This window comes from Rhineura floridana, chromosome 2 (assembly GCF_030035675.1).
Source record: "Rhineura floridana isolate rRhiFlo1 chromosome 2, rRhiFlo1.hap2, whole genome shotgun sequence".
In the NCBI taxonomy this organism is placed as follows: domain Eukaryota; kingdom Metazoa; phylum Chordata; class Lepidosauria; order Squamata; family Rhineuridae; genus Rhineura; species Rhineura floridana.
In genome coordinates, this window is record NC_084481.1 from 2,035,836 (window position 1) to 2,894,175 (window position 858,340).

Here is an 858,340-nt window from a genome sequence, read left to right on the forward strand (position 1 = left end):
TATGTTTTTTAACCCTTTTAAAAATATGGTTTTAAAGCTTTTTTTAAAAAAAATGTTCTTGAAGTTGTTTTGTTTTAATGTATTTTAAGGTATGTTTTTTGATGTCTTTTTAGCACTTTTGTTTGCTCCCCTGGGCTCCTGCTGGGAGGAAGGGCGGGATATAAATCAAATAATAAATAAACAATAAATCAATAAATTGTATAGATCTCCACACAAGGGTGAGAGCATTCCTTTTCCTGAAGCAAAAATTATGTATGTATTGTATTTAGGCAGGTATTAAATAACTTTTTCAGACCCTTTAGCGGAGGTTAAAGAGAGAATATTATGTTGTTTTCAGACCCTTTGGGTGAGGCCAAAGAGAGTAGTGTTTGTACAAATAAGTGTCTGTCTGTTGTTATTTTATATATTATTAGATTTATATCCTGCCCTTCCTCCCAGTACGAGCCCAGATGAATGCTTACATGTATAACTATAAGCACTTGTTAAAGAAACTTGTTAAAGCTAGCTATATGCCACATTAACCATGTGATATAAGTTAAAGCCAGCTATGTGCCTATCTAACCCATGTGATGTAAGACACAGCCAGCTCTATGATTGTTGGCATTGTACATCCTGCCTACAGCCAGCCATATAGACCTGTTTAACCGTTAAGCTACTGGCTAAGGGCAGATGCTTCCTATAATTATGTGTGCACAGTTTCTGCTATGGCTGAGGCCAGCTGCTTGTATTTCTAGTCTGAACCAGACCTTAGTATAGAAATGAAGAAATATATTTTGATTTTCTGCTGTGGAGTCCTATTTTATATTTCCCGATACATCCTCAGTCCCAAGGGGAACTTGGGTAGGATTTCTTTTTCTAGGTTTACTTAGCTAGTCATACACTGTTGATAACAGGACTCACTTAGGTGAGGACATTTGACATATAAGACTCTGGGTATACATAGGTCTAGGGAGAACATGTAAAACCCTCGTTTCCATGCATCCGCTAGATAAGGGTCCAGGCGTAACAGGTAGAAACTATGAAGGGACCACAAAAATGGAAGCTCTGAAGAGGAAATCTGATAAACTGCAGATATAACATGCTGGCCTACATATCCATCTAAAAGAGCCGAGAAACCATTGGTATGAATATAGAAAATGTGTGTCTTCAATCTGACAGTATTGAGAAGCAGGGTGAGCACAGAGACCCCTGTACCTCAAGACTAGAGAAGGCATAATCTTAATCGTGGCACAGTCATTCGTTGACAAAGAAGCTGGTATAGAGTCAGTGGCAGAGAGCTAATAGGAAAGGCAGTCTGTCATTTTGTAACTTTTGTAGCCTGGGTTGAAGAGACTAATGAAGACATGAGAAACAAATTACAAAGAATGAGAAAAAGATCCACACATTGCCAGTGCTATAAGCTAGAAATCTCACTGAGGCACTAACAGGGAGCCTCACAAAAGGGGACTCCACAGAAGAAAGGAAGACTATTTCCAAGAGATTTCCAGTGAAGTGCCACACGGTTCTGGTGATGAAAAACCTCAAAGAGGATGAGATGCTGCTTGAGAAACAAGCCACTCTGCTGTGAATTACTCCCAGGAAGGAGACAGCAAAAGAGTAATAATCAGTGAAGAACCCGGTGTGAAGCACCTACATGCCTGAGATGGTGCATGAGCATAACTGCATACAAAATAAGAAATGTTTGGAGACATACCCACATGTGACCCTGTTATATGGAAAATATGTTTTATTATTTAAAATATCATGACTCTCCCCATTTGGTTGAAACTTCCAGCACCATCTTGCCAAAGGCTGCTTCCATGGGAGCTTGCAGGTACCTCTTGTCGTGTTGTGTAAAAGTGGATGGAGATGACTATGCTGCTGCTCTGCAAATGTCCATGATGCTGGTGTTTTTTGCCAGTGCAGCTGTGGAAGCCGCCACTCTAGACAAATGGGTAACATGTCTAGGAGGTCTGAAATGCTGTGCTTCATAAGCCATGGATATGCAGGCCCTGATCCATTTGACCACTGGAGGGGCCTTCTGTCCCAGGGACGTAGGATGGAAAGACACAAACTGAAAATCTGCCTGAAATGTTTGAATCTGTCAATGTAAATTTTGGGTGCTCTCCAAAAATCTAATTTGTGCCAGGCGTTATCTAAGGAATGGGAAGGGTGGTGACAAAAGAAGGGAAGGATTAGCTCCTGGACCTTATGGAATACAGAATTCAGTTTGAGAATAAATGCCAGGTCTAGGCATAGCACTACACTATTGTTACGAAAGATGTACAAGTCCTTGCTGGCTGACAGGGCACTGAGCTCCTAGATTCTTCTTGCTGAAGTAGTTGCAACCAAAAAGGCCACTTTAAATGGCAGAATGCAGAGAGGCACAGAACGTAGTAGCTCAAATCGTGGTTTGATTAGGGGACCAACTCCACTGCACAAATCTGGAGTAAGTGGTCCATGGCTTGTGGCAGCATGGCTACTTTTTTTTTAGATCCAGAGACTGGAATGAAGTAAAACCTGCCATGAGGTGTTCATGTGAGTTCTAATTTGAGTCCTTCTGTCAGTGTGTTCAGTACCCACTAGTCTTGATGTCTGCCTCCAAGCATTAACAAACAGCTGGAGTCAGTCCCCTATCTGGTGATGCTTAGTGTCAGAATTGTCCTCTGTTCTGTCTAGGTTGAGCTGGACATTAAAACCTGGTTTGGTGAACCTTGTCCTGTTCCACACTGGCCTGGAGGACCTGAAGTCTCTGAAATAAAAGCTGCCACGTTGGGGACAAAAGGAATAAGGTGATTTTTTAATGTATTCTCTTGTCTGTTTTTTTGGAACCTGAAGGCATAGCCTTTTATCCTTAGCCTCAACCAGAATCTCTTTCAATGTTTCTTCTCCAAACAAAATGGCTACCCTGAAGGGTGTTGAGGCTACATTAGCTCTAGAAGCTAGGTCTACTATCCAGTGAGACAACCAGAGAATCCTGCAGGCTACTACATTGGCTACCATGTTTCTCGAAATGAATATATGTGTATTCTTTGATGCATTAGCAATCAGTTCTAAACCTTTGGTAACTTTGGCTAGCCAAGTCTGAACAACTTATTAGCATCTAGCTCTGGATCTCTTTCATCCACATAAGGTTAGCTCTAGCTACCATATATAAAGCAGCGTTGGCTTTATATGCCATGCTGGCTACTTCAAAATTCCTCTTAAATTCCTTTTCCCTTGTGTCTTAAGTGTGGCATTATCTTCTTTTGCCACAATAGTTCCAGAAGCCATATTAATAACTGGATGATCCACAAGAAGAATATTCACAATATCTGAATAAGTATAATCCAATTTGTAATGTGTGGCTGCACAGCCAGAGGATTTCTTACTAGTGAGAGGCTGCCCACTCTGCTATAGTAAGTCCCTTAAAAACTGCTACTAAAGACTCCATCTTTTGGGCCAACTTATTAGTAGGAATAAACTCTGCCCCCACAAGAGGTGTCTCAGTTGGATTAGCTGAGGAGGGTTTAAATCACAAAACTGAGACAGCTTTAATAATTAACAGATTGTAATCTGCCTTCTTCAGCAATCAGTTAACATTTATTACCTCAGGTTCAGAAACAGAGCTCCACTGCCCCTCTTCTTTCTCAGATTCCATCCTTGCATTCTGGTCCTTGGGAATGGGTGCCTTGGGTAAGGGTGGCACAAAGGGCTGTGCAGGGGGATCTACCAGTTGCATTGGTAAAGTCTTTGTCTGTTCAGCCCCTTTAGTTAAATCCCTTGGATCTGGTGAATCCTAACTGGATAATTCAGAAGAATGAGCCTTTTTCTTACTTTGCCTCTTCCTGTTTGCTCTTTTACTCTTCCTTTTCTGCTTAGAAGGAACAATATCAGACAGGGAAGAATCAGATGAGGAGGGAGGAGAGCATTTATGCTTCTTCCTGAATTTAATCTTTTGTACTATGGCTACTTTTTCTCCTTCAGAGCTGAACTGCCTGCTTGAATCAGTGCCTGGGTATTTATAAGAGAAGCTGGGGCAACCTGCAGGTCTTTTCTGGCCGTTAAAGGCTTAACAACTGGCTCCTTAAGAATTGCTAAGCTTGGGTGGGAAACAGAGCTTTCCACTGACTGCAATGGATCCTGCGAAAGTGCTGTATCATGCTGACCAGGGATGTGCTGGGGCAACATCTGGTGGTCACTTGGTGCACGCCACTCCAAATCCAGAAGTGTTAAGTGGCATGGTTGCAGCTGTGGTATAGTTGGGAATGTGACCCATGATGGGTCAGATTCTGATTATATTCTCAGTCTCCTGCAGTGTTTGCCTCAAAAACACTGTTTTCAGCAGTTAAATGCAGCACCAGGAAGCCTCCTCCCTGACCACAGCCACTTTAACTACTGCCTCTTGAGCACATTTTTGCTTCCTTGTGGACTTGTGCTGCACTAACTCTGGCGCTGGCTCCTTCTACATTTGCAGGCAAGCTGCTGCAGAGGTAGAAGAAATGGCCTTCTATTTAGTCTTGCCCATTGGAGCTATCAAGGGGAGAGGGCAGAGAGACCGGTAAGTTTGAAACAAGGGAAGGGGAGAGGGAAGGGAATCCACAAGGAAGAGAATAGATGAAAAGTCTCAAACAAGTACAAATAGGGCTGAGCTCAGTAAAATCCAAGGATCAAGAGGAACATCTGCACAGGGTGAGGAAATTAACTGGAGAGAGAGGAGGAGCTGAGGATGTGGCAACGATTGGTCATATGGTTTCCTGCCTGGGTGAGGGTGAACACATAATAACCCACTGTAGGCTGGCTAGAAGCATTCTGCTAGGAAAAAGTAATTTTTGTGGTACAACTATTGCAAAGACATCATATGTGGAACACTTTGTACACTCTAAAGCACTATAGAAATGCTAAGATTGTATTATAGTAACAGTTTCACAATCCCATCGATCTTGGTAACACAGTGGTCTCTAACTACATTTTCATTTAAATGTCAAGATGTGAAAGAACAATGCTGAGATCTTTGAAGACATTTTATTTGTTACTTTAAAGAATACTATGTCTGTCCTGTGCTAAAAGAAATAAGCTTTTATTTGTTCATATACAGAACTACATGATACTTTTAAATTAAGTACCAGAAAATCATGAAGACAGTATGTTTTATAGTGATTAAACTACAATGTTCAAAGAGTGGTTGCTTTAGAAAGCACTGGATGTAAAAATCCACTGTTCATAAATAGTGAGCAGGATGCTCAAGTTTACTCACTGTACTGCAGGATATAAATGTCTTCAATATATATTGAATGCCTCAGTACATTCTTTTGTTTTGCCATCGTATTCCTTTGTGCTGCATGAATCATTCTCTCAGTAGCCTATGAAAGTTGCACAGTGGATACTTGCTATTATATATGCTAGCTAGACTAATTGTTAGGAACACCCCCCCTTTTAACTTTAAGGTTGTTTTTCCCAAAGCAAGTATATCAAGAACATCTGTTTCAGCAGCTGTAAACTGAAGGAGAGGGCAACTAAGTAGATATTAGCATTAACAATAGTTTGACAATGAACATTTTAAATATTAACAGAATGATGATACATGTGTACCCATCAAGCAAGTAAAACCCCCACGCACACACAAACAAAGGAAGAAATAATTGAACAGTACTTTAGCCAACAGAGCACGCGGGCTTTGAGGACATGAGCCATTATGTGTCTGATCAAATTGGCAACTGAAACTTAACATCCACTTGAGCTTGTTTTGCTAAGGTTACTATTTCAGAGAGTTTCACAACCTACAAGACAAAAAAAAATGATCTTGAGATATTCTGCTTCAGTAACATATCAACATCAATTCAGCTTGTGCAGATGAAGCTGTAACAATACATCATTTGGGTAGTTAACAGCATGAATAATCATAAAATGCTATGGACAAACCACAAGGGAAAAAATGTATGGCTTGTAAAAAAAAAACTCCAGAGAGAAGCCATGTCAGTCTGTTGCATTGAAAAATGAAGTCCTGTGACTGCTTAAAACCATGGTAGGGACCCTCAGGCCTGGGAGCCTGATGTGGCCCTCCAAGCCTCTCTATCCAACTCTTTGGATTAAACTTCCTTCTCAGACAGTGTCCCTATTCTTAGGCCCCGCCCCCTCACCAGCCCTACTTTGCACTCTCACATATTTTGCCTGGCTGGAATGTGCCCTTGAGCTCTGAGATTGCCTTTTTCTTACCTGGATGGAGGACAGAGAGATACGTGCAAGTGTGTTCATTCCCCTTTTGCCTCCGGCCCCACCCACCACTGGCATGTGGCCCCCAAAAGATAGGCCAGAAGGGAATGTAGCCCTTGGTCTGAAAAAAGACTTCCCACCCATAACCAAAACATATGGTTCCCAGGCGGTCTTCCATCGAGGCACTGACCAGACCTGACTCTGCTTAGCTTCAGCAGGGAGCTGGCCTTATGTGCCTTCAGACCACAGCCTGGGACCTAAATTTACAATAAGACACTAAAACTAACTGTACCCAACCAATAACCCCCCCTAAAAAGACATTACTATAGATGAGATGGGTCTTACAAAGCCTACCAATACCTGAAGCCCTGCAAATTAAGGACCAAAAGCCTGGGTAAAAAGAAAGGTTATTGCCTGGTGCCTAAAAATATATAACAATGGTGCCAGGCGTGCCTCCTTGGTGACAACATTGCAAAAGCGGAGAGCCACCACTGAAAAGGCCTGTTCTCATGTACCTGATTTCCAAATTCTTGGTAAATATGACTTCCCTAATCTGAAAACTACTGCTCCTTAGTTGCTTCTGAGGCACATTTGCATCAGACATAAAAAGATCTTCACGAGTTTTATTCAATGTGTGTTCAACCTATGGCCATGTGACTACAGATGGCTAATCTGCATACATGTAGTTTATTCTTGAAAAACGGAGAGTAACATGTTATTACAGGGTCTTCTGCATGTCATCCCAGCAAACCTTTGCTGCTTGAAAGGCATTCCATTACCTAGACAACCTGTGATAGAATACTGTAACCTTTACATTGCTGCTCTGCTATTCACACAGTAGAAACAAGGCATTTTTGGCTCTGAAGTAAATATATATATATTTTTTAAAAATCAGTTGCTCAAAAATATACTGCTGCTGCTCCAGTTTATACAGAAACGAGTCCTACAGGTTTTCATGGGGCTTGCATCATGCTCTGTGGGAAAAAAATACTAGTTCTAGCTGGATTATTAAAAATATATAAGTAGTCCACCTGTGCATAGTTGCATTTTTAAAAATTAAACAGAGCAGACTTCAAAAATTGAATAAAGATGTTAACAAAGTCAAACATGTTCACGAACACCATTCTATTTAACAAGAGAGGGAAAAGAAGGGTGAAGCAATAGGAACAGAACAATAGCAGATACCATACAAATTGTAAGTCTCCAAAGAGAAACAAACTAAATTAGTTATTCCGTAGCAAGCAATTAGGGTCTCTTACGACTATTTGCTGAGCCTGTCGCTTTCTGGCTACAGAGATACTGCCGAATGAAGTAGTGAGAACAAAAGGCTGCAATTCTCTCTCTAAGCTTTTAATTCACACTACCTGTTGTCTTCCATTCTCCCTCAGAATCACCTCACAAACTCCTCCTCCTCAGAAGCTCTTTACAGACATAAAGGGTTGTTGCTGCAAGCATACTTAAGTTTTTTATTTAATTCATATCCCGCCCTTCCTTCCAGAAGGAGCCTAAGGCGGCAACCAAAATACTAAACATACTCTAACTGCATTCACCAGTTCACACAATTATATGTGCATTCTTCCAAAGCATGGGCAGCAGTATGCATTATCTGTACCCTGAATCAAGTGGGATTCTAGTTATATGTTTACTAATCAAGTACAAATATATGTAGACAGCAACTGCCTTCCACAAGTTGGAGGGCAACCTTCAGCAGCAGGGAGCCTTCTGTATTTTTGGAGGGTTAGGGTTAGCCTAACCCCTGGTCCAAATTGCACAGAAGCATCCACAACTAGAGAAGGCTCCCTGCTGCTGAAGTATGCTCTCCAACATGTGGAGGGCAGCATGCATGCAACAAGGATGCGGTGGAACTAGACAGCCTGCCCCCTCTCTCATATGATATAGAATTCTGTGATTAAACTGAACACCCCAATAGTGCTTGATCCTTACAGCACCCAAATGTGCATACATACAGCATGTTGTATACTACATTATGCGAAGAGTCCTATAACATTAAACATGTAAGAATGCTATTTCATCCTAATGTAGAGTTTAGATAAATTAGCAATGCCTGCTAAGAATGTTACAGCAAGAATGATTACAAATAAATTTTATCTCACCATTTTAGCAGCTTCATCCAAGTCATCACAGGCAAGTATTTTCAGACCACTGTCTGTTATTAAAGCTTTAGCGTCATCAACTCGTGTACCTGCAGTTAGATTTTATATTTCAACAGGTTATTTCTGTTAATGTTATCCAACACACTCGACTTGGAACACAGGACATAATAACGTACAGCAGACAATATGGCCTTGTTGAAGCAGCTACCATTTGCCTTACAAGTGATCTTTTCAGAGTGACATAACAATATATTTTAAGGCCAGAGTGAGTGTTAAGTTGCTCATGAGGCCAAAGCTTTGTCAGTATTGGGCTTTGGTAGTTGTGAATCTGATTCCACTCATCTAAAGTCAGGAAACTTGTCTCTGTCATCCCACCTCAGCTTCCTTGAACACATCAGCAACTTGACTAATCAGAAACCTTCCCCCCGCTACACATGTAGACAGACTTAGGTAAAACAAGGGCAAGAAACCTCAATTCACTATGTCCGTCCTTGATCCTGGAAGACAATGTGGATTGAGATAATAAGATTCTATCTTAATTACCCAATGATATTTACAACAGAATATAAAAGTATTATTTCAAGTTTGGGAACCCACAGAATATACCAAAGAATATAGACCTACTTTGAAGTTATCAGTTCACACTTTTAAGCAACATGCAAGGGTCAAGTGGGGCCACGCTAGCTCGCTAGACCTCCAGCACCTGCTAAACAGGAGCAGAAACTCATACGCAAGAGGCCCTTTTCAGACATCCACACTCAACACATGAATGTGGGGTGGGTGGGCACATATGCAGTATTGGGGTGGGTTTAGGCAGTATGGCCCTGCTCTAGGCTTACATGTTCCTTGAATATGAGCTTTCTAGGTTCTGAAGAGGGCTTTTGATTCTTTTCCCCGGTACTATACTGCTTACTCAATAGTAGCCCTTTAAGTGGTTTACAAAGAAAAATGTAAAATATTTTTAAAACATTTTTTAAAAGTTAACATAACATTTTAAAATGTAACAAAATCTGCAATTTTAAAATAATTAAACATAACAACATTAAAATTTCATGTCAAATTGCTTGTAAAAATTACATGGCAGGGTAGGCTTGCTGAAATCATTGTTTTAGCAGATACTGAAAATACAGCAAAGGTGTCACCAATATTAATGGTCAGGGAGCTCAAAAGGGTAGGTGCTGCTACACTGAAAGGCTGGTTCTTTTCAAGGGCAGATTGAACATTATGCGGCACTTGTAAAAGTGCCAGATCTGCAGATCGAAGCAGTTGAGTGGGCACATATGGAGTAAGACAATCCTTCAAGTAAACTGGTCCAAAGATGCTGAAGGCTTTATATACTGATAGCAGCACCTTAAATTTAGCCTGGTAACACATTGGCAGCTAGTGCAGATCTCTGAGCAGGAACGTAATATGCTGACAGAGTCTTACTCCTGTCAGCAATCGTGTTGCAGCATTCTGCACGAAATATAGTTTCTGGAACAAACGCAAGGGCAGCCTTGCATAGAATGTGTTGCAGTAATCCAGTCCTGAAGTTACCAATGCCTGAACTCAAGCTATCCCAGTCTAGGAATGGCTGCAGCTATTGCACCATCTAAAAGGCACTCCTAGCTAGCAAGGTTACCTGGGCCTCCAGTGGCAAATCTAGATCCAGAAGCACTCCCTGGACTTCAAACCTACTCCTTCAAGGGGAGTGCGCACTCACCTAGCAGAGTGCAATCTCATCTAGAGCAGGCAATTGGCCAGTTTCTTGGACACAGGAACCACTTGCATACAACGCTTCTGTCTTGCTGGGATTCAAGCTCAGTCTAGTTTCTCCCATCCAGCTGACCATTGCATCCAGACACCAGTCCAGGGCCTGCACAACCTCCCCCAGTTCAGATGTTATGGAAAAATAGAGCAGTGGATCATCAGCATACTGAGGGCATCTTTCTCCAGAAGTCCTAATGACTGCACCCAATATGGATATTAAATCGCATTGGAAATAAAATAGTATCCTGAGGAAGCCTATCGTTTAACTGCTGGGAGGGCAAATGCTGCACTCTGGACTCTGCCACGTAGGAATGTCCACAGCCACCCCGACACAGAGCTCCCAATTCCTGTCCCATGGATCTGATGCAGGATATCTTGGCTGACGGCATCAAAAGCCTCCAAGAGATCTAGAAGCAGCAGCACTGTCACACTCCCCGTCCTACTGCCGGTAAAGGTATCACGGCAACTAAGCCCAGCTTGGTCCCATGGCCAGGCCTGAGCCCAGCTTGGAATGGATCAAGATCATCTGCACCATCCAAGGATGCCTGCAGCTGCCCTGCCACAACCCACTCCACCACCTTTCCTAAGAAGGGGGTATTTTCCACGTGGTTGGCAGTTAGTTCAAACCAATGCATCCAGGCCTGGCTTCTTTAGAAGTGGTCGTACCACTTCCTCTTTCAAGGCAAGAGGGACCATCCCCTCATGCAATGGAATGTTAACCATGCTCTGGACCTGACCAGTCAAAATCCCTCTGTTAAATTTAATAAGCCAAGAGGGACAGAAGTCAAAAGGGTACTTGACGGAGCATATGGTTGCAAGCACCTTGTCCACTTCATCAGGCTGCATAAACTGAAACTGATCCCACAATACATCATCGGGTGTGGCATCAAGTACTTTGATTGGAACCGCAACTGCAAAGTCACTCCAAAATCAAGCAACTTTTTCCTCAATGTGTGCAGCCAGTTGATCACAGTGTGTCCTCAAAGACTCTAGCTGTCCCCCCCCCCCGCAAGGGGAGTTAGCAACCTTCAGATATCTGGAAGAGCTCCACTGGTCAGCTACTAAAGGATGCAATGCAAGCTGTGAAATGCATCCTCTTCACTGTCCAAACTGTCACACAGTAGGCACTTGCACCACTTGTGTTCTAGCCTTCATCAAGCTTGCTTTTTAGTCTGAAGTGCTCCAGAATACAAATGAGCCACTAGGGCTCTGCACTGCCAGCAAGGATGCTTGGGAGTCATCATGCCAACTACCCTTCTCATCTCTCCATTCCATAGCAAGACTAGGGCTTTGACATGATAATCAGCTTCTTCTGCTGGAAAATCCCCCATCCACTTCCATTGATCTTTGGAGATGGGCCATCCAAATAGGCCCTCCACCCTTGCAGGGGGGAACTGCTGCCACCACTTCAAACTTCACTAGATAATGGACCAACTATGACATTTGGAAACCAGTAATTGAGATATATTTGAAGTCAGCAACATGTAAATTGCTCACCTTGTAACCGTACGACAATAGGTATTTTGAGATCCAAATCTTTTACTGCCATAATTATACCCTGCGCAATCACATCACATCGCATAATGCCTCCAAAAATATTTACCAGAATCGCCTGCACCTGTGTAAAGAAGCAATAAACAAGACTGTAAGCTTAACAGGGAACAGATTCCTTAGTCCTTCTACTTATAAGAAAATAATTTGTTTTAAACAATCTTTATTCTGCAAAATAGTTGCCATTTTATCACATGTTGCTGCAAAAGAATATCATCAGTAAGTTTTTGGATTTTGCAAATGCACCTTCAGAGAAGGAGATATACACCTCACATATACACACATGCGTGCAGCAGTTTTTAGAAGAAGGGAGCAGTCATGAGAGATCCAGCCCAACTGCATAGATAGTCAGGGTTTTACTTACCTGGAACCCCCCTTAAAACAAGGCAACTATCTAGGTTCAGGGACAGAGCTCATCCCACAAGGATGGGAAACTTGATGTGGCCAGCAGGCTGGATTCTTTTGTGGGCCAACTTTGACAGATTGGTGGAATCACCCACCTGTCAATCATTTGATGTCACAATAACGCAAGGTGACTGACATCTGTCAAAGTTCAAAAGGGATCATTAGCAGTGACAGAGATCTCCTTTGAAGGTGCGCCCCCAGGACCATCTGCACAGGGAAACAGCACTCCATTTTAGAAAGAAATTTGAATGCAAACCGCTTCAACACAAGGCAAACAAGCCCCGTGACTGCACTAGGGAGTTACCAATACACCAGTCCCAGTGGGACCTCCTGTCAGTGTTGACAGCTGATCAGCACTAACAGAGAAGCCCACTTACGCAGGACTATTGGAAGTTCACTTTAAGCTGCCAATTGTTCCTTTGTGGCCACCTCTGTGTCTGCCTTGCACCTGACATCACGTATGACAGCAGGTGAGTCGTGGTTTGAGGAGCATGGCCCCTCAGGCCAAATTGAGTTCTGTGCTGGGCCTAATCGGGCTCATAGATTGGAATTTCCCCTCTGCTGATGTAGAGAATTAAACTTTCAGAGTGAAAAAACAAAGAGGTCAAAATTTACTAGATTACAAGATTAAGACTGCAGTCCTAAACACGCTTACTAGTGAGTAAATTTCACTGAACATGTAACCAGTCATAAGAACATAAGAAGAGACTGCTTGATTAGGCCAAAGACCCATCGTGTCAAGCACTCTTTATCACAAGAGCCAACCAGATGCTCATGGGAAGCATGCATCCAGGACCCAAGTACAACACTCCTCTCCATTCTCAGCAACTGGTCTTCAGAGGCATACTGCCTTTGACAGTGGAAGTAGAACATAGCCTTATCATCCATGAATTGATCTAATCCACTTTTCTTCAACCTTGGATTCCCAGATATTGTTGGACTACAACTCCCAGCCAGCTTAGCCAACAATGATGAAAGCTGTAGCCCAAGAACAGTTTGGGACCCAGAGTTGAAGAACAGTGGTCTAATCCTCTTTTAAAGCCAGCCACATTTTAAAACCATCCTCTTGTGGGAGTGAATTTCATGGTTTAAGCTACTGTATACAATGTGTGAAGTAGTGTTTTTTTTCAGTCCTGAATCTTCCAGTATTTAACTTCACTGAATGTCAACAAGTTGTAGTATTATGACACAGGGAGATAAAGTTTTCTCTATCCACTTTCTCCACACTATGCATAATTTTATATACTTCTCTTATGCCTCCTCTCTCACACTTTTCCCTCTATCACACTTCCTTAGGACCAGGAGCTCATTGCACCCATCCGTGACTTCTGTCCAATGGGCAGATTGTTAGAGTTATAACTAAACATGCAATACACTGGAAAGTTCCCGCACCACTGCTGGCTTTCCAACCGTGTTAATTCCTATAGCTTATTGAGTTGGCTTACTTGGGTTCTTCAGATATGTTAGGGCAAAGAACAGAAGGGCAAAGTAATCTTCCCCGGCCTCCTTGCCCTGCTGCTGATTTATTTACTGTGTTAGTCATTTTTCTACACAAATTTGTGCACTCAAAGTGACTTACAGTTGATTAAAATTAAAAGTAAAAGGTATATATAATTTAAAAAAAAGATATAAGGCAGTGGAGCAACCCTTCTTAGGAAGGCTACACAACAGAAGCCCTCCAAAAGCTTTCCAAAGTTAAGAACCAAATGCCTGGGAGAAGAGAAATGTTTATGCCTGACGCCTAAAATGGATAATGATGGCACCAGGCGCACCTCTCTGGGGAGAGTGTTCCACAAACGGGGGGCTGCCACTGAGAAGGTGCATTCTCGTGTTGCCACTGTCTGCATATCCTTCGGAGGGGCACACTAAGGAGGGCCTCCGATGCTGAGCGCAGGGTCTTGGTTGGTACATATAGGGAGAGGCAGTCCTTGAGATTTGGGGGTCCTGAGCTGTATAAAGTTTTATAGGTCAAAACCAGCACTTGGAATTGAGCCCGGAAACTAATTGGTAGACAGTGTAATTGTGCCAGAATTGGTGTATTGTGCTCAAACAGTCTTGTCCTGGTGAGCAGTCTTGGCTGCTGAATTCTGCACCAGCTGCAGTTGTCTTCAAAGGCAGCCCCATGCATTGTAGTAATCTAACTAGAGATTACCAGAGTACAGACAACAGAAGTCAGGCTATCCCTGTCCAGATATGGTCGTAAGTGGGCCACCAGCTGAAGCTGATAGAAGGCACTCCTCGCCACTGAAGCCACTTGAGTCTCAAATGACAGTAGTGGATCCAGAAGTACTCCCAAGCAATGTATCTGCTCCTTTAGAGGGAGTGTAACCCCATCAAGAGCAGGCCACAACCCCTCCATCCTGTCTAGGGAAAAGCCCATTGTCCAGATTCAGCTTCAGTTTATTGGCTCTCATCCAGTCCATTACTGAGACAAGACATAGGACTAGCACATCTACTGCCACACCTGGAGATATAAAGGACAGATAGAGTTGTGTGTCATCAGTATATTGCTGACAACATACGCCAAATCTCTGGATGACCCAACTCAGCAGTTTCATTTAGATGGTAAATAGCATGGGAGATAAAATCAAACCCTATAGAACCCCACATTGTAGGCTCCACAGAGCCAAACGATACCTCTCAAGCATCACCCTCTGAGAGCAACTGTCCAAGTAGGACCAGAACCACTGCAAAACAGTGCCATACACCCCCAACTTGAACAGCCCCTCCAGGAGAATACCATGGTCAATGGTATCAAAACCTGCTGAGAGATCAAGGAGGATTAAAAATGACACACTCCCTCTCTATATCTCCCTACATACATCATCATACAGTGCCACCAAGACAGTTTCTGTGCTAAAACCGGATCTGAACCCTGACTGAACCACCTGTTTGCTTGATGCTTTGTCAGTTGGGGCTCCCTCTAGCTCATGGAGTGGATCATTCGCTAGGCTATTCTAAATCTGTATGCCTGATTAGATCCCCGCAACTTCTAAGGCAGCCAGTGAGATCAGGTGTGGCTCAAATTCCTGAAAGTAGGAATTTGAAGAGCCTATGGATTTAGGCAGTTTAGCCCTCTGGGAATGGGGAATTGACAATAGGAATTGATTAAGTGGTGAAGTGAAGAATGGGCAGTGAGTTAGCTGGCAAATAACTCCCTGTGGAAGATTTCTTCTTTCCTGTGGAAGATTCTTTTTTAATATTTTTTTTAAAAACTAATATTTATACTGAACTTTCAGCCAAGTCTTTTTTCACTTAAAACATTGGTTCTTAACCTTTTTTGGGGTCACAAATGCTTTTGAGAATCTGTTGAGATCTATGGACCCCCCAAAATAGATATATTTTTAATTGCATTGGAAATTGACTTTTTCTGGCACCCAATTCACATATCCCTGATGCCCATCCATGGACCCCAATTAGGAACCCCTGACCTAAAGAAACCTACCTTTTAAAAAAAGAAAAGAAACCTCAACCAAGTACTGAGGCTTTTAAAAGTGCAAGTTACCTCGGGGTTTTAAGTTGTCACTTACACTCTAGATTTGACCAATTGAACTATCATAGGATTGTGCTATAAGTGGTCAATAAGTTCCCTGAGAAAAGAAAGATGCTTGTTTATAGAACAGTAATCTGAATTTCAGACCACTAGAAGTCCTCAATAAATAAATATCAAGTTACATGGAGAACTCTAAACAGCAACTGTGTCCTTACCTTTTTATCTGAAGTAATCAGTTTAAAAGCCTCAGTTACTTGCTGCACGGTAGCACCACCTCCAACATCAAGAAAATTTGCTGGGGTGCCTCCATGGAGTTTAATTATATCCATTGTGGCCATTGCAAGACCAGCTCCATTCACTGAAAGAGGGGTGGAAAATTAGAGTAAGAACTATTGCAAGCATCAATGCATCAAGACTTGAGATGCTATATTTAACATGCCCAGCATACCAAGACATCCAATGTTTCCATCCAATCCTATATAATTGAGATCTGCGTTTGCGGCATCCCTGTCTCTCTTGTCTTCTTGGGTCCAGTCCTGCAGGTCAAAGATTTTCTGCTGACGATAAGCCGAATTGCTATCAAAATTTATCTTTGCGTCCATACACATCACTTGGAAAAACAAACAATTTACATTTAGACCCCTTAATGCTAAAAATATTAACTTCCCAAGTTATCTATTTGACCCAGCCTAAACACACTACAGGAGCCAGTGTGGTGTAGTAGTTAAGGTGTTGGACTACAAGCTGGGAAGCCAGGGTTCGAATCCCCACTTAGCTGTGAAGCTCACGGGGTGACCTTGGGCCAGTCACTGCCTCTCAGCCTCATGAAAACCCTATTCAGAGGGTCACCGTAAGTCAGAATTGACTTGAAGGCAGTACATTTACATTTAAACACACTAAAGATTAAGGTAGCAGAGTCCTGAGGAGGTTCAAGAGAGTGGGGGTAGAAGGTGAGGAGGAGGAGATCGTATTTTTAAATTATCCTCGACATGTAAGACTCCCTGCAAGCAGAAAACAAGCCTAGCTCATTCTGTTGTGCTACAAATTTTTCCTGCCTGCTGTGCCGGTTTTGTACTTGTAGGAAACTATTTAAAGGAGGCAAATTCAAGAGTGGCATCCCTCCCCCATTTGCAGCCTGAAGTGGTATACTACACTTAACCTTCGCATCCTGCTGCATGTAAAGGCCATAAAAGTTGTGGTATTCCTCTAGTGGAGTTTATGGTCTCATAGTAAGAATGACCTAGAATTTGCCTCCTGTAAAGGTAATCATTACCTTTAAACCTCAAGATTCCCATAGCCAAGGACATAAGCATGATGAAAAAGCCAGGAAAAGTGGTGTGTGTGGTGGTGGTGGTGGGGAGAGGTTGCTATACAAAGTTACAAATAAGGGAAACTGAACTGATTGTGTTTCCAAATGAACAAACAAAAAAGAATTATGTCAAACATTACACTGACCAAATTACTCTGAATCTTGACACAGTACTTGAGATTCCAACCATCACCGACAGACTTAAAAATGTGTTGTCACTGCAGCTTGTACAGCAATTTGAGGCATAAGATTTCTTTTGGACAAGACCATGACATTTTGAATACATTTTAAACAAGTACACCAAGTTAGTTTTTTAAACTTTCTTAGTGAAACTTGAGCAAAAACTCTGATATGCTATTTTATAATTCAGTTTATAAACTTCCACAGTTCCCAATTTAAAGTCAAACAATTCCAAAAGAAAGTACTTTACCAATCCCTGTAGAATCTTCAACCATGGGGTTAATTTCTACCATAGTAGCATCAAATTTAATGAAGAGGTCGTATATCTTCATCATATTGTCAGCTGCTTCATTTACCAAATTAGCAGGAAACCCCATCTTCTTGGCCAGCTAGAACCAGAAAACAAAAGGGTAGCAGGAACCTTTACAGCATGTCAAAAACTAGATTCACTCAGAAAGAACGACCACACACACATTACAATCACACTTCAAGCTGCCTAACATATAAACCAGATATGGGAAACCTCCCTCCCTCCCTCCCTGAGGGCCACATGCTCTCATAAGGGGGGGATAATGTGTTGGGGGTCACATGCCAATGTGGGTCTCAAAAGCTAGCCACTCTGCACTCTCTCTCTCATCCACACATAACCATAATCCATTCATCCACTCACTCTGATTGGGTTGGTGGGTGGGTAAAATCCAGATCAGGACTAGGGGGGACTTTAACTCTTTCCCCTGCTGCAAAGAGCCCTTTACTCCTGAGGCCTCCCAAACTTGCAATTTGTGTTGGAATAAAAGTTCCTACTGAAGCAAATGGGTGACACTCCTACCCCAAGACAGACTGAGGGAATGGGGGGCTGATTAGGACCCCAGCAGGGAACAAAATGTTTTTAAGACACCCTCCCCCCATTATCCCATACTAGGATTGGGCACCCATGCCTACAATTAGCTGTTTTTCCTTGCTAGCCAGCAAGGAGAAAAGAAGCCTTTCTCTCTGCAGTCAGCATAGAGGAAGAGGCAAGGCAAAGGTGGAATGGTCCTGTAGGCAAGATGGGAATCATCTAACAGTGGGATCTAGCCTATGGATTAGAAGCTAATCTGTTAATGGTGACATCAGGCATGGGAAAGGTGGATGTGGTTTGGCAAAATGGGCCCACTTTGCCAAACTCTTGAGCCCTGGCAGGCCTAATCATGTTCATGGGCCAGAGGTTTCTCCCTCCGGGATTATACACTTAATAATCACCTTCCAATTCAATATGGTTTAAATACAAGCCATATAGGCTATTTAACCCAAAATTGTATGAGTTGGATCCAGATCTGCTCTTCCACAATCTTCCAACAAGCCTTTTAAGTTGAGACCCATTCCAGTCTGTGTCTGTGTTAGAATTGCTTTTAATATGTCTTTTAATATCTTTAACCCTTTTTTAAAAAAGATGTTTTTAAAGTTTTTTTTAATGTTTTTAATGCCATAAGTTGTAGTCAACTTGGAGGCACATAACAACAACAACAACATTGTTTTGTTTTAATTGTATTTTAAGTTCTTTTTATGATGTTTTAAAGTGTTTTTAATGTTTCTGTTTGCCACTCTGGGCTCCTGCTGGAAGGAAGGGTGGGGTATAAATAAAATGGTAAAATAAATAAATAAATGATAAAATAAATAAATAAATAAATGGAAAGAGAAGCGATTTGGATCTAGCAGAGGCTCTTGTTGGTTGGATGCTGCTGTGAGCTGAAGGGGGTGAGGCAGTTTTCAGTCATTCCCCCTCTGGGCCCCCTGTGCCAGCCCCCACACTGTTCTGGAGGCCCTTCAACCCTAAGGAACAGATGCTTAGGGGCATAGGAAACTGTCAAGGGGGAGCGGAGAAATGCCCACCTATTTCCACCCAGCATTCACTTCATGAAGTTCTGCTCCATGCAATTCTAGATCCAAACCATGTCGCATTAAGATAATAGAAGATCCAACACATTATCTTTTAATTAAACAGGTTATATGCATACTGGTTATAAACAGTAAACAGTACATATTTCAGTACCCTGATAGCTTGCTCCTTTTTTATGCCTTCCATAATGTCAACAGGTTCCTTAGCTATCGCATCAGGATTCTCCACAGCAACATCTTCAATATTGACACCACCCTGGGAACTGCCAATGAGTACAGGGCCCTAAGAAGATAAACACTTTTCAACAAGATATTTATACAGTCCCAAAAATATTAAAGTAATTTTGTAACACATTTATGAACTGTAGATTGAAAATTAAAAATTTAGATATCACATAGAAAATTATTCATTTACGCACCTAGGAGAACAGAGTAACTCATTAATATAGCTTTTTTTGTCAATAAATAAAAACTATAGGTGTGATAGCTGGATATTTACAAGTCCCTAACTTCAGTCTTGGAGACTCAAATGCTATCAGATCAAGCCACCTACTAAAGACCAGCTGCTTGAAAATATTCCAGTTAATTTGGTTGAGACAGTTGGAGATATCACTTGCATTAGAATACCTTAGTTATGTGCCTGTGAACTTTCGAGTTTAATGAAAACGTTTATCCTTTGGGGAAGGGAACAGGAAAACACTCAATTTTTTTTAAAAAAAAACCCTTGTCCTGAGAAACACGTTATTGAAAAAAAAAATAGCACCACTGCCCCCAATCAGAATCAGTAAATTTTTAGGAGAAATTATTAGTGATTTGTGTTTTGGAGCAGCACTTGAGGAAATATCTAAATCATTTAATTTTTAATAATGATGGTAAACTAAGGAGGACATTTTTTTATATAGGCAACCAAACACATTAGTAGTTTAGTATCAGCAAGTGGTGCATAAGGTAAGAACTTGAAGCCACTTCCACAGTTTTCATTTTATGAGAAAATCATTTTAATCCAAGCCAAAGAAGATTTCCCCTCCTTCTCTTCACCCACCCACCCCCACGGAGCCCCAAAATTTGCTGCCACTAATAATCGAACCTGGATCCAATTTTGGCTATAAAATGGCTATAAAATGAAAATGATAACCACCTTCTAAAGACCAACTAAACAGCATTGACAGTGTTTGATAGAAGAATGCTTCCTCAACATACTACAATACTGGCAAATCAAAACAAAAAAAGATTTTGCCAAGATTGAGAACAAGCGTACTATAATCCATGTTTTTCATTACAAACTCATTCTGAAGACAGCTTAAGAGCATTTCTCCTCAAGATAATAATACCTGAAATGATCGTTCCATAGTTATTGCAAAATAGTACTCTCTCCTTGGATATCTGCGCTCACAGATAAACACTTGATTGCATATCCTGCCCTTTTCTCCTGTCTGCTTGGTATACAGTTTTTTCCCAATCATTTTGGAGGAAATCTCTCTTGCTTCTTCTGGACTAAAATAAAAATAGTGTTCAAGACAACAGAAGTACTAGATCATCATAATATCCATGTTATTCAATCTACTACATCAAAAAAGCAATCAAGGGCCTAAATTAAGTTAGAAATTCAGCTAAAGTAATATTTCAAGCATTCTTGCTGAAATAATTCCAGCAAATGGCTGTGTATAATATACCCCCATGGGCTAATTTTTTGTTGCCTTGTTCATGAATTAGAAACTCAACTTACGAAAAGACTATTTTCACTCCTCCTTTAAGGCCACCTTCAAAGGTTCCTTTTCCTCTACCACCAGCTAATACTTGTGCCTTTACAACAAGGTCCTTTGTACCTGGAAAAGAAGGAGGGTAGACAAGAATTGTTTCAAACTAAATAATATGCAAATACTGTATAACGTCTTTTAACATTCTTTTAAGGCAGATCAAATTTTTAGAAAAGAAAAAAGTTTCTTTGCAGTAGTCAAGAGAAACATTCCTAACATTATGGTATTCTGTTTCTTGCTCTTCACAGCCCATATTCACATGCAATGCTAAGCCATGGTTATAACTCACAGGTTTAAAACTAAACAACAAACCATGGCTTATGAGCATGGTTTGTTGGTGGTTAATAAATAATTATTAACCAGGGTGGGGAACATTTTGTTCTGGCTCCATGGATCAGATCCTTATCAGGACCAGCAGCCCAATCTGCCAGGTGAGCAGGCCACCCACCTATCATATGCCATCACAATGTCATGTGCAAGGTGCTCTGAAGTCCCGGAGTTGGGACTTCAAAGCACCTTGCACGGCACTGCTATACAAGTCCCCCCCATTGTTACAGCAGGGGATCTCATGCAAGTTTGCATGGAATCCCCTGCTAAAACAATGGAAAAACATCCCTTCTAGTGGAAGATTTTGATCCACAATCCTCCTTGTTTCAGGGAGGGGTATGCATCAGAGGCTCAAAGAGGAATGCTGGGCTGCTTGAAGGCACTTTTGCAAAGGGCTTTCACACAGCCCTCTTTTTGTGTGTGTCTTTGGAAGAGGACTGTCAGCCCTGCAGAGACACTCCTTTGCCCTTCTCCAATCAAGACCAGGGGCTTCGATCTTGCGTGTGCTGCTCGTCAAGGGGAAAGTCCCCCACAGGGAAAGTCTTGAAAAGCAGCAGAGACTCATCTGTGGGTTGCAGAGTGGTCTGTGTATAGCTCTGTTGAAAGCACTTTTGCAAAGGGCTTTCAGACAGCCTGCCCCCTGCTCCTGCTTGAGTCTCTCGTTTTCAGAGGTTCAATCAGGAATGCTGGGCTGCTTGAAGTAAGCAGGATTTAACCTCCATGATTAGCTGATGAGCAGGGATTTAATCCTTCTGCCTTGGCTGCCCAAGCCTGTTGCCTACTAGGAGCAGGTGCATTCAGCCAATGCAGGATTTAATCCTATTCTCCCACCCATCAGCTGGTGGGCATGGTTTGAGGGAAATAGCCTTGCTGGCTAAACTGGACCCCCTAGTGGGCCAAGATTGGCCTGCGGGCCAGAGATTACCCATCTTTGAAATAAACCATTGCTTAATGTTATGGAAGAACCAGACCACAATATTCTAAACTGCAATCATTAATTAAAATAACCGCCTGAAACATACAAACAACAAGATCTGGGAAAAAACCCATCTTTAAATTTCACAAGGAGGAGTAAACAGATGCACAATTTTATTATGTACATGATTTTTGATTTTATTTTTGTAAGCCGCCCTGAGTGCCCTATTATAGGGTAGAAGGGCGGGATAGAAATATTTTAAATAAATAAATAAATAAATTTGTGGCCTGCATAGTAACAGATTTTTTTTACAGTCCCCAATGCTTTGCTTATCAGCACAACTCCATAATCAAGCACCAAATGTAGAGTTTATAGTTTAACTACCATCAGTTAAAACTTGCAAAAGTCAAACATAAAAAATTAATCTCTTTTTGACCGTATTTCCATCCCAATGCACACCAAAATCACCTATATCCATGGTTCTCCAATTAGAAACTGAAGTAGACAATGATTTAGGGAACAAACTCATTTCCCAGATCCCAGGCGATGGTCTGAAGGCACATGAGGCCAGCTCCCTGCTGAAGCTAAGCAGGGTCAGGTCTGGTCAGTGCCTGGATGGGAAACCGCCTGGGAACCATATGTAAGCTGCCTTGAGAAAGGCGGGGTAGAAATGTAATAAATAAATACATAATCGGGCTTCAGGACTGGACACGGAACTGAAACAGCCTTGGTTGCCCTGGTGGATGATATGAGGAGGGCATTGGATAGGGGAGAATATACCCTCCTCGTCCTCCTGGATCTCTCAGCGGCTTTTGATACTGTTGACCACGGTATCCTTTTAGATCGCCTGGAGGGATTAGGAATAGGGGGCACTGTTTTACGGTGGCTCCGTTCCTATCTTTCAGACAGGCATCAACGGGTGGCATTGGGGGACGAGGTTTCAGACCCTTGGCCTCTCAATTGTGGAGTTCCACAGGGTTCTATCCTCTCCCCCATGCTATTCAATATCTATGTAAAGCCGCTGGGGGCCATCATCAGGAGCTTTGGGCTGCGGTGTCACCAATATGCGGATGATACTCAGCTCTATCTCTCATTCAAGTCCTCACCAGAGTTGGCTGTGGATACCGTGTCCAAGTGCCTGGAATCCGTAAGTGGATGGATGGGAAGGAATAGGCTGAAGCTGAATCCCGACAAGACCGAGGTGTTGCTCGTGGGAGATAGGAAAAGGTTGGGAGATATAGACCTGGTGTTTAATGGGGTAAGATTACCCCTGAAGGACCAGGTCCGCAGCCTCGGGGTCGTTCTTGACTCCCAGCTGTCCATGGAGGCTCAGGTCTCGGCAGTGAGCCGGGCAGCTTGGTATCAACTCCATCTGATACGGAGGCTGCAACCCTACCTTCCTGCCCATCTTCTCCCATGGGTGACACATGCCCTGGTCTCCTCTCGCCTAGACTACTGTAATGCACTCTACGTGGGGTTGCCCTTGAAAACGGTCCGGAAATTACAGCTGATACAGAATGCGGCAGCACGTTCAATTAAGAACGGCCGTCGCCGGGATCATATCACTCCGGTGTTAGTAGATCTACACTGGTTACCAGTTGTTTACCGGGCCCAATTCAAGGTGCTGGTGTTGACCTTTAAAGCCCTATACGATCTCGGCCCAGTTTATCTGAAGGAGCACCTCCAGCATCACCAATTATGCCGCCTGACAAGATCAGCCTCACAAGACCTTCTCTCGGTCCCACCAGTTAAAACAGCTAGGCTGGTGCGGACTAGAGAGAGGGCATTTTCGATTGTGGCCCCCACCCTCTGGAATTCCCTTCCTTTCGATCTTCGCCATGCCCCCTCCTTGATAGGTTTCCACTGAGCCTTGAAGACCTGGCTGTTCAGGCAGGCCTATAAGATTGCTGGGGTGGGTTAGTTTTTAATGCTGTTGATTAATGTAAGAGGGGTGATTAGTTGATTATTGAGTGTGGTTTGTACTGGTTTTATATTGTATTTTATTTTATTATGTCAATGTACGTCGCCTAGAGTGGCTGTTAATTCAGCCAGATAGGCGACTCAGAAATAAAATTTTATTATTTATTATAAATAAATTTCCAGCCCAATGTACATTGATTGCTTAAGGTGGCAGAATACTAGCCAGATTGTACCTGTTAGCTGTCCAGAACTTATGTCAGGTACTCTCTACTTTCTGCTTGGAATATCCAGAGAACATCCAGCCCCCAAAACAGATTTTTTGCTTCTTTGAGGGTCGTTCCCACAGGGCATTTGAAAATATGGTCTGACACATTTGCTTCTTTCTTGTGTATCTTCTTTCTGAGGCCCAGGAGAAGAAAAAATTCTAGCATATCCAATGGCCTTTAGACTGGACAGCTGGACAGCCACCTATGGGGTATTAATTGGGATTCCGGCATTGAGCAGGGGGTTGGACTCGATGGCCCTTCCAACCCTACGATTCTATGACTTTTTCCATGAGGATTTTTTTTAATTCAAAAAGGGGGCAGCAGCATTGAGAATCCCTTCTCTAAAGGAAGAGCCTGGAACCAAAGAGGCTTTGTGTGGCACAGCAGCATCTAAGCTGGATGATATTCCACGTAGACAGACATCTATGAGTGAAATTACACATCAGTCTGTGACATGTTTATGCGTTGCATGTGTGTATCATGTAGTGAAAGCCAGCTGTAGCTTTCAAGCTGTGTTTGAAACTGGAAAAAGAACCTGGCTTGTTCTAAACTTGGAAGTCACAGTTTTCTGGTTTGGCTGAAATGGTAAACTATGATTAACTGAAGATTTCCAGAGTTAATCATAGCACACCAAGAAGGGAGGAGGGAATGAGCAGTGCAAGGACAGAGAATATGTATGTAATGCTCTTACATATCTCAGGTCTTAAGCTATCTGATAGAGGGTCCATAACTTAGGGGCAGAGCATTGGCTTTGCATGCAGAAAGTCCCAGGTTCAATCCCTGGCATCTCTAAGTAGGGCTGCCAGTCAGTGCAGACACTACTGAGCTAAATGAACCAATGACTCAACTCAGTATAAGGGAGCTTCCTATTTTCCTACGATATGTCCAAAGTGGGTGCAAGAAGGCAATTAAGTGTATGCTCTGTCCTCCTCTGCCAATATATAGGGTGAAAATCTGGTTGGAAGAGGCACAGTAAGGTTCAACGCACAACTGAGAGCAGCTGATTTTGAAAGCAAAAGACAGGAGGAGCACCTTGAAAACAATGCAGTGATTACTAGAAGCCAACATGGATTTATCAGGAACAAATGCTGATTTGCAAGCTATCTAAACATGGGGGGTGGATCCACAGCTGGTTACAGAATTGTACTCAAAGAGTGGTTATCAATGCTTCCTTGTCAAACTGGGGGGAGGTAACAAGTGGGGAACCACAAGGCTCGGTCCTGGGCCCAGTGCTCTTCAACATTTTTAGTAATGACTTGCATAAGGAAGAACAGGGAATACTTATCAAATTTGCAGATGATACAAAATTGGGAGGAATAACTAATACCCTGGAGGACAGAAACAAAATTCAAAGGGATCTTGATAGGCTGAGCATTGGGCTGATAACAGAATGAAATTTAACAGGGATAAATGCAAAGTTCTACATCTAGGGAAAAGAAACCAAATGCACAGTAGAAGATGAGGGATACTTGGCTCAGCAATACTACATGTGAGATCATGGGATTGTTGTTGATCACAAGCTGAATATGAGCGAACAGTGCAATATGGCTGCAAAAAAGGCAAAGGCTATTTTAGGCTGCATTAACAGAAGTAAAGTTTCCAGATCATATGAAGTACCAGTTCTCCTCTATTCGGCACTGGTTAGGCCTTATCTTGGGTATTGCATCCAGTTCTGGACACAACACTTTAAGAAGGATGCAGACAATCCGGAATAGGTTCAAAGGAGAGCAAGTACTCTTCAAGTACTTGAAAGGTTGCCACACAGAGGAGAGCCAGGATCTCTTCTCAATCATCCCAGAGTGTAGGACATGGAATAATGGGCTCAAGTTGCAGGAAACCAGATTATGACTGAACATCAGAAAAAACTTCTTAACAGAGCAGTACACCAATAAAACCAATGACCTTGGGAGGTGGTGGGCTCTCCAATACTGGAGGCATTCAAGAGGCAGCTGGACAGCCACCTGTTGCACCTGCTTTAAGCTGGATTCCTGCATTAGCTGAGGATTGGACTCGATGTCCTTACAGGCTCCTTCCAGCTCTTCTATTCTACGATTCTATGATGTAGCACACCAGATCCATGAACCAACCTTAAAGAGAGAACCAATTACAAAATAAGTGGAAAAAAGGTCAGGGGGCTGCAACAACGCATAGACACCCTGCGACTTATCAGAGAAGATGAGGACTTCCTCGATAAAACACAAGAGGAATTAAGGGAGCGACACAAAGTGCAGGAAGAAAGCGACAAGGAAGAAGAGGACTGCAACAGCAACAAATCCCCGTGGAGGACTGTCACTGTAAGGGCAAGGAAAAACAGGAGGGAGTCAGAACTGATGCAACTAACAAATCGCTTTCAGCGTCTCTCGGCAGACAGCACCCCTGAAGAGCCTCAACAAACTCACCTGCATCAAGAGACACTGACTGCAAAGGAAGACTCCACACCCCAGAAGAAGGAGGCTGATGCAACCACTGCTCGCGGCAAAAAGAGGAGGGTGCTGGTGGTTGGAGACTCATTGCTCAGGGGGTAGAGGCACCGGTATGCCAGCCGGACAAAATGAATCGGGAAGTCTGTTGTCTCCCTGGGGCACGCATCCGGGACGTTGCTGACAACCTGCCGAGGCTCATTGGGAAACAAGATAGGTACCCCTTTCTCCTCATCCATGTGGGCACAAACGACACGGCCAGAAACACCTTGGAACAGATCACCTCAGACTATGAGGCTCTGGGTAGGAAGGTCAAGGATTTGGGGGCACAGGTGGTCTTCTCGTCGATTCTTCCCGTGAAGCATAGAGGACTACAAAGGGAAAGGAAGATACTGCAGGTCAACAACTGGTTACGCAGATGGTGTCGACGGGAGAGGTTTGGATTCTGGGACCATGATCTAAGCTTCTTGGAGGGGGGACTGTTGGCAAGAGATGGACTGCACCTCACGAGGACTGGGAAGAATCTCTTTGGCAGAAGTATGGCAAAACTCATCAAGAGGGCTTTAAACTAAAGCTTCTGGGGGATGGAGATGATAGCTTAAATACCGATCCAAAGACAGCGGGTTGTAAACGCAAGGATTTGAAGGGGACAGGAGATACTGGGAGAGAGAAAGGGATGCACGGCAAAGCTCATGGTATATTAACGGAGGAATCCAATCAGGACAAAAGAGACTTCTGGTGTCTATATACCAACGCGCGGAGCTTGGGAAACAAGCAAGGGGAGCTTGAAGTCTTAGTGCATCAAGGCAAATATGACTTCATAGGGATAACAGAGACTTGGTGGGATGACTCCCATGATTGGAATATAGCCATTCAAGGATATAAACTCTACAGAAAGAATAGAAGCAACAGAAAAGGAGGGGGAGTAGCGTTATACGTCAAAGACAAATACACCTCTATGGAAATCCAAGAGAGCGAACAAAGGGGTCCGGTAGAGACCATTTGGGTAAAAATAAATGGAGAAACAAATAAAACCGACATGGTAGTAGGTGTCTACTACAGACCCCCTGGCAAAGAAGAGGTGGTAGACGAGGCCTTTCTCAAACAAATCTCTGAAATCTCAAGGAGGCAAGAAGTAGTAGTGATGGGGGACTTCAACTACCCAGATACCTGCTGGGAGACAAACTCTGCGAAGCACAAAGCCTCCAACAAATTCCTGATGGGCCTTGCTGATCATTTCCTCTTTCAAAAAGTAGAAGAAGGAACAAGGGGATCGGCAATCCTGGACCTGATCTTAACTAACACGGACGAATTGGTCATGGGAATTAAAGCAGTTGGTACCTTGGGGGAAAGTGACCACGTAATGCTAGAATTTATGATTCTGGGGAAAGCCAAAGAAGAATATAGTCAAACATGGACCTTGGATTTCAGGAAAGCCGATTTTAGCAAGCTCAGGGAAATGATGGGTAGGATCCCGTGGCTAGATAGACTAAAGAAAAAAGGAGCCCAAGAAGCGTGGGAGTTCATGAAGAACGTATTACAAAAAGTGCAATCGCAAACAATTCCAAAGAGAAAGAAAAACGGAAGACATCGGAAAAAGCCAATGTGGCTACACAGAAGACTGGTGGAGGAGGTAAAAGTAAAAAAGAGCATGTATAAAGGATGGAAGGAAGGACGCATCACCAAGGAAGAGTACCGACGAGCGGCTCGGGCTTGCAGGAATAGCGTAAGGAAAGCTAAAACTCAGAATGAGCTGAGGCTGGCGAGGGAAGCGAGGAACAACAAAAAGGGGTTTTTCAGATATGTTCGAAGCAAGAGAAAGACCAAGGAAACAGTGGGACTGCTGCTCAATGAGGATGGCAAAATGTTGACAGATAACAAGGAAAAGGCAGAACTGCTCAACGCCTATTTTGCCTCCGTTTTCTCCCAAAAAGGGAACAGTGTGCAACCTTGCATCGGTAGCAATCTCAGTAAGGGGTCGGGATTGCAGTTCGAGATTGATAAGGAGATAGTCAGGAAATACCTAGTTAACCTAAATGAGTTCAAATGTCCAGGGCCTGATGAACTGCATCCCAGAGTATTGAAGGAAATTGCTGATGTACTCTCGGAACCTCTTGCCATCATCTTTGAGAAATCCTGGAGAACGGGAGAGGCGCCGGAGGATTGGAGACGGGCAAACATCATCCCGCTCTTTAAAAAGGGTAAAAAAGATCTGGGGAATTACAGGCCGGTCAGTCTGACTTCGATACCGGGAAAGATATTAGAACAGATAATAAAAGAGTCCATTGGCAACTATCTAGATGACAATGCTGTGATTAGTAGGAGCAAGCATGGGTTTGTCAAGAAAAAATCCTGTCAAACTAATCTCATCTCTTTTTTTGATCGGGTCACTAGCTTAGTAGATGGTGGAAATGCTGTAGATGTCATCTATCTAGATTTCAGCAAGGCGTTTGACAAAGTCCCCCACAACCTTTTGATTAGCAAACTCATCAAATGTGGACTACATGGAAATACTGTCAGGTGGATTCACAACTGGTTGGAAAACCGTACTCAAAGAGTGGTCGTTGGTGGCTCTGCTTCGGACTGGAAGGAGGTTTTGAGTAGAGTGCCACAGGGTTCTGTCCTGGGGCCGATACTCTTCAACATTTTTATCAGTGACTTAGATGATGGGGTGGAGGGAAGCCTTATGAAGTTTGCGGATGATACGAAACTGGGAGGGATAGCTAACACAATAGAAGACAGGAATAAAATCCAAAGGGACCTTGATAGACTAGAAAATTGGGCTGAAATTAATAAAATGACATTCAATAAAGACAAATGCAGGATTCTGCATTTAGGCCACAAAAACAAAATGCACGGATACAGGATGGGAAATACCCGGCTTAGCAGTAGTGCGTGTGAGAAGGACCTTGGAATTGTAGTGGATCGCAAGTTGAACATGACCCAGCAGTGTGATGCTGCGGCAAAAAAGGCAAACGCGGTTTTGGGCTGCATAAACAGAGCTATAGTTTCCAGGTCGACGGAAGTAATAGTCCCACTATATTCTGCATTAGTCAGGCCTCATCTGGAATACTGCGTTCAGTTCTGGGCGCCTCATTTTAAGAAAGATATAGACAAGTTAGAGCGGGTTCAGAAGAGGGCAACGAGGATGATAGCCGGTATGGAGAACAAGTCTTATGAGGAAAGGTTGAAGGAACTTGGCATGTTCAGTCTGGTGAAGAGAAGGCTGAGGGGTGACATGATTACACTCTTTAAGTACCTGAAGGGCTGTCACATAGAGGAGGGTACAGATTTGTTCACTGCTGCCCCAGAGGCTAGGACTAGGTCTAATGGTTTTAAGTTGTAGGAGCGTAGATTCAGATTGGACATTAGAAGGAACTTCTTGACAGTAAGGGCAGTTCGGCAATGGAACCGACTGCCTAGGGAGGTGGTGGGATCCCCTTCGCTGGATGTCTTCAAGCAGAGGCTGGACAGCTATCTGCGGGAGATGCTCTAGCTGTGGATTTCCTGCTGTGAGCAGGGGGTTGGACTCGATGGCCTACAAGGCCCCTTCCAACTCTATGATTCTATGATTTACCGGTAAGAGTAGTGAAGTTAACTTCATAAATAGAAGATAGAATTGTAAGGGGCTCCATATCTAAAAAGGGGAAAAGTCTACTTGTTAAAAGTGTGGGTGCTCTATGATGAGAAGAGTCCTTGATTTCCTCCTGCAGGAATAATGGAGTCATCATAAACCCTCAGTGAGTGACCAAAGGGTTGGGGACTTTGAGGGCATGTTGAACCTAAACAAAACTCTTATACTAAAGGGAAGGCACTGAGTAATCTCACACTGGGTCACTATATCAGCACTAGGGGATTGGGCTATTTCAATGGTTCTAAGGATGAAGTGTTCCCAAGAAGGCCTCTCTGAGTCCTGAACTGATAGATCTGGGATACCCCCAAAGCAAGGAGAACAAGAACTTCTTTCTTCAGCTCAGGGAGCCTTGCAGTGGAGTGGAGGACCAGGTTGTAAATAAGAACATAATTAGTAGTACAAACAATTGGGTTTTGGAAGAATTATCAATTACAATATTAATACCAAAAGATTCTAAGTACTTGTTTAAACCCGTCACACTTGGCAAATCTCTCAGTGGCATTCTCTCTTTCATAAAGTTGTGATTTTGCAAGATCTCAAGAACTGAGAAACAAGTCAGAATTTTAAAAATCTATTTTACCATACAGAATAGATTCTAAAAGGTTGTGCATGAAGCATTACATGAAACAACAACCACAAAAATGAAACATTTTACTGCATATATAGTTGTCAGTTCTGTACCTATTTCTTTTGCAATTTTGTAAGCTTCCTCTGGTGTCTTTGCAACCAATCCATATGGAACAGCAATGCCTGCTTCTTTCAATAGTCCCATGCTCAGGTATTCATGCAGTGACAAGTTCCTTCGCTGCTGCACTTGAAACACGTAGCTATTAAACAAACCTTGTCTTCCACTGAATACCTAGAAAAATCAGAAAACAACTTTCAGTTTAACAAGTCTTCACTTGTTAACACCCTGATTTATTACCGAACTTCACAACCAAAATATGTGTTCATGACGCAGTGACACCATTGTGGGATAAACAGCAGCTTCACCTTCTGGTCCATATAAATCCCACCCCACTCAAGTGGCAGGCTACACCTCACGAAACAATAGCACTGTCCCCAAAGAGAATAAAGCTTTCTTCACAAAAGCATCCAGAAGAGCTCAAGTTACGTGGCATATGATATATAAACAAATAAATGTTTATTGCCTTTTGAGTATGTGGTCATGGCTCAAACATAAGTAGACTATCAACTGTCATAATCACTATTTCCGCCATACATTTTTTTAATCCTAGGAAGAAAGACTGGGGGAGGAGAAAAGATTAATAAAACTGTAATTTCTGCAACTTCAGAAGCTTCAGAAGGTGTTGCAGTCCACATCTTCTCCATAACTGCATTCATGATACAGACGTTTGTGGCTTTTTAATATTAAAAAAGGCAAGCAAGGGAAAACATGATAGAGACATGTAAAAGTTATGCATGGTGTGAAGAAAGTTGATGAGAGAAGTTTTTCTCCTTTTCTCATAATACTATAACCTGAGGTTGAATGATAAAAGATTGTGGATAGACAAATCTGTCAAGTAGAACATTCAGGACTTCACGCAGCACATAGTTAAACTATGGAATTCCCTCCCACAAGATGTAGTGATGGCCTCCAACTTGGATGGCTTGAAAAAGGCATTTAGACCAGTTCACACTAACAATGGCTAGTAGTCATCATGATTGTGCACCACCTCCAGGATCAGAAGCCGCTTGCCTCCAAATATCAATCGCTGGAGAAGAGCAGTAGGAGAGGGCTGTTGTGCTTATGTCCTGCCCGTGGGCATCTGGTTGGTGCCTGTGGTGAACAGGCTGCTAGACTAAATAAGCCTTTAGCTAAATGTTCAATGTACAAATTCTGTATATCCTCAATCGGTACTGTTTTATCACTGTCTGGTAATCCATTCCCTACCCCCATTATTCATACCCTGTCCTGCTGCTGTAACCTTACTACAGCTAACAGATTTGCAATTTAAAATTTCAGAACCTTTCCTCCCAGTAAAGGCCAGCATTAAGAGAGTTGATGACTAGTTTGTTCTTCTAGCTTCTGATCCTGAGCACTCCTAAATGAACATGGAAGAGGGAACATTGGCTAATTGTGTGTGCATATGCATTTTTGTATGAAATGCAAAAGCAGTTATGACTCCAAGCTAATATCGAATCTCTGTTTTTTCCGTATCTGTAATCTTACATGTCTGTAACTTCAATCTGTTTAGGCCCCACAGCCTCAGGTTGATCCAGTTTGCAAGACAAACTTGCAGGAGAGTTTGCATGTTTATTTTAAAACAAGTTTCTTCTCACTTAGAAATCCTACTAAGCATTGCAGCCTTATAGAGTTAAACGAAGCCTTTTAAAGTACTGTTTATATTTGAAAGAATGGATAATTGGATTTTAACCAGACATTAGAAGTTTACAAAAAATATTGCTACAAAGATGCAAAACAGGGATATTATGTAGAATTAGAATATTTGTAAAAAATAAAATGAAGAATACTAAAGATAATCACCCAAAAATGTTAACTACGACTTTTGAAACTGACAAGCTCCAAACTGACAAAATACTAACATAGTATTTGCAATTAGCACCAATTCATTGCTACTAATGAACCTATGAACGGAAAAATTTCCATGAAATAATAAACTGGAAAAGCTCACTTTCCATCATTACCAGGGGCAGCCAACATGGTGCCATCCAGTTGCTGGACTCCAGTTCCCATTAGCCCTGACTATTGGCCTTGCTGGCTAGGGCTGATAGGAGTTGGAATCCAACAACAAAAGCAACCCCTCTGCTAGGTGGTTTGTTGTTGTTATGTGTCTCCAAGTGGACTACGACTTATGGCGACCCTATGAATCAGCAACCTCCAAGAGCATCTGTTGTGAACCACCCTGTTCAGTTCTTGTAAGTTCAGGTCTGTGGCTTCCTTTATGGAATCAATCCATCTCTTGTTTGGTCTTCCCCTTTTTCTACTCCCTTCTGATTTTCCCAGCATTATTGTCTTTTCTAATGAATCATGTCTTCTCATGATGTGTCCAAAGTATGATAATCTCAGTGTCATCATTTTAGCTTCTAGTGACAGTTCTGGGTTAGTTTGTTCTAACACCCAATTATTTGTCTTTTTTGCAGTCCATGGTATGCACAAAGCTCTCCTCCAGCACCACATTTCAAATGCGTTGATTTTTCTCTTATCCGCTTTTTTCACTGTCCAACTTTCACATCCATACATAGAGATCGGAAATACCATGGTCTGAATGATCCTGACTTTAGTGTTCAGTGATACATGACAGTCTAATAAGAATGCATCGTATGTACAAATAAATTATTTCCAACTTCTGGCTACAGCTTCCAACTCTATGCCACGTTTAATACCCGCATTTAGGTCTCGCTGCGGGTGCATGGGTTTATTGCAAACAGCATTCATTCCCACAGTCACACAAAACGTGAATGCGTGACCAACACCCCGTCCACAGTAAACTGCCGTGGGAAAGCATCTATGCTTTCGTTGGAACCGCATGAACCCTTCCCTCTCGCCGCACACTGGGGCGGGGAGCGTAGAAGAAAGCCTCCCGGTTTCCCTCCGCCTCCCCCGCGCGCACCCGGCAATATGTGCGCAAGTGACGTCTACGCTCGACGGCTCGATTCCAAAAGCTGGGGGGGGTGGAGGGCAGGGGGCGGATAAAGGACACGCTCTTCTCCTCGCCCACGCCACGCGAGCGCCGGTCCCGCCGCGGAGGAGGCAGAGCCCCCGGCCCGCCTCACCTTGGCACCTGCGCTCACGTCTGCATGACAGCCACCGCGACATGCCCTCAGCTGTTTCGCGGCCGCCACCGCCCGAGTGCAAATCATGGAGGCGGCCATAATCAACCTCCTTTCTCTCTGGCCCCCTCCGTCCGGGAGAACAGCCCCGTTTGCAGTGCGCTTGCGCGAAACACGTACAGGGCCGAGAAAGGCGGTCAGACAGAAACGTTGAACATAGACTTATACGCTAGAGCACTTGGCTGGTTTTCGTTTTCGTTTTCAGTAAGTAAACCCACCTCACCTCGGGAGTGAAAGTGAGAGCTGCCCTTGAAATAAATTGAGATAGCTCGGATTTTAAGATAGTTGTGATTAGACACCAGCTTCTCTGTCTGCCCACCCCACCCCCCCACGCCGGTGCCACCAAGAAGAAAGTCCTGAAGCCTTTCCCAACCAGTGTGCCTCCAGATGTTGTTGGACCACAACTCCCATCAGCCTCAGCCAGCATTGCCAATGGTCAGGAAAGATGGGAGTTGTGGTCCAACAACATCTGGAGGCACACTGGTTGGGAAAGGCTGCAAAATTATTGTCTCTACAACTGAGTTCTCCGTACATTTAAAGCACCTGACTTCGTTCAAAGAATCCTGGGAACTGTAGACTTACAGAGCTACTGTACAATCCCAGCACCCTTACAAACTACCGTTCCCAGGATTATTTGGGTGAAATCACGTATTTTAAATGTATGGAGTGTAGAAGCCTAAATGAGGTCTTATTTTCTCTGCCCTTAATTTTTTTTTAGCTTGCTGTAAACATCTAACCACCCTATTGAGGGTGCTTCCAGCCGGATGTTAATTGTGTAATCGGTGTTGCTCATACACACAGCCTTTGCAGCGTCCGCATCATAATGTCAGCCTACTTCTTACATTTAATCCAGATTTCTCTTTGAATTCCCGATAATGGTTTATGTGCTAGCTGTTAATTGCCAGCCATTATGCCTGCAAATATTCTGATACTGATTATGTAAAGCAAGAACTGAGCAAGCTTCTCATCACTGGACTCTTTTGGGGGTCCTCGCCCTTTTGGGTTTTATTTGTTAACAGTTTTGCATGCCTGCAAACCTTCTGGTTACCGGGAGTCTGTTTATAACTTCATTTGGCTACATGAGCAATGGCACTTGAGGAACTGAAACAGAATTGGCCATTTTATTTTATTTATTTTCAACTGAAAAGCTTCCAGAGCTTTTTTCAAAAATAAGACAATCCATGCCCTCAGCCTTACCATATAAAATATATGATACAAAGGGGAAACAGACTGGGAGGGAAGGAAAAAGCAAACTTTGCTACTAGTTCTTAAGTAAAAGGTTTTTGCTATGATCCACACTGGAATGGAAAGAATTAAGGGCAGACACAAGTTGCCAGTCTTTCAGCTGAGCCTATGAAGACCCTGCAATCCTATCTCTCCTTCTGCTATAGCCTGACAGAACGGCTGCTACTACATGGGTTGCGAGAGCCTGATGGAGAGGCCCTGCAGTCCTATCTGTCCCTTTAGAATGTAGGTGATTAACTTACAAAACCATAGTACAATATTAATGATATCTAACTTAGATCAGAGATACATCATCTGCTCTCTATCATTTCCCAGTTGCCCAGTGCAAATCTTCCATAGTTCCTGTTAATTTGACCTTACCTTGCTATGATCCAGGTCCAGGCAGACCCAACCCTATGTCCTTAGGCCATGCAAATCAAGGATGTAGGTACCATCCACTGTAGGCAAAGGTAATTTATTGTGCAAGAAGCAAGTGGGATGGACCTGGTGATGGAAACAGAACTAGCTCTTTGTAGATGGGCTTTGATGCACATAGCCCTCAAAACTCTCAAGGATATGCTAGTACCACCACCCCCCTCTAACTTGTAGTGGCCTATAAATTCAAATATTTCCCACCCTTCATCTATGTTAAGAGCACAATATATCTTAGGGAGAAGTTAAAAGGCAATAGTATAATAGTCATTCCCCTTCACCTTTTCCTTTGACTTGAAACAATGATGAGTAAACAGTGTCCTCTTCCAGAAAAATATGAAAGTGGCTATTAAGAAAAAAAGTCTTCAACCTATATATTGCCAGTGTTACAAATACATAAGAAATATTTTCTGCAAGTTCCCCTCCCAATTTGTGTGTGTGTGTGTGTGTGTGTGTGTGTGTGAGAGAGAGAGAGAGAGAGAGAGAGAGAGAGAGAGAGAGAGAGAGAGAGTTTAAAATGAAACATGTGCATGGGTGGAATCCAAAGATCTTGTGAGTGGAGTTCCGCTCAAGGAACCTATTAACATAAGCAAGAAGGTGACTTTCACTGATTCTCCTTTCCCCTCTGCATGGCCCAAAATCTGCTTCATGGGACTGAGGGACACTCCAGAACAACACAGGAGATGGTGTAGGAGACTGCAGGTGGAACTGCTGAAAATTGCCTCCATTTCTTTCCATCAACAAGAGCTTCTACTAGATCACCAGCCCTTCCATGAATAGAAGTTACTCTGGATCCAAGTCATTTTAGTTGTATAACTCATACATAATATTTGCTAAATTACAAATAACTTTGCAAATAAACTCTTAGACATTGACCTTCTCTCTTGTGCAGTTGTGAAGCTATTATGTAGTCCAGTCCAGCATCTGTTCACACAGTGGCCAACCACATGCCTATGCAAAACCGGCAGGCAGAACCTGGGTGCAATAGTACTCCACACCTGTGATTTCCAGGAACTGGCATTCAGAAGCACACTGCTTCCAATAGTGGAGGCAGGACATAAACATTGTGGCTAGTAGTAGCTGTATCTTCCATTAATCTGTCTAACCCTTTTCAAGCCATCCAAGCTGGTGGTCATCACTACTTCTTGTGGGAGTGAATTCCATAGTTTTACTATTGCTCTGTGAAGAAATTATTTGTCTGTCCTGAATCTTCTGACATTCAGCTTGATTCAATGTCCCTGAGTTCTAGCATTATCAGAGAGGAAGAAAAGCTTCTCTCTGTTCATTTTCTCCATACCATGCACATTTTATACACCTTTATCATGTGTTCTATTACATACCTTTTCTCTACACTAAGAGGGACCAAACATTGTAACCCTTTCCTCATAGGGGAGTTACTCCAACCCCTTGATAATGTTGATTACCCTTTTCAGAATGTCTTGGCATTTAAAGCCTGAAATAGTTTAAGACCCAGTTACCTTATCGGTATAGGTCTTCCCAAGCCTTAACCAAGGGTCGCCAACCTTTCCGGAGTAGAGGGCACATTTCAAATTTTGAGAGAGTATTGGGGGCATCTATCACAAAATGGCTGCCATGGGGATGTGGCATAACACAAAAGTAGTCATGGTGAAGCTTTTCCCATAATTGTATTTCCATACTATAAAAGCTTGACCTGTTGAATTTCTGCCTGCCCTACAGCTGTTAAAGGCACAAGAGCTTTTCCCGTGATGCCAATCCTAAACCAAAGCCTAGGCTGCCATCCTGTACCTGCTTACCTGGAAGTAAGCCGCATTAAACACAAAGAGACTTACTTCTGAGTAGAGGAAGAAGTCACCCACACTAGAGTGTAATTGTATTTGCAGAAAATAATTTCTAGGCACTACCTGATCTCAGGCGAACCCAGCACAGGAATGATGCATCCTGGTTGCTAGGGAAAAAGGAAAGGCAAACTATGGAGATTCCAAGGAGTATAAAAAAGGCAAGCAGGAAACATGCACGAAAAGGGAAGGCAAAACAGCAGCTCTGTAGGACTTCAGCTGCGTGGGGCATGTGGTCACCGATATCACTGCAGCTTAGCAATGTAGGTTTTACTGACATTTTCTGGATCTTCTGGATTAGACCTATTTTTCCTAACTCTCTTCCATTTCACTGGGTCAGAGGATTGTATCGAGTGCTGCAATGGACTTCTACAACAGATTGTGTCCAATGCTGCAATGGACTTCTACTCACGCAATGAAACTTCCCCTCCTCTCCCCTGCAACCCCCATAAACCCTCAAAATGTACTTCTGAGGGTTTGGGGGACCCTCAGGAGCAGAAGCTGGGGGTGGGGTGGAGTGGGAAGAGGAGAGGAAATCCCGCTGCGCAAGTGGAACTCTAAATATACAGCATTGGATACAACCCAGAGATTCCAACTACCAAACTGATTGAAAGTTACCCTTTTTTGTATATATTTTCTTTACTGAAATTTGAAATATTACAGTGACAACAATAAGCATACAACCAACCTTGTTTATTTATCAATTACAAGTTAATCAGCATACTTCATTTTAGTTCCAGTCAACCCAATGCCTTCCTAATTCAGCAAATCTCTCCAGGAGTCCTATGATCTTGGGAGGTAAGATTTTGCAGTCCCTTACTGACACACTGGAACATTGGATACCAGACCTTCATAACATTATCACATTTATTTATTAATTAAATTTATATCCCGACCTTCCTCCCAGAAGGAGCCCAGGGCAGCACATTTGGCTTTTCCCAACAAGGGTTAGTTGCTCTGAGAGCACAGCCTTCCAAATTGTGTGGAACCATACTTGAACTGAAAACCCTGCCTCCATTTTTCAGTGTTGGATAATCTCTTTATGAAACAAATTTCTCTGTATCACCTCTGTTACAGCAAACAATGCTAGAGCAGGATTTGGGGCAATGATAGTAGCTGTTATAGGTAAGATTACTAAAACAAAACCCTACCAAAAGTCCTGAGCTCGAGGACAGTTCCACCACATCTGGAGCTGCCCCCCCTCCAGCAGAGGGGCAACAGAGAGCGATTAGTCCTGTGTAACTTCATAGTAAAATTGTATCTATATACTACTATAAACACTGTTTCTATTTTCTGAGGGAGGCTGGAATGGTAGCTACCCAAGATTCGTTGCTAAATGTCACCCTTAGGCCAGCCTCCCCAATAGCCTGAAGCCTGCTGTTATTACCATACAATATATCCAGAAGCACATGAAGTGTGGCTACGTCTGTATTAACTCCATGCAGCCAGCTATGAGGGTACCCACTGTACAGCAAGGGTGGGGAACATGTGGCCTTTCAGATGTTGCTGGACTTACAACGCCCATCATCCCTGACCATGGGCCATGCTGAGGTTAATGGGAGCCAACTACATCTGGTGCCCCATCTCTGCTGTACAGCAGAGTTGTGTGGGGCTGCTGTGGAAGGATCAAAAGACTGTGAGGAGGAGGAAAAGAGGAATGGAGGGTGAGGCACAAAGAGATATGAAGAGTGAAAGGATAGACAGATCTGTAGGAGCAGAAATTAAGAACAGCAGAAGAAGAGTCAGGACAGAAGACAAAGTCTAAGTGGAGGCTGGTCCATTCAGGTGAATAGGACACTGCCCTACTAAGCTCAGTCTGTCCTCAGCCAGCTACACCTCCGTACTTTCTTACTTACAACCAGTCCAGGGGGTGGCATTCCTTGTTAGCTTCCTGTTTCCCTCACAGGACCCAGCAGAAAGAAGGATGAGAACAAAACCACAGTTAGTTACGTGTAGGAGGAATGGGGGTGAGGAAAGAGCTAAGTCAGGAGGACGCCTGTGATACATCTATGTCACTCCCAAAGGAAGGGTGTGCAATTATTTCTCAGTCAATATGAGCAATCTTGCACATAACTCCCATAGAGAGCAATTCAAAGTAAGACAAAACCAACCCTAAAGATGCATGTGATAGTGCCATTAGTTTAAATAAGGCTCATCTTAATGCAGTTGCTTTTTAATGATTTCTGTCACAGGGTTCACATGTGTAGCTTCTGGACTGAGGGCACTTCCAGGCTCAATATATTCAGGTAGGATTCAGTCGCATCCCATCGAAATTCATGCTGCACAATTAAAGCTGATTTGAAGCTCTTGAAAAACAAACCTGCTTCCTCAAAAGATCAAAATGTATTAGAAAGCGTGGAATAACACTTGCTAGATGCAATGTCATCTCATCTCCCCACAAACAAATCAGGATGAATTGTTCATTAAATAGCTGATGTCTTCTAATATCTCTGCAAACAAATTAGGCTGAATGCTCATTAAATAAGTTATCTGGAAGCACCTTGAGATCTGGAATTGTTAATGTGCGCGTTCTTCCTTTGGGATGAATTATGGTAATGTGCAAAGTGCTTTGCCTTGCCAGTAGATTATTGTTACTCTATAGAAAAGGGACATCGTGGAGAGTTTATTTGAAGTTAATACCATGAGCCATCAGGTGTGCTCTTGCCCTGTGGGGGATTCAGGGGGAGAGTGATATGTAGAATAAGTAGTAGTGTATTAGCAAATCTAAAAGTGCAGGGTCCCTTCATGATAGTCATAGCCACAGCAAGCCCTTTTTTGCTGCTGGATTGAGAATGTGATCCATGTTAATACCTTCTCCCACAACAGCAGACATCCCTAGGAGACATTAAGCATGAAAGAGGAGAGTGTTAGCTACTGAAAAGAGTCTTCTCAGTGACTGACTCTTCTCCTTTCACTCTTGATTGGCTCCAATGAGCAGGAAAGGACAAGAAAGCATGTTAGAAGACTCTCCTCAGTGACTAACACATTCCCTTTTCATGCTGATTGGCTCATTGAATACTGGAGACATAGGGACCCTCTTGGGACCCTGCTTCCAAAAAAGTAAGGGGTCTAAGACACACACCCCCAAGACCCTGGACGACTACACCCCTGAGAATAAGGAAAACATTCCACCTAATACTCTGGATTAGAACTTCTGGGTTAACATTAGAACACACATTTTGTCTCCCAAGGGTAAAAATGAAAACTCTCCATAGAAAACAATACAGAAATCCAAGATTTTAGTATAGCTGTAATTGTATAGTCAACAATAACAAAAAAGAAAACAGCAAAGGCATTTGCTGCTTAGTTGATGTGGTGCTAAAATTTTGGCTCTCTCCCTTGATTCCTGTGGCTAGCTCTCACTTCCCAGAGAGAGGAAAAGGCTTAGAACTAGAATCTAATGTATGCTGAACACAATGGGTTGTGTTCAACATAGTCCTACTTAGAGTAGACCCATTGAAATTAATTAAGCTATTTTAGTTATGTCGATTAACTTTAATCAAGATCTGAACAGGGTGGTTCATGACAGATGCTGTTGGAGGTCGCTGATTCATAGGGTTGCCATAAGTCATAATCGACTTGAAGGCACGTAACAACAACAAAAATAACTTTATTTATTTATATATTTATGAGATTTGTTAGACGCCCATCTGGCAGAGGTTAATCTGCCACTCTGGGCGACTTACAACCAAACACAAGTACATTCCATATAGACATAATCAAAATCCTAAAAAATAGAGATTAAAAATTAAAAGCTTAAACATTTAAGCCCCCCAAGATCTGCAATCCGCCAGCCCAATCTGCCAGCCCAACTTTAATGGGTCTCGTCTGAGTAAGACAAGCGTTGAATACCACCCAATATGATTTACTTCGAGTTCCGAGTAAAGACATATATAGGATAGTATTGCAAATGTATGCGTTATATGCCAATCTCTAGCTTTAACGCCGTGATTCACTAGGTGGCCAGCAGATGGCGCTGTCTCTTCCCCTTGCGTTCTCCAAGTCCGAAGCAGCCGGCCGCTCTTTGCTGCGGCTTCCTCCTCCTCATTGGCAGGAAGAGGCTGCTCTCAGCCTGCGCCGGTGATGGCGACGGTGGCGAGTGGAAGCGGGGAGCGGGGCAGTACTCGAGAACGGCTTTTGACTGCGTTGGACGACCTGGAGCTCCTTGCCAGGTAGGCTGCCTCTGACGTCGACGCCACCGCGACCTGCAACGGAAAGGCAGTCACAGGTCGCATGTCTCGAGTCGCGTCCCAAAACCTGCTGGCGGCTGACGCGCATGCGTAGCGTTGCCCTTCTTTGCAAGGCTGTCATTCCGCGCCTGCCTTTTCTTTCCTCGGAGCGAAGGACGCTTCCGTCTTTTTTTTTTGCTAACAATTTTATTGCAGATTTAAAGGAACCATTTAAAACAGTTATTGTTTCAGTCGTACATAGTGGTTAATTTCAAGATCATTGACGCCAACAGTCTCCCGCCCCGAGGTAAACTTTATAAATAGACAAACATAGACATGTTACATGGATTGTTTTTTTCAAAGGCATATAATGCAATGTCCAGAAATTATAGTAATAATACATACCTTGGTTTTTATTTCATAATTATTAACACATACACGAAATGAATTGAGGTTTTTTTTATTCTATTCTAACCAAGAACTCGGAAATGGACTCCAGATTCTGAACTATACCAATAATTTACCTCTCTTTTTTATTTTAGCATGAACAACGCTTTTTAGGGGTCTGTTTGCGCATTTGGAAAGGCCAACAAGCTGCTGAAAGATTTAGGGGGAGGGGGGAAATGCCCCCCCTTAAAATGGCTTATTTTTTGAAGCCAGTTAAAAGTCTAGGAAAGGTAACGTCTTGTAGAGCACACATTAGACAGGGATGAGAAATGTTATGAATATAGTTGGGCCCCACTTTTCAGCGTTCCGCAAATACAGCGGCTTTCAATGCAGTGGTTCTCAATCTTTTTTGGTTTGCGGCGCACTGTAAAACATATAAAAATTTTCTGGCGCACTTCGTGTACAAAATTAAAAATATATTAATATATTTTAAACTATGAATAAATATAGCTTAATAATAATATACTTTCATAATATTCCTGGGACACCTAGCCACCTCTTGCGGCGTACCAGTGTACCCCTGCGCACTGTTTGAGAATCACTGAATTAGAGTAAGGCCCCACGCATATGGTGCTTGTTCCGCTTTTATGGTGTTTTGTGGACGTCAGGCGCCATTTTATTGAAAGAGTTCCACTTTTTGGCGGGTTTCACTTTTCGGTGGGGGTCTGGAACATAACCCGCTGTATGAGTGGGGCCCTACTGTATAAAAAAAAAAGTACTCCATGTATTTTGCAATTTGAATGGATTCAATTTTCAGAATGCAATTGTAAGGCAAGGCTTGTAGTTCAGCTGTGCATTGACCTTATTTGCATTCCTAAGGTGAAACTTGCATGGAGTTACCAAGAATTAAATATATGATTCTGCCTTCATGGGAAATAGATGTGTATGCATGTATGTTAAGTGTATGTGATTGTGGGTAGGTCTGACCAAACTCACTTGTGGAGTGTTGCCTCCAACAGCAAGGTAATACGGCCCTTGGCCTTAAAAAGGTTCCCCACCTCTGCTTTAACACCAACTACTGGATTGTTCGTTCCCCTCAGCTAGTGTCTCAGGAAAGCCAAAAGAAAGCTTTAATCCAGTTTGTATGTAATGCTAAGCAAAGCCATGGCTTTGCACAAACTCTTGGAGAGGAGATTGAACCTGCTTTGCTCCTCGTCTGGTCCTGCTGCTGTTGTGCTGCTGTGAGGTAAGCCATGGTTTAGCTTAGGCTGTAACCATGGTTCTTCCATTAGAGTTCACAGTTTGTCTAGAGGAGAGAACCCATGTGCCTCAGTTTGGATGACACGCTAACATGTAGCAGCACAGCAGGAAAGAGAATCAAAGTGGCCTCAAGCTCCTCTCCGGGAATATACACGCTTGTGTTGTTTGCACTGATAAGCTATTGTTTGTCTTACCATGATGTACAAATTGAGCCACTGACAAGGTGATGGGATTCAGAAATTGTGTATTTTCTTCTTCTTATTGACTACACACATAGGCTCATAATTAATAGAATTATTTATGATACCTGATGTCTGGGTTCTTTCAAACCTAAGGGCTATCCATAGAAAATAATGGAGAATTCGAATATTTTAGCATAGGTCTGTTTGGACAACAAAGTGTCTAATTCCAAACAAAAGGTAGCAGCAAAGACAGGGTTCATCTTCTTTCTAACTCAAGTTTTATTTCATGTTAAAAAACGTTTTAATTTTGTTTCTGTTTTTAAACCTGGGGTGGCTAACCTTTTTAAAATGAGGGCCTTTGCAACCCCTCAGAAGGATGTATGCCAAAAAAGTGTGTGAGACCAAAAAGTGAGCATGGGCACCACACACCAGAGTGCGTACACAGACGTCACACACGGTTTTCAAATGGTGCTGATGGGACTGGAAAAATGTTATAAAATTAGTGTGCTTTACCAGCTGTCATGCTGGTATTTGAAAGCAGAGAGATGAATTAAGCATCTTTCCCCAAAGGCTCCCCCCCCATGTTTTCCAAAGGTCAGCTACACCAGTCATCTGCCATTTTGTATTTACTGCTTGCTTCTTTTGCCTCAATTAGCAACACCGTTTGAGTTGATTTCATATATTTCTCCCCCCATCTGAAATACTACGCATCCTTTTGCAAAGGTGAGAATCTATTGAGCCCTCTCGTGGACCAGGCAGGTGGGATGCAGAAGGGTGGTCTAATACGGTATATCCATATTCTTAAGCATACAACACACACAACCCTTTCAAATTTTCTGATATTTTCTTACAACAAAAGTTTGAGGGAGGCCGCTTTCTTGCTTCACATTTTCAGAGAGTGCATGTGTAAGAAGCCGGAAACTACACAGTGAGTTGGTGATAGAAAAGATTTTGGGAATCAACTCTTTGGGCTTCAGGAATGGGTGAGGGCGGCTCCTAAGCTTTCTTTCCACCCAGCCACCCCATAAATTGGATGTTGGTGGTGTGTGTGTGTGCAAACTGGAGTTTTAGGTTGTCTTGGGAAGGAGAAAAAATGGGCCAGACATTCATACAAAGAGCACAGAGTGCTCAGGAAGCACTCAAGAAGGCGGAAGTGACAGTAGAACCAACACAATGCTGTTGCAGTCACTTTGGCAAAGATTGCCCACAGTCACCATAGCAAAGACTGAAATGCTGCACTGCAGTTGTTGAATTACAGCACAGTAAATAAAGAATAAATGCTGGTCCTTGCAATGGCAAGCCTCTCTGTGACTGCAGATTTGCCAATGTGGTTTATTACTGTTTCTTCGTGTGCCACTGCCATAGTCTTGGGGAGGGGGCATAGAATTGCATGGATGCCATATCGTGGTCATGGGCTGCTGGGTAATCATCATTGTTCTATGAGAGCAGAGGCTTTCCTTTCCTTTTTTAAAATGAAAGCTGGGTATATAGTGGCCTGAAGAAAACAAAATCCAGAAAACCTGGGTCTTATGGCAACCCATACGACCTTTTCTGGTTAAGAAGTGGCATATACATTTTATTCTAAACAAATAAACCTCAAGTTCATTTTATGTAACGATAATAACCCCAGATTTAAAATTTGAATCTTGTTATTTTATTCAGAATGACTAGCCTGTGTAGTGTAATGGTTAGGGTGTTGCTCTGATCTAGGAGACCAGGGTTCAAATCCCCACTCAGCCATGAAGCTCGCTGGGGACCTTGGGACAGTCACTGTCTCTTAGCCTAACCTACCTCACAGAGTTGTTGTGAGGATAAAATGGTGAAGAGAGAACTGTGTACACCTCCTTGAGCTCCTTGGAGGAATCCACAAGCAGGACTTCCCCGGAGACGCGCTGGCGCGGTCAGCCACTCAATGCCACTTGATGCCGCTGTTTGAGATCGGGCTGCTGGGAAGAGCTAGGGTGGCGGCTGATGGAGACTGACGGAGACTAAAGGGACTTTCTGTTGTTAGAAAGAATGAGACTGCGTATAACGTCATGGTTGGGGTGCTCTAGTAGCTAAGTTGAAACGGCTTTAGTTTTCTTTTACTCTTGCAATATTGATTAGACGTGTAATGCGCCCTCCTATAATATGTTATGTTATACTTACAGTGTAGAAATAGTTTTTGTGTTGTTGTAATATTTGCTATTTGTGACTTTTTCTATTATGGTTGTATTATTTTGCCTGAAATTGTTTTGTAATTGTTTGCTTTTGTTGCAAGCTGTTTCAATTATTGTGTTCTTGCTTCCTTTTTGTAAGTCATTTTGAGTTCTGTTGTTGAAAAAAGTGACTAATCAATACTAGTAATAAATAAATAAATAAATGTAATAAAATACTGACACACTTCTAATGTACTTGAGATTTTCACTAGCATAACTTTATGAAGATTGTGAGAGGTAGATTGCAGTGTTTCATTTTATGACTTTGGTATGACTTTGCCAAAGCAATTGAACGTGATGAAATGCTGAAAGCAATAAACATGGAGTCAGTATTGTAATAATAAATGAATAAAAGTGTTTCCATAGATCTTAAGGGTTATGGCAACTTTGCGAAACCTCTTGGGTGGTATTCCATGCTAGTTCTACTCAGAGTAAACACATTGAAGTTAATGGGCATGACTCACTTAGGTTCATTGATTTCAGTGGGTCTTCTCTGAGTAGGGCTTAGTTGAACACCACCCTTTATTGACTGTGGAGGAGGGAAAGATGTAACTCAGTTTTCAGTAACTACAACTGACTTCTTTCCTGTATGGAAACTTTGCTTCAGAGAACTGATTGAGATGTTGGCAATTTCAAGAAACCAGAAACACGCACAACCTGGGGAGGAGAGCCAGGTAAGCAAACATTTTAAAATCTCATAAAGAGTACAAAATCTATCTTTTGTTCTTTACCTAGCACGTTGATCAGCCTGGCAAATAATGAAAACATTTTTTTCCATCTCTGCCATCTGCTACAGGAAAGAGCATCATGCTTGCTGTTTGTTTAGGTGCTGGGCCTTCCATCGGGGACCCCGTCTGCCCATCTTAGAGCGGAATTAGGCTTACCCTCAAGTGCAGCATGCATAGACTTAGCCCACATCCGTTATTGGCTTAGAATCCTTCACATGAATGACTCAGCCTTGGTCAAACAATGCTGGTATGAACAAATGCGGTCTGGTGGATGGGCAACAGACTGTCAGATAATACTTTCTAAATATGAACTTTCCCAAGCTGAATTGTTGGAATTAAATAGAGTTGCCCTCCGAAACTGTTTTTTTCACTACGATGCTTCCCAAGATCGAATGTCCATAGTAACAGCTCCCTTTTCATCCTGGTATCCCCATTTTAAACTCAGTCATTCTATGTCCAACTATTTGGGCACGCTTGACAGAGCCAATATTAGAAGAGCATTTACTGCCCTCCGTTTTCAGGCCATGCCTACAGCTTACTTAGAAGGCCAATACAGTGGCATACCAGTGACCCAACGCCACTGTATATTCGGCTGTAAGGCCATAGAGGAGTTAGCTCATTATTTACTTCACTGCCCACTCTATGAGGATCCTAGACGAAAGTTTTTATCTTTTTTTTAGATGTTTTAGCTCCCTGCTCCGATAGGGAGTTGGTTAATATGCTTTTATGTGATAATTCTAATTTAGTGACCATCGCAGTAGCCAACTTTGCTTTGGCTGCCCAGAAACTGAGAGAATCCTTTGTTACAAAATCTCCTAGTTCAAAATAGTCATCTGATAATTTCCACAACGCTGTGAATTTTTAATAAAAATTGTATGTATTTGTATCTGTGCATAAGGCTTATGGCTAAAGTCACAATAAAGGAATACTGTACTGTATCTCCTGACCTATTGTTTGGGTTGCCAAGTGGCTGGATAATTTTTTATTGCCATGCCTGTGTTTCCTATACCTGGGCCAGTTGCCAGTTCAGAAAATGAAAAAGTCAATGGGCAGCAGGACTCCTTTTTCCTCTCTTCCTCCCATGCACCCACAGAATATGCTCCAGAGGGTCCCCCCAACTTTCTGGAGCTGATTTTGAGGGCGTGTGGGGTCTAGAGGGAACAGGAGAGGAAGAGAAAGTCGCATTGCAATCATGGAAGTCTGTTGCACCAGCAAAGCTGTAGTGTTGGATACAGACTGATAAAGCCAGGCCTGTGGAGGCTACCCATTCTGTCCTGGTTTGCTTGAGCACTGCTGTGAGGAAAGCACCAGAGTTCTGATCTGTTAGTTCAGCCTTTCCCAACCAGTGTGCCTCCAGATGTTGTTGGACCACAATTCCCCATTGGCAATGCTGGCTGAGGCTGATGGGAGTTGTGGTCCAACAACATCTGGAGGCACACTGGTTGGGAAAGGCTGTGTTAGTTAGAGGATGAGAGGGGGTGCCTGGGTTCAGGTGTCGCAATCCTCCCCCACCAGCCTTTGTACTCAAGGGTAGTGCTGTCATAGCAACATCTCAGCATTCATCTGTTAGTGGCAGAAAAAGATGCTTGGGTTGAGCCTCAGTGCTTTCCCTTCAGATTTTTATTGCTCCTGGGAGAAGCAGCGTTCATCCGCACTGGATTGTATTCCGTTCCTGTGCCAATAGATTATCAGGGCTATATTAATGAATGAATGAATTTTGTTAGTCACCTAGTAGGGTAGCTTTTAGGCAACTTACAATCAAGTTTAAAAACATACAAAATTGTTAAAACAAAATTTAAGCAATCAATACATAGAATGCCAGCTTGGGGGAGGGGCGTGAGGAAGTGGTGGCTTAACAACAACAATCCAAAGCAGCACTAACATCATGTCTTGACTCAGTTGGATCAAATGACTGGGTGAAGAAAGCCTTCATCTGATGCCGAAAAGTCATCACTGTTGGCGCCAGGCAAATCTCACTCGGGAGATCATTCCTCAGGTCACAAATGAAAAGGCCCTCTGCCTTGTTGCCATCTTTTGAACCCCTCTCAGAGAGGGCGCATAGAGAAGGGTCTCACATGATGCTCGTAAGGTCTGGGTACGTTTTTGTTGGAAGAGGCAGTTAGTCAGGTCCTGAATTGTATAAAACGTATAGGGTAAAACCAGCAATTTGAACTGGGGACAGAAATTACAGGCAGCTAGTGCAGTTGTGTTAATACGCATGTGAGATGGTCAGACAGACTAATCCGTATCAGCAGTCTGCATTCTGCAGCAGCTGCAGTTCTAAACCATCTTCAGAAACAGTCCTAAATAAAGTGCATTGCAGTAAACCATTCTAAAGGTTGCCAGGACATTGATCACCACAGCTAGGCTGTCCCTGTCTCTGTCCAGATAGGGGTGTAGTGGGTACAGAATTGTGACTGAGAGTGGTATCGAATGAACTCTCCTTCAATGATATGCAGCCACCACAGATACCAAGTATCTGACTCAGCCGCTAGTGTAGCCAATGAAGAAGCGCTTGTGTGAAAACAAAGCAATATTTTAGAACAGATATATTTGAAAAGAAGCAAGTTCACTTATTGTTCATAAGCATGCTGTTTCATAAATTTTCTCAAGGTCTTAAACTAGTTACTGAATTTTCTTTAAACACTGTTTTAGTCCTACCTGGCCTACCCTTCTAATATTCCTACACTAGCACCACCATCTCACCAGCTAATCCAAAAATAATTAACAATGCTGACCCTACATTCTCTTACACTAAACAGTCCCTCCAAACTATGCCAACAGACCCTCACTGCCCAGACACACCCTCAAATATATAGGACGTTGGGCCCAATGTCCTGTAGGACCCTGCAGAGTTGCGTAGCGGAACAGAGAGTTTTGAGCGAGCTTATGTGTGTGTGTTTGAATCTTTGCTAAGATTCTACCTTCCCTGCAAATTAGTCAGACAGAGACTTTAAGCTTTAAAATAAGAAAGAACTACTTTATTCTGGAAGTACATGCTTGATAGGAAAGAGTTCTATATCTAGCTAACTAGCTATGCTGGAGCAGCCGGCACTGGTCCCAGTGCTAGCCCTCATGCTGGTTGAGAGGAGAGACAAAGGAAAGATGTCTGCTCCCCTCTCGAGAAAGAAGAAAGACTGGGAAGGCGGGAAGGAACTGGGATCAACATTCCTTGCATATCAGTCTAGCAGGAAGGAAGAGACAGCAGGAGATCAAAGGACAGTTATAGCCTAGCAACCAAGAGGTCTCCTTTCTAGCTATGCCTTTAGCCCCATGCAGCCTCAACTCACAAGTTGGAGTTGAACCCCATATATTCCAACAAAATATAAACTTCTCACTTGCAGTCACTCAGCCAATCGCTATCCAGCACACTCCAACATTCTACTCACTCATTCCTCCCTCCCAACACTAACCACTTACCTTAAATACTCTAATATAAATCAACTACCATAAACTTAAAACACAAGCATGAAACATATGCATAAAAATATGAAACTTCACAGCGACCTCTAGCTAGCAGTACCTTTTATCAGTTTTGGCTGGTAAGACAACTGTGGCTGTTTCTGGACCAGAATAGCCTGAGCACCGTCATCCATATGGTGTAATCTCAAGGCCTGGATTACTGCAGTGTGCTCTATATGGGGCTGCCCTCGAGGTTTGTCTGGAAGCCACAATGGGTGCAAATGTGGCAGCTCGACTGTTCACTGTTGCAGAATATTGCCAACATGTTACCCCCTGGCTGAAAGAATTGCACTGGCTGCCAGTTAGCCATCAGGCTAAATTCAAGTTACTGGTTTTGGTGTATAAAGGCCTATATAGTTGGGACCAGGATACCTAAAAGATCATCTCACCCCTTATATATGTAGTTGATCACTGTGCTCTGCAGGTGAGCACCCCGTGGAGATACCATCTCATCAGGAAGTTTGTTCCACATAATATAGGAAGCAAGCCTTTAGTGTTGTAGCACCTGCCTTTGGAATTCCCTCCCCTTAAAAATTAGACAGGTGCCGTCTCTGTGGCATCTACTGAAGTCTGTCCGTTTTCAACAAGCCTTTTAAATAGATACCATTATTCCAGTCTGCATCTGTATTGGATTTGTTTTTAAGACGTTTTTGTTGTTCATTTACTTATAGTTTGCCACCCTGGGCTCCTTTTGGGAGGAAGGGTGGGATATAAATTTAATAAATTAATAATAAGACTCTCTGGAAGCTTCTGCTAGTGAAGAACGGGGCAGCCCAATGGGAACATGTGTCACAAGCCCTGAAAAAGCTGTACTGGTTGCCAGTGAGCGACCAAATCTAATACAAGCTGCTAGTACAGTAGGGCCCCGCTTTTCAGCGTTCCGCTAATATGGCGCCAGCAGGGCAATCAGCTGTAGTGCGGGGAGCTCCAGCTGCCAGCGATCAGCTGGAGCACATGATCAGCTCTACTGTACAGCTGATCGGACTGGAGCAGCAGCAGGCTTCCGGCTATGTCCCACTTTCCGGCAATTTTTGCTTGTCAGCGGGGGTCTGGAATGTAACCTGCTGTATGAGTGGGGCCCTACTGTACTAGCATACAAAGCCCTATGCAACTTGGGACCCATGTACTTAAAAGATTACCTCTCCCAATATCAACCATATTGGACTGTACGATTGGCAGGAGAGGTCCTCTTGGTGATACTGCCACTGAGTGCTCCTCAGTTGGCACTGACCCATGACAGGGCCTTCTTAGTAGTGGTTCTCAGCTTATGGAATGTTCTCCCTAGTGAGGTATGTCCGTCATCCTCATTATTGACATTTAGGAGGAAATTAAAAACATTCTTGTTCACCAATGCAAATGACAACTGAAAGATACTGTTCTTAGCAACTGAAATTATTAGCTGTGAGAACATGTGACTTTTTAAAGACATTCTTAATGTTTTTAAATGTTTTATTTTATTTTAATATATCTTGTTATTTAATATATCTTGTTGCTGCTGCTCTTTGTTTGCCACTGTTGGCTCTTTTGGAAGGAAGGGCAGGATAGAAATGGAATAAGTATTTGGGAAGTGCTTCTTTGATATGTTCAGAATTGTTGTTTTTGAGCAGTCAAATCCTCCCCCTTGCAAATAGAGTAGCTATGAACAAAGTATGGAAAGTTAGCATAATGGTAGGTCCCCCGTAAGCCATATGTGGGCCATATTTGTGTGCGTATTTTCCCTGGAGGCGATTTAGAGCAAAATTGCTTTCAAGGAACTGCTCTAAAATTGACAGCAAATCACTTTCCCATTCAGCTTTGTATTCCTACTTGGCAACCAAAAATGGCATGTAATAATTTGTGTTGGACAGATCCTCGAGTTGTTGATTCAAAGGGATAAAGAGTTCCAAGAATTAATGAAACTGGCCCTTGATCAAGGGAAAATCTATCATGAGATGCAGCTATTGGAAAAAGTGGTAGAGAAGAGAGACAGTGATATTCAGCAGCTTCAGAAACAACTGAAAGAAGCAGAGCATATATTGGTGAGTCTGAGTAAAATGCCGACATTTCAGAAGATTGGCAAGAAATGACTGTCTGTTAAATCTGCCAAGCAAAGAAGGTCTCTAGTTAACTAGTCTCTTAAGCACATTTAGTGGCTTTCATGTATCGATCATAATAATATATGTTGCATGTTACCCAAGTAAATGCCCGCCCTCTGGGATACTTACCCTGGTTGCTATACCATCCTAAAAGCCAAGTCTGCACCTCCTTTGGTTCTCTTAAGCAGTCTTTAGATTCTTTTCCTGTTCCTCAGGTTCTTCTGCTTCAGTCTCCCCATTCAACTGAATCTTTCTTGTCTGTGTTCCCTTTTTGTCCAAGGACCTTCAGGTCTACCATGCTATTGCTTTTCTCACTTCTGCATTTCTCCTCTGTACTGAGGTTGACTTCCCTATACAGTAGGGCCCCACTCATAAGGCAGGTTATGTTCCAGGCCCTCGCCGAAAAGCGAAAACCGCTGGAAAGTGGGGCCCTACTGTATTCCAGCCACCGGGCTCCAGCTGATCAGCTGTAGTGCGCAATCAGCTGTAGCGCTGGGAGCTCCATCCACCGGGCTACAGCTGATAGCGATCAGCTGGAGTGTGTGAGCTTCCTGCGCTACAGCTAATCAGCTGGAGCGCACAGTCAGCTGGAGTGCAGCGGCTAGAGCTCCCCACACTACAGCTGATAGCCGTGCTGGTGCCGCCCTATTAGTGGAACACTGAAAAGCGGGGTGCTGAAAAGCACCCTACTCTACTTGTCTGCTCCCTCTTGTTCCAGGTGGTAATGTTTCCTTTTTCCTGCAGTCTAACTCCTGGATATAATTCCGGCTGCCACAGAAGTGCCATCTGGTGATCACCACCATAGTGGTTAATGGGGACAAGACTTGCTGCCCTGGGCTCCTTCTGGGAGGAAGGGCGGGATGTACAGTTAATAATCCATGGGTCATACTGTTTCAAGATTTTCTCTGTAACAGCAAAGGCTATTAAATGTTGTTAAATGAAAGATACATTCTTAAGATTCTATCAAATGTTTGGTCATCTTGCAAAAACTTTAGTTCAGCTAGGATGACTGGAAATGTTTTTGTAGTAAACTCTTTCTAGTTGCAAAGAGTTTATTGAGCCTCTGGTTACATATTTGTTCACCAATGAGTATTATTTTATATAAAGGCTACAGCTGTTTATCAAGCAAAAGAAAAACTGAAATCAATAGAAAAGGCAAGGAAGGGTGAGTATTTTATTTTTATTGTATTTTATTAAGTTTTAAGGTCAGTTTCCACAACCACATTTATTGCGGTGATTATATCTCTTGTGTAATAGTTTTCCAGTGAAAACACAGCTAAGTAATAAGAAAACCAGTATTTAAATGCCCACCAGTGAGAGGAAGTCTTATTATATGATAAATTTATGTCTTGTTGATTACCACTTAAGATGATCACATGACTTGACTATGAGAATATGTGTGATGTAGCTTTGCAGATTTTAAATCCTGTGGATTATTTCCCCCCGAGGGAAAAGAAATCCTAATCAATTCATTGTCAGATTTTAGTCAGAGATTGTTTAGTCAATTTTCTAGCAATTAAGTATGTACATTCCTAATGCACACACACACACCTCACATTTCTCTCGAATTTACCCTGGAATCTGTACTATAAAACACCTTCCAGCTCAGACATGTCTAATGTCTTTCAGCTTTATAAAGCTACATCTCCCAAGTCATATATGACAGATATACAGTTAGGAAAAAATGAAACACACCAACAGCCCCGTAGACCTACATTTCAAGACACAACTTTCTTGGAATGTTCAACTTGAAAGCTAAAACAAAAGAGCTCTTTTTGTTTCTTCCAGACATAATTTGCTAGAAGGTAAATAAAACTGTATTTTTTAGTTTAACATCCTGATGTTTAGCCTGGACATGATAGCACTCTTCTGCATGACAGCCTTTCAAATAAGACTTGTGCACAGCTGCCATAAGATCTGATGGGCTTAAGTTCCAGAAGGGTAAATGTTGTTTGAACATTAAGAGAAACTTCTTGATGGTAAGAACAGTTTGACAACGGAATCAGTTATCTAGAATGGTAATTGGCTCTCCCTTGCTGAATGTGTTTAAGCTGGGCAGCCAGCTGTTGGGGATGCTCTAGCTCTGGATTTCTTGCAGTGAGCAGGGAGTTGGTCTGGATGGCCTACAAGGCCCCCTTCCATACTCTGTGATTGTATCCCAATAGTGGCCAGTTAGATTTTCTTTTCAGTATTATCAGCCTTGCTTGATAAGGACAGTTTCTCAGGAAAAATGCAGAGGTGACTGTTCAAGCAGCGGCCATCTAGATGCAACACAAACATACAACTCTTCTGCTTAGTTGCTGACTACAGGCCATGCAACAAGTGAGACTTTGCTTGGCTGTTCAAAGCTGCCACCAGCATGCATGAATGTCGTTGCACCCATGTGTTCACAATATCTGTGTGGGAGCGCAAAATAAAATAGTTTAATAAACAGGAAGGAAATGTTTTAATTTGGAAATTCCCAACTAGCCTTCCACATGATAACCATAGCAGAAGAACATGTAGTGATCTGCAAAAAATAAACATACCAGAATAGTGGTTCACAATGTAATTAAATTCAGTGTGCAGAAATGCGAAAATGAGCCAGAATTGGTAGCTCAGGAAACTAGAGCAGAGACATCATTATCACTGCTGGGCTCCTACTGGAAGGGCAAGATATAAATCTAATAAATCATCATCATTATGATGCTACAGCTTTTACATTTTTTTTTTCCTGGAAGGCTGGCTTCTTCTCTTGAAACTTGTAATGAAAACATTATGCTTTTATCTATTGCATCTTTCTTTCTTCCACTTCTCATAGGGGCAATTTCATCTGAAGAAATAATTAAATATGCTCACAGAATTAGTGCCAGCAATGCTGTTTGTGCTCCTCTGACATGGGTGCCAGGTAAATAACAAGTTTAACAAAGAGATACATTTGGCATATTTTCACTGATAATTAGATGTATAGATGTTTCTGCTCTGTTAATTGCAAATATATATTTTGTGTACTTTTTTTTGCTAAATTTCATAGGCATTGCAATATTGTGAAACACACAATTTCCTACATAACAAACATCCTTTGTGCTATTATGTGGACGACGATAAAAAGAAAAGTTCATTGATGGAGATTGGGTAATTATCTTGCAAAAGTATATTAATTCAGCATTGCAAACCGATTGTTTATTTTTAAGGCGATCCTAGGAGGCCATACCCAACTGATTTGGAGATGAGGAGTGGTTTGCTGGGTCAGATGAACAACCCATCAGCAAATGGTGTCAATGGACACTTACCAGGGGATGCACTTGCAGCCGGCAGATTGCCAGGTAATGGGGAATAAAGATAAATTAAACTTCTCCATTGACTAGTGGTGGTTGAATGAACCAAATGATTGCTAGCAAAGCATTTGAAGAGTAGTTTCAAATAGCATACGTTATTTTAGAGAGGGGGAAATGTGCTTTATTTAGCCAGCTGCTAAATTGGACTGAAAGAACAAAAAATTCTTTATGATTTCAGTTTTATTAAATGTTAATTACACTATGCAGTATGGCCAAAGAAATGTTTTTGTTATTGTGGATAACATTACTCTAATATTGCTGAGTTTTATTGTAGTATTAGCATGCAGTCACTGAGCTAATGGTGGCTTAATATGTATGTAACACTACCTAAGCCAAGGATATCGCCAGCATGTCGCTCCTTCTGGAGCGAGCATGGGCTCCTTCTGGAAGGATAGAATATAACTTTAATAAATAAATAAATTTTCCCTCCCTTGAACAGCTTCCTTTTTTGGAAATGACTGTCATTAAAGCTACCTCTGCACTGACATTTTTGCCAGTGTTGAAACCATGGTTAGAAGCAGGCGTAAACTGTGGTTTAGGCTAGCTATGATTAGCAAAAAAGAAAGAGAAGAAAAAAGATGTAACTTAGCCGTAGTTATCTTCCAAATTGGAAGGTAGAGGGTGAATGTATGAGAGACAGAAGGGTTCTCTCAGTTCCAAAACTGGGCAGGTGGATGGAAAGGGGACCAAACCAAAGTTCAGCAATCCATATCGAGTTTGATATTAGGCATAAGCTATTGGATGAAAGAGAACGATTTGTCATGTGCACTAAAATACATGGGGCATAATAAAACACTATTGTTTTCCATTGATTTTAATGGGAATTTCAAGCATACTATCTCCCTCTGAAATCAGTGGGGCATAAACATTTAACTTCGGCTGGCTTGTGCTTTAGTTGTATGTCATAGGTTGCAATGCTTAGCAGTTATATAATTCTGTGAATGTTTAGTTAAAAGTTAAGCCCTGCTTTGTTCCATGAAACTTCTAAAGTGTCATAGTATTGGACTGCAAGTTATTAAAATAGATTGTTATGAAAATAACTAGATGGCAAGTGTGATTGTGTATTATTTTGTTTTTCCTTTAGATGTACTCGCACCTCAGTATCCCTGGCAATCAAGTGATATGTCAATGAACATGCTGCCGCCTAATCACAGCAATGACTTTATGCTAGAACCTCCTGGACATAATAAGGAAAATGAAGACGATGTAGAGGTCATGTCAACAGATTCATCAACTAGCAGTAGTGACTCAGATTAGGAACCACATCTCAGTATTTTGTGCAGACTGTACACTTGGTCTACAATCCAGATAGGGGCTACAGTACAAGACAAGAAAACTAAAATGTGGGCATTTATTTCCTTATATTTAATTCATTCATTCAAAAGATCCTGTTTATGGCTGGACACAGTACTGGAGAAAACTGAGCTTCTTTCCAATGGCTATGACACAATTTGTTTCAATGTGTTCATTGTACAGTGGATAAATTTTTTCCCCAAGAATTTATTTTAGTGAACAACTATGGGAAGTGATAACTAATTATCATGGCTTGGATCCAGAGTAGTCCTTCCGTGAAGGGTTCATTTAATTTGTGGAAAGGGCTGCAATCCAGTGAAGGTGCCTGCAAATAGTATAAGGAAAATTTTCACCAATTCCCCTTGTAGCTTCCCCTGCTGGTCTGGAGGGTTTTCCAACTTGCCAGAATAGATAGTTGGAGGGGAAGGGGGCAATTGGGGAAAATCCATTTCCATGAACAGAAGTATTCTGTGAGCAGAACTTTGCTCCCAGGATCTCTGGGAGACAATATGCAATGTGAATTGGGTTAAATGTTTATAGATATTATAAGTTTGTTGCCAGGGCCACATTCTACTAACTCATTACGCTAGCAGAAGCTGCTGTAAGCATTACTGCTAGTGCAACAGGATTTCCCCTGGCGCCCTCCCCAGATCTGCTCTGGAGGGCTAGGAGAACCCCCAAAACAGTGCATTGTGGGAGGAGAGGGGAGATTGTTCCATCTGGCAAGAAGAAATGCTTCTGCTGGTGGAACAATCTCCTTAGTGCTACACTGAATATAACCCTAGGGTTCAGCTCATGATCAGCTTTGTGTGTGGTTTTTTTATAGGATATAATAAGCTTGGGACTAATTTTGTGATATATTTTGAATGAGGTTCTTTCAAATAAAAGCATACTACTATTCATCTTTTTGATGAATGATGAATGCTACTATTCATCATGCCCAGTCTGAGGGCATTAAGTTTTATCCAGTGATTGTGGGGGGGAAAGCTCCCACAACCATATTCCTCTTCTTCCCTGCAGCCCTACTGAAAAGCGCCTCCATAGGATTGGGGTGCCTTCACAGGGTGGCCTGTGAAGGTGGCAGCTGTTGGAGGAGGTAGGGGACATAGCCTCAGCTCAGGCAGAGGCAGAAGGAAAGTGCTTTTGCCTGGTTTTGGATGATTCTGTCCTTCCACCAGAGTTCTCCTCCCACCACGGCAAGGGAAAAATACAGCCCACACTATTCAAGAGGGCCCTGCAAGCCCTTGGAGGCTTTGGAGGCGAAAGAGAGGTTGCACAAGCTCCTTTCCGTTATTGTACCCTTGGATACAACATTAAGAGTATATTGAGCTGAGAGTTAGTTTACTAGATTTACAGCAAGCTAAATCCCTTTACAGCAAGTCTGCAGTACTGGAACGGGTTTGGATAAGGCAGAGGAGCCCAGCTGGTGAGGAGTGCACCTGCCCCAAGCAATGGATGGGCGGAAGCTACCATTGGAGATATCCCTGCCCGGGGCAGCCAATACAAATTCAATAACATGTTGCTGGCAAAAAGTACAAAAAAATCTGTGTGGCTGTTCATTGTCAGGGAGGGTGCAACCCACCGCTTAATGTACAGGATATGCAAATCAAGACTGCAGGTTCCAGGAACTGTACTATGGCAACCCTTTATAAACGGGTGGTGAATTTTTCAACCTGAGGCTTAGATTCCCTTGCAGCCAAACTTCCAGGAACTGCAGGCCAGCAGGGAACAGGGCCCTCAGTGCTTCCTCACACCCCACACTCATACAGGGCCAGCACTAGACTTCAGAGGTCCCCAGTGCCACAGCTGCCCTGACCCCCCCTCCCTCTGTGCCCTGTCCCCATCTTTGTCGTAGTGGCAGCAGTGCCATTCTCCTACTTTCTTTTTTGGGGGGGGGCAGGCTCTGAGAAAAGATCAAAGGAGGGTCTTCGTTTAGAACTGAGTGAGGTGTCTAAGAGAATGTAAACTTAATTTTAAAAAAGCTGCAGTGATGGTGCAGGCATTTTGCAGGTCACCTCACCCCAAAGGCCCCCCTTTGGCCCTTCATGTAGACTCAGAACAATTGAAAAGGCCGAGGGGAAAGCAGCAGGCAGGAAGATGGAGGCAGCCACTAGAAATGGGAGCCAAGTGGTGTCTGAATCCCTCCACAGTTCATGCCGCATGTAGTCCTGAAATAAGCTATTGGCTTCAATTCAGTAATTATGGTGCTGGGCAGGAGGGGCAAAGAAGCTGTAGGCTAGAGCGGGAGGCCCCACAGGCTGCAAATAGCCTGTGAGCTGGCACTTTCCTACCACATCTTGAAACGTAGGTGGCTGAGGGCCAACCTTTTTTCATGTAGTCCCTGATACCTCCTGAAGCCACCCCATTCTCCCACCAGAATTCTCGTTTGCTTCCTTATTATGCCTGGACTTTAAGCATCCTCCACCTTTATACAGCTTCAGAACAGCTGAAATGGGGACAAAAATGGGGCTTTTAAAAAAAATAAAATGTTATTTTAGAATGTTTTCCTAGCTGGCTTGGTGAAAAATAGGTTACCCACCCCCAGCTGTCTAAAAACAAATTGGTAGGATTCTGCCATGTGCATGCACCGCCCTAAAATCAGAGATGAATTGCTTTCACTTGCTTTGCAGAACAATAGTTGTATTGGTCTTATCAACTCTTTCCTGTTCTTTTTGATAGTACCTCTCCCACTTGGGGCCAGAAAAGCAGTTCAGGTGAGAAAGCCACAATATGAAACATACAGCATAATGCACCCAAATAAACCCAGAACATTTTAAAAACAAACCGTGCAGTAACACACATGGTATGGAAGAACAATGCCTTTACTATGAGAAGACAAAGCAATTACCCTGCCCCACTGCATCCCCTAGCACACTTGTTTAAATGCAACTGAACATGCACTAATTGCTATACATGTATTATATGTACACGTATTGTATCAATCTTCCTTGCTATAGGACTAACGTTTGTCAAAATGCTGCATTTTGGGTGACATGTTTAGTGCCAGGCCTGTGTACTTCTATGTAGGGTAGGGGTAGAATATGCTTACTCCCCCCATCCCTGCTTGCCCACAGGGGTAGAATAGAGTTCTTTATTTTACAAAAATAAGTCCCTGTGAAAACAAACATTTCCTACACAGTAAATTTAGCACTCTCTTTTTAAGTGATTTCCAGTGTATCCCATGAGGTGATTTAATTCTTCTGTGAAAGGATTGTAGCCTTGCTCTTTTAAGCAGCGTAAACCCCAGAACAGTTGATCTGCCGAAGGAAACTCTTCCCATTTGACCCATTCCCAGCCTGTAAAAAGAAAGGAGGAAAGGTATTGCATTGTAGGAAGTCAGAACTTTGAGCCAGCTCATGTAGACATCCCCCCCCCCAAGATGTATCCGGATTTGGGTGCTTCCACACGGCAGTTTACAGTGGGCTCGGTGCTACCTACCCATGCAAGCTTTTTGCAGCATTCACACGATCTTATCAAACTGCCATCCCATATTCCCATTTCATCCAGATTTACCATTTCTACAGAAAAGCCAATAAGTAAAAAATGTGGAAGCAGTAAATCCACATTACATGTGGGTGGGAGAAAATATGGGATGGCCTTTGGGTAAGGGTGATGTTGTGTGGACTCTGCAAAAAACTTGCGTTCTTCAGCAGCACCAAGTCCATAATAAGCTGCTGTATGATAGCAACCTTAAAGGCACTAGTAGGATGTAAGCTGCTTCAATACATAATATTGCTCTTCCTTTTACTCCCCACGTAAAAGCCTACTCATTTTTGAACTGTATCCACCCTTCAGCATTAAGCATGCTGCTATACTGCTGAAGTGCGAGACCACCAATTTTCTGCTTAACAGCTGCAACAGAAAAGGCAACTGGCAGTGTGGCAGGGGTTTCAAACATTCCGGGCCCTCTCGGCTGATTCACTCTGCAAAGGTCCGTGTGAGATCAGGGCATGATGGATCCGTCTGCAACAGAAAAGCCACATGGGGAGGCACCAATCGCAGGGGAAGGAAGAATATCTCGGATGGATGGTGGTTCCACATCTCTTCCAATTGGAGCATTTTCTCAACTGAGCATTATTGTAGTAACTGGTTGGGCTTCAATATAACAAAGAAGAAACAGTATAAAAATGCCACATGAAACTTCTGTCTGTCCCCCCTCAATTTCTCTTTAAAGCGTAGCCAGTGTGGTGGAGTGGCTAGAGTGTTGCATTACAACTCTGGGTCCAGGTCAGATCTCCACTCAGCCATGAAGCTCATGGGAGTTGATGGCCAGTTTTCATCTCTCAACCTATGATATCTCATAGGGTTGCTGTGATGATAAAGTGTGTGTGTGTGGGGGGGAAGAACCATGTACACTGTTTTGAGTTCCTTGGAGGAAAGGTGGAATATACATGTAAATAAATAAAATGTTAGTGGTTTTACAGGCCTTTGACATTGCTAAATATTTTTATTCCTTCAAGATCCTATTGGAACAGATTTGGAAGAACTGCAAAACAATGCAAACAAACAAAATAGATGGGGGTATGAGGTCATATAACTGTTCTATTTGTATCATTACAGATCTAACCCCATCAGAATATGGATAAGAGGCGCCTGCGTAAATTAAGATAGATTTACACTCTCATCCAATGCTTACATGGAAGCAATCAATGGAGCCTACTCCAAGATAACTGCATAGAATTACACCCTAAACCTCACCAGAGGCAATGTAAAAATATATATGGCATTTTCATACGCAAGAGGATAGAAGAAATAGAAAACTATAATCTTACTGTAAAACTATGCACAGAATGTTGTTATGGAAACTTCCTAACTAAGCAATGTTCACTGAAGAGTAAAATCATGTCCTACTTTCATTTTTATCAGGTTCCAGATTCCTTGGTTCAGATTCATAATTCATATCCACTTCTCCTTTCATTAAGATAGTGACATAGTGGTAATGATCCTTCAGACTAATAGCATTTACAGTTGATGCAAAATGGACATATGCTAGGTGTAGGGCTGTTTCTTCCAAGGTCTCTCTTTCTGCACATTCTGCCAAGCTTTCACTAAACAGACAAGAGGAAAAAGGTTAAGCAAACGCAAAATACTAGTTGTACTCAGAAGGCAAGAATCAGGCCTAACTGCTTGAAGCATCAGTAGAACTCAGCTTATTCATCATCCAGCAACCATAAAGATGATAATGGCTTCACCACTAGGTCTATCCTTCTGGACCTATTTGAGGGCCAGTATGGGGTGAGGAAGGGACAGGAAATAGTTCTTAGGTTAAAGGCAGCATAAGATTGCCTGTGACCAGCAGTTGTATGGAAATAAAGATTTGAGTGATTGCACCTACTCCCATTTTCTGCACAGATCTTTGGGGGGATTGCTCTTTTTATTCATTACTCATTACTCTTTTTAATTATACTTTTATTCAGCTTTTTTCCTAATTCCACATTACTATAAATAAAATACAATAACAGTACAGTAATACCTCAGTTAACTAAGTAGAAGTGTTCCTTGACATTACTTCTTTAACAGAAACTTTGGTACCAGAGGTAGGAATAACATGGAAAGTATAAGGATAGGTTCCTACTCCCTCTCATAGATAGCAGGGGCAGCTTCAACAGGAGCTTTAAAAGTGCCTATCTGGCACCCACCCCTCCCCTTCTGAATTGTATTGGATACTTCCCTATCCAGCCCTGGGAGAAAGCAAGAGATCTCTTTAATGCAAAGCAAACAGATAGGCTTGTCAGTTTCACCATGGCAAAACAAAGGCACAGGCTTGAAAGTTTAGCCATAGCAACCCAAAGCTAGTCAGTTTCACCTTTAAAAAAGCCTTCCTTAAAAGGAGCTTTGTTCCTGGAGGATTCCTTAACTGAGATATTACTATAATAAAAGGGAAAGAAGTGGAGAATGGGCCAGAAAGAGAGGAGATATTGGGCTTGCAGGGCAGGAAAAAAAAAGTCATCCAGCTGATTCAATATAAACATACCATATTTTCCCCAAGACTGCCAAAGAAATTACTACTAGCAGTGTTAGAGTCTGGATTGCACCAGAAGGTAAATTTTGCATGAGCATAGGGGACTGGCTTAGATTCTTTTTTTTTAAGTGCCCCAGGTTTCCCTGGCTTCTTGAAGTGGGGGAGGAGGTCCCCAGACACTTTCACATATATCAGTCTTAGTGCCCTCCAGCCATTCAGCAGATCTGTGAAGTGACACAATAGGGCAGAGGAAGGGCACAGAAGACAGAGACCTTGAGGTACATTGGCAGGTCCTAGAAATTAAAACCTCATTTTACAGGTAATTGCAGTCTGTGCCAAGAAAGGCTGGGAAGAGCAGTGTTCCACAGAATTTTTTTAACATATTGATAGGAATCCAAAAAGCAAAAATAACTAGGAGATGGCAACTCACAACATCAATTAACTGTGGAAGCAAGTTTATTTTATATGGCACTGACAGTCATAAATTTAACATTCAGCAACTGTTTTTATCTGCTGAATATGGGAGTCTAAATTCAGTTTCAGAACTGCGGAGAAATCTCAGAACTGCGGAGATGATCATTTCTAAGGATGTGACAGCCTAAAGGGACTATTTAAATTGCCACCTCAAATAAGAGACCTGCAAAGGATTAAACCCAATGCTTGATTCTATCTTTTTAGCTTCACTGACTGATAAGAGACCAAATTTACCCTCATATATATATATATGAGGCAAAAGATATTATTGTGGTCAGTCAGTGAGTCTCTACATCTAACTTCAGCAGTACATGGACTTTGTACAATAAAAAAAACTATAGAGGTGTAGAGAAGGTGTGGAAGATGATGCGTTGTATCCTTTCATATTTTCTCCTATATTGACTACTGCAAAACAAATATAAGGTTGGGCATGGTGAACTACAGCATGGGGGAAGAAAGGAGTCATCCATCTTAGCTGGGACATGTCTGGCCTTCCCACCTTGTAGCCTGAAAATACAGTTGCATTCCTTGCCTGGACACATTGCAATGCCCAGCGGCTTGGTGGGGGGGGGGTCTCTCTGTTATGTCCACCCCAAAGCAAAGCCGGGGGCAGAATTCTATTTCATTTTAGCTATTAACAATCTTAGTTATTGGTGTTTTAAAGAAATAACAAATATTTATCATAATCAAAAATTCTTATTGATACCAAGATTATTAACATACACGACCTTTCAAGTACTGACTCGCATGACCCCAACGGTGAATATTGTTTCTCTTAATAGCTACTTGATACCGTGGACCGGGTCTTAAGGGAAAGGGCTGTAGTTAGGGGAAGGGTGGCAGCTCTGCAGGGAGTTCCAGGTTCAATCCCCACTGGCATCTCCACTCCAAGTAGAGCTGCGAGAATGAATGAATCTTTATTTTTACCCCGCCCTTTTTCCAAAACTGGAATTCAGGTCGGCTTACAAATAAAAACTACTCATAGGTAAAAAAAACATACAAAAATATACAATTAAAATAGAATTAAACTATTCATAACATTAAAATCATGAAACATACACTTAAGATACTAAAACAATTTAAAACATTAAGAATAGGACCATAGAACAATACAACAGACCTTATGAGGCCTTATCTTAAACATCTTCTAGTCCAAAAGCCTGTCAGAATAAAAAAGTCTTTGCCTGCTGACGGAAGGATAGCAAGGAAGGGGCCATTTGTGCTTCCCCTAGGAAGAGAGTTCCAGAACCTGGGGGCAGCCACCGAGAAGGCCCTATCTCGTGTCCCCACCAATCGGGCTTGCGAAGGTGGTGGGACTGAGAGAAGGGCCTTTCCTGAAGATCTCAGGGCCTGGGCAGGCTCATATGGGGAGATACGGTCTGACAAATAGCCTGGACCCAGGCCATATAGGGCTTTACAGGTCAAAACCAGCACTTTGAATTGTGACCGGAAACAAACTGGCAGCCAGAGAGACTCCCTGCCAGGCAGAGTAGACAGTACTGAACTAGATGGACCACTGGGTCTGACAGCATAAGGCAGCTCCCAATGTTCCTACATTTTATTGAGACGACATCCATCCTAATCCTATTCTACTTAATTAGATTAGAACCCGCGGAAAGCTCATGCGCACTGCGTTCTGATTCGTTTAACGTCAGATAACGACGTTGTTACATCACGATGACGACACGCGTAGACCTACCCAAACTCCAAGTGTCCTCCGGGGAGCTGAAAGGTGCCGGCACCGACGTTGCTTTTCCGCTTGCCAAGAAGGACGCAGCCGGGATGGGCGGAACTAGTAATTACCACTCCGACGCCAACACCCGGGCGTCTCCCGCACGCCATGCTGCTGCGTCCGCTTCTTAGACGGCCCTTCCCTCCGTCCAATACGTCGAAACCGTACCTCGGCTGCTCCAATCGGCAACTGAGCCTCAGAGCCACGCCTCTCGTTCTTAATTGCCAATTGTGGCTTTTAATTTAGTAGCACAGATATAGAAAAAGGGAAGAGATAAACATTTCTTTTTTTAAATCGGCGTTTTATTGGGGAAGCGATTTTTACATTTCTCCCGGAGCTGAAGTGACAGCTGCCCACGTAAAATATATCTGTTGCGCAGCAGAGCAGTGTAAGGAGATTTCTTGCCTCAGATCTTATTTCATTGTTCATGTTGTGGGTTGGGGATCAGGCGGAGAGAATGGCTTATTGAAGGTTGGGAGTCGAATGGGCACACCCACCTGCCCTACACCTGACATCGTATATTGTGTCAGACGGGAGGGAACGTAAAGACACGGATGTGCCAAAAGAGGGTTTGCAGAGCCCAAAGAACACCTGCGACTTTGTAAAAGCCACTGTGATTTCAAACCGTGCAGGCAAAGGACAATGAAAAGCGATGTGCGGTGGTCACACACGTGGGAAGGTCCAGTTAACCACCCCTGTGGTAGTCCATACCCTTCTCAATGCAATCCAGATTTCCCCTTACAATGGAAAATCCAATAATTAAAAATAACATAGTATACCACTGCTGGTGTGGAAGCTTGTTGGTGCATTTTTTGGTAGGCAGCTTATCATGTGTTTTGGTGGGTGACTTCTCACCTAAGCACATACAAGCATGCCTATTCCCACCAATTGGCACATGTTGAAGGCATGTTTGAATTTCAACAAGCAGGTTAGGAGGAACTGTTCTTTCAAGATCTCCACAGAGTATATGTGGGGGATTATCTCAAAGACCTTAACTGCAGTGTATATATTGGGCTTTAAAAAAATACAGAGGTCTTGCTCAAGGTAATTTCATAACTATTGTGCAAGCCTTCCATCAGGAAAACACCACTCTTGCAGGCCTATTGTTATTACCAAATTGATATTCACATATACCAAGCAGGGGAAATGTGAAACATGATAACTGAGACTGATAATATTTGCTCTTGCATACTTCTTGCATTTTTAAAAAAGTGTGTTAGCATAGCTACGGAAGTATCTGTGTGCAAGCTCAGAACAGGAAAAAAGGCAGTGCAGGGTGAAGAGTGACAGTAAAACCACAGCCCATACAACATTCTGTCAAACTCCGTCTACTGGTGTAGATGAGAAGCAGTGGAATAGCAGTGAATATCCAGGACTGACATAATGGGAGTGTGTGGAAGCTACACAGAAAAATAGAATCTGAGTTTCCACCCTGAATGACCAGTTTTTGACATCAGGCCTGCATCTGGAAGCAACCCTGTACCGTTCACCCACTCTGTACGCAGGACTAGGAAGAAAGACTACATCATTTCATTCTTTTCCACTGTCAGATCTAGAATTTGGGGAGGGGGCACTTTAGCAAGAAAGATGTCCTTCATGTAGCTGCTTCCTGAGTGGGTCCATCTCTTCCATGCTGCTGTTTTCACAGCCCTTCACTTGCACCCTTCCTTTTGGCTCAGTCCTGGTTGCTGTTCCTTCTCCTTGTTCCTGACACTGTTTGCTCAGAGAGGTCAGGTGAACGGACAAAGAGAGCAAGCAGCAGTGATGCCTGGGTTAGCCGTGGGCCTTCTGCCTGAGGCGTGGGCTTTGGCTTGTTGGCTGCCTGAGGATCCCTGACATCAGCTCTCATTTTTCACCACAGGAAGGTTTATATTTGTTAAGTCACTGAAAGTTTGTTGAAGTCATTGCCGCCCTGGGCTGCTTCTGGGAGGAACAGAAGGATATACATTTAATAAACGAATGAATAAATAAAATTACATTCCAGAGCACTCATCTGCATAGTGGATGTCTACAGCAGTGCTGCCCTGCGCCCCCTTGGAAGGAAGGGTGGGACAGAAGCAATTAAGAAATATTCTGAAGTAAATCCCATTGAAAAATGGAGGAAAGTGGCTGCTTGCAACATCAGTTTTCCTCGTGGGGCGCTGCAATGGGATGTTATGTGTGCGGTTGCAGTATGGGGCGAGTGGTTTGCACGTCTGTGTGGTTGCAGTGCGGGTTTGGCGGGTTGGGTGTTCGCTCCCTCTTATGCTACTGTAGGTGCACCGCGGAGGGAAAGATCACCCGCCGTTGGAACAACGACACGTGTACATGTTAAAACTAAAATAAACAGGGCAGAGAGACCCCACCTCGCTTCTGTATATCTAGCTTTGAAAACGCTGGCGCTCTCGCGTCTTGCCCGGACGCCCTAGTCAATTCTGGCCCCCGAACTAGCCTGAACTGTCGGAGCCAGGAGGAGAATCACAAGCGGGGAGCGTTCTGTGGCGCGCAGGTCCTGCTTGCGGGCTTCCCACGGGTACGTGGCTGGCCCCTGCGAGAACAAACCGCTGGGCTAGGTAGGAGTTGGCCTGACCCAGCAGGGCCTTTCCTCAGTGGGCCGCTTGGAGCGGGCTGTTGCTGCGCTACGTTTGCTCCCGCCCTCCTTGCTTAGTCCGCCTCCTTTTCAGGCCCTCCGTGATTGGTGGGCCTGGCGTGGCACCTGAGCAAAGGAGAGGAGGTAGAAGAGGGACGGCGCGGAGACTTCGGGGCCTGCTGCGAGGAGAGCGCTGGGGCCTGATCTGAGCCGGAAGCTGCCGGGCTCGCCTTTCAGCCGCCGCCGCCTGCTTTGTTCCCACCCTTAAGTCTCAGCGAAGCCCCCTCTGCAGCCATGGTGAAGGTGTCGTTTAACTCGGCCCTGGCGCAGAAAGACGCAGGGAAGAAAACGGAGGAGGAGAAGGAAAGCAACAGTTGCAGCACTCAAGTCCTCATTTTGCCCCCGGACGCCAAGGTGAGGCGGCGAGAGCAGCAAAGGCTCGTCTCGAGAGAAGGGCGCCGGGCGCGTAAGCTAGGGAAGGAGAGAGGGAGGCAGGGGGCGTGCAAGAAAACGGAGCTGCCGCCGGTCTTGCAAGCTGCGATCGAATGGTGCCCATAGAAAGGGCTGCACAGTCCCCTGAGAAAGGGCATGCAGAATTTTTGGAAGAAAGCGTGTTGACGATGCCTGCCCCCTTTCCGGCTGCAGGTTGGGGTTGGAAAGAAGGAGGCTGCCCCTTGTTTGTCAGCCCCGGGGAAGGAGGGCTATGCTTTGGTGGGGGCGGGATCCGTTTGCAGAAGTAAGGCCGCCAGAGCTTTGGGTGGCTCGCGAAGGAGGTCGAAGGCCGCTGGGCCTTTTGAAAAGCCAGCTTGCTTGCCGAGTACTTTAAAAGAGACCCGAAAAGGTGAAGAAGCGCCCTGTATTTAGCTCTAGCAATACGCGCTTCATCTCAAGAACCTAAAATGGCTGACACGCGAACCGTCCCTAAAGCGCCGTTGTTTTCCTACTTTTAGTGGTTTTCTTTTAGCTAGCTAGTAATTGGAGTCGGTCCGGGTTAGCTTTTAAGACGGCTTCTCCTCCTTTTGCAGTGTTGCGTCCGCATCTGTAGCTAAAGCTAACTGCAGGGAAACCATCGGTCGTGAAGGACAGCAGTTTTGTTTGGGGTGTTTAGTTGGAGTCTGATCCTTTCCAAACGCAAGAGAATGTTTAACTGGGAAAGAATGCGTTGGCAATGAAAGAATGCTTTATGTCAATAGGTGTCTTTTGCAACAGAGTTATAAAGGTTGAAGAGCCTCTACCAGATTTCCAGAGAGTCGGCCCTGTTAGCCTTTTGCAACAAAAACAACAGTCTTAGGGCACCTTAAAGACTAACAAATATAGTATGGCAGAAGCTTTTGTGGGCTAGAATCCACTTCAAAAGACTTAAATAATAAATCGAGGCAGGAGCTTTCCCAGGCTAGAGGCTACTTCATCAGATGTGTGAAGGTTTATCAGTTGGCAGGTGTAATTTATACATGGTGTCATTTATTTTTCCTTTACACCCATACAGTATATGTATCTATATCTGTCAGTTGAGGAATGTGCCAAATATATCTGATGAAGTAGACGCTAGTCTAGGAAAGCTTAGGCCAAAATATTTTTTTAAGTCTTTGTGCCACAAAACTCTTTTGAACCAAAGTGTGTTTTCTTGCATAAGACTAATGATTTACTTTCATTTACTATTCAGTAAGACAGTGGCTGAGACATTTAATTTTCTCAATCCCAATCAAATTTAATCTGTTTTGCAGCAACTTGATAAGCCTAGTAAATGCTTTAGATTATCATATTTAATAGATAAAATATTCTGGCAGTTTCCTTAATTATTCTGACTTTTTTAAAGACTTAAAAGTTTGTATTTACACTTTATAGATTTCTAAACTGAAACAGTTTAGAGATTGCAACTATATATTGCTACAGCAAAGATGATGCATGAACATCAAGCTATTGAAACTTTTACTGCAGTTCCAAATTTGGCATTCCAAGAATTCTGTTTAGATGGTTTAATTGATACACAATTTCCATTCAAAATGGAGGTGAAGAGGAGTCTATGAGATGGGTTATTCTATGAGATAGTTTTACTTTTAATATTTTATATGTTTTTGTAATCTATGTATTAAATTGCGCAATTGGATCTGCTTACTGTACTATATTTGAGTTTAGATTCCAACTATGAGAACTGGTGCAGTATAGTGGTTCACTGTGAGCAGGATGGCAGTTAATCTTTAACTCCACATTTTAGCTGCAGTGGACCAAAGATCTTTTCCAAAGTTGGTACTATCACATGATGTGGGAAAAGGTTTTGGTTGGTTTCTACTTAATAGCTACTTGAGAAGCTACTGTGTCCCCCCACAGTTCCTTATCTGGATCCAGGTACTGTTCTCTTACCCTGAATGGGCAGACTTAGAAGTAGGCATATTCCCACATGCTCCAGACTGAATTTGGTTTGCTGTCCTTGCCTGCCAAGCAGTTAGATGTAGCATAAGCTCAGCATCGGTGCTAAGTTTGCTGAAAACTCACTCGCCCAGTTTCCATGTAACACAAGCCAAACATGACTAAGTGAGAATGAGTAAGCGTGGAGGTATTTGCAACAAAAATTACAATCCCCTTGCCCCACCCCCAGTCCTGCTTAGAGAATGGGGGGGGGGAGATGGAAAAATTGGGGAAAAACATAAAAATGGGAGGACCCCCCATTCCAGGCCTTCACATCTCTAGTTCTGCTGCTTTTACTCTGATTTAGTTTGGTATCGCCCTATGCCTGTAGAAGGATCCATATCTCCGTATCTGCATAGCCTTCTAAAACTTTGGGGACACAATTGTTTACTGTATCACTTTGTATATTTCTAGGATCCAGAGGGTGTGGTGCCTATTGCACAAAGGAGAGCCTGGTGTTGGTGTATGTGTTTTGGATTAGCTTTTATGCTTGCTGTTGTTATACTTGGAGGTGCCTATCTATACAAGTATTTTGCATTCCAGGTAGGTTGAATGTATTACTTACATGAATAAATACTTTCATTGTACTGTTGGTGCTATTTTCATAACTTGCTGTGAGTTGCCCAACTTACAGCCTTCTTCACAGAAAAACGATCTCATCACATTGGATGAATTTGGTTTTTTTAATATACATTTGGCAACAAAACAAAGTACACTCTAACATTTGGGTTTGAGTTGATAATAAAACAGATCAACTATCCCTCCTGCTATGGGAATTTAAATCCTAGAGAATCTCAGAAAATCTCTAGCTGCCCTCCTTAGCCCTTTATCTGGTGGAAATAGCTGTTAAGCTGTTTTCTAAGAACAGCAGTTCTTTATTTAAAGGTTCAGAGATGTTACCCTGTGTCAACTATCAAGCAATAGTTTAAATCTTCTTAACAAGTTTTCCATCTGAGTATATAGAAAGGCTTGTTTATGCAATCAAGAATAGAGAATATTTGGAATTGTTGACCCAAATCAAGTTTTGTTCCTTTTTTTAACATGTGAAAGGAAAATCGCAAGATGCTTTAACCATCAGATGTTTTTCTGCATCAAATGAAAAAAGTGATGCCTGTTTGAATGTACACACCTGCATTCAGGGGAAAACATGAAAAACTGAGGAAGCTTCTTTCATTTTTTTCATCTGTTAAGCTCAAAGTTAAAGTTCAATATCCAAAGCTATGGATCTGTCAGATGCTGATTAAATTAGAGGAAATAAACTTGAGTTCGACTATTATTTTCAGTTACATGTTATTGAATGGACCAGGATATAAATAATTAAGGGTTCAGCATAACTAATTAATTGTATGCATATAGGATTTTAGCATTCCTGTTTATAAGGATGCAATGGTAATATCCAAATTTATTGCCACTGCTTACATTCATTGAGTTGAGTCCATACTTAATCAGACTTGACTCCTATTGATTTCAGTGGGTCTACTTTTACCGTGACTTAGGTTGCAATCCAATGCATGTCTGCTCAAAGTATGCTCCACTGAGTTCAGTGGGACTTACTCCCAGATAAGTGTATACTGGATTGCAGCCAAAGTCCAGATCTCATCATTATAGGAATATTTCTATGGACATTAGAAGGAACTTCTTGACAGTAAGGGCAGTTCGGCAATGGAACCGACTGCCAAGGGAGGTGGTGGGATCCCCTTCGCTGGATGTCTTCAAGCAGAGGCTGGACAGCTATCTGCGGGAGATGCTCTAGCTGTGGATTTCCTGCTGTGAGCAGGGGGTTGGACTCGATGGCCTACAAGTCCCCTTCTAACTCTATGATTCTATGATTTATATTCTGAGCTTTTTCTCTAGAATACAGATTTCTTCATCTTAATGTTTAGGTCCGCATACTGTTTTTAAGCCCAGAGACTAAAAATGTTCTACCTTGGGCTCCTTCTAGGAGGAAGGGCAGGATATAAATTTAATAAGAATATAATATTTACTGCTATGTTGCTTGTTTCCATTTTAAGCTGTTTAATTTTATTTTTTATTCTAGTTTTTCTCATCAGGAAAATAAGACATTCTTGTTTTCTTTTTGCTCTAATCTTATACCCATTAACCTAGGAGTATGCCCTACTGAATTTACATCTGAGTAGACATGTATAGAAGAATAGCTCCCTCATTAACGCTGGATATTAAAAGGGCAATTGTAACTCTGTCTACTCAGAAATAAATCCTATTGAACTTGGGGTTTATTCTCGGGTAATTGAAGTTAGGATTGCAACCTAAGACATTTTTAATTAACTAAGATATTTATACTTTTAAACATTATAATTTTATTTATTTACTTTAATGATTTATACACCACCCTTCAGTAAGGCTTCTAGGGCAGTTTGCAAAAACAACTATGTGCTCAATAAGTTATACATGATACACCTCATGTTCTTAAAGTAATAAAGTAAGGGTTTGATAAGAGCCAATATTGCAAGCTTTCTCAAATTTCATCCCCCCTCCGCAAAAACTTCTTTTCATTGCTGTCAAAATTACCATAAATTTTATTCTTTAATTGAAGATTTTCAGAAATGTTGTATCTCTAACTGAATGCGTGTACACATCTGGGTCACATCTGCTCCTCAACCCTCCCTTCCTTTCCACTATGCTTCTTGAAATAGCTTGGAGATTCAGGAGACAAGAGCACTTCAGTGCAAAAGTGGAGGGTTGATCTTCTTTGACTCTTATCATAATTTCCCTGGCTTCCTCTTAATCTGGGAAGAAAGGAGGAAAACAGAGACAACTTAGAACCTTTCTTTTGCTTGCATGTTCTCCTCAGTCTAGCGACTGTTTCTTGTAGCATGAAGAGGACAAGGGAGTGGTGGCTAAATTCACTGCCAAATCATCTTGAGGTGGGGTGGAGAGGTCCAAGGTTCCCATTCAGTCTTCCATTCAGAATCACTTGCAAATGATTTCCCAAAAATATAGTGTAATAAGCTTTCTACACTTAGAAGAATGGAAAGAAGGCTGATATATGTTGTAGTTTAAAGTTGATTAGGACTGTCTGAAAACTTGCATGGCATTCGCTTATATCTTTTAACTTTGACTGCTAGGAAAATGGTGTTTACTTCTGTGGAATAAAGTATATTGAAGATGGTTTAAGATTAACTGACCAGGATGCAGATGCTCCAGCTCCTAGTTATCAGATAATTGAAGAGAACATTCAGATCCTCAAGGAGGAGGAGGTTGAGTTCATCAGTGTGCCTGTTCCAGAATTTGCTGACAGTGATCCAGCTGATATTGTTCATGATTTTCATCGGGTAAGGATCATCTGAAAAGCACTATATGTGGTTGGAGCAAGAGTTGCTTGTCGTATGTTTATTTAAAGCCACTAATAGTTTCTGTTGCCTTGATCTATTCAAACATGTGAAAGGACCACAGCCCAGTAGTAAAGCGTCTGCTTTCCATGTAGAAGGCCCCAGTTCAATGCTTGAAATATCCAGATAGGGCTGGGAAAGACTCCTGCGACCTCAGAGAGCCGCTGCCAGCCAGGGTAGGCCAGGGGCAGTGAACCTTTTTCAGCCTGAGGGTCATATCTGCTCCTGTCCAATCCTCTGGGTGCTGCACGCCAGCAGAGAGCATTGCCGGGGCCACCCCTCTCATTCACAGAGACACCGACTTCTCTTGTCCTATGCCTTAGTAAGCCTTTGGGAATTGTCACATCAAGGTGCTCCAGGTGCCTTGAGATGGCAGCTTCCAACTGAACAGACTTTTCCCATCCCCTGCTTTATTGTGAGTTGTCCATCTGGCTTCTCTCTGCTTTCCCAATGGAGCTGCTGCTGCTGGAGACTTTAGTGATAAGCACCAGTGCTCAGGCCTTCTTGGAAATGATGCTCTGCTTCCAAGAATGCCCAAGCACTGACAATGACTGCTGAATGTTCTGGAGTGGAAGTTCCATCATGAAGGTGGAGAGAAGCCAGCATGGGGCTAGGGAAGCTGGAGGAGGAGCGCTAACCACTGAAAGCTGCCATCGTAGGAGGCTATTTGATTTAATTGCCAATGTCACGCTGTAGGCAAAGTGCAGATAAAAATGCTTGGGCAGTTCACTGTCCTTGGTGTAGTAGACAATATTGAGTTAGATGGACCAATGGTATGATTCAATATAACATAGCTTCTATGATGTTTATCAAACTGCAGTAACTATTGCCATTGTACATGTTCTACAGCCTGTGAACCATGCAAGCAGAAGGGCTTTCTAGAGACCTGGGGAATGGAATATGGCAGACATGGAACTGGCACAGATGCCAGCCCTTAATTTTATGTGCTCAACCAGCATCCTGCCGTGCTGAATACGGAAATCGCATTAAGCATCTTTTGAGTGTCATCCATAATTTTGGATGGTTTAGATATGACTTGGGGTGCATGGAACTTGGGAATTGTACTGTATACAGTAGGGCCCTGCTTATATGGCGGGTTAGGGACCAGGCCCCCATCATAAAGTGGAAATCACCGTAAAGCGGAACCCATTGACTTCAATGGGTTGCATCGCGCGAAAATGCTGCAAAACGGCAAAATCGGCTTTAAAATGGGGAATTTCCCCTAATTGAAAGCCGCCGCATCAGTGGAATGCCGGAAAGCGGAACACCGGAAAGCAGGGCCCTACTGTATAACAATTCTCCTTTAAATAGTTTAAATCTAATGCCCAAAGAACCATCAAATTTACAATTTGACAAATCAGTATATCCAAAGTATTTTGAGTTTGATGAACTAGAACAATTTATATATATCAAATATGCTGGGTTTATTTGTTCTGCACTTGATGAGGCCGGAGATACACATGCAGCAGAAAGGTGGTGGGGGCCTCAGGTGACTGGATCACATGTCTGAGTGCTTTCCGATGTAAAAGACCCCCCCAAAACATACAGAGAACTAAGACAGCAGAGAAGACTTTTCTAGTTTGATGCTAGTTTGATGCTTTGCTTTTATGTTTTATGCTTTGTGCTAGTTTTCTTACCTGAAGTAGTAGTATAGGTATTCAGCCTCTGAGAGAGTAGTATGGCAGGGAAATGAAACGGCTAATTATAATGGTTACTCATGCATAATTCCTAACATGCTATTTGCTACGTCTCTCATCAGAGACTTACTGCTTACCTTGACCTCAGCCTGGATAAGTGTTACGTCATTCCCCTAAACACATCAGTTGTTATGCCGCCTAAGAACTTTTTGGAATTGTTGATCAACATCAAGGTATGATTTAATTATGGGAGTGTTTTTGAATATTTTCACTCTGTATCATTAAACATTCATACTGCAGATATAACATATTAAAGATGTCTGTATAAGCATTAAAAATGCATTAAAGTGTTGTTGACAATTTCCAGTATATTGCATAGCAACTATGATATATACTCTTGAGGTGCTAGAGGTACTTTTTTGTTGTTGTAAAGCTCAATTAAAACCATCAAAGGATCTAGAGGCTGCTCAATGTTTGCTGGGTTGAATTTGACTGATGCTGCAATCACAATCCTATTTATTTAGGAGTAAGCACCACTGAATTCAGTGGGACTTACTTCTGAGTAATGTGGTTAGGATTCAGAGTAGACCCATTGAAATCAGTGGACATAAGGAAGTATACTCTTCAGCTGAGATTGCTGCTTTCCTATTCATCTGTTACAGATGTTTACTGGGTGGAATAGAGTGCTGTCCCATTAAATTTTCCTCTCCTCCTATGAAGTGAGGCTCTCTATCTTGGGAGGGAGGGCTTGCCATGGAGGAAGGAGATGGCAAAAGAAGCCGGTTGCCAGGCACAGTTGGAAGTTAAGTGGTCTTTAGGAAAAACACCAGCAAGGGCCGCTGAGTCTTGCAAGCAGTTTTACTTTATAACTGCTCTTGTCTCGCAACTCTGTACCACAGTGAGCATCTTGGGAGTGGCAGACAAACAAAGCATGGTTAATCTGCCGGGCAAGGTTAAGTTGATCAGACAAACCACGACTAGTGTTGTATGTGAACCAGGCCATAGCGATGGATTGTGCTGAGCAGAGTTTTGCTTATGCATTGCTCTGCTGCAGGAAGGGAAAGGAAGGCAAATTTTCACTGATTTCTTCTTCCCCCTGCTCTCCCCTGTGTCTCCTAAAAGCTGTTCTGGAGGGTTAGGGCAGGGGTGGGGAAGCTTTTTTGCTCCACAGACCAGATTTTTATCAGGATTGGCCTTGTGGACCAAATTTGATCGGCAAGCAAGGTTGCCCATACAGCAATGATGTGGCTTCACAATAACACATGCCAGGTGCTTTTAAGTTCCAAAGTTGAGACTTCAGTGGACTGTACAAGTTGCTGTTAAACAAGAGTTTTTGCCATCATTTAGCAGGGGATCCTATGCATGGAATCCCCTGCTAAAACAATGGGGAAAATGTCCCTTTTAGCAGGAGATTCTCTCATGCACACCCCTTCCTGATTCAGGGAGATGTTTGTATGGAATCCCCTTCCAAAATGGAGGAATTATTTTAGCAGGAATTTCCATGCATGTTTGCATAGAATCCTCTGTGAAAACAATGAGAAGATAGCTTTATTTTAGCAGGGGATTGCGGTCAAACCACTTCGTGAATCAGGGAGCGGTTTGCATGGAATCCTGTGAACTGAGCAGGATTTAACCCCCACTCACCAGCTGATGAGCAGGGGATAAATCCTGCTCAGTCTGACTGCACTCCCCTATTCCCTGCTGGGAATAGGAGCATGCAGCCAATGTAGGGTTTATCCCCACCCCTGCGCCCATCAGATGACATCACAAATAGGGAAAATAGCCTCATGGGCCAACTTGGACCCTCTGGTGGGCCAAGATTAGCCTGCAAGCCAGACATTCCCCACCCCTGGGTTAGAGGAACCCTCTGGAATAGCATTGGAGGTGGTGCTTGGGGCTGAAAGAGAACCAGCAAAAATTCCCTTTCATCCGCTTCCTCCAATGGGAGCCCCCGGTGGATCAGAGCTTCATCTGCACATGGAAGGAGCCCTTCTGTTTACGGAGTGACAACTCTGGATCCAACCCTTTAGCCCTTGTAAATATTCATACCCTGGTAAGTTCTGACATTTTGTTAAACATTGTAGTGGTGTATGAGAGTAAAATTGACTGTTTACAAATAATGAAGCATAACTATGAATACTGCTTTCCTTCCAGTTTTTAAAAGGTCTAAGTATACTGCTAGAGTTAAGTCTTCATCACATATAACAGGTGCACATGGGGATTTACTTTGGCTATTTATTTATTTATTAAATCACCTTCATATGTGTCAAGGTAGTTTATAAACATATAAAACCAGCTAAAAATAGATTTAACTACAATACAAAATGGACATTTAAGGCAAGGTGGAAAACTCTGTCGAAACAAAAATGTCTTCCATTATTTCCAGGGTGTACAAATCACGGGTTCCTATTGTATCTCAACAGGAAAGTTGTTCCACAGAACGGGGAGACATACTGAAAGCCCTGCTTCTAGCTACAGTGGAATGGACTTCTGATATTTTTTGGAGTTTTAACGAGACAGTCTCTTGCAAAGGACAGTGGCTTACCAGGTCTATAAGGGATAAAGTGGTCTCTCAAGTAACATACAGGGCCTTGTATGTTAGTACCAACCCTTGAACTTGATCCGGTAGCAGATTGGCAGCCAGTGCAAATCTCGCAAACCAGCGGTTGTATGCTGGTGGTAGTTTGCCGCCACAAGCAACATAGCCACTGTGTTCTGCACAGGCTGCAGCCTCAGGACCAACTTCAAGGTTAGCTCCACATAGAGTGCACTGCAATAATCCGTTCTTTAAGTTAACCAATGCACGAACAACTGTATTCAAGCTACCCTGATCGAGGAAAGGCCATAGCCATCTTACCAGCTGAAACTGGTAAAAGTCATTCCTAGCCACTGAGGACACCTGAACCTCCAGTGACAGAGCAGGATCTAGGAGCACCCCTAGACTACACACCTGCTATTTCAGGGAGAGTGCAACCCCATCCAGGACAGGTAACTTACAAACTTCCTGGACCCAAGAACCACTTACCCAGAGTGCCTCTATCTTGCCAGGATTCAGACTCAGTTTTTTAGCCCTCATCCAGCCCACCACTGTATCAAGACACCAGTCTGGGGCCTACTTAGCCATTCCCAGTTCAGATGTTATAGACAAATAGTATTGGGTATCATCAGCATACTGATGACACTTCAAATCTCCTAATGGCGCTCCCAACCGCTTCATATCTAAGACTGCTCTCAACAGCCTCCCTGCATCACCCCATAGCTCAAGAACTAAAGTTGTCTTAAACTTTTAATAAATTGTTATACTATTTTTATGAACTTCATTCATTCTTTAGCCATAATCCAGCCTGTAGATTTATTGAACTATTCTTGTTCTAGAATTTCTCCTTGGCTCTTGTGAATTAAACTTGTGATCCTAACTTTGTTCCACTATAGTGTGCAGTGTATTAAAGAATTTAAATGAATGCACATGGTTATCTCAGACGGAATTTTCTGTTTTGTTGGTTTCTTTATAGAGTTTTTTTTATACTTGCCATGAACTTTTTGAGGGCAGATTTTTTTAAAAACACACACACCAGAACGTTCTCTCAATGTGCTATGAAGAGTAGCCTTCATTTCACCTTCATTTTGAATTGCATAATTTGTTACTGTAATGCAGATTAGCTTTTGATCCCCTTGCCTTTAAATGCTCATTGAGATATAAAAACCTTATCCTTAATCCATGTGAGTACAAAAACACGTTTAGGTTATTGTCTAATAAAAGTTTGGTTTTTTCAGTTGCTGCATTCAGTTCTCTGCCAGCCATGTTTTCTTGATGATGATAATAGTGTCATCACACAATGGACTGGTTCACATGTAACCCTACCTGAGCCATAGCACTGCCCTTTTTCACACATCGGAGGAGGACATCAGTCACTTCTGCTTTCAAATTAAACTATCCCTAATTACCCATTGTGTCTAAATTTAGGGAACTCCAGTTAATTTCAACTGTGGTTTTAGTGTCATATCTTTTCAAGAGTTTTTCCTCCCTTAACACACATTCTGCAGAACTAAACTTTCTTTGTATGGAGGTGAAGCAAGTGTTTTTATGTGTAAAAACTATTAATCTGGCATCACTAACATTATTGAGACTATACTGTTGTATTTTTATTTTGGTTTATGTAGGCTGGAACATACTTGCCTCAGTCCTATTTGATTCATGAGCAGATGGTCGTTACTGACCGCATAGAAAATGTGGATCAGCTGGGCTTTTTTATTTATCGCCTCTGTCGTGGCAAAGAGACCTACAAATTGCAGCGCAAAGAAATTCAAAAAGGTATGGCTTGTATGTGGATTGAAAAAAAATAAAGGTGATCAGTTCTATTGAGGGTAATACTCTTCTTGTTAAGTGTATATAAAATGGTGGAATTGTAATGCCTTCGTTCTTCATAAAACAGATGATGAACTCATGAACAAAATATAAAACTATATATATACATTGTATGCATTAATTCTTTAGTTTAACCAGTTTGCCAGTTCTAACCATACCACTTTTATACATCAAGCAATTTGCATGAGATTTAACCAACCAGTGTGCCTCCAGATGTTGTTGGACCACAATTCCCATCTTTCCTGACCATTGGCAATGCTGGCTGAGGGTGATGGGAGTTGTGGTCCAATAACATCTGGAGGCACACTGGTTGGGAAAGGCTGCAATGGGTGATAGAGGCATGTGGTTAAACATTTACCATTAAAATCAGCAGGACTTGAAAATGCTTGATTTTGGCTGGATTGTGCCCAGTGTGGTTAAATGGGTTGCAGTATCTCATAGTATGTTGAAACAGAATTGACTAATTTTGCTGAATAATTGTTTGGGACAGTGAGAGAAAGGAAGAACCTTTCTGTGCGAACTGCAAACTTGATTACTCGCATTAAAAAAAAGAGCTATGGTTGATCTGGTGGAGAGGATCTTAATGTTGAGGTTGTACAGTGCAGTTCTGTGCATCTTTAATCTGAAGTAGATGTCACCATGCTCCACATAGTTAACCAGAGACATATACTTAAATAAAGAGATCTACACGGGTAACAATATCAATGAGCACCAAGTTATTTCAACACAGACAGTGCATGTGAAAAACACCATTCTGATAATACTGCTCAGAGCCTATTTAGTGCATCTGCAATCCCTGAGAAAACTAAATGTTTCCCAGCCTCACCCTTGGTTTAGGGAAGGCTGACTTATCACAGAGGCCTTATACTATGCCCACTCTCTAGCTCAATAAATCTGCCTTCAGGTCCTTCCGCTCCCCACCATCCCCGGGAAACAAAGCTTGCCTTGGTAACTGTAACACAGATTTGTAGCCTCCACTCTTCACAACCTTCCTCCTACAACTCTCCCATCTTGTTTACAATAGGGCCCTGCTTCTTGGCGCCCCACTTCTTGGCGTTCTGCTAATACGGCGCCAGCGGGGACGATCAGACTTCTGCACTCCAGCTGATCGCGCCGTAGGGGGGGAAGATCTGATCTCCTCCTCCTCTGGTGCGATCAGCGGGTTAGGTTCCAGACCCCCGCGCTACAGCTGATCCGCTTTCCGGCGGGGATCTGGAACCTAACCTGCCGTATGAGTGGTGCCCTACTGTATATAGCAGCCACTGTGGTTTGGGTGTGTTGCTCAGCCCTGACATCTCCTTTCAGGAACTCCGTAGTACAGCTGAAGGGGCTGGATTAAGTGACTTAGTTTCAAAGAGCTTCCTACAGCACTTTAAATTCAAGCCACTTGCTTGGGGGGGGGGATGTTCCATTTAAAGCTGATCTATTTTTTTCTATCCAGGGAAGCATTTGTATTCAAAGCATTTCTTCCAGCACTTTGAATACAAACCAATTTCTCTGCAGACAGGAAAATGCTCCATTTTTAGGAGCATTTCCCCCTCTGCAAAGGCTTCAAGGGGGATCCTTATAACCAGTGATCAGCTGATTGAGAATTATATGGAACCTCTTTAAAGGCACACTTCAAGTGTCAACCAGCTGATAGGGGCTGAAAGCACAGTTTCAAAGGAGGCTGATATAACTAGGGCTGTGGACGTTGCCCTCAATCCAATTTGAGCCCCTGATTTGGGGTTTCAAATTGGGCCCAATTCAGTCCATACTGATTTGGACCCATCTGGACCCAGATTGCAATCCCAAAAATAAAAATATTCTGAAGTCCCATTATCTTGCACTGGGAAACCAAAATAGCCATAACTTTTTTTCCCCTCACATAGCAGCATAAAATATGGAGACATGGTAGCCTTTACAGAGGGAATAAGCCCTGGCAAAATGCACACAGTTAGCTCCAAGGGTTTTTGTGCTAGATGCTTTTAGAATGTGCTGTTTTCAAAAAGAATTCTTTTAAAAAGACTGTTGTCTCACTCCTGCAATTCACATGCTCTGCCTGTTCCTACCATGGAGATTTTGAAAATGAAATCATTTGAGGATGCAGTTCTGTCTCCCAGGCAGCTAAGTCAAAGAAAGTCACAACACCCTTGCCAGGCAGGCACTAAGAGCAAGGCATCTCTTAAGTGCAGAGTTGAATTAGGCAGGCACAAAGGCAGAGAGTAGTGGCAGGCAGCATAGGCAGGCAAGCAGACTCTTGTGGGCACAGCAGCAGGCAAAGATGCATGGAAAAAATTAAATACTGGGTCTTTTACTTGAAGTCCTGTCACATGGGGCAGATTGTTAGCAGTGAGAAGCAATAAACATATTCATGGAGTCACTTAGACATAGGAGGACAGATTGCCATCAGCAATGAGTGAGGGGGAAAATAAAATTATAATGTTACAGGGTTTGGTTTGGATTATAACTTTGGGTTCGTCCAAGCCCGTGGGAGTCTGGTAGAAGGAACAGCTGAAGTGGTGAAAGAAGTCTTTGTTAACTTAATAGCCCCAGTAGCCAAACCTGTTAAACATCCTTGGTTGGCCAAGTACAGGAGTGTTGCCACAGAAACATCTAGCTAGTGATGATGCTTCCAGAAGCACCACATCCATAGAAGACTTTTAATTTAGTCATTGTATTTGATGTGTCAGTGGCTAAGATAGCTCTGATGAGCAGGATCTGTTCAGCTGGTAGTTTAACTCACTGATATTCTTTAACATAGACATAACAGAACATATTGAGGAACCTTAACTTCATGGCAGTGTAACTTATATCATAGTCAGTCAGTGGCTCAGCTCTGCCACCGGCAGGCAGTAAGAGGACTGGAAGAAGAAAGGATGGCTGACTTTACAGTCGCACACAAGAAAAGAGAAGCTCCGGGGGGGCTGACGTTAGCAGATAGTTGTTGTTATGGAAAGAAGCATAGGGATACTTAGGAAAAATATAAGGTACTGGAAGAAGACAGTAACCACTAGGCTAGTGCCTGCTACTAAGAGAACGAAGCAGCTACGTCCCTTGGGATGGGAGGTGTACTACTTAACTAAACTACAGTTGGGCCCCACTCATATGGTGGGTTATGTTCCAGACCTCCGTCGAAAAGTGAAACCTGCTGAAAAGCAGAACTCCGTCAATAAAATGGCACCCAACGCCCGAAAAATGCTGTAAAAGTGGAACAAGCGCCCTATGAGTGGGGCCTTACTCTAACTGAAAGCTGCTGTATTAGCGGAACGCCGAAAAGCGGGGCCCTGCTGTACTAAAATACCGGGTTGTCTTAAATATAGTGCTAAGTAGAACGTTCTGTCAGTGCAAAGATTTTTCCCCTCTCCTCCCCCTGTACCCCCCCCCAGTTTGTTCCGGAGTTTTCTCCAACCCTCTAGAGCAGATATGGGCATGCACGGTGGGGGAGGGGAGGAATCCTGTTGCACTAGTGCTAACTCTAGCTCAAAAAGTTAGTTGAATACCACCCATTATTATTATTAGAAAGAATTCCTTAGGAAAAATGAGGGTGTGGCAGCTGACTTTACAGTCACACACACAAGAAAGGATAAAAGCTGGGGTGCTGAAGGTAAATTATTATTTATTGGAAGAAACAAGCGTAGGATTGCTTTGGAAAATAAATGACTGACTGTTGGATTGTGAAGGATAGGGGGGGAAATGAAAGAATTAAAGGCTGGACTTTTACATGCCTGCATGCGTGTGCAGTGCCAAAAATGGGGGAGGGGAACATGACACTGCCTATGTAATAAAATGATAAAAATATATAACAAGCAATAATTTAAAATAAGAGTGAAAAATAATGATTAGGAAAAGGGAGGATGGAAGAAAAAGTTAAGGCTAGAAAAAGTTGAGAGGCTGAGCAATAATTTTTTTAATCCACACGACCACCACACCAAGTCTTTCAGAAGCATTTTCAGAGAGAACTAAGAAAAGACTGACCCAACAGAGGAATTTTTTCGTTATTATTTCAACATCCCTCCCCACAAGCACCATGACTGGAAAGATGTTGCATGAGATTTTAGCCTTGAGTTGGAAGCAAGAGAACAAATCCCCCCTCTCTCCATTGTTGTGGTCTTTTGCCCTCTTTGCAGCATGCAAACCCAACCTCCTTCTACTGGCCACACCCTTTCATTTCAGCCCTGGATTGGAAGCACATCTGTCAGTAATTAAACTCCAGCTTGCTTCCTTACTCCAGCTTGGATTTTTCCATATATGGTGGCTGTTGGACTTTTTGAAATTTTGGAACATATTGGTGAGATGAAGTCTGGCTTTTCTGACTTCCTGTTGCTCCAGGAAGGGCTGCAGCCTTCCTAGAAAGCTCCATGGCTACCCTGACCTGTCCTGTGGCCACTACAAATCATCCTGAATTTCCTGATCCAACTTGTAATTTGGGGTTCTTGCACATCTGGTACACAGCCCGTCAGCTGATTTGATCAAACAACATCCTTTGAACTAGGACAAGTGTCAGTCACCTGATGTAATTATGACATCAGGTGACTAAAGGGTGGATGGGGGGTAAGAATCTGTCCCTCTGGCCAGATCCAGTTCCCCACATATGCCCTACAAAGTCTCCAGCCTTGCAGAATTCTTCCCAATAATTTTCACAGAAAACAAAAGGCAGTTATCTTTTAAAAAACAAAATAACTTTATATTATGTTCACAACAGGAGTACAGAAGCGTGAAGCAAGTAACTGCCGAAAAATTCGACACTTTGAAAACAGATTTGCCGTGGAAACACTAATCTGTGAAGAATAGAAATATGATTGTGACTGAAGACTGAAAGACACACGCACACTGCTTCTACCCCTTATGTTATGTGCAGTGATCTTTATTTTAAGTCATTTATGTCAGTAGTGGACAAGGCTTTATAGCTGAATGCCATCACTTTTTATCTCATGACAAACCTTTATAACATTTTTTTCCATATTTTGAAGCATGGTGCCTTTTTATATGTTTGAATAGCTGCTATATAAAGTCTTAGTTGTTAGTGTATTTCATGTAATGAACCCTTAAGAAATGCCATCTCACAGTAAAATTGGAGAATAATCCCTTTGAATGTATAACAAATACATGTACAGATGGACTGCAACTCTTGAGATTTTTAACATACTACTAGCAATGTAGTTGATACATATTGGGGAAACAATTTATAATAAAAGTGCAATTTCTTGTTCTTTTTAATGCAGTCTCGCTTAAGTTTGATTTCCAATGGCTGTTTTAGTGTAAGTGTCTGCTGTAACAAAGTTAAGCAGTAATATCATGTTACTGACATGTATATATGCTGTGTATGTGCAATGAAAATAAATACTACAAATCTGTTTGTCTAAATGTTTTTGTAAATTTTCTTTGTATAGTTAAATTTATTACCCGCCCTTCACCAGGAGCCCCAAGGCAGATTACAACAGTTTAAAATTCAATGTTAAAAACAATTAAAACAGATGAGTCACAGGATTAGGGTGGGTTCTGAAGACATATACCTCAAGTGTCAAAGGCCAGGGAAAAGAGATGCGTCTACAGCATTCTGAAGTGATCAAACCAAATGACAATGTTCCGGTGGGGGGGCTCTCTAACCCCTGTCCAGCAACTCTATGAGCCCTGTCAGTGTCCGTTTCTGACAGTTAGATCTCTATTTTTAAAACAGCAAACAGATCTAAAACACATGCAATCATGGAACTCCCTTCTTCGTGCTCCGGAACACCCCATAAGTAAAAGTTCCTGTGACAGGACCTGTCCTGTTGCTCTTCAAGTTTAATTTGAAGATCCAGAATGATCCATCTTGCTTACAAGTCACACACCCCTTCGCCTCTAGTATTTTCACCACATTCCTCTTGTGAGGGTTCCTCCTATTTTCAAAAGAGAAGTGTGCATCCCCCTTGTTAACTGCAAAATTCATTCTACTCCAGTTAGTTTCCTTGGAGGCCATGTTTAAGAGCCTGTGCGGTGTTGCAGTTAAAGTGTTGGACTAGAACAAGGGAAACCACTGCCATAAACTCCCTGTGACCTTGCACCCATTCGCTATCTCTCAACTTAAATCTACTTTACAGGGCTGTTATGAAAATAAAAATAGAGGCAGCATTAGGAAGTCATGAATACTGACTTGAGCTCTTTGTATTAAGTTAACAATAGTCATGATTCTAAATGTGTTAATAAATAAATTGCTGCCAAATGATGTATGTTTTGGTTCTCTTCTGGAATGTCTTTTTCTTTTTGGATCCTTGTGCCTGTGGGTTGAGGGGACAGCCTCCTCTCTAAACAAGATTAGGAGGCTGCTTTCTAGCCAGCTTCCACTTTCATACTGGACAGTGAGGTATTTCATGTGCTGTCTAGGATGATGTTTGCTTTTTACTGTTTCTTTACATCTAAAGGCAGGCTGCCAACTCACCTGCTTTGTCTACTGCTGTGTTGCTGCACAAATTGAAGGCTCAGATTCCCCAAGGAAACAATGGTACATGATTATATAACTGCTGTTTCCATTTTCCAGGAACACTGTATGGAAAAAATGGCAGCCCTATGGGCTCACATAGGCAACCTTTACTGGAACAACATCCTTGAAGTGGCAATGGAAACCATGGTGTATGTCGTCTCATTACATACTGTCGTTTCCAAGGGGCTTTTGAGTTTTAAAATATTGGTGCACATGGCAGTAGGCCAATAGCAATCGCTGAGCTACCAGGACCCATTGGGAGCAAGACAGTGACATGTATGGCCCTTACTATGGCCATGCAGACCACAGGTGAGGTCTATGGTATGGCCAGCAGTGGTAACCAAAGTGATTCTGTCTGTTCGCCAGTGGGGTTACCAATCTTCATATAATCATAGAATAGTAGAATTGGAAGGGGCCCATAAGGCCATCAAGTTCAATCTCCTGCCCAGTGCAGGAAACCCAACTTCAAGTGTACCCAACAAGTGGCTGTCCAGCTGTCTTTTGAATGCCTCCACTGGTGGAAAGCCTTCCACCTCCATAGGTAATTGGTGCCATTGTCGTACCACTCTAACAGGAAGTTTTTCCTGATGTTCAACTGAAATCTTCTGGTAACTTAAGTCCATTATTCCGTGTCCTGCACTTTGGGATGATCAAGAAGAGATCCTGGCCCTCCTCTGCATGGCAAGCTTTCAAGTATTTGAAGAGTGTGAGCATATCTCCCCTCAGTCTTCTCTTTTCAGGTTCTTTCAGTCTCTCCTCATAGAGCTTTGTTTCCAGTCCCCTGATCATCCTTGTTGCCCTCCTCTGAACCTGTTCCAGTTTTTCTGCATCCTTCTTAAAGTGCAATGTCCAGAATGCAATACTCAAAATGAGGCCTAACCAGTGACAAATAGAGGGGAACTAGTATTTCATGCAATTTGGAAACTATACTTCTGTTAATGCAGCTTAAAATAGGATTTGCCTTTTTTGCAGCCACATTGCATTGTTGGCTCATATTCAGCTTGTGATCAACAATTTCAAGATCTTTCTCGCATGTAGTATTTCTGAGACAAGTATCCAAGTATCTTTTAGTGGACTACTGTATCTTTGCAAGCTGCTTGATGGACAGTTATGTATTGTGAAACCAGCCATAATGGGGATAGAATATCTACTGTCTGACATGCAACTTTCAAAGGCACAGGAGCCCTGCTGAAAGAAGGTGGATAAACCCATCTCTGTGCATTTCTTTCAGCACTCTCCACTTTTCTCTCTCTGTAGCTGGACTCAGAATGGGAGGGACTTCTTGCTGCAAGGGTCTGCAATTCTTCCACACTCTGGCCCAGCCTTTCCCAACCGGTGTGCCTCCAGATGTTGTTGGACCACAACTCCCATCAGCCTCAGCCAGCATTGCCAACGGTCAGGAAAGATGGGAATTGTGGTCTAACAACATCTGGAGGCACACCGGTTGGGAAACGCTGCAAGTCTGGCCACTTGAGCTTCAGCCTCTAAAGAGGATAAGGGGTTAGCTTCCTCCGAATCTACAAGCAACTCCCTCTGATGGTGCAGTGTCTTAACCAATCTCAGGGGTGCTTGGATGGATATTCCTTCCAAACTCTTCCAGTGGGAAATTATATCCAGGGCTTTCTGGTTGTGAGGCCTGTGCAGTTCTGCTTTGCTGGAGTTCCTCCTGATCCTTCTCCAGTCTATTGTTGTGCCTGAGTTATTAGACACACTTTGTGGAGTATGTGGTGTGAGTTTTAGACCTGCTGTCTCTCTTCTTATCTCTGAGATGACTGGGGTTCGCAAGGCATATTAAAAGTGAGTTTGCCCTTCTATAGTCTTCCCCCAGTGAGCTCAGACCTTCCTTACCTATTCCATATCCCATGCTCTGAGCAAACACTTGTGAAAGCATAGTTGTGGCTTCCTTGTTTGTCCTGGTGACTCCCTTTCCAGTCCTGGCAAAAGGCTTCTCTTCATTCCCCAGCTGGGCCTTGAACCCTTGTCCTAAGACAAACGTGTTTCTTATGCAGGTCTTCTCCCAAGACAGGTATGGGGGTGGTTTTGCTTTTCTTTTCCTTTTACACTGTGTAGTCAAAAGGATGATTATTAGAAGCGTATATAAGTGATATCAGGAGATTTGAACCCATGCTCACATTTAGATATTCCTAGAATTGGAATAGATGCCATTCACACAATCACCAATTACACCAATGGCTTTAAAAAAGTAAATCTGGATCAGGACCGGGGGGGAGGAGTTAAGTACTTTGCATTGCTGTTATTCTTAGCTTTTGTGCTCGAAGTGCATAGGATCGTTCTGCTACGGGTATTACACAGCAGTATAAATGGTTCTGACTTGGATGCTATAGTTGATACAGTCTCAGTGGATGTAGCTTTGGCTCCTGCCTGTCCAATAATAATGGATTCTTTTCAATTTGTACAGCCTGAGGATGTGGACAGGATCCTTGGAGAGGTGAGAGCCACCACATGTCTTCTAGACCCCTGCCCTTCCTGGCTCATTAAATCCTCCATAATGGATAATTATCGGCCAGTGTCCAATATCCCATTTTTGGGCAAGGTAATAGAGTGTGTGGTGGCCTCCCAGCTTCAGGGATTCCTGGATGAAACGGAGTATCTAGATCCATTTCAGTCTGGTTTCAGGCCTGGTTATGGGACGGAGACGGCTTTGGTCGCCTTGGTGGACGACCTACACAGAGAACTGGACAGGGGGAGTGTGTCCCTGTTGGTTCTGCTGGACCTCTCAGCGGCTTTCGATACCGTTGACCATGGTATCCTTCTGGGCCGCCTTGCTGGGATGGGACTTGGGGGCACTGTTTTACAGTGGCTCCGTTCCTTCCTGGAGGGACGAACCCAGAAAGTGGTGCTGGGGGATTCCTGTTCGACTCCTTGGCCGTTGGCCTGTGGGGTCCCTCAGGGCTCAGTTTTGTCCCCCATGCTATTTAACATCTACATGAAACCACTAGGAGAGGTTGTCCGGGGGTTTGGGGTTCGGTGCCATCAGTATGCTGATGACACCCAACTCTACTTCTAGGGATTCAGCCTGTGCTGGATGGGGTTACACTCCCCCTGAAGACGCAGGTTCGCAGTTTGGGTGTGCTCCTGGACTCAGCTTTAAATTTGGAGGCCCAGGTTTCTGCAGTGGCCAGGAGTGCTTTTGCACATTTAAGATTAGTGTGCCAACTGCGCCCGTTCCTTGAGCCGTCTGATCTGGCCACGGTGACACATGCCTTAGTTACATCCCGTTTAGATTACTGTAACGCGCTCTACGTGGGGCTGCCTCTGAAGACTGTTCGGAAACTTCAGCTGGTGCAACGTACTGCAGCCAGAATGTTAACTGGGGCTGGTTACAGGGACCATACGACTCTCCTGTTACAAAAGCTCCACTGGTTGCCACTCTGTTTCCGGACACAATTCAAAGTGCTGGTGATGACCTATAAAGCCCTATATGGCTTAGGTCCAGGCTATCTGTCAGACCGTATCTCCCTATATGAGCCTGCCCGGGCCCTGAGATCCTCAGGATAGGCACTTCTCTCAATACCTACGTCCTCAGAAGCATGACTAGTGGGGACGTGAGATAGGGCCTTTTCGGTGGTTGCCCTGAGGCTTTGGAACTCCCTTCCTAGGGAAGCAACAATGGCCCCCTCCTTGCAGTCCTTCCGTCGGCGAGCAAAGACTTTTTTATTTCAACAAGCCTTTGGAACTGAAAGCTATTAAAGACAGGTCTTGAAGGGTGCTGCATTGCTGTTGCCTAATTGTATTATTTTAAACTGAGTTTGAATTATTTTAACTGTATGTATGAATGGTTTTAATACTGTAAATTGTTTAATTTGATTTTAATCTAGACTTTTGTATGTTTTTAATTATATGTGTGCTTTTATCTGGAAGCCGCCGTGAGTTCCAGTTTTGGAAAAAGGGCGGGGTAAAATAATGATAATAAATAAATAAATACATTATTAGGGCAGCCGGCTCCTAGGACTGTTCACCCAAGGTAAAATCCGGTCTTGCTCGAAGAGGCTTGCAGTTATTGCATGGATTACGGTCATGGGAGAGAGTCAGCGCAGTGGGGTCGAAGGTAAAATAAGGGGAATAAAACAAAGCTATTATCTCTTGAGTTGGAGGAAATCTCTTGTCAGTTAAAGTGGGGAGAGTCTATTGGGCTGGAAATGGGAGCGAGCCAACAAAATTAAAGGCGATTTCTTCCCGAGGATGCTTCTCGAGTTCCCCAAAATCCAGGAGCTCCTTGACTGGCTTTTGTTCGAGGGCGCTTGGGCGCGTTTTACACATATATTTCTCTCTTTTCTGGCTTCTGGTTGCCTCGTTTGCCACCCGGCCGCTCTCTGCCGCCCTCCGTCCCTGGGCAACGCTCAGTCGTCTCCCCAAGCCGACGGAGAATGCACAGGGGTAGTAAATCAGAAAGATGCACACGCAAACTCTCAGAGGAAATGGCAGCTGCCCTTGGCCCACTTCACTTTCTGAGCTCTCGGGGTTTCTCCATCTACCAGACTGCTCTACGGCCAGGGCGGGGAAGCGGCGACTCTCCCGATGTTGTCGGACATCGGTCCCAGACAGCGTGGCCAACGCGGATGGGAGCTGGACTCCAGCAACTTTTCGATGACTAACACTCTCCCTGTAAAACTCCGTAAATTTCCACGTAGAAACCAGCACACTTTTACGTCAGAAGTCCCATTAAGGACTTCGGCGGTGTGTAACTCTCTACAGTACATGCATTTATCCAGAGCTTGGGAAGTTACTTTTTTGAACTACAACTCTCATCAGCCCCAGCCATCATGGCCAGTGGATTGGGCTGATGGGAGTTGTAGTTCAGAAAAAGTAACTTTCCCAAGCTCTGCATTTATCTCGGGGGAGAAGAGAGAGGGGAGGTTCTGTCTGGCCTCTGAGCAGGAAGTGACGCGTATTGTGGGCGTGAAGCATTTTCCCGCGGTTTCAGAGAGGCGAAGTGGGGAGGCGATGGCTGGGAGAGGAGCGGGAAAACCTGTCGCTGGTCGGCTTCTTCAGGCCAGGGCTTGAGTTCGAGATCAGACTCCTCTGTGTGGGTGGAGGCGTCCAATATGGCGCCGACCAGGTCCCCCAGGAAAATGGAAGCTCCGCCAGCGAGCCAGAGGGACGGCCTGGACCCCGCAGGCGACTCCTCTACGACGCCCGTGCCCGACAGGTTAGCCTCTGGGTGTGGTGCCTGCTGGGTGGGACGAGGCGGGCCGCGACTGCGACTCTTGCGTTGGGCGAACAGGGCGTGGGAGAAAGCGGCTGGCGAGACGAGGTTTCTGCCTTCATAGGCAGAATGAAGAAAGTTTAGCATGCCCAATGAGTAGAAGCTAAAATGATGAAACTGAGGTTATCATACTTTGGACACATCGTGAGAAGACATGATTCACTAGAAAAGACAATAATGCTGGGAAAAACAGAAGGGAGTAGGAAAAGAGGAAGGCCAAACAAGAGATGGATTGAGTCCATCAAGGAAGCCACAGACCTGAACTTACAAGGTCTGAACAGGGTGGTTCAGGACAGATGCTCTTGGAGGTTGCTGATTCATAGGGTCGCCATGAGTCATAATAGACTTGAAGGCACATAACAACAACAAACTTCCTAGAAGGTAGGAAGGGATATCCCCACACCCTTCTACAGTTGACAGTGAGGACATTGAACTTGTCAAGGATTATCAATACCTTGGCACAATCATTAACCAAAATGGAGACAATAGTCAAATCAGAAGAAGGCTAGGACTGGGGAGGGCAGCTATGAGAGAACTAGAAAAGGTCCTCAAATGCAAAGATGTATCACTGAGCACTAAAGTCAGGATCATTCAGACCATGGTATTCCTGATCTCTGTGTATGGATGTGAAAGTTGGACAGTGAAAAAAGCAGATAAGAGAAAATTCAACTCATTTGAAATGTGGTGTTGGAGGAGAGCTTTGCGGATACCATGGACTGCGAAAAAGACAAATAATTGGGTGTTAGAACAAACTAATCCAGAACTATCACTAGAAGCTAAAATGATGAAACTGAGGTTATCATACTTTGGACACATCATGAGAAGACATGATTCTCTAGAAAAGACAATAATGCTGGGAAAAACAGCAGGGAGTAGAAAAAGAGGAAGGCCAAACAAGAGATGGATTGATTCCATAAAGGAAGCCGCAGACAAGATCTGAACAGGGTGGTTCACAATAGAAGCTATTGGAGGTCGCTGATTCATAGGGTCCCCATAAGTCGTAGTCGACTTGGAGGCACATAACAACAACAGCCCAATGACACCTTATAAAATGGACTGTTGAGCTTTTTCTCCCTTGCAAAGACGGAGAAGTTTCATTATATCGAAATAACTTGGGGGGGGTAATAGCCCTGCTGTGTGATCTGTTCTAGCAAAAATCACAAGACCATGTGGCACCTTAAAGACATAGCTTATGTTATGCAAATAACCATCACACTAACATTTTCTGTCTGAAAGCAAAACCACAAGGAGAGTTGCTTTATGGTGTTGGCATAAAAGCGTGCCGCAGAGCTAGATGATGCTAAGGGCACTATGGCAGCGTCTTTGCAGTCCGATGCATATAGCCCAATATGAGCCCTTATAGCACAGTATGATCCAGTGTTGCAGAGCCCATGGTGTTGGCAACAGATGTCTATATTTGTGTAGCGACTTCCAGTTCGAGAGCAGGCGTTAACAGGTTTTGGTATCAAGACAATGTAGCAGTACAGTTTCTATCCAGAAAGTTCACCCATGGCTCTGAAGAGTTTCAAATTTCCCTTCCTCCCCCAAGAGCCTTCTTTTTTCTAATCAGCACAGCATTCATTGTTTTTTCTTATTTATTTCAACAATTCATATACTGTTTAACAGGCTGCAATCGGACTTACTGTCAGGGAAGTGTGTATTGGATTGCAGCCTTAGTCTCAGTGTACAGTAAGGTTCAAAAGATGCAATAAAGATAAAATCACTTAAATCTAATAATAAAATCATTTGCCTTAAATAATAACTTATATTTATTCTGAGAAGCATAACAACCTTGTTAAAAAAGAACATTTTGGGAACCACTCATAATCTCTTTTCTTCCCTGAAGTAAAACATTGGGGGGTAGTAGGGTGATCTCCAATCTGAGTAGTAAAGGGTGGGGTAGATGGTTTATCCTGAATTAGGATGCTATCCCTTAACCCAGTGGTTTTCAACCAGTCCAGACCCAAAACCTGCCTCTGACTCAGTCTGCAACATTGGATCCACTTTCATGTTTTCACTTTTAATTTATAAGTAGTGCTAATGCACATTATTAATCCTAAAATGTTAATTCACAGATGGCAGTTCATACAGAGTGTTATCTTAGCATTACTACTAAATGAAAACCAGCGATGTTCTTGTATAAAAAACTTACAATTTTAGTGGGACACCTGGTCATGTTTCTTCTTCCAGATGTCATTCCTGGGAGTAGTGATATTAGGCTCACTCGCTGCATTTCTCATGACAAATCTGTTTTTTGGTTTTTGAGGATTATTATTGTTGAGAAGCATCGCTTACAAAGATAGGTGGTACCAAACGGTAGCAAAGAGATGATAGCTCCGCTTGTCAATTCTGGGTATTCTTTAGTAATCAAAATCCAAAACTTTGGTAAAGTTAGTTTAAGCTTGTGTCACAAGAAGCTCAAAGAATTGTTTCTGCAACTCGTATCTTAATTCCAATAACTCTGTGTCCACAGTGAATGGAATTGTACCATTGTAATCATGCAAATCTTTGGGGAAATGGCACTGAATCATTATTCAATTAACAGTTTTACGTGTTGCCTAACATCTCCTTTGATAGAAGCAAAATTTAGTGTTTGATCTTCCTGAAGACACAATGCAACAGTTGGAAATGTGTTAAAGGAATTTTCTGATGAAATGTTTCAACCAGAGCTTCAGGATTGTTATGAATTTTTTATTACATTTTGAATTTTTTATTACATATTAACAGTCAAATTATAAGGTTTCTTCCTTGCATTGAGTTATTTAATTCATTCAAGCAGCTGAATACATCTGCAAGGTATGCCAGCCTTCAGAAAGCTACAAAAAGTTGTCAAAGAAGCATATGTTGATTATTTATTTCTCCAGAACTTTGCGTCAAAGTTCAAACAACCTTGAGCATACTTTTTCTCATGAGAACCAACTCACTTCTGTGTGCAACAATAGAGTTTTGTGTTCAGAACCCATTTCTCTGCAGAGAACTTGAAAACATTTTGCATTAAGAGCACTAGCTTTGATAAAATTTGCACACATTTTTCTAGAACACGCAAAATTTCACTCACGTGGGGAAGCTAGTGCTCTTCTGTGGAGAGAACAATGAATCCAAGTTGCATTGAGAGCTATGCTGTGAACAATTAAGATCAGTCTATTTTTCCTTCCTGTCATAGATGGAGCAGAGTTTTCTTGCTTTTCAAAAACTAGTTGTGCATTCTTTGAAAAAAATCAAGCAGTTAAAAAAAACCTTGCCTGTTTCGTTTCTAAATCCCTCAGTAGCTTTGATGGTTTCAAACGTTTGTCTGCTAGCATCCCGTCCCAGAGCATAGGTTGTTTCATGATTGGCAAATGAAGATCTATTTAACATCTATATGAAGCTGCTGGGGGCAATCATCAGGAGATTTGGGCTGCAGTGTCATCAATATGCGGATGACACTCAGCTCTATCTCTCGTTTAAATCTTCACCAGAGTTGGCTGTGGAGACCTTGTCCAAGTGCCTGGAATCCGTGAGTGGATGGATGGGAAGGAACAAACTGAAGTTGAACCCTGATAAGACCGAGGTACTACTTGTGGGGGACAAGAGAAGGTTGGGCGACATTGACCTGAAGTTCAACGGGGTGAGTCTACCCCTAAAGGACCAGGTCCGCAGCCTTGGGGTTGTGCTTGATTCCAGGCTGTCCATGGAGGCTCAGATTTCGGCAGTGAGCCGGGCAGCCTGGTACCAACTACACCTCATACGAAGGCTGCAACCCTACCTTCCTGTTCACCAGCTCCCACTAGTGGTACACGCCCTGGTCACCTCTCGTTTGGACTACTGTAATGTGCTCTACGTGGGGATACCCTTGAAAACTGTCCGGAAATTACAACTGATACAAAATGCGGCGGCTCGACTACTTACGAATAGTCGCCGCCGAGATCACATCACACCAGTGTTGTTCGACCTACACTGGCTACCAGTTGTTTTCCGAGCCCAATTCAAGGTGTTGGTATTAACCTTTAAATCCCTACACGGTTCCGGCCCAGTTTATCTCACGGAGCGCCTTCAACGCCACCAATTATGCCGCCCGACAAGATTGGCCTTCTCTCAATCCCGCCAGCAAAAACAGCCAGATTGGCGGGTACAAGAGAGAGGGCATTCTCAGTGGCGGCCCCCACTCTTTGGAACTCCCTCCCACAAGATCTCCGGCACGCCTCTTCTTTAAATGTGTTTCGGAAAGCCTTAAAGACCTGGCTCTTTCAGCAGGCCTTTGGGATCTCCAGGGAGGGTTAATTGTTATAACTGAAATGCCTCCTGCCCAGTTTTAATATTGTTGCTGCAGATGTGTTGTTTTTTTATATTGTATTACTGTATTTTATCAATTGTATTTTAACAATTTTGTAAGTCGCCTAGAGTGGCCATTGGCCAGATAGGCGATGAAGAAATTAAATTTATTATTATTATTATTATTATTATTATTATTATTATTATTATTATTATTATTATCTTGTTTTTCAGGAATTAAAGCATTCAGAGCATAAAACATTTTGGAGTCAATGTAAATTGAATGGAGAATTGGAGGAGTGCAAATCAGACCATTGCCCACATTCAAAAGACATAATGTACACACATTAGGAGGATGTAGGAATTGCATTCATTCTCCTGTCAATGTGTATCACTTCCAGGTTGTGTTGGATGATATGAATATTGCACACAATGACCCCTGAACGTTCATAGTCTTACACTGAAGTAAATGCATAGCATCTGGGAAATGTGTGATATACCATGTTAGTATCCAGTATTCTTCATATATCCCAACATATTTTCACTGAGCAATATATACAAAATACCCTACTAGTGCTATTTATTCATTCTTCACACCATCCAACGAATGTGCTTGATGACTGGTTTTCACACACACTCAACCTAAAAAGGTGATACCCAATGGTTAACCAAAATGTCTTAAAAGAAAAAAGAAATAATTTTAAACACTCTTAAGGTACTGCTGCTTTTTTGTTTCATGCTCTGCATGTCATAATAGATATCACAGCATGAAATAATGAAGATCTGAGATATGCATTTCTCATTATTATTGTGGGTCATCCTTCCTGCCATAACAAGTTTCTAGAGAGTAGCACTGAATGATTGTGACTTAGCCCCCTAGCAGTTATGTTGTGGGTACCGCAGGACGCTCTTCTGTCCCCGGCTATTTAATATCTATATGAAGTTGTTGGGAGTGGTCATTAGGAGTTTGGGAGGGGTGTGTGAAGTGTCAGCTGTATACTGATGACATTCAGCTTTTTTTTCTCCTTTATATCTGAGTCAGAATTGGCCATTCACAACCTGGGCCAGTGCCAGGTGCAATGATGGGCTGGATGAGGGCTAGTAAACTGAAGCTGAATCCTAATAACAGTGAGGCACTGCGTGTGGACAGCTCCCAGGTCCAGTACTGGAGAATCTGCCTGTTCTAGATGACGTTGCACTCCCTCTGAAAGGACAGGTGTACAGTTTGGGGGTAAACTTGGACCCATCTCTGTCAGTGGAGAACCAAGTTTTCTCAGTGGCATGCCGCACCTACTATTCTCTGACTACGACCATTCCTGGATAGGGACAGAGTACCACTATGATCTGTGTGTCAGTAACCTCCTTATTGGATGACTGTAATTTGTTCTGTTGGATTGCCCTTAGGTAGTTCTGGAAGCTGCAGCTGGTGTAGAATACCGCAGCTAGATTACTCAGTGGAGCTTCCTATGGCACACATATAACACTGGTGCTGAGGGTTCTGCAATGGCTGCCAGTTTGGCTGCTGAGCCAAGTTTAAGGTGTCAGGTCTTACCAGTAAGGCCCCAAACAGCTTGGGATCAGCCCAGGTTGTCTCTAAGACTGCCTTTTCCCATATAGGCTACCCATCTACAGGTGGGGCTCTCTTAACTGAACCTATTGAGGTTTTGGCAGGGGTTTGAAGGAGAGACTCTTTCTTTGTGGCACCCATGCTGTGGAATCAGCTCCTTATGGAGATCACACAAGCTCCAATGATGGGGTCCTTTCATAGACAGCAAAAGGTCTTTCTGCTTATCCACGTGTTTATTGATTGTTGATACTGAGTTTTTTTTTTTTTTTTGCTCTGGCTGCTGTCGTTGTTGATACAGCTCGAGGATGTGGACAAGGTGCTTGGACAGGTGCGGGCGACCACTTCTGCTCTGGATCCTTGCCCCTCGTGGCTAATAAAAGCTAGCAGGAATGGAACAGCCGAATGGGCCAATGAGGTGATCAATGCCTCTTTACGAGAGGGAGTGGTACTACCCTGCCTGAAACAGGCGGTGGTGAGACCGCTCCTAAAAAAACCCTCCTTGGACCCTGAAAACCTTGACAACTATAGACCGGTAGCAAATGTTCCATTCCTGGGCAAGGTTCTAGAGCGTGTGGTCGCTCGCCAGCTCCAGGCTCTCTTGGATGAAACTGATTATCTGGATCCATTTCAATCGGGCTTTCAGCCGGGGTTTGGTACAGAAACAGCCTTGGTCGCCCTGTATGATGACCTCATGTCGGCAGAAAGACAGAGGGAGTGTAACTCTGTTGGTTCTCCTTGATCTCTCAGTGGCTTTTGATACCATCGACCATGGTATCCTTCTGGGGCGACTTGCGGACTTAGGAGTTGGAGGCACTGCTTAGCAGTGGCTGTGCTCCTACCTCGAGAATCGTCTCCAGAAGGTGGTGCTTGGGGAGCATTGCTCGAGTCCCTGGGTACTCCAATATGGGGTCCCGCAGGGTTCAGTTCTGTCCCCCATGCTCTTTAATATCTATATGAAGCCGCTGGGTGAGGTCATCAGGAAATTTGGAGTGCGTTTCCAGCAATATGGTGATGATACGCAGCTCTACTTCTCCTTTTCATCTTCTTCAGGTGAGGCTGTCAATGTACTAAACCGCTGCCTGGCCGCGATAATGGACTGGATGAGAGCTAATAAACTGAGACTCAATCCTGACAAGACTGAGATGCTGTTGGTGCGGGGGGCTCTCTGCCCAGATGGTTGATGTCCGACCTACCCTAGATGGGGTTACACTCCCCCTAAAGGAGCAGGTCCGTAGTTTGGGGGTCTTATTAGATCCGCTCCTGTCACTGGAGGCTCAGGGAGCCTCGGTGGCACGGAATGCGTTCTACCAGCTTCGGCTGGTAGCCCAACTACGACCCTATCTGGACAGGGAGAACCTCGCCACAGTTATCCATGCTCTGGTAACCTCTAGATTGGACTACTGTAATGCACTCTACGTAGGGTTACCTTTGAAGATGGTTCGGAAACTTCAGCTGGTGCAGAATGCTGCGGCCAGAGTTCTTACTTGGACTAAAAAATCTGACCATATAACACCTGTCCTGGCCCAACTGCACTGGCTACCAATATGTTTCCGGGCCAGATTCAAAGTGTTGGTTCTTACCTATAAAGCCCTTAACGGCATCGGACCGCAATACCTGGTGGAACGCCTCTCCCGCTATGTACTTACCCGCTCGCTACGCTCGACATCGAAGGCCCTTCTCCGGGTCCCAACTCATAGGGAGGCCCGGAGAGTAATAACTAGATCTAGGGCCTTCTCAGTGGTGGCCCCCAAATTATGGAACGCCCTCCCTGACGAGATATGCCTGGCGCCTTCTTTGTTATCTTTTCGGCGCCAGGTAAAGACCTACCTCTTTGCCCAGGCATTTTAATTTTAATTGTAATTTTATTTTAATCTTTGTCTTAACCTTGCTTTTAAAATGTTTTTATAGTTGTATTGTACCCACATTCACCTGTATTTAATGTGGTTTTATCCTGTTGTACACCGCCCTGAGAGCTTGTTGCTAAAGGGCGGTCTAAAAGTACAATAAATAAATAAATAAATAAATCCAGTGGCTATGCTGGCTGGGGCTGATGGGAATTGTAGTTCAAAAAAGTAACTTTTCCAAGCTCGGTATCATACATGGAGGGAAAGACATGCTATTTTATAAGTGAACCCACATTTCATGTACTGTTGGTCAAACTTTCAGAGCCTTTGCTTTCCGTTCTTGTTTTCTTCAACACAGTCTGTCATTGATGTTGACCAAGAATGCAAGTCATCAACATTCCGTTTGCATTTTCTTCCCAAAGAAAAGCATCCATGGCATCCAAAAGAATTTGATTCTCACTTGTTTTCTGCATCTTTTCTTGCTTTCTATTACTTTTTGCCTCCTTTCTTTCTCTGTCACCAGTTGGTGCCTTTTTCTCTTTCTGCCTTCTTGTACTTTTTGTCCTCCATCACCTGTCTTGTCTTTGTTTTTCTTTTTTCTCAATTTCTGCCTTCTCTTTGCCTCCCTCTTGCACTTTCTTAATCCTTTATCTGTTGTCACTTTCTTGTCTCATCTTCTTTCACCAGCTATCTGCCTGTTGCCTTTTCCTCTCTGCTGACACCTTCTACTTCCTCTTTACCTTCTCACCGTTCCAGTCTTTTGTTTCTGTCTCCTCCTTCTACTTACTTTCACATGATGTTACTGCCTTTCCTATAGGCATGTATAGCCATTCCATCACACCTCCGTGATCCAAACAGAAATGGCTAAAATTTCCCCTCTCCACATATCGAGCTCAGTGCAGCATTGTAGCTCACCAGAGCATGAGCTGAAAAGCAAAGTGCTGTTGTGTGGCTGGCTGGTGTGTGGCCTAAACAGATATCCTGAAAAGGGAGGATGGTGTATGTGAAGTGGGAAGAAGGGAAACAGAAGCAGGAACATTTGAGGCACTGTGGCAACTGTACAGAGAGACCCTGAAATGGATCCCCTCTCTCTGCCCAGCAGGCAACTTTTCCCCTGACACTGCTCTATTGCAACTTCCAGGGACTGAGTCTAGAATGCTCCCTCCAGCTCCTACCTGAAGTCACCAGACACCTGCTGTGACTTCCTGGGCCATCAACTGCTGCCGTGATGGCAACTGCAGAGCAGCTAGATTGTCCCATTGTAGCTGACACTTAGGCATTCCAGCATACTTTCTTTCCTGGTGAATCCTAGAAAGCCATAGAAATAGCTTAGAAAGTGAACAGAATGTTCCTGCTTCATAAAGAGGTCCCTCACAAAAGGTTTAACTATAGGAAAGCGGGGCATATGGTTGACCAGAAATATGTATCTTATTGAAAAAGTCTCATGCATTTCTCTTGCCATATTGCAGCCCTCATGGTAATGGAAAAAATGGGTGTCTCCTCAGAACAACGTTTCCAAGCCCAGACACGACGTGTAGTGCTCCTTTTGTCTGGGCAGCCTTTGCTAGAGTCCAACAGATTTGGGGCGAGGTGCCAGCAGTATGCTGACAATACCCAGCTCTGTTTCTCGGTAACATCTGAATCGAGAGAGGCCATGCAAGCCCTGGGCCGCTGCCTGGACTCAGTGGTGGGCTGCATGAGGGCCAATAAACTGAATCTGAATCCTAGCAAGATGGGAGGCGCTGTGGGTTGGTGGTTCCCGAGTTCGGATAATTGGTCAGTTGCCTGCTTTGGATGGGGTCGCACTCCCTCTGAAAGAGCAAGTCCGTAGTCTGGGGGTGCTCCTGGATCCATCTTTGTCACTAGAGGCCCAGATGACCTCAGTGGCTAGGAGTGCCTTTTACCAGCTTTGGCTCATAAGACAGCTGCAGCTGTTTCTGCACTGGGATAGCCTGACCACTGTTGTCCATGCACTGGTAATCCAGGCTGGATTGCTGTAATGCTCTCTATGTGGGGCTACCCTTGAGGTTGGTCTGGAAGCTGCAGCTGGTGCAAAATGCGGCGGTGAGACTGCTGACTGGGGCAGAGTATGGCCAACATGTCACCCTGCTTCTGAAGGAATTGCACTGGCTACATATTAGCTACCAAGGTAAGTTCAAGCTTCTAGTATTGGTGCTCAAAGCCCTATACAGCTTGGGACCAGGATACCTCAAAGACTGTCTTATTCCTTATATACCCAGTTGTTCACTGCAGTCTATAGGTGAGGGCCTCCTGCAGATACCATCTTATCAGGAGATCCATTCCGCACCACATAAGAAACAGACCTTTAGTGTAGTGTCACCTACCCTTTGGAATTCCCTCCCCTTAAATATTAGACAGGTGCCATCTCTGTTATCTTTTTGGCGCCTACTGAAGACTCTCCTCTTTCAACAAGCCTTTTAGATTGCAACCTTATCCAGTCTCCATCTGTGTTACAATTGCTTTTTAATGTGTTTTTAAACCTTTTCTTTTGTAAAGATGTCTTTAAAGCTTTTTAAAATATATTTTAAAATATGTTTTATCTTAATGTATTTTAAACCTTATTTTTATGATGTTTTGATGTGCTTTTAGTGCTTTTGTTTGCCACCCTGGGCTTCTACTGGGAGGAAGGGCGGAATATATAGATATATTTATATATAAATAAATAACAGAGGTGACTCTTAACCTTTGTACAGTAGGCTACATTCCAGACATACAATCAGAGGTTTCTACATATACACCACACCTCTCCATCCTCTGTTCTAGGCAAAAGGCACTATCAAAGTTCAGGAATACAGTCCAGCCAGGCAAAAGTACTCAGGGAGGGTGTGGAGCAGGGCCAGACAGAGAGGCCTGGAGGGTTGCATTTGACCCCTGGGTCTGAGGTTCCCCACCTCTGCTTTAGATAAAGAGAGAGGAATAGAATATTGGGAAAGAGAAAGAGGGGAACTGTTGGTAATACTTGCAGTGGGTAGAAAAGCTGCAAGATAGTGGAGGAGTGCAGCTGAGGAGTATAGATAACAAGCTGTAACTAGAAAGAAGCTGAGAGATTGAAGAGGGCATGGAAGCAGATAGACAAGACTGCAGAAAGTAGAGGAAGAGAGAACACCAAGGAGTGTCTAAAAGAACTGTGGCAGACTGCTATTTGTCTAGTCACAGTTAATTGACATGGTGCCCAGTGATTTGGGGCAGAAAAAATCCCAGTGCTTTATTTTTCCATGGATTTTTCCCCGTTTGATAAATTCATTAGTAACAGCGAATAGATATCAACTGCAAATACAATATTAGGGAAACCTGACAGCGTCAAAGTTTTTGGCTTGTTTTTCCAAAATACAAGTAAAATAGACATGTTAAATAAGATTACTTTCTAATGTAGGGCAAAAAAAGTCTGATGCAAATGGAATTTTCCAGTGCAAATTATAAAATCAGAAAACCCAGATCAGTGATGGTACTGTAAAACCAATTGTGGTTTGGAGATTTGATCATTTTTATGTTGTTGTTTGTACATTGTTAGTTATCTGTTGTTTTATTTCTTACAATAGATTATACAGCCATAAGAGTGGTTGTATATGGTAGTCAGCATGTATTTTTTGCATTGCACTGTGGCAAATTGAAAATACCCCCCTGTCATTCTGCTGCTTCCCATGAGCTCATTTCAAAACAAAATCTTACGAAACATTTAGTTCTAACTCAGAAACACTTGCTTAACAACCCTCTAAGTTTTCATGGTGATACACAAAACAGAGAACCCACAGTTTGAAGTCTAAACAGGAATAAAAAAAATCCAGAACTCTGGTGGAATTTTTGCTGTCAGTAGTCTTATAATTTGTAGAAATTAATTAAAAATCAGATGTGTTCACAGAGTACCTGGAATCCTACTACCTTGCTCCATATTCTGTCCTTCATCTTCTGCAGTTTAAAAGTTTTTTTAAAAAGCATGGCAGATTTTGTATTAATTTAAGAAAATAAACATTGCAGTCTATGATAGCGCAGGGCATGCTCAGTAAGAACCAACTGTCAGTGTTTTAAAATCCAGATTAATAGCTGTTTGGCTTGGTTAATCAGGGTCAGCTTTGGTTTAAATTTGGGTGGGAGATTACATGTGTCTGCTGTAGAATGAAAAGGTGGGGGAAACTTCAAAATAATGATACTGTTAACAATGTTTTTCTTTTGCACAGGAAAGTGTCTTTCCTTCTGCCCAGTGCCCACCCATCCAGTAACCTCCCACCTCCCTCCCTGCCCCTCCCCCTGGGCAGTTTCACCTATCTTAAGCATGATTGCATGGGAGTAAATCCCATTGAACTCAGTAAGCATGTAAATGATCAAACCTGCTCTACTCCTCAGAGGCACGTTACCAAATTCTTCCAAGCTACACAGGAAGTGGATTGGACTGTGAAAGACCAACCCAAAGTCACTTAGAGGAGGGCCGGGATCTCTTCTTGGTCATCCCAGAGTGCAGGAAACAGGATAATGGGCTCAAGTTACAGGAAGCCAGATTTCCACTGAATATCAGGAAAAACATCCTGTTAGGGCAGTACAACAAAGGAACCAACCTGAGGAGGCGGTGGGCTCTCCAACACTGGAGGTATTCTAGAGGCAGCTGGATGGCAACCTGTTGGGTATGGTTTAAGTTAGATTCCTGCACTGAGCAGGAGGGTGGCCCTTTCCAGTTCTGCTATTCTATGATTCGATAACCCAAATTGTGTTTGCAGTTTTACAAACCAGTAGGGCAGTACAGTATCTCAGAGAGGAAGTCATGTCTCCCTCTCCCTTGGTGTATCCACTATAGGTGCCCCATTTCTCTACTTTTTAAAGTTCGATAGAAATATCTGTTGGCTATAGGTACATTCTTAAACCTCAATGTTTTCTGCCTTAGTTAATATTGTTCATACTGGACTTCTACTAGTGTGACTTGTATCTGTGTCTTCATCTATACTGAAGAACTGGGTGTTGCACTGGCATGGTGTTTATGCACGCATGTGCTCTGATCCCTGGAAAGAGAGGACGCTACCATGCTATGTGCCTGCTTCTTCTGTACCACATGAGTTCTTGGGCAGTGCAGCTACAATGTATAACGTTTATATCATTTTCTGGTGCGCAATAGAGATACAGTAGAGAAAAGTCAAATTTATTGCATGCTAAGGTGGCTGCTATACTACATATTCTACAGAATGACCTTTTTGATCTGCCAAGGATCCCTAATATGCTTCTAAAATGGATATGTTTATTTCATCCTGATAAATGATGCATTTTTCTTTGTTAGGCTTCCATTTGCTGAAACAGAATTTGTTGCCTTATGCGATGCTTTGCAAGTAACAGACAGTGTGAGAATAACTGCTTGGAGAACTTACGAAAAAGCATCTCTGGATGGAGTTGTAGTGAGTATATGGCTTGCTTCTTAACAATATCAAGGTCATTTATGTTACAATGTGGTCAACATATTAAATATTTAGGAAAATTGAGACAGTGACACAAAGCCAAAAAACATGGCTATCCTCTCATTGTACCCAAATCAAACCAAGTTTTTCTTCCTTTGTGTTTGCCCCACCTATCTTGTGCTGTGGATCTTGCTTGCAAACAAATAGTATTGGCACAAATTATTTTTTATGAAATAATAAATTCAATATGAACAAGTGCATATTCCAGCAGAGAGAAGTCATTTAACTCCTTGATCTCTAGTTTTTGCTATGAACTAAATGATTGCACAGTGGTAGTGCTTCAGAAATTGCATTACTCAAATGCAGGCATTTATAACCAGTAACTTTAAAATAGGGCACAATCCTTTCTTGTGTAAGCACAATACTCATCTGTAGAAAGATCGCTTTCCCTTCCCACTTGCCGTGTGCACGTGGGCACAAAGTATGTAGGGAATGGGAGTAAAATGCATCCCTCTGCTATTCACACATAGCTGCTCCAAGCTCACATTGCTTAATTGGGTGGAAAGCAGAAGCTGTATGGGGATATGGAAAAGGCCTTCTGTTCCTCATAATTGCTTGGCGTGTGGCTTGCACATGTATTTATGCACACTGAGGAGAGAAAACAGCTCTGATATGCTCTGTGGCTACACACATTAGGCGCAATCATGTTCTTAAGTGTTAACCTGTCAAAAAAAGTTTTGATTTCCTATAGATTTCAGTGGGAGAGTTTGGTATGTGCTTAGCCCTTTTACATGGGCATAAATTGGACTTCAGTATTTTGAAATATCTTAAGATTCTTCTAAATATATTCCACTAATTCCGAGATGGAGAGGAGAGAATCTATAATGTTTTTATATCCATTATATAAGTTTTTATTGGATTCTTGGCATCATTTGTCCAATAATACTAGGATATGCACATTCCTAGGAAAGTGTTCTGCTCTTCTTGACTTTTAAACTGTTTAGAAATTTGGGAGATGATGATTTAGTTGAACTATAGGCATATAGGTTGCCATTGGATCAGATCTGTGGGATATGTCTTTAGTTTGCAAAATTTCTGTGTAGTATTGACACATTACTTAAATAGTTTTAGTGTTTTTAGGAAGGTTGTTGCACTGGTATGTAGAGAGGAAAAATATATGCAAATCTTGATTTAAAACTGACCACTTGTTCCAATTCTAAATAATAGGATCTTAGTTCTTGCATTAAGAGACAAAAAATGTTGACTTCTCTATTCTGCTTCTGATTTACAATGTTCATGAAAGCTACCATTTCTTTTTTCTAGGAGGACAATCTTAAAAAAGAATGGTGGGGAATCTCTATTTTTGCAGCAGCAGTTGATCTGGATGAGATGACATTCACTTTTACAGAGCTTCAGAAATGTCTAAGTATTAGGTACGTTTGTTGTATCAATACAATTGAATAGGTATGCAATAATTGCATATCAACAGTAATTATATATAAATATTGTTGAATGTTTGCTTTCAGACTACTGTGAATTGCTGTGGTTTGCCTAAAGCGATGCCGGATTGGGGGCTGGGATTTAACAAAAAATGTTCTTAATTACTGTGCATGTTTTGACATTTCACATGTATAAAGAGGGGTCTGAGACCAGTGCTTATCAGACTGTACTTCAGAGTAGCCAGGGACAGGGAGGACTGCTAACCTCCCTCCGTTTCCCTGATCTAATCCCATCTTGCTGCAAAGCTAATGGCATCTTGAAAAGCGATTGGAAAAGCTTGTGGACCAAAGAGGGAGAGGTGCAGAACTAGAGCCAGTAGATTCAGCCTGATTCTATGCACGCATGGGTAGAAGTAAGAGCCAGTAAATTCAATTGAGCTGTTGAGGATACCTAGGCTTATAGACTTAGAGTGTAGTCAGGAGTCAAAGTCTATAGTTGGGAAGTATTATAATGGGAATATTGATTTCCCACCTACTTCCCTTAAACACCAATTTTTACCCAGTATCTTTAAAATGAAACTTGGGGTCATTCAAAGAGCCCTAGATCTTATATACCAAAACTTTGGTTTCATTATGAATCCAAACTAATAATAAAAATCAGACCATATATTTTCAAAAGATAGGCTTGGATCCAGAGATGTCTGGGTAAGTGAAAAAGTACTTCTTGTGCAAAGCGCCCCACCAAATTCCAACTTTTTTCCTTTTGGTTCAGCTCCCCATGCCCCATTCCGTAGTCAGGGAGGAGCCAGCAAAGTCCTGTTGTATGAGAAGAATTCTGTTAATTCTTTTCTGGGTCCCAAATAGAGATGTAAAATTTCTGGAAATTTTGAAGCCATGGAAATCCCCCCCCCCAATTTCTTTGTGTTTTTTTTTTTTAAATGGAAAGTTTTGGAAAAATTGAAAAATGCATTAGCACTTTTTACAGATTGAAAATCGCTTTGTTACTTCGGGAACATCAAATGTAATTATGTACAAGTTAGTTTGGCATAAAATTATCACATTTGGTATATTAAAAGTACATTTTATTCGAACAATTGTTACAAATTGAATTTGCTTTTTAAAATGTTTACTTTTTTTGTAACAAATGGATCTACAGGATCCTGAACTGTAAGGAACCTCTTTCATTTTACCAGTTTATGAAGAGCAGACAAAAAACAATTATTATTTATGTCTCGGCTAGTCCTCCACAGTGTCAAGCAGACATAAAGCACCCATTCCCATAAAAAGAACTGAGAAAAAAGGGGGGGGGACCAAGATTCAGTGAAACATTTTATTCGTCATGCTAAAATAAAACATTCCATAATCCATTTTTCTTCTTCTTTTTTCCCAATCTTTCCATTTTTTGGAAAAAAAAACAAAAAAGGCTTTGGGGAAAAAACGGGAAAACCCAACCCGTAGACTTAGATCCTTACTAAACTTCCACTGGTGGGACTATCCTGTAAGCAGAGTTCTCCCTTTTGCCCCTTGAAAATCTGCTCTGCAGGGTTGGTAATCCTCTGGAGCACCCTGAGAGGCACTCACTCCATTGGGAGCTTTCACTAGATCCCAGTTCTGAGAATGGAAAGAACCCATATGTTTGCCAAGGGCTAGTTAGGATTCAAGTCATAGGTGCCATAAGACTCCTGCATCTTAGAGGGGAAAAAACATTGTTTCCTTACTTTTCTAATAAAATTTCTTGGAGAGTCAGTTTTAATTAGACATCTTTGTGGCCAAATCCCATATTTTCCCCACTTTTTTGTGTGTGTTAGAAAATGCAAAATAATGTATAATACTGTTTTTATGATTTGTAGTTTTGTATCTTGTACAGCTTGGGCTGTCAAGTGGTTTATAAATTTATGAAGCAATGAAATAAATTTGAGTTTTCAATAAAAGTATATAACATATTTGCAAGAGGAAAATGATTAGCTTTAAAAATTAGGGTAAAATGAATTGAATTGCAGATTTCTTTATTTTTTAAAAAAATAATTCCTGAGGAGTTATTTACACATTATTCAGTCCAATGAAGCTAATAATCTGTTTTGAAAATATATGTAAATAATGTTGCAGTACCATCATGCGGTTCTCCTTCACAGCTGGCTAGTAGAAAATACTAGAGTTTATGGGCCTTGGCCAATTTGTTAGAGGGCTACAGTTCAATTATATTTGGAGAAACATTGTGCGATGCTTGATTTAATGTTAACTTTAAAAAGATTTGGTTATTGACTTCAATGTTTTTCTTGCAGTGTCTGCAAATTTGTGTACATGGCTAAAAAAATGGATGTCAACATGGACACCATTAGTACTAAAGTGGATAGTACTATATCACACCTGAAGAAAAAATATGATGTCCTGTTTGCACTATACCAGAAGTTTGAAAGGTAAAATGCTTATTACTTGTATCTTAAAATCTATTTGTTGTTGTCTTTTTAAATCTTGGTGTTTGCTTAATCAATAATTTCTAAGACCTTGATTTCAAAAACTTACTTTCTCTTTTGAAGAAATTAAGCTGTTGAAATGAATGTAGTGTCTGGGGATTAAGGATGACATCCAATGATGTTCAACCCTCTGGAGCAGATTTGGGGTGCGTGGGGGACTGTAGTGGGGGAGGTGAGGAACGAGAAACTCTGTTGCACAAGTTTACACCCATTAGTGCCACAGTAGATCTCTCCCTAAGTCTGCAGTCTTCAACACAGTTACGAGGGAGTAAATTGAATTCAGTGTGACTTCTAAGTAAAACTCCTTAGAGGATTGCACTCCATGGTATTCTTAGTTTCTTCATTAACTACGTTTACTTCAAAGCCACATTACTGCAAAAATGTTCAGAAAAAAAAAGTTGTAAATAATGACATGGGCCAATCACTACCACTCAACCTAACATTCCACATAGGGTTGTTGAGAAGAAGCTTAAAAGGAAATAACTACATATAAAGAACTCTATGATCCTTGGAAGGGTGAGATACAAATGTATGTATTTACAACTTTACTTTTGTAAACTACTTAGCGGTTTTCTACAATCAAGCAGTATATAAATCTTGTTAAATAAATAAATAATTTCTGTCCTACCTTTCTTCAACTAGTTCATGGTAGCTCACAAAAAAGTTGTGATAATAATTCTGTTTCAAACTTGGGCACATTCCAACCAAATTAACCCAAAGTTGCACACACACACACACACACATACAGTATCTCTTGAAAATTGATAGTACAACGGTATTTAAGCAGTCATTCTTTCTACTGAATAGTTGGGTGCTAATTCTCGATTTATAAGTAAAGTAACCAATGGACTAAAACACTGTTTCAATTCAAGCTTGTAAGTAGTTTTTTAATAGCCAGTTCTCTGAAGTTAGAATCACCTCCGGGTGACCAAGCAGGGGAACACTGCAAAAGTTGGTTCTTTTGTGCAGCCATGTGGTGGTGGTGGTAAGATGTCACTGACATGAGTACATGTGGATAGGTGGGCAAAAGTAAAAAAACCCTCCAGGGTAGTAATCTTGTGGACATACTTGCTGGCTAATTTGCTGGAACTCTGCCCATGGGATACTCCAGTGGGGGAAGGTGAGGGTTGGCACTTTCCCCTTCCCACTGCAACCCACTGAAACAATGTGGGAGGGGGCACTGGGGGCTGCAGTGAGAAGGGGAATCAGCAAAAATCCCTCTGCCTCCCCTTCCCTTTGACACTAGCTTCTGCTGGATCTTGATTCCTTCCCTGAATGGATCCACGGTCAAAGCTGGATCCAACCCATAGTATTTGGATAATAGTATTCATATGGTCGTACAAGGTTATATTGCAGAATATCATTTTGCATCCCTGTAATTCTGCTTAAGAAGAAAAGAGTCTTTTGTCAGCTATGGGCCAATCTCCTCGTGGGAAAAACATGGCCTTCAAAGCAATCATGACTTTAGAGTTGAAGTCTTAAGTTTCAGAGTTGCAGTGATATGCTTTTTTTTTTTTAAAGGGCTTGTGGACTTATCTATGTTGACCATCCTGATGATCAGTAAGTTTGTCTGTTTTCATGAAATAAAACATTGGCTGATAGGTGGGCTGGTAACTAGTGCATAGCAGGGCTGTGGAGTCGGTATATCAAACCTTTGACTCCGACTCCTCTATTTTTCTACTCCAATTCCTTCATAAATGGCAAATGTATATTAATGTATTAATATTAATACATTAATATTAATATTAAAATATTAATTTTATTTTGAAGTCGGAGTCAGTACATTTCTACCGACTCCGACACCACCCAAAATTGCTTCCGACTCCGCAGCCCTGGTGCATAGGTGGGCTGGTAGCATAGTGCGTAGGTGCAATGGGTAAAGGGGAAGTCAGATAACATTTCTTGTTTACAATGAAGATCTATTTTTTTTTAAATAACAATAAAGCACCTTGGTTTGTGATCCTAAACACAACGAAGTACAGTATGTCCCACTGAAATAAGGTCCAAGTAGTTGTTATAGGAGGTCCAAATTCTTGTTCCTAGCCCGGATTTGTGCTAGTCTGGATTGAACTAAGAGACAGAAAGGCCATTGTGCTGCTTTAAATGTTGCACATTTCCTGTACATAAAGCTCATCGTTGCAGAGCAAAAACCTTGGCTGTCAGTTCAGTTGCATGCCTTTTAAAAATTGTTTTAAAGCAGCAAATGTGAAATCTTCACTTTAGTATTTTTATATTCTATTTGTAGAATTTGTGCTGAACTAAGTTCTTCATTCGTTCTAAAACTGTGCTGGATCATGTTTCTTTTGGCAAAAGGTAAGTATTCGTATGCTTCAGTGTCTTTTAAAGAAAACAAACCCAAAAGATTGGTTTGATTACTTTGGCCCTAACCTTTTCATTAGTAGTGTAAGCTTCCCACAGAATGCTGTGATTGAGTAGCATATAAATGCAGCAGGTATGTAGGTGAATCAATTAATAACATATTTTAGAATTTGAGAAAAACAATCATAGTGTTGGTTTTCTTTTAGGAATTAATTATACCATATAGTTGATAAGCTAAGCAGTTTTATTGCCAAGTTACATTTAATGGTGCATTCATGCCCAAAGGGAGCACCTTAAACCAGATGATTTTGTATGGTAGAATCCTTTGCGTTATATGCCCTAAAATAGCAGTGGGGAACCTCTGGCCTGACAGGCCTTTTTGGGCAAACCATGTGGACCTGCCAGTGACCTAATGTCATGAGGTCAGGTGCAGAAGAGTTAAAGGGATCTCTTATCTCCAGTTTAAGTACCCCAGGGCCGAGATCAGAGAGAAGCTCTGTCTTCAGTTTTGACAGCAAAAGGCAGCATTTCTTCCTTTCCCCACTCCAACGTTGGGTTGAAAGTTTGTGGAAATGCTGCCTTTTACCATGAAAGGAGCCGGCAGAGGTTTTTACCTGTGATCTTGGTGCTAAGATTGGGATATCCTTGTAGGCAGAGGGATCTCACCCCAGTGGGAAGAGACAGAGTGTGCTTGGTGCGTGCATGTGTGAGTGACAATGGAGTGGGAGTGTAGAGGTACAAGCAATTTTTTCTTTCTTGGGGTGGTGATAGTGGGGTTTTTTTGTCTGTTCATCATCGGAAATTTGGGCAAGCTCTGATCTGGCTCTTGGACTGAAATCGGTTCCCAGCTCTACCAGGAAAGGGCCTTAAATGCTAGGCAATGAAAAATATTGGTGATTATAAAGTAGGAAAGTACCAAGTGCAAGAGGATCTACATCCTGATGTCAATTACTCCAGAGCTTAATTGATCTGAATGTGACTTACTCATCGTAAGCATCTGTAGCACTACAATCTTTATTCTTGAAGGGATTATATCCATGAAGAATAATTGTGACTTTTTCTTATCATTGATGTTAGTCTGTTTATTAAAAACAAACTTTGAGATAAATAATAGCATGCTATCTAAAGTATATGGCAACTTCAGGAATTTGCTGAACAGGTATAAGATATAAGTTGTTGGATCCAGAGTGTCATTTCTGCAAATGGAAAAGCTGCTTTCATTCACTGAAGAGACTGGGATTCACCAGAGGTTCCTGCTGGAGGATAGGGAGTTGATTTCTGCTGATTCCCCCCTTCCTCCTTTCGTCCTCAGCGTTCTGCACTGTTCCAAAAGATCCCCAAACTCTGCAGATTAGCTTTTCATGTAGCACAAAGGGTTGTAAGGGGAAAAGCCAAAATCGTTGCCGCCTCCCTCCAGCAGACATGTCCCATGAAACCTTGATGGAAGCCTGCATTTCTAGCCTAGTTTTCCTAAATGTGCAGTATGATAAATTTCTTGTTTAGTGTGGAAAGATATGTTCATCCAAAAACATACCCACTTTTTTAATGATTTCAGGAAAAATACTACAGATGGAAGAAGATTTGGTTATTTCCTTCCAGTTGCTGCTTTGTGTTCTTGATTATTTTATCAAACTATTGCCCCCTGGAGTACTCAACGAACCATACAGTAAGGATTTAACCTTTTTAATGAACGTAACAGTAAAAAAAAAAAGTTGAGTGCATTCATTATGTATGCAACATTGTAGTCAGCATAAGAGATCATGTGTGCTGTCTTGAAAGTGTCGTTTCCATTGAAGTTGTAGGTCTCTAAAGAGAATTTGACAGGTTGTTTAAACTGATCCACCTTTCGTTACTATGCTGCTTATACTGCGGCCCCGTTGACCCATTCTGTAACAAAATAGCTGTACAGTGCTGCTACCGTCTGCTGAAAGGAAAGAGCAGGCAACAGTGGATATCTTAACATTTTATTAATATTTGCGAATCATATTTGAGAATTGATGATGATGTTAATAGCATTTTATAGTACTTGCATAACTTTGGTATTGCTGCCTGTGTGCTTTAGAATTCTTTCCCCAACTTTTCTACATCTCTTTGACTAGCTGTGGTCACAAACTGGACTTTGAAATAGAAAGGTATAAAGCACATTCCAAATACACATTTCGAACCCAAAGAAGAGTGTATGTTCATAATGGCAAAAGGAAAACAAACTTTTTGTGTGACAGAATAAATTGGATATGTCTGCATGATACTGTTTTATTGTTTTTTATGTTGTATTTTTATATACTGCTTAGAGATAGCTAAATATTTATTTATTTATTTCATTTATATACTGCCCCATAGCTGACGCTTTCTGGGCGGTTTACAGCAATTAAAAACATTAAAAACAAATATACAAATTTTAAAACACAAAAAAACAATTTAAAAACACAATTTATAAAATTTAAAAACAAATATTAAGAAATGCTTTTAAATAAATAAAGTTTACCTATGAAAGGTGTATTTGTGCTTGGCTAACTGGCTTGTGGATGTTCAAATGCATGTTAGGATTTGTGTTTAAAACAGATGAAGAGCCTTTTTTGGCTCCAGGGCCAGATCTTTATCTGGTTCCACCCCATGGGCCACCTTTGACAGGTGAGTGGAGCAATCTGCCTGTCAGTCACATGATATCACTATGATGTCATCTGATTGACAGCTGGATTGACCCACACACCTTTCAAAATCGCTTGTGCCGCACTGATTCTTGCAACCTCTAGTTCAGACATGGTTTTTTCTTCATTGCTGTATGATGGAACAATCCCTGCCAGAGGCTTTGTGTCCTCTGTGTGTCAGCAGTGACATTAGCTGATGGGCAGGTGAGCATGTTTTGGGGGAAGTGGCCTCAAGGGCCAAATGGGGCCCCGTGAAGGCCATGATTGGCCTAGATAGCAGAAGTTCTCCATCTCTGGTTTAAAACACTCCTGAAAGCTTTCAAAGAGGTATTTTGAAATGTGATGGTAATTCGCTAAGCCTACATATATTTATCATGTTTAAAAAGTTGTTTTTCTATTCAGAGAAAAAAACTAATGATTTTCACAACCATTATGCAAATTTGTCTTAAAGCTCTTTCACAGGTATTCTGGCATTAAAAATATATGATGGTAAATATGAATGCACATGTAAAGTATTCTCTAAATATGGTACTGGTATGAATTCAGTACAGTTGGCCAGGGGGCACCAACCATTTTGGATCAGTGGGCACATTTTGTATTTTGAGAGTGCTGTAGTTGCTAGTCACAAAATAGCTGTCATGGGGGCATAGCATAACATGGCTGCCAAGGGGAGCATGGCATACTATAAAAGTTAGAATACAGTCATTTTTGCTTCCCGCCCCCCCCCCCCCCCCAAACAACCTCACACTTACTGTGGGAAGTCAGCTATGTCTTGCTCGTCTTGATTGCAGTGATGACACAGTATAGAATTCCCTACCCCCACCGAACACACAATGATGTTAATACTGTGGCTATGTATATGTGAAGTGGGTGTGTATGCAAGAGAGAGGTGCATGGGTGTCTGTGGTTTGTATATGTGATGAGTGCATGTGCAAAAGAGAGAGAGAGAGATGTGCGTGGCTATCTTTATATTTCTCCTGGTACTGGGGAATGCTTCCTGTTGTTATTATTTTATTTATTATTTGATTTATATCCCACCCTTCCTCCCAGCAGGAGCCCAGGGCAGCAATTATTAGTTATTGTTAATAATTTAAGTATTAAATTATTAAACCCTTCCCCTCTCTCTGCCCAAGTGCATCTCTCCCTGTCACAGACCATACATTCATACATACATCTCTCCCAGACACATACATCTCTCTCTCTGCCCAAGTGCATCTCTCTCTCTCACACACATACATTCATAAAAACCTCCACCCCTCCACACACATGCTCCTCATCTCTCTCTCACACATTGCCCAAGCGCATCTCTCTCAGTCTCACACACAGCCCCTCCACTGGGTTAAGCAAGTGCCCACCACCAGGTCCACATGGCCAGTGGACAACAAACAAGCAAACAGGATGGACCACTAGGTGAGTGGGGAAGCTATCTCTGCCACTTCTCCCCTCCCCCCAATTTTTTTTCCTGTCAAACCAACCAAAATGCAAGGCAGGCCCTTCCAGCTGTAGCAACCACTCTGCACTGTTTTGCCATTTCCAGTTTTTTACATTAAAAAAATAAATCATGGGTTGCCAACCTGGTACCCATGGGATACCATAGTGCCTGGGGGCACCAGGGGAGCCTTTTGCCAGCGCCATGGCACCTGCGGGCACTGGGTTGGTGATCCCTGTAGTAGGCAAAGGCCGCTGGTAAAGTATTTTCCAGTGGGCTATAAGACTGTTGCTTCCTGCTGTCCTTTATGATTATTGAAGAAAAATTCAGAAATTGCAGATGGTATTCAGTTTTAGATTTCAAAATGAGACAAAATTAGACCCTTCAGAAGCCCACTGTGAATTGTTTGCAAGGCACTTTAAGGGTAAAGTTGCTAGTCTCAGTAGTAATCTTGATGCCCCATCTACGTCCACTGTAGTTCCCAGTGAGGTGTCCAGTGCAAAATCTGCCGCAATGTCTTGGGATGATGTGGACAAGGTGCTTGCAACAATGCAGCCCACGACGTGTCCTCTTGACCCTTGCCCTTCTTGGCTTATTAAAGCTTGCCAAGGGGGTCTGGCCGAGTAGATCAAGGATGTGGTCAATGCGTCTTCGCAAAAGGGAGTGGTCCCAGCCACCCTGAAAGAGACACTGATCTGACCACTCCTGAAAAAGCCCACCCTGGACCCATTGGTTTGTGACAACTACCGCCTGGTCACCAATACCCCCTTCTTAGGGAAGGTGATTGAGAGGATTGTGGTGCAGCAATTGCAAGTACTCTTGGATGAAAGAGATTGTCTTGACCCGTCCCAGTCTGGGTTCAGGCCTTTGCTAGAGTCCAGCAGTTTTGGGGCGAGGTGTCAGCAGTACGCTGATGATGCTCATCTCTATTTCTCCGTAACATCTGAATCAGGAGAGGCCGTGCAAGTCCTGGACCGCTGCCTGGACTCGGTGGTGGGCTGGATAAGGGCGAGTAAACTGACTCTCAATCCTAACAAGATAGAGGCGCTGTGGGTTGGTGGTTCCTGAGTTTGGATAATTGGTCAGTTGCCTGCTTTGGATGGGGTCGTACTCCCTCTGGAAGAGCAGGTCTGTAGCCTGGGGTGCTCCTGGATCCATTTTTGTTGCTAGAGGCCCAGGTGACCTCAGTGGCTAGGAGTGCCTTTTACCACCTTCAGCTGGTAAGACAGCTGTGGCTATTTCTGAACTGGGATAGCCTGACTACTGTTGTCCATGTACTGGTAACCTCTAGGCTGGATTGCTGTAATGAGCTCTATGTGGGGCTACCCTTGAGGTTGGTCCGGAAGTTGCAGCTGGTGCAAAATGCGGCATGCGACTGCTCACTGGGGCAGGGTATTGCCAACATGTTACCCCACTGCTGATTGTACTGGATGCCCATTAGCTTCCAGGCCAAGTTCTAGTTTTGCTCTATAAAGCCCCATACAGCATGGGACCAGGATATCAGAAAGACTGTCTTACCCCTCGTATACCCAGTTGATCACTGTGCTCTGCAGGTGAAGGCCTCCTGTAGATACCCTCTTATCAGGATGTCTGCGGACTTTAATGTTGTGGCATCAACACTTTGGAATTACCTCCTCTTAATATTAAACAGGCACCATCTGTGTTATCATTTCAGTGCCTATTGAAGATCTTCCTCTTTCAACAAGCCTTTTAAGTAGAGACCTTATCCCAGTCTGCATCTGTGCTGGAATAGCTTTTTAAGATGTTTTTAAAGTTGCTCTTTAACGATGTTTTTAAGATGTTTTAATGTGCTTTTAGTGTTTTTGTTTGCCACCTTGGGCTCCCTCTGGGAGGAAGGGGGGCATATAAATGTAATAAATAAGTAAATAAAATTGTATTGGTTTGTGGCCTAAAAACTTTGATTTAGAAATATTAGGGTCTATTAATTCTTAAAGTGTGAGACTAAAATATTCTTGTTTGTAAAATGACATAGAACTGATAATTGTTTCCTTCCATTTAAAATGCAGAATAGATCTATGTAATGGTGGCTATTTTTTGTTTTGTTGTTTCCTGTAAAACCCCAATGAGAAAATAAAATGCAATATCAAGATCTTTAAAATTAGAGACTCCTTAATTTCTGCTTACCCTGTAAAATGCATTTCTTTTTAAAGATAGTGCTTTTTATTTTGCATTTTGTTTTGACCTAATGACGTATGATGAATAAATACTTGTCTTCTTCCCATAGAATCTCTGAATGCAATGTCCAGTAATAGCTCAACTCGAACTTGCAGGCGAGGTCACAACAGGAACACTCGCACATTAAAAACAGATACAGAGATAAAGGTTATTGAAGAACTTTGTAAAGAATATGATTGTAATTTGGATGAGGTAAGACCAGTTTAGGTTCCTTTAAATACCTTTGTTAGTTCTCTGCTATGCCCCTCCGGCTGACTCAACCCCTTTTCTTTGATCTCTTCCTCCCTCCCTTCCTCAATTCTTTGCATCCCCCACTTGCCCTTCCTTCAGATACCTGCTTCTCAGCATGTGATTGCTTGTGTCCCTCTCCCTCAGCCCTAATGCCTTCTAAGTGCTCTTCCCATATAGCTCCCCATTTTGGAAAAATGGAAATGGAGTGCCTTCAAGTCGATCCCGACTTATGGCGACCCTATGAATACGGTTTTCATGGTAAGCGGTATTCAGAGGTGGTTTTACCATTGCCTTCCTCTGAGGCTGAGAGGCAGTGACTGGCCCAAGGTCACCCAGTGAGCTTCGTGACTGTGTGGGGATTGGAACCCTGGTCTCCCAGATCGTAGTCCAACACCGTAACCACTACGCCACACTGGCTCCCTGGCATTTCCCATTGTCCTGCCAACAGTGTTTAGATCCTCTTTATCCACAAGGATTGTGTTTGTCCCAGTAAAACTGATTTCTCACATTGCTTATAAAAGCTTCACTGTTTGTCAACATTCAATGGGCTTTTCTCCTCCCTCACATCTTGATCCCAGCAGTTAAATATATGCAAGCGGTTCATAATAACATAACTTCAGAACAGCTTGAAGGCAAGAGGCAACTGTCTGTTATTTATACATTACCATTTCATCTGATATATATGCTCCTGATGACATAATAACATGCAGCACAGAAGGATTCACTATCTTTGCTATTTGAAGATTGAAACCCTTGCCTTGTTTTCTGTGTAATGGGATCAATGTCTTAAATTTAGCTCTCAAAAGGTAAAGCAACTGAAGATACTTCATAAAATAGATCAGCAATCTAAAGTCTGCATGTGTACTTATCTTGGGGAACTTCCCAATATTGCAGTGTAATTACTCAAAATTAATTGTGTGAACAGTAGAGTATCCCAAAATATGGCTGCATTTTGTTGGTATTTATGCTAGACCAAATGTTTAGGATTGGAGGACCAGTCTGACCAGCTGGGATATTTTCATACTGGTACATTACACTTTCTCAGTGCGCTGATTTTCCTATATTATGCGTGGAAACGAGACCTCAGCAGTAACCGGGCTTTGTTCTTTTACCTTTTTTAGGTGAAAAATGTTTACTTCACTAGTTTTATTCCATTTCTGGACTCTTTGGGTATTATACCTTTCAGTGGACTTCCAGAGGTAATATTCGCTTAATTTTAAAATCTTTAATTAAAGTTTGTCACAGTGTAGGTTTGTTTCTTTTAATTATATACTGTCTTATTCTTGATGCATATATTTCTGAGTAGCTACTTAGCAGCTTTTTAATATGGTGTGTCATTGGAGCTGTCAGATAAGAGACTAAGAAGAATCTGTAAATTTACTCAATGCTTTCCCTAAACATTGGAAAAAAATTCCCAATGTTATATGGAACAGATGAAAGTGGGGGGACTCTCCTTTGAAGGATTTGAAGTACAGGCATGCTACCAGTTGGATGCTGTAGTAGCAGATTTTGTGCATCAGTAGGGAGTTGGACTAGATAACTTTGAAGGTCCCTTCCACCTCTATGATTCTATAATTAATCACTTTCAGGAATGAACTGAATTGCAAATAAATAGCTTGCATATGAATAGTAACAAATAAATGACTTGTATAGATCTCAATCTTTGTGTTCCTTTTTTCTTTTTCTTTTTGTTGAAACTTCAGGTTGAGAATCTGTCAAGCAAGTATGAAGAAATGTATTTGAAAAACAAGGATATTGATGCCAGATTATTTTTAGATAAAGATGAAACTTTACAATATGATCACACTGAATGGTATTTTTTTTTGCATGATCCACATGTGCAATCCTACTAATTCATCAAGCAAACTGGAAACCATGGGGAAATTACTGTTACTTAGCTAATCCACAGGATTGTTCTAATGATAAATGGGATATCTATACAGTTCTGTGAGAAGCGTTATGTAAGGGTAAATAATAGTTTTTAAAACAGATTTAGTTAACTTTACTTCATAATATAGGATGATATCCAATGCTGTATGAGCAGATTTCCCCTTGTGCAATAGGTATTCCTCTCCTCCCTGTCTCCAAATTTTCTGCAGAGGCTTTACCCAACCCCCCAGAACAGATTTTGGGGGATGGGGGGGCTATAGGGGAAATCTCATTATGTGAGCATCTATTCTGCTGGGGGGCTGACACCATTGGATGACAGCTATAGTGGGTATTTTAAGAGTGTAAATTGTTCTGCACAAACTTACTGAAGTTAGTTACGAAGGCCATGTGAAGAGATGGGAACTGTGGACTCAAAAGTTATGAAAATGCTAGTGGGGTGGAATATAATTTGAATCCAGAGAATCACAGCACTTTTAATGCCTCAAAAGAGGTTGTATACTAAACCAACACTATTTAGTTCCTCCTTTTAGGACTGGGCTGGTTAACTTGTGGCTCTTCAGATATTAGATTTCAACTCCCATCAGCTCTAGCTGATGTGGCCATGGTCAAGAATGATAGGAGTTGTCATCCAACAGCATCTGAAGGACCACAAATTTATATACCCCTGCTTTAGAATATTACTTCATGGATAATTAGATCTATAGGAGTTCTTTCTGCCCCCCCCCAAAAAAAGTCCTGTAAACTATCTACTTGCTTTAATTATACTGGGGATTCTCAAATACTGATAGTGAACTTCTCTTGACCGAATTATAATCATGATAAAATAAGTACATGTGATTTCAAATTGCAGAGTGAGTCATGTTTGAGGCCTGAAGAACAAGGAAAAAGAAACCCTGTTGAAAAAAATGGAGGCTCAAATTACTTCTGATGGGAGGGAATAAAGAGGAGACCCTGCACTTTCTATACGTACAAGAAACTTAGCCAGGCTTAGGACGTGAAGGAGCTTTCACATAGTGGGCTGCTATCGTATGCAGAGATATGCATGAGCCTTGTGAGCATGCATGTATATCCTCTTCACTCTTCCTTTTGTAGTGGAAGCAAGCAAACCACAAATTCCTCAATAGTTTCCTGTTTTGTCCAAACCAGAAACTATGGTTAACGGCTTCAGAACAAACCAGGTTATAAATCCAACTTCAAACCACGGCTTCATACCCTGGCTTGTTTGGAAACAGTTGACAGTAGTGTCCTGATTTGAACAAAATGGGAAACTATAGTTAATAGGAAGACTTCCTGGTTTATTTGCTCTCTGGCATAAAGGGAGAAGCAAAGAAGCTGTGTGCAAGATCAAAATGCTCATTCATTTCTTCCTCTTGAGCCAAGAGTTTATTGTCTTCCTGCCAGGATACCAGCATTTCAAGTCTCTGTGTAGACAAGTTATATTTTTCTCATGTTAAGTTTACAGTTGGAGAGAACACCAACAAAAAATAATCCAGGTGATGATCCTCCTGTTGTACTTCCACAGACTCCTATTCGGTAAGAATAATTTAAATTACCATAATTTTTAATTTAATAAAAAAGTTTAGAAAATTATTTCTATGAGTATAGAAATTGTATCTGAAATCCTATTTGTCCTGCAAGTGCTTCAGTTCTCAAGACTGTGATACTTCTGCATAAAAAAGCATTTACAGAGTCCCTTCAGGTGGGTGGAGTGGTGTGACTGGTTTTCCCGGCAAAACCAGACTTCAAGTTCATTTCACAAAAGTAGACAGCAGTAAACGTTTCTGGTTGACAACTTCTTTCAGCAACTAAAATGCTTGTGGGCATCGTATGCCATCAAATCAGTTCAGCTCCTGTTCACTTCCTCAGAACTTCCATTTCTGGCTCAAAATTAAGTTCGTAGATTGAAATACCATTGAGGATGCTAATGATATTAATGTAGGGAAGTAACATCTATTTTAATTATGTTCGAAAAATTTATGTCTAGTAGTTTTGTTTGGATGATTAAATCTTGACTTAGTAAGCTGAAGGATTAATAAGGTTGATATACCAACATGCAGCTGTCCTTTTCACAGAATCATGGAATAGTACAGTTGGAGGGGGGCCTTACAAGGCCATCAAGTATAAGGAAGGAAGGAAGCCAGGAAGTTAACTTTAAGAAAGAGCATAAGCCCTGTTGGATGCCCCATCTAGATCAGCATCCTGTTCTCACAGTGGCCAACTGGATGCCCACAGGAAGCCCAAAAGCAGGACCAGTTGTGATTCCCAGTAACTGGTATTCAGAGCCATGCTGCCTCTGACACTGGGGATAATACATAGCCATCATGCCTTGTAGCCATTTATAGACTTATCCTCCACGAATTTGTCTAAAATCCTTTTAAAGCCATCCAGTGTGATGGCCATCACCATCACTACATCTTGCAGGAACAAATTCCACAGTTTTAACTATGCACTTTGTGAAGAAGTACTTCTGTCTGTCCTGAACCTTCAAACATTCAGTTTCGTTGGATGGCCCCAATAGTATTATGAGAAAGGGAGAAAAACTTATTTCTATCCACTTTCTCCAGACCGTGCATAATTTTATACACTTCAGTCATGCCCTCCACTTGCATTTTTTCTAAACTAAAAAGCCCCAAATGTTTCTGAAGCCGTGGGCCAGGATCCACCACTGGGCCTTGGGTCACTTTCAGATGGGCCTCAGTGCCTTCTTACTTGTCTGACCATGCCGCCCCCCCCATGCTGTAACCTTTTGGGTGGGTCAAGTAAAGGTGGCTAGGACATAATTTCAGGGGAAGGGAAGAAAAGAGAAGGAAGGCCCCCCTCCTCTGGGGGGAAGGGCCAAAGGAGGAGCTTGAAGGATAATATCTTACATATAATATTTTTCTAAGGCTGTTGCCATGCTATGGTGCTGTGAACTACAGTGTACTGACAGCCTTCTAAATGCCACGGGGCCATGGCGGTGGCTGAACAACCCAAGTAAACTGCGGTGGAATAGTCATGACAGGCCAGGGCAGCTCTTCAGCAGCTGTCCTGCTCTGCCATCACCACCCATCACACCAGTGATGCTGTTCCAGCCTCAGCAGCAGAGAGTGATGAGGAGGGAAGTGGTGGCAGAGCAGGCCAGTTGTTGATGAGCTTCCCCAGCTTGTCCTGAGTGGTCCTCCGTGGCTTGTCTGGGCCGCCCACCTCGCCTCCCTCATTGCAGGAGAAGGTCTAAAAGGCAAGGAGGAGGCCACTCAGTGACCTGTAAAAGGGGGGGAAAGGAGGTGGCTTGGTGACCTGTAGAGGGGAGAGAACGGGAGCTTGATGGCCAGGTCTAAGGGGAGGAGAAGTTTGCCAGGATGTTGAGGTTGGGGGTACGTGTGGTTGGCTTTTCTTTGTGCCTCGGGCATTGGGGGGAGGAGAAGCAGGGAGGTTCATAAACGGCTTTTGGTGAACTCTAAGTGGGGGAGGATTGGCTTGCGTGAGGGGGTTACGTGACAGGGTGCATGAGCAGGAGCGGCAGCCCCTAGTTTATACAGTGCCTTGCAAAAGTAATCAGACCCCTGTCCAATGCTATCATATTACTGAATTACAAATGGTACATTGCAATTTTGTTCTGCATGATTTTTTATTTTGGAACACTGAAACTCAAAATCAATTATTGTAAAGTGACATTGGTTTTATGTTGGGAAATGTTTTTTTTTTTCCAATTAATTTTTATTCAAATTTTCAAAACCAAAACAGTAGAAAAAGAAAAAACACAAATCAATAACTAATACAATAAAAAAAGAAAAAAAAACATAAAAATATTGACTTCCGATTTGTCGTAGTTCAGCTATAAATCTATAATATATAACAAGCCTGTCTCTTAATAGATTATAAAATCACCTTCCTCCAGCGGTTATCTTAATTGGTTTCAAATCTCATTAACATCATATCATTTTATTCTTCCACAAAAAGTCAAAGAGAAGTTTCCAATCCTTGAGATATATGTCCATCAATTTTTTTTCTAGATAAACATGTCAATTAATCCAACTCATCAAATCTACTAAGTCCAGTAATTTCAAATTGCTCTTCTTCCATTATCCGTATTGGTTCCATCTTCCATCTTTACGCACCCAATAATCTTGCTGTCATAGTCATATAATAAGAGTCTGATAGGAATTTCCCTATGTTGGGAAATGTTTGTAAGAAACATAAAAAGCTGAAACATGTTGCTTGCATAAGTATTCAACCCCACACATTAACATTTGGTAGAGGCACCTTTTGCTACAATAACAGCTTTAAGTCTGTTGCGTAGGTAGAGATGTAAAATTTCCGGAAATTTTGAAGCCATTGGGAAAAAACACTTTTTCCCTTTTTTCAGAAAAAAACACAGAAATGTTTGGAAAAATTGAACAATACAATATTAGCACTTTTTACAGATTGAAAGTCACTTTGTTACTTCAGGATCATCAAATGTAATTATGTACAAGTTGGTTTGGCATAAAATTATCACATTTGGTATATTAAAAGTATATTTTATTCAAACAGTTATTACGAATTGAATTTACTTTTTAAAAGTTTTACTTTTTTTTTGTAACAAATGGATCTACAAGATCCTGAACTGTAAGGAACCTCTTTCGTTTTGGCAGTATATGAGGAGCGGGCAAAAAACAATTTAAAAATAAACAGAAGAAACCATCAACATTAATAACAAAGAAAATTATTTATGTCTCTGCTAGTCCTCCAAAGTGTCAAGCAGATATAAAGCATCCATTCCCATAAAAAGAACTGAGAAAAAAGGGGGGGGACCAAGATTCAATGAAACATTTTATTCATCATGCTAAAATAAAACATTCCATAATCCATTTTTTCTTCATTTTTTTTCAATTTTTTTGAAAAAAGCAAAAAAGGCTTTGGGGAAAAAACAGTTTTTTCCTGAATGTTTCCGTTTTTTCCCCGAGCCTTCACATCTCTAGGGGTAGGTATGTACCAGCTTTGCGTACAGTGTCAGAGGGATTTTGGTCCATTCTTCTTGGCAGATTCACTCCAGGTCGTTCAGGTTGGTTGGACGTCACTTGCGGACTGCAATTTTCAAAGAGTGCCACAGATTCTCAATGGGATTGACTGGGCCACTGTAGGACATTCACTTTTTTTTTCTTGAGCCACTCCAGTGTTGCTTTGGCCTTGTGCTTGGGATCACTGTCCTGCTGAAAAGTGGATTTCCTCTCAAGCTTCAGTTTTTTTGTGGACTGAAGCAGGTTCTCTTGCAGTATTTCCCTGTATTTTGCTCCATCCGTTCTTCCTTCAATTTTAATAAGATGCCCAGTCCCTGCTGATGAGAAGCATTCCCACAGCATGATGCTGCCACTACCACACTTCACTGTAGGGATGGTACGTCTTGATGCACGGACAGTGTTAGATTTGCACCACACATAGCGCTTTGAGTTTTGGCCAGAAAGCTGTATCTTGGTCTCATCTGACAAAACCTTTTCTCACATTGCACCTGGGGCACTCTCATGCTTTCTGGCAAACTCCAGACATGCTTTCAGATGGTACTTTTTGAGTAACGGCTTCTTTCTTGCCACCCTCCCATACAGGCCAGTGTTATGCAGAGTTCTTGATATGGTTGACTGGTGCACCATTACTCCACTCCCAGCCACTGAACTCTGTAGCTCCTTCAAAGTGATTGTTGGCCTCTCTTTGGCTTCTCTCCCAAGTCTCCTTCTTGTTCGAGTGCTGAGTTTTGAGGGACGGCCTTTCCTTGGCAGTTCCTGGGTGGTGTGATGCAGCTTCCACTTCCTGATTATTGATCCAGCTGTGCTCACTGGGATACCCAAACACTTGGATTTTAGTTTGTACCCTTTTCCTAATCTATGCATTTGGATTACTTTATTATTATGTTTTATTTCTAGGCCGCCTTTTGGCCAAAAAGTCTCCCAAGGTGGCTTACACACAAATACAAAACACAAATAAAAACAATACAATTTACAAAAAAACTAACAAAATTATAGCATTTGTAAAAAGCATCAACAGCTGTCCAAAAGCATTCATCTTCCTGGTACAGGACAGTCCCCAGAAAAATGTCAGGGAGAGCAGGGGTGAGGGGGCAGCACACTTGTGTAGAATGCTCTTTGGTCTTCATTTTCCTTCAGACCCACAGCCTGATCCTTCAACAGTGGGGTTTTTATCCTGACAGTGACAGCAACTTTAATGGTTCACAAGTGGAGGCCCTTGGTAAGGTAATTGTGTCCTCCATAGGGCAATTTCTTTCATCTGTGTGCACTGGGAGCTTCCACAGCACAGGGGTTGAATACTTAAGCAAGCAACATGTTTCAGTTTTTTATGTTTCTTACAGATATTTCCCAACATAAATCCGATGTCACCTTACAATAATTGATTTTGAGTTTCAGTGTTTCAAAATAAAATATCACAAAATTACAATGTACCATTTGTAATTCAGTAAGATGAGAGCATTGGTCAGAGGTCTGATTACTTTTGCAAGGCACTGTATATACATATATATGCATACACTAGGAATAACAGGGAAGAGGATAAGATAGGAAAACTGTTAATGGGAGGAAAAGATGAATGTAAAGGGAATAGGTAGAGGGGATGAAAGAAATGGGCAGTGAGATGGGGGAAATAAGCTTCACTTTGCGTGTGTAAGGAGAATGGGAGAAGAATTTTAGGAGATGAGTAAATACTTTGAGACATGTGGAGTTGGGACAGGAAAAATAGAAAAGCCTCTACTTTGAACCTCTGGATGAGCAATTTCTGACTAAAATGGGGTAGCAATACCTCTAGAACAAATGCTTGAGAAAAGCTGATCTATGGATCACCTTACCACAACGCAACCACTGTAGCAAAGTCTGTAGCAATTTCCAAAAATGGATTAGATATCAATAGAATGGGATATCAGTAATTGCCGTCTGATCTTACCCAACTCTGCATCCATCTGCTGCCATTTTGTGATTGACGCTGCCCCTGCACCATCATTTTGTGATTGGTAGGCTTCAGTCATTTTCAGCCTTCTGGTCTCTGAAGGGAGACATTTTGAGAACCCCTGTTGTAACTTTTCCTCATCGAGGGACTGGAGCAACCACCTGATCGTTTTGGTTGCCCTTTTCTGATTCTAATCCAGCTCTACAGTATCTTTGTTGAGGTGAGGCACCCAGTACTGTACACAGTATACCAAATGTGATTGCACCGCAGATTTGTATAATGGCATTATGATATTAGCAGTTTTATTTTCAATCTCTTTCCTAATGATCCCCAGGATGGAATTCAGTTTGGACAAAACAGGATACTGTAGTAAATGGTGCCCCTTGCGTTATCAGTCGCATTTTATTTATGTTACTGTGATTTAATTTTGAGATTTTTTTTCATTTTAACTTGTACACCTTCTTGACATTCATTATAATAGACAGTATATAAATACTTCTACAAATAAATAAATAAAAATTTGGAATTTCTTTTGCATAGCTGCCACACACAGGTACAGTCGAACTAGGAAACTGTGGTTAATAGCTTCTAAACAAGCCAGAATATAAAGCAATAGTTTGAAGATGAGTGCCACATCTTGGCTTGTTTTGAAGCCATTTACCATAGTTTCTGGTTTGGATATAACAGGAAGTTATGATTAACTCCTGCTTTCTGGCTAGTTTCCCTGCTTGTATGAAGTCAGTAGCTGAGCAGATGCATTCACATGTATGAAACCCATTCGCATCTCTGTTTATTAAGCAGAGATTTGATTTCCAAATGTGACTGATGTATCATTTCATTAGGTTCTGTTCAAAGGAAGTTTCTGCATTTCAGAAAACAGTTTTAAAAATACTTTCACCCTCTGTAGGGCTGCGATGAATACTATCCAGCAGTTAATGATGATTTTAAACTCTGCAAGTGATAAACCGTCAGATAACCTTATCTCATATTTTAATGTAAGTACCATTTTAACTACTAGTGTGGGTGCAGTATAAACATGCAGAAATCAATGTTGTAAAATAATATTTCAAAAATGCTCCTTAGTCTAACATGCTTTTTCCTTGCTGATTTCCTCCCTGTCCCCAAATTTCAGGTAGTATAACTCTCTGAATCTCCCAGTCATGATGCCCTTTTGTAACCCAGAATATTTTAAAGTAGAAGGGATGGATTATTATGTATTTATTTATTTATTTATTGCACTTGTATACCGCTCCATAGCCAAAGCTCTCTGGGCGGTTTACAGCAATCAAAAACATTAAAACAAATATACAATTTAAAACACATATTTTAAAAACGATTTAAAGCACAATTTTAAAATTTAAAACAATATAAAAACAATTTAAAACACATGCTAAAATGCCTGGGAGAAGAGGAAAGTCTTGACCTGGCACCGAGAAGATAACAGTGTTGGCGCCAGGCGTGCTTCGTCAGGGAGATCATTCCGTAATTTGGAATGATAGCTTTTAAACATCATATTCAAGCCTTGTTATGTATCCCAATACCCTTGTTTTGCCAGCAACTGTGTTTTCATGCCCTGGCATTAACTAAGTAAGTACGCTAAGCTTGAGCTCTAGTGGAGTAAAAAGTTCTTGTTTATCCAATATATTATATCTGTTCATCTAAGGGGAAGCTTTCCCCATCTCATTACAGAACTGCACTGTGAATCCTATGCAAAGGATATTGGAAAGAATAGAAAACCTCAGTTGTATCTTCAAAGAGAAGTTTGCCGAAGCAGTTGGCCAGGGATGTGCTGAAATTGGATCACAGGTAGGGTTCCCTAACCACAGTTCAAAAATAAATGTAGGGTGAGCTGGTGAACGTGACGTATTCTCTCTGCTTCAGGCTATAGTGTTGAGGGATTCTGAAACAGGAAATGTATTGAATGTCTGTGATGTGTGATCCTGGGCAGGGGCCAGTAGGAATCTAGTAGCCTTTGTCAGGAAGGTTTGCTTTGATGTTCATGTACTGTGTACCCAGAAAGCATGCAGGCAAACATTAGGTGGGGATGGACCTAGATTTCTGCAAATATCCTAGTCTTGGGTATGCCTAATTCTTCCTTTTGGGGTGTGTATGTGTCTGATCTAGTAGAGCTGTTCACTATAAGTGGCCACATAAAACCCATTAATCACAAATATATGTATTACATATATAATGTCATTCTCGTAAAGCACAGTATCATTGCAACTTATTACATTGGAATTTGTTGTCAATTGACCTCCGTCAGGCCCCCTCCCTGTTATGCTTTCGGCGGACCTTGAAGACCTGGCTCTTTACCCAGACATGGGAAGGGGATTAGGCTGGCAGATTGCAGTTCTTGGGGGGTTAAATTCAAATTTAGGCTGGCAGATTGCAGATCTTGGGGTGTGTGTTAAATGTTTAAGCTTTTAATTTTTAATTTCTAATTTTTAGGATTCTGATTATGTTTAATGGAATGTGCTTGTGTTTGGTTGTAAGTCGCCCAGAGTGGCAGATTAACCTCTGCCAGATGGGCATCTAACAAATCTCATAAATAAATAAATAAATAAATAAATAAAAATTACATCACCTTTCAAATTGTTATTTTCAGAGGTATAGGCTTGGTGTACGGTTATACTACAGAGTGATGGAATCCATCTTAATGTCGGTAGGTTTTCATGATACACAGTTCTTACAATTGGTATTTCCTTTTTTATGGACTAAGATATGTGTTCATTCATTTATTTTAGGAAGAAAAACGGCTATCAATTCATAATTTTAGGTATGTTTTCAAACGTCCTTCAAATACTATTTTTCTAGCCTTCAGAAGTTTTAATGTTGAAACTTGAAAGGTTTTTTTCCCTTTTACAGCAAACTTTTGAATACAAACATCTTTCATACGTCTCTGTTGGCCTGTGCTCTTGAGGTTGTCATAGCTACTTACGGCAGTAAGTTGAACTTAAGTATGTTATATTAAGCAGTGGGGATAATGCTAAACCATGATTTACCACTATGTACTTGAGCTGGAATGAGCCCAAGCAAAGCCTTGGGAAAATACTTGGAGTGGGATGGCTACCAGTATTCCAGCTGCAGCCCTCTCAGGTCACTCTCTGGCCTTCAGTGTCACTTTGAGAGCCAGTAGGCTTGACTCACCCACCCTAAATGCCAAAGGGGGACCAGGAGGAGAAAAGAGCATCGAGCAAGAGCCCCCTTGAGAAAGCTCCTGTTCATCTCTCTGAGGAGACTACCCAAAAGCTTTGCGTTTTAAACAAACTTGCATCAGTTTTGAAACAAGCTGACTTAAACCCATGAAGCTAGTTTGTTTTACTAACCAGAGTTTTTAAACAACAATATTTGGTTTGTACATAACAAGCAAGCTAGGATTAGGGGAAACAAGTAAATGACTAGCAAAGTCCTTCTATGTGAGAGGAGAAGAGGGGAGAGGAGCAGAGTGTGCAACCTTCCTGCTTGTGAATGTAGCACTAAACCATAGTTTAGTGTGGTCGGTGGACTAGCACTTTGTCTGATCTCAGGTCTTAAATGCTGGAACAAACTTGTTTTCAATAGGACTTTCTTGGATTTTGAAAATAAGGACATGCTAACTGACACATCTGTATGTATAAAGAAAATAATTTGTTGCGGACTTTGGGTTATTCAACATTAAATTAATTAGTTGTGTTCTCTTCAGCCTCAAGGAGTGCTTCACAAAGCGACAGTATGAATATGGAAACAGACTTGTCTTTCCCATGGATCATCAACATACTTGACTTAAAAGCCTTTGACTTATACAAGGTTATTGAAAGCTTCATTAAAGCAGAACCCAACTTGACGAGAGAGATGATAAAACACCTGGAATGCTGTGAACACCATATTATGGAATCCCTTGCATGGCAATCAGTAAGTCATCTTCTTCAATTCAAGTACTAACCAGGTCTGACCCTGCTTAACTGTCAAGATCAGACAAGATTGGGTGTGTTCAAGGTCTTGTGGCTGTAGGCATTGGTAAGTTGCCTTTGAAACACATAAGAATATAGCATGTTGCAGGAGTATAGCTACATAAAATACATGTTACTTAAGAAGTATCACATAGGCAATGATATTTCCAGTAGTATAGGGATGGGAAACTTGTCCTTCAAATGTTGTTGGACTTTCCTCCCATCAGCTCCAGACAGCATGGCCAATAGTTAGGGATGAAGGAAGTTATAGTGTTTGTTTTTATACCACTTAATGCCAAAATAGGCTTCTAAGCTGTTTATGAAGTATAAAAGCCAGTTACACAAACATTAAAATATAAACATCCATAATTAAAATACACAATAAAACAATGCCACACAGGAATGCCTGTGTGTCAGGCCCAGGATGCGACTCAGGAACCAGACCAGAGGTTGTAGTTAATTCGTGTTTTATTAGAGTAATGTCCAACAAAGGCTGCGCTTTCTCATGAAGCAATACAGGGATACAGGTCCTGCGGCATTGGGAGAAAGTTGACAGAGCAAGGGGCTGCTTCCCGCCTGTTCTTTAAGAAGGGGCTAAACGGGCGCGCAACCTTTCGCTCCTCCTTAACTCCCCCTCAGGTACTGCCCGCCTTCCCCCCCTTCTCTCCTGTCTTTTCAACCGTCTGCGTGTGCGTGGTGAGGGGGGAGGCATCACCTCCTCCTCTTCTGAAGTGTCCGATTCCCCTATGGGTGATAAAGGAGGGGCTGAGGGTAAACCATCTCTCCGCCTTTCTGCTGTGATCAGCCCTCCCTCTTGCTCTGAGCTGCGGAGAAGGGAGGGCCTGGGAATGTCTGGGGGGGATTCTAAAACTTCAAGGCTCTCAGGCTCCCCGTTGCTAGGCGACCCTATCTCTGGCATGTCCTCTGTTTCGGCTTCGCTCCACAGAGGGTAAGTTCCTCCCTCTGCCAGCCATTTGAATCCTCTTCTGACAACCCCCCAGGAGCCCAGCTCATCCTCCCAACACTGTGTAACCAGATGTGTCTCCAAAAGCCAGTGGAATGACAATGCAGATGTAGCCTCTCATATCTCAGCAGGGAGTGCATTCCATAACACCAAAGTCCACTTTCGTTTTACCACAAGCCCAAGCTTTTTGAGGAGGCGGTCTGAACAGATTCAGCTGCATCTTGTATTGGCAAATCCTCTTCACCAGTGAGAGCTTGGCTTACCACTGGACTTTCACTGACGGCATCGCTGTGGCCCTTTGTTGAAGGTTCCTTCCCTAACAGGCTCTCCTGCTGGTGGGCATTAGGTTCATCACTATACTGTGGAGACCTATTTTTGGGAACGACGGGGTCCAATGGAGGAGATGTCTTCTTGCAGTGTGGTGCATGAATCCACATCTTAACATACTTCATTAATGCCTTAGAATAATTCATGACTATTTCATTATTTAAATGTAGGTCACAAAAGGCTGGATTTACAGGCGGCGAAGCTGGATTTCACATTGGGCGACCCATGATGACCTTTTGGGGTGATAGTCCAGTTCTTCTGTTTGCTGTTGCTCTGATGCTCATAAGTCCAAGAGGAGAGCATCTGGCCATTTAAGTCCAGTCTCAGCATAAATTTTGGCCATTTTGTTTTTCAAAATTCCATTTTGACGTTCTCCTGCCCCTGTGGACTGAGGATGGTGTGGGTAGTGAAAATTCTGTTGGATACCTAGAGCCTTACAAATGTCCTTAACAATTTGGCCAGTGAAATGAGTAATGTGGCCAGAATGGATAGACAAGGGGATACCAAATCAGGGAATAAATTCTTTCAACAGTCTTTTGGAAACTCTGATGGTGTCAGTCTTTGCACAGAGATAGGCCTCAATCCATCCAGAATACATACATACAATAACAAGAACATATTCATAAGAACAATGTTTATGCATCTGAATAAAATCAACCTGGATATTTACAAAGGGTCTCCACGGTGGAAACCCTTACATCTTTGCCTACATTGTGGGCTTGGCAAACAGGGCAGGTGTGGCAATATTGTTGGGCTACAGATGGAAAATTTGGAGCATACCAATCTTGTGTTCTATGTATTGGTATGCTCCAAATTTTCCATCTGTAGCCCAACAATATTGCCACGCCTCCCCTGTAGGAGGCATGTGTCTTCTGGTGTGAAATGCCAGGGCAGAATTGGACACATTTAATGAAGCTTCCTCTATTTCATTTAATGGCTGTCTTATTCCAGACAGTTGCTGCTGGACTTTATTCAGAGATTGAGACTTTTGAGATTGCTCTCCAGAGTCTGAATAAGGTGGAAATTGTTGGCCAATCTATATAATAGGTGAAGAAGAGGTGATAGTACTAGCAGTACTATCCTCCTGGGGAGACTGAGGTATAATAGTCTCCACCGATGGTGGAGGTGGCTCCACTTCAGGATGATATCGTGGAGGCACACTAGTAAAAAAAAAATCTATAATATCTTCTGGGGATTCTTCCTTTCTTTCTTGGGCTTTATTTGAGGATACAAAGGTACCTTAGGAGCACTTGGTGGGCGTGCCCAGGGTGGTGCACATTTTCCTTTTAAATCTTTTAACTGAGATTTCAATTTCTCATTGGAGTCCTTAAGACTCCCGAGTTTGAGATTCTTGGCACCTTTTTGACATTTCTGGATACCAATCAAAAAATACTTCCCATTGTATCTGTGGCGTTTTACTGCCGTACTGATGAACTATTTTATCTAAATCAAAAGTTTCCTCCAGGGGAAACTAAGTCCGAACTGTCTCTAGTGTAAAAATTCCAAAAATCTACAGCTTGTGCCCATAGTTATTATATATATATAGAAGGCAGGTGTTCCTTTTGGAGGGATTGGTACATCGCCCTTGGATCCTCTACCCCCCATTGTCTCAATTCACACAGGGAAAAGGTCCACTGGGTCACAAGGTACAGCCGTTAAGCCTAGTCCCAGACTTACGGCACAACAATGCCCACCTAAGGCAAGATTTGTGACAGTGGCATGAAATGCATTTCCCCACAGTTAAATCTGGCTCATGGACCTGTGAGTCACTGGGGAAGGGAAAAAGTCTCTTTAGGTTTGGTCCTACCAAGCGCCCTTGAGTTCAGTCAGCTCCGGTCACAGGCCGGTGGGACTCACAGAGAGATTGGTGCAGCTGCACTTGGATCAGACTTTCCTCAGGAGATTACTCAGTTCACTCAAGAGCACAAAGCTCATCCACTCAATTCACACAAGGGTCCATTTGCTAACACTACTTTCAATCCTTCCCTCAATCTCACTTCCCAAGAAAATGCTTCAGGCTACTTACATGGTGAGTCTAACAGATCTGGCAGCAAAAGGTCGGATAGTGCTGTCCCAGACAAGAGATGGCCAGGCAGCACGGGCAGTCCCCCACTGACAATGCCCAAGAGAGATTTCAAATGGCCTCTTACCTCTTATTGGTGGCACCGGGGAGTCAGTGGTGGACGGTCCAGTCCACTGGTTCTCTAGGGAACGTGATTATCCGAGTCAACACGTAACCCAAATTACAGTGTGTCATCATGTTAGTATGTCAGTTTGACATCTGTTACTGTCCTTCACATAGAACAGAGAAAATTAAACATACGTGCAGCTTGCAAATGCATTCTTAACATGTTTGCTCTACTCGAGTTACAGCATCAGCCTTATTCTCGGAACATCTTTTTGGCATTCCCTCTTAGCATGTTACACAGAAACATTCTAACCATCATTCTTTGCACTCACAAATCTGAACTAAAGTTAAGGCCTAGCTTTTGTTACTTCCACACTGGTTAGCAGAATAGATGTCTAATGTACCCTAGCAACTCCTCCCTCCTCTGGTCTTCTAGCATTGGTTGGTGCTCCACTGAGTACCCGGGGTGGGGGTAAGGTTGAGTCAGATCCACTTCACCCAGGTCTCTGTTACATAAGCCAGGTCATCTGTCTCGTCCATAACCAAATAATGGATGAGGGTGAACTTGTGTACTGACCTGGCATAGAATAGTCTTTATTCATTAGCCAAGGGTCTTGCTTGAATAATAGGAGCACCGGGCTAGGACCCTCAGTAGCCAAGTCACCAGTTACCTGCAAAGTAGGATCGGTAGAGGAGATAACCTGAATCCATTTCCCCCCCTTTATCAGAAATAAGTTACAATGGGATGCCTGTACCCATCACCACACTTACTCCCAACACCACTCCCATCCTGCGCTCAACCAGAAGTATATGCTTCTCGGTTATCCAAGTGTGTAACCACGAGCAGTTCATCTGTGCTGTCATCAAAGTGGCTGTTACCTTTACCACTTCCCCTCTCATGTAAAGGCAGAGTTGGAAACACCCCCATGTACCCTGTCACTCTTGTCTGTCAATTGGGAGAGACCCATTCTCTCCAGAATATCAGAATATCAATGCCACTGTTGCTTCCCAAAGCTCTGATTCAACAATAGCTGGAGGGCTACAGGTACCCCATTCCTGCTGTAGTATAAGTTACAGGATAGAAGCTGCAAGATAGAAGTTATAATAAATTGCAAGATAAGAGAATATATTCTTGTGATCTGTATAGTACAGTTACCTTATTCACTGGCAGATACTGCTACATGAGTATAATGTGGATGCAGTCACATTGGTGATGGATGCTGGTTTCCCCCTCCACAAAAACTTCCACTGAATTTTCTCCCTTGAAACACTGGAATCTTTGGATCAAGCAAATATTTTAGTATCTGCAATAATGGATAACACAATAACAAATATTTGAGGTATCTGACTCCTTGAGGTTTGTCAGTTTGAATCTCTATTGCAGTCTCCATCACTGACTCCCTTGTTTGTTTTTAAAATGACTTGTTTTGGTTGCAAGGTAGAAGAGCACATTTTTAAATCTTTAGGAATGTTGGGTTGTATTTTATTCTGCTTGTAATTATTATTTGTGATTCTGCTCTCTATGTCCTTATTGTTACTAATCTCCCAATCTGGGAACTGTGGATTGTAGACCCATTGCAATTATTGGACCTAGTAGTAATGTCCTTTAACTTCAATGTGTCTGTTCTTCGGTAGGGCCAACACTGAATACAATTCTGTCAAACTATTTCTTGGCTATATAATCCCATCATTTCCCTTGCACATTCTATGCCAGGATTATGGAATCATTGGCCTTTCAGATGTTGTTGGACTACAGTTCCCATCACCCCTGACCATTGTCCATGCTGGCTGGGGCTGATGGAACTTGGACTAAAACTCCCTTGTGAAGGTTTTCCATCTCATTTCTATACCATTATTTTCTCCCATAGCTTTTTCCTTGTTTCCCATCATACCTAGCGTGTAGGGCATTGTTTCTATGCTGCAGACTGTTCATTTTGTCCCATAGTACTGTTATGGGAACTGCTGACCCTGTACTGGCTCTCTAATTACATAGTCCCATCCTGGGTGCTGGCTCTTACATGCTATTGAAAAAGGCCCAATTTAGGTGTGATATTAAGTGAACCGATAACCACCAAAAATGTTTCCTTGTGGATGAAGGTTCACAAGACTAACATTCTTTTTTTGTAAATTGCACAGGCAATGTCAGAATTTCCCTGACTGCATTATGGCCAATTTATATGTCCCTTTTTATGCTTCTGGCTTCCATAGTGCACCGTGGAACCATATGGGCCAAGTGGGTAACAAGGCTTTTCACCATGCTAATGGTGCCACTCCCTGTGCGTGCAAGAAACCTTATCATTCTGCTTTCTTTTTGTCACATTGACCAATTTTGTGTATGTCCCCAGTTCACGTTGCTGTGGGACATGGGACCTGCACATTCAGTAACAGTACTGTAGTGGCAAATTTAGAAGTGCAAGCTGTCCTCATGCCACACCCCCTCAGGCAGCCAAGCCCCCTCACAGCCTGCCTCTCTCTCACACACGCACACACACTGCCACCATCAATCCACCATCCCCCTCCACCCCCAGTAACACGGACAAGAAGGAGGCAGGAGAGAAGTCCCCCACTGCCGACTGAACAATAGAGCAAAGTCTTCAGCAATAGCCTCTCCAACAGTGTCAGACCGCAGAGGACGAAAAAGGCAGGAAGAGGAGGAGCTATACCACAGGGCTGGGGTGCGCAAATATCTGCAGATAAAACAAAATTGGGATGGATAGCTTAATACTCTGGAGAACAGAAACAAAATTCAAAGTGATCTTGATAGGCTGGAGCATTGGGCTGAAAACAACAGAACGAAATTTAACAGGGATAAGTGCAATGTTTTACACCTAAGGCAAACCAAATGCAGAGCTATAAGATGGGGGATACTTGGTTCAGCAATACTACATGCGAGATGGATCTTGGGATTGTTGTAGATCACAAACTGAATATGAGTGAACAGTGTGATTTGGCTGCAAAAAAGGCAAATGCTATTTTTGTTGGATGTTATATCTGGCGCAAGCAGATGCCCAGGATGCAGAACAGTATAGTGACAGGCTAGATGCCAGTTGAAGCAATGAGCCAGACAAGTAATAAGTTTTAAGAGTTACTTTACTGACAATATATCACAAGCTCTCTCTATACAAACTCCTCGACCCCCACACTCTGCAAGTGTCTGCTGGCCCTCTATATAGATAAGGCCAGCTGCCCGAGCCTAGGTTGCATAGCAACGTGTCCTTGAAGATGGCTCGAGCTCTGCCAACTTTCGCTTCTAATCCACGTAGCTCACTTGTGGAAATTTAACCTCTGCTTCCTCGGTTTAATAGCCAACAATCCCCCACCTTAAATTTTGACATTCTGCCAGTTACATTTCTTTTCCATTTACATGTGTTACATTTCATATTTACATTTGCATCATCTGGTTTTACAGCCATTACATTTCATTAGAATCTTAGCATCATTTTTATTACATACATTTATTACAGCAATTATTTATTACTCTTCATGATTTCCATCATCCCACTTTTTCCAGTTACTGAAGTCTATATGTTTAATGGAATTTATTTTAAATCTAACAGGTGGAATACCTTTGGTTGTTCTCTCTGATCTGCGTGGTTGTATTTCTGCCTTAGTGTCTGTGTCTGTGTCAGGCGATTCCTCTGTTTCTCTCTCAGAGCTAGAACTTGATTCACTACTGCTGCCTGTTTCTTCTTGTTTTATTGGTACTGTATCTGCCTGTTCTTGTTCATTACTAACTTCAGTGTTTCCCAACTCCACATATGTTTTCTCTTCCCAATCCTGCTCTATTGCTTGCACGCTTCTGCTTAACACCACAGACCTTTGTTTTGGCATCCAAATTCTGTAATACGTGTTTTCAAATCCCAGCATGTACCCTTTGTCTGCTCTCCTTTGCAGCTTCCCTGTCCTTTTATTTTTGGGAACATGTACCCAGCATTCTGCTCCAAACCTAATCAAATGTTTTAATCTGGGTTTTCTGTCATACAATTTCTGATAAGGAGACATTCCAGTGGCCTTATGGAATATTCTGTTTTGAATGTAAGCTGAATACAGAACACACTCTCCCCAGAAACCTTGTGTTAAAGAGGAGTCACACAGCATTGATCTTATTGAGTCCTGAAGCAACCTGTTCCAGCGTTCAGCTAACCCGTTCTGATGAGGACTATAAGGGGCTGTTAACTCCTGTTTTATTCCTCTTTTATCCAAGTATTCAGTAAAAGAGTGTCCTAAGAACTCTCCTCCTTGATCTGATCTTATTCTCTGTATTTTGACACCAAACTGCACTTCAATTTTTGTAACAAATCTTTTCAGTTTCTCTGCAGCTTCACTTTTAGCTTTTAGTAAATAAACAGTGCAGAATTTTGAAAAATCATCAACTATTGTCAGGAAATATCTTGCACCCCCCTGAGTAGGTTGAAATGGCCCCACTAAGTCCACGTGTATTAATTGATAAGGTGCATTTGTACTGGGCATGGCTTCTTTGTTCTTTGCAGCCACAACTGCCCTAGTTTGTTTACACACGTGGCAGTCTACATATTTTTCACAGTTTCTCAATGTCACATCATTACTGTTCTCTGTTGTTTTCACCACATTTTCATATCCTATATGGCCTAGTTTTCTGTGCCATAAATGAACACAATTATTATGGGGTTTCTCATTAGCACACATGAGTACATGATTTGTTTGTTTCAAGTATAAGAAGAACAATGAGTTCCTCACTATTCCTTTCATGAATATTTTTCCTCATTACATGCACTGAACCCCTTTTGAACATTACTGTGAACCCCATTTCATTGAGTTTCGACACAGCCATAATGTTGCATTCAATATCAGGAACAAACAGCGCATCAGTCATAATGGTATTGAAACCTGCTAATTTCACTGTTCCCCTACTTTTGATCTGTTTCTTAGATCCATCAGCCATTATTACATGATCCTCTACGTCACAAAATGTATGAAACATGGATTTATCTTTGATTATACTATTTGTTGCCCCACTGTCAATTGCCCATAATTCTTTACAGTTATTTCCCTGCTCATTGTTAATACATTGCTTATTCTTACTAGCATAGATCACCTGTACACATGGTTTTCTTCCTCTTTCTCTTCTTCTTGCTTCACAATTCCTTTGTAGATGTTGCCTGGAACCACAAAAATAACATGCCTTTTGTCCATACAGTCTCTCTTGTGCAGCTTTGTTGTTCTGTTTTTCCACGTGTTTAGACTCAGTCCTTTCTTGCTTTGCCATTTCTTGCCTTCTTTGAAATTCTTGTAAAAGTTTTCCTTCTATGTAATCCATATTGAGATTTGCATTGTCCATTGCTTCCAAAGAGCTCACCAGACTATCATAACATGAATCTAGTGAAGATAATGTGATATACACTTTTTGCGTTTGAGAATGTTCAATTTCACGTTCTGACAACTCAGTAAACAGTCTGTTTATTTCCAACAAATGCTCTAACATGGTTGTATCTCCAGATAAGCGCATCTGATACAATCTTCTGGCAAGATATATTTTAGAACTGGCAGTCTTTTTCACATGAATATTTCTTAAAGTTTCCCAGGTTTCCTTAGCTGTTGTTGCATCACGCACGTGCAGTAATTGAGAATCATCAATAGCAAGAACAATTAACGCCTTTGCCCTCTCATCCAGCCTTCTCCAATCTGCTGGAATAGGCACCCCGGCGGGTGGGTCTTCTGCGATAGCTTTCCACAGGTCTTCTTTCACTAGAAAAGCCTGCATTCTCTGTTTCCAAGTGCCATAATTTTTCCCTGTCAGCCTTTCCAAGGGAATCCCGGCCGATAACGTAATAGACATACTTTCACTTTTCACAGTTCACCGCCTTTGTAATTAGAGCTTCTCACCTCTGTCCTTCAGTCAGTTATTCCCATGGCTCTCTCACAGCTTTCAGCTCAGCTTTCGGTTTCTCCGTCTTTCTGCTGTTTTACTCGCTGGTCTGCAGTTCTGGCTTTTCTCTGCCGCTTTTCTGCAATCCTCAGCACCAGGTAACCATCAGCACCAGGTAACCATCCTCTGCTACCACTTGTTGGATGTTGTATCTGGCGCAAGCAGATGCCCAGGATGCAGAACAGTATAGTGACAGGCTAGATGCCAGTTGAAGCAATGAGCCAGACAAGTAATAAGTTTTAAGAGTTACTTTACTGACAATATATCACAAGCTCTCTCTATACAAACTCCTCGACCCCCACACTCTGCAAGTGTCTGCTGGCCCTCTATATAGATAAGGCCAGCTGCCCGAGCCTAGGTTGCATAGCAACGTGTCCTTGAAGATGGCTCGAGCTCTGCCAACTTTCGCTTCTAATCCACGTAGCTCACTTGTGGAAATTTAACCTCTGCTTCCTCGGTTTAATAGCCAACAATTTTAGGCTTCATTAACAGAAGTATAGTTTCCAAATCACGTGAAGTACCTCTGTTTGGCACTGGTTAGGCCTCATCTTGAGTACTGCATCCAGTTCTGGACACCACACTTTAAGAAGGATGCAGACAAACTGGAACAGGTTCAGAGGGCAACAAGGATGATCAGGGGACTGGAAACAAAGCCCTATGAGGAGAGACTGAAAGAACTGGGCAAGTTTAGCCTTGAGAAGAGAAGACTGAGGGGAGATATGATAGCACTCTTCAAGTACATGAAAGGTTGTCACACAGAGGAGGGTCAGGATCTCCATTGTTTATTTATTTATTCATTTATTATACTTGTATACTGCCCCATAGCCGAAGCTCTCTGGGCGGTTTACAGTAACTAAAAACAAATACAATTTAAAATACATCTTTTTAAAAAAAGATTATCCCACAGTGCAGGACACAGAATAATGAGCTCAACTTACAGGAAGCCAGATTTCAACTGAACATCAGGAAAAACTTCCTAACTGGTAGAGTGGTACAACACTGGCACCAATTACCTAGGGAGGTGGTGTGCTCTTCAGCACTGGAGGCATTTTAAGAGGCAGCTGCACAGCCACCTGTCGGCTGTCGTTTAAATTGGATTCCTGTATTGAGCAGGGGGCTGGACTAAATGTCCTTATAGACCCCTTCCAACTCTACTTTTCTATGATTCTAATTCTGACCCTCCCCAGTCAGAATTAAGTGGATTTTTTCCCCGCCCCAGCCTGCAGCCTATCTCTTGCCCCACAGTGTGGTGCCTCTTCTTCCTGTTCCTCCTCTGTGGTCTGGCCCTGCTCGGAGAGGCTGTTGCAGAGGCCTCTGTTATATTGTTCAGCCCAGGGCTCCCCTCCTTTTCTGTCTTCTCCTCCATGGGGGTGGAAGATCTGAGGGGGCCACAGGGTGGCACCTTCAGAAAAACCAACATGTTGGCGTCCCTACAGCAGTATTCACTTGTTTAATAGTAACACTAACATTGCAGTGCTAATGTATTAACTGGCCCAAAAGAATGGAACCTGGGAATTAGCCTTACTTGTTTCTTTGTTTATGTGTTTATTTAAAATATTTCTATCTCGCCCTTCTGCCCTACAATAGGGCACTCTGGGCAGCTACAATAAAATTGCACACATATATAATAAAATACACAATAAAAACACAAAACAATACAGTAAATTAAAATGCATAAAATACTATTAAAATACATAAAGTGCATTATGCGTAGACATACAAACATACATACATGTATAATATATGTGCATACACATATAAGAAAGTGAGAATAAAAGAACTTAAAAGAAAAAAATAAAAGATAAAAAACTTTAAACATTATATTGCATTATTATTGGCTTTAGAGCTGTTATAACTTGTCATGAAACTACTGTTTTGAAATGTAAACAAGGGGGGAAAAGATGAATGGAGCTGTGTTTTGCAGAGAACGTTTAAACCCCTGTGCTTGTTTGCATAACTTTAGATGGTCATATCTTTTGGAACATGACTTTCAAGGCTTACCAGCAAAAACAATTCTGTATTTATTTTAAACTAGTTATAAATAAATAAATAAAATATGCTACTTTTTTTTTTTTTGTTATAACCAGTTTCTCCAAGCAGTTTATGGAAGTACAAGGCATGGTCTGGGTTTTTGAACTGAATAGCAAGGCAGAGGATGATGTGCTTCTGTTAAATTATGTATATTGATGCAGAGAAGGGAATGGGATGCAAGTCTGTTGTCTCCAAGACATGATTGAAGTGTCAGATCATGTTTATCCAACATAGTTGAATATAGAGCGATCAAAAGTTGCTTACGGGATCATCCTCATCTCGAAAAATAAAAAAACGCATTCTGCAGTGCATCTTCCTTAAATCAGTCTCTCTCAGCTGCAGAATTATTTAGCCCCGTAGATGGCAGACTTTCTCATCTTATACTGTGAAGTATCAGCTATGAAAACATGCTCTTTGCAGGTCATAATCTCTGTTGCATCTTTCTTCCTCCACAGGGTTTATGGCAGATGGGGCATAGTATATAACGTATTCCCATCTGTGATACCTTACATCTCGCAGCAGCGGAAGGAGGTGAGCGGGAGGGAAGTAGCTAGCTGTGGCAGGTAAAGTGGGTAGAGGCATATAGTTTAGCATCAGGCTGTGGTTTCGTGGAGACGTTTTAACACCAGGATTAAGGCCTGCTGAGGCTGTATTCTATCTGTCTGTGTGGCTGTGGCTGCCCAGGGCACTCCCCAAACCAGCAGACCTTGCAGTCATGCTGGGGAACAGAAGGATATAAGCCAAACCTGCTAGGGACAGCGATTGGTGACACCAAAGGGGGATCGCCTCTTTGGGTTGCTTCTTCAGGATGCGACGAGGGCAAGGGCTCACCCCTTTGTAATTAGTTTTATAGGACAGGCTTTTATGTGTGGTATTGCTGGTTTGTTTTTTCCTCTGGGGGGATTGTTGTATTTTCTCTGGGCCATTTCCAGGGTGAGAGGCTAGAAGTGTTCTGGAATGGTGTATGTTAGTGAAAAGTAGTTTCATCCAGCATGAAACTGTATCCTTCCAGGGTGGGAGACGGGGAGCCATCAATAGATATCTGAGGTGATAGCTGGAGTGTGAGTTGGATCTGATAGTTTGCTTTGACTGTCTCCTTGTTCAGTGTTCCCCACCACTAACCTCTGCTGTGTTCCTTTGTTTTACTAGAGGTGGGTCAGGGAGTATGTGTCTTGGCCAGGGACAGGAGGAGGGTGGGAGTGGGGCTGCTAGCCCTGTGATAGTGGGTCAGGGGAGATATGGTAGTGGGCAAAAGTATACAGGGGGAGGAGGGCTAGTTACATCAAAGCCCTTACTCCCATTGCGTCACCTGCTGTGTTTCAGAATTTGGGAATGCCAGTCAGCTGACCTCCTGGCCTTGTGGTGGTGGTGTTAAATCCCAGGTCTGCCAAATAAAACATCTATCATCCATGATTTGATCAGGGATGAGGGGACAGGCTTGTCATATATAACTGAGATCTGGGCGGATGAGCTTGTGGCCCAGTGGTAACCCAGCTATGTCTGCCTGGGTACTCGGTATAGTACTATTACAGGTACGAGGAAGGAGGAGTTGCAGTCCATAAAAATTCCATCTCCCTCGACCAATCCGCACTGTGTCTGGGTTTGAGGCATTGTTTGTGGGTTGGGCCAGAGAGCCGGAACAGGGATGTTAATGTATTGTCCACCCCACTGCTCTAAAGCCTCCCTAACTATGAAGGTAATCTCAGACGTGGTGTTGGAGAACTCTTTCATGGTGGTGTTGGAGGATGTCAGTATCCATGCCGAGTCTGCCTCAAATGGGCCATCTCAGGACTTCATGGTTTCCATGACAACCATGGGGTTGTCTCAACACATGTGGCTGGGCATACCCTCAACCTGGTCTTTGCCATAGAGCAGCTTGGTAATACTCCATTGATTCGGAGATTCACTGTGAGGCCATTATCATGGACAGGCCATTCCCTGGTAAGCTTTGGGCTGAATACAGTAGGGCCAAACCTCTGTAAAGCGGAATTCATTGAATAGAATGGCGCGCGATGCCCGAAAACCGCTGTAAAAGCGGAACAAGCGCCGTATGAGTGGGGCTTTCGTCTGATTGCATCTAATTGAGACCGCTGCATTAGCGAGGCGCTGTAAAGTGGGGCCCTTGTATAGCTACTCTGCAAGGGTGTGGAGGGTCCTTGTTTTGTTTTACTATAATAATAATAATAATAGCAGCAGCAGCAGCAGCTTTCACATATTTTACCCCTTTCTTGTACTGTTTCTTCTCCTTTTGTTTTGCTGCAAAACAAACCTGTGAGGCGGTGGAGGCTGGCCCATTAGGGAAAAGGGCCCATTAGGGAAAAACCCCAACCAGCCCCTACCTGCCTGCCTTCTTACTTACAACCAGTCCAGAGGATGGCCCTGCCTGTCCGCTTCCTCCTTAGTTTCAATGTTGTCTCTTGTGGAACTTGGCAGGGAGGAGGGTGGGGACAAAACTAGAAATAGTTGGCTGTGGCTCCACCTACCGTTTGGGCTGCCAGCGTTCCGCCCTACCAGATCCAGTGTGCACCAGCCACCACTGCTTGGGAGGGAGGTAGACTTAAGGAAGCTTTTTATGCAGGACTGCCCAGGGAGCTTCATGGCTGAGCTTTTGAACTTTGAAATTTTGAAATTTGAACTCCCCCCCCCCACTGCCTTAGTTCAACTACTAGGGGTAGTTCAGCTAGCCCTTGATAAAAAAAACTACTTGAGAACCTTGTGTATGAAAGGTCTTGTACGTTTTTGAAAAGAATCCTGTTTCAGAAATAATTAAAAGTACATAATTATTAGTTACAGTTGTGAAATGTTTGCAACTTTATTCTCTTCCGTTCTAGCAAGAACTGGTTTTCCTGATGAGGCACTCTATCTCATCTTTAAACAAAGGGTTGTGCCACCGACAGTTAAGCTTCTAGCAAATTGAGATGTTCTGGAAAGTTCAGATGAAACTGTTAAATCAGCCTTGGTTAAAAGATCACATGGTGCGGTAGATGAACATGTGCTAACATGCTGCTCACAAAATTCTCAGATCTTCATTCTTGAGATCTTTAGACACAAAGGAGTATGTGTCATAATAGGGCTTGTAATTTGAAAATAAAACTGAGGCCCTGAAATATAAATAAATATTACTGTGTCTGTATGTTGGTGGAACGTGACCAAAAGTAGAGGCCAGTACTCAGAGAGAAGATTACTTTTAAAAAGTAATAAATTACAGTTACAATTACATGGCCCAAAAAAGTAGTAATCACCGTTGCAACAGCTCTGAAAGTAACTAATTACTTTACTTTTTCTCAAAAGTAATCACTTACATTTCAGTTGCTTTTTTAAAAAAATGCCTACAAGGTGCTGGCCTTAGCTGCTGCACATCTAAGTAGTCTAAAACATTAAAAATAAACACACACATATAGAGGTAGTAGAATATTTTTTTTTATCCATAAGATAGCAATGGTGGTCTCTCCATTTGTAAGGGAGGTGGGGAGGGAGGCAGAGGCCACTACTCAGATATTTGCACGTCAAACCAAGTGCAACCCCCTCCCCTATTCAGCCAGCAAGCATAATCTCTCTCACTTAACCACCTCCCAGACCCTGCCCTGCCGCCAACTAAGGGACACTCACCCAAGCAAACATTTTCCCCTGAGATGCAAAAAAGTTAAAATACTGCAAATGCAGCACAGTAGCCAGAGAGGGTGGTGGAGGCTACTTTGTGTTCTCACACACACACACACACACACACGTTGTCATCTTTCACCTCCACAGTTCTTTATCTCCATTCTGCTGCTGCCTCCTTCTCCTCCTTTATCCATGTTCTTGCCGTCCGGCTCCTTTCTCCCTCCACTCGATTCTTCTTCACCACCGTCCATTTTTTTAAACAATTGTTTTGTCCACTCCACCCCATCTCGCTCTCCACATCCTCCCTCGTCGCCTCCTACCCACCCACAGAGCATGAGGGAAGAGCGATGCTGCACAGAAGCCCAGTTTGAGGCACATGATTTTCATCCACAAATCAGAGGAGCAGAAGACTTCCCCTGCTCCCTCCCAAGTAATGCCCAAAAGTAATGCTGGAAACATTACAGTTACTCCACAAAAGTAATAAAATTACTCCTAGTTCTATACCATCAAAATGTAAAGGAATTACCCACTCGTTCCTCAAAAAAGGAATGAATTACAAGTAATTCGTTATTTGTAACGAATTACTTCCAAGCTCTGCCACTACTAGGCTGTGTGGGAGTGCACGTACTGTTGGGCACTGCTTCCCAAGGTGTATGGAGTGCCTCTGGGAAGCATTATTTAGTCTTTCCCCTACTCATTCTTTCCTGAGGGAGAATCTGGGGAGAAATGTGTGCTATTAGAAGCCACTGGTCTAATGTGCTCTGTGCATTACAAAGTAAAACAAAAACTACACATAAGAGATGCATACCATTACTTGGTAATATATTCTACCTCAGTGGTCCCTCCCCTCTTTTTCCTATTTATTAGAATTTTGTAGCCAGTGACAGTAAATTGTGGAACCATTTATATTTAACTGATTAATGTTTGAAATAGGTTATTATGTTTGGTATGATTGAAAACTGTTTTCAGTGTTGTATATTTGTTTTTTCTGATAGATTGCCCTTGACAAACGGTGACGTGTACCCGAAATGCATCAGTCATTTATGAAAAACATTCCTGTTTCTGCTACTGGCTTTTTCACTGGCTTGGTGCTTTGAGGGTCCCCCCGCCTCAGTTTGTTACTGTTGTTTTTGGGTGTCTCCCTCCTCGCTTCCTTGGTGGATGCTACCACACAACTAGTGGGACAAATTTGCCCACCTCTGCAGCTGCGTTTGGTAGGAAGGCCAAATGCTCATCAATCTCGCCAGAGAATAGCAGCACACTCACCATGGCGAGCATGTTTTTGAAGTTTGTACTATAAAATGTATGCAGTGCTGTTGGGCACATCTGTTGAACTGGCTAGCTTAATTATTTAAAAATCTCTTCTGGAAAGCTAAAGAGTGATTTCATTAAATCAGTATAACTGCTTTTAAATATCAAGTATTTAATCTGCCCGTTGAATGCTGGAAGCTGTAAAAATAATTAGAAATAACTAAATTAGTATGAGCTGTATCCAAAGCTGTCTGAGTGTGAATGGAATGGAATTTTGCTTGTGCAACTTCCTCCCCTCCCCTCCGCAGCTCCCCCATTCAAAATGCATCCTGGAGTCCTCTACAGCAGATTTTGAAAGCGTAGAGGGGGTGGAGGGGAAGGTGAAGAGTTCCGTTTCGCAAGTGGAAGTCCGGTTATGCAGTGTTGGATTCCACCCTGTTTCTCCCAATGCATTTCAGCTGCCAGAATCTTGTAACATGTTCCGTTTGATTTTTTAAATCTACTAATAACCAGAGCAACAATGTCCTTAACTAGAGACAACTGTACACAGGGTTTGGCCCTGTCTGTAAAGTATGTGATGGTGGTCTGCAAAAACAAACTTACTTTCACTGAGCTAATTGTTACAGTTATAATGGCAGATTACGTGTTAGTATTAGGCTTTCTGAAATAAAAGTATTTTTATTTCTTTACTTCACTTCAATAATTTTTACAAACAGTTAACTGTGCTCAATGCATTTGAGACCAGATAGCATAGATTTCTCAGTGGAATTGGACAAAGTAAACAACAAACTATCTGTATAAGTAGACTGATTCCCACAAGCTCCTGGGTAGCTGTCTCTCGAAGCAGCTGAGGTCCTAGTAAGTACTGTTAGGACTGGGACCCCCTGCCTAACTCAGAGTTCAGAGAGAGGTTGCACTCAATCTTCAAGCCTTTTGCATCAGCACCAGGCTGGGTCACGGATCATAAAAGGCCAGCAGCCCTTGGGGAGCCCCTTGGGATTTCCAAGGGTGCTACTCTTTCTATTTTTTTCTTTTTGCCACTCTAGAGGAGGTTGGATAGCGGGGGGGGGGGAGGAAGCGAAGGCCTGTGTTTCCTTTGCAAGGTGAGAGCCTGTGCTGTGAATTGTATGATAGGATTGGATGATAACATGATAAGAGAAAGTTGCCAGATGCCTTCAGAGTGAGAGCCTGTAACGGGTAGAAGGCTGGCCCTCCCTGCGGGTGAGATGTGTATGTGTGGGGAATAGATGTGCCCTAGTGTGACAGGAATTGGGCGGGTCTTGTGTATTTTCAGTAACACTGTTCCCACTTCTGTCAGATGCCCACTGGGATAACTGGTTTTTTCGGTGGGCTGTTGTTGTTTGTATTATGTGTTTAGCAGGAGCCTTGGAAAGGAGGGGCATGTTTCAGTGATCATAGGTGGAAGGAAGTATAGCCATGGGGAGGTGGTAAATTACCATGGAAGAGAGGGCATGGCTATCTATACCTTGTTCCTCGCTCCCAGTCCTCCCATGGAAGGGTTCCTGGTTGCTAGTCTGCTGTGCCCACTGGCCTGTGCTTGTTGCCGTTTAATTCCAGACTGGTATACAATAAGACCACACTTATCCATGATTTGATTGTGGATGAGGGTGCTGATCTGCCATGTATTACTGAGCGCTGGGTGGGTGAGCTGGGAGGTGTTGATCTGACCCAGCTATGCCCACCAAGATACTCAGTGCAACAGCAGCACAGGCTGCAGTAGTGGTAGTAGGAGTTTCATAAGACTTCCATCTCTATCACTAGGAAACCGCTCTGTCTTGGAACTGGCTGTGTAGATCTTTACCTGGTATCTGGCCAAGGAGACAGTTAACTAGCGTTGCTGCTGGTGTATGGTTCACACTGTTGCCCAGCAGCTTCTCTGACTGAGCTGGTGGAGGCAGTCTTGGTCGTGGTGTTGGAGGAGCCCAGGATGATAGTCCTGGGTGATTTCAATATCCATGCTGAGGCTACCTCTAGTGTTCCAGCTTGCGACTTCATGGCCTCCATGACGACCAAGGGGATGTCTCAAGTTGTCCCTAGTCCTACACATTGGACAGAGCTTGACTTTGATTTGTTTTTTGCTTCAGATGGAGGAATGGGTGATCTGGAGATAGTCGGGATAGATGGCACCCTGTTGTCATGGTCAGATCACGTCCTGGTGAAGTTTAGACTTACAGCTCCAATCTTCCACTGCAGGGGTGGTGGATAGATTAAGATGGTCTCCCCCTGGAGATTTTCAAGGTGTTGGTTTTGGTTTAGAAAGCCCTATACAGCTTGGGACCAGAATACCTGAAATATTGCCCCTTATATACCCAGTCGATTACTGTTCTCTGTAGGTTAGGGTCTCCAGCAGATACCATCTCATTAGGCAATCTGTTCCACACAACATTGGAAGTGGACTTTTTGTGTTGTGCCACCAGCACTTTGGAGTTCCCTCCCCTTAAATATTAGACAGAGACTGTCTCTGTTGTCCTTTTAGTGTCCACTGAAGACCTCTTTCAGCAAGTCTTTTAAGTAGATACCTTTATCCCAGTCTGCATCTGTATTGGAATGGTTTTTTTAAGATTTTTGTTTCAAATATGTTTTTATTGCTTTATTACTTCTTGTTTGCTGCCCTGGGCTCCTTTTGGGAGGAAGGGAGGGATATAAATTTGACAATAGTAACAGCAAGAACAATAACAACAATGCAAGAGTATTTAAAGTCAGTCTAAACAAGCCAACTTCAAGTCATGAAGCTTGTTTATTTAATCCTTGTTTGTTTTAAACCAGGATCGCTGATTTGTATGAGCCTAACAGTTTGCTCAGGCTTGCTGAGGGTCATGCCCCAGATATCCTCTGCCCAGCATGTCAAAATAATGCATTCTGAAGCAAAACATTTTTAAGTTCCTTGAATAGCTAAACTATACATGTTCGGCAACATTAACCTCCGTGATTAAAGTATGTGTGTCTTTGTGTGTGTGTGTGTGTGTGTGTGTCTCACAGTAGGTAGGATTTATTAATCTTCACAAGATTCTTTGAGCCTCTTATGGTGATTGATACATAAAAAATTGTTCATAGAACATTGAACATAAATTGGTTGTATGATTTACTAATTCAGGTTTTGTGCCTGCATGAAAGACAAACCTAAGGAGCCAAATTAAGTCCCAGATATGAAAACACTGGCCCAGTTCAGATATCACACTAAACTATGGTTTAATGCTACATGCACAAGTAGAACAGAGCCCAAGCTTACGCTTTGGGGCTTCTTCCACACAACCCAGAGATCACATTTTAAGACAAATTCTAGTTGAACAAACTATGACATACAGTTGCAGCCAGTGTGTTCATCCTGTGTGAAGACTTGACATTTGTATGGCACAGTTCCCACATACTATCGCTATTTTGATGTGAATAGCTGTTCCTGGTGCAGGACAGCCTGGCCTCATTGTTCATGATCTGGTGACCTCTGCCTGGACTACTATCATATGCTGTACAGGGGGATGCCCTTGAAGACAGTCCGAAGGCTTTAGCTAATGCAGAATGTGGCTGCTAGGTTGGTAAGTGGGGCGGCCTGATGGGACAATGTGCCTCAAGTCCTGAAAGCACTGCACCGTCTGCCAGTGAGCTACCAGGCCCAATTCAGAGTGTTAGTACTAGCATGCAAAGCCCTAAATGTCTTGGAACACAAGTACCTACAAGAGCACCTTCCCTAATATTAACCACCTTGGGCCCTATGTTCAGCAGGGGAGGACCTGGCAGTGATGCTGCCACTGGGGACTGCCCAGTTGGTATTGACATATAACAGGACCTTTTTGGTAGTGGTTTCCTGTTTGTGGAATGCCCTCCCTGGTGAGAAGGCTGGGATAGAAATTGACTAAATAAATAAAACTGCCTCCGTTAGTGATGTCCTTTTCAACCTGGGAAGTTTTACAACTGCTCTGATAGTCATAAACCCTGACTAGCCAAAGAGTCTTTCCTGATACCATGATGTGATGATCCCAAGGTAAATGCATTTAGATCTCATTTGGGAGAGTTAATGCTTTGCAATTTAAATAAGTAAGACTTACTCATGCTTGCTTTTGGTGGATCCTGTCCACAAAGTAACCCCCCCATCCTCCCCCAAAGACTTCACACATTGGTTCTTTTAGTCAGTTCTAAGACCTATTGAAATATTAGTAACTTTTGACTGAAATGTCAAATGAATGATTGAAATTTTACAGCACCAAAGCTTGTTAATAATATGATTTTCATAGCCAGGAAGCCTGCTATATTTCTAGTGCTTTTAATTACCATATTCTATTTTGAACAGTTTTTTAAAAATGTTGTTTTATTTACTAAGAGCCTGCAAGACACCAAATCCAGAGCTTGGATAAGTTATTTTTTTAAACTACAACTCCCATCAGCCCAATCCAGTGGCCATACTGGCTGGGGCTGATGGGAGTTGTAGTTCAAAAAAGTAACTTTTCCAAGCTCTGACCAAATCATATTGGGTTGTATCCTAATGGCTTCTGTGAGCACAATGAGACTTCTCCTCCCTTTCCGCCTCCTATCACCCCAAATCTACTCCCAGGGTTTCCCCAGCCCTCGGGAGCAGATTTGGGGTCAGTGGGGGGGGAGACAGAGAGGGAAGGGAAGCTCCATTGAAGAAGTCTTTCTGTCATATACAGTGATTTCATTTCATACAACCCATTGAACCTGTTTGGTAGAGCTGAACTGTGAAAATATGAATTACTCAAAGGTGAGATGCTGTATATGAAACAATGAAATTCAAGGCAGAAATGCTGAAAATAAAGACTTGCTAGGCTGAGAGTTTAAGGAAAGCAGACTGACAGGATAGTTACATATGCTGTGATTTGACTAACTGAAAGGAATTCATAACTTCATTTGTAACTGAAATTGTCCTAACAGTTCGTGTAGATAGTGGTTTCGTTGGCACAGCATGCTGGTGGGAGGAAGACTTGGACAGTGTTGCATCTTGCTTACTCTGTTTGGGATTGTGGTTTATAAGAAACTGGTCAATTTCGAAACAAGCTAATTTCAGTCTGGGTTATGAAACTGGCTAGTGAACAGAGACTGTTATAAACCACAGATCCCAGGTTTGGACAATACAGCAAGCTGAGATCAGGGAAAGTGAAACTACCCTGTGTCAAAGGTCTAAGCAAGAGATGTAAATGTGGCCAGTCTTAGAATACTGTTCACTTTTTCTGATGTGCTAAATTGGAAGAAAGAGTGGGGAATTCCTTTTTATGTTCATTATCCCCACAGGGATGAAACATGGAAACTTCTCATTAGAATATAACTTATAACTTGAGAGAGACTAGTTTAAAATAATCACTTTAATCAATATAATCTGTGTTGTGGTATGCATCTCTTTATACAAAGAAACAGAAACCCCACAGATCAAGAAATGTTCATTTTTCTTTTTCCAGTTCTCTCAACTCCATTTATATTGTAGATTCAATGTCAAATATTCTTGTTTTTAAGGTCTGGAGACCATGTTGAATGAGTTTGTCAGGAACTTGAGTTTCAGAGACTCTGTAATAGTTTCTTCTAGTTGACCGGCTCTTCATTTTTATTGAATTTTGAATGGTGTCTGAAGTGAAATAATAAACGATAGGGTCAAAGCAACAGTTTGAAACTGCAATACACAGTGTGACTGGATACATAGCCCTGACAGCAGCAACTACCGAACAGTTAATCCATGTTTGTGTTCTCATGAGTGAATAGAGTATTAAGGTAATATTATATGGCACAAAACAGAAACAGAATATCAGCAAATGAACAAAAATCATTCTGAGGACTTTCTTTTTGCTTAATTTATTCCTACTAAGTGTAACTGGCTTATTTAAAGTTCTTAAAACCATTGTGGAACAAGTAACATTCAGTATCAGTGGAATAAAAAATCCTACAGTTTCAATGAAGATGACAATCCTTGAAAGATAGACTTTCCAAACTGCTTCAGAAAAATTTTCAAAACATGTATTTTGGGTGACTCCTCCTGTGCTTACACGAGCATTGGTGGATTGAAAAAAGCTTGCTGGTGTACTTCCTGCTATCACAATTATCCAGACTGTGATGCAGACAATCTTTGCATTTCTTTTTGTTCGAATAGTCTTAGATCGCATTGGATGTACAATAGCTAAAAAGCGGTCAATGCTTATGCTAGTCAGAAAGAAAATGCTTCCATACATGTTTATATAAAATAGCGTGACAGAAATCTTGCAGAGTATGTCTCCAAATGGCCAGTCTTTTGTTGTAAAATAATAAATCCTGAAGGGCAATGTAAAAACAAAAAGCAGGTCCGATATTGCTAAATTAAGCATATAAGTAGTTGTTTCATTTCGTACTTTTAATCTGCAGGTGAAAATGTATATAGCAACACAATTTGATATTAAACCAAGGACAAATACCATACTAAACACACATCCATACAAAGTATACTTAAAGGAATCTTCAGTAGAACAGTTGGAGCTTAGCATCATCATGGCAGTTAATAGTTACAACTAGGTGTTTCTTTAGTACAGCCGTACCTTTTATTTCGCTGTAGCCACAGTAAAATCCTCAGGTAAGGTGTGTAAATGTGGTCCTTGGATGATTTCGTATGTGTTCAGCTTGGCTTTAAAACTTCACAGCTGAATTATTAAGTATTGAAGAGAGCATTCCACTGGTCATCAGCAAATAATTATTTTCTTCCAAATGCCATAATAGTTCATATAGCCAAAGCTGGACAGCAGTAAGCATCTCCTTGTCCACAAATAATGTATAATTAAGGTTGACTTCTTCACATGTTGCTGTAGAGGTTGATCCTTCCTGTAGTACTGTAGAAAATACTGCAAATAAATCCGCTTCAAAGTTCCTTGCAAGGAATAAGAATTGAAGCTCCCCAACGGGCTTCCTTGTGTTAGTACTCTGCTGGCATTTTTCTTGCTTTTGTGCTGTTAAATAAGCTTTTCAGCTTGTTTGCTGACCCCACAGAGTAGAAAGCAAGCAGAAGAATAAAATTCCAAAGCAAGTATTTTCTTGCAGAATTTAAGCTCTCTCCAAAGCTGCCAATTATATTGTGGGTTTGCTTAATGAGAGAAGGCAAAAACACGCACGCGCACACACAAACCACACCTATGATTGCTCAGCTTGTAAATTGACATTACAGGAAGAGGAGGCTGGACTACAGAAAGGAAGGTGTCAACTTTCAGTTCTTTTGTGAAGTTGTTTTAATTCTTTGCTTGTCAGAAATATATTTATACTAGGAAGCATTCAGGTGATGACTGGCAGAACAAAAACTTATTCTTTTGGAAGCTAGAAGTGCCTTCTAAAGTATATTTAAGCCGATTTTAGAGACATTTCAGTTTCATTTCTTTGGCTGTCAATCATTTTAGGGTTTTTTTTTGTTAAGTTTATTACCAGCTTTAAACATAAACATATTTCTATATTAAATTAGATTACTGCAATGCACTCTACGTGGGGCTGCCGAAGCTGTCTGGGTGGTTTACAGCAATCAAAAACATTAAAACAGATATACAATTTAAAACACATATTTTAAAAACAATTTAAAACACAGTTTTAAAATTTAAAACAATTTAAAACACATGCTAAAATGCCTCGGAGAAGAGGAAGTAAACTATTTGGGGAGCATTTTTTTCAACTAAAGAAAATGAGTAAAATTGCTATAAATGTGTTGCTGGTCCTTTTAATTCTATTTTCATACTTGGTGTAAACAGTAAGCTTTTTACAGGATGTGTTCAAAACCCAAGATTCATAACAACTGGGATTTTTTACTTTAGGAGATCTTATTTTGTGAGGGGATTGGTTTGTATCCTAAGATAAATTCCTAAAATAGATATCCTAAGATACATTTACAGAAAGCAAGGAAAAATCTTCCATAAACTTCCTTAATGGTGCATCATATATGCGCCTATTCAAAAGTTAGTGCCATAGAATTGTGGGTTTTTTCCCAGGTAAATGTGGATGTGATTGTAATCTAAGGCTGCAATGCTATACTGTATCCACTGACCTGCCGTAAGCTCCTTTATACCCCCATGGGACTTATTCTGGGCAGGCATTCATAGAATTGCACGGTTAGCTTGGGATCCAAACCAGTGTGTTTTAACTTGTGGTGTGTGTGTGAGAGAGAGAGTGGAGGTGTGCATTCCAATATCAGAAAAATGTAAGGCATACAAAATATAATGATCATGCACTCTTCTGTGCTATTTTCTTCAAGAACCTAAATGGGAAGGTTGTTCTTAATGCCCTCAGTTAAGTTCTTAAGGTTTTTATTTCAGTAGGAATTGATTCACAGGACAGAAAAATCTGAAATCTTGTTTTTCTGCCCAAGCGATCATGGGCCTCAGGGAATGAACAACTTTTTTTTTAAAAAAGTCAACAGTTTGACAGTACTAAATTTTCACAAGTGTAAGTGTTGGTGACTTAAAAAGCATTGTCAGACATACAAAACTGGGCGTTTGTTCTTTTAAAACTGCTGCACAGGTCAGAAGAGCCAGGAAGAGAGCTTTCAGTTTTTTTCCTGCTGGTGTGCCCTTGGTCAAGCCCCTTTATTAATGTATTATTTTGTTATCAATAAACTGGGGCTATATTTACCTGAGCTAGTACTTAATGATTGACTCGACTATTTTGCAGTCAATGACAGAAGATTAAGCAACAAATTCCATGACTTCAACAATTTCTTAAAAAATAAGAAATCATGTTAAAAATAATGTATAAATCTAGCAACGTAAAGTGTATCTTAAAAGTGTTGAAAAGTAATTTAAGATAATGTTTACTCACAAACCCAGTCAAGTAAATGTTTTCCATAGATAAAAGTGAACGGAATGGGAGTTCAAAGTACTATTCAAAGGGTGTGGCAGTCTGCAACGATCATTTGTTCAAAAGGCCTTTGTGCAAAAGGCATGCAAAAGGTCTCGGGTTCAGTCCCTGATGTCTTGAGGTAGCCAGGAAAGACTCCTGCCTTAAACTCTTGGCCAAATAAATTTGTTTGGCTAAATACTTCTGCTTTATTACTCTGAAGTCAATCCTATTTCAATGGAAGTTTTTTCCAGGTAACCTTAGAGACTACTGTGGAAGGTAGAAACTTTACTGTTGCACCTCTCCGACTGCTGCAGAAAGAAGCTATGATGCCCATTTGAAGTCACAAGTCCAGGTCCTCACCATCATGAAGTGAGCCTGGCTTGTAACTTTCTTTCAGAAGTTCCCACTTCAAATATGAAGAACTTGTTCCTTTCAAAAGTTTCTCCTTTAACAGAGTTAATGGTACATTTTAAAATAGATAAGACACTTGAGTCCTGCTCTTTTCAGATACGGTATTCTTCTGCCTTTGTCACATGCTGATTACATTGAGTTGTCAGTCCATCATTACAAAGAAATAAAGAATTGTATTTTTAGTATTTTCTTGTCTCAGCTAATGATTGAAAGGCTAGAAGGAACAGCTTGAGACAACTGGAATGCCCCCATAATTTTGTATTTTTAATGGGTAGCCAGGCCAGTTAGGTGTGAAATCACTAACCCTCTACTGAAAGTCATGAGTTGGTCCACACACCCAGTGTTGCTTCTGCCTCATTATATCTCTAAAAGCTTTACTAGACATTGCTTGCTGTTTTCTTCAATACCTACTTAATGGTGTGATTGAACTACTACTCGTGTGTTGTTAAAAAGCTCAAGCAGATTTGTACACTGCATGCGTTCACCAAAGTGTAAAGAATGGGAATTGGACGGGAATGAAAAGAGAGGTGGGCAAGTAACATGTAAGTGTATAAAACATGGGATGTTTTTAATAGCCATTACCTTATTCAGGCATTTTATGTTTCATGCTATGTCCTGGTTTAGTAATTTGAATATTTAAATATGCAGCTTTTAAAAAAATACAGTAGGGCCCCACTTTACGGTGCGTCGCTTTACAGCACTTTGCTAATGCAGCGGTCTCAGTTAGACGCAATTAGACTAAAGCCCCACTCATACGACGCTTGTTCCACTTTTACGGCAGTTTTCGGGCATCGCGTACCCTTCTATTCAATGAGTTCCGCTTTTCAGCGATTTTTGCTTTTCAGCGGGGGTCTGGAACATAACCCACCGTAAGAGTGGGGCCCTACTGTACTGAAAATTTGGCAGCTACCACATATCCAAGAGTTAACTGTCAGTCTAATACATGCAGACCGGCTACTTCTATTGTAGAAGGCTCTTCCTGTTTCAGATGCTATTTTATTTTCAGTTGTTTAAAACTTAAAAATAATTCCAATAAGTAAAGTAATTCTTATTTTATGTCTGGGTTTGTTTGTTTAGGATTCACCATTGTTTGAGCTTATAAAACAGTCAAAGGAGCGAGATGGGCTGCCTGACCAGCCTGAACCTACCAGCTGTTTTACTCAGCCTCTTCAGCATAATCACACTGCTGCAGATCTGTAAGTAAAATTATGGGCAGATTCATATGATCATGTAAAAATACTAAAACAGCCCATCAGCCCATCCACCTTGTCTGATTGGAAACTATTTTCTAAAATCTCAGGCAAGGGTTCTCAATGCAAAGCATGCAGTCTGCTACTGAGCAGGGATGGGGTTCGCTGCATGGTTCCGATCTGCTTGCTTTCTCATAGTCCGTCGTTTAATCCTGATCCACCACTTTTTGTTCCCACTTGTTCTCGCACTTGCCAATTTGATCTGCTGCGCATGTTTTTGGGTGGTTTGATTTGTGGGGTTTTCTTTAGTTGGCCAAAATTTTGTTGTTAACAACGTCAGGAGCCATGGAGGTTTCAAGGTATTATAATGTACGTTAAATGTCTGTATATGTGTTGTTTGTTTATTTGTTCTTTACCAAGGAAGGGTGGATCCCGAAGGACCCTCTGGGAAGAGAGGAACAGTTTGCCATTCCTCTCATGCACAGGTCAAGTAAGGAGTACCTTTACCAGCTTAGCTGGTACACCAGCTACGGCTGTTCCTGGACTGAGATAGCTTAACCACAGTGGTCCACATGCTGGTAACCTTGAGAATGTATTATGGCAATGTGCTCTGTGTGGGACTACCCTTTGGGTTGCTCAGAAGCTGCAACTAGTGCAGATGGCAGCAAGTAGGCTGCTGACTGGAGTGGACTACCGAGAGCATGTTACACCACTGCTGAAAGCACTGCCTGGCTATATGCTACCAGGCAAAGCTTAAGATTCTTGAGTTAGTATACAAAGCCCTAAACAACTTGGAGCCAGGGTACCTCAGAGATTGCCTCTACCCCTTATTTATTTATTTATTTATTTATTTATTTAAATATTTATAAACAGCACTTTTCATAAAAGTGTATCAAGGTGGCATTACAATGTACAAAAATATAATTAAAAACCAAAAAAACCAAAACATTAAAAACACTGAAAATATCCATAAGTACTGCATTGGTTAGAAAAGAAAATTCATATTAAAAGATCTGTTTTAAAAGTTCAGTTTTCAGGAGAAAGAAAGGATAGTTCCTGCCAAACCTCCATTGGAACCTCTTTGGAATTCCCTCCCCTTAAATACTAGACAGGCACCACCTGCGTTATCTTTTCAGTGCTTACTGAAGACCTTCCTCTTTCAACCAGCCTTTTAAGTAAAGACCTTATCCCAGTCTGCATTTGTGCTGCAATTGCTTTTTAAGATATTTTAAAGTTGTTTTTAAAAGATATTTTTATAGATCTTTTGTTTTTTAAAAATGTTTTAATATATTTTAAAGTCTGTTTTTAAGATGTTTTAGAGTCTTTTTAGTGTTTTGTTTGCCTCCCTGGACTCACGGGAGGAAAGGGATGATGGTGGTGGTGGTGAGTTCCACAGGGCAAGGCCTGCCACACTAAAGGCTCAGTCCCTGGTGGAGGCCAGCCAAACTTCAGGGGTATGGAAAACGACCAAGAGTGCCCCATCAGAAGATCTCAGAGATCAAGACTGAACATAGGGAGTCAGACTGTCCTTAAAGTTCTTTGGCCCCAAGTTGTTTAAGGCTTTGTGAATTAACACGAGTACCTTGAACCTGGTCCAGTAGCAGATTGGCAACCAGTGCAGCTCTTTCAGCAGCCAGGGTAACATGTTGCAGGTAATCTGCTCCTGTAAGCAGTCTGGCTGCTGCTTTCTGCACAGGTTGCAGCTTCTGGACCAGATACAATCGTAGCTCCACATAAAGCGCATTACAATAATCGGGTCTTTAGTTTACTAATGCATGGACCACTGTGGTCAGGCTATCACAGTCCAGGAACGGTTGCAGTTGGCATCCCAGCCAAAGCTGGCAGAAAGCGCTCCTGGCCAGAGAGTTCACTTTAGCCTCCAGTGACAGAGATGGATCGTGGAGTACCCCAAACTGTGTACCTGCACCTTCAGAGGAGTGCCTTCGGAACATCTTGAAGGTCCATGCATACTCCAGGCATATAAGTTGAACTTTGTAGCTTACTCAAATATTAAGTTAGATAGATGTGAAATCTGTGGATTTTTTGGGCTTTACTCTGCTTATCTCTCCTGCTTATGTCTCTCCCCCAATTCCCACAAAGGGAATTTTGTTTGCCTGTAATGGTCCATTGTTTGAGGTAGCAGAGAAGATTGTCTCTTTCTTACCTTTGAGATCAGTTCTGAGATCCATGCTGTTAGAAAGTTTCAGTTCCAGATATGTCCTCCTTTAATATTTTCTCCAGAGTGGTTTGTTCTAGACGTGTATTGTATTGGAGAGGCTTAATAGGGCTAAAGAGACTTAGTGTGCTGGGTTTGGTCTGGAAAGCTGAGTAGCCCCTCCCCTTGGTATCTTAGCAACCTGCCAAGAGGAGATGCTGTCCTAGATAAGACTTCTTTGTCCCGTCATGGGAATTTTGTAGGTAAGTGAAATTGCACCTCTGTTTTACTTACGGAATGACCTGTTCTCCCGATCTGAACACTGTTTTTATATTTATAGACTTCATTTCAGCCATAATGCTCCCAAGGCAGTTTACAATGAAAACAAATTAATAAAAACGAATACATTTATGTATTTACAAAACATAAATTTAGTAAGACACCCTTAGAGAAGATGAAAAGTCACTTCTTCACCTCATTGTTGCTTGAAATGCTAACAACGAAAGGACCTTCCTCAAGCTGCCTCACTTGCACATGCTGCAGCAGCCTCATTTACATGTGGAGCCCACTGTGGAGGTGCCAGTTCTGGCATATTGATGGCTCTGCACCAGTGATGGTCAATTTCTGTTCACCCCTAAAGGGCTCACATACTTGTCAACCAGCCCTTTGTGTCAAACTTATCTGAACATCACAGAGTTCATTTGGCATGGTTCATAATTTCTTTGGTATGATTTTGCGACTCTACCAGTGACAGTTTTGGTGATCGTCATTGGGAGTAGGTTTCGAATTGAACTAATGAATCCAGTCATCCAGGGTATGACTTCGGAATTGTTACAACAAATGTTTGTGGAGTGGGATGTGAGATAATCTGAAGATGTTCATTGTTAGTCATTTTTGTTGATTTTATTTGTGTCATTTCCATAGGTATCTCTCCCCAACAAAATCTCCCAAGAAAAAAGCTTCTTCCACTTTGATATATACACCTCCAGATTCTCAGCCTGCATTGGTAAATCATCCTCAAAAACTATATAAATCTACCTCTCTCTCACTGTTCTACAAAAAAGGTTCGTAATTTTTTTTTTTTTTTTTGGTAATGTATTTTTATTTTGAGTCACCCCAATGCAACAGGACTTCACCTTTCTCTCTTTCCTGGTACATCCCCACCGTGGGCCCCTAAAATCTGCTTCAGAAGCCCCCCCCCCCTCTGGAGCAGATCTTCAGGGCATGAAGAGGACTGCAAGGGGGAGAAAAGGAAGGTGAAGTCCCCTTATGTGAGTGGAAGTCTGGCTACAGCCTGTTTATTACAGACATAATCATTATGTAGTTAGTGAAAGGTGCTAAGAGTTGCTAGGAGATGCCTTGTTCCCCTCACAGACCTTCAATCTGAGTGGCTGACTGTTAAACCATCTGGCCACTGGAGCTCTGTCAGGCGAATAGCAGTCTCCTCTAAGCACCCTTCACAAACTACACTTCCCAGGATTCTCTGGAGGAAGCCATGACTGTCTCACATGAAATCAAAGTCTGGTGTGGGTGTGGCCCGCTGATTAGGCAAGCCAAGCAGCTGTGAGGCTGGCTTTTAGAACACTGACAGTTGGTTCTTACTGAGCATGCCGGACATTATCATTCAGTTCAATGCAAAATTTCTTAAATTAATTAAAAATCAGGCAGGCATTTTTTTTAACTTTTAAACTGCAGAAGATGAAGGTCAGAGTATGGGGCAAGGTCAGTAACAGGATTACAGGTCCTCTGTGAACATGGCTGGTTTTTAATGAATTTCAACAGATTGTGAGAACTCTCAGAGAAGAAAGTCCAAAAGGGGTCTGGGTTTTTTTCCCTCTCTCTTTGGGCTTTGAACTCTCTGTTCTCTCTGAGTGCTTTGTGTATTGCCATGAAAATTGAGAGGATTGTTAAGCAAGCGTTTCTGAGTTTAGGACTGTAAGTTTTGTAAGGTTTTGTTTTGAAATGAGCTTATGGGAAGGGGGGATATTTTCAATTTAACATTGCAGAATGTGAAAAATCCATGCCGGCTATAGTATACAGCCACTCTTGTGGCTGTATAATAAGTACGGTTCCATGGCAAGTGACCCTAATGAGAAAAGAAGTCCAAGATGGGTGGGGGTTTCTAAAAAAAATAAATCTATTGGAATTGGAATTCCATCAAGGAAAAGAGGGGGGAAACAGTGGAAGAAGCTTTTTGTGGCTTCACAAAAAGCTTAGTGATGACTTCAAAACGAAAAAGGACACATACAGGAAAGCAAAAGGAGGCCACAAAGGAAGAGTACAGGCAGGTATCACAGAATTGCAGGGATGGCATCAGGAAGGCTAAAGCTGAGAACGAGCTGAGGTTAGCGAGGGATGCTAAAAGCAACAAAAAAGCTTTCTTCAGGTACATCCATAGTAAAAGACATAAAGAAAAGAAATGGTGGCACAGCTACTCATTGAGAATAGCAAAATGATAACAGATGCCAAAGAAAAGGCAGAAATGCTCATTTCCTACATTGGCTCAGTCTTCTCCCAAAAGAGGGTCTATGACCCTCCTGGGAAACATTAAGATGAAGGGGCAGGATTGCAGCTTGAGATTGAAAATGGTCAAGGAATACCTAAACACTTTGAATGAGTTCAAATCTCCAGGGCCTGATGAACTGCATCCTAGAGTATTGAAGGAGCTGGCTGAAGAACTCTTGGAACCGCTGGCTATTAGCTTTGTGAAATTGTGGAGGACTGGTGAAGTGCTGGAGGACTGGAGGAGAGCTAATGTTGTCCCTATCTTCAAAAAGGGCAAAAAGGAGGAACCTGGGAACTACAGTCATTGATCCCTGGGAAAATTCTGGAGCAGATTATAAAGCGGTCGATCTGTAAGCACTTTGAAAACAATGCAATGATTACTAGAAGCCAACATGAAGTTATCAAGAACAAATCCTGCCAAACTAATCTTATCTCATTTTTGATTGGGTAACCTCCCTGGTAGACTGTGGGAATGCTGTGGATATTATATACCTCAGTTTCAGCAAAGTGCCCCATGATATTCTGATTAGCAAGCTAGCTAAATGTGGGCTGGATGGAAGAACTATCAGGTGGATCCACAGTTGGCTACAGAATCGTACTCAGTGATTATCAATGGATGTGAGGAGGTCAGGCCCACCCTTAGCATGTGCGGGGCCAGGGGCAAAAGCATAGTTGCCCCCCTCCACATTGTTTCTCTCTCTCTATATATATATTTATAGAGAGAGAGAGAGGTTTTATTTACGAATATATGTAATTATAATATTTACATATGAGGCTAACAACCTATTAAATACAAATATGATTACCTTCACTTCAGGGAATAGGCCTCTAGTCAACCTGTTCCATACATATCCATTTCTTCACTGGTCTCGACATCTGTCTTCCCTTTGTTGATATCTGCTAGATATGGCAGTCTATTTCTAGGCATATTTTCCCATCTTTATCTTCCTAACTAAACCTCAAACCTCCCGCCTAAAATCAGCTGGCTAAGCGCCGCACACCTGCTTCATAGCTGATGAGAGGTGGCGGCACAGGGAAGCCACTGACTCAGACACGCAGCGGAAGAGCAGGCAGGGGATTCAAACCTCCCACCTAAAATCAGCTTGGGAAGCAGCTGGTGAGACGGCCGCTGCGTGGCTGAAGAGAGAGGAAAAACCCCACCGCATCCCAGCTTCTCGGATCGCCAAGCACGGGTCCCCCCAAAGCGTGGGGGCCGGGGCAACTGCCCCACTTCCCGGTGCCTAGGGGCGGCTCTGGGGGAGGTAACAAGTAGTGTACTGCAGGGCTTGGTGCTGGGTCCAGGGCTCTTCAACAGTTTTATTAATGACTTGGATGAGGAGGTGCAGGGAATGCTCATCAAATTTGCAGATGACACAAAATGGCAATAGCTAATAACCTGGTGGTCAGAAACAACATTCAAAGTGATCTTGATAGGCTGGAGCATTGGGCTGAAAACAGCAGAATGAAATTTAACGGGGATAAGAATAAAATTCTACACCTAGGAGAAAGGTTATAAGATGCAGAATGTAAGCCCCCTTGGGTTTCTATCATGAAAATAAAGGCGGGGTATAAATGTAATTAATAATAACAATAACAACAACAACAACAATAATAATAATAGGCTCAGCAATCCTAAATGCAAGAAGGATCTTGGAATTGTTGTTGATCACAAGCTGAATATGAGCCAACAGTATGATGTGCTGCAAAAAAGACAAAGGCTATTTTAGGTTGCATTAACAGACGTATTGTTTCCAAATCACATGAAGTACTAGTGCCCCTCTGTAAGGCACTGGTTAGGCCTCATCTTGAGTACTGCCTCCAGTTCTGGACACTGTACTTTAAGCAGGATGTAGGCAAACTGGAACAGGTTCAGAGGAGGGTGCAAGGATAATCGGGACTAAAACAAAGCCCTATGAGAAGAGAACGAAAGAACCGGGCATTTTTAGCCTTGAGAAGAGAAGACTGACGGAGATATGGTAGCACTCCTCAAGAACCTGAAGGTTGCCATACAGAGGAGGGCCAGGATCTCTTCTCGATCATCCCAGAGTTCAGGACTACAGAATAATTTGGCTCAAGTTACAGGAAGCCAGGTTTCGTCTGAACATCAGGGAAAACCTCCTAACTGTTCAGAGTGGTACAACAATGAACCAATTTCCTAGGGAGATGGTGGGCTCTCTAACATTGAAGGCATTCAAGAGGCAGCTGGACAGCCACCTGTCAGGTATGTTTTGAATTGGATTCCTGCATTGCGCAGGGGCTTGGACTCAGTGGCCTTATAGGCCCCTTCCAACTCTACTCTTCTATGATTCTATATGATTCTATGGAAAGTACTGGGAAGAAGTACATGATGGAGGGGAGAAGGAAGGGAGCCAGCTTCAGTCCTGAACGGTAGAACAAGGTTGGTAACTGGTATATTAATGAGAAATAAATCCTGTTGCCTGGATCCAAAGAACTGCATGCAATGTTGTGTGGAGCCTTTTCCTGCTGTATCACCTTGTGCTCCCCCAAGGCCAATTGGGAGAGCCTCTGAAATGACATGTGGGGGACTGGTTATCCCCATGGGTGAGCAGAAATTCCTTCTGTTTATGCAATGGACACTTACGATCCAAGCTGATATATTTGGAGAATATAGAACACGGTTTCTTCTTTTTAAAAAATTGCAATGTAAAAATAGTCCTGAAGGATATTGTAAAATTGTAATATTATGAAACTAATTGTAATACTATGCAAACTCTATACAGATATAATTTTCTTGTAAAATGTTCAGTGCAGCTATTTACATATATCTGGCGATACCCTTCCCCCACCACATGTGATTAACAGCTAGCAGAATTCTCTTTTAACATTTGCCAGGCTAGAGCATCAAAGTGAAACTTCTCTATTGGTCCTGATTTTTTTATACTTAATCAGGTTCATATACTACCTTTCTAAAGCTGTATTTCTTGTGTGGAGGGCAGCAGGGAGTGACCCAGGGGCTGGGAGGTTACCTGTGTTTGGGTGGTGTATGTGCCTCAGAACATCACCAGTGTGCCTTCTGTGAACATTTTGTTGTGCTTTGTGGAGTCACATATATGGTTTGGCATTTCAGGCTCAACTCCAATCTCTGCCTTGTACTCAGTTTATTGGGCAAGCTCCTTATCCTTTGTGACTAGCCAAGCCCCCATGTCAGCCATCTTGTGACTAACTGGACTCCCCATGGGAACCATCTTGTAGTGCAAAGACAGTTTCTCAAAGTTCTGTGCGCCCTCAGGGTCAAAAAGATTGAGAACACCTACCCTAGAGCCTCTTCTAAAGTACTTTTCCGCCGGGACCTAGACTCTCAAGTTATAGCAGTAGATCCTAGTGAGATGTCCGGAGCACAGTCTTGTCCTGTTTTGTTGGATGAGCTTCAGTTGGTTCAACTCGAGGACGTGGACAAGGTGCTTGGACAGGTACGTGCAACCACTTCGGTACTGGATCCTTGCCCCTCCTGGCTGATAAAAACTAGTAGGAATGGAACAGGTAGCTGGGCCAAGGAAGTGATAAATGCCTCTTTACGAGAGGGAGTGGTCCCGGGCTGTCTGAAAGAGGCAGTGGTGAGACCACTCCTGAAAAAGCCTTCCTTGGACCCAGACAATTTTAACAGCTACAGGCCAGTGGCGAATGTTCCATTCCTGGGCAAGGTCTTGGAACGGGTGGTTGCTGGCCAGCTCCAGGCGCTATTGGATGAAACTGATTATCTAGATCCATTTCAATCGGGTTTTAGGCCCGGTTTTGGCACTGAGATAGCCTTGGTTGCCCTGTACGATGACCTATGTCGGGAAAGAGACAGAGGGAGTGTAACTCTGTTGATTCTCCTTGATCTCTCAGCGGCTTTTGATACCATCGACCATGGTATCCTTCTGGAGAGGCTCGCGGAGTTGGGAGTTGGAGGTACTGCTTGGCAGTGGTTCCGCTCCTACTTGGCGGGTCGTCTCCAGAAGGTAGTGCTTGGGGAACATTGCTCGACACCGCGGGCTCTCCAATATGGGGTCCCGCAGGGGTCAGTTTTGTCCCCCCTGCTTTTTAATATCTACATGAAACCGTTGGGAGAGGTCATCAGGAGTTTTGGAGTGCGTTGTCATCAGTATGCTGATGACACGCAGCTCTACTTCTCCTTTTCATCTTCTTCAGGTGAGGCTGTCGATTTGCTGAACCGTTGCCTGGCCTCGACAATGGACTGGATGAGAGTTAACAAACTGAAGCTCAATCCAGACAAGACTGAGATGCTGTTGGTGGACGGGTTCTCTGATCGGATGGTGGATATATACCCTGTCCTGGACGGGGTTACACTCCCCCTAAAGGACTGGGTTCGTAGTCTGGGAGTCTTTTTAGACTCTTCCCTCTCACTTGAGGCTCAAGTAGCCTCGGTGGTTAGGAATGCGTTTTACCAACTTCGGTTGGTAGCCCAGCTATGTCCCTATTTGAGTAAAGAGGACCTTACATCAGTGGTACATGCTCTGGTAACCTCACGTTTGGATTACTGTAATGCGCTTTACGTAGGGCTACCTTTGAAGACAGTTCGGAAGCTACAACTAGTGCAAAATGCGGCGGCCAGATTGCTGACAAGGACCAAGCGGTCCGAGCATATAACACCTGTTCTGGTCAGCTTGCACTGGTTGCCAATATGTTTCCGGGCTAGATTCAAAGTGTTGGTATTAACCTATAAAGTCTTATACGGTGCGGGACCACGATACCTTGCGGAACGCCTCTTCCGATATGAACCGGCCCGTGCACTACGTTCTGCTACGGAGGCCCTCCTCCGGGTTCCAACTCACAGGGAGGCCTGGAGGGTGATGACAAGATCTAGGGCCTTCTCAGTGGTGGCCCCCGAACTATGGAACAGTCTCCCTGGGGAAGTACGCCTGGCGCCGACTCTGCTCTCCTAACGGCGCCAGGTCAAAACCTTCCTATTCTCTGAAGCATTTTAAGTTACACTGATTTACTTTTAAAAATGTTTATTGTGTTGGATTGTTGCTTGTATTTTAGTATTGTTTTGTTATTTATTGTATTTTTATGCTGTTTTATGTTCACCGCCCAGAGAGCTATTGCTAGTCGGGCGGTATATAAATTTAATAAATAAATAAAAAAATAAATAAATCAGAAGAACACTAGACGCATCCAAAAATTATTGTAATGCATTTAAATTGGCTTCACCGTGTGACTGGTACAAACAGGACAAAATTGTTATAGTAGGGCAATAATATATTGGAATAGATTTAAAAGTTATGTTATGGTCATCTAAAAACAAAGATCCAAAGTTGTTTTCAGTGAAAATACTTTTATTTCACTCAAATTCAAACAACTGAGTTAACAGCAAAGATTCAGGATTCAGATTCACGTCAGTAACAACAAAGATTCAGGAAATTATTGTGCAGATTGGAAACAAAAATGGCTGAATAATAACCAAGACCCTTTGGAAATTATCCAGGACCTGATAGTGGATAATGATGTAGTGGTTAGAATGGCAGATGTGAGACCATATCTGCTCCATTTCTTTCAAATTAGACACAGCATAAGCTCTCTTCTGCAAAACTATTGATAGTATAGTCCAGGGGTTCCCAAACAGTGGTCCGTGGACTACCAGTGGTCTTGAGCTTCATTCAGGCAGTCCATGGCAGGTCTTTGAGGAGCAAGGGCACACCAGCTGCTCTGTTGCTTTTAGATCCCCGCGCTCCACTTGGAAGGATGAGCAAGACAGCCCAGAAGCGACAGGGGAAGGAGGCAGTCGAAAGGAGTAGGGAGGATTAGCAACAAAGTTAATGGGAGACTAGAATTGAGTTTAATCTTGATTCAACAAAAACCATACAGCATCTAGCACAGTGCATTACAATTGCTACAACAGGCCGAAAAGCCATTCAGTGGTCTGCTAAGACCTGGAGCAATTTTCAAGTGGTCCATGGGGGAGAAAGTTTGGGAACCGCTGGCATAGGTTAATCAAAATTTGATGAAGCTTGGGTAATACAAGCTCTTCATTGAATCTTGCTAGCAAAATTACAATACATTAAAAATTGAGCAGCTTTCTTTTTCATTAGAAAGAAATGGAATAAAGACTTAGTTCAAGATAGAAGACTGGCTCTGGATATTTTAAAATATTCCAACAAATTTTATCAATGCCTATTTAAAGAAAAACATTAATAGAGTATAGTAGTAGTATCTAAATCTGCATAAACTCAGTATGATTTATTCTAATATTTCTGATACTTGCTGGAGATGCTAATAATCATGTGTAAATTATATGCATATTTTGGTCCTGTTCAAAATTAAAACAACTGGACTGATAGGCTATGAGTAATCTGGCAATTTACAGGATATCGCCTTTCCCTGATCAGAAAGTGATACTATGTTATTTAAAAGGAGAAATTGAATTAAATGATTTATAACTAGTTCTTATATTATCATCAGGGCCAAAATATATTGTTTAATATTGGAAAGTAAATAAAAACCTGAAAATATCTGATTGCCTCATTAAAATCTGAGAAATGACTGTATAGCACATACACATTTAACTTACAATAAATGTTATAAACTCCCAAACAGCATGTCTGTCTGTCTGTCTGTCTATCTATCTGTCTGTCTGTCTCTCTGTCTCTCTATCTATGGGCTCAGCTTCCATGCAAAAGGGCCATGTGAAACTATCCACTTGAGAAATGTCATTCTTTTGCAAGATATGCTGATATTCTGCACACTGTTAGCAGTGTTGTGTTTAAAATCACAGTACTCTTGTGTTACGTTCTTGTAACATATTAAAAATTATGTACAAAACAGCAATTTGAAGATTATTCTAATTTCTCTTCTCTAGTGCATTGGTTGGCTTACATGCGATTGAAAAACTTATGTTCACGTCTTCTGTCTGAACACCCTGAACTTGAACATTTGATCTGGACGCTCTTTCATCACACACTGCAAAATGAATATGAACTTATGAAAGACAGACATTTAGACCAGGTAATATATCTGGCAGGAGTGGCCTGACGTCAGTCTTCTGTAGTTTTCATTTCTTTCTTTTCTATAAGTAGAGTCTTCATGGTGTTTTTAATAGAAAAATGGCATTGGACTATTTTAAATAAGTTAAAATCCTAGGTAATTCAAAGCAGGAGTTTAATTTGCTGTAGCAACTAGAAATACTTAAGGTGGGTAGTTTCATTTGTTGAGTGATTGCTTAGTCTCTGAGAAGGAGCAAGATGGAGATGAGGCGCTTTCTTGAGGACCAGTTCTGATGGCCGCTCTCTGCTTTCCAATAGATGATGATGTGTTCCATGTATGGCATATGTAAAGTGAAGAACATTGATCTCCGGTTTAAAACTATTGTGACAGCATATAAGGAACTCACTAATGCAAATCAAGAGGTATGGAAAGCCTTTCAGCATCTTTTTTCTATAGAACTATTTTAATTAAAGCTGCCTGTTCTATTTATAATTACTTTGAAACATTATGTCTTTGTGCGGACAGGTCAAAATAAATTGCTGTCCCATTGTACCCCAGCAGTGAGAGCCATTTAAAAACAAAACAGATAAACACTCATGTTTTCCCCATACACTGCTATATCTCTAAAACAGTTGAATATGATGATCAAAAAAATGATAGCATACACTGAACGGTGTGGGTGCATTAGTTACTTAAATTAAGGAGGGTCTTGACCAGGGCCGGCATCAGACATGCCAGGGCCCTTGGGCACAAGCCTGCCCCGCCCCGGTGCTCCCCTTCCACGATTCACAGCAGGATCGCTGCCACGGATCGCACCCCAAGACCTCCAGAGCCCCCACCATTCCCTTGCTGCACCCTACCTTTCTCGGCTGCTGTGCGGTTGCGCGTGCAGCACTGCCCTTAACCAAGATCACGGCCGAGGTTTCCATAAGGGGCTGCAGCCTCTGCTGCCATCTTGGCTCATGGCACACACGCGTGCTATGCGTGTGCATCCCTGTCACATTACCATTAGGAGTGTGCTGTGGAGTAGATTGGAGGGAAATACGAATATTAAAAGATCACTTTTAATTTTCTAATCCTGTCTAGACTTTCAAGTGTGTGTTGGTTGGAGAAGGAAAATATGATTCCATTATAGTCTTCTACAATTCAATATTCATGCAGAGGCTGAAAACTAATATTTTGCAATATGCTTCCAATAAGGTAAGTAGTTGTGCTCCTGTTCTTTGTCTAGTGTAAGTTAACAGAAATTAGCAAAACTCCATAGTACTCATTATGGACTTTGAGGGAGCCTTTCCAGTTGTGCCTCCCTATCTGTGGAATGCATTCCCCAGTGAAGTCCGCCTGGCCCCTTGCCTGACATCTTTTTGGTACCAGAGAAAAATGTAGCTTTTTCCCCAGGCAGGCTTTTTATGACTGTGATGATGGTGGTGATGTTTTGCCATTGGCATTCTGCCAAAACTTTCTGTTGCTGTTATGGGAGGTTGTTTTGTGTATTTGCTATGAATTGCAAGTGTTTTTGTGTGAATATATCTATATTATAATGTATTTTGACTTATGCTTATGTTTTTAAATATTCTGCAAGTCACTTGGAGACCTTTTTGTGCAACAAGTGACTAACAAGGTTAATTATGTTAATAATGGTATGTTCTCATGTTAACAGCCTCCAACATTATCGTCCATACCACATATTCCTCAGAGCCCTTACAAGTTTTCTCATTCTCCCTTACGCGTTCCTGCGGGAAACAACATCTATATCTCACCTTTGAAGAGTCCCTACAAATTCTCCGAAGGGCTGTTGTCACCCACCAAAATGACACCGAGGTCAAAGTTGGTAACCTATTTCTTTTAGCAAATGACTGAATCAAGCACTAAAGCAAACTAAGAGAGAATATTTTTTAGCAGAAATGATCAAGCTCTTACCGTTCCTTCATTATATAAACACTTAAGAGTGGCATCCAACTGTGTCACTCTTTGCACAATGGTTGTGGGATCTTCTTGAACAGATTTTGGCAGTATGGGGGGGGCAGAAGGGGATGTTTCAGTGCAAAATTGAATGTTACCCTATATTATTTAGTTTTGCTCATAACTAGTCAGCTGTAAGAAATACTTGCTTTTGCGATGTCATTCTATTCCTTATGCTGATTTCTATGAAAACATTTTAAAGATACTGTGAAAAATATTCTTGATAACCTTAAAAAAAATTAAGAGATGGCTAGACTGAAAAGAATAAAAGTTTGGGTTTTATCCTGGACTTTCAACTTCTACTTTAGCCCCATTTAGTAGAGCGTCATGACTGTTTCATTTAATACTTGTTTGGCCAAATGAAGTCTCTCACCTGAGTTTCAGTGGGCAATTGGCAAGAGGGCTTCAGGATCCAAAGAAAATCAGAGGGGGTAGGGAGGAAGCAACACAATTGGTTTAGTTGGGGTCAAAGAAACAGCATGTTTGAAGCATCCCCATACGAAACTCTTTCCTCTGACTGGTTGAACATAAGAATTGATAGTGAATAGTATCCATTTCTGGAGCATTCTCCCCCTACCCCATTCCCAAACTTAGCTCATGTTATAGGTCAGGGAGTTAAGAAAATGGATATTGATTTCCTTCCATTCAGCTGCCTTTCAACAAGGTATGTGGCTAATGAAGTTGACACTTCCTAAATCTGGGTAAAAGGTACAAGTTGAGTTTTATGGAAAATATTGTGCAAGTTGCTTATGCTGATGTGCCGGTTTTTACATGTCATGTCTTTTTGACATCAGTTTCATTGAAAAATCAAAATTCAGTGCTTTCTTTCATTCTTGTTTCTGCAGAATATTGGTATCAATAGGCGAATCTTTTGGGGTGAGTTTCCTGTTATATAACATGTCCCTAATAACTTTTTTTAAAATAAAGAACAGTTGCTTGAGACATTGGAAGGAGTGCAAGTGAGTAGCACTTTTGCTATTGGCTGTTTTTCCTCACAATTTACAACCAACAAGCTACATTTCTTCTCTCAGAGGAAAAGATACTAGAACCTGTTTTTCTTCCCCTATACTGAGGTGGGACAGGGGAAGCAGCTTGAGGAGAATTTTGAGAAGAAATTTACCCAGCAAGGAAACCTCTTCCCCCCTCCTGCCCACCAGCTCTTTCTCTGTTTCTTACTGCGGCTTCAAGAGACTCATCATTCCCTCTAATAGTGATGTAATGTGGTTAAATTCCAGTTAGTTTGGAAACTAACAGGGCCATCCAAAAATGAGACAGTGGTTTCTACGTATTTGGGGTTATATTCAGCTAAGTCCTACTCAGAGCAGACTTGTTGAAATTAATGAACCATAGCCATGCCTATTAACTTCAGTGGGTCTTCTCTGAGTAGGACTAGCATTGAGTATCACCCTTGGTGGGCAACCTGGGTCAGGGTGGCGAATCGTTTTTATTCTGAGGGCTACATTCTCTCATGAGCAACCTTCCAGTGGTGAGTGGGGGCAGAACAACAGATATGACTCTTACCATTGTATGGTAGGCTACATTGCAGACATGCAAAAGTCACAAGGTTTATATACTCTCTCTCCCTCTGTGTGTGTGTGTGTGAGAGAGAGAGAAAGAGAGATTCATCCCTCACAGGCAAGCAAGAGGCATGATCACAGTACAGGGACATATTCCTGTCAGGCAAAGTGCTTCAGGAGGGCTGACGAGGGTTGTGGCCTCAGGAGAGTCCTAGGGCTGGATAGAGAGGCCTAGCGAACCTGCATTCACTCCTAGGCCGCCTTAGTTTCCCCATCCCTGTATTCAGAAAGAAAAAATATTTTAAAACCAAAAATGGCCTTACACAGACGTATGAGCTTCTAGAATGCTTGAGTAACTGGAGGAAGTGCAAGTGGATAGGAGCTGTTAAGGCTTTCTCTACTGAGATGTTGGTTGAAGGGGAAATCGAAAAGTGAGGGAGGCGGAAGAGAGGGGTCCCTAACAGCTTATAGTAAGTGCCCTAGAGGAGGGACATTTCAGGTTATGGGGTATGAATTAAAAAATCCTGCACTCTGCAGGGATGATTGAGGAGAAACGAAAAAGTCACCTTTCGCACTCCAAATCAGCCCCAAACCTGCCCTCTGGCCCTGAGTGGATGACGGGAAGCTGCCTTGCAGCGGGTCAGACTACTTGTCCCCCTACCCCAGTGAGTGGCAGTAGCTTTCCAGGATCTCAGGAAGAGTTTTCGCGTCACCTGCTACCTGAAACCTTTAGCACAGTGGGTGAAGGCCTCAGGAGAGTAGGAAAGAAAAATGTCCTTCTCCTCGCTCCCTGTCCCAAGAAGGCTCTTAATCTATGCTGACTGAAATTCTGAGCAAGAAGAACAGTATTCTTATGTGATACATTGCAACATTTTGTTGCAGGTCTGTCTCATTATTTTTAATAAGAAACAGGAGTGGTTATCTCCCCTGCCTCTCGCAGACCAAATTTGACAGGCAGGCACGGCCACCCACATCACAGTGGCATCAGGAGATGGGGCGCTTTGATGTGCCGCTCATTAGCTGAATAGCAGCACTTATTTGCAGCTGGCCCATGCAGAAAAGCAGGGCTTGAACTGAGCACCAACCGATTTGTGCCTCAGTTCAAGCTCTCCTTTTCTGCAGGTGTTGGCTGCAAATAGCATAGCAGACCCTAGGGAGCGTGAACTGAATGCCTACCAGGTGGAAGGCACTCGTTTCAAGCTCCGCTTTTCAGCTGCACTGCTGAGTAGTGCAGCTCATCGTAGGGAGCTTGACCTGGTCGGTGCTCTGTTTTGGCAGGGGTTGGCTGCACCTAGAACAGCTCATCCCAGGGAGCTTGACTTACAGGTGGTAGGTGCTCAGCCTGTGAGGGTCGATGGTGCTGTGTTCCCCGTGGGGAGCTCAGTAGTGCAGCTGATCCCAGCTGGCTTGCTCTCTTGCCAAAGCACAGCTGGAAGCGCCCTGGAAGTCTCCTGACTGTGCAGGGACAGTTGTGTCTCCACCTGCCCACCACTTGACACCACACGAGGAAAATTAGGACCAATTGCCATGTCCAGTTTGACCCATGGGGCAGAGCTTCCCCACACCTGTTCTACATACTCAGGTAATTCCCTCAATACACAGAAGTTGAACAAATAAAACTGGCCTACAAAATAGCCTGACAAGGATCTATGAGCTTCCAGGATTGAAGTCATAGAGAGGGGGGGAAATCTAGTGTAAATCATATTATTATCTGGCGAGAGAGACCTCACCTTTGCTGTCTTTGGGGGGGGGAGGGGGGCAGAGGGGAGTATGAGTTATGCTGCCCAGTCACAGCCAGGCTAAAATTCTGGAAATGGGCATTTGGTAGATCCTGTAAGTCTATGAATAGAGTCTTTGGTTGAGAGCAGTTAGATTTTGCCTGTTAGTGTGTTTAATGGCAAGAAGAGCAACGTGAAGGGCAGGTTGAGAATAGCTGAGACCCAGAAGCTTCCCAGGCAAATTTCTTCTCCCTGTGCTCTATTTTTGTCCCCCCCTCAACTTGACGCTCTGTAGTAAAATATCCTAGGGGTCTGGATGGGGATTCGGGTTTGGAGTAAAAGTGCCATGAGATTTAAAAAAAACAACTCTCTGTTCTGGGCTATATGGGGATGTTTCAAGAATAAGGAAAGGAAAAAGGACATCTTTCCCCCCACTCATAACTTTAATGACTGAATCCAGTCTTGTGCCTGGTAGAGTTCCATTCATGTGGTGCTCTGCTGGAGGAACGGAAGGGGGAGAGGTGATTTACCCCCATTTTGCCTTCCCTCTTTAAAGGGATAGAGGATCCTCTGGACGAGTATGGGAGATGGCACTCAATCCACATCCCCTCCACAAATGGAAGGGCATCTCTGGATCAAACCCCTAGCACTGTATTTCTAAGATAAATAAGGCAAAAGGTAAAATTTCAGCTTTTGTGTGGTTCTCTGGTATTCCTAGACTTCTGAAAAGTTTCAGAAGATAAACCAAATGGTGTGCAGCAGAGATCGTCATCTCAAACGTGATGCTGAAGTAAGCACAGCTCCCAAACCTCTGAAGAGACTGCGCTTTGATATAGGACAGGATGAAGCAGACGGAAGGTAGGTTTGTTTTTAGATTGGTTGTTTCGCTTGGTAGGTTACATTGCCTTCGTTGATTTTATTTCATCTATGTTTCAATTATTTTCTGAAGAATGGGGCAATGGAATGGTTTGATAAGTGTGTGTGTGTTGAATTGTCAATTACATATTTTATATTTACAAAAAGAGATAAGGCAGTTCCTGAATTTTCCAAAACAGCTGCTTGTGCCTCTGGAAAATGAGGCTGTATTTCAAATTGTAATGTGGCTTGTTACTTCCACAATACAAATGACTGCTCTGGAAACTTTAATGATGCCTCTGTGATTATACAGAGCCTTTAAATGAAATTATGCAAATGCCTAATATGCAGTGTAGAGGCTGTGCATTTGCGCATATATCCATGTGTTTAAATAGTAACAATTCTAATGATTTGTAATGACAGGGTAATATCAATTGTGGCATCCCACTTGTGCAACAGATACTCACTTGCAGGAACAGGTCTTCCCCTTCTTCTTCTCCCCCCTGTAGCCCCAGGGCATCCCCAAAATCTGCTCCAGAGTGTTGAGGGACAATCTGGAGGAGATTCGGGGGATGCAGGGGGGAAGAAAGGAAGAGGAAGTCCCATTGCGTCCTCTGGCGTAACATTGGATCTCACCCACAGTTAATGTAAGGAAAAAGTTATAAAATAGAAGCTGAAGATTGATTAAGACAGAATAGTCTGGAGCTGGTAATTTTATTTCGTTACCTATCTACCTCATTGACCAACCCAAGCCAGGGCTGTCCTGACTCACAGCTAGATGTTGATGGCACTGGTTTCTTGCCCACAGGAAAAGAGAGCTTTCACTGTAGGATACAGCTGTGTGGACATATGATCCGAGAAAGCAGTATCTGTTGAACTGATTTTCCATGATTACGCTCATCATGTAGCTTGTTGCTATATATTGATTTGCACATCCTGAGATACACAGAGCCTCTCTTTTAAATGCTGTTATATTGCTGCTGGGCAAGAAATGTGCTGAATCCATTTTTGTCAAATCAACAAAAGTGGACATAGAAGATAATGTTTGAATAAGCAGAAATTAGAAACTCTGTCTAGCTGTATCTTTAAATTGTTAAATATCAGCTTGAGCTGCTGCCCTGGACTCCTGCTGGGAGGAAGGGCGGGATATAAATCGAATGATAAATAAATAAATAATGCTCATATGGAAAATGTTCCAATCTGCCAAAGGAGATTTCCTACATCTAGATTCCTATACTCACTTGAAAATTCCACACACAAATCAGGTGTAAGGTCCATTGAAAGGAGAGTCATTCAGGGCAATTCTCATCTGCACGGCACCATGGAGATGCAGATGCCCTCATCTGGCTTGCAATGGGAATGAACAGCCCCATATGGTGTCTTGACGCACTCTCTGGATAGGGTCATCTGAAACTCTGTAATTAGATTTTTTCCTCTCTGTCTATAGGGAACATCTCTCTGGAGAGTCCAAGTTCCAACAAAAGCTTGCAGAAATGAGTAAGTTCTTGTCCACAGGAAAATACAGTTTTCTGTGTCATGGAGATGAGTGTCTCAGGGAAGGGGGATATCACTCTGAGGAAGAGGGGAAACAATCTCTTGAAAGAGACCAATTCCTTGGAGGATGAGCAGTTTATTGTCTCACGCTGCAGATACTCCTCTAGGGTAGTGAAGGGACCCTGGTAGTTTCAATGGATCCTGGTAGTTTCTATCACCTCCTGGTGATTTCATCATGAGGAATATAGATAGTTGTGTATGTGATGGGTGTGCAAACTGTAGGGTGAATTGCCTGCCTGACAGAAAAGTTGGTGGGCTTCCCATAGGCATCTGGTTGGCCACTGTGAGAACAGATTGCTGGACAAGGTGGGTCACTGGCCTGATCCAGCAAGTTCATCTTGTGTTCTTAGTTGGAGATGTCGCCTGTCATCTACAGAGCCTGGTAGATAGTGCTGGGGAGGAGTCAATGGTCATGGTGCATGTTGGCACTAATGACATAGAGAAACTAGCTGTGACGTCCTGGAAGCAAAATGTAGGTTGCTAGGTAGGATGTTGAAAGCCAGGACTCTCAAGGTTACTTTCTCTGAAATGTTGCTGGTTCCAAACACAGGGCCAGCTAAACAGCACAGCTGTTGAGTTGTGATGTGTGGATGGGACGATGTTGGGAGAAGGAGTTTGGATTTGTTTGGCACCGGGAAACCTTTGGGAAAAGCCAAGCCTGTACAAAAGCGACAAGTTCCACTTGAACCAGGATAGAACCAGACTGTTGACACTTAAACTCAAAACGTGGCAGAGCAGGTTTTGAACTGATTACAGAGGGAAAACTGACAGGGATTGAGAAGGGTTTGGAATAAATCATTCTGCCCAGGATGAAGGTGAAAAATTTGATCATTTAAATGAGGGAGGGGTAGAACTAGGCATTGAGAGTCCAGGGACACATGATAGCAATTCATAGAGGCCAAAGCACCATAGACGAAAACACAACTGCCAAAGACAATTAGAGAGAGAAACAGTATATAAATGTTTATACGCCAGTGCTAGAAGCTTCTGGGCCAAGATGAATGAGAGAGTGCTTGGTCTTAGAGTAAGCATAATGGAAACCTGGTGGAGTGAAGAGAACCAGTGGGACACGGTTCTCTCTCAATATAAACTCTATAGGAGGACAGGGAATTATGTTCTGAAGGTGGCATCACTCTGTACATCAAAGAGAACATAAAAGTCCAACAAGAAATCCCCAAAGGGGCAGCCTCCTCCACAGAATCATTGCAGGTGGTGATACCAGGCCCTACGAGTAATTTAGTATTGGGGGCATGCTATTGTCTCCCTGACCAAAATGCTCAGGGTGATCTTGAGCTGGAGAATTACATCAAGGAAGCCTCAAAAAGTGGAAACGCTATAGTAATAGGTGACTTCAGTTACCCTCACGTAGACTAAGTACGTCTGTGTTCCAGTCACGACAAAGAGGTAAAATTTCTAGATATCCAAAATGACTGTGCTATAGAATAGTTCGTAATCCTTAGTGGCACCCAGGATCCAGTGTGAGATACGTGTTGTTAAACCGATTGGGAATAGTGATGATAGTGCTGTCAAACTCAATGTATATGTAAACAGACAATTGCCAAGAAAATCCAATAGTCATATTTGACTTCAAAAGAGAAAATGTTCCCCAAGTGAAGGGACTTGTAAAAAGGAATTGAAAAGAAAAGTCAAGAGGGTCAAATCACTCGAAAATGCTTAGGAGTTGTTGAAAATCACAATATTAGAAGCTCAGCTAGAATACAGATCAAGAAAAGTACCACTAGGGCCAAGAGGATGTTTGTGTCAGAGAAACAGTTAAAGAAGCTATTAGAAGCAAGGCAGCTTCCTTTAGAAAATGTTTCCTTTGTCCAAACAAGGAGAACAAAAGGAACAAAACCAAAATAGAAAATTTTTGTTAAAAATATGTGACTTGTCCCTAAGATCAGCCTCCATACCTGAGGAGTGTAAAGTGGCAAATGTAAGGCCAATTTTAAAAAGCAATCTGAGAGACATGACAGGTTGGTTAGCCTAGTGTAGGTGTGGGAAACCTTTGGCCTTGCAGATGTGGCTGAAGCATTGGCCATTGACCATGCTTGCTGGGTCTGATGGGAATTGTAGTTCAGCAACATCTGGAGAGCCAAAGGTTCCCCGACACCTGGCTTTGCAGCATTTCCAGGAAATCCGATAGAAAAAATTAAGAAGAACAAGCCTTGGTGAAGCAGAACCACCATGGCTTCTGCAAGAGTAAGTCCTGTCTCACTAACCCAGGGGTGGGGAAACAATTTTGGTCAAATGTGCCAGATCTTTATCTCACCTGACACACATCCCGTATGCAAACTTTGGCCAGTGGGTAAGACCACTGACCTGTCAATCATCTGACACGATAATGTCAGGTGATTTGACTATTCACCTGTCACAGTTGGCCTGCAGGGGTGGGGCAGGTACTCACCAATCAGGATTGAACTCCCCACGTATCAGCTGATGCACAGGGAGTTCAATCTTGCCACGTTTCTACCTGCTCTACATGTGATATCACATATGATATCAGGTGTTGGGCAGGCGGGCATGGTTTTAGGAAAACGGCTTGGTGGGCCAAATTTGGCCTGCAGGCCAAGGTTTCTCACTCCTGCACTCCTAACCTTTTAGAGTTCTTTAGGAGTGACAAGCATATCGATAGAAGTGATCCAGTTAACACTGTCAAATGCTTTTTCATAGAATAGTAGAATTGGAAGGGGCCTACAAGGCCACTGAGTCCAACCCCCTGCTTAATGCAGAAATCCAAGTTAAAGCATACCCGACAGATGGCTGTGCAGCTGCCTCTTGAAGGCCTCCAATGTGGGAGAGCCCACCACCTCCCAAGCTAATTGGTTCCATTATCATACTGCACTAACAGTTAGGAAGTTTTCCTGGTTCAGTTGAAATCTGCATGCTGTAACGTGAAAATCTAAATACACAAAGTACCTTACCAAAGACTCCTGAGTAAGCTTAGCAGTCATGGAATAAGAGGTCCTCTTGTGGATCAGTAACTAGTTAAGAAACAGGAAGCAGAGAACAGGAATAAATGGACAGTTCTGCCAGTGGAGGGATATAGAAAGTGGAGTTCCCCAAGGATTGGAACTAGGACTTGTGCTTTTTAACTTGTTCATAAATGATCTCTAGACTTAGGAATGAGCAGTGAGGTAGCCAAGTTTGCTGATGATACCAAATTGTTCAAGGTGGTTAAAACAAAAAGGGATTGCTAAGAGTTCCAAATGGATCTCTCCAACTGGGTAAATAAGCATTAATATGGCAAACACAGTTCAATGTAAGCAAGTATAAAATGATACACATTTGGGCAAAACATTGTAATTTCACACATATGTCCATAGGGTATGGACTGGGGATGACAGACCAGGAATGAGACTTTTGGGTCATAGTGGACAGCTCAGTTAAGATGTGTGACTGTATGTGGCACCTGTGGAAAAGGTGAATTCCATGTTAGGGATCAATAGGAAAGGGACGGAAAATAAAACTGCTAGTATCATAAGGCATGCTACACAAATCTATGGGGCAATTGCACTTGGAGTACTGTGTACAGTTCTGATTGCCTTACTTCAGAATGGATATTGTAGAGCTGGGAAAGGTCCAGAAAAGGGCAATCAGAGCGATGGAGCACCTTGTCTGTGAAGAAAGGTTACAACAGTCAGGGCTTTTAGGGAAAAGGTAAGAGGAGGCACGATCAAGGTGTATGAAATTATGCATGGTGTGCAGAAAGTCAACAGACAAAAGTTTTTTCTTCCTGTCTAGTAACACTAGAACTCTGAGCTACCCAATGAAATAGAATTTTGGGAAGATTCAGGACAGGCAAAGGAAGTACTTCGTCATGCAGTGTATAAACTATGGAAATTGCCAGTGATGGCCACTGACTTGGATGGCTTTAAAAGAAAATTAAACAGTGGTAGTGTAACGGCTAGGATGTTGGGCTATAGCTGGGAGACCAAGGTTCAAATCCCCACTCAGCTGTCACTGCCTCTCAGCCTAACCTACCTTAGAGGGTTGTTGTGAGGATAAAAAGGAGAGGGGAGAACCATGTGTACCACCTTGAGCTCCTTGGAGGAAAGGTGGGATCTGAAGGTAATAAATAAAATACATGGAGAACAAGGCTGTCAGCAGCTACTAGCCACAATGGCTATGTTCCGCCTCCACTGTGAGAGGCAGTGTCCTTCTGAATAGCCGCTGCTTTAGTGGTGGTGAGAGCGCAGTTGTTCTGGGCTTGCCATGGGCATGGCTGGTCACTATGGCAACCTGTTGCTGGACCAGATGGGCCTTTGGCCTCTGATCCTCAGGGCTTTCCTCATGTTCCACATGGGAATGATAGAAATTATTGCCTTCAGGAGAGTAAGGAACTGTTCAGCCATTTTCTCAGAACAAAGATCCAGGAGCCAAAGAATCACAGAACTAGTTCCACATAGCCATTGGGCTTGCTTTTTGACAGCAGTCCCATATAGCAAACCATTATGAAAACAAAGTTTTAAAAGCAGCTGTTTATTGGAGAAGTGTTTATTTTAAAAGAAAGGCATTCATTATTCTCGATGCTACTTTTGTTCATTCTGTGATCTTCTTCACACGCCCATAGTATTGAACACTGGTCATTACTAGATCAGCTGCTTATTTCTCCTTTGCTTATTTTTCCCATTTACCAAAATTTAAACTGTTTAAAAGTAAATAATGTGTTTTTTTTAGCATCCACTCGAACCAGAATACAAAAGCAGAAACTGAATGATGGAGCTGACACTTCAACCACTGAACAAAAGTGAACTTCCATTCATACCACGTTAGGTGCACTGTGTGGTTTGCTAACCCCTCCTACTATTGTCTCTTGCATCCACAGTTTAGCTTGACCAAATGCTAATTTGAAATAGTTGGGCTTTTGGACTTTATTCTCAATGTTTTATACCATATGATGCAGCATGTATGTAATATTAGCTAAATTGTTTTATACATATAGGTTTTTTTAAAGTAAAAATGTTTTTCGCTTCTAAATGCCAGCACTGTAGGTTTAATACTATTGCAGTCTACTTTAACAAATTTGAATAAGACATTTGAAATTAAAGTAGTCAAAATGCACTAGTTTATTTTAAAAAGTCATTTTAATATTATTAGACTTTGATGCACTATTTACATACTTTATGTACTGGAATCCAAAAACATAGTTCCTACATAATAGTCCAAACATTCAGCTACACATGCAGAGGACTAAGCTCTACAATAATGTATACCATGAGGTGTAAACTGAACAGAGTTGGAGCCAAACTAAATTGATTGTAGTTCAGCACAACCAACTGGACCCAATCCATTGTGTAGCCATACTACTGAAACAAATCTGCTATACCTCATTAATATTTCCATCTTTATTCCCTTTATGTTCATGCTCTTAAAATTGCTTTTTGTAATCTGCTAGATTGCTTAGATTTTTACTGAAATAAGCAGTTAGCTAGATCCACTGTTTTCTCTTCTGCGGTACAAAATACTAAGGGGCAGTATTCAACTAAATAATTGCACAAGTTCAAGGATGATCTGTAGTCCATTGGGATCCTTCCCCTCCCTTGTGTGCCCTTCATTGTCCCCACATCTATTTAGGGGGTGCATAGGGCGAGGAGAGTAGGAGAACATTCTGTTGCACAAGGAGAAATCCTTGCACTGACAGAATGTTCACCTTAGCACTACTTTGAATACAACCCTATATGTGCACTTCCGGTCCATATCATGAACAAAGAGAAAGAGGCAAAATGCTGTAGAGCTGTTGGCTCCAAGTGCACTGGTTTCATGCAAATCACTAGTGGGATTGCAAAACTTGACCATGGCATGAAAATGAATTCCTGGAATTTTATTAGCAATGAATTTAAGATTTTGTTGCAGTGTCAAAACTAAAACTGCACATATAATTATGTATTGAGGCAAACTGGACTACTGTCCATTTGAAGTATTATTCTGAATACAGATGTTAGTCCTTCAAGGACTAACACCACTTTTTCAAATAAGCAGGGATTGTCTTGTATCAGTATATAGTGTTCTGTTGTAGATGTAACCTTGAATACTCATAATACTGCATGTCTGAACTTGGTCCCAGTAGGGTTTAGAGGTGGAACGATAAAAATGGAGCTCTTTCTTTTCCTACCTTTGTCTCCCAAGTATGGTTATATTTTCATGTTACATATGATTTATTGAGAAGGTATTAGAACATTCTTGAACATTTTAATTCAGTGAAATAAACATTGGTAACATAATATTAGTGACTTCAGTGCTGTCAGATTTCCATATCAAGTATGAGGTCGTAACAATTTTATATGTGACATACAGTACTACATAATGAGGTGCAAAATTGGTCATTCGTGTTGCAGACACACAAAGTATTTAGAAAAGTGAGGGTGCAAGGGAGAGGGGTCCTTCCACCTTATCCAGTCCTGCCAGGCTCTCACCAGCAGAGTAGAAATGGGGGCAGTGGAGCTCTCTTGCACTCCCACTTTTTTGCTGGCTTAAATTTTTCTCCTCAGTCTGTGGACATGGCAAGGGACCAGTAAAGTGTTGGATCCTTTGGATCACCTTGCTGTGGGCCTTGGCCAGCCATTATGCCCCCTTTTTGGCCCTCATCATTGCTCCAACATTGAAAGGGCCAGGGTTGTAGCAGTTGTGGCAGCAGGAGGAGGAATGAGGGGTCTAGCATCACATCTCTTTTCAGCTACTGAGAGGGAGAGTGAATGTATTTTGTGGCCTCTAGGATGTCCTTGTAGAGGTCATAAGATTACTACCCAAGTATCCTATGTTTCAAAAACTCCATAGTTTAGTCTGGGTGGTATAAAAGGATACTGATTTTCACTACTGATGATTCCATCAGTAACACTTATAGCATAATCCTACAGTGTTTACCTGGCAGCAAGTCCCAGGCACTCTGAAGTAAGTAGAGGATTGCATCAGTAAGCATCTTAATGTTCCCCATTTCATTCTATATGTTATGCTTAATCTACAAGAACATTTGGAGTCAATCAGATTTGAAAAAACTCTTACAATTTACATTGTAGAACAGCATCACTAATTATCTTCCCAATTGCACTCCATTTCTCTTAAAGACCTAAATTTAACAGTACTGTTGCTACTTTTCTGATCTAGTATATGCACATATATGTATCCAATTTTGAAGCCTTTTAAAATAATGCAAAGTTTACATATAACTGGGCTGAAAATTAGGCCTCTGTTTTTAAATCCCAGATACATAGACATTCTATGGAAGTTAGGTGTATTTTTAGAACCAAAGTCAATACACAGGGTATTTTCTACCAGTTTTAACAGTAAGAAAACTAGTTACTATTGATATTTGTCAGTAAGAACATATGATTAAAGAAAGTTGTATTTGTATATGTGTAGTTTCAACAGTGGACTGTGGAAAGGAGAGGGCATTAAACAGAATTGTTAGGGTATAAGAGTTTAGTGACCCCTCCATAACGCTTTGCCCCCATGATGAGCAGAATAAATTATATCAGAATTATACAGGGCGGCAGAATTTAGCTTTTATTAGTGCAGTGTCCTCCATCACCACCACCACACCCACTTTACACTAAGAACAAGCAGTCCTACTCTGCACCCAGTGTGCTTCTATAGACATCTTATAAATTGGGTTGACACTGACAATACTGGGTCAGTATCTACATGAGCCATTTAATGCAATTCTTGTACTGCTCTTTCACTTACCGTGTTCAGATACATAATATTTGAGAAATACTGACATAACTAGCTGTCTGAATTTAGCTGATCAGCATTAGGAACAACCAGGAAAAAAGGGGGAAAACGCAACTAGACAGGCCAATGTAAGCCTATACAAAAGGTGAAGACCACAAATTGTATTGAGGTCTGATAGCTAACAATTATTTCTATTACGCAGTGAGAATAAAGTAAAAGTGCCTCTGAGCACATGCAGAATGCCTTTTCCTTTTTACTGAGCAAATGCAGGCTGCTCTGTCCATCATCCCACAAAATTAGAGCATAGATGTCTAGGATATCAATGCCATCTGAGTCCCTGCGCATCTTTTTTTAGCAATTAAACCCTATCTCCACATCCCTAAGCAAGTATGCAATAACTAGTAACTCTCTCCTCCACCACCACCCTCCTTTTGGTAGTAGGAATGGGAGCAGCAATTTCTCCTGCAGAAGGCACTTGATAAAAGAAGAGGAGGTAGCAGGGAAGGAAATAAAGGACTCTGCATATTGGAGTAAAAAAATGTTTGCAATGCTGAACCTCCGCTCCGCTCTTACAGGGTTACAGGGTGTGGTAGGGCAAAAGTGGCTGCAGCAACAGAGGCTGGAGTAGCAACCTAATTTAGCTGCTAATTAAGAAAATGCCAGCAGCTTAAAAAATGTGCAAAACGCTGCACGTTCTGGTTGCAGTGTGTAGCCCAATCCTGGTCACAAGAATTAAATTATCTACCTTGGCAACCATATTTATAGATTGCTGATTGCACAGTAACTGTTAAGACACTTGCTATTAAGTAGGTTCTTTTATATTTCTGACAACTAGCCTAGATTTAAAATGGAATATTTTGAATTTCTCTGTCAAAGCTTCAGCATTTCATTTGGATAGTTCCTTGCATTTTTCTGAAAGGTTCAGCAAACAGAACAGATAAAAACTTCATGGTTCTAAGCACAAACAAGGGTTGCTTAGTCATTCAAACGGAAGATGATATCATCCTTTACATGTTTAAACTAAAAGCAATAGGCAGTATCGTTTGGAGGTGGGGCAGCAATAGGGGAATTCCATCAACAGCAGCACATAAGGAAGCAAATAGACTGCTGCGTACTGCATCCTTCCCTAGTTCTCCTCATCACAAGTACTCTTCTTAGGTTCTTCTCGGCAGCCCTTTATTCCTGCACGTAAGCTGATTTCATGGTTTGAAAACTGCCATTCTTCTAAAGGTTTTTCAAAGCTGAACAAGCAACATCAAGGAGGAAGACACTCATATCCTGCCATAATAGAAATTAACTGATGATAGTTTTCCATATAAAAAAGTACAGTAAGTGGTTTTAGGAGACCAGCTGCCAGCCCTCTTGCTCCACAAAAATTAGTGGTTACCTTTGCAAGCCAAACCACATTAGTGAGATCTGTTCCCTACATCCAGGCAGTATCTCAGCAGTTCAAATTCAGAGGCACAAGCATCCACTCTGAAAACAATTTTCTTCGTTTTATGCAAGAGTCGTTGCTTCAGTTTTTAAATGCTCCCACACGGCTGGCTTTGCTAATGAAGTTTTTCAGGAGATCATGGTCCATTTCTGCAAATCCTGGTGTCTGGGTAACTACAGTCAGGTGGTTTATGCAAAACCGGAAGCAAAACTCCTCTAATTCCTAGGAATGAAATGAGTGTTACATATGTTATTGAAAATGTGAATGCCCTAAGCAAAGCAACAAGATGAAAACATTTCTCAGGCACTGCCTAAATTCAAAGCAAACAGCAGTTGTCAGGAAGAAATGCTATAATCATTCCTAATATCCTTGCATGAAGTACGCTGATTAGAGCAGCCGGACACATGATGGCATAAGTACCTGCAATTGCCTGGATAATGAGCAAATCTTTATCAAAGCATTTATTGAACAGTACTCTTAAGCAAACCCTACAAGAGATGGTAAGGGGTCATGATTAATGATGTCCATCCTGATGTCTAGGCTTTGTCTCGTATGCACAGCCCCTAATGAACTCCCCATAATTTTAAAAAGGAACCCATTAAAAGTGCACAGCTCCCCATTGCCTGCTCTAGCAGATGTTAACTGCTGAGGGTTGCCTTACCTCCCCTTCAAGCACACACTTATACATCCTCTACTTCTGTACCATCATCAGCCCAAGGATGTGGGAGGATGGGGGAAATTGCAAGGAGAAAATTGATACTGGGAGGAGGTTGCTGACTGTTGAGTCTCCTGCCTTTGTGACAGCATGTCTATTGAGGATGTCTGGAGCTGCTAAAGGGATTCTTGCTATACTTCACCTGCATTGCCTAAATGCTAACCTTGCTTCACAAACTTCGGTAAGATTGGCCTAGAAAGAAGACAAAAAGCTTGGTCAAAACAATCAATCTACAAACTGAGATAGATTAATTGACCCATAAGCTTGAAATTGCTTGTTCCGGAACAATGGCAGGGCTAAGGAATCAGATCAACCATTTTTATCAAGAGTTAATAGGCAGCTAAGCTAATCAAGACCAATAACATCCGCAGACGTCATGCTTCTTGCCAGAACGCTCGGGATGTTCATTTCTACCATCCACATTGTGCCATGGGCTCGAGCACACACTCGACACCTTCAATGGACTCTGTTGCCGTTTCAACAGGACATTGCCAGCACCAACCATTGCAAAGTTCGTTTGAGCCCCGCACTGCGCCTCTCCTTCCGCTGGTGGACCAAGGTTCAACACCTCCAAGGGCACGTCGTTCAGAGAACCCCGCAGAACCGTTGTAACCACAGGTGCCAGCCTCATCGGTTGGGGAGCCCACTGCAACTCCCAGTACGTTCAGGAGGTTTGGTCCACCGCGGAGCAAACTCAAAGCATCAACTGGCTGGAGCTAAAGGCTGTCCACTTAGCTCTACGTCATTTTCAGTCTCCGTTCCCTTTGGACCATGTGCTCATTCGAACAGACAACACGTGTGTAAAATCACATTTGAACAGACAAGGGGGCACCAGGTCTCGTCCCCTGCAGGACTTAGCCTCCCTCATTTTTGTCTGGGCAGAACAACATCTACAATCCCTGAAAGCAGAACATCTCAGAGGGATTTGGAATGTGACAGCAGACTGGCTCAGCAGACAACAGGTATTTCCGGGAGAATGGAAACTTCATCCAGCCATTTTCCATCGTCTCCAATGTCGGTTCGGCGCCCTCTCAGTCGACCTGTTTGCTTCCAGTCGCAATTGCCAGCTTCCCAGGTACTTTGCCCGATACCTGGACTCAACAGCAGAAGCAGTGGATGCTCTGACAACACCGTAGCCAGACGGTCTATTGTACGCCTTTCCTCCCATACCATTGTTAGCCAAAACCTTGAGGAAGGCGCGAACTGATAGGGCACAGCTGGTTCTGATAGCACCATTTTGGCCACGCCGACCGTGGTTTTCAGATCTTCTGGCAATGTCAATGATGGATCCTTGGACACTTCCAGTCAGGCCAGACCTTCTATCCCAGGGTCCAGTACTGCATCAGGACCCTACTTGGCTCAATCTAACAGCGTGGTGTTTGAACGGGGACATTTGAGGTCAGCTGGACTGTCTGACGCAGTGATTGATATTATTTTGGCCTCGAGAAGACCATCTACCACTCATATTTATCAACATACCTGGGTGGCCTTCTCCAAGTCCCACCACCATGATCCATCCCAAGCCACTGTGCATCAGGTGCTGCAATTTCTTCATAGCGGCTTTATGATGGGACTTCGACCCAACACTCTACGTCGACATGCGTCCACTCTGTCGTCCATTCTCTCAGTGTCCTTTCCTGGAGCTCCTATTTCCTCACATCCGTTCAAACGCTTTTTGAGGGGAGTCGCCCTACGCTCTCCGCCTGTTGTCCATCGGTTTCCTTCATGGAGTTTGCCGAAGGTTCTGCAGGCTTTGCAACGCCCTCCGTTTGAACCCATCAGGTCTGTGCCCCTACGTATACTGTCCTTCAAGGTCCTGTTTCTGATCGCAATCACATCTGCCAGACGCGTTTCGGAGTTGGGCGCATTGTCTTCTGCTCGACACCTCTGCGTCTTCCATAAGGACTCTGTTGTGCTGAAGACTGATCCTTCCTTCCGTCCCAAGGTCGATTCAGTTTTTCATTGCAACCAGGACATTGTTTTACCTTCCTTTTGCCCGAATCCTACCCATCCGCTCGAGAAGGCTTGGCATTCGTTGGATGTTCGGAGGGCTCTCAAGACATACCTGTCTAGGACCCAAGAGATTCGAAGAACGGAGTCTCTGTATCCTTTCATCCAAGGTCTATGGGGCATAAAGTATCTAATTCTACCTTATCTCGTTGGTTAAGGGCATGCATTACTTTAGCATATGAGTCCCTGAAGCTGTCAGTTCCAGCTAGTATAACGGCTCATTCTACCAGGTCAGCTGCTACTTTGGCTGCTTTTGCCACTAATGCTCCTGTTGCCGATATTTGTAGGGCTGCAGTCTGGTCTACCCCACACTCGTTTATAAGGCATTATAAAATTGATCGTTATGCCTCTGCTGACGCTTCTTTCGGCAGACGAGTGTTACAACAGGTTCTTAATAAGGATTAACACGTGGGTGGTCCCTCCCTGTATGGGCTGCTGTGGTACATCCCGCTGTGATGGCCGGACTCATAGGGAAAATGGACCATTGGTCTCACCTGAAGGGTGATTTTCCTATGAGTACGGACATCACGACCCTCCCAGTTGGAGGATGACTATATATTTTCTAATGTGTTATATATTACTGTTACGCTATTATATTTAAATTTAAGAGTGAAGTCAAGACTTCTAGTTCTGTTATACCGCTATGTTGCAGTCATGTTACTATGCATGGTACTATTGTGTTATTTTCCTGCTGCCAGGCCGGTTGGCCTTGTTCTTGTATCTTTAGATATTTCTCCTTAGACTCGCTGCGAATGAACTGGAGAGTGGGAGGGGCCTGACGCCCCTAGTCTTGACTTCAAAGACATTCTTGCCTTCGCACGATAGGTGGAGCTAACACCCGCTGTGATGTCCGTACTCATAGGAAAATCACCCTTCAGGTGAGACCAATGGTCCAATAACAGTACAAGCCAGTGGAAGGGACAAACCAGGGAGCTCAAGTTGGGTCAGAGAATGAATAGCCAGGATGTAAAACAGGAAAGGTGATCATAATCATGAACTTAGAAAGCTAATTTACTGCAAGGTGAGAGGAAACAACCAGAGTTTGTAACCACAACTTTGGTTTGTACTCTGCAACAAACCAGGATTTGTGGAAAGTGAAACTAAATGCTGTAGGAGTATTTCTCCCAGCTGTGTGGGCTGGAGGAGGGAGGGGGAACGTGTGATCCCATGTTCCAGCTTGTGCATGTAGTGCTGATCCAGTTTGCGCACATAGCATTAAACCACAGTTTAGCATGTGCAAATGCAGCCAGTAACTAACAATATACTTAGCTCAGATAAAGTTAACAATATCCAACAGCTTGAATAAGAAAAGAAGTAACATTTGAAAAAAATGTTACAAAACAACTAGGGTTGGATCCAGACTATCCAAGGGCAGAATTCTACCCACAGGACTTTCACACTAGAGGATGGGAGAGAATTGAGTTTCATTGATTCCCCCTTCCCTCTGCAGTCTCCCCTCCCCCCCCCTCCAGGAGGTGGGGGGGGCTTGAGAACAGCATGGGAGATAGAGTTGGGGGCTACAGGGGAAATGGGGAACTGATGAAAATTGCCTCCTCACACCTTCTTTCACCAGCCGCCATGAGTTCCAGTTTTGGAAAAAGGGCGGGGTAAAAATAATGTTAATAAATAAATAAATAAAGGTAGGATCTTGCTGCCTTCTGAAAATGGAAGGAGCCCTTCTATTAGTTGCAGAAGCACAAGTCTAGAGCCAACCCTTAGTATTTTAGAATGATCATTTAAAGTTGTTCAGTCATGATGTACTAGCAGCCAGCACAATGGATATGCAAAAACAGCTCCCACATAGGAAGTAATCGAGAGAAATTTAAGTACCCAAATTCCACTGAAAATTCAGTGTGCAGCTGAGTTACTAACTCCTCTCTGAGTCATACTCCTTTATTCTATTATGTATTTCATGCAACCAAATGTATTGTACTAGCTGTGAACAGAAAGGTGAAGCCACTAGTGCCTGGCCCCATGGAGCTACCTCGAAGAACTAGACTGGGAACAAAAGGAGAATGGAAAAGCCTGCGGCTCCCTGAGTAGGCCACACACTTCTTTAGGGCAGGAGGCTTACTCGGTATCTTGAGAACCAGGAACACTGACCTTCAGATTAATAATATTTGTATTGCCACTTCAAATGTCCAGAGCGCTCTGCATACTTTATCTTTTTGTAATCATGAATTGTCTTTTTGTAAATATGAATTGTAACCTTCCTTGGGACCTTTGGGTGAAAGAAGGGCAATAAATGATGATGATAATGATAAATGGTAATTATAATCCTTCCAACAGCTCTGTAAGCTATGCCAATAGTATTTACCCTATATTGTAAATGGAAGATTGAGGCGTAGAAAAATGGTAGTTTGCCCTAGACCATGGCTTTATCACCAACACAAGATTCTAACTGGGTACCTCCTGATTCAGAGCAGTCTCTTGGTTACCAGATTATTTCCAATATGAATGGCTCCCAAACATCTCAAAGAACAAGTTTCAGCAATAGGATTGGTAAACATTCTCCATACCTTAGCTTCATACTTGACTGCAGCTGAAAGAAGGGCAATTGCATTTTCTTCAGAAATACCCTGCTTGATTGTTTGCTGGCAAAGCTTTTTCAGATGATTTTCTCTATAGAACGTTGCCAGGTCTAGCAGACCTGCCAGAAAAAAAGGAATAACAAGCGTCTACACAGGCTGGAAGGAAAGGAAACCTTTGATCATTTATTTTTTCAGTAGCATACAAACATCAAAATATTTGGGAAAAATATTTTAGGTGGTCAAATTATAACTGATGTTTTACACACAGATTATGCTTGATATTTCAGCAACTCTGGATCTTAATATATCTGCCTGGAAGGCAAATAAGGCAGAGAAGATGTATTTCTTAGAAAGATCAAAATGGATAGACTAGCTTTAAAGAGCAATCCAAACTATAGGTAACCAGTGCAATTTGCACTGGGGTTATTTATGCCGGTGTAATTTACCCCTATTCCAAACTCCATTCAGAAGGCTGAACCTGGCAGAGGGAAAACAAATATTTAAAATAGAATTTGACTTCCATCACCCTTTTTGCCAGTGTAACCTCTGCTGGGTTGCTAGATCATGTTGACTGAGCTGAACAGAGTTTGGAATTAGGGTAAGTCTCCCCATGACTGCACTCCCACCACTCCACCAGAACTCCCCTTTTTTGAGACTTGCCCTAGCCTCAGCTCAGCCAGCATCAGCTAAACTGGCCGAGGCCTGGCTGAGACAGATGGGAGGTTTATGCCAGCCTATCTCCAGCTAATCCAGGATGAGGAACTTCAGCTGGCTGAGGCCCGACTAAGAGATTCCACCTGTTTTAAACTCCACTCATCCTGGTAGATCTTGGGTTTGGATTGCTCCCTTAGATATAGCAAGATGTGCATGTTGCGCCAAATAGCATTTTTTTATATTGAATTAGCATTTTATATTTGAATTCTTCATTTGACTGGGACCCCTGATTGTACAGGTGTATTCAGCTGAGGGTGCAAATGAACCTTTATGTTCAATATTTCAAGATCTGAGACCGCAGCCGATAGGAACTGAGATGTCGGGGCGACACTAGTGTGCCTCACACCCACCCCTCTCTCCATGTGTTCTCAGCAAATGCCTAAAAATGCATGTTTGGATCATGACAATAAAATGCAAAGTTTTTAAATACCCTAAAGTCTGTGCCTTGGGCTAGTTGGTCATGGAATCAACCAGATGGATGTTTAGGACCAGGTGCAAGATGTAATAATTGTTTAACCAATTAGCAATAGTGACACAATGCTATCCAATTCAAGAGGAAATTTGCCAAGAAAACCCCACACAGTCACACTGATTTCAAAACTGAAAATTTCTCAAAAATTAGATTTGTTAAAAAGTTCAAAAGTCACAGTCAAGAGGGTTAAAACTCTCTAAGACATTTATTTAATTTATTTACAACTACACTAATCGAAATTCAGCTAGAACGCATCAATAAATTTTAAGAAGCATCCACAATTCTTAATGAGCAGAGTCAAGAAACCTATAGAAGGCTTCCTTCAGAAAGTGGCAGTCTCACCCATAGGCAAAATAAAAAATAAAAAATACATTTAATGTTTTTAGCATATTTCTAAAAACAAAGCAAAAAATAAAAATGCCTTTAAATATATTATTAGAAATAAACAAGGAAATGAGTTGGACACTTGCACAACAAATGAGGACAGCGACACTGCAGAGAAGCTACATCAATTTGCCGCATCTGAAACTGCTGACCTAACAAAAAGATGCAGTCTGACCCTAAAAATCAGTATCAGCACAAGAGGATTGTAAAGTAACCAATGAAACAATTATTCTTTTTTAAATGATGCAGGGGAATTGAGCAAATTAGAGCCCAGCTAGCTTAATGTCCATTCCACATGCAATGCCGATCTAAAGATGAATCTCTTAATCCTTGATAAGGATGAATCAAAATGACTTCTGCAAAGTGAGATCCTATCTTGCCAACCTTTTAAAGTTCTCTTGAGAGTGTCAAGAAGGATTTAGATAGGGGTGATCCAGCAAATATATTTTGGAATTCAAAAAGTTTTTAAACAGAACCCTCTGCTAAAGGTTCCTGAGTAAACAGCAGTAATAAGATTAGTAATTGGTTAACTAAGCAGCAGAGTATGAGAGACTGGTGTAAGGGAGTAGTTAGGGGAAATCTGTCGATGGCACCAAGGCATTCAGGATAGCGAAAAGCTCAAACAGAGAAGAGCCCCAAATGGATCTTTTCAAACTGGGAGAAAATGGCAAATGCAGTTTAATGTTAAGTGCAAAGTGATGCACATTGGGGTAAAAATAAAAACCCTTACTGCACATTTACACTGATGCAGTCTGAACTGGTGGTGACTAAGCAGGAAAGAGATCTTGGAACACTGGTATGAAAACAGCGGAGGGTGCAATAGCTGTGAAAAAGGCAAAATATGTTGAAGACTATTAGAAAAGGGATCAAAAATAAAATAGCGGTACTATAATGCCTTTCTCACAATTATTTTTATAACTTTTGTCATACCCGCAGGAGTACATGTTTCCCTGAGTGCTGCGGAAGCGGCCAAAGACTGTAGCACATGTCAATAGTTGAAATCTGGTTGATCAAATCCTGTTGGGTCTAACCTTTTTAATTACAGCTTGCAGTGCACAGCATCTATTATATCTTATCATAATAGCATTCATGTATCAGTCCAGTTAGTGTCGGCATATCTGTCTCTTCAACTGCTGGGGATGGGGAGAGATATCATCGGGTGTGTCAAGAAGTACTAGTCAAGTGAGTTACCATTAAGAACTTGGATGAAGTGTAGGTACCAACTTGGTTTTGTTTGCCTGTGACTTACCAACACTGAGAAATCTGCTCCACCCAAATTCTTGAGGAACAGGAGTCTCAGAGGCAGAAAAGCAAGGCTGGCTACATATGAAAACTTCAATGCTTTTGTGACAGCAGCAGTCATTTCTCCATTCCCTTCTCTTCACACCAACTTGCATAACAACCCACCTCGCCCCCACATTGCATGATCCTGTACATTCTGTGGTGTGCAGTTCTTAGATGTTATGTCTATGCAGTGTTCCCTTTCAAAAGGGAAATGATCAAAATTTTGCTTCTTCTTTTTCACTATGACAAAGCAGAATTTGCTAAAGACTATTCAGCATTCAGTGACAATTGTCACATTATCAGTTGAGCAATTTTGTTGAAAGCCACCACAACCATGAGGAATTTTAAGCCTCTAAAGAAAGCAGTGAGGTACTGTGACTTAATCTTGCTCAAGTGTGCACAGTACAGTAATGGAATTAGGGATGTTGCAAATAAACTGAGCTGCTTGTAAAAGCATAATCTGTTAAGATTACCTGCAAATAGATTAGAGCTGAGCAGTGTCCTAGTTGTAGCCTACCACACTGTCCACTGTTACTTGCACCTTCCCAATGGCCCAAACACCCTGGGGGAGCATCCCTACTCTGGAAGTCAACACGATGCTTGTGCATCTCTAAGTGGAATTCAGTAATACTAAAGCTAGATACTAAATACTAGAGCCAGTGTGGTGTAGCGGTTAAGATGTTGGACTATGACCTGGGAGACCAGGGTTCGAATCCCCACACAGCCATGAAGCTCACTGGGTGACCTTGGGCCAGGCACTGCCTCTCAGCTTCAGAGGAAGGTAATGGTAAAACCACCTCTGAATACCGCTTACCATGAAAACCCTATTCATAGGGTTGCCATAAGTCAGAAATGACTTAAAGGCAGTCCATTTCCATTTCAAAGCTAATATAAAATAAGGCCACAACTCAGCACAATTTGGCTTCATAACTTCCATTGCTCAGTTCCTTCCAATGAGCAATGGCCATTAGCTCAGAGATCTTTAAAATGGGATTAGATATTTAAGGAAAATTGTTAAAAGAAAAAAAAACTATTATGGAGACAGAATACAACTGAATGTCAGCTAGTTGCGCTCTCTTGTCATGCCATTTACTTCCTGTAGAAGCTAACCACGTACTTCTTGGAAAACCATCTGAGAGCTGAACTAAAGGGGCCCCCAGAGTGATCCTGCGAGGCAATGCTTATTTATATTTTATTGTTCAAGATGCCCTGTGATCCAACAAAGCAATACTTATTTTATAATTTATTGTTCAAGCTGCCCTGTGACACTTATCAGCCTAGCCATCTACATGTACATAAGATTTTCATGTGATGTTTTAAAATTATTATTTGCCTACTTTTCCATTAATTACAGCCCCTCTCCAAGGTTATGAGCTGGACAAATAAGCCAAATGCATTGACTAGCACATAGTTTCTCATAAATCAACAGTAAGTATGTTGAGTGCTGCAAGTGGCAAGTTAGCATAGCAAATTCCATTCTGAAATTAAACAAAACCAATTATCAGAATAAAAAGGGCTGTTGTCAATATATAGTAGAGCTTATCAGTACATTCAGATACAGTAAAATATTAGCCAGCTGAAATGAATTTCAGCTCTTCTAAATGAGCACATTGTTTTCAATTACCTACTGCATCCTCAGGAGGAAGGCTGATGCTGTCCGTGTACAAATATTCCAAAAAGGCTCGGAAAACAGGGTATGAGAATTCACTTATTTCTATAATGTCATCATTATTGTTGTTCAGTACGGAACGGAAATGCTCGCACCTGAAGAATCATATACAAAAGGAATTTAAGTCATGACACTGGCAAGTAGATTAATTCTGGTTGTGTAACAGAAAAACAATGGCACAAGCTTTTGTGGACTACTGCCCACTTCCTCAGATGCACAAAATGTTGTCCTGATATATTGTGTATATATATTAGCTCCACCAATTTTGCAAGTGGTATTCTTACTGTTGGAACGCCATAAACCTATGACAAGATGCCAACTCTTGGTAGCCTGGCTCACCTGAGTCAGAGTCAGCATCAATGTGGTACAATTCAAGAAAAAAGAGTGTTTACTCTTCTGCTTTTAACGGAGGAGAAAACTACAGAACAAGTGATAAGAAAACGGGCTAAGAAATTTGACAGCACAGTAAATGTCTTAATGCCAAGGGAGAAGCAAAGCAAAATAGGCTATCAAAAAGGCAGAAAAAAGGGTTGGAGTGCAGAGGGAGCATTAATTCCATACCTAATTTTAAGAAGGGCTTTGTGAACATGAATGTATTTTCCATCCACTTGAAACCTCACATCTGCATGATCTGGACTGTCAAATGCCTTCTTTATTGACTGAGCTACTGTTAAGTAGTCATCAGGCTCTAAAACAAGACACCAATAAATAAATTTTAACTTTTTACGTGAACACAAGGAACCAACAGCATCAAGCCAGCAACAGCATTTCACTCAGTACAGGTGAAAGAAGCGCTCTGACCAGAACGCAGGAACTGAGAGAGATTGGGGGGAGCAGCACTTCTGTTAGCATCTCCCTTCTATTCTGAGTGTTCACATTTGAGTTTGCCATAACAGTATTTTTTTTTCAGAGCAGGAATTGTCTAGTCTGGCTTGTGACTGATGGGTGAACCACATCCTCATTTGTCAAGTAAGCATCTGGAAGTTCTCACGCTCTGGGTCCCAATCTAAAAAGATGAAGAGTGGAATGGAGTATTTGGGAAGGACTCAAGTACAACCACAGATTTAGGCCCCAACTCCCAGAGAAAGAGAGGTCATAGGAAGCAGCTCCTGCAGCTCCGCCACCAGTTCCAAGTTCTTGCCAAGCTGAATGCCAGCTATGACTGAAGCGATTAGAAATAGAAAACTTAAATGCTAATACAGAACTGCATAAAGGAAAGGAGGAAAACAGTTTCATCCCTTGCAGGGCATGGTACAAACCGGAAGTACAAGGACAACTGGTGTAGTTGCCACCATGTGAGACACCCAGGCAGGCCTGCTGTCCTCCCACACTCATTCAAGAAGGAGCTTTCATGATAAATACCAGTGCTCCATTCTCTGGTTGATGTGTGGGAAACCTCTGGTCCAATCGTAGGATGTACCAAACCTCAAGTCCAACAAAGGAGGAGGAAAACTATGTAGCAACCCAGCAAAGGTTTAAGAATCAGGTACAACTTTGAAGCACCTTTTGCCCAAATGCCACCTTGGCTGAGTGTCTGGTGAAAGTAAAAGGAGCAGCCCTGGGAGCTGACCTACAAATTTCCAGCATTAGTGGAAAAGGCGGTCAAGGCACCGACCACCACTGAGGGACAAAGGGAGCTGCTGAGCCTCATATGTGATAGCCATGCGGGCTCTGAGCCACCCAGATAATGTAGAAGGGGCTTCCAGAGCTATGGGGTGAAAGGATATACACAAATAAAAAAAACAGCAAATTTATGAATTGTCCCATGGCAGTGGGGAAAAAAGGTGTTCCCTTCTCCTTTACCTAGGTGGCCTAGAGCCTGCAAAGCCCCCAGTTTCAATACTCTTTATGCTGGTGTAATGGTCACAAGGAAAAGGACTTTGAAGGGCAGTAATCTCATGACTTGAGAGGCACTCTGAAATGGCACTTTGGTTAAGGCATGTAGGACTACCTGCAATTTCCAGGTTGAAAAATGGAAAGCAGTTTGTGGATTTAGAAGGGTCACTCACCTGAGAAAATGTTTTACATGAAGGTGTGCCCCTAAGGGCCTGTGACCTTTAATGGAGAGGATGGAGTAAAGAGTAGAGGTCTCCATCTTGCAAAAAGTGAAGAACTTCAACCTTAGCCTTTTTGAAACATACCTTTTTCCTCTGGCACCAAGGCAGAAAGACCTTCCATGTAGCTTCAGAGTCTGGGTGAACCAGAGCCCCCTGAAGTAGCAGGTCTGGGAGGCAAAGAAGGTAACCAGGCTCCCCAGTTGACAGGCTGAGGAGCTCTGAAAACCAAGGCCTCCTGGGCCAAAATAGAATATGGGTCTGTCAGATGCTGTGGTGAACAGATCCAAAGCCAGTATCCCAAATCTTTCCTGGATCTTTCAGCCTCAGATCTTTATTCTGTGTCCCCTCTCTGAGGAACTTCAATGACTTTGGACTAGGAGGCCTTGGCAATGAGCTCTACAACTCTCCTGGCCAGCATGCATAACCATTTGGTCAGTTCTAAAGAGATGCTCCCTTTGTGAGACTCAATGGAACCAACCACCAAAGGAAGGATTTCAATACCTGTGGAGGAATAGGGGTCCTGAGGTATCACCTGAAAGCTATTTGTTTCTGAATCGATAGAAGCAGCATTGGAGGGAATGGGAGTGAAACCTGGCCCACAACACTACTGCAATGCAGGATATCATGAGACTGAATTTGTACACTAGCTCCATGAGATCTGCATATCAAAACGTGCTCAGGAGGCCTATGTCTTGAGACAGCTTCATAAACTTTTTCCACAGACCTGGTCCTGGTCCATGTTCATTAGTGATCTCTAGTGCTGGAGACACCATATGGCATGCAAATGTCTTTCTGGTGATTCACCAGAAACCCATGGGACTCTAATGCCAACAATTTGCTCTCCAGGTCCTCCCACTCTTACAGCAACAACGGTGACTGGACCAGCAGGCCCTCAAAATAGGCATGGGTATGAATGCCCTACACCCAGAGGTGTACCACAAAAGCCACCATGGTCTGTGTGAAGACCCTAAGTGCTGAGGCAAGCCCAACTGAAAATGTCACCTTCTGTACACAAATCTGAGGAACTTCCAAGAGGCAACAGCAGACAGAATGTGTAGATATGCCTTGGTTAAATTGGGAAAGGACAGAAAGACCCTGAGACATATTGCCTGTCAAAATGAGGCCAGGGTTTCCATCTGATCTGGAAATATGCCACACATCCGTTTCAGGTCCTAGGACACCCCCTCTTTGTTGGGGATGACAAAGAAAGTACACCCCATTAAACATTTCCTGAATAGGGGCATAGTCTACTGTTCCTATTTTTTATTTTTATAATGCAGAAAACTCTTAACAACAAAATACTAAAATCAGCCTCGTCAGAAACCTGCAGCATGTCTAGGGATAAACAAAAACACAAACACCCAAGAAATACACAGAGGGAATCACAGAAACAGACATGTATTGGTAATAAACCTAGCACAGAGAAGGGAATTTTCAGTATATGAATGAAACACCACTATAAAAAATAAGGTGTCCAGATTGCAGGTGCTGACAAATGTCCAAATAATGTGATGATGGTCTCTGTGTAAATGTTGCATTCATTATATAAGAAATAAAAGGATATCAAATGAAATAAAGAGAGTCTGGAGGCTCTTGTTCTTGGGAGACATTCAGTTGATGTGTTATCTTTTACAAGATGGGAATATTCCACAAGCTTTGATACCACACGTCCAGTGAGAGATTTTGTGCAGTTTTCCATTGGGTGGCTATGGAAATAGGGGCTGCCAGTAACATATATACACCCAGGTCTGTTGCTCCTATCATCTACAAGTAGGCAATCACCTTGTCCACTATGGACTGTTTGTGGAGAGATCTGAAGACCGGGGATGGAATGAACCTGCTTGGTCACAAAACAAACTGTATGGCATATCTCTCAACTACCTCCTACAGCACCCATCAGTCCAACTTGGTCTCTTGCCAGACCTGAAGAAACACAGTCGGCTATCGCCTCACAAGCAGATGGGGAGAGTCAAGAGGGTTACTTGCCCTCTTTTGCAGCCTGAACTTTTTTGAGGACTGAGAAGGTTCCTGCAAGCATGCTCTATACCAAGATGGCATCCTTCCTTTAGCATCTCTTCAATGGAATGATTTCCAGTAAGGACAAGAGCAAGAAGAGAACCCCTCCAAAAAAATGGGAAGAAAGGCTTCCTATCCTTTGTCTTGTGAGCCAAAGCATGGCTTTCTTCTTATCCTTCATCTCCGCAACACTGTCCTTAAGAGCTTAATTGCCAAACAGCCTGGACTCCCTTGAAGGTAACCAAGCCCAGGTTTGAATTAGAAGGGGAGTTATGGGTGGCGCCAGAGTGGGGGAAAAGCCCCCACAACAAGGAGCTTGCCCTCCCAGCTCCTGAACTCCTGTCATTAGTTGAAGGAAAGGCACTTTTCACATATGCACGTGCATTAATCTAATATCTCTATAGCTCTTTTACAGAATAGCTGCACCTCTTGAGCTTGATTTATAAATTGTAAGATCTTAGGGATCTGGAGGAAAATTTCAGTAAAATTATGGCAGATGTAAAGTTGTTTGCAGAAGATAATTCAATCAAAATGTAAAATAAAGAGACTATGCTATATCCCAAAACAATTTCAAAGTTATGTTTCTGAATTAAACACAGCAGAAAGCATCTATCCAAAAACTGACCATGATTTTACAATTAAGGTTCCTTCCTATTATTGATCACATTATTAGTGAACTTAAGATTTACAGACAATTGCAATGTTCTGAATGGGGTTAGTGCTTTCAGTCCCAAGTGCTATTACTTTCTTAATTCAGAAAAACTCAGGATGGATTTGAAGAAGAACTCAAAAGACTTTTTCCAAAAGTTCTAGAGTGGTATGAACACGAGAGGCAAATAAGAATTGATACAATGAACCAAAAGCTTACTCTTCTTGAAGAACTGAAACTATTTCACTGAACTCCACAGACTCTGTGCCACAGCCATCACAATGCCTCCACCAAGTGCCAGATGCGAACATTTTTTGCTGCAAATTAACACCTGAGTAATATTGCTATATTGGCAACTGAAAAGAAACTATCAAAAGCCTTTGCCCTTGAAACTGTTGTCAATCATTTTGCAAAAGTGCGTAAGAATCAATTTATTCAACTTCTTTAGATCTACATATCCTCCATTCCCTCCCAATGAGAGACAATCTAATCAGCCAGAAGTGGCAATTTAGATACACAGCGCAACATACATTTGGTTTCTTAGGTGTACAGGGCCCTAGGTGTCTCAGTTTGCTCTTACTTTCTTTATAGTGAGAGTCTACATTCCTGGTTCTGCCTGTACTGCTTTCTGAAAAAAGTGTTCTAATTTGTATGTCAAGATAATGTTTGTATACCCCACCTTGCCTGAAAGCCTTTCATCTTACTGTAATTTGAATTTGGTTAGTATATATAAAAATAGTACCTAAATTAATCAATATCCAACTTATTTCAGGAAAAATACGTTTAGGATAGCAGTTTTAGCATGAAATATACTGTTGTTTTTCTTTCCGAGATCTTAACATGTGGGACACAGTTCACCCTCCTAGAAATATACTTTGCCCATTCTGTGCCCCCCTCCCCAATTTCTTTTCTAGTGCCATACTGGAGGATACTATCCCCTGAGAATGAGGTAAGGATAGGTGGCCTCATAAGCCTCTTCCTCTGATAAATGTTATTCAGAAATTAGAGGGCATTTGAATCTGGGTTGGGATTTTTTCTTTCTCTTTCTAATGTGGAGAACTCTCAGAAGAGGAGGGCAAACGTTTCTGATCCTTTGCAGCGCATGTCTGAATTTTCTTTTTCTCAAACTCTCCTGAAATGTCAGCAATTATGGCATTTTTTATTTTTTAAATGAAGTTCTCTCTAAATAGTAAGCTGGGACCTAACAAGCAGAGCTTGGGGAAGGGAGAATCTGGGAGAGCATCTACCTGATCCCAAGAGATCTGCTGTGCTGAAGCGGTCTCAGCATTTAGAGAGCCTTCTCCTACAGATTCACAGGGATACAGAGTGAGGCTGGTTCCAAGTGCCATCTGGTGGCCTAACTGCGACTGTTTTGCTCAAGATTAATGGCATCAGGGTGGGTGGGTTTATCTACTCTGTTTCTAGGAAGTCTGGTTGGTTGTACTGCCTTCAAGTCGCTTCCAACTTATGACAACCCTACGAAGAGGGTAATGGTAAGAGGTATTCAGAGGGGGTTCACCATTGCCTTCCTCTGAGAGGCAGTGACTGGCCCAAGGTCAGAACGTGTGTATTATCTTGCTTAAGTAGTAACAAAAAAGCACTAAGGAATTAAGAAAAATGTCTTACAATCGACTGGATAATTAGATAATTACTTGAATATCTATTGACTGTTCAATTCTCTAAATGTACCAGTTTACACAGTTTACAAAATAAGGTTTTATTGATCTTAAACTTATGTTCTAAAACAACTTCTACCCATTTTTACTTCCTGAGCTCTGTAATAAAGTGGAACCAAGCTGTCAAAAAAAAAGAACAGCTTAATGGCATCAGCTTTGCCATATGCTAGGGGACTGGGTGGGGACTGCGGAAGCACTTTTGCTGTGGGTGGCAAAGGTGGGGTGGGGTGGTGCACAGGCCAATTCATGCAGAGGGGCTGCTGATCACTCTCCAATTGCAGCTACAACAGAGACATGTGAGGTCTGTTTGGGTGCAATCCAACCACCCCAACTGTTGGCTCACCAGTATAGGAAGATAAGGCACAGGGGGTTTTGTTAAGAAACTGTGGGCAACCTCCACAGTAGCAGTCGAGCACCTGGATGTGTTTCGTGCCGCCACAAGCGTTATGGGCCAGTCCTTTCCCAGATGGAGCCATTGGGATAGGAAGAAAAGGAGGCTGATCAAACAGGGAAAGGTGCACAGAGGAAGAAAACAAACACAAGCTGCAGAGTTGGTTTTTTGAGCAGAGGAAAAGTGAAGAGTAAGAGTAAAACCCAGCAGGGAAATAAAGAGTTGTAGAGATATAATGGGCCTGAGCTTGTAGAAGAATCAGTGGAGGAGACTTGGTTCTGCTCTGAGGGAAGGCAGGGAACAAACTGAGCAGCCAACAGAAAATATAGCATTAAAATACAAGTAAATACATCATTGAGAAATATTTTGTAAATACATAAAACTACAAGAGGAAAACTGAATACATTCAGATGTATACACTGCAAAGCCTATAACTTCAGGTGTTTCTAATTTGCCATCATATTTTTCAATGATATATTTTGCAATGATGAGTTAGGGATGTATTTACTTCTATTTTAATACTGTATTTTCTGTTCTGATTTGTAATTGTCCATTTTATGTATTAATGTAGTGTACTGCCTTCTTTATAGCCCCTGATGCAGGCCCAATATGTTAGAGGCCAAAATGCACTGAGCTTCCTTAAGAAAGAAATGTTCTCAGAATTTTGGGACTTTTTCTCTTTCTCTGGCTCTTTGGATTCTGACCATTGTTTGTTTCCTGAAAGGAATAAGAATCATTTTTTAAAATCATTTTTTTTAAAATGTTACAATAAAATGGAAAAGATAACTATTTGTTTAGAAGAAGCTGTAACTGCTTCTTCTCTGCTCTGCTCAGGTTAAGATGGTTCTGCAGAAGCCTCTGTGGTGGTCACTGAAGGACGGAGGGCCCACCATTGGGAGCTAGAGGGTGGCAGGTCACCCAGGGTTTTCCTCTTTCTTCTCTGCTCCCCTTAGGCAAAATGGTTATCACCCAGTGGGAAGTTAACAATATCCCAGGACGTCCTATTTCTCACTTTGATTGTCCAGGTCACCGCAAACAGGAATTTCCCCACATATAGAGTCATACAAACTGAGAAACAGTTCTGGAGCGCTAGGAGGACTAAGAAACCTTTTTTGGCCCACAGGCCACCTTCCCTTCCGGGCACCTTCTAGGGGCCACATGCAAGGGGCATTATGGGAGTTCAAGGACACATTCCAGCCAGGCAAGAATACTCCAGGAAGGAAGGTGTGAAGCAGGACCAGTGAGGGCCATGGCCTCAGGAGAGTCCCAAGGGGTGGACAGAGAAGCTTGGTGGACTGCCTTTCACCCCCTGGGATATGAGCATGCCTGTTGCAAGCTCTTCATTATGATACTGCAGCTGCCCAGAGCAACATTCAGATCTTCTATAGCTACGCCGGTATGTATAATATGGCTGCCTATTTAACAGCCAGGGTACATGGCTGTTAGGGGGTGGCCAGCACTGTCTCATTCAGTTGCTTCCTAAATGTTGTAGGATCAGCAGCACTTTCTCCTTCGGGGAGCTTTAGGAGCATCTTCTGCGGAACACAAGACTGAAAGGAGCTCCAACAGCCCAGAGTCTGCAGGTGCTGCACAGTACCAATCTGGCAGGCATACAACCTAGCAGACGATACGCTTTATACCTTAGAGAGAAAACAGACAAGAGGGGATCAAAGCCAACACTGTCAAGGAAACGTGGCTTATTTCTTCCACCAAGCTGTGACCCAAACTACGCCACTGAAAATAATACCATGTACATATCTTCAAGAAATAAGATGCAGCAATTCAAACACGACACAATCATCTGAAGCTCACCCACTGAGAGGAGACGCCATGTCACCGCAGGAGTAGCAAAACAAGCAAAGACATCATCAGTGCAGACGAAGTGGGTGGGGTGTGGAAGAGTAACAGACTGTCCCCGGCACTGACCCCACATGTACACTTGGCCACCCTGGGTTTTAGCAGCAGAAGTGTGAGCAGAGTGACATGCAGCAATCTCTATGACTCTAAATTTAAAAACAAACATAAACAGTGGTATAATGACAAGCAGTGACAAAACTCAGAAGCCTTAGATGCAAATGGTCATTGCCCCAGCATTGTTTCTGTGGATACAAAAGCCTTTACCTGGTTAGGGGGGAAAATGGAAGACTGTTTAACCTCTTTGTACTTCTGACCGCCTGATTTGTACTTCCAAAAGCAGCAGGATGGCGTGCATATCTATCAATTTATATGTGAGTGCTCTTTATGCACTGTTCCCTGTCCTTGAGGTCTAATGTCAGTTCTATGCACTGGAGACCAGAAGCCCCAGCTCACTGACTCACTTATGTTCTATTGCCAATAACATCTTTTAGCAATGCTGGCTTCTACGTAACTTCCTGGGACCTCAAAGTCCACAATTATTATGGTTTTGGTCCTTCCTCCAACTGTCAATAGGATGAAATACCCTGTTGGCGCCTCATCTCTGCTTACAGGAATTGCCTGAAGGAATAAGAAACTCTGTGATTTGTCATTCTCAAGAAAGCACACGTCTGTCTCTCTCAAACTGCGAGTCCTAGGATCTGTTCAAACATAACATAAAACCAGTTTGTGTTAAACCAAGTTAAGAGTCTACATTATAGCTTGAGCTTCCAAACTATGTTTTTGAGCTCTTTGTATGCTTTTATGTTCCAGCTGTTGATGATTCAGCTTCATAACTTCATACATTCAGTCTTGTCTCCATGGCACAGAAGGCTCGTGGCAGAGCAATGGCCCTGGCTTTTCAAAGGTCTGCAAATTCAGAGATAATTGACTAACAGGCAAAAAAAACTTTCAGTTTAAGAATGTACCTATAGCCCACAGATATTTCTACCAAACTTTAAAAAGCAGGGAATTGGGCAGCTCTAGTGAATGCACCAGGGGAGCAGGAGACCTGACCTCCTCTCTGAGATATTGTACTGCCCTACAAATTGGTCAAAATGCAAACACCATTTGGGTTGGTCTTTCACATTCCAATCCACTTCCTGTGTAGCTTGGAAGAATTTGGTAACGTGCCTCTGAGCATATGGTGAGTGGTGGCAACACCTGCCATCTCCAAAGATGGAGAATTACACCTTTATATGTTTCTTGGTGTTCTTTTTACTTTGCTTCTTTTCTGTGTTACTACTGTTTCTACAGAGAATCTAACCTAGAAAATTGTATTTCTCACAAATCTGTGTCAAATTTAGTTTTATTAATTTCAAAGCCTTTTTATTGGTCAGTGTCATATGATGGTGAAGACAGGCTTTTGTGTTTCAAACTGGAGGTTATGCTCTATTTCTATTTTGGGTGCATTAACAATTGAATCTGAAACTGCAGTTTGATGTACAATCAGACTGATTGCGATATGTTGCTACTTAAGCAATGATTCCAGCTGTTGGGGAAAAAACAAACTTGGTCTGCTCAAGATGCATGTGCTCAGCCTGCTATGCTTAAACCACTCCACTTAAGGAAAGGTGGGCATGGTCAATTAAAAACACAAAGCACACCTAGAATTTTGCTAGAATATATTTCACCTCTTGCTGTTTTATCTTGTGCAAACTGAGACAACTCCTCATGTCCATTGGAGACTATTCTGCACAATAGTCAGTGCCATGATTCCACAATTGTTTTTGGAGGAACTATGCAAAGTGTTGCTGTACTGCACATATTCACAGAAACAGAAGCAAAAGAAAATGATTTACTATAGGAAACTTCACTAAAATTGCAAAGTAAATCATATATATTTAAAGTGACTATCCGAATTATATCAACTGTATTAATATTGTTGCTTCCTCCCTGCTAAAACAAGATCAGCACGGCACATGTCTTGTTTCTGTTATTTGGGCTGATTGCAGGTGTTGCCACCACCCATCAGTGGGACTCCCAACTTCCTGTGACAAGGTTTTACTAAAAAGGTTCTCAAATTTTATTTCAATACCTGATATAGACTAAAAGGATTAGCTGCATTATTTGTAAAAGCCATATGAGAATACTTCATCTGCCACATTTTGTTGTTGTTATGTCCCTTCAAGTCGATTACAACTTATGGCAACCCTATGAATCAGTGACCTCCAAGAGCATCTGTCATGAACCACCCTGTTCAGATCTTGTAAATTCAGGTCTGTGGCTTCCTTTATGGAATCAATCCATCTCTTGTTTGGCCTTCCTCTTTTTCTACTTCCTTCTGTTTTTCCAAGCATTATTGTCTTTTCTAGTGAATCATGTCTCCTTGTTATGCATCCGAAGTATGATAACCTCCATTTCATCATTTTAGCTTCTAGTGACAGTTCTGGTTTAATTTGTTCTAACACCCAATTATTTGTCTTTTTCACGGTCCATGGTTTGCGCAAAGCTCTCCTCCAACGCTACATTTCAAATGAGTGAATTTTTTTCTTCTCCACTTTTTTCACTGTCCAACTTTCACATCCATACATAGAAATAGAGAATACCATGGTCTGAATGGTCCTGACTTTGATGTTCAGTGATACATCTTTGCATTCAAGGACCTTTTCTAGTTCTCTCATAGCTGCGTACAGATTAAACAAATAGGGTGATAAAATACACCTCTGTCTCACACCCTTTTCTATTGGGAACCAATCGGTTTCTCCATATTCTGTCCTTACAGTAGCCTCTTGTCCAGAGTATAGCATGCGCATCGGGACAATCAAGATGCTGTGGCACCCCCATTTCTTTTAAAGCATTCTATAATTTTTCCATGATCTACATAGTCAAAGGCTTTGCTGTAATCTATAAAGCACAGGGTGATTTTCTTCTGAAATTCTTTGCTCCGTTCCATTATCCAACGTATGTTTGCACTATGATCTCTGGTGCCTCTTCCCTTTCTAAATCCAGCTTGGATGTCTGGCATTTCTCACTCCATATATGGTAAGAAACTTTGTTGTAGAATCTTGAGCATTACTTTACTTGCATGGGATATTAAGGCAATAGTTTGATAATTACTGCATTCTCTGGGATCCCCTTTCTTTGGAATTGGGATATATATTGAACGCTTCCAGTCTGTGGGCCATTGTTTAGTTTTCCATATTTCTTGCCAATTTTTTGTCAAAATTTGGACAGTCTCAGTAGTTTGTAGCAACTCTATTGGTATGCTATCTGTTCTTGGTGATTTGTTTCTTCCAAGTATTTTAAGAGCAGCTTTTACTGCACATTCTAAAACTTCTGGTTCATCATATGGTTCCTCCATGAATGAATCTGTCATCCTTGCATCTCTATTTTATAGAGTTATTCAGTGTATTGCTTCCATCTTCCTTTTATTTCATCTTGGTCAGTCAGTTTGTTCCCCTGTTGATTATTCAACATCCCTTACTCTTGGTTTAAATTTCCCTTTCATTTCTCTAATCTTTTGGAATAGGGCTCTAGTTCTTCCCTTTTTGTTGTCCTCTTCTATTTCTATACAATAACTATTGTAATAGTTTTCTTTTTCCAGACGTACTAGTCGCTGTATTGTTGCATTTAGGGTTCTGACCGTGTTTCTGTCTCCTTTTGCTTTTGTTTCCTTCTCTCTTTAATCATTTTAAGAGTTTCTTCAGTTATCCATTGAGGTCTTTCTCTCTTTTTAACGAGAGGTATTGTCTTTTTGCATTCTTCCTTGATCATGTCTCTGACTTCACTCCATAGTTCTGGTTCTCTGTCAACTAAGTTTGAAGCCTCAAATCTGTTCCTTATTTGATCTTCATATTCTTTTGGGATATTATTTAAATTGTATTTAGGCATTATGATTGCTTTATTGTTATATAATCAATTTGATTCCTATATTGACCATTTGGTGATGTCCATGTGTACAGTCGTCTTTTTGGTTGCTCAGAAAATGTGTTTGCAAGAAACAAATTATTGGCTTCACAGAATTCAATGTCTTTCTTCTGTTTCATTTCTATCTTCTAAGCCCCATTTCCCCACAATTTCTAGTTCTTCTCTGCTCCCTATTTTTTCATTCCAGTCCCCCATGATTATCAGCACATCTTGCTTTCGTGTGCGATCAATTTTTTCCTGTATTTCTGCGTAAAATCTCTCCTCTTCTGCATTTGCCGTTGGAGCATAGACTTGGATGATGGTTATGTTAATAGGTTTCCCATTATATCTCATTGATAGCACTCGCTCAGACCTTGTGTTGTAGCTCCTAATTGCTTTTGCTACATCACTTCTCACTATTAAAGCAACCCCATTTTTTCTTGATTTCTCATTTCCTGGATAAAATATTTTGTAGTTGCCTGATTGAAAATGTCCCATTCCCATCCATTTTAATTCACTCACACCAAGTATTGTAATGTTGATACGTTCCATTTCTTGCTTGACAATTTCTAACTTTCCCTGGTTCATGCTTCTCACATTCCATATTCCTATTGTGTGCGTCGTACAACTCCGGACTCACCTTTCGCATCTGTGCGCATCAGCCTCTGGGCTTCCTTTCGGCTTTGACCCAGCTGCGTCATTAGTCACAGCGCTACTCGTGCTTGTCCTCTGTTCTTCCCCAGTAGCTCGATGCGTGCCTTTTGACCTGGGGGTCTCATCTTCCAGCGGTATCTCATGTTGCATTTTGGATACTCTATTCATAGGGTTTTCGTGGTAAGAGGTATTCAGAGGTGGTTAACCATTGCCTTCCTCTGAGTTTGGATGCATCTTTGTCTGGGGTCTCAGCTTTGACCATTCCGCCTTGGCTGCCCCTGCTAGGAGCAATTAAGACACTGATATTTGGCATTTGTGGTGTTGTATTAGCTACTGTGAGGCCTACCACTTCACCTTTAGGTGGGGCTTGGGATCCACATTCAAACTGTACCCATCAGTTTTCCATTTTTTTTAACTGACAGCTTTAGGACCCACAATACTATACTCTTTTATTATGAGCTAGTTGACAGACGTTTGTACCAGGTAGTCCTTTTCTTCATATTTTTTCCCAACTGATGAAGCCTGGAAGGTTAGATGGTTACACACCTGAACATATGGATCTGGTATGGCTGCAGGGAGGCCTAGAACTTCCATAAGAACAAAAAGCTTATCTTGTAAGACAGATAAAGCTATCTACCATACAATCTTGTTCCTCTTTGGGCAATGCTGAAAATGAATTGATCACCAGCAGTGAGAGGAAGAACAGGAATACGGCCTCCGGAATCTTGGTTATGAAGCAAATTCCTCTTCCCCACCCACCCACGCATACATCGTGAGTTCTCTCCTGCTCTAGCTAGGTCCTCCCAGTCCCAGTCAATAAGATTAGAGCTAAACTACAGATCTAATCTAGTCTGGGCTGTTTGAGAAGTTTATCTATTCATCACCAGGAGGTTTCTTTTTATCACCATAATTTTCTGAATTAAATCCTTAGAGACAGTTGCAACCCTTAATCCATTATAAAATAATCTACAATTGCTATCAAACAACATGTTAGGAACTGTTATTGCTGTTAAAAAATGTTAAACTCTCTCTTTACTTAAGCTTTTAAAAAAAATAAAGCTTCCACCTATCAATTGTAGCACTATGGAGACTCAAAAGATAAATGAGATAGCGCAACTATCTTTGAACTCCATTGTCATATTTTACCATGACGTGAACTGCCCACAAGTACTATTTTATTAGCAGGGCTAATAAAAAGCTTTGCTGAAATAGTAATTCTGTTATCAAACATAATGGAGTAAGAGATCTAGCTCTGGTCTACAAGGCAGTTGTTCCACCTTGCTTTTCTTCTCTTGCAGCCTTAGTTGCAAGCTAATCGGCACGTTCTTTCTTCATCTCTCTTAGAACAGCACAATCAATGGTGCAGTTTTAGCTGCTAAAGGATACTGTTCAGCCACAATGCTCCCATCCTCTTCATTAGAAACTGGCGAGACAGAGCTGATTTAGAGATCTCATCTCAGGTGGAAGTGTAACATGATTTGATTTCAGATGTAGGTTTTGATGCCTCAGGTGAGTGTGTAGCAACCTGCTTACTGTCAGCCCTGTGACATCTGAATCAAGTCCTGCAAAAGATTACTAATAGGAATTGCACCTTAATACATTTTTTTTTCAATTAATTTTTATTCTAATTTTCAAAACCAAAATAATATAAAAAGAAAACAACACAAATCAATAACTAATACAATACAAAAAAAAATACATATATATAAAAATATTGACTTCCGATTTGTCATAGTTCAGCTATAAATCTATAATATATAACAAACCTATCTCTTAATAGATTATAAAATCACCTTCCTCCAGCGGTTATCTTAGTTGGTTTCAAATCTCATTAACATCATATCATTTTAATATTCCACAAAAAGTCAAAGAGAAGTTTCCAATCCTTGAGATATATATCAATCAATTTTTTTTTCTAAATAAACATGCCAATTAATCCAGCTCATCAAATCTACTAAATCCAGTAATTTCAAAACACTATAATTCAACTATAAATCTATAATATATAACAGACCTATCTCTTAATAGATTATAAAATCACCTTCCTCCAGCAGTTATCTTAGTTGGTTTCAAATCTCATTAACATCATATCATTTTAATCTTCCACAAAAAGTCAAAGAGAAGTTTCCAATCCTTGAGATATATGTCAATCAATTTTTTTTCTAAATAAACATGTCAATTAATCCAACTCATCAAATCTACTGAGTCCAGTAGTTTCAAATCGCTCTTCTGTCATTATCCATATTGGGTCCATCTTCACGCACCCAAAAATCTTGCTGTCATAGTCATATAATAAAAGTCTGATAGGAATTTCCTCCATCACAGATATTTTCTTACCATCAAATCCAAACGTAACACTGAAGTATTGTTTCAAAGCCGCATCTCTGCTCCTCTTTTCCACATGATACACTAGTACATTTCTTGAAGGTTTTTCCATTGACACAAAACAGGGATTAATTCTATTAACTTTCTCCATTTCAAGTTCCATCAAATCCTTCCAGTCCAGGAATTTTTTTGAACCGATAATATCTTTATCTCCAATCTCTTCAATTCCTTCAGAGACAGCGCTGTATTCCAAACTGTAATATTTATCTCCAGGATCCGTCACAACCAGGAAATCCAAATCTTTTTTCATGTCCATATTTAAGCCAATCTCCATAGATTGAACCTTGCCTTTAATTTCTCTTTCATCCTTTTTTTGTTTTCCAGATCTATCTTTATTCTCCTTTCTCATAGAATCCTGAGTTTCTTTCAGCTCCTGTCTCATTTCATGAAATTCAGTTCTCCACGCTTGTCTATTATTTCTCAGTTCTTGTTTTATTGAGTTAATCCCATCCATTATTTTCTGAAGCATGTCTAGAAATAAAGTCCCTTCTTGTACATCCATGATCTTCTTAATTGCCATTCTTAAAACCAAAAGAACAAAACTCCTTCAATTTTCAATGTCCCAAGCAAAGAGCAGTTTATTTCTTTATCCAGTTACAAAGGAGTTAATCTTTCCAACCAACTAACGTCACACGCTAGACAGTCCTTATCTCTTAAATGTCCAGAAGTGCAAAAACAGCTTTTAGTTCACAGCGTTCAAATAACTAGTAGCAGAGAGAATGAGCAGATTCGTCAACAACAACAACAAAAAAAGTAGATGAGAAAAAATAGTCCCTTATATATATTACACAAAAGTCTTGTAAATCAAAAGGATTTCTTATCTCTCCCAATCAGAAAGCTCTCATCCGTTGTAATCTTTAAAACGCAATTTTCCATGTCAGCTTTTTGCAATAATAAAAAAAAAAAAGATAAGCTATTTATATTTTCTTCCCCCTTAGTTCCGTAAATAAAGAAGGAAAGTCTTACCTCATCTAGGTTATCTTAATTGCTGTTACTTTGACAAATCTCTTTAGCTATATAGATAAGAAAATGATAAATGTAGACAGGAGGTTTGCCTGCTAGTCCGTTAAAAAAAAACGGGTCACTTATCCAGCTGAGCTAGCATAAAATCCTCGCTCTGTCTGAACTGCTGGAAGACAGACAATTCTGACGAATTCCAGGCTCCAACAATCAAAACAAAACTATGTGGCAGATCTCACACTTCTTCCTTATCCGGAAGAAATCATCCCCAGTCAGAAAAAACCCTTCTGACTGAATTTAAAACTGGATAAGTTTCATCCAAGACGGGAGCCCGTCTCAGAGGCAGCACAGGCGGAGGGATCCTCCTGGGAAGTCTCGCACCTTAATACAAATTAAAAGCAATATCACAAATCCACTACAGTAGGGCCCCGCTTTTCGGCGTTCTGCTAATACGACGGTGCCAGCAGGGTGATCAGCTGGAGCACGGGGAGCTCCAGCTGCAGCGCTACAGCTGACAGCGATCAGCTGATTGCTGTCAGGTAGAGCGTGGTGGCTGGAGCTCCCCACGCTATAGCGGATTGCACACTACAGCTGATCAGCTGGACCTCTTGCGCTACAGCTGATCGCTGGAAGCTGGAACGTGGCAGCTGGAATACAGTAGGGCCCCACTTTCCAGCATTTTTCTCTTTCCGGCGGGGGCCTGGAACATAACCTGCCGTATGAGTGGGGCCCTACTGTATTAAAATGATATAAAACAAAAATGAAGCACTAAACTTGTAAGAGCATAATATTACATCCAGAGTGACTGCACCTCAGCCAAGGCACAAACCTTTATATTATACACACTCAGGCTTCATACTGACAAAGAGATCCATCATGTTATTGTTCTCCTCTTGTTTAGCCTGTAGATCTTGGTGGCTGCAGCATTTGCCCCACAGGCAAAGAGCCACAGATCAAGAGCCCTTTGGCTCTTGCAATTGAGCTCACGTCAAAGACTCACACCTTAGGCAAGGCACTGAGTTGCATTACCTGAGGACAGCAATAAATACACAACCTTCAGATACAGCCCCAGGTGACTCACCTCAGCCCTTCCCTGCTCAGCTGCACTGCTGCCATCATAGTTAAGATTAATCACAGTTTAAGGTATAGACATAGCCTTATGTTCACCGCCCAGAGAGCTATCGCTAGTCGGGCGGTATATAAATTTAATAAATAAATAAAAATAAATAAAATAAATAAATAAATCAAAAATGGAAGCAAAAGCTTCCAGTCTGAGCTTTATGAATACACCTTAAGAGAATGCTAACATCCAAATGCAACCATAAAACAAACTATCATTTAGTTAAACAAACCATAACTCCATGTTACCCTCTGAAACCTGCCCCAGAGTTTTCTGCACAAGCACTCTCTCCCCTTATTCCTGTTGTAGAGGAGGACCAGGGCTTAGCAGCTCAAAATGCTGCTTTTTCTGTCTTAACATTTTTTCAAATCTGAAAAGATCAGGACACCCTATATGAATACAGGGAAATAAGCTTGCAGAAACATCCTGAAGCACAATTTCCAACTTAACCTCATTTTCTTTACGGTGATGGGTTTGCAGCACAGGCCAGGATGCTCTGGACATCAGGACATGAGGAAACTGTTCCCTTTCTCTATTTTAATAAAACCCATTATAATACTCTACACAGCCACATACACATGCATCATTGAGTCTGGCTAACTTCTCAGACTACTTTCTATAATTTTTCCAAATGAAGACGTGTCAAGTCAATATAGTTCAATCACGAAACAATTTTTTTGGCAAATAAGATTCACCAATTCTTTACACACTTTTTCCCACACATTTTTCACAAAGATTCACACATCTTTACAAATGTGTGCATTTATGTGTGCACACATAAAAATGAATGACATATGCTTACACACTTATCCCAATACTGTGTGTGTGTGCATATGTGTTAAGGAGAATGCAAGATGGGCTGTTAATGTGCATAACAACCGGCCATTGTGCACATTCACCAGGCCTTATAGAGAATGTGCACATAACCCTTCCATTAAGAAGGAATTGTGCACATTTCCCAGTCAGTATACATAATCTCTAACAGGTCTTGGGAAATGTGCATATATCAATAGAAATTTATTTATTTATTATTTGATTTATATTCCGCCCTTCCTCCCAGCAGGTCATTATGCATTCTCATTCTCCCGTCATTATGCATAATCTCCAGCGGGCCTTGGGAATGTGCAAAGCTTGGATAAATTCTGTGTATTCTCTGCACACGTACATGCAGGTACACACATTCACACACACAGCTGTGTGCAAAATGGATATAAGTTAGCATTTATGCTTCTGTGGGCGCTGGTTATTTACACTTGATAAAGGGAATGTGCAGAGGCATAAATGCCACGCCTGCACACAAAAGCAGAACACATCTTTCATGGATATGATTATAAAAGCATTCAGTAAGTACTCAAAGACATCTGAGAACTGTGATCATTATGCAAGGCAAAGATAAAGTTGACACCTCATTTGTTAAATATCAATATTAGAAGTAAATTAAAATTAAAAGCAACAATTTTTAGCCAATACCTCCTGGAGATTTTTAAACTCCTGAGTGTAAAAGTCTGTGAATATCTTGACTTATCACAATCAGTTATTTTTTAAAAAGCTAACCTTTGATGATCAGCAAATATTCCCAACAGTAATGTAACATGATTATTTGAAGTCGCAGTTTATTAAATTCTGTAATACCCTGCTCTATATCATGCACACAATACAAATTATTATTACAGTAGGCCCCCACTTATACGGCAGGTTAGGGACCAGACCACCGCCGAAAAGCAAAAACTGCCAAAAAGTGGAACATTGATCAGCTGTAGCGTGGGGAGCTCCAGCTGACAGCGCTTGGCCCCTGAAGCTCCCCGTGCTACAGCTGATCGAAGTTCCACTTTTCTGTGCATCGCCCTCTCCCCCCCCCACTTGCTCGCTCACTCATCCTCATTATGGTGGGGGAGTACTGCTCCCCTTCTACAGCAGGCTCCCTGCCGTGGATCACAGGGAGGGAGCTGCCTGCCACCTGCGTCTGCTCGCTCGCCCTCTGCTGCCTCCTTTGCTCATCCCCCCTTGCCTGCTCACGCCCCTGTCTGTTCACTCTCTTGCTCTCCGCCTCCTCCCTCGCTCGTCCCACCCTTGCCCACTTGCCCTCCCCCGCCTGTTCACTCACTTGCTCGCCCTCCACCTCCTCCCTCACTTGTCCCCCCTTGCCCGCTCACCCTCCCCCCTGCCTGCTTGCTCACTCACCCTCCACAGCCTCCCTCGCTCATCTCCCCTTGCCTGCTCGCCCTTCCCTGCCTGTTTGCTCGCTCACCCTCCCCTGCCTGTTCACTCGCTCACCCTCCACTGCCTCCCTCGCTCATCCCCCCTTGCCTGCTCCCCCTCCCCCCACCTGTTTGCTTGCTCACCCTCCGCCGCCTCCCTCGCTTGTCCCCCCCTCACCTGTTCGCCCTCCCCTTGCCTGCTTGCTCGGTCACTCACCCTCCGCCACCTCCCTTGACAATAAAATGGCGCCGGATGCCCTTCTCGGACTCAGCTGCTGAGTGCGTCATCAGAGCTTGGAAACGTTCCTTTTTAGAACTACAACTCCCATCAGCCCAACTGTAGTTTAAAAAAGGAATGTTTCCAAGCTCTGATGACGTGCTCAGCAGCTGAGTTCAAGTAGGGCATCTGGCGCCATCAATTTGTGCACTCAGCGTCTCTCTGTATTCTGGCAATTTTCCACTGTGAAAATGGAACAAGCGCCGAACATATGGAATATGGATATAATTCAAAACCGCCGCATTGGCGAAGCGCCGAGAAGTGAAGTGTCGGAAAGCAGAGCCCTACTGTATTGCTGTTGTTATTTGATTTATATCCCGCCCTTCCTCCCAGCAGGAGCCCAGGGTGGCGAACAAAAGCACTAAAAACATTAAAACATCATAAAAACAAACTTTAAAACACATTAAACCAAAACATCTTCAAAAACGTTATTTAAAAAAAGCTATCAAAACATTTTCTAAGATTAAAAACATTTTAAAAAAGAAGGTTTAAGAACATATTAAGCAATTCCAACACAGATGCAGACTGGGATAGGTCTCAACTTAAAAGGCTTGTTGGAAGAGGAAGGTCTTCAGTAGGTGCTGAAAAGATAACACAGATGGTGCCTGTCTAATATTTAAGGGGAAGGAGTTCTACAGGAATTCCACAAATAGAAATCAGGTGGTTAGGTATACGGGGAGGGCATCTGAGCGCTGGGAACACCTTGCCCAAGAAATCCAGTGAGTACCCCTTGTTCCTCTGCCTTGCACAAAAAGTAAAAATGCTGCTCTTTCAACAGGTCTAAGTTGCTGCTGGATTTTCTATCGGGCTATATGGCGTTTCCAAACAGCTCACATTTCCAATAGGCTAGTTGCTTCTTCTCTAGTACTGCAAAACAGTGTTGGGAAGGGTGACTGGTAGGCAAGTAGAAAGTGGTATTTTGGGGGACAGTGGAACTGTTGTATATTGCTCCTGCCTGCTGCAGATCTCCCCTCCTCACTCTGGAAGTTCAGTGGAGAAAGAGCAAATATGTGGAAATCTGAAGTTGACTAGCAATGTGTAGTTCCAGCCTAAGAAGGGATAAGTGCAATACTGATATCCACACTATTAAAGCCTTGGATTTTTCAAACCGGCAGCCAAAATCTATAAGAACACAACAAAAAGAAAAAGGAAGCTATATTTTCAGAGAAAAACCAAGCAGCGAGTCACCAGTTGACCTCTGTCAGCTACACTTTTCTTTAAAAAGCACTTTTACGTAGATCACATATCTGAATCTGAAGCATGCAGAACAATCTAATAACTGAACTATTTCCCTTACTTATGGATAATATCTAAGAAAAAAACCCTGTCATTACTGCTGTACTTGCTATAACTTCTGTATCTGCTTATTGAACAATGATGAACAGAGTATTACCTGTCTTTGTCCACAGTAACAGGTGCAGGATAGGACTGGTTACTTCTATTGCCAGTGCCTAACTGACCATAAGAATTTGCTCCCCAGGCATACAGCATACCTTTCTCTGTTAGCACTAATGTATGTGCATAGCCACAAGCAACCTATAAAAGAAAAAGTGTCTAAAATAATTTGTATTCTTACATTTTTGTATTTTATACCTGAAAATTGTTTTTTTAGAAGATCCACAAAAATGTTAACACAAACCAAATGCAAAATACAGTTGAATTATTTCCTACAAAGTGAGGTTCACATACCCAACATTCTAGATGCTGATCTCTAACTGAATTGGTTAGAAATATATCCAATTTCCAATATATCACCCTGTGTCCAATCTGTAGGTGGGAGGATATGGTGTGAATACATTTTGATACTTAAGCAATCTGTAAATTCAAAACTGATAGAAGGCTGTCATGACAGCATGCAGGGTTACAAACAACTAAGGGAACAGAAAAAGTTAGCAGGTAGGCTACCTCACACCTGTTGTCCCTACAATCACAACACACCACCTCTTTGATAGAAAAATCCTTAATCCAATAACCTGGGAGTAAGTACCATTGAACCCAATGGAGCTTACTTCAGAGTAGACAGGTACTGGATTGCAGCCTAAGTGTCTCAGGTCAACATTGCTCAGGTTAACTTTGTTCATGAAGCCACTGCAAGAAGAAAATTGAAATAAGGGTATAAAACTCATCCCAAGTTCTTTGGAAAGAAGTCTTCTCTAACTTCTCAGTGAAATGTAGGTTTAATTGGGCAGGGTTTGGATTCCCCTTTCCATTTCATAGGAGCTGGTTAAGTAAACTCTAGCATTATGCTCACTGAGCTGGGTTTTTTGTTCTTGCCCCTGAGGGTTTTTTTCCTAAAGATATTTTGTACTTTTATAAACCTTGGGGTTCCTCCAGATGTTGTTACCTCCCTCTTGTATGTAGATAGAGCTGTTTTGGTTACCTAAGTATCCACACTTGGAGAATGAGTTTGCTATCAGTACAGGATGAATCAGAAAGTCTGCTTGGTAGGTCTGGATCTGAAGACAAAAGGAAACATACCCGCCGTACATGAATGCCTTGTAAAGCTGCAATTCTACAAGGTGTTGGTTGATTGGCACTATTTCCCAATCCAAGCTGGCCATTACCATTGTAACCCCAAACATACACCTTAGAAAGGAAGATAATTCCTATTAGTATGCAGGAATAAGAATCAAGAAGAAAAAAACAGATGTATACAATTCACTATAATATTTGTGTAATTCACTATGGTATGTTTTAAAAAACTTTTCTTCATAAGAAAGTAAGAAGAGCCTGCTAGATCAGGCCAATGGCCCATCTAACCCAGCATCCTGTTCTCACAGTGGCTGACCAATTGTCCATGGGAAACCCACAAGCAGGATCTTGAATGCAACTAGACATATCTCTGTGTGTTGGGAGTTTAGTTCTGTTTCCTGACTCCTAACTGAGCACAGCGAGCTGTGTCAGCTGGTCAAGTGGATATACAAGTGAGCCAGCTCTCAGAGAGCAAGCGAACAGGGAGAGCTAACGGGAGTTTGGCAGTGAGGTTTAGTGGGATAGGTCCCATGAAAAAAATTCTTGAGGAGTGCAGCACATACTAGTGGGACTCTCCTTTAACCTTCAAGGAGGACAGAAGAAAGCACAGATCGTTGCAAAACAAGTGGGGAGAGGAAACAAAAGGTAATAGAGACTGTAGGCAGAAAGGACACTCCAGTTGTGGTGACCTGCAAGGTGTGTGCAATGTTTGCTTTCTTGCCTGAGAATTACATGGCGTACATGTGCAACAAGTGCAATCTGGTGACGCCGTTGGAAGAAAAAGTAAGGGGCCTGGAGCAGTGGGTGGCCATGCTCAAGAGTGTAAGAGAAAATGAAGAGTTCTTAGACAGGACGCTGGAACAACAGCATGTTGAAGCAGAAGGTATTGAGGAGAGGAACAACACAGTGGAGGAAAAACTGTGGAAAAGGGTGACAGGAGCAGAAGTTCTAGAAGACACACTGCACAATGGAATTATGGAACCATTTTCAGGTACTTTAGGATGAGACTCGAGGACAGCCAACAGAGGAAGAATTACAGGAGACCCCACGCCACAGCAAATGAGAGGCTTAAGCTCAGTCAAACAGAAGCAATTAAAGCACACCCCACGACAAGAAGAAGAAGAATAGTAGTGGGAGATTCCCCACTGCATGGGATTGAAACCTATGCTGAGAAGACCCATGGACTCGTCAGGTATGCTGTCTCACTGGAGGAAGGATTAGAGATGTAATGGAAGGGTTGCAATCACTCATAAAGCCCACTGACATGTATCCCTTTGTTCTAAACCATGTGGGAACAAATGATACTGCTGAGCAGCGCTATGAAGACATCAGGCCAGACTTTAAAGCTCTGGGAAGAAAACTCAAGGACTTCGGGGCCCATATAGGTTTCTCATCCATCCTTCTAGTACTTAGAAGAGGAGTAGAAAGGGAAAGAAAAACACTCTGGGTGTATGGCTGGCTATGAAGGTCATGCTGACGTGAGAGATTTAGATTCTGGGACCACAGGCTACGCTTCCTGGAAGATGGATTGCTGGCAAGTGATGGGTTGCACCTCGCAAGGACTGGGAAGAACGTGTTTGGCCACAGCATGGACAACTTTATCAGGATGGTTTTGAACTGAATCCTAAGGGGAAGGGAGACATAAATTTGGAGATAACAACTGACGAAGGCTTATGCACAGTAACAGGAATTGAGAGAACAGCTCTAATGGGGCCCAGTAATAATCTTCATAAAAATGTAGGGAGGAAGCCAGACCATAAATCACATTGTATTCCATGTCTGTATACAAATGCCCAGAGTATGGGAAACAAACAGGACGAACCTGATCTCTTAATGTTTGTTGTTATGTGCCTCCAAGTCAACTACGACTTATGGCGACCCTATGAATCAGCGACCTCCAAGAGAATCTGTCATGAACCACTCTGTTCAGATCTTGTAAGTTCAGGTCTGTGGCTTCCTTTATGGAATCAATCCATCTCTTGTTTGGCCTTCCTCTTTTTCTACTTCCTTCTGTTTTTCCAAGCATTATCTTTTCTAATGAATCATGTCTTCTCATTATGTGTCCAAAGTATGATAACCTCAGTGTCATCATTTTAGCTTCTAGTGACAGTTGTTTTAATTTGTTCTAACACCCAATTATTTGTCTTTTTTGCAGTCCATGGTATCTGCAAAGCTCTTCTCCAACACCACATTTCAAATGTGTTGATTTTTCTCTTATCAGCTTTTTTCACTGTCCAACTGATCTCTTAATACAGGAAGGTAAATATGAAAGGTATAACTGAAATTTGATGGGATGACTCCCACGACTGTAATACAGCAATTGAAGGATATTCAAAAAGAACATAAGGAATAGAAAGAGAGGCGGAGTCGCACTATATGTTAAAAATGTATATCCCTGCGCAGAAATACAGGAGGATGAGCTTGGTAACCCCATCAAGAGTATCTGGATTAAAATTAATGGGGCAAGGAATAAAAAGAAAATGATGGTTGGAGTCTACTACCAACCACCCAATAAAGGAGAAGGATGAAACTTTTGAAAAGCAAATTGCCAATGTTTCAAGAGTTATGGAAATATATATATGCAGAGAGACTCAGCGGTCTGAGCTGCGTGTGTGCCAGTGTGTATTTATTTCAATAGCAGGCTTTTACCCTGCATTTAGATCTCTGAGACTTAACACTTAGTAAAATAAGGAAAACCAACTTTATTTATAGAAATACATAGTAGATAGGAAAGGCATACCTAGTTCTAACTAAGTTGGAGGCACAATGCCCAGACTTGGGTATTGCCCTCATGGCTCAGGAGAGACAGCTAACGCAAAGATGTCTCCTCTCTTCTCAGACAGTCGAAAAAGAAGGCAAAGGAAGGAGAGTCTGGTCAGCTTCCCTGAGCATATCAGTTTACCAAGGAAGGAAGTCAGGCAGAGAAGAGCACAGGTAAAGGTAGGCAAACCTAGCCAGCTGGAGGACCTTTACTCTATCTTCCTTCTGGAACACACACAAAAAGAAGCCAAACAGGAGTTGCTCTTGCCCTACTTCCAACACCCCTTCTCAACGGGTGTTTGGTTCAGCCCATGAGGTTCATTTTGTCTCGCAGCTTGCAGTATCTGACGTTGCCCAATGCCTTTGTCAGAGTGTCTGCAGTCATGTGTTCCGTTGGACCATACTCCATCTTGAATAGTCCTCTGCAGTAGCTATCTCTAATGAAATGGTGCTTCATGTCTATGTGCTTGGTTCGTGAACTCACCCCTTCTGACTCCATGAGTCTGATTCATCCTTGGTTGTCTTCATGCATCACAACAGGCCCAGGAATAGAGATACCTAAATCTTTGAACAGTTCAAGTAGCCATGTCAGCTGTCCGCTTGCTTTAGAAGCGGACACATACTCTGCTTCTATGGAAAAGAGTGCTATAGTCGCTTGTTTCTTACTTGCCCAGCTGATCACTGAATCTCCATAGTAGAAGGTGTTTAACTGGTGGATTTTCAATCTGTAGTGTTCAGTCCAATCAGCATCTGCATATCCCATTAGTTTGGGATCTCCGGTAGCCGCTAACTTCAGTTTCATGGTTGCAGTCCCCTTCAGATATCTTGCCACTCTCTTGATTGCTTCCCAGTCCTTCCTGACTGGCAATCTGGTTTTTTTGCACAGGTATTCCACCACTGCCGCCACATCTGGCCTGGTAACAGCGCTGATATATAGAGGTTTCCCAATGGCTTGTTTTGATCTCTCAACGTTTCCTTCAGCATCTGGCTTTTCTTGAATATCTACTTGCAGCCTACAGCTTTTCCTCCTTGAGGAAGCTTGGTCAGTGTCCAAGTTTTATTCTTGTGTTTTATTCTTCCAGCTCTTCCTTGGCTGCCTGCCTCCACCTCTCAGCTTCAGTTTTGGGTAAGGCTTCAATCTCTTTCCAGTTCTCTGGCTCTGGAAGTTTATATATCACGAGATAAGCAAGTATTTCTGGTGGTACACCTTTGTTGGTGCATCCAGAGCATGTGGGTGCTGCCGCTTTGGCTGCCCCTTCTGGCTCTGATGTCTCTTCTGGCTCTGACTTCTCGCCTTCCTCTGCTGGTGTATTATGGTTATACCTAACGTTATACCTTCTGTTGTGGAAGAATAGCTCATTTTCTTCTTCCATTTCACTGTCATCTGGTTGGTGTGCACACTTTCCTTCATCAAAGTGGACAGCTCTGTATACTCCAACTTCGCCAGTTTTGGGATCTATGACTCAGTATCCCTTCTGTGCTGAAGAATACCCAAGAATTCCTTGGCACATTTTGACCTCTTTTGTTTTGGGTGTGTACAAAGGCCTTGCAGTCAAATACACGAAGGTGAGACACACTTGGTGTGCGAACATGCCATAGCTGCAAAGGTGTTTTGTTGGTTGCAGCTGCCAGAAGTCAGTTCTGCAGATAAGTGGCAGTAACTATTGCTTCCCCCCGGTACTTCTGTGGCTTCCAGCAAGGAACAAATCATCCGTCCAAGAGTCCAGTTCATGCATTCCGCGACCGCATTTTGTTCTGGAGGTCAAACAACAGAAGTCTGGTGCTCTATACCTTCCTCATGTAGAAAGTCTTGCATAGCCCCGGACACAAATTCTCCTCCATTGTCAGATTTTATAATTTGTGGCTTTCTGCCAAATTTGTTGGACACAATTCTGATATAGTGCTTCAATTTTTGAACTTGACTTTTCTCTCTCATCAGGTACATTGTAGTATACCTTGAATAATCATCTATGAAGGTAAGCATGTATAAATTTCCACCCTGTGATGGCATTTTCATGGGTCCACAAAGGTCTGTATGAATTAATTCTAGAGGTCTTGTAGTTTTCCTTTCACTTTTCTTAGGAAATTTTGGTTTCACACTTTTTGTCTTTGTAGAACATTCACATTTTTCTGTGGATTTACATGGTCCAATTTTAATGCCTCTAGCCAAATTTGCCTTCTCTAGAGTACTGATTCTGGCTAAGCTAGCATGTCCCATTCTTCGATGCCAAACACGTAAACATCCAGAATCACAGGTTTCTTTGGCTGTATTTGTATACATAGATTCAAAATATTCCAAATGCAAAAGTCCATTTTTCAATTTTGCAGTACAACACACTTCTCCTTGGTCTAAAACCTGGCAAATTTTGTCACAAAAAAAGTTCACCTCCAAGCTCCATTATTTTAGTGGCACGTATTGAATTATTTTTAAATGCTGGAATAAATAGGCAATTTTTCAGTTCACGCTCTCTGGCGCCCTCTGGCATTTTGCAAAGCAGCTCCGTGCCTATTCCTTGCGAACAGAAAATATCTCCTGATGCTGTAATTACATTCTGTGCATGGGGGCTAAAGTTCTTAAACAATTTTTTATTATTTATTAAATGTGCGGTACAACCAGGGTCGATTAAAAGTCTGGTTTTATAATCATCATTCTTTCCATCAGATACACAGAAACAGGAATGCTTAATTTTAGTTTGGCTATTTCATTTTCTTTCAGCTTGCTTCTGTTTAAAATCAACTCTTTCTCCTGTCTCCCTTCTAGGACAATCTCTTTGAAGGAGATTAGGAGATTTGCATTTGAAGCAATTCTTCCTTTATTTGTCTGTAACAAAGCCCTGCTGTGGCTTCAGGACATGACTCATCTTTCTATCCTGGCTTTGGTTGCTATTTCTGCCCACAATAAAATTTGCTTTTTCAGACAGGTTGTTCCTGTCTCTCTTTATAGTCCTGATCTTTCAGATATGACATAATCTGATCCAAATTCAGATCTGTCTGTTCTAGTATGCAAGCCATGACACAATGATGTTCACTTTTTGGAGGCCAGTAAAATAACTTTTTGTAAATCTTTGTCCAAAGATCTCCCACAGGCTTCTAATTCTCAGAGCAGACTTGTAAATCTCTCCAGATGTTGATTCAGATCCTCTGTCAGATTTTTTCAGTGTGTACCGCGACTTATAGAGAAACATCACGATTTTTAGATTTTCTGTGATATACATTTTCAAGCTTCTCCCATACTTTTTTAGCATTTCTACAGCCTATGCAACAACAACAAACTATAAAGCAGAAATAAGAAGAGACTTCACTTTGGTATGCTTACGCTTCCAGGATGCAGTGACTGCTTCATACACTGCTGAAGGTTCAGGATCAGTCAGAACTCCATGCAGATTCTCCCCTTCCAAAAGCATAATTGTCCTTGTCCAGCCTTGGGATGCTTGTCTTAAGTGTTGATTCTTTAGCCATGGTTTCCTATCATTTGTTCTGCTTTTCTTCCTCTAACCTAGTCTCCTTTTGATCTCTTTGTAAATCACACACAGTACTCAGCTTTTAGCTTACTGGCACAACTCGCAATTCAATTTAGCTTACTGGCACACATAACCCTTTGTTATGGAAATATGTATATGCAGAGAGACTCAGCAGTCTGAGCTGTGCGTGTGCCAGTGTGTATTTACTTAAGTAGCAGGCTTTTACCCTGCATTTAGATCTCTGAGACTTAACACTTAGTAAAATAAGGAAAACCAACTTTATTCATAGAAATACATAGTAGATAGGAAAGGGATACCTAGTTCTAACCTAACTAAGTTGGAGGCACAATGCCCAGACTTGGGTATTGCCCTCATGGCTCAGGAGAGGGAGCAAAGACAAACACGTCTCCTCTCTTCTCGGACAGTCGAAAAAGAAGGCAAAGGAAGGAGAGGCAGGTCAGCTTCCCTCAGCATATCGGTTTACAATGGAAGTAAGTTAGGTAGAGAAGAGCACAAGTAAAGGCAGCAAGCCTAGCCAGCTGGAGGAGCCTAATTCTATCCTCCTTCTGGAATAAACAGGAGTTGCTCTTGCCCCACTTCCAACATCATGGAGGCATGATGTAGTAGTAATGGAACTTCAATTACCCCAATATCTGTTGGAAGACAAATTCTACCAAACACGGCCCCTCCAAGAAATTCCTGACTTGTGTCGGAGATAGCTTCTTGCTACAGAAAGTGGAGGAAGGAACTAGAGGATCAGCTACCCTTGACTTTATTCTAACCAATAGATATGACTTGGTGGATGAAGTGGCAGTTACAAGAACTCTGGGGAAAGTGACCGTGTTAGACTGCTGTCTTTTCGGCGCCAGCTTAAGACTTGCCTCTTTTCTATGGCGTTTTAATTTAAATTTAAATTTTAAAATTTGTGTAATTGATTTTAGATTCTTTTTCTTTTTACATGTTTTTGTTGTATTTAATATGGGATTTTATGAGATGTATTTGTATTTTTTTGTTGTACACCGCCCAGAGAGCTATGCTAGTCAGGCGGTATAAAAATCTAATAAATAAATAAATAAATAAATAAATAAATAAAATACTTGAGTTTTTGCTTTTAAAGGAAGCAAAAGCTGAGAGTAACCATACACGTAACCTGGACTTCAGGAAAGACCATTTTAATGAACTCAAAACAATTATAAGTAATGTTCCATGGCAAGCGACCCTAATGAGAAAAGGAGTCCAAGAAGGGTGGGAGTTTCTAAAAAAGGAGATTCTAAAGGCACAATGGCAAGCAATTCCAACAAGGAAAAAAGAGGGAAGATAGCAGAAGAGCCCAGTGTAGCTTTACAAAAAGCTTAGAGATGACCTGAAAACAAAAAGGTCAATACCCACATCTTCACAAGTACGACTAGTGGGGAGGCGTGAGAGGGCCTTCTCGGTGGCTGCCCCCAGGCTTTGGAATTCCCTTCCTAGGGAGGTAAGAATGACCCCCTCTTTGCAGTCCTTCCGCCGACAAGCAAAGACCTTCCTATTCCAACAAGCCTTTGGAATTGAAGGCTAAGGATAGGGCGTGAAGGGTGCTGCATTGCTCATGTCTATTGTATCATTTTTAAACTAGTCTGAACTCTTTTAGCTATATGTGTGTATGGTTTTAATATTGGAAATAGTTTAATTTTATTTTAATGTAGACTTTGTATGTTTTTAATTATATGTATTTTTTATCTGGAAGCCGCCATGAGTTCCAGTTTTGGAAAAATGGCGGGGGATAAATAAAGACAATAATAATAATAATAATAATAATAATAATAATAATAATATAGGAAGTGAAAGGAAGGCCAAGCCACAAAGGAAGAGTACAGACAGGTAGCATGGAATTGCAGGGAAAACATCAGGAAGGCTAAAGCAGAGAACGAGCTGAGGGTGTTTAGTGAGGAATGCTAAAAGCAACAAATAGACACATCCGTAGTGAAAAACAGAGAAAAGAAACAATAGTTTCGCTATTCAACGAGGATGGCAAAATGGTAACAGATGACAAAGAAAAGACAGAAGTGCTCATTTCCTACGTTGGCTCAGTCTTCTCCCCCAAAAGGGCCTATGATCCTCCTGGCAAACATGAAATTAAAGGGGCAGGATTGTAGCTTGAGACTGATAGACGAATGGTCAAGGAATGCCTAATCACTTTGAAAGAGTTCAAATCTCCAGGGCCCGATCCTACATCCTAGAGTATTGAAGGAACTGGCTAAAAACTCTCAGAACCACTGCCTATTATCTTTGCAAAATTAATGAGGATCAGTAAAGTGCCAGATGACTGGAGGAGGGCTAATGTTGTCCCTATCTTCAAAAAGGGCAAAAAGGAGGAACCTGGGAACTGCATGCCAATCAGCTGGACATCAATCTCTGGAAAAATTCTGGAGCAGATTATAAAGCAGTCAGTCTGTAAGCACCTTGAAAACAATGCAGTGATTACTAGGAGCCAACATGGATTATCAAGGACCAATCCTGCCAGATGAATATCATTTTTTATCAGGTAACCTCCCTGGTAAACTGTGGGAATGCTATAGACATAGTATATCTCTGGAACTGGAAACAAAGCCCTATAAGGAGAGACTGAAAGAATCAGGCATGCCTAGCCTTGAAAAGAAGACTGAGGGGAGATATGATAGCACTCTTCAAGTACTTGAAAAGTTGTCACACAGAGGAGGGCCAGAATCTCTTCTTGATCATCCCAGAGTGCAGGACATAGAATAAAGGGCTCAAGTTACAGGAAGCCAGATTTTGGCTGAACATCAGGAAATTTTTTCTAACTGTTAGAGCAGCACGACAATGGAACCAATGACCTAGGGAGGTGGTGGGCTCTCCAACATTGGAGGCATTCAAGAGGCAGCTGGACAGCCACTTGTTTTAAGTTGGATTTCAGTACTGAGCAGGGGGGCTGGTCTCAATAGCCTTGCAGGCTCCTTCCCATTCTACTGTTCTGTGATTCTAGGACCTGACTACAACAGCACTCTCCCCTCCTGCAGTTTCCAGCAACTGGTATTCGGAAGCACCATCTCCCACTATGGAGGCAGAGTATAGCCATCATGGCTAGTAGCCATTGATATTCTCCATGAATTTGTCTAATCCTCATTTAAAGCTATCCATGTTGATGAGCAGCACTGCCTCTTGTGGGAGTGAATTCCACAGGTAAACTATGCACTGTGTGAAGAAATGTTTTCTTTTGACTGTGCTGAATCTGTCAGCATCGCGCTTCTTTGGATGTCCATGAGCTCTACTGTTATAAGGGAGGAAAAAAATGTCTCTATGCACATGCATAATTCTATCATGTCTCCTCTGACCCGCCTTTTCTCTAAACTAAAAAGCCCCAAATGCTGCAACCTTTCCTCGTAAGGGAGTCGCTCCATCCCCTTGATCATTCTGGTTGCCCTCTTCTGAACCTTTTCCAACTCTATAATATCCTTTTTGAGATGAGGCGACCAGAACTGTACACAGTATTCCAAATGCGGCCGCACCATAGATTTATACAACGGCATTATGATATCGGCTGTTTTATTTTCAATACCTTTCCTAATTATCGCTAGCATGGAATTTGCCTTTTTCACAGCCACCATATACGGGTGTTATCCGTATGAGTTATCCACTATGACCCATAGGTCTTATTCCTGGTCAGTCACCGCCAGTTCAGACCCCATGTGCGTATCTACATGAAATTAAGGTTTTTTGCTCCAGTATGCATCACTTTAGTTTGAAGAGGTCCTTTTGGAGCTCTTCATGATCTCTTTTTGTTTTAACAACCCTGAACAATTTAGTATCATCAGCAAACTTGGCAACCTCATTGATTGCCCCTAATTCTAGATTCTTTTTGAACAAGTGAAAAAGCACAAGTTCCAATACTGATTCTTGGGGGGCTCTACTTTTTATATTCCTCCACTGGGAGAACTGCCCATTTGTTCCTACTGTTTGCTTTCTGTTTCCTAGCTAGTTCTAGCACTGTCTTATTTGAAGGGCCAATGTAATACCAATCTTTAAAAAGGGATCGGGGGGGGGATCCTGGAAATTACAGGCTGGTTAGCATAACATCTGTCCTGGGAAAATTGGTAGTAAGTATTGTTAAAGATAAAATAATCAAACATATGGCAGAACAAGCCTTACTGAAGCAGAAACAGCATGGCTTCTGCAAAGGTTAATCCTGCCTCACTAACCTATTAAGAGTTCTCTGAGAGTGTCAACAAGCAGACAGAGGCAATCCAGTTGACATGTAATGTACTTGGACTTTCAAAAAGCTTTCAACAAGGTACCTCACCAAAGACTCCTAATATTAGCAGTCATGGAATAAGAGGAGAGCTCCTCTTGTGGATCAGGAACTAGTTAAGTAACAGGAAGCAGTGAGGAGGAATAAATAGACAGTTCTACCAATGGAGGGATGCAGAAAGTAGAGTCCCCCCAAGGATTGGTATTGGGACCTGTGCTTTTGAACTTGTTCATAAATGATCTAGAGTTAGGAGTGAGCAGTGAAGTGGCCAAATTTGCTGATACTAAATCATTCAGGCTTGTTAAAACAAAAAGGGATTGTGAAGAGCTCCAAAACTGAGTGAATGGGCGGTAAAATGGCAAATGCAATTCAGTCTAAACAAATGTGAAGTGATGAATGTTAGGAAAGCAAATCTTAATTTCACATGTATGTTCATGGGATCTGAACTGGCAGTGACTCACTAGGAATGACACCTTGGGGTTGCAGTAGACCGCTTGATGAAGATGCCGACCCAGTGTGTAGCAGTTCTAAAAAGGCAAATTCCATGCTAGGGATCATTAGGAAAGGTATTGAAACTAAAACTGCAGATATCATAATGCCATTATACAATTCTATGGTGTAACCCCATTTGAAATACTGTGTACAGTTCTTGTTGCCTCACCTCAAGGATACTGTAGTGTTGGAAAAGGTTCAGAAAAAGGCAACCAGAATGATCACGCAGCTGGAGCCACTCCCCCCTAACGAAAGGTTGCAGCATTTGGGGATTTTAGTTTAGAGAAAAGGAAAGCAAGAGGTAGGGATGGAAGGATCTGTCAATTTTGGTTGTCTCAGGTTCTCATTTCCCTAATCTCAAATTTGGTTCTCCACATTTCTACACCAATTTGCGATTTTTTAAAAATCCTCATGAAAATTCTTAAGCATTTTAGCATGGATTTCTCCTAATACATTTTTGCATGCAGTTTTGACTAATATACACATTTTTGCAAGCAATTTATCCTAATACAATGCATTTTTGTATGTTATTTTCACCAATATATTCATTTTGTGCACACTTCCCCCTAATGTATGCATTCTTCTAGGAATTGCTTGGTTAGGGAACTGTATCGGAAAATTCAGAAAAGTGCGAATTTTGAAGGATGTGTGTGTTTTGGTTCTCATACTATTTTGGAAAGTGCACATTTGATAAATTCGGCTTTAAATGCAAACTGAATCAAATTTATCCCCCATCCCTTGTAAAAGGTGACATGACATATTTGTATAAAATTATGCATCACATGCATCCCTCTCACATAACACTAGAACTTATGGGTATTCAATGAAGCAGAACGTGAGAAGATTCAGGACACAAAAGAAAATACTTCTTCACACAGCTCATAGTGAGACTATGGAATTAGCTCCCACAAGGGGCAGCGATGGCTACCAACCTGGGTGGCTTTAAAAGAGGATTAGAAACATTCATGGAGGATAAGGCTATCAGTGGCCACTAGCTATGATGGCTAAGCTCTACCTCCACAGTTGAAGGTATGCTTCCAAATACCAGTTGCTGGAAACTGCAGGTGGGAAGAGTGCTCTTGTGCTCAGGTCCTTATTGCGGGCTTCCCATAGGCATCTGGTTGGCCATTGTGAGAACAAGATGCTGGACTAGATGGGCAATTGGCCTGATCCAGCAGGCTCTTCTTATGTTCTACGTAGTACAGACAAGCATCCCATCTCCCAGTTTAACCATCACCAACTTGGTGTTGTCTGGATTCAATGTCAGGCCCATCTTTGATCTGAGGAACATGAAAAATAGAGCTGCATATTGTCCACATACAGACATCACATTCCAAACTTCCACACAATCTCTCCCAACTAATAACTTCACCAAGAGATGACGCAATATAGAATACCTCTATTGCACTGCCTCTTTCTTGGGCACCTCCAATTTGGCGTCTCCAGTTCTGAGACTGGAACCCAGGCAGCTCTGCCACAGCCTTGCTACGATATGTTCGCCCTGCCCAGCATGGGGGTGGGGTGGGTGGGGAGAATGAATAGCTAATGTGATCTTCACCAAGGGCCACCCTGGCCTCTTTTCGCCCCTTCTGAAACACTCTACCTTGCAGCATAACAGAGTTTAGTTCAAATGGTGGGTAAAAGAGGAACACAGAAAAAGATTTTTAAAAGATAAAAAAGCTAGAGCCAAAAGCTCCTCTATCCCAAAAAATAGCGCCCATCAGAGCTTGGGGAGGGCCTACCCTGGTGAAATCAGAAGTTATGCCACCTTTATTATAGGAAGAAGCAATATCCTGAATGTTAAGAAGACAGTTGTTCACCAGACACCATGGAAAAATAATCTGTAAATAATCAGACTTCTGCTAATTAAATGTCTGCCTTAATCAGAGGTGTTGCCTACTCTAGTATTTAAGTGGGAGACATTGCCAGCAGTGTTCAACAACTTAGACCACGCATCATATAAAACTGACCTTGTAATTCTGAAGAATAATCTTACCTCTCCATTTTCTATCACAGCCACTGAGCACATCTGGCCACAAGCAATGTTAATTGCTATCTTATTTTGTAAACAGCTAGTAACTCTCCGAGGAATTGGCTGATTGGCTGTTGAGCCAGATCCAACTTGCCCTGAATTATTGTAACCCCATGTATACACCTGTAAAGAAAACCCAGTGACAGACTGAAATTATATTATGCAATTATAATCCCATATTTGAGAGAAATGTCAGGTATGTTGAATTCAGTGGGGCTTACTTCCAAGTAAATATGCTTAGAACTACACTTGTGTCAAATACAAATGCTAAAACAAACCTCAGTTGATTTAGGACAGCTGAAAACTATCTGATCCAAAACTTTCTGGAAAACCCACATCACTGTGGAAATAATTCCAAAAGCAATCTCTAATGGAAGCTAAATTTCAAAAAGAGTTTATTCCTTCCCCCCCTTTTTTGTTTTTGTTTCTTGATACTAGATAACTTTGGCCACAGTTTGTAAAGTCAACTAGGGCACCAGTATTGGTATTTATCTCAGGTAATATTTCCATGTATATCTTGGAAAACCAGGACAGATATTAACAATAGCTCATTTAAAAACAACATATAATCTCCCTTGTCTAACCTCAGAAACTAAGAAAAAAGGCAAAATTTGATATTTATATATTTTTTGCAGTAGTTATATACCCCAAAAAGGAGTTACCAACGAGCTTTTGGATGGTTATCAGCACACAACTTACACCCCAGCTTTATCTAATGCAGAGTTCTTGCCCCTTCTTGTACTAGATATAAAATTCCAAAACTACTTGCACAAGATTATGATAGCTTTTCTCACCTCTCCATCAGATGTTAAGACCATAGAATGATGTGAACCACAGGCAACTTCAATCACTTTTTTGTTTAACAAGTTGGTGGAGATTTGGCAAGGAACTAAACTCTGATTTGTTGTTCCATTTCCAAGCTGACTATAAGCATTATGACCCCAGGTATATACTTCTCCTTCTACAATATAAGGAGGAAAGAACATAGCAATTAAAAGCCAAGTACATTACAGCCTAACTATCTTTTTCCTAACCAAAGGGGAAAAAATGGTTGAAGTTTCTTTTATTTTCTCCTCTACTGTCATTTAACCACTATATGTACTTAGATCACAATTAAGGGTCAAACTTCCATTCTATTCTTTGAAAATAGTAATGGGTCAAACACAGAAAAGGGAAGGGGAGGGATTGTGCTCTATTAGCATTCCAAATATTACCAGCCTATATTACATTCAAATGAAACAATTTAAATCTCTTGAAGATAACGTGCAAAGTTATACCACCCTCTCAATTTTCAGAAAAAAACCAAATACTACATGCTTACTATGCAATTTAAGGTGTAGTTTTCCACCCTACTGCAACTTTCTGCTGCAGTGAGATGCATGCAGACTAAAGATAGAAAAGGCACATCTCTTCAGTTTAGCATTGCCTCTTCCCATTTCTAAAAAATATCCAAATATGGAAAGGGTTTCAGCTAATTAGCCATCACACTTATCTCTACAAGTGCACTGATCCAGATTCACATCCTCTCTACCATCCACACTTGTAGAACTGAATCAACAGGTACAGGCCTGCTGAAATTCCTTCTGCTTCTGTTCCTTCCAAGTTCCATGTGGAATAGGAGGTAACAGCCATATAAAGCTTGTCAACTTTGCCTTGCTTTGCACAACCCAGTTGCACACATTCCCATTCTCTTCTCCCAAAATTGCTTCATGTGGGGAGCACAGCAGCTGTCAGCAGAAAACTTTGCTCAAAGCTTCAACAGCCATTGCAGAAAGATGTTCAACTTTTCATAATGCTAACAAGATCTAAAATATTTCTGCTTAAAAACATGCAATGACAGATTCTCATGTGCATGCAAAATATGTTATCTAATTTTGAGAATTGTTATTTAATTTTGAGAATTGTATTATTTTATTGAAGTATTATGTTCTATTGATGTATTGTTATGTTCATTTTCTTTTGTAAGCCGCCTTGAGGGCCTTTTGGCCATAAGGCGGGGTATAAATTTAATAAATAAATAAACAATAAAATATGAAACACCTGGGATTTTACTGATGTCAAAAGAATCACATTGAAAAGGAAGGGAAAAGAGAGCTCATGAATACACTTTGAACTGTGGGGGCAGAAAATGTTTCAATACATTCGTTTCCAGCCTTCCCCACAGCTCAAACTCCCTATAGCGTACTTTAGTTTCCAGTAGTTCTATGTTATCCCCACAGTTAACAGGGACCTTGGTGGAACGGACTGTGTAATCTTCATGAATTATGTGGTGGGGGTGGAACTGGCTGAAAGGTGTGTTTGGAAGGAATGTGTTCACCTGAAGCTTCCAATTAAAGCTGTTCATTTCTCCCCCCCCCCTTGGCAAGGATGTAAGCCTTTGGTACGAGCTGAAGGACAAGAGAGAGTACAAGGGCTCTCCATCCTGTGGCTCTCTGCAAGGGAGAGAAAGGAACAGAAGCTGGAGAATGAGATGCACCAGCAGAGAGAAGGCAACCTGATCATGGACAGCAAGAAGGGTTGACACCTCATCAACATTTTTAAGCTGGGCGTCAGGAGCATGAGACCGGGGGTGGAGGATTTGCAATCCTACCCTCCCCACCTCCTAGTCACCTTTATCACCCCAGGCGGCGGTCTGAAGGCACATGAGGCCAGCTCCCTGCTGAAGCTAAGCAGGGTCAGGTCTGGTCAGTGCCTGGATGGGGGACCACCTGGGAACCACACGTCAGCTGCCTTGGGTTTCATGAAAAAGTTTTTTGTTGTTTTTAATTGCTGTAAACCACCCAGAGAGCTTTGCGTATGGGGCGGTATATAAATGTAATAAATAAATAAATGGCGGGGTATAAATGTAATAAATAAATGAATAAATCATTCCCAAAACTCAGCATCACATGGCAGCAATCACTACGGGAAGACTGTGCTGAGCTTTCCACTTTTACCCACAGAACTATAAAGGCCAATCAGAGAGCACTATGAGGGTGAGGGCTCCACCTCCTGATGGCTGTGTTTAGGCTGAGAGTGGGTGGGTGCGATACTGTCCCAGGGTGAAAGTATGGGACAGGTGGAGGAGACAATGGAGTCTGACCACTTCTCAGGTGGAAGCTGGGAATTCCTGAGCAATAGATAATGTCCACATGTGGATGGTGTGAGGTTTCTATTGGGTTCCATAGCTTCCTATATTACATGTGGTTTTATTATTTCATTTCATTCATATGAAACATCTCAAAGTTATTGCACAGTACAACAGAACACATATAAAACAACTGCATATATAACAGTTAAAAGTTTCACATATAAAAATAATGAAAAACAATTACACACATTAAAACAATTTCAAACCAATACAAATACTGACTGAGCTAAGAATCTCCATTGAGAAGGCTTGTTGAAATGTGCTAGATTCGTCATGTTAGGCTGCCAGTATTATATATAGGGGTACCTAAGGGACTGTTGGGAATGGTCATTGTTGAGTGTGTCTGTGGGTAGGCTGACTGAGGTGTGGGTGTATTAGCAGATGTAGAATTTATCTGGATATTGAGTGAGTGGAAGCTTATTGGAAGTTTATTTTATGGATGCTGATTTCTATATACTGTATTACTTTATTTTATATATTTAACTTTTTAACTCTACTTTAAGCACAGGGCATCTTATGGAGGTGGGGAAGACACACCTCTTTGAGGAATATGTCCCATAGTCCTAATATGCTTGATAGTACTTAATCAGAAGCCTAGAAAGCTTAACATGGATATATTCTAAGAGTCAGGAAAGCTTTGCTCTTTCTTTCGTATTTCTACATATAGTCTCCCAATCATACTAGATAATTTAGTGTTTCTAAATCCTAGTTATGCCTCACCGGCAAAACCTGACTATTTATTCCCTGTCTGCTTTTGAATCTCTCACGGTCAAAACAGAGTCCCGAAATCTGGATCATCCAGTTGAAAAAAAAGAGTGCCATGGAAAAAAGAAAGATCACCCCAGAATCAAAATAATATTCCTTATCAATGTAAAGAGTAGATACCGCTTTTCTTTTTACAGTTAAAAATCAAATGTCCCTGTCAAAGTAGACTAATATTCACATTTAAAAGCACACAACTTACCAGTAGTAACTGCAACAACATGAGGGCCACTTCCATAGCTGAGGCAGGCTATTTTTTTGCCGCATAAAATACCTAACCTTTGAGGTTCAGTGCTGCTCTGTGTGTCACCGATTCCCAAGCAACCACTACAGTTAGTGCCAAGTCCAAAAACCTGTTACACAGTGATAGTACAGAAAAATCTTTACTAGCATAACATTTCAAACTGGAAGTTTCATCAAGTGTATTTACAGTTTCTGAGATTTTGCCAGGTATTTTAATCACAATTCTGTCTTCATATTCTGTGTTAAAGACAATCAGAATTCTGCAGCAAGAAAAACTGAATATGGCACCCTAAAAACTTGTGCAAATTAAGCACACATCCAGATATAATGCATCATTTATACTGCTTGCAATGGGGAAATGCTACAAACTATGCAGGACACCGAAGTCCCATGCTCTGGAAATCTTAACACAAATGTGTGCATAGACAAAGATAATCTAGACACAAATAGCTATTCATTGTTATGTTTTCAAGTTACCTCATCATTTTCAGTTGCATAAAGTGCTTCATTGCCAGCACTGCCAAATACACAAGCCTGGCGAATTAACTTCAACTCCTCTTGAGAGTGGAGAGCAAATATTGGCCATTTTCCGACATCCAGCATCTTCTGTTTCAGTTTAAAAAACTGTACCTGCCTAAAGATATACAAACAAAAGTTTTGCATGTTAAAATATGTGAATGCTTCATATTTTTATAGATTTAATTCATAGTAAGTATTAAATAGTTTTGAAACAGCTATCCTGCCCATTTTATGGAATATGAATATAAACTGTAAGAAAAGACAACTAAACGACAGATTAAAAACAAATGGGACAGAAAATTTGGAACCAAATCCTAACGCATGTCACATTAAAGCGACTCCCTCCCACGTTATAAATTTCAAAAGATATGGAACTGCTGCTATAATCCTTACCAATATGTATTTTGCCCACATCATCTACACCTTGGGAGTCAGTTCCTGTTTATGGCAATGTCAACCAATACACAGAAAGGCATTCATTTTATACCCAACAAAATGTGACAACACTTTACTGTACAGTAAAATAACCTACCTTACCTTTTCAACACTCAACATGTCCCTGTTTAGTTTGTTTAGAGATCCAACAAGTCTGTGCCATTTCAGTTGCTTAGAACAATAATCCAGGAAGAGGTGATTAGGGCAATCCCTGAAGCTCTGTCTTGGTACATCTCAAGATTAAAAAGTGATAATCTAGGCCCTTTTGTCCATTATAAAGTTGTGAATAAACCACTGTGAGTGTAGTTGCCAGTGCAGTTTTCAAGTCCATAGTGGACTATGGCTTTATGCACCAAACATATTTCCAGGGCATCTCACAATGAACACGACACGCCCACTCTGCACCTTCAGATAAGTAATTGGCTGCAATTCTTTAGTGCGTGACCACTGCCTACCTACAGATTCATGTCCCCCTATAATAGTTCTTGTTCATAAACATAATGAGCTGACCTGTCAAAATTCCTCTCTCTACCTTGTCCATCTCCAAGAGCTCAGACTGGCTTACCATGGACACAATTAACAATTAACAAAAGCTCATACACAAAGAAGGGGTTTAGGATTGGGCTCTACAAGGTTTGTTTTATTGTTTTATGCTATTATTTGTATTATTTTAAATTGTTTTTTAGTATTTTAAGTGCCTGTTTCATAGTTTTAAGGTTGCGTATAGTTTAATTGTATTTTAATTGTATGTTTTTGTATGCTTTTAACTACATGTAGCTTTATTTGTAAGCCACCCTGAGTTCCAGTTTGGAAAAAGGGCGGGGTAAAAATGAAGTTTCATTCATTCACATTCATGTCCAAAACCAACTTATAAAATTTATGTACATAACATATGTACATGGATGTATGAAGAACAAATCCTGCCAAACTAATCTTATCTCATTTTTTGATCAGGTAACCTCCCTTGTAGACTGTGGGAATGCTGTGGACATAATATATCTCGACTTCAGCAAAGCTTTTAACAAAGTGCCCCATGATTAGCAAGCTAGCTAAATGTGAGCAAGATGGCACAACTATCAGGTGGATCCACAGTTGGCTCCAGAATCGTACCCTAAGAGTGCTTATCAATGGTTCCTTCTCAAACTGGGCAGAAGTAATGAGTGGGGTACCATAGGGCTCGGTCCTGGGCCCAGTGCTCTTCAACATTTTTATTAACAATTTGGATGAGGAGGTACAGGACATGCTTATCAAATTTGCAGATGATACAAAATTGGGGGGCATAGCTAACACCGTGGAAGACAGAAACAAAATTCAAAGGGACCTTGATAGGCTGGAGCATTGGGCTGAAAACAACAGAATGAAATTCATCAGGGATAAATGCAAAGTTCTACACCTAGTAAAAAGAAACCAAATGCACAGTTATAAGACGGGGGGGTACTTGGCTCAGCAATAAGACATGTGGGAAGGATCTTGGAATTATTGTTGATCACAAGCTGAATATGAGCCAACAGTGCGATGTGGCTGCAAAAAAGGCAAATGCTATATTAGGCTGCATTAACAGAAGTATAGTTTCCAAATTGTGTGAAGTATTAGTTCCCCTCTATTCAGCACTGGTTAGGCCTCATCTTGAGTATTGCATCCAGTTCTGGTCTCTGCACTTCAAGAAGGATGCAGACAAACTGGAACAAGTTCAGAGGGCAACAAGGATTATCAGAAACAAAGCCCTATGAGGAGAGACTGAAAGAACTGGGCAAGCTTAGCCTGGAGAAGAGAAGACTATGGGGAGATATGATAGTACTCTTCAAGTACATGAAAGCTTGCCACACAGAGGAGGGCTGGGATCTCTTCTCGATCATCTCAGAGTGCAGGACACGGAATAATGGGCTCAAGTTGCAGGAAGCCAGATTTCGACTGGACATCAGGAAAAACTTCCTAACTGTTAGAGCCATATGACAATGGAACCAAATACCTAGAGAGGTAGCAGGCTCTCTGACACTGGAGGCATTCAAGAGGCAGCTGGACAGCCATCTGTCGGGAATGCTTTGATTTGGATTCCTGCATTGAGCAGGGGGTTGGACTTGATGGCCTTATGGGCCCCTTCCAACTCTACGATTCTATGATTTAATCTGATGCAGAGCTGGTATTTATTATTTATTTACATAATTTGTATCCTACACCTTCAAAGTAGGCTTATATTCCCAGAGTGGCTAACAGAATGAAAAATGAAATGGACTGCCTTCAAGTCAATTCCAATTTATGGGCGACCCTATGAATAGGGTTTTCATGGTAAGTGGTATTCAGAGGTGGTTTCCCATTGCCTTCCTCTGAGGCTGAGAGGCAGTGACTGGCCCAAGGTCACCCAGTGAGCTTCGTGGCTGTGTGGGGATTCGAACCCTGGTCTGCCAGGTCGTAGTCCAACACCTTAACCACTACCCCACATAGTAAGAAAAAAAAAATAGTAGTAGTAATTCTAATTTATGGTATCCCTAGTCAATCTTGAGGAGCTAACTTAAGCAATAGTGTAGTGGCAAACTGAAAAGTGCAGGGTCCCTTCATAACAATCAGAGCCACACACCCTTACAGCCATGCCCCCTTCTAAAGTTATAGAATAATCTGGCCAGGCTCGAGTGCTGCTTTCTGCTTTTGTATCATTGTCACCATCTGACTGTCCTTTCTCACTGTCAGAGATATTGCTTTAATTACTGAATTCAGTGTCTACGTGTTTATCTCCTGCTGCTACCAAACTGTTTTATGATGTAGAAGGGATGCTGTCATCAGGATTCACTGTCACTTCTACAATTACAAAATTCTCAGTCCACAACTTGGCGTTTGAAGTAGGAACTAATGAAGGCTTGCTTGCTCACTGGGATCTGCATAAGTGACTCACAAAGCCCTATAGCAATAAAGAAAAACACAAACATTTTAAAAACTGTGGTGTGCGTAAACTTCCTCTGCCTTTCTTTCTCTCAGGGCTTTTTCACTGCTGAGTGAAGACAAAGCCTGTTTTTCCTAAATGAAAGAATTCACACTCTCTAAGCAAGCCAGGCACTCATTTGCATAAGAATTTGTAATCTTTTGAAGTTTGCTACCTCCTACCCCCTCTAGGATGCACACCTTAACTTGGCAAGGGGGGTTGAGAGTTTCGAAGAAGCTGAGAGCAATACAAAAGACAAAGACAAAGAGCAAGGCAAAGAGGCTAGACTCCTAGCAGGGTCACCCACGGTGGAATGGTCAAAGCTGAGACACCAGACTGTCCAGAGCGAATCCAAACTCAAAGGAAGGCAATGGTAAACCATCTCTGAATATCTCTTACAATTAAAACCCTATGAACAGAGTACAGTAGGGCCCCGCTTCCTGGCGCTTCGCTTCCCGGCATTCCGCTAATGCGGCGGCTTTCATTCCTGGTTTTAAAGCCGCTTTTGCGGTATTTTGCAGCATTTTCGCGCAATGCGCCCCATTATACTCAATGGGGTTCGGCTTTACGGCAATGTCCGCTTTATGGCAGGGGTCCGGAACGGAACCTGCCGTATAAGCAGGGCCCGCCTGTATCCAAAATGCAACACGAGATAGTGCTGGAAGATGAGACCCCCAGGTCAGAAAGCACTCACGGAGCTACTGGGGAAGAACAAAGGACAAGTACGAGTAGCGCTGTGACTAATGACGCAGCTGGGTCAAAGCCAAAAGGAAGCCCAGAGGCTGATGCGCACAGATGCGAAAGGAGAGTCCGGAGTTGTACGACGCACACAGTAGGAACATGGAATGCGATAAGCATGAACCAGGGAAAGCTAGAAATTGGCAAAGAAGTAATGGAATGTATCAATATTACAATACTTGGCATGAGTGAATTAAAATGGATGGGAATGGGACATTTTCAATCAGGACTACAAAATATTTTATGCAGGAAATGAGAAATTAAGAAGAAATGGGATTTCTTAATAGTGAGGAGTGATGTAGCAAAAGCAATTAGGAGATATAAAGCAAGGTCTGAGCGAGTGCTTTCAATGAGATTTAATGGGAAACCTATTCACATAACCATCATCCAAGTCTACGTTCCAACGACAAATGCAGAAGAGGAATTGGAGAGATTTTCTGCAGAAATACAGGAAAAAATTGATCGCACACGAAAGCAAGATGTGCTGATAATCATGGGGGACTGGAATGCAAAAGTAGGGAACAGAGAAGAACTAGGAATTGTGGGGAAATGGGGCTTAGGAGACAGAAATGAAACAGAAGAAAGACATTGAATTCTGTGAAGTCAATAATTTGTTTCTTGCAAACACATTTTTTGAGCAACCAAAGAGACGACTGTACATGTGGACATCACCAAATGGTAAATATAGGAATCAAATTGATTATATAACTGGAAGCAGAAGATGGAGAAGTTCCATACTTTCTGCGAAAACAAGACCAGGAGCAGACTGTGGTACAGATCATGGATGGGTCATATCAAAAATCAGAGTAAAGCTAAATTTAAATAACATCCCAAAAGAATATAAAGATCAAATAAGGAACAGATTTGAGGCTTTAAACTTAGTTGACAGAGAACCAGAAGGATTGAAGTCAGAGACATTATCAAGGAAGAATGCAAAAAACCAAGACCTTTAGTTAAAAAGAGAGAAAGAAGGGGGCGTGGCCAGCAGAGCTGCGAAATGGCTGCATAACTTCACTGCTCTGTTCCCTCAGCCTCCCTAATATTAAATCTGGACATCGTCCTATTCATAAATAAAAGCTATTTCAAGAGGGGAATGCTCCCCAGTATATGTAAAGGAAAAGAAGGCAATTTCGAGGATTATTTTAAGTTGCAAGACACAGAAGGCCCAAGCGCAGCAAAGAGACAACTACTAGACAAGGTATGTGCTAGTGATGTAATGCTGATAATGCGTCTTTGAGGCACAGGGACTGAAATGCCACAAACACTCATGTCTTTGCCCCTCCTCTCTTTACGTTGCATGTTCTATTATCAGCATATCTTAATACCTGCAACGGGAGGAGGGAGAAGCTAATTAAATGCCAGTTGACTCAAAACTGGAGAAAAATAATACGTTATGAAGTGACAGCCACATGGCCTTACCATTTTGAACTCTTTCTCCCACCCTTATCCCAACAAATATGAGACTATATTGGATGATGGGAGAAAATGGCATCACTCCACAAAGCCTCCATGATAAGGCAACTACTACTGACACCAATATCAAGAGACAGTGATTTAGGCTACACGGACCACCAGTCTATCATAGCAGCCAGCCCTTACGCAGTAAAAATATACACAGCTATTCAGCAAAATGCCTTGTGATGGCCTTTTCAAACTCTGGCATACAAATTGAAATGATAAAAATAAAAATAAATGAAACTCCTCTGAACAAACCAACACAAGGAAAAATTCATTATTAAAGATGAGCTGAGAGAGTTGAACTCACTCTAAATGGATGCCCCACTATAAAGTCAATGCAACCATTAACCATCTCTTTTATATTACATGAATTGTGACAAATGGTGGGCTACACTCTTTTTCTTTTAACACTAAAACCTAGGTTAGTATTGACTGAAGCCTATACTGATACTCGCAAACAAAATTAAAAAGGGGATACGATTTTACCCTCCAAGACCAGTAATCATTATTCTTCTAAAGAATGGGGAATGCAACAGTCCAACTGTGTGCCTCCTTTTTTTTTGGTATGTTTAATTTTAATTCAGTTGTATTTTTTCTATTTCCTTATTTCTTACATGTTACTGAATTATATGTTTTTGGTGAAAACAAACAAGGAGAAATATGTTTTTTACTGTCACCATTATATAGTTTTGCCTTCTATGATGAAGTTAGAAATTACCCACAGCTGAAGAATATGGCCAAAATTACTAAAGCCAAGAACTTAAATGGATTTCAAAAACAGATTTATTTTATAAAAGAAAATATTCATTGTTGTGATGCCCCTCAGCTATAACAGCCAATCATCCAGAAAAATGTAAAGTTTAAATAATATTTTTATAAACAAGACAGACAGGGTATATAGGAGGGTATATAGAGAAGCATATGGAAGTCTTGTGACTACTTCACAGATGTTATGGTTTGATATTTATAGTTCAGATTTAGCCACATTTCTAATCATGTTAGAGGCTAGTAGAGGATTTATGCCCAAACCCAGTTAAGTCAATCTGGATTTAAACCCATTTCATCCCGTTGTCTTTAAATAAAACACTTCAAAGTCCACTTCCCACTACACATTTTTATATGGGCCAGCACTCTGTGCTAAGACAGTTTCATTAAGATAGTGTTTCTCATACAATATGCAGCAAGAAGAGCTGAAATGAGTCTTAGCAAATGAAGCCAGCATGTTACATCCACCTCTATCAGCCTCAGAGAAGGGAGGCCCTGTGCAGTTTGATTTACTCATATCAGCTGTGTAAGTAAGCTCACAAAAGTTACTATCTGACAAAAAGTCTGGTAAAAAAAATGCCATCCACTAACTGGTCTGGTGGAAGACAGCCGGAGCAATCAGTTCTTCTGCTAGCGCCTAGCATGTCTGACAGGGCTTTCCTTCCTCTACAGCAGGGAAACCAAGGAGCAGGCACAGAGCAGGCCATCTCTCCTCTACCAGCCTGCTCACTTGCCTAAATTTATTACTACATTAATTAATTATATTTGTATCCCACCTTTTAAACTATGGAATGCTTTAAAAGAAATGGGGGTGCCACAGCATCTGATTGTCCTGATGCGCAACCTATACTCTGGACAAGAGGCTACTGTAAGGACAGAATATGGAGAAACCGATTGGTTCCCAGCCAGAAAGGGTGTGAGACGGGTGCATTTTATCATCCTATTTGTTTAATCTATATGCAGAACATATCATACTGAAAGTAGAATTGGACCAAGATGAAGGTGTGAAAACTGGAGGGAGAAATATCTATAATTTAAGATATGCAGATGATACCATACTATTAGCAGAAACCAGTAATGATCTGAAATGAATGCTGATGAAAGTTAAAGAGGAAAACACAAAAGCAGGACTACAGCTGAACATCCTGAAGCCTAAAGTAATGGCAACAGAAGATTTCTGTAACTTCAAAGCAGAGCTTGGAAAAGTTACTTTTTTGAACAACAACTCCCATCAGACCAATCCAGTGGCCATGCTGGCTGGGGCTGATGGGAGTTGTAGTTCAGAAAAGTAACTTTTCCAAGCTCTGCTTCAAGGTTGACAATGAAGACACTGAACCTGTCAAGGATTAGTAATACCTCGGCACAGTCATTAACCAAAATGGAGACAATAGCTAGGACTGAGGAGGGCAGCTGTGAGAGAACTAGAAAAGGTCCTCAAATGTAAAGATGTATCACTGAACACTAAAGTCAGGATCATTCAGACCATGGTATTCCTGATATCTGTGTATGGATGTGAAAGTTGGACATGAAAAAAGTGGATAAGAGAAAAATAAACTCTTTTGAAATGTGGTGTTGGAGGAGAGCTTTGCGCATATCATGGACCGCGAAAAACACAAATAATTGGGTGTTAGAACAAATTAAACCAGAAATGTCACTAGAAGCTAAAATGATGAAACTGAGGTTATCATACTTTGGACTCATCATGAGAAGACATGATTCACTAGAAAAGACCGTAATGCTGGGAAAAACAGAAGGGAGTAGAAAAAGGGGAAGACCAAACAAGAGATGGATTGATTCCATATAGGAAGCCACAGACCTAAACTTACAAGATCTGAACAGGGTAGTTCATGACAGATGCTACTGGAGGTCACTGATTCATAGGGTCGCCATAAGTCATAATCGACTCGAAGGCACATAACAACAAACTTCCTAGAAGGTAGGAAATTATTTCCCCACACCCTTCTGTCTCCCTGCATCACCCGCTCCTCCTTACACAAATACCTAGAAAGTCAGAAAAAGAAAAGGGCTTTAGCTCATTCAGGCAGGGTTTTTTTTATCATCATCATCATCATGTTGTAAGATAAGGAACTTCCTTTGCTGAGTTTCCTTGCTTGGCTGCCATACTAAGACTCAAGAGTAACTGCACTTGGGTAAAATGCTTATGAGTTACGAGGGTGGTTCATGACAGATGCTATTGGAGGTCACCAATTCATAGGGTCGCCATAAGTCGTAATTGACTTGAAGGCTCATAACAACAACCCCACCTTTCCTCTAATGAGTTCAAGGCTCCCATCCCCATTATCTTCACAATCACTCTATAAGGTATGACAGGCTGAAACAGAATGGCGACTGTCCAAAGGGGAGCTTTAGGCTGAGGGTGTGGATTTGAACCTGGAATTCCCTGGTCTTAGCCCAGCACTGAAATCATTGCACCACACGGGCACGACTACCAAGCAAGTTGTTAAATTCAGAGCTGTGCCAAACATGGGCAGACACAATGTGCCCAGAGAACAAAGACCTGCCAGCATTTCTTGAGGCAAACAATATGATAGCCAGCATCCTGACTGCCCAGAAAGCATAATCCCACCCTTGAATCCTGGAGGAGTGTTCAGGGAGGGCAGGAGACTGGGCTTCTATATGGGGGAGGGGGTATATGCATAATTTGTTTACAGTGAAATCCCCTAAAATTCAGTTTAGAACACTGTGATATGTACCTCTTTTCAGTAAAATAAAAACAAAAGTTAAGGAGACACTGCATTACAGCTAGATGAAACAGAAAGGTATAGAGGCACCTAGCGCACATATTCAAATATTTAACCAATTTGAAAAATGATAAAGTTCCCAAGCATGCAGTTCCAGAAGATGGAACACACCTGCACACATGGAAAACACACGAAAAGTATTTCAAGGCAAATGAGGGCCAAAAGCAAAAGTTTCGTAAGAATAGTGGACACACATGTCCACACAACAGTAACATTTCTGAGATTTGAACTAACTAGTTTGAGATTCAAGACGATTATAATGAAACGGGTTGCGTCTGCGGAAGAAAACTGACAGGACAACAGCAGGCACACGCGTAAGCCGCTCCGAGCGGATCACATCACATTGAATAGCTTTTACTAGGTGTGGATCCCTTCGCATACAGCATTACTATCCCGTCAGCGATCAGGAGGTTCATCGTTCATACGGCGAAGATTAACGGACCGATTCGCCGAGCAAACTGCGCGACTTCACCTTAAAATATGAGCGGGGAACGATGCCTGGGCGGAAAAGCGCACGCCCATTTTGCCCTCACGCTGCCCAAAACAAAAGCGCGTGAAGCGCAAGGGTGTCCTTCAGCGTCCGCTGGGGCGCAGCTTCCCTCCGCAGGCGCTCCCAACAGCAGCGGGCCCTTGCAAGGGTGCGTGGCCGCTGCCTCCAGCAGACGCTGCCCTCGCGCTTCCCGGCCAGCGTTGCCTAGCTCTCCTTCCTCTGAAGGCGGCTGGTCTCTGCTCACCGAAGCGGTGCCTGCCTCTCCCGCAACTCAACCTCCCCAATATCCGGCGAGGAAGCGTCTTGGAAGCGTCAAGAGAAATGCTTTCGAGAGGAACAGGCCCCCTTCCCAAACCATCCCCTCTCCCTGCGGCCGGCGCAGCTCCTCGCCTCGCTTTGCTCTGGCCACCGAAGCTTACCTTCCGCCGCAGAGAACGAAAGGCGCTTGCACAGCGGCGGCGCTTCCTGGGCGGAGGCGAGAGAAAGGAAGCCGTTTCCCGCGGGCCCGCCTCAGCCGTCCAGGAAGCGAGGAAAGGAAGAAGGGTCGGGAATGGTTTGGGCGCTTCTCACGAAAGCAGCCGCGTGCTCTTCCCACGCTCGTGCCAGACGGGGCAAATGCTCTTCTGGCAGACGCCGCCTCTGGCGCAGCTGCGGCCTTCTGTAGGGAGTCCTCAAGCCGTATCTCCGGTGGGTGGAAATGTCGGCAAGTTTCCGGGGACTAAGCCCCAGCATGCCAGGGAGTTGCCTTGAGAGGCAGCTCGAGTGAATGCGGGACCCCGCCGAGGGATGGCTGGGCGTAAAATCCCCGCCGCCGCCGCCCGGCAGTTGTGAAGCTCGCTGGGTTACTTGGAACTCAGGGCACCATCCCAGACTAGCTACAACAAACGTTTGTTTTGAGGATAAGTGGGGTAGAAGGGAACCATCTGTGAAGAAATGGCCGGATAACAGTGTCATAAATAAAATATGCATATGAGCGGGTTGCAAATGAATAATAGTAGGACGGAAAAAAACCTACACGGGATCGCCAACCTAGCCTTTGGGAAGGCCTTCAGCAAATCGCCCAGAATGTGTGAGCTTTCCTTTTTTAAAAAAAAGGGTAAGGCTGCAATCCAATACATGTGTACTCAGAAGTAAGCTCAGTTGGATTCACTGGGACTTATTCTCAAGGAAGCGTGTGTTGGATTGCAGCCTAAATGATACCCTCCTAATAAGAAAGTTATGGAGCAAAAGTGCAGGTACCCTGAGCCAGCCCAGCTGCTCCTACCTGTCATTGTTACTAGCCAATGAGTGAAGTCAGAGCTGTGATTAACAAGTGAATTGTTTGGACACCAAGCAAAAGGAATCCCTGGGGTACTGAAGAGGTGCTGTTTTGCCCTGCTTTGGCTTTCCTGCTTCTGTCTTATTTTCTAGTGGTCCTTGGAATCTCTATGGTTTGCACCTCCTTTTTTTCTAAAACCAGGATGCAACTATCCTGTGCTGGTTTTGCATGAGATCAGGTACTCCTGCAAATACTGCTACACAATAAGTGTGGATGAATGTTAGAGAACCCCCCCTTCCTCCAAAAGGCAAGTGTGAAAACGTTGCAAAGAAGCTTAGGCATGTCTTCCTCTGTGCAGGAGCTAAAGACCAGGGCCTCACTAAGAATGGACTGTATAGTTAATTTACAGATCAGTGGAATACATGTCTACTCAGAAGTATGTCTCTTTGTGTTTAATGTGGCCTACTCCCATTAGGATTGGCAGGTCTCCAGTTTTTGCCAGGAGACTCTGGATTTTTGGGGTCCTCTTCGGGTGAGTCACCTCAATCTTCAGACTCTCAACTTTAATTTTTTTAAAAATTAAATTTCTAGGTGGTGTGGTTCAAGAGATACACACCAAAACATCAGCCCAGCCACCACAACTTCTGTTAAATGAGCTCATAGCTGGCTGCTCTAACCTCACCCTTTCAGGTTTGTAGCCAATAAGTGAAGTCAGGGTTATGATTGACAAGGGATTTATTGACCGCCAAACAATAGCTAGAACCCATTGCAAGGCCAGCAAACTTTTTTTTCCTTCTCATCTGAAAATCTCATAGAGTAAACTAAAGTCTCTTTCTCTCTTGTGTGCAGGAGATCTAAATGCCATTACAATGTGTTATGCTTTTCTAATTATGAGGAGTCAAACAAGTTTAAGTTTTCCTGGACTGTTAAAGAGGGCCTTGTTTGAAAACCTTCCCACTATGAAGCTTTAATCTTATACTTGCTTTTCCGGGAGTAAAGTTGCAATTCTAATCCCACATACCAGGAGTAAACCCCATTGAATTCAGTAGGACTTACTTTTAAGTAGACATGGTTAGGATTGTGTTGTAAATTAATGGGACTTTTGAGTGAACGTAGCAAAGGATTGTGTTTGTGTTGTAAATCTTTCTCTCCCCTCCAAACCTATTTTTAAAACAATTAGGCAGGGCTTAGGTGTCACTGCTTTTATTATGTAGGAAAATAATGCTGGTTTTATTTTTTTGAAATATTCTGCAATGATTAACTGGTTTTGACAGTAAACTATTATATGGGGTGTATGTATTTTACATCTCCAGTGTGTGTGTACATGGAGTCTTTCCAACATCCCTGTAAGGTAGGGTTGCCCACTGGAAACCAAGACAGCTCACAACAAGAAATAAATCCCTTTAAAATCCAATAACCATTAAAAACAAGTATAAAACAGTTGCAAAACAATATGATCCTGAATGTTGGGTTGGATACATGAAATTCCCTATCACTTGAGGTTGCAGTTCTTTGCACAAGTTGAGTAAGCATGCATAGGATTGCACTATAAATATCTTTACAGGTTGTGTAAATAATAAACATCTTTGACATTCATGCTTGTATAAATATTTATTCATACTATGTACCGATAAGTATCTGATTTCCCACTATGACTGTACATGATTTCCTCTATGTTTTAAGTGTGTTCTTCCTTAAAAAAATAAAACAATTTACATGCAGGCAAAGTTTATGAAGTAGATCCATACAATACATTTAAACCATATCCTGCATGACTTCCCCCAAAGGATCCTGGGAAGTGTAGTTCCCTTTACCCTTAACAAACTGCAGTCCCCATGATTCTGTGATGGGATTCATGTGCTTCAAATGCATGTTGAATGTGCTTTAAATGCATGGTGTAGATCTGCCCTAAGTATGCTGTGCATTCATTAGAGAACTGAAAGCAACAATTTTAAAATAGGCTTTTTTAAACAGTAGAAGGGCTGTAAGCTCAGCAGTAGGGCATTACCCTTGGCAATGAAAGGTGTTAATCATCATTATGATGTCAAGTAATTTGACAGGTGGGTGGCCTCGCAGGTGGTGGGGAAATTAGATCTGGCCAACCAAATCCAGTTTCCCACACCTGCTATAAAGAAAACTAGAGTCATACACACAGCAGGGAAGATCTAAAAGACATCATAATTAACCAGGAAGGTCCTTCTCCAGACGGTGGAAAATTGATTTCTTTTGAAGCTGTTTTTTGGTCTTCCTTGTGTGTGTGCTACTTTTTCTCTAGATACAGACAACGGAGAAGGGAATATCTTTTGAAGCCATTTTTTCTTTCTTTGCAGGGGATAAATTAATCTTGCCCAGAGAAAGGAATTGAGAAATGCAAGATTTTAGTGTAGCTGCTTGGACTGAATAGTAGCGTGTCCGTCCAAAACCAAAAGGTCACGGCAAAGAGTTCTTGATCTTTCTAACACTGCTTTAATCTCATGCAAAAAAAGATTGTTGAATATGTAACATTTCTTTAAAAATACTCTGATAATGCAAATGTCCACCATTACTATATCCATATTATGAGAAGGGGCACCGTGGTTGAGAGAATGTGTGGTTATGTCAGCCCAGCAAAATAGTCCAGTGTTGTTAAATTGGAAGACCTTCCTCACTATCTTTTAGAGTGCCCCTTTATGACCACCCAAGAGCTAAGTTCCTTAACATTTTAATTAATCGACGAGAATCCCTCAGCGTCGAACAGATTGTTTACTTGCTCTTAGCCGATACTAACTACTGGGTTTCCTATCGGGTAGCCCTTTTTGCTGTGGCAGCTCATAGGTTGAGAGCAAAATATTTGGTTGATATGGAAACTAAGGTAAATTAAACATGTTCTGTATGGTTTTATAGATGTAATTCTTTTAGTTATAAGCTTGTTTTATACTGTTTTTATTTCATGTTGTGATGTTGTGTAACTGTGATGTTGTGATGACCTATGGTCTGACAATAAAATAGATTGAAATATATTGTGGAGGCTGAAAGAAAGTAGTGTATGACAATCCTACAGTGTAGTGTTACCCAGTGTAGGGCTTTTTTTTAATGGAAATGCAATTGGGGGCTGCTAAGTTGATTTTAGCAGCAACATGGCGGTGGTGGAAGACTAATTTATTTTCCACTACAAGAAAACTCAGGGGACTCTTGTGGGTAGATGGTTGCTGTTGGATTAAACATTTTTCATATTAAAGGCTGAAATCCTTTTTGTTCAGAAATGTAAAGAAAAATGTGAGTGTTTTACCTGTGCCTCCTGTTGCACTGAATATAGTATTGGTAGCCTAACTACGTATGGCGCAGTGGTTAAGGTGTTGGACTACGATCTGGGAGACCAGGGTTCGAATCCACACACAGTCATGAAGCTCACTGGGTGACCTTGGGCCAGGCACTGCCTCTCAGCCTCAGAGGGAGGCAATGGTAAACCACCTCTGAATACCGCTTACCATGAAAACCCTATTCGTAGGGTCGCCATAAGTCGGAATCGACTTGAAGGCAGTACACACACACAGCCTAAAATCAACTGATGAGACTTATAGCAACATAACTAATTTATAATTCTTAAATCTTGAGTTCTTCGCATAGGTTAGAGTAAATGGGGAAGATCAGGGTTCTTGTCCCTTTTTAACAACAATGTGGCAGGCAGAAATTCAACAGGTTAACCCTTTAGAGCAGCCTTTCCCAACCAGTGTGCTTCCAGATGTTGTTGGACCACAACTCCCATCAGCCTCAGCCAGCATTGCCAATGGTCAGGAAAGATGGGAATTGTGGTCCAACAACATCTGGAGGCACACTGGTTGGGAAAGGCTGCTTTAGCATATGGAAACACTATTATTCACCCATTGACATTCTGTCACACATCTTAGTACTCATGTATGTTATTTTTTCTTTTCATGAAAAATGGAAATGGATTGCCTTCAAGTCGATTCCGACTTATGATGACCCTATGAATAGGGTTTTTTCATGGTAAGCGATAATCAGAGGGGGTTTTACCATTGCCTCCCTCTGAGGCTGAGAGGCAGTGACTGGCCCAAGGTCACCCAGTGAGCTTCATGGCTGGGTGGGGATTCAAACCGTGGTCTCCCAGGTCATAGTCCAACACCTTAACCACTACGCCACACTGGCTCTTTTCTTTTTGTTTTCATATTTACTTTTTAATAGATATAAGAGTTTCCATTTTACAATCAAATAATATAAAGATAATACAATAACATAGTATACCACAATAATATTAAATATGTAGAAAATATACAATACATAGTTAGTAACATTAAAGTATTCCAAATAAATCATGAGGATATATATTATCTTGGAACTTCATTCCAAAACATAACAAAAATTGACCATTGTTTGATAAATCTGTTTGCCCATGTTGCTCTGCCCTAAGATACATACGTTTAAATGATGATAATGATTATTAACTATTACCTGCCCTCCACCATCAGGTCCCAGGATGGGTTAGAAAAGTTTGAAATACAATATTTAAAACACTTAAAACAAATTACATTCACAAGAATAAAGTGGGTCCTGAACAAAAAATCTGAGGCGTCAAAGGCCAGGGTAAGGTCAGGTGTCGAGATATCAGAGGTGTGTCTTCAGTATTTTCTGAAATATGCACAGTGAAGATGTCAGATGCATTCCTATGGGGCAGGGGAAATTCCACCACTTAGGGTCTACCACAGAGTGCTCCAAGGAAGTGCAATCCTGTCCAGAACAGGCTGTCTTCCTACCTCCTGGACTTGAGAACTTGGAATACATAACTGTCTTGTCAGGATTCAGTTTCAGCTTGTTGCCCCACATCCAGCTCATCACTGCCTCCAAACACCTATCTAGCATCTCAGCCATTTCCCCTGATTCAGATGGAACAGAGATAGAGCTCGGTGTCATCCACATATTGGTGATACTTCACTCCAAAACTCCAGATGACAGCTCCCAGTGGTTTCATATAGATGTTAAATAGAATGGGGGACAAGATAGAACCCTGTAGGACACCTCAATAGGACAACTCCCATTGTGGTGAACAATGCCCCCCCCCAATTGATTTCTGGAAATGACCCTGGAGGTAGAACCAGAACCACCAAAATGCAGTGCCCCCAACCCCCATCTCCCCAAGCTGCTCCAGAAGAATACCTTGGTCAACCATATCAAAAGCCACTGAGCCAAGTATCCCCCATCTTATAGCGGTGCATTTGGTTTCTTTCTCCTAGATGTAAAACTTTGCACTTATCCCTGCTAAATTTCATTCTGTTGTTTTCAGCCCAATGCTCCAGCCTATCAAGATCACTTTGAATGTTGTTTCTGTCCTCCAGGACAATTTTGTATCATCTGCAAATTTAAAAAGCATTCCCTGCACCTCCTCATTCAAATCCTTAATAAAAATGTTGACAAGCACTAGGCCCAGGACCAAGCCCTGTGGTGCCCTGCTCATTACCTCCCCCCAGTGTGAGAAGGAACCATTGATAAGCACTCTTTCAGTACGATTCTGTAGCCAACTGATAGTTGTTCCATCCAGCTCACATTTAGCTAGCTTGCTAATCAGAACAATAGTTGGCAAGATATGTGGGGCGATGGAGAGGAGGGGATTGCTTGTGCATTCCAGGCTCCAAATTGTGCTTCTTGATTCTCTACCTCTTTGTAGCAGCACTCCCTGCTGCATTTACCCTCCGAGATAGTTCACAGCTTTGTTTCTGCAGTTTTGGCACTTCATAGTGAGTGAGAGCAGGAGACAGATCCCCCCCTCCTTGTTTGCAGAGAGTCGAATGGCAGAGATGAGCATGGATCTCCCTCCCCCTTCCTGTTTCAAGGCTGCAGTCTTTCACATTTACTTGGAAGAAAGGCCAGTTGAAATGAGCAAGACTCAGATTGCAATCATAATCAACATACCAGGGAGTAAACCCCACTGAATTCAATTGGACTTGCTTCTGAGTAGACATGGTTAAGATTGCAGCCTTAGTTCTGAATCAACAGGAAGGCAGCAGGCAGTGGCTGAGTGGCAAGTCAGATGCTCCTCCATCATATACACCCTCCTGACATCAGACATGTCGGGTCACCCTCAGCAGGACAGGGAAACATATCAATTGTACACATCTGGGATTCACTGCTCATTGAGTAAATCTGCAGTTCTCAAGTCGGAGTAAAGCTGGCTTAGGGAAAACTGCATCAAAACAGTATTTCAGAAGATACAACATACATGTGGGGCATGGGTAGTGTCTGTGTACCCAGATTCAAAAAGCAGGGCTAGGAATGCACAGGAGAGCCAGAGTAAATGGGAATGTGTACACTGCCTAAATTTCACCAACAATGGTTCTGTTTCATCACCTATGGGAAAAATCAGGACTCAGTTTGACCCTGCCAGGTACAGATGGGACTTTAGAGAGAGGATTTGTGCAATAATCGCTTATCGTTAAATGCAAGTTTTAAATAAATATTGGAGATTAATAACCACAGGCTCTGGGGGCAATGATATTATATTTTGTGGTTAGTATATTGTGGAAAAATATAAAAACTTTTAAAAATAATGTGTATTTTCTAAATGTTTTACCCTAAAATATACACTTTTTAATGCATTTTGGTAGGGTTTTTTTAATATCAAGAACTGTATTGCAAAATTCAGAAGTGTAAATATGGACTGTATTCCTATCTGAATATTAGGTACAAGAGGTGTGAATTAGGTCAGTTTGCTTAAAAATGCAGTCCAAACAAAATTCTCCTCCATCCCTAAATGCAAGAGGTAATATATATTAAATCTCATACCTTAAAGGCACTTTCAGATTTTGATGGGTATGTACAAGTCTTCCAGTGCTTGGCATATGTTAGTCTTGTAGATACCAACAGATTTAATATCTAGTTAAACTGAGTTTTTCTAGGAGCACCTTCTGTTATTGAGAGGAACATGGAGAATGAAAGTACAAAATGTAATTAATGAACTTTCATTTTTGTATAGCTCCCTGCAGTGACTAAAACTGATTTAATACAGCCTTGAACTGTTACAATTCTCTGTCTTATGTTTGCTATTTTTTAAGTTTTCTGTTCCATCCTGTAATGGTGAATTATGTTTTGGAAATTAAAAAAAACTATTTTTAAAAGAAAGAGAATGCAAAATCTGAATGGAATTACTAAGCATAATCACCAAGTAGATAAAACAGGGCTTTCAAGCTGTATCAGTTCAGTTATGAACATCATAGGAAACTTCACTGTCCTCACTCCAATGCTTGCCTGTCCTTTTCTTTCTGTTCCTTTCAGCCATGACAATGGCAGCTACCACAGTAACAGAGACTGTAAAAGTGATGACAAGAACTGTCACCGTCTCAGCAATGCACAGCTGGGTGTCCACAGATGACAGAGGAAGGCTTCTGAGGATATGAGGTTCCATGCATGTCACGTTATGGTAGTCATCCAAGATCAGCCTCCTGACACTGCACAATTTTGCAAAGACCCTCTGAAGGTCACAATCACAGAACCATGGATTGTCTGAGAGCAAGATTTGAGTTCCAGGTGTATGGAGAGATAACAACGTTTTGAATCTAATATGTTCAATTTCATTGTGCACCAAGTTAAGTATGGTGAGGCTGCTTAAAGAAGTAAAGACTAGAGGAGCAATAGTTTTGATCTTGTTGCCCTCCAAGTTCAAAACCTCTAAGTGCTGCAGCATAGAAAAATCTCCATTGTTGAGGTTATGAAGATTATTGTTCTGAAGATAAAGTTGCCTCAAACAGGTGAGACTGCGAAAAGCACCCATTTCTATTGAGGAGATATTATTTTGCAAATTGAGCTTCTGAAGACTTTCAAAGTGCTGGAAGTTCTTGTACCGTAGCTCCTGCAGCCTGTTGTAGGCCAAAACGAGTTCATGGAGAGAAATGAGACCAAATGAAAAACTGTTTCCAAGAAATGAGATCTCATTTCTACCAATATCAAGCTTATGGAGTCTCTCCTGAGAGATGAATGTTCTCTCTTCAACTCTACTGATGTAGTTGCTCCTTAGAAGGAGAACCTGTAACTTCCACAGGGATCTTAGACCTTTGCTTGGAACAGAATGCAAGTTATTGTTTGAGAGATCCAAGTGTTCTGTCTCAGGGGGGAAAATGAGATTGGAGCTTACACTGACTCCTGAACAGTTCACAAACATAGCCCCTTCTTTGCAAAAGCAGATTTTCTGGCATGGATTAGTTTCAGAGTCACAAACGGAAAGGGGAATCCAAAGCCAGATGAAGTAATGAAAATACATCTTCAGCCTTGTTATGTACTTCAGTTCCTGTTGTACAACAAATAATAAAAAATACATTTTAGAAAAAAATGTATAATTCTTGGTATGTAACAGGAATATAAATCACTCTTACCTACCACCAAAAGACAATGGACAACTTTTAAAAGCTTGAAAAATTAGTTTATGTAACAACACAAGTGAGAAAAGGTTGGCTTATCCAGTTTATGCTCTTTTTTATTACCAAGGTCAGATGCAGAGATTTAGCTATCATCCTGCCAGGCTCTTTAAAGTCCCAAACACTTTCCAGCGTTCTGTTCTCAGAGATATGTATGTGATCAAGTTATGAGTCTAACAAGTAGATGTGCAGCTGCTGAATAGTATTTTTCCACAGTATATACAGATTCTTTTTATTAATGGTAAGGAATTAGGCTCGCTCATTTGTATAATACTTCCCTCCTAACCTTATTCATTATCGTTGCAGATCTGATTTTTGTGTAGTAATTTTCCACTGCTATTTTCCAAAACAGCTTTTTTAAAAAGTCCACATCTAAAATATTAATATTAATATCAATATCAATATTTTATTGATATTTCCTTTAATTTATTAACATTTCCTTTCAAAATATTGATATTAATATCAATATTTTTTTCTAAGGGAAAAAACGGATCAGTAAAAGACACAGCTTGTGGACAAAGAAGAGACTCAAATCTATACCAAACTGTTAGGTTGACGTGGAATGCTTTCAAACCAGCCCCGGCCAATGGATCCCATCCCTATCTTCTGCCAGGTTAAGCAGTGGCACATGGCACAGCACTTCCTGCCAACAAAATGTATACTACACTGAGTTAAATTTAAAAAATAATTTGGGAAACAAGAAACCAGAAGATGCTTATATGGCAAGAGAGATGGCAAACACTACCTGTTGAATTTGTGCCTGACATAGAATACTGAAGAGAGAGAGAAAGAAATGGGAACAAAAGGCAATGTAACCCTTACTCTGAAATAAGCCCTAGACCAAACCTGCATGGGTCAATTCAAAGAGGATTCATCTTACAATACAGTAAGGCTCAGATGCTTCATAAGGCAATACAAGAGCAGGATTACAAAGGGTATCTTTGCAGGTCCCAGACACACCATCTTCCCCATCTGTGAGATTCCACATCATCATTGCTGTTCATGGGGCATATATGTTAAAGCATCTTAAACCAGCCAGTTGTTCAATAATCAAATGTACTGATGTAGGGCAAGAAATCAAGCTGCCACTTAATTTTCTATAAAATCATAGGTAGCAATCTATGAGCAATATAGTTATCCATGTCTTTGCTGGAGAACTAATTATTTTGGAGTAATTTGTGTCTATTCAGTCTCAAAAGCTCTTTAAGATGCATGCCTCACTAAGAATGACATAATAAATGCAGTTTAACACCATTGTTTTGTAAACATGTTATAATCCCGCTAAAGTAGATGAGAACCTATATCTAAAAGAGCCTGGTCCCAGGCTATGATCTGAAGGCACATGAGGCCAGCACCCTGCTGAAGCTAAGCAGGCTCAGATCTGGTCAGTGCCTCGATGGGAGACCACCTGGGTGGGAACCATATGTAAGCTGCCTTGGGTTTCTATCATGAAAAGAAAGGTGGGGTATAAACGTAATAAATAAATAATATAAATAAAAGCGCAATTTGATTCTCGATGTTCCATACAATTCTATTCCATACACCTTTGAGTATCTTGCTGTTCACAGCTGTGACAGACATTTTCCAGACTTTAAGGAAGGATTATTGTTAGTCTACTGTGAAATGTGTTCAGTTAGGAATGTACTGGTTAAATGCAAGTGAATCCTGGAATACCTCAAAGCAAACCTGCAGAGCACATTTCAAAAAGATTTTATTGTAAAGAAATTTAATAACACTATAACTATAGAAATGACAAGTGTTTCCCATTCTCTCATTTCCACTATTTTATTATCTACAGCAGACAGATCAAGGCTGCAATCCCCTGCACACTTATTTGGAAGTTAAGTCTCATTGAACCTAGTGGGATGTACCTCTGAGTAAAAAAGCTTAGGATTGAGCTGCGTGCCTACTGATGTTATTTCACAGACTCATTGCAGTGCTCCATCTCTTTAGAAAGAACATGTTTGTTTTATAGAGTCTGTGAAAGCAATACCTTCATGGACCCTTTCACCTGCAGAATACCCTTTTGGCACCACTCTCTTATATACAGCAATAAAAGTAAAAATAAAGCTACTGTAGATAGCAATGCCATAATTTTACATGGCTAGGCATGATACATTGGTACTTAGCTGCTTTGGAATAGCTGTTCATCTGCTTTCAAATTTAGAAAATACTGTCATTCCCAAGTCCTCGGTTCACACTCATGTCATGAGTCTCTACAGGTACACAGAGTGGGACGTGGCCGTGGGGAAGGAATGTAATAAAACTGCAAATTCTTTAGGGCACATAAGAGTATGCAGTAATTGCAGTAATGTTTGCAATTTACAGAAAAGTCTATATATTCCCCAGGATCTTCCGGCTGGCCAAACCAACAACAGAACCCTTTCACTGGTGACATCATAAAAGCAGAAACAAAGATGTATACGGAATCTTTAAAATGTTTCAGTAACTAACTGCATCAGCACAGGCGGAAAGAGCTGTGACCTGAAGGAACAATAATGTGCTTTTTAATTAATTGTTACCAATGTTCCTTTCAGCAACATTCACCATTTCTGTAATACTGAACACCCAAAGCATCCTTACCTTTGCTGTGGCATGATCCCCTCACCAGCATGCTTTTCTCAAATATCTTTTAAACATGGATAGTACCTGATGGAAAAGTAAAGAGATGAAAGGCTGGCTGTCACTGTGTGGAGAAAGACTGGTTGGAGGCCTCATGTAAGGCAGAAGGACTGGGAGTTAGAAAGCATCAATCATTTAGACCACTGCAAAATTATGCCTGCCACCTGCTGAACAGCTGCAATCACTTTGTAAGAGCGCTGAGATCTTAACAAATGTAAAGAGACATATTTGGATCAAACCATAGTGTGACACCCAACTCTTAATGAACTGGATAACACAAGAATTGCATAGATGCGTACGTACATGTATATTGGTAAGATTCTTGCACATTGTGTGTCTTATGGGTACAAGCAATAAAACAAACCTTGGTTTCGACTGGGGCAGACGTGGCACCAGAAGAAAAATTCTGGGAGGGCACAGAAGGGGTGAACTGTATCCCATGTGTTAAGATCTCTGAAAGAAAAATACTTGTATTTTTCATGATAAAACTGCCTTTCTAAACATATTTTTTCTGAAATAAGATTTTAAAAGCTCCTGCTGGGAGGAAGGGCGGGATATAAATCAAATAATAAATAAATAAAATATTGTTCTAAGGCCCAAGGGCCTTTTTCAACCTGAGGGCTATATTGATCAGCCAACCCTCTGAAGGCAAGATCCAGCAGTAGATGTGGCCAGTGTATGTGTGCATGGGGACCCGCACATACTTCACATACACTCACTACATGTGCACATTCAACGGACATGCAGCACACATGGGACATGCAGCCTCAGAGCTCTCTCTCTCTCTCTCTCTCTCTCTCTCACACACACACACACACACACACACACACACATTCTCTCTCCCCCCTTTCCCACATACGCAGATGCATCTACACACATACATTCAACATTTCCAGTCCTCCCCACTCCTTTGACTTTGTAGATTATGTAAGAAGTGCATGCTCCCAGGCATTTTAAGCGTTTATGTTATAATTTAAATTTTTTATTTTTTATTTTTTTTCTTTTGTTGCTGCTTGTGTTTATTGTTTGTTGTCTGATTTTATTGTTGATATTTTGTATTTTAACCTTTTTGTACACCGCCCAGAGAGCCACTCGCTATGGGCGGTCTATAAATGAAACAAAAAAATAAATAAATAAAAGTGTGATCACAAAGAAGCAGTACTTTTCTAGTCTCACTTTATGAGGGCTGATGATGCAATATGGCTTTACTACATCTGCATCGCTCCACAAACTACATTGGATCATCAAGTAAAATACTTGGCGATGTCAAGTTCCTTGTCAGCTCTTATCCTGTTCTTTCTAGAGAACTGCCAGATGATGTCTCTGCTGCACTTTACAGCTTATTCACTCTGTTTGAATTGGGCTGTTTGTTTTGGGCTGTGTTGATAACAATTATTTGTTTATGTTTTTACAACATCAAAAAGAAAGAAACAAAATGAGAGGAGAGAGAAAAGATAAAGCTTGTTAGTCAGGATGACTGAAGCCCCAGCCTGCAGTATGAAACAGTCTTAAAATGGAATGGTTAGGTTAGATTATTGTCTGCTTCAAAAAGATCTCAGTTTGCCACAAGGCATACTGGGGGGACCAAGCAGCAATGACTACTCCCCCCCACCCTGAGAATTTTATTTATTTATTAAATTTATATCCTGCCCCTCCTCGGGCAAACTTCTTCAAGAGTGGGAGAGAAGAAAGGAAGCCGGACGGGAGAAAGCAGAGAAAAGAGAAAGCAGGAAGACAAACTTCAAAGACACTGAAGCAAAGTCATTTGGACTTAAAGCTTGTTATGTTTGTGGCTCAAAATCACATCTGCAAAGGGACTGTGAAATGAAGCGGAAAGACAGAGGCTGGAAGCCGTCAAGTGTGCAGATGGTGAGTGCTGGAACTTGTAAACAGAATAACTGTGAGAACAAAGACAATGTTTTATGGGTTGTCGATTCTGGAGCTACACACAGCCTAGTGAAGGACTTAAACTTGTTCAAAACTTCACTTCCCGTGGCAGAAGTTGTTGTGCTGGCGGATGACATGAAAAGGGAGGTGTTGGGCAAAGGTACAGTGGAACTTGATGTCTTAAACACAATCATGACAAATGTATTGTATGTACCTGGTTTGGAATGTAATGTAATGTAATGTCTGTAAAGAAACTCAATGACATGGGATATACTGTAACATTTAAACAAGGGATGTGTGAGATACAGAAAGGAAACAAAGTCTGTATGAAGGGGTTTTTGAGAAATTCACTATTCCACATTCAGTTTAAACACACAGGTTGTGCCACAGTGAGTGCTAACAGAAAGCCTCATGAGAGCTGTGTTCATTTATGGCACAGAAAACTGGGACATGCTGGTTATGGGACAATAATGAAAATGCCAAATCATAGTCTGGATGTGACACTGAAGGAGTGTGGTCAATATATGGATTGTAATGTGTGTAAACAAACATGCTCAGTAAGAACCAACTGTCAGTGTTCTAAAAGCCAGACTCACAGCTGCTGGGCTTGCCTAATCAGGGGCCACACCCACACCAGACTTTGATTTCACTTGAGACAGTCATGACTTCCCCCAGAGAATCCTGTGAAGGGTGCTGAGAGGAGACTCCTATTCCACTGACAGAGCTCCGGTGGCCAGAGTGGTTCAACAGTCAACCACTCTGACTAAAGCTCTGTGAGGGGAACAGGGCCTCTCTCAGCAACCCTCAGAACCCTTCACTAACTACACTTCCCAGGATTCTTTGGGAGGAGCGATACTGCTTAAAGTAAAATAAAGGTCTGGTGAGGATGTGGCCAGGGACAGCTTTGGTTTCAATTTGGGTGGGAGGCTACATGTGCCTGCTGTAGAATAAAAAGGTGGGGGAAATGCTGAAAAGCAATGATACTGTTCACATTGTTTTCCTTTTGGAAATGAAAGGGACTTCCCTTCTGCCCAGTGCCCACCCATCCAATCTCCTCTCCCCTCCTCCTCTCTCCCTTCCTGCCCTCCCCCTCCTCCTCCCCATCGTCAGTTTTACGTATCTTAAGCATGATTGCACAGGAGTAAATACCACTGAACTCAATAAGCGTGCATATGATCAAATCTGCCCTTCCCTCTCCCTTCCTTTGCCCCTCTGCCTCCAATCCTCTCCTTCCCCCTCCCCCTGCTCCCCTCTCCACTCCCTTTCTCCTTCCCGCCCCTCTCCCCTCCCCATCCTCCACCCCCATGGTCAGTTTTACCTGTCCTAACCATGTTTGCATAGGAGTAAATCCCATTGAATTCAATAAGCACGCAAATGATCAGACCTGCCTTTCCACTCCTTCCCCTTTCCTCCTCCCCATCTCTCTTCCTTCTTCTTCCTTCCTCCTCCCCTGCCCACTCCAGCCCTCCCTCCCCCCGGTCAGTTTTACCTATCCTAAGCATAACTGCACAGGAGTAAATCCCACTGAACTCAATAAACATGTCCTTCAGAGACACGTTACCAAATTGTTCCAAGCTACACAGGATGTGGATTGGACTGTGAAAGACCAAGCCAAATTGTGTTTGCATTTTGACCAATTTGTAGGGCAGTACAATATCTCATAGAGGTCAGGTCTCATGTTCCCCTGGTGCATTCACTATAGCTGCCCAGGTTCCCTGCTTTTTAAAGTTTGATAGAAATATATGTGGCCTATAGGTACGTTCTTAAACTGCAAGGTTTTTTTGCCTATTAGTGAATTTATCTGCTTTTTAATCTGGGGCGTAAGAAATGGGATCCTGTGCAAGTTTGCTGAGAATGGACTGATCATTTGCATGCTTATTGAGTTCAGTGGGATTTACTCCCCTGCAATCATGCTTAGGATAGGTGAAACTGACTACAGCGGATGGGGAGGGAAGGAGGGGAGCAGGCAGGAGGGGGAGGGCAGGTTTGATCATCTGTATGTTTATTGAGTTCAGTGGGATTTACTCCTGTGCTATCATGCTTAGGATAGGTAAAACTGACTATGGGGAGGGAGGCCTGGGCAGGGGAGGAGGAAGAAGAAAGAGGGGAGGAGAGGAAGAAGGGAGGAGGAAGCGAGAGGAGAGGGGAAGGAGGGGAAAGGCAGGTCTGATCATTTGCATGCTTATTGAGTTCAGTGGGATTTGCTCCTGTGCAATCATGGCTCGGATAGGTAAAACTGACCATGGGGGAGGGAAGGGGGTAGAGGGGAGGAAGGGGGTAGAGGGGAGCAGAACGAGGGGGAGATGGAAGGGGGAAGAGGGGAGAAGAAGGGGGAGATGAAAGGAGTAGATTGGAAGGGGAGGGGAAAAGAAGGGGCAAAAGGGAGGTGATGGGAGGAGGAGGAGGAGGGGAGAGCAAGTTTGATAATTTGCATGCTTATTGAGTTCAATGGGATTTACTCCCATGCAGTCATGCTTGAATATGAAATGGACTACCTTCAAGTGAATTCCGACTTATGGTGACCCTATGAATAGGGTTTTCATGGTAAGCAGTATTCAGAGGTGGTTTACCATTGCCTTCCTCTGAGGCTGAGAGGCAGTGACTGGCCCAAGGTCACCCAGTGAGCTTCATGGCTGTGTGGGGATTCGAACCCTGGTCTCCCAGGTTGTAGTCCTAGGATAGGTAAAACTGACCGAGGGAGGGGGAGGAGGAGGGGGGAAGGGTGGAAGGAGGGGATGGGGAAGGGGGAAGGGTGGAAGGAGGGGATGGGGAGGGGAAGGGGTGAAGGAAGGGGGAGGGGAGGGAGGAGGAGGGGAGAGGTTTAATCATTTGCATGATTTTTGAGTTCAGTGGGATTTACTTCTGTGCAATCATGCTTAGGATAGGTGAAACTGACCTGGGAGAGGAGCAAGGAGGGTAGGGAGGGGGAGGGGAGGAGATTGGGTGGGTGGGCACTGGGCAGAGGGGAAGCCCCTTTCCTTTCCAAAAGGAAAAATTGTATACAGTCTCATACTTTTTCAGGGTTTCCCTCACCTTTTTATTCTGCAACAGGCACATGTAGCCTCCCACCCAAATTTAAACCAAAGTTGTCCCTGGCCACATCCACACCAGACACTTCCCAGGATTCTCTGGGGGAGGCCATGACTGTCTCAAGTGAAATCAAAGTCTGGCATGGGTGTGCCCCCCTAATTAGGCAAGCCCAGCAGCTGTGAGTCTGGCTTTTAGAACACTGACAGTTGGTTCTTACTGAGCATGCCCCAAATTATCACTGAGTTCAAGCCAAAATTTCTTAAATTAATTACATATCAGCCTGGGATTTTTTTAACTTTTAAACTGCAGAAGATGAAGGTCAGAATATGGGGCAAGGTCAGTAATAGGATTATAGGTACTCTGTGAAAATGGTTGACTTTTAATGAATTTCAACAGATTATGAGAACTCTGACAGAAAAAAGTCCAAAAGGGGTCTGGGTTTTTTCTCTTTTTACACTTTGAACTCTCAATTCTCTGACTTTTTTGTCCATCGCCATGAAAACTTAGAGGGTTGTTAAGCAAGTGTTTCTGAGTTCAGGACTATAAATCTTGTAAGGTTTTGTTTTGAAATGAGCTTATGGGAAGCATCAGAATGGCAGGGGGGTATTTTCAATTTAACACTGTGGAATGCAAAAAATCCATGCTTATTATAGTATATAGCCACTTTTGTGGCTGTATAATAAGGGACAGAGACTAGAACTATGGCTGGTCTCAAACAGGGAGGATGAGAATGTAATACATAGAGTCCACCAGAATGCACTACAAGGGCTGAAGGAACTTTTTGACTAACAAGTACACATACATCTGTTTTTGGGGTGGGGGGAGGTGATTGTGTTATAAATATGACCTTTACAGTACAAAAGGCTCTCAAAATAATTAAGAATCTTCTTTCAATAATTGCGGATTTACCCACATTTCAGTTTTAAGAACAAAAGAAACACAAATATAGTAGTTCTAAATACTTTTAATAATTGGTTAAATGAAATCCCATTGAATTGTTTTAGTAAAAAGAAGCACTGTCAGAGACATATTGGCACTTTTTTGGCAATACAGGAATGCACACTTGTCTTAGCTTTTAAGTGTCCTTGTAATTGCAACAAAAACTGTGAAGAATTATTTTCTCATGAAATATTCAAAGTACACAAAAAAATTTTTGGGGGGGATTGTATAAAAATGTGATGAAAAACTCACAGAAACAGACCCTTTTATTCAACTGAACAACAGTGTTTACAGATCCTGGGCATCCAGGCATGTGGCTTGTGCAAGGAATTCATTGAAGAAGAAAGCAGAGACTGAAAGTTTTTGTAATTCATATCAAGGACGCATCCTCAGTACATTCAAGGTTTCTCTTGTTGTTGAGTCTGTCCTAAAGTCATACAAATTCAAGTTAATTCTGACACCCTACTAACATTTAAATGTTACTAATAACACAAGACTTGTACAATGTAAGATAAAAATATCACAGCAGATTTTTAGGGATTTTTTAAACAAAATTAGATATATTTAGTCTCTGTGTTACAGAGACTTAGACAACTTCATTGTAACCTGGTTTACAATGAAATCTGAATTTAATACATACATGTAAAAAAAAGTATAATGTAAGAATCTTACTTATCTTATACATAATAAACAGGCAACACTGTAATCATGCAGCAGTTTGCTTGGCTGCCAACAGATGGTGCTACGAACTACAGTATGACAACAGAGCTGGGTATCATCAGTGTACTGTTGACACCTCACCCTGGATCTCCTGATGACCACTTCCAGGGGCTTCATATAGATGTTAAACAGCACTGGGGACAATATGGTACTCTGCGGCATCCCACAACACAACTGCCAGGGGGCTGAAAGACAATCACTCAATGCTATTCTCTGAAAATGACTCTGGAGATAGGATTGGAACCACTGTAAAACAGTGCCTCCAATATCTATCTAAGTTGGCTCATAAGAATACCATGGGCAATGGTATCAAAAGCTGCTACGAGTTCAAATAAGAATAACAGGGTTGAACTCCCCCTGTCCTTCAAATAAAAAGTCAGAGTGACAAAGGCCAATTCAGTCCCATAACCAGGCCTGAACCCTGATTAGGATGGGTCAAGATAATCTGTTTCATCCAAGAGTACTTGCAATTGCTGTGCCACAACCCTCTCAATCACCTTCCCTAAAAAAGGGGTATTTGTGACCGGGCAGTAGTTGTCACAAACCAATGGGTCCAGGGTGGGCTTTTTCAGGAACGGTCAGATCATCACCTCTTTCAAGGCAAATGGGGCCACTCCCACATGCAAAGATGCATTGACCATACACTGGATCCACTCGGTCATACCCCCTCGGCAAGCTTTAATAAGTCAAGAAGGGCAAAGGTCGAGAGGACATGTTCCTGGCCGCATTCTTGCAAGCACCTTGTCCACATCATCAGGTCACATCAACTGAAACTGATCCCAAGAAGCTGCAGTAGATGTTGCATATGATGAGTATGGTAATACAATTTTTTGGCTTCTGATTCTGAGGCAGCTGCTTCAGGACAGTGAAGCGATGTGTCTTGGGCCAGCCCTGTGAACATGTGCAACGCAACCTTATTAAGACAGAAAGCCAAATACTTGCCTCAGAATTTATCAAAATAATTTTACCTGGCATAACAATTCCTAGTCTCCGCTGAATGGCCTCCAAGTGAGCAATATATTCTGTTAATGAATGTTCAGGGTCTTTAGATGATGCTTGAGAAGCAGCACTAGTAAACCTACGGGACATAAATAAAATTAAATCTTTCCAATACACCAAATTTTTAATATGCAAAGTAGCCAAGTATGCTGACATAAAGTAAGCATAAAGGGGAAAAACAGTATCTTAAGATAGTGCTGAAATCTAAACCATCACCTGAAAAAGAGAGGATAGTGCACTATATATACTACAGGCAAAGGAAGAAAAGTTATTGCTCCAAAATACTAGTTTATAAAAATACATTAGCTTGTGATTGACATCTCAGGTATTGAAATCAGCAGAGGGGGCCCTTTTGGTAGTTCCACAAACAACCCTCAGAAGCTTGAGGGAGAGGGCATTCTCTGTGGCGGCCCCCAAAGCTATGGAACTCCCTCCCCACCGAGGTGCGTCAGGAAACTTCATTCTACAACTTTCAGCGATTGCTGAAGACGCACCTCTTTAGCCTGGCCTTCAACGCCCGAGATGTATATTTTTAGGACCCATCCTATTTTCTGTGATGTTGTTTAGGTTGTTTTAATTATGCATTTTTACATTGTTGTAACCCGCCCTGGGACCTTTGGGTGAATGGCAGGTAATAACTAACAACAACTATACTCAAACATAAACCATAAGAAGGGCCTGAGTGTACAGCTGAACATAAAACACAAATAATGGTTACTCCCAGGGCAAGAGGCTAAAACGACTTCTTTGCCTAAAGGTAAGAAAGGAACTGGAACATTCATGTAAACAGCACAAATGAGTACATAAAATAAGGCTCTCAGCTGAGAGTAATACCTATAGGTATTTCTGAAGTGACACATAGTTAATACCTGTTCATTTAGTACAGCGGTGGGAAACCTTCAGCCCATGGACCAAACTAGGCCCAGTAGGGTTTTAGTTTGGCCCACAAGGCCATTTCCCCCCAAAATCACACTCACCTGCCCCACACCTGATGTCAGATGTGGGGTAGATAAACATGTGGCTGCAAAGGAACTGTAAAGTGTGTTCCTGACTGTTCCTTGTGTGCTGAGTTCCTTTGTACCTGGAGGGGTCAATGGTCTGTATTGTTTGTATTGGAGCTAGGATCAGTTAGCTTATTTGTTTCCGTTTTTTCCTATAATTCTTAAATGTATTCTTAATGGTGTTTTCTTACCTATATTTCTTATTGGTGCTTTGATACTCTTTTATGATGTCATTCTTAATTATTTTTAATAAAGCTGCTCATATTTACTGGTGTGTGTTCTTTTAGGTTTAAGCCTTGGTTTACTAAATCCATTTCAGTTAATTGCTACTGAGTAACCTGCTTGCTTAAGACTCCAGGAAGCAGAGAGTCTGGTCCTTAGTTCTTGCTTCACTTGGAATCCCAGGAACATTTGGTTTAAGGTTTGGGAGTCTCCTGGCCCAAACTGGAGGACATAAGGATTGGTGGCAGCATACTACCTTGCAGAGTTGGTTTTATACTCTGGTAAGTTGGCAAGTGCTGTTTGCCTACAAGATACTGCTGTTTACCTACAAGAGCTGGTTCTCAGAGTTTAGTGAGCCACTGATTTTGACACCGCCTACCTGTCACAGTGGCCTTCAGGGGTCTCCTTATCATTCTTTAGTACATCTTTGACTCCCTTATCATCCAAGGGTCCAATCGCCTCCCTAGATGGTCTCCTGCTTTGAATGTATTTATAGAATGTTTTGTTGTTGGTTTTTATGTTCTTAGCAATGTGCTCCTCAAATTCGTTTTTAGCATCCCTTATTGTCTTCTTGCATTTCTTTTGCCAGAGTTTGTGTTCCTTTTTATTTTCTTCATTCGGACAAGACTTCCATTTTCTGAAGGAAGACTTTTTGCCTCTAAGAGCTTCCTTGACTTTGCTCATTAACCATGCTGGCATCTTCTTGGCCCTGGCGGTACCTTTTCTGATCTGCGGTATGCGCTCCAGTTGAGCTTCTAAACCTTCCTCAGCTCCTGTCAGGTTTCCCCCCTCAGTCAGTTTAAAAGCTGCTCTGCCACCTTTTTAATTTTAAGTGCCAGCAGTCTGGTTCCATTCTGGTTCAAGTGGAGCCCGTCCCTTTTGTACAGGCCCGGCTTGTCGCAAAATGTTCCCCAGTGCCTAACACTTTTTCTTCTGGGTTCTGTCCTGCAGTAGATTATTCCTAGGTCTGACCTTGTTGATCTGTTTTTTCACTTCACTGTGTGGATACTGTAGTCTGATAATTGGCTGGTGTAAATTCTTTAGTTGTGGGTCAGTCTTACAGGACAGAATCAGTGTGGTTGTATCTGGTACTGTAATGGAACTGTTGCCAAAGTATTTGACTCACAGCACATGATTTGTATTATTTGATTTTAATAGTATTTGCTTAAATTGTTTCATTATTGTTGTATTTTGTTTTACTGTGGAAACTGCTCTGTGATTTTTATGAAGTATATAAATGAAATAACAGCAACAGGAATAATCCTCCTCCTCCATGTAGTACTCTGCAGATACCTATATGTGGGCTAGGCATAAAGACTAGAAAATGTCCGCAATGTTAAAGTTTCCATAATGTGCTGGTACGATAATTTAGGTCAGACACCGAGATTGTCTGAATGGACAGTCTTTTTTCAAGTATTGTACAGACTCCATATCTAACTGTTTTCCTTGATAGTGATGGCTTTAGTGCTCAGCCCATATCTTAATACCTGCTGCTCTTTGTACTAGAATGTTGGTACTCAGCATTTTCTTTGTGTAGTCAATCTCAGTGCCTGGCTAAAGCATCAGTGCCTAGAATAGTGCTCTTTGTATTCTTGTATGCACTAGAATTGAAACTAAAACTAGGTACCAAGACTATAAGTCATCTGAAGGAAGACTAAGTCCACGAAACATGTGACTGACACCAGGAGTCAGGCTAAGTACCAAGATTATCCATAAAGAAAGACAATGTGTACCAGGATAATAAAAAGTACCTGTATCCCGACTGCATCCCGACTGCATATGGGGTCTGCAGCAAGGGCTGGGGTGGGTACTAAACCTGCCCTAAGTACCATGATGGTTGTTGTAAACCACCCTAAAATTTTCAGTGAAGCACATAAAGATTGTCAATACAAAGAGCACTATTCTAGGCACTGATGCTTTAGCCAGGCACTGAGATTGACTACACAAAGAAAATGCTGAGTACCAACATTCTAGTACAAAGAGCAGCAGGTATTAAGATATGGGCTGAGCACTAAAGCCATCACTATCAAGGAAAACAGTTAGATATGGAGTCTGTACAATACTTGAAAAAAGACTGTCACTATGGGGAAAATGCTACGGACACAGACTGCAACCAAGTACCTAGGAACTTAGGAAGCAGATACCTAGGCTTAAGCTAGGTGTCAAGAGTGTCAGTTCAAGAGAATGCTAGGCACCAAGGCTTCAGCTAGGTTCCAGGGCTGTCAAAGTAAAGAAAACACAAGATAGTGAGGCTTCAGCTGGGTTGTGAAACTGTCCATACCAAGAAATGCAAGTCCTGAGGCTGGAGCCAGGTACCACAATTATCAATACCACAACACTAGGGCATCAAGACTGTCGGTACCAAGAAACTTTTCAGGGACTGAGGCTAGAGCCTGTCTGTACCAAGGGGTCTAGGTATTGAGGCTGCAGCTGGGTACAAAGACAGTGAGTTTAAAGGACAACGAATGTAGGGATTATTGTGTGTGGAATGTTCAAAAAACTCTGGAAATGATCCCACATCAGCTCTAAGCCCAGATGCTATGGAGTCATGCACGGAAGTGTCTGAACATCAAACAGACAAATGGTTGGTACCAAACCTTCTGCAGTAACAAGTGGATGGAATCCCTACACCAGGGATGGGGAACCTTTCTGGCCCAGTGTTGCAGATTTTTATCTCCCCCTGCCTGCCAACTTTGATAGGTGGGTGGGGGTCATCTACCTGTCAATCATCCTCAGGGGAGAGAGTTCTGCTTTGCCAGCTTGTTCCCCACAAGGAACATGCTGGCGAAGCAGACCCCAGCTGATGAGCAAAGGGCTCAATCCTGCTGAATGCAAGTGTCAGCTTCGCCAGCACATTCCCCAAAGGGAACGTACTGACACAGCAGACGCCAGCTGAATTGCTCCCCCCCCCAATCTGCTGAAGTCACCCAGGAGCCAACAGGATTTTCTTCTATTGTCCTTGGAAGCTCCCCCCTTGCCTCTCAGGGTTTTAGAGACAAAGTAACATTCTGATACTGCTGTTCTAGTGGCTTCACAGCTGGACAGCAATGGGTGGGGGAGACAGAGGAAACTAGAAAAGACAAGGTGGACAAAACAGAGGGCAAATGAAAACCACAAACTTGCCTCAACTCCCCAGCCTCAAAATACTGACAAAGAACTGGACCCCAGAGAGGTTGCAGAAGAAGGACATGGTGTTTGCCAGAGTCCTGGCCAGAGGGAGGTGTCATCCCATGTTGGGAAATCCTTTCTAGATGTTGGTAAATCACCTCTTCTTCCAGTAGTGGAAGCATTCAAGAGACCAAAGACTCTTCTGAGAAACAGGAGTCCTAATTTATGGAAGAACACCACTGGATAAAAACCATCATTTTTTCCCTAATCGTTATACCAACCCTCTCAGGTAGGCAAGTATTATCATCACCAGAGTACACATGGTGCACTGAGACTGAAAGTGGTTTCCCTAAGGCCCAGCACCAAGTTCTCGCTAGACGCAAGTTTCAAAATTATAGCTCAGACTTTTAGCCACTGATCCTACACTAGTTTTTATATGAAGCTTGGTACCTGCTTAATGAGATACTGATTTCCATACTAAAAAGTATTTGAAACTACACTTACTTAAAACTTCTTTGGTTAACCAATAGACTAAATTTTAAAGAGTCATGAATGGTAGCAATAATTGGAAGATGATGCAGGATGAAGGGCAGATGTTACAAGCCGTTGGGAGTGCACATTCAGATATGTATTGCACAAGAACAGATGGTGCAGACAAACACAGAGAAGCATTTCAATTTTTGTAGGTATAACACTCATTAAAAGGGAGTTGAGCAGGGTTATGTTCACAGCTTTGGGTGGGGAACCTGTGGTCCTCTAGATATTTTTGGACTACAACCACCATCATTCCTAACCATCAGCCATACTGGAAGTTAGAGTCCAACAACAGCTGGAGGGTCTTAAGTTCTCAACTCCTGTCATAAATCACTCAAACAGTAAATTCAGGTTTTATTTATAAAAGCATTCAGAATGGCATATTAGTTAGAAAAAAAGTGTATGGAAGGCACATATTTACTTTTAAGTAAATTCTAGACTAACTTATTATGCAACTGATGTGATGGTAGAGGTGAGCAATTCCAACATCCCATGAGGTTGCTTTTGTTGCAATATCCAGCTTCTTGAGTAGTATCACCTGGGAAGGGCTCCTGCTGCTTTAATACCTCTCTTCCAGCTCCGGTATCTGGATTGAACAATATATAGTGATTCATTTAGCTCTGAAACCTACCTGAGAATCCCAGGGCATACTACATGTACAAAAAAGATACCCCCATCAAAAAAGCCAAGATAAGACAGTTCTATAATGCAGGGAGGAAAAAATACAGTGCCTTGCAAAAGTAATCAGACCCCTGACCAATGCTCTCATATTACTGAATTACAAATGGTACATTGTAATTTCATTCTGTGTGATATTTTATTTTGAAACATTGAAACTCAAAATCAGTTATTGTAAGGTGACATTGGGTTTATGTTGGGAAATGCTTGTAAGAAACATAAAAAACAAACATGTTGCTTGCATAAGTATTCAACCCCTGTGCTGTGGAAGCTCCCAGTTTATACAAATGAAAGAAATTGCCCTATCGAGGACACAATTAACTTACCATTGGCCTCCACTTGTGAACCATTAAAGTTGCTGTCACACTGTCAGGATAAAACCCCCACCATTGAAGGATCATTGGCCAGGCTGTGGATCTGAAGGAAAATGAAGACCAAAGAGCATTCTACAGAAATGAGACATAATGTAATAAGCCGTTACTCAAAAAGTACCATCTGAAAGCACGTCTGGAGTTTGCTAGAAAGCATGAGAGTGTCCCAGCTGCGATGTGGGAAAAGGTTTTGTGGTCAGATGAGATCAAGATAGAGCTAACACTGCCCATGCCTCAAGACACACCATCCCTAATGTGGAGTGTGGTAGTGGCAGCATCATGCTGCGGGGATGCTTCTCATCAGCAGGGACTGGGCATCTTGTTAAAATTGAAGGAAGAATGGATGGAGCAAAATACAGGGAAATACTGCAAGAGAACTTGCTTCAGTCCATTAAAAAACTGAAGTGTGGGAGGAAATTCACTTGTCAGCAGAACAACGATCCCAAGCACAAGGCCAAAGCAACACTGGAGTGGCTCAAGAACAAAAAAGTGAATGTCCTGTAGTGGCCCAGTCAAAGTCCTGATCTCAATCCCACTGAGAATCTGTGGTGCTCTTTAAGAATTGCAGTCCCCGAGCGACGTCCAACCAACCTGAATGACCTGGAGTGAATCTGCCAAGAAGAATGAGCCAAAATCCCTCTGACACTGTATGCAAAGCTGGTACATACCTACCGCAAAAGAGTTATTGAAGCAAAAGGTGGCTCTACCAGATATTAATGTGTGGGGGTTGAATACTTACACAAGCAACATGTTTCAGCTTTTTATGTTTCTTACAAACATTTCCCAACACAAACCCAATGTCACCTTACAATAATTGATTTTGAGTTTAAGTGTTTCAAAATAAAATATCAGACAGAACGAAATTACAATGTACCATTTGTAATTCAGTAATATGAGAGCACTGGTCAGGGGTCTGATTACTTTTGTAAGGCACTGTATATTATAAATATAAGATATAGATCACAGCAAAAAAAATTAATATATAAGTCATGCATCAATTCTGCAACAGGACACAGTTAACTGTTTAAAGCCTATTACCTATCAGCTGTTACAAGAGCATTGAACTGATTATTCTTTGAAATCCACAGAGCTGGCATTTACATCTCACTTTCTTAATAATGAATCAAATAGTGTTTATTATTTTGTGAAGGAGCAGTTCTAAACATAAGAAGTGAAGTTGTTAAAAATAATTTGGGTTGTAAATTTATTTTACTTATATGGTAATTTGTGCACATGTTTTAAATGTGGGAAAGCAAACGAAATAATGTTTTAAGATTTTAATAAGCATTTATGTCCACTTAATAATGAAAACTGAATGCAAACTGTACACAAATGTACACATAAGGATTTTGTCTGTAGCAGTCAACTACAGACCTTGTTTTCAAGTTACTAGAATTGAAACAAAACTACAATAGTAGCTAAATTGTTCCATTCATCTCAAATTATTTCATCCACAGGCAAGAAGGAAGAAATGGAATATGAAATGGAAAGAACTCACTAATTACAGGTAACGTACACCTAAAGTCCCTTCCCCACCTAAAATGTTCAACATTTGACATCATCACTGGCCAAGCAAAGAACACCATATGTCAGATGTAACAACTCCACAAGAAAATGTCCATAATTGAAAAGTGGCTAACCCAAGTCCTGAGCACCCGCTATTGCTTTCTATATCCTGCTTTCTGCACTATCAGGGGCTATGTGTTACAGAAGACGGAAGCAACTATACACTTTGAATTCTTTGTGGCATAATAAGAATATTTGGAAGTTAACAGACACACTAGGAATACAACTATAATACCATTACACTGCTAGTTCAGTTTGTTTACTTGCACACAGAGAAAAAGCTACTAATAAATTGTAATCAATTCACAGAATTCTTCAGAAGTTGTCACATGGTTGATTCCTCTAGTTTCGACTCAGGCATAAGGGGAGGAGGGTGGGCACAGGAGGGGGTTCTTGGTTTCCTAATTTATCTGGTTGTTTCTCTGTAAAATCAAAAAGTTAAATAAAAACAGTAACAAAAAAGTTCTCACATGAGTTGTGTCCAGCACTACGAGGAACGGTTTCCAATGGCATCTCTTTCCTACCAACTTTATGCCATTTTTTCACCAGAAACTTCAGCCTTGGAGCACAAAGACATAAATTGGTGAGCAAAATAGTTTCAATAGTATAGATTAATTACATTGCTACAGTGAATACAGGATCTCATAGGTCTCTACAAATGCTGCCCACCGCTCTTATCTTGAAAATTCCAGGAAAAACTATACAAGGTGGCCACAACACACTCGTTCTCTCTCGCACCCACAGCACACCCATGCCTGAATTCACTGCACACATACAAATGAAAGACACACATGCATCTTTCTCTTTTTCTCTGGCCAAGTGCTGGTCGCTTCAGGGACGCCAATAAAGGCCTTCACTCCTACAGGCACTGGGTTAGCGACCCCTGACATATCCTCACTTTCTTTGGGAAAGAGTGGGATAATAAATATATATAGTTTGCCCATTGATTGAGCATTTAAATTCTACTACTTCAATGGGATTTAGAGGAGTTTTTATTCCCCCTTAAAAAAAGATAAGTAATATGTTGTGAAAAGCAGAAGCAGGAAATAAGCACTTGAAAAAAAGCAGTAAGAGTTGCTTACCTTAATATTGCAATGACCATTCTGACTGCAGATCTAAACTTTGTAAAAGAACGACTCCGTGATTCAGAAACATTCAAATCAGGTGGGGAAGGATAGATGCCCATTCGTGCTATGAGGGACAGTGTTGCTTGTTCACATTCTTGGAATCCACCCAGAAGCAGCAGAAGGTATTTTTTCTGATAAACCAGAGCTTTCCTAAAGCTTTCAGCTCTCAAATACTTCCTATATAACTTTTGCATCTGAACAAACAAAAAAACTGTATTTTGCTTACAGAGAATTAAGAAACTAATTACAAAAACAACTTATTTCAAATATATTTTCCTACTATACATTTGTCTATAGCCTGTTAGTGGTTAAAAAACAACATTATTGCACTAGAAAAAAAATGGAAGACCCATTTGGTGGCCAGGCTATTTCTGCCTAGTAAGAGCTGCAGTTGGCATATTATCCTAAACTAGTAAAAGCACATTGTGCCACAGATGTCACATAGGCATCAAAAGTAAGGACTAGATAGTATTTGAAAATTGCAAAGATGATTCTAAATGAGGAGTATCCTCTCACCCATGTCACAGTAACAAGCAGACCTGCTTCATCTGGAGTGACTGAAGGAGGTGGGAAGTGACTGATGCTGTTATCTGAAAGGTGTTTCTAGATGGGCACCAAATGGGTTATGTTCGTCTGCTTGAAGCAGGAAAAATGTCTTAAAGCTCATCATTGCTCCTTTCCTGGGTAATCAGTTTGCCTTCTGGCCAAGCATAGAAAGGTAAAGTTATTTATTTATGATTTGATTTATATCCCGCCCTTCCTCGCAGCAGGAGCCCAGATGGAAAGACTCATGCAAGGTATGCCACACAACAACCCTTTGAAGAACTGAAGAACTGTCAAACTCTGGGCAGAACAGCAATAGCCGTTGGAGGACTCTTCACTAGCTGAACTAGCTTGGAGATCCAGGGTCTCTTCAGCAAATAGGAAGCCACCAAAACTACTGTGGTTTCCTCCAGGCATTTTTTTTCACTCAAGGGAGAAAATGCATACAGGAGGCCACTGAGTGTTCAAGGCATCCATTCCCTCTGCTACAAGGGGTAGAAATCTGGTGAAGAACCTGCGAAGTTGGTGGTTCTGGTCTGAAGTGAAAAGGGCCACCTCCATCTTTCCAAACCAGTGCTGTAGCCCCTTGAATACTTCCATTTTCAGTTGCTGTTCTTCAGGTATCAGACTTTGACAGCTGAGCCAGCCAGCTTGTATGTTGTTCATGCCTCTGATGTATTCTGCTACAAGTAACCCAAGTGTCTCTCTGTTAATTTTAACAGTAAGGTCATCTCTGCCTGTAAGTCCAGCAATTTTCTGCCCCCTTGCTTGTTGATGTGAGCCTTCATTGTGAAGTTATCTGTTCTCAACATGACATCCTGGAGTCCAAGTGTAGGCACAAAGTGTAGTAGGGCTAGTCATGCAGCTCTTAATTCCAGCCAATTTGTGCTGTGCCTTGCTTTGGCCTGAGTCCATACTACTTATTCCTTGCAATGTGTGCCCCAGGCCACTGTCTCTCGTGGGGCTCTTTCAGAGGAATTCCCTTGTGAAGACTGGTGTTATTTGTCCACCATCTGAAGAAGGCTTGAAGTTGTCTAGAGAGGCAGATCAGTTTGTGTTATTTGTGATGTGAGGCTGGTAAGGAAGCAGTGCCCACTGAAAAGATTTTGAGAGCAGTCTGGCCCACAGGTTTACCTATATGGTTGACAGTAGCATTCAGAGGACCTTGACCACTAAGAGGTCATACTCTGCTGTCCTCGGGAAGAGTGGACTGACCGCTTTCTTGACCTTTCTTTTGAGAGAGCTATTGTCCCTCTGTTGGTATCTATCATTACTCCTAGACGTTGAAGTAGCTGAGATGGCTACAGATGGCTCTTTGCCATAGTTGAGCATCTCCATCTTTTGACAGGAAGGTTTTGGAGATTAGTGATGCTATGGGCACATCAATGGCTGGGGGCTTCAGTTGCGCCATTAATTCTGGATCTAAGTGGTAATACGTATTAGCAAAAGGTAGGGACCTCTTTGATTGCATTGGCTGGTTCCACTCTGACTTCATGATTTTCTTTAACATGTCTGGTACTCTGACTATTTTGTAATTTGGCTTTGGGTCCAGAAAGACTTTTGTGCCCCTTGAGGTTGAAGACACCAGCTCAGGTGAGGGTTCTTTTAGATCAAGAGCTGCCATTGCCTTACACAGCAGAGGCATGTGGTATGAATCCTGGAAGAGCCTTGATGAAGCTTGCTCTTCTACAGCTGGGCCATTGAACCACTCTGCCTATTCTGGTTTGAGGAGTTGCTACCATCCAACTGATGAATGTCTGAGGAGCATCTAATTGAATGTGATGCTACAGGGGTTTTTCTTGCTTGTCTCCTGGGGGGGCGGCATGTGGATATGAGAACATATGAGGAGCCTCTACTGTGTCAATTGATATCTGCCTGCCTGTTACTTGTTGAGGGTTATTTAATTCAGTGGGTACCATTTGTCTCTAGAGGTTAACCATTCAGTGGCTATTTCTGTCATTAAAACCTCTTTAATATATCAGCATTTGAGTAAATTCCTTGTTTTGGTTAATCAGTTTGGCCATAACAGGCAGCAGAGGAACTTGAATGTATATTGCAAGGCACTGAAACTGAAATTAATCGATCAGCCTATAGTTGTTCCATCAGTTGGCCAGAGGAGACAGCATGTTCCATCAACAACACTTCATTCCCTATAGAGACTGAGGTTGCAGTTAAATGGGACATAGTTGCCATGAAGTATCTGAAATCTGCTGAATAATTTTCTGCTACCTCCACCCTTTGGGTATTCAGATACAACCCAGGTCCTACTTCATCCCCCAATAGTTCCTCCTGCTTGTTCATCCCCTATGACTGTGTGCTTTCCCTTTTATACCTGGCTGGTCTGTGGGTCACTACAATACAATCTATAAAAGATTACTTTTGTGATGCCACTCTGCCCATCGACAGCTCCACTGTCATGGTACCATTTAGCACAATGTACTGTCTGTGCCTGCAGTCACCACCGTGTATACCTTGTGTCAGCAAAATATATAAAGTATAGCTTTAAGCCAATATAGCCAGTAAATTTGTTGTTAGCCTAAAGGTTTGTATCCCCTTAAAGGCCCCAGCATTCTTAAGCATGTTAGAGAATTAGCTCAGAGCCACCTGGAGTCTAATCTAGAGTTCCTAATGAGCATTCGGTGTGATGCCCTGCCAAGAGTGATGCTGGGAAGGTACCGTGTTAGGTTTGGGAGCAGTTAATGCCCCGTTAGGCAATTAGAGGTTGTGCCTATCAGTTGTTGTTATGCTGTATGATGTAACTTTGCTTAGGAATATGTCATATTCCTAAGCAGGTGGATGGGTCAAGGGACGGTCAATTGTGAGATAGTATAGGTGTGTTATCAGTTGCTTGTTAGCAAAGATAGAGATAAAGATAAGGCAGGCGCATAGTTTGCCAAGCAAGGATGACAGAATATTTTAGCTATCTATCTTAAGATAATATAGCTTTCTAGCAATTAGTCTGCTTTTGAAGGTGTCCTGTTAATGGTCAGAATAGCCAATTATATGTAGCAGGTGCCATGATGTAATGTTTTGATGCCTTAAAGTCATCACTCATTTATGTAATCATATCAGTTTGTATGCCAATTTTTATGCTATAAAAGTGTCTCTTGTGCCCAGTATGAGTGTTCAGTCTGACACCAGCTACTGCAGAGCTGTGTGGCTGATCCACTTTTATTGGGGATACTTGGCTGTATGCTATGTAAGTGAACTTAATAAATTTTAACTCTTTGTAAGCAAACCTCACGTCTGCATCTCATCTCTGGTAATCCAAACAAGAACCTGAAGGGTAGACACACCGTTACTGTGGGGCCATTCAGGTGCTGGAGTTTAAAACCTGTGTCTGTGTCTCTCAGCATTGCATTTGCAGCCACCACTTTTTGCGCCCTTACTGCTTGTCTTTGACAGCTTGTTGTTTGGGCAAGAGAAGTTTACAAGTGCTCCTATGTCTGGTGCTACTGCCCGTGCCTCCGTAGAGAAGTTGGGTGAGGTTTTCTTTAGTGCCTCTGGGATTTTCTTTATTAAATGTGCAGTTTTGTAGAGGGACAATAGTGTGGGAGGAATGTATCACTACAGTTTAAAAGGCAGCGTTGTGATCAAGATCAACTTCAATTCTTTTATTTAATTAATTAGAGAAATTAATTTCTCAGCTAAGCAGCTAGGTGATTAATCAACTGAGCAGTACAACTCTAATTCATTTAGTTAACTTGTTAATTAATGCAATTTTAAAAATCCAATTCATTCAGTGAAAATTCATTCAAAATTCAATTTAAGGAGACTGCAACTAACAATTGAAGCACATACACGCACTCATGCACAGATCAAGACAAAAATAGTAAAGAAAACCTGTGAAAAGCCAGAAGAGGGTTAGCAAAGATAGGTCTACTCCAACAAGGCAGGAAAAACAAACTGACTACCCAGGGGAAAAGCAGTGAGGAGCTTCCTGGGAGTTACGACATTTTCCCCGCCTCCAGCAGCATCTATTTTATCTGGTTTGCCATTACTGTTTTAGGTGGTTTTTTTGCATTATTACTTGATTTTCGTTGTTGTATCTTTATTATACTTGTCAGTCTGGGAAATTGTTTAAATTGAAAAGTGGAATACAAATTCCAGAAATAAAAAGCAGAATACAAATATGCTGTAGAGTCACATTGTATATGGAGAGGCCTGTAATACTGTGTGCTTACTCAAAAAAAGATGTTATTTTTAATCAGAATGTTTTATTTTATACATATGCAAATTTAATTAATTTATTGATTGATGAAAACTCTAATGATTAATCAACTAAATTTCCTTAACTGAGTGACTGCCTGTGACAAAAAAAAGAGAGAGGGGTTGGTAGATGGTACAGGTTATCAGAATAATGAAAACTGGACATTTTAAGAAAATGCAGAGGTATTATTAGTAGTAGCAAAATAATTTTTAAAACACAAGTTGATAAAGTTCATAAACAGGGTACTCAAAACGTGCAGTTCCTATTAGCTGAGGAAATATAAAACTTTGGTGTGATTGGTGGTTCTTTGTCCTTTCTAAAGGTTGGTTCACTTTATAAGTTCAAAGCCTGATTGGAAGATTACCAAGTATAACTTGAGCAAGAGAATGAATGTTGGGTCAATACGCTGAGTCATTCCTCATGTTGGGAATAGGTTAAAATGTTACTCTGTAAATGTGAAGGACACACAGCTGCAACAGATCAAAGGGCTTGGCTATATATTACAAGCTCAGAGAGCCAGGCTGTGTGGGGGGATGAAAGTAGGAGAGAAGTTTATGTTGGTGACTGGTTTCTTGCTGCACTCTGATAAAGTTTGTTTTGCTTGCACAAAGCTGAAGAGTGTCGGAGTGCTTTCTTACTGGTTTACTATCCAGAAGTTCTGTTCATATGCACATTTCTGTGTTGTCCGAGCAACTGGCAGCGAGTAACCTGTTGGTACGGGACACGGAAGCTCAACAGAGGGTTATGGGCCCAGCCATAACAGAACGTTTGGCGCAGTGAACCAGCAGCAGAACCTACAACAGCCGAGGAAAAGCCAAGGGTGAAAAGGATGGCAGTGTTTGGAAGCGCGTCCATTCCCTTGGAGCGGCTGGGAAGCACCAACTACGCCTACTGGAAGGTAAAGACTGAGATGCTTCTGGTGAAGGAGGGCGTGTGGCACACAGTTGCAGAAGATGACCCCCCTGCACCCCCACCACCAGAGTGGAAAAGAGCGGAGGAGAAAGCGAAAGCTCTAATAATCCTAGCTCTGGAAAATGAACAATTAATTCATGTGAGGGGAATACAAACCGCAAAGGGTGTGTGGGCAGCTTTACAGCATGCACACGTGAGGAAAACTGCAGGTTGCAAAGTCCTGCTTGCTAAACGGCTGTATAACACACGGTACCAGGAAGGAGAGTCCATGCAGAGGCATTTACAGAACTTACAAAGTTTGTTTGCTGAAATGCAAGAAATGGACGTACAGCATACACAAGAATGGCTTACATAATGCTATCCACTTTAAATGATTCCTGGGACAGTGTAATAAGCACAGTGGAAACTTTGCCAGACGCAGAGCTCAGCATTAATTATATTACAAGCAAGTTACTTCAAGAAGCTGAACGCCGACAGGAGAAAAGCAGACAGAGCCACAAGGAAAACCCGGAGCGGAGTGAGCAAGAATCCAAGGCATATGGAGTGAGACGTTGCTACAAATGCGGTTCCCGGAATCATCTACGCAGACAATGCCCAGCTGAGATGACGGGAAAAACACAACAAAGCAAGAAAGACTCTTTCACAGTGCATGTCGTAGGAACAAAGGAAAAAGACAAAGAAATGGACAGAAATTCCTGGGTGATTGACTAGGGAGCTAGTCATTTTTTGGCCAATGATGAAAAACAGTTTAAATCCATGACCCCAACAACGCAACAAAAGGTCTACTTAGCAGATGGAAGCTGTCAAGCAGTAAAGGGGTAGGAGTGGTGTATTCAACCTGTCTACAAACTCTAGTAACTAATGTTCTTTATGTTCCTAGCATGGATAGGAACATAATGTCTGTTGCCAAGTTAAATGACATGAATTATGTTGTACACTTTGAAAAAGGGGAATGCACAATACGTAAAGGCAATAATATATGTGTGAAAGGAGAGTTTAAAGAGGCATTGTTTATTGTAAATGGAAAAGCCCCAACACACGTAAATGCAGTAGGAAATAAGCCACCTCATGACAAATGTATTCACATGTACCACAAAAGGTTGGGTCATGTAAGTTATGCAATGCTTCTAAAAACGCAGAAACACAGTGCAGATCTGATGTTTAAAAACTGTACGAAGTATGAGAGCTGTGATATTTGTAATGAATGGAAGTCAACAGCAGCTCCTATTCATAAAGAAAAGCTGAAAAGCACACAGAGACCGTTTCAGCTTGTACACATGGATCTGGCTGGTCCCTTTAAGCAATCAAAAGGCCATGCCAGGTCTATTATGTATTAGTTGACGACTACACGAGGTTCTCGTTTGTTTACTTGCTGAAAAACAAAGCAGAAGCGGCTGGGAAGTTGAAACACTTTGTGAAATGGGTAGAGGCTAGATCCAAAACCCGGATCTCAGGATTCCGGTCTGATAGAGGAGAATTCCTATCCTCAAATCTGCAGAATTACCTCTTCAATAAAGGAATAAAACATGAACTAACAGCCCCCTTTTCACCCCATCAAAACGGGGTGGCAGAGAGGTACAACAAATTTTTACAGGACTCAGTGAGAGCAATGTTAGCTGACTCCCCACTAGCTAGAGAATTTTGGGGTAAATGTACAGTATATGCTAACTATCTGTTGAACAGAGTATATACAAGTGCTGTAGACTGTAAGCCTTATGAAATGCTGTTTGGAACTAAACCTTATCTAAACCATGTAAATAAATTTGGTGCAGTATGTTGGGCTCATATTCCGAAACCTCAAAGGAAAGGGAAACAGGGTCCAAGAGCACTAAAAGGCTACTATCTCGGTTTTGAGGGGGCATATCATAGAGTGTGGGTGATTAAGGAGAAACGTCTACACGTGTGTAGGAGTGTACAAACCCAGGAGCAAAACTTGGACAACAATACACAACACACAGAACTAATAATAGATAGCAATCACGAAGAGTTACAGGAAAGGAACATAAAACCTAATCCCCGGGAAGAGAGGGGAGGGGAAAAGGAGGAAACCTCAGTAACAGATGTAAAACAGGAGGCAGAGGAAAGAGAAGAAAGTGAGTGTGTGAGTGAGGGAGAACAAAACATAGCACAGACAGAAAGCTCCGAACCCATAGTAGAACCTGCACCCATCCTGAGAAGGTCAGAAAGACTAAACCTTGGAAAGCCGCCAGAGAGATTTAAGATAAACAATGTCATATCCAGCAATGTAGAACCCACCTCTTATGAGGATGTAAAAGGGTTACCCGCCAAAGAAGCGCAGCTGTGGCATATTGCCATGAAAGAGGAACTGCTCGCAATGTCCAAAAATGGTACATGGATGCTGGAACCTCTACCTTGTGACAGACAGGCTATAGGGTGTAAGTGGGTCTTTAAAATCAAAAGAGACAGTGCAGGAAAGCCACAACGCTACAGAGCACGTTTAGTGGCAAAGGGTTTCCATCAACATTATGGCTCTGACTATGATGCCGTGTTCGCTCCTGTGGTGAAGCACGAAACAATAAGACTTATGCTGAAAGTGGCCGCCACTAGGAATATGCAAGTTCATCATTACGATGTTGACACAGCGTTCCTGTATGGGGACCTCCAGGAAACCATATACATGGAACAACCCCCTGGTCATGTAGAGAACCCAGCACTAGTCTGCCGATTGAAAAAGGCTATCTATGGACTCAAACAGAGTGCCCGTTGCTGGAACAAAAGGTTACATGATATTTTGACAGACATGACATTCAAGCGTAGTGTAGCTGATCCCTGCCTATATATTCGTGACACAAATGAAGGAAAGATGTTCTGCCTAGTTTTTGTAGATGATATTTTATACGTGTGTGGTACTGCATGTGAGGAGAACGCATTCAGCACACAGTTGCAAAAACAGATAAATATAAAGTGCCTAGGGCCCATACAGCAATACCTTGGAACTGAGATACTTAGGCAGGCAGATGGCAGCTTTATGCTGCATCAGACCGCAAAAATACAGCAAGTACTCAGGGAGGTAGACATGGTCAAATGCAAACCGGTGAATACCCCCATGGTGGTGGATTTTCAAAGAAAACAACATAGCCAGGAGATGTCGAATCCTAGTGTGTTCACAAGTATGGTGGGCAAACTGTTGTATATTGCTAACATATCCCGGCTGGATATCAGCAATGCAATAGGAATCCTTGGCAGGAGAGTGTCAAACCCCACGGATTATGATTGGATGGGCCTCAAAAGGGTGATAAGATATCTCAAGGGCACCTGTGATATAAAACTGTTAATATCAGCCAGTCAGGAGAACGGTGTAGAATGTTATGCGGATGCAGACCACGCATCTGACCCCACTACTAGAAAGTCTAAAACAGGGATAGCCATAATGATACAGGGATCCCTGATTGAGTGGACTAGTAGGAAACAGTCTGTTGTGGCCGTCTCCAGTACTGAGGCCGAATATATAAGCCTCTCTATTGCATGTAATGAGCTGCTATGGTATCAACAAATATTGCAGGACATTGACCTAGCCATAAGCACACCCTACATTATGCAGGAAGACAACCAAGCTTGTATACACATGGCCAAATCGGAAAACAACACTAAAAGGACCAAACACGTCAGTGTCCGATTCCATCACGTGAGAGAATGTGTGCAACATGGTCTAATTGAGCTACACCACTGTGAGACCACCAGAATGGTTGCAGATGTTCTCACAAAGCCACTGTGTGCGGATGAGCACATACACCTTACAAAATTGCTGGGACTGATATGACTGACAAAATGTATGTACAATGTTTGTATAGTTGTATAAAAACCTGTTGTAAAGGAAAATGTAAATGAAATGTAACATAAATGTAACATGTAACAGCGGAGCAACAGTAGCACCCAACATCGTGGAATGAGGTGGGGGCTGTTGGGTCAATACGCTGAGTCATTCCTCATGTTGGGAATGGGTTAAAATGTTACTCTGTAAATGTGAAGGACACACAGCTGCAACAGATCAAAGGGCTTGGCTATATATTACAAGCTCAGAGAGCCAGGCTGTGTGGGGGGATGAAAGTAGGAGAGAAGTTTATGTTGGTGACTGGTTTCTTGCTGCACTCTGATAAAGTTTGTTTTGCTTGCACAAAGCTGAAGAGTGTCGGAGTACTTTCTTACTGGTTTACTATCCAGAAGTTCTGTTCATACGCACATTTCTGTGTTGTCCGAGCAACTGGCTGCGAGTAACCTGTTGGTACGGGACACGGAAGCTCAACAATGAATGACCACAATAATATTCATCCAGCAGTCAAAGGTTTTGAATGTCTGTACTGTGTGTTGGGAATCCAGGATACCCTACTGCCTAACAGACGCCCTCCCTGAACTGACAAAGTGGTGCTTGGGATCCCAAAGCGTTTGATCTTGGGAGACTTCAACATCCATACTGAGGCTCTCTTGCCTAAAAGCAGGAATTTATGACCTCCCATGGCAGCTATGGATGGAGATGGAGATGGAGGGGTGTGTGTGCGTGTGCACAGAAACCTCTGACTCACAAAGATGAGTCAAATCTGTCATTATTTTGTGACCACTTATAAGGGCTGCAAGGGTAAAGGATAATTTTTTATGATCCACTATCAAAAGCCAATTGATTCTGAAGTTTTCCCGAGATCCCTGAGGGATTTTCCTGCAGTCTGAACTGTTGGGCCCTAGTCAGAGACTGGAACAGGGGACAATGGCTATCAGACACCCTCGACCTGTCAGCATCATGGTAGCTCAGGGAGCTACAGGCAATGAAATAACGGGATAAATGTCTGGAAAGCAAGTGATGGAAAACTCATGATGAGTACAACCAAACATAGGTAAGAAACCATTATAGGGTTTACTCTGTGGCGCTGGTGTTGGTGAAGAAAGCATACTACTCTGATACCACTACACCTAGAGAATGCCAACAAGTGAAACTGAAACATCAGTCCCTTGTCATGGTCAGATGACCCCCTGTTGAGATTTAGACTTTCAGAGGCAAGGGCTACTAGGATCGCCCACCCTCAGAGTCTGATAGATCTAATCAGTTTCCAGATGGCTCTGTGGGATTTTCCGGCTAGTATGATTGGTGCTCTTGTTGTTGAAGCCCTGGCTGATCTGTGGAATACTTGGATAGCAGATGAATCTCAAGAGGTGTCCAGAGCACTGTCTAGTCCTGTTGTGTTGGATGAGTTTCAGTTAGTAAGGTTTGAGGACATGGAGAAGGTGCTTGGTTCAGTTTGGACAACCACTTGTGCTCTTAACCACTTAGACTGATAAAAACTAGCAAGGAAGGGATGGCCAGCTGGGCCAGAGAAGTGATTAATGCCTTCTTGCAAAAGGGGGTGGTCACCTGCCTAAAAGAGATGGTGGTAAGACCACTCCTTAAGAAACCCTCCCCAGAGCTGGAAAATCTAAATAATTTTTGGCCAGTAACTAAAGTTCTCTTCTTGGGCAAGGTTCTCACGCGCAATGTAGGCCAGATCCAGGCTCTTTTGGATGAAACCTATTTTCTAGATCCATTTCAATCAAGATTTAGACCTGGTTTTGGTACAGAAACTGCCTTAGTCACACTGTATTATGACCTTTGTCAGAAGATAGAGAGTGTCCCTATTAATTGTCCTTGATCTCTCAGCAGCTTTCAATGCCATCAACCATAGAATTCTTCTGGAATGGCTGTCCATGTTGGGTGTGGGTGGCACTCCTTACCATGGTGCTGATCCTACTTCGCTGGCCATCTTCACAGAGTGGTGCTCGGCTCTGTGGAGCCTTCAACTGTGGATTCCCACAGGGTTCAATTCTATATTCCATGCTGTTTAACATCTACATGAAACTGCTGAGTGGGGTCATCTGGAGTTTTGGAGTGTACTGTCAGCAGTATGCTGATGATAGACAGCTACATTTCTCCTTTATATCTGTAGGTGTGGCACTGGATATTCAAGATTGATGTCTGGCTTCAGTAATGGACTAGATGAGAGCCAACAAACTAAAGCTTAATTCAGATAAGACTGAGGTGCTGTTAGTGGGTGGTTCCCTGGACTGGATGGGTGGGGTTTGGCCTTCTCTGGATGGGGTTACACTCCCTCTGAAGAAGCAGGTTTGTAGCTTGGGGGTACTTCTGGATCCACAACTTTCACTTGATGCCGAGGTGGCTACGGTGGCGTGAAGTGCTTTTCATCAGTTTTCGCTGGTAATCCAGCTATGTCCCTACCTAGACGGGGGTAACCTAACTTCTGTTGCCTATGCTCTGGTAGCCTCTAGGTTAGAGTATCGCAATGCATTGTATGTGGGGGTGCCTTTGAAGATGATTTGGAAACCACAGCTGGTGTAGAATTCTGCGGTCAGACTACTGACTGGGGCAAGAAAGTCGGAAAACATAACATCAATTCTGGCATGGCTGCACTGATTACTAATTAGTTTCCAGGCCAAATTCAAAGTCCTGGTTTTGACCTACAAAGCCGTATGCGGCTCAGGACGCCAATGCCTCAAGGACATGCCCTGCAATGTGTGCCCCCACTGAGCGAGGTGCAGAGGGTGCTGACACAAGAACATGCTTTCTCAGTGGTGACTCCCCATTTGCTCTCTCCAGGGAGGTATGCCTGATGTCATCACACTCTGTTTTTAGGTGACAGGTAAAAACATTTTTATTCACTCAGACCTTTGGAGCTTAATTCTCTGCATATTTTTAGTCAGGTGGGAATAACCTGGATTTTAGTTTTTATGCATTTTGTGAATATTTTAGGTTGTTTTTTATCTTTAATTTTTCGCTTTGAATTCATTTTTGAAGAAAAGCGCCTAATAAATATATTAATCAGTGGTGAAAAACTTTTTATATAACGGTCTTGCCAGCCAACTGTTAAGGTCCCTGGAGGACCACTGTGACCAGCTTGCATTCCATTTTGCAGATAAAATCACTTTTTCAATTCTTACTTGGGCACCACTGTTTTGGCAGAATCAGAGATGAATGTAACCAGGACACTGTCAGGTCCTATTGCTTTGGATATTTTTCAGTTAGTGCAACCTGAATGAAGCAGCCCAACAGGCAGTAATTTTTTGTCTTGTACTGGTATGGCTAGCTATGATATATTGGGTGGAATCCAATGTAGTGCTAAGGAAATCATTCCATCAGCACTAGAATTTCTGGGAGGAGAGGGGAGGAAAGACCTGTTGTGCAAGTGGAGATTCTTGCGCTGATGGTATGTGTCAGTAGAACACTGCCCACTGAATTGAAATACTTTTATTACTGTTATTGTGACTGTGATCACAACAATGCTGTAAGTCGCTTTGGGTAATAAGTAACTAATACATCTAACTATTAATAATAACAATAATAATCTTGCTCATATTTTATATGGTTTTAAATGTTGGAAGACACCATAGCACTTTGAGTGGAGGCTAATACTTTCAGTAAATATAGAAATGTTTTAAGAATTAAAGATTTTGGGCACAAACAAAATTTCCTTTCCCCCTGCTCTCAGGACTCTGCTCACTCTTCCTCTTTTCAGTCAAATTATGCTCCAGGTTATTGTTAACATGGGTGACAACAACTGAAATGTAGAAATGATATTCTGAGAAATTTTACCTTTAGACTGGAAGGTGACATAGTTGACTTGTTTTCTGCCACAAAATTGTTTTTTGTTGCTTCATACTCTGTTGCTTTCAAACCACTATGCAAAATAGGTTTCTCCTCCTGATGAGCCATCTCTTCTGATTCTTGCATGGAGTTAATAAGGCATGTAGGTATGATCTAAATGTGAAATTTAAAGAATGATTTATTAAAAACTCTCAAAATGCAATACAATACAGGCACTGAAATTCAGCAACATTGAAATATGATGATATCCCACAGGGGCAATGTAACCTGCTAGAAGGTTTCTGGCTTTTAGCTTCCCCTTAGCCTTGGGGAAATCAGTTTTCAAATGACAAGCCACACCAAAAACATGGAACAAACATGAAACTGTGACAGTGCATACAAACCAACCAACAGCACTCTCTATATGCCACAAGACAGAAACAGGCAAAGAACATACCACATATTTGAGGAGAGACCGAAAGAACTGGGCATGTTTAGCCTGGAGAAGAGAAGACTGAGGGGAGATATGATAGCACTCTTCAAGTACATGAAAGGTTGCCACACAGAGGAGGGCCAGGATCTCTTCTTGATTGTCCCAGAGTGCAGGATGCCAGCTTTCGACTGGACATCAGGAAAAACGTCCTGTTAGAGCCATACGACAATGGAATCAATTACCTAGAGAGGTAGTGGGCTCTCCAAAACTGGAGGCATTCAAGAGGCAGCTGGACAGCCATCTGTCGGGAATGCTTTGATTTGGATTCCTGCATTGCACAGGGGGTTGGACTTGATGGCCTTATAGGCCCCTTCCAACTCTACTATTCTATGATTCTATATAGTAAAGGAAATTTCACACATCAGCCCAGTGAATAGAACAACAGAAGGCAGCTCCACTCATGTTGGGAGAGAACCTAGCATCTTTACATGCACGTAGAAGACAGTTTTATGATAAGATCAAGGGTCTCTTCTCCTGTGCATGTAAGCTGATCTTAGGTGAGATATACCCAAGCTGACCCATATAGGGTGGGAATTAATTTGTATTTGTATTTTTATTTGTGTGTAAGCCGCCTTGGGGGCCTATTTGGCCGAAAGGCGGCCTAGAAATAAAACGTAACGTAACGCAACGCAACGCAACGTAACGTAACATAACATAATGAAGGGCTGCCCATAACTTTGGGAGAACAAACTGCAGAACCCATCTCCCAAAGACTGCCTCAGCCGAGGCATACTTATCAACCTTGTAGTGCTTGATAAATGTGTTTGGAGTAGCCCAAGTGGTCACTCTACATACTTTATGAAGAGGTGCATTAAGCAAAAAGGCTGCTGAGGTGGCTGCTGACATGGTAGAATATGCCATGATCTTAGCTAGCGGCCGTAAATTCTGACTGGTGTAAACTAAGGAAATGCAAGCCTTAATCCATCTGGATAAAGTGGAGGTTGAAACTTTTTTACCCAATGAAGGGTGAAAAGAAACAAACAAGGAGTCTGTCTTATGAAAAGGCTTAGTTCTGGAAATGTACACTTTTAGAGCCCTGTGCCCTTTTCAGCTGGGTGGAAAGAAGAGGGACAGAAGGAAGGCAGCACAAGTTCTTGCTGACAGTGGAAGGTAGAAAGACATTTACGATGGGAAAGAGGATTAGTGCGTAAAATGACCCTGTCCTTTTGGAAAATGCAGTGTTGCTTAGGGCATTAATCTCCGAGACCTGTCTGGCTGAAGGAACTGCCACCAGAAACAGGGTCTAGAAGGATAGTAGACATAGAGAAATGGACTTGAGCAGTTCAAATGGTGGTTTCTGAAGCGCCGTCAGTACTTTGTGACAATCCCAGGACAGAAAATGGTGCTGGGTACGTGGTGAAGATATGGTTGCTCCACGCAGAAAACCCTTCAAAAAAGGATGTGAACCCAATGGCTTATCCTGAGATTTTGACAAGACGGACAAGAGAGCTGAAGCCTGGAGACGAAGAGCGTTAGGAAGTAGATCCATTGCCAATCCATCTTGAAGAAAACATAAAATTTCCTTTCTTCAGCATGCAGTGTTGTTCTAGGCACCATGTTGAAAAAAACTTCCAAATACTCTGGTATAACCTTAAAGTAGAAGGCCTTCTGGAAGGCAGCATGGTGTTTATCACAGAAACCAGAAAGCTTGCTTTCACGAGTCATTTCCAATCAATTTCCATGCATGAAGATTCAGCCATGCTAGGCCTGGATGGAACAGGTGACCCTGAGACAACAGGTCTGCTCTGCATGGCAAAGGCCATGGAGGGGACACTGCCAGACTGATTATCTCTGAAAACCAAGACCTGCCGGGCCAATATGGAGCTATGAGGATTACTGTTGCTCTCTCCTCCCAAACTTAATGCAGCACCCTGAACAGAAGAGGGGTCGGTAGAAATGCATGAGGCCACCAAGATGCCAGAGCGTCCATCACCTCTGCCTCTGGATCCACATAATGGAAGAAAAACCTGCAAACCTGATGATTCAGGGATGACGCAAAGAGATCCACATGAACTTTCCCAAAGACTCTGGAAATACTTCACGATGAACCTGCCACTCCCTGTGTTGAACATATTCTTGACTCAACTACTCTGCCTGACAGTTGTCTTCTCCATTCAAGTGTTCTGCCATCAGGGAATCCAGATGACACTCTGCCCAACTCATCAGAAGGGCCACCTCATCTTGCAGGGGTTGAGATCTCATTTCCCCACATCAATTCAAGTGGGCTTTGGCTGTGAAATTGTCGGTTCTCACCAGCACCGAGCCCAAATGCCCTAATATGGCAAAATGTTGAACAGCCAGAACTGCACATAGTACCAGCAGGTTGATAGGCAGGAGTGACTCTGACCAGTTGCCTTGAGTCATTCTGCTGTTGCACAAGGCCTCCTAGCCTGACAGACTGGCATCTGTTGTGACTACAGTTCTCAAAGATCTCTGAATGGAATCCTTGTTTGCAGATTTGCAGCCTGCACCCACCAGTGGAGATTCACAAACCTGAGATTACATTGATACTTGAAGATGTAGCTTGGCAGCTATCTGTCTCTGGAATAGCAACAAGATTCACTGTAGGGGTCAGAAATGATGTCCTGTCCACAGAGTTACCTGAATTGCCAAGATAATGAGTCCCAGGATCTGTGCCAGTTTCATGAAGTCCACCAAAAGAGATGTTATGATAGACTGTACCATCTAGGTGATCTTTGAGACTCATTTGGGAGATAGAGCCACTATTCCCATGTCTGTATCTATTATGGCTCCCAGGTGACGAATACAGCATGAAGGATGAAGATGACCCCCTGGTTGATAAGAAAACCGTGGTCCTTGATGCTTGCCAGAGTAGAATAAAGATCCTCCCATGCCTTCTCCAGAGATGGTGAGTGAATTATAGAAGACTGTGTAGATAAGTCTACATGTGTATCCTTTGTAGTCTGAGGTATGGTACCAGTGTGACCACAATCTTGGTGAACACTCTGGGGCCAACGCCAGATCAAAGGGCATTGGCCTGTAATAGTAGTGCTGACCATTCACGGCAAATCTGAACAATGGTGGGCTTAGAATACCAGAACATGAAGGTAAATCTCCTTGAGGTCTATCGATGAGAGATCTCCCTATTTGACAACCTCCTTGATGGACATTAGCGTCTCCATCCTGAACCTGCAGTAGTTTATGAACCAGTTGAAATATTTTAAATCCAATACAACTCAGAAGCAGCCATCCTTCTTGGCTACTGTAAAGAAGGTTTGATACCCAAGCAGTGCTTCCCTGGTGGCACTAGCTCAGCCACCATAATGTCCAGGAGATGGAGAATACCCTCCTGAACTCTGGCTCTCTTGACTGGATTTGTTGGGAAAGGAGAATGGGATGAACCTGTGAGGTTGCAATGCCATGAGTGCTAGGCAGAAACTCTGTCTTAGCATCTGTAGCGCCCATTGCTCTAAAGTGATGTTGCTCCATTTCTCCAAAATAATTCTGCAAACAACCACCCACGGGAGGAAGGGCGTAGTAAGAATTGATGTTTGTTTCCTTGTGTCTGCAGACCGGAGCAAGGCTTCCCCAAAAATTGCTGCTGTTGGCCACAGAAAGTGAAACACTGCCTGCCCCAAGGGCGAAAGGTCCACACATCTCTGCCCCGCCTGACTGTCGAAAGGAACAAAAGGACTAGTAGGATTGATTGGCTAAGTATGAGTGATAAGCTTTTTGAAAATTGCCCTTGTCCCCCCTCTTTTTTGAGGAAGGCATGGCCTTCTTTTTATCCCTGGACTCCACTGAAACCTTCTCCAAGGCTGCATCCCTAAATAACTTGCCTCCTGTGTACAGCTCTGAAGCTAGGTTAGCACATGCTGTGGGGTCCTTGTCCCAGTGATGAAGCCACATAGTTCTTCGGGCAAATACACCAACAGCCAAAGCTCTAGCTGAAAACTGGACAATATCCATTGAAGCGTCTGCCATAAAGGCAACTGCCTGCAAAATTTTCAGTAGACATTTTTGAACCCAGGCAGGATCCTACTGAGGATCACTGACCAGCTCTTCCAACCACAGCATACAAGCTCATGCAAACACTGAAGCTGAGGCTGCAGCCCTCATCGACAGAGCACTGGTACTGTGGACCCGCCAGAGGCCTAAGTCCAGCTTTCATTCCATCATATATTTGAGCTGTGAATCCAAATCTTTAGGATTTAGGGAGAGGTTTACTAAACCTTGCACTGGGGCATCAATGTGTGGGAGCTTCAACTGGTCCATAAATGATTGATGCAGAAGGTAATTTTTATTTGCAATGGGTACAGATGTTTTATACTGCAAGGGTGTTTCAAACTCCACTTTAATGACATTTGCAAGCAAAGATGGTAGATTGAGCACTTGAGACTTAGGCTTGGGGTATGAACACATGGCCGCCATCCTACAGGAAGAGGAATCCTGTTAAGGAGCCTCCTCTGTAGTGTTCAAGTTCAGAACCTCCATGGTCTTACAGTGCAATGGTAAGTAATGCTGATCCTGAAACACTTGATTGGGAGACCTCTTCCAACTCAAGAGTCCCGACTCTACTCTTCTTCATCTAACACAATTAAAACCGTATTGGGTGCCTCTGAAATCTCATTAGGAGGTAGCTGATGAGCCCTGCTCTTGGGTACCCCATGAGGGTCTGGTGAGGCATGCCTATGAATCCTCCAAATTTACTGAGGGTGAATCATAGAATAGTAGAGTTGGAAAGGGCCCATAAGGCCATCAAGTCCAACCCCGTGCAATGCAGGAATCCAAATCAAAGCATTCCTGACAGATGGCTGTCCAGCTGCCTCTTGAATGCCTCCAGTTTTGGAGAGCCCACTACCTCTCTAGGTAATTGATTCCATTGTCGTATGGCTCTAACAGTTAGGACGTTTTTCCTGATGTCCAGTCGAAATCTGGCTTCCTGCAACTTGAGCACATTATTCCATGTCCTGCACTCTGGGACGATCGAGAAGAGATCCTGGCCCTCCTCTGTGTGGCAACCTTTCATGTACTTGAAGAGTGCTATCATATCTCCCCTCAGTCTTCTCTTCTCCAGGCTAAACATGCCCAGTTCTTTCACTCTCTCCTCATAGGGCTTGGTTTCCAGTCCCCTGATCGTCCTTGTTGCCCTCCTCTGAACCTGTTCCAGTTTGTCTGCATCCTTCTTGAAGTGTGGAGACCAGAACTGGACACAGTATTCAACATGAGGCCTAACCAGTGCTGAATAGAGGGGAATTAATACTTCAAGCAATTTGGAAGTGGTGCAGTCCAAATTTCTTAGACAAATTTTCTCTGCTCCTCGTTCTGCTCTTAACACTTTACTGAGAATGGAAGCAGACCTTCCTTCTGTTACTTTGCAGGCTTGGCTGAGGATATTTAATTACTGGCTGCAGTTAAATCTATTTCCTGTCGGCCTAATCTCTTGAGTTCTGTCTGACTTATGAGAGCAGGTGGATGAAGGCCAACAGGTCAAAACTCTCCTCCTATGGCTTATCCCCACACCAATTACTTACTTTAGGGGTTAGTAATGCAAGAGCTCTTATTAAACAGCGCCTTTACAATATTGAACAACAAAGCAATTTGGCCGCAGTTAAAAAATTCTGCCTGTGGTACAACAGCTTCCCACTCAGCTATCTTAACACCCCGCCCCTTATTTACCTTATTTACAAAATTTAACAATCTCTAATTCCAAGATTGTTCTCACATGTCGTATGGCTGAGCCAAGTATCCCCCATCTTATAACAATACATTTGGATTCTTTTTCCTAGCTGTAGAACTTTGCACTTATCCCTGTTGAGTTTCATTCTGTTGTTTTCAGCCCAATGCTCCAGCCTATTAAGATCCCTTTCAATTTTGTTTCTGTCCTCCAGGATATTAGCTATCCCTCCCAATTTATTTATTTATTTATTTATTTATTGCATTTGTATACCGCCCCATAGCCGAAGCTCTCTGGGCGGTTTACAACAATTTACAACTATATCTGCCAGGATTCCTTTTGAAATCTCTTGATTTTAAGAACACACTGCAACTTCTTCCATAATAATAATTTTAAAACAAACCAACAAACCAGAGATTAACACATTTGCAAAAAAAGGGGAGGGAGCTTTTCATTTATTTTGTTCTGAATCTCCACTTCTGGAAATAATATGAAAAAAGCTCTCTGGAAAAGCAATAAGACATACAGTGATCCCCTCAAAGAAATGGACAGACGAAACAGAGGCCAAGACGTCAATTGAATATTAACTTTTATTCATACAAAAATATTTTCTAGACTGCAGTGTGTTTTGGTGGCAAAATTTATACAAATTTGATAAGCATTCCCTGCACCTCCTCATCCAAATCAATAAAAATGTTGAAGAGCACTGGGCCAAGGACCGAGTCCCGTGGCACCCCTTTCATTAACTCCCCCACACTCTGAGAAGGAACCATTGATAAACACTCTTTGAGTACGATTCTGTAGCCAACTGCGGATCCACTTGATAGTTGTTCCATCCAGCCCATATTTAGCTAGCTTGCTAATCAGAATATCATGAGGCAGTTTGTCAAAAGCTTTGCTGAAGTCGAGATATGTCCAGAACATTCCCACAGTCTACCAGGGAGGTTACACGTTCAAAAAATGAGATGATTAGTTGGGCAGGATTTGTTCTTGATAAATCCATGTTGACTTCTAGCAATCACTGCATTGTTTTCAAGGTGCTTACAGATTGACTGCTTTAGAATCTGCTCCAGAATTTTCCCAGGGATTGATGCTAAAGGAAGATACGGATCTTCAATACCCATTTAAAAGTACTGAAGGATTGGGTTTGGGATTGAATTCCACATCTGCTGGGTCACTGCCCGCCAGCCTAATAGTCTTTGCAGGCAGGCACCTAAGCAGTGCTTCTGGGATGATAAACAATGCATAGGATGTCATATACAATGCTTTTAAAAGCCCTATTTCCACTCCTTTGCCTGGTGTGTGCCATCCAAGAGAAAGTAAACAGCACAAGTGAACCCACCAGTGACTGGGTGCAGGTTTAAATCCTAATACCAGTAGAAATCTTCAGAAGGACCTAGATAATGGGTGCTAGTAGCTGCTCTTTTATTGGAGTTCCCGTAGAAACAAGCCATTAGCAACCTTCATAGGTAACAAATATCCAATCAAGTATGAAAAATGTTATGCTTTTTCCTGCAGTCTTTGAAGTCTATGAAGATTTAGAGTAAGATTTTTAGAAAATAACTGTTTGGACACATATCTTTCTATATGTACACTACAGACATTTGTGTGTACTGTTGGACCAAAGCCCAATAAAAGAAAGTTCAGAAAGAGAACACTGATTGCAAGCCACTACTCAACTGGTTATTTTTCTGACTGGCTGAAGATTCAGGGAACTAACTATGCTGAAGCCCTTTTGTTTTTCATTGTGTCTGCAAGGTTTTGCCCGTACTATTTCTAGGTTGTTCAACACACAGGGCGACAACCTCAAGAATGAAAGTGGGCACAGGGCTGCACATCTCCTTATGGAAAGCACAGGGTTAGTTATAAGAATTCAAACAAATTGTAGGCCATTTAACTACCACAAGGACAGGGCCCACAGGACTGTATTAGGACTGTGCCCCAGAGGCTCTAAGTACCGACAGAGCTAGCAAAATTAGACTGCCATTGTTGACGTTACTAAAGATCTTGCCATCATTAACATTTACCCAGATCCTATGCAGAAGTTCTATCTTGTCCATGAAATGCAATCTGACTTCAATTCAGGCAACATATTCACAACAATAATTCTAAGTAGATTTGGGAGCTTAAAAATATCTCTCAGATATTTAGGATGAACTCTTACTTTAACCCCCTCCAAAAGGTGAAAGAGGTTAGCTGCCTTTTCTCCTCCGAACAGTATTGGTTTAGAAGCATCAACTGAAGTACGAACAATGGTTTATGAAAACAAAATTTACCGGAGATTTGGAAGAAGCCAGTAACTCTGCTTTAAGTTCCTCAAGTATATGCACCAAGGCTGCAACTGCTTCATCATCTGAAGGAGGCCAGTTAAATGTTCTGTTAAATACAGGGCAAAAAAAGAAGAAATTATTTACGTTTGTATGCTAGGCTTGCTATCCCTTGGAACAGACTTGGCTCTGCATCTGGAGACTTGTGATATTTGGCATAAAGACAGCAACTAAAATAGAGGCATTTCACTAACTTTATAAGGAATAATGGTTAATCTGTAATGGCCTTAGGGTCAAGACTCTTATTTACACTTAACAGATTTATCTGAGAAAACCTCTGTTTCTCGTTGGTGCAGAGGCAATGTCCAGCTACTAAAATGCTGGTCAAGACATCAGTTACAAATTATGGAAACCATGACTCAGCCCTGTGGTGGTCCCCCAGTTTCTAGACGACATGTCAGAAAGTAGAAATTCAAAATTGGTTTTTTAATTAAGATCCTTATAAAGTACTCACCGATCTATAGTTTTATATACGAACTCAGAAAGATAACCCACAGCAATGAGCAACTGTTCTCTGATGTTTTCTAATTTCTGCCGCTCCACATGCAGCATTATAGTATCAGTTGTAAAGGTTAAGTTGTTGTAATTATTTTTTGAAGGCCATGAAGGGAGTTTATCTTGATTTTTATGATAATTAAGGTATTTTTCCTGTTCCTTCAAGTGTTCTAGCATCTGTTGCAATTCCTTTATTCTTCCACTGTTCTGCCAATGTTGTAATTCCAGCTCATGCTATTGGAATAAAAAGTATAACTATTTGCATTATAACAAAATAAAGTAGTGATTTAAAATATACATGCATATAGAAAAAATCACAAGCTGTAGGGAAAAATTAGTATCCAGGCTCTCCCCTGACACAAAATCTGTTACTGATAAGATATAGTGGAGAAACAAGTTATTTGTAGAAACGGCTGGTGTGGGGAGGGGTAGCATTGCAGACCTGGTCTCCCAACAATGCTGTTTCTGTCATATACTGAGATGGTGAGGGAATGGGGCAGGATGGCAGTGAGATCGAGGTGGTTTGGGAGCACTAGCCAGGATGCTAGACGGGCTCTGCCGGTGCACCTGCACCATTTCAACTTCACAACCACCCTGCCACTGTCTCAGTATGCTGCAGTAATGCCACTGGCAAGAGGCCAAATCTGCAGTAGCACCTCTCCCTGCTGGCCAATTGTTCCAAATATTATTTGAGACATACTTCCATAGGTTTCATTACTATAAAATAATTCCTTAACTCGCCCCAATCCTCTCGTCTGTTCTCATTTACACATTCACAGTATAAAATAAAAGATTGAAATAATTTGAAAGAAAGCACCCTGATAAAGGCAGAGGGCTCCTGACTTGCCCCTCATTTATCCTGTAATGAGTAATCATGTAAATAGACTTATTTTTGATATACCAAGATGAGTAAAATGCAACATTTTCTCTCTCTCTACATACACAGAGAGAAATGTGAATAACCCAAATTAGGTAAGCAAATTGTGGTTAAAAGAAAGTATTTGTGCCTATATTTTTGTTGTATCACAGTGTGGATTTTGAGGATAACAAATCCTTGTCTGTATAAGTAACAAGCTCTCTAGTGCCATGGTTGAAAAAAGTAACAAGTAACCAAAATGTTCTTACCGGACTTTCTCGAGCTCTCTGTAGTTCCTTTAGTTTGTCACATTCTGTTTGCTGTTCCTGCCTTATCCCTTCTATCCCTTGTTCTGTCCTGTTTTCTTGCTCTCTCATTTGTATATCTCTCTTTATCTCTAATGCAAGGATAATGTCCTGTTTTTGGCTTTGTGCAACCTGTGAACTGGTGCAGAGATCTTGTTCTTTCTGAGGTTGTTCAGTGTATATTTGCATTTGACCCCCTTGTTTCTTAGAATCAAGTACTTGCTGTTGTGTCTTCTCAATTATGGCTGAAAGCTCCCTAACATGTGATCTCTCTTTATACAACTGAGTTTTCAGTTCCTGCAACAAATCTTTATGCTTACAAGACCCACATTCATTTATTTTCATGCTAAGCTGTTCTGTCAAAACACGTTCATGGTTCAAAGCACTTAAGAGTTCTAAACTGCGGTTCTTCTCAATATCTAAATCTTTTTGCAATTCCAACAGTTTATTTTGATCTTGCGACAATAAAGCTTCACAGCGAGAATGCTCAATCTGAAGTTCTTTACGGAGATTACTGTTTGCTGATTGTTCATGCTCTAAAGCTACAGACAACTGATTGTTCTGAATGCATTGTAGTTCCAAGGCAGCCTGCAACTCCTGTACAAAAGGATGAAAAATCACTATCATTACACAAAACTTTAAATGTCTGTGAGAATATTAAGAACACTACAACACCTCCAGGAATTCCAGTTTATAAATTAAATTTAAAAAGCAGATTCCGATCAAGACAACTACAACTAATTCTAACTAAATTAATGGAAATTGGGGGTTTCCTTAAATCCATGGTCTTGAACATCTGTTCAGTGTTAGGAGGGCAGCCTCCAAGCAAGACAAAACCATAATTTTACCACAAAAGGAACAGCCCTTCTGCCTCCAGGTCTGGAGGTATTTTCAACTACAATTTAAATTCTCCAGAGAACAAATTTTATCAATAGCAGTATAAAGTTAAGGACTAGCTCACTCAGACTTTCAAAATATTCACACACACTTCATGCTAACTGTTCCCAGGCAAGTACTCGCATGGGAAAACATATTGTGTGAATAGTCCTCGATATGTCCAGCTGCAATGCGGATGACTGACCAGGATGGAGCTTGATACTTTCCTATCAAGAGAGGGCTGGCTGAAGAAGACAGATGCAAAGGCATTTCAACAGCTAGAACTCTCTGGACCTTTACAAATGCATGTTAAGGGTCTGTTTTATCATCTAGATTGCCACTTTGAATCTTATCAGTATATGTACAAAAACAGAAAGTTCAACTACTGAGTTGGTAAGAAACTGATCAGGGGAGGTAAACATTTTAGCCTCCATCTCTATCCAGTGCTTTGTTGGGATCTTTTACAGCATCAGAATGATCTGTTTGAGCTGGAACGCTTCATAATAAAGTTGTAAATTAGGGATTCCCCATCCTCCCAATGTGCATTTTATAAACAGAAAATTAAATCCTAATCTGGGTCTTTTTCTTTTCCACCTAAAAATAAATTTATGAGAACTGTTTGCCAGAGATTAAAGATGGCAATGTTAATTGGGATTGGCAGCACCTGGAATAAAAACAATAATTCAGGCAATAGCATCATTTTGATGAAGACTATTCTTCCAAGTATGGAAACTGACTCTTTCTTGATACCATGTTTTAAATTTCCCTCGTAACTTCCTAACTACAGGATTGTAATTTATGTCCCAAATTTTCGGGGATAAGAACCTTAACTGCCCCATCCACATCTACTGTAGTCCCCAGTGAGGTGTCTAGGTGTTCTGCAACTTCTTGGGAATGGTTCCAGTTGATGCAGCCTGATGACATAGACAAGATGATTGCAATGATGCAGCCAGTAACATGTCCTCTTGACCCTTGCCCTTCTTGGCTTGTTAAAGCTTGCCGAGGGGGGTTGACCGAGTGGATCCAGGGTGTGGTCAACACATTGTTGTGGGAGGAAGTGGTTCCAGCTGCCCTGAAAGAGGCAGTGATCCGACTGCTCCTGAAAAAGCTCACCCTGGACCCACTGGTTTGCTACAATTACTGACCAGTCGCAAATACCCCTTTTTTAGGGAAGGTGATTGAGAGGGTTGTGGCACAGCCATTGCAAATACTCTTGGATGAAACAGATTATCTTGACCCATCCCAGTCTGAGTTCAGGCCTGGTTATGGGACTGAATCGGCCTTGGTCGCCCTGATGGATGACCTTTATTGGGGGAAGGACAGGGGGAATGTGACCCTGTTATTCTTACTTGATCTCTCAGCGGCTTTTGATACCATTGACCATGGTATCCTTCTGGATCGACTTGGTGAGAAAGTTATTGGAGGCACTGTTTTAGAGTGGTTCCAATCCTATCTTCAATGTCGTTTTCAGAGAACAGCATTGGGCGATTGCCTTTCGGCCCCCTGGCAGCTGTGCTGTGGGGTTCTGCAGGGTATAATATTTTCCCCCATACTGTTTAACATCTATATGAAGCCCTTCAGAGCGGTCATCAGCAGATTTGGGGCAAGGTGTCAGCAGTACACTAACAATATCCAGCTCTATCTCCCTGCGACATCTGAATTGGGAATGGCCATGCAAGCTCTGGACCGCTGCCTGGACTTGGTGGTGGACTGGATGAGCTCCAATAAACTGAGTCTGAATCCTAGCAAGACAGAGGTGCTGTGGGTTGGTGGTTCCTGAGTTCAGATAATTGGTCAGTTGCCTGCTTTGTATGGGGTCATACTCCCTCGAAAAAGCAGGCTCATAGTCTGGGGGTGCTCCTGGATCCATCTTTGTGACTACAGGCCCAGGTGACTTATGTGGCTAGGAATGCCTTTTACCAGTTTCAGCTGGTAAGGCAGCAGCGGCCATTTCTGGATCGGGTTAGTCTGACCACTATTGTCCATGCACTGGTAACCTCCAGACTGGATTACTATAATGCACTCTGTGTGGGGCTGCCCTTGAGGTTGGTCCGGAAGCTGCAGCTAGTGCAAAATGCAGCAGCAAGACTGTTCACTGGGGCAGGGTATTGCCGGCATATCCCCCCACAGCTGAACGAATTGCACTGGATGCCCATTCGCTACTGGGCCAAGTTCAAGGTTCTAGTCTTGGTGTACAAAGCCCCATACAGTTTGGGACCAGGATACCTGAAAGACCGTTGTATCCCTTATATACCCACTTGATCACTGCGCTCTGTAGGTGAGGACCTCCTGCAGATACCATCTTATCAGGAGATCCGTTATGTACAACATAGGAAACGGACCTTTAGTGTGGCAGCACATACCCTTTGGAATTCCCTCCCCATAAATATTAGACAGATGCCATCTCTGTTATCTTTTCAGCACCTACTGAAGACCTTCCTCTTTCAACAAGTCTTTTAAGTTGAGACCGTATCCCAGTCTGTGTTGGAATTGCTTTTTAAACCTTCTTTTTTGAAAATGTTTTTAAACCTTTTTTTAAAAAAGATGTTTTTAAAGCTTTTCTAAAAAATGTTTTTTTAAAAAGGTTTTTGCTTTAATATATCTTAGTCTATTTTTATGATGTTTTAAAGTGTTTTTAGTGCTTTTGTTTGCTGCCCTGGGCTTCTGCTGGAAGGAAGGGCGGGAAATCAATCCATTAATCAAATAAATAAATGAAGTGAAGCCCGGCAGTTTACCACAGGAGTAGATTATAGCTATGACTTTGGTGAGTTCTTCCTCCAGTTGTGACAGCACAAGAGCAATATCACCTGTGAATATGCTTAGCAAATGTTTGCCTTCATAGTTGTATCCTGATATTCTGCTATTTAAAACACAGACATTCAACATGCACACAGACAGACATTAAAATACGTACTGTCTCCACCCACCCACTCTGGACACATATGCAACATACACCCTTAATCCAAATAAAACCATGATCCTTGGGATAGTTATCTTTTGAACATGAAGAACATTGGGAAGTAAAGGCTTTAATCTGCTCCCCTACCAGCAATCATGACGTAGCCTAAATCAATGTCCCCACACTGCTGAGCAATACAGGAATAGCAAATGTTTCCCTTGGGACTTGCAGGCAGCCCAGAAAGTGGTCAAGAGCCATATGTGGCCTGCGAATCATCCATGTATGTCTTAAAATATGTAAAAGTACTCCAATAAAAGCAATCTATGAGTGAAGCTTTGTGTTTACTTGAGTATTAAATGCACTGTTACTGACCCACCTCCAATGATCAAATATTACATTTTAGGTACTTTTGGTTGTTGGAAAACCTTGTGAGATACATGTAAGATTAGCATAGAATACTTTTATTAGGTTTATTTACTGCAAGTCTAACTTAATATTCCCAATGACTTTAAGGCATTGGAAATTTTTCCAGAAAAATGTTTAATTCAATTTTCTGGTAGAACCTATGTCAATGTAGACAAGTGCACTGTACTTAGCCACGGGCCAGGATTTTCTGGGGAACTTGTTATGAAATAAACCTGTGCAGAGCCATTTCTGGGAAGTATTTTAAGAACCACTATAAGTCCATGGTATTTGCCCTGCCCCATGGCACAAAAATCTATACACACATTTAAACTGTTAAGCGCATTAAAATATCAACTTAGCACTCTTTATTGCCTGATCTTTGCTTACCAGTTCAAACAAAAAAAGATCAAAACTATGTCCAAAACTATGCTTGGATATAGCAGGAATTAGACTGGTGTAACTGAGTTCTTACCCAGGCTTAGAGAAGCTATTGCTCACTCCCCGAACCTAATAAATTAGTATTTTAATTAATTATTCCATGAATTTGGGTTTCTTCAGAGACAGATTTGGAGGCATGGTAGAATACATAAGGAGGACTAGCTATCATTTTCACACAATATTTTACCTGAATTGCTTTTGACTTCTCTTCCTCTTTTATCTTATCCTGATGCTGTTGTTCATCTAACACTTTCTGCAGTTCTTTTTCTTTAAGTTGTTCATTCTGCAAGTCTTGAAGCAGAGCTCTCATACCTTTCTCCTTATTTTCCAGTGCAGAACTACAAAAATCACAGAAATACAAAAATTATAAATATTATTTTTTAAAAAATCATCTGCTAACCTAGATCATTTTACTTTTTCAACAGACATGGGGTTGTATTCTACTTGGAGTAGACTCATTTAAAATTAATAGACTGCAGAGAGCCATGCCTGTTGATTTCAACAGGTCTACACTGAGTAGAATGAACACTGGATACAACCCAATGCCTTAGCAATTGAGCAAGAAGACACAAAAATATTGAAGTATCACTTCATATAGTAGTCCTTTTTTTACACTCTAACATTAGGAAAAACATGTATTAACTTTTCAGCATAGGTTCACCAACTGATATAAATAGTTTATTTAAGCTGATTCTCAAGCTGAAAAAATACTTGAGTCCTAAAAATAGAAGAGGCTATGCAGATGAATGATGAGTGATATGTAGAAAGGAGAAATGGGCTAAGAAATCTGTTACAAAATGATGTTGCTTTTAGATTACACAGTGAAGACTATCAACAAAATCACAACTGGATACTTTTAGGCAAATACTGAAAAACAAGAAGTTGTCAGAAGAAAAATGGAGTTTTTCATAATATAGGAGAATTTGAGCCCAAAGGCATCCCAGAACTTAACTGAATGTCTCCAGTATGATACAAACTGACAGCAGGAAGAACTTCTGCTTGTTTCCCATGCTCTGTGCATTAGCATACAGACATCAAAGGCCCTCATGTGATTTATGGTTTGGGTTCCTTACTACAATTTTCTGAGGACTGTTACTGGGCCCTATGAGAGCCATCTCTCTGTTCCCATTACTGTGCAAAGCCTTCATCAGTCGTTCCCACCAAGTTTATGTCTCCCTCCCCCTTAGGATTCAGTTTAAAGCCCTCCTGATGAACTTCTCCATGCTGTGGCCAAACACATTCTTCCCAGTCCTTGTGAGGTACAACCCATCACTTGCCAGCAGTCCATCTACCAGGAAGCATAGCCCATGGTCCCAGAATCCAAATCTCTCACGTCGGCACCACCTTTGTAGCCATTCATTCACACAGAGTATTTTTCTTTCCCTTTCTACTCCTCTTCTGAGTACTGGAAGGATGGATGAAAAAGTCCTTGAGTTTCCTTCCCAGACTTCAAAGTCTAGTGTGATTTCTTCATAGCTCCATTTGGCAGTATCATTTGTTTCCTCATGGATGAGGAGAAAGGGATACCTGTTGGTGGGCTTGATGAGTGATGGCAACCCTTCCATCCCATCTCTAATCCATCCTCCTGGTAGACAGCAAACCTGGTGAGTCCACGGATCTTCTTGGCATACTTGGGTTTCAATCCCGCACAGTAGGGAGTCTCCCACTGCTAGTATTCTTCTCTTTTTGTTGTGGGGTGTCGTTGTATTGCCCCTGCTTGATTGAGCTTCAGCCTCTTGCTTGTTGTCGCACGGGGTCTCCTGTAATTCTTCCACCACAGGCTGTCCGCCAGTCTCATCCGTGAGTGATTGAAAGAGGTTCCATAGTTCCACTGGCGAAGGGTGTCTTCGAGCTCTTCTGCTCCTAACTGTCACCCTTTCCCACGGAGTTTCCTCCACTTCGTTGTTCCTCTCCAAAGCAGTCTCCTCTTCTGCTACCACATGCTGTTGCTCTTCCACCTCCACTTCACTTTGCTGCTGTTGTTCCAGTGTCCTGTCTAAGAACTCATCGTCTTCTCTTATAGTCCTCAGTGTGGCCACCCGCTGTTCCAGGCCCCTCACTTTTTATTCCAACAGTGCCACGAGTTTGCACTAACTGTTGCACATGTACACCATGTTGTTCTCAGGCAAGAAAACAAACATGGCACACACCTTGCAGGTCACAAAAGCTGGAGTATCCTTCCCGTTCATACTCTCCTATCTTTTTTTTCTTTCTAACTACTACCTGTGCTTTGTCCTGTCCTACTACAGGGTAAACTTGAGAGTCCCACTGGTATGCGGTGTGCTATACAAGGAGAATTAGTAATTAAAAAAAAAAAGTTTAGGGACTTCCCCTTGACCTCTCCCTGTTCGCTCGCTGTCTGAAAGCTGGCTTGCTTGTATCTCCTCTCCTGTGGACCAGCTGAGACAGCTTCCTCTGCTCTGCTTAGTTAGGAGTCAGTAAACAGTAGATTATACTAAACGCAAACCATTTGTACAACCTCCACTTGGAAGTCCTTACCTGTACTTAATTACATCTTTTTGGAGTTCCTGTAAGGATTTTTGGAGTCTCTCATTTGTTTGTTTGCTTTCACAGAGATCTGATTTCAAGTTCAGTATTGCAGTGTGTTCCTGTTTCAGTAATTCATGCTTCTCAAAGGCTTTCTCTTGTTCTCTTTTTAAAGAAGTCTGCAAGTCACTTGCAATGGATTTCTCCTGCTGAAGGTTATATTCTAGTAATTCAACTGAGAACAAATAAAAAATTACAACAAAAAATAAAAATCCAATCTATTCCAATAACTTAAAGTGTAGAAAAGCAGAATGTGGTTAGCTTTTAAAAAATCATAAATGAAAGTTATTCATCAATGGTAAGTGTTAAGTAGTGTGTGGAAAAGGGATGACTGATTTTCAGACAAAATGCTTAATTTTTTTCTGTAAGTTTCACAGTATGCAAAATAAAACTCTTGCTGCTTCAGGACAGTGGAGCTTGCTTAGGTTCTTGAAGCAATGAGGTGTGTTTACAGGTTAGTAAAAAAATTAGGGCGGTATTCAATGCTAGTCCTACTCAGAGTAGACCCATGGAAGTTAACAGACATGACTAACTTAGGTTCTCTATTTTCAATAGGTCTACTCTGAGGATGACTTAGTTGAATACAACCCTGACATTCAACAAATGAGAAATATTTTCTTTAAAAGGGGGATGGGGGAGTCCCTTTGAATATAAGAGCAACTGGATTAGATCAAGCCAAAGATCCATCTAGTCCAGAATTTTGCTTCCCACAATGGCAGACAGATACATCAGGAAGCCCATAAGCATGGTTTGAGGTCAATAATCCCTTTCTGTTGTTTGCCTCTCCTCCCTCAGCATATTAAAGTAGACTGTCTCTGAATCTGGAGGAGGAAAGGTGTCCATTAATAGATATTTAGCCAAGACTGCTATATTGAATCTCCCAATTCAGATCCAGTCTACCTCTGAATAAGCTGAAGATGAGGAGGCTAACAACAGGAAAGTGCTTTTGATCTCAAAGTCTATTTTGTCTAATCACTTTTAAAATGATGTCTAAAAGCCAGTGGCTCACACCATATGACATACTGTGTGAATAATTCCTTTCTCTTCTGAATCTACTGTCCCTTTTCAGTTTTACTGGGGGATCCTGAGTTCTAGTGCTACAGAAATTATGAAAACGTATGAGTACCATACAAACATTTGCACAAAGCAGAGCTTGGAAACATACCTAAAATAAAACTTGTAATCTCTTATACACTCAGATCTGTGCCATGCAATCCTTTGTATATTTGCTCATATTTAAGTCCCACTGTGTTTAAAGTGGGGGACTTGCTCCATAGAAATTGTGTTTTCAATGTTCAGTGACTGAATTTTGATAATTTAAAGGATACAAACACTATCACTACAAATACAGCATAATCAGTGGAGCAATACCAATTAACACTTTGATCTACACTTTGATTCAGGATCTAGACTAGCAAGAGGTGGTACCAAAGGGGACCTACTAATAGTTTATTGCCCAAGTGCTCACAAAAACCTGAACCCACCCCTGAGTTTACCCTTCCTTTCATCCTAGCAACTAGAATGCATCTTTCATGTAAGTGGGATCACCAGAGATCAGGTACTTATGACAAGTTATTTTTTTCAACAAGTGCAAATGCAAAATGTGAAAACTTTGCAAAGAAGCATAGGCATGTCTCCTACTGTGCAGGAGCTGAAATCCAGGCGCTCATTAAGAATGCACTGTATAGTTAACTCAAATATAGGCATTAAGTTATTTTATAAAAGAGGGAAATACAAGCAAACACAATTATATTACTATTAATACAAGAAAAACTATTCTATAATATTTCTTGTTCTCTTGTTAATTACCTCACTGATTTTGCTGTTGGGGCAGAACATAAGAAAGTGGGAGTAGGTTTTATTTTTTTATTAATCATTTAGTGAAAACACTAGCTGTGCTTTTCCTTACTATTTTAACTGTAAAAGTAAAATAGCAATAAATAGTTTGTAGAAAGGAGAGCGATCGGCTTTCATTTTTAAAGTCTCCTACCACAAGCAGCTGTAGGCCTGAAATCTCCTTAGGACTCAGTACCCTGTGCACACTAACCTTGGAGTAAGTTCAAACTGATCACAAGTGGGACTTATGCATCTAAAACATGTAAAGTTCAGGCCAGATTAAGATTGGTTGAAGCCTTGGAGCTATACTAATCTGGGCATGTCACCTGCAGGAGCCAATGTCCAAGCACTCATTAAGAATTCACTGTATAGTTAACTCACAGTACAATGGTACACTTGTCTTCTAAAAAAGTTTCTTTGTATTTTATTAGGCTTACTCCCAGGTAAGTGGATACAGGATGGTGGCCTAGGCTTTGGTTTAGGGTTGACACTGAGGAAAAACAGGGCACTTGCGCTTTTAACAACTGTATGGCAGGCAGAAATTCAACAAATTAAGCCTTTTCTAGTATAGAAATACAATTATGAGAAAAGCTTCACCATGACAGTACTTTCTCTAATTTTGTGGTATGCTATACCCCCACGCCAGACCTTTTGTGACTGGTGCCCCCAGTACTCTCTCAAAAGTCAAAAGGTGCCCACCAGTCCAAAACAGTTCTAGAACTTCCTAACAGCCACATGAGGTAGGTTAAACTGAGAGCTGGTGACTGGACCAAGGAAAGAAGTGAGCAAAAATAATAAGTTAACAGTGTTTAAAATTTGAAACTGCACATGCTCAGAGTATTTTCTTTTGTGTTTATCATTGTTGGCAAAATGTTTTTTCTTTGTGTTTTGCTGAGAATAGTGAAACTCCACAGGCTCATAGGGCGGTGTTCAACTAAATGGCGCTAGTGCAACTATTAGCACAATGGCACTTTTCTCTCCTCTCATCTCCCTGCATGTGCCTGGTGGTGTCCCCAAATGTGTTCCAAAGGGTTGGAGAAACCCCCAGAACTGATTTAGGGAATACACGGGGGGATGAAAGGGGGAGACTATTCCACTGTGCAAAGAAAAATCCTTGTGCTGACAGAACCAGCAACTTGGCCCTACATTGCATACATCTCATATAGTATATTTTGTAGTCCAAACATTTATACCATAATATTTTAGTCTTTAAGCTATCACAAGACTTATTTTTCTGGTATCTTACTTCATGTATTTCTTTAGTGGGAAGGGGACCTTATTTTGGGAATTGCACCAGGGTCCCCAGCAAGGGGGCAGAACTACCCCTTAAGGCCAAGAGACTGTGGGAAAGGAGCTCATTTTGAGGGTGTCCAACTCACCCAACAATAACCAACAGGCCGAGTAGAAGTAATGTAGGCAGAAATCATTAATTAAGAATTCATTAAGTGGCAAATTCATTTTATATGGAATCAATATATAAACATGAAAACATTTTTGGTCACCCTCAGGACTGTTTTCCTCAGCTCGTTTCCATAAAAGTGTTTGCAAAATAAAGATTAAAGACATAATTCCTTCCTGCATCCTGTTTTTCAGTCAAATGAAAAAACAGTGAAAAGTAAAGAACATTTTGCAAACTTCCACAAGATATTACCCTGCCTTCGAAGCTGATGTTCTTGTTTACTCCGATGATTCTCTGTGTTAATAAGTGTTTCTTGGAGTTCTTGCAGCTTCTCCTGGCTTTGAAGATGCATCAGTCGCAACCGAGCTTCAAGATCCTGTATTTCAGTAAGCAAGCTGTTTCTATCTGAAGACAAAAGATGCTCCAGAAATATATTTTGCTGTCGTTCCTGAAATGAAGTTAAGCCTGTTTCAGATATTAAAGAACATATTGTAGATTCTTAGATAATTTAAATTCATACATTCAAACCATTCCATTAGGCTACCTCAGCAGTTTCCATCCTAACTTGTCATTTTAAGAACTGTAAGCTTAAGAAATTTAGCTTGCTATTTTTTCTTCTCCCTCTCCTCTTTTCCTTAGATGTCATGTCTTTTATACTGTAAGCGTGAGAGCAGGGACTGTCTCACTAATGCAGGATGGGCCATTTTCCCCAAAACTCTGCCCACCTACCCATCAGCTGACATCACTGGCAACATCTGTGACATCTGACAGGTGAGACCTCCTTGGAAGGCTTGTCCCGTGCTAATCCCTTCAATCCTTTCCAGAAAACTGGGTCTACTTTCTTTTGCTATGTGTGCAGTGAGAGCAAGCTGATCCCATTTTTTTCTTCATCACTGCACAATGGAGCAGTCCCTGGCAAAAATGTCTGCTTGTATCAGACATTGTCTCTGGTAGGGAGTGCTCCATCACGCAGCAATGAAGAAACAGGCACTTGTTTTTCAGCAGTCTTTGAAGCAGACCCTCCCATCTTTACAGATCGCTGAAGCATTGAGACTGTCTAAGAACAAGTGCTCTTTGAAACAGTCTCCTCTGCTTTAAAGATCACTGCAGCACAGCAAAACAAGTGTCTGTTCTTTCATCGCTGAGCAACAAAGAGGTCCATGTCTTTCCTCTTCTCCCAGGCATTTTAGTAGGCATTTTAGTATGTGTTAAAATTGTTTTTTAACTTTTTTAAGAATTTAGAAATTTTAAAGTTGTTTTAAATTGTCTAAATATGTGGTTTATTGTATTTGATGTATGATTGTTGTGAACCGCCCAGAGAGCTTCGGCTATGGGGCGGTATATAAATTTAATAAAATAAAATAAATAAAATAAAATGTCAGAGCCAATGTCGCTATTGGCTCTCATAGGGACTGCTCTGTCAAGCAGTGATGAAGGGAGAAAAAACAGATCTGCTTGCTTTTGCTGCACGTATAGCAAAAGCAAGCAGACCTGGGTTTTGGAAAGTCCACCCCATGATGATCCTTTTTGGAGGCTGAAAGAATCAGTGTGGGACAGGCTTTGCAAGCACGAAGGATTTTGATAGGTGTGAGGGGCAACCCAGCTATCAATCATATGCTATCATAGTGACTTTATGTGATTGGCAGGTGTACTGCCTCACCCACCTGTCAAAGTTGGACCACAGTTTTTGTAAGTTTTTCTGAGAGCCTTTTCAGCTAAAGACCTAGGTAAAATGCTTTAAATTGGGCTGGGGGGGGGAGGGGATGAGCCTCCAGCCTGCAGACTTAATTAGGATTGCCAAGTCTCCCCATTTGGCTTGGCTGGACATTTTGGGCAAGCCTTAACTACCTGCCCTACACTTTGACATCATATATGATGTCAGGTGTGGGGCAGATAAATTTGCAGCTGGGCAAAAATGGGGTTTGCAGGCACAACTGATCAGTGGCATCTACAAAGCCCTTTGCAAGATGCTTGGAAGCCTGAAATATCAGTTGATTGTTGGGATGTTAAAGTGCAGTGCAAAGGTCTCTGCCAGCACTGACAATCAGCTTGATTGTCGGTGCCTAAAGAGAGCACCACACAGCTGAAGCCCCGGCAATCAGCTGGGATCCACTGCACTAAGGAGTTTATCTTCGGGAACTCTTTAGTGCAGCTGAGGGGGCTACAAGCAGCAGCTTGGATTCAAAGGGACTCACTGTAACCGAAGATTAGCTGATCGGTACTTACAGGGAGTTCTTCTGAAGGTGCACTCCCAGTGCCTTCAAAGTGTGTCTTCAAAGGAGATTGCTGTTTAGCAGTTCCAGCAACCTCCATTGAACTATAATAGGTGCCAACCACCTAACACCATTCTGATGTCAGATGACTGACAGGTGGATGGTTCCCCCCACACCTTTCAAAGTTGGCCTGTGAGTGTGAATGTGTGGAGAAGATCTGCATCTGGCGCGCCGGCCACATCCACTTCCACATCCTGTTTTAAAGAACAGTAATAATTTAAAAATCAAACAAGCCACGGTTTACATCTCATCATTAAAGGGGAAGAATCTCTTCTGGGAAACGATGACAGCAGTCTGCTTCTGCTTCCCTCCTCACCAAATGAGGGAAGCTCACTGCAGCTGATATATGATCCATGAGACCAGGCTGTTGTGCAAAATTAAGAAATTTAACAAAGATTCATTCTAAATGTAGTCTTTCGTTTCTTGATACAGATTTTGGATTTTAGATACAGAATATATCCATTCCATACATGAGGGCGGCAGTGAACCTCACAGATTAAGGATAATAGCAGGCAGAGGGGAAGTATTGTAAAATTGTTTTGCTCCTAATAGGATACATTTGTTGTCTGGATTAAGAAAATATTTTCAAAGAAGAATATGACAGAGTAAACTTTTGAAAATTCTTATACTTGTTGTTCTGCTATCTGCTCCAGCTTTTCCATAAACGATCCTTCATCTCCAGATCCAGGATTGTAAAAATGTGCCTGTAAGTAGCTTTGTAACATATTCCGCTCTTTTTCCAACACACACTGGACTGCTTGAAGAAGTTCTCTCCTCCAGTCAAAAAAAGGAGATGTCTTTTCCTATAAGATAGGATGGATTCAAATCATTCATTTAACAAAGAAACATGCTTAAAATTAAAATCAGTTTTTAATTTTTTTTACAGAATTGTAAACACCACAATGATACGATATAAATAGAATAAAAACATGTTAGTCATACAGTTGACCTCTAAACTCAATCAATGCTTTTGTCAGGTACAATGAGTTAAAAGAGGTTTTTATATATAAACTGACAAACCAATCTATTTATACTTTACTTACCAAAGATAATCATTTCACTTTCACCTAAAACAAATTGCTCTCGTTTTCCCAGTAGCTATCAGACGTTTCATTTTGTTTCATATTTTATTTTTCTAAGAGTGGGGTTGGGCTGAAGTAAAGGCACAATGCAGGAAAGAAGCAAGGACAAAATTATTCAGTGTTCCTAAATTGTTATACTTAACCTTCTTAAACAGGGACAATTAAACTGACACGGATAGGGGTTTGGAGATATTTTACCACCTGAAGCCGCATTCCAGTGCATCCAAGTGTCCCAAACAAAGCCAAGGGTTAGAAATGTCAGCTTTTGTTTGAAAAACCTCACTGGATATTTTTTGCCCCCAAGCATTTAACACTAGGACACAAAAGCACCCAGATGGCAAGTAATCAATATACTTCTTGAGGTTTTATATTTTTAGTGCCTTTTTAAGTACAGAAAGAAAAGTGTAAATGGCATGTGACTGAAATTGGAGACATTGCAGGTGACAATATCATAGAAAAAATAAACTGCAGGGCTACTTCTATGTAAATGTTAGAGTGAAAAGTGCACCCGTTAATCTCAGAAAACGTTGTGGCTACAGGTTATAAGATAGATCCTGTATGCATTTCTTTTGAAGACATTCCTTCTACAGTTAAAAAAGGGAAAGCATGCAAAATGTGTACAATGTAACAAAGAAATTCAAGCCTCTTTTGGGGAGGGTTAAATAATATTACGTATAGTTGTACACTAAAAGCTTAATGCTGAAATATGCACCATTGTTTAGGAAATATATAAAGTACTGTATCAATGGGGAAATTGATTTAAAGCATTTAAAACTGGCCATTTTTCTTGGTAAATTAAATAAATGATTTAAATCAAATTCACTGCTACAAAGGAACATCTCCCCCCGCTGCCGCCATCCATACTTAAGTTGCTGCTGCTGCTGTTTTCATGGTCTCTCCTCAGAGGTCAAAGATCTTACCCTAATCCACAGATGCCTTTTCCATCCCCTGCACCATTATGCAGATGACCAGAGCATAATGGGTTGTATTCAACTAAGTCCTACTCAGAGGAGGCCTATTGTAATTAATGAATCTTAACTTAGTCATGTCTATTCACTTCAGTGAGTCTATTCTGAGTAGAACTAGCATGGAATACCAAGTATATTCCTTGGAAGCACCTCGGACACAAAACATAAAAGGAAATGCCCTCCAACAAGGGCACATCTGCCTAACTGCGGCAATGGTAATTTATGATCCAACTCATCTTAGCAGGAATGGCATTATTGCTGGGCGCCTTAGAAGAACTAAGCAGCTTTAATTGCCCATATGTCTCTATAACATCTTCTTTTGCCAGGCTCCTTCTGCATTGACTGGGAAGCAAGCGCTCAACTTTTTGGAAATCAAAAAGGAGTAGTAGGATCAGTAGTAGGAGCAGTAGCTGCTGTTAATAGTCTACAGCTGAAGTAAAATACTACTACTACTGGCATACCTTGTCTTCTTTATCAGGTTCTTTGTTGAGGTAATCCTTCAGTGACTGAATGGTATCGAGCAACGCTAGTCTCTCTTTTTGGCACCCCTCCTTGGATGGAGATTTCTGAATTTTCTTGTTATCATTAACAGATTTTTCTGATAAAACAAGTATTTTGTAGCTCTCTTCATATACCATCTTCAGTGCATTCTGAGAAGGGAGCAAAATATGTTAGCTGATAACAACAGGTAGCCCAGAGTCATTAAGATATTTACCACCTGAAACTGTTCTGCTTGTGTTGCAGTTTGCAAATAATATAGGCACTGGGGGTGAAATTTGTAATTTCCCCCACAACATAGTCAACACCACAGCATGGCCCTTCAGGGAAAAAACCCATGCTGCGACTGGCCAACTTCATGAAAGAAACATGAAATCCAGTGCATGATCCACCACATTTGGTAGGCGATTATCCTGGACAGAATTATGCATGCCACAGCTAAAATGTCCAAAGTCATTCCTGAAGAGTTCGACTTCATATGTATTCAACATACATTCAAAATTACTGGCGTGGATGACTAATTCAGATCCATACTCATGAAGCATGGCCATGGGGTCCACTTAGATTGCACATCAACAGGATCTCCATTGATCTAAAGTTTCCACAACAGAAGCACATGTTAGGCATTGGGTAGCATTAACCTCTAGTTAAAAAGAGAGAAAGACCTCAACGGATGACTGAAAAAACTCTTAAAATGGTTAAAGAGAGAAGGAAAGCAAAAGGAAACAGCAACACGGTTAGAACCCTAAATGCAACTATACAGCGACTAGTATGTAGGGACAAAGAGAACTATTACAATAGTTATTGTAAAGAAATAGGACAACAAAAAGGGCAGAACAAGAGCCCTATTCCAAAAGATCAGAGAAATTAAAGGGAAATTTAAACTAAGAGTGGGGCTTTTTAGTTTAGAGAAAAGGCGGGTCAGAGGAGACATGATAGAAGTGTATAAAATTATGCATGGCATTGAGAAAGTGAATAGAGAAAAGTTCTTCTCCCTCTCTCATAATACTAGAACTCATGGACATTCAAAGAAGCTGAATGTTGGAAGATTCAGGACAGACAAAAGGAAGTACTTCTTTACTCAGCGCATAGCTAAACTATGAAATTTGCTCCCACAAGATGCAGTAATGGCCACCAGCTTGGATGGCTTTAAAAGAAGATTAGACAAATTCATGGAGGACAGGGCTATCAATGGCTACTAGCCATTATGGCTGTGCTCTGCCACCCTAGTCAGAGGCAGCATGCTTCTGAAAACCAGTTGCCGGAAGCCTCAGGAGGGGAGAGTGTTCTTGCACTCGGGTCCTGCTTGCGGGCTTCCCCCAGGCACCTGGTTGGCCACTGTGAGAACAGGATGCTGGACTAGATGGGCCACTGGCCTGATCCAGCAGGCTCTTCTTATGTTCTTATGTTAAATAATGAACAGGGGAAAACACTGACTGACCAAGATGAAATAAAAGGAAGATGGAAGCAATACACTGAAGACTCTATAAAAGAGATGCAAGGATGACAGATTCATCCACGGAGGAACTGTATGATGAAGAACCAGAACTTTTAGTATGTGAGGTGAAAGCTGCTGTTCAAATACTTGGAAGAAACAAATCACCAGTCATGAAATGGACATGTGCCAGAATGAGTGGGGCTTGGCAGTGTGTCCCTGGTTTTCCTGCATCATATGAGTAAACAGAATGCCTGAAGAGGGTTTCAGCTGAGTCTCAAACATGTCATATGCACCTAAGCTGCTGTCAAGTCTGGCAAAGAAAGATGGATTCTCCCCCTGTGCTCTCTTTTCACAAGATTTGTGAGGAAAAAAGAAGAGACTAGATGACACCTCTCTGTAAATAGGTCTTCTCTGTCTTTCCTGTATTTTATTCAAATCAATAAATTAACATTTTATGTTTTAGATATTATTTCAATTTAAAAGCATGGCAATACATACAATAGGTTGTTCAACAGTTTTCTTAACCACATTACCTTCAAGTGTTGTGAAAATTCTTCTCTTTCTTTCATTGCTGGTTCAGTGACATCTGGAACAACCCCAAAGCACTGCAGATAAGCCATGGCACTGGAGTCTTGGTGTACCATAGTTTCTAGGCTTTCCTCATTAAGCTGAAGTACTAAATCTGAACTCTTATCTGAAAAACAAAACAGCAAGAATGTTTATATGAATAGGGAACCAGCAGGGCCACCAGATACCATCTCCTACTTAGGCCAACTTTCTGTCAGCTAAAGACAGGATAGCATACGATAAAGCTATCAATGGCTACTAGCTCTGCCGCCATTGTCAGAGATGAGAACACTACTGCTCTCAGGACCTGCTTCCGGACTTCCCATGGACATCTGGTTGGCCACTGTAAGAAGAGGATGCTGGGTAGATGGGCCACTGGCCTGGATCCAGCAGGCTCTTTTGTTCCTAGTTCTTGTTCCAGTGTGTTGCTGCTAAAAAAATTCAAACTCTGTTGAAGAACCCAATTAGTTTTAGTTTTGGGGCATTAGCAAGGACTTGGAATAGTATGCACTAGCCTTGATTGGATCCTCAAATTAAGAATCATCATTCCCAGAAGAATGACCAGATGCAGTAGGCACACCTTGTAAGATGCCAGGTTGCATACTGCAGACTGGCAAAGCAGAGTTACAATGAACTTGTCTATCTCAGTGTTGAGAACTATATTAAACATTAAGTATTTTTTTTTTCTGGTTTTATATCCCGCCCTTCCTCCCAGTAGGAGCCCATGGCGGCAAACAGAAGCACTAAAACATTCTAAAACATCATAAAAACAGATTTTAAAATATATTAAAACAAAACATCCTTAAAAACATATTAAAACAAAACACCTTTAAAATATTTTAAAAAATGCTTTAAAAACATCTTTAAAAGCAATTCCAACACAGACGCAGTCTGGGATAAGGTGTCTACTTAAAAAACTTGGTGAAAAAGGAAGGTCTTCAATAGGTGCTGAAAAGATAACAGAGATGCTGCCTGTCTAATGAAAAAAATGAAAATGGACTGCCTTGAAGTCGATTCCGACTTATGGGCGACCCTATGAATAGGGTTTTTTCATGGTAAGCTGTATTCAGAGGTGGTTTACCATTGCCTTCCTGTGAGGCTGAGAGGCAGTGACTGGCCCAAGGTCACCCAGGGAGCTTCATGGCTGTGTGGGGATTCAAACCCTGGTCTCCCAGGTTGTAGTCCAACACCTTAACCACTACACCACACTGTCTCTCCTGTCTAATATTTAAGGGAATTCCAAAGGGGAGGTGCCTCTACACTAAAAGGTCCGCTTCTATGTTGTGTGGAATGGACTTCCTGATAAGATGGTATCTGCCCTCACCTGCAGAGCGTAGTATCAACTGGGTATATAAGGGGTAAGACTATCTTTCAGGTATCCTGGTCCCAAGCTGTATAGGGTTTTGTACACCAAAACCAGAACCTTGAACTTAGCCCAGTAGCTATCAGGCAGTATTTAGAAATGCTTTTAAATAAAATAAAATTTAAAAATAAAATAAAGTTGTTGCTTTACCCAGGTTTACCTTTGTTCTGCTCACCACTGGCAAGTGGCCCCCCAAAAGATTGCCCAGAAGGATATGTGGCCCTTGGAACGAAAAAAGTTCCATACCCGTGTTGTAACTGAACTAGAGGAATCTGTGGTGTCACTCAGAAAAGAATGGGAAGGGTTGGATAGTTTCCTTTTTTGAGCATGCCAGTATGGAACACAGGATCTTCACGAGGTATTCCCCAAGGTAGCAGTTGACTCTCTTTGGATCCAGAATGGAACTTTGTCCATGTTCTTCTTTGGATGATAAAAAAAACCTTTGACATCTGTTTGAGGAGGGACAGCTTTGTTTGCCTGTAACTGGAGGACCTGGATGGATCCTCAAGACGCTTGATTATTGGAGATAGGAATGTGGAAAAAAACTTTTCTGGATATCTTGGAGAACCCCAATAAGTAACCCCTTCTCCACTGTCTCCCAAACCCAGTGGTTGATTGTGATATCATTCCAAGCTATTCTATATATCGGCAGCTTTCCCAAATGGTGATTCAAGGTAGGCAACGTCACATTGAAGAGGGCTTTTAGCAGATCACTGGGCAGCAAAGTTCAGTGTGGGTTTGGACTTGTGGGGTTGTTGCTTTCAAGGTTTGGAGTCTCTGGGAACTTGTTTTTAGGGGTATAAGGCATGTAGAGGCAAAAGGACCAAGTTTATTTGGGTATCCTCTCTTTTGTAGCTTGTACCTGCCTTTTTTCTTGTTCTTGTTCTTCACTCTGACTGGCTGTGGGGCCTTCCTGTTTGCCCCATGGGGATGGTACCTGCATGGTCCTCATGAATTGGCTGGGTTACCATTGTCTCCTTCAGAAAGCCAGTGTGGCTTGCCATGTTGTGGACCATGAGAGTGAAATGAACTTATGATCATAGAATGGAAAATATATGCAGTTGAAATTTTCATAACTTAACGATTACTTTTTATTTTACTATTAATGTTTGAGGGGGGGTTGTGTAAAAACTATTTTTTAAAAAACGAAACAATGCTACTGTTCAGCTTTTTTGCTCTGTGCTTCATAATGTGCTCTAGAAGCAGCACCTTTGGGGTGTTGGACTGGGCACTCTTCTCCCACTGACTATGGGTGCAAAGGAATGTTGGTTCTCTTTTGGCCTCAGTGAATAGCCAGTCTGTATGCAAGAGCAGTTCAGACTGCTGCCAATCTTTGTACTCCCTCTTATAACTGATTTTTATTTTGGTGTCTCTCTCCTTATTCTTGTTTGGGCTTGCATACCAAGTGGAGCTGACCTACTGGACAAGAGACACAGCATTGTCTGGGGATTGATGAAGAGGCACTGCCCCCTCTGGAAACAAAAACATGAGACTACCACCACAAAGGAGGGGTTATCCCCAAAGTAGCTGGCTTTGTCATTTCAAGGGGAGAAATACATTATTTTTATTGACTTTTATGCTTCCTTACAAATAAATCAATGAGTCGATTGATAAAATGTTAAATATCTCAATTTCTGAAATATCTGGCATTTTAGTTTTACAAAAGGCCCGGTTCTATCCCCTCTTGCAAATATCGAAGGAAAATGTTACAAAGCACTATATAGTTGGTATACAACTTCTGCTTAGATTTAAAAAATAATAATGCTAGAGACTGCTGTTGATGAGTTCTTCAGCCTAATTACCTTTCCCACATTTGGTAGACAAGTCCAAATATTTTACATTACACATGTTATTGGTCAGCTGGTTTTCATGTATCATTCTACGTACTGTTTCAGTTTCTAAGACTAAGCTTGTTCAAAGTCACTTGCCCTCCAAGTGACAAGACTTGGGAGTGGCTATCACATAGGATAGCGAAATCCCATGCTGAAATAAAATAAAGGATATCCCAATTTAGTAGTTACTTTCTACCTGCTGGGGGAGTATGCAAGCCTGAGGCATGCTCCCAAAGTGACCTTAGGTAAATTTCAGGAGTCAAGTCACATTTTAGTATGCCCATTGAAATCATTTATAGTATGGATCTATTAACTCACTGTTCCCATATTCAGTCCTTGCACCCTCAAGTCTAGACATCGTTGATCTTAGATCATCTTGCAACTTGGATAGCAGCAGAGTGAAGCCTTCAGCATCTTTAACCTATTTAGAAATGAAGATACAAAACAGAATGAATTCCTAGCTTCATTAATAGAGGACTTGTATATATGCAACTTACTTTTTCCATAGGAGTGCATAGCAGCCATTCATTTAGGGTCACAGCTCACAATACATTTTGTACGCCTAGTGCATCAGTTATGAAGGCTGCATCAATAAATTACAGCTATTTTCAAAATACAATCAGCAACCAGAAATGAACCACGTCCACACTATTATTTTGAAGGGAAATTGTGTAATTTAAATAACCCCCATAGCCCCTTCAAATACTGCACCCAAGGACACTACTGAGATAGGGGACCCCAGCATCAGTGGGGAAGGAGCAGGATTGTCCCCATCACCTCATTCTGGTGTCCACCAGAATACAGCTTTTGTTTCTCCACTGTGCAACTGTTTGCAAACCAGATCCTACAAATCCTAGCTCTGTATGAGTGTTCCGCTAAAAGGCGCTCCCCAAAACAGTACATAGGAAGGTATACACACACATGAATGTGTAAAAACATACAAAAAGCTATTAATTTGATATTAATTGCAAAATTCAGCAACTTGAGAACCTCAGTTTGCTCATCATGGATTTGCAAGTGCAGGATACCTTCCTGTCAGTGGGAAGTCAAGCCACACAGAAGTACAGGGAAGAGTAATAGTTCAAAGAAGCATTGTCTTCAGGGTGAGGTAGAGGACTGGAAATAGCTAGTCTGTTCCTTTTTCAGCCTCCTTCCCTCATAAGAAAAAAGGCAGCTAGAAAGAACAGTACCTGGCTCAGCGCCCTCACCCACAAAAAAGGGGCCCAAAAACAGAAGTATGCAAGAGAACCAAGAAAACATTTCCTCCCTAACTTGCCCAGTGTCTGGTGACCCAGATTGTGCAATGCTGGCCCAGGTAAGAGGTTTAGGAAGCAGCTACACTTTTTAGCCCTATGACACATCATAGCAATGAAGTGTGGTCTTCCCATGCCTTCCTGCCCCTTTACTCCTCAAAGAGCAGATCTGCATCCTGTCCTTTATCTGAGAGCCAGTTCACTAATTTTTCGGCCCAAGAGTGGGAGAGGGCATTGGACTTCAGTCCTACTTTTGAACTTCCCAGAAGCATCTGGTTTGGCTACTGTGGAAACAACAAACCTTGACCAGACAAACTTTTGGTTTGCTCTAGAAGGGTTGCTCTTAAAGAGCTCACATGCGCTCTCTACCACATGCTTTAATACAAGAGGGGTTCACCTTTTTTGGCTCAAGGGCTGCATTCACCCTTGGCCAACATTGCAGGGGTCACGAGTCAGCAGTGGATGTGGCCAAAAGTGGTTGTGGATACCCCACATTTTTCACATGCACCTGTGTGCACACACAGAGACAGACGAGATGCACAGCTCTTGTAGGATCACCCACTCTCTGGTCAAATGACTGATCAGGGCACTGCACTCCATCCATTTCCATCAGGGCACTGCCCTCCACTAACTGCAGCGCTGTATCTACTGTTTGGTTTTCTCTTTTGCTGATGCCGCTAAGATTGGTGAGGTCTATTGGGGCTGGATCAGACCCCTGAACTGGGGGTTAGCCATCCCTGCTTTAATGACTAAAAAGAATAATCCTATGTTAAAGTACAATACTATAGGATGGTATTCAAAACTAGTCCTACTCCGAGTAGGCCCAATGAAATTAGTAGACATGACTAGCTCAGGTTCATTCATTTTAATGGGTTTACTCTGAGTACAATGTAGTTGAATATAACCCACAATGTTTCTCATATTGAATAGATCTAAGAATAAGTTCAATCCTTTGCTTATTTTAAAGCATGTACTTCCAAGAAAGCTAGTCACTTACATAAAACTTATTAAAAAGGCAGTGCAACGTTGCCCAGAATTACCTTTACATTACTGACTGGAGTTCATGATGAAATGATAAAAGCTGGCTGTATGACATAGTACCTATTACTCTTCACTCATTGAGTTTCCACGGGAACTATTGAGGGTACATGACTCAGCAATAAAGTAATGTGTATTCACAAAGTAAGCACTTACTGAAATATTTTCTTGCACACCATTGTACTCAGTGACTGAGAAGACAGGTCCTGGGAATACAGGGACTGGAATGTTGGGACTGGAATGCTGGGACTTGAGGAGATTGGCTGCTGTTTCTTCACAGCCATTAGAATAGGAAACAGGGCATTCCAACAATCTAGAGATATCGCTCTGTATGACTGAGGAATCTGAACAAAAGCTTTCAAAGCCTATGCTGTGTATAACATCAACTTCTGAGAAGGGCGTTAAAAGAAGACTTGTTTGGAGCTCCATGCTATTACTCTGCTTTCTCATAATCTCAGGCGATTCCCAAGAACTCTCATCTACGACCATACTTTCAAAGTTTTCTGATATCTTTTGAATGAATTGTGTACTTTGGACAACATTATTAAGTTGCAACATTTGTTGAAAAAGTGGTTGAAGATCTTGTTCTTTAACAGTATTTGTTATTTCAGCTCTCTGAACCAAAAGCATGCTTCGTAGATTTTTATCTTGAACCTCAAGATTTTCACTGGAGGTCTTCAAATTAGTCATAGCAATACATTTCTCCTGCAAAGCAACACAAATAGTTAGTAACCTGCCTTAATGTGTAACCTCTGAACGTTAGGACTGAGACAAAACAGATGGAGTGGTGCTTCTCTCAAACATTTTTACCACTCATAAAATTCCATCCATTTCACCAATTGGGTGATAAAAGCTCATCCTAGTCACCTTTTTTGAACCCCCCCCCCGAACCAGACAACATACCAATGAACTGATAAACTTTTTAACAGACTAGCCTTTTTAAGTTTGGTTTGGACATTACTCGATGATTAATCTCTTTTTGATGACCAGGACAATTTTCTCCAATTTCTACAACTTCTTAATTAACAACTATTCTTCTTCTGATAATAACCAACTAATCTCTTGGGGAACGAGCTGAGGGAAGGTACTGTTGATACCCACCTGAAAGGTGTTTCTGAAGGACACCAATAGCTTGAACAGCCAGAAAAACGTCAGAGCTCCAAGTTGCTTCTGGGAAACTCCTCCCCCCAGAGCATCAGTTCAGCTTCTGGCCAAGCTTAAAAGTTTTGAACCACATTCATACCTTTCCCATTCATGCATCCATATTAGTATACATAAGAACATAAGAACATAAGAAGAGCCTGCTGGATCAGGCCAGTGGCCCATCTAGTCCAGCATCCTGTTCTCACAGTGGCCAACCAGGTGCCTGGGGGAAGCCCGCAAGCAGGACCCGAGTGCAGAACACTCTCCCCTCCTGAGGCTTCCAGCAACTGGTTTTCAGAAGCATGCTGCCTCTGACTAGGGTGGCAGAGCACAGCCATCACAGCTAGTAGCCATTGATAGCCCTGTCCTCCATGAATTTGTCTAATCTTCTTTTAAAGCCATCCAAGCTGGTGGCCATTACTGCATCTTGTGGGAGCAAATTCCATAGTTTAACTATGCACTGAGTAAAAAAGTACTTCCTTTTGTCTGTCCTGAATCTTCCAACATTCAGCTTCTTTGAATGTCCACGAGTTCTAGTATTATGAGAGAGGGAGAAGAACTTTTCTCTATCCACTTTCTCAATGCCATGCATAATTTTATACACTTCTATCATGTCTCCTCTGACCCGCCTTTTCTCTAAACTAAAAAGCCCCAAATGCTGCAACCTTTCCTCGTAAGGGAGTCGCTCCATCCCCTTGATCATTCTGGTTGCCCTCTTCTGAACCTCTTCCAACTCTATAATATCCTTTTTGAGATGAGGCGACCAGAACTGTACACAGTATTCCAAATGCGGCCGCACCATAGATTTATACAACGGCATTATGATATCGGCTGTTTTATTTTCAATACCTTTCCTAATTATCGCTAGCATGGAATTTGCCTTTTTCACAGCTGCCGCACACTGGGTCGACATTTTCATCGTGCTGTCCACTACAACCCCGAGGTCTCTCTCCTGGTCGGTCACCGCCAGTTCAGACCCCATGAGCGTATATGTGAAATTAAGATTTTTTGCTCCAATATGCGTAATTTTACACTTGTTTATCTTGAATTGCATTTGCCATTTTTCCGCCCATTCACTCAGTTTGGAGAGATCTTTTTGGAGCTCTTCACAATCCCTTTTTGTTTTAACAACCCTGAACAATTTAGTGTCGTCAGCAAACTTGGCCACTTCACTGCTCACTCCTAATTCTAGGTCATTAATGAACAAGTTGAAAAGTACAGATCCCAATACCGATCCTTGAGGGACTCCACTTTCTACAGCCCTCCATTGACAGAACTGTCCGTTTATTCCTACTCTCTGCTTTCTGCTTCTTAACCAATTCCTTATCCACAAGAGGACCTCTCCTCTTATTCCATGACTGCTAAGCTTCCTCAGAACTCTTTGGTGAGGTACCTTGTCAAACGCTTTTTGAAAGTCTAAGTACACTATGTCCACTGGATCACCTCTATCTATATGCTTGTTGACACTCTCAAAGAATTCTAATAGGTTACTGAGACAGGACTTTCCCTTGCAGAAGCCATGCTGGCTCTGCTTCAGCAAGGCTTGTTCTTCGATGTGCTTAGTTAATCTAGCTTTAATAATACTTTCTACCAGTTTTCCAGGGACAGAAGTTAAGCTAACTGGCCTGTAATTTCCGGGATCCCCTCTGGATCCCTTTTTGAAGATTGGCGTTACATTTGCCACTTTCCAGTCCTCAGGCACGGAGGAGGACCCAAGGGACAAGTTACATATTTTAGTTAGCAGATCAGCAATTTCACATTTGAGTTCTTTGAGAACTCTCGGGTGGAGAGTTCAGGTCAGTATCTATTTACAGTACCAGCATATGACTCTCTCCAGCATTCATAAATATATCTCCTTTGTGAGATTGATCAGCCAGCCAAGGGCAGGTCTTGGTGGTGTCCTAGAGCCTCTCAGAAACATCTTTCAGGCGAGTACTAATGGTAGCCTCTTGAGTGGCATTAGGACACCGCCAAGTGGGATTTTCTAAAGTCAGCCCTTCAGTTCCAGGGTAAGACTGGCTGATTATCTGTCAGGTAGAATATGTTGGAGGACCCATCTGCCAAAGGCAGTCTCCACCGAAGCAAACATGTCTCTTTTGTAGTGTTTTGTGAAGGACAACGGTTTGGTTCAAGTTGCCACCCAGCATACCTCTTGCAGAGGGGCATCTGTAGCAAGTGCTGTGCTAATTGCTGCTGATCTGCTTGAATGGGCCACTATCCCTATAGGAGGTCTTAACCTTTGAGACATGTATGCCAGAACAATGCATGCCCTTATCCACCTGGACAAAGTGGATAAGGACACTCTCTGTCCCACAGATAGGAAATGGAAAGAGACAAACAGGGACCCTGAATTCCAAACTGGTCCTATTCTTGTAATATATACTTCTAGTGCTCTACAGATGTCTACAGAGTGCCATGCACGCTTAGAAGGATGTATAGAATGGGGTTAAAGGTGGGCAGCACTAACTCCCGTTGCCTATGAAAGGCCAAATTCACTTTTGGTACAAAAGCTGGACCTGTGCAGAGGACTACTCTATCCCTATGTAATATGCAAAGGCTTTCAGCTATAGATAGAGACTGAAATTGAAAGACTCTTTTTGTTGATATAATCACCACTAAGAACAAGACCTTGTACAATAACTGTTTTAATGGGACCTCCTTTACAGGTTTTTAGTACTGTGTCAGTACTGTGTGTAGATTCCAAGTTGGGAATTTTAGCTGCACTAGAGGACTAGTAAGCGCTGCTTCTCTTCAAAATTGCTTCAGATAAGGATGCAATCCCATGGATTTTGTAAAGGATGCTGATTGCACTAACGTTGGTGCTGATACCTGCCATATCAGTGTGTTCAGTTTTAGCCTCATTTTGAGTCCATCTTGTAACAGCTCTGGAAGACCTGCTTTTGAGGCTTGCTTCTTTTTCTTCTCACACCATGAAACAAACTTTTACCACGTGTACTAGTAAATAAGTATTGTCAATGGTTTTCTTAAGGTTAACATTGTTACTACTACTTCTGGTGCCAATCCTGCCTTTTGCAGACGTTGCCGTTCAACTTCCAGGCGGTTAGTCTTAGCCATTCTGGGTCTGGATGAATTATTGGGCCTTGTGTCTGTTGGTCAGTGACGCAGGTTGTGAGACTCACAGACAAGGTTTTAGCAGAAAGAGAGAAACCTGAAGCAGAAGGGTTAAACTGTGAGAACAGAGTTCCAGACAATCAAGGTCAGTCTGGCTAGCTGAAAGTGTGATAAGCTGGGAACTGGCAGGATCTCGGGTGTGGGGGAAGAATTCTCAATGGAGGAAGATGTCTCTAATGTCTTTGCCTAGTAAAGACTCTTACATGAAACTTGCCTGGCCTGTCTTATTCCTGTTCTAAACGGTTCTTGGATTCATACCACGTCTCACCTACACACGCAGAGCGCAACAGTGTCAAGAGATTCTTGATTACCGGTAGAGTCCAAGTGGGTCAATGGCGAGTTGCACACTCTGAGAACCAAGGTCTCCTGAGCCAAAATGAAGCTCATAAAGCAGTCAATCTGTAAGCACCTTGAAAACAATGCAGTGATTACTAGGAGCCAACACGGATTTATAAAGAACAAATCCTACCAAACTAATCTTATCTCATTTTTTGATCAGGTAACCTCCCTTGTAGACTGTGGGAATGCTGTGGACATAATATATCTCGACCTCAGCAAAGCTTTTGACAAAGTGCCGCATGATATTCTGATTAGCAAGCTAGCTAAATGTGGGCTGGATGGAACAACTATCAAGTGGATCCACAGCTGGCTCCAGAATCGTACTCAAAGAGTGCTTATCAATAGTTCCTTCTCAAACTGGGTGGAAGTAACAAGTGGGATACCACAGGGCTCGGTCCTGGGCCCAGTGCTTCAACATTTTTATTAATGATTTGGATGAGGAGGCACAGAGCATGCTTATCAAATCTGCAGATGATACAAAATTGGGGGGCATAGCTAACACAGTGAAAGACAGAAATACAATTCAAAGGGACCTTGATAGGCTGAAGCATTGGGCTGAAAACAACAGAATGAAATTCAACAGGGATAAATGCAAAGTTCTACACTTAGGAAAAAGAAACCAAATGTAGGGTTCTAACATGGGGGATACTTGGCTCAGCCATACAACATGTGAGAAGGATCTTAGAATTGTTGTTGATCACAACCTGAATACGAGTCAACAGTGTGATGTGGCTGCAAAAAAGGCAAACGCTATATTATATACAGAAGTATCGTTTCCAAGTATCGCGTGAAATATTAGTTCCCCTCTATTCAGCACTGGTTAGGCCTCATCTTGAATACTGCGTCCAGTTCTGGTCTCCACACTTCAAGAAGGATGCAGACAAACTGGAACAGGTTCAGAGGAGGGCAACAAAGATGATCAGGGAACTGGAAACCAAGCCCTATGAGGAGAGACTGAAAGAACTGGGCATGTTTAGCCTAGAGAAGAGAAGACTGAGGGGAGATATGATAGCACTCTTCAAGTACGTGAAAGGTTGTCACACAGAGGAGGGCTGGGATCTCTTCTTGATCTTCCCAGAGTGCAGGACACGGAATAATGGGTTCAAGTTGCAGGAAGCCAGATTTCGACTGGACATCAGGAAAAACTTCCTAACTATTAGAGCCATACGACAATGGAACCAATTACCTAGAGAGGTAGTGGGCTCTCCAACACTTGAGGCATTCAAGAGACAGCTGGACAGCCATCTGTCGGGAATGCTTTGATTTGGATTCCTGCTTTGAGCAGGGGGTTGGACTTGATGGCCTTATAGGCCCCTTCCAACTCTACTAGTCTATGATTTTATGAAACTATTAGGACTACTGATATGTTCTCTTGTTGCACTTTCTTTAGTACCTGTACAATCAGTGGTGCTGGAGGGGAAGTGTACAATAGGTGCTTGGGCCATGGGCAGTTTGATACATCTATGCCTTCTTCCTGCAGGGATTGGAACCTGGTGTAGAGCCTTTTCAGTTGGTGGTTCTTCCCGAAGTGATGTTGTATGTTCATGATGTTCTGTTGAGGTGCCACTTCCTTGGCATTAATTTTCTGCGGCTTAGCCAATCTGCTTGCACATTGTCTATTCCCTGTACATGTTCTGAAACTAACAACTCCAAATTTCTCTCCGCCCTTGACATTAGGAGAGTGGCTTCCTCCTGGAGGGCTCTTGATTTCACGCCTTAATGACTCAGCACATTCTTTAGGTTCAGGGCTGGAGGAAAGCGAAGCAATGCTAGCCTTGCTGCTCTCAATTCCAGCCAGTTTATGCCTCTACTATCCTCCATTTGAGTCCAGATGCCCTGCACTGCCTGACCTCTGCAGGGAGTTCCTTAGCCTGTGAGGCTGGCACCTGTTATTGTTTCTTGCATGGCTTCCCTCAATGGAATACTCTTGGCTTTGTTGCTACTCCTCAGCCATCACTTGAGGGCTGAATTGAGCTGTGCTAACATTCGTTTTTACCTGCTTTGGTTGCAGGCAATGAATGGCTGAAAGGGTAATAGTGTCCATTGCAATGCTCTGGTATGAAATCTCGCTCATGGTGTTACTTGTAAAGTTGATTCTAGCATTCCCAACAATTTGACTAAATTCATTAAATCCTTCAAGAACTTCTTTACCACACTGGTCACAGCTACTACTATGTTTTCTATTAATTCCTGAAACAATTAGATGTTTTCTTTCTTGGTGTCTTTTTGAGTTCCTAGGTGTTGTAGGCTCTGTGAGGAGTACAGATGACTCTTCCTTGTGTTTACCAGGTGTTTATCAGGAATCCATGGTCTTTCATGGCTGCCAGGTGATGTTCAGATCTTGGTATGCCTCCTGAAGGGATGACAATCGAATTAGAATATCGCTGAGATACAGGTACAGCTATTCCTTCCTCCCAAAGATGGGCCACCACTATCACTATTTTTGTGAACATTCTTGGGGCCAAGGCCAATCAGAAGGGCATTGCCTTGTACTAGAAGTGTTGATCTGCATAAGTGAACAGCAGGAACCAGTAGTGCTCTGGGTGTATGGGCACATGTAGACATGCTTCTATTAAGTCTATGGAAGCTAGGTGGTTTTGAGGTTGGAGTCCTTCCCAACGGAGTTCAACATTTCCATTCTGAATTTGTGGTATCTTATAAACTTGTTTAGGCATTTCAAGTCCAGTATCAACTCTCATGCACCCCCTATCTTCAGAATGATGAAGAGCAGTAAATAGACTCCGGAAAAATCTCTGTTCTGGTGGCACATATTCTTTTGCTGCTTTCTCCAACAGGTGTTCTATCGCTGCTGACATCAGGTCCCACTTTTCTTGATTCTTGTGATGAGATGAGATGAATCTGCTTGGAAACAAGAACTGAAACTCTATCCTGTAACCATATCATTTCCGATTCCCATCTGTGGTACAAGTTCATCAGCCTTACCCCTACCTGATGGTTTAACCACCTTTCTACCTCTTGTGGTGGAAACAACACCTCTTGTTCTTTCCACCTCTTGTGGTGGAATTATTGGAGAATCTGTTATTTGCATTTTGTGGTCCTCTGCCTTGGGCATCTCTAGGCTGGTCTAGAGGGTCTATAATCAAGAGTTCTAGCCCAAAACCTCGGGGAAAGGACTAGCATAGATGAAAACGCTCTTGTGTATGTTTGTTCTCCTCCTTTTGACTTGCAATCAACATTGCTTTTTTCTTATCTTTGGTCTCAACCAATACCTTAGGAGTTTGGACTCCTAAGAGTTTCTTACCATCAAAAGGCTTTCGAGTGAGGATCAAGCAGAAGCTTGGATCCGCCTCCCAATGGCAAGGCTACACTGTTCTTCTCGTCACTATTTCCTATGGTTCTGGAGGCAAACTGTGTTGTAACCATTGATGCATCTGCTATAAAGGCTCACACACATAAAATCTCATACAATCTTGAGGCAGGTGTTTTTGAGTCAGTCCAGATCTTGATTGAGATCTGCTAAGATGTAATCTGGCCATAGTTTGGCTGCTCTTGCACAAAAATAATGCTGTACAAGATGCTCATAAGGCCAATACTGACGCCATGTACTTTCTGTTGCATGAAGTCTAGTATGCATTCTGTCATATCTTTCAATTGACTGTCCCCTTCTTTGGACATGTAATTTTTTGATACCAGAGCTTAAATGGGTTTATTCACATCTGGCACCTTCAACTGCTCCATTATTTCTTGTTCTAGCATGTATTTGATAAAGTAAGGAAATTATTTCTTCAACTGCAGTGGTGCTTGACATTCTGCCCTTATTAATTTCTTTAACAAGTTTGGCACCTTCACTACGTTTTCAAGATCCTTTCGTTCTGATAAGACTGTTGCCAACCTCAATGATGTAGTTGGTGTGGGTTGAGGCTCAGTTACTTTAAGCTCCAGTGTGGCCTTAACCTTCATGAGCAAAGGCAAGAAATGTTCATCCTAAAATAGTCATGTGGATACCTGTTCTTCCACATCAGGGTCATCATTCCATTCAGCATCTTCCATACCTAGAATGCTGCTGCGCATTTCATCTTCCCCTTCTCTGTCATCCAATAGCGGATATACAGCTCCTTGATCTGTTGAATTCACTCTCACTTGACCCCTGGAGGCAACTGGGGGGAAACTGACTGATTTGGAATTTTTAGTGGCATTGTCAATGGTTGCACATTGTTGGACAGAGCCTGTTGATAATAATTAATATTGGGCCCTGGGATGCTACTTGATAATAATCCTGATGATATCTGGATTACACTATGTAATCTATGATACACTTTTAAGCTGTCTTATCAGTGTTGGAGGCAATTATCAATTTTCCTGCTGTTGCAATATCCCATCTTGACCCCCTGTGGCAGCAGTTGCATATGGCACAGGTGTACTTTCATCCATCACAGAATTACATTATTGATCTAGGTGTGGTATACTTGTTTAGCCAGAAGACGGTGCCTGAGACCCTATATTGCTATTGCTGTTTACAGGCTGATTCTACCTCTCTTGACCACATGGGGGAGAAACTACAATAACAATGGGCACAATGTGTTGTAATCTGATTTGGCCACAGGTGGCATTAGACTCAATTGTTTTAAATGCAACAGGATTCCTTTGATTAAAATCACTCAGCTGGTTGCTTAATGGGGAGTGGTTAGAGGTATTTGCAGATCCAGAGCCCTATGCAGCACCTCTTCTGACTCAGATAGATCTTTCTCATTTAAAGCTTGCAATCTTGCCTGCCTGATTTGCCTAGCGGTTCTACAATCCTCACCAGTTTCTGCTACTGCAGGGGTGCCTTGGATCAGACTGTCCCTTTTTGCTACCGGCTTGAGTGAAAGGCAGGAATGTAATGAGTTGCTTCAAGGGAACAGAGCTGGAAAAGTTTACTGTGAAGCGACTGAGTTTCTACCTTTGACCACGAGGGTGAGCTAAAGCCACCTGATCCCAGTATGATATCACAAGAAAATATGTAAGAAAACTATGAGAAAATATTTATCAAATAATTTATATCAGAAGAATTCAGGCAGAAAGATGAACAAAAGATTCCAGGCAAAATCTGGGAATGGAGATGGCAAGATGTCCCACAGCAAACTACATGTACAAGCCTAAAATAATGCTTTGATAAATTGTATTTTGGTGGCACTTAAATCTTGCATGACTTAACCACATATATAACAGTGCAGTTAATCTTTGCTGGAAATAAAAAACAACCAAATGCTGACATGTTACACATCTTTTCTTGTGTCCTAAAATACAGATATTACTGAACATTCTAAATGACATTAAATAATAAGGTACAAACTTTCAACTGATCCACTAGTACTTTTGTTTCGATATGTCAACGATGCAGATTTTTCAGTAGTCATAGAATTAGTAACATATCTGTTAACAGCTACATGCTTAACCATTTTTGGAAGAAATTTACTCCCAAACCGGATGAATGATTTATAAAAATATGGGAATTGGCCCACAATAGTAAAATAAACACTGTAAGAGAAGGTAGGTAAATAGCTAGATAATCATTGAAAAGTAGAGCATATGACTTTTGTTATCTGTTGGTGTAATAAGCCACCATATATATATACATACACGTAATTGTGATTAACAAAACAGAGTACATGTTTTTGTGATTAACAAAACAGAGGATTTTATTGTAATACCAAAACATTTCGGCTTCCGCATTCATCAGCTGCTAACATCTAAATGCTGTTACTAAGGTAGCAGTTATAGAGCTTTGAGGATGGAATGCTCATACCATTTCATCCTCAAAGCTCTATAACTGCCACCTTGGTAACAGCATTTGGATGTTAGCAGCTGATGAAGGCGGAAGCCGAAACGTTTTGGAACTACAGTAAAAACCACTGTTATGTTAATCACAATTACGTGCATATATTTTTAGGTAATTAACGGAATCCTTATAGGGATCCAGAGAAAGCGTGGGTGATGTTCTGTTTGTTGCTTTCAAAACTCTCTCTCTCTCTCTCTCTCTCTCTCTCTCTCTCTCTCTCTCTCTCAAAACCCCTTTTTTTGCCTTTTAATTTTTTTTACTGTTTCTATTCGTTCCACATACTTTTTATTTACATGTTACTATATCAGTAAAAAAAGGGTTTGTGACATGGAAGGCTCAGCATGGATCATTACCACTTACCAAAGACCTGGTTTTGCAGATGTGAATAGCATGCTGTAGTGTGGACTCAAATTTATTCTGGCTTGTGATGCCAACCAAGAGAATGGAAGGCACTGTTAAGATAAATGTGTCAACCCTGATTTTCAGAAGTTCAAACAGGACAGCTTTAAATTTCATATCTGGAGAAAAACATTTATTGACAGTGACTCCTTACACAGCTGGACTTCTCTTAATCTCATTTTAATATCCTGATTATCCTGTTTATTTTTAAACAGTATTTAAAATATTATAGTTAATACATACCAGTTCATCACTATAAGAAAATTCAGCCGATCCTAATAGCTTCTTACTTGATTCTCTCTCTTCTCCCTCTTCCTCTATTTCTTTAGAAGTGATGTATGCATCAGGTTCTGGCACCAGCTTATGAAGTTTCATTTCTTTACTTTCATTATTTTGATCCTTTTCCAAATTAGATTTTAACTGTGAGTGGAAAAGATCTCTTTCAGTTCGCACTGCTTCCAGATCTTCCATATTTTTCTCAATCTGAGATTTGAGTTCTGCAACCGCTGCCTTGAGTTCACTAATTTCTCTTTGATAAGTGACCTCTTTATCATGCAATGTTTGTGCAAAGACATGTAGTTCATTTTCAAGGGGCACAACATTTTCTTTTACATGCTTTACTTCAACTGCCTGCTCTACTTTCTGCTCTGACACTATTTGGAACTGTATTTCTCTCTCTATAGGCTTTACTTCTTTGTCTCGCAGCTTATCTTCAAGTTCCTGAATACAAGAAGTAGTCACAGTCATTTCACTTTCTTTTTGTGCTAAACACATCTTCAGCAGGTTATATTCTTCCTGTAATTCCTTATGCTGTAGCTGTAGTGCTGCTAGCTCAGTGAAGTGCTGTCCAGAGGACTTCTGAACATTCTGAAGGTTTTGTTCTAGGGTTTTTATTTCTGCTTTAAACTGAGATTCTTTTTCTTCAAGCAGCTGTTTCCAAGTTTCCCTGTCCGTCAAAAGAATTTCTAGCTGTCCCTGATGCTGTTTCTGGCTGGAATTAAGTAGAAGACAGTTGTCACCCTCATCTCGGCTCTCCAGATGAGTTGGTGATCCTTTCTTCAATTTATTATGAAGGATCTCCTCCACCTCTACTACAGCAATGTTATGAAGATTGTCTTGGTTATCACTAACTTCATGAAACATGGGTTCAAGAAGAGCCAACTCATTTTGAAGCTTCTCAATTACTCTGTGGAGTTGTTCTATTTCTTCTGTTTTATCCTTTAGCAATTGTTCCTTATCACCATGAAGATATTCTATAACTGACTTCAAGTCTTCAATTTCAAGCACTTGCTTTTTCAGAACCTGAAACACCAGTATGAATAAGGCTTAGTTTGCAAGAAGGTATTTTATTGTTTTATTACTATATTATATATATTTTTAAATGGTTGTAAGCTGCATTGGGGTCCTTTCGGGCTAAAACTCATGGCATAAATGATCTTATATATGCATGCATCTTATGACATTGATGGGCTCCTTATGTTTTTCATCGCGGATAGAACAGATAATTGGCAATCTCCCTCCTCAGCAACAGAAACATTATCTATTGACTCCATGTTGCTGTCCAGAGAATCCTGAGTCACAGGAGATATCTCTTAACCACAAAAAGTAGAAAAGCTAAGCAAAGAATCCAAGCACAAATCACAAAAAATTAACCATGCAGATGTTGACATGTTTTATTATTTTTTTAGTTTACTGTTAGTTACCTTTTAAATCATGCGGGACTGGAATGAAAAAGTAGGGAACAGAGAAGAAATAGCAATTGTGGGAAAATGGGGCTTAGGACACAGAAATGAAGCAGGAGAAAGACTTATTGAATTCTGTGAAGCCAATAATTTCCTTCTTGCAAACACATTTTTTGAGCAACTAAAAAGACGGCTGTACATGGGGACATCACCAAATGGTCAATATAAGAATCAATTTGATTATATAATTGGTAACAGAAGATGGAGAAGTTCCATAGTTTCTGCGAAAACAACACCAGGAGCAGACTGCAGTACAGATCATGAACTGGTCGTATCGAAAATCAGAGTAAAGCTAAAGAAGACCAACAAAGTAATCATAACGCCAAAATACAATTTAAATAATATCCCAGAAGAATATAAAGAACAAATAAGGAACAGATTTGAGGCTTTAAACTTAGTTGACAGAGAACTAGAAGAGCTAGGGAATGAAGTCAGAGGCATGGTCAGGGAAGAATGCAAAAAGACAATACCTCTCATTAAAAAGTGAGAAAGACCTCAAAGGATGACTAAAGAAACTCTTAAAAGGGTTAAAGAACGAAGGGAAGCAAAAGCAAACAGAGATATACACACAGTTAGAACCCTAAATGCAACAATACAGCGACTCGTATGTAGGGACAAAGAGAACTATTACAATAGTTATTGTATAGAAATAGAAGAGGACAACAAAAAGGGTAGAACAAGAACCCTATTCCAAAAGATTAGAGAAATGAAAGGGAAATTTAAACCGACAGTAGGGATGTTGAATAATCAACAGGGGAACACACTGACTGACCGAGATGAAATAAAAGGAAGATGGAAACAATACACTGAAGAACTCTATAAAAGAGATGCCAGGACATATCATACGGAAAGCAGGATTAGACCAAGATGAAGGAGGTGTGAAAATTGGAGGGAGAAATATCAATAGATATGCATATGATACCATACTACTAGCAGAAACTAGTAATGATTTGAAACAAATGCTGATGAAAGTTAAAGAGTAAAGCACAAAAGCTGGACTACAGCTGAACGTCAAGAAGACTAAAGTAATGACAACAGAAGATTTATGTAACTTTACAGTTGACAATGAGGACATTGAACTTGTCAAGGATTATCAATACCTCGGCACAGTTCCAAAATGGAGACAACAGTCAAGAAATCAGAAGAAGGCTTGGACTGGGGAGGGCAGCTGTGAGAGAACTAGAAAAGGTCCTCAAATGCAAAGATGTATCACTGAACACCAAAGTCAGGATCATTCAGACCATGGTATTCCATGTATGGATGTGAAAGTTGGACAGTGAAAAAAGCAGGTAAGAGAAAATTCAACTCATTTGAAATGTGGTGTTGGAGGAGAGCTTTGTGCATACCATGGACTGCAAAAAAGAGAAATAATTGCCTGTTAGAGCAAATTAAATCAGAACTATCACTAGAAGCTAAAAAGATGAAACTGAGGTTATTATACTTTGGACACATAATGAGAAGACATGATTCACTAGAAAAGACCATAATGCTGGGAAAAACAGAAGGGAGTAGAAAAAGAGGAAGACCAAACAAGAGATGGATTGATTCCATAAAGAAAGCCTCAGACATGAACTTACAAGATCTGAAGAGGGTGGATACTACAGATGGTATTGGAGGTCGCTGATTCCTTGGGGCGCCATAAGTCGTAATCGACTTGAAGGCACATAGCAACAACAACAAAAATGTTGCTGGTTATTACTGGAATTTTCCCCTCCATTAAAGCTAAGGACAAAGAGGCAATTTTGCTAGTTCTGTACTGGAATGCAGAGAGCATGAGATAAATGTCATGTCACTTTCCGACTATTAGGTGCAAAATGGTACCCTTCTCAGACTTTTCTAGTAATCGGTGAGTCATTGGCTAAATGTGTATCTACTCAGGCTGTGCCAGAGCAGCCCTCCCAACATGAGCCACCTCTTTATACATGCACATGCACACGCACATGCACGCGCACACACGTGTACATACACAGGGTGCATTCAGATGATCCCCCACACCATAGGGTGGAGTATCAGGAACAAGCAACAGTTTGGGCTCATGCACTTTGCCCCTTCCTCACACGTGCAGGGAGAAGACATAAGAAGCTCCCACTTTGTTAATGACAAACAATGGTTTGCACAAATCAGGATCCTGAGGCTCTAATTAATCCTAGTTTGGGACAGAAGGAAAATTATGGTTTGACAAGCCATAGTTTGCCACATTTGGACAACTAAATGGAAGCTTTTAATATTGAACAGCTGTTAGAATGAGAAGCTTCTACTATCTTCCCACATGTGTGTATGGGAAAGAGGAGAAAATGCATGACGACAGCAGTATATACATACCGTATATTCCGGCGTATAAGACGACTTTTTAACCCGGGAAAATCTTCTCAAAAGTCGGGGGTCGTCTTATACGCCGGGTGCTGAAAAAGAGCGGGAAAATTAAGTCAAAAAATGGCGGACAATAGCAAAGCGGCAATGGCGGGCGGGGGTAGAGCCACTTGTGCTGCAGCCGCGGGGCCGATAAGCAAGGTCGCAGCGCAGAAAATCAATAAAGGAACGGCTAGGTAAAAAAGGCAAAAAAGCCGCTGCCGCTAAGGAAGCAGGAGGAGGCAGCCGCAGCCGCCATATGCAGGGACCGTTGCGGCGCGAAACTGTCAGGCAGCAAGGCTCAAGGCAGTCCAAGATAAAAGCCGCAAAGGGAGAGAGAGAGCCGCAGCCGCAGACTCTCAATGAAATATTCCCAGGACGGGGGAGACTCAAATGGCCAGGAACGGGAGGGAAATAACGACGGGAGCTGCAGCCGCAAGCTCCCGCTGGGAATAGAGAGAACCGCAGCCACGGTCCCTCTGATGGCCGTTGGATGAAAGGCTGGGAAAATCAACGGCCCAGGCAACAGGGAACCCCCTCAAGGGAACTCCCCAGGAATGGAAAACACGACGTTAGATACAAGACAGAGGGAAGGGAACACTTGGTAAACACACAGTCACAAAACCTCCACACTCTGTCAAACAAATACAGCAACAAAAAACACAGAAAACTTAGCTAAGCTACGCTATAAGATCTCAATCTTGTTCGTAGGAAGGCAAGAATGAACTGGAGAGTGGGAGGGGCCTGACGCCCCTCGTCTTGACTTCAAAGACATTCTTGCCTTCGCACGATAGGCTTTGTAGACAACAACCAGCCAATCGCCGGTAAGGTACATCGCTTGCATGTCATAAGCAGGGGTAGTCTTATACGGCGAGTATATCCCAAACTCTATATTTTAACTGGAAAAGTTGGGGGTCGTCTTATACGCCTGAATACACGGTACTTTTAGAAAATCAATAAAAATAAGACTGAGCTGTCATTTGTTACCTCATTTTCCTTGCTGTTTTCTATCTTCTGTTCCAGCCTCTTAATCTGCTCGTTCAAATTATTATTTTCTTCATTTTTTTCTTCAATCAAGGATTTCAGAAATGGCAGAATAACCAATTCGCTACTACCTGGATTCTGACTTTGCGTGGTAAGTTTTTCAATGTTTTCCTAAAAGAAAGAATTCTGTATTAGACAGGACAGTGTATTACTAATACTACCACCATCACCACTTCTTTAGTGCCACTGGTATGCTAAGTCTGGCAGGAGCATATTGGCATTATGATATTCCATACATGTCCCATATGGGCTCCTACTGGGAGGAACAGCGGGATATAAATAAATAAATAAATAATAAGTAAATTGTGGAATTTTCTGTATGTTATAAATTATTTATTTATTTATTTATTTATTATTCAATTTATATACCGCCCTTAGCGAAATAGCTCTCAGGGCGGTGAACAAACAAGATAAAATACAATATATCATAGTAAAAATACAAAAACATATACAATCAAACAACGAAAAGCACAGCAAAAACAAAATAAATACTACAAAAATTAAAAATACAGATTAAAAGATTAAAAAAGTTAAGAAGATTAAAATGCCTGGGAGCATAAAAAGGTCTTTACCTGGCGCCGAAAAGATGGAAGTGTAGGCGCCAGGCATACCTCTTCGGGGAGGCTGTTCCACAACTCAGGGGCCACCACAGAAAAGGCCCTAGATCTCGTAACCACCCTCCGGGCTTCCCGATGGGTTGGTACCCGGAGGAGGGCCTTAGATTCTGAACGAAGTGAACGGGTAGGTTCATAGCGAGAGAGGCGTTCCACAAAGTATTGAGGTCCCACGCCGTGTAAGGCTTTATAGGTCAAAACCAGCACCTTGAATCTCGCCCAGAAGCAAATAGGAAGCCAGTGCAGACGCGCCAGGACAGGTGTTATATGCGAAGACCGACTGGTCCTCGTCAATAATCTGGCAGCTGCGTTCTGCACCAGCTGAAGCTTCCGAACTGTCTTCAAGGGCAGCCCTACGTAGAGCGCATTACAGTAATCCAATCTTGAAGTTACCAGAGCGTGGACAACGGAGGCGAGGTCGTCCCTGTCCAGATAGGGGCGTAGTTGGGCTACCAGACGAAGATGGTAAAACGCATTCCGTGCCACCGAGGCCACTTGGGCCTCGAGAGACAAGGAAGAGTCGAGAAGAACCCCCAAACTACGTACCTGTTCTTTCAGGGGGAGTGTAACCCCATCCAGAACAGGGTAAGCATCCACCATCTGAGCAGGGAAGGCGTTCACCAACAATGTCTCGGTCTTGTCTGGATTGAGTCTCAGTTTATTAGCTCTCATCCAGTCCATTATCGCGGTCAGGCAACGGTTCAGCACATCAACAGACTCACCTGAGGAAGATGAAAAGGAGAAATAGAGCTGCGTGTCATCAGCGTACTGATGGCAACGCACTCCAAAACTCCTGATGACCGCACCCAGCGGCTGCATGTAGATGTTGAAAAGCATGGGGGACAAGACCGATCCCTGGGGGACTCCACAATGGAGAGTCCATGGTGTCGAGTGATGTTCCCCAAGCACTACCTTCTGGTGACGATCCGCGAAGTAGGAGCGGAACCACTGCCAAGCAGTGCCCCCGACACCCAACTCCGCGAGTCTCCCCAGAAGGATACCATGGTCGATGGTATCAAACGCCGCTGAGAGATCAAGGAGAATCAACAGAGTCACACTCCCCCTGTCCCTCTCCCGACAAAGGTCATCATACAGGGCGACCAAGGCTGTTTCGGTGCCAAAACCGGGCCTGAAACCGGATTGAAACGAATCTAGATAATCGGTTTCATCCAAGAGCGCCTGGAGTTGGCTGGCAACCACCCGCTCCAAAACCTTGCCCAAAAAAGGGACATTCGCCACCGGTCTATATTTATTCAGATTATCTGGGTCCAAGGAGGGTTTCTTTAAAAGAGGTCTCACTACTGCCTCCTTGAGGCTACCAGGGACTACTCCCTCCCTCAAGGAGGCGTTAACCACTTCCTTGGCCCAACCGGTGGTCCCAGCCCTGCTAGCTTTCACTAGCTAAGATGGGCAAGGATCCAGAACAGACGTGGTTGCCCGAACCATTCCAAGCACCTTGTCCACTTCCTCGAGCTGCACCATAATAAGCTATATCAGCCATGTACAGGAGCAGCTGCACAGCACACCAACGCGGCATTGCAGCATTGAGGCCAACAAGGAGATCTTGTACCGGCAACAGGCGGCCAACCTGGACATGGGCCAGCGTCTCACCATCTTTCCTAATGGCCGCTGCCATTATTACCACCATGGGCATGGAGGCATGTGGGTCCAGCTCTTGGGCGCTGTCTTTGCGGGACGCAAAGGAGGCTGAGTTGCTGGGCGCCGACACCCAGGGCTCTGAGTCCGAGGTTGAGTTTACCAACTTCACCCTGCTCAGCTAGACTCGGATGCCGCCGGAAGTGGGGGGTGATGTGGGTGGTGGCAGCAGAGGAGGAAGTTCTGCACAAGGCACCCCTGGAGTCCCCGGAGGGGCAGTGGGGTTGCCCTCTGTCGCCTCGCCGGGGCAGCTGGATGCCCAAGAAAATCAGGACATTCCCCTCCCAACAACATATGAAACTATAGACCTGGTTGCAAATGCAATTCAGCTGGCTTTGAGGAGACTGGAATTTAACACAGAAAATGCAGTTACTTGTACCACGGATAAAGCCACCATTAGGAGCTATTATGTGTATTATTTAATTTTTCCAGATTGTATTTTGTATTGTTTTATTGATGCATTTTTATATTGTATTTTATATTTGTGTTTTTTGTAAGCCGCCTTGAGGGCTTTTGGCCAAAAGGCAGGGTATAAATAAACTAATAATAATAACAACAACAACTGACAATGTAGTATCTAAAACCAATACAATCTCTCTTATGTTAGATTTTCAGGGCTCAAAACCACCATTACGACTGAATGTTAATGCTCCAGTGGTGTTTCACCACATTACCCATTTTCAACTGACTCAGTATTTTTGGCATTCTATTACAATGTCATTGAGTAAAGTAAAATGTCCCATGTCTAAGGAAACTTCATTTCTTACTGGTAATTTATAATTTTAATTTTAAGCAGAACTGAAGAGGAATCAGGGAGGGCAAGCCAGAAGGTAGGATCAGTACAGCAAGCTAGGAATCAGGACCCAAGAGCAAGCCCCAAAACACAGGACACGCTACAACTCAGGTAGACCTTGGTACTCAAGCAAAACATCACTGACATTGTAAGGACCTCTTATGCTTCTTTCTGCCCTGGAGGAGCCAACAGCCAAAACAGGTGGAGTCAGTCTGGAAGAAGCTTCCATGAGAAGCTGCAATGATTCCTGATTAGGGATGACCCCTCCTACTGGTTCCCACAGGCAGAGTCTTCAAGTTCTTGGTCTCCTCTCCAGGGACAGGAGTCGTTCTGCCCTCCAGACTGAGCTAACAGAGCAAAGACAGCTCCTCAAACCCCCTTTATATGTGCCCTTCAGACATCCATTAATTGGAACCCTGTATAGAGCGGAAACTGAAAAGAGAGAACACACCGGGCAAAACATGCCACATGGAAAAGAACACACACAAAACTAAACATTGAGTAAGAATGTAAGATGCTGGCAGAAGCCCTAACCCCCACCCCCTCGCTCCAGAAGGCCACAGCAGAGGAAGGAGAGGTGGGTGGAATGTCCTCCAGCCCTATCAACTAATAGAAATTCATGGTAAGGAAAATTTCCATTTTTGCTAGATAGGGCTGGAGGACATTCCTGATTATTATTATAACAGAGCAGTATACCCATCCACAGGGTAGGCTTCCTCTGTCCTGATCTAATGCTGTAACACCTTCTGGAGCACCTTCCTGCCAAACACAGCATCAGCTGAGGAAAATGGATCCATCTTGTAGTGTCTGATGAGGGTGTGCAGGGAGGCCCAAGTGGCTACCCTACAGATGTCTACGATTGGGGAAAACCCCTTACATGCTGCAAAGGCAGCTGCCCCTCTGACAGAATGAGCTGTGATCCCTGATGGAGGATCCTTACCCAGTGCTTGAAAGCCTGAGCTATAGCAGCCCTTCACCAACAAGAAATGGACAAAGGAGACACCTTTCCAGAAAAAGACACAAATAAGGCTTCAGACTGTCTAAACTCTAAAGTATGACCCAAATGAAACTGATCTGCCCACCTAACATCCAAGGAGTGCCACCTATGCTCCTCAGCATGGGAAGGATTGGGACAGAAAGATGGAAATACTACCTCCTGGGACCTATGAAAAACCAAGCTGATCTTAGGTAAAAAGGCCGGGTCTGGTCGCAGGACCACCTTGTCCCAATGGAACACGCACAGTTGAGGGTCTGAGGAGAGTGCCCCTAAATCAGAAATCCTGCATGCTGAAGTTATGGATACCAGGAAGACTGTTTTAAAAGTTGGAATGTTCAGAGGACATGTGGCCATGGGTTTAAAGGGCGGACCTACTAACGCTGACAGAACCCAATTCAGGTTCCATGTTGGGAATCTATGAATCATCTGAGGGGATGCAAGGGCAACCCCCTTTAGGAACCACTTGAGCAAAGGATGAGCCGATAGAGGAGGACCCCTCCAGAGTGAATAGTATGCTGTTACGGATAGGCACTTGACGCCTGAGGGAAGCTGCACTTAGCCCCTTGTCCAGGCCTGATTGAAGGAGACCCAGGAGAGCCTGAATGCTCCTGGACAAAGGGTCAACTGCATTTTGGGAGAACCATGACATAAAAACCCTCCACATGGACAAATAAACTCTATTCATGGATTGTTTGCGAGAAGCCAACAGGGTGTCCAATACTTTCCCTGTAAATCCCATATCCTTCAACCAAAGCCACTCAGCCTCCAGGCTGTTAATCGGAAGAGCTCCGGTTGGGGATGGCGGACTGGACCCTGGACCAAAAGGTCTGGCTGAACTGGTAACTGCCACGGTTTCCTGACTGACAGGTTCAACAGATCTGGAAACCAAGGCCATCTTGGCCGATATGGAGCAACTAGAATTAGTTCCTCCTTCAATGCCCGGGCCTGCTGAATTGTGTGCTGTATCACCCCAAATGGGGGGAAAGCATACAGGAGACCTTGTGGCCAATCTATCTCAAGGGTGTTTGTGCCCAGGGCCAGGTGATATGGGACTTGGGTAAAGAACATGTCCAATTGTGCGTTTTCCCGCATCACAAATAGATCCAGTACTGGATTGCCCCACTGTTGCGATAACTGGTGAAACGCTACTGGGTTCCGCTGCCACTCCGCCTCCTTGATTGCTGTCCAGCTGAGCCTGTCAGCCATAAAATTGTTCATGCTCGACAGGTGTTTGGCCTTCAGGGAGCCCAGGTGTTGTTCTATCCACTTGAACAGGCGGTCCGCTTCAGAGATTATTCCCCTCGAGCGCTTGCCCCCTTGTTTGTTCACATATGCCTTTGCATATGTGTTGTCGGTGCATATTAGGAGATGTGCTCCTTTGATCTCCGATGTGAATGCCCTCAGGCCGAGCCTGATTGTCTGTAGCTCCAGAATATTTATGCTGAGCTCCAATTTCCATTCTGACCAGGCCCGGCCCGTTGTGCTACGTGTAGACCCAGGTGGACCCCCACCAAAAAAGACTCACATCCGACGTCATGATTATCTGATGCGGGTCCTCTAGACTGACCCCTTGGGTCAACCGATGGGGATGCAGCCACCATCTGAGTTCTGCTTTCACTTGAGGAGGGACTGTCACCAAATGTCTGCGCCAGAGCAGGATCTCATCCTGGAAGGGTAGAAGTTGTTGGAGCGCCCTCGAGTGGAATTGGGCCCAAAGGACCATGTCGTATGACACCATGAGATCTTGGAGGTGGGCCAGAACCATCAGATCTATATGGGGGACTGAAACCATTTACTAGGAAATGCCCACTCCACGTCCCACACATCATCAAAAGCTTGAGGAAAAGAGACAGCCACAGGCTTTGTGGAGGGAAAAGCCTTTCTAGCCCCCACAGACCCGGATTGAGTGGCAGCATTGCTCCCCCACCTTCAGCCTCAGACAACTGTAGTACTCTGCAAGCTTTTATGAGCAACGGCTGAAAAACTTGTGAAGAGAACAGCCTGGGTTGAGGCTGGCTCACCTCTAGTTCCTCCCCCAACAACTCACCCTCTTCCCTATCAGGTGCACACAGTGAAACATCAGTGTCAGACAACGTCCCCTGTCCCACCATACTCGGTTTGCATGGACGCTCTCCAGCCAAAGCCCTAGTGCTCAGGGAAAAAGAAAGCTCCCACTGGCCAGGCATATAGACTGTGAGAGATTCAGCTTGTGGGAGCAGTGCCTGTAACTGGGTAGGATGGGTGTCTGCCTGATCCCAAGTAGGAGCATGGTCCACTGGAGCACTGTCAGTAGCAGGCTGAATACCCTGGGTCACTGTGACATCGATATGTCAGAGTGCAATGTCAGGGGAATCGCTCCTACATGTAAGTGGGGGAGAGGGGGGGATCTGGCAGAAGCATGGGGGGCTGTGAGCTGTCAAAACTCCCCTCTCTATGGTGGCGTGGGTGAGATCTCTGCCTCCGTTTCCCTTTCTGCAAATGCTTGGCTGAGTGCCTGCCTCTTTTGTGCTTAAGAGCCCGTTGCACAGAGCCATTAATCTCTGAAGAAATGAACCCTTTAACCCAGGACATAAATTGGGGAACTGGGAGTGAGGGGGAAAAACACGCATACATTCGCCAGACAACTGAATATTCACTCAGCTGCTGTTGTTTGGCGTCGGAGACAGCGCTGGCTGACGACTCCGAGCCTTGGGCTGTTGACTCACTAGAGTCCAACATGTCTCCCACATGGCTAGGGCCTTGGCAGAAGATCACTGATGAAATAGGAGAGGCCATAAAAAGGCAGCTGCAGTCGGCCTGCGCTATGCGAAGAAGCGCTGGAAGTTGCAAAATGATGCCTCACCTTCTAGGCGAGCGCCACTCGGCCCTCTCACTGCTGCAAACGGCCCGAATAGGGTCCAGGTGCCTCAAGGCGGCCCTTCAGTTGTTGGGCGGGTGGGTGGGAGCTGGAGACTGCGATCCTGCTTGGTACTGGTGTTGTGAGAACGCAGCTTGAAACTCAGAAAATGGCAGCCGCAGTCTTCAGAGTGCACCATGGTTTGCCAAGGTCCTCCGATGAAGAACCGCTGAAAAAAGCACGGAAAGCCTAGCCCGGCAAGAAATTCCTCCAATGCTTTTCCCAGACGCACGGATATAAAGGTAGGGGAACGGACAAATAGCAGAATTGAAGATCAAGACTGCACAGGGAAATAGCACAAACAGGGAGAGATGCAGAAAGCCAAGAGTAAAATATTACAAAAAGAGGAGAAAAGGCAAAATACAAGGAATAAAAGGAATTTGAACAGGAGTGAGAAAAAACCCAACCTTCACAGACTGCAGGCAGGGCCGGTCTGGAGGGCAGGACAACTCCTCTCCCTGGAGAGGAGACCAACAACTTGAAGACCCCGCCTGTCAGAACCAGTAGAAGTCATCCCTAGTCAGGAATATCCTCCAGCCCTGTCCAGCAAATTATAATTTCCACCCCTCCGTTCCTCCATCAGAGGAAATCAACTCCCTCATAAACTCTGATCCTTACAAACCATGCATTTATGCCTGCAGGTTCCTCATCTCTACTTCTTGGAGTCTTTCCTTCTAAGTTTGTTTCCATGAAAGTTGAGCCCTAAAGATGTTTACACTGAGAGTGTCTATTCCTAAGGGACCAAGCCACCAATACAAACACTCCCTCAGGATTTCTACTAGGCATTAGATTCAGTCCTTCTATTGAAGTCGTTCTGCACCAGTGAAAGTATGACTCTTTTACATAGTTTTACAAGTTCAAACAAGAAGAGGGAAATAGGAACATATTTTATTTGACAAATGTACTTTGTACTTTCCCTGCTTAATATATGTTCTACCCAAACAAGTGCTTGCAAGTAAGATGGAAAGTCTTGTCAGAAAAACCAATCATAACATTTCAGCAGCAAAATATATACTTCCTCAAACTTCTTTTCTTAAATCTAGATACTAAACATGTTTACTCAGAAGTCCCATTACTTCCAAACAAGTCCAGTTCATGTATATATACTGTAAAAAGGACTTAGGTTATAGGAATGAGCCATGGGATTATGCATGCCATCCTCTTCTTGTTTGCAAAGCTGTCCCATCTCTTTTTACCCAGGTGTAATAGTTCCTAACTCTGATTAAAATAAGGCAAAATACGTTCCCTAAGTTCACTTCTAAACCTGGTTTTAATCAATTTATCTAGCACTGACATATGAAGCAGTTTAAAAGCATTTTCCAGTGCACTGGGCAGGAGAAATTGAGAGGAGACAAACATACTGCGGAGCGAAGATGGTGTTGCTGGAGATTAACGGTACCTCTAAAACAGGGCTGTGAACCTTTTCTCCACCCAGCAGCCACATTTCCTCTTGGCCAGTTTTTCCAAGAACCACATGCCAATGGGGTAGGGCCAGATGCAAAACGTGGGTGTTGCCAAAGGCAAAAGTGAGGGGATCAACAGATGTTACAGAAGCCAGTCATGTTGGAGCCAGAGATTTTTAAACTCTCACATCTCTCCATTCAGGCAGGCAAGAGGCATAATCACAGTTCACATTCCAGCCAAGAAAAAGTGCTCAAGGAGGGCACAGAGCAGATCCCATGAGGGATACGACTTGTGCAGGTGGCATGACCTGGAGAGAGTCCTGAGGGCCAGATACAGGGACCTGGAGAGGCATATTTGGCCCCCAAGTCTGAGGTTCCTCATCCTTGCTCTAAATAAATTATTTTTCCTTAAAATCAAGTTTTAGACATACTTTGAGGTGTGCATTTTCGTCTTGGAGCTGAATTATTTTGGTGACATTAACATTTTCTTCTTCTTCTAGTTGTGAACTTAGCTGCAAGATCTCTTCATTTTTATTCACTACAGTTTCTTTCCATTGTTTGAGTAGTTCTGACAGGTTTGCAACCTGAAGCAAAACAAAACAAAACCACTTTCTTTTACAAGGCCTTAAATCTTTCTAAGAACACAAAATGAGCTACTTCGCACAACGCAGTAAAGCCAAATTATGGCTTACTGAGACTGCCCCAATGTGGGGGCTCCCGGAGAGACGTTTGTATCTGCTTTGCTCTTTCCTGGTGCTTTTTCTTTAAAGGGTAAGGCAACTTTACAGCAGAGACAACTATTCATTCTTAAAATAGGCTTTTCAATTTCTATAACTATTATAGTCTCAATCAGGGAACAGTCAACATAGGAGTCAGATTTTTTTTTACTGTTCCTTTTATTATTTTCATTGCAACTTACTTCTCTCCTTTTTGTTGTAAGTTCCTCTTGTGCTTTCAATTGTTCCATTAGTATATGATCCAAGCTGTCTTCGGTAAGCACTCTGTGTTTGACTTCATCCAATTTGGATTGCAAACTAGAAATCTGGATCAAATTATTATACTGTTGCTGTTGTAGTGCTTCTTTATCCTGCAAACATAAACACAAATATTATATATGTGAGACTACTTTGATTACTGATGGATGCCAATGCCTATTATGGATCAATGACAAGATGAGTTCTTTTCTGTCATTTGAATCCACTATAGGCTGTCTTTGCTGTTCTGCAATCTCCATCTATTTCAATGGATCTGAAACCAAAACGTTACCAATGTTCCAATTCAACCATGGTTTCTTTGATGGTCACCCAAAGGAAATGAAGTATCATGACCGCCTGTTATTTTTGGTACAGGGTGGTATAGAAATCTCTCAATAAATATATAAATAAGAGGTGGAAGAGGCAGTGACAAAGGGCCTCATTGGTAGCCTCTTGCTCAAGGGTCCACAAAAAACTGGAGTTGGCCCTTCTCTAAGCAATGTGAGCATAACCAAACTGGGCCTGCCAATCATTGTGTGGAGAAGAGACTTGCTGGTTCATTCTAAAGTCATGCTTTGATCTTCCCTGATGCATGTGAGAGTCCAATTCTTCTTTACAGCAATTATCAATCATAGATGTGTCTTCACTCATTGGCCAAAAACACTGAAAATGCACGTAAGCTCACTTCTCAGAAAGGAATTGGTTAGACTGTTGTCTGAACATTTTGCTTTGTATCTCTTGTGCTCAAATGTTAGAGATTTAACATTACTACTTTTTTAGATAAAAGCTCATTGTCTAGGCTGAGCACAGCAGTACCCTCTCTATCTTTGGTTGCAGACCAGGCTGCAGCACAACATCATCTTTGAGATGAGGACTTTGAGAGACAATCATCTTTAAACAAACAAGATGTTTTCCTGCTGCAACAAGTGACTGACAGAAAAGGCTTAAAATTGCTACTAACAAAAAGATCTACATCACTTACTGTTTCACATTCCTAAGAAACAACATTAACCCTTTAGAGTTTCAACCACAACACCCACCCAGAAGGCCTACCAATGTCCTGGTATGGCAAGGTCTTGCCCCTAAGTGCCACAACATCATTCTTCAGCAAGACGATTGGGGGATTTGCACAACATGATCTAGTTACCCTCCTGGTCTGCCTGAAGCCTCAGTATGAAGTGGAAAAAATCTTGCAGTGTGTGATATATATTAAAAAATGAATTTAACAAACACCTTCACATTCATATAACAAGTTTTATAACTGCAAAAAAGCAAAAGAAAGCAGCCTGATGTGTCTCTCTAGGCTTACTAAACATGAATATCGTTTTGTGCACGCTTTCTGTGACCCATAAGACTGGACCCTGTTATTTGTGAAGTTTTGTTTTTCTTTGTTTTTATAAAACCATTTTACTGGGTTTTATGTTGTTTTTATAATACTTCTTTATTGCTTTTATGTTGTACTTTTCTATACTTTAGATTTTAAACTATTAGGAGACTTAGAAATGCTTTTAAATAAATAATAAAATAAATAAATCCTTCATAAATGACAATCACCAAACACATTTTGACCATGAATAGGTCTTCTGTGGTCTAGTTAGAACAATCACGATTTCTCATATAAACATAAGGAAAATAGCACCTTCCCTTTCAGCCTCATCTACCTCCCCCCAAAAAGTGAAACATAAGTACATCATAAAAACCACTATCAGACCTGTATCAAGGTCAAACCGTAATGAACAATAGATGCATCTGCATATCCACTGTCTAAGGATACCAAGGGACAGAGCTAAGAATTCTGATGCTAAGAAAGGCTGGAATCCAGTGTCATCCTAACAGTTGAACAACACAGGTCTGCTGTGACAACTCCTGCTACCTCAGCATTAACAGCACCCCTCTTCTTAGCAGATAGATTCCAGGAATGGACACTGGGCTGAAGGGAAGGAGGCCATAGTCAAGAGGGAACATCACAATGGGGGAAAATCAGGGAATGGCTCAATCACACAATGTGAATGAGGGCACAGGAGAAAGGCTGGCTAAAGGGTTACAACTCACATTCCAGACTGAACTCCTCCTCATACCTGGGCTATAACTGTGACGCTAAGCCCCAAGCACTACTCACCATCCTACATCTTCTACGCATTCTATCAGCTTTCTGCACTGAAAGATACAAAGACAGCCAAAAGGCCAGTACGAGCTCCTTACAGACCCCTAAGGACCAAGGGCAGAGAAGAAGTGGAAAGTGCTTCCCAGTCTATCCAAATATTTAAGAAACCTGCCTCCTCATGGATAATACCCCAGTGTCTCAATGACTGACAAATCCCAAATCATTAGAAATTCCCAACACAGAGATGTCAGTTAATAGCCTTATATCATGTCTAAATTCCTCTATAGTACTTTAAATAAAGTTACTTGTTTTAATTCAGCTTCCTTTCTTTTCATTTTCTGCAGCTCTTGTGTGAGTTTATTGACATTCTTTCCCTCTTCCCTATTCATATACTCCAGTTCTCTGACCCGGGCTTCCAGTTTTTCTATTTCTTCTTGTTGAACAGCAAGGTCTTTCTGTATCTGTTCTTTATCTAACAAAAGTACATTGTAATCCTCCATTCTCTCTCTTATTTCACTGTGGAGAGTCTCAGCCTATAAGGATGGATAAACAAAAAGAATTCATGTAGTTTGAAAAATAAGAAAGTTAACTTAATAGTTAATAAATCCATAGCACATTTATCAGATCATTCTAATTTGCTTCAAAGCCCTTAACAGATATAATTTAAACTTAACTCAATGTTACTAAAGCAAATTCTTGGCAATACTGAAAAACAGAAAGCATCCTGGCTTCCCGCAGCAGAATGAGACTCAGGACTCTTGGCTTGGTTATTGCCAATGACTTTAACTCACAGGTTAGTACTGGATTGGAACACAAATCAGGCTACACCTCACACAGCATCAAGATCAATACAAGCCACTTCTCAGCATGGCTACTCAAGTGAAGACATTGTCGCAACACTTGACACGCCTCCTGCCTCCCCTTAATAAAGGATGGGGCAGATATAACTACTTTTCTCTCACCTTGGGACTGGGCAAGCCAATGGGCACTCCGTCTGTTACACTTATGCAGTCAATGGCACAACCTTAGTAATGGAAGTGGGGATGACCCAGCCAGGTCTTCCCCCACCTCCGCCACTCCCTCCTTGACTGAGGGTGGGTCAGAACCAGGAGGGTAGCTCGGCAGAGGGTCAGCTACTGGTGGCAGCGTGATACAGAGGGCTGATGGTTGAAACACCTTGCAGGGGTGGCTGGCAGCAGGCAGATCAGTAGGCCCCACCCCCACATCCTCATCCACAGCTTCCAGACCACTGGGCTCCTCCGTTGGATCCCAGTTCTCCTCCTCCTTGGACCAGTCCTGCCAAGACTTCTTCACAAAGCTCATAACAGAAAGTATAGTGAAAGTGTATCCCAGTGAAGACTCTCATTTGTCCTTATCACGCTTATATGACGCAACATAAAGTTGCCAAGGAATTACTGCTGAAAACATTTTTCACAAATAGAGAAAGACTGAAGGAAAGAAGATTTAGGGAAAGAACTAAGAATTAAAGAAATTTTCAAATATCCACAATGGGTAAATAAAGAAAAGGAAGTACAACTGTCTATCATTATTTATTTGTTTATTTATTGTTTATTACATTTATACCCCTCCTTTCTTTTTTCATGAAACCCAAGGCGTCTTACATATGGTTCCCAGGTGGTCTCCCATCCAGGCACTGACCAGACCTGACCCTGCTAGCAGGGTTCTAAAGAAGCAAGTTGGTGAACATATAAATAACATCAGAAATAGTAGACCAGGGGCTCCCCTGGTTGAGCACTTTGCCAGGTGTGGACACTCTCTGACAGACTTCAGTTTCTGGGCATTAGAACAGGTACATATGCGTGACACTCAAACTATGTTGAGGAGAGAACTGGCCTGGATCCTAGAACTGAACACACTAGTCCCCCATGGATTAAACAAGGAGTTGGAGTTTCTTCCCCTTTTATGAGTTTTGCACTTTAGTGACGTTCCCTTGGACACAGCTGTGGTCTATTTTCCTGCCTCAGAGGCTAAAGGCAGTTGAGAGTACGTATATAACTCTATGCTTGCGGTCAAAATTGCTACATGTGCAATTTCTCATTACAAAGAATTGCTATTAAAATTAACTGAAGCATTTTAACTACAAAATAACTTCGAAGCTACACCTTGTAATCGGTATGTGAGTAATATGGGTGTTATGATTTTCCTATACCATGGCCATTGAACTGTATGATGAATATTTATAAGAATGTATCACTGAATATATATTTGTATGTTTTAACTTTTAGCCCCTGACGAAGGCCAACTCAACGTGGCCAAAACGCGTTGGGCTCGTTTCCTTTCAATAATCGGATTTGGAATACTTTGTACAAGCTATAATTCTTGGCATCTTGGGGTTTCCCCCCCTTTTTTTTCCTTTCTCCTCCCAAGGGAGCTATTATACTGTGCTATACTACCATCACTCCTTCTCTTTAAACTCTGAACCCAAAAGGGTGATTATTAGCAATCTGTGCGCAATTAGTACCTTAAAGACATTCAAACCCTCTATGTTGGGATTCCAGGAAACTCTGGGCCTCCTTGCCCTTGTGCCATAGCGGATCTGTTGTGGAGGAAATTGTGGAGTCCTTATGTTTGATGGGATGTTTGTGCAATGCAGTGGGGTGAGGACATGGAGGTTCTTCCTGTCAAGTGTAAATTGACTGGCTTAGTCCATGCATGGCTCTGGAGACGTTGCTGGCATGCCACTACATGATTAGGGCTATCAGCATGACCCTCCATGTACTAGCAGTGTGCCATGGATGTTGTGGATGCATCTGGCAGACTCACTGTCTAGTTTGTTGTGTAGTTTTTTCCCCTCAACTTTGCTGGCTGCAAGTACACAGGATCCTAAGTACATAGCACTATGATACACTGCCACTTTACACTGCCATAAGCCAGCTACTAGCTTGCTAGGGTCTTCAGACTGCCCAGCCCAGCAAAATTATTACACGTGATACTGAAAAATAAGCAGCTTTTTCAAGGTCGCCCTAGTTCAGATCACCCATCGTTGCAGAACATATGTAATCATTATATAATGTTTTACTTACCACATATTCTCTGGACTGTTCAGAAGCCTGGAATTTTGTTGTTGCTTTTAACTGCTTTTCTAGTTTCTGAATTTCTTCCTGAAATTCATCACGTTCATGTTCCCTTTCAATAGCTTGTTTCTGTCAAGAAAATGACAGTAACTTTTTGAAATCTTAGAATTTATGAGAACTATTTTTAAGCCACCGAGAATTTTAACTGCAAGAGCTAATGATATATTATCCCCAGACTACAAGCACGCATAATTTTCTTACATCCATGAAATCTCGTTGATTTTTAAGCTGTCTTTCAAGGGCTTGTATTTGTTGTCTAAGGTCAGCAACCTCTAATGACAAACTTGTCATCTTCTGATTTTTGTTCAGTTGTTCTTCAAGTTCCATCTCCAAGATTTTCATTTGAGAATTCAAGGTGGAACAGTCCTTTTCTGCTTGACACTGCAGTTCTAATTTTGCTTTTGCTAGATGTTCAACTTCCTTGAGTAAAGCTAGTACACAAGGAAAAATAGCATTACCAAAAATATGATTGTCATACATTATTTCAAAATTAAAAAGGAACATTGGTCATTTACCATGATTGGGCCTTCTTTTTTGGTATCAGAACACATCCAGGAGATGGGTTAGGTCCTGTGATTCACCTAAGGAAGGAAATATGACTTGATCTGATTTGTTAGAATTGTCCCTCTTCAGTTCTTCCTGTGGCAAGCAAGAGCAAAAGTGAGCCATCTGGATAGAAGGATTAGTACAGAAACAAAATATTTTTTTACAGGATACTAAAGAGGCCATTGGCACAAACTAGAGGTGGACTTGAGGAGCTTGTGAGGGAAAACAGCCACCAAGTTAGCCGAAAGGTCAGGGAGAGTTCATGGATGTATCCTGATGCCTACCAAGAAGGCCCCCATTCACAGTAAATTACCAATGTTTCTTTCTCTGTTTGGTTTAAGATACATTCATGTGATGAAATGTACCCAAGCTAAAGCAATCTAGGGTGAGTCTGAAATGAAATGGAGTGGCTTGCTGGCCCTGATGGAGGGACAATAAAGAGGGAGATCTGATATCATCTAAGGTTAGAAGTGGATTCCTCTTAAACAAAGGTGTGTCATTGTCATCACTCACCAGCCTGGTACACACCTGTAAAGCATACCTAGTGGGCGAGCCCAGTATTGAAAGTGTTGTGCTCTATGGGCAAAGCACAGAAACCTGTGATGCTATGGGTGTATTGGCACATATAGATATGCCTTTGTGAGGCCCGCCAAAGAGAGAAAATCCTTTGTCTGGATGACTTCTTTGGTGGTCTGCAATGTCTACAGAATTGGCTCTTGAGATTCAAGATTGTTCCCGAGTCCCCTTTGGAAACATAAAAATGACATAAATATGCTTCCAGGGGATTTTTCTTTTGGAGGTTCAGGCTCTATTGTTCCTATGAAGAGGAGGTAGGCAAGGCAGAGGGGATATGACATTTTTCTTTGCAGAGTTGGAGAGAGGTATGTGACGGAACTGATTTCAAGACTGATGGAAATTTTTTATCTTGTAGCCATATTCAACTGAAATAGCTGTCTCTACTGTAAAGTTGTCTGATCTCTTGTTTTGCCACAAACAGGATCCCTATGGTCTGGGATACCCAGAAAGCTCAGAAGAATGGGGCCGAGTTGGTTGCTCTGTTGGAGCTTTATTAGTTTTCTTGACTTTATATATGCAAGGAGAGGGAAGGGATGTTAAGAGGAGGAGGGTTAATGCCTGATATGCTTTTTTCATTTGGTTCTCTTCCCAATATTTATTTTTTTTAGATTTCTGCCAAAGGGATCTCTTTTAAAAGTGTGAATTAATTCCAGAGGGATCAAGCCAGGGGGATGGGGGATAGGATAGGCGGGTCCAAAATCAGGGCAGGAATTGTTAGGAGTTCTATTTCAAGGTCTGAAGAAGTAAGATGCAGCTGGGCCTCATCAGAAAGATCTTCTTCCTGGGGCTAGTTTCATGTAAAAATGAAAGTGGGCTTGTCTCAGGCCTAACAGTTGCAATTTCAGGATCCAAAGATGGTGGTGCATCTGTAGAGGACTTGCAGAAAGTCATTCTTTGCACTAGTGAAGATCCCAAAAGCCCCAGGTCATTTTGGCTGGAGGAAACAGAAGGTTCCTGCCTATCCACATCTGGCATGTCCCCTTCCAGCAATTGCCAGTAAGAATTTGAAGTGGCACTGCCGCTTAATGTTGTGATTGAAAAGATAAGGGATGGGACACCTCCACAAGTTGTCTTTCTGATTGGAGATGTAGGACTGAGTCCAACACTGGTGCTTCCTGAGGCTCCGAACAACATGATAAGGGCTGGGACATCAGAAAGAGTTGGGTACACAAGTTGCACACAAAAACACACACACATTTTAATCAATTTTTCTCCGTGCATCTTCTTTGCTGAACATTTTGTGGTTCACTTGTAAGGTAGAGCCATCCAGCAGAAAGAAGTGGAAGAGTCCAGAGAAAGGTGAAAGGAGCTTTTTAAAAACAAAAAAGGAAGTGAAAAAACCTGAGGGAAAAGCTCAGAGACTAAATGAAAATAAACTATTAACAGTAATAGGGGAAAGTAAAAGAGAAATCTGAGCACTAAGGCAGATTGAGGGAGAGAGAGAGAACAACTTGTCTGCATTGGGTGAAGGCAGAGACTTAACTGAAGAGGGAGCTAATAGGGAGAGACATCCAACAAATCAGATCAGTCATAAGTTCCTGCCTTGGATGGATCACAGGGTACAGCCCATTATGCAGATGTATCCCACGCCAGAGAATGTACCTTCTTCTAAATAATCTAGTATATCATACTTTAGCATATCAACTATATATTCATTTTTTTCACTACTATAAACCAGAATGTTACAAAAACATTTGCACAATCGCCTCCACATTGTGTGAATCACTACATAGAGGGGCTCTTCTTGCACTCTGCTTGCACTGTGTTTAACTCCAAACAAATATGTTACTACTGTAAATTTCAGGTTTTATTTTTTCTGTAAGCCACTTTGAGACATATTGTGAAATTTCTTAAACAAATAATACATACTTTTGTTTTACATAGTTAAAAATTCTATTCACATGCAAAATATTTTAAGTTAGTGGAAATTTTCTGCCTGGCTTCTTTCTCAAGCCATTTCACAACACAAGATTGGGGAGTGTTTAATATTTTATGTAATGTAGCAGCCATTCCTTACCAACTTCTCTTTCCCCTACATTGGCAGCCAAAGCTTTATTTTGACTGATTAGCAACTTCTGTTCCTCAATAGATACTACATGTTTCTGCATTAATTCTTGGACCTGTGCTTTCAAATTCTCCAACTCTGCAACAAGAGAGCGTTCTGATTCCTCTTTCAGATTTAGGGCTTCTTCCAAGGCATGTCTCTCTGTTAAATAACCTTCCATGAGGCCTGAAATCCAAACATTGTATGAAAGCATAATGATCAGGCACTGAAAGCATTTATGCAAAGTAGTAGTTACTAACTACAATTATACTGAAAACTATAATTGCCAATATACCAAAATATATTAATAGTTAAAAAAACTAAAAAAGGTAAAGGTGTCCCCGCACTTGCGAGTCGTTTCTGACTCTTAGGGTGACGTCTTGCGACGTTTGCTAGGCAGACCGTATATATAGGGTGGGATTGCCAGTTCCTTCCCCAGCCTTTCTTTACCCCCCAGCGTATGCCGGGTACTCATTTTACCGACCACGGATGGATGGAAGGCTGAGTGGACCTCGACCCCTTTTACTGGAGATTCGACTTCCTCCTTCCGTTGGAATCGAACTCCAGCCATGAGCAGAGCTTTCGGCTGCATTACTGCCGCTTACCACTCTGAGGCACTGAGCATCAAAAAATTAAAATTAAAGCTTATTATGCAAAGAATTAGATTTTAAAGTACAGAGAAATTAAGTTCTTAATTTCCCCCAAATGCACCTGATTAACTGCACTGATATATTTTATTTATGTATAAGCCAACCTGTATAAGAACAAACTTTGGTTAGTGTTCAGGGTTTGTTTGGGAGAAACAAGTTGGGTTTGAACACTGCAAGCCATACTTTGGCTTGTTTTGTCCATGGTGTGGAAGCAGCAGGAGTGGAGGAGGAGTGCTACAGGAAATTTAGAACAGCATAGAATCATAGAATAGTAGAGTTGGAAGGGGCCTATAAGGCCATCACGTCCAACCCCCTGCTCAATGCAGGAATCCAAATCAAAGCGTTCCCGACAGACGGCTGTCCAGCTGTCTCTTGAATGCCTCAAGTGTTGGAGAGCCCACTACCTCTCTAGGTAATTGGTTCCATTGTTGTATGGCTCTAACAGTTAGGAAGTTTTTCCTGATGTCCAGTCGAAATCTGGCTTCCTGTAACTTGAGCCCATTATTCCGTGTCCTGCACTCTGGGAAGTTCGAGAAGAGATCCTGGCCCTCCTCTATGTGACAACCTTTCATGTACTTGAAGAGAGCTATCATATCTCCCCTCAGTCTTCTCTTCTCCAGGCTAAACATGCCCAGTTCTTTCAGTCTCTCCTCATAGGGCTTGGTTTCCAGTTCCCTGATCATCTTTGTTGCCCTCCTCTGAACCTGTTCCAGTTTGTCTGCATCCTTCTTGAAGTGCGGAGACCAGAACTGGACACAGTACTCAAGAAGTAGAACTTTGCATTTAACCCTGTTGAATTTCATTCTGTTCTCAGCCCAATGCTCCAGCCTATCAAGGTCCCTTTGAATTTTGTTTCTGTCTTCCACGGTGTTAGCTATCCCCCCCAATTTTGTATCATCTGCAAATTTGATAAGCATGTTCTGTACCTCCTCATCCAAGTCGTTAATAAAAATGTTGAAGAGCACTGGGCCCAGGACCAAGCCCTGTGGTACCCCACTCGTTACTTCCACCCAGTTTGAGAAGGAACCATTGATAAGCACTCTTTCAGTACGATTCTAGAGCCAACTGTGGATCCATCTGATAGTTGTTCCATCCAGCCCACATTTAGCCAGCTTGCTAATCAGAATATCATGCTAGCATGCTGCCAGTTCACATTAAACCACAGTTTGCTTTAAACTATGGTTCAACGTGACAAGCAAACTGGGCCAAATTAATACAAACAGCTCTTCCAGCATACTAAATGTGATGCCATAATTGGTTCAGGTCTGTTAGTGGTCCTTGAAGCACCATCAAATTGCACCTTGTGGAATCAGTTTCAATTGTTTGAAACCCAAGGATATGGACAGGATGCTTGTGCTGATGAGGCTGATAACGTACCTACTTTGATTCCTGCCCATCATGGTTGGTAAAATCTAGTAGGAGAGGACTGACCAGATTGATCCGGGGAGTGATTAATGCCTAATTACAGGAGGGAGTCATGCCCACCAACCTGAAAGAGGCGAGGGCTCCCTTGAAGAAGTCCTCCCTGGATCCAGAGCTTTTAGAAAAATACTGCCCAGTCTCTAATTATTCCTTTCCTGGGCAAGGTGATCGAGAGTGTGTGGCCAGCCAGCTGCAGGTATGCCTGGAGGAAGCAGACCATTGAGATCCATTCCAGTATGTTTTCAGGCCTGGTTTTGGCATCAAAACAACCTTAGTTGCCCTGACTGATGACTTTTATCAGGAGAAAGACAGGGGCAATGCAACCCTGTTGGTTTTCCTTGACCTCTCAGTGATTTTTGAGTGTTGACCATGGTGTCCTTCTGGAATGCTTCAAGGAGGTGGGAAGTACTGTAGTACACATTCTTACCTGCAGGGTCACTATCAGAAAGTAGTACTTGGAGGCTGTTGCTTAGCTCTATGGCTTTTGAATTATGGGGTCCTGCAAGGCTTCATTCAATTTCCTAAACTATTCAACATCTATATGAAATCATTGGGGGGTGTCATCCAGGGTTTAGGAGCATAGTACTATCAGTTTGCTGATGACACACAGCTCGCTCACTCTCCATTCCATGGCAATCAGAAGATACTGTGAAGGTATTGGACCTGTGTCTGGAAGCAGTGATGCTTGATGAGGGACACTAAACTGAGATTGGATCCTGATAAGACAGAAGTACTATGGGTCAGTGATTCCTAGGTCTGGGAAATAGGCATATAAGCTGTTCCCAGAGGAGTCCACTCCCTCTGCAGAAATAGATTCATAGTCTGGGACTACTCCTGGATTCCAACTTGAATGGAGTCTCAAGTGGCTTCAGTAGCTAGGAGTGCTGACACCCAAGCTTAGGCTGGTTTGCTAGCTATGGCCATTCCTGGATCGGCATAGTCTGGCCTCAATTGTCCATGCTCTGGTGACCTTCTGCTTGGACTACTGGAATGTGGTCTATGTGGGGTTGCACTTGAAGACAGTAAAGAGACTGCAGCAAGTGCAGAATGCAGCTGCTAAGATGGGGCAGCCTGTTGGGACCATGTGTCACTGGTCCTGAAGGACCTGCATTGGGTGCCAGTGAGCTACCAGGCCCAATTCAAGATATTAGCAGTAGCATACAAGGCCCTAAATGGCTTGGGACCCAGGTACCTAAAAGAGAGCCTTCCCCAATATCAACCATCTTGGGCCCTACAATCAGCACAGGAGACCCTGATGGTCATGTCATCACTGGGAACTGCATGGTTGGCAGTGACCCATGACAGGGCCTTCTTGGTGGTGGTCCCCCGTTTGTGGAATGCCCTCCCTGGTGAGGTGTGTCAGTCTACCTTACTACTAACTTTTAGAAGAAACTTAACTTTCCTGTTTACCTGGGTATTTGAGAGCTTAAAGTCCTGTCCCTGGCAACTCTGAAATTATTAAAGAGTAGGTGATTGTTTTTAGGAGTTTTAGCTGTTGTTAGAAGGCTGCTTTCAACTTTTTTAAAAAGGTTGTTTTTACCTGTTTTAAAAAGTGTTAACCGTATTGTTTTAGTACTGACAGGTTTTGCCTTTGGTGCACAATATAATTCTATTATTATTATTATTATTAAATAAAGTTAGTATGTTAATAGTTTTTCAGTATCTTTACTTCTCTCCCCATTAACTCTTAAGTAATGTTAGTAAACCATGCTATTGAGTTGTCATGACTTAAATTTACAAATACTCCAATAAAAATAATTTCCAAGTAAAGCCTTAAATTTATTTGAATTTAACATTTAAAAGCAGAGTAAGTGAAATCCTATACATGTTAGCTTTAGAAAAAACAAGTCCCATTGTGTTCAATCCGTCAAGTGTGCATAGGATTGCTGCATATGTGCATTATTGATTTTTTTCCTAATACAATATTTCAGTGAAAATACTTTTGGTCACTGGAAAAACTTGATATAATTATAAAGCAATTTTTTTTTAGTTTTGCTTACTAAATAAATATGGTAAATCAGACCTGATTTAGGGCAGCAGAAAATGGACCATTGGTCTCACCTGAAGGGTGATTTTCATATGAGGACGGCCATCACTGCGGGGTGTTAGCTCCACCTATCGTGCGAAGGCAAGAATGTTTTTTGAAGTCAAGACTAGGGGCATCAGGCCCCTCCCACTCTCCAGTTCATTCGCAGCGAGTCTATAGAAAAATATCTAAAAATAGAAAAACAGGCCTGACAGGCCTGCCAACAGGAAAACAACATACATAGTAACATGACTCTAACATAGCGATATAACAGAACTAGCAGTCTTGACTTCACTAGTAACTTTAAATGCAATAGCGTAACAGTAATATATAACGGTTCAATAAAATATTTATACATCCTCCAACTGGGAGGGCCATGATGGCCGTCCTCATATGAAAATCACCCTTCAGGTGAGACCAATGGTCCATTTTCCATATGAGGCCGGCCATCACTGCGGGATGTACCAAAGCAGCCCATAATAGGGAGGGATCACCCACATGCTAATTATCATTAAGAACCTGTTGCAACACTCGTCCGCCAAAAGAAGCATCGGCAGAGGCATAACGATCTATTTTATAATGCCTTATAAATGAGTGTGGAGTAGACCAAACAGCTGCTCTGCAAATATCAGCAACAGGGGCGTTGGTAGCAAAGGCAGCAGAAGTAGCCGCTGACCTGGTGGAATGAGCCGTGATACTATCAGGAACTGGGAGCTGAAGAGCTTCATAAGCTAAAGCAATACAGGCTCGCAACCAGCGGAATAATGTAGAATTAGTTACTTTATGCCCCATAGACCTTGGATTAAAGGATACAAATAGAGACTCCGTTCATCAAATCTCCTGGGTCCTAGACAGGTAGGTCTTGAGAGCCCTCCGAACATCCAACGAATGCCAAGCCTTCTCTAGAGGATGAGTAGGGTTCGGGCAAAATGAAGGGAGTACAATGTCCTGATTGCAATGGAAAACTGAATTGACCTTGGGACGGAAGGAAGGGTCAGTTTTCAGCACAACAGAGTCCTTGTGAAAGACACAGAGATGGCGAGCAGAAGACAATGCGCCCAGTTCCGAAACTCGTCTGGCAGAAGTGATGGCGACCAGGAACAAGACCTTGAAAGACAGTAGACGTAAAGGCACAGTCCTAAGGGGTTCAAACGGAGGGCGTTGTAAAGCTTGTAGGACCTTGGACAGACTCCATGAAGGAAAACGATGTACTACAGCCAGTGAACGTAAAGCAGTGCCTCTGAGGAAGCGTTTAATGAACGGATGTGAGGAAATAGGGGCACCAGTGGAGGAGACTGAAAGGATGGACGACAGAGTGGACGCATGTCGACGTAGAGTGTTGGGTCTGAGTCCCATCATAAAACCGCTATGGAGATATTGCAGCACCTGATGCACAGTGGCCTGGGATGGGTCGCAGTGGTGAGACTGGCACCACTTGGAGAAAGCCACCCAAGTATGTTGATAAATATGGGTGGCGGATGGTCGTCTCGAGGCTAAGATAATATCAATAACAGCGTCAGACAGTCCAGCTGACCTCAAATGTCCCCGTTCAAAAGCCACGCTGTTAGATTGAGCCAAGTGGGGTCCTGATGCCATACTGGACCCTGGGATAGAAGATCTGGCCTGACTGGAAGTGTCCAAGGATCCATCAGCGACATTGCAAGAAGATCCGAGAACCACGGTCGGCGTGGCCAATATGGTGCTAACAGAACCAACTGTACCCTCTCACTCCGCGCCTTCCAAAATGTTTTGGCTAACAGCGGTATAGGAGGGAAGGCGTACAAAAAACCGTCTGGCCACGGTATGGACAGAGCATCCACTGCTTCCGCTGCTGTGTCCAGGTATCTGGCAAAGTATCTGGGAAGCTGGTAATTGCGACTGGAAGCAAACAGGTCAATCGAGAAGACGCCGAACCGACGCTGGAGATGCTGGAATATGGTCGGATGAAGTTTCCATTCTCCCGGAATGACCTGTTGTCTGCTGAGCCAGTCTGCTGTCACATTCCAAATCCCTCTGAGATGCTCTGCTTTTACGGATTGTAGATGTTGTTCTGCCCAGACGAAGATGAGGAAAGATAGGTCCTGCAGAGGACGGGACCTGGTGCCCCCTTGTCTGTTCAAATGTGATTTTACACACGTGTTGTCCATTCGAATGAGGACATGGTCCAAAGGGAACAGAGACTGAAAATGAAGCAGAGCTAAGTGGACCGCCTTGAGCTCCAGCCAATTGATGTTCTGAGCCTGCTCTGCTGTGGACCAAACCCCCTGAACATACTGGGAGTTGCAGTGTGCTCCCTAGCCGATGAGACTGGCATCCGTGGTGACAACAGTCCTGCAAGGTTCTCTGAATGGAGTGCCTCTGGAAAGATGTTGGACCCTCGTCCACCAGCGGAATGAAAGGCGCAGTGCGGAGCTCAGAGGAACTGTGCGATCATTGGAGTTGGCAATGTCCTGTTGAAAGGGCAACAAAGCCCACTGAAGGTGGCGAGAGTGGGCTCGAGCCCATGGCACAATGTGGATGGTAGAGATGAACATTCCGAGCTCCCTGGCTAGAAGCATGACGTCTGCGGTAGTTTGTCGCATCAAGGACCTCGCGATGTTTGTGATGGCAGTTATGCGATCTGGAGACAGAAACACCATCACCTGCAGGGTGTCCAACATTGCCCCTAGATGTAGTAGGCATTGGGTCAGTTGAAGATGGCTTTTGTCGAAGTTGACAAGCCAGCCGTAGGCCTGCAAAACATTGAGGGTGAGCGTTAAATGACGATGAGCCAGCTTCTCAGAGCTTGCCCGTATTAAAATATCATCCAGATATGGGTAGAGATGGACCCCTTGAATCCGGAGGTAAGCCACTAAGGTGAGAAGCACTTTTGTAAATACTCGCGGAGCAGAGGAGAGGCCGAACGGCATCGCTCTATATTGAAAATGCTGGGGACCAAAAGCAAACCGAAGAAACTTTCTGTGGGCTATGCAAATGGGCACATGGATATACGCTTCCTTTAGGTCGATAGAAATCAGGAAGTCTCCTTCTTGCAGGCTTTCAGTGATGGAGTGGAGGGATTCCATTTTGAATCTGCAGTATGTTACAAAATGGTTGATGAACTTGAGGTCCAATACCGCCCTCCATGACAAATCTCGTTTGGGCACAGCAAATAGGAGGGAGTACACCCCTTCCGACCTCTCTGTTGTAGGGACTGGCTCTATCGCCACTATGTCCAAGAGGTGTTGTATAGCTGTCTGCATGATAATGTGCCTGGTCAATGCCCTGGGGCAAGGGGATGGCTGGAATTTGTCTGGTGGAGTCGCCCAAAACTCTATTGCATAGCCTGAACAAAAAAGGTCCCTGATCCAGGCAACCTTAGTTAGACGCAGCCACTGGTCTCCAAACATAAGTAGTCTGCCACCAACAGGAAGTGCATTAATACTGTTTGCGCTGGCAAGACCCTCCCCTATATGAGGACGATGAGGTACCTCTGCGCCCTTGGTACTGACCTCTGCCCTGGAAACGTCGGTTCCAGGTTCCCCTGAAGGAATTGGAGTCATAGGATCGGGAGCCGTGGCCTCGTCCTCCTGGCCACGTTCCTCGAAAGGGCTGGTTAGTGCAGAAGGAGGGAAATCGCCTGAAAGGCCTATGATCGATGTTCTTGACAGTGGCCAACACTGGTTTGTGAGTGTCTTTGGGGTCAACCAGCACTGCCTTTAGAGCTTCCTCGCCGAAGAGCAAAGAGCCAGAGTAAGGAGCCCTAGAAAGATTCACTCTGGCCGTAGAGTCAGCTTGCCAGTGGCGCAGCCAGAGGGTCCGTCGAGCAACTATCTGAGCCGTCATGGCTCGTGCCCCCAGTTGAGTGGCATCCAAAGTGGCATCAGCTACAAACGCCGCCATCTTGCGCAACCTTATCAATGACCTTCTGAGAGAAACAGGATCAGGGGTAGGGTCCTCTAGAAGATCATCTAACCACATCATTGCTGCCCTGGAGAAGATGGAAGCTGATGCGGAGGCTCGCATGGAGAAAGCGGTGGCCTCATGATTTTTGCGGAGAGCGAAGTCTAATCTTCGCTCGGTAGCATCCTTTAGTTGGGATTCTCCTTCCCTAGGCAAAAGAGATCGCGAAACTAGGCTAGCGATCGGCTCGTCTATGCCAGGGACGGCCAGCTTGTTGGCAAAGTCAGGAGCTAGGGAGTAAAGTTTGTCAGCCAGGTTCTTGAAGCGGCGAGTTTGGAATGGATGAGACCATTCTTCAGTGGCCAGTTTAGCGATGGGATCCGGCACCGGGATGTAATGCTCAGTTGGTGCAGGGGATTTGAGAACCCTGGCCCCTTTAATAGCTGGAGCAGTAGCTGTTGAGGGCGCAGCTTGGAGACCAAGGGTGTTAACGACCCTGCGAGCTAGGGGCTGATAATCTGCGGTATTAAAGAAGCGATACGATGTATCCTCCTCGTGTTCTGAATAGTCGCTCCATTCATCTCCTTCAGCCTGATCAGCAAAGGTTGAGCCCTCCCCATACGAAGCGTCCTCAATACATCTGCCTCTAGCTACATCAAAGGGATTTGGGGAGCAGGAAGGATTTGCCTCATGACATACATGTGGGTCCATAGTGCGTTGAGGTATGGCGGGGACTTGTGGTGGTGACTGCATTTGAGTGAAAAATGACAGCATGCCCTGAAGTTGTGAAAGAAAATCATGAGACAGCTGCAGCCCCGTTGAAACAGATGGTTGTGCCTGAGTAGATGGCTCAGTGGGCTGAGTCGGAGGGTAAGCCCTGGGCGGCAACACGGGAGGAGGCTGGCTAAGTGTTGGCTGAGTAGGAAAACCAGCAAAGTCCTCCTCGTCAGAAGACGCAGCGGGGGAATGAAAGATATTCGTTAGCTGTTCCTAGGCTGCTGCTGTGGGATTCGGAACAGAGGCATAGCGTGGACGCTTGGGCTTGCTGTGGCTGGAAAGATGTTTAGTCTTAGCCAGTGCTTTGGCATGCTTAGGCTTAGTTGCCTTAGCTTTTTGTGGCTTGGCTGTCTGAGACATGTCTGGTTGTTCCGCCATCTTATATTCACTATGGGTGCAGTACACGGCCACAGCGGGGGCAGAATGTAGAGACCCGAACAGGTGCAGTACACGACCACAGAGGGGGTAGAATGCACTGGCAGATGGCTAAGTACACGGCCACAGAGGGGGCAGAATGTACGAAGGTAACAGCGTCAATATAATGCAGACTAGACTTCAGGCTTGGTACATGGCCACAGAGGGGGCAGGATGTACAGTATAGACCGCCCTGGTACACGGCCACGGAGGGGGCAGAATGTACAGTTCAAATAAGTTGTTTTTAGTGCAGTAGGAACCGGCTGGGCGACGGCCACGAGTTGAGGTACGATCAGAGGCTGCAGAGGGCCAGTGTTGCAATAGGCAGCAGTATGAGTTACTGAGAGGGGAACTCTTGTAGGGCTAACTAGTCCTATCTGAAAACTCACATACAAGCAAGCCTGCTCAAGGTAAGAAGCCCCCTTTATTTAGTTCAGGACAGATGAAACAAAAAGGGCGGGAAAAAACGGGACAAACAAAATGGCGCCCGTAAAGGGGACAGAAAAAAGAACACTAAAAATGGCGGAGGGAGAGGCAGTAATGGTGGGCGCTGAGGCAACAGCTAACTGACCGAAAAAAATAATAATAATAAAATACTAATAATAAAATAATAAACTGCCTAACACTGTCAAGAAACGTGCGATGGCCGTTCTGAAGGGCGCAATCGCGGCTCGTAATAGCGAGCACCGTAGCAGCTAAGGGAGCTGTAGTGTCAGCAGCCGCCGCCACCGACTACGGAGGCTTTCGCGGCGAGAACTTAAGGCCACTAGTCTGGCACCGTAGCAGCTAAGGGGGCTGTAGCAGCTAAAGGAGCTGCGGCTCCGTGCCTGTTCCCTGCCCGGCTATAGCGATCTAGCTCGCTGTCTAGCCTCGATCGCTCTTCTCAGAGCTCTTTGGAGGCAGGGCAGTCCAAACAAAGGAGCACTGAATTAGAAAGAGCCGCAGCCGCAGGCTCTGGAGCTGCCGTGAAAAAGGCGAGAGGTGGCTCGAGGAAGAGAGCTGCAGCCGCAAACTCTCGGGTTAAATCTGCAGCCGCCTGCAAAGGAAGGAGAGCCGCAGCCGCGGTCTCCCGGCAGCGGGAAGGGAGCAACCCCAAATGGCCAGGGACAAAACAAGCAAGTCGTGAACTCGGAAAGGCACGAAAGAAGCGGCGAGTAAAGCAGGGAGCTGCAGCCGCAAGCTCCCGCCAGAGAAGAGAGAGAACCGCAGCCGCGGTCTCTACAAGAGCCGTTGGGCTCAGAAGCTGGGAAAAAGAACGGGCAGGGCCAGGAAGGATCCCCTCAAAATTCCCCAGGAAGCACGAGACAAACGATTAAATACCAGACAGAGGGAAGGGAGAACGTGGAATACACATAAAACAACCTCCACCCGTCAGACAAACACAGAAAAGACACACAAAACTTAGCTAAAAGCTACGCTATCTGTAATATCAAACTTGTTCGCTACGAAGGCAAGAATGAACTGGAGAGTGGGAGGGGCCTGACGCCCCTAGTCTTGACTTCAAAAAACATTCTTGCCTTCGCACGATAGGTGGAGCTAACACCCCACAGTGATGGCTGGCCTCATATGGAAAAAATTTTTTTAGTTTTGCTTACTAAATAAATATGGTAAATCAGACCTGATTTAGGGCAGCAGAAAATTTTCCAGAAAACCCACATCACTGATTTCTTCCTGGATCTTTGCATTCCCCTATTTTTGATCTCCACATTCTGGTTTGGCTGTATGCTGGATACAGTTCACATCTCTGTGGAATACTGCTGCTGCACTGTCAGGTGACCAGTTTGACTTTGTACGTCAGAAAGACAGATAGCAAGAGCCTCCTCTGGATTCTTCCTCAACTTCAGCAACAGACGTAGGTTTTGAAGCAGTCTCTGAGGTTTGGGGCTTTGATCTCTAAATTCTGTGCATCAACATCTTACACAGATGGGCAAGAGTTTACATTACTTATGTCAGTGTACATTCTGCCTTAGGGCATCCTCATCCCGCCCAGGGTGACTCATGATTCTTGTCTAGGTCCTTTAGGGATCACAGCAACTCACACAATACAAGAGGGCTAGATTTTAAAGTGCAGAAAATGTTTGACCCTTTTGTGAGCAAAGAACTGCAACATCTCCATGGCAATCTTCAAACAGCAAATGAGGGGAAGAATCAAACATACCACAGACTTTCACGTTAGGAAATTCTGCAATATACAGTTTGGTCTATTAGTACTTAAGTCAAAGAAAATACTTCTCAGTTACTTCTTATGGGTACCAATACAATCTACTTTATCTATGTGACAGCCTTTCAAATAGGGTAATGTAAATGTACTGCCTTCAAGTCGATTCCGACTTATGGCGACCCTATGAATAGGGTTTTCATGGAGCTGAGAGGCAGTGACTAGCCCAAGGTCACCCAGTGAGCTGCATGGCTATGTGGGGATTCGAACCCTGGTCTCCCAGGTTGTAGTCCAACACCTTAACCACTACACCACACTGGCAATAGATAGAAAGTAGTATGAACCAAATTGTGTACAGCCACAGCCATGGTGGAAACCAAAATAATGGAAACTGGAAAAAGTGGCTCCATGGAGTGCCCATGCAACTGTGGTCATGCCCATAGCCTGAACAGGTGGGGTCATGTACAGGAAAAAGTTACCTACATAAATCAGAACTCAGAACTGCTTAGAAGTTTCTCGCAAACAAGTGATATATACTTTTTGTTACATAAATAAATAAATTTCTAACCACAACATTTTAACACCATGCAGGCTATTTCTGTATAATTTCCATACCTCTAGCTTTATGAAACTCCAACATCAGATTATTCTTGGCCTCATTCTCTTCATTAAGACAGTCCATTGGCTCATGATGCTCATTAGCCACCTGACATGCTTCCCAGTTCCTACACTTTAATTCCTCTTCGAAGTGAATATGGATTTTATGAGTTTCCTCCAGCTTCAAAAATTAAGTGTTTACAGCAGTAAATAAAAGGATGCACTGTATAATATTTTATACTTTTTCTGTGAAAATTTATCACAGGCTTTGCTAACTAAGTAACTATACAACAAAACACTGTTACTGTGAAGAAGCTATCTTTATCTATAGGATATCAATTTTTTCTGAAATAACTTTTCAATCACTATTCCTAATAATGCAGTATAGCACTTTGGGAAAAAATCCTGTGCTTAATTTTACTGATTTGTACTTTACTTGCTCATATAACTGGGACCAGAAGCTGGTATTTTGAAGAAAGCCATATACTATTTGAAGGCTCTTGCTAAAATTACTGCACAATATTGCCACCCCCCCACCCCCTGACCAATAATCAGAAGTTAAGTTTAGAGACTTTAGAGAATTCCTTCAGAGCTCTGCTTCTTTAGGATTATTTTCCCTATTGGACTTAGATTTGTGTAACTGTATTTGCTCACATCCACCCCTCCATGCCACTGTATGTCCCACTCCTTTCCCCATTACCTTTCTTAGACTGTCGGCACCCTTAGCAGGAGAACCCATCCTTTTTTTGATTATGAAACTCAGTAAAGTGCCATCTGGTAATCAGGTAATAACTGACTGGGCAACTGATGCCCATTCCCTTCTTTCCACTGAAGTTATTCGAACAAATAGGTCCTTTGCAATGTCCAACTTCACACTATTACTATACATAGGACCAATGTACCTGAGGGACCACTTACGCCCACATGTACCTGTCCTTGATTTCAGATCACAGCCTTTGGCCTCCTCTGCATGCCGGTAATGAAACATAATAGCCTGGCAGGCATGCAGGAGAGAGCCTTTTCCGACATGGCCCCCAAGCCCTGGAAGCCCTCTCTGCTCCCTCCCTGATAGTGTTCTGGAGACTTTTGTAAACCATCCTGTTCCAAGGAGCCTTTAGGAGGGACTACAGGTATAGACTGAAACTGATTTTGTTTCATCGTTTTTTAGTTTTACCTCTTTAGTCCTCTTTTAATATCAGTCCCCTATATTTCTTAACTGTATTTTATGTCTTTTTATCTATTTTAATTTTTTTTGAGTTTTTATTGTGAGCTGCCCTGGTGTCCCAGTTTAGGGTAGAAGAACGGGACGGAAGTATTTTATATAAATAAATAAATAGTGACACTTTAAAATTAACTACTAAACATTAATGTAATTGTACCTGTTTAGTTGATTCAACAACCAGCTCTAGGAGCATTTCCACAGCAACATGCAAACAATGACAAATTTTATTAATTCCCTCTTCATTTTCAAACACCAGGTCTGGGTTTTCAAAAATACTTTCACATAAATGTTCACTCAGCTCAGATACTTCATCAGGCACCAAAGGATCAAAGCTGCGTTCTGGTAGAGTTTGATCAAGAACTTTCCCTATTAAAGAAATATATTGTTTTTAAAGCACCACAAGTTTAAAAACAAAAACAGAGACAACATAATAATTGCATTACTAGGAGCAATGTTATATTAGAAATGTATACAATTCTGCAACTACATTTAACCATTTAAGATTCAAGCTGGGTCTCTGTGGCCTGTCTGTCTATACTCTATTTTTATTTTATTTATTTATTTTATTTGTTTCATTTTTAAACCGCCCATAGCGAGTGGCTCTCTGGGCTGTGTACAAAAAAGATTAAAATACAGAATATCTACTGCTACACATAAATGCTAGTAATAAGCAGGATCTGGTATTCATTTATTCTATACATTTACAAAAACACATTCAAATAAATATGGAAACTCCCAAATTATTAACTCCTATATGAGATAAGGAAGAAACAAATGAGAAAGAGTTCAAGCAAGCCCAAGGCCTGATCCCAGACTCAACCTGAACAGAACCTAGTAAAGTAATATTTGAACAGGCTCTGGGAAATATTCAAATATACTTATGGAAAAGAGAAGAGATACTGGTAAGGACCTATAGCATGATCCATCCACAGCTAAGTACTTTCAATGGTAGAGATTAAACACATGTTTAGCTTCCCACTGAAACCATTGGGACTTGTTTTAACATTGGCTAGAGTGCCCCATTCTTCTGAGAAGCTTTGCAGAGAAGCCTTGGAGCAAAACAAGAACACAGTATTTGAATCCCATAGAAAGACATCAGTATTTTTCATTTTCCTCTGCACATAATTACCTCTATTACTTTTCCTTATGCCCCATTTTTCTATAGTTTTACGATTTTGTACAAATATTCTTTCTCCAATTGTATTCTGACTCTCTCCTGAATCTCCAGATGCCAGGCTGTCATCAAGACAAAGGCCAACTTTCTTACAGATGAGGTCTTCAGAATCTTTAGTAGCCTTCACTACTTTCAGAAGCAATTTCAAAGCTTGGTGATAAGACTCTTGGAGATTTTTCCTAGAATAAAACAAACATGTTGAGGTGTTCTGACTCTGACGTCTCTGCCACAGAATTTCCCTTTGTTTGATAAGCTGGATTCCTGCACTGAGCAGGAGGTTGGACTCAGTGGTTTTATAGGCCCCTTCCAGTTCTACTATTCTATGACTCTATGATCACTAACCTATCTCCTTCAACACTCCATGAAGTCCACCCTTCCCATGGCCTGTCTCTTGCACTTTCCATGACCTGCAGTCATTAATCCAGTGCCTTTTTCAGAAGCTTTCCCCTCTCCTTGCCTGCTCTGTAGACTCTGCAATTACCATTTTCTTGATCCACTCTCCCAATAAACGATTCACCTCTTATCTTCAATCCTGCTCACTCTCTCCATTCAATATTTTCTTTCATGCTCTAACGCCCCTCAACACCTCTGGAGAAGAACAAAGAGTTGACAGGGTTCATTCACTAAGCTAGGCATTCATCCTCTCCTACTTCTCATCGGCCAAACAACATTACTGCATCTCTCTGTTCCACTCCAGTTCTGGAACTCTCTAGCACTTCTTCTATATCTTTAATTCCTGTTGTGACCCAGGTTGGGAGGGGAGGCTTCAAGACGCCAGACTCTGACTTGGAGGATTGGGAAGGTGAGCTGGGGGAAAGGACTAGCAGCAGGGTTACACCACAGAGCGCGCAGATCCCCATCACTGACAGCTTGACTCCCCCCTAATCTGTCCCGCCCCACTGAAGCACAACCAGAGTTGGCAGAGCCTGCCCATTGGAGATTGCTCCATTAGATATACCCCCCCAGTGCCTGCACCCGCGTTGGAGGCGCCGCTTGCTTCACCTGACATTTCCCAGCTTGGCACCCCACAGCTTCCCACAGTCGAGCAAGCTGACCACCCACAACTCTCGAATGGGGAAGCTGAGAGCCAGCCTCCTTTTCCCCATGCACGGCAGCGGCTAAAGCGCAAGATTCAACAGTTGTTGAGGAGGAGCCAACATTTACATGTGAAAGCCAAGCCTACTTAAGTTGACGCAGGAGAGGGATTCATTTCTGAGTCAACATCGGAGTGCTACGAAGTCATGCTTAGTCAGAGTCAGCCAAGGCAAAAGTTCCTAGAAAGCTTAGTCAGGTTATTAAGACACACTGCTTTTGACGTGACTGTAACTTTAATAAGAGAAAAAGAGCCCTACATATAGCCCATTACAGTAGTCCAGGCACAAAGTCACCAGAGCTCGGACAACTGAGGTTAGGCTATCCCAGTTTAGGAACAGCCCTAGCTGGTGAATCAGCCTAAGCTGGGTACAAGCACTCCTAGCCACAGAAGCCACTTGGGACTCAAGTGACTAATTGGAATTCAGGAGGACTCCCGGACTATGAACCTGCTCCTTCAGAGCAAGTATAACCCCTCCCAGAACAGGCCATACACCTAATTCCCATATATGTGAACAGCTCATCCACAGCACTTGGGTCTTATCAGGATTCACCCTCAGTTGACTGGCCCCCACCCAGGCCATAACTGCCTCCAGGCACCCGTCTAACACCTTCACAGCTTCTCCTGATTCAAATAGAATGGAGAATCAAAGCTGCATACTGATGGCATTGTGCTCCAAATCCCCTTGTGGCAGCTACCAATTGTTTTATATAGATGTTAAACAGGAGACAGAATGGACCCTTGTGAGATTCCACAGCCCCAGAACTTTGGAGCCAAACAACTATCTCTTGGTACTACTTTCTGGTTGCAGCCCTGCAGACAGGAGCAGAACCATGGTAATACAGTATCTCCAACTCCCACCTTCTTTAGTTGCGCCAGAAGAACACCACAGTCAATGGTGTCACAAGAGGTCAAGGAGAACCAACAGGGTCACATTGCCTCTGTCTCTCTTCTGATAAAGATCATCAATCAGGGCCACCAACAAGGTGGGAGAACAGACTGGAATAGATCTAGGCAATCAGAAAGTTGTCCTTACCGTGAAGTCTCCTTCTGGTCAGCAGGGAGTGGAGCATACAGGATGGTTAACTCCTCCTAGATGTAGGGTCAGACTTTTGAAAAATGTGCTAGACAGTGGCTAGCAGGAAGGGGAGGGAAGCACCCTCTAACTGCCAGTCATAACAAAGCTGACCCAGCGAGGCCAGCCACTGAAATATCATAAAAAACAAACCAAATACATGAACCGTAGACAGTAAAATTTATTTTTTTATTTATTATATTTCTATACCGCCCCACAGCCGAAGCTCTCTGGGCGGTTCACAACATATAACATCCAATATACAATTTAAAAACATATATTAAACTTAAAAATTATACCAAAAATACCTAAACATAATTAAACATATAAACAACTACAAAACTCAGTACTAAAATATTAAATGTAAAATGCATTAAATCGATTGAATATTAAGATGTTAAGATGCAAATATTAAATTGCTAAAATATTTAAAATTATATATATTAAAATGCCTGGGAGAACAGGAAGGTTTTTACCTGGCGCCGAAAAGATAACAATGTTGGCGCCAGGCGTACCTCATCAGGGAGAGAATTCCATAATTCGGGGGCCACCACAGAGAAAGCCCGTTTTCTGGTTGTCACCTTCCGGACTTCTCTCTGGGTAGGCCCCCGAAGGAGGGCCTTTGATGTTGAACGCAGTGTACGGGTAGGTTCATATCGGGAGAGGCGTTCCATCAGGTATTGTGGTCCCAAGCCGTGTAAGGCTTTGTAAGTCAAAAACAGCACCTTGAATTGAGCTCGGAAGTATATAGGCAGCCAGTGCAAGCGGACCAGAATCGGTGTTATATGCTCGAATCTCCTAGTCCCTGTTAACAGTCTGGCCGCTGCATTTTGCACAAGCTGCAGCTTCCGAACCGTCTTCAAAGGCAGCCCAATGTAGAGTGCATTGCAGTAGTCCAAGAACACAGAACAAACAGACAGTAGAAAAGGTTGTCATGGGAGGCCCTCCCTATCCTTCCTGGGTTATCGCGCAAATGTGAATTGCCTAGGGACCTCAGAGAGGAGGTCCTTCCCACCCTGGCCTAGGCACCCCTGCAGGGTGGGACTGTATGCTCCACTCCCTGTTGACCAAAAGGTAAGGTCAACTTTCCGTTCTAAGTCAGTGGAGTAGTAGAGTATACAGGAATGGGATGCACCAAAGCAGTGAACCTAACATCCCTTGGGGGGGGGGAGATGCAGGCCTAGGCCACTACTCTTTGAAGAACCCTCCTGCCAAAGGCTGCGGAGGGAAACTTATCCACCTTATAGTCCCTGATGAAGGTGGATGGATGTGCCCATATAGCTGCCTTGCAGATTTCTTCCAGCGGCACGTCCCTGTGGAGTGCAGCTGTGGCAGCGGCCCCTCTCACTGAATGAACAGTAATGTCCCACAGCGGGGTTCTGGCTTTAGTCCGATATGCCAGGGTCACACACTCCCTGACCCACCTGCTAATGGTAAATCTGTCCCTGAGCCCCCTTCTTGAATGAAACAAACAAAGACTTTGTCTTACAGAAGGGTTCAGTCCAATCAAGGTATATTTTGAGAATGTGCCTGATGTTTAGCCATTTCTTTTCCTTGGGATGGATAGGATTGGGACAGAGGTTGGGCAATGGAATGTCCTGCCCTCTGTGAAAGACTGAATTAACCTTGGGAAGGATGGCAGGCTCAGGCTGGAGTAGTATCTTATCAGGGTGGAACATGCAAAGTTCCTCCCTAGAGGAAAGCACTCCGATTTCTCCCACCCTCTTAGCCGAAGTTACCGCCACCAGGAACACCATCTTAAGGGTGACTATTTTTAGGGAAGAGGAGCGAGCTGGTTCAAAAGGGGGAGAGCAGAGGGCTCTAAGTACCAATGGCAGATCCCACAAGGGAAATCTGTGTAGAGTGGGTGGAGCAAGAATGGATGCTCCCCTTAGGAAATGTTTGATCCTAGGATGGTTTGCTAAGGAGTAGCCCCCTGCCAGGGGAAACACACTGCCCAACATCGCTGCTTGTCGCTTCAGTGTGTTGGGAGCCAACCCCTGTTCCAGGCCATCCTGGAGGAAATCTAAGACGACTTTTACATGACACTCTCTGTCGATCAGATGTTTGCACCTGAGCCACCAGTTGACAGCCTTCCACGTGGTCTCATAAATCCTCTGTGTGGAGGTCCTGCGTGAAGCCAATATGGTACTGATGACTCTGTCAGATAGACCTTCCCCTTTCACCGAGCGCTGCTCAACCTCCATATGTGTAGCTGTAGCCAGTCTGAGTCTTGGTGGAGCAAGGGCCCCTGGGAGAGAAGATCTTGTCTCTGGGGAAGCCTCCGGGAGGGGGCAGAGCTAAGGTCCACCAAGTCGGAGAACCATGATTGTCTGGGCCACTGAGGAGCTATGACCACTGCCTGGTCTTGTAAAGCTCTGACCCTGTGCAGGAACCTGGTCAGGAGTGGCAGAGGCAGGAAAGCGTACAGGAGATCCCAGGGCCAAGTTGCTGAGACAGCGTCCACCCCCTGAGCCTTGGGCTCCCAGTACTGACACATGTACCTGTCTAGTTGTGCATTTCTCTCAGAAGCAAAAGATCGATGCATGGGGTGCCCCACTTCTGTGCTAGTTGATGGAATACATCTCCATGGAGCGCCCACTCGCCATGATGAACTTGTTTTCTGCTCAGCCAATCTGCCTGGGTGTTCAGAGTCCCCTTCACATGAATCGCCGACAGGGACACCAGGTGCTGCTCTGGCCACTGGAAAAGAAGATTGGTCTCCTTTTGTAGTGGAACCAACCTCGTGCCCCCGACAGTTCAACTGAGCCTTGGCTGTGACATCATTGGTCCAGATCAACATGTGGACCTGTGGTAGAATGGATAGGAACTGCTAGAATGCCAGCCTGATCGCCCTGAGTTCTAGCCAGTTGATTGTTTTATCTCCGGTCCATGCTACTTCCCCTGTGTAAAGTGGGTCAGGCATGTAACTCCCCATCCCGCAAGGCTTGCATCTGTGGTTATGACTGTGGCTGAGGGATTCCTAAGTGCAAGCCCCTTCCACAGATTGGGTTGATGATGCTACCACAACAGAGAGTTCCTCACCTCTGTGGTTACTAACACAGAGCCTGTCCACATCAGTGCGATCATGTCCTGATAGGGCAGCAAAAGCCACTGTAATGTCCGGGAGTGGAAACATGTCCAGGGGACTGAGTCGATGGCCGCTATCATGGAACCTTGTAGGTTGGCTTAGTCCCTCAGGTGGTACAGGTTGCTACAGAGACAAGCAAGGCGCTGACCCTGAATCTTGGATATCCTGTCAGCCAACAGGAATAACTTGACCTGCACTGTGTTTATCACCACCCCAGATGAGATGAGTTATGGCATCTAGGGTTCTCTGTCTTTTTTCTGGATTGCGTGTTGGTGGCGCTGATCTCCACTTGTCTCTGGGAATGGTCAAAAATTCCAGGGAATACCCTTTCATAACTATTTCTAATACCCATTTGTCGGATGTGGAGGCTGCCCATGCGCTGGCAAAGAACTGCAGCCTGCCCCCCCACTTGGGGCTCCACGGTGTCATGTCTAAGCCTGCTTGGAGCTGGGCTTAGCCTGATGTTGTCTGCTGAAATTTCCACCTGTCGTGGAGACTTGATGCTGCTGATGTGCAGTGTTCCATGATGAGTTCCAGGAACCCCGAAACTGTCCGTTGTTTCTCTATGTGGACTTTAGGACCAAAGGATTGACCTGATTTCTTTCTAGTCTTGCTCTCTTCCTTCTTCCTAGCCATGGGCAAGGCTTTCTTATCCTTGGTCTCCACCAGCCTGCGATCCAGGGACTTGCCAAAAAGCTACCCCCCGTGTAGGGGAGAATGGACAGACTGGCTTTGGAATGGTGATCCACCCTCCATTGCTTAAGCCAGATGTTCCGCCTCACCACCACGGAGTATTCTAGAGCACACACAGAATACTGTAGGCTGTCCAGGGATAAATCAGCCACATATTCAGCAGGTAAGGCCTTCCCTGACATGCCTGGCATCAGGAGGGACTTCCTCCATTAGTGCTCTGGCCCATTTCACAGCTGCTCAGGCTAGAAAGGAATTAGCCGCCCAGACCCTCATGGAAACAGCCGAAGGCTTATGCATGAGCCTAAGGGCTGAGTCGCTACAAATGTCACTCGGGTTGCACAAAGTGTCCCCTTCCTTAGGGATAGCCATTTTGGCCCCTAAGGCCAATACTGGCTCGACCACGGCTGGAACCTTCAAGCTATCCATAAGCGAAGTAAGAAAACGGTATAGCTTCCTAGACAATACATGAGGTTTTGGGGGCTTGGCCGGTTGCTCCCATTCCTCCTTGACTATGTCCCTAAAGAACTTAGGGAAAGGATGATGGTGAAATTTTTCCCTGACCTGGGGAAGACATCTGAGGAGCTTTGTTGCCCCTCCTCCACAACCGTTGCTTGGGTGGGGACTTCCCATGGGTAACTCCAGTTGCAGGCATGCCATGGCTTTGGTAATGAGAACAGGACAGGTATCAGGCAAATATAGCCTCTTGTGGGTTGAAGGAGTAGATAGGGTATCCTCCCCAGATAATTCCCCTTCTTCCCTCTCTGACTCCTCTGTACCTGAAAAATACCACCTATCTGCCCCTAAGGAATCAGGGCTAAGGGAGGTGGACTCTGGAGGGATTCCAGGTCCTGGAAGTGTGTACTTGGCTCTGCACCTCAGACTTGTGAAGGGTTCTGCGTTTGCTTCTTCCCTTCTCTCTAACTGGGCTAGTGCCTGGTGATGAGGAAATGGAACATGAGACTGAATTGGAGGAAGACGACAGTGTGTGTGCCCTGCCATGCTTGGGTTGCTTCTTCTTGCGGGAGCCGGCTAAAAGTTTGGCTAAGGAAGCCCCTGCCTCCCTCATCATAACCTTACTAATCCATGCCATCATAGATGAAGATGCTCTGTCTTCAGGTGAATGATGATGTCTGACTTTCTTGGACTGTTCACCCACCCCCTGCTTAGGTGGAACCTGTGGCAGGGTCCACCCCGCCGAAGGAGAAGGTAACATGGCACCTGCCACTGAGGCTAACGTGCTGAGAGGGCTATCCTCTTGGCAGTGTTCCCCCCATTGAGCGACATGACCTCCTCCATTGAGGATTGCTGGCACTGCTCTGCTGAGTCAGCCATGAGGTTTTTTTGGGGGGGCTACATTGGGCAACCCCGCAGAGTCCCCTCAGGAAAAAATACCCTGTCCCTCAGGTCCCTGGGGAAACAAGTGGGAGCTGCCAATTGTTGCTATTTAGCCGCACAGCTCTGTTCCCGCCGAAAGCACTGGTTCCCTTCCCCCCGTCGAGGAAAGATAGTGACGATGAGAAAATCCCAGGAGAGGCCTAGGACAGCTCCTGGCTGCCTCCTCTGCCAAGGAGAGCGGGTGATGGCGGGACAAACCCCTTGGAGGTGCCGAGGATGGCTCCTAGCTACCTTCTTGTCAGGTCTGTGGTGCCTCCGCCAACCCAGAACAAGGTGTGGGGTGGTTTATCCCCTCCTCACATAGTCCCAGCTAACTGCAATCCGAGTGCCGCAATGGCATTTTGCCATTCACTGCTGTTCTGAGGCAGTGGGGCCTGGGATGGTTCCTGGCTACCTCTCACCATAAAAGCCACTGGTCTTCCCCCCTCCGCTCTCCTGTGCATAGGGGAAATGGAGCGCCGTGGAGCAAGGGAGGGGCCTGGGACAACTCCTGGCTACCACCCCGCTAAAGCACTTGCAGCTGCTGATGCAAACGATAGCTCCTTCTCCTCCCTCCTATCTTCTGTCTAATCATTGACGGGTGGGATTAGGCACAGAAGGCAGCAGGTAAACTGAAGAAAAACAAAAACTCTCCCCCCCGTATCCCTTATGGAGATACAGGAGCATGCAGTTGACTCTGTTAACTCGCTGGAGGCAGAGTCAAGACTGGCAGTCAGAGGGTGGTTCCCTCCCCTTCCAGCTGGCCACCATCTAACACTTTTTTCAAAAGTCTGCCTCTGCCTCTAGGAGGAGTTAACCCTAACCCTATATGCTCCACTACCCCGCTGATTGAGAACTGCTTCCTGTAGTCATACTTGCAGCTGGTTGGCCACCACCCTCTCCATTGCCATGCCCAGGAAGGAGATATTAGAGACTGGACAGTAGATTTCTAAAACCTCTAAATCCAAGGAGGATCTCTTCAAGAGGGGCCACACCGCTTCTTTCAATGCAGTGGACATAACTCCCTTCCATAGTAAGGCATTGACCATTCCCTGGACCCATCCAGAATCCTCTTAGATTTTACCAACCATGATGGGCAGGAATCAAGAGGGGATGTACTAGGCTTCACCGCCATAAGTATTCCATCTACATCCTCAATCTGCAACAGCTGAAACCAATCTTACAAGCTGTAATTTGGAAGGTGCTAGGGCCCTCCAACAAGCCTGAACCAATCGTGGCATCAAGTTCAGCATGGATCCAAATACTTTTCCTCTCAAAATTATTCACAGTGGTCCGCTGTTAATGATGCAGCACTTGTCTAGATCAGCCTCTTTACTACTCTAAAACCTTTGCTGGGCAATTTGCTAAGGATGCAATAGAGGCCAAGAGATATGCTCTCCTCACTGCCACCACAGCCATGTAGAAGGAACAACTACAGTATGTACTCATACCTCTATTCAGTCAGATTCACACCAGGACTTGCACCACCTGCCCTGTTGTTGACATCCAGCCTGCTTCATCACCTGGACCTGCTCAGTAAATAAAGGAGCCTCCCGGGCTCCCTGTGGCCGGAGAGGAGCGATTGTGTCAGTGGCCCTTGCCATCTCACCGTTCCACAGTGAAAAGAAGGCATCGAGAGGAGCACACGTCATACTACTTGGAAAGTCCTACACAGCATTTCGGAATTCCTCAGATTTCATTAGTCTCTGGGAACGAGCTTATCCAATTGGTTCTCCAATCGGTCACAGTCAATCCAAGCCTAGCCAGGGCATGATCTGTCCATGTCAATCAGGTAATATTCACCCCCTGATCACCAAATTATTCCCAGTGCCCTCTCTAGCAAGGACCAGATCTAGGGTATGACCTGCAGTATGCATTGGGTGCACTGTGTATTGTGACAGTCCAATGGCTGTCATGAAAGCCATTAAGTCCTAAGCCATTGAGTCCAACTCCCTGTTCAAACCAGGAATCCAAATTAAAGCATACCCAACAGATTGCTGTCTAGCTGCCTCTTGAAGGCCTCCAGTGTTGGAGAGCCCATTACCTCCCTAGGTTCCATTGTCATACCGCTCTAACAGTTCAGATGTTTTTCCTGATGTTCAGTCGAAATCTGGCTAGCTGTAACTTGAGCCCGTTATTCTGTGTCCTACATTTCATCTCTCTCACAGCTCCTTTCCCCAATCCTTTGCTATCCCTCACAGCCACACTATATTTTCCAACTGACTCTCTTCACCTGACACTCACTCTACCAAACAGTCTTATTCAGCTCCCCACCACCACCACTTAACCTTCTTTTACAAAAAGTCCATATTGAGGATGAGCAGGGGACAATCCCATTGGCTAACACTGACCACAAAAATACATGTTTAATATTACTACACAAAAGCACATACAAGAGGCTTCCCTTAAGCTAACACAATAAACCATTTCCCAAAATGCACAGTAAAATGGAGATTTTTTTCCAGAAAAAACACCCAAGCAAAGTAACACACTGTCAACATGTCAGAGGTACCCATAAAATGTTTAACTTGTCCAAAATTAGCCATTTCTTATTCTTTCTACCCCAAATTCAGCATGGACCATCTTCATGCTCTACAACTTACCTTTCCAGTACTACCAAGGTTTCAAATCAGTCCACTGAACCATTTTCTAATCTTGATTCAACTGACTCATCCTTAACATAGGGACACAATTATGGCCCTGTCAATCAATCAATAAAATCTCTTTAATGGCATCGTCTGAAGGACTCATAGCACATGGGCCAGTTATGGGCTCCTGTAATAATTAGTAACATTATATGTTTGAATGGTATTCTCATTTCTGAACTGTAATCTTGGCTTGCTTAATTTACATAAAAACCAAAAAGTATTCTAGATATCTTCATGTACTAACCTTTCATTTCTACAAACATCCATATCAGATCTCAACAAGGCTATCAGAGTCTCTCCTTCCTGATTCTCTCTGTTCCGTTGCTGTAAAAGGTTTTTCAGGTCAGCCTTAGCATCTTCTATCTCTTTGTTTAAAGATTTGATTTTCTCCTCCAACTGTGGGGGATTGAACAGCGAGTTAAAAGGTTTGGCAAAAGCAGCTTATAGAGGTTTTGCTCATCAAATTCTTTTCTAACATGCTAAAACATTACAATGGTACTCTTATTGCACTTTGATGGCCACATTCCACCTAAAACTACATAAGCAACACTGCTGAAGATGAAAGATAACAGAAAAGAATGAAATATGATATCTGAATGAATAGTCCCAGGCAATACAGACATTAGCAAACTTTTTAATTTGGCTTTTTGTTGCTCTAGTGGGGTGAAAGGAAAGGTTACTTTATTCATTATATTCTTACAATTTTGGATTGTCCCTCCTACCACCAGTATCTTTTAAGAGCCACGAAGATCAAGAATTAATTATACATAGCAGAGCCAGGCTCTCTTCTCGATCATCCCAGAGTGCAGGACACAGAAATGGGCTCAAGTTGCAGGAAGTCAGATTTCAACTGAACATCAGGAAAAACTTCCTAACTGTTAGAGCCATACAACAATGGAACCAATTACCTAGAGAGGTGGTAGGTTCTCCAACACTGGAGGCATTAAAGAGGCAGCTGGACAGGCACCAGTTGGGTATGCTTTAATTTGGATTCCTCCATTCAGCAGGGGGTTGGACTCGATGGCCTTATAGGCCTCTTCCAACTCTACTATTCTATGATTCTATGATATTGTAGGTCTCCTCCAAGAATCCTGGCCAAATCCTCATTGAAAAAGAATGCAAATGAAAAAGTATCCATAACAACTGGATAAGCAAGTGCTGAAGATATAACAACATATAATATGGCATCCAAGTCAAAATAGATAAGATGTATTTTATCTCTAAAGGTAAAATTTATCTTACAAATTGGTCACAGTGGACTGGCCTTCATTGCCATCTTGTAGGCTGTGAAGCAATAGGCCTTAACAACCTGAAAAAGCTCTGCTCTTTGCTGCCCCTGCTGCCACAAAGTAGGTCTTAAATGCACTCTAGTCCATATTCGGTCAGATTTGTCACCCTACTCATTTAATTACCCCAAGCTCTCCAGAAAACCACAAAACCTGTTTGACTAAGTGAGAGAAGCCCCTTGCGTCAACTGGCCCAATCATTACTTGTTCTTGAAGCTGACTAGCCTTCAACTAAGTCTTTTGGATTCATCTCTCTCATGGGATAGATCATTCTAATTAGTCATCCATGCCTGCAGAGGCTCAGAGATCCATCAAACCTAAACTACACCAAGAAGTACTGAAAGCTCTGCAATACCCAGATCATCATTATTCCATCCATCCATCCCCTACTATACACAAACACACCCCAAGATGAAAGCTTGGCAGGATCTGTGCACAACTATCATTTGGAGAAATAGAAAATCTTGGCCAAGTACAATGTGTAATCCTGGCAAAAGTTCAGGTAGGAGCACCTAACCTCATGATATAATGATGTATGTTGACAGGCTAAGATAACAAACTGGCTGAATTCGGAAGGTATGGAAAAACAAACTCACCCATATCCATGTTTGAAAGACATGATATGGTATTCCACAAAGGATGTTTGGTAAAGGAATGTCAAAATTCGTATGTATGAGCAATATCTTAAGGATGGGCAATATATAAAGCAAAAATCTATCCAGGATTATAACCATTTACATCAGGGGTCACCAATTTGTTGCTCATGGGCATCATGGCACCCGTGAAGTGTCAGCAAGTAGCCCAGAATCTGAAGTTTCATTCTGAATGAAGTCAGGGCTGTGACTGGTAAGTGAGTTGTTTGGGTAACAGGCAATAGGGATCCCTGAAGTTCCTAAAGAACTGTTGTTTTCCCCTTCCTTTTAGTACATATTTCCTGTTTCTGTCTTTTTTCCTAGTCCTTGGAGATTCCATAGTTCGCTCTTCTTTTTTCTTTAGCAAGCAGGATGCATCTTTCCAGTGCTGCATTCATATGAGAGCTTAGAAATTATTTTCTGCAAATAGTACTGCACAATAAGTAGGGGTGAATGTTACAGAACCCCCCTCCCCCAAAAAGCCAAATGTGAAAACTTTGCAAAGAGGCTTCAGCATGTCTCCTGCTTTGCAGGAGCTAAAGACCAGGGACTCATACGCAGAAGTTTGTTTTTAAAGGGGCTCACTTCCAGGTAAGTGGGTACAGGATGGCAGCCCAGGCTTTGGTTTAGGGTTTGCACTGGGGAAAAACAGAATTCTTGTGCCTTTAACAGCTGTATGACAGGCAGAAATTTAGCAGGTCAAGCCCTTCCTAGTATGGAGATACAATTATTGGAAAAGCTTCATCATAACTATTCTCTAGTTTTGTGTTACGCCATGCCCCCATTGCAGCCATTTTGTGATTGTAGCCCCCAGCACTTTATCAAAATTCGAAATGTTCCCTCTGATCCAAAAAGTTTGGCAACCCCGGCTACAGTCAGCTTCACTATGCTGGAGAGCCAAGCGAAGGGATCACAGCCAGCTAAGATACACAAGCCTCACTGCGATTTTTACTGTAGCAAGTGTTCTTATGAATTTCCTCTACGTTATCAATACTTCAAAGACCAAGAGATTGTAATTAATGCTGGTATAGTCCTCAGAGTGATCCAGTTCTGATGGCTGGTGACACAGACACATATGAGGTGCTGATAATTTTAAAAAGGAATTTTCCTTGTCCTATTTTGTCCCAGTGAGGGCCAAATTAGTGATATGTCAAATGCATGAATTGCAGAGTGTTTTTTAAAATATCAGCTGGGAGTGGGGATCACACATTTGGTGCATGGGAAGTGGTAAGGTTAATCCTTTCACTCTGTACCATGATCCAGAGAAAAAAAATCCCCCCTTCACTGTTATTTGCCCTGGGAGGAAACTGCCTGTTGTACCTTTGCTGCATATGCTGACAAAGTTGTCTCAGAAACAATTAGGCAGTACGTTAAATGCATTTACCTATTTTATTATTGTATTATTTAATTTAAACCTTCGTAGTCAGGTGAAGCAGAACAGGAAAAAGATGTCCCCATACTGTTGCTCAAATAGGTGGCTTCAAATGAAGGCAAAATATAGAAACAGTTTAAAACAGGTTTGCTTTTCTTAGAAATCAAAACAAATGCAAGCATTTCTCACTTCTTTGTCTGACTCTACCTCTTTCTGAAGATGCTGGCATTTCTCTTTTTCTTTCTTAACTTCCACAACATGAAGATCTTGAAGTTCCTGCATTGCTTTCTTATGCTGTTCCTCTATATGGAGCATTTCTCCCCGCCACGCATCGAGGGCTTTATGATAGTAATCTTCCAATAAACATCTTTGTTTTTCTAGTGCTATTGTCAAATCTTCCTACAAAGATTCAGAAGTTTTTTTAAAAAGCAATCCCAAATTATAGGCAATGCTCCTTTCCAAAACAAAGAAGCAAAACCAGAGAAAATCTAATTGCCACAGTTCATTTTGTTACTTTGCTCATAATTATATGGTTCAATCAGCAGTTTTTAAGTAACAGTTCCTTGTTCCTTTAACTGCTTTAGAATGACAAATTCCAGAACTTTAAAAGTTAGAATCTTTCTGATGTCCAACTTTCAGTTACTCCATCTTGTCATGCCCATCTTCTCACTCCCATTAAAAAGCTTATATTTAAATTATGCAAAAGAACCACCCCACAAACCCTCTAATGTGTTTTCAGTTTCTTTCACAAAGGAAACTATGGTCTAATTTAGGTCACCATCAATACCACTATTATTACTTATAGAATTGCCTAACATACAGTAGATGTAGTACAAAAAGTAAAATGAACATGTCTCTGCCTACAGACACACCATCTAAACATCAGAGAAAGGGCAAAAAGAAAGTCTAAATTAGAGAGACAAAGATAGCAAAACTAAACCTAAAAGCAAAACCTATCCAATAATTATCTGACCATGATTTGGCTATCTGGAAAATGCTGCAGGGTAGCAGGCTCCCTTACCACTCAGTGATTCCCTTCTCCACTTCCACAGTAAATAGTATTTTGCTGCCGTGTCCAAACTGGATAAACTATATTTACTGCCAATAATAGTTTACATCCAAGAATCAGAAACTCACTTCAAATTATGTTTCAGTACTACTGTAGAGGCAAACTGTGGATAGTATTAAACATACTTTAAGTAGATGAGGGAACCCCTATGTGTAATGAAGGTAGAGGGGAGCCTGCCACACCTTCCCAACCGCCAAACTATGGCCGGACAGTGACAGCTCAATCTACCTGCATGACTTAAGCCAGAACTCAAGCTCACTGGCAATCATTGGTACCCCCACTCACCTTATGAGTTTCTTGTAGTTCTTCTGTTATTAATTTAAGTTTTCCTATGTGAACAGTAGTCAGCTCTATTTCCAGATTGTCTTGGCAAATCTGCAGCTTCTCAGCATGTTTAAGTTCCATCCCATCTAATTCTTGAGTCAAAAGCACTTGATTTTCCTTGTCCTTCTGAAGCAATTGTTCTCTGAAATCTAACCGTAAATCTCCAAGAGCTTGCCTGTGCTCATCTTGTAGAAGCTGAATTTCAGATAAATATGCAGACTCCAGAGTATCCAAATTCGATAAATGCATGGTCTCCAGTTCTGTTATTTGTGCTTGATGATTATTCTGCGTATCAGATATTGACGCTTCTAGAGTCTGCTGTTTCCTTTCTAATGCAGATCTGAGAGTTTCAATTTCAGCTTGGTGCTTTGTCTGTAGATTGAATGTCAGAGACAAAATTTGTTCCTTATGTTTATGCTGCAGCTCTTTACTTTGACATTTGAGCTCCTCAATGTGTTTTTCTCTTTGGTCCTGAAGGAGAATGTGATGTTCTCTTGTGATTTTTTCAGTAATAGCTTCACCCTCTTCCACAAACCTGGATTTACAAGGAAGTAACAAAAAAAACAGCCACTATCAATACCCTCCCTACAACTCAAACAACAAATATCACACAAGTCAATTTCATTTTACCCCAAGCCCACATTCTTTACTATCGGGGCATTTTTGCACCTGATTAGTTGCATGCTAGTTGCATTTTCTGTGCTGTACTGAGAATGTAAGGCCTAAAAAGTCCTCTATATTTTAAATATAACTCTCTTCTGCTTTCTCTCTCATATTAACAATAGAGGGGCCCATTACCCCAAGGGACAAAAAATAGTTCTTTTCCAAAAGCAGCTGAAAAGTGGTTTAAAACATACATTTCCATATGAGAAGGCATCCATCAGTTACTAGATCAAGTATTTATAAGACAAGACTGCTAACACATGCACCTCTAAGAATAAAATGATAACAGTTTTCTCCTGTTAAAACTCCAGAGAAAAGACAGACTGAGAGATGAATCATGAACAATTTTCTTTCTCAAATCAACATCCACAGGACCATTTTGCTTTTTGTTTTTGCCTTTTGATATAGGAAATCTATTGTGTGGATCTCTGTCTCCACACAAATCCACTGAATTTGGGTATGCACAATAGATATTCTAATTCCACTCTAACTGAAAAGCCAATTGTACCATTCCATACCACTATACACAACTTTCTAACATTTAATTTAAAAACATGCATATCGCCATCTCAACTAAACAACTGCCCATGGCAAGAAGAATGAAACAGCTGTTGTACTGCAAATCCAGTCAGCAGTCTCACCACTGCATTTTGCACCAGCTGCAGCTTCTGGACCAACCTCAAGGGTAGCTCCACATAGAGCGCATTACAGCAATCCAACCTGGAGGTTAATAGTGCATGGGCAACAGTGGTCAGGCTATTCCTGCCCAGACCAGCTGTGGTTGTCTTACCATCTGAAGCTGGTGAAAGTAACTCCTAGCCATGGAGGTCACCTGGGCCTCTAGCAAAAAAGATGGATCCAGGAGCACCCCCAGACTATGAACCTGCTCTTTCAGAGGGAGTATGGCCCCATCCAAAGCAGGCAACTGACCAATCTGAACTCAGGAACCACCAACCAACAGTGTCTCCGTCTTCCTAGGATTCAGACTCAATTTACTGGTCCTCATCCAGCCCACCACCAACTACAGGCACCGGTCCAGGACTTGCACGGCCTCTCCTGAGTCAGATGTTACAGAGAAATAGAGCTGGGCATCGTCAGCGTACTGCTGACACCTCACCCCAAATCTCCTCATGACTGCTCCCAAGGGTTTCATATCAATGTTAAACAGAATAGGGAACAAGATGGTACCTTGCAGCACCCCACAGCACAACTGTCAGGGGGCTGAAATACAATTGCCCAATGCTATTATCTGAAAACGACCCTGGAGATAGGATCGGAACAACTGTAAAACCATCTCACCAAGTTGGCCCAGAAGGATACCATGGTCAATGGTACCAAAAGCTGCCAAGAGATCAAGTAAGAACAACAGGGTCACACTCCCCCTGTCCTTCTCCTGATAAAGGTCATCCATCAGGGTGACCAAGGCCGATCCAGTGCCATAACCAGGCCTGAAACCAGACTGGAATGGGTCAAGATAATGAGGGTTGTACTCCCCAACCAAGAGTACTTGCAATTACTGCGCCACAACTGTCTCAATCACCTTCCTAAGAAGGGGGTATTTGCGACCGGGTGGTAGTTGTCACAAACCAGTGGGTCCAGGGTGGGCTTTTTCAGGAGCGGTCCAATCACCACCTCTTTCAGGGCGGCTGGAACCATTCCCTCCCGCAATGATGCGTTGACCACACCCTGGATCCACTTGATCAAACCCCCTTGGCAAGCTTTAATGAGCCAAGAAGGGCAAGGGTCGAGAGGACACGTTGCTGGCTGCATTGTTGCAAGCACCTTGTCCACATCATCAGGCCGCATCAACTGAAACCGTTCCCAAGATGTTGGAGCAGATGTTGCACTGGACACCTCACTGGGGACTACAGTAGATGTGGATGGGGCATCAAGATTGCTATGGAGGTGAGGAACTTACCCTCAAAGTGCCTTGCAAACAATCCACAGTGGGCCTCCTAAGAGTCTAAAACTGCACTTTCTGGAGTTGATGTCAACAGACCCGACTATATGGAAAAGCTCCACTGGACGGCTACTTGAGGATGCAATGGTGGCAGAGAAGTGGGCCTTCACCACCTTCACCTCCATACAGTAGGCAGGGTAATGATGTTTTACTCATTCCCGATCAGCCTCACAGCATGTCTTTCGCCACTTGCACTCTAGCCATCGTTCAGCCCGTTTCATTGCCCTTAGCACACTGGTGTACCAGGGCGCAAACTGGGCTCCACAATGCTGGAGAGGGCTCTTGAGGGCAACTGTGTCAAGAGCCCGACACATCTCGCCCGACACATCACAGTGTGACAAGGGCTTCAACAGGGTCACCTGCTCTATCTACTGGGAACTCCCCCAGAGTATTCAAGAATCCAGTGGATTCCATTAGTCTCTGGGGGTGGACCATCTTAATCTGTCCATCACTCCTGCAGGGAAGGATTGGAGCCATAAGTCTAAACTTCACCAGGAAGTGGTCTGACCACGACAATGGAGTGACATCCACCACCCCCATCTCCAGACCATCCCTTCCTCCATCTGGAGCAAAAAACATGCATCGGGCTGATTACAACTTGAGACAGCCCCATGGTCGTCATTGAGGCCATGAAGTCCTGAGCCGCAACACTAGAGGCAGCCTCAGCATGGACATTGAAATCACCTAGGACTATCGTTCCAGGCTCCTCCAATACCACAGCTGAGACATTCCTGTACAAGGACAGCCTTTCCACAGTGATCCATCCACTACGAACCTTTAGACTGGACTACTGTAATGCACTTTATGTGAAGCTGCCCTTGAAGCTGGTTCAGAATGCAGAATGCAGTAGCTAGGCTTCTTTCCATGGTGGCTTACTACAAACATGGAACACCAATTCTGAAACAGCTGCACTGATTGCCTGTATATAATTGAGCCTGCATCAAGATACTTGTACTGACTTACATAGCCCTGTAGAACCCTGGTCCAGGATACCTCAAATAATGCTTTCTCCTGTATAGATTTACCCTTTTGTTAAACTCTGTCAGAGAAGCACTCTTGGCTGTACCATTCTTAGCTGAGCTATACGGCAACATGGGAGAGAACCTTCTCGGTCATGCAGTCTGTTTTGGAACTCCCTTCCCCCACGATATGGATAACGCATTCTCTTAAGTTTAGATGCCAGCTGAAGACCTAACTATTCATCCAGGCTTTGAGTGGAATCTGATGCCAGTATGGATGTTTTTAGTTAGCTGGTTGTGACTTACCATTTTTCCTAACTATATTTGAAACTTACTAACTCGGTCTGAAACTGCTGTGCAATGAAGAGCAGGTAAGAAATGTTTTATATACAATGCCTTGTAAAAGTAATCAGACTACTGACCAATGCTCTTGTTGCAATGAGTTAAAATTAAAATGTTGTACTGAAATGAAATCAAATAATGCTAAATGAAACATATGCTTGCCTCCCTTGTGAAAAGTACGGGAGTTTTCCGCTTATCTGCTTCTTTAACAATTAAAAATGTTATTCCCAGCTTATTGGACCAAAGGTCAAGGATAGAGGAAGTTTGGGATGAGAACAGAGAAGTGGACCAGAATAGACAGATGCTGAGAAATTAAACAATGATGTATCCTTGATTAGCTATGCATTTCTGATATTATGTATGTGACGCATCTATAGCCTATAATTATGATGACTGTCAGCAATTCGGGAGAGTCACTTGATTGTGGCCCTCCCTTTGCAAAGGTTCAAATAAAGGCAAGCATTTACGGTGGTCTGGTCTGGTCTCGATTCCTTATTGGCATTTCAAGGAATTCAGAGCTCTTATCGGTCTGGCCTGCATCCTGGCCTGGCTCCTTTTGTAACACTCTCATATTACTGAATTACAAACAGTATATTGTAATTTCGTTCTGTATGATATTTTATTTTGATACACTGAAACTCAGAATCAATTACCGTAAGGTGACATTGGTTTTATGTTGGGAAACATCTGTAAGAAACATAAAAAAATGAAACATGTTGCTTGCTTAAGTATTCAACCCCTGTGCTGTGGAAGCTCCCAGTGCACACAGATGAAAGAAATTGCCCTATCGAGGACACAATTACCTTACCATTGGCCTCCACCTGTAAACCACCGAAGTTGCTGTCACACTGTCAGGATCCCCACTGTTGAAGGATCGTTGGTCAGGCTGTGGATCTGAAGGAAAATGAAGACCAAAGAGCATTCTACAGAAGTGAGAGATAATGTAATCCAAATGCATAGATTAGGAAAAGGGTACAAACTAAAATCCAAGTGTTTGGATATCCCAGTGAGCACAGTTGGATCAATAATCAGGAAGTGGAAGCTGTATCACACCACCCAGGCACTTCCTAGAAAAGACCGTCCTGCAAAACTCAGCGCTCGATCAAGAAGGAGACAAGGGAGAGAAGCCACAGAGAGGCCAACAATCACTTTGAAGGAGCTACAGAGTTCAGTGTCTGGGAGTGGACCAAAAGACTTAAAGCTGTTACTGCAGCACAAGGTGGCTCTAGCAAATATTAATGTGCGGGGGTTGAATACTTATGCAAGCAACATGTTTCAGTTTTTTATGTTTCTTACAAACATCCCCAACATAAAACCAATATCACCTTACAATAATTGATTTTGAGTTTCACTATTTCAAAATAAAATATACAGAACAAAATTAGAATGTACTATTTGTAATTCAGTAATATGAGAGTACTGGTCAGGGGTCTGATTAAATTTGCAAAGCATTGAAAATAATAGTAAAATACAATAAATTACAAACCTGCTCTGGGCTTCTTTGAGTTTAGCTTTCCATTCTTCTTGTAACGCTTCTTTCGCTTTTTCTGACTCTTCAGTCATGAGGGCCTTTGTGGAAGTGAGCTCATTCTCACACTGAGCCAAAGCCGCCTGCGTGTTTACTAAAGTCTCCTCCAGCTGCTGAACAATGTCCTGCTGCTCCTTTAGGGATTTCTCTAATTCTACAATTTTAGTAGCCTGCTGCTCTTGAAGCCAAACCATTTCAGCTTCACGAAATTCAAACTGCTTTTGCAAGGCTTGCCTTTCATATTCTGCCTTGCTTTCAAGCTCTTTACACAACAGTGATAATTTCTCTTCATTCATTCTTCTCAAATCCTCCTGTTCTTGTTTCCATTCTTCAGCTTTTGTTTTATGAGTCTGTTCCATTTCCTGCAACTCCTCTCTAGTTTTCTTTAACATGTTTGCATGATCTTCAATGAGTTTACATTTAATCTGTGAATAAAACAAAATCAATTGAGCTTTCATTAATATAAACTCTCAAAATAAAATGGATTGAATTTGGATTAGGAACAATCATTATGCTATATTTTTATTTATCTTTATTCAAGATAACTTATTTTAATGTAATGTTAAGAAACTAACATAAACTACCCTATAAATGTTTGCTCAGAAGTAATATCCCATCATGTTCTATGAGGCTTACTCTGACATATACGGAAATAAGACTGCAGCTGGAAATACATTTTTATTTATTTATTTATTTAAACAATTTATACCCCGCCCTAGTTCATAGAATTCAGGGCGGCGAACAAATAAGACAAGTCTAATACAATCCGATATAAAATTAAGAAAAATAAAACAATTCAAGTATTAACTTTAAAAGCTTGACGAAACAAAAATGTTTTTAACTGGCGGCGAAAATCCGTGAGTGAGGGAGAACGTCGGATCTCTGGTGGTAGATTATTCCATAAGATAGGGGCTATGGTCGAGAAGGCTTTGTTCCTAGTATTGGAACAGCGAATTAAAAAGGTAGAAGGGATAATAAGAGAGCGAAAAATACTCTTGTCGGTCGCTGAGATTTATACTCCAGAATGTGGTTTGATAGATATGTTGGGGCTAATCCATGTAGGGCCTTGAAAGTTAATACCAAAATTTTAAACTGGTGATGAAATGAAATCGGTAGCCAATGAAGTTGATAAAGAAGAGGTGTGGTATGCATTTGTGGGCCAGCTTCAGTCAGCATTCTGGCCGCCGCTCTCTGTACTAGCTTAAGCGGACGGAGTGATCTTGCCGATAGTCCAATATAAAGAGAATTACAATAGTCCAATCTGGAGGTCACAAGGGCCTGTGTCACTTGCCTCAAGTCCGACGATCCTAGAAATGGACGAAGTTGGCGGACTAGTTTTAATTGAGTGAAAGCGCTTTTGGATACTGTTGTAATATGGGGTTCAATTTTAACCTTAATACTACTCTGGTAAACAGGCAATTGCTGAAAATTTATAAAGGGAATGTACATGTAAATTAATAAACAATAAGTATAACTAGGAGTAAGCCCCTTTCAGGTCAATGGGACTTACTTCTGAGTAGACATGTACAAGAAAAGGAACATGTTCCATAAAATCTCTTTTTAAATTAAACCAACACAAACAAAATATTGGGGGAAGGAAATCAGATTTAATTATAGAAATAAACACTTTTGTTAAATAGGAAAACTTAACTTAAAACAGTACTTGTTTAAAACATTTTTTTTTATTTTCAATAAGCAAGTATATATATCAAACTTAAAACAAACAGAAATAAACAGAAATAAGTAACACAGGTTTCATACATTATTTGTTCACAGTCACAAGATACATTGGGCAAAACATGCAGTTACCACAATCAACCTCGCATATTGTGTGGAGTCTTTCCAGAAACAGTTTTGAGGACTCAGTGACCTAATCCCTCCCACTGATATATTAATGAAGCAGATAAATGGGGATCAAATTACTTCAAATGCACCTTGCTTGGATGGTCCCTTAACCAGCCTGGTAGAAAGTATTGCTAAAGATATAATAACCAAGCATGGCTTCTGCAATGGTAAGTCCTGTCTCACTAGCTATTAGTTGTTTGAGAGTGTCAAGAAGCATACAGACAGACATACAGTGTACTTGGACTTTCAGAAAGCTTCCAACAAGGTACCTCACCAAAGGCTCCTGAGTAAGATTAGCAGTCATGGAAGAAAAGGAGAGGTCCTCTTGTCGATCAGGAGCTGGTTAAGTAGCAGGAAGCAGAATGTCAGAATAAATGGACAGTTCTCCTAATAGAGGGATGTAGAAAGTGGAGTCCCCCAAGGACTGGTATTGGGACCTGGACTTTTTAACTTCTTCATAAACTATTCAGAGTTAGGGGTAAGCAGCAAGGTGGCCAAGTTTGCTGATGATACTAAATTGTTCAGAATTATTAAAACAAAAAGGGACTGTGAAGAGCTCCAAAAGCATCTCTCCAAACCGAGTGGATGGGCAGCATAATGATAAATGAAACTCAGTGTAAACATGTATAAAGTTATGCATATTGAAGCAAAAAATCTTAATTTAATGTATACGCTTATGGGGTCTGAACTGACAGTGACTGACCAGGAACGAGACATTGGGGTTGTATTGGATAGCTCAATGAAGATGTCAACCCAGTGTGCGGCAGCTGTGAAAAAGGTAAATTCCATGCTAGGGATCATTAGGAAAGGTATTGAAAACAAAACAGCCGATATCATAATGCTGTTATATAAATCTATGGTTCAGCTGCATTTGGAATACTGTGCACAGTGCTTGTCACCTCACCTCAACCAGTCTGCTTGCCATCTGGACGATGGAGTCCAGATGGGTCTCTGCCCAGTGGAACAAAAGTGAGGCTTCCTTCTGGAGTTGGACTTGAGTGCATGCCCCCTTGACAATTTAAATGAGCTTTGGGTGACACGTCATCTGTCCTTGCAAGCACCGCCCCCAACTGGCATGATTCCGCAAAGTGTCTTAGTGCCAGTCAAACTGCACTAAGTGCCAAGACATTGATGGGGAGAGCGGATTCCTAAGGCGACCAAGTTCCTTGTACCATCTGTCCCTGACATATGGCTCCCCAGTGTGAGACTGGCATCCGATGTGACAAGAGTTCAAGGGAGATCCCGGAATGGCACACTCTTCAGTAGACTGGGTTCATGCATCCACCACAGTAAGGACTGACGGACTGTCGGTGACAGCTCCAGTCTCAGGTGCTGTCTGGCCGCTATCTTGCTCTGGAAGGGGAGCAGTGCCCACTGCAGAAGGTGAGAGTGGTGACATGCCCATGGAATAATTTGGAAGGTTGAGACCATCAAGCCCAGAGCTGCTGCAAGTTAAATGAAGTCTACTGAAGGGGAAGTCAGGAGGTGTGATATTGCTGTGCGAAGCTTGTGGATCCTGTATTGTGCCAAAGTTATCATTCCTTGTTGTTGGTGTGTAGATCCTCCCAAGCATTGTGCAATGATGGGGACCGAATTAGGAAGTCATCCAGGTAAGGAAACACATATACCCAACAACAACTTTTGTGAAGACTCTGGGAGTGGACGATAGGCCAAATGGCATAGCCCTGTACTGGAAGTGGCTGTCACCGACTGCAAACCTCAGGTAGCGCCTGTGCAGAGGGAATATGGCAACATGTAGGTAAGCTTCCTTCAAGTCAACTGATGAGAGGACGTCTCCTTGTCTCAGAGCCTCAATTGTCATCAAAGGGTCCATGCAAAACTTGCAGTATTTCACATACTTGTTCAAGCTCTTGAGGTCAAGTACCGCTCTGTATGAGCAGTCTTTTTTTGCAACTGTAAAGAAGACTGAGTAGTTTCCCCCAAATCTCTCTCCTGTCAGGACAGGTTCTATTGCTGTCATTTGCAGCAGGTGAGAAAACTGCTTGCTGAATCCTCTCCCTTTTGTCTGGAGCCGCAGAGACGGAAGAAGGGATAAGCCTTGAAGGAGGGAGTGATGAAAATTCCAGCCATAAACCAGCCTGGAGGGTCTGCAGCACCCACTGATCCGATGAAGTCTCCCTCCAGTGATGTGCGACTCTTTGGAGGCGGCCCCACACCGGAGCAGCGCTGGCATCAAAATTGGTGTTTATTTGCTCACAACTGGGTTCCGAATCCGGACCTTTTGGAGAAGTGCTGCTGTTGGCCCTTGACCTGGTTGGCTGTCTATACTAGAAGGGGCGGTTGGACCGCCTCTCCTTTGGTCTTCCTGCTGTTCTGGAGCCTCGAAAGGACTAGGATGTTTGGTAGGGGTGGAAAGGATCTCCTGTCATCCCTCCTTCTGACTGAAGGCATAGATTTTTTCTTTCCCTTAGATTCCAGGACACCCTTGAGGGTGGTGATGCAGAACAGCTTGCCTCCTACGTAGGATTCGGAGGCCAGGTCGGAGCAGGCCGTGGGGTCGGCCTCCCAATGACGCAACCATTGAGTAAAGACGCCAGCTGCTAGCAACCGTGCTGAAAATTGCATGGTGTCCATAGAAGCATCTGCCATGGAAGTTACTGCCCAGGCAACTTTCAATAGAGACTTGCGAACTCGTGCTGGGTCCTGCTGTGGACCGTCTAAACAGTCTTCCAGCCCGAGCAGGAAGGCCCTAGCAAATAATGAGGAGGCAGACACTGCCCAGACGGACAGTGCACTAGCCTCGTGAACTCTCCTGAGGCCCTGGTCCATTTTGCGTTCAGTTGGATCCTTAAGGTGAGTATCTGAGTCCTTGGGGTTAAAGACGGATTTAGGAGATTCAGTATAGGGGCATCTACATGGGGGACTTTCAGCTGATCCATGATGTGTTGCTCCGAGGTATAATACTTGTTTGCAACTGGAACTGACTTCTTAAATTGCAATGGTACATCAAACTCTGACTTCCTTAGGCAGCCATGATGGGAGTTTAAGGACTCTTGGCTTGGGCTTCTGGTCTGGACACACCGCAGAAAGTATGCCAGGAAATTGTCGGGAGACCCTAGCTACCTCCCCACATGTATGGCAATGGCAGAGGCCACTAAACCAGAAGTCTGGAATGAAGAGGCATGGCACCGCCCTCCAGGAACCCTTAGGAATAGAAATTCATACTAAGGATTTCCATTTTCCCCCAGAGGTTCCTGGAGGGCAGCCATGCCACTTGGAAGTTACAGAGCATCAAGTTCTAGGGCAGGATTCTGGACAGACTGTCAAGCATTAACTACTCTTTGCAGAACCTTCCACTCAAGCACTGCATCAGCAGATGCCCAGGAATCAACTTTGTAGTGTTTAGAAAAAGTGTGCAATGAGGTCCAGGTAACCGCTTTGCAAATGACGAGAATCGGAAAAGTGCTATTGAAGGCAGCTGACATGGAAGCTCCCTGAAGAGAATGAGCAGTAAGAACCCCAGATGAATTTTTTCCCACTGCATGAAAGGCCAGAACCATTGTTTCCTTGAGCCAACGTGAGATGGAAGTGGAAACCTTCCACCCAGGCGACACTCCCTCCCCCGCAAATGAAACAAATAAGGCCTCCAACTTCTGGAACATGGAAGTTCTATACATATAAAAACAGAGTGCCCTGCTGACATCTCTTTTCCCCTTTCCCCTTTCCTTTCCCCTTCCTTGTGCCTTTATGAGATGTGGGGGATGTGGAGTGCTTGGATGGTTAAGTGGGAGTCTTAGATTTAACCTCTGCACCTCCCTCACAACAATCCCCTTGATCCACTGAAGGAACTTGGGGAATCTTCCTCTGATGGAAGGCTAGATACAGAGGGAACACGTACCCCCTCCATGAGCTCCTCACATGCAGCTACCAAGTCTGACCTGGAAAAGTTCTGAGGGAGGTGCTCCCTTTTCTGGTTGCTGGCTCCAGACGCCTGTTCAGTTGGAGAGCTGCCTGCCTGGAGCATGGCATCTCTGGTGGACACCATGATGCCTATCGTTGCAGTCCCTGCTCATCCGAGGGTGGGAGGAGGTGGGGACCAATGCAGGCCAAGGCCATGCACTATGCGACTGGGCCGGGCCAACATGGGCCACACATCTGTGGCTGCCTGATGCCAAAAGCAGTTGCGCCTCTCCTATTGCCAAGTAGGTGCACCCCGCAAATGCTCACCGCACCACGCCTTCTGGTCTGATCTGCCTCAAGGCTCCCTCACCGTGCCGCTAATGCAGGTCCCTAGTTATCCCCCACCCTGAGCTAAGGCTAAGGGGAAGGATGGGAACAGGGAGGGGGATGAGTAAAATACAGAAAAGGAAGAGGAAGAGGAAGAGGAGGAAGGTGAAGTTAGAAAGAAGGGCTAGAAAGCAGAAGGGGCTGGGCTCTTAAGGAACTCACCCAGACCCAAAAGTCCTCAGCAGAAGGCAGGGCCAGTCTGTAGAGGAGGAAGTCCCTGCCTGTCAGAGAGAGGCCATCACAGTATCATGATTCCAGGTTCCAAATATAGGTTCCAAATGGAAACACTGCACTGAATCATGAAAACCCACACCACACAGGCTTACCACCGTGTTTCAATTCACCCCCATCATCAAAAGTTCCTCAGGTTTTATTATGGTCCATGCCTTTCCATACAGAGCTATTCCATTTAACCTTTCCTCAGCCTACTGTATTTTTCCAAAGCTTGTGATGTCACCTAATATATATATATATCTCAGTATAAATGAGCCGCCCTGGGCTCCTGCTGGGAGGAAGGGCAGGATATAAACCATATAATAAATCAAATAATAAATAAATAAATGTTTACCTATACGTAGACAATTGTTTGACGTATAAGAGCAAGAGGGTGAAAGCAAGAGCTGCTGTATATCCAAAGTAATAATACCCGGCAATCCATGGGCTTCTGGTTAACAATATGAAGTTACCACATTCAAACCCAGAGGCCGCAGCATACAGGGATAGCCACAGACATCAGAACAGCCAAAGTTTCCCTCCCATACGAGAGCTCTCATAGGTTGAACTCTGTCATCACTGACCCTCAGCTCTTCATCTGCTGATCTCATGACCTTAACTCACATTCAAGATCTAATGATTCACTACAAAGATTCTGTCCCCAGGCCAGTATTCACCAGACAGAGCGGTTGCGGCTTCTCCCTGACCAAAATGAGATTGCTGGGTAACTCCACCTAAAGATTTCTCTTTCTCATGAGGCAACTTCAAGAGGGAGTGGCTTTGCCAACCCAAATTATCCAATGGGTTGCCCCCTCAAAGAGAAAATTTGCATCTGTCAGCTCAGATGCAAGCCCCACTGGTTGGGGAGTTTGCCATCTGTTGTGAACAATGTCATACAGACAGATGGATAGCAAAACTGTACGTAGTAAAAACAAACTGGACCCAAGAGCCATCACACTGGACCTGCAAGCCTTCCAGCCTCTTCTTCAAGGGCACCATGTCCTAGTGCTGATGGAAAATACTATGGGAAGATGCATATCAGTCACCAGGAGATGCAGGCAGAGATCCCATTAACTTTTCCAAGAACCAATCCTTCTACTGCAGTGGTCCTAAAACCATGCCAGGAGACTCTTCAGCATCAGCAGAGACTAGCTGAATCACCAGGACCTAGGAGAGTAGAGCCTCAATCCAGCAGTCTTTAGTGCCATCTATAGGAGCTTTGGCAAACCGGTGATTGACTTGTGCACATCTCCAGTAAGCAGCTCCTATCCAGATGCCAGGAAGAATGGGCTGTGGGCATACAGGTTCTCTCTACGTATTAGTTTCCCAGTGCTCTGTACACCTTCTCTCCTAGCCAAGATTCTACAGAGGCAAGAGACCTCATTTTGATGAACCTTAACTGGCTAAAGAGCTCCGGCCTAGGTCTCCTTTAATACCCCTGAAACTGCAGGGTCCCTTTCTACACCCAGACATGACATGGCTCTCTCTTTCCCCTGGAAATTAAGGAGAACATTCTGTCATTCCAAGGGAGTGACTGACATTCCCCTGGCATTCATTATATTTATGAAATACTGACAGTTTCCCTACACTTGTGTAGGTAGGAAAAAAGTGTCAGTTTCCTCAGCAGTTAGCAGATCTCTATTCTTTGTTTTAATGCTGAATGGATTGTGGTTTATATTCTAACTCCTCAAAAACAAGTCTCTTTCTTCAGTTCCAACCTAACAGGAAAAACAACTTCTTAGCTCCAATTCACATATTTGTTAAGAGAAGCAGCGTGACACAGTCCCCTGAATATCCATTCTTGGTAATGCTTTGTATGTCATTTTGAACATCTTGATTCTATCTGCTACACCATCTGCAAGACAGATCTATAAACTGGGGGCCTTCTCCATCAAAGAACAGCTTTGTAACTTTACGGCATTTCAACCTGATTTCTCCTACAGTCCTAAGATAAACTCTATTTTTCATACATTGGAGCAGGCACTACTTCATTCTTTTTGCCCCAAGCCTAAACATCCTAAAGCAAGCGGCACAAGGTAGAAGTGCATGCATATTTAGAAATCATTATCCTATACTCTAACTCCAATTCTTCAAATGGCATTGTTTATTTAGGCAAAACAACAACAGCACTGCATGAGGGAAATATCAGCAGACTTGGAAAACCATGAAGTTTGCAGAAATACAAACATCTGGGGGGTATGAGGGTCCAATCTCTAAATACAGCTCAGTGAAGATTTGGTACCTATGGAATGTCAATTGTTTGTTGAAAGGAAAACAACTGCATGTTAGGACATGGAATTTAATGGAGTGCCTGGAAAAAGGACAGAAGAGAAATCGATATAAAAAAAGAACCATTCCATAGTTTGACAAAGATTTTAGTGCTGCTGGGACTGAGCAGAAGTGTGTTCACCTCATCCCTACAACCCCCCCCCAATAGCCCAATGAATACTGAGCATGCTCAGTGAGCACAGAATCCTGGCTGATTATGGGAGGGGGGACTGGTAAAATGAAGTGACTGAAATTCTGAAAAGAAGCAGTCCACACTGCAACATTTTGTTACAGGGCCCAACTTGGACATATCGGCGGGGGGGGGAAGAATAATAATTTCCTTCTACCTGTCCTCTATGGATGAGAAGGTTTCTAAGTACCATAGGGAAATGCAGAATTAAGATCTGCATCTGCCTAGCCTGAGTTTTAGCTGTTACTTTTCTTTTCCAGAATCATGGCTTATTTGGCAAGTGAGTGCTATCTCAGCAGCTCAGTACCAAGGTTCCCTTGGAAGAGATTTAGACTTCAGTCTCTTCTTTTGTTAGGGATCACAAATTGGAGACCTTTTGCTTCTACCAGTTAAGCCATTGGAAAAAGAATATGATGAGAGCTAACAAACTGAGACTCAATCCTGACAAGACTGAGATGCTGTTGGTGGGGGGGCTCTCTGCCCAGATGGTTGATGTCCGACCTGCCCTAGATGGGGTTACACTCCCCCTAAAGGAGCAGGTCCGTAGTTTGGGGGTCTTATTAGATCCGCTCCTGTCACTGGAGGCTCAGGTAGCCTCGGTGGCACGGAATGCGTTCTACCAGCTTCCGCTGGTAGCCCAACTACGACCCTATCTGGACAGGGAGAACCTCGCCACAGTTATCCATGCTCTGGTAACCTCTAGATTGGACTACTGTAATGCACTCTACGTAGGGTTACCTTTGAAGATGGTTCGGAAACTTCAGCTGGTGCAGAATGCTGCGGCCAGAGTTCTTACTGGGACAAAAAAAATTGATCATATAACACCTGTCCTGGCCCAGCTGCACTGGCTACCAATATGTTTCCGGGCCAGATTCAAAGTGTTGGTTCTTACCTATAAAGCCCTTAACGGCATCGGACCGCAATACCTGGCGGAACGCCTCTCCCGCTATGTACCTACCCGGTCGCTGCACTCGACGTCGAAGGCCCTTCTCCGTGTCCCAACGCATAGGGAGGCACGGAGAACGATAACTAGAGCTAGGGCCTTCTCAGTGGTGGCCCCCGAATTATGGAACGCCCTCCCTGATGAGATACGCCTGGCGCCTTCTTTGCTATCTTTTCGGCGCCAGGTAAAGACCTACCTCTTCGCCCAGGCATTTTAAAAAATTTAAAATTTGAATTTAAAATTGAAAATTTTTAATTATGTCTTATTGTGTTTTTGTATTTTAACCTGTTTTATTATGCTGTACACCGCCCTGGGAGCTTATTGCTATAGGGCGGTCTAAAATGTAATAACATAAATAATAAATAATAAATAATATCTAACAGGTTCTTCTCCTTTAATGCTGGACAGCAAGGGACATCAGTACTACTGTTGAACATCCTGCGGTGGATACCCTCCATTGCTGATGGAGATAAGAATTTGTACTTATCACTAAGGTTTCTTCTCATCTATACATGGAGAATATCCAGCTCTACACAGAGCTCTTGTTGCTCATTGGGATTCCCAGAGCATTCAGTTAGGCTCAGTTTGAATCCTGAGGAAAGCCTTGTCTTCCTTCTCCACTGGTTCAAGAAACATTGCAAATAAAAATTAGACACAAAGTATAACATTCATTTTTTGCCTGCCTTATTTATACTATAATCCAAAACTGAGGAGCCTTCCTTGCATCAGAATGGATAGTATTAAAAGAATACTGATAAGCCCTGCCTCTGGAATGAGGGAGGATACCCCCTAGACACCATCTTCTAGCAACAAGAGCATACATTTATGGTTAGTCCATTGTTCTTTTCCAAGAATACCAAAGCATCCTAAAAACTGCTCTTTTAAGGAAGCTCACATAAACAAAGCTTCCTTTTCCCTCCTCCCTACCCCCACAGCCACCTACTACACCAGAAAAACCTTTGCAGAGGGTCAAGGAAGACCCTCCTGAACAATATGGGGTGGGGTGGGGCAGCAGGAGAGAGAAGAGGATGGAAAACTTTCATTTTGTAAACTGCCTTTTGTTTCCTTACGTTAGAATCCAGCCCAATTTTAGACAAATCCCCCTTCTCTAAGCAGCCCCCCACACACCCTATCCCACATTGTTCAGGAAGCTCCCTGACCTTTTACAGAGGTTTTTTGGAGGGTGCAGGCAGCTGCAGGGAAAGGGATAGGACACTTTGCTTCTGTGATCATCCTTTATGGAACTTCTGCCTAAACTTACATAGGATTGCACAGTAAAAATAAGAATCATACATTTAAGAAACTGAGTAATTATTGTTTGAAATAAATATGTACACAAACCACACTGTTCATAATTCAACAGAATTAGTCAGTGATTTTTTGCTGCAATCCTACACATCCTTGCTTGGAACTTACCATGAACTGAGTGGGATTTTCCATGCATGTTCCCTAAGCCAACAGCAACCCTCACTGACAATCAGTGTATTTGAGCCCACTATCTTGATTCAAAATGGTATCCAATGGTATACAAACAAACAAAATCCTGCTCCTTGATCTTAGTGTAAACATTTTGGCATGATGGTTCCTATCTTAAAAGTTGTCCAAATCATTAATTTTTGAAAGGTTGACTCAGCCATTTTATTTCAAAATGGCTTCTAGTCATATCCAAATACAGACAAAAACCTGTTCCTTGACCTCAGGAACCACCATGCCAAATTTGGTTATGATATTTTAAAAAATATTCAAATCAGTGCAGTTTTTAAGGTGCAGTCCACCATTTTATTCAAAATGGCGGTATCCAAAAGTAGTAAAAAACCTGCTCAGAAACCATCATGCCAAATTTGGTTACGATATCTTAAGAGGTCTCCGAATTTATAAGTGTGCAGACAATCCATTTTTCAAAAAATATAGGAGATAAAATGTACTACTGTTTCTTTGGACTTAAAAAATGGACAATAAATGTTATTGATATTTTGAAATATGCTTTGTCTGTACGCTTATTCTCTCTTATTATAACCCTTAATTACAGTATTTCTTAGAAACACAGTATTTCAGCATCTCTGCATATTTTACCTGTTCTAATTCCTTCAAATGCTTTTCTTGACACACACTCATTTCCTTGAATTTAGTATTTTCTCTCTTCAGTTTTTCTATTTCTTCTTTTTGCATAGAAATGGACTGCATGTCAAACTGAAGAATATTAAGTTGAGCTTTGTAGTCATTTTCCAGTACCAAGAGTCGCTCAGCTACTTCCACTTCTACCTGGCGTGCAGCATCTTGAGCACTTTGTAGACGAAGTTTAGCAATTTCTGAAAATAATTTTAAATATTAAAGAGATTTTGACATCAGTTTTGGTAACTGAAACAGAAGAAAACTAAGATTACTTATAACAATGAGACACCAAAGATATAAATGAGTAAACGTTCACTGTGCTTCATCACTTCTAACAAGTACATACAGATTAGACTTATTAATAATAAACTTAAATGCTGCAGTAAGAAAAACTGCTTCTCTAACAGCTACAGAGCGCCAGTCTCAGTGTTTGCTCATGAATGAAAGTCAATCTGAGAGTACTATCCTTTTGCATAACACACAGACAGTTGAGCAGAAACAGAACATTAGGAAACTGCTAAGATCCCTATGAGGAAGGAAATTAGGGCTAACAGCACCTAACCAAAATTTCAAGCACATCACACTGAGGAGGCCTTGTGAATGTTTTATGAATCTCTCATGCTTTCAGTGGAATTTAATTATTAAAACAAGGGAACAGGTAATCTTAGTAAGTTACACCTGTTTTCAATTTTTATTGTTATTACTACATTATGGACACTAGGATCCCCAATCTTTGGGATTAAAAGCTTGAGACACATGCCAAACTAAATTATAGTAGCATTTATGATGCTGGGGGGGGGCAGTCCAGCTGGAGCAGGTGCTGAAGTAGTCTTCACCTGCCTGCCTCTCTCCTGAAATCCTTTCCACAAGCCCACTGATAGCAGATCACCCTGTGGGGGTGACGTGGGTAAAGTCCATCTGCAACAGGTCCTGATGTCTTCTTTGTCTGCCTTTCTCTATGGGAATCCTTCCCACAGGACTGTTGATGGTAGTCCTGTGGGAAAGACAGAGAGGAAAGTCCAGGTAGAGCAAGCTGTGAGAGGGTCTTCACTTGCCTCCTCGGCATGCTCTTTCATGCCTAGGAAAAACCCACGGCTAGTCTGGGCACAGTCAAGCATGAACTTAACCCTTGTACCAATTTCAAAAGGGAAGAAAATTTAAGAACACAGTGCTACACAATATGTTAAGCAAATGTATTTCACTAGTTTATACCAGTAAGCAAGCTTTTCCATGTAAATGTAATGTGGGAAACTATTTATTCATTAGATGTAACATCTTACCTTTGAGGTGCTCTTCTGACATTGTGGCACGGAGCTGTTCAAGACCCAAACAATGCTTTCTTTTCAGTTGCTCAATTTCAGAAGTGTATCTATCCGAGAGATCCATCTTCATCTTCATTAGGCTCTCTTGGTACTGAAGCGAGAGCGAAGACCTTAACAACTCTACGTCACTTCTGTGCTTATTATCCATATGCAACTGTAAACAAGAGAATTCTTCCTAAAGGCAATATGCAGAAGAACACTATTAAGATTTATGAAATGTGTCAATATTCAATTTTCCATGTAAAACACTTTGTAATACTAGAATTAACACAAGCAGTCTACATGGACTAAGTTGTTCACAACCCTCAGCAATAAAACGCAATAATTAAATCTTTAGTACAGTCATGACCAGGATGGAAAACCAAATGTTAAGCAGTCCTGTTTTGTTGCTGTTATGTGCCTTCAAGTCGATTACGACTTATGGCGACCCCCAATAGTATCTGTTATAAACCACCCTGTTCAGATCTTGTAAGTTCAGGTCCATGGCTTCCTTTATGGAATCAATCAATTTCTTGTTTGGTCTTCCTCTTTTCCTACTCAAGCAGTCCTGTACGGACAGAAAAAGGCACCCAATTCAAAAATCAACTTTTGGCTACAACCAGAGGCATGCTTTGAGTGAGCTTCCAATTCTCCTTTTGCACTTCCAGGTATAAGTCAAGCCAGGGATGTGAAGGATCTTTCTTTACAGCTGTGGCTTGAACTCAAGCAACCCCTGCAAAGGAAAAACTGGGAGCACGCTTACTACATTTCCAATTCTTTCCTTTGAAGTTAGATTACCTGATTTCATAGAGGTGTCAGATGATTGAGAAATGGGCAGTTCCATCTTCCTACAGGAAATGTGGGGGTCTGGATCCAGCCCACCAGCCACTTTCCATTCACCATCCCCACCTGTTTAAAACTATGTTTCAATGTGATGTGTGAACCAGGCCACTATTTGTTTGCCAAATTTGTGAACAAGTTTTAGAAACTTTTCAATATGGGAAGTATTCATGAGTATGTTCCATATCCTAGCAATGTATGTGAATATATACCATGTATGTGCTGCTTGGTATTCACGCTCACAGTCCTTCACAAATGTTATCTGGAGAGCTTTTGGATGCTGTACCGAAACAAGTGAGAAAACCTTATTTGAATACTCTCACATAAAGTTTCTTTCATCCTGGGATGTTTGTTTTGGTCATCATTTACACTTCCAAACAAATCTCATATTTCAAATTTGGAAGCATTCTCAACTTACAAATAAATCCTATTTTCACCAGACTGAAGTCCAACCAAGTCCAGCTTTTCAATTCATTGATCTTTTCATCCTCTCTCATAATTCCACTGATGTTAAGGACTGAGAGGTTTGTTGTTATGTGCCTTCAAGTCAGTTAGGCCTTATGGCGACCCCATTAATCAGTGACCTCCAAGAGCACCTGTCATGAACCACCCTGTTCAGATAATGTAAGTTCAGGTCTGTGGTCCCCTTTATAGAATCAATCCACTTCTCTCTGGCCTTCCTCTTTGTCTACTCCCTTCTGTTTTTCCCAGCATTATTGTGTTTTCTAGTGAATCATGTCTCCTCGTTATGCATCCGAAGTATGATAACCTCAGTTTCATAATTTTAGCTTCTAGTGACAGTTCTGGTTTAATTTGTTCTAACACCCAATTATTTGTCTTTTTTGCAGTCCATGGTATTCTCCTCCAACACATTTCAAATGAGTTTATTTTTCTCTTATCTGCTTTTTTCACTGTCCAACTTTCACATCCATAGAGATCGGGAATACCATGGTCTGAATGATCCTGTTCAGTGATACATCTTTGTATTTGAGGACCTTTTCTAGTTCTCCCATAGCTGCCCTCCCCAGTCCTAGCCTTCTTCTGATTTCTTGACTATTGTCTCCATTTTGGTTAATGACTCTGCCAAGGTATTGATAATCCTTGACAAGTTCAATGTCCTCATTGTCAACTTTCAAGTTACATAAATCTTCTGTTGTTACTCCTCAGTAAATGGTTTTTCATCACTTTACAGAGACCAAATCTGTTCCTGCAGCTTTAAGTTGCCATCATGGTTGCCATAGTCTTTTTTTCCACAACCACAGACTTTAGTTAACTGGCTTTAGTTACTCTTTACTCTTGGCTTGCTTAAACCGTTCCTCTTGCTGTTGTGGACTGGACTAGAGTTTTGCTATGGTCATATACTGCTTCAAGATATAGAACTAGTAGAGCTAAGGCAAAAGCAATCGAGGAATAGATTTAGCCTGATGTGACTAAATGGATCTCTGTCAAACTGTTTTATCCATACCCAAATGGATTGCAGAAATCTCATTATGTGATGTGCAGATGATTGCTTGATGTATCCAATAGAATGTAGAACAGCACTAACTGTTTACAGAAAGTCAACATCATTTCTTCATTCTTCAAAATATGCACCAAAACAGGCTCTTCATCTTTGACCTTGTGTGTGGTCATTTCTATTCAAAGATCAAAAGTTAAACAAGAATATGTTGTTTAGATGATCAATTGTGCTAAATGTCCTTCATGTACGTCCTGGTCTTGTGCCACTCAGGGAGAGAGGTAATCTGTAGCCAGAACTTTTAGCAGCCATGTTCCATACTTGTCAGTGCCATAAGGTTAAAACTATGGTTCTGAGGGGTAGAAGAGAACTAAGGCCTTTTGAGTCTGTGCCTTGCGTCCACTCTCCTAGACTCTTCCTCTTTTTGTCCTGGCTCCCAACAGGAGAAGCAGACTCAGGACTCAAAGGATGGCTTTTACACAAAGCTTTATTCCAGAAGTCAGTACAGGAATGCAGTGTCAGGCATTCTAGGCATGATTCAGGATACAGACTAGGCATATCTCTAAAACCGGCTAGGAATCTCTCCTGATACAAACTTGGCAAATGGAAGCAACAGCAGACTACATATCTCAGGATACAAACTATGTATGCGGAGGCAATGGCAGACTGTTGTTGTTATGCCTTAACCTCATCCAGCCATCCTAACTATAAGAGAGGTAGGCAGGCACATACTTGTCCGAGCATTCTCACTCTACATTCTGTGACTACTGTACAGGCTCAGTCTTCACTGGGATGGTATGTTTTTTTTTGGGGGGGGGGGAGTGGTGCATCCTTAGATCTTTTAGAAAAGGATATCTATAACACTTGGGGTTCCCTCAAGTGTGCTGATGCTTTCATCTTATTAATCAGTGGTGCCATTTTGGATACAACCCTGGCAGTACTCATCACCTGGAGTTCGCTATTAGAAAGAGTGACAATAAACCTACCACATCATTTATTCTTTTCTGAATCAGTAGACCAATAAGAATTTTGTGCATTAATTTTAAGCACTGGATGCTCCTCTTATGATTCTTCCACTAAGTGCCAAGTGAAATGAACAAACAGTGGGCATGGAAAGTACAGAATAAGCTGCAAATTTTCATTTTTCAGCTGTACTATCAGTCTATAGGCTGCCTAATCACCAACAAGAGAAAAGAATGCCATTATTTTAATTTCAGCTGCAGTAACCATACAGCATGCTACATAGGGCGGTTTAGAGAGCTTCAGGAAAAAAATAAGCCTTACTCTTCACTACATACTTGTGAACATTACAATGAATCCCATTAAAAGCATTAAACCTTGTGGATTCTAGAACAGCCTTTCCCAACCTTCGGGTCCCCAAATGTTGCTGAACTATAACTCCCATCAGCCCCAGCCAGCACAGCCAATGGTCAGGAATTATGGGAACTGTAGTCTAGCAGCATCTGCAGATCCAAAGGTTGGGAAAGGCTGTTCTAAAAGATACATACTTTGCTTTATCATCCATACATACCAATGAATGGATCTCTACCTACTTCTGCTGAGTGTTAAGTGTTCTGGAGTAATGTGTTCAATTATGCTCAGGTAGTTGTAACATCCATTTTACTGTCTTGTATGGTTTAACGTTTTCATGTTCTCACACTTGGACATGAGCAGTTTGGGATGCTTTTCAGGTGGTAATAATTTCCAACATTCTCTGTCTGAACAAACATGACATTTGTTTGGTGGGATGTGTTTGCACCTCTGAGTATTTTTATTATTTATTTATTTAATTTATATCCCTCTCTTCCTCCCAGAAGCCCAGAGCAGCAAGAGTATCATCTAGAAGTGAGGAGAAGCCATTGTGGCATAGCAGAGTGTTAGACTAGGGCCTGGAAGACAAGGGTTCAAATCCCTTCTCAGCTGTGAAACTCACTGAGCCATTCACTGCCTTGCAGTCTAACCTATCTCACAGGGCTGTTGTGGGGGAAACCTGGGATGGGAAGAACCATATAAGACATCTTGGGCTCATTGGAGGAAAGGTGGGGTATAAATGTTGTTATTTGCAGTCCGTGCACTATATAGGTTGAGGATGTCCTCACAGCTTATCCAAAGGCCAAACTTTCTTCATCAACCCCATAATCTTGCAACTTCTAGTCATTCCATGGAGAGTCACAGTCTGAAAAGATGCTCACTTCCCAGTGATAAAGGAAACACCAGAGACGTCAATGTTATAATCTGTGGCGCATCAACATCACCTCCAAAGTCATTAATAGCAGGATCCTTGAGCCATGCTATATATTTACATAGGTCAGTAGTGTCTCTCGAGTCCTCCAGTACTTCATCAGCAAGTCTTTTATTCAGACGTTGTCTTCCATTATTGTTCATCAATTGTGTCCAAGGAATAAATTACTGCTGCAATGCACCATCTGCTGATTTGTCATACAGTATGGTGCTCTTCTTATGGAAATAGTCATGAATTATGTGAGCTGGTAAATTTGTTCTGAAGCATCTTCTTTATTGTAGCCTATTTTGTCCCACTACATTCATAGTCAACGTTTGTAAGAAAATTGGAATAACTATTGAGAAGATCCTATAATGTTCTTGGTTTTTTCAAGTTAAACATAATGAGCATGGTTCAAGAACATTTACTGAAACTCTGCAAGTTGAATCAGATGGAGGTACATTAACCAGTCACTCTGATCACCACACTGATGAAACATTTTTTGATATCCTTGCTGGATGAAAAAAAGTTTATCAAATCTTGGCTGCAAAAAGGATCAACTATCAAATAGATGACAATATGTTAGGATTTCTTTTTTTAGCAGTCATACTGTATTTGTCACCTACCAGAATTTCCCCAAGTTTTGGGTCACCCCAGCCCAATTTATTTTCTACCTTTCTAAGATTTCCAAACAGCTGTTAGACTAGTACTTGTAAAAATGGTCAACTAATCCTATTATTTTGTCTTAAATACCACCCATCTTCATGGCCACATTTCCCCATAATTTGATGATCTTCTTGTTTCATTACACATAAAATATTTCAAGTGATTACAGAAGCAAGAACATCAAATATGTATTTAAATCATCACTGACACCTTCACATTTATATTCACAAATATCTGAGAGAATACCTTTGCCCATATTAAGCTGCCTATGCATTAAGGTCAGCTGAAGAGGTTCTCCTGGTGGCCGCTGCATTAAATTAATATTCTGAGATGCCAGGTAAAAAACCCACTTTTTGTTGGGCTTTTAGAGGCTGATAAGTTTAAGTCATTTTTCTGATGATGTGTATTATGTAAGCTATGAAAATTATTTTAATGTATTTAACATTACCTTATTTTTGTGAACTGCCCTATGACCATTTTTGGTGAAGGGCAATTTAGATTCCTCTAAATAAGTAAATTATGTCCTGTCATTTTGAGTAATAATTCTATGTGCAACCTGGCTTTCTCTGTTGCTGCACTTCACCTTTAACACTCTTCTGTATACATGTTCTTCTTTCTACTGTTTCCATATTGTTCTTCTGTACTCAGCCCTTTTTCTTTATCATTACTTACTACACATGGCTGTTTGTCCTAGTGGCGTACTGCCTTCCCCATCCCTGCCTTGTTTAAAAGTCTACTGGATAGGCATAGGGGCCTTTGCCCATCACTATTGTTCTTTGATGGTTTCCACAAACCTAAAGACAGGCATCTTAAGTGGATAAGCAGCTTGACAGTGTTATTAAGATCTTAACATAAATAATGAAATCTTCCTATGGCCAGACCTTTGCACAACCTCAGCTCTTCCAAAAAAAGGGGGGGGGAGACTATTTTCTACATAGACTTTCAAATATGCCTTTTTATTGCTAGTGAATTATTTACCTTATGACGCTCCAGCTGCTGAGTTAGCTGCTCAAATAGATCATGTCTCTCTTTTTCAGTCATCTCTTCTAAAAGTGTGGTAGATGGACTGTACGGAGGGAAATTTCAGAAGAATAAACAACCTTGCCTAATAATTTTTAATAATGCATAAACTTCAGCATCCATACTAAATAGATATATTTAGCCTGAAGAAGAGAAGATTAAAAGGCAATATGATAGCCATCTTCAAATATTCTAACAACTGTCATATAAGATGGAGTAAATGTGTTTTCAGTGCTCCAGATAGTAGGACCCAAACCAAGAGGTTTAAATTACAAGGAAAACAATTTCAATGAAACATTTAGAAGACCTTCCTGATGGCATTAGCTGTTGTGGAACAGAATGCCTTGGAAAAGGATGAACTTTCCCTCACTAGAGGTTTTAAAGCAGAGTCTGGATGGCTGCCTATCAGAAATGCTAGAACAGCAGATTTCCTGCAATGGTAGGCAGTTGGACTAGATGACATTTCCAACTCTGATTCTATGTGCTGAACTGGAAATTTGGGGCTGTTTTGAAGTCACATACCCCTACACGCAAGCAGCCATGATAGAATCAGGTGAGAAAATGTCAGCATGAAGTGGTAGTAATTTCCACAATTGCAGCTTCATTTTCCCCCCAAATACCACAATCATAGGATTATATTCCTGTATCCATATATAGGCCAGTCCACACCTAACATTTCTGTACAAAGCTGTGAGCTTCTGTGTGGCTAAGGAGTCACCTAAGCTAAGTCTATCCCACTAGAGTTATAAACCCCAGCTCCTTTTCATATCCCTGGTGGCTGTGGTGTACAAAAAGGATCTCTTAAAGATCTTTCCTAAATTGTTGTAAATTAGGATCATCTCTGTATTCCACCCCAAACAAGATTTGGAGCTCACTCAGGTGGGACCCAGTAGAAACTCACTGATTTCACCATAGTTCTGAAGAGATCTCAATTGTTTAGGTGCCAGGCATACCATAATGCTACAGCCTAGATGGTGCTGCTCAGGCCTTCCCAAATGTTCCCACAAAGATAGACAGGGAAGGGACCAGACACAGACTGGTCCACAGTGAAGGCTCCGGCATTTATAGAGATACTGAATGGTCTTGCACATACATGGCTGCTGCACACTAACTCACAGCATCATACAGCTTTTCATTGCTAAAAAGAACAATGAAATAATTATTTTAGCTATTTTCCATATTCTCTCTAGCTATGGCTATTTTGCCTGCATTTGTGGTGGGAAGAACAGGTTGTGTAGGACTCTGGATTCAAGGAGGCTTTACCTCGGACATTCCAATTAAATGTACAAAACCTACAAAAGCTTTTATCATCAGCTGCCACCACCTAAAATGAGGTATCTCCTTAGTCCTTAAGCATTTGGGGCACCTCACATTTTCAAATAATACAAAAATACCTGTTGAAGAGGAAAGTATAGTACAACACAGTGTAGGTAGCCACTGAGTGCATAAAACCAGAGGCAGATTAATAAATGTTTTTATCTTTTTCACTACTTAGGACAGACTAATAAGGTATTCAAATATAAAAAATATTTTTAGATTTACCTAAAACAGCAAACTCTTTGCCTCAGGATGGTATAAAACAAGGGTGGGAAACTTTTTATTTCAGGCCAAGGGGCCACGTTCCCCCATGGGCAGACTAAGTCAGTGGTGGTTGTGGCAAAAGTGGCCAGGGCAACAGATGTGACTCTTACTTTTGTTCAACAGGCTACATTACAGCTACGCAAAACCCACAGGTTCCTCTCTCTCTCTCTCCCTCCAGTCGAACAAGAGGCATTATCACAGTTCAAGGAAATATTCCAGCCAGGCAGAAACACTGAAGGAGGGCATAAAACAGAGCCAGATAGGGGTACTGACTTGAGAAAAGTTATGGCCTGGGAAGAGGTTGCGGCTTGCACCAAGTTCCAAGGGTGAGATAGAGTGCCCTGAAGGTTTCCCACCCCTGGAACAGAGGGGCAATGTACATACAATCTTCGTTTTCTTTTCAGGCCATCTCAAAATGCCCATGAATGGCATCAGCCAGAGTTTGCTAGAGCACCCTCAACTTGAAGCAGCTGCACACAGACCATAAGCATTCAGTAGAATCAACACAAGACAAACACTGAATGAAAGACACTCTTGACTTGCCTCTTTTAAAAAAAATCTAAATCAGGATTAACAAAAGATTCTCCAAGTGATGTGGACTAACCAATATCTTAAAAGTCACTTAAAGATTGCAAGACCAAGCTTGTGAAAACCTACTGAAGTAACACATGTCTGTCTGGTAACAAAAATAGCATTTTCTCAAGCACTGCCTGGAAGGTCTGGTCAGGGGAAGGGTTGTGAAAGGTGTCTAAGTCCCATAAAACAGTCTAATTTTCTTGACTCTCTTAACTAACATTAAGAGTTGTTTAAAAATGGAAGCCTGAATATCAAGCTAGTCAAACTCTAGTCATCATAACCAACAGAAATCTAGTTCCTCACACAGATGCTTGCTATGAGCATGCCTGTGTGGGGGTAATAAGGCTCTCCCTGAGCCAGAAGCACAGATCAAGGCGAGGGCTGGAAGAGAGTTCTCCAACCATGACCACCTGTACTAACTGCCAGAGGACACTATAAATCCACATTCATTACACATTTCCCCTTAAGAACATAAGGACATAAGAAGAGCCTGCTGGATCTGGCCAGTGGCCCATCTAGTCCAGCATCCTGTCCTCACAGTGGCCAACCAGGGGCCTGGGGGAAGCCTTTATTAAGCAGACAGTGCTGCTTCATCAGCCCTAATAAAATCTAATGCGACATATCAATTTAATAAATTATTAACATCACCCAAATTCTACATGTAGATCTTGGCTGTTCTCCATCTCTAACAGGGAGTAATCTTTCATTTCCTGCAGTCTCTGATGCAGCATTGTTAATTCTTCCCTGTAGTTTTCTTCCACAAACTTTAATTTCTGTTCAAAATAAAGTCTTAACTGTTCCAGTTCATTTTCATGTTCACTTCTTTTTTTATCCCATTTAAGCTGAAAGTCCTTCTTCAAGTATTCCATTTCTTCCATATGTGATGTTCGAGCAAGCAGCTGTTCTTTCAATTCTAAGGGGGAGAAGATGAAGGTAATACTCTTTTAATATATGAAAACAAAATCAAATAAGTTTTTTAAAAGTACAACACAACCCACATGAGAGAACCCTGAACGCTATTAAGAGGACTGAGCTTATAATATGATCTTGAATTTCTTGGATGCTAGGAAACACTTTATCAACTTGAACAGACCTTATTACAAGTTTTCAATTTGCTTGTACAATGGAACTTGCTCTCCTCCCCCTGCAGCCCCCCAATCTGATCTTGTAGGACACTTCAGAGCAGATTGCAGGGTGCAGAGAGGAGGGCAGAAAAACCTATTGCTCAAGCAGTCACTGCATATCACCCTATGTATCTAACAACTGCAGCTGGATTTACATTTTGCAAGATTTGCAAAAGAAAGGTTAAAAAGACTTTGGATCTATTAATATTGGCAAAGTTAAATGCATATCAAGAGGAAGAAAGTAAATATAAACATTGTCAAGTCTGAACACTGGTAATACAAATCTGATCTTGCCTATTTATTAATGCTAACTATTTAACATATCATTCTGTTATATTCATTAAATAGTTAGCATTAATAAATAGGTACTACATAAAGCACTGAGTTAATGTTTGGAAGTAATTGTTAATGTTTATAATAGCATGGGGATTATTTATTCTATATAAATTTAGACGGTTTTCGGTATACTTTGCATACTTGAAATAATAACATATTTTTAGAAAATCAACAGTACTTTTGAACAAGATAAAAATAGAAATTATATCAACCTTCAAGTTGAAGAATGTAACCTGAAATCCTGAAATTCAGGAAAACAAACTGACACTCCGTGGGAGGGGATAAGGTCAGAGTCCTTTGGAGTGTTAACTCTTTCCTGTTTCAAGCAACAGGAGAGGAAGACAATACTTATTTGGGGGTGTCCTCGTGCCCACTGGAAAATGAAAGTTTCCTCAAATATATGTTAACAATTGCTCAGCAAATTATTCATTATGAAGTTTTAAAATGTTGTCCCCTTAATATGTCATTACTAAAAAGTGGAAAATAAAAATGCTTCACCAAATGATAAGAGAATGTGACCCTACAATTCAAAAGTGAACAGAAAGTTAGCTATGTTACAATGCATCCTATGTCAGACATGTAAACCTACCACTTAATTCTTGTCGACTTGACCGAGCACTATCCAATTGAGACCAAAGGTGCTTGATTTCTTCTTCTGACTCTGCCTTTAATTTTTCCTGTATAGCCTTTAGGTTCTCTATCTAAAAGAGGCACAGTAAGTTAGTGCACCTACCAATTTAATAAAAATGCTAGTTTTCAAAATGCTCTAGATCGGGGTGGGGACCCCTTTTGGCCAATTTTCTGGCTCCTGATTGCTTACCAGCAGCAACAATAAAACCACTTTTAAAATTAGACTGCAGAAAAGAAGAAAGCTAACTAGGAATATTTGTGTGAAAGGACTGCGAGCTCAGTTCAGTTGTGGTACTGAAAATGCAATGCTAAGCTCAGAATGTGCTTGGAGGCAGCCTGTTCTTTTATTTGAATTATATGTCTTTTACACCTAATCTCTCACTTGTAAATCTAAGACACAGGTGGGGAATCTTTTCAGCCCAGAGTGCCATGTCTTTATCTCCCCACGTCCACATAATGATGTCAGGTGACTGCCATGTGGGTGGTCCCGCCCAGCTGTCAAAATTGGCCCACAGAGGTGGGGGAGATAGCAAACAAGCAGGAATGAATTCCCTGCACATCAGGTGATGTGTGGAAAGGTCAATCCTGCTTTCTGCAGGGTTTGGAAGTGCCAGTTAGTTTCCCATAAGGAACCTATAAGGTCCTCACACCTGAACCAAGCAGAAGTGAATTTCCTATGCATCAGTTGATGCACAGAGAATCCAGTCTTGCTTTCTGCAGGGTTTGGGTGCACTAGCTAGTTCCCCACCGGGATGTGTATCAGTTTAACACTGAGTGCAAACCAGACCATACACTTCCAAATACATGACCTAACAGTGGCCAATGTATTTTGTTTTTCAAATATAGTCGACATTACCAGTTTAAAAACCTGTATTGTTTGATAGCTTCCTAGCAGATCTGGTCTAGAGTTTATCAAACTCTGGTCAAGTCTTAGAACAATAACTAGCTCGCCTGGGAAAGGCAACCTGAAGACTTTCCTGTCACGGCTGACACCAAGAAGAGGGGACTGCTTCATCTTTGTGTAAAGAAAAGGGGCAAATGGAAAAGCAAAAAAAGAAAATCAGAGCAACAATGTGCTTCTTGTCACAGTTTCATCCATACCACACGTACAGTTATGAAATATGGTAACTGAGCATAAGCTGATTGAGTAGCATGTTGACAATTTAGTAAAATGTATTGCTGTTATTACAAGTAATGCTTATGTTACATGAATACTATGGCACCACTTTTAAATACTGTGGGTTCAATTAGACCTCACATACCATTCTTGCAATGTTATGCACTTTACACCTGTGGAGTATTATTGACCCTGGTTATCTTTTTCCAGCTATGTTGTTTTCAATGGAGAAAGGAATTTTCAATGAAGATTTAATTCAGGGGTTCCTAACTGGGGACCATGGACTCTACGGACCCAAGTGAGCCCGTGGATGGGCTTAAGGTGATCTGGGAACTGGACCCAAAAAATATCAATTTCCAATACAGTAAAATAAATTGTATTTATTTTGTTGTTGTTATGTGCCTCCAAGTCAACCACGACTTATGGCGACCCTCCATATCTTTCAGATTCTCAAAGGGGTCCATTACCCAAAAACGGTTAAGAACCACTGGTTGAATTTGTTACTTGCAAATGGTGTCTTGCTTAGGAACACAAGAAGCTGCCTTACACAGAGTCAGACAATTGGTCTACCTGTTCAATATTTCCTACACTGACTGGCAGTGGCTTTCCAGGGTTTCAAACAGTGTTCTCTCCCAACCCTAACCCTGGAGATGTCGAGAATTGAACCTGAGACCTGCATGCAAGGCAGATTCTCTACCACTGAGCTACAGCCCATTCCCATCAATACCACCACCACCACCACCACAAAAAAAAAGGGATTGATACAGTAAAAATCTTACTATTGACCAAACGTTAAAGTAGAAAATTTCTTTAACACCAAGTCCTGAAAGTTTATCAACTTATCAATATTTATTTATCAAATTACCTTTGCATTTCCAAAATAAAGAGCTGATTTACCTCCTGCTGTAACTCTCCTTCTTGTTTCTTGCTTTGCTCTTTCATATCTTCCAACTTTTGTCCATGTTCAATCTGCAGTTTTGTCATGGCCAAATCAAACTGGTTTTTGAAGTTTTCATGCTCCACTATAAAATAATGTTGAATCAAAATGCACACAAAGAACGCACTCTACCCCCAAGATATAGCCCCCCTTGTGAGAAGACCACTTCTTCTCTGGCACCAGAACAGTACAAAGGTCTGAAGAAGTGTAAGGACAGCAGTGAATCTGTGAGTTCTGCTTTATATGCACAATTCTATTAGTTTTCTAATAAATATCACAATTTTTGTAGCAATATAACTGACCAAAAATGTATTATAGCATGAAATGTGAAATCATCAGTTACTCCACTTTCGACTAAAAGAGAGCCAGTATGGTGTAGCAGTTAGAGTTCAACTCCCCATTTGGACATAACGCTCACTGGGGGATCATGGATTAGTCATCATCTCTTAGCCTAACCTGCCTCAAAGGGAAAGAGGAGAACCATGCATGCTACCTTGAGTTCTTTGGAAGAAAGGTGTGATACACATCTAATAATAAATAAATAAGGTTATATTACAATACAATCCTTGCTAGTTTATATTTTCACACATTTATATCCCACGTTTCTTGTCATAAAACCCAGAACAGTGTATACGTGGTTCCCAGATGGTCACTCATCCGGGCACTGACCAGACCTAGACCAGGTTTGCTTAAGCAAGCTGGCAGCCTCATGCACCTTCAGACCATACCTGGGGACCTGTTTACTCAGAATCAAGCGTCATTGTGTTTAATAAGACTTATCCCACATAAGGGTATATAGGACTACAAAACTGGAAGACAAAAGAGAAGTATTGTATTATGGAAATTCTACAACTATGGACTTTTGTTTTGCATCAAGGAGACCCACCCTAAGTTGACATACCAGGGAAACAAGAGCATTACCAGGAGTTAAAGAGAATTATAGGAGGAAAAAGGTTTAGAGTTGACAAGATTAACATGAAATCATGTTAGAAGTGAGTCATTCTGGAAGTCAGCAAGAAGTACAGCAAACAGGGAATGAAAAACGGGAATGAATAAGGACACCTAGAGAGGGTGACACATCAAAGTCATCTTGCCCTGAACTGAAGATCAACATGACTGAGAAGTATATGGCATAAAAAATCAAGACCTGCAAGACTACCCCAGGGAGACAAGGGCTGAAAATCCAAAGAGGAAAGAGAGTAAGTCATCCGAGAAGATATATTTGTTCTTACTGTGAAATGTACCATTGGTCTCACCTGAAAGGTGATTTTCATAGGAAGGGGCCATCACTGTGGGTAACAGTTCCACCTATCGTGCGAAGGCAAGAATGTTTTTGAAGTCAAGACTAGGGACGTCATGCCCCTCCCACTCTCCAGTTCATTCGTAGCGAGTCTAAAAGAGATATCTAAAAATACAAGAACAAGGCCAACAGGCCCGCCAGGAAAATAACATAATAGTCACATGCATAACAACATGACTCTAACCTAACTACATAACATAACAGAACTAAAAGTCTTGACTTCACTCTTACATTTAAATATAATATGGAAACAATAACATATAACCCATTGATAAAATCACTAGTCATCCTCCAACTGGGAGGGTCGTGATGGCCCCTTCCTATGAAAATCACCTTTCAGGTGAGACCAATGGTACATTTTCCATAGGAAGTGGGCCATCACTGTGGGATGTACCAAAGCAACCCATATAGGGAGGGACCACCCACATGTTAATCCTCATTAAGAACCTGTTGCAACACTCGTCTGCCAAAAGAAGCATCAGCAGAGGCATAACGATCAATTTTATAATGTCTTATAAACGAGTGTGGGGAAGACCAGACTGCGGTCCTACAAATATCGGCAACAGGAGCATTAGTAGCAAAAGCAGCCGAAGTGGCAGCTGACCTAGTAGAATGAGCTGTTATACTAGCAGGAACTGGCAGCTTCAGGGACTCATATGCTAAGGTAATGCATGCCCTTAACCAACGGGATAAGGTAGGATTGGATACTTTATGCCCCATAGACCCTGGATGAAAGGATACAAACAGAGACTCCGTTCGTCGAATCTCTTGGGTCCTAGACAGGTAGGTCTTGAGAGCCCTCCGGACATCCAACGAATGCCAAGCCTTCTCGAGAGGATGGGTAGGATTCGGGCAAAAGGAAGGCAAAACAATGTCCTGGTTGCAATGAAAAACTGGATCGACCTTGGGACGAAAGGAAGGGTCAGTCTTCAGCACAACAGAGTCCTTATGGAAGACGCAGAGGTGTCTAGCGGAAGACAATGCGCCCAACTCCGAAACGCGTCTGGCAGATGTGATTGCAATCAGAAACAGGACCTTGAAGGACAGAATACGTAGGGGCACAGTTCTGATGGGTTCAAACGGAGGGCGTTGCAAAGCCTGCAGAACTTTCGGCAAACTCCATGAGGGGAACCGATGGACAACAGCCGGAGAGCGTAGGGCGACTCCCCTCAAAAAACGTTTGATGAACGGATGTGAGGAAATATGATCTCCAGGAGAGGACACGGAGAGAATGGATGACAGAGTAGACGCATGTCGACGTAGAGTGTTGGGTCGAAGTCCCATCATAAAGCCACTATGGAGAAATTGGAGCACCTGGTGCACATTGGCCTGGGATGGATCGTGGTGGTGGGACTGACACCACTTGGAGAAAGCCACCCAGGTATGTTGATAAATGCGAGTGGTAGATGGTCTTCTCGAGGCCAAAATAATATCAATCACAGCGTCAGACAGTCCAGCTGACCTCAAGTGTCCCCGTTCAAACGCCACGCTGTTAGATTGAGCCAAGTAGGGTCCTGGTGCAGTACTGGACCCTGGGATAAGAGGTCTGGCGTTACTGGAAGTGTCCAAGGGTCCATCATTGATATTGCCAGAAGATCTGAGAACCACGGACGGCGTGGCCAAAATGGTGCTATCAGAACCAGCTGTGCCCTTTCGGTTCGCGCCTTCCTCAAGGTTTTGGCTAACAATGGTATGGGAGGAAAGGCGTACAATAGACCGTCTGGCCACGGTGTTGTCAGAGCATCCACTGCTTCTGCTGTTGAGTCCAGGTATCGGGCAAAGTACCTGGGAAGCTGGCAATTGTGACTGGAAGCAAACAGGTCGACTGAGAGGGCGCCGAACCGACACTGGAGACGATGGAAAATGGCTGGATGAAGTTTCCATTCTCCCGGGAAGACCTGTTGTCTGCTGAGCCAGTCTGCTGTCACATTCAAAATCCCTTTGAGGTGCTCTGCTTTCAGGGATTGTAGATGTTGTTCTGCCCAGACAAAGATGAGGGAGGCTAAGTCCTGCAGAGGACGAGACCTGGTGCCCCCTTGTCTGTTCAAATGTGATTTTACACACGTGTTGTCTGTTCGAATGAGCACATGATGCAAAGGGAACAGAGACTGAAAATGACATAGAGCCAAGTGGACAGCCTTTAGTTCCAGCCAGTTGATGCTTCGAGCTCGCTCTGCGTTGGGCCAAACCCCCTGAACATACTGGGAGTTGCAGTGGGCTCCCCAACCTATGAGGCTGGCGTCTGTGGTCACGACGGTTCTGCGGGGTTCTCTGAACGACGTGCCCTTGGAGAGGTGTTGAACCTTGGTCCACCAGCGGAAGGAGAGGCGCAGAGCGGGGCTCAAACGAACTTTGCGATGGTTGGAGCTGGCAATGTCTTTTTGAAAAGGCAACAGAGTCCACTGAAGGGGCCGAGTGTGAGCTCGAGCCCAGGGTACAATGTGGATTGTGGAGATAAACATCCCGAGCGCTCTGGCGAGAAGCATGACGTCTGCGGATGTTTGTTGCATCAGGGACCTTGCGATGCTTGTGATGGCAGTGATGCGATCTGGAGCCAAGAAGACCATTGCCTGCAGGGTGTCCAACATTGCCCCAAGATGTAGTAGGCGTTGGGTTGGTTGGAGATGGCTTTTGTCGAAGTTGACCAGCCAGCCGTAGGTCTGCAAAACATTGAGGGTGATCATTAAATGATGATGAGCCAGCTCTTCAGATTTGGCCCGTATAAGCAGATCGTCCAAATATGGGTAGATATGAACCCCTTGGGTCTGAAGGTAAGCCACTAGGATGAGTAGCACCTTGGAAAATACTCTTGGAGCAGAGGAGAGGCCAAATGGCATCGCTCTGTATTGAAAATGTTGGTGGCCAAAGGCAAACCGAAGAAACTTTCTGTGGGCTATGCAAATGGGTACATGGAGATACGCTTCCTTAAGGTCGATAGAAGCCAGGAAGTCTCCTTCATGCAGACTCTCGGTAATGGAATGGAGAGATTCCATTTTGAACCTGCGGTATGTTACAAATCGGTTGACAAACTTGAGGTCCAATACCGCCCTCCAAGATAAATCTCGTTTTGGCACAGCAAATAGGAGGGAGTACACCCCTTCCGATCTCTCAGTTGTGGGAACTGGCTCTATTGCCGCTATGTGCAAGAGGTGATGTATAGCTGTCTGCATGATGTTGTGCCTGGCTGGTGCCCTTGGGCAAGGAGACGGGTGGAATCTGTCTGACGGGGTTGCCCAGAACTCTATGGTATAGCCATAAGTGAAGAGGTCCCTGATCCAGGGGACCGTAGTAAGGCGCAGCCATCGATCTCCAAAATTAAGTAATCTGCCACCAATGGGGATGGCGTTAATACTACTTGTGTAGGCGAGGACCTCCCCTATATGAGGACGATGAGTTGCCCCTGCGCCCTTGGTACTGACCTCTGCCCTGGGGGCGTCGGTTCCAGGAGCCCCTGAATGCGTTGGAATCATAGGGTCTGAAATCGCGGCCTCGTCCTCCTGGTCGCGTTCCTCGAAAGGGCTGGTTAGAACGAAAGGAGGGAAATCGCCTGAGGGGCCTGTGGTCGATGTTCTTGATTGTGGCTAGAACCGGTTTGTGGGCGTCTTTTGGATCAACCAGAACTGCCTTTAGAGCTTCCTCACCGAAGAGTAGAGATCCGGAGTAAGGAGCCTTGGACAGGTTCAATCTAGCCGCTGAATCAGCTTGCCAGTGGCGAAGCCAGAGGGTGCGACGAGCGACTATTTGAGTCGTCATGGCTCGTGCCCCTAATTGGGTGGCATCCAAAGTGGCATCGGCCACAAAGGCTGCTGTCTTACGTAACTTCAATAGTGCTCTTTTGAAGGCGACAGGATCAGGGTTATCGTCCTCTAGAAGGTCATCCAGCCACATCATAGATGCTCTGGAGAAGATGGAGGCTGAGGCAGAGGCACGCATGGCTAGGGCAGTGGCCTCGTGGTTCTTGCGGAGGGCGAAGTCTATTCGACGTTCAGTAGTATCTTTTAGGTGGGATTCCCCTTCCCTGGGCAAGATAGATCGTGAAACGAGGCGAGCGATCGGTTCATCTATGCCAGGGACATCTAAGTTGGTGGCGAAGTCTGGGGCTAGGGCGTAAAGTCTGTCAGCCATGTTCTTGAAGCGTCGAGCTTTGAGCGGGTGGGCCCATTCTTTGGAAGCTAATTTGGCAATTGGGTCCGGCACCGGGATGTAGTGTTCAGTAGGTGCAGGGGATTTGAGGACCTTGGCCCCTTTGAGAGTTGGAGCGGACGAAGTTGAGGGCGCAGTCTGGAGACCAAGGGTATGAAGTACCCTACGTGCGAGCGGTTGGTAATCTGAGGTATTGAACAAGCGATACGATGTATCCTCCTCATGATCTGAATAGTCGCTCCAGTCGTCTCCTTCAACATGGTCAGTGAAAGTTAACTCCTCCGCATACGAGGCTTTGTCCGTACATCTGCCTCTGGCTAAATCGAAGGGATCTGGCGAGCAGGAAGGATGAGCAGCATGGAACGCGCGTTGGTCCATGTTGAGTGGGGGTCTGGCAGGAACCTGTGGTAGTGACTGCATTTGTGTGAAATAAGCCAGCATGGCTTGGAGTTGGGAGAGGAAATCAGGAGACAGCTGCAGACCAGATGTGTGAGATGTATGTGCCTGGTGGGCTATTGGAACAGATGTCTGAGGCGGTAAGCCAGAGGTAGGTTCGTTAGGCGAACCGTGAGGGGGAAAGCCAACAAACTCTTCCTCGTCAGAGGCAGGAGCAGGAGAACGGAAAATATCACTTATGTGTGTCTGTGCTGTGGTGGTTGTTGGCACAGAGACATAACGAGGGCGCTTTGGTTTACTATGGCTGGGAAGATGTTTTGTCTTAGCCAGTGCTTTGGCATGTCTGGTCTTAGACGTGTTAGTATGTTGTGGCTTGGCTGATTGTGGCATGTCTGGCTGATCTGGCACCATGTGTGTTGATGGTGACATGCCTGGCTGTTCTGCCATCTTATATGAACCTGGGTGCAGTACACTGCCACGGAGGGGGCAGGATGTAAAGACCTGAACTGGCACAGCGTACTACCACGGAGGGGGTAGGATACACTGGCAGATGGCGAATGCACTGCCACAGAGGGGGCAGAATGCACAGAGGTATCAACGTTAATATAATATAGGCCGTTTTAGAGTTGGCACACTCAGATTAGTGCTGTAGGCTGGGTTTTTGGCTTGTTCACGGCCCCATAGGGGGCAGGATATGTAATGTAAATCAGATTTAGTACAAGTCAGCCACTGATATTAAAGGTCCAGCCTTGATAATGTAATCCAGCCACTAGGATTAAAGCTCCAGCCTTGATAATGTAATCCAGCCACTAGGATTAAAACTCCAGCCTTGATAATGTAATCCAGCCACTAGGATTAAAGCTCCAGCCTTGATAATACAATCCAGCCCACTAGGATTGGAGCTCCAGCCTTAATAATACAATTCAGCCACTATGATTACAGCCACAGTAAAAATGTGTGTAAATCAGCCTTGTGTAAATTTGTCAGCAGCACATATACACAAACATACAGATAGATAGCCTGCAGGGGAGGTATCCGATGCTTAAAAAATGGTAACGAAAAAGGCGGGAATTTTGAATTTCAAAAAATGGCGCCCAGAAAAACGGGCGGGAAAAAAACGATCAAAAGGGGGCTGAGGAAGAAGGAGCAATGGCGGCCGTCGGAAGCGAACTGGGAGAAGGGCTGCCCAGCACGGACTCGCCGAAAGCCGCAGTAGCGGCTCTGGAAAAACTCTAGAAGGGCAGGTAGAGGCAAAAAACGGCAGCCGCCGCAGAGAGAGCCGCAATAGCGGTCTGTAAAGCCCTTCGCAGTGGGATTTAAGCCACGTAGCGAGGGCGATCTGCGGTAAGGAGTAAGAGCGGGAGCCGCAGCTGCAAGCTCCCGCTGAGATCGGATCAGCCGCAGCCGCGGCAACGATCGGGGGGGGGAAGGAGGGTGGATTCCCCTTCCCTCACAAGCGATCAAGAGATCGGATCAGCCGCAGCCGTGGTAACGATCGGGGGGGGGAGGGAGGGGGATTCTCCTTCCCTCACAAGCGATCAAAAGCGATCAAAAAGAGAACCGCAGCCGCGGTCACTGAGGGAGCCCCCTGGCTACGGATACGGCAGAGCCGGGGGGGGGAGGGGGCTTGAAACTGCCAAAACAAAGAGAGCCGCAGCCGCGGTCTCAGAGGGAGCCCCCAGTCAAGGAAATAAAAGAAATTAAATAGCCTTGAGGAAAGGGGGAAGAGAGCCGCAGCCGCGGTCTCTGAGGGGATCCTCAGTAGGCTAGACACAAAAAACGGAAAAAAGGTTTTAAAGAGAGATAGACTTAGCTAAATGCTACGTGAAATTCCAATCTTGTTCGTACGAAGGCAAGAATGAACTGGAGAGTGGGAGGGGCATGACGTCCCTAGTCTTGACTTCAAAAACATTCTTGCCTTCGCACGATAGGTGGAACTGTTACCCACAGTGATGGCCCACTTCCTATGGAAAATGGTCTTCTACATGCCTGTAAAGATGATCTCAGGTGGGACTTGAGCTAGCAAAACTAGCAAAATCAAGAAGACTTAAGGACAAAGAAGCACAAACTTTTATAAATGTGGATTCAGAGTTTGTAGAGTCAAATCTAGCTTCAGGCCCAGTTATGAGATGGAAACAGCCTCGGGCATCCTGGTAGTGTGGGAAAATAGACAGGGGAAGTGCAACCCTCACAGCACCAGTTGATGCCATCAACCAGAGTATCCTTCTGGACCAACTATCTGGATTGGGCTTAGGAAGCATAGTAATATGGTGGCTCTGGTCCTTCCTGGAGGGTTGGTCTCAGAAAGCAGATTAGGGGATTTCTGTATCACCCTATGACCATTATGGTGTGCCTTTATTTGGTCCCTTATGCTACCTCATATGAAGTTGCTGGGAGAATACATTTGGAGTTTTGGAGTGAAGTCCCATAAGATGATACTCAGCAATATCTCTCTTTTTCACAGACTCACCCCAGGGAGGCTATGGAACTTCTAAACCAGAGCTTAGAGATCATTCTGGGATGGATAAGGGGAAACAAGCTGAAGCTTAATTTATTGCTTGTTACATTTATATCTCAACTTTCCTCCAAGGAGCCCAAAGCAATGCAAATCGTTTTCCTCTCTCCATTTTATCCCCACAACAATCCTGTGAGATTGGTTAGGTTCAGAAACAGTGACTGGCCCGAGGTCACCCAGAGAGCTTCATGGCCAAGTGGTAATTTGAACACTGGTCTCCTGGCTCAAGGTCCAACACTCTTAACTATATTCCTTGTAAACTGCTTACAGATTTTCTTACAATCAAGCGATATATGAATTTTGTTAAATAAAATAAACTACTACACCACACTGGCTCGCCAGACAAGTCAGAGTTGCCGTGCATGGGAGAACCAGTAACCCTGGACAGAGATGTTCAACCTCTCCCTGATGGGATTGCACACCCCCTGAAGGATCAAGTTCACAGTTTGGGGGTGCTTCAAGATTAATCACTGACTGGAGCAGCTCAGGTGGTGGTGATATCCAGGAGCGCCTTTCATCAGCTTAGACTGGTACACCAACTGTGAATCTATCTAGAGAAGACAGTTATCCATTCACTTGTCACAGACAGGACTTCTATAATGCACTTTACATATACCTTTGAAAATGTCGTGAAATCTTGCAATGGTACAAAACATGGCCACCAGGTTACTGGTGGAGGCCAGGCAGTCCGAACATGCTACCCTGATTTTGCATCAGGTACACTGTTTACCAATGCGCTTCCTGATCCATGTTAAAGTGCTAGTTAAAGGCTGTTGACGAGGACCCATCGGTCTGCGCATATAACACCTGTCCTGGCCCGTTTGCACTGGCTACCTATTTGTTTCCGAGCCAGATTCAAGGTGCTGGTTTTGACCTATAAAGCCTTATACAGTGTGGGACCGCAATACCTTGTGGAACGCCTCTCCCGCTATGAACCTACCCGTCCACTTCATTCAGTATCTAAGGCCCTCCTCCGGGTACCAACTCATCAGGAAGCCCGGAGAATTGTTGTTAGATCTAGGGCCTTTTCTGTGGTGGCCCCCGAACTCTGGAACAGCTTACCTGAGGAGATACGCCTGGCGCCTACGGTACTTTCTTTTAGGCGCCAGGTTAAGACCTGACTATACTCCCAGGCATTTTAATGTTTAATGTTTTCATGTTTAACGTTGTTAGTTAACTTGCTGTTATGTGTTATTGATTTTATTATATTATTGTATTTTAATCCTGTTTGCACACCGCCCAGAGAGCTATTAGCTATGGGCGGTCTAAAAATGAAATGAAATGAAATGAAATGAAATGAATGAATGAATGAATGAATGAATAAATAAATAAATAAATAAATACATTTGTTGGCGTGTGCGTGTATAGATCATACAAGGATGGAATCCAAGAGTCGCATAGAACAGGAATAAGCCAGGCCAGGCAAGTTTCTTGTAAGAGTCTTTACTAGGCAAAGACATTAGACACAGTTCTCTTCACAGACAGCTTTTCCCCCACACTGAGCTTTTCCAAGCATCCCACCTTATCAGGCTTCCCAGCCAGCTACTGACCTTGGCAAACTGGCGCTCTGTTCTCACAGCTTAACCCTTCTGCTTCAGGTTTCACTCTCTTTGCTAAAAACCCTGTCTGTGAGTCTCACAGCCTGCTTCACTGACCAACAGCCCCCACCTGAGACTCACAGATTACAAAACTTCATTGTTCATTATTACATTTCTACAAAGCTTGGGACCAGATTATTTAAAGAATCACCTGCACCCATATAGTATTGCCTATACCTTAATTAAGATCTAGTTCAGATGGCATAGCCCAGTGCCCACCAGTAAAGATAATTACACTGGTGAGCACACATAAAAGGGCCTTCTTGATGAAAGTCCTGCATTATGGAATGCAATTAGAAATTAGGCAGGCCCATCTCTCATATTTGTAGGGAAACTTTAAAAAACTATCTTTCCTCAAAAGGTTCTGATAGGGGGTTATGATGAAAGTAGTTCATTGGGGTTCAACTACGTTATTCTACGGTGGTGATTTTAATGTTATTATTGTTTATTGTTGCTTGACTATACGTTTTAAAAGGTTTTATGAAATGGATTTGTATTTTAAAATAATGTAAGCTCCCCTGTGAACATTTTAAAGAAGTCTGGAGGTGGAAAAAGTGCTAAATAAAATACAAAGGTTATTAGAGGGGAACCACAGAATTTATGGAAGATGGTTCAAACAGTTGGCCTCTTATTTCTGACAATTTTCATTCTACTGGCAGCAATGGCAAAGCACCTACTTCTTTCAGTGGGAGTAGATTAAATCCTTCTTCTTGCACAAAAAGTATATTGCAACGGTGATAACTCTTTCCAAAATACAATACCTACTTTCAGTCTGATCCTTTTCGAAAGACAGACTCTTCAACTTTCCTTTCACTTTGTCAACTTCTGTTTTTAGGGTTGTTTTCATCTCGTTTAATTCAATCTGATGTTTCAGCGATAGCTCTTCAGACATGGTTTTTAAACTGAGGTCTGTATTTGATGCCCATTCTTTTTTAAGACTCTAAAAGGAAACAAATTCTAACATTGAGAACTGCAACACAGTACCCTGAAATATCCACAACTTATTAAAAAAAGAAAACAGTCATTTTTCCAATCTGACCTCTTCTAATTTTAGTGACACTCCTATGCTTCTTGTCATTCCAGCTCCTATTTTATAAGCCTTTGCAAAAATGGAGCAGGCTTTCTGGACAGGACCTACCAACTTCTCAAGCAATTTGTTTTTCAAGCAGGAAGCTAACATCACTGCTTTTATATCATGATTTCGTTAGCAGCTGCATGATAGCCAGCAAGGACTCTTTAAAATATCACAGAACTAAATGTAAAGATGCATAGTCATTAATTCATTACTGCATTTGTATTAACATGTCTGAATGTTCAGTCATGCAAGATAGCATGTACATAGTTTCCTCTGTTTTAACAAAGGAGATTTCAGCATATGCCCTGTTCATATAAAATATTCATATAGCATTTTGAGGAACTGCAATGTAAATCAAAGAATGTTCATTGTATAAAAAAAGAAAGGGACCTTCTGGAAGGGTGGGATAGAAATTTCAATAATAATAATAATAATAATAATTTAAATGATATATTTAAAGGAACAAATTATATACAACACCTCCAATAACTGGGTATGTTTCTTCTCCATTTCCAGAGCTATTTCCTTCTTCTGTTTATCTGAAATATTAAATATATTGCAACAGAATATATTCAGCATATCGATTCATATAAACTTTCAACACACCAGTCAAAGCAAAAATTCTCTACTCCTTTAACTTCCACGCATCGTAAAACCTTGTCCATAACTTCCTTCTTTTCTTTTAACTACTACCTCAGCTTTTGCAAAATATTCTGATTTTTACAAAGTTTTAAACGCTTATTAAAACTTGCTGCTGAGCAGAGGATTTTGTTTCACCAACAGTTTGATTTTTATGAAGAGTACTAAGCCTTACTTACCTCCACATTTCTTGTGAAAGACATTGTGTTCTTCTAAACTATGTGCAAGCCCTGGACCGCTACCTGCACTCGGTTGTGTGCTGGATGAGGGCCAATAAATTGAGCCTGAATCTTAGCAAGACGGAAGCACTGTGGATTGGTGGTTCCCGAGTTCAGATAATTGCTCAGTTGCCTGCTTTGGATGGGGTCATACTCCCTCTGGAACTGCAGGCCCATAGTCTGGGGGTGCTCCTGGATCCATCTTTGTCACAAGAGGCCCAGGCGACCTCACTGGCTAGGAGTGCCTTTTACCAGCTTTGGCTAGTAAAACAGGTGTGGACATTTCTGGACTGGGATAGCCTGACCACTGTTGTCCACACGCTGGTAATGTCCAAGCTGGATTACTGTAATACGCTCTATGTGGGGCTGTCCTTGAGGTTGGTCCGGAAGCTGCAGCTAGTGCAAAATGGGGCATGCGACTGCTCACTGGGGCAGGATATAGCCAACATGTCACCCCACTGCTGAAAGAACTGCACTGGCTGCCCATTTGCAACCGGGCCAAGTTCAAGGTTCTAGTCTTGGGGTACAAAGCCCTATACAGCTTGTGACAAGGATACTTGAAAGACCATCTTATCCCTTATATACCCAGTCGATCTCTGCACTCTGCAAGTGAGGGCCTCCTGCAGATAACATCTTATCAGGAGGTCCATTCTGTACAACATATTAAATAGGTGCCATCTCTGTTATCTTTCGGCACCTAGTGAAGACCTTCCTCTTTCAACAAGTCTTTTAAGTTGAGACCTTATCCCAGTCTGTGTCGCAATTGCTTTTTAATATGTTTCTCAACATTTTTTAAAAACAATGTTTTTAAACTTTTTAAAAAAAATGTCTTGAAAGCTTTTTAAAAAAAACGTTTTTAAACATGTTTTGTTTTAATGTATTTTAAAGTCTGCTTTTATGATGCTTTGCATCCGTGTTGGAATTGCTTTTTATTTTTATTTTTTTTAAAAACCTTTTTTTCTAAACAATATGGTTTTTTAACTCTTTTTATTTAAGATGTTTTTAAAGCTTTTTTAAAAAATGTTTTTAAAGTTTATTGATTGATTGATTGATTGTATTTATATACAGCCCCATAGCCAAAGCTCTCTGGGAGAGTTACAGTACCTAAAATTGTTTTGTTTTAATGTATTTTAAGGTCTGTTTTTATGATATTTTAAAGTGTTTTTAGTGTTTTTGTTTGCCGCACTGGGCTCCTGCTGGGAGGAAGGGCGGGATATAAATCAAATAATAAATAAATAAATAATAGGATTATATTTTATATTTATATAATTTTGATACACTGTTAAGAATTTTCAAAACATGATCTATATCACTGAAATTGACATTCCATTTGCTCCAAAGCAGTACTGGAATAAGCCATCAAAATGCCTGGTCTAGTATTCTATGAATTAACAGTATTTTGTTGAAATCTGTAAGCTATATTACCCATGTCGAATTGATGTTGCAGAGCCATTTCTTCTTTTTCCTTATCATGCTGTTCCGTAATACGTTCCAAGTCAAAATGGAATCGGCCTTGTAAAACTGCTACTTCTTGAGCATGTTTATCATTGAGCATCTCACGTAACTCCATTAGGGCAGTTTCTTTTTCCTTTCTCAGATTAGTCTGCATCAGTTCCAACTGGGATGTGTGCATATTACTTGAACTTAGTTTTAGAGCTTCCAGTTTAAGATTATGAAGGGCCTGCAGCAAAGAAAGACAAGAATTAAAAACCCTAACCCTTTTTGTAATTACTTTCAGTTTCTTACAGTGCAATCCTACAGATCACTTATGACAGCAGGAAGGCCTCAGAATACCAGTTGTCAAGTCCTCTGCATCAGGGATGTCATGCAGCACTGGACGTATGCTGCTGCAGGGACCAAAAACAAAGGACATCAAAGGAGGGAAACAGCTTAATTGTCACTCTATATTTCCCTTAGACCTTGATTCGAACTCTAACAATGGTGTAACGTTTTATAGGGACAAAAGAGGTGGTTTGAGTAAAATACTCAAATTTGAATAAATGGAGCACCAAACACACACACACCTCCTACTCCACCAAAGAATGACACTAAAGCATAAGATTCCAGTTAATTCTACAACTAAGAATACAAACTGCAGTGAGGAACCTGTAACTCAGATGACAAGGTTCATGGCATGGGTCAATAGTACTCTGCCCTTGTGCTGTGCAAACAGAGAACACAAAAGCAGGAACTTTGGTGAAAAAGCTCACCAGAGAGTACCTTGCAAAAGCAGACTAGCCTTATAGTGATACAGTAGGGCCCCACTTCACGACGCTTTGCTTTACAGCAATTCGCTAATAGAGCAGTCTCAATTAGACGCAATTAGACTAAAGCCCCACTCATACGGCGCTTGTTCCACTTTTGCAGCAGTTTTTGGGCATCACACGCCATTCTATTCAATGAGTTCCGCTTTACAGCAGTTTTTGCTTTACAGCGGGGGTCTGGAACATAACGCACTGTATGAGTGGGGCCCTACTGTATACTCTTCTTATATTTGTTAAGAGTTTTTTCTTCAGAATCCTCACAAAAACTCAAGAACAAATAAATGCCCAGCAGAAACTTCAACTCCTCTCTTCCAACTGGTGATGCAACATCAAGGTAAGGTAGGGGATACAATACTTCACAGTACAACTGCTACAAATTTCTACCATGTTCTGCTTCCCTATTCCATCACAGTGAATATTGCATACTGACTGAAGTGAATTAAATCAGGAGTGGGGAACCTTTTCTGGCCAAACGGCCAGATCATAATCTCCCCACGCATGATGGGCCAAATCTGACAGGTGGGCAGGGTCACACATCTGGGCAATCACCTGACATCACTATGTCATGAAGCTTCAAGCCCAACTGTCAAAACTCCAAAACCACTGTGCAGGGCTATCTCAAAACCTTTTCGAAGCAGCCTTGTCCTGCTTTTTGAATATCCAAAAACTAGAGGTTCAAAAGGGAGCACTGGGAGGGAGAACATAAGAAGAGCCTGCTGGATCAGGCCAGTGGCCCATCTAGTCCAGCATCCTGTTCTCACAGTGGCCAACCAGGTGCCTGGGGGAAGCCCGCAAGCAGGACCCGAGTGCAAGAACACTCTCCCCTCCTGAGGCTTCCGGCAACTGGTTTTCAGAAGCATGCTGCCTCTGACTAGGGTGGCAGAGCACAGCCATCATGGCTAGTAGCCATTGATAGCCCTGTCCTCCATGAATTTGTCTAATCTTCTTTTAAAGCCAACCAAGCTGGTGGCCATTACTGCATCTTGTGGGAGCAAATTCCATAGTTTAAGTATGCGCTGAGTAAAGAAGTACTTCCTTTTGTCTGTCCTGAATCTTCCAACATTCAGCTTCTTTGAATGTCCACGAGTTCTAGTATTATGAGAGAGGGAGAAGAACTTTTCTCTATCCACTTTCTCAATGCCATGCATAATTTTATACACTTCTATCATGTCTCCTCTGACCCACCGTTTCTCTAAACTAAAAAGCCCCAAATGCTGCAACTTTTCCTCATAAGGGAGTCGTTCCATCCCCTTGATCATTCTGGTTGCCCTCTTCTGAACCTTTTCCAACTCTATAATATCCTTTTTGAGATGAGGCGACCAGAACTGTACACAGTATTCCAAATGCGGTCGCACCATAGATTTATACAATGGCATTATGATATCGGCTGTTTTATTTTGAATACCTTTTCTAATTATCGCTAGCATGGAATTTGCCTTTTTCACAGCTGCCGCACACTGGGTCGACATTTTCATCGTGCTGTCCACTACAACCCCGAGGTCTCTCTCCTGTTCGATCACCGCCAGTTCAGACCCCATGAGCGTATACGTGAAATTAAGATTTTTTGCTCCAATATGCATAATTTTACACTTGTTTATATTGAATTGCATTTGCCATTTTTCCGCCCATTCACTCAGTTTGGAGAGGTCTTTTTGGAGCTCTTCGCAATCCCTTTTTGTTTTAACAACCCTGAACAATTTAGTATTATCAGCAAGCTTGGCTACTTCACTGCTCACTCCTAATTCTAGGCCATTAATTATCAAGTTGAAAAGTACAGGTCCCAATACTGATCCTTGAGGGACTCCACTTTCTACAGCCCTCCATTGGGAGAACTGTCCATTTATTCCTACTCTCTGCTTTCTGCTTCTTAACCAATTTCTTATGCACAAGAGGAAGTCTCCTCTTATTCCATGACTGCTAAGCTTCCTCAGAAGTCTTTGGTGAGGTACCTTGTCAAACACTTTTTGAAAGTCTAAGTACACTATGTCCACTGGATCACCTCTTTCTATATGCTTGTTGACACTCTCAAAGAATTCTAATAGGTTACTGAGACAGGACTTTCCCTTGCAGAAGCCATGCTGGCTCTGCTTCAGCAAGGCTTGTTCTTCTATGTGCTTAACTAATCTAGCTTTAATAATACTTTCTACCAGTTTTCCAGGGACAGAAGTTAAGCTAACTGGCCTGTAATTTCCAGGATCCCCCCTGGATCCCTTTTTGAATATTGGCGTTACATTTGCCACTTTCCAGTCCTCGGGCACGGAGGAGGACCCGAGGGACAAGTTACATATTTTAGCTAGCGGATCAGCAATTTCACATTAGAGTTCTTTGAGAACTCTCGGGTGGATGCCATCTGGGCCCGGTGATTTGTCAGTTTTTATATTGTCCATTAAGCCTAGAACTTCCTCTCTCGTTACCACTATTTGTCTCAGTTCCTCAGAATCCCTTCCTGCAAATGTTAGTTCAGGTTCAGGGATATGCCCTATATCTTCCACTGTGAAGACAGATGCAAAAATTCATTTAGCTTCTCTGCAAACTCCTTATCGTTCTTTAGTACACCTTTGACTCCCTTATCATCCAAGGGTCCAATCGCCTCCCTAGATGGTCTCCTGCTTTGAATGTATTTATAGAATTTTTTGTTGTTGGTTTTTATGTTCTTAGCAATGTGCTCCTCAAATTCTTTTTTAGCATCCCTTATTGTCTTCTTGCATTTCTTTTGCCAGAGTTTGTGTTCTTTTTTATTTTCTTCATTCGGACAAGACTTCCATTTTGCCTCTAAGAGCTTCCTTGACTTTGCTCGTTAACCATGCTGGCACCTTCTTGGCCCTGGTGGTACCTTTTCTGATCTGTGGTATACGCTCCAGTTGAGCTTCTAATATAGTGTTTTTAAACAACTTACAAGCATTTTCAAGTGATGTGACCCTCTGGACTTTGTTTTTCAGCTTTCTTTTTACCAATCCCTTCATTTTTGTGAAGTTTCCTCTTTTGAAGTCAAATGTGACCGTGTTGGATTTTCTTGGCCATTTAATAGCACTATGGTCACTGCTCCCAATCAGTTCGACAACACTTTTAAAATCTTACAAAGGGTGGCAGGCTCTAACGACCCATGGGCTCTGGTAACCTGTAGGGGGAAGGGAAAGGAGACGGACTCTGGCGACCATTGGTGGGAAGGGGGGTGGGCTCTGGTGATGGTAGGCAGGGTTGGCAAGCAAAGCGAGCAGGGGCGGAAATCCCTAGTTTCCAATAATTATGTAAATATTTTAAAGCATGACAATTTCCTTACACTGTTTAAATGTTACTGGAATAAATGAATGCACAGAAAATTCTTGACGTATTTGCAGCATGCCCGAAGACTGCACATTAGACATAACATCACATTTTGTCCATGCATAGGTAGGAGAGGGTCTGAAGGCTCTGCCCCCAATTTATATAGTTTCAGTGAAAGGAGAGAGTGGACTCTTGGGGAGGTCAGAGAGGGGTGCAAAGCCAGCAGACATACAAGGTTGGTGGTGTGGCCAGTGACTTCTACTCTGCTCCCTCCTCCATATATTGAATATGTGGACACAATGAGGGAAGAGAGACATAGCCATTTGGAAAATGGTAAATTAAACTACTCAATTTGATTGCTGTTGTATTTATTCATTTTGAAACTAATTCATGTTCTTGTCATCTTCAAATTAAATTACTATATTCTGTGTTACATGGGACTGCCTTTGAAGGTCGTCCAGAAACTCCATGTGGTCCAAAATGCAACTTAAAGGGCTCTGATTGGAGCTGCCCATTCAAACTACATTACACCAATCCTCCACCAGTTTCACTGTTTGCCAATTTGCTTCTGAGCTCAGTTAAAACTGCTGGCTTTGACCATTAAAGCCCTAAACAGTTTGGAACCAAAATATCTCAGGAATCACATATCTTCACTTCCATACACACCTCCCTCAGACGTGCACTGCACTTCTGAGGCTCTCTAGAGCCCACTGATATCTGAGATAAGATGGGAGGTACCTGGGAGTCAAATTTTTGAATTTAGCGGACCTTTCTATGTTGCAACCTTATGCACATACCTGGGAGTAAAAAGCATGATATTCAACGGGGCTTACTTCTGAATAGACATGCAATGGATTGCATTGTTAGAAATTTAATTTTATTATATATTATATATTCTGCTGCTTTTTAAAACTGTTGCTTATACAGTGCCTTGCAAAAGTAATCAGACCCCTGACCAATGTTCTCATATTACTGAATTATAAATGGTATATTGTATTTTCTTTCTGTATGATATTTTATTTTGAAACACTGAAACTCAAAATCAATTATTGTAAGGTGACATTGGTTTTATGTTGGGAAACGTCTGTAAGAAACATAAAAAACTGAAACATGTTGCTTGCATAGGTATTCAACCCCTGTGTTATGGAAGCTCCCAGTTTACACAAATGAAAGAAATTGCCCTATTGAGGACACAATTACCTTACCATTGGCCTCCACCTGTGAACCATTAAAGTTGCTGTCACACTGTCAGGATAAAAACCTCACCGTTGAAGGATCATTGGTCAGGCTGTGGGTCTGAAGGAAAATGAAGACCAAAGAGCCTTCAGAAGTGAGAGATAACGTAATACAAATGCATAGATTAGGAAAAGGGTACAAACTAATATCCAAGTGTTTGGATATCCCAGTGAGCACAGTTGGATCAATAATCAGGAAGTGGAAGCTGCATCACACCACCCAGGAACTGCCAAGAAAAGGCCCTCAAAACTTGGTGCTCAAACAAGAAGGAGCCTTGTGAGAGATGCCACAGAAAGGCCAACAATCACTTTGAAGGAGCTACAGAGTTCAGTGGCTGGGAGTGGAGTAATGGCGCACCAGTCAACCATACCAAGAGTTCTGCATAACATTGGCCTGTATGGGAGGGTGGCAAGAAAGAAGCTGTTACTCAAAAAGTACCATCTGAAAGCACGTCTGGAGTTTGCCAGAAAGCATGAGAGTGCCCCAGCTGCAATGTGGGAAAAGGTTGTGTGGTCAGGTGAGACCAAGATACAGCTTTTGGCCAAAACTCAAAGCGCTATATGTAGCGCAAACCTAACACTGCCCACGCCTCAAGACACACCATCCCTACTGTGAAGTGTGGTAGTGGCAGCATCATGCTGCGGGGATGCTTCTCATCAGCAGGGACTGGGCATCTTGTTAAAACTGAAGGAAGAATGGATGGAGCAAAATACAGGGAAATACTGCAAGAGAACCTGCTTCAGTCCATGAAAAAACTGAAGCTTGGGAGGAAATCCACTTTTCAGCAGGACAGTGATCCCAAGCACAAGGCCAAAGCAACACTGGAGTGGCTCAAGAAAAAAAAAGTCAATGTCCTACAGTGGCCTAGTCAATGTCCTGATCTCAATCCCATTGAGAATCTGTGGTACTCTAAAAACTGCAGTCCACAAGGACGTCCAACCAACCTGGATGTCCTGGAGCATATCTGCCAAGAAGAATGGGCCAAAATCCCTCTGGCACTGTGTGCAAAGCTGGTACATACCTACCGCAAAAGACTTAAAGCTGTTATTGCAACAAAAGGTGGCTCTACCAATTATTAATGTGTGGGGGTTGAATACTTATACAAGCAACATATTTCAGTATTTTATGTTTCTTACAAATATTTCCCAACATAAAACCCATGGCACCTTTCAATAATTCATTTTGAGTTTCAGTGTTTCAAAATAAAATATCATACAGAAAAAAATTACAATGTACCATTTGTCATTCAGTAATATGAGAGCACTGGTCAGGGGTCTGATTACTTTTACAAGGCACTGTATATAATTTGCTTTTGACTGTGCTTGTTAGCTTTTATTAGGTTATATTTTTATCTTACTTTGTACTAAATTAATTTTATATAAACTGCCTCATATGCTTCTGTTTAAAAATAAAATATAAATTAAACATAATAATTTTATGAAATAGTACAATTTTTAAAATATTTTTCCATAAGAAAAATGTAACAGAGAATTTTCCACACCACATCCGTCATAAAACCAAATGGGACAAAATATTGCAGCTGCTAATCACTAGCACTTACTGTTTCTGTCTCTCTTTTGGCCCTTTCTATGCAGCCCTCCTACTTGTGCAGAGGCAAGGATGCCCACAATGAATAAAATCACAGAATCATAGAATAACAGAACTGGAAGGACCCTCTAAGGCCATAAAGTCCAACCCCCTCCTCAATGCAGGAATCCAAATTAAAGCATAACTAACAGGTGGCTCTCCAGCTGCCAGTGTTGGAGAGCCCACCACCTCCCTGGGTCATTGGCTCCATTGTCGTACTGCTCTAACACTTAGGAAGCTTTTCCTGATGTTCAGTTGAAATCTGACTTCCTGTAACTTGAGTCCATTATTCTGTGTCCTGCACTCTGGGATGATCAGAAGAGATCCTCTGTCTGTGTGACACCTTTTCAAATACGTGAAGAGTGCTATCATATCGCCCCTCAGTCTTCTCAAGGCTAAACATCCCCAGTTTTTTCGTTCTCTCCTCATAGGGTTTTGTTTCCAGTCCCCTGATCATCCTCATTGCCCTCCTCTGAACTTGTTCCAGTTTGTTTGCTTCTTTCTTAAAGTGTGGTGTCCAGAACTAGACGCAGTACTCAAGATGTGGCCTAACCAGTGCCAAAAAGAGAGGAACTAGTACTTCAAGTGGTTTGGAAATTATACTATATGTTAATGCATCCTAAAACAGCATTTGCCTTTTTTTGCAGCCACATTGCACTGTTGGCTCATATTCAGCTTGTGTTCAACAACAATTCCAAGATTCTTCTTGCACGTAGTATTGCTGAGCCAAGTATCCCCCATCTTATAGTTATGCATCTGGTTTATTTTTTCTAGGTGTAGAACTTTGCACTTATCCCTGTAATTAAAAAGTTTTTTGAACAACACTGGGCCCAGGACTAAGCCCTCCCACATCACACTCGTTACCTCCCCCACTTTGAGAACGAACCATTGATAAGCACTCTTTGAATACGATTCTACAGCCAACTATGTATCCATCTGATCGTTGTTCCATCCAGCCCACGTTTAGCTAGCTTGCTAATCAGAATATCATGGGGCACTTTGTCTAAAGCTTTGCTGAAGCTGAGATATATTATGTCCATAACATTCTCACAGTTTATCAGGGTAGATACCCGATCAAAAAACGAGATAAGGTTAGTCTGGCAGGATTTGTTCTTGATAAATCCATGTTGGCTTCTGGTAATCACTGTGTTGTTTTCAAGGTGCTTATGGAGTGACCACTTTATAATCTGCTCCAGAATTTTCCCAGGGATTCATGTCAGACTGACTGATCTGTAGTTCCCAGGTTCCTCCTTTTTTACCTTTTTGAAGATACAGACAACATTAACCCTCCTCCAGTCATTCTGCACTTTACCCATCCTCCATGATTTCATGAAGATAATAGACAGCCAGTTCTTCAGCCAGTCACGTCAATACTCTAGGATGCAGTTTGGCCCTGGAGATTTGAACTCATTCAAAGTGATTAGGTATTCCTTGATCATTCGTGTATCAATCTCAAGCTGCAATCCTGCCCCTTCAACTTTTACTTCATGTTTGCAAGGAGGATCATACAACTTCTTTTGGGAGAAGACTAAGCCAAAGTAGGAATTAAGCACTTCTATCTAGCCTTTGTCATCTGTTATCATTTTGCCATCTCATTCAATAGCTGTACCACCATTTATTTCCTGTCTTTTACTATGCGTGTACCTAAAGAAAGCATTTTTCTGCTTTTAGCCTCCCTCACTAACCTCAGCTCATTCTCAGCTTTGATACCATCCCTGCAATTCTATGCTACTTGTCTGTACTCTTTCTTTGTGGTCTGGCCTTCTTTCCACTTCCTATGTGTTTCCTTTTTTTGTTTTCAGATAATCTCTAAGCTTTTTGTGAAGCCACATTGGCTTCTTCTATCGGCTTCCACCTTTTTTCCTGGTTGGAATTGTTTGCTATTGTCCCTTTAGAATTTCCTTTTTTAAGAAACTCCCACCCATCTTGGACTCCTTTTCTCATTAGGGTCACTTGCCATGGAACCTTACTTATAATTGTTCTGAGTTTATTAAAATCATATTTCCTGAAGTCCAGGGTACACGTATGGCTACTCTCAGCTTTTGCTTCCTTTAAAATCAAGAACATGGTCACTTTCCTCCAGAGTTCCCGTAACTGCCACTTGATCCATTAAGTCATTTGTATTGGTTAGAATCAAATCAAGGACAGCTGATCTTCTAGTTCCATCCTTCACTTTCTACAGGAGACTCCAACACAAGTCAAGAATTTCTCGGAGGGGCCGTCTCTCCCAACAGATATCAAGGTAATTGTCCTCCATGACAGCTACATCATGCCTCCTTGAAACTTTGTCTATTTGCTTTTCATAAGTTCCATTCTTCTTCTTCTTCTTGGTTGGGTGGCTGGTATTAGACTCCAACCACCATGTTCCTTTTATTCCTTGCCCTGTTTAAGTTAATCCAGATACTCTCGGAGGGGCTACCAAGCTTATTCTCCTGTATTTCTATGCAGGGATATTTTTAACATATAGTATGACTCCACCTCCCGTTCTATCCCTTCTATTCTGTTTGAACAAATTATATCCTTCAATTGCTGTATTCCAGTCTTAGGAGTCATCCCACAAAGTTTCAGTTACACCTGTCAAGTTGTATTTACACACACACACACACACACACACACACCGTATTAGGTATTATACACCGTATTATCTAGGGCACTAGAATACAGACACTGAAGACCACGTGATTTATGATCTGGCTTCCTTCTTACATTTTTATGAAGACAATTATTGGACCCCATTAGAGCCATTCTCTCAGTTCCTGTTACTGTGCAGAAACCATTGTCAATCATCTCCATTATGTCTTCCTCCCCTTTAGGATTCAGTTTAAAGCTCTCCTGATGAAGTTCTTGTTGCGGTAGCCAAATACGTTATCCCCAGTCCTTGTGACATGCAACCCATCATTTGCTAGCAGTTCATCTTCAGGAAGTGTAGCCCATGGTCCCAGAATCCAAATCTCTTGCATTGGCACCACCTGAGTAGTCAGTCATTCACTCGGAGTATTTTTATTTCCCTTTATACTCCTCTTCTAAGTACTGGAAGAATGGATGAGAAAACTATCAGGGGGGGGCAAAGTCCTTGAGTTTCCTTCCCAGAGCTTCAAAGTCTGATGTGATTTCTTCGTCGCTCAGTTTGGCAGTATCATTTGTTCCCACATGGATGAGAAGAAAGGGATATGTGTCAGTGAGCTGTAGAAGTGTTGGCAACTCCTTCAGTCTCATCTCTAATCATTACTTCAGGGAGATAGCATATCTGGCGAATCCATGGGTCTTCTCGGCATACTTGGGTTTCCAATCCCATGCAGAAGGGTGTCTCTCACTACTACTCTTTTACTTATTGTAGGCCATGATTTCATTACCTCTGCTTGACTGAGCTTCAGTCTGGCATGCTGCCCCATCTCCTGTAATTCTTCCTCTATTGGCTGTTCTCCAGTGTCTTTCTCAAGTACCTAGAGGTGGTTCCATAGTTCCACAGGTACAGAGTCTCTTCTAGCTCTTCTGCTCCTAACTGTGACCCTTTTCCATGCAGTTTCCCCACTTTGTTGTTCTCTTCTGCTTCAACTTGCTGTTGCTTTTCCACCTCCTGCGCTTCTCTTTGCTGCTGTTGTTCCAGCATTCTGTATAAGAGCTTTTAGTCTTCTTTTATACCCTTGAGTGTGGCCAGTCACCACTCCAAGCCTCTCACTTTTTCTTCCCACAGTGCAAATAGCCTGCACTGGTTGCATGTGTACGCTGTTTTTTTCTCAGGCAAGAAAACAAACATTGCAGATCACCACCACTGGAGTGTCCTGGAGTGAACTACAGGTTCTGCAGCAGCAACCAGCATACATCCAGCTCTTGCAAGCCTTCCTGTTCTAGCAGGCAAGCTGCTTGACAGGCAGTTGCTTATCTCTGAAGCTATATCCAGCACCAGGACAGAGAAATGAGGAAAATTCCAACTGCTACTCTGCTGTCTGTCCTGGGTACCAGCTTGGATGGCTTTAAAAGAAGATTAGACAAATTCATGGAGGACAGGGCTATCAATGGCTACTAGCTGTGATGGCTGTGCTCTGCCACCCTAGTCAGAGGCAGCATGCTTCTGAAAACCAGTTGCCGGAAGCCTCAGGAGGGGAGAGTGTTCTTGCACTCGGGTCCTGCTTGCGGGCTTCCCCCAGGCACCTGGTTGGCCACTGTGAGAACAGGATGCTGGACTAGATGGGCCACTGGCCTGATCCAGCAGGCTCTTCTTCTGTTCTTATGTTCAGCTCTCAAAAGCAAAATTACGTATTTGAGGCAAGGTGGCTAGCAACCCATTCCATCACTTATGCAATTCAGTTAGGGCCTTTGCATTTGCAGCAAAATCTCTGTGCAATAGCCAAGGCTAGCAGAGTTTCCCACTGTATCTGCTGGGCCTGATTTCCAGGAGCTGGGAGCCAATGCAGGAGGCTTATTAGATTGGATAAGGAAGATGGAACATCAGCAGAACAGGTGAGCTGTTTACCCAGTCCCATCGCAAGCAGGAGAGACTCTGCTGCACTGACTGACAGCCCTATGGGGCATGGCAGCAACATCAACAGCAGTTACCCCAAAGGGGGTGACACCAAAAGAGAGTCATCCCTTTAGGAGGAGCTACTTTGTGAGGTGTGCAAAGGTAAGGGCCACCTCCTTAAAATCTGGATATTAAGGGTATTTGGTCCTTATTTTATTTATTTTATTTATTATTTCAATTTATATACCGCCCTTAGCGAAATAGCTTTCAGGGCGGTGAACAAACAAAATGGGAATGTTTCTTGCCTAATTTATAGCCTGTTTCTGCAGTGTTGAGTCCAGGGAGGGGGGAGCGATATATGCAAGGGATGAGATCAGCTGCGGAGAGAAGGGGGCGCAATGGCAGTGGTTCTGGTAAGGGGAGGTAAGGTGTGGGAGGATGGGCAAGGCACATGAGGGGCACACAGCACAGACAGTTGGTGGCTATGGTATATGCCAGCCCCCTCTCCAGACAGAGGAACTTTATTTATTTATTAAGTTTCTATACCGCCCCATAGCCGAAGCTCTCTGGGCGGTTCACAACAAGCAAGACAGCAAAAATACAATTAAAACCATTTATAGAACAATTTAAACATACTAAAATACAAATATACTAGCATACTAAGCTGCTAAAAATAAATTGAGATGTTAAAATGTTAAAATGAAAATTATTAAATTATTAAATTTATTAAAATGCCTGGGAGAAAAGGAATGTTTTAACCTGGCGTCGAAAAGATAATAATGTTGGCGCCAGGCGTACCTCCACAGGGAGATTGTTCCATAATTCAGGGGCTACCACTGAGAAAGCCCTTTTTCTGGTTACCATCCTCTGGGCTTCCCTCTGAGTAGGCACCCAGAGGAGGACCTTTGATGTTGAACGAAGTGTACGGGTAGGTTCGTATCGGGAGAGACGTTCCATCAGGTACTGTGGTCCCAGGCCATGTAAGGCTTTATAGGTTAAAACCAGCACCTTGAATTGAGCCCGGAAACATATAGGCAGCCAGTGCAAGCGGGCCAGAATCGGTTTTATATGTTCGGACCGTCTGGTCCCTGTTACCAATCTGGCCGCTGCATTTTGCACGAGCTGCAGTTTCCGAACCGTCTTCAAAGGCAGCCCCACATAGAGCGCATTACAGTAATCTAATTTAGAGGTTACCAGAGCATGGTAACCTCAAAATTGGACTACTGCAATGCACTATATGTGGGGCTGCCCTTGAAGACGGTTCGGAAACTGCAGCTTGTGCAGAATGCAGCGGCCAGATTAATAACTGGATTAATAACGCTATTAATAATAATAGCAGTCGGAACATGTGACACCGATTCTGGCCCGCTTGCACTGGCTGCCTATATACACATTATGGACCAGCTACAGATGAATCTACTTCATGCTTTGCTTAAGAAGTTACCCATGGAGTATCTGAGATGTCTTAAGCAAACCAGGCCACACCAGAGATATCCCAGCTGAAGATGGGATTCTGCTTGCACATACTGTCGAGAGTTCAGGAAGGTGCTCCCTAGGATAGGAATCTCCACTACTTTGCTGTAGTGTAAGAGATAATGGCCTATTATGATCCCTTGGCAGGCATAAGCAATATACAGCATATTATAAGCAATATAAGCTAATTTACAAAGACTAACTTTCTAACATGCACATGAATTAAGAACAATGGAATGGAATGGAATTAGTTTATGACAGACAGTCTCTTTTACATATTTTATCACATATTATGCACAGGATTGTGAACATTTGGCACTTTTTTCAAAACAAATCTGGCATCAGTCTAGAATACAACATAATATATTCCCTATGTTCTCTTTTTATGGATTGCATGTTTTTATCGACTTGCCGCAGTTAGGAACCTTTGAATTATTGCTGTAGTTAATATTGTACCTCTGCTTGCTGCATCTCTTCCTGATGCTGAGCTTCTATTTGTTGTTGCAATTCATCTAACATTTGCTGTTGCTCCTTCATTAATTTAGTGTGCAGCTCTTTAATTTCATCTTCATGCTGAATAATTAGTTCACATATTTCACGATCATGTTCTCGTTCATGAACCTAAGAAAAAAGTATCATTAAAGATCTTTACTCACATATGCATCACAGTCATCTGTCCATATGAAGCCATTGTACATAGCAAAAATCAAAGGTTGCTCATTTTAAAAGGTATATAGTTATTTTTTGCCTCCCAAGAAGCAGCGTCTTACTCTGTATTCTATAGCAAACTACAGTAATTGCGACTGGCCAACAGATGTCAGAATTATAAACATATCAGGAAGACCAGGTGAGTATGTCATCCAGGGCTATCACAATAGGTCTGTCTTCTAACAATACTGATTTCATACATCTTGCTATGTATTCAAAGGACATGAAGTCTTACCAGTATTCACTTCTTGAACTACGTACTTAGCATAGTTTACAGTTCAAATTTGGTAGATGGGTCTTTACTATTACCGCTTCTATTGTTCCATTTTATTCTTAAAAGGAAGATTATCAGATAAAAGTAAAACAAGAAGCAAGACCATTCAACAAGAAAATACCTTCTGTTTCTCCCCTACATGTATTCCAGTGCTCTTCCACAATAGATCCCATTGACAAAAACTTAGCTGTATACACCAATGTAAAAGAACTCACAAAAATACCTTTTTAATTATTCCAGTCTCTTCTTTTCGGTCTGCTTCTATCTGTTGTTGCTGTTCCATTCTCTCTCTTATTTCTGCATTGAGTTCTTCAGTCTGAAAAAAAGATAAAGGCTTTAGGAAAGAGTTCAAATTATTCTAAATACCTACATACTTATCAGATGTTTAAATGGCATTACCCAAAATCTAATGGTTCGTTCACACTCTTGCCCAACAATGAATTCTGTTCATAAGAACATAAAATATCTGCTGGATCAGACAAGGGATCAATCTACCAGAGCAAACTGTTTTCAGCAGTGGCCAGCCACCAGAAAGTCCACAAGTATAGCATCAAGAAGTTATCACTACTGTACATGCTACCTCCCCTCCATAAGGACATACTGGCATTTGATATCCACATACTTGATATCCACATAATCTCTCCAGCCTCTTTTTGAGTAAGAAGGATCATATAAATCACATATGGGCATCTACTTTTCAAATCACAGAGGTAATATCTGGGAGGGGAGAATGGTCTTTAAAACCCACATTGAAGAGAGAATTACTTTACCGCCCACATGGCTAATCCTACGCAGAGTTTGAAAATTCTCCTGGCAGACCTAGCTAGTTCTTGCAAGCAAAAGTTTCCTAGAACTGCTTAGATCATGCAACTCAGTGCTAGCTAACTTTTTTTGCCAACATTATTCGCTGGTTTCAGTTATGTGTAGGAAGCTTAGAAAAGTGGTTTTGTTTCATGTCCGTTAAAGCAAATTTGGCACAGATATTCATTCAAGTATCTTTAACTGATATCTTAATGTTAGAAATTGACAGAACGACAAGGGCCCCACAATTCAAGATGGCGGCTCACAGACATTTTAGCAACACGAGACCTGGTGTTTGTCCCCAAATGAATGAAACTATACTGCAACAGAATATACACTAGTGTTCATTTAGATCTACACATCAAAGTCAGAAAAATCACCAGTGCCTACCAGTGCTTTAATAAAAGGATATCAATAACACTATTATCTTGCATTTCTTCACACTCTGTTTCTACTCTATATTTGACACTTTGGTTGACTATAACTAGCCACTTCCTTGGATATAGCTAGCCAAAATCAGTTGGAGCAGAACTGACAGGTAAGGATGAACACCAAAGGAAATCTCACTCTGTTGTATGTTGTACTTGTGGATAAAGAGCACTCCTTGTTGGGGATAGGCTCTTGACTATTTCATCTCATTTCTTTTGAAATTCAAAACCAGGCTACTTCTGCCTGAATATGATTTTTGTGTCTCTCCTTATAGCCAGAAGCCTCTACAATGAACATTTCAACCCATGATGAAACATCCAGTGGTCTCTCATAACTTCCTAATGTTGAGAAACTGGTTAATATTTCAGTTGACTTACACACTTGTTTCCATAATGTAACCTTTGACTTACAGCATGAGAGTGAATTTGTAGCATCACAGATTGTAAGCATGTGAAATGCCACCAGTCCTTTGGACTTTATAACATGAAGCCTATACTGAATTTCATGTAAGGAAACTAAGCAATTGACAACACAGCAGAGTATAAATGATCTGGATATTTTTTTCCTGATACAACGGTTGTGACAGCAATGTCTGTTTCACTGGCTAGGATCAGCCCATGTGTTCACTGTTCTGAACACTTCAGATGTAGCGCAACCCATGCATCTGCCTCTTCCAATGTACAGTTCAAGTATGCAACATCTGTGGCTTGTTTTTACAACGTAAAAACCTTCGTATGCTACCTTTAATTACACTTAGTCATGATAAAAGTCTGGAAGTGTTTTTCATCCACTGCTGAGACAGAAACAACATTATACTCTTATCCAACATAAAAGCTTCCATACATAATAGACAATGTTGGTCTGGTCCAGTTATTGTTCTTGGTAAGGCAGACATTGCATAATATTCTTTTGCTCTTTACACACTGCATAAAGTTCATGTTCTTAAACCTTGATTTTTTCTTTCATACACATGCATCACAATATCAATCCCTCCAGGTTCGAGATTAATCTTTGTGTGATTTGAGTATACTTCAGTAAGTTGCCCAGATATCTGTATGGTGCCCTTAGCTCTCATATATGATCAGAGATCATATATGAGCAGAGAGCTGGGAGACCAGGATTTAAATCTCCATTCAGTGACCTTAGGCCAGTTGCTGCCTCTCAGCCCAACACTCCTCATAGGATTGTTGTAAAGATAAAATGGGAGGAAGAGAACTATGTATGACATCTCGAGCTCCTGGGAAGAAATGTAGGATATAAACGCAAATAAATAAATATTACAACTTCTGAAGACTTGAGATAAGGTAGTATTTCTCTACATTGTTTGAAATGCTTTCCTCCAGAGCCTTCATCCTTTCTGAAAAATCATACCTTAGTAGAGAACAGTGGAGATTACCAGACTACAACTCACTGGGTAAACCATCTTCAAATGATATGCAATTTTGCAGTAGTAATATAATAATAATAAACTTTATTTCTACCCCGCCCTTTTTCCAATAGGACTCAGAGCGGCTTACAACTAAAAACAATACCATTAAAACATACAGAAGTATACAATTAAAAAAGAATTAAACTATGAGAAAAATTAAAAACCATAAAACATACGTTAAAAATAGCGGACAATTTAAAATAATAAAATATTAAAATATTTAAAATAATAAAATATTAAAATATTTAAAATAATAAAATCATATAATATAGTCACCAATCCTATGACAACTTAATCCTGCTCGTTCTCTATCCCAAATGCCTGTTGAAATAAAACAGTCTTCACTTGTCGCCGGAAGGACGGCAAGGAGGGAGCTGATCGCACCTCGCTCTAGTAAGAAGCTAGAAAATGTCCCCTTCGCAGTACACTTGTGCAGCATTTCTTCCATCCAACTTACAATAAAGTCTGGAAATCCAGTTCTGCTTACTGGGACCAGAGACCTACTTTGTGCTTGTCTGCAGGCGCTTCCAAGGCCAGAGCAGTTGAATTCGGCCTTATGCCAGCAGGGGAGACCAGACTCTGAGTAAGTCTCTAACCCTTCTAGAAAGTTATCACACATAATGTTCAGGAAACCTTCTGAGCCATTTCTGTGAAATGAGTCAAACTAATAAAAATTGTCTTGTAACATTTAAAAATCCTGTCCTTGGTGGTTTGCCATTGAGGCAGAACATTGAAAAGTGGGTGCAGGTTTTTTGTTTTGTTTTGACTGAGCAATCAAGGAAAATACTGACTGTATTATTTCATTTCTATTTTACCTAAGCTTTCCAGTCCCCCTCCTTGCAATGACTACAGGCCTAAGGTATCTCCCTTTAGAAATCAATCGCCTGTGGACACTATCTGGGAATAAGATCAGTTGAATACTGTACAAGATTTAACCATGCAAAACACAATGATCCAGCTAGATTAAGATTGGCTGAAGCCTTGCACCTGTACTAATTAATCTCTGGTTAAACTGGGAAACTACACATTCTCAGAGTAATCAAGGTTAGCAAAATGTTTGTGTGTTTTCTGACAGTTATAAAACTGCAAATGCTCAGAGTATTTTTTTTTTGTAGTACACAAAAGTTTATGCCATAATAAATTTATTGATCTTTAAAATACTACAAGACTTACAGGAATACCCCACATTAACGTATGCAATGGGTCCAGAGCGAGTACGTAAACCGAAAATGTACTTAAAGTGAAGCACTACCTTTTCTCACTTGCTCCGCCACTGTGCCACCTCTCCTTCACGCGGAGCCTCAAAGCCCCGCGCCGCGGCGCCTCTGCTGCCGCGCCGCGGCGCCTCTCAGCTGATAGCGACCGCACCTCCCAGCTGATTTGCGGTCACGTGGTCGCGTCTCTTTCCACCCCCCCACGCACTGAAAGAACAGGCCACAACCAAAGGTTAAGTGTCTGTTCTTGCGAAGCAAGCGTACGTAAGCAGGGGAATGGTGCTACTGTAAATATGTCCATACTCGCGAGTGTCCTTAAAGTGAAGGTCCGTATAGCGGGGTATTCCTGTATTTTGTGGTACCTCATTTCATGCTTTTTTGCTTTATTGCTTTTTGGGGGAAGGGGGCCTATTTTGCAAACTGAACAAAGTCTCCAGCCACCTTAATCCAGACTTGGGCACTTCTCTTGAAAATCATTTCAGTTTCTACTATCTGATATTAATATATGTTCTGGAGCAAGTCTTTGTTTCCCTGTTCAAATGGTTTTAGCCGTTTTCTGGTGAAGACTAGTGTCAACTGTCATGCTTTTAAATTTTTCAACACTTTAACACATAATTATGATGTTTATATTTGGCTTGAATATTTGCAGTTAGGAACCATTTTTCACATATAGCTTCATCAACTGCAGTGCCAATTTAAGCCCCTTTCAAAATCTGTTTAGTGTCTATCCCAAATGCAAGTTGGGAGACATTTGACTGAATGATTCCTATGTTCCTTTCACTGTTTAGGATCCATTCAGCAGTTCCTCATAAACAAGTAGTTTCAAGCAGAATTTTCATGTAAGCATTTACAGCAAACACTATACCACTGATGACATGCGTAGTCACATTATTCTATTGCAGTATAGTTTCAGTCACTCAGGGACAAACATCAGCTCTCATACGGCTAAAAATGTCTGCCAACCAACATCTTGAATTGCGAGGCCTTTGACAATTTCTCGCATTTAGATTCAAGGACAACAATATGAATATTTATGCCAAATTTCAGCTTTAACAAATGAATTGGAAATGAAACTATTTTTCTAAGCATCCTACACATCTGCTGAGTGATTATATTAAAAAGCAAGAAAAAGTATCTAGCACTTTTAGTTAAGCTACCCATTACAAGTGTAAACTATAAGGATAATTGTTTTTCAAAAGCAACTACAAGGAGCTCAAATCTTCATATCAAGATCAGAAAAAAGTGAGTAAGGAGGATAAAATAGTGATGTATAAAATAATTCATGATATAGGCAAGGAGTTCTTCTCCCTCTCACATAATACTAGAACCTGGGATTATTCAACGAAGTTGAATGCTGAAAGATTCAAGACAAACAAAAGGAAGTACTTCTTCACACAGCTCATGGTTAAACTATAGAATTTGCTGCCACAACATGTAGTAATGGCCACCAGTCCGGATAGTTTTATAAGAGAATTTAATGGAGGATCACGCTATCAATGCCTACTAGTCATGGTGAGAGCATACTACCTCCAATATTAGAGATGGTATGCCTCTGAATACCCATTGCTGAGTGGGAGAAGACTATTGTACTCATACCCTGCTTGAAGGCATACTGTTAATCCCTGTGAGAACAGAATGCTGAACTACATGGGCTTTTGGCCTTCTCCAGCAGGGCTCTGTTGATTTTCTTATTTTAGAAGCAGAGTTGGCTGCTTTGCCAGTAGATATACCTACTGTTTTTTGGTGCTGCAATTTCAGATCTGCAAGTTCAGACTGATAACGAGACTCCATTGTACTGATTTCACCCTTGTGTAATCTTCTCATCTCACACTGTATCACTTCTATGTTCTGTACAGACTTCTGCAAAGTCTCTTCTAGGCGAGTTTCAACTTTCAGCTGAACATTCTTTAAAAAAGCTACATCTTCACTAAATTCCTTTTCTTTTAGAATCATTTCAGTGCTAAGCTTCTGCACTTCTGAATTACTGCTTTTCAGTTTCTTTTCAAATTCTAGTCTTTCAAATTCATGTGATTCTTCAATTGTTTTAATTTTCACATTAAGCTCATCTACGGTTTGCTCAAGAATCATTATTTTGTTAATACTTTCTTCCAAAGCTTCTTCTGCTTTTGTTAAACTCTCCCCTACTATAACTAGATTTTCTTCTAGTGTTGATTTTTCCTTAAGCAAACATGATAAACTTTGTTCTTTTTTATTGATTTCCAATTTGAAATCTTCCTGTTCTTTTAGTAATAAATTTTCTAATACAGCTTTTTGACCAAGTAGTTCAGAAAGAGTTTTGTTCCTGGCCTTCTGGCTATCTACCTGAGCTTGCATATGATCTCTCTGCTTCTGCAAAATAGCCAGCTGCTGTCCAAATAGAGACTGAACTTCACTAGTCACAGAATCAGAAGCTGTTTTTTGTTCCTGAACATCTTTCATCAATTGCTCCTGCACTCTTAACTGCACCCTTAGCATTTCTTTTTCCTGTTGGAGATCTTTTACCATTTCTTCCCAGGTAAGATATAAATCCTGCACTTTATCTTTGAATTCTTGATCACTAATTGCTAGAACACTATTTTCTCTTTGCTTTCTTTTGTTTTCTGGTTCCAAATCCTCCTCCATTTTTTGGTTGAGACACTCTTCATAGGCAACACATCCTTTTTGCTTTTCTAAATGAGCAATTGAAACTTCTCCTGCCACATCTTCTTGAGCTTGTTGATAAGCCTTGTCCAAAATTAAGTCTTTTTCCTTTATCTGCTTAATTAGACTTATCACCAACTCAGTATCACCATCACCTTTATCTTTGTGTTCTGTTTCAATCTCTGATGAACAACGCCTTGATAAATGTGACACTGCACAGCTTCTCTTCAGCTCAGTTGCATCTGAAGTCTCTTCTGGCATGTTAGAACACATTTGCCCATCCGAACTAGACATTGACTTGCCACTATTAGGGTCTAAAACATCCCCGTGGCAAGATATATTCCATGAAGTATTTCCAAGATCTGTATGTCCAGGACTGTTAAATATGCCTAACTGATCCTGCCTCACAATATGTTTAGCAAATTTATCTCTGTCTTCAGTAATAGCCCTAAATTCTACCATATGATATTTTAAGTAGCTATCAGATTCCAGGCTTTCAGTGTCCTTTGCTGCTTTGTCTTTATTTAGGTTTTGCTTTGTATCTTCTAATAAGTTTATCAAAGCATCTACTTCACAACCATGTGGAAATTCTTTTTCCCTTCCAACCAATTGCAGTTCTTCTTCACACTGACACAGCTTACTCTGCGTCTCTTCAAGTTTTGTCTTCTGTCTCTCACACACCTCCAGTAACAATGTTTTTTCTTCTTCTAAATCTTTCAACTTCATAGAGTAGACAGATATTTCTTTAGCATATTTACAACTTAAATCTTTGTTCCTTTCTTTCTCAAAAAGTAATTTATCATTTAATTCCTGAATGAAGGAGTTAAGTTTTTCAATCTCTTCATTTAAACATCTCTTTCCACACTTAGATTCTTCTACCTCTCTTGCCCTTTCTTCAGCTTTAGTAACCTGCAATATGCGTTCCTCTGCAAGAATACTATACTTTAAATCAATTTCAGAACATTTCTTCAAGAAGTCTTCCATGCAGCTTTCAAGTTCTTTGCATGAGAATGTCTGTAGGTAATTATTTAAATTAATAATTATTATATTCAAATTATGAACATCTACCTCAGAATTAGCAGCAGATAGATCTTTTTTAATCTGCTCAAGATCATTTTTATATTTTGTATTAATTTCTTTTATGCAAGTCTCCTTTAATTTTAAAATTTCCTGTCTATGGTACTCTTCTAGTTCAGCTCTCAGTTGCTGCAATTGTCTATGTATATTGTTTTCTTCATTTTTTCCCAGTTCTTCAGTGTAGCCTTGTCTCTCCATCTGCACAGAAGTTATATTTCTTAGCTCCATGGACTCTTCTTCCTGGAAAGAAAATTTTGTTTCAGGCAAAAATTAGCTTCAATATTGTCAAATGTATATAATAATTTTATATCAATTCATTTTATTATGTTTAAAACCAGGGGTGGGAACCTTATTGGCCCACAGGACCAGATCTTCATCTGTGGGCCAACTGTGACATATGGGCAGGATCACCCACCTATTAATTATATGCCATCATTATGACATCAGGTCATTGACAGATGGGTTTTCCAGACTAGATGTAAAAGTTGGTCCGTGAAGACGGTGACAGATAGTGACCAAACAGGATTGAAGTTCACTGTTTCAGTCCTGCTTTCTGCAGAATTCAGGTTCATCAGCGTGTTCCCTGCAGAGAACTGCTCATCCACCTGAATCAAGTACGATTGAACTCTGTGCTCATCACACGTTGTGCAGGAAGTTTTGCCCATAGGCCAGAGGTTCTCCACCGATTATAAACTTTCCCAAATTTTTAAAAGCTTTTCCTTACATTTGTACAAGTGTTAAAGAGATATTTAAAGCAAATTACAAAATATTAGAGAAATGTGTTAAAATGCTCACTTTGCAAACATTACTTTCAGGTATACACAGGACTTCCCAAACTGCTGTGTTTTATCTACAAGGCCCACACTGGTATTCATTTTCTGTAAATATTTTTATAAAGCTCAAACATTTACATCACAGGGGCAATCCAAGGTCCCCCAAGGCCCCCTGAAGTTGCCCCATTTCCCCATCCCATCAGAGTAACTTCCTTCCTGTTCATTTCATCCTTGTTTTTCCTGACTTTTAATAGCATCCCCCTCGCCTTTCTATGTTGCTTCAGAACTATTGGAAGAGACAATATTTTATTTGATAAAATAAATGATGAACTTTTTTCTTGGTTGTATGACATGGAGGAAGTATGCTTTTCCTCATTCATCTGAAAATAAATTGGTAGGTTTCCACCATATCTGTGTGTATGTATAGCACATTAAAGTCAGAAAGGAATTATTTTTACTTCCATTCCAGAACAGTAGCTATAATTGGGGTGTTGTATTTCAAAAATATTCTACATAGTTATTTGAGAGTAACTCCAACAAATCCATTGGGACTTACATCAGAGTAGATGTAACAGGATTGGGAATTCTAATCTGAGGTAGCCACTGTGAAAATTGAAGCAAAATGGTATTTATTCCAGAAAAAATAATCCGGAAGACTTTTTGCCCATCTTCAGCTCTGGCTCCACCCACCCCTGGCATGCAGCCCCCTACAAATTATCCCTGAGGGAATGCCGCCTTCGATAGGAAAAAGGTTGCACATCCGATTTCTGTTATGATTGCAAGTATAGTAAAAGGAAGCACTAACGCGCAGCATTCTAAGAAAGGGCTTTCAAAGAATCCTTGTCAATGTTTGCTGTTCCGCTCAATGCCAAGGACAGAGGGCAGGTTTTCACTTAACAAGGGTCTCCAACTGCAGTGCTTTACTTTCTTCACTGGAATAGGGGCTTTTCCCTGTTCCATCAGTAGCTCTGGTAGGTTGGATGGTATATTTCCATAGTTTCCCTTCTGAATAGCTCACACCCAATCCACAAACATTATATGAGTTCAATTAGAGCAGTCTGGAGGGTTTTTTATTACTTCCCCCACACTGTCTTGAGTCTCCCCCCTTTCACACCAAATCTTAAGGGAGTGCAAGAGGGAGGGGGGATTGGCAAACACCCCCACTTTGTTACATGAAATTTCCTCTGGATTTTTTTTAAAAGCCTTTCTGCATCCTATCTATTAAAGTATGACTGCTGAAATGTCTCCCATGGTCTCCTTTCAAACTTGCCTCCCCCCCCCCCGTGATAAAACTGCAGTCAGTGAACACTCCATCCTCCCCAGTAGGTAGTAGCAGCGTCTCCCACACAGATTAAGTACACTCTGACTAGAAAAGGAGGGGCTATGGGCATGAAAACGTTTATGCAGATGAGCTCTCCACTAGAGAATGGTATTCCACTCCAACCAAAGCTCCTGCTGACCAGACACTTACTGGTCCTTTTGCCTTCCAAGATCACAACCTAGCCATATGCAGTCAGTTCTGTTGCAACTCCCTACATGGGACTGGTATATATCATCACACTCATGACACTTTCTTCCCAAACAGGAAAATAGCTAAATTTGGACCGGGGGGGGGGGGGCGGGGGGAGTGCCTGAGTATGGAAACTAGAGGAGCACCACTGTATCGCAGTCACTTGCACATGGCATCTAAACCTCCCCTGCAAGATATTAAGAGTGCCAACATTGTACAACTTTGGGTACAAGGTAAAAGACCAGATTATTCTTCCTGGCTTTTGTTGAATATCAGACTGGATTGTTGTACATTATTAGTTGGTTTATTGTCTCTTGCTTTCTGCTGTTTTTATATATAAGAATTTTATTTTTAATTGTTACCTCACACACTCCGGAATTGCTTTTTGCAATAAAGATAGAAGTGTTTCAAAAAATAAAAATTAACTGGTGCAGCTGCTGACATTTTCCCCTTTGTACTTCTTGGCTTTTTCTGGGTAGCTCTCCAACAAGCTCAGAGGCAAGGATGTTACTATTGCTCAGCTCAGCGCATGGAGGGAGGCAGCAAGAGAAGCCTACAAGTAAAATCAACAGAATCCATGACCAGTGTGAATGTTATAAATTAATCTTATGTTTTGTTTTAGCATGGCTGCTGAACCCTTCCAAGCCACTTGGCAGACTGTGATGTAACAGGTAGTGCTATACACGATACAGGCATGCAGCAACTGGAGAAGGTTGCAAATGACTTGGCTGTTTCCCTTTCAAAAGCAGAGGAGCCTGCTAGTATAACTGCTGGCAACCTTATTAATCTATCTTGCTTGCAGATTTCATTTACTAATGCTGTTCAATAAAATCTCTGCAGGCTGTACACATTGTTTCTATGGGTAATGGGGTGGGATGAGGTGAGGGTGTAACAATACTTTTTTTATTTAGAAATTTCTATCCAGCAAAGCCTTTGATTGTGTAAATCATGTTATGCTATGTTATGTTAATGTTTAGGCAATACATCAACGAAGCAATACATTAAACAAAAATTAAATAGCAAATAACATTAATTAATTCTTAATTAAATTAATTAAATAACAATTCTTGTATCGTTATTACACACATTAAATGTGGAAGCTGGAAGTTGTAAAATATTTTTGAGTTAAAATTTGCAATGCTTTTTCTAGTCAATCTGTATCAAAAAATAAATGTAGTTCTTCAAGTGTGTTTAAGGTAATCCATTCTCTCTGTTAAACCAGACACTTCTCCTTTGGCTAATGGCCCAGTGACAGACGGAGTGAACACTCTGGCATCTGACACTGGGCACCCTCTCATAAAGTGCTTCCCTCCTTCAAAAATGTCAACTTCCACCATTTTGCCCATGAATTCAGGGTTCTTTGGCACAATAAATCAAGAAAAACTATGGAATGCTTTAAAAGAAATGGGGGTGCCACAGCATCCGATTGTCCTGATGCGCAGCCTATACTCTGCACAAGAGGCTACTGTAAGGACAGAATATGGAGAAACCAATTGGTTCCCCATTGGAAAGGGTGTGAGACAGGGGTGCATTTTATCACCCTATTCATTTAATCTATATGCAGAACATATCATACGGAAAGCAGGATTGGACCAAGATGAAGGAGGTGTGAAAATTGGAGGAAGAAATATCAATAACTTAAGATATGCAGACGATACCATACTCTTAGCAGAAAATGGAAATGGACTGCCTTCAAGTCGATCCCGACTTATAGCAGCACTATGAATAGGGTTTTCATGGTAAGCAGTATTCAGAGGGGGTTTACCATTGCCTCCCTCTGAGGCTGAGAGGCAGTGACTGGCCCAAGGTCACCCAGTGAGCTTCATGGCTGTGTGGGGATTCGAACCGTGGTCTCCCAGGTCATAGTCCAACATCTTAACCACTACACCACACTTAGCAGAAACCAGTAATGATTTGAAACGAATGCTGATGAAAGCTAAAGAGGAAAGCACAAAAGCAGGACTACAGCTAAACATCAAAATGACTAAAGTAATAACAGAAGATTTACGTAACTTTAAAGTTGACAATGAGAGCATTGAACTTGTCAAGGATTATCAATACCTTGGCACAGTCATTAACCAAAATGGAGACAATAGTGAAGAAATCAGAAGAAGGCTAGGACTGGGGAGGGCAGCTATGAGAGAACTAGAAAAGGTCCTCAAATACAAAGATGTATCACTGAACACCAAACTCGGGGTCATTCATACCATGGTATTCCCGATCTCTATGTATGGATGTGAACGCTGGACAGTGAAAAAGGCGGATAAGAGACAAATCAACTCATTTGAAATGTGGGGCTGGAGGAGAGCTTTGCGCATACCATGGACTGCAAAAAAGACAAATAATTGGGTGTTAGGACAAATTAGACCCTCCGTGGCCCAAAGTGGTAAGCGGCGGTAATGCAGCCGAAGCTCTGCTCACGGCCGGAGTTCAATTCCAACAGAAGGAGGAAGTTGAATCTCCAGTAAAAGGGGTCGAGGTCCACTCAGCCTTCCATCCATCCGTGGTCAGCAAAATGAGTACCCGGCATATGCTGGGGGGTAAAGAAAGGCCGGAGAAGGAACTGGCAATCCCACCCCATATATACGGTCTGCCTAGTAAACATTGCAAGACGTCACCCTAAGAGTCAGAAATGACTCGCACTATAAGTGCGGGGACACCTTTACCTTTACCTTAGAACAAATTAAACCAGAACTGTCACTATCCGCCAGGACCTAGACTCTCAAGTTATAGCAGTAGATCCTAGTGAGATGTCCGGAGCACAGTCTTGTCCTGTTTTGTTGGATGAGCTTCAGTTGGTTCAACTCAAGGACGTGGACAAGGTGCTTGGACAGGTACGTGCAACCACTTCGGTACTGGATCCTTGCCCCTTCTGGCTGATAAAAACTAGTAGGAATGGAACAGGTAGCTGGGCCAAGGAAGTGATAAATGCCTCTTTACGAGAGGGAGTGGTCCCGGGCTGTCTGAAAGAGGCAGTGGTGAGACTACTCCTGAAAAAGCCTTCCTTGGACCCAGACAATTTTAACAGCTACAGGCCAGTGGCGAATGTTCCATTCCTGGGCAAGGTCTTGGAACGGGTGGTTGCTGGCCAGCTCCAGGCGCTATTGGATGAAACTGATTATCTAGATCCATTTCAATCGGGTTTTAGGCCCGGTTTTGGCACTGAGACAGCCTTGGTCGCCCTGTACAATGACCTATGTCGGGAAAGAGACAGAGGGAGTGTAACTCTGTTGATTCTCCTTGATCTCTCAGCGGCTTTTGATACCATCGACCATGGTATCCTTCTGGAGAGGCTCGCAGAGTTGGAGGTACTGCTTGGCAGTGGTTCCGCTCCTACTAGGTAGTGCTTGGGGAACATTGCTCGACACCGCGGGCTCTCCAATATGGGGTCCCGCAGGGGTCAGTTTTGTCCCCCCTGCTTTTCAATATCTACATGAAGCCGTTGGGAGAGGTCATCAGGAGTTTTGGAGTGCGTTGTCATCAGTATGCTGATGACACGCAGCTCTACTTCTCCTTTTCATCTTCTTCAGGTGAGGCTGTCGATTTGCTGAACCGTTGCCTGGCCGCGACAATGGACTGGATGAGAGTTAACAAACTGAAGCTCAATCCAGACAAGACTGAGATGCTGTTGGTGGACGGGTTCTCTGATCGGATGGTGGATATATACCCTGTCCTGGACGGGGTTACACTCCCCCTAAAGGACCGGGTTCGTAGTCTGGGAGTCTTTTTAGACTCTTCCCTCTCACTTGAGGCTCAAGTAGCCTCGGTGGTTAGGAATGCGTTTTACCAACTTCGGTTGGTAGCCCAGCTACGTCCCTATTTGAGTAAAGAGGACCTTACATCAGTGGTACATGCTCTGGTAACCTCACGTTTGGATTACTGTAATGCGCTTTACGTAGGGCTACCTCTGAAGACAGTTCGGAAGCTACAGCTAGTGCAAAATGCGGCGGCCGGATTGCTGACAAGGACCAAGCGGTCCGAGCATATAACACCTGTTCTGGCCAGCTTGCACTGGTTGCCAATATGTTTCCGGGCTAGATTCAAAGTGTTGGTATTAACCTATAAAGCCTTATACGGTGCGGGACCACGATACCTTGCGGAACGCCTCTTCCGATATGAACCGGCCCGTGCACTACGTTCTGCTACGAAGGCCCTCCTCCGGGTTCCAACTCACAGGGAGGCCCGGAGGGTGATGACAAGATCTAGGGCCTTCTCAGTGGTAGCCCCCGAACTATGGAACAGTCTCCCCGAGGAAGTACACCTGGCGCCGACTCTGCTCTCCTTCCGGCGCCAGGTCAAAACCTTCCTATTCTCTGAAGCATTTTAAGTTACACTGATTTACTTTTAAAAATGTTTATTGTATTGGATTGTTGATTGTATTTTAGTATTATTTTGTTGTTCATTGTATTTTTATGCTATTTTATGTTCACCGCCCAGAGAGCTATTGCTAGTCGGGCGGTATATAAATTTAATAAATAAATAAATAAATAAATAGAAGCTAAAATGGTGAAGGCATAATGAAAAGACATGATTCACGAGAAAAGACAATAATGCTGGGAAAACCAGAAGGGAGTAGAAAAAGAAGAAGGCCAAAGAGAAATGGATTGATTCCATCAAGGCAGCCACAGACCTGAACTTACAAGATCTGAACAGGGTGGTTCACGACAGATGCTCTTGGAGGTCGCTGATTCATAGGGTCGCCATAAGTCATAATCATGTCGTATGATGAACTTTTGCCAGGCCTTGAAGACCTGGCTTTTTAGGCAGGTCTTTGGGGAGGGTTTGGTCTTTATTATTCTTGGATGAGAGTTTACTCTTTTAATGTATCTGTATGCTTTTTCTGTACGTCGCTCAGAGTGACTGGACAACCAGCCAGATGGGGAACTAACAAATGTAATAAATAAAGGCACATAACAACAACAACAAATCCCACTCTAATGTCTATGCACCAGTCAGAGTGGCTTACAACAATTTCAAGATGCAATAATAATATCAATACATTAACATACATTAAAGGCAGAAACCACAGATAAAATACAACCTTTAAATAAAACAGTATATAGTTAACCTGCTAGGGGGGAAAGTCATTACCAGCCAGTGAGAGGGCCAAACATGCTCCATGGGGCAAAGTGCTCAATAATATTGAAGCAGCCACTGAGAAGACCCTGTCTCCTGTTGCTATCAACCTTCAAGCAAGACACAAAAAAGGGCCTCTCCTTATCACTGACAGGATGGTATTGGAGGTGGCAGTCCCTTGGGTATCCTAGGCCCAAGTTATTTTAGCATAAAGGCAATCACTAGCACTTTAAACTGTGCCAAGAAACAGATTGGTAACAACTGCAAGGTAGCTGTAATATGGCTCCATGGGTGTGCACTCACTGACATCCTTGCTGCTGCATTCTGGACTAAATTTAGCTTCCAAAGATTTCAAATATAGCCGCATATAGAACTTCAAAGACGCTCCAAATATAGCCGCATGTAAGTACACTGCAGTAATCTAACCTTGATATCACTAGGGCATGTGTCAGCATTGTTAGGTCTGATTTCCTCAGGAACGGGCACAACTGGTACACCAGCCGAAAGATGAATCCAGGAGTGCTTCCAGAATCCCAGAACAGGAGAAAGTGGATACAGAAGTTTTTCTCGCTCTCTCATAACACTAGAACCATCCAATGAAGCTGAATGTTGAAAGATTCAGGACAGACCAAAAAAAATTTACTTCTTCACACAGTGCAGTTAAACTATAGAATTTGCTCCCACAATATACAGTAATGGCCACCAAACTGGAGGTTGGTTGAGACAAATTAATGGAAGATAAGGCTATCAATTACTATTAGCTACAATGACTGTGCACTACCTCCAGTATTGGAATCAGTGTTTCAGTTGCTGGAGAGAGCACAAGCGGGGAAAGTGTTGTTGCGTTCCTGTCCTGCTTGTGAACTTCCCATAAGCATCTAATTGGCCACTATGAGAACAGGATGCTAAACTAGACAGGCCTCCACCACTACCCTACTTGACACTCATCCCAGCTGAATGCAGAATGATAGTCTCAGTTGTAAGGGGATTCCACATCTGTGCCTTCGACTGCTCTAAATTCTTACATTAGCAAGGATAAGGGGCAAGATCCTAATAATTCACATTCCCCCTTGATTACTGCTTCTGAAAACGAAGTTAGAAAATCTTATCCTCCATCTGCCTATCACAATAAACAGATGCTAGTGGCAATTAACCAACTGAAGATGGGGAAAGGGGTCGCTGGATTGATTTAAGAAGTCTGGCCAAAATTAATCGGGGCAGGATATGATAGTTCAGACTGGTATTTACGAGAGTCAGGTCGTTTTACCTTCCCTTCCCTTGCTACAGCTATGTACTAAAGACCTTTCTCCCAGGAGTCTGAGCTCAGGGACTGGACCTGGGGCCTTGTGTGTGCAGTGTCTGTGTAATTCCACTGAGCAATAATTTCACATAGGCATTCTTCATTACTGGGCTATATCACTAGGGATGTTTCACACACAGCACTGGCAGTGGGAGGGAAGGGGAGATATAAACTACAAAGAGTCCATCTTAAGTTTCTTATACGTCTGATACTGTGGCTGCATGACTAGAGTGGAGAGTGGGAAATGTGGATTCTATTTCCACTGCTCTTCCCATAGTAATGTGGGGTTTTTTTGGGGGGGGGATTAATTGGGAAATTTTCTGGAACTTTTTCCTAGATAAATTAGCTTTTAATAATTGGAAAATGTTCTGATGCCCTAAAGAATGATTTAATTTAGTATGTTTATTTTACTTTTATTTAGTTAACCAGGCATATGCTGGGGGGTAAAGAAAGGCCAGGGACAGAACTGGCAATCCCACCCCATATATACTGTCTGCCTAGTAAACGTTGCAAGACGTGAGTCGTTTCCAACTCTTAGGGTGACACTACAAGTGCGGGGACACCTTTACCTTTTAGTTAACAAATACTATTTACCCATACAATACTCTGCCCAACTGCCTAAATTTAATAAATAAACAAACAAACTGCACTAGTGGCTAACTCCAAGAATTACTTCCTATGAACTTGCTCTTGTAGCTTCCTTTGTTGCTTGCCCAGATAGCTGAGTCTCCACTCCCTTTCAAAAAAATCTTTTTCCCTTCATACAGGCATTGTTTATTATTTATAAAAAATATCTGTATACCACAATTTAATAAAAAATACCAAAGTAGTTTACAACAACTAGAATACAATAAAAACCAAAGAAAAATTAAAACCGATCACCAGCTGATAATTACAGAAAATGTTTTTCTTAGTGGTCTGTATAAGCCTAGCAGTGAAAAGGTTTTCAGCAAACATATGAAAGTTAACGCAGAAGGCGCCTGCTGAATTCTTATTAGAAGATCATTCCACGGAAGTGGGCCAATGACACTGTAGGCTTGGTTTCATGTTGATGTTAAATGAACCTCAAGAATTCATGGGACAACTAGTGATGCTCCTACAGATGATCTCAATGACTGAGCTGGGATATAAGGGTTCAGATGGTGCTTAAGGTACCTTGGACCTAAGTTGTAAATTAATACAAGCACCTTGAATCAGTAGATGGGCAGCCAACGCAGATATTTTATTAGTAGTGCAGTTGTCCTGCCTCAAGGTTACCAACACATGGACTACAGTGGTCAGGCTGTCCCAGTCCAAGATTGGCTGTAGATGGTGAACCAGACAAAGCTGGTAAAAGGCATTCCCAGCCACAAAGGACACTTGGGCCTCTAGTGACAAAGATGTATCCAGGAGTACCCCTAAACTATATACCTGCTCCTTCAGAGGAAGGACAACCCCATCTAAAATGGGTAACTTGCCTATCTCCTAGACATGGAAGCTACTCACCAAAAAAAGGCTTCTGTCTTCCTAGGAATCAAGCAGTTTGCTGGTCTTCATCTAGAGATGTAAAATGTCCAGAAAGTTTGAAGCCATGGGAGGGTCTGGGGTGAGAGTTCAGGGAAAAAATGGAATTTGGGGGGAAATGGAAAACTATACAATACTTTTTTTAGCACCTTTTACAGATTGAAAGTCACTTTGTAACTTCAGAAATATAAAATGCACTACTCATAACTTGGTTTGCCACTAAACTATAATGTTTGGTATATTAGGGGCATAGTTTATTCAGAGAATAATTACAAATTGAACTTTTAAATTTTTGTTACAAATGGAGCTACAAGCTGCTAAACTGTAAGGAACCTCTTTCTTTCTTTCTTTCCAAGTTACGAGGAGCATGCAAAATTAATAAAACAGGAGACCCTATCAACATTATAGTAAAAACAGAAAATTATTATGTATTCTGAAATTATGTCTTCCAGTTCTCCACAGTGTCAAGCAGACATAAAGCATTCATTTCCCTAAAAAGAGTTGGGAAAAGGAGAGGGGACAGGAAACCAAGATTCAAAGAACATTACCTTAACTTGAATCAGTTTCTGACCTATAACTATCACTTTCTGCTTCTTCCAATTTTTTCATATTTGTAATAATGTTTATCATGTACTTTTTAAAATTGAAGGTTTGCCCAGATTGAAACAAGCTTCTATACCCTTTCACATGTCATAGTCAAAATTTTCCCCAATTTTCTGAAATCACAAAATAAAATAGGCTTTAGAAGACAATAGGGAAAACCAGTTTCCCACCATTTTTTTTTAATGGGCCTTCACATATGTTCCCTCATCCAATCCCCCACTGCATTCAGACACTGGTACAGAGCTTTCACCATCTCTCCTAACCCAGATGTGATGGAGAAACAGAGCTGATGTCATCAGCATACTGATGACACCTTGCTCCAAAACTCCTGACTGCTTCCAATGGCTCATATAGATGTTATATGGCACTGGAAAGAGGACAGTCCCCGGTGGTACCCCAGAGCGCAAGTGCCATGAGGCAAAGGAGCACTCACTCACTGCTTTCTCTGAACATAGTCCTGAAGGAAAGAACAGAACCACCATAATATGGTACTTCCAACATTCATCCCACTGAGCTGGTCCAGGAGGATCCAGCTGAGAGCGGGCAGAAATAACATGGTCACATTCCCCCATCTCTCTCACAATAAAGGTCATCTAACAACTAAGACTAATTCGGTTCCAAAGCCAGGTCTGAACCAGATTGCAGTGGATCTATTCTTATCAGTCTCATTCAGGGATACCTGCAGCTACTCCACAAACACCTTTTCCACCCCCTTTGCCAAAAAAGGGGTGTTGGCGATTCGTCTATAGTTATTAGACGAGTCCAGAGTGGACTTTTAAAGAAGTAGGTGCACCACTAGCTCTTTAAGGGCTGCAGGCAACAGAGAGATGTGTTTACCACACCCTTGACCCACTCAGTCACCCCACTGTGGCTAGCTTTAATAAGACAGAAAGGACAAGTATCTAATCACTGCCAGTATCCTGTACACATCAGACTGCTTTAACTGGAATTGATCCCATAACACTGGATTCAACATTACTTTGGACACCTCAGCAGGCACTGCCACAACAGCCGTATTTAAATCACTGTGGAGGCAAGCAACCTTATCCTCAAAGAGTTTAGCCAACCACTTACAACTTGACACTGTGTGCTGTAGAGATCTGCCCTCCCCCCCAGTCAGGAGTAACCGACCTCTGGACAACACAGGATCAACTCTACTGGGCGGCTCCTCAACAATGCAATGGACACAGCAAAGTAGGACCTCTTCACTGTCCCCACAGCCACGCGATAGGCCTGATTATGAGCCTCAATACGTATTCAGTCATTTCTGGAGCAAGATTTATGCCACTTATGGTCCAGTCTTCGCCTGGTCTGTTTCATCAACCACAACTCCTCCAAATACCAAGTAGCGAAGCGGGCTCCATGGCACTGTAGGGGGCCCTCACAAGCAATCGTGTCAATGGCTCTAACAAGTCTCACCTTTCCACAGGAGAACTAGGGCCTCAACCCAGGGCATACCGTCCTAATGGAGAATGAATGCTGTGTGTCCAAACCTCCCCAGGAAGTGGTCTGACTATGACAATGGGATGATATCCACTCTACCTATTTCTAGACCGTCCCCATCCCCACATGGAACAAAGGGCAAATCCAGATCCTGCCCTGCTCTGTGAATTGGACCTTTGGTCATTTGAGACAGGTTCATGGTTGCCACAGAGGCTACGAACTCTCAAGCCAGATCCAAGCATTGAAATCACACAAAACTACTGTTCTGGGTCCCCCCAATACCACACATAAGAAAACCTTGGCCAGTTCAGTCAGTACTCCAACAGCATTTCTAGCGTGTCTCTTTGGTCCAACACCACATCGAAGCCCTCTTGTTCCAAGAAGAAGAGAGGTTTCCTGGTGATGGGAAATGACACTTTGCCACCAACCACTGTCCCATAAGTCTGGCCTGATGTCACACCCAGTGCTCAGGCAGATACAGCTGAGTCAGTTCTGTACCTTGCAGGCAAATTCCATCCAACCAACCAATAGAACTACAAGTTAGCAAAGGTTAACTGATCTTGAATGTGCAACTCTTGTTTTGATCTGCACTTTAGTTAAGAGAAGCATCTATTTGGTCTTGTCAAATATCATGCTCCCTTTCTATACACCAGAGATGGGGAACCTGTGGCACTCAAGATGTTGTTGGGCTCTAACTTCCATTAGCCCCAGGCAGCATAGCCAATAATCAGAGATGATGAGAGCTACTGGTGCAGTGTCATGTGTTGCTAAGAAAGGATTATTTTTATAACATTACTTAAGAGACAACTGTCCCTATTTCAATGGAAGGGTAAATGTTAGGCGGTTGCAGCAGCAAAAATTCCAGACACACCTACAGCATCTTAAAGACTTGCTTTTAAGGCACACTCAACTGCATGAATATTAAGCACTGATGTTGTATATTTTCACATGCTGCATCTGGTGAGGTTCATTTTGACTAACAGCCAATTATAGGCCAATTTCATGTTTTTCTAGTATATCTTTAACAAGAAAAGCTAAAACGCCCTCTTTGCTTTTTAAATAAGTGCATGACAAAACTACTGCATGGTAAGCAAATTTATTATAGGCATCGAAGAGCCTTTAGTGGTCTGTAATGGCAGGACAGTAATGGATAGTGAAAAAACAGATAAGAGAAAGATCAACTCATTTGAAATGTGGTATTGGAGGAGAGCTTTGCGCATACCATGGACTGCAAAAAAGACAAATAACTGGGTGTTAGAACAAACTAAACCAGAACTCTCACTAGAAGCTAAAATGATGAAACTGAGGTTATCATACTTCGGACATGTAATGAGAAGACCTGATTCATTAGAAAAGATAATAACGCTGAGAAAAACAGAAGGAGTAGAAAAAGAGGAAGGCCAAACAAGAGATGGATTGATTCCATAAAGGAAGCCTCAGACTTGAACTTACAAGATCTGAACAGGGTGGTTCACGACAGATGCTCGTGGAGGTCACTGATTCATAGGGTCGCCAGAAGTCATAATCGACTTGAAGGCACATTAACAGCAATGGAGGAATGAGGGAAGAAAGTCGCAGGAGTCCTTCTTGGTGGTAAAAGTATAAACGAAACCAGAACGTGCCCTTCTCGATTTGTACTTGGTCTGGGAGAGAAGCTACTACAGGAGATAATGCCAGAACAGGCGGATGGGTCTTATGGACACGGCTAGATACATAGATAGCTTTATTACGGTCGTAGACCAGCGTAAAAATATACATCTTCAAAATAGGCAATTTTCGTTAGGTAGTTCTAACAAATTCTGTCTAAAACCAATTCTAAATCTTATGTAGGTTGTGGAATTACCAGCAGCACAAAAGCTGGCTACCTTCGCTGATACTTGTGGGGAGTTTGATCACTTGGGGCTGTTTCACACTTGGGGGTGTCTGCCGCAACGCAGCGCAGCAGCAAGAGTGAGGCGGAAGGGAGACGCTTCACTGAAACGAAACGGACACTGGACACCCCTCACCCTCCACAGGAGGGAACCAGCCGCCTCACAACAACGCAGCCTGAAAGTGCCCAGTCGCAGCAGTCCCCAACCCACAAGCGGAGGAAAGAAGCGCACCTCTGGGCCTCCGCCGCCTCTCTTCTCCTGCTCGCCCGCCGCTGTTGCCCGCCGTGCTTCATCCATCTCTAGAGACGACCGTGGACTTGCTCGAGAAGCCGCTTCTCGCCTTCAACCGTCGCAGAGCCACCTCAGGCGGAAAAACTTGCAGCCAATGGCTTCTCTCCCCACCCAAAACTTGCTGTCCAATTAAGAGATTGTTGCAGTTGATCCGCTGTTGCTCCCGCCTTATGTGCTTGCTATTGGAGATCAGACGAGCCAGTAACCAATAGGGGCTCAGAAGCAGGGGGCGGCGCTGAATTGCTTTATTTCTTTCATTACATTTATATTCCGCCATTCCTCCCAAAGGACCCCAGAGCGGTAACGCTACAGACTACATTGCAGGGCTGTAGTTAACCACTCTCAACTTACTCAGTCTCTCGCCTAGGATAATAGAGCGAGTCATAGACTTGGAATAGGCTCACGCTGTCTCCTGCTTTCCAGCTTTGCTTTGAAAGCTTTTTTAAAGTGTCTAAACACAAGCACAACGCGAGTGTATGCAAATCTTCTACAGGAAACTGAGCGCTACACCTGGTCTGGGACAGGGTCTGAGGGAGCAACTTAAGTATATTTAGCCACTGAATTGCTTGTAGGAGGGATTTTCAGCTGGAAATTCAAACCATAGACGCCACATTGTAGTCACCCGCTCTCAGCCGTACTATTGGCACTGACAGGACATTTTTAAAAAAAACTTTGAAAACTTTTTAATCATACAGCAGGAATTGCCGTCTACCTTCTGTTTCTCAGTGAAAACGCTGCCACCCAATCACAGCTACAATGCTGGATTTCTCCCTTATTTTGACTGGTCAGCTGTCACTTCAATCCCGGAGGAATGAGTATCAACCGGATTTAAAACCTAACCTTTCATATCTCTATGGAGCGAGTGAAGCTGGTCTCTTAAACCCGTCCATCACTGAGACTTGATCCGCAGCCCAGACAGAAAATGGACTGCGCCTGCGCAGTCCCCCCTTCCCGCCGTAGTTCCCCCCCCTTCCCGCCGTAGTTCCCTCTGTAAGAGAAACGCCAATAAGCTTCCTGAGTGTCACGTAAGCGTTCCGATACGCTAAATTTGAAACAGGTTCCCGCCTCACTTAAAGGGACAGCCAGTTGGAATAGCAACCCGCTGTTGCCAGTTTCAAGGCAGCTGTGATACCTGCATCTCAGAATTTAGATGCGCTGAGCTTTATGGAAGGCCATTATACATACTACAGAAAAAAATGTTGCTAGAAGCAATTAACCCATCTTGTTATCATATCAGTACTATGTATGATATACTGCAAGTTACACTTTTACCATACAGCTGTACTATGTAATTAACAAATACAAGCTAACAACATCAAAGCTAATGTTTCTGGCACCAGAAAGTTTAACTCTTCTTTCTTTTTTTCTTTTTTTTAATATATTTTTTATTTGGGAACATACATAGGAAAAGTGTATTTTAAATACTGACGTAGTTCATAGACGATATATACAAAGACTAATACTTTACATATGTGTTTGTTAGACCCAAACCCAACAAAAGCCATCACAGCTTACTCAGCTCACATCCACCCGGGAAGGTGCAGAGTTGAGAGCCCACTCCCACTGCCAGAGGCCCAGGAAATAAAGGCACAATACTTTTGCAAAGGGGTCCCAGCCTTTCAGCAAGATCGCTCTCCAGAGAAGGGAACCTCGTTTGTTTTCAGTCTATCGCTATCCACTTACAATACAAATACAATACATATTACTTAACATTGGTTATTTGATGATAATTAATTAATTAATTAACAAGTTGACAAATCTCGAATCAGCGTATTATTTTTTCTCCAAAAAAAAAAGCTATTGTAACCATAAGCTGTTAAAGGCAGTTGGAACCTGTATTGATGCTGTTGTTTTGTTTATATGTGTAATAAAACACGACCATTCCGTAGCAAAACTGTCTTTTTTCTTTTGTCCTCTTACTACTCTCAGACGTTGAGTGAGTTTCTCTGTAAGCGCTATTTCCCATACTATACTGTACCATTTCCTAATGTTTAATCCTTTTGCCTCCTTCCAGCATTTAGCTATCAGCATACGTGCTGCTATTAGGAGATACTCAACTTGCTTTTTGTGTAATATGGCTTTATTTTGACCATCAAATTTATTAAGTAATGCTAATTCTGGTGTTTTTATTACTTTCATTCCCGTTATATTGGATATTTCTTCAAAGACCTCCATCCAGAATCTTTGAATCCGTTCACATTCCCACCACATATGAACATAAGATCCTTGTACTCCACATCCTCTCCAGCAGAATGGTGAGCAGGACTTGTTTATCCTTGCTATTCTGGATGGCGTTAAGTACCATTTTTGTAATTTTTGTAATTTTAACTGTTATTTCTATGTATTTAGCTGATGTGGCTTCAAAAGGAAATTTCCCCCACATTTTTGTCCAGTATTCTTGATCAATTTTAATAGCCCAGTCAGTTTCCCAGCAAGTTCGTAGCCCTTGTTGTGATCCCAAATCCTGTTTGAGTAGTGATCTATATAAGGTAGTTATTTGCCCTTTATCTTTTTCTGTTGTGTTAACTGCCATTCTTTCAAAATCTGTCAAATTTCTAGCGCCTTGCTGTATGACATGTTGCTTTCTGACAAATGTAGATAGTTGATACCATGCTAACCATGTAATATTTGAATTCTTCAATGATGTCCTCCAAACAGCCCTAGATATGGGTAATGAGTCAGTGTAATAATGCATTAATCTATAAAGTTGATTATCTTTTAATGCCTTTTTATTTATCCTTCTCTCTTTTAGGTAAAAGTCCAGATGTCCACAAATTGGTATCAGTGGGGATATCCCTGGCATCAAAGATTCCTTTCTATATTTCCAGACCTTTAATATAGAGATAATGCTTGTATATTGCTGTTGTATTCCCTTTTTAATTTCTTTTTTAATAAAAGGTAATACTGTAAGATCTGTGTCATGGAATAAAGACTTTTCTATACAAACCCATATTTCTCGAGAGTCATTGATTATAGACATCATATGTCTAAGCTGATAAACATCATAATATAGTTTCAATAATGGTATTCCCCATCCTCCTTCCTCTACCCTCCTATATCTCAAATTTTTTGGTGTCCTAGGTCTTTTGCTTTTGAAGATAAATGTATAAATTGTTGATTGCCATATTTTTTAAAAAAATTGTGCAATATCAGTGGGTAATACATAAAACAAGTACGTAAATTTTGGCACCACCATCATCTTTATAACTGATATTCGACTCATTAGCAACAAGTTCATTTTATTCCATCTTTTAATGTCTGCCATTATTTGATTCCAAATCCTTCCATAATTTAATTGGATTTGTTCCATATTTTTTGAAATTTGAACTCCTAAATAACGAAATGACTTGTGAACCAACTTAAAATCCCATTAGTTCACAAGTCATTTCGTTAACTCTTCTTATGACATTGACTAAGCCTAGCAGTCTCCACGGTTCCAGTTAGCCTGCTCCAGTGCTTACTGGATTGCAGCCTAAGGCCTAACAGTAAATGATTTAACTCATATAGGAAGGTGACAACCTCCTGACCATATATGGCAATTATGATCAGGAGTACGGATGGGGGAGAAATTCGATTCAATTTGCATTTAAAACCAAATCTATTGAATCTGCACTTTCTGAAACAACATGAAAACCAAAACACAGCCATCCTTTGAAATTCGCATTTATACGAATTTTGCAATGCAGTTCTGCAACCATCCAATATTTACAAAACTACATATATTAGGGGAAAGCATACATAAAATGTATATATTAGTGAAAATAACATACAAAAATTAACTACGTTAGGAAAAATTACTTGCAGAAATGTATATACCAGGACCCTGTACCTGGACCCTGTGTGCTTTATAAGTGGCCAAGTGACTGGTCTTACAACACTGGAAGGATCAAATGGCTCCCTCAGTTGCTTGTTGGTCTGAGGACCTTCCTTCCCTTGCAGCATATGAAAGAGCTGCTTTCACTTGGAGGCACAAAGAACATAAATACTCTGAGATCTGGGACTCCTGCTTGGAGCTGTTTGCATGATAAGAATACCCTGTGGGCTCTGCCAGAGCCCATTCCCTCCCATCCCTTCCCTATCAGACAACCTCTCCCCTTGATTTATTTTTTATCTCTTTTTAAAAACATATGTCTAATTTTCTTAATGGCCTTATGGCTTGGCATGTTTTGCTGCTCTGTCCCCCCCCCTTTATTCTTCATGCATTGTTACTTGTATTGTTACAAAAAAATGTGAAAAACCAATAAACTATGCATAAAAATCGCATCCAAAAATGTATATATTAGGGAAAATTTGGACTAAAATGCTGAGGAATGTTCACAAGGATTTTTTTTTTAAAGCGAATTGCTGCAGAAACGTGGAGAACTGAATTTAAGACTGGAAACATGAGAAATGGAGAGAATCAAAATTAACATCCCTAGTCAGGAGTAAAGACCCTCCGTGGCGCAGAGCGGTAAGCGGCGGTAACGCAGCCGAAGCTCTGCTCACGGCCGGAGTTCGATTCCAACGGAAGGAGGAAGTTGAATCTCCGGCAAAAGGGGCCGAGGTCCACTCAGCCTTCCATCCATCCGTGGTCGGCAAAATGAGTACCTGGCATCCGCTGGGGGGTAAAGAAAGGCCGGGGACAGAACTGGCAATCCCACCCCATATATACGGTCTGCCTAGTAAACGTCGCAAGACGTCACCCTAAGAGTCGGAAACAACTCACACTACAAGTGCGGGGACACCTTTACCTTTAGTCAGGAGTAAAATTGCTTTCTCTGAAAGACATCCTCAGAGAGAGGGAGAGAGGGTGTGTGTGAAAAAGACCCCACAAAGAAAGCCAGGCCCTCTCATAGCCGCCATTTTTATAGCAGCCAGGCCCTGCTGCCTGAGAAACGGTGTGAGACTACTTCTCTCGCAAAGACTGTAGAAATGCCTCGCACAGCCCAGAGCTGACCAAAAGGTGCCTCTACTGTCAAGGAGCTGTAGATGGATGGATGATGGCAAACTATGAGAAATCTTGTGAAGTGCTCCAGAAAATCTGATGGGTCTAACTGAACAATAATTATCCAATTTCTGTTTGGACCTTCAGTGAGCCTTGCCTGGAGTAAGGTATTTTTAAATGTTGGTTAGAATCGAAACAGCCTCACCCAGTCTGATGTTACTTTTTTGTTTCTCACAGATGACCAAACTCTGTAAGAACCAGGTTAAGGCCTGTACTTAGAGATGAGTTTGTTTAGATTGTAGACAATACAAACATAGCTACTATGTTACCAGAGGTTAACATAATTATTCAGAGGAGCTTGTTAGCAACACAATATCTTAGTAACCATACTGAGTGTACAGTGCAAGACACACGGTACACGTGAGAGGATTCTGTTTTCCCTTGTAATTTCAGTCTGAAAATATTTCTGAGGAAAGCTTTATGGAAAACTTTGACAAAAACCCTGGAGGAAAAAAGAAGCAACACATATTAAAAATAATTTACTTTCTCATTTGATCAGCTTGTTGCCGTGAAATTTTGTCAGAATGACAGACTCTGATGTGGCTGATCACATGACTCGACTGAAACTCAAACTCCTTGAGAAGGTAAGATTATTTTTCTTAAATCATATCTACATGCTAACTTCCCACATTGCTGGTTTTGCATACTAGCACTAAATTGGTGATAGTGATCAATGCAAAAAGATGTCCCAAACAGAATGGTGCTTTTAAACCACAGTTACTCTCCTACGCTAGATACATCTATGCTGATCTCAAGGTTCAGCAATGGGATTGGCAAAATCAGTCCCCTTGACACTCGATAATATGCTGAAATGTATATGTAGTTTATATTTGATCATAAGACCTCTTCTGCCAGGGTTTCTAGTATAAAGTTAATATCTGCCTTAATGAATGTCTTAACCTTATTTGCTTATATTTAGACTTACTTGTGTTAGTTATTGTCCTCCATCTCCATTATCAGAGACTTTTTCCTGTTTAAAAGCATTTTAAAACCTTATTAACTCCATGTTTACCCACTCATCCTCACAGACCTTCCTGATTTCTGGCCTAACACAATCCTATATAAGTTGCCAGGCCTGGCACCAGCAGGCAGCCAGGTTGGGCACTGGCGGAGGTCCCCTGTGGCCGAGAGGGGCCCTGCTGCTGGAGCTGCTGATGCTGGCACGGATCACAGAGTGGGAACCACTCTCCTAGGCAACACTACCCTGCCACAGGCTGGCTGCACCATTTCCTGCATCGGTGCACGCATGCTTGCCATCACCCAAGATGTATCAACACATCTCCGCTGCCATCTTGGGTGATGGCAGGTGTGCATGCACAGTGTGACCTATTTAAGCACCTGGCAGTGGTGGCAGAATGTTGCCATGTCACCACCACCAACTTTGAGGAACCACTGCAGTCTGGTGCCCAAGGACTGCTGCAGTCCAGTGTTGGCCCTGTAAGTTGCTCAAGAATCCCCCATATATATGCCACAGAAGAGAGCCAATGCAGTCTAGTAGATTGAGTGTTGGACTAAAGTAGGACCTGGAAGACAAGGGTTCAGAATTCTGCCCAGCAATGAAGCTCAGTGGATGTCACTGTCTCTCAGCCTAACCTACCTCCCAGAGTGGTTGTGAGGATGAAATGGACAGGAGGAGAACGGCCTTGAGCTCCTTGGAGGAAAAGTGAGATACAAATGTAATAGTAAATAAAATAAAAGCTGTGCACAACTCTGTCCTTATCTTTATCTTTTTTTAAAAAATAAACATAAATCCAAAGAAGGAGTTGTATATAAGCAATGCAAAGAATAGTAATAGGACAAAAAGGAACCACAGGAGAGAGGCTTTCGTTAAAACATTTTTTATGCATTGTTCATTTGGATGAACCTTTCTGCAACTCTCAAATCTAGGACAGTGTAGTGATTGCACATATCTGCCTAGGCTTTATGACCTTTAATTACTTGTTGAAAGGCAAAGCTAGGGTTCTAAGTTTCTTGTTAATCCTCATGCTGTTTTGATCCACAGAAACTAGACAATGAACGCGAACACTTGGATGACTTGGACTCTTCCTTTCCTGCAGCAAGTAAGCAATTGAAGCTCTCCCATATCTCCATATGAGTCGCTGAGTGATGAGTGACTTTCAAAGGCCTGGTTGTAAGAAGAAACAAATGTTCAAGTTAATTCCATCTACATCCTCTAGTTAAAGGATAGAACTAGACTTGGGATCTAACTAAATATTACAGAGCTGCTTCCACTCCATATCTCTTTCCTTCTGTTCTTTATGACATCTAGTAACGGGGGTAGCTAACCTGTGGCTAAGGATGGGGAAGAAATTAGATTCAGTTCACATTTAAAGCCGAATGTATAAAATTTGCACGTTTCAAAACAATATGACAACCAAAACACAGCAATCCTTCCAAACTGGCATCCACATTTTTCAATGTAGTTCTCCAACCAATGTTTACAAAAATACATATATTTGGGGAAAGTGTGCATAAAAATGAATACACTGGTAAAAACAACATACAAAGATGCATTATATTAGCAGAAGATGCTTGCTAAAATGTGTACATTACTGAAAACTGCACACAAAAATGTGTTTATTAGGAGAAATCACAAATGGTGATTGTACCTGGTTCAGCATCAGGGTAGACCTGAGGCTCGGGGGGTTGCTGTGGTCTATAGGAGCTCCATCTCCCTCTGCAAGCACCCTGTCCATGTGACTACTGGTCTGGAGTGTTTGCACCTTGGGTTGGGTCAGCGGGGCAGACTGGGGATGATGGTGGTGTACTGCCCACCCTGCTGCCCAACAGGCTCCCTAGCTGAGCTGACAGAGGTGGTCTGGGGTGTACTGTTGAGATCCCCCAAACTGTTGGTTATGGGGGATGTCAACTTCCATGCCAAGGCCACCTTATCCGGGGCGGCTCAGGATTTCATGGTTTCCATGACAACCATGGGACTGTCTCAATATGCCATTGGCCCAACACATGTAGCAGGGCATACTCTAGACTTGGATTTTGCAACTGGACATGGAGATGGTGATCTGAATGTGGGGGGCCTTACATCAGTCCCTCTGTCATGGACAGATCACTGCTTGCTGAAGTTTAGATTTATAGCAGCCTTTCCCCTCTGCAAGGGTGGGGGACCTATTAAGTTGGTCCGCCCCCAGAGATGGATCCGGATGGTTTCCAAAGGGCTCTGGGGAGTTTTCCGGCTGATAGGGCTGGCACTCCAGTTGAAACCCTGGTTGAACTGTGGAATACAGAAATGACCCAGGCAGTTGACATGATTGCTCCTGAGCACCCTCTCCTGTGTAGAGCTCGTACGGCTCCATGGTATACCCCAGAGCTGAGAGCGATGAAACAATATAGGAGACAGCTTGAGTGCAGATAGAGACAAACTCCTGGTGGATGCAATTACACACTGGTAAGTGCCTATGGTAAGCTGTATTTAGGGGCAGTGAGGGCAGCAAAAAAACAATATTTTGCTGCCACTATCAAATCATCAATCTGCTGCCCAGCTGAGCTCTTCAGAATTGTCCAGGGGCTATTACATACTGGCCCCAAGGACATGGTAGAACCATCTGAGGCCCGCTGTAGTGAAGTGTAGGCACTTCCAGGATAAAATCTTTAGCATCCGCCAGGACTTAGACTCCAGTGTTATAGCAGGTGAATCAAGCGGGGTATCCAGAGCACAGCCTTATCCCAATTTCTTGGATGAGTTTCAGTTGGTGCAGCTTGAGGACGTTGACAAAGGTGGTTGGACAAGTTCGTGCAAACACTTCTGTGCTGGATCCTTGCCCTTCTTGGCTAATAAAAGCTAGCAGGGATGGAACAGCCAGCTGGGCCAGGGAAGTTATTAATGCTTCTCTGCGAGAGGGGGTGGTCCCTGGCTGCCTGAAAGAGGCAGTAGTGAGACCACTCCTGAACAGACCCTCCCTGGACCCAGAAAATCTTAATAACTATAGGCCGGTAGCAAATGTTTCATTCCTGGGCAAGGTCCCTGGACGAGTGGTAACAGGCCAGCTCCAGACACTCTTGGATGAGACCAATTATCTGGATCCATTTCAGTCGGGTTTCAGGCCTGGTTTTGGCATGGAAACAGCCTTGGCCACCCTGTATGATGACCTCTGTTGGGAGAGAGACAGGGAGAGTGTGATTCTGTTGATTCTCCTTCATCTCTCAGTGGCTTTCGATACCATTGACCATGGTATCCTTCTGGGAAGACTGGCTGAGTTGGGAGTGACTGCATGGCAGTGGTTCCGCTCCTACTTGGTGGGTCGGCTCCAGAAGGTGGTGCTTGGGGAACATTGCTCGGCACCCTGGACCCTCCAGTATGGGGTTCCGCAGGGGTCAGTTCTGTCCCCCATGCTGTTCAACATCTATTATTTATTTATTTATTTATTTATTTATTATTTCAATTTATATACCGCCCTTAGCAGAATAGCTCTCAGGGCGGTGAACAAACAAGATAAAATACAATATATCATAGTAAAAAATCACAAAAACATGTACAAACAAACAACAGAAAGCACAACAAAAATGAAATACAACACAAATTACTACATGAAACCGTTGGGTGCAGTCATCCGGACCTTTGGAATACGTTGCCATCAGTATGCTGATGACACACAGCTCTATTTCTCCTTTTCATCTTCTTCAGGTGAGGCTGTCAATATGCTGAACCAGTGCCTGGCTGCAACAATGGACTGGATGAGGCTAATAAACTGAGGCTCAATCCAGACAAGACTGAGATGCTGCTAGTGGGTGGTTCTTCTGACCAGATGGTGGATGTTCAACCTGTCCTGGTTGGGGTTGCACTCCCCCTGAAGGAGCAGGTTCATAGCTTGGGGGTTCTCCTAGAACCATCTCTGTCACTTGAGGCTCAGGTAGCCTCGGTGGCACGGAGTGCCTTCTACCAACTTTGGTTGGTGGCCCAGCTACGCCCCTATCTGGACAGGGATGACCTGGCTTCAGTTGTCCATGCTCTGGTAACCTCCAAGTTAGATTACTGCAATGCACTCTACGTGGGGCTGCCTTTGAAAACGGTTCGGAAACTGCAGCTTGTGCAAAATGCAGTGGCCAGATTGGGAGCAGGGACCAGACAGTTCGAACATATAAAACCGGTTCTGGCCCGCTTGCATTGGCTGCCTGTATGTTTCCAAGCTTGATTCAAGGTGCTGGTTTTAACCTATAAATCCTTACACGGCTTAGGACCACAATACCTAATGGAATGCCTCTCCCTACACAAACCCACCCCTACACTATGCTCAACATCCAAGGCCCTCCTCCAGATGCCTACTCATTGGGAAGCTGGGAGTCTGGCAACAAGGGAGAGGGCCTTCTCAGTGGTGGCCCCCAAATCATGGAATGATGTTTTTGATGAGGTGTGCCTGGCGCCAACACTGTCTTTTCGGTGCCACGTCAAGACTTTCCTCTTCTCCCAGGCATTTTAGCATGTGTTTTTAAATTGCTTTTTTAAAAAATGTGTTTTTAAATGTGTATATTTGTTGTTAATGTTTTTAATTGTTGTAAACTGCCCAGAGAGCTTCAGCTATGGGGCGGTATACAAATGCAATAAATAGATAAACAAAATGCTGCAGAAATGTGGTGAAATGTGGAGAACTGAATTTAAGATTGGAAAAATGGGAAACTCTGAACCAAAATGTTCAGATCTTTCCATCCCTACCTGTGGCTCTCCCAATGTTGGATTCCAGTACCCATCAGCCCCAGCAACATAGCCAATAGGCAGGGATGTTGGGAAATGTACTCCAACAATGTCTGTAGGACCACAGTTTACCCACTGCTAAATGAAAAATTGAAAAACATTTTAAAACAGTAAATAATATAGTGGATAACAGAGTATTTCCAACTGTTTTTACAGGGAATTATGGCGGCCATGGCTATGCATTACAAAGTGCATTGAGACGAAGAAAGGATCTTCTGCAGCAGCTCAGGGTATGACTCGGGCAATACTTTCAACTATTTTCTTCAACAATTCTCAAAGAAATGCACTAAGGCTACAATCCTATCTATCCTTACCTGAGGATAAGCACTATTGAACTCAATGAGACTTAGTTCTTAGTCACACATATATAGGATTGCACTATCAAACTCTCACAGGTCTCTCTTTAAGGATACCTTGGTTACCCCTCAATCTGGGCAATGTCGATAGCCATTCATAAAACTAGGTTAAGCTATATATTTATGGCTCAAGTTAACAGAAACACATTGCAAAAAAACCCTGACAAAATTGTCATATAAGTTATGTGAACTTTCACATGATAGTTTCAGTTAGAAAATACTTGATTTGTGCTAGACAAACCGGAAATCACAGGCTGACATCCCAGCAGTGGAACAGACTTCAGCTAGAACAATGGGACTTTCCCTTCCTCTCCTCCATGCTGCAGCCCCTCCATGCCCCCAAAATATCTGGGGGGTCTGGAGGACCATCAGGAGCAGATTTGGGGAGGATGCAGGGGCAGAGAAGAAAGGGAAGACAACTGCACGAGCAAAAATCCAGTCACACATTAGATATTTATTAACAATTATTTCTAAACTGTTTCTGTTTCCCCAGTTTAACAATTGTTTTTAAAAATACAGTAAAATTACTTTGTCAAATGATTAACATCAAATTATCCAATCAATCTATACTCCCAAAACTGTATACCGCTTTTGTGCTAGGGATCTTCAGAAGTAATATCTGATGTGGCAAAATGTAGACAAATTGACAAAAAGCTGCAATTAATGGTAAAGATCCAACCATTGGCCATAAGTATTGCACTTCAGTGCAATCTGTGATTGGTTGCATTGTCTAATTTTATTATATTGTGTTTGAGATATTTTGTGTTACACTGTGCATTGTGTACTTTTTGCTCTAACAGCCTTTGGGTGATGTGAAGTTATTAAATAAATTAAATCAATCACAATATTCACATTTGGCTTATCTCAAATTCCTTTGAGCTTCTCATTCTTGATGACATTCCATATCCTGGTCAAATGCCACTGAGCTGTGTTTGCCAGTAGAATAGACAGTGATGGCAGAGCGGATTCTCCCTTCCCCCTGCAGCAGCTTGCCCCGATTGTCCCTAAAATCTACCCTCGAGAGTTGGGGGACCCTCTGGAGCAGGGTGCAGGAGAGAGGAAGCCCCCTCACACAATATTGGATATTGTCCATGGTCTCAAAGTCAGCAAGGGTTCATTTGTTTGAGTACACTTTCACAGTAAAAAGCCCAATACTGCACCTTCTAGTGGAAGATTTATGGAGTAGGTTATGTGCTTACCATTTCCCAAGGTCACTTTATAAAAGGCTAATTTTTTTCTGGCTATAGGGACACATTAATCATTGGCCAACCCTCTGGCTAGCAGTGGGTGTGGCCCAAAGGGGATGTGGCCACCTCATCCTCTCTCACACATTCTCTCATTTGTAGACATGCAAACAAGCACACTGTCTCCCTCCTCAGCTGATCCATGCAGGATGCAGATAAGCTAAAGAGGGAGTGATTGCCCCCTCTCCACTTCTCAAATGATCAATATGATGATTGGGGAGGGGGCAATGTGTATCTCCATCAAGGTTCTGGGCTCTGCCTACCTCAGCATTTTGTCTACATTATTATTTTTTCTTTTTACTCCCACTGGCAAAATTGGTGGGGTTTGGAGGAGGATGGGTAGAAAAATTTGCTTGGAGGGACAGATGAGGGGTTAGCCAAACTAGGGATGATCCATCCCTACATTATAACATAGCCAGCAAACATTTTGCATTTTGTATTAAAATATCTATCTATATTTTCTTCATTTTACTGTCATAATGTCCTGTAGAAGGGATAGGATATACAAGATGGGGGGGGAGAGAGAAAATAAATGCACCTCTTTTGAGTTTAATTTTCAATGAAGTGAAACAAATGTATACATAAAATACTACTGTGGGGTAATGACACATTCGAAGTGGGATGATTTAGACATTAAAAAAGACATTAAGCAACCCCTTCCCCACAAACCCAAAATGCCCCACACCAGCTTTAAAGTTTAAGTTTAATAGAACTGGGAGATAACATCATGGATCTCTTGGGCTACTAAAATTTTCAGTATTTTTAATGAAAAGTTAAATGTTCAGTTTCTTATTAATGAGTTTGGCTGGAAAAGACTTGTGAACTGGAAAAAATAAAATGTAGCTAATTTTTCCCCTTGGGGAAAACATATATATTTGGTAACTGTAGGAGCAAAATCTTTTGGAAGAATCTTCACTACCACGTGGATTGCCAAAAATCCAAAAGAAGTACTTCAGACCAGAACCAGAACTTATCTTCCAAACTCCTCTTCCTCCTCCTTTACCTGAACAACCAAGAATTATCCAGCAGACAGTAAGTATGTAATCCTGGATGGGAAAATCTGTATTTTTATACTCTTATGAGCAAGAGAAACCATAGAAAACACAAATCATTACTCAAGAGTGTAGCATTTGGTAAGTTCTTCAACAATAGGATCTGATTCACTGACTGTAAGTCAGCAACACCAGATCTTTGAAGGCAGTGCAGGACTTAGTTTTGGTTTTACTACTCCCTCTTAATGTGTCTTTTGCAGTTTGATCTGCGGACATGAACAAGTAATATTCTTGCCTCCATGCCATGAAAAGAGTCACCTGTTGATTTCTGGTGCTGTTAAAGGCCCAAGAGCAGGCTAGGCTGTTTTTCTCCCCTGTCAGATGACAATTCTAGGTACAGTGGAATTACAAAAAAGAATATATAAACATATGCCCAAATTGAACAGTTAACTATAACATTCAGAACTACAAATTAAAAATGCACATTTGAAAAACACATTTTTTAAAATTAATAGAAACCTAGAGGTGTATAATCCTGTCTAAGTTCCTGGTCAAAATTTCCTGCAGCTGAAATTCCTTTCAAATGGTGAAAGCCCCAGCAGTGTTCATGTGAAAGTATATTTGCATAGGTGCATTAATGGAGATTTTCATGTGAAAGGTTTAGATCAACTTTGTTTTAAAATATGAGTGTGAATCTTACATTGGCTTGTAAAATCTATATCAGAATATAAAAACTAGGTATGATTTTTTAAATTTCATATCCTCTATCATGTTAATAGCTTCTATAGTAAGATAAAAAGCATAAGAGAAGCACTTTCTGATGTTGTGTACGTAAGCAGCCCCCCTGGACCCCCGTAGAACCCATAGCCCGGAGGCAACTATTAGGGTTCTAGACAATCATGTGAGTGCCTACCAATTTTTTTACTCCTTTTTGGTAGCTGCTTAATTCTTTTTTAGGGCCAGCCAGTTGACTACCAGAAAATTGTGGCTTCACACAGACTCCCATACAGTGCAATTGTCAGCTGAAAATGACCCTTGCCAGGTGTTGAAATAAGATGAACCACACAGAGGAAATGAGCTAAAGTTCCACTCACGAACAAAAGCAGAGGCATGATGGGTTTCCTTGTACTTCCATGACCCATCACCAAGGAGGACTATACCCCCAGCCTGATGGAACCAATTGCCTTTGAGTTCTCTTTAAGACAGTGTGGGGAATCTGTGTCCCTATAAATGTTGTTGGACTCCAACTCCCATCCATCAGCCCCAGCCAGCACGGCCAATGGACAGGAATGACGGGAGCTGAAGTCCAATAACATCTATTGGGACACAGATTCCCCATCTCTGCTCTAGGAGTTACTCATGGCTGCATAATTAATCTAGAACAATAATTTATGGAATGGGAGGCTCAGGTTTGACCTGTTACTTAGATTTCTGTGACTTATATACACACCAAAGAGGGGATCATTGGGAAAAGAGAAGCAATCACATTTGCTGGCTAGCTATTGTTGTTAATGCCTCTTTCTAGGGGGCAGGGGGGGAGTAGGTAATAAGATGGCCTTAGTCATAAAACTCAGTCTTGGCCACTTATTGCCCTTCCTTCAAATAACTTTTCCCAGGGACAAAAGATTGTTGACTGGGGTTCTGTGTGAAGCTTTCAGTCCTCCTGCATGCTATCACAATGTCTTGGACTTCTGCCAGTCTGACTTTTCATCAAGGGATTGCTTAGAGAGACTAAGCATTTCTAATCTTTGACTAGAGGTGTACACAGTTCTCTGCCTTTCCGAAGAACCTCAGTTCTAGTCTCTCATGTGAGCAAGTGCCTGATAAAGACTTGCAAAGTTGAATATTTAACAATGGCTTATTTGCAGTTAGTTTGTGTGCTCAACCCAAATTGCCCATCACCAAGGAATAGAGACACTAAGGCTGCAGTCCAATACATGTCTACTCAGAAGTAAGGTCCATTGGGTTCAATGGGACTTACCCCCAGGTAAGTATGTACTGGATTGCAACCTAAGCAAGAATGGTTGGAAAATTAAACCACTCTCAGCACTTAGCTGTGCTTGCTGGTGCTTTCCTTAAAGCTGATGTTACTACTAACTCTGCCTGGCAAGTGGCTGGCAACCGAATCCTTTCCTGCCCCACCCCACTTCGACCCCTGTTCACTGCACAGTTGGGGTATGGAGTGAAACTGAAAACTGAAGAGGAAAGTTAAAGGGACAGTTCTTCACTCTGACTGGCTTTCACCACTTTACTCAGTTTTTTACTGTTTAAAAAAATAAAAGTTAAAAAGCGTGTTGCTAGCCTTTTGCAAATCATCCCTGCACAAGTGAGACAGGGGCTTTAAAAATGATTTAAAAACAAGTAAACCTCCTGAGCGGAGACCTCATAAAGTTACCCACCTCATAAAGTTAGATGAAGTATGCTAAAACAAATCCAATATATCTGAATATTCCCCTACAAGCAACCATTTGAGGGATTTTCTCTCTCCCTGCCCGCCATTTTCAAACACCATTTCTCTTTGCTTTCCTCCTCTCTCCTGTCTGTATCACAACACAATCCTATACATGTCTACTTGGATTTCAGTGGGGCTTACAAATAGGCTGCCTTTTAAGCACTTACAGCTTCCTCATTATTCCTCTTAGAATATCTTCCCTATATCCCCCTAATAAATCCCCCCTTGAGACATTCCCAGAACTTAAACACACAACTTAGTTCCATCTTTCATGCCCTTCCCTCAAGGGACATGTGTCATGTTGTAGGGCAAACAAATTTTGTCTGTGAAAGTCTGCACATCTCTCCCTACAGACAGTTCCTACTCCCCTTTGGACACATCATCATCTGCATGTTTGCAATTTTATGGGATGAATCCTAGCCTGGGTGGGTGGGTGGGTGTTTAGGGAGCCTGTGTCTAAAGCTGTCCTCTACAGTATAGGTTTTGTGTCTGAGTACTTTTTGGGAATGGGACTATACAATACCCTTCTCTCCAAACCTTTTCACACATACCCCCAGAGTGTATGCAACAATGTTAAACTGTGTCTTCCTACTGCTGCGACATATTCACACCTCTTTCTCACCCTCCGTCCCTCTTTTCTTACTTTCCATCCATTCACAGACACTGGAGACAGAATTCCTTAGGGGAATTTTTGCTCTCTGACCCCATGAAAGTCCACCTTCATGGGAGAGAGGGTGATGTGGGTACCATCTAAAGTGGTGGTGGTGGTGAATAATAGAGATGGGTGATTGGCAGGTGGTGGTGGGGATAAATCTGATGAAGACCGCAGCATCAGAGCAGAGGAGTAGAAGGAAAGTGTTAAGGCATGGTACACTATAAAGTAAGGTGTTCCTTTCATGCGAAAAAGGGGAGAGAATTGGCTGTTGACTAGTAGTGGTACTAAACTCTGAGAATATTTGCACATAGTTGTGCTCACAGTCAGCTGAAGGGAAGCAATGATCATGTGGTGAGACAACACTAAAGGTAGAGATACGCTTCCACCTTCATTTTTGGAATGCAGGGACACACAGCACTAGTAAAACTCTTTCCCTTTTTACTCCAAAACCCTGGAAGTTGCAGCTCAAGTGCATTTTACCTTGAAGTCAGTTTCACACAGATTTCAGAACTGATTGGCCATCAAGCCCATTGCTACTGCAGGTGTGTCCAATGAAAATGCTTTGCTGTAGACTCAGGCAGACACAGTGATTGGCCCAACACCTTGCTGTGGGCGGTCCTGATCAGCAGTGGGAGAGGGAGATGTGTCCAGCTGTGGGCATAGTAATTTCAAAATGCAGCCAGAGGAAACGGCTTGGCTGCTTTTGAAACAACTAGTGTGTCTGCAGCCTAGGAGCTGGGCACTGTAAAGGTTTTCAGGCTATTGGGCAGAGAGAGATGAGAGGCCAGAAAGTAGTGGGGGAGTAGGGAAAACAAGCAGAAGTATGATGAAACAAAGCTAGATTTGTTTGATTATCTGTGAGGTAGCTTATAGCTTAAGTGTGGTTTAGTTCACAAACTATGGTTTAATAAACTATGGTTTGATTGTGATTAATGTGATGTGTTTCCTTGTACTGCCCCAGGTGTAGATGAAACTCTAAAAAATATATCTTTGATTAGTCCAGTAATGAACCAAACACAAAATATGTGTTAGTTTAAAATATTGTGATAATATTCATACAGCCTTTAGTCTATGAAAGATTATTTCATAATAAATTAAGGTTGAATCCAATGTTAGTCCTACTCAGAGTAGACCCATTTAAATTAATAAACATGGCTAAATGAATCCATTAATTCCAGTGGGTCTACTCTGAGTAGAACTTAATAGACTACAACCCTCTGCCTTTAAAGTGCCATGAGACTTTTGCAATAAAATAAGCAGCTGAAATAACTGCTTAGTGTATTCAACACGGATAGAATTTAATTCAGTAGCCTCAAGTCTAGGATTTTGGCTTACAGTTTGATCCCTGATTATTCTGATTTTGCCTATTTTCTTTTTAAGTTGCCTCAGCAGCCAGCAACCATTATTCAGCAAATACCTCAGCATCCACCACTCATTACCCAGATTCCATCTCCCCAGTCTTTCCCAGGCCCCCGCTCTGGGAGTATTAAGGAAGGTGAGCATTAATCTTATAAGACTGAATCCTATATACACTTGTCTCCAAGTGGGTCTTTTCCAGATAAAGGTGCACAGCACAGCTACAATCCTATGCACATAGGGATGGGGTGGGATTTGATTCAGTGTGCATCTAAAGGTGAACCTACCAAATTCCCACTTTTCACAACAACATGCAGCTGAAACACAACCATCCTTTGAAATTCAGACTTCTCCAAATATTGCAGTGCATTTCTCCAGGTATGTAATGTGTACAAATATGCATATACTATGTTAAAGTATGCATAAAAATGCATACTGAAAATGACACACAAAAATGCATTATATTACCGACGATTCCTTGCAAAATGTGTATTTCTGTCAAAACTACATAAAAATAGGAGAAATTCACATGAAAATGCTGATTGTTTTATAAAGACTTTTTTTTTAAAGTGCAAACTGATGTAAATGTGGAGAATTGAACTTAAGACTGGAAAAATGAGAAACCACATTAACATATCCACCCATCCCTAATTGTACATCTACATACAGTGAAGATCTGTTGAATTCAGTGGGACTTACATTTGAGTAAAGAGGCACAGATTCAGGCTTACAAGGGCCTTTTCAGATATGTCTAGCCTTTTTCTCTCTCTCCACATCATCCCTGCTTCATGTCCAGCACAGCACAGAGAGATGCCTATGTGAACTAAGATGTGCACTGCATTGCTACAGACCAATTAGAGTTATGTATTTATTAATTTATAAACCACTCTCCATTTTCAGAGCATTATCTACAATGGACATGTAAACTATGTAGAATGCTTCCGCACAAATAAAGAACTGATCAGAACCCGGAAGCTTGTGGGACAGCTAAAGCTGGGATTCCCACCATATTAACCAGTATATTATGGCAGGATGCAGTCTGGGAAAGTCCAGGATTTCCTCCTGTCTTTCTTCTGGTACCCCTAATGAATAGAATGCCTATGGTGACTAGCGCCTTTCTTCCTCTGCTTATGGCTCAGGCTTCATTTTAGGAACATACATCTAGGGCTAAACCCAGAGCTTGGAAAAGTTACTTTTTTGAACTACAGCTCTCATAGCCGGTCATGCTACTGAGCTTGTGTTTGTCTCGGGAGGGGAGGGAAGTGTTCTGAAAATGGGGGCTGTTTCTTCTAACCCTGTGTCATGGTCAGATCACTATCTGGTGAATATAGATCTCTTGATGCCGCACACCCTCCGCAGGGGACAAGGACCTATTAGGATGGTCCGCCCCAGATGCCTGATGGAACCTCAGGGATTCCTGAATGCGCTGGGTGATTTGGAGCTGACTGAAGGACGCCCGGTCAAAGCCCTGGTGATCGAGTGGAACAGGGAGATCACTGGGGTTTTGGATAGGGTGGCTCCGAAACGTCCTCTCCCCCTGAATAGAACTCAGAGAGCACCCTGGTACACACCACGGTTGCATGGTCTGAGACAGGAGGTGAGACGACTTGAGCGCCGGTGGTGGAAGTCTCGCACTGAAGACGATCGGACACTGGTTAGAGCGGCAATAACTGCCTACCAGGTGGCAACAAAGGCAACAAAGAGGGAATTCTTTGCTGCCTCTATTGTGTCAGCAGAGTGCTGTCCCAGGAGATTGTTCCAGGTGGTCCGAAGCCTGGTCGGTCCAGTTGCCCAGGAACCTATGGAGCAATCTAAAATCTCCTGTGACATTTTTGCTAAACACTTTGCTGGTAAAATCGAGCGCCTGAAGAGCATGATTCCATTCGCCGTGGATACAGGTAGTGGGCCAGGGTCGGCCAGTTGCATTCCGGTCCAGTGGGATCGGTTTCAGCCTCTTCCCTCTGAGGAAGTGAACAAGGTGCTCAGTACTGTGAAGCCAACCACCTGTCTGTTTGATCCTTGCCCTTCGTGGCTCATTATGAGTTGCACAGAGAGACTGAGCGAAGGGATCAAGGCAGTGGTAAATGCATCCTTGACAGAGGGTGCAATGCCATCAGCCCTCAAGGAGGCGGTGATAAAGCCCATCTTAAAAAAACCCTCCTTGGATCCCCAAGAGCTGAATAACTTCCGCCCAGTTTCAAATCTACCATTCTTGGGCAAGGTGATTGAGCGAGTGGTGGCCAAACAGTTACAGACACACTTGGAGGAAATGGATTATTTAGATCCATTCCAATCGGGTTTCAGGACTGGGCATGGAACTGAAACAGCCTTGGTCGCTCTGGTGGATGATATGAGGAGGGCGTTGGATAGGGGAGAATATACCTTCCTCGTCCTCCTAGATCTCTCAGCGGCTTTCAATACTGTTGACCACGGTATCCTTTTGGATCGCCTAGAGGGATTGGGAATAGGGGGCACTGTTTTACAGTGGTTCCATTCCTATCTCTCAGATAGGCACCAACGGGTGGCTTTGGGAGATGAGGTTTCAGACCCTTGGCCTCTTAATTGTGGGGTGCCACAGGGCTCTATCCTCTCTCCCATGCTGTTTAACATCTATGTGAAACCGCTGGGGGCCATCATCAGGAGTTTTGGGCTGAAGTGTCACCAATATGCAGATGACACTCAGCTCTATCTCTCGTTTAAGTCCTCACCAGAGTTGGCTGTGGATACCATGTCCAAGTGCCTGGAATCCGTAAGTGGATGGATGGGAGAGAACAGGCTGAAGCTGAATCCCGACAAGACCAAGGTGTTGCTTGTGGGAGATAGAGGAAGGTTGGGTATTACGGACCTGATGCTTAATGGGGTGAGATTACCCCTGAAGGACCAGGTCCGCAGCCTCGGGGTCATTCTTGACTCCAGGCTGTCCATGGACGCTCAGGTCTCGGCGGTGAGTCAGGCAGCTTGGTATCAATTACATCTGATACGGAGGCTGCGACCCTACCTTCCTGTTCATCTGCTCCCACAGGTGATACATGCCCTGGTCTCCTCTCGCTTGGACTGCTGTAATGCGCTCTATGTGGGGTTACCCTTGAAAACGGTCTGGAAGTTACAGCTGGTACAGAATGCGGCGGTGCGCTTGATTAAGCACAGCCGTCGCCGTGACCATGTCACACCAGTGTTAACAGATCTCCACTGGTTACCAGTTGTCTACCGGGCCCAATTCAAGGTGTTGGTGTTGACCTTTAAAACCCTATACGGTTTCAGCCCAGTTTATCTGAAGGAGCGTCTCCAGCATCACCAATTATGCTGCCTGACAAGATCAGCTTCTCAAGACCTTCTCTCGGTCCCACCGGTTAGAACAGCTAGGCTGGTGCGGACCAGAGAGAGGGCATTTTTTCGATTGTGGCCCCCACCCTCTGGAACTCCCTTCCTCTGGATCTCCAACATGCTCCCTCCCTGATGGGTTTTCGCCAAGCCTTAAAAACCTGGCTATTCAGGCGGGCCTATGGGATTGGGGAGGATTAATTTTTATGAGGTTTTAACTGGAAATTGGTTTTAAATTGATTTGATTGTGTTTTGTTTGTATATTATATTGTATATCATGTACTGCTTTTTATTATTGTAAGTCGCCTAGAGTGTCCACTAATCTGGACAGGCGACCAACAAATAAAATTTATTTATTATTATTATTATTATTCATCAGCCCAATCCAGTGGCCATGCTGGCCGGGGCTGATGGGAGTTGTAGTTCAAAAAAGTAACTTTTCCAAGCTCTGGCTAAACCAGATGTGACATAGCAGATATGTGAAGGACCTTCCAACTTTTAAAAAACTTTAGTGTAGCTAAAGTGGGGCAGTCAAAATTTGATTGGAGCAGAAGGGGTGGGCTGTCTTCAGAATCATGCATTCCAGCTTCTTTCTACCCCATGGGAGGTGAGAAAATATGTCCTTGAGTTGTTGCCCATGAGGAGAGAAAAGATCAGAAGATACTTAACCTGTTTTCAGTCACACCTAGGCTGCAGATTGTTTTCTCTGGCTGCTCTTTGAAACAACTCTGCCTACGGCTGGACACATCTCCCTCCTCACTGCTGATTAGGACCACCCACAGCAAAGCATTGGGCCAATCACTGTGCTTGCCTCAGCCTACAGCAAAGCATTTTGAAACTGGCAAGTCTATTTCTTGTGAGTGCACAGGATTGAGGATTCCTGCTTTCTCCCGTTTGCCCGTTGGCTATTTTATGCCAGATACCATGTTCAACTAAGCTCACACAGTTTCACAACAGCAGTCATCTGAACAGGCAGGCTAATGGTTGGAGTGCCCATCCACACACCTCTGGGTTTGGGGAGATAACAGGAAAATAAAAGCTGACAGCAGAATAGGTTTATAATGTTCTATTTATTCATGTCTTATACAACACCACTATTAAATGCACTCTAGTCAGCCTTGGCCAACATATCAGAAGCAAGTATATTGCAGTATACAATTGTTGACCATTGAACCGCACTGTCACTGAGTTTGTTTTCCATCAAGTCTGAAAAACTGTAACTAGGGGGAGTTATGTCTTTGCCCAGTCTGGGAACGGACAGCCAAGGCCGTTGCTATGGTAACCATCGCGATAGACTGGGAAAAGTTCTAGCAGCTATCTGTGTTAAGCTGAGTCTTCTGTGTATTGCCTCTGAACTGAGAGGTTGTCTTCTGTGTTTACCTTTGGAGAGAGATGTACCAGAAGGGGGGTGACTGAAGAAACTCTACATGTATTTACTCTTAAGCCTTTGGCCGTAATGTCTTAATAAAGACTCTTAACATGATCTAATGCTCTGAAGAAGTTTCTTGCTCAACTTAACTCCAACGTAATGTATGCTGTTTCACGCAACAACGCACACACTTCAACAACAATCACAATATATAGAGTATAGAAACCTTAAACTGTAAAGTATAAAACCTTCAAGTTACAGAATCTATTAAGTTACAATGTTGGAAAAGACTGAGTCCAAGCTCAAAGCCTTATCAAGACAGAGTTGCAAAGTAATTGGAAATACAGAAACATACAATAATACTTCTCACCATCAGATGACATGGACGGATGGGATACAGGCTTCTTGCTTTGACCAGTTGCTACAAAGAACTGGTAGCTTACTGTCTAACATCACCCCGTTTTATAGGAGTAAAAGGTAAAGGTGTCCCCGCACTTGTAGTGCGAGTCGTTTAGTCCAGCATTATCTCATGCTGTCACAGGTGTCTGAGCAACATCTCTGACTGAGCAACATCTCTGATAACGAACTCAACTAGCTAAACTAGCTGGGAGGCAGGTGCAGTTTCCGGACACTCCAAATAAGGTATCTCTCACTGTTCACCACCTGGACTGTGAGTGTAGCTGCCTACCCAGAAATGGGGAGGAGCAGAGGAAAGATAAACATTTTCCAGTTTGCACTTTATAAGGCTTGACTGAGGAGATCTGCCTACCTGGATGTATACGTTAATACATACATTTAAAGGACTCTTAGAGGGGGAAATTTACATTAAATTTATGAATATAGGAAGACAGCCCATAACAATTTTGATTGGACACACCTGGCAATGGGGTTGATGGCCAAACATTTTTGAAGTCTGTGTGATGCTAACTTCAAGGTAAAATACACTCAAGCTGCAACTTCCAAAGGTTGGGAGTAAAAGGGGGTGGAGTTTTCCTAGCATTGTGTGCCCCCACATTCAGTAAATGGTGGAAATGCACTGAAGCTAGCACAACCCAAGTGTGTCTCCACCCCTAGTTTGACACATTAGTTATTATTTGAGTTTGGTATATACAGCAGCAGAGTACAGACATGAGCAGTCTGGTAAGACTGGTAGTTGAAAGAATAAAGAAACATAAGGTTTATTACTACTGGGAAACAAAGCCATTCTGAGTACAGACATACATGTGGCCATTATGGAGTCATGAGGTTAGCACTCACATACTAGTTAAAGGAAGGAAGGAAGGAAATAAAGCCTGAGATAAATGAACAAGTATTTCCTTAAAGAAGGAATCAGCGAGGGAAGAATAAGGGTAGATACATAGTTACAGTTCTGCCCATTCCAGTGCTTCTCCACCTCTCTTTCGTGAAAATGGGGGCATACAACGCTAGACAAACCCTGATCCTTTTTACTATAAAACCTTGCGTGCACTCAGCTTGAGTGCATTTTTATTTTAAAAAACTGCTTCAAAAAGATTTCACAACTGATCGGCAGATCAACCCGTTGCCCCTCCAGGTGTGGCCAATGGAAACGCTTTGCTGTAGACAACTAGTGAGCTCATAGCCTAGGCTGCCTTTCCGTCTGTTGTCCCCCACTGGTTCAGGTTACTTGTTGCAAGCATTGGTGCTTTACTCCCAACAGTTATAACATAATGCAGTTCAAATTCTTCACAACTGTTTTCCTGCACAGTGAAGGGTTTATAATCAGGGTGCATCATCCCCACCTCTGGCAGACCTATTATGAATTATGAACCTCTTGCAGACCTATTATGAATTATGAACCAGTCCAGAAACACAAGGAAGTCTAGGCACATATTTTATTTTTCCTTTATTGCAGCTGAGCAGTTGGAAACAAACCAACTTACATGTATTGTTTGTCTTTCATAGTCACAGCCAGACCCACTGCTGGGTTGTTTTATTCACAAAGGTTTCTGCACTAAAAATATTAATTCTTTATAGAATGCTTCTCCCTCACATTCTCTTCTGATCTCTGTAGTCAGCAGGGAGTGGCCTCTTGATATTGTCCTCTATGCTTTCCTAGATATGGTGGAAATGATGCTTATGCAAAATGCACAGATGCACCAGATCATTATGCAGAACATGATGTTGAAATCTCTGCCACCACCTGCGTATTCACCAGCTAGTGGGCATGGGGTTCCCATGCTTCACCATGGACAACAGGTAAACCTCTTTTTAAAGGACACTGAATATTAACTGATGGTGGATGAGAGCCCAGAAATCTGAGTCTAGATATATCTCTGGCAAGGAAGTCAGATCTGTCACTATCTATGTCAACTATAGCAATTATTTTATCTTAACAGTGGGACTTCATGGCCTCCATAACAGCCATGGGGCTGTCTCAACATGTCATTGGCCCAGCGCACATGGCTTGTCACACACTAGGCCTGGTTTTCTCTGTGGAGCAGGAAGAGGGTGATCTGAAGATGGGGGGGATCTTGCCCTTATCATGGTCAGATCACCTCCTGTTGAGATGTAGATTGTCACTAAGTTTTCCTCTCTGCAGGCCTATTAGAATGTGCCACCATCAGAGCCTAATGGACACAGTTGGTTTCCAGGCAGCTCTGGGGTCTTTTTTGGCTGACAGGTCTGGCAACCTTCTTGAAGCTCTGGTCAATCTGTGGAACATGGAAATGACCCACACAGATGACATTATTACCCCTGAGTGCCACCTTCCACTTTGCCAAACCTCAGTGGCACTATGATATACTCCACAGCTGAGGGCAATGAAGCAGTTTGGAAGAATCCCAGATGAATACAGCTTAACACAAAGTGTGTCCTCATTGTGGCAGTTAAGGCAGTGAAGAAGAGTGACTTCTCTGCTTCCGATCAGTGCCTCATCCAGTGTAGCTTTATAGGATGATATGGGGCCTTTTACATACTGGCTGAAAGAGGTGTGGAACATGCAGTAGCCCACTGTGACTTATTTGCAATGCATTTTGAGGATAAAATTGCTTGTATCTGTAGGGAACTAGTCTCCACTATTGTAGCGGGTCAATTTGAGTGGTGTCCAGAGCGCTGTCTAGTCAGATGTTAATAGATGGGTTTCACTTATATGATTTGAGAAAATGGACAAGGTACTTGGACACGTGTGGGTGACCACTTGCGTTTTTTATCTTTGTGGCTGATAATATCTGGCAGGGAGAGGAGCTCAAGGCATTTTAAAGTAATCACTTTGTGTCCAAATGGACACCCATTCCTAACCCAGCGGACACAAATGGACACATAACATTTGATCAGTGAGCCAAAAACACAAATTAAGATTGGAAGCCACTGAAACACTGATTAGAGATATGTAATTTTAGTGAAATTGAATAAAAACAGTAGAAAATAGGAGCACATTACATAATTATTCTTAGGGTTCTTACAAACTGTCAGTTTTTCTGAGGAACTTCACAAAATCTCTCTCCTATACACTGTGATGTCTGGTGCTCTCTATCTTCATTTTTTCATAAGAATTTTGCCACAGCAGGGTGTGGTGTAGATTGTAAGCAGCAGATTTTAATTTTCATTTGCTTTTTAATTCATGTATTTACAGGGGTGTGGGCAGGCTAGTAAGAATTTTGCTAGGCTAGTAACTTGTAGAAATGCATTTGCAAGGCTGTCTTCAGTCCTTGTTCTTTTGTAGTTTGAGCTACTTTAGACTCAATCCAAATGTCAGGACTTCTACATAATACAAAGGCTTCTACATGCAAACCATTTGAATGAAAAAATGGACACCCAGTTACAATTCCTTAAAAATGCCCTGGGGGAGCACCAGCTGTGCCAAGGAAGAGAGGGAGCGGTCCAGGGATGTAGTTGTCAAGGGTCTTGGGGGGGGGTCTTAGACCCCTTACTTTTTTGGGAGCCAGGTCCCAGCAGGGGCCCCATGTCTCCAGTGTACTATGACCAATCAGCATGAAAGGGGAGTGTGTTAGCCGCTGAGAAGAGTTTTCTAACATGCTTCTTTATTGTTTCGTGCTGATAGGAGACAATCAGAGTGAAAATAATTCCTGTTAGTTCCTGCTTCAAAGAGCCAAGTTGTGGAGAGTAATTTCAGAAGAAGAGACAGTGGATCCTGATGACAGCATCCCATCTACATCATCAAGTAGTTTGGTAGTAGCAGGAGATAAACATGTAGACATTGAATTCAGTAATTCAAGCAATATCTCTGTCAGTGAGAAAGGACAGTCATATGGGGACAGTGACAGAGCAGCAAAAACAAGTATTCAAGCCTGGCCAGATTATTTTGTAATCTTAGAAGTTTGTACAATCCTAGAAGGGAGCATGGCTGTGAGGGTGTGTGGCTGTGACTATTATGAAGGGACCCTGCACTTCTGAATTTGCCACTACACTACTGGAGTGGTCTCAGGCCATGTGGAAGAGGCAACAGTGAGACTGCTCCTTAAGAAACCTTCCTTGGACCTGGAAGATTTAAGCAACGATAGGCTGCTTGCAAATGCCCCTTTCCTAGGCAAAGTTCTTCAGAGTAGGTGGTTGCTGCCCAACTCCAGGCACTCTTGGATATGACTGATTTTTCTAGATTCATTTCAATCAGGGTGCAGGCCCAGGTTTTGCACAGAGACCACCTTGGTCACCCTGTATGATGACCTGTGTTGGGAGGAAAACAGATTGAATGTGTCCTTGTTGATTCTCCTTGATCTCTTAGCAGCTTCTAATACTGTCGATATCCTTCTGGGGAGACTCTGTGAGTTGAGAATAGGGGATGCTGCTCTGGGGTGGCTGTGCTCCTATTTGGACGGTCAACTCCAGAAGGTGGTGCTTGGAGGATATTGTTCAACCTCATGGAATCTCAAAATGTGGGGTATCCCTCCTGCTGTCTAACATCTATGTGAAACTGCTGAGCAGGGTTATATGACGTTTTGGTGACCTGCAAATATACTTCTTCTTTACAGCTCAAACAGGTGTGGTGGTGGATGTACTGGATTGGTGCCTGGTCTCAGTAATGGACTGGACAAGCACCAATAAACTGAAGCTCAATGCAGATAAGACTAAGATGTAAGATTGGGCACTTTGATGTCCTTGCTCATCTCTACCTGCCCCACACATGATGTCACATATGTCAGGTGGCCAGCAAGTGGGCATGGTTTGGGGGAAGCAGCATCACAGGCTAAATTTGAACCCCTAGCAGGTCAGCTTACCCTCCAGGCTAGGGATGGGTGAGAATTTTGATTCAGTTTGCATTTCAAACTGAATTTATCAAATTTGCACTTTCTGAAACAAGATGAGAACCAAAACACTTCAAAATTCACACTGATTCTGATTGTGTGATACAGTCACCAACTGACCAATGTTTACAAATATGCATATATTAGGGGAAAGTGTGCATAAAAATGAATATATGAGTGAAAATAACATACCAAAATGCATTATATTAGGAGAAATTGTTTGCAAAAGTGTGTACATTATTAAAACTGCCTACAAAAATGTTTATTAGGAGAAATTTGCACTAAAATGCTGTAGAATTTTTATGAGGATTTTTTAAAAGTTGCAAATGGCTGCAGAAATTTGGAGAACTGAATTTAAGATTGCCGCAATGTGAAACTGAGAGAACTGAAATTGGCAGCTCTTTCCATCCCTACTGCAAGCTGGAGGTTCTCCACCCCTCCTCTAAAGTATTCATTCTGCTCTGTTCCCTTGCCATACACAGCATGCTTTGCAGTCATTTAACTGCAAAAGAAGCCAACCAAGGAATGGTACATTGAAACAGGCACAAATTAGCTAACAACTGTTCAAAAACCATATTTAACATTATGTGAAAGTGTTATATTTGCTAGGATCTTTGATCTAAAAACTAAAGCCATGAAAGAAAGATATACTGCATTCTTTGCAACAAGAACGATTAATTTTATCTAGCATTGTTGCAGAGGAAACTGAGGCCAGTGATTTATTGAAGTTGTTTGTGAGCTTGAAACATAGGGGAAAAGAAGGATCTTAAGCCGTAAAGCTGCAAACTGGACCTACGTCAGAATCAGAACCTTTTTCTTCCCTGCTCTGATAGCCAGGAATTTTACACAGCATCATTCTCTTAACTACCTGCAGTTCACTGCTCCTGTTCTGGTAAGAGCAGAGAAGACACAACCATCAACAGTACATCATCATCACTATACATCTTCAGGGGTACCAGCTATTCCATCTCAGCTTGGCTTTTCCATGGGGCCTTCAGTGATGCAACCTGGCCTTGGCCCACCACTGGGAGGATTCCCTTCTGATGTACATCATCTGCCCATCCAAACCATGGCACCATATATGTAAGTCAACTAGTTGCCACACTGGATGCATTCATTGGCAATTCTGTCTGCCAGTTTCTGACAGCATTCTGTGCTCAGTTTTGTTTCCATATTGTTCATAGGCCACAACAGAGGAACAAAGACTTAATACATAACTTTGTTTCAAGCATTAAGAAATTAATATCTCATTCAGGCTAACTTGGTTCAACTGTCTAGGCAGACTCCAGGTCTCAGCTGAGCTCCCACTCACCCCCCAAAATTCATATATAGGATAGTGCAGTTTTTAGAGTCAAAATAATGCTTACTACAGAGAAATCAAGGATACATTTCAGACATAAACACTAATTCCTTGCAAGAAATGCATATTTCTAATTATACGTTCTATTTGACAAGTGTACCATCCAATGGACTGCTTGGATTACCCTGGGTTTATAGACTTCTACAGCACCTGAAGGTAACCAGAGCAGTCTTCCTGTGTTCATATTTGGTCTATGTCTCCATGTCAAATTGGTCTTTGTAGTCCAGGAGTCCATGTCAAAATATTTAAATCATAAGATAATCAAACCTTTTGCATCTAGACATCTTACAAATGTTGTGGTATTTCCAAAGCTTACGAGTAATGGCTAGGGCATTTAAGGGGTGGCACCTCACCTCTTTCTTGCGTAAATACGTGGTTAAAACAAGCTGTGTCTGTTTGGGGATAATGTATACCATTCAAGACTGTCCAGTCTGACTGACTGCTTCCAAGAAAGTGCACTGAAAGGGAGAGCAAAACAGCAGTTTAGGACCTCAGGGATTCCTTTCGCCGGATGGTAAAAAAACACTACTCATAAAACAGAGCTCTAACTTCACTCATTAGCTAAAAATACTAAAAGACGGGAGTAGTCAAGCTGGCTCACCTCACAAAAATCACTTAGAAGGGTACCTGCACATTTTGCTTCATAACTTTCTTTCTAAGAAGACTTAATTTCTTTTTAATGAAAGCTCAGAGTCCAGAGCCCCTCTTGGCTGTGGGCCCAGTACATAAGTATTCTCTGTACCTGCCTCTCAGCAGCCCTCCCAAGGTGACAGCTCCTGCACTGTCACAGAGAATGAAGGCCTCAGGAAAGGAGGACATCACTCTTCGAAAGAGAGAAATTCCTTGCAGGAACAATAGATATCCTCTTGTGCTGATTATACTCCTGGGTGGGGGGCTCCTGGTAGTGGGTGATTTGACAATTGAAGACATGGATAGCTGGGTTTGTGGGAGGTATGCAAACTGTATAGTGACTTGCCTGCCTGGTTCAAAGGTTGTGAACGCCATTTATGTCTAGATAGCCTGGTAGATAGGGCTGGATTTAGAGAGAAAGCTTTATAGGTCTAAGGTCACTACAAATAATCTTATGGCTTTAGTATAAAAAATAACATTTTTTTTTAATGTTAAATATTTAAGGTTGCAATTCTGTACTTACATACCAGGGAGAAAGTGTCACTGAATTCAGTGGCACTTAAATTCTGAGCAGACATTTTAGGCTTGCATTATAATTACAATTTTTAAAAAATGCAAGACATTTGCTCAGTCCTCAGTTCTTATCCCTGCCCAAGCATCAGACAGATGGATGAATGTTACACCTTAGCCCTGGTGCTGCGAGATCTGGTTCAAGCTGGCAGCCATGGGTTCAGTGGTACCATAATTGCCAAGCTCAAGTTCAGAGTCAGGGACCCTGTCCAGTTCCTTAGTCAGTGACACTGTAGCCTCTGATTCAATGTCCTGGCCACTGCTGGACTCTGAGGTTATGACACAACCATGTCACATGGTCTGATCTGGGATTGTCCCCATGTAAAACAGTCAGATTAGATAAATGCAGGAAATTGATATCTGAATTAGTCCCATATGCTTTATGATGTAATTAATGGTCCCATTAACAGTTTTTGGAGGGGTCAGAAAGCAGGTAAGCCCCAACACAATATATTGATTAGTTTGGAATTATATACACTATTCCCAAACAAGTTCTGTTGGGAGTAAAGCAATGATGCTTGTAACAAGTAACCCAAACCAGTGGGAGGTAATAGACAGAAAGGCAACCTAGGCTTCCCTCACTGATTCCTCCTTTAAGTAACTACATGTTTGTTTTTCTCAAGCTTTCCTTCCTTCTTTTTTCTTCTAGTTAGTTTTAGTGTGTGTGAGTGCTAACCTCATGACTCCATAATGGCCACATGTATATCTGTACTCAGAATGTTGTTATTTCCCAGAAGTAATAAGCCTTAAGTTTCTTTATTCTTTCAACCACTGGTCTTGCCAGACTATTTATTTCTGAACCGCCTGGGCTGCAATATATTCCAAACTCCAGTAAGTACTTTATTACACAATTATTGACTCTAAAAGAGGGATTGCAAACATCCCAGCTGTTGCTCATGAGAAACTTGCAGTTTTTGAAATGCCACGTTTGTAAGATGTCTAGATAGCCTAACCTTTGGTACTTTATGGTGTAAGTATTTTTTTGCAAAAGCTCTTAGTCTGTTGTTTTCCCGCTAATTATTTAGCAGGTTGTAGGGTTTTCTTGAGGCATGACTACCCATGAGTTGCTACACAACAGCAGCAGCACTGCTCAGATTAGCACATTAAAGGAACGAGGCTTCCGTACATGAGCTTTTCAGCTCTCAAGCATGCACGAAAGACTTCCACTAGCATTTAGTTTCACTTTTCCTGAATCTCAGCTTGTCATTTTTGAACGAGAGCTTAACATACTCTCAGCAACAAGCCAACTTCATAACCCATGGTTTGAAGCTGGCTTATTCTGAATATACATACATACATACATACATACATACATATATATATATATATGTGTGTGTGTGTGTGTGTGTATGTATATATATATATATATATATATATGTGTGTGTGTGTGTGTGTGTGTGTGTGTGTGTGTGTGTATATATATATTGGGCTCCACCCCTGATCACTTTGCTTGCCAACCCTACCTACTATCGCCAGCATTCCCCCTCCCTCCCCCGGCCCATGGTTCACCAGCACTCCCATGCCTTCTCTCCCCATGGTTCACCAGTGCTCCCCTCCCTCCCCTCATGGGTCACCAGTCCTCCCTCCTCTCCATGGTCACCAGCACTCCCTTGCTCCCCCACATGGGTCACCAGCTCTCCCTCCCCCTCCTCCCCATGGGTCACCAGTGCACCTTCTCTCCCTCTCCCCATGGATCACCAGCACTACCCCTCCCTCCCCCCTACAGATCACCAGCACTCCCTTCCTCCACCCATGGGTCACTAGTGCACCCCTCCCCTTCCCCCCATGGGTCACCGGCCCCACCACCAACCCACCAAGGGTCAGGCCCAGCCAGCACAACCACTTCTGCCCTGCTCACTCGCTCACAGGAAAATATTCCTACTGATCTCCTTTGATTTTTCTGTGAGGATTTAATCATATGAGTTAAACCTGAAGGTTGTGACTCAAAAGACTAATCCAGAAGTGAAGAAATTTTGAGTCCTCGGCAAGGAGCAAGTATACAGTAATAGCATATTGGTATACTCACTCCTTGCCCAGGATTCAAAATGGCTGTGGCTTTGACTCCTTCCTGCTTATGCACATTGCACTAAACCATAGCTTAGAATGATGTGTGAACATCGCCATTGTGAGATTACAAAGGCGAAAGGTTCCCATTCCTTGCGAAAAATGCTTCTTGCATGAGAAGGTGGTTGCTCTTTGTTTAGGGTAGTTTCCACTGCAGCCTGAGTTCCTGCTAGCTCTCCTCTGAATTAACATTTCTTTCCCTAGCAGCAGGACAGAGTATGAGTGACACATAGTTAATCATACCTCCTATGTGTGTTTCTGTGAATTCAGAGTTTTTATTTTAGTAGCATTGCTAAGAACAGTTACATTTGTAGCCTTAATTTTATGATGAGCACATGCTAATAGGAAAAAGGTGTGTTTTTCAAGGCCCAGATGTTGCGAATAGCTATTGCTATCAGTAGACAATTTATTTAATTGATTAATGGATTACAAGACTAAATATATATATATTATATTTAGGTAGCAATTATGTGCTACATGGAAGTGGGGGGGAGAGCTGCTGTGATACTCAAAAGCTCTCTTTTCAAATTAGCACCTCGTTCTTTGTTTGCTATTTGCCCCCATTCCCTCTGGATCATTTTAGAACTACAGAGTTGCTTCATTTAAATATGTTAGACACTCTAATTTCTCTTTCAGGTGGCCAGCAAAGGGGCAATGATCACAATCCTGAACTTTCACTGGAGCTCTTCATCTAATACTCCTTTCACTGTAGGGATGATTGATATTCTGGTCCTATGAGTATTTACTCAGAAGCAAGCCCTACTTAATTCAGTGGGACTGACTCTCAAGAAAGTCTGCATAGGCTTACAGTCAAGCGGAGCAATCCTTTACTCTAACTATGACAGAAGGGGAGATATGATGCCACTATATCACTGCAATGTGCAGCTTATTGTATAAACTCCCAGTACAAGAGGCTGAGAATGCTGTGGGGAGGCAGGAGGAGGGCAGAAAACAGCAATCTGAAAATTTGCCATGCACCTTGTTTCCATGGCAACACCTCCACTGCTCCCCTCATCATGGGCTGCAGCAGTGGTGGCAGCAGCCTTCCCCAACACTACGCAGTTGGGAATAAGCCAGTCCACTCACACCCCCAGCATACCTCCCAGCCTCCCCACAGACAACATGCTACTCGCCAGGCAAGATGCTAACACATTACTATGTATTGTAAGAACATCTGTAACAGGAATGATCCAGCCACTCAGATTCCCTGAAAAATGCTACACACAGCAGTTCACCCCTGTTTACTACTCACATAGGTGCTGCTCAGAAGCGCCCATCACACCACACAAAGGAAAGGAAAGCAGCATAAAGCTCAGCCCCCAAATAGGTTCCTGTGCTGGAGGCCCACAGCAGAATACACAAACAAGCTTTGGACAAAGGTTTGAGGCCCACAGAAGAAGAAAATAAGTCTTTTGCCGGGCAGTGACAGGGAGAGACCAGATCCAGGACACACAAGAAGAGAAGCCGCAACCATACTCTTACAACAGCAAACTTTAGTAGCTCACTAACTAGGGTTGGGAAACAGGACAGGAGTATAAGCCCCACCAGACAGAATGGGAGAAGCATAGCTTGCTTGCTTGCTCACATGTTTGCATGCCTGACTAGCAACAGTCATGTCTGAGGCAAAAAAGGAGCTCCTGGGACTCAAGCTTACCCTGCCTGCAAGCTCCACAGAGAAGCTCTGCATCCTTTCAGCCACAGAGAGAAAACTGGAATTTCATAAACCATTTGATACCCTGCCTGCAACCACCAACCTGAAGACCGTATCATACGTGCCAGGATCACACGGGTTGAGGAAGGAGTCCTGGCAAATTGAGCAGCTCAGATTGCACATGCATGAGGCGCAGGATATGAGCGTCCACTGTGATTGTTTGAACTCAGTATATGACCTCCTGCTGGATGGGCCCCCTCACACAGACACACCTAGGAGGCTGTGGGTCCTCCTGACCCACTGAAGAAATGTGATGCATGAGGCAATCCGCCCTTTGCTGTTTTGCCTGACAGCCCAGCCCTGCAGGCAGCATCTCAGCAGGTGTCATTGCCCACCCCATCCAGATGCCTTGTACACTGTGGTGGAGCATCTATCCCACCTGGCCTCCCTGGCAGGGTGTCCATGGAGCCTAACTGAGCTACAATTAAGGAGCCACAGGTCTGGCTGCTTGCCACCTCAGAATCCCATCTTGAGGCTTGCTGGAGGCTGAGTGAATCAGGGAGGAACCCCCCTCAACCCAATCGAGCACCAAAGGAAAGCAACACATGTGGCAGTCCCAGCCTCTACTGCATAGCACTGGGGATAAAATAAATTCTGGAACTTAAAAGACATATGCATGGGGTTGCAAACCCATCAACCCAGCCGGGCGTCTGCCTTTGGCAGCTGCATGACAGACAGGCATACTGTCAGGCATACTGTCCTTCATGGCGCCATCTTCATGCTAGGACATTGTCACCTGTTGCAGAGCTGTCTGTAGGAGCTGGGGGGGAATTCATTTGGTTTTCATTTTAATGTAATCTTGCCAGATTCGCATTTTCCAAACCAATATGTGAACTGAAACACATCTCGCCTTGAAAATTTGTACTTTGCGGAATTTTGCAATGCATACAATAATGCATATATTAGTGAACACCACACATGAAAATGTGCATATTAGTTAAAATGATGTACAAAAATGCATTATAGTCAGGGTAAATTGCTTGCAAAAATGCATATACTAGGTGAAAATATGTACAAAAATACTAAAAATGCACACAAAAATGGATATGAATTTTCATATAGATGTTTATTTAAAAAATCCATAGATGTTTGTGGAAATGGAATGAACTGGACATAAGATTGAAAAACTGAGAGAAACCTATAATGATAGATATGTCCATCTCTGTCTGTCTTGGAGCTTGCAAGGGTGCAGATGCCTGACTGGAATAAGGAGGGTGGCAACCCCACAGGAAACACTTGGCACGGTTGCTAATCATGTGGTGGGCCTCCCTTGTGGTCTGCAATAGGACTGAGCATGAAGTAGGAATGCATGATGGTTCATAGTTAGAGAGAGCAAAAGACGACACAGAGAGGGTAGCACAGAGTGGCCAGTATTGAAAGACACATCCCTGTACCTTGTGTACTCTACACACACCCTATAATATGGTTATGGCTTCCCTGTTGGGGTTTATATGCAGAGGTTGGTGTGCTGTGACTGAGTGAAGAGTTATGCCAAATCCTGTACTCTTACCATTGCAAGAAGGGAGGCAATTATTTTCTTGCATTGTTTTCCACTCTGCAGAATCTTGTGGGTAATTTTCCCCTATTCACCAGTTCTATAGTCAGCATAAAGTTGCACTGTTGCTAAAGATGGATGAAGGCTATAGGATATGTAGTCTGCATCTTCCCTGTTCTGTCCATGCCCCACTCTTTCTATTTTCAGCCTCACATTGCAGGCGCAGATGTCAGCATAAGCATGTGCCAGTGTATCCTTGCAATTGCACCAGCATGACTCAAGTTTCACTAGTATAATTCTGTTCCACCAGCTTAGTGGGGCTTCTGCCATATCCTATAGCTACTCAACCAATGTATGATTTGAGAACAGGCTAGCACCTTAAGTGATTATTTCCCATTTTATTGATGTCTCTACACTTTTTTTGGGGGGGGGAGACTATAATTCCAACCCTTAATGGCTACTACCAGTACTATTAACAGCTGCTGCTGAGTAGACCTTGTTGTCACAAATGTTACTTCTGTAGCCCACCTGAACTCTTTCTTACTTAAGATTCCTCTGACCTGTAGTGCAGGAATGATCTTGTGTCTCCTGGTAAAATAATTAAAGGTCAAAATAAATGCAATATTAAGGCTGAAAAATGTGGGAGGCTGAAGTTCTGTCCTTACTGTGTGCCTATGCATATATTTCCATTAATTGTAAAAAATAAATATGTATGTTGAATGAAATACCTATTTTGTTGTTATTTTATCTTTTAATATGCTTTGGGACCCTAGGATAGTAAACCACACACTTTGGTCCTTAAAGCCCAATCCTATGAATATTGACTAGGAAGTATGACTTTATCTGTGCTAGATATACAGTTCTGGGTTCTTTAGATCTTTTTCTTTCTTCTCTAGGGTGGAAGTGAGAGCTGCCCACAGAAAACAATGGGGAAATCCAGGATGTTACCATAACTATTATTGGGTAGAAGTATGTCGCCGCTACCCAGAACAAAAAAAGTTTCTGGCTTTGGTATTTAGTGTGAATCTGGAAATTAACTCTCCAAGCAGTGAGATTTCTTATTCCAGTTTTCCTATCTCTGTTCCGTAGGTCACAGATTAAAAACAAAATATGCCCTGTGAGCTTCTAATTTTTGGATGGGACTGTTTCACATTTAAAGTGACAGGCACGCCCAGCCCTGTAGCCAGTCTTCCTTGTTAGTGAGGCAGCCGCATTTTTAGGTGGGGCATTAGGGGGAGAGGTGCATAGCACCAGCCATTCCCTCCCCGATGGAGAGAGCGTGAGGTCCAGGCCAGGGGAAGGGAAAGGTATTGACCTTCTCCCTCACTCCTCCTCCATCCAGAGAGTATGTTAACTTACATGAATGAATTTTATCTGTTGAATTGTCTCACCCTTTTTTGAGAGATCCCCAGGAATACCAGACTCAAAAGCTTGAATTTGCCTATAGCTACAGTCTCCGTTCACCTGTGGTCTGTCCCTGTGTTCTGATTCATCATGAACTAAGCTATTTTGATAAAGACAGTGAGCTTCTGGGCTTGGCTTTGATGCTGTGTTAGGTATCTCAGTTTTAGCTTCCACCTGAAAAACAAACATGTCCATATTACAAGTTTAGGGAAAAACAGAGAGAAAATAAATAAATACTATAGAGTGTGTTTGTTAACTCTTCCTTAAGAGTCCCTCCATCTAGTCTTGCTCCTGGCCTTTAGATTTTCCTACCTGTTGGATAATCAAGGGAAAACATTTTAACTGGCTGCTATATAAAGGACAAACTAAGCAACTGGAAAAAAAATTGGTGGTTGCTGGGTTGGTTTCTCTGTCCAAAAACCCTGAAAAGACCTTATGCTGTGCTGCACATATTGGGAAAATCAGAAATTAGTCCTGAGTTATAGCCTAGGTGGCCAGCCAGCCAGCTAGCTAGCTGTAGTGTACATAGCAATATTTCTATTCCTCAGTGGCTGTTTTCATCCTTTGCCATTGAGTAATCAAGAAAAAGAAGAAAAGGTGTGCTAAATTACTTTACTGAAAAAATAGCCAGTATTATTGTCAGCATAGTGAATTTTTTAAAAGTGTAAAGAGTAGCCATTTTTAGATGCCTTTATCACTTTATTTCACCCTTCAGCAAAAAGCAACCAATCCTGCTCTACTCATTATAATGACTGCACAATAAACAAACTCTTCTTACTGCAGGCAAACAAACATGCTTCTTTATTTCTGATTGAAACTGAAAAGCAGAGCAAAGGAAAATCCAAGGGTTGGAGTCTAACTCCAGCTCCAGACACTCTTGGATGAGACCGATTATCTGGATCCATTTCAGTCGGGTTTCAGGCCTGGTTTTGGCACGGAAACAGCCTTGGCTGCCCTGTATGATGACCTTTGTCGGGAGAGAGACAAAGTGTGACTCTGTTGATTCTCCTTGATCTCTCAGCGGCTTTCGATACCATCGACCATGGCATCCTTGTGGGGAGACTGGCTGAATTGGGAGGTACTGCATTGCAGTGGTTCCGCTCCTACTTGGCAGGTCGGCTCCAGAAGGTGGTGCTTGGGGAACATTGCTCAGCACCTTTGGCTCTCCAGTATGGGGTTCCGCAGGAGTCAGTTCTGTCCCCCATGCTGTTCAACATCTACATGAAATCATAGGGTGCGGTCATCCGGAGCTTTGGAGTGCACTGCCATCAGTATGGTGATGACACACAGCTCTATTTCTCCTTTTCATCTTCTTCAGGTGAGACTGTCAATGTGCTGAACCAGTGCCTGGCTGCGACAATGGACTGGATGAGGCTAATAAACTGAGGCTCAATCCAGACAAGACTGAGATGCTGCTAGTGGGTGGTTCTTCTGACCAGATGGTGGATGTCCAACCTGTTCTGGATGGGGTTGCACTCCCCCTGAGGGAGCAGGTTTCTAGCTTGGGGGTTCTCCTAGAACCATCTCTGTCACTTGAGGCTCAGGTAGTGTCATGAACCTGTAATGGTCATGAGTTATTAAAGATCTGATAACAATACTTTGGCTCCAGTAAGGGACTCTGGGAGATGGCTACAGTTAGAAAAGACAAGCCTTTGCTAATTTGTAAAGTTAAGTTTCATTTTCCAGCTGAAGACGGTTAGAAGAAGCCTTAACAAGCTGCACCTGGTTATCTTTGCTGATTAGCAAGTGCCTGGCACCCAAGGTCATCCTTGGCCTATGCAGTTGGAAAACACCGTTGGGAGGGGGGCCTGAAGGCGCGAAAATGTGAGAAACATCGAGAAGAAAGTTACATCAGTCAATTCCTGATTGGTCAATTAATCTTGGACCGTTAGGATCCTTTTCCCTTAAGTACAGGGCTAGGGACCTATAGCCTTTGTTCTCTGTTCTCTGCCTATGCTGACTGGCACCAGAGTTCCAAACCTTTTCTGCCTTATGGTTCCTGGGGTTGCTTATGGGAAGGCAACCTATGTCTGGTTCCATTGCTTTATGTTGAACATCCATCTCTCTTAGGAGAGGTGCCACGCAACCAACTACCTCGTATGTAAGTAGTTAGGTGAGATAGTTTGTTATTTTCTTGTTGTGTGTATGAATTCTCTTGTAAGAACCTAAACCCCTGTTGGGTGAATGGTCTTAAAGGATTACTTGCTGCTATATGATATGTGCACTTATATATTTTAATAAAGCTACTTCTATTTAACCTGGTGTGTTCATTTGAGAGAAGGGGTGGTTCTGAATTCAGTGTTTTGACCCAATCTCAGTCACTCACTACCAAAGAGGGTTAAGAAGTTAAAAGCTTGGATTTTAAGTGTTAAACCAGAGGTGCCTGGCAAGGAGTGTAACTGTGACTCTTGCCTTTTAGGACCTTGGTTTTATATACCTTCTGGGCTCAGAGATCCCCTGGCTCTGAGTGGACCAGTATACAGGGGTGGTGGCAGCCTACCTTCTACCTTGCAGGGTTGTTGTGAGCGTACACAGCCTTGGCAAGGGTGAAGTAATAGCTTTTTGGTTCCAGTCTCATTTCCCTAAGGGTGGGGGTCTGAGCCTGATGCATGATCCCGGGACCCTGAGGGTCGGGCGGGCATGACAGGTAGCCTCGGTGGCACGGAGTGCCTTCTACCAACTTTGGTTGGTGGCCCAGCTACGCCCCTATCTGGACAGGGATAACCTGGCTTCAGTTGTCCATGCTCTGGTAATCTCCAAGCTAGATTACTGTAATGCACTGTATGTGGGGCTGCCTTTGAAAACGGTTCAGAAACTGTAGCTTGTGCAAAATGCAGTGGCCAGATTGGTAACAGGGACCAGACGGTTCGAACATATAAAACCGGTTCTGGCCCGCTTGCATTGGCTGCCTGTATGTTTCCGAGCTCAATTCAAAGTGCTGGTTTTAACCTATAAAGCCTTACACGACTTGGGACCACAATACCTGATGGAATGCCTCTCCCGACACGAACCCACCCTTACACTACTCTCAACATCCAAGGCCCTCTGGGTGCCTACTCGGAGGGAAGCTGGGAGTCTGGCAACAAGGGAGAGGGCCTTCTCAGTGGTGGCCCCCAAATTATGGAATGATCTCCCTGACGAGGTGTGCCTGGCGCCAACACTGTTATCTTTTCAGTTGCCAGGCCCGGCCTCCAAGAGGTCTTCTGTATCTTTAGAAGTTGTGCAGGGGGAAGGGAGAATTCTACCTTGTGGTTTTTCTCATTACAGAGTTGCAAGAACACCTGCATTTGGCTGACTTTCGCTTCTCCTAAAGATACAGGATAAGTCTCAGGCCATGAACCTGGCAACCCTATTACTGAGGTAGATGGTACCAAATTGGCCTGTCGGTATAAGGCAGATTCCTTCATTCCTTAAAAAAGGAAAGAAATTAAATTTATTTGTGTATTTTATTTACAACATTTATATACCACTTTATTGTCAAAAACCTCAAAGTTGTTTACAGAAGGAATTAAAACAATAAAAAGAGTTTTTTTAAAAATATTCAAAATAATAAATGCAACAATGAGTTAAAAACAGATAAAAAACATAATAGCTGGGTAGGCTTGCTTAAACAAAAACATTTTTAGCAGGTGCCGAAAAGAGTACAATGAAGGTGCCTGCCCAATGTCAATAGGCAGGGAGTTCCAAAGTGTAGGTGCTGCCACGCTAAAGGATCCATTTCTTATAAGAGGAGAACAATGACTATGTGGCACTTGTAACATGGAAAGCACACCTTGAACTTGGCCTGGAAGCAAATCAGCAACCAGTGCAGATTTCAGAGCAGAGTTGTTATGTTCTGAAAGGGTCTCACTCATGTCAGCAATTGTGCCACAGCATTCTGCACTAACTGCAGCCCCCGGGTCACGTTGTGTTGCATGGGGATTTCTGTGACCTTGGCTGACTGGCTGCCAGGATTCTTTTAGTTCTGGCTTTTGATTAGGAACCCTGACTAGTTGTGGGATGGTGAGCTTTCTGCCTTACTCATAGGGATTTTTTTTGTCTTTCTCTATTTGCATTCATCTACCTCTGACCTCAGTTCCTTAAATCCTTAGAAGCAGTAACAGTGGTTTCATGTGCTCAGTTCAAGCTCCTTAAACCCACTGATGATGCACTTTGTTATGATGGTTTGTTTCTTGCCCAATTCACATACTGGGAAGTGTGGCTGCAATTGCTGTTGTTCCCAAGCTAGTGCCCGTGAAGATAGACCAAACCATGTGTACCATTTTCTCCAGAGCTTGGAAAAGTTAGTTTTTAAAACTACAACTCTCATCAGCCCCAGCCAGCATGGCCACAGGATTGGGCTGATGGGAGTTGTAGTTCAAAAAAGTAATTTGTCCAGGCTCCAATTTTCTCTCTCTGAATTATTACTCACTGGAATTGGGTTGGCTGTTAACGTGAGTTTATAGCAGCCCACAGGTAGGCAGGAAAGGGTAGAAAATCTTCTCATTTCGCAAACCTCTCTCTGCAGTGAAGGATCACCTGTGTACAGCATTCCAGGCAGGGGTTTGCCAACCCTGCTTTGATATGGATATATTTGCAGAGGATCCCTAGTCAAGTCTTCCCAACAAAACAATCCTAACTATATCTACACAGAGGTAAACCTTGTTGAGTTCTATGGGGTTTAGTCCCTTAGTAAGTGTGTTTAGAACTGCAGTCTTCAGAGGTATCTATGTTTACACCTGAGTGCTCCCAACTAACATCTCCACAATACTAGGCTCCCTTCTTCCTACAATGGCCTTCAGGTGACTGACCTGGCCTGAGGGCACTTAAAACACTTTTTGCCTGAAGCAACTAGTCTATGTCCCTGTAGGCATGCAGACATCGAATCATTGTCTCACATCTTCTTTGTCTGCACCTTTTATATCACCGAATGCTCTAGATACTGAGACCCTATCATAAAAAACTTCCCTGGCAGGCTCGCAGACTGCTTAGTGAAATATTTTCTGGCCGGTACAGATGAGGCAATTACCCTATCTGTAGCTAAATTCATTTTCGCTGCTCGAACTACACGCAAGAAGAATCTTCTCTTTTTAGATACCAATGTTTAATTTTAATGCTGTATTACCGTGTGTTTTGTCACCTCCTATTTTATAGTATATATTTTAAACTTTCTAGTTAAATCAATTGTATATTGGGTCTATGACCATACAATAAAATTTGATTTGATTTGAACTAGTCTAGATTAAATGTTCCCTATCCAGGCTTCCTAAGCAGGTGAGAAGGAATGATCCTGGGGATCTGGGAACACCCTCTTTTAGCTGAGAGGGTGTGTGTGTTTGAATTGTATGCTATAAGCAACTGTGGTTGATGCTTAACGTATCATGCTTAATGGCATCACTAAGGCCCACTCCTGAAATCTCAGGGTTTGGGGTGCTTCTGACCTGGCAACCCTATTTGCTTCATCTCTCCCCACCCCTGTGGCAACACTCGTCTGCAACATTTCTGTAACAATAATGATTCCAGGAATGTGATTTGTGTGAGGGTAATAATGAGGAAGATCCATAACAGCCAGGCAAGCAAATGGGGGTTCAAGGATCTCTGCATAGAAGAAAGCTTTGGCTTAAGGAAATCTGTTGCTCTTTTGGACTCCACTGTCAGAGCTTTAAAAATCTGGACTGAAGGAAGTTTGAAACTTTGATCCCGCTAGGCTTGCCACTTTTTGTTATCAAGGCTTGGACTGGAGGCCAGTCAGGGGAGAGGAAGCCCAGCTACAATTCAGGAGCGAAGGATCCCATGACAATTTTGAAAGCAATCTGTGAGCTTACTCCTCCAATCTTTCCTCTGTGTGTGCATGTTTTTCTTTCTCTCTCTCTCTCTGTTCCTCCTCCAACTTTCCCCCTGTGATGCAATAGGCTTGCGTTGCTGACCTTGCCTATTGGACCCAGCAGGCAGCTAGTGGCTCATTGTGTTAAATTATTGCCAGCACACCTAGCCAATTTCCCATTGCAACAGTAGCAGCCTGAAGAGCTAAGGTATTCCACCCCAGTGCTGCTCTCATCACATAAGTAAAGTGAGTTTAAAATCAGATATTTCATTTCAATTGATTGTTTTCCTTTTCTGCTAGTCTGTTCCCTACCCCCCTAGCTGCTGTTAGTGGACTGGATGGGATAAAGTCATCAAACAGGAAAGACGCTGGGAAAAAGATCTCACAGGTAGGAGGGCATTTTCCTTTTGTCCAGCTGTGGGAGACTTTCAGATCTTTAAGCAGCAGGGACAGATGAAACTAACTGGTCTGTTTAAGGTTTAACAGAGCGCTGTGCTATTCAAGGTAATTTATTCAATGCTTGATAAATTAACACTGTGAAGTTTGTGGGGTGGAAGAAATGCTTGATCATATACTACAAGGATCGTTTGAGACACAGGGATAAGAATGAGCCTCTGCTCTGCAAACTGAATAACTTGGGCATTATACATTTATCTTTGAGGATTGTCTTTAAGGACAAAAATCCATGGGGGTCAAATGCCAGTGATTTTGTGGAAGCTCTTATGAGATACTCATAAGAGGGAGTATCTCTGGGAGGAAGGGTGGGATATAAATAAAATAAATACTAGACTTAATGAACAGTTGTAATTAAGAAGTATTATATTATAGTCAGTAGATGACAACAAGAGAGCCTTGTAATGCCATTTAAGGCCCAAGAAGAAGGTTGATGTAGGATTATACATTAGCAGCATAAAATTTAAAAAATTCAACAGGTGGTGTTTCTCATTCTAGATAATCCACCAGCGGCTTGGATGGGAGCTTAACTGGCTTACGATTAAAATTGTGAAATTAAAATTTTAGTAATTATATGAAATAATGTGTATGAGAGAGAGAAAGAGACAGAGTGTGTAGCATAATTGTTTGTATGTAAAATTGTATCCTCCTATTTATTTATTTATTTATATCCTGCTCCTCCTCCCAGAAGGAGTCCAAGGTGACAAACAAAAGCACTGAAAGCACTTTAAAACATCTTAAAAACAAAGACTTTAAAATATATTTTAAAAAAAACATATGAAAAAATATTTAAAAGCAATTCCAGCACAGACACAGCCTAGGATAAGGTCTCTACTTAAAATGCTTGTTGAAAGAGGAAGGTCTTCAGTAGGCGCCAAAATTTTATTTATTTATTTATTGAATTTCTATACCGCCCCATAGCCGAAGCTCTCTGGGCGGTTCACAACAGAATAAAACAACCAATATACAATTTAAAACCTCATATAAAATTAAAAGCACTCAAAAAAATACAACGGTGAACTGTTAAAATACTAAAATACTATAAGTATGACGTGTAAATACAAGATGTTATGATGTAAAAAAGATTAACTGATTAAAAAGATTAACGTAATTAAAATGTGCTTAAAATGCCTGGGAGAAGAGGTACGTTTTAACCTGGTGCCGAAAAGATATTAACGTTGGCACCAGGCGTATTTCAAGGGGGATAGATAACAGATAAAAGATAACAGATGACGTCTGTCTAGTATTTAAGGGAGGGAATTCCAAAGGATAGGTGCCACAACACCCAACCTCCTGATAAGATGTTATCTGCAGGAATCCTGCAGAGCTCAGGTAGGTATATAAGGGGTAAGATGATCTTTCTGGTATGTTTTTGGCAATATATAAGTGGCCACTCCATCTTCCTACCTCAAAGGCAGAAGCGCTGGGAAACGGTAAGAATCCTAGCAATACAGGTTGATGGGAAATGGAGCTCCTCATAATTCTATTACCCTTCTAACCTCCAGATAACAGTTATTGTTAAAATACTCATGAATTATTTTTTCTTTCCAAGTTTACTTGAGCAGAGATGGTATGAACTTGAAAATAATTTCTCACATGAAAAGAAAATCCATAAATAGAGAAGGAAACAAACTTGCTCTACCCATATTTCTCTAACACAGACAAGAGGGACATTTAAACCTAAATCTATCATCACATTTGCACTTTTTGAAAAATATGAAAACCAAAACACAGCCATCCAATTCACACTTATCCAAATTTTGCAATTCTGTAACCAAAAAGTGTTTACAAAAATTCATTTATTAGGGGAAAGTGTGCATAAAAATATATCAGTGAAAATAACATACAAGAATGCATTATATTAGGAGAAATTGCTTGCAAAAATGTGTACATTAATCAAAATTGTATACAAAAATGTGTGTATCAGGTGAAAGTCACACTAAAGCTCTAACAGATTTTCATGAGGATTTTTTGAAAGTTCTCAGTTTGTTGCAAAATGTGGAGAACTGAATTTAAGATTGGAAAAATGACCAACTGAGAGAACTTCTATCTCTACTGAGACCCCAAGATAATAATAACTGGGTAGGCAGGACCCACCCTTTAAAATAACTAGGCAGACTAAGTCCGCCGCCCTAACCCCACATTCTACCCCTGGCCCCACCCAACGCAATATAAGGAAGGCTTTGCTAGTTAATATATTTTGTACAGATACTGGTTTGTGTCGTAAGAGTGTTTGTGAAGAGAGTGCCTCAATTCCACCTTACCTTGGTGGTCTGAGTTTCCAAACATTCAACAGGCAAACTATGATTGGAGCTTTAGTTTGTTTTCGTTTTCCAATCTTGCAATACTAAGCTTCAGATGTCCCCATTTCCATTTGTTATTAACCCTCCCTTTCCTTCTATTAGACTAGAAGAAACCCGTGTGCAGAGTTCTGTGTATTTTTCCTTTCTTTACTAAAGCACCCCACACTCTTCTGGTGAAGAACACCTGTCTGTGCACTGTATACAAACCTGTTATATTATTACTTGTGTGGAGTTTGAATCGATAGCCAAGTTTTTCAACAGACACCTTAGGCAGCTATTTTTGTTGTTGTAGTCAGCTGCAGCTATTTTGCACCACTGCAAATTTTTCACAATAAACAATATTCTGCAATCCTATCCAGTTAACTGAGAGTAAGTCCAGTTCATCTCATTGTAAAATAATATGCAAAATAATGCATTGTCTCTGATCCTTTCCCCCCTAATTTAGACTCTTTTTTTTAAAGCACATTTTATCTAAAGCTATGTAATCGAATTCCCAGTGTGGGGAAAAACAAAACAAAACTAGACAACTCTGTCAGTTTTCCTCACACAAGGGCTTTGGTGGCGGTTGGGCTATCAAAAACGTCAATATTTCAGAACTGGGAAAGCTGTTTTTATTTGGTACAGCAAAAGGGTGGTACAGGAGGATCTCAGCTCTAAAGCCTTGTCATTCTGGCTTTAGGGATCTTATGCTATATGTCTGAAGGGTTTTTTTTAATTCCTTGTAGTTTATTACAGTTTAAGTTCTGTTGTTTTAAATTATACCAGAGAATGAGTAATGAAAAAGTTATGATCTGAGTGTTACCTGTCATATTTTCAGAAGTGTTCTATTTGTGCTGATCATTGGGCTGTAGAGCCTGCCTTCTTCCTCTCCCCTGCAAACATTTTCTGTTGAGCAGGAAAAATTTACACACTCCCTCTGCCTGGAGAAAGAAGAGACATTTAAGTCATGGATCTTTTGGACACACAGAGAAAAAAAGTGGCTATTATTGGAGGAGGCTTGGTAAGACACTTATTTTGTTCTCTTACGATTTACTGATAGGCAACCCATTGGTGAAATGCTGTCTATTTCCTATGCAAACCAGAGCTGATAATGGGCAGTAAAATAGAAAGAACTGTAACATGGTTTATATATAATGCTAAGCCATGGTTTGTTAAACCATTTCTTAGTGTTACGTGCCAACCCTACCCAGCAGCTTAACTATGGTTTGTTTACAGCCAATAAATTAGTATATGAAGACATGGTTTGTTGTAGGTCAAGGGTGGGAAACCTCTGGCCCAATCATACCTCCCAAGGGGTCCAATGTGGCCCTGAGGCCATTTTCCACAAACCACACCCTCCCGGCCACCAGTTTATGTCACTAGTGAGGGTGGGTGTTTGAAGGCATGCTCCCATCTGCCCTTCAATTGATGGGTTGATTGGAACATGCCTTCAATCCCCTCCACTCATCTCCTTCAGACCTCAGAGATCTGAATTAGAAGCTCGGTGGGGGGTGAAGGTGCGCTCCCATCCTAGGCAGATTGGAATGCTCATTCAGATTCGCTTTGAAGTCCTGAAAATCAGGGCTTCAAAGAGAAGCACCACCTGATGTCAGGTGATTAACAGGTGAGGAACCCCACCCACCTGTCAACTTTGGCCCACCAGGGGTTAGGGAGATGAAGGTCTGGCCCTCTGGCCACAAGAGGTTCCCCACCCTGTTGTAGGCTTACAACCTTGGTGTTATGTGCAATACCAGCACACTTCTTTAACCATGGCTTGTTTGGCCATCCCATCCCAGACGCTCACCAAGCTATAAAGGCACAAGGCATGAGCAGCTGAGAAACAAACCATAGTTTGATCATCTGTGGAACAACTCATGGTTAACTCATAGTTTGTTAAATAAATTATGGTTTGGATATCCCAGTGTATTAAATTTGTGCATAACGGTTAAACATTCAGTTGTACCTTAACATGAAATGTAAAATGTGTGTTACTGGCAATGACTTAACCCTCTGAAGGGAAAAGCTGTGCTTGCTGGATTTTTGCCAGTAATTAAATTCACAGAGGTTCTGCCAAATGAAAAAAGTTCTTGAGAGAACCTGTACAAAACAGAGTCCTCATTTGGAATCTCCACATACAAAAGTTTGTGTCAAACATAGGATTGAGAATTAATGTGTGGAGAAGAAGCTTATCACAAGCATATCACAAGTGAATGTCACCATCTCAGCTCTGAATAATGGGAAAGAAACATGTCCTTCTCTTATCTCATTTATGATTGTTTTTACTGAGTGAAGTTTTTTTTTGTGAGTAGAAATATGACATAGCAAATATGGGTGCCAATTCAGAATCCTGGAAATATTCATGGCAGTGGAAAATTCCTCAACATTTAAATTTGCTCACAGATTTGTGCCATTGTGGAAAAACTTGGGGTTGTTTTTTTGCAGTAATCCTCATTAGGAATTCATTTGTCTTTGAAGTACTAGGAGTTCTTTAAACTTTGAAGTAAGTGATGGGATATATAAGTTCAAAAATAAATATGTATTTATTTGTATTTTTAAAAAAGTTAAATAGTATCTGATGTTCTCACCCACCCTCCTTTCACAGATGCTGACATTTGGGAGAGGTGGAGAGGGACAATAGACAAGAGCTTGATGCTATAATCTCCCAAGCATTACACCAGTGTAAAATATTGTATGCAGCAACAACAGCACCTGCTCACTTTACAGTGATGCTGGCATCACCTTGTACCAGCATAACCAGTGGGTCACTCTGAAAAAGGCCTTTGGAAATGGGCATAATTGCTGCTTTGTAGCATAGTACTGCCTCTGGAACTCTTTACAGTTCAAAGAAGTGGGTAATGTGTAACAATTGCTGCATTTTGGCAAGTCGACACTGCTCATAATGGGTTATTTAGGAGTGTTGATAGGTTCTTCTTTTTCAGTGAACCTTGTTCAGTGTTTACGATAAGTGGCTTGGTGTCAGGTCTTCATTCATACAAGGAACTTCTCATGATATAAGAATTCTTGCATTCAACATATCACACATACTTTCCATCTGCTATTTTTGTTAATTCTCCCCTGTTGAAAAGACTTCAAATGTGTTGTACATTTTAGAACTATATATGATTCCCAAATTGTTTTTCACCTCTAAAATTCTTCTAATGCTTTTTTTTGCAGGTGGGTTCTTTAAATGCTTGTTTCTTTGCAAGAAGGGGGTTCTTAGTGGAAATTTATGAAACCAGACCAGGTAAGCTCATTTTGATATTTGTGGGGTTACAACAGAAATTTAAATCCTATCCTAAATGTGTGCATGCAAATCTCATTGACAGAGACTATAATTAAGCATGAGTCTCCAGCAAGATAACTGATAACAACCCCTAACAATAATAATCCAAGAACAGTTTAAGAAATGCCCATCTACTGTATAGCTATTATGTTGCTACAAGAGTGCTGTGGTTCTACTGTACACAGGCTGTTCCCATGTCTGCATAAAGCAAGGTGGAGAGGTCTCATTTTAATGTCAGAAGGAGTGGATAGGTGAAGAAAGCTTGAACCCCCTCCTGTCCCCTGCTTTATCTTTCTGTGGCTGTCACCCAAATAATATTTTTCCTCAGCCCTTTCCAATACCAAAGTTCAGCTCTGCTGGCAGAAATGTGTCTGAAGTGCTGGCTTGTGGGGAGGGAAGGAGGCAGCAGGGCTCTCTTCACTTGTGTGCAGTAGTGACATTAGGACACCACTGGAGGAACTGGGACAGATTTCAGGGGAAGAAGTCCAGAGCCTCACTCAGCAGAATGAGCAGGAGGGCCTGCAAATTGTGCTTTATACTTGAAGAGGTCAGGCACATAAACAAACAGGACTGTCCCAATTACTTCTAGTTTGGCCCTCACTGACAGAGGTTTCTGAGCCTATAAGGCTGAAACTTGAATGATTACAGAATTCCATCAAGCCCCACATACACAAGACCAGTAATAATAGCACTGAGAATTTCACTGCTCTGGTCACAGACGAATAAATGGTTTGAGGCCTCTGACAAAAGAATGTTAATGTTGCTTAATGACTGTAACTCTTTTCTGAAAGGACAATTCATCTGTAGGGGTGCAACAGAGACTGATACCCTGTGTGTGAAATGTGTGAGAAAATAGCGAAGGAATAGGAAAGGAGAGAAGCCCCAAGTTCTGAAGTTCTCTCATCCAAAGGAAACCAAACCTTGTAGCACTGCCTGTGGAACTCTTTACTGATTAAAGAAGTGGGTAACGCGTAACAATATTTATTTCTTTATAATAAGCAACCAGCCCACATGAAGATCCCAGGGCAGGAAATATAAACTGTCAAAGACTTGTCCCCCTGGGGTCCCTTGTCCTTAGTTCTCCAAGGGGGGGTCTTTGCTTCTGGGAACAGTCCCACCCCTCCGGGCCGCTGCTTCCCAGGCAAACTCTCCCTCTTTGAGGCGTAATTACTTCCGTAGTAACTGCCACCACCCTTCTGGCTAGGTTCCTTTCTCTGAGGGAAGGGATCTCAGAGCCCAATGTGAATTCTAAGGGATTAACCCTCATTAACTAACAGTAACAGTAGCGTTCAGCAGCCAAGGACTAGATTTAGAATCCTCGGTTCCAAGCCAACACACAACACTTATAAAAGAGAATTTATTTAAACGTAAATGAGTTGGTATTTACAAAAGAGAGTAGCGGTTTGTTTCCTTAAAGATAATCACCCACAGATGAGTTACACGAGGCACATTGGCATGACAAAAGGGGAGAGGTTCAATGCAGACAACAGAATAAAACAAAGGACTTTCTAGCTAGATCCTATACTTACATAGATCAGCCCAGTTCCCGCAAAAGGCTTGTTGCATTTTAGACAGGTCGAGTAGATGGAAAAATATGGAAGTTTATCCTTCCTTTTTTATGGAGTTTAACAGTCACCAAAGAGGGGGGAAAGCAAACAGCCATCTCCCGCCTCTGCAGGGGTCTACTCCTTTGAAGCCTTTGAAGATAAGGGAACTAGCCAGCCTCCCCCAGGGGTTCTGATCTACCCCCCCCTTCCTGACTTCTAATCCCAGGAAGCTGATAAGGAATAATAGCTGGGGATCAGTTACATCCCCCTGCCCAGGTTGCAAATTGCCTGCCTGACACTGAGCTGCGGATCTCCTCCCAGTAGGGAGTCCTAGGTGATCATGGGCCCCCAGAATCCTCTCTGGTGGCCCATTTCAGCTTGACCAAAGTTAGCTATTCTTGACATAAACATCTAAAATAAAAATTAACATTTTTTTAAAAAAACAGCAAATCATCATCAATATCAACATAAATATCCATAAAATACAATGCAACAGCAGTAGGTCAGGATAAAAGTCACTGTCGCCTACCCTGTACATCCTCCTTTCCCAAAAGCCTGGGAAAAAAGTTCTTTTCAGCTAATGGCAAAATGAAAATAAAGTTGGTGCATGCCTCACCTCAGAGGGGTGCCACAGCAGAGAACCCCCCTGACTCCTGCTCCCCAAACATCACTTGGTGATGGGATCATGAACATGCTTAGCATTTACATCCACTTTAGAGTATTCAAACCATATCATGCACAATATACCTACCCATAGACTCCACATTAATTAATCTAGTAACTGTAAATCTCAGAAGGTGGGCAGTTGCAAAAGACATCAGGGTTCCCGCAACTTTAGTGGTTGTGTAGAAGAGGGAATTCCAGCACTTGTAGCTACAGATCTTTCACCACAAAAGACAATGGAGGAGGCTAAAGGGAAAAGCTGAATGCCAGTGGCTTAGAAAGGACCCTCTCTCTTACCTCTCATATCAAAAGTTATTTTCTCTTGCTACAAAGCTACTGTCTGTTTCTAGCCTCACACAAATCAAGGACTGTAATGGGCTCAAGAGCACATGACAAAAGCGTGGCTTCATTTCATTTCAGATATTCGTGGTTCCAATGCAGCTCGCGGCAGAAGCATTAATTTGGCTCTGTCTCACAGGGGACGGCAAGCTCTCAAGGCTGTTGGGATGGAAGATCAGGTGACGGGGACTTTTCCCAAAAAAATGCTTTTTGTATTGGGTTTTTAATTATTGGATCGCTAGATAGCTCAAAGGAACCAAATGCACTAAGAAGAGGGTGTTTTTCCCCTATGAGGAGGATTTTAGAACAGTTCTAGCATTAGTCTAGGTCCCTAGAAAAGTTGGGTTTTTAGAAAATTATTTAATCCCCCAAGTTAGATATTTCAAGACTGTAGGTCGGAGCAGGTGTTTAATGCATGTTTTAAATATTAGGCAGGAAGCAACTATATATGACTCGTGGGATTCTTCCAGCTTCAGACATACACAGCCTAGTTTAGAAGGGCCATTTCTCAGTGGTAAAGTGCATGCTCTGCCTACAGAAAGACCCAAGATAATTTGCTGGTATCTCCAGTTAAAAAGGGGGGAGAGATGGGAAATATCTTTTTCTCGAGACCTTGAAGAACTGCTGGACAAATAGTCTGGCTTGGTATAAGTCATGTTATAACATGCTTCAGAGCTTGGAAAAGTTACTTTTTTGAACTACAACTCCCATCAGCCCAATCCAGTGGCCATGCTGGCTGGGGCTGTTGGGAGTTGTGGTTCAAATAAGTAACTTTTCCAAGCTCTGCCATGCTTCCTAAACCCAATCTGGTCCAAAAGCATCCCATGGTCCAGTGAAGGCTGGTCCACTAGAGCGACTAGGGCACAGTAGGGATGGAAAGGTCTGTCAGTTTTGGTCTCTCAGTTTCTTACTTTTCCAATGTTAAATTCAATTCTCTACATTTCAGCAGCAATCTGCATTTTTTAAAAAAAACACCATGAAAATTCTCCACCATTTTAGTGCGAATTTCTCCAAATAAACATATTTTTGTAGGCAGTTTGGACAAAGGCACACACTTTTGCAAGTCATTTCTCACCACGTCATGCCTTTTTGCATGTTATTTTCACTCATATGTTCATTTTTATGCACACTTTCCACTCATACATTTATTTTTATAAATGTTATTTAATTGGCAAATTGCATCCCAAAATTCTGATCGATGTGAATTTCAAAGGATGGCTGGGTTTCGGTTCTCATATTGTTTCAGAAAGTGTGAATTGGATAAATTCTGCTTGAAATGTGAACTGAATTGAAATTCTTACCCATCCCTAGGCACATACCCCCCCCCCCAAGAATGGCAAGCAGTTTTGAAAAACTCCTTTAGTATCTCAAAGCCACACTCTTTCCTGTCCTGCACACATTTTATACTTTTATACTGGATAAAATCATGGTAGGTGATATGGTGGTATCAGCTTCACTTGTGTGGCTAGGCTTGGTCACATGGTTATTACAGCTCTATATTTTGGGGCAATGGTAATTTTCAAAGTTAACAAAGTAGCAAGGGAAGAAGACTGAAGAAAGAAGCCTGGAAGACTGTAATACAGGCATACCCCACTTTAACATTTGCAATGGGACCGGAGAGTATACTTTAAGTGATAATCTACTTTAAGTGAAGCAATTGTCTTCACTTGTACTGCACGCAATCACCACTAGAAGGCAGCGGCATCATGCCGATAAAGTGTACGTTATTGCGAAGTGCACGAACGTTAAGCGGGGTATGGGGACGTATGGAGCATGTACGTTATAGCGAGGCAACGTTAAGTGGGGTATGCCTGTATATGGAGATACTGTCCCTTTAAGACTAGTTATACCACTTCAACAGAGGGCCTACTGCTTGAATTCGGAGGGAATGTTGGAGCTCAGGGAGGAGAATTTGCAGCAGGAGCCATTTTGTGTGTCCTAAATATAATAAATAATATAGACCTACAACTCCATGAGACTCATCCTTTGAGCCACCTGCACCACATGACAGAGACTTCATTGATCCTAGAACTGGAGCGGAAGTGTACTGTAAGCAGAGCAGCAAAGACAAGTTAGCTTGCTCTGAGCCCTTTTCAGACATTGCTGTGGAAAAATCCGGGAGTAGCAGGACCTGTCACACTGCTGTTTTGCAATTCTGCATAAGCCATACAACCTGATAACACTGCAAACCTGCAGAGCTGCCTGGGGGGGGGGCAACTGGGGCAAATTGTCCCAGCCCCCCCCCACAAATCAAGCCCCCCCACCTCAGGTTCCTGTGCGTACCATTGGCCCCTGCCCCAATCCTGCCACATTACTCACCAAAAGTTTTGGTATTTAGTTTGAAGTTTACATTAAAAAAGGAAATGTATGGGAAACCATAGGCCCTCCAGATGCTGCTGAACTACAACTCCCACAATCCCTAACATTGGCCATGCTCGCTGGGGCTGATAGGAGTTGTAGTTCAGCAAAATCTGGAGGGCCAAAGGACCCCCACACTTGGTTTAGAATGTTTTGCAGCTTCAGCCTGTTGCTTGCTGCTTTTAAATGTCTTATGATCCTTTTTTTCTTTTTTTCCCCCATTTCAGATTGTGTCTAAAGGTATACCCATGAGGGCAAGGAGGATTCATACACTCTCAGGCAAACAATATTCAATTCCCTATGGGACAAAAAGCCAGGTATCATTGTAAATATCCCTTAGCTTTAGTTAATTTAATTGTTAGTGGTGTTTCTTATGTATAATATCCAACTTTTACTATTGTATGGAGAGACTTTTTATATTGCACATACCTATGAAGGGGAGCCAGTGTGGTGTAGTGGTTAAGGTGTTGGACTACGACCTGGGAGACCAGGGTTCGAATCCCCACACAGCCATGAAGCTCACTGGGTGACCTTGGGCCAGTCACTGCCTCTTAGCCTCAGAGGGAGGCAATGGTAAACCCCCTCTGAATACAGCTTACCATGAAAACTCTATTCAAAGGGTTGCCATAAGTCGGAATCGACTTGAGGGCAGTCCATTTCATTTTTCCATGAAGGGGAAGCACTGTGTATCTTCCTATGTTACTTTAGGATCCCTCTCACTGAAGCCTAAATCACTCAGAATCTGAAGTGGAGGGCAGATTTTGTCTACACTACAGCAATGCCCCCGAAGAACACCCCTTACTTTTTCTTCCTTAGAAGTGAAACACCTGTCCTCTGATATGGGAGTGAGTAAAGGGGGTGCACTCAGGGACACCATTTGGGCAGGAGCTAAATCTGCTGTCTGCCCCTACTGATCCCAGCCTGTGATAATCAGGCCTGTTCCTGAAGTTGTTAGGAGACCTCTATTCCCCTCACAGAGCTACAATTTTCAGAGTGGTTTAACAATTGATCCCTCTTCGCAGAGAAGTCTGACAATTGTAGCTTTGTGTGAGGAAAAGGGGCCTCCTCACATCTCTCAGCACTCTTAAATACATTTTAACCACTGAATTTTAAATTATTGCAACCTGTCCTGAGGCCATATGGTGAAGGCTGGGTAAGAAATCAAGTAACAACAACAATAATAATAATCATCTGGCCCAAAGAGAAGGCCAACCCACTTCCGCATGGACATAAGCAGCAGCAGTGCCAATAGGTAAAGTCAGTATTTTCTTTAGAAATGAATTTTGAACCTTTTTCAACTCCTGGACTAATTGTCAGCTAAAACCTCAGCGCTGTATGGTATGGAGAGAACAATCATAGCCAAAAGGATTTTAAGGGTGGGGCAACTCTTCGTATGAAAGAACTTCAAAATAGCTATAATAAGACATCTTTCAATGTGAGTCCCTAATTAACAAAATTATTTAATGTATTGGACAGGATTATTAGAAATTGCCCAATTAAAGGTAAGAGATCAGTTACCAAATACAACCTTTTTAGCTTTGGTAAAGTTAATACAGTAGGGCCCCACTCATATGGCAGGTTAAGTTCCCGACCCCACTGTAAAGCAAAAAATGCTGTAAAGCGGAACTCATTGAATATAATGGTGCGCAATGCCTGAAAACCGCCGTAAAAAACAGAACAAGCACCATATGAGTGGAGCTTTAGTCTAATTGCATCTAATTGAGACCGCTGTATTAGCGAATCGCTGTAAAGCGGAGCCCTACTGTACTGAGAGGTTCCTTCTGACAAAAATTAGCTGTCAGGCCCATCAGCTTGTTTAGACCTCCCCTCCTCCATCACACATAATATAACCATATCATCTGCTACTGTCCTTTCTATTTCCTATGGCAGGTGGGTGCACCTAAGGGTGGACCCCCCAAATACGCAGACCATGGAATGCCACGATCTGTCTGGGAGGGGAATAAAATGAATACCTGGAGACCCTTGCATCAGTGATTTCCACTTGCACCTTTAACAGAGTTTCAAAACCACATTTGTATTATTCTTTCACTTTGTCATTGTTTGGCTGTCTGATATCTCTGTATCACTTCTTATCAGAAGCTCTTCTCTGGCAGCAGGAAGTGCAGTGTTCACACAACTACAAGTAGCCTTTAATCAGAAATGACACACACAGCACAAAATTGTCATCCATCTTGGTCCATCATAGCTTCACTCTGTCTGCTCTGTTCTGTGCATCTACTTCTAACCTGAGTGCCAGATGCAAATGTATAGGGCCCAGCAATTACCTGATTAACAAGCATCCAATTTCCAAGTAACCTGACCAATTAATTAACATAAATATTAAAAGGAAGGAGTGCCTAATAATAATATTTTTTCCAGTGTGTGAGAATTTGCAACTTTTTTTGCTGGTAGCCCTGGCCACTGTTCCTATGCTTCAGCTTCTCCTTTCTACCTTTTTTTCTCTGTAGATGACAAGCTTTTTGTTCCTCTCACCCCTGCCATATATGAGGGGGGACATTCTTATGAGGGGGACCTCCAAACCCAGGCTTGTGGTTTGTTTCTCTCTAAATCATGAGCGGCAATGAAGGTTTGTTCTTGGCTTACTGCTTGTGATTTGTTTGGGTTTGGATGTGACAACAAGTCAGACTCTTGGCTTGTTTCCCAGGAGCACAGCAGAAGCAGGGGAGGAGCAGAGTGAGAAGAATGGGCATGTGGCTTCTGGCAGCTGGGAGACAGGAGGTGAGAGAGACCACAGGATATCGACTTTAGCCAAAGCAAGGCAAATCTCAGTGCCATAGCAATGAAAAGGACATCTGAATCCTAGGTTTGGGATGGATGAAAAGTTAGAGAAAGGGTTTTTTTGATTTCATTGTGATGATTCATATATCGTATATGAATGCACATATAAAAATATTTTGTGCCTTATGTTTTTCAATGCAGTATATTCTGTCTGTGGATAGAGCAAATTTAAACAAGGAACTGCTAACTGGTAAGTATGATTCCTGCCCCCCACCCTGCCCCACCCCATCCCATCTTTCATCTGAAAGAAGCAGGAGCTGAAGACTGTAATTACTCAAATAGAAGTGAGATACAGTAGGGCCCCGCTTACCGGCGCTCTGCTTACCGGCATTCTGCTAATGCGCCGGCTTTCCTCCCCTCTTTAAAAGCCGGTTTTGCCACTTTTGCAGCATTTCGCGGCATTTTTGCATCATTTTTGTGCGACGCACCCCATTAAAGTCAATGGGGTTCCACACGGCAATTTCCGCTTTACAGCGGGGGTCCGGAACGGAACCCACCATATAAGCAGGGCCCTACTGTATAAGAAAGACTGATAGCAGTGCTGTTCACTGGCCAAGTTCGTACATAACACTAAAACAAGCCATGGCTAGCATGAACCCGCTAGTGTGCAGGCACTCACCCTAACAGTCATGGCTGTGTTGCTCCTCCCCTGGTCCTGCTGCTGCTGCTGTGCTAGGCAGAGCTAAGCCATGGTTCTAATTAAGGTAGAAGTAGTTTGGACATGGTTATATCCTGAACATATGGACTAAGAGACTGTAGGCTTAGTGAATTGCTCCTTCCTTGCTCTTGCTCTGTGCTAGCAACTGATTATAAAGCTTCCTAAGAGGACAATGTGAGCAGGATCTTGATTTAGAACAAAAACATAGGATGTGTTTCTGGTGCAGAGTGGTAAGCGGCGGTAACACAGTTGAAGCTCTGCTCACGGCCGGAGTTCGATTCCAACGGAAGGAGGAAGTCGAATCTCCGGTAAAAGGGGTCGAGGTCCACTCAGCCTTCCATCCATCCGTGGTCGGTAAAATGAGTACCCGGCATACGCTGGGGGGTAAAGAAAGGCTGGGGAAGGAACTGGCAATCCCACTCCATATATACGGTCTGCCTAGTAAACATCGCAAGTCGTTACCCTAAGAGTCGGAAATGACTCGCACTACGAGTGTGGGGACACCTTTACCTTTTTTAGTTTGGACATACATTCTATGCCCCCAGAACAAATACCTCAGAGTACAGTAAATGTGTGTTCAAACTATCTTTATAACTTAGGATAGAGACATACTCACTTTCTGCCGGTTCCAGTGCGTCTCCACCTCTTCTGAAAATGGAGCACATGATGCTAGTCAAACCCCGTGCCTTTTTGTTGTAAAACCCAGTGGGATCAGCTTGAATGCATTTTTTAAAAAATTTGAGCTTCAAAGAGATTTCGCAACTGATCAGCAGATCAACCCATTCCCCCTCCAGATGTGGCCAATGGAAACTATTTTCTCTGACAACTAGTGTGTTCACAGCCTTAAAATGTTACTGCTCTCTTCACTCTTAGTGCATGTCCACATTTGATCATTAATTTGCTGTTAATCTACTCCCCCGCCATTCAAATTGGACTGTAATAGTCCACACCTGCATTTATTTGAATCTGTATACGAGGATCTTTCCCGTTCATACCACTAGGCCAGCCTTTCCCAACTAGTGGGCCACCAGATGTTGTTGGACCACAACTCCCATCAGCCTCAGCCAGTATTGCCAATGGTCAGGAAAGATGGGAATTGTGGTCCAACAACATCTGGTGGCCCACTAGTTGGGAAAGGCTGCACTAGGCATTCCCTTTCATGTTTGTCCCTGCCTTCTAATTTGTCAATTTTATAATGCTGATTAAATACTGACAGGGCATTCACACAGATAGTAGTAGGGAAGTAGTGGGTGTGGTAAGGGGAGTTAGCAAAAAGTAACAATTGATCCACCCACCCCAAAACACTTAAACAAATAGTCTACGACCCTGAGTGGAGTGGTTTGGAGGCCAATTTTCCCCAATATATTGGATTATCCCTCTATCTGTTAAACCTGAATTTACAGAAGGAAAGCATCAAGATTGGTGTTGTTTGAGGGTAAAGTCATGTGGACCTCACAAATTAAATGGGAATGCAAACAGGTCCAAACACACAGTAAACTCCAGTGTGGACAAGCCCTTAGTGTGATTAAAATATCACAAGAAGATTCCATATTTGGTATAGTGAAAGTGAAAGAGAGAATGAGAGCTCAGTGCCACCATGGCCTCATTGTGCTGGAATATAGTTAAACTCTTTTTAAATTTGGAGTATTACATGAAATAAACATGAAAGCCCTCTTCAGGCAATTAGAAGAATGTGTGAGGTCTAAAACTTGGTTTGGGATATAGGACACCCTTAGCACAAGGCTCTGAAAGGAGACTGTAAACCTCATTCAGCTAAATGTGGCTAAAATCCTCCCTTCAGTCAGGATCCTTGATTGTGCATGGCTCCAGATCAGTGAGTGGATTCTAATCACATTTAGCTGAATGCTGCCAGGATTCTCTTTCAGACCTCTGTGCAGACTCGGAGGAGCCAATATCCATCGGAGCATTGTGGGTGTGGCTTGTGTGCATGCCCCTGCTCACTTAAAGGCTATACCAGTCGCTAGATCAAAGCATTTCCATTAGCCACACCTGGAGGGGGAATGGGCTGATCTACTGATCAGTTGCAAAATCTCTGTGAAGCTGAATTATATATTTATATAAATAAAAAACCCACTTAAGCTGCTCCCACCAGGTTTTATGGTAAAAGGGGGTGGAGTTTGACTAACACTGTGTGCCCCCATTTTCATAAGAGAAATTGAGATGCACTGGAACTGACAGAACAGTGTGTGTGTTTCTACCCTGAGCGCATGCTCATTCTTTTGAACACCTGAAGGATATAGAGTTATTGAGAACAAAGTAGCACTGAGTCAGGGGAAATGGATGCATATAATCCACGCAGTCTGTCAGCCAAAACCTACATTGGTACATTTATGTCAGTACAGTTTTATGAGGTTCAAAACATGCCAGATTATTGGCATGAATTATTTCATAAATAACGGGGAATGTAGTAACTGAACTGGGCAAAAAACAGTTACATGGTTGGTAGAATGTGTTGTATTTTAGAAATGTATATTTTACGCTAACTTTACCTTACAAATAGCTTTTCAGATGTCTCCCATTAGGTAAAATATAATTTAAGTAGCTCCTAGCTTTGCTCAGATATTTGTGTTCAGTTTAAAATATTCATTTTTTTCTCTTTGTACAGCTGCTGAGAAATATCCCAATAGTAAATTATACTTTGGACACAAACTACTTCACTGCAATGCTGAACTGGGAACACTGACCTTTTCAGGGTAATCATTACCTTAATCCCTCCTGAACACTCTAACAATTAATCAGAACCCAAACAACTGGTTGAGTTGACTTTTCCCATTCTGCTTGGTGGGGTAAGGTGGGTGGGTAGAGAGATGGCAGTTGCAATTATTCTGGTGGCCATTAGCTTTTTCAATAGAACATGGCAGCTACAAGATGAACAGTGCAATTCTATGCATGTTTACTGTGTTCAGTGAGGCTTGAAATGGAAATGGACTGCCTTCAAGTCAATCCGGACTTATGGCTACCCTATGAATAGGGTGTTCATGGTAAGCGGTATTCAGAGGGGGTTTACCATTGCCTCCCTCTGAGGCTAGTCCTCCCCAGCTGGGTAGGGCCTGCTCAGCTTGCCACAGCTGCACAAGCCAGCCCCTTCCTGTCCGCAACTGTCAGTTGGGGGGCAACTGGGCTCCTTGGGACTATGCAGCTTGCCCACGGCTGCACAGGTGGCAGGGCACGTAACCCCTGAGCCACTCACTGTGGGGATGATTCACATGTAACATTAACAAGAATTACAGTCTGTGTACCTGTGTCGAGCTTTACAAATCAACAAGTATACACTATTTCACACAAAAGATTAAACATGTCTGGAGGATTGATAATCGGCCCATAGATCAGGTTAGTACCATTAGATATTTGGGAATTATTTTTCATGCATCAGGTTCCCAACAACAGCATATAAATTCTAATCTGCTAAATGCCAGACGTACAATAAAATCACTATTATCCTTCTACTATACCAAAGGAGGCAAATCAGTCCCCCCGGCAATTAAGGTCTTTCTGGCCAAAATAATCCCCCAACTTACCTATGGAACCCAGATTAATACATTTATGAATTTCACAAAACTGGAATCTACCCAAAACTCCTTTTTAAGAGCTATTCTAGGAGTGCCTACCTGTGTACCTAACCACATTCTAAGATTGGAATGTGGCCTCCAATCTATAGAATCGTACATATGGAAGTTGAGAATAGCATACTGGTTGAAGCTATGCTTTAACCCCTTAGGGCTGGCCCCCCTTGTTCTTTTTGACAGTTACCATTCTTCGTGGGTGACACTGATCCATGAAAAATTATTAAGTCTAGGGCTCTCTCCTTCTTATATATTACAATTGAGCTTCGAATCTGCTACCCAGCTAGTTAAGCAAAGGCTGAAAGACATCGATTTCCAGACTCACTTACTTCTCATCAAGAAGCAGAGATATAACCCTAAGTTCTGTACACTAATGACATACATGTCGACCCTAGAGCTCCCTAATTATCGCAGAGCATTTACTTTAATGCGCCTTAACATCTTACCGTCTGCCATCCTCACTGGCAGATACAATAAAACTCCCTACTCGGAGAGAATTTGCTCATGTGATATTCAAGAACCTGAAACTAATGAGCATGTTCTCCTTTGATGTACACATTATAAGGACTTGAGAAGCCAATTAATTGCACCTATCTTACGACCTCTTCCAGGAAGGGCTCAAACTTTTGATGTAGACTATTTATTAAGTGACCACTTACCAGAGGTGACCTTTGCAGTCGCCAAATTTTCTGCGGGTGCTATCCAAACCAGAAAAATAATAATGAATCATCTATCTGATAATCAAACTGTTTAATGATTTTAATTGAAGCTAATTATTTTAATGATTTGAGTCAATCACCGATTCTGATAATATTTTTATTTTTGTATTGTTGTATATGAATGGCCTTTGGCTGTATTAATAAAATTCATTCACTATTTCACACAGACCCCTGTACATGTGTACCTGTGTTCAGTGTAATGTGTGAACAAGACTAATGTGAGAGATTTTGTGTGTGCTAAAGTTTTTCCATGTGCGTTTTGAAATGCACAGGCCTTTTTCAAAGGATCTTTTGAAAAGATCTGAGCTAACAGCTTATATGAGTGATGCTGAATTAGAGCAGTGCTTCCCAACTTTTATGAGTACGGGACCCCCTTGGTAATCTCGAAAAATTTTGTGACCCCCCCCAACACTAATTGTAATTTTAGTCTCTGTTAATTGAAAAAATGGTGCGTGGCAAAATCACATCTCCAAATATCCCTTTCCATAAAAAGCTCCCTGCAGACAGGGAGGTGTTGCTTTCTTTTCTTAATGCAAAAGTCCAATCAAATTGGGATCCCCTGACAGTCTGAAGATGTACAGTCTTGTCTCCCAGCACCAGTGGGTTACAGTGTTGTACTAAGATCCAGATTCAAATCCCCACCCTTGGCTCTGTGTAGGCTGAAGGCGAGATCTGGGCAGCCTCACAAATAAGAATAATTTTTTAAAGGAGGTGGCAGCGAAGCAGGAGTCAAGAAAGGCAGGCAGGCTGGCTGTCAGGAAAGAAGGGGGAAAGCAGCCTTCCCTTGCAGCCTTGCTTCTTTTTGCTTCACGAAAAGCCCTCTCCTCTCGTTCTGAGCAAGGGCGTCATCAGCAGTGGCAGTGCAAGCATAGTAATCTCCTCTTCTTCCTGGTACCACCTCCCTCAGCCTCCTTTGGCATCTGCCATGCATGGTATAGACAGATGCCTGCCCTTGGTGTGCCTGAAAGACACGCTGGTGCTTCAGCTAAACCCCTCCCCTCTTATTTGGAGCAAGGGGAAGGTGCCATCTGCAGCGGCAGTGGAGAGCAGACAGTGTCCAGGTAGTGAAGACTTTTTTAAAAAATTAATAAATAATTTCTTTACTGTTCACAGTCCCCTCTGGATTACTTCGCAGCCCCCCTGGGGGTCACGGAACCACTGAATTAGAGGATGGATGGACCAATCCTATTGTCCATGGAAGCTGACAACATAGACAGCATAATCTATTTTACTTATAGTCACATTTTAAACAGTATTTCAGTGGTCAACAGCTAATTTTGGAATCTTTTAGGGTTATTTCTGACCCACAACTCATATTTCAGACTTGGAAAGAAAATGAATTTCCCTTCCCCCTGTTTTCTCAAACCCATTTGAGCAAACTCTGTTATGGGTTGGATGTGTTACTTGTTTTATAAAGAGCAGACGTAACAAAATGGGAAAGAGCAAGTCTTTAAGTCCTTAAAATGTATTACTATAAAGAGAGGTTCAAGCAAACAAGTGTCAAGTTTGGTCCCCGCTGAAAACACTGTAACATCAATTAAAGCATGTAAGATGGGTTTACTTATTAGTTTTATTTATTTATTATTACATTTATAGACCCCCCTTTCCTCCAAGGAACATGGCATACAAGCATGGTTTTCTCCCTCCCAATGTTATCCTCTCAAGACCCCTGCGAGGTTAGGCAGAGAGACAGTAACTAGCCCAAGGTCACCCAGTGAACTTCATGGCCAAGCAGGGATTTAAACCCTGATCTCCCAGGTCCCAGTCCAACCCTCTAACCCAGCCTTTCCCAACCAGTGTGCCTCCAGATGTTGTTGGACCACAACTCCCATCAGCCTCAGCTAGCATTGCCAATGGTCAGGAAGATCGGAGTTGTAGTCCAACAACATCTGGAGGCACACTGGTTGGGAAAGGCTGCTCTAACCACTATACCACATTGGCTCTCTCCCTGCAATATCATTCCTCTTGTAGCTGCTGCTGTTCTTGTTTTTAGATCAGACCAGATGTCAAAAGAGGTTACTTGCGACCTGATTGTTGGCTGTGATGGAGCCTTTTCTACAGTTAGGAAGCAGCTCATGAGACAAACACGTTTTAACTACAGCCAAGTATATATTCCTCATGGATACATGGAACTAAAAATACCCCCAAAGAATGGAAATGTAAGTAATGGTAACAAGAGTCTCACAGTAGACCTTGCTTTCCTAGTTGATGAGTACATAAGCCTGCTTTGGACGGGTCCGTAGTCTGGGGGTGCTCCTGGATCCATCTTTGTCGCTAGAGGCCCAGGTGACCTCAGTGGCTAGGAGTGCCTTTTACCACCTTCAGCTGGTAAGACAGCTGTGGCTATTTCTGAACTGGGATAGCCTGACTACTGTTGTCCATGTACTGGTAACCTCTAGGCTGGATTGCTGTAATGAGCTCTATGTGGGGCTACCCTTGAGGTTGGTCCGGAAGTTGCAGCTGGTGCAAAATGCGGCATGCGACTGCTCACTGGGGCAGGGTATTGCCAACATATCACCCCGCTGCTGAAAGAATTGCACTGGCTGCCCATTTGCTACCGGGCCAAGTCAAGGTTCTAGTTTTGGTGTACAAAGCCCTATAGAGCTTGGGACCAGGACAGATGAAAGACCGTCTTACAGGAGGTCCATTCTGCACAACATAGGAAACGGACCTTTAGTGTGGTGGCACCTACCCTGTGGAATTCCTTGCCCTTAAATATTAGGCAGGCGCCATCTCTATTATCTTTTCGATACCTATTGAAGACTTTCCTCTTTCAACAAGCCTTTTAAGTTATTATTATTATTATTTAAAATACTTATACCCCGCCCTTCTTCCAAGGAACTCAGGGCGGCTCACAATTAAAAGAATAAACAATCAGAACAACCAATATGCATGTTAAAAACAATTAAAAATAAATTAAATCAAATAGATTAAAACTGTAACATTTTCAGTTAAAAGCCCGCCTAAATAAAACAGTCTTCACCTGGGCGTGAAAGGACGATAGCGAGGAAGCCAACCGAACCTCGCTAGGGAGGGAATTCCACAATCTAGGGGCAGCCATCGAAAAGGCCCTATTCTGTGTCTCGGCAAGAAAAACTTGCGAGAAAGATGGAATAGTAAGGAGGGCCTCACTGGATGATCTTAAAATCTGGGCAGGTTCATAGAGGGAGACACGGTCTAACAGATAGCCTGGACCTAAGCCGTATAAGGCTTTATAGGTCAAAACCAGCACTTTGAATTGTGCCTGGAAACAGATTGGCAGCCAGTGGAGCTGGTAAGCCAAAGGAGTAGTATGTTCTTTGAACCCAGCTCCAGTTAACATTCTGGCTGCCGCCTTTGTACCAATTTAAGTTTCCGAGCAGTCTTCAAAGGCAGCCCTACGTAGAGCGCGTTACAGTAGTCTAATTGGGATGTAACTAAGGCATGTGTTACCGTAGTCAAGTCTGACAGGTCAAGGAACGGGCGCAGCTGGCGCACTAATCTTAATTGAGCGAAGGCACTCCCGGCCACAGCAGAGACCTGCGCCTCCAGGCTCAAAGTCGAGTCCAGGAGTACTCCCAAGCTGCGAACTTGAGATTTCAGGGGGAGTGTAACCCCGTCCAGCACAAGTTGAATCCCTATTCCGCCCTCCGACTGACAAGGAGCACCTCTGTCTTGTCAGGATTTAGTTTCAGCTTGTTCATCCCCATCCAGTTCATCACTGATACCAGGCAACGGTTTAGGACCTGGACGGCTTCCTTGGTTTCATTAGGTGGAAAGGAGGAATAGAGTTGGGTGTCATCTGCATATTGGTGACACCGAACCCCAAAACTCGGGATAACCTTGTTGACGTGTGTGCGTTGTTGCGTGAAACAGCATACATTACGTTGGAGTTAAGTTGAGCAAGAAATTTCTTCAGAGCATTAGAGCATGTTAAGAGTCTTTATTAAGACATTATGGCCAAAGGCTTAAGAGTAAATACATGTAGAGTTTCTTCAGTCACCCCCCTTCTGGTACATCTCTCTTCAAAGGTAAACACAGAAGACAACCTCTCAGTTCAGAGGCAATACACAGAAGACACAGCTTAACACAGACAGCTGCTAGAACTTTTCCCAGTCTATCGCGATGGTTACCATAGCAACGGCCTTGGCAGTCCGTTCCCAGACTGGGCAAAGACATAACTCCCCCTAGTTACAGTTTTTCAGACTTGATGGAAAACAGACTCAGTGACAGTGCGGTTCAATGGTCAACAAACCTCTCCCAGCGGTTTCATGTAGATATTAAATAGTATGGGGGACAGGACTGAACCCTGGGGGACCTCATAGGTCAATGGCCAAGGGGTCGAGCAGGTATCCCCCATAACCACCTTCTGGGTTCGCCCCTCTAGAAAGGATCGGAGCCACCGTTGCACCATGCCTCCAAGTCCCATCCCAGCGAGGCGACCCAGGAGGATACCATGGTCGATGGTATCGAAAGCGGCTGAGAGATCCAGTAGAACCAACAGGGACACACTTCCCCTGTCCAGTTCCCTGTGTAGGTCATCCACCAAGGCGACCAAAGCTGTCTCAGTCCCATAGCCGGGCCTGAAACCAGATTGAAATGGATCTAGATAATCCGTCTCATCCAAAAATCTCTGGAGCTGGGCGGTTACCACTCGTTCTATTATCTTGCCCAAGAAAGGAATATTGGAGACTGGACGATAGTCACCTAATAATGAGGCGTCAAGGGAGGATTTTTTCAGCAAAGGTCTTATTACAGCCTCCTTTAGACAGGGTGGTAATCTGCCCTGTTGTAGAGAGGCGTTGATCACTTCCTTGACCCACTCGACCAGTCCCTTTCTGGCATTTTTTATAAGCCAGGATGGGCAAGGATCTAACATACAGATGGTAGGACACGCCTCTCCAAGGATTTTGTCCACATCCTCGGGTTGAACAAGTTGAAAGGAATCCATTCTAATTATACAAGTAGAGGCCAAAGTTACATCCACAGAGACTGTATTAATTTTGGCGTCTAAGTCAGAGCGAATCTGAGCGACTTTATCTGCAAAATATCGAGCAAACTCGTGACAGCGGGCTGTTGAGTGGTCAGCATCATATTCATGTGGGTCAGAACTTAAAAGACTCTTGACCACTCGGAACAGTTCCGCAGGACGAGAGCTAGCAGATGCAATGGTGGCGGAGAAGAAAGATTTCTTCTGAGCCCGCATTGCTGCGGAATAGGTCTTTAAATAGCTTCTAGCCCGTTTTCGGTCAGATTCGCTCAGAGTTTTCCGCCAACGTCGCTCTAGTCTGGGGAAGTTAAGACCTATCCCAGTCTGCGTCTATGTTGGAATTGCTTTTAATATGTTTTTTTAAGAACCTTTTCCCCCCTAAACAATATGTTTTTAACCCTTTTTATTTAAGATGTTTTTAACGTTTTTTTAAAAATGTATTTTAAGGTCTGTTTTTATAGTTTAGTTTATAGTTTATTTATATACCACTTTTTGGCCAAAAGGCCCCCAAAGTGGTAAACAACATATTGAAACGTATTACAAAAAAAAGAAAGAAATTAGATAAGAAATAACCAGTAAAAAATATACATTAAAACTACAATGCCACAAGAACAAAGTAAGAAAAATCTGCAACAACAACAAAATGTTTTCTTTGTTTTCAAATGATGCACACAATTACCACAGCAGACATGGTTTTAGGAGAGACATTCCTTCTTTTCTCGGAAACTTATAATGTCATTGGCCAAGCTGTCCCTATCCACCTCCACACGGTCTTTGTTGTTAGTGAGCTGGTCCCTCGCTGAGCCCCCGCAGCAAAAGAGCCAGAGAAGTAGCATCCCCGAGCCCATCGGCATCTCCGCTGATCCATAGAAGGAGTTTACTTTTTCACATGCTCATGATTAAACAAGGCTTTTTATGATGTTTTAAAGTGTTTTTACTGCTTTTGTTTGCCGCCCTGGGCTCCTGCTGTGAGGAAGGATGGGATATAAATTAAATAATAAATAAAATAAATAAATAAGCACTGATAGACATCTTACTGTCCTTTTATTGGCCTTCTTTCAGTTTGCAATGGAACCAAATTATCTTCACATTTGGCCCAGGAACACGTTCATGATGATTGCACTGCCAAACCTGGTACGAGAAACAATACTTGTTTATTAATGTAACATATAATTAATTAATGCCTTTTTAATGTAACATATAATTTGAAATTTAGACATCATTTCAAGATGGTTTAGATCAAAATACAGGATTTATGGAAAAACCAAATAATAACAAAATACAAAAATTTAGAGATAATGATATGAAGAAAGAATGTAGCTAGTTGAAACCAATCGTATTTGCTGTCTATTGTCAGAGAGGCCAATAGGCTGCACCTAGCGGATGCAAAAGCAACATCCATTTAAAAGTAATTGCAGGAAGTAGAATCTTCAACATAATGGTGCAATGTTTCTCTTTCCTTAAGAGGAGTGCTCCTGTTCATAGTTCTAGACCAGGGGTTAATTTCAGAGTAGGCTGAACTTGCCCACCACTTTTTCAGAGTAGGCCTGAAATAGATGTAACAAGTACCAATATATTTTAAAAAAGAATTTCTCTTCATTTCCTCCTTTTGTGCTTTCTTCTTTCTGTTCTTCCTCATGGATTCAAGCACCTTCACCTCCCATCCCTTGTTCCATCTGAGTTCAAATGTTTGTTTTATGCAATATTTCTTACAAGTAGCTTTGAAGAATTTAGAAACAACACTGCATGTGTTTTCTTGTGAACTTTACAGTTTTTCTCAAACACTTTTTCTGTCTATTTAAATTTCATTTTATTGAATTATTATTATTAAGCAATAAGGTCCAATATGGCAAAAATGCAGTGATTATTTCTTAAAAGCAAGCATCCAGTAGGTAAACCCCTGCAAAGCATGCATTTAATAAGTGTAGGGGGAGAGTTTTAAATTTAAATTTCATTTTGTAAACAATTCCTTTTCCTATGCTGTGAGCCACAGAATTGGATCCCACTATACCATGTTTCCCACAGCCAGGAGATGCCAGTGCGTTCCCCTCCCCTGGTAGTGCTGGCTGGTGCCCAATTGAACTTGTGGAGCAGGAAGCATGGAGCACGACTCTAGGTGGAGCAAGAGCCAATGACAGGGGGAGCCAGCTAATTCTAGTTTTGTCCCCACCTTCTTCTCTGCTGAGTTGTACAAGGGACAACACTGAGAAGGAGGAAGCTGAAAGGCAGTACCACCATCTGGCATGGTTGTAAGAAAGGGCAGGTGGGTAGGGGGTGGCCATGAGAACACTGAGGTTGATGGGGCAGTGCCCCATTATCCTGCGTCCAAGAAACCTACCACCATTGTGCACAATCTACAAGTCAAGGGCCTTACTCAAGAAATCAAAGGGAATTTAACCCATGATCCAGACAGCCTCAGACAGGAGCCTTGTTGTGCTGTTCAGGTCAGGAGAGGGGTGCTGGAAGGATTTCTTCCCATTCTCTCTCCTTGGGGCCGTCTTCTGCAGTGCTATATAGTGGTAGAGGCCTGCCAGCCTCAAACCTGAGTATTTTATAGCACACAGTTCTGGAGATGGGAATGGCATCCCTCCCAACCATAGTCCTTCAGCCCCCACTTCCATGATACTTCTTGGAAGCTGAGCAGGTCAATTTCCTCTTCCTCTGCCCCCTCCATCCATTGTGGGGACAGGGAGCAGGTGTGTCATCTGATACTAACATTCCATGATTCAAACTGCTCTTAGTTGCTTTGGTAGACTCACACAGTCCACCTCATGTCTAGTTTCTTTAGATCAGGGATGGGAAACCTGCTGCCCTGTGCATGTTGTTTGACTACAACTTCCACTGTCCTTGGCCATTGGGCATACTGTCTGAGGTTGATGGCCGTTGTCGTTCAACTGCTGCCCTGGGCTCTTTCTGGAAGGAAGGGTGGGATATCAATTTAATACATAAATAAATTAATAACCCCCCCTCTAGGATGCATACCTTAAAATGGTGAGGAAGTTTGAGAGTGTCGAAGAAGCTGAGAGCGATGCCATCAGGAGTCTAGACCAAGAGGCTAGATTTCTAGCAGGGGCACCCAAGGCAGAATGGGCAAAGCTGAAACACCAGACTAAGTTGCATCCAAACTCATAGGAAGACCATAGTAAACCACCTCTGAATACCTCTTACCACGAAAACCCTATGAACAGAGTATCCAAAATGCAACACGAGATAGTGCTGGAAGATGAGAACCCCAGGTCAGAAGGCGTTCACCGAGCTACTGGGGAAGAACAAAGGACAAGTACGAGTAGCACTGTGACTAATGACGCAGCTGGGTCAAAGCTGAAAGGAAGGTTATGACCTATAAAGCCCTATACGGCTTAGGTCCAGGCTATTTGTCAAACCGTATCTCCCTATATGAACCTGCCCGGGCCTTGAGATCTTCAGGAGAGACCCTTCTCATGATCCCAACACCTTCACAAGTGCGACTGGTGGGGACACGAGATAGGGCCTTTTCGGTGGCTGCCCCTAGGCTCTGGAACTCCCTCCCTAGGGAGGCAAGAATGGCCTCCTCTGTGCTGTCTTTCCGCCGACAGCTAAAGACTTTTTTCTTCCGGCAGGCCTTTGGAACTGAAGGTTTTAAGGGTAGTGACTGAAGAGGATGCTGTATGTTATTGTTTTACTTATATGCTCCTAAACTGGGTTGCAGTATTTTAAGTGTATATCTAATTGGTTTTAACATCTTAATAGTTTAATCCTGTTTTAATGCTGATTTTATATGTTTATCTGTTGTAGATTTTTATAGGTTCTTAATGATGTGTACTTGTTTTTATCTGGAAGCTGCCTTGAGTTCCAGTTTGGAAAAAGGGCGGGGTATTAATAATAATAATAATAATAAGCCCAGAGGCTGATGTGCACAGATGCGAAAGGAGAGTCCAGAGTTGTACGATGCACACAGTAGGAACATGGAATGTGAGAAGAATAAACCAGGGAAAGTTACAAGTTGTCAAGCAAGAAATGGAGCGTATCAACAATACAAATCTTGGCATGAGTGAATTAAAATGGACGGGAATGGGACGTTTCAATCAAGCAACTACAAAATATTTTATGCAGGAAATGAGAAATTAAGAAGAAACAGGGTTGCTTTAATAGTGAGAAGTGATGTAGCAAAAGCAATTAGGAGCTACAACGCAAGGTCTGAGCAAGTGATATCAATGAGATTAAACGGGAAACCTATTAACATAACCATTATTCAAGTCTAGGTTCCAATGGCAAATGCAGAAGAAGAAGAATTGGAGAGATTTTATGCAGGAGGAAATTGATCACACAACAAAACAAGATGTGCTGATAATCATGGGGGACTGGAATGCAAAAGTAGGGAACAAAGAAGAACTAGGGATTGTGGGGAAATGGGGCTTAGGCGATAGAAATGAAGCAGGAGAAAGACTTATCGAATTCTGTGAAGCCAATAATTTGATTGCAAATACATTTTTTGAGCAACCAAAAAGACGACTGTGAACATCACCAAATGGTCAATATAGGAATCAAATTGATTATATAATTGGTAGCAGAAGATGGAGAAGTTCCATAGTTTCTGCAAAAACAAGACAGGAGCAGACTGCGGTACAGATCATGAACTGGTCATATCTAAAATCAGAGTAAAGCTAAAGAAGAACAACAAAGCAATCATAATGCCAAAATACAATTTAAATAACATCCCAGAAGACTATAAAGATCAAATAAGGAACAGATTTGAGGCTTTAAACTTAGTTGACAGAGAACCAGAAGAACTATGTTGTGAAGTCAGAGACATTATCAGGGAAGAATGCATACAGACAATACCTGTAGTTAAAAAGAGAGACATCCCAATCCCAAAGAAATGGGATCCTAGGGAATGTAGTAATTATCGAACTATTGTCTTAATATCCCATTCAAATAAAGTAAGATTCTCAAGATTCTACAACAAAGGCTCTTACCTTATATGGAGCGAGAAATGTCAAAGCTGGATTTAGAAAGGGAAGAGTCACCAGAGATCATATTGCAAACATACGTTGAACAATGGAATGGACCAAGGAATTTCAGAAGGATATCACCCTGTGCTTTATAGATTACAGCAAAGCCTTTGATTGTGTAGATCATAAAAAACTATGGAATGCTTTAAAAGAAATGGGGGTGCCACAGCATCTGATTGTCCTGATGGGCAACCTGTACTCTGGACAAGAGGCTACTGTAAAGACAGAATATAGAGAAACCGACTGGTTCCCAATCGAAAAGGGTGTGAGACAAGGGTGTATTTTATCACCCTATTTATTTAATCTATATGCAGAACATATCATACGGAAAGCAGGATTGGACCAAGATGAAGGAGGTGTGAAAATTGGAGGGAGAAATATTAATAATTTAAGATATGCAGATGGTACCATACTACTAGCAGAAACCAATAATGATTTGAAACAAACGCTGATGAAAGTCAAAGAGGAAAGCACAAAAGCAGGACTCAGCTGAACGTCAAGAAGACTAAAGTAATAACAGAAGATTTATGTAACTTTAAAGTTGACAACGAGGACATTGAACTTGTCAAGGATTATCAATATCTTGGCACAGTCATTAACCAAAATGAGGACAATAGTCAAGAAATCAGAAGAAGGCTAGGACTGGGAATGGCAGCAATGAGAGAACTAGGAAAGGTCCTCAAATGCAAATATGTATCACTGAACACTAAAGTCAGGATCATTCAGACCATGGTATTCCTGATCTCTATATATGGATGTGAAAGTTGGACAGTGAAAAAAGCAGATAAGAGAAAAATCAACTCATTTGAAATGTGGTGTTGGAGGAGAGCTTTGTGCATACCATGGACTGTGAAAAAGACAAATAATTGGGTGTTAGAACAAATTAAACCAGAACTATCACTAGAAGCTAAAATGATGAAACTGAGGTTATCATACTTTGGACACATCATGAGAAGACATGATTCACTAGAAAAGACAATAATGCTGGGAAAAACAGAAGGGAGTAGAAAGAGGAAGGCCAAGCAAGAGATGGATTGATTCCATAAAAGAAGCCACAGACCTGAACTCACAAGATCTGAACAGGGTGGTTCATGACAGATGCTATTAGAGGTCGCTGATTCATAGGGTCGCCATTATTATTATTATTATTATTATTATTAATTAAATAAGTTGTAATCAACCTGAAGGCACATTAACAACAACATTAATAAACAAACAGCAGCTGGAGGGCCGAAGGTTTCCCATCCCTACTTTAGATTAGGGGTTGTCAAAATTTCTACCCCCAGGGTCCACTTGGTATGGCTGAAAATTACTGAAGCCTACAAATCATAGAATGTTGATGCAGGGGCGCAGCCAGTTACAAAACGGTGGTACACGTTAGCAGAGCTTGGCATAATTAGCTGGCAGTTACTGACATTATTTTCTACTGATATCTAATACATCTTTGGACATTTCCAGAATTTTGCCACAGTATTTTCTTTGTGGCAAGGAGTTTCATAGCTCTGCTTTCCTCAAGTTATGTACAGACATTTGCTCTGGAGGTGACTGACTCAGCCTTCCCATTTTAGGCAGAATTTGCTGATTCAAAGGCTCTTAAGTGAGGAAGGCTTTTCTTTTATATCCCTCCCTTCAATGCCTCTCAAAGGATTTATCCATCTCCTGTAGTTTCTGTCATTCTCCTTTCATGCTTAACTTGTGCTGTATTCCCACTCACCCCCAAGCTGCCAGTTTCTGTCATTCCTCCTCCATGGTCCTTTTACATTTACTTCATCCTGCAATAGGTTTCCTCTCTTATCCCCATCTTTTCTATTTCCTGCTGATTTCTTCTTTTTCTTCTATTATTAAATAATTACAATAATAAATATTAATGTTTTATCTTGCTTTCTAATTTCCTTTAATACCTCATCTGGCCCTTTCCCCCAAGCACAGGGAGACCCTCCTCCCTTTCCTGAACTTCTCTGTCTCCAAGCAAATTGAGCTACTGACCAAAATGAACCAGGATTGAGGATCCAGTGAGGGTTGATGTATGCAGGCCAGCACCAGGCATGACTGGGCCCTTGCCTGCAGCACTGTACCCCAACACACACACCCCATGCAAGCAGTGCGGGGCTAATAAGCCTGCCCACGCATCCTACCTACCTCTCCCATCCCTGTGAATGATGTGTGTGCTGTGTTCTTATGCCTGCAATCAACCAAGATGGTGACAAGGGCGTCAGCCCCTTAGGAAAGCCCCTACTGCCAACTTGGTTGATGGCAGGCATGCCCACATGTCATTCACAGGGATGGGAGAGGTAGGTGGGGCATGTGAGCGGGCTTATTGAAACTTGCACTAGCTGTATCGGGGTGATGGTGCCCTGGAGCTCCCTCTCTGCAGCAGAGTTGGGAGCCAACACGGCTGCAGAGCAGGAGTACTACCCTCCCACCCTAAGGGGCCCTTTAGGGGCCCCTCTGGGCTGCAGGGATTCTCAGCTAGGGCCCAACCTGGTGTCGGCCCTGGATGCATAGGCCACGATTTGGTATGCATGAGCCCTGATAATATCCACTGATTAACAATTCGTAGCTAATTTATATAAGCCACCTTTACTCAGCATGCAAGATGTTACTGGTGCTGGCAGTGGTCCAACCAAAAGGCTATGGCATGCATGACCAGGGGATGATGTGGCACTGAAGCCCACCTGAAAGTGGCCCAAGGCCCAATAGTGGATCCCAGTGGATCCCCGACCACTGTTGGAGAATCACTGCTTTAGACCCTCTCCTCCTCTCTCTCTCTCTGCTCAACTGCCTGTAATCAACATTGTGCAGACTCACAGGTTCCTGTCAGGTGGTTTTGTTTTGTTTTTATAAGTATAATTTTATTTTAATTCATAAAGTTATGTAATTATACATAACTTTGGCATCCCCAAGGTAAGCAGAATCCACTACCTTTTTTTAAGCGATCCTTTTCTGTTTTCATAGTGATGGGTGCTCAGCCACCTGAATATGCTGTTAGATAGGATGATCTTTCAATTGAATTGAATGGACCAATTATCCCAAAATTGCAATTTCATAGTTTCTCTGTGTAGAACACAAAATACATTGACAAAAATGTAGTATAATGAGTGATTAGAGTAGACCTTGGGTCCCCAGATGTGGTTGGACTACATCTCCCATCATCCCCAGCCAGATTAGCCAATGGTCAAGGATGAAAGGAGATGTAGTCCAATAACGTCTCAGGACTCAAGGTTGACAAAGGCTGATGTATTGTGTATTGAAAATTGTATAGAATCTAGAATAAGTTGTGTAATGTACTTCTGTGTTCATTTGTAAGATATAAAAATATGATAGCATATCATCATAACCCTTGAAACTTTATTTGCTTTAAAAATCTACATTTAACATAATTAAATCAGAGGAATTTGTTTTTTCAAGCAACTATCTTTCAAGAAACTATTTTCAGGATGAAAATTAGCCAATTATATGTCTTTTTTTCAAGTACTCACGTTAATTTTGTTTTTAATTCATAGGATAAGTCATTCACTTGCACTCTATTCATGCCTTTTGATGATTTTGAAAAGCTCACAACAGGACAGCAAGTGCTGGATTTCTTCAAAACGTACTTTCCAGACTCAATTTCTCTGATAGGAAAGTAAGTTTAAGTTTGCCACCTATGTTTGCTGAATTAACACATGACATCCAAGAATGAGTCCTCCAGGTTGCTGCCTTTTCTTGCTAGTCATAATGAACTCTGGAAGAGATTAAATTGGAGTAAAACTGTGCTGTGGGTCTGAAGGTTAATCAGGGCCAGGGAGAGGTAACCCAGGGCAAAAATAGTCTTGGAGCCCTCCACTTGCAGACCCAACCAAATGCTGTTGGTAGATAACATGGCATATCAACATAATAAAAATATTATATATTTTAGAATTGAATATTAACGACAAATTCTCTAATAGCCATGAATGCTGATTCACTAGACAGGCAAACGGTTTTCATAGTTAGTGAATTAGCATTAATGGTTACTACTTTAACTTTCCTTAAAGGGATGTAAAAGGAATATGTGATGATCTCAGGAAATTACTTATCATTACAGTATCAATAAATGGTATTTATTTATTTATTCAAAATATTTTTATTCAACATTTTAACAGACAAACAATACAAACTGTAAACAGGTACAGAATTGCGTATAGTGCAAGTCACAGGGGAAAACATAGTTCATTGTCCTTAAATGATAATTCAGTATAGTGTTACCAAACAGTGTAAATCAGTCCATACTCAAGAGAGCCTCTCCAGACTGTAGCATGAGTTAGTGGGGATGGGAGAACCATTCAGACAGAGCTATATCCCAAACATTATTCCACCAGCCTGCTTTGGAGGGCCGATCGATTGACTTGCAGCACTTAGCAATTTCAAGCTGGGCAGCCTCAACCAATAGCAAGACCAGCTGTTTATGCACAAAGACTGATTGGCATCAGTTTCCAATAAGAAAGGAGTGAAATTAGTAAATTAGTAAAAAAACAACATTGGTTCTTACAAGTCTGGTTCTCCTTTCAGCTTATGTAGAGTGGTTGTAGTCGGACCTCCAGCAGACCAAACATCATTCTGGAAGGATTTATTTATTTAAAATATTTCTATCCTGCCCTTCTACCCTACAATGGGGCACTCAAGGCAACTCACAATGCCATCATAAACACAATAAATAAAAACACACCAAAATTAAAATAGATAAAAATACATAAGATACAGTTAACAATTCAAGGGAAGTGATATTAAAAGGAGACTAAAGAGGTAAAACTAGAAAGGGGGAAAATAAAATCAGTTTCAGGCTATACCTTTTGTCCCTTCCAAAGGGTCTCCAGAAAAAGATGGTTTGTAGAAGTCTCCAAAACACCATCAGGGAGGGAGCAGAGCGGGCTTCTTGGGGTAGGGTTTTCCAAAGCTTTGGGGCCATGGCTGAAAAGACTCTCTCCCATGTGCCTGCCAGTCTAACATCTTTCATTCCAGGCATGTGGAGGAGTCCAGAGCCAGATTATCGTAAATTATGGGCAGGTACATGTGGGTTTGTTGTCTTGATATCACAAGATGAAGGAAGCATAATCAGAGGTGATGTCTGTTTCCACAACGGAAAGGGTTTTCTTGGTAGTGGTGCCCAACTATGGAATGCCCCCCATGGAATTTGTCTTGTGTCAGCTTTGCTGTCTTTTTGGTGTCAGGCAAAAAACCCACCACTATATACCTAGTCATTTAAAACATTTTAAATATCTTACGTGTGTGTTCGTGTATGTGTGTGATTTAATTTTTTGTAACTGCCTTGAAATAATTGAAAAATGGTATGTAAATATGTTAAATAAAGAAATAAAACTTTCCTTGAATGCTCACCAAGGAAGCTTGTAAAGACTAGGCAAACTATAAAACAAGCCTGGAGAAGTTCACCCATTGCTACTCTCCCAACCCCAAGTTATAAATGCTGCTGGCTATTATTAATCCTTGTTACCATGTCTGGATTAAACTTTTATCAGAGTTTCTCTCATGGCAACAAAAAATCAACAAAAGGAATGATTTAAGATGGCAAACCGCCTACAGAAAACCTTACATATAGGGTATTTATTTGTGGTCTTTGCTTTTATTAGTGTTTTCAAATTCGTTAATATTGCTATAAGATTGGAGGGTTAGGAAGGATGATGTCTGTGGGTCCCCTCCAAGCCTGTAATTCTGTATCTGGAATTTGGAATCTGCAGTGAAAGAAACTTGCTCTACTGGTCAAACAAGTTCCTTTCATAAATTCATAGTTCTGGCCAAGTCAGTCTGTGAGCTGAGTAGCTGATCTGTGTGGTCCACAGCAATCCTGTGGCTATAGGAACTCTAGCAGGAGAGTGATTCTCCCCCTCCCCAATCCTGGGACCAGGAGGTTGTCTGTGTGTGTTAGCCTGAGGAGAAAACTAGAAGCTGGAAAGGCACAGAGAGGCTTGCTTCTCTCTCTGTGATGAACCCCAAACCATGGCTTTGGGGAGTCCCCTGGAAACCTAATGAGGAAGCAAGATCTTTTGGAGTGTTAATGCTGGGGACCCCTCTATCTTATGCTCAGTTTGTATATATGTGTAAATAAACCATGTATCCTAAAGACACCACCATTTTCACTGACCTTCATTCCAAGGAAACAGAACCCTGGGTAAGTGCTAGAACCCATGGAAGCCTTGCACCACTCAGAGATTGGGGTGCCTACAACAATATTGTAGCTTATTAGGTCAACCAGACAGTTGTATGGAAGTTTTTGGTGTATGCGTACAGATGCCTAGCTGAGTTTTCCCCCCTCTCATCTTGCCACTAGTATGATAACGAAGGTCTCTCTCTCTCTCTCTCTCTCTGCTTGTGATCTACAGGCTACCATATTTGCAAACGTTGTAAAATATCTTATACTCTTTATCATAAGTTTATATAATATGGGAATATTTAGCATTTGATATGTGGTGTGCTATTTTAATTTCAGGCAAGAACTGATGCGAGATTACTTTTTGTTACCAGCCCAGGCCATGGTATCTGTGAAATGCTCATCATATCACATTGTCTCTCACTGTGTGCTGATGGGGGATGCTGCACATGCAGTTGTACCCTTCTATGGACAAGGCATGAATGCTGTGAGTCAGAGAATCAACTTTGCCATTTCTGATGCTTTATATCTCTCAACAATATATACCCAGTCAGTCACTGCTTTCTGCTAGAGGGGGCCTACTGCAGATACCATTTTATCAGGAGGTCCATTTGTGCAATAAAGGAATAGGGCCTTTAGCATTGTGGCCCATACCCTTTGGAATTCCCTCACACCCACAGCGCCTCCTTCTTGCTAGAATTCAGACTCAGTTTATTGGCCCTCATGCAGCCCACCGCTGAGTCCAGGGAGCGGTCCAGGGCTTGCACAGCCTCTCCAGATTCAGATGTTACAGAGAAATAGAGCTGGGTATCTTCAGCATACTGCTGACACCTCACCCCAAATTTCCTGATAATTGCTCCCAAGGGCTTCATATAGATGTTAAACAGCATGGGGGACAAGATGGTACCCTGTGGCACCCCACAGCACAGCTGCCGGGGGGGCAAAAGACAATCACCCAATGCTATTATCTGAAAATGACCTTGGAGATAGGATTGGAACCACTGTAAAACAGTGCCTCCAATACCTATCTCACCAAGTTGGCCCAGAAGGATACTATGGTGAATGGTATCAAAAGCTGCTGAGAGATCAAGTAAGAGTAACAGGGTTGCACTTCCCCTGTCTTTCTCCCGATAAAGGTCATCCATCAGGGCAACCAAGGCCGATTCAGTCCCATAACCAGGCCTGAACCCAAACTGGAACGGGTCAAGACAATCTGTTTCATCCAAGAGTACTTGCAATTGCTACACCACAATCCTCTCAATCACCTTCCCTAAGAAGGGGGTATTTGTGACCAGGCAGTAGTTGTCACACACCAATGGGTCCAAGGTGGGCTTTTTCAGGAGCAATAAGATCACTGCCTCTTTGCGGGCAGCTGGAACCACTTCCTCCCACAACAATGTGTTGACCACACCCTGGATCCACTCGGTCAAACCCCCTCGGCAAGCTTGAATAAGCCAAGAAGGGCAAGGGTCGAAGAGGATACATTGCTGGCTGCATAATTGTCTACGTCATCAGGCCCCATCAACTGAAACTGTTCCCAAGAAGTTGCAGCAGATGTCATGCTGACATGCTAGACATAATTTCTTTATGTCTTTATTTTTCATTATTCCCTCCTGTCTTGGATGAATAAATCTCCTGTTGCAGCATGGTTGATGTATCCTGAATAGCAGTTACTAAATAATTTTAGGCATTTGAGCAAATTTTATTTTTATTTTTTGGAAGGGGGCAAATCCCAGTAGCCTCCTTGTTAAAATTCCCAAGATTCTGGAGATAGATTGAAGGACTTCCTGATGTTCTAGGAAGCTGCCTTACACAATTTCAGACCTTTGGTCTATGTAGCTCAATATTATCTGTGCTGACTACCAGCTGCTCTCCAGGCTTTTAGGCGGGGGCTTTTCCCAGCCTTACCTGGGGATGCTGGGGACTGAACTATGTCCCTATCCTAAGATAGCTGTTTTTTCCTTGGATTTCTTCTTCAGGGATTTGAAGACTGTCTGGTTTTTGATGAGTTAATGAGCCAGTTTCAAAATGATCTGTGTGAGTATATATTTCTGTTAGAAAAGACAGTATAACTCATGGGTATGCATGAAAACTGCTGTAATATATATTTATTTGAACTCGCCAGCCCTCTTTTCACACACTCTTTGCCACATAAGAAAGAGGGTCACTGTGACTGCCTCCTGTACCCCATAAAATATGTTCTTCAATGGCAAGGGTTTAAAGCTATCATCAATATTTTGGTGCAATACTGCCACTTTCTCTTGAGGCTTTCCAGACTAGCGGCTATCAGAACAGGGACAACCTGCTTACAGCGTGTACTCAGGTGAGTGGTATTGTGAAATCACCTAAAAAACTGCCTGTTCAAATGCTCTTGAATTGAATAGTCTAAACCAAACTGGGCAAGCATGGGCACTCCTCCCACTTTTGTATACTGTAAACACTCCTGTTGTCTTGAGGAAAGTGTTAGAGAACTTGAGGATAGTTTTTGGAATTATTTTTATTTATCCGATTTCTTTTAAAAGTACAAACTTAAAACCTTTTAAATACCTCTGTCTCTCTGGAACATACAGGAACACTCATTTAAACTACAGGTTGGTTTAATTAAAGATATTCTATCTCAGATTATGTGTCTGACTTTCAGTGAGACTTACGCTAAAAAAATAAAAAATGGAACTCCCAGGTTCAGTTGGCACCCTCCGAGTTTTAGGAGGGTAGCAAATGCTTGTTTCGTCCATGTCTTTTGTCTGTATTGTGGTGGTTTTGCATTTGAACCTACTTGACCCAGCGGTTTTATGCTCCTCTTGTGCTGCTTTTTAATTTTTTAAAATACTGTGTTAATTTTTTTTATCTTGTGTTCTTGGGTTCTTAATCTGGAAATCACCTCTGGGGCTCTTTTGGGGCCAAAAGGCTGGATAGAAATTTTCTAAAATGAATGTGTCCTGCAGATGTGAGCAGAGCAGGGATGGTATTTGCAGGTGGAGAGGATAATGCAGAATACAAAATGTGGGTAAACATAGGCAACAATTATTAAATGCAGGTTAACAGAGGAAAGCATGATTGTTTGTTTATTAATAGCCTTCCACACACATCTCAAAGTGATGTACAAAATGCAACAATGCAATAAAAACAGCTGAAACAGTTTCAGACAATACAGAAAATAGCTGGAGGGTTTTTTTTACATGATGGCATTATGGTAAGGATCATATTTATGTGCTGTCAGAACTGTTTGGCCCAGCATGACCTTCTGAGAATATCCAACTAGGTAGAACTGGAGCCACCATAAAATGTTGCCTCCAAGCCTCATGCCAGTTAGACTCCTCAAAAGATATAATGTTTGATGGTTCTCAGGCTCTTGGGCAAGTTATTTGTTGTTTGGGCAAGTTCCACACACACTCTCATTCTGTCTCTGGATCAGAGCTTGGAAAAGTTACTTTTTTGAACTACAGCTCCCATCAGCCCCAGCCAGCATGGCCACTGGATTGGGCTGATGGGAGTTGTAGTTCAAAAAAGTAACTTTTCCAAGCTCTGCTCTGGATCACTCCCCATCCATTTTTACAAATGCACGCTTATCCTCCATTGCTCCCCACTGTCTTCCCCACCCACCACCAAGCTTACCAGGCAGTGGTAGGGTCCTCCCCTGCCCCCAACTGCCCCATCTTCTTTTTCTGAGACTGCCTCTGGGCCTACATAAGACCCAGAAGCATTCTGTGGAAATAAAGATAGAAAGGGCACTTGGTTTTGTAGCATGCCTGGTTGTTCTGGGAAATTTTTTAAAAATTGAATATAAAATAAAAATGTAAAAGTGAGACGGGGGGAGGTATCCACAGATGCTGTGTTGGGGTAAATAACCATTCACTCTAGAAGAGTCCAGTTTGAGTTGCCACTGCTTGCTCCAACACCTTCCTAAAAACTGGTAAATTAGAGACTGGCCAGTAGTTATCAAGGATAGTGGAGCCCAAAGAGGCCTTTTTCAGAAAAGTTCTTACAACTACTTCCTTGGAAAATCAGTCCTCATCCAGGGAAGCCTTTACAGTCTCTACCACCCACAGGGCCAGCCTTCCCCTGGTGTTCTTTAACAGCCATGATGGCCATGGATCTAAAATACAGTTGGCTGGCCTCAGCCCTTCAAGCAACTTGTCCACACCTTCTGGCTGAACAAGCTTTAAGGTTCAGTTCAATTCAATTCAGTTTATATATGGGTTCATGCTCGCAAAAGGAGTCCTGAAGTAATTTACGTGGACAACATAAAAAGAAGCAAATATACTAAAAATGTTCATTCACAACAATCACTCAACAACATAAAGTAGCCGCTGCACCCACATAAGGATGAATGCCAGAAATAAGCAACCACTAGCCTTGCAAAGTAGCCCAATGTCTATAACACCTATTTTGCCAAAGTGAGGGGGGAGGTAGTTTGTGTTAACTTTGAATTGTATTACAAATTGTATTGTTTTTATTGTTTATTGATGTATTATTGATGTTTTATTGATATTTTATTGATGTTTTATTAGTGTATTTTTATATTTTTTGTAAGCTGCCTTGAGGGCCTTTTGGCCGGAAGGCGGGGTAGAAATATTAAAATCAAATCAATCAAGTGCCTGGGAAAATAAAATGAACGTTGTTCATCAAAATAGGACAAGCAGAAACCTCGGTCACAGCCATAGATTCTGCTCTCAATCCAAAATCTAAGTTGGAGCCATGATTTGCTACATCTTCTTTTTTGAGCATATATTCTTTGACAAACCAAAGTCTGCATAATGAGTGAAGAGGCCTTGTTTCTTCCCAGGTATTTGTCTTCCAGAGTTCTCAAGGCTGAGAGTACCAGATGACCATGCAATCTCAGATTTAGCCATGTATAATTATATAGAGGTAAGGATATAGTTTGGGTGGCAACTAAGTAATGAGAATTTTTTCCAAATGTTGAATGTCTCTCTTGGTTGTTTCAGATGCGGGAGCATGTTAATTCAAAGTGGTTCATCTTCCGAAAGCACATAGACAACCTTCTTCATGCGCTCTTTCCCTCCACCTTCATCCCTCTGTACTCTATGGTAAGACCTGTAATGACTAACATTACGGTATTTCTCTTGGTTTTATTCATTCCCAGTGTTCCCTTCTTTTCCCCTTCTATGATTATCTGTGTGATTTTGTGATCTGATTCAGGTAACATTCTCCAGAATTCGATATCATGAAGCTGTGCAAAGATGGAAATGGCAGGATAAGGTCAGTGGCATTTTAGAATAATTTGTCTAGCATAAGGTGCATTATGGGTGATATCTGTTCGGCATTTTAAAATATACCAAGCTGAAATAGGAACTAAGTTTGGTGGTCCTATTTCTTAGCAGAGATAAAAACAAGCAGCAGAGTGAGTTAAACCAGTCCACAACTTTCTCTATACAAATAACAACAGACACAATCTTCTTAGGTAAAAGATAAAGAACATTTACTCATGACCTCTTCATATGTTCAGAAACATAGGCTCTAGCTTAGATGAAAGAAAAATAGCCTCAGTCCATCTTAGTCTTTAGTATTGATGCTGTCAGCAGAGAGCCATGTGCCCTCTCCCAGTGGTAGATAGATCAGCAATTTTCAAAGAATCCCCAGGACAAAGGAAGGAGGAAACCAGGTAACTAACCCCACCCATAAGGAAGTTACATCATGGTGAACAGGTACATGGGATATTTCCCCATGTATCCCCCAAGGTGAACATGCAATATTTGCCTATTCCAACAATATCTAACACAGTCACATTCATGACAACAGAAATGGGGGATAAATAACATTTTGCTCCACTGTTCTTCTTGGTCCCCAGATGTTGTTGGACTACAACTCCCATCGTCCTTGGCCATTGACTAAGCTGGTTGGGGTTGATGGGAGCTGTAGTCTGACAACATCTGGAGACCCAAGGTTGAAGAAGGGAGTGTCTTACTCCCTACCTTCCACACCTGCCAGTCTAGGTAGGCCAGTCATGCCAAAGGCTAAGTAGGCTGCACATAGCTGCACACCTCTTATACTCCCTCTAACTCTGGATAGGCATCCAAGGCAAACACAAGGCAAAACAGAGGTAGCATCCATCTTATCAAACCTTTTTTGGGCTATGGACCACGTTATCCATAGTCAACCCTTCAGGGGGATGCATGTCAAAGCGAGTGAGGTCAATTTTTATTTTTTTCCAAAAAAGACAAATGTGGGGAGGGAGGAGGTCACAAAAACCTTCTGCCATCACGGTGGAGTAACAATGGGAACAATAATTTTTTTTAAAATGGGGAAATTGTGGGGAGGATTGGAGGGCCACAGAACCCCCTTTTGGCAACAGTTGCATCGTGGAAATAAAGATGTATGGCAGATGCAGCATTTTTAACACATAAAGCAATTAGAGAAAATTTGTATAAAATTCTGATGCAATGGTAGTATGCATTTTTTTAGTTCATTCCAGTGTTTAACATTATTTCAGGTACATGTTGGAGGTGTCATATTATGAATTCAGGATTCTTTCAAATTGGTGTGTATAGGAATATTAGAAAGAGGATTTAGGAAATATTCCAGAAATTACTGGAGATGTTTTAGAATCTGTCTCACATATTGTACTGTTAAATAGTTTAAGAAACTGTATGAAGAGGAAATGTAGTTGGTAGTCAGTTAACAGGAGCAAGGGCACAGTTGTAAAACACTGGAAATGTGATAAAAGTCAGCAGTACAAGAACAGTATAAATTAATTGCTATTATCAGGATAGAGTGATCACATGATTTAGGGCTATATGGATGAGCCTGAACAGAATATTCAGTTTGGGTACTTCTCCTCCCCATCCTTACACCCCTGCCCAGCTGCATGGCCATAAGGAGAACCTTGGCAGGTTACATTCTCTTTTAAAGAATCCTTTGCACCAGGGATCCTGATCCAAACAAGCCAACTTCATAATTTATAGCCCCTAGTTTGAAGCTGGCTTTTTATGAAACCCAACAGAGTTTGTTTTGAATCAGGATCCCTGGTGTGAACATAATGCTAAACTGAGAACTACCCCCCCCATCAGATGTATGGGAAAAGGAGGTGGGAGTATATGAACCTGAGATTTGTGGTGGCTCCTTCCGGTTTATGTACATTGGCTTGGCAAGCCAGCCCAGTGAGTAGGTCAGGGATAGGAAATCCATGGTCCTCCAACACGGCCAAATGGTCAGGGGTTATGGGAGCTGTAGTTCAATATCATCTGGAGGGCCACAGGTTCCTCATACCTGCTTGTTTCAGGTTTCCCTGGCCTTCTGATATCAACTGAATTTTTTACTTCTGCTGTTTTAATTGGTTTTATCAATCTCTATTTTTGAGGGCTTTATGCTCTCTTATCTTAGTATATCATTTTTACAATCCTGGTACTTAAACTATTTAACAATAAGCGGTCCATGTTTAAAATGGATAAACAAAATGGGTTGGATTAAGATTTAGTCATACTAATAGTGTGATTAATAAGTGCCATTGATTTCAGTGGGTTTACTCCAGATTAAGTTGGGATCCAGCCCACTGTCATTTTAGAATGGTATTTAATATAAGACCTATTAAATTAAATATGGAGTGATATGTTCTTTCATCACACTTTAAAGCATCTTGTGCATTGTCTTTGTTATAAAAATATAAATTGTTATTGTTGTGACCCTTTGAGGTTCTAAAATATATTTAGAATAGCATGTGGTTAGTTGAAAAGTCCAAAAGATTTAAGTCCTAACTATAGACTAGTAGAAATATTGCAAACTATATTTTCTGCTGCAACATTTTCTGACTCAAATTGGATTTTTTCTTTAAAGGTAATTAATAGAGGTCTCTTCCTCACTGTGGCAGCAGCAGCACTGAGTGGCATCTATCTGCTCAGAAATGACATTAAGCCAAAATTTGACTTCTGTTTAGAGAACCTGTGGAGATTGAAACTTGGCCTCAGAAAATTTGGAAATATACCACTTGTTACACAAGACTGTTAAAAATAAGAGAGATAGAAAGATATCTTCAAGGTCTCAAGTTCACCCGTGCTTGGAAAGTCAGATCTCCAAAGTATTCCAGAAGTAGTCATTGAGCTTAGTAACGCTGGATCCAAGTGTTACAATCCCTTCCATGTTGAACCCAATAGGGCATTTATCATACATTTCAGTAGCATTTTGTCATCTTCCTAAGGAATTGGTTATGTGCCGTATGAGTTTGATGGCCTATAAGATCTCTGCCAAAGGTTTCTGACTGTTAAAGGAACATTAGGGTCAACTTTTACACACAGGAAGACATGTGTAAACCAACTGCATTCTGATCTTTTGTTCAACTTGCAATAGATCTGTATCCAATTTTTTTGAAGTGCTTTCCAAATTATTAAGTGAACACTTGAATTATAATGTCACAGAGAATCAGTGCTGTAACAGAATCAGCAATATACCTGGTATATAAAATTCATTTGTGTATGATTCTTTTCCTTTTTTTCTTTTTCTTTCTTTAGATAGGAAGGGATATATAATATGTTACAGGGAACATAAGTTGAGTGGTTAACGTGCATATCAACTGGCCATTGTGCACATTCACCAGGCTTCATGGAAAATGTGCCTATAATCTGTCCATGAAGACGGAATTATGCACATTTCTCAATCAGTATTCATCATCTCCAAGAGGCTTTGGAGAATGTGCATATCTCAATTGCATTTTGTACATTCTACAGCCATTATGCATAATCTCCAGCAGGCCTTGGGAAATGTACATATGTCAATTGCAATTTGCACATTCTCTGGGCAATATGTACATCCTCCAGTCAGTATGCATAATCTCCAGGAAACCAGCTTTTATTTTCTATCTCTAATTCAGAAGTGTGGGAGCCAGTGTGGTATAGTGGTTAAGAACATAAGAACATAAGAAGAGCCTGCTGGATCAGGCCAGTGGCCCATCTAGTCCAGCATCCTGTTCTCACAGTGGCCAACCAGGTGCCTGGGGGAAGCCCGCAAGCAGGACCCGAGTGCAAGAACACTCTCCCCTCCTGAGGCTTCCGGCAACTGGTTTTCAGAAGCATGCTGCCTCTGACTAGGGTGGCAGAGCACAGCCATAATGGCTAGTAGCCATTGATAGCCCTGTCCTCCATGAATTTGTCTAATCTTCTTTTAAAGCCATCCAAGCTGGTGGCCATTACTGCATCTTGTGGGAGCAAATTCCATAGTTTAACTATGCGCTGAGTAAAGAAGTACTTCCTTTTGTCTTTTGGCAGCCTTTCCCAACCAGTGTGCCTCCAGATGTTGTTGGACCACAATTCCCATGTTTCCTGACCATTGGCAATGCTGGCTGAGGCTGATGGGAGTTGTGGTCCAACAACATCTGGAGGCACACTGGTTGGGAAAGGCTGGGTTAAGGTGTTGGACTACGACCTGGGAGAACAGGGTTCGAATCCCAACATAGCCATGAAATAGCCATGAAGCGCACTGGGTGACCTTGGGCCAGTCACTGCCTCTCAGCCTCATGAAAACCCTATTCATAGGGTCGCCATAAGTCGGAATCGACTCGAAGGCAGTCCATTTACATTTTTAATTCAGAAGCATGCAATCTGCATCCCCCCAAGCTGCTTCTGGCCCACTCTGGCCCACAGCATACCTTCCCACTGATCAGCTGAGCACTGGGAAGAAAGAGTGGGGCTCCTGAAAATGATTAACCTTTTTCTGCAGTCTAGCCTCCTTTGCACCATTCTCAGCTGTTCCTCAGTCAGCTGAACAGCACAAGGGGGGGTTGCCGGGAGAGGAAAGTCTTCTTTCATTGCCACCTGTGCTACTATTAAGCGTAGAAAAGAGCTCAGTAGCAGCGTGGGGTCAGTCTTCATGGGAATCCCAGGGAAGGGAAGAGTTAATCAGATGAGAAAAAAAGAAAGACAATGTGAAGAATCTCTGGTCCCAACTGCTGACAGATTACCTCAAAGAGAATTCAGCTTTTGATGGGGAAAAGGTTGTCTGCTCTCATTGCCGTCGTCTATTCAAGGTTCTAGAACTGGATGTTGGCAGGTCAGGAACGTCGGCACAGTCCAAACCCCAGCTGGGGAAACACTATAGCTTAACAGAGCAGCAGTGCCACGGCCAGATCCATAGCCCTGCTGCTCACACCTGCAAGGGAAGAAGGTGGAGGAGCAGGTATACCTCCGGGTCAGTCTGGAGTCCCAATCGGGCCTCCTGCAATCATGACGGCAGTAGGGCCAGCTCACCCCTGCCCCTAAAGCAATTTGCCTGCTCCTTCCCTTTCGCCCTGGCCACTATGGGCAGCAGGGTTGCAGGTGCAGTGGTGGCCGTGCCACTCCATGACACCTCACCATGCTCCAGCCAGCTTTTGGATTGCAGTACCAAAACAATGACATAAACCATATACATAGTCCCTGGCATGATATCAGATAATGTGAATTAATCTTCCAATTAATGTCAAAACATTTAAAATGTCCTACAAACTTCCATTTCGAGTCAGGGAATTAAAAATGGGCAAAATGTTGTAGATTTATTGTTTATATCCTTTTATGAAAACCTGTAACAGACACAGCTACATACAGGTTTCCCCCCCAGTTGTTAGTGAATTGAAAATGTTTCTTGCTGGCCAGGATGAAAGAAGGGCCTGGCAAACCACTCTGGGTGGGGAGGAGCCCCCAAAACAGGTGTGGGTGGGACCAGAAGTACTTCACCCACTCCCTCTCCCCCTCAGCTAGTTGACTCTTCCCTCCCCTGGGATCCTAATCTTGATCGATTCCATGTTTTCCTAAGTTTAATAGCAAATTTCCATCACCTATTCCCAGTGTTCTGCTGATCTATATCCCGCCCCTCCTCCCAGTAGGAGCCCAGGGCAGCAAACAGAAGCATTAAAAACACTGTAAAACATCTTTAAAACAGACTTTAAAATATATTACAACAAAACATCCTTAAGAACATATTAAAACGCCGTATACAAATGGAAGCAGCACATCCCGAAGTTCTAACAACACGGCAAACTTGCTCTACTGCTGAGAGGAAGAAATAAGTGTAAAAGCTTTAATATTAGAATGCAGTTAATATTGATATCTTGTGATTACAGTTAAAAAAATTATGAGGTTTAATGGCTTAAACTGACATTGCAAAAGTTTTGTATGGGTAATTTTTAACCTGGGAGGGGTGGAAGCTGGATGCTGTTTGTTTGAAGTTAATTCTCAGTGATGGTTATACTCTGGCAAATATACAAAGTTAATTTTTGGCATGCTTACTAGCCCTCTTATGGCTTGGCCCTTTTTGGTGTGGATCGACTGTTGGATTCATCTGCAAGGTTGGGATATATTCCCATTTCCTTCATTTTGGGTTCGTTGGGTTAGGGTATAGAAAGGATACCGGCGATCACAGAGGATTAGCTACTTTATTTGAGTTGGTTGGCAAATTAGTCTCATTGGTCGAGGTGGAATACTCTTTTTTCTGTAATATTAATGATATAAATATATGTATACACACAAGTATATATTTCTAGTGTGTTAAGGTTTAATGTTGGATATCCTTATTATGACTCCTAATGTGAGAGGCTTAGGAGATGTGATCAAGCGTCAGAGGGTTTCCGATTATATTCGTACTCAGAAGCTCTCCATCGTCTTTTCACAAGAGACATAGAAAGCAGGGGCTCCTGGCTGTCTCCTACTTTGGAACACTATACGTTGTCCCCGGAACTTCTCATTCAAGAGGAGTCGGGGTTGCATTGGCAAAATCTATGGATTTCAAACTACGTAAAATATTAAAAGATAAAGATGGTAGGTTCATATTTATTTCTGGCCTACTAGCCATCCATCAAGTAACTCTAGTATCAATGTACTCGCCAAATTCTGGCCAATGGAACTTTCTAACCAAAACTCTGAAGAGACATATTAGGTTTGCAACAGGGGACATTATTTTGGGGGGAGACTGTATGTAATACAGTATGCTGTATGTAATATTGATTTGGATAAGAGTACTGTCAGACCTTTGGGCTCATTTCAAGGGAAAAGTTGCATAGCTGACATATTAACCTGATTCAAATTAGTAGATGATTGGCGTAAAGTTAATGCAGGGATCAAAGATTTTTCATATTTTTCTCCTCGTTTTTACTATTTTTCCAGATTAGATTATGTACTCACGTCACCTACTTTAGTATCATCAATTATTCAAGCCAATATTCTTCCCAGGACTGTATCAGACGATGCAGCGGTTGAGGTTTTCATTAGTATGTCTCCAGATAATTAATTCAGCCCCTCTTGGAGACTTGATACTTTCTTATTGAAGGATCAGTTGGCATCTCAAGCTCTGGCTGGGGCACTTGAGGACTATTTTTCATTCAATATCACCCCGGAGGTGCATTTTAATACAGTATGGGATGCAATGAAAGCTACTGTCAGGGGGCATTGTATTGCAGAGGTGGTGAAATGTAAAAAAAGACTTGACCCGATTGTAATGTGAGTAGGAACTCAAGTGAATTAGAAGTAATTGTATGGGGGAATCAGTTGGGGGTGGGACCAATATAGGAAAACGAAAGTAGAGTTTTTGGTTATGCAGCAACACACTGTGAAGTAAAGTTTGTTCCTTCTAACCAGCATTTGTGGTTCATTTCAAATCTTGCAAATATTACACCGATTAAATTACAATTGATGATGGAAGAGATTAAATCTTTGGAACACCAACATAAAATTACGAGTTGCAAACAAATTTATGCTAAATTATGTAGAAAACGCAAGGAATTAGAAGCATTGGACTGTTCATAAAACAAAAATACTATGAATCTGGTAATAAATGCTCTAAGTTATTGGCATATGCTTTACGTTCTCAATGCCAATCCTCGCGTATACCTGTAATTTATATGAAAGAAGAGAATCTCACTTATGACCCCAAAGAAATTAATTCCACCTTTGCTAACTATTATCAGGAGTTATACAAATCTGCACCCACGGGGGAGAATTATTTTCGACTTCCAGCCACAACACTTATCAGAACACCAAATACTAATTCTTAATTCACAATAACAACGGAAGAAGTGGCCACTGCTATTAAAACATTAAAACAAAATAAAGCTCCTGGCCCAGATGGGTTTGGCAGCTCTTTATAATTTTTTTTAAAAGATATTATTATTCCACATTTAGTTCAATTATTTAATCTTATATGGCACAGTGGACCTTTATCTGATACATGGGGTATGTCCCGCATAATTTTGTTACCAAAGCCAGGTAAGGACAGGAAAAGAGTAGAATCATATTGACCTATAAATCTATTAAACGAAAATAAAAAACTATTTACCTCCATTTTAGTGGCTTGCCTTACTACTATGATCTCAAATATAATTCACCCAGACCAGACAGGGTTCATTCCAGGACGCTACATTTCAGATCTGATTAGACATCTTTTGAATGTAATTCACCACGTGACAACATATAAATATTCCCTGGGAGTCCTTTTGTTAGATCTTTTCAAAGCATATGATAGTTTAGGTTGGGATTATCTGTTAAAAGTTTTAGCAAAATTTAAATTGGGAGATACTTTTATATCAACAATATCACGTTTGTGTGTCCCTACTAAAGCTCTGATTAGGACTGGAAAACTGGATTCAGCTCCAATTATTGAAAGAGAAACCAAACAAGTGTGCCCCCTTTCCCCCTTGCCTGCACATTTATGCAGTAATGTCAACATGATGGGATACCAGGAAATGCTACACGCACGCATCCCTGCCATCAGCCAAGGTGGTGGCAGAGGCTTCAGCCCCTTAGGGAAACCTCTGCCGCCATCTTGCTTAAGGGTAGCCCTGCGTGTGCAGCATGCACAGCCGCAAATCACAGCCAAGAAAGGTAGGTTGAGCGAGGAAATGATGGGAGTTCTGAAGATCCTGCCATGCGATCTGCAGCAGCAATCCTGCCACAAATTGCAGAAGGAGAGTGCCGGGGCCCAGGGCAGGGTGGTGCCCAAGGGCCCCAGCATGCCTGGGGCCGGCCCTGTGTGCAATAAAAAGAATGTCTAGAGGGAACCATAAACTCTGGTAATCTCTGGTGAACTGAACTTCTCTTCATGGAATTGGTGGTCTAAAATGGTGTTTGATCCCTGGAACATTCCTAACCCCATATTAATAATTGAAAGGAGCAATTCTTACAGCTCCTCATTTTCTCTTGCCTTAACCTCAAGAAATGTATGAAACTGCTCTGAGCTCCTGACACTTGAGAACCAATCTGTGGCATAATAGAGAATGTTTGTGAAAAATCACATATATTGAAGATGTCACAATTCAGGCAGCCAGAATGTTTTTTTCTGGCTGCATTTTGAAGCTACTCTGCCCTAAACTGGACACATCTCACTTTCCCACGGCTGACTTCAGACCTTTCAGGACCACCTACAGCAAAGTGTTGGGCCAATCACTGTCTCTGCCTGAGCCTGCAGTAAAGTGTTTCCATTGGCCACACCTGGAAGACAAACAGGTTGAACTACCAGTCAGTTGCAAAATCTGCCTGAAGCCAAATTTAAAAACAAACAAACACTGGAGCTGATCCCACCAGGTTTTACCGTAAAAAAGGGGAGGGTTTGACTAGTGTCATGTGCCCCCATTTTCAGAAAAGAGAGGTGAAGATGTACTGGAACCAGCAGAACAGTAATTATGTCTCTGTCCTCAGTCTTCTTATCATCACCCTCAAATAGGAGGTTCTTCCCACTCTCTACTTAAAGGAAACAAAATTGTGACCAATCTTTTCCACATCTTAAGCTTAGACCAATAGATAATTCAGAAAGTGATCTCTGAACAGTGCACAAATGATGCTCCAAAATACTTCAAGTCATTTCAGGAATGGTGCTTGAGATTTATTACTTGCAACGCAGAACTTTGACAAATCAGACACCCACTAGAGCAGTGGTTCCCAACCTTTATGAGCACGGGACCCCCTTTATAAGCTGAAAACCTTTTGTGACCCCGTCCCCTCAGGAAGGCAGGCTGGCTGCCAGGAAGGAAGGGGGAAAGCAGCCTTTCCTTGCAGGCTTGCTTCTTTTTGCTTCACAAAAAGCCCTCTCCTCTCATTCTAACCAAGGGCGTTGCCAGTAGCGGCAGTGCAAGGAGACGGGAATCAGTGATAGTAATCCCCTCTTCTTCCTGTTAGCTCCACCCTCAGCCTCCTTTGGCATCTGCCATGTATTTTATAGGCAGATGCCTGCCCTTGGTGTGCCTGAAAGACACTCTGGCACTTCAGCAAAAATCCTCCCCTCTTGTTTGGGGCAAGGGAGAGGTGTCATGTGCAGCCGCAGTGGGAAGCAGAAAGTGTCCAGGGAGTGAAGACTAAAAAAAAAAAACTCATTTCTTTACTATTTGTGGCCCCCTCTGATTACTTCATGCCCCCCCACGGGTCACGGCCCCCAGGCTGGGAACCACTGCACTAGAGGTTTATACACTGGCAGTCATGTTAAATCAGTTATCTAAGCAACATTATTTTAATATCATAGTAAGCACCTGACAACTTGGGAGTTTATTCATTTCAATACACAAGGCTAGATTGAAGGCTATAGATCCTGAGGGCCTTGTTACTTCATATTAGTATATGTTTCTCAGAGATATTAGTGCTCCCTCACCTCCTCCAACACATTTCAGTTTGACTGAGCTCTCTTGCACTGATGTTTTGTACAAGATTAGGGAAATGCTGATTCATAGTTCTACCTTAATAGTGTACAAAGAAACAGAGAGTCCTGAGATTTATCTGACTTAAAAGGAATGAATGCTATTTGGCAAGGCAGAAAAGGGTTTGAGGGTCAGGGTTTTAAATCTTTGGAAGCTTTGGATGTGAACAAAATGGGACCCCATCAACCTAATATTCAATAATGAGATGTGTGCATACTGTTTTGTGCCCTCCCTAATATGTAGAACTGCATTTTTAATTAATAGGTTAGATTAAAAGTTTAATTGATCACTTAAATGGTGGTGCCCAATTAATTAGGTAGCAGATTTCTTTTATTTATTTTAAAAATAGAAGTACATATAAAAACTGTGCCTGGCAAGCCCTTTCTTAAGAGGCATTTACCCCTTTCTCTCACACAGGAGGGAATGCTTATTTTAGATTATATCTGCTACCACATCCATCATATAAAACAATCTGATGTCGGTTTTAAACCTTCTTTTATGAAGGTTGCAACAAATATATTCTGTCAATGTATGCTTTACTCCCAGTTCCAAGTGCTGATTTGGTGATTTTAACAGCTGATAACTGGAGAAGTTGCACTGGATGCCTTTGATGGGATAAGCAGTAATGCAAGTTGAAATCATTCCATGGGGTGTGTGTGTCCAGCACCCAGGCCTATTTTTTTTAATTAATCATTAGCATCAAAGAATGTTTGCAAAAGCCACACAAAGACTTTCTGAAAATGCATAATGCGACATGGATAAAAATGCTTATCATTAGCATCAAAACATGTTTGCAAAAGCCACACAAAGGATTATTGAAAATGCATAATGAGACATGATGATGATGAGTAAACATCTACATCTTCTGTTTCTCTCCTGAAGAATTTCTTTGTGCTTTCAATTGTTGCTACAGTTTCATTTCACTGGCCATTGAATCTGGGGTTCACAACAGTAGTAGTGGCACTCTTGAAAAGAGGGTTATCAGCCTGCCGATAAAAACATCACAAGCATCTGTAGTTAATGCTGCTGCTTAATCCTCTCAAGAGTAAGTAGATCAGGAATCAGGTGGACAAATGTCACTAAAGTTTGTGCTTCCTTAACAGTTTGTAAAAAATAAATAATATAGGTCTACTAAAAATAGTATTAGTCGCTGAGGGAAATGTGGACACTTTTTTCAATAAGACCTTTAGTTGCAGATCAAACGTCCCTATTCTGCTAGTCTGACCACTGGCATAGGGATGTGCTAGAATTCCACCCAGTTCAGATTTGGTACTGAATTTTCCATTAATTTGCTTATTCTCCATCCTGAGGATCAGATTTTAATGTATCAAATTTCTGCAGCTATTTTTGAAAATGGACTTTAAAAAAATCCACCTCTAAAACATAGATTGTAAGAATGATAATTTATCAATATTTCCTTCAAAGTATCAATATTGCCTTTAAAATATCAATATTTTAAAAGGAAATATTAGTATTTCCTTCCAAGTATCAATATTTCCTTTAAAATATGAGTATCAATGTCAATATTTTTTCTGTACAAAAAAACCCCATGGATTGGTGAAAGCAGTGACTAGCAGATACAGAACAAACTCAGATCGATGCCAGCCTCTTAGGCCAATGGAATGCTTTCAAACCAGCACTGGCCAACGGATCTCATCCATGCACTGGCGTGAGAAAGAAATTGTGGGCAATAAAGTGCTATCAGATCTTATGCTTCCCAGCCATTGATCTTGTCTGAAATAATAGGATAGGAGCAGTAATGTAGCGACAAATTCAGAAGTTCAGGGTCCCTTCATGATAGTCACACCACACCCCCTTACAACCACCCCCAAGATTCACTGTTTCTTCTGCAATAAGTGTTATAGAACCAGAGTGAAACTGCTGTGTACATAGGTTCCCCACCCTCAAATCTCTGTCCCTGGGGACTAAATGTTGCCAGTAACCTTTCGATTTTTAGAATTCTGAGATGAAGCCAAATGTGGGACTAGGATTTGGGAGGCCAAACTACTTTGCCATGAAGTTCACTTCTCACTCACCTTGGGAGCCAATCAGCTTGAAAGGGGAGGTGTGTGTTAGCTACTAAAAGTCCTGTATATAGGGACCCTGCTGGGGCCTGCTCCCCCAAAATAAGGGGTCTATGACCCCCACCCCATCACCCTGGACAACTACACCTCTGGATAAAAGCTTTAAAGGTACAGATTAGGGCAACTGGTTGCTGTCCCAAACTGTGCCTTCACGTGCTCTCTGGAGGATCTCCAGTGCTGGGTATCCTCTCATCTGACAAAGGACAGCTTTGTTTTGAGAGTGTTAGTAGGGCAGGGAGGAGAGGAGAGGAGATGAACTAGGATGGGCTCGGGAACTTGCCAGGGAGAGGGAGGGAGCAAGGACTTGTGTGCATGTTCCTTCCGCCTCAATTGTTCTGCACGAGAGCACACAAATGCAGTTTGTTCTTCCACCTTCTTTAAAAACATTTTTATGTACTTCTACAAGTCTTGGGGTTATCCCAAGTCTGGTGCTATTTTTGCTATATAAGCATTAACACACACATACCTGAACATCAGAAATTGAGGGGATGACAAATCAGTGGAAAGCTGATTCTGATTCAATGGAATGGAAAGGATAAATTTCTAAAGAGTTCTACTGAGGAAGGAGGAGGCCAGGCATACACAGCACTTCACCCTGCAAGGGGCTGACTTCCTGTCTCAGTTATGTTGCATGATTGGTTCTCTCATAGCTTCCTACATTCTGTACTTAATTAACATACCAAATTTTCCTCCATGTGGCTCAAGCACAGTGTTATATATCACAGTAGCAAGCAACAAGTCCCTAACTGTGTGGGTGAAAATTACATGTGTTACTTGTTTATCAAAATTTATATACTGCTTGAATGTAAAGACCTCTAAGCAGTTTACAAAAAACATTAAAATTATCAATAAAACAGTTAAAAACAAGTAATTAAAACAGCTACTAACTAAAAAAATTAAAAGAGATCAACATCAATGTGTCTAGATAGACTTGCCCAAACAAAAAAGTTTTAAGCAGGCACCGAAAGGAATGCAGATAAGGCGCGGGCCTGATGTCAATAGGCATGGAGTTGCAAAGAGTAGGGGCAGCCACACTAAAAGAACAATTTCTTACAAATGTGGAACAAGTATTGTGTAGCACCTGTACCAGTGCCTGTTGCTTAGATTGAAATGCTTGAGTAGGTACATATGAGGTAAGGCGGTCTTGCAAATAAACTGGTCTCAAGCTATTAAGGGCTTTATGTATCAGCAGTAACACCTTGAACCTGGCCTGGCAGCAATCTGGCAACTAGTGCAGATCTCTGAGCAGAGGTGTTATATGCTGACAGGATATCATCCTCATCAGCAATCTGGCTGCAGCATTCTGCACTAATTGCAGTTTCCGGGTCGAGCACAAGGGAAGCCCTACATAGAGTGCATTGGAATAATCCAGTTTTGAAGTCACCATTGCCTGAACTACTGTTGTCAAGCTCCCCCAGTCCAGGAATGGTCATAATTATTTCACTAGGTGTTGCTGATAAAAGGCATTTATATGTTACCACAAGTAGCAGAGATGTAACCCAAGCAAACCACTCCAGGTAACATAATCTGGAGCTCATTAGTTGTTAATTCACCTCTGAATCTTTCTTAAGGTACCTCTCCCTCCCCAGAAATTCATATGTAGTTATATCATAGTGTACATGCAACATTTGTGTGCTAATGTGAGAATCTTAGCTGCTCATGTCTGAGCAACTGCACTAGAAGAAAATGTATGGCTTCCTGAATCCTACGATGCACATCATTTTTACATATCAAAAAGTCATGTGCTTTCTGAAGTACCCTCCTCCTCATTTCAGCACTTCCAGCTGGTAGTAGAAATAAACCATTTTCTCTGAATCTCTGGATGCATGGAGCCTTTAGCATTTTCAACATGTTTAATTTATTATTTCTCCCAGTTATCCCACATGTTTGTGTTATGCTATTTGAAAGGCCAGCCTGAGGTATTTGAATTAATGCAAAAGTTATGTCAACGACATAAGAATTTCAAGGAGGGGAAAGAGAGCAAAGGTATGAGGAAGTAGAGTATCTTACATCATTCCACTTAGCCTTGGACTTTTCTTTCTCAAATCTGTGATATTCCTTGCGATCAATCAGCTCTGTCAGTAGCTTCCAAATCAGGAGGAGGAGAAGCCCAATAAGAGCCACGCCAGCAATAGTGCCCCCCACAATTGCTGCAATGTTAGGGGGTGCTGGACACTCTACAAAAAGAAAACAACAGAAAACTTGAATTATCTGACAGAGCAACGAAAGGTGTGTATGTGTGTGTGTTGTATATCAGGAATGAACATACTAAAAGCTAATGCTGCCCTGGGCTCCTACTGGGAGGAAGGGCAGGATATAAATCAAATAAGAAGAAAGAAAGAAAGAAAGAAAGAAAGAAAGAAAGAAAGAAAGAAAGAAAGAAAGAAAGAAAGAAAGAAAGAAAGAAAGAAAGAAAGAAAGAACAGGTTGGAAGTTAGATAAATGGGGCACCTCCACACCATGTGTTTCCATCCCTCTGCTACACAAAATACAATTCAAGTGTTCCCAGACAAATTGCATGGCATGTAAGACTACAGGTTCTTCTAGTATCAGGGAAACCTTGCTCACCTGACCATGGAGTCTCTGCTCCCTCTCCTTTGCCTCTTCTCTGAAGCTCTCTGCCTCCCACCACTGAGCTAGCTGAGAAGGAAGGTGCTCCGTCTGCCTCTCCTCACAATTAGGAGGGGCATCTCCCTTTGAAGGCTTGGGCGACGCAGATCTCCAGCACATACACGCTTTCCTCCTCCTATCCCCCCACCCCGCCATTGGACTTTATGGGCAAACTTATGATTCTCCAGTGTTTTGAACTCAGAACCACCCGCAAACTTACTCAGCTTTTCAAGCCTCACTTTCCCCCTCTACACCAGAAAATGCAAGAACATCTCATCAGTAATTAGCACTGAAGAAGTTTATATTTTTCATTTTTAATGTCAATATATACCTATATAGGCAGTATATATTTAAAGAGAATATAAGGATGGTGTAAAGGGAGCAAGTTTAGCTCTTAAAGGGGTCTCAGAACAAGAATGATTTGCTGTTGGCCCAGTGAAAGGAAGAAAAACGCTCCAGGAAGTGGAAAGAGCCCCTCAACTTGGGACCCACCCAGGAAAATGCCCCAGCCCAGAGCTTAGGCAGGACTGTGGTGGGCCCTTTCTTTCCACTCGTCAGTCCTGCTCCGTTCTCCTGTGCATCAAGTCACCAAGCCCTGCTTCTGGTGCTGCCTGGGCCAAGCCCCCCAGTCTATTCATCAAAGCGTATGTGGAGCAGGCTCTGCAGCTGGTGACCCAGCACCACACATACCTCTCTCAGGACTGACTGTAATAGAATACGTCTCTTCTCCATCCTCTTGAAACATAGAATAGGAGATCCAGCAATTCTGAGAATCTTTCTCCTTGCATGTCTTACTTCCGGGTAACTCATCGTTTTTCAGAGTAATAGTTGAACAAGCTTGAGAACAATTCTTCTGAAATGGGCCACCCCCAAAGGCAAGGCACTCAACACAAGAACTAGAAAATTAACAAAAAGCATGTCACCAAGAAGAATTGCCTACCAGGATAGAGATACAATGGATCTAAACTATATAAAATATATAGAGCATTCAAAGTACTTACTGCATATTATTATCCCAGTCAACCTTGCACCAACTATATAAAGGAAGCCAGTATTATTATCCTCACATTGCAGATGGGGAGGGGTGACACTGAGAAAACAGAGGCTTGTCTGTCCAGTTTGTGAGTTTATGACCACCTTAACTGAAATCTCTGAAGACTTCCCACCGCAATTTCATGTAGATGTTGAAAAGGCGACATTGCTTGACCCCGTAGAACAAATATGACCGTAGTGCTAGCCCATTCAATATATATGTAAGTGAGCAATTGCTAAGAAAATCCCACACAGTTAACTTATCTCCCAACCCGTTGTTCAAAACCACAGTTATTAAAACTCAGCCAAAATGTAGATCAAAAAGAGTACCACCAAGTCCAAGAGGATACCAGCATGGTTAACAAGCAGGCAAACTATTAGTGCTGATTCACACGGGAGCTGAAAGACATAGTAAAGACGTGGCTTTTGCCATCATGATAGATTTGCAAGGTTCACACTTCCTATCTTCAAATCTGCTGATTTCCGTTTACACTAACTGGCATTTCTCTGGGAAGGATTAGTGATGCTGTTTTGCGCCCCGCCCCTAAATGTACATGTTTACTCCCTCTGGTGTATGGCTATTGCTAATGGAGAAGAGGAAGGGTTTTTTGGTCAATGTTTCTTGTCAATTGCATGCCTCTCCCAGCTGATGCCCAGAGCATCAGGGTACAATTTACACGAAACTGATTAGAGTGGAGGGGGGGAAGGAAGGCTATAGCAAACTCCACGGTAGGAGGACAAAGACGGAGGCAGAAGTGGCTGGTTAAGCTGCTGGAAACAAAATGGAATTCATGGAGAGTTTAGTGGGCAGAGAAAGGGGAGTATCTGAAAGTGAGGATCCACCCGCCCAGCAAAAGACGTTGAAGCAAAGCACCTACATGGAGTAACGCTGCGAAGCAGAGACTTTTTTCTTCACTTTTTCCATTATCCCCAGATTAGGTTAATGTGGATTTTAATTGCTTTTACTTTGATCAGTGTGTCTTCACTCACTTTGCAAATGTATAAAAGTGAACAACATTTGTATTTTAGGTATGTAAATATAGTAAGTTTAATTTATTTAGCTTTATTTTATCTCAGCTGAGCTAACAATGTACTTATTCACTTTGTACTTAATGTATTTCAATCTAGATTATTTCTTTTGCAATATTGAATTTATTTTATGTTTTTACATTGTTGGTTTTTGTCCTGCTTGAATTTATTATGTTTTGTAAACTGACTTCCCTTTGTCGTAAGCCACTTTGGGCACAGCTGGCTGTGGAAAGGTGGCATATCAATAAACTCAACCAATAATCAAAGGGAAAACTGCGTCCTAGCTTCTCTTTGCCTGCAATGTCATACGAACCATGTAAATTAAATGGGGATGCAAGCAGCATCAATCTCACAATAGGTCTCTGTGTGAACAGGCCCAGAGAGCCAAGAAAGCTTTCTTCAAAAAATGGAAGTCTAGCCCAAATGAGAACAAAAAGGAACACAAACTTGCATCCAAAAAATGCAAGCGGACAATAAAGTATGCAAAAAAGAAGCAGCTGCGGAGCATATTGCTAAAAACATTATTACCAACAATTAAAATTATTTAAATATACTGGAAGGAGGAAAATGACTAGGGAGGCCATGGCACACTTATATGACAAGGGAATTTACGGTGAGCTACAGAAAGATAAAGAAGATTGCAGAAAAGCTGAATAAACTGTTTGCATCTGTCATCACTGTGAAATATATAGGGCAGATAACTGTGGCTGGTCTGACTTTTTCATGAAGGGAATCTTGAGGAACTGAGGCAAATAGTGGAGACAAGAAATGAAGTGCAAAGCCTTACTGACAAATTAAAAATTAAAAAAACCCTGGGACCAGGTGGTATCCAGGTCAGCTTTCTTAAATAATTTAAATGCAAAATTGCTGCTCCTAAAGAAAATATGCAACTTGTCCCTAAAATCAACCTTCGTACTCAAGGCCTGGAATACCATTTTTAAAAAAGGGATCCAATAAATTTCTGAGAGCAGATACTAAGGTAACTAGCCTGTAAATTAGTAGAAAGCATTCTTAATGATAAATGATTAAGCAAATAGCATAATAAATCTTGCTGAAGAAAAATCAGCATGGCTCCTGCAAAGCCTGTTTCACTTTGAGAATGTCAGTAAGGATATGGATAGGGGTGATTGACACATTGGCTTGTACATTGGCTGAGTTCAAGGAAAATCTAAGCCATGGTTTAGCATTACAAAAAAAGTCACAATGAGCCTTGAACTCACATCCTCCCCCTTCCCCTCTGATGTACCCAGGAGGAGATCAGATTTTTCTGCTTCCAGTTTTAGATTATCCAAACTTTAAAATGTTATCCAAATCCTAAACTGTTAATCCTAACAATGGTTTGTTGAAGCGAGCCACCTTCATAAACTATGGTTTGATGTTGGTTTGTTTTAACAAACCGTAACTTCAGATTAATCACAATTTGCCTAGTTCTGAACATCACACTGTGTGATTGATCTAAAACAGGAGCAAAAGCTTCTGAGCTCCTCCTTGTGTCTGTGCTGGAAGAAGAGTGTACAAGCCTGAGGTTTGTTGTGGCTTGTACTTGCCTTTCCCAGCCTGGTGCCTTCCAGATGTTTTGAATTATAACTCACATCAGCCCCAACCAGCATGGCTAATGTTTGGGGAGATTGGAGTTATAGTCCAAAATATCTGAAGGGCACCAGGTTGGGGAAGAATGCATTAAACCATGATTATATCTGAATGATGCTATTGTTTACTTGGGCTTTCAAAAGACTTTTGACAAGACAGGCATCATGGGATAAGAGGACAGCTCTTCTTGTAGACTGGCAACTAGTTAAAGAACAGTAAGAAGAGAGAGTAGGTCCCCAAAATATCTGTATTAAACGTGTTCATACATTATCTGGAATTAAGGGTGAGCAGTGAGGTGACCAGGTTTGTAGATGACACTAAATCATTCAGGGTGGTAACAACAGAAAGAGATTGCAAGGAGCTCCACAAGGATCTCTCCAAACTTAGTCAATTTGCATTAAATGGCAAGAGTGGTTCAATTTAAATAAGATTCAGTCACCACAATACATTTAAAGCATATCATGCCACTTTGCTTTCCCCAGAGAATTATGGGAGCTGCAGTTTGTTATTGTTTATTAGATTTATTAGTTGCTTGTTAACTGACAACTTACAACATTGCTAAAAATCAAAATAAATATATAATAAAACAAAACAATAAAACAGCCACAGAAAGCTTGGGCTGATACAGACAACATCATCTTTATCTATCAAATGTCTGGGGAAATGAAGTCTTTACCTGGCTCTGAAAAGATGTTAATTGAAGGTGCCAGGTGGACCTCCAGGAGAAAGTATTCCACAGATAGGGAGCCACAAGTGAAAAGGCCCTTTGTTAAGGGTGCTGTGAGTTGTTAAGAGACCCCTATTCCCTTTATAGAGTTACAAATCTCAGAGGTGTTTAACAGTCAATCCCTCTTCCCAGGGAACTCTGGAAATTGTAGCTATGTGAGGGGAACAGGGGTCTCCTAACAACCCTCAGCACCCTTAACAAACTACAACCCCCAGGATTCTTTGGGGGAGGGAAGCCATGATTACAGTGTCATAATACTGCTTTAAACGTATTGTGTAGCTGGGGCTTAAGTGTAAAGTGATGCACATTGGAATAAGAAAGTCTACATATAAACATGTGGGGTCTGAGCTGGTAGGGACTGACCAGGAACGGGGTCTTTGGGTCATGGTGAATAGCTCAAAGAAAATATCAACCCATCAGCTGTGAAATCCACAAATTCTGTTAGGAAGTTATCCCTAGAATGAGATTCCCTTTTGTAATGATCACTAATAATAGAACCCGAGATCATCCAATGAAACTGAATGGTGTGAGATTCAGGACAGACAAAATGAAGCACTACTTCTTACACACCATAGCTGAAACTATGGAATTTGCTACCACAGGATGTGATGATGGTCATCAACTTAGATGGTTTCAAATGGGGATTAGACAACTTCATGGAGGTTAAAGCTGACAATGGCTGTATACTACCTCCAGCGTCGGAGGCAGCATGCCTCTGAATACCAGTTAGCAGGGGGAGGGGGGAGGGGGGAGGGCAAGAGAGTACTATTGTGCTGATGTCCTAATGTGGGCTTCCTGTGGGCACCTGGTTGGCCACTGTGGTAAACAGGCTGCTAGACTAGGCTCGACTTTGATCTGCTCAAGCAGGGCTCTTCTGGAGTTCATAACATGCCAAGGGCCAAGCGTAATTTCCTAATACCACCTTCAACAAACAGCCAGACGTCAGCAAAACCACTGAAACATCATGCCTCTTAATGACATCCTTTTCCACTTATTTATTTTATGGATTTTTTCCCTCCTCTTGATGATAAAAAAACCTTAATCTAGATTTATAATGGTAAATTTATGTCTACTTTTTGTTATATTCATGTTTCACTTCAATCTAAATATATCTCACCTCACTGGTGCATTTGATGTAATTATTTTGGAGAGAGAGAATAACTGAGCTACTACCGGGGGGGGGGGGAATAGACTGCCTTCAAGTTGATCCCGACTTATGGCAACCCTATGAATAGGGTGTTCATGGTAAGCGGTATTCAGAGGGGGTTTCCCATTGCCTCCCTCTGAGGCTAGTCCTCCCCAGCTGGCTAGGCTGCTGAACTTGCCTTCCTTGTCTGCAGCTGCCAGCTGGGGGGCAACTGGGCTCCTTGGGACTATGCAGCTTGCCCACAGGTGGCAGGGCACGTCACCCCTGAGCCACTCACTGAATAGACATGAGCAGGGATTTGAACTCAAAGACGATAAAATCCCAGAATTTAAGGGAGGCTTTCTGTAACAGAAAAACAAGAAGGGAGTGCAGAATCAGCTTACGTATCCAGTCCTGTTCCCTGCAAAAACAGTACTTAGTCTAAAAGCAAGACTTTTTAATACTGACATCCAAAATACAGCCACATATCAGTAACTTCCACAACAAAGTGAACTTTAGAAATGGCAAGCAAACAGATGGAAGTGCAGGCCTTACATGTATCTGGCACAGGGTGATGGACAGCCTGGGCAGTGTTCACAAACTGGGGGCTGATAGCCTGATTTACACTGACATGTATTGCACAGACATTCCCCACGGCCACTGCATACTCTGCTCTTGCGATTCACACAACCTTCTGTTGAAGTCTTGCATTGGCAGGCACTGCCCTCAAAGCCACTATTGCATTTGCATTTCCCACAATCACAAAGTCCTCGTTCTAGAAAGAGAAAATGAGGGTTTAGGATAAAAAGCATTTCTCATATCATTCAAATGCAAACTATGCTGCATTGACACATTCCAGATGAAAAGACCTTCTTAGCATCACCTGTAAAACACTTAAATTACCCTTGAATGCAATAATAGGCTGTCATTAATAAAAGAACTTTTGTAAAATGATGCAAAATTAAACAGTTTCTTAGAGAAAAGTCTTGGTAATTCCTCTTCACACCTGGATGATAAGCCATTACATGAAAAGAAGTCACACTCATAGCAGCTTGACTGGCTTCCAAATTATCTGGTCAGAACAGCTCTCCTTGAGATACAGAAAGGTAAACTTTTGAAAGTATAGAATTGCAATGATACTCTTTCAAAGCTTGTAGTAGAAAATGCAGCCTGCTGGGACTATGGCAATAGGAGGCCAGGAGAAATAAACAAGAGGGGTAAAGGATATTCCTGTAGCCTGCACTCATCAGTAACTCACCTTCCCCTCCACATAGTCGACCATTATGAATCTCACAGTTCATGTTGTCACACTCACAGAAGGTACCATAGATCTGCTTTTTGGACTCTTCGTCAGTGTGGCAAATACATTGCCCACACACACAATCCCCTAGACCAGAGCAGATGACTGATGCATTGTCCTTCTGGCATCTCTTTTCCAGTTCTTTGCTGGATTTGCCTCCAGTTTCACAGTCACAATTCTTTCCAGTAAAGCCATCAGAGCACCTGGCATGAGAAAAGAAATAATAGGAATAATAGGAAAGGGTTCATAAGCAATATTAGTTTGAGGCAAAAAATTAAGGTGTCCTTAGTTTGTGTTTGGGGATTGGTTTGCCTGAACTTGCACATATTTTGTATTATTATTTTACTACATATTTATCCAGAATTTTTTTCTGTTTTGGAACCCATATACGTGATTTCCAGAAGGTCACCCATCCAGGCACAGATCAGACTCCGACTTGCTTAGCATCAGCCAGATGGTAGCCTCGCCTGCCTTTTGATCATATCCTAGTCACAATCTTCTCCCGAATTTTTTGGTAATACTTTCAGCTCAATATGCTACTCGTTTTGACTTCAGTGATCCCAGGGGCTTGAGGGAACTATTAGCAAATGTTATGACATTCATATTCCTGAAATTTATGGCTGTCTACAAGCAGCATCTTCTTTGCAGATGTCATTTAATTCAAGTATGACAAATGAAAACAGCCCTAGTCAAGGGGTGGGGAACTGGATCTGGCCAGCAGTCAAGATCCTCATCGCCTCATCCTCCCCATAGGCCAAATTCAAAAGGTAGACAGAGCCGTCCACCTGTCAATCACCTATCATTACAATAATGTCAGTTAACAGGGAACAGCTGATTGACATGACTTCAAAACACCACACAGGGCTCTCTACAAGGGGCTTACAAAGAGCCCCGGGCTGTGCTTTGGAGTCCCACCAATCAGCTGATTGTCAGCCTTTCAGAAGCCAGGTGTGCAGTGCTTCTGAAGCACTGCTACAGTCAGTGATCAGCAGGACTTATAAGCATTGCAAACCTGGCTTCTGAAGCACCAACAATCAGCTAACCAGAATCACAATCAGAAGTTCCTTTTCGCCTGGTTCAGCTGCCTTTTTCTTGCCCACACCCAATGTAATGTATAAGTCCAAGTGATTGTCAGGTGGGGGTGGTTTGGCTAAAATGGCCTGACGGGCCAAGTGGAGGAGGCCTGGTAGGCCTAATTAGGCCCCCAAGGCAGAGGTTCCTCACCCCTGCCTAGTCAAATACACAGAGTGGCTTCAAAATATGGCAGGAGAACATTTATAGGGGCTGTGCTCTCAGAATTTTAGGCATTTTTCTTAAGGATTTTTCCTTAAGTTGCTTTCATGCCAAATTCTCAAACTCTCTCTAATAGTATAGGAAAGTTTATAAATAAGTAGCTTGTACGTTCTTTAGAAACAACCTTTGACTCACAGACTCTGTATAAAACTACAGGTACTGGTAACTAGGATGGGATCTGTTGCCTGGTGCCAGTTCAAAAGCATTCTGATGACTTAACAGTCTGGCATTGATTTGTTGTTCTATACAGGGCTGTGGAGTCGGAGACGTGGAGTCGAAGTCGGGAGCAATTTTGGGTGGAGTCGGAGTCGGTAGAAATGTACCGACTCCGACTCCGACTCCGACTCCAACTCCTTCATAAATGGCAAATGTATATTAACTAGTAATAACACATTTACTGTAGTAAAATGGTAGCACAAGCCATTTCATCACCACCACGTGAATCCAGAGCTTGGAAAAGTTACTTTTTTGAACTACAACTCCCATCAGCCCCAGGGATTGGGCTCGCAGGAGTTGTAGTTCAAAAAAGTAACATTTCCAAGCTCTGGATTCACGTGGTGGTGATGAAATGCCTTGTGCTGCCATTTTACTACAGTAAATGTGTTATTACTAGTTAATATACATTTGCCATTTATGAAGGAGTCGGAGTCGGACAGTAGAAAAATAGAGGAGCCGGAGTCGGAGTCGAAGGTCAGGCGTACCGACTCCACAGCCCAAGTTCTATATCCACTAGCCACTGCTTTTACCGATCCATGGGGTTTTTTTGCTGGGAAAAATATCAATATCAATATTGATATTTTTACAGGAAATATCAGTATTTCCTTTTTATTGTTCTTACAATAATTACAGAGGCATTTTTTTAAAGTCTGCTTTCAAAAACAGCTGTGGAAATTTGCTACAGTAAAATCTAATCCTCAGCAATTGAGAATAAGTGAGTTTATGGCAAATTTGGTACCAAATCCAAATTGGGTGGAATTCTAGCACATCCCTACCGGGTGACCAAGTGGAACACACATAAGCAATTGTCTAGACTATGAGCTGTCGGAAGGCAGAGCTGGGGTCCCAATCCCGGGGAGCTGGATCCCGGAGAGTTGGGAGAAGAGTATTCGGATGGATGGCAGAGGGAAGGGGGAGGAACTTCCCCCCTTTGGAGCGAAGACGAAACAGAGGAACTGCCAGTGATAAGGTCGCTTAGCAACGGGGAGCCTGAGCCCTCCCTGGACATTCTCACGCCTCCCCCTCTTTCAGGCTCAGAGCAAGAGGGGGAAGAGGGAGGGCTGCTCACAGCCGAAAAGCGGGGAGGCAGTTTACCATCAGCCCCTCCCCTATCCCCCATCCTGGAATCGGAAACTTCAGAAGAGGAGGGGGTGATGCTTCCCCCCTCACCGCGCACACGCAGACAGCTGAAAAGACAGGAGAGAAGGGGGGGAAGGCGGGCAGTACCTGAGGGGCAGTTAAGGAGGAGCGAAAGATTGCGCGCCCGTTTGGCCCCTTCTTAAAGAACAGGCGGGAAGAAGTCCCTTGCTCTGTCAACTTTCTCCCAGTGCCGCAGGACCTGTATCCCTGTATTGATTCATGAGAAAACGCAGTCTTTGTTTGGACATTACCCTAATAAAACACGAATTAACTACAATCGTTGGTCTGGTTCCTGAGTCACATCCTGGGCCTGACATGAGCAGAGTCCCAATGTTCCAATAGGACTGGCATAGCTTAAAGATATTTGGAGAGATGTTATTGGTGCTGAAGTAATTTATTTACCTGCAGATTCCACAATCTACTTTCCCGTGCCCACTGCAGTCAGAGCTCTCTCTTATTTCCTCATCACACTCACAGTTGCACCGGCCGCGCATATTCACGGTAAGGGAGTCCGTGAAACCAAGAGGCCGGATAGTAATAGTCTGGTTTTCAATGCACTTTGTTGCTGTAATTTTCACTTGGAAGGTAATCTATATAAAAACAAAAATTGACCAGTCTATTCTCAATTAAATTTTAAAAATAATCAGAAAAGCCACGTAGGAGTAAGTTTCTGAAGAAAAGTCTGTATCTGTGTCACACCATATATTTAAAGCTCATTCCATTCCCCCCAAAATCCTGGGAACTGTAGTTTGTTAAGGATGCGGGGAATTGTAGCCCTCTGAGAGATAAACTATAGTTTCCAGGATTCTCAGGGGTAGGGGTGGGAATGTGCTCTAAATGTATGGTGTGTAGATTAGTCTTGTTAGGATTTGTCCTTCTTGGTTTATTGCTCTTGGGGCCTTGCCGTTCTTTAAGAGAGAATGCTGTATTTTCATTTGATTGACTGGGATGCTTCCTGTGAAGTAGTGAGCATCAGGTGTGTTAATGGTGACACCTGACTCCCCACAGGGTGAGCATCTGTTGGTGGGAAAGGTCTTACTCTTCCATGGTGAATTGTGGGGTGAAGATGTTGCATTGCCTCAGATAAGAGATGGGGTGGAAACGAGTGCAGGATTTTGCAGGGATTGGATGGTTCTGGTTCCAAAGTGAACTGAGTGAATGGAGTTACGTGGTGGGTGGAGTAAGTATTGAGCAATTGGGTATGTGGGGGTTGTTGTGTTCAGATTAGTTCTGTGTAGCGTGAATGATTTTGGTGATTGAAGTTACATGTGAAGGCTTTCTTAAAGAGATGTTCTAGATACAAACTGTAATTATATTGCAGCTTGATGCTGTATTTTGATGTTTTGTATAATTTGCTTTCATGGTTTTTATTTATTTTACTTATGTGCACTGTTTTGAAAGATGTATTGTTGCTTAATCCTGTTACTTTATAAAGTGGCTTTTAAAATTATTATTAGGAGTAATATTGTTTAGTAGTGAACGTGGAACTGTCATCCCTGTCCTGCCATTGTCACTTCCATTCTGTATTGTATTTCTTATTATTTGTTTTTGTTGAGATATATAAATCACTTAGAGATTTCTGATGAAATATAAAGTGGTGTACAAGTTAAATAAATAAATAATAGAACAGGGTAGTTCACAACTATTGTGAGGTCCTGATTCATAGGGTTGCCATAAGTCATAGTCGACTTGAAGGCACATAAAGGGAAAGGGAAAGGTGTCCCCGCACTTGTAGTGTGCGTCATTTCTGATTCTTAGGGTGATGTCTTGCGACGTTTACTAGGCAGACCGTATACATGGGGTGGGATTGCCAGTTCCTTCCCCGGCCTTTCTTTACCCCCCAGCATATGCCGGGTACTCATTTTGCCGACCACGGATGGATGGAAGGCTGAGTGGACCTCGAGCCCTTTTACTGGAGATTCGACTTCCTCCTTCCGTGAGCAGAGCTTCGGCTGCATTACTGCTGCTTACCACTCTGCGCCACATAACAACAACAAAATCTCTCCTCCTTCACAGCACAGCAGAAAAGCAGAGCATACTTTCAATTTAAAGTAGAAAGTGGGAGGCTTAGACTGGCTGCATCTTTTAAGGGTTTTTAGGAAGAGGGAGTAGAGAAAAAAGAGCCTTCTCACAAGTGGCGTACTTCCTGAAAAAAATACAAATTCCTCTTTTCTCTCCATGTGCGCTCAATAGCAGCACAGAACAGTTTTGAGGAGAAACAGAACAGTCCTCTTACCTGATCATTAATTTTCACATTCTCACATTCCCCTCTTGGTTTATCCTTAGTATGTATTTTATTAGGGCAGAAGGAATCATATGTGATTTTGATAAAGTTTGGCAAAGGGCTGTGGTCCAAAATAATTTTGGAAGACAAACTCTGGAAGAAAATGAGAAGAATAATGTGAGAAGGAGCCCAAACAGAAGAATCAAAGGTAAAAAGGAAATCCAAGTGTCTCTTGTGGTAGAAAGAAGGCATTATTACTGAAATATTTTAATAAATAAACTTGTACTCTATTCAATAATAGTTAATAATAAATAAACTTGTACTCTATTCAAAATTAAAAATTTGGTATGAAATAAAAAAATCAATTGTGTACGGTTTTACCACCTTTAACTGTAGCATTCTACAGTAAATTTCTTAATCCTAAAATGGGCATAATAGGAGATTATAAAGTATGGCAAGATGCAGGTCCAGATACTATAAAAAGTCTATTACTAGGACAAAATATATTAACTTATGAGGAAATTACTAGAGTTTTGAGGGAAATTATTTCATTTTTTTCCAAATTAGGGGAGATGTTACTTCATTAATAAAGAAGTATGGAAGATTATGAAAAGAAAACAAATGTGAGATCATAGTTAGTAACAGTGAAGGCAAAGGGGCTATAGGCAAATTCTATGACATAGTTTTGGAAGGAAAGCTAACTGTAACTATGTTTATGAGGAAATAGGAGAGAGGCATAGGACCAAAAATAAATATGGAAGAATAGACTTGGTTATGGACTCGCACTTCCCCATAACTAATCTCAGCTGAACTAAAGGAAAGTTATTATATAACTTTATATCAATGGTAAACACCATATAATCTGAATTTAATGTATAAAACTGGAGGTGTGACAAGAGAAAAGCCAATTCTAAGCATGCTGCCTTGGACTCCTGCCAGGAGGAAGGGCGGGATATAAATTTAATTTAATAAATAAATAAACAAATAAATAAGCATATATTTTGGGATTATCCTTATATACATATCTTTTGAAATGCAGTATGTAATGTGGTCAAGGAAATGTTAGGTTGTCATATACCTCAAAATCCTAAAACAGTCTTGCTTGGTTACTGAAACAATACAATTCCATATCTTGGGCTCATCTCTGTCATGGACCTGAAGCCTTCCCCTTCTTCAGAGGACTATCAAGTAAGCACAGTGATGCTTGGGTAAAAGTTGCAGCAGTGACAGGCAGAGTCAGATATACTGTAATAACAGCAAGTTCCCTGCTATAAAGATTTGAGGAGAATTTCCCAAGGACAAAAGGAGGACATTGGGGGACATAGCCAGTTGATGAGCTAAAAATGTTTATTACTGTTTGCAGAACTTTTCGTATGTGCCAGTCAGTACTCACCTGTACAGAGTACCAGCAGCTCTTTCTTTGCTTTCCCCAGCACTTTTGGTCTGTCTGTCTATTTATTTATATCCTACCGTTCCTCCCAGAAAGAGCCCAGGACAGCAAAGAAAACTCTAAGAACACTCTAAAGCATTTTAAAAACAAACTTTAAAATATATTAAAACAAAACATCTTTAAAAAAAAAAAAAAGCTTTAAACACATCTTACAAAGCAATTCCAGGACAGACACAGATGGGGACAAGGTTTCTACTTAAAAGGCTTGTTGGTAGAGGAAGGTCTTCAATAGGCACCAAAAAGATAACAGAGATGGTGCTTGTTTAATATTTAAGGAGAGGGAATTCCAAACTGTTGGTGCCACAACATTAAAGTCCACTTCCTATGTTGTGTGGATCGGACCTCCTGATAAGATGGTATCTGCAAGAGGCCCTCACCGGCAAAGCGTAGTGATCAACTGGGTATATAAGTGGTAAGATGATCTTTCAGGTATCCTGGTCCCAAGCTGCATAGGGTTTTGTACACCAACACCAGAACCTTGAATTTTGCCCATTAGCTAATGGGCAGCCAGTGCAATTCTTTCAGTAGCAGGGTGACATGTTGGCGATACCCTGCCCCAGTGACCCACATTTTGCACTAGCTGTGGCTTCTGGACCAACCTCAAGGGCAGCCCCAAATAGAGCGCTTTACAGTAATCCAGCCTGGAGGTTACCATTGCATGGACAACAGTGGGCAGGCCATCCCAGTCCAAAAACGGCCACAGCTGTTTTACCAGCTGAAGCTAGTAAAAGGCACTCCTAGCCACAGAGGTCACCTGGGCCTCTGGTGACAAAGATGTATCCAGGAGCACCCCCAGACTACGAACCTGCTCTTTCATATGAGTAATGAATATATGAGAATATCATGTATGAGCACCGGCATCTCATTTTTTACCAAAAAAGCACTGACTGTATGTGAACTCACCAAATGTGGCCAAGAGCAGATAATCAGATTTGGCTAGTGTTTCTCTCCCAATGTGCCAGAGCAATGCCGGCTAGAACTAAGAGATTTACAGTGCCCCCCATCCCTCCCACAATTGCTCAAAGATGGGAAAGAGAAATGTGTTACTGGGAAAAGAAGCTGAGGATTGGTTCAACCAAGAAAATTACAGTGGGAAACTGATTTCTACTGAGGAACCAGTTAACTAGTGTTAGGCTTTGGGAAAGGGAACTCAATTGCTCCTTCATGCTAATTAAAGCCCTGTCCTTTTAAGCAGCCAACTCACCATAACAGGGTTTACAGAGAAGAGATGAAGAAAGCATTTGCAACTGCTCACATGACTTCCTCCTGTTTCCAATTGAACAGAAACAGAAAACAGGTCACTTGTTGACTGTTTTCTCCCTCAGCTCCTACTAAGGCTGCTTTTTTTCCAGTTTCTTTCCCTTTTCTGGGCATTATGGTTATTTTTATCAGGGCTCCATTATAGATGAAAGAGGGAGAAAGGAAGAAAGAAAAGTGACCAAGTAGGTGGAGCAGAGGGTTGGCAGCTACTCCCTGAAAATTGATTTGGAAACATGCACCAAATCCCTATAAATTGTCGGAAGGTTACACCATTATGTTCCATGTAAACACTCTTCTAAAAGGAAAAAATGTCTTATGGCTGGCTTAAAAATATCTCGTAAAGGTAAAGAATGAAAACAGTATTGTTAGTAGCACTTACATTGTAAGCATCCTGTATGAGTTGGATGATGTTATTTGAGTTTTCCTGCAGCTCTCCGACAGCAGACTTGGGAATCATCTCACCGAGTTTCTATCAATGAAGAGGAAATGTTTTCAAAGCATTGTCTCACTAGCATCTATCAGATTATAACGCAAGAACAAAGCAGTAAATGTCAGCAGTGCTAATTGTTCACTGCATACCACTCAAATTCTAGACTTAGGCTTCTAATAATTATTTTCTCCACCAACATTGTATATCTAGCCTTTTATAACATGGAAGTTTTACTTACTTGATATGTATCAACCATTTTACTGGTAACAGCAAAAATGGGCTGGATATTATTTTCTTCAAGTTTTTGTACCAACTGACCAACAGATGGATAGTCCTGTGTGACAAAGGCAACAGCAATTAGGGTCTCTTTCTCCAGATCAGTGTAGACTGGGGGTGAGATACCCCTGTACGCTTCATCTGACTTGCAATATCCCTCCGGCTCTGTCCCTTCAGTCTGACTCCCCCTCCCTCTTCATTTGCTCCTAAGGGCAGTTAAACCAGAGAGATTGTGGGTGCAGCCAGGAGCACTGATCAGCGTCGCTGTGTGGGCCACCCTCCCTGTCCCACTGCAGACAAGCTGCACACACAAACTCACTGGTGTCCTCATGTTATGCATCCTCCAGAATGATGGAGCAGTGCTCTCTTATGCCACTTGTTTGGCAATTATGCAAATAATGTGCATCACAAAACCATTTACATACCTATTTACATATAACGTGCACATGTTAAAAAGAAACTTTTGTTGTAAAGAACTAAGTTGAAAAGCATTCATAGCAAGTGTCCCTGCTGGGATGGGGATCAAACAGGTAGACAGAATCGGCGTGGTAGTGTACTTTCAAGAGGTTCCTCCAACATCCCTATCAGCAGCTACTTTATAAAGTGTGCTCCCACCTCTGAGTACTTACATATTCATTGCTCTTTTTATACATATTTTCCTCCAGGTGGCATTTCCCATCACAAGGAGTTAAGATGGATCCAAGCTTACCATCCCCAGCAAAGTGGAAGCCATCATCTGTAGTGTACACCAGTAAGCGTGTAACATTACTCCAGCCAATCTTAGCCTGGATTAAAAAACACGCATGCAGATCTCAAAACAGTAAAGATATTGCATAAAATGAAAGGACACAGTGGATCAGTCGGTCCCTGTCCTAAGAGAAGCTAGCATATACCCTAAAATGGCTTTAATAGCTTTAAATATCCAGCTGGACATTCTGCACCTTTCTATCCAGTTTGTTCTCTAGTGGAACTGTTCTTGTTCATCATAAAATGACCAGTGAAGAGCTTAATTGACACCTTGTTTCTTGTCTTATTGTTAGAGTTGTTCCAATGGCAAAGATGTGAGGGAAAGAAGAATGGGGAACTTTGCATTTCCTGTTCTCACCTCTCCATCTCATCTGGAAGAAACCAGTGGGAGAATAAAACACCACACCCACCATCCACAACTTCTGCACTCTCCAATTAACTGCTGCTTGTGAGAACTGAAGGCACCACAAGAGCCTTTCCAGGACCATTGGAGTATGATGCTGCAAGCCCGTGAGTGATCCTCTTTCAACCACAAAGCAGCTGGTGAAAGAACTGCAGCAATAACTATGAGATTAAAAATCCAGCTCTATTAATTGTCACTGATCCAGACATGTAGCAGAGAGCCTATTACAGCTGCCTCTCCCTTCTCAACTGCTGCGAGTGGCAACCAACCAGAAGGCCTTCTCCACTGTGGCACCTGCCGTTTGGAACACGCTGCTGAGAGTTTCAGCCGGCTACCCCCTTCCTTGTATTTTGGAGACTGATAAATACCTCTTTTGTTAGGAAGGTTTGTACAATCTGACTGTTTTTATCTGTTGTGCTGTTGTTTTACTTTGCCCTTAACTTATTTTATTATGTTGTATTTATTTTACCTTATGTATTATAATAATCTATTAATTTAATTTATAACAAAATAATAGCAACAACAACCACCCAGCCTAGCATCTCTAAATAGGATATGTACTGATGTACAACATTAAATAGCAATAGCATATCTTGAATACATTATGACTATTTGGAGAAACCAACTTCAGTTCTTGCCAGGAATGCATGATCTACCTAATTCAACTTCTTCACTTCCAAAAAGCACACTATCATGGTACCAATTTGTCATATAGTAATTGTCACAAATTTTACCCCACAGACAGCGGCTTGCATCATGGCATCAAGTCCTCCCTCTGGTGCATCAAGATTCCCTGATATATCCTGCTTCCCAACTTCTTCTTTAAACCTCTCAACATCATCTGTCAGGCTCAGCACATGTCTGAAAGCAAATGGTGGTTGACACTTGGCCTCCTTAATTGGACAGGGGTTCTGCAGCTTCTCTGGGTGGGTGTTAACGAAGGGCAACACAGTCTTATCCACAAAGGCACCAAACCCTAAAGGAACACAAGGGAAGTGCCACAAAAAGGGTTATTGCCCCTGAATAAATATAGAGGGGGAAGAACTCTCAACCACTGTAGAGAATGTCACTGTCAATATTCCCTGTAATTGCTTAAAATAAAGTTATATTAAAATAGAGAAGAGCTGGAATTACAAAAGAGATGTCAGTTGACAAATGAATACAGCAGAATAAATATTTATTTTTATCCCACCTTTCTACAGAAAAATCTGTCCCCCCTCCCAAAAAAAGCTGGATCCTTTTCCTTTGCATACAGTCTGTCATTCAAAAGAGAAGAAAAGCCATGTGTTCCCTTCCTTAGTATTATCCCTTCCTATCGCCCTGATCTCTAGGCTACTAGCACCTTTCCTTCAAGAAAGTTGCCTTGGAGAGGAATCATAAGGACATAAGAACTCTGCTAGATCAGGGAAATGGCTCATCTCACCCAGCCTCCTGTTTTCTGCAGTAGCCAGCTCCAGGCCATGGGAAGCAAAACAAAGCAGAACACAAGTGCAGTTTGGCTGTTTCCATCCCACCCCAGCAGCTGGTATTGTGGCAAATTGCCTCTGATCCTGGAGGTAGTCTATAGCCATCATGATTAGCAGCCATTGACTCCATGATGTTCTCTAATCTTCTTTTGAAAGACAATTAAGTTGACAGCTGTCACTACATCCTATGAAACTTAATTCCATGGTTTAACTGTGTGCTATGTGAAGAAGTAGATGCTCTTGGAGGTCACTGATTCATAGGGTCACCATAAGTCGCAGTCGACTTGGAGGCACATAACAACAACAATGTAAAAAAGTATTTTTTCTCTGTCCTGAATCTCCCATCATTCAGCTTTATTGTATGGCCCCAGATTCTAGAAGTATAAAAGAGAGAAAAAAACCTTCTTTCTATCCAGTTGCTCCATACTATGCATAATTTTATGCATCTTCATCATATTCTAAGCTAAAAAGCTCCACACATTGTAACTTTTCCTTATAGCGAGATCCTCCAGCCGCCTGGAATGGGAATTCATTTTTATTTCCATGCTGTGGCCTTTTCCTGTGACCTGAGCCTAGTAGGAACCTGTTACCCATTAGATATGTAGCTGTATCTAATGATAAGATACCAAAAGTTGCAGAACATTTTTTTTCTAAATTCCAGATTGCATGTTCAAGATAACTAAGATTAAAAATATGAAGAATAAGATTCTGGTTGTAGATAGATTCTCTGTGTAATACTGTCAAAGACGTGCAAATAGATTTGTTGGCACTTTATTTTGAATCTTAAATTCTGGTTTATGATCAGTTAAAAACCCCTCCTTCGTAGAAAGAAGCACATATTATCCTAATTCAAAAGCTTGGTTATGAGTTAGTATAATGCCATCAACCTATTTCAGTTTCAAGGTTTTAACAGCTATTGGCATGCAATGTACAGTTAGCAATGTAGACTGATTCCTTCTTTTGGCCAAACCAAATGTAACATTAATTGGATTAATGGAATTAATGTGCATACTTTTATTTTGTAAATGGCGTCCCACAGGAGCCTAAGCATCATTGGTGGGGTGGTAGAATTTTCTCCTCTGCTGGTCCCAAGGAAAATCACCTGACCCTCAACTACTGTTTGCAGTAGAACTTAAGTCTCTGTTGGTGCCAATGGAAGTTTTCCTCCAATGCACATAGCTGCTGGGAGGGTATTTTCCTTGGAAGCACAGCAAAGGAGCGAAGGGTTAAACTCTGGGGGAAAAAACCCCCCATCTTCTGAAGGCTCTTCCAAGGCTGCAATTTACAGAACAATAATGTGCACATCTATTGTATTAATGCAATTTACACCATGTTTAGTTTTGCCCATTGTCTTCCTCCTACGATGTGAAATAACAACAGACGTTCCATATCCAGCCTGATTGACAGGACCTTCAATCCAAGAAGAATCTCACTAAATCTGGATTCTATATGCAAGAATTGTGCTCCATTAAGTTTTACTCTTTTGAGTTACAAGAATCCTAGATGCTATTTTTTTTAGTACCAGGAGACAGCTACATATGCATTAATTACGCAGGCTTTTGGGGTGCGTTAGGTTTTATTATTATTGTTGAAATTTTTAATGTTTTAATGTATTTGTATGTTTTTATTTTGTATGTCGCCCAGAGTGGCTGGACAGCCAGCTAGATGGGCGATGAATAAATTTAATAAATAAATAAATAAATAAAATTAATTAGGAATATACACACCTATCCGAGCTTTTTTGGTAATCTTTTTGAGAGCATTCAGCAGATCTCCTCCTAGCTTCTTCACAATTTGCAGATCATCTTCCATAGAATATGAGAGGTCCATCAAGTAGTAAAGATCTATTGGGTAATCTTCAGCACGTCGGAATGTCACATTAAAAACAGCAGGTTGATCTGTTAGTGAAAGCAAAAAGAATTAGCATTTGTCCTAATCTTATCCATTCTCAAAGTCTGAGAGCATCCTCGAGAGCAGTGATCTAATCAGGTCCACCAGGCCTCCCCATTTGGCCAGCAACAGTTTTGGCCAAGCCACACCCTCCTGCCCTACACCTAATATTTATGATATCAAGTGTGAGGAAGATAAAGACGTAGCTGGGCTGAAAGCGGGGTTGCAAGCACTGTGCATAGCACTTTGCAGGCAGCAGCAACTCTTTGATTGCCGGGGCTTCCGTGCACAGAGCTATGCAATTCCCAAAGATCAGCTGATCATCGAGACTTGCATGTATTGCACACAGAAGTCCCAATGAATGAGCGCTATGCAAAAACTAGTAAGCTGATGTCAAAATTGGCCCACAGGCAGTGGGGAAGATAAGGAACTGGACTGTCAGCTAGATCCACTTCCACACCATTGCTGTATAGATTTCCTATACCATGACTATTATGTTCAAGCCCTTCAGGTATCTGTAGGCTGCCCCACATTCGGTATGGAGGAAAATATCAAAGGTACAGGTTCAGTTTATTGCATGAAGTAACCCCAACTGGGCCAATACATCCCAATACATGGATTTAATTCCAACTAGGCCAATACATGGATTTGAGGACTTGGTATTACAGGACCTAGAACAGGGGCACGAAACCTGTGATCCTCCAGATATTGTTGGACTTCGGTTCTTCATAGTTCCGGCCACCATGACCAATGGTCAGGGGTAATGGGAACTGTAGTCCAGCAATTTATGGAAGGCCACACATTCCTCACTCCTGACCTAGAAAATGATAAAGCATTTCAGTTTGTCCTGGGATGAACTTTGACTGCAAAGAAATAGAAGTGCTTATTGTGGAGAGATTACTAATCTAATATCATTAGAAGTAGTGGTGGGCAAACCCTCTGAGGCTCTCCTTGGACTGGTTCACTCCACATTTGCCTCTAGCATCTTACTGCTCACCATCAAAGCTGCCTCTGCCACACATCCTCAACACTCCCCCTTCCCTGGTGGATTAGCAGAGTGCAGAGGATCAGCAGCAGTGACAGCAGAGAGGGAAGGAGGCTATTTCCCAGGGCTCATTGACCTAGCTAACAGTGTGATGAGGTGCAATGTTGGACAGGAGTTGCTGCCCTGGGCTACTTTGGGAGGAAGGGTAGGATACAAATAGAAATAAATAAATAGTTCTTCCAGGGGCTTTTGTAGCTGCAAGAGCCCCTGAACAAACTACTCCTCTCATATACTGCGTCCTGTCACTTAGACAGGGCAACAGAGGGGGGGAGTCTCTCTTTCCCCTCTGCTATCACTCCTGCCACCACCCCTGCACTCCACACATCCACCAGGTAAGAGGAAGGAAAACAGGAGCATTGAGGCCTGGCAAGGATGGCTTTGGCAAGGGGCAGGGGAGGCAGGGGATTTCACCTCTGAGCACATAATTTGATCTAAGAAGGCACTGAAAGCACTCGTGTGGAGGACAGAAACGCACAAAAGCACACACAGAGAAACTGAATCTGCATGACCCCTATGCACATTAACATTCTGGTGTGTACACAGCCTGGGGCTCTGAGAATTCTTGACGCCTTATTTGAGAATTCTGACAGCAGGGTTATGGAACTCTCGACCTAGTGAAATCAAATTGGCATTGTCTGTGATGAGCGTCAGGCGCCAACTTAAGATTTGGTTATTTCAGCAAGTCTTCTTCTGAAATTGATTTATAGTTTGTATTTCTGTTTCTTTAATATATTCTGTTTGATCGTATTTGTTATATTGTTTTGATTTTAATTGAATTCTGTACACAACATAGTTTTATTCTTATGTGAGTTTGTGATATAGAAATGCAGTGATTGTGATGATGCATCCTCCCAGGTTCTGAACATCAAATGGGGATATCTACTTAAAGTTTTTGCTATTGTCTGTGATGCAAGTAGCTAACTAACAGCACAATCCTAACCATTTCTCCTCAGAAGTAAGCCCTACTGAATTCAATGAGGCTTACCCCCAGGTAAGTGGGGTTAGGACTGCAGCCTAAATCAGCTTTGACTTGGTTGTGAAGATCTATGGTAGGGACAGGTCTACCGGTATGTGTTTGTTTTAAGTGTTTTAAGAAAAATCAGCAAAATGTTTCTCCATGGCTGGATTAAATATTCTCATGATAAACATTAATGAAGAGATTTGAAGATGTTACTACAGTACAATACAAGGGTATAGGGAACGTTTTTGGCCCAACAGATCCATGATCTGATTTCCATGATCAGCCACGTGGGCCAAATTCAGCAGGTGGGCATAGCTGCCTATCTGCCAATAATGTGGAATAATTATGGTATATGATTGACAGACAGGCAGCCCTGCCCACCTGCCAAAATCCCTTGCATAGTTCCCACGCACCCACTGCTGCTATGCAAGAAAGATTCTCTTCTTTCTGGAGAATTGCACAGCAGCAGCAGGCATTTGGAAACCCCACTGACTTCCTATTCTCCCTTTCACAGTCAGCAGCGGGGGGGGGGGGATGAAGGAGAGAAAGGAAGTTTTATTTCCTTTGTCCCTTCACTCCCTGCCACTGCTGCCACCTGAAGGGAAAGAAGGAAGCCAGTGCTTGCTGCTGTTGTGGGAAGTGTCAGAAAAAAGTCTGAAAAACTGCTGGCTTTTTTCTGGCACTTTTCACAACAGCAGCAGCAGGTGTTTGGGGACCCTGCTGGTTTCCTTCTCTCTGTTCCTATACCACCTGAGGCTTTTCTAAGCCTCCCCACTTCCCCCTTTAAGTTCCCAACAGCGGCGACTTGATGGAGGACAGGAGGAGACTTGCAAAGGCTTTTCCAAGTCTCCTCCCACCCCCTTCATCCCCAATGACAGGAAGATAGTGGGGGAAAGGGGAACACTTGGAAAAGGCTTTGAGTCAGCTGCTGGTCTCCTGTTTGAGCAACAGGAATGCAGGAGCTGTCTTAAAGCCTTTGCAAAAGCCTCTTTTAAGTCGTACACATGTGCAAGAGAGAGCTGCTTCAATGGGCACTTTAATCTGGGGCTTTAGTCCCCCACTCAGTTAGTGAGTGGGGATTAAATCCTGCTGCCTTGGCTGCACAATATGGTTCTCTGCTGGGAACAGGATCGCACACCCAAGGCGGGATTCAACCCTGTCCTGCCGTCCATCAGCTAGTAATGTCAGATGGTGGGTGGGCGGGCATGGTTTGGGGAAAAGGGTTTCACAGGCCAAACTGGACCTCTTGGGGGGGGGGGTTCCCCACCACTGCTGTAATGGTGCACACATTTACTTTTTCTGCTTCACATAGTCTCTGCTTGAAGAGGTTTTGCAGATTTCCCCCCCCCCACATAAAGCATTAAATTTCTTTTGTGAGCTGCCCAGATAACCTATTTTATGGGGCACCTATATAAATTCAATTAATAAATAAGTGAAATAAAATGAAATGTATAAACCTACTTATTCAGGTATGTGCATAACCATGATGATCTTTAACCTTTTAAGAAGAAAGAGCACTACCTGTCACATATCAATGATTTATTTGTTTCATCATTTTCTCTTTGAATCTTGTACACTTCGCCTAGACCATGCATTAAAAAAACTTTATAACATGTTTCTCTTAGGAGTGAAACTAGAGTAAAGTTTCCTTTACCCATGCCTAGTACAGTGATAGTGGTCAGAGTGGAGTCATTCCTGTTGCTCTACAAAAATTATTGTCTGTACACAGCTATATAAAGGAAGTCACACACATGCTCTGTCCTGTCATTATAATAATTCAGTTCACTTATTTTCTATTTCCTTGTCTAAGGATTATACAAATCGTTACCTTGTCTTAGCTGCAGATGCACCTCCTCAGGATAGATTTGTTTATTGTTATTTGATTGACCAGTAGATTGAGCAAAGCTTTTTGGAAAAATGATGTCCTCCCCACACCCCTTCTGCAGGAGCTGTTCCTTGGTGTCACAGCGATTGGAATCTGGTTCTCCTACTTTTGTAAAATCCTGTATTTCATGAAATTAAAACAGGATAAAATGGTCAATATGTTTTAGAAATAAGCCTAATATGTTTTGGACAACTGTAGAAGAACAAGCTCAGAGCACATGCTTTCTGTGGAGAAGTCCCCAGGTTCAATCCTCAGCATCTCTTGTTAAAATGCTATGTGACTGCAGACGTGAGAAAGACCTTTGCCTGAGATGGTGGAGAGCTACAGCCAACCAGAATAGAAATTTAGATAGCTTAATATTACGCCCTTCCAAAGAATTATACTGGGAAGGTACTCATGGGACTTCCAGATTGGAGTTTATTGTGGAATTGGCATTGCTTGTGAGATTTTCACACAGCTTTCACATGATTTTATTAAAATGCCAGTCCATACTTTTTTTTACATTTAATTCAGATGGAAAACTCAATAACAAAAATAACCTGTTATCCATAGCTACTGCTGGCATGCAAAGATCATTAGATATCTATTTTGATTTATGAATAAATTTAGTAAAGCTATTTGAGGTGTTATAACAATTTCTTGCTTTGTAATTATTTTAACTATTTGAATCACTTTGTTCCAAAATTTCTTTACTTTTTGGCATCCCCATCACAAGGTGGTATTTGTCAGTCACAGAGCAGCCCCTTCAATATTTTGACAACCCCCCTTGATTAATATGCAAGAGTCTTTGCAGTGTAAAATACCAATGGTGTGCTAATTTTAGCATCAAACTTTTAGCTTACGCAGATAAGGTTTTAAAGGGTGGCTTAGTCCACATAACATTCCAGTGTGCATGCTCTATTTGCATTTCCCAATCCTGCTCCCATGTGGCCTTAAGCCTAACTAGTGCTGAATGGAGGGGAATTAGTAGCTCACGCCACTTGGAAATTATACTTCTGTTAATGCAACCTAAAATAGCATTTGCCTTTTTCACAGCCACATCACATATGTTGGCTCATATTCATCTTGTGATCAACAACAATTGCAAGATCTGCCTCACATGTAGTATTGCTGAGTTAAGCATTCTCGTTCTCATAGCATGATAGGAATCCAAAGTGACAATGCTGGTGTTGTTGCCACTGCTCTATATTTCCATACTTTAGTTAGAGTAAATCTGTTATCTATCCACTTGAAAGATTTAAATTTTGGCTTTGTTTTTTTAAAGGATAAACATTCTGGGTATCCCTTCCACCACTAGTTATTTTAAGTGCACCCACTGCTCGGTCTCATTCCCTAAAATAGAGGAGGTTATGTGGTTTATTTTATTGGCTTTGTAATATAAAAGTATATGAGGGACCCCTGACAACCTTGCTGAGACAGTTTATTTTAAAATGCACTTTTTATTCAGGGCTTTTTTGTTCCAAACAGAAACATTCTTTTTTTTCTCCCCCTGCCCCTTTTTCCTTTTTCGTATGAATGCAGTTGTTGGGGGAGATGCCCAGATAGGAGGCTATGAAATAAATATGTCTCATTTGGGTACAACACCAGTTTTGATTGTTATAATTCTGTTCATTAACAATAATTTTATGTTTTTTCCCTATCTTGCAATATTCTTTGTATATTTTGTGCCATAATTAGCCACAAAAATTATATGTTTTGTAATTTGTATCCCTAAATATCAAATTTTGGTTTGGCAAATAGGAATATTTAATATTTTAGAAAATGTCTGATGCTTCAGAGTGAGATGAACTCACATACATTCAGACTTTTGGACGTTAAGTTTGTAGTCTGGGAACTTCTTTAGATTCCTTACGTTCTTTCAGAAGTGCTGGCCCTGCCTCTAGTGGCTTTGTTGTTGCCACAGCCATGCCATCTGCATAGAGGCCCAGCAAATAATCTTAGCCTTTTATTTCTATTCTCTTTATGTCTTGGTTGTGCCTGAACCTCACCACCAGAGGTTCTAGGGCAAAAACAAACAGTAGCAGAGAAAGGGGACAGCTCAGTCCTGCCCCTCAATGCAAACTATTGTTGCGTACCTCCCCCAATCTCCGAGCAGTGAGATTTCCGGGGTCCCTGCGCTCCTCCAGGGTTTGGTTTCCTTTGGGAAGAAGGTCAGCGGAGACTGTGGTGTCTTTATGAAATATGGTTTATTTATTTACACACATTCCAACCTGAGCTCAAGGATGGAGGGGGTTCAAGGCATCAGCAGTCCAATATCCATCTGGGTTGCAGGAGGCACCCCAAAAGCCATGGTGCAGAGAGTCAGTCTCTCTCTCTGCCTTCCAGTTCCCAGCAATTCTCTAGACACAACTCAAACTACCAGCCTCTGTTGGCTCCAGGAGGGGGGGGGATCCTCTCCTGAAGAGTTTTAATGACAAAAGGGTCTCCCTGGCCCATTCATCGTTGCTAGGCAACCGATCGGCCCATTATCTTACCTGGCCAATCTATTTGGTTAACAAAAGACTCATCTGACCAGCAGAGAGTTCCTCATTCCAAGTCGCAGGATTCCAAATCAGAGGCTGGAAAGGGGACCCACAGGAATCATCCATCCCAACCCCCATGCTCATAACACTATTTTGTTCTGAATTATTTATCCTGCTTTTCACAAAAGTGGTTTGATATATTTGTCTTAAAATTGTTCAGATTTGGGGCCAAGTTATTTTAATAATATTAATTAAATAATAATCCCATTCAATGCAATAAAAGGCTTTGAAAATGTTAAGTGCCAACACTGGAAGTGGGACATGAGTTGCTGTGTTTTTTTCTTTACAATTATCTATAGTATTTAAACAATTTCCAAATGGGATCCACAGTTTAGCATTGAAGGACAAAGCTGGTATTAGCAGGATGTATATCACTGATTATTTGTTTTAAATATTTAACTAAAAGAGCTGTAAACAATTTATAATCCTGATTTAGTAAAGAAATAGGTCAGCAGGATTCTATACTTAAAATGTCTTTATAAGGCTTAAGTATGACTACTACTTTGGAATGATGTCATGTGTCTGGCAGGGGACTTCCATTCAATATGTAATTAAATAAACATTGCAAATATGGGAGCAGAATATACCTATTTAAAATATTTGTAAAATAGTCCTGTGTAGATACCTGGCTCCGCAATTATTTTAAATATTTCTTGCTGTAATCCCTCTGTAGTAATTTGAGCATTTATCGGGTCTTAAGCTTCATCATTGAGGGGAGTCATACCGAGGCCAAACACTTCCAATCTGTTTCCTAGCCGAGTTGGTGGAGCTATAAACAGTGGCAAATTCATCGCAGATGTATTATGGGGCATATAAGTCTTCATGTCATCAGTTCTTGCTTGCATTAGTTTCCATGTGACTTGTTATGTGTAACAAACTTAGTTGTGTTGCAAATTCCTCTTTAAGTTTGAAATTTCTTTTCATGTGCGATGCAGTTGTTTTTGGCACTAGCACCATGCTGTTTGCCATCAGGTCATTTTGATGGGCCTCACTGGTTCTTCTGTCTGCTAGCTTTTCAAAAAATCAGTTAGATGTCCAACTCTGCGAGTTGGTGTACTTGGAAGCATTCCTTAGTCTCATTGTGTGCTTGCTAGTCATTGTCTTGTTTTCATTACTTTTAGAGGTTATATTCTGATGCTTTAGAACAGAGCTATTAGTTTACATGGCCATCTTAGTGCCCTCTGGCCACACACACCCAGATGGCCTCTACTGATACACCGCTGTCTTCATTTGCTCCTCATCGCAGCACAATCAAGCTATTTTGTTTCTGGTGGCTCAAAGGCAATAAGCATATCTATTTCTAGTGACTGCCTCGTGCTGAAGGCATGTCTGAATTTCAACAAACTGGTTCAGAGGAACTGTCCTCTCAGATATCCACATAGTACATGTGGGGATTACCTCAGAGACTGCAAACACAAAACATACAGTGGGACTTCTTTTAAGAAAACTAGGAATACGGAGGTCTCTGTATCAGAATTTAAGTATTTCATTACTGCTGTGATTGATTTGAATGGGTAGAGGGAATGCATGGTTCACAGAGCCCTATTGGATATTCTTAGGTTTCTGGGATATTGCCACTGACACCCACCAAATCAAACAGCAGATCGATTTAGCTAAATATCACTTGTGCAAGACCTCAATATTATTATTATTATTACTAAAAATGGAAAAGGATATTGTCCCCTCAAAAAAAGCACAAAGTTCCATTTTGCCTATTGTGAAACATAATAACTAAGGGCTGGTAACATTTGCTTTTGGCCACTACTATTGTGTATTGTTACAAGGTGCAAGACCTGAAGCCTGCCAACTAGAATTCCCACCCCACACCCCTGTTTGTGTGACTCGTTGTGCAATCCGGAGGTATTGTGCAAAGGACAACAAGGGCAGCTGTTGGGACACAAAATTAACTAAAAGCTACTGAATACATGTTATCTTCTCCTTGGCAGAGTTCCCTCCCGTCTAGCAGAATAATCCCATTGTTCATTAGAAGTAGCCTGAGTTTTCTCAGGGTCAGCAAGAACATGCAGGCACACACACACACAGGGAGACACACAAAATCACCTCATGCCCAGACCCCTCCTTTGCAGGGGGGGTGAGAGAGAAAAAGTATTTTAAAACCGAGGCTTGAATCTAGAGAAAGGGAGGAAAAGAAGGGGGGCGATGGTGATCTGAGCTCCAACACGTGTAGCCACGCTGTCAAAGAACGCATCGAAGGACGGCAGGGACAGAACCAGGGAGAGAGTCTGAGTCTTGGTGTAAGAGATTCCTTCCTGTTTTTGGTTCAGAGCTTGTCCACATCACTTCAGCTGTGTTCAATTGCCCACTCTGGGCCTAGGATAGGTAATATCTCCTACCTGTCATTCTTTATAGTAATAGGGTCCTTTGCTCTCTTTAGTTTAAAGTTATGAATGGGTTAGGATATTAATGATTAAGCTGCCACACACCTAGTAATTTTGTATTACTATTCTTCTCTTTCAATAAAATCAAGCTTTGCTTTATTGTGGTTTGGACCTGCATTTCTTGGGTTATATATATACACCATTTAGGCACACTTCAGGGCAAAGCACTTGTTTTATCCCTAGCAAAAGATCCCCCTCCTCTCAAGGAGGTGTGTTTCATGGGACATGTGGGTGGCAAGTTCACACACTCAAGTTCCCAAGAGCACATGTCGTAACAGTACGCACAGGAATATGCCCAGAATGGAAAAGGGTAGTGGAGGAGTGATGAGGGGAGGGATAAAAACAATAACACAACACAATACATCCTGCCATGCTCCATCCACTGGGTGTGGACAACAAATTGCTAAGCAGCAACCAGTATCCATAACAGGAAAAATAAGAATGTGTGGAAGTGAACATGCCAATCACGCACACATCAAAAACAGGCTTCAGTGCTTCTCCACCTCTGTTTTCTGAAGCCAGAGATACACAATGCTAATCAAACCCTGCCCCTGTTTACTCCAAAAACCTGAGGAAATGCAGCTACAGTGAGTTTCTCTATGAAATCAGCTTGAAGCTGAAATCAAAACTGTTTCATAGATCAACTTATTTCCACTCTGTAGTGTGTCCAATGAAAATGCTTTGCTGTAGGAAGTGCAAAGACAGTTATTGGCTGTGGGCAGTCCTAAAAGGGAAGTGTGTCCAGTCATGGGCAAACACATTTTAAATTGAAGCCCCCAATTTTACATTATCTGCTGCTAAAATATCAAAGTCACAGAAACCATGAAATATGAAGTTAACTGTAATCAGTGCCACTTTCCATGCTTTATTTTCAGTCTTTATTTTGACATTTTTAATGTTTCACACAGACACATCATTTGCAAGTTCTAGCATACGGAGTGTCAAACATGGATCTGGGAGACATATGTTTATTGTACTGGTTTGTTATTTGGTTTTTCATGTTGATGCTGTTAAGTTTATTGGGGTTTTGTTCTAGTATGATTTTATTGTTATTTTTTCTCCCTTATTGCAAAGTGCCCAGAGAAATGATAATAAATACAGTTGCCTTCTGTACTGACACCAAAGTCAATGACATTCAGTCTCTTGGCCGCATCCACAGCACTGGGTTTTCCCACACCCATAGCAGGGCCACGTATGAGAGATAGGACAACATGTGTCAGGCACCTGGAAATCTAGAAGAGGATACTGTTCCTTCTTGACCACTTTGAAAAGAGCAGATTTTAGTTACTATTTTTGGAACAGTGACTGTGGGCTTACTACAAAAAATAACTTGAAAAGGGCAATGATTTTCATCTACAATTCAAAGCAAAAAAAGTTTATTTATCTTTATATTGAAAGGTATAATTCAGAGTAAAAACTCTATTGGAGGAAAAGGTATTTGAGGAAACATGAAAATATGCTTTAAAATAGGACATTAAAAACTTACCCGTTTCTTGCACCAGGCACATCCAGGGCCAGACTGGATGCAGTCCTGACATGTTTTTACAGTGTATTTTGTGCATTCAAGAGAAAGTGCTTAAGAAGAAAGAGAAAGAAAAAATAATGTTAGGAAAGATCAATCAATGCCAAAGAACAGAAAGAGAAAACACTCTATATAAAATGAAGCTGAAAATTACTGCACAATTTGTGTATAGTAAACTAAGTGAAAAGTCTCTCTCTCTCTCTCTCTCTAACTGCATTATTAAAACAGATCCATATTCACTGGACAAAACCAAGCCTTATTAACCTCAGACTCTACCATGATATGAGTTACTGAGAACAGGCTACATTATCCGGCAATTAGGTTGCAAACCTATCAACGACGGATAAGACTGCATATCCGATCTCAGAATAGAGACGGCCCAGATTATGTAGGGTACTCACTATGTAAAATATATCTGCTGGACAGCATTTCACGTTTTATTTATTATTAAGATTACTTATATCCAGCATCTTCGACCACACAGGCTTGCAGAGATATAACATAACAAAATACTGAAACATCAATAATTCAGTTTCATTTAAAAAATTACAGAAAGCAGCAGCACATACACATCAGCAAAATCACAGATGAACAGGTTAAGAGAACAGCTGCATGCCAGCAGGGCAGTTTTTACCCTTAAAGTTGCAAAGAGTCAAACTTCCCAGGGTAAGGAATTCCATAGACAGGGCACTGCAATTAAAAACGGCCACACAGTATGTGTGTAAATTCATATGGGTGCAAGCAATCTTTCAGATGTTTTGGGGCCAAACTATAGGTTGAACGTAACACCTTGAACTGGGCCTAAAAACAAATTGGAACCCAGGGCAGCTGATACAGCTGTGGTGTAACACAGCAGCCTTGCTGCTGCTGTCAGCACTAACAGCAGTTTCCAGACACTCTTCAAGGACAGCTCCACATTCTATCGCTGTGCTCAAGAATTTTTTCTGCTTCCATGTTGCTTTCACAAACCACCTGTGGTACAGTTTGGCCCAAGTCCCAAATGTCTTCTGGAAATTATGAGAGCCTTTTCACTTGCACAGACACTTGTGAGAGTAATATTTGAATAAATTTTAACAATGTTTTAGCCCCATCTCATTGCCCTATATTTTTATGGTGTAAATACAGTAAGTGTGTGGTTCTTTAGCTCACATACGTGGGTCTTGCCCCTAAAACACCAGTCTACTAGATTTCCCAATGAATATATATACTGCATGGCCACAATCCAACAGAAAGTTAAGCACAGTTAAGCCCACTTTTTTCAATGCACTAAAGCAGACATACCATGAGATTGTGGTCATTATTCCTACTACTTATGTAGATTATACAGGTCTTCAACATAATAGGCTATGTGCACACTAGCTCCTTAAAAAGCAACAAGATCATTTTGTCTGGGTGTGGTTTGAAACGAATCTGCACCCGGCTGTACACATCTTTACTGTTTGATTCATTTTTTTAATCATATTGACTCTGTGTACACACCAGTGCGCAGAGCAGGGCCGTGATGACCACTTTTGAGATCAATGTGAAGCTGGCTTAAACGAAAATGCATCCAATCTCAAAAACCGCAGATTTAGAAGTAAAATGGGGTGGATTTTAACTGACATTGTATCCCTGGATTCACAACACACTTAAGGCACACTGAAACTAGTATAACTGCAAGGGTGTCCATATAGGGATGTAGCAAGGGGGGGGATGCAGGCATTGCCCCCCCCCCATGATAATTCTGTCCCCTCGTATGAAATCTTCCTTCGGTCCCCAAATTTCTAGCATTGCAGTAACTTAAAACCTCAGTTGAGAGTTTAGAAATACAGTTTAGGCATTTAAAGAGAGGGGGAGGGCAAAGTTACCACAGGAATGTGAACACAGCAAATATAAGCGTTAAAAGTGTGAATGAAGTGAACACAAATCTGGATGGATGAGGAAGGGAGTTGGCAAGCGAAAGGGTTTGCAACTGGGGGAAGGAAAGGCAGGAAGGACAGTATTATTATCCACTGCAGAGCATCTCTCCCTTCCCAGGGGGAAGTGCTCAGGCAGCCTCTGGAGGTGGTGGGTGTTATTAGTACATCTCATGGATGGGCCTTGGCTTTTGGGCATAGACTGTGCAGCAGCCCTGCCTAGTCCAGGGCAGGACCTGAGAAGAAGCAGAGAGGTGTGAGCTGGCTCTCCAGGCCCAGGAAGCCTCATGAGACCTTTCTAACTTGCCCAGGCAATGGGGAGCTGGAATTGTGTGTGTGTGTGTGTGTGTGTGTGTGTGTGTGTGTGTGCATGTCTGGGGGGCATTTATTCTTTTGTTTGAAAAGTTGAAAAAAACATCCTTTCAAGCTGGTTCCATTTCAAAATGGTTTTGAAGAGTATGATATGGGTAGAGCCTTCATTGTAAGAGTTCTAGACTTCCTCCCAACTGTTCAAAAATGATCATTATAAATAATTCACCTTATTTATTTTTTCTCATGTGAACCTATGTACTACCAAAATAGGGCATGTGAGATTTGCTGGTAGAGATATCGGAAGCAATGTTAGCAGCTGTTTGCTTGTACTGTTAATTCTAGCATGTGTAGTTCAGAGAGATACATAGATCCTGTCAAGTATTTCCTTATGAAAAGTGATGTTTATAGGTATTAATTTAGTTTTTAAAGTGAAATTTCTTTTACTTGCTTTTTTAGCATGGCAAAGGAGACCAGGGTAGTTAGTTCCAGGAAGCAGCTGCCTTAGAAGAACTGAATTCACAGTTCACAACCTTACTAAAAGATTGTACCTGTGCAAGGAAGCCTTTCCACGCACATACACTTTGTATGCTGCAGGACTTGCCTTTGGTGCATCTACAGTTGTGTGTGAAAATTCATTCTCAACTTTGACACATGTGCTGACACACCATACAGGCATTCAATGCTTCATCAGAGAAAAGCAAACTTAGTAATCTTGGCTTTTGAAAGTACCATATTTGCAGTAATTTCAAGTGAACAGTTCCTTTGCAAGTTTGCAGAGAAATCATGGCACACTAGACTTTATTAACTGTTCAGATCATTATGGTAGGATGACTTGTGCAATATACATTTACTTCCTAGTCACTGTTATTTAATTTACACAACGATTTTGTATTTTAAATAGAATTGCTTTTTTGTAAACTTTACAAGTTATAGTTCCTAATCAAATTCATAAATTGGGGTTTATTTTTGTCATTACCTATGAAAACTCCCCCTCAGAAACCTCTTTTATAGTGACCGATGCCCCAACCCTTCTGCCCACTCCCCATTTCTGTCTCTGCCCACCTAATGAAAATTATCTCGCTATTCTTCTGTGTCCGTACTGGGAGAGTAAGGCTCCTTGAAGATCTAGTCCGTAAAGAACAAGGAATGAAGGGGTGTGGCTAGAGCAGAGAAAGAAACAGCAGAAGCTAGAAGCTTGATAATGAGAGGTCTTTGTGTTAAATTCAAATAAAACATTTGTTGTTTGCTTACAACAGTTTCCCAGCTTTATTCACTAATACAAGGAACCACACAGGTACCTGTTGTCAGGAACAGCAGCCCAGATCCGGATAGCAAAAGGAAGCCTTTGGGAAACATTTCCTGTGAAATGTAATAATACACAATGAAATGACTACACTCAAGAACTGTAATATGACTTGTAAAGCAAAGACACAGCAAAGACTAGTTTTCCATAGCAAAGCAAAGCTTATCAGTTTCACCGTAAAAAAAGGCTTCCTTAAAAGGAGCTTAGTTCCTGGAGGATTTGTTAACTGAGGTATTACTGTATTAATTAGACAGGTTTTATTTGCTGCCTTTTGATTTTATTGTTAACAACTCCGGAAATATTTATATCAAAGACTGGAATATAAATTCTTAAAACAAACTATTTTCCTAGATAAACCACCAGAAGCATGATTATACCCTAATTGTTTGTGCTCTTTGTATATGTAGACATTCCTTTATCCAGGCTCTATTAGACTGTTTCATCTCACTTTGCATGTAATAGGGTTGCCAGGTTCAGGGCCTGAGACTGAACCTGTATCTTTAGGAGAAGAGAAAGTCAGCCAAGTGCAGGTGTTCTTGCAACTCTGTAATGAGAAAAACCACAAGGTGGAATTCTCCCGTCCCTCTGCATAACTTCTAAAGATACAGAAGACCTCTTGGAGGCCGGGCCTGGCAACCCTAGTGTGTGTTCATTTCAGGAGAAGGTTAGTTCTAAACCTGGTGGCTTGACTATTGACCACAACTACTGTGTAAATTGGGGGGTTGCCTGAGGCTCCAAGATGAGTGTCTCTTTGGCTCTTGCCTTTGGAATTTTGGGCAAGTTTTCTGGGCTCTCAGTTTCCCCTTGGCTCAGAGTGGTTAACCAGGATAAGAGGTGGTGGCAGCTACCTACACTGCAGGGCTGTTGTGAGCGTGCACAGCCTTGGCAGGGAAGGATATTCTGCCAGGTTCAATTGTCCAGGGTGGAGAATTGGTTCCTGGGACGGTCCTTCCCCCACCAACCATCACAGTATCCAGCTATTAAAGGCACATGAACCCTGTTTTCCCCCCAACACCAACCTTAAAGTAAACCCTAGGTTGCCATCCTGTACCCACATACTTGGGAGTAAGCCCCATTAAACACAATGGGTAGGCATGTATACCATTGTACTGTAAGTTAACTATATAGTGAATTCTTAATGAAGCCTTGGTCTTTAACTCCTGCACAACAGGGGACGTACCTAAGCCTCTTTGCAAAGTTTTTACATTGGCCTTTTGGCTGGGGGATTCTTTAACATTCACCCACACTCATTGTGTTATAGTATTTGCAGAAAATAATATCTAGGCACTACCTGATCTCAGGTGAACTCGCCACAGGGAAGATGAATCCTGTTTGCTAGGGGAAAAGGAAGAGCAAACTACAGATTCCAAGGACTAAAAAAGACTAACACAGAAGCAGGAGAATTGCACTAAATGGGATGTGAAAACAGCAGCTCTTTATGACCCCAGGGATTCCTACTGCTTGGTGTCCAAATAACATACTTATCAATCACATCCCTAACTTCACTCTTTGGCTAAAAGCAATGATGAGGGGAACAGCCAGGCTGGCTCATTTCACAGAAATCGCTTAGATTGGTACCTGTGCACTTTGCAGGATGTTCAGTGCTTTTGTCTTACTTCCTGTTTGGCTTCAAAAATGGTGAAGGGCAGTGCTGGCGCCAGGCATATCAGGCCCTTGGGCACCAGCTTGTCCCAGGCCCCGGCACGCACACACACACACACACGGCCACCCCACCTACCTGTCTCTCCTGTCTTTTGCAGCTCTGCACGCTGGGTTGCCATTAACCAAGGTTTCCCTAAGGGGCTGAAGCCTCCACCGCCATCTTGGTTGATGGCATGCATGCATGCTATGCACGCGCATCCCTGCCATAAACCAAGATGGCAGTAGGGGCATCAGCACCTTAGGGAAACCTTGGCCGCCATCTTGGTTAATGGCAGCCTTGCCCATGCAGCCGCAAAAGACAGGAGAGACAAGTAGGTGGAGCCAGCAAATGGGTGGGTAGCTGGGAAGCTCTCTGTCTGCGATCCACAGCAGTACTCTGCCGCAGATAGCGGAAGGGGAGCGCTACTCCTTCCCCACCCTATTGAGGGGCCCCTGTGGCCCCAGGAACCCTCGGCCAGGGCCTGACCTGGCTGCCCTTTAGCGCTGGCCCTAGTGAAGCGCACTCTCCACCAGTACAGTATCATAATCCAATAATGGAGGAAACTAGGGTATCAAGTTTCAGACTTGAGACATAGAGATGATTGGAGTCTAAGACTGCACTCCTATACTCATGTAAGAATAAGCCCCAGTGAGAAAAACAGGACTTATTTCTGTGGAGACATGTACAGGATTGCACTGTAAAATATGAAAACAGCTGTATATCGATGCAAGAAGACAGGAACATTTGCCAGTTAACAACCCCGGTAATTTACTTGAAAGACTGAATCCAAAAACATGGCTGGAAGAAAACAATGCAGGCACTTGCATAGAAGGCAGCCTCTGCAGCAGCACAACAAACAGCCATCAATTCAAACTGTGCCCAACACTCATCTTTGCATACTAAAAATAATACAGGCGGTTTAACCAGGCACAAAAGAACCAGTTCCAGCATTTGCCCCTCCAAATGACCTATTTATTGAGACTTAATCCTGAGTTGCTTGCAGAGTCTTTACCTGGCTTCCAATTAGTCATTTGTTCATTTCACACTTTTCAATGCAATTCCCCATCACTTTTCAAACCACAAAAAGTCATATTTTTAAAGTGGATTTATATTGCTAGGGTGCTTTAATCCACTTTAAGTGCAGAAACCTAAAGTTCCAGTATGCGTTTGAATCCCTCCAAAAAAATACAAACAGTCTTGATATGTTCCAAGTGTCTTTGACACTTTGTGCAGTGGCTAAGCTCTGTGGCTAAAACAGTGAGCTATATGATTCAGGAAGTCCCTGGTTCAACTGTCACCTCTGTCATTAAATCGTTAGGGTGGCTTGAGGCAAGTCTGTCTCTCAGGCTCAGTCCCAACCATCTGCAATACGGCTAGATAAAAATATGGACCTACTTTAGAGAGTTTCTGTAAGGATTCCAACAAGAGCACGCATGTGAAGCACTTTGTGAACTCTCTAGAGCAGTGTGAAATGCCATCCTTTGCAGAGGGCAAGAATAAAAAAAGAGTAAGAAACAAACCAAGGAGTTCTCCTTCATGTCCGATGCTACCGCAGTGCTATGTCTATTTGCCTTACAAGACATACATGAGGATCCTTCTCAGCCTAGGCAGACTGCCGATGAAAGCTAGTGTTTCCAAAGACAAAGCTAAGGAAATTTGTATGATTTTAAGCCTTGGTCAGATAGCTCTTTTCTTCCTTTTGGTTTTTTGAACACCGATTACAGTCTTGTAAATTATTTTGTCGAGCAAATGTCACTGTGCTGGGGCATATAGCTGTGCTGCCTTTCTAGGCTGTGCCTCCACTGCAGGAACATTTTATTTTCCTTGCACTCTATAGTGCAAGTTCTTCTGTCTACCCTCAGGCAGTGTCTACTAATTCATCAGGCGTGATCTGCATAGTGTGGATGAATCTGTGACATCCCTGATGATGAGAAACAATTGTTCCCCTCCATGTCCACATAATTTTTGATATTTTTCAAAGGTTTATACATTTTGTTTTGTAATTTTTAGTTTTTTTCTTGCTATACCACATTTTTAAAGTGGTGAATATGAACAAACCACCATCCTTCCCCTGCAGCAATATCCCACTTTTCCTAAACTTTTGGTATTTTACATGTTATTTTTGAAGGATGTGTGTTCTGCCTCTCTAGCACACATCTCAGGACTTTATGTGTATGTACTTTAAAAAGCAGGCAAAAAGCAGGGTGGCCCCTGTTTGAATCGAGACTATTCTTTGCTCCTATACTATGCTTGTATACATCTCTTGCTGTTGATATAAGAGGGAACTAGCAGACATTTTGTGCTGAAAGGAAAGATGCATTGCTTTTTATGTATTTCTGTAAAAAAACTCTAATTAGGTGTATGCACCTCAAAGCGACAGAGACTAACAAAGTACATTGCTGTTATAGATGGTACAGATATTTATAGGGGGGAAAAGTCACCACAAAAAGCCATGAAAAGCATACTGGTTTCCACAAATATATTTCTGGTGTAACTGTGTAGCAATATATCTACGTCACAAAAGTGGTAAGCTTTCAAGTTCTCAAAAACTCTTCAGCAGGCAAGACGTTGCACAAAGCAGGAGGTGAGGATGGAGGAAGAGGAAAAATGAAAACAAAAAAAGTTCAGAAATTAAGGTGATGTTGTTCCCTTCTGTTCTAAAATGCAGATTGCAAACTTAATAACTCCCTCACAAGTGCTGCAGATGCCGGGTTACACATGTAAGATTCTGGATGAAAAAACAATGGCTGACCCTATATCTGAGAAATTAAAATCTGGCTTGTAACCCAGGATCTGTCCCATTCTTTAAACCAAGGGCATGGAACCTGTGCCCCTTCAGATGCTCTCCCAGACCTACCCGGAGATGCCAGGGATTGAACCTGGGACTTTCTGCATGCGAGGCAGAAGCTCTACCACTGAGCTATGGCCCTTCCCCAATGTGTCTACAAGCTGACCATGAGTGTACAACCAACCTCATGGTTGCAACGTCAGCCTCATTTTTTAACTCATCCTCCCACCCTCCTTGCCCTGGCTTCACCCCCTGCTTTGCATAACATCTTGTCAAAGCTTGCTGCACTGTTGTGACATTTTGGTTGATCCCAATCAAAGTATTACCCAACTGTGGGTTTGGGGGATTTTCTTCTTTCAAATCAATGTAGCTACCTTTGCTTGTTATATCTATGACAGCTTTTATTGTATCTGTCTAAGGAGCTGAGGAGAGATGGGGAGATTTCACTGTCCCTCTCCCCATTCATGGTGCTATAACACTGATAAAAGGACAACTCTTACAGCTACTTTTCGCATCTGACATGTAAAGTACATCTCAAGTTGGGTATTGCAGCATCCAAATGGGAACATGGAACATATCCCCCAGGAAAGGGATTTTTTTTTTGTCTTCCCTTCTAGCAGGCTCCCTGAGCCCACATATGGCAGTGGTAGATAAGAACATAAGAACATAAGAAGAGCCTGCTGGATCAGGCCAGTGGCCCATCTAGTCCAGCATCCTGTTCTCACAGTGGCCAACCAGGTGCCTGGGGGAAGCCCGCAAGCAGGACCCGAGTGCAAGAACACTCTCCCCTCCTGAGGCTTCCGGCAACTGATTTTCAGAAGCATGCTGCCTCTGACTAGGGTGGCACAGCACAGCCATCATGGCTAGTAGCCATTGATAGCCCTGTCCTCCATGAATTTGTCTAATCTTCTTTTAAAGCCGTCCAAGCTAGTGGCCATTCCTGCATCTTGTGGGAGCAAATTCCATAGTTTAACTATGCGCTGAGTAAAGAAGTACTTCCTTTTGTCTGTCCTGAATCTTCCAACATTCAGCTTCTTTGAATGTCCACGAGTTCTAGTATTATGAGAGAGGGAGAAGAACTTTTCTCTATCCACTTTCTCAATGCCATGCATAATTTTATACACTTCTATCATGTCTCCTCTGACCCGCCTTTTCTCTAAACTAAAAAGCCCCAAATGCTGCAACCTTTCCTCGTAAGGGAGTCGCTCCATCCCCTTGATCATTCTGGTTGCCCTCTTCTAAACCTTTTCCAACTCTATAATATCCTTTTTGAGATGAGGCGACCAGAACTGTACACAGTATTCCAAATGCGGCCGCACCATAGATTTATACAACGGCATTATGATATCGGCTGTTTTATTTTCAATACCTTTCCTAATTATCGCTAGCATGGAATTTGCCTTTTTCACAGCTGCCGCACACTGGGTCGACATTTTCATCGTGCTGTCCACTACAACCCCGAGGTCTCTCTCCTGGTCGGTCACCGCCAGTTCAGACCCCATGAGCGTATATGTGAAATTAAGATTTTTGGCTCCAATATGCATAATTTTACACTTGTTTATATTGAATTGCATTTGCCATTTTTCCACCCATTCACTCAGTTTGGAGAGGTCTTTTTGGAGCTCTTCGCAATCCCTTTTTGTTTTAACAACCCTGAACAATTTAGTGTCGTCAGCAAACTTGGCCACTTCACTGCTCACTCCTAATTCTAGGTCATTAATGAACAAGTTGAAAAGTACAGGTCCCAATACCGATCCTTGAGGGACTCCACTTTCTACAGCCCTCCATTGGGAGAACTGTCCATTTATTCCTACTCTCTGCTTTCTGCTTCTTAACCGATTCCTTATCCACAAGAGGACCTCTCCTCTTATTCCATGACTGCTAAGCTTCCTCAGAAGTCTTTGGTGAGGTACCTTGTCAAACGCTTTTTGAAAGTCTAAGTACACTATGTCCACTGGATCACCTCTATCTATATGCTTGTTGACACTCTCAAAGAATTCTAATAGGTTACTGAGACAGGACTTTCCCTTGCAGAAGCCATGCTGGCTCTGCTTCAGCAAGGCTTGTTCTTCGATGTGCTTAGTTAATCTAGCTTTAATAATACTTTCTACCAGTTTTCCAGGGACAGAAGTTAAGCTAACTGGCCTGTAATTTCCGGGATCCCCTCTGGATCCCTTTTTGAAGATTGGCGTTACATTTGCCACTTTCCAGTCCTCAGGCACGGAGGAGGACCCGAGGGACAAGTTACATATTTTAGTTAGCAGATCAGCAATTTCACATTTGAGTTCTTTGAGAACTCTCAGGTGGATGCCATCCGGGCCCGGTGATTTGTCAGTTTTTATATTGTCCATTAAGCCTAGAACTTCCTCTCTCGTTACCACTATTTGTCTCAGTTCCTCAGAATCCCTTCCTGCAAATGTTAGTTCAGGTTCATTTATCTGCCCTATATCTTCCACTGTGAAGACAGATGCAAAGAATTCATTTAGCTTCTCTGCAATCTCCTGATCATTTTTTAGTACACCTTTGACTCCCTTATCATCCAAGGGTCCAATCGCCTCCCTAGATGGTCTCCTGCTTTGAATGTATTGATAGAATTTTTTGTTGTTGGTTTTTATGTTCTTAGCAATGTGCTCCTCAAATTCTTTTTTAGCATCCCTTATTGTCTTCTTGCATTTCTTTTGCCAGAGTTTGTGTTCTTTTTTATTTTCTTCATTCGGACAAGACTTCCATTTTCTGAAGGAAGACTTTTTGCCTCTAAGAGCTTCTTTGACTTTGCTCGTTAACCATGCTGGCATCTTCTTGGCCCTGGCGGTACCTTTTCTGATCTGCGGTATGCACTCCAGTTGAGCTTCTAATATAGTGTTTTTAAACAACTTCCAAGCATTTTCGAGTGATGTGACCCTCTGGAGTTTGTTTTTCAGCTTTCTTTTTACCAATCCCCTCATTTTTGTGAAGTTTCCTCTTTTGAAGTCAAATGTGACCGTGTTGGATTTTCTTGGCAATTGGCCGTTTACAAGTATGTTTAATTTAATAGCACTGTGGTCACTACTCCCAATCGGTTCAACAACACTTACATCTTGCACCAGGTCCCGGTCCCCACTGAGGATTAAGTCCAGGGTTGCCGTCCCTCTGGTCGGTTCCATGACCAACTGGTCTAGGGAATAGTCATTTAGAATATCTAGAAACTTTGCTTCTTTGTCATGACTGGAACACATATGCGGCCAGTCTATGTCTGGGTAGTTGAAGTCACCCATTACTACCACATTTCCTAGTTTGGATGCTTCCTCAATTTCATATCTCATCTCAAGGTCTCCCTGAGCATTTTGATCAGGGGGACGATAGATCGTTCCCAGTATTAAGTCCCTCCTGGGGCATGGTATCACCACCCACAACGATTCTGTGGAGAAGTCTGCCTCTTTTGGGGTTTCAAGCTTGCTGGATTCAATGCCTTCTTTCACGTATAGAGCGACTCCGCCACCAATACGTCCTTCCCTGTCCTTCCGATATAGTTTATATCCAGGGATAACCGTATCCCACTGGTTTTCTCCATTCCACCAGGTCTCCGTTATGCTCACTATATCAATGCTCTCCTCTAAGACCAAGCACTCCAGTTCTCCCATCTTGGTTCGCAGGCTCCTACCATTAGCGTACAGGCACTTGTAAGCAGTGTCTCTCTTCAAGTGTCTTTGGCACTTGTGGTTTGGCCTGTGGTAATTTTGCTCTTCTGAATTTATATCCTGTGCCCCTGCTCTCACAATGCCTACTTCTAGGCCTACCCCTTTTAAAATTTCATCATTTCTTTGGTTTTTATCCCAGGGGGGAGGTTTATTCCGAACCGGACCTTTCTCAGCTCCTATCGGGTTTCCCCCCTCAGTCAGTTTAAAAGCTGCTCTGCTACCTTTTTAATTTTAAGTGCCAGCAGTCTGGTTCCATTCTGGTTCAAGTGGAGCCCGTCCCTTTTGTACAGGCCCGGCTTGTCCCAAAATGTTCCCTAGTGCCTAACAAATCTAAACCCTTCCACCCGACACCATCGTCTCATCCACGCATTGAGACTGCAAAGCTGGGCCTGTCTGGCTGGTCCTGCGCGTGGAACCGGTAGCATTTCAGAGAAAGCCACCTTGGAGGTCCTGGCTTTCAGCATCCTACCTAGCAACCTAAATTTTGCTTCCAGGACCTCACGGCTGCATTTCCCCATGTTGTTGGTGCCAACGTGCACCACGACCACTGACTCTTCCCCAGCACTGTCTACCAAACTATCTAAACGACGGGCGATATCCGCAACCTTCGCACCAGGCAGGCAAAACACCTTGTGGTCTACACGCCCATCACACACCCCACTGTCTTATGTTCCTAATGATCGAATCACCCACTACAAGGATCCCTCCACCCCCTGGAGATATATCCTTGGCACGAGAGGATAGCTGCTCATCCCCCAAGGAATGGGTCCCTTCTAAGGGATCGTTTCCCTCTTTCTCAGCTGGATGCTCTCCTTCCCCGAGACCATCGTTCTCCATGATAGCAGGAGAGCTATCATCGCTGGAGTGGGACACAGCTATAACGTCCCTGAAGGCCTCCTCCACACACCTCTCTGCCTCTCTCAGCTTTTCCAGGTCTGCCACCTTGGCCTCAAGGAAATGAAGTCGTTCCCGGAGAGCCAGGAGCTCATTGCACCGAGAGCACACCCACGACTGCTGTCCAACAGGCAGATAGTCGTACATGCTGCAGGCTGTGCAAAACACTGGAAAGCCCCCACATGCCTGCTGGCTTCTTACCTGCATAGTTTTGTTTAAGGTTTATTACGTCAATAGGTTGGAGACTGTGGTTTCGTTGAGGTCAGGGAACAGAAGGGCAGAGCCTCCTCGTCCTGCTGCTGAACTCGCTCTGCTGCTTAACTCGCCTTGACGCTTTGTCAGCTGGGGCCTTGACGCTTCGTCAGCTGGGGCTCCCTCTAGCTCGTGGATCCATTAGCATGCAGTATTAACCAGTTTTAAGAGCCAAAGGGAAGTGTGGGCAAATGTGGGAGCTGAACTCTCCTCCCTCACATGGGTTACCTGCTTTCACTCTATCACCCTAGCTCAGCCTTTCCCAACCGGTGTGCCTCCAGATGTTGTTGGACCACAACTCCCGTCAGCCTCCCATTGGCAATGCTGGCTGAGGCTGATGCGAGTTGTGGTCCAACAACATCTGGAGGCACACCGGTTGGGAAAGGCTGCCCTAGCTACTTTGCTTCTACCCAGGGTCAAAAACAAGACAGGGGAAACAAACAGTAAGAAAAGCCCTGCTGGATCAGGACAAAGATCCATCTACGACAGCATGTTGTTCTCACTGTGGTCAATCGGAAGCCCCAACGGGAAGTCCACGGTAGTTCTCTCCTGCTGTTTGTTTTGCAGCACCTGGTATTTATTGACATGCTGCTTCTGGCTTGGGAAGTAATATATAGCCATCATGAGTCATGCTGACAAGACAGATTTTGATTCTGGGACCATGGACTACACTTCCTGAAGATGGAAAGTGAGTGGTTGCACCTCATAAGGGCCAGGAAGAATGTGTTTGGCCACAGCATGGACATGGATGTCAAAACTTGGAGGTAACAGCTGACAAAGGATTCTGCAGAGGGACTGAGAGAACAGCTGTAATGGGGCCCAATAATAGTCTTCATGAAAATGTAGGAAGGAAGCCAGACCATAAGTCACATTATCTTCAGGGCCTACATACTAATGCCCAGAGTATGGGAAACAAACAGGACAAGAACTCTTAATACAGGAGGGTACTGTAAATACGACTTGACAGGTATAACTGAAACTTGGTGGGATGACTCCCATGACTGGAATGCAGCAGTTGAAGGATATTCAAAAAGAACATAAGGAATAGAAAGGGAGGCAGAGTTGTACTATATGTTAAATATATATATTTCTGCTCGGAAATACAGGAGGATGGGCTTGGTAGCCCCATTGAGGACATCTGTATTAAAATAAATGGGCACAGACAGGGCTGGCGCAAGAGGGTGGCCAGGTCGGACCCTGAAGGGCCCCTCTTTAGGGGGGTGGGTTATGCTCCCTTCTGCTATCTGCGGCAGTGTCAGCTTCCAACCCTGCCACGGACTGCAGAGAGGGAGCTCTCAGGCACCCCCCTACTACCGCACAGGCCTGCAACGCCCACTTGCATGCCCCACCTACCTCTCCCTTGAAGTAAATGCTGGCTGCGCTGCAGGCACAAGCCTGCCATCAACCAAAATGGTGACCAAGGTTTCCCTAAGGGGCTTATGCCCCTGCTGCCATCTTGGTTGATGGTAGGTATGCACGCACATAGCATGCATGCGCTCCATCAACAAAGATGGCAGCAGAGGCATCAGCCCCTTAGGGAAGCCACGGCCGCCATCTTGGTTGATGGCAGGCATGCGCACATAGCATGGACAGCATTCTGCCAAACAGAGCCCCTCCAAAAGATTCCTGACTTCTGTTGCTGACAACCTTCTGCTACAGACAGTGGAGGAAGGAACTAGAGGATCAGCAATCCTTGACTTGATTCTAGCCGATAGAGATGACTTAGTGGATGAAGCGGCAGTTATGGGAACTCTGGGGGAACATGTTATATTAGAGTTCTTGATTTTAAAGGAAGCAAAAGCTGAGAGTAGCCAAATGTGTGTCCTGGATTTCAGGAAAGCCAATTTTAATAAACTCAGAACAATGATAAACAAGATCCCATGGCAAAGAGTCCAAGAAGGGTGGGAGTTAAGTTTCAAAAAAATGAAATTCTAAAGGCACCATTGCAAACAATACCAACAAGGATAAAAGATGGAAGACAGCAGAAGAAGCCAATGTGACTTCACAGAAAGCTTATAGATGGCCTGAAAACAAAAAAGGACACAGACACGAAGGCGAAGGAAGGCCAGGCCACAAAGGAAGAGTACAGACAGGTAGCATGGAATTGCAGGGATGGTGTCAGGAAGGCTAAAGCAGAGAATGAGCTGTGGTTAGCGAGGGATAAAGCAACAAAAAAGCTTTCTTCAGGAATATGCATAGTAAAAGACAGAGAAAATAAATAGTGGTACAGCTACTCTGTGAGGATGGCAAAATGATAAGATTATAAAAAAAAGGCAGAAGAGCTCAGTTCCTACATTGAGTCAATCTTCTCCCAAAAGAGGGTCTATGACCCTCCTCGCAAATATGAAGTTGAAGGGGCAGGATTGCAGCTTGAGATTGACAGACAAATGGTCAAGCAATACCCAATCACTTTGAACAAGTTCAAATCTGGAGGGTCTGATGAACTGCATCCTAGAGTACTGAAGGAACTGGCTGAAGAACTTGTGGAGCCCTGTCTGTTATCTTTGCAAAATTGTGGAGGATGGGTGAAGTGCCAGATTACTGGCAGAGGGCTAATATTGCCTCTATCGTCAAAAAGGAGGAATCTGGGAACTATAGACCAGTGAGTGACACCAATGCCTAGGAAAATTCTGGAGCAGATTATAAAGCAGTCAGTGTGCAAGCACCTTTAAAGCAATGCAGTGATAACTAGAAGCCAACATGGATTTATCATAAGAACATAAGAAGAGTCTGCTGGATCAGGCCAGTGGCCCATCTAGTCCAGCATCCTGTTCTCACAGTGGCCAGCCAGATGCCCATGGAAATCCCACAAGCGGGATCTGAGTGCAAGAACACTCTCCCCTCCTGTGGTTTCTGGAAACTGGTTGTAGAAGCATACTACTTCTGACTACGGTGGCAGAGCACAGCCATCATGGCTAGTAGCCACTGATAGCCATCCGAGTTGGTGGCCATCACTGCCTCTTGTGGGAGCAAATTCCATAGTTTAACTATGTGCTCTCTGAAGGAGTACTTTCTTTTGTCTGTCCTGAATCTTCCAACATTCAGCTTAATTGAATGTCCACAAATGTCATTTAGAGTTATGAGAGAGGGAGAAAAGCTTTTCTCTATCCGCTTTTTCCAAGCCATGCATAATTTTATACACGTCTATAATGTCGCCTCTGACTTGCCTTTTCTCTAAACTAAAAAGCCCCAAATGCTGTATTTGTCAAAAACAAATCCTGCCAGTCTAATTGTATCTAATTTTTTTAATCGGATATACTCCCTGGTAAACTGGGGGAATGCTGTGGACATAATGTATCTTGATTTCAGCAAAGCTTTTGACAAAGTGCACCTTGATATTCTGATTAGCAAGCTAGCTAAATGTGGGCTGAATGGGTCAGGTGGATCCACAGTTGGCCATAGAATCATGCTCAAAGAGTGCTTATCAATGGTTCCTTCTCAAACTGAGGGGGGGGGGAGGTAATGAGCAGGGTGCTGGCATGGCAAAGGTGACCATGTGAAAATTCATTCGCAACTTTGACACATGTGTTGACACCACATGGTTCCTTCTCAAATTGGGGGGAGGTAACAAGCGGGGTACCACAGGGCTTGGTCCTGGGTCCAGTGCTCCAACATTTTTATTAATGACTTGGATGTGGAAGTGCAGGGAATGCTTATCAAATTTGAGGATGACACAAAATTGGGCAGGATAGCTAATACCCTGGAAGATAGAAACTAAATTCAAAGGGATCTTGATAGGCAGGAGCATTGGACTGAAAACAACAGAATGAAATTTAATGGGTAAGTGCAAAGTTCTATACCAGGAAAAATAAACCAAATGCAGAGTTATAAGATGGGGGATACTTGGCCCAGCAATACTACATGCAAGAAGGATCTTGGAATTGTTGTTGATCACAAACTGAATACAAGCCAACAGTGTGATGTGGCTGCAAAAAAGGCAAATGCCATTTTAGGCTGTATTAACAGAAGAATAATTTCCAAATTGCATGAAATCCTAGTTCCTCTCTTTTTGGCACTGGTTAGGCCACATCTTGAGTACTGTGTCCAGTTCTGGACACCACACTTTAAGAAGAATGCACACAAACTGGAGCAAGTTCATAGGAGGGCAACAAGGATGATCAGGGGACTGGAAACAAAGCCCTATGAGAAGAGACTGAAAGAACTGGCATGTTTAGTTTTGAGAAGAGAAGACTGAGGGGAGATACGTTAGCCCTCTTCAAGTACTTGAAAGGTTGTCACCCAGAGGAGGGCCAGGGTCTCTTCTCAATCATCCCAGAGTGCATGGAATAAAGGCTCAAGTTACAGGAAGCCCGATTTCAGCTGAACGTCAGGAAAACTTCCTGTTAGAAAGCTATGACAATGGAACCAATTACCTAGGGAGGCATTCAAGAGGCAGCTGGATAGTTACTTTTCAGGTTTGATTTAGGTTGGATTCCTGCATGGAGGAGTTGAATTCAATTACCTTAGAGACCATTCCAACTCTACTGTTCTGTGATTCTATGAGTAGTAGCTATTTTCTTTCATGAATGGATGTGGTGAAGTAAGCCATAGAATCAGGAGAGGATTCAGCTCCCCTTATCCATACCAATTTTGCTATTAAAATCAGCTCCAACCATTTGCTTTATATACAACTGAGGCAGACCTGGTTTTAAACAAAAAGGTCAGCCAGTTTGAATACAGTTATACAGAACTCTTATTGAGACTTGATATTCAAAGACACTTCGAAAAGTAAAAGATGCTTCTTGGTTTGCATAAGATGATATTATGCCCATCTAGTATCTCCCCCCAACTTTGAAACATTTTTCTGTGAACAAGGAACAATTCTGCTCAAAATCTTAAGTACTGCATTTTGAACAGTCATTGTGGTCCTAACATACTCTTGATTATCCAGGAGCTTTCCCACCATACTTTTACATCACTTTAAATTATTAAATCCGTCAACAACCCAAACAAATCCAAGGTTGGGATTAAGGATTTTTGTTTCAGGATGATAGTTGGTATATACCAACCCTTGAAACTGACTTACTGTAATGTATGAGGAGAGAAATTGTGAGGCAGCAGCCTGGTTCAGACATAACACTAAACCACAGTTTAGCACTATGTGAATAAACCTGGATGAAATTTGGGCTTGTGTGTTCTCTCTGTTCCCCTGATGCAGCTGCAAGAAGGAGATTGGAGGCATTCTTCCCTGGTGTACGGTAACTGGAATATAAGCTGTTACAGTCAGGAATTGTGGGTAGTTTAAAGCATGGTTTGCTCAAACAAGTCAGGATTAGAAAGCATGGTTTGATGATCTTGGCTTGTTTCAATAAGTCATAGTTTCAACTAACCACAGTCTACTTCAGTTCAGGTATAACAACAAACTGCAGTTAGTTTTAATCAGGAAGTAAATGCTTCCAATCTTCCATGTGGATGTGCCAGAGGAGGAGAAGGGATGGTGAAGTGTACAAATCCAAGGCTCACCAAAGCTCATTCATATAGTTTTAAACAATGATTTAGCATATGTGAACTGGGCCAATGGTTTCAAAACGCGTCAGGAAAATGGATGCAGCAGAGGAGGGCTAGAAAAGAATGAGGAAAACTTCCTCTGTCTGGGTCTACTTCTTTCACTTGTTTGCAAATTCCTCCCTTCCTTCTTGATTCTGGCTGTATATTACCAACATTTGTTTCTACCAACTCTTCTCTTTTGCCATTTCTGACCTATGTTCCTTTTTAAAAGTAGTTCTGTTGAAACAGTTTTGAGAAAAAGGGAACTTCTGATTAAACTTCTCCCTGCAACGAAGAGGACGGAGGGGTCATGAGGAATTTGGACATGATGAAAGGACTCTAGTGAAGCTATCTGTCATTAAGTGTGATGTACCAGTGACTGAATCTTACAAAAATGTATCTGAGTGCTGTTACCATAATGATTTTGTAAGAATCAAGCTTAAATAGACTTAGATATTATATGAAGTAGCAAATGCCTTTCTTTCCTTTTTAATATAAGGTAAACAAATTATATATGTTTTCAGACACATTTCAGAATATGACTTTAAATGTCCAGTTTTCATAGACCAGGCCTTTTAGATTGTCTGGATTGGTGCCCAATACATCAGAAAGCTACCATCCTACACAACCTTACTAGGGAGCATATCTTGGTGAGTTCCCTCCCTTTTTACTTAAGCATGCTTACATTTTTGCTGGACCAGTGCCAGTGCCAGGTATGACTGGGCCCTTGGGCACCAGCCTGTCCCGGGCCCACATCACCCGCCCACATATCTCACCTACCACTCCCATCGCTCTGAATGCCTTGCGCATTGTACAAGCATGCCTACCATCAACCAAGATGGTGGCAGGGATGTCAGACCCTTAGGGAAGCCCCTGCTGCCAACTTAGTTGATGGCATGCATGCGCAGGCAGCACACACGACATTCACAGCAACAGAAGAGGTGGGTGGGGCATGTGTACGGGCTTATTGAAGTGTGCACGATCTATATGGGGAGGGTGCCTGGGAGCTCCCTCTCCTCAGTCTGCAGCAGGATTGGGAGCTGCCACTACCACAGATCATGGAACAGGAGTGCCACCCTCCCACCCTGAGGGGCCTTTCAGAAGCTCCTCTGGGCTGCAGGGGCCCTTGGCCAGGGACCCAACCTGGTCACCCTCTGGTACTGGCCCTGAGCTGGTCATTTCTAAATGTTCCCTTTTGACAAAGAGTGAAGTATTTGGACTTGGGTGACACACTATAAAAACAATAGAATGCTATTTTCTCCTCTCCTTAAAGAATTCCTGAAGTTATGCCCTAAGCCAGTGGGGCAGAGAATGAATTGTCCATTACACTGTTTTTAGCACAATTTTAAGTGAAATTTTAAAAATCTATTAAGTTTTCTTCCAACACATCTGTGTATCCTCTCCAGTCTTGCAAGTGCCTGGTTCTCCTTCATTGCTCTGCACTCCCTTCAAATTGTGGAGCATTTCAGTCCACGAGATTTAAAAACTAGCAGATGTCTCAAACTTACAGATGTAAACAAAACAAAGGAGAAGGGAACAAAATGGCTGCTCGAAAAGCCCTATGTCTACATCTTACAACAGTCTCAAGACAGAAAATGTGAGGAGGTAGGAGACATTCAAATAAGACTATGTAGGAGCTATACAGATATAAGGTTGCACCAAGTCCTTTTGGGAAGGAGAAACATATAATGGCTGATTCCCATTTTGTGGAAGCATGCAAACTAGCTGTTTTTCAGGTCTGTCTGCATCCTTACGTAAAACACACAGATTCCTTGTGAGGTTCCATCTTATTATTTGTTTATTTATTCATTCATTCAATATATATCCTGCTCTTCTCCTAAAAGGGTCCAAGGCAGCACTAAAGGAGTCTCCCCATCTTGAGACTCTTGCTAGAGGCAAACACATGGCTTTACCACAAACCAATTTTTTCTCCCCTTCCCCCTGCTCTGTTTAAGGACTAGCATGATGAAGAGTTCTTAAAGCCCAACATGTCTATTTTTCTTTTTGTGTGTGACAAAGTCATACAATTGTTATAAAAGTGGAGAAGCCATGTCAGAAAAAAATGTTAGCAACCCTATACCAATAAGCAAAGAAAGGATGTGTTTCTTTTACTTAAACCCCAGTAAAACTCATCTGTTTGTGCCAAAAGGCAGAGCAAACTGCAATCCTAACCCCACTTACCTGGGAGTAAACCCCATTGAATTCAATAGAGGTTGTTTCTGAGGAAATGTGGTTAGGCTTGCAGTCTTGGTTATTCTCATATCTGCCTGGGAAAAAATTAATTTCTACAAAAACTCAGGTGTTTGATTGACCATTGTGGCTCTGCTCCCAAACAACGCTTCCCTGGGCAAGCTAGAGTGCTGTCACTTCAAATGGGTGTCAAACTTATATGAGTATCCTGGCATAGTAGGTTTCATTAGATGCAACAGAAGATAGCTCTCTAGCGAGATACTCTGCAGAAGTGTGAAAAACAAGCTGGCCTGCAAACTTACACATGCTTTCCCATCCAACCCACTTACTCACATAATCCCACAAAATAACTAACACATCCAAAGAAACAGATATGAAAGCTGAACACTGAACTGTAGTCCAGCAAGAAATTGCTCAGTAAAGTTATTGCACTGATACAGCCCCTGCCAGAGCTTGGAAAAGTTACTTTTTTGAACTACAACTCCCATCAGCCCCAGCCAGCATGGCCACTGGATTGGGCTGATGGGAGTTGTAGTTCAAAAAAAGTAACTTTTCCAAGCTCAGCCCCTCACATACAAAATGCTAGACAAAAGGTTGTTTAAGTATTTCTTCTCTGCTCGGTGACTCCAAAAAGCCCTGACTCTTCTTCACATTGTTTTCCTCTCGCCTACAAAGAGAGAAACTGCTTATCTACACCTATTCAGATTTTATTGATTGTGATTGAAAGGTTACTTTAATCATTCAGATACAGCAACAGATTTACAGAGTTAACTCGACGTACTGTATAGTTAACCTTCAGTGGCACAATTTCACATGCCACGAGTACCCAAGTCCAGTGACACTTCTGGACAAACGGAATGTACGTCCATCAAATGCTGAACTCCAAGTCAATGACTCAAAGAAGATTTTGGCCACATCAAGGAAGGGAATAAAGATGTTGCATCATGAATAGTTTGTGAAGAGACACAAATACAAAGAAAATAAATAAAGAATAGAAAACATACATCAAGTAGTCTGTAGCTTCTTCTCAGCTATTTTTGCCTTCTGTGAAGTTCTCTCTCTTCTGAACAGTTCTGTCTGTGTAAATGAGAAAAGTCAACACGTTCCGTAGAGAACAGAAAAAAGGCTACGCCTCTTCCTTTTTCTTTCTTTTTACTGATGTTACATATCTTGCCCTGTGGGTTGTGGAGGAAGTGAGAACTGAGTGATGGTGGCAAGCTTATTAATTCAAAACTGTACTCTATGCCTCAGAATGTGTAAACTTCAGTCAAACCACTGGGAACCCAACCATTCTCAGTACTGGACATTTTTAACCCCTTAGTACTACACCTGATCTTAATCAAAAGCTTGGAAGGTTCTTTTCCTCCAGCTTAAAATTCTATTCACTAATAGGCAAAAAACCTTGCGGTTTAAGAATGTACCTATAGCCCACAGATATTTCTACCAAACTTTAAAAAGCAGGGAAATTGGGCAGCTATAGTGAATGCACCAGGGGAGCAGGAGACCTGACCTCCTCTCTGAGATATTGGACTGCCCTACAAAGTTGTCAAAATGCAAACACAATTTGGGTTGGTCTTTCACAATCCAATCCACTTGCTGTGTAGCTTGGAAGAATTTGGTAACATGTGCCTCTGAGCATATGGTGAGTGGTGGTGAGATACTTGGATGGGAGACTGAGATACAAGGTGTGTGCTTATTCACCTAGTGCCCATCACAATCCTCTACCAATTCTAGCTAAAAACATTAGAAACCCAAGGCTATGCTTCAGGCCCGGTCATGGTACAGAGACTGCCTTGGTCACCCTGCTTGATGACCTACGCCGCGCATCAGACAGGGAGACTGCATCCCTGTTGGCGCTGCTGGACCTCTTGGCGGCCTTTGATACGATCAACCATGGTCTCCTTCTGTGCCGTCTAGCTGGGATTGGATTGGGAGGCACTGTTTTACATTGGTTCCGGTCCAACCTGACGGACAGGACACAGAAAGTGATGCTGGGAGACTACTGCTCAACTCCCTGGCTGTTGGCCTGTGGGGTACTGCAAGGTTCCATTCTGTCTCCCATGCTGTTTAACATTTATTTGAAACCACTGGGAGAGGTCACTAGGAGGTTTGGAGTACAATGTCATCAATATGCTGATGACACTTAGCTCTATCTCTCTCTACCACCTGATTGCAGGAAGGGAGTGCTCATCCTAAACTGGTGCCTGGAGGCTGTGAAGGGCTGGATGTGGGCTAACAAACTGAAACTTATTCCAGACAAGACGGAAGTACTGCTGGTCAAGGGGAAAACTGCACCAGGGACAGGGTTGCAACTTGTTCTGGATGGGGTTGCACTCCCCTTGAAGGAGCAGGTCCGCAGTTTGGGAGTCCTCCTGGATCCTGCCCTGCTGCTTGAATATCAGGCGGCTGTGGTAGCCAGGGGTGCTTTTGGCCAACTCAAACTGGTCTACCAGCTGTGACCATTCCTGGAGGCAGTTGACTTGGCCACAGTGACACATGCATTGGTGACATCGAGGCTTGATTACTGTAACACACTCTTATGCGGGGCTGCCTTTGAAAACGGACAGGCACACCGGAGAGAGCCTTTTCAGCTGTGGCCCCCGAGCTTTGGAATACCCTACCCCAAGAAGCCCACTCTGTTCTCTTCCTGATGGTTTTACGGAGACTTCTGAAAACAATCTTGTTCTGGAGAGCCTTTGGGAGGGATTGAAGGCAGAGCCTGACACTGATTTTATGCCTTCTATGTTAATGTTTACTTCAGCAGTCCCTTCAGTACCACTCCCTCTGTATGCATATGTGTGTGTGTATATGTATATATATTATGTATGTTAATTGCATTTTATGTATTTTTATTTTAATGTTGTTGTGATTTTTATTGTGTACAATTTTATTATGTACGGGCTCGATTTTATTGTAAGCCACCCTGAGTGCCCTATTATAGGGTAGAATGGTGAGATATAAATATTTAAAATTAATTAATTAATTAATTAATAAGACACTTAGGTGCCAAATATTTAAGTGTCCACTGTTTCTTTGCAAAGAAGGAGGATAAGGAGAGAGGCAGAACAGTGAGGGCCACACAACTTTTCTCCCAGCAGAGAAGCAACTGTGACAACAGAGATCCTGTCTGAAGCAAAGTAAGACACTTTTCAGTTTAGTTAGGTGCTATTTGTAAAACTGCAATGCTTAAGTATCCACAGTATCTTTCCAAGAGAGGAAGATGGGAAGAAAACCAGTACAACTTGGCCATGCCCACATGACCTTTGTTGGCCATATCCCCATGACCTCCTAGAAGCCCCACCAAGATCCAGTGAGCATCAGCTGCAAATGTTTGCAGATGACATTATTCAGGATGGTGAAAATTCAGGATGGGATGGATGTGCCAATAGCTATTGTGGAACCTATATTTTCAGAGGCAGTATAGCACTAAATTCTTGTTGCTGGTGAGCAACCACAGGAGAAATTGTGGGTTTCCTGGATGTATCTGGCTGACCACTGTGAGCAGCAGGATGCTGGACTGGATGAGTCTTTGGTTTAACAGGGTTCCTCTTATGTTCCAAAAAAATTGGCTGGTTTGGTTTTGTAGACAGCCAGAATTTGTGTTTACCACTAATCTTGCCTCTTTCCTGAAGTGGAGGGGTGGGGTCTGTGACATCACTCTGTGGTTGTCGGAAGGCAGAGCTGGGGTCCCAATCCCGGGGAGCTGGATCCCGGAGAGTTGGGAGAAGAGTATTCGGATGGATGGCAGAGGGAAGGGGGAGGAACTTCCCCCCTTTGGAGCGAAGATGAAACAGAGGAACTGCCAGTGATAAGGTCGCTTAGCAATGGGGAGCCTGAGCCCTCCCTGGACATTCTCACGCCTCCCCCTCTTTCAGGCTCAGAGCAAGAGGGGGAAGAGGGAGGGCTGCTCACAGCCGAAAAGCGGGGAGGCAGTTTACCATCAGCTCCTCCCCTATCCCCCATCCTGGAATCGGAAACTTCAGAAGAGGAGGGGGTGATGCTTCCCCCCTCACCGCGCACACGCAGACAGCTGAAAAGACAGGAGACAAGGGGGGGAAGGCGGGCAGTACCTGAGGGGCAGTTAAGGAGGAGCGAAAGATTGCGCACCCGTTTGGCCCCTTCTTAAAGAACAGGCGGGAAGAAGTCCCTTGCTCTGTCAACTTTCTCCCAATGCCGCAGGACCTGTATCCCTGTATTGCTTCATGAGAAAACGCAGTCTTTGTTTGGACATTACCCTAATAAAACACGAATTAACTACAGCCGTTGGTCTGGTTCCTGAGTCACATCCTGGGCCTGACAGCTTGACAGAGCCACCTAAATCACCCTCAACGCTCTCTTCACTTGACTGGGACAAGATGTCAAAGGGAGCAGCGGGGGGGACAAACCCCACTTCTGAGACGGAAGAAGTGGAACTCTTGAGGACTAAGGTAGCTGATTTGCAGACGGATGTTCAAGCCCTGCTAGCAGCAGTCAAGGCGCTGAAGACGGATAATCAAACCTTGAAGGCCACGATAGACCAGATGCGAACAGCCCCTCCAGCTGCCGTAGTAAAGGTTCCCATTGGATTGCCCCCAAAATACGCGGGACAAAGTGATCAGTTGGCAACCTTCGTGGCTCAATGTGAGTTATATCTGGATGTCAGGCACACGGAATTTCCAGACGATGGGGCTAAAGTAGCTTTCGTGATTAGCCTCCTGGAGGGAGAAGCTGCAAAATGGGTGACTCCGTATCTCGTGAGAAAGGATACTGTCTTAGGAAGGTACAGAGGATTTATACAGGAGATGACCGAGATGTTTCAAGACCCGCAAAGGGCTGAAACAGTAGCGCGGCAACTAGGCGCTCTGAAGCAAGCTAAAGGGACTGTTTCCGAGTACACTAATGCTTTTAAAATTCTGTCCCAGGAAACTGGTTACAATGACGCCGCCCTGATGTTTATGTACCGGAGTGGATTAAATGCTGAAATCCTGGATGAGTTGGCCAGGACCTCCCCCCCCCGCTGACCTACCAGGGCTCATCCGGCTATGCCTACAGATAGATCACCGGATGGAAGGAAGGCGCCTGGAAAGGAAGCAGGAGGTCCCGAGATACTCAGCCTCGGCATCCCGCAACAAGACCCTTCCCACTACAGGGATGGCAGGTAATGCAACTGAGGGACAGGGAGGGGCTAGGCCAAGACTGTCGGAAGAAGAAAAGGAAAGACGACGCCGGGAACGTTTATGCTTTTATTGTTCAAAGCCGGGCCATGTGGCCAGAGACTGTGGACTGAAAGGGGGGAAAGCCGAGCTGTCGGGAAACTAGAACACCCAGTCCACGTGCAGGCCGGTGGACTGGGGGCAGCGTTGTATAAAGGCCCCCCAATGATCCAACCTCCCTCAAAGGGGGTGTTGGTCTTGCCTATTCGGATTACAACTTCCAGAGGAGTGGTGTTTAATTCCACTGCCTTAATTGACAGTGGAGCCTCCACAAATTTTATTGATGCAAAGTTAGTCAAGCATCATGGAATTTCCCGGTGGAAACTGGACGCTCCCCTAGCTGTGGAGACTATCGATGGGAGACCCCTGAAGTCAGGAGGGGTGACACAAGCCACGGAGGAAGTGAAACTTCAAATCCCTGGGCACGAAGAGTTCATTTTGCTATACGTGTCAGATCTCTCGAACTTTGAGGTGATTCTGGGAATGCCCTGGCTAGCAAAGCATGAACCCAAAATAAGTTGGAAGGAGGCGGTGGTGTGATTCACCTCACAGTATTGCCAGGAGAACTGTCAACCTGAAGGAATCAAGAACACCCTAGCGGGGGCAGTGCAAGAGATCGAGCAAGTGACCCTGCCGCCAAAGTATGAAGAATTCAAAGATGTGTTTGATGAAAAAGAGGCAGAGACTTTACCCCCCCACCGCCCTTACGACTGTGCGATTGACCTAGTGCCAGGAGCCAGCATCCCATCAGGGAGAATCTACTCTCTCACAGAGAATGAGAGGGAGGCCCTGAAGGAATTCCTGGATAAAAACCTGAGGCGAGGATTCATACGCCCCTCACAATCCCCTGCTGGAGCGCCACTATTGTTTGTGAAAAAGAAGGGGGGGGGACTCAGACCCTGTAATGACTATCGCACATTGAACCAGATCACCATCCCCAACAGCTACCCGCTGCCCCTGATCTCAGAGTTGCTGGACCGACTGCGCTCTGCAAAAATCTTCACGAAGTTGGATTTGAGAGGAGCGTACAATCTGATCAGAATGAAGGAGGGAGATGAATGGAAAACAGGATTCTTGACCGCTTACGGACAGTATGAATACCTGGTCATGCCGTTCGGGCTTTGTGGAAGTCCAGGAATTTTTCCAAAATTCATGAACGACGTGTTTAGAGACTTGTTGGACACGTATGTAATCTGTTACTTAGATGATATCCTGGTGTTCTCAAAGAACCAGGAAGACCACGACCAGCATGTGAAGACGGTGTTGAAGAGACTGAGAGAAAATCACCTGTATGCTAAATTAGAGAAATGTGGATTTGACCTCAAGTCTCTAGACTTCCTTGGATATCGAATCTCAGCGGAAGGCGTGGAGATGGACCCAGGGAAAGTAAGCTGCATATTGGACTGGGGCCAACCTGTCACCAAAAAGGATGTACAACGGTTTTTGGGGTTTGCCAATTATTACAGAAAGTTCATTCCAGGGTTTTCCAAATTAACAGCTCCTCTGACTGACTGTTTAAGGGGGAAGAAGAAGTTTCAATGGACAGAGAACGCCACCGAGGCCTTTGAGGAGCTGAAGAGAAGGTTTGCTACTGAGCCCATTCTGCGCTTTGCTGATCCGAACCGCCCTTTCGTAGTGGAAGCAGATGCTTCAGATTTTGCCATCGGGGGGGTCCTGCTACAATTAGACCAAGAAGGGAAGGAGCTGCACCCCTGTGCGTACTTCTCTCGGAAGTTAAAGCCTGCAGAGAAGAACTACACAGTTTGGGAGAAGGAGCTGCTGGCCATCAAGGACTCTTTTGAAAACTGGAGACAATACCTAGAGGGGACCTCTCATCGAATTGAAGTGCGCTCCGACCACAAGAATCTTGAAAGCCTCCAAACAGCCAGAAAGCTGAACCAGAGACAGATAAGATGGTCCCAGTTCTTCACTAGGTTTAACTTCCAGATTACTTACCATGCCCAAGCCAAAAACCAGAGAGCGGATGCCTTATCCAGACAGCCACAATACAAAGAAAGTGAATCCGAGGACCAGCCTCAGTACGTAATCCCGCCAGAGAAATTAACGTTGGGAGTATGCCAGCCTTCATGGGAAGAGGAACTCAAAAAGGCACAACAAGGAGATGCAGACATGCTAAAATATCAGCAGGAGACGGGACAAGGTCAAGACTCAGAAGTAACCTTTCACTGGAGAAATGGACTGTTATGGTTCAAAACCGCCAGATATGTGCCAGAAGGGGAATTAAGGCTCAGAATCCTACGCCAGTGTCATGATTCCATCACAGCGGGACACTTTGGGATTTACAAGACCATTCAGAACGTGGCCAAGGACTTCTGGTGGCCTAAAATGCGTCGGGATATTGAGAGTTATGTAAAGTCCTGCTCTGTCTGTCTGCGGACAAAAACACAAACAGGGACACCAGCAGGACTGTTACAACCGTTGCCTGTCCCACACGAACCCTGGAAGGACCTCTCCATGGATTTTATAACTGATCTACCCAAGTCCCAAGGAATGACAGCCATCTTAGTAGTGGTGGATCTACTTACCAAAATGGCACACTTTCTTCCTTGTGCAGGGGCCTTAGAGGCTAAAGAAATGGCCAAGTTATTCATAAAAGAAGTCTACCGGCTGCATGGATTGCCAAACAGCGTAGTCTCAGACCGAGGAACTCAGTTCACAGCCAAATTTTGGAGAGCAATGTGGAAACAGTTGCAGACGGAATTAAAACTCTCCTCCGCCCATCACCCCCAGACAGATGGGCAGACGGAACGCTTGAACGCCGTTTTGGAAAGATATTTACGAAGTTATGTGTCCTATCAACAGACTGACTGGGTATCATATTTGCATTTTGCAGAGTTCGCCTACAACAATTCTCTGCACTCCAGCACTCAACAAACCCCGTTGTTCGCTAATTATGGATTCCATCCTAAAGTCTTTCCAAGCAGCTCAGAAGGAATGCTGGTACCGGCAGCTGAGAACTTCCTTAAGGAATTGCAAGCGGCGCAACAGACACTGAAACAGCAGTTAAACGAAGCCAAAACGGAGTACAAGCGAGTTGCTGACCTGCACAGGAAGGAGCCCCCCCCCTTCAACTGGGAGACCAGGTATGGCTGTCCACCCGCTTCCTCCAGATGCCGGGCAAATGTAGAAAATTACAAGACAAGAGGGTGGGTCCTTTCGAAATAGAAACTCAAATCAATCCCGTGGCGTACTGACTGAAGCTGCCTGACACGTTTAAAATACATCCTGTGTTCCATCGATCCCTCTTAACGAAAGCCGCCCCTCCCAGTGAGTTACGGCCGGAGGAACCTCCCGGAGCTCCACTCCTGGTAAATGAGCAGCTTGAGTTTGAAGTTGAGGAGATCTTAGATTCCAGGATCAGACACCACAAGCTGCAGTACTTGATTCACTGGAAAGGCTATGGGGTGGCTGACAGATCATGGGAAGATGCAGCTGATGTGCATGCTCCAGAATTGGTAAAACTTTTCCATCAACGTTTTCCCCACTGTCCCAAGCCAGACAAGGGGAGGGGGGCACAGCCTGGGAGGGGGGATGGTGTCGGAAGGCAGAGCTGGGGTCCCAATCCCGGGGAGCTGGATCCCGGAGAGTTGGGAGAAGAGTATTCGGATGGATGGCAGAGGGAAGGGAGAGGAACTTCCCCCCTTTGGAGCGAAGACAAAACAGAGGAACTGCCAGTAATAAGGTCGCTTAGCAACGGGGAGCCTGAGCCCTCCCTGGACATTCTCACGCCTCCCCCTCTTTCAGGCTCAGAGCAAGAGGGGGAAGAGGGAGGGCTGCTCACAGCCGAAAAGCGGGAAGGCAGTTTACCATCAGCCCCTCCCCTATCCCCCATCCTGGAATCGGAAACTTCAGAAGAGGAGGGGTTGATGCTTCCCCCCTCACCGCGCACATGCAGACAGCTGAAAAGACAGGAGAGAAGGGGGGGAAGGCGGGCAGTACCTGAGGGCCAGTTAAGGAGGAGCGAAAGATTGCGCGCCCGTTTGGCCCCTTCTTAAAGAACAGGCGGGAAGAAGTCCCTTGCTCTGTCAACTTTCTCCCAATGCCGCAGGACCTGTATCCCTGTATTGCTTCATGAGAAAACGCAGTCTTTGTTTGGACATTACCCTAATAAAACACGAATTAACTACAGCCGTTGGTCTGGTTCCTGAGTCACATCCTGGGCCTGACAGTGGTTCACCTTTGAAGCTCAGTGCAATTGTTGAAGCAAACCTTGGTCATTCTCCCTGTTTCAAGCTAGTTATGAAGGGCAAGAGGTTAGTTCTATTATATTGAGTCTCAGAGATACTTGGGAAGCAGCAAGACACCTAATTGTCAGTGTGACTTCAAAGAGAGCTTCTGTCCTCTACGCTCTGGAGAAGGGCGGGGTTCAAGCCAGATTTACATCTGTACTTACCATTCCGTTTGGTGAACACATTTATGGACCCCTTTTTAACTCCACCCAACTTAATTCTGGAATTTTTTCACGCTTCCTTCCAATTTACTCCACAGTGTCAGCAACTATATTAGTTCTATTTTCACTTCACCTAGACTGTAAACTCACTAGTCGCCACATCAAAGCGTTTCCATTAGCCACACCGAGGGGGAATGGGGTTGGTCTGCCTATCAGTTGTGAAATATCTTAGAAGCATTTTTTAAAAAATGCACACATGTGGCTCCCACCAGGTTTTACAGTAAAAAGGGGCGGGGTTTGAGTAGCATCATCTGCCCTGGTTTTCAGAAGAGAGAGGTAGAGATGCACTGGAACCGGCAGAACAGTGAGGGCGTTTCTATCCATAGCACGTGGTGGGACTCATAAGAAATCAGTCGGTCCCAGAACCTATTGCTGGTCCAAGGATTCGGTAATAACAAAACAACTACATATGGAAATATTCCACTGAGAATGTGCAGCCTACGCTATTTCAAGTGATCACAACCTGTTCAAAGCAGTGGAAAACCTTAATCAGCCCACATCTCTCTGAAACTAGGTAAAGACCAACCCTTTTTGATCCGTTATGCCTCCTCAGTGCTCAAATTGTAGAGGAAACAGTAAAGGGGGGCCTTAATCAAATTGCCAGTGATTCCCTACAATTTTAGCATTCTCAGAACAGTAGCTAAGGGAGTCATCACAAAAGGAAAGAGGGTCAGGCCTCCTCTACCCCCTCCTAATTATAGTGTTGTATTTCTTGATGTCACGTTGGACTTCTGCAGTTACTAAAGAAGGAAGCAGACTGGTGGCGGTTGTGGTGAAATGTTGCTAGTCCACAATGGGGATGGGCTTCTCCCTGAATTCTGATGCAACCTATCTGGAAGTTAAGTAAAATATGCCTCATAAGTAAGTAGTCATTTCATGAGTCTTCCTACAGTAATAGTGAACAATTTGGCAATATGAATAGTTACAGAAATATCTGTTCTCCATATAGATTTGTGGAAATACTCCTTCCACAAGAAGCAGAAATACTCCTTTTGCCCTAAATATTTATTGTCTATCTGAAGTGGTGTGCTACGGCCATACTACCCTGAACATACCCGATCTCATCTGATCTTGGAAGCTAAGCAGGGTCAGGCCTGGTTAGTACTTGGATGGGAGACTGCCTGGGAATACCAGGTGCCGTAGATTTAGAAAAAGTCAATGGTAAACCACCTCTGAATACCTCTTACCATGAAAATGGACCATTGGTCTCACCTGAAGGGTGATTTTCCTATGAGGACGGACATCACAACGGGTTTTAGCTCCACCTATCGTGCGAAGGCAAGAATGTCTTTGAAGTCAAGACTAGGGGCGTCAGGCCCCTCCCACTCTCCAGTTCATTCGCAGCGAGTCTAAGGAGAGATATCTAAAAATACAAGAACAAGGCCAACAGGCCTGGCAGCAGGAAAATAACACAATAGTACCATGCATAGTAACATGACTCCAACATAGCGTTATAACAGAACTAGAAGTCTTGACTTCACTTTTAAATTTAAATATAATAGCGTAACAGTAATATAGAACACATTAGAAAATATATAGTCATCCTCCAACTGGGAGGGTCGTGATGTCCGTCCTCATAGGAAAATCACCCTTCAGGTGAGACCAATGGTCCATTTTCCCTATGAGTCCGGCCATCACAACGGGATGTACCCCAGCAGCCCAAACAGGGAGGGACCACCCACATGTTAATCGTCATAAAGAACCTGTTGCAACACTCGTCTGCCAAAAGAAGCGTCAGCAGAGGCATAGCGATCAATTTTATAATGCCTTATAAACGAGTGTGGGGTAGACCAGACTGCAGCCCTACAAATATCGGCAACAGGAGCATTAGTGGCAAAAGCAGCCGAAGTGGCAGCTGACCTGGTAGAATGAGCCGTTATACTAGCTGGAACTGACAGCTTCAGAGACTCATATGCTAAAGTAATACATGCCCTTAACCAACGGGATAAGGTAGGATTGGAAACTTTATGCCCCATAGACCTTGGATGAAAGGATACAAACAGAGACTCAGTTCGTCGTATATCCTGGGTCCTAGACAGGTAGGTCTTGAGAGCCCTCCGGACATCCAACGAATGCCAAGCTTTCTCGAGAGGATGGGTAGGATTCGGGCAAAAGGAAGGCAAAACAATATCCTGGTTGCAATGGAACACTGAATCAACCTTGGGACGGAAGGAAGGATCAGTTTTCAGTACAACAGAGTCCTTATGGAAGACGCAGAGATGGCGAGCGGAACACAATGCGCCCAACTCCGAAACTCGTCTAGCAGATGTGATTGCGATCAGGAACAAGACCTTGAAGGACAGTATACGAAGAGGCACAGTCCTGATGGGTTCAAACGGAGGGCGTTGCAAAGCCTGCAGAACCTTTGGCAAACTCCATGAGGGAAACCGATGGACAACAGCCGGAGAGCGTAGGGCGACTCCCCTCAAAAAGCGTTTGATGAACGGGTGTGAGGAAATATGATCTCCAGGAGAGGACACTGAGAGAATGGACGACAGAGTGGACGCATGTCGACGTAGAGTGTTGGGTCGAAGTCCCATCATAAAGCCGCTATGGAGAAATTGGAGCACCTGATGCACAGTGGCCTGGGATGGATCATGGTGGTGGGACTGACACCACTTGGCGAAAGCCACCCAGGTATGTTGATAAATACGGGTGGTAGAAGGTCTTCTCGAGGCCAAAATAATATCAATCACAGCGTCAGACAGTCCAGCTGACCTCAAATGTCCCCGTTCAAACGCCACGCTGTTAGATTGAACCAAGTAGGGTCCTGGTGCAGTACTGGACCCTGGGATAGAAGGTCTGGCCTTACTGGAAGTGTCCAAGGATCCATCATTGACATTGCCAGAAGATCTGAGAACCACGGTCGGCGTGGCCAAAATGGTGCTATCAGAACCAGCTGTGCCCTTTCGGTTCGCGCCTTCCTCAAGGTTTTGGCTAACAATGGTATGGGAGGAAAGGCGTACAATAGACCGTCTGGCCACGGTGTTGTCAGAGCATCCACTGCTTCTGCTGTTGAGTCCAGGTATCGGGCAAAGTACCTGGGAAGCTGGCAATTGCGACTGGAGGCAAACAGGTCAACTGATAGGGTGCCGAACCGACACTGGAGACGATGGAAAATGGCTGGATGAAGTTTCCATTCTCCCGGAAAGACCTGTTGTCTGCTGAGCCAGTCTGCTGTCACATTCCAAATCCCTCTGAGGTGCTCTGCTTTCATGGATTGTAGATGTTGTTCTGCCCAGACAAAGATGAGGGAGGCTAAGTCCTGCAGAGGACGAGACCTGGTGCCCCCCTGTCTGTTCAAATGTGATTTTACACACGTGTTGTCTGTTCGAATGAGCACATGATGCAAAGGGAACAGAGACTGAAAATGACATAGGGCTAAGTGGACAGCCTTTAGTTCCAGCCAGTTGATGCTTTGGGATTGCTCTGTGTTGGACCAAACCCCCTGAACGTACTGGGAGTTGCAGTGGGCTCCCCAACCTATGAGGCTGGCATCTGTGGTTACAACGGTTCTGCGGGGTTCTCTGAATGACGTGCCCTTGGAGAGGTGTTGAACCATGGTCCACCAGCGGAAGGAGAGGCGCAGTGCGGGGCTCAAGCGAACTTTGCGATGGTTGGAGCTGGCAATGTCTTTTTGAAAAGGCAACAGAATCCATTGAAGGGGCCGAGTGTGGGCTCGGGCCCATGGCACAATGTGGATTGTAGATATAAACATCCCGAGCGCTCTGGCGAGAAGCATGACGTCTGCGGATGTTTGTTGCATCAGGGACCTTGCGATGCTTGTGATGGCAGTGATGCGATCTGGAGCCAAGAAGACCATTGCCTGCAGGGTGTCCAACATTGCCCCTAGATGTAGTAGGCGTTGGGTTGGTTGGAGATGGCTTTTGTCGAAGTTGACAAGCCAGCCGTAGGCCTGCAAAACATTGAGGGTGATCATTAAATGATGATGAGCCAGTTCCTCCGACTTGGCCCGTATTAGTAAATCATCCAAATATGGGTAGATATGAACCCCTTGGGTCCGGAGGTAAGCCACTAGGATGAGTAGCACCTTGGTAAACACTCTTGGAGCAGAGGAGAGGCCGAATGGCATTGCTCTATATTGAAAGTGCTGGTGGCCAAAAGCGAACCGAAGAAACTTTCTGTGGGCTATGCAAATGGGCACATGGAGATACGCTTCCTTAAGGTCGATAGAAGCCAGGAAGTCTCCTTCATGCAGACTCTCCGTAATGGAGTGGAGTGATTCCATTTTGAACCTGCGATATGTTACAAAATGGTTGACAAACTTGAGGTCCAATACCGCCCTCCATGATAAATCTCATTTTGGCACAGCAAATAGGAGGGAGTACACCCCTTCCGCCCTCTCAGTTGTGGGAACTGGCTCTATCGCCGCTATGTTCAAGAGGTGGTGTATAGCTGTCTGCATAATGTTGTGCCTGGCTGGTGCCCTTGGGCAAGGGGACGGATGGAATCTGTCTGATGGGGTTGCCCAGAACTCTATGGCATAGCCATAACTGAAAAGGTCCCTGATCCAGGAGACCGTAGTAAGGCGCAGCCATCGAACTCCAAAATTAAGTAATCTGCCACCTATGGGGAGGGCGTTAAGACTACTTGCGTAGGCGAGGGCCTCCCTTATATGAGGACGATGAGTTGCCCCTGCGCCCTTGGTACTGACCTCTGCCCTGGAAGCGTCGATTCCAGGGGCCCCTGAATGTGTTGGGGTCATATGGTCTGAAGTCGCGGCCTCGTCCTCCTGGCCGCGTTCCTCGAAAGGGCTGGTTAGAACGGAAGGGAGGGAATCGCCTGAAAGGCCTGTGGTCGCTGTTCTTGACTGTGGCCAGAACCGGTTTGTGGGCGTCTTTTGGATCGACCAGCACTGCCTTTAGAGCTTCCTCGCCGAAGAGTAGAGATCTGGAGTAAGGAGCCCTGGACAGATTCAATCTGTCCGCTGAATCAGCTTGCCAGTGGCGAAGCCAGAGGGTGCGACGAGCGACTATTTGAGCCATCATGGCTTGTGCCCCTAATTGAGTGGCATCCAGAGTGGCATCGGCCACAAAAGCTGCTGTCTTACGCAATTTCAATAGTGCTCTTCTGAGGGTGACAGGATCAGGGTTAGCATCCCCTAGAAGGTCATCCAGCCACATCATAGATGCTCTGGAGAAGATGGAGGCTGAAGCGGAGGCACGCATGGCTAGGGCAGTGGCCTCGTGATTCTTGCGGAGGGCGAAGTCTATTTGTCACTCAGTAGTGTCTTTTAGGTGGGATTCCCCTTCCCTGGGCAAAAGCGATCGTGATACGAGGCGAGCAATTGGTTCATCTATGCCAGGGACATCTAACTTGGTGGCAAAGTCCGGGGCTAGGGCGTAAAGTCTGTCAGCCAGGTTCTTGAAGCGTCGAGCTTTGAGTGGATGGGCCCATTCTTCAGAGGCTAATTTGGTAATTAGGTCTGGCACCGGAATGTAGTGTTCAGTAGGTGCAGGGGATTTGAGAACCTTGGCCCCTTTGATAGCTGGGGCGGGCGAAGTTGAAGGCGCAGTCTGGAGACCAAGGGTATTAACTACCCTGCGTGCTAGCGGCTGATAGTCTGAGGTATTAAACAAGCGATACGATGTATCCTCCTCATGATCTGAATAATCGCTCCAGTCGTCTCCTTCAACATGGTCAGTGAAGGTTGACTCCTCCGCATACGAGGCTTCGTCCGTACATCTGCCTCTGGCTACATCAAAGGGATCTGGTGAACCGGAAGAATGAGCTTCATGGCACGCACGTTGGACCATGTTAAGTGGAGGTATGGCAGGAACTTGTGGTAGTGACTGCATTTGTGTGAAAAGTGCCAGCATGGCTTGAAGTTGGGAGAGGAAATCAGGAGACAGCTGCAGACCGGATGTGGCAGATGTATGTGCCTGAGGAACTATTGGAACAGATGTTTGGGGCGGTAAAACGGAGGGAGGTTCATTAGGCGAACACGGGGGAAAGCCAACAAACTCTTCCTCATCAGAGGCAGCAGCAGGGGAATGGAGAATATCGCTTATGTGTGCCTGTGCTGTGGTGGTGGTTGGCACAGAGACATAACGTGGGCGCTTTGGTTTACTATGGCTGGAAAGATGTTTTGTCTTAGCCAGTGCTTTGGTATGTCTGGTCTTAGTCGTGTTAGGATGTTGTGGCTTGGCTGATTGTGGCATGCCTGGCTGATCTGGCACCATATGGGTTGATGGTGACATGCCTGGCTGTTCTGCCATCTTATATTAACTTGGGTGCAGTACACTGCCACGGAGGGGGCAGAATGTAAAGACCCGAACTGGCACAGCGTACTACCACGGAGGGGGTAGGATACACTGGCAGATGGCGAAGTGCACTGCCGCAGAGGGGGCAGAATGCACTGAGGTATCAGCGTTAATATAATATAGGCTGTTTTAGAGTTGGTACACTCAGATTAGTGCTGTAGGCTGGGTTTCAGGTTTGGTTCACGACCTCAGAGGGGGCAGGACCAATATAAATCAGATTTAGTACAAATCAGCCACTAAGAGTAAAGCTCCAGCCTTGATAATACAATCCAGCCACTAGGATTAAGGCTCCAGCCTTGAGAATATAATCCAGCCACTAGTATTAAAGCTCCAGCCTTGATAAAATAATCCAGCCCACTAGGATTGGAGCTCCCGCCTTGATAATATAATCCAGCCACTAGGATTACAGCCACAGTAAAATAGTGTGAAAATCAGCCCTGTGTAAGTCTGTCTGCAGCACGTATACAACATGCAAGGGGGGTATCCGATGGTTAATAAGGGTAACAAAAAAGGCAGGAAATTTGAATGCAAAAAATGGTGCCCGGAAAAAAAAAGAGCGGGAAAAAATGACGGAGAGAGAAGAAGCAATGGCCGTCTGGAAGCGAACTGGGGGAAGGTCTGCCCAGCGCTGTCTCGCAGGAGGAACCGCGGGGCCGAAAACCGCACTAGCGGCTCTAAAACCCCCCCAGGAGGTAACAGTGCAGTAAGGGAAAAGCGGCAGCTGCCACAGAGAGAGCCACCGCTGTCATCTGCAAAGCCCTTCACAGTGGGAAATTAAAACCACGTAGCAAGGGTGAGCTGAGGAAAAAGGTAACGGAACTAATGGAGTAGCCGCAGCCACAGGATAAAGGGGGAGAAAAACGGACCCGGGCAGGCTAAATCGAGTGACGGGGGAACGGCGGGAGCTGCAGCCGCAAGCTCCCGCTGAGATCAGAAGAGCCGCAGCCGCGGCAACAAAGCCGGGGGGGGGGAAGCTCAACAACAATCAAAAACAAAGAGAACCGCAGCCGCGGTCTCTGAGGGAGCCCCCAGACACTGGAAGCAACAGAGCCGGGGAGGGGGGATCTCAAAAACGGCCCAAAAACAAGAGAACCGCAGCCGCGGTCTCAGAGGGAGCCCCCAGTCAAGGAAGGAAAGTAAATCGAAATGAATAGCTCAGGGTTGGGAAACTAGCGAAGAGAGCCGCAGCCGCGGTCTCTGTGGGGACCCTAAGTGAGCTACACAGAAAACAGAAAAAAGGAAGGATTTGAAGACAAATACACAAACAAATATGAGAGACTTGGCTCAATGCTATGCTATAATTCCAATCTTGTTCGTACAAAGGCAAGAATGAACTGGAGAGTGGGAGGGGCCTGACGCCCCTAGTCTTGACTTCAAAGACATTCTTGCCTTCGCACGATAGGTGGAGCTAAAACCCGTTGTGATGGCCGGACTCATAGGGAAAATCCTATGAATATATATATTAAAAAAATCCATAGGGTCACCATAAGTTATAATTGACTTGAAGGCATATAGCAACAACAGAAAGTGGCTAGCATCCAAACCAGGAAGAAATAGAGGGCAAAAGCCAAGCTGCTAGAAAAATAGGAATGTATTATGTGTTCAAACCCGACGCATTTCAGCCTATAGGTTTTTAGGCCTTCATCAGGGGATTGCAGGCTATCGAGAAACTCAAATGAGCAGACCGCTTACACCAATATAAACGCCTCCAGTTTAGAAGTCAGGATGTTCTGTATACCTGTGTCCATACCAAATAGCCCATTGGTCTTCAACTTATGAATTGTGACCTGGCACTACAGCAATATAAACATATGGCATAAGATGTAGGTCTAAAAGGATTGAACACTTCTGAAAAGCCTAGGATGGGATCTATCTGCACCCCAATTTTCTCTGGTGTGTAACTTTGCATTTTTTTGTTCAAATGTTGCTCAAACATCTGATTTTAGTTAATATATTCAAAATATATCAATAATGAAATTATTATTATATATAAATGGGGCATACCAATACAAATGATGGGCCTGATCATTGTATACTTTAATCTTTTTTAATCAACAGTCAATAAAAGATAAATGTGGAGAATTACATTACAATTTTGTTACTGATCAGGGTAGATTTTAACAATAATAAGTTTTTTGGTGATTTTTCAATTCCAAAAGCAGTAATGAATTTTACAATCCTAAAAGGCACTGGGCTCATCTACACAGTGGATTACTGTGTTTTGGGTGCTACTCACATCTCCTTTTAATTTGCATGGTTCACATAACATTGCTAGCAAACAGAAGCTATCATGCAGGTTTTCCCCCTGTAAATCCGTACTAACCTAATCCACTGATAATGACAAGTTTAGAACAATATGGCTCCACTCCGCTCCATATCTCTTTGGAGATGGTTTGCTTCAATGGTTTTTAGTGAGTGGGTGAATCGTGATTTTCAGCTATTCCCCTTTCTCCGCCCCCTAACTCTCCCATGAATTCCATTTTGTTTCTGGTGATTTATCTAGCAACATCTGAGATCTGACTGCTCTGTCCTGCCCACTTCAGTTTGCAGCAGCTCTCCCTTCTTTCCTCCCTTTCTTCCCAAGTAAACTTCCTTCACTCCTTTTTACTAGAGATGGGAATTGGGGGTTGGATTTTATCATTCTTTCTCATATTTTCTATCTTTTTTGAGAGAATTTTGAAGTAACATCTCTCTGCGCCTGGTTTTTGATTTTTTTTTTAAAAATCAAAACTGGATTTTTAAAAAAAAAGTTGCCCCCAAAATATCAATATTAATATTGAAGATATTTTATTTAAAATATTAATATTGTAGTGATTTGTTTTTCCAGTGGGGAAAATTAACTCAGAAAAAGCAAAGGGCAGCGGAGAAAAGGGGGGCAGATGACCCCACTTCTTTTCAGCCACCAAACTTCAGGAAGCAGTGGAGGCAGGAGGGAGTGAAAATACTGCCCAGGTCAAAAATATTTGTACATGCCCAGTAACTGAGCAACTGGAGGGAGTAAAAATGTAAAATTAGAGGGGTGGCCATAAGGAAACAGTGACACTAATCCTTCCCAGAAGAACGTCTACTTGTGTGAATGGAAAACAACGGATCTGAAGTTACCATTTAGCACAAAGTGTGGACCTTGCAAATCTATTCCGGCAGTAAAAGCAGTGTATTTGCTACGAAGAAAAGCTCCCATGTGGGTATGCCCACTTATGAGTAACAGAGCAATCCTAAGCTCTGTTGTGGGAGCAGCAACACAGAGCAGAACAGTGGATCCATCACCTCCAAAACCCTGCTGACTCACACCGGTGTGCATGTGTCAGGAGACAGGTTTTCTGGAATATTTGCTGCACAGTTCCAGCGCATTTGATGGCCTCACAACAAGGCCCTCTCTGGAGAATGGCCATCCCTGCTCTCAGGGCTGGTGCCAGGTGTGACTGGGCCCTTGGGCACCAGCCTGCCCCAGGCCCATGGCACCTGCCTTCGCATCCCACCAACCTCTCTCATCGCTGTGAATGCCCCTACTGCCATCTTAGTTGATGGCAGGCATGTGCACGCAGCACACATGACATTTACAGCAACAGAAGAGGTAGGTGGGGCATGTGTGCGGGCTTACTGAAGCCCATGCTATCTTTTTAGGGGAGTGCCTGGGAGGTCCCTCTCCTCAATCCGCAGCAGGCTCAGAAGCTGCTGCTGTCGTAGATCACGGAATGGGAGTGCCACCCTCCCACCCTAAGGAGGGGCCCTTCAGGTGTCCCTCTGGGCCACAGGCACCTTCTGCCAGGGCCCAACCTGGCCACCCTCTAGTGCCGGCCCTGCCTGCTCCACCCACCCCCACAGGGCCTTATACTGGATACTGCTGGGGGGAACAATCCACCACATTTTCCATGACCACAGTGAGGGCTTCTACCATGAATAAGGATGCCTACCACACTCTCACTCCCTCCAGTAGGAAGGATCAGTGGGTTAGGATTGCAATAAACAGTGGACTTGCCCGGGGGAAACTCACATGGGATTGCTCTTAGAGAAAGGAAGGATAGACAGATAGAACAAAATAAAAGATAAATAAGCAAGGACAGGTTTTAAAAGCCTGTAGCTCTGCACTAACATTTACAGATTTTTCCTTCATAAAATTTCCCTCCACATTTGTACTAATTTCCCGTTTGGGAACAAAGTTTATCTCTGGACTTAGGTTAAGCTTATTGAAACAAGTTTTATATACCAGAAACATAAAATAGGCACAAATAATGATAACCCTTGCAGCCCTCACCTGCTTCTCACATCTGAGGTGGGCAGAGACGAGGCGCTGGGGGCGCTGAAGCCTAAAGCGTGGAGAGACTGCAAACCTAAAGAAACAGGAAGTCACTGCCGCTCTCTTGAAACAGGCAGAACTAGTTTGTCACCTCCGTATTGTTCCCAGACGAATGGCCCTTATTTTGTTTTTGCTGTGCTTTTCGTTGTTTGTTTGTATATGTTTTTGTATTTTTATTATGATATATTGTATTTTATTTTGTTTGTTCACCGCCCTGAGAGCTATTTCGCTAAGGGCGGTATATAAATTGAAACAATAAATAAATAAATAAATAAAGTAAAAACCCTCTTCCTCACCTGTAACATTTTTTTCACTCTAATAACAATAGTTCATATTCTAAGATTTCCATGATTTGTGACTGTCTTTGCGCATGTGGAAGATTTTGTTGGAGTGTCTTTGCTCTCAGTGGCGGTCGTGATAACGACGCTCTTTGCGGGCTTCAAACAAAACTAGATGCGGAAGAGGGGGAAAAAACCCTACTGGCCATTGCAGACATGAAAAGGGCCAGGTTTATCTTCAGGGCTTGAGTTGAAACTGCATGGATGCTTTTGGGTCCCTCTTTCTCTCGGCTTCAATTGGCTCTCCCATCAGGTCCCTTCCACCCGTGAGACACCAGGCTCTTTCCCGGACCCTCCAGGTGCCAGCTCCATTCCGCTAAGCCTACCAGGCTTCACCCTTCCCGCCTGCCAGCGGCTGAGCCTTCTCGACAGAGCGGGCATCCTCTACTGAGGGCTGTCATTTTATCGCTCAGGATTAGACGCAGATGGAGACCGGCGCCGCGCCTAGCGTGGAAAGATTGCTATACCAACCAATAGTATAAGCAGGCGAGGCAGAACGTGACGCTGCAAGAGTCCGGTTTCCCGGGGGGACGTTTAGAGAGTCGCACAGCCCTTTCCCTAGTTTCTTAAGACCCCCTTCCGCCCCGCGCTGTCCCTTCGGAAGGTGGCCTTTCTTTTCGGGCTATGGTAGGCAAAGTTATAAAACGGCCGCGGTTGCATCGGGCGGCGCCGAAACCGGCAAAGTCCCGGCAGGTTTTGGAGGAGGCGAAGCTCCCGACAGATGCCTTGACTTCGAGGGTGTTTACCGACAAGGTAAGGGAGGGACGGATCATACCATAGTGGGGGAAAGAGAGGGGGGGAGAGAAAGCGCAGAGGCGATGTCCAGACTGTCCCACGTGTGTAGGACGTGATGGCGAGGGGGACGCTTGTGGACCTCCCCGCCTTATGCATCCCTTTAGAAGATGAGCTTTAACCCTGGGGCCTAATTCTGAGCAAACGTGGTTGGGATCGTGGTTTTTATTCATTTGAAGCATTTTGAGCCCGCTGTTCGGCCGAAAAGGCTCCCAGAGCGGGTTACGAACATCAGTAATGACAATGGCTGTCTTCAGGTTTAAAGGACAGTGAAAAAAGCTGATAAGAGAAAAATCAACTCATTTGAAATGTGATAATAATAATAATAATAAAATTTTATTTTTAGGCCGCCTATCTCTGAATGAACGGCCACTCTAGGCGGCATACATAATTAAAAATACAACATATAATACAGTTTTAATATATAAAACAATTATAATCCACCAACCTACATCTATACACTGTAAACTAAAATTATCTAGGAGACTTGTATGCCCGCTGAAACAACCAAGTTTTCAATCCTTGGCGGAAACCTGCCAGGGAGGGGGCATGGCGGAGGTCGTATGGCAGAGAGTTCCAGATGGTGGGGGCCACAACTGAGAATGCCCTCTCTCTGGTCTGCACCAGCCTAGCTGTCTTAACTGGTGGGACCGAGAGAAGGTCTTGTGAGGCAGATCTCGTCAGGCGGCATATTTGGTGATGCTGGAGGCGCTCCTTTAGATAAACTGGACCGACACCGTATAGGACTTTAAAGGTTAACACCTGTAACATGTTGGAGGAGAGCTTTGCTGATACAATGGACTGCAAAAAAGACAAATTGGGTGTTAGAACAAACTAAACCAGAACTCTCACTGGAAGCTAAAATGATGAAACTGAGGTTATCATACTTCGGACATGTAATGAGAAGACCTGATTCATTAGAAAAGATAATAATGCTGGGAAAAACAGAAGGGAGTAGAAAAAGAGGAAGGCCAAACAAGAGATGGATTGATTCCATAAAGGAAGCCACAGACCTGAACTTACAAGATCTGAACAGGGTGGTTCATGACAGATGCTAGTGGAGGTCACTGATTCATAGGGGGTCGCCATAAGTTGTAGTCGACTTGGAGGCACATAACAACAACAACAACAACAACAAAGGAAAGAGATTAGGGGTGGGATGGGGGAGTCAAATGGGGCACAAATTCTTGGGTCGCTTGCACACGACTGGTATCAAGCAAATCATCCTGTTTTGCTTGCACAACGTTTGTGAGAAGGTTATATGACAGCCATTGTTTATTGAGGATTCATTTGGATTTGTTTGTGCGAGGCTGTATGACTTTGAGATTGTCCATACTGGAGCTTAATCCGTATTTGCATTTGGCTGTGTCCCCATTAAAGTACAGGCATCCATATGATGTTCTGGTTTTTCAAGAGCTATCCTGTAGCTTCCTCCCACCCCCAAACTACACCCTTTATTGATCCTCAGAAAATCTGAAAAGGCAGGTAAATGTGAGTTGAAGCTGCTCCTTGGTGGGCAGTGAGGGATGCTTTGCTGTGGCTCAATCCTGCTTTGGGAGGGCAACTCCTCTTTGCCCTCCCTCTGATTCCATCATTTTAAGTCCATTTTCTTCTGGTGGCAATGTCAACTTCTGGACTGATAACAATTTTTTAAACTGTTCTTTCACTCATGCCTTGCTGGTGTGAAGTCAAGCCTTTTAAGCTCATGTCTCTCTGCATATTTAAAATGATTCTTTTACTAGAGCAAGGTAGTAGTGAAAGACTGATCTAATTTGTGCACAATAGTCATTTAGAAAAGAAGAAGATATTTTTCCCTAAATGACTGTTCTGCACAAATTAGATCAGTTTTTTTTAAAAAATACTGTTTTAGTTTCAGAAGTTGATATAGCCACTGGAAGGAAACTGACTTAAAATGGCAGAAATAAGAGATTGGTCTTTTAAGTACAACTGCAAATACACATATGTGTCCACTGAAGGCAAATTCGAAGTAATAAAACGTGGATTCCAACTGAGTTCCAACTCAAATGTTGGCAAATCTGTTGCATCAAGCAATTGTTATCCCACATTTACCAGAGTATCTTCCTGTCACTTTCCTTACTGCAAAAATCCAAATTTTTGGAAGGTTTTTTTGTGTGTGCAAGAGAGCCAAATCCAGGTTAATTTTGCAAATTGAATTTGCTGGTATGCCCCTAAATTCCACCTACAAAATAGCAACAGTCTAGAAGCAGCCCTAGTTACAGAATTCTTGTAATGAGAAGCTGAAATGGAGCAGTCCAAAGAGAAGGAGCGGATGGTCTGGCCCAGCTTAATTTCTCTCTCTGCTGTAGCCTGATGTAATGTCAGGAGACAGTCAATGGAGGGAGGAGCCTGATGGAGCTTGTATTCCGCAGAGTTGATCGAGCTCCCTGTTTTCCTTAGCCCCTCCCAGAAGCCAAGCGACTTTTGCAGTGTATAGTGAGTGACTCTTCTCTCCCAGGACTATAGGTGGACTATCCGGTGACAATGGAATTAGAAGTAATAACAATTACAGTTTGTCATCAGGCTGGTACTTCATGTTTAACCTACGGCGTTAGGGAACTTGTAAACCCAAGCTTTAAAATGCCTTCTCTGTATTATTTTAAAGTAGCATTTTTATTAATAAACTTTCTAGGTACTTTATGTCAAAGGTTGCCCCCCAGGGGTCCCTTGACCTCAGCACCCCAAGGGGCTTCTTTGCTTCCGAGAACAGCCCCAGTTCCCTGGGGTCACTGCTTCCTGGGCGAACTCTTAACCTTCCCAGGATTAGTTGCACCCAAATACCAATCCTGGAAGGAGTATGCTGCCACCACCCCCTTTTTTAGCTTCCACTCTGAATAAGGGGAATTCAGAGCACTAACGGAGATCCTAGAGCGGTCTGCTATTGTTACACCCTCTGCTCTAGGGCATTAACCCACACTAATCTACGGTATTCAGTAGCAACCAGTGATCAAGGACTGAATTTGGAGTCATAAGCCCCAAGCAATACACATCATTAATAAAAAGGTAGTTTATTTAAAGGAAAAGAAAGGCACATACAAAAAGAGAGCAGCATATATTTCCTTTAAAGCTGATTGCCCCCAGCTAGACTTAACAAGAGATACATTTGCATAATACTGTGAGAGATTCAAACTGGAGATCCAGTGCCTGCAAGGGAAGAGGACCATCATCGCCCAGGGAGGGAGAGCCATCTGCCTGCTTGTGCTGCTGCTGCTGGAATTGGAACCTGCTGAAGGTCGCCTGGTCGAAACCCTGGTGAAGGAGTGGAATGATGGGATCACCAGGGCATTAGGCTGGGTGGCTCCGAAACGTCCTCTCCCCCTGAATAGAACTCAACTAGCACCATGGTATACACCATGGCTGCGTAGTTTGAGACAGGAGGTGAGACGACTAGAGCGCCGGTGGCGGAAATCCCGCTCCGAAGATGTCCGGACACAGGTTAGAGCAGCAGTAGCTGCCTACCAAGTGGCAATAAAGGCAGGAAAGAAGGCTTTCTTTGCTGCCTCTATTGCGTCTGCGGAGTGCTGTCCCAGGAGGCTGTTCCAGGTGGTCCGAAGCCTGGTCGGTCCAGCTGCTCAGGAACCCTTGGAACAGTCAAAGGCCTCCTGTGATATATTAGCAAAGCACTTCGCTGACAAAATCGAACACCTACGGAGCTCGATCCCGTGCGCCGTGGATACAGTGGATGAACCAGAGTTGACCAGTTGCATGCCGGTAAGTTGGGATCGGTTTCAGCTTCTCCCTTCTGAGGATGTGGACAAGGTGCTTATATCTGTGAAGCCTATCACTTGCCTAACTGATCCTTGCCCATCGTGGCTCCTTATGAGCTGCAGAGAGAAATTGGGCTAGGGGATCAAGGCGGTGGTAAACGCATCCTTGAAAGAGGGTGTGATGCCATCAGCTTTCAAGGAGGCAATTGTAAAGCCCATTCTGAAGAAGCTCTCCTTGGACCCCAAGTTTTCAATAACTTCTGCCCAATTTCGAACTTACCATTTTTGGGCAAGGTCATTGAGCGAGTGGTGGCCAACCAGTTGTCAACACACTTGGATGAAATGGATTACTTGGATCCATACCAATCGGGTTTCAGGACTGGTCACGGAACTGAAACAGCCTTGGTCGCTCTGGTAGATGATCTGAGGAGGGCATTAGATAGGGGAGAATTCACCTTTCTTGTCCTCCTTGATCTCTCAGCGGCTTTTGATACTGTCGACCACAGTATCCTTTTACATCGCCTGGAGGGATTGGGAATTGGAGGCACTGTATTACAGTGGTTCCGTTCCTTTCTCTCCGATAGGTACCAACAAGTAGCATTGGGGGAGGAGGTTTCAGACCCTTGGCCTCTCAATTGTGGTGTGCCACAGGGTTCTATCCTCTCTCCCATGCTATTTAACATTTATATGAAGCCGCTGGGGACAATCATTAGGAGATTTGGGCTGCAGTGTCACCAATATGCAGATGACACTCAGCTCTATCTTTCGTTTAAATCTTCACCAGAGTCTGCTGTGGAGACCTTGTCCAAGTGCCTGGAATCCGTGAGTGGATGGATGGGAAGGAACAAGCTGAAGCTGAACCCCGATAAGACCGAGGTGCTGCTTGTGGGGGACAAAAGAAGGTTGGGAGATGTTGACCTGAGGTTCAATGGGGTGAGTTTACCCCTGAAGGACCAGGTCCGCAGCCTTGAGGTTGTACTTGACTCCAGGCTGTCCATGGAGGCTCAGATTTCGGCAGTGAGCCAGGCAGCCTGGTATCAACTACACCTCATACGAAGGCTGCAACCCTACCTTCCTGCTCATCAGCTCCCCCTGGTAGTACACGCCCTGGTCACCTCTCGTTTGGACTACTGTAATGCGCTCTACGTGGGGTTACCCTTGAAAACGGTCTGGAAATTACAACTTACACAAAATGCGGCGGCTCGACTACTTACGAATAGTCGCCGCCGGGATCACATCACACCAGTGTTGTTCGATCTACACTGGCTTCCAGTTGTTTTCCGGGCCCAATTCAAGGTGTTGGTATTAACCTTTAAAGCCCTATACGGTTCCGGCCCAGTTTATCTTACGGAGCGCCTTCAACGCCACCAATTATGCCGCCCGACAAGATCAGCCACACAAGGTCTTCTCTCAATCCCGCCGACAAAAACAGCTAGATTGGCGGGTACAAGAGAGAGGGCATTCTCAGTGGCGGCCCCCACCCTCTGGAACTCCCTCCCACAAGATCTTCTACACACCTCTTCCCTAAATGCATTCCGTAAAGCCTTAAAGACCTGGCTCTTTCAACAGGCCTTTGGGATCTCCGGGGAGGGTTAATTGCTAAGACTGAAATGCCTCCTACCCTGTTTTAATATTGCTGCTGTATTGTTCTTATATTGTTTTTATATTGTATTATTGTATTTTATCTTATTGTGTTTTAACTGTTTTGTACGTCACCTAGAGTGGCCTCTGGCCAGATAGGCGACACAGAAATTAAATTTATTATTTATTATTTATTATAAACAGACAATCAACACAACAAACCTAACCTAGCTATACTCACTTCAGTAAACGCCTGGTTCCCAACATCAGCATCAGCAGGCAGGTCAAAGTAGTGGAACAAGGGAACGTGAACAAGTAACTGAAAGATCACCCTTCATTTTTATGGGGTTTAGCTAGCAACAGGGAGGGGGCCAATTAGCCATCCTAGGCGCCTCTTTTGTGATCACCTTCTTTGAAGATAAGAGGGGCTAGACAGTCCCACCCACTGGTCCTGATCTGCAATACCCACTCTCCCTGACTTTGATCTCAGGAAGCAGATAAGAGATAACAGATAAGGTTCAATTGCAACTTCTTGGTTCTATGACATTGTTTAATTATATTGTTTATTGCTATTGTTATACTGTTACCGTTTTTTGATGTTTCTGATATTTTGATGTGTTATATGCTATATTGTACGTCGCTCAGAGTGGCTGGGAAGTCAGCCAGATGAGCGTCTTAACAAATTGAATAAATAAATAAATTGACATTTGCAAATTGCCTGTCTGGCACTAAAGCCTTGGACTTCTCCAGCAGAGTATCCCAGGGATCAACAAAGCTCCCAGAATTTCCTCTGGCTGAACCATTTTAACTTGACCAACTTTAGCTCAAACTTAGGTATTCTTGACACTTTATAAAGTTTTTTTTTGTAAAATCCCTGTCCACAGGCTTATAGTTAATAGAAACAATGCGAAGACAAAAAGGGCTGGGAGAACCAGCAAGCAGGTGAATACAGGCACAAATTTTTCATAAAGCTGTAAAATGTATGCCGAACATTTGTAAAGGTAATATTGACTGATTCAGGCTCTGTGGGGGTGATGATAGAAAATGTCCATTTATCAGGCCTTGGGTGTTTATTAAGGAAAATGACTGGGGACAAGTTTGGTTTTTAAATTGTAGGCTATTCTGTGCTCCTTCAAAAAAAAACACCAGTTCCATATGGCTTTTCTTTAGTACAGCCTTCCTTGCTAATTTTGTTCTTTAAACAATGTTTAAAACTTTTCCTCCAGAGGTGGTGAGCACATGCCATGGTGGGATAATCTGAATTATAGTTGGGCAGAACATGCCTAACACTTAGATCCACTGACTGAAGAGGGTTAGTATTAAGCAGAGTTGCCTCTCCGCTGAAGCATTCCACTGGTGGTTACCCATCTCATTTCATACGGCAGGAGCACTTTGAACAGAATGTCTGAAGAAGATAGTAGTTTTCGGCAGCTAACCAGTATCCTGGCTTGCGAGTCTCAAGCAAGGCAGAATTTGTTAACCGACTTGAAACCCTGGCTTGATCCTGGGAGCAACAAACCAGAATGCTAGGTTCCTATGTCACAGGAAGTCAAGCTTAATTGTGACTTCCTGGTTTGTTTTGCCTGTTGTGCAAATGGGCTGGATAATATGCTGCTCATTAACAGGATAAGCCAGGATTCCTGGTGTGTGTGTGTTCCCCTTACCCCTTTATTTTGTGTGTGCTTCCAGTCAATTCTTACTTCTTTCAGACAGCAGAAATTATATGTATATAGTAGGGACTTTTCAAGTCTTCAGCTGAAAACATTGCCAAAGCAGAAGTGGCCAAACTGTAAATTACAGATCTAACAATCAAACAATATGGAAGAAGGCCTTCTTGTATTGTTGAAAGAACGCGATTGTATAAAAGCATTTGGCTGGTTCCCAGAAAGCCCCACAATTCTTATAAAATTGTGATTGTAGACACACAGAATATAAGGGTGCTCCAACTTCTGACAATAAGTTGCAGAGACAGTACAGTAGGGTTTAGGCTTTTTTTTTGATAAGAGACCACTGGAGTTTTGATGTCTCTGTAATATTAATTTTATTTATGCCTAATGTTGACTCTCAGCTCCCCAAAGAGACTAACCAACCCAAGAATGCTTCAGCTAAACTTGCAATTCTCTCTGACTGTCTTGTCTTTTCTCCTTTCCTCCCCTTCTGCAGAACATATACTGTCACTGAGAACAATTAACTTCAATTTAACCATTTGTCAAGCCCCTTACATTTGGTAATATGGGACAAAACTGAAGTGGTAGACTCAGTTGAGATTTAGAGACCAAATTCATAACAATGTGTTCTCCACCAGATGGTGATATAGGACACATTTCTGAATAGTACAGATCCTTTCAGTATAGTACAGAGGTGAGGAGCGAGCCATTTTGTGTCAAATTCATAACTAAATCTAAAAATATACCCTGTGGGACAGTATACTTATCCAAGCATATTTTGAAACCATCCTGTAACTGCAACTGTAGTTTGGGAGTAGTTTCTGCAGTAGCTTATTACCTTCATCTTTTATTTACCAATTAAGGTCAAAAATCATAGGAGATTTTTAAAAATTATCCAATGATTACAGAAATTATTCTTGGGAGAATAAAAACTGACCATAACTTAGCTATTATACTTGAGGTATGATAAAGTAACAGCCCTCCAACCTGGTTTACTCTTGCAAATATTTATTTTGTTCATAGATGCTAAAGCAAAAATAGCAGCCTTATTTCAAATTTCATATATAAGTTTTGAAAGTCTGAGAGATGGGAAAGAAAGGGGGCAATAAAAAACTTTGTTTTTGGCAGAGGTTGCATTTAAAAGGTATAGCAATGTTACATAAGTTTTTTGGGGAGGATTCAGAATAAGTTTCTCCACCTTATTTTGGAGTGTAAGAATGTTGGTAACTAAGATTAAGTGCATATGATAAAGGGATTAGTTACATTATGTTTTATGTTTTTTATATTGCATCTGATGAAGTAGACTGGAGTCCACAAAAACTTGTATCACAATAAAGTTCTTAGTCTTTAAGATGCCACAAGACTTTTTTTGTTTCTTTGTGTCAGGACCAGGCTTTTATGACCTCAAACATCTTTGCTGGAGTGAAGATTGATCCAAAAAGTCTTGTGAAGAAGTTAGACATCGATACAAGAAGCATTTTTTCAGTCCTAAAAGGTAAGAATGGATATTGTGGCACATCTGCCTCTCATAATGTGTAAGAATGCAAAAAATAACTAGGCGCGTTCCATCTGCTATTTACTCTAGGCTAGGGGGAGTTAGATAGAGCGACTCCCTTATGAGGAAAGGTTGCAGCATTTGGGGCTTTTTAGTTTAGAGAAAAGGCGAGTCAGAGGAGACATGATAGAAGTGTATAAAATTATGCATGGCATTGAGAAAGTGGATAGAGAAAAGTTCTTCTCCCTCTCTCATAATACTAGAACTCGTGGACATTCAAAGAAGCTGAATGTTGGAAGATTCAGGACAGACAAAAGGAAGTACTTCTTTACTCAGCGCATAGTTAAACTATGGAATTTGCTCCCACAAGATGCAGTAATGGCCACCAGCTTGGATGGCTTTAAAAGAAGATTAGACAAATTCATGGAGGACAGGGCTATCAATGGCTACTAGACATGATGGCTGTGCTCTGCCACCCTAGTCAGAGGCAGCATGCTTCTGAAAACCAGTTGCCGGAAGCCTCAGGAGGGGAGAGTGTTCTTGCACTCGGGTCCTGCTTGCGGGCTTCCCCCAGGCACCTGGTTGGCCACTGTGAGAACAGGATGCTGGACTAGATGGGCCACTGGCCTGATCCAGCAGGCTCTTCTTATGTTCTTATGTTCTTATATGGTGGATCCCTGGCTGAGCCAGCTGGGCTGTGCCAAGCTAAGCTGGTAGAAGCCCCTCATCACAGCTTAGCTGTGGAGGAGTCAGGACCCAGCCAGCTGGTGGAAGGGGAGGTCGCAGAAGCTGATGGAAGGCCTGAAAAAGGGATGTTCCGGGGGTGTGTGTCGGAGGAGGGGCCAACGGGGGGAAGGCCACATCCAACTCGTGTTCGGAGTGCTCCTGTAGGTCCTGATCCAGGCAAAAGTTATGCCAGGAAAAAGATGAGTCTAAGAAAATAATTGCGATGGAAGTCTGTGGAGAGTGCTTACTCCCTGTAGGGGTATTTGTGAGAGCCAGATTTTACTTTCTGGTTCCTGCATGCAGCTCCTGGCTGAGCTGACATTCAGCCGGCCTGGAGGCTTCCAAAAGGAACTTAGTTGCCTGCTGGCTTCTCTTCCCCTGGCACCCCTTCCCCTGTCTTCCCATGCGTTGGATGCTCTGTTACTGGATCAGGCCTAGTCTGTTCCTAGTATCAAGAATTCATGAGTTGGTGAATTCTTTGGAATGGGTTGTGACTTCTTCCACTAAAAGGAGTGTTGAATTTTAGACTACCAGAAAATGTTACAAAAATTGACTTGGGTCAAGTATTTGTCATTTTAACCCTGTTCACATACAGGTTAAGCCTACACCAGTCAGAAAAGTAAGCTTTTTCTCAAACAGGGAACATATTTGAAGCAGTTTGTATCAAACTAGACTTAATTTGCCTTGCTGAACTATTGTGTGTGAATTTCTGCCCCTTCTGCAATCAGGACACTCTCTTCTATAATGTTCATCCTAACTTATGTGAGATGTCTTTTTGATCCCTGTGCTAGGACTAAGTCATTGAGTGAAAACTCCTTATTATCTCTGACTTCCAAAATGAGCATTATAGGTAGCTTCTATTTTTTAATTGTTCTGAGATATTTCCAATTATGAATGTTAAGAATTTTTTAATGACATCACAAAATGTGCTGCACTGCAGAACTACAGGCAGAGCACAGTGTATCCATGCACGCTGTAACTTGATTTCTCCACTCATCTGGCCTTTTGCTGTGGAGATCAGTGGCTATTTTGTCGTTTTTAATGGTCTGAAGGACATCAAGAAAAGGGATGTGTGAATTATCATTTGTACAGTTGAATGTAAACTTAATAGATGGATGAATAGAGCTGATGAAATTTTTAAATTGTTCTAAGCTCTCTTTACCATTTGTCCAGACCACAAAGATACCGTCCTCAAAATAGCCACTGATCCCTACAGCAAACCCACTGATGCCCACACCTATCTAAACTAGAAATCCTGCCATCCTAAGCATATAAAGAAAAATGGGGTCTATAGGTTAGCTCTCAGAATCAAATGTATTTGCAACAACAAAGAGAAATACCAAAGAAGGATTAGTGAACTTAAAGAACACCTTCTTCTGAGAGGATATCCTGTATGTGTAATCGATTGCAACATCCACTGAGCCTCTATTCTGTCCAGAGAAAACCTCCTCCATCATAATGAGGTTTCAAAAGACAAAGAACAACGTATTCCATTTGTGGTAGATTTCCATCCATCTCCTATTACCTAGTAATCAGGGAGAGCTACCCATTGCTAGCAAACTCTGAACATCTTGCTGGATTCATCAATAAGCTTCCTGTTGTAGCATTTCGCCAGCCTCCTAATTTACACAAACTATTATACCATTTTATACTCCCAGGCATTTTAAAGTGTATTTTAACAGTATTTCACTATTATTTTGTATTTTGGACGTTGTTTTGGTTCTTTTATTGTTTGTTTGTTTTTAGTTTTTGATTTATTGTATTTATTGTACTTATACACTGTGCTTGTTTTATCTTTTATGTACACCGCCCAGAGAGCCTTCGGGCTTAGGGCGGTATATAAATTAAATTAAATAAAAATAAACAATAAAAAAAAATAGTGAGAGCTGTGCTTAAGCCATCTATTAGCAATCCTGGATCTCATCCCTGTCACTCCAAATGCTGTATCACCTGTGTGTACCTCAGGGAGGCAACTATCTTCAAAAGCACTAGGATGGGCAGAACGTATTACTTCAAACAGAACATCATTTGCAGGTCCTGCAAAATAATATATGTCATTGAATGCAAAAAAAAGGATATATCCAATATGTAAAAAAAGTACATCTGACCTAGGCACACACTTCAGAAACCACAAATCTGCAATCTTGACCAAAAAGTGGAGCAACCAGTTGCAAAACATTTCAACACTGAGGGCCGCAACCTGTTGGACTTTCTATAACAGCAGTAGAGATGCCAACAGATCCAAGAGCATTGACTAAGAGGGAGAACTTCTGGATATACTCCCTGGACACATTGGCACCACGTGGCCTGAACCTGGAGGACAGTACCAGCGTCACTTAGCTTCTGCAAATGAAGCCCCTCTGAGCATTCCATCCTCAAAGCTCTATAACTGCCACCTTGGTAACAGCATTTGTATGTTGGCAGCTGATGAAGGCGGAAGCTGAAACGTTTTGTTAACACAATAAAAACCTCTGTACGTGGTATATATTTTGAGGTGATTAACAGAATCCTTATAGGGATCCAGAGCAAGTTTGTGTGCATGTGTCCATTCTGAATTGTTGTGGATGTTAAGAAGATATTAATTGATGGAATTATGAATATATGGAGGTATTTGTAGCTCTCCAGATACAGATAAGAGTTCAATTACACAGTGTATCAAGTACCGTAACTTTAAAAAGTAACCTGTGAGAATAGATTTTTAAGTGAACTTTAATTTTAATTATGCTCTGGGATGATACCAAAGTACTTATGACCTTGGAGGTTGAAGCGTTTAATAAGGAATGTGGCACTTGCCTGATCTAAAGCTGTTTCTACAGCTTGTCATAATAAAACTTTATATAGCAGGGTGCTAATCTAGAATGCCCTGCATTTAAAATGGCAAATGTAACTCACTCTAAGCAAGTGTAAAGTGATTGGGGCACATTGGAACAGAAAAAATCCTAGTTTCACATGCCGTGTGAACTAGTGATGACTGACTAGAAAAGAGACCTTAGAGTCATTGTGGATAGCTGAATGAAGGTGCCAATCCAGTGTACAGCAACTGTGAGAAAAGTGAATGCTATGCTAGGAATATTGTGAATAGTTCTGGTCACCTTTCCTCAAAAAGGGTATTGTAGAACTAGAAAAGAGTTAGACAAGGTCAACCAAAATGATCAAGGGGATGGAACAACTCCCCTATGAGGAAAGGTTATCACATTTAGTTCTTTTTCACTTTAGAGAAAAGGCAAGGAAGAGGTGACATGATAGGTGTATATAAAATTTTGCATGGTGTGGAGAAAATTGATAGAGAAGTTTTTCTCACTTTCGTAATGCTACAAACTCTGGGCCATCCAATGAAGCTGAATGTTGGAAGATTTAGACAAAAGAAAGTGCTTCTTCACACAGCACATAGTTAAACTATGAAATTTACTCCCACAAGAGATTGTGATGGTTACCAACTTGCATGGCTTCAAAAGAGGTTTAAACAAAGTTATGGAGGACACAGCTATCAGTGGCTAATGTTATGGTGTTGCGCCTCCACTGTTGGTGGCAATATACTTCTGAATACAAGTTGCTGGAAATCACAGGTGGGGAGAGTGCTGTTGCACTCACATTCTGCTTGTAGGCTTCCCACAGACATCTGGTTGGCCACTGTGAGAATCGTATGCAGGACTAAATGGGCCCCCTTAGGCCTGATGCAACAGACACTTCTTCTGTTCTTAGAATGATTTCTCTTCAGAATCAGCTAACTCCATTTGGACATCATTGCTTACATTAGTGAAGCTGTAATCTAATGCATACTTAAACTCAGCAATGTAGCAACCAAACAGCTCCAAGCCTTCCTCTCAACCTCAGAGCTGGGAAAGGAGTGGGGATTGCTGTGTGACTACTGGGCCAATATCTACTCACATCTGGAGCTCCAAGGTTTGGAGGGAGGCAGGCACTTTTTATGGTCATTAAAAGGGAGCAACGCACTTGCCAGTGAAAATTTGGACACTTGGCCTCCAAAGTCATATTTATTTATTAAATTTGTATCCTCCTCTTCCTCCCAAAGGAGCCAGGGCAGCAAGCATCAAAATGTTAAAATAATATAATTTAAAATAAAATAAAAACATATTTAAAACATTTAAAGACTGTATAAAAACATTGAGAACATTTGAAAACATTTAAAACCAATTACACACCCTCACATTTACTGTGTTCCTGATTGCCATGGCCAGTATCTACCCAGACATTTGGTGGTTGATAAACAGGACTGTCTTTAAATTTCTCCTAAAAGTGAATAATGATGGAGACGGACATACCATACAAGGGCTTGAATTGAGCTCATATCACACTGGTAGTCAGTGTGCAGCTTTCAGGACTAGTGACTCACAGGCCCCACTGGGCTAACCCAAGCCTTTCCCAACTAGTGGGCCACCAGATGTTCTTTCCTGACCATTGGCAATGCTGGCTGAGGCTGATGGGAGTTGTGGTCCAACAACATCTGGTGGCCCACTAGTTGGGAAAGGCTGGGCTAACCCATGCCGCCCTGGGCTCCTGCTGGGAGGAAGGGCAGGATATAAAAATAATAACAGATAAATAAAAAATGTCCAACTTAGCAGCTGCATTCTGCACTAGCAGTTTTTAAGGGCAGCCCCACATACAGCATGTTACAGTAGTCTAAATGGGAGGTTGAACTTACAAGATCTGAACAAGGTGGTTCATGACAGATGCTATTGGAGGTCACTGATTCATAGGGTCACCATAAGTCATAATTGACTTGAAGGCCCATAACAACAACAAAATGGGAGGTCAGTAGAGCATGGACAACTGAAGCCCTGCTATCCTGGTCCAGGAACTAGGAACCAGGAACAAGTAGCTAGTAAACCAGCCTAAGCTAGGCATAAGCACCAAGTGTTGGGGAAGCAGTGCTTGTATGCTAAAACTTTTAATTTACTTAATAGCTGTGTTGCCTGGTAGATGTGAGCTAGAACACGAAGAACAACTTTCTTTAGTTCTTGCAGGGTTTCCTCCTGCCTGTAACTAGCACCAACTAAAAATGTGCCCCAGAACTTCTTACGTTGTCGCAGAGTGTGGCAACTATGGGGCTAGATGGCACTCTGGATCTTGTTATCAAACTTTAGTCTACTGAGAGGAAGGGCGGGATATAAATTTAATAAAATAATAAATAAATTGACACATGAAAATAAGGCTAGTTTAAATCTCTGGTCTTGTGGGTTCTTGGTCGTAACTAGCTTTAAACGTCTTCATTTGTTTAAGCATGTTTGACTTTGATAAGATACTGAAGAAATTTCATTTCTGAATCCAGGATAAATGTACTGTATACCAGAGGTGGGGAATGTTGTTTTGGCCTGAGAGCCACATTCCCTCTTGAGCAACCTTCGAGAGAACACATGCCGTTGGTCATGTGGCCAGAGGGAAAGGTGGGCAGCGCAACTCGTGTGACTTTGTATGGTAAGCTACATTCCAGCCATGCAAAAGCTCTCTCTCTCATATACACACACCCTTTTCCATTCTCCAGCCAGGCAAAAGCACTTGAAGAGGGTGCACATGAGTTTCAATAAGCAAGAGTCCTGAAGGCCAAATAGAGGTCTGAGGGCCACATTTGGCTCCTGGGCCTGAGATTCCCCACCCCTGGCCCAGTACTCCAAATGATGTATATAATAACAAGAGATTTGAAACCACAGTTTGGCTGGTTGATTTGAAAGTGAAATGTCATATTTTCTTCCCTCCTCTCCCTGCAGGCCCCAGCCAGTTCTTCCTCTGCCTTCCTGTCTCAAAGCTCTCCTGTATGACTACTCCCATCCTGTCTACAGCCCTTCCTGTCCCCATCATGTTTGTGAACTTTTTCTCCTAGCAAGACTGCCCTTACATAAACTTGTTGTCGGTTAGAATGTTTGCCTTTCTATGACACCCCTGAAGCGTAGTCGCTGTCTGATAAGTTCACAGACATCAGCATGCACTATTATGATCATCACAATGTACATGGGCCCTGGTGTGCTTGGTTTGGCTTAGCTAAACTCTCCTTCTCAGCAACTACTTTGTTTTCTGTCAGTAGGTGGCAACACCGATTCTCAGTGCCAGAAACATTAGGATGCATGTGTAAATAATTCTGCATGCTCGCCGTTCTTTCAAGCAGTTCAGACCTTAGAGAGTCTCTGTCATCATAGAATTAAGATAATGTATTTAATGTTTGCTACTCATTCACTTGTCCTTGATTTATTTGTCTGAAATATTTTTACCCCATTCTTCAGCTGGAAAAATGCTCCCATAGTAGGTAATAAATATCAAGCCCCTCTTCTCATGCTTTCACAATCTAAAAGTCATGATGAAAAAGGTATTTGGAGGGAGGAGGTATAAAGCAAATGCCAGTACTTTGTTACTAAGTTTTTATAACAACCAGCTAGAAAGGACACAGCTCAAAGACAGGAGAAATAGATGAGTAACAGGGTAGAGTGTCTTACTAGTCCTACCGTTTTTGACACACACAGGTGAAAAAGTTGAGATTTTCTTCAATTGCAAAGCTGGTTAAGCTCCATGTTTAAAGTACTATGCATACTGTATTTAAGATGCTAAATGCAATTTGCTTGAAAGGTGCTGTGGCTCTTTAGGGACAGAGTTTGATGAAACTGAAGGCATTTTTTAAAGGAGGCATCTGAGATTTTTTCTCTCTGGAAAAGTCATACCTAACCTATGCTTAGTAAGGGCATGTAAATGGCCACATGCTTGCTTGCGTATAGTAAGTACGCATCTCATCCAGGAGACTTTTTTTTAAATTAGAGATTTGGTTCTCTCTCTCCCCCTCCCCCTCCCCCTTTCTCCCAAGCAGGCAATTGGTGTGGCATCCTTGACTAACATAAGTGTGTGAGCTAGTAGGCTAGGTAACAAAGGCTATGTGCTACTAACTTTCGTTGATTATTTCCAAGGCTAACTTTGCAATTGCAATGATTCTCGTTTTCTTGCTGTATTTTTGATTTTACAGTTTTATGCTAACTTTGCAATTGCAATGATTCTCGTTTTCTTGCTGTATTTTTGATTTTACAGTTTTATGTTTTATTATGCATTTTAAATTGTTTGGTTTTATATTTAATTATTGGAAGCTCCTTCGAGAACTTTTATCTAATGGAGCGGCACCCTGAAAAAATAGTAGTGTGTTGCAGATTAAAGCAAAATCTTAAAGATTCAGTGTTCACTTAGTATCAAAGTATTTGCAACAGTAAAAGCTAAATGCTTCCAATACTCTTAAGCATAATCTTAATGTGATTATGCTATAAGTCTCACCAAACAGCACAGAATGTAGCAACTCCAACAGCCATGTTGCTGGTGACCATTGCATCTCAGTCTCTCACCAGTAGTGGAGCGGCATGCCAACAATGGCCCTACATTTTTAATGCATTGTGATGTTGAGCTGCATCTTCTGTGATATCATTCTGTTCCTCCCCCACCTCATGTTACCCACACACCATAGTGGTCTATGGCAGGGGTAGGGAGCCTTTTCCACCCAGGGAATGGAACCCTATCTGCCCTTCCCCTCGTGGCCCAAATTTGACATCAGGCAATGAGCCTCCCAGCATACCTTCAAAGAAACTTGCTCTAGGAAACAGTTTGCAATGAAACTACTGCTTTCCCCCTTCATTTTAGACTTGGTTTCAGTGCAGACTTCTTCCTGTTCCCGGAGCAAGGCTTGTTTTCAATGCCCAAAAGCTGATTGGTGAGGGGAGCATATCTTGCTCCTGCAAAGGAATGACCAGGAACTCACTTCAAGGTTCCAGTTGTTCCTTTGAAGTAATGTCAGTATCTGCCCCACACCTGACATCAAACATGACATCAGATATGGGGCAGATGGGAGTAGTTTGTCAGGAATGGCCTAGCAGGACAAATTAGGACCCTTGCTATGCTAAATGTGGCCTACGGGCCAGAGATTCCCCACCCCCTGTCTATGGGAACTGATACTCCTGAATAGTCCTTGCAATTGGGGGGGGAGGGTTATGCATGCTCTGAGAGTACATGAGAATTCCTGAGAATTCAGCCAAGATACTCCCACAGTATATTTTGCCAACATTAGCGGTGCTGGTGTCGCTGGGATCATATTGTTGTTCTTTAAGTCTGATCAGGAATTTAGGCACCAGCATTTTTTTTTAATTCAAATTTTCTGGAAAAGCTTCATCATAGTACTCTCTAGTCTTTTCCTGGTACTACCACTTTCATGTTCTGAAACCTGCTTCTTGCAATATTGTGCTAATAGTGCCTTTGAAATCAGTGGGTCTCTTGTAGCAGCAATATGTCATACAGTTGTTTACTTTTGGCAGTGGTAAAGCAAATGGTATCCCATTTTAAGTGTTCCTGGGATTGTGCAAACTGTATTTTCCTCCCTGTCAAAGTTGCCCAGTTGTTTATAAGAGACTTCTGTGGTCCTCTAATGGAAACTCTTGCATGCACAGGCTATCTTGTAGCCCCAGAATTATTTCTGTGGATTTCAGCTAAAATGCTGAGTGACTTTGATTTCTGATTGAAATCTCAAGTGATGCTGATATCCAGCACATCCCTCAGGAACCCCACTGTCTACAGCCAAGCCTTATGATACATCCAAACCTATTCTGTTCTTTTGGACAGAGTCTTACAACTTAAGGCGTTACACTAGGCATTTCTTAGACTACAGTTCCTACAGGTACCTGCTGTAATGATAAAGCATATTAACAAGGCCAGACTGGTCCCCAGGAATAATCTATGCCAGGAGGGACCTAGAAGGGAAAGCAACAGAACACCACTTGTCACCTAACACCTCCTGGCTAAAACAACTGTAGTATTTCATCAAAGACCTACACTCATCCAGGACAATGATACTTCCTTCTCACTGGCCTTGGAGTGTGCTTTTTGACAGTCCCCTGAGTTAAGTAGCTACTCATCAGCAACAATAGGCTGTAGAGCAGAGGCACAAACCCAGGGACCAGACCCTGCAACACACTCGGTTGCAAACGCTGCCCATATCAACTTGAGCAATTCTGCTACAGGTCCTACTAATGTTATTTGCAAAATTCAACTGCTTATCTTGCAACATTATATATGCCATCATTGTCCTTCTGCATTCTACTTAGGAGAAACAGAGCTGCAAAAAATAGATATAAATCTGATGTCAGAAATGACAATATTAAAGAAGAAAAAGAAAAACGAGAAAATTTCAGACTTCCGGGCCACTGACCTTAAAGTGGCTATTCTGAAACAAAGGAACTTCAAAGGGAGATTGCATTGCGGAACTGCTAAATTTAATTCATCAAGAGGTTCAGTTCTATCATCTGTGGCTTGAATCAGTGCTGCATGTGTTAACTGACTTACCAGTGCCACAATATTTGCATTATCATCTACTCTGCTTTTTGAATGATCACTGTTAATCATGTAATTGTACTTTCTGCATTTCAACTCCCTTGGACCTCATTGTTTACAGTCCTGCCAAATTGTGTGTATACATACCAGCAACTCAGGATAACACTTCATGTATCTGATGAAGTGGACTAGGCTGTGTTCACGCATCACTTGAAACCATAGATAAGCTTAACTGTGGCTTAAAGGTGACCAACCAGGGTGCTGGTGTTTAGGCCCAAAAACATAGCTACTTCGCTCGTCTGCTCCTTGTCTGACCATTTCTATACCACTCGAGCTTCCTACGTTATATTTTTCTAAGCATTCACGGGTAGTGTAAACGCTTAGAGGAGAGGCGGACCACAGTGGTGATGGCAGCAGTAGAGGTGAGGGCTGCTGTGATGGCTGCGAGGGTGGCGGTGAAAGCTGTGCCACTGAGAGGGCTGTGGCCTAGACCTGGGTGAGTGGGAGACCCATTTGAGGGGGGAGAGGAGAGTGCCAGTGACCCATGTGGGGGGAGGGGAAAGGGGGAGTGCCAGCAACCCACATGGGGGATTGGCAAGTAAAGCAAGCAGGGGCAGAGCCCCTAGTATATAAAATTCTCTAAGCGGTGCAAAGCAAACTACAACAACAAATATTACAATAAAATGCAATAATATCTTTGGTACATATTACTAATAAATAAATACTGACATAAATTCCTTCTTTTGGCACTCTTCCCCACTCAACATTTCTCAGCTTTATGGCTCCCATCCTGGCTTTCGGGATCCAAACTAACTTACAGGTCACCCCATTCCCCCCCCCTCAGAAAAAAGACGGTTCCTGGAACTGCTGACCCCCCTCTCTCTCTCGTCTTGTTTTTATTGGCAAGCACCAAGGGTGATGGAGCTGCCTCAGTCTGCCCACAGCTGTGTCCCGTTCAGCACTCAGACAGCTATATTGCCCTCACCTGGTTCCAGGCTACATCAGGTGTTGTGCATTTCCCAGGGGGTCAGGATGACAGACAGGACACCCGTCCACTCACAGGTCTTTCTCTGGCCTCTATACTTTCCAGCTGCTCTTGCCAGTCTTTAATTGATACAGGACACTGCACCAGTTCTGTTCTCCATTTATTTATCTAGAGGCTTCTATACCATTCTTTACCAAAAATGGTCACAGGGCGGTTTACAGAAATAAGATAAAACATATTACATCATAAATAAAACATTATAATAACACCCATAGCTTGCATGAAAACATAATTATCAGCGGCATTAAAAATGACTTAATCCATCAGTGCTGTGGTGTATTAAACACAAATTGGGCCCAGACCTTTCTCCTTTCTGTCTTCTATCGTAAGCAAATAGCTCCCTTTGATATATTGGTAGATCAAGTATAAGTGCAATTTCTCAAGGCTTGGTGACTTAATAATTGATAATCGGTCACTATCACTTAAGTGGAGAGGCCATTGTGCAGACACAGAACCACCACTAAAAAGGCTCTTCCAGAGCCCCTGCAGTGCACACTTCGTTTGACTGCTAGGAAAGCCTCTTGGTTAGTTGATTGTCCTCAGGACCCATGGGGCACCCACTTTGGTTTTAGATGCTTTTATGCTTGTCTATAACCAAGTGAAGTAGTCTCTGGCCCTGTTTCTTAGTTTGTTTCATTTTAGCCCTGAAAGAACACTGAAAGAAATCAGTGCCAGCTGTTGAATTGCCTGTGTATACTGTTACCTGGCGTAGTTACATCCTGGGACCTGGGAGACCAGGGATCAAATCCCCGCTAAGCCATGGAGTTTGCTGGGTGACCTTTGACCAGTCACAATCTCTCAGCATAACCTACCTCACGGGGTTGTTGTAAGGATAAAATCGAGAGGGAGGAGAACTAGGTACACCGCCTAGAGCTCCTTGAAGAAAAGGTGGAATATAAATGCAATAATAAACATTTGCCGCCCTGGGCTCCTGCTGGGAGGAAGGGCGGGATATAAATAGAATGATAAATAAATAAATAAAGCAAATGAAATGAAAAATAATACGATCACCTATTTGACAACTTGTATTCAAATGTAAACTAGTGTCATTTAGCTGCTTCTGACTATGGCCCATGCTGAATCCTTCTTCCACATTTGAGGCACATTTCATAATAATTTGGAGTAATTACATGAATCTTTGCAATTTTTGTGTGCTTTTGATTGGATTTATGTTCAGTTCACCCCATCCTTTCCTGCTCTTCATTTTTCTTTTCCCCTAGTGTTTAGATTATAGGCTTTCAGTAGGGATCTGTTTTGTTTAACTTTGTTTAAGGACTATTGGCAGTGGTTTATAAACTGTTAGAACATTTCTATAGCAAATATTTATAAGCTGGCTTACATCTCATGTTAGGTGTGATTTTCAAAATGTTTATGACCTAGCTGCTGTTGTGCCAATAAATCCCAAACTTGCCCACTTTCCCAAACTTAGTATTTGAAAGAAATATATTGTTTTGTGGCATATTTGATAGTAATAAATAGAGCTTGCATTCTGCAAGCATAGAAAACCCTCATCCCCAAATCCACAGCTTTTTGGAACTTGCACAGCCCAATGCTGCATCTAGCTTCTGGATACTGTCATAAGGCAGACCATGTTTCAAGAGAGAGTGGTAAAAATGAAGGGGTACATGTGTTAACAGTTTTGATCCTCTCACCCATTGATAGTGTAAGACCCAAACATTTTATAAATGTGTGGTTGTGATGGGCCTTTGGAGTTCATTTTGTGATGATCAGGAGAATGCCCTAAACTTTACTCTTCTTATACACATTGGGAATTAACATAAAACACAGAGTTGGCACGTTGTTTGAAATACAAATGTAAAATTAGGAATTGTTGTCATCAGTAATGCTTAAGAAACATATTTTTCAAATGTACTCCCTGGCCTCCAATTTCACTCACTAGACGCATGCTCATTTCTCATGAATAATTAACCCCTATCTCTTGGCTAGTGGAAGTAGATTTGTGTATTTCTGCTTTCCTGTGATTTCTCTAGCTTATGTCTTTATGCTTTACACCTATATTAGATGTTGAGCTTTCAGTACTGTACAGCAAACCATACCTTTTTAAAAAAAGGCTGGGATATGATGCCCTGGGATCTGGTGTGTATCAAACCACATACTACATAAATTATATGTCAGAATGTGAACTCTAGGATTGGGTCATGAGGTCTTACAATGGACTTTCCTCAACAATGGACATTCCTCAGGTATCTCTAATTCAGTCTTTCCTGTCATCTGCAGCAGCAATACATCTCTGCGTAGTGCTGCTGATGCAAGTTTTATATTGGTATTGGACTGTGATTTCTCAAAGTGGTGTAACAATTCTCTCTTCCATGAACAGTCATTATTGGTTTACGCACTCATGGTGTCTACTTCTTCTTGAGTGTAATGGGGGGGAGGGAGAGTAAATCTAATGCCAATGAATCTGCCTGTCATGAGGGTGTCACATGTGCTGCTCCCCATCAGTCACATTAGATCCTGGAAAGTGCTGAAGAGTGGCCAGCACCTTTTCAGCTAATATCTCTGTAAAAATAATAAATGTGTAAGAGAGATAAGTTCTTCCTTTACAATATCTGTTTCCAGGTGTAGAGATCAAAAACCTATCATCTTTCATTCAGCAGTTGAAATGGATAATCAGATAACAGAAACCAGTCTGTTGAATTTCCAGAGTGGTTTACTGGTTCTGAAAAATCTGTGGGTTCTACAGTTCTCTAACACAACAGCTGCAGATTGCTGGATTAACTCTTGACGTAAAGTTATGCAATAAAAAGATCAGTGTTCTCGCTATACGCCTCCCCTTTCTGTACGATTTATTGAAAAAATGTAAAGGGCAAGCTCTGAAATGTTTTCTTATTATTTTCTTCTTAGTACAAGGAATGTACAGGGGAACCAACATAATAATAAAGTTACCTAGTCTCATTTTACAGCATTGTCATTACCTCAGAAATAAAACACTATGCTATACTGATATCAGCAGTGTCCCTTCATGGTGTTAGTGTGACATAACGCTTTCTCAAGATGCAGAGATGTGATGAGAAGACATTCTGTGGAAGGCTTTCTTGGACTACCAGTATATGAAGGTGAATGGCACACTTTCATTGGGTTAGCCAAACTTTTCTGGTTTTCTTGTCCATTTTACTGGGGCTTTAGCTAGATCCATTCGCTTTTAACTTGGGGCCAATCTGTCAGGTTGCCACTGCAGCCTCTTCCCCTTTTAGGCAATCTACATAGTGGTGGGTGACCCTTGTGTTGTGTCCTAGTCCAGTGATGGATCCCATGGAGAAAATGGCAGGCTGGAGGCAAGGCATGGCTGGTGAAAGGTTCCTGGACCACAGACAGCTCTTATAGTCCATTTCTGAACTTCAGAGGAGAGTGCCTACGATTATGTAGCCAAAATGGCAGCACCTGTGCACGGTACAAAAAAAAATTGATAGGGAAAAAAGCCCTGAAGAGGGGAACCCCACTCCCATAAGAACTCAATGGCACAGAATGTTGAGAGATTGGGGGGGGGTGACAACTAGGTGGGAGGGGGGATTGAGTTGAGTGGCTGGAAAGGGTGGAGAAAGGGAGATGCGGAGAGCCATCTCATTGTCTGGATAGGTCACTTCCTGGTTCATATTGAGAAACTATTTAAAAATGTCCCAAGTACTGAAATGAGAGCTATGCATGGAAACCAAGGGAGAAATTGAAAAGACCACTACAACAATGGCTATTTTCCACAGCCTTTGAGATTCCCAGCCCTGAACAAATACAGGTGCTTGAACAGCTGCTCTTCCCCTCCTGTGGTGCATCTCCTGAAGAAATAGGAGGTCCAAATTTCTCTGAAACTTAAAAGTACAGTATAAGGTTTTAAATCACCGGTTATTGCCTGTAACGATTTATCAGCTATTATCCATTTATTATACTGATCTTTAGCATCAGTTAACCATTGCCTTCTCTGGAAACTGACACGAAAATGAAACTAACTACCATGTGTTGAACTATTTACACAGAGCTTGACAGGAGAGCCCCTCTAGAGGTCTCCCTCCCCCTGGACTTACAGACTCCAGTATTTTGGAAGGAGACCTGTGGGAGGTCTAAACAAGCCATATACCTCACTCACTCTACTCACCAGTATCACTTCACAAATATTCAAAACATAACCAGTAAAACATTCATGATATGTCTAAAAGAATAAAGGTCTTAATAACATTGGGTGGCCTCACCCATCACTCTCTTCATTTTGCAACCGCTATCCTGAACAGCCATACAATGCAGTGCTAGTTGTAACTACAGGCAGTGCTAGTTGCAACTTTGCTGTGGGAACTCTTATTGTGAGGAAAGTTTGTGTCAGATTATTTTGAACTGCTGACTCCTTCTCTCTTTGGGATTTCTCTCATAATCATGCCACTTCTCTACAAGAGCAGACCCCATTTTCCTGATCCAGGTCTCTGGATGCCTCCTTTAGGTTGAGTTCAAGAGGGCCAGAATTGCTTTCAGTTCCTTATGTGTTATTGTAGAGGGGTTCCATTGTCGTATGGCTCTAACAGTTGGGAAGTTTTTCCTGATGTCCAGTTGAAATCTGGCTTCCTGCAACTTGAGCCCATTATTCCGTGTCCTGCACTCGAGAAGAGATCGAGAAGAGATCCTGGCCCTCCTCTGTGTGACAACTTTTCATGTACTTGAAGAGTGCTATCATATCTCCCCTTAGTCTTCTCCAGGCTAAACATGCCCAGTTCTTTCAGTCTCTCCTCATAGGGCTTTGTTTCCAGTCCCCTGATCCTCCTTGTTACCCTCCTCTGAACCTGTTCCAGTTTGTCTGCACCCTTCTTGAAGTGCGGAGACCAGAACTGGATGGAGTATTCAAGATGAGGCCTAAACAGTGCTGAACAGAGGGGAACTAATACTTCACGCGATTTGGAAACTATACTTCTGTTAATGCAGCCTAATATAACATTTGCCTTTTTTGAAGCCATATCACACTGTTAGCTGATATTTAGCTTGTGATCAATAACAATTCCAAGATCCTTCTCACATGTCATATTGCTGATCCAAGTATCCCCATCTTATAACTGTGCATTTGGTTTCTTTTTCCTAAGTGTAGAACTTTGCATTTATCCCTGTTGAATTTCATTCTGTTGTTTTCAGCCCAATGCTCCAGCCTATCAAGGTACCTTTGAATTTTCTTTCTGTCTTCCACGGTATTAGCTGTGCCTCCCAATTTTGTATCATCTGCAAATTTGATAAGCATGCTCTGTACCTCCTCATCCAAGTCGTTAATAAAAATGTTGAAGAGCACTGGGCCCAGGACCGAGCCCTGTGGTACCCCACTCGATACTTCCGCCCAGTTTGAGAAGAAACCATTGATAAGCACTCTTAGGGTACGATTCTGGAGCCAACTGTGGATCCACCTGATAGTTGTTCCATCCAGCCCACATTTAGCTAACTTGCTAATCAAAATATCATGGGGCACTTTGTCAAAAGCTTTGCTGAAGTTGAGATATATTATGTCCACAGCATTCCCGCAATCTACAAGGGAGGTTACCCAATCAAAAAATGAGATAAGATTAGTTTGGCAGGATTTGTTCTTCATAAATCCATGTTGGCTCCTAGTAATCACTGCATTGTTTTCAAGGTGCTTACAGATTGACCGCTTTATAATCTGCTCCACAGTTTTTCCAGGGATTGATGTTAGGTTGACTGGTCTGTAGTTCTCCGGTTCCTCCTTTTTGCCCTTTTTGAAGATAGGGACAACATTAGCTCTCCTCCAGTCATCCAGCACTTCACCAGTCCTCCATGATTTCGCAAAGATAATAGACAGTGGTGCTGAGAGTTCTTCAGCCAGTTCCTTCGATACTCTAGGGTGCAGTTTATTGGGCCCTGCCAATTTGAACTCGTTCAAAGTGAGTAGGTATTTCTTGACCATTTCTCTATCAATCTCAAGCTCCAATCCTGCCCCTTCTACTTCATGTTTCCCGGGAGGGTCATAGACCCTTTTTTGGGAGAAGACTGAGCCAAAGTAGGAATTGAGCACTTCTGTCTTTTCTTTGTGATATTATCAATTTGCCATCCTCATTGAGTAGCTGTGCCACCGTTTTTTTCTCTGTCTTTTACTATGGACATACCTGAAGAAAGCTTTTTTGTTGCTTTTAGCATCTCTTGCTAACTTCAGCTCATTCTCAGCTTTAGCCCTGACACCATCCCTGCAATTCTGTGATACCTGCCTGTACTCTTCCTTTGTGGCCTGACCTTTCCACTTCCTGTGTGTGTCCTTTTTTGTTTTCAGGTCATCTCTAAGCTTTCTGTGAAGCCACATTAGCTTCTCCTGCTGTTTCCCCCCTTTTTTCCTTGTTGGAATTGCTTGCCATTGTGCTTTTAGAATTTCCTTTTTTAGAAACTCCCACCCATCTTGGACTCCTTTTCTCATTAGGGTCGCTTGCCACAGAACCGTACTTACAATTATTCTGAGTTTATTAAAATCAGCTTTCCTGAAGTCCAGGGTGCACGTATGGCTACTCTCAGCTTTTGCTTCTGTTAAAATTAAGAATTCAAGCATGGTGTGGTCACTTTCCCCCAGAATTCCCGTAACTGCCACTTCATCCACCAAATCATCTCTGTTGGTTAGAATCCAGTCCAGGATAGCTGATCCTTTGGTTGCTTCCTCCACTTTTGGTAGGAGGACTTTATCTCCAACACAAGTCAGAAATTTCGTGGAGGGGCTGTATTTTTCTCCCAACAGATATCAGGATAATTGGAGTCCCCCATTACTACTACATCATGCCGCCTTGAAACATTGGCAATTTGCTTTTCAAAAGTTACATTCTTGTCTTCTCCTTGATTGGGTGGTCGATAGTAGACTCCAAGCACCACATTCCTTTTATTACTTGCCCCATTAATTTTAATCCAGATACTTTCGGTGGAGCTACCAAGCTCATCTTCCTGTATTTCTGGGCAGGGATATATATTTTTAACATATAGCATGACTCCACCTCCCTTTTTATTCCTTCTGTTCTTGTGCAATGGGATTTCGCTTTCCTCTCCTCCCCACAGCCACCTGAACCATCCCCAATCTGCTTCAGAAGGTCCCAGCATATTTGCATGCTATTACCCAATCGCAAGATGCTCTTGGAGGTCACTGATTCATAGGGTCGCCATACGTTGTAATCGACTTGAAGGCACATAACAACAACAACAACCCAATCACAGATATACTAAAATCCGGGATTTCCCCACTTATTTTCTATGGGAATATCTCACTTCTATCCCAAGGTTGGTGCAGGGGGGAGGGTCTAAAGGAAACAGGTGTTTGGCAGATTGTATGAGTACATCAATTGGTTGACAGCAGTTGAGAGTGCTGGGATATCAGATGAAAGAGAGAGGGAAGGAAATAGGCAAGGGGGGGAGATAAATGGCCTTCTCAAGCCCATTACAGGGAGTATCCTCAAATCTCCCCTTCAGTGCCATGAAGTAAAAACAAGAACAACCTTCTCTCACTGTATATAGAAACATTACAGAAGGAAGGTAAGGGACACCTTTCCCACTCTCCATAGCCACTAATCCCACTTCAGAAAGGACATTAAAAAGATGTCTTCTCTCTTCCTTTCTGGTGCTGAAAGACCTGAACACCACCAACAAGGCTCCTGTTTCCAGTTGGTTGCAGCCCTGAACAACTCCTTTAAGACATAGTATTCTCAGTCACTGGAGGAGCAGACAGGAAAGGATTAAGTGGGAATAGTTTTAGTGTCAAGTGATTTCAATGGGGAAAATCTATGTTTGGTTTATGGGCATTTGAACTGCACCAGCCACATGTCACTAGTACTTTGACATGCCCTGCAAGTAAGGGGAATTGCTGGGTCAGATTTAGGTGACATGATTCCATACCAATTTAGGAATATCTGTTAAGATTCTTCTTATGTGCCATACCCTCCATTATTATGTGCCATACCCTTCCATTGTACTCTAGGACTAAACCAGAAGAATGAGGAGAAACAATTCATGTCTCTTCTTCCCACCAATCTCATTTGCCTTAGCATTTTGCTATGACAATACAGCTTCTGTGAAAGTAAGCAATGCTATACCAATGTGCAAGGAGAACTGCACACCTCTTCACATCTTGTTCCTTTCTTTTTAAGCCCATCTGGTACAAGCTCTGCTATTTTGTTGGCTTGAAGGTACCTCGTAAAGAAATGAAGGTTTGTCTACAGTGGAATGGCCTTCCTCTTAATGTAGGCTTTTATCTCTTCATAGAGCCAAATGCACATGCTATAGAGTTCAGTGAAAATGTTTTGGTGGTATCCCAATCTGATCTGTCACCATTCATTATTTTAGGAGTACCATGTTGGATTGTTTGTATTAACAAAGGGGCAAAATGCAGTGCTAAAACCTTTGGGAGCCTGATCTTTATTAGATATGTGCTAGATTGAGAGAATAAGAAGGAAAGTGTGTCACTGAAGTCATAAGATACAAATACTCAGTGATTTGCCATTGTAAAAAGTTTGCTTATACAGTAGGGTCCCACTTTTGGCGGCCAGCTAATACGGCAGCTAAAATTAGAGTAAGGCCCCACTCATACGGCACTTGTTCCGTTTTTATGGCGTTTTTTAGGCATCAGTTGCCATTTTATTGAAGGAGTTCCACTTTTAGGCGAGGGTCTGGAACGTAATCCACCATATGAGTGGGGCCCTACTGTATAAGCTGGACCAGGAGATGTAACAATTTGAGGTTGCTACCATGGGATGGATTGTGCAGATTCTATCTGCAAAGCATGTGTTGTGAATAAGAATAGGAGTGTGCCTAATCTTCTTTGGGTAATAAAATCAGAACGGAAAGTGCAATCTTGACTAAACTGTAGCCACATGAGGAAATGGGATACCAGAGCACTATGTTGACCTACACAGAGAAACTGCTGTCTGTTTGGAGATCAGGTAGTAAGTGGATAGAAAGGTCAGTTTATCAGGGTTTAAATCAATTGGCTTAATTACTATAGAGCAGATAGGTTTTGACTATCATTAATCATTTATTAACGCATCCTTAGAGAGCCACAAGAGAGTAATGAAATGAAGAGAGGGGGGAGTGGAATTGCTGTGGTTAATTGCTTTAGTTCTGAGAGTTAGCTTGACCCCTGAGGGAATGCTCTAGGTAATGGTGGCCATCTGTGTTGTTTGTGTCATGTGATAATCCTAAATATGCAGGTAAGAGTAAAACAAGGATTATTGTTGTTATGTGCCTTCAAGTCGATTATGACTTATGGCGACCCTATGAATCAGTGACCTCCAAGAGCATCTGTTGTAACAAGGATTATATTGCATCCCTTATGTTTAATTGTTAGCTAGCTTCTCAGTGTTTCAGGTGACTGTGTCCTTACATAAGAATAACAACCTCAAAGAAGAACCAAATACTAACAACTTCATAATTGGAATTCATATTGTTAGCTTCCTTGGACGTTTATAGTGGGAAATGGATATATTTTAAATACGTAAAAGTAACCTTTGCCTCATTTTGTAGATTACAAAATCTGGTGGGGTTATTTGCAATGCCTTTGTGTTTGACAACAGCTTTGCAAAGGTGTCGGTGCCTCAGGGGGGTCTGCCTCATCTGTAGGGGCAGGGCAGAATATCTGCTAAATCAGACTTGGTACCAGATTCCGACTGAATTTGACAGTTAGCTATCCTTTCGGATTGGCACTGATTTCTTGCAGTGGGCTGTAGCTGTAATTGACATGGATTTTGTGGCCGCAACTGCAATCAGCAATATTTTTTTCAAATTTCCCCCTTATTTTACGTAATTATCTTTGTAATCAAAGAATTACAAAGAATGCTGCTGCATTTATAACTGCAGGTATGATAACGATCACCATTTGTCCATTATATATTATGAAAAAAATGTGTTATTATTGCAATATAATGTAAAAAATATTGGCTGTCTGGTCTGCCCTAGGTTATATATGTCATCAATGTTAATTGTCAAATCATTCTGCAATTTATTGTTTTTCAAACAAGACATCTCAGAGCATTCTGACTCTTCATCCTCTTGTGCGGGAAACATTACTATGAGACTGACCCAAGCTTCTTGCCCCACCCCCACCCCTCTCTCATTGCTGCTGTCCTGAGCTAATCAAAGTCTGTCTCTCTGTCTCTCTCTCTCTCTCTCTGTGCTAAATATGTGTGTGTGAACAAAAATATACGGTGGTACTAGTGGTGGTGATGCTGCCGCAGTACTGCTGACAAACTAATTTGAGAATAGTGAAGAGTGAAAGGGACGGGAATCATTAAGCAGCACATCTGTTAGCCCGAGGCAAGAGAGAGACTCAAAGGCAATTATCTGCCTTACTGATAACTTAAATAGGGGAAAAAACCCACGTGGAACACTGTGATCATTCACATAAGCTATCTAAAAATTACGTAATGTTTTTCCCGCTGCCAAAAAACCATATCGAACACTGTGATCATTCACGTAAGCTACCTAAAAATTATACAATTTTTTCCAACTGCCAAAAAAATAATGTGGAATGCTGTGGTCATACATGTAAGCTACCTAAAAATTTTTTAGCAATTTTTTCCTGCTGCTAAAAAACCATGTCGAATACTGTCATCATTTACATATGCATTTACATTAATAATTACATTTTTTTTTGCTACTGGAAAAAACCCTGCAGATCTAATCACCCAAAACACACACACAGCAGAACGAATCAGCAAGTGCCAGAGCAAGCAGGAATAAAGAAAGGGTGGATCGGGAACAGATGATGGACTATCGGAATATAAGCGGATGGGAACTATGCAGCGAACCCCATCCCTACCCATCTGCCTTTCCCAACTTCAGCATTGCCCTGCCTTCCCTGAGGCCTCAGATGAGGAGGAGGTTTGCAGCACCCAAAAGCTGCTGCCTACACTTTGCTGCCAATATAGGCGGATACAACAGGCAAGCATCTTCCTCAGCCCCACTCCTCTTCCAGGTACTGGAGTGACTCTCCCCAACCATGGTGGCCATTGGTTCTCCTTAACAGCCTCTGGAGCCATCTGGGATCCAAGAAGGCATGCACCAGAGCCCATAGAAATGCATTACCTACCAGAAGGGGGCTTGGGGGGGCAGAAAAATGGCCTTGGGAGGCCAGATTAAGCTCCCTGTTTGGCAGTTAGCCACCCCTGTCTTAAAGAAGTAAAGGAAATAGGAATTCCTATCACTCATGCTTGGCTCAGAGAAGATAGACTAAGTGCCAGCTCATAGAATATCTCAATACAATAGTTGCTCAATTGAATGAATGTTCCCCTGTTTGTATGAAGGACTGCCCCACAAGGATTTCCCTGGTGTGATTAACTGCTGGTCCAGATAACATTGCACAGATTACCAATCATGTATTATTAATTATTGAATTTATATCCTGCCCTTCCTACCGAACGAGTCCAGGGCGGCAAACATAATCAAAACAATAACAAGAAAAAACAAAACGTACTAAAACACAGTTAAAAATATCAGTAATCTTTGGGTTGCCAGCAACAGTCCCCTTCAGCCATTAAATGCCGAAGTAAACAGGAATGTTTTCCAAGTTCCTCCTGAAAGTCACTAGTGATGGAGATAGATGCACCTCACTAGAGAGGGCATTCCACAAAAAGCCCCGTTACTTATCAGTGCCGAATGGACAGCGCTTGGTGGCGGCACCACCAACAAGGCCTCACCCGCTGATAGCAGGGTCAAAGATGGCTGATACCAGGGAAGGCACACTTTTAGATATTCGGGTACTTTAGATACAATTTTCAAGAGTTCTCTGGGAAGAGGGACAGATTGTTAAACCACTCTGGCGGTTGTGATTCTGTGAGAAGAACAGAATCTCCTAACAACTTTCAGCACCCTTCACAAACCACACTTCCCAGGATTCCTTGAGGGAAGCCATGACTGTTTAAAGTGGAATAATAGTGAAATAAATGTATGGTGTGAATGTGGGCTGCGTTTACTGCTTACATAGCAAGGGCCAGGATTTCTTCTCTGTTGTCCCAGAGTTCAGGACATGGAATAATGGGCTCAAGTTGCAGCAAACCAGATTTCAGCTGAACATCAGGAGAAACTTCCTAACTGTTAGAGCGGTACAACAATGGAACCAATTACTGGATGGGGTTGCACTCCCCCTGAAGGAGCAGGTTCGTAACTTAGGGGTTCTCCTAGAACCATCTCTGTCACTTGAGGCTCAGGTAGCCTTGGTGGCACGGAGTACCTTCAACCAACTTCGGTTGGTGGCCCAGCTAGGCCCCTATCTGAACAGGGATATGCTGGCTTCAGTTGTCCATGCTCTGGTAACCTCCAAGTTAGATTACTGCAATGCACTCTACGTGGGGCTGCCTTTGAAGATGGTTCAGAAAATGCAGCTTGTTCAAAATGCAGCAGCCAGGTTGGTAACAGGGACCAGATGAAAGGACATACATGTTGTCATCATGTTTTCTTTCTCACAACTCAGGGCAAAGATGCTTGGAACTTGCCAGCTGAGTGCTTGATGAACTTGAACTACCAGTTAATAGCAAGATGAGGGCAGTGCAAACAAGCCTTATGTGAGAATACCCCTGGATCCCTGCAAGGGTCCATCTAGACTACATCATGTTTCTAACAGTGGTAAACAATGTTTCTGAGAAGCTCGTAAGCTGGGCATGATGGCAACAGCCTACTCCTGCTGTTTGCCCTCCAGCATTAATTAATCTAAAATAGATGGCTTCTGAATATTGTGGAAGTTTCGTTTAGCTAAAATGGTCAATAGCCTTTGGTAGACTAGCTTTCATAATAGGTCGCTTGGAACCTTGTTATTTGAAATGTGATGGATGACAAAGACATTTTCCTTTCTTCATCTATACCCCCCATTTTCTTTTCCTGGATGGTGACAATTCCGCTTAGAATGATGGCCCACATTATCTACATCTACAAGGATTAGACCCTCCCCCCTACTCTAGACAGAAGTGAAGATTTTAGGGGTGCTGAGCTTTGTGGAAGACTATGGGCCTTGGATGACAGGCACAGTGGGGTTCCATTTGGTTAGCATTTGGGACTGATGTTAAAGCAAGTAATGGACTTTGCATGTGAAATTAACTGAATTTGATTAAACGTTCTGTGTTGCTGATTTCTGTCCCTCACCCCCTTTGTTATATACAGGTAGAGCACCAGCAAGCAGCCAGGTTGGGCCCTGGTTGAGGGCCCCTCCTTAGGCTGAGAGGGTAGAGCTCCACCTCCATGAACCGCACCAGCGTCAGGTTGCAGGACCTAGTGACCTGACGACGCTGCAGATTGCAGAGCAGCTCCCAGGCACGCCCCCCCGATACAGGCAGCGTGGGATTTAAATAGACTCACCCGCCCCCCCACCTCTCATGTCAGTGTGTCTGTGCGCACAGCCTGCATGTGAATGCCTGCCATCAAAGATCTTGGCTGACTGTAGGTATGTGTGGACAGCACGTAAGGTGTTCATATAGATGCGCTGATGCTAGAGGTAGGCGGGCGGGCAGGCCTATTTAAACCCCACACTGCCTGCATCGCAAGGAGGTGTTGGGGAGTATGATGCTGTGGGGCCGGGGCAGGCTGGTGCCAGCCCTGGTTATATATTGCATGTGTTTAGGATGGAGTATGCTATATATGCCAAATATTTTTGGAAAGGTGCAATGTGAGAGACCAACAAAAGCAAATGTGGAAATGTTCCAATGATGCACTCTTTCCTTCACATCCGTTTAGTTTACAGCCTTTGGCTGTATTTGGCCATTTGAACTTGGTCTCAATTCTCAGGGGTTGGTTTTTTTTGCCTCTAAGTATCTGTGAATATTCACAGTTTCTGCATAACATAAATAAAGAGCAAAAGCTGCACCGGCAAATCATTGGATTATGAATTGCTTTTTCTTCCCTTGACATAGAAGATTGAAGAAAATCAACTCCTTTCTGCTTTTAATTCCTTTTGTTTCTGCCAGTGTTGTCCAGCATAGAAAGCATCGCTGCCAGTGAGAGGAGGGGGGGACTGGTGGATGTGGTTTAGTAAACCAATGAGTATTGGCCGTAAGGATGTGCTTGGCTATCCTGTGCAGTACTTCTTTAGCTAATCCTTGATTGTGTATCAAAAGTTGGTTAATTTTTTAAATTTTGTTTTATGTAAAGTGAGGCTTTCAGGTTGAAACTAGGATTTGGATTCAAAACTAGGAAGAGCAGGGGCTTGATAGTGTGAGCATAGTGTGAGCACACGCTGTTAATGTTCCGCACTATAGATGGAAGTGGTCAATTATACCAGGCTTATAGTTATTTCTGCAATTAATAATGGAATTACAATTTTGCACTGTGCTCTCAGACTCACTTTTCTGAACAAGGTAATTGAAAAGCTGGCTCTCTCAGTATAGCAAATGCCTTCCAGACTTTTGTTGTTAGAATTGACACAAATGCTGATCCCATCCTAGAGACATAAGGCTTTATCCCTTACCAAATGCCGAGGGGTTGCTATAGGGAGCTGTTTGTCTTTTCCAGAACTGTGGTATTGAAGCATGTTGTTCCTGGTAGAGGCAAATGACATCAGTTGTTGCTGAAAATGCCAGACCACTTCAGAAAATGTGGTGTTCCCCTCTTCTGTAAAATGCACATGTAAAAGATGTTAAATGCTCTGTGTTTTCCTCAGACTCTCAGCTGTACTGTGCTACAAGTAAGCAGAATGTTGTTGCTTTAAAAGAAATGAAATTCAATCTCTTCTGGAAAAAGTTGTCTTTCAGCATTTAAGATAAGTGTGCTGAATATTTTGAACTTCATTTAAAATGCAGTTTTCTTCCTCTCTGAATGGGTTTGATGCCCTTTTCTTGACAGCTTCTTTTTGTCATTAAATTGCACAAAAGAGAATGGTATCTTAATGTTTTCTTGAACCAAGGAAAATTAGGATTTGCAGATCTCCCTCCCTCCATCCTTCTTTGGTACTGATTTGTCTAGTTTTTCCATTATTAGAGTTTTAGTTATGGTCATGTAGTTGTAGGGGATTTGTGTGCCCTATTCTAGGGTTCCTGAATGTTTTAGCATGTAATGGGCTAAACACTTCACTGTGTTCAGCGTGCTTTGCTGGTCCACACAAGGTGATTGAGAAGAATGGATAATTGTGTGTGAGAGGTGGTACCTGTCTTCTCTCTTGGGATACTTCATACCATTGTGTTTGAACACAGAAGCAGGAAACTGCTGTTTGTGTCGAGGACAGGTACCAGGTTCTTAATTCCTTTTGCTTTTTCCAGTGGGAAGAGTGAGCAAATGAAATTTGCTGTAGGAGAGTGAAAAACTTGAATGATGAAGCTTAAAATGCCTGCCTGCAAGGCATTGTCAAAATCTATCATTTGTACGTCTTGTGGTAAAAACACTAAAGAGTTTGAACAGCATCAGCTTTCTGCTTACAATAACTTTAGACTTTTAATTTTGTTTTGCATATTTTGCATATCCTTCCTACTAGACACTTGTATAGAATTTGAGCCACTGTCCTGGGAACACGTAAATGCTATTTCTGATAAAGGGAAATAACTGGGTTAAGCATGAGCAAGCATAGAGTGGCAGAAGCAGGCTGAGAATGAATAAACCAAATTATAGTCAACAATAACTGAAACCGGTGTAGAGTCTTGTACAAAAAAAATGACATGATTCAGCTAAATGCATTTTAGAAAATGTTGATTTTATTGGCAGGAATAGCTTCTTCTGCCAGTACTCAACATTGTTCCCGTTTAGCTTTAATCATTATCCCGGCCAAGTGACTGCAGAAGGGGGTGGCCCTCAAGAATACAGAAGTTGGTTGTCTCTCATTGCCATAGGCAATATGGTATGTACATATCAGTCCAATACTTACAGTAAATACTTGGAGGCATTATCAAATGTATATTGATTAAACAACTGCTAAGAAAAGTCCAGTTCACACTTGAAACCAAGGATTAGGGACTAAGATCTAGCTGCACCCTATGCAGCACGCAGAGCTTGGAAAAGTTACTTTTTTGAACTACAACTCCCATCAGCCCCAGCCAGCATGGCCACTGGATTGGGCTGATGGGAGTTGTAGTCCAAAAAAGTAACTTTTCCAAGCTCTGGCCAGCACCACCCAAGGTTTAACAGAGGTTGGTCACAGTCCTTTGTGTCACCAGTACTCTTTAATGACACTGCAAACCTGCTGCCTGAAGGGGGTTGCCTTTCTTTCCCTCATAGTGTGTGTCTCTGTGTGTATATATATGAGGGGATAATGGGGCAAGGTCGATAGAAGGGGTGCTGTGACCAGTGTGTCTGGCTTGGGCATGCCTGCTCTTGCACAGGAAAGGACTCTGCATCACCACATATTAGGTGGTAAGCCAGAAGCACAAGCGAGTCGTGTGTGCATGTGTGTGCATTTTAAAAAAATATTGTTGCTCTGTAGTTCTGTTTGCCTTTGAATAATTTACTTCATATGCAGTCCTTAAATCATCAGAAGTCCACAGTGTTTTTCAGTGTTTTTTGAGGAAAATGAAATGCTGAAGATACCAGTGCAACCACATGTTCCAGCACTGTCAGATATTAAGAGCTGTGGCTGCCCTTGAGATAGGTGGTAAGATAGTGTTTGATGGGTATGTGCTGAAAGTTGTGAATATAGCTTTGAACGTATAATAGTACAGGTAGACTGTTAATATATCTAGCTTCTGGTTTTTGGTAGTGGTGTACTCTTAGTTTTTATTAAAGAGGATTGATAACTGTACATGATATAATTATGGCATTTTTCAATAAGCAGGACATCCACAGTGCAATCCTGTGTATGTCTACTCAGAAGTGCCATTGCATTCAGTGGGGCTTGCTCCCAGATATGTGGGTATAGATTTGCAGTCTAAATTCCTTTAAATCCTTCAGGTTCCCACACTTGAAGTCTCTTGGTTTCATTTTTGGGAAGGATTTTTAAAACTTAAAGTATCTTTCTCCCAAGAATGGCTGAAATACTTCTAACACAATTTATACAATTTTGCTATGAGAATTATTGTCTTTCTGTTTTTCTTTTCTTTTATGTATACAATTCTAATTTAACAGTGACAGTAATAACGAGAAGAAAAAAGCTGATATATATTGAACAATAGAACAATACTGTAGTTGTATTCCCATTTATTTGTAAATGTTATCATAATGAATATGGCTATCTGAGTATCATTGTTAAACGTGTTACAAAATAACATGTGTTACAAAGGAAGAGTTGTTTAAAAATTAAACATTAATAGAAGATACTGAATTTTTTTAACACATGTACCTCTTTTTTGAAGCTTAGTCTTGTAGTTAACTATGTCACCAATCTCTCAAAAGCGGTATGTTGGACTCTCTTCCCAGTAGTGGGGAACAATTGCCCATTATGGCCACAGAGCCAATGCTACTATACCGTTGGCAGCAGGAAGATGTTCTCCTATATAACTATGTATTTAATTTGTTTACTGTTACACATACTTTGACATATCTATTCACCTGGCAGCAATCACACTTAGATGCCAGGAGATTAAATAGTAAAAACGTAGGCCATGAAAAATACTAGCATGGTACTAAATCACTCAGACAATACACTAATTCACAGTGCCGGTTTAGGTTTGCTATCCTAAAATAGTAGGAAACTTGGGATTGATGTAAACAAGCATGCAATGGAGAGAAATGTCTTCAGATCTGGATTTTATCCCAAGGGTTCACAGCAGTATCTACATAATCTTGTTTACATAAGTATGCTTCCTTTGTTCGTTGGTAGAAAATAGTTGCTGGTCACAAATTGCTGGTTGACTAATTTGTACAATTCTGATGGTAAAATATACAATTTCTGAAATTTCTTGAGTGTTTCTGTCACAGTATAAGACAGTATTCTGTCCCAGCAAAAAGTAATCTACCATCTTAAAGCTAAAAGGTTGTTGTGGCATGAGGTTTTTATAAACTGGAACCTACTTTTGTGAGTGATGTGTATGTATACTGGTACTGTTGGGCTTCCATGGGTAGGAGTACATCAAAAGGCCCTGTGTCCATTCTCACAGCTTTCGGTATCCTTTGCACAAATGGCCACAACCATTGCGTGGCTTTTATTAAGGATCAAGTGTTCCTGCACAGATCAATAGCTGTTTTCAGCAATGCCAGAGATGCCTCTCCCTGGACATTAAGGCAGCCTTCCTGAATTAGGATTTTAGAACAGCCCCCCAATATCAGCAAGGTTACACTCAGGAGTACTTTGGCATCCAGTATATAGAGTCAAACAGTTCCTTCCCTGGCAGCTTTACCTCTGCCTTCCCTGATATCGGCATGCAAAATGAAAAAAAGTTTGCTCTTCCCTTCCAGGCCAGTCCCACCACCCTGGGAATGAGGCAAAGGAGTCCACTGAATGACGTCCATGTCAGGGCTTACCCCCTTCATGGACTTAGGAGAGCTCCCTTATTCAGGTCAAGTCTGCAGGTCACTAGGCCTCCAGGTTCCTCCAGCCTCTTTATTAATTATTTTATTTTATTTTATTTTTATTTTATTTATTCATTTGTTAAATTTATATCCCTCCCTTCTTCCCAGTAGGAGCCCACGTAGCTTCTCAGCCCTGGGTGCAGGTAAGCGTAGCCTGCAGCCTTATTCCTCTCCCGATTGCCAGCTGGCAACTTCAGCCTTCTCCAAGCAGTTTTGCCCTACTTGTCTTTTGCTCAGATGGGACACCAGCCAGCCAGCTAGCTCCCCGCCATCCTTTACTTCTGCATTATATGGAGTCTTGAAGCCTCAAGGCCACCAGCTGTGTCTCTCCCAGCTGTTTCTTATCTGTCTTATCAGGCCACTCTGTGGGGAAGGGAGGCTGCTTGTGGGTCAGTCCCTAGCCCCTGTACCGTCCCTAGCCCCTGTGCCTACCCTAGCCACTGGGCACATGGTGCACTCAACCTACATCCGCTGGTATTCAACCTAACTTAATAACAACATTTTCCGTTTCCCTAGGCATCTGCTGGGAAGGTTGTTGCAGGAAAAAAGTCAGCTGAGCTGAAATATAAATTGCCTTTTTCCTTGCCTTTGATGAAATTCAGTGGGCAAAAACATTGGAAATTTTCATGTTAGCAGGGTTGTGAAAGTCTTGACTGGCAAGGCTTGAACAGAGCTAGAGGGGGAAAGAACCCCTTTTCAGAACCACTTGTCTCCAGTCTAGCCTTTTTTTAAAGCTATTGGCCCATCACCATAAGCCCCTAAGTAGTTCACCCAGGTGAGTGAGTTGCCAGAAGAATGATGGAGTGTTCAGCCCCTCCTCTGACAGCCTCCTGCTGGGTGTGGAAGGGGGTGTTCTGTTTCCTCCCTCCCTAGCATAGAAACCATGTAGGCTGCCAGGGGAGGGATGGAGGGATGCAGGTCTCAGGCCCTCCTGTGGCATCTCATTGAATTTCTGCTGTGAGCTGCTCCCCTCTGCCCAGCATAGAAACCAAGCAGCGTACTGGTGGAGGCACGGAGCACTTCATCCTTCCTCTGGGAGCCCATTGTGTTTCCATACTGAGCATGCGGTAGGTAAAGCTGCCACTTACACATCCAGAGGAAAGGAACACTCAGCCTGCTGTGCTTCTATGCTAGAGGCGCTGCAGGTGAACCTACTGCGTGTTTCCATTGAAACACAGTGGCCTGGTGGCAAAGAGGGAGAGTGGTGTGTTCTTTGCCATGAGCTTGCTGAGTTTCTGTGCTGGACTGCGGGAGGAGTATCCTCTTTATGTAAATTTAGCAGAAATGCAATTGGGGTAGCAGGGAACACTTGTTTGTAATCTACAGGGGTTCTCTTTTACTCACCTGCTTTTTCTTCATAAGAGGACCTGGAAAAGGAGGGTCAGAGTGCTCCATTCATCTTGCCATAGCCCCTCTAATGAGTAAAATGCAAGCTAATTTTAAAAATTGTTGACTTTTAGGGGCTTATTTATAAGATTACTCTAAATAATCCTTTTCTTTTATAAATTTTAAACAGCACAACTACTTCTAGTCTCCTGGTTGCAGCAAGCTATGGATTTTATTCCCTTGCATAGTATTTACACTGAAACAGGCTGACTTTGCCCATCACACGTATCTGGCTATGCCAGGTTAGGATATATGATGAAGCATTCAACTGGACAGCTTAAAGCTGAGGTGCACAGCTTGGAAAATCAATATGTTGCTAATAACAATGCTCTTACACAGATATTGACTTAAAAAATGCGTAAGCCTTGGCAGTCCTCAGATGCCCTCTGTGTGTACATGCTGGTAGTTATGAAAAGCAATACAACAAAAATGAAGAAAGGCCCCACTTCTGTGCATGTGTGTGTGTGAGAGAGAGATCCACAAATAATAGGTGGGGTAGAGGGAATAAATGATCAGGAAATTCCAATCACAGCCTTTCTCCAATAGATTCAGGGCTGGAGGAGCCATCCTAGAATGTGATACAGCACATGGAGGGTGTCATACAGGGATGGAGAATCTGTGTCCCTCCAGATGCTGCTGGACTCCAGTTCCCATCATCCCTGACCATTGGCCCTTCTAGCTGAGTCTGATGGGAACTGGAGTCCAACAACATCTGGAAGGCCAGAGGTTTCCCCTCCCTGGGGCAGTGTATTAATCCTCTCGCTGCATTGAATGGGGATGGTTCAGTTGCATATCCGCCGACTACAAACTCTCTTCCTCAACACAGAAACTTCCTCCTCTTCCCTTTAAAAAAACCATTGTTTTTCTACACACCTGGGGTGTTCCTGAATATGCAGGTCTCACTTCTTGTCTCTGAGTAGTCTTGTGTGGCTGCTCTACTGGCTGACATTGGACTTCCCAGACATGATGGATACTTAATAGTGGTTTGCATAAAATATCCCTACTGGATTGACATTTGCCTAAAAGTTGCAAACTGTACATTCTGTCTTCCAAGAATTTGTAGTTTGCTTTCCAGATAGAAACCACGGGGCTAATACAGACATAACTGTAATCATTGTTTACTCCTTCCTCCAAATTCCATTTCAACTGAAGAACTAGACAAGCTTCAGCTGCTTGGTTGCAAATTCTGTTTACAATTAACCACCGTTAACATCAGTGGAGACAAAATCATGGAGGTAATAGAATTGGTGGGCAAGAGGGGCTGTGTTCTGCTCTTAGTTCCTTAATCATAGTCTAACAGCTGCATCTCTGCCAGCCAAAAAGGAGGACCTCTTATGGAAACTGGCTATTGACTAAGGCAAGATAGAGCATATGTGAAACAATTCTGGTTGTGTTTTGTGAAGCTTCTGCAATAAAACTACTGTATTAAGCACAGATTGCCAGTTGTTTGTAGTCCAATACTAAGACCAAAGAATAACGTTTAGTATTTTATACCAGGGATGGCAAATCAGTGCCTCAGAGTATTTTCCAACTTGAAGGCATATAACAACAACAAATCATTTGGGGGGTGGTGTTCCAAGATCATTACTATTTTTGCCTTTATTGCAGCAGCAGCGAATATGAAAGTTAAATGAGAGCCACATATACGTGACTTTTGCTTGTCTCAACCATTTCTGGCAATCTTCACTAAAGAATTTCTGGAATGTTCATTTTGTCTTTTTTTTAAATTTGTGAGCCTATGGATGGGTACCTATGCTTTTGATTTTTGTAGAGTGGGTAGCAATTTTTATTTTATGTTATTTATGTAACAAAATGTATATACCACTTGATCATAATAAAACCTCAAAGCAGTTTACAAAAAACACAAAACATTAAAATTATCAGTAAAAGACAGTTAAACAGGTATTTAAAAATATTAAAAACTAATTAAAATCAAATTAAAACTTTCACTCTGAAAAAAACTCTTTAATCTGTAACATGTAACTTTTACATGTCTGCAGGGCCGGTTCTAAAGGGTGGCCAGGTGGGGCACTGGCCCGACGGCCCCTGGAGCTACAGGGGGCCTCTGCCCCTCTGTTCCCCTTCTGCAATCCATGGATCGCCCATGCCCCCCACCTACCTGTCTGCTGTCTTTTACCATTGCCCTTAACGAAGATGGCGGCCGCTGTTTCCCTAAGGTACTGAAGCTCCTGCCGCCATCTTAGTTGATGGCAGAGATGCATGCGTGTAGCACGCACACGTGGCATCAACAAAGATGGTGGTGGAGGCATCATCCCCTTAGGGAAACCGCAGCCGCCATCTTCACACACACACACACACACGCTGGGGCCCAGGGCAAGCTGATGCCCAAGGGCCCCGGCATTCCTGGAGCTGGCCCTGCATGTCTGGATAGGCTTGCCTAAATAAAAATATTCTAAACAGGCATTGGAAAGAGTACAGCGAAGGCACTGCTAGATGTCAATAGATAAGGAGTTCCAAAGTGTAGGTACTGCAACACTAAAAAATCGATTTCTTACAACTGTGGGACACTTATGTGGCAACTGCCGCGGTGCTAGTTCTGCAGATTGAAGTGGTTATTCTGCATGGGGTAAGGCGATCCCGCAAATAAACTAGACCCAAGTTGTTAAAGGCTCTATACATCAATAGTTGTTGTTGTTGTTGTTATATGCCTTCAAGTCGATTACAACTTACGGCAACCGTATGAATATTTTTTGGATATATTTATAGGGTTTTCATGGTAAGAGGTATTCAGAGGTTACCATTGCCTTCCGCTGAGCCTACAGCACCTGGTATTCCCAGGCGGTCTCCCATCCAAGTACTAACCAGGCCTGACCCTGCTTAGCTTTTGAGATCAGATGAGATCAGGCATGTTCAGGGTCGTACAGCTGTAGACATACATCAATAGTAGCACCTTGGATTTGGCTTGGTAGCAAATGTATGACAAGCAGAACTTGCATTTTGTGTATTTTAATAGTTTTTTATGCATTTTAATTTACATTTTAATTTGTGAATATTGTGTATTTTATTATATATGTGTGCTATTTTATTGTAGCCACCCTGAGTGCCCTATTGTAGAGTAGAAGAGCAGGATACAAATATTTTAAATAAATAAATAAATAAACTCTGAGCAAAGGTTTAACATACTGATAGGTTCTCACTCCTGTCAGCTGCTGTGTTGCAGCATTCTGCACTAACTGCAGCTTCTGGATCAAGCACAAGGGAAGCCCCACATAGAGTGCATTGTAGTAATCCAGCCTTGAAGTCACCATTGTCTGAACTACTGTGGTCAAGCTTTCCCAGTCCAGGAACAGCTGTAGCTGCCGTACAAGTCACACTGATAAAAGGCACTTCTAGCCACTGAGGTTACCTGGGCCTCCAAGTACAAAACTGGATCCAGAAGCACTCCCAGACTGCTTCTCGGAGCATTTGGGGGAGCGCAGCCCAACTAGGGCAGGCAGTTGACCAATTTCTTTGACTCGGGAACCACTCACCCACAGTGCCTCTGTCTTATCAGGATTCAAGCTCAGCTTATTTACTTTCATCCATCCCACCATTGTGTCCAGGCACCAGTCCAGGGTCTACCTGGCCTCTCCTGATTCAGATGTTATGGAGAAATAGACCTGAGTGTCATCAGTATATTGATTGCACCTTGCCCCAAAACTCCTCTCGACTGCTCCCCATGGCTTCACACAGATTTTAAATAGTATTGGTGATAAAATAGTGCCTTGTGACACCCCATAACATAACTGTCAGAGGGCTGAAAAGTACTCTGCCAATGCTATTCTCTGGACTCAGTCCCATAGGTAAGACATGATCCATTGTAATACTGTGCTCCCTATTCCCATTCCACAGAGCCAGTGCCGGAGGATACGATGGTTGGTGGTATTGAAAGCCACAGAGATATATATAAATAAATAATGGTGATGTCAGATCTTCCTGTTTTCAATGCCATTCAGATATTGTCCTAATTCCCCCCCCCAATTAGTTACATACAATTATATAACTTTTAACACATCACCCTTTGTAGGTTTTTTAAACTTTGAAATACATATAGATAATGTTAATTGTGTAAGCAGGTAGTATTTACTTTCTGGGGCATATGGGATAGATGACCTTAACATCTGTTGAATTTTTCAGGTGAAGATGACAAGGCACTTTTGTCTAAGAAGGAAAAGATGAAGCTACGAAGGGACAGATGGTTGCAGAGTAAGTATTCTTTTGATAGATCTTCTTTTCATAGAAGACACTAGCTATTCACTACTTAACTGTTGTTGCCGAATTTAAGAACATTCCATGCAGTATGTAAGCACCTGAAAATCTGTATGAGAATCCACCTGGTTAGTTACTCTGAACCAGTTTCAGATGCTATGTGAAGCTCTGCTGGCTGATTGCTCAAGGGACTGATATGTTCCGTTGGGGCTGGCACTTGTAATATTAAAAGTTGCTCTGGCTTTGCTGAATTACCTATGAAGCAATAGATTTTTAAAAATTGTGTACGAGTTTTGACAGGACTGAATAATTCAAGCAGGATTTAATAATCCAAAATGAATATATTTGCCAGACTTACAAAACCTAGGAACAGTTTTGAACCGAAGATCTGGACTACATGTTACATGAAAAGTAGCCATGTGTAAGCCAAGCCCAGACGATTGAGAATTCTGAAGACTTCCTCCAGAGGCAAATAGAGAAAACTGGATGTGATCATAGAACTATGGACAGCATAGAGCTGTGGACAATATTTCTCCATCTGTTGTTTTATGCTCATTTCACTTTTAGTTGCTGAATTTCAGGCAGTGGGGGAGGATTGAGGAATAAGCACAACTGGTTGTTAAAGGAGAAATCAGATAGAGAAAAGCAGCTAGCAGTTCTAGGATCAGCCTTCAGATTTGTCTCTCTGTCTTCAGAGAAACCTTCAGAATTCTTAATACTCAGAACCTGAGTATACATACAAGTGCCACATGATGTGGGGCCAGGAGCTCACTTTGCCCATAAGCATGCACTGGGAGAAAATCATACTGGAAGCTTCCTGAGCATCCAAAAGATTATTTAAAATAACCTCATGGGAGACCTGTTCAGATCTCCCAGGATGAGACTGAGAGTAGGCCTCCGGCTTGCACACTGCCCTCTTCACCTCAGAAGTGGGAACTAGTCAATCCCATATTAATCTCCCATGGTGCTCATTGACTCCCCCCTTCCATCCCATTTTCTTATTTGGTGAGCCTTAACCATTTCAGCCTTAACCTTGTCATATCTGAGGATATCACAGGTTCATTATGAGGGAATGAGCATGCAGAATAAATTAGTAGAATGAAAGGTAAAGATCTCCTGTTCTGCTCTGTGGTATAGCTACTTTGTGCACTGTTCAGGCTGAATACCAACACAGGACAGAGCTCTAATGTTGCTCCAGCAACAGTCAAACTTAGTCCAATCCCTATATAGGACCAGCAGCTGTATCCCATTTGCAAACTCCACCTTCACTGAAAAGTGCCTCTTCAGTTAAAGGTGCCCAGCTCACTCCAGTAGTCTTTTACTCCTATGGAGTGGGGAAGAGTCCAGTCACACCAAGGCCTCTGCAGTGGAGTCCTCTGAGTCATAGGCATCACAGGCTCATCTTGTTGAAGTGCTTCTGGGGTTAGCCCTGCTTGCCATTCCTTTTTTGATTCAGAGTCTTCAACCTTCACACCCTCAAGAAAGAGGATCTTGACACCAAGGTCATGACACCTCCACCAGTCCATAGGTACCTGACCTACACATGGTCTTCCAGGCTCTACTCAAGCCCATCTTTGAACTGCTCAGGTCCACACCCAATAAAGCTCATGAGTTGGAAGACACTGCTTCTGGTAGCTGTCGCTTCTTCCAGAAGGGTGTTGGAAATAGTCACCTTGTCAATGCGCAAGGAGCTGTGAAGTATACAGCAGGATTCAAGTGATCCTGTGCCTAGACCCAACTTTGATGCCCAAGGCTCACTCCGTATTTCACAGGGTACATAGCTGTTGCTTCACTGATGGGCATCACTGCACACTCGCTTACTAGGAGCGCTGCAGCCTCTGCTGCCTAGGGTCCCCTTGGGGGACACCTGCAGGGTGTTGCTTGGTCCTCGGCCCCCATTCTCGTGAAACACCACTGCCTAAACACTTACGCCCCTGCTGAAGCCTCCTTCCGCAGGCTCCTATTGCACCAGGTGGTAGAGACATAGGAGATCCGACTGCAGTGGCTTACACCCTGTGTGGCAACTGCTGGGGTATATTCCACACATGAATCTCCTTCTTCTGGCAGGAGAAGTGAACTTTGGACTTAACATGATAAATTCCTTTCCTGTAGGAAGGAGGGGATCTGGCCCACCCTAGTTGGCACATGGACCTAATGTTGCTGCGCTGGGTTAGTTGGGAGAAATCATGTGTATAAGTACAAAGGGGGGGGGAGAAGGGAGCCCCTTGCTATTATTCAGGAATGAACCAAAGGAGAAGAAATAGGACCCCCTCTTTCTTATGAGTTGCCACCTCCTTTTCTAATTGTCTGTCTAGCCATTGTTGTCTTAGGTTTTTCATCTGGTCTGTCCTTTGGTACTTGCTTTGGCACAAGTGAAGTGGGGAGGAGTCGTCCAGCCCACTTGGATCACCCCTTTTCAATTACTTCTTCCTGCCCAGTGGAGCGAATGGGCAGAGACAATCGACACAAGGATCCCCTCCTTCCTGTAGAAAAGGACCTTTTTGTTATCTTCAAAGAGTGACTTCATGCAGATGTATCTTTGGGTTAATTTGCTTTCTGCTTGGTTTCTTGTGAGAGGGGGAGGGAGAGAGAGAAATGCCTTTCCCCCTCTTTTTGTTTGCTTGTCAGCTGGGAATTGGAAATTCAGCCTAATAACATGATAGAAGTTATTCAATGTATGTTCCATTCCAAGCAGAAATAAATCATGTCAAGCTAAGGCAAAAATAAAATAAAGCTGTTTTCAGCCACTAAAAACATGCAGACAGGCAGAGTGGCTCTGCCTCAGGAAGATTTCATAAGAAAAGAATCCAGAATAGGGAATGTGTAAAATATCGTTTTTGGCTCACTCTGAAGTAATGCAACTTAATAGTGCCAGACCAAACAAAGAAGTACTGAAGAACAGAGCGCATTGCCTTCTAGTCAAGAGATCCCTTCCAAGGCAAAGTGTGTACAATCCATATTTTTCACAAGCATCTGAAAAGGCAAAAATGGCAGGTCAGCCAGAAGGACCAAGGATAATGCAAATTCCAGTGCCAAAGAAAGAGGTGACGGAATTTAATGGGGGGACAGGATAATATTAATGAATTAGCTGGACAATAAGTCCTGAATCAGTAGAATCTTAATGTCTTGCTTCGGAGCTGAACTGTTTGAACTAAGGAGAGGAGAGGGGGAACTGGCATATTTGGCCTCTCCATCTTTCTTCTCTCTCGCTTTGCTGGACATTACAGCAGTGCGGGTCAAGTTAGCCAACTTCTAGTTTTATACTATGCACTTAGATAAATCCTGTGGCTGACTGAGTCTTGAGATCTACCTCCAGTGTTCTGATGCCATTGGACTCCTTTTGTTCAGTCATGTAATCCCAGTTATGCCATTTGCCCCAATCCTGACTGAATGAATACTTCTAGTCATCAGACTGGGTCCATTGCATTCTTTCCTCTCGTCTTTCACTATAGCTGAACTACCAGAAATCTTTACTGGTATTTATCTCCAATGGTTGTATCACAAGGGGAAAATGAGGACATTTACTTAGTTTTAGCTGCAGTGTGAGTCAGCCTCAGCCAGCATTGCCAATGGTCAGGAAAGATGGGAGTTGTGGTCCAGCAACATCTGGAGGCACACTGGTTGGGAAAGGCTGGTCCAAACTATAAATCCAACAAGCAAGGCAGTTGGTGCAATAAAGGTGAGAGGAAAGTATGAGTAATCATTCTTAAATGAAATATTTATATTCAGAAAAAGCTGAAAAGGAGCTGAAAAAGAAGGATGCCAGAAGACATTGCACAATGGACACATTTGCATGTAATGCTAAATCAAGACATGGCTTAGCACAAACAAGCAAATGTGTGGTTTCCTGGACAGAACATAGGAAGCTGCCTTATGCCAAGTCAGACCCATGGTCCATCTCATTCAGTATGGCCTCCACTGACTTGCAGCGACTCTCCAGGATTTCAGGCAAAGGACTCTCCCTGGAGATGCCAGGGATTTAACCTGGGATCTTTTCTATGCAAAGCAGATGTGGTATCACGGAACTATGATCTTTCCCTATAAGATCCTTCCACGGTCCTGCTGCTGTCATGCTAGCTGGAACTAGGCAATGGTTTGGCTTAGCATTAGACACATACTGGGTCAATAACGATTGTTCACTACAACCAGTCATAGTTCATGCATACTTATATTTGTGTTCATGTGCAAATGAATAGTAAAACAAAGCCTAAAGGGTATCACTGATATGTAAACAACACAAACAAATCCTCTTCTCCAAGCACAGTAAATCCCACAGTCGGTGCCCCAGCTGGAAAAGGGGAGGGTACTTGTACTTGCCAGCTCTGTCTGATGGTTGGAGCACTCTTAACAGAGCCTCATCTGATGGTAGCCTGAGCTAACCGGAGATGACATCTGGAAGGAAGTCCTCCCTAGGTTGTCCTGGGTTGAGGAAAAAAAGAACACAGCTCAACTCTTTACACAGGGAGTTGCAAAGCCAGCTTTAATAGTCAACTTCTTAAATTTTTCCTTTGCTAAACCAGGAAATAAACCATTTGGCATTTGGCATGAATTCGTGGATTATAATCTCATAGAATACTAGTCGCATATGTTATTACTAACAAAATAGCATTTTCTTATTTTTTATGGGTTAGTTTTGACATATTGCATCCTTTAGCTCATAAAAGACTTATCAGTGTATATATACATGATAAGACTTACAAAAGTAGTAAAGACACTTTAAACATTAAATGAACAGAATTTAAATATACTCTTCCCGACAGTTGTTTCTCCCCCCTCCTTTGCCTTTGTTAGAAATAGAAAATATCAAGCTAGCAAAAGAGCAACAAAAGGCAGAGGCAAAGCGAAAAGCTACCCCAGTTGTTGGAGACATGCATCCGCTGATGGACGCTCTGCCTGAGCTCTCAGACCTGGTAACAGTCAACAAGTCTGGCAAACAGCCTAAAGGGTAAGTATACTGTAGCATACTATAATCATTCTCTCCACCCCAGCCCACCCTTGGACTCATTTAAGTAAGCTGAGGTGATAAACAAAAGGGTTTTGAAACTGTAACCCTTGCTTGTTAAGTTAGGGTCTAGAAGTATGAGGTTGTTTCTTTCTCTTTTTTTGATATTAATTAGCATTATATAAATATGGCTATTATATACCACAAAGGAAATCCTGGAAGAGACTTTCTATTCTAGTTTTTACTGCCTCCTACCAAATCCTGTTTTTATTTAAAAGCTTTTGTGGATGAATAAAAAGAAGTGAAAGTGACGTCTGGAGAACCACATGTCTGATTTGCTTCATTTGAGAATCTTGGTGGCCACGACAGACTGCCTTAGAAAGTCATACAAGCACCTGAAGGCAAAGGAGGAAAGAAACTTAGCTGTGATCGGAGCTTGGAAAAGTTACTTTTTTGAACTACAACTCCCATCAGCCCAATCCAGTGGCCATGCTGGCTGGGGCTGATGGGAGTTGTAGTTCAAAAAAGTAACTTTTCCAAGCTCTCGGATGGTAAGAAGGATGTGAAGAACAAGCTTTTGAGTAAATGGAACACTGAAATTAAACATAATGTTTAGCAAATATTTGCAAGAAAGTGCCAAGCTTGTACAATGAAGTTGCTCCACATCCATACAAGATGTCGTTTTTCATTTTATAAAAGTTCACATGCTCAAGGGATCCTCTCTCAGAACAGGAAGCTGGAGTAAATAGAATTTAAGAACTAAGGGCTAAAATTAAGTGCTGGGCACAGAGTATTCCAGCACATAAGATTTTACATAGGAACATTTTGTAAAGTGGGTCCACCTTTCCTAAGAAAAAAATCCAATAGTTTTATCATAAACTTTAGAACTAGAGTGGGGAAAACCTGTGGTCCTTCTGATGATGTTGGACTCTAACTCCCATCAGCCCCAGACAGCTTCCCAATGGGCAAGGATGATGGGGTTGTAATCTAGCAACATCTGGAAGGTTTCCTAGCCCTGCTCTAAATCCTCTTGTATTCAGACTTTATTTAGGCATTTAACCTTTCTGGATGCAGTCTGCAGAAGCATGGCTTTCTTGCGTTACCCTTTGAAGCTACTGTGTCCGATTGTACACTCCTATGCATATCTACACAGAAGAAATTCCCACTGAGCTCAATAGGATTTACTCCTTTGTAAGGATGTATGGGCTTAAGATCTAAACCACTGTTAGCATGGGAAAATCTCACTTCCTTTGATTTATTATAAAATAAGGTATTTTCTTACTGACATCTTCAGAAATGCAGTTATATTTGGAGATTTTGTTCATTCACTCATGTTTTCAAATAGTTTGATTTCCTGTGGAACAATTTTCTGCATGCCTTCAAAATCTAATTGATTGCTGTTTACAGTTTACAGCTGTCTGCATTATTTTGTTTATACACCCTCTCATTTGTTCTCATAATTCAAACTTATTTTGGGTAGAATGGGATCTTATTTTTAAATTCTTTTAATTGGGAATGTTAGCAACATGCAATATTAGTCATACCATAGTCAGTGTTAGTAGACCCATTGACGTTAATGGACATGACTAACTTAGGTTAATTGGGTCTACTCTGAGTAGGACTTAGTTGATAAAACCCAATACTGCTTTGGTATCACGAAAATATATGTTAATACTTTAAAGAAGAAGGACAAAATAAACACAAAAAACTTACTAAACATAATATAGAAAAATATAGCTACACCTTTATCTTCAAAATTATTTTTCCAGAAATGTATTTAAAAAAATATCTCAGTAAACCTAGCAGCTTGTGTCCTAAAATAACGTATTTTTAGAGCATTATCTTATTTTTGTTTTGCTTTCTGTTGGTTTCCCAATGGGAATTGCACTGCTGTTGGGTAACCTGGAAACAGCTCAGATGCTTAAAGACAGTAGATCTGGGATAGGGAAACTTCTTCAGCTTGACAGCCATATTCCCTTCTGATTAACCTTCCAAGGGCCACATGTCAGTGGTAGGTGGGGCCAGAGGCAAACTTTTACATTTGTGCAATAGGCTAGTTCATATCCCTATGCGTACCTTATATCCTCCATTCAGGCAAGCAAGATGTTTCAGTAGGAGTTCAAGGACACATTCCGGGCAGGCAAAAACCCTAAGCAAGGTGCCCACAGGGCCAGTAACAAGTATGGCCTGGGGTGGGGATGTGTGGTTGGGAAGGGGGTATGGTCTTGGGAGAGCCCCCAGGGCCAGATATGGAGGCCATATTTGGTCCCTGAGGCTGAGATTCCCTATCCCTACAGTAGATACCTAAAGAATGATTCTTAAAGAATGGCAGGAACACTACAAGCTTTCCTGCTTATTCTAAAAGATGGAAGGAGCCCGTTCTGTGTATTTGTCCTCTGCCTTCAGATTGACCTCAAATCTATTCAATTTGTCAAGGAAGGGTACGAGTAGAGTTGCCTTTGGTGCCCCCCTCGGTGGTGTTCACTCACTACTTGAACTCTTTCCTTGGTTCCTTCTTTTTGTGACAAGAACAGTAGTACAGTGGCAAATTTAGAAGTGCAGGGCCTCTTCATGATAGTCATCCCATGCCCCCTCACAGCCACACCCCCAAACTCTCTTGTTCTCCATCATCATCTCCACATTCCTCAGTCCTTCCCCTGCGTGTCTTTTCCCACAACAACAAATGTTCCTAGGAGCAATCATCATGAAAGGGGAGTGTGTTAACTACTGAGAAGAGTCTTAGTGGCTGACTCACTTCCTTTCATTCTGATTGGCTCCAATCCACAAGAAAGGACAAAGAAGCATGTTAGAAGATTTGTCTTAGTGGCCAGTGCATTCCCCTTTCATGCTGATTGGGTCGTAGGACACTGGAGACATAGGGATTTGCTTAGGACCCTGTTCCCAGAAATTAAGGGGTCTAAGGCACCCTCCCAAGACCCCAGGCAACTACACCCCTGGACAGACTGCCTATTGTGCCATAGAGTCCCTCCTTAAATGTTTTAATTGCTGTAAACCACCCAGAGAGCTTTGGCTATAGGGCGGTATATAAATGTAATAAATAAATAAATAAAATAAAGCCTGTCTTGTTCAGTCTCTTTTTACAACAAATTCTGTAACTGGGGAGATTTTACCTTACCATGATTGGTTTAGACTCCCTTACAGTTGGGTGCAGGCCTTGCAGATAAGCAGACCTCTCCCTTCCAGCCTTCCAAGGATACTTTTTACAGCCAACTTAAGCCTCACATTAGCATCTATTCTGTTTCATACACATTTAGGTAAAATATTTACTTCATCATGGCTGGGGAGAGGTTCCTTTATGTGACAATTACATGTTGAGATTCAGTGTCATCTTACACTCGTAATATACCATTTCCTCTTTTGAATAAAATCTTTAAACAAAATACCAAGAATTCTGGTGAGCAGTGTGGCAGGGGCAGGGCAGGGGCCAATGGCACACACAGGAACTAAGGCAGGAGCTTTGTGGGGGCTGGAGCAAATTTTCTCAGTTGCCTCCACCCTCTGAGCAGCCCTGGAACTTGTTACCCACTTGTATGGCTGGTGCAGGATTGCAAAACGTAGCAGTGTAAAAGACTGCTATTCCTAGGCTTTTCCCCAACAAGGCCTATGAAAAGGGCCCAGAGTGAGCTACCACTTATTTGCTGCTCTGCTTTCAGTGCGCTCCTGCTACAGGTCTAGGATCCGAAGTTGTAGGCCTCATGGAGTTGTAGACTTATATTATTTATTATGTTCAGTGAGCATATACAAAATAGCTCCTGCAGCAAGCTGTCCTCCCTGAGCTCCGTCACTCCCTCCTCAGCTATCACAGATTTTACTTTTAATATCTTTGTTTTGTAGCAACGCCTGTCATTTGGTAAGCGCTGTTTATTTTAGAATATCCATTGTTTTTATCTTTAAAAGTAACAAAATTTATAAATAAAAAAGGTATCCAGCTGACCTCTTACAGCTTACGGCTTTATTTAATTATTATTTATATAGTGTTACAGTGTTTATAGCATTTGAGGTGTTAAGTGCTCGTTAACATTGATTTAAAGTAAAGCTGTGTTCCACTGATTTTTACCTAGTGCACATGACATCGACATGGAAATTGAAAAAGAAACATACTTTAAAACTAATTGAAGAAAGATCATTTTTGTACTTAGTAGCCAAACAAGCTGTAGAAGCTTGAAGAAAATGTTAAATACACTTGCTTTTTGCCACCCTACTTCACTGCAGATAATAAACTAAAAAACACACCCACTCAGCTCAGCTTGGCACCCCCTCAGCTCAGCACCCTCGCCCTGGGAGTTCCTGCCCCAGGAAGAAATGACTAAACTCCGGAATGAAATTGCCAGAATAAGTGTAAATGAGGGCAAGGGGGAGAAGTCTGACATCTTTGTGGTTCATACTAATATAATTTGTTTATATCAAGCCCAAAGGACCAAATAAAATTTCTGCATCCCACATTGAATTCTTTATCCAGTTCAAAGTCTGGGAAATGGTTGCTGCTCTGTCTGGCAGTAGATCCACTATGCAACCCTTCCTCTTCCTCATGCAACTGTTGTTTGGTCCAAATCTGTGCTTGTGTGCACGTGCTATTTAATCAGCACAAGTTTTTATAGGCGTAAAACGATTGCATAAATGAGGAATTATACTCCCAATGATTTGTCAGCTTTTATTCATAGAAGATCAGATTCTCCAGAAATTTGATCCTGTGCTGGGGATGAGAGCATTCAAGTGAGGTTTTATTCTGATTTATAATGAATGAAGTCTACAACATGTAATGGAACAAGGATGTCTTTCATTGTGAATGAATAAAACTGAGGAGGTGGGCATCTCAGCAGCTTGTCACTGAAGCTTGAAGTTTCCAGAAGTGATGCAGATAGTTTATATATGGGAATAAATCAATTTCTTGGATTGATTAGAAAGAATTTTGAGTCAACCTGAAGTTTGAGAATACATCGATTCAAGTCTATAATGAGAAGCTTAGAAAATCTTCAGTAGCTCATACAGTCTTCCTCAGATATAGTAGGTGTTTTCTGCTGCCCCAGAGGGTAGGAGTAGGTCTAATGGTTTTAAGTTGCAGGAGCGTAGATTCAGATTGGACATTAGAAGGAACTTCTTGACAGTAAGGGCAGTTTGGCAATGGAACTGACTGCCTAGGGAGGTGGTGGGATCCCCTTCGCTGGATGTCTTCAAGCAGAGGCTGGACAGCTATCTGCGGGAGATGCTCTAGCTGTGGATTTCCTGCTATGAGCAGGGGGTTGGACTCGATGGCCTACAAGGCCCCTTCCATCTCTATGATTCTATGATTCTGTGTCACATCTGGAATTACTTCTCTAGGAGCTAATGTTTGAAGGTCTTAGAAATAACAAGAGTAGTGGAAATTGCATGGAGCTTTAGAGCAAGGTGTCACTGTGCTGGAAATTTTCAGTTTGCATCTGTCTCTTCAAACATTTTAAGCTGTCTTCTTGGTGGTGTAGAGGCTTCCTCAGAAAGCTCTTGGTGCAGTGTTATCCCAGGGCATACCTGAAGGGCCGGGGGGGGGGGGCTGACACCCAAGAAAATGGCAGCTGCCTTTTGGCAGTGCAGAGGAAAAGTGCTGCAGCTGTTTAACTAACACGCAGTTAAAAATAAGCCAGTAAAAACTTTTTTTGAGAGGTCAATTTTCATTCCCACATATTAGAGCCAAAAGTTCTTAGTGGAAATATTTCAGTTCAGCGATATTTTTATACAGATTATTCTCATATCATTAAACAGCTCTTTGGACAAGTTTGCTCTGGATCTTGGGAAGATGCAGTTAATCACTAAATCATATATTTATAACAGCATAACTAATAAAATAGTAAATTCTTAAGAAGTCACTTTGGCTTTTACCTTCTTCAGTTGGTTTGATATGAATCAAAGGATGTTGCAGTCTTGGGAGAAGCCAAAACGTTTTGCTATAAGAATTTAATATCTGTTTTGTTAGTCACTGTAATATATATATGAGAGAGAAATAGCCAACTCAGTTCTAGATTTTGTAACCTGCCCTGATGAAGGGCGAGCAATTGATGATGATGATGATGATGCTCAGGTTTGTAAAAGTACAAAAAATCTTTGGGAAAACTTGGGGAAGGGGACAAGGCAAAGAAGACTGTGCATGCTCAGTGAGCACAGAATGCTAGCTAAGTGTTGAACGGTGGGAGGAAGGGGAGTGGCTGGAAACCTGAACAGGAGTTCTCCATGCTACAACATTTTCATGCAAGTCTCACTTGCAGGCATTTTCAGTTAATCATTATTTTTTGTTTTCTTTAGCCAAGCAAAGAAGAAGGTGCTGACGAACTTCAGTCAGATGAAATCACCCCAGAAACGCAAAGTCTTGTAAGTAGTGATGGTACAGCTGGAAGAAACCCTTTTGGGCAGTAAGGTCAAAATCTGCCTTGAGTTAAAGTATAAAGAGACCAGTCATATGGTTCTACTTCAGCAGGGTTCCACTAATGTAATGAAGTCCTGATCCTGTGCTCAACCAGCAGCAGAGCTGGCAGCACAAACTAGCTCTTAATTAGCAACACTGATACCCTCCCCCAGTTTCCCTAGGTACTCTGCTGCTATCCAGCCATCACAGTGCGGCATACTGGTGCATTCAGTGCATAGCTCAGAGTGGGGCCATCATCAATATCAATATATAATGGCAGCGGAAATGTCATTCTATGTGTGTATGCATGTGTTATGATGTATGTGTGTGTGTATATATACACACACAATCACGCACAGCATAAGTGATACATTCAGGAATGTGCAACAGCACCTATCCCATCAATTACAGAGCAAGTGAACATTAAATCCATCACAGGGAATTTTATCTTGCTTCTTCTAAACCAGTTGGTTATATCTGACGATCAAAGCCTCTAAACCACAAAAGCCCCTTTTGAAAACAGTTGATGAAGAGACACCCAATTTAGTTGCTTGTTGAACGTTTAGATATAATCCGCTTCTTTTGGGCCTTACTTGCCTTTAGTCCTCAGGTCCCTCCTGCTGTGCTTTTGCAGAATCAAGAGTTCCGAGAAGTCAATTTGTCCTGGGGAAGTTCCCAGATTATGTCCCACTGATGTGATGAATCACTTGCCTTGCACCAAGCACTCTGTTTCATTAAGTGGGCTTTTGTAATGCAAAATATGGCAGTTTGCCTTTGTTCCTTTTGGGTATTTTTGTTCACTTATTGCAGGGGATGTGGGTGGGCATTTCCTAAGAATTCAGCCAAGGCAACTCGAATATCCTCTTCTCTCTCCCCTGTCCCCAGCAGAGTTCTGTAACCTAAGTTGTATTTGTGCCATAGAAAAGCCCACAGGTCAGGCAAAAGATTGTACTTGCCGATGCAACGCCATCCTGTTTATCCAAAGGAGCTAGTTTAGGAAATGCTGATGCTGTGTGTACAAGAATGCTAAAAATTCAACTGAAAACGTCAATACAACCTGTGTCCCGGATAGTAGGGGTGTGTACCAACCTCAAGAGTTGGCACTTTGGAAAACAGCCTTCCTCAGTCCAGAGCTCTTTATAGGCCAATTCAGCTCAGGGTTTATCCAAATCTGATTCATTTCCTTCCTATTCACTAATGGGAAATCAAAATATACCTGTAACTTCTTGTTCTTTTGACAGAAGTGGATAGAATGTGCAGGGATAGTAGCCCCTCCAGAGTGGCCGAAGCCAGCCAAATTACAGGCAACTTATCTAACGAGTTTAGTGCTTTGGCACATTTATGCTTTTTTAAAAGAAAGCATATATTGGCCGGAGGGAAGCCATTAACAGTTGAGGGGGTAAAAAAAGGAATAATGATCTCCCCTAGTGTTTTATGAACATTGTCTTGAAAATTGCAGACGTGATGAGAGAGGTGACACTGAATAAGAAAACTGGCAAATTGCAGACAAATATGTGCAGTGGCTTTTGTGTAGGCACCTTTTAAAAGTTTATCTTTTTGAGGAGGGCATTTTAAAGATAAAATAATTTCCTCTGATTATGAGCTTGACCTGTTAATCACAACTGAGCTCTCCCCAGGCTGACGTTTCCTCTTCCTTTACCCATCACCCCACCATGGCGTTTTCCTTATATGATATGCTTAGTTTGGCTATTAGCAGCATTTCTTTTGACACCTGGATTGCCAAGACACCACAAAGTGTTTCATTCGACTTCTGCTGCCTCATACAGATCCCACTTCACCTATGACATACCTAGCATCCTTCTGAGGCACCCTCCTTCTGTTTGGATTCAGGATTTGTCTGCATCCAATGCACACCCCTGCTGGATATTGCTTGTGGTTCTGGTGACACTTTGGAGAATTACATGTGAGAACTGTCCTGAACTTCAGTAGAACTGTAGTAAACTTAGGTGTTGGCATATAAACACGTGGGCTTCTTCTGGGAGGAAGAGTGGGATATAAATGTAATAAATAAACTATAAAAACTGGATGCCAGCTAAATTCGTCTGTGCCAGGCTAATATGACTTTAATTCCTCTAAAATCGAAAAGGAAATCATGGGAGCGCTGGAGATAGCACTGTGTTTCAAAGAAATCCTGAGAGTTCTCCTGCTCAGGGATATTCTTAGGGGGTAGCCTAGGGGATCTTTTGTGGAGGGCCCCAATGCTCCTGCTCCTCCTTCTTTTAACCTTAAAAATGGGCAGAGCAATCCAAATGGTAGGGAGCCAGCAGAAGGGGGGCTGGCGGAGCCGGTGGGAAGTTTTGTGGGATCCTCCTCTTGCTTAGGAGCTGACGGCCTGGATGAATGCTGGCTCCATTAGGAGCCATGCACACAAGCTGGCCGGGAAGCGGTGGCTCCCACAAATCAGCCTCCTGGGGAGGAAGAGCTCCCCATAGAGGCCCATTACAATTTTTTACTCCTGAGTTTCTGGGTGGAGTGGGACCCGGGGGAGGGCTCTGAACACAAGGAGGATCTCAAGCAAGTCCCTCCTGCGGCTCCTCCCCCACCATGTCCCAGAACACTCCATTTTTGGAGCTTCTGCCGGCTCTCCATCCACCAGCTGGCCATCCCCAGCGGACCCCTGGCAGCAAAGGGCTGGTGCCAGCGGAGCCCAGTGCAGCCAGGAGCCTGCCAGTGCTACGAGAGATCTGCAGTATCCAATTTGCCCCAGCCCAGCAGAACGGGGAGTTGCATTGCACCCTTAATTTTACAAGGCAGCTAATTAGACCCCAGCCATCCACCATCTTAATTTCCCAGAGGCATCTATGCATATAAATGAGCATATGCAAATTTGGGTTTGGGCCTGTCCTTGTAAGTGTGTAGCTCCACACCTGCTCCGTCTTCTTTCTGTGAAGAGTGTTGTCAGGCATACATGAGCTCTCAATTTTTTACACTGTTTTTCTCAAGGCACCCTAAGAGCAAAGCTCTGGTTTACAATATTTCATCAGGTAATTAACATTTCTAGGAATAGGATTAAAGGTCATCTGTAAGCTCCTGGTTGCTCTGCTCTGTACAGCTGCAAGGGATCTGTCTAATACAAAATTGCAGTGTGTATCTTATCCTATTCCCATAGAATAAATTTGAGTGGCTCAAGGAATATGGAAGACACACTTGAAAATGAACAACTTCAGATGTTGAAAGTGTGGTGCAAAGTTGAGAGTCCTGCTGTTTCCACAGGGCTGTTTCTCAGGGGATCCGTTACACTGATCCCTATAACTCACACAACGGATGGGAGGTGAATGTGTCATGTCCAGAGGTTGTGTGCATAGATGACTTTCTGCAGTACATGTTCTTTGTGCCCTGGTGTGCGCTAGCAGTTTAGTCAGAGCCAAGTTAGATTAGCCTCAGCTGAATACATTAAGGTGCTTTACTCAAATACATGTAATAATCTTTACTTTTATTGGGAGATGGCCTTACATCTTGAAGTGTCAGAAAATCATCTAATACACTTCCGGGAAGGGTGACTTAGCCTGTGCCTGCTTTTGAGACGGGCTCCTGCCTCAAAAGAAGCTTATTCAGATATATCAGTCAGTTTTTTCTTTTTTTTTTGACTGATTAAACTTCTCCCGGGTAGGGAGAAACGAAGAGATTAACCTCAAAGCCTATTTTTGTTGGGACGACCAGATCTCATTAATTTATGGGACGAGGTCCAGCCGACGAAGGTGGGACGGATTTTCAACAGCAAGCTCTATCTGATAAAGCGAACGTTCACCTTATCTTCTAAGAGAGAACGCACTAACAGGCAAGCACCCTTCTTTCTATATTTTTCTTTTACTTGACTTAAATTGTTGCTGTTTAAAAGAGATTTGCCAGATTGATCGGTTTTTGACATCTCACTGGGGAGCCATAACTTCTCTCTGCTACGCACTAATTAATAGCTTATCTCTGTTTTTGTTGCAAAAAGCTGTCCTGGATTTGCATTCTAAAGATACACACAGAAGAGGGATTTCTATTCCAGATTTTTATTTTGAAAAATATTATACTGTTTTGAGACTACTCTCTTTTTGGTCTATTTTATTTTGACGAATCTGTTTCTTGACGATTGCCATTAATTGTTTCGATCCTGGGAACTGCATTTTGTTTACTTAACTATTGGAGAGATAAGGCTGTCTGCTCTGTTTATACTGTGATGTCACCAAGTTTGGAGTATTAACCCAATTGTTGCTGAAATAAGAAGTGGTTTTCCTATATTTTTCTTTTAAAATGGCAATTAAGAAAGTGGCTGAGAATCTGGAAATAACTATGTTTCAGAAAATAATGGATGAGATTGAGATAACGAAAATTGAATTGAGTAAAATGAAGCAGGAGATTAAAGATATAAGGGTCCCTGTGAGAGAGGTGACCCTGGAAGGGGTCCCTGTGAGAGAGGAGACCCCGGAGATTGGAACAGGGGTCCCTGTGAGAGAGGAGACCCTGGAGACTGGAATAGGGGTCCCTGTGAGAGAGGAGATCCCGGAGATTGGAACAAACGTGGAACAGGAACAAGATTTGGAGTCTATGGACTTTAGAAATAAAATCTATTGTTTGGAACTCAATGTTATCTCTGAAGAAATTAATGAAGATTCTAGAGATAAAGTTATCAATGGCATGGATTATCTTCTGGACTGGAATGATGTGATGGAGCCCAATATAGAGAAAATCTATGGAATTAACTGCAGCCATGTGACAATGGAAAAACTTTTAAGAGATGACCCAGTGTATTTTGAAAAAAAGAACAGAGATATGATTTTACAGCAGTATTTCAGCAACCTATTCAGAATGGATGGCAAGAAAATATTTGGGATAGAGGTAATTCCCATCAGACTCTTACTATATGACTATGGCTTTGACAGCAAGATTATTATGGAATACTGATAATGGAAGATTGGATATTGAAATTACTGGACTTAACAAGACTACTGAAGATGGAAGATGGAAAATGGAACTAATAGAGATAATAGAACAATGGCTACTGAAATTACTGAACCTAACAGATTCTGATGTGATGGATTAATTGAAATGTTTATTTTGACTATGGTTATGACAATAAGATTATCATAATTAGTAATGAGATGGATTAATCGATATGCTTATCTGGAAAAAAAAAATTGATAGATATATTTCTTAAAGAATTGAAATCTCTCTTTGACTTTTTGTGGAAAGAATAAAGTAATGTTTATGAGATTTGATGATTAAGTAAGATAACTACTGGAGGAAAGTGATTTTATAATATGACTTAAGAGACAGGATTGCTATATATTATAGACTTATAACTGATTTGATCTTTGACAAATGGGAAGTCAATATTTTACTCTTTATTTTTATTTTTGTTTTTTTTTTTTTCTTTTTTTCTTTTTGTTTAACTATTTTTGATTTTGTTTTTTGTCTTTGAATGTTTTATGATTTTGTCTTGTATGTTTTATGAAAATTTGAATAAAAATTATTGAAAAAAAGAAAAGAAAATCATCTAATACAGTTTTCTCTCTTCTCCCCCCCCCCCACCAGGTTGGAGGAAGTGGCACAGTTTCACAAGACTATATCAAATCCTTTGTTCAAAGCTAGCCCTCTGAGAGTCATTGGTGAACATCTTTCCAAAAGACTGAAGCTGGAGAGGGAAGGAGAGCCGTTCTAACATATTGCTTGAACTGTTTGAGAGCACAAGAGATTGGATTCTTGCCAACACACTGCATGATGACCTTACATGCCCAGTAGGTCAGCATAACTTTCAAGAATCCACAGGATCATGACATCCAGTGGCTTTGTTTTCTGTCAACAGATATAATGCTGCCAACACTGATGATTATACCACTAGTACTAGCAACTACCTTGTCTGCTGCTCTTGGGGACTGTTCTCATTTCCCACTCTGTGCTCAATCACACACCAGATGTTTCTCTTTTCTCCGTGCAGTTCCTGGGAAGTCTCAATTATCCTCCTCTCCACTAGGAGTCATGCAGCATTTGCAGCATTCCCCTGAAATAATATTAAGGCCACTGCTATTTCCTGTTTCCAGGATCAATTAACCCCAAAAATATCTGTTGATGTTAGTTTTTGCTATCTATTTAATAGATAGTGTAGTTTAGTTTTCTGTTTAACAATAAATAAATGAAATAATTTCCCATCGTGTGATCTTGTAAGATAGCAATGATAAAGGCAATCAAATGTAATCAAATGTAGTTTTTCAAATGTAATGGGATGAGGGACACTTATTAGTGATCCTGGTGTTTGGTTTACAATTAGAAAATCAGACTGATTTTTGCAATCTAATCTTGAATGTCTTAATGAATACCATGGTACTAAAGAAATGTGCTAGAGTAGTAAAAATTTGCAGAAATAAAATCAGAAAGGAAATATCACAAAACAAGTTAATACTGGAATAAAGTAGCTTAAAAAGCAAGACCAATATATTATTAGTTGTTGGCAGCAGCAGCATTAGTAAGATTTTATACCCCACCTTTTGTCTGACAATAATAACAATATTAAAACTAATATTGTAATATAAATAGCACAAAACAGATGAAGAAGGAGCAGAAACAGTGAGACTGGAAATACAACCAGTGACAATGACAAGAAAATAAGTATATATGTTAGCAACAAGAAGGTTTTAACTTGATGCCTGAAATTAGTCTAAGTGGGTACTGTCAGGAAGACAATGCCAAGGAGAGTGTTCCAAACTCAGGATGCCACTTCATATGCAGGAATATCCAGAGAAGAATGCCTCAGACGAAGATCTTATTGAACGAACAGGTTCACATGGCTGCAATCATTGCTTTAGTTTAAATACACAAGGTATATATGACTTGTAGGATAAAACTAGCAGTTTGAATTGTGCCTAGAAACTAACTGGAGGGCAGTGAATCTGTTTAAGAATTGTTGAGACATATCCTGACTAAGCTTTTCCAGTTGACAATCTTGCTGCCATCTTTTAGACTCTTGTTCACTGAGATGGCTTTGAAGCCAATTTCAAAGGGCATAGATAACAGTGGTCAGGGTATATCGGCAGAAGGGGCTGCAACTTCCTAAGCTGCTGAAATATGTTTTGTGCCAGAGATGCTGTCTGGGACATCAAAATAGAAATCCAGGTCTTAACAGCACTGCTAAGCTGTAAACCTGGCCCTTGAGCGGGAGTGCACCTATTCAGCCACCTCTCCAATCAGATGAACCACCTTACCAGCAATAATACCCAGCTGGATTGAGCTTTCATTTAACGCTCCCTCATCCAGCCCAGGCATCTGGTCAGCACTTCCACTGCCTCACCTCAGTTGGGTGAAAAGGAGAAAAGTTCCATGTCATCCGATGATGCCTGACTCTAGATCCCCTGGTGGCCTCATTCAGAAGTTTCCTTTTTCTCTGCTTTCAAATGCCTGTAAATGTATGATGTCCTTAATACATTCATTTTAAAAAAATTCTATATCAGAAACTTGTGTATGGTTTAATTCCACTCTCTAGCCCTACTTGCACCAAGAATCATCCTTAGAAAAAGGAGGTTCTTTGAGTGTCCAGATGTCTTGGGATTCACTCCTGGTTCCTTTTTGTAGAGATTTCTGGACTGTCTCAAGTAATAATTCAGTGGTGGCAATTGAATTTTAATTTTTAGGCAGTGTTTTGTTCTTTAACTGAATAACCTGGGGGATCCCTACACTGATGGGTACCCAGCCACTCCAAACATAGTTCCTCATTTTTCAACAAACTGCATAGAACAATACCATGATTTGATGGTATCAATAGCAGCTAAGAGATCAGGAGAATTAGCAGGATTTCTTTCCACCTCCTTCCATTACAGGTTATCCAATAGGGCAACCAAGGCAATTTCCATTAGGGACCCAAAAATACATGTTATCCAATAATGTTTTGAATTGTACAGTCATGATCCACTCTTAGCACCTTGACCCAAACAGGGAAGACTGGTGAATGGCTGATAGCTGCCACAATCTTGATCTCTTTTAAGGTAATCAGGACCACTCCCACTGAAAGAGGCAGTAATTACCTCTTGGACCCAACCACTCATCCTTCTCTTGCAAGATGTTACAAGCCACAAAGGGCAAGGGTTGAATAAACAAGTAGAAGACTGTTATCTCTCCAAGCACATTGTCTACATCCTTGGACTAAAAATAATCCAAACCACCATGACAAGAGATGGGTCCCTGGACATATCCTATAGCCAAATTTTCAAAAGAGCAAAGTACTAGTCTGGGTGAATGTGAGTGATTTTGTCCTTGCAAATAGGTCAGTGAGCAAACAACCTCTGGTATCATGTAAAAAAGATTCTGAAACATGCAGAACACCTGCACTGGATACCACTATAAAGACAATGTTGGTGTAAAACTATTCCTTTTTTGCTGTTGTCATTGCCACATGTGAAAGGGCTTAACTTGTGTTCAGTCAGATTCATCCAGAGTTTTCCTCAACTTGATAGTTCGAACAACTATCATCCTGTTTGTGTCATTACTCCCAGTTCCCAGAATACTAAGCAGCGTATTGAGTTCTATTCAGTAGGAGAGTGTGCTTAGGAACAATTGTGTCTTCCACAGAGCATCCAGAACTTCTGTAGGACCATCAGTCATGCCAATCAGAAACTCCCCAAAGATCATCAGGAATTCTATGAGCAGATATTATTTAGTCCTGTGGAAGTAACTGGAAGTTATTTGATTATAATAGGGGAATCAATAAGTAATTTCCATCTTCCGATCACCGTCCTTATATCGAGTCAAAACCATCACTTTGAGAATGCAACCTGAATCTTGTTTTGAGCTGCTGACACTCTTGAGACAGCCCCATGGTTGTCATGGAGGCCAAGAAGGTCTGAGTTGCACCTGAGAAGGCAGGTCTGGTGAAAATGCAGAGATTCTCCATTATCACAAACTTGGAGGTCCTCTGCATTGTCCGAATATCATCTCTTGTCTGCTGAGTTAAGGACATTGTCATCCCTGACCATTAACCATGCTGGCTAGGGCTGGTGGGAGTTGTACTCCAACAACGTCTGGAGGGCACAGTGTTGGCCACCCTGCCTTAAAACATTGACTGTGACAAGTTAAATTGCAAAATCAGATAATAAGGATGGTGAAACAAAACTACCTGAAGGGTTAGTCTCCTCAACTAGTAATAGTTACGTTTGAGACATTGTGAAAGAATAACCCACTGAAGAATTTTTTTTAAATGGCGCCTATTAACAACGAAAGGGAAAATAAAAAAATAGGGGATACCTATCCCTATGGAACCACTTTCAGGCACTTGGGGAGGAGACTGGAGGACAGCCTGCAGAGGAAGAATTACAAGAGATTCTGCAGGACAGCGAGTGAGAGCTGAAGCTCAATCAAGCAGAGCAATGAAACCATACCCAGGAACAAGAAGAGAAGAGTAACAGCAGTGGGAGACTTCCTACTGCATGGGATTAAAACCCAAGTATGCTGAGAAGACCCATGGCCTCGCCAGGTATGCTGGAGGACAGATTAGAGATGTGACTGAAAGGTTGCCAACGTTCATAAAGTCCACTGAAGTATCTGTGATGCGTCCTTCCCTGGCTCTCCCTGTCAGGTTCCTACCTGCTCGTGGTTACTGCCTGTCTCTAGGCACCACCAGGGACTCCACCAGTCCGGACCGCTCTCTCTTAGGGTTTCTCTCCCCGCTCTAGCACAGATCTCAACAGATCCCCCTGCTAGGCAACCACCAGTAACGTCCCAATACTAGTATTCCCAGAGACTCTGAATACTGGTATTGTTATTCTCTTCACCGCTGCCACCATTTGTTACAGTTCCCCTTCAGCCTTGGTCATTACCTTACCCTCCCTTCTGGTCTGTGAAACCCCAGCCAAGGATCAGGCCTTTGGTAAACCAAATTAAGTATTTATTACAGATAACAAAGCTAACAAGATTAACAAGATTTCTTCTTAAGGCACATAAGCATATGGTTTTACTCAATACTAATCCGAACTCCACCTCCCTCCTGACAAACAACTCTCTAAACCCCACCAACCAACCCACTCAGTTCTCTTCTCCCCCCCCGATTCCACTCTCACTCTTCCTTTTATACATTCAGCCATTTTAAACACTCAGCCAATCATCTTGCATTCTACTGCCCATTCACTCCCCCTCCTCTTTCACTCCACTTACCATGTATCTTCTAAAACAACACTTACCATATATACATTAATATAGGAACATCACATTTCCCCCCCCCCTTAAACAACAGCAGAGTATTATTCCTGTTCCAGGATTTATACGTTGCGTTAACAAATAAAAGTCTCTATGGGGAAAATGTCTTTCTTTGTTCCTCTGTCTGGTCACGTCGCTGCAGTCCCAGCCACTTGCCTGGAAAGTCCATCGGCCAGTACATTGTCCTTGCCTTTTATGAACTAGAAGTCCACTTGATAGTCCTGTAGGGCCCAGGACCACCTCTGCAGCATAGTGTTATGGTTTTTCATAGTCTGCAACCATAACAAGGCCCGATGATCCGTAGTCACTGTGAATCTTCGTCCCCACACGTATGGGCGCAACTTGTTCAGTCCCCACACGACCGCTAGGCACTCCTTCTGGACCGACGAATAGTTTTTCTCCCTCGGCGTCAGCTTGCGACTCAGGTACGCCACTGGATGTCTGGTGCCTTCTCTCTCCTGTAGCAAGACGACTCCCAGTGCCAGGTCCGACGCATCTGTAGCCACGATGAATGGTTTCTCATAGTCTGGTGGTATTAATATGGGTCCTTGGCACAAGGCTTGCTTCAGTAGATCAAAAGCCTTCTGACATTCATCCGTCCATACCACACGCTCAGAACACTTCTTTGTTAATTCATGCAAGGGGGTTGCTATTTCCCCAAAATTTCTCACAAACTTCCTATAAAATCCAGCCACACCCAGAAATGCCCTTACTTGTTTTTCGGTTAAGGGGATCGGCCACGCTTGTATTGCCTCCACCTTGCTCCATAAGGGGGTGATTTTCCCACTCCCCACCTTATGTCCTAAATAGATTACTTCCTTTAGTCCAAACTGGCATTTCTTAGCTTTTATTGTGAGGCCTGCTTTTCTTAAGGCCTCCAATACTGTTGTCAGGTGTTGGACATGCTCAGGCACCGACTTGCTAAAAATGGCTACGTCATCGATATAGGCCACTGCAAAATCTGACATGCCTCGGAACACAGTATTGATTAGCCTCTGAAATGAACTTGGTGAGTTCCTTAGTCCCATGGGTAAGGTCACAAACTCATATAACCCATCTGGTGTACTGAAGGCAGTTTTGGCTCTGGATTGCTCGTCTAGTTCCATTTGCCAAAATCCTTTACAGAGATCTAGTGTAGAGATAATGGTTGCTGCCCCCAATAACTCTAACATTGCGTCTACCCTAGGCATAGGATACGCATCTGGGACAGTAATTTTATTAATTAGCCGATAATCAATGCAAAACCTTGTCATTCCATCTTTTTTCGGAACCAGGACAATACTTGAGGCCCAGGGACTGATGGATTCCCTGATCACTCCTAATTCCAGCATATCTTCCACCTCCTTTTTGATCTCATTCAAAACTTTCCCATTCACACGGTACAGAACAGATCTGATTGGGGCATGATCTCCAGTATCAATGGAATGTATAACTATACTGGTTCGGCCAGGTTTGTTGCTAAAGAGATTCCTATAGGTTTTCAAAACTCTCAGAATCTCCTCCTTTACTTCCTCCTTCACCTCCTCTGACCATTCCACTTGATCTACCCCTCCTTTGTCTTTGCTTTCCTGTACCAAATCTGGAAGTTCAGGCCCACTTCCCTCAGGGAATAAGGTAACTTGCAACACCTGTGCATCCCTGGTATGGTAAGGCTTTAACATATTTACAAGAACCACTTTGTTTTTGTTTAATTGGTCTGTGGTAATTACATACGTCACTGTGTCAAGCCTTTCTCTGATGGTATATGGTCCTTCCCAGTTAGCCTGTAATTTGTCATGTTTCCTGGGTATGAACGCCATAACCATATCTCCCACATCATACACACGTTCCCTGGCTGTTCTGTCATACCAGTAACGTTGCTTCTCCTGTGCTTGACTCAGATTCTCTTTCACCACTTCCATCATTTGTTTCACTGGTTCACATTCATCCTTTCTCTCAGCAGGCATCCACAGTCTATATAAAATCCCATTCTCACACACAACTTGATTCCTCAGTTTGTCAGTGAAAGGAATCTGTTGGGTCAGAGCTTGTTCCTTTATCTGCTTCAAACTTATATCTTTATGCAGCTCTTCCCTGAATTGCTCTGCTTCTTTCCCAGAGACCACTTGATACAATTTGTCTCCTTCAGCAGGCCTGCTAGTGGTTGCTATGGTGACCTGAGGCTGGTTAACAGATTCCACCCTGTTTGTTTCAGCCCCCCTTAATATGGCTTCTTTTTCTCTGCCAATTTGCTGTCTGGTCACTACATAGATCTTTCCTTGGGCGCCCATTACATCCCTTCCCAGTATTACTGGTTCTTGTTGCTGGGCATTAATGCCTACTTTATATTGGCCCTCTCGGCCTCTCCAAGTCATATCCACCAGGGCCACAGGCAAACTTTCTGGTTGACCTCTCACTCCTTGGATAGTCACAGTTTCCTGAGGTAATATTACCTCAGATTTTATTAAATCTGGCCTCAGTAATGTCTGAGCGGCACCAGTATCAAGCAATGCCCAATAATTTGCCCCTTGTACACTCACTTCCTCTCTCAGACTTGAATCAAGGTCTGTTACTTCTGTCCAGTTTATCTGGCAAAACTGAACCTTTTTCGCTGTTTCTAAAGCCTTGGGCTCTGTTTTCACTGTCCTTGTCTGAGCAGGATTACTAATGGGGTTGGCAACCTCACATTGAAAACGTAGGTGCCCCGGTCTACCACATTTGTAGCATAATTTCTCCTCACTTTTAGGGTACACAGATCCACTCTGGGGTGTCCTGTGCCCTTCAGATTTTAATGGAGGACTCACTCGCTGTGGTACCACATCCCTTCTGCCAGCACTATATAGTCTGGGTTTAAACTCTCTTGATGTTTTCCCCACCCAGCCAGTTCTATTGGAGGCAAAGTGATCCGCTATCTCTGCGGCCTCCTGCACAGATGTAGGGGAACGGTCTTTGAGCAGGAGCCTTATTTCTGGTGGTAACTGATGGTATAATTGATCCAGTATCATGAGGCTTTTCACCTCTTCCACTGACTGAGCTTTGGCACTACTCATCCACTTTCCAAATATATCCATCAACTTTGCTCCCAGTTCCACAAAAGACCTCCCTGTCTGTATCTGGCAATTTCTGAAAAGCTTTCTAAAATAATCAGGCCCCAGTCTGAATCTTTTAAACACTGCTTCTTTGAATTCAGCATAGGTGACGGGCCTGTCTGAGGGGAAATATTGGTATACCTCAGCCAATTCCCCTTTAATCAGGTTTGATAAATACTGCATGTATTTATCTTCAGGTAGCCCCCACAACTGAGCTGCTCTTTCAAAGGTGCTGAGGTAAATTTGAGGATCTTGACCAGGCTCATAGACAGCAAAGTCCTTTGGAGTAATTTTTATTTTTGCTCCATCTCTGTCCTTTCTTGTTTCATCAGAATGAAACTTCTCTCTTTCAAATTTTAACTTTTCTACTCGTAATTCAGCATCCACTGCTCGTTGCTTCTCCCTCTCCTCAAACCCCAATCTCATTCTCTCAGTTTCCATCTTCAACTTCTCAGCTTCCAACTCTCGCTGTTTATCTTTTTCCTCAGCCTCAAAGACCCGCTGCTTTTCTTTCTCATCAGCCTCCCTCCTCAATCTCTCAGCTTCCAACTCCCTCTGCTTGTCTTTTTCCTCAGCCTCCCATCTTAACTTCTCTCTCAAGTACTCTATATAAGCGGGGTTGCTTAAATATCCTTCTGGGGTCTCTTCTCTGACAGGTTGTTTTTGCTGGGCAGTTGCAAATCCTATAAGAGCTACCCTCAATTCATCTACCCCTTTACCCTCGTGAGGTAAATTGAATGTTATGCACTTCTCCACCAGCTCCTCTCTTTTCATTTTTATATATTCAGCCATGGTGTTTGAGTTCACTCACTCTTTGCCACACACTCTTTGCCAGTCACTCTCACAAGAAATCTTGTTTTGTTATTTCTGTTTGCCACACCACTGTATCTGGATTCTCTGTTGTTCGTATCCCACCGCTACTGACACCACGTGTGATGTAGTCTCCTTTGTCACCACGTGTCTTTGGGACTCTCTTTGGTTCGTATCTGGATTCTCTGTTGTTCGTATCCCACCGCTACTGCCACCACGTGTCAGGCGTCCTTCCCTGGCTCTCCCTGTCAGGTTCCTACCTGCTCATGGTTACTGCCTGTCTCTAGGCACCACCAGGGACTCCACCAGTCCGGACCGCTCTCTCTTAGGGTTTCTCTCCCCGCTCTAGCACAGATCTCAACAGATCCCCCTGCTAGGCAACCACCAGTAACGTCCCAATACTAGTATTCCCAGAGACTCTGAATACTGGTATTGTTATTCTCTTCACCGCTGCCACCATTTGTTACAGTTCCCCTTCAGCCTTGGTCGTTACCTTACCCTTCCTTCTGGTCTGTGAAACCCCAGCCAAGGATCAGGCCTTTGGTAAACCAAATTAAGTATTTATTACAGATAACAAAGCTAACAAGATTAACAGGATTTCTTCTTATGGCACATAAGCATATGGTTTTACTCAATACTAATCCGAACTCCACCTCCCTCCTGACAAACAACTCTCTAAACCCCACCAAGCAACCCACTCAGTTCTCTTCTCCCCCCCGATTCCACTCTCACTCTTCCTTTTATACATTCAGCCATTTTAAACACTCAGCCAATCATCTCGCATTCTACTGCCCGTTCACTCCCCCTCCTCTTTCACTCCACTTACCATGTATCTTCTAAAACAACAACACTTACCATATATACATTAATATAGGAACATCACAGTATCCCTTTCTCCTCATCCATGTGGAAACAAATTATACTGCCAAGCGGAGCTACGAAGAAATCACATCACACTTTGAAGCTCTGGGAAGAAAACCCGAGGACTTTGGGACCCAGATAGTTTTCTCATCCATTCTTCCAGTTCTTAGAATGGGAGTAGAAAGGGAAAGAAAAATATTCTGGGTGAATGACTGGCTACAAAGGTGGTGCTGATGTGAGAGATTTGGATTCTGGGACCACAGCCTACACTTCCTGAAAGATGGACTGCTAGCATGTGATGGGTTGCACCTCACAAGGACTGGGACAAATGTGTTTGACCACAGCATGGAGAATTTCATCAGGAGGGCTTTAAATTGAATCCTAAGGGGGAGGAAGATGTAAATGTGGGGGTAACAATTGATGAATGCCTATGTACAGTAACAAGAACTGAGAGTACGGCTCTAATGGGGCCCAATAATAGTCTTCATACAAATGTAGGAAGGAAGCTGATAATTGCAGGAAACTTCGGCATTATCAGGATGTTGAGTTTGGCCTTTCTGGGGAAGACCATGTACAAGCTATCCCCTGCAATGCTATTTCCCTCTGTCGTGATTCTGGATGTTCTGCTTAGCCTGTGATTTCAAAGGACTATGGCTGTTTTCACTGGTAGCTTTATGAAAGTGTTGTAGAGGCAGAGTTCTAACTTTCTGCTGGTTTAGCAGTTCAGCACAGTTCACACATATTTTCTTTAGCAATTTTTGGCAGAGTCATCATCCATTCAGTCACAGGGTTAATTGGGAAATTAAAGACAGCAGTAGAGGTAGGAAAGATGGCAGGTATATGGGGCTATCAAATTGTACAACTAAAGAGACATAGCATATTGTAAAATAGCTCCATACCTTCTGCTTGATTTATAACAATGAGTAACACATATCTCTGGAGCTGCTTACTCTCATTGTATCAGCTTTTTTCTCCTCTGATTCTGCTCTTGACCCCCACCCCCACCCCAAATGTGGTTCCTACTAGCTGCACTCCACTGAAGAAACTGTTCTCACAAAAACCACGGCAAAATCTAAAGGGCTCTATTGATGCTTTATTCTTGAGCTTTCTGCCACCTTTGATCGCTCTCCCCTACTTTGTTCCCTTTATGCCTGAGGTCTCCATCATTCTGTGTAGAGCTGCCTCTCCTATCCAATTGTTCTTTCAGTGTTCTCACAGGTGGAAGCTCTTTCTCTGTTTAACACTTTATGTTGGGGCTTGTCAGATCTGTTTTGGATCTGTTTCTACACTTCTTTCTCTAAATGCTGTCCTTGGGATTCCAAGACTTGTCAGTATCACTTGTACACAGATGATACCCAGCTCTGTCTCTCTAACCCTGAACTGCCCCCCCTCCATGTATACACTCATCCCACTCGTTGCCCCTCTGATATTTTTGCTTGGATGCTTCATCAGTATGTCTAAGACCACACCCTCCTTTCCCCATAGGCTCTCCTTATTCACTGACAGTATTGTCATCTACCCTATTGAACAGGTGCATAGCTTTAGCTTTGACTCTGGCTCTTCTGTCTCTCCTGTCCCTGAAAAATTGTCTTACCCCTTATATACCCAGTCAGTCACTGCGCTCTGCAGGTGAAGGCCTCCTGCAGATACCATTTTATCGGGAGGTCCATTCTGTACAGCATAGGAAGCAGACATTTATTATTGTGGCACCTACCATTTGGAATTCTCTCCTCTTAAATATTAGACAGGCACCATCTCTGTTACCCCTTGGGCACCTAAAAAGACTGCCTCACCCAGAACCCCTAAGAGTTAAGTTCTATTACATTTAAGTTCTATTTTTCCTTTTTCTAAAATTAATATAATGGATTAGGACTAGCTTTAGCAGTAAATGCAGAAAATTTAAAAGCATGTTTTGGACATAATTACCACCTATGATATAAGGTGAGTACCATCACGTCTTGAGGTTAACAGCTACATCTTAAACTTTTATTTTTAGACACCTAATAATACAGTTATAAAGAAAGTATTAAAAGAAAAGAGATTTAGTTTGACCAAATTTTAAGGATAGCTTAATAAATATGCAAGTGTTTTGTGTTGTACAAAAAATAGTTAAGGTAAAGTCCCTGCCTGCATGGATATAAATTGAAGATGATGTACAAAGGAAGAGGGGGAAAGAATGACATCAAAGAAAGGTAAGGAAAACAAAGACAGTAGTCCCATGAAGTTCAAGGTCTAGCCTATGCTCATTAATTTCAATTTCTCCCATCACTGCAGCTTACCAGATCTCAGTCAGCATTTATTCTTTGGCAGTATTTGCTGACTGGTAAGTTTTTGGAATCCCACATGATTTTAGAGTACCCCACATTATTTTGCTGACACCTGTGTGTTTCCTTTCTTTCAGACACTGAGACAGTCTTCTCTCTGTGTGTCTGATGAAGGAAACTTTCAAATGCCCTCTTGTTTTCCTACCTGCTTTACTATTATCATTTCCTTTTGGTGCCCATGAATGATTTCTAATACACTTCTACAGACACATCTGAAGTTATGATTGGCCTTTTTTAGGCCACATTCACACCATACATTTCCACTATTTTCCGACTTTAAATAGTCATTGCTTCCCTCAAAGAATCCTGAGATGTATAGTTTGTGATGGGTGCTGAGAGTTGCTAGGAGACTCCCTTTTCCCACTCTACAATTCTCAGAATGGTTTACCGGTCGGTCCCTCTTCCCAGAGAATTGTAGCTCTGTGAGGAAAATAGGGGTTGCCTAACAACTCTCAGCACCCTTCACAAACTGCACTTCCCAGAGTTCTTTGGGGGAAGCCATGACTATTTAAAGTGGAATAATAGTGGAATAAATGTATGGTGTGAATGTGGCCTTAGTGACACAGTCAAACAGTACTTGAAAAAGATGGCTGGCTGGGAGAGGTGTGTGTGTATCTTCTGTAAACTTGTACTTGTCCCTTGAAATTCTTGTTCCTAAGCAGACCATTTATAATTCTGGAGTGTTATGTGATAAACTTTTCCCACTATAGCCTGAATTAACTTGGCCCAGCTTATAGTATTTGGTGACCTTAAACAGAGTTTCCTATGCCATTTTCAAAAGGTAATATTTGACTCTGGAGCTGTCCATCTCCACCCATACTATTTTTTTACATTGGACTCAAATTTGAAGCATCTCTGAAGTAGTTTTCCTTTTCATTCCATAAAGCACAGTAGTCACGTGCTATAGCTCCCTTGTAATATGGACCTTACTTCTCCCTGAAACAGAATAGAAAACTAAGTGGTAGATTGCCATTTTACCATATGGAGTAAAATTTCACAAGGCTATTTTACTATTGGAAAACATCATATTGTGACTGTTCTACCTAAAAACATTTCTATCAATGGACTGCAAATCTCCAACCACCTGTTAATATAAATGGCTTACATCCACAGAAGCACAAACAAACACAAGAACAAACATGTTAAATGTTTGGTGTGTTCCTGCTGCTGGGGGAATAGTCATACCTGGCAGTGAAGCCTACAAATAGACATTGCTAGAAGTGAAGACCAATTGCTCATTGAGCCCAAAATGGCACAGCTGAAAGATAATATTCAGCCCAGTGAGAAGGCTAGAAAGAATCCTTCTCTTTTTCGGGGAATGATTTTTAACTAAGTAGAATCAAATAGGAAGATTTGTATATTTATAATTGGATTGGGTGGGAAAGAGTGCATAAAATATTCTATTAATTCCTTATAAAATATGGAACGGCTGTACAAGCACCGGCACTAATGTTAAGTTCTTCAAGACATTAAATAATTTTTAAATTATTTTTGTCTGCTTTGAATAATAATAATAATAATAATAATAATAAACTTTAATTTATAAGCCGGCTATCTGGCCAATGGCCACTCTAGGCGGCGAACAATAAAACACGATAAAATACAATAATAAATATAGTCAGTACAGTACAATGCAAAAATTACAGTATGATAGATTTATCAACATTTTAGTTCAAGGCTGATTCACCTTAGAGGTCTCAAAGGTTGCAAAGGCCTGATTAAACAGCCAAGTCTTCAGGCCCCGGCGAAATATATCCAGGGAAGGGGCATGACGAAGATCTATTGGGAGGGAGTTCCAGAGCGAGGGGGCCGCCACAGAGAAAGCTCTCTCTTTGTGGTTCTTTGTGGCTATGCAATGAGAAGCAACATCACAGAGATGCAGTAGGTGCTCCTGAATCCTCACAGCTAAAAATAGCAAAATGCCAGGCTGCCTTAGTTTCTATAGAGACAACCGGTTGTCACACTCGAAGTTGGGTCAGCCACCACAATGAAGGGTCATTACAAATATTATCCTTAGTGCACACACAGAAGAGCATAGAAACTGGCTGCTGCAGGAAGGCTTGTTAAGCCCTGGGTTAATGATGGCTTTGGATTAATTTCCCAACGAAATGAACAGTGTTGCTGTTGTTGATCACAGTAGGATAGGCTGTGTTCTGTTAAGAGGGAGAGCAGGGGAGAACTTATTAGTGTGGCAGAGATGCTGTGGTTGGAAATCGGGGGGGGGGGGAGGTTAAAATTACCATACTGTTTTGCATTGTGATTTAGCAGCAGATGAGCAGAGGTTTCACGCCTCACTGCTACCTTGGTGCATGTGCTTCTGCTGCTGAGGAATCAAATAGGCTGGCAGAAAGATAAATGGGGCTGATGCTATAGGATGACAAGGAGGGGTCAAACAGAAAGAGGGATGAACAAGCAGTTTAACTGTAGAAGTGGGAAATAAGTGAGAAGTGCAGCAGTCACCAACTGGCTTTCAATAGGTTCTGTAGCTATGTTATGTTATGGTTTATTTCTAGGCCGCCTTTTGGCCAAAAGGCCCCCGAGGCAGCTTACACACAAATAGAAAAACACAAATACAAAATACAAATAAAGACAATACGATTTACAAAAATTCAAGCCAACAAAATCCTAGCATTTCTAAAAAGCAACAACAGCTAAAAACCAAAAGCACTCGTTTTCCTGGTCAAGGACAGTCCCCAGAAAAATGTCACTATGAACAGGGGCGAGGGGGCAAAGCAGGTGGACAAGCTTGCCCCTTGATAGTCCCAGCACAGTCTCACCCCTGCAGCAGTAGTGAGTAGTAGAGTGTTATGATCAGGTGTAGGGGACAGAGGATCAGATCAATGTTGACGTGATTACAAGTTTTAGCATTCTCAATTCCAAAGGCTCCAACCAGGGGAAAAACACTGGACGGGGCCACAGAAAATGTGCCTTGCATGACTCAATGCTGTTAGGAAAAAGAAGCTCCTCAGTGAGGGAGGGAAAGGGTTGGTTTTAGAGGGGGAAAGATTTTATCTCGAGGTAAAACAATATGTAAAAAAATATAAAATAACCCATTAAAGATAACTATCATAGCTATTGCTACATATACACAGAGCACCAAAACCTTGCCAAATTTGAACATGTTTTTCCAGTGCTTCTGAAAGTTAATTACAGGTAAGGAAAATAGTATCCCACACATTGTCAGTCAGCACAGTCCTGATTCGGTCTTCTTTGTCCTACCACTGAGGTCACAGGGGCCTCCGCTGGGCAAACAGACGATCCTTTCAAAGCAGAATCCGGAAGCGCACATCTCTTATTCTTTCTACCGAAGAAAGTGCAGTAGCAATATTGGTGCTGGCAGGAAATCATGCAGACAGAGCCCACCCTGTTGCCCTCCCTGGTGAGGGGTGCGTGTCTCTCTCATTATTAACTTTCAGGAGGAACTTTAAACATTCCTGTTCACCCAGGTGTTTGATGGCTGAAATATACTGTTCCTATCAACCTTTTAATTATTAGCTGTGGGAGATCTGCAATTGTTTTACATATTTTATATACGGTTTAATTTTATTTTTAACTGTGTTATTTTACCACTTGGGTGTTTGCTGTCCAAGGCTGCTTTGGGAGGAAGGGTGGGATAGAAATTTAATAAACAAATAAAAGGAAAGCAACAGCCTGCAAGCTCTGAACTCTCCTGGCTCACCCAACTAATTCTCTTCTTGGAGCTGGTTGTGTTTCCCACTGTTTACATTAGCTGAGACTTGATGTTAGGAGGATGAATAGAAGTGGAGCTTAGTGTGCACAATAACCCTGTTATGTGTTCTGTAGAGGCTTCTTGGCACCTGTAGCAGCAGTTAGCAAGTGTCAGATTCTGCTTTAGCAAGAGAATTGACTTGGCATGAGGGTCGGTAGACAAAGAATAGCAGTGGTGGCGGAAGAAAAGCCCCATATTAAAATATTTTGTTACTTTCAAACTATGGAAAAATGTAAATGGCCTGCCTTCAAGTCGATTACGACTTATGGCAACCCTATGAATAGGGTTTTCATGGTAAGCGGCATTCAGAGGTGGTTTACCGTTGCCTTCCTCTGAGGCTGAGAGGCAGTGAGTGGCCCAAGGTCACCCACTGAGCTTCGTGGCTGTGTGGGGATTTGAACCCTGGTCTCCAGGTCATAGTCCAACACCTTAACCACTATACCACACTGGCTGTCTAACATTTTCAAACTATAGAAAAATAAATAAGATCACCTACACTTAAAAAAAAATACACTGCAAATCCATCTTTGTGTGTGTGCGTGCATATATATATGTATAAAATTTTGGGGAAGGGTTGTAACTCAGTGGTGCTGGCAATACCTGTAATGAGGACTGCATCTCCAAAGATGAAGAATTATGTTTGTTGGTGTTCCTCTTTGTTTCTTTCCTATGTTACTACTTTTTCTACAGAGAATCTAACCTAGAAAATTTTATTTCCCTCATTATTCATCCCAGAAATCTGTGTCAAATTTATTTTTATTAATTTCAAAGCCTTTTTATTGGTCAATGTCATATGATGGTGAAGACAGCCTTTTGTGTTTCAAACTGGAGGTTATGTTCCATTTTTATTTTGGGTGCACAGTTAAATCTTAAACTGTAGTTTGATGTAAAATCAGCTGATTACAAAATGTTGCTACTTAAGCAATGAATCTAGCTGTTGGAAAAAACAAACTTGGCCTACCCAAGATGCGTCTATTCAGCCTGCTATGCTTAAACCACTCCACTTAAGGGAGGGTGGGTATAGTCAATTAAAATCACAGAGCACACCTAGAAATTTGTTAGAATATATTTCACCTCCCACTGTTTTCTCTTGTGCAAACTGAGACACTCCTCATGTCCATTGGATATTATTCTGTAGAATAGTCAGTGCCATTATTCCACAATTGTTTTTGGAGTTTTTTTAGTATAAATTATGCAAAGTGTTGCTGTACATCACATATTCACAGAAACGGAAGCAAAAGAAAATAATTTACTATAGGAAACATCACTAAAATTGCAACGTAAATCAAACATTTTAAGTGACTATCTGAATTATATGAACTGTCTTAATATTGTTGCTTCCTTCCTGCTAAAACAAGATCAGCACAGCACATGTCTTGTTTCTGTTATTTGGGCTGATTGCAGGTGTTGCCTGCACTCACCATATGCTCAGAGGTACATGTTACCAAATTATTCCAAGCTACACAGGACTGTGAAAGACCAACCCAAGATGTGTTTGCATTTTTACAAGTTTGTAGGACAGTACAATACTCAATGAGGAGGTCAGATCTCCTGCTCCCCTGGTGCATTCACTATAGCTGCCTAATTTTCCTGGTTTTTCATGTTTGATAGAAATATCTGTTGGCTATAGGTTTGTTCTTAAACTGCAAGGGGTTTTTGCCTATTAGTGATTTTTTTTTTTTGCTTCTTAATCCAGGAGGTAAGAAATGGGATCCTGTGCAAGTTTGCTGAGAATGGATTGATAATTTGCATTCTTATTGAGTTCAGTGGGATTACTCCTTTGCAATCATGCTTAGGATAGATGAAACTGACCACGGGGGGGGGAGAAGGAAGGGGGAGGGAAGGAAGGGGGAGGGAGGTCTGGAGTGAGTAGGGGAGAAGGAAGAGGTGGAGGGGAGGAAAAAGCAAGGACGAGGAGAGAGGAGGAGAAAGGAAAGAGGGGGAAGGAGAGGAGAGGGCAGGTTTAATAATTTGCATGCTTATTGAGTTCAGTAGGATTTATTCCTGTGCAATCATGCTTAGGATAGGTAAGACTGATCATGGGGGAGAGGGAAGGAGGAAGGGAGGGGAGAGGGAATTGGAAGGAGGGAGAGGAGGAAGGAGGGAGGAGGGAATTGGAAGGAGAGGCGGAAGGAAGGGGCAAGATGGAGGGGATAGGAAGGAGGGGAGGACAGGTTTGATCATTTGCATGGTTTTTGAGTTCAGTGGGATTTACTCCTGTACAATCATGTTTAGGATAGGTGATACTGACCCGGGGGGAGGAGGGGTAGAGAAGGGGGAAAGGGTAGGAGTAGAAACAAAGATGCAAGGGAGAGGGAGGAGAGGAGATTGGGTGGGTGGGCACTGGGCAGAGGGAAAACCCTTTCCAAAGGGAAAACACTGTGAACAGTATCATTGTTTTTCAGGGTTTCCCCCACCTTTTTATTCTACAGCAGACACATATAGCCTCCCACCCAAATTTAAACCAAAGCCTATCACTGGCCACATCCACACCAGACCTTTATTCCACTTTAAACAGTCATGGTATCCCCCAAAGAATCCTGGGAAGTGTAGTTTGTGAAGCGTGCTGAGAGTTGCTAGGAGATGCCCTATTCCCTTCACAGAGCCACAATAACCAGAAGAGGGGCTGACTTGTTAAACCACTCTGGCCACTGGAGCCCTGTCAGGAGAACAGGAGTCTCCTAACAACTCTCAGCACCCTTCAAATACTACACTTCCCAGACTTATTTGGGACATGATTGTTTCAAGTGGAGTAAATGTCTGGCGTGGGTGTGGCCACCTGATTAGCCAAGCCAAACAGCTGTGAGTCTAGGTTTTAGAACACTGATATTTGCTTCTTACTGAGCATGCCTGTGCTATTATAGACTCCAATGTTAAATTAATTAAATTAATTAAATATCAGCCATGCATTTTTTTTTAACTTTTAAACTGCAGAAGATGAAGGTCAGAGTATGGCACAAGGTCAGTAATAAGATTACAGGTATTCTGTGAACATGGCTGATTTTTAATGAATTTCAACAAATAATGAGACCACTGACAGAAAAAAGTCCAACAGGTGCCTGGATCTTTTTCTCCTGTTTTACACGTTGGACTCTAGATTCTCTCTGAGTGTTTTATGTATCACCATGAAAACTTAGAGGGTTTTGTTTTGAAATGAGCTTATGGGAAGCAACAGAATAGCATGGGGGATATTTTCAATTTAACATTGCGGAATGTGAAACATCCAGGCTGGCTGTAGTATATAGTCACTCTCGTGGCTGTATAATCACTTGTATTGTTTATAAATGTGATTATTGAGTACATCACCTATCATCTTTATTACAACACTGTGAAGTAGGCTAGATGGACAGTCTTGCTTAACGATTGTCTAGATATAAAACACACACACACACACACTTTACACAGGCCACATTCACACCATACATCTATTCCACTCAGAGCAGTCATGGCTTCCCCCAAAGAATCCTGGAACATGTAACTTGTCAAGGGTGCGGAGAGTTGTTAGGAGACCCCTATTCCCCTCACAGAACTCAATTTCCCAGAGTTCCCTGGGAAGAGGGATTGATTGTTAAACCACTCTGAGAATTGTAGCTCTGTGCAGTGCATAAGGGTTTCTTAACTCCTCTCAGCACACTTAACAAACTACAGGATTCTTTGGGGGGATCCATGACTGTTTAAAGTGGAATAATAGTGGAATAAATGTATGGCGAATGATGATACAATCTCTGGAGTGAGCACCAGTGAGCCCAGTGAGCTTAGTTCACAGTAAACATGCATGGGATTATATTCAAATATTGAATAGCAGCCTTCATTTGCGTGTGTGTGTTGCACATCAGGAAAAGATAAATGAAAGGGAATGGAATAAAGCTGGCACGCACCTCTACTGGAAATATTGAACACACTCCTTTTACGTCCACATACACATAGCCCTGCTGTCTGGACAGCAAAGACTGCAAATTCATTTCCAGCCCCTCTGCAAAGTCATACCTCCAAGTCAGGACGAACTTGGCTTCTCTCTTTTCCTACTCCCCAGATCCAGTTGGAAGCATGGAAACTAAGGGGCTATCCTTGCCTTGGGCTTTCTTAGGTGTTCAGGCGTCTCTCTTGCACACATAATTTCATTTCATTTAAAAGACTAAAATATAGTGAAGAGAATAAGGAGCCTCACAGCTGCCGCTGATTGCTGCTATTTCAGGTCTAAAACAGGCTGCTCATTGGCAGACCTGTAGTTGGGGGGGCTGGGGGCCCACACCCCCAAAAAGATTCTGCCTGCTTTTTTTGTTTTTGTACAAAAATATATATAATGAAATTGATTACAGATCTTTCTTCTCTCCCTCCCTACTTTTTTGCTCCCCTCCCCTGTACTTTTAGGCTGGGCACAGGCCTGCTGATCAACGCTAAAAAGCTGCTGCTGCTGCTGGTGGTACTTTGGTAGCCTGGTTGCTCTAAAAGTGAGGGAACAATCACAGCATCTGATTGGTCCATATGCAAATGCAGGTACCTGATAAGTACTAGGCAGATCATTCAGAACCACAGCCATACCCTAAGGGTGCAATCCAATACATGTCTGAGCAGGATCTCAGACACATGGATCTCTGTGGCCTGATAAAGTGTGCCTCATATTTCAAGCAGCTAATTGTAACCCTTGGGTCAGCACCCAGGGCCAGGTTCAGTATCTAGGGGATCTTATATTAAATTCTGTCTCAAACCCCTTCAGAAATCATGGGACTCCAGTTTGGATGCCTGAATAACAGTCTTCTTTCAACGCATACACTCCTAAGATATGTGCAAGCAATTATTTTTATTGAGCTAACAAACAACAGTGAATCAACACAAAATTAGCAATATCGGGAGCAGTATGCTAGGAAAAACAAAGGGGAGTAGAAAAAGAGGAAGACCAAAGAAGAGATGGATTGATTCCATAAAGGAAGCCACAGACCTGAATTTACAAGATCTGAATGACCCTGTTCATGACAGATGCTATTGGAGGTCGCTGATTCATAGGGTCACCATAAGCTATAATTGACTTGAAGGCACATAACACACACACAAAACATATTGTAGTCCAACACATCCCACCTTCTGCCAAGGTTTATTTATGTCAGATGAAGCCTGTGTTCTTAGGCCTTACAGTTACTTTGGGGATTCAGCCAATGAGCAAGAGTCTTCTACGTGCAGAACTTGAGAACACTGAAAAATCTTGTTCCAGCAGGTGGCAACAGAGAGCCTTCAGCACCAACTGGGGAGAGTAACAATTTCACCAGTTCCTCTCTTCCATCTTTTCTCCTCTTTCTCCCTCCTATGTGGCCAGATCTGTGACCTTTGCTCTCCAGAGGTCACTATTTATCAGGGGGAACCACAATCCAGACACACCTGAGGATGGGTAGCTGATGAGAACACACAAGTGACCTAGGCACCCTTCTGTCTTTTAACTTATCCAACAGTTACAGTAAAACATATAGTGCAACTCCATCCCACATGCAAATGAATGTGGCATGCTGGGTTCAGATCCCAAGTTTCCTCAGCACCTTCTGCTTCCACCAGTATGATGGAAGGCAATAGTCCAGAGCTACCTTTACCTTCCTGTGGCATTCCAGCTTGCCAGTAGAACTTACAGTCTGGGATGCATTCAAATTTCCTCTCAGCCTGCTGTTTAACAGCACCAAGCTTGACAGGGCAATATTCCTGGTGATGCCTGTTCAAATACTGCAAAGAAAATTGCCGGACAGCCATCTTTACTGAGATACTGACCGTTCCCAATACAAAAGGACACCGGATGAGGATAAGGTGCAGGCTGCAGTTGTTCCCAGTGTGTTCCAGCCAAGATATATCCCAGAACAAAGAGCTGGTGCAGACTCATCTATCCAAATACGATGTATCACACCTGATGTCTACATTTGCAATAAATCAAATTGATTTAATTACCATTGCTTCGAAATGCTTTCATAGTTGCTTTCTGCTTTCACAGTTTAAATACTTACTTATTTTCTGTGGCAGTGCATGGTCCTTAAGTTACTCCAGCTAAAAGCCTGCCATGATGGATCATTCCGGAGCTGAAGTCTGGCAAGCAAAGACACAGCAGTGCTCACAGTCATTCTTGTCAGTCCTTGGGAGGGCATTGGCCAAGAGAAGGAAAGAGCTCGTTTTTGTAGGTTTGGAAATAGAGTGTTGGCCATTCTCCACTGTATAAAAGTCTGGGGTGCTTCATCTCTCACTGAATCCTCTCTGTTTCTGCACATGGTGTAGAAAGATAACCATGCTTGTCTGTCTGAGACATTTCCAGTGCTCCTTGTTATTCACTGCAATGCTATATAAGGGCTTAGGGTTGCCAGGTTCATGGCCTGAGACTGATCCTGTATCTTTAGGAGAAGAGAAAGTCAGCCAAGTGCAGGTGTTCTTGCAACTCTGTAATGGGAAAAACCACAAGGTGGAATTCTCCCTTCCCCCTGCACAACTTTTAAATATACAGAAGAACTCTTGGGGGCAGGAACTGGCAACCCAGAAGTCTTCTGTATCTTTAAAAGTTGTGCAGGGGGAAGGGAGAATTCTACCTTGTGGTTTTTCTCATTACACTGTTGCAAGAACACCTGCACTTGGCTGACTTTCTCTTCTCCTAAAGATATAGGATCAGTCTCAGGCCATGAACCTAGCAACCCTATCAGGGCTATACTGGTCAGGATGGTTATGTGATGACCACTCCCTTTCCTTCTCCCCAATCTATGTATGTTCCCTTTCCCTCCCACACAGTCTACCATTCAGATAATTACAACACTGAATATACCTATAGAGGAGGAAGAGGCAGCAGCACAGCTGGTTCTTTTGGCTAGTGTGGTTACAGTATAAGGAGGTTAGAAATCACAGCATGAACCATTTGCTTTGATTCAGTATGTGTGATTTCCTTAATGATAATAGTGATCAAGTGACCAGACCCCTTCAATTAGAAAAGTAGTCTATACTGCACTGTTTGTATGAACAAATGTTGAATTTCAATGCTTTATGAAAAAGGCCACACCAATAACAGCAATGAGAGCCCTTTGCTGCATTTCTGCTAGAATGTGTTAAGATGACAGTGTACATGTCTGTACTAGTTGTTTAGTATAAAAAATCAATAGAGAGTAGTGTAATATAGAGCCAGTGTGGTAGAGTGGGTAGAGTGCCAGATTAAGACCTGAGAGACCACAGTTCAAATCCTTGCTCAGCCGTTAAGCCTTTGGCCAGTCACTGCCTCTCAGCCTAACCTACTTCACAGGATTGTAGTGAGGATAAAATTAAGAGGGGGACAACCATCTTTGTATGCCACTGTGATGTTCCTGCTTATAGTGTAAATATGGTAAGTGAAGACATATGGTAAGTGGAGTGAAAGAGGAGGGGGGAGTACATGAGCAGTAGAATGCTGGATGATTGGCTGAGCGTTTGAATGACTGGGAGTATAAATGGAAGAATGACAGTTGAATCTGGGTGGATGTTAGTAGGGTGGAGAAGAAGGTGTTTGAGGGTGGATGTTGGGAGTGTGGAGAAAGAGGGAGTTTGAGTTCTGATTAATAATAAGTCAAGTACAAAACAGGAATAGATGAAACCATACGCTTGTGAAACATTCTAAAACTAATCTTGTTATTTCTGATATTTAATAAATACTTATTTGGTTTACCAAAGGCCTGATCCTTGGCTGGGGGATATACATACCAGAAGGGAGGGCAAGGTAATTACCAAGGCTGAACAGAAACAGTATCTAATGGTGGCAGCGGTGAAGGGAGGAATAATAACAATTCAAGTATCCAGAGCAACCCAGAGTTGTATGCGTTCTCTATAAAGATATAAGGGGGTTGGGAACAGCATAAGCACGCAGTCACAAAAGTAACCAGCTAGAGAGAGACTCAGGCAAAGTCTCTGGGAGTATTGGTTATAGGATGTGACTGGTGGTGCTGCCTAGCAGGGGGATCTAGTGAGATCTGTGCTAGAGCGGAGTGAGAAACCATATAAAGGACGGTCCGGACTGGTGGTATCCCTGGTGGTGCCTAGTGAAAGGCAGTAGCTACAAGCAGGTGGGAACCTGACAGGGAGAACCAGGGAAGGGCGCCACAGCCACCTTGAGAACTTTGGAGGAAAGGTGGTATATAAATGTAATCAATCAATAAAATTAGTAATAAAATTTGGGTGAACCAGTGCTGCCTTTCCTCTTACTAAATGGCTTTTGATTTAGTAAAGATGTCTGTTAACACAAGAAACCAAACTTGATGGCATCACATTGTTCATGGTGGTAAAAGTAAAAAGAGATTGTGAGGAGCTCTCAAAAGTTCTTTCCAGACTAGAAGAATGGGGACAAAATTGGCAAATGTAATTAAACATAGCAAGTGTAAAATGCACAGTGTAGCAAAAAAATCCTCGCTTCACATATCTGAGCTGGCAGTTGCTGACCAGGACAGAGACCTTAGAATCATGGTGGATAATACAATGAAGACATCAACCCAGTGTGCTGTGAATTCCATATTAGGGATTGTTATGAAAAGCACTGAAAATAAAACTGCCAATATCACAATGCTGTTATGTAGACCTATGGTGAGACCACACTAGGAATATTGTGTACAGTTCTGGTCACCTCACCCCGAAAAGGATGGTGTAGTGCTGGAAAAGGCCCAGAAAGTGGCAACTGAAGTTATAAAGGAGTTGGAGCAACTTCCCTATGAGGAAAGGTTATAACAGTGGGAAGATGGGCGAGGGGACATGATATAGGTGTGTAAAAGTATGCACAGTGCGGAGGAAGTGGATAGGGAGAAGCTTCTCATGGGCATCCTGTTGGCCACTGTGAGAACAGGATGCTAGACTAGACGGGCTTTTGGCCTGATCCAGCAGGGCTGTTCATATATAAGAGAAGAGGAGGTGATTTTTGACAATTCCTTCTTCCCACTGCAATTCCCTGAACCTCTGAAATAGAGGTTCAGAGAATTGCAGTGGGAAGGGTTGGGGAACCCTCCAGAACAGTGTGGAGGGTAGCAGAGGAGAATTCAGAGGGAAAAGAAATTGGTCTCCCCTGTTCTTTCTTTAGTAGAAGTTAGCACTGGATTTTATCCTCTATCCAGTTGAAAGGGTAAACTATCAATTCCACCCAACCTTATTTTCATATTATGGGGTGGAGGAGACACTCCTCCCCCCCAAATGTGTTACACTCTGGTTCTAATCCAGGAAATCCATTAAACCCCTATCTAATTTTAAGCAGTTAAGTAGTTTCACTTTTAAAAAATCTTGCTGAGCTGTGATGTTCATTATTTTACACCATTATTTAAAACTGGCTTCAGTCCTTCTTGCTTTGTCATCTGGGTCACAAAGATCCATGTCCTTTAGCTCAGAAATGCCGGTCCTTGGCATATAAACCCAGAGTTTTCAATATAAAACCCCTAAGGAGGGAGCTGGGGGTGCAGTTCTACAGATTATGAGATCTTCACTCTGATTCCCCATCCCACCGGTTTTCTGTATTTTGATTGGCCCAGTCAATAATTTATAGTCAGTTTAACATACTGTATCATATTGATCAAGAACTCCTAGAGCTAATTTTTCAAGGTTTTATGCCTTCTTGACATGCTTCCCTCAACTAAACATTTGGGGAGTCTTACTTTCCATTCTCTTTTGGTCTTCTCTGTAGTCACTCTGAGCCAACACTGACTATGAACAGCTGAGCCATCCTTGTTTTGTCTTAGGATCAGTTCTCATACAATTACATGGTGTAACTTTCCCATTCAGTTTTCATGTACTGCTGTGAAACTAGGCTATGTGAAACTATAATTGCACACTAAGATTGCACATTTTCACGTCGTTGTACCTAACTAGCAATTTCCAAGAAAGAAGGAAGGGCTATGATGTGATTTTACCATGAGCAGGTGCTTTCAGAAGAACACTTTATATGAAGATTGCAAGTGCTCTTGAAAATAATTGGAATAATACATTGGTTTAAGGAAAGAAAAAATGCCAACTTTAGAGAACAGCTCCTCCTCTTCAGCTGCACAACTTAACATGGTGAGGGGGGTTGAGTGTGTTGAAGAAGCTGAGAGCAATGCCATCAGGAGTCTAGACCAAGAGGCTAGATAGACACCTAGCAGGGGCACCCAAAGCGGTATGGTCAAAGCTGAAACACCAGACTAAGATGCATCCAAACTCAGAGGAAGGCAATGGTAAACCACCTCTGAATACAGAGTTGCTACAAGCTACTGAGACTGAATCAGTCCAAATTTTGACTAAAATCTGTCAACAAATATGGAAAACTAAACAATGGCCCACAGACTGGGTTCCATATACATCCCAATTCCAAAGAAAGGGGATCCCAGAGAATGCAGTAATTATCGAACTATTGCCTTAATATCCCATGCAAGTAAAGTAATGCTCAAGATTCTGCAACAAAGGCTCTTGCCATATATGGAGCGAGAAATGCCAGACGTCCAAGCTGGATTTAGAAAGGGAAGAGTCACCAGAGATCATATTGCAAACATACGTTGGATAATGGAACGGTCCAAGGAATTTCAGAAGAAAATCACGCTGTGCTTTGAAAAGAAATGGGGGTGCCACAGCATCTGATTGTCCTGATGCACAACCTATACTCTGCACAAGAGGCTACTGTAAGGACAGAATATGGAGAAACCAATTGGTTCCCAATCAGAAAGGGTGTGAGACAGGGGTGTATTTTATCACCCTATTTATTTAATCTGTACGCAGAACATATCATACGGAAAACAGGATTGGACCAAGATGAAGGAGGTGTGAAAACTGGAGAGAGAAATATCAATAATTTAAGATATGCAGATGATACCATACTCTTAGCAGAAACCAGTAATGATTTGAAACGAATGCTGATGAAAGTTAAAGAGGAAAGCACAAAAGCAGGACTACAGCTGAATGTCAAAAAGACTAAGGTAATGACAACAGTAGATTTATGCAACTTTACAGTGTACAATGAGGACATTGAACTTGTCAAGGATTATCAATATCTTGGCACAGTCATTAACCAGAATGGAGACAATAGTCAAGAAATCAGAAGAAGGCTAGAACTGGGGAGGGCAGCTGTGAGATAACTAGAAAAGGTCCTCAAATGCAAATATGTATCACTGAACACTAAAGTCAGGATCATCCAGACCATGGTATTCCTGATATCTGTGTATGGATGTGAAAGTTGGACAGTGAAAAAGGCGGATAAGAGAAAAATCAACTCATTTGAAATGTGGTGCTGGAGGAGAGCTTTGTGCATACCATGGACCGCAAAAAAGACAAATAATTGAGTGTCAGAACAAATTAAACCAGAACTATCACTAGAAGCTAAAATGATGAAACTGTGGTTATCATACTTTGGACAGATCATGAGAAGACATGATTAATTAAAAAATCTAATAATGGTGGGAAAAACAGAAGGGAGTAGAAAAAGAGGAAGGCCAAACAAGAGATGGATTGATTCCATCAAGGAAGCCACAGACCTGAACTTACAAGATCTGAACAGGGTGGTTCATGACAGATGCTCTTGGAGGTCGCTGATTCATGGGGTCACCATGGGTCATGGTCGACTTGGAGGCACATAACAACGAAAGAGAACAGCTAATGTGGGCACTTGTAGTAAAATGAGTTGTATGTGGCTGGTTTTACTTCACAAGGGAAACCCCAGACTAGTTGAAATCTCACTAGATTTCAACATGCAAGATTTTCCCTTTTTCTACTTTGGTAATCTTGCTGGCACCAACACAAGCAGTAACAAACACAGGAGAAATGTATTAATAAATGTTTCTGTTAAATTAACTTCCTTCATGTGAGACTTTGGGATCTCCAGTGACCCAGAGTTACTCTACTACAATAACTTCCACGCTTGATTATGGGCCAGAGGTCAAACTCCTGGGAGTTCATCTGACCTACAATAATTACAATTTGGAAGGGTCTTCTCTCCCTGCCAGCATTACACTTTTACAGTAGCAGAGTAATTAGAGTAATCAGGTAGAAGAAATTGAAGTGTACTGAGTACCTTTCTGCTACAACTGTACAACAAGCAAATGACAGACATCTATTGCACTACCTCATTAATCAAAGATGGAATGTGTATATATTCTCTTGATCTTTTAGAAGTGTATGTAGGCTGTTCACTGTTGTAGTTATTCTAATGGAAGTTTCTAGCATATGCTTTATGTGAAACTTTACAAATGGGAGCCAGCAATCCTCCTGTAGTTACCAGTGGGGTCACACTGCAGGCTCCACTCCCAAGGTCAGGAAGATAAGAAGCTGCCTTATACTGAGTGCATCCACTGCAATATTATCTACACTGACTGGCTGTGGCTCTCCAGGACTCCAGACTGGGTACATTCCCAGCCCCACCTGGAGATGCTGGTGATTGGACCTCCTGCATGCAAAGCAGATGCCCCACCACTGAGCTATGGTCACTCCCCATTAGGCATGGATGCCTTCAGGATGAATGTCTATGTGCACAGATCTCTATGCACATAGGAACCTTGACAGAGGGTGGTTCCAGCTCCCAGGGAAGCCTACAAAGCATAGGCTTTCTCCCTGCATCTGTCCATGCCCAGCCCAAGCATGATGTAAGGGCGCGATGTGACAAGTTATTCCCATGGAATCTCAAGAAGACCCATATATATAATGAAGGGAGCTAGAGTGAATGTGAGTTCTAACAGGTGGAACTTTGGAATTTACATAAGAATAGACTTCCTGTCTGTGAGGTCACTGGAAATTAATTTGGACGTTGCCATTATGTAAAGTAGCTCTAGAGTGCAAACAATAAGAAAAATCTTCACAATGACCTTTGTGGTGAAATGCATTATACCACACTCACGGACAGGAAGGTATGTAGCCCTTAGTCTACTAAATGTAGGCAGGGGGATTTTTGTGAATTTTGATAGTACAAGGCTCAGCAAAATGATGAGCATATTGTGTTGACTCATAAGAAGTTGCACCATTTTGGAATAAGTAAAGTCTGATAGTAAATATTCCTGCACATGCACCAAGTGTGAAAATCAATTATCAGTAGTCATTTCTATTCTAGGGCATTGCTTTCTTTTCTGTTTTCAGAAACTGAAGTCACCTGGATGTTTAAATATCTTTATTGACACCATCCCATTCATAATATTTTATAAATTTAAACTCATGGTGACTAAGATCTTGGCAGCTGCTTCATACCAGGTCCGTCTAGGCCAGTGTTGTCTAAGTGACAGCAGTGCTCCAGGGCCTCAGGCAGGTCATTCCCATCATCTGATACTGATCCTTTTTAAACTAGAGATGCCAAGGACTGAAGCTGGGTTCTTGTGCATGCAAAGCATGTCCTGTAGCTACAGCCCTGGAACAAAAATTCTGTGGAACTATAGTAATAGTCTGAAATAAAATATCCAATAATCTGCTAATCTGGCGAGTTCCAAGTCAGACCCCTCTTCTTTTCCCCACCCATTCTCAACAATCCTAACCAAAAATAAGCTGGTGAACAAAGCCAAACACATTGCTTTCTATCAACCCAGAAAATACATTTCTGTGTAAAATAAACTAGGACCTTGATATCTGAAATAAAGGAGAAGTATTGTTGCATGCCACACCAGTCTCTGAGCAGTGTAAGACTTTCAGGGGTTTCTGCACTTTTCTCAGGGTTTGGTTTCCTTGGAAAGAAGGTCAGCAGAGATTGTGGTGTCTTTATGATATATGGTTTATTTACACACATTCACAATCTGAGTTTAGGATGGAGGGGTTCAAAGCATGAACAGTCCAATAGTTTTGCTTTCCCATCAAGCTTGTAGGGAGGAACCCCAAAGCCATGGTGCAAAGAGCAGGACTCTCTATGCATCACCCTAGTTCCCAGCATGTCCACACTAGACTAAAAACACAAGCCTGTCTTTGGGCCCCGTATGCAGTGGGGGGCGGGGGAGGGCCCTCTCTCCTGAATAGCCACAAGATCTCTCTTGGCCACCTCCCTTTTGATATGTAGATTTACCATTCAATAAGTCTATTAACTCATGGGTTAGCTTAACAAAGGAAACTAGGTTTCCTGCTTGCATATCTCAACTTCACATACAAAATCATAGGCTTGAAGGGGACCCAAAGAAATAATCTATCTCATCCCTCAATCCTATAACAGTATATTCCACTCCAGACTAGTCACCAAAAACTCTTGAGCAGTGTATCAAAGTAATTTCATAAAGATGAAAGAACTTCTGGGCCTTGAAGTTATGAACCACATGTGAAGTGTTCATGGGAAATATGTTCCCAAGAGCATGTGATGAGGAGGGAGCACTGCCTCCGAACAAGAGTGAAATATGAGCAACATGAAGGGAACCTAATGCTAAATTCCAATAGGGTGTCAGCTGTCATCACCCCTGAACACTAAGACCAGCAGAATATCAATACCACAAAAAATAATGTACAAAATTATTTGAAATGACATAGTAAGAACATCTCAGAAGGATAGTATTGGAGGTTAAGAATTTTGCTTCCATTGTCCCCTCAAATAATGAAGTAATATAATAATCAAGAGGATGTCCTAATACTAATCAGAAGGGCATTGAAATGGGGCCGCCCAGAGAAAAAAATGTTAGTTTCTGTATAGCTAGTGGACTCCCTAGAAGCATGTTTTTTTAAGAGAGAGGGCCAGTAACTCCAGTACAGGAAGTCCAACAGCTTCACATAAGGGCAAAGTCCAGGCACATGCCTTCTGTTTGGTGGGTGATTTTTATACTGGCTGCCTTTCAGCCTAGATCCTAAGGGGAAGAAGAAAATTGGAGTTGGGACATACCTTGCCATCAAGGGTGCACTTCCAGGCCTCACATTTCCCTACCCCCTCAGCTAATCCTTAAGGTGTTGTTGGTCTGCCTCCATGGCAATTTAAAGGGACCTTTGGGTTAGGAAGCAAAAGTGTTTCCTTCAATCCAAAATAACCCCCTCCCAACAACTTTCATAATCATAATAAAATAATAAATAATAAAATAATAAATTATAATATATATATATAATTTAATATATAATTTATTATATAAATTATAATAAATTAGATTTATATAGACACCCATCAATACAAAAAAAATAAAAAATACTATATATAAATAATAATGATATATAATAATTTAAAAAATAAAGAAAACAGAAAAAAAACCCTTCTTTGTATACAGGCAGCATAAAATAGCTTACAGCCTGGATTTAAAACACAGTTTAAAAGCCCAGTTAAATAAAAAGGTTTTCACACGGTATTGCAAAGACTACAACATTTTAAATGATCCTGGGTGGAGGAAATGGGATTAGGGAATGTATACACCCCCAACTTCTAGTTTCCCTCTAATTCTTCCACACAGTCTCAGATGCGAGTTAATCCCCCCATTCCACATTATCAGAGAACATATCTTCTCCAAGCCTGAACCTGAGTGCTATAGTACTCATGTAGGATTGTAGGTTGGACAGGAGACGGTTAATGACACCAGAAGGACTGCTAAAATTAATTTAGTAGATGGTGACCAACTCACCAGACACATCATTTGTTAAGCTGATTGCTCTCAATAGTTGGATCTTTCTAAAGTATTCTGAATGACTGGAAATACCTGGAAGGGGCATGTTTTATGCCACTTCCAGCTAAGATTTATGCAATTTAGGTCTTTCTGTGTGTGCGCAAAAGGGGTTAGACTGCAGGCTTGTATTTTTCCTTTCTGCAGATCTGATATAGGGCACTGGATTTGACAGTCTGTTGGAATATTTAACCTGTGCCTCCAGCTATGCCCAACAAAATGTGATTAGCCTCTAGTGACATCTTTCCAAAGAAAACAAAACTCAGATAAGTGCTGCTGCATCCCTGGAAGTTCTCTTTGCTTGCAGAAGTTGGGTGAACTTTACTATCACATTACAGGTTGTGTGTGTGTGTGTTTGTGTTTCCCTCTATTGTTTATACCTACATTATGATTCCTTGTGGACTGCCTACCTCTTTATGATCGTGTCGAAGGTTTTGATACTGACACCTGTTGCTGCAAGGCACATGAAAAACCTGAAGCAGAAATTTCCTGAAAGAGTAGGAAGTGTAGTAAGTCACTCAGCAGATTCTCTATTCAAACTAACACATCTTGCCTAACAGATAACTTTATTTGTTCATGGATCCACTTATGAATAACTGGCAAATGTCAGATCTAGTACATAGTCACATTATGGGCACAGGGCTTTGCAGTCTGTTTACATTGCTTCCATGGGACCTCAGAGTCATTTCATATTTCCATCCATCTCTGGTCGTTCAGAACAGAGATCACAGACAGGTGACACAGGAAATGAGAGACTCACTGAGATCTGTAATCCATCTACTCCATATCTCATTAGCAGTCTTAAGAATCTCTCTTGGATTCTGCAACTTGGGATGTGCGTTGCAAAACAGCCAACATGCAGTTGTAGCACAGTGCAGTTCTTGAAGGGGAATTGTACATTGGCACATAGTCAATCTTAAACTGGCATGTTTTCAGTTAGCACAGCACACATTTTATTTCAGATCAAAGAGCTCAAGGAAGTAGCTTCAACTTCTGAGGAATGTTCAAGTAGAAAGAAAGAACAAAGTCTCTGGTTACATTGTCACTACTTGCAGTAAGACATATCCCCTGCAAGATGTTATGTTGATTCATATTGATACCACCTTGCTTAAACTATGGTTTCTATGTGAATTCACAGCATGCTAGTGGACTCTGTTGAAATTGTGAAATCAACACACCTTATCTTTGCTGCTGCACTATCATGAGCAAAGCCATGGTCTGGCTTACTGTTATGTCCAAATCTGGGCTTGTGGTTTGTTTCCCCCCCCAAGAAACAAAGAACGGTAAGCCAAGAACAGCTTTTTTACTATAACTATAGTTTAAAGTGATGTGCAAACCCAGGCCTATGTAAAGAAGGAGAAATTGACTTAATTTGCATACTTGATTCTGGCTGTAAAATTTAGGGTTTTGATACCTCCTCTTGTAGGGAAGATTATGTGACTCATGGAACACTGTGTTAACACAGGCAAAAGGACAGACAAAAGAAGTGAATACAGATGTCTTGTGCAACAGTGACATTTAGCTGTACTAAAATTCTGTCAAAGAGGTCTTGCACAAGATTAAAAATAAAAAATAGTCACATACCATGCATGGACATGCAACTAAACTAATCTGTTGGAGCTCTTTCTAAGCTGATCTGTTGGAGCTCTCTTCAGTTCTGCCCATGGCCAAATTAGAGTAAAGTAAGTCAACTAGAGAGAAAATTAGAAGACCCTCTCTCTGACAAGGGAAAAGAAACCCTAGAACCACCCCTTGGAAGTCACCGACACAAGTTAGGGAAGCTCCTGAAGGAGGGTACAAGAATGGAGACAGACAATGAGTGAGAACAAAGGGAAAAGGGGTGTGGCCATGGATAAATCCCTATGCCAACCCAGAAGGCCCATTCACAGTAAGTAACCAGCGTACCCTTCTCTGGCTGGCATAAGATAAAGCCAAGTTATGGGGAATGCACAAGCTAAGCTGAACTAGAGAGCCTGTAAAAGGAAAAATGTATGGTAGTATGTTCTTTTGAACCCATCTCCTGAAGGAGGCTTTGGACAAAGCGTGAAAGTTTTAAAAATGTGTCTTGCTTGGTGAATGTTGAAGCAGAGGACCACGTCGCTTTGCAAAGGCCTAGAATGTTAGCATTTGTGAACAAAACAAATGAGGTGGCCCTAGCAAAATGGGTGGTATTGCAATAAGAGTGACCAGATGTTACTTTATTATTATCCTCAATATCATCACCATCAGCATTATTATTATTGTCATGATCATCATTATCATTATCATCTGCACTTTGCCAGAGTGAAGGTCCCAGAGTGGGTTAAAACCATTTAAAATTCAATATGAAAAAGTTAAAACCAATGACAGCAAGAGGAATATGATGGGTCCTGAAAACACATATCAGGTGTCAAGGCCAGAGTAAAGAAGTGTGTGCCAGTCATTCTCCCTTAGGCGCTAAGTTTGGGGCAAAAAGAGAGAAGAACCGACTCCTGGGCTCTGTGGAAGGTAGAGTTAACTTTCAGGATAATGGAGCAATTGGTACAGAGGATCCCTGCTTTGAGGAGAATTTCCTCTTCTCCCAGGCATTTTAGCATGTGTTTTTAAATTGTTTTTTTAAAAATGTGTTTTTAAATTTGTATATTTGTTTTTAATGTTATTAATTGTTGTAAACTGCCCAGAGAGCTTCTGCTATGGGGCGGTATACAAATGCAATAAATAAATAAATAGTAATAAATAAATTAGATATTTTTGGCTACCAATAGTGCCCCTAATTCCAACTATGGATGGAAAAATCTGTCCATTTCAGTTCTCTCAGTTTCTCATTTTTCCATTGTTAAATTCAGTTCTCTACATTTCTACAGCGATCTGCGATATATTCTTTTTAAATCCTCATGAAAATTCTCCACCATTTTAGTGCAAATTTCTCCAAATAAACACATCTTTGTAGGCAGTTTTGACAAATGCAGTTTTGACACATTTTTGCAAGCCATTTCTCATCATTTCATGCCTTTTGCATGTTTTCACTTAAGTATTCATTTTCATGTACACTTTCCGCTAATATATGCATTTTTGTAAATGTTGCTTAGTTGGCAAACTGCATCCCAAAATTCTAATAAATGCGGATTTCGAAGGATGGCTATGTTTCAGGTCTCATATTGTTTCAGAAATTGCAAATTTGATAAATTCTGCTTGAAATGCGAACTGAATAGAAATTCTTACCCATCCCTAGTTCCAACACTCTGCATGCCTATGTTAGTACTAGGAAGAACTTCTTGAAAGGGAGAGGGTGCAGAGAGGCACAGTCTGTAAGAGCTCAAATAGAAGATGAAGCAGCGTTCAGAGAATGGTGTTGACAAGTCCAGGTCAGGAACTGGTGAATCACTGATGGGCTCAGGAAAGAAGCCTCCCAAATAAACCTTTTCACTTGAGAATGTGTGTTAAAAGACTTGGCTCCTAATTGATGAAGCATGGGGGAAAGAGAGACAGTTTGATATTTAAAAGGTGCTGGGTCAGAAACCCTGATCCATGCCTGCTTGACGAAATGAAAGACGTCTGATGACCCCCACTTTGATGTAGTCTATGCCATTTCCTATGCAGCCATCTAGAGAATGCCTTCCATAAATTCTATTTGTCAATGCTCTCATGGAATGCGTAATAGTAGATACTACTACAGAATAATAGCTCAGGACAAGCCCCTGACATCCACAGGGCTATTAGGACATCTATCACCTCCATGCTGGAGACTGAAAGCAATAACAGAAGTGCTGCATTTCCCTGTCACAGCAGTGGTGAAGAGGTTTACCTGGAGATAGCCAAAAGTCCACTGGAGGGCCTGGAATGTGGTGGGTTTCAGAGCCCATTCTGTGGGCTGTAATAATAATAATAATAATAATAATAATAATAAACAACTTTATTTCTACCCTGCCCTTTTTCCAATAGGACTCAGAGCAGCTTACAACTAAAAACAACACCATTAAAACATACAAAGTATACAATTAAAAATAGAATTAAACTTTGAGAAAAATTAAAACCATAAAACATACGTTAAAAACAATTTAAAATAATAAGACCATATAATGTAGTCACCAATCCTAGGACGCTTAATCCTGGTTGTTCTCTAACCCAAATGCCCGTTGAAATAAAACAGTCTTTACTTGTCACTGGAAAGACGGCAAGGAGGGAACTAATCGCACCTCACTTGGAAGAGAGTTCCATAGCCTAGGGGCGGCCACCGAAAAGGCCCTATCTCGTGTCCCCATCATATGTACTTGCGAAGGTGTGGGGAGCACAAGAAGGGCCTCACCTGAAGATCTCAAATCCCGGGCAGGTTCATGTAGGGAGATACGAATCCCGCTCAGGAAGTCTGCTGTGACATCTAGTTCTCTCTTGATGTGATGCGCCATCAGGGAGGACAGATGGTGTTTTGCCCATAAGAAGAGAAGTGATGCCTCTTAGCGAAGTAACTTGGACCTGGTTCTGCCTTGCTACTTCAAGTGCATTTTTGTTGTGATGTTATCTGTGCACATGAATAGGTGAGCTCAGTAGAGGAGGGGCTGGAAGGGTTTAATGGCAAGGAGGACTGCCCTGGGTCAGAACCAGTTCATGCTTTGGTGAGATTCTTTCTCAGGTCAGGTGCCATGGGTAACCAGTTCTAGGCGATGAGTGCCGCAGTCTTGGAGACTGGCATCCATTGTGAGGATGATTCTGCTGGGATCTTTGATGGAGACCCCTGACGAGGTTCTTGCTGTTCAGCCACCAGAGAAGGAGCGGCTTAAGATATGAAGACAACAGAATATAAAATGCCTCTTGTTGCAAATGTCCTCTTGATGTAGAAGGACAGAGCCCACTGGGGGCCCCTGGACTGGAATCTGGCCCAACGGACAATGTATTTGCACAAGATCATAATGCTTAGGACATGTGGTTAAGGCCTTGAGATTTGCCCTTTTGGACTTGAGGAGGGACAGACCTCTCAAATTTTGGCTATTCCGTCTGGGGAGGGTGACAGCATTCCCAGATAGGTGCTGATGATAGCTCCCAAGTGCTCCAAGTTATGGATCAGTTGCTGATGGCTTTTGGTGAGTTTCATGAGGAATCCATGCCACTACAGGCAGGATGAGTGGCTTGCTGGTCAAACTATGACAATGTGAATATGTGAGCATGCATGCTTTTGGAGTATTTATTTATTTATTAGATTTATATCCTGCACTTCCTCCCAGTAGGAGCCCAAAGGAGTACTTACAGCCGCTTCATTTCTCTCCAGTCTTTGTTGTACTTAGGTAAAACAAGGTTTGGTATAATGTGTCATCTGAACCAGGACTCATGGTTAAACTCTCCAGGCTAACTATAAGCCCTGTTTCACAGGTCATTGTTTGCTCCTCTTCAACCAACACTTTGATAAAATTAGATAGAAAACTTAAGGTGTATATCAATATTCACATACACTTCATTGTGACTCATCACAATACCTTTTATTGTTTTACTGAACTTGAACCTGGCAGCTCACTTCTTAATATGCAGGTGAATGAGGCTATTAAATTAAATCCTTCAACAGCAACAAAAGTTTAGTAGTAAAACTGGCAAATAAACATTCCACAAGACTACCTCTAGATAACAATAAAACAATGGTTAGACCAGCAGTACTTGGATCTAACATCCCTACCTTGAACACAATGGCCAGGATCCAAATAAATATTTTTAAGTATAACAAGGGGTTAGACTTTCCCAGATTATTAAAAAAAAACAAAACTTTTATTCTCTTTGAACAGCAGACTGCCATACTATATTACATTCTATTGTGGTCTGTTTCACAATAGATTTGTTCTGCGACAGGGAGGGCAGGTATTCAAGAAACAAGCCAAAAGGGGCCCTGTGCCAGGTAGCTAGCTGTGCAGTTCTTTGGATCCTGGCCATTAAGTGGAAGTAAGTCCTATTGATCTAATGTGTTTAGAATCAGAGAACCTCTTGGGTATATTTAAAATTACATTAAGTATGTGAACCAACTAAACAACATTATTTATCAGTCAAAAATATACTAACACTGACGAGAGTGAAGTTGTTTATTTGGAATTATATCCCATCATAACTCTAAAATGAGAACAGATTACACAAACATTTACAATTGCATATTTAAAGCAAGACTGAAATCAAGGAGAGATTAATTTTCCTCCCATCAATATCCCAATCTTAGCTGTCTCTCTATACATACACAATTATAAGCAATCCACTATTTCCTGTGGATGGTAAAAAGTCTTATAGAAGCAAAGAAAAGGAAGAGTCAGCTAGTGCATGGCATTATTTGTAGGGCTCGCAAAGGCTGGAAATAATAAGAAATGTGTGAAATAAAAGAGACGTCCAAAGCTAAAATTTTGTGCACTCACTCCTGTAAGCAGGTTGTCCTTCGAAAACTGAACATGATACATGGAACAAGGGTACCACTTTTACTTTAATGTTTTAAACTTTCTTTAATCCAATTAATTTTCTTCTGAGTTTCTATTAGAGAGTGACTGTCTGGAGTTGAACAGAGAAAATAACTAAACTTTTTGACTCCCATTTTCTAAAATGATTTTGTCATCCAAGATAATTACCTCAACCATAACCACACCTATAATGCAAGCATTGGGCTACTGTTTGGGTAGACAATCCCTGCTTTGTTCAGTTTGCTAGGAAAGTTGCCCTCTGTTCACCTGCAGTGTGATGCTTACAGGCAAGGAAGGCAAGGAGAGGCAAACCTTGGCTGTGATGGCAGTGAGGAAGTGGTGGTGGGGCAGCTGAGATGGTGGTGATGATGACGAGGGGTCAGTAAATGAGGCCTGGCAGGTGGGGTGTAACTTGCCTGAGCCTGGGGCTAGCAGGGGGGCAGGTGAGCGAGGGAGTGAGCAGCAGCACCAAGGGTATGAGGTAAGTAGGGAGGGGGCAGGGGGCATGTTTGGAGACCTGTGGAGGGGTGGGGGGAAGTTTTGGAGACCCAAGGAGTGGGTGGGGAGAAGGTCTGGAGACCAATGTGTGTGCGGGGGAGGGCTCTGGTGATCCATGTGGGGTGGGATTGGTGAGGGAGTGGGGGTAGCTAGAAGTGCCAGGCAGAGGCAGTGGGGGAGGCAGTATGGCAGAGGGGATGGAGATATGGCTAGGGGGCACCTGGCAGAGGCCTTGGGAGTGTTGTTGGGTAGAGTGTAGACAGGGTTGGTGAGCAAAGCAAGCAAGGGTGGCAGCCTCTAGTTTACACATTATTAGAAACAAAACCACTTGTTCAACACCAATGGAAGTGAAAGGAAAGGCTTTGAGATTAACTCAGTTGCCCCCGTCCAGAGAGATAGATTTGTGCAGGCAACCAACTTTTCTGCTAGTCAATCTACCATTGTACCTTGGCAAACAGATGCTGCAATGGAGAAAGCTTCTCCTCTTGAATTTCTACTATGCTCCAGCTAAAGCACATACGGGGAACCTTTGACCCTCCAGATGTTGCTGAACTACCCATCATCCCTCACCATTGGACATGCTTGCTGGGACTGATGGGCATTAGAGTTCAGCAACAGCTGGAAGGCCAAAGGTTCCCATATGTTAAAGGCACAGGAATCACTAAGGAAAAAATATGTTGGCTACTTCATTTTTTCTAACATAACTACCTTTGCTATGGCCTTTTACTAATCGATATCTGTAGCTTTGCATGCCCATCCTTAAATGCTCATATTGAAAATGTTTATCTTCTTTCAAATGCAAAATACTTATCTTGAAGAAGTGGGAGAGGTTTAGCGGTACAGATTTTGCGTGTATATATGAAAAGTCCTGTTGGATCAGACGGAATGTCCACGCAGTCTAGCCATGTGTTTCTTTTTGTGGCATTTGTGAAGCAGCTCTGACAGAACGCAGCCCAGCCAAATGCTTCTGGGAAGTCCACAAGCAGCACATGAAGGCAACAGCCCTTTCCTGCTCTTGTTCCTCACTCACCTGAACCTGTTCCATGGATGTTTCTGCAGGCCTTTTGGAGAGGAAGGGCCTGATCGCTGCTGCTGCTGGTTGTAGTAATTGTTCTTTGGTGATTTGTCCTGGATTTTTAAATACCCATTTCCCTGTTGTAATCCACCCCTGTGGCTTGTGCAAAGAGTGGTATATAAATTATCTAAATAAATTAAATAAAAAATATAGCTGTCATGACTAGTAAAACGACAACCCTAATACACACTTACCTGGGAATAAGTCCCAGTAAGCATAGTGCAACTTACTTCTGAGTAAACATGCACAGATTGAACTGTTAAGGTAGTAACCATCACCACATCTTGCAGTAGCTAATTCCATAAACTTATTATGAGTTTTATGAAGTAGTGCTTTCTTTTGTCTGTTCCAAACTGCTACCATCAATTTCACTGGGTGAGCCCAGTTCCAGTATTATGAGAAAAGGGTTTTCTCTAGCCTTTTCTTCCACACCATGCATTATTTTATTATATAAATTATATTTTAAAAATATTTAGCAAAACTGTTATTTAATCTTAGAGCATGATCGGCTCTAGCATTTTTTTCACTAATATTTAATAAACTAAATATTGCAATTTATTTTAGGCCACTGGAAAATGTCCCAGAAAAAAAATCAGGAAAACTCACATAATTAGTTGATTTTGTTCATAACTGACATGTTCTATTTTTTTAAAAAAACACCACACATGTAAATAGTATATCATAGTATTATTTTGATCTATGGGCTATGTAAGCCTTTATCTTTGGAACACAAGTAATACACCCCGGCACTTCATGTCTTATTAAGAAATTTGGATAGAACTAATCAGATGGGAAATTTAAAGAGTCACGATGAAACTAGACCTAGGATTTGGTGCTTAACAACAGCCATCAGACCAGAACTCCATACATTTCAGCATCCTGACTGTAATAGTGGCTTGATAGAGATCAGCAGCAGCTAGTCTTCAGACCTCCAGATGCTGTTGGACTCTTATCAGCCCCAGCCATGGTGAGCAATGGTGAGGGAAAACAGGAGTTGGAGTCCAATAACATCTGGAAGGTCACAGGCTGCCCCACCCCGATCTAGATACAGGATGTTTTCAATCTCATAGGGTACAAGGAAGAACTCAATTGCTAAATGCCTACTACACCGTTTAATTCATCATGGCCATCCTAAGAAATAGAATGATTGTACTGAGCATCCTAACAGCGCTGTTACTATCTTCCATAATTTCCAGAAGGTCCTGAAGTTGGCTGAATCCCTCAGCAAAGCTCCTCTTCTTAGGAGCCAGAGCAACACTGTGCTATGGGTCCCCACTTATATCTTCTTTGAAGCGTTATGGTAAGATCTGTGGATAGCACTCAAGCTATGGACATATAGATTGATTTATACTGGAGTCTTACACTATTTCCTATACTGCGTTCTTTGCACACGTTATGTCTTCTCAGTAGCTCCAACACATTGGTGGGCATGGCATGGTCATTTTCTCCTTGAAGACAAAAATAGGATTATCAGTTTTTCAAAATAAATGTAACTTCCCAAAATTATAGGCAAAAAATAATGAATCTATAGAAAAAAAGAGCCCTGTATGTATGGACTGGATTAAGCGATTGTGGCTATTTGTGGACTAATTAGAATTAATTTCACCAGATTATACATGGATGGAATATGACTGTTTAGACAGGCATTGCATGAACTACCTTAATAGCATTTTGGCCTGGATCTAGATTTACGCATTTGACATTTATTAATAAATTGTGAAAAGCACAGTCATTTGTGTTGGACAAGGTAACATTTTAAGACTGAAACCAATTCAACAGCTTCAAGTAAACCTTAATCTCAAAATTCACTTGAAAGAAGTTTTGAAAGAATTAGCTATATTTGAAAACAGTAATTTAAATGTAGTTTGTTTAGAAGCCAGAGTTTGTTTATGGGAGCTTCAATCTAAGGGCAGGTCTAATGCACTCTAAGGGCAGGTCTAATGCAGTCTGAGTGCTAGTAAAAAGGCTGTTACAGGGCACAAAAGAGAAATAACTAAAGATAGGAATTCAGAGGTAGATTATTATATTATGTTTTAAAAATGTTTTAAAGGCATTTAAAGATGTTTTAGTGTTTATCACTTGTTGTTTGCTGCCCTGGGACGAAGGGTAGGATATAAATTTAGTAACTAAATAATAATTAAAATATTATGTATAAATTGAGGTTGATGTGATGAATGACAAAAACACTGTTTAGACATGTGAACATGCATGGGGGAGGAGTGGGATCAGGTAGAAAGCCCGCCCCCCATAGCACATATTTTTGTTCATCTGCTATATGCCTATGTGCGAACTGTAGTGACAGGATCCGGCAATTGCTTGGATGGGAGAGAAGAAAATTCACACAATTAAGCTATTTCACCTGTTCATGTCCGTTCTAAGCGATGGTTGGGGGGAAAGCTTCAAGCCCATTCTATTTATTTATTTATTTGATTTATATCTCGCCCTTCCTCCCAGCAGGAGCATATATAATTCTTTATGTGGGATTGAGGTCTTCAAGTATTTATTGATATAACTTAGTGATCTTCAACCTGTTCAGACCCAAAACCAACCTGATTCCCAACCTGTAACATGGGATCCAGTTTTACATTTTATTTATACTTAGTTGGTTAACAATACACATTAAAAAAGGTAAAGGTGTCCCCGCACTTGTAGTGCGAGTCGTTTCCGACTCTTAGGGTGACATCTTGCAACGTTTACTAGGCAGACCGTTTATATGGGGTGGGATTGCCAGTTCCTTCCCCGGCCTTTCTTTACCCCCCAGCATATGCCGGGTACTCATTTTGCCGACCACGGATGGATGGAAGGCTGAGTGGACCTCGGTCCCTTTTACCGGAGATTCGACTTCCTCCTTCCGTTGGAATCGAACTCCGGCCGTGAGCAGAGCTTCGGCTGTGTTACCGCTGCTTACCACTCTGCGTCACGGAGGGTCTTACACATTATTAGTCCTAAAATGGTAATACACAAAAATTCACAATATACAGTGTCATCAAATCACCATAGCATTACTACTAAATCAAGAACAGTGGGTTTCTCCTCTCGCTTTCTATTACATTCACCACCTTTTTTCTGTCACCTTCGGATGGTGCCTTTTTTCTTTACCCCCTTTCCCTGCTACCTCTTTCTTTCTCATTTTCAGAATTCTCCTGATCCCCAATTTCCTCCGCTCACCCCTTCTTCCACCTTCTCACACATTCCAATCCTCTCTTCCTCCTGCCTTCTTTCAACTGCTGCTATTGCCCTTCCTATAGGCATTCACAGCCATTCCATCCCATTGCCATGATCCAAACAAGCTAGCATTCCCTCTCCACCCTCCTGCATGCACTCAGATCTGCTCCTGCCACACACATACAAAACTCAGCACAGCATTCTTCCTTTGTAGCTCACCAGAACACATGAGCTAAAAATCAAAGAGCTGACGTGGGGGTAGCTGAAGTGGGCACGTGGCCTGAACAGAAATCCTGAGATGAAACACTATGGGTGTATGTGAAGCAGGAGGGAAATAGAAGCAGGACAACCTCACGCATTAGAAACTTCCCAAATGTACAGAGAGACCCCTAAATGGATGCCCCTTTTCTGCCCTGTAAAGGGAACTGGTCCCCTGGGTCAAGTGCTATTGCAGGTTGTGTGGATGGGGTGAGGAGGATGTGGTGTCCCTGAAACTCCAACTCTCACATTCTGAAGCCACCAGACTCATGCCTTACTTCCTGGGTGCCCAGCTGCTGTCATGGTGAAGAACTGAGCTACCCCACTGCAGCGGATGCCTAGTTCCCAGCATACTCCTGCTTCTGGGAGAAGCGCAGAAAGACACAGAAATAGACAAGACAGTGAATAGGACATCCTTGTTCTATAGAGAGCTCCCTTACTAGAGACATAGCTACAGGAAGGTGAAGCAGGTGGATGGCCAGAAATATGTATCTAATTGAAAAAAGCTTGTGCCTTTCTCCAGCCACATTGAAGCCTTCATGTATAAAACAAGTGTCTCAACTATGTGTCCTAGCCCACGTGCCATGTGTAGTGTCAGTTTGGTCTGGACAACCTTAGCTGGAGTCCAACATGGAGGCAGGAGCTTTGCCATGACCCAACAGGCATGGCTTCATGACCCACTGGCTGAAGACTTATAAATCAAGGGAAAGGTGACTTCAGTCTTACAAAGCAAGAATACACACTGAAGATCTCCTAAATAGTAAAGGCATAACTGCTGTGTATTAATCAATCCTGAGCATGCACTCTTTGCACAAGAGCATAGGAAGCACATTGCCAAAGTCCACTGTCATTGTTTGCAACAGTCCCAACAACCAGGAGGCACATAATCTACCATCTTCCCACGCCTGACATAAATGCAATTGTACTAAAGTTACATGGCCAGAACTTTGAAAAGAAGATTGCTTACAACTGCTTATTTTTTTCTCTAAATCAGGGGTAGGGAACCTAATCCCTTCTATCTAATTTCATGTAGGTGCAGGGAGCCTGGAGAGAGAGCAAGCTTAGCAGGGTAGGGTGGGGAAAAAAAAGGGAGGCAGCCAAGCCGGATAGACTGATGGAAAGTGTATTGGGGGGGGAAACCTTCTTCAATCAGTTGGTTCAGATTTCAGGCAAAAGCAATCTGTTCCTCCCATGGGAGAGGAGGAAAGGGGAAACTGACAAAAAGGGCAGCCTAGCATCCTATTTATAAGTACATTTCATTGGGGGGGGGAATCCCATTACTTTCAAGTGAACTGATAGCAATAAATAAATAAAAATTGCAGCTTGTCAATTTGGGTCAAAACAATGTTACAGCAAATGTTGATAGTTCAAAGGGCAGCCAAGATAAAACCTTGCTTCATCAGTAGATTAGTAAACAATGTTATCAACATAAAAAGGCACACTAAAAGTATACAAAAGTTAACAACAGAAGAGAATCTGATTCTATATAAAACCCATGAAACTCACTTCAACTTTACTCCCAAGGAAGTGTTCATAGGATCACATACTGCCTAGAAGGGTTGTAAAATAAGATGGCAAAATCTAAAAAGTAGTAGAGCAGAAAGCTGGGAGAAAGTTCTTATGTAGTTTATTTATTTATTTATTGCACTTGTATACTGCCCCTTAGCCGAAGCTCTCTGGGCGGTTTACGGCAACCAAAAACATTAAAACAAATATACAATTTAAAACACATATTTTAAAAACAATTTAAAACACGATTTAAAAATTTAAAACAATTTAAAACACGTTTTCTCCTTGTTATGATGGTTTTCTATTGCAGACGTTTTTTGTTTTTAATGGGGGGAAAGTACAAATTGACATCTTCCACCTACAGGCTGCAATAATGCAGCCCAGTCTAACATTTAGGATTATTCCCTCACCTCGTAAGTTTATAGGGATTGTTCTACTGAGTGAGACTAAAGTCCATAAAGGCTTTCCCTGGTAGCAAAGTCGGATGATTCCAGAGAGGGCACAAAGGCAACAGCCCTCGCTCGTTACCAGTGGAGACAGATATTCAGAGATACACTGCCTCGGAATACAAAGATTCCATCTAGTCCCAATCATGCTACATGGATCGCCCAGAACAAGAAATAGGTAAGCCAGCTCCACGTGGCTCCGTTGGAAAGCACAGAACTCGCCGAGATTTGACTCCGGCTGTTTTTAATCACGTCTGGCGCATCAGTGCGAGATTTTCCCCGAAGAGGAGGCGACCATCTTCAGCACAACCGACCATGAAATGGAAACGGACTGCCTTCAAGTCGACCCTGACTTATGGCGACCCTTTGAATAGGGTTTTCATGGTAAGCGGCCTTCAGAGGGGGTTTACCATTACCTTCCTCTGAGGCTGAGAGGCAGTGACTAGCCCAAGGTCACCCAGTGAGCTTCAGGGCTGTGTAGGGATTCGAACCCTTGTCTCCGAGGGAGTAGTTCAACACCAGCCTTTCCCAACCAGTGTGCCTCCAGATGTTATTGGACCACAACTCCCATCAGCCTCAGCCAGCATTGCCAAGTGATTAAATGCTCAAGCTGTATGTTTTTTAGTGATTTTATCTGATTTTTATTTTACTGAATTGTATTGTATTGTATTCCTTGCTGTGAACCGCCCAGAGAGCCATAGTCTAAGGGCGGTATAGAAATGGAATGAAATAAATAAATAAAATAAAGAACGGCTGCTCTAACCACTACACCACACTGGCTCTCTTAGAACCGACCACACTCGAGGAGAAAGGAAGAGACCGGGCTGAGCACCTCCAATCGGCGCCACCTTTCTGGCTTCTTTCCTCCACGCCCACTCGATGACGCCAGCGGCCACGCCAGGAGGGAAGCGGCGGCAGAAGCAGCGACGCCGTCCCGCGATTGGCGGCTCCGCGCTTGGACGGGGGAGCCGGAAATAGGGGGATCTGCCGCGCATGCGTGCAAGCGAGCGCAGGGTGCTCCGGCTTCTTTTCCTGTTGGCTCCTCCCCCACTTCCCCAGACTGAGCATCAATCACAAGCTCCCCTCCCCCCTCTCCCTGCAAAGCCAATCCTCGCAGAGGGAGGGGGCCGCAGCTGGCAGCTCGAGCACCCTCCGCGGGCCAGGCGATCCTTCGGAGGGAGCCAAGCGCCCGCTGCCCCACCAGCCGGCCCTGGCAGGCAGAAGCGAAGGAAGCGCAGCTGCTCCCGCGGCGGCGAAGGGGCGGCTCGTGGCGCCTGCGGCGGCGCATCCCCGAGGTAGGCGAGCCTCTGCCTGTCTGTCCAGCTCCCGCTCCTCCTCCCCCAGCCCTGATTCCCGGTCTGGGTCTTTTCTTCGTCCGTGCCCTGGCGGGGCCTCGGTCGCTGCGGGCGGAGGGAGGACCTCCTGGCTCTCACCCACCCCGGTCCATGGCATCGCCGAAGGGAGCAGGGAGGCGACAGGTGCAGCGGAGGGAGAGAGGAGCCGCCGCCGCCGCCGCCTGCTGCTGCTGTCCATGGTCTGTTTGACGTCGCTGTCCCTCGCCCCCCCCGCTTTCTTCCTCCCTCCCTCCCTCCTCCTCCTTTCCAAGGACTGCTAATGGGGGGGAGGCTTCGGCGGGCAAAGCCTAGCCCCGAGTGCCGCGGCCCCCGCGCCGGTGTCTCCCTCCGCGCAGTCCACGGCTGCATCCACACGCGACCGCAGGCTGAAGCGGCGGAGTTTTGAGGTGCCAGAATGGATTGTACCGCTGTCAGACTGCGGGCGGGGAGGGGAAGGTGCCATTTTCAATCTTCCCCAAGTTAAAAAGCAAGCAAACAAACCCACACCGCAAACTCTCTGCATGTAGAAAGCCAGCACATCAGGGAGAGGGCCATGCTTTGAACTTTTTCTGCCTGTTGGACCTATACTAGAGGGTGTCTTTTCGCTTTTTACTACGAGGAACTTAGCATTCCCCTACCTGCAGTCACTGAAGTGGTGCAGTCCACATTACCACTTCAGGACTCTTATCAGTGCAGGTGCGTGTGCTGTGTGTTTAAAAGAGGCCCATATCCGAGCCTGTGGCATATACTCAAAGTGTGGGAGGAAAAGCTAAACCTGTCCCTGCTTTCTGCAGATAGGAAAGGCCATCCTGGGTTCCAGCCATTGTCTTTGCAGTAGCCCAGGTGCTTCTAGTGCCCTGAGACCGCTGTCATTCAAGGCTTTGCGGCATAGGCTTCTTTTTCTCTTAAACTACATCCTAGCTTCAAAAGGCAATTGAATGTAATTGAATGCAGAACCTTCTCTTGGGAGTTTAATGTGACTGACCACGACCGTCAGAGGCCTGACAGTTGGCTACTTACTTCTCTGTTTAGATTCTCTGTTAGATTCCCTCTTATTTTGCCAGTAACATATTTGTGCATCTATGTGTTTTATATTATAAATACTTCCTCATGTTTAAGTAACATTTAAAAACTGAATCACAGCATTTTAGCATTTAACTTCTTGATAGAAGTTGGGCACTCAGTGATTATTTCTTTAGTTACCAGGTCAGCAGCATGTTTGCAATACGGATGATAAAAGAGTAACAGTTGGTAAGATTAAACATCCTCGTTCAGATGCAAAAAAAAAAAAAAGATCAAAATGAACTTAAAGTATTCAGTGTTAAAATTACTTTAACTTTGTTTAAAATAGGATTAGGATAGAAACACAGCTTTAGTTGACTTCCCCAAGCATGGATTCAAATAAACTCTTCAGTTCACTTACTAGAGATGCTCATTTCTAGCGAATGGAAGTGGAGAATCTTTGGCTTCAATTTTTTTTTTTTTTGCTTTAAAGAAAGAGAATTGACAAATAATGTCTTTCTGTATAAACTTTTACAGATTAATAGTTAAATATAAAGATACCGTTCAAAAAATTATGGTCTTTCTGTTTTGACATTAGTGTAAGCAAGGACTATTGCGGTACATAAAGAAACAAGAGAGGGACAAATACAGCTAAAGCTAGAGGAAATATGAATGATGAATTGATGTACAAGTGTTTTGTGGAAATTCTTATACAAGCTTCTCACAGGAAAGAGGCAAAATGTTTTACAAACTTCAGTTGTACTGGGAGTTCATGAAATCATTTCTTTGCTTGAGGAACAGCAAGACAACAGAAATGTTTTTATTAATTATTAACGAGGTAAATCAAAGAATTAGATATTCTGAATATTGTCAGAGTGTAAAATTAATGTGACTGTTTTATTTATTTATAATATTTATATTCCACCTTTCCTTGTGTAGTTCATGATGACTAACAGCAGAAATAGTAACATTCAACAAAAGCAAATACTATATAAGAATATCACTGTCTAGAGGAGATAATATCCTTAAAATGAGTGTGTGGAGAAAGTCTATACTGAACTTTTATCTAGTCCCCTGCTGATATAGGAGGCTTATATAACTGTTTGAGAGTTTTTGTGAGAATCTAAAATTGTTTTAAAATTGTTCAAGGTAACAGTCATTGACAGCTCAATGTCAAAATGGAAAATGTGAGATGAATGCTATTTGGGTGTGAGAAACTGCATTTTTGAAGCCTCAGTGAGTGGAAAATGTAAATGAAAGTAAGAGCTAAAAACATTATTCTGACAATCCATTGTTTTGTATTTAGAATCTCTCCCCCCCCAATAACTTTCTTGATTTCAGGCTAAATTTAAGTTAGTTTTGTGTTTTTGTTTAATCATCTCTGAATGCTTTACATTCTCTAGATTTCTTATCCTAATAGTACTTCTCTAAAGTTAGATTACTTTAATTCCCATCTTAGAAGCTAAGGCTGCAAGGTAATTACTTGCCTAAGGTCAAACAATGCATACATCATTCTTTGGTTTGTTTTATACTGAATTATTGTTTTATGTTGTTTTTAATTGTACATCACTTTAATAGTTTAATAGGAAAATTGCTCATAAATAATAATCTATGATTAAGTACTGGATTTATTGAGCCAAGCTGGTACTCAGAAAAAGTTGGCTAGGGACCAGCACCTTCGTCTGCTGAAGGCAAATCCTGGCAGGAGGTGGGGTGGGGTGGGGTGGGGTGGAGAAGTCTGCAGTGATTATTATTCTATTTTGTGTGCCATTTTTCTGCATAGATGTTCCCAAAATGGCTCACATAGCAAACTGTAAAAATAGAAAAGAAGAACGTATAGTAAAAACTGGAAACCCTCATTCTCTGATTTTTTTGACGTTAGCAAACCTAATGGATGCTTATGCCTGATATTTGTGACTGTAATTTGCTAGGTTAGTGTATATAATGGTTATGGGCCCAATTCAAGTTAGGCTAACTGTATAGTCCTATGCATGTTTGTTCATAAATGCAGCCTATTGTGTTAAGTGGTGCTTACTTACAGAAAAAATAGGCGTAGGGTTGTATCCCCATGTTTCCAAGTAGATGGTTAGATATTTTCTTAGTATGCTGATTGTTCCAACAGAATTTGAAGCCAAAGTATCATTCCAAAGAAACCCAACCTTCCTTATCAAGGCAGAAAAGAATTATTACAATGCCCTCATTAGAAATTGATTCAGCTGGAGCCTTTGGTTGATCCAGTACTTACAATACAAAGAAACTGAGATTAACATCCAATGCAGAAGTCACTTTTAGAAACACTAAATTGAAAAATGAAGACTATGAGAGCAACAAAACAAAATAGCTGTGAAGCCTTTCTTCTGAAGTTCCAACAGCAGAAAAGCCGCAGATGGGATATTTTGACTTTTCCAGTCTGGTATTTACTTATGACCTTCCTCTAAGATGCTCCACAGATCCTGATTGTTGTGGCTGTCAGACCCTACAGCTGGAAGCTCACTCTTTAGAGAGCAGCCTATCAGAGCATGATCAAAGATAGAAAGCTAAAGGCATGTAATTAGTACACAAGTTTTGTAGGCCTTGATTTAAGATTTCCATCCAATACCATAAATGTGCATAGCTTCATAGCGAAATCCTTTACCAACCAAGTAGAGTAGGAGACTTCCATCATTACAATATGAGGGTATGCTAACCCTAAACTTTGACGGCTGTTTTAAGAACAGGAGCAATTTAAGAATAGGGCCCTCTAAAAAATTCAGTGAATCAGGCAGGGTGAGTGCACAACAAAAACCTCATCTGGAAAAGCCCCACAAAGTCCTCTCACTCAAGACTTTCCCTGACTGAGGCTGAATTTTTCATGATCGCAATCGCTCTGTAATTACTTAAGTGATCCTGAAAAAACCAGCTTGTAGAGCAGTGTTACCCAACCTTTTTCAACCCAATGCCCCTTTGCAAAGCCTTTTTGTGCCCAACGTCCCCCTCAGATTAAGTATATGCCAATGCTTCCTATTCTTCCCTTAAAATATGAGTAATGCATAAAAGGTATTTTCAATTATTATTACTGATCGTTTTATCATGCCTTTTTATTGCACTTAGATTGAATTCTTAGTATGATTTATTAATATACATACATAGTTATAGAAAAGTAAATAAAATGATATTTATTATAAAATACTAGTGTGATCCTTGAGCTTGATGAGTTTTGGCTAACTTCACAATATCTGGAGTATACTTGGATAGCAATAGTCTTAAGTCACCACGACTAACAATATCCATATGGATTCGATTCTTCACTAGTACGCGATTCACTGCACTAAATCCTCGTTCAACGAGATAAGAAGATGGAATGGCAATATAAGGAAGTTTTGCTTTTCTCCATAGAGAAGTTCCTTTAAACATCACAGAAACAATGGGTAGTGAGCGTGTCCCATTCCTGAAGAAAACCAGCGAATAACTGACTGTCTGCGTCACCCGTTTGCACATGGCACTCATCCGCTGGAAGAATGCGCCCTCCACCCAGCTTATCAAACACTCTCTCGTGATTGGTTCCAACATCCCTCAAGACAGCATCGGGACATTACCTAGTGCCGGGGCGTGGCTAATATCCCCATTCCTTGATATGACACTGGCCGCTATTCAGAATTTGTTTACTAAGGAGCACACACTATTTATAGTGTTATTTCCATGAATTGAGACTATTAAATACATTCTAACTGGGGACAAAACAGTTTAAAAATTAATGATTTGTGTATTAAATAAGATTAAACTTAAATGCTTCAACTGTTGCATCAGACTGCCAAATGTCAATGCCCCCCTAATGAACCCAAACGCCCCCCTAAAGTTTGTAGTCACACCAACGCCCCCCTGAAAGGCTGTAATGCCCCCCAGGGGGGCGCTACCGCCCACGTTGGGAATCGCTGTTGTAGAGTAACATGACCCTTGAAGAGTTAAACATCAGTACTTTCTATTGTAGGCAAGTGTTAGACTCCACCCCTTGGACTTCCCTTTCCTTTGCTCTGCGTTTCAGTTTCCGTTGTGTTCTCTACCTAGCCAACATAAAGAAGCATGTTTGTTTGCCTGCAGTAAGAAGCAAGAGTTTGTTTATACTGAGTAGAGCAGGATTGGCTTCTTATTGCTAAAAGGTGAAATAAAAACTTAAAGTGATCTGGAAAAAAAAATCCTAAATTACCCTTTTTCAAGCACTCATACTTACAACCATAGTGGCTATTTCTTCTTTTTCTTTGAGAAAACAAACTCCACACTAGTTTTTAACTTCTTAGTTAGAGCATAAATTATTTTGTTTGTTTTACACTTTTTGGAATCCCCCTTTTCACTGTTTCCTTAACATCCTTTTTTCTTATGAAACAAAACATATGCCAATCATTTAATTCCTACTAAATTTAGCAGAGTGTATAGCACAGTGGGAAGGAGAGCCTGGCTGGGAATCCAGAGTCTGTGAGTTCAAATCCCTGCTTGTGTCTCCTGGGTGTAAAGGGCCAGTTAAAGATCACCCCCACAGTGAGTTGCTCAGGGGTTACGTGCCCTGCCATCTGTGCAACCGTGGGCAAGCTGCATAGTCCCAAGGAGCCCAGTTGCCCCCCAGCTGGCAGTTGCGGACAAGGAAGGGGCTGGCTGGTGCAGCTGCAGCAAGCTGAGCAGGCCCTAGCCAGCTGGGGAGGACTAGCCTCAGAGGGAGGCAATGGGAAACCCCCTCTGAATACCGCTTACCATGAAAACCCTATTCATAGGGTCGCCATAAGTCAGCATCAACTTGAAGGCAGTCCATTTCCATTTCCATTTTTCACATTTCATGTTAACTGGACCTTTCCATAGCCCATTATGTAAGTTAACAGACACTCTGCATGGAAGAGCGACTGGTTATGGTCACTGCCTTTCCCTTCCTGAGGGCTTAGACCTCACCTCCTTTCTACCAGTGAAGGGGAGGGGATTGACTGGCACTATGTTCCTTCCCCCCAAAAAAATCACATCTGGAAATGTGGCTGCCCCACCTAACAAGGTAGGCTGGCTACAGGGATGCATCCAGCACCTCTCTCAGGAATGCCTTATTTTGCAGTATAGGTCATGGGGCTAAAAGTGAATTTGCACAAATTTATGGAGAATAAAAACCTACTTAACAGCGTAAACCTAACTATGGCTGCTCAGAAGTAAGCCCTGCTAAATTCAATGGGTTGTATTCAACTCAGTCCTCAGAGTAGACCCACTGAAATGAATGAACCTGAGTTAATCGTTTCTATTAAATTCAGTGGGTCTACTCTGAGCCGGACTAGCATTGAAAGCACCCATTGTCGCTTACTCCCAAGTAAATGGGGTTAAGATTGCAGCCTAAGTAATGTATGGGAGAACATTGTGGTTTTATTCATGCATTTTATTCATCATTTCATTGGCGATCACTCGTGGCTGAGTAAGATTGTCTTCCAAGATAAGGTCTTTAACGGTAGGTCCGTAAATGACTGTAAAGGAATCCTAGATCCACACAGCCTCCCACAGTGAGGACATAGGTTTCCAGATAGAAGACGTCGCAATAGGATTTGCTTGACGTGCCTTCCGCTTAGCTCGTTTGTCCCTTTCATGCTTCTTGTACTTGTGCTTCTTCATATCCATAGCATCTTTGATAGTAGCTGACCTCCAATTGAGATGCTCATGGGCCAAAACTTCCCAGTTCTCAATGCTTATGTTACATTTTTTAAATTATCTTTAAGAACATCTTTAAACTTCTTTGGCTGTCCACCGATATTCCACTTTCCATCCTTAAGTTGGGAGTAAAGTAGCTGTTTTGGAAGATAGCGGTCAGGCATTCGAACAACATGGCCGGTCCAGCGAAGTTGATGTTGAAGGATTATTGTTTCAACACTGGTGGGCTTTGCTTCTTCCAAAACTGCCGTAGTCCTATTTTGATGCAGAGTGTCACCTCCCCCCACCCCCTTTGCCGGCTTCATTAGTCTTCAATCCCCAGTTAGGGTAGTGGCATAAAAGTTCCTATAGGGTGTTGTGTGTGGAGTCCTGAGGCAGGTTATCGGCCAACACTCAGAATCCTAATAATCTGCTCTTCCTGTATGTGTAAAGTGCTGTATCACCAAAGTTCCTTTTCATGTGTTTTAAGTGCACAGGGCATGTGGCTAGAGAGATTTCAGTACCAGATACCGTGTCGTTTGAGAAGTGGGCTCTTTATTGGGGTTTATACACTGTTGCTGATGTGCTGTGGCTTGATGGAGTTTTTGTCTGAATCCTATGTTCTACCTTGGTGGTGTGGACAGCGCAGAAGGAAGTGGTGGGACAGTGTGCTGTAACTCTCCGATGGATTTAGTGGAAGTATTTGTACTTTCCTTACCTATTTTGGTTGTGTAATTTTAAACTGGCACAGGGGCCACGAGCAGGTTCTTTGTGAGTTTAGGATTGATTGCGCCTAGTTTTCTGACATGCATCTGATGGCACCCATTTTTTTAAAAAAATCACTTTTTGTTGAAGATTTTCATATACATAAATAAACATGTATAAAACAGTTCAAAATAAAAGTGGGGAGGGGGAACTGGGGAACGGGGGAGAAGGGAGGGGCATCTGGAGAGTGGGCAGGTGGGGTGGGCTACAACCTCATATATCTTACATATCTTACATTTTAAGATGCCACCAATTTTTGACTCGTCCTTCAGCAAATTATACTGGTAGCAGTGAGTGACATTACCTTACCTTGATGTATTCCTGGCCTTATGCTGGTTTAAACCTATTGTTAGTACAGTGCCACTCATGCCTTGTCCCTAATTTCACTGGGGACTTTTGTGTAAAGTCCAGCAGGCATAAATTGAGCAAAAAATTGTACCCTAATTGTCACAAATTCATGGAGGGTAAGCAGTGGTAAACGGCTATGGCCTCTCCCCATATGAACCGACTCAGATCCTGCAGTAGTCAGCTGAGGTTCTTCATCATGTGCCCTCTCCATGGGAGTTTTGAAGGGTGGCAACATGAGAATGGGCCTTTTCAGTGGCGGCCCCTGCTTGTGGAATGCTCTCCTTGGAGGCATGCTTGGCACCATCTTTACCTATTTTTAGGTGCTAGGCAAATAATTGCTCTTTATCCAGGCTTTTGGCATTTAATGTGTAGGGTCTCAGCTCTTGGTCTTAGTGGGGTGGGACCTGTAGATCTGTCATTTATTTCTATTGATGTGTTTTTAGGTTTTTATTGGTTGTGTTTGTTCTAACTAGTTTTAATGTGGGTTGCTTTGGGTCACTTCTGTGAGAAAAAGCAACTAACAAATAGTAAGTAAGTACTAGTGATTTTTTAAATTAGATTTCTTACCCTCCCTTTATCATAGGGATTCAGGACGGGTTACAACAATAGAATATGCAATTATAAAAACAGATGCAACCATTGCAATTATAAAACAAGTAAAACTGTTCCAAATGATACAGAAAAGCATATAATTGACATAACAAAACTGATTTTCAAACATCTTACTGGTACAAAAGACATTGGTACTATAAGGCAGTATTATGATTGGCAAATACTGATTGTGGGTGGAGTGATGGCAACACCATTTTGCAGGGTAGATTGATTTAAATTCCTGTGTCCTGCCTTTTAATCAGAGTTGGTACTTGCCAAATAAACTATCAACCAAATATGGTTTATATAAGGGGCTACTTGCATTTGTACTACTTTTAAGAGCAACAGAAAACTGGTTATTTAATAATTAAAATGTATTTTGATCACGTCTGACTAAAAATATAGTATTTCTACTTATTGCTATTGAATTTTCCGGTCAGTAGATTACAGGCAAGGATCTTGATTTGGAATGTGCTGAAATACTGCCTGAGGAACCCTTTAAACCACCTAGGTGCTAACATCACACACCATCTTAAGGCATCTTAAACCTTGGGCCCGCTGGCCTCTGCTTGGCCACTTAGCAGCCCTGTTTTTGCTGTCACTTAGCTATGTCCACAACTGTGTTCTGTGATTTCAAGGCAGTTTGGTTAGCATCCCATGTAAATATCATGAAGGTCTATTAGAATCTGTACCTTGGATCCATGTTTTAGTGGATCTATGATTTTTACTAGTCTATAGACACCAATGTAAGCTTTAATCAGATGCTGTTTGTTTTGCTTGTTTGTGTTTGGAGGGGCCATGCAAAAATTGTTCAAGAGGATCTGTATAATGCTCCTGTTTGTATACTGGTATATTCTGTTGTTACATTTACCCAAACTCCATGGAAAAGAAAAGTGTGTTTGCAAGCACAAGCGTTTTCTGTTTCTCTGTCAGTGCGTGGAAGGAGTAACCTGGGGTGGTGCCCATGCCTTTTCTTGGAATTCCAAATGTGGCCATAGGCCCAGAAAAGATTGGGGACCCACTGTAGGATATGCGAGAAGCCCTACTGTGCTGGTGGAACGTTAGAAGTGCTAGCATTGCTACTGCAGATATACCAGTGCAATACTATGTGGGCAAACTCCACTGGCATAGTGGCCAAAACAGGGCAGAGTTGTGGGCAGAACATGTGTTTGACGGAGCTGGAACAGACCTACCCTTTCAGATTCCGAACACAACCCTGAAGATGGTAAGACCTTTATGCCATCCACAGACTTGGATATATGGAAAATTCCTCCCATTCACCTCAGCTGAGAGGAAAAAACACATGAATCATTGCTCCCCACATCTTTTGCTCTGCTCTCTTCTCCTCAATGGAATGCAGGATATAGTGTAACTCTGTAACCATTCACACCTGTATATAACCCCCCAACAAAGGCGGCTATAATTTATGGTATAGGAACAATATTGCTGTGGCCTAATGCTGTGCAACTCAAAGCACACAAGGGATAACAGCAGTGATGGAAACTGTGGGGAAAGGGCACTTTGCACAAAAATTGAACATTGCACAAAATAGCCTTCCATCTGAACACTCGTAGAAAGAGTACATGCTTGGCACTTCTCTTCCTAGAATTTTTACAAGTACGCCACTTCAGGGCTCCAGATGTCCATTAGTCAAAGGCTGTTCCAGAGATGGTGTGGAGACATTGCAGAGGTGATGTGACAACACTCCTTCACCTGGGGAGACAAGGACAGAGCACAGGTAAGCAAGGGAAGGGGACAACTATGTTATAAAGAATAAAATGTCTCTTATGTCTCCTCCTCACCTTGCTATAGGAGAAAACTGTGTCTTGCCTAATCTCTGCTGGTGAAACAAGCTTTCCTCCCCAACATTTGGGAGTATTCCCACATGCAGTTAAGCTCTTTGCTGTGGGTGGCCAGACGCTTCACTCCACCCTTTGTCACTACTGCTCAAACCCTCATGAGTACTGTTGCCTTCTGCTTGATGCAGAAGAAACTGTAACTGAACACAGGGTTCCGCTGCAGCCCCTACAGGGGAAGGGGTAAGAAACTGCAGTCTCCTCCAGGCATGGTGGATAGGGCTTACGCCCACATCCACACCCACATCTGTGCATAGTACAAGGGAACCCCACCCTGTCACCAGAACTCTTTGTTTATATGGTTAACTTACTTGTTCCAGACAGGCACCTGCGCCCTTACGAGCTCCATGACAGACAGTTATACACTAGGTGACCGTGTGCCTGGCATGGAGATGGCGTCAAGATGGACACTGTACCTGCTGTTCTGTTGTCTGCCATGCATTTGTCAAAGCATAGAAGCGCTACTGGGGTGACATGTATCTCTTTACTTTCAGAACTACCCCGATGCCATTCAGTAAAAGCTTTAACGTTGCTCCCTATCCTTCCTCCCCACCCCAGCATTGTATCTTAGGTACATCTGCACCAGCACTCCATGGAATTCTTTTCAAAACGTTGCTTCTTACACCTTTTGATATATGTGCAGTGTTTTTGCAGTTCAAGGCTTCATTCTCTCAAGATCAGTTCTGCCTATTTTGTACGGCAGACTAATATTAAAACATACAAGCTGGCATATGTGTTCTTTTATAGGTGCTGCTAACTTTGCAAGGCTGTGCAATTAGACTCTGACAGACAGCCGATATATTTGCATCTCCTTGTCATGGGAAGTGTTTACTCTTTCCTTGTTGGATTTCACACCACTCTTGCTGGTTTTCACACCATTCTGGTAATGTTAAAAAAATGGAATCACAGTGGGTGGCAGTTCATCTGAGAGGTTCCCATGTCGGAACCATATCTCCTTATTGAAACATGTGAGATCCAGCATTGGGAAGCTAGAAACCATGCTGCGCTGTTGGTTCAAATAAAATAATAATCAAGAGAAGGAAAGGGCTTTCCCCAGCCTGGTGCCTTCTAGATGTCTTGGACTACAGCCAACCACCATGACAAGTGTTAGGGATTATAGGAATTGTAGTTTAAAACATCTGGATGGCTTCAGGTTGAGAAAGGCTGGCCCAGTCAGTAGCTCTTGTTCTCTCTGGTCATTGTCTCTCTGAAAGCTGAGGTTTTCTAGGCAAACTGCCCTGCAGTGATATTGAGAAGGTGTATTGGTAATATTTAGGCAACTGCCCTTCCCCACTGTTTATCCCCCGGTAACTAGTTTTCAGAGACATGCTGCCTTTGAACCGGGAATCTTATTGAGCTGTTGTAGAGAATACCTGCAGGTAGCTATATCCTTGCCTTTCAAAGCCACTCTCTTATCACATCTTGTGGTAGTGAGTCCTATCCCTCAGTACCCTCCCATGGAGACAGTGTTAGTACTCGCAAATGGTGTCTCTCCTCATCCATATTCCAAGCAAAGCTGTTACTCAATTACCCGTGGGCACTCAAGACTGGAGGTGAGGAGAAGGGTATGATGCCTCTACCACCTCTCATCCTAACCAGTGCTAGGCATGGCCTTGCTCGTGTGAAATGCTGTCCCAGTAGCTAAGGCAGTATCCAGCTGCTATTTTCATTTGGAATATTTCCTGCAGAGTTTGGAAGTAATTAGTTACAAAAAATGAATTACATGTAATTCATTACTCTTTTGAGGAACGAGTGGGTAATTCCTTTACATTTTGATTGTAATAGAACAAGGAGTAATTTTATTACTTTTGAGGAGTAATTGTAATGTTTCCAGCATTACTTTTGGGCATTACTTGGGGGGGATTGCAGGGAAAGTCTTCTGCTCCTCTGATTTGTGGATGAAAATCATATGCCTCAAACTGGGCTTCTGTGTAGCGTCGCTCTTCCCTCGTGCTCTGTGGGTGGGTAGGAGGCGACGAGGGAGGATGTGGAGAGCGAGACGGGGTGGAGTGGACAAAACAATTGTTTAAAAAAATGGATGGTGGTGAAGAAGAATCGAGTGGAGGGAGAAAGGAGCCGGAGGGCAAGAACATGGATAAAGGAGGAGAAGGAGGCAGCAGCAGAATGGAGATAAAGAAATGTGGAGGTGAAAGATGATGTGTGTATGTTTGTGAATACTGTGTTTGCACTTGGCACACAAAGCGGCCTCTGCTGCTCTCCCTGGCTACTTTGCTGCATTTGCAATATTTTAACTTTTTTACATTTCAAGGGAAAATGTTTGCTTGGGTGGGTGTCTCTTAGTTGGTGGCAAGCCAGGGTCCAGGAGGTGGTTAAATGAGAAAGATTATGCTTGCTGACTGAGTGTGTGTGTGTGTGGGGGGAGGGATTGCACTTGGTTTGATGTTCAAAGATCTGAGTGGTGGCCTCTGCCTCCCTTCCCGCCTCCCTTACCAGAGGAGACACCACCATTGCTATTTTATGGATAAAAAGAATTATTCTACTACTTCTCTCTATTTATTCTACTTCTTCTCTCTTTTAATGTTGTTTTAGGCAACTTAGGTGTGCAGCAGCCAAGGCCAGCATCTCGCAGGCAATCTAATTTTTTTCTTAAGTAACTTAAGTGTAATTGCAGTGATTGCTTTTGAATGGTGGTAAATTAATCGATTCCTTCCAGAACAATTGTAATAGCAATTTATTTCTTTTTGGGGCCATGTAACAGTCATTGTAATTTATTCCTTTTTAAAAGTAATCTTCCAAGCTCTGATTTCCCCAGAGTGAGAGTAGTAGTGACCCCAGCCAATCAGATGGCACCTTTTTCAGGGTGGGGCTAATGAGGACACTGGAGCAGCAAGGGTCTTCACCTCTGTCATGGACCCTGTGCCCTGAAAGCTGGCATCTGATTGGTGGTGGTCACTGCTCTTCTTGCTTTGGGAAAATGTTTCAAACAAATATGGCAGTCAGATGCAGAATTAGCTGGTTGGTGGAGTGCTCAGCTTCTCAGCACACATCTTCATTTCATTATGGGTGTGTGGGAGAGAGGACCATCCATGTTGTTTATGTCCTTTCACCATTCATGCCCAAGGCAGACAATAACCCTGGGGGCAAGCGGCTACTTGATGGGCAGCTAGCTGGCTCACTGATTTGTGACTAAAAAGAAACTTGGAAATACATGCAGATAATGTCAGCAGTACTGGAAGCTGTGTAAGAGACCATTAAACTGTAGTTAGGGAAGATGTCAGCAGTAACGTTAAATTCAGCCACTGTGACTTGACGGGATGGTAAAGATGTAGCTTTGCGGATTGCGAACAGCCACAGTCTGGGAAATGGTCCATTGGATAGCAAGTGGGACAAAAACATAATGGCAAACTACAGTACATCCCTAATGGTGGTGGGGAAACATTCCCGTCATGTCACAACACTGCACCACAATCTGCTGCACACAGAGTGCCCTCCATAGCAGCAACCACTGTGGGGCAGACCATAAAATCAGAAGCGCCAGGGATCTCTATGTACAAGAGTTTGACTCCCTTTATACCACTGGTTCACATGACTGCTAATAACCATTGCGTTCAGTGAGCGAATTTTAACTTACTTGCATAATATTATGCCAGTACAGGGGCTGGGAGTGAGATCTGAGAGAGCACAGGATTTGTGACAAGTCTCCTCTTCCTCTGTCATACTCTCACTCTCACTGTTGCTGTTTCTCCATCAGCAGAGTTGTGCTGGTGATAGGGATATACCTCCTTCCTTCTCCTGACATGACACCAGTGTTGAGACTGGCAGAGACATATCTCATGACATGCTATTGTGGGAGGCTTCCACCAAATCCTAAAGCCACCCAGCAGTTGTAGCTAAGGCATAGGATTGTGCCCTTAAAGGTTTAGAATTCTGGAATAGCCTCTTTGAAGGAATTATGCAATTGTAAGGATCGTTGTTGGCTTCTAGGCAAGGTTGGATGCACATATGAAATATGTGTTAATTTTCAATTTGATACCTCTGTTGTGGCAGGTTTGTGGCAGAAACAATCCTGCCTTAACATCTAGTTTTATTTAGTCCTTCAGGACTGGACCAAGAGGAACCATTAAAAAAAACCCAAACACTTTCTCTTCAAAAGACTTGATGGATTTTTGCTTTGTATTCACAGTACAAGAACCAGATGATATAGTCCTTAGGCCGTGCCCAGTAGCATATTTTCTTTGTTAGCTAAATGTTTTTTGGAATGATCACCTAAATGCTTTTACCATCAGTACAAACTGTGCGTCACCATTCTGCCTCCTGCAGAGTGGTGTGTGCGCTCCTGACCAATTGCTGAATTCAGATAAAGTTTGACATATGCATCTTCTGGCTTGGACAACAAATAATTTTGTGTCGCATGTGAAAGATTCATCTGATGAAGAGGGCTCTGCCACAATACTATTTTAGGCTGCAATCCAATACACACTTACCTGGGAGTAAGTCCCATTGAACCCAGTGGAGCTTACTTCTGAGTAGACATGTACTGGATTGCAGCCTAAGCTTTTAAGGCAAGGTTGATTAGATTTAAATCAAACTGATCATGATTTAAATTGCTTCTCTGAAGGACTCAACTATTTAAATCAGTTTAAATCACTACTGAGTAAGATTCTATTTAATCATTGTTTAGTAGAAGTACATTGTTTAATATAATTTTAATACATATTCAGAGATGTAGGTTTCATTAGTAAGTAGGTACACACTAAGCAATTATTGTTTTCAGATTAATTCATTAAAAGTGGAATGATAATTTGGTCATTTTAGTACTAAAGCAGATTGTACTTGTGAATCTCCAAAAAGCACTGTTAACATATTCATAGAATATAATTAGAAGTTGTATAATTAGTATTCATTATATCTTTGACCTAGGCTCTTTTTTTACTAATTGTTTTAGGAACATTTTGAAATCAGGTTTAAGTTTTAAAAATACAATTTAAATTTAATTTTTTTAAAAAATATATTTCTAAAAAATCATTTAATTTTATCAACCCTGCTTTTAAGGTGCCACAAGGCTCTATTTGTGTTGTTAGAACAAACTTTGGAGTTTCTGGTTTTGAGCTGTTATTTGTGGTTGTAGCAGTGTGGGATACACACACTGTTCTAGATGGGGTTACACTCCCCTTGAAGGAACAGGTTCGTAGTTTGGGGGTCCTTTTTGACCCTTCCTTGTCGCTTGAGGCTCAAGTGGCCTCGGTGGCACGGAATGCGTTTTACCATCTTCGCCTAGTAGCCCAACTACGCCCCTATCTGGACAGTGACGATCTCGTCTCAGTTGTTCACGCTCTGGTAACTTCTAGATTGGACTACTGTAATGCGCTCTATGTAGGGCTGCCCTTGAAGACTGTTCGGAAACTCCAGCTAGTGCAAAATGCGACAGCCAGGTTGTTGACGAGGACCTATCGGTCTGCGCATATAACACCTGTCCTGGCCCGCTTGCACTGGCTACCCATCTGTTTCCGAGCTAGATTCAAGGTGCTGGTTTTGACCTATAAAGCCTTATACGGTGTGGGACCGCAATACCTTGTAGAACGCCTCTCCCGCTATGAACCTACCCGTTCACTTCGTTCAGTATCTAAGGCCCTCCTCCGGGTACCAACTCATCAGGAAGCCCGGAGGATTGTTGTTAGATCTAGGGCCTTTTCTGTGGTGGCCCCCGAACTCTGGAACAGCTTACCTGAGGAGATACGCCTGGCGCCTACGGTACTTTCTTTTAGGCGCCAGGTTAAGACCTGGCTATACTCCCAGGCATTTTAATGTTTTTACGTTTAATTTTGTTAGTTAACTTGCTGCTATGTGTTATTGATTTTATTATATTATTGTATTTTAATCCAGTTTTGTACACCGCCCAGAGAGCTACTAGCTATGGGCGGTCTAGAAATGAAACGAAATAAATAAATAAATAAATACAGAGTTGCATTTAACATAGTTAAGACTTGTGGATTCTGTTTGCCAAGCTTGTTTCTCGGCTCTCACAAACAAGAAACTTAGGGCATGAGAATCATGCAGCCCACTTAATTCTTTTAAATTTATGAGTTGTCCATGTCTCTTACCTAACCACCTCCTTCCTTGCCTTTTTTATCATTTAAGGAAATACAATACCCATTTATTTATAAGCTGTTAAAATACAACCCATTGCTTATTATCTGTTGACTCCAGAAGGTCAGCTGCAGGCCAGAGATCCTGGAGGGATGTAAGCTATTTCCTGTTTGAATATTGTAGCCTCTGCCTTTTCTTCCTTTCTCAAAACAGGAAAAGAATAAAGCATGAAACAAGGTTTTCAAGTTTAGACCTAGCAAGACATAAACAAACTTAGAAGAGAACAAAAAAATGAGGTGGAAAAACTGAAAACTCATGAAATACATGAAAACTTGGGTTGTGTTTTTGCTTTTTTTACTGCAAGCAATGATTGCTTATATGCATTTATATAATAAACAAACACAATGTTTTATTAGTGTGCATCATTCAAAGTACACCTTTAGCTAACATACCTTCAGTGCTTTTCTTTTTGGATGGCTTTGAAGCCCTAATTATCGGGACTTCAAAGTGCAGCATGGGGCTGTTTACAAAAGGGCTTTCAAACAGCCCCTTGCTGCTCTTTGAACCTCTGCTTTTCAGAGATTCAAGGAGTAAGACTGGAGAAACAATTTCCATTGAAACCACTGCTAAAATTGAGATCCCCTCCCAATTTTAACAGCAGCGTCAATGGAAACTGCTTCCCTCGTGAGGAGCAAGGTACTCCCACCGTCTGACTGTGCTTTGCTTCAGCAATCAGGACCTTACTTTAGGCCCCCAATTTAAAGCCCCACCCTTTTATATTCCTTACCTGATATTATGTGTGATGTTGGGTATAGGGCAAATGGCTGTGGCTTGCCCAGAGTGGTCTGGCATGCCAAGTTTGGCCCATGGGCCAAGGCTCCCCACCCCTGACTTAAATAAAAGGCTGACATTTCTTTGTATTCACTTTTCATTGATGTTATGTCATTGTAAACACAGGAGTTTATTATGTAAATCTACACAACATGTATCTGAAATCACTGAAAACCAGTGTAAAGTGATTGAACTGCTTTTCTGTTTTTTAAAGTTTGTGGTCAGATGTAACAAACTGGGACCATTATGTATGAACTGGACCAAGTCTCTGAGGTAGAATCAAACTGAAGGCTTTAGTGAACCAGAGTGGGAATTGAGCCTACTTTTTTGATGGATCAACTCCTTGACAGCAACAAAGAGGTTCTAAAGCAGCCTTTCCCAACCAGTGTGCCTCCAGATGTTGTTGGACCACAACTACCATCTTTCATGACCATTGGCAATGCTGGCTGAGGCTGATGGGAGTTGTGGTCCAACAACATCTGGAGGCACACTGGTTGGGAAGGGCTGATCTAAAGGCTTAATGAGGTGTTACAGGTGTGTGTGGCTGCCACTTACCCATTTATCCTCAAGTATTATTTATATGTTATGTACTGCCTTCAACTCTCAATCCTATACACCCATCTGGAGTCTCCCAAGGATTGGTATTGGGACCTGTGCTTTTTAACTTGTTCATAAATGATCTAGAGTTAGGGCTGAGCAGTGAGGTGACCAAGTTTGATGATGATACTAAATTGTTCAGGGTTCTTAAAACAAAAAGGGATTGTAAAGAGCTCCAAAAGAACCTCTCCAAACTGAGTGAATGGGTGGTAAAATGGCAAATGCAGTTCAATCTAAACAAGTATAAAGTTATGCATATTGGAGCAAAAAATCTTAATTTCACATATATGCTAATTAGGCCTGAGTTGGCAGTGACTGACCAGGAACGAGACCTTGGGGGTCATAGTGGATAGCTCGATGAAGATATCCTAGCATGCGCCAACTATGAAAAAGGCAAATTCCATACCAAGGATCATTAGGAAACATACTGAAAATAAAACTGCTGGTATCATAATGCTGTTGTATAAATCCATGATACGTCCACATTTGGAATACTGTGTACAGTTCTTGTCGCCTCACCTCAAAAGGATATTGTAGAGCAGGAAAACGTTCAGAAAAGGGCAACCAAAACGATCAAAGGGATGGAGTGACGCCCCTGTGAGGAAAGATTGCGTCATTTGGGGCTTTTTAGTTTAGAGAAAAGGCGAGCCAGAGGTGACAGAAGTATATAAAATGATTTGTGATATGGTTTTGCACTTTTGTTATCTTTAAACAGTAAATAAAAATTATTTAAAAAACAGAAAAAAGGGAAGCCGCAAGAAAACTGATTTTAAAAAGGGGAACCCAGAGGTCTTCTGTATCTTTAAAAGGTGTGCAGGGGAAAGGGAGAATTCCACCTTGTGGTTTTTCTCATTACAGGGTTGCAAGAACACCTGCACTTGGCTGACTTTCTCATCTCCTAAAGATACAGTATCTGTCCCAGGCCAGGGACCTGGCAACCCTAGTGGGGCAGGGTATCGCCAACATGTCACTCTGCTGCTGAAAGAGTTGCACTGGCTGCCCATTTGCTACCGGACCAAGTCAAGGTTCTAGTTCTGGTGTACAAAGCCCTATACAACTTGGGACCAGGATACCTGAAAGACCGTCTTACCCCTTATATGCCCAGTCGATCACTGCTCTCTGCAGGTGAGGGCCTCCTGCAGATACCATCTTATCAGGAGGTCCATTCTGCACAACATAGGAAAGGGATCTTTAGTGTAGCGGCACCTATCCTTTAGAATTCCCTCCCCTTAAATATTAGACAGGCGCCATCTCTGTTATCTTTTCAGCAACTTCTGAAGACTTTCCTTTTTCAACAAGCCTTTTAAGTAGCGACCTTATCCCAGTCTGTGTCTGTGTTGGAATTGTTTTTTAAGATGTTTTTAAAGCTTGCGTTTTTAAAAATGTTTTTAAAGATGTTTTGTTTTAATATGTTTTTGAAGATGTTTTGCTTTAATATGTTTTAATTTCTGTTTTTATTATGTTTTATAGTGTTTTTAGTGTTTTTGTTGCCCCCCTGGGCTCTCACTTGGGAGGAAGGGTGGGATATAAATTTTAATAATAATGATTCAGTAATCTTGATAGAAAAAGAAAGCAACAAGATGAAATAAAGATTATTTGTAATGGGCCCTTGAAAAAATATTTTCCAGAGTGCAGATCCTGCATCAACGTGCCTAGGGAGAGGTTTATCAGGGCAAACTGTGTGGGTTTTGGGGTGTGGTGGAAGCACCATTTGATCCTTTGCCTCAGGCAGTAAAATGCATTTGGCTGGCCCTGTTGGGTAGGGCCATCAGGAACCAGATAAAATTGCTCTCGGTTTCAGTTAAAGTTGATGAGCCACCAGCTGGTTGCTGCTGTTTTTGACATGTAAGAACCTTACCAAAATGTTATTAAAATGATTTCTTACTAATCCTGCTTTTTTGTTTGTGTGGCTGAAATACAATGCATGATATCTCAGGATAACAATACAAACACAGTCTCTGAATCCTATGTATAGAGAAGGCCCCGTTGTCTCAGACGCATGGTGAGACTGGTGCCAAATTCAAGCCATGCGTGCAACTGGCAGAGGGGTTGAATGCAGAACAAGAGATGGGGAAGAAGGAAATCTGGCTATTGCCATTTTAACTGTATGCATGGCTGCTTCTCCCTTCTATCTTAAGTGCTGCAGCCTTTTAAAGGTGAAAGGTGCAAATGGAAACTGCCATGCTACTACTGTCAGTCTCAGAACTGCTCTGTGTTTCTGTCCTAGCTCTACTGGTAGCTCCATGTCAGTGGGGCAGTGGAATCCATTCTGGGTTTTAGTCAAAAGGTGCTGAACCAATAGGAGCCACCAGCCACTGCTGCTGAAAACAAATTTGGAGAGCACACTCTGCTGCTCTCGAATCTAGACCCAGAGGTTCAGGGACAGTGTGTGTGTGTGTGGGGGGGGGCAGCAAGTGTTTCTGCTCATCTTACCACTTGCAAGGATGAGCAAAGAGGTCATGTCATCTTTGCTGCAGAGAGCAAGGACAGAATTGGCGGTTGTTTCAATCATGCTCTGAATGATTTACTTTTTTTTACAATTGGTGGCCTTTGGCTAAATAATAAAATGTTTGGACTTGGCTTTTCCTTTCGTTCCCAATAGTTCATCAAGATGATTATTGAATTTTGCAAACAAATGTAAAGGTAGCCTTGTTGGCCATTTTCCTCCCAATGCAGTATTCCTTAACAAAGGTTGAATTTCAGTGGGTGATTTTTACTGGAATAGCAGCACCATCTTGTGGGCAAAAATAATACATATTTGAATATCCCGCCCCCCACATATTTTGTTTAACTTGCTATTTTTTGTTGTTTCTTTTCCTTTTTTTAAGAAAACTTAATTTTAATCAGTAGAACCAGGGGCCTTGGAGAGGGGAAGCAGAATAAACAAAAACAATAAGGAATCTTGTGGCATCTTTAAAGACTAACAAATGTATTATGGCACAAGCTATTGTGAACTATATAGTTCATCAGATGCATGAAGTGTAATCCTTAGCTGGCACTTTAGATACAAATATCACTGCACAGAAAAAAATGTAAGTTCATTTGCCAAGAGAGGATAACACTTCATCCATCTTCTGGTGGACTGACTTATGCCAAAGGTTTCACTTTCTCTTTTGCTGCGACAATCTAACATGGCACCTCCTCCTCCTCCTCGAGTATTTGTTATGCAAGAGAAATAAATCTCTCTCTCTTCTGGGCATGTGCTAGAATTCTGCCTAATTTGGATTTGGTACCAAATTTCCCATTAATTTGCTTACTCTTTATCATTGCAGATCAAATTTTATGTAGTGATTTTCTGTGACTATTTTCGAAAACAGTTTTTTAAAAAAAAAAGATCTGCCTCTAAAATATCAATATTAAGAACAATACTTTTATCAGTATTTCCTTTCATTTATCAATATTTCCTTTCAAAATATAGATATTAATATCAATATTTTTGGTGAGGAGAAAACCCCCAGGTCAGTAAAAGCAGTGGCCAGCAGACAAAGAACAAACTCAAATTGATATTGACCTGTTAGGTCGATGGAATGCTTTCAAACAGGCACAGGCCAATGGATCCCGTCTCAGAAGTATGAGTAAAAATACTAATGGAAGAGCAGGTACCCAGAGTTATCAGCTTGCATGAACAAGCTTCCTTTTGGTTTAATTATTTTGGGGAATGGAATGGCAACCATAGAAATTTGTATTGGCTATTGTACTGAGAGAGCAAGATTGGAGGTGTGTGGGTGCATATGTTTTGCTTTCTCAACCCCTTCTATTTCACTGGCCCTTTACAGATTGTATATCCTTCAAGATGAGCATTTGTTTAAGCAGCGAAGGAGTAGTTAGCTTCAGTGCTTAAACAATTTCTTGGGTATATGTGAGGAGAATTGGCTCAGAACATATGGCAGATAACTCACATCTTCAGAGGCCAGTCTCTCTCTCTCTTTCTCTGCCTACCACCCATCTTTTAAGATTCAGGCTGAAGAGAAGCAAGCAAGGGGCCACAAGCACTGGCCAAGGGCTTCTGCTTGTTCAGTTTCCTCTACTGCCAGGATTAATAGTGCTCTGGGCGAAGAGTGCCTTCAGTGCTGCCCTAATGGTCAGCTTTGTAGGGCCACCCTGGGGCCTGTTGCAGGTTGCCATGTTGGTGGCCTTGCTGCTGCCCCTTACAAGGACCCATGCATGTATCAAGCTGGGAGCCACATGCCAGAATTTTTGCATGCGTGGACTACATGTGAGAGTTCTCGCCTGCAGGTCCTGGGATCCTTTCCCTGGGATCAAGCATAATGATAGATGTGCTTCATTTTTTCTTAAATGGGGATATGGAAAGAGGGATTGGGTTGTGCTTCTCCTGAGTATTTCCTCCAAATTCCAAACCCCTTGTGGCAAAACATCTTTCTGCTTCCTGTGACTCAATCTCACATGTCTTCTAGTTGTGGCCTGCTGCTGGCCTTCACTACTCACTTAGCAAGTACTCTTCTGTTCTGTTTCATACACAACTATGTAAAATATTTACTTCAGCATGGCCGTGGTCCCATTATATTGCAATTAGATTCAGTGTCATCTTGCACTCTTATCACAGGTTTTACTTTTAATATTTTTTGTTTTGTAGCGGTTCCTACCTTTTGTTAGTCTTCATTTTAGAATATCCATTATTTTTATCTTTAAAAATAATAAGTTTTAAATTATTTACATAGAGCTCATAGTGTTTATAGTATTTGATGTGCTAAGTGCTTGGTAACATTGCCTCAAAGTAAAGTTGTGTGCCACTGATTTTTACCTAGTGCAAATAACATTAAAGTGGAAATTGAAAAAGAAACATACACTGAAAGCTTGTTATAATGCTTCTCACTGTACAATGGACTTGGATATACTACGGGTATGACCATGTCCCCTGAGTAAAATACTGTGTACAGTACAGCAGTTTACAGATTTTCTGCCTGTTTGTCCAGATGGTTTGTTTGCTCTTACTTCAGCCTCGCGTGTTACCGTATTTTTCTGTTTGTTATACTGTGTTTTTTCGTTCTCTGTGCTCCATGTCCCTGGTGAATCCACCATTTGCTTCCGCTGAGTGCTTCTGAGTCTTTTTTCCTCTCAGTGTTCTGTTTAAAAATCTCTTCCCTGATGTCCCCATCCCTCCCGCTCTTTTCCTTCTTGCCAGTTTTTCCCTAAGGAACACTTACTGATTGAACTTTCTTCAGGTTCTTACGTTACTCTCTGGGGAGCTTTATTTTTGTTAACTTGTTTTCCCCTCTGTTTTATCTTTCCTGCTTGTTCCTTCCTGCTCTGTTCCTCTGCTGCAGTGGTGGTGGGTTTTTTGCCTCTCTAGGATCCAGTACTCGGTGGCTTTAACTCTTTCAGTGGAGTTTTCATTGTAATGTGGGGTCCCTATAATGCGGGTGCATCCATTGTCCCCCACATGTTATAATGAGCTTTTCGGTACTTTAAAGCTTACTGAAGGATGATCATTTTTGTATTTACATTTACATTTAAGAGTACAAATGATAATCCACACATCTCTTTTCTTAATGTCCTTCTCACCATTGAAAACAACAACAAATTAGCCACTACAGCAAACCCAATAATGCCCATACCTATCTAAACTGGAAATCCTGCCATCTTAAGCATATAAAGAAAAACATTGTGTATAGCTTAGCTCTGAGAATCAAACTTATTTGCAACAATGAAGATAAGTGTGGGGGGCCTTACATCAGTCCCTCTGTCATGGACAGATCACTACTTGCTGAAATTTAGACTTACAGCAGTTTTTCCCCTCTGCAAGGGTGAGGGACCTATTAAGTTGATCCACCCCCAGAGACTAATGGATCCGGATGGTTTCCAAAGGGCTCTGATAGGGCTGGCACTCCTGTCAAAACCCTGGTTGAACTGTGGAAGACAGAAATGACCTGGGCGGTTGACACAATTGCTCCTGAGTGCCCTCTCCTGTGTAGAGCTCGTACGGCTCCATGGTATACCCCAGAGCTGAGAGCAATGAAACAATATAGGAGATGGCTTGAGTGCAGATGGAGACGAACTCCTGGCGGATGCAATTACACACTGGTAAGTGCCTATGGTAAGCTATATTTAGGGGCAGTGAGGGCAGCAAAAAAAAATATTTTGCTGCCACTATGAAATCATAAATTTGCCACCCAGCGGAGCTCTTCAGAATTGTCCGGGGACTATTACACGCTGTCCCCAAGGACATGGTAGAACCATCTGAGGCCCGCTGTAATGAATCTGCTAGGCACTTCCAGGATAAAATCTTTAGCATCCACCAGGACTTAGACTCCAGTGTTATAGCAGGTGAATCAAGTGAGGTATCCAGAGCACAGTCTTGTCCCAATTTCTTGGATGAGTTTCAGTTGGTACAGTTTAAGGACGTTGACAAGGTGCTTGGACAGGTTCGTGCAACCACTTCTGTGCTGGATCCTTGCCCTTCTTGGCTAATAAAAGCTAGCAGGGATGGAACAGCCGGCTGGGAGAGGGAAGTGATTAATGCCTCTCTGTGAGAAGGGGTGGTCCCTGGCTGCCTGAAAGAGGTGGTAGTGAGACCACTCTTGAAGAGATCCTCCCTGGACCCAGAAAATCTAAATAATTATAGGCTGGTGGTAAATGTTCCATTCCTGGGCAAGGTCCTTGAGTGAGTGGTGGCAGGCCAGCTCCAGACACTCTTGGATGAGACCAATTATCTGGATCCATTTCAGTCAGGTTTCAGGCCTGTTATTGGCACGGAAACAGCCTTGGCCACTCTGTATGATGACCTCTTTCGGGAGAGAGACAGGGAGAGTGTGACTCTGTTGATTCTCCTTCATCTCTCAGCGGCTTTCGATACCATCGACCATGGTATCCTTCTGTGAAGACTGGCTGAGTTGGGAGTGGGAGGGACTGCATGGCAGTGGTTCCACTCCTACTTGGCAGGTCGCCTCCAGAAGGTGGTGCTTTGGGAACATTACTCGGCACCCTGGACTCTCCAGTATGGGGTTCCGCAGGGGTCAGTTCTGTCCCCCATGCTGTTCAACATCTACATGAAACTGCTGCGTGTGGTCATCTGGAGCTTTGGAGTGTGTTGCCATCATTATGCTGATGACACGCAGCTCTGTTTCTCCTTTTCATCTACTTCAGGTGAGGCTGTCAATGTGCTGAACCGGTGTGTCACTGCGACAATGGACTGGATGAGGGCTAAGAAACTGAGGCTCAGTCCAGACAAGACTGAGATGCTGCTAGTGGGTGGTTCTTCTGACCGGATGGTGGATGTTCAACCTGTTCTGGATGGGGTTGCACTTCCCTGAAGGAGCAGGTTCGTAGCTTGGGGGTTCTCCTAGAACCATCTCTGTCACTTGAGGCTCAGGTAGTCTCGGTGGCACGGAGTGCCTTCTGCCATCTTCGGTTGGTGGCCCAGCTATGCCCCTATCTGGACAGGGATAACCTGGCTTCAGTTGTCCATGCTCTGGTAACCTCCAAGTTAGATTACTGCAATGCATTCTATGTGGGGCTGCCTTTGAAGATGGTTTGGAAACTGCAGCTTGTGCAAAATGCAGTGGCCAGATTGGTAACAGGGACCAGACGGTTCGAACATATAAAACCGATTCTGGCCCGCTTGCATTGGCTGCCTGTATGTTTCCGAGCTTGATTCAAAGTGCTGGTTTTGACCTATAAAGCCTTACATGGCTTGGGACCACAATACCTAATGGAACGCCTCTCCTGACATGAACCCACCCCCGTACACTACACTCAACATTTAAGGCCCTCCTCCGGTGCCTCCTCCAGGGGAAGCTGGGAGTCTGGCAACAAGGTAGAGGGCCTTCTCAGTGGTGGCCCCCAAATTATGGAATGATTTTTCTGATGAGGTGCTCCTGGCGCCAACACTGTTATCTTTTTGGTGCCAGGTCAAGACTTTCCTCTTCTCCCAGGCATTTTAGCATGTGTTTTTAAATGGTTTTTTAAAAAGTCTTCTTAAATTTGTATATTTGTATATTTGTTTTTAATCGTTGTAAACCGCCCAGAGATTTTCAGCTATGGGGTGGTATACAGATGTAATAAATAATAATAATTCACTAATTGGCAAAAAAAACCTTGTGGTTTAAGAATGTACCTATAGCCCACAGATATTTCTATCAAACTTTAAAAAGCAGGGAAATTGGGCAGCTATAGTGAATGCACCAGGGGAGCAGGAGACCTGGCCTCCTCTCTGAGATATTGGACTGCCCTACAAATTGGTCAAAATGCAAACACAATTTGGGTTGGTCTTTCACAGTCCAATCCACTTCCTGTGTAGCTTGGAAGAATTTGGTAACATGTGCCTCTGAGCATATGGTGAGTGGTGGCAACACCTGCAATCTCCAAAGATAGAGAATTATATTTTTGTATGTTTGTTGGTGTTCTTCTTACTTTGCTTCTTTTCTGTGTTACTACTGTTTGTACAGAGAATCTAAACTAGAACATTTTATTTTCCTCATTATTCATCCGAGAAATCTGTGTCAATTTTATTTTTATTAATTTCAAAGCCTTTTTAGTCGTCAGTGTCATGTGATGGTGAAGACAGCCTTTTGTGTTTCAAATTGGAGGTTATGTTCTATTTCTATTTTGGGTGCTTTAACAGTTGAATCTGAAACTGTAGTTTGATGTAAAATCAGACTAATTCTAATATGTTGCTATTTCAGGAATGACTCTAGCTGTTGGGAAAAAGAGGATGCATGTTTTCAGCCTGCTATGTTTAAACCACTTCATTTAAGGCAAGGTAGGCACGGTCAATTAAAAACATAGAGCACACCTAGCATTTTGTTAGAATATATTTCACCTCCCACTGTTTTATCTTGTGCAAATTGACACACTGCTGAGGTCCACTGGAGACTATTCTGCAGAAGTCAGTGCCATTATTATGTTTGGAGTTTTTTTAGTGTAAATTTTACAAAGTGTTGCTGTACTACACATATTTGCAGAAATAGAAACAAAAGAAAATGATTTCCTATAGGAAACTTCACTAAAATTGCAAAGGAAATCAGACATATTCAAAGTGACCATCTCAACAATATCAACTGTCTGAATAATGTTGCTTCCTCCCGGCTAAAACAAGATCAGCACAGCACATGTCTTGTTTCTGTTATTTGGGCTGATTGCAGGTGTTGCCACCACTCACCATATGCTCAGAGGCACATGTTACCAAATTCTTCCAAGCTACACAGGAAGTGGATTGGACTGTGAAAGACCAACCCAAATTGTGTTTGCGTTTTGACCAATTTGTAGGGCAGTCCAATATCTCAGAGAGGAGTTCAGATCTCCTGCTCCCCTGGTGCATTCACTATAGCTGCCCAATTTCCCTGCTTTTTAAAGTTTGATAGAAATATCTGTGGGCTATAGGTACATTCTTAAACCGCAAGGTTTTTTTGCCAATTAGTGAATTTCCCTGCTTTTTAATCCGGGAGGTAAGAGATGGGATCCTGTGCAAATTAGCACCAGCAGTAACAGAAATAGTTCAGCAGTGTATTTTAAATTTATTTATTTATTTATTTCATTAAACTTATAGACCGCCCCATAGCCGAAGCTCTCTGGGCGGTTAACAAGAACAAGAACACATAAAAACATAATAGCATATAACACATTAAACGCAATTAAAATTCAAAATTATTAAATTAAACAATTCCAATACATACATACAAACATGATTAAAATGATTAAAATGCCTGGGCGAAGAGGAAAGTTTTAACCTGGCATCGAAAAGATATTAACATTGGCGCCAGGCGTATCTGCTCTGGGAGGTTGTTCCACAGTTCGGGGGCCACCACTGAAAAAGCCCTTTTCTGTGTTGCCGCCCTCCGAGCTTCCCTATAAGTCGGGACTCGGAGGAGGGTCTTTGATGATGAGCGTAGTGTACGGGCAGGTTCATATCGGGAGAGGTGTTCCAACAGGTATTGTGGTCCTGTGCCGTGTAAGGCTTTGTAGGTTAAAACCAGCACTTTGAACCGGGCCCGGAAACATATAGGCAGCCAATGCAGGCGGGCCAGAATCGGTGTAATGTGGTCGGACCGTCTAGTCCCCGTTAACAATCTGGCCGCTGCATTCTGCACAAGCTGCAGTTTCCGAACCGTCTTCAAAGGCAGCCCCACATAGAGCGCATTGCAGTAGTCTAATTTCGAGGTTACCAGCGCATGAACTACGGAGGCGAGGTTCTATAACATTCTATAAAATGTTATATTACCATCAAGAATGCCTTTATCTTTACAGGAGGGTCATGGCTTAGTGGCAGAGAACATGCTTTGTATGCAAAAGTCCCCACATTCAATACCCAGCGTCTCCAATTAGGGCTGGGAGAGATCCTTATCTGAAATCTTGTCAGTCAATACTGAGCTAGGGACGTCTATTGTTCAGTGAACGTAACACCTTCTGAGGGGATATCCAGATATTATTGATTGCAACATCCACCGAGCATCTATTCTGTCCAGAGAAAACCTCTTCTATCATGAGATGTCAAAGGACAAAGAACAACGGATTCCATTTGTGGTAGATTTCTATCTAGCATCTCCTAACTATCATTGACCAATCAGGGAGAGCTGCCCATTTCTAGCAAACTCTGAACATCTTGGTAGAGTCATCAACAAGCCTTCTGTTGTAGCATTTCACCAGTCTCCTAATTTGTGCAGACTGTTAGTGAGAGCTGTGCTTAAGCCACCTGTCACCAATCCTGGGTCTCATCCTTGTCACTCCAAATGCTGTATCACCTGTGTGTACCTCAGGGAGACAGCTATTTTCAAAAGCACCAGGAGAGGCAAAACATATTACATCAAACAGAATATCACCTGCAGGTTCTGCAATATAATTTATGTCATTGAATGCAAAAGACCAGGATGTCATATCCAATACGAAGAAAAAACCACAACTGATCTACTCACATCTTCAGAAACAACAAATTGGCAATCTTGACCAAAAAAAATGGAGCAACCAGTTGCAAAACCTTTGAACATTGTGGGCCACAGTCTGTTGGACTTTTCTATAACAGCTATAGAGATGCCAACAGATCCATCAGCACTGACTGGGAGGGAGAACTTTTGGATATACTCTCTGGACACATTGGCACCACATAGCCTGAACCTGGAGGACAGTACCAACATCACTTAGCTTCTGCAAGTGAAGCCCCTCTGCGCAGTCCATCCTCAAAGCTCTGTAACTGCCACCTTGGTAACAGCATTTGTGTGTTAGCAGCTGATGAAGGTGGAAGCCAAAATGTTTTGGTATTACAATAAAAACCTCTGTTTTGTTAATCACAGTTATGTGTGTGTGTATATATGTGTGTGTGTGTACATATATAATATTTTTTAAATAAGAGACAAATCCTTACTGGGGGTTTTCCTCCTCGCCCCCATCTTGCAAATGTGTCTTATATCCTATGAGGCTATTATGTTTGCATGATACTGACTGAGTTGAGGTTAAAAAATAAAATCATACATTCTCTCCTTGCCTTCCACCCAATTATTTTTTAAAACATTTTGCTTGATAAACAGTAATGGAAAACTCGAACTTGCTCACAGCTTTGTTGCATTTTGGCTGGTCTTCATAAAGATATAATAAAGATATAATGATATTTTAAACTAGAAAGCGAGAATACCAGGGAGAAGGGTTCTAGCTTAACTCTTCTTCTGCTATGTTAGTTTTCTGTATGCAGGGAATTTTTGTGTACAGAAGAATGTTCAGTCATGTTAGCATGAAGTGGTGCAACCCAGGCACAGGTTTACCATGCCTGTGAGAACTCAATCATGGACTCCACAAGAGGAGAGAAGATGATAAATCTCTTGAGTGTTCATTACAGACTCCTTTGTAGCCTAATGTAGGGTAAGCTATAAGTGGTGGTGTTGGGCCCAGTTTTAGCAATAAAAGAACCACTCCTTCCTTGTCCAACAACAATAGCCTAGAGATCGTAGAGCTCATCTCTCCCCCACTAGTGCTTGTCTTGATATTTTGGTATAAAATAATTGTTTCTAGTGGCTAGAGTTAATACTTGAAGTAATACATTATCACAGAAAAAGTCTGCTAGGAAGATAGCTGTGTCCATTTCTGGACTGGGATAGCCTGACCATTGTTGTCCATGCACTGGTAACCTCCAGGCTGGATTACTGCAATGTGCTCTATGTGGGGCTGCCCTTGAGGTTGATCCGGAAGCTGCAGCTTGTGCAAAATGCATTGGCGAGACTGCTCACTGGGGCAGGGTATTGCCAACATGTCACTCCACTGCTGAAAGAACTGCACTTGCTGCCCATTTGCTACCGGGCCAAGTTCAAGGTTCTAGTTTTGGTGTACAAAGCCCTATACAGCTTGGGACCAGGATACCTGAAAGACCGTCTTATCTCTTATATACCCAGTAGATCACTGTGCTGTGGAGGTGAGGGCCTCCTGCAGATACCATCTTATCAGGAGGTCCATTCTGCACAACATAGGAAAGGGACCTTTAGTGTGACGGCACCTACCCTGTGGAATTCCCTCCCTTTGAATATTAGACAGGCGCCATCTCTGTTATCTTTTTGGTGCCTATTAAAGACCTTCCTCTTTCAACAAGCCTTTTAAGTTGAGATGTTATCCCAGTCTGCATTTGTGTTGGAATTGCTTTTTAATATGTTTTTAAACCTTTTTAAAAAGCAATATGTTTTTAACCTTTTTTTAAAGATGTCTTCAAAGCTTTTAAAAATGTTTTTAAAGATGTTTTGTTTTAATGTTTTTTAAAGTCTGTTTTTATGATGTTTTAAAGTGTTTTTAGTGCTTTTGTTTGCCATCCTGGGCTTCTGCTGGGAGGAAGGGCAGGATATAAATAATAAATAAATAAATAAAAATAGTCACCACACAAACTTGACTCTGATTAATTAATTCATTCAATATGTGCAGCTTTCTCCTTTAGATTCTGAAAATACTTTGTTTTTTCCCAGGTTGCAAGACCTGTGTGGGCTTTTAGACTGAGAGAAGGTAAGCAATCACTAAGTACTTTTAAAAATTATGTTAAGATTTTACTGTAGTTTTTGTTTTTCCAGCAGTCAGCCTTCACTCTTGGTAGGTAGGTTTGGCAACTTGATTTGGCAGATCAGTAGCTAACATCAACATTGGCAGTTTCTAGGGTTAGGATTGCTAGTCTTGTTTTGTTATGCGCTCTGTCTTTAGGCAGCTAGATTAGGTAGCAGAAATTATCATGTATAAATGGATTTTGGCCTTGCCAACCAACATTTTGAGGAATGCAGAACCTTTCCCACACTTGGAAATAAGGATGGGGGAGAAATTCAGTCAGTTCATATTTAAAGGTGGACTTACCGAATTTGCACTTTCTGGAACAATACACAGCAGTCCTTTGAGATTTGCACTTCTCTGAATTTTGTAGTGTAGCTCCTCAACCAAGTAACATATACAAAATGCATGTACTAGGGTACCATGTGCATATATTAGTGAAAATAACATACAAAAACACATTACGTTAGGGAAATCGTTTTGCAAAAATGTGTATATTTGAAGAAAATGCTAATGAATATTCGTGAGGACCCCCCCCCCATTTGCAAACTGTTGGGCAACTGACTTAAGACTGGAAAAATGAAAAACAGAGAAACAGAAACTGACATAATTACCTGCCTCCCATGAGAAGACCCTGGCATTCCAGGAAGCATGGCATACTGGAGTTGCATGGAGCTTCTTTTTTTAAAAGTTAAAGGAAGAGCTCAACATCCACTCTGACTGTCAGCCCAGCAGGGTTGGGGCGTCCCATTTTTTAACCCAGTACTATGAAGGCATTCTCATGAAGCACCTACACTCACTCATGGTACAGGACACGAACAAAGCAGTGGGTCATGCTGGAGTCCTCAACATATAAAGTGTGTCCATGTTCAAGATGCCTTATGTAAAGCAAAAATTAACTAACGTAAAGCTCACTGAACAAGTGAACATAGCTCCTTACGGAAAAGCAGTCAAGACAAACTGATGGTGGGGATCTTGCCACTGATCCCACTGGTCTCCCACCCAGATTTAGGCACTGTGACCTTGGGGCACTAAAGAAAAAAGGATATTATAACCTTAAAATATTTTTACGTAGGGGTACGTCTCTTAACTGAAAGGGTGCGGGGAGATTCAACAGGAAATTAACCTGTGTCGGATGCCCCAAACAATACCCCAAACAAACGAGCAGGCTTTATGCCCCTTCACTGCTTTGAATGCCTTCTGGATGTTTAGAAGACTCTTCCAGCTGCAGCCTTGTTTTCTCATCTTTGTAAATAAGCCCACAAAAGATACTAATCTGCAGATGTTAGCCTACTAATACGTTAGAAGCTTCCATTTACATGCTAGAAGTGGTGGAGGAGAGGCCCCTTCCTCTGCATCCAGCATTGAAACACAAGCCACTCTGTCTTAGCAGGCTTGTGTGTATGGGTGTGTGTGTTTTAAAGACCTTTTTACCAAGTGGACTGGTGGAGGAGGCAGGGCCAGTGCCAGGCATGCCGGGGCCCTTGGGCACCAGCCTGCCCTGGGCCCTGGCACCCACATGCACGCCCCACCTAGGTACCTACCTTTCCCCTGAAGGGCCCCTCCCTAGGGTGGGTGGGTAGCACTCTCTTCCACGATCCGCAGCAATGTCAGTTCCCAACCCTGCTGTGGATTGCAGAGAGTTAGCTCCCAGGCACCCCCTACTATTGTGCAGGCCTGCAGCGTCCGCCTGCATGCCCCACCTACCTCTCCCTTGAAGGAAATGCAGGTTGCGCGGTGCGTGCATGCCTGCCATCAACCAAGATGGTGGCCGAGGTTTCCCTAAGTGGCTGATCGCCGCCATCTTGGTTGATGGCATGCAAGTGGTTGGGAGCCGATGCTGCCACGGATTGCGGAAGGGAGTGCTACCCACCCACCCTAAGGAGGGGCCCTTCAGGGGCCCTCGGCCAGGGCCTGACCTGGCTGCTCTCTGGTGCTGGCCCTGGGATGAGGGAAGGAACTATTCATCCTCCCTCCACCAGCCTATTGCATTTCTATGCTAGTTGTGGATGAGGAAATGTGTCTTCCTCTGCAGCTAACATGGGCACAGGAGGCATAGGGTGAACCTGTCCCAGCCCTTTCTGCTGGAATGTTCTGTCCAGCTCAGGGGGAGTGCTTCAGAATTCCATCCCTCTCGCCGGTTTTGAGTGTTTGTTGTTAGGAATAGGTGGCCAACACAAAATGAGTATTCTGTTGGTGTACTGCTTATCCCACTGGTTAGTAATCTCCCTACTTGAGCTAGCCAGGGGTCGTACTGGAAGTGTTATAGTATTAACATTAAGATTATACTGTCAAGAGCGGCTTCTGGACATCAGTCATGGGACTGTTCCAGATCATAGCTGGTCTCACTCATGTAACAAGACACACTTTCCATTTATTTTGAACTGGATGGCAAACTTTTTTTTCATTAGCACTTCATTAAGCTGCTATCAAAACAAAACTTATTTAAAACAAAACTTTTGTCTTTTCAATTCTGACAAAAAATGAGGTTTATAAAATAGCAAAATCTACATTGCTAATTAATTATTTTATAATGATGTACCAAATAGTAAATAATTTTTAGATTATGCCAAATAACGTAATGTCTTTCCAAGGGCATCTATACCAAAAAATTATGACAGTTTGCTTTTGTACACTAAAGAAATATTATGCATTTTTATATTAATATATGTTTTATAGATATTTTTCAATAGAGATAGTTTTTTTAAAGAACATGTTCACTGCAATGGTTGACATGACTTTAGAGAGCTCAGTCCTATCATTTATCTTCTGGAACAATGTTTTTAAAATCCATTTAAGGTTGCCTTGGCATGCTGAAGCTCATACTTGGCTATAAATAAGAAGCATGAATCAGTTATGTTGGGATGTAAAATGTGATGACCTCATAGAGGAAAAAAGCAGTAGAAATCAGTAAGCAATGAAATCATTTTAACAGCATTGTAGCTTTTGATGGAGAGCCATGAACAAAAAGTACAGATAGATGCAACTAATTAGCATAGGTCCAGTCAATAGGGAAATCAATATATTTTGTTGGAGCACTTTTGTAAGGGGCAAGCTTTCACATGATTACACAGTAGACTTTACCATGTAGAATGAAAAAGCAGATAATTCTGAGCTACAGAGAGCACTGTTTGTGAATATAGATTTTAAAAAAATAGTCTCATGAGGTCCTGTAGACCCTCCATATTAGAGGGTTACCATTCTTAAGTATTATTATTACTGTCTTTATTTATCCCCCGCCATTTTTCCAAAACTGGAACTCATGGCGGCTTCCAGATAAAAAATACATATAATTAAAAACATACAAAGTCTATTTCTAAGAAGAGTTTGAACTAGAGGCTGTAGAATTAGAATTATTCAACTGCATATCTCTGGGAATGAACAAAAATGGATGGTTGATGTCAAGTGTTAATTGGTTTCACCTGATTAGATATTAATGCTCTATTGATGATGTTAAGTTTAGATGAGTTGCACAAAACTGAGGAAGATTCAAGATTAAATCAGATATGTACCAGGCAGCAAAATGACTTTAGGTTAATTTTGGCGAGGGATTATGTTTCTGATTCATCTTCTTCTTCTTCTTCTTCTTCTTCTACTACTACTTCTACTACTTCTACTACTTCTACTACTTCTTCTACTTCTTCTACTTCTTCTACTTCTTCTACTTCTTCTACTTCTTCTACTTCTTCTACTACTTCTACTACTTCTACTACTTCTACTACTTCTACTACTTCTTCTTCTTCTTCTTCTTCTTCTTCTTCTACTACTACTACTACTACTACTACTACTACTACTACTACTACTACCTTCAAGGGCTCATTTTTAAGCAGTGATATATTAGTAACATCTGAAGATGGAGGCTTCAGTACCAAGCCAAATTCTTTTCTCACTCCCTGTTCCTGCTTTGCTTAACATCCAGCCTTACAAAGAGTTCTGGTAGGCTGAAAAGCTTGGTCACTGTTTTGTGACATTTTGGTTGGTCATAATAAAGTAACACTGATTTTTTCCCCCAGATAACATTTTTTTCAATTATCACAGTATGGACTGTGTTGTATAGGGTTGCAGTGGGAGGAGGAAATTGCTTGAAATCAACTCCACACTGTTCAGAACGGTCCCCAGCCCTCTGGAGGGAATTTTGAGGGGTGCGGGAATTGAAGAGGAGGAAGAAAAAGAGATTGCATGAGCTGCCCTCTGTTTGCACAGCCATTGGACGCAACCCAACGTTTTTCATTAGGGAAAAAAAAATCCTGTTCTAACATGTTTATAGACTGCTTTTGCTACTTAGCATAATAAAAAGTCCACCATTAAGTATGATGGCTGCTCATGCCTTTTTCATGAACATATATTGGAGATTCACACATGAGAAGAAGGTTTCTAATGTATGTTTATATATGATAAGGCAAATATATATTCAGTTATTGTGCACTATGTAACAGCAATATACATTATTTATATTGCTAAATATCTTTAATGCAGATGCCTTAGAATCATAGAATTGTAGAGCTGGAAGGGTCCTGTAAGTCCATCAAGTCCGACTCCCTGCTCAATGCAGGAATCCAAATTTTCAGTATCGGATAATGATCAGTAGATTCAGAGATTCAAAGTTCATATATATGGTCACAGCGGAACTAGCATTGGGTCAACAGAGCACGAGGAAAGCAGGGAACAAGGAAAGTTGCTTAGGCTAGGGCTGATCATGCTACCTCTTTAGTATAGCGTAGGGGTGGCTGGCTTGTGGGCTACTGTATCTGGCCACCCAAAGGGGTTTTTTTGTGCCCCCAAGGCCCTGTTGTCTTTTAAAAAAGAATTATGCTTCCTGTGATATTTTGATGCTAGAAATGTTTTGTCATTCCCCAAGGCCTTCCCAGTTTGTCCTTTTAAAAAAATAGTTATATATATATATATATGTTATTACAGATTGTGCCTGTGGGCACCCAACTGTGATGCCAAAAGGTTTTCATGGCCCTCTAAGCTTGTCCATTTTCTAACATTTAAAATAATAATTAATTAATTTCTTTTTTAATGGACTGTTCGAGCAGGTCCCCTTTTGGAAGGTAGCCTGGAGAACTACAGTTCTCACCACACCCAGTTTATACCCATTTCAGCCTCTGGAGGGTTGGCCGTGGTACAGTGTGGTCCACGGCCTAAAAAAGGTTAGCCACCCCTACTGTCGAGGTTAGAATGTTAACTCGGTAAGATCTGGATTGGGGTAGTTGTCTCTACCGAAGGGCTTTTATAAGGATAAAAATGGGAATCTCTTGTATACTTTACCCCTTTGTTTCATGAGAAAGATAAATTAATAATAAATTCAAGCTACAAGCTGGCTCAAAGCAGCCCTGTGTTAAGGAAAGGAATTTGATAAATTGGGTTAATTCTGAGACATCTATGACATAATCACATGAGCTTAAACATTTGAAATATATAAAGAACTAAGATTCCCATGTTTTGTCTTCCAGAAGGAAATTGTCTACGTCAGTCTAGAAGCTGAAGAACAATTTCACAATGGACATAGATGATGAAGAGAATATGAGTAAGATGTGTATATTACACAGTGCTAAGCTCATTACTGTTTTTGCAGAATTCCTCTGCAGCCGCTTACTGTTTCCAAGTCAGTTAACGTTTGCTTCTAATCTAACCTGTAAAATCCAGAGGATTTCCCTACTTTTATTGTATGAAATGAATTATATTATAGTAGTAATAGCATATTAAAATGTTTTCATCAATAATGGGCACAGTCCTGAAAAAAGAACACTGTGAAGTACCATTGAAATTAATGGCCTTTAAATACTTCATGTGCTTAGTGATAGTTGTCTTCAGTGGATGTGCAGCTCATTCCTATACATGTTTACTCAGTAGCATTCACCACTAAGTTGAGTCTAAAGTTGCAGTCCTATATAGTTTTCTGGGAGTAAGCCTAACTGAATTTTATGCGGCCTACTTCTGAGTAAACATGCATAGGATTGCATAATCTTGTTTAAATTTCTATTAGTTGTCACTAAGTCACACATCTTATAATTCTTTTTACCCTTCTGTCTCACTTTTTCTGCTTTCTTCCTTAAAAAGTCAGTTTTCCCTTTAAAAGGCACTTTCCAGAAAATCTCAAAGTATTAGCTATAGGATTAAAGATCTAAACTACAGTTAGAATACAGGCTACTGAGTAACTTGCGTTAACACCTGGTTTCCTGCTTACCTACTACTGCAGACAATGTAACAAATCTTTTCACTGATGCACACGTTAATTACATTCATCATGCAAAAAATATTAGGTTTAATTATCCTTATCTGTCTTTGATGCTAATTACTCTTGCTCCCTAAAGGGTTCACGATAAATGTATCAGCAGGTAAGTAAAATGTGCATCAGTGAAGCGATTGATTTGTGAAGCCAGCCAGACTTCAGCTACAGCAGGGACAGGAACCTCCAGGCCATGAGCCAGATTTGGCCTGCCAGGCCTCCCCATTTGGCCCGTGAGGGCATTTTGGGGAAGCCATGCCCACCGGCCCTACACATGATGCCATACATGACTTGAGATGTGAAGTGGGTAAGGGCAGGCCTTTCGAAGGAACAATCAGGAGCTTAAAGTGGGCTCCTGGTTGTTCTTTTGCTGGAGCAAGGCACACTTCACTCGAAGGGGTAGTGGTTTCTATTCAGTGGAAACCGCTTCTCCCTCCCAGCTTCAAGGCCCTTTGCGAGCCTCCCCACACTTCTCCTTTGCACCTCCGACATTGGTGATGTTACACCATTATTTTCAATATTATTTGGGAACATGAGGTGGGCTTTTAAATCCCCTAGGTTTTTTGGCTGGTTTCAGCAATTTTAATTTTTGATTTTCACCTTTCAACAGCTGGGATTAATTTTATTATTGTTTTTCTCTTTTTATTCTGGCAACTTTTTAGCTCATATTTTTCTTTCTGGGGAAGTATGCATAGATGCAGCTGTGGGAGTACTCCCTTACTCTTAATCTATATCAGCCATCATGTTCACAGATATGGATAAGGCTTATTTCTGACAGTTTTGCTCTTACTTGAAACCTTTATAGCATACTAGTATCATTAAGCAAAAGTATGACTGGAGACAGACAATGGCCCTGTTTGCATTTAAAACAAAGCAATCGTTTGTTACCCCTAGTTTGTTGAGTAAGCCATGATCAGTCTCGCAAACAGCAAAGGAAAGAAATCATGGCTTGGTTCACCCATGCACTCTTCCAGCCTTCAAGGTGCTCCTGTACTGGAACTGCCTCACTGCATCACCAACCCCCTTACCGTTGGCTGGCCACACAGAGTGGGTTTTTTTCTTCAAAGATTTTCCGCTGTTCTTCACAAGTTCTGAGCCAAACCATCTTCTCTTCTCCCTCCCCCCTCCACCATAGGCACACCTAATGTTGTCTTGTGATAAAAAAAACTGTTAACCCTTTCCTTCTACCCTAGTGTAATAAAATATTTTTTCTCTGTGGGACACCTGTCAGTATCCTCACTGGATTTTTTAAAAAGTTACTTGCTGACTGCAATTATGAATTTCTGAAGCTGGAGGGATAGCTCTCTGTGGTCATTATTTGCACAATTAGGTGCTAAGTACCTTGCACTCATGAGCTAGAATTTCCTAGCGATAAACTAGGCAAAAAACTCTAAAGTGTTCTAGTTCCTCAAGTGTGAAGTAGAAAAGGTCGTTATTGTTTTGTTATTTTTAAAAGTTACTTGCTTTACATTAAGTAGGGGTGACAGTTAGGATAGCTGGCTGGCTGTAAGATAAACTGTGCTTTTAACATATGATCCTGCATAGCTGTTAGTAAAATACCAGAGGGATCGTTACATTTTCATCTTACAAAGCAGCTGTGAAGCTGGATGGGCTAGCTTGAAAGAGATGCTTAGGTGGGGAAAGGAGCCCATTGTCAGGGCAAATGAGGAGAGGAGGCTACTTCTGGAAAAGCAGCTCTGAGAGTTACTTAGCCTGGGGTCAGTTTTGGTTTCCAGTCACTTTTGCCTCGCACCTCTATATTATTATTTATTACAATTATTTATATCCCAACTTTCAGGATATATAGCCTTGAAAGGCTGCTTACAAGAAACAGTAAGCTGCATTTTTTTAAAAAGTAAACAATAGGAACATATAAAAAGTGATCAGAATCCCTCCCACAAGGTAGCTGGTGGTAGAATGGCCTAGTGGTGGTGGTGGATTGTCAGCTGAAGCAGTCTTTGAGGCAGTCTATGCATGCTTCTCTCTCCTGAAATCCTTGCTACAGGATTGTTGATGGCCGAGGTGTTGAAACAAAGCAAGTTTAAGCCAGGATCTTGGATTCAGTTGTAATGATAAACTGCAGTTAAAACAGGACAAGATTTGTAAACCACCACAAACAAGCCATGTTTAATTTCTCAGGGCAGGTTCAGACACACAAAAAACCCAGACTTGGGCTAAACCAGGTTTGGGCTAACCCATTGCTTAGCATTATGTGCAAATGTGGCCAATGGTTGAGATCCAACTGGTGTAAGTGACCATTACACATGCATGTAGGCTTTTCAGCTTCCCCTTCAAGTGCCAGCTGCAATTTCACCTTAAAATCTCCCTCCTATGGTTAGGGGGTCTCTCGAGAATGCCCCTGAAGAATGCATGAGAGGCCGTCATCAAAGAAAGTATTTCTTGCTTTCTTCATGTTCTTCTGCATGGGGGTTGGGGTATTAGATATTACCCAATATTTTTAAAGTGATTTGAAGAAGGTACAATAAAGCCATAGCTGTGTATGGAGTACATATCAATTTCTTCTCATCCACTGTTATAAATCAAACAGGTTTTCAAATTTTTAAACCACTACTTGTGCAAGTCCTTTGGCACATTAAAGATTAACAAATATATTAGGGCATAAGCTTTCATGGACTACAGTATACTTCATCAGATGCATGGTTATCCTGAGTTACAGGTATATATTTTTAAAGGGAATTTAAGTTAAGTGGTTAATGTGCATAATAATCATATATTAACCTTCCATGAAGAAGAAATTGTGCACATTTTCCAGTCAGTATACATAATCCGCAACAGACCTTGGGAAACGTGCACATATCGCCTGAATTTTGTATGTTTTCCAACCATTATGCATAATCCCTACAGGCCTTGGGAAATCTGCATATCTCAACTGAATTTTGCACAATCTCTGGGCAGTGTGTACGTTCTCCAGGCAATATACATAGTCTCCAAGAAACATCATTTTTCCATCTCTTGTTCAGAAGTATACAGTCTGTGTCTCCCAGGCTGCTTTTGGCCCCCTGCCTAATCTTACATAGCCCACTTGTTAGCCTCTCATTGATCAGCTAAGTAACAGAAAGAAGGGTTGGGGCTCTAGAAAGCAAGTAACCTTTTTCTGCACCTCAGCCTCCTCTTCACCATTCTCAGCTGTTCCCTAGTCAGCTGAGCAGCACAAGGGGGTTGCAAGGAGAGGAAGGTTTTGAACCTTCCCTTTCCCTCCTACAATTGTGATGGAAATTGCCCCCCATCCTGCTCTTAAGCTGAGAAAAAGCATAAGAGAAGCATGTGGTCAATTATCATAGGAATCTCAGGGGAGGGAGGATTGAACGGGAGCTGTGGAAGGATTACCCAGCAGAGAAAAGCAGGCTGGGAGAGAGAGAGTATGAAGTACTTTTGAACTCGGTCCTCTTTTCCCTGCGGGATAATCTTCCCTCCGCTGGGTAAATCTCCAGCTGGAGTCCCCCCCCTTTCCTGATGCTCTGCTGATTAGTGGGAGGGTATGTTGTGAGCCATGGAAGATTATCAGTGGGCCAGAAGCAGCCTGGGAGGCGCAGACCGTACACTTCTGAACAAGAGACAGAAAAAAAGACGTGTTTCTTGGAGACTGCATATTGCTTCCATTGGCTAGAGAATGTACAAAATTCAGACAATATATGCATGTTTCCCAAGGTCTGTTGGAGATTATGGATATTGTCTGGGAAATGTGCACAATTCATTCTTCATGGAGCTTAATGTGTACATTCTCCATGAGGTCTGATAAATGTGCGCAGTGGCTGGTTATTATGCACATTAACCACTCAACTTACATTCCCTTTAACATATATACAAATGGTTTGCAGGGGGTTATAAGCACTAAGGTAAGAGGGAAATGAAATGGGCTTCATTCATCAGCTCATCTTCCAACTTAATATATGCTATTATTTGGCAGCAGAAATGACCTTATTTCAAAGCCAACAGGGGAACATTTCAACCTCCCAGAATGCACCTTAGTGTGGCTATCTTGAAGCAAAGAAACATAAAAGAGAGATTATAACATGAAACTGCTGAACTACCTACAGTACACCCAGAAGTTCAGTGCTGTCACTTGTAGACTGAACCAAGGCAAAGGATTTTTAGCACATGTTATATATTAATTGGCTTTTCAATGCTAGCCTAGGATGTCTGTGTTATCAACAATGGTTTTGTGAATTGTTACTGCTACTAATGTAATTATCTCTGTACTTTTATGCATTTCGTTTCTGTTTGAACCTACTGTGTGTGTGTGATAGATAGTCATGAACCCTTGAAACTACCGCAGACTCCTTATCATGATGTTGTGTTGGTCACATACCAGACTAACCCCCACTCTGATTTCACATTGCTCTCTGGCAGCCATCCCCCATCTCACTTTTAGAGAGGATTGCTGGTGTTAATCACTTCTGCCAGCATCCCTTGCTTGTGCGAGTTCCCCCACCAGCTGTCAAAGCATGATCACCTTGATAAAATAGCATAAAACATGGCCATATACTTTGTTAGGAGAACAGGTGTCCATAAGAGTAAGTTTTGCTGTGTTAGTTTTGCCTTGTATGGACTTGATAGACCAATATTCTGGTTTAATGTTTTCTACTCCTTTTTATTGTCTTCCTAAATAAAATTCTTAATTGGATTTCTTGGCTGTACTTGTTTCTGAACACACCCAGGGACGTTTAGCGCCCCCCCCCGGTTGTCTTGATATTTGGTAGATGATATTGAGCTGAGGGGGACAGTCTGATGCTGTCAAGCAGGAGACTTTGGTTGGCAGTTCTCTGCTTCTGAGTAGACTCCATAAGTTGGTGGGACTCCCACAGCCCCTGACCTAGGTGACAAGCAGGTAGAGGCAAGAAAATATTAACGTGACTGTGTATCTCTTGTCAGAGAACTACCCTGGGTTGATGCTAGAGCAGCGTGTTGCTGTTTTATCACACATGTAATTTAGGATAATATTTCATGCATCTGATGAAATGAAGTGGACTGTAATCCCCAAAAGCGAACCAGTGTGACGTAATGGTTAGAGGACTAATGTGGGAGACTGGGGTTCAAATCTTCACTCAGTCATGAAGCTTGCTTGGGCCAGTCACTGCCTCTCACAGGGTTGTTGCGAGGATAAAATGGAGAGGGAAGAGGACTATGTATGCCACCTTGAGCTCCTTTGAGGAACGGTGGGATATAAATACAGTATAATGTTATAATAATAATAAGAAATAGTAATAATGTTATGCCATGATAAATTTTTTAGTCTTTAAGGTGCCACAAGACTCTTCATTGTTTTTGCTGCAAGAGACTAACACAACTATTCCTCTGGAAATTGTGCAGATCCTGTTGCCACCAGCAATTGTGGCATAATTGTGCATTCCATAAGCAGTCATGACTCCATCATGCCATTTTTGACTGGATGAAAAACTGGTTGTCTGTTTCCAGCCTTCGCCTTTCTCTTGGATAGATCATGTCTCTTTTCCCCCTTTATTTGGCTGCTTATCATACCAGAGAGAGCGCAAAGATATATTGGCTAAGATCCAAAGAACCATACAATTAATTCTACACTCCCAAGGAGGTTTTGGGCTTGTGCATTTCAAACATCTTGTGCAAACAGCTTGTATGTATGGTACACCAAAGCTAAAGGAAGTTTCAAAAACAATTGTGATATAACTAAATGCTTGCTACTTAAGGTAAAAGAAAAAAATCTTTCTGAGCATGTCTGACCCCAAAATAGCTCTTTGTAACCTGGCCACTGAATACATGAGATTATTTATTTTTCTTATTATTTTTAAGGAATTACATCTTCATATGATTGAAGATCGTGGGTGATGTGTGTTTTATCTATATTGCTCTTGAGATGATAATATGAGAAATCCAAAAATATTTTCCACGCTATATATTTTTGAAGTGACTGTATCTTGGGCTCTTTAATCATAAGGTATTAATAGACTGCTCCTGAACTGCAAAGATCATTATACTCATAGAAAACTAATAGAGCCAGTGGTACAATGATATCACTGAATTAATTACCATTATTGTATGTGTGCAATGATAGTAGTACACTTGAATATACTTGTTAACCTTATTCATTTGTCTAACTTAATTGTTGCATCTTCATGTATTAAATTCCAAAACTCAAATAAGATTTAATAGTTGGCTTTTTAAAGAATGGTAGTTCTTAATATGTTGTCCAAAAATACCTTTATTAGGACCCAATAAAGTCCAAATACCAACACAACTACCTGTTTTTTATTTTAAAATAATTGTGTTTATATTTTTCCATTTGACTTTTAAGATCATGCAGCTGTTAATGACCACTTTGGCAAAAACTGTTGCTAGAATGGAAAATCAATTTAAAAATAGGAGTGAAATTTTTTTTTATAATGTGGCTGTAGCAAAGTGAATTAATTCAGTCCAACATTCCATTCATTCCATGTCTTCTATTTAAGCATCTGAAGGCTCAAGCAATGACTCTTAAAGAAAGCGGAAATGTGCAGGCTGGGATGCATCAAGAAACATATTGGAACTGTTGGAAAACATTATACAGTTCTGCTGTCATTTCAGTGATCTGACACTAGAGCTCTGGCAGCTACACAAATACATACATTTAGCACTTTTAAGGAGTGGGCGGAAGAGGTCTGTTTCATGTGGTTGCTTCTGCCTCTTGAAAAAGCAGTGCTGGAGAGGGGGCATGCCCCGTTAAGTGAAAAATAGTTTGTAGGAAATGACCTTGAAATGGTGAGGTTGATGAGGAATGGTGCAAACAGGTAGCCTTTTTTTCTTTGAAGACGAAGATACATATGTTTATGTGCATATACACATTAACCTTTTGCCTTAATAAAAACAAAATTTAAAAACCTTTAATAGCCTTGGCAATGCTACTATGGAGCCTTGTTCAGTCATTCAAAGCACTTATGTGTAAACAATCTTGTGGGGGGGTAGGCATGCTGTAAAGTCCCACCCCCTCAGACACATCACCTTTCCCCTGTTTACAGACCTCCACAAATCTGAGGGTGAAGGTCTGAAGGGAGTCATTTCCTCTACCCATGGAGGCTCCTTGCATGATTTAAAACCTTTTCAGTCAGGGTTTTAAATTGTGCAGGTACCTTCCATGAGTGCTTTGATGTCGAATATGGCTTAGGGATTGAAGGCAAAGAATGTTGCTTTGTTGTAAGGGTTCAGGTTTTTGTAGGTTCAGCTTGAAACACTGAAAACCTCCAAAACTGGCTTGACTACAGCTGACAATAGGACAGATAGTATGTACCTATACATATGTATTTTGACCATACAACAGTTCATGCAGACATAATTGCTCTGAAAATGTTATGTCCATACACATGCAAAGTTTTCCATCTGAGGTAAAATTTAAGATATGGTAGCACACACTTCTAAAGAATTAGTATGAAAATATTTGTTGCTTTCATTTTATTTACCATCATTTTACAAACATTTATTTCTTGTCTTTTTAACTTGTATGTTTCTATCCAGTCTCTTCTAATTTTCTGTTCATTTGAGCACCAAAAGGAGTAACCTATTGAGCTTTTGCTGGAGGATGTTATAAATGAAAATTTAATAACCGTTCCATCAGCTTTGTCAACTGGGTAAAGTGGTGTGTGTGTGTGTGTGTGCTTTTAATACATTTTTCAGAAGAGCAAATTTTGAATTTCAATCATGCCTCCAATGGTCTTAATATATTTTAGGCATCTGAAGACTTCTACTTTGGGGGGTTTGTCTGGCAAAGTATTATAGTTTTAATTGGACTGCTTCATGAGCAATGGTTTGCTTGGCATATTTAAAGGAACTTGGCATTTGTAACATAATGTTTAGAGTATGAATTGCTGTATTAATATCAAGGCTTCCGTGTTCCAAAGTATTGTAATATTCAGTTAATAAAAATATTAAGTATTTTAATATAATCAAATAACCTCAATAACCCTTGTTTTGCATTATGAGTGTACAGCTCTTTTTTGTTTAATATGTATTATGAAGCTCCTAGTATGTTGGTAGGATAGTCTTTATGATTACAAAAGGATTTGACGGTTTGTGGTTATCTATTCCAACTAACTATTTTGAGGTAGTATCTCATTTATTTGTTTGTTTATTGAGTAGATGTATATTCTCTTAACAGGAGTCCTCAAAAGAACTCACAACATTTTATAAAATGCAATGGATGCATTAAAAGCCATACACTTAAAAACTAAAGCAGTTCATTTGGGGCAGAAGGTCCTGATACTGTATTCTCCTCCCTCCCCCCTTTTTGTACTGCTCCTTTCCACAGGGCAGCTGGTGTTAGATGATCCTGTGATACAGAAGGGGACTGTTCAATAGGAGCAGGCGTTTCACCCACCTGCCTGGCTTCCTATCCAGACATGGCTAACAGGCTTGCTTATATCCTGAAAACCTACAACCAGTTAGATTAGCCTACATCAGAAGAATTGTTAAGAAGCTTCTTAGTTAAGATAGATTGAAATTACTCAAACAAGCAATCTACTCCATGGTCACAATTTTGCCATTTCATTTAGTCTGACCCTGATACCCTTTTAATTTAATTTGAGTTGGACAAATATATTTTATATATTGTGTTAGCTAAATTCTGATGCCCAAGTCCTAAACATTTGTAATGACATGATCGCTAGTGATAGCAGCCTAATGGCATGGTTTGTGACAGTGTAATAGTGCGTAAATCAGCATACCTTGAAGAACTTATTTGTCTGTTTGAAAGGAACTTTAAAAATATAAAAAAAACATCACTTTCATTGGAATGACAGCTAAAAGCAGGTATGAAGCTGCGTCAGATTAGTATGAAGCTGTGTCAGATTAGATCTACTCACAATCAGTTCATCCAAAACCATTTATCATTTCCATCCACGTAAACTGTTCCTGACTTCAGTTTTCACAAGTACTTAATGACACAATGGCTTGTATTGTTTGTGATATTAAAACAGTTTCTGTCATTGTAATAATAGGAAAAATAACTTCTTAAAGATGTGTTGGTCTATAAGAATTCTGTTTTCTGTTTTGTTCATATGCCAATTGTATTGATGACATTGAATGCTCTCTTTCCACCTGTATTGCCTCTGTTAATTTCCAGTGATGTCTTCAGTTCCAATGTATTTAATATCATAACAGTAGTGATTCATATTTCCTTTATATTGTCTAAAACGGGTAGCCAACATAGTGCCCCCACAAATGTTGCTGGACCCCAACTCCCATCGTCCCCAACACTGACCATGCTGACCAGGGCTGATGGGAATTGTAGTCCATTAACATTAGAAGGGCACCATGTTGGTTACCCCTGTTCTAGAACATAATGGGTATTGCTACCCATTCATCAGAATTGGCTGTTTTGCATCTCCCCTTTTTTCAGTCTGGTTACACCATCTGGGCCTCCCAGAATCTTCAGGCTTTATGTTAATGTCAAAATCTCTTTTCAGTTTTCTAGCAGTATCTTCAATGACCATGTGGCTGACCAGCAGTGTGTAACAGTAAAGGATTGTAGTGAGCTCCAATAAAAATGAGAATCTGCATATAATTGCAGAGGAATGAATAGGGCTTAAGAACTTGCTTTCAGGGAGGTGGGAGTTAATTGATTATTGCAAGGCAAGGGGATTGGGCACAACCCCCTCCCACGTATGGTTACTTTGATGGCAAAGTGAGGCACCTCTCTACCCCTGAAGCAATCATGGAATGGAAAGTTGAGCTCAGAGAATAATGCTCTCTCTAAATCGAATTCCTTTATTCTCTTGTAGTTACTTCAGAAGCAGTCAAGAGACTGCTGCTAGGCTGAGGAGAACCTAATAGCAATCCTCTTTCCCCACCCTCTCAGCCAGCACAATTCCTTGCCCTGGCAAACTGAGGACCAGTGCCTGTGCACTGTCCCCTGCTAACAATGGCATGAAGGAAATGTGCATGTGCAACTTTCTGTAGCAGTTTTGTAGGGGAGGGGAAGAGGTAGCGTTGAGGCTTGTTAGAGACCCTCTTGTACCCTCCCGGTCCCCAGTTCTGTACCTTCAGATGGATGCTGAAAGTTACAAATAGATCTAGGATGCCTTTAAGTCCACTAGAAAGACTCTAGTTAGAACACCTTCACACATTACATGGGTTATACAAAGGAGTTCACTGCATAATTTGGGGTATGTATTTAGAAATGTAAATACCATAAAATAAACGTCATTAACCTGGAACATGTTCACACCTTACATAATAGTAGGGTTATAAGAAAGGTGTCCATTACATATTAGGCACATGAGTAGGGAGCAAAATTGTGTCTATTGGCCCTGTTCCAAAATACTAATATGCCCTCTAGAATGCCCCCTGGCAGCTGCACATTCAATATGCATGCATGTGGGATTCCTTGAGGCAACTACCAAATGCATGTCAATTAGGGTATGGTCATTGAGCATGGCTATCAGTTATGCTTAGTGTCAGGGGCATGGCTCTCAGTTATGCTGCTGCCCCCCCCAATGTGTTTAGTGAACATGTGCACCCATTTTGTCTTTCACATATTCACTACATTCAGATACAATGTTTGACCATGGATTAGCACTGCGTGAATGGGTTGGGGCAGGGAGCAGAGGCTTTGACAGGGTTAATTTTCAGTTTCCCTTATTGCATCCAAACTTGAGGTTGTGGTTTATCACTAACTATAGTCAGTACCAAAACAAGCCAACTTCAAACTAGTTTCTGGAGATGGCTTATTTAAACTAACCATAGTTAGGTCTAGTTTGCAAATGTTTTAGCATTGGGTCCACGAAATATAAGGAGCCTGAGCTTTCTTCTTTCTCCTGTTGGACGGCTGAGAGAAGGACTGCTGTAGCATTTACTTACAGTTTCAAAAAATTCTGGTTTAATGTTACATACTAACAAGGAACTATGGTTTAAAATAAATTCTAGTTAGCCTGCTTCTTAACCTGTAATTTGAAGTTTTTTGTTTAGAAACTGAAAAACTATCATTCTTTAGAGTTTGGTGTGAACCAGCCCTTTGTATAAATGAGAACCCTGGCTTCAGAGTTCGCTGCTGGAGTTTACACCTCTGGCACACTGATGTAACATGGCTGCTATGTACAGAAGGTTTCAGAAGAGTTTTCAGATGAGAAGCAGTATACTATCCTTTTCTCAATAAGGTGCACTGTTAACCATTTCTTCCAAAGGAAGAACACTCTTCTTCAAGATACAGATGAGTATGTGCTTGATATTATGTACATAAGTAAGCTTATGTGACTGTGGGTTCTGATGTTTGAGATTAATTGGATATTAAATGAACAAAAATTGAGGTTCCAGCATGTTGCCTGTTTCTGGCTCATTTATTTTCATTTTGAAATTCGGGAGGATAATTTAACATATAAATACTAAGAGGTGCTCTTGATGCAAAATTAAAACTTTTTATCAGCACATATCAGTATCAGATGTCTAAATACTTAATGTATGTCTTTCAGCTTCCTATTACATCTATAATTAATAATATATCTAATAAAAGATTTAACATTTGAGCACACATCACTTAACCAGTTGCAAAGGTAGATAAAGGAATCTGTAAATTTTACATTTACAAGGTCCTGCAACGAAGGCATTGTAAGTTACTCTTTGTGGGCACTACAGGTTCAGGCAGCACTGATGTTAAAGAGAATCGCAACCAGGACAACATTTCACCTAAAGATGGGAGTGTGCAAGGTACCAGGGAGGGGAATCAGCTGTCCAATGGTGGTGGCACTAGTAGCAGGAAACGACCGTTGGAAGAGGGAAACAATGGCCACTCCAAGTTCCGCCCAAAGAAGAGGAAGAAAACACCAGGGCCAGTGTTGCCCAAGAATGCCCTCATGCAGCTGAATGAAATCAAGCCTGGTTTACAATACAAACTTCTCTCCCAAACAGGACCAGTTCATGCCCCTATTTTTGTGATGGCAGTAGAGGTTAATGGGCAGGTATTTGAAGGCTCTGGCCCTACAAAAAAGAAAGCAAAACTCCATGCAGCTGAAAAGGCTCTGAGGTCCTTTGTTCAGTTTCCAAATGCTTCTGAAGCACATCTAGCAATGGGAAGGACTCTTTCAGTAAATACAGACTTTACCTCTGATCAGGCAGATTTTCCAGATGCACTCTTCAATGGGTTTGAAAATCCAGCCCAGTCTGATCTTTCCTTTTATTTGGATTCCAATGGAGATGGTTCCTTTAGCTCCAGTGCAGACTATAGTCTCTCATCCGCTGTGGCCAGTAGCCTTATCCAGTCATCTCTCCCTGCTCCATCACCATATCCATCAACAAGTGGGAAGAATCCAGTCATGATACTAAATGAACTTCGACCAGGTTTAAAGTATGAGTTTCTCTCAGAAAGTGGAGAAAGTCATGCTAAGAATTTTGTGATGGCAGTGTCAGTAGATGGCCAAACATTTGAAGGATCTGGAAGAAACAAAAAACTTGCCAAAGCACGGGCAGCACAATCAGCTCTTGCATCCTTGTTTAACATGCAGTTGGATCAGACACCATCTCACCAACCTATTCCTAGTGAGGGACTTCAGTTACACCTGCCGCAGGTGAGAAGACATAATTTTTCTTTGCATGTTATTACTTGTTATAAGTGCATAAAAATACTAAAGTTACAATCCCCCTCTTTTAAGCAGTGCATACATAGTTTTTGTTGTAGTTGGCCTTTTTCAGTTATTTCTGGCAGAGCTACAGCATGTACCCACATAGACATTAGAGACTGCAGAGTCTCTTAATTCCTTTTTATGTTTGTATTTATGTGAAAGCATAGAATATTTTATACTTCCAGAGAAAATAAGAATGGTGAGCCTAATGTATGGTCTGATTGAATTAGTAGGTGAAACTAATATTGCATTAGTGCAATGTCATGAACTGTGGCGTTTTCCTGGCATTATGAGTCAACTTAATTGTGTTCTTTCAGGTCAGCAGTGCTATTTTACTGATAAGCCACCAACAGTTTGTGATGCATAGAACCAGATACAGGTGGGCAAGTTTTGGGGATGACTTACCAAGGCAGCAACATCTTTTAACAACTAACTGCCCTGGTACAGCTCTGATATTTGGTAGCATCCTAAAGCGCACGATCTGGGGACTCTGCCAGCAAATACTAGTTTGTTCAGGAGGCAAAGTGTGCCGAAAATAGAAAAGGGGAAAAACAGGCAGAGTTTGTCTATAGTCCCAACAGAGACTCTTGAGTGCATGGCTGCGTTTTCTTTGGAAGAAAAATGTAAAGAATTACATGCACGCACGCTGCTCCCCCAGTTGTTTGAGGTAGAATTGAGAGAAGCTACCACCCACCTACTTGACCATGACAGCAGTTCAGCCCTTGGTAGTTCCAACAAAGTAGCTCCATTAGCACAAGGACTTCTGCTTGTTTCTGTGAAGGAATTCATCTTTGCTGAAATGGATCGTTTGTATGGACACTGCTGTTATATGGACTGTTGTGTATTATGTGGGAATGTATATCTCTCTACTTCGTTGTATTTATTTCTTGTCTTTTCATTTGAGATTATAGGGTTAACTTGCTCACATGACTTGGCCTGGCTGTTCAAATGAGAGGGCAGTCAAACTTCGTTGGAGGGAGAAGTCTGGCATGTCTCTCGTCTAAGGGGACCATGGCTTCCTGTAGCCTGCTGGGTAAAGGCAGTGATTGGCTGGGGGCAGGTAGTCAAAGGTTATCAATAGACAGCCTAGAGGTGTTAATTCATAAAGGAACTCTAGAGACATCAAAAGGCTTTTGTATGAAGGGGAAAGCAGACTCTTACACAGGACAACAAAGGAGCATAAGCACCTATATTTTGTGAGTGTGCTTAGAGATAGGGATGGAGGATTGAACCCTTTGTTCTTTTGCTTAGTTAGGGACTGCTGGTTTTCTGTAATGTTTGCATATAATATCTTTTTCTTAAAACTTTTTGTTTTTGTCTTAGTAAATGTTCATTTTTTTTATAAACCTGTTGTGGTCTCTTCTTATTTTGACATCCTCGGGTCTGGAAGCCATAAAACTATGCTACCTTTTGTTTGCTAGCCTGGGCTCCTTCTGGGAGGAAGGGCAGGATATAAATGTAATCAATCAATACCTTGAGAACCTACAGGAAGACCCAAGGAAGGTTTTTTTTAAAAAAGTTATTAAGGGCTGATTGATAAGGGGAAGCCTTATAGTCAAATTTCCCCCTTATCTGCTGGCAGCAGGCTCTTAAGCAAGGAAAGGGTGGGCAGACAGAGGAGTACATTCTGTTGTGGCTGGATCTCCCTTCTCCAGGTGGAACAGGATCCAGGGCATCTGGGAGGTGGTTGTCGCAGGGTGGTGGAGCTTTCTCTTCCCCCTGCTCCCTCCTTAAATCTGCTCTGGAGGGTTGGGGGGAAATCCCAGAATAGATTTAGGAGACATGTGCATGAAGAGGAGTGGGAGGGGAAGTTCCATTGTGAAGCCAGAAGTCCTTGTGCTAACAGAAATGCTTTGTTGGATACTGCCCCATATTTTTTTCCATTGTCCCTATAGGAGACGAATATGTCCCTGTTTCTGATACACCAGTGTTTGAGAGCAGGTTTTGATCCCATTCTAACCATGTCCAAGTACTTTAGAATCTCTGAAACAAAATTGTTATGCTACATGCAATTTTATGAAATTAGTGCTTGCAGTTTCTATGGTGCCACTCATCTGCCCTTCGTACGGCCACCCTGTCTCTGCTGGGGGGAGACCAAGGGTCTAAAGCAATGAAAGTATGAAACTAAAGATGTTTTTGTTTTAAAGTTTGTTTTTATGATGTTTTAAAGTGCTTTTTTTAGTGCTTTTGTTTGTTCCCCTGGGCTCCTGCCAGGAGGAAGGGCGGGATAAATAAATAAATAAATGAGCATATCTTGCACCATCTTGTGGATAGAGTAGTACTAGTTTAAGAGACTTTTGTGGAGAGAGCCAGTGCGGTGTAGTGGTTAAGGTGTTGGACTACGACCTGGGAGACAAGGGTTCGAATCCCCACATAGCCATGAAGCTCACTGGGTGACCTTGGGCCAGTCACTGCCTCATAAAAACCCTGTTCATAGGGTCGCCATAAGTCGGAATCGACTTGAAGACAGTAGATTTACATTTAGCACATTTAATTCCTCCAGTACAGTGCAATGTTGTCCATGGATATGTCCTAGCTCAGCCTTGTCCAACCTCTGGGTTCCCAGATGTTGCTAGACTGCAACTCCCATCAGCCCCAGCCAGCATGGCCAATGGCCAGGAATTATGGGAACTGTTGTCCAGCAACATCTGTGGCCCAAAGGTTGGACAAGGCTGTCCTAGCTGAACACAATACACCTGTGCTTTCAAAACAGACCTCAAAAGGAAGCAAGTGGGGAACCTCACCCCACTCCTGCACTAATTCCTAAACCTAGCTTTATGTGGGAACCATTTATTACACATCACAACTGCAATTCAGAAATAAGCACAATGAAGATATTTAGAAAATAAATCATATCAACAAGTCAGAATACTTAAATCTTGGAAAATGGGGAGTTAGAAAGAAAAAGGGAAAACAATTTTTGCAAGGAATAGGAACAAGGGCCTAGAGGTAGGAGTTCAGTGAGAAGTGACCTTTTGTTTGAGTGCCTTCTTTTGGATAGTTGTTTCCCATTGCAGCTACCTCCATGATTATCTGCAGGAGCTATCTACTCAAACTGATTCTTCCTTCTGCATATATTAATCACAGCTTTGGGAAGAGGGGAGGGCAGTCAATATTTTAATACAGAGTTTGTGAAGTCTAAATAGAATACAATACAATTTAAAATGCATGATTCAGTTTGAAAATAATGAGAATGAACGTAAGTCATGCAGATTTCCTGGTCAATAGTGTGTTAAGGTTATCTTGATTCCATTTGTAACACTATTTTTTGTGCCCATGCTACAAGCCATGTATAGCTGCTGTGATCAACATTGTAATTCACATTGCAAATTAACAGTGCTCTACAAATGATAAATAGTGCCAGTAACAGTGGTATCCAAATGATCAAAGAGAGACTTTATATGAAGCTCTTTCACTCGCTTTTTGCTTTATATTTTTTAAAACCCCTAAAAACACAGCCTTAAAATAGACTGTAATATACTGTAATTCTGAACCTCTTATGTCGGGGTGGGGAACCTCAGGGACTAAATGTGGCCCTCCAGGCTTCTCTATCAGGCCCTTGGGACTCTTTCTGAGTCATATCCCCTCCCCATCCACACCGTTTCCCCAGGTGACACATCTCAGTGTCCTGGCTTCACATCTTCCTTGAATGTGCTTGCTTGATTGGAATGTGTCCTTGATGGAGGATAGAAAGGGATGTGATAGTGCGTGTAGAAACTAGCCTTCTGTACAAAGATAACATTTCTGTTCATTGCTGTGCCCACTTTCGCCTCTGGCTGAGCCCACCACTGACATTTGGCCCCTGGAAGGTTGCTCAGAAAGGAATGCGGCCCTCGAGCTGAAAAAGGTTCCCCACCCCTGTTTTGCACTGTAAGGTTCTATAACTAACACCAATTGTTTTTATCCTTTCAAGAATATTAATTTAGAATATTCCAGATCAATCATAGATTGTTGAGAAGTCAGACAACGGCCCAATTCTTAAAGTGAGTGATTTTTATGTATCACTTTTAATGATGCTTCAACCTCCTGCAAATTAAATTATAATCATATTATAACATTTATACTTAGAAATAATATTTATGCAGCTCTAGCATAATGGAATGGATCCTTTAACTCATGTAGTGTTAAGTATACATTCTAAGACAGGAGAGTCTAGATCTAAACCACCGTCTCCAACCTGGTTCTCTCCCAATGTTTTGGATGGCAATTCTCACCAGCCCCAGCCCAGCCCAGCAATGTTCAATTTAGGATTATCGATAATCTGCTTTCAGCACTACCACTTGTTCTTAATTTTCCTGTTCTGCAAGGGTTGAGGACTCTTCCCAGCTGCATGTCACCTATAAATTTCATTAGAATACTTCTGCATGCAAGCCACAGTTGACTAGCACTATCACCACCCAAATGTATGTTTCATTCATACTCAGTTTATAATTCACTTTACTCTCAAACTCCTTACTGGTTGTGTTAATGTCTAGCCAAATATTTACCATTTTCTGCCTCTGTATTTGTTATTATCTTCCCTATGCTTATTTTTAAAAGATTCCGTTCATATTTTATTGTAATCAGCCTGGTTTTCCAGCTTTCAGATATAAATTTTAAAAATGTCATTTGCTCCACCAAAGTATTTGCAGTCCCTCCAAATTTGGCATTCTCTGGAAATCTGATAGCAGTGCTGTCCACTCCATCCAAGTCAATAATGAATATCTTGAATGATAATGGACTCAAGACCAACCTCAGTGGAATACTACTTGATACCACTTCCTGGTTTGAATTCTGATAGTTCTTACTCTTTGAATATGGTTATCAAGCTAATTATGGATATGCTGCATGGAAATTCATTCTTAATTAGATTCCTCAAACTTCTCTAAAATTAATTAGATTCCTCAAACTTCTCTAAAACTTCTCTAAAATGTGAATGTTGTGTGTGCAGCTTCATTTCCTGAATTTGAAATTATATCTGTTTCATGGTAGGTACTAAAGGACTCCATAAAAGCACATCATGTTTTGTAGAAATGCCTAAAGGACACCGATATAAGTTGTTTAACACTTTGAACTAGCAGTAGTAAGAAACAATAGCACTGATCAATTCTAGTAAATGTTGCAAAGATACTATAGAGGTTTTTAAATCCATTTTGAAATGTTTAAGGCAGATCAGTTTTGATGAATTGTCCAGCATATTTATGTGATTTTTTCAGGTTTTAGCTGATGCGGTTGCACGCTTGGTGGTAGATAAATTCAGCGATTTGACAGATAATTTTACATCGCCCCATGCACGCAGAAAAGTGCTAGCTGGAGTTGTCATGACAACAGGTAAAAACAAATGAAAAACACGCAACCCCCCCCCCAGCAGATTTGGCCCTTTATCCTGTGTTGTTATACAAAATAAAATGATAAAAGTGAATGGATATTTACCTTTTATATATAGTTTCTGTTTCTTTAAAATAATGAGACCTCTTTATTCATTAAATTAGGATTATAAAATCAAATCTGAATAGCTAATCTCTAAATGTTATGGGTTGTATCTAAAAGTGCTGCTCAGCTGATGGTAAGGCTTTCAGAGATTTGGGGAAGCCTCCAGAGCCGACTTAGAGGGCTGTTGGGGGGACACAGGATGCAGAGAAATAACTGAAAATTGCTTTCCTTCCTATTACACTGGTGGAAGGCTTGCTGTCTTCTGAGTGACGCCTTCAGCTACAATATTTTTTTATTACAGGCAATTATTAGGAGAATATATACACGTGTGTCTGTGTGAATAAAACATGCAAAACATTGCTTTCATTTTTAATAAATGCACGAACCCCCGCTTTATTTTCCTGTGATATGAGATAAGCTCGGTAGCTGTTGTTGTATCTCCCCCACTATCACTCTGCCTTTAGCAGGAAGGGAGATGTTTTATCCACACACAGTATAGCCAAGCAGTGCCTCTACTAGTTGCTGTTTAGGCACTAGGCAAGCCACAGCCTCCCCCTGTATCTTTATGACCTTAAAAGACCACAGCTGTGGGCTGCTCCCTTAACCTGTTCATGTAACTCACTGAGGTAAGCTCCACTGCCACTGTTTGTTACTGTTTCAACCCTTTGCTTATATTTTGCTAATGCTTGTATTGTTTGTGATAGCTGGTCAAGAACTAGACATGTTTAAACCAAACAGATTATTCTTGTCTTCTGAATTCTTTTATTTATTTATTCATACCCCACCTTTCGGCCAAAGGCCCTCAAGGCGGCTTACAAAAAACACAAATATAAAAATACAATATAAAAATACATCAGTAAAACAATACAATTTACAAAATACAATTTACAAAAGTTAAATAACTGCCCTTAGGCTAACAATGTAAAATGCATGACACTTGAGGGAAAAGGGACAGGGAAGAACAAGGGGAAAAGCACGCTCTTTTCACTCAGTGTTCCCTAACTCAGTGTTCTTTGATTTGGGTCCTCGGATGTTGTTGGGCTTCAACTCTCGGAAAAAGAAGGAGGGGCCAAAGCCAAGTTGCTGGAAAGAATAGAAATTTATTGCATTATGAGCCCAATGTGTTTCAGTGTCAGCTCTACACTGCGTCAGCAGTGCCGGTGGGGGCAGGAAATTCCTGGGTGGTTGGCAGGGAAGCAAAGTCCTTAGCCGGCAGTCTGGTCATAAATCTGCCATGTCTAGGAGGAGGGGAGCTGATAAGGGCCAGGCTTGTCCGAAGCGTACTTCCCGAGTCAGGAGTCCAGAAGTGAGGTCAGTAGAGGTCCGGGATCAAGTGCCAAGGGGTCAGTCCGAAAGAGGGTGCCAGGAAACTAGGAACACACAAGCCACGCCTGACGTTGCAGTCAGCAACAAGCTGCAGCCAAGGTGTGCCTTATAAAGAGCAAGGTTGACAGCAGGTGTGAGTCCTCAGCATTTGGGCCTTAAGGAGACAGGCCTGCCTCTCTTCTGCCTGACCTTCTGCTGTCTATGTTCTGCAGGTGAGGGGGGAGTATCCTGTTCACTGTCTGTGTCTGGCTGCAGGGACTCTGCTGTATCTGAGGTGCTCTGCAGCTGAGGGGGAGAAGGAGCTGGATTCTCAGGAGGCTCCTCCATGTCTCCTTCTGAGTCTGCTGCTCCTGGGTCTGCTGCTGTTACTCTCGAGGAGTCCTCTGACGGGGCCATGACATTCAGCCAGTTAATTTTCAGGCCTTCATCGTGGTATAAATAAATCAACAAGGATAAATTTACTCACATGAACATATAAAACCATACATATACAATCTATAAATCAGTCTACGACTTACAATGCAGGCTAGCGGGAAATTCAAATGAGCAGGCCACTTACAACAGTATAAACGCCTCAAAAAGCAACATTAGGCATGAGTATATATACAAGCAAACAGAAATAGGATACCAGTGGAATCACTTAAGTTTATTCCTTATTGCTGAATGACAACCACCTGCGGGTGGAAAACATCTGGGGACCCAGCAGTGAAGAACACTACCTAACTCAGCCTTTCCCATCCGGTGTGCCTCCAGATGTTGTTGGACCACAACTCCCATCAGCCTCAGCCATGGCTGAGGCTGATGGGAGTTGTGGTCCAACAACATCTGGAGGCACACTGGTTGGGAAAGGCTGACCTAACTCTTCATAAACTCATTGGTCAACTGCCACTTTCTCAAATATAAAACAACCATGACTATTCTCTCAACCAATCACATGCAACCTTCACCAACTTTCCATCTCCCTTACTCCCCCTCCCTTTACTGTTTACCATAAATAACCTAATACCAACCTCTACTGCAAATATCAATATATACAATTGAAGCATCACACCTGTTCATATATTTTTTACTGAATCTGAATTCTAAACATGCAGACTTGCTTTATCCATGACAGGGCAGACCTGGGTTTAAATGGGTAAATGATCTCACTACAACCCAGCGAGTCAGATCTTAATTGCTCCTTTCTGAACAAAACTACTTTCTGAACAAAACTATAAGCGTACAACTGTGGTGATGTGGGTATGATCTTTGGCCTCACTCAGTCTGTAGCAAGTGTGAAACCTAAACTATGCACGTTTAATAATTTGCTAAATTTGTATGTGGTTCCAAAATTTTAAAGGCAACTCATATTGTGTGAGCAGATTGTCACGAGCCCGCCCTTCACCAGGGATTATCCCTCCTGACACCCCATGCTTGCTTCAGGAATTCCCCACCCAGCAGGATGCTTGCCTCAGCCTGGGTCAGATATACTCTCTGCACTACACCCTTCAGCCCTTCCACCTTTTGTCCCACCCAAAAGGTGACCACTGGTGTGCCCTGTTAGTCCAATAGGATGTAGGTACAGGAACTGAATAGGACCCTGATATGGTAGCACAGTGACCAGGCAGACAAGCAGGAATTTAAATGAACCAAATAACTTTATTAAAATACAAGATGTTAAATAGTATATTGAGGTATAGTCCCTATCTTCCCTACCTGTCCTACCCCCCTCCAACTAATATGTAATCCACCCTTTTCCACCCAGCTCATTCCCACAATACAACCTCCCTCCTTCCGCTCCAAATCCACACAACCAAAATGCCTACCTCTCAAAACCGACTGCCTTTTATTCAGCCCCCCCTTAGAACTCTCACTCACCTCCCCCAACCTGGCAGTCTTTCATCACTCATACTTCCCAGGCATTCCATTAACTCCTTCAAACCTATAACACATTTAATAACAGTGCCCAACAAGTGGTTTCGTAACACAGATCTTAGTGTGATTTTATTTTCATCTCAAGTATGCCTTCAGAGTATTTATGACTAGGATATACCTGAAGGTCATCTGGTCCAATATTTGTGCCTAAGCAGGGTCCACCAAGCCACAGATTCATGAAGGTTAGCCAATGTAACAGAATTCATGTTGCAATGAACAAGTCTTCTGAAAATATCTTTATATGTTTTTCCTCCTAAAACATCTACTCCAGGTACTGACGTGAAAGATGCTCAGGTTATAAGTGTTTCAACAGGAACAAAATGTATTAATGGAGAATATATGAGTGATCGTGGACTTGCACTGAATGATTGTCATGCAGAAATTATAGCTCGCAGATGCTTGCTTAAATTTCTCTATACGCAACTTGAACTGCTCTTAAGGTAAGTTTAAAGAACAATTCCCTTGCATCCCAGTTTTCATCACAGAAGCAAGTTCCATTGCTCACATTGTGCTTAAGATCGCAGCCCAATGATATGAACCTGTGAGCATCCGTGCTGCTACAGCAGTTTAAGAGAAGAGATGCCAGGTCCCTAATACCAGCAGAGATGACCAACTGGCTGCCTAATGCTGGTACTTGGATACAACACCAGCCGTGGCATCACTGCTTCTTTACATTTTTGGCATAATATAGCTGTGCAATGGCTATCCCAGCCCCCCAGAATCCACCTACATTGGTGCAATCCTGCCCTGCTATTTTTTAAAGAACACATAGTGTGTAAGGCAGTGGTTCCCAACCTGGGGGCCATGAAGTAATCCAGAAGGGGCCGCAAACAGTAATGAATTACTATTTTTTTTAAAAAAATCTTCACTCCCTGAATGCTGTCTGCTCCCCACTGCCACTGCAGACAACACCTCCCCCTTGCTCCAAATGAGAGGACTTTTGCTGAAGCACCAGAGTGTCTTTCAGGAACGCCGAGGGCAGGCATCTGCCTATAAAACACATGGTGGTAGACACCGAAGGAGGCTGAGGAAGGTGCTACCAAGAGGGGATTATTATCACTGACTCCCATTTCTTCACACTGCTGCTGATGATGACGCCCTTGCTCAGGAGAGGGGAGGGCTTTTTGTGAAGCAAAACGAAGCAAGGCTGTAAGGAAAGTCTGCTTTCCCCCTTCCTTCCTGGCATCCAGCCTGCCTACCTTTCTTGACTCCTGCTTCGCTGCCACCTTCTTTTAAAAATTATTCTTATTTGCCAGGCCACCCAGATGGAGCCAAGGAGCAGTGAGGAAGCTCAGGACTTGCTCCCCCCCAATCTCTGAGGCTAAGTGTGCGTCTGCCAGCATCTTCCCTTTCTTCCACCTACAATCTGCCCCCCCCAATCCCTCTCCAAGATGCTGCAGCAGCTGAGGGCTTACCCCCTCCCATGTGCCCAAATGCACGCACGCCTGCAGATGCTTGCAGGAGGGGAAGGTGTGTTTGTGTGTGCGAATGCACTGATCTGTCTTCTGCTCCACTCTCATTCCCCAAGTGCACGCTAACCAAGTCATCAGTTCTGATGATCACCCAAGGCCTAAAAGCACTAACACCCCTACTCAATCAATCCACCCTTTTGTATTCACCCTTTAGTATCCCCACCAATACCTTATTATTATTATTATTAGACTCGCAGTATAAGTGCGGGGACACCTTTACCTTTAGTAGTAATAGTAAAAAAGGTCAGCAGGTTGACTGAGGCTGGGGTCCACATACTGCAGCTGAAATGTATTTATTTAATTATTATTGCATTTGTATCCCCCCTTTCCTCCAAGTTGGTCAAGGTGGTGCATGTAGTCCCCGTCCTTTCCATTTTATCCTTACACAGACCCTGTGAGATAGGTCAGGCTGACAGACTGTGTCTGGCTCAAGGCTTCATATCTGGGTGGGGATTTGAACCCGGATCTTATTCCAATGTTGTAACCCACTGGTGTTGGGAGACAGGAATGTACATCTTAAGATTAAGTTTGTGTGTGTGGCAGGGGGATACCAATTTGATGAACCTTTGCATTTAAGGAAAGGGATATTTGGAGATGTGATTTTATCATACACCGTTTTTTCACTTAACAAAGGCTAAAATTACAATTAGCATGGGGAGGGTCATGAATTTTTTATAGCTTATAAAGGGAGCCCCATACTCATGAAGGTTGGGAACCACTGGTGTAAAGTATTCATATTTATCAAAGGCTGAACTGGAAGTATATGGTCTGTTTGTAGTGTGCATTAAAAGTCAGAATTATTGACCAGAAGCCTTAAATGCACGTCTATAAGCTTACCAGGTTTTTTCCATCTGTTTCCTCTTGAGTGACTGAGTGGCTCCTGCTGCTGAATCCTGGAAATGTTTTTTTAATTTAGGGAACATTTTAAAGTATGTTCAGGCAAAGAGGGATGATCCCCTATATTGGAGGAAAGTAACAATAACAATCATACTCAAATAAGGGAAGGATAGCACCCGAATTTATGTTGGAAGTGGGGCAAGAGCAACTCTTGTTTGGCTTCTTTTGTTTGTATTCCAGAAGGAAGATAGAGTTAGGGTCCTCCAGCGGGCTAGACTTGCCTACCTTTACCTGTGCTCTTCTCTACCTGACTTCCTTCCGTTGTAAACTGATATGCTCAGGGAAACTTATCTGCCCCCCTTCATTGTCGTCTTCTTCGAGGACAGAGGAGACATCTTTGTCTTTGCTCTCTCTCCTGAGCCATGAGGGCAATACTCATGTCTGGCCATTGTGCCTCCAGCTTAGTTAGTTAGAACTAGGTATGCCTTTCCTATCTACTATGTATTTCTATAAATAAAGTAGCTTTTTCTTATTTTATTAAGTCTTAAGTCTCAGTGATCTAAATGCAGGGTAAAAGCCTGCTAATTAGGTAAACGCACACACTGGCACACACGCATCTCAGACAGCTGTGTATCTCTGCATATTTCCATAACAATTTAGACATACTGACATATCTCCCTCCTAAATGCAAAAGTTTTACATCCTTAATAGCCTCTAAACTCAACTTGATCATTAGCTGCTTATGTTGACTCTCAGCATCAAACCATGCAACCTCCTGCGACTCATAGGCAGCTGTGGAGAGGGACACTTGGATGACTTAGGAACATGGAAGGATCTTCTCAGCACTGATATTCTGATACTGTTCTGGAGGATGAAGAGGGAAAGGACGTGACACAGAGGGATTTGATGGTTGGGAAAGGGGTAGAGGGAAAGGACTGGGGAGGGGAGAGGAAGGGGAGTTTTTCCTTGCATACAATACATTGTTACTTACCTTTTGAAAATCAATAAAATATATATTTTTAAAATTATCATTAGCTTTTATATCAATCACGAGAAAATTTTATTTCAAATAGACAGATTATAGATAATATTCTCAGCAGTCTAAATATACTTCACTACCAAATACTTCAAAAAACTCTTATCTGCAGACCTGTTACTTTGATGTAGAGAAGGCCTTTGAGCACCTGAATGGAGACTCAGTCATGAGATTATAAATTTGGCCCTAACTTCTTCCAGGCTATCAAGGCCTTTTATGTTCAACCATTTGCTCGGGTTGATGTCAATAATATAAGAGCCAAAGTTTTCATGATTCAGAGAAGGACCAGAAATATTCTCTCTTTTTTGCCTGATTCCTTAAGACTTTTGCAGAGGCCTTTAGGCAGGATGCAATGACAAAAGGAATTAAGATAGGTAATATTGACCATAAAAATAGGTTGCAGTGGACAGGTGTATCTCCAGTCTCTATGCTAGTATTGCAGCAATTGATTTACTACATAGTGAGGTTTCAGGACTTCCAGTGCATCACAGGAAATCTGAGATTTCACTGATTTCATACATTGTTGTACAAAACTGAGGTCATTGTGAAGTACACAAGTGTTCTTTAGTCCCTTCTCTCATCATCAATTCATCATATATTAATATCATGTTTTGCCTTTATGTATTTAAATGTTGCTTATTTACCTAATATAAATTTTAAAAGAAAAAGATTTTTACAAACAAATGCTGTTTCATTTGAAAAAAATGTTTTATTTTTATTTGAAAAACATTTTTGTTATAAAAACACTTACTTTAAAGAAATGATTTATTGATTTTGTTCCCCTCTTTTTTATGTGTTTCCAGTCATCTTTCTGTTGGCTTCTACTACTGGGTAAATCACAATTAATCCATGCAGTAATGGCCAAAGTGAATTATGTTTCCCCCCAGGAAAAGTAAATAAAGCAAGCTTTACAAACCCTTTTAGCAATCCCCCCATAGGCTTGCTGATTATCTCTGTCATTCACACACACACAATTTTTTAAATCTTTTGTTTTGATTCCTGCCCCCTGGGGGCAGATGACTCTTTGATGATGGGCAATCAATAAGAGTAGCAGTACAGTAAATAGTGAAAAAGACAGGAATATAATGTAAGAGGTGATCACCGTCAGGAGAACTGAAAACATTTTCGCTAGTCACCATACCCAAGATCATACAAATTTCATGAAATGTGAACTGTTACAAACAGAGCTTGAGTAACAATAACACGATCAAAAGACAGAACAGTACAGAAGGTACAGAACCCCCCCTTAGTTCTGAGACACATTTTGCACTAAATGTAAATGTACTGCCTTCAAGTCGATTCCTTACTGCGACCCTATGAATAGGGTTTTCATGAGGCTGGGAGACAGTGACTGGCCCTCATGGCTATGTGGGGATTTGAACCCTGGTCTCCCAGGTCGTAGTCCAGCACCTTAACCACTACACCACACTGGCTCACATTTTGCATTATGTAGAGCTTATTCAGCAAAGTAATCAGCTAAGTATCAAACAAACATTCACAATGGATTTATGTTATAGTTATGTACATAACATTTAAAATCCAGGCATGCTAAACTTTGAATCTTGCTGGCTGTACTTTCTAAAAAGCCCTTCTGAATAACATTTCTGCACTTTGTTTCAGTAATAAGGAAGATCAGCAAAAATCTATTTTTATCAAGTCTGAACGAAGTGGGTTTAAATTGAAAGAAAACGTGCAGTTTCATCTCTATATCAGCACCTCTCCTTGTGGTGATGCTAGGATTTTCTCACCGCACGAGGCAGCACAAGAGGGTATGACAAGTTTTAATTATTAATGGGGATGTCTGAAATAAAGCTGTTGTAGTTTATTAAAATTAAAATTTGCTTTTTACTGAACAACTAAATTGTTTAATTTTCCTCATATCATAAAAGCAACACCTTATAGGAAAGCTAGCACTTTAGTTCCACTTCATTCATTCCAAAAATCATGGAAGAATAAATTTGTGATGCATATATATATCATTTCATTCCTACATGAAATTGATTCCTCGTGGCTTTATTTTGCTTGTAAGCAACATTGGAAATTTCAGTTTGAAGACGGAATATTCTTATAAAATAAATAAAAGTTCCTTGCATGCAGAAATTTTGGAATGTGTGAAGTAAGTCTTAGCAAAGAAGCCTTGGATATGAATTTGTATACATGAGATGCTCATTATTTTTTAAATGCACATCATTTTCCACCTAATTGTTGTAGTCTCTGCTTTTTTGCTGCACTTCTGTAAATACCCTGTCTCAAATGAGTAATAGAAAAGAGTGCAGAATTTCCTTAGAAAGTGTAGTTTTTCATTTCATAATTGCTAACTCTGGCCACTTCTGTCACTTAGATCAGGGAGACAGACATCCAAATCGGAAAGCAAGAGGACAGCTACGGACGAAAATTGAATCTGGGGAAGGAACAATCCCTGTCAGATCTACGACTACAATCCAGACATGGGATGGAGTACTGCAGGGAGAAAGATTACTTACTATGTCATGCAGTGATAAGATAGCAAGGTAAGCTATTTCTCTTCTGTCAAACTGACATCTTTTCCATAGTACTAGACAGTGTGTCCCCAGCACACTGCCCAGGGGTGTCATGGTGCCTCTAGCGTGACACCCCCTTAGACCCCCTATCTTCCCCCCAAAAAATTCTAGGGAGGACAAAGTAGTGCCATAAGAATGTTGAACGACTGAAAGAAAAAAACCGGACAACTAGATGGGAGGAAGAGGGAAAGGAGTGGCTGGAGACGGAGAGGGAGGAGGAGAGACACAGAGGTAATTTCCTGGTTCAGACTGAGAAACTGTCCCCAGGGATAGAAGTGAGAATTGTCCATAAAAATTGATTGTAGATCCAAGATTTAAATGGAGCTGGCATAGGCACAAGTATGTCCACTGCCCCCCCCCAAAACCAACCCCAAGGTAGCAACAAAAGGCCAGGTTCTTGTTTTTTCTACTTCAGTTATTTGTTGTAGTTTATTATATGCATTGCTTAATACAAGATGCTTCTAGATAACTTGCAATTAAAGCATAGCATACAACACTACAAGGGACAATTATTTCAAATATAATTACAAAATTCCAATTTAAACAGACTAAATAAACACAAAATCCCCATTCAGAATATTAAAAGCATTGGCTGAGAAGGATGGTACCCTAGACTGTCACTGTTGCTGCTAAAACTATTAAAATACAAAAAAAAGACTGGGGTGGAGGAGGAAAGTCTTCACCTGGCACTGGAAGGATTGGAAAGTGAGCACCAGACAAGCTTCTCTGAGAGCAGTTCAACTCCCTCTCTTGTTGTCATCCGCCAAATTTCTGCAGGAGGGGGCACTTTGAGGAGAGTTGCTGTAGATGATCTTAAGGTCTGCTAACCTCATGGGAGGAGGTATTGGGTCCTCAAGCCATGTAAGGCTTTATAGGTTAAAACCAGCATCTTCCCTTCCTGTGGGCTTTCCGTGGACATCTGGTTGGCCACTGTGAGAACAGAATGTTGGCCTAAACGGGCCACTGGCCTGATCCAGCATGCTCTTCTAATGTTCTTAATTGGGATTGGAAATATTCTGGCAATCGGTGTAAGCATCCAAGGACTGGCTTAATGTGGTCTGAATAAGATATCCATTAGCAACCTTTAGTGCAAAATGTTTTTTAGAAAAGCAGTGTTTCTACTAATGCACATTCCAAAGCAAATGCCATTCGTTTTCCATATTGCAGATTTGAAGGGGCTGTAGTTCACACTGAATACTGCAACTCAGTCTCTGAGTGGTTTATAACAACCCTGCAGAGGTACTAGATCCCTATTGCAGGTTGGGGGTTGGGCTGAAGCTGAGAGAGTAACAATAACCCTGCAATGTTAAACACCAGTGCTTTTATTCCCATGTTAAGTACTTAACCGCATTCAGAAGCCTCATGCAGACCGGTTGCAATTTTGAATGCTCAAAATCTAAAAACTAAAAAAAAAAAACAGTTTTAAGCAGGCACCTTAGCTGTATTCTTTTTGGCACCTACTTAAAACTTTTTTGCTTAGGCAAGCCTATCCAGATGCATAGATGCCGAGGTGTTTTAATTTGTTTTAAAAATGTTTTAAATTGTTTTATTGATGATTTTGGTGTCTTTTGTAAACCACAGAGAGATTTGTTTTGCAATCAAATGGTGTATTAATTTTAATAATATAAAATAAAGTCCTACCCATTTGACCCTCAGAAGATTGACCAGATGTGAATCTGGCCCTTGGGCTGAAAAGGGTTACCTGTCCTTGTTTTAAATTGTGTTGTTTTTCATGCTTTTTAAAAATTGGTTTTGTTATCATTTTGATTTCTTGTAAGCATCCCTAAGAATTTGCCGAAGAGCAGAATATAAATCACTATAATACACAGACAAACGAAAGTACTTTAAATCTCAGTTGTATCAGCCCTTTCCAACTTCGCAATCTTTTCTTCACTCTTATATATGAATTGTTTCTTCATTGCATTCTGGTTATGTTTTTAATTGGGACTTATATTGGATACCTCTCTTTCGTTAGAGGTCACCAAATGAAGTTGAGGCTCCTGGAGATGTTTTGCCTTCCTGATGTTCCTTGGTGATATGATGCATGTTCTCTGATGTTGGTTCTGATCTTGAGCCATGTGGTCAAATAAGAAGATAGCTGTAGGAAAGATTCCAGGAAGGCTCTTGGGTTTTGTGACCATTCATTCTTATTGTGCATTCCACACATACAGTAGATTAGCCACAATTTGGTTCAGAGCCCATAGGAAGTCTAAAAATACATTGGGGGGGGGAAAATAAATGAGAGCAATGAGTGTACAGTGGTCAGAGGCAAATGAGGACAGGGCTCATGTACCTTTTAATAGTTGCATGACAAGCTACACCTGCTTAAATTTCCTGTCCTATACAACTATTAAAGGTGTACAAGACCTGTCTTCTTTTGCACCTTGCCATTATAGATGAGTGTAGTAAGCTGCTTTCCAGTTTGCTTTCTAGATATGTATGGACAAAATCCCGATCTTATTTTTACATGCATAAAGACTGCAAATCCCTGCTAAAGCCACTTACTGTGATGAACAGCCTAGCACTCTAAAAGAGGAAAAGGGAAAAATATAAATGTTCATACCCTGTGCGAATACTAAAAAGAGTCTTGCGGATCTTGGATGTGATATTGAAGAACACACAACTAGGAATGAAGCTCATGGCTGTGTAAGACCAACATGAAGAAGTTTTGAAACTTCCTCTTTAGGGGAAAGGAAACACCACGCTCTTATTTGCTGTTGGCATGATGCTCTCAAAATCTCTTATTTCTGCTTACATTAGTAAGTTGCTAGCTGGAATAAATTCATTCATTCATTCATTCATTGGCGATCACTTGTGGCCGAGTAAGATTGTCTTCCAAGGTAAGGTCTTTAACAAGTGGGTCCATAAGTGACTGTGGAGGCCAATTCTGGATCCACACAGCCTCCCACAGTGAGGACATAGGTTTCCAGATGGAAGATGGTCGTGATGAGGATTTGTTTGACATGCCTTCCACTTAGCTCGTTTGTCCTGTTCGCCCTGTATTCGTGTTTCTTCGAAGTCCACTGCCAACCACCATTTGGGACGTTCATAGGCCAAGACTTCCCAGTTCTCGATGTTCATGTTACATTTTTTAGATTTGCTTTAAGAACATCTTTAAACCTCTTTTGCTGTCCACCGATATTCTGTTTTCCATCCTTAAGTTGGGAGTAAAGTAGCTGCTTCAGAAGACGGTGGTCAGGCATTCGAACAACATGGCCAGTCCAGCGAAGTTGATGTTGAAGGATCATTGTTTCAACACTGGTAGTCTTTGCTTCTTCCAAAACGCTAACATTAGTCCGTCTGTCTTCTCAAGTAATTTGAAGAATTTTCTGGAGGCAGTGTTGGTGGAATCTTTCAAGAAGTTGGGAGTGGCATTTATAAATGGTCATAAATGGTCCATGTTTCACAGGCGTACAGTAAGGTCGATAGTACAATGGCTTTGCAAATAAGCATTTTGGTCTTCCTGCGAATATCCCAATCCTCGAACACTCTACACTTCATTCGGAAGAATGAGTCACTCGCAGAGCTCAGATGATGTCGAATTTCAGCATCGATGTCAGCTTTTACAGAGAGATGGTTGCCAAGATAGAGGAAGTGATCAACGTTCTCCAGTGTCACACCATTAAGCTGGATTGATGGTGCTACAGAGGGACTAGTTCACACCTGTTGATTAAGCACTTTGGTTTTTTTAATATTACGTGAGAGCCCAAGCGTTCCATATGCTTATGCAAAGACATTTAGGATAGTTTGAAGATATTTCTCTGAATGTGCGGAGTCTACATTATTATCGGCATATTGAAGTTCTATGACATGTTGACATTACCTTACTTTTTGCTTTCAGCCTACTGACATTAAAAAGTTTTCCATCTGTTCAATGTATGATTTCCACACCAGTAGGAAATTTCCCCTCAATAAGGTATAGAATCATAGCAATGAAGATAGCAAATAAGCCACATCCCTGTTTTATGCCTGATCCGACTCCGAATGGATTGCTCTGAAAGCCATTGTTATCCAAAATTGTCGCTGTCATGTTGTCCTGAAGGAGTCGCAAAATATTCACAAATTTATCAGGGCATCTAGTTTTTAGAAGGATGGTCCAGAGACTGGTTCGATTCACAGTATCAAAGGCCTTAGTCAGATCAATAAACACCATATATAAAGGTAGATTCTGCTCCCTGCATTTTTCTTGAAGTTGTTGTGAAGTGAAGGTGATGTCCACTGTCCCCCTGGAAGGGTGGAAACCATTGTGAGATTCTGAGAGGACATCCTTTGAGATCGGCAGGAGGCAATTTGCGAGGATCCTTGCAAGGATTTTACCTGCGGTAGCAAGAAGAGAGATGCCTCGATAGTTCCCACAGTGTGCTCTATCACCCTTCTTGAAAAGAGTGATAATTATGGCATCCCTAAAGTCTTCCGGGATCTCCTCCCTCATCCAGATTTTTTCGATGAGCTTATGAAGTTGTGTAAATTCAGGCCCACCTTCTTTAAAGACTTCAGCAGGAATCCAATCAGGTCCACTAGCTTTGTTGTTCTTTACTTGATTGATGGCTTTACTGACTTCATCCAAATTAGGGGATACTGCAAGCTCATCTCTAGTTTGTTGTTGTGGAATTTGCGAGAAGACCTCGTCAGCCACAATAGAGTTACAATTAAGCAGGTCGTGGTAATGGTCTTTCCAACGCAGTGCAATAGACTCTTTGTCCTTGAGAGGTTTGGTACCATCCATTGAACGTAAGGGATTTGTACCGTAATTTGTTGGTCCATAGATGGCCTTTGTGGCATTAAAAAAGCCCAGTGCATCGTGAGGATCTGCAAAGTGCTGGATTTCTTGAGCTTTCTTTATCCACCAGGCGTTCTTAAATTCTCTAGTTCTTCCTTGGACCTCAGCCTTTGCACTGGCATAGATTTGTTTTCTTATCAGCACAGTTAATGTCTTTTTGCCATATCTGGAAGGCTTTCCTTTTCTTGTTGATGATATGTTCAATCTCACTATCATTCTCATCAAACCAATCGTGATGTTTCTTAGTTTGGTATCCAATAGTTTGTTCACATTTTGCAATAATGGATGTCTTCAGTTTAATCCAGTGTTCCTCGACATTTTCAGGGAGTTCCGTCAGTAGATGTTTCTTGAGTGTTGTTTGAAAGCAGGCTTGCTTAATAGGAACTTGAAGGGCATGGATGTTCATATTACGCCTTGTTTTTCTTCCTTGGAGCCTACGTTGAGGAACAATATTAATGGCCATAGTGGATCGAATTAATCGGTGATCTGTTTCTTGGAGTGCTGCTATGTCGATATTAAAATGTCTCAACTCCCTCGCGATGATGGCAGTCCTGTGTTCAGGACATTCACTATCTGTATTGCCCAGCAATGTCTGTATATTCCATGTTCCAAAATTCAATTGTCTTTTGCGACCTCTTAAGTGGTGACTCCACTGGATGCGGTAATCCAGTCAGGGAGAGAGATGAGGCAGACTATGTTTAGGGCACCTTTTCTAGCCCCCTCCCTATATGGGGTGAGCAGAGCAGATCCTGAATAGGACTGCTCAGTTGTGGATATAGCTGCCGAACTACTCAACTGTTTCAGTCCTTGAGCCAGGACGACTGAGTCTGTATCCACCGTCCATGTGGCGGTCCATGACTAGGGGCTTCCAGATTTCACAGTCCTGCCCCCATTGCCATTCGCCGATCGCTATGGGACTTTTGGTTTGGTTTGGTTGGAAGACGCCTGTGTGTGAATTTGTTTTATGTGGGGAGATCAGCGTACAATGATCAACACACAATCTTGACAACCCCTCGCTGGATCGTCACCTTGTAGTGGTGTGTTCCAATGCACCCTATGATTGATGCCGTCGGGAGTCATGTACTCCCAGCAGGGTCACCCATGGCAGTAAGGTCAAGGGAGAGGAACCAGACAAAGAACGATCCAAGAATGTCCTCAATGGCAGAACAGGTGGAGGATAACAATGTGTATGTTACAACGGCTGTGAAGGCGGATGAAGGCTGCAGCAGATAAAAGACTTCCAATTGTCGTTGTATCCATGCCATTGGATCAAAGCCTTGAATAAATACTGAGAGTGCAAATGGTTCACACATGGTTTTATGGAAGGCAATGACTTCTCCTTCCAGTGATGAAGCACCATGCGTTTGGCCGCCCTCTAATACACATACAACTTGTGTAGTGAGGTTTCCAGGACTAATTGAATAATTGCCAAGACTCTACCTAAAAAGGGTACTTACAACTCGGTGGCAGCACCACATCATGTGTATAAGGGATCTGGTTTCTGCCCCACATAACCAACACCTTGGGGACAGAAGGTAACAATTAGAGGTGAAGTCTCTCTGGCATTCAGTAAGCCTGGAACATTAGTTTTTGTTCAGTGAGATAAATTTTAATATCAAGGGAAGACCTTTTGAAAGATGAGAGTGCTATGAACTATTGTTTAGGTTGAATGGGGCATCCAAACTCCCTAATCCACCCCTACATTGAGGTATGATATATCCATCTTAAATCTATCTGGGAACCATCTAAATAAGCAGGCTACTGGCCTTGGCAGACCAGGTAACCCACTCTGATCTTACAGGAGCTCTGGGGGCACGGATGCCTTGCAGAAGCAGCTGATCCAAAAATGGATATGAGAAGGCATTAGTTGTGTTTACTAAGTCAAATTCCTTTTGTAATTCATGGAGTGATTGAATTCACCCTCCCTATCCAAAAATTGGTCCAAAGTCATAGCGTGGCAACACATTAAGATCTCCACATTTGTGATCAGTGCCCACAGCAAGAAGGGGTGATGGCCCAGGCAAGGGGAAGACAGATGTTCCTGGTTCCCAAGGCAAAGGCACATTGGAGGGAGAGGCCAAGGTATGGGTTCAGAACCATGAATAGTTCTCCTGCAACTGAAGCAAAGCATCCCAGTTGTCTTAGTGAGGTTCTGGAGCAACTGGCTGAGTTTTACAGATGGGCTAGGTAGTTATTAAGTGGAGGCCTTATCCTTTGAGAGTTGCCTCCCGGCCAATTAACCTTATTCATCCATTGGTTCCTTTGGGATAATGAGGTTTCCAGCTGTGGGGATCTCTCCTCAGGGCTCTCTTGATCCCCTGAGGAGTTGATAGACCAGCTATCAAGTCTGGTGGCAGAGATGTCTCCTCCGGACTCAGGGGGGAGGCAGTCTCTGGTGTCCGTGGATCCTCCAATGAGTCTTGGTACAAGGCCAGGGCGATGACAAGTCTTTCTACCTATTTTCAAATGAGGATTGTGCCATAAAGTTAGTCTGTGCATAGGTTTCTTCTCGAACTCAAATAATGAGTGCCACATTACATTTCTTGCTTTTATATGGTGTCTTTTTTCCATCATGGACATGTGGTTTCCAGGCAGTCACCCATCCAGACCTGCTTGGCTTCAGCAAGGTGGTGGCCTCATGTGCTTTCATACCATGCCTTGGGACTTGCCTTCCAGACAAGTGAACTAAAAAGTGAACTAACATGAATGGCAAGCAGTTTAGAAATAGGGAGTATATATGACACCTGCATATAAGGCCAGTTTGTGCTTCCTCCCCACCAAAATTTAACACTTGATCCCATCAGAATGGTTAATTAGAAAATGGAAATACAGTTGCTCACAAGAGCATCAAACTCAGATGTGCTTTACTGGTTGGGCAATCATCTTTGACTTTGATACATTAGAGATGAAAATCATTCTGCTAAGATTAACTTAAAACACTGGGGTTTAGTCCTTACAGCACTTATGCGGGAATGACTTCTTTCTTCCTCCTGGGTTAGCATTTCATCTTCTCCCAAATGGCTCTTTATCTTATTCACCAAGGCACGTTGATTATTAATAGTCTTTAGATATGCTGTCTTTGTTTTAAAAACTGGAAGCAAATCTTTCTCTGCCTCTTCTGAGGGTATTTCGTTGTTGTTTGCTAGGCCTTGGTGTTGAGGAGCCCTTAAAAGGCTTTTTATGAACTGTGGAATTATGGCCCATTAACACAGTTAATGAGGGAGATTGTTGTTAATGCCGCTCCTCTGCCTTCACTAGAGTTCAAAAGAGGCTCTTTTGCCTTTGGACACAGTGAGACATTGCTTGAAACACATCTTAGGGAGTTCACCATGGCATGTCTGGTACCATCACCATCAATGCGGAAAGTCTGCCCCACTCTCCTATCATCACTCATGTTTGTTTTGTTTGCAGGCATAACTCCCAATGATTTCATTTGTTTCCCTTCAGATGGAACGTGCTTGGTATTCAAGGAGCATTACTTACCCTCTTTGCTGAGCCAATTTACTTCTCTAGCATTATCCTGGGGAGCTTATACCATGGAGATCATCTATCCAGAGCAGTATACCAGCGGATAGCAGAAATAGAAGACTTACCACCTCTCTACATGCTCAATAGACCTTTACTCAGTGGTACGTATATAATAAAAGACAAACAGCAGCTCTTGTACTTGTAGTATATTTTCAAAATTTTACAAATTCATTGGGTGATATTAGCTGTGTTCGCTCATTCACCTGAACACACAATATGTAAAAACAGGAGCGGGAGCTCATGCAAAAGCCCCATCCCAGTTGTCTCTAGGCACACAGGTTGGTCTTCAGAACTTTGCACAATTAGTGCAAACTTTTGAGGGTCAAATCATGCATAGGTCTGATGAGAGGAAGAGTTTCTAAGTACATTCATTTGGACGTGCTTAAAAACCTCTACAGATCTTTGCACCGATCGTAATAAGATATGACCAGCCCATGTACCTGAGAAGTTGATGGATGGGCTTGCATGCACACCCCTGCTCTCTCCCTAATTTTACTCGTTACCTTTTGTTGAGGAGAGATCTGCTTTAATTATAATTAGATCATTTAGTAGAGGCTTAGAGTCTGCATGGCAAGGATTTTTCATTTAAGCCACAATCCAAAGCAGTTAGGCATAGTTAGCCTATTAAAATCCATAGACTTAAGAGCACCCAATATTGACCTTGTGTGTAGCTATTAACTGTTAGGAAAGAGTTTTGTAATATTGCTCAGAGTTTGGATTTGTTTGGCAATTGAGGGTGGAACTGCACCTTGTTTTGTGATTCCAGGAGCAGCTGCCAGAGAGGGGCAGTTTTGCTCCACCACTGTCCCAACAGTGGTATCATTGCTGCTTACCCAGTGATACAGATGGTGTGGGCAGAGCGGCTGCAAGGTAGACAGGAGTGCCAGATTTACTCTGCCGGTGTGCTCGCACAGCCCCAACTTTGTTGCCACCCTGCCCAGTAAGTGGTCCTAATGCAGCTGTTGGGAGGGCAGTGATATGATATCATGCCACTGTGTGGGCTGCTCCTGTGTGATTCTTTTTTAAAAAAATACTGTGCAACTACTGAGGCTGCAATTTAAAGATGAACATTACCGTGGGAGAACAGGGGCTTCTTAACCCTTGTGCTGCTTTCTTGATGAAAATCACTCCCACCCCAGCTATTTTTACCATTGCTAGTGTCTTGTGCAATTTTGTCAACGAATGAATCATTCAAAGAGAGTTTTCTCTGTGTATTTCACAAGAAATAACCCTAAAAAGAACAGAATCTTGTGGCGCCTTATTTTAGCATGCATTTTTGTAGACATGAATCTGGTTCATCAGATACAGGAATTTAGCGGTGAAGGTTTTTGAACGAGATAGGTAAATTGACCTTGGCACATCCAAACTGTGCAAGTTGATTTATATTGCCTCAGATACGACATAATGAAGATGAAACCCTACATCCACTTATTTGGGAGTAAGCTCCATTGAACTCAATTTGACTTCAGAGTAGACATGTGTAGGATTGTTCTTCTCATGACTTGATTAACCCATGAAATAGTTCTGTTGTAAGAGGTCTGCAAAAACGTCTTGTCAGAGGATACAGACAGAAGATAGTTGTCTAATGAAGAATGTAAATATAGGTATTAAAAACTATAAGAAAAAGAAATAGGGTACATTACATAGATTTTACAGGTCTCAGACAGCATTATTGTACCATTATTCCCACAGCATATATAAATTCATTAAGGGGTGCGAAACAAGGTCTGTGGCACAGCGTGCCTCACATGCTCTCAGGACTAATTTCACATTAATTTTTTTTTAATCCCGGAAATGATTTGGCTTCTTGAATATAATCTGTAGTCCATATATACGTTCTTCTTTTAGCAGTTTATAATGACTTGTTGATATATTTTCATTGTCATAACATAGTACAACTGCTAAAAATGGTTTCACATTCCCCCCCCCCCAATATATGGTGTGACTGTTTCTTATCTATTAGTGCCTTTCAGTTTGTTTGGTTCTTCTCACACATTTCTCAAATTGGAGCTCTATCTAGAAAAGCAGTGCTCCAATTTCTTTTAAACAGGGGCATCTTTTGTATTGTCCTTGAGGAGTTAAGTACTGCTTTTTGCTCTTCCCTAATGTGTGTGTAGGAAAAAATAAGGATTGCCGTTTGCTAATAAGATGCGATTAGTTTATTACTAATTTACTATTACTAATTTAATATTGCCTTAATATCCCATGCAAGTAAACCAATGCTCAAGATTCTACAGCAAAGGCTCTTACCATATATGGAACAAGAAATGCTGGACGTCCAAGCTGGATTCAGAAAGGGAAGAGACACCACAGATCATATCACACACATATGTTGGATAATGGAACGGAGCAAGGAATTTCAGAAAAAAATCACCCTGTGTTTTATAGATTACAGCAAAGCCTTTGACTGTGTAGATCATGAAAAACTATAAGAACATAAGAACATAAGAAGAGCCTGCTGGATCAGGCCAGTGGCCCATCTAGTCCAGCATCCTGTTCTCACAGTGGCCAACCAGGTGCCTGGGGGAAGCCCGCAAGCAGGACCCGAGCGCAAGAACACTCTCCCCTCCTGAGGCTTCCGGCAACTGGTTTTCAGAAGCATGCTGCCTCTGACTAGGGTGGCAGAGCACAGCCATCATGGCTAGTAGCCATTGATAGCCCTGTCCTCCATTCCAACTATGGAATGCTTTAAAAGAAATGGGGGTGCCACAGCATCTGATTGTCCTGATGCGCAGCCTATACTCTGCACAAGAGGCTACTGTAAGGACAAAATATGGAGAAACCGATTGGTTCCCCATCGGAAAGGGTGTGAGACAGGGGTGTATTTTATCACCCTACTTATTTAATCTATACGCAGAACATATATGGAAAGCAGGATTGGTCCAAGATGAAGGAGGTGTGAAAACTGGAGGGAGAAATATCAGTATTTTAAGATATGCAGACGATACCGTACTACTAGCAGAAACTAGTAATGATTTTGAAACGAATGCTGATGAAAGTTCAAGAGGAAAACACAAAAGCAGGACTACAGCTGAATGTCAAAAAGACTAAAGTAATGATAACAGAAGATTTATGCAACTTTACAGTTAGGACATAGAACTTGTCAAGGATTATCAATACCTTGGCACAGTCATTAACCAAAATGGAGACAATGAAGAAATCAGAAGAAGGCTAGGACTGGGGAGGGCAGCTGTGAGAGAACTAGAAAAGGTCCTCAAATGTAAAGATGTATCACTGAATACTAAAGTCAGGATCATTCAGACCATGGTATTCCCGATCTCGATGTATGGATGTGAAAGTTGGACAGTGATAAGAGAAAAATCAATTCATTTAAAATGTGGTGTTGGAGGAAAGCTTTGTGCATACCATGGACTGCGAAAAAGACTAATAGTTGGGTGTTAGAACAAATTAAACCAGAACTGTCACTAGAAGCTAAAATGATGAAACTGAGGTTATCATACTTTGGACACATGATGAGAAGACATGATTCATTAGAAAAGATAATAATCTGGGAAAAACAGAAGGGAGTAGAAAAAGAGGAAGGCCAAACAAGAGATGGATTGATTCCATAAAGGAAGCCACAGACCTGAACTTGCAAGATCTGAACAGGGTGGTTCATGACAGATGCTCTTGGAGGTCACTGATTCATAGGGTCGCCATAAGTCGTAGTTGACTTGGAGGCACATAACAACAACAAGAAGTTCATTTGTTCTGTCTTTCCTTGTCTTTTTGAACTTGTGATATCTCCCCTGGATATCCCCATGTGATAAAGCAAGGAAATGAAAGCATTCGAATGATGCTGGATCTTACATAGTTTTGCTCATGTTTGAGGATAGCTCTGACTTGAAGGGAATGGCCAGCTTCTACCACTTCAGTAGAAAGTGGTTTTAAAGGGCTGTATTGCATAGGTGCAATAAGGACAGTTTTATTTTAAAGACTGTTGGTTACAATTAAGTAATAACATTTTCCCTTTATTCAGCTATTTAATTACACCCAAAATTAAATTGTAGTAAGATTAACCAAGATGTGATACATATGCTCCTAATAATTGCTGTATATGTGACCCCCTTCTATAATACATTCTTGTATTCTTTCCCCCACTCCCAACCTTTACATGTACAACACACATACCTGAGTGATTCTGGAATGGAAGGAGAATGTTCATGGCTTTATAGCCTTGCCTCACAAAGGGGATACAGAAGAGGAATGGTCCAGATTTTCAGGCATTGCTTTAAAGGAGTATGACATAACATGACTGACATGTTATGTTGCACTCATTTCCTCTGGAAAGAGAAGCTATAAAACATATTATGTAAAGTTTGCTTCTTGTTGAGAACACTTCTTCTTTCCTACAGGTATCAGTAACGCTGAAGCCCGCCAGCCAGGAAAAGCACCTAATTTCAGTGTAAACTGGACAGTCGGAGATGCTGGTCTTGAAGTTATTAATGCTACAACAGGCAAGGATGAAATGGGCCGTGCATCCCGGCTTTGTAAGCATGCTCTGTATAGTCGCTGGATGCGCATTTATGCAAAGGTACGTCTTGAGAAGTGGATAGCTCAGTGCTACTTCTATAGTGATAGGACTTAACCATTTGGGCTTTGATTCTGTTTTTTCATTAGGCAAGCAATTCTCTTTCAGAGCTGAATGTATCAGAAATTTGAAATCCAAGAAATGTTAGATAGGGTTTTTGTTGTTGTTCCTCCAAGAGCAACCTATGAAATTGTGGACAAATGTGATTATGCTGCAGACATTGGCTTTCTATAATGAGTGTAGAGTTCTCCCCTGCTCTTATGTTTCCTGTTTTGCCAAGGAGATAAACAGAACAACATGAAAAGTTTGGTTTTCCCGTTGTTTGTATTTGCTGGGGAGAAGTTTTGGTTTTTCAGCATTGGTAAGAACACCTAGAAGCTTTAGTCAAAGGACACTAACCTGAGTATCTGACTCGACCCAGAATATTTTAAAGATAAAAACAAAAATGTTTACACTGCTTGAAAACAGCTTCCATAGACTTTTAGTAAGTCTAAGGAGGAAATTAAAGCACCCCATCTGAAAGTGTACTTTACTTAACATACAGTTAGTACATCATGGAAAATGAAGAACTGGCACATTGCCTTCTTCAGTGATGTGGCAGGCTTCTTGCTTTTCTTCACTTCCAGTTTTTAATTTATTTTCATTTTGGGGTAAAGCTACAACATCTGTTTGATCAGAGTACTGTTCCAGCCTGCAAAACCTGCAGCGTGTCTCTGGATGAAACTACCATGTGCTGAATGAAGAGAGGGTTTGACCTGCAAAGGGGAGAGGGACTGTATACTCAGTAGTACTAGATCACCTGATTTTCATGCATAAAATCCCAGGGTCAGTTTCCAATAATGATAATTTAAAATGATCCATTGTGGCTGGGAAAGACTTCTGCCTGAGGTCTTAAAGAGCAGCTACCAGTTGAGAATATAAGGCAGTTTCATATGCTCATTTAATCTAAGCAAAAGACTAGAAAGCCTTCATGCGTATGTAAACTGTGCCAGACTTGGTCACATGCATGGTATAATGAAGTGTGCATGGCGTGAGTAAGTTGCCATGCTTCAGAACAAGCCTCCTCATGGCAAGCCCGTCCCTTGTGTGGAGTGAGCTGGAGGGGAAGGGCTATCTTTCCATACCTGTCCTGGTATTGCCAAGCATAACTCAAACAAACCCCTTGTAATTTAGTGCTAATTTCCACAACCCTCTCTCAAAGAAAAGTGCCTCATCAAAGTTAAATTACAGTTGCATGGAGAAGAATTTAAATTTAAATCCAACTAATTTTCTTCTGTTAGTAAGGTTCTTTATTTATTGCAGACTTTAAACCATTAGAGTTTTTTTAAAAACACAAAATGGGGGAAAGGAGAGATGGGAAATTTGGATCCTAGCTTTGGATTTTGATGCTAATGGGCAGATAAAGGTGATGAAAATGACACAGTTCCTAGGTATTCTTTTGCCAACAGTTTTAACAGCTGGGCAATTAAGAAATCATATATTGAAATAAAATATTTGCTATATGTAACAGGACTCTCTTTCTCTTTTGGTCTCTCCAGCTTTCTTCCAATCTTCGTTCAAAAGTCAGTAAACCAAACATGTACCATGACACTAAGCAAGTAGCTGAAGAATATCAAACTGCCAAAGAGTGTTTGTTTAAAGCATTTTCAAAGGCAGGGCTTGGAGCCTGGGTGGAGAAGCCCATTGAACAGGATCAGTTTTCTCTCATCGTCTGATTCATGGATACACTTCGCTTGGAAAAGGGGATACAATGGAAATTCTGGGGTCCAACATCAACAGTTCATCTACACAGCTGAAACAGCAGCTTTAACCCTTTTTTCACTTTGGGGGGGCTAAAGTGACCATTTTGGTGTTGCTTTGCTGAAGTACTAAAACTAATGGAAGACTGATAATACAATAACTAGCTTAGAATCAAAACAAAGTTACTGCATTACCAATTGAAGAACTATTGTCGGGAGGGGGAGGCCTCACAATGCAACTCAAAGTGGCTCATCTGGAGAATTTAGAAATTATTTTAATGCATTGCTTTCAGGTGCACGATTAATGTAAATCAGATAGGATTTTACAGAACACTTTGACTATGTGGTTTGATTTTGTGTTCTTTTTAGAGAGCTTAAGAGACAGATTATTTATATGCTTCTTTTAGATTATTTTTTAAAGAATTAAGATCATAGCAAGGCTACAGATCACAAAACCAGACTGGAGTTTGGCTAGCTAATTTCCTCTGCTTCCTTGCTCTTTAAAAATCAACTGCTGGAAAGTTTGTTTCTTTGATTTATGTATTTATTAATGTATGATCTGTTTTTTATCATGCCAGTTTTTATTCCATTTTTAAAGTATTTGTCTTCACTTCTCACACACATTGTGAAATTGTTTTTTTAACCATTATAAACTGGAAACAAAATATTTGTAAGCTAACACCTTTTTATCTTTTCATGTATGAAAACCAACTAGAAGCAGATAGTTTGTGTTTCACAGGAACTCAATGAAGTACAACAGTAATATTACCAGTAATGTGGCAATTTCAAAACAATAATTTCTGAGCAAATATGCCGACTTGCCAAAAACCAATCCACACATAAACATTTCAGCTATTAAAGAAATTTTGTCCGAGGACAAAAGAATTTTCAAATTGTGTGCTCTTCAGAGTCCTAACTTATTTTCAGCCACCTGTTGAGTCCCTTTGAGGTTACATTCCCTGTTATTTTACAAATTCAAATATAAAACCTACCAAAATTATTCTGAAATGTTATTTTGTTTGATCTAGTAGTATAATAGAAATAAATATTGAAAACATATTTATTTATAAAATCTCTAATGCATAAGCATGTTTGTGTGGGTCTGATCTCAAGGATGGCAGTACTGGCTGAGGGAGTTTTGTAACTTTGCTGAAAAGGACTTGATCTCTGCAGAGGTCTGCTAACATTCATGGCAGTTGCTTGCCCTGCCTGTGCTGCACAGCCAGTTGGCTACAGAAGGGTTCATTCCAACATGCAGTGTGCATATGTCATAGTGCTGTAGCTAGCTAACCTACTCAGCCAGTAGTTACACGTGACTCTTATGCCCACTGCCAGTATATCAGAAAGTATTATCTTTCTGGTAAGATTGTTACAGGGTACAGCAAGCAAAGTTGTGCAGAATTAAATAGGTAGTGGGATTAAAACGCAGCATTTAGATGTGGCCCTACTAGAGAAGGTTGACTATAAACATGCAATTTTGCTAGGATATTTTTAATAAATAAATGTAAAATAAGGAAGAATTCATAATAATCATAGTAGAAATTTGAGTCTTATCTTGTTACTTCCATTCCAGCAAAGCACATCTTGTAGGTTTACCAAATTCAGTCATTCTTCCCATATGCTTAAATAATGCTTACATGTTTTGCTAAACCAGTGCCAGAAATTAAAGTTGTAATAATAAATGTATATCCCATATATCTTGGCCTCTGCATGATGTGATGTTCATATTGAAGGTATCACATCAGCTAGAAGTATTTTGTGTGACTATATGTAGTCGATAGAAATGGTAGCTAGCGCCTCACCTCTCGATATTGTCTGGGTACTACTCCCTAAATAGTATTGTGGTGATAGATAACAAAAACTTTAAAAAGTTAATTTGCATGTCCAGAAAGCCCTAGGCTGTAATTGGTATACATCTTTGTTAAAAAGGAAATATATATATATATATATATATATATGTATATGTATATGTATATGTTCACTTAAAAATGTTATGACTTAAAGGCATGATAGCAATATGTTAATAGACTTTAATAGATTAAATCAGAATTTTATTGTGTGAAGGCAAACAATGTATATGGCATTTTAAATTGTTAATGGGCAATTTCTTACAGTACTGTGGCTTGAATTATATAGGAGATAATAAACACATTTACATTCCTAAAAATGGTCACATAGTCCCAGTGAAACATATTCCATTTCAGAGGCTCAAGGCCAAATAATAGACAACTGTAAAGAAAAATAGGTTATAAATAGGAATGCCAACTCTTGAAATAAAAAAAAATGTGCCGTGGTCAGGCCTTGGGGCCATAGCCCCCTGGTACATGGGGTGGAATCCAGATTGGATCTGGGGACAGAGAGTGAGGCAGAATGGGTTTTTTGGGTAGACCTGTGCAGAGTCCAGAAGTCTGGGAGCAGAGCCCAGTATAAAATGTGTTGGTTTACCTAAGGTATACAGCTTAAATAATAAAAGGAAGGAGGAAAATAACAGCCTTGTCCTCTGCTTTTCTGGCAACTGGCTCAAAAGCAAAAAAAGGGGGGGAAAGTGCCAGACTTGCTTTCCCCCCCGGCTGACTGGCAAGCCTCATTGTGAGCTTTCCAAGGCGTTTCAACTGTAGCAGGTTTAATAGACAAAAATCATTAAAGCATGTAGACCACACTATTTTAAATTTGGTGCATTTTATAGCTTGAAACAGAACTTTTAAGTAACAGAGTGGCATGTTTTGGACATAATGCTACACCATTGTGTATCTGTGTGTGAGCATAAGCGAGCCTCAGGCTCATGCATTCCCCCCCCCCCCAGCATGGCTGCAAGGGGACTGGAAGCATTCACATCCTGTTCTAAACTAACCAAAGTTTGTTATATTTATACTGGGGAAATGGTAGTTGGTTTATTGAAACAAGCCAGGATCAGACTGTGGTTTTTTTATCCTGGCTTGTTAAACCAGAGTTTAACAAGAATTTCCCCAGTATAGATATAACAATAAATGTTGGTTAGTTTAAAATAAGATACAAATGTTTCTGAAATTCTCCTTGCAGCCATGTTGGGTGGTAGGAGAAAGTAGCATGTGCGCCCATGGGTTGCTTCTGCTCGTTCATGTAGCACTAAACCGTTATGTGTAGATCCACACCAGGCATTTAAAGCATATGACTCCCCCAAAGAGTCCTAGGAACAGTGGTTTGCCCCTCACAGAGCTACAAATTCCCAGTACCCTTAACAAAGTACATGATACTTGGGGAAGTCATGTGCTTTAAATGTATGGTGTAGATCAGTCCGAGGTCTGAAATATGCCATTGTCTTTTTTTTTGAAAGTGTGCAATATTTATTCCTGTTCCTTTTTCTCTTTCTCACCTCATCTCTGTGGCTCAGAGTTTCAGCTGTCATTAGTAATAAGATGTGACATGGCTGGTTGAAGTGTACAGTTGTGTAATGATTTATTTCATGACCATGTAATCGCAACCTTCCGAGGTAGATCAAAACATGACAGTGTGGGACAGAAAAATACCCTAAATAGCATAACATATTTAATATTACTATTCCCGTGTTACACAACAAATATTAAATGTGTTGATTTTTGTTGTTCTGTGGCTCTCATTTTATTTTGAGACAACTCTTCCTTGCCAGGGCATCTGGTATATCTAGCCAGGGTAACTTGTACATGACTAAATTACACAATAATCCAGTTTCTATAACTACACAGTAGAGCGTAAACAGAAATGTTATTTGCAATATGATTACTTGACTACTACAGTGTTTGAAGATTCAGCTTCCATACCTGTAAAGCAGGAGAAAGGAACCTGTGACCCTCCAGATATTGTTAAACTCCAATTGGCATCAGCCCAAGCCAGCATGGCCTACAGTTAGGGGAGGTGGGAGTTGTAGTCCAGCTAATACTATGAATGCCACAGGTTCTTCACCCCTACTGTAAAGAAAGAATTAAGTAAATAACGTGTACTGTAAAGTTCCTTTTACTTAAATCTTACATAAGCTGAACAGCAAGGTGAGTTGGTCAAATACTTACAATTTCTATTTCCATTTCTCTGTGATCAGCAGAGAAATGTACCAACTATAATGAAAGGGTACTTTTGCATGATAGACAGCAGATATTAATTTATTTTCCTTCTCTCCCCAAACAGCTGTTTCCTTATAGAACGAAGACTGGATTATTGCAATACCTAGTTAATGATATTACCACTTAACTGCCAGTTTTTGTTTTCTGTTAAAATACGAGACGGGTTCTCCAGATTTTGAGGGGGGAAAGTCAAAGGAAGCTCTTCACTTTTTTAAAGCCGCCTTTCATGTCTTTGTAGTTTAAGCACAATTGGTTGTGAAAAATCTCCCAATACCGTTTTAGAGATGGATGTGCGATAGTTATCCAAATGTTTAAGTGAGTCTACAAATAAAATGGACACAGCTATAATTGGGGCCTGGTGTTGTGTTTTAAATATAAAGGACCTTCTAAAATATAAACAGGTTGATTATAAAGTTTTTGAGACAATTAGGCATTATAGGTAATTATTAGTGCTTAATATACTGTTGGAAGGAACCCTGTGGTAGTTTTACTGTGCTGCATGATTTAAACCTTCACAGTGAGCTTTCAGACATACTGGTTTTCATATTGGTGTACAATATAGTACATATCTTATCCTTCAAAGTGGATGAAATATGATGGGGACCAATACTGTTCCCATACTTCACCCATATTTAAAACAATAAATGAAAAATGGTGGCCGTCTTAATAAATCCGCATAAAACATCTGAACGTGAATATTTAGATCGGGGAAACTTGTGGCTCTCTAGAAGTTACAACTCCCATCAGTCCCAGCTTATCCAATGGTGAGGGATGATGGGAGTTGTAGTCCATCTACATGGGGCGAGCGCAGGTTCCCTACCCCAACCTAAATCACAATTTGTCAGTAAATATTTTCCCCTCTCTTGCTCCACATGGATAGCAAGCAATTGTGAATTCAAAATTCTGAATAGGCAGTTGGCAGGAAGACATCCAGAATACTTTTTAATTTAAAGTTTAGTGAAACATTTAATAGTACAGTACAAAATCCTTCTCAGACATACCACCGCCATCTCCTATGAACCAAACCTAGGGAGCACAGAGATTGAGGACAGGATGGTTAACAGACATGTACACATATACTGATAATAGCAGTTCTGGTTTCTCAAAAAAAAAAAGTAAAGGGTAACAAACATTGAAATTGTTATCCTTTAGTGGGGAGTCCTTTTCAACCTGAGGGCTGCATTCCTTTGTGTGCAATTTCTGTAGGGCACGCACCAGTGGTAGGTGGGGCCAGAGGCAAAAGTGGAGGCAGCAGTTCATAGCCAGGTAAGCCAGCAGCATTATTAAACTTTGTCAAATGGAGCAGGGACTATTTGGGTCTGAGGACAGAGTGACTGGACTGATGTTAATTGGGGGGGCATGAGGGTCTCCTGTTCTGCGTGGTTGACCCATGCAGTAATAGGTTGACATAAGTGCAAGTATTTGCTTCTTATGCACTTACGTCAACCTATTACTGCATGGGTCAACCACGCAGAACAGGAGACCCTCATGCCCCCCAATTAACATCAGTCCAGTCACTCTGTCCTCAGACCCAAATAGTCCCTGCTCCATTTGACAAAGTTTCACTAAGATCTCACTATTTCTGCCATCTTCTTGCCACTGAATATTTCAAGTAACTGTTCCCTAAAAACTGCCAGTACTCATCTCAGTGTCTCTCGTTTGGAAGATCCCTCAAACTGCATTGCGGAGAAGAGTTGTTGAAAGCAGGATCCTTGCCCCTGTGTTTATCTGGTCACCCCTTATTTGGTTTCTTCCCCCCCACCGCTTCCTGGTTGTCGTCCTCACCATCTGAATCCTCCATTCCAGTCGGCTTAAAATAAAGCTTGAGACCTTGACCTTCATGGTGCTCTGCTCCTGACTGCATTCCCCTTTGGGGCAGGTAAAAGTGGGTATGAGTCGCTATTTTTTCTCTCAATTTAGGAGTAAAAACAGACCAAGGAGCTCCCAGCCTACGCCGCCATCTTTGTAGGCTACCAATCCCTGCTCCCCAGCTATACAATTTATGTAGAACCATCATCCTGCACAGATTCTGTAACTGATAGCATCCCGAAGGAACTGCTTGAAAAAAATTATCTTTAAACGTGAAGAACAAACCTCACTGGATAAAATCACAAATTAAACAGAGACTTGAACATATTGACTTACCAGGGAATCTGTAAATATTTTATTGTATATAATTTCTGAAGCACAATAGTGATATAACTATAGAGGAAGCGCAGTTAGTTCCATCGCTAGCAGGCCAACATTCTGCCTCTTTGTTATGGGTCCTGACAATGAACAAAAGGAGCAATGAATTTAGTAACAGGTTTGGAGGTAGAACACTAGAGGTTATCTGGCTCCAGACGATGTCAGCTGGCACTAGATGGCAAACAGGTGATAAATGGCTTGCCAGGGAGAGGGGAAGGTGTGGAATAGCACTGCAATAAGATGGTAGGCAAGACAAACATACACTAAAGATATACAGGGAAGCTGGGAAGGTAGAGAGATGTTATTAGGCTAGAAATATGCAGACAGCACTTAAAACCAGACTGCCCCATCAGGAGAGATGCTGAGAAGTGGTCAGTTAAGAACCTGGGAACTCAGTTGTGAGGCAAGGGAGAACAAGAGGCTGCTCTCAGCTTAGGCTCATAAGCAATTCCTCAAAGCCATTAATATAAGGCACAAGCGTAGGAAGCATAAACATACCTAACAGACATAAATGGGTAATGAAAGTCATAAGGCATAATTCATGTGGTAAAAGCACATACTAGGCCACATGACAGAGGAACTATTTTAGATACAACAATAAACCTCGACAGACTATTTGAATCCTTCGCAGTGTCTAAAAACTGGTCTCTGCTGTACCTCTAACTAGAGACTACCTATTTTATCACTACCACGCTAAGATGCAAGAGAGTAACGAGTATCAAAGGATGAATATGGTCCAAGTAAAAGACCCAACCCTTTATGACGCAAGGGTAAAACTGTCCACCCACCCCAAAACAAAAACACACAGAAGGGCAATCCAAAAACTAAGCCACACCCTGCTTTTGCTCTCACACAAGCCTGACAGTTCACACTGAACAGTAAATAGTAAAAATAAAAGAGCAGAACTTTTTGCTGCTAAATTAGAACTTCAACTTCAATATAAGGGAGAACATGTTTCAGACATGGCAAGCCATGACAAAACATGAATCATATCTTATAGTCAACAATTGACCATTAACGTGATCACATTACACTAGGAAAACCGCAAATGCTGGAACAACTCTTTTATCCGTAATGAGCGGATAAAACCATTTCTGATTTAAGCAAACGGCTGTTGAAAAGTGTAACCAAGGGTGAACTAAGGCAAAGATTAGTGTATCAGCCAAAGAGACAACCTGAGCGAGACACAATATTACACAGTTTAGGGACTGAATTTCCCATACAACTTCTTTGACTAGGAGAGTTACCTTGGGAATTACATACGGCAGATCTGTTACTTCACACAGCCGCTGTTTGAACTCATGACTGTATTTTCTTGCTAGTTCACAATGAAAAGACTTGTTAAAGAGCTGCAAGTTCTGATAACTCTAGAAATTATGGTGCATTAAAAAAACCCTTTATTTCTTGTAAACACAAAGCATCTCCACCAATCTGAACGGGAATATAATACAAACTGATGTTGATTCCAAAATATTTTAACAGAAAATATCATCTGATCAAATTTTAAAAGGGAGACATGTCTTGTTGGAAGAGCTGTCAATAATAATACTGAGCTGCCGGCACCTTTTTGAGAATAAACTACTACCATTCATGTGTGCTTAGCACCAGAAATGAAAAAGCAACATTAGCAAAAAAAATTCTTTCTACAAAATTGTTTCATTGCATTGATGAGCCTAACGACTACAGTTCCAGACGAATATATTTTAATATACAATTTTCCAGTGAGTTGGCTGTTCACAGGTCTTCTCTTCATCTCCACAAAATCTGTTGTAAGTTGTTTTGGGATCAAAACCAAGAATCTCTCTTTCCTCATGAATGCGGAAAGAAAATGTTGAGACTGAGGTACCTATAAAATACCTGTGAAGATATACAAAAAATGAAAGAGAGCAAACCAAATCCTACTGCACATTTATGAAATGGAAAGCCGATTCTTAGGATAAATTTTGACAGAGCTATCTATATGCCCAAAGATGGCTATGGGGATAGCACAAGCTTCATGCAAAGCGAATTCCTACTTTACACCAACTGCAAAACTCTTCTCTTTGAAACTACCATGATTTGAAATTTTCTTATCTATCCCGTTTGCATAGCTAGGGAAGAGCTGATTACGAACCAATTACATTGTGATCCATTTAAGATGCCATGTCTTGCCTTGAAATAGGCCTGCACAGGCCTTAATATACTAAGATATAGGTAGAGCACAGGCTGTGTATGCATAAGTTCCCATTCCATCCCCAGCATCTGCAGTTCAAAGAATCTCAAGTCCTTGACTAGATAAGGCAATGTCCAAGAAAACACCTGCTCATATCTACTTTTCAACTATCCCTAAGAGATTCACTGTATGAACTCTTGATCTCTCCCTGGTAAGAGTTTATGTAAAAGTAAACTTGATCCAACCATGGGCCCTACAGTTGGGATTAGTACTACCATGGCTGAGGAATGGAGCCTGGAAACTGCCGAGTTAGGCTTATCCACCCAAATGGCAAGGTAAGCAAGTGTTTAATATAGAGATTTATCCTCTTCTGCCTTGAAAAACTATAATATCAGTCAGGTAATGGGGTATGATATATCTTAAGTCAGTCACAGTTGGGAAAACAGTAAGTTTATTAATTTGAAAATGACTCCAAGTTTAGGATAAAAGAATTAAACCTTATTGATGAAAAGAAATTTTGTTCCAACATAAAGTCTATTTGAATTGATAGTATCCCACCATGTTAACAGTTAACCTCCAACAGTAATACTATTGGAATTGAACTGACCTCCTCCTTTTAATAAGAACATCTGCATAATTTCCTAACTTAGTGTTAGTTTTACAACGACTATGATTAAAGCCATTAAGGGCATAAAGCATAACATAACAATTCAAGCAGCCTCACAACTATCAGCTATATTTAAATATATTATTATTAATATAGCAGTTATTTCTCAAAGGTTCTCATTCACCTGCAAACATACAGAGTATGACCGTTGTAAAACAAACTTTGCCTTAGCAGTAAAAACCTGTCAGGCTCAATCAGCTTGTAGGATGTTTGCAAGCAGGAGAGAGGTCTTAACTAAGAGGGTCAAAATGACCAAGGGCACCAAACAGTGTATAGATAGATAGATAGGTATTTGAATCTTCACATTATGAAAAGGCTACTGGCATGTAAAGATGAACTTGGAAGATGCTAATCTAATCAGTTTCTAGTTGAAGTAATGTATAAACAATCCCCAATGTGCTTTCAGTTTTACATTCATTCTAGTATGGATCAATGATCCACCATTTAGCAAAGTTGGGGGATCTCTAACTTATGGGAGAGTTATGGAGTCTACTCCTCCCAGAGGTTTAGGTGGCACCAATGTTGTTGAACTTTAGGCACCGGCTAAAATCCTCTTTACCTGATATTTTAGTGATATTTTACAAATAGTTGATAAGCATACATAAATACTTGGAGGCTGCTCTAATAGAAATGTAACAAAAAACAATGTAATAACCTGGCATGTGCACATATCCACTGATCAATAATTGCTATTCCTCCATCTTTGTAGAGTTCCACCTCCTCCCAAGTAGGTTCAAATCTCACCATCTCCGGAAGCAGTCTCTCCAGCTGTTCAGTTTCTGAAAAGATACACTACATCAGTGGCCTTCCACTGGTAGGATACACCCCACCCAAAAGTGGGTCACACTAGGAGCACGAATGCCATTTTCTTTCTACCTGTTTATGGGTTTTTTTTAAAAAAAAGAATAAGAAAAATAGACAAAGTAAAGGAAAAAAGGGGGGGAAACGGACACCTACAATTTTAAAAAAAAGTTAAAAGTGAGTCTAGGCCTGGCCTGAGCTGAAGACTGCAATAGATCATTGTCCCATAAAAAACATTTAATTCAGGGGGAGGGAACTGGTAGCCCATGAAGCCATTTCTACTGGCCTGCAAACCTCCTACTATTTTTTCATGGTATTGATGCTGAAGAACAAATAAAACATGCACTACAATTGCAGTGCCTCTGCTTAAATGTTCCCTGCCACTCCCCCTTCTTGGCTAGGAAGCACCTGACAAAGCAGTTATGGAACTGCTTATCTCTTCTGGGTTCCTCTATAGCCATTGTCAGCAATTGGAATTGCTTCTGCAGTTGTGGAAGTAGTTGGCTGGCCTCTCTGGTTTCACTCTTGTAAGAGATGAGCAGTGATCCAAACTTTTAGTAACAACCAGAAGTCAGAGAAAGAGAAATGGTGGGTGGCCTGGGAGCTGGGAATCCTGATCACTGGGGAGGGTGGAGAGGTCAAAGACTCTGGACCAATCATGGATCAGCTGGGGAGGCTGAGTAGGGGATGAGGTGTGTGTGTGTGAGATTGTGTCTGTGTGTGTTAAGTGCAGGGGTGATCACATGTATGTGTATGGATGTGAATGCACATTTAGGTGTTTGGATATGATTATGTATGAGTGGTATGTGTGTGCCTGCATGTATTTCTGTGTTGCATGTTTGTGTGGGATAACCCTAGCCACTGCCAGCTCTGGCCAAATCCACTTTTGTTCTGCCCTCACTCATTGCTGGCTGGTGTCCCTGGAAAGATTAGCCATAAGAGAATGTAGCCTTTGGGCTGAAAAAAAAATCCCCAATCTAATTGATCTATAGGTTGCTTACAAAATAGGGAAAACTATGACTAGCCTGGAACACTTTTGCTTTACTACAAGGTAAGAACAAAAGACCACCAAAAATGGCACAGTCACAATGGCATTTGAAGGAGATGGGATGATGGAGGCAATATATCAAATGGTAAACTCAGAGTTCAAAAGGTGTCTTCAAGCTTTGTCAGGATCACCATACAGCATGGCTATTATGAAATGTAGGGCTTTGATCATCATGAGATGCCTAGTACTAGGCCATAGGCATATAATGTAACCTCAAGGTGTGCAATGTACAGTCTGCACCGTCATAGCTTGCACTGTCCCCTTTAAACCTCGTGGAAGTAAAATGAGAATGGGGACAGTTGCTGTCCAGTGACAGACAAATTAAAAACCCACTAGAAATTGCAATCTCCCCCTAATGTCTCTCTGCTTGGAACAGAGCCTAGGCTTTTCAAACATTTATCCTAAAGTGTTTATTCAGTTTACCACCGATCAGATCATTTGCAGAGATTCTTGCTACTCAGAAATTCATGCATTCAACAAACAATTGTTAGATTCAGTTTAGAACAAAATGTAAAGTATTAAGCTGGTTTGAAAAAATGACATACCCTTCGCAATGGCATCAGTGGCTACAAAAACTCTCTGAAGTTTATGCAACTTCAAGAGGATTTGGATTTTCTTAACAGCTCCCTGGATGCTAGGCACATCATTTCTGTGACCCCAGATGAAGTCTTTGCGTCTGAGGTGAACTCCAAGATATGGGCCACCTATGGCCGTACCCAGCTTTACCTAGCACAGAAGAACCAGTACATGCTGAAACTGAAATAAAATGGCATTGATTCAGTGGGAAAATATCCTGCACATTGAACACATTTTCTCTAGCACTGTTAAAGGATAGCACTAAATTATCTGGGCACTTGGCAGAACTTTGCAATATTCACTGGAAATTGTCAATTTGCATATTTAATTAACTTCAAAAGTTCTGATTAATGGCTTGAATTAGGTATCATTAACTTTGTTTATAAATACACAAAATATATTTTAACTAAGAGCTATGTTATACAATATGACTTCCTAAGTGCATATCAATTCTATAGTAAGACAACATACCCATAACATATGCCAAATGCACATGCTTCTATGTTACCGCGTGAACACAGAGCAGAGACAACTGAAGGTGGGTTTCCAATTTACACACAGAGCATGTACTCTGCCCCGAGCCATGTTCCCCTCCCTCAAACATGCAAGGATGACATGCATAGCAGTTCATATGTGGTTCTGACAAACAGATGTTTATCTGTACAGAAATATTGTTTCATGTAGAGCAGGCCAAAATCTGTCTCCTTTGATAGAAGCAGGAAGTGAGTTGAATCAAACAGACTGACTATGCCCATTCTTTATTCGTGGGACCCAATTGCTGATGTCCATGCAGGATACACTCCCTGGCATACACTGAAGGGCGAGGCTCCAAGATGCATGGAAGTTGTATGTGAACATATATGCATTTGTATTATGTTATATATGGTGAGTTAGTAAATTAGAATGAATAAGGTAAGTGGTGAGTACTGGGAGGGGGGAATGGGTGAGACAGAATGTTGGTGAATGCTGTTTTGTGATTGGCTGCGTGAATAGAGGTTGAGAGTTTTGTATTTGAGTGTTTGGCAGTTGAACAGTAGATAGGGAATTGACTTGGAAGGGACAGGGCACAGACTTGACAGGGATAGGGTTAGAAGGGTGGTTAGTAGTGGCAGTGAGGCAGGGTTGTACTTATAGTAGTTAAGGAACTTAGTGGATGTACCATATGAACTGAAGAACAAGGATCTGTAACCACACGCTTGAGATCTGAGTGAAAAAGTGTTCTTGTTTATTCACATCATGCCTGATTCTTGGCCAGCTATTCCAAAGAGTACAAGTGTTGGCAAAATATAAACAAAGTAAAGTTCTAAACGAATAAGACAAAAAAAATCTTTTGATTATGTACATGGAATTGTTTTCACCTGCTCCTGATTGTAATTTATAATCTGCAGATTAATTTAATTTAGTTTTGTTTGTTCTTTTATTTTTCTTTTAAAATTAATTTGTTACGAATTGTAATGTTGAAATAACAAGATAAAAGAGTATGATTTAAAAAAAACAAACCAAGGTGGAAATAGTATCAAATGGTGGCAGCAGAATTTACCCTAGAGAGTAACTGGAACAGGTTACAGGGGATCAACCCAGGGCTGTGATCTTTTACAGACACAGAGATAATGCAGGTAGGGTCAGGCTTGACTATATACCTGGATGCTTGTTAGCAAAGGCTGGGGAGGAATAAGGCAAAGTCCCTAACAGCAGAGTTGTTACAGAGTGTGTGACTGGTAAAAAAAGGCTCCCTCTGCTAAAGGCAGAGTGGTAGCAAGTGGGAGAGCAACAGAAGCATCCTCTATAGTGTCTACGGGCTGGGATGGCTCTACGGAGGGGCACAACACCTAGAGCTTGCCCAACCCGTTATCCCCGTTCTCCCAGAAAAAAACGACTCTGACAGCTGGCTGCCCCTGGGTTCCAAAGACTGTCAGGGTGGCTATTAAACAACCTCTCTTGCCGGTAGGAGAGAAAATGAGTGTGAAATAGAAATGCCTGACAATGGGAGATATATGACTGTTGTGAACCTACTGACTCACAATCTCCCCTTCTGATAGTCAGCGATTCTCAACACCCTAATTTTTGCAAGTGGATCAAGATGTTTCTTGTTAAAAACATGAAAGTGGTACCACTGTGGGAGGAATTATGGATCCAAAACCATTGGCAATGCTGGCTGAGGCTGATGGGAGTTGTGGTCCAACAACATCTGGAGGCACACTGGTTGGGAAAGGCTGCTCTATGGTGTATGCTTCTTGCAGTGACTGGCCACTAGACATAAGGAACAACCATCTCCTGCAGAATTTGTTTAGAACTCCCCTGATCCTCATAAGACATCCCATGGAAGCTTGTAATTCTCTTCAGGAAGCAAAACATCCTTCTGATGCACAGGGGGTGTTTTCTGACCCATTACTCCTCACACAAGTATTTTCTTTGATACAGAGGAAGCACTGGGTAGTAGGAACACATTAGGAAGGGAGAAGATAGAGAAGATAAGAAGGCTAAATATTCTAGCATGAGGACTTTCTCACTCTCCTGCCAAGGTTGTAACTGTGCTGGAATTAGGGGTGAAAAGCAGGAGAATTCCTCCTGTGTCCTGGGTACTTCAAGCTTATAGAAGACAGATAAAGGTGCTTCCAGAATGTTTTGAGGTGATCTTATGGGGAAAATGGGCTGTCCTCCCCCCCTTAACAAAAGGGGATCATTGACACTGTCAAGAAGTTTTAAACCCTGCTTAGAGTAGCTTAGATACATGAAAGGCTGCTCCTATTTCAGAGGCAGTCTTCCTAAAGATGGCAATGATTATCTTAAGAATCCCAGAGACAAAAATAATGATCAGGCCCTCCACAAGTTCTATGAAGTCTCTTGACTAGCCATAAAGGCCAGAACTATCACATCAAACATTCTCTGTCTTCCACATTCTGGCTCAAAGAGTTCTGGCAGGCGTTTTCTTCCAATCAACCCAAGCTCCGTAACAGTCACCTAAAAAGAACAATTGGTTCCTGCCTGACTGGTAATTCTATGTTGCTAGATGAAGCTCATCAGTGTGGAAAGCATCTTCCACTTATTGCAGGATTTAACCAAGACATCTTTAACCGCTTCCTCCCTGTACAACCTGCCTCCAGAGTAAGGAGCAGTGGATAAATTAACTCTAGTGATGGTGACAGCGTCCCAATGTTTCAACCATAAGGCCCTTCTTGCCACCATGCCAGCCACTAGGGAGCAAGATGCAAACTTTGTGGCATCAAATGTGGTATCTACCACAAAAGCTGCACCTCTGGAAACCTTGGTAAGAGTTTTTCACACTCTGTCTGGATCCCAGTGATGGTTGTCTAGCAGGTCATCAAACCATAAAAGGGATGCTTGAGTGAAAATTGAAGCAGAACAAGAAGCATGCATAGCCAGAGTTACTGCCTCGTGGGACCTGCACAATGCAAAGTCCAGACACCTCAGTAGTGTTTTTTAGATGTGCGTCCCCATCTTTGGGCAGTAGAGATTTGGCAACTAGGGCAGAGACTAGAGTGTCAACAGCCAGGAGCTCCAACAGGTCCATAAAATCAGGCTCTAAATCTGTGGTTCTTAATCATTTTTGAGTCATGGACCCCTTTGAGAATCTGATGAAAGCTAGAGACCCCAATAAATAAATAAATTTTATTGTATTGCATTGGAAATTGATTTTTTTTGCGCCTGGTTCATGGACCCCCTCAAGTCTTAGTGGGTCCATGGACCACAGGTTAAGAACCCCTGCTCTGAATTATAAAACTTATTAGGCTTTTTATCCTGTAAGGGGGAATCCCACTCTGCTTTAGCTATGCTCTTGAAGGGAGCAGAAGACATTGGTCCAGCTAACACCGCTGTATCTTTAGAAGGAGCAGGGAGAGGGGAGGCTCTGCAGGAGGATTGTTAAGACTGAGAGTCACCAACACTCTCCTTAACAGAGGCATAAAGTGGGAGTCATGGAACAGATGATGGGAGGATTGCTCTTCAACCTGAGAGCCATCACTCCACCTCCCTTCCTAAATCTCTGGGTCAAAAAATGGATCCAAGGGGTCAGCCCCTAGGACTGGAGAAACTTGGTGGGGTAATGCCCCAGCGGGTTAGGAGAGACTAGAGAGATGTCAATCCTGCCAGGGCGATTGGATTGTTTTTGAGCCACCTTCAGGGCAGAGGTTTGGGAAACCCCAGGATATCTGCCTTGAGAGGATGAAGACACTACTGCATTAGGCTGGGCAACAAAATGGCTAGGGCTAGAAGTTTGCCCCCTTAGCTCAGAGTTGAAAGGCAGGAGCTTGAAGAAGGGCTGACTACAGACTCTGTTGCAAAAGGACTGTGTGAGCATCAGGGTACACAATACTAGACTGCCTTTGTTGCTGAAGTCAAGTCGGGAAAGCCTGAAATCCCAGGAATTCCTCACTCTCATTAGACTGTGGGGAATGTAAGGCCTCAAAGAGTTTCCAACCGTGCACTGTCACCTGCAGTCTCCTGAAGGTGTTCTCCTGCCACCTAATCTTGAAAGGAAAAATGGCAGGAGATAGTCTCAGACACTGATTGCTGCCCAGTGGGGTTGCCGACAGGCTGTCCCATATAGTGGGTCCTCCTGGCCTTGCACTCTCCTACTCCATCTTTATCAGGGTCTTCAGTATGATGGCATTTTTAGTTGCCTTACCAGCTTACTGAACAGCATTCCTTCAGGTGGGGGACTGTTAGCTGTGGCAGAAGAATTGGATGGTTGGTGCAACACATGCACCTGGCATGAGGGCACTGTGGACTGCGAATGGCCAGACTTCCCCATTAGTGACAGAAAGATCCAATACAGGCAGGAAAAGTGGTATTTCCCTCACACTCTACCCTACCCTCCGCTGAAGTAGCAGCACACAGGAACGGAGGAAGACAGATAAATACCCACAGGAAAAAAGGGAATGGTTTTGAAACGCAGACCTTTTCTTTTGAAAAAAGTTATTTAAGGCACATGGGGGCAAAAGAGGAATTGGGAATACGAGTTGCTTGCTTGAAATGAAGGAGCACGGGACAGGACGAAAATGCGGTCAGCCAGGTGAGATGCGTCCAAAGCAAGCTGCAAGAAGTTCAGCCCGAGCAGCAGAATTTGAAGAACAATGCAGCCAAGTATACACATGAACACAGATAAAAGCTAGGAAATAAGGGGGAAAGTAGAGGGAAATACAGCCTGAGGAGAAAAAAGGAGCTAGATGCGCATGCAACCACTTTAACAAAAGCTAGGGAAGCAAACTGGATTCTGGGAGCTGCCTACTTCCCTCAAGTTCTCCTTCCTGCCTTTGACCACAAGATGGTACTGTTACCCACACGAATGAGCTTCACCAGCAACACGAGAACTGACTACAGACACCACTTGTATGGTGTCCAGCTTATATTGCCACAGGTGCATTGCCACTGATGCACTACTGAGCAGCAACCTATGTCTGGAGCGCAGGCGCCAGCTCCAAGTCCAGCCTACCATTTGTTTTCATGGTAATGAACAAGCTTTTTGGTGAAAGGTGATGTCATCTGTGCCATTTTGATTTGTTATTTTTAACACTTGTTAGCCACTTGGGGGGCTTTAGCCTGAAAAGCAGCATAAAAATGTGAATAATGAATATATCTGATCTGGTAAATGAAAGGTATTCTGTTCCGGAGGGTGACTGGTTATCTTACTCTTCTTGAGAATTTTCCCAGTAGAATAGTTTTCATCCCAGGCTGACCCACTGTCCTCTTTTTTCCTCCTTTGTTTTGATGTTTTGATTGTTTACCACATCTACTGGAGAGGGCTTAAAAAAACACATCTCTAGTCTGGAACAGGGGGTGGGCTCCTCCCACAGGAAGGGAAGAATTTCTGGTAAAAATTGCATGGCCTTTTCGATCAAGTAGATGGAGTTAACTCACTTGGGATACATTCCATCCACTGATGAGAAGTAGCATTCATGGTAAATCTAACACTTTACACCAGCCACATGGAATCCATTCCATCGTATGAGCCTCATATAGATCCAAAACTACACTAACCATACACTCCCAACAAAATGGCCATCAAAGCAGAAAGCAGTAAATACGGTTAAATTAAAATCAAATCAGTCTGCAAATTATGTTACCTTCATCTTTGTCCAGTCCTCAGAATACTGTGTCCTGTCTCTCTCATCAGTAGAGTTTAAAAATTTGGTTCTAAACATGTCCCCCACCACACGGAGATGCTTAGCAAACACCACGCTTCGACGAGTCTGTTACGAATAAAATCAAATGAAATGATACTGGGCTAAAATTCTTCCAAGATGGGTTTCTGAGATCGAAAAGAAAACTTCTTTAAAATGCAGTACCAATGGTATTTAACACCATACAGATCAAGTCACATATATCCAACACCACAACGTAACTGCTGAAGCAATGCTCCATGAACAGATTTGATACACATACTATGAAAATGCCCAATAATCCAGATTTTCTGCAATACAATTCAACATTTAATTACTGAAATGACAGGATATTTGCTCTCCCACAAACCTAAAATATCGACTCTGAAATGTTTGAAATACGTAGTTCTAAATGAAGATTTAGAAGTTGGGCTCAATTTACTTTCTGCTGTAAAAATATGTATTGCAAAGGCTTGGAAAAGAAGTACTGGTCTCTTAGTTTCAAAATGATTTGGACTATTTTAATAATGATCAACATGTTACAGAAGAGCAAATAATAAGCAGCCAAACAAATTTTTAGAATGCTGGTCTTTATTTATAGGATTCTGGAATGATAAATTTCAGGACAATATTTAGCCATGCAAGGCTTTTGTTTCATTGTAAGGAATGTGTATGTCCGCACACATCTATCTCTATAGAGAATTATGTTGTCTTTTAATTTTAATAAACATTTAAAAAATGATACAGAGAGGTTCAGATGCATATTTCAGCATCATTACAAAAATTAAGTTTCCTGGCATATAGGGAATTAAAAGCAAAGACAATACTAGAGGAGGATCGTAAAGATAAACTTTAAGAGAAACAGTGTAATTAAGGATGGCAACAAAAAGCTTAGAAACCAACTTTATGTAGAAAGAGTGATGACCTTTACTAAGCAACAACATTTTGAGATAGGAATTAGGCCTGAAAATTGTTAGCTTCAATGTTAATAAACAATCAACAAAGGACAGGAATTTCCCCACTTAAGTTGCAGATCAGGCAAACTACGAATGCACAAATCTATAACAATTTGAAGAATGTGGATGTGATACATGTTTAGATGTAATGCTAAGAGGAAGTTTCATAACTCTGCCATTCTCAATAGCGGCTTCCTCTGAAACTAATCATAGTTAGTTTTAAAATGCCTCAATGGGAAGCTGTGGTTAAGAGGATGGAAAAACACATGCTTCCAAACTGCTACTCCACGCTGTGTGAGAGACAGAGAGGAAAGATGGGGAGCATGCAAACCTGAGAGGCGGCTACGCTTGTTCACATAATAATAAACCATGGTTGAGTTACATGTGAACAAGCAAATTTCCAATAATTACTGGAGAAGAAAAACAAATCTTCCCAGAAGCATAGATAGAATATTAGAAGAAAAAAAAAAAAAAAAGGGGGGGGGGAAGCTTTAGGTGCACATGGAGCAGGGTCAGAACGTTATGCAGCTTATGGAGTTACCTTAGCCCCAATAATGATTCAAGTAGACATTCTTCTTTATTTCTCTTTTGAGATCTTGAAAGCCACAGTAGGAGTTATGAAAGGTAACTTGTGGTTTTTTATTTCCAATGCATCTTTACCTTGCTTTATAAATAAGGACGCATTGGAAGTAAAACCCCACAAGACATCTTTCATTGTTAATCTGTGATTACAAACCCTTAGCAGAATTCTTGGTTAACCAACAACCTACTGGCGCTACCCAAATCTCTGAACACAGATCCAAAGAAAGATAGCAGTAGATGAGCAATAAATATTACGAAGTAAAATAAGTGCAATGCTCATGGCACTACACTACAATGTCTATACCTATTAGAATTAATCCATAAAGTTTCAGGTCATGGCAGTAGTTAATGGAATTTTAATCTGATCAATTTTTGTTGGGTCAAGAAACAAGGCAAGAGCTTTATCCTCAACTTTTATTTCATTTGGCTATAGAGCCACTGACCATAAGCATTAGGATGAATCCAGAGATCAAAGCAGTTCAGGTGGAGGACAAAGAAAATAACCACTGTCAGGGATTCCCCTGGTTCCTCAGCCTCACTTCACATAAAACAGGCTTCCTTAACCCTTTCGCTGCCACCAATTTACACAGAATACTTCTTTAAACCCTAAGAGTAGCATGCATGGAAGGCTTTAGGTGTGAGATGACACCACCGAGACAGTAGAAATCTCAAATTATGTTGTAGGTTTATTAAAGGGATACTATTTACAAAAGGGAATAGGGTTGCTTCTTTGGGGACTTTATAGGTCAGGGGTGGCCACTCTGTGGCTGTCCAGATGCTGCTGGACTACATCTCCCATCATCCCTGGCCGTGAGCTGTGTTGGCTGAGACTGATGGGAGCTGTAGTTCAGCAGCACCTAGAGAGCCACAGAGTGGCCACCCCTGTATAGGTGCTTGCTGACAGTTCCAAAGACTCCAGGGACACCGGTGCTGTCACCAGCCTTCTAAGTGGCTCTCCCTTCAGGCCAATCTCCCTAAACCTCCCCTCCCTGCCAATTACTTCCACAACCCAGTCCAGCTACTGGGCCGCTCTGCCTCTCCTTTGCCCCAGATCTCCTTTGGCTGTGCTCCTGGCTGTGGGGCAGTCTAGCCAGCGTTACAGCCCTGCTTGCATCGCTTCCCTCTGGCAAGGCGTTGCTTTAGGGCAGCCCCTGAGACTCACGCCGTCACTGGCTCCCTTCTGATCTCCACCAGACCTCTATTAATGACCCCCTGGGTAATGATACAAAAGCCTCAGTCCTTCCCTCAGCTATTTTCATCAACCAACTCTAACTCTCCCCAACACCAAGGGCTGGTTCACACTGGAGCTGAACTCCGTTTTAAAGGCCAAGTTTTTCTCATCGCAATGGAGTTTAAAGGTTCACACCTTACCTTACAGGAGCCCTCAATCCAGTTTTGCGTTCATACTGAAGTGGAAGGATTAATTTCGCAGCTTCCTAATGACCACACTCTCTTAAAGTTAAACTATCTCTTCCTCTGGTTACCCTGGCAACCAAGCATGCTCTGTTTGTTTCAGAGTAAAAAAAAAAAGCGAGGGAGGAGGAGGGAGTGGGCGTGGACTCACCAAAGCATCAAAGCTAAGCATCTACAAGCCCCTAGAGATGTGATGCGCAGATGGTTTTTCCTTCTCTTTTTGGATTAAAATTGGGACTGATTTGCTTCGCATTTAAGCAGCGACTTGCCTTCCCATGGACTGAAATGTCATGTAAACTCAGTGAATTTAACAGGCATGTGAGCAGCACCGATCTCGGAGTAAGTCCCCATGTGAACAAGCCCTAACTCTCCACAATGCCGTTAACCTCAAACTGCTGTTGGTTAACTCCCAATGGCTTGAATCTTCAGCCAATCAGAAAGAATTTACCTGATCAGGCCCCATCCACTAGAGCAGCCTTTCCCAACCAGTGTGCCTCCAGATGTTGCTGGACCACAACTCCTATCAGCCTCAGCCAGCATTGCCAATGGTCAGGAAAGATGGGAATTGTAGTCCAACAACATCCGGAGGCACACTGGTTGGGAAAGGCTGCGCTAGAGTCTTAAAATGGTCGTGTCTCCTCTCAGACCCTGTCACCAAACAACCACTGCCAAGCAGGCCTGCAACAATGCACCAAAACAAGGCCTCAGGGCCTTAACATTTTTTAAAACTCAAGACACTACACAGCATTTCTCCACAATCACACAAGTGTACAATATATCAGGTCCACTGTGAAAAAACGGTAAAATGTCTTAAGAATCAGCGATGTAGTTAAGGGCTTTGACGGGGTTGCAAAATCCATTTAAATAAGTTGATATTGGTAGGTGTCTGGATATGATCTCAAACCAAGAACTGGCAAGCTTACTTCGTTATTTGCAATTTTATCTATTTTGACATTTTTATATTTTTATTACCTTATTTTCTTATAATATTTCAAAGAATTTGACATTTTTTATTCCTGTCCAATTTAATATTTAAGTTTAGTTTTGTACGTTGAGGGTAGCATATTCATTCTTGCCTGCAAATTTTACTTCATATAGCAGGATGTAAAAAGGCAAAATATCTAAGGAACTTTCTGATGGAAGAATCTACACAAATTGCACCAATATAAAAACTAACACAATGCTTTAGCATTGCTAGTGTGCACACAGATTATAGATGTAGATCAATTAAATTGGATTAAAGGATGTTTTTGGCCAGGTAAGAATAATCCATGATTTGATATAGATTAATGCAGAATATCTATTCATTAGAGGCCATACTGTGATTGAATGAGAGAAAGGTAATAAGCTACATGTTAAGTCAGTACACTATGAAAAATACTTATGATAAGTACAAGAGTAAACCCAGTGCAAGTCTTCCTCCAGTGCAATTTCTAGTGCATTGCAATAGATTTAATTCAAATAATATATTCTGGAATCATTTATAAAATAAATGCAGTAAGTACTATATAAGGATATGGTGATATGTGGAAGCATAATTTTATATGAAAAGGACACCCAGAAAATACCAGATTGTAGATCTCCTTTTGCATAATTTTAATTTTATAATAGGGTTCACAAGTCTGAAATGGTACCTACACTATACAAAATACAGTGGACTATGAATTTCCTAGCCTTGAGATAAAGGTTGTCAAAGGACAAAAATCAAGTGGCTCATCTGGAAAAGACTGCTAGAAAATACTTACATTCCAATAACCTTTGCCACCATAGTGGTCATGTAGAAGATTTTCAGCTCTGTCTAGCATCACTGACCTATTAAAATAATAAAACTGAGTATACATCCCCTGAAAAACAACTTACAAGTATTTATTCATAGTTTAAGGAGGCAGAGAAGCCCATTTATGCACAAAGTGAACACTACAATTCAGTAACTTGCTGAAAATAGAGAAAACTTTCTTAGCCCAGAAATTCCTAAACTGTTAACATTTTTTCAACAAGGGTTCTAAGGACCAATGTTTGATCACATACTTTGGACACACTTTGTTTCTGGATTAAAATACAATTAATGATATGTGGTCACTAAAGATGTGTGGCTGAACACTTTCCAGTGCTCTATTTTTCTGTGGAAATTTTTCTGTTTCATAAGTTTATTAATAGCAATTAATGGATACTAACTAAAAATACAGTATTAGGCAAACTTGGCAGTCTCAAAAGTTTTAGCTTTCTTTACTAAATACAAGAAAGATAAAATACTAACTTAGATTACTCTCTAATTGCATTTTTTCAATGCAAATGAAAATTTTCCAATGCAAATTACCCTATACTGTATAAACCAGCCAAATTTGCGTATGGTAGTTTGGACATTTTTTTCCTGGAAAATTTTCCCAATTCAATCTTTTTCTTGAAAACCCACACTACTGGTGGGCAAAAGGTAGGGACTTTCTCCAAGTGCCTCATTCTCCTGATAAAGTATGTTGTTGCTGATCTTTGTGGTTGTGCAGTTCAAAACTGCAAAGATCAGAAGAAGAACAGTTCATGGGTAAGCAGATCAGCCTACCATCGGATGTGGCAAGTTTAGTTTCTTACTAATGGGTAGATCTGCAAGATAAGGCTACCTCTTCATGCTTCAAAATGGAGTTCTCCCAAGCCAGAAGACCAACAGATGCACAGTTCATTTATTTAAACCAGTTTTTATGATTATGAGGCACTCAATATGGCTCACCGGAGTTCCAGAAACAATTCAAAAGACATATAAACAAACTAATAAAAAAACCCAGATCTCGTACTTGGGAAGGGTTTCCTTTCAAGCACACAGCTTTGCAGGGGATCACAAGCAGGAGGCGCTATTGAGCTCATGTCCTACTTGGGGACTTCCCACAGGGATGTGCACATTATGAGAACAGGATGCTGGATTAGATGGGAAATTCCTCTGATCCAGCAGGGCTCTTATGCTGGTCAGATTCTTATGTGATGTTAAACTATCATTTAGCATTACCTGCATGAGCCCTGGGGCTTGTGCAGACACGCCTCCTATGGCAAAGCTGCAAGGAGGAAATTGGAAGCTTCCATTTTCAACTAACTGTGGTTATGTTTGCACCCTGACAAACTCTGGTTAGTCTTAACCAGAGCTTGGAAAAGTTACTCTTTTGAACTACAACTCCCATCAGCCCCAGCCAGCATGGCCACTGGATTGGGCTGATGGGAGTTGTAGTTCAAAAAAAGTAACTTTTTCCAAGCTCTGGTCTTAACTATGGTTAGGGAAATAAGCCAACTTCAAACTGTGGTTTATGACCCTGGCTTCTTAGGGTTAGTTAAAAATGGAACTCAAGAGTTTTTTATCTTCTTGTTCCAGATGCACAAAACACAGCCAATTCAGCATGTGTTAGCATTACATCCAAGCGCAGCCACTGTCTCTTTAGAGCAGGGGTCAGGAATGTTTTTCAACCTGAGGGATGCATTCCCTAGTGGGCAACCTTCTGGGGGAGTGTATGCCAATAGTAGGTGGAAAAGCAGATGTGACTCATCTTTGTACAGTTGATTACAGTCCACCCATGTAACACCAGAGGCTTCTTCCTGGACATCTCTCCACCCAAGCAAGCAAGCAGCTCCAAGGACACATCTCATCCAGGGAAAAGAACTGGAGGAGGGTGTGGAACAGGGCCAGTGAGGTGTGTGGCCTGGGGAAAGTCCCAAGGGCCAGAGAAGGGGGCCTGAGGTTCCCCATCCCTGCTTTAGACACCACATGGAAGGAAGTTCCCTTTTAACAGGAACTCCTTTTCCCACAACCAAACCTCAAACGGGGCATGGGCTAGCCACTTAGCCTAGAATTTGGTATAGAAAGCACCAGCTGTTTTCAGGATGTATTTCCAGAAAATAACTAAATGTGAACAAATCCTAAGTGACATGAATTCCAAACACAATCCTTTAAAGTATAGTCCATTGATTTCAGTGGTACGTACACTAATGTAATTTAGTAATTTGGATAAAGGTGTACATTTTGTATTATTAGCATTTGAAGTAGCATTTGAGAATTACATGTTTTAAGAGCTTAAAGCGCTTATTCTTTAGTGGTGTGGACTCAGTAAAGTTCTGGGGGGGAAATTCTAAGATGAGCTATAATTTGGAATTCTAATGAGACACTTCTGATTATTGTCATGAACATCTGAGTCAAAAAATGGAGCAGCAGACAGCTACATGCAAACTACTTTCGTTTGCAGAGTTCTCACAAGCAAATATCATTCACAAATTCAGTTAAGGTGATCAACCTCAGCTCCAAATCTGCTTGTATGTATCTCCCCCCCTTCTCTGACAGGTTTCAATATGAGATCAGAAAAAACATAATATGACATATTTATCCAGCCTTGTAACACTGAATAAAGTCTTAAATTTCCCTCCTTTCTCTAAGTGAAGCAAACGTGCATACATTTGAGATAAAAATTAATAGCTTGTGCCTGACCGAGCAGATATGTTCAAAAGGAGAGGAGCTACGACAGAGGCAGAGCCTTGGACAGATAAACAATCCACCTTAATGCCCCGTGTTTCTTCATAACCCCAGAACCATCCCCTATAAAACAAGATGAAAATCATTAATAGATTAGCACATACAAGGTGATACAAATAAAACAATGTAACTTGGACTGTTCATGTGTAATTCATTGGGTTATATGGCTCCTTGGTATAAGACTCAAAATAAAATTTTAACTGTCGACTGTCACTTTGTGCCAACCTCTTGAAGCATAGTAAAGGATAACCCTAAGCTATAGGTCATGTGAGAGTGTGATGATTAAAAACAGCAAGTGAGAAGAAAGGTACAACCCAAAATGGATTGACTTATAGGTTAGTTATCTCTTTTATGCAACTACAAGCCTTCCAATGGACAGAGTATGCATTTTTAGAACTAAATAAACTGATGTTTGCCAAACTGTTAGGGTGGGGGACGTACATAACTTATACGACTGTTTTACAATAACTAACCTAATACATTCAGCCCAACTCTGAAAAACTCAGCCCAACTTTAAAAACAAAGGCAAACAAACCAAGAACCCCTACAGGAAGGAACAGAATGCAGAATGAAAGGGGGAGGGAAAGAGGGAAACAAGGATAAAAGCCAGTACAGAAAAAAGACCCAATTTATTTCAGAGAGTATCTATTTCTACAATAGTCAAATGGTCATATCCAAGTAGGGAGAAGTAAGTTGGCAACAATAATCTTCTGGTCAACTAACTGCTCCAACTTTTCTCCAGAACATTAAAAGAGATGTCAAGTAGCTGAGGTTCCTGTGGGAAAACCAGGAGATTATTTAAAATTTAGATAGTTTAGAAATACACTGTTTCCAGGTTTTTAACTGCATTACATGACACTGTACTCATCACAAGAAACTTCGAGGATTTCCTCCAAGGCTGCCATGATGAGAAACAGCAGCAGCAGATACACCCAGAACACTAGGGATGACTTTAGATAAACCATAATTCTTTCACTGTCTTTTCGCCACTGCAACTGAGAATCACGTATGCCCACATGAGGAAGCCCCTCATTTGGGGAGAGGGTATTTCCCTGGAGGCTGATACAACTAGTGTGTTGTCCCTGAAGGGGCAAAACTAGAAGTGGCCTCTTTGGGAGCTGGAGAAGGGCCATCTTACTAAAATCTGACTCTGGATCTCTCTTCCTCTGGAAATCCAGACGATGGAGACTGGGATGGGCTTCCATAGGCAAGAAAACCAATTGTATTCTTCTACGCTTTTGGAAGTTAGTTAAGCAGTCACCAGTGGCCTCATGTTGCATTCTATTCTGTTCTACTCATTGGACTGTTTTTTAATAACTGCCTATATTATTTATAGTATTTTCTATAAACTGTCCTTGGATCACACTGATGTGATGAAGGGTGTTCTATAGAGTACACCCCCCCCCCAAAATCTTGTGTTTGCCAAACAGGGCTACGCCCTGCTGTGAGAAACTAGGCTCTGTACCTGGGATGTGTATTTTTGGTGGCTTCTGCCCTCCATTTAGAAATCCATCCATCCATTTATTTATTTATTTCATTTATATACCGCCCCATAGCCGAAGCTCTTTGGGCGGTTTACAGCAATTAAAAACATTAAAAACAAATACACAAATTTTAAAACACAAAACACAATTTAAAAACACAATTTAAAAAATTTAAAAACAATTTTAAAAAAAATAAAATTTATGAAACACTTTTAAATACCTTTCAGCTCTAAAGGGTCCTCAGTGCAGTTTACAATGATAAACCATAACTTGATAAAATCAAGACCCATTAAAAGCCTGGTGGGGAGATCATCTAATCTTCCTTGTTAGCAGGCTACTAACATCATTAGGTCTCTTTTCTAGTGACAGCACAAATTTGGATTGCTTGGTGCTGAACCTATGCTGAGAGGGCAGCGTCCTAGTTCCAGGTGATATACTTCATCAGCCCAATTTTCATTTATGTTTCTGTCTGGGTTGTGTGTGGGATTTAATCAATCACCTCCCTCTCCTTACTTGTGTTTTTTTTCAGGGGGGTTAATCAGAGCATGAAGGATAGGGATATAGGGATGTGGGAGATTAAGGCTATGGCTTAGGTGGGTTGACTGCTAGATTGACATTGGGGAAAACTAATTCAGTATGGGCTACAGCTCATTTTAGCACCTACTTAAATTTTAGTAGTGGTGATGGTGGCAAAGAAATAATACTTTTCTGTTACAGTTGCATCTGCTTAGTGCTGACCACTGCAACTGTTCTGAATGGTGAGGGGTTTTTTTGTTTGTGTTTTCTTTTACAATTTGACCTCAAGGGGAGTTACAGCAGGGGCAGGGAACCATTTCTGTCTCCCACCGCCAATGGCCACATTCCCTTGGAGGAAATCTATCGGGGACTGCACAGCAAGGCTGAAAGAGATAGTAGGCAAAGCTGCAATGTGCTCTCTACACACACACATGCATGTATCTCCACTCACTCCATTTCTCCACCCATCTCACCCTTTTCTCTCTTCCTTCCTCCTTGTCTCCACCCCCATCATTGCAATTAGGCTTTGAAATAAAGCTCTTATTGGTGCCAATGAAAACCTTTTTCTAACTGCAACAGGGGGCAAGGTTCAGGGGGACTGTAGCATGCAGGGAGAGTTAACTCTTCATCCTCAACTTGCTACTAAGGCCTCTCCCCGCTCCCCCACAATTAGGTAAGATCAAAAAGTTACTTGTGGACTAACAGTTATATATCCCTAACCTAGGGTAACTTTTAACTGGCCTGCTGTGGCCAATTTGTGCCACACATTGGGGGGAAAAATTGCTCGTAGCCACTACAACTTGAGATTTGTTTGTGTAGGGTCTGTCTTGGAATTGTGCATGACTTCTGTTTATCAGGTTTCTATGTATGCCTTTCAGCTTGTTCAACCTGAGGATCTGGACAGGATTCTTGTGAGAAGCTTCCTAGCTCATTAAGACAGTTGGATAATTGTCTCACTGAGAGAAGGCACCATACATATTGTTCAGAAGAAGGGAGTGTCTGCCTTCAATTTACTATCACCTAGTCCATCCTTGGGCACTTGTTAGATTGTGTTGTGGTGGCCGAGGCCTAGGTCTCACCCAGAGAAAACTTTCACTACGGTGTTTAACCTGTTGTGGGTCAAAAATTACCTTTGTCTCCCTAGTGGATAATCTGTGTCAAGACATGGAAGGGGGGGGGAATGCAAACCTGTTGATTCTCCTGAACCTCTCAGCAGTGTGAGGTCATCAAACCCATCATATCTTTCTAGGCCACTTCACTGTAATAGGACTGGGAGGAGGGCACCATATTTAGATGGCTCCAGTTATTCCTTGAAGGTAGGCCCCAGAGGTTCTTCTGAGAGATAGCTTTGGTGGTTAAGTAACTGTAACTGGGTACCTGCTTACACAATTTTCATCAAAGTATACAGAAACTTCAGCTCATTCAGAATGCTGCAGCCAGACTATACTGACAGGGCTGGTTATAGGGAACAAGTTGGTCCCTTATTACAAAAACATCACTGGCTATATTTTGGAAATATTTTAATTTCTGCATTGTTAACAAACCTGATTTTATTGCAAACAAAAGACAGGATATCAATTTTAAAAACAAATATTTTTCTTTTTTAATAAAAGAAAAGAGAGATTGCTAATTAAACAGATAAGGAAATTCATTGATAAATATATTTTATTAATATATAATAAACTATTTAATGTTAAAAATTCCAACTTGAACTTTTTTCAGGGGAACATTTAGAGCAGTGGTTCCCAACCTTTATGAGCACGGGACCCCCTTTATAAGCTGACATTTTTTTGTGACCCCCTCCCCCCAGGGAGGCAGGCTGGCTGCCAGGAAGGAAGGGGGAAAGCAGCCTTTCTTTGCAGGCTTGCTTTTTTTTTTGCTTCATAAAAAGCCCTCTCCTCTCATTCTAAGCAAGGGCGTTGCCAGTAGCGGCAGTGCAAGGAGACAGGAATCAGTGATAGTAATCCCCACTTCTTAAGAACATAAGAAGAGCCTGCTGGATCAGCCCAGTGGACCATCTAGTCCAGCATCCTGTTCTCACAGTGGCCAACCAGGTGCCTGGGGGAAGCCCGCAAGCAGGACCCGAGTGCAAGAACACTCTCCCCTCCTGAGGCTTCCGGCAACTGGCTTTCAGAAGCATGCTGCCTCTGACTAGGGGGCAGAGCACAGCCATCACGGCTAGTAGCCATTGATAGCCCTGTCCTCCATGAATTTGTCTAATCTTCTTTTAAAGCCATCCAAGCTGGTGGCCATGACTGCATCTTGTGGGAGCAAATTCCATAGTTTAACTATGCGCTGAGTAAAGAAGTACTTCCTTTTGTCTGTCCTGAATCTTCCAACATTCAGCTTCTTTGAATGTCCACGAGTTCTAGTATTATGAGAGAGGGAGAAGAACTTTTCTCTATCCACTTTCTCAACGCCATGCATAATTTTATACACTTCTATCATGTCTCCTCTGACCCGCCTTTTCTCTAAACTAAAAAGCCCCAAATGCTGCAACCTTTCCTCGTAAGGGAGTTGCTCCATCCCCTTGATCGTTCTGGTTACCCTCTTCTGAACATTTTCCAACTCTATAATATCCTTTCTGAGATGAGGCGACCAGAACTGTACACAGTATTCCAAATGCGGCCGCACCATAGGTTTATACAACGGCATTATGATATTGGCTGTTTTATTTTCAATACCTTTCCTAATTATCGCTAGCATGGAATTTGCCTTTTTCACAGCTGCCGCACACTGGGTCGACATTTTCATCGTGCTGTCCACTACAACCCCGAGGTCTCTCTCCTGGTCGGTCACCACCAGTTCAGACCCCATGAGCGTATATGTGAAATTCAGATTTTTGGCTCCAATATGCATAATTTTACACTTGTTTATATTGAATTGCATTTGCCATTTTTCTGCCCATTCACTCAGTTTGGAGAGGTCTTTTTGGAGCTCTTCGCAATCCCTTTTTGTTTTAACAACCCTGAACAATTTAGTGTCGTCAGCAAACTTGGCCACTTCACTGCTCACTCCTAATTCTAGGTCATTAATGAACAAGTTGAAAAGTACAGGTCCCAATACCAATCCTTGAGGGACGACTCCACTTTCTACAGCCCTCCATTGGGAGAACTGTCCGTTTATTCCGACTCTCTGCTTTCTGCTTCTTAACCAATTCCTTATCCACAAGAGGACCTCTCCTCTTATTCCATGACTGCTAAGCTTCCTCAGAAGTCTTTGGTGAGGTACCTTGTCAAACGCTTTTTGAAAGTCTAAGTACACTATGTCCACTGATCACCTCTATCTATATGCTTGTTGACACTCTCAAAGAATTCTAATAGGTTACTGAGACAGGACTTTCCCTTGCAGAAGCCATGCTGGCTCTGCTTCAGCAAGGCTTGTTCTTCTACGTGCTTAGTTAATCTAGCTTTAATAATACTTTCTACCAGTTTTCCAGGGACAGAAGTTAAGCTAACTGGCCTGTAATTTCCGGGATCCCCTCTGGATCCCTTTTTGAAGATTGGCGTTACATTTGCCACTTTCCAGTCCTCAGGCACGGAGGAGGACCCGAGGGACAAGTTACATATTTTAGTTAGCAGATCAGCAATTTCACATCTGAGTTCTTTGAGAACTCTCGGGTGGATGCCATCCGGGCCCGGTGATTTGTCAGTTTTTATATTGTCCATTAAGCTTAGAACTTCCTCTCTCATTACCATTTGTCTCAGTTCCTCAGAATCCCTTCCTGCAAATGTTAGTTCAGGTTCAGGGATCTGCCCTATATCTTCCACTGTGAAGACAGATGCAAAGAATTCATTTAGCTTCTCTGCAATCTCCTTATCGTTCTTTAGTACACCTTTGACTCCCTTATCATCCAAAGGTCCAATCGCCTCCCTAGATGGTCTCCTGCTTTGAATGTATTTATAGAATTTTTTGTTGTTGGTTTTTATGTTCTTAGCAATGTGCTCCTCAAATTCTTTTTTAGCATCCCTTATTGTCTTCTTGCATTTCTTTTGCCAGAGTTTGTGTTCTCTTTTATTTTCTTCATTTGGACTATACTTCCATTTTCTGAAGGAAGACTTTTTGCCTCTAAGAGCTTCCTTGACTTTGCTCGTTAACCATGCTGGCATCTTCTTGGCCCTGACGGTACCTTTTCTGATCTGCGGTATGCACTCCAGTTGAGCTTCTAATATAGTGTTTTTAAACAACTTCCAAGCATTTTCGAGTGATGTGACCCTCTGGACTTTGTTTTTCAGCTTTCTTTTTACCAATCCCCTCATTTTTGTGAAGTTTCCTCTTTTGAAGTCAAATGTGACCGTGTTAGATTTTCTTGGCAATTGGCCATTTACATGTATGTTTAATTTAATAGCACTGTGGTCACTGCTCCCAATCGGTTCAACAACACTTACATCTCGCACCAGGTCCCGGTCCCCACTGAGGATTAAGTCCAGGGTTGCCGTCCCTCTGGTCGGTTCCATGACCAATTGGTCTAGGGAATAGTCATTTAGAATATCTAGAAATTTTGCTTCTTTGTCATGACTGGAACACATATGCGGCCAGTCTATGTCTGGGTAGTTGAAGTCACCCATTACTACCACATTTCCTAGTTTGGATGCTTCCTCAATTTCATATCTCATCTCCAGGTCTCCCTGAGCATTTTGATCAGGGGGACGATAGATCGTTCCCAGTATTAAGTCCCTCCTGGGGCATGGTATCACCACCCACAACGATTCTGTGGAGGAGTCCACCTCTTTTGGGGTTTCGAGCTTGCTGGATTCAATGCCTTCTTTCACGTATAGAGCGACTCCGCTACCAATACGTCCTTCCCTGTCCTTCCGATATAGTTTATATCCAGGGATAACCGTATCCCACTGGTTTTCTCCATTCCACCAGGTCTCCGTTACAGTCACTATATCAATGCTCTCCTCTAAGACCAAGCACTCCAGTTCTCCCATCTTGGTTCGGAGGCTCCTACCATTAGCGTACAGGCACTTGTAAGCAGTGTATCTCTTCAAGTGTCTTTGGCACTTGTGGTTTGGCCTGTGGTAATTTTGCTCTTCTGAATTTATATCCTGTGCCCCTGCTCTCACAATGCCTACTTCTAGGCCTACCCCTTTTAAAATTTCATCATTTCTTTGGTTTTTATCCCAGGGGGGAGGTTTATTCCGAACCGGACCTTTCTCAGCTGGTAGCTCCACCCTCAGCTCCTGGTAGCTCCACCCTCAGCCTCCTTTGGCATCTGCCATGTATTTTATAGGCAGATGCCTGCCCTTAGTGCGCCTGAAAGATGCTCTGGTGCTTCAGCAAAAGGCCTCCCCTCTCATTTGGAGCAAGGGGGAGGTGTCATATGCAGCAGCAGTGGAAAGCAGGCAGTGTAGAAGGAGCGAAGGCTTAATTAATAATTAAATAATTAATTAAATTAATAAATAATTCATTTCTTTACTGTTCACGGCCCCCTCTGGATTGGGTCCCGGCCCCCAGGTTGGGAACCACTGATTTAGAGGCTTCTAGGTGATGGGAGAGGAGAAAACTAAGACACATTTCAAGGGCAGGGCACTGGGGTTTTGAACTGCTGGCAATCTAGCTCTTTCCCCCCCAGTGGTATTGTAGGGAGAGGTGGCCACTGAAAGGCTCTAGGAGCACCACCATCACTTGCAGCAAAACACCTTTTAAAAAAGAAAAACCGGGGAGAAGCCTCTTACAGCCAGCAATGTAAAAATGTCAGCCCCCAACCTAGAAATGTAAAACAATTTTCTTCTGCCCATTACCGAAAACTGAAGAAAGCGCCTCCCCGCTTTCCCAGCCAAGGAATGGGGCTACAATAGTTACAGAGGCACTTTCAGCCCAGCTCTAATTTTAATACAACTATTATTATAGAGGATTACCTGTAGTGTTTATGTTTGTCTGTCGAATACATTAATTGGTCAATGCATGGCCTTTTGTCTATTTTCTCCTCCCAAGTCCCTTCTTTCCATCCTTCAGCATAATTTTGCAGGACATACACTTGATCAATAAAGGGTCCACCTGATTCTGAATAACAAACACAAATCAGCACACGAGCATAGCGTTTATACAGTAGAGATGAAATGGAGCCAACAGCACTATCTCTAACTACATGTAGCCATTTCCAAACTATCTAGAGACACAAGAATGTTTATTATTATTATTAGTAGTAGTATTTATTAGATTTATATCCCACCCTTCCTCCCAGTAGGAGCCCAAGGCGGCCAGTTAATGGGAAGGGGGTTTGAGTGGGAGCCTTCTGAATCTGGGCATTGCATTTTCAGAACAAGACAAATAATCTGTACAGGATTCAGAATAATAATAATAATAATAATATAAATTTAATTTTTGTGTCGCCTATCTGGCCGAAGCCACTCTAGGCGACGTACACACTAAAATTCAGTAAATTACAATACAATACAGATAAAATACAATAAAATCAGTACGATCATTAATCACAGCAGCATGAAATCAGTTAGGGCGATCAATAGATAATAAAATATCCCAAAAAAGTTAGCCCTCCCCGGAATTCCTGAAGGCCTGTCCAAAAAGCCAAGTTTTTAATGCCCGGCGAAATATATCCAGGGAAGGGGCATGGCGGAGATCGAATGGGAGGGAGTTCCAGAGAGTGGGGGCCGCCACTGAAAATGCCCTCTCTCTAGTCCCCACCAACCTAGCTGTTTTCGTTGGTGGGACTGAGAGAAGGCCCTGTGTGGCTGATCTGGTTGGGCGGCTTAATTTGTTGGGCGGCTTAATTTGAAGAGAGCTACATGCTATTGCAAATGTTTTGATAAAAATAATTTAAATTTTATTAAGTTGGAAGGGACCTCAAATATCATATTGATCACCCCCTGCTGATGGAAGAAATCCAGTGCTGTATCATCCCCAAAATGAGTGCACCCAGCCTCTACTTAAAAACTTCTAATGAAGGGGAGTCCCCCACTTCTAAGGCAATGTTTTTCACTCTCCACATACTGTCAGGAAGTTCTTTCTAATGCTTAGTTTACATCTATTCTATTGTCATTTGAACCACTGGTTCTAGCCCTAACTGCAAATTTGATCCATCAGCTGTGACAGCCCTTCAAATATGGCAGCAGTCTGTAAAATAGTAGCATGAATGAAACTATGCACAGATACAGCCATAGCAGAAACCATAATTATGGCAACTGAAAAAATTGGTGCCACGATAACAAAAGTTACTGCCACTGTGTCCATGTACACTTCTGTGTCTCCATACCACTGTGGCCATGCCCACAGCCTGAACAGGCTTTAGATCCACACTGAATACCACACCAACCATGTTTGTTTAATTTAATAAATTGCTAAGTAGCAATCACCTGTACCTGTGCAACAGTTGGCATGTACCTACTAAAACCTCTAAGTTTCGACTTCGTTGAAGATTCCCCCCGCCCCCCAAGATAGTGGTGATAGGAAAGTCAACATATCCACTTTAGAAATGATGTCAGTTTCAAACACCTTGTTCAACTGAATGCAGACATAAAACCCCAAAGTAAAACTACTTCATGACTGCATATGTTACTGATTATTTTGTAGTATATCTTACCTGCAAGAAACTGTTCATACTCAATAACAGGTATATTTTTACTGAGGCTGGGAACATCAAAAAATTCAAACCAAGGTATTCGGATCTGATGAATGTCTGGACTCTGCCAATGATAGAGACGTCCCCAGGGAGGCAGAACCAACACCCAAGCTTCACTTTTCAACAAAGTTTTTATAAGAGAGGCAACTCGTATATAGACGTCTCTGCGGAGGTTGAAACCTTCAGGTGGGTTTACATCATACAAAAGATACCTGGAGAAAACAAAGAAATAGCTGATACATGCAAAGCCATAGAGAAGGCTTTCTGTTCTTCAGTATATTCATAGTTCTGAAGAAGGCAAACATGCAGGCAGCTGTGCTTTTGAGTCTACAGAATTTAGGCTGCAATATTCCCCCCTGGTGATTAGCAGTGGGGCTTAACAGAGCAGCAGAGCCATCACCACATCCAGCTGCTTGCGCCAGCCTGGATGGAAGGTAGGGATGGGCAGGAACAGTTCAGTGCATGCATGCCAGTTACAAAAAAATATTAGGCAAGCTTGGCAGTTTCAACATGTTTAGCTTTCTTTTACTAAATACAAGGAAAATAAACATGTTAAATTAGATCAGACTCTAAGGCATTAAAAAGGTAAAGGTGTCCCCGCATTTATAGTGCGAGTCGTTTCCGACTCTTAGGGTGACATCTTGCGACGTTTACAAGGCAGACCATATATATGGGGTGGGATTGCCAGTTCCGTCCCCGGCCTTTCTTTACCCCCCAGCATATGCCGGGTACTCATTTTGCCGACCACGGATGGATGGAAGGCTGAGTGGACCTCGGCCCCTTTTGCCGGAGATTCAACTTCCTCCTTCCGTTGGAATCGAACTCCGGCCGTGAGCAGAGCTTCGGCTGCGTTACCGCCGCTTACCGCTCTGCGCCACGGAGGGTCTAAGGCATGAAGAAATTTATTATTCAAATTATACTTTTTTTTTTTTTAGAAAACCAACATCGCGGCCAGTAGCTAGACCATATATATGATCCAGTGTATACTTGGCTGGCTCTTCTCTGACCCTTCCCCACCACGTTTCTGGGATTTATGTCAGCTACAGCTTGTGAAGATACAGCCAGCAGCAGCTTCCACCCACCTGTACTGTTGGTCAGTGGAGCAAGGACCTCCATGGTGGCACAGCCTTTCCATTGATGGAGCCCTGCACAGCAGGCAGAGGGACCTCTCTGCCTGATCCAATACCCCTCCAAAGTGGCAGATTGAGCATTTGGATTGCTCTGCCCACCATCTGGGAAGGGATTCCTAGAACTGAAGGAAGATAACGTTTTGCCACCTAAATTATAGGAGGAAACTTCCCATTTAACTACTGTTGTTGTGTTTTACCCATACTATCCAAGCTGACATCTATTTTTTCAACACCTACTCCTCTAGGATGCACACCTTAATGTGGTGAGGGGGTTTGAGAGTGTTGAAGAAGCTGAGAGCAATGCCGTCAGGAGTCTAGACCAGGAGGCTAGACTCCTAACAGGAGCACCCAAGGCGGAATGGTCAAAGCTGAAACACCAGACTAAGATGCATCCAAACTCAGAGGAAGGCCATGGTAAACCAACTCTGAATACCTCTTACCATGAAAACCCTATGAACAGAGTATCCAAAATGCAACATGAGATAGTTCTGGAAGATGAGAGCCCCAGGTCAGAAGGCATTCAACAAGCTACTGGGGAAGAACCAGGGCTGTGGAGTCAGTATGCCAAACCTTCGACTCCGACTCCTCTATTTTTCTACTCCACCCAAAATTGCTTCCAACTCCACAGCCCTAGAAAGGGCTGTAAAATGTCTTTTTAAATTGGAAGCTCTCATAGGAGCATTTTTATCACTGCCTGAATATGCACTATCTTGGCATCACAGCATTTGTCTTCATCTGGGTCCTGTGTCATACACTGACACACAAAATGTTTTCCATCTTGAGTTATGGTGAAATACTCAACTACAGCTGACTTCATGGGAAGCTTCTTTGATATTTTGAATTTATATTTTTAAAAATTTGTCAATCAAAATTTATTTTGAAGCCAGAGTCAGAGTCGGTACATTTCTACCGACTCCGACTCCACCCAAAATTGCTTCCGACTCTGACTCCACAGCCCTGGGAAGAACAAAGGACCAGTACAAGTGGCGCTGTGACTAATGACGCAGCTGGGTCAAAGCCGAAAGGAAGCCCAGAGGCTGCTGCGCACAGATGCAAAAGGAGAGTCCGGAGTTGTACGACGCACACAATAGGAACATGGAATGTGAGACGCATGAACCAGGGAAAGTTAGAAATTCTCAAGCAAGAAATGGAGCGCATCAACATTACAATACTTGGCGTGAGTGAATTAAAATGGACAGGAATGGGACATTTTCAATCAGGCAACTACAAAATATTTTACGCAGGAAATGAGAAATATACTATACGAGACATTTTTCTATAGCAAATAATGGCTAATCCAATCATGCCTAATGCTCTTCAACATTTCACAAATGAAAATAAAGATATACTTATAATAGCCCTATTTTCACACCAAGTATCTCCCGCTCCATTACACATTAATCATTTGCAGCATCTTGTATCCATTTGCTTTGCATTTACTAGTATACTGACCATAACAGTTTTCTTTAAATTTTAAGAAACTGGGAGAGGCAATGGGTGGAGGGAACTGGAGGGGAAGGGAATACCCACATGTGTACTGTTTCTTAAGACATCCTCAACATCACACCATAACAGGTAGGCGCATCGTTTTAAAGGGGGGCAGAAAATAGAGACGGATTGATAAACAGATGTAGCACATGTGACATTATTGCGGGTTGGCTAGAAGAGAAGCAGCAATTGTGAATGCCACAACAAAGCTTTCCAAATTTGGGCTGGCTGCTGCACCGACCACAAAGTAATAGAAAGACGCAGGCGTCTCCATCAAGTGGTGGTGGTAGGTCTTCGCGGTTTCCCCTTCTCCTTCAGCGCAGGTAACAGAGGAGGAAAATCGCTCTCCTCTATTGGAAGCGTGTGTGTGGGGGCGAGGTAGGAAAAGGGACTTTCAGTTGATCTCGTCCCGTCCTACATAAGAAGAGCCTGCTGGATCAGGCCAGTGGCCCATCTAGTCCAGCATCCTGTCCTCACAGTGGCCAACCAGGTGCCTGGGGGAAGCCCGCAAGCAGGACCCGAGTGCAAGAACACTCTCCCCTCCTGAGGCTTCCGGCAACTGGTTTTCAGAAGCATGCTGCCTCTGACTAGGGTGGCAGAGCACAGCCATCACGGCTAGTAGCCATTGATAGCCCTGTCCTCCATGAATTTGTCTAATCTTTTAAAGCCATCCAAGCTGGTGGCCATCACTGCGTCTTGTGGGAGCAAATTCCATAGTTTAACTATGCGCTGAGTAAAGAAGTAAGAACATAAGAAGAGCCTGCTGGACCAGGCCAGTGGCCCATCTAGTCCAGCATCCTGTCCTCACAGTGGCCAACCAGGTGCCTGGGGGAAGCCCGCAAGCAGGACCCGAGTGCAAGAACACTCTCCCCTCCTGAGGCTTCCAGCAACTGGTTTTCAGAAGCATGCTGCCTCTGACTAGGGTGGCAGAGCACAGCCATCACAGCTAGTAGCCATTGATAGCCCTGTCCTCCATGAATTTGTCTAATCTTCTTTTAAAGCCATCCAAGCTGGTGGCCATTACTGCATCTTGTGGGAGCAAATTCCATAGTTTAACTATGCGCTGAGTAAAGAAGTAAGAACATAAGAAGAGCCTGCTGGACCAGGCCAGTGGCCCATCTAGTCCAGCATCCTGTCCTCACAGTGGCCAACCAGGTGCCTGGGGGAAGCCCGCAAGCAGGACCTGAGTGCAAGAACACTCTCCCCTCCTGAGGCTTCCGGCAACTGGTTTTCAGAAACATACTGCCTCTGACTAGGGTGGCAGAGCACAGCCATCATGGCTAGTAGCCATTGATAGCCCTGTCCTCCATGAATTTGTCTAATCTTTTAAAGCCATCCAAGCTGGTGGCCATCACTGCGTCTTGTGGGAGCAAATTCCATAGTTTAACTATGCGCTGAGTAAAGAAGTAAGAACATAAGAAGAGCCTGCTGGATCTGGCCAGTGGCCCATCTAGTCCAGCATCCTGCCAACCAGGGTGGCAGAGCACAGCCATCATGGCTAGTAGCCATAGTACAACCAGACACGCCCAAAGAAAGAAAACTCGAGCGAGTGATACCACACGCGCCCCGCAAAACGAGGGAGAAAGGAAAAGCGGCGCTGCTTTTCGTGCTGAGCGGCGTCCGCGTCTGCTCCCCTCACCGTCTGAGAGCCGCCGCGGAAGTTGCGACGGGCAAGGAGGAGGCGCTGCGTCCCGCCTGAAAGGCCTCAAGAGGCGGCTGGGCGGTGGCGCGCGCGAGGACAACGAAGAGCAGCGCTAGCAGGCGGCGGCGACACGGGCACCCCGGACCCCCCGGCGCTAGCGCCATCTGCGGGCTCTGCCGAGGGCGAAAGTGGCGTGCTTGGCGCTCCTTTTAATAGGCGGACGGAAACAGGAGTCGTCGGGGCTGGCGCAGAGCGGATGGAAGCGGCCCAGGCCAGGACCACCCAGGGGCCTTTCCTCTGTTGAGCGTTGCATGGCAACGCAAAGCCCCGCTTGGTTTCAGCGGAAGGAACTGTTGCTGTACTGGACGGAACCTGGGAGGGAAGATGGATGCCGCTAGAGACACTTCCGACTTTTTTATGCATTAGCCCAGCCTTTCCCAACCAGTGTGCCTCCGGATGTTGTTGGACCACAACTCCCGTCAGCCTCAGCCAGCATCGCCAATGGTCAGGAAAGATGGGAGTTGTGGTCCAACAACATCTGGAGGCACAGTCGTTTCTCGTTTTTTTTTTCAAATTGAGGACTCGCTTTTAACTCCAAAATGCAATATAGGGCCATTTTTATTTTTTTCACCGGGGAGAAAAAGAAGGCCAAAACAAAAAATGGTGAGGAAACCTTTGCCAACCACAACTCCCATCTTCCTGACCATTGGCAATGCTGGCTGAGGCTGATGGGAGTTGTGGTCCAACAACATCTGGAGGCACACTGGTTGGGAAAGGCTGTCTTAGAGGGCTAGATTCAAGTGGTATATAATTTTGTTAAATAAAAAATAAAAATAAAAGAGGGAAAGAGGATTGTCTGGCAAACAGCCCCATAAAAGGCATATGGCTGAGGTGGGTGCTGATTGATGGGTGGCACTTTCCAGCCAATCACAAAGCAATCACCAAGCCAGGAAAATGCCCAGGGCTAGAGAATGAAGGAAGCCAGTGAAGCCTAAGTCACGTAGTGTGTGACTGGGTGTGAATTGGGGACTTGGCAGAAGGCTGCGCCTCCTGCTTGGACATGATGGAAGGTGGGTAATCTTAAAATGATAGGCTGGGGATAGCATACCTGTGCCATAGATGCTACTGGTGCAATCCATTTTAGGCCAGAGCGTGAGAGTTATGGCTCTAATCTGTTGAATAAAACCATTAGTAATGCACATGGCTCCTGTCAGATACCTATTAAATACATTTCTCCATACTTTATACTGGTTTCTAGTATATTTAGAATTTTGTAGCTAATAATTTATTTATTTATTTATTTGGTTGCATTTATATACCGCCCTTAGCAAATAGCTCTCAGGGCGGTAAACAGCATAGGGTAAAATACATATATGGCAATAATAAAATCACAAAAACATATATGACATAAAAACAAATACAGTTAAACAGAAAATAAAAATAAAGACTTAGTATACAAGATTAAAAAGCTAAAAAGATTAGAGTGATTAAAATGCCTGGGAGCATAAAAAGGTCTTTACCTGGCGCCGAAAAGGTAATAGTGTAGGCGCCAGGCGTACCTCTTCGGGGAGGCTATTCCACAACTCGGGGGCCACCACAGAAAAGGCCCTAGATCTAGTAACCACCCTCCGGGCTTCACAATGAGTTGGTACCCGGAGGAGGGCCTTCGATGACGAACGAAGCGAATGGGTAGGTTCATAGTTCTGAGGAAGCTTAGCAGTCATGGAATAAGAGGAGAGGTCCTCTTGTGGATAAGGAATTGGTTAAGAAGCAGAAAGCAGAGAGTCGGAATAAACGGACAGTTCTCCCAATGGAGGGCTGTAGAAAGTGGAGTCCCTCAAGGATCGGTATTGGGACCTGTACTTTTCAACTTGTTCATTAATGACCTAGAATTAGGAGTGAGCAGTGAAGTGGCCAAGTTTGCTGACGACACTAAATTGTTCAGGGTTGTTAAAACAAAAAGGGATTGCGAAGAGCTCCAAAAAGACCTCTCCAAACTGAGTGAATGGGCAGAAAAATGGCAAATGCAATTCAATATAAACAAGTGTAAAATTATGCATATTGGAGCCAAAAATCTGAATTTCACATATACGCTCATGGGGTCTGAACTGGTGGTGACCGACCAGGAGACAGACCTCGGGGTTGTAGTGGACAGCACGATGAAAATGTCGACCCAGTGTGCAGCAGCTGTGAAAAAGGCAAATTCCATGCTAGCGATAATTAGGAAAGGTATTGAAAATAAAACAGCCGATATCATAATGCCGTTGTATAAATCTATGGTGCGGCCGCATTTGGAATACTGTGTACAGTTCTGGTCGCCTCATCTCAAAAAGGATATTATAGAGTTGGAAAAGGTTCAGAAGAGGGCAACCAGAATGATCAAGGGGATGGAGCGACTCCCTTACGAGGAAAGGTTGCAGCATTTGGGGCTTTTTAGTTTAGAGAAAAGGCGGGTCAGAGGAGACATGATAGAAGTGTATAAAATTATGCAGGGCATTGAGAAAGTGGATAGAGAAAAGTTCTTCTCCCTCTCTCATAATACTAGAACTCGTGGACATTCAAAGAAGCTGAATGTTGGAAGATTCAGGACAGACAAAAGGAAGTACTTCTTTACTCAGCGCATAGTTAAACTATGGAATTTGCTCCCACAAGATGCAGTAATGGCCACCAGCTTGGATGGCTTTAAGAGAAGATTAGACAAATTCATGGAGGACAAGGCTATCAATGGCTACTAGGTGTGATGGCTGTGCTGTGCCACCCTAGTCAGAGGCAGCATGCTTCTGAAAACCAGTTGCCGGAAGCCTCAGGAGGGGAGAGTGTTCTTGCATTCAGGTCCTGCTTGCGGGCTTCCCCCAGGCACCTGGTTGGCCACTGTGAGAACAGGATGCTGGACTAGATGGTCCACTGGGCTGATCCAGCAGGCTCTTCTTATGTTCTTATAGTGGGAGAGGGGTTCCACCAATAATGGAACTTAACCTCCTGCTGATAGCACTCAAGTGTGGCTGACCAAGAATCTAGAGCCCTCTTCAGCAACATGGGAGCAAGGAGCAAGCTGCAGTAAGTAGCCCTGTATCTGACAGCCACGTGAAGGAAGTCCCAAACAGGGTTTCAGATTCTGGGAAAGTCTTCACACATACAACTATGTGTGTAAAGGCTCCCCTCCCTACAGTCACTCATGCAAGTAACTCCTGAAAGGGCTTAGATCTCATAGTAGATTTGCAAGCCAACTCTATCAGCTTCTTAAAATATAAAGATTTCAGATTTTGTTTGACAATGAAAACATGAATTGATGACATATTCAGCAAAAGGCTTAATTTTAATATTTCAAATAATAGTTGGACTAGGTCACTAAAGCTGCAATCCTAAAGCTGCTTACTAGAGAGTAAATTCTAATGAATTTAGTAGGACTTCTGAATAAATATGCAAAAGGAACTATGTATAGAAGTGGTCTGGTTTCCAAAAATAATAATATGAATGACTTATTTACATTAATAAGCAAGTGCAACTTTCTTTTAATCGCTGACAAATAGCTATTAAATATTATGCTTTAATTAGCAGGAAAAGGGAAAGAGGCTACCTGGCACTTATCAAGGACATCAGCCAAAGAATCCTCACAAAAGAGTAATGCAAAATATTTCATCTACTTTTATCCCACACATCTGAAGTTCTGAAGCATCTTAAATTTGGTTATATTATTTATTTATTAAAGTATTTATATGCCTCCTTCTCTTGCAAAACATCAGGTGCAGAACAACAAAATCCTTTAAAAGCAATATAGAATTATCATTAACACTATTAGCTGCTCAAGAAAATTTTAGATAACTGCATAGGTCTGTCAACATAAAGTCTTCAAGAGACATCTGATAGTCAAAACTGAGAATGCCTGCCAAATCTCTTCCAGAAGAGTGTTCCACAGCATGGGAACAGCAACAGTAAATGCTCAACTTCTGGTTGAGGTCAGTTGGGCCTCTGTAACGCAGGGGACAACTAACAGTGCTCCTCCTGATAATCTCAGCAGGTGGGCTGGGATATAAGGGCTCAGGCAGTCATTAAGGTATTCAGAACCCAAGTTCAGTGTTTTAGATATGAACACAAGAGATTTGAATCTGGCCCGACAGCATATGTGCAGCTAGTGTAGATGCTTTAGAAGAGGTGACGCATGCAGTCGGTCATCTGTCCTCATCAGCAGTCTCGCTGTATTCCGTACAGGCTTCCGGATCAGCCTTAAGGGCAGCCCTGCATAGAGCGTATTGCAGTAATCCAGTCTTGAGGTTATGAATGCATGTACTACAGTGGCCAAGTTATCCCAACGCAAATATTTCTGTAACTGGTGTACCAGATGAACTAGTACAAGGCATTCTAGCCACAGAAGTCATGGGCCTCTAATGACAAAGATGTATCCAGGAAGATCC

At 42.3% G+C, this 858,340-nt stretch overlaps 15 protein-coding genes and 3 non-coding genes across 52 annotated transcripts; 8 read left to right on the forward strand and 10 right to left on the reverse strand.

The window, feature by feature from the left end:
* Positions 1–5,022: 5,022 nt before the first annotated feature.
* SUCLA2 (succinate-CoA ligase ADP-forming subunit beta) lies at positions 5,023–33,991 on the reverse strand. 2 transcript variants are annotated; one of them, XM_061607577.1, is made up of 11 exons: positions 33,829–33,991; positions 30,772–30,949; positions 20,577–20,676; positions 20,182–20,344; positions 19,005–19,133; positions 17,223–17,361; positions 15,932–16,093; positions 15,699–15,841; positions 11,532–11,652; positions 8,286–8,374; positions 5,023–5,738 (listed from the first exon to the last, which is right to left on the reverse strand). In XM_061607577.1, exons 1-11 carry the CDS (start codon positions 33,925–33,927, stop codon positions 5,664–5,666), a joined length of 1,398 nt encoding a protein of 465 aa, XP_061463561.1. In that variant the 5' UTR covers positions 33,928–33,991; the 3' UTR covers positions 5,023–5,663. The 2 variants fall into 2 exon arrangements, with proteins under 2 accessions (XP_061463561.1, XP_061463562.1); XM_061607578.1 differs by lacking the exon at positions 15,932–16,093.
* Positions 33,992–41,386: 7,395 nt separating this feature from the next.
* Positions 41,387–61,763, forward strand: MED4 (mediator complex subunit 4). Of its 5 annotated transcripts, none has more exons than XM_061607583.1 (8): positions 41,440–41,530; positions 44,012–44,079; positions 46,162–46,228; positions 51,592–51,762; positions 52,927–52,984; positions 54,620–54,706; positions 54,993–55,124; positions 56,221–61,763. In XM_061607583.1, exons 3-8 carry the CDS (start codon positions 46,175–46,177, stop codon positions 56,391–56,393), a joined length of 675 nt encoding a protein of 224 aa, XP_061463567.1. In that variant the 5' UTR covers positions 41,440–41,530; positions 44,012–44,079; positions 46,162–46,174; the 3' UTR covers positions 56,394–61,763. The 5 variants fall into 5 exon arrangements, with proteins under 5 accessions (XP_061463565.1, XP_061463567.1, XP_061463569.1 ...); XM_061607585.1 differs by lacking the exon at positions 44,012–44,079 and adding an exon at positions 46,351–46,529 and having other exon boundaries at positions 41,508–41,530; XM_061607584.1 differs by lacking the exon at positions 41,440–41,530 and adding an exon at positions 41,563–41,834.
* Positions 57,517–64,767, reverse strand: NUDT15 (nudix hydrolase 15). The gene is made up of 3 exons (XM_061607586.1): positions 64,565–64,767; positions 61,281–61,477; positions 57,517–59,725 (listed from the first exon to the last, which is right to left on the reverse strand). Exons 1-3 carry the CDS (start codon positions 64,705–64,707, stop codon positions 59,574–59,576), a joined length of 492 nt encoding a protein of 163 aa, XP_061463570.1. The 5' UTR covers positions 64,708–64,767; the 3' UTR covers positions 57,517–59,573.
* A 2,498-nt stretch (positions 64,768–67,265) lies between these two features.
* ITM2B (integral membrane protein 2B) lies at positions 67,266–84,271 on the forward strand. The gene is made up of 6 exons (XM_061607580.1): positions 67,266–67,580; positions 69,987–70,115; positions 72,659–72,865; positions 74,682–74,792; positions 78,721–78,871; positions 83,610–84,271. The coding sequence occupies exons 1-6, from the start codon at positions 67,461–67,463 to the stop codon at positions 83,696–83,698; spliced, it is 807 nt and encodes a 268-aa protein (XP_061463564.1). The 5' UTR covers positions 67,266–67,460; the 3' UTR covers positions 83,699–84,271.
* A 5,961-nt stretch (positions 84,272–90,232) lies between these two features.
* On the forward strand, positions 90,233–179,997 carry RB1 (RB transcriptional corepressor 1). 4 transcript variants are annotated; one of them, XM_061607587.1, is made up of 27 exons: positions 90,233–90,537; positions 103,538–103,652; positions 104,976–105,085; positions 107,374–107,508; positions 109,087–109,125; positions 109,811–109,878; positions 111,440–111,550; positions 116,207–116,349; positions 117,510–117,587; positions 118,092–118,201; positions 119,734–119,811; positions 126,092–126,179; positions 126,874–126,990; positions 127,790–127,846; positions 127,929–127,960; positions 128,050–128,126; positions 128,867–129,075; positions 155,610–155,728; positions 158,802–158,941; positions 167,203–167,348; positions 167,645–167,749; positions 168,414–168,527; positions 168,988–169,154; positions 170,135–170,165; positions 173,243–173,382; positions 174,827–174,876; positions 179,614–179,997. In XM_061607587.1, exons 1-27 carry the CDS (start codon positions 90,434–90,436, stop codon positions 179,685–179,687), a joined length of 2,757 nt encoding a protein of 918 aa, XP_061463571.1. In that variant the 5' UTR covers positions 90,233–90,433; the 3' UTR covers positions 179,688–179,997. The 4 variants fall into 4 exon arrangements, with proteins under 4 accessions (XP_061463571.1, XP_061463572.1, XP_061463573.1 ...); XM_061607588.1 differs by lacking the exons at positions 90,233–90,537; positions 103,538–103,652; positions 104,976–105,085; ... (6 more) ...; positions 118,092–118,201; positions 119,734–119,811 and having other exon boundaries at positions 126,097–126,179; positions 126,848–126,990; XM_061607589.1 differs by lacking the exons at positions 90,233–90,537; positions 103,538–103,652; positions 104,976–105,085; ... (13 more) ...; positions 128,867–129,075; positions 155,610–155,728 and having other exon boundaries at positions 158,808–158,883.
* LPAR6 (lysophosphatidic acid receptor 6) lies at positions 150,670–152,394 on the reverse strand. Its single transcript, XM_061612837.1, has one exon. The coding sequence runs from the start codon at positions 151,802–151,804 to the stop codon at positions 150,764–150,766; it is 1,041 nt and encodes a 346-aa protein (XP_061468821.1). The 5' UTR covers positions 151,805–152,394; the 3' UTR covers positions 150,670–150,763.
* Positions 179,998–180,005: 8 nt separating the features above from the next.
* On the reverse strand, positions 180,006–244,302 carry LOC133376138 (RCC1 and BTB domain-containing protein 2). Of its 5 annotated transcripts, none has more exons than XM_061607594.1 (13): positions 244,042–244,302; positions 234,019–234,175; positions 233,501–233,651; positions 230,201–230,367; positions 229,371–229,529; positions 216,422–216,529; positions 215,633–215,710; positions 215,337–215,479; positions 202,420–202,610; positions 194,380–194,506; positions 193,774–193,913; positions 189,284–189,414; positions 180,006–184,261 (listed from the first exon to the last, which is right to left on the reverse strand). In XM_061607594.1, exons 2-13 carry the CDS (start codon positions 234,142–234,144, stop codon positions 184,121–184,123), a joined length of 1,662 nt encoding a protein of 553 aa, XP_061463578.1. In that variant the 5' UTR covers positions 234,145–234,175; positions 244,042–244,302; the 3' UTR covers positions 180,006–184,120. The 5 variants fall into 5 exon arrangements, with proteins under 5 accessions (XP_061463578.1, XP_061463575.1, XP_061463576.1 ...); XM_061607591.1 differs by lacking the exon at positions 244,042–244,302 and adding an exon at positions 243,867–244,026; XM_061607592.1 differs by lacking the exon at positions 244,042–244,302 and adding an exon at positions 234,598–234,749.
* Positions 244,303–251,481: 7,179 nt separating this feature from the next.
* On the reverse strand, positions 251,482–256,350 carry LOC133376139 (leucine-rich repeat-containing protein 17-like). Its single transcript, XM_061607597.1, has 3 exons — positions 256,266–256,350; positions 255,863–255,928; positions 251,482–253,152 (listed from the first exon to the last, which is right to left on the reverse strand). The coding sequence occupies exon 3, from the start codon at positions 253,123–253,125 to the stop codon at positions 252,067–252,069; it is 1,059 nt and encodes a 352-aa protein (XP_061463581.1). The 5' UTR covers positions 253,126–253,152; positions 255,863–255,928; positions 256,266–256,350; the 3' UTR covers positions 251,482–252,066.
* Positions 256,351–261,779: 5,429 nt separating this feature from the next.
* Positions 261,780–461,848, reverse strand: PCNT (pericentrin). 9 transcript variants are annotated; one of them, XM_061607602.1, is made up of 45 exons: positions 460,892–461,730; positions 446,573–446,821; positions 439,215–439,307; positions 438,466–438,630; positions 425,149–425,404; positions 423,347–423,405; positions 422,557–422,731; positions 411,800–411,924; positions 409,745–409,856; positions 408,344–408,608; positions 405,497–405,584; positions 399,315–399,531; positions 397,996–398,231; positions 386,174–386,640; positions 380,725–381,298; positions 379,560–379,769; positions 376,325–376,476; positions 366,062–366,285; positions 365,090–365,298; positions 363,729–363,891; positions 351,758–351,970; positions 348,820–349,049; positions 348,568–348,687; positions 345,829–346,056; positions 343,365–343,532; positions 342,877–343,029; positions 334,030–334,197; positions 329,195–330,253; positions 318,313–318,861; positions 316,184–316,286; positions 312,637–312,797; positions 310,629–310,817; positions 308,747–308,920; positions 306,097–306,292; positions 302,562–302,784; positions 300,250–300,400; positions 295,409–296,041; positions 294,243–294,517; positions 293,738–293,837; positions 285,340–285,504; positions 272,039–272,277; positions 271,427–271,515; positions 268,786–268,927; positions 263,446–263,555; positions 261,780–262,184 (listed from the first exon to the last, which is right to left on the reverse strand). In XM_061607602.1, exons 1-45 carry the CDS (start codon positions 460,955–460,957, stop codon positions 262,156–262,158), a joined length of 9,972 nt encoding a protein of 3,323 aa, XP_061463586.1. In that variant the 5' UTR covers positions 460,958–461,730; the 3' UTR covers positions 261,780–262,155. The 9 variants fall into 9 exon arrangements, with proteins under 9 accessions (XP_061463586.1, XP_061463589.1, XP_061463588.1 ...); XM_061607605.1 differs by lacking the exon at positions 460,892–461,730 and adding an exon at positions 456,726–456,789; XM_061607604.1 differs by lacking the exon at positions 460,892–461,730 and adding an exon at positions 449,227–449,386.
* A 4,611-nt stretch (positions 461,849–466,459) lies between these two features.
* Positions 466,460–493,968, forward strand: C2H21orf58 (chromosome 2 C21orf58 homolog). Its single transcript, XM_061607502.1, has 9 exons — positions 466,460–466,519; positions 467,938–467,995; positions 471,796–471,869; positions 474,128–474,271; positions 478,719–478,833; positions 485,462–485,601; positions 489,481–489,689; positions 490,062–490,122; positions 493,867–493,968. The coding sequence occupies exons 1-9, from the start codon at positions 466,460–466,462 to the stop codon at positions 493,966–493,968; spliced, it is 963 nt and encodes a 320-aa protein (XP_061463486.1).
* An 8,400-nt stretch (positions 493,969–502,368) lies between these two features.
* On the forward strand, positions 502,369–546,831 carry KMO (kynurenine 3-monooxygenase). Of its 7 annotated transcripts, none has more exons than XM_061607610.1 (17): positions 502,369–502,474; positions 503,944–504,031; positions 507,217–507,399; positions 509,553–509,622; positions 512,292–512,389; positions 514,796–514,885; positions 517,509–517,557; positions 520,652–520,739; positions 524,322–524,487; positions 528,360–528,431; positions 535,792–535,913; positions 538,752–538,899; positions 540,392–540,449; positions 543,199–543,281; positions 543,359–543,460; positions 543,573–543,632; positions 546,204–546,831. In XM_061607610.1, the coding sequence occupies exons 3-17, from the start codon at positions 507,346–507,348 to the stop codon at positions 546,372–546,374; spliced, it is 1,431 nt and encodes a 476-aa protein (XP_061463594.1). In that variant the 5' UTR covers positions 502,369–502,474; positions 503,944–504,031; positions 507,217–507,345; the 3' UTR covers positions 546,375–546,831. The 7 variants fall into 7 exon arrangements, with proteins under 7 accessions (XP_061463594.1, XP_061463593.1, XP_061463595.1 ...); XM_061607609.1 differs by lacking the exon at positions 502,369–502,474 and adding an exon at positions 503,757–503,851; XM_061607611.1 differs by lacking the exon at positions 502,369–502,474 and adding an exon at positions 503,757–503,851 and having other exon boundaries at positions 507,296–507,399.
* A 6,349-nt stretch (positions 546,832–553,180) lies between these two features.
* ITGB2 (integrin subunit beta 2) lies at positions 553,181–629,360 on the reverse strand. The gene is made up of 17 exons (XM_061607608.1): positions 629,280–629,360; positions 610,082–610,154; positions 592,143–592,203; positions 588,602–588,690; positions 582,138–582,312; positions 578,141–578,311; positions 575,682–575,923; positions 574,427–574,582; positions 573,760–573,855; positions 573,471–573,560; positions 570,394–570,534; positions 568,560–568,747; positions 565,467–565,711; positions 564,764–564,983; positions 559,395–559,600; positions 558,105–558,271; positions 553,181–554,996 (listed from the first exon to the last, which is right to left on the reverse strand). Exons 3-17 carry the CDS (start codon positions 592,198–592,200, stop codon positions 554,931–554,933), a joined length of 2,310 nt encoding a protein of 769 aa, XP_061463592.1. The 5' UTR covers positions 592,201–592,203; positions 610,082–610,154; positions 629,280–629,360; the 3' UTR covers positions 553,181–554,930.
* Positions 596,648–596,718, reverse strand: TRNAA-CGC (transfer RNA alanine (anticodon CGC)). Its single transcript has one exon. It is a non-coding gene; the product is annotated as a tRNA-Ala (tRNA).
* Positions 619,768–619,886, forward strand: LOC133378570 (5S ribosomal RNA). Its single transcript, XR_009761048.1, has one exon. It is a non-coding gene; the product is annotated as a 5S ribosomal RNA (ribosomal RNA).
* A 489-nt stretch (positions 629,361–629,849) lies between the features above and the next one.
* SLX9 (SLX9 ribosome biogenesis factor) lies at positions 629,850–693,589 on the forward strand. Its single transcript, XM_061607616.1, has 6 exons — positions 629,850–630,412; positions 638,811–638,919; positions 673,886–673,954; positions 678,749–678,902; positions 685,194–685,259; positions 690,835–693,589. Exons 1-6 carry the CDS (start codon positions 630,284–630,286, stop codon positions 690,959–690,961), a joined length of 654 nt encoding a protein of 217 aa, XP_061463600.1. The 5' UTR covers positions 629,850–630,283; the 3' UTR covers positions 690,962–693,589.
* LOC133378640 (5S ribosomal RNA) lies at positions 672,523–672,641 on the reverse strand. The gene has a single exon (XR_009761075.1). It is a non-coding gene; the product is annotated as a 5S ribosomal RNA (ribosomal RNA).
* Positions 693,590–735,148: 41,559 nt separating the features above from the next.
* On the forward strand, positions 735,149–819,428 carry ADARB1 (adenosine deaminase RNA specific B1). Of its 8 annotated transcripts, XM_061607620.1 has the most exons (13): positions 735,149–736,424; positions 746,401–746,532; positions 762,769–762,845; positions 767,017–767,053; positions 772,543–772,616; positions 784,911–785,839; positions 791,089–791,203; positions 794,817–794,985; positions 799,511–799,659; positions 800,232–800,400; positions 808,658–808,839; positions 813,094–813,272; positions 814,808–819,428. In XM_061607620.1, the coding sequence occupies exons 5-13, from the start codon at positions 772,589–772,591 to the stop codon at positions 814,982–814,984; spliced, it is 2,097 nt and encodes a 698-aa protein (XP_061463604.1). In that variant the 5' UTR covers positions 735,149–736,424; positions 746,401–746,532; positions 762,769–762,845; positions 767,017–767,053; positions 772,543–772,588; the 3' UTR covers positions 814,985–819,428. The 8 variants fall into 8 exon arrangements, with proteins under 8 accessions (XP_061463604.1, XP_061463605.1, XP_061463602.1 ...); XM_061607621.1 differs by lacking the exon at positions 762,769–762,845; XM_061607618.1 differs by lacking the exon at positions 746,401–746,532.
* A 1,173-nt stretch (positions 819,429–820,601) lies between these two features.
* Positions 820,602–854,328, reverse strand: POFUT2 (protein O-fucosyltransferase 2). Of its 2 annotated transcripts, none has more exons than XM_061607628.1 (9): positions 850,751–850,853; positions 849,630–849,880; positions 847,948–848,092; positions 840,039–840,146; positions 837,328–837,394; positions 832,596–832,721; positions 826,482–826,662; positions 824,743–824,866; positions 820,602–823,125 (listed from the first exon to the last, which is right to left on the reverse strand). In XM_061607628.1, the coding sequence occupies exons 1-9, from the start codon at positions 850,801–850,803 to the stop codon at positions 822,972–822,974; spliced, it is 1,209 nt and encodes a 402-aa protein (XP_061463612.1). In that variant the 5' UTR covers positions 850,804–850,853; the 3' UTR covers positions 820,602–822,971. The 2 variants fall into 2 exon arrangements, with proteins under 2 accessions (XP_061463612.1, XP_061463610.1); XM_061607626.1 differs by lacking the exon at positions 850,751–850,853 and adding an exon at positions 853,926–854,328 and having other exon boundaries at positions 820,604–823,125.
* Between the last annotated feature and the right edge of the window lie 4,012 nt (positions 854,329–858,340).

Bases quoted from the DNA above. Each gene is read 5' to 3' on its own strand.
- SUCLA2 (XM_061607577.1), bottom strand. From the start codon at position 33,927: ATGGCCGCCTCCATGATTTGCACTCGGGCGGTGGCGGCCGCGAAACAG. The intron at 20,677-30,771 runs GTACAGAACTGA...CTTCTTTTCCAG, and splicing joins CAAAATTGCAAAAGAAATAG to GTACAAAGGACCTTGTTGTA. The intron at 16,094-17,222 runs GTAAAGTACTTT...TGTTTTTCCAAG, and splicing joins TGAAGATTCTACAGGGATTG to TGATGTGTATGGACGCAAAG.
- MED4 (XM_061607581.1), top strand. From the start codon at position 41,442: ATGGCGACGGTGGCGAGTGGAAGCGGGGAGCGGGGCAGTACTCGAGAA. The intron at 41,531-46,161 runs GTAGGCTGCCTC...ACTTTGCTTCAG, and splicing joins GACCTGGAGCTCCTTGCCAG to AGAACTGATTGAGATGTTGG. The intron at 55,125-56,220 runs GTAATGGGGAAT...TTTTTCCTTTAG, and splicing joins TGCAGCCGGCAGATTGCCAG to ATGTACTCGCACCTCAGTAT.
- NUDT15 (XM_061607586.1), bottom strand. From the start codon at position 64,707: ATGGCGTGCGGGAGACGCCCGGGTGTTGGCGTCGGAGTGGTAATTACT. The intron at 61,478-64,564 runs GTAGGTCTACGC...TTGTCTGTTTAG, and splicing joins GGAGGACACTTGGAGTTTGG to TGAAAGCTTGGCAGAATGTG. The intron at 59,726-61,280 runs GTAGGACATGAT...TTCTTTTTACAG, and splicing joins GGAACCTGATAAAAATGAAA to GCTGGGAATGGGTCAAATGG.
- ITM2B (XM_061607580.1), top strand. From the start codon at position 67,461: ATGGTGAAGGTGTCGTTTAACTCGGCCCTGGCGCAGAAAGACGCAGGG. The intron at 72,866-74,681 runs GTAAGGATCATC...GTCTCTCATCAG, and splicing joins TTGTTCATGATTTTCATCGG to AGACTTACTGCTTACCTTGA. The intron at 74,793-78,720 runs GTATGATTTAAT...TGGTTTATGTAG, and splicing joins AATTGTTGATCAACATCAAG to GCTGGAACATACTTGCCTCA.
- RB1 (XM_061607587.1), top strand. From the start codon at position 90,434: ATGGCGCCGACCAGGTCCCCCAGGAAAATGGAAGCTCCGCCAGCGAGC. The intron at 129,076-155,609 runs GTAAGTCATCTT...TTGTTTGTTTAG, and splicing joins AATCCCTTGCATGGCAATCA to GATTCACCATTGTTTGAGCT. The intron at 169,155-170,134 runs GTTGGTAACCTA...TTGTTTCTGCAG, and splicing joins AAAATGACACCGAGGTCAAA to AATATTGGTATCAATAGGCG.
- LPAR6 (XM_061612837.1), bottom strand. From the start codon at position 151,804: ATGATGATGCTAAGCTCCAACTGTTCTACTGAAGATTCCTTTAAGTAT.
- LOC133376138 (XM_061607594.1), bottom strand. From the start codon at position 234,144: ATGCTGGATGTCGGAAAATGGCCAATATTTGCTCTCCACTCTCAAGAG. The intron at 216,530-229,370 runs GTAAGATTATTC...TTCCTTTCTAAG, and splicing joins CTGTGATAGAAAATGGAGAG to GTGTATGTTTGGGGTTACAA. The intron at 194,507-202,419 runs GTGAGCTTCAGA...GTCTTGTTTTAG, and splicing joins ATGGCGTCTCCTCTCAGTGG to AGCCTGATGACTACTTAACA.
- LOC133376139 (XM_061607597.1), bottom strand. From the start codon at position 253,125: ATGTATTTTCATTACTTCATCTGGCTTTGGATTCCCCTTTCCGTTTGT.
- PCNT (XM_061607598.1), bottom strand. From the start codon at position 446,488: ATGGAAGACTTCTTGAAGAAATGTTCTGAAATTGATTTAAAGTATAGT. The intron at 423,406-425,148 runs GTAATATAGCTT...TTAATATTTCAG, and splicing joins GCAACATCAATTCGACATGG to ATAAACAGAAGAAGGAAATA. The intron at 365,299-366,061 runs GTAATTATGTGC...TTTCTTTAATAG, and splicing joins CATAAGGAAAAGTAATAGAG to GGAAAGTTCTTGATCAAACT.
- C2H21orf58 (XM_061607502.1), top strand. From the start codon at position 466,460: ATGACAGACTCTGATGTGGCTGATCACATGACTCGACTGAAACTCAAA. The intron at 471,870-474,127 runs GTATGACTCGGG...TGGTAACTGTAG, and splicing joins ATCTTCTGCAGCAGCTCAGG to GAGCAAAATCTTTTGGAAGA. The intron at 489,690-490,061 runs GTAAGTCAACTA...CTATTTGACAAG, and splicing joins CAAACCATGGCACCATATAT to TGTACCATCCAATGGACTGC.
- KMO (XM_061607610.1), top strand. From the start codon at position 507,346: ATGGATCTTTTGGACACACAGAGAAAAAAAGTGGCTATTATTGGAGGA. The intron at 524,488-528,359 runs GTAAGTAATGGT...GCCTTCTTTCAG, and splicing joins TACCCCCAAAGAATGGAAAT to TTTGCAATGGAACCAAATTA. The intron at 543,282-543,358 runs GTAAGGATATAG...TGGTTGTTTCAG, and splicing joins CCATGTATAATTATATAGAG to ATGCGGGAGCATGTTAATTC.
- ITGB2 (XM_061607608.1), bottom strand. From the start codon at position 592,200: ATGTTTCCCAAAGGCTTCCTTTTGCTATCCGGATCTGGGCTGCTGTTC. The intron at 588,691-592,142 runs GTACCTGTGTGG...TTTCTTCTTAAG, and splicing joins GCTGCTGTTCCTGACAACAG to CACTTTCTCTTGAATGCACA. The intron at 568,748-570,393 runs GTAAGAGGACTG...GTTTTTATATAG, and splicing joins ATGTGAAAATTAATGATCAG to ATTACCTTCCAAGTGAAAAT.
- SLX9 (XM_061607616.1), top strand. From the start codon at position 630,284: ATGGTAGGCAAAGTTATAAAACGGCCGCGGTTGCATCGGGCGGCGCCG. The intron at 630,413-638,810 runs GTAAGGGAGGGA...TCTTTGTGTCAG, and splicing joins CGAGGGTGTTTACCGACAAG to GACCAGGCTTTTATGACCTC. The intron at 638,920-673,885 runs GTAAGAATGGAT...TGAATTTTTCAG, and splicing joins CATTTTTTCAGTCCTAAAAG to GTGAAGATGACAAGGCACTT.
- ADARB1 (XM_061607620.1), top strand. From the start codon at position 772,589: ATGGACATAGATGATGAAGAGAATATGA. The intron at 794,986-799,510 runs GTAAGTTTAAAG...ACTTTGTTTCAG, and splicing joins CAACTTGAACTGCTCTTAAG to TAATAAGGAAGATCAGCAAA. The intron at 800,401-808,657 runs GTAAGCTATTTC...GTTTCCCTTCAG, and splicing joins TGCAGTGATAAGATAGCAAG to ATGGAACGTGCTTGGTATTC.
- POFUT2 (XM_061607626.1), bottom strand. From the start codon at position 854,092: ATGGCGCTAGCGCCGGGGGGTCCGGGGTGCCCGTGTCGCCGCCGCCTG. The intron at 849,881-853,925 runs GTGAGGGGAGCA...TGTTTTCTCCAG, and splicing joins TCCGCGGCGGCTCTCAGACG to GTATCTTTTGTATGATGTAA. The intron at 826,663-832,595 runs GTAACATAATTT...CTTCTGTGCTAG, and splicing joins AGGACTGGACAAAGATGAAG to GTAAAGCTGGGTACGGCCAT.